This window comes from Phyllobates terribilis, unplaced genomic scaffold (assembly GCF_046119375.1).
Source record: "Phyllobates terribilis strain yellow unplaced genomic scaffold, ASM4611937v1 Scaffold_11__3_contigs__length_659146591, whole genome shotgun sequence".
Lineage (NCBI taxonomy): Eukaryota > Metazoa > Chordata > Amphibia > Anura > Dendrobatidae > Phyllobates > Phyllobates terribilis.
This window is the reverse complement of record NW_027362771.1, coordinates 422,564,809-423,718,241: the sequence shown is the minus strand read 5'-3', so window position 1 is coordinate 423,718,241 and position 1,153,433 is coordinate 422,564,809. Positions and strand designations below refer to the sequence as shown.

The window sequence follows — 1,153,433 nt, the reverse complement described above, 5'->3', positions numbered from 1 at the left end:
CTGCTGTCATTTGGTGGTGATGAGAAGTCTGGCCCAATCCAGCCCTTGTTCATTTTGATAAGGGTCAGCTTGTCAGCATTGTCAATTGACAGGCAAGTGCGCTTATCAGTTATAATTCCCCCAGCGGCACTAAAAACACGCTCCGATAACATGCTAGCGGCAGGGCAGGCCAGGACCTCCAAGGCATACGGAGCGAGTTCATTCCAAGTGTCCAGCTTGGATACCCAATAATTAAAAGGCAAAGAGGAATCACGGAGGACGCTGGTATGGTCGACAAGGTGCTCCCTCACCATCTTTTCAAACTTTCCACTCCTTGTGAGAGTACCCCGCGCCTCAGGGCCTGTAAGCTGGGGGGGCTCAGAAAACTGTCCCAGAACATTGACAGTGTTCCCCTGCCTCTGTTGGATTGGAGTTGCATCTCTCTCGCCTTTACGCCTTGGTTGGGCCACGAACTGTGACCTCTGCTGCTAGCATGTTCAGATGGGAATTTTTTTAACAGTTCTGCAGCAAGGGCCTTCTGGTACTGCCCCATTTTTGTAAGCCTCTCCACCTCAGGAATAAGAGAGTGAAAGTTCTCCTTGTAGCGGGGGTCTAAAAGTGTCACCAAACAGTAATGACTGTCATCCACCATATTGACAACGCGAGGGTCACGGTTAAGGCAGCGTAACATAAAGTCAGCCATGCGTGCCAGACTGGTAATGGGCAAGACTTCCGTGTCCTCACCAAGATGACAACTGACCATGCTCTCCTCCTCCTCCTCCTCCTCCCCCCTGTCCTCAGGCCACCCACGCTGAACCGACGGTATGACAGTTGTACAGGTACTACCGTCTACAGTGCATGATACCAGCTCCTGTTCTTCCTCCTCCTCCTCCTCCTCTCCCTCATTGTCCCCCAATGCACGTTGTGATGAGATGAGTGTGGGATGTGTGTATTCGCCCGCTACGGCTTCTTGATCGATCTCATCATACTCTGGCTGCAATGCCTCCTCTTTAATTCTCTGCAGAGAGCGTTGCAAAAGACAGACAAGTGGGATGCTGACGCTAATGATGGCGTCATCACTACTCACCATCTTGGTGGACTCCTCAAAGTTTGTCAGGATGGTACATATGTCAGACATCCAGGTCCACTCCTGAGGTCTTATGTGTGGAGTCTGACCTGAATATCGACGGCCTTGTTGCAGCTGGTACTCCACAACTGCTCTCTTCTGCTCACAAATCCTTTGCAACATGTGGAGGGTAGAGTTACAACGTGTGGGGACATCACACACCAGTCAGTGTGCCGGCAGCTGCAAACACTGCTGCAACACAGCAAGGATGACAGAAGCTGTAGCCGACTTCCGAAAATGAACTGACAGGCGGCGTACTTTGACGAGCAGATCTGGCAACTCGGGGTACGATTTAAGAAACTGCTGAACCACGAGGTTAAGCACATGAGCCAGGCATGGTACGTGTGTGATCTCGCCTCGCCTCAGAGCCACCACCAGGTTACGGCTATTGTCACACACCACCATGCCTGGGTGTAGGTTCAGCGGTCTCAGCCACAGATCTGCCTGCTCTTTCACAGCTGTCCACAACTCACAAGCAGTGTGAGGTTTATCACCTAAGCTTATGAGTTTCAGCACAGCCTGTTGCCGCTTGGCTGAGGCAGTACTGCAGTGTTTCCAGCTTGTAACTGATGTGGTGATATCTGAGATGGAGGCTGAACATGAGGAGGATGATGCTCAGGAGCTGTACACTGTGGGGGCAACTCTGACTGACATAGGGCCCGCAATCCTCGGTGTGGGGAGGATGTGTTCCATCCCAAGGTCTGACTGGGTCCCGGCTTCCACTATGTTTACCCAGTGTGCCATCAGAGAGATGTACCGTCCCTGGCCACAAGCACTTGTCCACGTGTCCGTTGTCAGGTGGACTCTCCCAGTAACTGTGTTGTTGAGGGCACGGCAGATGTTTTGGGACACGTGCTTGTATAGTGCGGGGTTGGCACACCAGGCAAAATAGTGTCGGCTGGGGACCGAGTACCAAGGGACGGCCACCGCCATAAGGTCGTGGAAGGATTCCGTCTCCACCAGCCTAAAAGGCAGCATTTCCAACGCAAGTAGTCATGAAATGTGCGAATTTAGGACTGTGGCCTGTGGGGCGTTGGCTGCGAATTTGTGCTTTCATTCAAAGCTCTGGGATATGGACAATTGAACGCTGTTGTGGGACGGGGACCTTGATGCTGTTTCTTGAGAAACTGTCATAACAACTGAAAACTGAGAGGAGGGGGCATCTTTGCATGCAGTATGGACAGAGGATTGCCTTGCACGCACAACATGGGGTTCTCTTACATGCACAACAACGGAAGAAGCAGTGGTGACACCCGCTGACACTGGTCGTGGATCCTGGGGTTCGCCCCACAAAGTCAGGTGCCTTGCTGCCATGTGCCTGATCATGCTGGTGCTGGTCAGGCTGGAAGTTTTGTCGCCCCTGCTGATGCTGGCCTGGCAGGTTGTACAAATTGCCTTTTTAAGGTTATCAGCAGAGTCTTTAAAAAAATTCCAGGCTCTGGAAGACCTACCGGTTGTACTGGCAACATCCCTCGTGTTGATGTTATGGGAAACGGTTGCCCGCCTTCTGTCTGCGGCCACCACACTGTTTCTTCCTGCCTGTTGGGGTACTCTGCCTCCCTCCCCCTGTGTGCTGCTGGCCTCGCTCTGCGTGTCCTCCTGCCACGTTGGGTCAGTTACTAGATCATCCACCTCCTCCTCTTCCGCACCACGGTCCTCCTCCTCACTTCGTGGCAATTGTGTCTCGTCATCGTCCACCTCTTATGACAAATTGCCAGCGTCGCCTTCCTGTGGCCGTGGCTGTTCAAATATTTGGTCATCGCTACATGGGATCTCTTCTTCCACCACATCAAGCGGAGCAGGCGAGGGGCCCAAATATGGAAATGGACCAGTGAACAGCTCTTCAGAGGGTCCAACTGTGGGATCAGTTGCTGTCTGACGACACTCGGCATGGTGGGAGGAAGGAGTATCAGGGTGAGGAGGAGTATGGGGTCGAGACTCACGGCTACTAACACTTGACCGTGTGGAAGACAGACCGGAGGTGGTGGTGCTCAGGTAACTGGAAGTATCTGCTATCCAATTAATAACCTGTTCACACTGATCAGTTCGCAATAGTGGTGTTGTTGTGTGCTTCCCTAGTAATTCGGTCAAGAACTGGGAGCGAGAAGATGTGGCTGTTGGTTGTGGCACATTTTCACCTTGGACATGGCCCCGTCCTCTGCACGCACCATCACCAGAACGTCCAGTTCCACGTCCCTTGCCACGCGCCTAGTCCATTGTAAATGAAGTAAAATAGCTTACACTCGCACTATCAATGGCAAAAGGGTAATAAAAAGGAGATTTGAACCGTGGAAGAGGAAAACCACAGTTCTAGTTCTCTGGCCTACACCAGAATCTTTTAAACAGATATATTTGTGTCTGCACAGTCAGCGAGACACTCAAACGGTTTCTTTTTACTCAAAAAGGTGGATTACACCCAGATTTGAACCGTGGAAGAGGAAAACCACAATTCTAGTTCTCTGGCCTACACCAGAATCTTTTAAACAGATATAGTTGTCAATGAACAGTCAGCGAGACACTGAAACTGTTTTTTATTATGCAAAAAGGTGGATTACACCCAGATTTGAACCGTGGAAGAGGTAAACCACAGTTCTAGTTCTCTGGCCTACACCAGAATCTTTTAAACAGATATATTTGTGTCTGAACAGTCAGCGAGACACTCAAACTTTTTTTTTTTTATGGAAAAAAGGCAAAAAAGTGGATAATACAGAGGTTTGAACCGTGGAACTGCAAAACCATAGTTCTAGTAATCTGGCCTATAGCACACTCTTTTAAACAGATATATTTGTGCCTGAACACTTACAGACACACTAAAAAAAATTTTTTTTGGGGGGGTGGGGGGAATACCAAAAGGTTAATAAGACGCGTATTTGTACAGTCTGACTGAGGAAAAAAAAAAAAAAGAGGATTTAGATTAAAAAAAAGGATTTTTCCTGGCCCCTGAGACCTGGGGCTAAGTCTATACTACCTATTTCGCAGTATAAATCTCTCCCTAGCTCAGCAGCACTGTCCCTACACCGTCTGATCCAGAGTGACTGTGTCCAAGATGGCGGCGCCCCGGTTTTAAATACTCGAGGTGACGCTGTGCGGCCAGCCAATCACTTTAATGCCCACAACCAACATGGCTATGGCATTACAGTGACTGGCTGGCAATCCCTGCATGTTCATTGGCTCTGTAAAGAGCGCCAAACGTGCAGGGCGGAGACCCGAGCTCCCGCCCGAGTAACCCAAAAATGCTCGGTGCTCGACGAACATCCCGAGTAGTGAGATGCTCGGGCGAGTACCGAGCAGTGTCGAGCATGCTTGCTGAACACTAATCACTTGCGATCCTGTGCAGTAATGTCTGTATACTCTTTTTCTCTCCCCCCACTGCTCAGGAGCTGTGGTATGATCAGACCATGTTCCTGTACGGTGAGACACAGCCATTACACAGTACACAGCATGGGAACATTTATAAGATTATCTCAACACAGGAACATTTTATTTAAGCACATCAAATTGTGGAACTTATTATCATTCCAAGATCTATTGATTAAAATCAACTTTTATTTGTGGGAAAACCTCTTTAAGGTTTTAAACTTATTATTGTGTGTATTCTTTAATAAAGTGTTAGATGTTTTTATATACATAAAAAAGACAATAACTACAGAGGAATGTTCTTATTGAAAAGATACATACACACGCCACCCTTATTGTTCATACATTAATAACATAGGGTGGATTCACTTATTCTGTGCATATTTGCCAGGAAATCTCCTGACACATACGGTAAACATATCCGAAGACCCTTATTCACCCAATAGAGGCCAAAAGAATATATTTTTTGCCTTAATCAGAATGGTGTACATGTATGCCATTTTCTTTTCTGCTGCCTAAAATAACGTAGTTTACTATACTATTATATACAGAAGCATCGAGTAAAATATGTATATGTTTTATTAATACAGCAACTTAAGGTTGATGTATGCCTTTACAGAGAAATTCATTAGAGGTGTAGATTTGGAAAACTTCCTGACATATACATTCAATGCACAATAGTAATACAGTGTGATTAGTCCCTGAGCTTGACATGCTTGGATAAAAGACAAAAATCACCTCTGAGGCTATCACTGTGGGCAGTAACTTGTACATTTTATTGACTTGTTATGATTGTTATATAGCACTAACATAACATTTACAGACACTATACTCTCACTCTGTCCCCATGGGTGCTCGAAATCAAAATTACCTCTCAAATTCCAAACCAGCGTACCCAGAGGAAACCCACACAAACACGGGGAGAACATATAATCTTGCAGATGTTGTCCTTTATCAGATTTGAACCCAGGAGGACCCTATTTCATTAAGGACCAGTCTCCAGAAGTATCTTTCTAAATTGGTAAAAAACATGGTCACAACATGTACTGTAGGTTGTGGGATTTACACATGGTTTGCATTTAATTGTGAAGCCTGAGGTTAAGTTTCCACAATGAGGATTTTTTTTTTCTCCCCAAAAAACACAACGTCTTAGAGTTCCAGAAAAGTGGATGGGATTTATAGAAATTTCTTACCCACTGTGCATTTTTTTTTTTAAATCAGCGTAAAATGACCTGTCGTGTGGGTTTGAAATCCATAACATGTCAATTTCTCTTGCGGGTACGCTGTGTTTTATGTGCGGATTTTCCCCATAGACTTGCATTACATGCGGAAATGCACTATAAACGCATATAATCCTCACATGACTGTATCAATAAAATTTTGTCAAAGCCAAGTACCAAGAAGTATCAAAAACAAAGCAGCTTTATTTAAAACATGACAATACAAAATGAGACAAAAACAGCAGTGTCAAAAATGCAATAAAAATGCATGCAACCCTCCCCCCCCCCCAAAAAAAAAAATTTGCAATGACAAAAATGTAAGTGACCTAATTTACCTAATAGGTGCAAAAATGCTGCAGAAAATCGGGAACATCAAAAACTCACCAAATACTCATCATGGGAATGTAGCCTAAATTGTCCCGAGTTAATATTTTCCTAAAAAGTATAACATCATAACCTGTCTGAACCATTGGTTAGAGATGAGCGGATCAGGCAAAATTTGTTGGATTTTCCCAGGATATTCAATTTAGAGAAGTTATTTTCCATAAATTTGATGTCCCTTATTACGTCCTGGGGTTTCTCCAGACCCCAGAACATAATAAGCGTAAGGTGTGCAAATTGGATTAGGGCAGAGGCATAATTTGCCCCTTTGAGACTGATTAGTTGATGCTTGGTTCAGTACTTACCCATATCCCTTACCTTAATTTCTATCCTCTCCCATCTATCAGTTCAGCTTGATGGATATGTGCCTTTTTTTCAACTTTACTAACTACGTGACTATGTGAATTATGTAGTACCACCAGTCACTGACCCCAAGGTCTCCAAATTGTAACATAGACTTTTTAGGGAGGCTATAATGTTAAGTTCCAGTTGGATTAAAAGAGTTTTTCTTATTATGAACCTTTTACAATATGTTTGTATAAAATCTGTTAGCAGGTTTTTCTATGCAATTTGACAGCAGCATGATGTAGGGAAAGAGTACCTGATTCCAGCAATGTATCATATAGTTTACTGAGTGCAGCAGTTATGATACAGTCACAATTTTCAGACAATTTTCAGCAGAGCTCAGTTGTTGCTTTGTACATTGTATAGTAACAGAAAGCTGTTAATCAGTTCTGGAGGCGAAGTTGGACTAAGATGCACGAGGCCTGTTGTCCTCTAGTGATAATCTCTTCCTGATAAAATACTGATTGTATTGACACAGAAAAACACAGCCTAGTAAGTGACACATTGCTGGAATCAGGGTCTCTTCCACTACATCATGCTGATCTCAAATTACTATTATTATCAGTATTTGATCCCTTGCTGTTTTTGTAAGTTTGCCCACTGACAAAGACATGAACAGTCTATCATTTTAAGGGTAGGGTAATTTTAACATTGAGAGATAGAATATCCCCCCAAAAAATCAAGAAAATCACATTGTATAAATTAGATAATTTTTTTGCATTTTGCAGTGAGAAATAATTATTTGATCCCTCTGGCAAACAACAATTAATACTTGGTGGCAAAACCCTTGTTGGCAAGCACAGCAGTCAGACGTTTTTTGTAGTTGATGATGAGGGTTCCCCACATGTCAGGAGGAATTTTGGTCCACTCCTCTTTGCAGATCATGTCTAAATCATTAAGATTTTGAGGCTGTCGCGTGGCAACTCGGAGCTTCAACTCCCTCCATAAGTTTTCTATGGGATTAAGGTCTGGAGACTGGCTAAGCCACTCCATGACCTTTCTGTGCTTCTTTTTGAGCCACTCCTTTGTTGCCTTGGCTGTATGTTTTGGGTCATTGTCTTGCTGGAAGACCCAGCCACGACCCATCTTCAATGCTCTTACTGAGGGAAGGAGGTTGTTGGCTAAAATCTTGCGATACACGACCCCATCCATCTTCCCTTCAGTACGGTGCAGTCGTCATGTCCCCTTTGCAGAAAAGCACCTCCAAAGTATAATGTTTCCCCCACCATGCTTCACAGTTGGGATGATGTTCTTAGGGTTGTACTCATCCTTCTTCTTCCTCCAAACACGGCGAGTTGAGTTAATGCCAAAGAGCTCAATTTTTGTCTCATCTGACCACAGCACCTTCTCCTAATAACTCACAGAATCATCCAGGTGTTCATTGGCAAACTTCAGACGGGCCTGCACATGTGCCTTCTTGAGCAGGGGGACCTGGCGGGCACTGTAGGATTTTAAACCTTTACAGCGTAATGTGTTACCAATGGTTTTCTTCGTGACTGTTGTCCCAGCTGCCTTGAGATCATTAACAAGCTCCCCATCGTGTAGTTTTAGGCTGATCTCTCACCTTCCTCATGATCAAGGATACCCCACGAGGTGAGATTTTGCATGGTGCCCAAGATCAATGTCAATTGACAGTCATTTTGTATTTCTTCCATTTTCTTACTATTGCACCAACAGTTGTCTCCTTCTCACCCAGCGTCTTACTTATGGTTTTGTAGCCCATTCCAGCTTTGTGCAGGTCTATGATCTTGCCCCTGACATCCTTAGAAAGCTCTTTGGTCTTGCCAATGTTGTAGAGGTTAGAGTCTCACTTATTAATTGAGTCTGTTGACAAGAATCTTTTATACAGGTGACTATGTAAGACAGCGGTCTTTAATGCAGGTAACAAGTTGATTAGGAGCGTCTAACTTGTCTGTAGGAGCCAGAACTCATAATGGTTTGTAGGGGATCAAATACTTATTTCTCACTGCAAAATGCAAAAAACTGTATCTAATTTATGCAATGTGATTTTCTAGATTTTTTTTTGGATATTCTATCCCTCAATGTTAAAATTAACCTACCCTTAAAATTATAGACTGTTCATGTCTTTGTCAGTGGGCAAACTTACAAAAACAGCAAGGGATCAATTAATTATTTCCCCCACTGTAGCAAAAACCTGGTGACAAATTCCCTTTAAATAAAATAGATTCTTGATAGGAGACCTAAAAACTGTTCACTTGTTAAATATTTTCTGCAGTTATCATTAAATTAGACAAACCGTTACATGGCAAACTTTGTATAGATCTTGTTACTTTTCGCCAAGGCATGTAGCCAAGAAGCGGCTATGATGACACTTTGCCATTTTCATGACAGAGACTATCAGAGATAGTAAATATATTAGGTCAGATCAAAGACTCTCATAAGCAATGGTATCAATCTGAAGATGGCACTGGTGTGTCAGCACGATGAGAATGAGAATGATGAGAAGGACTGCTTGTAGCATCGGCGTCTCTGCCCCGTGCTAGGCAGAGACGCCGTCCCTCTCACCTCCCCACTCTTGGTGCGGCGTCCTCCAGCGCTTCTCTCCCCGCTGCTTCCGGCACACGCTCCTTCCCCGGCAGTGTGCTTAGGGCACACGCGCGCGCGCTCCCCCGCTCTTAAAGGGACCGCGCGCGCCGTCCTAAGGAGTCCCCGGCCAATTGCCAGAGGACCTCCCATTTATAAGGCACCTCCTCCAAAATGGAGGTGCCCGAGCTATGTTGTTTGCACTGTGTCTCACCTGTGCTTCAGCCCTCAGGTTCCGCTGCTAGCCTGACTTCCCGTCCTGCATGCCAGCCTGTTACTTGCCTAGTCCGTCAGACCGCTCACCTGGGAGCATCTTCTACTTACCTGCCTTGTCTGCCAGTCCGCTCACCTGGGAGCGTCCTTCAGTTACCTGCCTGTTACCTGCCTCGTCTGTCAGACCGCTCACCTGGGAGCGTACACCAGTTGCTTGCCTGTTACCTGCCTTGTCTGCTGACTGCTCACCTGGGAGCGCCCACCAGTCACCTACCTGTCTCCTGCCTCGTCTGTCAGACTGCTCACCTGGGAGCGTCCACCAGTTACCTGACTGTTTCCTGCTGTCTCAGTCTGCCCGCTCACCTGGGAGCGCCCGCCAGCTACCTGTCAGGTACCCGCCTCGCCTGTCTACCCAGAGACTGCCCCGGTCACTTGCCGTGACCACCTGCCTATCTACCCAGAGACTGCCCCGGTCACTTGCCGTGACCACCTGCCTATCTACCCAGAGACTGCCCCGGTCACTTGCCGTGACCACCTGCCTATCTACCCAGAGACTGCCCCGGTCACTTGCCGTGACCACCTGCCTATCTACCCAGAGACTGCCCCGGTCACTTGCCGTGACCTCCTGCCTATCTACCCAGAGACTGCCCCCATCACTTGCCGTGACCACCTGCCTGTCTACCCAGAGACTGTCCCCGTCACTTGCTGTGACTACCTGCTTGCCCTCCCTGGGAGTCACCCGCTTCCTTACAAGGACTTCCCCCTTGTATTGCAGCTCAGAGGTTCCACTTCCCGGACCCGTAACACTGCTCTGTGTGTCCATGTATATATCATCTCCAGACTGATGAGCAGAGTAGTCTCCCATGTTAATCTGTCCATCACTTTCTCAGCAGTTTTATATTTAAAGCTAGGAAATAATGACATTAGTTCTGGTTGAAGCTTAATAATGCTAAAAACTGCAGTATTGCTGGACTGAGTAATGCTGATTTCTGCCGGGCTTGTTCGAGTTTGAAAAATACGAGAAAACCCTTTTTGTGGTTTATATTGAATGCAGTTGTCGTAATCAATTACAATTATTATTAGCATATGTACAATTATAATACGACATATAAATCATTCCATCATTTCTATAAAAAAAAAACAGAACATTATATCCACATATACATATAGTATATGACAAGTTAGACAGCCGATGTTTTTTGACACCATGAAAATGATGAGGAGTCTGACAGCGTTTCAGTATTTTACCACATCCTGTTGCAATACATATGACATGTAATTCCTTCCTAAATACGTAATATTGCCACAAATAGCTGGCTGATGTAAGATGCATGCACAGCATCTTGATTAATTGACATTTCTGACATATGTTCAGTGTGGTCTGTTTTAATGAGATTTACTTAGAGCGACTTGTTATATAATCAGACATGAGCTGTTGCAGCCTCCTGTTCACAACGGTATATAATAAAATAAATGTCATTATTCATTTCATTACATAGTACATATACACATACAGTACATTGGGTAAAAAGTTTTAAGTTGCATTTATTTTTACCATCAAAAGGGTCTGGGTCTGAAAATGTGTTTTTTTTTCATTCATACTTAAAGGGATTGTCCACTACTTGGACAACCCCTTCTCAATCCTTACGTTTCCTCAACCCCTTCTCAATCCTTGTATAATAACAACACTTAGGCTGCGTGCCCATGTAGCGTTTTTCAAGCGTTTACTCTGCGCTTGTTAAACGCTAGGTAATCCGCTCCCCATGGTCCCCAAGGGGATTCCGCAAGTTCTATGCCCACGCTGCGGATTTTTCCGCAGCGTTTATGCTGCGTTCAAAAATCCGCAGCATGTTCATTAATTTTGCGTTTCCGCAAGCGGAATTGCCTTGTGCAATGCATTAAAAACGCAAGGCAATTCCGCATGTGGTAAACGCGCGATAAGCGCGCGATAAACGCGCAATAAAAACGTGCGGAATTCCGCATGCGTTTTTCCGGGAGAGGACATGCGGAAATGAAGCAGAAATTTTCTGCTTCATTTCCGCAACGTGGGCACATAGCCTAAGGCTATGTGCCCACGATGCAGAAATGAAGCAGAAAATTTCTGCAGCATTTCTGCATCTCCCTGGCAGAAAAAACGCATGCAGATTGTACATGCGTTTTTCCTGCAGAATACATGCGGAAGAATACATGCGGATTCACATGCGTTTCCGCATGCAGATTGACAAGCGCTTTCCAGGCGATAGCATCACTTGGAAAGTGCTTGACAACTAGGTCACACTGTATAAATCCATGCAACCGGCATGGATTTATACAGTGTGAACCGTAAAAATTAAAACAAATAAAGCTATACTCACCCCCGAGGCCCCGGTGTGTGCAGCAGCGCTCGTTCCTGTCTGGTTCCTGGCTGCCGGCATCTCGCGAGACAGAGCGGTGAAGGGCCTGCGGTCACATGACTGTGACGTCACCGCAGGTCCTCAAGCGATGCCGGCATTCAGAGACAAGCCGCCGGACAGGTGAATATAAACTTTATTTGTTATTTTATTCTTTTTTTACAGGTACAATGGTACCCAGGTCTGGATGAGAGTCTCCTCTCCTCCAGAACTGGGTACCATCCGCACATAGAGACGCATAGAAGCCGCTTGTACAAATGTACAGTCGCGGTTTCTATGCGTCTCAATGCAAGTCAATGGCGGGAGTTCCGCTGCGCTTCCGCAAAATTAAATGACATGCTGCGGATTTTTGTGCGCAGCATAAACGCTGCGGAAAAATCCGCAGCATGTGCATAGAACATGCAGAATCCCCTTGGGACCATGGGGTGCGGATTACCTAGCGTTTAACAAGCGTTTCCGCTGCGGAAATTCCGCAGCATAAACGCTTGAAAAACGCTACGTGGGCCTAAGGCTGTGTGCCCACGTAGCGTTTTTCAAGCGTTTATGCTGCGTAATTTCCGCAGCGGAAACGCTTGTTAATTTCCACTCTTCAGCCACTATTACATCGTGTGTCCAGTTCAACATGAAAAGTCTGGTGAAAGGTAATCTTTAAGTGAGATAACCTTCTCTGTCCAGTTATCATGATGGTGAATTGTGAGTCATGATAACCTTTGCTACATATGCACTTCCATGGGATCAATCCAGAGGCGTAGCTAGGGTTTTGGTTGGGGGGGGGCGAAACTTCTGAGTGGGTCCCTAACCAGGTAACCCTGATTACAGCTATGGTGGCACACCCTAATAGTGGATGTATAAGAACCTCAGGTGATGAACGTGCTGTTACTGAAAATAATCTCTATACAAAGACCAGCACTGATACTACCGTCATATGGTGACATATATTGATTGATATCAGTCCTGCAGAACATATAAGAGATCACAGCACAGCTATATATTGTACCTTACAGCTGACGTTCTTTCTGATTAAATTGTTCATTTTTCCCGTCTTTTCCATCTGGCCCAGACCGACACGACAACTCCTCCATCCAGGACTCAGAGTCTCAGGTCTGCAGAGATCACAACAAAGAAACATTTGACTCATTTCACATTTCAGGCACTGACCACATTTATTCCCAACCTGCACAAACTTCTCATCCTGCTGATACCCCAATACTGAGCCTCTGTTGCTGTATGTGTCTCTATTACTGCACCTGCTGTGCGCCCTCTAGATGGTAAAACAAACCTCTAGAATATAGTAATGCCGTGTGCAAGTGTCCTAGAAAACAGTGACCACATTGTGCCCCCTAGAAAGTAATAATGCCCTCTGTGTGCCCCTTTGACTGTCACAATAATCTGAGTTCCCCTATAACGATAAGTGTCCACTTAAGATTTAATAATGTCCTGAGTCCCTCATGTACAGCTCCCCTCTACACAGTATGATGCTCTCCTATACATAGTATAATGCCCATGCCCCCTCACTGTGTAGTACCCCCCACAAAGTATACTGACCCCTTAGTAGCCTCCCATCCGATGGTTCCAACACTGTATGATGGCCCCCACATTGTACAAAGACCCCACATTATCTCCCACACTATATGATGGCCCCCACACTATACAAAGACCCCACATTATCTCCCACACTGTATGATGGCCCGTCACTGTGCAAAGACACCACATTATCTCCCACACTGTATGATGGCCCCCACACGATACAAAGACCCCACATTATCTCCCACACTGTATGATGACCCCCACACTGTGCAAATACCCCACATTATTTCCTACAATGTATGATGGCCCCCACACTGTACAAAGACCCCACATTATCTCCAACACTGTATGATGGCCCCACATGGAGCAAAGACCTCACATTATCTCCCACATTGTATAAATAGCCTACATATAGTAAAGTGCACCAGATAGTCCTCAATATAGTATGATGCACTCCCCATAGTCCTTCATATAGTATAATGCACCCCCCATAGGCAGAGTCTGTAGTAAAATGCACCCCCCTAGGCGGAGTCTTTAGTATAATGCTCCCCCTCTCCAAAGGCAGAGTCTTTAGTATAATGCTTCCCCCCACCCCATAGGCAGAGTCTTTAGTATAATGCCCCCCTCTACCCATAGGCAGAGTCTTTAGTATAATGCCCCCCCCCTTCCCATAGGCAGAGTCTTTAGTATAATGCTCTCCCCTCCCCATAGGCAGAGTCTTTACTATAATGCTCTCCCCCCTCCTCATAGGCAGAGTCTTTAGTATAATGCTCTCCCCCCTCCCCCGCTCCCTCTCTCATCAGTAAACATGCAGCGGTGATGGGCGGGGGGGCCTGATGCTGGCATCGCGGGACCCCTTCCTGCTCAAGGGCCCCATAGCGGCCGGCGGGGCAGTGCAGGGACAGAGTCTCCCTGCTCTGCCCGGAGTGTAACTGTATTGGTGTGCTGCGCACGCTGGATACAGTTGCACTGGCGTAACTCCGGGTGGGCCCCCTTCAGAGCGCGGGGCCCGGGGCCACCACCCCCTTTGCCCCCCCAATAGCTACGTTACTGGATTAATCCATACCACTACTTGCAATGTGACTGGCTATATAAATGTTCACGAGTTGATGCTGAAATATTAACCGTTGTCACGAGATGTGATTCTTGCAGCAGAAATTAGGGAGCCTAAATAAAGATCTGCTACCATGAAATGAGGCAGTGTGTGAGTAGTGTGCTACTGTGGAAGCTTATTCAGTGTTGTATATGTGTAAGAGGAGGCGATGGTACCCTTGATAAGCCCCTGCGTGATGTGGCATTAATGATGGAAGGCTGCCATCTACTGGCTAGATGGAACCATGCGTAACCAACCGGCATCTGAAAAGTTGCAGGGGGGGAGAGTTCATGTGCGAGGCCCGGTCAGGTACATTGGATGAGGAAGTTCTAAGATATAAAGGTTCTGCACTCCAAACCACGGTGAGAGTTGGCACCAAGGAGAGGTATGGTGCAGACGTGGGCGAGAGATGACACTGAAGCCAGTGTGACAGGACTCTGCAAAGAGGATGAGCCTTCAGAGTACTGACCACTCTCAGACGGAACCCAGACGATGCTCAGCGAGATCTGGAGACCCGACTATGGCAGTCAAGACCCGAGGACCAGACCCACGCCGGTCAAGACCCAGAACCCAGACTGTGCCGATCAAGGCCCAAACCCCTGATCTACGCCAGTCAAGTTCCAGAGGTCAGACGACGCCAGCTGGGAGTCCGAGCCAAGCCCTCTTTCCCCTAGGCCTAGGAGACACCTGAAGATGCAAGTGGAGACTTTGACCGAGGGAGGAAGCTCGTGATGAAATGAAGGAGACACGAGTGGGACAGGCCGTCACTTCCTACACCAATGTACGGTATAGGGGTCGGCCTGGGTTAGGACAACAGGTGGGGTCGGCTGGGGCAAAGGAAGCTCAGCGTTCCTTGATCGACTTTCTTAGGAGGACTTGCAGCCTAGCGGAAATACCCGGTGATCCCCGCTAGGGCCGCGACCAATCAGCGATATTGGCGCAAAATTTAAAACACCGCTTCTCTGATTGGTCGAGGCCAGCCGGCTGTGACCAATCAGCAACTGGCGCAGCCCGGCCGCGTATTGGCGCCGGATTTGAAACATGCAGGCCACCGTTGGGAGATCAGCGGCAACACAGCAGAAGTACCCCGACCGGCGGCCTCGCTCCCCGGTCCTCCCTTCACATGGAGGTCAGCGGCGATGCAGAAGCAAGAGCCGGCTGCAGCCGGGGGAATTACGTGCTGGCTGTGCGTGGTCAGCGATGTTGTCACAAGCAGTATTGACAACATGACGTAATTGCAAAATTCATTAGGGGCCCCAGGGAGATACATTGGGGGGTTAATTTAAAGTAGTGCACAGCGCATTTAATCACTGCTTCGCTGATTAGTCGCGCCCGGTTGGCCGCATACATATTCTAGAATACCCGATGCGTTAGAATCGGGCCACCATCTAGTGTTCAATATTTTCTGCCTACATGGGATGAGCATTTTTAAATTGTGGAGTCTGTATATAACTATACCTCAACAGAGTTGACCTCTATTTTTTTACAGGTGATAATATTGTTTTTACCATAAAAAGGAATTTTAAAGGGAATCTGTCACCAGGGTTTTGTTATCTAATCTGAGAGTAGCAGGATATAGGGGCAGAGACCCTGATTCCAGCGAAGTATCACTTACTGGGTTGCTTGCTGCAGTTTTGATTAAAAATGGTTTTCTTTGCTGCAGATCTACCAGTTCTCTGAATGGTGAGCGCTGTATAACCCCACCTACACAACTGATTGGCAGCTTTTTGTGTATATTATGCATAGGCAGAAAGCTGCCAATCATTGGTGGGGGCATGATTGGACTACCTGGCAGAAGGTATTCTAGTCCTCTAGTGATAATCTCTTGTTGATAAATCAGTTATTTAATCAAAACTACAGCAAGCAACCCAGTAAATTATATATTGCTGGAATTAGGGTCTCTGCTCCTACATCATGCCACTCTCAGATTAGGTGGAAATAAATCTGGTGACAGTTTCTTTTTGATGATTATTGTTTGTTATACCCCCCCAGCCTTTGCAAGTCTTCTTATGTCTCAGTATCCCCTACTATAATTTTTAAGTACGTATAAGTACAACTTGTTTTTTCTATTTTTACATTTTGTTAATTAAAATATGCATTACTAGAGAATGTTACATTAATTTGCAAAATTCTAGCTGTCATGCATAAATAGCTATCTAGTTCCTACTGTTTCTTGGGTAGCAGCCCCAGTTTCCCCCTCCATACAAAATGAGCAATAAGAGTAGGCATTCTCATTATTATCAAAACATCATACTGTTCCTAGGGCCAATGGCATTTCCCTAACCACTACACTGCCCCTGGGGTACAGGCTCTGCCATCCCCCTAACTTCACCTAGAGATGTTCAAAAAAGGTAGCAAGAATAATCCTGATATCTAGTTTGCCACTTTCTAGTGGGTGGTTAGGAAGCTGCAAATGATTTTGCTTTTCTCTAATATTCCACAGTGTTGAGTGACATGTGCTGCCATCCTTGCTTAATTATCAATTAATTGCATAATTAATAGTTTAAAATAGAATGAGAGCAAAAAATAAGGTTCAGAAACGGAATCATAAAGTAATACATTTATTGATTTATTTACTATGTAACAACTAGTTACATATTTATTGTAATTATCATATTATCTAAAATAACAAACATATCAGATATAAATATACAACCATTATGCATTGTTTTATTATGCATTGTTTTATTTCTAAGGAAAATAATTCTGCTGTATAACAATTACCGTATTTTTTTCGGATCATAACACGCACCTAGGTTTTAAAGGAGGAAAATAGGAAAAAAAATTAAGCAAAAAATGTGGCCATGATGCCCTGTTATGGGGGAGGGGGTCTGCTGCTGACACTGGTATTGGGGTAATGTCCCCCAATTCTGTTAATATCCTCCATCCTGGTATCTATAGCCCATCCTTCCTGGTATAAGTGGCCCCCATCCTGGTATGCATGTGTGACGCCCAGCTGCGCTTGGTATCACAGATCCTGGAAGAGTGCATTGATGGATTCCTCCACAAGAAGCCCCCATAAACATTCACACATCTCCACCTTCCACCTCAGACCAGCAGAGGGAGCCTGTTAGGGATATAAATAGGGAAGGTCGAGCCAGGCAGTTCAGTCTGGAGTCGACAGAGAGCCAAGTCTGTTGAGAAAGTTCCTGCAGAGTGAGACACAGAAACAGGTCAGTCTGCAGTGGAGCTCAGTGATTCAGTAGTTCCTCTGGAGAGTTCAGCAAGTACAGGTCTGAATGCAGAGTTGAGCTCAGTTGAGTTGTAGCTCAGAATAGTGAGCTTTAGGTGTGCCGGCCCCATAAGATCGGTGAAGCGCGGCAAGCTGCCGTTAGTGTGTATAGCCTAGTGAGGGTCCGAGTAGGCCGAAGGTGAGTGGAGAGTTAGTACATAAGGGGCAGAGGAGCTTAACTGGCTCACCCCGAAGCATTTACCGGACACCGGGTCCGAAGCTTACCGGGATCTCTATGACCCAGTAAGGTATAACCAGAATCCCTGGAGAACTACAAGTCCCAGGATCGCTAAAGTGCTGATACGTAACAGAGCCGAGAGACACATAGGCCCTGCAAGCTGAGGAGCGTGTACTCCAAGAAAAGGCCCTACCACAAAGTCAGCCAGCGCAGGACAGAGATAAAGTTAGGCCTAGCTCCAGGCAGGTCAGAAACTTACTTCGCAGAGGCAAGAAACAGGAGGCCCTACACCCGCTCATTGGGGAGGATCCTGATATGCACCCTTCACCCTACAGTGCTCCGGGACGTGCCTGAATTTCCATCAGTGAAAGGTACTGAAGTGACTATCGTGTCTGTCCCCGTTCTTGCTCTGACCCGGCTGGGTCTCGCCTGTCCTGCATTCCGCTTTCCGTACGCTGCCCTGAGGCCTAGCTCCACCTGTGGGGAGCTATACCATTGAGCTGCCTTATCATCGGCCTCAGTGGACTGCGCAGCGCTGGTGATTCTCACCAGAAGCCACAGATGGCGTCACGAACTGTTATAAAACTAAGAAACTTATTATCCCCTTTTTAAAGAGCGACCCCAGGGTACGGGCCCGGGAGCCAACCACCGCGACATCCGCTAAGGCCAGGCTAAAGGCCCGGGTACCCGAGTAATCCCCATCCCGCTGGGCTAGTCATCTTTCCTGGTGTCACGAACAGGATCCCGTGCCTGCTGCAACGATGAAGCGTTATGCCCGTTGCCACCGGGTACTGTGCGCCTTTAATCAGAAACTGTGTACGTTAAACTGTGGTGAAGATTGCCGCCATTGTTGGGCCGCCGAGCGAAAGAAGGGCGTAACCACGGGAAACTGTAAAAGAGGGTGAAGCCCCAGACACGCCCCACGCCTCGACGTCAAACCAGGAAGCGCCAGGTCCTGTAAGGAGCGTCGCTGAACGCTCTGACGTAGGACGCAAGCGACGCAAGGTCCTGAAGACGACCGTCACCTGCGGAGCTGCGGCCTAGCGGAAGAAAAACTAGAAGGTAGGCCACGGTTAGCTAGGGGGGCGCCAGAATGTCAAACGAACAGCACAATGCCGGGATACCGGCCAAGGTCCCTGATGTTCAACCCGCGCCCGACGTTGGGCAGGCCGAGGCGGCCGCTCCACCAGCAGCGCCTGTAACCCCTGTCATTCCTATAACTTTACCGTACATTCCTGGAGCAATGTGGCTCCCCCAGTACAATGGCAAACCAGATACCCTGTCTGGATTCAAGCGGAAGATATGCGGTATCTTAGACATGTACTCTATGACAGGCAAGCAAAGAGCCACTGTTGTATTAGGACAACTGACTGGTGCTGCGGAACGGGAAGTGGAAACATGGTCGGCCGCAGACCAGGAGTCAGTGCCCACAATATTTCAAAAACTACAGACTGTCTTTGAGGATCTTACTGAGGCGGACCTCCGGTTGAGGTTCTACAACTGCTCCCAACAACCGGAGGACAATGTTCGGGACTACGCCTGGCGTCTACAGGGGGCCCTGCGGGCTCTGAAACAGGTTAGTCCGACCAGCATTGAAAACGAAAATAAAATGCTGAAGGACCAGTTTGTCCGGGGACTGAGGTCTCCTGAGAAGGTCCCTGGATCATCCGGATGCCACCTTTGATAATCTTAAGGACATGTCTATAAAAGGACTGCAGCCCCTGGAAACAAATGCCATCCAATGTTACCAGGGTGGGCTACCCCAGTGCCTGCTACACCCACCTTTTCCCCATGGGCTGCTGAAGCTAAGGTTCCAGCAACGTCCCCTAGAGAACTGGACAGTCTGCACTCTGAAGTGCATCAGTTGAGCAAAACCCTGACCACTGTGCTGAGTGCTCTGCAGCTGCGGACGGAGCACGAGGAAGGAGGGAAAATCCTGTTAGCCGATAGTCCTGAGGATGTCTCCTGGATGCGAAGAAGGAGGAGGCCAACACCACCCTCTACGGGGGAGTGACCAGCGCCGTCCACAGAAGGACCCTACCTGCTACCGCTGCCGTAAGACCGGACACACCGCCCAGAATTGTCCTTTAAACAAGAAAACCCTGGGGCTGAGGGCCGACACCCAGGAGTAAACTCACCAGGCCCATCAGACTAGTTCGTCGGAGGAAGACCTTTCCTGTCCATTGTACTGGATGGGATCCCGACGCACGCTCTGCTGGACACAGGATCTCAGGTAACCATCATGCCTGATGTCCTCTACAAGAGGTTCTGGTCCATGGACGACCTACGTCCGCCAGCTCCAAATGATTCTGTTTATGCCTCAAATGGACTCCACCTTAACCTAATCAGGGTTAAGAATGTGACTGTAAAGGTGGGGAGAGTGGAGCTGAAGGACCAGGGGCTAATTGTAGTAGAGACTAATCCTAATGACACCGATCCGTATATGGTACTTGGCACTAACATTGTTGGTAACTGTTTGGGAGAAGTTGTGTTCTTGCTCCAACAGATAGCCGACACTGCCAGACCAAGACAGAGGAGGGCACTGCAGAAGGAGATCCAAGTCCTGATGTATCAACAGCAAGTAAGGTTGACAGATGGTGAAATCGGTAACGTGCGGGTGACGGACCCAATACCCATTGTCATCCCCCCAATGAGTGAAATGCTCATCTGGTGTAGAGCTGCCATAGGTCTTAGAGGACAGAGCTACCAGGCGGTAGTAGAACCCCTTTCCTCCGAGCATAGACCCACACTCTTAACTAGTGTTGAGCCACCCCCGTAGTGTTCGAGTTCGGTTCGGTTCGTCGAACACCCGTGTGTTCGTCGAACTGTTCGTCGAACTGTTCGTCGAACACCTTCGAACACCGTTAAAACCAATGGCAGGCAAACAAAAACACATAGAAACACATAGAAAACACCTTCAAAGGTGTCCAAAAGCTGACAAACTGCTCAGAAGACATAACTAACACATGGAAAAGTGACAAGTACATATAGTCATGCGAAAATAAAAGAGGTGGAGGAGTAAAAGGAGGGGGAGACACAGATATAGGCATGTCATGCCCTTCTAAAATCCAAAAAGTGAGAAGCCGACACGGCCAGTCCGCTCCTGCCCGTGCCACCTCCGTGTCGCCGGGTTTGTGCCAGAGCCGCGGTGAACCCTGACGGCCAGCCCCCCTCTCCCAATACTGGTGCCTGTCCGCTGGTGGGTCGAGCGAGCCCCCCTGTGGTGGAGGCAGCTCTAAGCTTTTTAATTTAAATTGTCTCTCTAATTTGAATGAATACACTTTAAATCCATTTACAAGGATCTATTGGAGGGCAAGTCTCATGCCAGCAGCCGCGGTAATTCCAGCTCCAGTAGCGTCCACTAAAGCTGCTGCAGTTAAAAAGCTTTTATAAGGATCGAGCTCGGCTGTCCACCGCAAGGCATCCTACTGCCAGTCCCAGCCCCTATGCCTTGGGGTGCCTCCTGATGCTCATCACTAAGTATCCCATGGTCCCGAAGCATTTCCTTTGAAAAAATTAAGTGTCTAAACTACAGGTGGTGCAGCTTGCTTAACAGCCGGGATAATCCGCTCACTAGCAGACACTGCTACTAGGCACAAAGTATTTCCTGGGCTAGATGCAGTTAAAAATTTGTAATTAGATACTCTCGTTGAATGCTGAGAAAGCATTCCATAGAGTCTCCTGGCACGCCATATATGATTCTCTTAAAAAGCTTGGGGTAGGGGTCTAGGGGACCCTTTTATAGCCAAAATCACGGCCCTGTATCGCAATACGTCACCTAGGCTGAAGATAAATGGAACTGTAGCACCCTGAGGGCTCGGTTGCTACAGACGTATTGCACCTCACCCAGAGGTGTGATATCTCACTCTCAGGTAAGGATGGAGTGTGGATCAGGACCCGACACCTGCATGCATTACACCACATTGCCGGGGGGCAGGGCGACCAATATGCCCCTGAGATGGGCACGACAGTCCCTGTCCCTGGCTGGAGTGGGGGGAGGGAACACTGAGGAAGGGGAACCCTGTAGTGCAGGAGCAGGGAGGAAGCAGTTCCTGGGTGCATTGAGAAGGGAGTATAAAAGGTGGGCACCATCTTAGTTCAGTGCAGAGACGTCTGAGCAGAAGTGGCAGGGAGCAGGGGCTCTGCATGAGCTCTGCTCCGGAGGCGGGCCTAGTAACAGAGGCCCAGGCCTAGAAGAGGGAGAAGGAAGGAAGAGGAGCGGAGAAGGCTCCAGGAACGAGGAATGAAGGGATCCCAGGGGTGCGGACGGGCGAGTCGCCACCGCACGCCCGAATCCACCTGCGTGGAGGGGTCAGGCCAAAGGGGGAGACCGGTCCCCGAACTAGTGGAGGCAGGAAACGACCCTCAGCTAGAAACCGGAGGCTCTGACATTTTATGTGGCGCAGCCCCTTGCTCCACCCGCTAGGAAGGCACCACATAGGGTCAGGGAAACTGGCGCCAAGTTTACCAAGAGGAGGCCCGAGGCAGCCGGACAGAAGTGTTGGTAAGAAAGGCCAGACAAAGGACACACAAAGGGGGTCCTGTGAAGTGCTCCAAAGTTATCTGGGAGTTGTCTGAGCCCCTCACCTGGTGAGCACAGTACGACGTGGGCAGCCGTTACCTGCAGACGTGGTCTGGATAATAAGAACTGTGAGTAAAGGCCCTGAACTGCATCACTGACTCCGTGTCGTTACTGCTGCTGCCCTGCACCATCACCCCCATCCTCCGCATACACTGCCCTGAGGCTATACTCCTCCCGTGGGGAGTTATGCTACGCTCTGCTGCACCCACAACACCAGCCTCAGTGGTCTGCCCTGTAGCGGCGGTTCACTCTGACCGCAATCCACGGGTGGCGTAGTCGGACATTTAAACATGAAAACCACATAAATAGTTCCGCCACTGGTTTGACCGCCCTGAGCCACGGAACTGGGTCGCCGCCACGAAGACTACAACCACCAGCATCCACCAAAAAGGGTCCGGCTCCGGGTGTCCCAAGGCCCAGGGGGTGCGTCAGAACATTTTCATCACCTTTCACAATCACCAATGGGACAAGGCAGTGATGTCCTCTGTCCCCTCTCTTATACATCCTAGTGACGGAGCACCTGCTCTCATCAATTCGCCATAACCCCAATATTAGGTGGATTGAGGTGGGAGGCACCGAGTACAAGTGCTCTCTATTTGCTGATGATGTCCTAGTATATATCACTCAATCACATATATCCATCCATGCTGTTATGGCTGAAATAGATCACTTTGTTACATGGTAAAATTTTAAAATCAATGCAGCGAAGTCTGAGGCCCTCGATGTCTCCCTCCCCAAATCCATATAGGATTCCATCCAGTCCAACTTTCCCTTTGCCTGGCCCTCACAGGGTATCAAATACTTAGGAATTCCTATTCATAGAGACCTCTCCCATCTATGTTATCTTAATTTTGGGCTCTTTATTGAACAACTCCATACAGACCACGGTTGGCAAGTTAGAACTGTAAGATTCACTACGTGAACCACTGGTGTTTTGTGGAAAAGCACATGTACACTGCGTTCCAAATTATTATACAAAAAGTGTTTAGGAGTGATAAGGGAAGAATTTGTTTGTCAGTTAAACTCATTGATGGTGATGTGTGTCAGGGCTCTTTATATCACTGTAAGCAATTGCAGACACCTGTGCTAATTAGTTTGGCAGGTGTGTCCAATGAAAGGCAAGACTACTTAAGAAGGCTCTCTCACATTATTAAGCAGCCTACATTTTCTGCCAAAATGGGAAAGAAAAAGGATGTGTCGGCTGCTGAGAAGCAACAAATTGTGGAGTGTTTAGGTCAAGGCATGACTACAATCAACATTGTGCGATGATCAGGATGAAGTGTCTTGGCAATCAAGAAGTATGTAGCTGATTCACAGTACACACGTGTGCGTGCTGATAAGGGCAAATTGAGGACTCTTTCCTACAGGCAATTACGTCAGGTTGAAAGAGCAGCGGCAAAAAAGCCTTGTCATAGCAGCAGACAAGTTTTTGAAGCTGCTTGTGCCTCCAACGTCCCCCGAACAACAAGATGCAGGGTCCTTCAGAGGTTTGCAGCTGTGCATGCGCCATCCTGTCGACCTCCTCTATCCACTTCACACAAGCAGAAACGGCTCCAGTGGGCCAAACATTACATGAAGACTGATTTCAAAACTGTTTTGTTCACGGATGAGTGCCGTGCAGCGCTCGATGGTCCAGATGGATGGAGTGGAGGATGGCTGGTTGATGGACACCCCACGCAAACACGGCTACAGCGCCAACAAGGAGGAGGTGGAGTAATGTTTTGGGCTGGAATCATGGGGAGAGAGATTGTCGGCCCCTTTAGGATCATTGAAGGCGCTAATGATGAACTCCATAATGTATGTGGATTTTCTCAAACAGCACTTCCTGCCATGGTTCAAGAAGAAGAACCGTGTATTTCACAGCAAGATCATTTTTCTGCATGATAATGCACCATCTCATGCTGCACATAAAACATCTGCATCTCTGGCTGATATGGGCATAAAAGGGGACAAACTTATGGTGTGACCCCCATGCTCCCCTGACCTCTACCCCATTCAGAACCTTTGGAGCATCATTAAAAGGAGTGTCTATGATGGCGGGAGGCAGTTCACATCTAAGCAACAGCTCTGGGAGGGTATTCTGTCCTCATGCAAAACAATTGAAGCAGAAACCATCCAAAACCTGACAAATTCAATGGACGAGAGAGTTCAGAAGCTCCTTTCGAACAAGGGGTCCTATGTGAAAATGTAACATCACCTAGAATAAAGTTTTGAGTTGAAAACTGTTTGATTTCAGTTTCTAACAACCTGCTAATGCTTATAATTTCAAAAATGACCATTTTTTTGGTCTTTATTAAAATGAAAAGGTTGATCGAAAAGTTTGGGGGATCTAAGAGTGTGGCAACCCAGTAGTCATGATTACTTCGAATTCTGACAATATGAGGGTCATGCTGCAGGTAGTGCAGCAAGAAGGCACTTATGTGCCTTGCGCATCTCGGAGCCCCAAAATTATTTTCCGGGCTAGATGCAGCTAAAAATTATTTTTAATTTTAAATCTGGTGAAGCTTTAGTATAGATGGCCTAATAGGATCAGTGCTGCACACTGCTACAAAGCCCAAATTATTTTCCAGTCAAGATACAGATAAACATGATTAGTAATTTGAAAGCTTAAAACGGTTGGTAGGGTGATTTTAACCAATCATCAAGCTTTTACTCTCCCCAGGATGACACAGGGGTAGAAAAGTCGTTTCGGATCCATGATTTGTTCATCTTTATGAACGTGAGTCTGTCTACATTATCAGTGGAGAGCCGCGTGCGCTTATCTGTCAGCACACCACCAGCAGCGCTGAACACACGTTCAGACAGAACGCTGGCTGCGGGGCATGACAAGATCTCCAAGGCGTAAGTGGCTAGCTCCGGCCATTTATCCAGATTGGAAGCCCAAAAAGAGCAAGGGTCCAGTGACACAGTCGTGGCTTCAATGTTTACTTGGAGATACTCCTGTACCATCGTCTCTAGGCGTTGACTATGTGTCAGACTTCTTGTCTCCTGTGGCCTTGCAAAGGATGGGCTAAAAAAGTGGTGAAATGATTCCGCAAAATTGATGTTACCAGCAGATACTGTGGTTCTGTTACGGTTTGAGTGCTGAACACTTGACGGTCCCACGGTTGGCAAGTTGGAACTGTGAGATTCACTACGTGCACCACTGGTATTTTGTGGAAAAGCACATGTAAGATTCTGCAACAGTCTCTGCTGATACTCCTGCATGCGTGCATCCCTTTCTATGGCAGGAATAATTTCTGCAAATTTACTTTTGTACCGGGGATCTAACAGTGTGGCAACCCAGTAGTCAGGATTATTTCTAATTCTCACAATTCGAGGGTCATGTTGCAGGTAGTGCAGCAAGAAGGCACTCATGTGTGTTGCGCATCCAGGAGCACCAAGTCCCTGTTGTGTTGGTGGCGAGGTAACAATCATGCTTCCTTCCTCTGTCCTCTCACCCCAACCTCGCACAACAGAAATGTGATCAAGGTCTCCCTCATCTGATGAGTCTTCCATCAGTTCGTCCTCCACTTCTTCCTGGGCTCCTGCACCTTCCTCACTAGTTTGGCTGCTACCATGCGCCCTGGTAAAACCATCTCCCCCACCCTCACATGCCTGCCGCCTTGGTGCTGCCGACCGTCTGGACCTTGCAGATGTTAGCCCTTCCGCATACAACTCCTCCTCCTCTACTTCCTCCACCTCCTCTTGTGCCACCACCTGACTCCGAATTCTGTTTAACATGTGCTCCAGCATGTAAATCACCGGAATAGTCATGCTGATAATGGCATCGTCAGCACTAAACATCTTCGTCGCCATTTCAAAACTGTGCAGAAGGGTGCATAGGTCCCTGATCTGAGACCACTCCTCCAGCGTGATTTGCCCCACCTCTGAATCTCGTTGGCCCAGGCTATACGTCAGAACGTATTGCACCAGGGCTTGTCGGTGCTGCCACAGTCGCTGCAACATGTGCAGAGTTGAATTCCACCGGGTAGGCACATCGCATTTTAGCCGGTGAAGTGGCAGGCCCAACGACTTCTGTAGAGATGTAAGTCGCTGAGCTGCGGGAAGCGAACGGCGGAAGTGAGCACACAGCGACCGTGCCCTCTGCAGAAGGCCATCTAGTCTGGGATAGTGGGCTAAAAATTGCTGGACAACCAGGTTCAACACGTGAGCCATACAAGGCACGTGTGTGACATTGCCCCGGCGAAGGGCCGCACCCAGGTTTGCAGCATTGTCGCACACGGCCTTCCCTGGTTTCAGGTCCAGTGGAGACAACCATTCATGAAATTGGTTCTCCAGAGCTGACCACAACTCCTCAGCTGTGTGACTCACATTTCCCAGACATTTCAATGTAAAAACCGCCTGTTGACGTTGAGCCCTACTGCCAGCATAGTAAGGAGGTGTGCAGGATCCCTTCTGCGCAGTTAGAAAGCTTGTGGCATGACCAGACAGGCTTTAGGTGCAGGTGGAAGACCGAGAGGAGGTTGAGGAGGCAGAAGCAGTGGAGGAACTTTGACATAAAGAGGATTGACGCACAACTCGTGGGGACGGCAAGACTTGGACAGCAGCCCCTTGTCCTGCTGTCACCATAGTTACCCAGTGCCCAGTCAGCGACATGTAACGCCCCTGTCCATGCCTACTCGTCCAAGCGTCTGTGGTGAAATGCACCCTGTCACACACAGAGTTTCTCAAAGAAGCGGTGATGTTGTGTGCGACATGCTGGTGGAGCGCAGGCACACCTTTCTTTGAGAAGTAGTGCCGACTGGGCATCTGGTACTGGGGCACTGCGACGGACATAAGGTCTCGAAAATCCTCTGTGTCCACCAGGCGGAAAGGCAGCATTTCTGTAGCCAAGAGCTTGCAGATGGTGAAATTCAACCTCTTAGCTTTCTCATGGCTAGGAGGAAATGGTCTTTTACTTGTCCACATCTGAGGGACCGAGGGCTGGCTATTGTGCTTAGACGGGGTTGATAAGGGTGTCCCCGGCAAACTGCCGGTCTGTGAGGAAGATGCAGACGGACATGTTAGGTTGCCTTGATCCAAAGGTGGTGCTATCGATGTCGGACAGCGCTCAACACCAGCTGGTGTTACCACCTCCAAAGAAAATGATGACCTGCCAATCACGCTGGCTGTTGCGGGTAAAGAGGTGGCAGGTCTGCGCCCCAAAACAGGTGTGACTGCTGTCCCCCCAGTCACAGAGGATGAAGAGGCCGCGGATGCACAAGATATGGCAGACGGTGATTGGCCCGGCCGGCTAGGCCGCATTGTAGCACACTGAGCTTCCCACTGCAACTTATGCTTCATGTCCATTTGCCGGTTCATGCATGAAGTACTCAAACTATGTATTTTTTGGCCTCTACTTAGCTTTTGCTGACAAATGTTACAGATAACACGAGTTGGGTCATCTTTATCGATCTGAAAAAATGCCCAGGCTATGCAAGGCTTAGCACCCATGCGACCTGAAGAGCCACCACGACTTGTGGTGAGAGGCAGAGTTGTGTTTGAGGATGCAGTTGTTGACGTGCTTCCAGTACTACGTCTCTGTCCAGGAAGTCGCAACCTGACCTCGTCGTCACTAGCATCTTCCTCCACCTCCTCTGCTGACCTCATCTCTTGGCTGACTGTGGGTTGACAGTAAGTGGGATCTCCGACCTCATCATCATCACCCTGTGCGTTATCACACCCGTCGTCCTCAGAGCCAACCTGTTCCTGCCCTGACAAAAAACTAAAGTTGTCGCTCCAATCAGGTATTTGAGTCTTATCATCGTCTTCCTCATTGTCTCCACCAACAGGAGTTACAGTTTGGGAATGAGGGTCTACATTATGGTCAGAACCTTCTGCGTCTGGTCCTGGATCCGACTCATAAAGATTCTGGGCATCAGTGCAGATCATTTCCTCGTCTGGATTCACAGAAGCGCTGGAGTCGACCTCTGATTCCCAGGCTATAGTATGAGTAAACAGCTCTGCAGACTCAACCATCTGTTCTACCTCATACTCAGACGGGCAGCTGGAGATTTGGGAGCTGTGAGGAAGCAAGTGCGATTTGGGTGACACCTTTGAGGACTGGAGTATTTGTGATGTTGAAGTTGATGTGGAGGAGAGCCCACTTAAAGGAGCACTTGATATCCGTTGAAGCACCTGCTGTTTTTGTGCCTCATCTGGAATTTGTAGCGATTGGCGTGGCCGTAAGAAAGGGATCTTATCACATTGTCCGCTAAAAGAAGTAGACATTTTAGTTTGGCTGGAAGATGGTCTTTCTTCTGCAGATGTTACTGTTGCTTTAACACCTACCCCACGGACACAACCTTTTTTCCCCTTCCCAACACGCCTATTCCCCTTTCCACCAGCAGCAGGCCTTTTTCCACTCATTTTGGTGGTTAACTAATTCACAACTCTGGAGTTGTTTGCACAAAAAAACAATGGATGGTAACCGAGCAGAGCTGAGTGGCCAAACTGTGGTATTAGGCCAAAACTATTGGCTGGGTTAGATGCAGAAAAAAATTATTTTGAATTTGCAACCTGATGGAGGTCAGTATAGATGGACTAATACAAATAGTCCCACACACTGCTAGAAGCCCAAATATTTTTTCAGAGGTACTGTAGATGCAGATAAAAATTATTTTTAATTTGCAACCTGATGGAGGTCAGTATAGATGGACTAATAGACCAAGTCCCACACACTGCTAGAAGCCCAAATATTTTTTCAGAGCTAGATACAGAAAAAAATTATTTTTAATTTGCAACCTGATGGAGGTCAGTATAGATGGACTAATAGACCAAGTCCCACACACCGCTAGAAGCCCAACTATTTTTTCAGAGCTAGATGCAGAAAAAAATTATATTCAATTTGCAACCTGCTGGAGGTCAGTATAGAAGGACTAATAGAACAAGTCCCACACACTGCTAGAAGCCCAAATATTTTTTCAGAGCTAAATGAAGAAAAAAATTATTTTTAATTTGCAACCTGATGGAGGTCAGTATAGATGGACTAATAGACCAAGTCCCACACACTGCTAGAAGCCCAAATATTTTTTCAGAGCTAGATGCAGAAAAAAATTATTTTTAATTTGCAACCTGATGGAGGTCAGTATAGATGGACTAATAGACCAAGTCCCACACACTGCTAGAAGCCCAAATATTTTTTCAGAGCTAGATGCAGAAAAAAATTATTTTTAATTTGCAACCTGATGGAGGTCAGTATAGATGGACTAATAGACCAAGTCCCACACACCGCTAGAAGCCCAACTATTTTTTCAGAGCTAGATGCAGAAAAAAATTATTTTTAATTTGCAACCTGATGGAGGTCAGTATAGATGGACTAATAGACCAAGTCCCACACACTGCTAGAAGCCCAAATATTTTTTCAGAGCTAGATGCAGAAAAAAATTATTTTTAATTTGCAACCTGATGGAGGTCAGTATAGATGGACTAATAGACCAAGTCCCACACACCGCTAGAAGCCCAAATATTTTTTCAGAGCTAGATGCAGAAAAAAATTATTTTTAATTTGCAACCTGATGGAGGTCAGTATAGATGGACTAATAGACCAAGTCCCACACACTGCTAGAAGCCCAAATATTTTTTCAGAGCTAGATGCAGAAAAAAATTATTTTTAATTTGCAACCTGATGGAGGTCAGTATAGATGGACTAATAGACCAAGTCCCACACACCGCTAGAAGCCCAACTATTTTTTCAGAGCTAGATGCAGAAAAAAATTATATTCAATTTGCAACCTGCTGGAGGTCAGTATAGAAGGACTAATAGAACAAGTCCCACACACTGCTAGAAGCCCAAATATTTTTTCAGAGCTAAATTACGAAAAAAATTATTTTTTATTTGCAACCTGATGGAGGTCAGTATAGATGGACTAATAGACCAAGTCCCACACACTGCTAGAAGCCCAACTATTTTTTCAGAGCTAGATGCAGAAAAAATTATTTTTAATTTGCAACCTGATGGAGGTCAGTATAGATGGACTAATAGACCAAGTCCCACACACTGCTAGAAGCCCAAATATTTTTTCAGAGCTAGATGCAGAAAAAAATTATTTTTAATTTGCAACCTGATGGAGGTCAGTATAGATGGACTAATAGACCAAGTCCCACACACTGCTAGAAGCCCAAATATTTTTTCAGAGCTAGATGCAGAAAAAAATTATTTTTAATTTGCAACCTGATGGAGGTCAGTATAGATGGACTAATAGACCAAGTCCCACACACCGCTAGAAGCCCAACTATTTTTTCAGAGCTAGATGCAGAAAAAAATTATATTCAATTTGCAACCTGCTGGAGGTCAGTATAGAAGGACTAATAGAACAAGTCCCACGCACTGCTAGAAGCCCAAATATTTTTTCAGAGCTAAATGAAGAAAAAAATTATTTTTAATTTGCAACCTGATGGAGGTCAGTATAGATGGACTAATAGACCAAGTCCCACACACTGCTAGAAGCCCAAATATTTTTTCAGAGCTAGATGCAGAAAAAAATTATATTCAGTTTGCAACCTGATGGAGGTCAGTATAGATGGACTAATAGAATGATGCTATGCCCAAAAGATTTTACTTCACTAGGTGCAGTAAAAAAATTGGTATTCTATACACAGGTGTTATATCTTGCAACACAGATAGGCTACTCCACTGACTAACACACTCTGCAATAGGCCAAAAAGGATTAGCTTTGCTAGATTCAGCCAAATGCTGTGAAAAAAACTTGCACAGCACTGGCACAGACCTGCCTGGCAAAAACTGATAGGAACTCATGTAACCTAGTCCTGAAAAGGACTCCAATTACAATTAGTCTTTACTCCCACAACCTATCTATTTAAGAGCACAGACCTCCCTGATAAAAGTCGTAGGAAATGCTGTAACCTAGTCCTTAAAAGGACTGCAATCACAACTATTCCCAACTCCCAAGCTATCTGTATATTTGTGCGAAAATTGGCTTGAAATTAACAAGGTATAGAGCACACAGCAACAGCGGTGCCGTCTAACACGCAGCTGCAGCAGTGAGAAAATGGTGGCGACGGGGAAAATGGCTTGGTCTTATAGGGCAAGGACATGTGACATACACTGCCAATGACACATGCCCTTGCTTGTGTGAAAAAAAGCACTTCGCTCCGTGTGTGCGCTGCTGATAGGCTGACAGATTGCACCTCCCCACTGCAAATGCGGGAAAGAGAAAAAAAAATGGAGATCTTCATTGTTCCTGCAGAGATCCATCCCCTGCCCCTCCCCCCACCCCGCTGTACACTCAAACTGCGTATTAACATTAATTTTCATCATTACTGAGAAAAAATCCAGTTATGATTTTGGTGCACGAACAGTTATCGAACATAACCTCGAACAGCCGAATTTTTCTCAAATTGTTCGTGTTCGCCGAACGGCTCGAACACCGCCCAAAACAGCTCGAATTTGAGATTGGCGAACAGTTCGAGTAGAACAACGCTCATCTCTACTCTTAACTAGAGATGAGCGTTGTTCTACTCGAACTGTTCGCCAATCTCAAATTCGAGCTGTTTTGGGCGGTGTTCGAGCCGTTCGGCGAACACGAACAATTTGAGAAAAATTCGGCTGTTCGAGGTTATGTTCGATAACTGTTCGTGCACCAAAATCAGAACTGGATTTTTTCTCAGTAATGATGAAAATTAATGTTAATACGCAGTTTGAGTGTACAGCGGGGTGGGGGGAGGGGCAGGGGATGGATCTCTGCAGGAACAATGAAGATCTCCATTTTTTTTTCTCTTTCCCGCATTTGCAGTGGGGAGGTGTAATCTGTCAGCCTATCAGCAGCGCACACACGGAGCGAAGTGCTTTTTTTCACACAAGCAAGGGCATGTGTCATTGGCAGTGTATGTCACATGTCCTTGCCCTATAAGACCAAGCCATTTTCCCCGTCGCCACCATTTTCTCACTGCTGCAGCTGCGTGTTAGACGGCACCGCTGTTGCTGTGTGCGCTATACCTTGTTAATTTCAAGCCAATTTTCGCACAAATATACAGATAGCTTGGGAGTAGGGAATAGTTGTGATTGCAGTCCTTTTAAGGACTAGGTTATAGCATTTCCTACGACTTTTATCAGGGAGGTCTGTGCTCTTAAATAGATAGGTTGTGGGAGTAAAGACTAATTGTAATTGGAGTCCTTTTCAGGACTAGGTTACATGAGTTCCTATCAGTTTTTGCCAGGCAGGTCTGTGCCAGTGCTGTGCAAGTTTTTTTCACAGCATTTGGCTGAATCTAGCAAAGCTAATCCTTTTTGGCCTATTGCAGAGTGTGTTAGTCAGTGGAGTAGCCTATCTGTGTTCAAGATATAACACCTGTGTATAGAATACCAATTTTTTTACTGCACCTAGTGAAGTAAAATCTTTTGGGCATAGCATCATTCTATTAGTCCATCTATACTGACCTCCATCAGGTTGCAAACTGAATATAATTTTTTTCTGCATCTAGCTCTGAAAAAATATTTGGGCTTCTAGCAGTGTGTGGGACTTGGTCTATTAGTCCTTCTATACTGACCTCCAGCAGGTTGCAAATTGAATATAATTTTTTTCTGCATCTAGCTCTGAAAAAATAGTTGGGCGTCTAGCGGTGTGTGGGACTTGGTCTATTAGTCCATCTATACTGACCTCCATCAGGTTGCAAATTAAAAATAATTTTTTTCTGCATCTAGCTCTGAAAAAATATTTGGGCTTCTAGCAGTGTGTGGGACTTGGTCTATTAGTCCATCTATACTGACCTCCATCAGGTTGCAAATTAAAAATAATTTTTTTCTGCATCTAGCTCTGAAAAAATATTTGGGCTTCTAGCAGTGTGTGGGACTTGGTCTATTAGTCCATCTATACTGACCTCCATCAGGTTGCAAATTAAAAATAATTTTTTTCTGCATCTAGCTCTGAAAAAATAGTTGGGCTTCTAGCAGTGTGTGGGACTTGGTCTATTAGTCCATCTATACTGACCTCCATCAGGTTGCAAATTAAAAATAATTTTTTTCCTCATTTAGCTCTGAAAAAATATTTGGGCTTCTAGCAGTGTGTGGGACTTGGTCTATTAGTCCTTCTATACTGACCTCCAGCAGGTTGCAAATTGAATATAATTTTTTTCTGCATCTAGCTCTGAAAAAATAGTTGGGCTTCTAGCGGTGTGTGGGACTTGGTCTATTAGTCCATCTATACTGACCTCCATCAGGTTGCAAATTAGAAATAATTTTTTTCTGCATCTAGCTCTGAAAAAATATTTGGGCTTCTAGCAGTGTGTGGGACTTGGTCTATTAGTCCATCTATACTGACCTCTATCAGGTTGCAAATTAAAAATAATTTTTTTCTTCATTTAGCTCTGAAAAAATATTTGGGCTTCTAGCAGTGTGTGGGACTTGTTCTATTAGTCCTTCTATACTGACCTCCAGCAGGTTGCAAATTGAATATAATTTTTTTCTGCATCTAGCTCTGAAAAAATAGTTGGGCTTCTAGCGGTGTGTGGGACTTGGTCTATTAGTCCATCTATACTGACCTCCATCAGGTTGCAAATTAAAAATAATTTTTTTCTGCATCTAGCTCTGAAAAAATATTTGGGCTTCTAGTAGTGTGTGGGACTTGGTCTATTAGTCCATCTATACTGACTTCCATCAGGTTGCAAATTAAAAATAATTTTTTTCTGCATCTAGCTCTGAAAAAATATTTGGGCTTCTAGCGGTGTGTGGGACTTGGTCTATTAGTCCATCTATACTGACCTCCATCAGGTTGCAAATTAAAAATAATTTTTTTCTGCATCTAGCTCTGAAAAAATATTTGGGCTTCTAGCAGTGTGTGGGACTTGGTCTATTAGTCCATCTATACTGACCTCCATCAGGTTGCAAATTAAAAATAATTTTTTTCTGCATCTAGCTCTGAAAAAATATTTGGGCTTCTAGCGGTGTGTGGGACTTGGTCTATTAGTCCATCTATACTGACCTCCATCAGGTTGCAAATTAAAAATAATTTTTTTCTGCATCTAGCTCTGAAAAAATATTTGGGCTTCTAGCAGTGTGTGGGACTTGGTCTATTAGTCCATCTATACTGACCTCCATCAGGTTGCAAATTAAAAATAATTTTTTTCTTCATTTAGCTCTGAAAAAATATTTGGGCTTCTAGCAGTGTGTGGGACTTGTTCTATTAGTCCTTCTATACTGACCTCCAGCAGGTTGCAAATTGAATATAATTTTTTTCTGCATCTAGCTCTGAAAAAATAGTTGGGCTTCTAGCGGTGTGTGGGACTTGGTCTATTAGTCCATCTATACTGACCTCCATCAGGTTGCAAATTAAAAATAATTTTTTTCTGCAAATAGCTCTGAAAAAATATTTGGGCTTCTAGCAGTGTGTGGGACTTGGTCTATTAGTCCATCTATACTGACCTCCATCAGGTTGCAAATTAAAAATAATTTTTATCTGCATCTACAGTACCTCTGAAAAAATATTTGGGCTTCTAGCAGTGTGTGGGACTATTTGTATTAGTCCATCTATACTGACCTCCATCAGGTTGCAAATTCAAAATAATTTTTTTCTGCATCTAACCCAGCCAATAGTTTTGGCCTAATACCACAGTTTGGCCACTCAGCTCTGCTCGGTTACCATCCATTGTTTTTTTGTGCAAACAACTCCAGAGTTGTGAATTAGTTAACCACCAAAATGAGTGGAAAAAGGCTTGCTGCTGGTGGAAAGGGGAATAGGCGTGTTGGGAAGGGGAAAAAAGGTTGTGTCCGTGGGGTAGGTGTTAAAGCAACAGTAACATCTGCAGAAGAAAGACCATCTTCCAGCCAAACTAAAATGTCTACTTCTTTTAGCGGACAATGTGATAAGATCCCTTTCTTACGGCCACGCCAATCGCTACAAATTCCAGATGAGGCACAAAAACAGCAGGTGCTTCAACAGATATCAAGTGCTCCTTTAAGTGGGCTCTCCTCCACATCAACTTCAACATCACAAATACTCCAGTCCTCAAAGGTGTCACCCAAATCGCACTTGCTTCCTCACAGCTCCCAAATCTCCAGCTGCCCGTCTGAGTATGAGGTAGAACAGATGGTTGAGTCTGCAGAGCTGTTTACTCATACTATAGCCTGGGAATCAGAGGTCGACTCCAGCGCTTCTGTGAATCCAGACGAGGAAATGATCTGCACTGATGCCCAGAATCTTTATGAGTCGGATCCAGGACCAGACGCAGAAGGTTCTGACCATAATGTAGACCCTCATTCCCAAACTGTAACTCCTGTTGGTGGAGACAATGAGGAAGACGATGATAAGACTCAAATACCTGATTGGAGCGACAACTTTAGTTTTTTGTCAGGGCAGGAACAGGTTGGCTCTGAGGACGACGGGTGTGATAACGCACAGGGTGATGATGATGAGGTCGGAGATCCCACTTACTGTCAACCCACAGTCAGCCAAGAGATGAGGTCAGCAGAGGAGGTGGAGGAAGATGCTAGTGACGACGAGGTCAGGTTGCGCCTTCCTGGACAGAGACGTAGTACTGGAAGCACGTCAACAACTGCATCCTCAAACACAACTCTGCCTCTCACCACAAGTCGTGGTGGCTCTTCAGGTCGCATGGGTGCTAAGCCTTGCATAGCCTGGGCATTTTTTCAGATCGATAAAGATGACTCAACTCGTGTTATCTGTAACATTTGTCAGCAAAAGCTAAGTAGAGGTCAAAAAATACATAGTTTGAGTACTTCATGCATGAACCGGCACATGGACATGAAGCATAAGTTGCAGTGGGAAGCTCAGTGTGCTACAATGCGGCCTAGCCGGCCGGCCAATCACCGTCTGCCATATCTTGTGCATCCGCGGCCTCTTCATCCTCTGTGACTGGGGGGACAGCAGTCACACCTGTTTTGGGGCGCAGACCTGCCACCTCTTTACCCGCAACAGCCAGCGTGATTGGCAGGTCATCATTTTCTTTGGAGGTGGTAACACCAGCTGGTGTTGAGCGCTGTCCGACATCGATAGCACCGCCTTTGGATCAAGGCAACCTAACATGTCCGCCTGCATCTTCCTCACAGACCGGCAGTTTGCCGGGGACACCCTTATCAACCCCGTCTAAGCACAATAGCCAGCCCTCGGTCCCTCAGATGTGGACAAGTAAAAGACCATTTCCTCCTAGCCATGAGAAAGCTAAGAGGTTGAATTTCACCATCTGCAAGCTCTTGGCTACAGAAATGCTGCCTTTCCGCCTGGTGGACACAGAGGATTTTCGAGACCTTATGTCCATCGCAGTGCCCCAGTACCAGATGCCCAGTCGGCACTACTTCTCAAAGAAAGGTGTGCCTGCGCTCCACCAGCATGTCGCACACAACATCACCGCTTCTTTGAGAAACTCTATGTGTGACAGGGTGCATTTCACCACAGACACTTGGACGAGTAGGCATGGACAGGGGCGTTACATGTCGCTGACTGGGCACTGGGTAACTATGGTGACAGCAGGACAAGGGGCTGCTGTCCAAGTCTTGCCGTCCCCACGAGTTGTGCGTCAATCCTCTTTATGTCAAAGTTCCTCCACTGCTTCTGCCTCCTCAACCTCCTCTCGGTCTTCCACCTGCACCCAAAGCCTGTCTGGTCATGCCACAAGCTTTCTAACTGCGCCGAAGGGATCCTGCACACCTCCTTACTATGCTGGCAGTAGGGCTCAACGTCATCAGGCGGTTTTTACATTGAAATGTCTGGGAAATGTGAGTCACACAGCTGAGGAGTTGTGGTCAGCTCTGGAGAACCAATTTCATGAATGGTTGTCTCCACTGGACCTGAAACCAGGGAAGGCCGTGTGCGACAATGCTGCAAACCTGGGTGCGGCCCTTCGCCGGGGCAATGTCACACACGTGCCTTGTATGGCTCACGTGTTGAACCTAGTTGTCCAGCAATTTTTAGCCCACTATCCCAGACTAGATGGCCTTCTGCAGAGGGCACGGTCGCTGTGTGCTCACTTCCGCCGTTCGCATCCCGCAGCTCAGCGACTTACATCTCTACAGAAGTCGTTGGGCCTGCCACTTCACCGGCTAAAATGCGATGTGCCTACCCGGTGGAATTCAACTCTGCACATGTTGCAGCGACTGTGGCAGCACCGACAAGCCCTGGTGCAATACGTTCTGACGTATAGCCTGGGCCAACGAGATTCAGAGGTGGGGCAAATCACGCTGGAGGAGTGGTCTCAGATCAGGGACCTATGCACCCTTCTGCACAGTTTTGAAATGGCGACGAAGATGTTTAGTGCTGACGATGCCATTATCAGCATGACTATTCCGGTGATTTACATGCTGGAGCACATGTTAAACAGAATTCGGAGTCAGGTGGTGGCACAAGAGGAGGTGGAGGAAGTAGAGGAGGAGGAGTTGTATGCGGAAGGGCTAACATCTGCAAGGTCCAGACGGTCGGCAGCACCAAGGCGGCAGGCATGTGAGGGTGGGGGAGATGGTTTTACCAGGGCGCATGGTAGCAGCCAAACTAGTGAGGAAGGTGCAGGAGCCCAGGAAGAAGTGGAGGACGAACTGATGGAAGACTCATCAGATGAGGGAGACCTTGATCACATTTCTGTTGTGCGAGGTTGGGGGTAGAGGACAGAGGAAAGAAGCATGATTGTTACCTCGCCACCAACACAACAGGGACTTGGTGCTCCTGGATGCGCAACACACATGAGTGCCTTCTTGCTGCACTACCTGCAACATGATCCTCGAATTGTGAGAATTAGAAATAATCCTGACTACTGGGTTCCCACACTGTTAGATCCCCGGTACAAAAGTAAATTTGCAGAAATTATTCCTGCCATAGAAAGGGATGCACGCATGCAGGAGTATCAGCAGAGACTGTTGCAGAATCTTACATGTGCTTTTCCACAAAATACCAGTGGTGCACGTAGTGAATCTCACAGTTCCAACTTGCCAACCGTGGGACCGTCAAGTGTTCAGCACTCAAACCGTAACAGAACCACAGTATCTGCTGGTAACATCAATTTTGCGGAATCATTTCACCACTTTTTTAGCCCATCCTTTGCAAGGCCACAGGAGACAAGAAGTCTGACACATAGTCAACGCCTAGAGACGATGGTACAGGAGTATCTCCAAGTAAACATTGAAGCCACGACTGTGTCACTGGACCCTTGCTCTTTTTGGGCTTCCAATCTGGATAAATGGCCGGAGCTAGCCACTTACGCCTTGGAGATCTTGTCATGCCCCGCAGCCAGCGTTCTGTCTGAACGTGTGTTCAGCGCTGCTGGTGGTGTGCTGACAGATAAGCGCACGCGGCTCTCCACTGATAATGTAGACAGACTCACGTTCATAAAGATGAACAAATCATGGATCCGAAACGACTTTTCTACCCCTGTGTCATCCTGGGGAGAGTAAAAGCTTGATGATTGTTTAAAATCACCCTACCAACCGTTTTAAGCTTTCAAATTACTAATCATGTTTATCTGTATCTTGACTGGAAAATAATTTGGGCTTTGTAGCAGTGTGCAGCACTGATCCTATTAGGCCATCTATACTAAAGCTTCACCAGATTTAAAATTAAAAATAATTTTTAGCTGCATCTAGCCCGGAAAATAATTTTGGGGCTCCGAGATGCGCAAGGCACATAAGTGCCTTCTTGCTGCACTACCTGCAGCATGACCCTCATATTGTCAGAATTCGAAGTAATCATGACTACTGGGTTGCCACACTCTTAGATCCCCCAAACTTTTCGATCAACCTTTTCATTTTAATAAAGACCAAAAAAATGGTCAGTTTTGAAATTATAAGCATTAGCAGGTTGTTAGAAACTGAAATCAAACAGTTTTCAACTCAAAACTTTATTCTAGGTGATGTTACATTTTCACATAGGACCCCTTGTTCGAAAGGAGCTTCTGAACTCTCTCGTCCATTGAATTTGTCAGGTTTTGGATGGTTTCTGCTTCAATTGTTTTGCATGAGGACAGAATACCCTCCCAGAGCTGTTGCTTAGATGTGAACTGCCTCCCGCCATCATAGACACTCCTTTTAATGATGCTCCAAAGGTTCTGAATGGGGTAGAGGTCAGGGGAGCATGGGGGTCACACCATAAGTTTGTCCCCTTTTATGCCCATATCAGCCAGAGATGCAGATGTTTTATGTGCAGCATGAGATGGTGCATTATCATGCAGAAAAATGATCTTGCTGTGAAATACACGGTTCTTCTTCTTGAACCATGGCAGGAAGTGCTGTTTGAGAAAATCCACATACATTATGGAGTTCATCTTTAGCGCCTTCAGGGATCCTAAAGGGGCCGACAATCTCTCTCCCCATGATTCCAGCCCAAAACATTACTCCACCTCCTCCTTGTTGGCGCTGTAGCCGTGTTTGCGTGGGGTGTCCATCAACCAGCCATCCTCCACTCCATCCATCTGGACCATCGAGCGCTGCACGGCACTCATCCGTGAACAAAACAGTTTTGAAATCAGTCTTCATGTAATGTTTGGCCCACTGGAGCCGTTTCTGCTTGTGTGAAGTGGATAGAGGAGGTCGACAGGATGGCGCATGCACAGCTGCAAACCTCTGAAGGACCCTGCATCTTGTTGTTCGGGGGACGTTGGAGGCACAAGCAGCTTCAAAAACTTGTCTGCTGCTATGACAAGGCTTTTTTGCCGCTGCTCTTTCAACCTGACGTAATTGCCTGTAGGAAAGAGTCCTCAATTTGCCCTTATCAGCACGCACACGTGTGTACTGTGAATCAGCTACATACTTCTTGATTGCCAAGACACTTCATCCTGATCATCGCACAATGTTGATTGTAGTCATGCCTTGACCTAAACACTCCACAATTTGTTGCTTCTCAGCAGCCGACACATCCTTTTTCTTTCCCATTTTGGCAGAAAATGTAGGCTGCTTAATAATGTGAGAGAGCCTTCTTAAGTAGTCTTGTCTTTCATTGGACACACCTGCCAAACTAATTAGCACAGGTGTCTGCAATTGCTTACAGTGATATAAAGAGCCCTGACACACATCACGATCAATGAGTTTAACTGACAAACAAACAAATTCTTCCCTTATCACTCCTAAACACTTTTTGTATAATAATTTGGAACGCAGTGTACATGTGCTTTTCCACAAAACACCAGTGGTTCACGTAGTGAATCTTACAGTTCTAACTTGCCAACCGTGGTCTGTATGGAGTTGTTCAATAAAGGGCCCAAAATTAAGATAACATAGATGGGAGAGGTCTCTATGAATAGGAATTCCTAAGTATTTGATACCCTGTGAGGGCCAGGCAAAGGGAAAGTTGGACTGGATGGAATCCTATATGGATTTGGGGAGGGAGACATCGAGGGCCTCAGACTTCGCTGCATTGATTTTAAAATTTTACCATGTAACAAAGTGATCTATTTCAGCCATAACAGCATGGATGGATATATGTGATTGAGTGATATATACTAGGACATCATCAGCAAATAGAGAGCACTTGTACTCGGTGCCTCCCACCTCAATCCACCTAATATTGGGGTTATGGCGAATTGATGAGAGCAGGTGCTCCGTCACTAGGATGTATAAGAGAGGGGACAGAGGACATCACTGCCTTGTCCCATTGGTGATTGTGAAAGGTGATGAAAATGTTCTGACGCACCCCCTGGGCCTTGGGACACCCGGAGCCGGACCCTTTTTGGTGGATGCTGGTGGCTGTAGTCTTCGTGGCGGCGACCCAGTTCCGTGGCTCAGGGCGGTCAAACCAGTGGCGGAACTATTTATGTGGTTTTCATGTTTAAATGTCCGACTACGCCACCCGTGGATTGCGGTCAGAGTGAACCGCCGCTACAGGGCAGACCACTGAGGCTGGTGTTTTGGGTGCAGCAGAGCGTAGCATAACTCCCCACGGGAGGAGTATAGCCTCAGGGCAGTGTATGCGGAGGATGGGGGTGATGGTGCAGGGCAGCAGCAGTAACGACACGGAGTCAGTGATGCAGTTCAGGGTCTTTACTCACAGTTCTTATTATCCAGACCACGTCTGCAGGTAACGGCTGCCCACGTCGTACTGTGCTCACCAGGTGAGGGGCTCAGACAACTCCCAGATAACTTTGGAGCACTTCACAGGACCCCCTTTGTGTGTCCTTTGTCTGGCCTTTCTTACCAACACTTCTGTCCGGCTGCCTCGGGCCTCCTCTTGGTAAACTTGGCGCCAGTTTCCCTGACCCTATGTGGTGCCTTCCTAGCGGGTGTAGCGAGGGGCTGCGCCACATAAAATGTCAGAGCCTCCGGTTTCTAGCTGAGGGTCGTTTCCTGCCTCCACTAGTTCGGGGACCGGTCTCCCCCTTTGGCCTGACCCCTCCACGCAGGTGGATTCGGGCGTGCGGTGGCGACTCGCCCGTCCGCACCCCTGGGATCCCTTCATTCCTCGTTCCTGGAGCCTTCTCCGCTCCTTTTCCTTCCTTCTCCCTCTTCCAGGCCTGGGCCTCTGTTACTAGGCCCGCCTCCGGAGCAGAGCTCATGCAGAGCCCCTGCTCCCTGCCACTTCTGCTCAGACTTCTCTGCACTGAACTAAGATGGTGCCCACCTTTTATACTCCCTTCTCAATGCACCCAGGAACTGCTTCCTCCCTGCTCCTGCACTACAGGGTTCCCCTTCCTCAGTGTTCCCTCCCCCCACTCCAGCCAGGGACAGGGACTGTCGTGCCCATCTCAGGGGCATATTGGTCGCCCTGCCCCACGGCAATGTGGTGTAATGCATGCAGGTGTCGGGTCCTGATCCACACTCCATCCTTACCTGAGAGTGAGATATCACACCTCTGGGTGAGGTGCAATACGTCTGTAGCAACCGAGCCCTCAGGGTGCTACAGTTCCATTTATCTTCAGCCTAGGTGACGTATTGCGATACAGGGCCGTGATTTTGGCTATAAAAGGGTCCCCTAGACCCCTACCCCAAGCTTTTTAAGAGAATCATATATGGCGTGCCAGGAGACTCTATGGAATGCTTTCTCAGCATCCAACTAGAGTATCTAATTACAAATTTTTAACTGCATCTAGCCCAGGAAATACTTTGTGCCTAGTAGCAGTGTCTGCTAGTGAGCGGATTATCCCGGCTGTTAAGCAAGCTGCACCACCTGTAGTTTAGACACTTAATTTTTTCAAAGGAAATGCTTCGGGACCATGGGATACTTAGTGAAGAGCATCAGGAGGCACCCCAAGGCATAGGGGCTGGGACTGGCAGTAGGATGCCTTGCGGTGGACAGCCGAGATCGATCCTTATAAAAGCTTTTTAACTGCAGCAGCTTTAGTGGACGCTACTGGAGCTGGAATTACCGCGGCTGCTGGCATGAGACTTGCCCTCCAATAGATCCTTGTAAATGGATTTAAAGTGTATTCATTCAAATTAGAGAGACAATTTAAATTAAAAAGCTTAGAGCTGCCTCCACCACAGGGGGGCTCGCTCGACCCACCAGCGGACAGGCACCAGTATTGGGAGAGGGGGGCTGGCCGTCAGGGTTCACCGCGGCTCTGGCACAAACCCGGCGACACGGAGGTGGCACGGGCAGGAGCGGACTGGCCGTGTCGGCTTCTCACTTTTTGGATTTTAGAAGGGCATGACATGCCTATATCTGTGTCTCCCCCTCCTTTTACTCCTCCACCTCTTTTATTTTCGCATGACTATATGTACTTGTCACTTTTCCATGTGTTAGTTATGTCTTCTGAGCAGTTTGTCAGCTTTTGGACACCTTTGAAGGTGTTTTCTATGTGTTTCTATGTGTTTTTGTTTGCCTGCCATTGGTTTTAACGGTGTTCGAAGGTGTTCGACGAACAGTTCGACGAACAGTTCGGCGAACACACGGGTGTTCGACGAACCGAACTCGAACACTACGGGGGTGGCTCAACACTACTCTTAACCGCCAGGAGAGTGGTAGATGTACGCAATGGGAGGGTGTCCGTCCGTCTTCTCAACTGTGGGGAAGATGAGGTCAGATTGCCACGTTATGCCACTGTTGCCAAATTACATGCTGTAAATAACAACTGCATTCATAAGGCGGAGTCCTTAACCTCACCAGATGAAGTGGAGGATAATGACCCTGCAACCCAGGTGGAGGATTGGTATCAACAGCTCCATGTTGGGACAGAGATCACTTCTGCCCATCAAAAACAGGGTGTACACCGGGTGGTTCAAGAATACTCGCAGTTGTTCAGTAAACATCCACTTGACTTCGGGAGGATTAAGGGGGTTCAACACCATATCCCCACAGGCGACCATCCCCCAATCAAAGAACGTTACAGGCCTATACCACCAGCTCACTACCAGAAGGCTAAGGAAATGCTGCATGACATGAGAAAGGCGGGGGTAATAAGGGATAGTTGTAGTCCCTGGGCAGCTTCCCTAGTGCTTGTTAGGAAAAATGACGGGAGCATGAGAATGTGTGTAGATTATCGTCAAGTAAATCGCATTACACATAAAGATGCATACACTTTACCACGCATAGAGGAATCCCTGGCTGCCTTAAAGTCTGCAAATTACTTTTCCACCCTTGACCTCACTAGTGGGTACTGGCAAGTAGCTGTGGCTGAGGAGGATTGGGAGAAAACGGCCTTCACCACCCCGATGGGACTCTGCCAGTTCAACAGTATGCCGTTTGGACTCTGCAATGCCCCTGGAACGTTCCAGAGATTGATGGAGTGCTGCCTGGGACACCGCAACTTCGAGACTGTGTTACTTTACCTGGACGAAGTAATAGTGTACTCCAGAACGTACGAGGACCACTTGAAACACCTGGCAGAGGTATTTGAGTCACTGTCCCAGTACGGGATGAAGTTGAAGCCCTCAAAGTGCTACTTGCTCAAGAGAAAGGTACAGTACCTGGGGCACATTGTCAGTCCAGAAGGGGTAGCACCAGACTCGGAGAAGGTCACAGCCATCCAGAAGTGGCCGGAGCCGAAGAACCTCAAAGAGGTGCGTCAGTTCTTGGGACTAGTAGGATACTACCAGAGGTTTGTAAAAGACTACACCAAGAAAGCAGATCCTCTACAAATCCTCCTGGTAGGGCAGTCCCCCAAAGGCAGAAATCCCCCATTCCACTGGGGTAAGGAGCAAGTCGAGTCGTTTCAGGAGATGAAGGAGATCCTGACAGGCGATGAGATCCTAGCCTACCCTGACTACAGCCAACCATTCCTGCAGTATACAGATGGCAGGAACGAAGGACTGGGCGCTGTCTTAAGTCAGAAGCAGAATGGCCAAGAGAAGGTAATCGCATACGCAAGCAGGAAGCTCCGCCCAACCGAGAGGAACCCAGAGAACTATAGCAGCTTTAAGTTGGAGTTCCTGGCCTTGGTCTGGGCCATCACTGAAAGGTTTAAGCACTACCTGGCTTCCAGTAAGTTCACTGCCTTCACTGATAACAACCCCTTGACCCATGTTGAAACAGCTAAGCTCGGGGCCCTGGAACAACGATGGATGGCTCGGCTGTCAAATTACCAATTTACAATTAAATACCGGGCGGGCCGCTAGAACGCCAACGCCGATGCGCTGTCCAGGATGCCTCACCAGTCAGACACAGAAGAAGAAGTGGATGACCTGGAAGAGATGGAGCTACCTGTCTTTCACCGGAATGGGATGATCCACGAGCAACGAGCCTCCAGGAGGCAGCGTGAAAAGACGTTAAACCCCCTGTCTCACCACAGCTGGAAAGAGACCCAGGACAGTGACCCGGTTGTCTGCCGCATCAAGGAGTTGATAACCCAAGAGGGTGCCTCCCTGGAGAAGGAAGCGTCTCTCCAAGCAAAGCAGATGTGGAACGAGAGAAGCCGGCTGTTTATCTACCGTGAGAAGCTGTGCCGGAGGTACGTCAATCCAAAAACCCATGAGATGGTATGGCACAGTGGTCCCGAAGACAGACATCCAGATGGTATTAGAAGCATACCACGATTAAGCGGGACACTTTGGCTGGAAAAAGCTAGAGACCCTGCTGAAGTGTCGATTCTACTGGGTAGGAATTCGCAGCTCCATTGAGAGGTGGTGCCGGAACTGTGGAACCTGTGGCCTAAGAAGAAAAGACTTCAGCAGCCAGAAGGCACTCCTGCAACCCATCAAGATGACTCGGCCCCTGGAGATCGTGGCCCTGGACCATGTCAAGCTGTCCCCCAGCAGGTCAGGGTACTCTTATGCTCTGACCATGGTGGATCACTACTCACGTTTCCTGGTGGTCGCTCCAGTCAAAGACCTGACGGCAGAGACAGCAGCAAAGACGTTCCAAGCATATTTCTGCAGACCCCATGGTTATCCTGAGCAGGTGCTGACGGACCAGGGCCCGGCCTTTGAGGCTGAGTTGTTCAAGGAGTTCTGCCATTTATACGGTTGTAAGAAGATAAGAACTACACCGTACCACCCACAAGCCAACGGTCTCTGCGAAAAGATGAACAACATCATCATCGACCTGCTAAAGACCATACCACTTGAGGAGAGAAACGAGTGGCCAGACCTACTACCTGACCTAGTGGATCTGTATTGTCATATACCAGTAAGTTCCACCAATTGCACTCCGGCATATCTCATGCGGGCAAGGCCAGGAAAGTTGCCCATGGATCTGGAGCTTGGTGTTGTTGAACCTGAAGCTGATATGACCACTGAGGACTGGGACACGACCAGACAAGAGCAGTACAGGAGGGTACAAGCCTGTGTCGAGGACAGTCTCACTCGGGTGAGAGAAAAGCAGGAGGCGTACTACAACAAAAACGCACCCGCAGAACCCTTCACACCTGGTGAAACAGTATTGAAGAGGAAAAGAAGAAATCACAAACTTGATGACCAGTGGGAAAAAGAACCCTACACTGTGTTACCGTCAAGATTTGATAACAAGAAGACCTGCATAATCAGTCGAGATGGAGGAAGAACGTCTGCAACAGTGTCCAGGGACCATCTAAAGTTGTGTCCAGACCTACAAAAAACCCCAAGAAGAAGTGCCTCTCACAATCCCGGAAGAACCTGAAGAAGCAGTGATACACACCGACCTAGGAGTAATCATTCCAACACTCCAATTCTTCGAACAGCCAGAAAACCCTCCACAGCAAGTTGAACCTGTAAGTGCTGCAGAAGAGCCAGCTCAAGAAGTATCCCTGGACTAAGATCCCCGGTAGGAGTAGAACCAGAGGGCCCAGCCAATGGTGAACTTGCCAGTCCAAGAGAGAGGTTAAGGCAGTTTTACAACTTGGTCACACGTAGAACTGGTAGGGTAATTGAAAATACAGACTCTGATACCCCACAAACCACCGCACTACGCAGATCAACACATAGCATGAGAGGAAAACCCCCTGTTAGGTACGTCAGTAAATAGTCAAATTTCTGAAAATGTAGATAGTTAACCCTGGGGTATTGTGTATTAAATTGAAATGTACTGTATTAATTGCGTACTTTCTTATATGTATGTCTTTATTAATTTGTGCTTTGCCTTATTATTGAACAGTTCAAGTGACTTGGACACTTTACCTCATTAATTCCTTTGTTGCATACCTAAGAACTTCGTGGCTGAGGACTGTGTGCAGCCCAAAAACTATTTATTGCATATAATTGCGCTCCCTGGAGTGCCCCTTTTAGGTGACCTCAGAAGGAAAACCTGTCTGGAGTGGCTCTATTGGAGGTCCAACTCGGGATCTTCATGCCCTGCAGCCACCCCAGGGCCTACGTTGAGGGTTTGGGACAGGTCCCTCAAACCACCAAGTACTCTACCCTGTGAGATGGACATCCTGCCTGTGAACCTCACCACAAGAGACTTGAATTCTGAGGACACTTTGTATTTGTTTATACTGTTATGCAACGTTTAAGCTTGGTGCCTCCCATCAAGGGAAGATTGTTAATGCATTGTTCATGTTTCCTATTGTTATTGTTGTTTTAAAATGTACTTCAGCCCGGGAGTGCTGAGCTTTGCTAGGGAGGAATGTGACGCCCAGCTGTGCTTGGTATCACAGATCTGGAAGAGTGCATTGATGGATTCCTCCACAAGAGGCCCCCATAAACATTCACACATCTCCACATTCCACCTCAGACCAGCAGAGGGAGCCCGTTAGGGATATAAATAGGGAAAGTGGAGCCAGGCAGTTCAGTCTGGAGTCGACAGAGAGCCAAGTCTGTTGAGAGAGTTCCTGCAGAGTGAGACACAGAAACAGGTCAGTCTGCAGTGGAGCTCAGTGATTCAGTAGTTCCTCTGGAGAGTTCAGCAAGTACAGGTCTGAATGCAGAGTTGAGCTCAGTTGAGTTGTAGCTCAGAATAGTGAGCTTTAGGTGTGCTGGCGCCATAAGATCGGTGAAGCGCGGCAAGCTGCCGTTAGTGTGTATAGCCTAGTGAGGGCCCGAGTAGGCCGAAGGCGAGTGGAGAGTTAGTACATAGGGGGCAGAGGAGCTTAACTGGCTCACCCCGAAGCATTTATCGGACACCGGGTCCGAAGCTTACCGGGATCTCTATGACCCAGTAAGGTATAACCGGAATCCCTGGAGAACTACAAGTCCCAGGATCGCTAAAGTGCTGATACGTAACAGAGCCTGGAGACACATAGGCCCCTCAAGCTGAGGAGCGTGTACTCCAAGAAAAGGCCCTACCACAAAGTCAGCCTGCGCAGGACAGAGATAAAGTTAGGCCTAGCTCCAGGCAGGTCAGAAACTTACTACGCAGAGGAAAGAAACAGGAGGCCCTACACCCCTCATTGGGGAGGATTCTGATATGCACCCTTCACCCTACAGTGCTCCGGGACGTGCCTGAATTTCCATCAGTGAAAGGTACTGAAGTGACTATCGTGTCTGTACCTGTTCTTGCTCTGACCCGGCTGGGTCTCGCCTGTCCTTCATTCCGCTTTCCGTACGCTGCCCTGAGGCCTAGCTCCACCTGTGGGGAGCTATACCATCGAGCTGCCTTATCATCGGCCTCAGTGGACTGCGCAGCGCTGGTGATTCTCACCAGAAGCCACAGGTGGCGTCACGAACTGTTATAAAACTAAGAAACTTATTATCCCCTTTTCAAAGAGTGACCCCAGGGTATGGGCCCGGGAGCCGACCACCGCGACATCCGCTAAGGCCAGGCTAAAGGCCTGGGTACCCGAGTAATCCCCATCCCGCTGGGCTAGTCACATGGTACCCCTTGATTGCCCCATCCTGGTATGCATGGCCCCCCTTTATCCCCCATCCTGGTATGCATGGCACCCCTTTATACCCCATCTTGGTATTCATGACACCCCTTGATTCCCCATCCTGGTATGCATGGCACCCCTTGAGCCCCCATCCTGGCATGCATGGCACCCCTTGAGCCCCCATCCTCGTATGCATTGCACCCCTTGAGCCCCCATCCTGGTATTCATAGCACCCTTGTAATCCCCCATCCTGGTATACATGGCACCCTCTGAGCCCCCATCCTAGTATGCATGGCACCCCTTGAGCCCCCATCCTGGTATGCATGGCACCCTCTGAGCCCCCATCACGCTGCCTACAAAAAAAAATAAACACTCATACTCACCTCCTCTCTCCTCCAGCGCTGTCCCGCTCTGCTGCCGACACTCTCACTGTATGAGCCGCGTGCCATGCCATGTGCCCTCACACAGTGTGAGACGCTGTGCTGGAATAGTCACTGCTCCCCATGTCGGGACTCAGTGCTTGGGGAGCAGTGACCATTCAGTCTGTTCAATACCCGGCACACTGTCCCGCAGCACAGCTCCCATGGGAGTGGGTTGTAGGGAATATTCATGAGCTTTAATAGCAGGCACACTGATCACAGAGTGGCAGCAGGAGCCGCGCTCTGGCTCCAGTTTGCCGGCTATTAAGAAAAATGAATATTCATTGCTCTCCACTCCCGTAGGCGTGGGGAGCAGGGAATATTCATTTTCTTTAGTAGCGGGCAGAGCGTAGGTGGCTGCTGCCTCCTGTGCCACACTGATCCCCCGCTGCCGCTCCCCCACACCCACCACCACGCACATAAATGTATATAGTATTCGGACTATAAGACGCACCCCCCACTCTCCTCCAAAATTTTGTAGGAAAAAAGTGCGTCTTATAGTCTGAAAAACACGGTATTTTCCAAGGCTGGTTTCGCAGTCCTGCCCTTTATAAGATTAATAACATTCTAACATTGGTCAGATGTGTTCACAGTTTATTACCATGAAAACATTTATTTCCTTTTATCTCATGAACACTAATGACATATCATATGGTAAATGCATATAATATTTTACACCTTAATGCATTCTATTGTGTGTGTGTAAAATATTATTACCCAAGTAGATAAAACTTAAAAATTATAAAGATTGTGTCTGGTCTCCTTTTAGTGAGTGTGAATGATTGTGACCACAGGATATTTTCTGGCAGACCTAAGCAGAGGCTTAATTTTGTGTGTGGCCCGCATGGAACTATTGAATGGTGTTTCCAGGAAATCTATGGATATTGCAGGCTCAGCTTTTTTCTACCACTGCTGTATGAACCAGAGGGTGGCCCCGACAGTAAGTCCTGGCAGATGGACTATAACTCATTACTGTATTTTAATCACTACCATGGTTTGGTTCTTACTAGATATTTATTATTCGTTACATTTTATATTTGCTTAACATCATGATTAAACATATGTGTATCACATTTTTTATATAAAAAAATATAAAGATTTCTGGGATATTCATTTCTTTATATTTTGTTAGGTCTTACATATGGACCAACAGATGGATAGGTCAAAAGCAGCAAGTCCACAGCTACTGTGCTTGATAAAATGTGAAATTGCATGCAATATGTAAAAAATAAACTACAACAGTGTCAATAATAACATAGAAAGAAATGCTGTAAAATACCTTTCTATAATAACCATCTATATAATAAATTGGGTCTCTTCAAATTAAAATGTAATTCTATGTGTAACGTGCAAAGTTTGGATACATTATCTATATATTATAAAGGTACCATTGGGAACCTTACTCAATGTACTGGAATATTTCATTATTTTACTCACTTTTATAGCACTATTAAGGCCACAGCACTTTACATACATTATCACTGTCCCCATTGGAGCTCACAATCTAAAGTATGTCTTTGGGGTGTTGGGGGGAAACTGGAGTATATGTAGGAAGCCCATGCAAACATGGGGGAGAACATACAAATTCCTTACAGATGTTGTCCTTTGTGAGATTGGAGCCCAGGACCTCAATGCTGCAAGCCTGCAGTGCTAACCATGGAGTGACCATACTGCCTTATAACAATATCCTAAACAATAAGGGTATATCATCTTTTCCAGTTTTTTTTAGCTCTTTTTACTTTAGCAAATCTTGTCTTTACTACCTTGCTGTCATCCTTTACTTAATTGTTACTTAGATCTTCTAGTCTTGACCTCAGTCTTTCTCTATCACAATACTTTCTTTCTGAGTATCCTTATAAGGAACTATTGAGTCCAGTCTTGTCTTCAACAAAACACACCAGCCCTTGCTCATGGACTAGGATAAATAAGGGTTGCTAAAAAATATTGAGATACTGTTTAACCTTTATGAAGTTTTACTTGCTTCCAAATATTTATTAGTCCCATTGGTTGGTTTGGACTACTTGGGTATTTATATGAGACATACTATATAGTTAAGTATTATATTTTTTTAACTATAAGACGCACTGGACCATAAGACACACTCCAAATTTTGGGGAGAAACTAGGAAAATAAAAATGTTTAATGTTAAAATGGCGGTCCGTCTTATAGTCTGAATTTAGCTTACTGGGGGGAGGCAGTGGTGGAGCGGGGTCACAGGAGGCAGGGTCACTGCTGCAAGAAGCTGGCAGTGGTAGGAGTGGGGCAATACTGCAGGCCCTGGGCAGGGAGGAAAGGGTGTCCCGGCGGTGCAAGGCTGTGGGCACTGTGCTTCAAGAAAATGTCAGCGGTGAGGCAGGAGCAGAGTCCCCGCTCTGTACATTGATTTCCTGGCTGTGGGCTTCAGGAAAAAAGGCAGCCGAAGGAGGCACATGAGCGGATTTAGGTCTCGGCTCATTGACGTCTCTTGTTTAACTGCTTCCTGACCGTTTACAGACTTTTAACATCTGATGGTCCAGCTCCTACTCTGCAATGTCACTGCATAGTAATACAACTACACGCAATCATTAAGCTGCAGGAGCGAGGATGCTATCTCTAACAGCCGGAATCTGCATAAAGAAAGCACAGATGCTTTAATACCATCTGTGCAATCTCTTTCTTTATACACAGCGCTAAATACTTAATAATAGAAAGCGATTATGGCGCTTCCTCCTCCATACACCGCGATCATATGATCACTATGTATAGGGAGGGAGCAGGAGCTTCTGGGTCATAGGAGACCCAGACAGCTCTAATATGCAGCAAGCAGGCTGCATTACCTTTATAACTGGGGTTAATATACCAGCCCCAGTTACAAGAGAAATAGGATCAAAAGAAAAATACTTAAATATTAAAAATATTAAAATACCCCCTAAAGGCATTTTATGACCTTATTGAGGGCACAATGTGTAAAATAAATAAACTAAATAAAAAATAAAATGAATAGATAAATAAAAAAATAGCAGGTAATAAATAAATACAAATACCACTATTAATTCAAATAGTTTTTTCTAGGCCCGTCCTGCCCCCCCCCCCAAAAAAAAAAAAACTTGTCTGATATATATAAAAGTAATTATTACAGAATGGAGAATAAATTCTTAAATGTATTGCCCGTAAAAAAAAAATGGGAAAAACAGACACCGATATCAGCAACAGAACAAAACGAAGCCCCATTTATAACAAAAAATGATGAAAAAATTACTTGAATATCTCAATGAGAAAAAAATTGATAGCTTTGCAAACCGCATGTGTGAAGAAACCCAAGAATATGCCTGGTCATGAACAGGGGTAAATAGCCCAGTCTTGAACTGGTTAATTGAAGAACAAATCAAAAGTAATTAAACAATTGTTCTAAGTGGAAAACAAGTCTGAACATATAGGAGAATAAATTTTACTTTAAGGGAAAAAAAATGTACTGTAGCGAATACAGACAGGAAATACTATCATCAAGAATGTTCTGTACTCGACAGACCTTGTCACTTTAAGATGAGACCTAAACAGATTGACCTTAATTATACCTGAAGACATTACATTTTCTGAAATTAAGTCAGTGTGTGCCTAATTGACACTTTTACCTAATTAGGATGCAATGTTATAACGCTCCATGATCATTCAATCATGGCAGAATACCGTAGCTGAATGTGACAGTGCATCAAGAATTATGTCAAGTCTCACCATACAGTTACTATCAAATCCACTCACACTGCTTTTTCAATATAAACCTAATTAACTGGAATGAAAGAAAAAAACATTGAAAATTTCATCTTTTAATTTATCTACTGCTTTATTTTCTCTAACTAAATTACATTTGATTGAAAGATTTTGTCTTTCCTTTTCTCTCATTGAGCACATTCTTGTTTTAAATATCCTTTAAAAAATGCCCCAGTCTTATTTCAAGGTATTATTTATAGGCAGAATATTAACTTCAAATAAATTGGAAGTTTATTTCTATTTATATAATTTTTGGCAACTTAAAATTGTGGAAGAATAGCAAGTTATTATAAGAAAGGCTTATATATGAGTAGAATAATTGTTATATGATAATTTTTGAGCTTCTATCTACACTGTGTTCCGAATTATTAGGCAAATGAGTATTTTGATCACATGATACTTTTTATACATGTTGTCCTACTCCAAGCTGCATAGGCTTGAGAGCCAACTACCAATTAAGTAAATCTGGTGATGTGCATCTCTGTAATGAGGACGGGTATTGACTAATGACATCAACACCCTATATAAGGTGTGCTCAATTATTAGGCAAATTCCTTTCCTTTGGCAAAATGGGTCAGAAGAGAGTTTTGACGCGCTCTGAAAAGTCCAAAATTGTGAGATGTCTTGCAGAGGGATGCAGCAGACTTGAAATTTCCAAACTTTTGAAGCGTGATCACCGAACAATCAAGCGTTTCATGGAAAATAGCCAATAAGGTCTCAAGAAGCGTGTTGGCCAAAAAAGGCACAAAATAACTGCCCATGAATTGAGGAAAATCAAGCGTGAAGCTGCCAAGATGCCATTCGCCACCAGTTTTGCCATATTTCAGAGCTGCAACGTTACTGGAGTATCAAAAAGCACAAGGTGTACAATACTCAAGGACATGGCCAAGGTATGGAAAGCTGAAAAACGACCACCTTTGAACAAGAAACATAAGATAAAACTTCAAGAATGGGTCAAGAAATATCTTAAGACTGATTTCTCAAAGGTTTTATGGACTGATGAAATGAGAGTGACTCGTGATGGGCCAGAGGCTGGATCAGTAAAGGGCAGAGAGCTCCACTCCGACTCAGAAGCCAGCAAGGTGGAGGTGGGGTCCTGGTATGAGCTGGTATCATCCAAGATGAACTTGTGGGACCTTTTCGGGTTGAGGATGGCTTGAAGCTCAACTTCCAGACCTACTGCCAGTTTCTGGAAGACAACTTCTTCAAGCAGTGATACAGGAAGAAGTCAGTATCATTCAAGAAAAACATGATTTTCATGCAGGACAATGCGCCATCACATGCATCCAACTACTCCACAGCATGGCTGGCCAGTAAAGGTCTAAAAGAAGAAAAAATAATGACATGGGCCCCTTGTTCACCTGATCTGAACCCCATAGAGAACCTATGGTCCATCATAAAATGTGAGATCTACAGGGAGGGAAAACAGTACACCTCTCTGAACAGTGTCTGGGAGGCTGTGGTGGCTGCTGCACACAATGTTGATCGAAAACAGATCAATCAACTGACAGAATCTATGGATGGAAGGCTGTTGAGTGTCATCATAAAGAAAGGTGGCTATATTGATCACTAATTATTTTGGTTTTTGTTTTTGCATGTCAGAAATGTTTATTTCTAAATTTTGTGCACTGATATTGGTTTACCTGGTGAAAATAAACAAGTGAGATGGGATTATATTTGTTTTTTATTAAGTTGCCTAATAATTCGGGACAGTAATAGTTACCTGCACAAACAGATATCCTCCTAAGATAGCCAAATCTAAAAAAAACCCACTCCAACTTCCAAAAATATTAAGCTTGTATATTTATGAGTCTTTTGGGTTGATTGAGAACATAGTTGTTGATAAATAATAAAAATAATCCTCTAAAATACAACTTGCCTAATAATTCAGAACACAGTGTATATAATAAAAGAAAATTAGCTGAAGCATATTGTTTTAAGGTTGAAGGAAGACTAAGTCCATCTAGTTCAACCCATAGCCTAACATGTTGATCCAGAGGAAGGCAAAAAAAAAACATGTGGCAAACACTAAGCTCCACATTGGGGAAAAAAATTCCTTCCCAACTCCATACGACAATCAGACTAGTTCCCTGGATCAACGCCCTATCAAGGAATCTAGTATATATAACCTGTAATATTATTCTTTTCAAGAAAGGCATCCATGCCCTTCTTAAATTTTAATAGTGAATCACTCATTACAACATCATGCGGCAGAGAGTTCCATAGTCTCACTGCTCTTGCAGTAAAGAATCCCCATTTGTGATTATGATTAAACCTTATTTCCTCCAAACGTAGAAGATGCCCCCTTGTCCCCGTCTCTGGCCTCAGAGTAAAAAGATAAGTAGACAGGTCTTTGTACTGTCCCCTCATATACTTGTACATAGTAATAAGATCACCCCTAAGCCTTCATTTTCACACAGTAAATAACCCCAAGTGTAATAACCTGTCTTGGTATTGCAGACCCCCCAGTCCTCTAATAACCTTGGTCGTTCTTCTCTGCACCCTCTCTAGTTCAGCTATGTATTTCTTATACACCGGAGACCTGAACTGTACACAGTATTCTAAGTGTGGTCACACTAGTGACTTGTATAGAGGTAAAATTATGTTCTCCTCATGAGCATCTATGCCTCTTTTAATGCATCCCATTATTTTATTTGCCTTTGCAGCAGCTGCCTGACACTGACCACTAAACGTGAGCTTGTCGTACACCCAGGTCTTTTTCAGTTACAATTTTGCCCAGTGTTTTACAATTAAGCATATAATTATACATTTTGTTTCCTCTGTCCAAGTGCATTACCTTACATTTATCCCCATTAAAGCTCTTTTGCCATTTATCAACCCAAGCTTCTAGTTTACATAGATCCTCCTGTAATATAAAATTGTCCTCCTCTGTATTGATTACCCTGCAGAGTTTAGTGTCATCTGCAAATATTGAAATATTACTCTGTATGCCCCCTACAAGGTCATTAATAAATATGTTAAAAAGAAGGGGGCCCAATACTGACCCCTGTGGTACCCCACTGTTATCTGAGACTCAGTCTGAGTGTTTTCCATTAATAACCACCCTTTGTTTCCTATCACTGAGCCAATTCTTAACCCACATACATATATTTTCCCCTATCCCCATTGTTCTCATTTTATGTATCAACCTTTTGTGTGGAACCGTATCAAAAGCTTTGGAAAAGTCCATATACACAACATCCACTGCATTTCCTTGGTCCAGTCCGGAACTTGCCTCCTCATAAAAACTGATCAGATTAGTTTGACAGATACGATCCCTCATATACCCATGTTGATATTGGGTCATGAGGTTATTCTTCTTCAGATACTCTAGTATAGCATCTCTTAGGAAACCCTCCAGGATTTTACCCACAGTAGAGGTTGAGCTTACTGGCCTATAATTTCCAAGTTCAGTTTTTGTCCCCTTTTTGAATATTGGCACCACATTTGCTATACGCCAGTCGTGTGGTACAGACCCTGTTATTATGGAATCTTTAAAGATTAAAAATAATGGTCTATCTGTGACGTTACTTAATTCCTGCAGTACTCGCAGGTGTATCCCATCCGGGCCCGGGGATTTGTCAACTTTAGTGATTTTTAGACGCCGCGGTACTTCCTGCTGGGTTAAGCAAGTGACATTTAATTAGAGATGAGCGTTGTTCGACTCGAACTGTTCGCCAATCTCAAATTCGAGCTGTTTTGGGCGGTGTTCGAGCCGTTCGGAGAACACGAACGATTTGAGAAAAATTCGGCTGTTCGAGGTTATGTTCGATAACTGTTCGTGCACCAAAATCAGAACTGGATTTTTTCTCAGTAATGATGAAAATTAATGTTAATACGCAGTTTGAGTGTACAGCGGGGTGGGGGGAGGGGCAGGGGATGGATCTCTGCAGGAATAATGAAGATCTCCATTTTTTTTTCTCTTTCCCGCATTTACAGTGGGGAGGTGCAATCTGTCAGCCTATCAGCAGCGCACACACGGAGCGAAGTGCTTTTTTTCACACAAGCAAGGGCATGTGTCATTGGCAGTGTATGTCACATGTCCTTGCCCTATAAGACCAAGCCATTTTCCCCGTCGCCACCATTTTCTCACTGCTGCAGCTGCGTGTTAGACGGCACCGCTGTTGCTGTGTGCGCTATACCTTGTTAATTTCAAGCCAATTTTCGCACAAATCTACAGATAGCTTGGGAGTAGGGAATAGTTGTGATTGCAGTCCTTTTAAGGACTAGGTTACAGCATTTCCTACGACTTTTATCAGGCAGGTCTGTGCTCTTAAATAGATAGATTGTGGGAGTAAAGACTAATTGTAATTGCAGTCCTTTTCAGGACTAGGTTACATCAGTTCCTATCAGTTTTTGCCAGGCAGGTCTGTGCCAGTGCTGTGCAAGTTTTTTCACAGCATTTGGCTGAATCTAGCAAAGCTAATCCTTTTTGGCCTATTGCAGAGTGTGTTAGTCAGTGGAGTAGCCTATCTGTGTTGCAAGATATACCACCTGTGTATAGAATACCAATTTTTTTACTGCACCTAGTGAAGTAAAATCTTTTGGGCATAGCATAATTCTATTAGTACATCTATACTGACCTCCATCAGGTTGCAAATTGAATATAATTTTTTTCTGCATCTAGCTCTGAAAAAATATTTGGGCTTCTAGCAGTGTGTGGGACTTGTGCTATTAGTCCATCTATACTGACCTCCATCAGGTTGCAAACTGAATATAATTTTTTTCTGCATCTAGCTCTGAAAAAATATTTGGCCTTCTAGCAGTGTGTGGGACTTTCTCTATTAGTCCATCTATACTGACCTCCATCAGGTTGCAAATTAAAAATAATTTATATCTGCATCTAGCTCTGAAAAAATATTTGGCCTTCTAGCAGTGTGTGGGACTTTCTCTATTAGTCCATCTATACTGACCTCCATCAGGTTGCAAACTGAATATATTTTTTTTCTGCATCTACCTCTGAAAAAATATTGGGCTTCTAGCTGTGTGTGGGACTTGTTCTATTAATCCATCTATACAGACCTCCATCAGGTTGCAAACTGAATATAATTTTTTTCTGCATCTACCTCTGAAAAAATATTTGGGCTTCTAGCTGTTTGTGGGACTTGTTCTATTAGTCCATCTATACTGACCTCCATCAGGTTGCAAACTGAATATAATTTTTTTCTGCATCTAGCTCTGAAAAAATATATGGCCTTCTAGCAGTGTGTGGGACTTTCTCTATTAGTCCATCTATACTGACCTCCATCAGGTTGCAAATTAAAAATAATTTTTATCTGCATCTAGCTCTGAAAAAATATTTGGCCTTCTAGCAGTGTGTGGGACTTTCTCTATTAGTCCATATATACTGACCTCCATCAGGTTGCAAACTGAGTATATTTTTTTTCTGCATCTACCTCTGAAAAAATATTGGGCTTCTAGCAGTGTGTGGGACTTTCTCTATTAGTCCATCTATACTGACCTCCATCACGCTGCAAATTCAAAATAATTTTTTGTCTGCATCTAGCTCTGAAAAAATATTTGGCCTTCTAGCAGTGTGTGGAACTTTCTCTATTAGTCCATCTATACTGACCTCCATCAGGTTGCAAATTAAAAATAATTTTTATCTGCATCTACCTCTGAAAAAATATTTGGGCTTCTAGCTGTGTGAGAGACTTGTTCTATTAATCCATCTATACAGACCTCCATCAGGTTGCAAACTGAATATAATTTTTTTCTGCATCTACCTCTGAAAAAATATTTGGGCTTCTAGCTGTGTGTGGGACTTGTTCTATTAGTCCATCTATACTGACCTCCATCAGGTTGCAAACTGAATATAATTTTTTTCTGCATCTAGCTCTGAAAAAATATTTGGCCTTCTAGCAGTGTGTGGGACTTTCTCTATTAATCCATCTATACTGACCTCCATCAGGTTGCAAATTAAAAATAATTTTTATCTGCATCTAGCTCTGAAAAAATATTTGGCCTTCTAGCAGTGTGTGGGACTTTCTCTATTAGTCCATATATACTGACCTCCATCAGGTTGCAAACTGAGTATATTTTTTTTCTGCATCTACCTCTGAAAAAATATTGGGCTTCTAGCAGTGTGTGGGACTTTCTCTATTAGTCCATATATACTGACCTCCATCAGGTTGCAAACTGAATATAATTATTTTCTGCATCTAGCTCTGAAAAAATATTTGGCCTTCTAGCAGTGTGTGGGATTTTCTCTATTAGTCCATCTATACTGACCTCCATCAGGTTGCAAATTAAAAATAATTTTTTGTCTGCCTCTAGCTCTGAAAAAATATTTGGCCTTCTAGCAGTGTGTGGGACTTTCTCTATTAGTCCATCTATACTGACCTCCATCAGGTTACAAACTGAATATATTTTTTTTCTGCATCTACCTCTGAAAAAATATTGGGCTTCTAGCTGTTTGTGGGACTTGTTCTATTAATCCATCTATACAGACCTCCATCAGGTTGCAAACTGAATATAATTTTTTTCTGAATCTACCTCTGAAAAAATATTTGGGCTTCTAGCTGTGTGTGGAACTTGTTCTATTAATCCATCTATACAGACCTCCATCAGGTTGCAAACTGAATATAATTTTTTTCTGCATCTACCTCTGAAAAAATATTTGGGCTTCTAGCTGTGTGTGGGACTTGTTCTATTAGTCCATCTATACTGACCTCCATCAGGTTGCAAATTCAAAATAATTTTTGTCTGCATCTAGCTCTGAAAAAATATTTGGCCTTCTAGCAGTGTGTGGGACTTTCTCTATTAGTCCATCTATACTGACCTCCATCAGGCTGCAAATTAAAAATAATTTTTATCTGCATCTACCTCTGAAAAAATATTTGGCCTTCTAGCTGTGTGTGGGACTTGTTCTATTAGTCCATCTATACTGACCTCCATCAGGTTGCAAACTGAATATAATTTTTTTCTGCATCTAGCTCTGAAAAAATATTTGGCCTTCTAGCAGTGTGTGGGACTTTCTCTATTAGTCCATCTATACTGACCTCCATCAGGTTGCAAATTAAAAATAATTTTTTGTCTGCATCTAGCTCTGAAAAAATATTTGGCCTTCTAGCAGTGTGTGGGACTTTCTCTATTAGTCCATCTATACTGACCTCCATCAGGTTGCAAACTGAATATATTTTTTTTCTGCATCTACCTCTGAAAAAATATTTGGGCTTCTAGCTGTGTGTAGGACTTGTTCTATTAGTCCATCTATACTGACCTCCATCAGGTTGCAAACTGAATACAATTTTTTTCTGCATCTACCTCTGAAAAAATATTTGGGCTTCTAGCTGTGTGTGGGACTTGTTCTATTAGTCCATCTATACTGACCTCCATCAGGTTGTGTAACGGGTCTGGGAGGCGGAACCTCTGAGCAACTTATACAAGGGGGTGGTCCTTGTAAGGAAGCGGGTGGCGACCAGGGAAGACAGGCAGGCAGTCACAGCAGGTGACCGGGACAGTCTCTGGGTAAACGGGCAGGAGGTCACGGCAAGTGACCGGGACAGTCTCTGGGTAAACGGGCAGGAGGTCACAGCAAGTGACCGGGACAGTCTCTGGGTAAACGGGCAGGAGGTCACAGCAAGTGACCGGGACAGTCTCTGGGTAAACGGGCAGGTACGACCTGTGACGGCTGAGCCTCCAGGTAGGCTAGCAGGCAGATGGCAGATGAGTGCTCCCAGGTGAGCAGGCGAGAGTCTCTGGATAAGCAGGTGGTCACAGCATGTGACGGCGGAGCCTCCAGGTAGGCTAACAGGCAGGTAGCAGATGAGCGCTCCCAGGTGAGCGGGCAAGAGTCTCTGGACTGGCAGGTGGTCACGGCACGTGACGGCGGAGCCTCCAGGTAGGCTAACAGGCAGGTAGCAGATGAGCGCTCCCAGGTGAGCGGGCAAGAGTCTCTGGACTGGCAGGTGGTCACAGCACGTGACGGCGGAGCCTCCAGGTAGGCTAACAGGCAGATAGCAGATGAGCGCTCCCAGGTGAGCGGGCAAGAGTCTCTGGACTGGCAGGTGGTCACAGCACGTGACGGCGGAGCCTCCAGGTAGGCTAACAGGCAGGTAGCAGATGAGCGCTCCCAGGTGAGCGGGTTAGCTGGTCCATAGACAGACTGACAGGAGTCGGAAGGCAGACCGTCGGACCACAGGCTAGCAAACGGGTAAGCGGATAGCAGGCAGGAATCAGACAGCAAACTGGTAGGAAACTGGCAGGAAACTGGCAGGTAACTGGCAGATAACTGGAAACGGGACCTGAGGGCTGAAGCAGAGTAGTGAACAGTGTAACAACATTGCTCGGGCACCTCCATTTTGGAGGAGGTGCCTTATATATGGAGGGATCCTCCGGCCATTGGCCGGGGACTCCTTAGGGCGACGCGCGCGGCCCCTTTAAGAGAGGGGGAGCGCGCGCGCGCGCGCGCCCTAATCACAGTGTCCGGGGGAGAGCGGGCGCTGCAAGCAGAGCGGGAGGAAGCCGCAGGGCACGGAGCAGAGAGGTGAGGGGAACAGCATCCCTGCCTAGCAGGAGGCAGGGACGCCGACGCTACAGTACCCCCCCCTTTAGCCCCCCCCCTTTTTTAGGCCAGACAGAAATTTAGCAAGGATGAGAGGGGCATGGATGTTCTCCCGGGTCTCCCACGTTCTCTCCTCAGGACCAAACCCCTTCCAATCCACTAGAAAAAAGGTCTTTCCTCTTACCCTTTTGGTGGCCAGAATGTTCTCTACCTCAAACTCGTCTTCAGCAGAAACCGGAGCAGGAGGCGTACCTGTAGACTTGGAAAAGGAGTTAAGTACCACGGATTTGAGAAGAGATACATGGAAGTAGTTAGGGATCCGTAAGTTGGCCGGGAGTTTCAATTTATAGGCCACCGGGTTGATCTGTTTGATAACCTCCAGTGGGCCGATGAACCGAGGCCCTAACTTATAAGAAGGAATGTTGAGCCGGACATATTTGGATGAGAGCCAGACTTTATCTCCGGGACGAAATTGTGGGGAATCCAGGCGTTTTTTGTCGGCGTGTCTCTTCATCCGCTCGGACGACTGAAGGAGTGCGGATCGGGTACTCTCCCAAATGGAGGAAAATTTGCTAACGAGAGATTCCGCGGCCGGGTTGTCCACAGAGGTGGAGACAGGAAAAGGGATCCGAGGATGCTGACCGAAGACTACAAAAAACGGGGATTTAGAAGAAGATTCGCTCTCGTGATTGTTGTAAGAGAACTCGGCCCATGGTAGGAGATCCACCCAGTCTGAATGGTGGGCATTAACGAAGTGCCGGAGGTAACTGGTCAAATTCTGATTGATCCGCTCCACTTGACCATTGGACTGTGGGTGGTAAGCGGAGGAGAAGTCCAGGGTGACGTCGAGCAGTTTACATGTGGCTCTCCAGAAGCATGAGGTGAACTGAACCCCACGATCCGACACGATGTGGAGAGGCAGACCATGGAGATGGAAGATGTGGCGGATAAAGTCTTTAGCTAGCTCGGGAGCAGACGGGAGGCCTGGCAGGGGAATAAAATGAGCCATTTTGGAAAAGCGGTCAGCGACCACCCAAATGACCGTACAACCGGCAGAGACGGGGAGATCTGTTATGAAGTCCATAGCTATATGTTGCCACGGGGCAGCAGGCACAGGCAGAGGAAGAAAGCGGCCGGCAGGCAGGTGTCTCGGAACTTTGTTGCGGGCGCAGGACACACAGGCAGAAACAAAGTCAATTACATCCTTGTGCAGGGTAGGCCACCAGTAGTGCCGGGTAATAAGCTGGAGGGTCTTTTTCTGACCGGCGTGCCCAGCTAGCTTAGACGAGTGACCCCAGTGTAGAATCTTCTCCCGATTGGACTCCGTTACGAACGTCTTACCGGGAGGGAGACGATTTAGGCCCACGGGGGCTACCTGCATTACTCTGGCGGGATCGATGATGTGTTTAGGCTCCTCCTCAAGATCAGACACCAGAAAGGATCGGGACAGGGCGTCAGCTTTCATGTTTTTGTCAGCCGGACGAAAATGAAGAATGAAATCAAAGCGGGCAAAAAACAAAGACCACCGGGCTTGGCGCGGGTTAAGTCTCTGGGCGCTCTGGAGATATGCCAAGTTCTTGTGGTCAGTGTAAATTATTACCGGGTGGAGAGCCCCCTCGAGCAGGTAACGCCACTCCTCCAGTGCCATCTTAATGGCCAACAATTCTCGGTCTCCTATAGAATAATTGCGCTCAGAAGAGGAGAAAAGTTTGGAGAAAAAGCCGCAGGTTACCTTTCTTCCGGAAGAAGATTTTTGGGTAAGTACCGCCCCAGCTCCGGAGGAGGAGGCGTCAACTTCTAGGAAGAATTGTTTGTTGCCGTCCGGACGATGCAGCACCGAGGCGGAGAGGAAGGCCTGTTTTAAGGAAAGAAATGCCTCCTCTGCTTCGGGCGGCCATTCTCTGGGGTTCGTACCTTTACGGGTGAGAGCAGAGATAGGGGCGGTCCGGGAAGAGAAGTGCGGTATGAACAGGCGGTAATAGTTGGCGAAGCCCAGGAACCGCTGAATAGCCTTCAACCCCTCTGATCGGGGCCACTTCTGGATGGCAGACAGTTTCTCAGGATCCATTTGTAGACCTGTCTGAGAGATTATGTAGCCCAGAAATGGAAGAGAGGTCTGCTCAAAGATGCACTTCTCATATTTAGCGTAGAGGTGGTTCTGCCTGAGCCTGAGCAGGACCTGACGAACGTCCCTCCGGTGAGTAGGAAGATCCGGAGAGAAGACCAAGATATCGTCCAGGTACACCACCACGCAGGAGTAGAGAAGATCACGGAAGATGTCATTGACCAACTCTTGAAAGACGGCAGGAGCGTTACAGAGACCGAAGGGCATCACAAGGTACTCATAGTGGCCGTCCCGGGTATTGAATGCCGTCTTCCACTCATCCCCCTGACGGATACGGACCAGGTTATACGCCCCATGGAGATCCAGTTTGGTGAAGATTCTAGCCCCCCTCAGACGGTCAAATAATTCAGGAATAAGCGGAAGGGGGTATTTATTCTTCACAGTAATCTGGTTTAGGCCTCTATAGTCTATACATGGACGGAGTGAGCCGTCCTTCTTTTTGACAAAGAAGCAGCCTGCTCCCGCCGGGGAGGTAGATTTCCGGATAAATCCCCGGGCCAGGTTCTCCTCAATATATTCAGACATGGACCGGGTTTCAGCAGCGGACAAAGGGTAGATTCGCCCACGGGGAGGAGTAGAGCCGGGCATCAGGTCGATTGGGCAGTCGTATGGTCTATGAGGAGGTAAAGTCTCTGCCTCTTTTTTTATTGAAGACATCCGCATAAGACCAATAGGGAACCGGAAGACCGGGCAGACTGGCTGGGGTAGGAGAAGGACGGGCAGGACGAACGGGAACTCTCCGGTCTGCCAGTCAAGCACGGGTGCATGTTTCTGGAGCCAAGGCAGGCCAAGCAATAGTGCGTGAGAGAGTCCAGGCAGAACATGAAAGGAGATACTCTCAGAATGCAGCATTCCCACCTGTAGAGTCAGAGATTCGGTGATGAGTTGGATGGGATGTGGTAAGAGACCCCAATCCACGGCGGCAACAGATAAAGGTACGGCCAGAGGTTTGGTGGGAATGTGGTATTTTTCTACCAGGGATTGAGAGATGAGATTTCCAGCAGCTCCAGAGTCAAGTTGAGCCAGTTCAAAATAGCGGTTCTCTCCGCAGAAGATAGAAACAGACAGCATCAGGGATGGAGAGGGTTTACTTTTGTCTAGGGCGACCTCTCTGAGCGATCCTAGACACAGGCGTTTCCCGACATCTCAGGGCAGGAACGGATCCGGTGATCCTTACTGCCATAGTAGAAGCAGCTCCCCTCGGCACGACGTAAGTCTTGACGGGTCTTGACCATCTTGGTCTGGTCGACCTGCATAGGCTCAGGTGAGTGTGCCTGGGGAGTAACAGAGGGAGTGACGGGTCTCTGGAAGGTAGGGACTAGACGTGGAATCCTCCTCTCACGGGTGACCTCCCTAGCGCGCTCCTGGAACCGGATGTCAATCCGGGTGGCAAGTGTAATCAAGTCGTCGAGAGTGGTAGGAATGTCCCGACCGGCGAGTTCATCTTTAATACGGCCGGACAGACCCTCCCAGAAGACGGACACCAGGGCGTCGTTATCCCAGGCCAGCTCCGAAGCAAGGGTACGGAACCGTATGGCATATTGGCCCACGGTGAGACTCCCTTGACGGAGGCGTAGCAGAGATGAGGCGGATGAGGTCTTCCGTCCGGGTTCGTCGAAGACCTTCCGGAAAGCCGTGAGAAAGGCTGGCAGGTCGGACACCAGAGGGTCTCCTCTCTCCCATAGAGGATTTAGCCAAGCCAGTGCCTCTCCCGTGAGATGGGACATGATGAAGGCTACTTTGGCCCGGTCGGAATTAAACTGGTGGGACTGGTGTTCAAAGTGCAGGGTGCACTGGTTAATGAAGCCCTGAGCTTGAGCGGAGTCGCCTCCGAAGCGAGGAGGTGCAGAAAGCCGGATTCCAGTGCAGGATACTATGGTATTGGTGGGCAGCGGAGCAGCCGGGCTGCGAGTCATGACACTAGCGGTGGTTGCTGGTGGGGCAGTCAAAGTGTCCAGGCGAGTATTGACATTCCGCAGGTGACCCAGGATGGACTCCTGTTGGGACCTCTGTCGGGACAGTTCATGACAAAGGTCCGAGAGCGAGGGAGCTTGGGTGCCACCGGGTTCCATGGCCCGAGCAAACTGTAACGGGTCTGGGAGGCGGAAACTCTGAGCAACTTATACAAGGGGGCGGTCCTTGTAAGGAAGCGGGTGGTGACCAGGGAAGACAGACAGGCAGTCACAGCAGGTGACCGGGACAGTCTCTGGGTAAACGGGCAGGAGGTCTCGGCAAGTGACCGGGACAGTCTCTGGGTAAACGGGCAGGAGGTCACAGCAAGTGACCGGGACAGTCTCTGGGTAAACGGGCAGGAGGTCACGGCAAGTGACCGGGACAGTCTCTGGGTAAACGGGCAGGAGGTCACAGCAAGTGACCGGGACAGTCTCTGGGTAAACGGGCAGGAGGTCACAGCAAGTGACCGGGACAGTCTCTGGGTAAACGGGCAGGTACGACCTGTGATGGCTGAGCCTCCAGGTAGGCTAGCAGGCAGATGGGAGATGAGTGCTCCCAGGTGAGCAGGCGAGAGTCTCTGGATAAGCAGGTGGTCACAGCATGTGACGGCGGAGCCTCCAGGTAGGCTAACAGGCAGGTAGCAGATGAGCGCTCCCAGGTGAGCGGGCAAGAGTCTCTGGACTGGCAGGTGGTCACAGCACGTGACGGCGGAGCCTCCAGGTAGGCTAACAGGCAGGTAGCAGATGAGCGCTCCCAGGTGAGCGGGCAAGAGTCTCTGGACTGGCAGGTGGTCACAGCACGTGACGGCGGAGCCTCCAGGTAGGCTAACAGGCAGGTAGCAGATGAGCGCTCCCAGGTGAGCGGGTTAGCTGGTCCATAGACAGACTGACAGGAGTCGGAAGGCAGACCGTCGGACCACAGGCTAGCAAACGGGTAAGCGGATAGCAGGCAGGAATCAGACAGCAAACTGGCAGGAAACTGGCAGGAAACTGGCAGGTAACTGGCAGGTAACTGGAAACGGGACCTGAGGGCAGAAGCAGAGTAGTGAACAGTGCAACAACATTGCTCGGGCACCTCCATTTTGGAGGAGGTGCCTTATATATGGAGGGATCCTCCGACCATTGGCCGGGGACTCCTTAGGGCGACGCGCGCGGCCCCTTTAAGAGAGGGGGAGCGCGCGCACGCCCTAAGCACAGTGACCGGGGGAGAGCGGGCGCTGCAAGCAGAGCGGGAGGAAGCCGCCGGGCACGGAGCAGAGAGGTGAGAGGAACAGCGTCCCTGCCTAGCAGGAGGCAGGGACGCCGACGCTACAGGTTGCAAATTGAATATAATTTTTTTCTGCATCTAACCCAGCCAATAGTTTTGGCCTAATACCACAGTTTGGCCACTCAGCTCTGCTCGGTTCCCATCCATTGTTTTTTTGTGCAAACAACTCCAGAGTTGTGAATTAGTTAACCACCAAAATGAGTAGAAAAAGGCCTGCTGCTGGTGGAAAGGGGAATAGGCATGTTGGGAAGGGGAAAGAAGGTTGTGTCCGTGGGGTAGGTGTTAAATAGTGTTGAGCCACCCCCGTAGTGTTCGGTTCGGTTCGTCGAACACCGGGATGTTCGAGGAACTGTTCGTCGAACTGTTCGTCGAACACCTTAGAACACCGTCGAACACCGTTAAAACCAATGGCAGGCAAACAAAAACACATAGAAACACATAGAAAACACCTTCAAAGGTGTCCAAAAGCTGACAAACTGCTCAGAAGACGCTTTCTTTAAAAAAGCCGGCCGGCAATTCAGCAGCGGCATACACCGGTACCCGACAATTTAGACAAGAAGGAATAGAGCCTCACACATAGATTAGATAGATAGAAACATGTCAGTCACATATATATGAAGTACAGTGACAGTGTTGCTTACTGTACTTGTCATTTAGTGCAAAGGATTTATTAAAAAATATAATAGTGTTTTCATGCACTGTCTCTTTAAAAAAGCCGGCCGGCAATTCAGCATCTGTACCCGACAATTTATAACAGACAGAATAGAGCTTCACACATAGATTAGATAGATAGAAACATGTCAGTCACATATATATGAAGTACAGTGACAAAGTTGCTTACTGTACTTGTCATTTAGTATTAAAATAAAGGATTTATTATTAAAAAAAATTGGTGTGGGGTTCCCCTTAATTTTAGTCTCTAGCGGAGGTTAAGCAGACAGCTGGGGCAGATGTTTGAAGCCTGGGAAGGGGGTAATACCCACGGAGCTTCCCAGGCTACTAATATGAGCCCCCAGCTGAATACATAGCCTTTACTAGCTATTAAAATGGGGGACCCCCCCAAAAAAATGACGTGGGGTCCCCCCTAATTTAATAGCTAGCAAAGGCTAGGCAGACAGCTGGGGGCTGATATTAATAGCCCAGGAAGGGAGCCATGAATATTGGCCCCCTCCCAGGCTAGAAACACCAGCCGTCAGCCGCCCCAGAAATGGCGCATTCATAGGATGCGCCAATTCTGGCACTTAGCCTCGCTCTTCCACGCTGCCCTGTAGCGGTGGCAGGGGGTAATAGGGCTGGGGTTGATGTCAGCTTATAATGCCAGCTGACATCAAGCCCAGGTTAGTAATGGAGAGGCGTCTATAAGACACCCCCATTACTAACCCCATAGTCAAAGTTAAAAGAAAACACAGACACCCAGAATAAAGTCCTTTAATTGAAATAAACACACAATTCTTTATTGTTCTAAATTAAACTATACTTACCATCACGCCCATTCCAGCTGAAGCCAACGATCTCCTGCAATAAAAGAAAAATAATAAACCAACCTCATCCTTACCTTTCCATGGTTCCCACGACAGCTTCAGCTCTGCTACATCGAGATGACAGGCTGGACCGCAGCAGAACGCTGCCATCCAGCCTGTCATGCCGCAGACACTGAGAAGAGCAGGCATGCTTGCGCTCCTCAGTGTCTCGCTGTGACGGCATCCAGATGAGCTGAGGTCATGTCCAATGAACTCGGCTCACCTCATGCACGTCACTGACAGCGTGGGAAAATTCTCACGCTGAAGTGCTGAGTGCAGGAGAATTCTCCCACGCTGTCAGTGACGTGCATGAGGTGAGCTCGTGTCCAATGAACTCAGCTCACCTCATGCACCTCACTGACAGCGTGGGAAAATTCTCCTGCACTCAGCGCTTCAGCGTGAGAATTCTCCCACGCTGTAAGTGACGTGCATGAGGTGAGCCGAGTTCATTGGACATGACCTCGGCTCATCTTTATGCCGTCACAGAGAGACAATGTGGAGCGCAAGAAAGCCTGCTCTTCTCAGTGTCTGCGGGATGACAGGCTGGATGGCGGCGTTCTGCTGCGGTCCAGCCTGTCATCTCGATTTAGCAGAGCTGAAGCTGTCGTGGGAACCATGGAAAGGTAAGGATGAGGTTGGTTTATTATTTTTCTTTTATTGCAGGAGATCGTTGGCTTCAGCTGGAATGGGCGTGATGGTAAGTATAGTTTAATTTAGAACAATAAAGAATTGTGTCTTTATTTCAATAAAAGGACTTTATTCTGGGTGTTTGTGTTTTTTTTAACTTTGACTATGGGGTTAGTAATGGGGGTGTCTTATAGACGCCTCTCCATTACTAACCTGGGCTTGATGTCAGCTGGCATTATAAGCTGACATCAACCCCAGCCCTATTACCCCCTGCCACCGCTACAGGGCAGCGTGGAAGAGCGAGGCTAAGTGCCAGAATTGGCGCATCCTATGAATGCGCCATTTCTGGGGCGGCTGACGGCTGGTGTTTCTAGCCTGGGAGGGGGCCAATATTCATGGCTCCCTTCCTGGGCTATTAATATCAGCCCCCAGCTGTCTGCCTAGCCTTTGCTAGCTATTAAATTAGGGGGGACCCCACGTCATTTTTTTGGGGGGGTCCCCCATTTTAATAGCTAGTAAAGGCTATGTATTCAGCTGGGGGCTGATATTAGTAGCCTGGGAAGCTCTGTGGGTATTACCCCCTTCCCAGGCTTCAAACATCTGCCCCAGCTGTCTGCTTAACCTCCGCTAGAGCCTAAAATTAATGGGAACCCCACGCCAATTTTTTTAATAATAAATCCTTTATTTTAATACTAAATGACAAGTACAGTAACCAACACTATCACTGTACTTCATATATATGTGACTGACATGTTTCTATCTATCTAATCTATGTGTGAAGCTCTATTCTGTCTGTTATAAATTGTCGGGTACAGATGCTGAATTGCCGGCCGGCTTTTTTAAAGAGACGGTGCATGAAAACACTATTATTTTTTTTAATAAATCCTTTACACTAAATGACAAGTACAGTAAGCAACACTGTCACTGTACTTCATATATATGTGACTGACATGTTTCTATCTATCTAATCTATGTGTGATTCTCTATTCCTTCTATTCTAAATTGTTGGGTACAGATGCTGAATTGCCGGCCGGCTTTTTTAAAGAGACGGTGCATGAAAACACTATTATTTTTTTTGATAAATCCTTTACACTAAATGACAAGTACAGTAATCAACACTGTCACTGTACTTCATATATATGTGACTGACATGTTTCTATCTATCTAATCTATGTGTGAAGCTCTATTCTGTCTGTTATAAATTGTCGGGTACAGATGCTGAATTGCCGGCCGGCTTTTTTAAAGAGACGGTGCATCAAAACACTATTATTTTTTTTGATAAATCCTTTACGCTAAATGACAAGTACAGTAAGCAGCACTTTCACTGTACTTCGTATATATGTGGCTGACATGTTTATATCTATCTAATCTATGTGTGAAGCTCTATTCTTTCGGTTCTAAATTGTCGGGTACCGGTGTATGCCGCTGCTGAATTGCCGGCTTTTCATGTTTCACTGTTGGCACTGTTCCCATCGATTTGGGCAATCACTGTAATGCCACAACCACCATGGCTGTGGCATTACAGTGAGTGGCAGACAATCCCTGCATGATTGGTGCTCTAAATAGCACCAGACATGCAGGACACGCTTTTGGTGCACGAACAGTTATCGAACATAACCTCGAACAGCCGAATTTTTTGCAAATCGTTCGGGTTCGTCGAACAACTCGAACGCCGCCCAAAAAAGCTCGAATTTGAGATTGGCGAACAGTTCTAGTCGAACACCGCTCATCTCTAGTGTTAAAGCAACAGTAACATCTGCAGAAGAAAGACCATCTTCCAGCCAAACTAAAATGTCTACTTCTTTTAGCGGACAATGTGATAAGATCCCTTTCTTACGGCCACGCCAATCGCTACAAATTCCAGATGATGCACAAAAACAGCAGGTGCTTCAACGGATATCAAGTGCTCCTTTAAGTGGGCTCTCCTCCACATCAACTTCAACATCACAAATACTCCAGTCCTCAAAGGTGTCACCCCAATCGCACTTGCTTCCTCACAGCTCCAAAATCTCCAGCTGCCCATCTGAGTATGAGGTAGAACAGATGGTTGAGTCTGCACAGCTGTTTACTCATACTATAGCCTGGGAATCAGAGGTCGACTCCAGCGCTTCTGTGAATCCAGACGAGGAAATGATCTGCACTGATGCCCAGAATCTTTATGAGTCGGATCCAGGACCAGACGCAGAAGGTTCTGACCATAATGTAGACCCTCATTCCCAAACTGTAACTCCTGTTGGTGGAGACAATGAGGAAGATGATGATAAGACTCAAATACCTGATTGGAGCGACAACTTTAGTTTTTTGTCAGGGCAGGAACAGGTTGGCTCTGAGGACGACGGGCGTGATAACGCACAGGGTGATGATGATGAGGTTGGAGATCCCACTTACTGTCAACCCACAGTCAGCCAAGAGATGAGGTCAGCAGAGGAGGTGGAGGAAGATGCTAGTGACGACGAGGTCAGGTTGCGCCTTCCTGGACAGAGACGGCGCAATTTGGGAAGGGAAGCAAAAGGCCAGAAAAAGCCATACAGCTGACAAATACTATTCAGATCTCTGCTACTGGAAGTGGAAAGGAAGAACAAAGACAAAACAATTTAAATAATAAAAATATGGGAGGAAGAGAAACCAATCACAAACTAAAATGTTTTTATACAAATGCACAAAGCATGGGCAACAAACAAGGAGAATTGGAACTACTAATGCAGGAAAAGGAATATGATGTCATTGGAATCACTGAAACTTGGTGGGACGATACACATGATTGGAATAAAAGGCTAAAAGGATACAACTTATTTGCAAGAAACAGACTTGATAAACGAGGAGGAGGTGTTGCATTGTATGTTAGAAAAGCGTATATCTGCACAGAGATTGAAGCTTCAGAGACTGGGAGTTCTGTGGAAACTGTTTGGGTAAGAATACAAGGAGAGAACAACGGAAAGGACACCATTGTAGGCATTTACTACAGGCCACCTGGGCAAGCTGAAGATATGGATGAACTCTTTATGTATCAAATGACCAAGTTCTCCAAAAAATATGACGTAGTGGTCATGGGAGATTTCAACTATCCAGACATTTGTTGGGAATCTCTCTCAAGTAAAACTAACAGGTCAAGCAAATTCTTATCCTCTCTTGCTGACAACTTTATCTTCCAAAAGGTAGGGGAGAAAACAAGGGGATCTGCTACTTTGGATCTAATCCTTATAAACAGGGAGGAAATGGTTGAGGAGGTAAAGGTGGCTGGGACCCTAGGAGGCAGCGATCATGCTATTATAGAATTTTGGATAACTAGAGGAGGAAGACATGTGAAGACTCAAACTTCAAGGTTAGATTTTAGAAAGGCAGATTTTAAGAGACTCAGAAAGAGAATAGGAGGGATCCAATGGCTGGATGTCCTTAAGGACAAAAATGTCCAGGAAGGATGGGAAATTTTTAAAAATGAGATTCTCAAAGCACAATCGTTAACAATCCCGAAAAGTAGGAAGAATGGGAAGCATTTAAGGAAACCAGGATGGATGAACACAGAACTTAAACACATGCTAAAAAGAAAGAAAGAAATGTTTATTAAATGGAAAGAGGGAGGCATATCTAAAGAAGATTATAATGCAGTCTGCAGATCCTGTAGGGCACGTATCAGGTTAGCTAAAGCTGACAATGAATTAAGGCTTGCAAGAGATGTCAAAAGCAATAAAAAAGGATTTTGGGGGTATGTCAAAAGTAAAAGAAAAGTCAAAGATGCTATAGGATTTTTACAGGATGAAAATGGAGAAATGGTAAGAGAGGATGTTGAGAATGCCGAACTTTTTAATTCCTATTTTGCATCTGTTTTCTCTCAGAAAGAAAATGTAACATCAACTGATCTTCACTGTCCTTTTAAAGGAATAGAGGAATCCAAGTTATCTGTAAACAGAAAGATTGTGAGGGAATATTTAGCTAACATAAATGAGTTCAAGTCTCCAGGTCCAGATGAATTACACCCCAGAGTACTGAAGGAGATCGTAGAAGAAATTTTAGAACCACTCTCCATAATCTTTGAAAATTCTTGGAGAACAGGAGAAGTCCCAGAAGACTGGAGAAGAGCAAATGTTGTTCCTATCTTCAAAAAGGGGAAGAAGGTGGACCCAGGGAACTATAGGCCGGTGAATCTGACTTCTATACCAGGAAAGATCTTTGAACAAATTATTAAACAACATGTATGTAAGTACATGGATAAGAATGAAGTGATTAACCAGAGTCAGCATGGGTTTGTAACTAACAAGTCATGTCAGACTAGCTTAATTTCCTTCTATGACAGAATCACTGACTGGGTGGATCAGGGAAATGCTGTAGATATAGTATATCTTGACTTCAGCAAAGCATTTGACAAAGTATCTCACACCATCCTTATTGAAAAAATGACCAAGTATGCAATGGACCAGGCAACTGTTAGGTGGATTCATAACTGGCTTAGTGATCGGACTCAAAGGGTGGTTGTAAATGGCTTCACATCCAGCTGGATGAATGTCTCAAGTGGGGTACCACAGGGCTCTGTCCTGGGACCTGTATTGTTCAACATCTTTATCAATGATTTAGATGAAGGAATTGAGGGTAAACTGATTAAATTTGCTGATGACACAAAGCTAGGAGGGATAGCTAATACTAGAGAAGAGAGAGAGAGGATTCAAAAAGACCTAAATAAACTGGAGCAGTGGGCAGCAACCAACAGAATGGTTTTTAACAGGGAAAAATGCAAAGTACTACATCTGGGCAATAAAAATGAAAAAAGCATATACAGAATGGGAGGAATAGGGCTAAGCAACAGTACATGTGAAAAAGACTTAGGTATACTAATAGATCATAGACTGAACATGAGTCAACAGTGTGATGCAGCAGCATAAAAGGCAAATACAATTCTGGGATGTATTAACAGAAGCATACAGTCTAGATCACGTGAAGTCATTATCGGTCTTTACTCCTCTTTGGTCAGACCTCATCTGAAATACTGTGTACAGTTTTGGGCACCACATTTTAAAAAAGACATAGACAAACTGGAGCAAGTTCAGAGAAGAGCGACCAGAATGGTGACTGGTCTGCAAACCATGTCCTATGAGGAACGGTTGCAGGATTTGGGAATGTTTAGCTTGCAAAAAAGAAGACTGAGAGGAGACTTAATAGCTGTCTACAAATATGTCAAGTGCTGTCACATTGTAGAAGGATCATCTTTATTCTCATTTGCACAAGGAAAGACTAGAAGCAATGGGATGAAACTAAATGGGAGGAGACACAGATTAGATATTAGAAATTTTTTTTTGACAGTTAGGGTGATTAATGAGTGGAACAGGCTGCCACGAGAGGTGGTGAGTTCCCCTTCAATGGACGTCTTCAAACAGAGGCTGGACAGACATCTGTCTGAGATGATCTAGTGAATCCTGCTTTGAGCAGGGGGTTGGACCAGATGACCCAGGAGGTCCCTTCCAACTCTACCATTCTATGATTCTATGATTCTATGATTCTATGAGACGTAGTACTGGAAGCACGTCAACAACTGCATCCTCAAACACAACTCTGCCTCTCACCACAAGTCGTGGTGGTTCTTCAGGTCTCATGGGTGCTAAGCCTTGCATAGCCTGGGCATTTTTTCAGATCGATAAAGATGACCTAACTCGTGTTATCTGTAACATTTGTCAGCAAAAGCTAAGTAGAGGCCAAAAAATACATAGTTTGAGTACTTCATGCATGAACCGGCACATGGACATGAAGCATAAGTTGCAGTGGGAAGCTCAGTGTGCTACAATGCGGCCTAGCCGGCCGGGCCAACCACCGTCTGCCATATCTTGTGCATCCGCGGCCTCTTCATCCTCTGTGACTGGGGGGACAGCAGTCACACCTGTTTTGGGGCGCAGACCTGCCACCTCTTTACCCGCAACAGCCAGCGTGATTGGCAGGTCATCATTTTCTTTGGAGGTGGTAACACCAGCTGGTGTTGAGCGCTGTCCGACATCGATAGCACCACCTTTGGATCAATGCAACCTAACATGTCCGCCTGCATCTTCCTCACAGACCGGCAGTTTGCCGGGGACACCCTTATCAACCCCGTCTAAGCACAATAGCCAGCCCTCGGTCCCTCAGATGTGGACAAGTAAAAGACCATTTCCTCCTAGCCATGAGAAAGCTAAGAGGTTGAATTTCACCATCTGCAAGCTCTTGGCTACAGAAATGCTGCCTTTCCGCCTGGTGGACACAGAGGATTTTCGAGACTTTATGTCCGTCGCAGTGCCCCAGTACCAGATGCCCAGTCGGCACTACTTCTCAAAGAAAGGTGTGCCTGCGCTCCACCAGCATGTCGCACACAACATCACCGCTTCTTTGAGAAACTCTGTGTGTGACAGGGTGCATTTCACCACAGACACTTGGACGAGTAGGCATGGACAGGGGCGTTACATGTCGCTGACTGGGCACTGGGTAACTATGGTGACAGCAGGACAAGGGGCTGCTGTCCAAGTCTTGCCGTCCCCACGAGTTGTGCGTCAATCCTCTTTATGTCAAAGTTCCTCCACTGCTTCTGCCTCCTCAACCTCCTCTCGGTCTTCCACCTGCACCCAAAGCCTGTCTGGTCATGCCACAAGCTTTCTAACTGCGCAGAAGGGATCCTGCACACCTCCTTACTATGCTGGCAGTAGGGCTCAACGTCATCAGGCGGTTTTTACTTTGAAATGTCTGGGAAATGTGAGTCACACAGCTGAGGAGTTGTGGTCAGCTCTGGAGAACCAATTTCATGAATGGTTGTCTCCACTGGACCTGAAACCAGGGAAGGCCGTGTGCGACAATGCTGCAAACCTGGGTGTGGCCCTTCGCCGGGGCAATGTCACACACGTGCCTTGTATGGCTCACGTGTTGAACCTGGTTGTCCAGCAATTTTTAGCCCACTATCCCAGACTAGATGGCCTTCTGCAGAGGGCACGGTCGCTGTGTGCTCACTTCCGCCGTTCGCATCCCGCAGCTCAGCGACTTACATCTCTACAGAAGTCATTGGGCCTGCCACTTCACCGGCTAAAATGCGATGTGCCTACCCGGTGGAATTCAACTCTGCACATGTTGCAGCGACTGTGGCAGCACCGACAAGCCCTGGTGCAATACGTTCTGACGTATAGCCTGGGCCAACGAGATCCAGAGGTGGGGCAAATCACGCTGGAAGAGTGGTCTCAGATCAGGGACCTATGCACCCTTCTGCACAGTTTTGAAATGGCGACGAAGATGTTTAGTGCTGACGATGCCATTATCAGCATGACTATTCCGGTGATTTACATGCTGGAGCACATGTTAAACAGAATTCGGAGTCAGGTGGTGGCACAAGAGGAGGTGGAGGAAGTAGAGGAGGAGGAGTTGTATGCGGAAGGGCTAACATCTGCAAGGTCCAGACGGTCGGCAGCACCAAGGCGGCAGGCATGTGAGGGTGGGGGAGATGGTTTTACCAGGGCGCATGGTAGCAGCCAAACTAGTGAGGAAGGTGCAAGAGTCCAGGAAGAAGTGGAGGACGAACTGATGGAAGACTCATCAGATGAGGGAGACCTTGATCACATTTCTGTTGTGCGAGGTTGGGGGGAGAGGACAGAGGAAAGAAGCATGATTACCTCGCCACCAACACAACAGGGACTTGGTGCTCCTGGATGCGCAACACACATGAGTGCCTTCTTGCTGCACTACCTGCAACATGACCCTCGAATTGTGAGAATTAGAAATAATCCTGACTACTGGGTTGCCACACTGTTAGATCCCCGGTACAAAAGTAAATTTGCAGAAATTATTCCTGCCATAGAAAGGGATGCACCCATGCAGGAGTATCAGCAGAGACTGTTGCAGAATCTTACATGTGCTTTTCCACAAAACACCAGTGGTGCACATAGTGAATCTCACAGTTCCAACTTGCCAACCGTGGGACCGTCAAGTGTTCAGCACTCAAACCGTAACAGAACCACAGTATCTGCTGGTAACATCAATTTTGCGGAATCATTTCACCACTTTTTTAGCCCATCCTTTGCAAGGCCACAGGAGACAAGAAGTCTGACACATAGTCAACGCCTAGAGACGATGGTACAGGAGTATCTCCAAGCAAACATTGAAGCCATGACTGTGTCACTGGACCCTTGCTCTTTTTGGGCTTCCAATCTGGATAAATGGCCGGAGCTAGCCACTTACGCCTTGGAGATCTTGTCATGCCCCGCAGCCAGCGTTCTGTCTGAACGTGTGATCAGCGCTGCTGGTGGTGTGCTGACAGATAAGCGCACGCGGCTCTCCACTGATAATGTAGACAGACTCACGTTCATAAAGATGAACAAATCATGGATCCGAAACGACTTTTCTACCCCTGTGTCATCCTGGGGAGAGTAAAAGCTTGATGATTGGTTAAAATCACCCTACCAACCATTTTAAGCTTTCAAATTACTAATCATGTTTATCTGTATCTTGGCTGGAAAATAATTTGGGCTTTGTAGCAGTGTGCAGCACTGATTCTATTAGGCCATCTATAATAAGCTCCACCAGATTTAAAATTACTAATCATGTTTATCTGTATCTTGACTGGAAAATAATTTGGGCTTTGTAGCAGTGTGCAGCACTGATCCTATTAGGCCATCTATACTAAGCTCCACCAGATTTAAAATTAATAATAATTTTTAGCTGCATCTAGCCCGGAAAATAATTTTGGGGCTCCGAGATGCGCAAGACACCTAAGTGCCTTCTTGCTGCACTACCTGCAACATGACCCTCATATTGTCAGAATTCGAAGTAATCAAATCAAGACTACTGGGTTGCCACACTCTTAGATCCCCCAAACTTTTCGATCAACCTTTTAATTTTAATAAAGACCAAAAAAATGGTCATTTTTGAAATTATAAGCATTAGCAGGTTATTAGAAACTGAAATCAAACAGTTTTCAACTCAAAACTTTATTCTAGGTGATGTTACATTTTCACATAGGACCCCTTGTTCGAAAGGAGCTTCTGAACTCTCTCGTCCATTGAATTTGTCAGGTTTTGGATGGTTTCTGCTTCAATTGTTTTGCTTGAGGACAGAATACCCTCCCAGAGCTGTTGCTTAGATGTGAACTGCCTCCCGCCATCATAGACACTCCTTTTGATGATGCTCCAGAGGTTCTGAATGGGGTAGAGGTCAGGGGAGCATGGGGGTCACACCATAAGTTTGTCCCCTTTTATGCCCATATCAGCCAGAGATGCAGATGTTTTATGTGCAGCATGAGATGGTGCATTATCATGCAAAAAAATGATCTTGCTGTGAAATACACGGTTCTTCTTCTTGAACCATGGCAGGAAGTGCTGTTTGAGAAAATCCACATACATTATGGAGTTCATCTTTAGCGCCGACAAGGGGCCGACAATCTCTCTCCCCATGATTCCAGCCCAAAACATTACTCCACCTCCTCCTTGTTGGCGCTGTAGCCGTGTTTGCGTGGGGTGTCCATCAACCAGCCATCCTCCACTCCATCCATCTGGACCATCGAGCGCTGCACGGCACTCATCCGTGAACAAAACAGTTTTGAAATCAGTCTTCATGTAATGTTTGGCCCACTGGAGCCGTTTCTGCTTGTGTGAAGTGGATAGAGGAGGTCGACAGGATGGCGTATGCACAGCTGCAAACCTCTGAAGGACCCTGCATCTTGTTGTTCGGGGGACGTTGGAGGCACCAGCAGCTTCAAAAACTTGTCTGCTGCTATGACAAGGCTTTTTTGCCGCTGCTCTTTTAACCTGATGTAATTGCCTGTAGGAAAGAGTCCTCAATTTGCCCTTATCAGCACGCACACGTGTGTACTGTGAATCAGCTACATACTTCTTGATTGCCAAGACACTTCATCCTGATCATCGCACAATGTTGATTGTAGTCATGCCTTGACCTAAACACTCCACAATTTGTTGCTTCTCAGCAGCCGACACATCCTTTTTCTTTCCCATTTTGGCAGAAAATGTAGGCTGCTTAATAATGTGAGACAGCCTTCTTAAGTAGTCTTGCCTTTCATTGGACACACCTGCCAAACTAATTAGCACATGTGTCTGCAATTGCTTACAGTGATATAAAGAGCCCTGACACACATCACCATCAATGAGTTTAATTGACAAACAAACAAATTCTTCCCTTATCACTCCTAAACACTTTTTGCATAATAATTTGGAACACAGTGTACATGTGCTTTTCCACAAAACACCAGTGGTTCACGCAGTGAATCTTACAGTTCTAACTTGCCAACCGTGGTCTGTATGGAGTTGTTCAATAAAGGGCCCAAAATTAAGATAACATAGATGGGAGAGGTCTCTATGAATAGGAATTCCTAAGTATTTGATACCCTGTGAGGGCCAGGCAAAGGGAAAGTTGGACTGGATGGAATCCTATATGGATTTGGGGAGGGAGACATCGAGGGCCTCAGACTTCGCTGCATTGATTTTAAAATTTGACCATGTAACAAAGTGATCTATTTCAGCCATAACAGCATGGATGGATATATGTGATTGAGTGATATATACTAGGACATCATCAGCAAATAGAGAGCACTTGTACTCGGTGCCTCCTACCTCAATCCACCTAATATTTGGGTTATGGCGAATTGATGAGAGCAGGTGCTCCATCACTAGGATGTATAAGAGAGGGGACAGAGGACATCCCTGCCTTGTCCCATTGGTGATTGTGAAAGGTGATGAAAATGTTCTGATGCACCCCCTGGGCCTTGGGACACCCGGAGCCGGACCCTTTTTGATGGATGCTGGTGGTTGTAGTCTTCGTGGCGGCGACCCGGTTCCGTGGCTCAGGGTGGTCAAACCAGTGGCGGAACTATTTATGTGGTTTTGATGTTTAAATGTCCGACTACGCCACCCGTGGATTGCGGTCAGAGTGAACCGCCGCTGCAGGGCAGACCGCTGAGGCTGGTGCTGTGGGTGCAGCAGAGCGTAGCATAACTCCCCACGGGAGGAGTATAGCCTCAGGGCAGTGCATGCGGTGGATGGGGGTGATGGTGCAGGGCAGCAGCAGTAACGACACGGAGTCAGTGATGCAGTCCAGGGCCTTTACTCACAGTTCTTATTATCCAGACCACGTCTGCAGGTAACGGCTGCCCACGTCGTACTGTGCTCACCAGGTGAGGGGCTCAGACAACTCCCAGATAACTTTGGAGCGCTTCACAGGACCCCCTTTGTGTGTCCTTTGTCTGGCCCTTCTTACCAACCCTTCTGTCCGGCTGCCTCGGGCCTCCTCTTGGTAAACTTGGCGCCAGTTTCCCTGACCCTATGTGGTGCCTTCCTAGCGGGTGTAGCGAGGGGCTGCGCCACACAAAATGTCACAGCCTCCGGTTTCTAGCTGAGGGTCGTTTCCTGCCTCCACTAGTTTCAGGGATCGGTCTCCCCCTTTGGCCTGACCCCTCCACGCAGGTGGATTCGGGCGTGCGGTGGCGACTCGCCTGTCCGCACCCCTGGGATCCCTTCATTCCTCGTTCCTGGAGCCTTCTCCGCTCCTCTTCCTTCCTTCTCCCCCTTCCAGGCCTGGGCCTCTGTTACTAGGCCCGCCTCCGGAGCAGAGCTCATGCAGAGCCCCTGCTCCCTGCCACTTCTGCTCAGACTTCTCTGCACTGAACTAAGATGGTGCCCACCTTTTATACTCCCTTCTCAATGCACCCAGGAACTGCTTCCTCCCTGCTCCTGCACTACAGGGTTCCCCTTCCTCAGTGTTCCCTCCCCCCACTCCAGCCAGGGACAGGGACTGTCGTGCCCATCTCAGGGGCATATTGGTCGCCCTGCCCCACGGCAATGTGGTGTAATGCATGCAGGTGTCGGGTCCTGATCCACACTCCATCCTTACCTGAGAGTGAGATATCACACCTCTGGGTGAGGTGCAATACCTCTATAGCAACCAAGCCCTCAGGGTGCTACAGTTCCATCTATCTTCAGCCTAGGTGACGTATTGTGATACAGGGCCGTGATTTTGGCTATAAAAGGGTCCCCTAGACCCCTACCCCAAGCTTTTTAAGAGAATCATATATGGCGTGCCAGGAGACTCTATGGAATGCTTTCTCAGCATCCAACGAGAGTATCTAATTACAAATTTTTAACTGCATCTAGCCCAGGAAATACTTTGTGCCTAGTAGCAGTGTCTGCTAGTCAGCGGATTATCCCGGCTGTTAAGCAAGCTACACCACCTGTAGTTTGGACACTTAATTTTTTCAAAGGAAATGCTTCGGGACCACGGGATACTCAGTGAAGAGCATCAGGAGACACCCCAAGGCATAGGGGCTGGGACTGGCAGTAGGATGCCTTGCGGTGGACAGCCGAGCTCGATCCTTATAAAAGCTTTTTAACTGCAGCAGCTTTAGTGGACGCTACTGGAGCTGGAATTACGCGGCTGCTGGCATGAGACTTGCCCTCCAATAGATCCTTGTAAATGGATTTAAAGTGTATTCATTCAAATTAGAGAGACAATTTAAATTAGAAAGCTTAGAGCTGCCTCCACCACAGGGGGGCTCGCTCGACCCACCAGCGGACAGGCACCAGTATTGGGAGAGGGGGGCTGGCCGTCAGGGTTCACCGCGGCTCTGGCACAAACCCGGCGACACGGAGGTGGCACGGGCAGGAGCGGACTGAACGTGTCGGCTTTTCACTTTTTGGATTTTAGAAGGGCATGACATGCCTATATCTGTGTCTCCCCCTCCTTTTACTCCTCCACCTCTTTTCTTTTCGCATGACTATATGTACTTGTCACTTTTCCATGTGTTAGTTGTGTCTTCTGAGCAGTTTGTCAGCTTTTGGACACCTTTGAAGGTGTTTTCTATGTGTTTCTATGTGTTTTTGTTTGCCTGCCATTGGTTTTAACGGTGTTCGAAGGTGTTCGACGAACAGTTCGACGAACAGTTCGGCGAACACACGGGTGTTCGACGAACCGAACCGAACTCGAACACTACGGGGGTGGCTCAACACTACATTTAATGGAGAATTTTTTTTATCACTAATCATGTTTTCTGTCATGCGATTTTCTTGTGTAAAATACGGTTGAAAAAAAATCATTAAGTATATTGGCTTTTTCCTCATCCTCATCCACCATTTCACCCAGACTATTTTTAAGGGGGCCAACACTATCATTTTTTAGTTTTTTACTATTTATGTAGTTAAAGAATATTTTGGGATTATTTTTACTTTCTCTGGCAATGATTCTCTTTGCCTCAATCTTTGCTGCCTTGATTTGGTTTTTACAGAATTTATTTAATTTTCTATATTTATTTAATGCCTCATCACTACCTACTTGCTTTAGTTCTCTAAATGCTTTCTTTTTGTCACTTATTGCACCCCTTACATCTCTATTTAGCCATAGTGGTTTCTTCCTATTTCTAGCATGTTTATTCCCATAGGGTATATATTGTGCACAGGTCCTATTCAGGATGCTAATAAATGTCTCCCATTTGCTTTGTGTAGCTTTATGTCTCAGGATATCGTCCCAGTTTATTGCACTAAGATCATCTCTCAACCGTTGGAAATTTGCCTTCCTAAAGTTTAGTGTCCTTGTAACCCCTCTACTACACATCTTATTAAAGGTTACATGAAAACGTATTATTTTGTGATCACTATTACCCAAGTGACCCCCAACTCGTATATTTGATATGCGGTCTGGCCTTTTGGTTAATATTAGGTCTAGCAGTGCCCCCCTTCTTGTTGGGTCCTGAACCAGTTGTGAAAGGTAATTGTCTCTCATAGTTGTCAAAAACCTATTACCTTTGCTTGAACTACAGGTTTCTGTCCCCCAATGCATTTCAGGGTAGTTGAAGTCCCCCCATAATAATGACTTCTCCTTGAGTCGCTGCTTCATCTATTTGCTTTACGAGGATATTCTCCGCTGCTTCCATTATTTTTGGAGACTTATAACAAACCCCTATCAGCAATTTATTATTTTTTCCCCCTCCCCTTATCTCCACCCACAGGGATTCTACATTTTCATTAGATTCACATATATTCTCCCACAAGATGGGTTTTAAGGATGATTTTACATATAAACACACCCCCCCCCTCGCTTGTTTGTACGGTCATTTCTGAACAGACTATAGCCCTGTAAATTTACTGCCCAGACATGGCTCTCGTCCAGCCACGTCTCAGATATCCCCACTATGTCATAATTATTTTCCAGCAAAATTAATTCTAATTCCTCCATTTTGTTGGTGAGGCTTCTGGAATTAGTGTACATGCATTTTATGTATCTCTCTGTACCTCTATTCCTTCTTACTTTATTGACTGTTCTAACCCCACCACCAATTTCTTTATTTGTGCCCAGGTCACTATCTGCACTATCTTCCCCACCTATAAAATGAATACCCTCCCCCCAATCCCTAGTTTAAACACTCCTCCAACCTTCTAGCCATTTTCTCCCCCAGCACAGCTGCACCCTCCCCATTGAGGTGCAGCCGGTCCCTAGCATAGAGTCTGTAGCCAACTGAGAAGTCGGTCCAGTTCTCCAGGAACCCAAATCCCTCCTTCCTACACCAGTTCTTGAGCCACTTATTTATCTCCCTAATCTCCCGTTGCCTCTCTGGTGTGGCATGTGGTACCGGTAGTATTTCAGAGAATACCACCTTGGACGTCCTTGCTTTAAGCTTGCAGCCTAATTCCCTGAAATCATCTTTAAGGACCTTCCACCTACCTCTAAATTTTGAACACAAGAGAAAATGCGAGTATATTGGCATAAAAATACTTTATTCATGTATAAGATATACAAAAGCAGTGCATCAAACTAGTAATATCATAGAATCATAGAATCATAGAAACATAGAATGGTAGAGTTGGAAGGGACCTCATGGGTCATCTGGTCCAACCACCTGCTCAAAGCAGGATTCACTAGATCATCTCAGACATCTCATAAGTGTAAATGTACGGATATAGCAACCATATATATCTGAGCTAGAAAAGGAAGGATAAGGGGGAGAGATGGAAATGTTTCCCCACAAGGCCCTAGTAAACAGTGAGTAAATAGTAAGAAACAGCCAGGGGATCAAGTGAACCTATAGCTTCATTGCAATTGTCATAAATCCTTGGAGTAATGCAGTCAATTCCATAAGGAGATGACAAGCACTCACCCAGTATGTGAGGGCCCTGCTCAGGGGGGACCAGAGACAAAACAGGACGGTGGGCAGAAGAAGCCTCAACTACCTCTAACTTTGTCATTTGTGCCAATGTGCGCTGGGTCCTCACCAGCCCCTCCCAGTAATCTGTCAACCTGATCAGCGATATGCCGGACTCGAGTGCCAGGTAGGCAGCACACTGTTCGACGATCCCTGTCTTTGTGACAGATTGCCCTATCTGTTCTCCTAATAATTGAGCCCCCACTACCAGCACCTGCCTGGCCTGCCCTGCTCTCCTATTTCCCTCCTTACTGGAGCTGACACTCCTCCGGCTTTCAGGGGACATGCCTTGCTGCAGCAGTGCTACCCCTGTACCGTCACCCCCCTCACCTGCCAACTTTGCAAACTTATTGGGGTGTGCCAGATCAGGACTAGCCTCCCTGGCACTCTTCCCTCTACCCCCCTTCTAACTGTCACCCAGCTAGCTGCCTCACTGTCCTGCAGCTCCCTACTACCACCCTCCCCCACATCTACCCCAGTGAGCAGCTGCTCAGTGAGCAGCAGACTCCTTTCCATATTGTCAATGGATCTCAGTGTTGCCAGCTGCTCATTTAGATCCAGTACCTGGGCTTCCAACGTGCACACATCTCGTGCAGCAGTATGCAACCCCGACCGGCTGTTCAAGGATTGAGTACAAGTGGCAAGATGTACACTGGATAGCATTGCCAATAATGGAGCTCATTTTCTAATGGGGATTGCACTAGACAGGAATGTTAAGTAAAAAGAAATGTAAAGAATTAATAAAATACAGACAGCAATTCAGTCCAAATTCCTCCCTTCCAAACTCCCTGAATCCAAGTCACACACTTACTTCCGTTTGCACTTTTCCTCCGGTCACACTCAGCTTGTTCACACTCGTTCCGTTTGCACTTATGCTCCGGTCACACTCAGCTCGTTCACACTCGCTAAGGAAGAAAATTTAAAGAGGTTTTTTTTTTTTTTCCCCTTTTGCAGCAATGCACCCTACAGCTCCATGCACTTCCAAAGGACCTATGTTGGTATAGGTGCTTAGCACAAGTGTGCATTTACACTGTGGCCATTTAACAAGCAGAACTAAGATAAAAACAAAATGAGCAAATACCCTGTAATAAGTAAGTGAATAATAACAGTATATGTAAATAACATAAGGTTCTTAGTTAACACTATTTTCATCAACAAGCATAAAATTCATCCCACCACAACAAAGTGTACCCAATCGTGATGGTACTTAACTCTGGTTGTTCACCTCACTATGTGTCAGCAGATGTTCAAATGGATAATGAATTAAATCAGCCATCAAGTGTGGGGAAAGATGCGGGCTCAAATGCTGTGACACGGCCAACGATGTATCTGCATTTCAATGGTTGTCAAGGGGTTAAACCAGATACTTATACCAAACAAAATAGTTAATAAATAACATTTACCATATGTCTCCTTTACATCAGCACAATTTTGAAACATAATTTTTTTGTCAGAAGTTAGAAGGGTTAAAAGTTTATCACCAATTTTTTTAGTGACCACATCCCATTGAAGTGACTTTGAAGGGTATATGTGACAGAAAATACCCAAAAGTGACCCCATTTTAAAAACTACACCCTACAAAAGTGATCAAAGCCACATTCAATAAGTTTATTAACCCTTTAGGGACTTTACATAAGTAAAAGCAATGTGGAAGGAAAAAATTAAAATTTAACTTTTTCCCCAAATAATGATGCTTTAGCCCCAAATTTTGCATTTTCAAAAGGGTAACAGGAGAAAATGGCCTATATAGCATTTTGGAAACTACACCCCTCAAGAAACTTATCTAGAGTTCTGATAAGCACCTTAAGCCCACAGCTTCACAAAATTGTATAACCTTGAGCTGTAAAAATGAAAAAAATTCATTTTTCCTGCAAAAAATGTTGTTTTAGCTCCAAATTTTTCATTTTCACAAAGGTAACAGGAGAAAATGAACAATAGAATTTGTTGTGCAATTTCTCCTGACGACACCGATAGTCCATATGTGGTGGAAAACTAATGTTTGGGCATATGGCAGGGCTCGATAAGGGATGGAGTGCCATTTGAATTTTAAAGAGAAATTTTTGCTGGAATAGATTGTGCATGCCATGTCAAATTTGAAGAGTCCCTGACATGCCAGAACAGCAGTGACCCTATTTTGGAAACTACACTTCTTAAAGAATTCATCTAGGGATGTAATGAGAATTTTTAACCCTCAGACAATTCACAGAATTGTATAACATTGGGCTGAGACTACGGAAAATTACCATTTTCTCCACTAAAATGTTGCTTTGGCCCTACGTTTTCAATTTTCAAAAGGGATAATAGGAGAAAATGCACAGTGCAATTGGTTAAGCAATTTTTCCTGAGCAACACAATACCCCATGTATGGTCAAAAACTTCTTTTGAGGCACAGTGCAAAACTCAGAAGGGAAGGACTGCCATATTGCAGTTCAGATTTTGCTGGAATGGTTTGAAGGTGCCATGTCACATTGGCAGAGCCCTTGAGGTGCCAGAACAGCAGAACCCCCCCATAAGTGACCCCATTTTACAAACTACACCTCTCAAAGAATTTATGTAAGGATGCAATGATCATATTGACACAACGGGTGTACCACAGAATTTTATACCATTGGGCAGTGAAGAAAAAATAAAATTTTTCCACAAAAATTTTGTTTTAGCCCCTGATTTTACATTTTCACATGGGGAAAAGGATAAAAATGGTATTAAAATGTGTCACACAATTTCTGCTGAACATGGCAATACACCATATGTGGTTGTACAGTACTGTTTAGCCACATGGCAAGACTCGGGAGGGAAAGAGCGCCATTCGACTCTTGGAGAACAAATTATCATAGAATAGTTTGCGGTCTACATATAAAAAGCTTAGAAGAGTGCTAGAAGAGCAGAATTCCCCCCTCAAGTAACCCCTCTGGGAAATTTAGTGATGATTTTGACTCCATGGGTGTTTTCCAGAATTAAGCAACGGTGGATGCTGCCGAGTGAAGATGATAAATCTGCCATTGTAGTGCCCAGAACATTGTAGTGCCCATACATTGTCCCCAGCTCGTGCTTCTGGAGACATGCACCCGTAAATTAAGTGGGTTGTCATCGTTACAGAAATGAAAAACGTGTGGAGGCTAAATGTAGTTTAGGCACACTGTGGGGTTCAGAAGGGAGAGGAGCATTCAAATAAACCCCCTTTTGCCCCATAAAAATAAAACAAATATACATATTTGGCATGGCTGCACTCAGAAAATTCTGATCTATCAAAATCTAAAATACATGAATCCGATCGTAAACGGCATAACAAAAAAAATCTACAAGCCAGAATTATGTTTTTTTGGCTGCAACAATATTGCAATAAAATGCAATAAAAGGCAACCAAAACATTGTATCTACCCAAAAATGGTATTAGTAAAAATGTCAGCTCAGGGTGTAAAAAAATAAGCTCTCACACAGCCCCATATCCAGAAAAATAAAAACGTTCCGCATCTCAGAAAATAGTAACAAATGCAAAATTTTATTTTTTACAAATCTCCGATTTTTTTTCACCACTTAAATAGAAAATAACTATGCATGTTTGATATCTGCATACCGGTACTGACCTGGAGAATCATTAGGTCAGTTTTCCCCTATAATGAACATGGTACTGTAAATAAAAACCCGATAAAATAATCACACTTTTTTGCAATTTCAACAAAACTTACTGGAAAAATGATATCCACGATATATCGGATATAAAATACCGGTTTATTGTCAATGCTTTTCAGAGTCACACCGACTCCTTCTTCAGGACATCCATACATAAGCTTAGAATAAGCACTGAATACTTCCATTGTCCTGGCTATTTTTCCTGACACTACCGAATAGAAGATGCAGTATCTGGATGACAAGTCTTATTAGTGGTCGTGTCACACACAACCCTATAAGGTGAGCGCATTTACCTCTTTCCTTCCTTTGTGTTATTTGTATAAGACCCTATTGCTCTTTTGCATGTTATTTAGCCTTTCGATAAAATGAATGGTGTGATTCCAAAGTACAACTTATTCCGCAAAATACAAGCCCTCATATAGCTATGTGGATGGAAAAATAAAAAAGTTAAAATACCCCGAGGCTGAAGGATTTAAACTTTTGCCCAGGGCCCCACTTTGTCTAAAACCGACCCTCTATGAATTCTACTTAATTTTCTCTGGATAAATGGTGAGATTTAGAAAATGCACCATGTCTTGTAATAATTCTTCAGATGCACAATAATTGTTCTTTAGAACCCATAGCATGAATATTTATGAATTTCTGAACATATTATAAACTCTCATTTATTTCTAGTCCAATGACTTTGGTTTTTTAGATGTGGAGCTTGTGGTTAATTGACCTGTTTCTCTGTGCTGCATCTGCCCTTTGAAATGTTAGATGAAGTCAATGCTAGTTCTGAGATCAATTATACTTTACAATGAAAGCCTTCTGTGGGAAATGTTCACTTTGTTAAAAGGATCTTTTCATGACAAAATTCAAAGTGTGGTAAAATGACTCCGATAGGTTTCTAAAACACTCTATATAAACGTCAATGAGAGATTACACTAAAGGCAGGTCATTTAATTTATTAAGAGCTAGATGGCAATCCAAAATTCAGAGAATATACAAAATATTGGCAGAGACTTATACAAATCTTGCAAGAAAGATATTTTTATTGGCTCTTTATGATTGAATAATGGATGCATTTTTGTTTCTTCTGTTAAGAGAAGTCTATTGGTGTCAGAATTTATTAATGAATTGCGATTATTTTATGTATCATCATTTCTTGGCAAAAACCATCAATGCTATCAACTATGAAAATATTAAATGTTTTATATTACACAACACAGAAAAATATGCTGTAATTATTACGTTGCCTACAATTGGTGGTTCAAAAGTACTGGTTCAAGTTTTATTTGGGAATTGGAGGGCCTTATGAAATATATGGCATATTACTCATCTCAAATACAGCAGGATGATGTTACCTCTGACTGTGACACTGCCAGTTTTAGTCAGTTTTATGCACAGAATGGTCTGCCTGATAACAAATGACTAAGAGGGATAATTTTTTAATAAAAAAAAAACATGAAAAGTACTACAGAGTTACAATTTGTTTTTATGGTGCGGTCACATTGACATTCTAAGGCTGTATTTGAGTTAAAGAGCTTGAAAGTGGTTGGACACAGTTCAAGGAGACCTCAGAGTGATATACACATCTTTTCAGGGCAATTGGAGTCTTTGCAGAATTGCTATTCATCATACTTGGCGAACTTAAATTTCAAAAGATTCAATCATCTCTTCTACTGATCAACTATTTATTGCATATCCCTCTGATAATTGATAATCTGATATGCTGAATGACTTAAGATGTAGGGAATTCCCTATATACCATATTTTTGGGGCTATAAGACACACTGGACTATAAGACACACCCCAAATTTTGGGGTGGAAAATATGATAAAAATATTTTTTATGAGTTAAGGGTCCGTCTTATAGTCCAAATAGGTATCTTACCTGGGGGGCGGTGGAGCAGAGGTCACAGGAGGCAGGGTCCCTTAGGAAGCCGACAGTGGCAGAAATGGAGCAATACAGAGGACCCGGGGTGGGAGAAGGGGGCACCCCAGCGGCAGGGGGTTGCAGCAGTGGTGGAGTGGGATTGCAGGAAGCAGGGTCCCTCCCTCAGGAACTCACTGGCAGCAGAAGTGATGAGATGCTGCGAGGCTGGGGTCGGCGGTGAGGCAGAGCGGAGTATATTGCTTTTCCGGGAGCCATCTTCCTGAACCTGTGGTCTACAGGTAAATGGCCGTCCGAGGAAGATGGCTGCTGGAGGCGACGCAGATGCGGTTGATACCTTGGCTTTGCCAAGATCCCAGTCTGTGCATGCGATCCACGGCTTCAGAATAATGGTCGCTGGGAAAGCTCTGCCTGACTGCCGAAACAATCAAACAGCATTGCACCACTTCTGCTGCCGCCATGTCTCTGAGGGAGGGACCCTGCTTCCTGTGATCCTGTTCCAACACCACCGCAAAGCCCCAGTAAGCTACATTTGGACCATAAGACGCATCCCCCATTTTCTTCCCAAATTTGGGGGAAAAAAGTGCAGCTTATGGTCCAAAAAATACGGTAATAGTTTTAAGGACTTATTAAAGTTTAATCACTGAAAAAAATGAAAAGCTACACAACTTTCTTGACTGAATAAAACTACGGTGCTGTAGAAAACACAAGGGCCTGACTTACTAAACAGGTTTTTGACACAGATTTTTTTACGCAAACTTAGACTAGGTGTTCTTAAATAAAGATGAGCAAAACTTTTAATGTTCGGTTCGTTCCAGTTTGGCGAACTTCCCGATGTTCGCCGTATAATTCACCAAACATAGCGAACCCCATTGGATTCAATGGGAGGCAAAGCTAAACACATACACAACACCTTCAAACAGGCCCAAAAGCTGCCAAAACAGATCAAATTAGGGGCAGACACCAGGAAAGTGGCATCAATTGACCCACAGCACAAGTAGTATAATTATTCTTATTATTTATTATTATAGCGCCATTTATTCCATGGCACTTTACGTGTGAAAAGGGGTCACCGACTGGTACAGGAGGAGAGAGGACCCTGCCCGTGAGGGCTCTCAAACAATCTACAAGGGATGGGTGAGGATACAGTAGGTGAGGGTACAGCTGGTGGTGCAGTGGTATGGTGAAGCGAGGGTTACTGCAGGTTGTACGCTTGACAGAAGAGGTGAGTCTTCATCTTCCTTTTAAAGGTTTCCACGGTAGGCAAGAGTCTGATGTGTTGCGGTAGAGAGTTCCACAGTAGGGGAGATGCATGGGACAAATCTTGTATGCGATTGTGGCAAGAAAAGATAAGAGGGAAGTAGAGAAGGAGATCTTGTGAGAATGGGAGGTTGCGCGCAGGTAAGTACTGGGAGACGAGGTCACAGAAGTATGGAGGAGACAGGTTTTGGATGGCCTTGTATGCCAAAGTTAGGGTTTTCAACTGGAGTCTCTGAGCAATGGGGAGCCAGCGCAGGGACAGAGGGGAGAAGTCGAGGAATAGCGGGGTGACAGATGGATTAGTCGGCCAGCAGAGTTTAGGATAGATTGGAGGGGTGCGAGAGTGGTAGAAGGGAGGCCACAGAGCAGGAGGTTGCAGTAGTTGAGGCGGGAGATGATGAGATCGCACTGGTGTTTTTGTAGATTCATGGTTGAGGAATGTGTGGATTCCGGAGATATTTTGGATTTGGAGTCGGCAGCAAGTGGAAAGGGCTTGGATTTTACGTTTGAAGGAGAGATCAGAGTCAAGCTTGAAGGAATGGGGAGAATGGGCAGCCATTGACTTTGATGGATAAGTCAGTTAGGGGGATGAATGAGATGGTGGAAAGATGATGAATTCGACTTTATCCATGTTAAGTTTTAGAAATCTAGCAGAGAAGAAAGATGAAATAGCAGACACACATTGTGGGATTCTGGTTAGTAAGGAGGTGAGAGGTAGATTTTTGTGTCATCAGCATAGAGGTGATACTGAAAACTGTGAGACTCTATGAGCTGTCCCAGGCTGAAGATGTGTAGCGCCCCGAGGGTTCGGTCGCTACAGAGGTATTGCATCTCACTCAGAGGTGCAATACCTCACTTCCAGGTAAAGATGGAGTGTGGCTCAGGACCCTAACACCCACATGCACTACACAACATTTCCGGGGGACAGGGCGACAATGCTCGCAAGAGTGAGCACAACTGTCCCTGATCCCTGGCTGGAGTGGGGGGAGGGAACACCTAGAAAGGGGGAACCCGGTAGTGTGTGGGTGGGGAGAGTAGATCCTGGGTGCACTGGGTAGAAGATATATAAGGTGGGCACCATCTTAGATGAGTGTTCAGTTCAGTTCAGTCAGAGAGAGAAGAAGACAGGGAGCAGGGGCTCTGTACGAGCTCTGCTCCGCAGGCAGGCCAAGTCACAAGGCCTGGGCCTGGAGGAAAAGGAAGGAGAGGAGAGGAATGGAGGAGGCTCCAGGAGTGGAGTGAAGGGACCCCAGGGGTGCAGACCGGCCAGTCGCCACCATACGCCCGCCGCTACCAGAGTAGGGGGGTCAGGCCAAGAAAGAGAACCGGTTCCCTCATCTAGTGGAGGAGAGCAACTACCCTCAGCTAGTAACCGGAGGCTGTGGCATTGCACGTGTCATGGCCCCTCCCTACACCCGTTAGGAAGGCACCATATAGGGCCCAGGGAAACGGAACATACGTTTGCTCGCCAAGGCCCGAGGCAGCTGGACAGAAACGTGGTCAATTGTGGGGTACAACGGGCCAGAGAAAGGACACATGAAGGGGGTCCTGAAAAGCATTCCAAAGGTACCTGGGAGTTGGCCGAGCCCCTCACCTGGTGACCAGTACGACGTGGGCAGCCATTACCTGCAGAAGTGGCTTGGAGTGTAAAACTGTGAGTAAAGACCCTGGACTGCATCACTGGACTCTGAGTCATTACTGTTGCTCCCGCGCACCATCATTCCCACCATCTGCACTCACTGCCCTGAGGCTATACTCCTCCCGTGGGGAGTTATACTACCCTCTGCTGCGCACACAACATCAGCTTCAGCGGTCTGCCCCGCAGCGGCAGTTCTTAGTGACCGCAATCCACGGGTGGCGTAGTCGGACATTTAAACATTAAAAACCAAATAAACAGATCCGCCACTGGTTTGACCACCCTGAGCCAAGGGACCGGGTCGCCGCCACGGACACTACAAACCCCCAGCATTACACAGAGACCCGGCTCAGGGTATTTCCCCCACACACGACCCAGGGGGCGCGTCAGATGTAGATGGAGAAGAGCAAGGGTCCAAGAACTGAACCTTGGAGGATCCCGACACATAGGGAGAGAGATGAGGGGGTGGTGTGTGAGTGGGAGACACTGAATGCCCTGTCTGTTAGGTACGAGGAGATCCAGCAAAGGGCCAAGTCTGTAATGCCAAGAGATCAGAAAGTCTGTAGTAAGAAGCAATGGTCCACTGTGGATTTGGCAGTTAATAGGTTGTTGGTGACTTTAGTGAGGGCAGTTTCAGTAGAATGGTCTAGTCAGAATCTAGATTGTAAGCAGTCAAAGAGGGAGCAGGAGGAGAGGAGGGAAGACAGTTCAAAATGGACGTGTTGTTCCAGTAGTTTGGCGGCATAGGGGAGAAGTGAGATGGGATGATAGCTAGACACAGAGGATGGTTCAAGGGAGGGTTTTTTGAGGATGGGTGTGATCGAGATATGCTTGAATCATGAGGGGAATACACCAGTTGTTACTAACAGGTAGAAGAGGTGGGTTAGGCTTGGGATGAAGACACTGGTAAGGTTTGGAATTAGGTGGGATGGTATTGGGTCAAGTTCACAGGTGGTGAGATGTGATTTGGAGATTAAAGAGGAAAGTTGATCTTCCGTGATGGCAGAGAAGCTGGTTTGGAGGAGGAGAGTTGAGTAGCTATGAGCAGGGGGAGGGGGAGCTGATGGATGGAAGAGAGAATTGAAAGTACTGAATAGCTGTTTAGGGTTGTGAGACAGGTATGATATGAGAAATGAGAAGTAGGTTTGTTTTGCTGCAGTGAGCAATTGCGCAGCATTTTGACAACCTCTGTTACTGGTTGGGCTACTCCACTCCCTTTCTTTGGCAGCCGCACAGTGGTACGCTTTGTAGATGAAGGCCAGAAAGAACATGTGCTCCAGTAGATGGCAAGCGCTGCAATAAAGTGGCCTCTGCTCCTCTTCCTCCACCTTAACATCACACACAGGACAGTCCTCAGAGGTGGCACCCCAATTACCCTTGTTTCCCCCCGCGGCACAACTCTCCAACCGCCAAACTGACTGTGGGTAACCACAGATGGGTGAGTCTGCAGAGCTGTTCACACATTCTATTCTGGGGCATCAGAGGTCTGATCCAAAGCTTCACAAACTTAAGAGGAGGAAAGCATGTGCAGCGATGCTCAAAATTTTTTTCAGTTTGATCTGTGGCTGGACAGACTAGGGTCCGAGCAGAATCCAAACCCTCGTCACCAGACATTAACCCCTGGGGGTGAAGGGGATCCTGATGAGACTTGAGGCTCATGCGGACTGTACTGTGCTGTCAGGCCAGGAAAAGGTGGAGGGTGACTTTCAGGGCGAGGAGTGGGAGAACAGAGATAATGATGATGAGGTTGTAGATCCCATTTGGTGTGAACCCAGAGGCATGCAGCTGAGTAGGTCAGCAGAGGAGGTGGAGGAGAAGACACAGAGTTATGCCACCACGACAAGCATTGCATCCTTCTCCCCCGACTCTGGCAGTGGCCAGCAGCATTTGCTGGTTTGCAGTTGCCTACCCTGGGTCTTTTTTGAGACCGCAACTAATCTATCTACCAACTTTCTTAAAAATGACAGAGTAGAGTAAAAAAAATGCAATAATTTGACTACTACATGCATAAACTGGCACATGCGCGATCCACGTGCGATAATCTGGGAATCTCACTGTGCTAAAATGCAGACTAGCATGCCTCGCCAACCACCGACTGCCACATCAACCGCATCATCTGCTTCTTCCTTCTCTGTCATCGTGGCAAGTATTCTCACACAGGTCTCCAGCCGCAGAACCTCCACTTGTTTACCCGCTACAGTCGGGGTGAGTGAGTGCCCATCAGCTGTTACGGAAGAGCAGAGCAGCCGGCTCTCAATCCCACAGTTGTGGTCACGTAAAAGATTGTTTCCTCCTATATATGCCAAACAAAAAGCTTGAACTTCACCATCTCCAATCTGTTGGCCACAGAAATGCTGCCTTTCCGCAAGGTAGATTCAGACGATTTCTGAAAACTGATGGCCGCTGCAGTCCCCCAGTACCAGTTGCCCAGTCACCATTACTTCTCTAAGAAAGCTGTGCCTACGCTACACCAGCATGTTGCAGACAACATACATCACCCGTTACTTGAAAAAATCTAGGTCTGACACCTGGACAAGCAAGCATCGCCAGGGGCATTACATCTCGCTGACTGGGCTCTGGGTGACTCTGGTGGCTGTGGGGGCAGGTGGAGAATGGGCTGCTCCACAAGTCTTGGAATCCCCAAGGATTGCGGGGCACTTGGGGATGGAGAACTAAACCACTACTCACCAGAAGAGAACTGAACTACTAAACAACAGGAGTTTTAGAACTAAACTACCAAACAACTAGGGCTGGAGAGCGAAACAAATACACACCAGAACAAGGAGAACCAAACTAATAAACAACAGAGGCTGTAGAACTAAACTACTAAATACCTAGGGTTGGAGAACAAAACAAATACACACCAGAACATGGAGAACTAAACTAATAAACAACAGGGGTTGGAGAACTAAACTACTAAACAGCCAGGGTTGGAGAACTAAACTACTACACACCAGTGGATGGAGAACTAAACCACTAGACGCCAAGGTGTCACTAGACACCAAGTCTTGGAATCCCCAAGGCTTGCGGGACAAACCTCTGTATCTAACACTTCCTCCAGTGCTTGTGCATCCTCCATCTCCTCTAGGGCCTCCACCTGCACCCTCAACCTCTGCCTTAATGAGACACACGTTCCAACAGTACATAGAGAATCCTCCCCACCTCTGTACTGCGCAGCCAGGACTCACTGTAATCAGTCAGTGTTTAAATTAATATGCCTTGGATATTGCAGTCATACAGATCAAGAGTTGTGGACAGCTATACATGCCGAGTTTGAGCAATGGCTGTCTCCACTGAACCTGGAGCCAGGGAAGGCAGTGTGCGATAACGGTGCAAACTAGGTGGTGGCCTTACTCTGGGGCAACCTCACACGAGCCTTGCATGGCTCACATCCTCAACCTGATGATACAGCAATTTCTCCTGGCCTGGATGCGCTGAAACCATGGCTCTGTGTGCTCACTTCTTCCATTCCCAACCTGCGGGTCATCGACTTGCGTCACTACAGAGATCTTTCAGCCTACCAGTTAACCGGTTGATATGCGATGTGCCGACATGGTGCAATTCAACTTTGCACATGTTGCAGCGACTGTGGCAGCAGCGACGAGCCCTGATGCAATATCTCATGTCGTATAGCCTGAGCAAACGCAGTATGGACGTGGTGAAAATCACACTCGGGGAGTGGACACAGATGAAGGACCTCTGCACCCTTCTGCACACATTCAAAATGGCTACTAAGATGGTTAGCGCTGACGATGCCGTCATCAGCATCACTATTCCGGTCATCTACAAGCTGTAGCACACTTTGAATAGTCTGCGGGAGGAGGTGGTGGTCCCAGGGGAAGAGGAGGAAGAGGGGGGGGAAGTGGAAGGGTTAACAATATGTTTAAGTTCCGGTCTGCTGTTGCACAGGCGGTTGCCATGGGAGGAACAAATGGAGGAGGACGAGGAGGAAGAGGTGATGGACGCGCAACAGTTAGGAGATGAAGTGGATAATTATTCCCTCTCTGTTGTCCGTGGTTGCCAGGAGGGGATGGAGGAAGAAAGCTTGAGTGTTATCCCGCCACCAACACACCATGGACTTGGACCTCATGAAAATGACCAACAAATGAGCACCTTCTTGCAGCACTATCTGCAACATGATTGTTGCCCGTATTATTAGAATTAGAAATAGTGCTGACTACTGAGTTGCCACTCTGTTTGATCAATGGTACAAAAGTAAATTTTGCCAGTTGCTTCTCCTCCTGGAAAGGATGCGCCAATGCTGCAGTATCAAAACATGCTTGAAGATAATCTTGAGAGTGGTTTTCCACAAGACAGCAGTGAGGCTCACAGTGTGCATCGCAGTGATAGACTTCCAACCCCAGTAATGTTGAGTCATCAATGCAAAAACATTAGCAGCCTTGCAGCGCTGGGGTCCTGGGTTCCAACCCCACCAAGGACAACATCTGCAAGGAGTTTGTATGTTCTCCACATGTTTGTGAGGGTTTCCTCCGGGTACTCATTTTCTTCCCACACTCCAAAGACATACTGATAGGAAATTTAGATTGTGAGACCCAATGTGGACAGTGCCACTAATGTCTGTAAATGTCTGTAAAGCAATGTGGAATTATTGGCGCTATATAAGTGAGTAAAATAAATAAATAAATAGAAATTGATGCCACTTTAGTGGCATCTGCCCATAATCATTTGAAGTGTTTGGTCTCCAAGTTGGATCTCGTTCATTTGTGTTGCCTGAATTTGGCAGAACTCTCAGAGCACCAGGCCTACACCTTTCACTCATCCACCAGTTACTGATCAAAGTTTAAGCTAGATATACTGCTCCAAGCCCTGGCCAAGGCTTAAATGTGGCATGGTTTCAGGACCACGCTATTAGAACAAAGAATTTATATTGTGAAATGTGGACTCCTGGCTGGAGCACAATACTAGCACAAAATAATTAAAAGATAAAATGTGGCCTGCTTTATGTAGCACGGTAGTAACAGAAAAAATTAGATTTTTTACTGTAGACGAGCCTTGGATACAACAGAATCTCAGCGCAAAAGAATTGCAACCTCAGATGTGGCCTACTTTTTGTAGCAGGGTACTAACAGAACAAATTTATATTTTATCATGTCAACCTCTGAATGGAGAAGATTATCAGCACCAAAGAATTAAAATCTCAAATGTGGCCTAGTTTATGTACTACTGTAGTAGCAGCAAATATTGAGATTTAGTAATTTGAACCCCTGGATGGAGCAGAATATGAGCATTAAAGAATAAAAAGCTCAAATGTGGCCTAGTTTGTGTAAAACTGTTGTAGCAGCAACTGTTGAGATTAGGTAATGTGAACCCCTGGATGGAGAACAATCACCAAAAAATTACAAGTGGAGATCTGGCCTACTGTATCATGTTAGTAACAGAAGAAATTAGATTTTTTACTGTGGATGAGGCCTGGATAGAGTAGAATCTCAGCACCAGAAAATTAAAAGCTGAAATGTGGTCTGCTGTATGTATCACGGTAGTAAGGCAACAAAGTTATATTTTTATCTTGTGTACCCCTGTATGGAGAGCAATATCAGCACCAAGGAATTAAAAGATGGAATGTAGCCTGCTTTAGGTAGCACGATAGTAAGAAAACTAATTTTGATTTTATCGTGGGTACCCCTGTATGGAGAACAATATCAGCACCAGCTGAAGAACTAATTTTTTTTTAACTGTGGATGAGGCCTGTATGCAATAGAATATATGCTCCTAACAATTTCAAACTGACATCTGGCCCGCTGTATCACGTTACTAACAGAAGAACTATTTTTTTTTTTTTTTACTGTGGATGAGGCCTGCATTAAATAAAATATATGCTCCAAACAATTTCAAACTGAGATCTGGCCTACTGTATCACGTTAGTAAAAGAAAAAATATTTTTTTTTACTGTGGTTGAGGCCTGTATTAAATAGAATACATGCACTGAACAGTTTCAAACTGAGATCCCACCTGCTGTATCATGTTAGTAACAGAAAACAAATGATTTTTTTTTACTCTGAAAGAGTTTTGCATACAGCTGTATTTCACAGCCACAAAATGACAAACTGAGATATGGCGTGCTGTATCACGTTAGTAACAGAAAAAAATAGATTTTTTTACTTTGAACGAGCTCTGCATACAGCTAAATTTCACCGCCACCAAATTACAAACTGAGATGTGGCGTGCTGTATCTTGTTAGTAACAGGAAAAATTTGATTTTTGTGCATGGAGTACGATAGAAGCAGTGCACAACAGAGTTCTATGCTGAAATGTGCCCTGCTGTCTTTGTCTGGACCAGACTAATGGCACAAAAAAAACCGCTGGAAGGTCAATTTCACAGCCACACAGGACAATATCTATCTAAACTATCTTAGAAGCAACCGCCTAGATAACTATATAAAATCGCTCCGTATTCAGGAGCAGAGTCAGGAGCAGTCTCTCTGACCTGTTATACTCACAAAATGGCACTAGAAGAACATGTCTTCTCTTTATATAGAGAGGGACATGTGATTTCAGCAGCCAATGGCACAAGCCCTGGAGTCTGGACATTGTGTATGGATCCTGTGCCCTGATTGGCTAGTCGCAATTTGCACACATAAAGTTAGGAAAAAAACTTCTCTGACCTCTTCCCACCCCCTCCCGTCATCAAACACGTCTCCCCCCATAATCATACTGCACCACTATCCTAGCCACAGTAATAAAAATACTGTAGTGGAAACGCAATCATTTCCTGCACTTTTACCAAATTTTGCAGATTTTAAGTAAAAACGCTCGGGTGACCGATTATGAATCCTAATGTGCAACATTTGTGCCAAAGTTGAAATTGGCGACCGTTTATCAAACATTTTTGCTCATCTCTATCTCTAGTCTTAAAGTGTGCCAAATTTATCAAAGTCGCTCATGTTGTTTGATAAATTGTCAGCATCTTCAGACTGTCTTATATAAGTTTACACTTTCTATTAGGTGGCTTTATTTGGTCTACTAAGTTACATCAATTTTGGCACAAATTTGATAAGTGAGATCACAATTTTTTCCTATGCCCCCTGCCAGTTAAACCAGTTCCTCTCCAATAGGTCTCACCTCACCTAAGTTTTCTAACATGCATATTATAAATAGAGATGAGCGGTGTTCGACTAGAACTGTTCGCCAATCTCAAATTCGAGCTGTTTTGGGCGGTGTTCGAGTTGTTCGACGAACCCGAACGATTTGCAAAAAATTCGGCTGTTCGAGGTTATGTTCGATAACTGTTCGTGCACCAAAAGCGTGTCCTGCATGTCTGGCGCTATTTAGAGCACCAATCATGCAGGGATTGTCTGCCACTCACTGTAATGCCACAGCCATGGTGGTTGTGGCATTAGAGTGATTGCCCAAATCGATGGGAACTGTGCTCACAGTGAAACATGAAAAGCCGGCAATGCAGCAGCGGCGTACACCGGTACCCGACAATTTAGAACCGAAAGAATAGAGCATCACACATAGATTAGATAGATAGAAACATGTCAGTCACATATATAAGAAGTACAGTGACAGTGTTGCTTACTGTACTTGTCATTTAGTGTAAAGGATTTATTAAAAAAATACATTAGTGTTTTCATGCACCGTCTCTTTAAAAAAGCCGGCCGGCAATTCAGCAGCGGTACCCAACAATTTAGAATGGAAGGAATAGAGAATCACACATAGATTAGATAGATAGAAACATGTCAGTCACACATATAAGAAGTACAGTGACAGTGTTGATTACTGTACTTGCCATTTAGTGTAAAGGATTTATTAAAAAAAATATTAGTGTTTTCATGCACGGTCTCTTTAAAAAAGCCGTCCGGCAATTCAGCATCTGTACCCGACAATTTAGAATGGAAGGAATAGAGCATCACACATAGATTAGATAGATAGAAACATGTCAGTCAGATATATAATAAGTACAGTGATAGTGTTGGTTACTGTACTTGTCATTTAGTGTTAAAATAAAGGATTTATTTAAAAAAAAATTGGCGTGGGGTTCCCCGTAATTTTAGGCTCTAGCGGAGGTTAAGCAGACGGCTGGGGCAGATGTTTGAAGCCTGGGAAGGGGTAATACCCACGGAGCTTCCCAGGCTACTAATATCAGCCCCCAGCTGAATGCCTAGCCTTTACTAGCTATTAAAATGGGGGACCCCCCAAAAAATTGACGTGGTGTCCCCCCTATTTTAATAGCTAGCAAAGGCTAGGCAGACAGCTGGGGGCTGATATTAATAGCCCAGGAAGGGTGCCATGAATATTGGCCCCCTCCCAGGCTAGAAACACCAGCCGTCAGCCGCCCCAGAAATGGCACATCCATAGGATGCGCCAATTCTGGCACTTAGCCTCGCTCTTCCCACTGCCCTGTAGCGGTGGCAGTGGGGTAATAGGGCTGGGGTTGATGTCAGCTTATAATGCCAGCTGACATCAAGCCCAGGTTAGTAATGGAGAGTCGTCTATAAGACACCCCCATTACTAACCCCGTAGTCAAAGTTAAAAAAAAACACAAACACCCAGAATAAAGTCCTTTAATTGAAATAAAGACACAATTCTTTATTGTTCTAAATTAAACCATAATTACAATCACGCCCATTCCAGCTGAAGCCAACGATCCCCTGCAATAAAAGAAAAATAATAAAGCAACATAATACTTACCTTTCCATGGTTCCCACGACAGCTTCAGCTCTGCTACATCGAGATGACAGGCTGGACCGCAGCAGAAAGCTGCCATCCAGCCTGTCATCCCACATACACTGAGAAGCGCAGGCTTGCTTGCGCTCCTCAGCGTCTCTCTGTGACGGCATCCAGATGAGCCGAGTTCATGTCCAATGAACTCGGCACACCTCATGCACGTCACTGACAGCGTGGGAAAATTCTCACGCTGAAGCGCTGAGTGCAGGAGAATTCTCCCACGCTGTCAGTGACGTGCATGAGGTGAGCTCATGTCCAATGAACTCAGTTCACCTCATGCACGTCACTGACAGCGTGGGAAAATTCTCCTGCACTCAGCGCTTCAGCGTGAGAATTCTCCCACGCTGAAGCGCTGAGTGCAGGAGAATATTCCCACGCTGTCAGTGACGTGCATGAGGTGAGCCGAGTTCATTGGACATTAACTCGGCTCATCTGGATGCCCTCACAGAGAGACACTGTGGAGCGCAAGCATGCCTGCGCTTCTCAGTGTCTTCGGGATGACAGGGTGGATGGCAGCGTTCTGCTGCGGTCCAGCCTGTCATCTCAATGTAGCAGAGCTGAAGCTGTCATGGGAACCATGGAAAGGTAAGGATGATGTTGCTTTATTATTTTTCTTTTATTTCAGGAGATCGTTGGCTTCAGCTGGAATGGGCGTGACGGTAAGTATGGTTTAATTTAGAACAATAAAGAATTGTGTGTTTATTTCAATTAAAGGACTTTTTTCTTGGTGTTGTGTTTTTTTTAAATACTTTACTAGAAATTCATGGTGGTCATGTCTAATATTGGCGTGACCCCATGAATTTCGGGCTTAGGGCCGGCTGATAATGCCAAGCTGGCCCTAACCCCTTTATTACCCAGTGAGCCACCGCACCAGGGCCCTGGATGAGTTGGGTACAGCGCCAGAAGATGGCGCTTCTATGAACGCGCCATTTTCCGGGGTGGCTGCGGACTGCAATTTGCAGCGGGGGTGGCCCAGAAAGCTTGGTCCTCCCTGCGCTGCGGATTCCAGCCCCCAGCTGCCTAGTTGTACCTGGCTGGACACAAAAACAGGGCGAAACCCCACGTCAATTTTCTTTAAATTATTTCATGAAATAATTAAGAAAAAAAGGGCTTCCCTACATTGTTGTGTCCGGCCAGGTACAAATAGGCAGCTGTTGGTTGGGGGCAGCCCGTTCCTGCCTGCTGTACCTGGCTGGACACAAATATAGTGCGAAGCCCCACGTCAATTTTTTTTTAATTATTTCATGAAATAATTAAAAAAAAAAGGTCTTCCCTATATTGTTGTGTCCGGCCAGGTACAAATAGGCAGCTGGTGGTTGGGGGCAGCCCGTTCCTGCCTGCTGCACCTGACTGGACACAAGTATAGTGCGAAGCCCCACGTCAATTTTTTTTTAATTATTTCATGAATTTCCTGAAATAATTTAAAAAAATTGACGTGGGGCTTCGCACTATATTTGTGTCCAGCCAGGTACAGCAGGCTGGAACGGGCTGCCCCCAACCACCAGCTGCCTATTTGTACCTGGCCGGACACAACAAAATAGGGAAGGCCTTTTTTTCTTAATTATTTCATGAATTTCCTGAAATAATTAAAAAAAATTGAAGTGGGGCTTCGCACTATATTTGTGTCCAGCCAGGTACAGCAGGCAGGAACGGGCTGCCCCCAACCACCAGCTGCCTATTTGTACCTGGCCGGACACAACAATATAGAGAATGCCTTTTTTTCTTAATTATTTCATGAATTTCATGAAATAATTAAAAAAAAAATACGTGGGGCTTCGCCCTATTTTTGTGTCCAGCCAGGTACAACTAGGCAGCTGGGGGCTGGAATCTGCAGCGCAGGGAGGCCCAAGCTTTCTGGGCCCCCCCCCCCGCTGCAAATTGCAGTCCGCAGCCACCCCGGAAAATGGCGCGTTCATAGAAGCGCCATCTTCTGGCGCTGTACCCAACTCATCCAGGGCCCTGGTGCGGTGTCTCACTGGGTAATAAAGGGGTTAGGGCCAGCTTGGTATTATCAGCTGGCCCTAAGCCCAAAATTCATGGGATCACGCCAGTATTAGACATGACCGCCATGAATTTCTAGTAAAGTATTTAAAAAAAACACAACACCCAGAATAAAGTCCTTTAATTGAAATAAGCACACAATTCTTTATTGTTCTAAATTAAACCATACTTACCATCACGCCCATTCCAGCTGAAGCCAACGATCTCCTGAAATAAAAGAAAAATAATAAACCAACATCATCCTTACCTTTCCATGGTTCCCATGACAGCTTCAGCTCTGCTACATCGAGATGACTGGCTGGACCGTAGCAGAACGCTGCCATCCAGCCTGTCATCCCGCAGACACTGAGAAGAGCAGGCATGCTTGCGCTCCTCAGTGTCTCTCTGTGACGGCATCCAGATGAGCCGAGGTCATGTCCAATGAACTCGGCTCACCTCATGCACGTCACTGACAGCGTGGGAAAATTCTCACGCTGAAGCGCTGAGTGCAGGAGAATTCTCCCACGCTGTCAGTGACGTGCATGAGGTGAGCTCATGTCCAATGAACTCAGCTCACCTCATGCACGTCACTGACAGCGTGGGAAAATTCTCCTGCACTCAGCGCTTCAGCGTGAGAATTCTCCCACGCTGTAAGTGACGTGAATGAGGTGAGCTGAGATCATTGGACATGAACTCACCTCATGCACGTCACTGACAGCGTGGGAAAATTCTCACGCTGAAGCGCTGAGTGCAGGAGAATTTTCCCACGCTGTCAGTGACGTGCATGAGGTGAGTTCATGTCCAATGATCTCAGCTCACCTCATGCACGTCACTGACAGCGTGGGAAAATTCTCCTGCACTCAGCGCTTCAGCGTGAGAATTCTCCCACGCTGAAGCGCTGAGTGCAGGAGAATTTTCCCATGCTGTCAGTGACGTGCATGAGGTGAGCCGAGTTCATTGGACATGACCTCGGCTCATCTGGATGCCGTCACAGCGAGACACTGAGGAGCGAAGCAAGCCTGCTCTTCTCAGTGTCTGCGGGTTGACAGGCTGGATGGCAGCGTTCTGCTGCGGTCCAGCCTGTCATCTCGATGTAGCAGAGCTGGAGCTGTCCTGGGAACCATCGAAAGGTAAGGATGATGTTGGTTTATTATTTTATTTTTATTGCAGGAGATCGTTGGATTCAGCTGGAATGGGCGTGACGGTAAGTATGGTTTAATTTAGAACAATAAAGAATTGTGTGTTTATTTCAATTAAAGGACTTTATTCTGGGTGTTTGTCTCTTTTTTAACTTTCACTATGGGGTTAGTAATGGGGGTGTCTTATAGACGCCTCTCCATTACTAACCTGGGCTTGATGTCAGCTGGCATTATAAGCTGACATCAACCCCAGCCCTATTACCCCACTGCCACCACTACAGGGCAGTGGGAAGAGCGAGGCTAAGTGCCAGAATTGGCGCATCCTATGGATGCGCCATTTCTGGGGCGGCTGACGGCTGGTGTTTCTAGCCTGGGAGGGGGCCAATATTCATGGCACCCTTCCTGAGCTATTAATATCAGCCCCCAGCTGTCTGCCTAGCCTTTGCTAGCTATTAAAATAGGGGGGACCCCACGTCATTTTTTGGGGGGGTCCCCCATTTTAATAGCTAGTAAAGGCTAGGTATTCAGCTGGGGGCTGATATTAGTAGCCTGGGAAGCTCCGTGGGTATTACCCCCTTCCCAGGCTTCAAGCATCTGCCCCAGCCGTCTGCTTAACCTCCGCTAGAGACTAAAATTACGAGGAACCCCACGCTAATTTTTTTTTTAATAAATCCTTTATTTTAACACTAAATGACAAGTACAGTAACCAACACTATCACTGTACTTATTATATATCTGACTGACATGTTTCTATCTATCTAATCTATGTGTGATGCTCTATCTTTCTGTTCTAAATTGTCGAGTACAGATGCTGAATTGCCGGCCGGCTTTTTTAAAGAGACGGTGCATGAAAACACTATTATTTTTTTAAATAAATCCTTTACACTAAATGACAAGTACAGTAAGCAACACTGTCACTGTGCTTATTATATATGTGACTGACATGTTTCTATCTATCTAATCTATGTGTGAAACTCTATTCTTTCTGTTCTAAATTGTCGGGTACCGCTGCTGAATTGCCGGCCGGCTTTTTTAAAGAGACGGTGCATGAAAACACTAATATTTTTTTTAATAAATCCTTTACACTAAATGACAAGTGCAGTAACCAACACTGTCACTGTGCTTCTTATATGTGTGACTGACATGTTTCTATCTATCTATCTAATCTATGTGTGATGCTCTATTTCTTCTTGTCTAAATTGTCGGGTACCGGTGTATGCCGCTGCTGAATTTGCCGGCTGGCTTTTTTAAAGAGAGTGTCTTCTGAGCAGTTTGTCAGCTTTTGGACACCTTTGAAGGTGTTTTCTATGTGTTTTTGTTTGCCTGCCATTGGTTTTAACGGTGTTCGACGGTGTTCTAAGGTGTTCGACGAACAGTTCCTCGAACATCCCGGTGTTCGACGAACGGAACCGAACCCGAACACTATGGGGGTGGCTCAACACTAATTATAAAGCGTATAAGACAGTTTGTTGGTTAAAGGGAATCTGTCAGTAGGTTTTTGCTATGGAATCTGAAGACAGAAGGAGACAGAGCCTGAGGCACACATTTCAGGGATGTGTCACTTGTCAAAGTGCGTGCTGTTGTTTACTAACTGTGAAGGGTTTATCATTAAGAAATTAACTAAGCACCTCACTGTCTATGGACTTCGTACATGGAGAGCCTGTTGAGGGCGGGGTTAGCTTTCTCAACTCTGCTTCATTCTAAATCTTACTAAAAGCTTTGAGTGTGTCAAAACAGCTGCACCCACTAATCTAAGTGATACATCGTTGGATTCAGCTTCTCTTTGCCTACATTATGCTGCTCTCAAATGGGGTAGCAAAAACCTGCTAACAGATTCCTTTTAAGACAAAATTCTGGTGTATGGAGCTTACTCAGTAAATCATCCCCATTCACTGACATCAAGGTAAAAGATATAAAATGTGAGGAATTGAAATAACTTTAAATAGAATGCTGCAGAACTTTATTCTATACAATGATTAAACTTAACAAGAATATTTAACGGGAAAAAAGACCAATAGAATATATACTTTTATTATTTATTCTTTGAATCTTTATGGCTGAATTATAAAATAATTTTTTGCATAGCACAAAAAAGCTGAGCAGATACAAATTACTAAATTGAAAAATATAAAAAAAGTTCTAAGACATAAATTATTTATATTTAAAAAAACAAAATTCTTTAAACATTACCAAGATATGAACTTGTGACCAAGGGTTTCATATTTAAGCTAATACTACACCACGACGTATGTCGCATGACAACAGTACTCTGATAAGTCGAGGGACTAAAAACAGTTGTTCAACTTGTCTGTGCCTTGCTGTCTAATTTAGAGTTCCGTGTGTGACTTGCATTGAAATCTATGGCAAGTGTGTCACTTGTGACGTGACCAGTGACAGAAAATTTAACAAATTTGGAAACATTTGCAACTTAGGGTCGCAGTAAGTCACAGGTCACAATGAAGTACCATGGGAAATCGTTACAACCTATATTGCAATGTGTTGCTATGTAGTCCTGACCTTACCTTTACACCTTTTTTTAATCTGTTCTTTTATGGATGTAATATCATACCTAATGTAAAAGACCCCATGATCACAACGGGTAACAACTAACATTTATTTTATTAGAACTGAATCCCACTGATATCAATAGGATTAATTTTGCCTTCATTCCGTTAAGAAAGGCAATGTATAATCAAAGAAAGAAGCAATAAGTCCTCATTTACAAAGTTCTTCAATATCTATAGTGTTATTTGTATCACTATTTTGCGTTACTGAACACTTACTGTTTGACTCATATTTACATGCTTAAGATATTTTTGACATAAGGATAATTAAGAAAAGTATATCGATTTTCAAACATTTTGTTTTCCCTTTTTGCTGTATTTGTTAGTACCCCTTAGAGGACTTGAATCTATGATTGTCTGATCTCTTCTAATATACATAGCAATATTATAGTATTCCTATGTACTGTATAGGAAAATCACGGTCTCCTATGAACGCCTGCCCACTGGCCTTCACAAAAGTACCATCATGACAAGCACAAGGGTCTTCAACGCCCCTCGATCATGTAATGAGTGCAGAGAACAGGACAGTCTCCTGCCGGCGCACTGTTATTGCCGCTATCACAGATTGACAGTGGCATTTGACAGGTTAACAGCTGTGGGCGGAGCTCTGTTTCACCCGTGGCTGTTACAGGCAGATGATGGCTGATTATTATAGACATCATCTGGCGGCAAAGATGCGGGCTCGGCTTGCGAGCCCACATCAAAGGCAGAGAGCCGATGTGTGATGTACCCTGTACTTCATGTCGTTATAGGGTTAAACTTTTTTTCCAGTTGTGGTGATGCTGGAGAAGGATGAATCGCCTTTCAATCAGGTCTTCTTTTAACTCCTGGTCACACGGTTTATGTTTACGAACAGTCAGTTTGTGACACCTTTTGTCTATGATATATTGCAATAATGTGACATTGAAATGGAACCACATGATCTATTTTTTGTAATTCATTAAGGTGTCTTAATTGTCTTAATCTACAAATAAACCTATATAAATTCATAAAGCAGAATTAATGTTTTGTTTCATATGTCAATGGTTGTATTTTACGAGCATTCAGAGTTGTAGAGCATTTGCATGATACAGATGGAGATATTTTTCCCATCTGGTCCGGAGGTGTCAATAAGTCAGTTTTCCCTTGAAAAAGCTGTTTTAGTATCATGAGATCATATTAAAAGTTACAAACAGAAGAATAAAATACATTCACAGTTAATATACATGTACCATTGTTAAAGATAACAAATTAATTTTCTTTTTTACAAAGGGGTACCCCCCAAAAAAACGAGAATTACTTATTTCAATTTTTTTTTTCAAGATAACATCTTGAAAACATTAATCCCCTTAAAAGTACTGTCCATTAGATCATATGCACTTGACCCAACATTTTTTACACTTTTTGAAACATTTTTTATATTCTTCTGAACTAAAGCTGTTAAGTGCCTCCAGATATTTTTTTCTTAACCTCTTCTACGTCCTGAAAATACTTTCCCTTTAGGTTTTTCTCCAATCTTGGGAATAAAAATAAGTCACAGGCTGCGAAAAAGGGGGGGGGGGGGGTTAGAAACCGTTGTCATGCCATTTTTCACAAAAAAAAATTGTTGATTTTCATCACTGCCACTGCATGTCCAGGTGCATTTTCATGATAAAGCAGCGAGTCCCCCGATTGCCAAAATTTAGGTCATTTTATTCTCACTGCTTCACAAAATCGCTTCAGCAATAGAGATGGGCAGACTGCTGGAAGTTTAGGTTCTGGTATCCCACCTGAACTTTATGTAAAAGTTTGGTTCGGGCACCAGAACAGTACCTGAACTTCAACCAGAACCCGAACCCCATTGACACTACAGGATGCCCAAACTATGAAAAAATGTAAAAAAAATCTCACTTCTGAACCAGGCAAACCACTCTTAAATTCTTGCCTGGCTTATAGCTTCCTAAAGCATTGAAACTATTTCTGCCACTGTTTTCTTTAACAGGAAACAGAATTTGTTGCTCCTTAAAGTTTGCCATTGCAAAATCGCTGAGAGCGTTGGAGGGGCTTAAGAAAATAATCACTCTGTCCATGGCAATGGTTTCTCATGAACGCTACTTGGCCAACTGAGCAGGGAGAGTGTCTAGCACTGTCAACCAACTTGCCTACAGAAAATAATTCTCATTTTTTGGGGTACCCCCTCGTATTCTATAAGATTCCTAATTTATTGGATAATTGACTCTGAAAGAATGACATACTTATTTGAAATGAGTGAATCTGTTCCAGTCACTTTGATTTTGCCTTGAATTTTCCAAAAATTCTAATTCTCCAAGACTCTAAATGTTTTTGATTCGTTTTGCGCAATTTTAACAAAGTGGTGAGCAAAATGGTGAAAAAAAATTCTGCACTTATTACCTGTCTGCCCTTGTAGCCCGACATCCGATGCTTTGTGCCTCCTATTATGTCTTCTTCAAGGCATCAGTAATCATGACACGTGTTATGACATCATGACGTGTGTCACCCAAGACCTAGTCATTGCCTCAGTGCTCATCGCCTGACATGATGACTATGACTCTGGCAATGCATGTCATGGAATCATGCCATTATGAAGTCTGAGGCTTATTAGATGTCAGAAGTGTGGGGCATGAGAAGGCCGGCTGCAGATAGGTGGCAGGTAAGTGACAATGTGAGTACTTTTTTTCACCCTGTTTATTATGCTGTGGGGTCTTTTTAATCCCAGAGCATAGTAAGGAGTATTCAATTCAAATTACATTTTTCTATCAAATTCAATCAAACTGCCGAATTCAAATTTCAGCAGGTTTGCTAATCACTAGTACGTACAGCAGATGCTGGAAGTGGTTACCCAAAACAACTATTCAAGATTTTGACTGTCTTTTCATGTTCAGGAACACCTTCTACTACTTTGCATGTTTGTTTTTCTGAACATGTATTTCAATTTATTGATTCAGTTTGAGCACTGGCTGTGAACGAATAACCCTCCATAGATAAAACCCACACGTAGTTAGGTATGGTAGGTGTGGAGACCACCAAACTTTACTCACTGGACACTTTTCTGTGAATGTTCGATAAACTTTGCACAAAGATGCATACAACAAATGACGAGATGCCCCATCTTGCTAAAATCAATAATAATCATGCTTGGACATAGTTAACAATACAAGGGAATGCTGGAAGATGTACATGCACATATCAGTTTTCACATTTTTGTGAAATAACACTGGACCCACAACTTAATAATAATAAAGCTATTACTAATTTGTCCCATCACAGATGCTAAGCTTTGTTTCCTACCTATATGTCTCGCTCCTTTTGTACTAGTACAAGCAGGGTCACTGTGATGTCCCAGAAAACATGTCTGACATCATCACCCAAGGCCTTTTAACCCCTTTCTGACATGATCAGTAATAGTACGTCCCTGTGCCCTGGGCCTATTGGACCAGGTACGTACTATTACGCGCCACACCATCGCGCCCGCACACAAGCTGTATGGGGCGATTGCCGCCGGGTGTCAGCTGATTCTCACAGCTGAAACCCGGTGCTGTGTGCCAGGAGCAGTGCCGCACCGCTCTCAGCACATTAACCCCCGAAATGCTGTGATCAAAGTTGATCGCAGCATTCCGGGAGCAAGAGGAGTAAGCTCGAGTCTCTTACCTGCTATCTGGCACCCTGCACTGTCTGTGCCGGGTCCTGATAGTTGCCATGGTGACCCGATGTCGTCATCACGACATCCGGGTCACCAGGCATCAGCATGTTAGCTAGATCATGCTCAGTGCACGTTCTAACTAACTTGTGTAGGGGCTGCAGCCTGCATAGCTTAGAGATGCTGCTGTAGCATTTCTATGCTATGCAAGTGATCGGCCTTCAAAAAGTTAAAGTCCCATAGTGGGACAAAGTGTAAAAGTAAAAAAAGTTTCAGAAAGTGAAAATAAATAAAAAAAATTGTAAAAATATAGAAAAAAAATTAAAAAATAATCCAAAAAACTATATATATACACACTGTAGCCATAAATAAATATTATTATGAAAAAAAAAACAAATAAACCAATAAAAGTACACATATTTGGTATCGCCGCATCCAGAATTACCTGACCTATAAAACTGTCCCAATAGTTAACCCCTTTAGTGAACACAGTAATAAAAAAAACCAAAAAAAAAAACGAAGCAATAAACGATGCTTTATCATCATACCACAAAACAAAAAATAGAATAAAATGCGATCAAAAAGACGAATGTAAATAGAAATGATACCGCTGAAAACGTCATCTTGTCCCAAAAAAAACAAGCCGCTAAACAGCTCCATCAGCTGAAAAATAAAAAAGTTATAGCTCTCTGAATAAAGCGATACAAAAAAATAAAAACTATTTTATAGAAAAAAAATATTGTATAAAAGCGCCAAAACATAAAAAAACTATATAAATGTGGTACTGCTGTAATCAAACTGACCCGAAGAATAAAGATGCCTTATCAAATTTACAACACACAGAATGGCATAAAAAAAATAAAAAAACAATTCCTGAATTTTTGGTTTTTGTATATTCTTCCTCACAAAAATCGGAATAGAAAGTGATCAAAAATGTCACATGCCTGAAAATAGTACCAATAAAAATGTTAACTTGTCCCACAAAAAACAAGCCATCATATGACTCTGTCGGCCGAAATATGGAAAAATTAAAGCTCTCAAAATATGGCTAAGGGTTTTTTAGTGTGTGACAGCTGTCAATCAAAAACCCGTTATGAATCTGGTATCGCTGTAATCGCCCCAATTCGAAGAATAAAGTCATCTAATCACTTATACTGCACAAGGAAAGGCATAAAAAATAAAATCAAGGCCTAGGGTTGTGTTAGGGTTAGGGTTGTGTTAGGGTTGTGCTAGGGTTAGTGTTGTGCTAGAGTTAGGGTTGCGCTAGGGTTAGGGTTGTGCTAGGAATAGGGTTGTGCTAGGGTTGGGGTTAGGGTTGTGCTAGGGTTAGGGTTGTGCTAGGGCTAGGGTTGTGCTAGGGCTAGGGTTAGGGCTTTTCTACGGTTAAGGTTGTGCTGCGGTTAGGGTTGTGCTGCGGTTAGGGTTGTGCTAGGGTTAGGTTTGCGCTAGGGTTAGGTTTGTGCTAGGGTTCGGGTTGTGCTAGGGTTAGGGTTAGGGTTGTGTTGCGGTTGGGATTTTTTCAAAAGTAAGGAAAAAAAATGATGATGATATGGCGACTAGTGTTGAGCAAAAGTGCTCTCTACTTGAGTTTACATCGGGTTCTAGGGTATGCACCGAGTATCGCGGGAGCTCGAGTGACATGCTTGAGTCTCCGCCCTATATGGTTCGCAGCCAAAAAAACCTTGCGGGGATTGCCTGCCATGAACGAGCGATTCCCGCATGTTTTTTTTGGGTGGCCAACAACCGTGAAACGTGTTGAGCGGGTACTCGAGCATGTCACTCAAGCACCCATGATACATGGTGTATAACTGAGTTTCCGATTCAAACTCAAGTAGCGAGACTTGCGCTCAAGACTAATGACAGCTTATTCAATATGATGACCTAATGTTATCAAATTCTGTATCATACTTCTGGGATCAACATGTTCACTATACACCTTGATAAAATCCTTGAGGGGTCTAGTTTCAAAAATGGGGTCACTGGTGGAGGGTTTCCACTATTTAGGCACATCAGGGGCTCTCCAAATGCGACATGGTGCCCGCTCTCGATTCCATCCAGTTTTGCGTTCAAGAAGTCACACAGTGCTCCTTCCTTTCTGAACCCTGCCCAAACAGTGTATTTTCCCCACATATCAGGTATCAACGTACTCAGGAGAAATTGCACAACAGTTTTTGGGGTCCATTTTCTCCTTTTACCATTGTGAAAATAAAAAATTTGGGGCTAAAAGATCATTTTTGTGGAAAAAGTTAGATTTTTTTATTTTCACGGCTCCATGTTATCAACTTCTGTGAAGCACCTGGGGGTTCAGGGTACTCACCGCACATCTAGATAAGTTCCCCGAGGGGTCTAGATTCCAAAATGGTGTCACTTGTGGGGGGTTTCCACTGTTTAGGCACATCAGTGGCTCTCCAAACGCAACATGGCGTCCGCAAATTATTCAAGCAAATTTTACATTCAAAAAGTCAAATGGCGCTGCTTCCCTTTTGAACCCTACCGTGTACCCAAACAGTGGTTTTCCCCCACATATGGGGTATCGGCTTACTCAATAGAAATTGCACAACAAATCGTATGGTGCAATTTCTCCTGTTACCCTTAAGAAAATGCAAAGTTGGAGGCTGAAAAACATTTTTGTAGTAAAAATGTGAAAATTTTATTTTTACCTCTCAATGTTATAAACTTCTGTGAAGCACCTGGGGGTTCAAGGTGCTCACCACACATCTAGATAAGTTCCCACTCCTTTGTTGCCCTGGCAGTGTGCTTGGGATCATTGTCATGCTGAAAGACCCAGCCACGTATCATCTTCAATGCCCTTGCTGATGGAAGGAGGTTTGCACTCAAAATCTCACGATACATTGCCCCATTCATTCTTTCATGTACAGTACAGACCAAAAGTTTGGACACACCTACTCATTTAAAGATTTTTCTGTATTTTCATGACTATGAAAATTGTACATTCACACTGAAGACATCAAAACTATGAATTAACACATGCGGAATTATATACTTAACAAAAAAAGTGTGAAACAACTGAAAATATGTCTTATATTCTAGGTTCTTCAAAGTAGCCACCTTTTGCTTTGATGACTGCTTTGCACACTCTTGGCATTCTCTTGATGAGCTTCAAGAGGTAGTCACCGGAAATGGTCTTCCAACAATCTTGAAGGAGTTCCCAGAGATGCTTAGCACTTGTTGGCCCTTTTGCCTTCACTCTGCGGTTCAGCTCACCCCAAACCATTTCGATTGGGTTCAGGTCTGGTGACTGTGGAGGCCAGGTCATCTGGCGTAGCACCCCATCACTCTCCTTCTTGGTCAAATAGCCCTTACACAGCCTGGAGGTGTGTTTGGGGTCATTGTCCTGTTGAATAATAAATGATGGTCCAACTAAACGCAAACCGGATGGAATAGCATGCCGCTGCAAGATGCTGTGGTAGCCATGCTGGTTCAGTATGCCTTTCATTTTGAATAAATCCCCAACAGTATCACCAGCAAAGGACCCCCACACCATTGTACCTCCTCCTCCATGCTTCACGGTGGGAACCAGGCATGTAGAGTTCACCTTTTCTCCTCTTAACAGTTGTTGAAGAGATGTGTCTGCTGCTAGAACTCTGTGTGGCATTGACCTGGTCTCTAATCTGAGCTGCTGTTAACCTGCGATTTCTGAGACTGGTGACTCGGATAAACTTATCCTCAGAAGCAGAGGTGACTCTTGGTCTTCCATTCCTGGGGTGGTCCTCATGTGAGCCAGTTTCTTTGTAGCGCTTGATGGTTTTTGCAACTGCACTTGGGGACACTTTCAAAGTTTTACCCACTTTTCGCACTGACTGACCTTCATTTCTTAAAGTAATGATGGCCACTCATTTTTCTTTACTTAGCTGCTTTTTTCTTGCCATAATACAAATTCTAACAGTCTATTCAGTAGGACTGTCAGCTGTGTATCCACCAGACTTCTGCACAACACAACTGATGGTCCCAACCTCATTTATAAGGCAAGAAATCCCACTTATTAAACCTGACAGGGCACACCTGTGAAGTAAAAACCATTTCCGGTGACTACCTCTTGAAGCTCATCAAGAGAATGCCAAGAGCGTGCAAGGCAGTCATCAAAGCAAAAGGTGGCTATTTTGAAGAACCTAGAATATAACACATATTTTCAGTTGTTTCACACTTTTTTGTTAACACATGTGGAATTATATAGTTAATTCATAGTTTTGATGCCTTTAGTGTGAATGTACAATTTTCATAGTCATGAAAATACAGAAAAATCTTTAAATGAGCAGGTGTGTCCAAACTTTTGGTCTGTACCGTACACGGATCAGTCGTCCTGGTCCCTTGGCAGAGAAACAGCCCCAAAGCATGATGTTGCCACCCCCATGCTTCACAGTAGGTATGGTGTTCTTTGGATGCAACTCAGCATTCTTTCTTCTCCAAACACGACGAGTTGTGTTTCTACCAAACAGTTGTACTTTGGTTTCATCTGACCATATGACATTCTTCCAATGCTCTTCTGGTTCATCCAAATACTCTCTAGCAAACTTCAGACGGGCCCGGACATGTAATGGCTTAAGCAGGGGGACACATCTGGCAATGCAGGATCTGAGTACCTGGAGGCATAGTGTGTTACTGATGGTAGCCTGTGTAACGTTGGTCCCAGCTCTCTGTAGGTCATTCACTATGTCCCTCCGTGTGGCTCTGGGATTTTTGATCACCGTTCTTTAAATCATTTTGACCCCACGGGGTGAGATCTTGTGTGGAGCCCCAGATCGAAGGAGATTATCAGTGGTTTTGTATGTCTTCCATTTTCTAATTATTGCTCCCGCAGTTGATTTCTTCACACCAAGCTGCTTGCCTATTGCAGATTCAGTCTTCCCAGCCTGGTGCAGGGCTACAATTTTGTTTCTGGTGTCCTTCGACAGCTCTTTGGTCTTCACCATAGTGGAGTTTGGAGTGTGACTGTTTGAGGTTGCGGACAGGTGTCTTTTATACTGCTAACAAGTTCAAACAGGTGCCAGTACTACGGATAATAAGTGGAGGATAGAGGAGCCTTTTAAAGAAGAAGTTACAGGTCTGTGAGAGCCATAAATCTTGCTTGTTTGTAATTGACCAAATACTTGTCTTCCACCAAAATTTAAAAAAAAAATTCTTTCCAAATCAGACAATGTGATTTTCAGGATTTGTTTTCTCATTTTGTCTCTCATAGTTGAGGTCTACCTATGATGTCAATTACAGGCCTCTCTTGTCTTTTTTAGTGGGAGAACTTGCACAATTGGTGGCTGACTAAATACTTTTTTTCCCCACTGTAACTTCCTTAAAAAAAACTATTTTGATTCCAAAATTGTGCTGATGTAAAGTAGACATGTGGGAAATGTTATTTATTAACTATTTTGTGTGACATATCTCTGTGAAATGTTCAACATTTTCGCCAAATTTCAGATTTTTTCACAAATAAGCGCAAGTCATATCGAATAAATTTTACCACTATCATGAAGTACAGGGTGGGCAATTTATATGGATACACCTAAATTAAATGGGAATGGTTGGTGATATCAACTTCCTGTTTGTGGCACATTAGTATATGGGAGGGGGAAAACTTTTCCAGATGGGTGGTGACCATGGTGGCCATTTTGAAGTCGGCCATTTTGGATCCAACTTTATTTTTTTCAATGGGAAGAGGGTCATGTGACACAAACTTATTGAGAATTTCATAAGAAAAACAATGGTGTGCTTGGTTTTAACGTAACTTTATTATTTCATGAGTTTTTTTACAAGCTTATGACCACTTATAAAATGTGTTCAAAGTGCTGCCCATTGTGTTGGATTGTCAATGCAACCCTCTTCTCCCACTCTTGACACACTGATAGCAACACCACAGAAGAAATGCTAGCACAGGCTTCCAGTATCCGTTGTTTCAGATGCTGCACATCTCGTATCTTGATGGTATGGTGTGGTATATGGGGTACAAAGATAGTGGGGCCATTCTTCATCAATGGAAACCTCAATGCCACTGGATATCTGAAATTGCTACATGATGATGTGTTGCCCTCTTTATGCACTGAAGATGGCACGTTCCCTGAGTTTTTCCAACAAGATGGTGCACCACCACATTATGGGTGTCAGGTCCAAGCATTCCTACATGAACAGTTTCCTGGAAAGTGGATTGGTCGTTGTGGGCCAGTTGAATGTTGAGTTGCTTCACCTTCAACTTGGCTCAAGGTCCAGCCAGGTGTTTGATTATCCCCTGCTACTCCTGACTACAATTCAAATACCAGCATTTATTTCCATTCTCAGTCCAATTTACCTAGATATGGTCCACACCTAACCCTTTTAGGTTCAGATTACTAGTTGTAATTATTATTGACATTACTCACACCTCAGTCTTTGTATTCAAGCTAAGTCTTCACGGGAAGTAAGTAAACAGTTTTTCTGTTCATCACTGATGTTCTGTAATAAACCATCTGTCTGCTGCAAGTTCATGACTACCATTAGTGAATTTCCTGCTGCAAGCATACTGTTAGGTAGCTGCCTGAGCTCCAGAACTAGGCTCATTATCCTATTTTCATTGCTGTACTCCATGTTGGGTTTCACAAGTTGTCCAGCGAACTTCAGTGATATCATATCCAAGGTCTTTTAAGGCAGATTTCGATATTCATCTGTGTCAGAATATTGAGTAAGTTGTGTATTCAGGTATCTTGTGCTGCCACCATTTATTTCTGTCAGCTACAACTATCACTGCAAAATCCTCTTTTTTTACAACCTGCATCCTACTTCCTGGCTCAGATCTTCTGATTAATCCTTCATCTGCTGTAAGCACCTTTTCACACTTCAAACACTCCTGCATCAGTGTATATTTTCTATATACAAGTTTACCTCTTCATTAGAGATGAGAGGATCCGTCAAACTTCAAATTCGCCACATCACGCAGATTTTCCAGGGAAATACGATTTGTAGCAAAGTTATTCTCAGCAAACTAAATGTCCCTTACTATGCTCTGCAGTCTGTCCAGAGCACAATAAACATAAGATGTAAAAAAACAACAACAAAAAAAGTATATTCACCTCACTGCTCACCTGTCTGGTCCATCCGCTGCTTGCTGTTCTCTATTTGATCCTCAGACCTGCATCTTTCTCCCGTCATTGGTCACATCTCCAGGCCTGTTTACTCTAGGCCTAGACATCTAGCAATTACCAGGCTAAGGAGGTGAATACGCATCACACATTGTGAATGATGTCACGGATGTGCAACATGCAGTGAATTATGAGGATTAGTGTTAATTGGAAATCCCTACCATAAATGAACAGGACAGACCTATGACTGCAGAAAGAAGATGACCTGAGTACCGAATGGCTGCTTGGTGCTGCTGTCTGGTCCTCTTCTTTCCACTGTCCCATCTTTGACCTGTTCACTCTAGGCTGGGATTTCTGGCTGTCACCAGGCCTCGAAGATTTCCTACAGCTTAGAGAATTCACCTCACCCAGGTAAATCTATAGAAAATACATTAGACGTTGAGGCAAAGAGCCCAAAGATAAACCAGCAAGCGTGCTCCTGTCTACAGTACAATTATGTATGCCCTGAATGAGTAATGTACAGTAAATGCTAAGAGACATAATAATGATAATGATGCAAATATGATGATATGCAAAAAAGTGTGTGCACCAAGTGTATTTAGAAAACATTTTAGATGGAATCTAGAAAAAGCTACAGCTAATAACAGCTATGCCCTAAAGCAGGGGTCTCAAACACGCGGCCCGCGGGCCGCATGCGGCCCCTGAGGCTGCTTTATGCGGCCCGCAGGCACAGACCCCTTGACGATCCCGACCTGGTCCAGGAGGAGCCGCCGACAGCAGCGCTGAATTGACACACAGAGACTGTCTCCCAGCACTGCATTTCCAATGCCAACCGCTGGCCAATCAGAGGCCAGCAGCTGATATCTGCGTGTCGGCGCAGCGAGTATGACGTCATTGCAGATGTCAGCTGCTGGCCTCTGATTGGCCGGCGGCTGACATTGAAAATGCTGTGCTGGGAGACAGTCTCTGTGCGGCAATGCAGCGCTGCTGTCGGCGGCTCCTCCTGGACCAGGTCGGGATCGTCAAGGGGTCTGTGCCTGCGGGCCACATCTGCAGGAAGGCCGCCGAGGGAACGGAGGACAGGTGAGAATCATCTTTTTTTTTTTCTATTTTATGTGTGTGAAGAACAGCACAGGGGGCACAGAGCCACAACATGGGGACCTGGATGGGGCACATAGCCACAAGAGGGGACCTGGATGGGGCACATAGCCACAGGATGGGGACCTGGATGGGGCACATAGCCACAGGATGGGGACCTGGATGGGGCACATAGCCACAGGATGGGGACCTGGATGGGGCACATAGCCACAAGAGGGGACCTGGATGGGGCACATAGCCACAAGAGGGGACCTGGATGGGGCACATAGCCACAAGAGGGGACCTGGATGGGGCACATAGCCACAAGAGGGGACCTGGATGGGGCACATAGCCACAGGATGGGGACCTGGATGGGGCACATAGCCACAGGATGGGGACCTGGATGGGGCACATAGCCACAAGAGGGGACCTGGATGGGGCACATAGCCACAAGAGGGGACCTGGATGGGGCACATAGCCACAAGAGGGGACCTGGATGGGGCACATAGCCACAAGAGGGGACCTGGATGGGGCACATAGCCACAAGAGGGGACCTGGATGGGGCACATAGCCACAAGAGGGGACCTGGATGGGGCACATAGCCACAGGATGGGGACCAGAGCCACAACATGGGGACCTGGATGGGGCACAGAGCCACAAGATGGGGACCTGGATGGGGCACATAGCCACAAGATGGGGACCTGGATGGGGAACATTGCCACAGGATGGGGACCTGGATGAGGCACATTAGGACAAGATGGGCGCCAGGATGGGGAACGTTGCCACGGGATGGGGACCTGGATGGGGCACATAGCCACAAGATGGGGACCTGGATGGGGCACAGAGCCACAAGATGGGGACCTGGATGGGGCACAGAGCCACAAGATGGGGACCAGAGACACAAGATGGGGACCAGAGACACAAGATGGGGACCTGGATGGGGAACATTGCCACAGGATGGGGACCTGGATGGGGCACATAGCCCCAAGATGGGGACCTGGATGAGGCACATTAGTACAAGATGGGCGCCAGGATGGGGAACGTTGCCACAGGATGGGGACCTGGATGGGGAACATTGCCACAGGATGGGGACCTGGATGGGGCACATAGCCCCAAGATGGGGACCTGGATGAGGCACATTAGTACAAGATGGGCACCAGGATGGGGAATGTTGCCACAAGATGTGGACCTGGATGGGGCACATAGCCTCAAGATGTGGACCTGGATGGGGCACATAGCCACAAGATGGGGACCTGGATGGGGCACAGAGCCACAAGATGGGGACCAGAGCCACAACATGGGGACCTGGATGGGGCACATAGCCACAAGATGGGGACCTGGATGGGGCACATAGCCACAAGATGGGGACCTGGATGGGGCACATAGCCACAAGATGGGAACCTGGATGGGGAACATTGCCACAGGATGGGGACCTGGATGAGGCACATTAGTACAAGATGGGCGCCAGGATGGGGAACGTTGCCACAGGATGGGGACCTGGATGGGGCACATAGCCACAAGATGGGGACCTGGATGGGGCACAGAGCCACAAGATGGGGACCTGGATGGGGCACAGAGCCACAAGATGGGGACCAGAGCCACAAGATGGGGACCTGGATGGGGAACATTGCCACAGGATGGGGACCTGGATGGAGCACATAGCCCCAAGATGGGGACCTGGATGAGGCACATTAGTACAAGATGGGCGCCAGGATAGGGAACGTTGCCACAGGATGGGGACCTGGATGGGGCACATAGCCACAGGATGGGGACCTGGATGGGGCACATTAGTACAAGATGGGGACTTGGATGGGGAACATTACTACAAGATGTTTTCCATTATTACTATATGATGCTAATTGTAAGACAGTATTACTGTATGTGGCCAATTGGGGGAAATAAAATTGTAAAAAAAATAAAAAATAAAATAAAGCATGAAAAAATATTGGGCACTAAAAATGCTGTTTTATATGTAAACTAAAGTAAACACAAAAAAGTGCACGTTTATTATCGCCACATCCATAACGACCCAAGCCATAAAAAAATAAACACGGCAAAAATGTTCAAAAGGTGTATACAAAAAAAATGGTATCACTAAAAATGTCACATTGAACAAAGAATGCGGCCCCCCAAATTCAAATTTTTTCCATGTGCGGCCCATATACCCAGCCGAGTTTGAGACCCCTGCCCTAAAGGGTTCCAGAGTAAGTCCTTGGAGAATTGTCCCGGCTTGATACTGCCATTTGAATGCATTTTTACTACTGTATGTAACTCTTGTGTGAAAAGACATGTACATAAATTCTAATCCCTAATCCATTTTGTTCTGTCACTTATGAATATTTTATCTGCATAGCTTTTTGTACTTTTGCCACACTCAGCAAGTGGTACTGCTATCATACGAAATATTACTGTTTAGAACAATGTTTTTTTAAAGCTTGTTAAATCATCTATATTCTGCATGTGGTCACAATGACTCAGATTTGATTACTGCTGCACAGAGACTGGATATCTGGAAATCAAACAGATTCTTTGTTTAAAGAGTTGCCATCTGAATGGAAGTGTCTGCTTTTCTGTAGACAGTTGGGGGATATCTGCCAGATGTCTATGATCAGTTTATTTATACCATTTTTTGTTTATCAAGAAAGATCTGTAGTTTCTTGGAATAACATTGGATGCAAATGAAATAGTTGAATACACAATGTAGATGCCAGCAGTCTAAATATAGACATGTAGAGAGTAGCATAATGTTTTTTTGCTATTTCTAGCAAAATTATTGTAACGTATTGTCCGATTTTCCAACAAAATTCTATACAATATAAGCATACAATGTCATGGTAGTGTCCGGGAAATTCGATTTGTCCAAGAGTCTAATTTGAAGTGTATGCATCAAATGTGTGCGTCAAATGAGAGAGCAGCCTGTATGTTACAAGTATCTAGTTTGTGGGTTTGCGCCTAGGTGTCAGTGCGTGTATGCTTCATGTGTCTGTTATGGGATATATAGTATCTTGGTGTAGCTTAGCTGTCAATCCAAAATGATTCAAATTTGTCAAGTCACACAGATTTTACAAGGAGATTCAATTTGTAAAAAAAGTTATTCAGTGTGAATTAAATGTTTCTTATTATGCTTATGCATAATAAACGATTTAAAGGGAGTCTGTCAGCAGGTTTTTGCTATTTATTCTGAGAGTGGCACAAGAGCCTGATTCCAGGGATGTGTCACTTATTAAGCTGTGTGTTGTACTTGCAATACAATCAGTCTTTTCTCAGCAAGTGATTAACACTGCCAGGACTACAGCTCATGCACAGCCCAGTCAGGACAATTTGTGTAACCCCGCCCCCACCACTGATTGGCAGCTTGCTGAAAACTCCCAGTGTACACAGGAATCAGCCAATCAGTGGCCAGAGCGAGGTTATACAAAGCCAAATACAGTTCAAATAACCTCGGCACTCAAATGTCCTTTGCTAGTGAAAATTTATTGTGGAACATGATTTGCACACAGAAATAACACAAAACGTTTCGGTCATAATGACCTTCTTCAGTTGACGGTTAATTCTGCAGCTGAGTATAGGGAAAGATAGGGTCCTAATTGGGCTGCCTGTTATGTAGCATGTGGGGGCTCAGACATCACAACGCGGCATCCACCGAAGATGAAGAAGGTCATTATGACCGAAACGTTTTGTGTTATTTCTGTGTGCAAATCATGTTCCACAATAAATTTTCACTAGCAAAGGACATTTGAGTGCTGAGGTTATTTGAACTGTATACTAGGGTTCGGCCCCTACTCGAGCACCCACATAGGGAGTGCAGTGATATCTATTTATACAAAGCCAAATAGTCATAGATCTGCTACATCTACGTCAGACAAAACAGGGATTCTATCAAAACTGCACCAAGAAACCTAGTAAATGACACATCCCTAGAATCAAGCTTTCTTTTCTTTCCCTTCCCCCTTCATCAGCATCTTCTCCTGCCGCTTCGCTCCATGGTATTTCTTCCATCACCGACAAGGTCTCTGACGTCTCTGTGCTGAATAGGCCTCGGTCGACACATATTATAATATTGTGATGCATTGATGCGCACAGCAACAGTATGACGCACAGACATCAGCAGCCTAGTCAGTGATGCAAGTCACGGAATAGTGCGAAGAGGTTGAATAGGATGCGATGGAGAAAGGGGAAAAGAAGAGGCGTGGAGTTCCGGATGGCGCCTGTGGGGGCGACAGGACATGTAAGAAGTGAAGTATTGTTGTTTTTTTTACTATTTGCCTGGCTCTCTATGGTTTAGCAAAATGGCATTCACAGTTGGCCACTTTTTTGCTGAACTATTGTGGAACAAATTTTAAAAAGTCCATGTTCCAGGGGTTACAAATTTTTACAAAATGTGAGGAGAATTCAATTCCATGCAAATAAATTTGTTCATCTCTGGTTGTCAATAAATTGAGAGATCCAGAGACAAACTTCTTACACAGAGTGCTGTGACTATTATCTACTTTAGTACATATATAACAGTTATAGAAGTACATAATACATAGTACATAACCTACTGTTTCCTTATTCATTTCATTGTGCATTATTACATATACCGTATGAGTGAGTGGTGTATATAAAATCAGCAGTATGTTATATAAATGCGTCAGACATAGTTCAAATATAATATCATAAGCAGCAGTGCAGTCATTAGATAGCTGCAATGTAAAGTTACTGGGTGGGTATCATTGAACGCAATATCCAAATCTGCATCTAGCACTAATATGTTTTTTGGGGCTTTAAAAAGACACTAATATACAGTATATTACCCTGAGAATGAGCTCTTATATTTTTGCTGTTTTGGATTATATTTTTTACACGCTACAACAATACTTGTATATACAACCCATATCTGCCAATTATTTATTACATTGCACTGCTTTTTTGTTATCTTCGGAACAATGGCATTATCAAGCATTTTGCATTAGCACAGTGAATATAACTGATGTTCTGGCTCACATTTTAACAAGTCTAGTGTTAATGTTGCACAGAAACTGCATATAAAACATATAAATCGAATTAAGGATGTCATAACAGATAAGAGTGGAAAAGGAAGCCTTGCTTTAATTGTGTAAATTATAGCCATAAACTATGCTCATTCACAATGTAGAAAGCAACTTTCTATATATACAAGCAAGAAGCTTCTGTAGCTAGTTCAGGCCATGTTCTGTTTCCATTTTTCACCTTGGTTTGCTTATCAGACTGATTTTTCTTATATACAGAAATCAGTTTATTTCACAAAATGCAAAATCAATAAAATTGGTGCTACATTTCTTTTTTAACATATATTGCATCTGACTCGCCCCCTGGGCCGTGGGGCACTCGGATCCGGGCAGTAGGGGAACGATGGGAGTAGTAGTGGCAACCCGGTTCCGTGGCTCAGGGTGGTCAGGCCAGTGGTAGTCCGTTATGTGCTGATGTTTATGTCCGACTACGCCACCTGTGGATTTGCGGTTATTAGGAACCGCCGCTGCATGCAGACCGCTGGGGCTGATGAGGTGTGCAGCTAGGGTAGTGTGACTCCCCACGGGAAGAGTGCGGCCCCAGGGCAGTATAGTGGATGGTGGGAGTGAGGGTAGTGAGGGTCCCAGTGCTGATAGTTCTGGAGAAGCAAGGAGCACACAGACAACAGGTTGCAGTCCAGGGTCTTTACTAGAACAGGTAAATTGACCCATAAACAGTGCCGGCTAGGAGGGGACCTGGATGTCTGAGAGCAACGGGGAAATTGGCCCTGGTCAGGGTGAGGGTGTAGGCCTACCGTGCTTTCTGCGCTCCTTCTGGCTATCTCCTCCTGATAGGGTAACAGCCCACGTTTCCGAGCTTTCCGTGTATTCTCGCCTGTATGGACTGCGACGTGGGTTCCTTTCTGCTCCCAGCCTTGTACGGCTTTACTGGTCCCTTCGGTTGTGGCAGGGCCTCCAGGCTTCTTAGGCCAAGGAATATACAGTCCCTTGCGGACTGGTTCTCTGCTGGGGGATGTAGAATCCTCCCAGCCTCAGACACCAAAGTCTGGTAAAGTCAGTCTCTTATCTGCCAAGACAGGCTTGCTTCGCCTCTTGTCTCTGGCTTGTGGCTCTCCTCCTGCCACACTTCCTCTTAGGTGCAGTGCAACTGTCTGTCCCTGCTCTGCTCTGGGACAAGTCTCAGTGCTGAGACAGGCCATCAAGTTCTCTCTAACCCTGCCCCCAGTACCAGCTTTTATAGGGGCAGCCAGCTCCCCCTACTGGCCTGAGACAGGAGGCATTGAATGCTAATGTTCCCCTGACTAGAGAACCTCCCCCTTGCTCTCAGACACAGCTTTAATTACACTTGTGGCATCCAGGCCAGGGTGACACATTCCCCCCTAGTGAAATTTAGTACTCCGGGACTAAACAATAAACAAAGACAATATGCATAACAATAAAACATTAATAGACAGATGACGCACAAATTGAGTTCTTAAGGTCACAGTGTGGCCTGTGACCGGGTGTCCATATCACCAGCACAACGGGGAGCCTTAACCAGGTGGGGGTCTGTCCTACCCCAAGTCCTTTACAGTCTTAGTTCATTCCTGGGTTAGGCTCCAACTGCAGTCCATACAAGGTCCAGGTTATAAAAAGTCCATAACCTGTGAGTCCTTACGGTAGCTGCAAGAAACTGAAACATAGAATTACCAAACATGCATGTAACTTGGCAAACATTTCAACATTTGGCAACAGGGTCATTTACAATCTTAGTGCGCTCTATATTCTCCAGCGAGCGGGTATCTGTCCCTTTGTGCTCCTGGTTGACCTACGTAGCCCACTGTCTGGTGGTGGACCAACCTGGCTTTCCCCACTAGCGTTAGGGGTACAGCTACCAGCTGGGTGTACAGGTAAGGCAGGCAGCTGTCTGCGGGTTCTTTGGCTTACCGCAGGCATGGCAGGCTCACTGTCAGCAGAGGGTTGACTCTCCTGGGCTGGCAGGCTCTTCTGCCTCTGGAACCGCTTGCTCCTCTTCACCTTCCGGCTCTGGTGTTGGTTGTTGCTGTGCCGGTTGCAGGAAATGCAGGACGGGTACCACTATGGCATCATTTATGCGAGTCCAGGACTGAGGGAACTCTCCGAGAACGGTGCTGATCATTTCTTCCTTGTCATCTGTAGGTACAAGGTCACTCTGATCCTCTTCTGCACTACGGAGTTGCTCGGGGCACCTTTTGAGGTGGTCTCTGGAGACGACACTAGTGGTTTCTCCTCCGTCCTTGGTGATCACGCACACCTTCGGGTTGTCGTGATCAGACTGCAGTACGGTGTAGGGTTCCCTTTCCCATTGGTCGTCCAACTTATGTAGCCTTCTTTTTCGCTTTAGGACTTGCTCACCAGGTTCTAGGGGACCAGCAGGGGCGTGTTGATTGAAGAGTTTTTCTTGCCTCTCTCTCACCTGGGCCAGGCTCTTCTCCACACTCTCCTGTACCTTCTTGTACTGCAGTTGCCTTTCCGCATCACAGTCCGCATCCGGGGAGGTGTCCTCAGGTATTAGGACTCCCATCTCCAGGTCTACGGGCAGCTTACCTGGTCTAGCTCGCATCAGGTAAGCCGGGGTGCAGTTTGTAGCATTCACCGGGATATTGTTGTATAGGTCTATCAGGTCCGGCAGTTTTTCTGGCCACAGGCTGCGTTCCTCCAGGGGCAACGTCTTCAGGAGATCAATGACTATATTGTTCATCTTCTCACACATCCCGTTGGTTTGGGGGTGGTAAGGCGTTGTACGAATCTTCTTACAGCCATAGAGGTTGCAGAACTCCTGGAAGATTTCAGCCTCGAACGCTGGACCCTGGTCTGTCAGGACTAGTGTTGAGCCACCCCCGTAGTGTTCGAGTTCGGTTCGGTTCGTCGAACACCCGTGTGTTCGCCGAACTGTTCGTCGAACTGTTCGTCGAACACCTTCGAACACCGTTAAAACCAATGGCAGGCAAACAAAAACACATAGAAACACATAGAAAACACCTTCAAAGGTGTCCAAAAGCTGACAAACTGCTCAGAAGACACAACTAACACATGGAAAAGTGACAAGTACATATAGTCATGCGAAAAGAAAAGAGGTGGAGGAGTAAAAGGAGGGGGAGACACAGATATAGGCATGTCATGCCCTTCTAAAATCCAAAAAGTGAGAAGCCGAGACGGCCAGTCCGCTCCTGCCCGTGCCACCTCCGTGTCGTCGGGTTTGTGCCAGAGCCGCGGTGAACCCTGACGGCCAGCCCCCCTCTCCCAATACTGGTGGGTCGAGAGAGCCCCCCTGTGGTGGAGGCAGCTCTAAGCTTTTTAATTTAAATTGTCCCTCTAATTTGAATGAATACACTTTAAATCCATTTACAAGGATCTATTGGAGGGCAAGTCTCATGCCAGCAGCCGCATAATTCCAGCTCCAGTAGCGTCCACTAAAGCTGCTGCAGTTAAAAAGCTTTTATAAGGATCGAGCTCGGCTGTCCACCGCAAGGCATCCTAGTGCCAGTCCCAGCCCCTATGCCTTGGGGTGCCTCCTGATGCTCTTCACTAAGTATCCCGTGGTCCCGAAGCATTTCCTTTGAAAAAATTAAGTGTCCAAACTACAGGTGGTGTAGCTTGCTTAACAGCCGGGATAATCCGCTGACTAGCAGACACTGCTACTAGGCACAAAGTATTTCCTGGGCTAGATGCAGTTAAAAATTTGTAAGTAGATACTCTCGTTGGATGCTGAGAAAGCATTCCATAGAGTCTCCTGGCACGCCATATATGATTCTCTTAAAAAGCTTGGGGTAGGGGTCTAGGGGACCCTTTTATAGCCAAAATCACGGCCCTGTATCACAATACGTCACCTAGGCTGAAGATAAATGGAACTGTAGCACCGAGGGCTCGGTTGCTACAGACGTATTACACCTCACCCAGAGGTGTGATATCTCACTCTCAGATAAGGATGGAGTGTGGATCAGGACCCGACACCTGCATGCATTACACCACATTGCCGTGGGGCAGGGCGACCAATATGCCCCTGAGATGGGCACGACAGTCCCTGTCCCTGGCTGGAGTGGGGGGAGGGAACACTGAGGAAGGGGAACCCTGCAGTGCAGGAGCAGGGAGGAAGCAGTTCCTGGGTGCATTGAGAAGGGAGTATAAAAGGTGGGCACCATCTTAGTTCAGTGCAGAGAAGTCTGAGCAGAAGTGGCAGGGAGCAGGGGCTCTGCATGAGCTCTGCTCCGGAGGCGGGCCTAGTAACAGAGGCCCAGGCCTGCAAGAGGGAGAAGGAAGGAAGAGGAGCGGAGAAGGCTCCAGGAACGAGGAATGAAGGGATCCCAGGGGTGCGGACGGGCGAGTCGCCACCGCACGCCCGAATCCACCTGCGTGGAGGGGTCAGGCCAAAGGGGGAGACCGGTCCCCGAACTAGTGGAGGCAGGAAACGACCCTCAGCTAGAAACCGGAGGCTCTGACATTTTATGTGGCGCAGCCCCTTGCTCCACCCGCTAGGAAGGCACCACATAGGGTCAGGGAAACTGGCGCCAAGTTTACCAAGAGGAGGCCCGAGGCAGCCGGACAGAAGTGTTGGTAAGAAAGGCCAGACAAAGGACACACAAAGGGGGTCCTGTGAAGCGCTCCAAAGTTATCTGGGAGTTGTCTGAGCCCCTCACCTGGTGAGCACAGTACGACGTGGGCAGCCGTTACCTGCAGACGTGGTCTGGATAATAAGAACTGTGAGTAAAGGCCCTGAACTGCATCACTGACTCCGTGTCGTTACTGCTGCTGCCCTGCACCATCACCCCCATCCTCCGCATACACTGCCCTGAGGCTATACTCCTCCCGTGGGGAGTTATGCTACGCTCTGCTGCACCCACAACACCAGCCTTAGCGGTCTGCCCTGTAGCGGCGGTTCACTCTGACCGCAATCCACGGGTGGCGTAGTCGGACATTTAAACATCAAAACCACATAAATAGTTCCACCACTGGTTTGACCGCCCTGAGCCACGGAACCGGATCGCCGCCACGAAGACTACAACCACCAGCATCCACCAAAAAGTGTCCGGCTCCGGGTGTCCCAAGGCCCAGGGGGTGCGTCAGAACATTTTCATCACCTTTCACAATCACCAATGGGACAAGGCAGGGATGTCCTCTGTCCCCTCTCTTATACATCCTAGTGACGGAGCACCTGCTCTCATCAATTCGCCATAACCCCAATATTAGGTGGATTGAGGTGGGAGGCACCGAGTACAAGTGCTCTCTATTTGCTGATGATGTCCTAGTATATATCACTCAATCACATATATCCATCCCTGCTGTTATGGCTGAAATAGATCACTTTGTTACATGGTAAAATTTTAAAATCAATGCAGCGAAGTCTGAGGCCCTCGATGTCTCCCTCCCTAAATCCATATAGGATTCCATCCAGTCCAACTTTCCCTTTGCCTGGCCCTCACAGGGTATCAAATACTTAGGAATTCCTATTCATGGAGACCTCTCCCATCTATGTTATCTTAATTTTGGGCCCTTTATTGAACAATTCCATACAGACCACGGTTGGCAAGTTAGAACTGTAAGATTCACTACGTGAACCACTGGTGTTTTGTGGAAAAGCACATGTACACCGCGTTCCAAATTATTATGCAAAAAGTGTTTAGGAGTGATAAGGGAAGAATTTGTTTGTTTGTCAGTTAAACTCATTGATGGTGATGTGTGTCAGGGCTCTTTATATCACTGTAAGCAATTGCAGACACCTGTGCTAATTAGTTTGGCAGGTGTGTCCAATGAAAGGCAAGACTACTTAAGAAGGCTCTCTCACATTATTAAGCAGCCTACATTTTCTGCCAAAATGGGAAAGAAAAAGGATGTGTCGGCTGCTGAGAAGCAACAAATTGTGGAGTGTTTAGGTCAAGGCATGACTACAATCAACATTGTGCGATGATCAGGATGAAGTGTCTTGGCAATCAAGAAGTATGTAGCTGATTCACAGTACACACGTGTGCGTGCTGATAAGGGCAAATTGAGAACTCTTTCCTACAGGCAATTACGTCAGGTTGAAACAGCAGCGGCAAAAAAGCCTTGTCATAGCAGCAGACAAGTTTTTGAAGCTGCTTGTGCCTCCAACGTCCCCCGAACAACAAGATGCAGGGTCCTTCAGAGGTTTGCAGCTGTGCATATGCCATCCTGTCGACCTCCTCTATCCACTTCACACAAGCAGAAACGGCTCCAGTGGGCCAAACATTACATGAAGACTGATTTCAAAACTGTTTTGTTCACGGATGAGTGCCGTGCAGCGCTCGATGGTCCAGATGAATGGAGTGGAGGATGGCTGGTTGATGGACACCCCACGCAAACACGGCTACAGCGCCAACAAGGAGGAGGTGGAGTAATGTTTTGGGCTGGAATCATGGGGAGAGAGATTGTCGGCACCTTTAGGATCCCTGAAGGTGCTAAAGATGAACTCCATAATGTATGTGGATTTTCTCAAACAGCACTTCCTGCCATGGTTCAAGAAGAAGAACCGTGTATTTCACAGCAAGATCATTTTTCTGCATGATAATGCACCATCTCATGCTGCACATAAAACATCTGCATCTCTGGCTGATATGGGCATAAAAGGGGACAAACTTATGGTGTGACCCCCATGCTCCCCTGACCTCTACCCCATTCAGAACCTTTGGAGCATCATTAAAAGGAGTGTCTATGATGGCGGGAGGCAGTTCACATCTAAGCAACAGCTCTGGGAGGGTATTCTGTCCTCATGCAAAACAATTGAAGCAGAAACCATCCAAAACCTGACAAATTCAATGGACGAGAGAGTTCAGAAGCTCCTTTCGAACAAGGGGTCCTATGTGAAAATGTAACATCACCTAGAATAAAGTTTTGAGTTGAAAACTGTTTGATTTCAGTTTCTAACAACCTGCTAATGCTTATAATTTCAAAAATGACCATTTTTTTGGTCTTTATTAAAATGAAAAGGTTGATCGAAAAGTTTGGGGGATCTAAGAGTGTGGCAACCCAGTAGTCATGATTACTTCGAATTCTGACAATATGAGGGTCATGCTGCAGGTAGTGCAGCAAGAAGGCACTTATGTGTCTTGCGCATCTCGGAGCCCCAAAATTATTTTCCGGGCTAGATGCAGCTAAAAATTATTTTTAATTTTAAATCTGGTGAAGCTTATTATAGATGGCCTAATAGGATCAGTGCTGCACACTGCTACAAAGCCCAAATTATTTTCCAGTCAAGATACAGATAAACATGATTAGTAATTTGAAAGCTTAAAACGGTTGGTAGGGTGATTTTAACCAATCATCAAGCTTTTACTCTCCCCAGGATGACACAGGGGTAGAAAAGTCGTTTCGGATCCATGATTTGTTCATCTTTATGAACGTGAGTTTGTCTACATTATCAGTGGAGAGCCGCGTGCGCTTATCTGTCAGCACACCACCAGCAGCGCTGAACACACGTTCAGACAGAACGCTGGCTGCGGGGCATGACAAGATCTCCAAGGCGTAAGTGGCTAGCTCCGGCCATTTATCCAGATTGGAAGCCCAAAAAGAGCAAGGGTCCAGTGACACAGTCATGGCTTCAATGTTTGCTTGGAGATACTCCTGTACCATCGTCTCTAGGCGTTGACTATGTGTCAGACTTCTTGTCTCCTGTGGCCTTGCAAAGGATGGGCTAAAAAAGTGGTGAAATGATTCCGCAAAATTGATGTTACCAGCAGATACTGTGGTTCTGTTACGGTTTGAGTGCTGAACACTTGACGGTCCCACGGTTGGCAAGTTGGAACTGTGAGATTCACTACGTGCACCACTGGTATTTTGTGGAAAAGCACATGTAAGATTCTGCAACAGTCTCTGCTGATACTCCTGCATGCGTGCATCCCTTTCTATGGCAGGAATAATTTCTGCAAATTTACTTTTGTACCGGGGATCTAACAGTGTGGCAACCCAGTAGTCAGGATTATTTCTAATTCTCACAATTCGAGGGTCATGTTGCAGGTAGTGCAGCAAGAAGGCACTCATGTGTGTTGCGCATCCAGGAGCACCAAGTCCCTGTTGTGTTGGTGGCGAGGTAACAATCATGCTTCCTTCCTCTGTCCTCTCCCCCCAACCTCGCACAACAGAAATGTGATCAAGGTCTCCCTCATCTGATGAGTCTTCCATCAGTTCGTCCTCCACTTCTTCCTGGGCTCCTGCACCTTCCTCACTAGTTTGGCTGCTACCATGCGCCCTGGTAAAACCATCTCCCCCACCCTCACATGCCTGCCGCCTTGGTGCTGCCGACCGTCTGGACCTTGCAGATGTTAGCCCTTCCGCATACAACTCCTCCTCCTCTACTTCCTCCACCTCCTCTTGTGCCACCACCTGACTCCGAATTCTGTTTAACATGTGCTCCAGCATGTAAATCACCGGAATAGTCATGCTGATAATGGCATCGTCAGCACTAAACATCTTCGTCGCCATTTCAAAACTGTGCAGAAGGGTGCATAGGTTCCTGATCTGAGACCACTCCTCCAGCGTGATTTGCCCCACCTCTGAATCTCGTTGGCCCAGGCTATACGTCAGAACGTATTGCACCAGGGCTTGTCGGTGCTGCCACAGTCGCTGCAACATGTGCAGAGTTGAATTCCACCGGGTAGGCACATCGCATTTTAGCCGGTGAAGTGGCAGGCCCAACGACTTCTGTAGAGATGTAAGTCGCTGAGCTGCGGGATGCGAATGGCGGAAGTGAGCACACAGCGACCGTGCCCTCTGCAGAAGGCCATCTAGTCTGGGATAGTGGGCTAAAAATTGCTGGACAACCAGGTTCAACACGTGAGCCATACAAGGCACGTGTGTGACATTGCCCCGGCGAAGGGCCGCACCCAGGTTTGCAGCATTGTCGCACACGGCCTTCCCTGGTTTCAGGTCCAGTGGAGACAACCATTCATGAAATTGGTTCTCCAGAGCTGACCACAACTCCTCAGCTGTGTGACTCACATTTCCCAGACATTTCAATGTAAAAACCGCCTGATGACGTTGAGCCCTACTGCCAGCATAGTAAGGAGGTGTGCAGGATCCCTTCTGCGCAGTTAGAAAGCTTGTGGCATGACCAGACAGGCTTTGGGTGCAGGTGGAAGACCGAGAGGAGGTTGAGGAGGCAGAAGCAGTGGAGGAACTTTGACATAAAGAGGATTGACGCACAACTCGTGGGGACGGCAAGACTTGGACAGCAGCCCCTTGTCCTGCTGTCACCATAGTTACCCAGTGCCCAGTCAGCGACATGTAACGCCCCTGTCCATGCCTACTCGTCCAAGTGTCTGTGGTGAAATGCACCCTGTCACACACAGAGTTTCTCAAAGAAGCGGTGATGTTGTGTGCGACATGCTGGTGGAGCGCAGGCACACCTTTCTTTGAGAAGTAGTGCCGACTGGGCATGTGGTACTGGGGCACTGCGACGGACATAAGGTCTCGAAAATCCTCTGTGTCCACCAGGCAGAAAGGCAGCATTTCTGTAGCCAAGAGCTTGCAGATGGTGAAATTCAACCTCTTAGCTTTCTCATGGCTAGGAGGAAATGGTCTTTTACTTGTCCACATCTGAGGGACCGAGGGCTGGCTATTGTGCTTAGACGGGGTTGATAAGGGTGTCCCCGGCAAACTGCCGGTCTGTGAGGAAGATGCAGGCGGACATGTTAGGTTGCCTTGATCCAAAGGTGGTGCTATCGATGTCGGACAGCGCTCAACACCAGCTGGTGTTACCACCTCCAAAGAAAATGATGACCTGCCAATCACGCTGGCTGTTGCGGGTAAAGAGGTGGCAGGTCTGCGCCCCAAAACAGGTGTGACTGCTGTCCCCCCAGTCACAGAGGATGAAGAGGCCGCGGATGCACAAGATATGGCAGACGGTGATTGGCCCGGCCGGCTAGGCCGCATTGTAGCACACTGAGCTTCCCACTGCAACTTATGCTTCATGTCCATGTGCCGGTTCATGCATGAAGTACTCAAACTATGTATTTTTTGGCCTCTACTTAGCTTTTGCTGACAAATGTCACAGATAACATGAGTTGGGTCATCTTTATCGATCTGAAAAAATGCCCAGGCTATGTAAGGCTTAGCACCCATGCGACCTGAAGAGCCACCACGACTTGTGGTGAGAGGCAGAGTTGTGTTTGAGGATGCAGTTGTTGACGTGCTTCCAGTACTACGTCTCTGTCCAGGAAGGCGCAACCTGACCTCGTCGTCACTAGCATCTTCCTCCACCTCCTCTGCTGACCTCATCTCTTGGCTGACTGTGGGTTGACAGTAAGTGGGATCTCCGACCTCATCATCATCACCCTGTGCGTTATCACACCCGTCGTCCTCAGAGCCAACCTGTTCCTGCCCTGACAAAAAACTAAAGTTGTCGCTCCAATCAGGTATTTGAGTCTTATCATCGTCTTCCTCATTGTCTCCACCAACAGGAGTTACAGTTTGGGAATGAGGGTCTACATTATGGTCAGAACCTTCTGCGTCTGGTCCTGGATCCGACTCATAAAGATTCTGGGCATCAGTGCAGATCATTTCCTCGTCTGGATTCACAGAAGCGCTGGAGTCGACCTCTGATTCCCAGGCTATAGTATGAGTAAACAGCTCTGCAGACTCAACCATCTGTTCTACCTCATACTCAGACGGGCAGCTGGAGATTTGGGAGCTGTGAGGAAGCAAGTGCGATTTGGGTGACACCTTTGAGGACTGGAGTATTTGTGATGTTGAAGTTGATGTGGAGGAGAGCCCACTTAAAGGAGCACTTGATATCCGTTGAAGCACCTGCTGTTTTTGTGCCTCATCTGGAATTTGTAGCGATTGGCGTGGCCGTAAGAAAGGGATCTTATCACATTGTCCGCTAAAAGAAGTAGACATTTTAGTTTGGCTGGAAGATGGTCTTTCTTCTGCACCTACCCCACGGACACAAGCTTTTTTCCCCTTCCCAACACGCCTATTCCCCTTTCCACCAGCAGCAGGCCTTTTTCCACTCATTTTGGTGGTTAACTAATTCACAACTCTGGAGTTGTTTGCACAAAAAAACAATGGATGGTAACCGAGCAGAGCTGAGTGGCCAAACTGTGGTATTAGGCCAAAACTATTGGCTGGGCTAGATGCAGAAAAAAATTATTTTTAATTTGCAACCTGATGGAGGTCAGTATAGATGGACTAATAGAACAAGTCCCACACGCTGCTAGAAGCCCAAATATTTTTTCAGAGATAAATGAAGAAAAAAATTATTTTTAATTTGCAACCTGATGGAGGTCAGTATAGATGGACTAATAGACCAAGTCCCACACACTGCTAGAAGCCCAAATATTTTTTCAGAGCTAGATGCAGAAAAAAATTATTTTTAATTTGCAACCTGATGGAGGTCAGTATAGATGGACTAATAGACCAAGTCCCACACACTGCTAGAAGCCCAAATATTTTTTCAGAGCTAGGTGCAGAAAAAAATTATTTTTAATTTGCAACCTGATGGAGGTCAGTATAGATGGACTAATAGAACAAGTCCCACACGCTGCTAGAAGCCCAAATATTTTTTCAGAGATAAATGAAGAAAAAAATTATTTTTAATTTGCAACCTGATGGAGGTCAGTATAGATGGACTAATAGACCAAGTCCCACACACTGCTAGAAGCCCAAATATTTTTTCAGAGCTAGATGCAGAAAAAAATTATTTTTAATTTGCAACCTGATGGAGGTCAGTATAGATGGACTAATAGACCAAGTCCCACACACCGCTAGAAGCCCAAATATTTTTTCAGAGCTAGATGAAGAAAATTTTTTTATTCAATTTGCAACCTGATGGAGGTCAGTATAGATGGACTAATAGACCAAGTCCCACACACTGCTAGAAGCCCAAATATTTTTTCAGAGCTAGATGCAGAAAATTTTTTTATTCAATTTGCAACCTGATGGAGGTCGGTATAGATGGACTAATAGACCAAGTCCCACACACTGCTAGAAGCCCAAATATTTTTTCAGAGCTAGATGCAGAAAAAAATTATTTTTAATTTGCAACCTGATGGAGGTCAGTATAGATGGACTAATAGACCAAGTCCCACACACTGCTAGAAGCCCAAATATTTTTTCAGAGCTACATGCAGAAAAAAATTATTTTTAATTTGCAACCTGATGGAGGTCAGTATAGATGGACTAATAGAACAAGTCCCACACGCTGCTAGAAGCCCAAATATTTTTTCAGAGATAAATGAAGAAAAAAATTATTTTTAATTTGCAACCTGATGGAGGTCAGTATAGATGGACTAATAGACCAAGTCCCACACACTGCTAGAAGCCCAAATATTTTTTCAGAGCTAGATGCAGAAAAAAATTATTTTTAATTTGCAACCTGATGGAGGTCAGTATAGATGGTCTAATAGAACAAGTCCCACACGCTGCTAGAAGCCCAAATATTTTTTCAGAGATAAATGAAGAAAAAAATTATTTTTAATTTGCAACCTGATGGAGGTCAGTATAGATGGACTAATAGACCAAGTCCCACACACTGCTAGAAGCCCAAATATTTTTTCAGAGCTAGATGCAGAAAAAAATTATTTTTAATTTGCAACCTGATGGAGGTCAGTATAGATGGACTAATAGACCAAGTCCCACACACTGCTAGAAGCCCAAATATTTTTTCAGAACTAGATGCAGAAAAAAATTATTTTTAATTTGCAACCTGATGGAGGTCAGTATAGATGGACTAATAGACCAAGTCCCACACACCGCTAGAAGCCCAAATATTTTTTCAGAGCTAGATGCAGAAAAAAATTATATTCAGTTTGCAACCTGATGGAGGTCAGTATAGATGGACTAATAGAATGATGCTATGCCCAAAAGATTTTACTTCACTAGGTGCAGTAAAAAAATTGGTATTCTATACACAGGTGGTATATCTTGCAACACAGATAGGCTACTCCACTGACTAACACACTCTGCAATAGGCCAAAAAGGATTAGCTTTGCTAGATTCAGCCAAATGCTGTGAAAAAAAACTTGCACAGCACTGGCACAGACCTGCCTGGCAAAAACTGATAGGAACTGATGTAACCTAGTCCTGAAAAGGACTCCAATTACAATTAGTCTTTACTCCCACAATCTATCTATTTAAGAGCACAGACCTGCCTGATAAAAGTCGTAGGAAATGCTGTAACCTAGTCCTTAAAAGGACTGCAATCACAACTATTCCCTACTCCCAAGCTATCTGTATATTTGTGCGAAAATTGGCTTGAAATTAACAAGGTATAGCGCACACAGCAACAGCGGTGCCGTCTAACACGCAGCTGCAGCAGTGAGAAAATGGTGGCGACGGGGAAAATGGCTTGGTCTTATAGGGCAAGGACATGTGACATACACTGCCAATCACACATGCCCTTGCTTGTGTGAAAAAAAGCACTTCGCTCCGTGTGTGCGCTGCTGATAGGCTGACAGATTGCACCTCCCCACTGCAAATGCGGGAAAGAGAAAAAAAAATGGAGATCTTCATTGTTCCTGCAGAGATCCATCCCCTGCCCCTCCCCCCGCCCCGCTGTACACTCAAACTGCGTATTAACATTAATTTTCATCATTACTGAGAAAAAATCCAGTTATGATTTTGGTGCACGAACAGTTATCGAACATAACCTCGAACAGCCGAATTTTTCTCAAATTGTTCGTGTTCGCCGACCGGCTCGAACACCGCCCAAAACAGCTCGAATTTGAGATTGGCGAACAGTTCGAGTAGAACAACGCTCATCTCTAGTCAGGACCTGTTCCGGATACCCGTGTGGACGGCAGAAGTATTGCTGGAAGGCTCTGGCTGCTGTTTGGGCTGTCAAGTCCTTTACCGGGACCACCACTAGAAAACGGGAATAGTGGTCCACGATTGTCAGGGCATAGATGTATCCTGACCGGCTGGGAGCCAATTTGACATGGTCCAGAGCTACCAGCTCAAGAGGCTGCGTGGTGACGATGGGCCTCAAGGGTGTCTTCTGGCTGGCACGGTCCTTCCTCCTTAGGTGACAAGGGCCACAGTCTCTGCACCATTTTTCTACAGCTCCTCTCATGCCGACCCAAAAGAACCTTCCTCTTAGTAGGAACTCCAGTTTCTTCCAACCGAAGTGTCCCGCTCTGTCATGGTAAGCCCCCAGGACCATAGCTGCATCCCGCCTTGGAACCACGACTTGCCAGGTCAGCTCGTGCGTCCGGTGGTTGACAGTCCTTCTGCACAACTTGCCTTCGTAGAGGAACAGCTTGCTCTTCTCTTTCCATAGCTGCTTGGCTTCCTCTGGGGCATCCGGATCCATGCGGGCGTCTTCCTGGGTCAGCAGATCTTTCACCAGGCGGATGGCAGGGTCACTATCTTGGGTCTCGGCCCAGCTGTGGTGAGGTAGGGGATTGATCATCACGGTTGTTAGATCCTCCTCCTTCACGCGGTGGGAGTATTGAGCGGCTCCATACCGGTGAAACGCGGGGAGTTCTACCTCCTCCAGCTCTTCTGGGTCTTCGTCACCTTCAGGTAAGTGAGGCATCCTCGATAGGGCGTCAGCGTTGGCATTGGTTTTGCCGGCCCGGTATTTGATCACAAAGTCATAGTTGGAGAGACGGGTCATCCACCGCTGTTCTAGGGCACCCAGTCTTGCATTGTCCAGGTGTGTCAACGGGTTGTTGTCCGTGTACACGGTGAACTTTGCGGAGGCCAGGTAATGCTTGAAGCGTTCCGTCACGGCCCACACCACCGCCAAGAATTCTAGCTTGAAGGAGCTGTAATTCTCCGGGTTCCTCTCGGTGGGCCTCAGCTTCCGGCTGGCGTATGCGATCACCCGTTCTCTGCCCTGTTGGTTTTGGGACAGTATGGCTCCCAGTCCCACATTACTGGCATCTGTGTGGAGAATGAAAGGCTGGCCGTAATCAGGGTAGGCCAGGATCTCATCCCCCGTGAGGGCCATCTTTAGCTGGCGGAAGGACTCCTCTTCCGGTTTATCCCACTTGAAGGGTGGCTTTTGACTTCTGGACTTAGACTGTCCGATCAGGAGGTCCTGCATAGGAGCTGCCATCTTGGTGAACCCGGGGATGAACCTTCGGTAGTAGCCTACCAACCCGAGAAACTGTCTCACCTCTTTGATGTTCGAGGGGCTTGGCCAGCTCTTGATTGCTGTGACCTTGTCAGGGTCGGGGGCCACTCCTTCCGCGCTTACCACGTGCCCTAGGTACTGGACCTTTGGTTTCAGCAGGTGACACTTCGATGGTTTCACCTTCAGGCCGTAGCCTGCCAGGGCTTCGAACACCTCGGCCAGGTGCTTTAGATGGTCCTCGTAGGTCTTTGAATAGACGATCACGTCGTCCAGGTAAAGGAGGACCGTCTCGAAGTTTTGGTGCCCTAGAAAGCATTCCATCAGCCGCTGGAAGGTCCCTGGTGCGTTGCAGAGCCCAAAGGGCATACAGTTGAACTCACTCAGTCCCATCGGGGTGGTGAAGGCGGTCTTCTCCTTGTCAGCCTCTGCCACAGGAACCTGCCAGTACCCGCTAGTAAGGTCCAAAGTAGAAAAGAAGTTAGCTGGCTTTAGTGCGGCTAAAGACTCCTCTATTCTAGGCAGCGGATATGCGTCTTTGTGGGTGATACGGTTGATTTGTCTTTAGTCGACGCACATTCTCATGGTGCCGTCTTTCTTTTTGACCAGAACCAAGGGGGCTGCCCAGGGGCTACAGCTGTCTCTAATGACCCCAGCTTCTTTCATCTCTCTTAGCATGCCCTTTGCGTTCTGATAATGTGCAGGGGGTACAGGTCGGTGTCTTTCTTTTATCGGTGGGTGGCTCCCTGTGGGGATGTGGTGTTCTATCCCTTTTACTCTGCCGAAGTCTAGCGGGTGCTTACTAAAGACTCTCTCGTACTCCTGTACCACCCGGTAGACTCCTTGTTTTTGGTGCAGGGGAGTGGAGTCAGCACCCACATGGAGTTTCTGGCACCAGTCCTCCTTTTGTTTCTGGGAGCCATTACCCTCCGCCTGAGGAGATGGAGGCAAGGGTTCCACGGCCCTGATAGCTTTGTGTTCGACAACAAACAGTTTGGCGAGTGTAGCGTACCTGGGTAAGTGTACTTCCCTCTCCCCAATGTTGAGGATGCGGACGGGCACCCTCCCATGATGGACATCAACCACCCCCCGGGCTGTCAAAATGGTGGGCCTGCTGTCTGAGTACACGGGTTCTACCATGGCTTGGTAGTCTCTACCTCTCAACCCGATTGCAGTCCGACACCAGATCATCATTTCACTTTTGGGAGGCATGAAAATGGGGAATGGGTCACTCAGTCTTACGCTACCGATCTCACCACCAGACAGTTCTACCTGCTGCCGTCTCATCAGGGCTTTTATCTCCTTGTTGAGGACTCTCTGTTGGCTGGAACTAGCATTCACCGCCACCTGTTGTAAGATTACAATTACCTCTGAAAGACAATTTTCAATTACGTTAGTACCCACAGTTATTTTAGGGTGACTTTCATGACGGTCAATGTCCACAATAATCACTCCCTGTGCCGGCAGTTCAACTTTACCAATTTTAATGGTCATCTCCTTGAACCCCATCTGCGGCACGGGTAAGCCATTACTGGCGATGATGCTCAAGTTACTGTCTGGATACCATGTGATATCAGCATCAGTCCAATACTGCTTAAAAAGTACATAAGGGATAGTGGTTACTTGCGACCCAGTATCCAGCAAGGCGCTCATGGGGATACCGTCCAGCACCACGTGTAAAACCGGGTCCCCCCCCCCAACGTACTTATCACGCCAATTATAAGGGCCTGGTGATCTTATGCCTGGGGGTTGGCCCTCTGCCCCAGGTTGGACCCGTTTAAATTACAGTACCTGGAAATGTGTCCGGGCTGGTTGCATCGATGGCAAATGGGCTGTCCATCCTCTGCGTAGCGGTCTGTGGGCCTCCCTCGGAACGACGGGATCCTCCTCTGTCGACGCCACGGGACATCCTCCGGACTTGAAGCCGGCTTGATGGGTCTTGACGGGTCCACTTGCAACGCCTGGACGGTCCTGGTCAACGCCGCGACGCTCCTGGTCAGCTCCTGGACTTGGTGGTGCAGATCTTTCGACGGGGCTTGGTTCAGGGCCTGTGCATCAGCCCCCACGGGGTCCATAGAGGAGGGCGCCGCCTCCTGGTGGTAGGTGATAGCAGGGCGCCGGGGGTTTATAGCACCACTGGTTGCGAATTCACGGAGCACCCTTATGGCCCTGTCCTTAAAATGGGCAAAGGTCAGGTCGGGGTTCTGAAAGAACATGAGGCGCAGTTGGGCCCTGTGGGCGCTAGACAGCAGTCCTTCTATGAATTGTTCTGTTAGTAACTTATCCGTTTCCTGCACGCTGCCAGGGTCAGTTTGTTGGATGGCCCTTAGGGCTTCCTGCAAATTTAGGGCATAGTCTCTGATGCTGTCCTGTGCCCGCTGCTTACATCCATAGAACCTCATTTTAATCTCAGCGGAGGTACGTGTGTCAAAGGTACCCCGCAGCTGGGCCAGAATACCCTTCACAGTCCTTTTCTCCTCAGTGGGCCATGATTTTACCTCCCGCTGGGCTGCGCCAGTTAACTGCCCTGTTAATATGCTGACCTTCTGTTCCTCTGTCAGGGGGTAAACATGGAACAAACTGTATAGCCTTTCCTTGAAGTCAGTTAGGGCATGGGGCTCCCCTGAGTATTTGGGCAGCCAGGCCGCTCCAGGGATGTAGGGCAGGGAAAAGGGCATCACCGCTGCTGCAGCTGCGTTGGTGGTAGTGGGCGCCTCTGTGTCCGACATCTTCCTCCCCCCTAGTTAAGCGTGGCCTACCTTCCGACGATCCTCTTCTGTAGGCCGCGGCTCCGCTGCTGCTGCTATGGACGAGGACCTGGCGTCGCGTCCTGATGACGTCAGCGTCGCTCTCTCTCCCTTCCAGGACCTTGCGCAGCGTCGGTGCGTGGGGCGGAGCTTCGGATCTCGCGCGGTTTTGACGTCCACGCCCCTCTTCTTCCCGCGCGGCGTCCTGAAGATGGCGTCCGATGGCGGGAAACAGCTGCGGATGTCGGGAAGACGGCAGAAGACGGCGGGAAACGGTCCAAGATGGCGTCTGATGGCGGGAATCGGCTCCGGATGGCGGGAAACTTCGCCACAGGTAAGTTACAAAAGTCTTTTTCAGGCACGCAGTACCCGGTGGTTGCGGGCACGAAATCCTGCCGACTACGCCAAAGCTGACTCGCCCCCTGGGCCGTGGGGCACTCGGATCCGGGCAGTAGGGGAACGATGGGAGTAGTAGTGGCAACCCGGTTCCGTGGCTCAGGGTGGTCAGGCCAGTGGTAGTCCGTTATGTGCTGATGTTTATGTCCGACTATGCCACCTGTGGATTTGCGGTTATTAGGAACCGCCGCTGCATGCAGACCGCTGGGGCTGATGAGGTGTGCAGCTAGGGTAGTGTGACTCCCCACGGGAAGAGTGCGGCCCCAGGGCAGTATAGTGGATGGTGGGAGTGAGGGTAGTGAGGGTCCCAGTGCTGATAGTTCTAGAGAAGCAAGGAGCACACAGACAACAGGTTGCAGTCCAGGGTCTTTACTAGAACAGGTAAATTGACCCATAAACAGTCCCGGCTAGGAGGGGACCTGGATGTCTGAGAGCAACGGGGAAATTGGCCCTGGTCAGGGTGAGGGTGTAGGCCTACCGTGCTTTCTGCGCTCCTTCTGGCTATCTCCTCCTGATAGGGTAACAGCCCACGTTTCCGAGCTTTCCGTGTATTCTCGCCTGTATGGCCTGCGACGTGGGTTCCTTTCTGCTCCCAGCCTTGTACGGCTTTACTGGTCCCTTCGGTTGTGGCAGGGCCTCCAGACTTCTTAGGCCAAGGAATATACAGTCCCTTGCGGACTGGTTCTCTGCTGGGGGATGTAGAATCCTCCCAGCCTCAGACACCAAAGTCTGGTAAAGTCAGTCTCTTATCTGCCAAGACAGGCTTGCTTCGCCTCTTGTCTCTGGCTTGTGGCTCTCCTCCTGCCACACTTCCTCTTAGGTGCAGTGCAACTGTCTGTCCTTGCTCTGCTCTGGGACAAGTCTCAGTGCTGAGACAGGCCATCAAGTTCTCTCTAACCCTGCCCCCAGTACCAGCTTTTATAGGGGCAGCCAGCTCCCCCTACTGGCCTGAGACAGGAGGCATTGCATGCTAATGTTCCCCTGACTAGAGAACCTCCCCCTTGCTCTCAGACACAGCTTTAATTACACTTGTGGCATCCAGGCCAGGGTGACACACATCCATGGTGTCTTGAGCTGGTACCTTACAGTATAGTAGGTTAAAAGTTTGTGTCCACTTTTAATAGTACTGTAACTGAAAAGAAGAACTCCAACAGAAAATGATCTGCTCCAATGTCAAATTTAGGTGGGGTCGTTTTGTGCCAAAAAGCATGGATATCGTTACTGTGCTGAGCCCACTGCAAAATCCAACATGTCTACATAGAGGAAAACACAGGATGACACAGGATGTAATATACACAATTCATCCTGGAAAACATGGATTAACATGTGGAATAATATCTGCAGATGTTTGGAGATAATTCTGCAGAGCAGAGTACACTGCAATGGAATGAAGTCATACAAAAACAAATCCAGATGCTGAAAAAAATCCTGAAAAATGGGCCTTTTTGTTAAGCATTACTGATTTAGTAAGCTTTAATGTTAAAAGGAATCTGTCACCAGATTTTTGCTATGAAATCTGAGATCAGCATGATACACGGGCAGATACTCTGATTCCAGCAATGTATCACTTACTGGGCTACTCGGTGCTGTATGGATAGAATCCCTGGTTTCTCTGCTGTAGATGTAGCAGTTCTCAAATGTTGAGCTGTGTATAACTCCGCTCACATGCATGATTGGCAGGTTCCTGTGTACATTGTCAGTAAGCTGCTAATCAGTAGTGGGGGCGGTGTTACACAGATTAGCCTGACTGGCCTGCATGCGACACCTAGTCAGGGAGTGATAGTCTGCTTCTGCAAAGCATTGATTGTATTGAAACTACAGCAAACTGCTGAGCAAGTGACACATCTCTGGACTCAGGTTCTCAGCTCCTATATTATATTGCTGTCAGAATAAATAGCAAAAAATTGCTGAAAGATTCCCTTTACAGAAGGCGAGTATTTAGATATCAGAATTGTCATCGATTTTTTTGCAACTTCAGTGCACAAGTTTCATACAATAAATAGAGAAATTGTAGTTATAGAAAGTCTGTCCACTCAATCCAGTGACAATCCTGTTATCATTAAAGGGGTATGCCCATCTCCAAGATCCTATCCCAATATGTAGTAGGTGTAATAATAATAATACTAGCAAATGCCTCCAATTAGAAATATAGTATAGTTCTCCTGATTCGCTATGTCGCTCACATTATACGCATGCATTGCAGTAGCTTAGGTATCCATGGTTACAACCACTCATAGAGTGACAGTTAGTTGTTAGTGGTCGTAACCAGGGATACCGTATTTTTCGGACTATAAGACGCACCGGACCATAAGACGCACCTAGGTTTTAGAGGAGGAAAAAAAAAAAATTAAGCAAAAAATGTGGTCATGATGCACTTTTAAGGGGGAGGGGTCTCCTGCTGACACTGGTATAGGGGTAATGTCCCCCAATTCTGACAATATCCCCCATCCTGGTATATATGCCCCCCCCTTCCTTTTATACGTGGTCCCCATCCCCATCCTGGTATGCCTGGCATCCCTCATCCTTATCTTGGTATGCATGGCACCCCTTATCCCTATCCTGGTATGCATGCACCCCTCATCCTTATCCTGGTATGCATGGCACGGTTCCTAAGTTACTGCAATGCCTTTCATATGGGACAAGCAACACTGCTTATCAGAAAAAAACTATACTACATTTCTAATTGGAGGTATTTGCTAATAGTCTTATTATTTACACCTACTACATATTGGGATAATATCTTGGAGATGGGAATACCTCTTTAAGGACATCATACTGTACATAGGCTTCATAATAACAATATGGGAGAGGACAATCTAGTTGTCATTATAGAAATATGAAAATTTCAGGCATCATCGCTTCATACAGCATGCAACTTTCCATCATAACCACTAGTAATTTGTAGTCTGCACCGAGCCATGTACATATACACATAGTAATTCTCCTTATTATATCACAACAAAAAGGATGGCTGTGAACTTCCACCATGATGGCTCTATAAATGAGAAAGCATGGAAACAATTCATTTTACAGGAAAGGCTGCATCTGGAGAACAGTGCGCACAATAAATTGTTCCTTTATTGATATCTTAGTTAAAGAGGATCTTTGCCAGAAGTAGAAATCCCTTAAAAATGAGATTTTACTCTGGGACTATTAAATGGTAATGAGAACTGTGTTGTTTTCAGAATTAACCACTTGAATCAGGAGTGTAGAGCTATGTGTCGCTGAGCTACTATTACCGCCAAATAAATTTCAACGGGTGTAAATGTCTTACTCTGTGATACAAGTGTTTATAGAAAATAATGATGCAGGGACCATGTATTTCCCAGCACATTTCCACGTCTTCCAAAACTGAAGCTGGATTATGACAGTGCCCATATAATTTAAAACAGAATGCTCAATTGGTGCACTTAAGCGTTCCAAAAAACATTAGATTAAAGGAAGCCAAACTTGCCAACATCAGCAGAATTGGCAGACCACGTAATATGTATGGGGGCCAAACGACTCTCCCCCAACATACCATGTTGGGAGAGAGAAGGTTGGGGTAGTTTGAAATAAAATTGCTGATCCTACGGGTTTCTGTTATGGATCCGGGTGGTGGAACCTCTGTGCTTTGATGCAAGGAGGGACCAGAGGGGAGTAACTAAGTGCCTACTCAGACCGAACAAGGTCACATGGTGGCTTAGTCGACTCCGTGAACCAGGGAAGGACCGGGGCAGGTGGACCTGGTGCCACTCTGGGACTGACCTTGTGTGAGAGCAGGTGACTCCCACGGGTCAGATGACAGGAGCTGACCGGAACAGCGGATGAGCACGGCAGGTAGGCAGGTGGGTGCTCCGGGTAGGCAGGCTGGCGGGCACGGCAGGTAACTGGCAGGTGCTCCGGTTAGGCAGTCTGGCGGGCACGGCAGGTAACTGGCAGGTGCTCCAGGTAGGCAGGCTGGCGGGCAGGACTGTTAGACAGACTGGCGGGCAGGACTGTTAGACAGACTAGTGGGCAGGACTGTTAGACAGACTGGCGGGCAAGGGACCTGAGGGCTGAGGAGAGTGTTAGCACACAAACAACAACCTTGCACAGGCACCTCCATTTTGGAGGAGGTGCTTAATATAGGGGCAATCCTCCGGCAATTGGCCGGGGACTCTTTAGGATGGCACGCGCTTCCCCTTTAAGAGGGAGGGAGCGCGCGCGCACCCTAAGCACAGTGCCCGGGAGCTGCGTGCAGTGCGCACCTCAGCAGCAGGAGAACAGGAAGACGCCGGACCGGGAACGGCGTCTCTGCCTCCTGCTACAGTTTCTACAGGTGCTAATTAGTGATCAGCGTGCACTAATATGCTTGGATGCTCGTTACTCGAACCCAGCAATTCCAAATGCTTGGATGCTCGTAGGAGAAAAGCAAACAGCATAGCCAGAACAATAAACAGAATTTTTTTTAAAATTCCAAAGTCAAATTAGAAAACAGCAAAAAGGCAATGGTACTCACCAGCCAAGGGTTCAAGAAAATTGCACACCAGGATGCAGCTGGCCCCCTTTTGTAAGAAGGAGATGACACATTTGCAGAATGCTGTGAGCAATCACCCTCAACCACTGTCACTGGAGGAGTGACTGCCCAGCATTAAAACCGCACAAGATGAAACTTGCAAATGGGGTGAAATTCACACGTTTGCGGCAACCGTGCCTGGTCAGCATCCTATTAAACGCTCTTCCTATTCAATTAGACGGGATGCCCGGCACCCTATCCGTTCATCGCAGAGGTGCAAAGCCCCCATTCACAAGGTCACCATTAGTGGGCCTGGCTGCGCCCTGGCAGATAAAGTGCAAAAATATCATATGAGGTATTAGTTGATATTTTGGCCAAAATATGTAAGCTCGTAACCCAAACGTCAAGGGTCCTCACAATTTTGTGAGTCCCTACTCTATCATTAAAAACAAACAGCATAGCCAGAACAATAAACAGAATTTTTTTGCTCATAGGAGTCAATGGGAAATTCAAGCATTTTTCCGGCAGACCCTACAAGGAGGTCTGGGTGGCAGTGAAAATGTTGAAATCGAGGGAAAATGTGCTGAATGGAAGGAGAACAACATAGGGAAGACCCCTGGAAGCATCTCTGACTTTCAGATTGCTTTCAGATCACTGCTGAGAACAATGGTGCCACACTTTTACTCCACTTTAAGGACTGACAATAAAACATTCAAAAGGGAAAATGGAGTTTACAGGAAAAGAAATGTTAAAAAACTTTCTTTCTTGTATAATGACTTGCATTTAAGCAAAATTTGAAACATGATTTAAAAAATAATATTTTAAGTAAACCAAAATTTTAATTTTTATTAAAAAATTGGAAATTTCAGTGTAATGTATGAAGGAAACAAGCACTGTCAAACATTAGATGGAAGAGGGACTCAGATAGACCCTGTATTAGACATAAAAGAGGGCCTCATACACATTCTGTTTAAATTATCATGTAGTGGTAGTACTCCTAGACTAATAAAGGCTATGCACTAAGTGCAAAGCCTGCCAAAAATTACAAGCAGGGTCATCCATACATCCTTGAAGGCTGCAACTGTAGTGCCTCATTCAAATATTGTGAATAAACTGTAGTTGTGTCACTCCTACACTCATAAAAGTCTGCACACAGTGCAAAGTCAGACAAAAATTACAAGCAGGGTCATTCATAGACCCTTGAAGGCAACAACTGGAGAGCCTCATTCAAAAACTGAAAAAGTGGTGTGGAAAAGTCAGGGCTAATCCAGGTTTTGTTCATTTTTATCAGAGTGAGTCTGTCAGCATTTTCTGGCTAGCAGGCGAAAGCACCTGTCTGTTATGACCTGCCCCCAGCGGCACTAAAAACTCACTCAGACAAGAGTTTAGCAGCAGAGCAGCACAATACCTCCAAGTCATAGAGGGACATCTCATACCAAGTGTCCAGCTATGAGACCCAATAGTTGAAGGTCACAGAGGAATTAGGGAGTACGCTGATTTGGTCAGCCAGGTATTGCTTGAACATGTTTAAAAACGTTTCCTCAAAAACGCAGTGGTCTGAAAGGTGTTAAAGTTAATTCAATAGGCTTCCCTTTTCTTGAGTTGTTTTACATGATCTTGTCCCCTCCTGAGGACAGGGATCTTCTCAAGCACTTGAAATCTTAATTGAGCTATGGTGTGGTTCTTGTTCTGGAAATGTGAGGGCAGTGGTAAATGATTTCTTTTACACCTGATATTGGACTTACAAGACTGACAATGTTTTAAACTTTCGTCTTTCAGTCTGCATATCTCACCATCCACTACTGCTTCGAACTTGAGGCTAAAATCATTTTATAGACAATTATCTTGGCTATCTCATACATTAATTTTACATGCAACTATTTAGCATATGTTTAGTTATGCAGAATCTTGTCATGTTACTGCAGTCTCTGTTTTGATCCTGGTGGTGGAAAAATCTTTTCTTCTTGTATACTACAAATTACATCCTGTTCTCACATTCCCTAATAGCTCAGTGTGCTATTAGGTTGATTCCCAAGTGAATGGTCATTGGTTCGAATTATGGAGTAGCCATGAAGAAGATTTCCCAAGAAAAGAGAAAAAGCATCATCCAGCTCATCGATAGCGGTCTCTCGGGCAAGAAAATTGCCAATCTGCATCATGTGATTGCCAAGACAGTTGGAAAAATACGAAATGAAGTCTGTCCAGTCAAAATATCAGAGTCAACAAGTTGGCTCATCACAAGGTATAGGAGTTCTGGGGAGACAAACATGCCAGTGGAGGTGGCTCATATGCTTTGTAATAGCGAGATCACAGACATCCATGCAAGCACCTTGCAATTCACATTTCACAAGTCTGGAATTGTGGCCCAAAAAAGGGTGAAGAAGCCTCGACTTCAATATTGTTATAAGAAGGGTCGACTTGAGTTTGCAAAAAAGTATAAAAGTGGACAGTAGAAGATTGGAAACAGGTGATTGAGAGTGATGAGACGAAAGTCAATAGACTTGGCTCTGATGAGTGTAAATGGGTCTGGAAGAAACAAGGGAAAAAGGGGCTAACGGATTGAGAAATTGAAGGAACTGTCAAGTTCGGTGGAGGAAGCCTGATGATATGGGGTTGTTTCACAGCCAAAGGTGTTGGATACTTGACCAGGATCGATGGTCAATGCTGAGTTGTATTTTACAAGACGAGTTACTTCGTACACCTGAGTACTATGGGTATGAAAGGTCAAGACATGCATGAATCTTGAACGAGAGCATGCCCAGAAGGATTCAGGTAGTGTTGAAAACCAAAGGTGGATGTACAAAATACTAACAAAATAATACAAATTTAAATTTAGATTTTTAGGATCAAAACAGTAACAATGCAGTGACTTGACAAGAATCTGCATAACTAATCATATGCTAAATAGTTGCAAGTCCAATTTATGAATGAGATATCCAAGATGATGGTCTATAAAATGATGATAGTTTTGCATTCAAAGCAGTTTTGGAAGGTGAGTTATGGAGCCTGAAATTCAAAAGTTCAAAACATTGTTACCCTTTTGCTCATCAGTGTATGTTGAGAGATCCTGTCATGTATTGGTTGTGTTGTTTCACCTATATAGATGAATCCACCAGGACACTTTATGTAATTTTACTACATGAGTAGAATCATATGTAAAAAAACCTTTTATGTGGAACTCATGACCATTGTATGGGTGGAAAATTTTAACAGCTCTAAGAATTTTGTTACATTGTAGACAAAGGAAAATGTTTGTCTTTTGGGTGCACAGAAATGTTTGACAAGGAATATTGACTTTAGACCCCTTGTCAGCCTTGACTAACTTATCACGTAGATTCGTGGCTCTCCTGAAACAGGGAAGAAATGGATTCTGGAATTCTTCAACTGTGGGATAACTCTTTCTTAAGATAGGCTTATGTTAGTGATTCGCCCCCAGGGCCGTGGGGTACTCGGCAGCCGGGCCTCTGGTTGCCGGGGGGGTATCACGGTGGCTTTCCCGGTCCGTGGCCCAGGGCGGTCAGTGAAAAGGGGAACTTCTATTATATGGGGGTTTTGGGATTATTCGTGACATCACCTGTGGAATGCGGCTACGGGGTGCCGCCGCTGCGAAGCAGTCCTCTTAGGCAGATGGTAGGGCAGCTTGTGATGGAATGGCTCCCCACAGGTGAAGCGGGCCTCAGGGCAGCGTGGGGGATGTACTGGTTGGTGGTGCAGGGGAGATACGGCAGGTTGGTCCCGGAGTAAGGATGGACACTCACACAGGGGTAAGCTTCAGTACCTTTACTGGTGATGCTGCAGGCACGGTCCAGGGTACTCCAGGTGAAGGGCGCACTTCTGGACTCTCCCCAGTGAGCGGGTATATGGCCTCCTGATCCGTTGCTTTACTCTCTAGGCTTCTGGCCTGCCTGGAGCTGGGCCTAGCTTGGTTACTGTCTCTCTCTGCACCTGCTGACCTGGTGGTAGGGCCTTCTCTTCGGAGATCACTCTCCCTGGACACTGGTGGTAGGGCCTTCTCTTCGGAGATCACCTGCAGGGCATAGGTGATCCGGAATTGGATCACATCTTCCGCCACGCTAAACGGGTTTTTGTTCAGTGGTTACTTACAAGGCACTCCAGGGAGTGAAATTATGTACATGAACAGTTTTTGGGCTGCTCACAATCCTCAGCCACAGAGTCTTTTATGTATATATACCCTTATGGGTAACTAAATGCAATGCTAAGTGTCCATGTCACCTAAATTGTCCATTGGAAGCAAAACACATCAATAATTAAATACATGAAAATTACACAAAAACAACATACCCCAGGGGCAACTATTCATACAATCAGAGTTTCCTTTCTATTCTCTATATCTGACAGGGGTCTGACCTTGCGTGCTACGTGTTGACCTACGTAGTACTGGGATGCGTGTGGTACTGGTGTTTGTACTACCTCCCATTCTGTCAGTTCTAGGTGTGGGGGGACTGCAAGGCTGCCTTAACCTCTCTACGGGACTGGCAAGTGTACCATTGGCTGGGCCTTCTTGCTCTTCTCCAACCGGGGATCCTTCTTCCGGGGGTTCTTCCTTGTTTAAAGTGCAGGTCCACGTGTTGTGTGGCCTGCTTTATGGCAGCGGTAGCAGATGAAGTCTTCTGGAGGGCGCCGTTGGTCATTGGTCCTCCCACGGGGTGGCGTTGTCCTCCTACGGGGTGGCGTTGTCCTCCTTCTTCTTCTCATCCAGGGGACATCCTCAGGGCTGTCGGCTAGCAGGATCCTTCCTTCCGGCTCTGGCTCCGTCCGTAGCTGCAGGGTGCTCATGACAGTGGCCAGGGTTTTACTTAGCTGGCTCACTTCAGAGCGTAGGCTGTCCAGCTCGCTATGGGGCACTGTTTGCATCCTTGTTTTGGCCGTTTTGGGTGCTGCAGGCACTGGGGTGGCCCCACCCTGGTAACGCTGGATAGCAGTGTCTGTGGTTTCCAGGGGCTGCAGGCCCTTTATAGCCATGTCCTTAAGGGTGTCAAAGGTGGCATCTGGATGGTCTAAGACCCACCACCGTACAGTTCTGCTCTCCTCCTGGGACTTCAACCCCCGGATGAACTGTTCCATCAGCATTTTATTTTCCTCATGGATGCTGGCTGCACTAACCTGTTTCAGGGCCCGCAGGGCCTCCTGTAAACGCCAGGCATAGTCTCGGATACTGTTCTCAGGTTTCTGGACACACTGTTAGAACCTCATCCAGAGATCTGTCTCAGTGCGGTTTTCAAACGCTGTTTGCAATCTTTTAAAGATGATGGACACTGATTCTTGGTCTGCGGCTGGCCAGGTTTCAACTTCTCGCTCAGCGGCAGTAGTCAATTGTCCTAACACTACAGCGGCTCTCTGCTTGCCAGCCATAGAATACATATCCAGTATGCCGCATATTTTCCTCTTGAGTCCGGACAGTGTGTCTGGCTCACCATTATACTGGGGGAACCACTTCGCTCCAGGGATATACAGCAGGGCCATAGGTATCAACGGAGTTACGACCCCTGCTGGTGGAGCGGCTGCTGCGGCCTGCGCAGCGCCGGGCGCAAGTTGGGCATCAGGAGTGTTAACCGGTGCTCCGGCGGCTTTCTGGTCATCGGCCATGGTTGCGCCCCCCTAGTGAACCGGAGCCTACCTTCTTCATTTTCTTTTCAGGTGAGCCGCAGCTCCGCTGGCGACGGTCTTTCAGGACCTTGCGTCGCTCGCGTCTAATGTCAGAGCGTCCTCTGGCTCCTTCCAGGACCTGACGCTTCCTGGTACGACGTCAGGGGCGGGGCGTGTCCTAGGCTTTGCGCGCTTCCAGCAGTTATGCCCCTCTTCTTCCCCCGCGGCAACAGGAAAAGTGGCGGATATGGCGGGAAAACCTCAGGAATGGCGGGAAAACTTCACAACAGTAAGGGTTACAGTCTCTTAAGGCACACAGTACCCGGTGGCAACGGGCACGCAATCCTGTTCGTGACGCCAAGTTCTGACTCGCCCCCAGGGCCGTTGGGTACTCGGCAGCCGGGCCTCTGGTTGCTGGGAGGGTATCACGGTGGCTGGCCCGGTCCCTGGCCCAGGGCGGTCATTGAAAAGGGGAACTTCTATTATATGGGGGTTTTGGGATTATTCGTGACGCCACCTGTGGAATGCGGCTACCGGGTGCCGCCGCTGCGGAGCAGTCCTCTGAGGCAGATGGTAGGGCAGCTTGTGATGGAATGGCTCCCCACAGGTGGAGCAGGCCTCAGGGCTGCGTCGGGGATGTACTGGATGGTGGTGCAGGGGGGGAGACGGCAGGTCGGTCCCGGAGGAAGGATGGACACTCATACAGGGGTAAGCTTCAGTACCTTTACTGGTGATGCTGCAGGCACAGTCCAGGGTACTCCAGGTGAAGGGCACACTTCTGGACTCTCCCCAGTGAGCGGGTATAGGGCCTCCTGATCCGTTGCTTTACTCTCTAGGCTTCTGGCCTGCCTGGAGCTGGGCCTAGCTTGGTTACTGTCTCTCTCTGCACCTGCTGACCTGGTGGTAGGGCCTTCTCTTTGGAGATCACTCTCCCTGGACACTGCGACCTCTGTGACTCCTAGCCCTGGTACTGCAATCAGCATTAGATGGACCTGGGACCTGTAGTTCTACAGGGGTTCCGGTGGTTCCTACTGGGTGTAGGGAATCCCTGTAGGCGCGGACCCGGTGTCCGGTATATATATCGGGGTGAGCTTACTGTGCTCCTCTGCCCACTGAGTTCCACTCTCCTTTTTCTCCTTGCCGTCGACCACACTTGGGGCCCTCACTACTTGGCAGCTGGCGTGCTGCGTCTTCACCGCTCTCTGAGCATCGGCACGCTCTCAGCTCCCTCTGAGCTGTGTTCCTTTCTGAACACTCACTAAACTCTGACTAAAACTAGACTCAGCTGCCTGGCTCCACCCTCCCTATATATGTCCCTAACGGGCTCCCTCTGCTGGTCTGAGGTGGAAGGTGGAGGTGTGTGAATGTAGTGAGGGCCTCTTGTGGAGAAGTCCATCCATGCACCCTTCTGGGTTCTGTGGCACCAATGCGCAGCAGGGCGCCAGATTAGCAGGTAGATTCATGAATGTGATAGATGCTAGGAAGATAGGTATGAACAAAGGCTTTTTGGATGTACTGGTCGTATTGTGCCATGGGCGATGTGATGTCCTGGCTTCCTTGTGTAACTGAGAAAGGTATCCATGCTGTAGAAATTTATTTTGCATTTTGACAAGTCTAACGGATTTGGTATGCGCATCAGTAACAATTCTCCCTTCACACCGAAACTGGGAGGAAGAAATGGACTTTTTGGTGGCACTAGGGTGACAGCTTGAGAAGTGCAGAAAACTATTGCAGTCTATGTTCCTTCTGTAGAGGGCGAAAATTAGCTCACCCATGGTGTCCCTAAGAATCATGGTGTCTAGAAAATTGATTTTCCGAAGATCGTAATGAAGAGTGAATTGTAGTTCTGGCCAGATACTGTCCCAAATGCAGAAGATGTCATCTGTAAATCGTTTCCACATTTTGGCATGTGCAACCAAAAAGCTGTTAGTGTAGACAAACTGGTCCTCAAAAGATGCCATGCAGCAATTGGTGTATGGGTGGGCCACATTGGAACCCATGGCTGCGCCTTGAATTTGCAGCTAGTATGTGTCTTGGAAAAGAAAAAAAAATTTTGTTACGAGCCAACGAGAGAAGGCTCATGCACAAACCTATTATATCACTTCCATATTGGGTTTGGCTCAAGAGATCCTTGACTGCTTGTAAACCCTTAGTGTGAGTAATCGAGGTGTATAAACTATTAGCATCCTAGGTGGCAAGTAAAGCCAATGTGGGAAGAGGACTTAATGCATTTATGAACCATAAAAAATTACTTGTGTCCAATGAAAAAGAATGTGTTTTTCATAAATGGTGTTAAAATGTGTTCCAATAGAATTACGAGTGGAGAGAGGACCGAGTCTGTGGAGGACACTATGGATCTACCAGCTGGCTTGTGGAGTCTTTTGTGAATTTTTAGATGGACATATAGGACTGGGGCAATGGGATTGCTTTCAGTAAGGAAATTGCATACATTTTGGTCTATGATCTTTTTCTGTAAGTAGTGGTCTAAGATGAATTTGATATTATTGATTATGTGGTTAGTGAGGTCTTGTGGTAGGATTTTGTACACTTGTTTTTTTTTGCAATTGGGTATTAATTTCTTCTAAATAGTCTTTGCGATCCATCATCACAATCGAACCCCGCTTGTGAAGGAAGTATGTAATTGTAAAGTAGAACAACCAGCTAAGGCTACATCCATATATTGTCTCTACACAAAAGACTTAACATCTACCTGCTCTTATTGCAGGACTTAGAACAACAGGGGGGAATCTCCTGGAAGCATGCTAGAGGTGTCAAACATGGTAGCTTCACAGAGCTAGCAGATAGTTTTAACTAGGAAGAATATTTCCTATTGAGAGAAGGGAGGAGGGAAAGACAGGATATTTGCAATGCCACAGCTTTGACCATCATCCATTCACAAACAGCATCTTTTAAAAGGAGCCAATCCGGGTCATCCTGGAAAGATGAGCCTATGGTTAGGACTATAAAAAGCTGGGTGGAACTAAGAGGAGGGGTTCACATGTGGGGGATGCTTATACTGCTGGTGTGATCCATAATTCATTTTCTCCTTCCCCCAAGGAAACAGAAGGACAATAGGTATTTCTGCTAGTTATCTCTTTTTATTTTATAACTGTTTTGCATATTTGTGTGCCATTTTATTTTTAGCTTTTTTTATCTTTTATTGTAAGCACTGTATATTTTTATATTAAAGCTTAAAATCTTTAATAAGTTGACCCTTGTATGCTTTTAAGACCTTATAGCCTTTAAGAGCGTGTTTGACCTTTTTGATTGTCAGACAGTAACATAGATTGGGGGCTCATCACCCCATGTGCTTGATGAGTGGTGGCAGCGAGTTGGGTATGCTGAATGTGTCTGGGTGTGATTTATGCACACTTTATAGCTTAAAACAGAGTCTGAGTGCTGGATTGAGTGAGAGAAGATAAATTATCCCTTGCAGGCGCAATCCACGTCATGTGCTGAGAAGTGTGTACATGACAGCGATCCATCACCACAATCGCACTCCCGTTGTTGGACAGTTTAATGATTAAATCTTTATCATCTGTGAGAGACTTATTTCATGCCTTCAGATTTGAGTACACTTAGGTTATGTGGGTGATGTAAGGTCTCCTTTTCAATATCTTGTCCAAGTCGCTATGTTCCTCTCTAGTAGGGATATTAAAGTCTCGACTGGGGGGTTATCGTTCAGTGGCATAAAAGAACTTTTAACCCTTAGTCCTAAGTTCTGGAGGTTCATAGGAGTAGGAATGGTATTGATCTGAGAATTCCCAATGGGAATTTGTTTGGAAAAATGTGCTTTCAGATGTAAGCTCCTGAAAAACCTCTGAAGGTACATATCAAGTTGGAAAACATTGAATTTATAAGTAGGGCAAAAGGAAAGACCCCTCTGTAGAAGAGATTCTGTTTCAGTGCTAAGATTCTTAGATGAAATATTGACCACTAAGAGGAGTTTAATAGCTGCGACCTGGCTGTAATCATGGGACGCCTGTCCCCAATGGCACTGGCCCCCCACCTCGTCCTCTTGTACATCCGCAAAACTGTGTACCTAAATAAGAAAGGGGTTGAGTAAATGTTGCATCTCGACCTTTCACTGTCCAAACAGGAATAGGAGGTATCTGAAGAGGTTCTGCATTGTTTGTATCGCCATGTGAAGTCCTGCCATCGATAAACGTGATTTTGTAGATATTCCTCTGCATGACAGAGGAATTTTGATCTCTTCTTCTTTTCTATCTCAAGACGGTATTGGTGCATGTTGTCCTTAGTTTTCTCCTTGATAGTGGTGAAAGCCTCAGGAGTGAGGGTAGACGATATCTGGGTTTCAATAGTGTCTCGTTGGTTTTTGATGGTCACAATTGATTTCTGTAGATTGTCAAAAGTCAGTGTCATTAGGTCAAATGAGCACTTGTCCAGTAATTACAAGTTGTAGCCAGACTAATCCACCTGTCACCCCGCTATTCCTCGGCCTCTCCCCTCTGTCAATCCCTGCACTGGCTGGCTCCCCATTGCCCAGAGACTCAAGTTCAAGACCCTAACCTTGACATACAAAGTCATCCACAACTTGTTTCCCCCATACATCTGTGACCTAGTCTAGCAGTACTTACCAGCACGCAGCCTCCGATCCTAACAAGATCTCCTTCTCTACTCCCCTCTTATCTCTTCTTCTCACAATCGCATACAAGATTTCTTCCGTGCATCTCCCCTCCTCTGGAACTCTCTACCCCAACATATCAGACTCTCGCCTACCATGGAAACCTTCAAAAGGAACCTGGAGACCTGCTTCTTCCGACAAGCCTACAGCCTGCAGTAACTCTCGCTCTACCATACCGCCACATGACAAGTTCTGCCCTCTCCTACTACTGTATATCCTCTCTCATCCCTTTAGATCGAGAGCCCTCACAGGCAGGGTCTTCTCTCCTCCTGTACCAGTCTGTGACTTGTTTTTGTTCAAATTATTGTACTTGTTGTTTGCTATGTATACCCCTTTTTCACATGTAAAGCGCCATGGAATAAATGGTGCTATAATAATAAATAATAATATTTACTCAAAAGCCTGGCAATAATCCTGGTTATTCTTAAAGACCGTAACACATAAGGGATCCTTGAGATCCTTTCCAGATGGAGGCATTCGGCTATAAGTAGCACAATGAAGCTCCAGATTAAGCAGGTGTTGAGATACCCTTTAGTGATCACTTGCTTTAAATTCGTTGGTTGGTATCTATAAAAAATCACTTGAAAGTGAAACCTGAGCGATGATGCCAGCTTTGTCCGTGGTGTTGTAGGAGAATACTTGTGTTGAGCTACTGTTTTCAAGGGTGCTCATATAAAGGAAGACTATAATGAGTTAAAAATATACCACTCTCCAGAATGTACTATGAGAGGTGCCAGAGTAGGGTTCCAATCCATAGTAACTGACCGCTTGCACACCCAACAGGCACACATACAAAAGTGTTGTTCTGCACCAGTTTGGACTTTGAAATTGGTATAGAATTTATCAGATATGCCCCATGTTTGTGACGCGCCCCTGGGCCTGTGTCGCGCTGCGTTGCGCACGCGGGAGCTTACCCGGAGCCGGATCTCTTGAGGGTTGTAGTCTCGTGGCGGTGACCCGGTCCGTGCCCAGGGAGTCAAACTGAGCGGCGATGTAACAGCGGTAGATGCAGGACGACTACGCCACCCGTTGAATGCAGCTATGGAGCTGCCGCTGCAGGACAGTCCGCTGAGGCCGGTGGATGGATGGTGCAGCGTAGATGGTATAACCCCCAACGGGAGGGGTATGGCCTCAGGGCAGCAGATGTGGATGATGGGGGTAGCAGGAACCACTCAGAGACGGTGCGGTGTAATTCAGGGTCTTTACTGGTAACAACGATAGACCCTCCCGGAGTACTTGCTAGTGAACGGGGCCTGGTCAGTCCTTGAGCAGATGGGATCTCCCCTGGCCAGGCGGAGTTGTAGGCCTCCCAAACTGACTGTACTCTTCTGGCTACCTTGCTAGAAGCGGATATAAGTAGCCCACGTCCCTGAGTGTACCGTGTGGTGCTCACCCGTATGGCCGGTGACTCGGGGCCTTCTAATGGCTTCCGCTCCACGATGGCGGTGCTGGTCCCACGCGTGTGACCGTGCCTTCGGGTTTCTGGGCCTGAGGACCTGAAATCCCCTGCCGGTCGGCTTCTGCTGCTGGGTAAGAGTTAGTCCCCACAGCCTCGGACTCCGGGTCCGGTAAGAAAGCTTCTCAGTCAGGGCGAGCTCTGCAGCTGCCAGCCCCTGACTCGTAGTAGTATTGCTTCTGCTGTTTCTTGTCTCTACTCTCCTTGACTGCTAACCCTGCTTCAGCCCTGGGTTTATATAGGGGAAGTTCTTCCCCTCCCAAGACTGGGCAGGAGGTGTGGCATGCACAGGATCCCTGACCAAAGGACCTCCCACCTGCTCTCAGACATAACATTACATTAATGTGGAAACCAGACCCCTGGGGTGCCACATTCCCCCCTAGTAAAATTTAGTACTCCGGGACTAAACACATTTTAGAAAAACATAACAAGATATAACAATAACAATACAATAAGAAACACATAAAGGTGGTCACGGCATGTCCGTAACCGGGTGCAGTCTTTGAAGAAAGCAAGGTGTCCATTTCACCAAAACAGGGAGACGTAACCAGGTAGGGGTCTGTCCTACCCCGAGTCCTTAACAGTCTCTAGTCCATCCTGGGTTACGCTCCAACTATGTACAAGGATTCCCGGTAAATCCACCAAGGATTCCTAAAAATAACTGGAAACACAAAATTATACACAAGCAACAATACACAGATAAACATAAATAAAACAATTTATACACTTCAAATCCTCCAGCGTGCGGGTAACTGGCCTCCAGTGGCCCTAGTGGACCTACGGAGCTGACTGTCTGGCCCTGAACTACAGGGTGTAGGAGCTGTCAAGGGTAAACTGGGCAGCTGTCTACCGGCTCTTTGTCTCACTAGGGGTACGGCAGGCTCACTATAAGCAGAGGGTTGATCCTCCTGTTCTGCTTGTGTGGAGTCTTCTGCCTCCTGGACCGGCTGTTCTTCCAGCTCTACCTGTTGCTCCGTAGGTGCTTGGGATGCTGGTTGGAGGAAGGTGAGTACGGGTACCACAACTGCACCATTGACTTGAGTCCAAGACCGAGGGAAGTCCCCGAGCACAGTACTAACCATATCTTCCCTTTCCTCTACGGGTCGATGGTCTTCTTGTTCCTCTTCAGGGTTCCTCAGTTGTTCGGGACACTTCTTCAGGTGGTCCCGGGATACAATGGCTGTGGTTTCCCCTCCGTCTTTACTGATGGTACAAACCTTCGGGTTCTCGTGGCTTGAGGGCAGTACGGTGTACGGGTCCTTCTCCCACTGGTCGTCCAACTTGTGGAGCCGTCTCTTCCTCTTCAAGACCTGCTCTCCGGGTACCAGGGGAACAGCGGGAGCATACTGGTTGTAAGTTTTCTCTTGTCTTTCCCTAGCCTGACAGAGACTTCGCTCCACGCTCTCCTGTACTCTCCGGTACTGCTGCTGCCTCTCTGTGTCCCAGTCTGTTTCTGGTGAAGTGTCCTCGGGTGTCAGGACTCCCATTTCCAGGTAAACAGGTAACTTACCAGGTCTTGCCCTCATTAGGTAAGCCGGGGTACAGTTGGTGGAACCTACCGGGATGTGGTTGTATAGGTCCACCAGATCGGGCAACTTCTCAGGCCACAGACTGCGTTCTTCCAGGGGCAACGTTTTTAGAAGATCCATTACCACCTGGTTCATTTTCTCACAAAGTCCATTAGTTTGCGGATGGTAGGGTGTCGTCCTTATCTTCCGGCAGCCATACAATTGCAGAATTCCTGGAAGACCTCCGCTTCAAAGGCAGGTCCCTGGTCCGTCAGCACTTGGTCCGGGTACCCGTGTGGACGGCAAAAGTGCTGCTGGAAGGCTCTAGCTGCTGTTTGAGCCGTTAAGTCCTTGACGGGGACGACAACCAGAAACCGGGAGTAATGATCCACGATGGTTAACGCGTAGACGTAGCCACTTCTGCTTGGGGTCAGTTTTACATGATCCAAGGCTACCAGTTCCAACGGTTGCCGGGTGACGATGGACTGCAGGGGAGTCTTCTGGCTGGCACGGTCCTTCCTTCTCAGGTTGCACGGGCCACAGTCTCTGCACCACTTCTCGATGGTTCCCCTCATGCCTACCCAGTGGAACCGCTCGCGCAGCAGGAACTCCAGCTTCTTCCACCCGAAGTGTCCAGCTCCGTCGTGGTATGCCTCCATCACCATGGCTGCGTCTCTTCGTGGCACCACTACTTGCCAGAGTAATTCATGCGTTCGGGAGTTAACCATACTGCGGCACAACTTCCCTTTGTAAAGGAACAGTCGACTCTTCTCTGCCCATAGTTGTTTGGCTTCCTCCGGAGCGTCTGGTTCAAGGCGAGCCTCCGGCCGAGTCAGCATCTCCTTCACCAGTCGGACGGCAGGGTCGCTGTCTTGCGTTTCCGCCCAGTTGTAGTGGGGTAAGGGGTTCAACGTAGCAGCCTGCTTACTCCTTACCCGGTGGGAATACTGGATAGTCCCATGACGGTGGAACGCAGGGAGTTCAACTTCTTCCAGTCCCTCCGGATCTTCTCCTCCGTCCGGCAGGTTGGGCATCCTGGACAGGGCGTCCGCGTTGGTATTGGAGCGTCCTGCCCGGTATTTGATTGTGAACTCGTAGTTGGACAGACGGGCCATCCACCTCTGCTCCAGGGCACCGAGTCTTGCCGTGTCCAGGTGTGTCAACGGGTTGTTATCCGTGTACACGGTGAACCGGGAAGAAGCGAGGTAATGCTTAAAGCGCTCGGTGACTGCCCATGCTACGGCCAGGAACTCTAGCTTAAATGAGCTGTAATTCTCGGGGTGCCTTTCGGTGGGTCGCAGTTTTCGGCTGGCGTAGGCGATTACTCGTTCCTTCCCCTGCTGGATCTGGGACAGTACGGCTCCTAGCCCGATGTTACTGGCGTCGGTGTAGAGGATAAAGGGCTGGCTATAATCCGGGTACGCCAGGATTTCGTCCCCCGTGAGGGCCATCTTCAGCTGGCGGAAGGACTCTTCTTCCAGCTCCTCCCATTTGAAGGGCGGCTTCTGGTTCTTGGCCTTCCGGGACTGGCCTATCAGGAGGTCCTGCATAGGTGCTGCCTTTTTGGTGAAACCGGGAATAAACCTTCGGTAGTAGCCTACCAACCCGAGGAACTGCCGCACTTCTTTTACGCTGGAGGGGCTTGGCCATTCCTTAATTGCGGTGATCTTATCAGGGTCGGGAGCCACTCCGTCAGCGCTCACCACGTGTCCCAGGTACTGCACCTTTGGTTTCAGGAGGTGACACTTGGAGGGTTTCACCTTTAGGCCGTAACTTGCCAGAGCTTCGAACACTTCCGCCAGGTGTTTCAGGTGGTCCTCATACGTCTTGGAATATACGATGACATCGTCCAGGTACAACAGGACCGTCTCGAAGTTTCTGTGGCCCAGACAACACTCCATTAGTCGTTGGAAGGTTCCCGGTGCGTTGCAGAGTCCGAACGGCATGCAGGTGAACTCGCTAAGTCCCATCAGGGTGGTGAATGCGGTCTTCTCCCGGTCCGCCTCTGCTACAGGAACCTGCCAGTACCCGCTAGTGAGATCCAAGGTAGAGAAGAAGTTAGCAGATCTTAAAGCAGCCAATGACTCCTCTATCCTTGGTAAGGGGTACGCATCCTTGTGGGTGATACGATTGATTTTCTGGTAATCTACACACATCCTCATGGTGTTGTCTTTCTTTCGGACTAAGACTAGTGGAGCTGCCCAGGGGCTACAGCTATCCCTGATCACCCCAGCCTCCTTCATGTCTCTAAGCATCCCCTTGGCGTGTTGGTAGTGGGCAGGGGGTACGGGTCGATACCTCTCTTTTATAGGAGGATGGTCTCCCGTGGGGATGTGGTGTTCTACCCCCTTGACTCGCCCGAAGTCTAACGGGTGTTTACTGAACACTCTCTCATACTCCTGAACCACCCGATAGACACCTTGTTTCTGGTGTGCGGGAGTGGAGTCAGTACCCAGATGTAGTTGCTGACACCAGTCTTCCATGTTTTTCTTAGAGCCGTTACCTTCCTCCGGGTGAGATGGAGGCAAGGGTTCCACAGATTGTATAGAATTTTGGTTAATGGTATATAATTTGGCTAGCGTAGCATACCGGGGCAGGTACACTTCCCTCTCCCCGATATTTATTATGCGAACGGGCACCCTCCCATGGCGTACATCAACCACCCCCCGTGCTGTCAAAATGGTGGGCCTACTGTCCGAGTAAACTGGTTCTACCATTGCCTGGTAATCTCTACCTCTCAGACCAATAGCTGCCCGGCACCAAATCATCATTTCACTTTTTGGGGGCATGGCAATAGGAAAAGGGTCACACATTCTTACGCTACCAATCTCACCGCCGGAGAGTTCCACCTGTTGCCGTCGCATCAGTGCCCGGATCTCTTTCTGGAGCACTCGCTGCTCGCCGGAGCTGGCGTTCTTGGCAACCTGCTGTAAAAGGAAAATCACCTCTGCAAGACAATTTTCAATTACATTAGTTCCTAGAGTTATCTTTGGGTGACTCTCATGTTTGTCAATATCTACAATGATCAGTCCCTGTGCTGCCAGTTCGACTCTACCGATTTTGATGGTCACCTCTTTAAGTCCGATCTGTGGCACGGGCTGGCCATTGCTGGGGATGATACTCAAGTCGTCGTCAGGGTAGCGGGTAATATCCGAGTCATTCCAGTACTGCTTAAAGAGCACGTACGGGATGGTGGTGACCTGTGACCCGGTGTCCAGTAGGGCACTCATGGGAATGCCATCCAGTACCACAGGCAAGACTGGACGTCCTCCCACATATCTGTCGCGCCAGTTCGATGGGCCTGGTGATCTTTTTCCTGGGGGTTGGCCCTCTACCCCAGGTTGTGCCCGTTTAAAGAACAGTACCTTGCCATATGTCCAGGTTGATTGCAGCGGCGGCAGATGGGTCGTCCGTCCTCGCTGTATCGGTCACTGGGTCTTCCTCTGGCCGGTGGGGTCCTCCTTGGTCGACGCCACGGGATGTCCTCCGGTCCAGATGCCAGCTGGATCTTCCCTGGGGTGGAAGCCTGTAAAGACTGCACAGTTCGGGTTAGCGCAGCAACGCTCTTAGCTAGCTCTTGGACCTGATGGTGTAGGTCTGGAGCCGGGTCATTGTCCAAAGCCTGCGCATCAGCTCCCACAGGCCCTGCCGACAACGGCGCCGCCTCCTGGTGGTAAGTGATAGCAGGGCGCTTGTGGGTCACAACGCCACCCGGTGCCGGTTCTCGGAGCACCCGGATGGCTCTGTCCTTGAACTGTGCAAAGCCCAGATGGGGATCCTGTAAGGCCATTGCCCGCAACTGGGTTCGGTGGGTATTACAATACAGTCCCTCTATAAACTGTTCGGTCAACAGCCTGTCCTCGTTTCCCACTCCATCAGGGTCGGTCTGCTTAATGGCCCTCAGGGCCTCTTGTAGGTTTAGTGCATAGTCCCTTATACTCTCATGCACTCGCTGCTTGCACCCGTAGAATCTAAGCTTAATCTCGGCTAAGGTGCGGGTATCAAAGGTGTCCTTCAGCCGGGTTAGTATCCCTGCGACAGTCTTCCTCCCAGGTGGCCAGGATTTTACTTCCTTTTTGGCTGCCCCGGTTAGTTGGGCCACCAGGATGCTCACTTTTTGCTCTTCTGTGAGGGGGTACACCTGGAAGAGGCTATCCAGCTTTTCTCTAAAGTCATGCAGGGTATGTGACTCCCCTGAGTACTGGGGTAGCCAAGCTGCTCCCGGGATATAGGGCATGGTGAAGGGCATAACTGCAGCAGCGGTAGCGCTGGCGGGGGTTGAGGCAGTGAAGCTCTCCTCCGTATCCGACATCTTCCTCCCCCCTAGTGGACCGTGGCCTACCTTGCGATGATCCTCTTCCGTAGGCCGCGGCTCCGCAGTGGATCGTCAGGGTTGAGGACCTTCCGTCGCGCTCCTGTGACGTCGGCGTCTGCTGGGCTCCTTCCAGGACCTTACGCAACGTCCGGACGTGAGGCGGGGCTTCAGTTCTCGCGCGCTTTCGGAGTCCACGCCCCTCTTCTTCCCACGCGGCGTCCTCAAGATGGCGTCCAATGGCGGGAAAACTCCACAGATGGCGGGAAGAAGGCAGAAGATGGCGCCGGATGGCGGGAAACTTCACCGATGGCGGGAAGAAGGCTGAAGATGGCGCCGGATGGCGGGAATCTTCACCACAGGTAAGTTTGAAAAGTCTCTTTTTCAGGCACGCAGTACCCGGTGGTTGCGGGCACGAAATCCTGCCGACTACGCCAAAGTTGACGCGCCCCTGGGCCTGTGTCGCGCTGCGTTGCGCACGCGGGAGCTTACCCGGAGCCGGATCTCTTGAGGGTTGTAGTCTCGTGGCGGTGACCCGGTCCGTGCCCAGGGAGTCAAACTGAGCGGCGATGTAACAGCGGTAGATGCAGGACGACTACTCCACCCGTTGAATGCAGCTATGGAGCTGCCGCTGCAGGACAGTCCGCTGAGGCCGGTGGATGTATGGTGCAGCGTAGATGGTATAACCCCCAACGGGAGGGGTATGGCCTCAGGGCAGCAGATGTGGATGATGGGGGTAGCAGGAACCACTCAGAGACGGTGCGGTGTAATTCAGGGTCTTTACTGGTAACAACGATAGACCCTCCCGGAGTACTTGCTAGTGAACGGGGCCTGGTCAGTCCTTGAGCAGATGGGATCTCCCCTGGCCAGGCGGAGTTGTAGGCCTCCCAAACTGACTGTACTCTTCTGGCTACCTTGCTAGAAGCGGATATAAGTAGCCCACGTCCCTGAGTGTACCGTGTGGTGCTCACCCGTATGGCCGGTGACTCGGGGCCTTCTAATGGCTTCCGCTCCACGATGGCGGTGCTGGTCCCACGCGTGTGACCGTGCCTTCGGGTTTCTGGGCCTGAGGACCTGAAATCCCCTGCCGGTCGGCTTCTGCTGCTGGGTAAGAGTTAGTCCCCACAGCCTCGGACGCCGGGTCCGGTAAGAAAGCTTCTCAGTCAGGGCGAGCTCTGCAGCTGCCAGCCCCTGACTCGTAGTAGTATTGCTTCTGCTGTTTCTTGTCTCTACTCTCCTTGACTGCTAACCCTGCTTCAGCCCCGGGTTTATATAGGGGAAGATCTTCCCCTCCCAAGACTGGGCAGGAGGTGTGGCATGCACAGGATCCCTGACCAAAGGACCTCCCACCTGCTCTCAGACATAACATTACATTACTGTGGAAACCAGACCCCTGGGGTGCCACATTTGCACATTCCAGAGAAAGACATGTGGATATGGTGAAACTGCTATATATAAGCGTACAGCAAAAAATATTTTTTGAGGTATAGGATATGAGTTATTATGTCATCATCTCCTGTCTCTATTATTGTAACATTCTCTTCTGTGGCCTTCCAACTATTACTCTCGCACCTCTCTAGTCCGTCTTTAATTCTGCTGCTGAAATAATCCACCTTAACCCTTGCTACTCCTCCGCTTCTGCTCTCTCCAAATCCCTTCACTGGCTTTCAACTCCCTAAAAAATTCAGTTCAAACTACTAACATTGACCTACAAGGCCGTCCATAATCTGTTTCCTCCATTTACCTCAGCACTAATCTCCCAACACCTCCTCACGAGTAATTTCTGGTCCTCACAAGACCTCATTCTCTCCTCTGCTCTCATATGTCTCGCACCCAAGTCTTCAAGACTTTTTTTGAGCATCTCCCATCCTCTGGAATTAATTGCCTCAGCACATCCCATTGTCCCTCCATTTGGTACGTTTATACATAGCCTGAAAATTCATCTCTTCAGGAAAGTTTATAGCTTTCAATAACTCCTCTGCCACCTCATTACCATTGGAGCATTGCAGCCCCCCAATCTAGTGACTACTCCCCATTTCCTTGTAGATTGTAAGCCTTGTATCCTCTCTACCAATCAATTATTCTTAGTTTTTACACTTACTCGTACAACCCTAAACTGTTTATAAAAAAAGCAAAAAATAAAACAAGCAAAAGGCTTTAAAAACGGAAAAAAATATTTCCTGTAGTTCTTTTTCTAAGACTGCCCAGCTCCTTTCCCAATCTCTGCAATTCCTGTAAATTTATAAATGTGGAGACTAGTGACCTGGGCTGGGTTAGAAGAGGAGACGTGGGCGAACAGTATGGTATGATATATTTCATTATGTTAGTGCCATTTATGCATTTTTTAAATTACATGCAAATATAAGTTGGAGAAAAATATTTTTTACATTTGTCTTTGTACCTTAAGAAGGTAATGTTGAGCTATCTTATTGGCTGATGAATTTCACATAGCTCCTTCCTCTAACATGCCTGCATATAGACCTATAAGTTCACAGCTCCGTGGGAATTCCCTGTGATGCATGCTCTCTCCCTTTGTCCTTCCCTTATCTCAATATACTGGTGTGTGTGAATAAAAAATATAATATCCTGCTCAGACCACACTTGTTCCTTCAGTGTCTGGCAGTAGGTTTGCAAGAAGCAGAGGAGTACTATGTGAGTGCAGATTAAGACCAAGATAAGATTACGTATAAGGTCTGATTCATCATTAGTGTCACTTTTCTTTTTTGTCTTCAGATATTCAATACTGATTTTTGCACCAAGTCCTTAAAAATGGTGCACCCAGTTCATGAATTTTGCTCAAAGCCAAAAATGGTCTTTATTGTTGTCTTTAGCCAATTTTGCAATTTATTAGTGAAAAAAAAACCCTCACATTTTGCAAAATGGTATAAACATTTCACAAAAATTCCTTGCATACATAAAATCACTACAGGGAGGGACTAGAGTACATTTGAGCTAAATGTTGTGGCTTTTTAAAATGTCATATTTGATGAATCAGTTTAAGGGCTTACTCACACAAGCACTTGGATGAGGGCTATCTGATGTTTTATCGGATAGCACTCAGACCAATGTTAGGCTATGTGCCCACGATGCAGAAATGCTCCAGATTTTTCCTGAGCGTTTCTGCATTTACCTGGCAGAAAAAATGCATGTGGATTTTTCATGCGTTTTTCCTGCCAGGGACAAGCGTAAGTGAAGCGTTTTTCACATGCGATTTCGCATGTGGGTTGTCAAGCGCTTTCCAAGCGATTTTAGCATCACTTGGAAAGTGCTTGACAACTTGGTCACACTATATAAATCCATGCAACCGGCATGAATTTATATAGTGTGACCAAGTCATAGTAAAAGAATGGTAAAAAATAAACATTATACTCACCTTCCGATGACCATCGGTGCGTCGGGTGTGTTGGGCGGCTCGCAGTGGTCTAAAAGGACCTTCCATGACGTCATTTAGTCATGTGACAGGTCACGTGACCGCCGACATCAGCGGTCGCGTGACCTGTCACATGACTAAATTATGTCATGGAAGGTCCTTTTAAACCATCGTGAGCTCCCGGGGAGCCAGGACGCATTGCTATGGAGATCGGGGGCCATCAGAAGGTGAGTATAATGTATTTTTTTATTTTAAATTCTTTTTTTTACAGGTACTATGGTACCCGGGTCTGGATGAGAGTCTCCTCTTCTCCAGACCCGTGTACCATTCGCACATTGAATCGCTTAATATCCGCATATCCGCATGTGCACATGTAGTCATGCGGATATTAAGCGAATCAATGCAAGTCACCGGCGGTGAAAATGCCGCGATTACGCAAAATAATTGGTAGTGCTGCGGAAATTTCCACAGCATGTGCATAGCACATGCGGATTATCATTGGGGAACATAGCAGACCTTCTAGCAAGCATTTTTTAAGCGTTTCTGCAGCGGAATTGCAGCTGCAGAAACGCTGAAAAAACGCATAGTGGGCACACAGCCTTATACCATGGGGCTGCACATTGTTCAAGCTTATCTAGATCCTTCTGAATCCTCTCTCTGCCTTCTCTAGTGTTAGCTATTCTTCCTACAAGTAGTTTTGCATCGTCTGCAAATTTAGTTTATATAAAGCGATAGGGGGTACAATAACCACTAAGGTATTCAAAGTATAAAGCAATAAAGTGGTATTAAAATATAAATTTTAATAGATAACAATTAAAAATGCAAATATGATAAAAATTCTAAGAAAAAGACCAGAGACAAAGAGGAAGTCTCAGGACCTTTTAACCCGAAGGTCAAATTTAATTAGTTTACCTTCAGTTCCCTTATCTAGATCATTTCTAAAAATGTTCATCAACACTGGGGCCAGGGCAGAGCCTTGTGGTACCCCACTTGATCATAGTTTGAGCTGAGCATCATTTCCATAATCCAATTCTCTCAGTAGAGAAAATCATCGCTTGAAGCATCTGGAAAAGGCACAAAGACAAAAAAGAACAGAATACTAAACAAAAGACAACTTTAAAAATGGCACAAATCCTTTGATGAATTTATTTAAAATCATTGAAAAGTTATTCACGCCAAAAATCTGGCGAAAATGCCATGATGAATCGGACCTACAGAGTTTATATGTAGTCTGTAACCATCCTGGCCCACGTAGGTCTACTTAGGAGCTGTATATGAGGAACAGTTGAATTTTTAAATCAAAGTTGCTTATTTTGTTTATTTTAAATATTCTAGAGAAGCAAAAGAAAAAGACTTTATCGGCTATAGCAAATTGCTCCAAGTGTGTTACAGTAACTGTAGTTTCTCATAGGATAGAATATAAGCCATAAAGTGAGCCATTACATGATAAATTCAGCCCCTCTACATCTGTATGTTACATATTACAAAGCATCAGTATAATCATTTCTATAGTTCTGTAGAGCTCCACATATTCATACAGCCGCTTCCTTTTTCAAATGAGAACTTTGATGACTGACAAAGATATATTATAATAATAAAACATTCTCTAGAATAACAAATTTGTCTCTGCTCCTGGTAGAACACAGACTTCTCATAATGAAAGCTAAAAAAACATGATTTGCTGAAAAGCTCTAGTCTCTCAGTGACATCCAAAAAAATCCTTCACCCTGAGTACACAGCTTTAAATGTCATTATCCGACTCCTCACCTGAAATTCTAGTGTTGAATTGGCTGCTTTTCTGTTGAATCGGGGCCCTGGTGGATTCAGCAAATGGTCATACATTACTCTTGCCAAAACTGCATTCATTCAGTAAAATTAATAGGCCGGGGTTTTTTAAAAAAGGACTTAAAATTAGATACTGTTCTGTGGCTGCTAAATAGCCCTTCACATGCTCTGCTGACAGTTACTTACATAAATCATCTAGTCACAGACAATAAACACAAAGTCATACTAGAAGATTGTGTCTTTAAATATGCACGTTGTCCTTTTTTTAAAGAGTTTTACTGTCAAGATGATTAATGTCACTTTTTTTTACTTCTTTGTTTAAAAAATAAAATAAATCCTTAATGTCTAGCGTGGAAAATCCTATATATGGTCCGAACGTGGAGGATAATGCTCTGGCAACGTAGCTGGTTAGCCAAAACACTGTATGATCTAGATCTGGTGTAGAGACACATCAGACATCAAAATGGAAAAATCTAGCATTGCAGTCTTTAAAAAATCAGAACTTTATTGAAGCACACTAATTAGGCCATGTGCACACGTTGAGTGTTTGGTGAGTTATTTACCCAAAACCAGGAGTGGGTAAGAAATACAGAAATAGTGCATGTGTTTCTATTATACTTTTCCTCTGATTGTTCCTCTCCTGGTTTTGGCTACAAATACTGATGTAAAAATCTCACCAAATGCTCAATGTGTGCACGTGGCCTAAGGGTATGTGATCATGATGGTGTGGCCAAGTTAATAGTTAAAAAAAGAATAAAAATGGTAAAAAATAAAAAAAACACATCATACTCACCTTCTGATGGCCCGCAGCCTTTTCTCCTGTGCGTCCTAGCTCCTCGGTGCCTCTCGGTGGTGTAAAAGGAACTTCCATGACGTCATTTAGTCATGTGACAGGTCACGCAAATGCCGAAGTCAGTGGTCGCTTGACCTGTCACATGACTAAATGACGTCATGGAAGGTCCTTTTACACGATCGCAAGCCGCCGGGGAGCCAGGACGCACCGTACAGGAGACCGGGGGCCATCAGAAGGCGCGTATAATGTTTATTTTTTATTTTAAATTCTTTTTTTTTTACAGGTACTATGGTACCCGGGTCAGGAGGAGAGTCTCTGCTTTTCCAGACCCGTGTACCATCCGCACATTGAATCGCTTAATATCCGCATGTGCACATGTAGTGATGCAGATATTAAGCGATTCAATGCAAGTCAATGGCAGCAATTACACCACGCTTCCGCAAAAATAATGGACATGCTGCGTTTTTTTCCGCAATGATAATCCGAAGCGGGAATTTGCACAGCACATGCAGATTATCATTGGGGACCATGGGGCACGTATTACCAAGTGTTTTTTAAGCGTTTTCGCTGCGGAAATTTCGCAGCAAAAATGCTTGAAAAACGCATAGTGGGCACGCAGCCTAAGTGCGTATATTTCTGCACATGGTGTTCTACACTGAATAGACTAAAAACTGCTTTGAATATTTTGTTTCAATTTGTCCATCATTTGCATGTCATGAACATGTCTATCAATCCTGTGATTTCCATAATTCCACAACTTTTTCTTCTTGATGTTGTAATTTTAATGTTGAGGCGTGTATATTAGTAAAAGCTTTTATTATGACATGTTCTGCTACAAAACCTTTTTGCTTTTAAAAACATAATAAAAAGTCCCATTGCTTTAGGAACATGTTTGGGTGATGTTAACAATTACTTATAGCTAGAAGCCCCTTTATGGTACGGAATCTTAAACTTTTGCTCATTTTGCCCATCTACTCCTATAATTAGAAATTGTGTCTTGATGCTTTAGATCTGGCTATGTTTTTCAATACTTTGCGCTATGTGTCGGTCTATAAATAAAGATAATATCTATACAGATGCTAATAAAGTGAACAAATAGTAATGTCACAGAGAAAGACATGAGCCTGAAACAGTCATTTAAAGGGAATCTGTCAACAGGTTTCTGCTCTTTAATCTGAGACCACCATAATGTATGCGCAGATACCCTGATTACAGTGATGTGTCACTTACTGTTTTTTTTCTGTTTCAGTATAATCAGTGTTTTATCAGCAGATTATTACTATGGGACAAGTGGCCTCATGCCTCCTAGTCAAAACCACTCCCCCCCAGCACTGATTAGCAGACCATTGTCACTATACATTGTACACAGAAAGCTGTGCTGTGGATGAGATTATACACAGCTCAATAACTGAACTGAGCTCTGCTAGATTTAAAGCAGAGAAAATTGTGACTCTATCTTAAAGGGGTTGTCACTACTAGGACAAGCCATTCCCAATTTGAATGTTTGCACCCGTTAAAATAGAAACACTTATACACACCTCCAGTGCCAGCGCCGTTCCAGTGGCTCGGCACTCGAGTACCGGGGGCTGACTTGAGGTTGCTACATCAAACGAGCCCTGTGCCTAATCAGCACCAGCTTCACTCTCCCCTCCTTCAGACGAATAAGTAATCAAGAGGAAGTGAGAGCTGTGGATGCCCTCTCACCTCCTCTTGATTACTTATACATACGAAGACGGGACAATGAAGCCAGCACTGACTGGCACAGGGCTCAGATGATGTAATGACCTCATGTGAGCCTCGAGAGAGCGAGTGCCAACACTAATGGAATGGCGCCAACACCGTCGGTGAGTATAAGTGTTTTTATTTTAACGGAGGCAAACATTCAGAGAAGGGGTTATCCTAGTAGTATTCAGATTGGGAAGGGGTTGTCTTAGTAGTATTCAGATTGAGAAGGGGTTGTCCTAGTAGTATTCAGATTGAAAAGGGGTTATCCTAGTAGTAGACAACCCCTTTAACTGATGCAAGCAGTAAACTATGTGATACATCGCTGAAATCAGGGTCTCTTTTCCTACCTTATGCAGCTGTCAGATTGCACAGAAAAAAACCTGCTGACAGACTCCCTTTAAGAAATCTACTTCAGAATGGTTGTGGCTGGACTTTTGGACTCCTGCAACAGTATTGACTGTTTTCATGACCCTTCATAATTCAGGGAAACATTTTTCATGTCTTTTCTATGAGATATCTAATTGTTCCATATAGCAATATTGCTAAGTAGCTTAAAATACAATGTTTACAAGAAAATAAAAAAGAGCAATAAAGAACAAAAGAAGGTTTCTATTCATAGCGTAAACCTTCACACTCCAGGCAGGGAAGCCAAGATTTATTTAAAACACTTGAGCTATAAATTAAAGGGCTATGTTCTTTTATATGTCACATGTGTTCAATTTCACCCTACACAGAAATCCCTCAGGAGATTGTAAAGGCCAAGAAACCTTTTTTTTTATTCCTAGTATTTTGTTCAGAAATATAAAGCCTTATAGTAGGAAGAAAAAGAAAATGAAAATGAGGAGGGGGTGCCAAAGGAAACACACAGGTCTAACAAAGAAACTTCCACCAGTCTAAACAAGGCTTTTTCCTGGCCCGAGCTGGGGCAGGGACTGTATCTCACAGGCTGGAGCATCTGTCTTCAATAATGATTTCATGTAGAATGTGGACTGTGGTGAACTCAGTGTTTGCCAGCGAGCACTGTCATCTTAAAGTATTAAATTCCTATGAAACAAATTAATCTCTTTCTCTAGGGGAGAAAATGCTGCTTTCTACTAACTGAAGGACATCATGGGAAAATTGCCAGGAAAAACAGAAAGGCAAAGTCATTATGGAATTCAGAAATCAGATTGTACTCATGGACAAAGGGAGCTAGTCACACCTTACATGCATTCAGACCAAATGCTGGGAAATATATCTGTTCAGGGGTCTAAGACCTTGTCCTTGAAGAGGGGAAAATAAAACCAAATATAATTACGGCCATTTAGAAAAATATTCGTTTTCTCATATGAATAGAATTCTTTTCTAAATCCTGCTATATCTGCATGCTACTCCCATTATCCATCACGCTCCTGCATCTGTTTTCTGTTTGCCTCGCCTTAATAGTTATTTAAAATGCTAGAAAATAGAGGTATAAACATGACATGCATTTACATAGTGATAGAAAAGTCTGCTGTGGATTGTGACATGCCAAGCGTACAACCTCTCAGATTAATCTGAAATATATTTACATTCAGAACCAGTTTAATGCCTTTTTAGTGCAATTGTTGATTTAGCACTTCCCGATTAGCATATAAAATAAAAAATAATTGACAATTAAAGGGCTTCAATGCAGCACATTATAATGAAAATCATAGATAAGGAATTTTCAATTAGATGCAAAATATATGTTTAATTGCTTCATGCGATGTGTGGAAAATCCGTGTTGGTCTGAAAAAGCCGCTCTTTGTGGCGCTCTGCTGAATGAGGCTCCGTCACAAACACGACTTGCCTTATTACTCTGAGCTATGGCAATCTTCTTGATTCATACCTACCATTATGCTTGAGGAGTTTGCTTCATAAAGATTTTTTTATGAAATTCAGAGAGACCAAATATATGGTCCAGATATAATGGCTTGGGAGCAGCCACTGACTAGTGATTACACAAGTTAGAGTGTGTGATGACACATATGATGTATGATGTTGGAAAATTTCTATCATATAGAAGATATACAGCACTGACACTGCTCTTGTTGTGCCTAATGGGGATTTCTAAGAGATAGGTTAGGCACTATTCATGGGGGGTATATTGTACCAATATTTAACTGTCTGGGCTCCAGATGTAATACTCATACACCCTGTGGCACTAGTGGACACAGAAAGAAGAGGCCCCTGTGCTAGAATAGTATATGGGGCCCTTGGCATTCCTATAGCTCTTAAAAATGCTCAATTACACCTGCTTTGGAGGTGAAAATGGGCCCCCTTACCTCTTTGTCCCATGTACGACCTCACATACTGCACCAATGATATGTCAGCCCCTGACCTTGTGTTTCTACTAAACGGAACCTACAACTCCATAAGGATCAGCTGAGCTGCATTAGGGTCCAGTTGAGTTCAGATGACAGAGAGTTAAAAACAGGGACAATATTTTAGTGTTAACGAGGTTGGTTTCACATTACTAACACTGTAACATTACTTCGGTGACCAGGTATGTAAAATGATTCTAGTGAATAAGAATATGCTTAGACATATACACAATAAGCAAGTCCTTAGGATAGGTCATGAATAACGGATTGGTTGGGGTCTGACTTTTGGCACTCCGACTAATCAGTTGTTTGCAGACTGGATTTATATAATATACAGAGCTCGGTATACTGTATAGTGATGCTGCAGCTCAGCTCCTTTAGAAGTGAGTCAAGAAAGAAGGAATTGTGCGGTGTTAGTGAAGCGCTAGAACAACTAGACAGGGGATTAGGTTATAACACACAAACCTTTTATTGTTTAGTACGCTCTCTAACGCCACGACGCATTTCGATAGCAGAAGCTATCTTCCTCAGGTAGATTAGAGAGCAAATGAAAGAGCAGCCATTATATAGGGTAGGTGCACCAATCAAAGCACACTAACAATTAGGACAACACAGGAAATACAAAACAGAAAGAAAAAAAAAAAAAAAAAAAGGAAGTAAAAGAAATGAGTATCATATGAATATGAAAATAAAAACTACATTAGGTCAAAAGGTTAAAAAAGAGGATAAAAGATGCCACAGTATACCCAATAGTGTCATGAAGTGCTATAAAAAATATAAAATCAATAAAAAAATAAAAAATGAATAAAAACTAGTAATGCGTGAATAAGAACCAAGAGAGAAATAGGGTTAATGAATCGCATTCTCAATCATTAAATTAAGGCCGTCAGGGGACAGAGTGCCCAATCTAAAAATCCAATAACTCTCACACTTAATTAAACGACCCAAGCGGTCAGTCGTGGTTTCAGCAATCTGATCAATAATTTTAAGCCTTAAGTCAGTAGGATCCTTATTATGCGCCACAGAAAAATGTTTAGAAACGCTATGTAGAAGGAAACCACTACAAATGTTAGACCTATGCTTATTCATCTGCGCATGCATAGCCTGTATCGTACGGCCCACGTATTGTAGGCCGCACGTACATTCAAGGAGATATACATAAACCAGTTTAAAAATTGTCTAATGGTATATGTTTTGCCAGTGGTATTCGAGGAGAAAGTCTTTGAACCACTCAAGATACTCTGGCAACACATGCATTTTGGGGACCCACAAGAGAAACAACCACTGATCAAATTGCCCATGCCGATAGGTTGGGTTGGAGAGGATTCACATAGCGTATTGCTAGGAGCCACCATATTGCGGAGGTTCTTACCCCTTCTGAACACCACCCTTGGTTCATCAGGAAGGTGCCTAGAGAGGACCGGATCGCTCTTAAGGATAAACCAGAATTTGTCTAGTAACTTCTGGATGTTCCTGTGAGACTGGTTATAAGTAGTCACCAGGCTCCAGTTACAGAAACTCAGTAGCATCATCGGGGTTTTTATCACTGGCCGAAGTCGTACTCTTAACAATACTGTCTGGGAACGGAGCTGGTGTTAGAACCTTGCTGTTAGGTTTTTTTTCCTTTGCTGGTCACATGACCTTGTTGGCCTATTTAATCCTGCTCCGCCCTTCTGGCTTTGCTGGACTTCATTGTATATCTACTTTCTAGCTAGCCTGTGCTCTGTATCTAGCTCTGTTAGTTTGCTTGGTCTACGGACCTCTATGTTCTATCTATTTTGTTTGTTCGTCTGTCTGCTACTATTTCTGTTAGGAGGTGTCCCATATTCCTCCCAGTCCTTAGTACTTGTAGGGATTCCCTCCCCACATCTATAGGTCTCCGTACAGACTAGATTAGGACTTTAGCAGGTCTGATCGCAGGATCAGGTTCCCTGTTACATCGTAGGGATTCAGCTGAGTCCTATAGTAGGGACAGATCTCCTTTCTTTCCTTAGCTTTGGTAGCAGAACATGACAGTAAGTCCAGCCTGCAAATTCTCTAAGGAAAGATTTTTTTTTTTTTTTATTTTTTTTTGTTCCATCATGGTGTCGGTTCAGGATTTGGCTAAACACCTGCAGGGACTCTCTCTGGAAGTGGCCGAGCTCCGTCAGCACGTGAGTAACTGTCCTGGAGCATATTTCTTGGAGCCTAAGGTATGTTTGCCGGATTTATTTTTTGGTGAACATCGAGAATTTTTTTCATTTAAAAATGCTTGCTTATTGTATTTTCGTTTGAGACCCAAGTCCTCTGGGGATGAATCCCAGCGCGTAGGGTTCATAATGTCACTTTTGCGCAAAGAGCCTCAGGAGTGGGCCTTTTCTTTGCAACCTAGTGATACATGCTTCAGATCAGTGGATAGTTTTTTTTCTGCTTTAGGATTATTATATGATGATCCTGACCGTGTGGCATCAGCTGAGACTGAGTTGAGACGTTTAAAACAAGGATCAGGTAATGTGGAAAAATATTGTACTCATTTTCGTCGTTGGTCCACTCAAACAGGGTGGAACGATTCTGCTCTGAAAAGTCTATTTCTTGCTGGGCTCAGTGAAAGGGTTAAAGACCTGCTAATTGCTTATCCTACACCTGAGGATTTGCAACAGGCTATGCAATTAGCTATACGGGTGGATAGAAGACTGCGTGCTAGGGTTAATGAGAGCAAATCCTCTGCTATGTCAGTTTCTGGTTATGAGAATGTGTGTACTAACAGTGGTGAACCGATGGAGATTGGATCGGTGGCACCTCGCTCTCAAGAAAAAGACCGTCGTTTTTCGGAAGGCTTGTGTTTCTATTGCGGAAAATCTGGTCATTTGATTAAAGGCTGTGAGCTTCGTATGAAGAAAGAAAAAAAAATGGTCAGTCACGCCCGTATTGCCTGTTTAAATTCCAAGGGTATATTTTTAGCTGCTTCCACGATTGCTCAGGAAAAATTAATGGAATTTCGGGTGTTTGTTGATTGCGGGTCTACACTGAATGTAATTGATGGGGGATTCGTGGAAAAACTCAATTTAAAACCTGAACCTTTATCATCCCCCATTGCTGTGGTTTCTGTGGATGGCTCCCCTTTGAAGAATATTACTCTCAAGGTCAGTGAATTTCCTCTCACTATTAATGGTGTTCACCATGAGAAATTGGATTTGGTAGTGTTGAATAACTTGCCTTCTCCAGTAATATTGGGTTTGCCCTGGTTAAAATTTCACAATCCTGTACTGGATTGGTCTACTAGTGAAATTAAATCCTGGAGCCATAAATGTTATGACAAGTGTTGTAACGGGCGTATTGCAGCTTTGGATAGGGGAGAATTGCCTGTTCCTATTCAGGATTTTTGGAGAGTTTTTTCTGAGAAGGAATCGCAGGTTTTGCCTCCCCATAGAGACTATGATTGTTCTATTGAATTTGTCCCTGGAGCGACTCTTCCTAAAAGTCGTTTATTTAACCTTACTATTCCTGAGAGGAAGGCTTTGGAGGAATACATACAGACAAGTTTGGCCGCCGGTCACATTAGGCCCTCTAAGTCTCCTGTGGCGGTTGGATTTTTTTTTGTAAAAAAAAAGGACGGCGGTTTACGTCCTTGTCTGGATTTTCGTGAGATTAACAAAATTACGGTACGCAATCCTTACCCACTGCCATTGATTCCTGATCTGTTTAACCAGTTATTGGGGGCCAAGTGGTTCTCTAAAATTGACCTTAAGGGGGCATACAATCTGTTGCGCATGAAGGAGGGTGATGAATGGAAGACTGCTTTTAACACTCCTGTGGGTCATTTTGAGAATCTGGTTATGCCTTTTGGTCTTACTAATGCTCCTGCATTTTTTCAGAATCTGATTAATGACATCCTTAGACCTTTGATCGGTAAAAATGTGGTTGTGTATTTGGATGACATTTTGATTTATTCGCCAGATCTGGAGTCTCATTGGCGGAGCGTGCGTGAGGTATTACAGTTATTAATGGACAATTCGCTTTTTGCTAAGCTGGAGAAATGTGAGTTCGCTGTACAGAGAATTAGTTTTTTGGGCTACATTATCTCCAGCCAAGGTTTTGAGATGGATCCGGTTAAGGTTCAGGCTGTGCAGGAATGGCCTAGGCCTATTGGTTTGAAATCGATACAGAGGTTTTTGGGTTTCGCCAATTACTATAGAAAATTCATAAAAAATTTTTCTAGTATTGTCAAACCTCTGACTGATCTCACCAGGAAAGGTGCTGATGCGGTTCAGTGGTCTTCTGAGGCCATTGAAGCTTTTGTGTATCTCAAGGAGAGGTTCACCTCTGCTCCCATCCTTATGCAGCCTGATGTTACTAGGCCGTTTTTGGTTGAGGTTGATGCTTCCTCTGTGGGGGTTGGCGCAGTATTGTCTCAGGATAACGGGGATGGATTACATCCCTGTGCCTTTTTTTCAAAAAAATTTTCGGAGACTGAATTGAATTACGATATTGGTAATCGGGAATTATTGGCTATTAAACTCGCATTTGAACACTGGCGCCACTTCTTGGAAGGTGCGGAATTTCCCGTTCAGGTTCTTACGGATCATAAAAATCTGATATATCTTGATGCTGCCAAGCGCCTGAATGCCCGTCAGGCTAGGTGGGCACTGTTTTTCTCGCGGTTTAATTTCTCCGTTACTTACATCCCTGGTACTAAGAATGTTAAGGCGGATGCCTTGTCTCGCAGTTTTTCTCCCATAGTCGGTGCTGAGAAAGAGGAAAACATTTTACAAGAAGGTGTTGTGATAGCTGCTTTAGACTCCGTTTTGGAAGATGAGATTCTTAAAGCTCAGGAGAATGCCCCATCTAACACTCCTCATGGGAGGTTGTTTGTGCCTGGGACCTTTAGGAGAGATTTGTTTGTTGAGTGTCACGAATCTCGGTTGGCAGGTCATCCCGGAATCTCTGAGACCAAGAGACTGGTGGGTCGCAGTTTTTGGTGGCCTGGATGGCAGAAGGAAGTCATTAAGTGGGTGCGTCAATGTACTATATGTGCTAGATCTAAGTCCTCACATACTCCTGCTGCGGGGTTACTTTGTCCTTTGGAGGTCCCCAGTGCTCCTTGGACACATTTGGCTATGGACTTTATAACTGACCTTCCCCCCTCTGAGGGTTTTACTGTCATCTGGGTGGTCGTGGACCGTTTTAGCAAGATGTGTCACTTGGTTCCCTTCGTCAAACTGCCCTGCGCTAAAACTCTCGCTAAGGCCTTTGTCAAGGAAATTGTCAGACTTCATGGCGTTCCTACTGACATTGTTTCTGATAGGGGTCCTCAGTTCGTGGCTCGTTTTTGGCGTGCCTTTTGTGACAGGTTGGGAATTCATTTGTCGTTTTCGTCCGGATATCATCCTGAATCTAATGGCCAGACAGAAAGGAAAAACCAGGATGTTGAGCAGTTCTTGCGTTGTTTTGTGGCAGACAATCAAGAGGGGTGGTCTGAGTTTCTGCCACTTGCCGAATTTGCTCTGAACAATCATACATCTTCTTCTGCTGGTTGTTCGCCTTTTTTTTGTTGTTCTGGGAGACATCCGTCGTTTGGGTCGTTCTCCAAGTTGGGATCTGCCGTGCCTGAGGAGGAGAATTTTTCCGGTGATTTGGAAAGAGTTTGGACGGATGTGCGTGGTAATCTTCAGGAGGCCAACAGAAAATCTAAAGACTACTTTGATAGGAAACGACAGGAGGTTTTGTTCGCTGTTGGTGACATGGTTTGGTTGTCCTCTAGGAATCTGCGGTTGAGGATTCCTTCTAAGAAATTGGGTCCCAAGTTTGTAGGGCCCTTTAAGGTGCTTCAGGTTGTCAACCAATCTGCTGTTAGGTTGGAGGTTCCTACCTCCTGGAGAATTAATCCGGTCTTTCATGTCTTTCTGTTAAAAAAAGCTGTTGTGTCGGATGGTGACGCCTCTGCCTCTGTTCCTCCGGTGGTGGAGGACGGGGAATATGAAATTTCTCGCATCCTTGACTCTAGACGGTATAGAGGTAGTTTGCAGTATCTTGTGGCCTGGAAAGGTTTCGGACCCGAGGATAACTCTTGGGTGAGGTCAGATGATGTTTCCGCGTCCAGACTTATCAGAGCGTTTCACAGGAGATTTCCTGATAAGCCTGGTCCTAGGGGATCCGGAGGATCCTCTTAGAAGGGGGGGTACTGTTAGAACCTTGCTGTTAGGTTTTTTTTCCTTTGCTGGTCACATGACCTTGTTGGCCTATTTAATCCTGCTCCGCCCTTCTGGCTTTGCTGGACTTCATTGTATATCTACTTTCTAGCTAGCCTGTGCTCTGTATCTAGCTCTGTTAGTTTGCTTGGTCTACGGACCTCTATGTTCTATCTATTTTGTTTGTTCGTCTGTCTGCTACTATTTCTGTTAGGAGGTGTCCCATATTCCTCCCAGTCCTTAGTACTTGTAGGGATTCCCTCCCCACATCTATAGGTCTCCGTACAGACTAGATTAGGACTTTAGCAGGTCTGATCGCAGGATCAGGTTCCCTGTTACATCGTAGGGATTCAGCTGAGTCCTATAGTAGGGACAGATCTCCTCTCTTTCCTTAGCTTTGGTAGCAGAACATAACAGCTGGAGTTTTTTGATACAGGACTCTTGAGATAATGCTCTACATTTCTGAAAGGCATCACTCAGTAATTTCCGTGGATATCCTTTTTGCCTGAACCATTTGTTGAGGATTTTGGCCTCCAGGGCAAAATCAGAATTATTTGTGCAGTTTATTCTGATCCTCCAGTATTAGCCATATGGTACATTTCTGACCCATCTAGGGAGGTGTCCACTGTCAAAGCAAAGGTAGCTGTTGACATCAACCTGTTTAAAATGGGTAGATGTGGACAACCTCCCTGAGGGGTCAACCCGCACCAAAAGGTCCAAATAATGGAGGGCTGTTTCTGACACAGTTGCTGTAAAGGTAAGACCCCATGTATTCAAATTGAATTCTTCCACAAACATAGATGCCTCCTCTTTAGTCCCTGACCACAAAAAGAAGAGATCATCAAAGAAACGCTTGTAGAGGAGAACATGTCCAGCTGCAGAGGGGGACTGCGCGATGAAGACAGACTCAAACACCCCTGTAAACAGTTTAGCGTAACTGGGGGCCAATCTCGTCCCCATCGCGCAGCCCCTCAGCTGCCTGTAAACAGATGTCCCAAAAGTAAATACATTGTTGTTCAAAATTAATAGGATCCCCATCTTAAGAAATTACTTCTGGTCCTCCAAGATAGTATCATCCAAGGACAGAAAATGATCTACCGCAGATATACCTAGCTCGTGAGGAATATTGGAATAAAGAGCTGTGACGTCTAAAGTCATCAGCAAACAACCTGGCACTGAAGGAACATCTCTAAGGTGTCTGATCAATTGGGATGAGTCCTTCAGATAGGACTCCAACTTAAGAACAAACTTTTGCAAAGAAAGGTCTATATAATGAGATAAGTTGCAAGCAATAGAACCTACCCCTGAAATTATGGGGCGGCCAGGGGGGGTTTTGGCGTCCTTATGGACTTTGGGCAAAAAATAGAAAAAAGGGGTCTGATACCTCGAGATGTTTAAAAATTTCATCTCTTTCTTATTAAAAATGCCTCGAGCGTAGGCATTCTTAATAAGTTTATTGTAATTTAGAAAAATAGAGACGGAAGGATCATTATCAAGTCTCTCATAGTAATTTACATTGTCGAGAATTCGTTTACCTTCACTCAGATACCAAACGCGATTCATCACCACTATGCCCCCCCCCTTATCCGCATTCTTTATAACAATCTCCCTATTTTCTCTTAGAGTATTAATAGCCTGCCTTTCCCCCAGAGTAAGATTATCTCTTTTTCTGATATTCGCAAAGGACCAGATTTCTTTTAAGGCTAAATGTTGGAAGGTTTCCAAGTGAGGGCCCCTATGATGTAAAGGGAAAATTTTACTGGTATTTTTTGGGTTCACATGTTGGAACCCATCTGTAAGAGGTTCATTAGGGTCACTCATCGTATATATTGGACCAGATTTTTTGCGCTGCCTTTCTATAATAAAATGGCGTTGAACAGTTAGTTTCCTCATGTACTCATTAAAATCAAGATACAAGGTAAAGGGATTAGCCGGTGAGTTTGGGCAAAATGAAAGGCCCCTTTTAAGTAGTGACACTTGTTCCTCCGTGAGAATAATATCGGAGATATTAAAAATCTCCGTGCACTCCGAGGAACAGTCAGAAAGGAATTTTTATTGATTTTCGTCCTTTTCAATGTGAGATCTGTCGCCATCAACAGCTCGTCTGAAGCTTCGTCCACTGCCTCTGCATCCACGCCTCCTCTTTTCCTTTTCGGGTGGCGCCCTGGAGCCACCCAAAAAAACTGTGTAATTTTTGTGTTCTTGAGAGTCTTAGCAGAAGGAGATTTCCTTACTAATTCAACAGATGGCAACAAGGAATCATTAGCCACTGCTTCTTGTAAAGGTACAATAAGATCCAGTGAGGAGGAAAAGCTCAACCTAGGAAAAGGTTTATTGAGGATTAAGTCAATCTCATTACCCCTTGATTCACAGCTTACTATCTCAATGTTTATTTTATTAGATGAATCCTCAATAGTAATTTCAGATGGGCGTAAAGGCATGGAGTCCTGTTGAGGATTCAAACACGATGCAGTTTTTGGGGCTATATTATCTATTATACTAGTTATTGGGAATATATCATCTGTTATAGCTGGCACAGCTAAAGGTACTGGTATAGCGGGAGGTTCTGGCAAAGGTTCAGGTAGAATTTGGTAAATCGTTTCATCAAGTGGAGAAAGGGACTGTGTTTGGTTTTTTTGGGAATAAGTTACTTCGTGTGTAGTTAATAGGGATAAATTAAGGGTATCCGTATTACCTTGTGTGGAGACTAGTGGTTGTGAAAGGTCTAAACCAAAATCTAAAGTGGGGGGAATACGTGGAACAGTAAATTCTGTCTCAATGGGGACTGGTGGATCAGGCAATATTACCGGAGCCAATAGCCTTGTATGGGGTGCAGAGATGTCCAAATTAATTATAGTGTCATGTGGTCCATTCGTTACAAGTGATAATGCCTTTTGAGTCCCTAACATGGTATGATCCACCATTTGCTTATGAAACAAGAAACCCTTCTTCAAAGTTTTTTTATGTTATTCGTAGAAATTCCTCTGTTTGTCCGTTTTTAGTACACTTAAGGAATTACTACTGGGCAATTGATCTATATGTGATTCAACCCCCACCTACTTCTGTGAGATTTGAATTGGGACCTGTGGGCCTTCCAGTATCGGCTGTGGGGAGATCTCCATAAATTCATCTAAATCAGTGGAGCCCCTATCTCGTAAAAGTTTTGCCACCTTTTTTCTAATTATATCGTCCTCTAATTTACTTAGTCTTATTCTCAATTTGGAATCCAAATCCTTGTACTCTAAAGAAAAGGAATAATAGTCAATACAAGTTCTTAAAGAGACCATATCACTCAAGGCTTTTTCCGCTAAGGAAACCCTCTTCTGAATTAATAATTGTATCATCCCTAATGAGCATTTTAAGGAAAATTCGTCCCAGAGTTTAGTAAAGTCAGGGTCCTGCGGGAAAGAGGACTTCTGAGATAAGCGCAAACCCTTAGGTGCTATGCCTTCGGATTAATAAGTTTTCAAAAATATTGCATCAAGGTGATTCGTTATGTCTACTTTACACTTATTCTCATATTCATGGAACAATTCCATCAGGTGTTTCTTATCCACTTCGCTTAAATGGTGAAGATCAATTAATTTGTATGAGGATTTGGGTACACAACCAGGATCATCCAAAGCTTCCCATATTAGGAATTCCCTATGTGATTCCCGATTGGTCACATAAAAATCCATATCACTCTACTTGGATGAGGGGAGAAGAAGAAAAAAAAAAAATAAAAAAAATAATAATAATAATAATAAAAAATATAAAAAATATATAAAAAAAATATAAAAAAAAGTTTGTGGAAGTATTACATTTGAATACATGGGGTCTTACCTTTACAGCAACTGTGTCAGAAACAGCCCTCCATTATTTGGACCTTTTGGTGCAAGTTGACCCCTCGGGGAGGTTGTCCACGTCTACCCATTTTAAACAGGTTGATGTCAACAGCTACCTTTGCTTTGACAGTGGACACCTCCCTAGATGGGTCAGAAACGTACCATATGGCCAATACTGGAGGATCAGAAAAAACTGCACTAATAATTCTGATTTTGCCCTGGAGGCCAAAATCCTCAACAAACGGTTCAGGCAAAAAGGATATCCACGGAAATTACTTAGTGATGCCTTTCAGAAATGTAGAGCATTATCGTCAAGAGTCCTGTATAAAAAAACTCCAGCTCAGTTCCCAAGACAGTATTGTTAAGAGTACGACTTCGGCCAGTGATAAAAACCCTGATGACGCTACTGAGTTGAGTAACTGGAGCCTGGTGACTACTTATAACCAGTCTCACAGGAACATCCAGAACTTACTAGACTAATTCTGGTTTATCCTTAAGAGCGATCCGGTCCTCTCTAGGCACCTTCCTGATAAACCAAGGGTGGTGTTCAGAAGGGGTAAGAACCTCCGCAATATGGTGGCTCCTAGCAATACGCTATGTGAATCCTCTCCAACCCAACCTATCGGCATGGGCAATTTGATCAGTGGTTGTTTCTCTTGTGGGTCCCCAAAATGCATGTGTTGCCAGAGTATCTTGAGTGGTTCAAAGACGTTCTCCTTGAATACCACTGGCAAAACATATACCATTAGACAATTTTTAAACTGTCACTCCATGTTCATGGTATATCTCCGTGAATGTACGTGCAGCCTACAATACGTGGGCCGTACGATACAGGCCATGCATGTACGGATGAATAAGCATAGGTCTAACATTCGTAGTGGTTTCCTTCTACATAGCGTTTCTAAACATTTTTCTGTGGCGCATAATAAGGATCCTACTGACTTAAGGCTTAAAATTATTGATCAAATTGCTGAAACCACGACTGACCGCTTGGGTCGTTTAATTAATCGTGAGAGTTATTGAATTTTTAGATTGGGCACTCTGTCCCCTGACGGCCTTAATTTAACGATTGAGAATGCGATTCATTAACCCTATTTCTCTCTTGGTTCTTATTCACGCATTACTAGTTTTTATTCATTTTTTATTTTTTTATTAATTTTATATTTTTTATATTTTATTTATTATCCCTGCTAGCACATCATGACACTATTGGGTATACTGTGGCATCTTTTATCCTCTTTTTTAACCTATTGACCTAATGTAGTTTTTATATTCATATTCATATGATATTCATTTCTTTTACTTCTTTTTTTTTTTATTTTCCTGTTTTGTATTTCCTGTGTTGTCATAATTGTTGGTGCACCTACCCTATATAATGGCTTCTCTTTCATTTGCTCTCTAATCTACCTGAGGAAGATAGCTTCTGCTATCGAAACGCGTTGTGGCGTTAGAGAGCGTACTAAACAATAAAAGGTTTGTGTGTTATAACCTAATCCCCTGTCTAGTTGTTCTAGCGCTTCACTAACACCGCACAATTCCTTCTTTCTTGATTGCTAATCTCCCCTGTGGAGAGCGGTGGAAGCTGCTCTGTTTACAACTAGCTCACTACACGACCTGCCGTGATGTCATTGTGGAACGCCCACTTTGGTCACACGGTCCTGGTCATGTGACTGCTGAAGCAGACATAAACTCCCTACAGCAGTTCCGGCTAAGCTGCGGTCATCATACAGACTCCCACCTGGAAGCGTTTTCGCTTGTTGTGCCGGGCTCCTTTGCACAACAGGACCAGGTGAGTGGTCACACCATCCTCCCCCTTCATTCCCCCCCAAACTTCAGGCTCTTCACTATTGGCGCTCCAATTGCTTTTGTTTTCCATCCTTTAGAAGTGAGTGGTAGCTGAGTTGTGCCACTCAGTGTACGGAAATGTGGTATCCCGCCTCTGTACACTGTGTGCATCCAGCTGCAGCGGAACCCGATAACAGCTGATCAGTGGGAGTGCCGGTTGTACGGTCCCCACCGATTTCATACAGATGACTTATTTTACGAATATAAGTTCTGGACAACCCCCTTAAGACTACAGAACATAAGGTGAAGATGTCTGTTTGTTGGCATTTGCTGACTTAGTTACAGAAGACACTTTTAGCAGTTCATAAAGAGCAACCATTTAGTAAATGAATATATTAAAGCACCACTCCAGCCTTATGTTTTTATTGTAGCCCTGGAGTTCAGCTACTAATCTAAGTTCTCAGCACTTAGACTCATAATTACCAGCCACCGTCTTCATCTTTTATCGGCGTTCCTCCAACTGGTCTTCTACAGGTTATGTACAAGGCAGTCTATGAGAGTCAGAGCAAGTCCAGAGGCTCTCATAGACTTAGGCTGTGTGCAATTCCGCTGCAGAAACGCTTAAAAAACGCTTGGTAGAAGGTCTGCAATGTTCCCCAATGATAATCCGCATGTGCTGTGCACATGCTGCGGATTATCATTGCGGAAAAATCCACAGCACTACCAATTATTTTGCGTAATCGCAGTGTTTTCGCCACCATTGACTTGCATTGAATTGCTTAACCCCTTTACAACCCAAGGTGGTTTGCACGTTAATGACCAGGCCAATTTTTACAATTCTGACCACTGTCACTTTATGAGGTAATTACTCTGGAACGCTTCAACGGATCCCCCTGATTCTGTTTTTTCGTGACATATTGTACTTCATGATTGTGGTAAAATATCTTCGATATCACTTGCGTTTATTTGTGAAAAAAATGGAAATTTGGCACAAATGTTGAAAATTTAGCAATTTTCAAAATTTGAATTTGTATGCCCTTAAATCAGAGAGATATGTCACACAAAATAGTTAATAAATAACATTTCCCACATGTCTACTTTACATCAGCACAATTTTGGAACAAAATTTTTTTTATTGGGGAGCTATAAGGGTTAAAAGTTGACCAGCGATTTCTCATTTTTCCAACAAAATTTAGAAAACCATTTTTTTAGAGACCACATCCTATTTAAAGTCACTTTGAGGTGTCGTTATGACAGAAAATACCCAAAAGTGACACCATTCTAAAAACCGCACCCCTCAAGGTGCTCAAAACCACATTCAAGAACTTTATTAACCCTTCAGGTGCTTCACAGGAATTTTTGGATTGTGGAAGAAAATAAATTAACATTTAACTTTTTTCACAAAAATGTTACTTTAGACCCAATTTTTTTTATTTTCGCAGGAGTAACAGGAAAAAATGGACCCCAAAGTTTATTGTGCAATTTCTCCTGAGTAAGCAGATACCCCATATGTGGGGGAAAACCATTGTTTGGGCGCACGGCAGGGTTCGGAAGGGAAGGAGCGCCATTTGACTTTTTGAATGTAAAATTTGCTTGAATAATTAGCGGACGCCATGTTGCATTTGGGGAGCCCCTGATGTGCCTAAACAGTGGAAACCCCCCACAAGTGACATCATTTTGGAAACTAGACCCCTCAGGGAACTTATCTAGATGTGTGCTGAGCACCTTGAACCCCCAAGTCCTTTACAGAAGTTTATAACATGGAGCCATGAAAATAAAACAATAAAACTTTTTCCACAAAAATGATGTTTTAGCCCCAATTTTTTTATTTCACAAGGGTAAGAGGAGAAAATGGACCCCAAAAACTTATGTGCAATTTCTCCTGAGTATGCCAATACCCCATATGTGGGGAAAATACAGTGTTTGGGCACACGGCAGAGTTCAGAAGGGAAGGAGCACTGTGTGACTTTTTGAACGCAAAATCGGCTGGAATCGAGAGCGGACGCCATGTCGCGTTTGGACAGCCCCTGAGGTGCCTAAATAGTTGAGACCCCCCACAAGTGACCCCATTATGGAAACTACACCCCTCAAGGATTTTATCAAGGGGTATAGTCAACATTTTGAACCCAGAGGTACGACACAGAATTTGATGACATTAGGTCATCATATTGAATAAGTTGTCATTAGTCTTGAGCGCAAGTGCTCGCTACTTGAGTTTGCATCGGGTACTCAGGTATGCACCATGTATCACGGGTGCTCAAGTGAAATGCTCGAGTCCCCGCCCGTATGTTTCACGGTTATTAGACACCCCAAAAAAAACATGCGGGGATCGCTCGTGCATGGCAGGCAATCCCCGCAAGGTTTTTCTTGGCCGCGAAGCATATGGGGCGGAGACTCGAGCACCTGCAATACTCAATGCATACCCGAGCACCCGATGCAAACTCAAGTAGCGAGCACTTGCGTTCAACACTAGTTGCCATATCGTCATCATTTTTTTTATTTTTTATTTTTATTTTACTTTTGAAAAAAAAACAACCCTAACCCTACCCTAGCCCAACCCTGACCCCAACCCTAACATTAGCACAACCCTAACCCCAACCCCAGCCCTAGCATTTATTTTTTACGCCGTTCCTAGTGCATTATAAGTGATTAGACTACCTTATTCTTCACGTCAGTGTGACTACAGAGATACCAGAATGATATTGGGTTTTTATTATTGACAGCTGTCACACACTAAAGGACACATATTTTGTAAAATCTAGTTTTTGCATCTCCATATTTTGAGAGCTATAATTTTTCCATATTTTGGCCGACAGAGTCATGTGATGGCTTGTTTTTTGCGGGATGAGTTGACGTTTTTACTGGTGCCATTTTCAGGCATGTGACATTTTTTGATCGCTTTCTATTCCAGCTTTTGGGAGGCAGAATAAACTAAAACCAACAATTCAGGAATGTTTTTTTATTTACTTTTTTTATTCTACTCCGCGTGTGGTAAAATTGATAAGGTAGCTTTATTCTTCGGGTCAGTACGTTTACAGCGGTACCACATTTATATCGTTTTTCTATGTTTTGGTGCTTTTACACAATAAAAGCTATTTTATAGAAAAATTATTTTTTTGCATCGCTTTATTCTGAGAGCTATAACTTTTTGACTTTGCGGATGATGGAGCTGTATGGTGGCTTGTTTTTTGCGGGACAAGATGACGTTTTCAGCGGTACCATTTTTATTTATATTCATCTTTTTGATCGCGTGTTATTCTATTTTTTGTTTGGCGGTATGATGATAAAGCATTGTTTTTTGCTTCGTTTTTTATTTTTATTTTTTACCGTGTTCACTGAAGGGGTTAACTAGTGGGACAATTTTATAGGTAAGGTCGCTCCGGACGCGGCTATATCAAATATGTGTACTTTTATTGTTTTTTTTCTTTTTTTTTTCATAATAATATTTATTGATGGGTACATTATATTTTTATTTTTGGTGGATTATTTTTTTATTTTTTTTTTAAATATTTTTTAAAAAATTTATTTTATATATTTTTTCACTTTCTGAGAGTTTTTTTTACATTTTTACTTTGTCCCACTCTGGGACTTTCACTTTTTTTATTCTGATCACCTGCATAGCATAGGGATGGAGCACCATCCCTGTGCTATGCAGGCAGTCAGAGCAGCACAGTGAGAAGATTGTTTGGTCATGCACTGCGCATGACCAAAAAATCTCCCTGCTGTCTGGTGACCCGGATGTTGTCATGACGACATCGGGTCGTCAAGGCAACACCCGGGAAGCCGCGGCAGACAGCGCTGGAGGCCGGAAGAGGAGGTGAGTATACCGATCACCTCCCCTTAGCCACCGCAATACTGCGATCGACTTTGATCGCAGCATTGCGGGGGTTAATGTGCCGGGAGCGGTGCGGGACCGCTCCCTGCACATAGTACCGGGTGTCAGCTGTGACAATCAGCTGACACCCGGCGGCGATCATAGAATCATAGAATCATAGAATGGTAGAGTTGGAAGGGACCTCCTGGGTCATCTGGTCCAACCCCCTGCTCAAAGCAGGATTCACTAAATCATCTCAGACAGATGTCTGTCCAGCCTCTGTTTGAAGACGTCCATTGAAGGGGAACTCACCACCTCTCGTGGCAGCCTGTTCCACTCATTAATCACCCTAACTGTCAAAAAGTTTTTCTAATATCTAATCTGTGTCTCCTTCCATTTAGTTTCATCCCATTGCTTCTAGTCTTTCCTTGTGCAAATGAGAATAAAGGTGATCCTTCTACAATGTGACAGCCCTTGACATATTTGTAGACAGCTATTAAGTCTCCTCTCAGTCTTCTTTTTTGCAAGCTAAACATTCCCAAATCCTGCAATAGGATGTTCCTCATAGGACATGGTTTGCAGACCAGTCACCATTCTGGTCGCTCTTCTCTGAACTTGCTCCAGTTTGTCTATGTCTTTTTTAAAATGTGGTGCCCAAAACTGTACACAGTATTCCAGATGAGGTCTGACCAAAGAGGAGTAAAGACCAATAATGACTTCACGTGATCTAGACTGTATGCTTCTGTTAATACATCCCAGAATTGTATTTGCCTTTTTTGCTGCTGCATCACACTGTTGACTCATGTTCAGTCTATTAGTATACCTAAGTCTTTTTCACATGTACTGTTGCTTAGCTCTATTCCTCCCATTCTGTATATGCTTTTTTTCATTTTTATTGCCCAGATGTAGTACTTTGCATTTTTCCCTGTTAAAAACCATTCTGTTGGTTGCTGCCCACTGCTCCAGTTTATTTAAGTCTTTTTGAATCCTCTCTCTCTCTTCTCTAGTATTAGCTATCCCTCCTAGCTTTGTGTCATCAGCAAATTTAATCAGTTTACCCTCAATTCCTTCATCTAAATCATTGATAAAGATGTTGAACAATACAGGTCCCAGGACGGAGCCCTGTGGTACCCCACTTGAGACATTCATCCTGCTGGATGTGAAGCCATTTACAACCACCCTTTGAGTCCGATCACTAAGCCAGTTATGAATCCACCTAACAGTTGCCTGGTCCATTGCATACTTGGTCATTTTTTCAATAAGGATGGTGTGAGATACTTTGTCAAATGCTTTGCTGAAGTCAAGATATACTATATCTACAGCATTTCCCTGATCCACCCAGTCAGTGATTCTGTCATAGAAGGAAATTAAGTTAGTCTGACATGACTTGTTAGTTACAAACCCATGCTGACTCTGGTTAATCAATTCATTCTTATCCAGGTACTTACATACATGTTGTTTAATAATTTGTTCAAAGATCTTTCCTGGTATAGAAGTCAGACTCACCGGCCTATAGTTCCCTGGGTCAACCTTCTTCCCCTTTTTGAAGATAGGAACAACATTTGCTCTTGTCCAGTCTTCTGGGACTTCTCCTGTTCTCCAAGAATTTTCAAAGATTATGGAGAGTGGTTCTAAAATTTCTTCTACGATCTCCTTCAGTACTCTGGGGTGTAATTCATCTGGACCTGGAGACTTGAACTCATTTATGTTAGCTAAATATTCCCTCACAATCTTTCTGTTTACAGATAACTTGGATTCTTCTATTCCTTTAAAAGGACAGTGAAGATCAGTTGATGTTACATTTTCTTTCTGAGAGAAAACAGATGCAAAATAGGAATTAAAAAGTTTGGCCTTCTCAACATCCTCTCTTACCATTTCTCCATTTTCATCCTGTAAAAATCCTATAGCATCTTTGACTTTTCTTTTACTTTTGACATACCCCCAAAATCCTTTTTTATTGCTTTTGACATCTCTTGCAAGCCTTAATTCATTGTCAGCTTTAGCTAACCTGATACGTGCCCTACAGGATCTGCAGACTGCATTATAATATTCTTTAGATATGCCTCCCTCTTTCCATTTAATAAACATTTCTTTCTTTCTTTTTAGCATGTGTTTAAGTTCTGTGTTCAGCCATCCTGGTTTCCTTAAATGCTTCCCATTCTTCCTACTTTTCGGGATTGTTAACGATTGTGCTTTGAGAATCTAATTTTTAAAAATTTCCCATCCTTCCTGGACATTTTTGTCCTTAAGGACATCCAGCCATTGGATCCCTCCTATTCTCTTTCTGAGTCTCTTAAAATCTGCCTTTCTAAAATCTAACCTTGAAGTTTGAGTCTTCACATGTCTTCCTCCTCTAGTTATCCAAAATTCTATAATAGCATGATCGCTGCCTCCTAGGGTCCCAGCCACCTTTACCTCCTCAACCATTTCCTCCCTGTTTATAAGGATTAGATCCAAAGTAGCAGATCCCCTTGTTTTCTCCCCTACCTTTTGGAAGATAAAGTTGTCAGCAAGAGAGGATAAGAATTTGCTTGACCTGTTAGTTTTACTTGAGAGAGATTCCCAACAAATGTCTGGATAGTTGAAATCTCCCATGACCACTACATCATATTTTTTTGAGAACTTGGTCATTTGATACATAAAGAGTTCATCCATATCTTCAGCTTGCCCAGGTGGCCTGTAGTAAATGCCTACAATGGTGTCCTTTCCGTTGTTCTCTCCTTGTATTCTTACCCAAACAGTTTCCACAGAACTCCCAGTCTCTGAAGTTTCAATCTCTGTGCAGATATATGCTTTTCTAACATACAATGCGACACCTCCTCCTCGTTTATCAAGTCTGTTTCTTGCAAATAAGTTGTATCCTTTTAGCCTTTTATTCCAATCATGTGTATCATCCCACCAAGTTTCAGTGATTCCAATGACATCATATTTCTTTTCCTGCGTTAGTAGTTCCAATTCTCCTTGTTTGTTGCCCATGCTTTGTGCATTTGTATAAAAACATTTTAGTTTGTGATTGGTTTCTCTTCCTCCCATATTTTTATTATTTAAATTATTTTGTCTTTGTTCTTCCTTTCCACTTCCAGTAGCAGAGATCTCAATAGTATTTGTCTGCTGTATGGCTTTTTCTGGCCTTTTGCTTCCCTTCCCACATTGTTCTAGTTTAAAGCTCTCCTGATGAGTGTAGCAAGGCGACTTCCAAATACATGTTTTCCAGTCTTCGTAAGGTGCACCCCATCTCTAGCAAGTAGTCCATCGTGTAGGTAATTCATTCCGTGATCCAGAAATCCAAATCCTTGTTGACGGCACCATCGACGTAGCCAGTTGTTCACCTGTAGAATCTTATTCCACCTCAATGTTCCATGGCCATCCACTGGGAGGATGGATGAGAAGACCACCTGCGCTCCCAATTCTTTCACTTTCTTGCCCAAGTCTTCAAAGTCACTGCAGATGGTTTCCAGGTCCTTTCTTGCGGTGTCATTTGTCCCTACATGTATTAGCAGGAATGGGTAGTGTCTGTAGGTCTGAAGAGTCTTGATATCCTGTCAGACACATCTTTAATTTTTGCTCCTGGAAGACAGCACATTTCTCTTGAGGTTATGTCTGGTCTGCAGATAGCGGCCTCTGTTCTTCTTAACAGGGAATCCCCCATGACCACCACTCTCCGTTTTTTCTTCACAACATTCTTCTTTCTCCATCCAGGAGGATTCTGAGGGTTTACAAGGTTATTCATTGCTGGCAAAGTCTTATCTTGCTGTATTTCTTCATGGTTCTCCTGCGAGAGAGCCTGGTACTGGTTCCTGAGCAGTATAGGTGCTGACTGCCTCTCTATCCTCCTGCTTCTCTGGGTCACATGCTTCCATTCCTCTGTTTCCTCAGGTGCAGTTCGAATTTCTTCTCTTTCTGAATCATGAAGAGATAATTCTGCTCTGTCTAAGAACTCTTCACCTTCCTTAATGATTTTCAAGGTAGTTAACCTCTCTTCTAGATTTCGCAACTTTTCCTCCAACAGGGACACAAGCTTGCATTTCTGGCATGTGAAGTTTGGCTTTTCCACTGGCAAGTCTGTGAACATGTAGCAGGATATGCAGCTCACCAAATGGCTCCTGGACCCTTCCATGTTCTTACTGTTAATGTTCTGAAAACAGTGAAAAAAGCTTCAAAAAAGCACAGCCTGTGTGCGCGCGCGATCGCGATGACGTACTAATACGGGTCAGGCTCTTAAGTCTCAGGGCACAGACGCGTATTAGTACGTCATGGGCTTTAAAGGGGTTAATATCCGCATGACTACATGTGCACATGCGGATATTAAGCGATTCAATGTGTGGATGGTACCCGGGTGTTAGGAGGGCGGTTGCAGACAACTTTAATTAAATGGAATGCAACCGACCCCGGGTTTCGCAATGCAGCCTAATGGACTGCTGCCGAACACTTTCCGGGTGGAAAGGAAAAGCGACAACTAAACAGAAAACCCGTCCGTGTTAACAGCATACCGGACCGGGTAAAGCGGTATGCTCTATCTCCGTTAACTGCACGGAGGAGAGAGCGACCGGCGACGAACCTAACAATTATCTTAACCCTTCGTGTTAAGGCACACGGAAGGGTAAGACGGTTCACACAATCTCCAAGAACCGCAGGGAGACGTGTGACCGGACTAGGAGCAGTAGCCCTGTCTTCGGTACAGGCGCTACGCTATAGCAGTTGGCGCTAGTATGTGGGTGTGATACCCGCCGGGTATTCGCGCACTCAGCCGGCGTGCTACCGGACTGAGCAGACCCGCTCTATAAGGCTACCTGCCTGCATAAAGCTATGGCTCTTAGAGGAGCCCAAGAGTTTCAGCGTGCACACCACAAACTACCAGCTCAAATGATCTGAGCGCGTCGCCATCTTTGTGGGCGGGCCTTTTAAAGACTAAGCCCTGCCCACCGACGCGCTATTGGTGATGTTACCCGTGAACCAATCAGGCGGTGCCAGGTCACCGTGTCAGGTGGATGCCAACCCACCAATCATGAGCCGCCAGGTCACGGACATGCTCAGTGCGGCAAAACCTGGACTTAGATTCCACAAGCCCTGTCTCACTCTGCCCTGGGAGACAAACAGGGCTCGTGGACCAGCTAGGTGCTGGAACTGACGGTGATGCTGAGCAGCATCAGCCCTGGCTGGACTGAAATGGGAGACCACAGAAGGTCCTGGACCCATTTTGAATTTTTAACCATTTTTATTCTTTTTTTTAACTAACTTGGTCACACTATATAAAATTCATGCCATGGATTTATATAGTGTGACCAAGTTGTGAAGCACTTTCCAAGTGATGCTAAAATTGCTTGGAAAGCGCTTGACAACCCGCATGCGAAATCACATGATCAAAACGCTTCACAAATGCTTCTACCTGGCAGGAAAAACGCATGTACAATCCGCATGCTTTTTTTCTGACGGGGAGATGCATAAACGCTCTGGAAAAATCTGGAGCATTTCTGCATCGTGGGCTCTTAGCCTTACACGCTCGTGACTGTTACCTCTGACTTGCGGTCAGTCAGAAGTTGCGGTCACAAGATACAGATAATAATATACAGTGAGTAGCTGCTCAAGCATTTAGAAAGGAATGGAAAGCAATGCTACAACCAGCAAATAATCATACTGTATTTGCATTTATCATCTTCCAGAATAAAACCAGATATGACAAACCCTAAATTCACTATTTCATGGACTGCACAACTCTGCTTAAGTTCTTTTATATAGGAACTAAGTATAAATTAATGAAGTTCTTCTTGATAAACATCTACAGATGAATAGTGCCGGGTAGCACATATGTTCTAAAGTTTTCTGCTCGATAGGGAGTCTATTCTCCAGTGTCATATTCTGTAATGCAAAAGTTTTCAAACAGTGTTGCCTGAGACATCACCAAACTGAAGTTGGGTTTTCTGAACCCTTTGATGAATTCCCACAATGTTTTCTCTTCCTCGTCTTACTTCTTTGAAATCTATATGTTTTCTTTTGGCGAGTTTCTGAGCAGCAACACAATCTGCCATCTATTAAATAGTATGTGTTTAAATGAATTCTAAGTAATCTCCACATGACCTTTTCTTGGCTCAGTATCGCTGGACTCTCCCTACTTTTCCATCAGTTTGCCAAATTCCAAAGCATCTGTCTTCTCTATTCATTTTATGACATTCCACTTAATCCCTCGCTGGTTTAATCTATTTGAAATTATATTTTATATTTTATGCATTTTGTACATGTATTTCCCATAGTGCCCTTTGGCCATTTTGTTTGCATGTGAGGAACAGTGTGAGATCATTGATATGTTAAATTTAAATTTAATTTCAATTTCAAAGCAGCAGGATCTTTAAGCCATTGAACTAATTGCAGACATGTATTTCCCTTGTGCAATATCTGCAGGATAGATTTGCCTATATGTATGCAGGAATAAGTAGTCAGGTACTGAAAAATCCTGAAAAGCTTTCAAGAACACATTGGCTTTTATAATTATAGTTTGCGGCAATGTTAGGGTCTCAACCCTGAAATTTCATTTACTGATATGGCCCTTTCTACAGCAAGTGTAAAAACTCTGACCAAGAGGACATTTAACATTTCATGTTCATCCATGTCAGAAAAACTTTAAATGTTCTAATACTAAAATGTTTGTGCAAGCGTACTTCATAAGTTTTATACCTGATTGACTGGCTGTGGGCAGTGTTTCACCACACATCACAGCCCAGTATCCACAGCCCAGCTCTGAATGTCGGACTGTGACGTGCGGTGAAACGCCACCCGCAGCCAAGTCAATCGGGGGGTGCGTGTCACTGGGTCACACCTCTGGGTTCCCGGAACTTGATGTGACATCAGCGGATGTCAGCCAAGACTGCAGCCGGAGTCACGTGAAGCCCAGTGAGCGGTCAGCGATAGCGCCGCTCACAGGCACAAATGACAGTGGAAGGTATTTACAAAAACACTTCTTTTAACTGTTTAAATCGATGGGGGCATTATTTATTGTAGTGGACAACCTCTTTAAAGTTATTATTCACAGACTCAGACTACCGCTCCCATCATCAAGGTGGTACACTGCAGCAGTACATTACAATCAGATTAGGCCTTTTTCTATCCCTGTGTGGAATGAGCTGTGCGCTCTGCCCCTATATACCCACACTGTAAAAGCTTAAAATGGTGCTACTTGGGGAACTCTCATCTTTTATACTGCCTGTTATAGCCTACCTGATTGGCTGCAGTACAACTATGTGATGCATTAGCTGCAGGACCTTAAGCGGTAGCCCCACGGCTGCGCAAAATGTCATTAGCCCACTTGCTGATGCTTTGGGAGTATGTGAAATGGCGCACAGGCATTTTTTTGGCCACTCCTACAAATCGAATCGCAAAGTGTTCAAATTTGTGGGGTCCCGTGAATTTCTGGAAATTTGACTCAAAGTTGATCCTCTGCAGATTGATCCTCCCATCTCTAGTTCTGGGTCTTCTTTGCAGGATTTTTCATTTCATAAAACGCCAAATGTTTTCTATTGGTGAAAGGTCTGCACTGCATGCAATTAGTTCATCACCTGAACTCTTCTTCTTGTGAAGCCATGCTGTTGGGATGGATGCAATATGTGGCTTAGCATTGTCTTGCTGAAATATGGATGCGCTTCCCTGAAATAGAAGTTGTCTGGATAGGATTAAATGTTTTCTAAATCCTCTATATAATGCTTAGTATTAAAAGTGCATATCATATGTGTAAGCTATCCATGCCATAGGCACTAATGCAACCCAATATGTAGGATTTTGATCTGTGATCTTATAACAAGTGACGCGCCCCCAGGGCTGTGGGGTACTCGGCAGCCGGGCCACTGGATGCCGGTTGGCGGGGAATCTCACGGTGGCTGGCCCGGTCCGTGACCCAGGGCGGTCAGTGCAAAAGGAGGGGTACTTTTAGAAAGTTTGTGACGCCACCTGTGGTGCCTGGTGAGGATCACCAGCGCTGCAACAGTCCTCTGAGGCAGATGTTAGGGCAGCTTGTGATGGGACGGCTCCCCACAGGTGGAGCAGGCCTCAGGGCAGTGAAGTGAGAGAGAGTAGGTTGCGCTGAGAGTTGTAGTGCAGGGGGAACAATGGTGCCGATGAAAGAATGGACGGAGGCAGCAGTCATCCGAGGTTTTACTCACAGTTCTTAAGACAATCCACAGGCTCACTGTACAGGTGAAGGCCTCCCGCGTCGCGCTGCATTCACCGGGCAGGGGTTCAATCCTTCCTCAGGCAGCTTGGGAATACCTGGCAGAACCACACTTTCTCATGTTCCTATTTTGACCGTCTTCACACTGGGTCTTTCTCCCTCCTGCCCTGCACTGCCCACTCTGAATCCTGTTCGGGTACTCTGAAGTCCCTCCTGTCCATCGGAGTTACACAGACTTGCTTGACCCTCAGGGGACTAGAATGCGGCTATGATCCCTCTGTCTTCTGACAGATGCGGGGCGTACCCCCTAGGATCCTTTCTTAGAACGGACTTGGCCCCACTTATGGAGCAGAGCTCCTAATGAGACTCTGCTCCCGGACTGTTCTTCTGAACTGCTCTCCAGAACTATCTAACCACCACACTAAGATGGCTTACCTATCTTATACTCCTACCAAAGTGCTCCCTCCAACTACTTTCTCCACCCACACCCACTACTGGTTCCCCCCTATCTTTGGGTTCCCCCCACTCCAGCCAGGGTCAGGGCTTAGCAGAAACATACATTGCGTCTTGCCCTTCCAGCTGGCCTGGAGCAGTGTAGTGTTGGATGTAGGTGTTTGGGGTTCCATGCAGCACTCCCTCCTTACCTGAGAGAAGGGAGACACCACAACTCTGGGTGAGGTGCAGTACCTCTGTGGCGACTGAACCCTCAGGGGCACCACAGTTTTGGAGGATGAGGAGGAGAAGGAGAAGGAGGAACCATGTTCACAGCAGGGTGGCATTCAAAACAGCTCACAATCACTGGAGCGTGGCTGGGGGGGTGCAGAGGACCCGAACGATACACCACCCAGCCTGCCTCTGGGCAGCCTGTCACACATGTGGCAATACATGCTGCTGTGCCTGCACAACGATTGCTGAGCAGCCTAGATTGTTACCAGTTCTGATTACTGGGTGGCTACCCTGCTGGATCCCCGCTAAAAGGGCAACTTACCATCCTTACTTCCATCACTGGAGTGGGATTTGAAAATGCGGGAATACAAGGACAGGCTGGTAGACGCACTACTGACGGCATTCCCAACTGACAGCAGGGGCTCAGTGGAAGAACAAGGCAGAGGAGTAGGAGGTTGCCAAAGCAGCTGGAGCACCGACACCACCTCGGAAGGGAGTGTTAGCCTGGCCAAAATGTGGAAAACCTTCCTCAGCATGCCACAACATAAGGTGCCACCATTTGATATGGTCAGTATTAGCAGAAGGCAGAGTTTCAACAACATGGTGGAAGAGCAAGTGTCCACACGTCTCCACGTACTGAGTGATGGGTCTGCCCCATTTAACTTCTGTGTCTCTAAATTGGACACATGGCCTGAGATTCTCCTTTACACCTTGGAGGTATTGGACTGCCCTGCAGCAAGTGTACTGTCGGAACTTGTGTTTAGCACGGCAGGGGGAATGATCACAGACAGGTGCATCCGTCCTTCCACAGCCAACGTGGTCAAGCTCACATTTATTAAAATTAACCAAGAGTGGATCCCACAGGACTTGTACGCACCTTTGTCTGACTAAAGAAGTATACCAACCGCACCCAGCCACTGTTTTACTCCACCACAGTTTGTTTGTTCTATTTGCCATTCCTAATGTTTTGGGGCCTCTACAAAGTAAAATAAAAAGCAAAACACAAAAACAAATGAAATTAAAAAACAAAATCAGTGTTGGCTACCTACTTCTCCTCCTACTCCAGCTCCACCACCACGTACACCTCTACTTCCTCTTCAACCTCCTCCTCCACTTGGTCCTCCCCCTTCTGGTTCAAGATTGTTATTTTTTTTGTTTTTTTATTTTATGTAATTTTAAGTAATTTCCCTAAATAAACCCTTAAAAAACACCAACAATAGTGTTGTCTACCTCCTCCTCTGCCTTTTTCACCTGCACCGCTACATCCACCTCCTCCTGCACTTGGACCTCCTGCTTCAAGATTGTTATTTTTTATTTTATGTTATTTTAAGTCATTTTCCCTCAACCCCTCACCCCCCAAATAACAAAAACAGTATTGGCTACCTCCTCCTCTGCCTCTTCCACCTACACCGCCACATTCATGCCCACCTCCTCCTTCTCTTGGACCTCCGCCTCCTGGTTAAAGATTATTATATTTTTATTTATTCTATGTTATTGTAAGTAATTTCTTTTAAAATAAAAATAAAAAGACACAAACATTGTTGGATACCTCCTCCTCCACTGCCATTTCTACCTACACTGCCACGTCCACCTCCACCTCCTTCTCCACTTAGGCCTCTGCCTCCTGGTTCAAGATTATTAATTTTTGTTATTATTCGGCTATTTTAAGTCATTTCCCTAAAAAAAAGCAAAGAAAAAAAACCCCCACAGAAACAGTGTTGGCTACCTCTTCCACCTACACCACCACATCCACACCCCCCTCCCCTTTCTCCTCCACCTCCTAGTTCAAGATTATTATTTTTTATTTTTATGTTATTTTAAGTCGTTTTCCTATCCACATTTGTTTGCCGGGCAGTAGTCCTGCTCTTACCTCCATTTTGCTTCGTTTTTCAGCCTCCTAGCCCTTACTAAAACCATCTTACAGCCATTTTACAACACTAAAGTTTGGGTCCCCATTGGTTTCTAAGGGATTCTGAGTTAAGTTCTGGTCAAGTTCTGGTACCTGAACCAAACTTTGAACTACAGTTTGACCAAACCCAACCAAATCCGACGAACCTCGATCATCCACGGGTTCACCCATCCCTAGTCATGACGCTGTGACCTTTTGTGTGGTATGCAGAATCCTCAGAGACCGAAACAAAGCCCAAAGTCCCGCCCCAGTGCGAGAGATTCGGAGATGGCTATAGATGGCGATCTGAAGATGCGGCAAGGACCGGACGGTTGACACAGAGAGGCCAGAGAGGTGAGCAGTAAGGTGAGTTTAAGATTTTTTTTTTATTTTTTAACATATTGATGGCTTTTCACTATTCAAAAAAATGGTCGCCATTTTGCTGTATCTGTGCGTAAGCGAAGTGCTTTTCAGCTCCTCACTCATGAAGTCATGATGTCATGAGGCCTAGTTATCACATGAGGCGCCGAAGAGCCCTAGTAAGCGACTGAAATAATCACCGGAGCCGGAGAAAGCTGCACAAAGAACAGATTAGTGTCAGGGAGAGGTATTATATATATATATATATATATACAGTATATAATATATATATATATTTTTTTACCCCTTACCAGCCCTAAAACAAAATCACAAAGAATGGGATTCTTGCGAATCTGAATTTCTTGTTAAAGTCAAAACAAATTCAATTTGTTTGAAATCAATTTGCTTATCTTTAGTGGCATTCTATTACAGTACCATGTCGAATTCAGTGTGCTCTTTAGAACAACCCACTTTTGCAAATATGTCTGTAAAGGAAGACTGCATGGCTAGATACTTTCTTTTATACACCTGTGGAAATGGAACTGAATGAAAAACCTACAGTGGATAGAAAAAGTCTACACACCCAGTTAAAATGCAAGGTTGTTGTCATTTCAAGAAGAATCATTTAAATTTTTTTTTTCACCTCAGTGCCACCCACAATCTTTACAAATTCATTTAAAAACAAGCTGAAATCATTTGAGTGTAAAAATTAAATTAACAAAACTAAAATAAAGTGGTTGCATAAGTGTGAACATCCTCTTATAGTTGGAGATGTGGTTGTGTTCAGAATTAGTTTCTATGAGCTTTCCACATCTTGCCACTGGGATTTTTGCCCTTTTGTCAAGGCAAAACTACTCCAGCTCCTTCAAGTTAGATTGTTGCCTTCTGGTGAACAGCAATCTTCAAGTCTGAACACAGATTCTCAATTGGATTAAGGTCTGAGCTTTGACTAGGCCACTCCAAAACATTTACACGTTTCCCCTTAAACCACTAGCTTTAGCAGTATGCTTTGGGTCATTGTCTTGTTGGAAGGTGATCCTCCGTCCCAGTTTCAAATCACTGACAGACTGAAACAAAGTTTGCTCAATAATATGCCTGTATTTTGCACTTGGAACATTTTCCCTGTCCCTGCTGCCGAAAAACATCCACACAATGATGCTGCCACCCCTTTTCACTGTTGTGATGGTGTTCTTGGGGTGATGAGCTGTGTTGGCGCCAGACGTAGCATTTACTTTGGTGGCCTAAAAGTTCAAGTTTGGTCTCATCTGACCACACCACCTTCCGCCATACATGTGGAGAGTCTCCCACATGTCTTTTAGCAAACTCAAAATGAGCCTTACAATTTTTGTGAATAAGTAAAAACTTTATGCCCACTCTTCTATGAAGGCCACCTCAATGGAGTGTACGGCTTATTGTGGTCGCATGGACAGATAGTTCAGTCTCTGCTTGGGGACTCTGCAGCTCCTTCAGGGTTACTTTTAGTCTTTGTGCTGCCTCTGTGATTAATGCCCTCCTTGCCCGTGGAAGGAGTTTTGGTGGGCGGCCCTCTATTGGCAGGTTTGTTGTGGTACCATGTTCTTTCCATTTCATGATAATGGATTTGATGGTGCTCCAGAAGATCATTAGTGATTGGGATATTTTTTTATAACCCAACTCTGACTTGCACTTCTCAACAACTTTGTCCCTGACTTGTTTGGAGATCTCCTTGGCCTTCACGGTGTTTGGTTAGTGGTGCCTCTTGCTTAATGATGTTGCAGCCTCTGTGACTTTTCAGAAAAGCTGTGTATATACTGACAGACAATGAAACACTTAGATTGCACTCAGGTGGACTTCCTTTCACTAAGCATGTGACTGATGAAGGTAATTGCTTGCACCAGAAATTTTAAGAGGCTTCATAGTAAAAGGGGTGAATACATATGCACATGCCAATTATTAGATATTTGATCCCATAAATTTAATTAATGCCTATATTTTTCTCACTTCACCAACTTAGACTATTTAGTGCTGATGCTTCACACAAATCAGATTACAAAAATATTTAAATACAGGTTGTAATGTACCAAAATAGGTAAAAAGTCAAGGGGTGAATACTTTCGCAAACCACTGTAAAAGGAGCTGCATGAATTTATGGCAAGTAGTTGTTGTGTATTGCACGCAACGACAGTCTTCCGAATTTTTCAAATGTCTGCCCGGCCTGTCGGGTAGGGTGGTAAAAAAAACAAACATCCAAGCTATGTTTTGCCAAAACCTACATCAAGTCTGCTAAAAGCATGTGGAAAAACATTTTATAGTCCGATGAAATCAGTGTTGAACTTTTTGGCCATAACTCCAAAAGGTATGTGTGGCGCAAATCTAATACTATGCATAGCCACAAGAACAACATAACCATAGTGAAACATGGAGGCAAAATTTTTCTTTGGGGCTGCTTTTAGCAGCTGGAACAGGAGTTTTAGTTAAAGTGGAGGGAATTATGAACAGTTCCAAATATTGGTCAATTTTGCAACAAAACCATCAGGCCTCTGCTACAAATCTGTAGATGAAGAAGAATGTCACCTTTCAGAATGACAATGACCCTAAGCATACCTCCAAATTAGCAAAAAATGGCTTTGCTTGAAGAAGATCGAAGTTGTAAAATGGCCCAGTCAAAATCTAGGCCTGAATCCAATTGGAGGGCTGTAAATAGCAGATGCCCTTACAATCCAACAGATCTGGAGTAGTGATGAGCGAACGTGCTCACCGGTACTCGGTACTCGATCGAGCATCACAGTGCTCGACAAGCTCGGGGCTCAGCGAGTATTTCTGGGTTGCTCAGGCGGGTGCTCGGGTTCCTGCATGTTTGGCGCTTTTTAGAGAGCCATGCACTGTAATGCCGTAGCCGTGTTGGTTGTGGGCATTACAGTGATTGGCTGGCCACACCTCATCATCAGGTGTATATAAGACCTGGCGCCGCTATACTCGTCACAGTCTACCCCGGAAGCAAGCAGAATAGGGAGAGCTGCTGCTGAGTTAGGGAGAGATTTACTTGTTTATAGTTAGTATACGTTTTCCACAACACACACATTATATATATATATATATATATATATATATATATATATATATATATATATATATATATTAAATAAGTATAAAAAATTCGCGCTGAGCTGTCGGAAGAGAAGGAGGGAAAGAGATTGGATTATCAATAAAATGAATTTATTACAAATAAGTTAAAAGGCATAAATAGCAATTCAAAAGGTAATTATGAATGTGTCCCCAGAGGTGGGTAGGTAAAAGTCCAATTGATAGTAGCCAGTCAGGGTAAAAGGGTGCCTTTTAACTTATTTGTAATAAATTCATTTTATTGATAATCCAATCTCTTTCCCTCCTTCTCTTCCGACAGCTCAGCGCGAATTTTTTATACTTATTTAATTTTCATTTTTTGGACAACTGTGGTTTTGTTTAAATTCGCTGCAGACCTCTCGGTTTTATTCCCAAGAGCGCCACTGATATATATTTTATATATATATATATATATATATATATATATATATATATATATATATATATAATGTATATCTGAACTAACAGTCTTTCTGAGGACTAATCCAGCTGCATATATTCAGTGGTGATAGCGGAAGGTAGGCAGTCAGGCTTTGTATGTGGTAGACTGCAGTGCATATAGTGCAAAAGGGTCCATTGAACGCTCTGTCTGCTGCTGATGTTCTTACAAGCATTTGTAGATTTTATTTTATCTTAATCCTGGTTATTTGCTTCAAAAGCAAGGCAGGCAGGGTATGTGACAGACTACAGAGCATGATACAGCACAAGAGGGTCCATTGCATGTTTAACTTTTCACTGATCCCTCTGTGACAAATATTTGTAGACATAGCCCCAGGTACCAGGGGCCAGGGCTAATTTTTTTTTTATCTTAATCCTGGTTATTTGCTTAAAAAGCAATCCAGAGTACACAATTTTTCTGCTCCATTTGCTTGTTAGCACTGCAGAGTACAGCCAAATCTTTTTCATATTACAGCGATAAAAATCCAGAAATTTATAGTGAACATGGAAAATATTGGCCTTCATTTCCATTTTGTTGCAATGTGTCAGTCAAGCTATACACACGAGGTCACTGCTAGTGTTGAGCCACCCCCGTAGTGTTCGAGTTCGTTTCGGTTCGTTGAACACCCGTATGTTCGCCGAACTGTTCGTCGAACTGTTAGTCGAACACCTTCGAACACCGTTAAAACCAATGGCAGGCAAACAAAAACACATAGAAACACATAGAAAACACATAGAAAACACTTCAAAGGTGTCCAAAAGCTGACAAACTGCTCAGAAGACACAACTAACACATGGAAAAGTGACAAGTACATATAGTCATGCGAAAAGAAAAGAGGTGGAGGAGTAAAAGCAGGGGGAAACACAGATATAGGCATGTCATGCCCTTCTAAAATCAAGAAAGGCTGGAGTAAAAATCTAAAATCAGCCTACCAACACCCAGACGTCATGACAAGAAAATTAAAAAAAGAAATATCTTTAGGTAGAATGGCGGTTCCATTCAGAACACTTTCCTTACAAGACGTAGTGGTATCCCCGTTGTGAGTTGTGCCAGAAACGGAACCCAATACATTCGGACTAATCCACCATTTGTCATATCCAAGGGGCAGGTCAGTAAACGACAACATCGACGCGGAACCAAGTACAGTAGTATATACCGTACATCTTTTGACAAGGCAATCAGGCAGATAAAGAAGTTGGGAAGGGTCACCCTAATGGCCAAAACAGACATTGATGCGGCGTTCCGGGTACTTACTACCTGTGCCTCCGAATAGTGTCCACCTATTGGGCTGCTTCTGGGAAGGAGCATACTATATAGATCGCTGTTTGCCCATGGGGTGCTCCTGATCCTGCTCACTATTTGAGGGGTTTAGTTGCTTCCTCGAATGGGTTGTAATGGACGTTTCTAAGGGGGCACATACAGTTATATGAAAAAGTTTGGGCACCCCTATTAATCTTAAGCTTAATGTTTTATAAAAATTGGTGTTTTTGCAACAGCTATTTCAGTTTGTTATATGTAATAACTGTTGGACACAGTAATGTTTCTGCCTTGAAATGAGGTTTATTGTACTAACAGAACATGTGCAATCTGCATTCAAACAAAATTTGACAGGTGCATAAGTATCGGCACCCTTATCATTTTCTTGTTTTAAATACTCCTACCTACTTTTTACTGACTTACTAAAGCACTTTTTTTGGCTTTGTAACCTCATTGAGCTTTGAATTTCATAGCCAGGTGTATGCAATCATGAGAAAAGCTACTTAAACTGGCCACTTGCAAGTTGTTCTCCTGTTTGAATCTCCTCTGAAGAGTGGCATCATGGGCTCCTCAAAACAACTGTCAAATGATCTGAAAACAAAGATTATTCAACATAGTTGTTCAGGGGAAGGATACAAAAAGCTGTCTCAGAGATTTAACCTGTCAGTTTCCACTGTGAGGAACATAGTAAGGAAATGGAAGAACACAGGGACAGTTCTTGTTAAGGCCAGAAGTGGCAGGCCAAGAAAAACATCAGAAAGGCAGAGAAGAAGAATGGTGAGATCAGTCAAGGACAATCCTCAGACCACCTCCAGAGAGCTGCAGCATCAACTTGCTGCAGATGGTGTCACTGTGCATCGGTCAACTATACAACGCACTTTACACAAGGAGAAGCTGTATGGGAAAGTGATGCGAAAGAAGCCGTTTCTGCAAGCACGCCACAAACAGAGTCGGCTGAGGTATGCAAAAGCACATTTGGAGAAGCCAATTTCTTTTTGGAAGAAGGTCCTGTGGACTGATGAAACCAAGATTGAGTTGTTTGGTCATACAAAAAGGCGTTATGCATGGCGGCAAAAAAACACAGCATTCCAAGAAAAACACTTGCTACCCGCAGTAAAATTTGGTAGAGGTTCCATCATGCTTTGGGGCTGTGTGGCCAATGCCGGCACCGGGAATCTTGTTAAAGTTGAGGGACGCATGGATTCCACTCAGTATCAGCAGATTCTTGACAATAATGTTCAAGAATCAGTGACAAAGTTGAAGTTACACAGGGGATAGATCTTTCAGCAAGACAATGATCCAAAACACAGCTCCAAATCTACTCAGGCATTCATGCAGAGGAACAATTACAATGTTCTGGAATGGCCATCCCAGTCCCCAGACCTGAATATCATTGAACATCTGTTGGATCATTTGAAGAGGTCTGTCCATGCTCGGCGACCATCAAACTTAACTGAACTGGAATTGTTTTGTAAAGAGGAATGGTCAAAAATACCTTCATCCAGGATCCAGGAAATCATTAAAAGCTACAGGAAGCGTCTAGAGGCTGTTAGTTTTGCAAAAGGAGGATCTACTAAATATTAATGTCACTTTTCTGGTGAGGTGCCCATACTTATGCACCTGTCAAATTTTGTTTGAATGCAGATTGCACATTTTCTGTTAGTACAATAAACTTCATTTCAAGGCAGAAACATTACTGTGTCCAACAGTTATTACATATATCAAACTGAAATAGCTGTTGCAAAAACACCAATTTTTATAAAACATTAAGCTTAAGATTAATAGGGGTGCCCAAACTTTTTCATATAACTGTATTATCCATTACCTCGACAAATTCTTATGCCTGGGCCCAAAAGATTCACCACAGTGTGAATACAAGTGGTAATCCACCTGTGAGAAGGAGAGAGCTGGAGGGAGAGCGGACACCACAGAGCCGAGGGGTTAGATGGAGAACGGAAGAAGGAAAGAGGGCGAGGGAGGTAAGGGAGTACAGTGGAAGGCCAACTTGAGCTCCCCCACGTTCCTGCTGGGCGGGGAACAGCCCTGTGAAGAAAAGCCGCTTGCGCATCCCTTTGAGGTTACGGGCGCGAGCAGGCAGAGGGACTACGCTGAAGTGCGAAGCCGACACGGCCAGTCCGTTCCTGCCCGTGCGACCTCCGAGTCGCCGGGTTTGTGCCAGAGCCGCGGTGGACCCTGACGGCCAGCCCCCCTCTCCCAATACTGGTGCCTGTCCGCTGGTGGTTCGAGCCCCCCCGCGGTGGGGGGTGGAGTAACATCTGCAGAAGAAAGACCATCTTCCAGCCAAACTAAGATGTCTACTTCTTTTCGTGGACAATGTGATACGATCCCTTTCTTACGGACACGCCCATCGCTACAAATTCCAGATGAGGCACAAAAACAGCAGGTGCTTCAACGGATATCAAGTGCTCCTTCAAGTGGGCTCTCCTCCACCTCAACTTCAACATCACAAATACTCCAGTCCTCAGAGGTGTCACCCCAATTGCACTTGCTTCCTCACAGCTCCCAAGTCTCCTGCTGCCCGTCTAAGTATGGGGTAACACAGATGGTTGAGTCTGCACAGCTGTTTACTCATACTATAGCCTGGGAAACAGAGGTCTGCTCCAGAGCTTCTGTTAATCCAGATGAGGAAATGATCTGCACTGATGCCCAGAATATTTATGAGTCGGATACAGGACCAGATGAAGAAGGTTCTGAGCATAATGTAGACCCTCGTTCCCAAACTGTAACTCCTGTTGGTGGAGACAATGATGAAGACGATGATGAGACTCAAATACCTGATTGGAGCGACAACTTGACTTTTCGGTCAGGGCAGGAAGAGGTTGGTTCTGAGGACGACGGGTGTGAGAACACACAGGGTGATGATGATTAAGTTGGAGATCCCACTTACTGTCAACCTACACTCAGCCAGTCGATGAGGTCACCAGAGGAGGTGGAGGAGGATGTGGGATGTCGCGGTGGTCGGCTACCGGGCCCGTACCCTGGGGTCACTCTTTAAAAGGGTGGATAATTGGTATTTTTATAAGAGTTCGTGACGCCTCCTGTGGTATCTGGTGAGAAGCACCAGCGCTGCAGCAGTCCACTGAGGCCGGTGATAAGGCAGCTCGATGGTATAGCTCCCCACAGGTGGAGTTAGGCCTCAGAGCAGCGTATGCAGGGGGAATGCAGGACAGGCGAGACCCAGCTGGGTCAGAGCAAGAACGGGAACGGACACGGTAGTCACTTCAGTACCTTTTACTGGTGGAAATTCAGGCACATCCCGGAGCACTGTAGGGTGAAGGGTGCATATCAGGATCCTCCCCAATGAGCGGGTGTAGGGCCTCCTGTTTCTGGACTCTGCGTAGTAAGTTTCTGACCTGCCTGGAGCTAGGCCTAACTTTGTCTCTGTCCTGCGCTGGCTGACCTTGTGGTAGGGCCTTGTCTTGGAGTTCAAGCTCCCAGTATGCGGGGCCTAAGCGTCTCCCGGCTCTGTTACGTATCAGCACCTTAGCAATCCTGGGACTTTTAGTGCTCCAGGGATTCCGGTTATGCCTTACTGGGTCATAGAGATCCCGGTAAGCTCGGATCCGGTGTCCAGTAAATGCTTCAGGGTGAGCTGGTTAAGCTCCTCTGCCCCCTATGTACTAACTCTCCACTCGCCTTTGGCCTACTCAGGCCTTCACTAGGTTATACACACTAACGGCAGCTTGCAGCGCTTCACCGATCTTATGGCGCCGGCACACCTTAAGCTCTAACTGGGCTCACTGAATCTAGCTAGCAGGAGCCTCGTGCTCCACTGCTGAACTATTAACTGAGTTCTCTAGACTAGACTGAGCTCCACTGCAGACTGACCTCTCTTAGGCTTCTCTACTGCAGGAAATCTTCAGAGGAACTGAACTGCCTAGCTCCACCTTCCCTATTTATATCCCTAACGGGCTCCCTCTGCTGGTCTGAGGTGGAAGGTGGAGATGTGTGAATGTTTATGGGGGCCTCTTGTGGAGGATTCCATCAATGCACTCTTCTAGGATCTGTGATACCAAGCGCAGCTGGGCGTCACAGATGCTATTGACGACGAGGTTAGGTTGCGCCTTCCTGGACAGACGGAGTACTGGAAGCACGTCAACAACGGCATCCTCAACCACAACTCTGCCTCTGACCACAAGTTGTGGTGGCTCTTCAGGTCGCATGGGCTCTAAGCCTTGCATAGCCTGGGCATTTTTTCAGATCGATAAGGATCACCCAACTCATGTTATCTGTAATATTTGTCACCAAAAGCTAAGTAGAGGCCAAAAAATCCATAGTTTGAGTACTTCATGCATAAACCGTCACATGGATATGAAGCATAAGTTGCAGTGGGAAGCTCACTGTGCTACAATGCGGCCAAGCGGGCCGGGCCAAAGACCGTCTACCCCATCTTGTGCATCCGCGGCCTCTGCATTCTCTGTGACTGGGGGGACAGCAGTCACACATGTTTTTGGAAGCAGACCTGCCACCTCTTTACCCGCAACAGCTAGTGTGATTGGCAGGTCACCATTTCATTTGGAAGTGGAAACACCTGCTGGTGTTGAGCACTCTCCGACATCGAGAGCACCACCTTTGGTTCAAGGCAACCTAACTTTTCCGCCTGCATCTTCCTCACAGACCGGCAGCTTGCCGGGGTCACCCTACTCAACCCTGTCTAAGCACAACAGCCAGCCCTCGGTCCCTCAGATGTGGACAAGTAAAAGACCATTTCCTCCTAGCCATGACAAAGCTAAGAGGTTGAATTTCACCATCTGCAAGCTGTTGGCTACAGAAAGGCTGCCTTTCCGCCTGGTGGACACAGAGGATTTTCGAGACCTTATGTCCGTCGCAGTGCCCCAGTACCAGATGCCCAGTCGGCACTACTTCTCAAAGAAAGGTGTGCCTGCGCTACACCACATCACCGCTTCTTTGAGAAACTCTGTGTGTGACAGGGTGCATTTCACCACAGACACTTGGATGAGTAAGCATGGACAGGGGCGTTACATGTCGCTGACTGGGCACTGGGTAACTATGGTAACAGCAGGACAAGGGGCTGCTGTCCAAGTCTTGCCGTCCCCAAGAGTTGTGCGTCAATCCTCTTTATCTAGAAGTTCCTCCACTGCTTCTGCCTCCTCAACCTCCTCTCGGTCCTCCACCTGCACCCAAAGCCTATCCGGTAATGCCACCCGCTTTCTAACTGCGCAGAAGGAATCCTGCATACCTCCTTACTATGCTGGCATCAGGACTCAACGGCATCAGGCGGTGTTTACTTTGAAATGTCTGGGAAATGTGAGTCACACAGCTGAGGAGTTGTGGTCAGCTCTGGAGACCCAGTTTCATGAATGGTTGTCTCCACTGGACCTGCAACCAGGGAAGGCCGTGTGCGACAATGCTGCAAACCTGGGTGCGGCCCTTCGCCGGGGCAATGTCACACACGTGCCTTGTATGGCTCACGTGTTGAACCTGGTTGTCCATAAATTGTTAGCCCACTATCCCGGACTAGATGGCCTTCTGCAGAGGGCACGGTTGCTGTGTGTTCACTTCCACCGTTCGCATCCCGCAGCTCAACGACTTACATCTCTACAGAAGTCGTTGGGCCTGCCAGTTCACCGGCTGAAATGCGATGTGCTGACATGGTGGAATTCAACTCTGCACATGTTGCAGCGACTGTGGCAGCACCGACAAGCCCTGGTGCAATACGTTCTGACGTATAGCCTGGGCCAACGAGATCCAGAGGTGGGGCAAATCACGCGGCAGGGGTGGTCTCAGATCAGGGACCTATGAAGTTGACGCGTCACCTGGGCCGTGGGGTACCCGGAGCCGGGCCGGTAGACGCTGGGGGTTGTAGTCACTGTGGCGGTGACCCGGTCCGTGACCCAGGGCGGTCATTCCAAGGGTAATTTGTATATATGGGTTTTATAATGTCCGACTATGCCATCTGTGGAGTGCGGCCAAAAGGGCTGCCGCTGTGGAACAGTCTTCTGAAGCTGGTGGTTTTGCAGTAATGGTATTATTACTCCCCACAGGAAGAGTGTAGCTTCAGGGCAGTGTGGGTGGATGATGGTGGTTGTAATGCAGGGAGTCAGTAATGAACACAGAGTCCGTGTGATGCAGTCCCAAGATCTTTACAGTTGTTGCAGTCCAGATTACAGGTACCAGAGCAATCTCCCCCGTCGTGCTGTGCGTGCTCAGTGAGGGGCTCAGTCAACCCCCAGATAGCTCCGCAGTACTTAGCAGGACACCCTTCTGTGTGTCCTTTCTCTGGCCATCTCCCTGCACCTCACACCCAGTGACACTTCTATCCGGTATCCTCGGGCCTTGGCGGGCGACGTGTGTTCTGTCCCCTGGGTCCTATGTGGCTACCTTCTTAGTGAGACTGGTGTGGACTTTGGCCTGCAGTACATGAAATGCTGCAGCCTCCGGTTTCTAGTTGAGCCTTGCTGTTTCTCCGCTAGTTGAGGGACCAGTTCCCCTTATCTGGCCTGACCCCTCTACCTCCTGGTAGCAACGGGCATACGGGTGGCCTTCTGCTCGGCCCGTACCCCTAGGGTCCCTTCGGTTCCTGAAGCCTTCCTGCTCCCACTCCTCTCTTCTCTCCTTCAGTCCTGGGCCTCCCAGGCTAGGCCCGCCTCCGGAGCAGAGCTCAAGCAGAGCCTCTGCTCCTGTCACTTCTCCTCCTCTGACTGGCTTGCTCTTTCTAAGATGGCTTCCTATTTATACTCTCCCTGTCATGTGCTCCCCTAAGCTGCTTTCTCTACCCACACCCACTACATAGGACCCTCCCACCAGCTAGGGACCTGGGACTGTGATCTCCTATAGGAGCAATCTAGCACTGCCCCCACTGCGGGTATGTGTTGGATGCAGGTGTTAGGGTCCCGAGCAATACTCCTTCCTTACCTGAGGGTGAGATACCACACCTCTGGGTGAGATGCAGTACCTCTGTGACGACTGAACCCTCAGGGGCGCCACACACCCTTCTGCACAGTTTTGAAATGGCGACGAAGATGTTTAGTGCTGACGATGCCATTATCAGCATGACTAATCCGGTGATTTAAATGCTGGAGAACACGTTAAACAGAATTCAGAGTCAGGTGGTGGGACAAGAGGAGGTGGAGGAAGTAGAGGAGGAGTCGTATGCAGAAGGGATAACATCTCCAAAGTCCAGACGGTCGGCAGCACCAAGGCGGCAGGCATGGGAGGGTGGGGGAGAGGGATTAACCAGGGCACATGGTAGTAGCCAAACTATTGAGGAATGTGCAGGAGCCGAGGAAGAAGTGGAGGACGAAATGACGATGGGCATGTAAGACTCATCAGATGAGGGAGACCTTGATCACATTTCTGTTGTGTGAGGTTGGGGGGAGAGGGCAGAGGAAGGAAACATGATTCTTACCTCGCTACCAACACAACAAGGACTTGGTCCTCCTGGATGCGCAAGACACATGAATGCCTTCTTGCTGCACTACCTGCAACATGACCCTTGGATTGTCAGAATTCGAAGTAATCCCGACTACTGGGTTGCCACACTCTTAGATCCCTGGTGCAAAAGTAAATTTGCCGAAATAATTCCTGCCATAGAAAGGGATTCACGCATGCAGGAGTATCAGCAGAGGCTGTTGCAGAATCTTACATGTGCTTTTCCACAAAACACCAGTGGTGCACGTAGTGAATCTCACAGTTCTAACTTGCAAACAGGGGGACTGTCGAGTCTTCATCACTCAAACCGTAACAGTAACACAGTATCTGCTGGTAACAGCAATTTTGTGGAATTGTTTCACCACTTTTTTAGACCATCCTTTGCAAGGCCACAGGAGACAAGAAGTCTGACACATAGTCAACGCCTAGAGAGGATGGTACAGGAGTATCTCCAAGTGAACATCGAAGCCATGACTTTGTCACTGGACCATTGCTCATTTTGGGATTCCAATCTGGAAAAATGTCCGGAGCTCGCCACTCACGCCTTGGAGATCTTGTCATGCCCTGCAGCCAGCGTTCTCTCTGAATGTGTGTTCAGCGCTGCTGGTGGTGTGCTGACAGATAAGAGCACGCGGCTGTCCACTGAGAATGTAGACAGACTCGCGTTCATAAAGATGAACAAATCATGGATCCGCAAGGACTTTTCTACCCCTGTGTCATCCTGGGGAGACTAAAAGCTTGAGGATTTGGTAAAATCACCTCACCAACCATTTTAAGCATCTCTGGGGCAATTGATGCCACTTAAGTGGTGTCTGTGCCACAATTTTTGGAAAAAATGGAGACTCTTTTTGGAGTCCCCTTGCTGTGTTTTATGTGACGTTGGCATCGTCAATTCCAGGTGGGTTGGGTCGCCCCCCCCCCCCCTTTTAACTGTAAGAAACTACATACACTATGGCTTGGGGTAACACAGATGGTTGAGTCTGAAGTGCTGTTTACTCAGAGGTCTGCTCCAAAGCTTCAGTGTCTGCAAGTCAGCGTAGAATTTTTAACTGCATCTAGCCTAGGCAATACTTTGGGCGTAGTAGCCCAGCTGCGAAGCAAGCTGCACCGCCTGTGTATCTAATATGAATTGTTAAATGCATCTAGCCTAGGCAGACTGTGGGGACCCCCAACCAAACCCAGACGCTCAGCCCCCCTACCGCCCCCCTTTCCTTGACAATACAATAATGTAACTCTTACAACTGGATGGGTGAGGATCATAGCTTTATTAACTCTTTATACTCATTCCATTATAAAGGCATTTTATTTCTAAAATAATTCAGCTTGTTGCAGCATGCCCTGGATCTCCACACCGGCAAGTTGGCCAACAAGTGTAACTCTCCAACATGTCCTTTCTATTTCCAGGCCACGGAGGATCCTGCGTACTCGTATGCAGGACTCTGACCCCCATCCATCACTCTTAACGCTTGTTCCACTCCTTCCTGGAGTCCTGACAGGAATATGTCCAGTCCAATATCCATTAAGTGAACACCGTCGGGCCGTATGAGGCCTGCTTTATCTCCTTCCAGTTGTCGGTGTTGTATCACTACACCGCCTCTGTCTCTTCTAAATTTTGCCATCCGAATATTTATTACCCGCCTTGTCCGTTCGATGGCCGTGATGTCTCGCGCACCTTGCCATACCGCTATCGGCACAATCTCTGACCATACTATAGTTAGTTTTGTGAAAAATTCTCTGAAGCGCTCAGTGTCTAGTTTCATTATTGCCATTAGTTATGTGCTCTTGTGATGACCTAGGTCGTTTCCCCCCGCCTGTATAACTAATATGACCGGATCTCTTGCTTCTCTCCCTACCTTGATTACCTCCATTAGTACCTGTGGCCATAGCAGGCCTCTAATACCTCTCCAGTTGAAATATGTGTTATGACACTCTAATTTACTCCCGCCTGGGCGGACTTTCGCCCTTTATTCTGCCCAATATATATACGAGTGGCCTATCACCCATACTATTGGCTCAGCGTCACCTGTAAAAGAAACAAACCACGTTAGGATAACAATTCCGGTCTTATGTATCTCGCCAAACACGTGGATCGCCATCTCTCTATCCTCTGAACTTCCGTTTCTGACAGTCCTGCTCTTGCTGCTTCCATGGCCGCGCCTATGCGGAATGAGTGTGTCCCGTAATCTTTGTGGTGGTTCCCTGCCAATGTTATGCATTTATTAAATATAGCTTGGAACTGGTATCTTGATAATGGCATTCCATCAATGTGTGACAGGAAGAAATTACTTTGTGATCTGATGGTTATATATGTTTTTACTATTGTTACCCGACTCAGTGTACCGTTTGTGGGTTGTAGAAGTACCCAAGTGCCCCTGCCCGCTGGAACCGTTATCGATTGGCGTATGCGTAGACGTATTGCATTATTGGCTATGACTACGTCCTGGTGTAATAAGCCTCCACTGGTGGTAATTTTGGATTGAGGGACTAATTCGCTTATGCATAGCGCCCCAAGAAGGCGATCGCAAATGCAGTAGACAGTAGTGTTGCTTAAAATTGTCAGTGTCATGTTAATGGTGTTAGGGATATGATGTGAGAAATCAGTTTTAGTGACACGGGACGGGACGTCTACACTCCTGACTTGGCTAACCCCTTTTCCACCCTTTTATGGATTGTCTGATGATGAATCTCTTTGTCACATCTCCCCAATTCAGTAGTTGGAAGTGAAATGCTACTCCGGTCAGACACCGCTGCGCTGACGCCCCTGATATGCCCCTCATCATTAGCTGGTGGAGAAATTCTAGGGTGACTTGTAATCTGGCTTGTTCACATTGGTCAATCCGTCTGCCTGCTACTAGTCGTGTCCACTCTTCCCATGCCTTAACGTATGCTTGCCACGCCGACGGGGCAACTGACGCTCTGATTAATGGCATCAACTATTCGCCACTAGATCCCATAGGGAGGGTGGGCAACTGTTGCCCGATGGGTGGGCGTTGGGGAGAAGCTCTGTGAAAATCTGCCAATTGAATTGTGATAAAGCATTAGCAGCAGCTTTAGACCCCTCAGCATCGTGGCTAGCGCGGACCCATACATTGTGTTTTAGGCACAGGAATGCTAGCCGGCGTAGTAGGCCTAGCACTGGGAGAGACGATGATGCCATCTTATTAATGCAGTGCATTAGGCTGGTGTTTTTTGTTATGAAGCGTATATTTTTGTTAGCCAGGCGTGCGTCCCATATTTCTATTGCTACCACTATTGGGAAGAAAAATTATTTTTTGGGCTAGATGCAGCTAAAAATTATTAGTAATTTGAAAGCTGGTGCAGCTTAGGATAGATGGCCTAATAGAATGAGTACCACACACTGCTAATATGCCCAAAATTATTTTACAGGCAAGATGCAGCTAAAAATTATTATTAATTTCAAAGCTGGTGAAGCTTGGTATAGATGGCCTAATACAATGAGTACCACACACTACTACTATGCCCAAAATTATTTTCCAGGCAAGATGCAGCTAAAAATTATTAGTAATTTGAAAGCTGGTGGAGCTTGGTATAGATGGCCTAATACAATGAGTACCACACACTGCTACTATGCCCAAAATTATTTTCCAGGCAATATGCAGCTAAAAATTATTAGTAATTTGAAAGCTGGTGGAGCTTAGTATAGATGGCCTAATAGAAGGAGTACCACACACTGCTAATATGCCCAAAATTATTTTCCAGGCAAGATGCACCTAAAAATTATTATTAATTTCAAAGCTGGTGGAGCTTGGTATAGATGGCCTAATACAATGAGTACCACACACTACTACTATGCCCAAAATTATTTTCCAGGCAAGATGCAGCTAAAAATTATTAGTAATTTGAAAGGTGGTGGAGCTTAGTATAGATGGCCTAATAGAAGGAGTACCACACACTGCTAATATGCCCAAAATTATTTTCCAGGCAAGATGCAGCTAAAAATTATTATTAATTTCAAAGCTGGTGGAGCTTGGTATAGATGGCCTAATACAATGAGTACCACAACCTGCTACTAAGCCCAAAATTATTTTCCGGGCTAGATGCAGCTAAAAATTATTATTAATTTCAAAGCTGGTGGAGCTTGGTATAGATGGCCAAATACAATGAGTACCACACCCTACCACTATGCCCAAAATTATTTTCCAGGCAAGATGCAGCTAAAAATTATTATTAATTTCAAAGCTGGTGGAGCTTGGTATAGATGGCCTAATAGATTGAGTACCACACACTGCTACAGGCCCAAAAGGTTTTACTTGGCTAGGTGCAGTAAAAAATTTGTATTACATACACAGGTGGTGTAGCTTGCAACACAGATAGGCTACTCCACTGACTAACACACACTGCAAGAGGCCCAAAAGGATTTTCTTAGCTAGATTTAGCCAAATGCTGTGAAAAACACTTGAACAGCACTAAAACAGACCTGCCTAGCAAAAAGTGATAGGAACTGATGTAACCTAGCCCTCAAAAGGGCTGGAATTACATCTAGTCACTACTCCCAACCTATCTGTCGATTTAAGAGCACAGACCTGCCTGCTAAAATGCTAGGAACTGCTGTAACCTAGCCCTCAAAAGGGATGCAATTACAAACTAGTCCCTACTCCCTAAACCTTTCTGTCTATTTAAGAGAAAATTCGCTTGCAATTCAGTTACACAATATAGCGCTAACAGCAGCAGCAGTGCCGTCTAACACTCAGCTGCAGCAGTGAGAAAATGGTGGCGACGGGGAAAATGGCTGGGTCTTATAGGGCAAGGACATGTGACATACACAGCCAAAGACACATGCCCTTGCTTGTGTGAAAAAAAGCACTTCGCTCCATGTGTGCACTGCTGATAGGCTGACAGACTGCACCTCCCCACTGTAAATGTGGGAAAGAGAAAAAAAAATGGAGATCTTCATTATTTCTGCAGAGATCCATCCCATGCCCCTCCCCCCGCCCCGCTGTATACTCAAACTGTGTATTAACATTGATTATCAGCATTACTGTGAAAAAATCCAGTTACGATTTGGGTGCACGAACAGTTATCGAACATAACCTCGAACAGCCGGATTTTTTTCAAATCGTTCCGGTTCGTCGAACGGCTCGAACACCCCCCAAAACAGCTCGAATTTGAGATTGGCGAACAGTTCGATTCGAACACCGCTCATCTTTTGTCGCTGCGAAGAATAGTATTAGTAAACTACAGGCCCGCTTTTTGAAACCGTGGTTCTCTGTCAGACGTATCACATATAACTGCATTCCAAAATCAGCCATTTCTGGCTTCCATTTCCATTTTGTTGCTGAGTGTCAATCAAGCTATTCACACGAGGTCGCTGCGAAGAATAGTATTAGTAAACTACAGGCCCGCTTTTTGATATCATGGTTCTCTGTCAGACGTATCACATATAACTGCGTTCCAAAATCAGCCATTTCTGGCTTCCATTTCCATTTTTTTGCTGTGTCGGTCAAGCTAGTCGCATGAGATCGCTGTGAAGAATAATATTAGTAAACTACAGGCCCACTATTTAAAACTGTGGTTCTCTCTCAGAAGTAAAACATATAACTACATTCCAAATTCAGCCATTTATAGTGAACGTGGAAAATATTGTCCTCCATTTACAGTTTGCAGCAGTGTGTCAGTGTACACCATTTTGCAGCTCCATTTGCTTGTTAGCAGAATACAGCCAGATTTTTTTAGTTTTATTCACATTACTGTATTGTGTAAGCAGAGGAGCTTTTTTCAATGATCAGATGCACGTGATCCATATGACTTCCGTAATAATACAGAAATTTTGTGGAGCGTGCCAAATATTCCACTCCATTTAAAGCCAGCCAGCTGTGTTTTGTTGAACCAATCGACACTTGGTTGCTGACAGATACCATACTATTAGGCGACTGCCTGAAACCGTGGCCATCAGACTTTATCCCATATGACTGCCCTAATAATCCAGCAATTTTTGTGAGCGTGTCAAATATATATATTTTTTAAAACTTGTTTTTATTGAAAAATTAATGAATACGAATATAATTTGGAATATGCATAACAAGGTTGTTATAAGATGGTAAACAGCAGAATGTACATTCCAAGTATAATTACATCAGGCCAAAAGACAAACCAAAAACTTAGGAGGTGAAAAAAGAGGACACCCAAAACAGGTACTTTCCTTACATATAGACCACCCAACAGGGGTGTATAACCTTATACTCTTCTCAAAAGTTGTGCGGGACCCATCGACACTGAAAAAGACCCTTGACACCTAGATGTATCTCCATACTGCGGCACCATCTAACACATTTTTACACGGGCGTTTCCCCCAATAGTAGTAGCTCTTGATACCATACTGTAGGTTGAAAGCAAGTTCTAATATCATCCCGAATGCGTTGTGGAAGTAAAGAGATGAAACTTTCCCAAGTTTCAAAGAAGGACTGTACCTTTTCCTCCCTGTGTAAGGAGGCCTCAGCCCAATCCATCTGAAACAGGAACGACAGTTTGTAAGCTGGTTTTAACACCGGCTGCCGCCACCATGAGTAGCAATTTATGGACCCCCTGGGAGCATGTGTATTTATCTGGCTCTAGGTATCCAAAGATGGCCCAAATAGGCCCATTAGGAGCAAAGTTTGTCAGGTGTGTGGTGGTAAATTGTTGTATTCTGGTCCAAAAGGGTGGCATAATCAGGCATGTCCACAGGCAATGGAATAGATTATCCTCAGGGGAGCGGCATTTAAAGCACTCCGAGGTTGTGTATAGCCGCATTCTATGACCCTTCTGGGGGGTTAAACAGGATCTATGACATATTTTCAATCTAATTTCAAGGAAGCGAGCTGGCGTGTCAAATATTACACTCCATTTAAAGTATTGAAGTTGTGAGTTCAAGCCTATACACAGTTGGCCACTGACAAATAGCATATTTGTGAACAATGTTGTAAGAATATTATGCCACTTTTATGGACTGACAAAAAGACATACAAAAAACAAGCTAAAATGGAAAAAAGTTAAGAAACATTCTTTCCAGGATGACTTGTATATAAGGCCAAAGAAATAAACAAAAATAAAGGTATGGACTGTGTAAGACATTTATGCGACCAGAATGAACACTCATCGGTAGCTGGTGATGATACCACCTAGCAGCACCTGTCCCTATTGTAAATGCATCTAACAGCGTTATCGATAGGGAATAGAATAGATTTAAAAAAAATTTCGGGCAGCACGCAGTATAAGGCAATAAAACCTGGCTGGATCGGTGTAATACGCTATTCATACTGGGATACCTCACCCGTAAAAGAATTTCAGATAAGACAGTTAATATTCTAGAATATAGAATCTATTTGAATTGTCCTTCCAATTGTTAAGGAATGTGTCTCCTATACTGTTATTGCATATGCAGCAATTTCAAGGGCTGCCAAAAATTAGGACGAACTCCAATACACATTTGAAGAGACGTTAAAAAAAATAAATAAATAAAAACACAGTAGGATCGTTCTTTAGTATAAAACCAGACTCTCTAATGTAACCTCAATGTAATCACATTGTTCAGCTCCTTGACCTCCTCCTCTTCCTCTTGTTCGGCCTCCATATCCGAAATGACCACATCAGTCACAAGCTGGAAGCACTGCAGCACTGCCTTGGCCAAGCGGCAACAGGTTGTGCTGAAGATAATATGCTTAATGCTTAGGTGACAAACTGCCCACTGCTGCAGAGTTGTTGAAAGCTGTAGCACAGCAGCCTGATCTGTGGCTCTCACCGCTGAACATACAGCCAGGCATGGTTGTGTGTGACAATGGGCGGAACCTGGTGGTGGAGAAATGACAGCCGGAGTAGATATGGTTTTCCTTTATGCCAGTCCTTTCACCGAGCTAAAGAATATGGCTGTGAAATACAACTCTCACTGAGAAGCAGTGTCAGACTGAAGAACATTGGGCCCACCAGAGGATTTGATTCTGAGGGCCCACCTTTCTCCCTCACTCAAGAGTCCCATAGCAGCTGCAAAGTTTGTGCTATCATGAACTCTCCTGATGGGGAAGCCAGGGCCCACCGGAGGAGTCCCTGGATCTCAGGGCCTGTCTAACCCTGCCGAGAAGCAGCCCTGGATAAGAAAAGTCTGTGGGAAGGTTCCTGGACACTCTATGGCTTCTTTTTTACTGAGGACTGGCTCCAGCAATCTATAAGATTGCAATCTATAAGATGGATCCTTTCACTGGCTCCCCATTGGCCAGAGACTTCAGTTGAAAACCGTAACCATGACATGCAAAGCCATCCATAACCTGTCTTCTCCTAGTCTCCTGATACATACCTGCACGCAACCTCCGATCCTCACAAGATTCCCTTCTCTACTCCCGTCTTATCTCCTTTTCCCACTATCGCATACTAGATTTTTCCTGTGCATCCCTTCTACTCTTGAACTCTGTACCCCAACATATCAGACTCTCACCTACTGTTGAATCCTTTTAAAGGAAGCTGAAGACCCACCTCTTCCGACAAGCCTACAACCTGCAGTAACCCTCGCTCCACCATACCACTGCAAGACCAGCTGTACCCTCAACTACTGTATCCACACTTATCCCTTATAGACTGTTTGTGCACCCTCACGGCAGGGTCCTCTATGGTCTTGTACCAGTCAGTGAACTCTTTTCACATGTAAAGCGCAATGGAATAAATGGCGCTATAATAATAAATAATATTAATTATACTGCTTGTACTCTGGGTCAATTAATGGCACTTTCCTGGTGAGTGCCCCTAAATTGATGTGTTTTGTCAGCTTTTGGTCCCGTTTGAAGGTGTTGTGTATGCGTTTGGTTTTTGCACCCATTGAATCCAATGGGGTTCGGCAATGTTCAGCGAATATTCGACAATTACATTGGGGAATATTGAAAAAACGGCGATTGTAATCCGAAACGAATATTGAAATATTCGCTCGACTCTAATCAGAAACACCCTTAAAAAAATTATGTGGGCGTTGCATCACGGTCACCCTGATGATTTGGTGGTGGAGGATGAGGAGAAGGAGGAGGGTGACATAAAATAGAACAATTCCTGAAGGGTATACCCACTGGATTTGAGTTTTTGAGTGTATGTTTGATGCAATCATCTGGTGGTGTTGAGAAGTCTGGTCCAATCCAGCTCTTGTTCATTTTTAGAAGTTTCAGTCAGTCAGCATTTTCAATTGACAGGCAGCTGTGCCTATCAGTTTTAGCAGTTATAATACCCCCGGCAGCACTAAAAACCATCTCTGACAAAACGCTGGCGGCCAGGACCTCCAAGGCATAGAAAGACAGTTCATGCTACGTGTCCAGCTTGGATACCCAACAGTTGTAAGGCACAGAGACAGAGAGGAATTATGGAGGACGCTGGGATGGTCGCCAAGGTAGTCCATCATCTTCCCAAACTTTTACCTCTTTGTCAAAGTACCCCATGTATCAGGTTCTGGGCACTGGGAGGGTCTGAGAAAACTGTCCCAGACCTTGAAAGAATTCTTCTGCCTCTGCAGCATCTGGTTTGTGTCTCCCTCATTTGTACTCCTTGGTTGTCCAATGAACTGTTTGACTGTGACCTCTGCCGCCAGTGTCGTCAGGTGGGAATTTTTTTTTTGTTATAATTCTTCAACAAGAGCCTGAACTTAATATCTCCAAAAATGAACTCCTTTGATTTCCTCCCTCTACTAACCTGACTATACCTGACTTTGCAATTTCCTTTAGGTGGTGCCATCATAACTCCCACTCGGCAACCTGCTGTCTTGGAGTCATATTTGACACACAACTTTCCTTTATTCAACTTGAAAAATCACTCACATGCTCATGTCACTCTTACTGTCACTCTTATTCACTACTGCAACTCCCTCTATACTAACTGTCTCATCTCCAATCCCTTCTGAATGCAGCAGCCAGGATTGTATTTCTATCATGCCGCTTCACCGACGCCTCTACCCTGTGCCAGTCATTGCACTGGTTAGGTTAAACAATCACTACAGAATACAATACAAACTCATTTCTCTCACCCACCAAGCTGTCCACAGTTCTGCACCTGCCTATATCTCATCCCTCATTTCTGTTTATCATCATCCCTCCCGTGCCCTCCGTTATGCAACTGATCTAAGATTGACATCCTTCTTAATCAGAACTTCACACCTCCGTCTCCAAGAATTCTCTTGTACCGTGCCAGTTTTCTGTAATGCCCAAAATGCGATGGTGACGGTAAAAGCAGCGGAACATAAAGTCGGTCTTGTGTGCCAAACTGCAAACAGCCAAGACTTCTCTGTTCTCACCAACAGAATGACTGTCTATGTTATTTTCCTCTTCCGCGTCCTCATTATCATCCAATCTACATTGAGATGAGATGAGGCTGGGTGAGTAGCATCACACTGTATAGTTCCTTGCTCTGCCTGCAATTCCTCCTCTTTAATTGTGAGCAGCGACCGTTTCAGTAGACAGAGAAGTGGGATGGTGACGCTAATTATGGCGTCATCGCCTCTCACCATCTTGGTGGAGTCCGCAAAGTTTTGGAGGATGGCACAGATGTCAGACATCCATGCCCACTCATCAGCTCTTATGTGGGAAGGCTGACCTGAATGCAGACGGACGTGTTGAAGCTGGTACTGAACAACTTCTCTCTGCTGCTCAAAATCATTCCAAACATCTGCAACATTGATTTCCAACACGTAGTCACATCGCACACCAGTCGGTGAGCTAAAAGCTGCAAACGCTGCTGAAGCCCTGCCAGAGCGGCGGAAGCTGTAGCTGACTTTCTGAAATGGGCACACAGGCAGTGTACTTTCACAAGCCGCTCTGGCAGATGTGGGTAGATTTTGAGAAACCACAGAACCACCAAGTTGAGCACATGGGCCTGGCATGGTACGTGTGCGAGCTGGCCTAGCTTCAGAGCGGCCACCAGGTTCTCTGATACAGCTTTCAACAACTCTGCAACGGGGTGCGGTTTGTCGCCTAAGCATACAGTCCTGCTTATAGTTATTGTAACACACGAAGTTTAAGTAAATAATCTGGAATATATCCTGAAAAAATGAATCAAGTGATGGAGATGGAGGCTGAAGAGGAGGAGGAGGTGGTGCAGGAGCTGTAGAATGTAGAGGCAACCCTGATTGACCCATGGCCCCCAATCCTCCGTGTTGGGAGAACGTGTTCCTTCCCAGGGTCCCACAGGGTCCCGGCTTCCACGATATTAACAGAATTGAATGCGTCAGTGAGATGAACCGTCCCTGGCCACATTCACTTGTCCACGTGTTTGTGGTTAGGCGGTCCTTCCCACTTAAGTGCACTGGGGAGGGCACGGGTAATGTTCTGAGACCCGCACTTGTGGAAGGCGGAGATGATACCGGGAGAAATAGTGGCGACTGGGGACCGAGTATGGACACCCGGCTGCCGCCGCCAAGAGGTTGTGGAAAGCTTCCACCTCCACGAGCCTAAAAGGCAACATTTCAAGGACAAGCAGTCCAGAAATTTGAAAAAGAACCAGACTCGGGAAGACTGAACAGTTGTACTGGTAACTTCTGTCTTGTTAGTGTTCTGGGAAGCAGTTGCCCACCTTGTATCTGTGGCCACCACACTGCTTGTTCCTGCCTGTTGTGGTGCTATGCCTCCATCCCCTTGTGTGCTGCTGTCCTCACTCTGATTGTCCCCTTGCAGGTTGGGTCAGTGACTTCATCATCCACCACTTCGTCTTACACTTCCGCACCCTGGTCCTCCTCCTGACTTTCTGTCGATTGTGTATCATCATTATCCACCTCTTGTGACAGTAATTTCACTTTCCCACCATCACCTTCGGGTGACCATGGCTGCTCAAATCGCTACATGCGATCTTCTGTTGTCCTGCTCAAAGCTAGCTGGTCGAGAGGCCAGAATCTATCAATGGAAAAGTGAACAGCTCATGGGGTAACCCTGGACTCTAATCTCTCCTTCAAACCACATATACAAGCTCTTTCCACTTCCAAGTGGACCGAGCAAGAGGCCAGAATCTATAAATGGAAAGATGAAAAAAACAGCTTATCGGAGTGTCCAAGTGTGCGATCAGTTGTCTCAGGGCACTCGGAATGGTGGGAAGAAGGAGGATCAGGGTGAGGAAGATGCCAACTCCAAGTAAAAAAAAAACTCCTGGATCCACATATTCCTCAACCACGAATCTACAAAAACACTAGTGCACGCCCTCATCATCTCCCACCTCGACGACTACAACCTACTGCTCTGTGGCCTCCCTTCTAACACTCTCGCATTCTTCCAATCTGTATTAAACTCTGTTGCCCTGTTGTAATCCACCTGTCCCCTTTGCTATTTCCTGACCTCTCCTCTGTGTCAATCCCTTCAGTGGCTCCCCATTGCCCAGAGACTCCAGTTCAAAACCCTGACCTTGGTATTCAAAGCCATCCACAACCTGTCTCTTCCATACATTTGTGACCTAGTCTCCCTGTACTTACCTGCACGCAACCTCCGATCCTCACAAGATCTCCTTCTCTACACCCCTCTTATCTCCTCTTCCCACAATCGCATACAAGATTGATCCCGTGCATCCTCCCTTCTCTGGAATGCTCTACCCCACCATTTCTGACTCTCGCCTACTGTTAAAACCTAACAAAAAACACCTGAAGACCCACCTCTTCCGACATGCTTACAACCTGCAGTAACCCTCGCTCCACTATACCGCTGAACGACCAGCTCTATCCTCACCTACTGTATCCTCTGCCTTCCCTTGTAGACTGTGAGCCCTCGTGGGCAGGGTCCTCTCCTCTCCTGTACCAGTTGCTGTCAAATTTTTGTTCAAGATCATTGTAATTGTTTTTGCGATGTATAAGCCTTTTTCACATGTAAACTGCCATGAAATAAATGGCGATAATGAAATAATAATAATGTGGTCCAGACTCATGTCTACTGAGACTGGACAATGTGGAACACAGTGTTGTGGTGGTGACAAACTGACTGGAAGCTTTATCTTCTATCCAACCAACAACCTTTTCACACTGCTCTGGCTTCAATAGTGGTGTTCCGTGGCTCCCTAGAAATTGGGACAGGAAGGTAGTTCGACATGAAGTGGGTGTTTGTTGTGCTCCCTCAGCTGGCAGTTTCATTTTGCTCACGGCCTCTGCACTATCACCATCACCATAACGTCCACTTCCCCGTCCCTTGACACACACCTTGTCCATTTTAAATGGAGTTTAAGATTTGTCATGTTGCCAAAAATGTCTGTATTATTACCGCAGTAATATAGGATCACGTCTGATGAGATGACCACAGTTTTAGGCAGTGACCTGGGAGTCAGAGATGCTTCCAGGGGTCTTCCCCATGCTGTTTGATGTCTTTTCAGCACTGTATGAATGTGTCTGATATTGTCTCACACACCACATGGCAAGATAAGGTAGTAAAATGTTAAAATTACATTTCCCGGTGAATACATTTTTCACCGTTGAAAGTAATGCAAAATTGCAAAAACGCATCAAAAACACTACATGTGGACATAGCCCAAGGTGTGGAGGAGCATTTTTGTTTTTGTATATTTATTTTGCCTAAGATACAAGTCACTACCCTGGAAAGGATGTTCCTTAAAAATTTTTCCAGGAAAATCCATTTTGGCTTCGTTTTTGTATGTTTTATTGTGAGTCCGTAAATGTTGCGTAATACCTCTGACAACATTGTTGACAGCAGTGACCTAGGAGTCAGATGCTTCCAGGGGTCTTCCCCATGCTGTTCCCATGTCATTTGAGCACTGTTCCCATCAATTTGGGCAATTTTTAGGCCCTCTGCAGACCGCCGGGGGCGCTGGAAAAATGCTCGTGTTTCCCATAGACTTACATTGGGCTCGTTGATCAGACCGAGCACTCAAGCATTCCAATCTGTTCAACCCGAGCAACAAGTACCCGAGCATTTTCGTGCTCGCTCATCACTAATCTGGAGTGCTATTGCAAGACGGGTGGGTAAAGATTGGCTATTCCACATGACATGCTGATAGACTCCTACTCTAAAAATCTGAATATTGTCATAAATGCAAAGGGTAATTCAACAAAGTATCAGTTTAAGGGTGCGCATATTTATAAAGCCAAAATATTTTAGTTTTCTGTTTTTCTATTTCCTCCCAAAAAGATTTCAACTTATTCTTCTATTAAATTCTACAGATTATGGTTGACATTAAAAGTGGAAAAAAATCTGAAATTATTCTTCTTGGTATGATTTTTTTATACATAAGAATAACCTGACATTTTAACCAAAGTGTGTAGACTTTTTAGATCATCTGTAAATGCAATAACTAGTACTAGAGATGAGCGAATCTGCCAAGATTTGGATTCAGTAGATCAGTCGAATTTGGCAGGGAAATTCAATTTGCATCAAAATTATTTGGATTTAGTAAATCGTTCAAAGCTGGCAGAGAAATTAAATTCGCTTTCAGGTTATTCGATGCAAATCAAATGTTACGCCCCTGTCCCTGATACATGCTTTGCTTCCCTCACCCCGGGCGGCTAGACATTGTGGTGCTCAACATCGGGCTTAGCATGTCGGGGTCCCACATGTTGTATTTCCTACGCCTATATAAGGCCTCCCGAGACACACACCTGTGTCTTGGTATTAAGGCTTTCATGTAACACTTTTAATTGGTCTGTGCACAGGTCCTGTGTACAGGCTCCAGGACGTCTCCTGGCTGTCTGTGGTTATTAGTAACCCTGCTACCTGTCAGTGATCTCCAGAACTTCACCTGTTTGTCTGCGGCTTCCAGTAACCCTGCTACCTGTCTGTGGTGTCCAGGGCTCCATCTGTCTACAGCTTCCAGTAACCCTGCTGTCAGTGATCTCCAGGACTTCACCTGTTTGTCTGCAGCTTCCAGCAACCCTTGTACGTACCCGCCTATGGCTTCCCGGACAACTCCTGTTCACTTGTGGCTTCATGGACTTTATTAGGACTTTTAGTTTGCTTCAGCTAGGTGTCCGCCAGTGGCTTCCAGTAACTCTGCTACCTGTCTGCAGCTTTCCAAATGTCTCCGATCTGCCTGTGACTTCCAGTAAGTCTGCCACCTGTTTCTCGAGTGCAACACCTGCCTGCTGCACAGATGCCCGTGGCCCGTGTGTCCACCTGGACATTGGGCTTAGAGGATTCTCGTCACATAGTGAGCCCACTTTATGTAACATCAAATGTTCCTTATGCTTTGAGAGAAGAAAAAAATAAAATGAATATTTACCTCAATATTCACTTGTTCTGTCACCACAGCCCACTGTCTTGTCATCTGCTCCATCCGGTATCTTCTTTCCTTCTTCATCCAGCACCCGATGTCCTCTTCTTTCATCTTCATTCTGCGTTGTGGGCTTCCTTTTCTCAGTAGGCCTCTGCCAACACAATGTATCTCAGTGCAGAGTTAAGACAGCCAAAGAGCATGTTGCACACTGGAGGAAGAACAAAAAGAAGAGGCTGGACATAGCAAAGGATGGGCATCTCCCCTTCTTTTTATATTTTCACATCCATTGTTTGAATTTGATGGGAATTTGCATTTTTTCAACCATATTATCTATATAATATATAATAGGTGAGTGGCTAGGTGAGTATTAATTATTTTTAACCTCCTTTCACAGCCTTCTACAATTTAGCAAAATACTTATCGACTGGCTGCCATTTCTCTGAATTTTCATGAAGCAAATTGTAAAATAATCTAAAGAGAATCAGAATAAATTTTTTTAAAATTCAAGGCAAATTCAATCTGTCTTAAACAAAATTGATAATCTCTTATAATTAAAAGGTGTGTCACAATACTGCTCTCTGTTTAGTGTATGTTTACGCCAATTGGCAGGTTTGACCTTTGGAGAAATGCACCCACCAAAAGATGTTAAGAATCTTCAGATGATATTCTGCATGTCTATATTTGACTTTATTCAACATGGTTTGTATTGATTTCTTGCTGTGAGTTTGACTTATTTCTGTTGTTCTTATGACCTCGAAGCCTTGTATTCCTACTAATTTGGAATATGGATTAAACTTGGCTTTACAACTTTTCTATATTCACATTCCTTAGAAAATGAGTTAGTTTCATCAGTTGATTGAACTCCGGTGAACTCTCTCCTGGCAGCTCAATGCCATACACTGAGGGAGTGATTATGTCCCTGTCAGTGTATCACTGGCTGCCGAATAGAGCAGTCGAGATGTGGCTGTTCTATTAATAAGATCTGCATGGGGCACGCTGGATTACCTGGATTATGGTGGATAGGTGAGGGATATGGTGGTTTATTATTTTTTCTTTATTACAGGTGACATGGGCATCGGGGATCAGGCGTTAATATGAGTATATGGTGTTTTTTTATTTTTTACAGGGAACAAGGGCATTAGTGATTAAGTGTATTTGAGTATAATGTGTATTTTATTTTAATATTTATTTAATATTTAATTTTAACTTTTTGTATCTACTTTCAGCACAGGAGCCAGCTGATGAGAGACTACTGCTCCCATCAGTGGCGTCTGTTAACAGTGACAGCAGGCGTCGGCTGATGGGGCTAGAAGTCGTTCGGGATATAACCTACTCTGTCTAATATTAAAAACCTTACCATGTGTCAAAGTTGACGTCTGTGTGAATAAGGGCAGACTCAGGGCCCGGAGCCTCAGTCTGCCCTTATTCACATAGAGGTCAACATTGACATATTGTAAGGTTTGTTTAGCCTTTACTGGCTAGATTACAGGGGGACCCCAGAAAAAAATTGACGTGGGGTCCCCCTATAAAATGTAACCAGCAAAGGCTAAACTACACTGTGCAGAATTATTAGGCAAGTTGTATTTTAGAGGATTATTTTTATTATTGATCAACAACTATGTTCTCAATCAACCCAAAAGACTCAAATATCCAAGCTTAATAATTTTGGAAGCTGGAGTGGGGTTTTTTTTAGATTTGGCTATCTTAGGAGGATATATGTTTGTGCAGGTAACTATTACTGTGCCGAATTATTAGGCAACTTAATAAAAACCAAATATAATCCCATCTCACTTGTTTATTTTCACCAGGTAAACCAATATCAGTGCACAAAATTTAGAAATAAACATTTCTGACATGTAAAAAAAAATAAAAATAAAATTAGTGATCAATATAGCCACCTTTCTTTATGATGACACTCAACAGCCTTCCATCCATAGATTCTCTCGGTTGCTTGATCTGTTTTCGATCAACATTGCGTGCAGCAGCCACCACAGCCTCCCAGACACTGTTCCGAGGGGTGTACTGTTTTCCCTCCCTGTATATCTCACATTTTATGATGGACCACAGGTTCTCTATGGGGTTCAGATCAGGTAAACAAGGGGACCATGTCATTATTTTTTCTTCTTTTAGACCTTTACTGGCCAGCCACGCTGTGGAGTAGTTGGATGCATGTGATGGAGCATTGTCCTGCATGAAAATCATGTTTTTCTTGAACGATACCGACTTCTTCCTGTACCACTGCTTGAAGAAGTTGTCTTCCAGAAGCTGGCAGTAGGTCTGGGAGTTGAGCTTCACTCCATCCTCAACCTGAAAAGGTCCCACAAGTTCATCTTTGATGAAACCAGCCCATACCAGTACCCCACCTCCACCTTGCTGGCGTCTGAGTCGGAGTGGAGCTCTCTGCCCTTAACAGATCCAGCCCCTGGTCCATCCATCTGGCCCATCAAGCGTCACTCTCATTTTATCAGTCTATAAAACCTTTGAAAAATCAGTCTTAAGATATTTCTTGGCCCATTCTTGACGTTTTATCTTATGTTTCTTGTTCAAAGGTGGTCGTTTTTCAGCCTTCCTTACCATGGCCATGTCCCTGAGTATCACACACCTTGTGCTTTTTGATACTCCAGTAATGTTGCAGCTCTGACATATGGCAAAACTGGTGGCGAATGGCATCTTGGCAGCTTCACGCTTGATTTTCCTCAATTCATGGGCAGTTAATTTGCGCCTTTTTTGGCCAACACGCTTCTTGCGACCCTGTTGGCTATTTGCCATGAAACGCTTGACTGTTCGGTGATCACGCTTCAAAAGTTTGCTGCATCCCTCTGCAAGACATCTCACAATTTTGGACTTTTCAGAGCCCGTCAAATCTCTCTTCTGACCCATTTTGCCAAAGGAAAGTAAGTTGCCTAATAATTAAGCCCACCTTATATAGGGTGTTGATGTCATTAGTCAACATCCCTCCTCATTACAGAGATGCACATCACCAGATTTACTTAATTGGTAGTTGGCTCTCAAGCCTATGCAGCTTGGAGTAGGACAACATGTATAAAAAGTATCATGTGATCAAAATACTAATTTGCCTAATAATTCGGCACACAGTGTAGACAGCTGCGGGCTGATATTAATAGCCATGGATGGGGCCATGGATACCAGCCCCCTCTGCGGCCATTAATATCGCCCCTCAGCAGTGCCAGAAATGGCGCATCCATAAGACGCGCCAAATCTGGGGCTTAGCCTCCACTCTTCCCACTGCCCTGTAGCGGTGGCGAGTGGGGTAATGGGGTTGGGGTTCACATCTGCCTTGTATTGGCGCCTGACGTGAAACTCAGATTAGTAATGGAGGGCGTCTATAAGACGCCCCCATTACTAACTGCGTAGTAAAATGGTCGACGCTTTTTCAATAAAAGACAAGGCCAGAATAAAATATTTCAATGAAATAAAACACAAACGGTTCTACAACTTTTTTTATTACACACCTCCGTGAACCCCTTGATCTCCTGAAAAAAACGTAAGATAAAAAACAGCAATATTCCTCACCTGTCCACCGTCAACGACACAGTCCATGTACCACCGAGTGTCCCACGACGATTCGTGTCACTTCTACAGCAGTGACATCAACCATCATGTGACCATCAGCTGATACTGACGTCATCGAAGGTCCTTTAAGTACAGTATACTACTGGGAGCGAGTCCGCTCCTAGTGGTATACCGCCAGCCACCGGGAGGAGAAAATCGCTGCCGGGGGCCGTCAGACAGGTGAGTATAGAGGTTTATTTTTTGATTTTTACTTTTTTTTTTTTTACACTGGGTGGTAGCTGGCTTGGATGGGAAAACTACGACTCCTTCCATCCACGTTGGGAGGAAAGAAGTTGTAGTCTCCTCTTCATCCCGGGTACCACACGCAGCGCGTTTGCGCCTCGAATTCGCGGAAATTGAATTTAATTGAAACGCAGCAAATCCACATTTACCTGAGGGTTTGCTGCGTTTCAATGTAACTCAATGGCCGCGAATTTGCAGCGCTAGAAATGGTCCTGCTGCGTTTTGCAACGCAATTGCAACGCAATGCAAATGCGGCATGTTAATTAACGCATCATGTGCACAGCACATCCGAATTTGCATTGTTATGCATGGCAGACCGATTAACATGCATTTTCGCTGCCGGAAAAATGCCGCAAAAAGGCTTAAAAAATGCTACATGTGAACTTAACCTAAAGTTGTAAAGGATTCCTCAATACGTGGCATGGGGTAGGCATCTTTGTGGGTGGCACCATTCAGCTTTCTATAGTCCAGACAGAAACGAATGTTCCTGCCTTTCTTTCTCACAAGGACAAGTGGTTCTGCCCAGGGACTGTGACTGTCTCTGATAACATCTGTGCTTTTCATGTCCTGGATTAACTTTTTCACTGGCTGGTACATTATTGGAGGAATGGGACTGTGTCTTTGCCGAATAGGTGGGTGCGAACCAGTGGGGATGGTGTGCTGGATGACTTCCCCTTTCCCAAAGTCCATGGGATTTTTACTGGCTTGATGATGTTCTTTCACGACCTTTAGAACTCCACTCCTCCACTGTTCTGGTCTCCCAAATGGATCTCTTTCCACCATGGGATTTCAGGGGTTTTCACAGGACTAACCTCTGTCTGGGCACCTTGTTGGCAGTTCAGAGCCTCTTGACTCAGGATATCCTGGACGGACACTTGACAGCCTGGCAACAGCGCGGTATTTTCTCAACTTCACCCGTTGATCACTAAGATTCAGAAAACGAATAAGGACAATTCTGCTGGTTACCGTAGCTAGACTTCGGGCAGTCAGAATGGACACTTCACCATTCAGCGGGATCAGTTCCACCAGGACATCATAGTCTTGACCTCGCGGACCTATTCGTGCTTTGCATCAAATCACTGTCTCAGCACCTGCAAGCAAAAAGATAGGACATCTATTCACCACCCGGACCATACCGATAATTCCATCAGGACCAGCAAACTTTTGATGTCCATGCAGTACACGGATGGTCTTCTGGATCACCTCTATTTCTGTGGGTGGGGCCAGAGTCAGTTCATGATCTAGGGCATCCAGCATCTCTTGCCGGCAGTTTTGCAGAACTTTCATACCCAGGACAAAAGAGGGAAATCCATCATCCTGGACTTCCACAACAATTAGGCTCTGTCTTGGAAGCTCCGCTTGGTTGATTTTTATTGTGGATTTCCAATAACCTTGCTGGGGAACAGCATGACCATTGATGGCAATAACATTTATGGAGGCTTCTGGAAGGTGCAGTAACCGGTCAGGTTTCCAGTGGCGTTCACAGTAGGAGGCTTGAACGGTGGTGACTTGTGAGCCAGTGTCGAGCAAAGCTGAGATAGGAATTCCCTTGATTTCAATGGTGATTACTGGACACCTGCCAATATATTTAGGGACCCAATTTGGACAGCTTGGACCTAAGCGTTCATCTCTCGAGGGTTAGTCCTCCCACCTCGGGGCATTCCAGTTTAACTGTTGGCACTCCCGTTCAATGTGGCCACTTCTCCGGCACTTCCTGCAGACAGGCCTCCCTCGAAAGTCAAACTGATCCATGGGCCGTCTGCCTGGGTTGTCAAAGCCACTTTCTCTGGAGCCATAGCGCCATCTGTCTCTGTGAAACCAGGAGTCTTCGGGTTGTCGGTACTGCTGTTGCTTTAAATCTTTTAGCTCCTCACACACAACTGTCAGTGTCTTGGTGAGTTCTACCTCACCAGATCACCTGCAGCATCATGGGTTGTACTTGAACACAATTGGTAAGTTTCTTTGAAGCCAGTTGGTGGCGCTATTTCAGTTTTAGGGAATGCACTCATTTGATTCTTAGGCTGGTCACATGGGCTACTGCAAGCAGGAACTTGGCTGGAATCTGTTTCTAGTTCCAGGACTCTAATCGCCATCTTCTTGAAATCTAAGAATGAGCTGTTTGGGTTCTGCAGGGACAGTATTCTCAGTTGAGTTTTGATAAACTCTGTTCTTGCCCCCTCTAAAAACTTTCTTAGGGCGTTATCCGCATTCATCACTTCATGAGGGTCCACCTGACGTATGGCATGCTGGGGTTCTTGCAAGCTAAGAGCACAGTCTCTGAGTGACTTATCAAGCGGCTGTTTTCTGCCAAAGAACCGCATTTTTAATTCTGGGACAGTTCTGGTATCAAAAGTGGCACTCAGTCTCTCAACAGTTCTTTTCTCAGTATGGGGCCAGGATTTCACCTCCCTTACAGCCGCTCCAATCAACTCAATTGCGCAATTAATATTTCCACCTTCTGCTCTGTGGACATTGGATAAAGTCTAAACATAGCTTGCATCTTTCCTCTAAAGTCTCATAATTCATGGGCATCCCCTTTATAGCTTGGGAGCCATAGTGCTCCAAAATAATAGGGCATAGTTAGAGGCACTGTGTGGGCCATGCTGTAAGCTCCACTATTGCTGGTCAGATCACACTCTTTATCCACAAACATTATGTACAGTCTATTATAGTCAAATGCTAGTACAGTTTGCTTATCCTCTTCCAGGGGTGCTGTGCCTTTAATTCCAGCTATGTGTATGATCTGGTTCTATATTACTGCAGGGATCACTGTTGCTGCACTGTAATCCTGTGTATGAGGCTGGAATTCCCCTTATTTGGTGTGCTGTGCTGCAATTGGCTGAAGTACGATGAAGAAGGCGGGACTTCACTCTGGTGCTGTGCTTGCTCTCACGGCGGTGGCCATTAACACATGTACAGTTCATTAAGCTCTGCAGTCACAATGGCTGGGGTTTCTTGCGCACCTTTTATTTAATAGAATTCTATTCGTGCACGCCAAAATTCATGTAATGCCAGTGATGCACTACTCTGCCATAGGTCACACACATGTGGTGTGTGGGTACTACCATTTCACTAAAGCAGGTATAAAAGTAAAAGAAAATGTAATTCGTGATGCCAGGGTGCACTGTATTAACGTCTGTTTCCTGGTGTGATGATATGCTGTGCATCCGGGATTGTCCAGAAAACAGACGGATAGGCTATTGGTAAACTTTACTTCTGCAAACAAAAACAGGTACCGTATTTTTTGGACTATAAGATGCACCGGACCATAAGACGCACCCCAAATTTTCGGGTGTAATATAGAAAAATCTATATTTTTATAAGATGGGGTCTGTCTTATAGTCTTAATAGGTACAGTAACTTACCTGGGGGTTGGTAGAGCAAGGGTCACAGGAGGCAGGGTCTTTCAGGAATCCGGTGCTCCAGCAGCGGTGGAGCAGGATTGCAGGGCCCTCCGTTCCCTCCCTCAGGAACCTGGTGGCTGCAGCAGAAGAGATGGCTGGGACCCGATGCCAGGCTGGGGGCCGGGGCCTGGCTGGGGGCTGGGGCCAGTGTTTGGCGATAGGGGCCTGCCTGAGGGCAGGGACCGGGGTCTGGCTGCATGCCGCCGAGCCTGCCTGGGGACCAGGACCGGTGGTGGTGGCGGCGGCAGCAACAGCAAAGGAGGAGGAGGTGAGGTGCTGCAGGTGTCTGGCTGGGGGCCGCAGGTGTCTGGCTGGGGTTAGACTGGATGCGGGCAGTGTCTGACTGCGGGCCGGGGCAGTGAGCGGCGCAGGTTTCCGGTGTGCGCGGCCATCTTCCTGAAGCTGTGGTCTACAGGAAAATGGCCGCTCGAGCTACAAGTCAGCACATGCGCCGGCTCAAGTGGCCATTTTCCTGTGGATCACAGCTTCAGGAAGATGGCCACGCACACCGGAAACCTGCGCCGCTCACCGCCCTGGCCCGCAGCCAGACACTGCCCGCATTCAGTCCAACCCACACTGGCCCCCAGCCAGACACCCGCAGCATCTCACCTCCACCTTTGCTGCCGCCGCCACCTTAAAGGAGGGAGATCCCGCTCCACCACCACCGCAGGTACGCAAGGTTCGGACCATAAGACGCACCCCCCATTTTCCTCCCAAATTTAGGGGAAAAAATTGTGTCTTATGGTCCGAAAAAAATACAGTAAATTCAGACAGATAATTCAGCAGAGATTCTATTTCTATGCAGCAAGCACAGTTACTTCCCAGTTTGATAATGCAGATACACAAACGGTGCAGTGACTCCTGGGTTCTAGCTTCTGCTTATCTGTACTGTCCTTATCACACAGCGGATTGCAGTTGAGGCTGTGGTCTTCTCATCATACATAGGAGATCTGGGTTTCCATACTTGTTCCTCAGCTTACCACAGCAGACCCCACAGGATTCTCTCCTTCTCCCTGAGTACACTCTGAACTCAGGACCTTGTCATGTGGTCTAACCATGTGACCTTATTGCCATATATGGAAAGCAGGGCTAAATCATTAACTCTTGGTAATCTAATAGCAGAACACAATAAGTACATCACTCTATGCATATATAAACCATTCTGTATACTGGATCCTCATGTACATTTTCTGCAAAGGGAAATATAAACATTGTGCAGACATAATGAGGTAGCTGCTGGCTCTGCTACATCTTAAAGAGACATACACATACAACTTTGGGGCATTACATATGCAGCAGCCTCATCAGTTTAAAGAAATCTTTTTAATAAATCATGCAGTTTATATTTTGAAATCTGGCGACAGATCTGACACCAGTGTACATATCAGGTGTATACAATATGGGCAAAATTGTTTGCACATTGTGCATGGCAATTTATGGAAGGTACACCTGAGTGGCACAACATAAGGGTTCATTTGTTCCTGGACGTATGTCAAAGCATTTTTCCTTTTGCTGGCAATGTACATATCTCAACAAGTGAAACTCTTATAAAGTAGAATAAAGTAGCTTTGATATTTATTACAAAAGTAAGAAACAAAAGACCTCTATAGAAAAAGGGATAATATGATGCGAGTTTGAATACATGTATATTCAGATTTAACAAGTTTGCAACAAGTTTTTCACACCTAGATTTGGGGATCCTCTGCCATTCTTCCTTGCAGATCCTCTCCAGTTCCGTCAGGTTGGATGTTGAACGTTGGTGGACAGCCATTTTCAGGTCTCTGCAGAGATGCTCAATTGGGTTTAGGTCAGGGCTCTGGCTGGGCCAGTCAAGAATGGTCACAGAGTTGTTCTGAATCCACTCCTTTGTTATTTTAGCTGTGAGCTTAGGGTCATTGTCTTGTTGGAAGGTGAACCTTTGGCCAAGTCTGAGGTCCAGAGCACTCTGGAAGAGGTTTTTATCCAGGATATCTCTGTACTTGGCCGCAATCATGTGTCCTTCAATTGCAACCAGTCATCCTGTCCCTGCAGCTGAAAAACACCCCCATAGCATGATGCTGCCACCACCATGTTTCACTGTTGGGATTGTATTGGGCAGATGATGAGCAGTGCCTGGTTTTCTCCACACATACTGCTTAGAATTATCACCAAAAAGTTCTATCTTCGTCTCATCAGACCAGAGAATCTTATTTCTCATAGTCTGGGAGTCCTTCATGTGTTTTTGAGCAAACTCTATGCGGGCTTTCATATGTCTTGCACGGAGGAGAGGCTTCAGTCGGGCCACTCTGCCATAAAGGCCCAACTGGTGGAGGGCTGCAGTGATAGTTGACTTTGTGGAACTTTCTCATATCTCCCTACTGCATCTCTGGAGCTCAGCCACAGTGATCTTGGGGTTCTTCTTTACCTCTCTCACCAAGGCTCTTCTCCCACGATTGCTCAGTTTGGCTGGGCGGCCAGGTCTAGGAAGATTTCTGGTGGTCCCAAACTTCTTCCATTTAAGGATTTTGGAGGCCACTGTGCTCTTAAGAACCTTCAGTATTGCAGAAATACTTTTGCAACCTTGTCCAGTTATGTGCCTTGCCACAATTCTGTGTCTGAACTCCTTGGGAAGTTCCTTTGAGCTCATGATTCTCATTTGGTCTGACATGCACTGTGAGCTGTGAGGTCTTATATAGGCAGGTGTGTGCCTTTCCAAATCAAGGTCTATCAGTTTAATTAAACACAACTGGACTCCAATGAAGGAGTAGAACCATCTCAAGGAGGATCACAAGGAAATGGACAGCATGTGACTTAAATATGAGTGTCTGAGGAAAGGGTCTCAATACTTATGACCATGTGATATTTCAGTTTTTCTTTTTTAATAAATTTGCAAAAATTTCTACATTTCTGTTTTTTTCAGTCAAGATGGGGTGTAGAGTGTACATTAATGAGAAAAAAATGAACTTTTTAGAATTTACCAAATGGCTGCAATGAAACAAAGAGTGAAAAATTTAAAGGGGTCTGAATACTCTCCAAACCCACTGTATGTGTATATTTTTGTCTGTTTGATAAAACACTGGAATAAGTTTAATTGGGCTGATATAACATGTAAAGTAAAACTACATAATTTACAGAAATGGAAGTTGTGCTGTACAAAAGAAAACCAGATGCCCTGGCAATGTACTATATGTTTGCAGGTGTTGCCATTGAAAAAATTAAATATCAATGCTTGAGTTAGCACAGAATACATTTACAGTTCATCAATCCTGGCTTGGAGCTTAGAGTTCTAGTGTTACACTTGGGTTGGTTATAAACAGACCTTTCTCTGTGGACAAATTTTCAGCTGCTTTTCTCAGTGACATAAAATCTAGTTAGATACTAGCAATGCGAATAGCAATCAAACATGTACAGACTTCCTAAGCAGCAAGAGCTTCAGCAGAAAATATTTCAGTAAAAAAATGGATACTGACTTATCTACTATCTAAAATGCACAGTCCACATAGTGCTCATATGTCTCCAAATATGTTCATTAGGAATCTAGTGATGTTTACAAAACCGAATACTGAAGAATATTCTCTTCTCTACTAGTTAAGGAGTTAAGGAGTCAGGCTTAGTGCCCACGATGCAGAAATGAAGCAGAAATTTTCCTGAGCATTTCTTCATCTCCTTGGCAGAAAAACGCATGCGGTTTTTACATGCGTTTTTGACTCATATTTGACGCGTTTTTGCATGCGTATTTGCCATGCGTTTTTCCAATGCATTGTATAGGAAATACACATGCAGAAACGCACAAGAATTGGTCATTTTTTTGCAAGTAAAATCTGCGCAGAAAAAATCCTGACCATGTGCACAGAACTTGCAGAATGTCATAGCAAGTCATGGGATAAGGTATGCAATGCGTTTCTGGGGCGTTTACGTACTGCAAATACACACCAAAAAAACTCACCAAAAACGCATCGTGGGCACACAGCCTTAAGGTCTTGTAACTGCTCCATCCTGCGTCTCAGTAGCCTTGCTTCCAGTCATGTGATTGACATAAAAAAGCATTTAAATATGTGAAGAAAGCTGGCTTAGTGTTTATTTAATAGCTAAGTCAGACCAGCCTCTTCTCTGTCTACACATCAATGTAACAGAGAAGGAGGCCGGCTTAGATATTGAAATAAGTAGTGAGCTGCCCCCCTTCAGAGCATTTTCATGTGGCAACTCAGAAAATGTTATCCTGAGTGAAGTACAGAACTTCCTGGATTTAACAGATACCAAATAATGGGGCATCTGGCCCAACCGAACTAAGCTCATTAATCTATATTTTTCTCTGCCTGGAAAATTCATTTAAAATATGCAATTTGTGCAATAATGACCCACATTACAAATGCAAAACATTTCTGTTCTCAGAATCAAGATCCTTTGTCAGGTACTTACAAGGAGCGTCAACTGTTCATGTACACAAAGGTGTGAAATTATGTGATCAAAGTGATTTCCATGTTCATGATACGTCATATAATTGAATATATTTATCAGAATAAACACTATATCAACGCATCATATAATAATATTCATGTGAATGTGTTGATAATGTGAAGACTCCAAGGACCCAAACCAAAAACACACAAAGATCTTTATATGTCTGCAAATTTTATGCTTTTTTTGTGTGTATGCCACATCACCTCTTGTGGTATGTTAGTTACAATTAGAATGATTGGACCCTTATTGCATGTTAGGTTCTACATTTTGCCAATAAACCTTTCTTGTTTTTGCAATAAATCAATAAAATAACAAGTGGTTCCACCAAATTCTACACAAAATGCCACTTTTAATTAATACTACTGACTTAGGATTGATCAACCTCCTGAAAAGAATCCCACATAAGAGTACACATTTGCAAATCAACTGTCCTCTCAAACGCAACTAATTCAACTTATCAAAAGATTAATCAATCATGATTAAAAAAAGCACATCAAATACCTGGACTGGCTAGGGGTTTGTTGACTCACATTTAAATGTATGTTAGAAATAAGTCAAGAGAGTTGCCCAAAAATGTTAAAGATCATTGATTTGTATAAACAAAGAAAAGTAGACAAAAAAGAAGCCACAGACGTTGAATGTTCCTATAGATTCAGTTGGAAGAATAATTCACAAATTCAAAGTTAAAAGAACACTGGCTATACTAAATGGATGTGGCAGAAATAAGAAGCTGGCTCCAGCTGCCACAAGATTTTCAAGGCAGTTGTTGGTCAAAAATATTCAAATAGCTGCAAAAGTGCTGCAAAGGTACATATTAAATTCTAAAAGTCTTCATGCCCGAACTCCAATATATACCTCTACTGACCTCAAAAGCACACAAAAAATCAGATCCAAAATGCTATAAATGGACCAGTGGTATGTCTGATGGGGTAAGAATGAAGCATATTCTGAAAAGAACACACTGCCCACAGTGAAGCATGACGGTGGCTTGGTGATGCTCTGGGGCTGCTTTGCTTCCCCTAGCACTGTAAATCTGCACCGTGTGGAGGACATAAGGTAGTCAATCAATTATCAGGAAAACCTATGAGAAAACATCATGTTTTTTCTTCTGGGAGAAAACCAAAGCTTGTGAATCATTTTAACCTCCAATAGAACAATGATCCCAAGCATGCCTCAAAGTCCACCAAGACATGGTTTAAGAAGCCCTGGATGATCCTGGAGTGGCCATCATAGTCATTTAACTTAAACCCCACAGAAAATCTTTGGTGAGATTTGATGAAAGCAGTTGCAGCACGCAAACGCAAGAATAATAGTAAACTGAAACCCATGAGAAATGGGCTAAAATTGCTCATTAATGCTGCCAGAAGCTAGTGTCTACCTATGTATCCCATTTGCAGCAGGTCATAACAGCCAAGGGGGGTTCTACTAAGTACTAAAGACATAGCACAAATCACTTAGTGGTTATATATCCAAACAATAAAGAAACCTATAAATATGACATACAACCAAATGTATTAAATATATTATTTATCAGACTTTTATTTACAATCCAAGAAACGGATAAAATAAATTAAGGGAAAGGGATTACACAAAGATTAATATGTATAACATAGGGGTGTACCATAAATTTGAATGTATCAAATATCATATCAAAATTAAGCAGTCAAGTGCTGATAAAATCTAATATATATAATTGTCTTATCCCGTCTGTCTGTCTGTCTGTCTATCTATCTGTCTGTCTATCTGTCTGTCCAGGAAATTTCACGTCGCTGATTGGTCAGGCCGCGGCCAATCAGCGACGCGGGATTTCGGAACAAGATGGAGGCCGTTAGCGGCTCACCCTCAGACGCTCACCCTCAGACGCTCAGACGCTCACGCTCACGCTCTGACGCTCAGACGCTCACGCTCTGACAGTCACGCTCTGACGCTCACGCTTGGAAGCTTACGCTCTGACAGTCACGCTCTGACGCTCACACTCTGACGCTCACGCTCGGAAGCTCACGCTCTGACAGTCACGCTCTAACGCTCACGCTCTGACGCTCACGCTCGGAAGCTCACGCTCGGAAGCTCACGCTCTGACGCTCACGCTCGGAAGCTCACGCTCGGACGCTCGCGCTCACGCTCGGATGCTCGCGCTCACGCTCTGACACTCATGCTCGGACGCTCACGCTCTGATGCTCACGCTCACGCTCTGACGCTCACGCTCTGACGCTCACGCTCATGCTCTGACGCTCACGCTCTGACGCTCGCGCTCACGCTCTGACGCTCACGCTCGGACGCTCACGCTCTGATGCTCCCACTCACGCTGTGACGCTCATGCTCATGCTCAGACGCTCACGCTGTGACGCTCACGCTCATGCTCTGACGCTCACGCTCTGACGCTCGCGCTCACGCTCTGACACTCACGCTCTGACGCTCACGCTCATGCTCTGACGCTCACGCTGTGACGCTCACGCTCTGACGCTAAAGCTCACGCTGTGACGCTAACGCTCAGGCTCTGAAGCTCAGGCTCACGCTCTGACGCTCACGCTCAGACGCTAAAGCTCACGCTCGGAGGCTCACGCTCACACTCTGACGCTCACGCTCACACGCTCACCCTCACACGTTCACACGCTCACCCTCACACGCTCACCCTCACACGCTCACCCTCACACGCTCACCCTCACACGCTCACATTCTTATGCTCCCACGCTCACGCTCGGACGCTCACGCTCAGACGCTCACGTTCTGACGCTAAAGCTCACGCTCTGATGCTAACGCTCACGCTCTGATGCTAACGCTCACGCTCTGACGCTCAGGTTCTGACGCTCAGGCTCTGACGCTCAGGCTCTGACGCTCAGGCTCTGACGCTCACGCTCAGGTTCTGACGCTCAGGCTCGGAGGCTCACGCTCAGACGCTAAAGCTCACGCTCGGAGGCTCACGCTCACACTCTGACGCTCACGCTCACACGCTCACCCTCACACGCTCACCCTCACACGCTCACCCTCACACGCTCACATTCTTATGCTCCCACGCTCACGCTCGGACGCTCACGCTCAGACGCTCACGTTCTGACGCTAAAGCTCACGCTCTGATGCTAACGCTCACGCTCTGATGCTAACGCTCACGCTCTGACGCTCAGGCTCTGACGCTCAGGCTCTGACGCTCACGCTCAGGTTCTGACGCTCAGGCTCGGAGGCTCACGCTCAGACGCTAAAGCTCACGCTCGGAGGCTCACGCTCGGAGGCTCACGCTCACACTCTGATGCTCACGCTCTGACGCTCACGCTCAGACGCTCACGTTCTGACGCTAAAGCTCACGCTCTGATGCTAACGCTCACGCTCTGATGCTAACGCTCACGCTCTGACGCTCAGGCTCTGATGCTCACACTCACGCTGTGACGCTCATGCTCATGCTCAGACGCTCACGCTGTGACGCTCACGCTCATGCTCTGACGCTCACGCTCTGACGCTCGCGCTCACGCTCTGACACTCACGCTCTGACGCTCACGCTCATGCTCTGACGCTCACGCTCTGACGCTCATGCTCTGACACTCACGCTCAGGCTCTGACGCCCACGCTCACGCTCTGACACTCACACTCTGACGCTCACGCTCATGCTCTGACGCTCACGCTGTGACGCTCACGCTCTGACGCTAAAGCTCACGCTCTGACGCTCAGGCTCACGCTCTGACGCTCAGGCTCACGCTCTGACGCTCACGCTCAGACGCTAAAGCTCACGCTCGGAGGCTCACGCTCACACTCTGACGCTCACGCTCACACGCTCACCCTCACACGCTCACCCTCACACGCTCACCCTCACACGCTCACCCTCACATGCTCACATTCTTATGCTCCCACGCTCACGCTCGGACGCTCACGCTCAGACGCTCACGTTCTGACGCTAAAGCTCACGCTCTGATGCGAACGCTCACGCTCTGATGCTAACGCTCACGCTCTGACGCTCAGGTTCTGACGCTCAGGCTCTGACGCTCACGCTCAGGTTCTGACGCTCAGGCTCGGAGGCTCACGCTCGGAGGCTCACGCTCGGAGTCTTACGCTCACGCTCAGACGCTCACGTTCTGACGCTAACGCTCACGCTCTGATGCTAACGCTCACGCTCTGATGCTAACGCTCACGCTCTGACGCTAAAGCTCACGCTCGGAGGCTCACGCTCACACTCTGACGCTCACACTCTGACGCTCACACACTGACGCTCACGCTCTGACGCTCACGCTCATGCTCTGACGCTCAGGTTCTGACGCTCAGGCTCTGACGCTCACGCTCAGGTTCTGACGCTCAGGCTCGGAGGCTCACGCTCGGAGGCTCACGCTCGGAGTCTTACGCTCACGCTCAGACGCTCACGTTCTGACGCTAACGCTCACGCTCTGATGCTAACGCTCACGCTCTGATGCTAACGCTCACGCTCTGACGCTAAAGCTCACGCTCGGAGGCTCACGCTCACACTCTGACGCTCACACTCTGACGCTCACACACTGACGCTCACGCTCTGACGCTCACGCTCATGCTCTGACGCTCAGACACTCACGCTCAGACGCTCACGCTCTGATGCTCACACTCTGACGCTCACGCTCTGACGCTCACGCTCTGACGCTCATGCTCTGACGCTCACGCTCAGGCTCTGACGCCCACGCTCACGCTCTGACACTCACGCTCTGACGCTCACGCTCATGCTCTGACTCTCAGACGCTCACGCTCAGACGCTCACGCTCTGACGCTCACGCTCTGACACTCACGCTCTGACACTCACGCTCTGACACTCACGCTCAGGCTCTGACGCCCACGCTCACGCTCTGACACTCACGCTCTGACGCTCACGCTCATGCTCTGACGCTCAGACGCTCACGCTCTGACGCTCACGCTCTGACGCTCACACTCTGACGCTCACACTCTGACGCTCACACTCTGACGCTCACGCTCTGACGCTCACGCTCTGACGCTCACGCTCAGGCTCTGACGCCCACGCTCACGCTCTGACACTCACGCTCTGACGCTCACGCTCATGCTCTGACGCTCAGACACTCACGCTCAGACGCTCACGCTCTGATGCTCACGCTCGGACGCTCACGCTCTGACGCTCACGCTCAGACGCTCTGACGCTCACGCTCAGGCTCTGAAGCTCACGCTCTGATGCTCACGCTCTAACGCTCACGCTCTGACGCTCACGCTCTGACGCTCATGCTCGGACGCTCACGCTCTGATGCTCACGCTCTAACGCTCACGCTCTGACGCTCACGCTCTGACGCTCATGCTCGGACGCTCACGCTCTGACGCTCACGCTCTGACGCTCATGCTCGGACGCTCACGCTCTAACGCTCACGCTCTGACGCTCACGCTCTGATGCTCACGCTCTAACGCTCACGCTCTGACGCTCACGCTCTGACGCTCACGCTCGAACGCTAGTATAGTAATATTATATGCTGCCAATAAAATTATATAGAAGTGGATCCGGATATATAAACAAATTGATAAAGTGGCCAGTGCTTAAATAGGTACCGTAAGTATATACAGTTAGGTCCATATATATTTGGACAGAGACAACATTTTTCTAATTTTGGTTCTAGACATTACCACAATGAATTTTAAACAAAACAATTCAGATGCAGTTGAAGTTCAGACTTTCAGCTTTCATTTGAGGGTATCCACATTAAAATTGGATGAAGGGTTTAGGAGTTTCAGCTCCTTAACATGTGCCACCCTGTTTTTAAAGGGACCAAAAGTAATTGGACAATTGACTCAAAGGCTATTTCATGGACAGGTGTGGGCAATCCCTTCATTATGTCATTCTCAATTAAGCAGATAAAAGGCCTGGAGTTGATTTGAGGTGTTGTGCTTGCATTTGGAAGGTTTTGCTGTGAAGTAAACATGCGGTCAAAGGAGCTCTCCATGTAGGTGAAACAAGCCATCCTTAAGCCTCAAAAACAGAAAAAACCCATCTGAGAAATTGCTACAATATTAGGAGTGGCAAAATCTACAGTTTGGTACATCCTGAGAAAGAAAGAAAGCACTGGTGAACTCATCAATGCAAAAAGACCTGGGCGCCCACGGAAGACAACAGTGGTGGATGATCGCAGAATAATCTCCATGGCGAAGAGAAACCTCTTCACAACAGCCAACCAAGTGAACAACACTCTCCAGGAGGTAGGCGCATCAATATCCAAATCTACCATAAAGAGAAGACTGCATGAAAGTAAATACAGAGGGTTCACTGCACGGTGCAAGCCACTCATAAGCATCAAGAAGAAAAAGGCTAAACTGGACTTTGCTAAAAATCATCTAAAAAGCCAGCACAGTTCTGGAAGAACATTCTTTGGACAGATGAAACCAAGATCAACCTCTACCAGAATGATGGAAAGAGAAAAGTATGGTGAAGGCGTGGTACAGCTCATGATCCAAAGCATACCACATCATCTGTAAAGCACGGTAGAGGCAGTGTGATGGCTTGGGCATGCATGGCTGCCAGTGGCACTGGATCACTAGTGTTTATTGATCATGTGACACAGGACAGAAGCAGCCGAATGAATTCTGATGTATTCAGAGCCATACTGTGTGCTCAGATCCAGCCAAATGCAGCCAAACTGATTGGTCGTCGTTTCATACTACAGATGGACAATGACCCAAAACATAAAGCCAAAGCAACCCAGGAGTTTATTAAAGCAAAGAAGTGGAATATTCTTGAATGGCCAAGTCAGTCACCTGATCTCAACCCAATTGAGCATACATTTCACTTGTTAAAGACTAAACTTCAGACAGAAAGGCCCACAAACAAACAGCAACTGAAAACCACCGCAGTGAAGACCTGGCAAAGCATCAAAAAGGAGGAAACTCAGCATCTGGTGATGTCCATGAGTTCAAGACTTCAGGCAGTCATTGCCAACAAAGGGTTTTCAACCAAGTACTAGAAATGAACATTTTATTTACAATTATTTAATCTGTCCAATTACTTTTGGTCCCTTTAAAAACATGGTGGCACATGTTAAGGAGCTGAAACTCCTAAACCCTTCATCCAATTTTAATGTGGATACCCTCAAATGAAAGCTGAAAGTCTGAACTTCAACTACATCTGAATTGTTTTGTTTAAAATTCATTGTGGTAATGTCTACAACCAAAAGTAGAAAAATGTTGTCTCTGTCCTAATATATATGGACCTAACTGTAGGTAAATATAAATAAATAAATGTAAAATGAATAGATATAAATACAATTGTGTAAAATTATATGTAGTAGTGTGACTGTGAGGAGCTTCCCACTTACTAAAGACTATGATACTTTTCCAGCCCGGACCACCATTTTCGTCAATATTATTATTGTGTGTTATTAGTGATTTACTTGTTATGTTTTATATAGCTCTGCTTACTTGTCAGTATGTAAGATTCACTTGTAAAATGTCCAGCATTCCACTAATCTCATCTTTATCTCAGGAGTCCATTGTTTCAACAGCCAATAATCTCATTAGGTGAGTGTAGATTGAGACACAGTGGAGCTGTCACCACAGGGGGTCTTAAGGCCCCGTCTCACATAGCGAGATCGCTGCTGAGTCACGGTTTTGGTGACTCGCCAGCGACCTCACCAGCGATGTCGCTATGTGTGACACTTTGCAACGATCAGGCCCCTGCTGTGAGGTCGCTGATCGCTGCAAAGTGTCCTGGACCATTTTTTGGTCGTTGGCCTCCCGCTGGCCAGCACACATCGCTGTGTGTGACCAGCGGGACCAACGATCTGGCTGGTATCCATGGTAAACATCGGGTTACTAGGGGCACGTGCGCACTTAGTAACCCGCTGTTTACCATGGATACCACTCTGCTACGGTGCCCGGAGGCTACCGTTCACCTTAGCAGAGTCGTATCCATGATAAACATCGGGTTACTAATAGTGTTGAGCCACCCCCGTAGTGTTCGAGTTCGGTTCGGTTCGTCGAACACCCGTGTGTTCGCCGAACACCTTCGAACACCGTTAAAACCAATGGCAGGCAAACAAAAACACATAGAAACACATAGAAAACACCTTCAAAGGGGTCCAAAAGCTGACAAACTGCTCAGAAGACACAACTAACACATGGAAAAGTGACAAGTACATATAGTCATGCGAAAAGAAAAGAGGTGGAGGAGTAAAAGGAGGGGGAGACACAGATATAGGCATGTCATGCCCTTCTAAAATCCAAAAAGTGAGAAGCCGACACGTTCAGTCCGCTCCTGCCCGTGCCACCTCCGTGTCGCCGGGTTTGTGCCAGAGCCGCGGTGAACCCTGACGGCCAGCCCCCCTCTCCCAATACTGGTGCCTGTCCGCTGGTGGGTCGAGCGAGCCCCCCTGTGGTGGAGGCAGCTCTAAGCTTTTTAATTTAAATTGTCTCTAATTTGAATGAATACACTTTAAATCCATTTACAAGGATCTATTGGAGGGCAAGTCTCATGCCAGCAGCCGCGTAATTCCAGCTCCAGTAGCGTCCACTAAAGCTGCTGCAGTTAAAAAGCTTTTATAAGGATCGAGCTCGGCTGTCCACCGCAAGGCATCCTACTGCCAGTCCCAGCCCCTATGCCTTGGGGTGCCTCCTGATGCTCTTCACTGAGTATCTCGTGGTCCCGAAGCATTTCCTTTGAAAAAATTAAGTGTCCAAACTACAGGTGGTGTAGCTTGCTTAACAGCCGGGATAATCCGCTGACTAGCAGACACTGCTACTAGGCACAAAGTATTTCCTGGGCTAGATGCAGTTAAAAATTTGTAATTAGATACTCTCGTTGGATGCTGAGAAAGCATTCCATAGAGTCTCCTGGCACGCCATATATGATTCTCTTAAAAAGCTTGGGGTAGGGGTCTAGGGGACCCTTTTATAGCCAAAATCACGGCCCTGTATCACAATACGTCACCTAGGCTGAAGATAAATGGAACTGTAGCACCCTGAGGGCTCGGTTGCTACAGAGGTATTGCACCTCAACCAGAGGTGTGATATCTCACTCTCAGGTAAGGATGGAGTGTGGATCAGGATCAGACACCTGCATGCATTACACCACATTGCCGTGGGGCAGGGCGACCAATATGCCTCTGAGATGGGCACGACCGTCCCTGTCCCTGGCTGGAGTGGAGGGAGGGAACACTGAGGAAGGGGAACCCTGTAGTGCAGGAGCAGGGAGGAAGCAGTTCCTGGGTGCATTGAGAAGGGAGTATAAAAGGGGGCACCATCTTAGTTCAGTGCAGAGAAGTCTGAGCAGAAGTGGCAGGGAGCAGGGGCTCTGCATGAGCTCTGCTCCGGAGGCGGGCCTAGTAACAGAGGCCCAGGCCTGGAAGAGGGAGAAGGAAGGAAGAGGAGCGGAGAAGGCTCCAGGAACGAGGAATGAAGGGATCCCAGGGGTGCGGACGGGCGAGTCGCCACCGCACGCCCGAATCCACCTGCGTGGAGGGGTCAGGCCAAAGGGGGAGACCGGTCCCCGAAACTAGTGGAGGCAGGAAACGACCCTCAGCTAGAAACCGGAGGCTGTGACATTTTATGTGGCGCAGCCCATCGCTACACCCGCTAGGAAGGCACCACATAGGGTCAGGGAAACTGGCGCCAAGTTTACCAAGAGGAGGCCCGAGGCAGGCGGACAGAAGGGTTGGTAAGAAAGGCCAGACAAAGGACACACAAAGGGGGTCCTGTGAAGCGCTCCAAAGTTATCTGGGAGTTGTCTGAGCCCCTCACCTGGTGAGCACAGTACGACGTGGGCAGCCGTTACCTGCAGACGTGGTCTGGATAATAAGAACTGTGAGTAAAGGCCCTGGACTGCATCACTGACTCCGTGTCGTTACTGCTGCTGCCCTGCACCATCACCCCCATCCTCCGCATACACTGCCCTGAGGCTATACTCCTTCCGTGGGGAGTTATGCTACGCTCTGCTGCACCCACAGCACCAGCCTCAGCGGTCTGCCCTGCAGCGGCGGTTCACTCTGACCGCAATCCACGGGTGGCGTAGTCGGACATTTAAACATCAAAACCACATAAATAGTTCCGCCACTGGTTTGACCACCCTGAGCCACGGAACCGGGTCGCCGCCACGAAGACTACAACCACCAGCATCCACCAAAAAGGGTCCGGCTCCGGGTGTCCCAAGGCCCAGGGGGTGCATCAGAACATTTTCATCACCTTTCACAATCACCAATGGGACAAGGCAGGGATGTCCTCTGTCCCCTCTCTTATACATCCTAGTGACGGAGCACCTGCTCTCATCAATTCGCCATAACCCCAATATTAGGTGGATTGAGGTGGGAGGCACCGAGTACAAGTGCTCTCTATTTGCTGATGATGTCCTAGTATATATCACTCAATCACATATATCCATCCATGCTGTTATGGCTGAAATAGATCACTTTGTTACATGGTCAAATTTTAAAATCAATGCAGCGAAGTCTGAGGCCCTCGATGTCTCCCTCCCCAAATCCATATAGGATTCCATCCAGTCCAACTTTCCCTTTGCCTGGCCCTCACAGGGTATCAAATACTTAGGAATTCCTATTCATAGAGACCTCTCCCATCTATGTTATCTTAATTTTGGGCCCTTTATTGAACAACTCCATACAGACCACGGTTGGCAAGTTAGAACTGTAAGATTCACTACGTGAACCACTGGTGTTTTGTGGAAAAGCACATGTACACTGTGTTCCAAATTATTATGCAAAAAGTGTTTAGGAGTGAGAAGGGAAGAATTTGTTTGTCAGTTAAACTCATTGATGGTGATGTGTGTCAGGGCTCTTTATATCACTGTAAGCAATTGCAGACACCTGTGCTAATTAGTTTGGCAGGTGTGTCCAATGAAAGGCAAGACTACTTAAGAAGGCTGTTCCACATTATTAAGCAGCCTACATTTTCTGCCAAAATGGGAAAGAAAAAGGATGTGTCGGCTGCTGAGAAGCAACAAATTGTGGAGTGTTTAGGTCAAGGCTTGACTACAATCAACATTGTGCGATGATCAGGATGAAGTATCTTGGCAATCAAGAAGTATGTAGCTGATTCACAGTACACACGTATGCGTGCTGATAAGGGCAAATTGAGGACTCTTTCCTACAGGCAATTACGTCAGGTTAAAAGAGCAGCGGCAAAAAAGCCTTGTCATAGCAGCAGACAAGTTTTTGAAGCTGCTGGTGCCTCCAACGTCCCCCGAACAACAAGATGCAGGGTCCTTCAGAGGTTTGCAGCTGTGCATACGCCATCCTGTCGACCTCCTCTATCCACTTCACACAAGCAGAAACGGCTCCAGTGGGCCAAACATTACATGAAGACTGATTTCAAAACTGTTTTGTTCACGGATGAGTGCCGTGCAGCGCTCGATGGTCCAGATGGATGGAGTGGAGGATGGCTGGTGATGGACACCCCACGCAAACACGGCTACAGCGCCAACAAGGAGGAGGTGGAGTAATGTTTTGGGCTGGAATCATGGGGAGAGAGATTGTCGGCCCCTTTAGGATCCCTGAAGGCGCTAAAGATGAACTCCATAATGTATGTGGATTTTCTCAAACAGCACTTCCTGCCATGGTTCAAGAAGAAGAACCGTGTATTTCACAGCAAGATCATTTTTTTGCATGATAATACACCATCTCATGCTGCACATAAAACGTCTGCATCTCTGGCTGATATGGGCATAAAAGGGGACAAACTTATGGTGTGACCCCCATGCTCCCCTGACCTCTACCCCATTCAGAACCTCTGGAGCATCATCAAAAGGAGTGTCTATGATGGTGGGAGGCAGTTCAAATTTAAGCAACAGCTCTGGGAGGGTATTCTGTCCTCATGCAAAACAATTGAAGCAGAAACCATCCAAAACCTGACAAATTCAATGGACGAGAGAGTTCAGAAGCTCCTTTCGAACAAGGGGTCCTATGTGAAAATGTAACATCACCTAGAATAAAGTTTTGAGTTGAAAACTGTTTGATTTCAGTTTCTAATAACCTGCTAATGCTTATAATTTCAAAAATGACATTATTTTGGTCTTTATTAAAATGAAAAGGTTGATCGAAAAGTTTGGGGGATCTAAGAGTGTGGCAACCCAGTAGTCATGATTACTTCGAATTCTGACAATATGAGGGTCATGTTGCAGGTAGTGAAGCAAGAAGGCACTTATGTGTCTTGCGCATCTCGGAGCCCCAAAATTATTTTCCGGGCTAGATGCAGCTAAAAATTATTATTAATTTTAAATCTGGTGGAGCTTAGTATAGATGGCCTAATAGGATCAGTGCTGCACACTGCTACAAAGCCCAAATTATTTTCCAGTCAAGATACAGATAAACATGATTAGTAATTTTAAATCTGGTGGAGCTTATTATAGATGGCCTAATAGAATCAGTGCTGCACACTGCTACAAAGCCCAAATTATTTTCCAGCCAAGATACAGATAAACATGATTAGTAATTTGAAAGCTTAAAACGGTTGGTAGGGTGATTTTAACCAATCATCAAGCTTTTACTCTCCCCAGGATCACACAGGGGTAGAAAAGTCGTTTCGGATCCATGATTTGTTCATCTTTATGAACGTGAGTCTGTCTACATTATCAGTGGAGAGCCGCGTGCGCTTATCTGTCAGCACACCACCAGCAGCGCTGAACACACGTTCAGACAGAACGCTGGCTGCGGGGCATGACAAGATCTCCAAGGCGTAAGTGGCTAGCTCCGGCCATTTATCCAGATTGGAAGCCCCAAAAGAGCAAGGTTCCAGTGACACAGTCATGGCTTCAATGTTTACTTGGAGATACTCCTGTACCATCGTCTCTAGGCGTTGACTATGTGTCAGACTTCTTGTCTCTTGTGGCCTTGCAAAGGATGGGCTAAAAAAGTGGTGAAATGATTCCGCAAAATTGATGTTACCAGCAGATACTGTGGTTCTGTTACGGTTTGAGTGGTGAACACTTGACGGTCCCACGGTTGGCAAGTTGGAACTGTGAGATTCACTACGTGCACCACTGGTGTTTTGTGGAAAAGCACATGTAAGATTCTGCAACAGTCTCTGCTGATACTCCTGCATGCGTGCATCCCTTTCTATGGCAGGAATAATTTCTGCAAATTTACTTTTGTACCGGGGATCTAACAGTGTGGCAACCCAGTAGTCAGGATTATTTCTAATTCTCACAATTCGAGGGTCATGTTGCAGGTAGTGCAGCAAGAAGGCACTCATGTGTGTTGCGCATCCAGGATCACCAAGTCCCTGTTGTGTTGGTGGCGAGGTAACAATCATGCTTCCTTCCTCTGTCCTCTCCCCCCAACCTCGCACAACAGAAATGTGATCAAGGTCTCCCTCATCTGATGAGTCTTCCATCAGTTCGTCCTCCACTTCTTCCTGGGCTCCTGCACCTTCCTCACTAGTTTGGCTGCTACCATGCGCCCTGGTAAAACCATCTCCCCCACCCTCACATGCCTGCCGCCTTGGTGCTGCCGACCGTCTGGACCTTGCAGATGTTATCCCTTCCGCATACAAATCCTCCTCCTCTACTTCCTCCACCTCCTCTTGTGCCACCACCTGACTCCGAATTCTGTTTAACATGTGCTCCAGCATGTAAATCACCGGAATAGTCATGCTGATAATGGCATCGTCAGCACTAAACATCTTCGTCGCCATTTCAAAACTGTGCAGAAGGGTGCATAGGTCCCTGATCTGAGACCACTCCTCCAGCGTGATTTGCTCCACCTCTGGATCTCGTTGGCCCAGGCTATACGTCAGAACGTATTGCACCAGGGCTTGTCGGTGCTGCCACAGTCACTGCAACATGTGCAGAGTTGAATTCCACCGGGTAGGCACATCGCATTTTAGCCGGTGAAGTGGCAGGCCCAACGACTTCTGTAGAGATGTAAGTCGCTGAGCTGCGGGATGCGAACGGCGGAAGTGAGCACACAGCGACCGTGCCCTCTGCAGAAGGCCATCTAGTCTGGGATAGTGGGCTAAAAATTGCTGGACAACCAGGTTCAACACGTGAGCCATACAAGGCACGTGTGTGACATTGCCCCGGCGAAGGGCCGCACCCAGGTTTGCAGCATTGTCGCACACGGCCTTCCCTGGTTTCAGGTCCAGTGGAGACAACCATTCATGAAATTGGTTCTCCAAAGCTGACCACAACTACTCAGCTGTGTGACTCACATTTCCCAGACATTTCAAAGTAAAAACCGCCTGATGACGTTGAGCCCTACTGCCAGCATAGTAAGGAGGTGTGCAGGATCCCTTCTGCGCAGTTAGAAAGCTTGTGGCATGACCAGACAGGCTTTGGGTGCAGGTGGAAGACCGAGAGGAGGTTGAGGAGGCAGAAGCAGTGGAGGAACTTTGACATAAAGAGGATTGAAGCACAACTCGTGGGGACGGCAAGACTTGGACAGCAGCCCCTTGTCCTGCTGTCACCATAGTTACCCAGTGCCCAGTCAGCGACATGTAACGCCCCTGTCCATGCCTACTCGTCCAAGTGTCTGTGGTGAAATGCACCCTGTCACACGCAGAGTTTCTCAAAGAAGCGGTGATGTTGTGTGCGACATGCTGGTGGAGCGCAGGCACACCTTTCTTTGAGAAGTAGTGCCGACTGGGCATCTGGTACTGGGGCACTGCGACGGACATAAGGTCTCGAAAATCTTCTGTGTCCACCAGGCGGAAAGGCAGCATTTCTGTAGCCAAGAGCTTGCAGATGGTGAAATTCAACCTCTTAGCTTTCTCATGGCTAGGAGGAAATGGTCTTTTACTTGTCCACATCTGAGGGACCGAGGGCTGGCTATTGTGCTTAGACGGGGTTGATAAGGGTGTCCCCGGCAAACTGCCGGTCTGTGAGGAAGATGCAGGCGGACATGTTAGGTTGCCTTGATCCAAAGGTGGTGCTATCGATGTCGGACAGCGCTTAACACCAGCTGGTGTTACCACCTCCAAAGAAAATGATGACCTGCCAATCACGCTGGCTGTTGTGGGTAAAGAGGTGGCAGGTCTGCGCCCCAAAACAGGTGTGACTGCTGTCCCCCCAGTCACAGAGGATGAAGAGGCCGCGGATGCACAAGATATGGCAGACGGTGGTTGGCCCGGCCGGCTAGGCCGCATTGTAGCACACTGAGCTTCCCACTGCAACTTATGCTTCATGTCCATGTGCCGGTTCATGCATGAAGTACTCAAACTATGTATTTTTTGGCCTCTACTTAGCTTTTGCTGACAAATGTTACAGATAACACGAGTTGGGTCATCTTTATCGATCTGAAAAAATGCCCAGGCTATGCAAGGCTTAGCACCCATGCGACCTGAAGAGCCACCACGACTTGTGGTGAGAGGCAGAGTTGTGTTTGAGGATGCAGTTGTTGACGTGCTTCCAGTACTACGTCTCTGTCCAGGAAGGCGCAACCTGACCTCGTCGTCACTAGCATCTTCCTCCACCTCCTCTGCTGACCTCATCTCTTGGCTGACTGTGGGTTGACAGTAAGTGGGATCTCCAACCTCATCATCATCACCCTGTGCGTTATCACACCCGTCGTCCTCAGAGCCAACCTGTTCCTGCCCTGACAAAAAACTAAAGTTGTCGCTCCAATCAGGTATTTGAGTCTCATCATCGTCTTCCTCATTGTCTCCACCAACAGGAGTTACAGTTTGGGAACGAGGGTCTACATTATGGTCAGAACCTTCTGCGTCTGGTCCTGGATCCGACTCATAAAGATTCTGGGCATCAGTGCAGATCATTTCCTCGTCTGGATTCACAGAAGCACTGGAGTCGACCTCTGATTCCCAGGCTATAGTATGAGTAAACAGCTCTGCAGACTCAACCATCTGTTCTACCTCATACTCAGACGGGCAGCTGGAGATTTGGGAGCTGTGAGGAAGCAAGTGCGATTGGGGTGACACCTTTGAGGACTGGAGTATTTGTGATGTTGAAGTTGATGTGGAGGAGAGCCCACTTAAAGGAGCACTTGATATCCGTTGAAGCACCTGCTGTTTTTGTGCCTCATCTGGAATTTGTAGCGATTGGCGTGGCCGTAAGAAAGGGATCTTATCACATTGTCCGCTAAAAGAAGTAGACATTTTAGTTTGGCTGGAAGATGGTCTTTCTTCTGCAGATGCTACTGTTGCTTTAACACCTACCCCACGGACACAACCTTTTTTCCCCTTCCCAACATGCCTATTCCCCTTTCCACCAGCAGCAGGCCTTTTTCCACTCATTTTGGTGGTTAACTAATTCACAACTCTGGAGTTGTTTGCACAAAAAAACAATGGATGGGAATCGAGCAGAGCAGTGTGGCCAAACTGTGGTATTAGGCCAAAACTATTGGCTGGGTTAGATGCAGAAAAAAATTATATTCAATTTGCAACCTGATGGAGGTCAGTATAGATGGACTAATAGAACAAGTCCCTCACACAGCTAGAAGCCCAAATATTTTTTCAGAGGTAGATGCAGAAAAAAATTGTATTCAGTTTGCAACCTGATGGAGGTCAGTATAGATGGACTAATAGAGAAAGTCCCACACACTGCTAGAAGGCCAAATATTTTTTCAGAGCTAGATGCAGACAAAAAATTATTTTGAATTTGCAACCTGATGGAGGTCAGTATAGATGGACTAATAGAGAAAGTCCCACACACTGCTAGAAGGCCAAATATTTTTTCAGAGCTAGATGCAGATAACAATTATTTTTAATTTGCAACCTGATGGAGGTCAGTATAGATGGACTAATAGAGAAAGTCCCACACACTGCTAGAAGGCCAAATATTTTTTCAGAGCTAGATGCAGAAAAAAATTATATTCAGTTTGCAACCTGATGGAGGTCAGTATAGATGGACTAATAGAACAAGTCCCACACACAGCTAGAAGCCCAAATATTTTTTCAGAGGTAGATGCAGAAAAAAATTATATTCAGTTTGCAACCTGATGGAGGTCTGTATAGATGGATTAATAGAACAAGTCCCACACACAGCTAGAAGCTAAAATATTTTTTCAGAGGTAGATGCAGAAAAAAATTATATTCAGTTTGCAACCTGATGGAGGTCAGTATAGATGGACTAATAGAACAAGTCCCACACACAGCTAGAAGCCCAATATTTTTTCAAAGGTAGATGCAGAAAAAAAATATATTCAGTTTGCAACCTGATGGAGGTCAGTATAGATGGACTAATAGAGAAAGTCCCACACACTGCTAGAAGGCCAAATATTTTTTCAGAGCTAGATGCAGACAAAAAATTATTTTTAATTTGCAACCTGATGGAGGTCAGTATAGATGGACTATTAGAGAAAGTCCCACACACTGCTAGAAGGCCAAATATTTTTTCAGAGGTAGATGCAGATATAAATTATTTTTAATTTGCAGCCAGGTGGAGGTCAGTATAGATGGACTAATAGAGAAAGTCCCACACACTGCTAGAAGGCCAAATATTTTTTCAGAGCTAGATGCAGATATAAATTATATTCAGTTTGCAACCTGATGGAGGTCAGTATAGATGGACTAATAGAACAAGTCCCACACAGCTAGAAGGCCAAATATTTTTTCAGAGGTAGATGCAGATAAAAATTATTTTTAATTTGCAGCCTGGTGGAGGTCAGTATAGATGGACTAATTGAGAAAGTCCCACACACTGCTAGAAGGCCAAATATTTTTTCAGAGCTAGATGCAGAAAAAAATTATATTCAGTTTGCAACCTGATGGAGGTCAGTATAGATGGACTAATAGAACAAGTCCCACACACAGCTAGAAGCCCAAATTTTTTTTCAGAGGTAGATGCAGATAAAAATTATTTTTAATTTGCAGCCTGGTGGAGGTCAGTATAGATGGACTAATTGAGAAAGTCCCACACACTGCTAGAAGGCCAAATATTTTTTCAGATCTAGATGCAGACAAAAAATTATTTTGAATTTGCAGCGTGATGGAGGTCAGTATAGATGGACTAATAGAGAAAGTCCCACACACTGCTAGAAGCCCAATATTTTTTCAGAGGTAGATGCAGAAAAAAAATATATTCAGTTTGCAACCTGATGGAGGTCACTATAGATGGACTAATAGAGAAAGTCCCACACACTGCTAGAAGGCCAAATATTTTTTCAGAGCTAGATGCAGATAAAAATTATTTTTAATTTGCAACCTGATGGAGGTCAGTATAGATGGACTAATAGAGAAAGTCCCACACACTGCTAGAAGGCCAAATATTTTTTCAGAGCTACATGCAGAAAAAAATTATATTCAGTTTGCAACCTGATGGTGTTAGAACCTTGCTCTTAGGTTTTTTCCTTTGCTGGTCACATGACCTTGTTGGCCTATTTAATCCTGCTCCGCCCTTCTGGCTTTGCTGGACTTCATTGTATAACTACTTTCTAGCTAGCCTGTGCTCTGTATCTAACTCTGTTAGTTTGCTTGGTCTACGGACCTCAGTGTTCTATATATTTTGTTTGTTTGTCTGTCTGCTACTATTTCTGTTAGGAGGTGTCCCATTTTCCTCCCAGTCCTTAGTACTTGTAGGGATTCCTTCCCCACATCTATAGATCTCCGTACAGACTAGCTCAGGACTTTAGCAGGTCTGATCGCAGGATCAGGTCCCCTGTTACATCGTAGGGATAAAGCTGAGTTCTATCGTAGGGACAGATCTCCTCTCTTTCCTTAGCTCTGGTAGCAGAACATAACAGTAAGTCCAGCCTGCAAATTCTCTAAGGAAAGATTTTTCTGTTCCATCATGGTGTCGGTTCAGGATTTGGCTCATCGCCTGCAGGGACTCTCTCTGGAGGTGGCCGAGCTCCGTCAGCACGTGAGTAACTGTCCTGGAGCACATTTCTTGGAGCCTAAGGTATGTTTGCCGGATTTATTTTTTGGTGAACACCGAGAATTTTTTTCATTTAAAAATGCTTGCTTATTGTATTTTCGTTTGAGACCCAAGTCCTCTGGGGATGAATCCCAGCGCATAGTGTTCATAATGTCACTTTTGCGCAAAGAGCCTCAGGAGTGGGCCTTTTCTTTGCAACCTAGTGATACATGCTTCAGATCAGTGGATAGTTTTTTTTTCTGCTTTGGGACTATTATATGATGATCCTGACCGTGTCGCATCAGCTGAGACTGAGTTGAGACGTTTAAAACAAGGATCAGGTAATGTGGAAAAATATTGTACTCATTTCCGTCGTTGGTCTACTCAAACAGGGTGGAACGATTCTGCTCTGAAAAGTCTATTTCTTGCTGGGCTCAGTGAAAGGGTTAAAGACCTGCTAATTGCTTATCCTACACCTGAAGATTTGCAACAGGCTATGCAATTAGCTATACGGGTGGATAGAAGACTGCGTGCAAGGGTTAATGAGAGCAAATCCTCTGCTATGTCAGTTTCTGGTTATGAGAATGTGTGTACTAACAGTGGTGAACCGATGGAGATTGGATCGGTGGCACCTCGCTCTCAAGAAAAAGACCGTAGATTTTTTGAAGGCTTGTGTTTCTATTGCGGAAAATCTGGTCATTTGATTAAAGGCTGTGAGCTTCGTATGAAGAAAGAAAAAAAAATGGTCAGTCATGCCCGTATTGCCTGTTTAAATTCCAAGGGTGTATTTTTAGCTGCTTCCACGATTGCTCAGGAAAAATTAATGGAATTTCGGGTGTTTGTCGATTGTGGGTCTACTCTGAATGTAATTGATGGGGGATTCTTGGAAAGACTCAATTTAAAACCCGAACCTTTATCATCCCCCATTGCTGTGGTTTCTGTGGATGGTTCCCCTTTGAAGAATATTACTCTCAAGGTCTGTGAATTTCCTCTCACTATTAATGGTGTTCACCATGAGAAATTGGATTTGGTAGTTTTGAATAACTTGCCTTCTCCAGTAATATTGGGATTGCCCTGGTTAAAATTTCACAATCCTGTACTGGATTGGTCTACCAGTGAAATTAAATCCTGGAGCCATAAATGTTATGACAAGTGTTGTAACGGGCGTATTGCAGCTTTGGATAGGGGAGAATTGCCTGTTCCTATTCAGGATTTTTGGAGAGTTTTTTCTGAGAAGGAATCGCAGGTTTTGCCTCCCCATAGAGACTATGATTGTTCTATTGAATTTGTCCCTGGAGCGACTCTTCCTAAAAGTCGTTTATTTAACCTTACTATTCCTGAGAGGAAGGCTTTGGAGGAATACATACAGACAAGTTTGGCCGCCGGTCACATTAGGCCTTCTAAGTCTCCTGTGGCGGTTGGATTTTTTTTTGTAAAAAAAAAGGACGGCGGTTTACGTCCTTGTCTGGATTTTCGTGAGATTAACAAAATTACTGTACGCAATCCTTACCCACTGCCATTGATTCCTGATTTATTTAACCAGTTAATGGGGGCCAAGTGGTTCTCTAAAATTGACCTTAAGGGGGCATACAATCTGTTGCGCATGAAGGAGGGTGACGAATGGAAGACTGCTTTTAACACTCCTGTGGGTCATTTTGAGAATCTGGTTATGCCTTTTGGTCTTACTAATGCTCCTGCATTTTTTCAGAATCTTATTAATGACATCCTTAGACCTTTGATCGGCAAAAATGTGGTTGTGTATTTGGATGACATTTTGATTTATTCGCCGGATCTGGAGTCTCATTGGCGGAGCGTACGTGAGGTATTACAGTTGTTAATGGACAATTCGCTTTTTGCTAAGCTGGAGAAATGTGAGTTCGCTGTACAGAGAATTAGTTTTTTGGGTTACATTATCTCCAGCGAAGGTTTTGAGATGGACCCGGTTAAAGTTCAAGCTGTACAGGAATGGCCTAGGCCTATTGGTTTGAAATCGATAAAGAGGTTTTTAGGTTTCGCCAATTATTACAGAAAATTCATAAAAATTTTTTCTAGTATTGTCAAACCTCTGACCGATCTCACCAGGAAAGGTGCTGATGCGGTTCAGTGGTCTTCTGAGGCTATTGAAGCTTTTGTGTATCTCAAGGAGAGGTTCACCTCTGCTCCCATCCTTATGCAGCCTGATGTGACTAAGCCGTTTTTGGTTGAGGTTGATGCTTCCTCTGTGGGGGTTGGCGCAGTATTGTCTCAGGATAACGGGGATGGATTACATCCCTGTGCCTTTTTTTCAAAAAATTTTTCGGAGACTGAACTGAATTACGATATTGGTAATCGGGAATTATTGGCTATTAAACTCGCATTTGAACACTGGCGCCACTTCTTGGAAGGTGCGGAATATCCCGTTCAGGTTCTTACGGATCATAAAAATCTGATATATCTTGATGCTGCCAAGCGCCTGAATGCCCGTCAGGCTAGGTGGGCACTGTTTTTCTCGCGGTTTAATTTCTCCGTTACTTACATCCCTGGTACTAAGAATGTTAAGGCGGATGCCTTGTCTCGCAGTTTTTCTCCCATAGTCGGTGCTGAGAAAGAGGAGAACATTTTACAAGAAGGTGTTGTGATAGCTGCTTTGGACTCCGTTTTGGAAGATGAGATTCTTAAAGCACAGGAGAATGCCCCATCTAACACTCCTCATGGGAGGTTGTTTGTGCCTGGGACCTTTAGGAGAGATTTGTTTGTTGAGTGTCACGAATCTCGGTTGGCAGGTCATCCCGGAATCTCTGAGACCAAGAGACTGGTGGGTCGCAGTTTTTGGTGGCCTGGATGGCAGAAGGAAGTCATTAAGTGGGTGCGTCAATGTACTATATGTGCTAGATCTAAGTCCTCACATACTCCTGCTGCGGGGTTGCTTTGTCCTTTGGAGGTTCCCAGTGCTCCTTGGACACATTTGGCTATGGACTTTATAACTGACCTTCCCCCCTCTGAGGGTTTTACTGTCATCTGGGTGGTCGTGGACCGTTTTAGCAAGATGTGTCACTTGGTTCCCTTCGTCAAACTGCCCTGCGCTAAAACTCTCGCTAAGGCCTTTGTCAAGGAAATTGTCAGACTTCATGGCGTTCCTACTGACATTGTTTCTGATAGGGGTCCTCAGTTCGTGGCTCGTTTTTGGCGTGCCTTTTGTGACAGGTTGGGAGTTCATTTATCGTTCTCGTCCGGATATCATCCTGAATCTAATGGCCAGACAGAAAGGAAAAACCAGGATGTTGAGCAGTTCTTGCGTTGTTTTGTGGCAGATAATCAAGAGGGGTGGTCTGAGTTTCTGCCACTTGCTGAATTTGCTCTGAACAATCATACATCTTCTTCTGCTGGTTGTTCGCCTTTTTTTTGTTGTTCTGGGAGACATCCGTCGTTTGGGTCGTTCTCCAAGTTGGGATCTGCCGTGCCTGAGGAGGAGAATTTTTCCGGTGATTTGGAGAGAGTTTGGACGGATGTGCGTGGTAATCTTCAGGAGGCCAACAGAAAATCTAAAGACTACTTTGATAGGAAACGACAGGAGGTTTTGTTCGCTGTTGGTGACATGGTTTGGTTGTCCTCTAGGAATCTGCGGTTGAGGATTCCTTCTAAGAAATTGGGTCCCAAGTTTGTAGGGCCCTTTAAGGTGCTTCAGGTTGTCAACCAATCTGCTGTTAGGTTGGAGGTTCCTACCTCCTGGAGAATTAATCCGGTATTTCATGTCTCTCTGTTAAAAAAAGCTGTTGTGTCGGATGGTGACGCCTCTGCCTCTGTTCCTCCGGTGGTGGAGGACGGGGAATATGAAATTTCTTGCATCCTTAACTCTAGACGGTATAGAGGTAGTTTGCAGTATCTTGTGGCCTGGAAAGGTTTCGGACCCGAGGATAACTCTTGGGTGAGGTCAGATGATGTTTCCGCGTCCAGACTTATCAGAGCGTTTCACAGGAGATTTCCTGATAAGCCTGGTCCTAGGGGATCCGGAGGATACTCTTAGAAGGGGGGGTACTGTTAGAACCTTGCTCTTAGGTTTTTTCCTTTGCTGGTCACATGACCTTGTTGGCCTATTTAATCCTGCTCCGCCCTTCTGGCTTTGCTGGACTTCATTGTATAACTACTTTCTAGCTAGCCTGTGCTCTGTATCTAACTCTGTTAGTTTGCTTGGTCTACGGACCTCAGTGTTCTATATATTTTGTTTGTTTGTCTGTCTGCTACTATTTCTGTTAGGAGGTGTCCCATTTTCCTCCCAGTCCTTAGTACTTGTAGGGATTCCTTCCCCACATCTATAGATCTCCGTACAGACTAGCTCAGGACTTTAGCAGGTCTGATCGCAGGATCAGGTCCCCTGTTACATCGTAGGGATAAAGCTGAGTTCTATCGTAGGGACAGATCTCCTCTCTTTCCTTAGCTCTGGTAGCAGAACATAACAGATGGAGGTCAGTATAGATGGACTAATAGAACAAGTCCCACACACAGCTAGAAGCCCAAATATTTTTTCAGAGGTAGATGCAGAAAAAAATTATATTCAGTTTGCAACCTGATGGAGGTCTGTATAGATGGATTAATAGAACAAGTCCCACACACAGCTAGAAGCCCAAATATTTTTTCAGAGGTAGATGCAGAAAAAAATTATATTCAGTTTGCAACCTGAGGAAGGTCTGTATAGATGGATTAATAGAACAAGTCCCACACACAGCTAGAAGCCCAATATTTTTTCAGAGGTAGATGCAGAAAAAAAATATATTCAGTTTGCAACCTGATGGAGGTCAGTATAGATGGACTAATAGAGAAAGTCCCACACACTGCTAGAAGGCCAAATATTTTTTCAGAGCTAGATGCAGACAAAAAATTATTTTTAATTTGCAACCTGATGGAGGTCAGTATAGATGGACTAATAGAGAAAGTCCCACACACTGCTAGAAGGCCAAATATTTTTTCAGAGCTAGATGCAGATATAAATTATTTTTAATTTGCAACCTGATGGAGGTCAGTATAGATGGACTAATAGAGAAAGTCCCACACACTGCTAGAAGGCCAAATATTTTTTCAGAGCTAGATGCAGAAAAAAATTATATTCAGTTTGCAACCTGATGGAGGTCAGTATAGATGGACTAATAGAACAAGTCCCACACACTGCTAGAAGCCCAAATATTTTTTCAGAGCTAGGTGCAGAAAAAAATTATATTCAATTTGCAACCTGATGGAGGTCAGTATAGATGGACTAATAGAATGATGCTATGCCCAAAAGATTTTACTTCACTAGGTGCAGTAAAAAAATTGGTATTCTATACACAGGTGGTATATCTTGCAACACAGATAGGCTACTCCACTGACTAACACACTCTGCAATAGGCCAAAAAGGATTAGCTTTGCTAGATTCAGCCAAATGCTGTGAAAAAAACTTGCACAGCACTGGCACAGACCTGCCTGGCAAAAACTGATAGGAACTGATGTAACCTAGTCCTGAAAAGGACTGCAATTACAATTAGTCTTTACTCCCACAATCTATCTATTTAAGAGCACAGACCTGCCTGATAAAAGTCGTAGGAAATGCTGTAACCTAGTCCTTAAAAGGACTGCAATCACAACTATTCCCTACTCCCAAGCTATCTGTAGATTTGTGCGAAAATTGGCTTGAAATTAACAAGGTATAGAGCACACAGCAACAGCGGTGCCGTCTAACACGCAGCTGCAGCAGTGAGAAAATGGTGGCGACGGGGAAAATGGCTTGGTCTTATAGGGCAAGGACATGTGACATACACTGCCAATGACACATGCCCTTGCTTGTGTGAAAAAAAGCACTTCGCTCCGTGTGTGCGCTGCTGATAGGCTGACAAATTGCACCTCCCCACTGTAAATGCGGGAAAGAGAAAAAAAAATGGAGATCTTCATTATTCCTGCAGAGATCCATCCCCTGCCCCTCCCCCCACCCCGCTGTACACTCAAACTGCGTATTAACATTAATTTTCATCATTACTGAGAAAAAATCCAGTTATGATTTTGGTGCACGAACAGTTATCGAACATAACCTCGAACAGCCGAATTTTTATCAAATCGTTCGTGTTCGCCGAACGGCTCGAACACCGCCCAAAACAGCTCGAATTTGAGATTGGTGAACAGTTCGAGTCGAACAACGCTCATCTCTAGTTACTAAGTGCGCGTGTGCCCCTAGTAACCTGATGTTTATCATGGATACGACTCTGCTAAGGTGAACGGTAGCCTCCCGCGCACCGTAGCAGAGTGGTATCCATGGTAAACAGCGGGTTACTAGGGGCACACGCGCACTTAGTAACCCGATGTTTACCATAGTTACCAGCCTGCTCCTGCTTAAGCAGCAGGCTGGTAATGGGAGCAGGACATCGTGGAACGATTGTTTCCACGATATCGCTGCTCCCCTGATCGCTGGTGAGCCTGCCTGTTTGACAGCTCACCAGCGATGTATTAGCGATGCAGCAACGATCCCTGACAGGTCGTATCGTTGTCGGGATCGCTGCTGCATCGCTTAGTGTGACGGGGCCTTTACATGCAGTCTCAGATGAAGGCTTCTAGAATATTCTTCATTGTTTTAGCGAACAATAAACGCTTAAGGGGAAGGGTGTCAGCACTTCTGAGCCGGGAGGGGGCTGACCCCAGGGAAGTAGAGGAGAGACATGTTTTAGTGGAGGAGTTGGTGGAAGGATGCCGGAGGGTTTGGATCTGTGGCTGTGGACCTGGAACTGATGGATGGATGTCTTACGGAGTGTTGAAGATCTGTCATCAACTAAAGTGGATAAACGTGCTTCACTTGTGGATATGTCATTTGGATTTAAACTTTATTGAAGGACTGCTGCTACTGGATATCTGTGCTTTCATCGTTTTATCTGTCATCTGGAGGATCATGGACTGTGGCTACAGACTATACTGGCTGGAGTTACGAAATCTGTGGGCCAACCTAAAGTTGGGAGACAGTGGGTATCACCTGATGCAAAACCAGTGGAACTACTGATCTCAGGTTGAGAACTTAAGGACTGAGAGAACTGTATTTTGGCCATTTACTTGGAATTGCTGCATCACCATGGAGGTGATTAATAAAATATTGTTGCATTGTTAACCTGCCTAGGTGATTACTTACAACCCACAACCTCAGATCTCTACAGTGACTAACAATGACTAAGTCATCATACCTCTATATATCCCAATGAGACCCAATGATATAAAGTAAAGTGGCAATTGCTGCAGAATAATAGGCCATTCATAAAAATAGATCACCTCACTATACATATTGTGTAAAAGGTAGAGTAAATCTAATGATAGAGCGACATATCCAAATAGGCAAAAAGCAGCATTAGTGCATTATAATAGGTATAGACCCCTATGCAGGAACGTTGTGCCTTTTGTGACTGATGCCATCTTTTGTTAAGTGTAAAAAGGTTACAGGCATTTTTTTGCGATTTGCGCTAATCAAATCTCAAATTGTTCAAATTTGCCTTGACCTGTGAATTTCCTAAATTTGAATTTGATTAACCCTTTCGCCCCAAAGTCCATTTTCACCTTCATGACCATGCCAAATTTTACAGTTCTGACCAGTGTCAGTTTATGTGGAAATAATTCTGGAACGCTTCAACGAATTCCAGTGAATCAGACATTGTTTTTTTGTGACATATTGTGCTTTATGTTAGTGGTAAATTTAGATCGAACATGTTTCCGCCCATTTGTGAAAATTTTAATTTTGGTGAAAATTATGAGAATTTTGCAATTTTCAAACTTTCAATTATTTTTTATCCTTAAATGAGTCAGTCATGCTGTACAAAATAATTGATAAATAACGTTGCCCATATGTCTACTTTACATGAGCATCATCTTTGAAACATATTTTTCTTTTGTTAGGAAGTTAGTTAAAAATTTATGAGCAATTATTAATTTTCCAACAAAATTTACAAAACCGTTTTTTGTAGGGACCACATCATGTTTGAATGACTTTGAGGGGCCTATATGACCAAAAATACTCAAAAGTGACACCATTTTAAAAATGGTATCCCTCAAAGTGCTCAAAACCACAGGTGCTTCAAATTAAATAAACCAATGTGGAAGGAAAAAATTAACATTTCAATTTTTCCCACGAAAATGTAATTTAGCCCAAATTTTGCATTTTTACAAGAGTAACAGGAGAAAGTGGACCATACAATTTGTTGTGCAATTTTTCTTGAGTATGCTGATACCCCATATGTGTGAAGGAAAACTACTGTTTGGGAGCATAGCAGGGCAATGAATGCCATTTCACTTTTGGAGAGCAAAATTGGCTGGAATAGATAGCAGACATGTCGCGTTTGCAGAGCCCCTGGTTTGCCTAAACAGTAGAAACAAGAGACCCCATTTTGGAAACTACATCCCTCAAAGAATTTATCTGGAGGTGTGGTGAGCACCTTGAACCAACGGGTGCTTTACAGAATTTTATAACATTGAGCTGTGAAAATGAAAAAATAAATTTTAGCCACAAAAACATTGATTTATCCCCAAATATTTCATTTTCACAAGAGTAACAGAAAAAAATAGACCATACAATTTGTTGTGCAATTTCTCCTTAGTACTCCAATACCCCATATGTGGTGGAAAACTACTGTTTGGGCACACGGCAGGGATCAGAATGGAAGGAGCGCCATTTGCCTTTTGGAGTGCAAAATTGGCTGGAATAGATAGCGGACTCCATGTCACATTTGCAGAGCCCCTGATATGCCTAAAAAGTGGAATCCCCACACAGGTGCCCCATTTTAGAAGCTACACCCCTCAAAGAACTTGTCTAGAGGTGTAGTAAGCACCTTGAAACCACAGGTGCTTCACAGAATTTTATAATGTTGAGCTATGAAAATAAAAAATGCATTTTTCCAGCAAAAAATATTGCATCAGCCCAAAATTTCTAATTTTCACAAGGGTAAAAGGAGAAAGTGGACCATACATTTTTTTATGCAATTTGTCCTGAGTACACCGATACCCTATATGTGGTGGAAAACTACTGTTTGGGCACATAGAAAATTCGGAAGGGAAGGAGCGCCAATTGAATTCTGGAGTGCAATTTTGGCTGGAATAGATTGCAAATGCCATGTTACATTTGAAGAGCCCCTAACATGCCAAAATAGCAGAAACCCCCACAAGTAAACCTATTTTAGTAACTACACCTCATGAGGAATTCATCTAGTGGTGTAGTGAGCTTTTTTTAACCTTCAGGCGATTCAAAGAATTGTATAACATTGGGCTGAGTCAATGGAAAATTAACATTTTTTCTACTAAAATGTTACTTTGGCACCAAGTTTTCAATTTTCAAAAGCGTAACAGGAAAAAATTGACCACAAAATATATTGCAGAATTTCTCTTGAGTATGCCAATACCTTATATGTGGTGGAAAGCTACTTTTGAGGCACAGTGCAAAGCTCAGACGGGAAGGCGCGTCATATTGTAGTGAACATTTTGCTGGAATGGTTTGATGGTGCCATATCACATTGGCAGAGCCCCTGAGGTGCCAGAACAGCAGAATCCCTCCATAACTGACCTCATTTTACAAACTACACCTCTCAATTAATTAATCAAGGGGTGCAGTAATCATATTGACATCACGTGTGTCGCAGAATTTTATACCGTTGGGCAGGGAAAAAAGAATAATTACATTTTTACCACAAAAATGTTGTTTTAGCCCCAAATTTTACATTGTACTAATTGTACAAATGGGTAAATATGACAGCAAAATTTGTCACACAATTTCTGCTGATCATGGCAATACCTCATATGTGGCTGTACAGTAACAATTATCATAGAATTGTAGTGCGTATACATTGTAGCGTAGATGCATTGTGCCCAGATCGTGCTTATCAATAAATTAAGCAGAAGGGGGGAATTTGGATTTGGGAGTGCAGTATTCGCTGGATTTCTTTTGGGAGGCGAGGAGCCATCGTTTTTTCCATGTCCTTTGTGCTACCAGTTATGTGAAAGTCCGCTATATTTTCATTGATGGATGATCGACCTGAGTGGGGACTTGTGTTTTTTGTTGATTGAGTTGAAGTTTTTATTGGGAATGGGAACATTTTACATAACATTTTGGACCACATTTATCCTGTGTTCTGAGCACTTACATTGGGGTTTCCATCTAAATTTCCCAATAACGTGATTCAGATGAAACACCCAAGGGATTAATTCACTATATTGAGGCAGCAGAGTTACTCTGTTTTCGGTCTGGCCTTTGTTCAGCGGTGTCCTCAACGTTTTTGGTCACTTTCTATTCTGATTTTTGGGAGGCAGAATCAACAAAAAACAGTAATTTAGGTATTTTTTTATGCCATTCACTGTGTGGTAAATGTAATAAGACAAATGTATTCTTCGGGTCAGTAGAATTACAGCGGTACCACATTTATATTAGTTTTTTTTACTTTTTAGCACTTTTACATAAAAGCTACTGTATTTTTCGGACCATAAGACTCACTTTTTTCCCCCAAAATTTTGAGGGAAAAGTGGGGTGCATCTTATGGTCCGAATGTACCATTTTTGTGATGTGGGGGGCGGCTTGGGCAACGGCAGTGGGGGCTGTGGCAGCAGAGAGGTCTGTGGCAGCTGGGGTGACGATGGAGCGGTGTTACCTAGTGTGCGCCGCCATGAATTCACTATGGCCGAGCTAGATATCAGGAGATGGGCGGTGTCCCGTATAGATTGCGCACTGCGGTGACGTTACTAAGAGGCAGGGCCCGGGATGACTGCGCGAGTAACGTCACTGCAGCGAGCGATCTGGACGGGAGACCACCCACCTCCTGATGTCTAGCGTGGCCATAGTGAATTCATGGCGGCGCACACTGGCTAACACCGCTCCATCACCGCCCCAGCTGCCTCAGCCCCCACCACAGCCACAACCCCCTCCGCAGACACAGGCCCCTTTGCAGCCACAGCCCCCTCCGCTGCCACAGCCCCCAGCCAGTGTGGGCCTGCTCCCTGCTGATCTAGAATGAGAGGCAAGCATTATAAGGTAGAAGTAAAGTATAAAGTGAAAAAGCACATGTCATTAAACACTGTACCACTCCTGTGGTGAACTTTAACTCCCAGCATGACATAAGAGCTGAAGGACGTGCTGGGAGTTATAGTTCTCCTCAGAGCAACCACAAAGACAAATGTGTGGTGAACTATAACTCCAAGAATGGCATAAGAGCTGAAGGACATGCTGGGAGTTATAGTTCTCAGGGCAAACACATGACATAAATGTGGGGAACTATAACTCCCAGCATACCATAGGTGCTTTTTTTCCCCCCTATTTTCCACCTCAAAAACCTGTGTGCATCTTATGGTCCGGTGCGTCTCAGTCAGAAAAATATGGTATTTTATAGAAAAAAGAATGTTTTTTTCATTGCTCTATTCTGAGAGCTATAGCTTTTTTATTTTTCCACTGATGACATTTTCAGCAATACCATTTTTATTTACATTCGAATTTTTGATCGCATTTTTTTCTACTTTTTTATTAGCTGTATGATTGAAAAGCATAGTTTTTTGCCACATTTTTTTATTTTTTATTTACGGTGTTCAGTGTTTCACTAAAGGGGTTAACTAGTGGGACAGTTCTATAAGCCATGTCATTCTGTACACGGCAATACCAAATATGTGTACTTTTTTCTTTATTTTTGCTTTTACATAAATATATGTATTTATTGGATTAATATTTTGTCAAGTTTTTTTGTTCTTTATGTTGTGATTTTTTTTTAATTTTTACATTTTTCAAAAAACTATTTTTACTTTTTTACCTTGTCCCAGGATGGCACATTAATTTTCCTTGCCCTGATTGCTGATTTAATGCTCTGCAATGCTTTTGCAATGCAGGGCATTTGATCAGGCAATCAGGCAATCAGGCAATCACACAACAGTCTCATTGCACTGAGCTCCTATTGGTGTCAGCTAAAAGAAATTATTCCAACTCTCATTCAGAAGCAGAAGTGGTCAGTGGTTTTATTAATGGAAATTGTCCATTAATTGCGAAGACATGTTCACACTGAATATTTTGAAGACTTTTTGGAGCAGAACCTTTCCAAAATCCTCAAGAATCAGTTAAAAAAATCTTGGGAAAACTCTTCCAATTCATTTCTATGGGAAATTAATTTTCATAGTTCTAAGTTTTAAGGTAGACATACAGTACAGACCAAAAGTTTAGACACACCTTCTCATTTAAAGATTTTTCTGTATTTTCATGACTATGAAAATTGTACATTCACACTGAAGGCATCAAAACTATGAATTAACACATGTGGAATTATATACTTAACAAAAAAGAGTGAAACAACTGAAAATATGTCTTATATTCTAGGTTCTTCAAAGTAGCCACCATTTGCTTTGATGACTGCTTTGCACACTCTTGGCATTCTCTTGATGAGCTTCAAGAGGTAGTCACCGGAAATGGTCTTCCAACAATCTTGAAGGAGTTCCCAGAGATGCTTAGCACTTGTTGGCCCTTTTGCCTTCACTCTGCGGTCCAGCTCACCCCAAACCATCTCGATTGGGTTCAGATCTGGTGACTGTGGAGGCCAGGTCATCTGGCGTAGCATCCCATCACTCTCCCTCTTGGTCAAATAGCCCTTACACAGCCTGGAGGTGTGTTTGGGGTCATTGTCCTGTTGAAAAATAAATGATGGTCCAACTAAACGCAAACTGGATGGAATAGCATGCCGCTGCAAGATTCTGTGGTAGCCAGGCTGGTTCAGTATGCCTTCAATTTTGAATAAATCCCCAACAGTGTCACCAGCAAAGCACTCCCACACCATCACACCTCCTCCTCCATGCTTCACGGTGGGAACCAGGCACGTAGAGTCCATCCGTTCACCTTTTCTGCGTCACACAAAGACACGGTGGTTGGAACCAAAGATCTCAAATTTGGACTTATCAGACCAAAGCACAGATTTCCACTGGTCTAATGTCCATTCCTTTTGTTCTTTAGCCCAAACAATTCTCTTCTTCTTGTTGCCTGTCCTTAGCAGTGGTTTCCTAGCAGCTATTTTACCATGAAGGCCTGCTGCACAAAGTCTCCTCTTAACAATTGTTGTTGAGATGTGTCTGCTGCTAGAACTCTGTGTGGCATTGACCTGGTCTCTAATCTGAGCTGCTGTTAACCTGCGATTTCTGAGGCAGGTGACTCGGATAAACTTATCCTCAGAAGCAGAGGTGACTCTTGGTCTTCCTTTCCTGGGGCGGTCCTCATGTGAGCCAGTTTCTTTGTAGCACTTGATGGTTTTTGCAACTGCACTTGGGACACTTTCAAAGTTTTCCCAATTTTTCGCACTGACTGACCTTCATTCTTTAAAGTAATGATGGCCACACATTTTTCTTTACTTTGCTGCTTTTTTCTTGCCATAATACAAATTCTAACAGTCTATTCAGTAGGACTATCAGCTGTGTATCCACCAAACTTCTGCACAACACAACTGATGGTCCCAACCCCATTTATAAGGCAAGAAATCCCACTTACTAAACCTGACAGGGCACACCTGTGAAGTGAAAACCATTTCCGATGACTACCTCTTGAAGCTCATCAAGAGAATGCCAAGAGTGTGCAAAGCAGTCATCAAAGGAAAAGGTGGCTACTTTGAAGAACCTAGAATATAAGACATATTTTCAGTTGTTTCACACTTTTTTGTTAAGTATATAATTCCACATGTGTTAATTCATAGTTTTGATGCCTTCAGTGTGAATGTACAATTTTCATAGTCATGAAAATACAGAAAAATCTTTAAATGAGAAGGTGTGTCCAAACTTTTGGTCTGTACTCTATGTTCATCGAGTTCAAACTATAACCTTCTATGTTGATCTAGATGAAGGCATAAATCCCATGATTAATGTAAATTGCCCAATATTAGGGAAAAATTCCTTCCTGACATTACAACATCATGTGGCACAAAGTTCCAGTGTCACTGCTCTTACAGTAAAGAATCTGTGTCTGTGATTAGGATTAAACCTTCTTTCTTCTATATGTAGAGGATGCCCCCTGTCACCATTGCATTACACCATCTAGGTGTAAAACGAATATTAGAAATATCTCTGTACTGTCCCCTCGTATATTTGTACATTGTAATATTATCACCCTAAGCCCTTGTTTTTCCAAACTAAATAACCCCAAGTTTAATAACCTGTCTTGTATTGCAGTGCTCCCATTCCCTTAATAACCTTGGTCGCTCTTCTCTGCACCCGCTCTAGTCCAGCTCTGTCCTTTTTATATACTAGAGCCAAAAATTACACACAGTATTCTAAGCGTGGCTGCACTAGTGATTTGTATAGAGGAAAAACTATGTTCTTGTCAAGAGCATGTATGTCTCTCTTAGTGTGTCCCATGTTTTTATTTGACTTGCCAGCAGCTACCTGGCACTGTTCACTAAAGTTGAGTTTGCGGTCCACCCATAACGCAAGAGTTTTTTTCAGTGACAGTTTTGCCAGTTAGTGTATAATTTTACATTTTATTTCCTCTGCCCAAGTGCATGACTTTTCATTAATCTATAATAAACTTTAATTGCCATTACTCAGCAAGAGCCAACAGTTAACATAAATCTCCCGAAGAGATTTTGAAAAACACTAGTGTTGAGCGAGAATGCTCAACACTGCTCGGTACTTGCCCGAGCATCTAACTACTCGGGATGTTCGGCGAGCACCGAGCATTTCCGGGTTACTCGGGCGGGAACTTGGGTCTCTGCCCTGCATGTTTGGCACTCTTTACAGAGCCAATGAATATGCAGGGATTGCCAGCCAGTCACTGTAATGCCGCAGCCATGTTGGTTGTGGGCATTACAGTGATTGGCTGGCCGCACAGCGTCACCTCAAGTATTTAAAATTGGGTGCCGCCATCTTGGACACAGTCGCTCCGGATCAGACAGTGTAGGGAGAGTGGTGCTTAGCTAGGGAGAGATTTATACTGCGAAATAGGTAGTGTAGGGTCTCTAAAGCCTGCAAAATCAAGCAAAGAGCTCTTCTTAGGACTAATATCCATCCCAGATATCAGGCAGGCAGGCAGGCTGTATAGGAGATGCAGTGGTTATACCAACAAACACTGCATTACAGTCCTGTGTGCTACCACTGCTCAAATTGCTAGACTTAGCCCCAGGTCTCAGGGGCCAGGAAAAATCCTTTTTTTTCATCTAAATCCTCTTTTTTTTTTCCCTCAGTCAGACTGTACAAATACCGGTCTTATTAACCTTTTGGTATCCCCCCCTCCAAAAAAAAAAAAAAATTTAGTGTGTCTGTGAGTGTTCAGACACAAATATACTGTATCTGTTTAAAAGAGTCTGGTTTCAGCCAGATAACTAGAACTGTGGTTTTGCAGTTCCACAGTTCAAACCTCTGTATTATCCACTTTTGTGCCTTTTTTCCATAAAAAAAAACAGTTTGAGTTTCTCGCTGACTGTTCAGACACAAATATATCTCTTTAAAAGAGTCTGGTATACGCCAGGAAATTAGAACTGTGGTTTTCCTCTTCCACGGTTCAAATCTGGGTGTAATCCACCTTTTTGCATAAAAAAAAACATTTCAGTGTCTCGCTGACTGTTCAGACACAAATATATCTGTTTAATAGATTCTGGTGTAGGCCAGAGAAATAGAACTATGGTTTTCCTCTTCCACGGTTCAAATCTGGGTGTAATCCACCTTTTTGCATAACAAAAAAACGTTTCAGTGTCTCGCTGACTGTTCAGACACAAATATATCTGTTTAAAAGATTCTGGTGTAGGCCAGAGAAATAGAACTGTGGTTTTCCTCTTCCACGGTTCTAATCTCCTTTTTATTACCCTTTTGCCATTGATAGTGCGAGTGTACGCTATTTTACTTCACTTACAATGGGCAAGGCGAGTGGCAAGGGACGTGGAACTGGACGTTCTGGTGATGGTGCATGCAGAGGATGGGGCCGTGGGCAAGGTGAAAATGTGCCACAACCAACAGCCACATCTTCTCGTTCCCAGTTCTTGACCGAATTACTATGGAAGCACACAACAACACCACTATTGCGAACTGATCAGTGTGAACAGGTTATTAATTGGATAGCAGATAATACTTCCAGTCACCTGGGCACCACCACCTCCGGTCTGTCTTCCACACGGTCAACTCTTAGTAGCCGTGATTCTCGACCGCATACTCCTCCGCACCTTGATGCTCCTTCCTCCCACCATGCCGAGTGTCATCAGACAGCAACTGATCTCACACTTGGACACTCTGAAGAGCTGTTCACTGGTCCATTTCCATATTTGGGCCCCTCGCTTGCTCCGCTTGAAGTGGTGGAAGAGGAGATCCCATGTAACGATGGCCAAATATTTGAACAGTCACGGCCACAGGAAGGCGACGCTGGCAATTTGTCACAAGAGGTGGATGATGACGAGACACAATTGCCACGAAGTGAGAAGGAGGTCCGTGGTGCGGAAGTGGAAGAGGAGGTGGTGGATGATCTAGTAACTGACCCAACGTGGCAGGAGGACACGCAGAGTGAGGCCAGCAGCACACAGGGGGAGGGAGGCAGAGTACCCCAACAGGCAGGCAGAAGCAGTGTGGTGGCCACACACAGAAGGCGGGCAACCGTTCCCCGTAACACCAACACGAGGGACGTTGCCAGTACCACCGGTAGGTCTTCCAGAGTCTGGAATTTTTTTTGAAGACTCTGCTGACAACCCCAAAAAGGCCATTTGTACCACCTACCATGCCAGCATCAGCAGGGGTGACAAAACTACCAGCCTGACCACCACCAGCATGATCAGGCACATGTCAGCAAAGCACCCTACTTTGTGGGGCGAACTCCAGGGTCCACGACCAGTGTCAGCGGGTGTCACCACTGCTTCTTCCGCTGTTGTGCGTGTAAGAGAACCCCCTGTTGTGCATGCAAGGCAATCCCCTGTCCATACTGCATGCAAAGATGCCCCCTCCTCTCAGTCTTCACTTGTAATGGCAGTTTCTTAAGAAACAGCATCAACGTCCATGTCCCACCGCAGCGTTCAGTTGTCCATATCCCAGACCTTTGAACGAAAGCGCAAATTTGCAGCCAACGCCCCACAGGCCACAGTCCTAAATTCGCACATTTCACCACTGCTTGAGTTGCAAATGCTGCCTTTTAGGCTGGTGGAGATGGAATCCTTCCGCAACCTTATGGCGGTGGCCATCCCTCGGTACTTGGTCCCCAGCCGACAATATTTTGCCCAGTGTGTCATCCCCGCACTACACAAGCATGAGTCCCAAAACATCTGCCATGCCCTCAACAACGCATTTACTGGGAGAGTCCACCTGACAACGGACATGTGGACAAGTGCTTGTGGCCAGGGATGGTACATCTCCCTGACGGCACACTGGGTATACATAGTGGAAGCCGGGACCCAGTCGGACCTTGGGACGGAACACATCCTCCCCACACCGAGGATTGCGGGCCCTATGTCAGTTCGAGTTGCCCCCACAGTGTACAGCTTCTGCGCATCATCCTCCTCCTCCTCATGTTCAGCCTCCATCTCAGATATCACCACATCAGTTACAAGCTGGAAGCACTGCAGTACTGCCTCAGCCAAGCGGCAACAGGCTGTGTTGAAATTCATAAGCTTAGGTGATAAACCTCACACTGCTTGTGAGTTGTGGACAGCTGTGAAAGAGCAGTCAGATTTGTCGCTGAGACCGCTGAACCTACATCCAGGCATGGTCATGTGTGACAATGGCCATAACCTGGTGGCGGCTCTGAGGTGAGGCGAGATCACACACGTACCATGCCTGGCTCATGTGCTTAACCTTTTGGTTCAGCGGTTTCCTAAATCATACTCCGAGTTGAAAGATCTGCTCATCAAAGTACGCCGCCTGTCAGCTCATTTTCGGAAGTCGGCTACAGCTTCCGCCGCCCTTTCTGTGTTGCAGCAGCATTTGCAGCTTCCAGCCCACCGACTCGTGTGTGATGTCCCCACACGTTGGAACTGTACCCTCCACATGTTGCAAAGGATTTGTGAGCAGAAGAGAGCACTTGTGGAGTACCTGCTGCAACAAGGCCGTCGATATTCAGGTCAGACTCCACACATAAGACCTCAGGAGTGGACCTGGATGTCTGACATATGTACCATCCTGACAAACTTTGAGGAGTCCACCAAAATGGTGAGTGTCGATGATGCCATCATTAGCATCAGCATCCCACTTGTCTGTCTTTTGCAATGCTCTTTGCAGAGAATTAAAGAGAAGGTATTGCAGCGAGAGTATGATGAGATGGATCAAGAAGTCGTAGAGGGCAATTACACACAGCCCAGCCTCATCTCATCTAAACGTGCATTGGGGGACAATGAGGGAGAGGAGGAGAAGGAGGAGGAGGAAGAACAGGAGCTGGTATCAAATTTTTAATATGCTTTACTGCATGGCTCTTGTAAGGGGCATTGCAAGCTCCTCCATCCTAATTTTTGGCAGCTTTTGCTTGGAAGGCATAGGCAAAGACTAGGGGAGACCCACTCCCCAATAATGGGAATAATGTTTTTAATATGCTGTACTGCATGGCTCTTGTAAGGGGCATTGCAAGTTCCTCCGTCCTAATTTTTGGCAGCTTTTGCTTGGAAGGCATAGACAAAGACTATGGAAGACCCACTCCCCAATAATGGGAATAATGTTTTTAATATGCTGTACTGCATGGCTCTTGTAAGGGGCATTGCTGTTAGAACCTTGCTGTTAGGTTTTTTTTTCCTTTGCTGGTCACATGACCTTGTTGGCCTATTTAATCCTGCTCCGCCCTTCTGGCTTTGCTGGACTTCATTGTATATCTACTTTCTAGCTAGCCTGTGCTCTGTGTCTTGCTCTGTTAGTTTGCTTGGTTTACTGACCTCTATGTTCTTTATATTTTGTTTGTTCGTCTGTCTGCTACTATTTCTGTTAGGAGGTGTCCCATATTCCTCCCAGTCCTTAGTACTTGTAGGGATTCATCCCCCACATCTATAGGTCTTCGTACAGACTAGCTTAGGACTTTAGCAGGTCTGATCGCAGGATCAGGTTCCCTGTTACATCGTAGGGATTCAGCTGAGTTCTATCGTAGGGACAGATCTCCTCTCTTTCCTTAGCTCTGGTAGCAGAACATAACAGTAAGTCCAGCCAGCAAATTCTCTAAGGAAAGATTTTTCTGTTCCATCATGGTGTCGGTTCAGGATTTGGCTCATCGCCTGCAGGGACTCTCTCTGGAAGTGGCCGAGCTCCGTCAGCACGTGAGTAACTGTTCTGGAGCACATTTCTTGGAGCCTAAGGTATGTTTGCCGGATTTATTTTTTGGTGAACATCGAGAATTTTTTTCATTTAAAAATGCTTGCTTATTGTATTTTCGTTTGAGACCCAAGTCCTCTGGGGATGAATCCCAGCGCGTAGGGTTCATAATGTCACTTTTGCGCAAAGAGCCTCAGGAGTGGGCCTTTTCTTTGCAACCTAGTGATACATGCTTCAGATCAGTGGATAGTTTTTTTTCTGCTTTAGGACTATTATATGATGATCCTGACCGTGTCGCATCAGCTGAGACTGAGTTGAGACGTTTAAAACAAGGATCAGGTAATGTCGAAAAATATTGTACACATTTTCGTCGTTGGTCCACTCAAACAGGGTGGAACGATTCTGCTCTGAAAAGTCTATTTCTTGCTGGGCTCAGTGAAAGGGTTAAAGACCTGCTAATTGCTTATCCTACACCTGAGGATTTGCAACAGGCTATGCAATTAGCTATACGGGTGGATAGAAGACTGCGTGCTAGGGTTAATGAGAGCAAATCCTCTGCTATGTCAGTTTCTGGTTATGATAATGTGTGTACTAACAGTGGTGAACCGATGGAGATTGGATCGGTGGCACCTCGCTCTCAAGAAAAAGACCGTCGTTTTTCGAAAGGCTTGTGTTTCTATTGCGGAAAATCTGGTCATTTGATTAAAGGCTGTGAGCTTCGTATGAAGAAAGAAAAAAAAATGGTCAGTCATGCCCGTATTGCCTGTTTAAATTCCAAGGGTGTATTTTTAGCTGCTTCCACGATTGTTCAGGAAAAATTAATGGAATTTCGGGTGTTTGTTGATTGCGGGTCCACACTGAATGTAATTGATGGGGGATTCGTGGAAAAACTCAATTTAAAACCTGAACCTTTATCATCCCCCATTGCTGTGGTTTCTGTGGATGGCTCCCCTTTGAAGAATATTACTCTCAAGGTCTGTGAATTTCCTCTCACTATTAATGGTGTTCACCATGAGAAATTGGATTTGGTAGTGTTGAATAACTTGCCTTCTCCAGTAATATTGGGATTGCCCTGGTTAAAATGTCACAATCCTGTACTGGATTGGTCTACCAGTGAAATTAAATCCTGGAGCCATAAATGTTATGACAAGTGTTGTAACGGGCGTATTGCAGCTTTGGATAGGGGAGAATTGCCTGTTCCTATTCAGGATTTTTGGAGAGTTTTTTCTGAGAAGGAATCGCAGGTTTTGCCTCCCCATAGAGACTATGATTGTTCTATTGAATTTGTCCCTGGAGCGACTCTTCCTAAAAGTCGTTTATTTAACCTTACTATTCCTGAGAGGAAGGCTTTGGAGGAATACATACAGACAAGTTTGGCCGCCGGTCACATTAGGCCCTCTAAGTCTCCTGTGGCGGTTGGATTTTTTTTTGTAAAAAAAAAGGACGGCGGTTTACGTCCTTGTCTGGATTTTCGTGAGATTAACAAAATTACGGTACGCAATCCTTACCCACTGCCATTGATTCCTGATCTGTTTAACCAGTTATTGGGGGCCAAGTGGTTCTCTAAAATTGACCTTAAGGGGGCATACAATCTGTTGCGCATGAAGGAGGGTGATGAATGGAAGACTGCTTTTAACACTCCTGTGGGTCATTTTGAGAATCTGGTTATGCCTTTTGGTCTTACTAATGCTCCTGCATTTTTTCAGAATCTGATTAATGACATCCTTAGACCTTTGATCGGTAAAAATGTGGTTGTGTATTTGGATGACATTTTGATTTATTCGCCAGATCTGGAGTCTCATTGGCGGAGCGTGCGTGAGGTATTACAGTTATTAATGGACAATTCGCTTTTTGCTAAGCTGGAGAAATGTGAGTTCGCTGTACAGAGAATTAGTTTTTTGGGCTACATTATCTCCAGCAAAGGTTTTGAGATGGATCCGGTTAAGGTTCAGGCTGTGCAGGAATGGCCTAGGCCTATTGGTTTGAAATCGATACAGAGGTTTTTGGGTTTCGCCAATTACTATAGAAAATTCATAAAAAATTTTTCTAGTATTGTCAAACCTCTGACTGATCTCACCAGGAAAGGTGCTGATGCGGTTCAGTGGTCTTCTGAGGCCATTGAAGCTTTTGTGTATCTCAAGGAGAGGTTCACCTCTGCTCCCATCCTTATGCAGCCTGATGTTACTAGGCCGTTTTTGGTTGAGGTTGATGCTTCCTCTGTGGGGGTTGGCGCAGTATTGTCTCAGGATAACGGGGATGGATTACATCCCTGTGCCTTTTTTTTCAAAAAAATTTTCAGAGACTGAATTGAATTACGATATTGGTAATCGGGAATTATTGGCTATTAAACTCGCATTTGAACACTGGCGCCACTTCTTGGAAGGTGCGGAATTTCCCGTTCAGGTTCTTACGGATCATAAAAATCTGATATATCTTGACGCTGCCAAGCGCCTGAATGCCCGTCAGGCTAGGTGGGCACTGTTTTTCTCGCGGTTTAATTTCTCCGTTACTTACATCCCTGGTACTAAGAATGTTAAGGCGGATGCCTTGTCTCGCAGTTTTTCTCCCATAGTCGGTGCTGAGAAAGAGGAAAACATTTTACAAGAAGGTGTTGTGATAGCTGCTTTAGACTCCGTTTTGGAAGATGAGATTCTTAAAGCTCAGGAGAATGCCCCATCTAACACTCCTCATGGGAGGTTGTTTGTGCCTGGGACCTTTAGGAGAGATTTGTTTGTTGAGTGTCACGGATCTCGGTTGGCAGGTCATCCCGGAATCTCTGAGACCAGGAGACTGGTGGGTCGCAGTTTTTGGTGGCCTGGATGGCAGAAGGAAGTCATTAAGTGGGTACGCCAATGTACTGTATGTGCTAGATCTAAGTCCTCACATACTCCTGCTGCGGGGTTGCTTTGTCCTTTGGAGGTCCCCAGTGCTCCTTGGACACATTTGGCTATGGACTTTATAACTGACCTTCCCCCCTCTGAGGGTTTTACTGTCATCTGGGTGGTCGTGGACCGTTTTAGTAAGATGTGTCACTTGGTTCCCTTCATCAAACTGCCCTGCGCTAAAACTCTCGCTAAGGCCTTTGTCAAGGAAATTGTCAGACTTCATGGCGTTCCTACTGACATTGTTTCTGATAGGGGTCCTCAGTTCGTGGCTCGTTTTTGGCGTGCCTTTTGTGACAGGTTGGGAATTCATTTGTCGTTTTCGTCCGGATATCATCCTGAATCTAATGGCCAGACAGAAAGGAAAAACCAGGATGTTGAGCAGTTCTTGCGTTGTTTTGTGGCAGACAATCAAGAGGGGTGGTCTGAGTTTCTGCCACTTGCCGAATTTGCTCTGAACAATCATACATCTTCTTCTGCTGGTTGTTCGCCTTTTTTTTGTTGTTCTGGGAGACATCCGTCGTTTGGGTCGTTCTCCAAGTTGGGATCTGCCGTGCCTGAGGAGGAGAATTTTTCCGGTGATTTGGAAAGAGTTTGGACGGATGTGCGTGGTAATCTTCAGGAGGCCAACAGAAAATCTAAAGACTACTTTGATAGGAAACGACAGGAGGTTTTGTTCGCTGTTGGTGACATGGTTTGGTTGTCCTCTAGGAATCTGCGGTTGAGGATTCCTTCTAAGAAATTGGGTCCCAAGTTTGTAGGGCCCTTTAAGGTGCTTCAGGTTGTCAACCAATCTGCTGTTAGGTTGGAGGTTCCTACCTCCTGGAGAATTAATCCGGTCTTTCATGTCTCTCTGTTAAAAAAAGCTGTTGTGTCGGATGGTGACGCCTCTGCCTCTGTTCCTCCGGTGGTGGAGGACGGGGAATATGAAATTTCTCGCATCCTTGACTCTAGACGGTATAGAGGTAGTTTGCAGTATCTTGTGGCCTGGAAAGGTTTCGGACCCGAGGATAACTCTTGGGTGAGGTCAGATGATGTTTCCGCGTCCAGACTTATCAGAGCGTTTCACAGGAGATTTCCTGATAAGCCTGGTCCTAGGGGATCCAGAGGATCCTCTTAGAAGGGGGGGTACTGTTAGAACCTTGCTGTTAGGTTTTTTTTTCCTTTGCTGGTCACATGACCTTGTTGGCCTATTTAATCCTGCTCCGCCCTTCTGGCTTTGCTGGACTTCATTGTATATCTACTTTCTAGCTAGCCTGTGCTCTGTGTCTTGCTCTGTTAGTTTGCTTGGTTTACTGACCTCTATGTTCTTTATATTTTGTTTGTTCGTCTGTCTGCTACTATTTCTGTTAGGAGGTGTCCCATATTCCTCCCAGTCCTTAGTACTTGTAGGGATTCATCCCCCACATCTATAGGTCTTCGTACAGACTAGCTTAGGACTTTAGCAGGTCTGATCGCAGGATCAGGTTCCCTGTTACATCGTAGGGATTCAGCTGAGTTCTATCGTAGGGACAGATCTCCTCTCTTTCCTTAGCTCTGGTAGCAGAACATAACAATTGCAAGTTCCTCCATCCTAATTTTTGGCAGCTTTTGCTTGGAAGGCATAGGCAAAGACTATGGGAGACCCACTCCCCAATAATGGTAATAATGTTTTTAATATGCTGTACTGCATGGCTCTTGAAAAGGGCATTGCAAGTTCCTCCGTCCTAATTTTTGGCAGCTTTTGCTTGGAAGGCATAGGCAAAGACTATGGGAGACCCACTCCCCAATAATGGTAATAATGTTTTTAATATGCTGTACTGCATGGCTCTTGAAAAGGGCATTGCAAGTTCCTCCGTCCTAATTTTTGGCAGCTTTTGCTTGGCAGGCATAGGCAAAGACTAGGGGAGACCCACTCCCCAATAATGGGAATAATGTTTTTAATATGCTGTACTGCATGGCTTTTGTAAGGGGCATTAAAACCGTCTTGTTAAGCTACTGTGACCTCCATGTCTCTTCCAAGGGTCATTGATATTGTCTTCTTATTCCACTGTGACCTACACGTCTCTTCCAAGGTGCATTAAAATCGTCTTGTTAAGCTACTGTGACCTCCACGTCTCTTCCAAGGGTCATTGATATTGTCTTTTTATTCCACTGGGACCTCCGCGTCTCTTCCAAGGGGCATTGATATTGTCTTTTTATTCCACTGTGACCTCCACGTCTCTTCCAAGGGGCATTAAAATCGTCTTGTTAAGCTACTGTGACCTCCACGTCTCTTCCAAGGGTCATTGATATTGTCTTTTTATTCCACTGCGACCTCCACCACTTTTTCAAGGGGCATTGATATTGTCTTTTTATTCCACTGTAACCTCCACCACTCTTCCAAGGGGCATTGATATTGTCTTTTTATTCCACTGCGACTTCCACCACTCTTCCAAGGGGCATTTATATTGTCTTTTTATTCCACTGGGACCTCCACCACTCTTCCAAGGGGCATTAAAACCGTCTTGTTAAGCTACTGTGACATCCACGTCTCTTCCAAGGGGCGTTAAAACAGTCTTGTTAAACCACTGTGAACTCCACGTCTCTTCCAAGGGGCATTAAAATCATCTTGTTAAGCTACTGTGACCTCCACGTCTCTTCCAAGGGTCATTGATATTGTCTTTTTATTCCACTGGGACCTCCACCACTCTTCCAAGGGGCATTGATATTGTCTTTTTATTCCACTGGGACCTCCACCACTCTTCCATGGGGCATTGATATTGTCTTTTTATTCCAATGGGACCTCCACGTCTCTTCCAAGGGGCATTAAAACCATCTTGTTAAGCTACTGTGACCTCAACGTTTCTTTCAACGGTCATTAAAACCGTCTTGTTAAACCACTCTGAACTCCACAGCTCTTCCAAGAGGCATTGCACTTCCTCCTAATTTTAGTCAGCTTTTGCTTTTCAATGCATAGGCGAACACTAAGGGAGAGCCACTCCCCAATAATGGGTAGAAGGTTTTTAGTATGCTGTGATCCATGTCTGTTTCAAGGGGCATTGCAGTTCCTCATAATTTTTGGAAAGCCTTCCATTCACTGCTTAGGCCAACAGTGTACAGGAGACCCAGTTGCTATAAATGGAAAAAACTGTTTAGTTAAGGCCCTCTGACCTCCATGTCACTTCCAAGGGGCATTGGAGTGCGTCGAAATTTTTGGTAGGCATTGCATTCACTGTATGCCTTATAACTGTGTAGCCGAACCGCTCCTTTTGGTACAGAAACATATCCTACAAGACATGTGTGGTTGACTGGCCTGATATTGATATGAATGGTCCCTGTTCCTCCTGCTCTTTCTCCTTTGTCACCACCTCATCCATCATTCATCACCTGAAGCTTTGTTTTAATGGGAGTCATAGAACTGGGATAGTAGCAGGAAAACATCCAGCAATCCTCGGAGGAGGTAGGATATGCTCCAAATAGCTGACCACCCCGTGTCTAGCCGCTACTACATACATGCGCTTGCATTCCAAGGAACAGAGAGCTAAGGAGATGGATAGCCTCATGATCATGACTAATTTACTCGTTGTGTAGGAGGCAGACCACTGCTGCTGTCTACTTTCTGAACTTTGTGTTGAAGCCTGATTGACCCAGGACCCGCAATCCTCTATGTCTGGAGGACGTGTTGCATTCCAGTGTCCAACTGTGTCCCGGCTTCCACAATATTAAATCCAGTGTGAAGGCGTCAGTGAGATGGACCATCCCTGGCCACATTCACTTGTCCACGTGTTTGTGGTTAGGCTGTCCTTCCCACTAAATGCACTGGGGAGGGCAAAGGTAATGTTTTGGTATGCGCGCTTGTGTATAAGGCGCACTGGGACAAATAGGGGCGGCTGGGGACCGTTTATGGACACCCGGCCGCCCCCAGGTGGCTGGGGACAGTGTGTGGGCACCCGGCCGCAGGGCGGCTGGGGACAGAGCATGGACACCCGGCTCCCCCCTGGCGGCTGGGGACCAAGCATGAACACCCGGCAGCCGGGCGGCTGGGGACTGAGTATGGATACCAGGCCGCCAACGCAGCCATGACGTGGTGGCCAGATTCCGCCTCCACATTCCTAAAAGGCCCAATTTCAGTTGCAAGCAAGCAGTATGGTATTGCAGCCTGGGGGTGGGTGGGAGGCAGGCTGCATACTTGTGCTTGCATTGCAAGGAATGGGGGAGGCACAATTGAACACTGCCCTGGGACAAAGACTTGCATGGGGATACTTGCAAGTCTGCATCTTCTGATGTGGCACGGATCACTTCTGATGGGCACACTTTTAGGCAGTGACCTGGGTGTCAGAGATGCTTCCATGGGTCTTCCCCATGCTGTTTCCATGTCTTTTCAGCACTGTATGCATGTGTCACACAGCACATGGCCAGATAAGGTTGTAAAATGTTAAAATGACATTTCCCGGTGAATGCATTTGTCACAGTTTAAAGCAATACAAAAGTGCAAAAATGCATAAAAAAATGCTACTTGTGAACATAGCCCAAGGTGTGGAGGAGTATTTTTGTTTTTGGTTATTTATTTTACCTTATAGACAAGTCTTTACCCTGGAAAGGATGTTCCTTAACATATTTCACAGGAAACCAGTTTCAGTTTCGTTTTTGAATGTTTTATTGTGAGCCCGTAAAAGTGGCTTAATACCTCTGACCACGTTGTTGACAGCAGTGACCTGGGGGTCAGAAATGCTTCCTGGGGCGGTCCCCATGCTGTCCCCATGTCATTTGAGCACTGTCACTATCGTTTTGGGCACTTTTTAAGCTTTCTACAGACTGCCGGGGGTGCCGCCGCAAAAATGCTGGGGTCTCCCATAGACTAACATTGGGCTCGTTGCTCGGGTCGAGCACCCGAGTATCACGGTGAGCTCGGCCCGAGCTTCGAGCACCCAAGCATTTTAGTGCTCGCTCAACACTAAAAACACCCAATAAAAAAAGAAAGTGTGTGTCACTTCTATTAAGAGGATTGTGAAATAAACATCTCCAATCTAGGCACTGTCCAATCGAAAGGCTGCAAAGAACGCTTGAGGAAATAACGCTCCCAAAACTCATCAAAAATGTTTCAAGAAAGGAAAACCTCTTCCAACAACTCTCCCCAAAAAAAGAGTTTCCTGAAATGGTTTCTGCTTGAAAAATTTGTGTTTTTTGAACCCGTCAAAAATATGAACACAGTCTAAATGACCTGATTGATATTAGGCAATGTGGATCAGTGGCAACTTGAGTCATATAATGTGCAGTACTCTTATTGCCAGACATCGAAATCTGAAATACTGTTAATATAAAATTGTTTTGTTTAAATGGTAGGACAGTATAATATTACATTTTAAGATATCCATGTTACTGCAACATCGTGGTCATGTTATGTGAACACAAGTGTAGAGTGAGCAAATGGTATTGGTAAAGTGAGTATTTACGGCCTTATTGGTTTTAGCCATATGAGTCGCATTGTGTAGTAACACCCTTCATTATGAACACTTTACAAACTTGTCCTCTATTAGTTGTACAAAATAAATTACAATCCTCATTAAAAGTGAACAGCTGAAGTACACCACAGTGGGATTTCAGAAAATTTGCTGGTAAACAAGCCAACTGAAGTGTTCGTAGTGCCAGCATTAAAAGTGGCCATTGTTTTTGTACAATATAAATGAACTGGAGTAGTTTTCAGAAGGGTGGAGGGATAATTAGTGACATTGTAATCGTTACTTTCAGTTTTAGCATTTTCTTACACTTTCACACATTTAATTGATGCACCGATGCAGAAAAGCTAAACCAGTTTTTATTTCTTCTGCTGTTTAATTACCATCTGCTAGCCTAAGATTGTGTTTTGTAAAGTGGCTGACTTTACCTGCCAACAGAATTTTCCGCCTGACTTCCTCAAATTCTGGCAACTGCCTTTTATTGGTGTAAATGGCAAAAAAAAAATCTGCAAAAGTATATGAGCTAAACACCTGTCATGTACGTGACTGCTGAAGAAGAGGCAGAGCAATGACTGATTAGGATTAGAGCTCAATGAGTGATGATTTATTGGTTGGAAATGCATGTGATACAAATTAATTTGTAGTAAAAGTAATTGAGAAACATAGATGGTAAAGTGAGCCATAAATATTTTAGATTAATTATAGTACAATGTATTTTTTAATTTGTAATTGTGTTAGGATAGATTTTATGATAAGGATTTTTATAAAAAGTAATTCTGAAACTAAAAATAAGTTAAAGTAACACAGAAATTGTATTTTTAGCTGCTGGAAGAACATATTGTCTAACGTGTACCTTACCCTTTTTCTGCTTACATAGGTTGTCTTTTGACTATAGTTTTAGTGTTTATGACCAATCCTTTTGTAAAACTTTTTTGGACATACTGAAGTGTTTTTTGGAAGATGACAGTAATACAGTACAGGAGAGACTCGGGTACCATCTCAGTCTTTAGCTGTAGATGCCCAGTTACAGTGCTGCTCACCATTATTGGCACCCCTTCATTTTTTTCATAGACTGTACAATATCTTCAGAAATACCATAAATGGAAATGTACCAAAGTTATATCCTCAGGATTTTTTAATTAGATGTCCAAAGTAATACAACAATAAAACATTGCTTTTTCAACTTACATGTTGCAATTTCAAAGAAAAAACAGAATAAACAGCATGTGCAGCAATAAAGGCACCCCTAATTAATACTTGGTTACCACCCTTTGGCATTGCTGACAGCCTCCAAATGTTTGTTGTAGCCATCTATAAACTTCTTGCACTTCTCAGCTTGAATTTTCTCCACTCTACCATTGCAGTTTATTCACGCTCTTAAATGTTTGCAGAGTTGTTTTTCCCAATGGCAGATTTCGGCTCACTCCAAAGATTTTCAATGGGATTGAGGTCAGGACTCATTGCTGGCCATTTTAAATCAGTCCATTTTTTCTTTTTTGACTTTTCCTGTGTACATTTGGATATGTTCTTTGGGTCATTGTCTTGCTGGAGGACCCATGATCTTCGACTCAAACCAAGTTTTCTTACACTAGGTAGGAAATTTCACTCTAAAATCTCTTGATAATTCTCTGATTTCATGATTCCTGTGATATAGTCAAGGCCTCCAGTACCAGACGCAGCAAAGCAACCTCACAGCATTATGGATCCTCTACCATACTTAAGATGGTAAGGTGTTCTTTTCCTTATAAGCTTCATTGCACCATCTGTAAACAAACTGTTGCTTTGCATTGCCAAAAAGCTCTATTTTTGTTTCATCTGTCCACAGAACATTTCCCCAGAAAGATTGTGGTTTGTCAAGGTACTTTTTGGCAAAGATCAATCGTTCCTTTTTATGTCTTTTCTTCAGTAATAGATTCTTCCTTGGCCTTTGCCCATAAAGCTCTGCTTGGTTTAGTGTGCGGTGAATGGTACTTGTTGAAACCATGACCCCAGACTGTTCCAAGTTGGCCTTCAGGTCTTTGGATATTTGACATGGTGTTTTTTTCCATCATTTGCACTAACCTTCGAAGACACCTCTTGTCAAATTTCCTCTTTCCCCCGCGTCCAGGGAGGTTCTTAACATTTCCATGTTTGGCAAACTTCTTAATAACATTGCGCACTGTTGAAAATGGGAAACCAAGGTCTTTGGAGATGGCCTTACAACCTTTGAAAATCTTGTGTTTGCTAATAATAGCAGTTCTGATGTCCCCAGGCATCTCCTTTGTCTTCACCATTGTGACAAAGGAACAGGGCCTACCATGTGGCTTTTTAAAATAATGACGTCATCATTCATTGACTAATTCATCTCACATGGGCACTGAGAATTAATCACAGGTGAATCTCTTTTGTGATTTACCACAGGCGAATCAAAATGTGTTTCCATACTAAATTAATGTAAGGGGTGCCAATGCCAGTTACACAGCAAGCTTTAGGTTTTTCTATTTTTTCCTCCCATTCTTTTTTATTTTAAATTATTGTTTATCATTTGCTCTTTTGCATTTAACATGAGTGCTCTATACAAAAAGACTGTTTCACTTGATTAATTTTTTCCAGAAAATAACGATGAGCAGGACTGTAAAGGAACTCTCTCTGAGAATGTGGTAAACATGGCACCTGTGACATGATTCTAATGGCAGCCATATTAGTCATATGTCAGGATGGCTGTATGCTGAAGAAACAGAGCTAAAGACGTATCTCAACTGTCACAGGAGCTGCCGTCATAAGCACACGTAGTCAGCCAATGAGCAGCTCTGACATGAGACAAAATTAATCTTTTTACTGACCGAGCACATATAACTGTTCTGCTGAATACTGAAGCGGGTGAAACGCTCCCTTGTTGTGCTCAATAAGGAAAAGGATTTATTCAGTCTCATGTCCACAGCACTACTCCTTGGCTGAGTTTTTTGTGGTTATGACAGCTGCTCCTATGACAACTGAGATACGTCTTGAGCTCTGTTTCTTCAGTGGGCAGCTGTCCTGCTAAAGTGCCATATTTATCACTTTTTCAGATAAACCCTTTTAGGAAAAAAACATCAAAATAGAGCAGGATGAAGTGAAAGATTTTATAGTAGGAAGTCAGAACAGAAAATTGTGTACCATTTTTGGTTGCATACAATGGTTTGATTGCCTTTGTGGATTTTTGGGAGAAATGCAGTGATTAAACAACAACTACTTTTCTTTTCGCCATTTAACATATGGTTTAAATCATTTAATTTTAATATGTTAATTGTCTTATCATACAATTATGCAAAATAACCATTGGCTGACATCATTTTATCAAAGTAAAGTGTATTTTGACAGTTTTTACAATTGCAACTGATAAATCAATATTACTAAAGAATTCTCCATAAAAATATTAATATAATGTACAACCCCTGGCCAAAATTATTGAATCACCGGGCTCGGAGGATGTTCATTCAGTTGTTTAATGTTGTTGGAAAAAAAGCAGATCACAGACATGGCACAAAACTAAAGTCATTTCAAATGGCAACTTTAGGGCTTTAAGAAACACTAAAAGAAATCAAGATTAAAAATGTGGTACTCACTTAGGGTAATTATTTTTCAGACTAAGCAGAGGGAAAAAATTATGGAATCACTCAATTCTGAGGAAAAAATTATGGAATCACCCTGTAAATTTTCATTTACAAAACCAACACCTGCATCAAATTAGATCTGCTTGCTAGTCTGCATCTAAAAAGGAGTGATCACACTTTGGAGAGCTGTTGCACCAAGTGGACTGACATGAATCATGGCTCCAACAAGAGAGATGTCAATTGAAACAAAGGAGAGGATTATCAAACTCTTAAAAGAAGGTAAATCATCACGCAATGTTGCAAAAGATGTTGGTTGTTCACAGTCAGCTGTATCTAAAGTCTGGACCAAATACAAACAACATGGGAAGGTTGTTAAAAGCAAACATACTGGTTGACCAAGGAAGACATCAAAGCGTCAAGACCGGAAACTTAAAGCAACATGTCTCCAAAACAAGAAATGCACAACAAAACAAATGAGGAACGAATGGGAGGAAACTGGAGTCAATGTCTGTGACCGAACTGTAAGAAACCGCCTAATGGAAATGGGATTTACATACAGAAAAGCTAAACATAAGCCATCATTAACACCTAAACAGAAAAAAACAAGGTTACAATGGGCTAAGGAAAAGCAATCGTGGACTGTGGATGACTGGATGAAAGTCATATTCAGTGATGAATCGCGAATCTGCATTGGGCAAGGTGATGGTGCTGGAACTTTTGTTTGGTGCCGTTCCAATGAGATTTATAAAGACGACTGCATGAAGAGAACATGCAAATTTCCACTGTCATTGATGATATGGGGCTGCATATGAGGTAATGGCTGTCATTACATCTTCAATAAATGCCCAAGTTTACATTGATATTTTGGACAGTTTTCTTATCCCATCAATTGAAAGGATGTTTGGGGATGATGACATCATTTTTCAAGATGATAATGCATCCTGCCATAGAGCAAAAACTGTGAAAACATTCCTTGAAAGAAGACACATAAGGTCAATGTCATGGCCTGCAAATAGTGCTGATCTCAATCCAATTGAAAATCTTTGGTGGAAGTTGAAGAAAATGGTCCATGACAAGACTCCAACCTGCAAAGCTGATCTGGCAACACCAATCAGAGAAAGTTGGAGCCAGATTGATGAAGAGTACTGTTTGTCACTCATTACGTCCATGTCTCAGAGACTGCAAGCTGTTATTAAAGCCAGAGGTGGTGCAACAAAATACTAGTGAACTAAAGACTCTGCCACGTCACTTCAGGGCAGCTCACAGCTGTGACCCTCGAACACTGAAAGTGCGAGGCATTGACCTCGTACACTTGGGTTCCCGGGGGGGAAATGGCAAGCGACTTCAGGCCCAAAAAGAGGCCAGATGGATTGTCACTTTGGACACCGTGGCTCCGCGGGGCCTGAATGAGAACTTGGGGCTTTCGTCCTTACTCTGAAATGGGACAACTGTCTTTTATTTGAATAATATTCAAAATATAATCATATTAATAAGGAAATTATATATACTAAAAAATCCTTCTGCTCTCCTGCTGGCCTTGTTTACATTCTTATATAAGGGACTATGGACTATGGCCATATGTTTTTACATTTTGTGATTTTATTTCTGTTATTGATTTTATTTTTTCCTCATCTATAGGCAGATTATTTAGCCTTGTCTGCATATTCCTTTTTGATATTTAAAATTAAATTTTGTGTATTTATTAGAGGATTATGATCTCTCACTAGAGTCACTTAGACTATATATTTGTATCTTGTGAGGGACAGACACTTTATTTTGTGGCCATACTGACCTTAGATAATAGCTCCATTGATTTCATATAGCCCCTTCTGTTTTCATTTGTCCACAGATGCGGTGCGCATGTGCCAGGTCTCCTGCGCTCTGTGGCCGCACTCAGCTGTCTTTCTGCCCTCGGCGCGTCACCGGGTTTTGTGCACACTTGCACTCCCGGACATGCACCGACGTCGTGACGGGTGGGGCGCATATATGGAGGCGCTGGTAGCCCTGGCGCATGCACCTTGTGCATCGGCTACTGAGCGGCCATATTGGCCGATTACATGACTATACATGTGATCATCTGGGGGCGTATATAAGAGGTTCTGAAAGCCAAATCACACATGTCTCTTGAGAAAGCTAATTCACCGGTGAAACGCGCGTCGAGGCTGTGTTTGGCCACTGTCCTGTCCTTGTGCTGTCCCCTCCTGAGCTGGGCACCCTTCTATTGGGTGAGTGATTATTTATTGGTTTATTTTTTATGGAATTGACTCTTATAGCCCATTATAATTATAATTGAGCTACAGGATCACTTGATCCCTTTCCTGGCTTTCCACCACTGTTTATTGTGGCCTTGCGGGGGCCCCCCTTCTTTGAGCTCAGGAATGGAGTATGGCTTACGTATCTGCATGTTTCCACTTTTTTAATACTATTTATACTTGATGTATCATTTTTAAAGGAATTATATATTAATAAAGTTTCTTCATGCCATTATACTCATGGGTTCTCCTGTGCTTATATGTTTTGAGTAGGCATAATTAAGTGGGGATGGGGGATGAGTTGCTTTTCCTGACCCCGTACCTGCTAGATTTATGATGTGGGCCGAAGTTTGTTTATTGATTTATTTCTGTGTTTTCACAGTTCTCTATAGGCCTGAAATGGATTTTCGAGCTCGGGACCACACCTGACTCGCCCAACTTAATGAGATATCTGTTGACAATGCGGACAGAAGTCTGGGGACAGACCAGGGCCTACAGGAGAGCATTAATAAATTCAAAATACTTCTGAAATGTAGAACCCGCATCTGGTGGAACCGGGCATTTTTGATGAAATACATTGATAAGACTCTTATCCCCAGACGTTTGCAGGTTCAAATTTTTCCCTCTTTCCCGACTTGAGGACGATGCCTTTAAGAACAGGGAGGAATTGGCGGACACCTGTTCCCTTGGATTCCTTAAACTACTAAAGGAACTGAATGAGACATCTCTTAACGAGATGGAGATTGATATTGAACAATTACAAGTTCAATTCAAGAAAGAAATGAATACCGATAAATTGAAGCAGTTGAACGATGAGGTCGATCTGGAATGTCAGAAATGGGTTAAGGAACTACATGCTAATAAATTAAAGAAGTTTCAATGTGATATACATGACAAACAATCTCGGAGTGTTTATAGATGGCGTATGCCCTCTGATAGATCACGCCCCAGATTGCGTAACAACCCTTTCTCCCATTCGAGATTGACATCGATCGCTTCAACTGCTTCAAATGGGTACCATGTATCCTTGAAGAATCCGGGTGCCCGTTCTGGATCACAGGATCAATTGTTATCAAGAATCCAGACAAGACCTACTAATAGGAGAAAACGTACCACTGCTTATCAGGTCAGTGATCCCGGGGGAGGGTTCCGTGTCGTGAACCTATCCACCCACAAATTAACCAAAGGACGGATGGAGGTCCTTAGTTTGGGTTTATCTTTTGCACCCACTAATGCATTTAATTTCTTTACTGCCCTAAAGGTCCTCCATCTGTTTGCACGGAAACTTATTCTTAAAAAATTACATTTCAGGTCGCATGGTGAGGGTGACACTGTGACCGCGGCAGAGAGAGAGGCCCTGAAGAATTTGGAGGAACTCCATTTGGAGCAGGAACAACCCCCCATAACAGGTGGGTTACCGCAGTCACAATATCCAAGATCTACGAGATTCCCTCCCTTGTCCCTGAGCCCTGCAATTGAGATCATTGTACGCCTAGTGACTGAGGACTTGAGACGTCTCCCCACACAGAGGCGGTATGATAATCTTACTTACTCCCAACGCACGGCAATACATCAGCTACAATCGCTGCAGAATATTGTTATTAGGCCAGCGGACAAGGGAGGGAATATTGTACGTGGCCCTGCTCCATATATGAGAGGGAGTCATTACGTCAACTAAAGGATACTAGTACATACTCCAGATTACCTTACAATACCACGGCTTCCTTCTCTGCTGCGCTCCAGGGGATCCTGGGCCACGCCTGTGAACAGGGTATTATTGATAAGTGGACTGTTGAGGCTTTAACTGTTCGTTTCCCAAAAACTAACACTTTTTATTTACATCCCAAAATTCACAAGGACACCCTCAACCCGCCAGGACGTCCGACCGTGTCAGGTTTGGGTTGTCTATGTGGGCCTATTTGTCAATATATTGACTGTCACCTCCGCCCTCTTGTCGAAACTCTTCCATCATACATTAAGTACACGATGGATGTCCTCACCCGGGTGGACGGTGTCCTTGTGACGGATGGTACTATCCTAGTCACGGCCGATGTCGAGAGTCTTTATACTTGCATTAGCCATGATCTGGGCCTGTCTGCGGCCCGCCTCTTTCTGGGGACCTCCGACCTGGACGGCCCATCACGGGAGTTTATCCTTGAGCTCCTCCACTTCGTCCTCTGCCACAATTATTTTTTATTTAAAGATACAGTGTATTTACAAAGGCATGGCACGGCGATGGGGGAGGCCTGTGCTCCCTCGTACGCCAATCTCTTCCTGGGTGCATGGGAGAGGGACATCTTTGGCGACGAGGGCGTACAGGGTGCGGACCGCGTCGTGTCATGGCTGAGATACATTGATTATGTTTTATTCTTTTGGCAGGGGACGGTGGAGGAGCTTGAGGATTTTATGCTACGGCTCAATTCTAACAATCGTTCTATCAAGTTGACTTATTTGTATCATTATAAACGGATTGACTTTCTGGATGTCACTCTTGAGGTAGACTCTGATTTTTGGATTCAGACTGATGTCTTCAGAAAGCCTACCTCAGTCAATTCCTTGATACACGCTGCCTCTGCACATGACTCCCCTACGATTCGGGCCGCCCCGGTCGGACAATTCCTCAGGATGAGGCGGATCTGCTCTACAGATTCTAACTTTGAAAGACAGGCCTCAGACTTGACGGAGCATTTTAGACAACGAGGTTATAGTAACCGCTGCATCGGCTGTGGCTATGCGAGGGCACGGGGTACTCCCCGGAACCATCTGATATACCCTTCCACTGTGCAAAAACGGGGGACATCAGAGAGGATCCGCTACATCTCCGCATTCAATCACGAGTGGGGGGCAATGCGGCAGATCCTCTCCCGTCACTGGAGTGTTCTCGATGCGGAGCCCTCCCTACGGGATTCCCTAGGAAACTATCCACTATTGACATCCCGGTGGGCTAACAACTTGGACGATTTGTTGGTTTCTAGCCATTATGTCTCTCCCCTGTCAAACCCCTTTGGGTCCCGTGGACCCACGGTGGGTTCATTTCCGTGCGGCCACTGTGCCGCCTGCGCCAATGTCCTGCGGAGTACGTCCTTCACAGCCTCTGATGGCTCTCGTCAATTTAGGATCCGCAATTACATCTCTTGCGGCACCACCCATGTGGTGTATTACACCACATGTGGGTGTCAACTGATTTATGTGGGACTTACCACCAGAGAGCCAAGAATCAGGGTCCGTGAACACGTGCGGGACATTGGTGCAGCTCGGACTGTGGCCAATCCCCGGGAACTAAAGACTCTGCCACGTCACTTCAGGGCAGCTGTGACCCTCAAACACTGAAAGTGTGAGATATTGATTTCGTACACTTGGGTTCCCGAGGGGGAAATGGCAAGCTACTTCTGGCCCAAAAAGAGGCCAGATGGATTGTCACTTTGGACACCGTGGCTCCGCGGGGCCTGAACGAGAACTTGGGGTTTTCATCCTTTCTCTGAAATGGGACAACTGTCTCTTATATTTTGAATATTATTCAAATTATAATCATATTAATAAGGAAATTATATATACTAAAAAATCCTTCTGCTCTCCTGCGAGCCCTGTTTACATCCTTATATAAGGGACTATGGACTATGGCCATATGTTTTTATATTTTGTGATTTTACTTCTGTTATTGATTTTATTTTTTCCTCACTTAGTGATTGTGCTTTAAGGACCTCTTATTCTGCCCTATTTCACCTGCGGTTGCTGGCCCATGCTTATGGACCCCCTCCAGCCTGATATGGAAATAAATTGGATGGACGACGCACCTATATGAATGCATTTCTCTTCAAAGTTAGCCCTCCTTTTTTGCAATTGTATTCTTATGATTGCAAGCATCTATAGGCGGATTATTTAGCCTTGTCTGCATATTCCTTTTTGACATTTAAAATAAAATTTTGTGTATTTATTGGAGGATTATGATCTCTCACTAGAGTCACTGAGACTATATATATGTATTTTGTGAGGGACAGACACTTTATTTTGTGGCCATACTGACCTTAGATAATAGCTCCATTCATTTCTTATAGCCCCTTCTGTTTTAATTTGTCCACAGATGCGGTGCGCATGCGCTGGGTCTCCTGCGCTCTGCTGTCTCTCTGCCGACGTCATGACGGGTGGGGTGCATATGACTCGCCCCCTGGGCCGTGGGGCACGGGGATCCGGGCGATAGGGGAACGACGGGGGTAGTAGTAGTGGCGGCCCGGTCCCGCGGCTCAGGGTGGTCAGGCCATTGGTAGTCTGCTACGTACTTGAGATAATGTCCGACTACGCCAACCGTGGATTGCGGTTATTAGGAACCGCCGCTGCAAGGCAGTCCGCTGGGGCTGATGATGGGTGCAGCTGAGGTGATGTGACTCCCCACGGGAAGAGTGCAGCCCCAGGGCAGTGTAGTGGATGGTGGGAGTGATGGTAGTGCGAGTCCCGGTGCTGATAGTGCTGGAGGCGCGAAGGAGCACACAGACAACAAGTTACAGTCCAGGGTCTTTACTCACAGTTCATTTGTTCCGGGTCACTTCTGTCAGCAGTGACCGCCCGAGCCGTGCTGCGTCCACCAGGTGAGGGGCTCGGTCAACTCCCAGGCAGCTCAGGAGCATGGCACAGGACCCCCTTTAATCCTTTCTCTGGCCTGCCTCACCAGTGACCCACTTTTGTCCAGCTGCCGTGGACTTGTGCGGTTAAACGTGGGCCCCGTCCTCCGCTGTCCTATATGGTGCCTTCCTAGCAGGTTTGATGAGGTGTCGCACCAATAGATGATCACGACAACCGGTCTTTGGCTGAGGGTTGTTTCTCCTCCACCAACTTGGGATCCGGTACCCTTAATCTGCCTGACCCTGCACCCTGGATTCTCGTGGGTTCTTAGGGTCCCTTCCACCTTCTTGTTCCTGAGCCCTTCTGTTTCTCTGTCTCTCCTTCTTTGCAGTTCCTGTTCTGTTCCTTTCTGTTCCTTTCTCTTGGAGCTGAGATGAGCCAGAATCTCAGCTCCCCTTCACCTCCTCCTCGGCCTCTCACTAGGCCCTCCTGGAGTAGAGCTCCTACAGAGCCTCTACTCCCTGTCTTCTCCTCTGGCTGAACTGACCCAGATCTAAGATGGTGCCCACCTTTTATACCTCCCTCTAGCCATGAGCCCAGGTGACCAGCAACCAATGGGCTCCTTCCTACACTCAGAAACCGCCCCCTATCTGCCCCTACAGCACTGGGTGTTCCACCCCTCCCTCCCCACTCCAGCAGGGACATGGTCGGTCGTGCCTGCACTTATGTCTAGTGGGAGCACCGTTGAGCTGTCCCTCAGAAATGGGGTGTGTGTGCTGCATGCAGCTAACTGAGCCCTGGTCCATACTCCATCCTTACCTGGGAGTGGAATATCACACCTCTGGCCTGAGGTGCAATACCCCTGTAGCGGCCGAACCCTCGGGGCGCTACATTCCCCCCTGGTAAAGCACAGCACGTCCTCGGGCTGGAAAAGAGCAAAAACAGATAATTACAGGACATGCAAAAACTTTTTCAATAACTTTTCACATCAGAAAACAGGTAACATGGTTCAATTCCCTTTATGGGAAACACTCTTCTCTTGCCACTACCACAAAACACTTTGCTAATGCCTCTGGAACTCTTTTGTCATATAAAACATCTTGTAAAACATTTGCATTATCACCTAGCAGCATATAAAACTTTCTCATGTAACACATTTTTAAGTAAAGCACATTCTTGGATTCTTGGATCATGGCTGCGGTGATGTAGCTCCTCCTCGGTGAGCCGATGGACGTGTAGGGCGTATGATCCTTTTGCACCCACGTGGCGGGTAAAGGCGACCACATCACCAGGGTACAGGTCACGGCCACGATGCCCCTCAGGTAGATGACTCTCCACGTCCCTGCGGGTCACAAAGACGTCGCCTGCGGTTTCTGGGCCCCTGATGAAGCCCCAGCCGTTCTCCATGTGGAACTTGACTACGGTCCCGGTGATTCGGGGACCACGGGCTGCTTGGGGGTCTTGGCGGGCCTTGCGCTTTTGTTCAGCACTCTGGGCTTGGAGCCGTTCCTCCCTGACGCGCCTCTCTCGTCGCTCCCGCTCAAAGGTCGCCAGTTGCTGGTGACAGGCCTCCAGACGAAGGAACGCGTCTGCCCGGGTCTCTTGAGAGAACCCCATCAAGTTCTCGCCGGTGGAGTCCCACGCAAATTGGACGTCTTCTAGTGGGGGTAGGGTGACCTCGACGGGTTCAGGAGCCGGTATCAGAGGCTCGCGCGGGGGCTGGGCCTTCCATGGCTGATTGCCGGTCACTTCAGCCGGCCACTCCAGCGGCAGTCCATCCGGACCGGTGTGATGGGCAAACAGGTCCACGCCCAGCGATGGTATAGTGGGGGGACCTGATCTGGGAGCAGCGCCCGGGGGCACTCGGCCTTGCGACCAGGCCGGGGGTCTTGTGGCTGCGTTAGGTGGCAGTCCCATCCGGGACAGGGGCGCAGGCTTGGCGATGGCGCCCGGGTCATCCAGGCCTTGCGACCGGGCCGATGACGCTTCTCGTTTTACGGCGCCCGGGGTCAGGGGGCGTGGCGACGGGTGGGGCGTGGCCGCGGCGCTCACCGCTTGAGGCCTAGCTGGAAGTAGTGGCGGCGCGGCAACAGGCGCGGTGAGTGGGGCTTCGGGTGCCGCGACTGGGAGCTGGGGCAGGCTTGCGGTTGCTGGGCTTGGGGTGGTGACGTCCCCTTCACTTGCCTCAGTCCTCGCTGCTCCCTCCGCGGCGTCGCCTCCGGTCCTCTCTCCTCTTGCGCCGTCCTCCGAGGCAGGCAAACCGCGGGGTGCGGCTGAAGTCTGTTGCTGGTGGGTCTCGGCCTGCCGGGCCAGTTCTTTTCTCCACTCTGTGAGTGCATCTTGCTGCGCCCGGACCATCCTCCGCTCCAGGTCCTCCAGTGCAGCTTGCGCACGCTCCGGATCTCTGGGGAGCTGCGCCAGGACTTCTGCTAGGCTGCAGAGCGGTTCGGCCTGCAGCAGGCTTCGGGCCAGGAGACTGGTGCTGCTCAGGGCGTCCATTCCCGGGTGCGGTCTGTCTGGACTGATCCAGACCACCCCCTGCCCCGCAGTTTTCTTCTCTTCCCACCCCCATTGGGGGCAGCCCCGGGGCAACTTGGTGACAATCACTTTCAGGGGCAGCCCCCCCATGTTGATAGACATCTCCACTGCTGCATTCATGGCTGGTGGGGGCGGGCCCCTTCTTTGGCGCCATTCTGGGACCTGGCCCACGATGAGAGGTGGCTTCCTGCTGTCTTTTGGTGCACACATAATGGCGTCCGCTCTGCCAGGGCGGGAAAGACGGATGAAGATGGGGGGAAACGGTCCAAGATGGCGTCTGATGGCGGGAATTGGCTCCGGATGGCGGGAAACGACTCCGGACGGCGGGAAACTTCTTTTTAAGGTACATGTGCAATTTTCTTCAGGCACGCAATACCCGTTTGTGGCGGGTTGGTCACGATCCTGCCGACTACGCCAAAGCTGACTCGCCCCCTGGGCCGTGGGGCACGCGGATCCGGGCGATAGGGAGACGTTGGGGGTAGTAGTGGTGGCGGCCCGGTCCCGCGGCTCAGGGTGGTCAGGCCAATGGTAGTCTGCTACGTACTTGAGATAATGTCCGACTACGCCAACCGTGGATTGCGGTTATTAGGAACCGCCGCTGCAAGGCAGTCCGCTGGGGCTGATGATGGGTGCAGCTGAGGTGATGTGACTCCCCACGGGAAGAGTGCAGCCCCAGGGCAGTGTAGTGGATGGTGGGAGTGATGGTAGTGCGAGTCCCGGTGCTGATAGTGCTGGAGGCGCGAAGGAGCACACAGACAACAAGTTACAGTCCAGTGACCCACTTTTGTCCAGCTGCCGCGGACTTGTGCGGTTAAACGTGGGCCCCGTCCTCCGCTGTCCTATATGGTGCCTTCCTAGCAGGTTTGATGAGGTGTCGCACCAATAGATGATCACGACGACCGGTCTTTGGCTGAGGGTTGTTTCTCCTCCACCAACTTGGGATCCGATACCCTTAATCTGCCTGACCCTGCACCCTGGATTCTCGTGGGTTCTTAGGGTCCCTTCCACCTTCTTGTTCCTGAGCCCTTCTGTTTCTCTGTCTCTCCTTCTTTGCAGTTCCTGTTCTGTTCCTTTCTGTTCCTTTCTCTTGGAGCTGAGATGAGCCAGAATCTCAGCTCCCCTTCACCTCCTCCTCGGCCTCTCACTAGGCCCTCCTGGAGTAGAGCTCCTACAGAGCCTCTACTCCCTGTCTTCTCCTCTGGCTGAACTGACCCAGATCTAAGATGGTGCCCACCTTTTATACCTCCCTCTAGCCATGAGCCCAGGTGACCAGCAACCAATGGGCTCCTTCCTACACTCAGAAACTGCCCCCTATCTGCCCCTACAGCACTGGATGTTCCACCCCTCCCTCCCCACTCCAGCAGGGACATGATCGGTTGTGCCTGCACTTATGTCTAGTGGGAGCACCGTTGAGCTGTCCCTCGGAAATGGGGTGTGTGTGCTGCATGCAGCAAACTGAGCCCTGGTCCATACTCCGTCCTTACCTGGGAGTGGAATATCACACCTCTGGCCTGAGGTGCAATACCCCTGTAGCGGCCGAACCCTCGGGGCGCTACACATGCATGGAGGCGCTGGTAGCCCTGGCGCATGCGCCGTGTGCATCGGCTACTGAGCGGCTATATTGGCCGATCACATGACTATACATGTGATCATCTGGGGGCGTATATAAGAGGTCCTGACAGCCAAATCACACATGCCTCTTGAGAAAGCTAATTCACCGGCAAAACGCGTGTCGAGGCTGTGTTTGGCCACTGTCCTGTCCTTGTGCTGTCCCCTCCTGAGCTGGGCCCCCTTCTATTGGGTGAGTGATTGTTTATTGGTTTATTTTTTATGGAATTGACTCTTATAGCCCATTATAATTAGAATTGAGCTACAGGATCACTTGATCCCTTTCCTGGCTTTACTCCATTGTTTATTGTGGCCCTGCGGGGGCCCCCCTTCTTTGAGCTCAGGAATGGAGTATGGCTTACGTATCTGCATGTTTCCACTTTTGTAATACTATTTATACTTAATGTACCATTTTTAAAGGAATTATATATTAATAAAGTTTTTTCATGCCTTTATACTCATGGGTTCTCCTGTGTTTATATGTTTTGAGTAGGCATAATTACGTGGGGATGGGGGATGAGTTGCATTTCCAGACCCTCTACCTGCTAGATTTATGATGTGGGCCGAAGTTTGTTTATTGATGTATTGGAGTGTTCTTTTGTGTGTTTGTTTTTCATGATTCCATAATTTTTTCCTCACAATTGAGTTATTCCATAATTTTTTCCCTCTGCTTGGTCTGAAAAAAATTACCCTTACCAATACCACATTTTTAATCTTGATTTCTTTTAGTGTTTCTTAAAGCCCTAAAGTTGCCATTTGAAATGACTTTAGTTTTGTGCCATGTCTGTGATCTGCTTTTTTTCAACAACATTAAACAACTGAATGAACATCCTCTGAGCCCGGTGATTCCATAATTTTTGCCAGGGGTTGTACATCACCTGGATATGTCATAGCTTTCCTCAGACTGATCAATAGAATGAAGAGGCTGCATAATTCGTTTTTTTAGACAGATAAGTCCAACTCCTAACCACTCACTTGTTTGGAGCTGTGTTGCAACCCTTTGTAGAGCTCTTGCTTGTAAGTTTTTCTATGTAGAGAAAGTGCTAAAGTCATTGTGGCTCGATCAGTGGAAGTTGATGTAGAGGTTGAACTCCCACCGATCAGTAAGTTAGCAGCTATTTTACATACCAGCCAATACCTATATTAAATTCCTTTATATGCGATGGTAAATATCACAGTTTATGGGGTAGCATAATTATACTACAAATATACAAAGTAACTATTAAAAATGTAATACTTTTTATGGCAAGAATGTCTATTACATTTTTTACTTGAACATGGAGCAGCATTTTCCAGAACCTTGTTAGTAAAAGCAGCGGGACTTTTATTATTGTAGGGGTGTCACTTTTAACATTTGACTCCATTTATTCACAAAACAAATTACTTTTTATGATTTGAAAAACTGTGAAAAAGACACACATTTTTCTTTACCCGTCTGAATCTGTTTACTGTGTGTATTTGGGAATGCTAATGAATGTTTTATGTGGTACTACTTACCATGCCATAATAATAGCAGTTTCTATTTATTTCTCTTGTTGTGCCCTAAATTGGATAACGCCAACTGCAAAGAAAAAATATTGCTGTAAAAATACAAACATTTTGTTTATCCTATTTATCATCTTGATGACTGTTCTTGTTGTCATGATGCATTTTAGAATATATAAGCATAATACAGATGTTCTTGTAAAACGCTTTCCTGAATTGGATTACATGCTGATCAGTTTATTCAAATGAGTAACATACTATGATCACTGTTGTAGTGTGTAACTGAAGTGCTCTGACAAGTATACTACCAAATGATGACTTAAAGGCACAGCTCATGGAAACTACTAACAATAATTGACATCCTACTGGTTGTGGCAATCAACCACCATCTGTATCATAAATCTCCTAGATAGAAAGTGTATAAGCACGCAGCATCAAACCTGCAGTGACTGCTGACCGTGTGCACATACAGAGTAGCATTTCCCAACTGTTTGGGAAACATTGGCCTAGGCTCAGCACCCCAAAGGTCTAGCAGCAAACTTTGGAACAAACCACTAACCACTTTTTGAGTCATATATATTCCATTAGGCTCTATTTCAAAGTTCTGTGTGTTCAGTGTCAACAAAGGTTATCATGAAATAAAAAGTGGACCTGTACATATGTTATGGGGGAGCCTTGAAGCTAATAGGACCCATAAATAATAACAGAGTTTGACACTGAGATCGAGTGGGTTTAAACAATTTTTAAATGACATACTATTCGCACAGCATTAGACTAGTTTTGCACAAACTGCAAATTTGGAGCTATAACCTTATAGTTTTGTGTTTTTCCTCTTAATAACTCTCATTGTCTAATTGTTAAATAAAGGGTAGACCTTTTTGTGATGGGATGTATCATGCATGACAGAGCACACAGGAACGGCAGACCAGTGAACAATCAAACAAACTTTATTGTGGCACCTGGAGAATATTTCACTGAACATTGACTAAATTCCCCAGAGTCTGTAACACATCAAGAAAATGAACAAATCTGGGGGCACCACCCAGTGCTCTGATGCAAAGGCAAATAACCCACACTGGGTGGGCACTGGTGCTTACAACACACCCTGTTAAACATCTGTTACACGTGACACAATGTGTGGAAGAATGTCACTGAAGTTCAGTTTCCAGATAGTGTGCAGGGTTATGTATCAGAGAAGCTCCCTGCAGAGAGGAACTATGGCACTCATTATTTCCACCTGATGTCAGTCAGAGAATGCCAATGGAGGGTTGATTGTCTTATGGCCCGTGGAGACACACTGGGGGTGATACACTGTTACAACCCTCATCCACCATCAAAGTGTATGCAGACAAGTGATCTCGACGGGTCTCTTGTTAAAAACTCAGACATTGTTGACATGAAACATGGCTCCTCCTGCCTGGACAATCCATCAGCATTTTGCTATTGACTCAAACTTTGATATTTTATGGTAAGTTATAGGATTGAAGGGCCAGGCTCCATTTTCAACTTCTTCTTTGCTCAAGCTGTGCTTACTACACATGCAAATCAGCATGTAGATCACCTACATTATTTCCTAAGAGAATACAGTGGGGAAAAAAGTATTTAGTCAGCCACCAATTGTGCAAGTTCTCCCACTTAAAAAGATGAGAGAGGCCTGTAATTTACATCATAGGTAGACCTCAACTATGAGAGACAAAATGAGAAAACAAATCCTGAAAATCACATTGTCTGATTTGGAAAGAAATTTTTTTCAAACTTTGGTGGAAAATAAGTATTTGGTCAATTACAAACAAGCAAGATTTATGTCTCTCATAGACCTGTAACTTCTTATTTAAGAGGCTCATCTGTCCTCCACTCATTACCTGTAGTACTGGCACCTGTTTTTTTTATAACTGTAATTTTTATTAAAATTTTTCACATATTTTAGCAAACATAGAACACAGAAAAGTCATTCACATTTTCATACCAGAGAAAACACTTAGGCCTCCAACAGGCCGGCCCATTAGAGATCACTTTAAAGCTTTCAAATCCAAATATCTGATATGACATCCATTTTAAATAACAGTCCATGAAACACAAAGAAAAACAAACAAACAAACAAAAAAAAAACGACAACACAGAGAGAAGGAAGGGAAAGGAAGAACGATATATACAAAAGATCAAGAAGCAGTTGATCATTCACTACGCTGCGCCCAATAGTAGTCCCATGGGGCCCATACTGTCTCGAACAGGTCCATCTTTGCATTAAGACTTGCAGTCAAGGACTCCATCCACCTCACATCACAGACCCTAGTGCAGTACTCTTGTCTAGAGAGTGGTGAGTCCCTTTTCCAGCAAAGAGCAATCATGCATCTCGCTGCTGTCAACAAGTGGAGGAGCAATTTGGAAGAATGTCTACCCATTCCCCCAGGAGTCACATTGAAAAGGATAACAGAGGGCTCCAGAGAAATCTCTGTAAATAGCACCTCCTGAACCAGTTTTCTTATTGTTTCCCAAAAGGGAACTATTTTGCTGCAGGACCAGAAAACATGTGTCAGAGTGCCGACAGATGATCCACATCTCCAGCATATACTCGGGACCTGCGGGTTCATTTTATTCAGGACATCCGGCGTGTGGTACCAATGCATTAAAATTTTATATTGGTTCTCCTTGTATAGGGTACAGATTGATGTCTTAGCTGCTTTAGACCATATTGTCTGCCATGTCTGAGGAGAAAGCCTCCTTCCCAAGAATCCCTCCCACTTAGACATATAGGGGTGCTGGAAGATGGGTCCACCCACCGGTGAATTGATTATTTTATATATATCCGAGATCAACCCCTTGGTAGAGGGACCTCTTCTGCACAGCCTCTCAAACTCCATGGGGATGAACACTTTATATGAGCCAAACAGGGATCTTGCAAAATACTGAATCTGTATGTACTGATAGAATTCCCGGTTAGTGATGTTAAAACTTTCTTTTAAATAATCAAACTGATGTATTACTAAGGTGTTTCTGTCCACTATATCCGCAAATCGAAACAATCCAGCGTTGATCCAGGGATGAGCCATCGATGATTCTTGGCTCTGAGGGAGCAAAGGCTGAAAGACAAACGATATCATCGGGGAGTGTTTAGAAGAAAGAGGAAATCTCCTACTACAGGTGTCCCATATGTCTCTAGTGAATTGCATAGGGCCCAGTAAAGTGGTTTGGAGTTTAACAGATTTCTCAGACCACAGTAGTGAATTTGGATGAACTGGGGCTATCCATAATTTTTCAATTTCTGTCCACTTATTATATGCCCAAAGGGTTGACCACGAGGGAATCCTTCTCAAGTGAGCCGCCCAATAGTATTTAACCACATCCGGGACCGATAACACCCCCTGCTCCCTCCCCGAGATCAGTACCTGCTTGGAGATTCTATGCCTCCCATTATTCCATATAAACTTCATTATACAGGATTGGAGAGCCCTCAACTCCCCCATAGGAACTGCAACTGGCAGAGTTTCAAAATAGTAGTTGAGTTTAGGAATAAGGGACATTTTCACCGCCGATATATGCCCCAAAAGTGAGATATGAAGATTGGCCCACTTGACCATAAGACCCTTCAATTCTTTAAAAAGGGGCGGAAAATTATGAGCAAACAGGGTCCCATAGTCTGACGTTATGTTAATCCCCAGATATTTGATACTCTCTGACTTCCACCGGAATTTGTAATTCAGCTTAAGATGATCTAATTCTTCATGGGGAAGGTTTAGTGGAAGTGCCTCTTTTCTTTTAGAATTAATCTTATATCCTGAGATCATGCCATATTCCCGAAGTGTCACTTTAAGATTAGGGAGGGTGATATGCAGATTCGTGAGGGTCAGTAGCACATCATCTGCAAATAGGGAAACTTTACCCCTTACCTCCACCCCTGATATGCCAGGATTGACTCTTATTGCTGCCGCTAGAGGCTCGATACACATGGCAAACAAGAGTGGGGATAAAGGACAGCCTTGACTTGTACCATTTGCTATAGAGAAACTGGGTGATACACAATGGGGAAGTTTAATGGACGCCGTGGGAGAAGAATAAAGGGCCTTTAGTGCAGTTAGAAAAGCACCCGATATCCCAAAAGTCTTCACTGTCTCAAACATAAAGGGCCAATTAAGGCGGTCAAAAGCCTTTTCCGCATAAAGACTGAGGAGAAGCGCCCGAGACTTATTCCTATTGACCACATCCACCAGGTCCACAGCCCTCCTTGTGTTGTCTCCTCCCTGCCTGAAGGGCACAAACCCCACCTGATCCTTATGAATCATGTGCGGAAGCCAGACATTCAGTCTATTTGCAAGGAGACGGGTAAATATTTTTAAATCCGAGTTCAAGAGGGCTATGGACCTATAGTTGGCGAAGTCAAGGGGATCTCTACCAGCCTTGTGAATTAACACCAAATATGAATGAGACAGTGAGCTAGGAATCGGGGTTCCCGTCAGGAAGGAGTTAAAAAGGTCAGCCATATAGGGGAGTAGTATATCCGCAAAAGTTTTATAATATAGATAGGTCAAACCGTCCAGGCCTGGTGACTTACCCAGGGGCAAATGTTTCAAAATGTCAGTTAATTCCTCAAGAGTGATCTGTTTGTTAAGGGAATCTTGTGCCTCCGTTGAAAGAACTGGCAGACTAATCCTCCAAAAAAAGCTGTCTATCTCTGATCACCTATATTCTGGATTGCCTGCCAGTGGGTCCTGAAGATTATATAATTTCTTATAAAATTTATAAAAGATATTTGACAATTCCCCCAGGTCATAGTGGGTAGTTCCCTCATCGTCTCTAAGAGCCTGAGGAGCCGCGGCCACAGAGCGATCCTGCAATTGCTTAGCCAACAGGATATGGGCCTTGTTCCCTTTTTCATAATATCTCTGCTTTGAAAATACAAGCATCTTCTCCTTCAATTTGTCCCTAGTGGCCAACAGCTTCCTCAGAGTCCCAGTCGACGGAGAAGAGGCAAATCTACGTTCCAGAAGGCAAATCTGAGAATTAAGATTCGAGAAAAGTTGCCTTGAATTTTTTTTTAAGCCTCGCTCCCTCTGCAATACAACACCCTCTTATTACCGCCTTATGCGCTTCCCACAAAATAGGAAGGGAGGACACATATCCCAAATTTAGTTCAAAATACTGGGTTAAATGATTTGATAAAGATTTTTGAATACAGGGATCCTTTACCAGAAATTCATTCAGTCGCCAGTGACAGGCTCTGGAGGAACTGAGACCAAACTTTAAATTTAATATTACCGGCGCATGCTCCGACCATGTTATGGACCCCACCTCCACATTCTCTAGCATTCTAAGTGTGACAATATTAGCAAAAAAAGTAATCGATTCTGGTATGAGTCTGATGCGGATTTGAATAAAAAGTGTAAGCTTTTTCTTTGGGATGATCTATTCTCCACATATCAAAAAGGGAATTTGCCCAGATCAATTTTCTAAATTTCAATGATAATCGGGACGAACCAGCAGATGGCGGGTTCCCCCTCAAAGCAAGCCTATCATTTATTTCTGAGAACGGGATATTAAAGTCCCCCCCCACCAACAAAGCCCCAGGCTGCAGCCGTCGAAGGCTAGTTAGAACGTTGCGAATAAAGAGTATTTGGCCCGAATTTGGGGCGTAAATGTTGCACAATATTATTGCTTTGCCCTGAAAAAAGCCCTCCAGTATCAAGAATCTACCTGCCGGGTCCTCATGAGATTTAGAGATTTGAATTGGACATAAAGATGATATAAGTATGGCCACTCCACCCTTTTTATTATTATTATTATAGGCAGAGTAGGCAGAAGGGTAACGATGGGCTGCAAATCTAAACGTCCCACTCCGATCATAATGCGTCTCCTGTAAAAAAGCAATGTCCGCTCTCTGAGCCTTCAACTCCTGCAGTGTGAGCCTTATTTTTCTAGGGGAATTAAGCCCCTTTACATTCAAAGTGATCAACTTAACCATTGCTAGTGAGAAAAGGTGAACTACTGCTTATAATCATACTCCCTGACAATCGTTGCAACCTCCCGCCCCATAATGACCTGCCATGGAGCTTCATGAATGACCCCTGCTCTCTTGATAAGGAAAAGAAAAGGTAAAAAGGAGGGAGGGGAAAGACAGTGGGATGTGGGGGAGACACAGACTGAAGCAAACCAACATTAAGAGAAAACATGTACAAATATCAAAACAGATCAGAACAATTTTCCCAAGAGTAACTCTTGGAGAAGGGTTGTTACCGTGGCACAAGGTGAGCCCACTAAGTTTCAAAAACGTACTATGAAGTTAAGGGAAATCACAATGTCCTCGCTGTCCAACAACCCTTTGGAAAGATATATTGGAGGGAGTCCAGAAAAAGGGAAAAAAAAAAAACCTTCCTGTGAGAAGAGAAATAATAACCAAAATCCTTGTCCCAAAACCCAAGGAACCCCACTGAGCATTTATAAATAGGTTGTCAAAATGACACTTTAAAATATTCATTCATTTAAGGCATAGAAAAATATCAAACATAAGTATTTCAGAACTTGACGTCGAGTACCGGCTTGTAAGTGAAAAAGAGCGATAAAGACAAAAAGTAAACGCTCAAGCGAAGCCGCTTATGCTCCAGGTTTTACAGCCAACCATAGTTATTCTTATGCACTCCAGGGGGCGGGCCCTGCTACCCAGGCCTGCGAGGTGTTGTTCCCTCTTTGCCCCGCCTCTCCACCTTTTGCCATACGGGAGGTGGAGCCTCCGGGGGGAGAAGATAGTCCCATTCCGGAATGTTCGGTGCTGTTAGTTGGAGGTCCCCACAAAACTTGGCCAAATCCCCCATAGAGCGGAGCACTGCCGACACCCCATCCCTGCGAGCCATTAAAGCAAAGGGGAAGCCCCAACTATAGGGAATCTTCTTATCCAGGAGCATGCTGAGCAGAGGTTTAAGATGCTTTCTCTTCTGCAGGGTAATTCTAGACAGGTCTGGGAAGAGCTGGATGTCCACCCCCCTATACTTTATGGCTTTCTGGGCCCGTGCCTTGGCCATTATCTTTTCTTTCAGCTCAAAGTCATGCAAGCAGCATATTACATCCCTCGGAAATGCTGTAGTACTCTTTGGCTTCAAGGCTCTGTGAGCTCTATCAAATTTGATCGAGGCAGGCTGACTATCACCCAGGATAGAGTTAAAGATCTCCTGAAGTATAGCTCTGAGATCCTCCACCCCCTCCGACTCGGGGAGACCCCTCACCCGTATATTGCTCCTTCTTCCCCTATTTTCAAGATCTTCAATGTGGGCATGCATATCCTGCATCACTGATTTTTGCTGGGTGGTCACTTGTAGTTTGGTTACATGAGCTCTAGTAGTATTATGATCATCCTCCAGTATTTCTATACGATTTGCCAAGTGCCTCAGGTCTTGTCTCACACAAGCAATCTCTGACCTGCAGGTATCCTTGACGTCCTTTATAAGGTTTTTTAAGTCTGTCTTGGAGGGTAAATGCTCTAGGTAACTCTGCCATGCAGGGGCACAGGACTGCAGGCTCCCAACCCCCCATTCATCCTCAGTACAGCCAGGGGAAGAGGACAAGTCTCCACCCCCTTTACCATGGACAGTGAAAATATTCCCCTCTCCCTCAGTCTCCCCGGCTGCCTCTCCGTCTTCTGATGGGGGCTGGGGATGATCAGCAGCACATGCTGTTATCTGTGCAATTGTCTGTGGGGAGGAGTGGGAGGGGGGCTCTGATGTGCACCTCATGTGAGCTGTAACAGTCTTATTTGCAGAGGAGACGACTCTCACAGCTCTGCCTCGGCTTTTTGCTGTTAGGTGCCCATGCAAATCCACATCAGCAGGGGCCGCAACCTGAGATTGGTTCCCACTCCCCTCACCTCTATGCTCTGTCTGAGGCCGCTGCAGCCCAGTCTGTTCCAACCAAGATGGCTCCGGGACACCATGTGGTGCTGAGTCCTTCTGAAGAAAGGTGTCCAGTGCGGTCGCTATCACTGGCCCTGGAGTGGATGCCGGTGTCCTAGCACGTCGTGGCCCCATGTGTGCTGTAATTGAGGTGAAAATGCTGGCACTCTGCCTCTTCTATGCCTCTATTGTGTTCAGCTCAGCAGGAGCTCCTCACACACACACACTTCTCACATTGAGGTCCTGGCCACGCCCCCCCCTGGCACCTGTTTGAACTTGTTATCAGTATAAAAGACACCTGTCCGCAACCTCAAACAGTCACACTCCAAACTCCACTATGGTGAAGACCAAAGGGCTGTCGAAGGACAGCAGACAACAGATATTTGGGAAGTCTGCTTGAATTGATGTCCCCTTTTCCACCGTTGAAGTTGTTTGTAGATTATTGATAGGTTTTTTGGTGTAGGTTCCTTTCTTCATCAAATAGCTAGGCAGGTGACCTTCAGATACCCAGGCTGCACACATCCATAACATCTGTGCTTTGCTGCACTCCCTCCTATCTGTATTCTAGGGAAGAATGTAAGTGTAGCTGGAGGCTGAGACAAATGTGTAGGTGAAAGAGGTAGTCATTGGCTTTGAGGTAAACCGCTTTACTGATTAACTAAGCATCTGGCTTGGAGATGCACCTATAACATCTGAGTTCAATTACTTTCCCTCCCAGAGTCATTCCAGAGGAGAAGGCATAGGTAAATGGAAGCTGATGTTCTTGGATAGATACATGAAGAGGTGGTCTAGTTGGAGGCTGAACATTGGGTACTGGATGAAAATGAACCAGTGGTGGTAGGATGATGGTAGTGTTCCCCATACACCAGCATCTTCTTCCACTGAGGCTTGATTGTAAGAACCTAATCAGCTAAAGCTGCCACTTTGTCTTCTGTTGCTGGTTTCCTCTCATGCACCAATTTCCTTATCTCAGAGGCGGATTTGGCATATGACTTTCTCCAGAGTTAAGGACCTCTCCCTCCAGCCAGCGATGACACAATGACATGCTGGTTTAATTTTGTGGTGATGCATTTTAAAAATGCTTTCCCCAATATCTTAAAAGCAGACTTGAATTATGTGAGTTTCTGAAGTTACAACATAATGTTCCAGTATGGCTTGCTTAAGATCCTCATATGCTTTGTTTCACTGAAAATCTATGATTCGGTTACCTTCTGCAGCTCCACCATCTAAATGTCCCAACAAATGCAGGACCCACTTCAATTTCCTGTACTTTCATTAATTGACAATAATCTTCAGAGCCCTGGAAGAATACTTTGATTTTCCATGCAGCTTGATTAAATGGTTTAAAGTTCTTGAAGGACACTCATGGGGATTCCCTCATGGTGGGTGTCATGGTTAATTTCTGGCTGTGGTTTATCAGCTTCCACAGTGGCTGCCTTTCATGAGCTTTCTGAATTACCTCCCATTTATACTCTATGGTAGCTTCTTCCTCAAGCAATGTGATTCCCTCAACCACACAACCCATGATTTCTCCAGACATTTACCTCTGAGTTCCATCTTTCCTTCTGTTGCTCTGAGAATCGGTCTCAAGTGCATTCTTGAAGGCGAACTTCTTCTAACATCTCGATTGTTCCTTGCACATATCTTTGTAATGGATCCCTAATTCAGGGGTCTTTACATGTAGATTCACCCCAATCCAATTCCTGTATCCAGAGGTTCTTGTTCAATTTGTTGCTAAGTCATTGCACTCCATTTTCTATGCTCTTATTCCTCCGCTGCTAACCAGTTTGTGACTGGGTGTAAGACAGAACACCCAAAAATGGTGGACCACTGAACAAGCAAACAAACTTTATTGTGGTACATGGAGAAATTCACAGAACATTTATCAAATACCCCCAGAGTCTGTAGCAACAACAAAACCAACAAACCTTGGGGAGCAATCAAGGTAAATAATCCTCCAGGAAAAATATCCCACAATGGTCCTCAGAACAAATCCCTAAATCCAGCAGACAAGACAAGGCATTTGTTAAATAATAAGTGGCAGATAATCCTCAGTCTCTAATAGCCCATATACTGGTACTAGGATCTGGCCATAGCAGCAGATCCTTGCCCTTACAAGACACAACACAACAGCCAATCCCAAATATGTGTCTTTATACTTATGCCTTTCTATTGGGATCATCCGCTGGGTGGGCAGAAGCTCTCACAACCCACCCTCTTTAGCATCTGGTAGATGTGACACAAATTGTGGAAGATGGTTACTAAAGTCCTGTCTCCATATAGTCTGCAAGGTTTTTCAAAGAAGTTTTCTGCAGAAAGAAAAAAAGGCACAACCCCCCACAAGGTGCAAGACAGGGAATGCTAATGGAGAACCTGATCTTGTGGTCCTTGGAAGAACACTATGAGTGATACACTGTTGCACAAGCAAAAGTTAAAACTTCTTTTTATTCATAGTGTAAAGACTATTTTCTGTGACCAATTGTTTTTAAACATGCACCTATATGGTAAAGCTAAATTTGTCAATTAAGCAACTAAGGCTTTATCATTTGATATGTACAATTTAATTTGATGTTATCCTTTGTTATGTGGGGCAATCCATAGGACTGCCTGTGAAGCTTATTCTTTTTTAAGTCTATTTTATTAGTGCACAAAAAAGCTAAAAGAAGCTCTACTACTTCTGTACATACCAATAGTCTTCATATAAATAGTTGATTCTTCCTATCTAAAAGATCTTTTAAAACTGTCTTGGGAACATTACAACTAGTGTTGAGCCACCCCCATAGTGTTCGGGTTCGGTTCGGTTCGTCGAACACCGGGATGTTCGAGGAACTGTTCGTCGAACTGTTCGTCGAACACCTTAGAACACCGTCGAACACCGTTAAAACCAATGGCAGGCAAACAAAAACACATAGAAACACATAGAAAACACCTGCAAAGGTGTCCAAAAGCTGACAAACTGCTCAGAAGACACTCTCTTTAAAAAAGCGTGGGAGAATTCTCACGCTGAAGCGCTGAGTGCAGGAGAATTCTCCCACGCTGTCAGTGACGTGCAGGAGGTGAGCTGAGTTCATTGGACATGAGCTCACCTTATGCACGTCACTGACAGCGTGGGAGAATTCTCCTGCACTCACCGCTTCAGCGTGAGAATTTTCCCACGCTGTCAGTGACGTGCATGAGGTGAGCCGAGTTCATTGGACATGAACTCGGCTCATCTGGATGTCGTCACAGAGAGACGCTGAGCAGCGCAAGCAAGCCTGCGCTTCTCAGTGTCTGCGGGATGAGAGGCTGGATGGCAGCGTTCTGCTGCGGTCCAGCCTGTCATCTCGATGTAGCAGAGCTGAAGCGGTCGTGGGAACCATGGAAAGGTAAGGATGAGGTTGCTTTATTATTTTTCTTTTATTTTGCAGGAGATCGTTGGCTTCAGCTGGAATGGGCGTGACGGTAAGTATGGTTTAATTTAGAACAATAAAGGATTGTGTCTTTATTTCAATTAAAGGACTTTATTCTGGGTGTTTGTGTTTTTTTTAACTTTGACTATGGGGTTAGTAATGGGGGTGTCTTATAGACGCCTCTCCATTACTAACCTGGGCTTGATGTCAGCTGGCATTATAAGCTGACATCAACCCCAGCCCTATTACCCCCTGCCACCGCACCAGGGCAGCGTGGAAGAGCGAGGCTAAGTGCCAGAATTGGCGCATCCTATGAATGCGCCATTTCTGGGGCGGCTGACGGCTGGTGTTTCTAGCCTGGGAGGGGGCCAATATTCATGGCTCCCTTCCTGGGCTATTAATATCAGCCCCCAGCTGTCTGCCTAGCCTTTGCTAGCTATTAAATTAGGGGGGACCCCACGTCATTTTTTTTGGGGGGTCCCCCATTTTACTAGCTAGTAAAGGCTATGTATTCAGCTGGGGGCTGATATTAGTAGTCTGGGAAGCTCCGTGGGTATTACCCCCTTCCCAGGCTTCAAACATCTGCCCCAGCCGTCTGCTTAACCTCCGCTAGAGCCTAAAATTAAGGGGAACCCCACGCCAATTTTTTTAATAATAAATCCTTTATTTTAATACTAAATGACAAGTACAGTAACCAACACTATCACTGTACTTCATATATATGTGACTGACATGTTTCTATCTATCTAATCTATGTGTGAAGCTCTATTCTGTCTGTTATAAATTGTCGGGTACCGCTGCTGAATTGCCGGCCGGCTTTTTTAAAGAGACGGTGCATGAAAACACTATTATTTTTTTTGATAAATCCTTTACGCTAAATGACAAGTACAGTAAGCAGCACTGTCACTGTACTTCGTATATATGTGGCTGACATGTTTATATCTATCTAATCTATGTGTGAAGCTCTATTCTTTCGGTTCTAAATTGTCGGGTACCGGTGTATGCCGCTGCTGAATTGCCGGCTTTTCATGTTTCACTGTTGGCACTGTTCCCATCGATTTGGGCAATCACTGTAATGCCACAACCACCATGGCTGTGGCATTACAGTGAGTGGCAGACAATCCCTGCATGATTGGTGCTCTAAATAGCGCCAGACATGCAGGACACGCTTTTGGTGCACGAACAGTTATCGAACATAACCTCGAACAGCCGAATTTTTTGCAAATCGTTCGGGTTCGTGGAACAACTCGAACACCGCCCAAAACAGCTCGAATTTGAGATTGGCGAACAGTTCTAGTCGAACACCGCTCATCTCTAATTACAACACATGCAGTAGTACTTTTTTCCCTACACAGACAGATCTGTTTAGGTTAACAACATCACTTTCATGTCTTCTGCTTCTTCATTATACTTTATTTCAAAATCAGATCTGTTGGTCTTTATTAGAGATGAGCGTTGTTCGACTCGAACTGTTCGCCAATCTCAAATTCGTGCTGTTTTGGGCGGTGTTCGAGCCGTTCGGCGAACACGAACGATTTGAGAAAAATTCGGCTGTTCGAGGTTATGTTCGTGCACCAAAATTGTAACTGGATTTTTTCTCAGTAATGATGAAAATTAATGTTAATGCGCAGTTTGAGTGTACAGGGGTGGGGGGAGGGGCAGGGGATGGACCTCTGCAGGAATAATGAAGATCTCCATTTTTTTTTCTCTTTCCCGCATTTACAGTGGGGAGGTGCAATCTGTCAGCCTATCAGCAGCGCACACACGGAGCGAAGTGCTTTTTTTCACACAAGCAAGGGCATGTGTCATTGGCAGTGTATGTCACATGTCCTTGCCCTATAAGACCAAGCCATTTTCCCCGTCGCCACCATTTTCTCACTGCTGCAGCTGCGTGTTAGACGGCACCACTGTTGCTGTGTGCGCTATACCTTGTTAATTTCAAGCCAATTTTCGCACAAATCTACAGATAGCTTGGGAGTAGGGAATAGTTGTGATTGCAGTCCTTTTAAGGACTAGGTTACAGCATTTCCTACGACTTTTATCAGGCAGGTCTGTGCTCTTAAATAGATAGATTGTGGGAGTAAAGACTAATTGTAATTGCAGTCCTTTTCAGGACTAGGTTACATCAGTTCCTATCAGTTTTTGCCAGGCAGGTCTGTGCCAGTGCTGTGCAAGTTTTTTCACAGCATTTGGCTGAATCTAGCAAAGCTAATCCTTTTTGGCCTATTGCAGAGTGTGTTAGTCAGTGGAGTAGCCTATCTGTGTTGCAAGATATACCACCTGTGTATAGAATACCAATTTTTTTACTGCACCTAGTGAAGTAAAATCTCTCTATTAGTCCATCTATACTGACCTCCATCAGGTTGCAAATTGAATATAATTTTTTTCTGCATCTAGCTCTGAAAAAATATTTGGGCTTCTAGCAGTGTGTGGGACTTGTTCTATTAGTCCATCTATACTGACCTCCATCAGGTTGCAAACTGAATATAATTTTTTTCTGCATCTAGCTCTGAAAAAATATTTGGCCTTCTAGCAGTGTGTGGGACTTTCTCTATTAGTCCATCTATACTGACCTCCATCAGGTTGCAATTTAAAAATAATTTTTATCTGCATCTAAATCTGAAAAAATATTTGGGCTTTTAGCTGTGTGTGGGACTTGTTCTATTAGTCCATCTATACTGACCTCCATCAGGTTGCAAACTGAATATAATTATTTTCTGCATCTAGCTCTGAAAAAATATTTGGCCTTCTAGCAGTGTGTGGGACTTTCTCTATTACTCCATCTATACTGACCTCCATCAGGTTGCAAATTAAAAATAATTTTTATCTGCATCTAGCTCTGAAAAAATATTTGGCCTTCTAGCAGTGTGTGGGACTTTCTCTATTAGTCCATCTATACTGACCTCCATCAGGTTGCAAATTAAAAATAATTTATATCTGCATCTAGCTCTGAAAAAATATTTGGCCTTCTAGCAGTGTGTGGGACTTTCTCTATTAGTCCATCTATACTGACCTCCATCAGGTTGCAAACTGAATATATTTTTTTTCTGCATCTACCTCTGAAAAAATATTGGGCTTCTAGCTGTGTGTGGGACTTGTTCTATTAGTCCATCTATACTGACCTCCATCAGGTTGCAAATTGAATATAATTTTTTTCTGCATCTAACCCAGCCAATAGTTTTGGCCTAATACCACAGTTTGGCCACGCAGCGCTGCTCGGTTCCCATACATTGTTTTTTTGTGCAAACAACTCCAGAGTTGTGAATTAGTTAACCACCAAAATGAGTGGAAAAAGGCCTGCTGCTGGTGGAAAGGGGAATAGGCGTGTTGGGAAGGGGAAAAAAGGTTGTGTCCGTGGGGTAGGTGTTAAAGCAACAGTAACATCTGCAGAAGAAAGACCATCTTCCAGCCAAACTAAAATGTCTACTTATTTTAGCGGACAATGTGATAAGATCCCTTTCTTACGGCCACGCCAATCGCTACAAATTCCAGATGAGGCACAAAAACAGCAGGTGCTTCAACGGATATCAAGTGCTCCTTTAAGTGGGCTCTCCTCCACATCAACATCACAAATACTCCAGTCCTCAAAGGTGTCACCCCAATCGCACTTGCTTCCTCACAGCTCCCAAATCTCCAGCTGCCCGCCTGAGTATGAGGTAGAACAGATGGTTGAGTCTGCAGAGCTGTTTACTCATACTATAGCCTGGGAATCAGAGGTCGACTCCAGCGCTTCTGTGAATCCAGACGAGGAAATGATCTGCACTGATGCCCAGAATCTTTATGAGTCGGATCCAGGACCAGACGCAGAAGGTTCTGACCATAATGTAGACCCTCATTCCCAAACTGTAACTCCTGTTGGTGGAGACAATGAGGAAGACGATGATGAGACTCAAATACCTGATTGGAGCGACAACTTTAGTTTTTTGTCAGGGCAGGAACAGGTTGGCTCTGAGGACGACGGGTGTGATAACGCACAGGGTGATGATGATGAGGTCGGAGATCCCACTTACTGTCAACCCACAGTCAGCCAAGAGATGAGGTCAGCAGAGGAGGTGGAGGAAGATGCTAGTGACGACGAGGTCAGGTTGCGCCTTCCTGGACAGAGACGTAGTACTGGAAGCACGTCAACAACTGCATCCTCAAACACAACTCTGCCTCTCACCACAAGTCGTGGTGGCTCTTCAGGTCGCATGGGTGCTAAGCCTTGCATAGCCTGGGCATTTTTTCAGATCGATAAAGATGACCCAACTCGTGTTATCTGTAACATTTGTCAGCAAAAGCTAAGTAGAGGCCAAAAAATACATAGTTTGAGTACTTCATGCATGAACCGGCACATGGACATGAAGCATAAGTTGCAGTGGGAAGCTCAGTGTGCTACCATGCGGCCTAGCCGGCCGGGCCAACCACCGTCTGACATATCTTGTGCATCCGCAGCCTCTTCATCCTCTGTGACTGGGGGGACAGCAGTCACACCTGTTTTGGGGCACAGACCTGCCACCCCTTAACCCGCAACAGCCAGCGTGATTGGCAGGTCATCATTTTCTTTGGAGGTGGTAACACCAGCTGGTGTTGAGCGCTGTCCGACATCGATAGCACCACCTTTGGATCAAGGCAACCTAACATGTCCGCCTGCATCTTCCTCACAGACCGGCAGTTTGCCGGGGACACCCTTATCAACCCCGTCTAAGCACAATAGCCAGCCCTCGGTCCCTCAGATGTGGACAAGTAAAAGACCATTTCCTCCTAGCCATGAGAAAGCTAAGAGGTTGAATTTCACCATCTGCAAGCTCTTGGCTACAGAAATGCTGCCTTTCCGCCTGGTGGACACAGAGGATTTTCGAGACCTTATGTCCGTCGCAGTGCCCCAGTACCAGATACCCAGTCGGCACTACTTCTCAAAGAAAGGTGTGCCTGCGCTCCACCAGCATGTCGCACACAACATCACCGCTTCTTTGAGAAACTCTGCGTGTGACAGGGTGCATTTCACCACAGACACTTGGACGAGTAGGCATGGACAGGGGCGTTACATGTCGCTGACTGGGCACTGGGTAACTATGGTGACAGCAGGACAAGGGGCTGCTGTCCAAGTCTTGCCGTCCCCACGAGTTGTGCGTCAATCCTCTTTATGTCAAAGTTCCTCCACTGCTTCTGCCTCCTCAACCTCCTCTCGGTCTTAAACCTGCACCCAAAGCCTGTCTGGTCATGCCACAAGCTTTCTAACTGCGCAGAAGGGATCCTGCACACCTCCTTACTATGCTGGCAGTAGGGCTCAACGTCATCAGGCGGTTTTTACATTGAAATGTCTGGGAAATGTGAGTCACACAGCTGAAGAGTTGTGGTCAGCTCTGGAGAACCAATTTCATGAATGGTTGTCTCCACTTGACCTGAAACCAGGGAAGGCCGTGTGCGACAATGCTGCAAACCTGGGTGCGGCCCTTCGCCGGGGCAATGTCACACACGTGCCTTGTATGGCTCATGTGTTGAACCTGGTTGTCCAGCAATTTTTAGCCCACTATCCCGGACTAGATGGCCTTCTGCAGAGGGCACGGTCGCTGTGTGCTCACTTCCGCCGTTCGCATCCTGCAGCTCAGCGACTTACATCTCTACAGAAGTCGTTGGGCCTGCCACTTCACCGGCTAAAATGCGATGTGCCTACCCGGTGGAATTCAACTCTGCATATGTTGCAGCGACTGTGGCAGCACCGACAAGCCCTGGTGCAATACGTTCTGACGTATAGCCTGGGCCAACGAGATCCAGAGGTGGGGCAAATCACGCTGGAGGAGTGGTCTCAGATCAGGGACCTATGCACCCTTCTGCACAGTTTTGAAATGGCGACGAAGATGTTTAGTGCTGACGATGCCATTATCAGCATGACTATTCCGGTGATTTACATGCTGGAGCACATGTTAAACAGAATTCGGAGTCAGGTGGTGGCACAAGAGGAGGTGGAGGAAGTAGAGGAGGAGGAGTTGTATGCGGAAGGGCTAACATCTGCAAGGTCCAGATGGTCGGCAGCACCAAGGCGGCAGGCATGTGAGGGTGGGGGAGATGGTTTTACCAGGGTGCATGGTAGCAGCCAAACTAGTGAGGAAGGTGCAGGAGCCCAGGAAGAAGTGGAGGATGAACTGATGGAAGACTCATCAGATGAGGGAGACCTTGATCACATTTCTGTTGTGCGAGGTTGGGGGGAGAGGACAGAGGAAGGAAGCATGATTGTTACCTCGCCACCAACACAACAGGGACTTGGTGCTCCTGGATGCGCAACACACATGAGTGCCTTCTTGCTGCACTACCTGCAACATGACCCTCGAATTGGGAGAATTAGAAATAATCCTGACTACTGGGTTGCCACACTGTTAGATCCCCGGTACAAAAGTGAATTTGCAGAAATTATTCCTGCCATAGAAAGGGATGCACGCATGCAGGAGTATCAGCAGAGACTGTTGCAGAATCTTACATGTGCTTTTCCACAAAACACCAGTGGTGCACGTAGTGAATCTCACAGTTCCAACTTGCCAACCGTGGGGCCGTCAAGTGTTCAGCACTCAAACCGTAACAGAACCACAGTATCTGCTGGTAACATCAATTTTGCGGAATCATTTCACCACTTTTTTAGCCCATCCTTTGCAAGGCCACAGGAGACAAGAAGTCTGACACATAGTCAACGCCAAGAGACGATGGTACAGGAGTATCTCCAAGTAAACATTGAAGCCACGACTGTGTCACTGGACCCTTGCTCTTTTTGGGCTTCCAATCTGGATAAATGGCCGGAGCTAGCCACTTACGCCTTGGAGATCTTGTCATGCCCCGCAGCCAGCGTTCTGTCTGAACGTGTGTTCAGCGCTGCTGGTGGTGTGCTGACAGATAAGCGCACGCGGCTCTCCACTGATAATGTAGACAGACTCACGTTCATAAAGATGAACAAATCATGGATCCGAAACGACTTTTCTACCCCTGTGTCATCCTGGGGAGAGTAAAAGCTTGATGATTGGTTAAAATCACCCTACCAACCGTTTTAAGCTTTCAAATTACTAATCATGTTTATCTGTATCTTGGCTGGAAAATAATTTGGGCTTTGTAGCAGTGTGCAGCACTGATCCTATTAGGCCATCTATACTAAGCTCCACCAGATTTAAAATTAATAATAATTTTTAGCTGCATCTAGCCCGGAAAATAATTTTGGGGCTCCGAGATGCGCAAGACACATAAGTGCCTTCTTGCTGCACTACCTGCAACATGACCCTCATATTGTCAGAATTCGAAGTAATCATGACTACTGGGTTGCCACACTCTTAGATCCCCCCAAACTTTTCGATCAACCTTTTAATTTTAATAAAGACCAAAAAAATGGTCATTTTTGAAATTATAAGCATTAGCAGGTTATTAGAAACTGAAATCAAACAGTTTTCAACTCAAAACTTTATTCTAGGTGATGTTACTGTCAGGGCAAAAAAGAATATATATTTTCTCTACTTTTATACTTTTATACGCTTTGCTTATGTACTAACCACCATTTTGTGTCTTATAACAATAAGCTTTCCTTGCTACGTGTTACTTAGATCGAAATTTATGCTAAGATGGCGCCGGTATCGGCCAGCACCTGTTTCAGAGAAATGAAACCGAATCATCAACTGACGGTTGTCTGCCCAGAGACTGAGTTAAGGAGACATGGACCAATCAGGAGTGGCCGGATACTAGACATTTATGGCTTACCCCGCCCCGAACAATCCATTTATGGCTTACCCCACCCCGAACAACCCCTTTCCCCTCCCCATTATGTAGTGTATTTAAGTTTGTGCATGCGGAAATAAAAGAGGAACATTGCTGAGATCGTGGCTTGCCAGTAGCCTTCTGAGCATGCTCTGAGTTTGAACCAGCTTGTTGTCTGACTCAATCTTTGAATGGTTGACCCATGCTCATAGCCTTAATTTGGAGTGACTGGAAGACGAGTGGAATGTCGCTACGACCCCGACAAATGGTGCCCAACGTGGGGCGTGGCTAGTGGTACGCCGCCCTCCCGGACCCATATTGTTGACTTCCCTGGTGGTGACCGCGGCGGCTGAATCTGAGGCCTGATCAACCTCCATCGAACACGGTAAGTCGAGATATATTTTAGGTGTCTCACTTGCCTGTGTGTCAGCCGCGGCGGTTCCTGTGGGGTTGTCGGTTTGGATCTGGGTGGGTGACCGGTCGAGTGGTGAGACCTCGGGCGTCCCGTGCCACGTCCCGTACCAGCAACTGTGAGACCGAGTGACGACGCATGCCTGCGCGTGCTCGTGTGAACACCACCTCCTCCTCCCCCGGTCACTGTTCTTTTCTTAGATAGTTGCCTCCCGTGACTGATAGTCGATTCCAAGCCATCCCTGAATTGAAGTGTAAGGAAGAAAGAATCTGTGACGAATTGAGGAGTGCTCTTCGTCTACCACAGAGACTGCTGTAAAGTCAAGGTTAGGGAAGGGGATAGATTGAGGTGTCTCTCTATCTCACCAGTGTATTGAGGTGTGCTCTACACTGACGGGTGGTGACCTATAGTCAGGGTGCCGTGGTGAGTCGCACTGTAAAGTCGCCATTCAAGGTTAGGGAAGGGGATAGATTGAGGTGTCTCTCTATCTCACCAGTGTATTGAGGAGTACTCTACACTGACCGGTGGCGACCTGTGGACTGCACCAGTGATCTGAGTCGCGACAGATCATTGCATTCTATAAGAAAATGTTGCGTATGTTCAAATCTGAAAGACCTGGCAAGTTGCCGGATGGTGCAGTGGGAGTCATCCAGCTACTAGAGTCACGGGAAGGCAAGAAGGCTGTTAAGAATGTTAGGAATCTGTATTAAATGATAAGACTACCCAGTACGGGCAGACTTCAGCTTTCAGTATGGAAAGAATACGTTATACAAAATAAGGGGAAGTTGAGTGACGAAGGACTCCTGCACCAGGCTCAGGCACATTTTAGAGTAGCAAATGATTTAAAGGTTGAGGGCTGGAAAGAAGTAGATGGTGCAGGGGGAACAGAGAATGCTGAGCCTTTGTTCGGATACATGAAAGCTGCAGAATGTGATTTGTTATGTGACCCTAAATTGGCCGTAACCCCGTTGATGCCTGTCACTACACCGAGCCCTCAGCCACCACCCTATAATGGCGCTGACACCAAATCATCGGAAGGATGGACGTGTCGTATGTGCGAAGAGCAAAACCCGCCCTGGGCGAAGTTCTGCTGTGTCTGTGGGGCGGGCCGCCCATGGCACGATGCCCAGCCTGTCTCCAAGAACAATCCCACCCCCACTCCAACTCCTCCCTCCAATGGCCATCTTACTACACCTTTCCCTGCCCCCAAGAACAATCCCACCCCCACTATAACTCCTCCCTCCAACGGCCATCTTACTACACCTTTTACTTGTTGTGGGAGGCCCGGGAAACCCCAATCCGGCCTATATCCACTACTAGATCCGTCCGGTGCTTATTACCAGCCGCCAGCACGGGTGGAAAAGCCCGCAGTCCCAGAGCACCCATCTGTAACTAATGTGATACCCTCTGCTCCAGTCCACGATGCTGAGGCGCTCCCTCTGTTCCCCATGGGGGTCGCCCATAACTCTGGGGATATCCTCCTCAACTCCCCAGAATTTCAGGCCAGACTGCTCTCCCTCCGCCAACATACTGTTACTCAAGACGATATGGAGCCAGATGAGGGATGGGCTCAAGATACTCCAGCGCCCCCCCCCTTTACCCCATACGTCTCCTATGGCATCCTCCACCCCACATTCATTACCCATACTCTGGCCCTTGCTCCAAGCAACTGCTGAAAGAGCACCACCCCCCAGCCCCTCAGAAGTCTGGGACCCCTGCCGCTCCCGGAATCTAGTAGACCCATCAGGACGCCCTGTCACTGTCAATAGGCTATGGTGACATCCTTACACATCGGGTGGGGACCATAGTCAACCCTGCAAACACCCGTATGAGCCATGCTGGAGGATTGGCTCGTAAAATTGCCCTTTCTGCTGGTTCCACTCTGGCTGCAGAATGCCAGGCTCACTTAGCCGAAAACGGAGAGCTTTCAAAATGCCAGACCTTAGTCACCCGTGCGGGTAGACTGCCCGCTGATGTCATCATACATGCAGTGGGTCCTATTTATGACCCCCAGAACCCCGAAGAGTCACGTTCCACTCTCGCATCTACCATCCGTTCAGTACTCCTCCATGCAGGAAAATTGAGTCATCAGGATATGCCCAGACGCACTTTAGCGATACCACTTATATCTTCTGGAATTTTCGGCTACCCACTCGGGCCGTGCATGGAGGAACACATACTAGCCCTCAAGGAAGGCATGGAGACCCTCCCCCATGGATTGGACTCAATACGCATTGTATGTGTCCGTAGTCCAGCAGTTCATGCTGCTATGCCTTTGGCCCTTAAGCTACTAGTGGCAACCTCCTCCCCGACACCGATACCTAATGCGGTTCTGTTGCCTGAAGAATCCTCCCTAGTGGCCACCCCAAACACCACCAAGGCACACGCGACGCTGCCCGGTCCTCAACAAGTTCCTGGACCTTTAGGGATGATCAAATATCAACCCTTTACCCCAGTACAAGTAGACACTCTGGTCTCAAAGCTTCCTGATCCCGATAAATCTCCCATGCAGTATGCTAGACGCTTGGACACAACCAGAGCCATTTATGGTGCAACCTGGGCTGATTTGGCAGGTATCACATCTGTGAAGGCCAAGGAATATTTCTTGCCTACTATCGAAAAGGCCATGGATTCCACAAAAGCAGGATCCCTTAGTACGTATGAATCCGGCCTAGAATATATGAAACAGTTAAAAGCCTGGGCTCAGGATCGCTTGTCAGATCAAGCTGGGTCTGTACAAGATGTTCAACAAGACCCTGATGAATCTGTGGAAAGATATGCTGCAAGACTCAGCATGCATTTTGAGGATCTCGGATACAGTCCTCACGTCAAGACGCAGGCCGCCCTGTTGGTTCAGGCCCTAGTAGATGGCCTACAAGACGCTCTCAGAGATGAGGTTCTGAGGGTACACCCCGAGATTCGTTCTTCTTCTTTTAAAGACGCGGTGGACATTGTCAAAGCTTTCCAAAAAGCTATGCTAAAAATGGAAAAGGATACTAAGCCAAAGAAGAAAGCCGCTCCTGCCATGGTATATCAAGCTCAAGAAAGCTACCCACCCCCTGGCAACCAATATGGAATCAAGTGGGTAATGGTTAAAGGCACAGGTGATGATACTCCTCTCACATATAGAAAACAAGACAGAAGAAATGATAGGGGGCCACCTAGAGACAAGAGATAATCTCGTGATTCTGAAGGACGCATGCTGTGTTGGGAATGTGGTAGCCCTAATCACATTCTCAGAGACTGTCCAACCCGCAGACAGTACCATGACCGCTCGTTTCATGACGGTCCACACAACCATGGACCTTCCCGTGAACCATCTCACCCACGCCAATGACGGCTCGGTCAACCAGTGTCCACTTTCCCGGCTACGCACCCCACGGCCGCCTGTGGGACTGTCACTTTACAGGTGGACCATCAACCATTGAAGTTCCTGGTGGACACTGGGGCGGCCACATCTGTCATTTCTTCCACACAGCTCCCTCCCTCGGTATCCCTATCACCGGATACCCTCACCTGTGTTGGGGTGGAAGGCCAACATATTTCCTCTCCACTCACAGTCCCTGTGTCTGCAGGACCATTCACTGGAGTACTCACAAGATTCTTGGTCTCAGAAACTTGCCCCGTTAATTTGTTGGGAGCCGATCTCTTAGAGCGGATGAAGGCAACTATTACCTTCGGAAACCATGGTATGGAGCTTCTTCTGCGTGACCCTCATTCCGAACAAGGGACTGAAGACCGCTGCGTTCTCAAAGCCTTCCCTCTCATGATGATGACCATACAACCTCATACTCTTCTTGATACCTCACAGTTCCCTCACTCTCTGTGGTCCAGCGGGCCAGAGGACGTTGGCCTCCTGCAGGTTCCCCCGGTCCAAGTACACCTCAAGCCTGGACACAAGTACCCACGGTTGCCACAATACCCCCTCAAGGCGGCACAGGAACAAAGCTTGGGTACCCAAATCGCTTCCCTCCTGGAGTCAGGAGTCCTTGTCAGATGTGTATCTCCATGCAATACACCCCTCTTTCCTGTAAAAAAGAAAACCGCTCCGGGAGAGCCTCCAAGATACCGGTTGGTTCAGGATCTCAGAGCCGTCAATGCAGCTACCATTTTAGAAACTCCAGTGGTACCCAACCCAAACACCCTCTTGTCTCAGGTGCCTCCAACGGCCACCTTGTTTACGGTGTTAGATCTGGCTAACGCCTTCTTCAGTATACCCTTGCATGAAGATTTGTGGTTTCTTTTTGCCTTTACCTTTCAAGGAGCACAGCTTACATGCACCAGGACTCCACAAGGAGCCCAGAACTCTCCTAACCAATTCATTCATTCTATGAAGTCTATTCTGGAGCCATGGGTTCAAGAGAACCCTCAGGTCACTCTTCTACAATATGTGGATGATCTTTTACTCTGCGGCACTGAAGAAAATTTGCCAGAGATGTCAGCATCCCTTCTCTGGTTTCTTCACTCAGCTAACTGTAAAGTCTCGAAAGGCAAAGTCCAATGGTGTCTGCCCAAGGTCATTTTCCTCGGACATTGTATATCACAAGGTGCTAGACATCTGACTAGTGTTGAGCCACCCCCGTAGTGTTCGGGTTCGGTTCGGTTCGTCGAACACCGGGATGTTCGAGGAACTGTTCGTCGAACTGTTCGTCGAACACCTTAGAACACCGTCGAACACCGTTAAAACCAATGGCAGGCAAACAAAAACACATAGAAACACATAGAAAACACCTTCAAAGTTGTCCAAAAGCTGACAAACTGCTCAGAAGACGCTTTCTTTAAAAAAGCCGGCCGGCAATTCAGCAGCGGCATACACCGGTACCCGACAATTTAGACAAGAAGGAATAGAGCATCACACATAGATTAGATAGATAGAAACATGTCAGTCACATATATATGAAGTACAGTGACAGTGTTGCTTACTGTACTTGTCATTTAGTGTAAAGGATTTATTAAAAAATATAATAGTGTTTTCATGCACCGTCTCTTTAAAAAAGCCGGCCGGCAATTCAGCATCTGTACCTGTCACGGGTGTGTCGCCACGAAGATCGTCACGATTACACAGCCTGACTTCTCGCAGCTGACTTTTTGGTGCTTTGTGTTTTTCGGCAGTGAGGGAGTTAATTCTCTCTCTCTGTGCTAGACGAGGTCCAGCCTCGCCCAGCTGCAATCAATGCTGCTGTAGTGAGACTCCTTCAAATGCCTGCTGGTCTGTTAGGGAAGTGTCGGTGAAAGCATTTCATGCAGACTAACAGAGCGGATCGTGGTATTTGGAGTTTCAGAGATAAGTGTATTTGGAGTGTATTTTCCCTTCCTCGCTTTATCATTTATCTCCTTTCCCATTGGTGTTCCCTCTGTTGTAGTTGTGTAGTTTTTGTATGCAAGGTGGTTTTGGTTTTTCCCTTGTACTGTCTCGTTCGTCTAAGTACTGTGTGTGGGCATATTATTACTTGTCCCCTTTTGTTGTGATCGGGGTCCTTCTCAGGACTAGATTACTTAGGTGCAGGGATCCTCAGGACGTAGGGGTTACGCTGGCGGCCTGGACCTCTGTACCTTTAACAGTACCTCCAGGTTGAGGGATTAGTCAGGGCCCCAGCTTAGGGTCAGCTTAGGCCCCCTACCTCCAGTATACAGAGACAGCGTGACATTTTCACCGACCCACTTAGTTTTTCTCCAGCTACCATGCATGGATCCAGTAGCCGGTCTAGCTCGGCAGTTGCAGAGTTTGTCCATGGAGCTGGCGGACGTTAGGTCCAAGGTTTTGTATCCTCGGGAGCAAGCCGGACCAGAACCTAAAGTAGCTCTCCCTGACAGGTTCACTGGGGGGCGGGACAAGTTTTTTGTTTTCCGGGAGGCATGCAAGTTGTACTTTCGGCTGCGGCCTCGGTCATCGGGGAGTGAAGAACAAAGGGTGGGAATTGTCATCTCGCTCCTACAAGGGGACCCACAATCTTGGGCGTTCTCTCTTCCCCCCGGGCTCCCCGGCTCTCCAGTCAGTGGATAGGTTTTTCGCTGCTCTGGGACTCGTATATGATGACCCGGATCGGATCTCCCTTGCTGAGTCTAAGTTACGTAGGATCCAGCAGGGAGATCGTCCGGCGGAGGAATTCTGTTCGGAGTTCCGTAGGTGGGCCACGGACACCCAGTGGAATGACCCGGCTCTTAGGAGCCAGTTTTGTCAAGGTTTATCCGACAAATTACAGGATGTGTTGGCACAGTATGACTCTCCCGCGTCACTGGAAGCCGCTATGGCCCTTGCTATTCGCGTTGACAGACGGCTTCGGGAGAGGTGCGGGATAACTCTACCCCCTGTGATGACTCCACCTCCTACAAGGTCCCCTCATATGGTGGTTCCCCTGGTCAGTCCAGAGGAGCCTATGCAATTAGGAGGGACATCATTTCGGGGGAGGGGACCGGTGGTGCGCCATAAGACAGGAAGGTGTTTCTTCTGCGGGAGAAAGGGACATTTTATTGGGGGGTGTCCATCCCGTCCCTTGCAGAGTGAAGAGTCGTCGGAAAACTGTTGATCCCAGGTTGTGTGGTGGACGGCAATCTGGGAGTAGGTATTTCGTCCCTAGGTTCGTCTCAGTTTCTCGTTCCGGCGGAGGTGGTGGTGGGTACGAGAACTGAGAGGATATCTGTTCTTCTGGATAGTGGGGCCGGGGCTAATCTGGTTGATGCTCGGTTTGCCCGGGTTCAAGGTATGCGATTGAGTGAGTTGGCTAAACCCATCCCCATATTCTCGATCGATGCTAGGCCTCTCGGTCAGGGAAGTTTTTTGCAAGCTGTGCATGATGTAAAACTTCAAGTGGGGGCGATACATAAAGAACTGTTTTCTTGCTACGTGTTGGAGGGTCTTCCCACTCCTATAGTGTTGGGCCTTCCTTGGTTAACTAAGCATAACCCGGTTATTAATTGGCAAACCAGAGAGATAAGCCAATGGAGTAAATTCTGTAATAAAAACTGCATGAACACGGTCATCGGTGCGGTTACTCCTTGGGTCTTACCTCCATTTCTGGCGGACTTTGAGGATGTATTCTCGGAGAAAGGGTGTCAGGAACTACCTCCTCATCGCGAGTATGACTGTTCTGTAAAACTGCTCCCTGAGGCCAAGTTACCTAAAGCTAGGTTGTATAACCTTTCTGGTCCTGAGAGGCAGGCCATGAAGGATTATATTTCAGAAAGTCTGGCTAAGGGGCATATTAGACCTTCATCTTCACCGGTGGCTGCGGGGTTCTTCTTTGTTAAGAAGAAAGATGGAGGCCTACGCCCTTGCCTGGATTTCCGTGAACTTAATCGGATTACGGTCCGAGATCCGTATCCGCTCCCACTTATTCCCGATCTCTTTAATCAGATCGTGGGCGCCAAATGGTTCTCTAAGTTGGATCTCAGGGGGGCGCACAATCTGATTAGGATGAAGGAGGGGGATGAGTGGAAGACGGCGTTTAACACTCCGGAGGGGCATTATGAGAACCTTGTCATGCCATTCGGTCTGACCAATGCCCCGGCGGTGTTCCAACACTTTGTTAATGACATTTTTCGCCGCCTGGTGGGACAGTTTGTTGTCATATATCTGGATGATATCTTAATTTACTCGCCGGATCTGGTGTCTCATCAGGAGCACGTTAGGCAGGTGTTACAGATCTTGCGGGATAATAAACTGTATGCCAAATGGGAAAAGTGTGTGTTCGCCGTACAGGAACTCCAGTTTTTAGGCTTCCTGGTTTCAGCGTCCGGTTTTCGTATGGACCCTGGGAAAGTGCGGGCAGTTCTTGAGTGGGATCGGCCAGAGAATCTTAAGGCACTACAACGTTTCCTGGGGTTTGCTAATTATTACCGGAAGTTCATTCGTAATTTCTCGTCCATGGTTAAGCCTCTCACAGACATGACTAAAAAGGGGACGGATTTTTCTAGGTGGTCTGACAAGGCTTGTCTAGCATTCTCCTCCTTGAAAAAATGTTTTGCCTCGGCACCCATACTCATTCAACCTGATGCGTCACAGCCATTCATTGTAGAGGTAGACGTTTCCGAGGTAGGGGTGGGAGCAGTATTGTCACAAGGTTCGTCCCCTGGTAAGTGGCATCCGTGCGCCTTTTTCTCTAAAAAATTGTCGTCCGCTGAGAGGAATTACGATGTCGGCAATAGGGAACTCTTGGCCATTAAGTTAGCTTTTGAGGAGTGGCGCCATTTTTTGGAGGGGGCAGTCCATCCGGTCACCGTCATCACCAATCACAAGAACCTGCTATATCTGGAGTCCGCGAAACGTCTGAATCCCAGACAAGCTAGGTGGTCATTGTTTTTTACCAGGTTTAATTTTGTCGTTACATATCTTCCTGGGTCAAGAAATGTAAAGGCGGATGCCTTATCTCGTAGTTTCCCTGGGGCCGGGAATACGGACGACCCGATTCCTATCCTTCAGGAGGGGGTGGTGGTTTCGGCAGTATGCTCTGAGCTGGAGGAGGAGGTATTGGAGGCTCAGGGGGACACCCTTGTTGGACCTCCGGGGAGACTGTTTGTTCCAGATCAGTTGCGACAAAAGGTGATCGAGGCACACCATAACTCAGTTTTTGCAGGACACCCGGGGAGTAGAGCAACTGTGGATCTCCTCTCGCGTCGGTTTTGGTGGCCTAACTTACATAAGGAGGTGGTAACTTTTGTCGCGTCCTGTGGGGTTTGTGCGCGCTCTAAGACCTCACATACCCGTCCGTCTGGGGCCCTCTTACCTTTGAAGATCCCGGAGCGTCCTTGGACTCATCTGTCTATGGACTTTATTACGGACCTCCCTCCGTCTTCGGGTAAAACGGTCATACTCGTTGTAGTGGACAGGTTCAGCAAGATGGCACATTTTATCGCTCTTCCGACTCTCCCTAATGCTAAAACTCTTGCGCAGGTGTTCATTGGGGAGATTGTGAGGCTTCACGGGGTACCCTCCGAGGTGGTGTCTGATCGGGGGTCTTAGTTTGTGTCCAAGTTCTGGAAGGCGTTTTGTGCACGGCGGGGGATGCATTTGTCGTTCTCATCGGCTTTTCATCCTCAGACCAATGGTCAGACGGAACGTATGAACCAGAGCTTGGAGACATATCTCCGGTGTTTTGTGTCAGAGAACCAGGAGGACTGGGCTTCTTTCTTACCTCTGGCAGAGTTTGCTCTTAATAATAGGCGGAGCGAGTCCACTGGTAAGTCCCCGTTTTTTGGGGCATATGGTTTTCACCCCCAGTTTTGTACTTTCAGTAGGGGGGGCTCTTCGGGGGTTCCTGAGGAGGAACGATTTTCCTCATCACTCGCTTCAGTATGGAGAGGGGTGCTGAAGAATCTGAATACTATGGGGAACCGATACAAACGTATGGCTGATAGGAGGAGAGTGTCTGGTCCGGACCTAAGTGTGAACGATCGGGTATGGTTGTCTACCAGGAATATAAAACTTAAGGTTCCCTCCTGGAAACTGGGTCCCAGGTTCATCGGGCCGTACAGAATCAGTTCTATTATTAATCCGGTGGCATTCCGTCTTGACCTCCCCCCTACATTTAAAATTCACAACGTGTTCCACAGATCGTTGCTTAAGAGGTATGTGGCGCCGGTGGTACCATCACCTTTACCTCCCCCTCCAGTGGTGGTCAATGGTAGCTTGGAGTTCCAGGTATCGAAGGTCATCGATTCATGCTTTAATCGCCGGTCCCTTCAGTACCTGGTTCATTGGAAAGGGTATGGTCCTGAGGAGAGGATGTGGGTTCCTGCGTCGGATATTAATGCAGACCGATTAGTTCGGGCCTTCCACACGACTCACCCGGATAAACCTGGCCCTGAGGGTCCAGAGGCCCCTCGTAGAAGGGGGGGTACTGTCACGGGTGTGTCGCCACGAAGATCGTCACGATTACACAGCCTGACTTCTCGCAGCTGACTTTTTGGTGCTTTGTGTTTTTCGGCAGTGAGGGAGTTAATTCTCTCTCTCTCTGTGCTAGACGAGGTCCAGCCTCGCCCAGCTGCAATCAATGCTGCTGTAGTGAGACTCCTTCAAATGCCTGCTGGTCTGTTAGGGAAGTGTCGGTGAAAGCATTTCATGCAGACTAACAGAGCGGATCGTGGTATTTGGAGTTTCAGAGATAAGTGTATTTGGAGTGTATTTTCCCTTCCTCGCTTTATCATTTATCTCCTTTCCCGTTGGTGTTCCCTCTGTTGTAGTTGTGTAGTTTTTGTATGCAAGGTGGTTTTGGTTTTTCCCTTGTACTGTCTCGTTCGTCTAAGTACTGTGTGTGGGCATATTATTACTTGTCCCCTTTTGTTGTGATCGGGGTCCTTCTCAGGACTAGATTACTTAGGTGCAGGGATCCTCAGGAGGTAGGGGTTACGCTGGCGGCCTGGACCTCTGTACCTTTAACAGTACCTCCAGGTTGAGGGATTAGTCAGGGCCCCAGCTTAGGGTCAGCTTAGGCCCCCTACCTCCAGTATACAGAGACAGCGTGACAGTACCCGACAATTTATAACAGACAGAATAGAGCTTCACACATAGATTAGATAGATAGAAACATGTCAGTCACATATATATGAAGTACAGTGATAGTGTTGGTTACTGTACTTGTCATTTAGTATTAAAATAAAGGATTTATTATTAAAAAAAATTGGCGTGGGGTTCCCCTTAATTTTAGTCTCTAGCGGAGGTTAAGCAGACAGCTGGGGCAGATGTTTGAAGCCTGGGAAGGGGGTAATACCCACGGAGCTTCCCAGGCTACTAATATGAGCCCCCAGCTGAATACATAGCCTTTACTAGCTATTAAAATGGGGGACCCCCCCAATAAAATGACGTGGGGTCCCCCCTAATTTAATAGCTAGCAAAGGCTAGTCAGACAGCTGGGGGCTGATATTAATAGCCCAGGAAGGGTGCCATGAATATTGGCCCCCTCCCAGGCTAGAAACACCAGCCGTCAGCCGCCCCAGAAATGGCGCATTCATAGGATGCGCCAATTCTGGCACTTAGCCTCGCTCTTCCACGCTGCCCTGTAGCGGTGGCAGGGGGTAATAGGGCTGGGGTTGATGTCAGCTTATAATGCCAGCTGACATCAAGCCCAGGTTAGTAATGGAGAGGCGTCTATAAGACACCCCCATTACTAACCCCATAGTCAAAGTTAAAAGAAAACACAAACACCCAGAATAAAGTCCTTTAATTGAAATAAAGACACAATCCTTTATTGTTCTAAATTAAACCATAATTACCATCACGCCCATTCCAGCTGAAGCCAACGATCTCCTGCAATAAAAGAAAAATAATAAAGCAACATCATCCTTACCTTTCCATGGTTCCCACGACAGCTTCAGCTCTGCTACATCGAGATGACAGGCTGGACCGCAGCAGAACGCCGCCATCCAGCCTGTCATCCCGCAGACACTGAGAAGCGCAGGCTGGCTTGCGCTCTGCAGTGTCTGGCTGTGACGGCATAAAGATGAGACGAGTTCATGTCCAATGAACTCGGCGCACCTCATGCACGTCACTGACAGCGTGGGAAAATTCTCACGCTGAAGCGCTGAGTGCAGGAGAATTTTCCCACGCTGTCAGTGACGTGCATAAGGTGAGCTCATGTCCAATGAACTCAGCTCACCTCCTGCACGTCACTGACAGCGTGGGAGAATTCTCCTGCACTCAGCGCTTCAGTGTGAGAATTCTCCCACGCTGAAGCCTGAGTGCAGGAGAATTTTCCCACGCTGTCAGTGACGTGCATGAGGTGAGCCGAGTTCATTGGACATTAACTCGGCTCATCTGGATGCCCTCACAGAGAGACACTGTGGAGCGCAAGCATGCCTGCTCTTCTCAGTGTCTGCGGGATGACAGGCTGGATGGCAGCGTTCTGCTGCGGTCCAGCCTGTCATCTCGATGTAGCAGAGCTGAAGCTGTCATGGGAACCATGGAAAGGTAAGGATGATGTTGCTTTATTATTTTTCTTTTATTTCAGGAGATCGTTGGCTTCAGCTGGAATGGGCGTGACGGTAAGTATGGTTTAATTTAGAACAATAAAGAATTGTGTGTTTATTTCAATTAAAGGACTTTTTTCTGGGTGTTGTGTTTTTTTTAAATACTTTACTAGAAATTCATGGTGGTCATGTCTAATATTGGCGTGACCCCATGAATTTTGGGCTTAGGGCCAGCTGATAATGCCAAGCTGGCCCTAACCCCTTTATTACCCAGTGAGCCACCGCATCAGGGCCCTGGATGAGTTGGGTACAGCGCCAGAAGATGGCGCTTCTATGAACGCGCCATTTTCCGGGGTGGCTGCGGACTGCAATTTGCAGCAGGGGTGGCCCAGAAAGCTTGGGCCTCCCTGCGCTGCGGATTCCAGCCCCCAGCTGCATAGTTGTACCTGGCTGGACACAAAACAGGGCGAAGCCCCACGTCAATTTTCTTTAAATTATTTCATGAAATAATTAAGAAAAAAAGGGCTTCCCTATATTGTTGTGTCCGGCCAGGTACAAATAGGCAGCTGGTGGTTGGGGGCTGCCCGTTCCTGCCTGCTGTACCTGGCTGGACACAAATATAGTGCGAAGCCCCACGTCAATTTTTTTAAAATTATTTCATGAATTTCCTGAAATAATTTAAAAAAATTGAAGTGGGGCTTCGCACTATATTTGTGTCCAGCCAGGTACAGCAGGCAGGAACGGGCTGCCCCCAACCACCAGCTGCCTATTTGTACCTGGCCGGACACAACAATATAGGGAAGGCCTTTTTTTCTTAATTATTTCATGAATTTCATGAAATAATTAAAAAAAAAATACGTGGGGCTTCGCCCTATTTTTGTGTCCAGCCAGGTACAACTCGGCAGCTGGGGGCTGGAATCTGCAGCGCAGGGAGGCTCAAGCTTTCTGGGCCCCCCCCCCCGCTGCAAATTGCAGTCCGCAGCCACCCCGGAAAATGGCGCGTTCATAGAAGCGCCATCTTCTGGCGCTGTACCCAACTCATCCAGGGCCCTGGTGCGGTGGCTCGCTGGGTAATAAAGGGGTTAGGGCCAGCTTGGTATTATCAGCTGGCCCCAAGCCCAAAATTCATGGGGTCACGCCAGTATTAGACATGACTGCCATGAATTTCTAGTAAAGTATTTAAAAAAAACACAACACCCAGAATAAAGTCCTTTAATTGAAATAAACACACAATTCTTTATTGTTCTAAATTAAACTATACTTACCATCACGCCCATTCCAGCTGAAGCCAACAATCTCCTGTAATAAAAGAAAAATAATAAAGCAACCTCATCCTTACCTTTCCATGGTTCCCACGACAGCTTCAGCTCTGCTACATCGAGATGACAGGCTGGACCGCAGCAGAACGCTGCCATCCAGCCTGTCATGCCGCAGACACTGAGAAGAGCAGGCTTGCTTGCGCTCCTCAGTGTTTCGCTGTGACGGCATCCAGATGAGCCGAGTTCATGTCCAATGAACTCAGCTCACCTCATGCACGTCACTGACAGCGTGGGAAAATTCTCACGCTGAAGTGCTGAGTGCAGGAGAATTTTCCCACGCTGTCAGTGACGTGCATGAGGTGAGCCGAGTTCATTGGACATGACCTCGGCTCATCTTTATGCCGTCACAGAGAGACAATGTGGAGCGCAAGCAAGCCTGCTCTTCTCAGTGTCTGCGGGATGACAGGCTGGATGGCGGTGTTCTGCTGCGGTCCAGCCTGTCATCTCGATGTAGCAGAGCTGAAGCTGTCGTGGGAACCATGGAAAGGTAAGGATGAGGTTGCTTTATTATTTTATTTTTATTACAGGAGATCGTTGGCTTCAGCTGGAATGGGTGTGACGGTAAGTATGGTTTAATTTAGAACAATAAAGAATTGTGTCTTTATTTCAATTAAAGGACTTTATTCTGGGTGTTTGTGTTTTTTTTAACTTTGACTATGGGGTTAGTAATGGGGGTGTCTTATAGACGCCTCTCCATTACTAACCTGGGCTTGATGTCAGCTGGCATTATAAGCTGACATCAACCCCAGCCCTATTACCCCCTGCCACCGCACCAGGGCAGCGTGGAAGAGCGAGGCTAAGTGCCAGAATTGGCGCATCCTATGGATGCGCCATTTCTGGGGCGGCTGACGGCTGGTGTTTCTAGCCTGGGAGGGGGCCAATATTTATGGCTCCCTTCCTGGGCTATTAATATCAGCCCCCAGCTGTCTGCCTAGCCTTTGCTAGCTATTAAATTAGGGGGGACCCCACGTCATTTTTTGGGGGGGGTCCCCATTTTAATAGCTAGTAAAGGCTATGTATTCAGCTGGGGGCTGATATTAGTAGCCTGGGAAGCTCCGTGGGTATTACCCCCTTCCCAGGCTTCAAACATCTGCCCCAGCTGTCTGCTTAACCTCCGCTAGAGCCTAAAATTAAGGGGAACCCCACGCCAATTTTTTTAATAATAAATCCTTTATTTTAATACTAAATGACAAGTACAGTAACCAACACTATCACTGTACTTCATATATATGTGACTGACATGTTTCTATCTATCTAATCTATGTGTGAAGCTCTATTCTGTCTGTTATAAATTGTCGGGTACAGATGCTGAATTGCCGGCCGGCTTTCTTAAAGAGACGGTGCATGAAAACACTATTATTTTTTTTAATAAATCCTTTACACTAAATGACAAGTACAGTAACCAACACTATCACTGTACTTCGTATATATGTGGCTGACATGTTTATATCTATCTAATCTATGTGTGAAGCTCTATTCTTCTTTCGGTTCTAAATTGTCGGGTACCGGTGTACCGCTGCTGAATTGCCGGCTTTTCATGTTTCACTGTGAGCACAGTTCCCATCGATTTGGGCAATCACTCTAATGCCACAACCACCATGGCTGTGGCATTACAGTGAGTGGCAGACAATCCCTGCATGATTGGTGCTCTAAATAGCGCCAGACATGCAGGACACGCTTTTGGTGCACGAACAGTTATCGAACATAACCTCGAACAGCCGAATTTTTTGCAAATCGTTCGGGTTCGTCGAACAACTCGAACACCGCCCAAAACAGCTCGAATTTGAGATTGGCGAACAGTTCTAGTCGAACACCGCTCATCTCTACATCTGACTGAAGAAAGAAAACAAGCCATCATGGATATCACCTTCCCAACCACCTACTCCGCTATGCAGACTTTCCTTGGCCTCATCACTTACTGCAGGCAATGGATCCCGGATGCCTCAAAGCTTATGCAACCCCTGTATGACTGTCTTAAGGACGAAGTCTCCGTCTGGTTTCATGCTGAAGATTCACGTATCTCTCACCAACGCAGACTATGTTTTGACAGCCTTAAACAGGCTGTTGTCTCTGCCCCGGCCTTGGGCTTACCAGACTATACTCAGCCATTTCACCTCTTTGTCTCTGAATCGGAAGGTCATGCCTCTGGAGTTCTAGCACAACGCTATGATCATAAGTATCGGCCTTTAGGCTACTACTCAGCCCGCCTGGACCCTGTCGCCCGAACTGCCCCCACGTGCCTTAAGGCGGTCCACGCTGCTCACATCCTCCTTGACAAGTCAGCTGATATCGTCCTTGGACATGATCTAGTTATACAGGCCGGCCATGATCTCTCGGCTGTTCTGCAACAAACATCTCCGAAACATCTAACCAACCAAAGACACCTGCGGCTGCAGTGTTCCCTATTGTTGCCCTCCAATATAACATTTACCAGATGTCTGACTATCAACCCTGCCACTTTGCTTCCACCTTCTAGAGGGGAAGACGAACAGGGTGAAGGTCCATTGGTGGAACCTCATGATTCTCATGATTGTATAAAAATTTTGCAGGAAGAGACTTCTGCTCCAGAGAATATGGTGGCACATCCGCTCGCACACCCTGCCTTGCACCTATGGACTGATGGATCCCGTTTCGCAGACCCTCAAGGGAAGTTCCACACGGGATATGCTGTCACAACAGACCTAACAGTCCTCAAGGCTGAAGCTCTACCACCATACATGTCTGCACAAGAAGCTGAACTTGTAGCTCTCACAGAAGCCTGCCACCTGGCAGCTGGAACAACGGCAAACATATATACCGATTCTAGGTATGGACATGGAATTTGCAATGATTTTGGACTCTTGTGGAAGTCTAGAGGATTCATCACAGCTGCAGGTACACCAGTGAAACATGCCTCATGGATTTAGGCCATAATGAAGGCCCTGGAACTACCCATTCAGGTTGCTGTTATCAAGGTCAAGGCTCATGGAAGACTAGATTCCAGGGAAGCCAGGAGCAACCACCTAGCTGACCAAGCAGCCAAGACTGCGGCAGTGGAGAATGTGTCATCAAAGTGGCAGGAAAAGGAAGAAGAGATGGGGGAGACCCTGCAAACCGTAGCTGTGGCGCTCACTAGAGCAAGAGCCAAAGAACAGCCGGCGGAAGACCATACAAGTCCAGCGGAGACACGAGTGGAATCCAGGGGGGTCAGGATGCCTGAAGAAAAATTGTGTGAAGAACAAAGGAAGACCCCCACTGAAGAAGTCAAGCAATGGAAAGCGGCGGGAGCCGTGCTGGCAGGTCGCAAAGATTTAAAGGTCGACTCAACTCTTTATCAAGTGGACGGAAAACCTTGCTTGCCCAGGCGCATGTACTCAGCCGTGGCAGCATGGGCTCACGGGCCTACACACAGAGGAAAAAAATCAAGCCTTGGCATGTATCAAGAAACTGTACTTTGCACCCGGAATCTCTTCCACTGTGACTGCATACTCAAAATCCTGCTCTGTCTGCGCTACCTGCAACCCAACGTGTACGGCACGGGTCCCTCTCCAACACCTGGCTAAACCAGACTACCCTTGGCAGAGAATACAAGTCGACCATATCCAAATGCCTAAAGCAGGAAAATATGAGTACGTTTTGGTAGCCGTGGATATGTTCTCAGCCTGGCCCGAGGCCTACCCGGTTGTCAACATGACTGCTAAAGTCACAGCCAAGAAACTGATCACTGAAATTGCCTGCAGATTTGGAGTTCCCCAAGTCATAGAATCGGATCAAGGACCAGCTTTCACAGCAAATATCTACAAAGAACTTTGGAACATGTTGGGAACAGATTTGGGCCTCCACACTCCATACCATCCTGCCAGTTCAGGCAAAGTGGAAAGGATGAATTCCACACTCAAGACCCAGCTCTTGAAAATGACCCAAGATCATCCCCTCCCCTGGCCCGACCTACTCCCTATAGTATTGTATCATATCAGACACACCCCACAAGCTAAACATGGGCTAACTCCCTATGAAATTTTGTTTGGGACCCCACCTAAAATAGGAGAAATTAGGCCCCAAGAGTTGTCTGAAACACATGATAGAGTAGTAAAATTTGTGATTGCTCTGTCTAAAGAATTGACTAACACCCGCTCTACAGTGTCTGCTTCTCTCCCAGAATCCACAGGTGATGCGGTACATGATTTCACCCCAGGTGACCTGGTGTACATAAAGAAGTTTGTCCGGAAAGACTGTCTCCAACCCAGATTTGAGGGCCCCTACACTGTGATCCTGACTACTCCTACAGCTCTGAAGCTTGAGGGCAAGAGCACCTGTATTCACGCCTCCCACTGCAAGAGAGACAAAGCGAGCCTATAAAAGATGACTACCTTCTTCTATATCCTTTCCATATGCTTACTGTCTGTCCCAGGGTGGACAGCTACCGCATTTTGGGTAGATACTCACGCAAAAATCCAGACGTATCGATTTGATTACTGTGACATAGTGAATTGCGCAGGAATGACATGGTATGCTGCATAGTCCCCTCATACAGGAAAGCTATAAACAATGCTGTTCCAACCTCCGAGACCTTTTTGAATCAAGAAACCACATCTCTGTTACATGATGATACCAGTAAGGAAGATATGGAGAAATACACTCCTTTGAACAAGTCTGACCAGACCCCCCATGACAGAGTCCAATTGAGAGATCTAGTTTAGGGTCAGTTGGGAGAACTCCATGTGTCATTTAGGGTAGGGCTCAATTGTTTGGGGGCGTCCCATAAGGGGGCAGCTTCTAAGATAATTGGGTGAAGAAATCCACCTCCCCTCTCCCCACACATGGACAGTCTCAAAGGCCCCGAAGCAAGGGAAAGCTTAGTGTTTAGGGGGGAATGTCAGGGTAAAAAAGAATATATATTTTCTCTACTTTTATACTTTTATACGCTTTGCTTATGTAATAACCACCATTTTGTGTCTTATAACAATAAGCTTTCCTTGCTACGTGTTACTTAGATCGAAATTTATGCTAAGATGGCGCCGGTATCGGCCAGCACCTGTTTCAGAGAAATGAAACCGAATCATCAACTGACGGTTGTCTGCCCAGAGACTGAGTTAAGGAGACATGGACCAATCAGGAGTGGCCGGATACTAGACATTTATGGCTTACCCCGCCCCGAACAATCCATTTATGGCTTACCCCGCCCCGAACAACCCCTTTCCCCTCCCCATTATGTAGTGTATTTAAGTTTGTGCATGCGGAAATAAAAGAGGAACATTGCTGAGATCGTGGCTTGCCAGTAGCCTTCTGAGCATGCTCTGAGTTTGAACCAGCTTGTTGTCTGACTCAATCTTTGAATGGTTGACCCATGCTCATAGCCTTAATTTGGAGTGACTGGAAGACGAGTGGAATGTCGCTACGACCCCGACATTACATTTTCACATAGGACCCCTTGTTCGAAAGGAGCTTCTGAACTCTCTCGTCCATTGAATTTGTCAGGTTTTGGATGGTTTCTGCTTCAATTGTTTTGCATGAGGACAGAATACCCTCCCAGAGCTGTTGCTTAGATGTGAACTGCCTCCCGCCATCATAGACACTCCTTTTGATGATGCTCCAGAGGTTCTGAATGGGGTAGAGGTCAGGAGAGCATGGGGGTCACACCATAAGTTTGTCCCCTTTTATGCCCATATCAGCCAGAGATGCAGATGTTTTATGTGCAGCATGAGATGGTGCATTATCATGCAAAAAAATGATCTTGCTGTGAAATACACGGTTCTTCTTCTTGAACCATGGCAGGAAGTGCTGTTTGAGAAAATCCACATACATTATGGAGTTCATCTTTAGCGCCTTCAGGGATCCTAAAGGGGCCGACAATCTCTCTCCCCATGATTCCAGCCCAAAACATTACTCCACCTCCTCCTTGTTGGCGCTGTAGCAGTGTTTGCGTGGGGTGTCCATCAACCAGCCATCCTCCACTCCATCCATCTGGACCATCGAGCGCTGCACGGCACTCATCCGTGAACAAAACAGTTTTGAAATCAGTCTTCATGTAATGTTTGGCCCACTGGAGCCGTTTCTGCTTGTGTGAAGTGGATAGAGGAGGTCGACAGGATGGCGTATGCACAGCTGCAAGCCTCTGAAGGACCCTGCATCTTGTTGTTCGGGGGATGTTGGAGGCACCAGCAGCTTCAAAAACTTGTCTGCTGCTATGACAAGGCTTTTTTGCCGCTGCTCTTTTAACCTGACGTAATTGCCTGTAGGAAAGAGTCCTCAATTTGCCCTTATCAGCACGCACACGTGTGTACTGTGAATCAGCTACATACTTCTTGATTGCCAAGACACTTCATCCTGATCATCGCACAATGTTGATTGTAGTCATGCCTTGACCTAAACACTCCACAATTTGTTGCTTCTCAGCAGCCGACACATCCTTTTTCTTTCCCATTTTGGCAGAAAATGTAGGCTGCTTAATAATGTGGAACAGCCTTCTTAAGTAGTCTTGCCTTTCATTGGACACACCTGCCAAACTAATTAGCACAGGTGTCTGCAATTGCTTACAGTGATATAAAGAGCCCTGACACACATCACCATCAATGAGTTTAACTGACAAACAAACAAATTCTTCCCTTATCACTCCTAAACACTTTTTGCATAATAATTTGGAACACAGTGTACATGTGCTTTTCCACAAAACACCAGTGGTTCACGTAGTGAATCTTACAGTTCTAACTTGCCATCCGTGGTCTGTATGGAGTTGTTCAATAAAGGGCCCAAAATTAAGATAACATAGATGGGAGAGGTCTCTATGAATAGGAATTCCTAAGTATTTGATACCCTATGAGGGCCAGGCAAAGGGAAAGTTGGACTGGATGGAATCCTATATGGATTTGGGGAGGGAGACATCGAGGGCCTCAGACTTCGCTGCATTGATTTTAAAATTTGACCATGTAACAAAGTGATCTATTTCAGCCATAACAGCATGGATGGATATATGTGATTGAGTGATATATACTAGGACATCATCAGCAAATAGAGAGCACTTGTACTCGGTGCCTCCCACCTCAATCCACCTAATATTGGGGTTATGGCGAATTGATGAGAGCAGGTGCTCCGTCACTAGGATGTATAAGAGAGGGGGCAGAGGACATCCCTGCCTTGTCCCATTGGTGATTGTGAAAGGTGATGAAAATGTTCTGATGCACCCCCTGGGCCTTGGGACACCTGGAGCCGGACCCTTTTTGGTGGATGCTGGTGGTTGTAGTCTTCGAGGCGGCGACCCGGTTCCGTGGCTCAGGGTGGTCAAACCAGTGGCGGAACTATTTATGTGGTTTTGATGTTTAAATGTCCGACTACGCCACCCGTGGATTGCGGTCAGAGTGAACCGCCGCTGCAGGGCAGACCGCTGAGGCTGGTGTTGTGGGTGCAGCAGAGCGTAGCATAACTCCCCACGGGAGGAGTATAGCCTCAGGGCAGTGTATGCGGAGGATGGGGGTGATGGTGCAGGGCAGCAGCAGTAACGACACGGAGTCAGTGATGCAGTCCAGGGCCTTTACTCACAGTTCTTATTATCCAGACCACGTCTGCAGGTAACGGCTGCCCACGTCGTACTGTGCTCACCAGGTGAGGGGCTCAGACAACTCCCAGATAACTTTGGAGCGCTTCACAGGACCCCCTTTGTGTGTCCTTTGTCTGGCCTTTCTTACCAACCCTTCTGTCCGGCTGCCTCGGGCCTCCTCTTGGTAAACTTGGCGCCAGTTTCCCTGACCCTATGTGGTGCCTTCCTAGCGGGTGTAGCGAGGGGCTGCGCCACATAAAATGTCACAGCCTCCGGTTTCTAGCTGAGGGTCGTTTCCTGCCTCCACTAGTTTCGGGGACCGGTCTCCCCCTTTGGCCTGACCCCTCCACGCAGGTGAATTCGGGCGTGCGGTGGCGACTCGCCCGTCCGCACCCCTGGGATCCCTTCATTCCTCGCTCCTGGAGCCTTCTCCGCTCCTCTTCCTTCCTTCTCCCTCTTCCAGGCCTGGGCCTCTGTTACTAGGCCCGCCTCCGGAGCAGAGCTCATGCAGAGCCCCTGCTCCCTGCCACTTCTGCTCAGACTTCTCTGCACTGAACTAAGATGGTGCCCACCTTTTATACTCCCTTCTCAATGCACCCAGGAACTGCTTCCTCCCTGCTCCTGCACTACAGGGTTCCCCTTCCTCAGTGTTCCCTCCCCCCACTCCAGCCAGGGACAGGGACTGTCGTGCCCATCTCAGAGGCATATTGGTCGCCCTGCCCCACGGCAATGTGGTGTAATGCATGCAGGTGTCGGGTCCTGATCCACACTCCATCCTTACCTGAGAGTGAGATATCACACCTCTGGGTGAGGTGCAATACCTCTGTAGCAACCGAGCCCTCAGGGTGCTACAGTTCCATTTATCTTCAGCCTAGGTGACGTATTGTGATACAGGGCCGTGATTTTGGCTATAAAAGGGTCCCCTAGACCCCTACCCCAAGTTTTTTAAGAGAATCATATATGGCGTGCCAGGAGACTCTATGGAATGCTTTCTCAGCATCCAACGAGAGTATTTAATTACAAATTTTTAACTGCATCTAGCCCAGGAAATACTTTGTGCCTAGTAGCAGTGTCTGCTAGTCAGCGGATTATCCCGGCTGTTAAGCAAGCTACACCACCTGTAGTTTGGACACTTAATTTTTTCAAAGGAAATGCTTCGGGACCACGGGATACTCAGTGAAGAGCATCAGGAGGCACCCCAAGGCATAGGGGCTGGGACTGGCAGTAGGATGCCTTGCGGTGGACAGCCGAGCTCGATCCTTATAAAAGCTTTTTAACTGCAGCAGCTTTAGTGGACGCTACTGGAGCTGGAATTACGCGGCTGCTGGCATGAGACTTGCCCTCCAATAGATCCTTGTAAATGGATTTAAAGTGTATTCATTCAAATTAGAGACAATTTAAATTAAAAAGCTTAGAGCTGCCTCCACCACAGGGGGGCTCGCTCGACCCACCAGCGGACAGGCACCAGTATTGGGAGAGGGGGGCTGGCCGTCAGGGTTCACCGCGGCTCTGGCACAAACCCGGCGACACGGAGGTGGCACGGGCAGGAGCGGACTGAACGTGTCGGCTTCTCACTTTTTGGATTTTAGAAGGGCATGACATGCCTATATCTGTGTCTCCTCCTCCTTTTACTCCTCCACCTCTTTTATTTTCGCAGGACTATATGTACTTGTCACTTTTCCATGTGTTAGTTGTGTCTTCTGAGCAGTTTGTCAGCTTTTGGACACCTTTGAAGGTGTTTTCTATGTGTTTCTATGTGTTTTTGTTTGCCTGCCATTGGTTTTAATGGTGTTCGACGAACCGAACCGAGCTCGAACACTACGGGGGTGGCTCAACACTAGTCTTTATAGGCAATAAAAAATGCACATTTAATCTCTCACCTCTTTATTATGTTGAGACAGAGGTACAATTTACTGTCAGTGCTTAAAATTAGCTCTATATATTAAGAGATGAACTCTAGTACATACTCCGGTCCTACAGCAGCTGATCTATTCCATACTAGATCCCAAAAAGCTTGATTTCTGGCCCTGTACCTGTATCTGACATAAGATAATTCTTTCTGATGTATCATATAAGGGGGCTGGCTTTGCTGTTTAAATATGCAGTAAGCTCCCACCAATCTAACAGTTAAAGTTACCACCACTCTTAACAGTTAAAACCTGCAGTATAGTAGTGAGCCATGGTCTCTCTGCTTTACCACTCTCCATATTGTAGGCCGCAGGTCAATTTAGGCCTGCAGCCTACAGATTTGCAGAGGCATGTACAGGACGTCAACATCCTGACACAAGTAGCAAAAGACATCACTGTGCCACTTCGCTGGTGCCGGGATGCTGACTGAGCATGGTCACTACAATGAAATTTTTGCCTGTGAAGGGTGAAGTCTTATTTTTGCCTGTGAAGAGGTGAATCTGAACTTGAAGGAAGTGATGTACTTCAGTATGGGGCTATATAAAGAGGTGAGGGGAGTGATGTTCTGCAGAATGGAGCTATATATAGATGACAGGAGAGATGTTCATCATGATGGGGTTGTATATCGAGGGCATGAGAGGAGTAGTGTTCTGCAGAATGGAGCTGTATATAGAGGATAAAATTAATATACTGTAGGATGGACTCTAGAGAGGAAGGAAGTTTTGACCGTTCAGGAGCATGATCTGCACATACCACAACTCTTGGCCAGTGGAGGAAGTTAAAGAATATACAGTGGGTACGGAAAGTATCCAGACCCCTTTAAATTTTTCACTCTTTGTTTCATTGCAGCCATTTGGTAAATTCTAAAAAGTTCATTTTTTTCTCATTAAAGTACACTCTGCACCCCATCTTGACTGAAAAAAACAGAAATGTAGAAATTTTTGCAAATTTATTAAAAAAGAAAAACTGAAATATCACATGGTCATAAGTATTCAGACCCTTTACTCTGACACTCACATTTTAGTCACATGCTGTCCATTTCCCTGTGATCCTCCTTGGGATGGTTCTATTCCTTCATTGGGGTCCAGCTGTGTTTAATTAAACTGATACAAGTTGATTTGGAAAGGCACACACCTGTCTATATAAGACCTCACAGCTCACAGTGCATGTCAGACCAAATGAGAATCATGAGCTCAAAGGAACTGCCCAAGGTGCTCAGAGACAGAATTGTGGCAAGGCACAGATCTGGCCAAGGTTATAAAAAATATTCTGCATTATTCAAGGTTCCTAAGAGCACAGTGGCCTCCATAATCCTTAAATGGAAGAAGTTTGAGACCACCAGAAGTCTTCCTAGACCTGGCCGTCCAGCCAAACTGAGCAATCGTGGGAGAAGAGCCTTGGTGAGAGAGGTAAAGAAGAACCCCAAGATCACTGTGGCTGAGCTCCGGAGATGCAGTAGGGAGATGGGAGAAAGTTCCACAAAGTCGACTATCACTGCAGCCCTCCACCAGTCGGGCTTTTATAGCCGAGTAGCCTGACGGAAGCCTCTCCTCAGTGCAAGACATATGAAAGCCCACATAGAGTTTGCTCAAAAACACATGAAGGACTCCCAGACTATGAGAAATAAGATTCTCTGGTCTGATGAGACGAAGCTAGAACTTTTTGATGATAATATAAGTGGTGTGTGTGGAGAAAACCAGCCACTGCTCATCACCTGTCCAATACAATCCCTAAGCATACAGCTAAAATAACAAAGGAGTGGCTTTAGAACAACTCTGTGACCATTCTTGACTGGCCCAGCCAGAGCCCTGACCTAAACCCAATTGAGCATCTCTGGAGAGACCTGAAAATGGCTGTCCACCAACGTTCACCATCCAACCTGACGGAACTGGAGAGGATCTGTAAGGAAGAATGGCAGAGGATCCCCAAATCCAGGTGTGAAAAACTTGTTGCATCATTTCCACGAAGACTCATGGCTGTACTAGCTCAAAAGGGTGCTTCTACTCAATACTGAGCAAAGGGTCTGAATACTTATGACCATGTGATATTTCGGTTTTTCTTTTTTAATAAATTTGAAAAAATTTCTATATTTCTGTTTTTTTTTCAGTCAAGATGGGGTGCAGAGTGTACTTTAATGAGAAAAAAAATGAACTTTTTAGAATTTTCCAAATAGCTGCAATGAAACAAAGAGTGAAAAATTTAAAGGGGTCTGAACACTTTACATACCCACTGTATACACTGGACAGCATGGAATTGCATATGATACTTTGTGAGGTAAAACAGGCAGGGAAATGTTTTTCCTCACAACAAACAGCATCTGCAATCCCAAGCTATAAAGTCTGTATACTCTTTGGCTTCTTCCCCTGCCCAGTATGATCAGACAAGGTTCCTGCACGGTCAGACACAGCCATTACACAGTACACAGCAGGGGCACATTTACAAGATTATCTCAGCACAGGAACAATTTTTTTTAACACATCCAATTGTGGAACTTATTTTTATTCCAAGATCTATTGATTAAAATGTAATTAGTTTGTGAGATAACCTCTTTAAGGGAGCTTTAGAACTCTTTTCGGGCACTTGGTGTATTATCTATTGTTAAGGACACACTGAGCACGCACTACTGTATGTGGGAAATTCAGGGGGCATTTTAATTTCAAAGTGGGAGCTAAAGAAGGCATTATTATTTTTTGTGGGACATTGCGGGGGCATTTTTACTTTTAGAGGTCATGCAGCATTGTTGTTAATGGGACACTTAAGGGGCATTATTACTTTTTAGGTCCATTGAGGGAACAATTTTAATTTTAAGTGGACAGTTAAAGGATCTTATTACTTTATAGGGGTTTAAGAAACATCAATGGAGCACACAGGGGGCATTATTATTTTCTGGTCTTCAAAAAGAAGGCAGTATAATTTTCCAGAGTACTCAAAGAGGCATTAATATTTTTTCTAGGGGATACTTTTCAACAAGAGGGCACTGTGTCCGTACAATTCATGGAGCCCAGTGGTGGGCATTAATACTATGTAGAGCACTAAGAGGAGCAAAGATACTATGCAACACATTAGGTTTATTAATACGGACAAATATGGCAGCAACAGACTCTGCATTTGGGTATCAATATCATGAGGAGTTTGTGAATGTTGGGAATAGATAGAGATTAGGCATGAGAGAGCACTAAAATGCTCGGATGCTCGTTACTCGAACTGAGCAATTCCTAATGCTCGGATGCTCGTTTCAAGTAACAAGTATAATGAGAGTCAATGAGAAATTCAAGCATTTTTCCAGCAGACCCTACAAGGAGGTCTGGGGTGTGTGAAAATGTTGAAATGGATGGAAAAAGTGCTGAATGGAAGGAGAACAGCATGGGGATGACCCCTGGAAGCATCTCTGACTCCCAGATCGCTGCTGAGAACGATGGTTTCACACTTTTACTCTGAGACTGACAATAAAACATTCAAAAGAGAAATTGGAGTTTACAGGAAAAAAAATGTTAAGAAAGATTCTTTCCTGTATAATGACTTGTATATAAGGCAAAATTTAAAAAAACAATAATTTAAATAAACCAAAATTGATTATTTTATTAATTTTTATTAATTTAATTTTTTATTAAAAAATTGGGAATTTCAGTGTAATTTATGATAGAAACAAGAACTGCCAAAAATTACATGGAAGAGAGACTCAGATATACCCTCTATTAGACATAAAGGTGGGCCTCATACACATTCTGTTCAAATTGTCATGTAGTGGTACTCCTAGGTTCATAAAAGCTATGCATTAAATGCAAAGCCTGCCAAAAATTACAAGCAGGGTCATCCATAAACCATTGAAGGCACCAACTGTAGTGCTTCATTCAAATATTAAGAAAGTGTAGTTGTGGCACTTATATACTTATAAAGGCTCTGCACAAAGTGCAAAGGCAAAACAAATTATAAGGAGGGTCATCAATACACCCTTGAAGACACGAAGTGGAGTGCCTCATAAAAAAATTAACAAAGTGCAGTTCTGAGACTTCTACACTCATTAAGGCTTTGCACAAAGTGCAAAGCAAGGAAAAAATTATAAGGAGGGTCATCAAGTCATCCATAAACCCTTGAAGGCAAAACTGGTGGGCCTCATTTAAATATTTTGAAAGGGTAGTGGATGTACTCCTATACTCACAAAAGCTTTGCACAAAGTGCAAAGCAAGGAAAAAATTATAAGGAGGGTCATCAAGTCATCCATAAACCCTTGAAGGCAACAAAAGTCAGGGCTATTGCAGGCTTTGTTCATTTTTATTAGCGTGAGCCTGTCAGCATTTTCTGTTGACAGTCAAAAGAGCCTGTCTGTTATGACCCCCCCCGGTGGCACTAAAAACCCGCTTAGACAAGACGCTAGCGGCAGGGCAACACAACACCTCCAAGGCATAGAGGAACAGCTCATGCCTGGTGCCCAGCTTTGAGACCAAGTAGTTGAAGTTCGCAGAGGAATTAGGAAGTACGCTGGATTTGTCAGTCAGGTATTGCTTGACCATTGTTACGCTGGCGTGTCCTTTAATAAAATAAAATAAAACTTAAAGACACGTCGGGGTCCACCGGACTGCAGAGGAGCTGCAGCAGCTAAGTCCCAGAGGAATGTTCAGCTAAGCACAGAGAAAGAAATGAACTAGTGTGTTAAGTGCACACACTAGTAGTAACTAAACAAGATACAATGCTGGGAGTTAACAACACTCCAGAAACAAAACTAATAAACTTCTGCACTGCAAGACACCGCTGTGCAGAGCAGGAAGGATTTGGCAGCATGAAAAGCCCCAGCACTAGATGGCGGCGTATAGATCTGCAGATAGCTGCGGGCCAGGAAAGGCCTGGAACCTAAGTTCCTAAAGAGGAGGAGGATCTCTGCAAGCACTCAACACATGGGTGTAAAAGCGGCAGTGTGACCACACATACAATGGCGGAGACCTGGAATGCTGGATCGGTAGCGAGGACGCCTCCGTGGTGTGGACACCAACCAGTGAACCGACACGGTAGCGCGTGCTGCTCACAGCATTCCCCTAGCCCTAATTGATGGCCAGGATGACTAGGGAGCACACAGCAGGAACCCTTGACCACCACTCACACACACTGCATTTACTTCCAGAGACCTCACCCCAGGTTAGAAAGAGATAGACTAGGCACCGGGGCGGAGCCCACGGAGACCTTAAATGCACTAGAGACAGCCCAAGGCCCCCAGGACAACCAACCACGCTGTACCAGACAACATGGGGCGTGGCTTAGTGGCACATGACTGCAAGCGGGCATGGCTTAGTGACACATGACTGCAAGGGGCGTGGCTTATCAGCACATGACCACAAGGGGGCGTGGCTTAGTGGCACATGAGCAGAGATGCAGAAAAAACATTTAGAATCCCTAGAGCGGAACCTAAATGCTGAAAATTACTGACCAGCAGGAAAGGGTCTGGCCGGACGCCTTGAGAAAGCCCTTCTCCTGCGTACCAGCCTAACAACCATCTTTTACAACTTTTCCCTCTTTGTCAAAAATACTCGGTCATCAGACCCTGGATGCTGGGAGGGTGTCATGAAATTGGCCCAGGCCTTTAACAGTGTACCCCTGCCTCTGCTGTATCTGTTGTGTGTCTCCCTCACCTCTCCTCCTTGGGTGGGCAAGGAAGCTTGCCCCCTGTCATTAGCGTTGTTTGATGGGAATTTTTTCAACATATTTTCCACAATGTTCTTCTGGTATAGCACCATTTTAGTAGACCTCTCTGCCTCATGAAGGAGAGATGCAAAGTTCTCCTTGTAGCATGGGTCTAGCCGGGTGAACAACCAGTACTCTTTTTTGGCCAAAATGAATGTACTCCGAGGGTTATGGGAAAGGCAGCAGTACATAAAGTCAGCCACATGTGCCAAGCTCCCTACAGCCAACACTACCCTGTCTCCACCATGGTGACTACTCTCCATCTCCTCCTCCTCCATCTCTTCCTCCTCATTAGTGTTGAGCCACCCCCGTAGTGTTCGATTTCGGTTCAGTTCATCGAACACCCGTATGTTCGCCGAACTGTTCGTCGAACTGTTCATCGAACACCTTCGAACACCGTTAAAACCAATGGTAGGCAAACAAAAACACATAGAAACACATAGAAAACACCTTCAAAGGTGTCCAAAAGCTGACAAACTGCTCAGAAGACACAACTAACACATGGAAAAGTGACAAGTACATATTGTCATGCGAAAAGAAAAGAGGTGGAGGAGGAAAAGGAGGGGGAGACACAGATATAGGCATGTCATGCCCTTCTAAAACCAAAAAAGTGCGAAGCCGACACGGCCAGTCCGTTCCTGCCCGTGCGATCTCCGTGTCGCCGGGTTTGTGCCAGAGCCGCGGTGGACCCTGACGGCCAGCCCCTCTCTCCCAATACTGGTGCCTGTCCTCTAGTGGGTCGAGCGACCCCCCTGCTGTGAAGGCAGGTCTAATCTTTTTAATTTAAATCGTCTCTCTAATTTGAATGAGTACACTTTAAATCCTTTTACAAGGATCTATTGGAGGGCAAGTCTTATGCCAGCAGCCGCGGTAATTCCAGCTCCAGTAGCGTCCACTAAAGCTGCTGCAGTTAAAAAGCTTTTATAAGGATCGAGCTTGGCGGTCCACCGCAAGGCGTCCTACCGCCAGTCCCAGCCCCTGTGCCTTGGGGTGCCTCCCCGATGCTCTTCACTGAGTGTCCCGGGGGCCCGAAGCATTTCCTTTGAAAAAATTAAGTGTCCAAACTACAGGTGGTGTAACTTGCTTAACAGCTGGGATAATCTGCTGACTAGCAGACACTGCTACTAGGCACAAAGTATTTCCTGGGCTAGATGCAGTTAAAAATTTGTAATTAGATACTCTCGTTGGATGCTGAGAAAGCATTCCATAGAGTCTCCAGGCACGCCATATATTATTCTCTTAAAAAGCTTGGGGTAGGGGTCTAGGGGACCCTTTTTTAGGCAAAATCACAGCCCTGTATCGCAGTACGTCACTTAGGCTGAAGATAAATGGAACATTTTCATCACCGTTCATAATCACCAATGGGACAAGGCAGGGATATCCTCTGTCCCCTCTTATACATCCTAGTGACGGAGCACCTGCTCTCATTAATTCGCCATAACCCCAATATTAGGTGGATTGAGGTGGGAGGCACCGAGTACAAGTGCTCTGCATTTGCTGATGATGTCCTAGTATATATCACTCAATCACATATATCCATCCCTGCTGTTATGGCTGAAATAGATCACTTTGCTACATGGTCAAATTTTAAAATCAATGCAGCGAAGTCTGAGGCCCTCGATGTCTCCCTCCCCAAATCCATACAGGATTCCATCCAGTCCAACTTTCCCTTTGCCTGGCCCTCACAGGTTATCAAATACTTAGGAATTCGTATTCATAGAGACCTCTCCCATCTATGTTATCTTAATTTTGGGCCCTTTATTGAACAACTCCATACAGACCACGGATGGCAAGTTAGAACTGTAAGATTCACTACGTGAACCACTGGTGTTTTGTGGAAAAGCACATGTACACTGTGTTCCAAATTATTATGCAAAAAGTGTTTAGGAGTGATAAGGGAAGAATTTGTTTGTTTGTCAGTTAAACTCATTGATGGTGATGTGTGTCAGGGCTCTTTATATCACTGTAAGCAATTGCAGACACCTGTGCTAATTAGTTTGGCAGGTGTGTCCAATGAAAGGCAAGACTACTTAAGAAGGCTGTTCCACATTATTAAGCAGCCTACATTTTCTGCCAAAATGGGAAAGAAAAAGGATGTCGGCTGCTGAGAAGCAACAAATAGTGGAGTGTTTAGGTCAAGGCATGACTACAATCAACATTGTGCGATGATCAGGATGAAGTGTCTTGGCAATCAAGAAGTATGTAGCTGATTCACAGTACACACGTGTGCGTGCTGATAAGGTAAAATTGAGGACTCTTTCCTACAGGCAATTACGTCAGGTTAAAAGAGCAGCGGCAAAAAAGCCTTGTCATAGCAGCAGAAAAGTTTTTGAAGCTGCTGGTGCCTCCAACGTCCCCCGAGCAACAAGATACAGGGTCCTTCAGAGGTTTGCAGCTGTGCGTAAGCAATCCTGTTGACCTCCTCTATTCACTGTACACAAGCAGAAACGGCTCCAGTGGGCCAAACAATACATGAAGACTGACTTCAAAACTGTTTTGTTCACCGATGAAAGCCGTGCAACGCTCGATGGTCCAGATGGATGGAGTGGAGGATGGCTGGTTGATGGACACCCAATGCAAACACGGCTACGGCGCCAACAAGGAGGAGGTGGAGTAATGTTTTGGGCTGGAATCATGGAGAGAGAGATTGTCAGCCCCTTTAGGATCCCTGAAGGGGTAAAGATGAACTCCATAATGTATGTGGAGTTTCTCAAACAGCACTTCCTGCCATGGTTCCAGAAGAAGAACCGTGTATTCCGCAGCAAGATCATTTTCATGCATGATAATGCACCGTCTCATGCTGCACATAACACATCTGCATCTCTGGCTGATATGGGCATAAAAGGGGACAAACTTATGGTGTAACCCCCCATGCTCCCCTGACCTCAACCCCATTGAGAACCTCTGGAGCATCATCAAAAGGAGTGTCTATGATGGCGGGAGGCAGTTCACATCTAAGCAACAGCTCTGGGAGGGTATTCTGTCCTCATGCAAAACAATTGAAGCAGAAACCATCCAAAACCTGACAAATTCAATGGATGAGAGAGTTCAGAAGCTCCTTTCGAACAAGGGGTCCTATGTGCAAATGTAACATCACCTAGAATAAAGTTTTGAGTTGAAAACTGTTTGATTTCAGTTTCTAATAACCTGCTAATGCTTATAATTTCAAAAATGACCATTTTTTTGTTGTTCTTTATTAAAATGAAAAGGTTGATCGAAGAGTGTGGGGGATCTAAGAGTGTGGCAACCCAGTAGTCATGATTACTTCGAATTCTGACAATCTAAGGGTCATGTTGCAGGTAGAGCAGCAAGAAGGCACTCATGTGTCTTGCGCATCTAGGAGCCCCAAAATTATTTTCCGGGCTAGATGCAGCTAAAAATTATTATTAATTTGAAAGCTGGTGGAGCTTAGTATAGATGGCCTAATAGAATCAGTACTGCACACTGCTACAAGGCCCAAATTATTTTCCAGCCAAGATACAGATAAACATGATTAGTAATTTTAAATCTGGTGGAGCTTAGTATAGATGGCCTAATAGAATCAGTACTGCACACTGCTACAAGGCCCAAATTATTTTCCAGCCAAGTTACAGATAAACATGATTAGTAATTTGAAAGCTTAAAACGGTTGGTGAGGTGATTTTAACAAATCATCAAGCTTTTACTCTCCCCAGGATGACACAGGGGTAGAAAAGTCCTTTCGGATTCATGATTTGTTCATCTTTATGAAAGTGAGTCTGTCTACATTATAAGTGGAGAGCCGCGTGCGCTTATCTGTCAGAACACCACCAGCAGTGCTGAACACACGTTCAGACAGAACGCTGGCTGCGGGGCATGACAAGATCTCCAAGGCGTAAGTGGCGAGCTCCGGCCATTTATCCAGATTGGAAGCCCAAAAAGAGCAAGGGTCCAGTGACACAGTCATGGCTTCAATGTTTACTTGGAGATACTCCAGTACCATCGTCTCTAGGCGTTGACTATGTGTCAGACTTCTTGTCTCCTGTGGCCTTGCAAAGGATGGGCTAAAAAAGTGGTGAAATGATTCCGCAAAATTGATGTTACCAGCAGATTCTGTGTTTCTGTTACGTTTTGAGTGCTGAACACTCGACGGTCCCACGGTTGGCAAGTTGGAACTGTGAGATTCACTACGTGCACCACTGGTGTTTTGTGGAAAAGCACATGTAAGATTCTGCAACAGTCTCTGCTGATACTCCTGCATGCGTGCATCCCTTTCTATGGCAGGAATAATTTCTGCAAATTTACTTTTGTACCGGGGATCTAACAGTGTGGTCTCCCTCATCTGATGAGTCTTCCATCAGTTCGTCCTCCACTTCTTCCTGGGATCCTGCACCTTCCTCACTAGTTTGGCTGCTACCATGCGCCCTGGTAAAACCATCTACCCCACCCTCACATGCCTGCCACCTTGGTGCTGCCGACGGTCTGGACCTTGCAAATGTTAGCCCTTCCGCATACAACTCCTCCTCCTCTACTTCCTCCACCTCCTCTTGTGCCACGATCTGACTCCGAATTCTGTTTAACATGTGCTCCAGCATGTAAATCACCGGAATAGTCATGCTGATAATGGCATCGTCAGCACTAAACATCTTCGTCGCCATTTCAAAACTGCGTAGAAGGTTGCATAGGTCCCTGATCTGAGACCAATCCTCCAGCGTGATTTGCCCCACCTCTGGATCTTCTTGGCCCAGGCTATATGTCAGAACATATTGCACCAGGGCTTGTCGGTGCTGCCACAGTTGCTGCAACATGTGCAGAGTTGAATTCCACTGGGTAGGCACATCGCATTTTAGCCGGTGAAGTGGCAGGCCCAACGACTTCTGTAGAGATGTAAGTCGCTGAGCTGCGGGATGCGAACGGCGAAAGTGAGCACACAGCGACCGTGCCCTCTGCAGAAGGCCATCTAGTCCGGGATAGTGGGCTAAAAATTGCTGGACAACCAGGTTCAACATGTGAGCCATACAAGGCACGTGTGTGACATTGCCCCGGCGAAGGGCTGCACCCAGGATTGCAGCATTGTCGCACACGGCCTTCTCTGGTTTCAGGTCCAGTGGAGACAACCATTCATGAAACTGGTCCTCCAGAGCTGACCACAACTCCTCAGCTGTGTGACTCACATTTCCCAGACATTTCAAAGTAAAAACCGCCTGATGACATTGAGCCCTGCTGCCAGCATAGTAAGGAGGTTTGCATGATCCCTTCTGCGCTGTTAGAAAGCTTGTGGCATGACCAGACAGGCTTTGGGTGCAGGTGGAGGACCGAGAGGAGGTTGAGGAGGCAGAAGCAGTGGAGGAACTTTGACATAAAGAGGATTGACGCACAACTCGTGGGGACGGCAAGACTTGGACAGCAGCCCCTTGTCCTGCTGTCACCATAGTTACCCAGTGCCCAGTCAGCGACATGTAACGCCCCTGTACATGCCTACTCGTCCAAGTGTCTGTGGTGAAATGCACCCTGTCACACACAGAGGTTCTCAAAGAAGCGGTGATGTTGTGTGCGACATGCTGGTGGAGCGCATGCACACCTTTCTTTGAGAAGTAGTGCCGACTGGGCATCTGGTACTGGGGCACTGCGACGGACATACGGTCTCGAAAATCCTCTGTGTCCATCAGGCGGAAAGGCAGCATTTCTGTAGCCAAGAGCTTGCAGATGGTGAAATTCAACCTCTTAGCTTTCTCATGGCTAGGAGGAAATGGTCTTTTACTTGTCCACATCTGAGGGACCGAGGGCTGGCTGTTGTGCTTAGACGGGGTTGAGAAGGGTGTCCCCGGCAAACTGACGGTCTGTTAGGAATATGCAGGCGGAGATGTTAGGTTGCCTTGATCCAACGGTGGTGCTATCGATGTCGGACAGCGCTGAAAACCAGCTGGTGTTTCCACCTCCAAAGAAAATGATGACCTGCCAATCACGCTGGCTGTTGCGGGTAAAGAGGTGGCAGGTCTGCGTCCCAAAACAGGTGTGACTGCTGTCCCCCCAGTCACAGAGGATGAAGAGGCCGCGGATGCACAAGATGTGGCAGACGGTGGTTGGCCCGGCCGGCTAGGCCGCATTGTAGCACAGTGAGCTTCCCACTGCAACTTATGCTTCATATCCATGTGCCGGTTCATGCACGAACTACTCAAACTATGCATTTTTTGGCCTCTACTTAGCTTTTACTGACAAATGTTACAGATAACACGAGTTGGGTCATCCTTATCGATCTGAAAAAATGCCCAGGCTATGCAAGGCTTAGCACCCATGTGACCTGAAGAGCCACCACGACTTGTGGTGAGAGGCAGAGTTGTGTTTGAGGATGCAGTTGTTGATGTGCTTCCAGTACTTCGTCTCTGTCCAGGAAGGCGCAACCTGACCTAGTCGTCACTAGCATACTCCTCCACCTCCTCTGCTGACCTCATCGACTGGCTGACTGTGAGTTGACAGTAAGTGGGATCTCCAATCTCGTCATCATCACCCTGTGTGTTATCACACCCGTCGTCCTCAGAGCCAACCTCTTCCTGCCCTGACAAAAAACTAAAGTTGTCGCTCCAATCAGGTATTTGAGTCTCATCATCGTCTTCCTCATTGTCTCCACCAACAGGAGTTACAGTTTGGGAACGAGGGTCTACATTATGGTCAGAACCTTCTGCGTCTGGTCCTGGAGCCGACTCAAAGATTCTGGGCATCAGTGCAGATCATTTCCTCGTCTGGATTCATAGAAGCTCTGGAGCCGACCTCTGATTCCCAGGCTATAGTATGAGTAAACAGCTCTGCAGACTGAACCATCTGTTCTACCCCATACTCAGACGGGCAGCTGGAGACTTGGGAGCTGTGAGGAAGCAAGTGCGATTGGGGTGACACCTCTGAGGACTGGAGTATTTGTGATGTTGAAGTTGAGGTGGAGGAGAGCCCACTTAAAGGAGCACTTGATATGCATTGAAGCACCTGCTGTTTTTGTGCCTCATCTGGAATTTGTAGCAATTGGTGTGGCCGTAAAAAGGGATCTTATCACATTGTCCGCTAAAAGAAGTAGACATCTTAGTTTGGCTGGAAGATGGTCTTTCATCTGCAGATGTTACTGTTGCTTTAACACCTACCCCACGGACACAACCTTTTTTTCCCTTCCCAACACGCCTATTCCCCTTTCCACCAGCAGCAGGCCTTTTTCCACTTATTTTGGTGGTTAACTAATTGACAACTCTGGAGTTGTTTGCACAAAAAACAATGGATGGGAACCGAGCATAGCTGAGTGGCCAAACTGTGGTATTAGCCCAAAAGTATTGGCTGGGTTAGATGCAGTAAAACAATTTTATTACATACACAGGTGGTGGAGGTTAGTATAGATGGACTAATAGAACAAGTCCCACACACTGCTACAAGCCCAAATATTTTTTCAGAGCTAGATGCAGATAAAAATTATTTTGAATTTGCAACCTGGTGGAGGTCAGTATAGATGGACTAATAGAATGATGCTTTGCCCAAATGGTTTTACTTGGCTAGATGTAGTAAAAAAAATTGTATTCTATACACAGGTGGTGTAGCTTGCAACACAGATAGGCTTCTCCACTGACTAACACACACTGCAAGAGGCCAAAAAGGATTTGCTTAGCTAGATTTAGCCAAATGCTGTGAAAAAAACTTGCACAGCACTGGCACAGACCTGCCTGGCAAAAAGTGATAGGAACTGATGTAACCTAGCCCTCAAAAGGACTGCAATTACAATTAGTCCCTACTCCCAAGCTATCTGTAGATTTGTGCGAAAATTGGCTTGAAATTAACACTCAAAGTATAGCGGACACAGCAGCAGCGGTGCCGTCTAACACGCAGCTGCAGCAGTGAGAAAATGGTGGCTACGTGGAAAATGGCTGGGTCTTAAAGGGCAAGGACATGTGACATACACTGCCAATGACACATGCCCTTGCTTGTGTGAAAAAAAGCAGTTCGCTCCATGTGTGCGCTGCTGATAGGCTGACAGATTGCACCTCCCCACTGTAAATGCGGGAAAGAGAAAAAAAAAATGGAGATCTTCATTATTTATGCAGAGATCCATCCCCTGCCCCTCTCTCCGCCCCGCTTTACACTCAAACTGCGTATTAACATTAATTTTCAGCATTACTGAGAAAAAAATCCAGTTATGATTTTGGTGCACGAACAGTTATCAAACATAACCTCGAACAGCCGGATTTTTTTCAATTTGTTCGGGTTCGTCGAACGGCTCGAACACCGCCCAAAACAGCTCGAATTTGAGATTGGCGAACAGTTCGAGTCGAACACCGCTCATCTCTACTCCTCATTCCCCTCCTCAGTCCATCCACATAGGAGAGAGGGGACAAAGCTTGTGTGGATACTAACCTCTTTTGCGCTAGCAACCAGCTCCTGGTCCTCCTCAGCCTCCACCTCCTCGTTGTTACCCAATCTGTATTGAGCAGATGAGATGAGGCTGGACTGGGTAATATCTCCCTGTCTCATGTCTTCCTCCATCAACACCTGGTATACATGCAACATTTCATCTTTAATTGTAAGCAGAGGCTGTTTAAGTAGGCACAGAAGCGGGATCGTTGCACTAATTATGGCATCATTGCCGCTCACCATCTTTGTGGAGTCTTCAAAGTCTTGGAGAATCACACAAATGTCAGACATCCATGCCCACTCTTCGGTTTTTATGTGCAGAGGCTGCCCAGAATACCGACAGTAATGTTGGAGCTGGTATGTGACAACTGCCCTCTGCAACTCACAAAGCCTTGCCAGCATGTGCAGTGTGGAGTTCTAGCACGTGGTGATTTTTCACCCCAGTCAATGAGCTGGCACTTGCATGCTGCAGCAGCAGAGAGGCAGCAGCTGAAGCCAACTTGCGTAACTGGGCGCTAACGCAAAGTACCTTAACCAGAAGCTCTGGTAAATCTGGGTAGGTTTTCAGAAACCGCTGAACCATCAAGTTTAGCACGTGGGCCAAGTATGGTACATGTGTGAGCTTGCCAAACTTCACAGCCACCACCAGATTATGGCCATTATCTCACATGATCATGTCTGTTTGGAGATTCAGCGGCGAAGGCCACAGATCTGTCTCATCTGTTATTCCTTTCAATAACTGTTTCGATGTGTGGTTTGTCTCCTAGACAAATTATCTTCAGCAGAGCCTGTTGCCGCTTCACTGAGGCAATGCTGCAGAGCTTCCAGTTAATGTGGATCACATGCTCTGGGTTACCAATTGGACATGGAGGATGAAGAGGAGCAGAAAGGGTGCAGGAACTGGTGTAGGAGGTGGAGGAAACCCTGATAGAAGTAGGGCCGGCAATCCTCGGTGTTGGTAGCATGTGTGCCGTGCCAGGGTGGGACTCATCCCCAGCCTCCACAATGTTCACCCAGTGTGGCATCAGGGAAATGTAGTGTCCCTGGCCACAAGCTCTAGACCACGTGTTCATCGTTAAGTGTACATTCCCAGTAAGTGCGTTGGTGGGGGCACAGGTGATGTTCCTGGACACATGCTGGTAAAAGGCGGGAATGCCACACTGGGAAAAATAGTGGCAGCTGGGGATCGAGTAGTGAGGGACGGCTGCCGCCATGAGTCAGCAGAAATCCTCCATTTCTGCCAGCAACAAAACTTCCATGGCAAGCAGCCAGGAAATGTGCCCGTTTAGCATTTGGGCAAGTGTGAGGGTGGCTGCGAACTTTCTTTTTTCGTCCAATGCCTGGGGTAGGGACAGCTGAATGCTGTGCTGAGAAAAGGTTTTGTAAGTCTCTGATGATGGTGCCTTAGAATGTGCAAGGACAGGTGCAGGGAAGGAGGCACCTGCACCAGTGTCATGCACAGGCGATTGGTGGGAAGCACCTACCACAGGGGAAGAGGCAGTGGTGTCACCCGCTGGCACCAATCGTGGACCCAGGCATGGATATAGGCAGGCAGGCAGTATATATATAGCAGACTGCAGTGCATATAGCACAAGAGGCTCCATTCCAGTTCTGCCTTATGCTGCTGTTAGATATTTCTAGAAAAAAGTCCAGGTCTCAGGGGCCAGGAATAATTTTTTTTGGATCTTCTCATTATTTGCTTAAAAAGCAATCCAGAGAACACCGTTTTTCTGCGCCATTTGCTTGTTGGCACTGCAGAATACAGCCAGGTCCTTTCCATATTACAGTGCTAAAAATCCAGCTATTTAAAACTGTGGTTTGTCCGTCACATAGATCAAATACATTTATATGAAAAAGTTTGGGCACCCCTATTAATATTAAGCTTAATGTTTTATAAAAATTGGTGTTTTTGCAACAGCTATTTCAGTTTCATATATGTAATAACTGTTGGTCACAGTAATGTTTCTGCGTTGAAATTAGGTTTATTGTACTAACAGAAAATGTGCAATCTGCATTCAAACAAAATTTGACAGGTGCATAAGTATGGGCACCCTTATCATTTTCTTGTTTTAAATACTCCTACCTACTTTTTACTGACTTACTAAAGCACTTTTTTTGGTTTTGTAACCTCATTGAGCTTTGAACTTCATAGCCAGGTGTATGCAATCATGAGAAAAGCTACTTAAAGTGGCCACTTGCAAGTTGTTCTCCTGTTTGAATCTCCTCTGAAGAGTGGCATCATGGGCTCCTCAAAACAACTGTCAAATGATCTGAAAACAAAGATTATTCAACATAGTTGTTCAGGGGAAGGATACAAAAAGCTGTCTCAGAGACTTAACCTGTCAGTTTCCACTGTGAGGAACATAGTAAGGAAATGGAAGAACACAGGGACAGTTCTTGTTAAGGCCAGAAGTGGCAGGCCAAGAAAAACATCAGAAAGGCAGAGAAGAAGAATGGTGAGATCAGTCAAGGACAATCCTCAGACCACCTCCAGAGAGCTGCAGCATCAACTTGCTGCAGATGGTGTCACTGTGCATCGGTCAACTATACAACGCACTTTGCACAAGGAGAAGCTGTATGGGAGAGTGATGCGAAAGAAGCCGTTTCTGCAAGCACGCCACAAACAGATTCGGCTGAGGTATGCAAAAGCACATTTGGAGAAGCCAATTTCTTTTTGGAAGAAGGTCCTGTGGACTGATGAAACCAAGATTGAGTTGTTTGGTCATACAAAAAGACGTTATGCATGGTGGCAAAAAAACACAGCATTCCAAGAAAAACACTTGCTACCCACAGTAAAATTTGGTGGAGGTTCCATCATGCTTTGGGGCTGTGTGGCCAATGCCGGCACTGGGAATCTTGTTAAAGTTGAGGTACGCATGGATTCCACTCAGTATCAGCAGATTCTTGACAATAATGTTCAAGAATCAGTGACAAAGTTGAAGTTACGCAGGGGATGGATCTTTCAGCAAGACAATGATCCAAAACACCGCTCCAAATCTACTCAGACATTCATGCAGAGGAACAATTACAATGTTCTGGAATGGCCATCCCAGTCCCCAGACCTGAATATCATTGAACATCTGTGGGATCATTTGAAGACGGCTGTCCATGCTCGGCGACAATCAAACTTAACTGAACTGGAATTGTTTTGTAAAGAGGAATGGTCAAAAATACCTTCATCCAGGATCCAGGAAATCATTAAAAGCTACAGGAAGCGACTAGAGGCTGTTATTTTTGCAAAAGGAGGTTCTACTAAATATTAATGTCACTTTTCTGGTGAGGTGCCCATACTTATGCACCTGTCAAATTTTGTTTGAATGCAGATTGTACATTTTCTGTTAGTACAATAAATCTCATTTCAAGGAAGAAACATTACTGTGTCAAACAGTTATTACATATATCAAACTGAAATAGCTGTTGCAAAAACACCAATTTTTATAAAACATTAAACTTAAGATTAATAGGGGTGCCCAAACTTTTTCATATAACTGTATAATTGCGCTGAAAATACTGCCATTTTTGGCCTCCATTCAAATTTTTTTTCACTGTGTCAGCAAAGCTTTTGACACCGGTTTGCTGTTCAAAATAGTTACCTACAGGCCAGGTATTTAAAACTGTGGTTTCTCCATCACACGGATTAAATATAACTTCGCTCCAAATTCAGCCATTTGTAGTGAGCGTGGAAGATATTGTCCTCCATTTAAAATTGGCAAGGCGCATGGCAAGGGACGGGGAACTGGACGTGATGGTGATGTTGCATGCAGAGGCCGAGGCCGTGGGCAAGCTGAAATTGTGCCACAACAAACACCCACATCTTCTCGCCCAACCTTCCTGTCACAATTCCTAGGGGACCGCAGCACACCACTATTGAACCCAGAGCAGTGTTAAAAGGTTGTTGGTTGGATAGCGGATAATGCTTCCAGTCACTTAGCCACCACCACCACCACCCTGTCTTCCACATGGTCAAGTCTCAGTTGCCGTAAGTCTGGACCGCATATTCCTCACTCTGATCCTCCTTCCTCCCACCATGCCGAGTGCCCGGAGACAAATGATCCCTCACTTGGACACTCTGAAGAGCTGTTCACTTTTCCATTTATATATTCGGGCCTCTAGCCTGGTCCACTTGAAGCGGGGCAAGAGGAGATCGCATGTAGCGATGCCCAAATATTTGAGCAGCCACGGTCACACGAAGGTGACGTTGGGAAAGTGTCACAAGAGGTGGACGATGATGAGACACAATTGCCAGAAAGTCAGGAGGAGGATCAGGGTGCAGAAGTGGAAGACGATGTGGTGGATGATATAGTAACTGATCCAACCTGGAAGGAGGACATGCAGAGCGAGGACAGCAGCACACAGGGGGAGAGAAGCAGAGCACCCCAACAGGCAGGAAGAAGCAGTGTGGTGGCCGCAGAAAGAAGGCAGGCAACAGTTCCCCGTAACACCAACACAAAGAAAGTTGCCAGTACAACTGTTAGGTCTTCCCGAGTCTGGTTGTTTTTTAAAGACTCTGTCGATAATCCCAAAAAGGCCATTTGCACCACCTGTCAGGCCAGCATCAGCAGGGGTGGCAAAACAACCAGCCTGACCACCACCAGCATGATCAGGCACATGGCAGCAAAGCATCCGACTTTGTGGGCCGAACCCCAGGGTCCAGGAACAGTGTCGGCGGGTGGCACCATTGCTTCTTCCGCTGTTGTGCATGCAAGCCAATCCCCTGTCCATGGTGCATGCGAAGATGCCTCCTGCCCTGCACCTGTCGTTGCACACTCTCAGGCAGCAGCATCAGGAAGCATGTCCACGTCCTTGTCCCAGCGCAGCGTTCAGTTGTCCATAACCCAGTCCTTGGAACACAAGCGCAAATACGCAGCCAATGCCCCAGAGGCCACACTACTAAAGTCCCACATTTCACAACTGCTTGCGCTCAAAATGTTGCCTTTTAGGCTCGTGGAGACGGAAGCATTACGCAACCTGATGGCGGCGGTTGTCCCTCGGTACTCGGTCCCCAGCCGCCACTATTTCTCCCGGTGTGCCGTCCCCGCATTACACAAGCACGTGTCCCAAAATATTAGCCGTACCCTCAACAACGCAGTTACCGGGAAAGTCCACCTAATCATGGACACGTTGACAAGTGCTTGTGGGCAGGGACGGTACATCTCGCTGATGGCACACTGGCTTAACATAGTGGAAGCCAGGACCAAGTCGGACTTTGGGACGGAACACGTCCTCCCGACGCCAAGGATTGTGGGTCCTAGGTCAATCAGGGTTGCCCCCACAGTCTACAGCTCCTGCACATCATCCTCAGCCTCCATCTCCGAAATGACTACATCAGTCACAAGCTGGAAGCAGTGCAGCACTGCCTCGGCCAAGCGGCAACATGCTGTGCTGAAGCTAATATGCTTAAGTGACAAACCACACAATGCTGAAGAGTTTTGGACAGCTCTGAAAGAGCAGGCAGATCTGTGACTCACACTGCTGAACCTACAGCCAGGCATGGTTGTGTGTGACAATGGCCGAAACCTGGTGGCGGCTATGAGGCGAGGCGAGCTCACACACATACCATGCCTGGCCCTTGTGCTTAACCTCGTGGTTAAGTGGTTTCTCAAGTCCTACCCGGAGCTGCTGCATCTGCTTGTTAAAGTACACCACCTGTTTGCCCATTTTAGAAAGTCACCTACAGCTTCCGCCGCCCTTGCCGTGTTTCAGCAGCGTTTGCAGCTTCCGGCTCACAGACTGGTGTGTGATGTCCCCACGCATTGGAACTCTACACTGCAGATGTTGGGAAGGATTTGTGAGCAGAAGAGGGCAGTTGTTGACTACCAGCATCAACAAGGCCGTCGGTTTTCAGTTCAGACTCCACACATAAGACCTCAGGAGTGGACATGGATGTCAGACATATGAACCATTCTCCAAAACTTTGAGGACTCCACCAAGATGGTGAGTGGCGATGATGTCATAATTAGTGTCACCATCCCGCTTTTCTGTCTTCTGAAATGCTCTCAAAGAGGATGCATTGCAGCCGGAGCATGATGAAATGGAGCAAGGAACCATACAGGTTGATTACACACAGCCCAGCCTCATCTCATCCAAACGTGGATTGGGTGACATGAGGAAGAGGAGGAGGAAGAACAGGAGCTAGTTTCATGCGCTATAGACGGTACTACCTGCACAGCTGTCGTACTGTCTGTTCAGCGTGGATGGCCAGAGTACAGAGAGGAGGAGGAAAGCATGGTCAGTCATCCTCTTGGTGAGGACACGGAAGTCTTGCCTGTTAGTAGTCTGGCACGCATGGCTGAGTTTATGTTATGCTGCCTTTCCCATGACCCTCGCGTTCTCAAAATTTTGGGTGACAGTCATTACTGGTTGGTGACACTTCCAGACCCACTCTACAAGGAGAATTTTATATCTCTTATTCCTGAGGCGGACAGGTCTACAAAAATGGGGCAGTACCAGAAGGCCCTTGTTGCTGAACTATTAAAAAAATTCCTATCTGAAAGAGCTGGCGGCAGAGGTCACAGTTCGTTGAACAACCAAAGAGTACAGGCGAAAGACACATCTTCAATCCAGCAGAGGCAGGGGAACACTGTCAAAGTTCTGGGAGAATTTTCTCAGTCCCTCCCATCGCACAGGCCCTGAGGCGTGGGGTACTCTCACAAGGAGTGCAAAGTTTGGGAAGATGCTGAGGGAGTACCTTGCCGAACCATACCAACGTCTTCCGTGATTCCTCTGTGCCTTATAATTATTGGGTATCCAAGCTGGATACGTGGAATGAACTGGCTCTCTATGCCTTGGAGGTCCTGGCCTGCCCTGCCGCCAGCGTTTTATCAGAGAGGGCTTTTAGTGCCGCTGGTGGAATTATAACTGATAAGCGCATCCGCCGGTCAACTGAAAATGCTGACAGGCTGACTCTTATAAAAATGAACAAGGGCTGGATTGGGCCAGACTTCTCAACACCACCGAATGATAGCAGCGTAACATAAACTCAAATCCAGTGTCTTTTTTGGGAGGTGTATTCCCATGCACCTCTTCACACCCACACATAGGTATACACTTCCTGATTTTGGCTATTTGCTCTTGTCCTCCTCCTTCTCCTCATCCTCCACCACCATATCACCAGGGTGACCGTGGTCCGTGATCTGAGACCACTCCTCCAGCGTGATTTGCCCCACCTCTGGATCTCGTTGGCCCAGGCTATATGTCAGAACATATTGCACCAGGGCTTGTCGGTGCTGCCACTGTTGCTGCAACATGTGCAGAGTTGAATTCCTCTGGGTAGGCACATCACATTTTAGCCGGTGAAGTGGCAGGCCCAACGACTTCTGTAGAGATGTAAGTCGCTGAGCTGCGGGATGCGAACGGCGGAAGTGAGCACACAGCGACTGTGCCCTCTGCCGAAGGCCATCTAGTCCGGGATAGTGGGCTAAAAATTGCTGGCGAAGGGCTGCACCCAGGTTTGCAGCATTGTCGCACACAGCCTTCTCTGGTTTCAGGTCCAGTGGAGACAACCATTCATGAAACTGGTCCTCCAGAGCTGACCACAACTCCTCAGCTGTGTGACTCACATTTCCCAGACATTTCAAAGTAAAAACCGCCTGATGACGTTGAGCCCTACTGCCAGCATAGTAAGGAGGTGTGCAGGATCCCTTATACGCAGTTAGAAAGCTTGTGGCATGACCATACAGGCTTTGGGTGCAGGTGGAAGACCGAGAGGAGGTTGAGGAGGCAGAAGCAGTGGAGGAACTTTGACATAAAGAGGATTGACGCACAACTCGTGGGGACGGCAAGACTTGGACAGCAGCCCCTTGTCCTGCTGTCACCATAGTTACCCAGTGCCCAGTCAGCGACATGTAACGCCCCTGTCCATGCCTACTCGTCCAAGTGTCTGTGGTGAAATGCACCCTGTCACACACAGAGTTTCTCAAAGAAGCGGTGATGTTGTGTGCGACATGCTGGTGGAGCGCAGGCACACCTTTCTTTGAGAAGTAGTGCCGACTGGGCATCTGGTACTGGGGCACTGCGACGGACATAAGGTCTCGAAAATCCTCTGTGTCCACCAGGCGGAAAGGCAGCATTTCTGTAGCCAAGAGCTTGCAGATGGTGAAATTCAACCTCTTAGCTTTCTCATGGCTAGGAGGAAATGGTCTTTTACTTGTCCACATCTGAGAGACCGAGGGCTGGCTATTGTGCTTAGACGGGGTTGATAAGGGTGTCCCCGGCAAACTGCCGGTCTGTGAGGAAGATGCAGGCGGACATGTTAGGTTGCCTTGATCCAAAGGTGGTGCTATCGATGTCGGACAGCGCTCAACACCAGCTGGTGTTACCACCTCCAAAGAAAATGATGACCTGCCAATCACGCTGGCTGTTGCGGGTAAAGAGGTGGCAGGTCTGCGCCCCAAAACAGGTGTGACTGCTGTCCCCCCAGTCACAGAGGATGAAGAGGCCGCGGATGCACAAGATATGGCAGACGGTGGTTGGCCCGGCCGGCTAGGCCGCATTGTAGCACACTGAGCTTCCCACTGCAACTTATGCTTCATGTCCATGTGCCGGTTCATGCATGAAGTACTCAAACTATGTATTTTTTGGCCTCTACTTAGCTTCTGCTGACAAATGTTACAGATAACACGAGTTGGGTCATCTTTATCGATCTGAAAAAATGCCCAGGCTATGCAAGGCTTAGCACCCATGCGACCTGAAGAGCCACCACGACTTGTGGTGAGAGGCAGAGTTGTGTTTGAGGATGCAGTTGTTGACGTGCTTCCAGTACTACGTCTCTGTCCAGGAAGGCACAAGCTGACCTCGTCGTCACTAGCATCTTCCTCCACCTCCTCTGCTGACCTCATCTCTTGGCTGACTGTGGGTTGACAGTAAGTGGGATCTCCAACCTCATCATCATCACCCTGTGCGTTATCACACCCGTCGTCCTCAGAGCCAACCTGTTCCTGCCCTGACAAAAAACTAAAGTTGTCGCTCCAATCAGGTATTTGAGTCTCATCATCGTCTTCCTCATTGTCTCCACCAACAGGAGTTACAGTTTGGGAACGAGGGTCTACATTATGGTCAGAACCTTCTGTGTCTGGTCCTGGATCCGACTCATAAAGATTCTGGGCATCAGTGCAGATCATTTCCTCGTCTGGATTCACAGAAGCGCTGGAGTCGACCTCTGATTCCCAGGCTATAGTATGAGTAAACAGCTCTGCAGACTCAACCATCTGTTCTACCTCATACTCAGACGGGCAGCTGGAGATTTGGGAACTGTGAGGAAGCAAGTGCGATTGGGGTGACACCTTTGAGGACTGGAGTATTTGTGATGTTGAAGTTGATGTGGAGGAGAGCCCACTTAAAGGAGCACTTGATATCCGTTGAAGCACCTGCTGTTTTTGTGCCTCATCTGGAATTTGTAGCGATTGGCGTGGCCGTAAGAAAGGGATCTTATCACATTGTCCGCTAAAAGAAGTAGACATTTTAGTTTGGCTGGAAGATGGTCTTTCTTCTGCAGATGTTACTGTTGCTTTAACACCTACCCCACGGACACAACCTTTTTTCCCCTTCCCAACACGCCTATTCCCCTTTCCACCAGCAGCAGGCCTTTTTCCACTCATTTTGGTGGTTAACTAATTCACAACTCTGGAGTTGTTTGCACAAAAAAACAATGGATGGGAACCGAGCAGAGCTGAGTGGCCAAACTGTGGTATTAGGCCAAAACTATTGGCTGGGTTAGATGCAGAAAAAAATTATATTCAATTTGCAACCTGATGGAGGTCAGTATAGATGGACTAATAGAACAAGTCCCACACACAGCTAGAAGCCCAAATATTTTTTCAGAGGTAGATGCAGAAAAAAATTGTATTCAGTTTGCAACCTGATGGAGGTCACTATAGATGGACTAATAGAACAAGTCCTACACACAGCTAGAAGCCCAAATATTTTTTCAGAGGTAGATGCAGAAAAAAAATATATTCAGTTTGCAACCTGATGGAGGTCAGTATAGATGGACTAATAGAGAAAGTCCCACACACTGCTAGAAGGCCAAATATTTTTTCAGAGCTAGATGCAGAAAAAAATTATATTCAGTTTGCAACCTGGTGGAGGTCAGTATAGATGGACTAATAGAACAAGTCCCACACACAGCTAGAAGCCCAAATATTTTTTCAGAGGTAGATGCAGATAAAAATTATTTTTAATTTGCAACCTGATGGAGGTCAGTATAGATGGACTAATAGAGAAAGTCCCACACACTGTTAGAATGCCAAATATTTTTTCAGAGCTAGATGCAGATATAAATTATTTTTAATTTGCAACCTGATGGAGGTCAGTATAGATGGACTAATAGAGAAAGTCCCACACACTGCTAGAAGGCCAAATATTTTTTCAGAGCTAGATGCAGAAAAAAATTATATTCAGTTTGCAACCTGATGGAGGTCAGTATAGATGGACTAATAGAACAAGTCCCACACACAGCTAGAAGGCCAAATATTTTTTCAGAGGTAGATGCAGATAAAAATAATTTTTAATTTGCAGCCTGATGGAGGTCAGTATAGATGGACTAATAGAGAAAGTCCCACACACTGCTAGAAGGCCAAATATTTTTTCAGAGCTAGATGCAGACAAAAAATTATTTTGAATTTTCAACCTGATGGAGGTCAGTATAGATGGACTAATAGAGAAAGTCCCACACACTGCTAGAAGGCCAAATATTTTTTCAGAGCTAGATGCAGAAAAAAATTATATTCAGTTTGCAATCTGATGGAGGTCAGTATAGATGGACTAATAGAACAAGTCCCACACACAGCTAGAAGCCCAAATATTTTTTCAGAGGTAGATGCAGAAAAAAATTATATTCAGTTTGCAACCTGATGGAGGTCTGTATAGATGGATTAATAGAACAAGTCCCACACACAGCTAGAAGCCCAATATTTTTTCAGAGGTAGATGCATAAAAAAAATATATTCAGTTTGCAACCTGATGGAGGTCAGTATAGATGGACTAATAGAGAAAGTCCCACACACTGCTAGAAGGCCAAATATTTTTTCAGAGCTAGATGCAGACAAAAAATTATTTTTAATTTGCAACCTGATGGAGGTCAGTATAGATGGACTAATAGAGAAAGTCCCACACACTGCTAGAAGGCCAAATATTTTTTCAGAGCTAGATGCAGATATAAATTATTTTTAATTTGCAACCTGATGGAGGTCAGAATAGGTGGACTAATAGAGAAAGTCCCACACACTGCCAGAAGGCCAAATAATTTTTCAGAGCTAGATGCAGATAAAAATTATTTTTAATTTGCAACCTGATGGAGGTCAGTATAGATGGACTAATAGAGAAAGTCCCACACACTGCTAGAAGGCCAAATATTTTTTCAGAGCTAGATGCAGAAAAAAATTATATTCAGTTTGCAACCTGATGGAGGTCAGTATAGATGGACTAATAGAACAAGTCCCACACACAGCTAGAAGCCCAAATATTTTTTCAGAGGTAGATGCAGATAAAAATTATTTTTAATTTGCAACCTGATGGAGGTCAGTATAGATGGACTAATAGAGAAAGTCCCACACACTGCTAGCAGTCCAGATATTTTTTCAGAGCTAGATGCAGACAAAAAATTATTTTGAATTTGCAGCGTGATGGAGGTCAGTATAGATGGTCTAATAGAACAAGTCTCACACACTGCTAGAAGGCCAAATATTTTTTCAGAGCTAGATGCAGAAAAAAATTATATTCAGTTTGCAACCTGATGGAGGTCAGTATAGATGGACTAATAGAACAAGTCCCACACACTGCTAGAAGTCCAAATATTTTTTCAGAGCTAGATGCAGAAAAAAATTATATTCAATTTGCAACCTGATGGAGGTCAGTATAGATGGACTAATAGAATGATGCTATGCCCAAAAGATTTTACTTCACTAGGTGCAGTAAAAAAATTGGTATTCTATACACAGGTGGTATATCTTGCAACACAGATAGGCTACTCCACTGACTAACACACTCTGCAATAGGCCAAAAAGGATTAGCTTTGCTAGATTCAGCCAAATGCTGTGAAAAAAACTTGCACAGCACTGGCACAGACCTGCCTGGCAAAAACTGATAGGAACTGATGTAACCTAGTCCTGAAAAGGACTGCAATTACAATTAGTCTTTACTCCCACAATCTATCTATTTAAGAGCACAGACCTGCCTGATAAAAGTCGTAGGAAATGCTGTAACCTAGTCCTTAAAAGGACTGCAATCACAACTATTCCCTACTCCCAAGCTATCTGTAGATTTGTGCGAAAATTGGCTTGAAATTAACAAGGTATAGCGCACACAGCAACAGCGGTGCCGTCTAACACGCAGCTGCAGCAGTGAGAAAATGGTGGCGACGGGGAAAATGGCTTGGTCTTATAGGGCAAGGACATGTGACATACACTGCCAATGACACATGCCCTTGCTTGTGTGAAAAAAAGCACTTCGCTCCGTGTGTGCGCTGCTGATAGGCTGACAGATTGCACCTCCCCACTGTAAATGCGGGAAAGAGAAAAAAAAATGGAGATCTTCATTATTCCTGCAGAGATCCATCCCCTGCCCCTCCCCCCACCCCGCTGTACCTTCAAACTGCGTATTAACATTAATTTTCATCATTACTGAGAAAAAATCCAGTTATAATTTTGGTGCACGAACAGTTATCGAACATAACCTCGAACAGCCGAATTTTTCTCAAATCGTTCGTGTTCGCCGAACGGCTCGAACACCGCCCAAAACAGCTCGAATTTGAGATTGGCGAACAGTTCGAGTCGAACAACGCTCATCTCTAGTCATCAGTCCCAACGCCTAGCTGGTGCACGAGATGTACAGGTTGTCTCTTGGGTCTTTGTTCCTAGCAACATGAAGGATAGGTTGTGGAGGGAGACAGGGCTGCTAAAGCCTAAGTCCAGGATTCTCTGTACTGAGCATGCCCGTGACATGGTGGACCGTGATTGGTGGTTTGGGAGTCAGCTGATCCGGTGACCTGGCACCGACTGATTGGTCGCGGGTGACGTCACCAATGGTGCGACGGTGGGCAGTGCTTAATCTTTAAAAAGCCCGCCCACAAACATGGCGGCACGCTCTGATCATTGAGCTGTGATGGTGTTGTGTGGACGCTTGGTCTCTTGGGCTCCACGTGTGCTTTAGTTTCTGGCAGGCAGGTTTAGTGGAAATAGGCAGGCTTGGATGAAATAGGCAGGTAGCTTCGTCTGACAGTCTTGCTCCGGCAAAGGGGTCGCCATAAACCCCGAGCAGTCTGCAGATGCCATATTCCCGGCACCGCCTGTAAGCCACGTGGAGAGATACTCCTTAGTCCAGTAGCACGCCGGCTGGGAGCACGTATTTGCCGGCGTGAGTTACACACACATCCTAGCGCCAACTGTGTAGACCCTGTGCGGTAACAGGACTACAGATACATTATTTATCGCACATCTCTCGTGCAGTTAACAGAGATAGTGCAAATCCCTATTCCCGTTCCGGTGTGCAGTAACACAGAGGAGATTGTTATTTAAGTTGGTTGTTTTACCTTCTCACACGGAAGGTGTTCGGCCGCAGTCCACCAGGCTGCATCGCGGACCCCGGGTTCGGTTGCTTTCCATTATTTAATAAAGTTGTTTGCAACCGTCCCCTTAACACAAGGTCTGTATGATTATAGCCTTTTTGGGTGAATTGGCCTATCATCTTTTCAGATTCATTCTGGTAATCTTCATAATTAGTACAGTTCCTCCTTGTCCGCATAAATTGGCCTTTAGGAATATTTCTGAACCACGCAGGTAAATGGCAACTAGTTATGTCAATATAACTGTTACTATCAGTAGGCTTTTTATAACTTTTTGTAATTAACTGCCCATTTTCTATAAAAACTGTGATATCTAAAAAATTAACTGATGATGTACTGGTGGCTAACGTAAAATTCAAATTAAAATCATTTTTATTAATTTCCATTAAAAAAGTATCCAGTGCAGGACCACCACCACGCCATCTAAAAAATACATCATCAATAAAATAGGACCAGACCCACGCCGGGCCCCTGGTGGGGAGGGAGGTGAAGCTCCTTCACATGCCAGAAATGCAAGCTTGTGTCCCTGTTGGAGGAAAAGTTGCGAAATCTAGAAGAGAGGTTAACTACCTTGAAAATCATTAAGGAAGGTGAAGAGTTCTTAGACAGAGCAGAATTATCTCTTCATGATTCAGAAAGAGAAGAAATTCGAACTGCACCTGACGAAACAGAGGAATGGAAGCATGTGACCCACAGAAGCAGGAGGATCGAGAGGCAGTCAGCACCCATACTGCTCAGGAACCAGTACCAGGCTCTCTCGCAGGAGAACCATGAAGAAATACAGCAAGATAAGACTTTGCCAGCAATGAATAAACTTGTAAGCCCTCAGAATCCTCCTGGATGGAGAAAGAAGAATGTTGTGAAGAAAAAACGGAGAGTGGTGGTCATGGGGGATTCCCTGTTAAGAGGAACAGAGGCTGCTATCTGCAGACCAGACATAACCTCAAGAGAAATGTGCTGTCTTCCAGGAGCAAAAATTAAAGATGTGTCTGACAGGATATCAAGACTCTTCAGACCTACAGATCACTACCCATTCCTGCTAATACATGTGGGGACAAATGACACCGCAAGAAAGGACCTGGAAACCATCTGCAGTGACTTTGAAGACTTGGGCAAGAAAGTGAAAGAATTGGGAGCGCAGGTGGTCTTCTCATCCATCCTCCCAGTGGATGGCCATGGAACAATGAGGTGGAATAAGATTCTACAGGTGAACAACTGGCTACGTCGATGGTGCCGTCAACAAGGATTTGGATTTCTGGATCACGGAATGAATTACCTATACGATGGACTACTTGCTAGAGATGGGGTGCACCTTCGAAGACTGGAAAACATGTATTTGGAAGTCGCCTTGCTACACTCATCAGGAGAGCTTTAAACTAGAACAATGTGGGAAGGGAAGCAAAAGGCCAGAAAAAGCCATACAGCTGACAAATACTATTGAGATCTCTGCTACTGGAAGTGGAAAGGAAGAACAAAGACAAAACAATTTAAATAATAAAAATATGGGAGGAAGAGAAACCAATCACAAACTAAAATGTTTTTATACAAATGCACAAAGCATGGGCAACAAACAAGGAGAATTAGAACTACTAACGCAGGAAAAGAAATATGATGTCATTGGAATCACTGAAACTTGGTGGGACGATACACATGATTGGAATAAAAGGCTAAAAGGATACAACTTATTTGCAAGAAACAGACTTGATAAACGAGGAGGAGGTGTCGCATTGTATGTTAGAAAAGCGTATATCTGCACAGAGATTGAAGCTTCAGAGACTGGGAGTTCTGTGGAAACTGTTTGGGTAAGAATACAAGGAGAGAACAACGGAAAGGACACCATTGTAGGCATTTACTACAGGCCACCTGGGCAAGCTGAAGATATGGATGAACTCTTTATGTATCAAATGACCAAGTTCTCCAAAAAATATGACGTAGTGGTCATGGGAGATTTCAACTATCCAGACATTTGTTGGGAATCTCTCTCAAGTAAAACTAACAGGTCAAGCAAATTCTTATCCTCTCTTGCTGACAACTTTATCTTCCAAAAGGTAGGGGAGAAAACAAGGGGATCTGCTACTTTGGATCTAATCCTTATAAACAAGGAGGAAATGGTTGAGGAGGTAAAAGTGGCTGGGACCCTAGGAGGCAGCGATCATGCTATTATAGAATTTTGGATAACTAGAGGAGGAAGACATGTGAAGACTCAAACTTCAAGGTTAGATTTTAGAAAGGCAGATTTTAAGAGACTCAGAAAGAGAATAGGAGGGATCCAATGGCTGGATGTCCTTAAGGACAAAAATGTCCAGGAAGGATGGGAAATTTTTAAAAATGAGATTCTCAAAGCACAATCGTTAACAATCCCGAAAAGTAGGAAGAATGGGAAGCATTTAAGGAAACCAGGATGGATGAACACAGAACTTAAACACATGCTAAAAAAAAAGAAAGAAATGTTTATTAAATGGAAAGAGAGAGGCATATCTAAAGAAGATTATAATGCAGTCTGCAGATCCTGCAGGGCATGTATCAGGTTAGCTAAAGCTGACAATGAATTAAGGCTTGCAAGAGATGTCAAAAGCAATAAAAAAGGATTTTGGGGATATGTCAAAAGTAAAAGAAAAGTCAAAGATGCTATAGGATTTTTACAGGATGAAAATGGAGAAATGGTAAGAGAGGATGTTGAGAAGGCCAAACTTTTTAATTCCTATTTTGCATCTGTTTTCTCTCAGAAAGAAAATGTAACATCAACTGATCTTCACTGTCCTTTTAAAGGAATAGAAGAATCCAAGTTATCTGTAAACAGAAAGATTGTGAGGGAATATTTAGCTAACATAAATGAGTTCAAGTCTCCAGGTCCAGATGAATTACACCCCAGAGTACTGAAGGAGATCGTAGAAGAAATTTTAGAACCACTCTCCATAATCTTTGAAAATTCTTGGAGAACAGGAGAAGTCCCAGAAGACTGGAGAAGAGCAAATGTTGTTCCTATCTTCAAAAAGGGGAAGAAGGTGGACCCAGGGAACTATAGGCCGGTGAGTCTGACTTCTATACCAGGAAAGATCTTTGAACAAATTATTAAACAACATGTATGTAAGTACCTGGATAAGAATGAAGTGATTAACCAGAGTCAGCATGGGTTTATAACTAACAAGTCATGTCAGACTAACTTAATTTCCTTCTATGACAGAATCACTGACTGGGTGGATCAGGGAAATGCTGTAGATATAGTATATCTTGACTTCAGCAAAGCATTTGACAAAGTATCTCACACCATCCTTATTGAAAAAATGACCAAGTATGCAATGGACCAGGCAACTGTTAGGTGGATTCATAACTGGCTTAGTGATCGGACTCAAAGGGTGATTGTAAATGGCTTCACATCCAGCTGGATGAATGTCTCAAGTGGGGTACCACAGGGCTCCGTCCTGGGACCTGTATTGTTCAACATCTTTATCAATGATTTAGATGAAGGAATTGAGGGTAAACTGATTAAATTTGCTGATGACACAAAGCTAGGAGGGATAGCTAATACTAGAGAAGAGAGAGAGAGGATTCAAAAAGACCTAAATAAACTGGAGCAGTGGGCAGCAACCAACAGAATGGTTTTTAACAGGGAAAAATGCAAAGTACTACATCTGGGCAATAAAAATGTAAAAAGCATATACAGAATGGGAGGAATAGAGCTAAGCAACAGTACATGTGAAAAAGACTTAGGTATACTAATAGATCATAGACTGAACATGAGTCAACAGTGTGATGCAGCAGCAAAAAAGGCAAATACAATTCTGGGATGTATTAACAGAAGCATACAGTCTAGATCACGTGAAGTCATTATTGGTCTTTACTCCTCTTTGGTCAGACCTCATCTGGAATACTGTGTACAGTTTTGGGCACCACATTTTAAAAAAGACATAGACAAACTGGAGCAAGTTCAGAGAAGAGCGACCAGAATGGTGACTGGTCTGCAAACCATGTCCTATGAGGAACGGTTGCAGGATTTGGGAATGTTTAGCTTGCAAAAAAGAAGACTGAGAGGAGACTTAATAGCTGTCTACAAATATGTCAAGGGCTGTCACATTGTAGAAGGATCATCTTTATTCTCATTTGCACAAGGAAAGACTAGAAGCAATGGGATGAAACTAAATGGGAGGAGACACAGATTAGATATTAGAAAAAACTTTTTGACAGTTAGGGTGATTAATGAGTGGAACAGGCTGCCACGAGAGGTGGTGAGTTCCCCTTCAATGGACGTCTTCAAACAGAGGCTGGACAGACATCTGTCTGAGATGATTTAGTGAATCCTGCTTTGAGCAGGGGGTTGGACCAGATGACCCAGGAGGTCCCTTCCAACTCTACCATTCTATGATTCTATGATTCTATGATTCCTCCAACCTCCCCACATAGAGATTAGCGAAACCCTGCTCGAATCTGGTCCCCATTGTTGTACCCCACGTATGAATATAAAATTGTTTGTCGTATTGTAAGTAATTATGGGTTATAATAAAATTAATCGACTTTTTAATAAAATCAATTTGAACTTGTGGAATTTTTCCAATACCATTACACATTATCAATAACTGTGTAAAGAGAGGTTATATCAAGAGTGCCCATAATAAAACCAGCTTCCCATTGTACCGTGTTTAAAACTTGTAAAAAATCCTTTGTATCCCTGATGTAAGCTGGTAAAGAAGGCACAAATTTCTGTAAAATGCAATCTACATATTCAGACAGATTGTACGTGAGACAATTAATGCCTGAAATAATCGGGCATCCTGGTGGATGATCTGTATTTTTATGGATCTTTGGTATCTGGTAGAACATTGCTATTGAAGGATATTGATTATAAATATATTTTTGCTCATGAGCTGATAATACGTCCGATTTTTTACCTGCATCTACCAGAAATTTTAATTCCATCTTAAAAGAATTAGTAGGATCCATTATTAATTTTTTATATGTTTTCTCATCGCTCAACAATCTTAGTGATTCTGTGTGGTATGTCTCCTTGTCTAATATAACGATACCTCCCCCTTTGTCAGCAGGGCGTATCGTTATATTGTTATTGTCCTGTAATTTTTGGATAATTAATTGTTCCTTCCTGGTTAAATTATTATGGCCTTTGGTACTTTTTACTTTCCGTATATCCCTGATAACTAGATTCTGGAAGCTGGTGAATGCCTCTGAGTACTCTTGTATCGGATTAAAGGACGATTTGCATTTGAGATCTGTATGAATAAAAGAACTGTCTGACGTACTCAAAGAAAGTGGGGAAACATCTATTTTCTTTTTCAATGTAGATCCCGCAATATTTTTTTTGAGAAAATATTTTTTCAAAGCTAGATTATGCATGAACTTCTTTATTCCAATAAATGCATCAAATTTATTAAAATAGGTGGACCGGGCAAATTTTAAACCCTTATTCAAGATACCCATTTCTCCCTCAGTTAGTTGGTATTAACTCAAATTGAAATTTTTTTGATCTGAATTTTGTGGGGGGTTGTTTAAATCCAATTTTTGGAGCATTTCCTTCCCCTACATCCTCTCTTTGTTTTTTTTATTTGGTCTTAAAAAAAATCCCGCCTAATTGGGATTTTCTTAGAGTTGTTTTTCTTTGAATTTTTATTTAAAGTTTTTTTAGGTCTTTTATGGTAAGTGTCCTCTGCAATTTCAGGGTTCATAGATATTTCCTCATTAGATAATACTTCAAAGCGGTTTTGGATGCTGATAGGTTCAATAGTAATAGGTGCTAAAGGAAGATAGGAAATGGAACCATTCTTAAATTATTTGGATTTATCATGGTATCCTTTGCATTAGTATTAGTAATTTCTAATACTGTACTAATTATATGCTCGTTTTGTGGATTTTTTTCCCTGACGAAGGAGGCCGTGACCTCGGAAACTCGTCGGATAAGCGCTGGACTTTTTTCCCTCAGTGGAATCCCCCAGCTGTTGTGACGTCACACAGATACTAAGCGCTCACATCCTTGATTATCAGTTGTCCTGCAGGTGTGACCGGCCGGCACACCTATCAGGCTGTCTGCAGTCCTTCTCACCCATGATCTTCATCCCTGTATGCACCTAGTGCAACGGCTGCATGTACCTGAAAGCCCGAGTCTCTTAGAGTCTCTGCAGCCCTCTATCTCTGGCGTTAATACGCCGTTTGAACCCATTTTCTTCAACACTCACGGCTTGTTGTACAGACTCCGGCACTTGTCCATCACCTCTAGTTGCAGTTGTGACTTCTTCAAAGGACCCCTGGAAGCTGCACGCGTATATCTTCATTTGGACTACCATTTTCTCCAAGACAGGTAGGAATCACTCTTTTGTTTTTTATGAGTGGTTTGCAGCGCATCTCTTTTCTTTTTATCATTCCATTATTATTTGCACCAGGGCAAACGGTGCTTTGAGATTGCGGCTCTTTGCCTATCTGATCTTACTATAGCAGCAGCGCTACTGCAGTTTTTTACATTTTACTTTAAAAACAAAATTTGTCCCACAATTTCTGCTGAATGTAGAAATACCCCATATGTGGCTGTACAGTACAACTTAGCCACACGGCAAGACTCGAGGTGGACGGAGCGCTATTTGCCTCCTGTAGCGCAGATTTTTCTAGAATAGTTTGCAGACTCCATTTACAAAGCCTCTAAATGCTAGAAGAGCAAAATCCCCCCTCAAGAGACCCAATTTTGGAAATGATATCCCTTTGGGAATTTATCTTCAGGTGTAGTCACTATTTTGACTTCATGAGTGTTTTCCAGAAGCAAGCAGCAGTGGAAATTGCAAACTACCGTTGTAGTGACCAGTACATTGTAGTGACCAGTACAATGCAGTGACCAGCTCATGCTTATATAGACATATACCCGCTCCCATTGCTACAGAAATGCCAAACATGTGGATGCTAACTGCGATTTATCAGACTGGGGCTCAGAAGGGAGAGGGACATTTGGATTTGGAAGAGCAGAATTTGCTGAACTTTTTTTGGAGGGCGAGGAGCCATTTCGCTTTTCCAGGGCCTTTGTGCTACCAGTAACATGGAAGCCCCCTATTTTTACCAATAATAGATGATGGACCTGAGTCTGGACTTTTTTTTGTTGATTGAGTTGAAGCTTTAATTGGGAACATTTTAGATAATATTTTGGATCACATTTATCTGGTGTTATACACTGAGCACTTATATTGGGGTTTCCATCTAAATCTCAGACTGATGTGATTCAGATGAAACCCCCGAGGGATTCATTCACTATAATGAAGCAGTAGAGATTCTCTGGAGTCCATCTGACCTCTGTTCAGCGACATCCTTCTTTTTCAAAGATGCACAAAAGTGTGGCCCACGGCGCTTTTATGCATGCCTAAAAAGATGAACACCGTCAGATCAAAGGCCAGACGGCATCCACAGTGCCTCCATCTACTTCATTAAAGGGAATCTTCCACCGAGATTTCAGTCTGACTCACGCATTTCAGAGATTTACACAAAAACCCCGCTGTAAGTGCTCAGTACAGAGTGCAGGATAAATGTGAGCCGAGCCTTACTGCAATCTTCAGGAGGCAGAATGAACAAATCAGCAGCAGATGAAGAATTGGTTTTATTTATTTTTTACACCATTCCTCGTCTGGTATAAGTGATTGGATGACTTTATTCTTCGGGTCGGTGCGATTACAGTGATACCAGATTTATATTGGGGTTTTATGTTTGGCAACTGTCACACACTAAAAGACGCTTTTTTTTTGCAAAAAATAGTTTTTGCATAGCCATATTTTGAGAGCTATAATTTTTCCATATTTTGGCCCACAGAATCATGTGAGGGCTTGTGCTTTGCAGGATGAGTTGACATTTTATTATTGGTACCATTTTCAGGCACATGACAGTTTTTGATCACTTTCTATTCCGATTTTTGGGAGGCAGAAAGAAAAAAAAACAGCAATTCAGGAATTGTTTCTTGAGGTTTTTTTTTTATGCCGTCCCTCATGTGGTAAAATTGGTAAGGCAGCTTTATTCTTCGGGTCAGTACGATTACAGCGAAACCACATTTATATATTTTTTTGTGTTTTGGCGCTTTTACACAATAAAAACTATTTTATAGAAAAATAAAAAATGTTTGCATCACTTCATTCTAAGAGCTATAACTTTTTATTTTTCTGCTGATGGAGCTGTATGGTAAATGACATTTTCAGGGGTACCATCTTTATTTACATTTGTTTTTCTGATCGTGTTTTATTTCACTTTTTGTTTGGCAATATGATGACAAAACTTCGCGTCTTTTTTGGTTTTTTTTACGGTGTTCACTAAAAGGGTTAACTAAGGTTTACTAGGTATATTGCATTACAATGCACCAGCACTGCAATGCATTATAGATGTCAGTGCTGCACTGATAGAAGACTCTTAGACCATGCTCCTGGCATGGTCTAATAGGCCACTGTAGCTGGCAGATCTGGAAGTCATCATGATGACTATCGGGCACTTGTGATGACGTCGCAAGGGTGCCAATTAGAAGGGAGAATAAGTCCCCTCCCTCTCCTAGCTTCCTAAATGTTGCAATCGATATTTATCGTGGCATTTAGGGGGTTAATCAGCCAGGGGCAGTGCGGGCAAGAGCCCTGTCTGCGAGATCTGGGGCTCGGCTATCACTTAAGCCGAGATACCAGAGGCAATAGCGTGTGCACTGTTCCTGTGCCACGCACGATCACAATGGCATACCTATACATCATTGGTCAGTAACCTGCTCCCAACCATGACTTATAGGTATGCCAAATGTCGTGAAGGGGTTAAACTGAACAGTTCTTGTTCCACAAATGCTAAGAAACAAGATAACAAGTGAGCTGTGTTCAGCACAGTGACTTAGACAATGAATGCGACAATTGAATACAAAATGGACCAAAATAGTTTGCTTATCTTTAATGATAGTCACTTGAGATATGTGCAGTTACTTTCTCACTTTTTTTGCATGACAGACTAAGGAACTTTTCTCACAAGAACTAATTATACTGTTCTTTCCCTTATAGTTACATATCATATCATTATGAGTTATGCTCAATATAGCTGGATATCATTTTTTATTATAATCCCCATTCTGCTTTAGGTCACAACTCTTTTGGTTAGCCATGTATCCATATAAAATGTCTTAAGTCCTTATGTTGATGGATAAATCTGATGCCACTTAAACATGTATTATTATATCCTTGTTTCCTCAATATTAGACCACAATACTGGGCACAATGATTTATAAAATATGTGACATATTACTAATTTAATCACGGAAGGCTATATTTGGAATGGATCTTTAAGTGAAAAAAATCCAAAACAAAAAGTTGCTCAATCATAGAATAAGAAAGTTTGCAGCCTTTATTTGGAAACTACATGATGCGTTTCGAATACCACAGTATAGCTGTTGGTAATGCAAACATACATGTTGTAACATACCTGGTGGCGTTCTTGCATAGTGCTCCATCCCCACTATGCAAGATCGCAAACTTGATCACCAGTCCAGTCAGCTAGCCTGGCTTCTTTCCATGCTGTCTGCTTGCCTCTGTTCTTGCTGCTTAAGGGCGGCGCCCGATCTCTTCCTGCTTCTTGTAGCTGCTGTGGGCACACCCCTAATGCGTCCTCAGCCTGTAGCTGTCCGTCACTGGATATTTAAACCAGCTTCACCTGGAAGCTGGTGCCTGAGCAACGTGTTCATTCAGTGTGCTCCTTCACTCTGAATGTACCAGGTCCTATTCTGTGTTTTCTTGCCTGCCTGTCTGCCTTCCTGGAGGCTGTATTTCCAGGACTGTCTGAACACACTCCTAGCCTGTTCGTCCCGCCCTCTGGTGGCCGCATACCCAGACTCACTCCTGTATCTCACTGCAGTAACAGTTCCTGTCTGAACTGTCTCTTAACCTGTTTCCTGTTTTTCTCTATGTCCATACCTTCCCTTTCTCCTGCATTGTCTGAACCAGCACTTGGCTTTACCTTGGCTCGTTCCTGTATTTGCTGCAGTAACAGTTCCTGTCTGAACTGTCTCCTAACCTGTTTCCTGTTTTTGTATGTCTGTACCTTCCCTTTTTCTGCAGAGTCTGAACCGGCATCTAACTCCTACTCGTTGTCGCTGTACTTCCGTTTGTGAGTTTAGAGTCCACTCGCTACTTCATTGCAAGTATCTTGTGTGTATCTGGTTCTGCCTTTCCCTTCCAGTCTGTTCTGTGTGAACAGAGCCCTGTCCCCTCTGCTCTGCCTTGCTCACCGCTCCGGCGGTTCTTGCCTGCTCTGCCTTGCTCACCTCTCCGGCAGTTCTTGCCTGCTCTGCCTTGCTCACTGCTCCGGCGGTTCTTGCCTGCTCTGCCTTGCTCACCGCTCCAGCGGTTCTTGCTTGCTCTGCCTTGCTCACTGCTCCGGCGGTTCTTGCCTGCTCTGCCTTGCTCACCGCTCCAGCGGTTCTTGCTTGCTCTGCCTTGCTCACCGCTCTGGCGGTTCTTGCCTGCTCTGCCTTTGCTCACCCCTCCGGCGGTTCTCGATCTGCTTTGCCTTTGCTCTCCGCTCAGGCGGTCTCGCTCTGCTCTGCCTTTGCTCACCGCTCCAGGCGGTCTCGCTCTGCTCTGCCTTTGCTCACCGCTCCAGGCGGTCTCGCTCTGCACTGCCTTTGCTCACCGCTCCAGGCGGTCTCGCTCTGCTCTGCCTTTGCTCACCGCTCCAGGCGGTCTTGCTCTGCCTTTGCTCACCGGTCCAGGTGGTCTCACTCTGCTCTGCCTTTGCTCACCGCTCCAGGCGGTCTCGCTCTGCTCTGCCTTTGCTCACCGCTCCAAGTGGTCTCACTCTGCCCTGCCTTTGCTCACCACTCCAGGCGGTCTCGCTCTGCTCTTGCTCACCGCTCGGGCGGCCTCGCCCTGCTCTGCTCTTGTTCACCGCTCCGGCGGTCTCTCTCTGCTCTGCTTGTCTACTGCATCTGCGGTTCTGTTCCTGAGTCCCAGTCTGTACTGGACCTTATCCAGTCTGTGCTTCAACCTGCTAGTGCCTCCCTGTCGGCACTCCAGCCGTGCTTGTCAGTACCCCCTGCTTGCATACCAGTCGTGCTTACCAGTGCCCGCCTGTCTGCATACCAGCCGTGCCTGCCTATACCCACCAGCCAGTGTGCCAGCCTAACCTGCCTGTTCCTGTATTCCCCGGTGTGGGTCAACAGCCGTGTCTGGGGTCTGATCTGGAGTCGCACCTGGTCCCTCTGCTCAGTTTCTCCCTGGTGCACAGGCGTCGTATGCCGTCGTGCGACCTTGGTCGGATCGGGTAGATACTTAGTTACGCCCCTCCAGGCACTCTCCGGTTCATGGTTCAGTGGAATCACTAAACACGCACACGCCAGTCAGTCCGGGCGTGTGCGTAACTCATGTGATACATAGTGCCCCTGCTGTTTGTTTCTTTTCTTTTAAACATGCGTTTTTAATTATTGTGATTAACCTTCACAAAATGTAATTGATTGGGAGCATTATATATCACATGCCTGTTTGCATGACCAACAGTTTTATAACTAAAATCACATTTTAGTGCTCTAAACTCGTCAGCGGTTATACTATATTTGTCTGTCATAGATTTTTAAATATGTATCGAAATAAAGGCTGGAATCTTTTTTTTTTATTCCAGGCTGAACCACTTTTTTTATTACCACCCAGTGTACCAGGACTGCTCAGTGCACACAGGGGGAAGTGAGCTGGCAAATATCCTACGTTACAAGCAGGGCCGGGACAAGGTATTCTGGTGCCCTTGGCAGATGAAGCTGACGGCGCTCCCCTACCCCCAATGAACCCTCAGCACCCAAGTAAAGGAATGGGTCAGAGACTAAGGTAACAGAACCTCAAAAGTACCCCCTCTTTTTCACAAAAAAATACCAGCAAAAATAAAAAAAAAAGTGATGTACTTTAGGGGTGAGGCTCAACATGGAGTATGTTTTCAAAGTTAGATATAGAATTATTCATGGTTTGTGGACCATTTATACAATATGGGGCATAAATAGCGATATTCATCCCTAGGGACCCAAGGGACAGACATGGAAATCAATATAACTACTATAATGGGGGCCATTTGGTTTCAATCAAAGTGTCCAGCATTTGCCAGATGCCTTAAGGGAAACTAAACAGACTTCGATATAGATAAAGGGATATGGATACGTATGATTGTTTTTAAAGAAGCACTTCTCCTCCCATCAAAGTTTTTATCCTCTTAATATATTGCAATCATCATAATATATAGCACTGTGTACTTACAATTGCACATTTTGCCTTTCTTTCCAGTTAATTCTTCCCATTTCCATTAGTTCTGTGACATCACGTGATTTAAAACAGACTGGCTAAATCCTGAGCCCCATATACATTTGTATCTCATGAACCTACAACTCCCAGTATGTCCTTAACAATGGTAAGGAGATGGTGGGAGTTGTTATCAGTCTTTATCAGACTGTGGACAATACAGGAACCACAGTGGTGATGAGACGTAGTCGGTATCAACAAGTAAATATTTACATCCAGGTACCTTATGGGTGACCTATTCTCTGACTTTTTCTTTTAGGCTGTGTGCCCACTATGCGTTTTTTAAGCGTTTCTGCAGTGGCAATTCCGCTGCAGAAACGCTTAAAAAACGCTTGGTAGAAGGTCTGGTAGAATGTTCCCCAATGATAATCCGCATGTGCTGTGCACATGCTTTCGGAAATTTCCGCTGCAGATTATCATTGCGGAAAAATACGCAACACTACCAATTATCCTGCGGAAGCGCGGCGTTTCCGCCGCCATTGACATGCAATGGAACGCATGGAATCTGCATCACTGCATCTGTACATGCGGAATCCATGCGTTTCAATGTGCGGATGGTACCCGGGTTGGGAGAAGAGGAGACTCTCTTCCGGACCATAGTACCTGTAAAAAAAAGAATAATAAAATAAAAAATATACATTATACTTCCCTTCTGATGGCCCCCGGTGTCCTTGTCCTGGCTTGCCGGCAGCTCGCGGTGGACTCAAGGACCTGCCATGACGTCATTTAGTCATGTGACGGGTCACGCGACTGCTGACATTGGGAGGTCCTTTAGTCTACCGCGAGCTGCTGGCAAGCCAGGACGCATCGGATGAAGATACCGGGGGACATCAGAAGGTAAGTATAATATTTATTTTTTATTTTTTTACCATTCTTTTACGGTCGCACTATATAAATCCATGCCGTTTGCATGGATTTATATAGTGTGACCAAGTTGTCAAGCACTTTCCAAGTGATTCTAAAATCGCTTGGAAAGCGCTTGACAACCCGCATGCGGAAATGCATGTGAAGAACGCTTCACATCCGCATGTCCCTGGCAGGAAAAACGCATGTACAATCCACATGCGTTTTTTCTGCCAGGGAGATGCAGAAACGCTCAGGAAAAAATCCGGAGCATTTCTGCATCGTGGGCACATAGCCTTAGTCTCCATCTTGTTCAGATGCCATGATGACTTTTCACATACACAGCTCTTCTCTCTATATTCCCTCTTCTCCGGTCTTCTGCAGATAATTCCTGCACGATGCCCTTTAAAAATAACAGTGTTATTAAAATGCCCTCTGCATAAAAATATTATTATTGTTATTTATTTATATAGCACTATTGATTCCATGGTGCTGTACTTGAGAAGGGGTTACATATAAAATACAGATATCACTTACAGTAAACAAACTAACAATGATAGACTGGTACAGAAGGAAGAGGACCCTGCCCTTATGGGCTTACATGATACAGGATGATGGGGAAGGAGACTATAGCTTGGGGGGTTGCAGCAGTTTTGGTGGTGGTGAGGAGGCAGCGTGGTCATTGCAGGTTGTAAGCTTTCTTGAAGAGATGGGTTTTCAGGTTCCGTCTGAAGGATCCGAATGTGGTGGCTAATCTGACGTGTTGAGCCACAGAATTCCAGAGGAAGGGGGATATTCAAGAGAAGTCTTGGAGGCGATTGGGTGAGGAATGAATGTGTTTTGAGGAGAGAAGGAGGTCTTGGGAGGAACGGAGATTATGTGAGGGAAGATATTGGGATATTAGTTCGGAGATGTATGGAGGAGAAAGGGGAGCCAGTGAAGAGACTTGCAGAGGGGAGAAGATGAGGAGGAGCGAAGAGAGAGATGAACTAGTCAGGCAGCAGAGATAAGGAAGGACTGTAGAGATGCAAGAGTGTTAGCAGAGAAGGATGTTGCAGTAGTCGAGGCGGGAGATGAGGGCATGCACAAGCAGTTTAGTAAATATCTGTCCATATTATGACCTAAATAAGCGTCCTACGTATATGGCATCCATACTGTCCTCCTTAATGAGCTACACCCACCACACTGTCTGCCATTATCAGTTATTACCACCACACTGTCCACCTTAATGAGGCGTAACCGTCCCAATGTTTGCCATTATGAGCTATACCTGCTACACCATCCACCCTTATGAACAAAGGCCTATAGCATGGCTGTCCCCTCTCTAGTTTTTGTTTCCACTCTCTATATTTCTACACTGTCCCCCCGCCATGCTAATCTCTCTCCATACTGTGCCCCAATTTTACGCTGTCCCCTTTCCATATCAATTCTATGCCCTCATACTGCCTACCACGTTGTCCTCTCCAAACTGTATACCCCCCTCACATTGTTCTCCTACATGGTATGATGGTGACCACAGCCATCCATACAGTGTGATATCCACAACATCCCCCCAATATACACTGTGATGTCCACCACAACCCCCCAATATACAGTTGGATGTCCCCCACAATCCCCTATACTATGATGCCCCCCACAAATCCTATATAGTATAATGTCCCCACAGTCCAGGTATAATGTCCCCCACAGCTCCTAGTATAATGTCCCCCACAGCTCCCAGTATAATGTCCCCCACACTATCTGATATAATATGATGTCCCTCTACAACCCCTCTTGTGATAGTTCTTGTAGCCAGCTCAACTTAGGTCCCCCACAGCCAGCCACTCATATGTTCCCCACAGCCAGTCCCTCTTATTTCATCCACAGCCAGCCCCTCATATGTCCCCCACAGCCCCCCTAACGTCCCCATAGCCAGCCCCTCTTATGTCCCCGTAGCCAGCCCCTCTTATGCTCTTATGTCCATAATAGCCAGCCCCTCTTATGTCCCCCGTAGCCAGCTCCTCATATGTCCCCCCATAGCCAGTTCCTCATATGTCCCCCCATAGCCAGCCCCTCATATGTCCCCCCCATAGCCAGTCCCTTATATATCCTCCATAGCTCGTGCCTCTTTTGTGCCCCATAGCCAGCCCCTCATGTCCCCACATAGCCAGCTCCTCTTACCTCCCCCATAGCAGCCCCTCATGTCCCTAATAGCCAGTTCCTCTTATCTCCCCCCTTAGCCAGCCCCTCTTATGTCTCCCATAGCCAGCCCTTAATATGTCCCCCATTAATGGCAAAATATCAGGAAAAAAAACTATACTCACCCGATCCCAGCTCCCTTTACACCGTGACCACCGTCTCCTTTTGTTTCCTGTACTGCAGTGGACTCTGAATGGTGCAATGATGTCACCATACTATGTCATCCGACATCCACTGCACGCACAGTCTCCAGCGGAACGCAAGCAGCAAGTGGCCTGCGTTCTGCTGGAGATCACAGCAGGGAGCTTATTACAGCTCCTCTGCTCTTGTCCTGGTCAGTGCAGCTCTGGCATGAATTATACTTGTGTCGCATCCTGGGAGCAAGAGAGGCGTGAGAGGGGAGTAAATAACTGATACTGCTTCCCTATGTGCCCGTGCCCAAGCCATCACTGTGCTCAATGTCTGCGGCTGGAGAATGATGATGAGCGGCCACAGGCATTCAGCCATGTCCCTTTTCTTTCTCAAACATAAGAAAGGAAAAATCAGCTCACCTGAAAGGCTTATGGTGCATGGAGGCAAAGGAAAACGTGTGGCCACACGTGGTAAACAGCAAAAAGGATCGACGAGATCCAGCTTCTAAATATCCAAAATTTATTGAATTAAAAAAGTAGCTTCACACAATTAAAAAGAGCTCCATGGCATACAAGGTAATCTCACATGGCAGAACAGAGCGCCATGGAGTATGCCACGTTCATCATTAGTCCTATGCTGGGACCTCTGGGAAAAATTCACCCTAGTCAACGGTCAAGGCAAAAAAGCTCATAATATTCACCAATAATGAGGCTTGTGGTAAAGAAAATAGTAGTTATGGAAGTCATTCCATATACATTGGGTACGGAAAGTATTCAGACCCCTTCACATTTTTCACTCTTTGTTTCATTGCAGCCATTTGGTAAATTCTAAAAAGTTTATTTTTTTTTCTCATTACAGTACGCTCTGCACCCCATCTCGACTGAAAAAAAAACAGAAACGTAGACATTTTCGCAAATTTATTAAAAAAGAAAAACTGAAATATCACATGGTCAGAAGTATTCAAACAAAGAGAGAAAAATTTAAAGGGGTCTGAATACTTTCCATACCCACTGTATGCATGGTGGCTCAGTGGTTAGCACTGCAGCCTTGCAGCAATGAGGTCCAGGGTTCAAATCCCACCAAGGACAACATCTCCCTAGGTTTCCTCTGGATTCTCTGGTTTCCTCCCACACTGCAATGACATACTGATAGGGAACTTAGATTGTGAACCCCAATGGGTACAGTGCCGATGATGTCTGTAAAGCACTGTGGAATTAATAGCGCTATATAAGTGAGCAAAATAAATAAATGTAGAGCATATTGGCCATGTACGGAGTGCTCTTAGCACCCTAATGATATTTTAGGAATTCTATCCCCTACATAGCTATGAGCTTTCTTTTTATCAGTTTCTATGTGTTTTTTACCTCGGTATTTGTAAGCCAAAAACAGGAGTAGGTGATAAATACAGTAGTGGTGCACATGCTTCAATTATACTTTTCCTCTCACTGTGTAAGGTGCCCAGGGCAGTAGTCATGGGCGAGGGGCTGTTATTCTCCCACACCCTGGCACCCCACAAATACAGTAAAAATGAGGGGTCGCTCACTGTACTGTTGGGTGCTGTGAGGTAAAAAGTAATCCAAATAGTAAAGAGAACTTCGGCACTCCAGTACTGATGCAAAGCAATTTATTGAAGAGAAAAACACCTTTGTTGGCAAACAAAATATATACATCAACGTTTCCACCACATTTGGTCTTTTTCAAGATGTTTCTAAATGAAAGAAATCAATATTAGACAAGAATATGTCAAAAAGTAAAATACAATTACAATGTGCCAGGGACAAACAGGAAACATGGCACTATATGGAAATGTACCGTACTTTTTGGACTATAAGACGCATTTTTTTCCTCCAAACTTTTGGAGTGCCATCATTATTGTATGTTAATCCTCTTTTTTCTTTTATCCAGCTCATTAACCCTGTACCAATAATACTCAGAGCAAGTTCACATTAGACTCAGTAAGTGCTGAATATTTCTTCCTCTTTTCTTATATTCAGCTTTTCTATATTCAGCTGTCTTAGGCACATACCAGTGATAGTACTTTCATACCATTTTTCCAATATATATCTTTATATACTGGATATATACCATATTTTGCGGACTATAAGACGTACCTAGGTTTTAGAGGAGGAGAAAAAAAAAAAATTTAAGCAAAAATTGTGTTCATGATGCACTTTTAAGGGGGAGGGGGTCTTCTGCTGACACTTGTATAGGGGTGCGTCTTATAGTCCAAATGTTGGGGGGGTATATATACCGGGTGTGGGGGGGAGCGGTAGTGGTGGAGGAGGGGGGGACACAGGAGGCAGCAGCCACCCGATGCAGCCTACACTGTCCCCGCTGCTAAAGAAAATGAATATTCACTGCTCCCCATGCCCAATGGCTTCATATTCCTGCTCCTTATTAGCGGCATACAGCTGCTGTTGCCGGAATCGCGTGTGCCCGCTGTTAAAGGACATCAATATTCAACCTCTCTCCACACCCATGGTCGTGGGGAGGGGTGAATATTCATGCCCTTTAATAAGCAGGCACACGCGATAGCCCGGCAGCAGCAGGAGCCATGCTGCGGCTCCGATGTGTGCAGGCTATTAAGCAGCATGAAGTCACTGCTCCCCGCGCACACAGTTCCGGCGTGGGGAGCAGTGACTTCCGGCAGCTGATCTCTCCTTGCGAGCCGCGCATGGTAGTGACGTCATGCGCGGCTCCTATGGAGAGATCAGTGCGGGCAGACAGGACGCAGTGCTGGAGGAGAGAAGTAAGGTGAGTAGGAGTGTTTATTTTTTTTTATGTGCAGCTTGATGGGGATTATGGGGGATTATGGGGACCATGCATAACAGGATAAAGATGAGGGGGCCATGCATACCAGGACAGGGATTAGGGGTGCCATGCATACCAGGACAGGGATGAGGGGTGCCATGCATACCAGGATAGGGATGAGGAGTGCCATGCATACCAGGACAGGGATTAGGGGTGCCATGCATTCCAGGACAGGGATAAGGGGTGCCATGCATACCAGGACAGGGATGAGGGGTGGCATGCATACCAGGACAGAGATGAGTGGTGCCATGCATACCAGGATAGGGATTAGGGGTGCCATGCATACCAGGACAGGGATTAGGGGTGCCATGCATACCAGGACAGAGATTAGGGGTGCCATGCATACCAGGATTGGGGATGAGGGAGCCATGCATACCAGGATGGGGATTACTGTGCCATGCGTATCAGGATAGGGATGAGTGGTACCATGCATACCAGGAAAGGGATGAGGGGTGCCATGCATACCAGGATGGGGATCACTGTGCCATGCATACCAGGATAGGGATGAGGGGTGCTATGCATATCAGGATAAGGATGAGAGGTGCCATGCATAGCAGGATAGGGATGAGGGGTGCCATGCATACCAGGACAGGGATTAGGGGTGCCATGCATACCAGGACAGGGATGAGGGGTGCCATGCATACCAGGATAGGGCTGAGGGGTGCCATGTGACTCGCCCCCTGGGTCGTGGGGTACTCGGAACCGGGCTTTCTGGTGTACGGTGCTGATGGGGGTAGTAGTGGCAACCCGATCCCATGGCTCAGGGTGGTTAGACCAAATTGTGGCAGTCTATTTATCAGTGTTTTGAATGTCCGACTACGCCACCCGTGGATTGCGGTCAGGGATAACTGCCGCTGCAAGGCAGACCGCTGAGGCTGGTGATGGTGTGCAGCACAGGGATAGGATAACTCCCCACGGGAAGAGTGTAGCCTCAAGGCAGTGTAGGTGGATGCTGGGGGTGATGGTGCAGGCGCAGCAAAGATCACACTGAGTCCAATAGTGCAGTCCAGGGTTTTTACTCACAGTTATTATCCATGTCACTTCTGTCAGCAATGACTGCCCAAGCCGTGCTGCGTCCACCAGGTGAGGAGCTCTGTCAACCCCCAGGCAATTCAGGAGTATGGCACAGGACCCCCTTCTGTCCTTTCTCTGGCCTCTCGTGCCCCACCAGTGACAAAATTTCTGTCCAGCTACCGCGGACCGTGTCGGGTAAGCGTTGGCCTCCACTTCCCGCTATCCTATATGGCGCCTTCCTAGCAGGTTTGGCGGGGGGTCGCACCAATAAATGATCACGACCTCCGGTTCTTGGCTGAGGGATGATTTACCTCCACCAACTTGGGAATCCGGTACCTTTCCACAGCCTGACCCTTCACCCGATATAACGCGGGTTTGCAACTGTTGCTGTCCATTCTGCTCTCTTAGGGTCCCTTCTGCCTTCTTGTTTCTGGAGCCTTTCTACTAGTGTTGAGCCACCCCCATAGTGTTCGAGTTCGGTTCGGTTCGTCGAACACCCGTGTGTTCGCCGAACTGTTCGTCGAACTGTTCGTCGAACACCTTCGAGCACCGTTAAAACCAATGGCAGGCAAACAAAAACACATAGAAACACATAGAAAACACCTTCAAAGGTGTCCAAAAGCTGACAAACTGCTCAGAAGACATAACTAACACATGGAAAAGTGACAAGTACATATAGTCATGCGAAAATAAAAGAGGTGGAGGAGTAAAAGGAGGGGGAGACACAGATATAGGCATGTCATGCCCTTCTAAAATCCAAAAAGTGAGAAGCCGACACGGCCAGTCCGCTCCTGCCCGTGCCACCTCCGTGTCGCCGGGTTTGTGCCAGAGCCGCGGTGAACCCTGATGGCCAGCCCCCCTCTCCCAATACTGGTGCCTGTCCGCTGGTGGGTCGAGCGAGCCCCCCTGTGGTGGAGGCAGCTCTAAGCTTTTTAATTTAAATTGTCTCTCTAATTTGAATGAATACACTTTAAATCCATTTACAAGGATCTATTGGAGGGCAAGTCTCATGCCAGCAGCCGCGTAATTCCAGCTCCAGTAGCGTCCACTAAAGCTGCTGCAGTTAAAAAGCTTTTATAAGGATCGAGCTCGGCTGTCCACCGCAAGGCATCCTACTGCCAGTCCCAGCCCCTATGCCTCGGGGTGCCTCCTGATGCTCTTCACTGAGTATCCCATGGTCCCGAAGCATTTCCTTTGAAAAAATTAAGTGTCTAAACTACAGGTGGTGTAGCTTGCTTAACAGCCGGGATAATGCGCTGACTAGCAGACACTGCTACTAGGCACAAAGTATTTCCTGGGCTAGATGCAGTTAAAAATTTGTAATTAGATACTCTCGTTGGATGCTGAGAAAGCATTCCATAGAGTCTCCTGGCACGCCATATATGATTCTCTTAAAAAGCTTGGGGTAGGGGTCTAGGGGACCCTTTTATAGCCAAAATCACGGCCCTGTATCACAATACGTCACCTAGGCTGAAGATAAATGGAACTGTAGCACCCTGAGGGCTCGGTTGCTACAGAGGTATTGCACCTCACCCAGAGGTGTGATATCTCACTCTCAGGTAAGGATGGAGTGTGGATCAGGACCCGACACCTGCATGCATTACACCACATTGCCGTGGGGCAGGGCGACCAATATGCCTCTGAGATGGGCACGACAGTCCCTGTCCCTGGCTGGAGTCGGGGGAGGGAACACTGAGGAAGGGGAACCCTGTAGTGCAGGAGCAGGGAGGAAGCAGTTCCTGGGTGCATTGAGAAGGGAGTATAAAAGGTGGGCACCATATCAGTTCAGTGCAGAGAAGTCTGAGCAGAAGTGGCAGGGAGCAGGGGCTCTGCATGAGCTCTGCTCCGGAGGGGGGCCTAGTAACAGAGGCCCAGGCCTGGAAGAGGGAGAAGGAAGGAAGAGGAGCGGAGAAGGCTCCAGGAACGAGGAATGAAGGGATCCCAGGGGTGCGGACGGGCGAGAAGGGTTGGTAAGAAAGGCCAGACAAAGGACACACAAAGCGGGTCCTGTGAAGCGCTCCAAAGTTATCTGGGAGTTGTCTGAGCCCCTCACCTGGTGAGCACAGTACGACGTGGGCAGCCGTTACCTGCAGACGTGGTCTGGATAATAAGAACGGTGAGTAAAGGCCCTGGACTGCATCACTGACTCAGTGTCGTTACTGCTGCTGCCCTGCACCATCACCCCCATCCTCCGCATACACTGCCCTGAGGCTATACTCCTCCCGTGGGGAGTTATGCTACGCTCTGCTGCACCCACAACACCAGCCTCAGCGGTCTGCCCTGTAGCGGCGGTTCACTCTGACCGCAATCCACGGGTGGCGTAGTCGGACATTTAAACATCAAAACCACATAAATAGTTCCGCCACTGGTTTGACCACCCTGAGCCACGGAACCGGGTCGCCGCCACGAAGACTACAACCACCAGCATCCACCAAACAGGGTCCGGCTCCGGGTGTCCCAAGGCCCAGGGGGTGCATCAGAACATTTTCATCACCTTTCACAATCACCAATGGGACAAGGCAGGGATGTCCTCTGTCCCCTCTCTTATACATCCTAGTGACGGAGCACCTGCTCTCATCAATTCGCCATAACCCCAATATTAGGTGGATTGAGGTGGGAGGCACCGAGTACAAGTGCTCTCTATTTGCTGATGATGTCCTAGTATATATCACTCAATCACATATATCCATCCATGCTGTTATGGCTGAAATAGATCACTTTGTTACATGGTCAAATTTTAAAATCAATGCAGCGAAGTCTGAGGCCCTCGATGTCTCCCTCCCCAAATCCATATAGGATTCCATCCAGTCCAACTTTCCCTTTGCCTGGCCCTCACAGGGTATCAAATACTTAGGAATTCCTATTCATAGAGACCTCTCCCATCTATGTTATCTTAATTTTGGGCCCTTTATTGAACAACTCCATACAGACCACGGTTGGCAAGTTAGAACTGTAAGATTCACTACGTGAACCACTGGTGTTTTGTGGAAAAGCACATGTACACTGCGTTCCAAATTATTATGCAAAAAGTGTTTAGGAGTGATAAGGGAAGAATTTGTTTGTTTGTCAGTTAAACTCATTGATGGTGATGTGTGTCAGGGCTCTTTATAGCACTGTAAGCAATTGCAGACACCTGTGCTAATTAGTTTGGCAGGTGTGTCCAATGAAAGGCAAGACTACTTAAGAAGGCTGTCTCACATTATTAGGCAGCCTACATTTTCTGCCAAAATGGGAAAGAAAAAGGATGTGTCGGCTGCTGAGAAGCAACAAATTGTGGAGTGTTTAGGTCAAGGCATGACTACAATCAACATTGTGCGATGATCAGGATGAAGTGTCTTGGCAATCAAGAAGTATGTAGCTGATTCAGAGTACACACGTGTGCGTGCTGATAAGGGCAAATTGAGGACTCTTTCCTACAGGCAATTACGTCAGGTTGAAAGAGCAGCGGCAAAAAAGCCTTGTCATAGCAGCAGACAAGTTTTTGAAGCTGCTTGTGCCTCCAACGTCCCCCGAACAACAAGATGCATGGTCCTTCAGAGGTTTGCAGCTGTGCATACGCCATCCTGTCGACCTCCTCTATCCACTTCACACAAGCAGAAACGGCTCCAGTGGGCCAAACATTACATGAAGACTGATTTCAAAACTGTTTTGTTCACGGATGAGTGCCGTGCAGCGCTCGATGGTCCAGATGGATGGAGTGGAGGATGGCTGGTTGATGGACACCCCACGCAAACACGGCTACAGCGCCAACAAGGAGGAGGTGGAGTAATGTTTTGGGCTGGAATCATGGGGAGAGAGATTGTCGGCCCCTTTAGGATCCCTGAAGGCGCTAAAGATGAATTCCATAATGTATGTGGATTTTCTCAAACAGCACTTCCTGCCATGGTTCAAGAAGAAGAACCGTGTATTTCACAGCAAGATCATTTTTCTGCATGATAATGCACCATCTCATGCTGCACATAAAACATCTGCATCTCTGGCTGATATGTGCATAAAAGGGGACAAACTTATGGTGTGACCCCCATGCTCCCCTGACCTGTACCCCATTCAGAACCTTTGGAGCATCATTAAAAGGAGTGTCTATGATGGCGGGAGGCAGTTCACATCTAAGCAACAGCTCTGGGAGGGTATTCTGTCCTCATGCAGAAGCAGAAACCATCCAAAACCTGACAAATTCAATGGACGAGAGAGTTCAGAAGCTCCTTTCGAACAAGGGGTCCTATGTGAAAATGTAACATCACCTAGAATAAAGTTTTGAGTTGAAAACTGTTTGATTTCAGTTTCTAACAACCTGCTAATGCTTATAATTTCAAAAATGACCATTTTTTTGGTCTTTATTAAAATGAAAAGGTTGATCGAAAAGTTTGGGGGATCTAAGAGTGTGGCAACCCAGTAGTCATGATTACTTCGAATTCTGACAATATAAGGGTCATGCTGCAGGTAGTGCAGCAAGAAGGCACTTATGTGTCTTGCGCATCTCGGAGCCCCAAAATTATTTTCCGGGCTAGATGCAGCTAAAAATTATTATTAATTTTAAATCTGGTGAAGCTTTAGTATAGATGGCCTAATAGGATCAGTGCTGCACACTGCTACAAAGCCCAAATTATTTTCCAGTCAAGATACAGATAAACATGATTAGTAATTTTAAATCTGGTGGAGCTTATTATTGATGGCCTAATAGAATCAGTGCTGCACACTGCTACAAAGCCCAAATTATTTTCCAGCCAAGATACAGATAAACATGATTAGTAATTTGAAAGCTTAAAACGGTTGGTAGGGTGATTTTAACCAATCATCAAGCTTTTACTCTCCCCAGGATGACACAGGGGTAGAAAAGTCGTTTCGGATCCATGATTTGTTCATCTTTATGAACGTGAGTCTGTCTACATTATCAGTGGAGAGCCGCGTGCGCTTATCTGTCAGCACACCACCAGCAGCGCTGAACACACGTTCAGACAGAACGCTGGCTGCGGGGCATGACAAGATCTCCAAGGCGTAAGTGGCTAGCTCCGGCCATTTATCCAGATTGGAAGCCCAAAAAGAGCAAGGGTCCAGTGACACAGTCGTGGCTTCAATGTTTACTTGGAGATACTCCTGTACCATCGTCTCTAGGCGTTGACTATGTGTCAGACTTCTTGTCTCCTGTGGCCTTGCAAAGGATGGGCTAAAAAAGTGGTGAAATGATTCCGCAAAATTGATGTTACCAGCAGATACTGTGGTTCTGTTACGGTTTGAGTGCTGAACACTTGACGGTCCCACGGTTGGCAAGTTGGAACTGTGAGATTCACTACGTGCACCACTGGTATTTTGTGGAAAAGCACATGTAAGATTCTGCAACAGTCTCTGCTGATACTCCTGCATGCGTGCATCCCTTTCTATGGCAGGAATAATTTCTGCAAATTTACTTTTGTACCGGGGATCTAACAGTGTGGCAACCCAGTAGTCAGGATTATTTCTAATTCTCACAATTCGAGGGTCATGTTGCAGGTAGTGCAGCAAGAAGGCACTCATGTGTGTTGCGCATCCAGGAGCACCAAGTCCCTGTTGTGTTGGTGGCGAGGTAACAATCATGCTTCCTTCCTCTGTCCTCTCCCCCCAACCTCGCACAACAGAAATGTGATCAAGGTCTCCCTCATCTGATGAGTCTTCCATCAGTTCGTCCTCCACTTCTTCCTGGGCTCCTGCACCTTCCTCACTAGTTTGGCTGCTACCATGCGCCCTGGTAAAACCATCTCCCCCACCCTCACATGCCTGCCGCCTTGGTGCTGCCGACCGTCTGGACCTTGCAGATGTTAGACCTTCCGCATACAACTCCTCCTCCTCTACTTCCTCCACCTCCTCTTGTGCCACCACCTGACTCCGAATTCTGTTTAACATGTGCTCCAGCATGTAAATCACCGGAATAGTCATGCTGATAATGGCATCGTCAGCACTAAACATCTTCGTCGCCATTTCAAAACTGTGCAGAAGGGTGCATAGGTCCCTGATCTGAGACCACTCCTCCAGCGTGATTTGCCCCACCTCTGAATCTCGTTGGCCCAGGCTATACGGCAGAACGTATTGCACCAGGGCTTGTCGGTGCTGCCACAGTCGCTGCAACATGTGCAGAGTTGAATTCCACCGGGTAGGCACATCGCATTTTAGCCGGTGAAGTGGCAGGCCCAACGACTTCTGTAGAGATGTAAGTCACTGAGCTGCGGGATGCGAACGGCGGAAGTGAGCACACAGCGACCGTGCCCTCTGCAGAAGGCCATCTAGTCTGGGACAGTGGGCTAAAAATTGCTGGACAACCAGGTTCAACACGTGAGCCATACAAGGCACGTGTGTGACATTGCCCCGGCGAAGGGCCGCACCCAGGTTTGCAGCATTGTCGCACACAGCCTTCCCTGGTTTCAGGTCCAGTGGAGACAACCATTCATGAAATTGGTTCTCCAGAGCTGACCACAACTCCTCAGCTGTGTGACTCACAATTCCCAGACATGTCAATGTAAAAACCGCCTGATGACGTTGAGCCCTACTGCCAGCATAGTAATGAGGTGTGCAGGATCCCTTCTGCGCAGTTAGAAAGCTTGTGGCATGACCAGACAGGCTTTGGGTGCAGGTGGAAGACCGAGAGGAGGTTGAGGAGGCAGAAGCAGTGGAGGAACTTTGACATAAAGAGGATTGACGCACAACTCATGGGGACGGCAAGACTTGGACAGCAGCCCCTTGTCCTGCTGTCACCATAGTTACCCAGTGCCCAGTCAGCGACATGTAACGCCCCTGTCCATGCCTACTCGTCCAAGTGTCTGTGGTGAAATGCACCCTGTCACACACAGAGTTTCTCAAAGAAGCGGTGATGTTGTGTGCGACATGCTGGTGGAGCGCAGGCACACCCTTCTTTGAGAAGTAGTGCCGACTGGGCATCTGGTACTGGGGCACTGCGACGGACATAAGGTCTCGAAAATCCTCTGTGTCCACTAGGTGGAAAGGCAGCATTTCTGTAGCCAAGAGCTTGCAGATGGTGAAATTCAACCTCTTAGCTTTCTCATGGCTAGGAGGAAATGGTCTTTTACTTGTCCACATCTGAGGGACCGAGGGCTGGCTATTGTGCTTAGACGGGGTTGATAAGGGTGTCCCCGGCAAACTGCCGGTCTGTGAGGAAGATGCAGGCGGACATGTTAGGTTGCCTTGATCCAAAGGTGGTGCTATCGATGTCGGAAAGCGCTCAACACCAGCTGGTGTTACCACCTCCAAAGAAAATGATGACCTGCCAATCACGCTGGCTGTTGCGGGTAAAGAGGTGGCAGGTCTGCGCCCCAAAACAGGTGTGACTGCTGTCCCCCCAGTCACAGAGGATGAAGAGGCCGCGGATGCACAAGATATGGCAGACGGTGGTTGGCCCGGCCGGCTAGGCCACATTGTAGCACAGTGAGCTTCCCACTGCAACTTATGCTTCATGTCCATGTGCCGGTTCATGCATGAAGTACTCAAACTATGTATTTTTTGGCCTCTACTTAGCTTTTGCTGACAAATGTTACAGATAACACGAGTTGGGTCATCTTTATCGATCTGAAAAAATGCCCAGGCTATGCAAGGCTTAGCACCCATGCGACCTGAAGAGCCACCACGACTTGTGGTGAGAGGCAGAGTTGTGTTTGAGGATGCAGTTGTTGACGTGCTTCCAGTACTACGTCTCTGTCCAGGAAGGCGCAACCTGACCTCGTCGTCACTAGCATCTTCCTCCACCTCCTCTGCTGACCTCATCTCTTGGCTGACTGTGGGTTGACAGTAAGTGGGATCTCCAACCTCATCATCATCACCCTGTGCGTTATCACACCCGTCGTCCTCAGAGCCAACCTGTTCCTGCCCTGACAAAAAACTAAAGTTGTCGCTCCAATCAGGTATTTGAGTCTTATCATCGTCTTCCTCATTGTCTCCACCAACAGGAGTTACAGTTTGGGAATGAGGGTCTACATTATGGTCAGAACCTTCTGCGTCTGGTCCTGGATCCGACTCATAAAGATTCTGGGCATCAGTGCAGATCATTTCCTCGTCTGGATTCACAGAAGCACTGGAGTCGACCTCTGATTCCCAGGCTATAGTATGAGTAAACAGCTCTGCAGACTCAACCATCTGTTCTACCTCATACTCAGACGGGCAGCTGGAGATTTGGGAGCTGTGAGGAAGCAAGTGCGATTGGGGTGACACCTTTGAGGACTGGAGTATTTGTGATGTTGAAGTTGATGTGGAGGAGAGCCCACTTAAAGGAGCACTTGATATCCGTTGAAGCACCTGCTGTTTTTGTGCCTCATCTGGAATTTGTAGCGATTGGCGTGGCCGTAAGAAAGGGATCTTATCACATTGTCCGCTAAAAGAAGTAGACATTTTAGTTTGGCTGGAAGATGGTCTTTCTTCTGCAGATGTTACTGTTGCTTTAACACCTACCCCACGGACACAACCTTTTTTCCCCTTCCCAACACGCCTATTCCCCTTTCCACCAGCAGCAGGCCTTTTTCCACTCATTTTGGTGGTTAACTAATTCACAACTCTGGAGTTGTTTGCACAAAAAAACAATGGATGGGAACCGAGCAGAGCTGAGTGGCCAAACTGTGGTATTAGGCCAAAACTATTGGCTGGGTTAGATGCAGAAAAAAATTATATTCAATTTGCAACCTGATGGAGGTCTGTATAGATGAATTAATAGAACAAGTCCCACACACAGCTAGAAGCCCAATATTTTTTCAGAGGTAGATGCAGAAAAAAATATATTCAGTTTGCAACCTGATGGAGGTCAGTATAGATGGACTAATACAACAAGTCCCACACACAGTTAGAAGCCCAATATTTTTTCAGAGGTAGATGCAGAAAAAAATATATTCAGTTTGCAACCTGATGGAGGTCTGTATAGATGGATTAATAGAACAAGTCCCACACACAGCTAGAAGCCCAATATTTTTTCAGAGGTAGATGCAGAAAAAAATATATTCAGTTTGCAACCTGATGGAGGTCTGTATAGATGGATTAATAGAACAAGTCCCACACACAGCTAGAAGCCCAATATTTTTTCAGAGGTAGATGCAGAAAAAAATATATTCAGTTTGCAACCTGATGGAGGTCTGTATATATGGATTAATAGAACAAGTCCCACACACAGCTAGAAGCCCAATATTTTTTCAGAGGTAGATGCAGAAAAAAATATATTCAGTTTGCAACCTGATGAAGGTCTGTATAGATGGATTAATAGAACAAGTCCCACACACAGCTAGAAGCCCAATATTTTTTCAGAGGTAGATGCAGAAAAAAATATATTCAGTTTGCAACCTGATGGAGGTCTGTATAGATGGATTAATAGAACAAGTCCCACACACAGCTAGAAGCCCAATATTTTTTCAGAGGTAGATGCAGAAAAAAATATATTCAGTTTGCAACCTGATGGAGGTCTGTATAGATGGATTAATAGAACAAGTCCCACACACAGCTAGAAGCCCAATATTTTTTCAGAGGTAGATGCAGAAAAAAATATATTCAGTTTGCAACCTGATGGAGGTCTGTATAGATGGATTAATAGAACAAGTCCCACACACAGCTAGAAGCCCAATATTTTTTCAGAGGTAGATGCAGAAAAAAATATATTCAGTTTGCAACCTGATGGAGGTCTGTATAGATGGATTAATAGAACAAGTCCCACACACAGCTAGAAGCCCAATATTTTTTCAGAGGTAGATGCAGAAAAAAATATATTCAGTTTGCAACCTGATGGAGGTCAGTATAGATGGACTAATACAACAAGTCCCACACACAGCTAGAAGCCCAATATTTTTTCAGAGGTAGATGCAGAAAAAAATATATTCAGTTTGCAACCTGATGGAGGTCTGTATAGATGGATTAATAGAACAAGTCCCACACACAGCTAGAAGCCCAATATTTTTTCAGAGCTAGATGCAGAAAAAAATATATTCAGTTTGCAACCTGATGGAGGTCTGTATAGATGGATTAATAGAACAAGTCCCACACACAGCTAGAAGCCCAATATTTTTTCAGAGGTAGATGCAGAAAAAAATATATTCAGTTTGCAACCTGATGGAGGTCAGTATACATGGACTAATACAACAAGTCCCACACACAGCTAGAAGCCCAATATTTTTTCAGAGGTAGATGCAGAAAAAAATATATTCAGTTTGCAACCTGATGGAGATCAGTATAGATGGACTAATACAACAAGTCCCACACACAGCTAGAAGCCCAATATTTTTTCAGAGATAGATGCAGAAAAAATATATTCAGTTTGCAACCTGATGGAGGTCTGTATAGATGGATTAATAGAACAAGTCCCACACACAGCTAGAAGCCCAATATTTTTTCAGAGGTAGATGCAGAAAAAAATATATTCAGTTTGCAACCTGATGGAGGTCTGTATAGATGGATTAATAGAACAAGTCCCACACACAGCTAGAAGCCCAATATTTTTTCAGAGCTAGATGCAGAAAAAAATTATATTCAATTTGCAACCTGATGGAGGTCAGTATAGATGGACTAATAGAATGATGCTATGCCCAAAAGATTTTACTTCACTAGGTGCAGTAAAAAAATTGGTATTCTATACACAGGTGGTATATCTTGCAACACAGATAGGCTACTCCACTGACTAACACACTCTGCAATAGGCCAAAAAGGATTAGCTTTGCTAGATTCAGCCAAATGCTGTGAAAAAAACTTGCACAGCACTGGCACAGACCTGCCTGGCAAAAACTGATAGGAACTGATGTAACCTAGTCCTGAAAAGGACTCCAATTACAATTAGTCTTTACTCCCACAATCTATCTATTTAAGAGCACAGACCTGCCTGATAAAAGTCGTAGGAAATGCTGTAACCTAGTCCTTAAAAGGACTGCAATCACAACTATTCCCTACTCCCAAGCTATCTGTAGATTTGTGCGAAAATTGGCTTGAAATTAACAAGGTATAGCGCACACAGCAACAGCGGTGCCGTCTAACACGCAGCTGCAGCAGTGAGAAAATGGTGGCGACGGGGAAAATGGCTTGGTCTTATAGGGCAAGGACATGTGACATACACTGCCAATGACACATGCACTTGCTTGTGTGAAAAAAAGCACTTCGCTCCGTGTGTGCGCTGCTGATAGGCTGACAGATTGCACCTCCCCACTGCAAATGCGGGAAAGAGAAAAAAAAATGGAGATCTTCATTGTTCCTGCCGAGATCCATCCCCTGCCCCTCCCCCCACCCCGCTGTACACTCAAACTGCGTATTAACATTAATTTTCATCATTACTGAGAAAAAATCCAGTTATGATTTTGGTGCACGAACAGTTATCGAACATAACCTCGAACAGCCGAATTTTTCTCAAATTGTTCGTGTTCGCCGAACGGCTCGAACACCGCCCAAAACAGCTCGAATTTGAGATTGGCGAACAGTTCGAGTAGAACAACGCTCATCTCTACTTTCTACTCCTCTGTCTCTTCTCCTTCCTTCCTTCTCCTTCTTCTCCTCTTCTCCTTTCTGGCCCCGGCCTACTCTCTAGGCCTGCCTCGTGGAGCTGAACTCAGGCTGAGCCTCAGCTCCCTGTCAGCTCTCTCCCTTCTGCTCTGACTGACTGAACTCTCGACTAAGATGGCTCCCACCTTTTATCTGCTTCTCTGTGTCTGAGCTCAGGTGACCTGCACAAAATTAGCTCCTTCCTGTGCTCCAGAAACCGTCCCCTTCTGTTTCTACATCTCTGGGTTCTCTCCCCCCTCCCCACTCCAGCCAGGGACATGGTCAGTTGTGCCTGCATAAATGGGAGCACCGTCGAGCTGTCCCCCGGAAACGGGGTGAGTGTGTGTATGCAGCTAACTGAGCCCTGGTCCACACTCCATCCTTACCTGGGAGTGGAATATCACACCTCTGGTTGAGGTGCAATACCCCTGTGGCAACGAGCCCTCGGGGCGCCACATTCCCCCCTGGTAAACCACAGCACGTCCTCGGGCTGGAAAAGAGTAAAAACATTTGATTTACAAGACATGCTGAATTAAAGTTTTTTTTTTTTTTTTTCTTTACCAAACATTATACTGCATTTTTAATACCACCGGAACTCTTTTATCAGCCATCATGCAAAACATTTTCAATATCATGTAACTCTCCCAGCAGCATATATAACAATTCTATATATAAAACTTTTTCAGGTAAAACATTTTTTAAGTAAATTCTCTTCTTCACTGGCCACTGTGCAACTTGCGACCAGGTGTCCATTTTTCCATAAAATGCAAACTTGGCAAAACTTTTAACAGGAGGGACCCGTTAGTAAATCCTCAACGTAGGCCCTGGGGTGGCTGCAGGGCATAGCTGATCCAGCTGCTGGACCTCATCTTCGGCCACCTCTAACGGGTTTTTGTTCTGAGGTCAGTTGTTGTAGTTTCTTATAAAACCAGTAGGGGGCACTTTAAGAAGTGCAAATATATACAAAGTTGACCGCTCCCAGTCCTCGGCCGGATAGTTCACTAAGTTGGCTGCTCCCAGTCCTCAGCCGATTAGTTCACTAAGTTGGCTGCTCCCAGTCCTCAGCCGGTTTTAACTGACCCGATGCCGGGTAACTCTATGTAACAGTCTCTTTACCCTGACGGGTAACTATATACATTTGTACGCTGCCGCTCCTCAGTAGCGGTGTCCTCCTCGCGCACCTTCTTCCTCCTCATGATATTCTTCAGACCCGTCCAGGTCCTCTGGGTAGCAATGCTCCTGGTACTGTTCCTCCTCCACCCTCTGGACATTGAGGGCATACCACCCTTTTAGGCCTCGATGTCGGGTGTATATTACCCGATCCCCCGGGAACAACTCCCGCTTCGGGTGACCCCCTGGCAGGTGACCCTCCACATCCCTCCTGTTGACATGGAGGTCTGTGGCTGTGGCAGAGTCCCGGATAAACCCCCACCCTTTCTCCTGGTGGAACTTCACCACGGTCCCAGCTACTTTAGGACCGCGTGCTGCATGGGGGTTTCTACGAGTCTGTGTCTTCTCCTCCGCGCTCCGGGCCTGCAGCTGCTCCCTCTTCCGGCGCCGCGCCCGCTCCTCCTTTGCAAGCTGCTCACAGATCTCTCGCCTGCGGACTGCGGCCGCCCTCGTCTCCTGTGCAAACTACATCACATCCTCCCCGGTCTGGTCCCATCCCATCTGGACCTCTTCCTACGGGAGCTGAGAGACGGCGACTGTCTGTGGTCGGAGCAAGAGCTGAGCAAACGGGGCCTCGGCCTCTGCGGACAGGTTTTTCCGCTGACTGGGGTGAACCCATCCCTCTGGTACAGGGACCGGCTCTCCATCGGGTCCGGCGAGCTGGCTGTACAGGTCAGTCCCAAGGGGTGGTGGCTTCGGGACCGGGGGCGCACGCGGTTGGGAGGCTCCTGGGAAGGCCAGGCCTTGTGACCAGGCCTGGAGCGGGCCGCTTCCGACCGCATCTGTGTTCATGATGCACTTTTAAGGGGGAGGGGGTCTTCTGCTGACACTTGTATAGGGGTGCGTCTTATAGTCCAAATGTTGGGGGGGGCATATATACCGGGTGTGGGGGGGAGCGGTAGCGGTGGAGGAGGGGGGCACAGGAGGCAGCAGCCACCCGATGCAGCCTACACTGTCCCCGCTGCTAAAGAAAATGAATATTCACTGCTCCCCATGCCCAATGGTTTCATATTCCTGCTCCTTAATAGCGGCATACAGCTGCTGTTGCCGGAATCGCGTGTGCCCGCTGTTAAAGGACATCAATATTCAACCTCTCTCCACACTAATGGTCGTGGGGAGGGGTGAATATTCATGCCCTTTAATAAGCAGGCACACGCCATAGCCCGGCAGCAGCAGGAGCCATGCTGCGGCTCCGCTGTGTGCAGGCTATTAAGCAGCATGAAGCCACTGCTCCCCGCGCACACAGTTCCGGCGTGGGGAGCAGTGACTTCCGGCAGCTGATCTCTCCTTGCGAGCCGCGCATAGTAGTGACGTCATGCGCGGCTCCTATGGAGAGATCAGTGCGGGCGGACAGGACGCAGTGCTGGAGGAGAGAAGTAAGGTGAGTAGGAGTGTTTATTTTTTTTTATGTGCAGCTTGATGGGGATTATGGGGGATTATGGGGACCATGCATAACAGGATAAAGATGAGGGGGCCATGCATACCAGGACAGGGATTAGGGGTGCCATGCATACCAGGACAGGGATGAGGGGGCCATACATACCAGGATAGGGATGAGGGGTGCCATGCATACCAGGATAGGGATGAGGAGTGCCATGCATACCAGTACAGGGATTAGGGATGCCATGCATACCAGGACAGGGATAAGGGGTGCCATGCATGCCAGGACAGGGATGAGGGGTGGCATGCATACCAGGACAGAGATGAGTGGTGCTATGCATACCAGGATAGGGATTAGGGGTGCCATGCATACCAGGATAGGGATTAGGGGTGCCATGCATACCAGGACAGGGATTAGGGGTGCCATGCATACCAGGACAGGGATTAGGGGTGCCATGCATACCAGGATTGGGGATGAGGGAGCCATGCATACCAGGATGGGGATTACTGTGCCATGCGTATCAGGATAGGGATGAGTGGTACCATGCATATCAGGAAAGGGATGAGGGGTGCCATGCATACCAGGATGGGGATCACTGTGCCATGCATACCAGGATAGGGATGAGGGGTGCTATGCATATCAGGATAAGGATGAGAGGTGCCATGCATAGCAGGATAGGGATGAGGGGTGCCATGCATAGCAGGATAGGGATGAGGGGTGCCATGCATACCAGGACAGGGATTAGGGGTGCCATGCATACCAGGACAGGGATGAGGGGTGCCATGCATACCAGGATAGGGCTGAGGGGTGCCATGTGACTCGCCCCCTGGGCCGTGGGGTACTCGGAACCGGGCTTTCTGGTGTACAGTGCTGATGGGGGTAGTAGTGGCAACCCGATCCCATGGCTCAGGGTGGTCAGACCAAATTGTGGCAGTCTATTTATCAGTGTTTTGAATGTCCGACTACGCCACCCGTGGATTGCGGTCAGGGATAACTGCCGCTGCAAGGCAGACCACTGAGGCTGGTGATGGTGTGCAGCACAGGGATAGGATAACTCCCCACGGGAAGAGTGTAGCCTCAGGGCAGTGTAGGTGGATGCTGGGGGTGATGGTGCAGGTGCAGCAAAGATCACACTGAGTCCAATCGTGCAGTCCAGGGTTTTTACTCACAGTTGTTATCCATGTCACTTCTGTCAGCAATGACTGCCCAAGCCGTGCTGCGTCCACCAGGTGAGGAGCTCTGTCAACCCCCAGGCAATTCAGGAGTATGGCACAGGACCCCCTTCTGTCCTTTCTCTGGCCTCTCGTGCCCCACCAGTGACAAAATTTCTGTCCAGCTACAGGGGACCGTGTCGGGTAAGCGTTGGCCTCCACTTCCCGCTATCCTATATGGCGCCTTCCTAGCAGGTTTGGCGGGGGGTCGCACCAATAAATGATCACGACCTCCGGTTCTTGGCTGAGGGATGATTTACCTCCACCAACTTGGGAATCCGGTACCCTTCCACAGCCTGACCCTTCACCCGATATAACGCGGGTTTGCAACTGTTGCTGTCCGTTCTGCTCTCTTAGGGTCCCTTCTGCCTTCTTGTTTCTGGAGCCTTTCTACTCCTCTGTCTCTTCTCCTTCCTTCCTTCTCCTTCTTCTCCTCTTCTCCTTTCTGGCCCCGGCCTACTCTCTAGGCCTGCCTCGTGGAGCTGAGCTCAGGCTGAGCCTCGGCTCCCTGTCAGCTCTCTCCCTTCTGCTCTGACTGACTGAACTCTTGACTAAGATGGCTCCCACCTTTTATCTGCTTCTCTGTGTCTGAGCTCAGGTGACCTGCACCCAATGAGCTCCTTCCTGTGCTCCAGAAACCATCCCCTTCTGTTCCTACATCACTGGGTTCTCTCCCCCCTCCCCACTCCAGCCAGGGACATGGTCATTTGTGCCTGCATAAATGGGAGCACCGTCGAGCTGTCCCCCGGAAATGGGGTGAGTGTGTGTATGCAGCTAACTGAGCCCTGGTCCACACTCCATCCTTACCTGGGAGTGGAATATCACACCTCTGGTTGAGGTGCAATACCCCTGTGGCAACCGAGCCCTCGGGGCGCCACACAGGCATACCAGGACAGGGATGAGGGGTGCCATGCATACCAGGATGGGGATTACTGTGCCATGCATATCAGTATAGGGATTAGGGGTGCCATGCATACCAGGATGGGGATTACTGTGCCATGCGTATCAGTATAGGGATTAGGGGTGCCATGCATACCAGGATAGGGATGAGGGGTGCCATGCATACCAGGATGGGGATTACTGTGCCATGCATATCAGTATAGGGATTAGGGGTGCCATGCATACCAGGATGGGGATTACTGTGCCATGCGTATCAGTATAGGGATTAGGGGTGCCATGCATACCAGGATAGGGATGAGGGGTGCCATGCATACCAGGATGGGGATTACTGTGCCATGCATACCAGGATAGGGATGAGGGGTACCATGCATACCAGGATAGGGATGAGGGGTGCTATGCATATCAGGATAAGGATGAGGGGTGCCATGCATACCAGGATAGGGATGAGGGGTGCCATGCATACCAGGATATGGATGAGGGGTGCCATGCATACCGGGATAGGGATGAGGGGTGCTAAGCATATCAGGATAAGGATGAGGGGTGCCATGCATACCAGGATGGATGGGTTCCATGCATACCAGGATGGAGGGATGCCAGGCATACCAGGATGGGGATGGGGACCACGTATAAAAGGAAGGGGGGGCATATATACCAGGATGGGGGATATTGTCAGAATTGGTGGATATTACCCCTGTACCAGTGTTAGCAGAAGACCCCCCCTCCCCCTAAAAGTGCATCATGAGCACAATTTTTGCTTAAATTTTTTTATTTTTATTTTCCTCCTCTAAAACCTAGGTGTGTCTTATGGTCCGGAGGGTCTTATAGTCCGAAAAATACGGTATATATCCAGTATATAAAGATATATATTGGAAAAATGGTATCAAAGCACTGTCACTGGTATGTGCCTAAGGCAGCGGAATATAGAAAAGCTACATATAAGAAAAGAGAAAGAAATATTCAGGACTTACTGAGTCTAATGTGAACTTGCTCTGAGTATTATTGGTAGAGGGTTAATGAGCTGGATAAAAGAAAAAAGAGGGTTAACATACAATAATGATGCCCGCAGACTGGCTGTAACTAATAGTACCTATCACTTAGTAGTCTCACTCAGTGGGGAACATACCTGCTGGTAGAGGGGTGCCTTTCAGATGGGCTTAGAGGTAAACTGTGCCATGTGACCATTTGCGGGACATGGCCCTCTTTATCTAGACCCCAGGGCTGATTGAGGACCGTGCCGGTGTGTGAGTGCCAATGAAAGGGCTTCTGGACATTCGCAGTTCGTGGAACAGGTGCAGAAGTGGTGCACATGTTTCTATTATACTTTTTCTCTGACTGTGTAAGGTGCACAGGGCAGTAGTCATGGGCGAGGGGCTGTTATTCTCCCACACCCTGGCACCCCACAAATAAACTGTGTCCCAGTTCCCATGTGCTATGGGTATAGTGCATAACATTCATGTTTTGGCCAGAGGCCTCCACTTACTCCACGATCTCAGATTCAGGAACAGCCATACACAAATCAGGGAACACCCACTTCATAACTTTACTTAGAAGTCCATGTTCAATTGATGTTACAGCACATTACTTTTTAATGTTCTTTGCTTGTTTAGCCTGAGGTATCCCTTCAGTTGATGGCTCCCGTGGCCCCGGGTATATTGCACCCGGCTTAGCAGCACTCATGAGCCCCATCCCATTTCCTTCACACATCTTCCTGTCTGGTTTCTCGTTGTGGGAAGGGAATAAGACACACTTCACAGTGTCTAGTTCTTGCCTTAGGCCCCGAACTTTGCAAGGATGTCCACAGAAAACAGTGGTCGACATGCTGCCCGAACAATCTGTACTTTTTGTGCCCACCAGCCCTCTGGCCTTGAACTACTGCTATCACTTTTTCTATCTAATCTCACACGCCATCTAACCAGGAAATGCTCCCCTTTTTATCCACCATGTTGGAGGTGTTCCTAAACATTTAACTGTATTCTAACGTGTGCAATTTACTTCCTGTATCTAATATGCCCACAACTGCACATTTCCCATTCCTAAACTAAACTATGAGCCCTGCTATACCTATGTCCTTTACTTAACCCTAGACTTTCCCTATATGTTAAACATAAAGAACATTATGCATTCATCAGATTACAATACATTAACTGAGCACATTAGTGCCTAGATTCAATGGAGTTTCACATTTTACATTACTCATACAACACAATACAATAAAACCATGCTCTAACATGTATTTTCATACAGTTCCTGCAGATGTTATCCTTAGGCCATGGCTCCACTATCAGTATTCGGTCAGTATTTTTTCTCAGGAGTGGGAGCGAAAACCAGGAGTGGGTGATAAATGCAGAATTGGTGACTTGTTTCTATTATACCTTTTCTCTGATTGTTCTTCACCTGGTTTTGGCTCCCACTCCGGAGAAAAAATACTGACCAAATACTGATAGTGGGGCCGTGGTCTTAGGGGGAGAGGCGAATGACAGCTCCTGTCACACCCTTACAACTATTCCACTCCCAGTTTTGGTTTTACATTTATTGCTTATTTGTCTTGAACAGTATTCGAACTTAGAATGAAACCCTTACTTTGCCTTTATTTTTCAGTGTTTTTTCAAAATTCCATGAAAATAATTTTTTTGTGTGAATCAAACCCTCTCTTATCCTTAGAAAGCAGATTTACATTTCTGAGCTAATACAATTGAATACTCCAAGGACTGGCTGGTGTATTCTTTTCAAACAAAAAAACATTTATGTGATCCATGAAACTGACATAATTCGTTGTCAGCCAAAAAAAGAATGACTTTAACAGGACACACTTCCACTGATCGATAAATCAAAAAACGAGGCTCAGATAAAGTTTTACCGCGCAGGTGAACTTCAAATAATAGCATTTTTTATTGTTGAGAATCGTCTCTCTATGGATTACCATCGGCGACCCATGTGTTTGCCTAGATAAAGCTGTCTTAATGATGGATGGTTTAACAGAGATTGTTATTTCACATGGCTCAACTGAAGAATACACAGGGAAAAGTTGTTTCACATTTAATTGCTTTTATTGTTACCTTTACAAAAAAGTACTTCAGAAGGACTGACAAGAAGATCAAGTTATATGGAAAGATATATATCTGTTTTACCTTTGAAAATCAAGATGTTCATTTGTCTACGCATGACTACAGTCACCGTCCTCACAGTGACAACTGAAGACTACAGACTGATGAATTTCTTCACTCTGACCATTTATTTGCACACGCACTCATTTATCTAAAAACTGCTCATATTTGTAATTTAAAGGGAATCTGTCACCATGTTTTTGCTACACCATCTAATAACTACATGATATAGGAGCAGATACCCTAATTCCAGAAATGTGTCACATACTGATCTGCTTGATGCAGTTTTTACAAAAATACAATTTTATCTGCTGTAGATCTACCAGTTCTCTGAATGCTGAGCTCTGTATAACCCCGCCCACACCACTGGGTAAAAGCTTTTTGCGTACACTGTGTGTGGCACCCTGCTACCACAGGTACCACAGGACCCAAAAGGGTGCATGGACGGACTTCTCCACAAGAGGCTCTCACTACATTACAAACACCTCCACCCTTCCACCTCATACCACCAGAGGGAGCCCTGTTAGGGATATATATATCTGGAGGGTGGAGTTAGGCAGTAAGTCTGAGAGACAGTGTGCTGGCACTTAGACCAGTGAACAAGCAGCACGTGAGCTGCTGTGTACTGAGGGCCCCAAGTGCGGCCGGAGGCAAAGAGGAGAAAGGAGTTAAGGGGGCAGAGGAGCATCACAGGCTCACCCCAGAATACAAACCGGACACCGGGTCCGCGCCTACAGGGTCCTCTACACCCAGTAGGGATTACCGGCATACCAGGAGGATTACAGATCCCTGGTAGACCTGAAGCTAAACCCTTTACAGGACCAGGAACCATGAAGGCCCCAGCGTCCGGGGATAGTGGTTACCAGAGAAAGGTCCTACTACCAAGCGACAGGTGAGAGAACAACACAACACAGAAACTAGGCCCAGTTGCAGGTTGGCCAGGAGCTTAGAGAGAGGGAGAAACGGACCAGAGGGTCTTATACCCGCTCACTGGGGAGAGTCCAGAAGTGCACCCTTCCTACCGAGTACCCTGGACTGTACCTGACATCTGCACCAGTAAAGGTACTGAAGTGAATCTCCTGTCTCCTGCTGCGCCATCTCTTCTGCACTACAACGCCCAGCATCACCATCTGCCCCTACACTGCCCTGGGGCTGTGCTCTGCGTGTGGAGAGCCTCAGCAACCCAGCTGCCCTAACACCTGTGATGCGCCCCCTGGGCCGTGGGGATACCCTGAGCCGGGCCTGTATATGGCTGGGAGTTGTAGTCACCGTGGCGGCGACCCGGTCCATGACCCAGGGCGGTCAAACCAATGGCGGTCTATGTGTAAAGGTTTATTTAGTCTGACTACGCCACCTGTGGATTGCGGTTATGGAGAACCGCCGCTGTGGAGCAGTCCACTGAAGCTGGTGATATGCGCAGTGTAACGGGTCCGGGAGGCGGAACCTCTGAGCTACTATACAAGGGGGCGGCCCTTGTAAGGGAGCGGGTGGCAGTCTCTGGGTGAACGGACAGGGAGTTACGGCAAGTGATCAGGGCAGTCTCTGGGTAAGGGGTAGGTACGACCTGTGATGGCAGAGCCTCCGGGTAGGCTAGCAGGCAGATGGTAGATGTGTGCTCCCAGGTGAGCAAGCGAGAGTCTCTGGAATAGCAGGTGGTCACGGCACGTGACGGCGGAACCTCCGGGCTGGCAGGCAGGTAGGTAACGGAGAAGCGCTCCCAGGTGAGCGGGCAAGAGTCTCTGGAATAGCTGGTGGTCACCGCACGTGACAACGGGACCTCCGGGCTGGCAAGCAGGCAGGTAACGGAGATGCGCTCCCAGGTGAGCGGGCAAGAGTCTCTGAGATAGCTGGTGGTCACAGCACGTGACAACGGAGCCTCCGGGCTGGCAAGCAGGCAGGTAGCGGAGAAGCGCTCCCAGGTGAGCGGGCAAGCTGGTCCATAGACAGACTGACCGGAGTTGTAAGGCAGACCGTCGGACCTCAGGCAAGCAGGCAGGTAGCTGATGTGCACTCCCAGGTGAGCGGACAGGTTGGTCCTTAGACAGACTGACCGGAGTTGTAAGGCAGACCGTCGGACCTCAGGCAGGCAGGCAGGTAACAAGTATTCAGGCAGGAATCAGGCAGGTAACTAGCAGGAAACTGGCAGGAAACTGGCAGGTAACTGGCAGGTAACTGGCAACGGGACCTGAGGGCTGAAGCACAGGTGAGACACAGGTGCAAACAACATTGCTCGGGCACCTCCATTTTGGAGGAGGTGCCTTATATATGATGAAGTCCTCCGGCCATTGGCCGGGGACTCTTTAGGGCGGCGCGCGCGGCCCCTTTAAGAGGAGGGGAGCGCGCGCGCGCGCGCCCTAAGCACAGGGGCCGGGAAGGAGCGCGCGCTGAGAGCAGAGCAGGAGGAGGACGCCGGGACGGAGCGCGCGCTGACAGCAGAGCGGGGGAAGGAAGCCGGGCACGGAGCAGAGCGGTGAGGGGAGCAGCGTCCCTGCCTAGCAGAGGGCAGGGACGCCGGCACTACAGTACCCCCCCCTTTAGGCCCCCCCTTTTTTAGGCCAGACAGAAATTTAGCTAGGATGAGAGGGGCATGGATGTTCTCCCGGGGCTCCCACGTTCTCTCCTCAGGACCAAACCCCTTCCAATCTACCAGAAAAAAGGTCTTTCCTCTTACCCTTTTGGTGGCAAGAATGTTCTCTACCTCAAACTCGTCCTCAGCAGAAACCGGAGCAGGAGGCGTACCTGTAGACTTGGAAAAAGAGTTAAGTACCACAGGTTTGAGGAGAGATACATGGAAGGAGTTAGGGATCCGTAAGTTGGCCGGGAGTCTCAATTTATAGGCCACCGGGTTGATCTGACTGATGACCTCCAGTGGGCCGATGAACCGAGGCCCTAACTTATAGGAAGGGATCTTGAGCCGGACATATTTGGACGAGAGCCAGACTTTATCCCCAGGGCGGAATTGAGGAGGGTCCAGACGTTTTTTGTCAGCGTGTCTTTTCATACGCTCGGATGACAGAAGGAGTGCGGACCGGGTACTCTCCCATATGGAGGAAAATTTGTTAACAAGAGATTCCGCAGCCGGATTGTCCGCCGAGGTGGAGACGGGAAACGGGATCCGAGGATGCTGACCGTAGACTACAAAAAACGGGGATTTGGAGGAAGACTCGCTCTCGTGATTGTTGTACGAGAATTCGGCCCATGGCAGGAGATCCACCCAGTCAGAATGGTGGGCATTAACGAAGTGCCGAAGGTAACTGGTCAGGTTCTGATTGATCCGCTCCACTTGACCATTAGACTGTGGGTGGTAAGCGGAGGAGAAGTCCAGGGTGACGTCCAGCAATTTACAAGTGGCTCTCCAGAAACGGGAAGTGAACTGTACCCCACGATCCGACACGATGTGACGGGGCAGGCCATGAAGACGGAAGATGTGGCGGATAAAGTCTTTAGCCAGCTCGGGTGCAGACGGAAGACCTGGCAGTGGAATGAAGTGAGCCATCTTGGAGAAGCGGTCAGCGACCACCCAAATGACCGTACAACCGGCAGAGACGGGCAGATCAGTAATGAAGTCCATCGCTATATGCTGCCAGGGGGCAGCAGGTACTGGCAGAGGTAGGAGGCGGCCGGCCGGCAGGTGTCTCGGAACTTTGTTGCGGGCGCAGGACACACAGGCAGAAACAAAGTCTATTACATCCTTGTGCAGGTTAGGCCACCAGTAGTGCCGGGTAATAAGCTGGAGGGTCTTTTTCTGACCGGCGTGGCCAGCTAGTTTAGACGAATGACCCCAGTGTAGGATCTTCTCCCGATCAGGTACTGGTACGAACGTCTTACCAGGAGGAAGACGATTTAGACTCACGGGAGCCACCTGCATTACTCTGGCGGGATCGATGATATGTTTCGGATCCTCCTCGAGATCAGACACCAGAAAGGATCGAGACAAGGCGTCCGCCTTGACGTTTTTGTCAGCCGGGCGAAAATGAAGGACAAAATCAAAACGAGCAAAAAACAAGGACCACCGGGCTTGGCGCGGGTTAAGTCTCTGGGCATGCTGGAGGTAAGCCAAGTTCTTGTGGTCAGTGTAAATTATTACCGGGTGAAGAGCCCCCTCGAGCAGGTAACGCCACTCCTCCAATGCCAGTTTGATGGCCAATAACTCTCGGTCTCCTATGGAATAGTTGCGCTCAGAGGAGGAGAAGAGTTTAGAGAAGAAGCCACAAGTTACCATCCTCCCGGAAGATGATTTTTGAGTAAGTACCGCTCCGGCTCCAGAGGAGGAGGCGTCAACTTCCAGGAAGAACTGCTTGTTGCCATCTGGGCGATGCAGCACCGGGGCGGAAGAGAAGGCCTGTTTAAGGGAAAGAAAGGCCTCCTCTGCTTCGGGTGGCCACTCTTTGGGATTAGTACCTTTACGGGTGAGCGCAGAAATTGGGGCCGTCCGGGAAGAGAAGTGTGGTATGAAGAGGCGGTAGTAGTTGGCGAAGCCCAGGAATCGCTGAATGGCCTTCAACCCCTCCGGTCGGGGCCATTTCTCGATGGCAGACAGTTTCTCAGGATCCATTTGTAGGCCGGTCTGAGAGATAATGTAGCCCAGAAACGGAAGCGAGGTCTGCTCAAAGAGGCACTTCTCAAATTTAGCGTAGAGATGGTTCTGCCTTAGCCTGAGCAGGACCTGACGAACGTCCCTCCGGTGAGTCTGGAGATCCGGAGAGAAGACCAAGATGTCGTCCAGGTACACCACTACGCAGGAGTAGAGAAGGTCCCGGAAGATGTCATTGACCAACTCTTGAAAGACGGCAGGAGCGTTACAGAGACCAAAGGGCATTACCAGGTATTCATAGTGGCCGTCCCGGGTGTTGAATGCCGTCTTCCATTCATCCCCCTGACGAATACGAACCAGGTTGTACGCCCCACGAAGGTCCAGTTTGGTGAAGATCCTAGCCCCCCTCAGACGATCAAATAATTCTGGAATGAGCGGAAGGGGGTACTTATTCTTCACCGTGATCAGGTTTAGGCCTCTATAGTCTATACAGGGACGGAGAGAGCCGTCCTTCTTTTTGACGAAAAAGAAGCCTGCTCCCGCCGGGGAGGTAGATTTCCGGATGAATCCTCTGGCCAGATTCTCCTCAATATATTCGGACATTGACCGGGTCTCAGCAGCGGATAAAGGATAGATACGCCCACGGGGAGGAGTAGTACCGGGTAGCAGATCGATGGGACAGTCGTATGGTCTATGTGGTGGTAATGTCTCTGCCTCCTTTTTATTAAAGACATCTGCATAAGACCAATAAGGAATCGGAAGTCCAGGTAGATTAGCTGGGGTAGGAGAGGGACGGACGGGATGGACGGGTACCAGGCAGGTTTTATGACAGTCTTGTCCCCAGCGAAGGACCTCTCCGGTTTGCCAGTCTAGCACGGGTGCATGTCTCTGGAGCCAGGGCAGACCTAGCAAGAGGGCGTGAGAGAGTCCAGGTAGAACATGAAAGGAGATACTTTCAGAGTGCAGCATTCCCACCTGCAGGGTAATGGATTCGGTGATGAGTTGAATGGGGCGAGGTAAGAGGCCCCCATCCACGGCAGCGACAGACAAGGGTACAGCCAGAGGTTTGGTGGGGATGCGGTATTTCTCAACCAGGGACTGTGAAATAAGGTTCCCGGCTGCTCCAGAGTCAAGTTGGGCTAGTTCGAAATAACGGTTCTCCCCGTAGATGATCGAAACTGACAACAGCAGGGATGGAGAGGATTTATTCTTGTCTAGGTGGACCTCTCTGAGCGAACCTAGACACAGGCGTTTCCCGACCTCTCCGGGCAGGCACGGATCCGGTGCTCCTTACTACCACAGTAGAAGCAGCTCCCCTCGGCACGGCGTGAGTCCTGACGGGTTTTGACCATCTTGGTCTGGTCGACCTGCATAGGCTCAGGAGAGTGTACCTGGGGAGAGATGGAGGGAATGACGGGTTTCTGGAAAGTAGGAGCTAAACGTGGAATCCTTCTCTCACGGGTGACCTCTTTGGCGCGCTCCTGGAACCGTAGGTCAATCCGGGTGGCAAGAGTTATTAAGTCATCGAGAGTGGTAGGAATGTCCCGACCGGCAAGTTCATCTTTAATACGGCCGGACAGACCCTCCCAGAAGACGGAAACCAGAGCGTCGTTATCCCAGGCCAGCTCCGAGGCAAGGGTACGGAACCGTATGGCATATTGGCCCACGGTGAGACTCCCCTGACGGAGGCGTAGCAACGATGATGCAGATGAGGTCTTCCGTCCGGGTTCGTCGAAGACTTTCCGGAAAGCCGAGAGAAAAGCAGGCAAGTTGGACACCAGGGGGTCTCCTCTCTCCCATAGAGGATTTAGCCAGGCCAGGGCCTCCCCGGTGAGATGGGACATGATAAAGGCAATTTTGGCCCGGTCGGAATTAAACTGATGGGACAAAAGTTCAAAGTGCAGGGTGCACTGATTTATGAAGCCCCGAGCCAGGACGGGGTCGCCTCCGAAGCGAGGAGGTGCAGAGAGCCGGGGTCCGGGGTAGGATACCATAGTATTAGTGGGCAGCGGAGCTGCCGGATTGCAAGATATGGCACTGGCGGAGGTTGTTGGTGGATCAGACAGAGTGTTCAGGCGAGTATTAACATTCCGCAGGTGACCCAGGATGGCCTCCTGTTGGGACCTCTGACGGGACAGTTCAAGACAGAGGTCCGAGAGCGAGGGAGCTTGGGTGCCACCGGGTTCCATGGCCCGAGCAAACTGTAACGGGTCCGGGAGGCGGAACCTCTGAGCTACTATACAAGGGGGCGGCCCTTGTAAGGGAGCGGGTGGCAGTCTCTGGGTGAACGGACAGGGAGTTACGGCAAGTGATCAGGGCAGTCTCTGGGTAAGGGGTAGGTACGACCTGTGATGGCAGAGCCTCCGGGTAGGCTAGCAGGCAGATGGTAGATGTGTGCTCCCAGGTGAGCAAGCGAGAGTCTCTGGAATAGCAGGTGGTCACGGCACGTGACGGCGGAACCTCCGGGCTGGCAGGCAGGTAGGTAACGGAGAAGCGCTCCCAGGTGAGCGGGCAAGAGTCTCTGGAATAGCTGGTGGTCACCGCACGTGACAACGGGACCTCCGGGCTGGCAAGCAGGCAGGTAACGGAGATGCGCTCCCAGGTGAGCGGGCAAGAGTCTCTGAGATAGCTGGTGGTCACAGCACGTGACAACGGAGCCTCCGGGCTGGCAAGCAGGCAGGTAGCGGAGAAGCGCTCCCAGGTGAGCGGGCAAGCTGGTCCATAGACAGACTGACCGGAGTTGTAAGGCAGACCGTCGGACCTCAGGCAAGCAGGCAGGTAGCTGATGTGCACTCCCAGGTGAGCGGACAGGTTGGTCCTTAGACAGACTGACCGGAGTTGTAAGGCAGACCGTCGGACCTCAGGCAGGCAGGCAGGTAACAAGTATTCAGGCAGGAATCAGGCAGGTAACTAGCAGGAAACTGGCAGGAAACTGGCAGGTAACTGGCAGGTAACTGGCAACGGGACCTGAGGGCTGAAGCACAGGTGAGACACAGGTGCAAACAACATTGCTCGGGCACCTCCATTTTGGAGGAGGTGCCTTATATATGATGAAGTCCTCCGGCCATTGGCCGGGGACTCTTTAGGGCGGCGCGCGCGGCCCCTTTAAGAGGAGGGGAGCGCGCGCGCGCGCGCCCTAAGCACAGGGGCCGGGAAGGAGCGCGCGCTGAGAGCAGAGCAGGAGGAGGACGCCGGGACGGAGCGCGCGCTGACAGCAGAGCGGGGGAAGGAAGCCGGGCACGGAGCAGAGCGGTGAGGGGAGCAGCGTCCCTGCCTAGCAGAGGGCAGGGACGCCGGCACTACACGCAGCAAGTGTAGCATAACTCCCCACAGGAAGAGTGTAGCTTCAGGGCAGCGCAGGTGAATGATGATGGTGGTGGTTGGGGGTGGGAGAGATAGTAACGACTCAGAGTCTTAGCAGTGCAGTTCAGGGCCTTTACTGATGGCAATTATTAAGGCCCCGCTGGGAGTACTGGCTAGCAGTGGAGGCCTGGCCGGTCTGAGAGCAAACTAAGAGTTCCGCTGGCCAGGTGGAGTTGTAGGCCTGCCGTTCTGACTGTACTCTTTCTGGCTACCTTGCTGTAGTCGTGTGGTAGCCTGCGTCCCTGAGTGTACCGCATGGTGCTCACCCGTGTGGCTGGCGACTTGGGTCCTTGGTATTCCTCGCTCCTCTGTGGCGGTACCGGTCCCCTTCGTGTGGCTGAGCCTCCGGGCTTCCTATGGCCAGAGGACCTGAAATCCCCTGCCGTGTGGTTTCTACTGCTGGGTGTATAATCCCCACAGCCTCGGACTCCATTGTCCGGTTCGTGGTGTCTCCAGCCAGGATGAGCTCTAGTAGCTCCAGTCCCTGGCTCTCTGCTCCTGTCTTGCCTACAGGGCTCCGTGTTGTGCTGCTCTGTCCCTGTCTCAGGAACTACTACCTAACCCTGCCCCAGATCCAGTTTATAAAGGGCAGGATCCTCCCCTTCCTGGCCTGGGGCAGGAGATGATGCATGTAAAGCACTCCTGACCAGGAAACCCCTGCCTGCTCTCAGACATGGTATTGCTACCACTGTGGCAACCAGACCCCCTGGGGTGCCACACCTGCCCTGGAGGTCTGCAGCAGCACTGGTATCCGTTACCAGAAACCACAGGTGGCGTCACGAGACAAAAAACTGTTACCAACCCAAAACCCCTTTTTCAAGAGAGACCCCAGTGTACGGTCCCGGGAGCCGACTGCTGTGACATCCTAAACAAGGTAAAAGGCCCGGGTACCGAGTAACCCCCGTATCCCCCTGGGCGAGACCTGTGCATAGGCAGAAAGCGACTAAACAGTGGTGGAAGCAGCGTTACACAGAGCAGGAGGACTACATGACAAGAGACAACGAGCCCTCTAGTGATAATCGCCTGCTGATAAATACTGATACTATACTAATTTTATTTTATTACATTCACTCGGACCAATGTTATTCTATGAGGCAGGGCAGAACTGCTTTTTTTCTGATGCAACGTGTGCCATGGTTAGAGTACGGATCACGAGGCATGAAGTCACGTTGAGTCTCCCAAACTTAATTTGACTTCCTCATATATGCCCATAAGACTGTTGATTTTGGGTCAGGAGACCCGCAGCTGGATCGTAAACAATGGTCTATACTCAGACTGTGACATATGAATGTGTACATGCGCCATTATTGTTGAATGCCATGTGGTAAGTTTTAGGTAAGGTTTACTTATATTTTAAGAGGAAACTGACAGGAGATTCATGCGCATGAACAATGGGCAGCATGAGTCCAATAATGGCTGCATTATCGCAGCTGCATATGTGATCGCGTTGTGCTGATGGTCTCCATGGTGACCCCCCAGTCCCAAGATGGCCACGGGGTCCTTCAGTATCCTTCAGGCAGGTGGCCTGTCAGCGCTGAGATGCCTCTTTCCTGCCTGTCAGGCACTGATCTGATGCTCTGTCACTTTGAAGTTGATGTCCCATCCTGGGACAATGTAGAAAAGTTAAAAAAAAGTTTATACAAATTATAAAAAAAAAAAATAAATAAATAAAAAATCACAAAATAAATAACAAAAAGAAGAAAAAATATTCATCCAATAAATACATTTATTTATGTAAAAGAAAAATACACATATTTGGTATCGTTGCATCCAGAATGACCAGACCTATAAATCTGTTCCACCAGTTAACCCGTTCAGTGAACACCGTAAAAAGAGAAAAGAAAAAACGAGGCAAAAACTATGCTTTATCATTATACTGCTGAACAAAAAGTGCAATAAAAATGATCAAAAAGATTAATGTAAATAAAAATGGTACCTCTGAAAACATCATTTTGTCCCGCAAAAAACAAGCCACCATAGAGCTCTATCAGCAGAAAAATAAGAAAGTTACAGCTCCCAGAATAAAGCGATGCAAAAATAATTATTTTTTCTATAAAGTAGTTTTTATTGTCTAAAAGCGTCAAAACATAAAAAATAGCTATAAATGTGGTATCGCTATAATCGTACTGAGCCAAATAATAAAGCTGGCTTATCAATTTTACTACACGCAGAACAGCATAAAAAAAAAATAATAATTCCTGAATTGCTGTTTTTTGTTCATTCTGTCTCCAAAAAATAAGAATAGAATGAGATCAAAAAATGTCATGCGCCCAAAAATGGTACCAATAAAAATGTCAACTCGTCCTGCAAACAACAAGCCATCACATGACTCTGTTGGAGGAAATATGGAAGAATTATAGCTTGTCAAAATATGGCAATGCAAAAACTAGTTTTTACAAAAAAAAAAGCGTCATTTAGTATGTGACAGCAGCCAAACATTAAAATCCAATATAAATCTGTAATCACTGTAATCATACCGACCCGAAGAATAAAGTCATCTAATCACTTATACCGCACGAGGAACGGCGTAAAAAATAAATAAAACGAATTCTTCACCTGCTGTTGATTTGTTTATTCTGCCTCCCAATAATCACAGTAAAGGCCCTGTCACACTTAGCGACGCTGCAATGATCCCGACAACGATATGACCTGTCAGGGATCGTTGCTGCGTTGCTATGTGGTCGCTGGTGAGCTGTCAAACAGGCAGGCTCACCAATGATCAGGGGAGCAGCGACATCGTGGAAAGAATCTTTCCACGATGTCCTGCTCCTGGTTACCAGCCTGCTGAAGCAGGAGCAGGCTGGTAACCATGATAAACATCGGGTTACTAGGGGCACACGCGCACCTAGTAACCCGTTGTTTATCATGGTTACCACTCTGCTACGGTGAGCGGGATGTTACCACTCACTTTAGCAGGCTCATAACCATGATAAACATTGGGTTACTAGGGGCACACGCGCATCTTCCCTGTCCATGGTTTGGGCCTGCTGAAGAAAAGCAGGCCCAAACCATGATGCTGCCACCATCATGTTTGACAGTGGGGATGGTGTTTTGAGGGTGATGAGCTGTGTTGCTTTTACGCCAAACATATCGTTTTGCACAGTGGCCAAAAAGTTTGATTTTAGTTTCATCTGACCACAGCACCTTATTCCACATGTTTGGTGTTTCTCCCAGGAGGCTTGTGGCAAACTTCAAACGAGACTTTTTATGGATATCTTTGAGAAATGGCATTCTTCTTGCCACTCTTCCATAAAGGCCTGATTTGTGCAGTGTACGACTGATTGTTGTCCTATGGACAGACTCTCCCACCTCAGCTGTAGATCTATGCAGTTCATCCAGAGTGATCATAGGCCTTTTGGCTGCATCTCTGATCAGTCTTCTCCTTGTTCAAGATGAAGGTTTAGAGGGATGGCTTGGTCTTGGTAGATTTGTAGTGGTCTGATACTCCTTCCATTTCAATATGATCGCTTGCACAGTGCTACTTGAGATGTTTAAAACTTGGGAAATCTTTTTGTTTCCAAATCCGGCTTTAAACTTTGCCACAACAGTATCTCGGACCTGCCTGGTGTGTTCCTTGGTCCTCATGGTGCTCTCTGCACTTGAAACAGAACCCTGAGACCATCACAGAGCAGGTGCATTTATATGGAGACTTGTTTACACACAGGTGGATTCTATTTATCATTACCAGTCATTTAGGGCAACATTGGATCATTCAGAGATCCTCACTGAACTTCTGGAGTGAGTTTGCTGCACTGAAAGTAAAGGGGCCGAATAATATTGCACGCCCCACTTTTCAGTTTTTAATTTGTTAAAAAAGTTTAAAATATCCAATAAATTTCATTCCACTTCACAAATTGTGTCCCACTTGTTGTTGATTCTTCCCAAAAAATTAGAATTTTATATCTTTGTATTTGAAGCCAGAAATGTGGCAAAAGGTAGAAAAGTTCAAGGGGGCCAAATACTTTCACAATGCACTGTATACTGATGCTTGTTTCTGGAATACACCCATGGAGTCAAAATCGTCATTACACCTGTAGATAAGTTCCCAAAGGGGTATAATTTCAAAAATTGGGTCATTTGAGGGAGAATTCTGCTTTTCTAACACTTAGGGGCTCTCTATATAGAGGCTACAAACTATTCTAGGAAATTCTGTGCTCCAGGAGGCAAATAGCGCTCCGTCCCCCCTGAGTCTTGCCGTGTGGCTAAGCACTACTGTACAGCCATATATGGGGTATTTCCATATTCAGCCGAAATTGGGGGACAAGTCAGATGCCAAAGTCACTTATCAAAATCACTTATCAAAGTAAAATGTCAGTTACTTGTCAAAGTTACTTGTCAAAGTTACTTATCAAAGTCACTTATCAAAGTCACTTATCAAAGTCAGATGTCAACGTCACATATCAAAGTCACTTATCAAAATCACTTATCAAAATAAAATGTCAGTCACTTATCAAAGTCACTTGTCAAAGTCCCTTATCAAAGTTAGTTCTCAGACAGGGTATTTATTCCACAGTAAAAAAAATAATTTCTTGTGTTAGTAACGTGATAGAACAGACCAGATCTCAGTTTGAAATTGTTTGGAGAATATATTCTATGTCATACAGGCCTCATCCACAATAAAAAATCAAATTTTTTGTTGCTAATAGCATGCTCCAACCACATTATTTGAGCACCATGAGTGGGGAAAAAGTGAAGTTGTGGTGGAAGGGAGAATAGGCTTGGTGTTCAAGGTATACGTGGGATAGGTGGTAATGTTAGTGAAAGCTCTAGTGAACCAACACCATCCTGTCCTATTCAAACACAACTGACAACTTCTGTTACTGGATGGGCTACTCTACTTCCTTTCTTTGGCAGCTGGACAGCTGTTTGCCTTGTAGATAAAGGCCAGAAAGAGCATGTGCTCCAGTGGATGGCAAGAGCTGCATCAAGTGGCCTCTCCTACTCTCCCTCCACCTCAACATCACACGCAGTACAGTCCTCAGAGTTGGCACACCATTTACCCTTGTTTCCCCTAGTGTCACAACTCTCCAACCACCCAACTAACTGTAGGGAACCACAGATGGGTGAGTCTGCAGAGCTGTTCACACATTCTATGCCATGGGCATCAGAAGTCTGCTCCAAAGATTCACACACTGAAGAGGAGGAAAGGATCTGCACCGATGACCAAATTTTTTATTAGGTTGGATCTGGGGCAGGATGAAGTAGGGTCCCAGCAGAATCCTGACCATCATCACCAGATGTTAACCCACGGGGGGAAAGGTGATTCTGATGAGACTCAGATACCTGAGGCTCACGCAGAATGTATTGTCCTGTCAGGGCAGGAAGAGGAGGAGGGTGACTCTCAGAGCGAGGAATGGGAAAACAGAGAGGATGATGAAGAGGTTTGAGATCCCACTTGGTGCGAACCCAGAGGCATGCAGCTAAGAAGCTCATCTGAGGAGATGGAGGAGGAGGAAAATGAGGAGGTTACATTGTGACATGGAGTAGTGCAACCACAATGAGCACTGCTTCCTTAGCCAGTCGTGGGTCTGCAGCTTGCAGGGGCAGCAGAGGGTTGCCTAGTCTGGGCCTTTTTTGACACCGTAAAGGATGAGCCAACTCACGTTATCTGCCAACTTTGCAAAAAAAGACTCAGTAGAGGGAAAAATGCAATAATTTGACTACTACATGCATGAACCGTCACATTCGCGATCAACATGCATTACTCTGGCAATCTCTCACAGCGATAAAATCCAGATCAGCTGGCCTCACCAACCATCGGCCACCCCATCTTCCACCTCCTTTGTCACCATGCCAAGTGTTGTCATGCAGGGGCTCTATAAATGCAACATGGTGTACGCTAATTATTCCTTCAAATTTTACCATCAAAATGTCAAATAGTGCTCCTTCCCTTTCGAGCCCTGCCGTGCACCCAAACACTAGTTTTCTACCACATATGGGGTATCAGTGTACTCAAGAGAAATTGCACAACAAAATGTATGGTGAAATTTCTCCTGTTACTCTTGTGAAAATGCATAATTTGTGGCTAAAAAACATTTTTTGTGGGAAAAAATGGTATTTTTTATATTTTCATGGCTCAACATTATAAACTTCTGTGAAGCAACTGGGGTTTCAAGGTGCTTACCATACATCTATACAAGTTCCCTGAGGGTCTAGTTTCCAGAATGATGTCACTTGTAGGGGTTTCCACTGTTTAGGCACATCAAGGGTTCTCCAAATGCAACATGACGTCCACTAATTATGTCAGCAAATTTTACATTTAAAAAGTCAAATAGCGCTTCTTCCCTTCCGAGCCCTGCCGTGCACCCAAACAGTAGTTTTCTCCCACACATGGGGTATTGGTGTGTTCAGGAGAAATAGCACAACAAATATTGGGGTCCATTTTCTCCTGTTACCATTGTGAAAGTAAAAAAAAATTGTGTCTAAATGAAAATTTGTGCGAAAAATGTTAAATGTTTATTTTTTCCTTCCACATTCCATTAATTCCGGTGAAGCATGTGAAGGGTTAATAAACTTTTTCAATTTGGTTATGAGCACTTTCAGGGGCACAGTTTTTAGATTGGTGTCACTTTTGGGTATTTTCTGTTACATAGACCCCTCAAAGTCACTGCTTCAAATGTCATGTGGTACCTAAAAAAAATGGTCTTGTAAATTTTGTTGTAAAAATGAGAAATCGATGGTCAACTTTTAAAACTCCATTTTTTTTAAAATGCTTTCACAATATGGTTAAATAACATGACATTTTTATAGCTGGGGTTGTTATGAACTTGCCAATAACAATTTAAGGAAAATTATTGGTTGCAACGGTAATGGAGGGAGTCCTTTTTCTCTGTTTAGATATAACAAAATAGTCAGCTCATCAGGTTGGGAGTAGATAGTATGGAGTTTCTGCAGAGCAACTACTGTATATAGAGGTAATGAAATAGCAAAGGCAATCCAGCGAAGTGAAGGCTCTCAATCAATCAGTGTTTCCATAAAACATAGCATTTATTTATTCATTTGAAAAATGAAACTCCAAACAAGGACCATGAGTAGGACACAAGTCGAAATGCGTTGGTCTGGCCATTAGTACTTTATGCCTTACTGCCATATTCCTTGTTTGGAGTTTTGTTTGCAAATGGATGAATAAATGCTATGTTTTATAGAAACACTGATTGAGAGCCTTCACTTCGCTGGATCGCCTCTGCTATTTCTTTTCCTCTGTTTAACCACTTAAAGGCCACTGACAGCAGTATCCAAGGGGTTACACAGTACGTCAGTCAGGCTCTTGTAGCTGATCACACATGTACACATGCAGTACCTGCTCTATCAGCATTATAAATACTTGAAGAGAGAAATACGACCATATCAACCCAAAATAATAATAAAAATTAACTTTTATTCATAAATAGTATAAAAAGTTACGTCATAGTCAATATAGGGCACAGTACAAAAATACAGAAAAACACATATCATGTAGGATGACCATCTCACTGAAGGGACGATCCGGTCCACATGTTATAGGGTCCGAGGCACCACAGCAAAAAAGCATATATATAGTCCTTCATATGACAGACCAATAAAGAGGATTATCAAATGACCACAGTATAATACCCATAGTAATACCCATATGGTAGTGCATATAGCAAGTATATATGTAAAAATAATATCAAATACTTGGCAATACCTCATAGGGAACTCATAACCTATACTGTCAGGGTGCCATATACCAGCAGCTAGGATATACATTCATCATATCAAAACGCCACATAAGGGACACTAGTAATAGCCACTATAGCACTATTATAATCAAGGTATGACAGCTAGGAGGGTTCAGTTAATAAAGTTATGTTGACAGAGTGTATACCAGGCGAGTATGAAGATAGGTGAGTAAAAAGCAAGTGCTGCGTTATATAGGGGAGAATTACCTGGGCCACAAGCTGTGATGTCAGGGCACCCTCACGTGGACCGCTCGTCCACCCCAACGCACGTTTCGGCGTTTGCCTTCTTCAGGGGGCGTTCTTTTACATATATACTTGCTATATGCACTACCATATGGGTATTACTATGGGTATTATACTGTGGTCATTTGATAATCCTCTTTATTGGTCTGTCATATGAAGGACTATATATATGCTTTTTTGCTGTGGTGCCTTGGACCCTAAAACATGTGGACCGGATCGTCCCTTCAGTGAGATGGTCATCCTACATGATATGTGTTTTTCTGTATTTTTGTACTGTGCCCTATATTGACTATGAAGTAACTTTTTATACTATTTATGAATAAAAGTTAATTTTTATTATTATTTTGGGTTGATATGGTCGTATTTCTCTCTTCAAGTATTTATCTATGTCGAACGACTTAACCTATATTTCCACCATTAGGTGCTAGCCATTGAGCAGTATATATATTATCTTTAATATGCACCAACTGAGAAACTTATATTGCTCTTTCAGCATTATGCATATGTGAGCTGTGGAATAGTAAGTTGCTAGGGCTCAAAACAAATATATATGTCATGTAGAGCTAAGGGGTTAAAATCCCCACTAGTAGATATTACAGAATCCAATAAAGGGGGTAATTATTTGGAGGACAGGATGAAACACAATACTGCCATGCAGTACATCTTATTCCCAGGTAATTGAGATTTTGTTACATTTATAGCAATTCTTACAATTAAAATAAATGTTATGCTCAATGAAAGAAGACAATTTATGCAGCCTAATATTTTTCATTTACTTTTTTTTTTCTTTAGAATAAAAATAAAATGTTTACTTCAAGGGCAAAATCATAGTTGCTATTCTCTCATGACATCATATGTCTGGCATAGCGGTTTATTAATATATTGTGCTAGGATCAAGGCATAAAGTAATCAGATTGGGCAGGTGAAGTCATTCACTTTGCTTAACATTCTCATTAGCATTGTATGAATTACACATTATGACAGGGATTATTTAGATTGTGTAATCCATTTTCATGCACTTTTTTTTTATTTTTCCATTTTATTCAGCTTTAAAGAAGAAACAGACTTTACATTTCAGATCTCCCTTTACACTACAAATCAGAAGAAAGCATTTTTATTAAACACTCTGAGCCAATATTTATTGAATTATGAAACTGAATACTGAAATTCGGAATCTGAAAAGCTAATGTATACTTCCATTGTGCCTTTCCTAAACATGCCAGTGGCAACCGGCCTATAATAACATTGACTGAAACCATTCAATGAGCCCATGTAGATTGCACAGTCTGGAAGTTGCATGCTACATTTCCATTTTGATATCATCAGCAAAGCATGTGTTTGCAGAACTGGTTATAACTGGAATCGCTCCACTTTTTATTGCATTTTTTTTTAGAATAAATGTAAAGGGTATTTTAATAAGAAATTTGCTAAGCAGCCTTCCTTTGGAAATATAACATTTGTGAACTGGAGTAACACATGTGTTTTTGAAATAAATGCGTCCTCTTACTACTCACGAGGGATTGGAGCTTTGGCTGAGCGCCAAATTCATAGGTTCTCAAAGAGAAGCAAAGTTCTGGAATAAAACCTTAAGCCATCTGTGATCTCTGATGTTTAATAACCCCGCATACTAGTATCTTAAGTCCAATCTGCCTTCTAGTTCTACTGCTTTCAAGCCAACATATGCAAAACATTTAGGAATAAACCAAGACTTGCTCTATTCCAAGATAAATTAGTATATACAGTCTGCAGACACAACTGTATGGATTACAAATGCGGGATACTAGAAAATTCTCCAAGGTGCATTACGGCTATGAAGATTTCATTTATTCCAAGAATGGACAGATATATTGACATTGGTTTAATTCTCCTTTGCCAAAAAAGCTGAGTAAGGGGGTCCAACTGAGAATGAGTTCTCCACCTTAATTGCTATGACTGTACATTAGTTAACTATGACCTCAGTAGACCTTCCCACTAAAATTAATTGCACATAATTTTTCATTACTGCTACACCATAAATCTAGGCAGGTCATAAAATACAAATGCAATAAAAATAAATGTTACCTTGAAATGTTGTGTCCCTTAAGTATCCTTGCAGGGAATGACAAAAGAGGTCAAGACAGATAGATTTAGTTTCCATGGCATAGTTTTGTAGATTAACCAGAAAGATGGCCAACTTTTTGGTTAAGGGTTAATTTTTGGTTTGGTTGGGTGTTATTTTATGGCAGTTTAAATGTGTTGTTGCAAAGGGTACCACTAAGTGTTTCATCAACAGTTAAAGGGAATCTGTCAGCAGATGTATTGCTATTTATTCTGAGAGCAGCCTAATATAGGAGCATAGAATCTGATTCCATGGATATATCACTTGCTCAGCAGCTGACATTTGTAAAAAAAAGTTTTAGCATAATTTTTTTCTACTAAAATGTCATGTTACACATTCAGAAAATGTTAGATCTCGTCCTGTTGGATACAGATTCAAAAATATGAATTTCAAAGTAAATTAAATAAAGTACAAAAAAACATGGAATCTAAAACACAGCCATATACAATGTTTGGAAAATGGATTTAATGATCATTATTCTGAAAATGAATGGCAAAATAGTCAACTGAAGAGAACAAGTAATGTAGAGAACTTCTATATGTGGATATATGATAAAAAATAATTATTAATGTCCTGTATGTTTCATGTATAGCGCCAACATATCCTGCAATGATGTACAGAGATTGTAACTCACATCAGTCCCTGTTCCCAAAGAGACTTACCTTTGAAATTCCCTATCTTAATATTAATTATTAAGTGGATATTCCCATCATTAAAATTTATCATCAATCAAAAGGACAGGCGATAAACTTGTGAATCATTAATGGTTGGAATACCCAATGGTTCTGAGAACGGAGCTCTGAATTGTCCCATTGAAATAGTGTTGTGACGACGCATGTAGCCCCCAATTCATTTATTATCTGTGGGACTGAGGTAAAATGCATTCCCATAGGTAAAAAATGAAATGTTGATTGGGCATTCCAAAGCCCTGTTATTGGGATCAGTGCGGGTCTGAGTTGTTGGGCTCGCACCAATCCACAAATTCTCACATATCCATTGGATAAGTAATAGCTTTTAATAATGGGAACTTTTCAAATGCTTTGCAAGCAGTGTGTTTTTGCTTTTGGTACTTTTCTCCACTATTCTCTGAAATTGCCATTTTTTTCAGGCAGTTTTTAGAATTCTTGGTGGTGTTTTTTTGATTTTTTTACTATTACAAATTATGTGAGTCTAAGATGAAACTCTGTGTCAGAAGAAGTCTGAATTGTTGTATTTTTCGGATTATAAGACGTACTTATTTCCCCCAAAATTTGAATGCAGCTTACCGGCTGCGATGGAGTGGGGTCACAGAAGGTAAATTCGCTGCTGCAGGAGGCCGGTGGCGGCAGGAGTGGGGCGTTGCTGCGGGCCCCGTTCTGAGAGGAAGAGGGGTGTCCCGGCAGTGTAAGACTGCGGGCCCTGGGCTTTCATAAAATGTCGATGGTGAGCTGAGTCAGAATGATTTTCCTGCGGTGGGCTTCGGGAAAATCGCCACCAGAGGCAACGAATGCGCAGATTGAGATCTCTGTAGCCGAAGGGAACTTCGCTCACCGCTGACATTTTATGAAAGCCCAGGGCCCGCAGCCTTGCACCACTGGAATACCCCCTCCTCCGAGCACAGGGCCCGCATGCGAAGATGCCTTTCGCCATGCACCTGTAGTTGCAGACTTGCAACAATCACCGTCCATGTCCTTGTCCCACTGCAGCGTTCAGTTGTCCCTACCCCATTCCTTGGAATGCAAGGGCAAGTATGCAGGCAGCCACCCACCCACCGGCTGCAATACTATACTGCCAAATTTTTGACAGCTGCTTGCAATCGAAATGTGGCTTTTTAGACTCATGGAGGCGGAAGCTTTTCACAACCTCATGCTGGCGGTGGCTGAGTATCCATACTCGGTCCCCAGCCGCCACTATATTTCCCAATATCGCCTCTGCCTTCCACAAGCATGGGTCCCACAACCTTACCCATGCCCTCCCCAGTGCACTTACTGGGAAGGACCGCCTAACCACAAACACGTGAACAGGTGAATGTGGCCAGGCACGGTATGGAGCCAGTCCACAACTTTTTTTGCTAAGAGTTGTATTTAGCTCGGTGAAAGGACTGGAATAGAGGGAAACCGTATGTACCTTGCATGTCATTTCTCCCAGGAAGTCCTCTAAAGATGCTTGCACTTGAAATAGGGCCTGAACATTACTGCTGGTACTTTTCTGTGGGAATATGCTTGCCTCCTACCAGCCTGGAATATTTCCGGCAAACTATGGTACGACGCCATGGTATTACCACTGCCCCCAGTACCAGTAGCGAAGCCATCCTCAATTTACTTCTCAGGAAGTTTATTTGGTAGACTGAGTGGCTGCCCAAATACATTTTCTCACAAAGGAGCTGAAGATAGAGTGGCAGTAGGTGCAAGTTTCTCCAGCCTTTTAGATATTAGAGGGAGAACAGCAGCACATTGGATCAGTGGTTAGCACTGAAGCCTTGCAATGCTGGGATCCTGGGATCAAATCCCAGCAAGGACAACATCTGCAAAAACTTTGTATGTTCCCCCCGTGTTTGCGTGTGTTTCCTCCTCAGTAAAAAAGCAGCCATAGAGTGTCCGGGAACCTTCCCACACACTTTTCTTAGCCAGGACTGCTTCTCAGCAGGGTTGGACGGTCCCACCAGTGAATCCTTGGTGTGCCTTGGCTTATACCTCAGGAGAGTTCATGATAGCGCTAACTTTGCAGCTGCTATGAGCTGGTGAGAAAGGTTAGCCCTCAGAATCAAATCCTCCGGTGGGCACAATGTTTTTCAATCTGAAACAGCTTCTCAGTGGGAGTTGCATTTCACCACAGCCATATTCTTTAGCTCAGTGAAAGGAGTGGCATAGAGGGAAACCGTATCTACCCCGGCTGTCTTTTCTCCGTCAACAGGTTCCGCCTATTGTCACACACGACCATGCCTGGCTGTATGTTCAGCGGTGAGAGCCACAGATCAGGCTGCTGTGTTACACCTTTCAACAACTCTGCAGCGCTGGGCGGTTTGTCAATTAAGCATTAAGCATGTTATCTTCAGCACAGCCTTTTGCCATTTGGCCAAGGCAGTTCTGCAGTGCTGTCAGCTTGTGACTGATGTGATCATTTCGGAGATGGAGGAGGAGGTGCATGAGCTGAACAATGTGATTACATTGAGGTTAAATTGGTGACGCTGTTTTTTATACTAAAGAAAGATCATATTGTTTTGTTTTTTTACGTTATTTTTTAAGACAAATGTATTCACCAGGAAATGTCATTTTAACATTTTACAACCTTATCTGGCAATGTGGTGTGTGACACATCATCAGACACATTCTTTTTTATTTATGATGGAGGGACTCTGAAAGTCATAAAGCCTATTTTTACAGGGACATCAAACGGCCCTTACTATTCTTAAAAGGCCAGCAGTCGGCCGTAGCTATTGTTAGAGAGCCATCAGCCGGCTATGCTTTGTTGTTCCCATTATTAACAAGTGGGTCTCCTATACTGTTATTGCGTATCCAGTGACTGCAAGGGCTGCCAAAAATTTGGACGCAACCCAATATCCCTTTGAAGAGACATACAGGAGGGTCTCAGTAAAAAAAAATGTTCCCATTATAAAGGAGCAGGTCTCCTATAGTGAAAATGCCCATGTTGTGACTGCAAGGGCCGCCAAAATTTGGGAAAAACCCCACTAAGAATTTAAAGACACATAGAGCAGGGCCACAGTAACAAGGTACGACATGTTCCCATTAGAAAGGAGAGGGTCTGCTATACAGTTATAGGGTATGCAGTGAGTCCAACAGCTGACCAATTTTAGGAAAAACCCCACTAAGAATTTAAAGACACATAGAGCAGGGCCACAGTAACAAGGTACGACATGTTCCTATTAGAAAGGAAAGGGTCTGCTATACAGTTATAGGGTATGCAGTGAGTCCAACGGCTGACCAATTTTAGGAAAAACCCCACTAAGAATTAAAAGACACACAAAGCAGGGCCACAGTAACAAGTATGACATGTTCCCATTAGAAAGGAGAGAGTCTGCTATACAGTTATAGGGTATGCAGTGAGTCCAACGGCTGACCAATTTCAGGAAAAACCCCAGTGAGAATTTAAAGACACACAGAACAGGGCCACAGTAACAAGTACGACATGTTCCCATTAGAAAGGAGAGAGTCTGCTATACAGTCATAGGGTATGCAGTGAGTCCAACGGCTGACCAATTTTAGGAAAAATCCCACTAAGAATTTAAAGACACATAGAGCAGGGCCACAGTAACAAGGTACGACATGTTCCCATTAGAAAGGAGAGGGTCTGCTAAACAGTTATAGGGTATGCAGTGAGTCCAATGGCTGACCAATTTTAGGAAAAACCCCACGAAGAATTTAAAGACACACAGAGCATGGCCACAGTAACGACAAATTCCCATTAGAAAGGAGAGAATCCCCCATAGTGTTGGCCTATGCACTGAATGCAAGGGCTGCCAAAAATTTGGAGGCACTTCAATGCCCCTTGGAAGAGACATGGAGGAGGTCCTCATAAAAAAATGTTCCCATTAGAAAGGAGCGGGCCTCCTATACTTGTAATGCCCATGCACTAAGTGTATGGGCTGAGAAACATTTACTCCTGGGGGGTATACATGAACATAATGTATCAAAAAAAAATTTCACTGGCATTATAAACACCCTTTCAAATAATTATGTGGCTGTTGCATCATGGACCATGGTCACATAGGTAATATGGTGGTGGAGGATGAGGAGAAGGAGGAGGACAAGAGCAAATAGACAAAATCAGGAAGCGTATACCCACGTGTGGGTGTGAAAAGGTGCATGGGAATACACCTCCCAAGAAAAGACACTGGATTTGAGTGTATGTTACGCTGCTATCATTCGGTGGTGTTGAGAAGTCTGGCCCAATCCAGCCCTTGTTCATTTTTATAAGAGTCAGCCTGTCAGCATTTTCAGTTGACAGGCGAATGCGCTTATCAGTTATAATTCCACCAGTGGCACTAAAAACCCACGCTGATAAAATGCTGAGGGCAGTGCAGGCCAGGATCTCCAAGGCATAGAGAGCCAGTTCATTCCACGTATCCAGCTTGAATACCCAATAATTATGAGGCACAGAGGAATCATGGAGGACATTGGTACTGTCGTCAAGGTACTCCCTCAGCATCTTCCCAAACTTTGCACTCCTTGTGAGAGTACCCTGCGCCTCAGGGCCTGTGCGATGGGAAGGTCTCAGAAAACTCTCCCAGAACTTTGACAGTGTTCCCCTGCCTCTGCTGGATTGAAGTTGTGTCTCTCTCGCCTGTACTCCTTGGTTGTCCAACGAAGTGTGCCATCTGCCGCCAGCATTTTCAGATGGGAATTTTTTTAATAGTTCCGCAACAAGGGCCTTCTGGTACTGCCCCATTTTTGTAGACCTGTCCGCCTCAGGAATAAGAGATATAAAGTTCTCCTTGTAGCGTGGGTCTAGAAGTGTCACCAACCAGTAATGACTGTCACCCAAAATTTTGAGAATGCTAGGGTCATAAGAAAGGCAGCGTAACATAAACTCAGCCATGCGTGCCAGACTACTAACAGGCAAGACTTCCGTGTCCTCACCAAGAGGATGACTGACCATGCTCTCCTCCTCCTCTCTGTCCTCTGGCCATCCACACTAAACAGACAGTTTGACAGCTGTGCAGGTAGTACACTCTATAGAGCATGAAACTAGCTCCTGTCCTTCCTCCTCCTCTTCTTCCTCATTGTCACCCAATCCACGTTGGGATGAGATGAGGCTTGGATGTGTGTAATCACCCTGTATGGTTCCTTGCTCCATCTCATCGTGCTCCGCCTGCAATGCATCATCTTTGATTGTGAGCGTTTCAGAAGACAGAGAAGCGGGATGGTGACAATAATTATGGCGTCATCGCCGCTCACCATCTTGGTGGAGTCCTCAAAGTTTTGGAGGATGGTGCATATGTCTGACATCCATGTCCACTCCTGAGGTCTTATGTGTGGAGTCTGAACTGAATACCGATGGCCTTGTTCATGCTAGTACTCAACAACTGCCCTCTTCTGCTCTCAAATCCTTCACAACATCTGCAGTGTAGAGTTCCATCTCGTGGGGACATCACACACCAGTCTGTGAGCTGGAAGCTGCAAATGATGCTGAAACACTGCAAGGGCAGCAAAAGATGTAGCTGACTTTCTAAAATGGGCACACAGGCGGCGTACTTTAACAAGTTGATCCGGCAGCTCCGGGTAGGATTTGAGAAACCGCTGAACCACGAGGTTAAGCCCATGGGCCAGGCATAGTACGTGTGTGAGCTCGCCTCGCCTCAGAGCCGCCACCAGGTTCCGGCTATTGTCATACACGACCATGCCTGGCTGTAGGTTCAGTGGTGTGAGCCACAGATCTGCCTGCTCTTTCAGAGCTGTCCACAACTCTTCAGTATTGTGCGGTTTTTCACCTAAGCATGTGAGCTTCAGCACAGCCTGTTGCGGCTTGGCCGAAGGAGTGCTGCAGTGCTTCCAGCTTGTGACTCATGTGGTCATTTCGGGGATGGAGGCTGAAGAGGAGGAGGAGTCTGAGGAGGATGAGGTGCAGCAGCTGTAGACTGTGGGGGCAACCCTGATTGACCTAGGGCCCGCAATCCTTGCCATCAGGAGGGCATGTTCCGTCGCAAGGTCCAACTGGGTCCCGGCTTCCACTATGCTAACCCAGTGTGCCGTCAGCGAGATGTAGCATCCCTGCCCACAAGCACTTGTCCACGTGTCCTTGGTCAGGTGGACTTTACCGGTAACTGCGTTGTTAAGAGCACGGCTAATGTTTTGGAACACGTGCTTGTGTAATGCGGGGACGGCACACCGGGAGAAATAGTGGCGGCTGGGGACCGAGTACTGAGGGACGGCCGCCGCCATCAGGTTGGGAATGCTTCCGTCTCCACGAGCCTAAAAGGCAACATTTCGAGCGCAAGCAGTCATGAAATATGAGAATTTAGTAGTGTGGCCTGTGGGGCGTTGGCTGCATAATTGCACTTTCGTTCCAAGGACTGGGGTATGGAAAACTGAACGCTGCGCTGGGAAAAGGACGTGGATGTGATTCCTGATGCTGCTACTTGAGAGAATGCAACGACAGGTGCAGGGCAGCAGTCGTATTCGCATGCACCATGGACTGGGGATTGGCTTGCATGCACAAAAGCGGAAGAAGCAATGGTGCCACCCGCAGACACAGTTCCTGGACCCTGGGGTTCAGCCCACAAAGTCGGGTGCTTTGCTGACATGTGCCTGATCATGCTGGTGGTGGTCAGGCTGGTCGTTTTGCCACCACTGCTGATGCTGGCCTGGCAGGTGGTGCAAATGGCCTTTTTGGGGTTATCGGCAGAGTCTTTAAAAAACAACCAGACTCGGGAAGACCTAACAGTTGTACTGGCAACTTCCTTCGTGTTGGTGTTACGTGGAACGGTTGCCTGCCTTCTGTCTGTGGCCACCACACTGCTTCTTCCTGCCTGTTGGGGTGCGCTGCCTCTATCCCGCTGTGTGCTGCTGTCCTCGCTCTGCATGTCCTCCTGCCAGGTTGGGTCAGTTACTATATCATCCACCACCTCGTCTTCCACTTCCGCACCCTGGTCCTCCTCCTGACTTTCTGGCAATTGTGTCTCATCATCGTCCACCTCTTGTGACACTTTCCCACCTTCACCTTCGTGTGACCGTGGCTGCTCAAATATTTGGACATCGCTACATTCGATCTCCTCTTGCCCCGCTTCAAGTGGACCGGATGAGAGGCCCTAATCTATAAATGGAAAAGTGAACAGCTCTTCAGAGTGTCCAAGTGTTGGATCAGTTGTCTCTGGGCACTCGACATGGTGGGAGGAAGCAGGATCAGGGTGAGGAATATGTGGTCCTGACTCGCGGCTACTGAGATTTGACCGTCTGGAAGACAGGGTGGTGGTGGTGGCTAAGTGACTGGAAGCATTTTCCGCTATCCAACCAAAAACCTTTTGACACTGTTCTGGGTTCAATAGTGGTGTGCTGCGGTCCCCTAGAAATTGGGACAGGAAGGTCAGGCGAGAAGATGTAGGTGTTTGTTGTGGCACAATTTCAGCTTGTCCACCGGCTTGTCCTCAGCCTCTGCATGCACCATTACCATCACGTCCAGTTCCCCGTCCCTTGCCACGTGCCTTGCCCATTTTATATGGAGGAGAGTATCTCCCACGCTCTCTACAAATGACTGAGTTTGGAGCAAACTTATATGTGATCCGTGTGATAGAGAAAACAGAGTTTTAAATACTTGGCCTGTAGGTAAGTAGTTTGAACAGGAAACTGTGGTGAATTGCTTCAATGACACGCTAAAGGAAATTTTTATTGGAGGCCAGAAATGGCAGTATTTTCTGACTACATATATGTGATCCGTTTGACAGAGAAAACACAGTTTTAAATAGCTGGATTTCTAGCACTCTAATATGGAAAGGACCTGGCTGTATTCTGCAGTGCCAACAAGCAAATGGCTCAGAAAAAATGGTGTTCTCTGGATAGCTTTTTAAGCAAATAATGAGGATTAAGATCCAAAGAAAAGTATTCCTGGCCCCTGAGACCTGGGCCTTTTTATAGAAATATCTAACAGCAGCAGAAGGCAGAATTGGAATGGAGCCTCTTGTGCTATATGCACTGCAGTCTGCTATATACACTGCCTGCCTATACACCCTGCCTGCCTGATATCTCTGCAGATGGATTAGTCCTCAGAAGGACTGTTTGTTAAGATGGATATGTGTAATGTACGGTTTTTCTCACTACACTACCTAATACACAAACAAATCTGTCCCTGGTGCAGCAGCAGCTCTCCCTACACTGTCTGATCCGGAGTGACCGTGACGAGCATGGCGGCGCCAGGTCTGATATAGACCTGATGACGCTGTGCGGCCAGCCAATCACTATAATGCCCACAACCAACATGGCTACGGCATTACAGTGCATGGCAGGCAATCCCTGCATGTTCATTGGCTCTCTAAAGAGCGGCAAACATGCAGGGAGGGGACCCGAGTTCCCGCCCGAGCAGCCTGGAAATACTTGGCGAGCGCCGAGCATCTCGAGCAGTGAGATTCTCGGGCGAGCATCGAGCAGTAGCGAGCATGCTCGCTCATTACTAATTCTAACAAATTGCAATAAAAAGATGTGTACAACACTTTAAGGTATTTTATGATTACATCCAATCAAACACTTCAAAGGGAATCTATCAGAAGGTTTTTGCTATTTAATCTGAGAGCAGCATAATATAGGGCATAAGAGCCGGATTCCAGGGATATGTTACTTCCTAGGCTGAGAACTGTAGTTCCACTACAATCAGTATTTTATCAGCAGGAAATTATCACTACAGGACTACATATCTCACATGAAGGCCAGTCAGGCTAATCTGTGTAACCCTGCCCCCACCACTGATTAGCAGCTTGCTGACAATTCACAATGTACACACAGGAAGGGTGTGGGTGAGGTTATACACAGCCCAGAGCTCTTAGCTACTTCAGACAAAAACAGGTTTTCTATCAAAACTGCATCAAGCAGTCCAGTAAGTGATACATACCTGGATTGAGGCTCTCTTACCCTATGCTATGCTGCTCTCAGAATACAGCTCTCGCAAAAATTAAGAGACCACTGAACAGTTTTCTATTGGGAAGCATGGAAAGACTGGTGGAAAGCATGCCAAGACGCATGAAAGCTGTGATTAAAAATCATGGTTAGTCCACCAAATATTGATTTCTGAACTGTTCCTTAGTGAAAACTTGAGTAATTTGAGGTCTGAAAGCACTGTTTCTTTTTTAGTGTTTTGACGCTTTATCATTTGCTGCAAATAAATGCAAAATTTTTAGCTTTGAATTTCGGAGACATGTTGTCAGTAGTTTATAGACTAAAACAACAATGTACAGATGCCCAGTACGGGCCCAGATGTCTTACTCTGTACTAGTCTGCATTATGTAATTTTAAGGGCAAAATACACAAATACCTGAAAGTATATGAATAAATTGCATAGTGCATACAAATAATAATAAATAATAAAGGGTATTTAGTTAACATAAATTTTGATCAAAATAATGTAAAAGCCGTACGTTTCAGTTCAGACTCCCAGGTTTTTTCTTTGTAGTTCAATGTGCTTTAGTGCATATAAGGGTGTGGCCGCCCTTTGCTTGAGCTGAAAGGTTCATTCTTCCTCAGGCCTATGCTTCTACTAGGGTTTCAGTCTCTCTGCCCTTATCCATATGGATGTCACTTGACAAATGGTAACGTTTTTAATATTAAATATTAGAGTTAGGACTGTCCCATAAGGGTTGCCGTGACGTGGCGGGATGGCTTTTACATTATTTTGATCAAAATTTATGTTAACTAAATACCCTTTATTATTTATTATTATTTTTATGCACTGTGCAATTTATTCATATACTTTCAGGTATTTGTGTATTTTGCCCTTGTCTTTCTTTTTTTCTGTCCAATGGTGTTGGGCGAACATGCTCGACAGTGCTCGGTACTCGCCCGAGCATCAGGCTACTCGGGATGTTCGGCGAGCACTGAGCATTTCCGGGTTACTCGGGCGGGAGCTCGGGTCTCCGCCATACATGTTTGGCGCTCTTTACAGAGCCAATGAACATGCAGGTATTGCCAGCCAGTCACTGTAATGCCGCAGCCATGTTGGTTGTGGGCATTACATTGATTGGCTGGCCGCACAGCGTCACCTCGAGTATTTAAAACCGGGCGCCGCCATCTTGGACACAGACGTCTGGGATCAGACAGAGTAGGGACAGAACTGCTGATTTAGGGAGAGATATATGCTGCGAAATAGTTAGTGTACGGTCTGTAAAGGCTGCCAGATCAAACAAACAGTCCTTCTCAGGACTAATATCCATCCCAGATATCAGGCAGGCAGGCAGGCCGTATTTGAGACGCAGTGGTTATACCAGCAAACGCTGCATTACAGTCCTGTGTGAGCCTGTTGCTGAAATTGATGGACTTAGCTCCAGGTCTCGGGGGCAAGGAAAAATCTTTTTTTTTCATCTAAATCCTCTTTTTTGTTTTTCCCTTCTTCACACTGTACAAATACCCATCTTATTAACCTTTTGGTGTCCCCCCCCCAGAAAAAAAAAAAGTGTGTCTCTGATTTTTCAGACACAAATATATCTGTTGAAAATAGTCTGGTGTAGGCTAGAGAAATGGAAGTGTGGTTTTGCAGTTCCACGGTTCAAACCTTTGTATTATCCACTTTTGGGCCATTTGTATCTAAAAAAAAAACAGCTTGAGTGTGTTGCTCACTGTTCAGCCGCAAATATATATATTTAAAAATGTCTGGTATACCCCAGTAAATTATAACTGTGGTTTTGCTGTTCCACTGTAAAAAATCTCTATTGTCCTGCTTTTGGCATTTTTTGCCGGAAAAAAAAAACTAATAGTGTCTCCCTGATTTTTCAGATTGTTTAAAGGAGTCGGGTGTAGGCCAGAGAAATAGAACTGTGGTTTTCCTCTTCCACGGTTCTAATATACTTTTTATAACCCTTTTACCATTGATAGTGCGAGTGTAAGCTATTTTACTTCCTTTACAATGGGCAAGGCGTGTGGCAAGGGACGTGGAACTGGACATTCTGGTGATGGTGCGTGCAGAGGACGGGGCTGTGGCCAAGGTGAAAATGTGCCACAACCAACAGCCACATCTTCTCGCTCCCACTTCTTGACCGAATTACTAGGGAAGCACAGAACAACACCAGTATTGAGAACTGATCAGTGTGAACAGGTTATTAATTGGATAGCAGATAATACTTCGTTACCTGGGCACCACCACCTTCCACACGGTTAACTCTTAGTAGCCGTGAGTCTCGACCGCATACTCCTCCTCACCCTGATGCTCCTTCCTCCCACCATGCCGAGTGTCGTCAGACAGCAGCTGATCCCACACTTGGACACTCTGAAGAGCTGTTCACTGGTCCATTTCCAGATTTTTGCCCCTCGCCTGCTCCGCTTGAAGTGGTGGAAGAGGAGATCCCATGTAGCGATGCCCAAATATTTGAACAGCCACGGCCACAGGAAGTTGACGTTGGCAATTTGTCGCAAGAGATGGACGATGACGAGACACAATTGCCAGGAAGTGAGGAGGAGGATCGTGGTGCGCAAGTGGAAGAGGAGGAGGTTGTGGATGATCTAGTAACTGACCCAACGTGGCAGGAGGACATGCAGAGCGAGGCCAGCAGCACACAGGGTGAGGAAGGCAGAGTACCCCAACAGGCAGGAAGAAGCAGTGTGGTGGCCGCACACAGAAGGCAGGCAACAGTTCCCCGTAACACCAACACGAGGGACATTGCCAGTACAACCTGTTGGTCTTTCAGAGTCTGGAATTTTTTTAAAGACTGCTGATAACCCCAAAAAGGCCATTTGTACCACCTGCCATGCCAACATCAGCAGGGTTGACAAAACTACCAGCCTGACCACCACCAGCATGATCAGGCACATGGCAGCAAAGCACCCGACTTTGTGGGGCGAACCCCAGGGTCCACGACCAGGGTCAGCAGGTGTAACCACTGCTTCTTCCGCTGTTGTGAGTGCAATAGAACCCTCTGTTGTGTGTGCTAGGCAATCCCCTGTCCATACTGCATGCAAAGATGCCCCCTCCTCTCAGTCTTCACTTGTTATGGCAGTTTCTCAAGAAACAGCATCAACGTCCACGTCCACGTCCCACCGCAGCGTTCAATTGTCCATATCCCAGACCTTTGAACAAAAGCGGAAATTTGCAGCTAACGCCCCACAGGCCGCAGTCCTAAATTCGCACATTTCACGACTGCTTGGGCTGGAAATGCTGCCTTTTAGGCTGGTGGAGACGGCAACCTTATGGCAATGGCTGTCCCTCGGTACTCGGTCTCAAGCCGACACTATTTTGCCCGGTGTGCCAACCCCGCACTACACAAGCAAGTGTCCAAAAACATCTGCCGTGCTCGCAACAACGCAGTTACTGGCACAGTCCACCTGACAACGGACACGTGGACAAGTGCTTGTGGCCAGGGAAGGTACATCTCCCAGATGGCACAATGGGTAAACATAGTGGAAGCTGGGACCCAGTCAGACCTTGGGACGGAAGACATCCTCCCCACACCGAGGATTGCGGGCCCTATGTCAGTCAGAGTTGCCCCCACAGTGTACAGCTCCTGCGCATCATCCTCCTCCTCCTCCTCATGTTAGCCTCCATCTCAGATATCACCACATCAGTTACTAGCTGGAAGCACTGCAGTACTGCCTCAGCCAAGCGGCAACAGGCTGTGCTGAAACTCATAAGCTTAGGTGAGAAACCTCACACTGCTTGTGAGTTGTGGACAGCTGTGAAAGAGCAGGCAGATGTGTGGCTGAGACCGCTGAACCTACATCCAGTCATGGTCGTGTGTGACAATTGCCGTAACCTGGTAGCGACTCTGAGACGAGGCGAGATCACACACGTACCATGCCTTGCTCATGTGCTTAACTTCGTGGTTCAGCGGTTTCTTAAATCGTACCCTGAGTTGCCAGATCTGCTCGTCAAAGTACGCCGCCCGTCAGCTCATTTTCGCAAGTTGGCTACAGCTTCCGCCGCCCTTGCTGTGTTGCAGCAGTGTTTGCAGCTTCCGTCACACCGACTGGTGTGTGATGTCCCCACTCGTTGGAACTCTACCCTCCACATGTTGCAAAGGATTTGTGAGCAGAAGAGAGCAGTTGTGGAGTACCAGCTGCAACAAGACCGTCGATATTCAGGTCAGACTCCACACATGAGACCTCAGGAGTGGACCTGGATGTCTGACATATGTACCATCTTGACAAACTTTGAGGAGTCCACCAAGATGGTGAGTGGCGATGACGCCATCATTAGAGTCAGCATTCCACTTGTCTGTCTTTTGCAACGCTCTCTGCAGAGAATTAAAGAGGAGGCATTGCAGCCATAGTATGATGAGAAGGATCAAGAAGCTGTAGCAGTCAATTACACACAGCCAAGCCTCATCTCATCCCGACGTGCATTGGGGACAATGAGGGAGAGGAGGAGGAGGAGGAAGAACAGGAGCTTGTATCATGCTCTGTAGACGGTAGTACCTGCACAACTGTCATACCGTCGGTTCAGCGTGGGTGGCCTGAGGACAGGGGGAGGAGGAGGAGGAGAGCATGGTCAGTCGTCATCTTGGTGAGGACACGGAAGTCTTGCCCGTTACCAGTCTGGCACGCATGGCTGACTTTATGTTACGCTGTCTTAACCGTGACCCTCGCGTTGTCAAAATGTTGGGTGACAGTCATTACTGGTTGGTGACACTTTTAGACCCCCGCTACAAGAAGTACTTTCACTCTCTTATTCCTGAGGTGGAGAGGTCTACAAAAATGGGGCAGTACCAGAAGGCCCTTGCTGCAGAACTGTTAAAAAAAATTCCCATCTGAACACTCTAGCGGCAGAGGTCACATTTCGTTGCCCAACCAAGGCGTACATGTGAGAGAGACGCAACTCCAAGCTAGCAGAGGCAGGGGAACACTGTCAACGTTCTGGGACAGTTTTCTCAGATCTTCCTTCAGACAGACCCTGAGGCGCGGGGTACTCTCACAAGGAGTGGAAAGTTTCAAAAGATGGTGAGGGAGTACCTTGCCGACTGTACCAGCGTCCTCCGTGATTCCTCTGTGCCTTTTAATTATTGGGTATCCAAGCTGGACTCTTGGAATGAACTCGCTCTGTACGCCTTGGAGGTCCTGGCCTGCCCTGCCGCTAGCGTGTTATCGGAGCGTGTTTTTAGTGCCGCTGGGGGAATTATAACTGATAAGAGCACTCGCCTGTCAACTGACAATGCTGACAAGCTGACCCTTATCAAAATGAACAAGGGCTGGATTGGGCCAGACTTCTCATCACCACCAAATGACAGCAGAGTAACATAAAGTCAAATCCACTGTGTTATTTCGGGAGGTGTATTCACATGCACCGCTTCACACGCACAAATGGGTATACGCTTCCTCATTTCTGCTGTTTTATGTTTTTGTCCTTATCCTCAGCCTCCACCACCACTATACCACCAGGGTGACCGTGGTCCGTGTTGCCATTATTGAAAGTACCTCCGTCCTAATTTTTGTCAGTTTTTGCTTGGAAGGCATTAATTCCGCCTTGTTAAGCTACTGGGACCTCCACCACTTTCCCAAGGGGCATTAAAACCGTCTTGTTAAGCTACTGCGACCTCCACCACTTTTCCAAGTGGCATTAAAACCGTCTTGTTAAGCTACTGCGACCTCCACCCCTTTTCCAAGGGGCATTAAAACCGTCTTGTTAAGCTACTGGGACCTCCACGTCTCTTCCGAGGGGCATTAAAATCGTCTTGTTAAGCTACTGTGACCTCCACCACTTTTCCAAGGGGCATTAAAACCATCTTGTTAAGCTACTGTGACCTTCACCACTTTTCCAAGGGGCATTAAAACCGTCTTGTTAAGCTACTGTGACCTCCACCACTTTTCCAAGGGGCATGAAAACCGTCTTGTTAAGCTACTGTGACCTCCACGTCTCTTCTGAGGGGCATTAAAAGCGTCTTGTTAAACCACTCTGAATTCCACAGCTCTTCCAAGGGGCATTGAAATGTTGTTTTTAATTAACTCTAACCTCCACGACTCTTCGAACGGGCATTGCATTTCCTCCTAATTTTTGGCAGCTTTTGCTTGGAAGGCATAAGCAAAGACTATGGGAGACCCACTCCCCAATAATGGGAATAATGTTTGTAATATGCTGTACTGCATGGCTCTTGTAAGGGGCATTGCAAGTTCCTCCGTCCTAATTTTTGGCAGCTTTTGCTTGGAAGGCATAAGCAAAGACTATGGGAGACCCACTCCCCAATAATGGGAATAATGTTTGTAATATGCTGTACTGCACGGCTCTTGTAAGTGGCATTGCAAGTTCCTCCGTCCTAATTTTTGGCAGCTTTTGCTTGGAAGGCATAAGCAAAGATTATGGGAGACCCACTCCCCAGTAATGGGAATAATGTTTTTAAGATGCTGTACTGTATGGCTCTTGTAAGGGGCATTAAAACCGTCTTGTTAAGCTACTGTGACCTCAATCACTTTACCAAGGGGCATTAAAACCGTCTTGTTAAGCTACTGTGACCTCCATCACTTTTCCAAGGGGCATTAAAACCATCTTGTTAAGCTACTGTGACCTCCACGTCTCTTCCAAGGGCATTAAAACCGTCTTGTTAAACCACTCTGAACTCCACAGCTCTTCCAAGGGGCATTGAAATGTTGTTTTTAATTACCTCTAACCTCCACAACTCTCCCAACGGGCATTGCATTTCCTCCTAATTTTAGTCAGCTTTTGCTTTTCAATGCATAGGCGAACACTAAGGGAGACCCACTCCCCAATAATGGGTAGAAGGTTTTTAGTACAGGAGACCCAGTTGCAATAAATGGAAAAAATGGTTTAGCTAAGGCCCTCTGACCTCCATGTCATTTCCAAGGAGCATTGGAGAGCCTCGAAATTTTTGGTAGGCATTGCACTCACTGTATGACCTATAACTTTGTATCCGAACCGCTCCTTTTGTTACAGAAACATATCCTACAAGACATATGTGGTTGACTGGCCTGATATTGATGTGAATGGTCCCTGTTCCTCCTGCTCTTTCTCCTTTGCCACCACCTCATCCATCATTTATCACCTGAAGCTTTGTTTTAACGGGAGTCATAGAACTGGGATAGTAGCAGGAAAACATCCAGCAACCCTCGGAGGAGGTAGGATATGCTCCAAAACGCTGACCACCTCAGGCCTAGCCGCTACTACATACATGCGCTTGCATTCTCAGAAAACAAAGCAGATGATAACTCCCCTGATGGAGAAGCCAGGGCCCACCGGAGGAGTCTGGTTCTCTGGTGGGCTCGTCCAATGCTGCCGTAAAGCAGGCCTTGCTAAGAAAAGTGTGTGGGGGGAAGTTGACAGGAGAAATAGGGGCGGCTGGGGACCGTTTATGGACAGCCGGCTGCCCCCAAGGCGGCTGGGGACCGAGTATGGACACCCGGCCGCCCCTTGGCGACTGGGGACCGAGTGTGGACACCCGTCCGCCGGGCCGCTGGGGACTGAGTATGGATACCAGGCCGCCAGCGCAGCCATGACGTGGTGGCCAGATTCCGCCTCCACATGCCTAAAAGTCCTAATTTCAAGTGCAAGCAAGCAGTATGGTATTGCAGCCTGGGGGTGGGTGGGTGGCAGGCTGCATACTTGCGCTTGCATTGCAAGGAATGTGAGAGGTACAATTGAACACTTCCCTGGGACAAGGACTTGAACGGGGATAGTTGCAAGTCTGCAACGACAGGTGCACAGTGGGAGGCATCTTCGCATGTACCATGAACAGGGGTTTGGCATGCACACACTACAGCGGAATAGGCTGTCCTTCCCACTAAATGCACTGGGGAGGGCACAGGTAATGTTTTGGTATGCACGCTTAATCTTATGTATAAGGCATACCGGGACAAATAGGGGCGACAGGGGACTGAGTATGGATACCTCGCTGCCGAAGCAGCCATGAAATAGTGGTCAGCTTCGGCCTCCTCCAAACTAAAAGGCCCCATTTCAAGTGCAAGCTAGCAGTATGGTATTGCAGCCTGGGGGTGGGTGGGTGGCAGGCTGCACACTTACGCTTGCATTCCAAGAAAATAAAGCAGATGCTAACTTGTATCATCATCATCATGCTCCTCACCTTGGCACTCTCAACTCCCCTGATGGAGAAGCCAGGGCCCACCGGAGGAGTCTGGTTCTCTGGTGGGCTCGTCCAATGCTGCCCTAAAGCAGGCCAGGCTAACAAAAGTGTGTGGGAAGGTGACAGGAGAAATAGGGGCGACTGGGGACCATTTATGGACACCCGGCCACCCCCTGGCAGCTGGGGACCGAGCGTGGACACCCGGCCGCCGGGCGGCTGGGGACTGAGTATGGATACCTCGCTACCGAAGCAGCCATGAGGTAGTGGCGAGCTTCGGCCTCCTCCAAACTAAAGGGCCCCATTTCAAATGCAAGCCAGCAGTATAGTATTACAGCCTGCAGGTGGGTGGGTGGGTGGTTGGCTGCATATTTGCACTTGCATTGCAAGGAATGGGGGAGGTACAATTGAACACTGCCCTCGGACAAGGACTTGCAAGGGGATAGTTGCAAGTTTGCATCTTCTGATGCGGCGAGGATGACTTCTGATGGGCACACTTTTAGGCTGTGACCTGGGTGTCAGAGATGCTTCCAGGGGTCTTCCCCATGCTGTTTCCATGTCTTTTCAGCACTGTATGCATGTGTCACACAGCACATGGCCAGATAAGGTTGTAAAATGTTAAAATGACATTTCCCGGTGAATGCATTTGTCACGGTTGAAAGCAATACAAAAGTGCAAAAACGCATAAAAAATGCTACTTGTGAACATAGCCCAAGGTGTGGAGGAGTATTTTTGCTTTTGGTCATTTATTTTAACTTATACACAAGTCTTTACCCTGGAAAGGAACTTCCTTAACATATTTCACAGGAAAGCAGTTTCAGTTTCGTTTTTGAACGTTTTATTGTGAGCCCTTAAAAGTGGCTTAATACCTCTGACCACGTTGTTGATAGCAGTGACCTGGGGGTCAGAAATGCTTCCTGGGGCGATTCCCATGCTGTCCCCATGTCATTTGAGCACTGTCACTATCGTTTTGGGCACTTGTTAGGCTTTTAAAAGACTGCCGGGGGTACCGCCGCAAAAATGCTCGGGTCTCCCATAGACTAACATTGGGCTCGCTGCTCGGGTCGAGCACCCGAGTATCACGGCGAGCTCGGCCCGAGCTTCGAGCACTCGAGCATTTTAGTGCTCGCTCAACACTACTAAATACCCTTTATTATTTATTATTATTTTTATTCACTGTACAATTTATTCATATCCTTTCAGGTATTTGTGTATTTTTCCCTTGTCTTTGTTTTTTTTCCTGTCCAATGGCCTTATGTGAACATACTTTTATACTTTGCATGCACATCAATTTACATTTCAGTTCAGACTCCCAGGTTTTTTCTTTGTAGTTCAATGTGCTTTAGTGCATATAAGGGTGTGGCCGCCCTTTGTTTGAGCTGAAAGGTTCATTCTGCCTCAGGCCTATGCTTCTACTAGGGTTTCAGTCTCTCTGCCCTTATTCATATGGATGTCACTTGACAAATGGTAAGGTTTTTAATATTAAATATTAGAGTTAGGACTGTCCCATAAGGGTTGCCGTGACATCGCGGGATGGCTTTTACATTATTTTGATCAAAATTTATGTTAACTAAATACCCTTTATTATTTATTATTATTTTTATGCACTGTGCAATTTATTCATATACTTTCAGGTATTTGTGTATTTTGCCCTTGTCTTTGTTTTTTTTTCTGTACAATGACCTTGTGTGAACATGCATTTACACTTTGCATGCACATCAATTTACGTTTCAGTTCAGACTCCCAGGTTTTTTCTGTTATGTAATTTTAGTAATCCGGCAAACACAGCTGATATCATCACTTAAGGCCTGTCTCAGGCAGCCATGTGCTGCCTGAGTATTCAGTAAACATTGTATTTTGCTATAATAGTCTTTTACATCTGCTTGCTTCATCTTCCTCAAGACACTGTTCCAATCAGGTGTCTAATTAGGCTAGAGCTACGTGGTGACTGTGGCTAAAACACCTGTCATGTGACCAATTATCGCTAGATGTCGCTGATACATTGCAATTCAATAGAAGTGAATGGAGTAATGTTGTGATCCTGAGGTTACTGTGACTCCGACATGCAAGTTGTAAAAAAATATGATGAGTTTTGACTTCTTGCCACATGGTTGTCATGGATGCAATACCCTTGGGGTTGCACTGTAACCCACTTAACTTTGGCGCCGCAATATAGCACTGACAGCTAGTGAACTTTGGTCACGCAACAGATGTCATGTCCAAAGTGGCCATGCAAACCTAGAATTATCTTCCTTGCAACTCCAACCTAATTTCAAGCATCCAACTACTACTTCCTAGCACTGATCAGTGATTCTTGTTGCTCCTGCTCTCTCAGCTTTGCTGTGTAAAGCTATTACTAACTTGCCTCTGCTAATAAGCTTTGCTTATGGAAGCTAAAAGTTTCTAACTGGTCTCTGCTAATAAGCTCTGTTGAGTTAAGCTTCAAATTACAAACTCATTTTTGCTAATAAGCTCTGCTGAGTAGTGTTGAGCCACCTACGTAGTGTTCGAGTTCGGTTCGGTTCGTCGAACACCCGTGTGTTCGCCGAACTGTTGGTCGAACTGTTCGTCGAACACCTTCGAACACCGTTAAAACCAATGGCAGGCAAACAAAAACACATAGAAACACATAGAAAACACCTTCAAAGGTGTCCAAAAGCTGACAAACTGCTCAGAAGACATAACTAACACATGGAAAAGTGACAAGTACATATAGTCATGCGAAAATAAAAGAGGTGGAGGAGTAAAAGGAGGGGGAGACACAGATATAGGCATGTCATGCCCTTCTAAAATCCAAAAAGTGAGAAGCCGACACGGCCAGTCCGCTCCTGCCCGTGCCACCTCCGTGTCGCCGGGTTTGTGCCAGAGACGCGGTGAACCCTGATGGCCAGCCCCCCTCTCCCAATACTGGTGCCTGTCCGCTGGTGGGTCGAGCGAGCCCCCCTGTGGTGGAGGCAGCTCTAAGCTTTTTAATTTAAAATGTCTCTCTAATTTGAATGAATACACTTTAAATCCATTTACAAGGATCTATTGGAGGGCAAGTCTCATGCCAGCAGCCGCGTAATTCCAGCTCCAGTAGCGTCCGCTAAAGCTGCTGCAGTTAAAAAGCTTTTATAAGGATCGAGCTCGGCTGTCCACTCAAGGCATCCTACTGCCAGTCCCAGCCCCTATGCCTTGGGGTGCCTCCTGATGCTCTTCACTGAGTATCCCATGGTCCCGAAGCATTTCCTTTGAAAAAATTAAGTGTCTAAACTACAGGTGGTGTAGCTTGCTTAACAGCCGGGATAATCCGCTGACTAGCAGACACTGCTACTAGGCACAAAGTATTTCCTGGGCTAGATGCAGTTAAAAATTTGTAATTAGATACTCTCGTTGGATGCTGAGAAAGCATTCCATAGAGTCTCCTGGCACGCCATATATGATTCTCTTAAAAAGCTTGGGGTAGGGGTCTAGGGGACCCTTTTATAGCCAAAATCACGGCCCTGTATCACAATACGTCACCTAGGCTAAAGATAAATGGAACTGTAGCACCCTGAGGGCTCGGTTGCTACAGAGGTATTGCATCTCACCCAGAGGTGTGATATCTCACTCTCAGGTAAGGATGGAGTGTGGATCAGGACCCGACACCTGCATGCATTACACCACATTGCCGTGGGGCAGGGCGACCAATATGCCTCTGAGATGGGCACGACAGTCCCTGTCCCTGGCTGGAGTGGGGGGAGGGAACACTGAGGAAGGGGAACCCTGTAGTGCAGGAGCAGGGAGGAAGCAGTTCCTGGGTGCATTGAGAAGAGAGTATAAAAGGTGGGCACCATCTTAGTTCAGTGCAGAGAAGTCTGAGCAGAAGTGGCAGGGAGCAGGGGCTCTGCATGAGCTCTGCTCTGGAGGCGGGCCTAGTAACAGAGGCCCAGGCCTGGAAGAGGGAGAAGGAAGGAAGAGGAGCGGAGAAGGCTCCAGGAACGAGGAATGAAGGGATCCCAGGGGTGCGGACGGGCGAGTCGCCACCGCACGCCCGAATCCACCTGCGTGGAGGGGTCAGGCCAAAGGGGGAGACCGGTCCCCGAAACTAGTGGAGGCAGGAAACGTCCCTCAGCTAGAAACCGGAGGCTGTGACATTTTATGTGGCGCAGCCCCTCGCTACACCCGCTAGGAAGGCACCACATAGGGTCAGGGAAACTGGCGCCAAGTTTACCAAGAGGAGGCCCGAGGCAGCCGGACAGAAGGGTTGGTAAGAAAGGCCAGACAAAGGACACACAAAGGGGGTCCTGTGAAGCGCTCCAAAGTTATCTGGGAGTTGTCTGAGCCCCTCACCTGGTGAGCACAGTACGACGTGGGCAGCCGTTACCTGCAGACGTGGTCTGGATAATAAGAACTGTGAGTAAAGGCCCTGGACTGCATCACTGACTCCGTGTCGTTCCTGCTGCTGCCCTGCACCATCACCCCCATCCTCCGCATACACTGCCCTGAGGCTATACTCCTCCCGTGGGGAGTTATGCTACGCTCTGCTGCACCCACAACACCAGCCTCAGCGGTCTGCCCTGCAGCGGCGGTTCACTCTGACCGCAATCCACGGGTGGCGTAGTCGGACATTTAAACATCAAAACCACATAAATAGTTCCACCACTGGTTTGACCACCCTGAGCCACGGAACCGGGTCGCCGCCACGAAGACTACAACCACCAGCATCCACCAAAAAGGGTCCGGCTCCGGGTGTCCCAAGGCCCAGGGGGTGCATCAGAACATTTTCATCACCTTTCAAAATCACCAATGGGACAAGGCAGGGATGTCCTCTGTCCCCTCTCTTATACATCCTAGTGACGGAGCACCTGCTCTCATCAATTCGCCATAACCCCAATATTAGGTGGATTGAGGTGGGAGGCACCGAGTACAAGTGCTCTCTATTTGCTGATGATGTCCTGGTATATATCACTCAATCACATATATCCATCCATGCTGTTATGGCTGAAATAGATCACTTTGTTACATGGTCAAATTTTAAAATCAATGCAGCGAAGTCTGAGGCCTTCGATGTCTCCCTCCCCAAATCCATATAGGATTCCATCCAGTCCAACTTTCCCTTTGCCTGGCCCTCACAGGGTATCAAATACTTAGGAATTCCTATTCATAGAGACCTCTCCCATCTATGTTATCTTAATTTTGGGCCCTTTATTGAACAACTCCATACAGACCACGGTTGGCAAGTTAGAACTGTAAGATTCACTACGTGAACCACTGGTGTTTTGTGGAAAAGCACATGTACACTGCGTTCCAAATTATTATGCAAAAAGTGTTTAGGAGTGATAAGGGAAGAATTTGTTTGTTTGTCAGTTAAACTCATTGATGGTGATGTGTGTCAGGGCTCTTTATATCACTGTAAGCAATTGCAGACACCTGTGCTAATTAGTTTGGCAGGTGTGTCCAATGAAAGGCAAGACTACTTAAGAAGGCTGTCTCACATTATTAAGCAGCCTACATTTTCTGCCAAAATGGGAAAGAAAAAGGATGTGTCGGCTGCTGAGAAGCAACAAATTGTGGAGTGTTTAGGTCAAGGCATGACTGCAATCAACATTGTGCGATGATCAGGATGAAGTGTCTTGGCAATCAAGAAGTATGTAGCTGATTCACAGTACACACGTGTGCGTGCTGATAAGGGCAAATTGAGGACTCTTTCCTACAGGCAATTACGTCAGGTTGAAAGAGCAGCGGCAAAAAAGCCTTGTCATAGCAGCAGACAAGTTTTTGAAGCTGCTTGTGCCTCCAACGTCCCCCGAACAACAAGATGCAGGGTCCTTCAGAGGTTTGCAGCTGTGCATACGCCATCCTGTCGACCTCCTCTATCCACTTCACACAAGCAGAAACGGCTCCAGTGGGCCAAACATTACATGAAGACTGATTTCAAAACTGTTTTGTTCACGGATGAGTGCCGTGCAGCGCTCGATGGTCCAGATGGATGGAGTGGAGGATGGCTGGTTGATGGACACCCCACGCAAACACGGCTACAGCGCCAACAAGGAGGAGGTGGAGTAATGTTTTGGGCTGGAATCATGGGGAGAGAGATTGTCGGCCCCTTTAGGATCCCTGAAGGCGATAAAGATGAACTCCATAATGTATGTGGATTTTCTCAAACAGCACTTCCTGCCATGGTTCAAGAAGAAGAACCGTGTATTTCACAGCAAGATCATTTTTCTGCATGATAATGCACCATCTCATGCTGCACATAAAACATCTGCATCTCTGGCTGATATGGGCATAAAAGGGGACAAACTTATGGTGTGACCCCCATGCTCCCCTGACCTGTACCCCATTCAGAACCTTTGGAGCATCATTAAAAGGAGTGTCTATGATGGCGGGAGGCAGTTCACATCTAAGCAAGAGCTCTGGGAGGGTATTCTGTCCTCATGCAAAACAATTGAAGCAGAACCTGACAAATTCAATGGACGAGAGAGTTCAGAAACTCCTTTCGAACAAGGGGTCCTATGTGAAAATGTAACATCACCTAGAATAAAGTTTTGAGTTGAAAACTGTTTGATTTCAGTTTCTAACAACCTGCTAATGCTTATAATTTCAAAAATGACCATTTTTTTTGTCTTTATTAAAATGAAAAGGTTGATCGAAAAGTTTGGGGGATCTAAGAGTGTGGCAACCCAGTAGTCATGATTACTTCGAATTCTGACAATATGAGGGTCATGCTGCAGGTAGTGCAGCAAGAAGGCACTTATGTGTCTTGCGCATCTCGGAGCCCCAAAATTATTTTCCGGGCTAGATGCAGCTAAAAATTATTATTAATTTTAAATCTGGTGAAGCTTTAGTATAGATGGCCTAATAGGATCAGTGCTGCACACTGCTACAAAGCCCAAATTATTTTCCAGTCAAGATACAGATAAACATGATTAGTAATTTTAAATCTGGTGGAGCTTATTATAGATGGCCTAATAGAATCAGTGCTGCACACTGCTACAAAGCCCAAATTATTTTCCAGCCAAGATACAGATAAACATGATTAGTAATTTGAAAGCTTAAAACGGTTGGTAGGGTGATTTTAACCAATCATCAAGCTTTTACTCTCCCCAGGATGACACAGGGGTAGAAAAGTCGTTTCGGATCCATGATTTGTTCATCTTTATGAACGTGAGTCTGTCTACATTATCAGTGGAGAGCCGCGTGCGCTTATCTATCAGCACACCACCAGCAGCGCTGAACACACGTTCAGACAGAACGCTGGCTGCGGGGCATGACAAGATCTCCAAGGCGTAAGTGGCTAGCTCCGGCCATTTATCCAGATTGGAAGCCCAAAAAGAGCAAGGGTCCAGTGACACAGTCGTGGCTTCAATGTTTACTTGGAGATACTCCTGTACCATCGTCTCTAGGCGTTGACTTTGTGTCAGACTTCTTGTCTCCTGTGGCCTTGCAAAGGATGGGCTAAAAAAGTGGTGAAATGATTCCGCAAAATTGATGTTACCAGCAGATACTTTGGTTCTGTTACGGTTTGAGTGCTGAACACTTGACGGTCCCACGGTTGGCAAGTTGGAACTGTGAGATTCACTACGTGCACCACTGGTATTTTGTGGAAAAGCACATGTAAGATTCTGCAACAGTCTCTGCTGATACTCCTGCATGCGTGCATCCCTTTCTATGGCAGGAATAATTTCTGCAAATTTACTTTTGTACCGGGGATCTAACAGTGTGGCAACCCAGTAGTCAGGATTATTTCTAATTCTCACAATTCGAGGGTCATGTTGCAGGTAGTGCAGCAAGAAGGCACTCATGTGTGTTGCGCATTACAGGAGCACCAAGTCCCTGTTGTGTTGGTGGCTAGGTAACAATTATGCTTCCTTCCTCTGTCCTCTCCCCCCAACCTCGCACAACAGAAATGTGATCAAGGTCTCCCTCATCTGATGAGTCTTCCATCAGTTCGTCCTCCACTTCTTCCTGGGCTCCTGCACCTTCCTCACTAGTTTGGCTGCTACCATGCGCCCTGGTAAAACCATCTCCCCCACCCTCACATGCCTGCCGCCTTGGTGCTGCCGACCGTCTGGACCTTGCAGATGTTAGCCCTTCCGCATACAACTCCTCCTCCTCTACTTCCTCCACCTCCTCTTGTGCCACCACCTGACTCCGAATTCTGTTTAACATGTGCTCCAGCATGTAAATCACCGGAATAGTCATGCTGATAATGGCATCGTCAGCACTAAACATATTCGTCGCCATTTCAAAACTGTGCAGAAGGGTGCATAGGTCCCTGATCTGAGACCACTCCTCCAGCGTGATTTGCCCCACCTCTGAATCTCGTTGGCCCAGGCAATACGTCAGAACGTATTGCACCAGGGCTTGTCGGTGCTGCCACAGTCGCTGCAACATGTGCAGAGTTGAATTCCACCGGGTAGGCACATCGCATTTTAGCCGGTGAAGTGGCAGGCCCAACGACTTCTGTAGAGATGTAAGTCGCTGAGCTGCGGGATGCGAACGGCGGAAGTGAGCACACAGCGACCGTGCCCTCTGCAGAAGGCCATCTAGTCTGGAATAGTGGGCTAAAAATTGCTGGACAACCAGGTTCAACACGTGAGCCATACAAGGCACGTGTGTGACATTGCCCCGGCGAAGGGCCGCACCCAGGTTTGCAGCATTGTCGCACACGGCCTTCCCTGGCTTCAGGTCCAGTGGAGACAACCATTCATGAAATTGGTTCTCCAGAGCTGACCACAACTCCTCAGCTGTGAGACTCACATTTCCCAGACATTTCAATGTAAAAACCGCCTGATGACGTTGAGCCCTACTGCCAGCATAGTAAGGAGGTGTGCAGGATCCCTTCTGCGCAGTTAGAAAGCTTGTGGCATGACCAGACAGGCTTTGGGTGCAGGTGGAAGACCGAGAGGAGGTTGAGGAGGCAGAAGCAGTGGAGGAACTTTGACATAAGGAGGATTGACGCACAACTCGTGGGGACGGCAAGACTTGGACAGCAGCCCCTTGTCCTGCTGTCACCATAGTTACCCAGTGCCCAGTCAGCGACATGTAACGCCCCTGTCCATGCCTACTCGTCTAAGTGTCTGTGGTGAAATGCACCCTGTCACACACAGAGTTTCTCAAAGAAGCGGTGATGTTGTGTGCGACATGCTGGTGGAGCGCAGGCACACCTTTCTTTGAGAAGTAGTGCCGACTGGGCATCTGGTACTGGGGCACTGCGACGGACATAAAGTCTCGAAAATCCTCTGTGTCCACCAGGCGGAAAAGCAGCATTTCTGTAGCCAAGAGCTTGCAGATGGTGAAATTCAACCTCTTAGATTTCTCATGGCTAGGAGGAAATGGTCTTTTACTTGTCCACATCTGAGGGACCGAGGGCTGGATATTGTGCTTAGACGGGGTTGATAAGGGTGTCCCCGGCAAACTGCCGGTCTGTGAGGAAGATGCAGGCGGACATGTTAGGTTGCCTTGATCCAAAGGTGGTGCTATCGATGTCGGACAGCGCTCAACACCAGCTGGTGTTACCACCTCCAAAGAAAATGATGACCTGCCAATCACGCTGGCTGTTGCGGGTAAAGAGGTGGCAGGTCTGCGCCCCAAAACAGGTGTGACTGCTGTCCCCCCAGTCACAGAGGATGAAGAGGCCGCGGATGCACAAGATATGGCAGACGGTGGTTGGCCCGGCCGGCTAGGCCGCATTGTAGCACACTGAGCTTCCCACTGCAACTTATGCTTCATGTCCATGTGCCGGTTCATGCATGAAGTACTCAAACTATGTATTTTTTGGCCTCTACTTAGCTTTTGCTGACAAATGTTACAGATAACACGAGTTGGGTCATCTTTATCGATCTGAAAAAATGCCCAGGCTATGCAAGGCTTAGCACCCATGCGACCTGAAGAGCCACCACGACTTGTGGTGAGTGGCAGAGTTGTGTTTGAGGATGCAGTTGTTGACGTGCTTCCAGTACTACGTCTCTGTCCAGGAAGGCGCAACCTGACCTCGTCGTCACTAGCATCTTCCTCCACCTCCTCTGCTGACCTCATCTCTTGGCTGACTGTGGGTTGACAGTAAGTGGGATCTCCAACCTCATCATCATCACCCTGTGCGTTATCACACCCGTCGTCCTCAGAGCCAACCTGTTCCTGCCCTGACAAAAAACTAAAGTTGTCGCTCCAATCAGGTATTTGAGTCTCATCATCGTCTTCCTCATTGTCTCCACCAACAGGAGTTACAGTTTGGGAATGAGGGTCTACATTATGGTCAGAACCTTCTGCGTCTGGTCCTGGATCCGACTCATAAAGATTCTGGGCATCAGTGCAGATCATTTCCTCGTCTGGATTCACAGAAGCACTGGAGTCGACCTCTGATTCCCAGGCTATAGTATGAGTAAACAGCTCTGCAGACTCAACCATCTGTTCTACCTCATACTCAGACGGGCAGCTGGAGATTTGGGAGCTGTGAGTAAGCAAGTGCGATTGGGGAGACACCTTTGAGGACTGGAGTATTTGTGATGTTGAAGTTGATGTGGAGGAGAGCCCACTTAAAGGAGCACTTGATATCCGTTGAAGCACCTGCTGTTTTTGTGCCTGGAATTTGTAGCGATTGGCGTGGCCGTAAGAAAGGGATCTTATCACATTGTCCGCTAAAAGAAGTAGACATTTTAGTTTGGCTGGAAGATGGTCTTTCTTCTGCAGATGTTACTGTTGCTTTAACACCTACCCCACGGACACAACCTTTTTTCCCCTTCCCAACACGCCTATTCCCCTTTCCACCAGCAGCAGGCCTTTTTCCACTCATTTTAGTGGTTAACTAATTCACAACTCTGGCGTTGTTTGCACAAAAAAACAATGGATGGGAACCGAGCAGAGCTGAGTGGCCAAACTGTGGTATTAGGCCAAAACTATTGGCTGGGTTAGATGCAGAAAAAAATTATATTCAATTTGCAACCTGATGGAGGTCTGTATAGATGGATTAATAGAACAAGTCCCACACACAGCTAGAAGCCCAATATTTTTTCAGAGGTAGATGCAGAAAAAAATATATTCAGTTTGCAACCTGATGGAGGTCTGTATAGATGGATTAATAGAACAAGTCCCACACACAGCTAGAAGCCCAATATTTTTTCAGAGGTAGATGCAGAAAAAAATATATTCAGTTTGCAACCTGATGGAGGTCTGTATAGATGGATTAATAGAAAAAGTCCCACACACAGCTAGAAGCCCAATATTTTTTCAGAGGTAGATGCAGAAAAAAATATATTCAGTTTGCAACCTGATGGAGGTCGGTATAGATGGATTAATAGAACAAGTCCCACACACAGCTAGAAGCCCAATATTTTTTCAGAGGTAGATGCAGAAAAAAATATATTCAGTTTGCAACCTGATGGAGGTCTGTATAGATGGATTAATAGAACAAGTCCCACACACAGCTAGAAGCCCAATATTTTTTCAGAGGTAGATGCAGAAAAAAATATATTCAGTTTGCAACCTGATGGAGGTCTGTATAGATGGATTAGTAGAACAAGTCCCAAACACAGCTAGAAGCCCAATATTTTTTCAGAGGTAGATGCAGAAAAAAATGTATTCAGTTTGCAACCTGATGGAAGTCTGTATAGATGGATTAATAGAACAAGTCCCACACACAGCTAGAAGCCCAATATTTTTTCAGAGGTAGATGCAGAAAAAAATATATTCAGTTTGCAACCTGATGGAGGTCTGTATAGATGGATTAATAGAACAAGTCCCACACACAGCTAGAAGCCCAATATTTTTTCAGAGGTAGATGCAGAAAAAAATATATTCAGTTTGCAACCTGATGGAGGTCTGTATAGATGGATTAATAGAACAAGTCCCACACACAGCTAGAAGCCCAATATTTTTTCAGAGGTAGATGCAGAAAAAAATATATTCAGTTTGCAACCTGATGGAGGTCTGTATAGATGGATTAATAGAACAAGTCCCACACACAGCTAGAAGCCCAATATTTTTTCAGAGGTAGATGCAGAAAAAAATATATTCAGTTTGCAACCTGATGGAGGTCTGTATAGATGGATTAATAGAACAAGTCCCACACACAGCTAGAAGCCCAATATTTTTTCAGAGGTAGATGCAGAAAAAAATATATTCAGTTTGCAACCTGATGGAGGTCTGTATAGATGGATTAATAGAACAAGTCCCACACACAGCTAGAAGCCCAATATTTTTTCAGAGGTAGATGCAGAAAAAAATATATTCAGTTTGCAACCTGATGGAGATCTGTATAGATGGATTAATAGAACAAGTCCCACACACAGCTAGAAGCCCAATATTTTTTCAGAGGTAGATGCAGAAAAAAATATATTCAGTTTGCAACCTGATGGAGGTCTGTATAGATGGATTAATAGAACAAGTCCCACACACAGCTAGAAGCCCAATATTTTTTCAGAGGTAGATGCAGAAAAAAATATATTCAGTTTGCAACCTGATGGAGGTCTGTATAGATGGATTAATAGAACAAGTCCCACACACAGCTAGAAGCCCAATATTTTTTCAGAGGTAGATGCAGAAAAAAATATATTCAGTTTGCAACCTGATGGAGGTCTGTATAGATGGATTAATAGAACAAGTCCCACACACAGCTAGAAGCCCAATATTTTTTCAGAGGTAGATGCAGAAAAAAATTTATTCAGTTTGCAACCTGATGGAGGTCTGTATAGATGGATTAATAGAACAAGTCCCACACACAGCTAGAAGCCCAATATTTTTTCAGAGGTAGATGCAGAAAAAAATATATTCAGTTTGCAACCTGATGGAGGTCTGTATAGATGGATTAATAGAACAAGTCCCACACACAGCTAGAAGCCCAATATTTTTTCAGAGGTAGATGCAGAAAAAAATATATTCAGTTTGCAACCTGATGGAGGTCTGTATAGATGGATTAATAGAACAAGTCCCACACACAGCTAGAAGCCCAATATTTTTTCAGAGGTAGATGCAGAAAAAAATATATTCAGTTTGCAACCTGATGGAGGTCTGTATAGATGGATTAATAGAACAAGTCCCACACACAGCTAGAAGCCCAATATTTTTTCAGAGGTAGATGCAGAAAAAAATATATTCAGTTTGCAACCTGATGGAGGTCTGTATAGATGGATTAATAGAACAAGTCCCACACAGAGCTAGAAGCCCAATATTTTTTCAGAGGTAGATGCAGGAAAAAATATATTCAGTTTGCAACCTGATGGAGGTCTGTATAGATGGATTAATAGAACAAGTCCCACACACAGCTAGAAGCCCAATATTTTTTCAGAGGTAGATGCAGAAAAAAATATATTCAGTTTGCAACCTGATGGAGGTCTGTATAGATGGATTAATAGAACAAGTCCCACACACAGCTAGAAGCCCAATATTTTTTCAGAGGTAGATGCAGAAAAAAATATATTCAGTTTGCAACCTGATGGAGGTCTGTATAGATGGATTAATAGAACAAGTCCCACACACAGCTAGAAGCCCAATATTTTTTCAGAGGTAGATGCAGAAAAAAATATATTCAGTTTGCAACCTGATGGAGGTCTGTATAGATGGATTAATAGAACAAGTCCCACACACAGCTAGAAGCCCAATATTTTTTCAGAGGTAGATGCAGAAAAAAATATATTCAGTTTGCAACCTGATTTAGGTCTGTATAGATGGATTAATAGAACAAGTCCCACACACAGCTAGAAGCCCAATATTTTTTCAGAGGTAGATTCAGAAAAAAATATATTCAGTTTGCAACCTGATGGAGGTCTGTATAGATGGATTAATAGAACAAGTCCCACACACAGCTAAAAGCCCAATATTTTTTCAGAGGTAGATGCAGAAAAAAATATATTCAGTTTGCAACCTGATTTAGGTCTGTATAGATGGATTAATAGAACAAGTCCCACACACAGCTAGAAGCCCAATATTTTTTCAGAGGTAGATTCAGAAAAAAATATATTCAGTTTGCAACCTGATGGAGGTCTGTATAGATGGATTAATAGAACAAGTCCCACACACAGCTAGAAGCCCAATATTTTTTCAGAGGTAGATGCAGAAAAAAATATATTCAGTTTGCAACCTGATGGAGGTCTGTATAGATGGATTAATAGAACAAGTCCCACACACAGCTAGAAGCCCAATATTTTTTCAGAGGTAGATGCAGAAAAAAATATATTCAGTTTGCAACCTGATGGAGGTCTGTATAGATGGATTAATAGAACAAGTCCCACACACAGCTAGAAGCCCAATATTTTTTCAGAGGTAGATGCAGAAAAAAATATATTCAGTTTGCAACCTGATGGAGGTCTGTATAGATGGATTAATAGAACAAGTCCCACACACAGCTAGAAGCCCAATATTTTTTCAGAGCTAGATGCAGAAAAAAATTATATTCAATTTGCAACCTGATGGAGGTCAGTATAGATGGACTAATAGAATGATGCTATGCCCAAAAGATTTTACTTCACTAGGTGCAGTAAAAAAATTGGTATTCTATACACAGGTGGTATGTCTTGCAACACAGATAGGCTACTCCACTGACTAACACACTCTGCAATAGGCCAAAAAGGATTAACTTTGCTAGATTCAGCCAAATGCTGTGAAAAAAATTTGCACAGCACTGGCACAGACCTGCCTGGCAAAAACTGATAGGAACTGATGTAACCTAGTATTGAAAAGGACTCCAATTACAATTAGTCTTTACTCCCACAATCTATCTATTTAAGAGCACAGACCTGCCTGATAAAAGTCGTAGGAAATGCTGTAACCTAGTCCTTAAAAGGACTGCAATCACAACTATTCCCTACTCCCAAGCTATCTGTAGATTTGTGCGAAAATTGGCTTGAAATTAACAAGGTATAGCGCACACAGCAACAGCGGTGCCGTCTAACACGCAGCTGCAGCAGTGAGAAAATGGTGGCGACGGGGAAAATGGCTTGGTCTTATAGGGCAAGGACATGTGACATACACTGCCAATGACACATGCCCTTGCTTGTGTGAAAAAAAGCACTTCGCTCCGTGTGTGCGCTGCTGATAGGCTGACAGATTACACCTCCCCACTGCAAATGCGGTAAAGAGAAAAAAAAATGGAGATCTTCATTGTTCCTGCAGAGATCCATCCCCTGCCCCTCCCCCCACCCCGCTGTACACTCAAACTGCGTATTAACATTAATTTTCATCATTACTGAGAAAAAATCCAGTTATGATTTTGGTGCACGAACAGTTATCGAACATAACCTCGAACAGCCGAATTTTTCTCAAATTGTTCGTGTTCGCCGAACGGCTCGAACACCGCCCAAAACAGCTCGAATTTGAGATTGGTGAACAGTTCGAGTAGAACAACGCTCATCTCTACTGCTGAGTGAAGCTTTAACCGGTTTCTGTCAAGAGAATCAACACTCCTAAGCTATCCATATGGGCATGCAGGTCATAAAAAATTGAATAAAATGATACCTTGATATGTACAATCTGATGTCTTGTTCCAGAGAAATCCTTGTTTTTTTTTATAGGTAAATGAGCTGATTAGGTCTATGGTCCGGACACTGATCTTCCTGAGAAGCTGCCTCCAGACCTTATTTTAAATGAAAGGGGGCATTACCAGTGTGAGACAAGAAATGACTGACACTTTGCTCTTATGATCACATACATCTCTATGTGAAACCAGAACTAATATAGTAAAGCAGAGCTAACTCAGTACAACAAAAGTGAAGTTTGTCTCATTACAAAAACATTTGCAGCAGCAGTCCTCTCATAGTACTTCAGCTTTCATCTCACAGGCAGCCAGTTTGAGGGAATCGCAGTACAGCAGAACTGACAGCACTGAGAGATGACAACTGCAAATGGGCTTACTGTGTTTGTAATGAGACAGTATTCAACTCTGCTGTACTTTGTTAGTTACATTCAGGCATAGCTCTGCAGCACAGCTGACAGCACTATGAGAGGACAAGTGCTGCTGCAAATGTGTTTGTAATGAGACAAAGTTCGCTTCTGCTGTACTGTGTTAGTTCTACTCTCAATGCAGAGCTGTGTGTGATTATGAGAGAAAAGAGTCATTACTTGGTTCACACTGGTAATGCTCCCTTTCATTTAAAATAAGCTCTGGAGGCATATTCTCAGGGAGATCAGGTTCCGGCCTATAGATCTTAACAACTCATTTGCATAAAAGAAAAGCTTGGATTTTTGTAGATTTCAAGGTATCATTTTCTTTAACTTCATATGATCTGCGCGCCAATATAGACAATTACGCGATTGACTGACGATTACAGGCTGTGTCCACTAATAGGCCGGATATTGGGGAACTAACGATGAGTGTATAGTATATATACCTCTGATTCCAATGCATGAACTATGTGTATATACCCCCAGTACAATCACTGCTAACTCCACGATACCCCAAGACTAATCGCTGACACCACACGCCGGAAAAACAAAAATACTCCTCCACACCTTGGGCTATGTTCACAAGTAGCATTTTTTATACATTTTTGCACTTTTGTATTGCTTTCAACCGTGACAAATGCATTCACCGGGAAATGTCATTTTAACATTTTACAATCTTATCTGGCCATGTGCTGTGTGACACATGCATACAGTGCTGAAAAGACATGGGAACAGCATGGGGAAGACCCCTGGAAGCATCTCTGACACCCAGGTCACTGCCTAAAAATGTGCCCATCAGAAGTCATCCTTGCCGCATCAGAAGATACAGACTTGCAACTATCCCCGTGCAAGTCCTTGTCCGAGGGCAATGTTCAATTGTACCTCCCCCATTCCTTACAATGCAAGCACAAGTATGCAGCTTGCCACCCACCCACCACCAGGCTGCAATACCATACTGCTTGCTTGCACTTGAAATTGGGCCTTTTAGGCATGTAGAGGCGGAATCTGGCCACCATGTCATGGCTGCATCGGCGGCCTGGTATCCATACTCAGTCCCCAGCCGCCCGGCGGCCGGGTGTCCATGCTTGGTCCCAGCCGCCAGGGTATGGCCGGGTGTCTAAACTAGGTCCCCAGCCGCCCCACGGCCGGGTGCCCACACACGGTCCCTAGCCATCTGGGGGCGGCTGGGTGTCCATAAACGGTCCCCAGCCGCCCCTATTTGATGGACAGCCTAACCACAAACACGTGGACAAGTGAATGTGGTCAGGGATGGTCCATCTGACTGACGCCGTCACACTGGGTTAATATTGTGGAAGCCGGGACACAGTTGGACACTGGGATGCAACACGTCCTCCAGACATAGAGGATTGCAGGTCCTGGGTCAATCAGGCTTCAACACAAAGTTCAGAAGGTAGACAGCAGCAATGGGCGGCCTCCTACACAACGAGTAAATTATTCATGATCATGAGGCCATCCATCTCCTTAGCTTTCTGTTCCTTGGAAAGCAAGCGCATGTATGTAGCAGCGGCTAGGCCTGAGGTGGCTAGCGTTTTGGCGTATATCCTACCTCCTCTGAGGATTGCTGGATGTTTTCCTGCTACTATCCCAGTTCTATGACTCCCGCTAAAACAAAGCTTCAGGTGATGAATGATGGATGAGGTGGTGGCAAAGGAGAAAGAGCAGGAGGAACAGGGACAATTCACATCAATATCAGGCCAGTCAACCACACATGTCTTGTAGGATATGTTTCTGTACCAAAAGGAGCAGTTCGGCTACACAGTTATAGGGCATATAGTGAGTGCAATGCCTATCAAAAATTTTGAGGCACTCCAATGCCCCTTGGAAATGATATGGAGGTCAGAGGGCCTTAACTAAACCATTTTTTCCATTTATAGCAACTGGGTCTCCTGTACACTGTTGGCGTAAGCAGTGAATGGAAGGCTTTCCAAAAATTATGAGGAACTGCAATGCCCCTTGAAACAGACGTGGATTACAGCGTACTACAAACCTTCTACCCATTATTGGGGAGTGGGTCTCCCTTAGTGTTCGCCTATGCATTGAAAAGCAAAAGCTGACTAAAATTAGGAGGAAATGCAATGCCCGTTGGAAGAGTCGTGGAGGTTAGAGTTAATTAAAAACAACATTTCAATGCCCCTTGGAAGAGCTGTGGAGTTCAGAGTGGTTTAACAAGACGCTTTTAATGCCCCCTGGAAGAGTGGTGGAGGTCACAGTAGCTTAACAAGATGGTTTTAATGCCCCTTAGAAGAGATGTGGAGGTCAGAGTGGTTTGACAAGATGGTTTTAATGCCCCTTGGAAGAGACATGGAGGTCACAGTAGCTTAACAAGACAGTTTTAATGCCCCTTGGAAGAGACTTGGAGTTCAGAGTGGTTTAAGAAGACGGTTTTAATGCCCCTTGGAAGAGACCTGGAGTTCAGAGTCGTTTAACAAGACGGTTTTAATGCCCCTTGGAAGAGGCGTGGAGGTCAGAGTGATTTAACAAGACGGTTTTAATGCCCCTTGGAAGAGACATGGAGTTCAGAGTGGTTTAGCAAGACTGTTTTAATGTCCCTTGGAAGAGACGTGGAGGTCACAGTAGCTTAACAAGACGCTTTTAATGCCCCTTGGAAGAGACGTGGAGGTCAAAGTGGAATAAAAAGGCAATATCAATGCCACTTGGAAGAGTGGTGGAGGACGCAGTGGCTTAACAAGACGGTTTTAATGCCTCTTGGAAGAGTGGTGGAGGTTGCAGTGGAATAAAAGGACAATATCAATGCCCCTTGCAAGAGTGGTGGAGGTCACTGTAGCTTAACAAGATGGTTTTAATGCCCCTTGGAAGAGAAGTGGAGGTCAGAGTGGTTTAACAAGATGGTTTTAATGCCCCTTGGAAGAGACGTGGAGGTCACAGTAGCTTAACAAGATGGTTTTAATGCCCCTTGGAAGAGACGTGGAGGTCACAGTAGCTTAACAAGTCTGTTTTAATGCCCCTTTGAAGAGTGGTGGAGGTCGCAGTGGAATAAAAAGACAATATCAATGCCCCTTTGAAGAGTGGTGGAGGTCGCAGTAGCTTAACAAGACGGTTTTAATGCCCCTTGTAAGAGACGTGGAGGTCACAGTAGCTTAACAAGATGGTTTTAATGCCCCTTGGAAGAGACGTGGAGGTCACAGTGGAATAAAAAGACAATATCAATGCCCCTTGGAAGAGTGGTGGAGATCGCAGTAGCTTAACAAGACTATTTTAATGCCCCTTACAAGAATTATGCAGTACTGCATATTCAAAACATTATTCCCATTATTGGGGAGTGCATCTGCCATAGTCTTTGCCTATGCCTTCCAAGCAAAAGCTGCCAAAAATTAGAACGGAGGAATTTGCAATGCTGGCAAACAAGAGCCATGCAGTACAGCATATTCAAAACTTTATTCCCATTATAGGGGAGTGGGTCTCCCATAGTCTTTGCCTATGCCTTCCAAGCAAAAGCTGCCAAAAATTAAGATTGAGGAACTTGCAATGCTGGCAAACAAGAACCATGCAGTACAGCATATTCAAAACATTATTCCCATTATTGGGGACTGGGTCTCCCATAGTCTTTGCCTATGCCTTCCAAGCAAAAGATGCCAAAAATTAGGACGGAGGAACTTGCAATGCTGGCAACACGGACCACAGTCACCCTGTTGGTATAGTGGTGGTGGAGGCTGAGGATAAGGAGAAGAGCAAAATACTTCCGAAATGAGGAAGCGTATACCCATGTGTGGGTGTGAAGCGGTGCATGGGAATACACCTCCCGAAATAACACAGTAGATTTGACTTTATGTTACTCTGCTGTCATTTGGTGGTGATGAGAAGTCTGGCCCAATCCAGCCCTTGTTCATTTTGATAAGGGTCAGCTTGTCAGCATTGTCAGTTGACAGGCGAGTGCACTTATCAGTTATAATTCCCCCAGCGGCACTAAAAACACGCTCCGATAACACGCTAGCGGCAGGGCAGGCCAGGACCTCCAAGGCGTACAGATCAAGTTCATTCCAAGTGTCCAGCTTGCATACCCAATAATTAAAAGGCACAGAGGAATCACTGAGGACGCTGGTACAGTCGGCAAGTTACTCCCTCACCATCTTTTGAAACTTTCCACTCCTTGTGAGAGTACCCCGCGCCTCAGGGCCTGTAAGCTGGGCGGGTCTCAGGAAACGGTCCCAGAACGTTGACAGTGTTCCCGTGCCTCTGCTGGATTGGAGTTGCGTCTCTTTCGCCTGTATGCCTTGGTTGGGCAACGAACTGTGACCTCTGCCGCTAGAGTGTTCAAATGGGCAGTTCTGCAGCAAGGGTCTTCTGGTACTGCCCCATTTTTGTAGACCTCTCCACCTCAGGAATAAGAGAGTGAATGTTCTCCTTGTAGCGGGGGTCTAAAAGTGTCACCAACAGGTAATGACTGTCACCCAACATTTTGACAACGCGAGGGTCACAGTTAAGGCAGAGTAACATAAAGTTAGCCATGCGTGCCAGGCTGGTAACGGGCAAGACTTCCGTGTCCTCACCAAGATAACGACTGACCATGCTCTTCTCCTCCTCCTCCTCCCCACTGTCCTCAGGCCACCCACGCTGAACCGACGGTATGACAGTTGTACAGGTACTATCGTCTACAGCGCATGATACAAGCTCCAGTTCTTCCTCCTCCTCCTCCTCTCCCTCATTGTCCCCCAATGCACGTTGGGATGAGATGAGGCTGGGCTATGTTTAATTGCCCATTGCGGCTTTTTGATCCTTCTCATCATACTCAGGCTGCAATGCCTCCTTTTTAATTCTCTGCAGAGAGCGTTGCAAAAGACAGACAAGTGGGATGCTGACGCTAATGATGGCGTCATTGCCACTCACCATCTTGGTGGGCTCCTCAAAGTTTGTCAGGATGGTACATATGTCAGACATCCAGGTCCACTCCTGAGGTCTTATGTGGGGAGTCTGACCTGACTATCGACGGCTTTGTTGCAGCTGGTACTCCACAACTGCTCTCTTCTGCTCACAAATCCTTTGCAACATGTGGAGGGTAGAGTTCCAACGTGTGGGGACATCACACACCAGTCGGTGTGCCGGAAGCTGCAAACACTGCTGCAACACAGCAAGGGGCGGAAGCTGTAGCCGATTTCCGAAAATGAGCTGACAGGCGGCGTACTTTGACGAGCAGATCTGGCAACTCGGGGTACGATTTAAGAAACTGCTGAACCACGAGGTTAAGCACATATAAAGGACACATGTAAAGGACATATTGATATTCATGCTATGGCAACTCCATTTTGTCTGCTTGCTTCGAAATCATGTTATTATACTCTTTGCATAACATACATTCTTTCCTTTCCTCTTGTTTCACAAGCAACTATCCCACACTAACCTTTTCTCTCAGGAACATTCTATGAGACACCCTGCTCCTGTTATCTAGCTAGTCTAAGCCGGGATGTACGACCTTGTAACTTTCCACCATGTACCGAACTAACGATAATATGACCATATGTGTATTTCCTTATTAATTGTACTTACATTGGTTCAAGCTTGTAGTATGGCTGTAGGTGATTGGCCATTGATAAACTCAAAACAATATAAAATGCTAAGTAGAAATAAACGGGGTGAGAGATTCTTGAATCCCCCCATACAGAGCTTTGCCTCTGTCTGGTTTTCTATTGGATTGCGCAATCAACCTTTTAACATAATAATTTGACACTCACTTGGTCAACCGTGAAGGGTCATTACTGCCCTCCCTCAAGAGCTTGGTGCCGTGACTCGGATCCCTAACCAGGGACGCCCCACCTCCCCTGGACGTTCATAAAGAGAGACTTGCTTTCGACCTCCCCCACTGGAATTGGGACTGATCATCCCCCACAAAAAGCACAGTAAGTAAACTAGTTCTTTACTAGTGATACTGACCGTTTGGCATGGTTTCCATGTGGTTTGTGTTTGTTTGCAGTATCTGCGGACGTCCTGGTTGGATATAGTCAGAGGTGAGACTATAGGGGTGTAGTCCCGTTAGGGGTCTGATATTGATAACTTTTAAAACAACACCACCTCAGATTGACAAGTGAATATTGTATGAATCTTCCTTAACTTCTGACAAAGATCCTTAGGAGGCTGAACACTGTTAGGTTCAGTCGCAGCAGGTGATCGAAGATTGGGTAGGACACGCACACAGATATAACTATATCTAGTGTCCGGAGAGCTGCGGACGAGAGCTCTCCTCCTTTCATCTGAGCCGTATGCGTGACTCCCCCGAGGGGAGGGGTGAAGTCAGTGGAACAGCAACTGAGGCCGGCCGGACTCGCACTATGCACAAATCAAGGATCTTTTGTCAGTCGAAAGGCAGCAGTGCAGTGGTTAATCAATGTTTCCATGTAGCAGAAAGAGACTGTCTCCCCCGCATAGGATGTGATGACTTTCATGGTCGGACGAGAGGGGAAAAGGTCATTTAAGAATGCACCAAAAGTGTTTAAGGTGTTAAACTTTCCTGTGGGACGGAGACTTCAGCCTACATGGTGGGATGAAGGTATCCGGCAGAAAAGGGGTAGATTAGTTAACTGTGAATTGTTGGAAGACGCTGAAAAGTTTAGGAAAGTTGCACATGAGAATTGTGGTGAGAGGTATGTTGAAATAGAGGAGGAGATGAAGCCTGGTTATCTCAATTATTTTTATGTCAAGAAGGGAGAATTATCTAGCGCTGTAACAAAGCTTGGCTGTTTTGTGCTACAAAATGAAGCTGATGTGGAAAAAACGGCTGTGCTGAGTTTATCGAAAGAAGAGAAAAAGTATGTGCAGAAACTTAAACAGTTAACTAAAATATGCGAGCTACCAGATAAGGCCAGTTAATTAAGAAGAAGAAAAAGGGCAAGCTAGACGATAAAGGATTGTTACAAACAGCTTTGGCTTGATATAGAACTGCAGAGAATTTGTCAAAGAAGGGTGGGTGGAGGAAGAAAATACAGACAATAAGGGGAAGATGCCATGTTATGTGTATTACAAAGATACTGCTCTCCAGCCACCGCCGGATAATGGCGGATGGTGGGGGGGGTTGACCTGTACTAATTGTGGCCAGCGGAATCCATTGTTAGCAGATTATTGTGTTGCATGTCATGCATCCCATCCAAGAGGCCCACCCCTCACTACTACCCAAGTCACTCCTAGTGCCCCATCCTCATACTGCAGCGGCCATGTTACTACACCCATTGCATCACCTCCGGCCTCTGACCGGATGTCAGTGGGTGTGCTCCTTCCCAGTGGAACGCACCCTTCCTGTAGTGTGCTTCCTTCTGGTGGCGGCCATCTTGGCACACCCGGAATACAGACCGCAATACACACTACACCCAGAATGTGTATGAGGAAGATCATCATGATCAGTGTGTGAGAGAGCATTAGACACCAATACGTATGAGAGTGGGGTTGACTTCTGTCAAGCCCTTAAAATATGGGCTCAGGATAATTTGGCTGATCAATCCAAAAATAGGACCCCCGGCCCACGAGACTCACGAGCAAATGTCCATCAGGGCCAGTGTTAGCCTCCTCAAGCATCTAGCAGAACTGAATTGTCGAGTCTCAGCCTCGAAACTTCAGTCTTGCCTCGGCCAAGTGGTTTTCTTAGGCCACTGCCTTACTCAGGGTGCCAGACATCTCACAGAAGAAAGGAAAACGGCCATCTACCAGCTACCATTCCCAAAAGATCCCATCGAGCTGCAACGGCTCCTTGGACTATGTACATATTGCAGATAATGGATCCCAGACGCCTCACGTCTGATGCAACCCTTATTTAGTCCTGCCCCGCTCTCCTGGCCTTGCTGGACTTCATTGTAATTTCTACTCTTAAGCTAGCCTGGTGCTTAGTTACCTTTCTCTGTCAGTTTAGCTAGGTCTTCGGACCTTTATGTTCTATGTTGTGTGTTTGTCTTTTACTGCTACAATTTCTGCTAGGAGGTGTCCAACTTTATCCCAGTCCCTAGTTCTTGTAGGGATCCCTCCCTTGCATCTATAGGTCTTCGTACAGACTAGCCGAGGACTTTAGCGGGTCTGATCGCAGGATCAGGTTCCCCGTTACATCGTAGGGATCTAGCTTAGTTCTATTGTAGGGACAGATCTCCTTTTTTTCCTTAGTGCTTGTAGCAGATCATAACATTGAGCAACTAAAATCAAGGATAATGACAGCCCCTGCCCTTGGAAATCCGGATTATGCTCAACCTTTCCATTTGTATGTCTCTGAGACGGGAGGACATGCAGCCGGGGTACTCACACAGAGACAATGTACAAAGCAGCGCCCAGTCGGTTATTACTCAGCGCATCTGGACCCAGTAGCCAGGGCCTCCCCCAGCTGTCTATGAGCGGTTCACGCCACACAGCAGTTACTTGAAAAGACGGCGGACATCATCCTTGGACATGAGACTCACATTTATGCTCCACACGATATTGCGGCTGTTTTGGCTTTACAGCAACCTAAACATCTGTCCACACAGAGACACCTGCGACTGCAGTGTTCGTTGATTTTGCCAGAAAATGTGAAATTACACCGGTGCACCACCATCAACCCGGCTACCCTGCTACCAGCACCTGAAGGAGAGGGGAAAGAGGCTCCACTGCATGATTGTCTGGAACAAATTACTGCGGAGTCAACTCCACTTGTTTTAGTGGGGGAAGTACCCTTGGATGATCCAGAACTTACGTTATATACGGATGGATCAAGAGATGCTGACACCTCTGGCAGGTTTCATACTGGATATGCTGTCACAACTGAAGATACATTGGTAAAGGCAGCAACCTTACCACCGCCAAGAAGCTGGTCTCTGAAGTTGTTTGCCGGTATGGAGTCCCAGTTATCAAAAGTGAACAGGGACCAGCCTTTTCCTCATGCGTATATCAAGAAATAGTTACCATGATCGGATCAACAGTGGCGTTACATACTCCTTACCATCCACAGTCAAGTGGCAAGGTGGAGAGATTGAATGGCACACTGAAAAGGCAATTGACCAAAATGATGCAGGAGACTACGGCCCAGTGGCCTGAGCTCCTTCCCATTCCAGAAGAAACAGATCATGTTGTGCAGTATGTGATTCAGCTTGCCAAATCCTTAACTAACACCCATGCGTTAGTATCATCTTATATTCCAGATCCAGCTGATGCAGAAGGTTGCCATACCCTCAAACCTGGAGATTATGTGTATGTGAAGAAGCATGTTCGGAAACACGGACTAGAACCATTGTATGACAGACCATACCAAGTGCTCCTGACGACCCCAACAGGAAAACCTGCCAGTCATCAGAGAGCAAGGAGAACGCTGTCAACCAATATCCAGTGCTACTATACACAGACCTCCCAGGTGTAACCAGCATTGAGGACCTGGACGACAAGGGAATGATGACCTTTACCCGCTTGCCCCGACCAACCTCACGTCTGAATATCAGAGCTTTATGATTATATCAACAAACAAGGGGGGATGGACATGCCACGACAGCCTCAATTGGTAACAAGGGCACTAACTGAGTGAAGACCAATGTCCCTCAGGCTCAAACCATGACCCTGGGAAAGCACCTCTATTGTTGATAATAACATAATTTTTAGGGGGGAAATGTAAAGGACATATTGATATTAATGCTATGGCAACTCCATTTTGTCAGCTTGCTTCAAAATCATGTTATTATACTCTTTGCATAACATACATTCTTTCCTTCTTTCCTCTTGATTCACAAGCAACTTTCCCACACTAACCTTTTCTCTCAGGAACATTCTATGAGACACCCTGCTCCTGTTATCTAGCTAGTCTGAGCCGGGATGTACGACCTTGTAACTTTCCACCATGTACCAAACTAACGATAATATGACCATATGTGTATTTCCGTATTAATTGTACTAACATTGGTTAAAGCTTGTAGTATGGCTGTAGATGATTGGCCATTGATAAACTCAAAACAATATAAAATGCTAAGTAGAAATAAACTACTACTAGATTCTTGAATCCCCCATACAGAGCTTTGCCTCCGTCTGGTTTTCTATTGGATTGCAATCAACCTTGTAACATAATAATTTGACACTCACTTGGTCAACCGTGAAGGGCCATTACTGCCCTCCCTTAACAGTACGTGTGTGATCTTGCCTCGCCTCAGAGCCGCCACCAGGTTACGGCCATTGTCACACACGACCATCCCTGGATGCAGGTTCAGCGGTCTCAGCCACAGATCTGCCTGCTCTTTCACAGCTGTCCACAACTCACAAGCAGTCTGAGGTTTATCACCTAAGCTTATGAGTTTCAGCACAGCCTGTTACAGATTGGCTGAGGCAGTACTGCAGTGCTTCCAGCTTGTAACTGATGTGGTGATATCTGAGATGGAGGCTAACATGAGGAGGAGGAGGATGATGATGCGCAGGAGCTGTACACTGTGGGGGCAACTCTGACTGACATAGGGCCTGCAATCCTCGGTGTGGGGAGGATGTGTTCCGTCCCAAGGTCCGACCGGGTCCCGGCTCCACTATGTTTACCCAGTGTGCCGTCAGGGAGATGTACCGTCCTTGGTCACAAACACTTGTCCACGTGTCCGTTGTCAGGTGGATTCTCCCAGTAACTGCGTTGCTGAGGGCACGGCAGATGTTTTGGGACATGTGCTTGTGTAGTGCGGGGGTGGCACACCGGGCAAAATAGTGTCAGCTAGGGACCGAGTACCGAGGGACGGCCACTGCCATAAGGTTGCGAAAGGATTCCGTCTCCACCAGCCTAAAAGGCAGCATTTCCAACGCAAGCAGTCGTGAAATGTGCGAATTTAGGACTGTGGCCTGTGGGGCATTGGCTGCGAATTTGCGCTTTCGTTCAAAGGTCTGGGATATGGACAATTGAACGCTGCGGTGGGACGTGGACATTGATGCTGTTTCTTGAGAAACTGCCATGACAAGTGAAGACTGAGAGGAGGGGGCATCTTTGCATGCAGTATGGACAGGGGATTGCCTTGTACGCACAACAGGGGGTTCTCTTACACGCACAACAGTGGAAGAAGCAGTGTTGACACCCGCTGACACTGGTCGTGGACCCTTAGGTTCGCCCCACAAAGTCGGGTGCTTTGCTGACATGTGCCTGATCATGCTGGTGGTGGTCAGGCTGGTAGTTTTGTCACCCCTGCTGATGTTGGCATGGCAGGTGGTACAAATGGCCTTTTTGTGGTTATCAGCAGAGTCTTTAAAAAAATTCCAGACTCTGGAAGACCTACCGATTGTACTGGCAACGTCCCTTGTGTTGGTGTTACGGGGAACTGTTGCCCGCCTTCTGTGTGCGGCCACCACACTGCTTCTTCCTGCCTGTTGGGGTACTCTGCCTTCCTCCACCTGTGTGCAACTGGCCTCGCTCTGTGTGTCCTCCTGCCTCGTTGGGTCAGTTACTAGATCATCCACCACCTCCTCCTCTTCCACTTGCGCACCACGATCCTCTTCCTCACTTCCTGGCAATTGTGTCTCGTCATCGTCCACCTCTTGTGACAAATAACCAGCATCGACTTCCTCTGGCCGTGGCTGTTCAAATATTTGGGCATCGCTACATGGGATCTCCTCTTCCACCACTTCAAGCGGAGCAGGCGAGGGGCACAAATCTGGAAATGGACCAGTGAACAGCTCTTCAGAGTGTCCAAGTGTGGGATCAGTTGCCGTCTGATGACACTTGGCATGGTGGGAGGAAGGAGAATCAGGGTGAGGAGCAGTATGGGGTCGAGACTCATGGCTACTAAAACTTGACCGTGTGGAAGACAGACAGGAGGTGGTGGTGCCCAGGTAACTGGAAATATTATCTGCTATCCAATTAATAACCTGTTCACACTGATCAGTTTGCAATACTGGTGTTGTAGTGTGCTTCCCTAGTAATTCGGTCAAGAAGTGGGAGCGAGAAGATGTGGCTGTTGGTTGTGGCACATTTTCACCTTGACCACGGCCCCATCCTCTACACGCACCATCACCATAACGTCCAGTTCCACGTCCCTTGTCACGCGCCTTGCCCATTGTAAATGATGTAAAATAGCTTACAGTCGCACTATCAATGGAAAAAGGGTAATAAAAAGGAGATTAGAACCGTGGAAGAGGAAAACCACAGTTTTATATCTCTGGCCTACACCAGAATCTTTTAAACAGATATATTTGTGTCTGAACAGTCAGGGAGACACTATTACTGTTTTCTTTTACGGAAAAAAGGCCAAAAGCAGGGTAATACAGAGATTTGAACCGTGGAACTGCAAAACCACAGTTATAGTTATGTGGCCTACACCAGAATCTTTTAAACAGATATATTTGTGTCTGAACAGTCAGGGAGACACTATTACTGTTTTTATTTATGGAAAAAAGGCCAAAAGCAGGATAATACAGAGATTTGTACCGTGGAACTGCAAAACCACAGTTATAGTTATGTGGTCTACACCAGAATCAGTCTACTGCCTGATATCTGGGATGGATATTAGTCCTGAGAAGGACTGTTTGTTTGATTTGGCAGGATTTAGAGACCCTACAGTACCTATTTCGCAGTATATATCTCTCCCTAACTCAGCAGCACTGACCCTACACTGTCTGATCCCAGGCGACTGTGTCCAAGATGGCGGTGCTCGGTTTTAAAAACTCGAGGTGACGCTGTGTGGCCAGCCAATCACTGTAATGCCCACAAACAACATGGCTGCGGCATTACAGTGACTGGCTGGCAATCCCTGTATGTTCATTGGCTCTGTAAAGAGCGCCAAACGTGCAGGGCGGAGACCTGAACTCCCGTCCGAGTAACCCGGAAATGCTCGGTGCTCGCCGAACATTCCGAGTAGTGAGATGCTTGGGCAAGTACCGAGCAGTGTCGAGCATGCTCGCTCAACACTAGTAATAATAATACATTTGTGAGGCCTTGTCCCAGTTAGTTAGTAAGTTAGTGTAGTGTTAGTGTAGGGAGTATAATTGGAGGAGAAAGGCTGAACTTGATCCACCTAGGTCTTTATTCAACCTATGTTACTATGTTACTATGAGATGATTCAGCTTAGAGAAGGAGAGCACTTCGGATGTAGATGTTCACTGAATGGGTTTCCTGCATAAAACCAATGTGTATCTCTCTACAGCAACACAGATCAAAATTCTCCTTGACCTTTTTACCAGCACCTAAGTTACACCCACACACCCTCCCTAAATGACCTCACATGGGCAGTCTTGTAGGATGTTCTCAGCCCTTCAAGGCTTTACGAAAATCGCAACTTATGAGATATCTTCAGTCCTGATGATCGCAGAAGTTCAAAATTGCCGCCAAATTTTTTATCGGGATTTTACCTTTCCATAGATAGTAAATAGGGTATGACTGGTCTCAGTTATATATACACTATTGATTTGGGTCTTATAGGCAGGTGTTATAGTTATGAGAAAACATGCATATTCTTCCCCGATTAGCGCTGAAGTTGAAAATGTATGTCCCATCGATATCGGATCTATGCAAACCCCAAAATTCATAACTTTCCACCTGTGCCCTAATTGCTACCAAAGATGTTTCGATGGAAGGAAGCTGATCCTGGAGGAACAATAACTATCCCTAAAAGGTGTTAGATATTTGTTTCCCTTCCTTTCAAAACTTAAGAGGTCTTTCCTGTCTAATTACCTGTCCAATCTATAAATCTCAGTCTTTCACAACAGACATCCTCTTTCAGTCACCTGGACACAGCCGGGAGTCTGGGCTTCAAACGGAATTCTAATTAGACATGTCACTTACATATGTCGACTGTGAAAATCAACATCAGGGAGGTGTCAAATGTCAGCTCCTTTTTCTACCGTAATTATGTGTGAGAGGAGGGGGGAGCTTCATCTTAATATTTTCAATGACATTAGTATCAGCACAGAGGCCTAGCCCTTCGAGACAACATTTACACAGTGCACTTACCGGTACTGCCTTCATACCATCCTGTAGCTTCACCCCTTCCTACCTCATAACATTCACCTTCAGTTACCATTAGAAGAACAGGGGGGAGCTGGTAATCCCAAGAACTCCCCGTGGAGGGAGGCAAATTCACAACCAGGAATACTGCATTATTGCAGAAAGTGCACTGGCTGGCTATTGGCTGGGGGACCTCTACCCAGAGAGGTGTTGGCCCGGACCTCTTGACATGGTGGATGGGAAGGCTGAGACCCCCCGATCCACCTGAGTCTGTACTCTGATACAGTGGCTGATGGCTGAGGGACCTCTTCTCAGTGGGTGTCTTCCCCGGACTGCTTGGCAGGGAAGAGAAGGCTGGGACCCCTCAATGCCCCCTAGTCAATACAATGAAGCTCCATAGGATAAGATATCTTTACTCTACTCTTGGAGCACCTGTCATGCGACTATCCCCTGTAGAAACAGGAAAAACACTGGAGGGTGGAGGTGGGAAGGACCTTTAAACCTGTCTGTGATCCTGTCCCATCATAGGTCAAGGAAGGACTACCTCTTGGTGTGCTGTCCGGAGGGACGTACTGGAAAAAGGGGTTAATTTTTGGGCAGATTGATAAAATCATTTTGTGATTAGCAAACTATTTGCAGACTTTAAAAAAGAGATAATTTTTCATTCCTTGTTGAAAAACAATAAATTCTTTCTGTTCAAAATGGTGCACCTGTTTTGTTTCTAGAAAGAGGCGATCATTTTTGGATGGTTTGAAAAAAAGCCTATGCAATTGCCAAGTCATTTTGTGATTAGCAAAGAAGTTGCAGACCCCCCAAAGGGATAATTTTTCACTCATAGTTGAGAAACAATAACTTCTAGTTTAAAACAGGACACCTGTTTTGTATCCCTAATTAAAGAAACATGTTTTGGAGGTCTTGTGAAAAATCTATCGCTTCATGTGTGAAGACATGTGGGTCAGTGGGAGCTCTCGTCCCCTAGCCCTGCCGTTTTTAGAATGACTGCATGTGCCAGGGCTCATACCATTGAATGGTCACTCTCTTTTACCGTGGGCAGAACACTACTCAGGCAACACAGGGTGAAGGTAAAACAGTGTGGCAATAATTTATTGAACCACCACCAAACAATAACATATAGAACAGCCCAAGCAAATACCCAAGATGGTGCAAATGACAAAGTCTTGCCCTTCTGCTGGCCCACCAGGAATAGAGCAGCTGTGATTTAGGGGCTTCCAGGACCGACTACCCCCATCAGTGGCACCCCACTTTTCGCGGGCACCCACAGAGAAGAAGTAACAACAAGCTTAGGAAACTAATGCAGTGAGGTATGTGGCAAGGTGACCTGATTGTCTTAACCTGGATTTCTTCAAAACATCTCTGAGAGTTCAGCAATGGTCAATGGAGCAGATCTGTATTCCTCCATCTGCGGCCTAGGTCCCCTAAGCTGACATCCTGTAGAGTCACACAGAACAGAGGCAGAGACCCCTTTTTATAGTTCACAACTGTCCTTTCAAGCCATCATCCACATGTCTAGCGTCTAGGATGATGATATTAACTCACAGTGCTCGAGTATCCACAGCTCATTCCCCAATGTTGACTTGCAAACACTGAAGGATAGAGTATAACAACCCAAACAATGCAAGTCAACAAGCTGCATGGCCTGGTATTATGTGTAATCAACATATTAGCAAAACATTAATCCAAAGAAATTTTACAGAAATCAAATCTGATCATATGTCCTCAATCTATATAAACCTATAAGTATGACACATAATCCACTGCAGAGTTAAAACATTTATTTAATGAAGTAAAACACATATTACCACAATAACAAAGAGGAAAAAATGCCCAAGTAAAAGGAGATCCGAGGATAGGTAAGCAAATTAAAAGAAACACTATGTATATATTTAGCCGACCACAGAACATACCAGTACTACACATTACATGATCAAATGAATATAATAAAGTGCATAGTGCAATAAATATTAACCAAAAATGGGTACAGCTGCACAAGCCCAAATGTGAAAAAATGCAGAAATACTAGTATATCCTTCGAGTATGTGTACAGTCTAATATCAATGATAGGTAACAGGTAATGGCTGTGGGTGAAATAACGCATACAACTCACAAAAGTGTATCATAGTGATAGAATAATATTGAGTATGCTTCCTGCGAGTCCCCAGGGTCCACAAAGATCCGACGCGCGTTTCGCCGATGGCTTTAACCAGGATATTGTGTCAGGCATGAAAATCAAGTATATAAAGAAAGATCAACCAATGAGGAAGTCGACATGATTAATTTTGTATGTGCCGGCATAGCGCTATGCTCTAATGAGCCAGTTGCCGCTGCATAAAGGGGGCCGCGTCTCGATGGAGCGCGGTCCACCGGAAGCGGCGGCATCAGCATGCGTGTCAGGCTGAACCGCAAGTCCCAGAAGTGACGTGTATGGGATTTCCGGTATTGAGTTACCCCACACAACGGGTAAAGATGACGTGCATAGAAATTACGCGTAATGCGTGTCATAGTGAAACGCATATCACATTCCACCTACGTGAGTATGTTATGTGTAAAAAAGGAAAGAAGTGAAGAGCAGATGAGTCGGAGTAAGGATATGGGAATAAATAATTAAAATACATGGGTGAATAAATATGCTAGGACACTAATGGTTAAAAAATCCAAAAGTGCATAATGTGCAAAAAGATTCAATAAATAAATAGGCATATTTCATATATGATAAATATGATATAAAAGTATAAAACCTAAACACCAAACATGTGATATAAGGTGTATAAAAATAAGAATAAAAATTATATAGTAAAATATAATAAATAAATAAGACAAACCATAACAATATAGGTATAAATCAAAAAATCATATCCCATAATATTATTCCAAACCCCTTCCAAGTGAAATCCAGCACAATAAATATATGAAACAAACATTCACGTGATAAAGTGATAAAACAAAGATAGAACATATATATACATGCATATTTACATATACATACAAATATATATCATATACAGTTTATTATAAATATGAAGCCTGAACACGACTTGCTGGCATGTCCCACCAAGATGAAAAGAATCACGTGACTCCTCACAGACAAATCATGTAGAGAAGGCGAAAGAGCTAAAAATAAGAAAGATAAATAAAATTAGTTAAAATATGGACCAGTAAAAACAAACCAGTCACCCAGAAAGATTATAGAAAAGAGAGACATTATAAGAAGGGGGCAAAGTTAGTTTCATTAAGCCAATTCGGAAACAATGTATCAAGAATCGTTATCCATTTTGTTTCCTTCTGAGCCAGTGACTTTTTCCAATTCCCACCACATATCCCTATATATACCCGATCTATTCCACTGACCTTCAGCAAGGAAGCATCACACCCATGATGTCTTTTACAGTGGCGGGGTAGAGTTTTCAGTTCATCCAGATGCTCCGTGTCCCTAGCTGCTACAATGTCAAAAACATGTTCTCTCGTTCGTCTACGAAGTTCTCTAGTGGTCATACCGATGTATATTTTATTACATGGGCATCTTGCACTGTAGATGACACCCATTGTGGAACATAAAATGGTATGAGTGATTTTAAAATTTTTGGTTTGATCTGCGTTGGTAAATTCTTTCGTAGAGACAATATTTGGGCAGGTGACACTGGACCCACAGGGTCTGCAGCCCCATTCGGGACCTCTTAAGCCAAAGATGTATTTCTTTTTTGGTCCCTCCAGATAACTGTGGACCAATGCATCCCTCAGATTTTGGGAGCGCCTATAAGTAACCATGGGATTTCGGGGGATGTAGGAGGCCAATGTTTTATCCAGTTGTAGGATTTGCCAGTGCTTTTTCAAGGCATCCCACATCTCGCCATTCCTGGCATTGAATGTTGAGATGAACCTCACTATGTCCGTTTCCTCTATTTTACATCGTTGATATAATAGATCCTTTCTTTTAGAGAATTTAGCTCTATGGTAACTCCTCTGTACAGCCTGTTCGTTGTAACCCCTATTTCTAAATCTCTCCTTAAGTTCCGTTGCTTGTCTTTCAAAGGTAGTATTATTGGAACATATTCGACGTATTCTCAAGAATTGTCCCGTGGGGATACTGTTTATCAGATTCCTCGGATGCGACGAACTTGCATGGAGAAGGGTATTCGCTGCCGTGGGCTTACGAAAGACGTTAGTCTGGATCTATCCATACGGATCAATTTCCAACATGACATCAAGGAAGTCGATATTTTTTCTCCCAGTTTTGGAGGTAAGCTTAATGTTGAAGTCATTTGAATTCAAAGTAGAGATGAGATGTGTGACCTCTTCTTCCGAGCCCTGCCATAAAAAGAAAATGTCATCAATAAAACGACCCCAGTACAGAATCTTCTCAGCACCCTGTACTGGATTGGTCATAAAGATCTCTCTCTCCCACAACCCCAGGAATAAATTAGCATATGAGGGGGCACATGCCGCCCCCATTGCTGTCCCCTGGAGCTGTAGGAAGAATGATCCTCCGAAAAGAAAAAAATTATGACTCAAAGCAAATTTCAGTAGTTCAACTATAAGGTCACACATCTCATCTTCAATATCAGACATCTCCAGAAACGCCCTTGTCGCTCTAATACTGTCCTCATGGCGTATGGACGTATAGAGCGACTCCACGTCACAGGTCACCATGATAACATTTTCCTCCACATGTATGCCATCTACTTTCCTAAGGAAATCAGCAGTATCCTTAAGGTGGGATGGCAATGTTTCTACCAGTGGGCGAAGGATGTGATCAATAAATTTACAGATCGGCTCACAGAAATTCTGTATGCCAGATACTATTGGCCTACCCGGAGGAGTGGTCCAGTTCTTATGTATCTTTGGAAGAAGATAAAAGGTGGCAATCCAAGGGTTTTTATTGAACAGATATTCCATCTCTCGTTTAGATATTGTTCCCCTTGATACTGCCTCAGATAGTATCGATTCGAGTAAGCTCTCGAATTTAGATAAGGGGTTAAAGGTAAGTTTTTTATGTGTAGTTGAATCCCCCAGATGTCTCTTAACTTCTTTTTCATATTTCGCAATTGGCCACAATACCAGATTACCACCCTTATCGAAGGGTTTTATGACTACATCCTGAAGATTTTTCAAGGCATCAATTGCCCTTCTCTCCAGACTCATGAATAATAGTTATGTCTCTGGGCCTACTGAATTTATGTCTGGCAAAATTAAGAAGAAAAACTGTGTTGTCACTCCATGGTTTAGCAAATGGCTAAGCTCTCTATTATTTTTGAATCCAACTGTATGAAAGTGCCTCGGTTTTTTCTATTCGCACCGCCTGTGTACAAACAACACATGGTTAAATAGGCTGCTGGTTCCTACTGCTTAGTATCTGTTTTCATCAAGCCTGAAGCCTGATAGGTTAAGGTCACTTGGACATGGGTTTGATAGTCTTCAAGTGAAACTCACAGTCTTATACACATATTTTCAATGCAATAAGCTATTTAGTTTGCAACTAATTTAATTGATGCAAATTGATTTCTCTGGGAAAATTTGATGATGCTGGCAAATTTGAATTTCAAAAGATGTACTCATCTCCAGTTATTGTGAATATCTTGTCATGCTGCTCAGGTTATGCAATGAATTGGCTGTGTTCCAGCATTCATTAGTTAAATATTTCATAATGTCATGTACCAGTATGTCTTATCATATTTTCTTGACTTATAATCGTCTCCAGAGACCAGGACTCATACTGTCTTCATGTCAACTCTGTTTTGAAAATGCTTTGTCAAAATCATCTTTATACCAAGTTGGAGAAATATCTCTTTTTGCGTCCTTAATTGCCATTTCTTGGACACATCATCTTTTATAGAGATCTGTGTATGGGCCTAGAGAAAGTTTCGGATATTCTGGATTGGCCACAATCTGTTGGTCTAAAAATTCTCTAAAGATTCTTAGGTTTTAGAAACAATTACCATCAGTTAATTATCTACTTTCAAGAGGTAACTCCTATTATGGCTCTCACTTGGATGGGCACTAATTCTTGAAACTGTTTGGAATCTGCTGTTCAAGCAACTTATATTTTGTTTTAACCCTGCTATGGTTATACACCACATTAATGTAGACAGACCATTCTTCCTTAAAGTGCATCTGTCTGCTATTAGTGTAGGAGCAGTTCTATCATAAAATTTTTCTGGTTATTGAAATTATTCTTTTGATTTGTTTATCCAAAAATTTTCTCCAGCAAAATGCAATTACTCCATTGGTGAACGAGAGCTCTAAGCTATAATATTAGCTCTGGAGGAATTGCAACATCTACTAGAAGGTGCAGTTCAAATCCTCAAGTCAAGTGCAATTGGTCCTCTTGAAGTTATTCCTATTCTACAAAAACCTTTTTATAGGATTTATTACAGATCTTACTAAGTTGCAAGATTTCACTGTTATCTGTGATCAAAGATTGTTTCTTGTTTTTAATGTCTTCCAGCTCATTTAGTGTCCATGGTGTGCAGTTTGTTTCCAGGTTATGGAGGGCACTATGCAAGTATTTAAACATTTTCTTAGACTTCCCTTCTGCCTAACACCTCTAAAGTAATAGGTAAAATGAGAGAATCAATCAGTCTAAGAGCAATAACTTTGGATTTTCTCTAATACCCATCAAGATAATTGGAATGATTTACTTCCTTGGGCCAAATGTGTCCATACCAATTTTGTGTCTAAGTCTACTGGGAAATCTTACTTTGTTTTTTGGTTGAAAGCCTTGTCATCGTCAGCCATTAGCATCAAAAATTTGACTTCATACTGTGAATAATGGCTTTCATAATATTCATAAAATCTTGTGTTATATGCAATCCATTTTGGCAGCAACTGCCAAAAAGAAGAAGAGTGCTGATGAATACTGCCAACAGTTCCCAACCTCTCTCCTGGTGACAAAGTTTGGCTTTCCGCTAGAGATGATCAAATTATTATTAATTTCTTGTGTAACTGAAATCTACTGAAATATACAAAAAATTAGCATTTTTGAGAATTCAGATTGTTGCATATTTGCTTTAACCCAGTAAAATTTTAAAAATAAACAAACAAAAATGACTACTCACTTCACTGCTCTTTAGTCTTGTCTCTCTAAAAGTAATAGTGGTTTGTGCAACTCTATTGTGGGTTGGTGTGTATATGTCATTTTATGACGTTTTAAATGTTTTAACTCTTTGTGATTAATTATGTTTCAATAAAATTTTATATTTTTATCATGATCCCTGTATTTCATGGCATGCTTCTTTCCTCTTCATTGTTATAGATTAGCGATATCATGTTGCATTTGCAAGCCAGAGGTGTCAAAACAGCAGAAACACACCACAAATGATCTCATTTTGGAAACCACATATTGGAAACTACACCGCTAAAGGAATTCAACTAGGAGAGTAGTGACCATCTTGAACCTACAGGTACCTCCCAGAATTTAATAATAGAGGTCTATGAAATGAAAAATTCACTTTTTTTCTCAAAAATATTGCTTTCATGCCGAAAACTTAATTTTCACAAAGATCACAGAAAACAATTTACATCACTATTTGTAGTGAAATTTCTTCTGAGAATGTCAATAACCCATATGTAGTCAAAAATTATGTTTTGGGCACACATCAGGACTCAAAGGAGAACAAGTGTAATTTGACTTTTGGAAATTAATTTTGGCTTAAATAGTTTATGGATGACATGTCGCATTTGATGACCCCCTGAAGTAAAAAGAAATGGTATCCAAACCCACCACAAATTACCCCATTCTAGAAACGACACACTTAAAGGAATAAATCTAGTTGTGTAGTGAGCATTTTGAAAGCCTGTGATTCACAAAATTTTACAACAGTGGGTTGCAAAACTGAAAAAGAAAGTTTTTCCACTAAAATATTGCTTTTGCCCTACCTTTTTAATTTTGACAAGGAGTAATAGGAGAAAATGGACCCCTTAGTTTATTAAGGGTTGAAAATAGCCAAAAATAGCACTATATTTGGCTTTCTTCAGCCATCCCATCGATAATAAATAAAGAGAAGGTGCACCTCTGCTCTAACGACAGTGACATACTGCAAAGCACAGATCTTAGGACCAATGGAAAAGGCCCAGTGATCATTAAGTTATTACCATATCCTATGACAAGGGAATTCTTTTTTTTTTTACCAACATAATCCTCTCCTACAAATTCATCTGTTGCTTTTTAAGTTCATCCTTAATATACTCTCTCTCTATGTATATGTATACTCTAATATACTAATATATATATATACTCTAATATACTAATTATAAGTGAATCAGTACTTTTGCTTTATATTATCGTTCTTAATTCATAAGGTGCCTGAGAGACATTCTGAGGTTAACAGAGGCCTACAGAAAATAAGCCTACATAATACAAGAATAATATAGGTTACCTTCAATTATTTCAGGTGTAATTTTTCTATTTCATAAAGAAGAGACTCCATGAAGTGCTCCAGACATTCCATGCTGATACTTTGGATTTCTTCATTATCAATTTTAAAGGTAATAGCAGAACCATAGAGTCTGATTCTTCACTAAGTGGTTTTCAGAACATAGAGTCATACTCTAATATATATACCGCGTGCAGAATTATTAGGCAAATGCATATTTTGATACTTTTTCTACATGTTGTCCTACTCCAAGCTGCATAGGCTTGAGAGCCAACTACCAATTAAGTAAATCTGGTGATGTGCATCCCTGTAATTAGGAGGGGTGTTGACTAATGACATCAACACTCTATATAAGGTGTGCTTAATTATTAGGCAACTTCCTTTCCTTTGGCAAAATGGGTCAGAAGTGATATTTGACGGGCTCTGAAAACTCCAAAATTGTGAGATGTCTTGCAGAGGGATGCAGCAGTCTTGAAATTTCCAAACTTTTGAAGTGTGATCACCGAACAATCAAGCGTTTCATGGCAAATAGCCAACAGGGTAGCAAGAAGCGTGTTGGCCAAAAAAGGCGCAAAATAACTGCCCATGAATTGAGGAAAATCAAGCATGAAGCTGCCAAGATGCCATTCGCCACCAGTTTTGCCATATTTCAGAGCTGCAACGTTACTGGAGTGTCAAAAAGCACAAGGTGTGCAATACTCAGGGACATGGCCAAGGTAAGGAAGGCTGAAAAACGACCACCTTTGAACAAGAAACATAAGATAAAACGTCAAGAATGGGTCAAGAAATATCTTAAGACTGATTTTTCAAAGGTTTTATGGCCTGATGAAATGAGCATGACTCTTGATGGGCCAGATGGATGGGCCAGAGGCTGGATCAATAAAGGGCAGAGAGCTCCACTCCAACTCAAACGCCAGCAAGGTGGAGGTGGGGTACTGGTATGGGCTGGTATCATCAAAGATGAACTCGTGGGACCTTTTTGGGTTGAGGATGGAGTGAAGCTCAACTCCCAGATCTACTGCCAGTTCCTGGAAGACAACTTCTTCAAGCAGTTGTACAGGAAGAAGTCTGTATCGTTCAAGAAAAACATGATGTTCTTGCAGGACAATGCTCCATCACATTCATCCAACTACTCCACAGCGTGGCTGGCCAGTAAAGGTCTAAAAAAAGAAAAAATAATGACATGGCCCCCTTGTTCAACTAATCTGAACCCCATAGAGAACCTGTGGTCCATCATAAAATGTGAGATCTACAGGGAGGGAAAACAGTACACCTCTCAGAGCAGTGTCTGGGAGGCTGTGGTGGCTGCTGCATGCAATGTTGATCGAAAACAGATCAAGCAACTGACAGAATCTATGGATGGAAGGCTGTTGAGTGTCATCATAAAGAAAGGTGGCTATATTGATCACTAATTTTTTTGGTTTTTGTTTTTGCATGTCAAAAATGTTTATTTCTAAATTTTGTGCACTGATATTGGTTTACCTGGTGAAAATAAACAAGTGAGATGGGATTATATTTGGTTTTTATTAAGTTGCCTAATAATTCTGCACAGTAATAGTTACCTGCACAAACAGATATCCTCCTAAGATAGCCAAATCTAAAAAAAAACACTCCACCATCCAAAAATATTAAGCTTGGATATTTATGAGTCTTTTGGGTTGATTGAGAACATAGTTGTTGATCAATAATAAAAATAATCCTCTAAAATACAACTTGCCTAATAATTCTGCACACAGTGTAGTTTGATGTCCTCCCCGTTAGACAGCTGTGGCTATGTAGTTAGGATTTCCTCTGTACTATTGCTCAATGAGGTGAGTAGAGGGTTGGTTGGGAGGCAAAAGAGTCAAGTGACCTGAGCACATAGTAAGCTTAAGCTTAGATGAGACTTTGAGGTCAGATTTTTTATAGTTGTGTCCAACTTCAGAAGTGCTTTGAAGTTGCTACCATGAACAATATCCTTTGATGTGATTACAACAATGGGAGAAGAAGAACTGCCAGTCCTATGCAGTCTGAGCCATTCTTGGGGAAATGCATTTTGATAAAATCTCTCTAACCCATTGTGATCCCTCCCTCTGTAGTGAAGAGCTCTTGATTAGTGTTGAGCAAGTATGTTCTGTTAACCCTTTTGGCGAGTATGCTCAGGTGAGCACCGAGTAGTTACAGCTGCTCGGTGATATGTTTGAATCACTCCCGTGTGCATGATTTGCGACTGTTTGACAGCTTTATTACATGTGAAGAATGTCTATTTCTTACACATTCCTCACATGTAATAAAGCTGTCAAACAGTCCCAAATCATGCACACAGGAGTGATTCAAACATAACACTGAGCAGCTGTAACTACTCGGAGCTCGCCTGAGCATACTCGGCGAAAGGGTTAACAGAACATACTCGCTCACCACTACTCTTGATGTATTATTGTTCCAGGAAACATGACCTATCTCCTAACCTAACCTATAAAATAATAGGGGTAATGACGAAAAACAAAGGATTAGTGGCTAATAATTTGCTGAGTTTAATCCCTTCCCAACATATGACGCGTTCCTGACTTTGATGCAGGCTCACAAGCAGAGCCCTCATTTTTCCTGGCAGATCATGGCTGTGTTATTTATTCATCATCTGCCTTTAACAACTGTTAACCTGCTAAATGCCGCAGTCGATTTTTGACAGCGGCATTTAATGTGCTCCTGATGGGGTGTGCATTATTGTATGTGCCCACTGGTGTGCCCATGACATGTTTGAGAGGCATTGATAAATTGCCATGATGGCCGGGGGTCCGCTGAAGACCCTCATGCCTGTCATTACAGTACTCCTATCAGAGCCAGCTTGTAACTGGCATTCATAGGAGGCCGAGACTTTAGCTATACATAGCAATACTATGGTATTGCTTTGTATAGCAGAAGCGATCAGCTCAGGTCCCTAAGGGGAATAATAAATACAATAGAAGGTGAAAAAATGTTTTTAAAAATATTAAAAAAAACATAAAAATTCAAACCCCCTTTTTGTCCTCCATGAAAAATAAAGAAATGAAATAAAAAATACACATATTTGGTATTGCTACTTCCGTAACATTTTTATCTATCAAAATATAAAATAAATTAATCTGATCAGTAAATGGTGTAATGAGAAAAAAAAATCGAACCGCCAGTATTACAGTTTTTTGACCACTGCAAGACTGAAATAAAATGCAATAAGAAGAAATTATTGTATCTACCCCAATTAAATAAGCATTTAATTTTTTTGTTGCACATTTTTAGATTTATTTAAAACCTATTAAAGTTAGATTTAAATTAATTAAAATTTAGTAAGTCTGAATTATTTTAACTACTTACTGACATTGGACATACTGATAAGTCCAGTGTTGGGTCTACGTGAGTCTGCATCATACTCATCAAATTCTAGCCATCATCTGCCTGTGACAGCAGTGATCAGCTGCTGCTAATCCCTTAAATATCACAGTCAATCTCAAACAACAGCATTTAAGGTATGCTGTTCAGGGGTTCACAAATTTTCACGCCCGTGGCTCTCTTCAGACTAAATTACTGGGTGCCAATGGGTTGTCATGAAAGCCAGGGTCCTACTGCAGACCCCCATACACACTATAGTACTTCTGTGTCTTTTACTATAAAAGGAATACTGTGATATGGCAGAATACAGTACAAGCAATCAGACAATCACAGGTATAACTCCCCTAAAGGGACCAAAGGATAAAATATAAAAAACAGTAAAAACAAAATGTGCGTTCAAAACTAGCAAAAATAAAAATTGCTAATATGAAACAATCTTTTTTTTCCATTATAAAAAATAAGGAAATTAAAAAAATTCTAAAAATAGGCATAATTGGTATTGCTGCTTCTATAAAAGTCTTATCTATAAAAATATAATTTTTTCTTTCATCTACCTAGTAACAGTTGAAAAGAGAAAAAAATCAAAACTCCAGATTGACATTTTTTTCGGTTGTCGCAAGTTTAGAAAAGAATGCAACAAGAGACATAATATCTATCCCAAAATGGTAACAATAAAAATTAAGTTTACCACTCAAAAAAACAAGCCCTTACTCATCTTAATTGGTAAAAAAAAGTTACAGGTTACAGAAAATGGTGGCACAAAGCAAATAAGCAAAGTTCTTCTTTTTTTTTTTATAAATTTGTGAATTTACTTTTCAGTACCTGAGGTTGATTCAGAGAACTAGTCTGATTGCTGTATGTGAAGTTGGGAAATATTTTTTCCCCTAATATGGGGCAATTAACATCCGCCTCATGGGGTTTTTGCCTTCCTCTAGATCAACATATCAGGTTATAGGTGGAACTCTATTGAACTTATATCTACTTTCCTTCAACCTTAAAAACTATTGAATGAAACTATGACACTTAAATTAAAAATAAAAAAAGTTGGGAATCACCATAATCATACTCACCTAAATAATTATATTGCCAGGTCTTTTTTTACCACCCAATGAATTCTGTAAAAACAAAATCCTAAAAAGAATGGAGGATTTGAATTTTTGCAATTTCACTGCATTTGGAAATTGCTTCACTTTTTTCTAGCACATTGTATGATAAAATGAATAGTGTCCTTCAAAACTACAAAGCCAGACAGCGTGTGATGCACGCATGTAGTGAATTCTCCAGTGCTATGCTGGAGGAGTGAGCGCTGCCGGCCGGACAGGAGAGCGCATAACATGGAAACACCGAAGGAAATGTCTGTACCTGCAGAACCTACACATGTATTGGCAAACAATCACCTTCCCGGAGAAGAACATTTAATGCCTTATATAACCGAGGCATGTATGTCTGACAACTCACCACTGTCCGAGTGTAATGATATACATGAAGAGCCCCGAGCTGTACCCAAAGAAGAGGGTTCTTCCCATGATAATGGTGTAGTACAGTGTTTGTCCACAGCATCTGAAGTCACTGAGGAGGATACACAGATTCAGCCTTTGCCTTGTATCCTGGAACCACAGGAAGGTATGGGGGTAGCTGAACAGCTGGAAGGCCTACATTTCAAAAATCACACAATAAGTGACCACAATGCGGGTGTTGTAAATGATTGTCCTCCAAATTATGTTAAAATAGAGGATGGAGATAGTTCTTCAGAGGACTCCTCATCAGACAGTGACACTGATTCCGATTCATCGTCCTCCTCTTCTACATCATCATCTTCATATTCTCTATCTTCAATGCTCCAACTTGATCAAGAACCACAAGAAAACAATGATGTGTCTTTGAAGACTAAAGATGAGCTACTGGTGGCTGAGTTACCCGAAGTTGAAGAGCTGTCCATTAATCTACCAGACCATGTTGAATTAAAGTCATTTGGAATGGTTTCCAGCGTCATTGAGCAATTAGTAATCATTGAATCTTTATGAGACATTCTGCCATTAAATGAAGACACTATTGTCTTTAAGGAGGATCGGAGCACTGTTGGTAAGAGCTCTAAGATATTTGGACCAGTTCCACATTCATTTTATGTGGTTCGTTTTAATTGTAAAGATCACATTGAATCCTGCGGGATCCAGATAAAAAGTACCATGTGTTTTGCTCCGTCTGTGGAGGACTTTACACAGTATATAATTCCTGATGTACTGAAAAGAGAAAAACGTTCTGATACTTCATGGACAAATGGCCAAGAGCCACCAGTAGATGTTATAGAATACAGTGATGATGAAAAGGAATGGGATGCAAAACAGAAGAAAAAACCTCAGAACGCAGGAAAAAAGAAGCAAAAATTTGATCAGAACAAGCCATCGAGTGCCCAGGTGTCAAATCAGTTCTCCGGTGCTCAGACATTTTCAAGAAATTATGCAAGAAATAGTTCTACACCTCATTTCTCTCAAGGGCGGCGTTCACATGCACAAGAAAATGCATATGGACAATACCACCAACAACCATATTACCTTTCAGGGTTTCCAGGACAGGAAAGACCATGGAGACACCACCAACCACACAACTGAGAAACAGATTCCAAGGACTTGTGGAGGACGAAGATGGCACACCTAAGGATGAGGCACTACCAGCAAGCAAAAAAGAAAAGAGCACCCAGAAACACCCAGAAGTGACAAGAAAAAGGACAGCCAAGAAGGGAAGAAGAGTGGTGGTGGTGGGAGACTCACTACTGAGAGGAACAGAAGCAGCTATCTGCAGACGGGACATAGAATCATAGAATCATAGAATGGTAGAGTTGGAAGGGACCTCCTGGGTCATCTGGTCCAACCCCCTGCTCAAAGCAGGATTCACTAAATCATCTCAGACAGATGTCTGTCCAGCCTCTGTTTGAAGACGTCCATTGAAGGGGAACTCACCACCTCTCGTGGCAGCCTGTTCCACTCATTAATCACCCTAACTGTCAAAAAGTTTTTTCTAATATCTAATCTGTGTCTCCTCCCATTTAGTTTTATCCCATTGCTTCTAGTCTTTCCTTGTGCAAATGAGAATAAAGATGATCCTTCTACAATGTGACAGCCCTTGACATATTTGTAGACAGCTATTAAGTCTCCTCTCAGTCTTCTTTTTTGCAAGCTAAACATTCCCAAATCCTGCAACCGTTCCTCATAGGACATGGTTTGCAGACCAGTCACCATTCTGGTCGCTCTTCTCTGAACTTGCTCCAGTTTGTCTATGTCTTTTTTAAAATGTGGTGCCCAAAACTGTACACAGTATTCCAGATGAGGTCTGACCAAAGAGGAGTAAAGACCAATAATGACTTCACGTGATCTAGACTGTATGCTTCTGTTAATACATCCCAGAATTGTATTTGCCTTTTTTGCTGCTGCATCACACTGTTGACTCATGTTCAGTCTATGATCTATTAGTATACCTAAGTCTTTTTCACATGTACTGTTGCTTAGCTCTATTCCTCCCATTCTGTATATGCTTTTTTCATTTTTATTGCCCAGATGTAGTACTTTGCATTTTTCCCTGTTAAAAACCATTCTGTTGGTTGCTGCCCACTGCTCCAGTTTATTTAGGTCTTTTTGAATCCTCTCTCTCTCTTCTCTAGTATTAGCTATCCCTCCTAGCTTTGTGTCATCAGCAAATTTAATCAGTTTACCCTCAATTCCTTCATCTAAATCATTGATAAAGATGTTGAACAATACAGGTCCCAGGACGGAGCCCTGTGGTACCCCACTTGAGACATTCATCCAGCTGGATGTGAAGCCATTTACAATCACCCTTTGAGTCCGATCACTAAGCCAGTTATGAATCCACCTAACAGTTGCCTGGTCCATTGCATACTTGGTAATTTTTTCAATAAGGATGGTGTGAGATACTTTGTCAAATGCTTTGCTGAAGTCAAGATATACTATATCTACAGCATTTCCCTGATCCACCCAGTCAGTGATTCTGTCATAGAAGGAAATTAAGTTAGTCTGACATGACTTGTTAGTTATAAACCCATGCTGACTCTGGTTAATCACTTCATTCTTATCCAGGTACTTACATACATGTTGTTTAATAATTTGTTCAAAGATCTTTCCTGGTATAGAAGTCAGACTCACCGGCCTATAGTTCCCTGGGTCCACCTTCTTCCCCTTTTTGAAGATAGGAACAACATTTGCTCTTCTCCAGTCTTCTGGGACTTCTCCTGTTCTCCAAGAATTTTCAAAGATTATGGAGAGTGGTTCTAAAATTTCTTCTACGATCTCCTTCAGTACTCTGGGGTGTAATTCATCTGGACCTGGAGACTTGAACTCATTTATGTTAGCTAAATATTCCCTCACAATCTTTCTGTTTACAGATAACTTGGATTCTTCTATTCCTTTAAAATAACCGCAAGAGAAGTATGCTGCCTCCCAGGGGCGAAGATCAAGGATGTTACCGATAGGATACCGAAGCTCATCAGTTCCAAGGATGTCCACCCATTTCTTCTGATACATGTTGGCACCAATGACACGGCAAAGAAGGACCTACCGACAATCTGCAAGGACTTTGAAGCATTGGGGAAGAAAGTAAAAGAACTGGATGCGCAGGTAGTTTTTCTTCTATTCTTCCAGCAGACGGGCATGACGTCAGGAGATGGAACAGGATCCTTGATGTGAACAACTGGCTGAGATGATGGTGCAGACAACAAGGATTTGGATTCCTGGACCACGGTGTGAATTACCTCTATGACGGACTCCTTGCCAGAGACGGACTACACCTCAACAAACCCGGGAAACACACATTCGCCAGGAGACTCGCAACACTCATCAGGAGGGCGTTAAACTAGAAGAAGAGGGGATGGGAAGAAAAACGCCGGACACGAACATGAAACCAGAGAACATACTAATGAAAGATATGAAGTGCGACAAAGAAGGTCCAAGACAAGATACTTGGAAGGGAGGTAAGAAAATTTCTAATACAATCCACAGGGAGAAGATTGGAACAAAACAAAATCGTGTAAACTGCGTGCTAGCAAATGTCAGAAGCCTGACAAACAAGATGGATGAACTGGAAGCAGAAATATCTACAGGTAACTATGACATAGTGGGAATAACCGAGACATGGTTAGATGAAAGCTATGACTGGGCAGTTAACTTACAGGGTAACAATCTGTTTAGAAGGGATCAAAGAAATTGGAAAGGGGGTGGAGTCTGTCTATATGTAAAGACGTGTCTAAAGCCTACAATACGGGAGGATGTATGGGAGGCAAATGAGGAGGTCGAGTCCTTATGGGTGGAGATACATGGGGCAAAAAACAATAATAAAATTATCATAGGAGTCTGTTATAAACCACGAAATATAGCAGAAGCCACGGAAAGTCTATTAATGAGACAAATAGACGAAGTAGCAAAAAATAACGAGGTGATTATTATGGGGGACTTAAACTACCCCGATATAGACTGGGAAACCGAAAGCTGTAGATCTCAGAAAGGAAACAGGTTTCTGTCAATTATCAAAGACAATTATTTGTCACAACTTGTGCAGGAACCAACTAGAGGGACGTCCCTTTTAGACTTAATATTAACTAACAGGCCAGACAGAATAACTGAGGTGCAGGTCGGGGGGCACCTGGGAAATAGTGACCACAACATTATACAATTCCACATGTGCTTCAGTAGGGTGCCCAGCAAGGGAGTCACAAAAACACTGAACTTCAGGAGGGCAAAGTTTGATCAGCTAAGAGATGCCCTTCACCTTATAGACTGGGATAGTATCTTCAGTAATAGGAGCACGGATAGAAAATGGGAACTTTTCAAAACAGTCCTACATAGTCACTGTAGAAGGTACATACTAGAGATGAGCGGTGTTCGACTAGAACTGTTCGCCAATCTCAAATTCGAGCTATTTTGGGCGGTGTTCGAGTTGTTCGACGAACCCGAACGATTTGCAAAAAATTCGGCTGTTCGAGGTTATGTTCGATAACTGTTCGTGCACCAAAAGCGTGTCCTGCATGTCTGGCGCTATTTAGAGCACCAATCATGCAGGGATTGTCTGCCACTCACTGTAATGCCACAGCCATGGTGGTTGTGGCATTACAGTGATTGCCCAAATCGATGGGAACAGTGCCAACAGTGAAACATGAAAAGCCGGCAATTCAGCAGCGGCATACACCTGTACCCGACAATTTAGAACCGAAAGAATAGAGCTTCACACATAGATTAGATAGACATAAACATGTCAGCCACATATATACGAAGTACAGTGAAAGTGCTGCTTACTGTACTTGTCATTTAGCGTAAAGGATTTATCAAAAAAAATAATAGTGTTTTCGTGCACCGTCTCTTTAAAAAAGCCGGCCGCCAATTCAGCAGCGGTACCCGACAATTTATAACAGACAGAATAGAGCTTCACACATAGATTAGATAGATAGAAACATGTCAGCCACATATATATGAAGTACAGTGATAGTGTTGGTTACTGTACTTGTCATTTAGTATTAAAATAAAGGATTTATTATTAAAAAAATTGGCGTGGGGTTCCCCTTAATTTTAGGCTCTAGCGGAGGTTAAGCAGACGGCTGGGGCAGATGTTTGAAGCCTGGGAAGGGGGTAATACCCACGGAGCTTCCCAGGCTACTAATATCAGCCCCCAGCTGAATACATAGCCTTTACTAGCTATTAAAATGGGGGACCACCCCAGAAAAATGACGTGGGGTCCCCCCTAATTTAATAGCTAGCAAAGGCTAGGCAGACAGCTGGGGGCTGATATTAATAGCCCAGGAAGGGAGCCATGAATATTGGCCCCCTCCCAGGCTAGAAACACCAGCCGTCAGCCGCCCCAGAAATGGCGCATTCATAGGATGCGCCAATTCTGGCACTTAGCCTCGCTCTTCCACGCTGCCCTGGTGCGGTGGCAGGGGGTAATAGGGTTGGGGTTGATGTCAGCTTATAATGCCAGCTGACATCAAGCCCAGGTTAGTAATGGAGAGGCGTCTATAAGACACCCCCATTACTAACCCCATAGTCAAAGTTAAAAAAAACACAAACACCCAGAATAAAGTCCTTTAATTGAAATAAAGACACAATCCTTTATTGTTCTAAATTAAACCATACTTACCGTCACGCCCATTCCAGCTGAAGCCAACGATCTCCTGCAATAAAAGAAAAATAATTAAGCAACCTCATCCTTACCTTTCCATGGTTCCCACGACAGCTTCAGCTCTGCTACATCGAGATGACAGGCTGGACCGCAGCAGAACGCTGCCATCCAGCCTCTCATCCCGCAGACACTGAGAAGCGCAGGCTTGCTTGCGCTGCTCAGCGTCTCTCTGTGACGACATCCAGATGAGCCGAGTTCATATCCAATGAACTCGGCTCACCTCATGCACGTCACTGACAGCGTGGGAGAATTCTCCTGCACTCAGCGCTTCAGCGTGAGAATTCTCCCACGCTGAAGCGCTGAGTGCAGGAGAATTTTCCCACGCTGTCAGTGACGTGCATAAGGTGAGCTCATGTCCAATGAACTCAGCTCACCTCCTGCACGTCACTGACAGCGTGGGAGAATTCTCCTGCACTCAGCGCTTCAGCGTGAGAATTCTCCCACGCTGAAGCGCTGAGTGCAGGAGAATTTTCCCACGCTGTCAGTGACGTGCATAAGGTGAGCTCATGTCCAATGAACTCAGCTCACCTCCTGCACGTCACTGACAGCGTGGGAGAATTCTCCTGCACTCAGCGCTTCAGCGTGAGAATTCTCCCACGCTGAAGCGCTGAGTGCAGGAGAATTTTCCCACGCTGTCAGTGACGTGCATGAGGTGAGCCGAGTTCATTGGACATTAACTCGGCTCATCTGGATGCCCTCACAGCGAGACACTGTGGAGCGCAAGCAAGCCTGCGCTTCTCAGTGTCTGCGGGATGACAGGCTGGATGGCAGCGTTCTGCTGCGGTCCAGCCTGTCATCTCGATGTAGCAGAGCTGAAGCTGTCATGGGAACCATGGAAAGGTAAGGATGATGTTGCTTTATTATTTTTCTTTTATTTCAGGAGATCGTTGGCTTCAGCTGGAATGGGCGTGATGGTAAGTATGGTTTAATTTAGAACAATAAAGAATTGTGTGTTTATTTCAATTAAAGGACTTTTTTCTGGGTGTTGTGTTTTTTTTAAATACTTTACTAGAAATTCATGGTGGTCATGTCTAATATTGGCGTGACCCCATGAATTTCGGGCTTAGGGCCAGCTGATAATGCCAAGCTGGCCCTAACCCCTTTATTACCCAGTGAGCCACCGCATCAGGGCCCTGGATGAGTTGGGTACAGCGCCAGAAGATGGCGCTTCTATGAACGCGCCATTTTCCGGGGTGGCTGCGGACTGCAATTTGCAGCGGGGGTGGCCCAGAAAGCTTGGGCCTCCCTGCGCTGCGGATTCCAGCCCCCAGCTGCCTAGTTGTACCTGGCTGGACACAAAAACAGGGCGAAGCCCCACGTCAATTTTCTTTAAATTATTTCATGAAATAATTAAGAAAAAAAGGGCTTCCCTATATTGTTGTGTCCGGCCAGGTACAAATAGGCAGCTGGTGGTTGGGGGCAGCCCGTTCCTGCCTGCTGTACCTGGCTGGACACAAATATAGTGCGAAGCCCCACGTCAATTTTTTTTAAATTATTTCATGAATTTCCTGAAATAATTTAAAAAAATTGAAGTGGGGCTTCGCACTATATTTGTGTCCAGCCAGGTACAGCAGGCAGGAACGGGCTGCCCCCATCCACCAGCTGCCTATTTGTACCTGGCCGGACACAACAATATAGGGAAGCCCTTTTTTTCTTAATTATTTCATGAATTTCATGAAATAATTAAAAAAAATTGAAGTGGGGCTTCGCACTATATTTGTGTCCAGCCAGGTACAGCAGGCAGGAACGGGCTGCCCCCATCCACCAGCTGCCTATTTGTACCTGGCCGGACACAACAATATAGGGAAGCCCTTTTTTTCTTAATTATTTCATGAATTTCATGAAATAATTAAAAAAAATTGAAGTGGGGCTTCGCCCTATTTTTGTGTCCAGCCAGGTACAACTAGGCAGCTGGGGGCTGGAATCTGCAGCGCAGGGAGGCCCAAGCTTTCTGGGCCCCCCCCCCGCTACAAATTGCAGTCCGCAGCCACCCCGGAAAATGGCGCGTTCATAGAAGCGCCATCTTCTGGCGCTGTACCCAACTCATCCAGGGCCCTGGTGCGGTGGCTCACTGGGTAATAAAGGGGTTAGGGCCAGCTTGGTATTATCAGCTGGCCCCAAGCCCAAAATTCATGGGGTCACGCCAGTATTAGACATGACCGCCATGAATTTCTAGTAAAGTATTTAAAAAAAACACAACACCCAGAATAAAGTCCTTTAATTGAAATAAAGACACAATTCTTTATTGTTCTAAATTAAACCATACTTACCATCACACCCATTCCAGCTGAAGCCAACGATCTCCTGCAATAAAAGAAAAATAATAAACCAACCTCATCCTTACCTTTCCATGGTTCCCACGACAGCTTCAGCTCTGCTACATCGAGATGACTGGCTGGACCGCAGCAGAACGCTGCCATCCAGTCTGTCATCCCGCAGACACTGAGAAGCGCAGGCATGCTTGCGCTCCTCACTGTCTCGCTGTGACGGCATCCAGATGAGCCGAGGTCATGTCCAATGAACTCGGCTCACCTCATGCACGTCACTGACAGCGTGGGAAAATTCTCACGCTGAAGTGCTGAGTGCAGGAGAATTCTCCCACGCTGTCAGTGATGTGCATGAGGTGAGCTCATGTCCAATGAACTCAGCTCACCTCCTGCACGTCACTGACAGCGTGGGAAAATTCTCCTGCAATCAGCGCTTCAGCGTGAGAATTTTCCCACGCTGTCAGTGACGTGCATGAGGTGAGCCGAGTTCATTGGACATGAACTCGGCTCATCTGGATGTTGTCACAGAGAGACGCTGAGCAGCGCAAGCAAGCCTGCGCTTCTCAGTGTCTGCGGGATGACAGGCTGGATGGCAGCGTTCTGCTGCGGTCCAGCCTGTCATCTCGATGTAGCAGAGCTGAAGCTGTCGTGGGAACCATGGAAAGGTAAGGATGAGGTTGCTTTATTATTTTTCTTTTATTGCAGGAGATCGTTGGCTTCAGCTGGAATGGGCGTGATGGTAAGTATGGTTTAATTTAGAACAATAAAGGATTGTGTCTTTATTTCAATTAAAGGACTTTATTCTGGGTGTTTGTGTTTTTTTTAACTTTGACTATGGGGTTAGTAATGGGGGTGTCTTATAGACGCCTCTCCATTACTAACCTGGGCTTGATGTCAGCTGGCATTATAAGCTGACATCAACCCCAACCCTATTACCCCCTGCCACCGCACCAGGGCAGCGTGGAAGAGCGAGGCTAAGTGCCAGAATTGGCGCATCCTATGAATGCGCCATTTCTGGGGCGGCTGACGGCTGGTGTTTCTAGCCTGGGAGGGGGCCAATATTCATGGCTCCCTTCCTGGGCTATTAATATCAGCCCCCAGCTGTCTGCCTAGCCTTTGCTAGCTATTAAATTAGGGGGGACCCCACGTCATTTTTCTGGGGGGGTCCCCCATTTTAATAGCTAGTAAAGGCTATGTATTCAGCTGGGGGCTGATATTAGTAGCCTGGGAAGCTCCGTGGGTATTACCCCCTTCCCAGGCTTCAAACATCTGCCCCAGCCGTCTGCTTAACCTCCGCTAGAGCCTAAAATTAAGGGGAACCCCACGCCAATTTTTTTAATAATAAATCCTTTATTTTAATACTAAATGACAAGTACAGTAACCAACACTATCACTGTACTTCATATATATGTGACTGACATGTTTCTATCTATCTAATCTATGTGTGATGCTCTATCTTTCTGTTCTAAATTGTCGGGTACCGCTGCTGAATTGCCGGCTGGCTTTTTTAAAGAGACAGTGCATGAAAACACTATTATTTTTTTAAATAAATCCTTTACACTAAATGACAAGTACAGTAAGCAACACTATCACTGTACTTATTATATATGTGACTGACATGTTTCTATCTATCTAATCTATGTGTGAAGCTCTATTCTTTCTGTTCTAAATTGTCGGGTACAGATGCTGAATTGCCGGCCGGCTTTTTTAAAGAGACGGTGCATGAAAACACTAATATTTTTTTTAATAAATCCTTTACACTAAATGACAAGTGCAGTAACCAACACTGTCACTGTGCTTCTTATATGTGTGACTGACATGTTTCTATCTATCTAATCTATGTGTGATGCTCTATTCCTTCTTGTCTAAATTGTTGGGTACCGGTGTATGCCGCTGCTGAATTTGCCGGCCGGCTTTTTTAAAGAGAGTGTCTTCTGAGCAGTTTGTCAGCTTTTGGACACCTTTGCAGGTGTTTTCTATGTGTTTCTATGTGTTTTTGTTTGCCTGCCATTGGTTTTAACGGTGTTCGACGGTGTTCTAAGGTGTTCGACGAACAGTTCGACGAACAGTTCCTCGAACATCCCGGTGTTCGACGAACCGAACCGAACCCGAACACTACGGGGGTGGCTCAACACTAGTACATACCTTATGGGAATAAAATGGCTAGGAATAGGAGGAAGCCAATGTGGCTAAATAAGGAAGTCAAGAGGGCAATGAAAAGCAAAAAAAGGGCTTTCGGTAAACTTAAACAAGAAGGCAGCGAGGAAGCGCTAATATCTTATAGGGAAAAAAACAAAATCTGTAAGAAACAAATAAGAATAGCAAAAGAGGAGACAGAGAGACTAATTGCCAAGGAAAGTAAAACGAATCCCAAACTGTTCTTTAACTATATAAACAGTAAAAGAATTAAAACTGATGGAGTTGGCCCATTGAAAAATAACCTGGGTAAAATCATAGAGGGCGATGAGGGTAAAGAAAACCTACTCAATAGCTTCTTATCCACTGTTTTCACAAAAGAAAACTATTTATCGGAGGAAATGTAGAGCGATAAAGTAAACCCTCCGCTAAATATCACCCACCTAACCCAGGAGGAAGTTCAGAAACGCCTAAATAATATCAAAATAGACAAGTCACCAGGCCCAGATGACATACACCCCCGGGTACTAAAAGAATTAAGTAATGTGATAGACAGACCGCTGTATCTTATATTCAAGCACTCTTTATGGACAGGGACTGTCCCACTAGACTAGCGCCAAGCAAATGTGGTACCAATATTCAAAAAGGGGTCTAAAAGTGACCCTGGGAACTATAGACCAGTAAGCTTAACGTCTGTTGTGGGTAAATTGTTTGAAGGATTTCTTAGAGATGCTATTGTAGAAAATCTTAATGATAATAACTGTCTAACTCAGTATCAGGCAGCAGCTGCGAAGGCAAATAGAGTCATGGCATGCATCAGAAGAGGAATAGGGGCATATGATGAGAACATTGTTCTTCCTCTGTATAAAGCGCTGGTAAGGCCGCACTTAGAATATTGTGCACAGTTCAGGGCTCCGGTGGTCAGGAAAGACATATTGGAGCTAGAGAGGGTACAAAGGAGGGCGACTAAGGTAATAAAGGAAATGGAGGGACTAGAATACCCAGAGAGGTTGTCAAAATTAGGCCTATTTACGTTGGAAAAGAGAAGGCTTAGGGGAGACCTCATAAACATGTATAAATACATCAGGGGGCAGTACAGAGATCTCTCCCATGACCTGTTTATACCAAGGATGGTGACAAAGACGAGGGGGCACACTGGAGGATAGGAGGTTCCTGCACCAGCATAGAAGGGGATTCTTTACGGTCAGAGCCGTGAGACTCTGGAACTCTCTGGGAGAGGAAGTGGTGATGTCCAACTCACTTAATGAGTTCAAGAGAGGCCTGGACGCCTTTCTTGAGAACAATAAAATTACATCTTATGCTTAGTGATAGTTAATTAATCCAGGGATTTAATCTGACTGCCAGATTGGAGTCGGGAAGTGAATTTTTCCTCAATGATGTAAATTGGCCTATACCGCATGTTTTTTTTTTTGCCTTCCCCTGGATCAACGCTGCGGAATAGCTGCAGTGCACAAGAAATAGGCTGAACTGGATGGACGCTTGTCTTTTTTCGGCCTTATAAACTATGTAACTATGTAACTATGTAACTATGATATGATTCAGCCATCATATACTTATCATAATGCTAATACACAAGAATATACTGTGCCAGTTCCAAATAATGGTTATCATGCCCCTATGCCAAACTTCTTTGGACATTATAGTATTATGCAAGCATTTTCTCAGTCGCCAGCACCCAATATGAATTGGCCCAGCCAAAACTTGCATTATCCTTACATGCAAAATTTGCACTTGTACCATCTGCTGCCTCCGCCGCTGCCTCCCCCATCCCCTGCTCCTCCAAATCCTGGAGATTCTAGTTAGTGAAAAGTTATTATATGTCCACCTTTCCAGAGTTAAAAATATAGATTTCTTTTTTTTTAATAGTATTTTTCAATTTAGATTCAAAATGCTTATAATGCAATTACTGCAACTTGCAATATATTGTAAAGGTAATGTTTGTATGCAAATAACTTGATTAAAGTGGTATCTGTTAACCAATATTTCTATGGTGAGATGTCTACAGATTTTTAGAACTTTTTAGGTTCAGACTGAGAAGTCTTAACATTTTCTATCAAAGCTTCTTTTGTATAAAGTTGTATAAAGACTTCATATGTCTTTTTCAAGTGAAAAATAAAAAATTGCAACTCTTGAAAAGAAGGGAAGGAAAAAACAAAAGTGCAACAACGGAAAATTGGAAGAGGTTAATTATTAGCATTTATTTTAGCATATCTAGTCTTTTGCAGGTGAAACAACAATAATTTGCAAGATCTCACGAGATCTTACTGATTAGTGCAAAGAGACCGATAGACTGATGAGAGACACGCAGCTGCCAGCAACATTGCTTCAGGAAAAGAGCCATCAGACGTAAGTGCATTATCAGTGTTTCCTGCCTCTGCAGCGCTTCAAGTGTTCATGACTGTTATACTGCCCTCAGCAGTGATAGGTGTGAGAACACACTGATCAGAGAAAGACCAACCTGACAGTCATAGACAATGAGGATACTGAGGCGAGGCAAGAAACAGTGTTGCAAGCAGCAATGTGCTCCTCGTTCCCTTTGCCTGCACATGCAAATTAGAAGCGTGGTGCAGAGAAATTAATGAGAAGCTGTCAGTTTATATCTAAATAAGGAAAACACATATTTAATTAAATTTTTATATTTTTAAATAAAAGTTGATATTTATTGGTAGGTCTTCATTAAATACACACTAGGGGCGACATACTGTTTTGGAGCATTGCACTTAGTTTTAGCACAGGGCCGTAGTCTCACAGAGGAATGATCAGGCCCTTTGCCATCAGTTTCATACTGGACTTTATGACCAAGGCAAGAACACATAACTACAGTTCCCTCTGCCTTACTTCCTTGACTCAGCCATGTCTCTGGTAATCCATCTTATAGGCAGTAGAGCAATCACATTCAAGATCGCACTGCTGACTCTGCACTTCAGACTTGTGTGCCACTATCCACTACACTTACTGAGGAGCACATACTTATTGCGGTGAAGTGACACGAGCTGCAACTACTGTATAAAGCTACTGTACAGAGTCTGGTCATCAGATACTTGCCTGCCCAAGACAATTATTGCCAGAGAAACATCAGTGCCTAGGTGGGTCTGGAGATGCCCACCTAGGTACACATGTATTTCTCTATGATTTTGCCAAGTTTTTGAAGGCTTGAATTTTCTTCAAGTTACATTTTTGGAAAAGGCTTGGCGAGTTTGAATTTCAAAAGATTCAATCATCTCTAGTGATGAGCGAGCATACTCGCTACTGCTCGGTGCTCGCCCGAGCATCTCACTACTTTTCTTTGGATCTTAATCCTCATTATTTGCTTAAAAAGCATTTCAGAGAACACAGTTTTTCTGCGCCATTTGCTTGTTTTGGGAGAGATGCTGCGCCGGGGACAGATTTGCTTGTGTGTTAGGTTGTGTATAGAGAAAAACCGTACATTACACATCTCCTCAATCAAACAGTACAGGCCCCGATCACCGACCTCAGCGCAGACGATCTGGCCAATTATTTCAAAGAAAAAATTGAGCATATCCGACAGGAAATTTTCTCCCAATCCCCAAACGTTATGCATGCTCTCCCCCGCCACATTGTATCTTGCTCACTTTCTTGTTTCGAACCAGTCACGGAAGATGAAGTGATCAGGCTCCTTGCATCTTCTCGCCCTACCACCTGCACCAGTGACCCTATTCCCTCACATCTCCTTCAGTCCCTTGCTCCAGCTGTCACCACTCACCTAACTAAAATTTTCAACCTCTCCCTATCATCTGGTATCTTTCCTTCTTCTTTTAAACACGCCAGCATACATCCATTACTTAAAAAACATCCCTTGACCAGAACTGCACGGCCAACTACAGACCTGTTTCCAATCTTCCCTTTATCTCTAAACTCCTGGAATGCCTGGTCCATTCCCATCTAATCCGCTATCTCTCAGACAACTCTTTTCTTGACCCTTTACAATCTGGTTTCCACTCTTTACATTCTACTGAAACTGCCCTCACTAAAGTCTCTAATGACCTACTAACAGCTAAATCTAATGGTCACTATTCCCTGCTGATTCTCCTGGATCTCTCTGCAGCATTCAACACTGTGGATCACCAGCTCCTCCTCACTATACTCCGCACTATTGGCCTCAAGGACACTGTTCTCTCCTGGTTCTACTCCTATCTCTCTGACCGCTCCTTCTCTGTGTCTTTCGCCGGCTCCTCCTCCTCTCTCCTTCCCCTTACTGTCGGGGTTCCTCAAGGATCACTCCTAGGCCCCCTTCTTTTCTCATTATACACCGCTCCCATTGGACAAATAATCAACAGATTTGGTTTTCAGTACCATCTCTATGCTGATGACACCCAATTATACACCTCTGCTCCGGACATCACCCCTGCATTACTACAAAAGACCAGTGATTGTCTTTCTGCTGTGTCTAACATTATGTCCTCCCTCTGTCTAAAACTGAATCTGTCAAAAACTGAACTACTCGTATTTCCTCCCTCCACTAACCTACCTGTGCCCAATCAGGGCCGGCGTCAGCACCCGGCATACCCGGGCAAATGCCGGGGCCCTGGACCATCAGGGGGGCCCGGGCCGCTTCACCGGCATCAGTGCAGGGCCGTCGGTGCTGTCCGAGCCCTGCTCTGCTTCATGTGCTGCTGCTCCACCACTCAGGGGCGTCGCTATGCACTTATGATCCAGACCCCGGATCTAATTGCGAGTGCACACACCACACAACACGCAGGGTTCAGGCTCCCCTGCGTGCCGTGCCGTGCAGTGGATGTGCTTCTCTCCCTGCTCATCCTTCTGGCAAGTCAGAGCAGAGGATCCATGTGCGGAGCAACTGCACAGCGCCACCTAGGGGGAGTATATGTTGGATGGGGGAGGAAGGAGGTTAATGAGGCCTCAGGCCAGATCTGTCAGGCAATATAGCCACCGGCTTAAGGGAGAGGGGATAGAGATCACCACTCTCTCCTCTGTGCCTGCACAGCACCCCATCCCCCACCTCCTGTAATGTTACAGACAGCTCAGTAGTCGTGATGGGGAGGGTGAGCTGGGCTGACAGGGTGTACAAGCCGCGCTCCTACTGCTGATTTCCAAGGTCAGGAATCCCCCACTGCTGCCACTGGATAAATGCTGATGAAGAGAGTAAGTATGTATATGTCATGTCCCAGTATAATGTGTGTAGTTATATGGTCATGTTATAGCAGAAGATGGAGTCCCTCAAGTTTAAAGGCCCCATCTATGCTATATAAGTCTGACAGTTATTTTAGGTGAAAACAACAGCTATGAATGTTCCTTCTTGTATCAATAGCGTGTCCTTGCTAAAAAGATAACGTGATTCTCCCTGGCCAGATGTTTCTTCTTGTAGCAATAATGTGTTCTTGCAGAAAGATGAAATGACCTTGCTAACTAGATAAGTCTCGCAACAAATACATACAAGTAAGTATGATAATGTGTCAATAACTAACATGTAACCGACAAATAGACACATAACCACAAAAAGATGAATAAAATACCAATTTTTATTAAATAATTCATGTAAAAATATATATAGAAAGAAAAAAGGGGAAACAAGAAATGGTAAAAATGGGAAAGGTCAATCAGACCACACACAAAAAAAGACACCATAAATAGAAAGGTAAACCCATCAATATGAATATATGCCTACCAAAATGTATATGTTTCCACAAATAACAGATAAAGTGCACTGTGCAAAAGAGTACAAAAATTATTATTAAATTCATCCATATAACACAATTATATATATATAGTAAATAAATCCAAGTGGATATGTATTTTTGGATGAATCCATAGATATGCGTACATATAATAAGTATTGCACTCCACCAATAAATATAATGAGACCATATACATTAAAATGCAAAAGAATAAATACACAGATAGGTACTAACCCTCAAGGTAAGTAGTGTCACATGTGTGAGTCCTGCATCCAACGCACGTTTCGCTGTCGCTTTCTCAAGGATACTGAGGTGAGCATGGGAGAGAGTGTATATATATAAGAGTCTGGATCCGCCATAAATGATTATAACCAGGTGGAGCAGGGAAAGAAAAATTAGTACCATGCATGGTAACATCCGGAGTGGCATCCCCCAACAGCAGGTGCGTCTCAGAAGAGCGCAACCACCCAGGGAGACGATAAACCGGAGTGCGTTCCACAGTGGAACGCATAGGGGCCGGAAATGCGCTCCACCGTGGAACGCTGGGAACGGAACCGGAAATGATGTCATTAAAGGAAATTGCATAAGCGCTGGTAAGGGGTGAGTCCGATAATAGAATGATGCGTTCCACAGTGGAACGCAATGAGCAAAGCCCAGAATGGTAATAGCGCTGAATAGCAGCCTATGATGAGGAAACCACAGAAAAAACAGAAAAGTGGATCAATTAAAGTGACTATGTGAAGTGCCATAATGAGACCCAAGGAGGAGTATAGAAAAGTATATATAGGTGAAAAAAATATATATCAATATGAATGACACATAAATAATATTATATATATATATATATATATATATACAGTGTGAGTGAATGAAATAAAATAAAAAAATATATAAAAATAAAATTGTACAATACAGACAAAAATAATCATATATGAAATAGGCATCAATGTGAATAAATGTGTATTATAAACATGTGCCTACATATTCTAAAAATGAATATGAAATACATAAGCAAGGTAAAAATTCTATACAAAGACAATTATATGAAGAATCAGATGAAAACGGGATCCTCATAGGCAGCCCAGTAGACCCAACTTCACCTCAGAAAAAGAACGCAGGTGGGCTAAACAGAGAAGAAAAAACAATAATTAAAATATAAGAAAGAGAAATAAAATAATAAAATAAAAAACAAAATAAAAAATAATGATAAAGCGCATAATAAGCTTCATAGACTAAATCTGAAGAACTCACGGAAAACTCACAAAAAAAACTCACAGGAAAGGGGCAAAACTATAGGACTCATTAAGGCCATATGGAGAGATAGAATTTAGAATAGTAATCCATTTTATCTCCCTCTGGGCAAGAGCCTTCTTCCAATTGCCCCCCCTGATACCTGGATACACTCGATCAATCCCACTTACCTTTAAAGATGATGGATCACAGTTATGATACTTCTTGTAATGGCGAGGGATGGTCTTTAAATCTTCAAGGTTTTCAATTTCGCTGGCTGCCCGGATGTCCAATACATGCTCGCGTGTCCGCCTTCTCAACTCTCGTGATGTCATTCCGATATAGATTTTATTACAAGGACATCTTGCGCTATAAATAACGCCAATTGTATTACAAGAGACAGTATGGGTAATTTTATAGTTCTTTGAGCCCTCTGCATTGGTGAAATTGTTGGTGCATTCTATGTTAGGGCATGCAACACACCCACCGCAGGGGCGACATCCCCATTGAGGTCCTTTTGAGTTGAAAATAAATTTCTTACCAGATGTCAGATGACTATGGACTAAAATGTCACGTAAATTTCGTGCTCTCCGATAGGTGATGGTAGGACGGTTGGAAATGAATGGTGCTAATGAATGATCTAATTCAAGAATACGCCAATGTTTTTTGAGCGCAGCCCAAACATCGGATCTCCTGGCATTAAAGGTAGAAATAAAACGAACAATATCTGTTGTTTCTACTTTACGTCGTTTATATAGTAGGTCCTGGCGATCCGAAAATTTAGCCCTCCTATAACTACGTTGAATAACCTTCTCACTGTAACCCCTGTCAAGAAAACGTTCTTTCAATTGGTTGGCTTGAATTTCAAATTCCGTATTATTTGAGCATATGCGGCGTATCCTTAAAAATTGTCCGGTGGGAATATTGTTAACCAGACTCTTGGGATGTGACGAAGTAGCACACAATAGTGAATTAGTCGAGGTTGGTTTTCGGTACACATCTGTCTGAAGAAAACCATCATCATCTATGTCAACCAAGACATCCAGAAAATCCATTTTACATCGTCCAGCTTTGAAGGTAAGTTTGATATTAAGATTGTTTACGTTGAGAATATTCATAAACGATGACAAGTCAGCACCAGAACCCTGCCACAAAAAGAAAACATCATCGATAAAGCGACCCCAAAAAATAACTTTATCAATATTTGGAATGGGGTTGATAAGGAAAATGTCTCTTTCCCACAGCCCCAGGAAAAGATTAGCATAAGAGGGGGCACAAGCCGCCCCCATTGCAGTGCCCTGGAGCTGTAGGAAGAAGGAATCCTTAAAAGTAAAAAAATTGTGTTTCAACACAAAATCTAACAAATTAACAATAAATTTTCCAAATTCAGGATCCACATCAGACATCTCCAGGAAGGCCGATACCGCTCTAATTCCATCACTATGGCGAATAGAAGTGTAGAGAGACTCGACATCACAGGTAACCATGAGAACATTGTCGTCCACTTGGATACCATCAATCCTCCTCAAAAAATCTGAGGTGTCTTTCAAATATGACGGTAAGGTCTCTACCATAGGTCTTAGGACATGATCAATCAGTTTGCAGGCAGGTTCACAAAAATTGTCAATCCCAGACACAATCGGCCTACCTGGAGGGTTGATGAGGTCCTTGTGAGTTTTGGGGAGAATGTAAAAAGTAGAAATCTGTGGATCCTTCTTGAAGAGGTAAGACATCTCAAGTTGAGTCAGGGTTCCGCTCTGAACAGCAGCACAAAGAATTGCCTCAAGGAGATTCTGAAACTTAGACAAAGGGTTAAATGTTAGTCTTAGGTAAGTAGATGGATCATCTAATTGCCGTTTAACTTCTCTTTCATATTTAGACAAGGGGAGCAACACAATGTTGCCCCCCTTATCAGAAGGTTTAATAATAATGTCTTTGAGAGATTGAAGTTCTGAAATCGCCTTCCTCTCATCACGACTACAATTGTCAAAAGGGATAGATGTTGAGATATTCTTAAATTCATCACTCACCAATTGAACAAACAGTTCAATGTTCGAGTAGAGGGAAAGAGGAGGATAACGTTGGGATTTTGGAATAATGGAAACTGGGAATCTCCCCATTGGTTTGATGGTCTGTTCATCCAAAAGACTTTTGAGAATGTTCACGGCCTCACGTTCCTCTCTAGTAGGAAAAATATTGGCACCAATATTTTTGGTATTAAACATTTTCTCAAAAATAAGTTTGCGGGCAAAGAGATCTAAGTTTTTCAATCCAGTGAATAAATCAAATCTACTCGTAGGGGAAAAATTGAGGCCTTTCATCAGAACAGCTGTCTGAGATTTAGTTAAGATGTAATCAGAGAGATTAATTACCTTAGATGTAGACTTGGAACCTCCTCCACTTGTCATATTGGATTTAGAATGACTTTCCCAGCGATCTCGTTTCTTTTGTCCCCACCTTGTATTATAGCTGGGTTTAGATGTATAAGAGTCCATGGATTCATTGTCAGTAGACAAATGGGATGAAGTGGATCCTCTATGTTGATTTTAAGGTATTTTTGGAGATTTCCATTTATAAACTCGATTGTTCTCTTTATCAGCTTGATCCTGAATATATTTATTAGTTTTAGACAATTTTAACTGCTTCTCCCATAAAGAGAAGCATTCCTCCATTTCCTCACTAAATTTCTGGAAGTCCGTTATGTTAATTAATGCTTTAAGCTTAGTTTCATTTGAAATTATTTCCGCGTCAATCTCATCAAGAGTGGTTCCATTTTTATCAATTATAAGCAGCAAAAAGTCACAAGAGCATCTATTACATATTTCTTCCCATCGATTTACAAATTCAACATCATCATTTCCATATGAGGGGAAGACCTGAACGCAGAGACCCCGTGGGATGAATTTTTCTTCAATATATTTCTCCAGGGTGAATTTATTCCACCATGTTTTAATACGTCTATGATAAAGTGATTTCAAAACACGCTTACATTCATTAATATCAACTTGAGTGATGTTCTCTGATGATATCCCTTTCCCTTTAAAAACTGATGTGGCCTGTGAATGCCACATGGCCTCTCTGGCTTTAAAGTCCATAGTGAAAAAAGAAACTCGTAAATCTACAGGATATAATCGCAACAAATACATACAAGTAAGTATGATAATGTGTCAATAACTAACATGTATTGACACCAGCTCCTCCTCACTATGCTCCGCACTATTGGCCTCAAGGACACTGTTCTCTCCTGGCTCTCCTCCTATCTCTCTGACCGCTCCTTCTCTGTGTCTTTCGCCGGCTCCTCCTCCTCTCTCCTTCCCCTTACTGTCGGGGTTCCTCAAGGATCACTCCTAGGCCCCATTTTCTCATTATACACCGCTCCCATTGGACAAATAATCAGCAGATTTGGTTTTCAGTACCTTCTCTATGCTGATGACACCCAATTATACACCTCTGCTCCGGACATCACCCCTGCATTACTACAAAAGACCATTGATTGTCTTTCTGCTGTGTCTAACATTATGTCCTCCCTCTGTCTAAAACTGAATCTGTCAAAAACTGAACTACTCGTATTTCCTCCCTCCACTAACCTACCTGTGCCCAATCAGGGCCGGCGTCAGCACCCGGCATACCCGGGCAAATGCCGGGGCCCTGGACCATCAGGGGGGCCCGGGCCGCTTCACCGGCATCAGTGCAGGGCCGTCTGTGCTGTCCGAGCCCTGCTCTGCTTCATGTGCTGCTGCTCCACCACTCAGGGGCGTCGCTATGCACTTATGATCCAGACCCCGGATCTAAGTGCGAATGCACACACCACACAACACGCAGGGTTCAGGCTCCCCTGCGTGCCGTGCCATGCAGTGGATGTGCTTCTCTCCCTGCTCATCCTTCTGGCAAGTCAGAGCAGAGGATCCATGTGCAGAGCAACTGCACAGCGCCACCTAGGGGGAGTATATGTTGGATGGGGGAGGAAGGAGGTTAATGAGGCCTCAGGCCAGATCTGTCAGGCAATATAGCCACCGGCTTTAGGGAGAGGGGATAAAGATCACCACTCTCTCCTCTGTGCCTGCACAGCACCCCATTCCCCACCTCCTGTAATGTTACAGACAGCTCAGTAGTCGTGACGGGGAGGGTGAGCTGGGCCGACAGGGTGTACAAGCCGCGCTCCTACTGCTGATTTCCAAGGTCAGGAATCCCCCACTGCTGCCACTGGATAAATGCTGATGAAGAAAGTAAGTATGTATATGTCATGTCCCAGTATAATGTGTGTAGTTATATGGTCATGTTATAGCAGAAGATGGAGTCCCTCAAGTTTAAAGGCCCCATCTATGCTATATAAGTCTGACAGTTATTTTAGGTGAAAACAACAGCTATGAATGTTCCTTCTTGTATCAATAGCGTGTCCTTGCTAAAAAGATAACGTGATTCTCCCTGGCCAGATGTTTCTTCTTGTAGCAATAATGTGTTCTTGCAGAAAGATGAAATGACCTTGCTAACTAGATAAGTCTAATTAAATATTTTAAAGCATACAGAAACTAGCTTTTTTCGCTTGTTCAGCTAAACTGTATAATCGAACCATATATGGCAAATCCGTTTCCTGCCTTTAGGGTGTATATTAGCCCTGTGTTTTGTAATAATGTTTTTTAGAGTATGTTTAGACATAAACATCCTGTCCTGTGTCTTCATTCTCTCTGAGCTCGTAATCCAAAGGATAGAAGACCCAAAATTCAGTGACGACAGCTGGCGCCTTGAACAGGGACCTTGAGTTAATCTACCCAAGGGTGCTCGACCGGTCCGAGACGTGGGACGAGTGAATCTCTCTGTTGGTGATATATACAGCGCTGAGGTAAGAATAACTGTTATATTCTACCTAATTATATCACTGCATAGAAGAGACTCCCTCACCCCCGAGCGGTCGGCTCCCCAGGTAATTCAACATATTGTTGTCTGGCTCAGGTCCCTTTGAACCAGTAGAATCCCTCAGATAAATTGACAGTCCTGCCTTCTATCCTTTGGAGAATTTAAGAATGAAAGTATGGATCCGATGATTGTGTTGTGGATGTGTCCCGGGATTGATGTTTTTGGTCTGTTTTTCTGGCTGGCGTATAAGTCCTAGAGAGACTAGTAGTGGAATGGTTCAGAAACCTTTGTGGCCCATTGTCTAAGTGACCATTGTCTAAGTGACTGAGGAGTCTCTTCTAGGTGAGGAGAACCGAAAAAATGGGGAACCAAAATGCCAAGGAAGGCATTATAGCCAAAGACTTAGTGGTACGCAGAGAAGGGAAACAGGCACTGATTGGAATTGACAAAATATTGTGTAAAGCGGGAATGAATGAGAATGGAGAGATGAATGGAGAGAAATGGAAATCCTTCTTTAACTCCTATCATGGATGGCTGAAAGATAAGGGTCTGTTAGGGACAGTAGATGTATGGATGAATGCATGCGCTTATTTTGAAGGAAAGATTGAAGAATTAGGAGACGGACGTTACAGACTGACAGAAACTGGAATGACAGATTTTCCTCCCTGTCCGCTCCCGACGTCACCCCCACCCCAGTACCAGAATTCCCAGGAACCTAATTGTTGGGTTTGCCCCAGATGTGGACAACAGAACTCTTTGACAGTAGACATCTGTGTGGCATGTGGAGGACCGAGACCCCACCCAGCTAGACAATTCCCAATGAGGATGGTAGTTGTGCCAGGAGCACCGGGAGCAGCAGCAGCAGCAGCAGCAGGGGGGGATGCAGTCGTTCCAGGTCAGGAAGCTCGCACAATGTTAATGTATAGACCATGGAGCCCTTCAGAGCAGTTGGCGTTGATCTCCCAGCTGCCAGATCCGTCCCAGTCCCCTATGGGTTTTGCTAGAATGATCACCACCATACAGGATACCTATCATGCCACTAGAATAGATCTGCAGGGGGTAATTAAGGGAAAATTGGCATATGAAGCCCGCTATGATAGGTTGATAGATGAGACAAAAAAACAGTATGCCAATAGGACCGGACCCGTAGATGCAGAATCTAATGATGCAGCAGCTGGAGTCCTATTCGCAGCAGCGTTGGTAAAAGCATGTCAAGACAGGCAAGCAGAAAAGCAAGTTACACTAGAAGATAGAGTGCAGGGAAGGGAGGAAGATCCTAAGGATTATTTCTATGCACTAAAGAAAACCTGGTCAGAAATGGGGTTCAACCCCGGGAATAAGACTAGTGAGAGGGTATTAGCAAGTGCTTTCATGAGTGGACTAAAGAAAGAGATTGCAGAGAAGGTAAAAGCAAGTAGACCGGACTGGAGATCAGTGAAGGCAGAAGATTTAGCTAGAATAGCTCAGGGGGGCAAAAAGAGCTGCCAGAATACATATAGTAGAGACGACCCCCAGAAACAACAGAGGCAGAGGACGGACTGAAGGAGGAGGACAGAAACTATGTTACGGATGTAAAAAGCCAGGACATTTTAGAAAGAACTGTAGGACCAACCCGTATCCAAATGCTCAGAGTACGGGTCCTCCAGCCGACCAAACAACGCCCCCATAGGATGAGGGTAGCTTGCACATGAACCCCCTCATCTCCTTACCCCCAACTCCCAAATGTATAGTGCAGGTGAACCTACCAGGGGGACATGAAATCGATTTCCAAGTAGATACGGGGGCCGACAATTCAGTAATTACGCAAGGTGATTAGCCATACACTGACACTGATTTTTCACATCATGTCATTGCCACCCCCTTCAATTCCCCGTCTGTCCTGCTTCCTGTCACTAAAAGAATTCACCTGCAAATTCAAGGAGCTACTGTACATAGCCAGCTCATGGTATCGCCCCGAGGCCAATGTAACCTTTTGGGAAATGATGTGTTGTCCCAATTACAAGCACATATTGAGTATCATCCCGATGGCACTGTCACCATGACCCCAGGTTTAAAACCAAGTACCCTTTGCAAAATTATGTCACTAGATATTGCCAGCATAGAAGAGACAAATGAGTTTCCCCCGATATTGGAGCAGGCTGTACCACATGATTTTTGGGCCTCAGACAAAACAGATGTTGGTAGGTTAAGAGTTCAACCAGTAAAGGTGAAATTAAAACCAGGAGCCATCTTGCCTCAACAGAGGCAGTATCCCCTTAGCTCGGCTCAGGAGAATGCCATAGCCCAGCAGGTCCAAAAATTACTACAGAGAGGAGTCCTAGTCAAAACCCAGTCCCCTTGCAACACTCCCCTGTTCCCAGTAAAGAAAAAGAGTGTGCCAGGACAACCAGCCGCATATAGAATGGTCCATGACCTCCGGTTGGTTAACAAAGCCACAGAACTTCTAACACCAGTTGTGCCCAACCCGCATACTCTTCTGTCACAGATACCTTCTAACTCTCTTTGCTTTTCAGTGGTTGATTTGGCAAATGCATTTTTCAGTGTACCATTACTTCCTGACTGCCAATACCTGTTTGCTTTCACAGTCCAGGGCAGTCAATATACATGGACAGTGTTGCCACAGGGTGCCCAGAATTCACCCACAATGTACACTGCAAGTCTGCAGGAAATACTGGAGGGATGGTCTGAACCACATATCGTTGTTTTGCAATATGTCGATGACCTGCTCATTTGTGCCCCCTCCAGGAAACAATGTCATAGTGCAACTATATCGCTTATGTTGTTTCTCTATCATGCTGGCTGCAAGGCATCGAAAGATAAGCTTCAGTTTTGTAAATCTTCAGTCACCTTTTTGGGACATTGCATTACACCAGGAGCTCGTCATTTAACAAATGCACGTAAACAAGCAGTACAGAAATTCACCGTCCCCATTAATGTTGCAGCCCTCAGAACTTTTCTTGGACTTGTTTCCTATTGCAGACAGTGGATTCATGCCGTCTCTGTTTTAATGCAGCCCCTCTATGACTGTCTTACCCCAACACCTTTTGTACTAACATCAGAGGCAATAGACTGTTTTTATTCTCTCAAGAACCGTATTTTGGCCGCTCCAGCTTTGGGTACCCCTAATTATGAGCTCCCATTTACTCTGTACCTACATGAACAAGCTGGACATGCAGCAGGAGTTTTAACTCAAACACACGGTGATAATCAGAGACCTGTTGCCTATTTTAGTGGCAGATTGGATGCGGTAGCCAGAGGTGCACCATCCTGCGTACGTGCTCTGCATGCTGTTGGACTATTACTCCATAAATCCGCAGACATTGTTCTTGACCACCCGCTCACCGTTCTAACACCTCATGATGTCTACACTATATTGAATCAATTGCAACCCGCTCACCTCTCAGCAGCACGTCATCTTAGGTTACAATGTGCACTGTTAATGCCTCCCAATGTTTCTTTACAGAGCTGTACTACCCTGAATCCAGCAACTTTGTTACCTCTCTCGGATCTAAAGGAGGAGTCAGGTACTGTGCTTTTTAAGGAAGATCCAAGAGAGGAAGTTCCTCATGACTGTGTACAAATGATGGCACAAGAAACGGCAGGTTTACCTACTGTATTTGAACATGAATTACAAAATGCAGATTTTGAATTTTTTGAAGATGGATCCCGTCATCAGGACGATTCAGGTACCTTCCATACTGGATATGCAGTTGTCTCCCTCAATGCAGTAATCAAGGCAGAACCAATGCTCCCACACCAGTCGGCTCAAGAAGCTGAACTTAGGGCCCTAACCGAGGCCTGTAAACTAGCGGAAGGTAGTATTGTTAACATTTATACAGATTCTAGGTACGCATTCGGTATATCGCATGATTTTGGTCCAATATGGAAGTCAAGAGGTTTCCTGACGGCAGCAGGACACCCCATTAAGAATGCTGATGCGGTCCAGCAGTTAATTGATGCGCTACAACTACCCAAACAAGTAGCTGTCATAAAGGTAAGAGCACATACCAGACGCACCGAGCAGGTAAGCAGAGGAAACGCGATGGCAGATGCAGCGGCAAAAACAGCAGCCTGTAAACCGCAACAAGGGTCAACAGTACGTCAGTTAAGTGCCCCTAAAAACCCCTTTGTGTCGGAGGACATCTTATCCCAAATGCAGGCTCAGGCTCAAAAGGAGGAGGTCGATAAGTGTTTAAAGGAAGGTGCATGCCTGAATGAAGCAAATGGGGTATGGGGGAAAGGGACACGACGATGCCTTCCAAGGGCACTGTACCCAGCAGCTGCCAAGATACTACATGGGCCGACACACCAATCTAAAACAGGTGTGATGAGTGTGATGCAGAAACATTGGGTGGCACCAGGATTCTCCACCTGTATTGAAAACCTGGTACAAGGGTGCATGATATGTGCTACACATAATCAGGGTAGAGTAGTTAAAACACCACCCAAACACACCCCCCGGCCCCTCTATCCATTCCAGAGACTGAAAATTGATTATATTCAGCTGCCAAAGTCAGGATCATGGGAATATGTGTTGGTCTGTATTGATTTGTTCTCAGGATGGCCAGAGGCTTTCCCGATTGCCAAAGCCAAAGCTGCGGCAACCGCAAAGAAACTGCTTGCGGAGGTGGTCTGCAGGTATGGGGTACCAGAGGTAATTGAGAGTGACAGAGATACACACTTCACAGGTGAAATAATGAATGAAGTCATGTCAGCTCTAGGAATTCAACAAGCATTCCATACCCCATATCACCCACAAAGTAGTGGTAAAGTGGAAAGACTAAATGGGACATTGAAATTAAAAATTCAGAAAGCCATGGCTGAGACAGGAAAACCATGGCCGGACTGTTTACCGCTTGCTCTGTTTTCAGTAAGATACACGCCTAATAGAAAGACTGGACTCTCTCCATATGAGATATTGTTTGGCAACGTACCCAGCCTAGGGTGTTTCTATCCGCAAGCATTAGAAATGAACAACCATGTGCTAAGTTCCTATGTGAGGGCTTTACACAAAAAGATTAAGCAAGTACATGATAATGTCTTCAGTTCTCTTCCAGATCCAGATCAAGACTCTAGCAGCCATACGCTGCAACCTGGAGACTGGGTGGTTATTAAAAGACACTTGAGGAAAAGCCTAGATCCACGGTTTGACGGACCCTTTCAAGTTCTGCTGACCACAAGTACAGCCGTTAAGCTAGAGGGAAAAGAGACCTGGATCCACGCGTCCCATTGCAAAAAGATACTAGGAGAACCAGCGGACAAAGAATGATGACATTGTTTATACTTACCTGCATACTTGCGACCACAGGTGCATGGACTAGGTTAGGCACCATGGATGGATACGACAATAGATTCATTAGACACCATCTTGCTCTAATCGATGGACTAAAGGCGCAAAACCAGACCATTGCTAATTGTTGGATATGTACACATGCCCCTGTGACGTCCACTAGCATACCCTTTCTCGCTGTCCCGGTCTCATGGGAAGAGATAAACTTTTGAGTGAACTGTTCAGATACTTTGGCCAATAATTCCACACAGAGATTTTCCTTTCTAAATCCCGCAAATTGGTTTAAAGGTATTGGTGGGTGGTTGGCTGGTATAGTACAAGCTATTTTACAGGTTTTGCTAATGTGTCTTGCGGTTTATTTGGTTTTTAAGCTTTTTCTAATGTGTATTCAGCGTTGTACTAAAAGAAAACATAGAAATTCGTATTGATAAATGAAGGAACAAAAGGATGGAATGTTATAGCAGAAGATGGAGTCCCTCAAGTTTAAAGCCCCATCTATGCTATATAAGTCTGACAGTTATTTTAGGTGAAAACAACAGCTATGAATGTTCCTTCTTGTATCAATAGCGTGTCCTTGCTAAAAAGATAACGTGATTCTCCCTGGCCAGATGTTTCTTCTTGTAGCAATAATGTGTTCTTGCAGAAAGATGAAATGACCTTGCTAACTAGATAAGTCTAATTAAATATTTTAAAGCATACAGAAACTAGCTTTTTTCGCTTGTTCAGCTAAACTGTATAATCGAACCATATATGGCAAATCCGTTTCCTGCCTTTAGGGTGTATATTAGCCCTGTGTTTTGTAATAAAGTATTTTAGAGTATGTTTAGACACAAACATCCTGTCCTGTGTCTTCATTCTCTCCGAGCTCGTAATCCAAAGGATAGAAGACCCAAAATTCAGTGACGACAGTCATGTGTATATAGGTAATGTATTTGTATAATGTGCTAACAGATTATGTCTCTGTATAATGTGTTTATGTGTAGGTCATGTGTCCGTACAATGTGTATATGTATAATGTATAGGTCATGTGTCCGTATAATGTGTATATGTATAATGTGTAGGTCATGTGTCCGTACAATGTGTATATGTATAATTAGTAGGTCATGTGTCCTTATAATTTGTATATGTATAATGTGTAGGTCATGTGTCCGTACAATGTGCATATGTATAATGTATAGGTCATGTGTCCGTATAATGTGTATATGTATAATGTGTTGGTCATGTGTCCGTATAAGGTGTATATGTATAATGTGTAGGTCATGTGTCCGTACAATGTGTATATGTATAATGTGTAGGTCATGTGTCCATACAATGTGTATATGTATAATGTATAGGTCATGTGTCCGTATAATGTGTATATGTATAATGTGTAGGTCATGTGTCCGTACAATGTGTATATGTATAATGTGTAGGTCATGTGTCCGTACAATGTGTATATGTATAATGTGTAGGTCATGTGTCCGTACAATGTGTATATGTATAATGTGTAGGTAATGTGTCCGTACAATGTGTATATGTATAATGTGTAGGTCATGTGTCCTTATGATGTGTATATGTATAATTTCTCTGTGGTATCTGTGCATCATGAATCATGGAATGTGCTTAAGGGGCCCACTGAGACTCTTTCGCCCGGGGCCCACAAAAAATTGGAGCCGGGCCTGTGCCCGATATTGCCATTTCCGTTTGTGGCTCAACCATTACTCCCCAGCAACAAGTCCGCTGTCTTGGGGTAATTTTTGACTCAGATCTTTCCTTCACTCCTCACATCAAATCACTCGCTCGTTCATGTCATCTACACCTCAAAAACATCTCAGGAATCAAGACTTTTCTCACCTTTGACTCGGCAAAAACTCTTACTGTAGCTCTTATTCATTCTTGTCTGGACTACTGCAACTCTCTACTTATCGGGCTCCCTCTTACTAAACTCTCCCCTCTCCAATCCGTCCTTAATGCAGCAGCCAGGATCATATTCCTCACCAACCGCTACACCGATGCCTCTTCCCTGTGCCAGTCATTGCATTGGTTACCCATCCAATATAGAGTTCAATTTAAAGTTATCACGCTTACCCACAAAGCGCTCCATGCTTCAGTACTCCCCTACATCTCCTCCCTTGTCTCAGTCTACTACCCTACACGTGCCCTCCTTTCTGCCAGTGATTTAAAACTAAAATCCTCCATAATCCGAACTTCCCACTCCCGTCTCCAAGATTTCTCGCGTGCTGCGCCAATTCTTTGGAATGCACTACCCAGGACAGTTCAATTAATTCCCAATACCCACAGTTTCAAGCGGACCCTAAAAACCCTTTTCTTTAGACTGGCGTATCGCCTCCACACACTATCTGTCCATCCCAGTTTTCCCCCATATTAAAATCTTACCAGCCATGCACATAATAGCCTCGGTCAGGACTGCATACATACTGGCAGGCGACCAGTCCATGCATTATTTATCCTATATAGTATATCAAGGCTGTGTAATAGTGGGGAAGGACGTAGCCTTCCCTTGGCACTGAGGTAGTTAAAAGAAGTGTTCCTGTAGTTAGACCTCTCTGAACTGTTGGTAGGCCAAGCTAAGGGGTTAGCTTCAGTGGTCCAGTCAGTAGAGTAGAGGGGGAACTTAGTGCCCTGATCAAGTCTTGAGTGTTGTAGAGCTTGTTCCTGGCATAATTCCTTGTGGGCTGCAGTACCTGTAATCAGCCACCAGATGCCACTCTCCTGGGTTCAGATGTCAGGTTGAGTCCTCTAGCAGTGTTACACACAGTGATGGGGTTAATTTTGTGTTATGACAGTCCACAGAGGGTGGGCACTTTAGGCAAATCCCTGCTTAGCTTCCAGAAGCAGGAAGTGATGTTCAGTAAGAGATAGGACAGTGAACCGTACGGGCAGCCTGACTATATGGTGGCTGCTAGGGTAGACGGGAGCTCTATACCCTCAGACAGTGGGATCACCAGTGTAAAAGTCTCCCTACGCAAGAGCAAGAGTCCTGTTAGCCGGCCGGAGAAACTCAATAGAGGGGTTGAGGACCCGGGGCACTTCTAGTCTGCAGGAAGCAGAGGAAGATAAATATGACTCCAGAATAAGACAAAGGGGAGATATCAGATCCGGAACACTGTTGATATTGTAGAAGAATCTCTTGGGCTAGAGATTAGAGTCACAGAGATGTTTCAAGTAAAGAGGGAACCAGGGTTGAAGATGTTGCCAGCGCCTGTGAGAGAGATAATAACCTGTCAGGCCTTATCCATTATATCTGCCTGTAAATACTGTACATATTCCTCTTCCCCAAGTAAAGTCCAAGTTATGGTTAAAAACCTCGTGTCCTCTGAATTTATTGCTGCCCTGGTCCCAGAAGAGAAATGCCTGGAGACAGCCGCGATCGGATGGTTTGAAGTAAGTGGAGAGCACCACATACACAGCCACACATCAGAGGGAGGACACGAATTGTCTGTAGGGTGCAAGAGCGTGAGGGGGCTACAGCTCGCCCACTACTACCTCGCTGGGGCACCTTATAGCTGCATTATGCAATATATGTACATTCTACCTTTTGTGTCTCCCCCATTTCCTCATAGACTGTAAGCTTGCGAGCAGGGCCCTCACTCCTTTCGATATGAGATATGTTTATTCTGTATTGTTTGTATAAATCCCCCCTAAAATTTGTAAAGTGCTGCAGAATATGTTGGCGCTATAAAAATATAAATTATTATTATTATTATATTATTATATCCATCTTAACAAACAGTCCTTCTGAGGACTAATCCATCTGCAGAGATATCAGGCAGGCAGGGTGTATGGCAGGCAGTGTATATAGCAGACTGCAGTGCATATAGCACAAGAGGCTCCATTCCAATTCTGCCTTCTGCTGCTGTTAGATATTTCTATACAAAGGCCCAGCTCTCAGGGGCCAGGAATACTTTTCTTTGGATCTTAATCCTCATTATTTGCTTAAAAAGCCATCCAGAGAACACCATTTCTTCTGCGCCATTTGCTTGTTGGCACTGCAGAATACAGCCAGGTCCTTTCCACATTAGAGAGCTAGAAATCCAGCTATTCAAAACTGTGTTTTCTCTGTCAAACGGATCACATATACGTTGTCAGAAAATACTGACATTTCTGGCTTCCATTAAAAATTTCCTTTAGTGTGTCATTGAAGCAATTCACTGCTGTTTGCTGTTCAAACTACTTACCTACAGGCCAGGTATTTAAAACTCTGCTTTCTTTATCACACGGATCACATATAAGTTCCCTCCAAACTCAGTCATTTGTAGTGAGCGTGGAAGATACTGTCCTCCATTTAAAATGGGCAAGGCACGTGGCAAGGGACGGGGAACTGGACGTGCGACAAAGAAGGTCCAAGACAAGATACTTGGAAGGGATGTAAGAAAATTTCTAATACAATCCACAGGGAGAAGATTGGAACAAAACAAAATCGTGTAAACTGCGTGCTAGCAAATGCCAGGAGCCTGACAAACAAGATGGATGAACTGGAAGCAGAAATATCTACAGGTAACTATGACATAGTGGGAATAACCGAGACATGGTTAGATGAAAGCTATGACTGGGCAGTTAACTTACAGGGTTACAGTCTGTTTAGAAGGGATCGAAGAAATCGGAAAGGAGGTGGAGTCTGTCTATATGTAAAGACGTGTCTAAAGCCTACAATACGGGAGGATGTATGGGAGGGAAATGAGGAGGTCGAGTCCTTATGGGTGGAGCTACATGGGGCAAAAAACAATAATAAAATTATCATAGGAGTCTGTTATAAACCACCAAATATAGCAGAAGCCACGGAAAGTCTATTAATGAGACAAATAGACGAAGTAGCAAAAAATAACGAGGTGATTATTATGGGGGACTTCAACTACCCCGATATAGACTGGGAAACCGAAAGTTGTAGATCTCAGAAAGGAAACAGGTTTCTATCAATTATCAAAGACAATTATTTGTCACAACTTGTGCAGGAACCAACTAGAGGGACGGCCCTTTTAGACTTAATATTAACTAACAGGCCAGACAGAATAACTGAGGTGCAGGTCGGGGGGCACCTGGGAAATAGTGACCACAACATTATACAATTCCACATGTGCTTCAGTAGGGTGCCCAGCAAGGGAGTCACAAAAACACTGAACTTCAGGAGGGCAAAGTTTGATCAGCTAAGAGATGCCCTTCACCTTATAGACTGGGATAGTATCTTTAGTAATAGGAGCACGGAGAGAAAATGGGAAATTTTCAAAACAGTCCTACATAGTCACTGTAGAAGGTACATACCTTTTGGGAATAAAAGGGCTAGGAATAGGAGGAAGCCAATGTGGCTAAATAAGGAAGTCAAGAGGGCAATGAAAAACAAAAAAAGGGCTTTCGGTAAACTTAAACAAGAAGGCAGTGAGGAAGCGCTAATATTTTATAGGGAAAAAAACAAAATCTGTAAGAAACAAATAAGAATAGCAAAAGAGGAGACAGAGAGACTAATTGCCAAGGAAAGTAAAACGAATCCCAAACTGTTCTTTAACTATATAAACAGTAAAAGGATTAAAACTAATGGCGTTGGGCCATTGAAAAATAACCTGGGTAAAATCATAGAGGGCGATGAGGGTAAAGCAAACCTACTCAATAGCTTCTTCTCCACTGTTTTCACAAAAGAAAACAATTTATCGGAGGAAATGCAGAGTGATAAAGTAAACCCTCCGCTAAATATCACCCACCTAACCCAGGAGGAAGTTCAGAAACGCCTAAATAATATCAAAATAGACAAGTCACCAGGCCCAGATGACATACACCCCCGGGTACTAAAAGAATTAAGTAATGTGATAGACAGGCCGCTGTATCTTATATTCAAGCACTCTTTATGGACAGGGACTGTCCCACTAGACTGGCGCCAAGCAAATGTGGTACCAATATTCAAAAAGGGGTCTAAAAGTGACCCTGGGAACTATAGACCAGTCAGCTTAACGTCTGTTGTGGGTAAATTGTTTGAAGGATTTCTTAGAGATGCTATTGTAGAATATCTTAATGATGATAACTGTCTAACTCCATATCAACATGGATTCATGAGGGATCGCTCCTGCCAAACAAACCTGATCGCCTTCTACGAGGAGGTGAGCTCACAGCTGGACCGGGGAGAGTCAGTGGATGTTGTATACCTTGACTTCTCCAAAGCGTTTGATACCGTGCCACACAAAAGGTTGGTATATAAAATGAGAATGCTTGGTCTGGGGGATAATGTGTGCAAGTGGGTAAATAGCTGGCTGAGTGATAGAAAGCAGAGGGTGGTAATCAATGGAGTAAGCTCAGGGTGTGTCAGGGTTACTAGCGGGGTGCCTCAAGGGTCTGTCTTGGGCCCTATATTATTTAATATATTTATTAATGATCTAGTGGAAGGGTTGCATAGTAAAATAGCAATATTTGCAGATGATACTAAACTTTGTAAAGTAGTTAATACAGATGAGGACAGGGCACAGCTACAGGAGGATTTGGATAAATTGGGGAGTTGGGCTAAAAAATGGCAAATGGGGTTCAATGCCGATAAATGTAAGGTCATGCACATGGGAAAGAAAAACAGCAGTCACCCATACATATTAAATGGGAAACCGTTGGGGAAATCTGACATGGAGAAGGACCTGGGCGTCTTGGTTATTAGCAAATTAAATTGGAGTGCCCAGTGTCAGGCAACAGCTGCGAAGGCAAATAGAGTCATGGCATGCATCAGAAGAGGAATAGGGGCATATGATGAGAACATTGTTCTTCCTCTGTATAAAGCGCTGGTAAGGCCGCACTTAGAATATTGTGCACAGTTCTGGGCTCCGGTGCTCAGGAAAGACATATTGGAGCTAGAGAGGGTACAAAGGAGGGCGACTAAGGTAATAAAGGGAATGGAGGGACTAGAATACCCAGAGAGGTTGTCAAAATTAGGCCTATTTACATTGGAAAAGAGAAGGCTTAGGGGAGACCTCATAAACATGTATAAATACATCAGGGGGCAGTACAGAGATCTCTCCCATGACCTGTTTATACGAAGGATGGTGACAAAGACGAGGGGGCACACTATGCGTCTGGAGGAAAGGAGGTTCCTGCACCAGCATAGAAGGGGATTCTTTACGGTCAGAGCCGCGAGACTCTGGAACTCTCTGGGAGAGGAAGTGGTGATGTCCAACTCACTTAAAGAGTTCAAGAGAGGCCTGGACACCTTTCTTGAGAACAATAAAATTACATCTTATGCTTAGTTAATTAATCCAGGGATTTAATCTGACTGCCAGATTGGAGTCGGGAAGTGAATTTTTCCTCAATGATGTAAATTGGCCTATACCGCATGGTATAGGAATAGCGGAATAGCTGCAGTGCACAAGAAATAGGCTGAACTGGATGGACGCTTGTCTTTTTTCGGCCTTATAAACTATGTAACTATGTAACTATGTGATGGTAATGGTGCATGCAGAGGCCAAGGACAAGGCCGTGGGCAAGCCTAAATTGTGCCACAACAAACACCCACATCTTCTCGCCTGACCTTCTTGTCCCAATTTCTAGGGGACCGCAGCACACCACTATTGAACCCAGAGCAGTGTCAAATGGTGGTTGATTGGATAGCGGATAATGCTTCCTGTCACTTAGCCACCACCACAACCACCCTGTCTTCCACATGGTCAAGTCTCAGTAGCCGTGAGACTGGACCGCATATTCCTCACCCTGATCCTCCTTCCTCCCACCATGCCGAGTACCCAGAGACAACTGATCCCACACTTGGACACTCTGAAGAGCTGTTCACTTTTCCATTTATAGATTCGGGCCTCTCGCCCGGTCCACTTGAAGCGGGGCAAGAGGAGATCGCGTGTAGCGATTAGTGTTGAGCCACCCCCGTAGTGTTCGAGTTCGGTTCGGTTCGTCGAACACCCGTGTGTTCGCCGAACTGTTCGTCGAACTGTTCGTCGAACACCTTCGAACACCGTTAAAAACAATGGCAGGCAAACAAAAACACATAGAAACACATAGAAAACACCTTCAAAGGTGTCCAAAAGCTGACAAACTGCTCAGAAGACATAACTAACACATGGAAAAGTGACAAGTACATATAGTCATGCGAAAATAAAAGAGGTGGAGGAGTAAAAGGAGGGGGAGACACAGATATAGGCATGTCATGCCCTTCTAAAATCCAAAAAGTGAGAAGCCGACACGGCCAGTCCGCTCCTGCCCGTGCCACCTCCGTGTCGCCGGGTTTGTGCCAGAGCCGCGGTGAACCCTGACGGCCAGCCCCCCTCTCCCAATACTGGTGCCTGCCCGCTGGTGGGTCGAGCGAGCCCCCCTGTGGTGGAGGCAGCTCTAAGCTTTTTAATTTAAATTGTCTCTCTAATTTGAATGAATACACTTTAAATCCATTTACAAGGATCTATTGGAGGGCAAGTCTCATGCCAGCAGCCGCGTAATTCCAGCTCCAGTAGCGTCCACTAAAGCTGCTGCAGTTAAAAAGCTTTTATAAGGATCGAGCTCGGCTGTCCACCGCAAGGCATCCTACTGCCAGTCCCAGCCCCTATGCCTTGGGGTGCCTCCTGATGCTCTTCACTAAGTATCCCATGGTCCCGAATCATTTCCTTTGAAAAAATTAAGTGTCTAAACTACAGGTGGTGTAGCTTGCTTAACAGCCGGGATAATCCGCTGACTAGCAGACACTGCTACTAGGCACAAAGTATTTCCTGGGCTAGATGCAGTTAAAAATTTGTAATTAGATACTCTCGTTGGATGCTGAGAAAGCATTCCATAGAGTCTCCTGGCACGCCATATATGATTCTCTTAAAAAGCTTGGGGTAGGGGTCTAGGGGACCCTTTTATAGCCAAAATCACGGCCCTGTATCGCAATACGTCACCTAGGCTGAAGATAAATGGAACTGTAGCACCCTGAGGGCTCGGTTGCTACAGACGTATTGCACTTCACCCAGAGGTGTGATATCTCACTCTCAGGTAAGGATGGAGTGTGGATCAGGACCGAACACCTGCATGCATTACACCACATTGCCGTGGGGCAGGGCGACCAATATGCCCCTGAGATGGGCACGACAGTCCCTGTCCCTGGCTGGAGTGGGGGGAGGGAACACTGAGGAAGGGGAACTCTGTAGTGCAGGAGCAGGGAGGAAGCAGTTCCTGGGTGCATTGAGAAGGGAGTATAAAAGGTGGGCACCATCTTATTTCAGTGCAGAGAAGTCTGAGCAGAAGTGGCAGGGAGCAGGGGCTCTGCATGAGCTCTGCTCCAGAGGCGGGCCTAGTAACAGAGGCCCAGGCTTGGAAGAGGGAGAAGGAAGGAAGAGGAGCGGAGAAGGCTCCAGGAACGAGGAATGAAGGGATCCCAGGGGTGCGGACGGGCGAGTCGCCACCGCACGCCCGAATCCACCTGCGTGGAGGGGTCAGGCCAAAGGGGGAGACCGGTCCCCGAACTAGTGGAGGCAGGAAACGACCCTCAGCTAGAAACCGGAGGCTCTGACATTTTATGTGGCGCAGCCCCTCGCTACACCCGCTAGGAAGGCACCACATAGGGTCAGGGAAACTGGCGCCAAGTTTACCAAGAGGAGGCCCGAGGCAGCCGGACAGAAGTGTTGGTAAGAAAGGCCAGACAAAGGACACACAAAGGGGGTCCTGTGAAGTGCTCCAAAGTTATCTGGGAGTTGTCTGAGCCCCTCACCTGGTGAGCACAGTACGACGTGGGCAGCCGTTACCTGCAGACGTGGTCTGGATAATAAGAACTGTGAGTAAAGGCCCTGGACTGCATCACTGACTCCGTGTCGTTACTGCTGCTGCCCTGCACCATCACCCCCATCCTCCGCATACACTGCCCTGAGGCTATACTCCTCCCGTGGGGAGTTATGCTACGCTCTGCTGCACCCACAACACCAGCCTCAGCGGTCTGCCCTGGAGCGGCGGTTCACTCTGACCGCAATCCACGGGTGGCGTAGTCGGACATTTAAACATCAAAACCACATAAATAGTTCCGCCACTGGTTTGACCGCCCTGAGCCACGGAACCGGGTTGCCGCCACGGAGACTACAACCACCAGCATCCACCAAAAAGGGTCTGGCTCCGGGTGTCCCAAGGCCCAGGGGGCGCGTCAGAACATTTTCATCACCTTTCACAATCACCAATGGGACAAGGCAGGGATGTTCTCTGTCCCCTCTCTTATACATCCTAGTGACGGAGCACCTGCTCTCATCAATTCGCCATAACCCCAATATTAGGTGGATTGAGGTGGGAGGCACCGAGTACAAGTGCTCTCTATTTGCTGATGATGTCCTAGTATATATCACTCAATCACATATATCCATCCCTGCTGTTATGGCTGAAATAGATCACTTTGTTACATGGTCATATTTTAAAATCAATGCAGCGAAGTCTGAGGCCCTCGATGTCTCCCTCCCCAAATCCATATAGGATTCCATCCAGTCCAACTTTCCCTTTGCCTGTCCCTCACAGGGTATCAAATACTTAGGAATTCCTATTCATAGAGACCTCTCCCATCTATGTTATCTTAATTTTGGGCCCTTTATTGAACAACTCCATACAGACCACGGTTGACAAGTTAGAACTGTAAGATTCACTACGTGAACCGCTGGTGTTTTGTGGAAAAGCACATGTACACTGCGTTCCAAATTATTATGCAAAAAGTGTTTAGGAGTGATAAGGGAAGAATTTGTTTGTTCGTCAGTTAAACTCATTGATGGTGATGTGTGTCAGGGCTCTTTATATCACTGTAAGCAATTGCAGACACCTGTGCTAATTAGTTTGGCAGGTGTGTCCAATGAAAGGCAAGACTACTTAAGAAGGCTCTCTCACATTATTAAGCAGCCTACATTTTCTGCCAAAATGGGAAAGAAAAAGGATGTGTCGGCTGCTGAGAAGCAACAAATTGTGGAGTGTTTAGGTCAAGGCATGACTACAATCAACATTGTGCGATGATCAGGATGAAGTGTCTTGGCAATCAAGAAGTATGTAGCTGATTCACAGTACACACGTGTGCGTGCTGATAAGGGCAAATTGAGGACTCTTTCCTACAGGCAATTACGTCAGGTTGAAAGAGCAGCGGCCAAAAAGCCTTGTCATAGCAGCAGACAAGTTTTTGAAGCTGCTTGTGCCTCCAACGTCCCCCGAACAACAAGATGCAGGGTCCTTCAGAGGTTTGCAGCTGTGCATACGCCATCCTGTCGACCTCCTCTATCCACTTCACACAAGCAGAAACGGCTCCAGTGGGCCAAACATTACATGAAGACTGATTTCAAAACAGTTTTGTTCACGGATGAGTGCCGTGCAGCGCTCGATGGTCCAGATGGATGGAGTGGAGGATGGCTGGTTGATGGACACCCCACGCAAACACGGCTACAGCGCCAACAAGGAGGAGGTGGAGTAATGTTTTGGGCTGGAATCATGGGGAGAGAGATTGTCGGCCCCTTTAGGATCCCTGAAGGCGCTAAAGATGAACTCCATAATGTATGTGGATTTTCTCAAACAGCACTTCCTGCCATGGTTCAAGAAGAAGAACCGTGTATTTCACAGCAAGATCATTTTTCTGCATGATAATGCACCATCTCATGCTGCACATAAAACATCTGCATCTCTGGCTGATATGGGCATAAAAGGGGACAAACTTATGGTGTGACCCCCATGCTCCCCTGACCTCTACCCCATTCAGAACCTTTGGAGCATCATTAAAAGGAGTGTCTATGATGGCGGGAGGCAGTTCACATCTAAGCAACAGCTCTGGGAGGGTATTCTGTCCTCATGCAAAACAATTGGAGCAGAAACCATCCAAAACCTGACAAATTCAATGGATGAGAGAGTTCAGAAGCTCCTTTCGAACAAGGGGTCCTATGTGAAAATGTAACATCACCTAGAATAAAGTTTTGAGTTGAAAACTGTTTGATTTCAGTTTCTAACAACCTGCTAATGCTTATAATTTCAAAAATGACCATTTTTTTGGTCTTTATTAAAATGAAAAGGTTGATCGAAAAGTTTGGGGGATCTAAGAGTGTGGCAACCCAGTAGTCATGATTACTTCGAATTCTGACAATATGAGGGTCATGCTGCAGGTAGTGCAGCAAGAAGGCACTTATGTGTCCTGCGCATCTCGGAGCCCCAAAATTATTTTCCGGGCTAGATGCAGCTAAAAATTATGTTTAATTTTAAATCTGGTGAAGCTTTAGTATATATGGCCTAATAGGATCAGTGCTGCACACTGCTACAAAGCCCAAATTATTTTCCAGTCAAGATACAGATAAACATGATTAGTAATTTGAAAGCTTAAAACGGTTGGTAGGGTGATTTTAACCAATCATCAAGCTTTTACTCTCCCCAGGATGACACAGGGGTAGAAAAGTCGTTTCGGATCCATGATTTGTTCATCTTTATGAACGTGAGTCTGTCTACATTATCAGTGGAGAGCCGCGTGCGCTTATCTGTCAGCACACCACCAGCAGCGCTGAACACACGTTCAGACAGAACGCTGGCTGCGGGGCATGACAAGATCTCCAAGGCGTAAGTGGCTAGCTCCGGCCATTTATCCAGATTGGAAGCCCAAAAAGAGCAAGGGTCCAGTGACACAGTCGTGGCTTCAATGTTTACTTGGAGATACTCCTGTACCATCGTCTCTAGGCGTTGACTATGTGTCAGACTTCTTGTCTCCTGTGGCCTTGCAAAGGATGGGCTAAAAAAGTGGTGAAATGATTCCGCAAAATTGATGTTACCAGCAGATACTGTGGTTCTGTTACGGTTTGAGTGCTGAACACTTGACGGTCCCACGGTTGGCAAGTTGGAACTGTGAGATTCACTACGTGCACCACTGGTATTTTGTGGAAAAGCACATGTAAGATTCTGCAACAGTCTCTGCTGATACTCCTGCATGCGTGCATCCCTTTCTATGGCAGGAATTATTTCTGCAAATTTACTTTTGTACCGGGGATCTAACAGTGTGGCAACCCAGTAGTCAGGATTATTTCTAATTCTCACAATTCGAGGGTCATGTTGCAGGTAGTGCAGCAAGAAGGCACTCATGTGTGTTGCGCATCCAGGAGCACCAAGTCCCTGTTGTGTTGGTGGCGAGGTAACAATCATGCTTCCTTCCTCTGTCCTCTCCCCCCAACCTCGCACAACAGAAATTTGATCAAGGTCTCCCTCATCTGATGAGTCTTCCATCAGTTCGTCCTCCACTTCTTCCTGGGCTCCTGCACCTTCCTCACTAGTTTGGCTGCTACCATGCGCCCTGGTAAAACCATCTCCCCCACCCTCACATGCCTGCCACCTTGGTGCTGCCGACCGTCTGGACCTTGCAGATGTTAGCCCTTCCGCATACAACTCCTCCTCCTCTACTTCCTCCACCTCCTCTTGTGCCACCACCTGACTCCGAATTCTGTTTAACATGTGCTCCAGCATGTAAATCACCGGAATAGTCATGCTGATAATGGCATCGTCAGCACTAAACATCTTCGTCGCCATTTCAAAACTGTGCAGAAGGGTGCATAGGTCCCTGATCTGAGACCACTCCTCCAGCGTGATTTGCCCCACCTCTGAATCTCGTTGGCCCAGGCTATACGTCAGAACGTATTGCACCAGGGCTTGTCGGTGCTGCCACAGTCGCTGCAACATGTGCAGAGTTGAATTCCACCGGGTAGGCACATTGCATTTTAGCCAGTGAAGTGGCAGGCCCAACGACTTCTGTAGAGATGTAAGTCGCTGAGCTGCGGGATGCGAACGGCGGAAGTGAGCACACAGCGACCGTGCCCTCTGCAGAAGGCCATCTAGTCTGGGATAGTGGGCTAAAAATTGCTGGACAACCAGGTTCAACACGTGAGCCATACAAGGCACGTGTGTGACATTGCCCCGGCGAAGGGCCGCACCCAGGTTTCCAGCATTGTCGCACACGGCCTTCCCTGGTTTCAGGTCCAGTGGAGACAACCATTCATGAAATTGGTTCTCCAGAGCTGACCACAACTCCTCAGCTGTGTGACTCACATTTCCCAGACATTTCAATGTAAAAACCGCCTGATGACGTTGAGCCCTACTGCCAGCATAGTAAGGAGGTGTGCAGGATCCCTTCTGCGCAGTTAGAAAGCTTGTGGCATGACCAGACAGGCTTTGGGTGCAGGTGGAAGACCGAGAGGAGGTTGAGGAGGCAGAAGCAAGACTTGGACAGCAGCCCCTTGTCCTGCTGTCACCATAGTTACCCAGTGCCCAGTCAGTGACATGTAACGCCCCTGTCCATGCCTACTCGTCCAAGTGTCTGTGGTGAAATGCACCCTGTCACACACAGAGTTTCTCAAAGAAGCGGTGATGTTGTGTGCGACATGCTCGTGGAGCGCAGGCACACCTTTCTTTGAGAAGTAGTGCCGACTGGGCATCTGGTACTGGGGCACTGCGACGGACATAAGGTCTCGAAAATCCTCTGTGTCCACCAGGCGGAAAGGCAGCATTTCTGTAGCCAAGAGCTTGCAGATGGTGAAATTCAACCTCTTAGATTTCTCATGGCTAGGAGGAAATGGTCTTTTACTTGTCCACATCTGAGGGACCGAGGGCTGGCTATTGTGCTTAGACGGGGTTGATAAGGGTGTCCCCGGCAAACTGCCGGTCTGTGAGGAAGATGCAGGCGGACATGTTAGGTTGCCTTGATCCAAAGGTGGTGCTATCGATGTCGGACAGCGCTCAACACCAGCTGGTGTTCCCACCTCCAAAGAAAATGATGACCTGCCAATCACGCTGGCTGTTGCGGGTAAAGAGGTGGCAGGTCTGCGCCCCAAAACAGGTGTGACTGCTGTCCCCCCAGTCACAGAGGATGAAGAGGCCGCGGATGCACAAGATATGGCAGACGGTTTTTGGCCCGGCCGGCTAGGCCGCATTGTAGCACACTGAGCTTCCCACTGCAACTTATGCTTCATGTCCATGTGCCGGTTCATGCATGAAGTACTCAAACTATGTATTTTTTGGCCTCTACTTAGCTTTTGCTGACAAATGTTACAGATAACACGAGTTGGGTCATCTTTATCGATCTGAAAAAATGCCCAGGCTATGCAAGGCTTAGCACCCATGCGACCTGAAGAGCCACCACGACTTGTGGTGAGAGGCAGAGTTGTGTTTGAGGATGCAGTTGTTGACGTGCTTCCAGTACTACGTCTCTGTCCAGGAAGGCGCAACCTGACCTCGTCGTCACTAGCATCTTCCTCCACCTCCTCTGCTGACCTCATCTCTTGGCTGACTGTGGGTTGACAGTAAGTGGGATCTCCAACCTCATCATCATCACCCTGTGTGTTATCACACCCGTCGTCCTCAGAGCCAACCTGTTCCTGCCCTGACAAAAAACTAAAGTTGTCGCTCCAATCAGGTATTTGAGTCTTATCATCGTCTTCCTCATTGTCTCCACCAACAGGAGATACAGTTTGGGAATGAGGGTCTACATTATGGTCAGAACCTTCTGCGTCTGGTCCTGGATCCGACTCATAAAGATTCTGGGCATCAGTGCAGATCATTTCCTCGTCTGGATTCACAGAAGCGCTGGAGTCGACCTCTGATTCCCAGGCTATAGTATGAGTAAACAGCTCTGCAGACTCAACCATCTGTTCTACCTCATACTCAGACGGGCAGCTGGAGATTTGGGAGCTGTGAGGAAGCAAGTGCGATTTGGGTGACACCTTTGAGGACTGGAGTATTTGTGATGTTGAAGTTGATGTGGAGGAGAGCCCACTTAAAGGAGCACTTGATATCCGTTGAAGCACCTGCTGTTTTTGTGCCTCATCTGGAATTTGTAGCGATTGGCGTGGCCGTAAGAAAGGGATCTTATCACATTGTCCGCTAAAAGAAGTAGACATTTTAGTTTGGCTGGAAGATGGTCTTTCTTCTGCAGATGTTACTGTTGCTTTAACACCTACCCCACGGACACAACCTTTTTTCCCCTTCCCAACACGCCTATTCCCCTTTCCACCAGCAGCAGGCCTTTTTCCACTCATTTTGGTGGTTAACTAATTCACAACTCTGGAGTTGTTTGCACAAAAAAACAATGGATGGTAACCGAGCAGAGCTGAGTGGCCAAACTGTGGTATTAGGCCAAAACTATTGGCTGGGTTAGATGCAGAAAAAAATTATATTCAATTTGCAACCTGATGGAGGTCAGTATAGATGGACTAATACAACAAGTCCCACAAACAGCTAGAAGCCCAATATTTTTTCAGAGGTAGATGCAGAAAAAAATTGTATTCAGTTTGCAACCTGATGGAGGTCAGTATAGATGGACTACTAGAACAAGTCCCACACACAGCTAGAAGCCCATATATTTTTTCAGAGGTAGATGCAGAAAAAAATTATATTCAGTTTGCAACCTGATGGAGGTCAGTATAGATGGACTAATAGAACAAGTCCCACACACTGCTAGAAGGCCAAATATTTTTTCAGAGGTAGATGCAGAAAAAAATTATATTCAGTTTGCAACCTGATGGAGGTCAGTATAGATGGACTAATAAAACAAGTCCCACACACTGCTAGGAGGCCAAATATTTTTTCAGAGCTAGATGCAGAAAAAAATTATATTCAGTTTGCAACCTGATGGAGGTCAGTATATATGGACTAATAGAACAAGTCCCACACACTGCTAGAAGGCCAAATATTTTTTCAGAGCTAGATGCAGAAAAAAATTATATTTAGTTTGCAACCTGATGGAGGTCTGTATAGATGGACTAATAGAGAGAGTCCCACACACTGCTTGAAGGCCAAATATTTTTTCAGAGCTAGACGCAGAAAAAAATTATATTCAATTTGCAACCTGATGGAGGTCAGTATAGATGGACTAATAGAACAAGTCCCACACACAGCTAGAAGCCCAAATATTTTTTCAGAGGTAGATGCAGATAAAAATTATTTTTAATTTGCAACCTGATGGAGGTCAGTATAGATGGACTAATAGAGAAAGTCCCACACACTGCTAGAAGGCCAAATATTTTTTCAGAGCTAGATGCAGACAAAAATTATTTTGAATTTGCAACGTGATGGAGGTCAGTATAGATGGACTAATAGAACAAGTCCCACACACTGCTAGAAGGCCAAATATTTTTTCAGAGCTAGATGCAGAAAAAAATGATATTCAGTTTGCAACCTGATGGAGGTCAGTATAGATGGACTAATAGAACAAGTCCCACACACAGCTAGAAGCCCAAATATTTTTTCAGAGGTAGATGCAGAAAAAAGTTATATTCAATTTGCAACCTGATGGAGGTCAGTATAGATGGACTAATAGAATGATGCTATGCCCAAAAGGTTTTACTTCACTAGGTGCAGTAAAAAAATTGGTATTCTATACACAGGTGGTGTATCTTGCAACACAGATAGGCTACTCCACTGACTAACACACTCTGCAATAGGCCAAAAAGGATTAGCTTTGCTAGATTCAGCCAAATGCTGTGAAAAAAACTTGCACAGCACTGGCACAGACCTGCCTGGCAAAAACTGATAGGAACTGATGTAACCTAGTCCTGAAAAGGACTGCAATTACAATTAGTCTTTACTCCCACAACCTATCTATTTAAGAGCACAGACCTGCCTGATAAAAGTCGTAGGAAATGCTGTAACCTAGTTATTAAAAGGACTGCAATCACAACTATTCCCTACTCCCAAGCTAACTGTAGATTTGTGCGAAAATTCACTTGAAATTAACAAGGTATAGCGCACACAGCAACAGCGGTGCCGTCTATCACCCAGCTGCAGCAGTGAGAAAATGGTGGCGACGGGGAAAATGGCTTGGTCTTATAGGGCAAGGACATGTGACATACACTGCCAATGACACATGCCCTTGCTTGTGTGAAAAAAAGCACTTCGCTCCGTGTGTGCGCTGCTGATAGGCTGACAGATTGCACCTCCCCACTGTAAATGCGGGAAAGAGAAAAAAAAATGGAGATCTTCATTATTCCTGCAGAGATCCATCCCCTGCCCCTCCCCCCGCCCCGCTGTACACTCAAACTGCGTATTAACATTAATTTTCATCATTACTGAGAAAAAATCCAGTTATGATTTTGGTGCACGAACAGTTATCGAACATAACCTCGAACAGCCGAATTTTTCTCAAATCGTTCGTGTTCGCCGAACGGCTCGAACACCGCCCAAAACAGCTCGAATTTGAGATTGGCGAACAGTTCGAGTCGAACAACGCTCATCTCTAATCCTAATCTCATTGCATGCAGATAAAAGAGCATACTGAGCGATGACCTGCCTGCTACCTCATGTAGCACTGCCGCCTCTGGTACTTAGTAAACTGTTTCATTATTGTGAGATTGCCTCTTCGGAGAGAAAGAGGACTTGAACTCTAGTGCCACCTATTTGAAGTAGCAATCCTACAAGTCATTATCGACCCTTTAATGAGCCTTGCAATATGACTTAAGTTAAAAGCTAAATCAGAATTTCAATTTACAGGCACGGTGTTTTGGGATATTGTCCCTCTTCAGTATAAAGTATGACATCTGATTTGGCTGGATGAGAGGCTAAGACTGGGATCTAAGTGGTAAGGTTTATCCTTTTGGAGAGTGACATGCCATGTCTGGCACACCAGTATGAGGAGACTTAAATGCCTTGCATGCTCCTGTGGGAAATTAAATATGCAAATTGTCTCTTCAGAGAGGAACAGGACTTGAATGCTAGTGCCACCTATTGGAAGTAGCAATCCTATAAGTCATTATCGACCCTTTAATGAGCTTTGCAATATGACTTAGGATAAAAGCCAAATCAGAATCTCAGTTTGCAGACACAGTGTTTTGGGCTATTGCCCCTCGTCAGTATAAAGTATGATATCTGATTTGGCTGAGTGAGAGGCTAAGACTGGGATCTAAGGGGTAAGGTTTCTCCTTATGGTGAGTGACATGCCAGGTCCGGCACACCAGTATGAGGAGACTTAAACGCCTTGCATGCTCATCTGAGAGTGAGAAAGTGAGAGATTCACTATACTCCGTACGACAAAGAAGAAGGAGGACTTCAACATTAATGGCCTTTAGATTACTTTGCTTCCTCGTTACTCCTTGGAAGTTCAGAGGCACAGAGTGCAATTTGTAAATGTGAAATCAGATGTGTAATGTGTCAGATGTGTAATCAACAAGTATCCTCTATGTTGTATTCAGCAAAGCTGAGAGTAGCGGCATTAGAAGTTAATTTCTTTGAGAAGATTAGATCTTAACGAACATTGTCTTCAACAGGAAATTCGGCAGTGATTTCGGCTGAGCAAAGTTTGGTTCCCAAGTACTTCATCTGGGTTATGGTTATCTATATCATTTTAATGTGATCATTGTGCCCAATTGTTATTTTTTCATCAAGGAAGAGGATTTTTAATTATTTTGTGCACTGCTATATATTCTTATTGTTCTTTTATTTGCACTGTCACCTTCTGGTGCAAAGAGATATTTCAACCCTGTTGTAAATCCTATCCTTTTATGTATTACCAGTGTAATGATGGCTGATACATTTTTGTCCTGGAATGTGTGGGTATGGGAGATGTCATTAAAGTCAGTCATGAAAATTTTTTGGTGCATGTGTCTGCCCACCATTATCTGCCTATCGGAAACACAGTTGGAAAAACATGAGACCTCCCTAATTTCCAGATCTTGGTTGGGCCATGGTTTTCATTCAACCTATTCGGGACATTTTTGTGGAGTCAGCATATTAAAACATAGATACATTCCCTTTCAATACTTGCTTTCCATGGTTGATGAGTAATGCAGATACATGGAATTGCTACTGATTGTAGTACATATTCCTGTCCCCCCGCTATTCCCTGGCCTCCCCCCTCTGTCAATCCCTTCACTGGCTCCCCATTTCCCAGAGACTCCTGTTCAAAACCCTAACCATGGCATACACAACCATCCATAACCTGTCTCCTCAATACATCTGTGACCTAGTCTCCCGGTACTTACCTGCACGCAACCTCCGATCCTCACAAGATCTCCTTCTCTACTCCCCTCTTATCTCCTCTTCCCACAATCGCATACAAGATTTCTCCCGTGCATCCCCCCTACTCTGGAACTCTCTACCCCAACACGTCAGACTCTCGCCTACCATGGAAGCCTTCAAAAGAAACCTGAAGACCTACCTCTACCGACAAGCCTACAACCTGCAGTAACCACCGCTCCATCACATTACTGCATGACCTCCTCTACCCCCACCTACTGTATCCTCTCCCATCCCTTGTAGACTGTGAGCCCTCGCGGGCAGGGTCCTCGCTCCTCCTGTACCAGTCGCTGACTCGTTTTGTTAAGACTATGTAAATGTTTTTGCTATGTATACCCCTATCACATGTAAAGCGCCATGGAATAAATGGCGCTATAATAATAAATAATAATAATAATATTCCCCCACCATATAATAATACAGTGATGAGGGCTGCTTCCTCATTCATTAATGGTAATCCTTTTATTCATATTTTACTAATGGGAGATTTCAATAAATTTAAATATCCTTATTAGGACAGACTGAGGGCAGTTTGGCTACTGAGGAGATCCCACTTTCTAAGATTGGGTAACTACTAACAGAATCATCACTTGTGGAGTTAAGGAGAGTATGTCATCCCATAGAGTGGCAGTTCTTCTGTCATTGTAGATCCCATTACACGCTTTCCCCATTAATTTGACCCTAGGTACTGAGCAATAATTGGAGCCTGTGCAGTATTTGTCGGGAGTTATTTCAGTCTATTCTCCTATGATAGTATGGGTGAACAATGCATGACTCTGGTTCTATACTCAAACTTTTTAAGAATTTTCACAGACTCTGTGAGCCTAAATTGGAATTTAATAGGGAACAAATTAAAGAACATAATATATGGAGGAGTTATATGTTCCCACCCTGATCAGGAATATTTCAACAGCCCAATTCAGCTAAAGGAATTAGAGGAGTATAATGCGGGAAATTTTTGTTCAGTGTAGTTTGGGGGTTTGTATTATTTGTGTTTTTACTGCATAAAATGTTTAAAGTTTTCACAAAAAAATCACAATTTAAAAAAACAAAATGGGTATCTCCCACACAATGCTGTACTGTTAGAGTGTGAACATGGCATGTACTTAGGATTTCTGCCTGTACTTTCAGCAAAAAGTGATGAAAATACCAACATTTGATATAATATGTGGATACCAATGTGATGCAAAACAAGGGCTCCCTTGTCTGCCAGGCATGTCAGCCTATTGGGCACTGACTGATTGGGCACTGACTGAAGGGACTGCTCATCAGTGTAACTCTAACACTGGTAAAATAAAACCCTCCTGCACAATATTGATAGTGCGGCAATCTTGACGGATAAAAAAATATAAAGAATATCACTAATACTAAAGATTAAAAAATGAAATGATATGAAAAAAATATATTGCTTTCAATATAAAAATAAAATTGATGTTCAAAAGTAGCAAAACTTAACAATCTATAAACATTTGGTATTGCTGTAAAATTCATTGTTTTTCTTCAGGCTGTTCATTTGCTGACAGTAACTCAAGTGTTAATTTCTCTTTGACTTTTACTGACTGCAATGAATATACACCAAAAGTAATTATTATCTTTACGATCTATTAGGCCAAACTGCATCTGAAACTATGGATACTTTGAAGCTTTACTCCAGATGTCTACCCCAGAGGTTAAACCTTTGCACACTTGAATGTTCTTTATTGCAAATCAGTGACTCCCTGCAGTTATGATACCGAACAATTTCTATTTGATTCCTCTTTCTGCTACACAATGTCATTTTTCATCTTTTCAAAGCAGATTTGTGGTCTAGATAAAACATCCAATGAACTAAAGGAGCATAAAAGTAACAATTCTAAAATGAAAAATAAAAAAGTAAGAGCTTAGGTGGACACTTTAGTCCTCTGCTCTAAGTATTCTGTTTTTAATCAAAATGTAATAATTTCTACTCGCTCATGACATACCGAGATTTAGAACTGTAGCTGTGGGTATAGCTTTAGTTGATATCATTCAGTTGCAGATATATTTATATAGTTTAAAAACAGTAGATGTTAGTGGCCCTAGTAGGTTGGTTGGTTAGACCTGTTGCGAATGCAACAATTAACACGGGTTGTCAATTAAACAGCTAAAGCAAAGAAAAAGTGATTCGCGCTGGTCTGATGGACCAAAAATCAGATGAAATAGGGATAAAATAAAATAAACAATATGTATTGATAGCTTAAAACATATATATTTTTTAAAATAGTAGAAGATGCAGATAATATACTATATATATATATATATATATATATATATATATATTTATATTTATATATATATATATATATATATATATTATATAGGTGGTTCTCAGTACAAAGGTATGGATTGGTAGGGAGGGGGTGCAGGGGCGATGGATTTCTCTAGATTCGGAGTGGTCTAGAGGTATCCTAGGTTGAGATTCAGGTATATGGACCAAGTAGGTGGTGCTTGTTCCGACATTAGTAGGATAATATCCCTGGTGAAAAGAGGAATAGGGTTAGTGAGTCCTATGCAGGTAAGTAGAATAGTATTTAGGTTGAGTAGGAGACAGTACTTGGAGGTAAATATTCAGGGCTGTTATTTAGGGCTGGTATTTTAGATGAACCACTGTAAGGTGAAATGAAAAGTATAAAATAAAATATTCTCATTAATGAGAGTACATAAAATAAAATGAAAGTGGGTCATGCAATTTTAAAGAGAACAATATTATGGACAGTTACCTGAAAGAGGTAAGTCAGGATATGAAGGTGATAGTGAATGGGCAATTCCTTTCTCTTGCGTCTGAGAGAGACTGCAGGTGAATCGGGATGGAAGTGGAGGAATAAACGGTCAGAGATGTAGTTGAAAGTATACGGGTAATACAGTTAGTAGAAATAGTATACCATGTGTAATAACACTGATGCCTGGTGCCTGTATAGGGCTTCCTTGTGGTATTTCCCAATGTCTTAGGGCTGTGTAGGCGTGTGCCCCTTTAAGTTAGCTGAGCGGCTGAATACGCTTGAGGTCTTAGAAGATGGACCCGGCATGCTCGTTGCTTAAGGGAAATATCTTATATATTGTCTATGAAGATGGGATGTCATAGAATCATAGAATGGTAGAGTTGGAAGGGACCTCCTGGGTCATCTGGTCCAACCCCCTGCTCAAAGCAGGATTCACTAGATCATCTCAGACAGATGTCTGTCCAGCCTCTGTTTGAAGACGTCCATTGAAGGGGAACTCACCACCTCTCGTGGCAGCCTGTTCCACTCATTAATCACCCTAACTGTCAAAAAGTTTTTTCTAAGTTTGTCGTTGGTGGTATGGGGTAGATGTGGTGTCAGGTCCCCTTAGAATGAATAGATAGGCATTGGCGGTATAGTGACTGATGAGGATGGTGTCCTCCGCAAGCTGCAGTGCTGTAGGATAGGTGTCACTTACCCCGCGGCTGATGGATACTGCTGCTGGTGTTTTGAGGTATGCTTGTTGCATCCAGGGGTAGACGGAAGGTGGAACTTACTTGGTAAGTTGCAGGAGGGAGTGCAGATTCCCGGCCGGTGACGTCCGCAACTCGCGGTCTTCTGAAGACACACGTGGTGCGCTAGTGTAGATCTGGCAAGGACCTGTCTGACGTGACACCACGTGATGAGCACGTGATGCGCTTTAACCGGTACGGTGATTGAGAAGGACCAAAAACAAACGCATTTCGAAAACTGTGGTCTCCTTCTTCAGGGTTCATATATTATATAGTTAGATCAATATTTAGGCCTCATTCAGATGTCAGTGACTTTTCATGTGTGCAAAACTTGTTCAAGCATCATCAGTGATTTGGATCCGAGTTTCTTGAGTGTTTGGTCAGTGTCAATTTTTAACCATCAGTGTTTTATCAGGGATTTTCATTGATGGAAAAATAAGTTGCTGCTTCCATTTGCTGTCCATGATTTTCACAGACTCATAGACTTGAATTGGTAATCTTAATCCATGACAAAATTGATATATCTCCATGATTTGTTTTTGGACACGCAGTCCACAAAAAACATGGACATGTGAACAGCCCCATAGACTATAATTGATACGTATTCTGTCCATGAAAATCATGAAAAGGACACATGCAGTCATGGCCGAAAGTGTTGGCACCCTTGAGATTGTTCCAGTAAAATAAATATTTCTTCCAGAAAATGATTGCAGCAATTACACATTACACATGTTTTCCTTTGTATGTATTTAAACAACACAAAAAAACTGAGAAAATAAGGTAAATTGGACATAATTTCACACAAAACGCCCAAAATGGGCCAGACAAAATTATAGGCACCCTCAACGTAATATTTTGTTGCACACCCTTTGGAATAAATAAATGAAATCACTCACTTCCTTTAACCATCAACAAGCTTTTTACACCTCTCAACAGGAATTTTAGACCACTCTTCTTTAGCAAAGTGCTCCATGTCTCTTCTTCTAACAGCAATTTTAAGATATCAAGTGTACAATGGGATTTAGATCTGGACTCATTGCTTTCTACTTCAGAACTCTCCTGCTGGAAGACCCATGACATAGGATGCAAAACCAGCTTTTCTGACATTGGGCACTACATTGCGACACAAAATCCTTTGTAAACCTTCAGATTTCATGATGCCTTGCAGACAGTCAAGGAACCCAGAGGCAGCAATACAACCCCATAGACTATTTGAACCTCCACCATATTTGACTGTAGGTAATGTGTTCTTTTTTTGTAGGCCTCATTCCGTTTTTGGCAAACAGTAGAATGATATGCTTTACCAAAAAGCTCTGTCTTGGTCTCATCTGTCCACAAGATGCTTTCCCAGGATTTTGGTTTACGTACATTTTGGAAAACTACAGTGTAGATTTTTTATGTCTTTGTATCAGCAGTTGGGTCCTCCTGGGTCTCCTTCAATGGCGTTTCATTTCATTCAAATGTTGACAGACAGTTTGAACTGAAGCACTGATGCACCCTGAGCTTGTAAAACATCTTGAATTTCTTTGGAATTTGATTTTGGGGCTGCTTATCCACCATCCGGACTATCCAGCATTGCAACCTTTCATCAATTTTTATCTGCCATCCACATCCAAGGAGAGTAGCTACAGTGCCAGGGGTTATAAACTTCTTGATTATGTTGCTCACCGAGGACAAGGGAAAATCAAGATTTCTGGAAATGGACTTGTAACCTTGAGACTGTTGATTTTTTTCAACAATTTTGGTTCCTAAGTCCTCAGACAGTTCTCTTCTCCTCTTTCTGTTCTCCATGCTTAGTGTGGCACACACAGATTCACAATGCCAAGATGGAGTAAAAGTCTCCCCTTTTTATCTGGTTTCTGGAGTGATTTTCATATTGCCCACACCTGTTACTTACCTCTGGTGAATTTGAATGAGCATCACATATTTGAAACAAAGTTGATTACCCACAATTTTGGAAAGGTGACAAAAATTTTGTCCAGCCCATTTTTGGGGTTTTGTGTGAAATTATGTCCAATTTGCTTTTTTTTTTCTCCACTTTTTTTTGTGTTGTTCCAATATACACAAAGGAAATAAACATGTGTATTTGCAGTAATATTCTGGGAGAAATACTTTATTTTCTGGAACAATTCCAAGGGTGCCAACACTTTTGGCCTTGACTGTGCGACGTCTGAATGAGGCCTTAAGATGCTTTCTCAGGCTGTACATATGAGTCTATTGGATGCACTGTACTTTCTGAACCCTATCAGATCATCTCATTGTACTGTATATCACAGCATTTCACTTCGTATTGCAAATCCCAGAAAATAATTCTACCATCTTTATCAAGTACTTTGTAGGATTTTTGTAGCTATTTTGACTTTCTTTTCTTGTTTTTTTTGCCCCTAACTGCTTTAAAATAAGAGTCTGACAAGTGCTTATTAACCCCACAAAGGCAATTTTTCATTTGTGTGTTTTTGTTTTTGCCTCCCCTTCTTCCAAGAGCCATAACTTTTTAATTTTTTTTTCTGTTTCCATAGCCAGAATTTTTTTATTGACATTTGCAGGATGAGTTGTCATTTTGAATGACACTATTCATTTTAACATTCAATGTGCTGGAAAATGGAGAAATAATTCCTAGTGCTGTGAAATTGTTAAAAATAAATGCAATTCTGCCTTTTCTTGTTATATTTTTAGAGTATTCATTCAGCTGTAAAAATGATTCTGCATCATGATTTTCTAGATCTTTATGAATATGGCAATATCAAACTTGCATACAGGAGAAAAAAATTCCTGTAACAATTTTAGTTTTCTATTGAATGACCTATGTAAAGATTTGTGTTTTGAAAGTTAAGCTGATGGTTTGAAAATTACAAATTTGAGGTACATACCACGTTTTGATCAGAGTCTATTGCATTATTTAGGAACGAGTGGTGACTAGTGTTGAGCGATACCTTCCGATATCAGGAAATATCGTATCGGATTGGATCGGGCCGATACCCAAAAAGTATCGGATATCGCCGATTCCGATACCGGAAACCAATGCAAGTCAATGGGACACAAATATCGGAATGAAAATAAACCCTTTCTTTCCTTGTAGGTTAATTCTACATGAAGTAAAACAACTAAGAATAATGTAGAATGACATGAAAAGCCGGCAATTCATCAGCGCATACACCGGTACCCGACAATTTACAACAGAAAGAATAGAGCTTCACACATAGATTAGATAGATAGAAACATGTCAGTCACATATATATGAAGTACAGTGACAGTGTTGCTTACTGTACTTGTCATTTAGTGTAAAGGATTTATTTTAAAAAATATTAGTGTTTTCATGCACCGTCTCTTTAAAAAAGCCGGCCGGCAATTCAGCAGCGGTACCCGACAATTTATAACAGACAGAATAGAGCTTCACACATAGATTAGATAGATAGAAACATGTCAGTCACATATATATGAAGTACAGTGACAGTGTTGCTTACTGTACTTGTCATTTAGTGTAAAGGATTTATTTAAAAAAATATTAGTGTTTTCATGCACCGTCTCTTTAAAAAAGCCGGCCGGCAATTCAGCATCTGTACCCGACAATTTAGAATAGAAAGAATAGAGAATCATACATAGATTAGATAGATAGAAACATGTCAGTCACATATATATGAAGTACAGTGACAGTGTTGCTTACTGTACTTGTCATTTAGTGTAAAGGATTTATTTAAAAAAATATTAGTGTTTTCGTGCACCGTCTCTTTAAAAAAGCCGGCCGGCAATTCAGCATCTGTACCCGACAATTTAGAATAGAAAGAATAGAGAATCATACATAGATTAGATAGATAGAAACATGTCAGTCACATATATATGAAGTACAGTGACAGTGTTGATTACTATACTTGTCATTTAGTGTTAAAATAAAGGATTTATTTAAAAAAAAATTGGCGTGGGGTTCCCCTTAATTTTAGGCTCTAGCGGAGGTTAAGCAGACAGCTGGGGCAAATGTTTGAAGCCTGGGAAGGGGGTAATACCCACGGAGCTTCCCAGGCTACTAATATCAGCCCCCAGCTGAATACCTAGCCTTTACTAGCTATTAAAATGGGGGAACCCCCCCAAAAAAATAACGTGGGGTCGCCCCTAATTTAATAGCTAGCAAAGGCTAGGCAGACAGCTGGGGGCTGATTTTAATAGCCCAGGAAGGGTGCCATGAATATTGGCCCCCTCCCAGGCTAGAAACACCAGCCGTCAGCCGCCCCAGAAATGGCGCATCCATAGGATGCGCCAATTCTGGCACTTAGCCTCGCTCTTCCCACTGCCCTGTAGCGGTGGCAGTGGGGTAATAGGGTTGGGGTTGATGTCAGCTTATAATGCCAGCTGACATCAAGCCCAGGTTAGTAATGGAGAGGCGTCTATAAGACACCCCCATTACTAACCCCATAGTCAAAGTTAAAAAAAAAAACACAAACACCCAGAATAAAGTCCTTTAATTGAAATAAAGACACAATTCTTTATTGTTCTAAATTAAACCATACTTACCATCACGCCCATTCCAGCTGAAGCCAACGATCTCCTGCAATAAAAGAAAAATAATAAAGCAACCTCATCCTTACCTTTCCATGGTTCCCACGACAGCTTCAGCTCTGCTACATCGAGATGACTGGCTGGACCGCAGCAGAACGCTGCCATCCAGCCTGTCATCCCGCAGACACTGAGAAGCGCAGGCATGCTTGCGCTCCTCAGTGTCTCTCTGTGACGTCATCCAGATGAGCCGAGTTCATGTCCAATGAACTCAGCTCACCTCATGCACGTCACTGACAGCGTGGGAAAATTCTCACGCTGAAGTGCTGAGTGCAGGAGAATTTTCCCACGCTGTCAGTGACGTGCATGAGGTGAGCTGAGTTCATTGGACATGACCTCGGCTCATCTGGATGCCGTCATAGCGAGACACTGAGGAGCACAAGCATGCCTGCGCTTCTCAGTGTCTGCGGGATGACAGGCTGGATGGCAGCGTTCTCCTGCGGTCCAGCCTGTCATCTCGATGTAGCAGAGCTGAAGCTGTCGTGGGAGCCATGGAAAGGTAAGGATGAGGTTGCTTTATTATTTTACTTTTATTGCAGGAGATCGTTGGCTTCAGCTGGAATGGGCGTGATGGTAAGTATGGTTTAATTTAGAACAATAAAGAATTGTGTGTTCATTTCAATTAAAGGACTTTATTCTGGGTGTTTGTGTTTTTTTAAATACTTTACTAGAAATTCATGGTGGTCATGTCTAATATTGGCGTGACCCCATGAATTTCGGGCTTAGGGCCAGCTGATAATGCCAAGCTGGCCTTAACCCCTTTATTACCCAGTGAGCCACCGCACCAGGGCCCTGGATGAGTTGGGTACAGCGCCAGAAGATGGCGCTTCTATGAACGCGCCATTTTCCGGGGCGGCTGTGGACTGCAATTTGCAGCGGGTGGGGCCCAGAAAGCTTGGGCCTCCCTGCGCTGCAGATTCCAGCCCCCAGCTGCCTAGTTGTACCTGGCTGGACACAAAAATAGAGCGAAGCGCCACACATTTTTTTTTTTAATTATTTCATGAAATTCATGGAATAATTAAGAAAAAAAGGGCTTCCCTATATTGTTGTGTCCGGCTAGGTACAAATAGGCAGCTGGTGGTTGGGGGCAGCCCGTTCCTGCCTGCTGTACCTGGCTGGACACAAATATAGTGCGAAGCCCCACGTCAATTTTTTTTTAATTATTTCATGAAATAATTTAAAAAAAAAGGGCTTCCCTATATTGTTGTGTCCGGCCAGGTACAAATAGGCAGCTGGTGGTTGGGGGCAGCCCGTTCCTGCCTGCTGTACCTGACTGGACACAAATATAGGGCGAAGCCCCACATAATTTTTTTTTAATTATTTCATGAATTTCCTGAAATAATTAAAAAAAAATTGACGTGGGGCTTCACACTATATTTGTGTCCAGCCAGGTACAGCAGGCAGGAACGGGCTGCCCCCAACCACCAGCTGCCTATTTGTACCTGGCCAGACACAACAATATAGGGAAGCCCTTTTTTTCTTAATTATTCCATGAATTTCATGAAATAATTAAAAAAAAAAAAACGTGGAGCTTCTCCCTATTTTTGTGTCCAGCCAGGTACAACTAGGCAGCTGGGGGCTGGAATCTGCAGCGCAGGGAGGCCCAAGCTTTCTGCCCCCCCCCCCCGCTGAAAATTGCAGTCCGCGGCCGCCCCGGAAAATGGCGCGTTCATAGAAGCTGGATGCTGTACCTGGCTGGCATACAAAAATATGGCGAAGCCCACGTCAAAAGTTTTGGGAAAAATTAATTAAAAAATAAATAATAATTTAGGGACTGCATCTTTATTAAATCCTCAAATGTCATTTAGTGTTAAAATAAAGGATTTATTTAAAAAAAAAATGGCGTGGGATCCCCCATAATTTTAGTCTCTAGCGGAGGTTAAGCAGACGGCTGGGGCAGATGTTTGAAGCCTGGGAAGGGGGTAAAACCCACGGAGCTTCCCAGGCTACTAATATCAGCCCCCAGCTGAATACCTAGCCTTTACTAGCTATTAAAATGGGGGACCCCCCCCAAAAAAATGACGTGGGGTCCCCCCTATTTTAATAGCTAGCAAAGACTAGGCAGACAGCTGGGGGCTGATATTAATAGCTCAGGAAGGGTGCCATGAATATTGGCCCCCTCCCAGGCTAGAAACACCAGCCGTCAGCCGCCCCAGAAATGGCGCATCCATAGGATGCGCCAATTCTGGCACTTAGCCTCGCTCTTCCACGCTGCCCTGGTGCGGTGGCAGGGGGTAATAGTGGTGGGGTTCATGTCAGCGCCAGCTGCCATGAAGCCCAGGTTAGTAATGATGGCCGTCTATATGACACCCCCATTACTAACCTACAAAGTGTTAAAAAGAAAAAACACACTACACCCAGAAAAAAATAATTTATTTGAAATAAAACACACCATTTTATTTAATTCTTAGTTTACTAAAAAAAAATAGTTACCTGTCCACGTTCCTGCGCTGATCTCCCATGCACAGCTGTCACATCTGGAGAAGGTGACAGCTGTGCATGGCTGCTGTAAGCTCACGCTGCCGGGAACACGTCCGCTCCCGGCAGCAGGAGCCACTGACTGAGGTCACCGGAGTGCATTCAGGCAGCGCAGCTCCGGAGACCTCCTTTACGGCACTGCTGTACCGTGGGAATTTCTCACGATACAGCAGTGCCGTAAAGGAGCTAACCGGAGCAGCGCTGCCTGAACTCCGGTGAACCCTTATGGCCCCGTCATTCTAGCGGCGGCAGCGGTTCAGAGCGGTCACATTCTATGTGGCTGCTCTAAACTGGAGATCTTCGTGGGACACTCGTGGACTACTACGGAGGGGTAAGGATAAGGTTGTGGTTTATTATTTTATATTTTATTACAGGAGATCGATGGCTTCGGGGAATTAGGTGTCTAGGTGAGTATAGGTGTAGTTTTTTATTTTTTACTTTATTTTAGGTGGCGATCGGCGGGGACAGGTAATGTATGAACTAATTTCTTTTAGGTAACCACTGGCCACCAATGACATGTATCTAACATTTATTGGGGACACAGTAGGGCAATTTAAATAGCAGGATCAGGCTTATGGGAACTACTGCTCCCATCAAGCTGATCCTGCTGGCACGAGTGGACGGGGGACAGACATAGGCCGATGGGAGTAGTAGTGTCACATCAGCCTATGTCTGCCTGCACGCACAGACACATCGCACAGACACCCCGCACACACACCCCACGCACACACACCCCGCGCACACACACCCCGCACACACACTAATCATGACGGGTCCGGGAGGTGAGGCTGACCTGTGCGGCCGTGGGAAAGTTCATGCGAGTTCATGCAATGCAGTCAAGCATGAACTCACATGAACCCTCTGAGGGCACCGCGGCTACTTCAAATGAACAGCTGATCGGCATCACCTGATACCTCAGCTGTTCATTTGAAATAACCGGCGGGAAAGCGCAGCACAGAACGGGAAAGCCGGCGGTGAAGTCTTTTCACTGCCGGCTTCCCCGCCCGGGTCCTTCACTCCTTGGTGCTGCGCTCCCCGCCCGGTCCTAATTTACGATTGGGATTGGAGGTGGTGAGGGGAGCGGAGGATCGGGGTGGGAGGCTGCGGGGAAGCAGTATGGGGCTGTGTGATTGTTTAAAAGCCAGCGGCTTTTTACCGCCCGCCGGCTTTTAAACAATCAGGAGAATTCTCCCACGCTGGGATGGCATTCTGATGACAGGCTGGATCGCAGCTGAGCGCTGCCACCCAGCTTGTCATCCTTCACAGACACTGCAGAGCGCAGGCATTATGGGAACTTCCGATTCCGGTATTCGATATTATAAAAGTATCGGAATTAAGTATCGGAATTCCGATACAGTGAATATCGGCCGATACCCGATATTTCAGTATCGGAATGCTCAACACTAGTGGTGACGGAAAAACTATATGCTGTTTTGATTTCCTTTCCTTGTATACTGATCAGGTTAAAAAATGTATATTTTGATAGAATAAACTTTTACTGATGCAGAAATACCAATTATGTTTATCCTTTACATTTCTAATTTCTTTATTTTAAATGGGGGGGGTATAATACAATGTTTATATATTTTTTGCCCCTTACGGTACTTGAACCAGCAATTGTTTTTATTGCTGACACTATAAGCTTCAATACCACAGTACTTCAGTATACAGGGTAAATCTTGGTTTCCTATGCAGTACAGCTTGGTCCCCAGCTACCATGGTAATCTATCAGTGCCCTATGATTGTGTCAGAGGGAGCCAATGGGAATCTGTGCACCTGAGCACCAGCACACATTTAATTTAAAGGGAATCTATCAACCCACCTAAGCAGTCTATATGGGCATGCAAGTCATAGAGATTTGAAAAATTATACCTTGATGTATGCAATTCGATGTCTTGATCCAAACAAATCCAAATTTTTCTTATATGCAAATGAGCTGTTAAGATCTATGAGATGGACATATACTCCTGTGAATCTGCCTTCAGAGCTTATTTTAAATGAAAAAGGGCATCACTAGTGTGAACTAAGTAATGATTAATACTTTATTCTTAAAGCTTGGTAATGAGATGAGAACTAACACAGTACAGCAGAGCTAACACTGTACAGCAGAAGTGAAGCTTTTTTCATTTCAAAAACATTGCAGCTGCAATCCTCTCAGCACTTTAGCTCCCATCCCACAGACAGCCAGTTTTGGGGAAGGACAGTACAGCAGAGCCAACATGTCTGAAAAGACACCTGCAGATGAGCTTACTTTGTTTGTAATGAGACAAGATTCAGCTCTGCTGTAGTGTGTTAGTTACAATCAGGCACAGCTCTGCAGAATAGCTGACAGCACCATGAGAGAACAAGTAAAGATGAAAATATTTCTAATAAGACAAAGATAAATTCTGCTGTACTGTGTTAGTTCATCTCTCATTGCAGATTTGTGTGATTATGAGAGCAAAGTGTCAGTCATTACTTGGTTTACACTAGTAACTCCCCCTTTAATTTAAAATAAGCTCTTGAGGCAAATTCTCAAGGAGATCTGTGTCCGGTCCATAAATATTAACAGTTCTTTTCCTAAGAAGAAAAACATGGATTTCTTTGGAATAAGACATCGTATTGCAGACATCAAGGTATCATTCTATTCAACTTTCTAAGATCTAAATGCCCATACAGACGACTCAGGAGGGTTGATCCTACTGACTGATTCCCTTTAAACAATGCTGCAAGAGACTGACAGATGCTGTGTGTAATATAGCCCTTGATCCCTGTTCACCTACAAGAATCCCCCACAATATTGTACATGTACGTCATTTTGCATTAAGACGTTAAAAGACTATGCAGCTCGAAGTACTCATAATTATTAATCTCTGGCACCTAAATTGACTTTTTAACTAAAATCTTGTCTTAATTTTGTATTAAATAATATATTATACATACAATTATCCTGCTTACTGAAAAAAGAAGGGAAAGATAGTCTTTTGCAGCAGGATGTGCACATTCACAGCAAGCAGCAAATTGATTTCCAATCATAGACCCAGCATCCACATTCATAGCATTTATCAGGTGTAATTTAGATCTAGATGCTTTACTGGAATATGGCAGGAAATGCAGATTAGCAGTTAAGGACTGAAGACATTTTTTTTGCTTAGCAAATTTAGACAACACAGAAACCATGCTGTAAAATTCCTGCAAAATACGTTATTACGTGAATGGGAAACTCATATACACAGTGAGCATTTGGCTCTATAGTTTGGCTTCATAATTTGGCTCATTCATATTTCACCACGGAATAACTAATCTATTGGAATAGCAGAGAGAAGGAAGTATTAATCAGTAGTTAGAAAAAACAGACTGTAGTGGACCTTGCCAGAAGCTTTTATGAGTTACTATTATGTGTCTAATACTTTGGGCTCCACACTACAGTGATGACGTTTTAGCACAATACTGTGAACTGAAGCATTCTCTGATCTTCACAGAGATCTCAACTTAATATTTTTCACCTAGTTGTTAACTGAATATATTACTGGATGAGTATGTTTAAATGAAGTACTGATTTAATCACCTCTTGCAGCCTCTTTTTCATGTTATTGCAAAATATCCAGAATAACCTGTCATTCCCTGGGATAAACAATTCACAATTTATGGGTCGGTTTATACCATATGATCTGAAGCCGAAAACAACCCTCCCACTTTGCTACATGTTGTTCAATGCTTGTTTAGTTCTGTAATAGAAAGTTCTATATGCATAGGTTGTCATTGTTCTTGGCAGCGCAGATCTTGTTTACACAGGATAATGGTGTGCTGCTGAGATTTTTTAATACAGCCAAAAAGTTCATATAATCTGACGAACGAGCATTCTGCTTGTTCATCAAGTGATCACCAGTCTGTTTACATTGCATGACTGTTGGGAAATGAACATTCTCAGGAATGCTTGTTCCCGATGATAGTGCAGTGTAGTGCACCCTATGAAAAACATTTATCATCTAAAGTTTTATCAGAACTGATTAAATTGCAAATTTGAATGCTTGAAATAGATCATGAAACTTTATTGTTACTGGTGTAGCACAGATCATTGGAAACAGTCCCCAAACAACCAATCATCACTCTTAAATCTGATTGCTATGGCCGCTGGAAACAAGTGATCAGTTGTGGTATATTACTTCTGTAACAGAAACATGTACACTGATCAGTAGAGATGAACTATCCTTTTGGAAGTTGAATTCACCCGCTTTGCCAAATTTTCCCAGAGAATTCAGTTTGCAAGGAATACATTTTCTGTGAATCACAATACTGCAAAGCCTCTAACTTCATCTAGCTCACTTTCTGTCTTTGAACTGGTCAAAGAAGAAGAAGTTGCCATGCTCCTCGCATCTTCTCGCCCTACTATCTGCACCTCTGATCCTATTTCCTCATCTCTCTTGCTATCACCACTTACTTAACTAAAATACACTGCTCAAAAAAATAAAGGGAACACTTAAACAACAGAATATAACTTCAAACTTCTGTGAAATCAAACTGTCCACTTAGGAAGCAACACTGATTGACAATCAATTTCACATGCTATTGTGCAAATGGAATAGACAATTGATGGAAATTATTGGCAATTATCAAGACACACTCAATAAAGGAGTGGTTCTGCAGGTGGGGACCACAGACCATATCTCAGTACCAATGCTTTCTGGCTGATGTTTTGGTCACTTTGAATGTTGGTTGTGCTTTCACACTCGTGGTAACATGAGACGGACTCTACAACCCACAGAAGTTGCTTAGGTAGTGCAGCTCATCCAGGATGGCACATCAATGCGAGCTGTGGCAAGAAGGTTTGCTGTGTCTGTCAGTGTAGTGTCCAGAGGCTGGAGGCGCTACCAGGAGACAGGCCAGTGCACCAGGAGATGTGGAGGGGGCCGTAGGAGGACATGAACCCAGCAGCAGGATCGCTACCTCCGCCTTTGTGCAAGGAGAAACAGGAGGAGCACTGCCAGAGCCCTGCAAAATTACCTCCAGCAGGCCACAAATGTGCATGTGTCTGCACAAACGATTAGAAACTGACTCCATGAGGGTAGTATGAGGGCCCGACGTCCACAGATGGGGGTTGTGCTCACAGCCCAACACGGTGCAGGACACTTGGCATTTGCCACAGAACAGCAGGATTGGCAAAGTCGCCACTGGCGCCCTGTGCTCTTCACAGATGAAAGCAGGTTCACATTGAGCACATGTGACAGACGTGACAGAGTCTGGAGACACCATGGAGAGCCATCTGCTGCCTGCAACATCCTTCAGCATGCCTGGTTTGGCAGTGGTGTGGGGTGGCATTTCTTTGGAGGGCACAGCCCTCCATGTGCTCGCCAGAGGTAGCCTGACTGCCATTAGGTACCGAGATGAGATTTTCAGACCCCTTGTGAGACCATATGCTAGTGCGGTTGGCTCTGGGGTCCTCCTAATGCAGGACAATGCCAGACCTCATGTGGCTGGAGTGTGTCAGCAGTTCCTCAAAGATGAAGACATTGAAGTTATGGACTGGCCCGCCCATTCCCCAGACCTGAATCCGATTGAGCACATCTGGGACATCATGTCTCACTCCATCCACCAACGTCACATTGCACCACAGACTGTCCAGGAGTTGGCGGATGCTTTAGTCCAGGACTGGGAGGAGATCCCACAGGAAACCATCCGCAACCTCATTAGGAGCATGCCCAGGCATTGTAGGGAGGTCATACAGGCACGTGGAGGCCATACACAATACTGAGCCTCATTTTGACTTGTTTTAAGGACATAACATCAAAGTTGGATCAGCCTGTAGTGTGTTTTTCCACTTTAATTTTGGGGGTGACTCCAAATCCAGGCCTCCATTGGTTAATAAATTTGATTTCCATTGATGATTTTTGTGTGATTTTGTTATCAGCACATTCAACTTTGTACAGAACAAAGTATTCAATGAGAATATTTCATTCATTCAAATCTATGATGTGTTATTTGCATGTTCCCTTTATTTCTTTGAGCTGTGTATTTAACCTCTCTCACCTGGTATCTTTATCTACTCCTTCAAACATTCCAGCATACAGCCATTATATAAAAAAACATCCCTCAATCAGAACTATGCTGCTAACTACAGACCTGTCTCTAATCTCCCCTACATCTCTAAACTTCTGGAATATTTTCTCTACACCCATCTAATCCGCTTTCTCACAGATAACGCTCTTATTGAACCTTTATAATCTGGTTTCTGCTCCTTACATTCTATTGAAACTGCCATTAGGTTAAGTTCACACATAGCATTTTTGAAGCGTTTTTGTGGTGCTTTTCCGGCCGCGAAAATGCTTGTTAATCGGTCTGCCATGTATAGCAATGCGAATTCGGATGTGCTGTGCACATGATGCATTAATTAATGCACCAAATTTGCATTGCGTTGCAAAACGCAGCATGACCATTTCTAGTGCGATCATGCCGCGAATTTGCAGCCATTGAGTTGCATTTAAACGCAGCAAACCCGCAGGTAAATATGAATTAGCTGCTTTTTAATTAAATTCAATGGCCCCGAATTTGCGGTACAAACGCGGTGCATGTGGTATCTGGGATGGAGAGGAGACTGCAACTCCTCTCATCCCGACCGGAGGGTGGGAGGAGAAGAAGCCTTCCCAGCCAAGCCGTCAGGACCTGCGCCGACGTCACAGATCAGCTGATGGTCACGTGACATCAGTGATGTCACTTCTGTAGAAGTGACACGAATCGTCGTCGGACACTCGGTCGTACGTGGACTGCGTCATTGACAGCGGCCAGGTGAGGAATATGATTGTTTTTTATTTTACGTTTTTTTCAGGAGATCGAGGGCTTCGTGGACCCGTGTACTAAAAAAAATTGTAGAACCGTTTGTTTTTTTATTTCATTAAAATTCTTTATTCTAGCCGTGTCTTTTATTGAAAAAGCGGCGACCATTTTACTATGCAGTTAGTAATGGGGGCATCTTATAGACGCCCTTCATTACTAACCTGGGTTTCACTTCAGCCGCCAATACAAGGCTGACGTGAACCCCAGCCCCATTACCCCACTCGCCACTGCTACAGGGCATTGGAAAGAGCAGAGTTTAAGCGCTAGATTTGGCGCATCTTGTGGATGCGCCATTTCTGGGACTGCTGATGGGTGATATTAATAGCCATGGAGGGGGCTAGTATCCATGGTCCCTTCCCTGGCTATTAATATCAGCCTGCAGCTGTCTAGTTTAGCCTTTGCTGGTTCGATTTTATAGGGGGACCCTACGTCAATTTTTTTCTGGGGTCCCCCTGTAATCTAGCCAGTAAAGACTAAGCCAGTAAAGGCTAAATAAACAGTTGTGGGCTGATATGAATAGCCAGGGAACATTGTTGGCTAATGGACCCTTCCCGGGCTACTAATATCAGCCCCCAACAGTCGGCTTTCCCTCTGCTGGTTATGAAAATGACGCAGGAGCCCACACTATTTTTTTTTCTGGACTTAGCAGTGCTTTAGATGCATATTTTTTTCTACATCCAAAACGTTGCATTCTATTGAATGCAGGTAAATCCACATGTGTTCATTGTACCATGCGGATTTACCACATTCAATACTTTCTAGTGGTCAAATTTCTGTTGTGGAGATTAGCGACTCTGCGCGAGAATTTGACATGCTGCGGTCCTGAAAGACGCGCCGCATGTCAGTGTCCACGGGTTATTTGCAGCCTCTGATGAATAGTGGACATGGGATTTCTAGAGATCCCATCTACTCTGCTGTAAGATCTGGACGCTGTGGGTTTAATGCTGTATAAACAAGCCGCTTAAGTCCTGCAGCGGCTCCTGATCGTGGCCACGTACCCAAACTCACCCGCAGCATGTCAATTTCTGTAGCAGACATGCCAGTCTCTGCTGCATATTTTGACCGATTGAAGTGTCATTATATGCAGTGTATTCACATTTAAAGGCAACAAAAGTGCGGCACTAGAACACAGCGTTTTGGACGCAGCAAAATTAAGCTGTGTCCTAAGCGCTACTGAGTGCTTATCGAGGGGACATAGCGGCTAACGAACCAGCTGTGAGATGTTATTAATGGCCACTGACCATGTTTGCCTAATGGCACCTTCCCAGGCTAAAAATAGCAGCTCAGAGCAGCCGCATAAATTACGTGAATGGAAATGTTAATGAAGATTGGGTTAATGGGACTAGCTGACACCCAGCTCTTTTGTTTGGCTATGACAAGGTGTCAATCAGACCTTTTCATGACCAAACTTAATTAAAGTAAAGTAAACAGTTAAATAAACACACAGACAGAGCAAACACTTTATTTGATATACAACAGACACATTCTTTAATCATTCAAATTAACCAATATAATCACCCCAGTTCTGATGGTAATCCAAGCTTTAAGCAATGTCCCATCAAATAACTTTATTCAGCTCCAAAAATCATTCATTGATGTACAAAAACGCTTCAAAAAACGCATTAAAAAATGCATCCAAAAACGTGTCAAAAACGCATGTAAAAACGCATGCGTTTTCCCTGCCAAGGAAAAGCAGAAATGCACAGAAATTTTCTGCTTCAAATACGCATCATGTGCACATAGCTTTACTAAAGTTTCTACTGAACTACTAACAGATAAATCTAATAGTCTCCCTGTTGATTATCTTGGCTCTCTCTGCAACATTCAACACTGTGGATCACTACTTCACTGTATCTTTTGCTGGACCCTCGTTCTCTGCTCTTCCCGTTACTATCGAGGTTGCTCAAAGCTAAGTCCTAGGCCCCCTCCTCTTCTCTCTATACGCTGCCTCTTTTGAACAAACCATCAGTAGCTTTGGTTTTCAGTACCATCTCTTTTCTGATGACACCCAATTATACACATCATCTCCTGACATCATGCCTGCATTATTACAAACTACCAGTGATTGTCTGTCCGCTGTCTCTAACACCATGTCCTCCATCTAGCTAAAACTGAATCTCTATAAAACTACACTCCCTGTGGTTCCTCCCTCTACTAACCTACCTTTGCCCGATATTGCCATTTCTGTGTGCGATTCTACCATAACTCCCCAGCAGCATGTCTGCTGTCTTGGATTTATACTTAACTCAGATATTTCATTCACTCCCTACATCTGAGCCATGCACACCAGGATAAGGATGAGGGGGATCATACATACCAGGATAAGGATGAGGGGGCCATGTATACCAGGATAAGGATGAGTGATGTCATGTATACCAGGATAGGGATTAGGGGTGCCATGCATACCAGGATAGGGATTAGAGGTGCCATGCATACAAGGACTGGGATGAGGGGTGCCATGCATACCATGATAGGGATGAGGGGTGCCATGCATACCAGGATAAGGATTAGGGGTGCCAAGCATAGCAGGATAAGGATGAGGGGGATCATACATACCAGTATACGGATGAGGGGGCCATGCACATCAGGATAAGGATGAGGGGGATCATACATACCAGGATAAGGATGAGGGGCCATACATACCAGGATAAGGATGAGGGGGATCATATATACCAGTATACGGATGAGGGGGCCATGCACACCAGGAAAAGGATGAGGAGGATAATACATACCAGGATAAGGATGAGGGGTGCCATGCATACCAGGATAAGGATTAAGGGTGCCAAGCATACCAGGATAGGGATAAGGGGTGCCATGCACACCAGGACAGGGATGAGGGGTGCCATGCATACCAGAATAAGGATTAGGGGTGCCAAGCATACCAGGATAGGGATGAGGGGTGCCATGCACACCAGGACAGGGATGAGGGGTACCATGCATACCAGGATAAGGATGAGGGGTGCCATGCATACCAGGATGGAGGGGTTCAGTGCATACCAGGAGGGAGGGACGCCAGGCATACCAGGATGGGGATGGAGGCCACGTGTAATAGGAAGGAGGGGGCATATATACCAGGATGGGGGGTATTGTGAGAATTAGGGGACATTACCTCTATACCAGTGTCAGCAGAACACCCACTCCCCCTTAAAAATGCATCGTGAACACATTTTTTGCTTACATTTTTTTTTCTATTTTCCTCCTCTAAAGACTAGATGGATCTTATAGTCCGAAAAATAAGGTAAACTTATCACTCTCACCCACAAATCTCTCCACTAGTGATCGGCGAGCACTAAAATGCTTAGGTGCTCGATGCTCGGGTAGAGCAAATTGGAATGTTCGGGTGCTCGACCCGAGCAATGAGCCCAATGTAATTCTATGGGAAACTCGATCATGTTTCAGGCGGCTCCCCCCGGCAGTCTGCAGAGGGCCTAAAAATTGTCCAAATCGATGGGAACAGTGCTCAAATGACATGTGAACAGCATGGGGAAGAACCCTGGAAGCATTTCTGACTTCCAGGTCACTGCTGTCAACAACGTTGTCAGAGGTATTACATCACTTTTACGGACTCACAATAAAACATACAAAAACGAAACCAAAATGGATTTTCCTGGGAAATATGTTAAGGAACATCCTTTCCAAAGTAATGACTTGTTTATAAGGAAAAATAAATAACCAAAACCAAAAATACTCCTCCACACCTTTGGCTATGTTCACACTTAGCGTTTTTGATGCATTTTTGCACTTTTGCATTGCTTTCAACCGTGACAAATGCATTCACCAGGAAATGTCATTTTAACATTTTACAACCTTATCTGGCCATGTGGCGTGTGAGACATGATCAGACACATCCTGTTTCATTTATGAAGGAGGGACTCTGAAAGTCACAAAGCCTATTTTTATAGGGCCATCTGGTAGTCTTTACTATTCTTAAGGGACCAGCAGTCGGCCCTCACTATTGTTAGAGAGCCATCGGCCAGCTTTGCTTTGTTGTTCCCATTACTAAAGAGTGGGTCTCCTATACTGTTATTGCGTATGCAGTGAGTGGCAGGGCTGGCCAAAATTTGGATGCACCGCAATACCCCTTTGAAAATTTGGACACACCACAATACCCCTTTGAAGAGACTTAGAGGATGGCCTCTTGAAAACAATGTTCCCATTATTAGGAAGTGGGTCTAACATACTGTCTGCCTATGCAGTGAATGCAAGGGCTGCCAAAAATGTGGACCTATTCCAATGCCCCTTGGAAGAGATGTAGAGGGGGGCCTCCTGAAAACAATGTTCCCATTATTAGGAAGTGGGTCTCCCATACTGTTTGCCTATGCAGTGAATGCAAGGGCTGCCAAAAATGTGGACCTAATCCAATGCCCAATGGAAGAGACGAAGAGGAGGGCCTCCTGAAAGAAAGTGTTCCCATTATTAGGAAGTGGGTCTCCCATTGTGTTTGCCTATGCAGTGAATGCAAGGGTTGCCAAAAATTTGGAGGCACTCCAATGCCCCTTAGAAGAGACGTGGAGGTCAGAGGGACTCCTGAAAACAATGTTCCCATTATTAGGAAGTGGGTCTCCCATTGTTTTTGCCTATGCAGTGAATGCAAGGGTTGCCAAAAATTTGGAGGCACTCCAATGCCCCTTGGAAGAGACGTAGAGGTCAGAGGGCCTCCTGAAAACAATGTTCCCATTATTAGGAAGTGTGCCTTCCATAGTGTTGGCCTATGCAGTGAATGCAAGGGCTGCCAAAAATTGGGAGGCACTCCAATACACCTTGGAAAAGACATGGAGGAGGGCCTCATAAAAAAATGTTCCCATTAGAAAGGAGTGGGTCTCCTATACTTGTAATGCCCATGCACTAAGGGTATACATGAACATACTGTATAAAAAATTTTTTGACTGGCATCATAAACACCCTTTAAAAAAATTATGTGAGTGTTGCATCACGGACCACGTACACCCTGATGATATGGTGGTGGAGAATGAGGATGAGGAGAAGGAGGAGGACAAGAACAAATAGCCAAAATCAGGAAGTGTACACCCATGTGTGGGTGTGAAGAGGTGCATGGGAATACACCTCCCACCTCCCAAAAAAGACACAGGATTTGATTTTATGTTACGCTGCTATTAGTGAGGAGAGAGCACTAAAATGCTCGGGTGCTCGAAGCTCGGGTCGAGCACATAGGAATACTTGGGTGCTCGACCCGAGCAACAAGCCCATTGTAAGTCTATGGGAAACTCGAGCATTTTTCTGGCGGTTCCCCCCAGCGGTCTGCAGAAGGTCAAAAATTGCCCAAATCGATGGGAACAGTGCTCAATTAAACATCAGGCAGGCAGAATATATAGGCAGACAGGCAGGCAGGGTATATAGGAGGGTGCATGAAAAACATAGCAGGGCACTTGGAACACACTAGTGCCCTCCGATTTTCATGCACCCGTCTCTTTAAAAAAGCCGGCCGGCAATTCATCAGCGGCATACACCGGTACCTGACAATTTAGAAAAGAAAGAATAGAGCATCACACATAGATTAGATATATAGAAAATATCTGTCACATATATAATAAGTACAATGACAGTGTTGGTTACTGTACTTGTTATTTAGCGTTAAAATAAAGGATTTATTAAAAACTAATAATAGCGTTTTCATGCACCCGTCTCTTTAAAATAGCCGGTCGGCAATTCATCAGCGGCATACATCGGTACCCGACAATTTAGAACAGAAAGAATAGAGCATCACACATAGATTAGATAGATAGAAACATGTCAGTCACATATATAATAAGTACAGTGACAGTGTTGGTTACTGTACTTGTCATTTAGTGTTAAAATAAAGGATTTATTAAAAAAAAAATTGGCGTGGGGTTCCCCTTAATTTTAGTCTCTAGCGGAGGTTAAGCAGGGGGCTGGGGCAGATGTTCGAAGCCTGGGAAGGGGGTAATACCCACGGAGCTTCCCAGGCTACTAATATCAGCTCCCAGTTGAATACCTAGCCTTTTCTAGCTATTAAAATGGGGGACCCAAAAAAAATGACTTGGGGTCCCCCCTATTTTAATAGCTAGCAAAGGCTAGGCAGACAGCTGGGGTCTGATATTAATAGCCCAGGAAGGGTGCCATGAAAATTGGCCCCCTCCCAGGCTAGAAACACCAGCCGTCAGCCGCCCCAGAAATGGCGCATCCACAGGATGCGCCAATTCTGGTACTTAGTCTCGCTCTTCCCACTGCCCTGGCAGTGGGGTAATAGGGTAGGGTTGATGTCAGCTTATAATGCCAGCTGACATCAAGCCCAGGTTAGTAATGGAGAGGAGTCTATAAGACACCCCCATTACTAACCCCATGGTGAAAGTTAAAAAAAAACACAAACACCCAGAATAAAGTCCTTTAATTGAAATAAAGACATAATTCTTTAATGTTCTAAATTAAACTCTACTTACCATCATGCTCATTCCAGCTGAAGCCAACGATCTCCTGCAATAAAAGTAAAATAATAAACCAACCTCATCCTTACCTTTCCATGGTTCCCAGGATGGCTTCAGCTCTGCTACATTGACATAACAGGCTGGATCGCAGCACAACGCTGCCATCCTGATTGCCATGCCGCAGACACTGAAAAGCTCCTCAGTGAAGTTCCTCAGTGTCTGGCTGTGATGGCATCCAGATGAGCCGAGGTCATGTCCAATGAACTCAGCTCACATCATGCACGTCACTGACAGCGTTGGAGAATTATCCTGCGCATGCGGTACCGGCAAATGACGTCACTGCTTGAGCAGGAGAATTCTCCCACGCTGGGATGGCATTGAGATGGCAGGCTGGATGGTAGCACGCTTGCGCTCTGCAGTGTCTATGAAGGATGGGAACCATGGAAAGGTAAGGATGAGGTTGGTTTATTATTTTACTATGTGTGATGCTCTATTATTTCTTTTTTAAATTGTCGGGTACCGTGTATGCCGCTGTTGAATTGCCGGCTTTTCATGTTTCACTGTGAGCACTGTTCCCATCAATTTGGGCTATCACTGTAATGCCACAACCACCATGGCTGTGACATTACAGTGAGTGGCAGACAATCCCTGCATGATTGGTGCTCTAAATAGCGCCAAACATGCAGGATGGGGACCCAAGCTCCCGCCCGAGCATCTCGAAAGTACTCGGCGAGCTCCGAGCATCTCGAGTACTGAGATGCTAGGGTGAGTTCCGAGCAGTGGCGAGCATGCTCGCTCATCACTAGCTGCTATCATTCGGTGGTGTTGAGAAGTCTGGCCCAATCCAGCCCTTGTTCAATTTTATAAGAGTCAGCCTGTCAGCATTTTCAGTTGACAGGCGGATGCACTTATCAGTTATAATTCCACCAGCAGCACTAAAAACCTGCTCTGATAAAACGCTAGCGGCAGGGCAGGCCAGGACCTCCAAGGCGTAGAGAGCCAGTTCATTCGTGTTCAGCTTAGATACCCAATAATTATAAGGCACAGAGGAATCACGGAGGACATTGGTACGGAGGGCAAGGTACTCCCTCAGCATCTTCCCAAACTTTGCACTCCTTGTGAGAGTAAGAGGACGACTGACTATGCTCTCCTCCTCCTCCCTGTCCTCAGGCCATCCATGCTGAACAGACAGTATGAAACTAGCTCCTGTTCATCCTCCTCCTCCTCTTCCTCATTTTTACCCAATCCACAATGGGATGAGATGAGGCTGGGCTGTGTGTAATCACCCTGTATGGTTCCTTGCTCCATCTCATCGTGCTCCGCCTGCTATGCATCCTCTTTGACTGTGAGCAGAGAAGCGGGATAGTGACGCTAATTATGGCGTCATTGCCGCTCACCATCTTGGTGGCGTCCTCAAAGTTTTGCAGGATGGTAAAGATGTCTGACATCCATGTCCACTCCTGAGGTCTTATGTGTGTAGTCAGAACTGAATACCGACGGCCTTGTTGATGCTGGTAGTCAACAACTTCCCTCTTCTGCTCACAAATCCTTCCCAACATCTGCAGTGTAAAGTTCCAATGCATGGGGACATCACACACCAGTCGGTGAGCTGGAAGCTGCAAACGCTGCTGAAGCACGGCAAGGGCGGCGGAAGCTGTAGCTGACTTTCTAAAATGGGCACACAGGCGGCGTACTTTGACAAGCTGATCCGGCAGCTCAGGGTAGCTTTTGAGAAACCGCTGAACCACGAGGTTAAGCACATGGGCCAGGCATGGTACATGTGTGAGCTTGCCTCGCCTCAGAGCCGCCACCAGGTTCCGGCCATTGTCACACATGACCTGACCATGCCTGTCTGTAGGTTCAGCGGTGTCAGCCACAGATCTGCCTGCTCTTTCAGAGCTGTCCACAACTCTTCAGCATTGTGCGGTTTGTCACTTAAGCGTATTAGCTTCAGCACAGCCTGTTGCCGCTTGGCCGAGGCAGTGCTGCAGTACTTCCAGCTTGTGACTGATGTGGTCATTTCAGAGATGGAGGCTGAAGAGGAGGAGGAGGCTGAGGAGGATGAGGTGCTGGAGCTGTAGACTGTGGGGGCAACCATGATTGACCTAGGGCCCACAATCCTCGGCGTCGGGAGGATGTGTTCCATCCCAAGGTCCGACTGGGTCCTGACTTCCACGGTGCTAACTCAGTGTGCCCTCAGCGAGATGTACCGTTCCTGCCCACAAGCGCTTGTCCACGTTTCTGTGGTTAGGTGGACTTTCCCTGTAACTGCATTGTTGAAGGCACGACTAATGTTGTGGGACACGTGCTTTTGTAATGTGGGGACGGCACATAGTGGCGGCTGGGGACCGAGTACCGAGGGATGGCTGCCGCCATCAGGTTGTGGAAAGCTTCCTTCTCCACAAGCCTAAAAGGCAACATTTCGAGCGCAAGCAGTCGCGAAATGTTGGAATTTAGTAATGTGGCCTGTGGGTCGTTAGCTGCGTATTTGCGCTTGCGTTCCAAGGACTGGGGTATGGACAACTGAACGCTGCGCTGGGACAAGGATGTGCTTGCTGATGGTGCTAGTTGAGAGTGTACAACGACAGGTGCAGGGCAGGAGGCATCTTCGCATGCACTATGGACAGGGGATTGGTTTGCACGCACAACAGTGGAAGAAGCAGAGGTGTCACCTGCAGACACTGTTGCTGGACCCTGGGGTTCGGCCCACAAAGTCGGGCACTTTGCTGCCATGTGCCTGATCATGCTAGTGGTGGTTAGGCTGGTAGTTTTGCTATCCCTGCTGATGCTGGCCTGTCAGGTGGTGCAAATGACCTTTTTGGGGTTATCGGATGAGTCTTTAAAAAACAACCAGTTTACTAATAACTTCCGTTGTGTTGGTGTTACAGGGAACGGTTGACCGCCTTCTGTCTGTGGCCACCACACTGCTTCTTCTTGCCTGTTGGGGTGCTCTGCTTCCCTCAACTTGTGTGCTGTTGTCCTCGCTCTGCATATCCTTCTGCCGGGTTGGGTCAGTTACTATATCATCCACCACCTCGTCTTCCACTTCCGCACCCTGGTCCTCCTCCTGATTTACTGGCAATTGTGTGTCATCATCGTCCACCTCTTGTGACCCTTTCCCAACGTCACCTTCGTTTGTGGCTGCTCAAATATTTGAGTGATCTACTCTTGCCCCGCTTCAAGTGGACCAGGCGAGAGGCCGAATCTATAAATGGAAAAGTGAACAGCTTTTCGAAGTGTCCAAGTGTGGGATCAGTTGTCTCCAGGCACTCGTCATGGTGGGAGGAAGGAGGATCAGGGTTAGAAATATGCGGTCCAGACTCATGGCTACTGAGACTTGACCGTGTGGAAGACAGGGTGGTTGTGGTGGCTAAGTAACTGCTCTCCAACCAATAACCTTTTCACACTGCTCTGTGTTCAATAGTGGTGTTCTGCAGTCCACTATTAATTGAAACCGGAAGGTCGAGCGAGAAGATGTGGGTGTTTGTTGTGGCACAATTTCAGCTTGCCCACGGCCTCAACCTCTGCATGTACCATCACCATCACATCCATGTCCCTTGCCATGCGCTTTGCCCATTTTAAATTGAGGACAATATCTTCCACCCTCATTACAAATGGCAAGATTTTCAGCGCAATTATATGATCCGTGTGACAGACAAACCACAGTTTTAAATAGCTGGCCTAAAGGTAACTATTTTTAACAGCGCCGACCTCGTGTCAATAAGTTCACTGACACACTGCAACAAAATTTCAATGGAGGCCAGAAATGGCAATATTTTCAGAGCAATTATATGTGATTCATGTGACGGACAAACCACAGTTTTAAATAGCTGGATTTTTAGCATTTTAATATAATATGGAAAGAACCTGGCTGTATTCTACAGTGCCAACAATCAAATGGCGCAGATAAACGGTGTTCTCTGGATTGCTTTTTAAGAAAATAATGAGGATTAAGATAAAAAAAAATTATTCCTGGCCTCTGATACCTGGGCCTATTTCTACAAATATCTGGAAAAGCACCAGCAAAGCATCTAATATAGACCTGATGATGCTGTGCAGCCAGACAATCACTCTAATGCCACATCCAACAAGGCAACGGCATTACAGTGTGTGGCAGACAATCCCTGCATGTTGATTGGCGCTTTATAGAGCATCAAACATGCAGAGAGGGGGCCTGAGATCCTGCCGAGCAACCCCGGAAATACTCAGCGAGCGCCGAGCATCTCGAGCAGTGAGATGCTCGGGCGAGCACCGAGCAGTAGCGAGCATGCTCGCTCATCACTACTCTCCACAATTCTGCATCCCCCTACATCTCCTCCCTCATCTCTGTCCACCACCCTACCTATGCACTCCGTTCCACTAATAGCATAAGACTAACATCGTCAATAATTTGAACCTCCCAATCCCGTCTCCAAGACCTCTTGTGTGCTGCATGAATTCTCTGATATGCACTACCCCAAACAATTAGATTAAGTCCCACTACACATCTCTTTAGACTGGCCTATTGCCTCACCTCACTTATCTAACTATTTGTCCTTCTAAAATTCTCTTTCTCCAAATCTGGTCTTTCATAGCATCTGTTTACACACCCTCCATGTACTTAATAGCACTTAATAACTGTGTTTGTGTAAGGTGCCACAGCGATGTAGTCGTGGGCGAGTTGTAGCCCCTGCTCGCTTTGACACCCTACAGACAATTTGTGTCCTCCCTCTGATGTGTGGCTGGGTATGTAACATTCTTCACTTACTTCAAACCATCCGATCGCGGCTGTCTCCAGGCATTTTTCTTCTGGAACCAGGGCAGCAATAAATTCAGAGGACACAAAGTTCTTAACCATAACTGGGATTTTACTTGGGGGAGAGGAGTATATACAGTATTTACAGTCAGGTACATTGGATAAGGCCCAACAGGTTTTCATCTCCCATACAGGTGCTGGAAACATCTTCAGCCCTGGTGCCCTCTTTAGGTGAAGCATCTCTCTTACTCTATTCTCTACCTGAAGAGAAGTTTCCCCACCAGCGACAGTGTATCCGGATTCTATATCTCCCTCACGGCTTAGTCTGCTACCTGCAGACTAGACATGCTCTGCGTCCTCAATACCTCCATTGAGTTTCTACAGTCGACTAACGGAACTCCTGAGTTATCTACACTGTTGATCCACTGTCTGAAGGTGGGGAGCCCCTGTCTACCCTAGCAGCCAATTTTCCTGGCTGTCTGCCCATAAGGCTTCCTGTCACAACTCTGACAGGACTCCAACTGACACTTTCTGGAAAATTCTCCAGACATTACCTAGGATGCCCCGCCCCCAGTGGCATGTAATTCCTCACTGTCATTCTGGTAGCAGGCTCTCACTAACAGCTGCACCCGACAGTGGCATCTTGTGGCCGATTAAAAGTACTACAGCCCCACAAGGAAATATGTCAAACTAAATCTCAGATATACTCCACGCCTGACCAAGACACTGCGTTCACCCCTCTACTCTACTGACTGTATCACTGAAGCTAACCCCTTAACTTGACCTAACAGCAGTTCAGAGAGACCTAACTATGGGAACATGTTATTCTAACTACTTTAGTACCAAAGGAAGGTTACACCCTTCTTCACTATTACATTCCCCCACACTTTAATGATGGTCGTCCTCGACCATACTAGTCAACCAACCACAATTAACATACTTAGCATATATCAAATTACTAAACATTTTAGTATACGGCGATTCCTGAAGTCTTCTTCTCGGGTGGAGACCGGCCCTTCTCTGTTAAGGGCCCTGGAACAGCAACTCAGACAGTCCATTGTCATAACTTTCAACAGTGCTCAAAAGTACCGGTCCTTCTTGGTAAGGACCCTGGAAACACAGTGTCCATGTCCATTTTATTAAGACAAGCGAACACGCCACTAGCCCTCAATCTCTTTTAAGGGCTGCATTCTGAGGCACACGGTCACAGGGAACACCCATGAGTCTCTTTCTTCCTGACCCTAGCTGGGGTCACCGATTCTTCCCTCTAGGCCGCAAATCTCTTAGTGGTAGAAGGTATCAAACCTCCAGATGTGCCTCAGTGTTGTAAATTCCAGCAGAAAAAAGCGCAACGGGCGCAACAAAAATCAAAATAAAAGTAGAAATAAAAGAGCAGCTCACTTAGGTACACAACTTGGTTGCTGCTTGGGGCCTCCTTGGCCTGGGTGGTAGGGAAACTGTCCTCCTATTTTCTGGCCCTTAGGCTAACATAGGGCGATACGCCCTCGTTGGGAAACAGTCCCTGGTAGAAACCACCACCAATGGGTCCTATTTTTAAAGCAACAGAAAGGTCAACGGACCTTTGGGGTAGAAGTGCTCACTTCTTCTGGGCCTCCATCCGCTCCTTAATGAAGGCAGCCCATGCTTCAGATGAAGGTGGTTTTTTCCACCTCCAAGGCAGGTCAGGGTACCTGCTGGGCCCGGGGTCCTCATCCGAGGATGTAGCGCTGCCGCAGCCGACTTGTGTAGGGCCATAGCTGGTAACCCTAAAGTTGTGGACCTCATTGCTGGCGCCAGCTTGAGAATCCCCGGCAGTCCCCTGACCAGCTCTTTCAACCCCTCCTGGTTGTTTTGGCGGGGAGCTGACAGCGTGCGCCTCACCAGAAGAGTCAGCTTCCCCGCAGCTTGCGAAGCCTTCCTCCTCTTTGCTATCAACATCTCCCAATTGGCGTTTCTTGGGTTCCTCCTCTTGAGGGACATTAGCCTTGGGTAGGGGTAGAAATCCTTTAGGGGCCGCCCTAGCCCACTGCTGCAGAGCCTTTCTTTTGGACCTCCATCGGAGTACTTCCTCCTCCATGGACCCAGGTGTCCGTGGCACAGCTGACTGGTCCTCAGCCACGCTGCCTGTGGACTCTCCCCCCCCCTCAGATAGGTGCGGAGCACACTGCGCTGCTCCTGAATCGACCCGCGTGTGCCATATTCTTCCTGATGTCCTCTCTCTGCTCCTTCTCTGTCGCAGGATTTCACAGGAATGGCGCTGGTCGCTTACCAGTGACGCGCTTCCTGCGCGTCCGACTCCTCCACTTTCTAGGCCGGGCTCCCAAAGTGACTGCCGCATCACAAATCACTCCTGGCAGCTCCACCTTCAGCTGTGCCCCTTCTCTTGACGCGCTGATACTCACTGGATCGGGCTTCGCTCTGTGCTGTGCCCTCTCCTTTACTAGACGTCCCATCTTGAGACGCAACTTTACTGCTGTGCCCATTCTTCTCTGGGCTGGAACTAGCAGGGGCTGGACACCTTTTCGCGCTCTCCAGCGCTGTCCATTCCCACGATAGGAAGTTCTTCTCCTATACTTTACCGCCATTGTCACCATCTTAGAATCCATGCTTCTGGCCGCCATCTTGCGCCGCGTGTCTTCCAACACTTTCTCCTCAGTGTTCTGCGTCGGCTCTTCCCCGTTTTCTTCATGCTAGAAGCTCACATCCTGCTGACTACGCCAAATGTAAGGTGCCCCAGCGAGATAGTCATGGGCGAGTTGTAGCCCCTGCTCGCTTTGACACCCTACAAACAATTTGTGTCCGCCTTGTGATGTGTTGCTGGGTATGTGACATTCTTCACTTACTTCAAACCATCTGATCGCTGCTGTCTCCGGGCATTTCTCTTCTGTAACCGGCTCAGCAATAAATTCAGTGGACACAAAGTTCTTAACCATAACTGGGATTTTACTTGGGGGAGAGGAGTATATACAGCACGTTTTCATCTCCCATGCAGGTGCTAGAAACATCTTCAGCCCTGGTGCCCTCTTTAGATGAAGCATCTCTCTAACTCTATTCTCTAGCTGAAGAGAAGTTTACTCACCAGCGACAGTGTATCTGGATCCTATATCTCCTTCACGGCTTAGCCTGGAGTCCTATCTTCCTCTGCTACCTGCAGACTAGACGTGCCCCGGGTCGTCAATACCTCCGTTGAGTTTCTCGAGCCGACTAATGGAACTCCTGCGTGAGAAGATATTTACACTGTTGATCCACTGTCTGAAGGTAGGGAGCCCCCGTCTACCCTAGCAGCCAATTTCCCTGGCTGTCCGCCTGTAAGGCTTCCTGTTTCCTGTAACAACTCTGACAGGACTCCAACTGACACTTTCTGGAAAATTCTACAGACGTTACCTAGGATGCCCCGCCCCCGGCGGCAGTTAATTCCTCACTATTATTCTGGTAGCAGGCTTTCACTAACAGCTGCGCCTGACAGTGGCATCTTGTGGCCGATTAAAAGTACTACAGCCCCACAAGGAAATATGTCAAACTAAGCCCCAGACCAAGACACTGCGTTCCCCCCTCTACTCTACTGACTGTACCACTGAAGCTAACCCCCTAACTTGACCTAACAGCAGTTCAGAGAGACCTAACTATGGGAACATGTTATTCTAACTACTTTAATCCCAAAGGAAGGTTACACCCTTCTTCACTATTATATTTGTACAGATGCTAGCTGTTGACAGGTTCATGAAGTGTTATTTGAATACCCTATTTATTACATTGATGGCTGGACCATACAATACAAGCACTTTTTACCATCTACTTGTTGTGCCTCCCCTATTTCCTCATAATTGTAAGCTTCCGAGCAGGGCTTTCACTCTAAGGGACATAAAGTGCGTACAGATAACCCTTAAAAACTAGTATTTTTAATGATAAATTTTAAAAGACACCTAGATACCCTAAAGATACACTAAAGTGCATAACAGCAAAAGCAAACCAGTCTGAATTGGTCAGACTGACTGGAAAAAAACAGTGAATAAAATCCACCAACCAATGCTAGTTTAGTCTTTCTTATGCAGGAATAGAGATATATCAGATGAGAAAAACATAATTCAGAGAAACAAATGTATCAGATGAATAAAAAACATCATACTAGGAAATAGATGTATCAGGGTAGTTTGTGGTTCTTTTAAAAAACTTTCTCAGGCAATACCACCTGTGGCCTATATAACCCTGAAATGAATATCTAACTGCCCTGCCTGGCTGCGGGGGGTTGGAAGTACAACTTAACACCATAAAACACAGTAGGCAGGTAGCCAGGAGACGCGTGGCTGGTATGACTGTGCAATGACAGTGTCTAAAGCTGCATAGTAGAGCTTTCAGGTGGCAGACAAATAGATGCCTGGTAGTGTAGGGCAATCAATGGCAGCACCTGCTGCAGAAGTACAGTCTAGCAACATAAAACACAGTGGGCAGGTTGCCTGGAGATGTGCGGCTTTAGTGGCTCAGCTGTGGCAGTTGAAACAGCAGAAGCCACACAGTAGAAAGTCAGGACTGGCAAGCAAGGATATGTCTGTAAATGTAGGGCCAGCAATGGCAGCCCTGGCAGCAACAGTACTACAGTATAGACGGATATCTCCTTTAATGAAGAGTGAGAGGGAGGTAGCTCGGCCACTTTGTGATTTTTTTTTTTAATTAATAAAGTGAGTTTTTTTATTATCGATTTCTGTAATATAAAAAATTACACACAGCTCTGATTCTTTAGTTTTGATAGAATTCAAATTTTCCTGTAAGTCCACAAGTCTCAGCCAGTGACGGTGCGCAGCTGACAGAATCATCAGAAAGTACAGAACAAAAGTGGCGGAAATTATAACAGTTCTCCAGTGCTAATTTATAATATATATATAAAATGTAATTACTATTCAATAAAACGAACCACCTATAATCTCATTTATTCCGGGGCCTCGTTACATCCCCGCACTGCAGTAACTGCATTCTAGCCACTTCTATAAGGAGCCGTCCATATTGGAGATGATTGTTTGAGGACCTCATTTTAATCTCCACTGTAGGCGGCTCACTAGTGAGGTGAGTAGAGCGGAGGTTATTTTTTGAGGACCTTGCCGTAGCCTCCACTCTAGATGGTTCAGTACCAAGGTGTAAGAAAAACATTAAAAAGCCAGTAGAGGCGACTAGACAGCAGTGAGTATGAGAATCCTGGAATCAACTCCGATCTAGTGGTGTCAGTGCTGAACTGTCTACATTGTAGGGGATTATTTGAGGCCCTCACTCCAGCAGCTCCGATCTAGTCTCCTCAGCAGTGAAACGTCTAGATCGGAGTGGCTAAAGTGAGGAGCACAAAAAATCACCTCCGATCTAGACACAACCTTGCCTGGAGCAATATTCAAATTCATGGGCGGCGCCAACAGTGACTGAATGCAGTGCTGCCCATGTCTGAATGAGAGAATCACACCCCTATGACTGAATATGAGCAGGTAGGACAAAGTGTATATAATGTTATAAAATCATTATACTACCACCGATTTTAATGAAAAAAGCTTGTTAGTGATGCACATTGCATCACTAACAAAGCAATGGGGGCAGTGTACATAGCAACTAGGATGTGACAAGTTCCCTTTAAAATCCGAAATGTTGGCCTACTGAAATGTATGTTCAGTAAATGCACTCAATACTTGGTTGTGGCTCCTTTTGCATCAATTACTGCATCAATGCAGAGTGGCATGGAGGCGATCAGCCTGTGGCACTGCTGAGGTGTTATGGAAGCCCAGGTTGCTTTGATAGCAGCCTTCAGCTCGTCTGCATTGTTGGGTCTGGTGTCTCTCATCTTCCTCTTGACAATACCCCATAGATTCTCTATGTGGTTAAGGTCAGGCGAGTTTACTGGCCAATCAAGTGATACTGTTGTTTTTAAACCAGGTATTGGTACTTTTGGCAGTGTGGACAGGTGCCAAGTCCTGCTGGACAATGAAATTTCCATCTCCAAAAGCTTGTCAGCAGAGGGAAGCATGAAGTGCTCTAAAAGTTCCTGGTAGACGGCTGTGCTGACTTTGGTCTTAAAAAAAAACCCAGTGGACCTACATCAGCAGATGACATGGCTGCTCAAACCTTCACTGATTGTGGAAACTTCACACTAGACCTCAAGCAGCTTGGATTGTGTGCCTCTCCACTCTTCCTCCAGACTCTGGGACCTTGATTTCCAAATGAAAATTGGAACTCTGGGACCTTGTAGAGTGTCAATGACTGCCTTCTGGACATCTGTCAAGTCAGCAGTCTTCCCCATGATTGTGGAACCTACGAAACAGACTAAAGGGACCTTTTTAAAAGCTTAGGAAGCCTTTGCAGGTGTTTTTTGTTAATTATTTTAATTTACTGAGATAATGAATTTTGTGTTTTCATTGGCTGAAAGCCATAATCATCAACATTAACAGAGATAAACACTTGAAATAGATCACTCTGTAATGACTCTATATAATATATGATTTTCACTTTTTGGATTGAAGAACCTAAATAAATTAACTTTTTGATGGTATTCTAATTTTGTGAGATGCACCTGTATGCCCAATGACGGAAGGTCCCAAAGTTCATTTAACTGAAAAGAACATCAAATTCAAACATACGACAGAAAATAAGAGGCCATACTTACAGTAGTAATACATGATCATTATATCAATGTACTAAAGGATGTAGCAGACCCTACAAGGCAGAGGCTGCACAGGTGCAAAATACCAATGAATAACTATTCACACACCATCCATGGAAGTGTGTGTGTATGTGAGGGGGGGTGTTGCATAGTATTATAAATGCACACAAATAATACTTGTATTAGGTGCCAGTCATACAAATACATGTTTTGCACCATGCCAGCTTATAGCTTATTGGTCACATCCATACTGTTCTATCAGGTGGGCTGTCCAGCAATAAGCAGGTGCACTTACATAGTCCTGCCTGATTGATCAGTATGAGCATGAACAATAGGCTGTAAGCTGGCATGGTGCACTACATGTATCTGTGTGACTGGCACCTTATACCAGTTATATTCATATGCATTAATATTACCATGCAATCCCCCTTCCCCTAATGGATGATTTGGTGTGTGAATAGTTGTTCATTAGAATTTTGGACTGATGCTTCCTCTGCCTTTTATCATGGGGGCCAGCTACATCCTGCAGTACATTGGTATTGTGACCATGTATTGGTAAGTAAGGCTACTTTTTTTCTGTGATGTGCTAAGATAGCCAGCTGATATAATAATACATATAGAGAAACATTTCTTAGAACATACAGTATATAACAAGGTACTGTGTTCCAGACTTATTATTATTCACAATAATATAACAAGGAAAAACATGTTCCAGAAAGTGGAAACCATTTTATATACCGTAATACTGGTAATATTGTATTCACCAATCATAAAACAGCTACGTGAATAAACCATATTTTTGGAGCCTAAAGAAAGGATCAGATGTGTATGACGTGTGTTTGATTAAAAAAGCTTTGATATTCCTACTGTATCTTTAATCCATATCTTTCATTTTTACAGTCTAGTGGCTTGCTTTGAGATTTACTTGTTAAATGCTAATTATAGCATTTTAGGAAAAGAAGAAAAGAAGAAGTCAAATACTGACACATATAGTATTTGCAAAGTGACTTAATGCTATGGAAAAAGTAAGTCATTGTGATGGAGTGTTTATTTAGGATGTTGGGTTACGTTTGTTTGCCAGAATTCTTTGAGACTGTGAGGAAGCTAGCCAGACTCCCTGACCTCACCACCCTTACACTTTTTCAGAGTTTATTTTCTTCAGTCCCAACAGCACTTCCAGGAAACTCATTCTCCACTTTGGCAAAATAAGGATATTTTCTACATATGGAAAATCATTTAATGTGACCTGTGTGATCCGTCTAGCTTCTTCGCACCCGAACGCCCCCAAATAGAAATGGTTCGGCAGCATTAAGTCATCACTCTCCTTCTTTGTCAAATAGCCCTTACACAGCCTGGAGGTGTGTTTGGGGTCATTGTCCTGTTGAAAAATAAATGATGGTCCAACTAAACGCAAACCGGATGGAATAGCATGCCGCTGCAAGATGCTGTGGTAGCCATGCTGGTTCAGTATGCCTTCAATTTTGAATAAATCCCCAACAGTGTCACCAGCAAAGCACCCCCACACCATCACACCTCCTCCTCCATGCTTCACGGTGGGAACCAGGCACGTAGAGTCCATCCGTTCACCTTTTCTGCGTCGCACAAAGACACGGTGGTTGGAACCAAAGATCTAAAATTTGGACTCATCAAACCAAAGGACAGATTTCCATTGGTCTAATGTCCATTCCTTGTGTTCTTTAGCCCAAACAAGTATCTTCTGCTTGTTGCCTGTCCTTAGCAGTAGTTTCCTAGCAGCTATTTTACCATGAAGGCCTGCTGCACAAAGTCTCCTCTTAACAGTTGTTGAAGAGATGTGTCTGCTGCTAGAACTCTGTGTGGCATTGACCTGGTCTCTAGTCTGAGCTGCTGTTAACCTGCGATTTCTGAGGCTGGTGACTCGGATAAACTTATCCTCAGAAGCAGAGGTGACTCTTGGTCTTCCTTTCCTGGGGCCGTCCTCATGTGAGCCAGTTTCTTTGTAGCGCTTGATGGTTTTTGCAACTGCACTTGGGGACACTTTCAAAGTTTTCCCAATTTTTCGCACTGACTGACCTTCATTTCTTAAAGTAATGATGGCCACTCGTTTTTCTTTACTTAGAATTTGTATTACGGCAAGAAAAAAGCAGCTAACAGTCTATTCAGTAGGACTATCAGCTGTGTATCCACCAGACTTCTGCACAACACAACTGATGGTCCCAACCCCATTTATAAGGCAAGAAATCCCACTTATTAAACCTGACAGGGCACACCTGTGACGTGAAAACCATTTCCGGTGACTACCTCTTGAATCTCATCAAGAGAATGCCAACAGTGTGCAAAGCAGTCATCAAAGCAAAAGGTGGCTACTTTGAAGAACCTAGAATATAAGACATATTTTCAGTTGTTTCACACTTTTTTGTTAAGTATATAATTCCACATGTGTTAATTCATAGTTTTGATGCCTTCAGTGTGAATGTACAATTTTCATAGTCATGAAAATACACAAAAATCTTTAAATGAGAAGGTGTGTCCAAACTTTTGGTCTGTACTGTATATAAAAGGTGATTAGGAGTTAAAGGATATATTGACACAGTGCGAATAAGTGCAACAGTGCATGGTAAATATAACATGTTATGTGAATACAAATGCATAAGGAATAAATGGTGCTATAAGAAACGTGAGTCGGAGCTGGCGTCATTCCAGCGAAAGAGGACTCTGAATGGGTATTGTGCTCCATATTTGTACCATTTACTTATGCATTTGTAATCACATAACATGTTATATTTACCATGCACTGTCCTATGTTGCCCTTAATTGCACTGTTAATGTACCCTTTGACTCCTAATTACCTTATATATACATATATGCTGTCCTCTCCTGCTGTGGCTGTCGCCCCTCTCCTACTGTTGTGCCCACCTACCTGCTTTTCATTATTTGAACCAATAGAGAGTGTTCAAATTTCCATTATTTTTGGGCATAAAGAGAACCTGTCACTAGAGAAAATGCTATAAGAGGGAACCTTTCACCAGTTTGGTCATACATCAACTACAACTATCACATTATTCAGTGCCTGTTCTCCCACGCTGTATATTAATCCTGTCTGTCCTCTATCGCTCCTTCCGGCTGCTGCTCGCCGTCCTCCTGCCTTGATTGATGTGGATCATGCCTCCTACATCATCCACATTGTCAGGCAAAATCTTGCGCCTGCGCAGAGTCACAATTTCTCTGCGCAGGTGCAAGATTTCGCCCAACAAGGCAGGAGGACGATGAGCAGCAGCCGGGAGGAGGGATGGAGATCTCCAAAACCACACCCATCTGACCGGACCGACAGGTTTACCATACAGAACTTCAAAACATTTTTCGGGTTTATACAGGAGGAGTCAGGGAGTTATATAACCATTTATGGAATGCAGCACAAGCGCTGAGTAAGGTGATAGTTTTAGTTGATATATGACAAAACTGGTGACGAGTTCTCTTTAACCTGCAGATATGGGTTCAATCTGCCGGTTAATAGCGTTAGTAACCTGCCCGGCGCCTGCACTTAGCCTAAAGCTGTGGGGAGAAAATAAATGGGGGCTGTAACCGCGCCCCTGGCCCTGACTGACACTCACTCTGCTTTGGGGCCAGCTGTCAATCAGAGCAGGGGGTGTGGTTACAGTTGTCACTCTGTATTCTCAGAGTGGTGACTGAACCAGCGCCGATGCTGCCCCCGTGACTGAAAGCCGAACACTGCTGGGGGGAATAAAGTTCATTTTCTCCCTGCAGTGTTTGGGTAAGTGCGGGTGCTGTGCAGGTTAGTAACACTATTAATCTGCAGACTAACCCCATATCTACAGGTTAATAGCATTTTTTTGGTGACAGGTTCCCTTTAAGACCTGCATTGGCTCCAAATAGTTTGTTAGGTCAGCCCCAGGATCACACTGTCTGTGGGCTTGCATTATGTTTCTACACATTTCCTATGCGCCTGGGCTCTGTCCCTCTGTTCTGCTTTGAGCTCACTCTGTTCAACCTCTATGTGTGCAATAATTCGGAAATTTCACTGCTTGAGTATGATATTTAGCATGTTCATTGGTTTTAGATTTTTGTATGTTTTAGTGATTTAATAAAGATTAAGATGTTTCTTTGTTAATTATTTTAAGTGTCAACGACTCATTTTTGTATGGTTATGGATAGATATGGTGATTGAGTCGCCTTCAATTCCAATGAGATTTGTGGTCCTGAGATTTTTTGCTTTCAAGTACTTTCAGAATGTATCATCTCTGATCTACTTCCCATTTGTACTTTTACAAAATCTATACTTAATAGGCCTTTTTATGAAACCTTTTCACGGTGCCTAAAATAGATCACAGTGACCCCACTTGGTGAAGCTGAATGGGTGCAATTAATCTGACCACATAATCTTAAACCATGTAGATAGCCCATATAAATCAAATTTTACACTAACAGATGCTTTGTATATTTCTGCACTCCATGTGTTTTAACAGTAAGTCTGTCAATAGTAGTAGTAAGATTTGATAGATGAGTGATTTCTTAAATTTCCTATTAGAACCTACATTTCAATCTAATTTTAGAACATAGTCTTTAAATATATAGTATCTCACTTTTCCTATTCACAACATATACATTTTTTTTTATCTAAACATTTTTTTCACAATCAAGTATCATATATTTAAATCATGAAAAATCTACCTGAAGAATCAAAGCTATGCAATAGGTAATGCAATATACAGTACTCATTATTGGCACATCTAATATGCTAGTTATTGCCACATGGTCTTTATAAGCTGTTTCTATAGCCAAAGTTGTAGTAAATGAGGGGCTGAAAAATAAATTGCATATATAACTGGTTACACTAACTACTGAAATGCCTATCATCATCTGTGCTTTGGCAGAGAGTAATTAAACTTCTCAAACTGCAGTGAATGTCAGCATGAGAACTTGTTCAACTTGCAACTGTAGCTAGTGTATAAAAATGCAACAGAATGCTTAAATAATTAATGATAAGTATTAGTGACTCTATAATCCATGCTATTTCAGACTTCAGCACATTTTATGATGTCATGCAATGATATCATTTTGGAGTAACTTTGCGGAGATGAAATTTATTGGCAAATGGACTAACACATTTCCACATTCAGCAGAAATTGTGTGACAATTGTGGTGCCATTTTTACCCATTTCCCTGTGTGACAATGTAAATCTGTGGCTAAAACAAAACTTTTGTGGTAAAAATGAAATTATTTTTTCTTCACCGCCCAATGGTATAAATTTCTGCACAAACAGTAGTTTTCCACCACACATGGGGTATCGGCGTGCTCAGGACAAAATTCACAACAAATTGTATGGTCCATTTTCTCCTGTTACCCTTGTGAAAATGAAGAATTTGGGGCTGAAGCAACATTTTTGAGGGAAAAATGCATTTTTTCATTTTCGCTGCTCAACGTTATAAAATTCTGAAAAGCACCTGTGGGTTTAAGGTGCTCAACACACCTCTAGATAAATTGCTTAAGAGGTGTAATCTGCAAAATGTTGTCACTTGTGGTGGGTTTTTACTGTTTAGTACATCAGAGGCTCTGCAATGCAACATGGCATCCGCTGTCTATTTCAGCCTATTTTGTACTCCAAAACTCAACTGGCGCTCCTTCCCTTCTGAGCCCTGCAGTGCGCCAAAATAGTAGTTTTCCTCCACATATGGGATATTGGCGTACTCAGGAGAGATTGAACAACAAATTGTGTGGTCCATTTTCTCCTATTACCCTTGTGAAAATGAAATAGTTGGTGCTAAAGCAACATTTTTGTGGGAAAAATGTATTTTTTTCCTTTTCACAGCACCTTTGGGCTCAAGGTGTTCACCACACCTATAGATGAATTCCTTGAGGGGTTTAGTTTCCAAAATGGGGTCACTTGTGGGAGGTTTCCACTGTTTAGACACAAAAGGGGCTTTCCAAATGCAACATGGTGTCCACAATCTATTCCAGACAATTTTGCCCTCCAAAAGTCAATGGCATTACTTCCCTTCCAAGCTCTGCCGTGCACCCAAACAGTAGTTTTCCTCCACATATGGGGTATCGGCATACTCAGGAGAAATTTCACAACAAATTATTTGATTCATTTTCCTGTTACTCTTATAAAAATGCAAAATTTGGCTCTAAATGAATATTTTTTGTGGGAAAATGTTAATTTTTTCCTTCCATATTACTTTAACTCCTGTGAAGCACCTAAAGGGTTAATAAACTTCTTGAATGTGTTTTTGAGCACTTTGAGGGGTGCAGTATTTAAAATACCCATTTTTGGGTATTTTCTGTTATATAGGTCTCTTCAAAGTCACTTCAAACGTGATGGGGTCCCTAAAAAAAAGAGAAATTACTGATAAACTTTTAACCCTTCTAACTTCCTAACCAAAAAATATGTTTAAAAAATGATGTAGATATAAAGTAGACATATGGGACACATGGGAGGATAAACGCCTACCAGTACCCGATATGCGTTTCACTTGCTGCTTTGACAAGGGGTGAATCTTGGACAGCCATTTATTTATTTACATCTTAAACTTCTATTCATCTTAATATTGTTATCATGCATTTTTCAATTTACAATTTCTGAATTATAGATATCCCAATATGCAAAATATTTCAATTTATTGATTGGCTTATTTAATAGAGAGATATTATTAACTGCACTTTCACTTTATTGTAACTTCATATGTACAAGTGGTTTGATATATTCTCTCTCAGCTACACATTTATACCTCTCATATGAGTATAGGACTCTTTCATATGCATAGTACCCTGGGTTCTTATATATTGGTGTGGGTACTGCTGTGCTTTTTTCTTTCTTGTACCTCATCTGATTGACCTCATCATGTTTTTTTAGAAAGTAATTTATTTTACATTTCTATCAGTAAAATTATTCTATTTTTATACTTGGTGAATTTAGTTTACTCCATTTATTCTGCATTCTGATATTTCATCTGTGTTGTCATCTATATACAATCCTTATGGCATTTATTTTTATACATCACCAGTTATTAAAATTTACAAGACTAAATACAGTTTCCTATGTTAAAGAATTGCAATGTATCCTTAAAAATAGTCTAGTGTACGTTTGATCTGTATGGAATCCCATTTTCTTTGTACACCCATAGATTTGACCAGGTGAGTCTCATCTGAAATACAAACCACTCTGTTGAAAAAGGTTGTTCCTAGTGTGGTCAGTTTTCTTTCAGACAGCTCTCAGAATGAAAATATAGTCATGTGAACATAACATAACCATGGCTGCTGGACAAGTGTCCTGCAAACCCTTTTGCTTAACTTTATTGGTAAGAAATTAGAAAAAAAATGTTGAAGGATGTGTCCTTTAAAGTATTATTTCCCTTTAAATGGGAAAGAATAATTGCACATATAATTTCTACCAATGTATTAAATCATTTATATGATAATTACATAATCTATTCAATACGTAAACACACAAGTACAAATAAATAAGGTTAAACATCAATGAAAGATAATAGATCACAGCTGCTGGTTTGCAGCGCATCATCCTTCCCCTCCTAAAATAAATCCCACATGATACAGCAGTCATTTTCAGAGTCAAATGGGTTTATTGTCTCCCTTCATTTGGCATCACATGAATAATGATCTATGTTATGAGATGGCTAGTCTGAAATAGTGATGCCTAGGAAACTTAGAAATGCTTGACATGCAGTGTAGATGTACAAAGCAGAGATGTCTGCACTTATTTAGAGTGAAAAGTACATTGCTCTGTCAGAACAGAACCACTTAATGTTCCAACTGCACAACGAGAGTATGTGCAGCCATCTCTAATTGTATCAAGATGTGTGTTTTATGCTTGACTGAATCACAGCCGTAGTTTTTGAATTAAAATGAAAATGTGTTATTTGGTGGTTTTCTGAAATCTTACTTACTGTTTGAATAGTAAGTTCAGAAAATGAATAGCTTGAACTGGTATGACAAAGGGTATTGAGAGATTGAAATTGTTTTAAAGGATTAGGCTCTGATCACACTGCCATCATAACTTCATTTTATGATTAAAGATGATGATGCTATACAGGATGTTTTTTGCTTAAAGGAGCTAAATGGTGACCGGCAGACTGCTGATTATTGACTTAGGGGTATTCCCATCTCCAAGATCCTATCCCAATATGTAGTGGGTGTAATAATAATAATATTAGCAAATACCTACAATTAGAAATGTAGTATAGTATTTCTGATTCCCTATGTCTCTTTCCTCATGTGCAGGCATTGCAGGACCTTAGGTATCCATGGTTACGTCCACTGATAAAGTGACAGTTAGTAAGCTAGCTGCTAGTGGTCGTAACCATTGATACCTAAGGTCCTGCAATGCCTGCACATGAGGAGAGAGACATAGCAAATCATAAATACTATATTACATTTCTAATTGGAGGTAGTTGCTAATATTATTATTATTACGCCTACTACATATTGGGATATGATCTTGGAGATGGGAATACCCCTTTAAAGAGAACCTGAAAGCTGATGCATGCTGCTCAATCTGTGGGCAGCACGAATCAATCACTGGCTGTCTGAGCTCAGTCTGGTATATTTGACTCTGAAACGCTGTGCCGTGTAAGAGAAAGACATACATAATAGCCACGAGGAACCGAGTCGTGCTGTATACTAGTCAGATAGGAGGGTCCCCGGAGGCTGCCAGAGAGTGACTTGGCTCTGTTTACGCCTCTTCTTATGGGCCATGAAGGGTCCCAGCAGGCAAAACTCTCTAAATATCATACAAATTAATCATATTTTCAGATCATTTGTTTGTTTTGCATGTTAACATTAAAATTGCTATACAATGATATGTAAAAGTTTGGGCACCCCTGGTCAAAATTACTGTTATTGTGAATACTTAAGCAATTTTAAGATTAAATGATCTCTAAAAGGCCTGATGTTAAATATGACACATTTCCTTTGTATTTTGGAAAAAAAAATATATATATTTTCATCTTTTACATTTAAAAAATTACTAAAAGGAAAATGGGCTGATGCAAAAGTTTGGGCACCCTGCATGGTTAGTAGTGTTGAGCCACCGCCGTAGTGTTCGAGTTCGGTTCGTCGAACACCCGTGTGTTCGCCGAACTGTTCGTCGAACTGTTCGTCGAACACCTTCGAACACCGTTAAAACCAAAGGCAGGCAAACAAAAACACATAGAAACACATAGAAAACACCTTCAAAGGTGTCCAAAAGCTGACAAACTGCTCAGAAGACATAACTAACACATGGAAAAGTGACAAGTACATATAGTCATGCGAAAAGAAAAGAGGTGGAGGAGTAAAAGGAGGGGGAGACATAGATATAGGCATGTCATGCCCTTCTATAATCCAAAAAGTAAGAAACCGACACGGCCAGTCCGTTCCTGCCTGTGCCACCTCCGTGTCGCCGGGTTTGTGCCAGAGCCGCGGTGGACCCTGACGGCCAGCCCCCCTCTCCCAATACTGGTGCCTGTCCGCTGGTGGGTCGAGCGAGCCCCCCTGTGGTGGAGGCAGCTCTAAGCTTTTTAATTTAAATTATCTCTCTAATTTGAATGAATACACTTTAAATCCTTTTACAAGGATCTATTGGAGGGCAAGTCTCATGCCAGCAGCCGCGTAATTCCAGCTCCAGTAGCGTCCACTAAAGCTGCTGCAGTTAAAAAGCTTTTATAAGGATCGAGCTCGGCTGTCCACCGCCAGTCCCAGCCCCTATGCCTTGGGGTGCCTCCTGATGCTCTTCACTGAGTATCCCGTGGTCCCGAAGCATTTCCTTTGAAAAAATTAAGTGTCCAAACTACAGGTGGTGTAGCTTGCTTAACAGCCGGGATAATCCGCTGACTAGCAGACACTGCTACTAGGCACAAAGTATTTCCTGGGCTAGATGCAGTTAAAAATTTGTAATTAGATACTCTCGTTGGATGCTGAGAAAGCATTCCATAGAGTCTCCTGGCACGCCATATATTATTCTCTTAAAAAGCTTGGGGTAGGGGTCTAGGGGACCCTTTTCTAGCCAAAATCATGGCCCTGTATCGAAATACGTCACCTAGGCTGAAGCTAAATGGAACTGTAGCACCCTGAGAGCTCGGTTGCTACAGAGGTATTGCACCTCACCCAGAGGTGTGATATCTCACTCTCAGGTAAGGATGGAGTGTGGATCAGGACCCGACACCTGCATGCATTACACCACATTGCCATGGGGCAGGGTGACCAATATGCCCCTGAGATGGGCACGACAGTCCTTGTCCCTGGCTGGAGTGGGGGGAGGGAACACTGAGGAAGGGGAACCCTGTAGTGCAGGAGCAGGGAGGAAGCAGTTCCTGGGTGCATTGAGAAGGGAGTATAAAAGGTGGGCACCATCTTAGTTCAGTGCAGAGAAGTCTGAGCAGAAGTGACAGGGAGCATGGGCTCTGCATGAGCTCTGCTCCGGAGGCGGGCCTAGTAACAGAGGCCCAGGCCTGGAAGAGGGAGAAGGAAGGAAGAGGAGCGGAGAAGGCTCCAGGAACGAGGAACGATGGGATCCTAGGGGTGCGGACGGGCGAGTCGCCACCGCACGCCCGAATCCACCTGCGTGGAGGGGTTAGGCCAAAGGAGGAGACCGGTCCCCGAAACTAGTGGAGGCAGGAAACGACCCTCAGCTAGAAACCGGAGGCTGTGACATTTTATGTGGCGCAGCCCCTCGCTACACCCACTAGGAAGGCACCACATAGGGTAGGTAAACTGGCGCCAAGTTTACCAAGAGGAGGCCCGAGGCAGCTGGACAGAAGGGGTGGTAAGTAAGGTCAGACAAAGGACACACAAATGGGGTCCTGTGAAGCGCTCCAAAAATATCTGGGAGTTGTCTGAGCCCCTCACCTGGTGAGCACAGTACGACATGGGCAGCCGTTACCTGCAGAAGTGGTCTGGATGATAAGAATTGTGAGTAAAGGCCCTGGACTGCATCACTGACTCCGTGTCGTTACTGCTGCTGCCCTGCACCATCACCCCCATCCTCCGCATACACTGCCCTGAGGCTATACTTCTCCTATGGGGAGTTATGCTACGCTCTGCTGCACCCACAACACCAGCCTCAGCGGTCTGCCCTGCAGCGGCGGTTCACTCTGACCGCAATCCACAGGTGGCATAGTCGGACATTTAAACATCAAAACCACATAAATAGTTCCGCCACTGGTTTGACCGCCCTGAGCCACGGAACCGGGTCGCCGCCACGAAGACTACAACCACCAGCATCCACCAAAAAGGGTCCGGCTCCAGGTGTCCCAAGGACCAGGGGGCGCGACAGAACATTTTCATCACCTTTCATAATCACCAATGGGACAAGGCAGGGATGTCCTCTGTCCCCTCTCTTATACATCCTAGTGACGGAGCACCTGCTCTCATCAATTCGCCATAACCCCAATATTAGGTGGATTGAGGTGGGAGGCACCGAGTACAAGTGCTCTCTATTTGCTGATGATGTCCTAGTATATATCACTCAATCATATATATCCATCCCTGCTGTTATGGCTGAAATAGATCACTTTGTTACATGGTCAAATTTTAAAATCAATGCAGTGAAGTCTGAGGCCCTCGATGTCTCCCTCCCCAAATCCATACAGGATTCCATCCAGTCCAACTTTCCCTTTGCCTGGCCCTCACAGGGTATCAAATACTTAGGAAATCGTATTCATAGAGACCTCTCCCGTCTAAGTTATCTTAATTTTGGGCCCTTTATTGAACAACTCCATACAGACCACGGTTGGCAAGTTAGAACTGTAAGATTCACTACGTGAACCACTGGTGTTTTGTGGAAAAGCACATGTACACTGTGTTCCAAATTATTATACAAAAAGTGTTTAGGAGTGATAAGGGTAGAATTTGTTTGCTTGTCAGTTAAACTCATTGATGGTGATGTGTGTCAGGGCTCTTTATATCACTGTAAGCAATTACAGACACCTGTGCTAATTAGTTTGGCAGGTGTGTCCAATGAAAGGCAAGACTACTTAAGAAGGCTGTCCCACATTATTAAGCAGCCTACATTTTCTGCCAAAATGGGAAAGAAAAAGGATGTCGGCTGCTGAGAAGCAGCAAATTGTGGAGTGTTTAGGTCAAGGCATGACTACAATCAACATTGTGCGATGATTAGGATGAAGTGTCTTGGCAATCAAGAAGTATGTAGCTGATTCACAGTACACACGTGTGCGTGCTGATAAGGGCAAACTGAGGACTCTTTCCTACAGGCAATTACATCAGGTTAAAAGAGCAGCGGCAAAAAAGCCTTGTCATAGCAGCAGACAAGTTTTTGAAGCTGCTGGTGCCTCTAACATCCCCCGAACATCAAGATGCAGGGTCCTTCAGAGGTTTGCAGCTGTGCGTATGCCATCCTGTCGACCTCCTCTATCCACTTCACACAAGCAGAAACGTCTCCAGTGGGTCAAACATTACATGAAGACTGATTTCAAAACTGTTTTGTTCACGGATGAGTGCCGTGCAACGCTCGATGGTCCAGATGGATGGAGTGGAGGATGACTAGACGATGGACACCCCACGCAAACACGGCTGCAGCGCCAACAAGGAGGAGGTGGAGTAATGTTTTGGGCTGGAATCATGGGGAGAGAGATTGTCGGCCCCTTTAGGATCCCTGACGGGGTAAAGATGAACTGCATAATGTATGTGTAGTTTCTCAAACAGCACTTCCTGCCATGGTTCAAGAAAAAGAACCATGTATTCCACAGCAAGATCATTTTTATGCATGATGATGCACCGTCTCATGCTGCACATAACACATCTGCATCTCTGGCTGGTATGGCCATAAAGGGGGACAAACTTATGGTGTGACCCCCATGCTCCCCTGACCTCTACCCCATTCAGAACCTCTGGAGCATCATCAAAAGGAGTGTCTATGATGGCGGGAGGCAGTTCACATCTAAGCAACAGCTCTGGGAGAGTATTCTGTCCTCATGCAAAACAATTGAAGCAGAAACCATCCAAAACCTGACAAATTCAATGGACGAGAGAGTTCAGAATCTCCTTTCGAACAAGGGGGTCCTATGTGAAAATGTAACATCACCCAGAATAAAGTTTTGAGTTGAAAATTGTTTGATTTCAGTTTCTAATAACCTGCTAATGCTTATAATTTCAAAAATGACCATTTTTTTTGGTCTTTATTAAAATGAAAAGGTTGATCGAAGAGTGTGGGGGATCTAAGAGTGTGGCAACCCAGTAGTCATGATTACTGCGAATTCTGACAATCTGAGGGTCATGTTGAAGGTAGTGCAGCAAGAAGGCACTTAGGTGTCTTGCGCATCTCGGAGCCCCAAAATTATTTTCCAGGCTAGATGCAGCTAAAAATTATTATTAATTTTAAATCTGGTGGAGCTTAGTATAGATGGCCTAATAGAATCAGTACTGCACACTGCTACAAAGCCCAAATTATTTTCCAGCCAAGATACAGATAAACATGATTAGTAATTTTAAATCTGGTGGAGCTTAGTATAGATGGCCTATTAGAATCAGTGCTGCACACTGCTACAAAGCCCAAATTATTTTCCAGCCAAGATACAGATAAACATGATTAGTAATTTGAAAGCTTAAAACGGTTGGTGAGGTGATTTTAACCAATCATCAAGCTTTTACTCTCCCCAGGATGACACAGGGGTAGAAAAGTCGTTTCGGATCCATGATTTGTTCATCTTTATGAACGTGAGTCTGTCTACATTATCAGTGGAGAGCCGCGTGCGCTTATCTGTCAGCACACCACCAGCAGCGCTGAACACACATTCAGACAGAACGCTGGCTGCGGAGCATGACAAGATCTCCAAGGCGTAAGTGGCTAGCTCCGGCCATTTATCCAGATTGGTAGCCCAAAAAGAGCAAGGGTCCAGTGACACAGTCATGGCTTCAATGTTTACTTGGAGATACTCCTGTACCATCGTCTCTAGGCGTTGACTATTTGTAAGACTTCTTGTCTCCTGTGGCCTTGCAAAGGATGGGCTAAAAAAGTGGTGAAACGATTCCACAAAATTGCTGTTACCAGCAGATACTGTGTTTCTGTTACGGTTTGAGTGCTGAACACTCGACGGTCCCACGGTTTGCAAGTTGGAACTGTGAGATTCACTACGTGCACCACTGGTGTTTTGTGGAAAAGCACATGTAAGATTCTGCAACAGTCTCTGCTGATACTCCTGCATGCATGCATCCCTTTCTATGTCAGGAATAATTTCTGCAAATTTACTTTTGTACCGGGGATCTAACAGTGTGGCAACCCAGTAGTCAGGATTATTTCTAATTCTCACAATTCGAGGGTCATGTTGCAGGTAGTGCAGCAAGAAGGCACTCATGTGTCTTGCGCATCCAGGAGCACCAAGTCCCTGTTGTGTTGGTGGCGAGGTAACAATCATGCTTCCTTCCTCTGTCCTCTCCCCCAAACCTCGCACAACAGAAATGTGATCAAGGTCTCCCTCATCTGATGAGTCTTCCATCAGTTCGTCCTCCACTTCTTCCTGGGCTCCTGCACCTTCCTCACTAGTTTGGCTGCTACCATGAGCCCTGGTAAAACCATCTCCCCCACCCTCACATGCCTGCCGCCTTGGTGCTGCCGACCGTCTGGACCTTGCAGATGTTAGCCCTTCCGCATACAACTCCTCCTCCTCTACTTCCTCCCACCACCTGACTCCGAATTCTGTTTAACATGTGCTCCAGCATGTAAATCACCGGAATAGTCATGCTGATAATGGCATCGTCAACACTAAACATCTTCGTCGCCATTTCAGAACTGTGCAGAAGGGTGCATAGGTCCCTGATCTGAGACCACTCCTCCAGCGTGATTTGCCCCACCTCTGGATCTCGTTGGCCCATACTATACATCAGAACGTATTGCACCAGGGCTTGTCGGTGCTGCCACAGTCGCTGCAACATGTGCAGAGATGAATTCCACCGGGTAGGCACATCGCATTTTAGCCGGTGAAGTGGCAGGCCCAACGACTTCTGTAGAGATGTAAGTCGCTGAGCTGCGGGATGCGTACGGCGGAAGTGAGCACACAGCGACCGTGCCCTCTGCAGAAGGCCATCTAGTCCGGGATAGTGGGCTAAAAATTGCTGGACAACCAGGTTCAACACGTGAGCCATACAAGGCACGTGTGTGACATTGCCCCGGCGAAGGGCCGCACCCAGGTTTGCAGCATTGTTGCACACGGCATTCCCTGGTTTCAGGTCCAGTGGAGACAACCATTCATGAAATTGGTTCTCCAGAGCTGACCTCAACTCCTCAGCTGTGTGACTCACATTTCCCAGACATTTCAAAGTAAAAACCGCCTGATGACGTTGAGCCCTACTGCCAGCATAGTAAGGAGGTGTGCAGGATCCCTTCTGCGCAGTTAGAAAGCTTGTGGCATGACCATACAGGCTTTGGGTGCATGTGGAGGAACGAGAGGAGGTTGAGGAGGCAGAAGCAGTGGAGGAACTTTGAGATAAAGAGGATTGACGCACAACTCGTGGGGACGGCAAGACTTGGACAGCAGCCCCTTCTCCTGCTGTCACCATAGTTACCCAGTGCCCCGTCAGCGACATGTAACGCCCCTGTCCATGCCTACTCGTCCAAGTGTCTGTGGTGAAATGCACCCTGTCACACACAGAGTTTCTCAAAGAAGCGGTGATGTTGTGTGCGACATGCTGGTGGAGCGCAGGCACACCTTTCTTTGAGAAGTAGTGCCGACTGGGCTTCTGGTACTGGGGCACTGTAACGGACATAAGGTCTCGAAAATCCTCTGTGTCCACCAGGTGGAAAGGCAGCATTTCTGTAGCCAAGAGCTTGCAGATGGTGAAATTCAACCGCTTAGCATTCTCATAGCTAGGAGGAAATGGACTTTTACTTGTCCACATCTGAGGGACCGAGGGCTGGCTATTGTGCTTAGACGGGGTTGATAAGGGTGTCCCCGGCAAACTGCCGGTCTGTGAGGAAGATGCAGGCGGACATGTTAGGTTGCCTTGATCCAAAGGTGGTGCTATCGATGTCGGACAGCACTCAACACCAGCTGGTGTTACCACCTCCAAAGAAAATGATGACCTGCCAATCACGCTGGCTGTTGCGGGTAAAGAGGTGGCAGGTCTGCATCCCAAAACAGGAGTGACTGCTGTCCCCCCAGTCACAGAGGATGAAGAGGCCGCGGATGCACAAGATATGGCAGATGGCGGGTGGCCCGGCCGGCTAGGCCGCATTGTAGCACAGTGAGCTTCCCACTGCAACTTATGCTTCATGTCCATGTGCCGGTTCATGCATGAAGTACTCAAACTATGTATTTTTTGGCCTCTACTTAGCTTTTGCTGACAAATGTTACAGATAACACGAGTTGGGTCATCTTTATCGATCTGAAAAAATGCCCAGGCTATGCAAGGCTTAGCACCCATGCGACCTGAAGAGCCACCACGACTTGTGGTGAGAGGCAGAGTTGTGTTTGAGGATGCAGTTGTTGACGTGCTTCCAGTACTACGTCTCTGTCCAGGAAGGCGCAACCTGACCTCGTCATCACTAGCATTCTCCTCCACCTCCTCTGCTGACCTCATCTCTTGGCTGACTGTGGGTTGACAGTAAGTGGGATCTCCAACCTCATCATCATCACCCTGTGCGTTATCACACCCGTCGTCCTCAGAGCCAACCTTTTCCTGCCCTGACAAAAAAACTAAAGTTGTCTCTCCAATCAGGTATTTGAGTCTCATCATCGTCTTCCTCATTGTCTCCACCAACAGGAGTTACAGTTTGGGAATGAGGGTCTACATTATGGTCAGAACCTTCAGCGTCTGGTCCTGGATCCGACTCATAAAGATTCTGGGCATCAGTGCAGATCATTTCCTCATCTGGATTCACAGAAGCGCTGGAGTCGACCTCTGATTCCCAGGCTATAGTATGAGTAAACAGCTCTGCAGACTCAACCATCTGTTCTACCTCATACTCAGACGGGCAGCTGGAGATTTGGGAGCTGTGAGGAAGCAAGTGCGATTGGGGTGACACCTTTGAGGACTGGAGTATTTGTGATGTTGAAGTTGATGTGGAGGAGAGCCCACTTAAAGGAGCACTTGATATCAGTTGAAGCACCTGCTGTTTTTGTGCCTCATCTGGAATTTGTAGCGATTGGCGTGGCCGTAAGAAAGGGATCTTATCACATTGTCCGCTAAAAGAAGTAGACATTTTAGTTTGGCTGGAAGATGGTCTTTCTTCTGCAGATGTTACTGTTGCTTTAACACCTACCCCACGGACACAACCTTTTCTCCCCTTCCCAACACGCCTATACCCCTTTCCACCTGCAGCAGGCCTTTTTCCACTCATTTTGGTGGTTAACTAATTCACAACTCTGGAGATGTTTGCACAAAAAAATAATGGATGGGAACCGAGCAGAGCTGAGTGGCCAAACTGTGGTATTAGGCCAAAACTATTGGCTCGGTTAGATGCAGAAAAAATTATATTCAATTTGCAACCTGATGGAGGTCAGTATAGATGGACTAATAGAACAAGTCGCACACACTGCTAGAAGCCCAAATATTTTTTCAGAGCTAGATGCAGAAAAAAATTATTTTTAATTTGCAACCTGATGGAGGTCAGTATAGATGGACTAATAGTCCAAGTCCCACACACTGCTAGAAGCCCAAATATTTTTTCAGAGCTAGATGCAGAAAAAAATTATATTGAATTTGCAACCTGATGGAGGTCAGTATAGATGGACTAATAGACCAAGTCCCACACACTGCTAGAAGCCCAAATATTTTTTCAGAGCTAGATGCAGAAAAAATATATATTCAATTTGCAACCTGATGGAGGTCAGTATAGATGGACTAATAGAACAAGTCCCACACACTGCTAGAAGCCCAAATATTTTTTCAGAGCTAGATGAAGAAAAAAATATTTTTAATTTGCAACCTGATGGAGGTCAGTATAGATGGACTAATAGACCAAGTCCCACACACTGCTAGAAGCCCACATATATTTTCAGAGCTAGATGAAGAAAAAAATATTTTTAATTTGCAACCTGATGGAGGTCAGTATAGATGGACTAATAGACCAAGTCCCACACACTGCTAGAAGCCCACATATATTTTCAGAGCTAGATGCAGAAAAAAATTATATTCAATTTGCAACCTGATGGAGGTCAGTATAGATGGACTAATAGACCAAGTCCCACACACTGCTAGAAGCCCAAATATTTTTTCAGAGCTAGATGCAGAAAAAAATTATAATCAATTTGCAACCTGATGGAGGTCAGTATAGATGGACTAATAGAACAAGTCGCACACACTGCTAGAAGCCCAAATATTTTTTCAGAGCTAGATGCAGAAAAAAGATATTTTTAATTTGCAACCTGATGGAGGTCAGTATAGATGGACTAATAGACCAAGTTCCACACACTTCTAGAAGCCCAAATATTTTTTCAGAGTTAGATGCAGAAAAAAATTATATTCAATTTGCAGCCTGATGGATGTCAGTATAGATGGACTAATAGTCCAAGTCCCACACACTGCTAGAAGCCCAAATATTTTTTCAGCGCTAGATGCAGAAAAAAAATATATTGAATTTGCAACCTGATGGAGGTCAGTATAGATGGACTAATAGTCCAAGTCTCACACACTGCTAGAAGCTCAAATATTTTTTCAGAGCTAGATGCAGAAAAAAATTATTTTTAATTTGCAACCTGATGGAGGTCAGTATAGATGGACTAATAGACCAAGTCCCACACACTGCTAGAAGCCCAAATATTTTTTCAGAGCTAGATGCAGAAAAAAATTATATTCAATTTGCAACCTGATGGAGGTCAGTATAGATTGACTAATAGAACAAGTCCCACACACTGCTAGAAGCCCAAATATTTTTTCAGAGCTAGATGCAGAAAAAAATTATATTCAATTTGCAACCTGATGGAGGTCAGTATAGATGGACTAATAGAATGATGCTATGCCCAAAAGGTTTTGCTTCACTAGGTGCAGTAAAAAAATTGGTATTCTATACACAGGTGGTGTAGCTTGCAACACAGATAGGCTACTCCACTGACTAACACACTCAGCAATAGGCCAAAAAGGATTAGCTTTGCTAGATTTAGCCAAATGCTGTGAAAAAAGCTTGCACAGCACTGGCACAGACCTGCCTGGCAAAAACTGATAGGAACTGATGTAACTTAGTCCTGAAAAGGACTGCAATTACAATTAGTCTTTACTCCCAACCTATCTATTTAAGAGCACAGACCTACCTGATAAAAGTCGTAGGAAAAGCTGTAACCTAGTCCTTAAAAGGACTGCAATCACAACTATTCCCTACTCCCAAGCTATCTGTAGATTTGTGTGAAAATTGGCTTGAAATTAACAAGGTATAGCGCACACAGCAACAGCGGTGCCGTCTAACACGCAGCTGCAGCAGTGAGAAAATGGTGGCGACGGGGAAAATAGCTGGGTCTTATAGGGCAAGGACATGTGACATACACTGCCAATGACACATGCCCTTGCTTGTGTGAAAAAAAGCACTTCGCTCCGTGTGTGCGCTGCTGATAGGCTGACAGATTGCACCTCCCCACTGTAAATGCGGGAAAGAGAAAAAAAATTGGAGATCTTCATTATTCCTGCAGAGATCCATCCCCTGCCCGTCCCCCCGCCCCGCTGTACACTCAAACTGCGTATTAACATTAATTTTCATCATTACTGAGAAAAAATCCAGTTATGATTTTGGTGCACGAACAGTTATCTAACACAACCTCGAACAGCCGAATTTTTTTCAAATCGTTCGTGTTCGCCGAACGGCTCAAACACCGCCCAAAACAGCTCGAATTTGAGATTGGCGAACAGTTCGAGTCGAACAACGCTCATCTCTATTGGTTAGTACCTAGTAGCACCCCCTTTTGAAAGTCTCACAGCTTGTAAACTAGAGTTGAGCCACCCCCGTAGTGTTCGGGTTCGGTTCGGTTCGTCGAACACCAGTGTGTTCGCTTTACTGTTCATCGAACTGTTCGTCGAACACCGTCGAACACCGTTAAAACCAATGGCACGCAAACAAAAACACATAGAAACACATAGAAAACACCTTCAAAGGTGTCCAAAAGCTGACAAACTGCTCAGAAGACACAACTAACACATGGAAAAGTGACAAGTACATATAGTCATGCGAAAAGAAAAGAGGTGGAGGAGTAAAAGGAGGGGGAGACACAGATATAGTCATGTCATGCCCTTCTAAAATCAAGAAAGGCTGGAGTAAAAATCTAAAATCAGCCTACCAACACCCAGACATCGTGACAAGAAAATTAAAAAAAGAAATATCTTTAGGTAGAATGACGGTTCCATTCAGAACACTTTCCTTACAAGACGTAGTGGTATCCCCGTTGTGAGTTGTGCCAAAAACGGAACCCAATACATTCGGACTAATCCACCATTTGTCACATCCAAGGGGCAGGTCAGTAAACGACAACTTCGACGCGGAACCAAGTACAGTAATATATACTGTACATCCTTTGACAAGGCAATCAGGCGGATCAAGAAGTTGGGAAGAGTCACCCTAATGGCCAAAACAGATATTGATGCGGCGTTCTGGTTACTTACTACCTGTGCCTCCGAATAGTATCCACCTATTGGGCTGCTTCTGGGAAGGAGCATACTATATAGATAGCTGTTTGCCCATGGGTTGTAATGGATGGGTTGTAATGGATGTTTCTAAGGGGGCACATATTATCCATTACCTCGACAACTTCTTATGCCTGGGCCCAAAAGATTCGCTACAGTGTGAATACACACGGTAGTCCACCTGTGAGAAGGAGAGAGCTGGAGGGAGAGCGGACACCACAGAGCCGAGGGGTTAGATGGAAAACGGAAGAAGGAAAGAGGGCGAGGGAGGTAAGGGAGTACAGTGGAAGGCCGACCTGAGCTCCCCCACGTTCCTGCTGGGCGAGGAACAGCCCTGGGAAGAAAAGCCGCTTGCTCATCCCTTTCAGGTTACGGGCGCGAGCGGGCAGAGGGACTACACTGGAGTGCGAAGCCGACACGGCCAGTCCGTTCCTGCCCGTGCGACCTCTGTGTCGCCGGGTTTATGCCAGAGCCACGGTGGACCCTGACGTCCAGCCCCCCTCTCCCAATACTCGTGCATGTCCGCTGGTGGGTCGAGCCCCCCTGCGGTGGAGGCAGGTCTAAGCTCTGTAATTTAAATTGGCTCTGTAATTTGAATGAGTACACTTTAAATCCTTTTACAAGGATCTATTGGAGGGCAAGTCTGATGCCAGCAGCCACAGTAATTCCAGCTCCAGTAGTGTCCACTAAAGCTGCTGCAGTTAAAAAGCTTTTATAAGGATCGAGCTTGGCGGTCCACCGCAAGGCGTGCTACCGCCAGTCCCAGCCCCTTTGCCTTGGGGCACCTCCCCGATGCTCTTCACTGAGTGTACCGGGGGCCCGAAGCATTTCCTTTGAAAAAATTAAGTGTCCAAACCTCAGGTGGTGTAGCTTGCTTAACAGCTGGGATACTCCACTGACTAGCAGACACTGCTACTAGGCCCAAAGTATTGCCTGGGCTAGATGCAGTTAAAAATTTGTAATTAGATATACAGGTGGTGGCTACTCCGCTGACTAGCAGACACTGAAGCTTTGGAGCAAACCTTTGATTCCCAGGCTATAGTATGAGTAAACAGCTCTTCAGACTCAACCATCTGTGTTACCCCAAGCCATAGTGTATGTAGTTTCTTACGGTTAAAACGGGAGTAGGGGGGGGAGACCCGGGGGGGGGGGGGAGACCCGACCCACCTGGAATTGACGATGCCATCGTCATGTAAAACACAGCAAGGGGACTCCAAAAAGAGTCTCCATTTTTTCCAAAAATTGTGGCACAGACACCACTTAAGTGGCATCAATTGTCCCAGAGTTGCTTAAAATAGTTGGTGAGGTGATTTTCCAAAATCCTCAAGCTTTTAGTCTCCCCAGGATGACACAGGTGGGGCAGATGATGGTTGGCCCGGCCCGTTAGGCCGCATTGTAGCACAGTGAGCTTCGCACTGCAACTTATGCATCACATCCATGTGACGGTTCAAGCATAAAGTACTCAAACTATTGTTTTTTGGCCTCTACTTAGCTTTTGGTGACAAATGTTACAGATAACATGAGTTGGGTCATCCTTAGCAATCTCAAAAAATGCCCAGGCTATGCAAGGTTTAGAGCCCATGCGACACTGCTACTAGCAATACTAGCAAATAATTGGCTGGGTTAGATGCAGTAAAAAATTGTTATTAGATACACAGGCGGTGCAGCTTGCTTCACAGCTGGGCTACTACGCCCAAAGTATTGCCTGGGCTAGATGCAGTTAAAAATTCTTATTAGATACACAGGCGGTGTAGCTTGCATCTCAGCTGGGCTACTACACCCAAAGTATTGGTAGACTCTATACTAAATAAGGAAGGAGTCACTGACTGTGGTGGCCCCTCCGCAGGCCGTGGCGATTGGTCATCCCCTTTCGCTGCCCCTTACTCAACGAATTCACAAACATCTCCTGTTGGTTTGGAGTCCCATTATGCCCAACAAAAACCATAGGCCCCACAACAAAGCTTTCGTTCTTAGGCATCGAAATCGACACCACAGCAAGGTTGTTCCGCCTCCCAAGGGAAAAAATACCAAAACATTACACCTGATCGAGGGTTTTTGCACAGTAACACTACAGCAGATGCAAGTATTACTAGGTCTCCTCGTGTTTGCGAGCCGGGTGATGCCAGTCGGAAGGGTTTTTTCTCGTCATTTATCGCCCGCAACAAAAGTGGCATCAAAACCGAGTCATAGAATCAGAATCAGCAGGCAGCTACGGGCGGACTTAGAGGTGTGGAAAACCTTCTTATAATCATTCACCGGTCACACATTATTTATGTCAGCAGAACAGTCCAACATTGAACTAAGATTATTCACCGGGGCGGCAGAATCAGGCGGATATGCAGCGATACTAAATAACCAATGGTGCACAAGCTTATGGCCTCCATGTTGGGAAGAACAAGTGCTGACAAAAAAACAGACACTCCTGGAACTTTTCCCAATAGTGGTAGCAACAGAAATATGGGGCACGCGCCTGGCTAACAAAAATATACGCTTCATAACAAAAAACACCAGCCTAGCGCATTGCATTAATAAGATGGCATCATCGTCTCTCCCAGTGCTAGGCCTACTACGCCGGCTAGCATTCCTGTGCCTAAAACACAATGTATGGGTCTGCGCAAGCCACGATGCTGAGGGGTCTAACGCTGCTGCTAACGCTTTATCACAATTCAATTGGCAGATTTTCACAGAGCTCCTCCCCAACGTCCACCCATCGGGCAACAGTTGCCCACCCTCCCTATGGGATCTAGTGGTGAATAGTTGATGCCATTAATCAAAGCGTCAGTTGTCCTGCATTTTATCAGCAGGACATCATATCAGTGCTTATCATGCTGAAGCAAACACTTTTCTCCTGATGAACCTTTGACTGAATGGGGAAACACGTTGAGAAAATATAGAGAGAATTAAACATCCCTGATCTGACTAAAACACTTGGAAGCCTTTACCTGACGGGGAAACAGAGATCCACGTCATTAAGATAAGTTGTTTCCTCATCGATTGTTTTTTGGATTTAAATCATGTCATGAACTAATGAATAGTGATTTAAATACCGGGGAGGTCTTTATATGTCTTATTTTTTAATAAGGCTTGGCTTATTGTGAAGGCTACATAGGTATTCCTGTGGGGAATATTACTGCAGGGGGTTAATTATCCCTGATAAAATGCTGCAATAAGGGAATTTGCAATGCACTTTATTGTCAGGCCCCCTAATTGGGGAGGCCTGTGAGGTCCTATATGCTGTGTCCTGGAGATATATCCTTTAAAATACCAATTAGGATTATTAATTCCTCTGAGTGAGGTGGATGTATCAACTTAAGTAGGGGATCTATGGTGCCCCATTGTTATTATAGAGTGTCTTTTTCTCTCTTTGTGGACAAAATTGTACTATTCCCTTTATGTATTGTGCTATGGTGATCCTATCTGGATACGTCCAATCTTCTGTTATTAGGTATTCCTGGGTTGTATTAATGGATTTTCAAGACACCCTCACAGAGTGAATAATAGATTGGGGTGATTTATATATATAGGTTCGGTTCACATGCCTATATTTTAGGTCTTTTTCTTGTTACTAGGTATTTGTTATTAGACTCTTAATAGTTTTAAACGCCAATATTAAAGGTTATTTTTTAATGGGTATTTATTGTAAAAAGGTCTAACGCTGCTGCTAACGCTTTATCACAATTCAATTGGCAGATTTTCACAGAGCTCCTCCCCAACACCCACCCATCGGGCAACAGTTGCCCAGCCTTCCTATGGTATCTAGTGACGAATAGTTGATGCCATTAATCAGAGCGTCAGTTGCCCCATTGATGTGGCAAGCATACGGTAAGGCATGGGAAGAGTGGACACGACTAGTAGCAGGCAGACCGGTTGACCAATGTGAACAAGCCAGATTACAAGTCACCATAGAATTTCTCCACCAGCTAATGATGAGAGGCATATCAACGGCATCAGCGCAGCGGTGTCTGACCGGAGTAGCATTTCACTTCCAACTACTGAATTGGGGAGATGTGACAAAGCGATTCATCATCAGACAATCCATAAAAGGGTGGAAAAGGGGTCAGCCAAGTCAGGAGTGTAGAAGTCCCGTCCCGTGTCACTAAAACTGATTTCTCACATCATATCAATAACACCATTAACATGACACTCACAATTTGAAGCAACACTACTGTCTACTGCATTTGTGATCGCCTTCTTCAGGGCGCTATGCATAAGCGAATTAGTCCCTCAATTCAAAATTACCACTAGTGGAGGCTTATTACACCAGGACGTAGTCATAGCCAATAATGCAATACGTCTACGCATACGCAAATCGAAAATGGTTCCGGCGGGCAGGGGCACTTGGGTACTTCTACAACCCACAAACGGTACACTGAGTCGGGTAACAATAGTAAAAACATATAGAACCATCAGATCACAAAGTAATTTCTTCCTATCACACATTGATGGAACGCCATTATCAAGATACCAGTTCCAAGCTATATTTAATAAATGCCTAACATCGGCAGGGAACCACCCCAAAGATTATGGGACACACTCATTCCGCATAGGCACAGCCACGGAAGCAGCAAGAGCAGGACTGTCAGAAACGGAAGTTCAGAGGATAGGGAGATGGCGATCCACGTGTTTGCCGAGATAAATAAGACCGGACTTGTTATCCTAACGTGGTTTGTTTCTTTTACAGGTGATGCTAAGCCAACAGTGTGGGTGATAGGCCACTCGTATATATATTGGGCAGAAAAAAGGGCGAAAGTCCGCCCAGACGGGAGGAAATTAGAGTTTCATAACACATATTTCAACTGGAGAGGTATTAGAGGCCTGCAATGGCCACAGGTACTAATGGAGGTAATCAAGGTAGGGAGAGAGGCAAGAGGTCTGGTCATCTTAGTTATACAGGCCGGGGGAAACGACCTAGGTCATCACAAGAGCACATAACTAATGGCAATAATGAAACTAGACACTGAGCGCTTCAGAAAATATTTCACAAAACTAACTATAGTATGGTCAGAGATTGTGTCGATAGCGGTATGGCAAGGTGCGCGAGACATCACGGCCATCGAACGGACAAGGCGGGTAATAAATATTCGGATGGCAAAATTTAGAAGAGACAGAGGCGGTGTAGTGATACGACACCGACAACTGGAAGGAGATAAAGCAGACCTCATACGGCCCGACTTTGTTCACTTAATGGATATTGGACTGGACATATTCCTGTCAGGACTCCTGGACGGAGTGGAACAAGCGTTAAGAGTGATGGATGGGGGTCCGAGTCCTGCATACGAGTGCGCAGGATCCTCCGTGGCCTGGAAATAGAAAGGACATGTTGGAGAGTTACACTTGTTGGCCAACTTGCCGGTGTGGAGACACAGGGCATGCTTCAACAAGCTGAATTATTTTAGAAATAAAATGCCTTTCTAATGGAATGAGTATAAAGAGTTAATAAAGCTGTGACCGATCCTCACCCATCCAGTTGTAAGAGTTACATTATTGTATTGTCAAGGAAAGGGGGGCGGTAGGGGGGCTGAGCGTCTGGGTTTGGTTGGGAGTCCCCACAGTCTGCCTAGGCTAGATGCAGTTAAAAATTCTTATTAGATACACAGGCGGTGCAGCTTGCTTCGCAGCTGGGCTTCTACGCCCAAAGTATTGCTTGGGCTAAATGCAGTTAAAAATTCTTATTAGATACACAGGCGGTGCAACCTGCTTCACAGCTGGGCTACTACACACAAAGTATTGCCTAGGCTAGATGCAGTTAAAAATTCTTATTAGATACACAGGCGGTGTAGCTTGCTTCAGAGCTGGGCTACTACGCTGACTAGCAGACACTGAAGCTTTGGAGCAGACCTCTGAGTAAACAGCTCTTCAGACTCAACCATCTGTGTTACCCCAAGCCATAGTGTATGTAGTTTCTTACGGTTAAAAGGTGGGGGGGAGCGACCCAACCCACCTGGAATTGACGATGCCAACGTCAAGTAAACACAGCAAGGGGACTCCAAAAAGAGTCTCCATTTTTTCCAAAAATTGTGGCACAGACACCACTTAAGTGGCATCAATTGCCCCAGAGTTGCTTTAAACGGTTGGTGAGGTGATTTTACCAAATCCTCAAGCTTTTAGTCTCCCCAGGATGACACAGGGGTAGAAAAGTCCTTGCGGATACATGATTTGTTCATCTTTATGAACGTGAGTCTGTCTACATTCTCAGTGGACAGTCGCGTGCGCTTATCTGTCAGCACACCACCAGCAGCGCTGAACACACGTTCAGAGAGAGCGCTGGCTGCAGGGCATGACAAGATCTCCAAGGCGTGAGTGGCGAGCTCCGGCCATTTTTCCAGATTGGAAGCCCAAAATGAGCAAGGGTCCAGTGACACAGTCATGGCTTCGATGTTCACTTGGAGATACTCCTGTACCATCCTCTCTAGGCGTTGACTATGTGTCAGACTTCTTGTCTCCTGTGGCCTTGCAAAGGATGGTCTAAAAAAGTGGTGAAACGATTCCACAAAATTGCTGTTACCAGCACATACTGTGTTACTGTTACGTTTTGAGTGATGAAGACTCGACAGTCCCACGGTTGGCAGGTTAGAATTGAGAGATTCACTACGTGCACCACTGGTGTTTTGTGGAAAAGCACATGTAAGATTCTGCAACAGCCTCTGTTGATACTCCTGCATGCGTGAATCCCTTTCTATGGCAGGAATTATTTCAGCAAATTTACTTTTGTAACGGGGATCTAAGAGTGTGGCAACCCAGTAGTCGGGATTACTTCGAATTCTGACAATCCGAGGGTCATGTTGCAGGTAGTGCAGCAAGAAGGCACTCATGTGTCTTGCGCATCCAGGAGGACCAAGTCCTTGTTGTGTTGGTCGCGAGGTAAGAATCATGCTTCCTTCCTCTTCCCTCTCCCCCCAACCTCGCACAACAGAAATGTGATCAAGGTCTCCCTCATCTGATGAGTCTTGCATGCTCATCGCCAGTTCGTCCTCCACTTCTTCCTCGGCTCCTGCACCTTCCTCAACAGTTTGGCTGCTACCATGCGCCCTGGTTAACCCCTCTCCCCCACCCTCCCACGCCTGCCTCCTTGGTGCTGCCGACCGTCTGGACCTTGGAGATGTCATCCCTTCCGCATACGACTCCTCCTCTACTTCCTCCACCTCCTCTTGTCCCACCACCTGACTCCGAATTCTGTTTAACGTGTGCTCCAGCATGTAAATCACCGGAATAGTCATGCTGATAATGGCTTCGTTGGCACTAAACATCTTCGTCGCCATTTCAAAACTGTGGAGAAGGGTGCATAGGTCCCTGATCTGAGACCACTCCTGCAGCGTGATTTGCCCCACCTCTGGATCTCGTTGGCCCAGGCTATACATCAGAACGTATTGCACCAGGGCTTGTCGGTGCTGCCTCAGTCGCTGCAACATGTGCAGAGTTGAATTCCACCGGGTAGGCACATCGCATTTCAGCCGGTGAACTGGCAGGCCCAGCGACTTCTGTAGAGATGTAAGTCGTTGAGCTGCGGGATGCGAGCAGCGTAAGTGAGCACACAGCATTCGTGCCCTCTGCAGAAGGCCATCTAGTCCGGGATAGTGGGCTAAAAATTGCTGGACAACCAGGTTCAACACGTGAGCCATACAAGGCACGTGTGTGACATTGCCCCGGCAAAAGACCGCACCCAGGTTTGCAGCATTGTCGCACACGGCCCTCCCTGGTTGAAGGTCCATTGGAGACAACCATTCATGAAGCTGGGTCTCCAGAGCTGACCACAACTCCTCAGCTATGTGACTCACATTTCCCAGACATTTCAAAGTAAACACCGCCTGATGCTGTTGAGCCCTGCTGCCAGCATAGTAAGGAGGTGTGCAAGCAAAAAATAGTTTTCCAGCACACGATGTAGAAAAATGAAAAAAAGCCTTTATTTAATCCATCGTTAAAAAATGCAATTCCAACAGAAATAAAAGCATGTGTAGACTTACGCGTTTCGGATCATATTTGACCCTTAGTCATAGCATAATAAGGAGGTGTGCAGTATTCCTTCTGCACAGTTAGAAAGTGGGTGGCATTACCAGACAGGCTTTGGGTGCAGGTGGAGGACCGAGAGGAGGTTGAGGAGGCAGAAGCAGTGGAGGAACTTCTAGATAAAGAGGATTGACGCACAACTCGTGGGGACGGCAAGACTTGGGCAGCCCCTTGTCCTGCTGTCACCATAGTCACCCAGTGCCCAGTCAGCGACATGTAACGCCCCTGTCCATGCCTACTCGTCCAAGTGTCTGTGGTGAAATGCACCCATGTTGTGTGCGACATGCTGGTGTAGCGCAGGCACACCTTTCTTTGAGAAGTAGTGCCGACTGGGCATCTGGTACTGGGGCACTGCGACGGACATAAGGTCTCGAAAATCCTCTGTGTCCACCAGGCGGAAAGGCAGCATTTCTGTAGAAAACAGCTTGCAGATGGTGAAATTCAACCTCTTAGCTTTGTCATGGCTAGGAGGAAATGGTCTTTTACTTGTCCACATCTGAGGGACCGAGGGCTGGCTGTTGTGCTTAGACGAGGTTGAGTAGGGTGTCCCTGGCAATCTGCCGGTCTGTGAGGAAGATGGAGGCGGAAAAGTTAGGTTGCCTTGATCCAAAGGTGGTGCTCTCGATGTCGGAGAGCGCTCAACACCAGCTGGTGTTTCCACTTCCAAATGAAATGATGACCTGCCAATCACACTGGCTGTTGCGGTTAAAGAGGTGGCAGGTCTGCGTCCAAAAACATGTGTGACTGCTGTCCCCCCAGTCACAGAGGATGAAGAGGCTGTGGATGCACAAGATGGGGCAGACGGTGGTTGGCCCGGCCCACTAGGCCACATTGTAGCACAGTGAGCTTGCCACTGCAACTTATGCTTCATATCCATGTGACGGTTCATGCATGAAGTACTCAAACTATGGATTTTTTGGCCTCTACTTAACTTTTGGTGACAAATATTACAGATAACACGAGTTGGGTCATCCTTATCGATCTGAAAAAATGCCCAGGCTATGCAAGGCTTAGAGCCCATGCAACCTCAAGACCCACCACGACTTGTGGTCAGAGGCAGATTTGTACCTGGCCGGACACAACAATATAGGGAAGGTCTTTTTTTCTTAATTATTTCATGAATTTCATGAAATAATTAAAAAAAAATACGTGGGGCTTCGCCCTATTTTTGTGTCCAGCCAGGTACAACTAGGCAGCTGGGAGCTGGAATCTGCAGCGCAGGGAGGCCCAAGCTTTCTGGGGCCCCCCGCTGCAAATTGCAGTCCGCAGCCACCCGGGAAAATGGCGCGTTCATAGAAGCGCCATCTTCTGGCGCTGTACCCAACTCATCCAGGGCCCTGGTGCGGTGGCTCACTGGGTAATAAAGGGGTTAGGGCCAGCTTGGCATTATCAGCTGGCCCTAAGCCCGAAATTCATGGGGTCACGCCAATATTAGACATGACCGCCATGAATTTCTAGTAAAGTATTTTTAAAAAAACACAACACCCAGAATAAAGTCCTTTAGTTGAAATAAACACACAATTTTTTATTGTTCTAAATTAAACCATACTCACCATCACGCCCATTCCAGCTGAAGCCAACGATCTCCTGCAATAAAAGTAAAATAATAAAGCAACATCATCCTTACCTTTCTATGGTTCCCACGCAGCTTCAGCTCTGCTACACCGAGATGACAGGCTGGACCGCAGCAGAACGCTGCCATCCAGCCTGTCATCCCGCAGGCACTGAGAAGCGCAGGCATGCTTGCGCTCCTCAGTGTCTCGCTGTGACGGCATCCAGATGAGCCGAGGTCATGTCCAATGAACTCGGCTCACCTCATGCACGTCACTGACAGAGTGGGAGAATTCTCCTGCACTCAGCGCTTCAGCGTGAGAATTCTCCCATGCTGTCAGTGATGTGCATGAGGTGAGCTGAGATCATTGGACATGAACTCACCTCATGCACGTCACTGACAGCGTGGGAAAATTCTCACGCTGAAGCGCTGAGTGAAGGAGAATTTTCCCACGCTGTCAGTGACGTGCATGAAGTGAGCTGAGTTCATTGGACATGAGCTCACCTCATGCACGTCACTGACAGCGTGGGAGAATTCTCACACTGAAGCGCTGAGTGCAGGAGAATTTTCCCACGCTGTCAGTGACGTACATGAGGTGAGCCGAGTTCATTGGACATGACCTCGGCTCATCTAGATGCCGTCACAGCGAGACACTGAGGAGCGCAAGCATGCCTGCGCTTCTCAGTGTCTGCGGGATGACAGGCTGTATGGCAGCGTTCTGCTGCTGTCCAGCCTGTCATCTCGATGTAGCAGAGCTGAAGCTGCGTGGGAACCATGGAAAGGTAAGGATGATGTTGCTTTATTATTTTTCTTTTATTGCAGGAGATCGTTGGCTTCAGCTGGAATGGGCGTGACGGTAAGTATGGTTTAATTTAGAACAATAAAGAATTGTGTCTTTATTTCAATTAAAGGACTTTATTCTGGGTGTTTGTGTTTTTTTTTAACTTTGACTATCGGGTTAGTAATGGGGGTGTCTTATAGACGCCTCTCCATTACTAACCTGGGCGTGATGTCAGCTGGCATTATAAGCTGACATCAACCCCAGCCCTATTACCCCACTGCCACCGCCACATGGCAGTGGGAAGAGCGAGGCTTAGTGCCAGAATTGGCACACCCTATGGATGCGCCATTTCTGGGGCGGCTGACGGCTGGTGTTTCTAGCCTGGGAGGGGGCGAATATTCATGGCACCCTTCCTGGGCTATTAATATCAGCCCCCAGCTGTCTGCCTAGCCTTTGCTAGCTATTAAAATAGGGGGGACCCCACGTCATTTTTTTTGGGGGGTCCCCCATTTTAATAGCTAGTAAAGGCTAGGTATTCAGCTGGGGGCAGATATTAGTAGCCTGGAAAGCTCCGTGGGTATTACCCCCTTCCCAGGCTTCAAACATCTGCCCCAGCCGTCTGCTTAACCTCCGCTAGAGACTAAAATTATGGGGAACCCCACGCCAATTTTTTTTTAATAAATCCTTTATTTTAACACTAAATGACAAGTACAGTAACCAACGCTGTCACTGTACTTCATATATAAGTGACTGACATGTTTCTATCTATCTAATCTATGTGTGAAGCTCTATTCTTTCTGTTGTAAATTGTCGGGTACCACTGCTGTATTGCCGGCCGGCTTTTTTAAAGAGACGGTGCATGAAAACACTAATATTTTTTTTAATAAATCCTTTACACTAAATGACAAGTACAGTAACCAACACTGTCACTGTACTTCATATATATGTGACTGACATGTTTCTATCTATCTAATCTATGTGTGATGCTCTATTCCTTCTTGTCTAAATTGTCGGGTACCGGTGTATGCCGCTGCTGAATTACCGGCCGGCTTTTTTAAAGAGAGCGTCTTCTGAGCAGTTTGTCAGAAAACACCTTCAAAGGTCTCCAAAAGCTATGTGTTTCTATGTGTTTTTGTTTGCCTGCCATTGGTTTTAACGGTGTTCGATGGTGTTCTAAGGTGTTCGACGAACAGTTCCTCGAACATCCCGGTGTTCGACGAACCGAACCGAACCCGAACACTATGGGGGTGGCTCAACACTATTATTAAATACAAAGGTGGCGTAGCTTGGTACAGATGGGATGCTACAATGAGTAACAGACCCTGCTACAGGCCCAAAAGTATTTACTGGGCTAGATGCAGTAAAAAAGTTTTTATTAAATACAAAGGTGGTGTAGCTTGGTACAGATGGGCTACTGCACTGACTATCAGACACTGCTAATATGCCCAAAAGGTTTTACTTGGCTAGATGCAGTAAAAAATTGTTATTAAATAAAAAGGTGGTGTAGGTTGGTACAGATGGGCTACTACAATGAGTAACAGACACTGCTACAGGCCCAAAAATATTTACTGGGCTAGATGCAGTAAAAAAGTGTTAGTAAATACAAAGGTGGTGTAGCTTGGTACAGATGGGCTACTACAATGAGCAACAGACACTGCTACTATGCCCAAAAGGTTTTACTTGGCTAGATGCAGTAAAAAATTGTTATTAAATACAAAGGTGGTGTAGCTTGGTACAGATGGGCTACTACAATGAGTAACAGACACTGCTACAGGCCCAAAAGGATTTACTGGGCTAGATGCAGTAAAAAAATGTTATTAAGTACAGAGGTGGTGTAGCTTGGTACAGATGGGCTGCTACAATGAGTAACAGACACTGCTACAGGCTCAAAAGGATTTACTGGGCTAGATGCAGAAAAAATTGTTATTAAATACAAAGGTGGTGTAGGTTGGTACAGATGGGCTACTCCACTGACTACCAGACACTGCTACTATGCCTAAAAGGTTTTACTTGGCTAGATGCAGTAAAAAAATGTTATTAAATAAAAAGGTGCTGTAGCTTGGTACAGATGGGCTGCTACAATGAGTAACAGACATTGCTACAGGCCCAAAAGTATTTACTGGGCTAGATGCAGTAAAAAAATTGTTATTAAATGCAAAGGTGGTGTAGCTTGGTACAGATGGGCTACTACAATGAGTAACAGACACTGCTACAGGCCCAAAAGGATTTACTGGGCTAGATTCAATAAAAAAAATTGTTATTAAATACAAAGGTGGTGTAGCTTGGTACAGATGGGCTACTACAATGAGTAACAGACACTGCTGCTATGCTCAAAAGGTTTTACTTGGCTAGATGCAGTAAAAAATTGTTATTAAATACAAAGGTGGTGTAGCTTGGTGCAGTTGGGCTACTACAACGAGTAACAGACACTGCTACAGGCCCAATAGTATTTACTGGGCTAGATGCAGTAAAAAATTGTTATTAAATACCAAGGTGGTGTAGCTTGGTACAGATGGGCTACTACAATGAGTAACAGACACTGCTACAGGCCTAAAAGGATTTACTGGGCTAGATGCAGTAAAAATTGTTATTAAATACAAAGGTGGTGTAGGTTGGTACAGATGGGCTACTCCACTGACTACCAGACACTGCTACTATGCCCAAAATGTTTTACTTGGCTAGATGCAGTAAAAAAAATTATTAAATACAAAGGTGGTGTAGCTTGGTACAGATGGGCTACTCCAATGAGTAACAGACACTGCTACTATCCCCAAAAGGTTTTACTTGGCTAGGTGCAGTAAAAAATTGGTATTAGATACACAGGTGGTGTAGCCTGCAACACAGATAGGCTACTCCACTGACTAACACACTGCTAGAGACCCAAAAGGATTGGCTTAGCTAGATTTAGCCAAATGGTGTGAAAAACACTTGCACAGCACTGGCACAGACCTGCCTGGCAAAAAGTTCTAGGAACTGCTGTAACCTAGCCCTCAAAAGGGCTGCAATTACAACTAATCCCTACTCCCTAAAGCTATCTGTCTATTTAAGAGCAAATTCGCTTGCAATTCACACAGTTACAAAGTATAGTGCCCACAGCAGCAGCGGTGCCGTCTAACACTCAGCTGCAGCAGTGAGAAAATGGTGGCGACGCAGAAAATGGCTGGGTCTTATAGGGCAAGGACATGTGACATACACAGCCAATGACACATGCCCTTGCTTGTGTGAAAAAAAAGCACTTCGCTGCGTGTGTGCGCTGCTGATAGGCTGACAGACTACACCTCCCCACTGTAAATGCGGGAAAGGAAAAAAAAAATGGAGATCGGCATTATTTCTGCAGAGATCCATCCACTGCCCCTCTCCCCACCCACTCTACACTGAAACTGTCTATTAACATTGATTAACAGTATTACTGTGAAAAAATCCAGTTACGATTTTGGTGCACGAACAGTTATCGAACATAACCTCGAACAGTCGGATTTTTTGCAAATCGTTCTGGTTCATCGAACAGCTCGAACACCACCCAAAACAGCTCGAATTTGAGATTGGCGAGCAGTTCAAGTTGAACACCGCTCATCTCTATTGTAAACGCTTTTTGTAGCCAGACAATAGTCTTTCAATTCTTGTTTGAGGGATTTTCTTCCATTCTTCATTGGAAAATTCTTCCAGTCCTGTGAGATTCCGGGAACGTCTTGCATGCACTGCTATCTTGAGATCTAGCCACAGATTTTCAATGATGTTCAGATCAGGGGACTCTGAGGGCCATAGTAAAACCTTAAGCTTGTGCCTTTTGAGGTAGTCTACTGTGGATTTTGACGTGTGTTTAGGATTATTATCCATTTGCAGAAGCCATCCTCTTTTCAACATCAGCTTTTTTACAGATGATGTAATGTTTACATCAAGAATTTGTTGAAATTTCATTGAATCTATTCTTCCCTCTACATGTGAAATGTTCCCCCTGCCATTGGCTGTGATACAACCTCAAAGCATGTTTGATCCAACCCCATGCCTAATGGTTGGTGAGATGTTCTTTTCTTGTAATGATGTGCCCTTTTTTCTCTACACATACCTTTTGATCAATATGGCCAAAGAGTCCTATTTTAACTTCATCGGTCCACAGTACATGTTTCCAAAATGCATCAGGCTTTTTAGATATTCTTTTGCATACTTCTGATGCAACCCCAAAGCATGATTGATCCACCCCCAAGATTAATGGTTGGAGAGATGTTTTTTTCCTGAAATTCTGTGTCCTTTTTTATACACAAAAACCTTTGATAATTGTGGACTAAGAGTTCTATTTTAACCTCATAAGTCCACGGGACTTGTTTCCAAAATGCATCAAGCTTGTTTAGATATGCTGAATATTTTGGTGAGGATGCAGGAGAGATTTTCTTCTTATGACTCTTCCATGAAGGCCATATCTGTGTAGGTGTCTATGAACAGTAGCGCAATATAGCACAACTCCAGAGTCAGCTAAATCTTTTTGAAGGTCAAGCGGTGGTTCTGCATTGCCTCCCTACTAATCAAACAAGCAGCTCTCACTGAAATTTTGATCGGTCTTACAGACCTTATCTGGACCTCCACTGTTCCAGTTCATTTCTTAATTACATTTTGAACTGGGGAAAGGGCAACTTAAAAATGTTTTGTTATCTTCTTATAGCCTTCTCCTGCTTTGATGGCCTCCGCAATTTTCATTTTCAGAGTGCTAGGCAGCAGCTTAGAAGAACCCATAGGTGCTGTTTTTTGGCACAAGGTTAGATGAGGCTGGGTTTTTATAAAGCTGGGAAATTTCCATCACCTGGCCTTTCTTAACAATGATAGTGAACAAGCCATAACCCTAACAGACTACTTAAGGTCTGAAACCTTGGTCAAAGTAATCTGAAAACACAAATCTCCAAGGGTGTCCAAACTTTTGCATCAGCTCATTTTCCTTTTTGTAATTTTTAAAATAAAAGCAATGACAATATTTTTTTTTGCCTAAAATACAAAAGAAATGTGACATCTTTAACTTTAGGCCTTTTAAAGATCAATTCGTCTTCAAGTTGTTTAACTGTTCACAATAACATTAATATTCACCAGGGGTGCCCAAACTTTTACATGCCACTCTGTGTGTATATACGTATACAGTGAAGGAAAAACTTGCTGTTTTTGTAAGTTTACCTACTGAAAAAGACAAGAACAGTCTATAATTCTAAGGGTAGGTTAATTTTAACATTGAGAGATAGAATATCGCAAAAAAAAAATCAAGAAAATCGCATTGTATAAATTAGATAATTTTATTTGCATTTTGCAGTGAGAAATAAGTATTTGATCCCCTACAAACCATTATGAGTTCTGGTTCCTACAGACGAGAAAGACACTCCTAATCAACTCGTTACCTGCATTAAAGACAGCTGTCTTATATAGTCACCTGTTTAAAAGACTCCTGTCCACATACTCAATCAGTCAAACTCTAACCTCTACAACATGGGCAAGACCAAAAAGCTTTCTAAGAATGTCAGGGACGAGATCATAGACCTGCACAAAGCTGGAAGGGGCTACAAAACCATAAGTAAGACGTTGGGTGAGAAGGAGACAACTGTTGGTGCAATACTAAGAAAATGGAAGAAATACAAAATGACTGACAATCGACATCGACCTGAGGCACCATGCAAAATCTCACCTCGTGGGGTATCCTTGATCATGAGGAAGGTGAGAGATCAGCCTAAAACTACACGGGGGAACTTGTTAACGATCTCAAGGCAGCTGGGTCCACAGGCACCTAGAAAACCATTGGTAACACATTATGCCTTAAAGGTTTAAAATGCTGCAGTGCCTGCAAGGACCCCTGCTCAAGAAGTCACATGTGCAGGCCCGTCTGAAGTTTGCCAATGAATACCTGGATGATTCTGTAAATTATTGTGAGAAGGTGCTGTGGTCAGATGAGACAAAAATTGAGCTATTTGGTATTAACTTAGTTTTTAGTTTTTAACATAGTCTTCCTTCAACCTTAAAAAAACTAAGTCCATCTAGTTCAACCCATAGCCTAATATGTTGATCCAGAGGAAGGCAAAAAAAATCCATGTGGCAAACACTAAGCTCCACATTGGGGAAAAAAATTCCTTCCCGACTCCATACGACAATCAGACTAGTTCCCTGGATCAACGCTCTATCAAGGAATCTAGCATATATAACCTGTAATATCCATGCCCTTCTTAAATTTTAATAGTGAATCACTCATTACAACATCATTCGGCAGAGAGTTCCATAGTCTCACTGCTCCCACAGTAAAGAATCCCATAGTCTCACTGCTCTTACAGTAAAGATTCCCATAGTCTCACTGCTCTTACAGTAAAGAATCCCTGTCTGTGATTATGATTAAACCTTCTTTCCTCCAGACGTAGAAGATGCCCCCTTGTCCCCGTCTCTGGCCTCAGAGTAAAAAGATCAGTAGAAAGGTCTTTGTACTGTCCCCTCATATACTTGTACAAAGTAATAAGATCACCCCTAAGCCTTCGTTTTTCCAAAGTAAATAACCCCAAGTGTAATAACCTGTCTTGGTATTGCAGACCCCCCAGTCCTCCAATAACCTTGGTCGCTCTTCTCTGCACCCTCTCTAGTTCAGCTATGTCTTTCTTATACACTGGAGACGAGAACTGTACACAATATTCTAAGTGTGGTCGCACTAGTGACTTGTATAGAGGTAAAGTTATGCTCTCCTTATGAGCATCAATGCCTCTTTTAAAGCATCCCATTATTTTATTTGCTTTTGCAGCAGCTGCCTGACACTGTCCTCTAAACGTGAGCTTGCCGTCCACCAATACACCCAGGTCTTTTTCAGTTACAGTTTTGCCCAGTGTTTTACAATTAAGCATATAATTATACATTTTATTTCCTCTGCCCAAGTGCATTACCTTACATTTATCCCCATTAAAGCTCATTTGCCATTTATCAGCCCAAGCTTCTAGTTTACATAGATCCTCCAGTAATATAAAATTGTCCTCCTCTGTATTGATTACCCTGCAGAGTTAAGTGTCATCTGCAAATATTGAAATATTACTCTGTATGCCCCCTACAAGGTCATTAATAAATATGTTAAAAAGAAGGGGGCACAATACTGACCTCTGTGGTACCCCACTGTTAACTGAGACCCAGTCTGAGTGTTTTCCATTAATAACCACCCTTTGTTTCCTATCACTGAGCCAATTCTTAACCCACATACATATATTTTCCCCTATCCCCATTGTTCTCATTTTATGTATCAACCTTTTGTGTGGAACCGTATCAAAAGTCCATATACGCAACATTCACTGCATTTCCTTGGTCCAGTCCGGAACTTGCTTCCTCATAAAAACTGATCAAATTAGTTTGACAGGAACGGACCCTCGTAAACCCATGTTGATATTGGGTCATGAGGTTATTCTTCTTCAGATACTCTAGTATAGCATCTCTTAGAAAACCGTCCAGGATTTTACCCACAGTTGAGGTTAAGCTTACTGGCCAAGTTCCGTTTTTGTCCCCTTTTTAAATATTGGCACCACATTTGCTATACGTCAGTTCTGTGGTACAGACCCTGTTATTATGGAATCTTTAAAGATTAAAAATAATGGTCTATCTAGGACGTTACTTAATTCCTGCAGTACTCGCGGGTGTATCCCATCCGAGCCCGGGGATTTGTCAACTTTAGTGATTTTTAGACACCGCCGTACATCCTGCTGGGTTAAGCAAGTGACATTTAATGGAGAATTTTTGTTATCACTAATCATGTTTTCTGTCATGCGATTTTCTTGTGTAAATATGGTTGAAAAAAAATCATTTAACATATTGGCTTTTTCCTCATCCTCATCCACCATTTCACCCAGACTATTTTTAAGGGGGCCAACACTATCATTTTTTAGGTTTTTACTATTTATGTAGTTAAAGAATATTTTGGGATTATTTTTACTTTCTCTGGCAATGATTCTCTCTGTCTCAATCTTTGCTGCCTTGATTTGGTTTTTACAGAATTTATTTAATTTTCTATATTTATTTAATGCCTCATCACTACCTACTTGCTTTAGTTCTCTAAATGCTTTCTTTTTGTCACTTATTGCGCCCCTTACAGCTCTATTTAGCCATAGTGGTTTCCTCCTATTTCTAGCATGTTTATTCCCATAGGGTATATATTGTGCACAGGTCCTATTCAGGATGCTAATAAATGTCTCCCATTTGCTTTGTGTAGCTTTATGTCTCAGGATATCGTCCTAGTTTATTGCACTAAGATCATCTCTCAACCGTTGGAAATTTGCCTTCCTGAGGTTTAGTGTCCTTGTAACTCCTCTACTACACATCTTATTAAAGGTTACATGAAAACGTATTATTTTGTGATCACTATTACACAAGTGACCCCCAATTCGTATATTTGATATGCGGTCTGGCCTGTTGGTTAATATTAGTTCTAGCAGTGCCCCCCTTCTTGTTGGGTCCTGAACCAGTTGTGAAAGGTAATTGTCCCTCATAGTTGTCAAAAACCTATTACCTTTGCTTGAACTACAGGATTCTGTCCCCCAATGTATTTCAGGGTAGTTGAAGTCCCCCATAATAATGACTTCTCCTTGAGTCGCTGCTTCATCTATTTGCTTTACGAGGATATTCTCCGCTGCTTCCATTATTTTTGAGACTTATAAAAAACCCCTATCAGTAATTTATTATCTTTTCCCCCTCCCCTTATCTCCAGCCACAGGGACTCTACATTTTCATTAGATTCACATATATCCTCCCGCAAGATGGGTTTTAAGGATGATTTTACATATAAACACCCCCCCCTCGCTTGTTTGTATGGTCATTTCTGAACAGACTATAGCCCTGTAAATTAACTGCCCAGTCATGGCTCTCGTCCAGCCATGTCTCAGATAGCCCCACCATGTCATAATTATTTTCCAACAAAATTAATTGTAATTCCTCCATTTTGTTGGTGAGGCTTCTGGCATTAGTGTACACGCATTTTATGTATCTCTCTGTACCTCTGTTCCTTCTTACTTTATTGACTGTTCTAACCCCACCCCCAATTTCTTTATTTGTGCCCAGGTCACTATCTGCACTAGCTTCCCCACCTATAAAATGAATACCCTCCCCCTAATCCCTAATTTAAACACTCCTCCAACTTTCTAGCCATTTTCTCCCCCAGCACAGCTGCACCCTCCCCATTGAGGTGCAGCCGGTACCTAGCATAGAGTCTGAACCCAACTGAGAAGTCGACCCAGTTCTCCAGGAACCGAAATCCCTCCTTCCTACACCAGTTCTTGAGCCACTTATTTATCTCCCTAATCTCCCGTTGCCTTTCTGGCGTGGCACATGGTACAGGTAGTATTTCAGAGAATACCACCTTGGAGGTCCTTGCTTTAAGCTTGCAGCCTAATTCCCTGACATCATCTTTATGGACCTTCCACCTACATCTAACTTTGTCATTTGTGCCAATGTGCACCATGACCACTGGGTCCTCACCAGCCCCTCCCAGTAATCTGTCAACCCAATCAGTGATGTGCCGGACTCGAGCGACAGGTAGGCAGCACACTGTTCGACGATCCCTGTCTTTGTAACAGATTGCCCTATCTGTTTCCCTAATAATTGAGTCCCCACTACCAGCACCTGCCTGGCCTGCTCTTCTTTCCTATTTCCCCCCTTACTGGAGCTAACACTCCTCCGGCTTTCAGGGGACATGCCTTGCTGCAGCAGTGCTACCCCTGTACCGACACCCCTTCATCTGCCAACTTTGCAAACTTATTGGGGTGTGCCAGATCAGGACTAGCCTCCTTGGCACTCTTCTCTCGTTACCCCCCCTTCTAACTGTCACCCAGCTAGCTGCCCCACTGTCCTGCAGCTCCCTACTACCACCCTCCCCCACATCTACCCCAGTGAGTAGCTGCTCAGTAAGCAGCAGACTCCTTTCCATATTGTCAATGGATCTCAGTGTTTCCAGCTGTTCATTTAGATCCAGTACCTGGGCTTCCAAATGCACAACGTGCACACATCTCACACAACAGTATGCAACCCCGACCGGCTGTTCAAGGATTGCATACATGTGGCAAGATGCACACTGGATAGCATTGCCAATAATGGAGCTCATTTCCTAATGGCGATTGCACTAGACAGAAATATTAGGTAAAAAGAAATGTAAAGAATTAATAAAATACAGACAGCAATTCAGTCCAAATTCCTCCCTTCCAAACTCCCTGAATCCAAGTCACTGAACAACAAGTCACACACTTACTTCCGTTTGCACTTACACTCCGGTCACACTCAGCTCGTTCACACTCACTAAGGAAGAAGATTTAAAGAGGTTTTTTTTTTTTCCCCTTTTGCAGCAATGCACCCTACAGCTCAATGCACTTACAAAGGACTGGATGCCCCAACCAGCTGCCCCTTATAAACCCTTAATTATGACCCCTCACCCTTAATTAACCCCTTGTGAGTATAGCTACACCTCAGTATTTAAGTGCAATGTAGTTAACCCTTAAATACACAGGTAGTAAACTAAGAGACTGTAAAACTGTAGTGAGAAAATAGGTTTTAAAAAGCCAAATAAAACTAAACATGTAGAAAAGCACTCAGCACGTCACAATTCAGCAACTCACAGCAATTCACACGGGTATTTTCTGCAGGATTCCCAAATACCTCTTCACTGAACAACAAGTCACACACTTCCGTTTGAACTTACGCTCTGGTTACACTCAGCTCCTACTTATCTCGCCGTGTTTGGAGGAAAAGAAATGCTGCCTATGACCCAAAGAACACCGACCCCACTGTCAAGCATGGAGGTGGAAACATTATGTTTTGGGGTTGTTTCTCTGCTAAGGGCACAGGACTACTTAACCTCATCAATGGGAGAATGGATGGAGCCATGTACCGTAAAATCCTGAGTTTCAACCTCCTTCCCTCCGCCAGGACATTAAAAATGGGTCGTGGCTGGTTCTTCAAGCAAGACAATGACCCAAAACTTACAGCCAAGGCAACAAAGGAGTGGCTCAAAAAGAAGCATATTAAGGTCATGGAGTCGCCTAGCCAGTCTCCAGACCTTAATCCTATAGAAAACTTATGGAGGGAGTTGAAGTTCCGAGTTGCCAAGCGACAGCCTCAAAATCTGAATGATTTGGAAATGATCTGCAAAGAGGAGTGGACCAAAATTCCTCCTGACATGTGTGCAAACCTCATCATCAGCTACAAAAAACGTCTGACTGCTGTGCTTGCCAACAAGGTTTTTGTCACCATGTATTAAGTGTTGTTTGCCAGAGGAATCAAATACTTATTTCTCACTGCAAAATGCAAATAAATTTATCTAATTTATACAATGTGATTTTCTTGATTTTTTTGGATATTCTATCTCTCAATGTTAAAATTAACCTACCCTTAAAATTATAGATTGTTCATGTCTTTGTCAGTGGGCAAACTTACAAAAACAGCAAGGGATCAAATAATTATTTCCTTCACTATATATATATATATATATATATATATATATATATATATATATATATATATATATATACACATTCATAAAATCATGGACAAAAGTGATTGCACCCTTGAAACTGATCCAGAAAATGAAGTATTTCTCCAAGAAAATTATTGCAATTACACGTTTTATTATACACGTGTTTATTGCCTTTGCGTATCAGCCACCTTTTCCCATATATCCGTTGACAAGTCTTTTGCTTTTCCCATGACTCACAATCCAGAAACGTCAGTGGCTAGATGAAAGATGCAAGAGTCTGTCTGGATCCCAGAAACTCCAATAACCATGAATGAGAAAAAGATTTTCTGTTATCATTCATATTCTCTGAAACAAAGTCAAGAAAGGAAAAATTCTGCCGGGGTATGTAAACTATATATATATTCATCCGGTGCTGGGGCGGTCGTCATGTGACTAGCCACATTCTGATTAAACTGTTTCTGGCCTCGCTCAATACACTTACATTAAGCGAGGACTGATACAGTCTAGTCAGAATGTGACCGGGAATATTCATATCGCAAATACCCTAATATTTTCAAAGCACACAGTGACCGTGATGTGAGGATCCATAAGTCTGTAGTTACATAGAGTGACTGTAAGCTTGCAGCTTAAGACTGGATAACCTCCTTAATGATGCACACTGAGCAATCTGTAATAGATCAATCAGTGCATACAGACTGCAATTATAGGGTAAGACCTGTTTACAGAGGATGATGCTTTGCCGAGAATGATAAACTTTTTGTGCAGCACAAAAAGATAATTTCACAATATTGCTCATTCATAGGGTGATTGCTAGCCAGTTTGCACTAGAAAATTATCGTGACCTGAGCATTCCTAGGAATTCTTGTTCACACTAATCTTTCAATGTAAATGTAGCTAATGTGACACAAACTTCACTGGAACCCCTAGTCGAGGTTCTGAACGTATCTGTGAACATGGTCTTAACATGAACCAAAAAAAATATTCAATATGCACATTATACTTTAATGCAGATGCCTGGTATATTAAAGGGTTTGTACATTACTCAGACAACTCCTTCTTATTTACTATTTTTCCCATTGTAAATAAAAACAGTAAGTACTCAGCGCGGTTATAGCGATGTTGGCGCCAGATCTCCCAGGACTCACAGGGCTAATGGTCCTCTTCTCTCACTTCCTTCAGACAAAATTCTGATATTGAGAAGAAGTAGGAGAGCAGCAGCAATTTCATCTGAAGGAAGTGAGAGTTATTTGGGCAATTAGGGGCTGTTGATTGTCTGCAGGGCACATGTTACATTTTTATAGAGACCCGGCACCTGCATTGCTGTAACGGCTCCAGCACCGGAGGTCAGTAGATGCTGAATATATTTTACAATGGAGAAAATAGTAATTGATAAGGGGTAGTCCGAGTAGTGAACAACCCCTTTAAGTTTTAAGACCTTTTGTCAATTGTTATATTTATATCCTTCCTGAGACTTTATGTATTCATTAGCATGATTAATGCACAAAAGAAATGCCTAAACTTGAATAGGTAAACCTGCCAATACAATATTACACCTACCTTGACCCAATTAAATAACAAAATAAAACCCAATATATAATAGGTTCAGGAAAAAGTGACTTCTAATACTATTGCATGAAATAAACACATTTTTGTTGTCCTCTTGAAAATGAGAATTGAAAATAAAAACACAATGTTGACATTATTGTAAAAAAAAAGAAAATACAAAAATTGTTCATGGTACGAGTTAGAAATAGCCTGCATGTTCTTCTTGATAAAGTTCAATAATAGTTTGAAGTCCAGCACACAGTGATTTAAAATCCATTAATCTTTATTGTAAAACCATTAAAACATAGACGCTATAGTAGAGTTTTTCTGAGTAGTTTCAAGTCGAACCAACTTATTCTAGAATTAAGAATCGCATCGACTTGAAATGCGTCAGAAAACTCTTCTGTACCTTCTATATTTTAATGGATTTACAGTAAAGACTTTAAACTATCCTGTACTGGACTTCAAACTACCACTGGACTCTATCAAGCACATCTGGAGCCTCATCAGCTTTTTCAGTGCATCGGCACTAATCACCTGCAGGCTCGATCAACATATGCACATCAAGCAGGTGTGAGATGTTTCTATCAATATTCATCTTCACTGCATGCTCTTCTTGCCTACAGTATCCACAGGAAAGGTGAAAAATGTATGATCATTAAGAGGTCTAACCACTCGGTCCACGGCTCATACAAATAACAGGGTTTCAAAGACCACTGTATGAAAAGAGCAGTTGTGTCGTACTTAACCACCTCTCCATTTACTAGATAGCCTTTTCTTTAGTTCCATTGAAGTGAATGGAGCTGTGATTGAGCATGCACACTACTGCTTCATTCATGCAGGATACTTTGGGATCATGTTTTCACGATTGATGAGGGTTCTAGTGGTCAGACCCATGAACATGGGTGAGAAAACCCCCTTTAGCTGTATAATGCAAAGTTATACAATTTCCCAATATACCTTCTGCAGCAGAAAGCTATGTACTTGTTGTTTCTTAATCCAAAATGTATACATTGTTGGAATAATATTTTAGAAATATTCAAAAATATATTATGTTTCTTATATTAAGTTAAACTGAAAAATAAATAAATAAATGAAAGAGGAGATAGCACTGGAGAGAAACAAATACAGTGGGGAAAAAAGGATTTAGTCAACCACCAACTGTGCAAGTTCTCCCACTTAAAAAGATGAGAGAGGCCTGTAATTGACATCATAGGTAGACCTCAAATATGAGTTACAAAATAAGAAAACAAATCCTGAAAATCACATTGTCTGATTTGGAAAGAATTTTTTTTCAAATTTTGGTGGAAAATAAGTATTTGGTCAATTACAAACAATCAAGATTTCTGGCTCTCACAGACCTGTAACTTCTTCTTTAAGATGCTCCTCTGTCCTCCACTCATTACCTGTAGTACTGGCACCTGTTTCAACTTGTTATCAGTATAAAAGACACCTGCCTACAACCTCAAACAGTCACACTCCAAACTCCACTATGGTGAAGACCAAAGAGATGTCGAAAAACACCAGAAACAAAATTGCAGCCTTGCACCAGGCTGGGAAGACTGAATCTGCAATAGGCAAGCAGCTTGGTGTGAAGAAATCAACTGCGGGAGCAATAATTAGAAAATGGAAGACATACAAGACCACTGATAATCTCCCTTGATCTGGGGCTCCAAACAAGATCTCACCCCATGGGGTCAAAATGATCTCAAGAACGATGGACAAAAATCCCAGAACCACAGAGGGGGACCTAGTGAATGACCTGCAGAGAGCTGGGACCAACGTTATACAGGCTACCATCAGTAAGACACTACACCGCCAGGGACTCAGATCCTGCAGTGCCAAACTTGTACCCCTGCTTAAGCCATTACATGTCCGGGCCCATCTGAAGTTTGCTAGAGAGCATTGGGATGATCCAGAAGAGTATTAGGAGAATGTGATATGGTCAGATGAAACCGAAGAAGGACTGTTTGGTAGAAACACAACTCAGAGTGTTTGGAGGAGAAAGAATGCTGAGTTGCATCCAAAGAACACCATACCTACTGTGAAGCATAGGGGTGGAAACTTCATGCTTTGGGGCTGTTTCTCTGCCAAGGGACCAGGACGACTGATCTGTGTACATGAAAGAATGAATGGGGCCATGTATCATGAGATTTTGAGTGCAAACCTCCTTCCATCAGCAAGGGCATTGAAGATGAAACGTGGCTGGGTTCTTCAGCCTGACAATGATCCAAAGCACACCACCAGGGCAATGAAGGAGTGGTTTCGTAAGAAGCATTTCAAGGTCCTGGAGTGGCCTAGCCAGTCTCCAGATCTAAACCATAGAGAAAACCTTTGGAGGGAGTTGAAAGTCCGTGTTGCCCAACGACAGCCCCAAAACATCACTGCTCTAGAGGAGATCTGCATGGAGGAATAGGCCAACCTACCAGCAACAGTGTGTGCCAACCTTGTGAAGACTTACAGAAAACGTTTGACCTCTGTCATTGCCAACAAAGGATATATAACAAAGTATTGAGATGAACTTTTGTAATTGACCAAATACTTATTTTTCACCAAAATTTGAAAAAAAATTCCTTCCAAATCAGACAATGTGATTTTCAGGGTTTGTTTTCTCATTTTGTCTCTCATAGTTGAGGTCTCCCTATGATGTCAATTACAGGCCTCTCTCATCTTTTTAAGTGTGAGAACTTGCACAATTGGTGGCTGACTAAATACTTTTTTTCCCCACTGTATATTCAGTCACTGGCTTGCACCATAAATATTGCTTGTAATATCACGTATTAGGGATATAAAATGCAGTATTTGGCATGTTTATTATAACGATTATGCTCATTCTTTATTACTTTTAGTATGACACTTATTATTTGCATCTAGTAAATACGAAAATGCTCATACTCATTAAAATGATGATTTAACATTTTTAATTGACTGTGACAGATGCTGTTTATTATTATTTTTTTATCTTCAGATATAAATATCTGAACTTACTTTTATAATTTAAATATATTTATTTTTACCAATAAATACCATTATTTTTTCAAACCAGTATCCTTCTTTAAATCTTTCCTCTTTTCCACTCTGTGTCCCCATATGTTTTTTTATCAGCTGCTTATGGTAAGGGACACTGTGATTTCCATACACTCCTCTTTAAATCTCATATTGGTTGATGTTAGTGGACAGATTTAATCACATATCAAGTTACAGAACTCCTTAAAATGAAAATGATGGAAGAGATTAAATTGCATTGATGTTTACCTACTAAACCCTCTTCTATTACATGAACTCAGAATAAAGCTACAGCCAAAAAGTGATTTGTTCAACTGAAACTGGCCAGCGGGTTCAGCATGCTTTCCATATGCTAAAATAGGATGGAGATGAGGTTCAATGGTTCAGTTTTCTCGTTTTAAAAAGCCCAAAAAAAAAGGAACAGCACATTATAACATATTATAAAAAGCAAAAGATAAAAAGTTTGCATTTTTTTAAAATATGGCCCTATGGAAAATACAATCACATCTGTCATCCTAAAAAAATGGCACAAATTAATAAACGACCCCACATTGGTTGGAGTTGTGTCTAAAAAAACAATCACATTCTTTAGAAGATGCACTAATTTAGAGGATATTTTGATAAAGGGGGAATTTTCATAAAAAAATGGACACTAATTGGGTAACTAAAACATTACTGAGAAGAAATCGCAAATATAATCATTGTTAACATTGTATGCAGTTAATGATGGGTTAATTTAGAACCATTTATGACTCTTAGAACCGATTATGTAGTCTATGTAATAATTTGTGACTGCGGTTTTTAAGATATGGTAAAACAATTTGTCCCATTTTCAAATGTTTTAATGAGCATATGAGATCCTTGGAAACAGACATGGGCTCACTACGAGTGATACAGCACATGAGTCAAGTCCATGGTGGAAACCCATGAGCAATGAAATTTGCAGGAGTGGAGTGAGTCAACCCCCGTCATCTGGGGGAAATAGACACATATATTATTATGAAAGGAAGCAGAACTCATTTTAAAATTGGAAGCTTTGGGATCGCTAGTAGTGTTGAGCGAGTATGTTCTGTTAACCCTTTCGCCGAGTACGCTCGGGCCGAGCACCGAGTATTTATAGCTGCTCGGTGATATGCTTGAATCACTCCCGTGTGCATGATTTGCGACTGTTTGACAGTTTTATTACATGGGAGGAATGTCTATTTCTTACACATTCCTCACATGTAATAAAGCTGCCAAACAGTTGCAAATCATGCACAATGGAGCGATTTAACCTTATCACCGAGCAGCTATAAATACTCGGAGCTCGGCCCGAGCGTACTCGGACAGAACATACTCGCTCAACACTAATCGCTAATAGAATTGCGCGAGCATGCTCGGTAAACCCTTTCACCGAGCACGCTCGGGTGCTGCCCGAGTATTTCCAGCATGCTTGGCATCTATGCTCAAGCTGCCCCGGCAGCATGTGTCGCGACTGTTAGACAGCTGTGACACATGCAGGGATGGCCTGTTTGTTAGGCCATCCCTGCACATATCACAGCTGTCTAACAGCCGTGACACATGCAGCTGTGGTGGCTCGAGCATAGATGCCAAAAATACTCGGGCAGCACCCGAGCGTGCTCGGTGAAAGGGTTAACTGAGCACGCTTGCGCGACACTAATCGGGTTAAATGACAGAACCGATTTAAATCCCTTTCTAAAAAATACATGTAAAATGTTTTTGTAATGCATTTGTGATTTGTGAATTGACTTTAAAAAATTTTGCTTTACTATGTCATTGTTTTTTTAAATATGTTTCCACCCATCTTGGAAAACAGGATATAGTGTCAGAGGATTTGGGTGGAGCTGACAATAGAGCCTGGATGAAGCGCTTGACAGCATAAAACTGTTGTCGCTCTTTTTTCTGTTTGTATCCTCCATCCAGTATGCAATAAAGAAACTATTTATTAGCCACGGGGTGAGTGTCACAGTTTTTCATTGCTCCTGTTCGCAATTGCCTGTTTTCTGTTGGCCGCCACACTTGGCTATGACATAACTGACTCGAGACTTAAACAATGATACCATCTCAATATACTGCTCAGTTAATTTAATTTCAAATATTAGTGATGCCGACATACTCACTTTCTATTTATGTTCAGTTTTATATATTGAAAAAAAGGGGGGGGGGGGAGACAAGCGCACATAGGGTGATATTGAAAGGTACAGATGAGAAGGGAGTTATGGAGTTGCTCACCTGAAAGGGTTGTGATTTTCACAACTCCAATAATAGCTATGGATATTACAACTGCTGAAGTCCTGTCGGCAAATGAAGGTAAACCCTCTTTTGCATATCATTTAGTAGAAATAAGAGATAGACGTTTCAGAGTAGTCCGCTCTGCTGTATAACAGAAGCAGCTCCAAAGTGGAATAGCAATTTCTTAGTTTTTATTTTTATGCATTTTGTGCTCACACCAAGTTCTTTTTCAAAAGCAAATTAACGTTTTTTTCAGATTATAAAACACATTCCAAATTTTTGGGATGAACATAGGAAAAAAAGTTTTTTAAATAAATGGGGGTTTGTCTTATAGTCCGTCATTGAGCCGAGATATCAATCTTGGCTCAATGCCTCCAGCGGCCATTTTCTTGAAGTCCAGTGCCCACAGCCTTGCACCGCCAAGACACCCCCCTTCCTCCCAGCCCGGTGTCTGCAGCATCGTCTCACTCCTGCTGCTGGCTTCTTGCAGCAGCGACTCAGCCTCCTGTGACCCTGCTCCACCACCGCGCGCCCCCCCAGTAAGCTACATTTTGATTATAAGACACATCCCCATTTTCATCCCATATTTTGGAGAAAAAAAGTGCTTCTTATAATTGAAAAAATACTGTACATAGCACAATCAGTATAACAGGGAAAGAGGGTTTCCATTTTTAGATATTGACTTATAGCCAAGACTTTGCGAGTCAGAAATTGAGTTTACTCTATGTTGTCATTCTGAAAAAGCAAAATGGCATAAGTATTAACATTCCTGCTCTATAGTGTTGTGAATAGTGATGAGCGAACATGCTTGGTTAAGGGGTTAACTGAGCACACTCGAGTGCTTACCAAGTATCTTCGGCGTGCTAGAAAACTATGTTTCAGTCGCCCTGGGTGCATATCTTTCGGCTGTTAGACAGTCGCTATACATTGAGACAATACACTGATAATAATAATCTTTTTATTTATATAGCGCCAACATATTCCACAGCGGTTTACAATTCGGCACTGTGTCCATTGGGACTCACAATCTACATTCCCTGTCAGTATGTCTTTGGAGTGTGGGAGGAAACCAGAGAACCAGAAGGAAACCCATGCAAACACGAGGAGAACATACAAACTCCTTGCAGATGTTGTCCTTGGTGAGATTTGAACCCAGTACTAGAGAAGAGCGTTGTTCTACTCGAACTGTTCGCCAATCTCAAATTCGAGCTGTTTTGGGCGGTGTTCGAGCCGGTCGGCGAACACGAACAATTTGAGAAAAATTCGGCTGTTCGAGGTTATGTTCGATAACTGTTCGTGCACCAAAATCATAACTGGATTTTTTCTCAGTAATGATGAAAATTAATGTTAATACGCAGTTTGAGTGTACAGCGGGGCGGGGGGAGGGGCAGGGGATGGATCTCTGCAGGAACAATGAAGATCTCCATTTTTTTTTCTCTTTCCCGCATTTGCAGTGGGGAGGTGCAATCTGTCAGCCTATCAGCAGCGCACACACGGAGCGAAGTGCTTTTTTTCACACAAGCAAGGGCATGTGTGATTGGCAGTGTATGTCACATGTCCTTGCCCTATAAGACCAAGCCATTTTCCCCGTCGCCACCATTTTCTCACTGCTGCAGCTGCGTGTTAGACGGCACCGCTGTTGCTGTGTGCGCTATACCTTGTTAATTTCAAGCCAATTTTCGCACAAATATACAGATAGCTTGGGAGTAGGGAATAGTTGTGATTGCAGTCCTTTTAAGGACTAGGTTACAGCATTTCCTACGACTTTTATCAGGCAGGTCTGTGCTCTTAAATAGATAGATTGTGGGAGTAAAGACTAATTGTAATTGGAGTCCTTTTCAGGACTAGGTTACATCAGTTCCTATCAGTTTTTGCCAGGCAGGTCTGTGCCAGTGCTGTGCAAGTTTTTTTCACAGCATTTGGCTGAATCTAGCAAAGCTAATCCTTTTTGGCCTATTGCAGAGTGTGTTAGTCAGTGGAGTAGCCTATCTGTGTTGCAAGATATACCACCTGTGTATAGAATACCAATTTTTTTACTGCACCTAGTGAAGTAAAATCTTTTGGGCATAGCATCATTCTATTAGTCCATCTATACTGACCTCCATCAGGTTGCAAACTGAATATAATTTTTTTCTGCATCTAGCTCTGAAAAAATATTTGGGCTTCTAGCAGTGTGTGGGACTTGGTCTATTAGTCCATCTATACTGACCTCCATCAGGTTGCAAATTAAAAATAATTTTTTTCTTCATTTAGCTCTGAAAAAATATTTGGGCTTCTAGCAGTGTGTGGGACTTGTTCTATTAGTCCTTCTATACTGACCTCCAGCAGGTTGCAAATTGAATATAATTTTTTTCTGCATCTAGCTCTGAAAAAATATTTGGGCTTCTAGCGGTGTGTGGGACTTGGTCTATTAGTCCATCTATACTGACCTCCATCAGGTTGCAAATTAAAAATAATTTTTTTCTGCATCTAGCTCTGAAAAAATATTTGGGCTTCTAGCAGTGTGTGGGACTTGGTCTATTAGTCCATCTATACTGACCTCCATCAGGTTGCAAATTAAAAATAATTTTTTTCTTCATTTATCTCTGAAAAAATATTTGGGCTTCTAGCAGCGTGTGGGACTTGTTCTATTAGTCCATCTATACTGACCTCCATCAGGTTGCAAATTAAAAATAATTTTTTTCTGCATCTAGCTCTGAAAAAATATTTGGGCTTCTAGCAGTGTGTGGGACTTGGTCTATTAGTCCATCTATACTGACCTCCATCAGGTTGCAAATTGAATAAAAAAATTTTCTGCATCTAGCTCTGAAAAAATATTTGGGCTTCTAGCAGTGTGTGGGACTTGGTCTATTAGTCCATCTATACTGACCTCCATCAGGTTGCAAATTAAAAATAATTTTTTTCTTCATTTATCTCTGAAAAAATATTTGGGCTTCTAGCAGCGTGTGGGACTTGTTCTATTAGTCCATCTATACTGACCTCCATCAGGTTGCAAATTAAAAATAATTTTTTTCTGCATCTAGCTCTGAAAAAATATTTGGGCTTCTAGCAGTGTGTGGGACTTGGTCTATTAGTCCATCTATACTGACCTCCATCAGGTTGCAAATTGAATAAAAAAATTTTCTGCATCTAGCTCTGAAAAAATATTTGGGCTTCTAGCGGTGTGTGGGACTTGGTCTATTAGTCCATCTATACTGACCTCCATCAGGTTGCAAATTAAAAATAATTTTTTTCTGCATCTAGCTCTGAAAAAATTTTTGGGCTTCTAGCAGTGTGTGGGACTTGGTCTATTAGTCCATCTATACTGACCTCCATCAGGTTGCAAATTAAAAATAATTTTTTTCTTCATTTAGCTCTGAAAAAATATTTGGGCTTCTAGCAGTGTGTGGGACTTGTTCTATTAGTCCTTCTATACTGACGTCCAGCAGGTTGCAAATTGAATATAATTTTTTTCTGCATCTAGCTCTGAAAAAATATTTGGGCTTCTAGCGGTGTGTGGGACTTGGTCTATTAGTCCATCTATACTGACCTCCATCAGGTTGCAAATTAAAAATAATTTTTTTCTGCATCTAGCTCTGAAAAAATATTTGGGCTTCTAGCGGTGTGTGGGACTTGGTCTATTAGTCCATCTATACTGACCTCCATCAGGTTGCAAATTAAAAATAATTTTTTTCTGCATCTAACCCAGCCAATAGTTTTGGCCTAATACCACAGTTTGGCCACTCAGCTCTGCTCGGTTACCATCCATTGTTTTTTTGTGCAAACAACTCCAGAGTTGTGAATTAGTTAACCACCAAAATGAGTGGAAAAAGGCCTGCTGCTGGTGGAAAGGGGAATAGGCGTGTTGGGAAGGGGAAAAAAGGTTGTGTCCGTGGGGTAGGTGCAGAAGAAAGACCATCTTCCAGCCAAACTAAAATGTCTACTTCTTTTAGCGGACAATGTGATAAGATCCCTTTCTTACGGCCACGCCAATCGCTACAAATTCCAGATGAGGCACAAAAACAGCAGGTGCTTCAACGGATATCAAGTGCTCCTTTAAGTGGGCTCTCCTCCACATCAACTTCAACATCACAAATACTCCAGTCCTCAAAGGTGTCACCCAAATCGCACTTGCTTCCTCACAGCTCCCAAATCTCCAGCTGCCCGTCTGAGTATGAGGTAGAACAGATGGTTGAGTCTGCAGAGCTGTTTACTCATACTATAGCCTGGGAATCAGAGGTCGACTCCAGCGCTTCTGTGAATCCAGACGAGGAAATGATCTGCACTGATGCCCAGAATCTTTATGAGTCGGATCCAGGACCAGACGCAGAAGGTTCTGACCATAATGTAGACCCTCATTCCCAAACTGTAACTCCTGTTGGTGGAGACAATGAGGAAGACGATGATAAGACTCAAATACCTGATTGGAGCGACAACTTTAGTTTTTTGTCAGGGCAGGAACAGGTTGGCTCTGAGGACGACGGGTGTGATAACGCACAGGGTGATGATGATGAGGTCGGAGATCCCACTTACTGTCAACCCACAGTCAGCCAAGAGATGAGGTCAGCAGAGGAGGTGGAGGAAGATGCTAGTGACGACGAGGTCAGGTTGCGCCTTCCTGGACAGAGACGTAGTACTGGAAGCACGTCAACAACTGCATCCTCAAACACAACTCTGCCTCTCACCACAAGTCGTGGTGGCTCTTCAGGTCGCATGGGTGCTAAGCCTTGCATAGCCTGGGCATTTTTTCAGATCGATAAAGATGACCCAACTCGTGTTATCTGTAACATTTGTCAGCAAAAGCTAAGTAGAGGCCAAAAAATACATAGTTTGAGTACTTCATGCATGAACCGGCACATGGACATGAAGCATAAGTTGCAGTGGGCAGCTCAGTGTGCTACAATGCGGTCTAGCCGGCCGGGCCAACCACCGTCTGCCATATCTTGTGCATCCGCGGCCTCTTCATCCTCTGTGACTGGGGGGACAGCAGTCACACCTGTTTTGGGGCGCAGACCTGCCACCTCTTTACCCGCAACAGCCAGCGTGATTGGCAGGTCATCATTTTCTTTGAAGGTGGTAACACCAGCTGGTCTTGAGCGCTGTCCGACATCGATAGCACCACCTTTGGATCAAGGCAACCTAACATGTCCGCCTGCATCTTCCTCACAGACCGGCAGTTTGCCGGGGACACCCTTATCAACCCCGTCTAAGCACAATAGCCAGCCCTCGGTCCCTCAGATGTGGACAAGTAAAAGACCATTTCCTCCTAGCCATGAGAAAGCTAAGAGGTTGAATTTCACCATCTGCAAGCTCTTGGCTACAGAAATGCTGCCTTTCCGCCTGGTGGACACAGAGGATTTTCGAGACCTTATGTCCGTCGCAGTGCCCCAGTACCAGATGCCCAGTCGGCACTACTTCTCAAAGAAAGGTGTGCCTGCGCTCCACCAGCATGTCGCACACAACATCACCGCTTCTTTGAGAAACTCTGTGTGTGACAGGGTGCATTTCACCACAGACACTTGGACGAGTAGGCATGGACAGGGGCGTTACATGTCGCTGACTGGGCACTGGGTAACTATGGTGACAGCAGGACAAGGGGCTGCTGTCCAAGTCTTGCCGTCCCCACGAGTTGTGCGTCAATCCTCTTTATGTCATTTTTCCTCCACTGCTTCTGCCTCCTCAACCTCCTCTCGGTCTTCCACCTGCACCCAAAGCCTGTCTGGTCATGCCACAAGCTTTCTAACTGCGCAGAAGGGATCCTGCACACCTCCTTACTATGCTGGCAGTAGGGCTCAACGTCATCAGGCGGTTTTTACATTGAAATGTCTGGGAAATGTGAGTCACACAGCTGAGGAGTTGTGGTCAGCTCTGGAGAACCAATTTCATGAATGGTTGTCTCCACTGGACCTGAAACCAGGGAAGGCCGTGTGCGACAATGCTGCAAACCTGGGTGCGGCCCTTCGCCGGGGCAATGTCACACACGTGCCTTGTATGGCTCACGTGTTGAACCTGGTTGTCCAGCAATTTTTAGCCCACTATCCCAGACTAGATGGCCTTCTGCAGAGGGCACGGTCGCTGTGTGCTCACTTCCGCCGTTCGCATCCCGCAGCTCAGCGACTTACATCTCTACAGAAGTCGTTGGGCCTGCCACTTCACCGGCTAAAATGCGATGTGCCTACCCGGTGGAATTCAACTCTGCACATGTTGCAGCGACTGTGGCAGCACCGACAAGCCCTGGTGCAATACGTTCTGACGTATAGCCTGGGCCAACGAGATTCAGAGGTGGGGCAAATCACGCTGGAGGAGTGGTCTCAGATCAGGGACCTATGCACCCTTCTGCACAGTTTTGAAATGGCGACGAAGATGTTTAGTGCTGACGATGCCATTATCAGCATGACTATTCCGGTCATTTACATGCTGGAGCACATGTTAAACAGAATTCGGAGTCAGGTGGTGGCACAAGAGGAGGTGGAGGAAGTAGAGGAGGAGGAGTTGTATGCGGAAGGGCTAACATCTGCAAGGTCCAGAAGGTCGGCAGCACCAAGGCGGCAGCCAAACTAGTGAGGAAGGTGCAGTAGCCCAGTAAGAAGTGGAGGACGAACTGATGGAAGACTCATCAGATGAGGGAGACCTTGATCACATTTCTGTTGTGCGAGGTTGGGGGGAGAGGACAGAGGAAGGAAGCATGATTGTTACCTCGCCACCAACACAACAGGGACTTGGTGCTCCTGGATGCGCAACACACATGAGTGCCTTCTTGCTGCACTACCTGCAACATGACCCTCGAATTGTGAGAATTAGAAATAATCCTGACTACTGGGTTGCCACACTGTTAGATCCCCGGTACAAAAGTAAATTTGCAGAAATTATTCCTGCCATAGAAAGGGATGCACGCATGCAGGAGTATCAGCAGAGACTGTTGCAGAATCTTACATGTGCTTTTCCACAAAATACCAGTGGTGCACGTAGTGAATCTCACAGTTCCAACTTGCCAACCGTGGTCTGTATGGAATTGTTCAATAAAGGGCCCAAAATTAAGATAACATAGATGGGAGAGGTCTCTATGAATAGGAATTCCTAAGTATTTGATACCCTGTGAGGGCCAGGCAAAGGGAAAGTTGGACTGGATGGAATCCTATATGGATTTAGGGAGGGAGACATCGAGGGCCTCAGACTTCGCTGCATTGATTTTAAAATTTTACCATGTAACAAAGTGATCTATTTCAGCCATAACAGCAGGGATGGATATATGTGATTGAGTGATATATACTAGGACATCATCAGCAAATAGAGAGCACTTGTACTCGGTGCCTCCCACCTCAATCCACCTAATATTGGGGTTATGGCGAATTGATGAGAGCAGGTGCTCCGTCACTAGGATGTATAAGAGAGGGGACAGAGGACATCCCTGCCTTGTCCCATTGGTGATTGTGAAAGGTGATGAAAATGTTCTGACGCACCCCCTGGGCCTTGGGACACCCGGAGCCGGACCCTTTTTGGTGGATGCTGGTGGTTGTAGTCTTCGTGGCGGCGATCCGGTTCCGTGGCTCAGGGCGGTCAAACCAGTGGCGGAACTATTTATGTGGTTTTGATGTTTAAATGTCCGACTACGCCACCCGTGGATTGCGGTCAGAGTGAACCGCCGCTACAGGGCAGACCGCTAAGGCTGGTGTTGTGGGTGCAGCAGAGCGTAGCATAACTCCCCACGGGAGGAGTATAGCCTCAGGGCAGTGTATGCGGAGGATGGGGGTGATGGTGCAGGGCAGCAGCAGTAACGACACGGAGTCAGTGATGCAGTTCAGGGCCTTTACTCACAGTTCTTATTATCCAGACCACGTCTGCAGGTAACGTCTGCCCACGTCGTACTGTGCTCACCAGGTGAGGGGCTCAGACAACTCCCAGATAACTTTGGAGCGCTTCACAGGACCCCCTTTGTGTGTCCTTTGTCTGGCCTTTCTTACCAACACTTCTGTCCGGCTGCCTCGGGCCTCCTCTTGGTAAACTTGGCGCCAGTTTCCCTGACCCTATGTGGTGCCTTCCTAGCGGGTGGAGCAAGGGGCTGCGCCACATAAAATGTCAGAGCCTCCGGTTTCTAGCTGAGGGTCGTTTCCTGCCTCCACTAGTTCGGGGACCGGTCTCCCCCTTTGGCCTGACCCCTCCACGCAGGTGGATTCGGGCGTGCGGTGGCGACTCGCCCGTCCGCACCCCTGGGATCCCTTCATTCCTCGTTCCTGGAGCCTTCTCCGCTCCTCTTCCTTCCTTCTCCCTCTTGCAGGCCTGGGCCTCTGTTACTAGGCCCGCCTCCGGAGCAGAGCTCATGCAGAGCCCCTGCTCCCTGCCACTTCTGCTCAGACTTCTCTGCACTGAACTAAGATGGTGCCCACCTTTTATACTCCCTTCTCAATGCACCCAGGAACTGCTTCCTCCCTGCTCCTGCACTGCAGGGTTCCCCTTCCTCAGTGTTCCCTCCCCCCACTCCAGCCAGGGACAGGGACTGTCGTGCCCATCTCAGGGGCATATTGGTCGCCCTGCCCCACGGCAATGTGGTGTAATGCATGCAGGTGTCGGGTCCTGATCCACACTCCATCCTTATCTGAGAGTGAGATATCACACCTCTGGGTGAGGTGCAATACGTCTGTAGCAACCGAGCCCTCGGTGCTACAGTTCCATTTATCTTCAGCCTAGGTGACGTATTGTGATACAGGGCCGTGATTTTGGCTATAAAAGGGTCCCCTAGACCCCTACCCCAAGCTTTTTAAGAGAATCATATATGGCGTGCCAGGAGACTCTATGGAATGCTTTCTCAGCATCCAACGAGAGTATCTACTTACAAATTTTTAACTGCATCTAGCCCAGGAAATACTTTGTGCCTAGTAGCAGTGTCTGCTAGTCAGCGGATTATCCCGGCTGTTAAGCAAGCTACACCACTTGTAGTTTAGACAATTAATTTTTTCAAAGGAAATGCTTCGGGACCATGGGATACTCAGTGAAGAGCATCGGGAGGCACCCCATGGCATAGGGGCTGGGACTGGCAGTAGGATGCCTTGCGGTGGACAGCCGAGCTCGATCCTTATAAAAGCTTTTTAACTGCAGCAGCTTTAGTGGACGCTACTGGAGCTGGAATTACGCGGCTGCTGGCATGAGACTTACCCTCCAATAGATCCTTGTAAATGGATTTAAAGTGTATTCATTCAAATTAGAGAGACAATTTAAATTAAAAAGCTTAGAGCTGCCTCCACCACAGGGGGGCTCGCTCGACCCACCAGCGGACAGGCACCAGTATTGGGAGAGGGGGGCTGGCCATCAGGGTTCACCGCGGCTCTGGCACAAACCCGGCGACACGGAGGTGGCACGGGCAGGAGCGGACTGGCCGTGTCGGCTTCTCACTTTTTGGATTTTAGAAGGGCATGACATGCCTATATCTGTGTCTCCCCCTCCTTTTACTCCTCCACCTCTTTTATTTTCGCATGACTATATGTACTTGTCACTTTTCCATGTGTTAGTTGTGTCTTCTGAGCAGTTTGTCAGCTTTTGGACACCTTTGAAGGTGTTTTCTATGTGTTTCTATGTGTTTTTGTTTGCCTGCCATTGGTTTTCGACGAACCGAACTCGAACACTACGGGGGTGGCTCAACACTACCCAGGACCCCAGCGCTGCAAGGCTGCAGTGCTAACCACTGAACATGGTGCTGCCCACTGCTTATTTTTTAAGATTTGGGATGCAATTTTTGCAGAAAAAGTTAATAATTTGTCATATAATTAAAACATTGAATTTTAGTGGAAAGAATTAGAGAATCTACAAGAAAAAAATATAAACTGGTCTTGTGTTGATTAAGGAGTAGTGTTGAGCGAGTATGTTCTATTAACCCTTTCGCCGAGTATGCTCGGGCCGAGCTCCGAGTATTTACAGCTGCTCGGTGATATGGTTAAATCGCTCCCGTGTGCATGATTTGCAACTGTTTGACATCTTTATTACATGGGAGGAATGTCTATACTGGGACAGAACATACTCGCTCAACCCTATTAAGGAGTAAAAAAAAACAAAATACTTCAAGAGGAAATGAAGTGAATAAGAGTAAAAGTAACAGAGACTGAAATATTTTTTTAAACTCATGTTGTAATGATTTTATTTAGTTTTGAATGACAATGGAAGTAGCATGCAAAACAAAAAAACTACCTATATATAATTCTATTTATAATGAATTTGTGGCATCCTTATCTCGCCATACATATTAGAGTAATATCAACCGAATCTGCTGATTTTGGCAAGCCCAGGAAACAGAGATGAGCAGATCAGTTTGCACAATACCAGGCTACTGCCCAGATCAGTGCTGTCAGGCCGTGGATAGAAGCTGCATGAATTTTCTTACCCTCTGCCGGGCTGGCGCGTTATCACCTGTGCACTTGCACGCCACACAGATGATATCATGTCAGACCAGAAAATGAAATGTTTCACCGGGGAACCCGTGAAGCTCAGGAAATTTGTGCAGCTCCTGTCCACAGCCAGAGTGCGCTGACCTGGACCATAGACCTGAGTTGCGAAAAGTAATCCACTCATCTCTACCAGCAGATCATCTACTACATATAAGGCTCTGCCAACTCTCCCACAACTTAAGATATCATATAGATTTCAATATGCCCAATCCTTTTCCACTCAGGTGGTTTACTCCCTTCTTTGCAAACAGAACACCTGCACACTTCGCAGATTTGTAAATACAAGTACATGGAATAGATGTTAGATGGACGCTAATGTGCATGGCCAGCACTAGAGTTGAAAACCATACATATGTATTGAAAATGAGATTTAAATCACTTTATTTTCTGGATAAATTATTATTTTGAAAATTCCAAAAATATTTCCTTTGTAGATAATAAAAGTAATCAATCTAGCTGACAGTGTTTCATGCAGAAGGCTGTTTCTGTGCTCTAATAAACTACAGTATGTTCTAATAAACTCTTGTCTATGTTTTGCTTTTACCACTGCTTGCACCTTCAGAATACATGGAGTGAACTAGACTCTATAAATCTAAGTTAAGTAGACTATAAATCTCAAGTGTGTTTATCAGACATGGATTTAGGCCATTTTCCTTCTACTAGTCTTTTTTTTCCTTGCTGCCTCTTATAATCCCCAGTTATTGCTCTTACCGTAGTCCTGATCTATGAGGTATTTCATGTACATAAAATAAATGGATTAGAGTGATTCAGTTCTCTCAGATACATTAGTTCATTGTGACTTAAGAATAAGTTCTTAAAAAAGTTGTTAAGATTACAGATATATGATAGCAATCCAAGCGGAGTACCACCTTCGCCTGCCCAGTGTTTAACCTTTATATGAATCTATGATGTGATGTACAAGAGATCTCTTACAATACAAGGCCATGTTCACACATTCAGTATTTGGTCAGTATTTTACCGCAGTATGTTTAAGCTAAAATCAGGAGTGGAACAATCGGAGGAAAAGTATAATAGAAACACGTCACCACTTCTGTATTTATCACCCACTTCGGGTTTTGGCTTACAAATACTGAGCTAAAATACTGACCAAATGTTGAAAATGTGGTTTAAGTGTTTAGATCTATATTGGATCACACCCTCAAAATAAGAGAAAACTTCTTTGACAAACAGATACCGTATCTCCTCTTAAAACATACTGCACATACTTGGAACAGATTCTTTTTATTGCCATATGGGTATAGAGATAAGTAGTTACCTATATTGTTCCTTTTTTCCTAGAGCAGCAATGGATTAGCCATTTTATCATCCAACATGCCTTATTGTTGTTTACCAAGAAAATATTGACGGACCCCTATTGTTGCAGGTCCTGTAGATACACTACAATCATGATTTTCCACAAATTATCGTGGAAATGGCTGGCTGTATGAAACTTAAAGGAAATCTGTCAGCAGGTTTTTGACACCTAATGTGAGAGCAGCATAATGTAGAGACAGAGACCCTGATTCTAGCGATGTGTTACTTATTCGGCTACTTGCTGTAGTCTTGATAATGTCACAGTTTCATTAGCAGGATATTATCACTAGAGGTTTAGCAAACCTTCTACCAAGTCATATTCCTGAGCTACAGTGGCTTTTAAAAGTTTGGGCACCCCTGGTCAAAATTACTGTTTTTGTGAACAGTTAAGCAAGTTGAAGATTAAATAATCTCTAAAAGGCCTGAAGTTAAGGCTGGCACATTTTCTTTGTATTTTATACAAAAAAAATATATATACATATATATATATATATATATATATATATATATATATATATATATTTTTTTTTTTTTTTTTTTTCATCTTTTACATTTTAAAAATTGCAAAACGGAAAATAGGCAGATGCAAATGTTTGGTCACCCTTGGAGATTTGTGTGCTCAGATAACTCTGACCAAGGTTTCAGACCTTAATTAGCCTGTTGGGGTTATGGCTTGTTCACTATCATATTTAGGAAAGGCCAGGTGATGTATATTTCCCAGCTTTATAAATTCCCAGCCTCCTCTAACCTGGTTCCAAAAAATAGCAGCCATGGGTTCTTCTAAGCAGCTGCCTAGTACTCTGAAAATGAAAATGGTGGAGGCCCACAAAGCAGGAGAAGGCTATAAGAAGATAGCAAAGCATTTTCAAGTTGCTCTTTCCTCAGTTTCAAATTGAATTATTAAATTGTAGTTAACAGGAACAGTGGAGGTCAAGAAGATAAGGTCTGGAAGGCCAAGAAAAAATTCAGTGACAGCTGCTTGTAGGATTGCTAGAGAGGCAAATCTGAGCCCCTTCTAGACTTCAAAAGACCTTCAGAAAGATTTAGCAGATTTTGGGGTTGTGGTACATTGTTCTACTATTCAGAGACACCTACATGAATATGGCCTTCGTGGAAGAGTCATCAGAAGAAATCTCTCCTGCATCCTCATCATACAATTCAGTATCAGAAATATGAAAAAGAACATCTAAACAAGCCTGATGCATCTTGGAAACAAGTCCTGTGGACTGATGAGGTTAAAATAGAACTCTGGCCACAATTATCAAAGGTATGTGTAGAGAAAAAAGGGCACATAATTTCAGGAAAAGAACATCTCGCCAATCATTAGGCATGGGGTTGGATCAATCATGCTTTGAGGTTGTATTGCAGCCAATGGCAGGGGGAACATTTCACATGTAGAGGGAAGAATGGATTCAATTAAATTTCAACAAATTCTTGACGCAAACCTAACACCATCTGTAAAAAAGCTGAAGTTGAAAAGAGGATGGCTTCTACAAATGGATAATGTCTTAATCACACATCAAAATCCACAATCGACTGCCTCAAAAAGAGCAAGCTGAAGGTTTTACAATTGTCCTCAGAGTCCTCTGATCTGAACATCATTGAAAATCTGTAGCTAGATCTCAAAATAGCAGTGTATGCAAGACAAACCAGGAATCTCACAGAACTGGAGGAATTTACAAGGAAGAATGAATGAAAATTCTTCAAACAAGAATTGAAAGACTCTTGTCTGGCTACAAAAATCGCTTACAAGCTGTGATACATTCAAAAGTGGGTGCTACTAGGTACTAACCATACACGGTGCCCAAAATTTGGAACTGTTCATTTTCCTTTTTGTAACTTTTAAAATGTAAAAGATGAAAATATACATATTTTTTGGCTAAAATACAAAGAAAATGTGTCATATTTAACTGTTAGGCCTTTTAGAAATTATTTCATCTTCAACTTGCTTAACTGTTAACATTAACAGTAATTTTGACCCATACTACCCAGACTTTTACATGCCACTGATTGGCAGCTTTCTGCATAGTGCTAACAGAAAGGAGCCAATCAGTGGTATGGGCGGGGTTATACAGAGCTCAGCATTCAGAGAACTGGAAGATCTGCCACAGATAAACAGTGATTTAACAAAAATATAACACGCGGCCGAGTAAGTGATACAGTCCTGGAATCAGTGTCTTTGCCCCTACATCAGTGTTCCCAAACTCTCGTCCACAAGAGGGACCAACGGGTCATGTTTTCAAGATTTCCTTAGTATTGACCAGATGACAATTTCATTATCTGGACAGGCAAGAATTCTATCACCTGTGCGATACTAAGGAAATCCTGAAAACATGATCTGTCGGTGGCTATTGAGGACTGGAGTTGGGGAACACAGCCCTACATCATGCTACTCTCAGATAGGGCAGCAAAAAACCCTGTAACAGATTCCATTTAACCTAATGTTTAACAATAAAAATTAACATTCTACTTCTATATATAAATAACCTGAAAAGCTTGGAACTATGAAAAAAAGGAAAAATCTAATTCATACAATGTAAACTTCTAAGCACATTAAAAAAATGTAGGAAGGAAACATATTTCACATAGGAAGACTTGTTATAGCATAAATTCATGCACTGAAGATTAATATAATTTATAAATATGAATATGGAAAGATCTTAAAAAACTGTAGAGAAATTAGAAACCGTGAAATAAAAAGTGAACAGCCCAAATTGTTAATAATTTAGTGGGTTGGACTATACAGTAGGATTTCAAAATATTTTAAGGTAGTATTAGTTTCTCTTTAACCTAAAAAAAAAATCTGGATTAAGATGTGCCAACTCCTATAATGAATTTGACTCACATTTCTGATGCACCAAATTCATTAAGGTAGAGTAGTTGGCCCATCTTACTCCTGTGGACTTTCTTTGTAAGCCAAAGAGAAATGAATTTGAGTCAAACATTTTTAACATCCTGCTGTACATCTAACCCAATGAATTGTTAACAACCAGAAAAAAATCATTTGTGCTGTCAGCTGTAGTGACATAGACTGGAGGACATTTCTGCAATAATTAATGCTACTCTCTAGGGTAAATTATAGTGAACCCGTTGGGCCATGTTAGGCCATGCCTATTCTGCTAAGCTCCATCCACTTTTCAGAAAATTGGCAAAGCTGACCCAAAAAAGACCAAAAGTCGCCACATCTTTTGCACAACTAAGTGTTGCACAAAAATGTGTACTTTTTATATGCCAGTTTTCTGGCAAAGACAATAGGATGAATTCCCCCATTGTACTTCACATAAGCAATGTTTATAATGAACAATGATATTTAAGATGGAGATTAGTGTAGTAGTCGCTATGTCTATAATTGTAGTTAAAACATATTTGTTGTGGGTAAAAGTGAGCAACTATTCAGACTCTTGATAAAATGTATTAAATGTCAATAGGAATTAAACAAAATATTTAGCATTGCATTATCATGCCTTTTCCATTTGCATTACTAGGGAAGACCTAGTTCTTCATCGTTAAATGACTATTGCTTATAAAAATAATGAGGAATTCTCTTGGAGACATTTATTTAGCTTCCCTGCACAGTGATTCCCTGGACAATTTAAATAATTTGTATATTTCTGTATTATAAAGTTGAAGATAGCTGAGGGGATGGGCTTATTGCAGTATGTAGTAATTATTTATTTGGAGATGTGATATGTTAATGAGAAAACAGGTTGAATGTATAATTTAAAGCAAACATTCAAATGTAAACATTCAAATAACTGAATATGTTACAGTTGGCTTGCATTTCTTTTCCATAGACTTAGCATTAATTATTACATCTCATTGCTGGTGAGATGAAGATCTATGTTGGTATAACATTATCTACTATTAAAGACAAAGAAAGCAAAAGCTGAAAGGGCTTTTTGCACTCTGTCTTTAAAATAAAGGGAACCTGTCAGTAGGATAAACTCTAAACAGTCTATGGGCATACAGGTCATAAGAAGCTGAATAAAATGATACCTGTGATCAGTTGTCTAATTCCAAAGAAATCTACACTTTTCTTTCTTATATGTAAATGAGCTGTTCAGGACTATGGGCCAGACACTGATTTGCATGAGAATCTGCCTCCAGATTATTTTTAATAAAAGGGGAGTTACAATTGTGAGACTTAAAACTAACAGAGCAGTACAACTGAACTTTGTCTTTTTACAAACACATTTGCTGCAGTTCTGCTGTATTGTAATAATATTGCATCACTGGTTGCCTGTGAAATGGATGCTGAAGCTGAGAGAAACCTGCAGATGTGTCAGGTATAATCACACACAGCTCTGTAGTGCTATCAGGAGAGCAGAGAGCGGCCATTACACGTCACACTGGTATTTGTTAGGAGGGTGGTTGCAGACAACTTTAATATAATGGAACGCAACCGACCTCGGGGTCCGCGATGCAGCCTGGTGGACTGCTGCCGAACACTTTCTGAGTGAAAAGGAAAGCAACCAACTTAGATGTAAAACCCTTCCGTGTTTCTGCACACCGGAACGGGTATAGCAAATCGCACTATCTCCGTTAGTTTTTGTCCGCCTCTCTCTCATGCTGCTATCTGTAGTCCTGTTACAGCACAGGGACTACAGTGGCGGCGCTAGGATGCATGTGTGACTACGCCTACGGGTACACGTGCCTCCAGCCGGCTTGCTACCGGACTGAAGGGTACTACTCCACGTGGCTGACAGGCGATAGCCGTGGATAGGACGTCTGCAGGCTGCTCAGGGTGTTAGGCGACCCCTTTGGCAGAGCCAGACTGCTAGACGAAACTACCTGCCTCTATGGAACTAGCCTGCCTAAGCAACCTGTGCTAATCAGCCGAGCCAACTCTGGCATCGGCAGGTCACGGAGAGAACAGCTAGGGACCACGTGGAACACAGTTGTCCACACAAAAGCATCACTTGCTCAAATGATCACCATGTTTGTGGGCGGGCCTTTTAAAGACTAAGCCCTGCCCACCGACGTGCCATTGGTGATGCTACCCGTGGACCAATCAGGCGGTGCCAGGTCACCGGGTCAGGTGGGTGCCAAACCACCAATCACGATCCGCCAGGTCACGGACATGCGCAGTGCGGCGAATCCTGGACTTAGACTCCAAAAGCCCTGTCTCCCTCTGCAACCTATGCTTAACATTTCTAGGCACAAATACCCAGGAGACAATCTGCACATCTCGTGGACCAGCTAGGCGTTGGGACTGACGACGATGCTGAGCAGCATCAGCCCAAGTTGGACCGAAATGGGAGACTGCAGAAGATTCTGGACCCATTTAAAATCCAGCACCAGACTCACGCCTAACAGGTAATATCCCCCTTTTATTAAACATAATCTCTGAAGGCAGATCAATGTCCAGCCCATAGTCCTGAACAGCTCATTTACAAATAAGAAAAACATGGATTTCTTTGAAATAAGACATTGGATCACAGATATCAAGGTATGATTTTATTCAGCTTCCTATGACCTACATGCCCACATAGACAGGATAGGTGGGTTACTCCTAGTGACAGATTCTCTCTGTACTACCTTTACATTTTAAGTCTGGTTCTACATTTTATAGAAATCCATCAGTGAATGTGTGGCACCCCAGGGGTCTGGTTTCCACAGTAACAGCAATGTTATGTCTGAGAGCAGGTGGGAGGTCTCTTGGTCAGGGATCCTATGCATGCCACACCTCCTGCCCAGTCCTGGGAGGGGAAGAACTTCCCCTATATAAACCTAGGGCTGAGGCAGGGTTGGTGTGTAGAGAAGAAGTAGAGACAGAGAAGAGCAGCAGATATAGGAAAATAACATCAGGAGCTCTGTGGGAGCAGTGCTATAAGGAGTCAGGGGCTGGCAGCTGCAGAGCTCGCCCTGACTGAGAAGCTATCACCGGACCCGGAGTCCGAGGCTGTGGGGACTAATCTTTACCCAGCAGCAGAAACCGCCCGGCAGGGGATTTCAGGTCCTCTGGCCAAGAAACCCAAAGGCACGGTCACACGCGTGGGACCAGCACTGCCGTCGTGGAGCGGACGCCACTAGATGGCCCCGAGTCACCGGCCATACGGGTGAGCACCATACGGTACACTCAGGGACGTGGGCTACTTATACCCGCTTCTAGCAAGGTAGCCAGAAGAGTACAGTCAGTTTGGGAGGCCTACAACTCCGCCTGGCCAGGGGAGATCCCATCTGCTCAAGGACTGACCAGGCCCCGATCGCTAGCCAGTACTCCGGGAGGGTCTATCTTTATCACCAGTAAAGACCCTGAACTACACCGCATCGTCTCTGAGTGATTCCTGCTACCCCCATCATCCACGTCGGCTGCCCTGAGGCCATACCCCTCCCGTTGGGGGTGATACTATCACGCTGCACAATCCTACCACCGGCCTCAGCGGTCTGCCCTGCAGCGGCAGCTCCTTCGCTGCATTCAACGGGTGGCGTAGTCGTCCAACATCTACCGCTAATACATCACCGCTCAGTTTGACTCCCTGGGCACGGACCGGGTCACCGCCACGAGACTACAACCCTCAACAGATCCGGCTCCGGGTAAGCTCCCGTGCGCGCGATGCCGCGCGACGAAGGCCCAGGGGTGCGTCAACTTTTGGCGTAGTCAGCAGGATCTCGTGCCCGCAACCACCGGGTACTGCGTGCATGAAAAAGACTGTTCAAACTTACCAGTGGTGAAGATTCCCGCCATCCGTGGAGGTTTCCCGCCATCCGGCGCCATCTTCTACCTTCTTCCCGCCATCCGTGAAGTTTTCCCGCCATCCGGCGCCATCTTCTGCCTTCTTCCCGCCATCCGTGGAGTTTTCCCGCCGTTGGACGCCATCTTGAAGACGCCGCGCGGGAAGAAGAGGGGCGTGGACTCCGAAAGCGCGCGAGAACTGAAGCCCCGCCTCACGTCCGGACGTTGCGTAAGGTCCTGGAAGGAGCCCAGCAGACGCCGACGTCACAGGAGCGCGACGGAAGGTCCTCAACCTTGACGATCCACTGCGGAGCCGCGGCCTACGGAAGAGGATCATCGCAAGGTAGGCCACGGTCCACTAGGGGGGAGGAAGATGTCGGATACGGAGGAGAGCTTCACTGCCTCAACCCCCGCCAGCGCCACCGCTGCTGCAGTCATGCCTTTCACCATGCCCTATATCCCGGGAGCGGCCTGGCTACCCCAGTACTCAGGGGAGTCACATACCCTGCATGACTTTAGAGAAAAGCTGGATAGCCTCTTCCAGGTGTATCCCCTCACAGAAGAACAAAAAGTGAGCATCCTGGTGGCCCAATTAACCGGGGCAGCCCAAAGGGAGGTAAAGTCCTGGCCACCTGGGGGGAGGACTGTTGCAGGGATACTAACCCGGCTGAGGGACACCTTTGATACCCGCACCTCAGCCGAGATCAAGCTTAGATTCTACGGGTGCAAGCAGCGAGCACACGAGAGTATAAGGGACTATGCCCTGAACCTACAAGAGGCCCTGAGAGCCATTAAGCAGACCGACCCTGACGGCGTGGGAGACGAGGACAGGCTGTTGACTGAACAATTTATAGAGGGTTTATATTGCAATGCCCACCGAACCCAGTTGCGGGCAATGGCCTTACAGGACCCTCATCTGGGATTTGCACAGTTCAAGGACAGAGCCATCCGGGTGCTCCGAGAACCGGCACCAGGTGGCGTTGTGACCCACAGACGCCCCACTACCACTTACCACCAGGAGGCGGCGCCCTTGTCGGCAGGGCCTGTGGGAGCTGATGCGCAGGCTTTGAACAATGACCCGGCTCCAGACCTGCACCATCAGGTCCAAGAGCTAGCTAAAAGCGTTGCCGCGCTAACCCGAACTGTGCAGTCTTTACAGGTTTCCACTCCAGGGAAGATCCAGCTGGCATCCGAACCTGAGGACATCCCGTGGCGTCGACCAAGGAGGACCTCACCGGCCAAAGGAAGACCCAGCGACCGATACAACGAGGATGGACAACCCATCTGCCGCCGCTGCAATCAACCCGGACATATGGCAAGGTACTGTCCTTTAAACTGGCACAACCTGGGGTAGAGGGCCAAACCCCAGGAAAAAGATCATCAGGCCCATCGAACTGGCGCGACAAATATGTGGGAGGACGTCCAGTCTTGCCTGTGGTACTGGATGGCATCCGTATGAGTGCCCTACTGGACACCGGGTCACAGGTTACCACTATCCCGTACGTGCTCTTCAAGCAGTACTGGAATGACTCGGATATCACCCGCTACCCTGACGACGATTTGAGTATCATCGCCAGCAATGGTCAGCCCGTGCCACAGATTGGATTTAAAGAGGTGACCATTAAAATCGGTAGAGTTGAACTGGCGGCACAGGGACTGATCATTGTAGACATTGACAAGCACGAGAGTCACCCAAAGATAACTCTAGGAACTAATGTAATTGAAAATTGTCTTGCAGAGGTGATTTTCCTTTTACAGCAGGTTGCCAAGAACGGCCAGCAGCGAGTGCTCCAGAAAGAGATCCGGGCACTGATGCGACGGCAACAGATAGAACTCTCCGGTGGTGAGATTGGTAGCGTAAGAATGTGTGACCCTTTCCCTATTGCCATGCCCCCAAAAAGTGAAATGATGATTTGGTGCCGGGCAGCTATTGGTCTGAGAGGTAGAGATTACCAGGCAATGGTAGAACCAGTTTACTCAGACAGTAGGCCCACCATTTTGACAGCACGGGGGGTGGTCAATGTACGCCATGGGAGGGTGCCCGTTCGCATAATAAATATCGGGAAGAGGGAAGTGTACCTGCCCCGGTATGCCACGCTAGCCAAATTGTATACCATCAATCAAAATTCCATACAGTCCGTAGAACCCTTGCCTCCATCTTCCCTGGAGGAAAGTAACGGCTCTAAGGAAACAATGGAGGACTGGTGTCAACAACTACATTTGGGTACTGACTCCACTCCCTCACACCAGAGACAGGGAGTCTATCGGGTGGTTCAAGAGTACGAGAGAGTGTTTAGTAAACACCCGTTAGACTTCGGGCGAGTCAAGGGGGTAGAACACCACATCCCCACGGGAGACCATCTTCCCATAAAAGAGAGGTATCGACCCGTACCCCCTGCACACTACCAACACGCCAAGGGGATGCTTAGGGACATGAAGGAGGCTGGGGTGATCAGGGATAGCTGTAGCCCCTGGGCAGCTCCACTAGTCTTAGTCAAAAAGAAAGACAACACCATGAGGATGTGTGTAGATTACTGGAAAATCAACCGTATCACACACAAGGATGCGTACCCCTTACCAAGGATAGAGGAGTCTTTGGCTGCTTTAAGATCTGCTAACTTCTTCTCTACCTTGGATCTCACTAGCGGGTACTGGCAGGTTCCTGTAGCAGAGGCGGACCGGGAGAAGACCGCATTCACCACCCCGATGGGACTTAGCGAGTTTACCTGCATGCCGTTCGGACTCTGTAACGCACCAGGAACCTTTCAACGATTAATGGAGTGCTGTCTGGGCCACAGAAACTTCGAGACGGTCCTGTTGTACTTGGACGATGTCATCGTATATTCCAAGACTTATGAGGACCACCTGAAGCACCTGGCGGAAGTGTTCGAAGCTCTGGCAAACTACGGCCTAAAGGTAAAACCCTCCAAGTGTCACCTCCTAAAACCAAAGGTGCAGTACCTGGGACACGTGGTGAGCGCTGACGGAGTGGCTCCCGACCCTGATAAGATCACCGCAATTAAGGAATGGCCAAGTCCCTCCAGTGTAAAGGAAGTGCGGCAGTTCCTCGGGTTGGTAGGCTATTACCGCAGATTCATCCCCGGTTTCACCAAAAAGGCAGCTCCTATGCAGGACCTCCTGATAGGCCAGTCCCGGAAGGCCAAGAACCAGAAGCCGCCCTTCAAATGGGAGAAGTTAGAAGAAGAGTCCTTCCGCCAGCTGAAGATGGCCCTCATGGGGGATGAAATCCTGGCGTACCCTGATTACAGCCAGCCCTTTATCCTCTACACCGACGCAAGTAACATCGGGCTAGGAGCCATACTGTCCCAGATCCAGCAGGGGAAAGAACGAGTAATCGCTTACGCCAGTCGAAAACTGCGACCCACCGAAAGAAACCCTGAGAATTACAGCTCATTTAAGCTAGAGTTCCTGGCAGTGGTGTGGGCAGTCACCGAACGCTTTAAGCACTACCTCGCTTCTTCCCGGTTCACCGTGTACACGGATAACAACCCGTTGACACACCTGGACACGGCAAGACTCGGTGCCCTAGAGCAGAGATGGATGGCCCGTCTGTCCAACTACGAGTTCACAATCAAATACCGGGCAGGACGCTCCAATACCAACGCGGACGCCCTGTCCAGGATGCCAAACCTACCGGACGTAGGAGAAGATCCAGAGGGACTGGAAGAAGTCGAACTCCCCGCGTTCCACCGTCATGGGACTATCCAGTATTCCCATCGGGTAAGGAGTAAGCAAGCCGCTACGTTTAACCCCTTGCCTCACTACAACTGGGAGGAAACGCAAGACAGTGACCCTGCCGTCCGACTGGTGAAGGAGATGCTGACTCGGCCAGAGGCTCGCCTTGACCCAGACGCTCCGGAGGAAGCCAAACAACTGTGGGCTGAGAAGAGTCGACTGTTCCTTTACAAGGGGAAGTTGTGCCGCAGAATGGTTAACTCCCGGACGCATGAACTAATCTGGCAAGTAGTGGTGCCACGAAGAGACGCAGCCATGGTGATGGAGGCATACCACGACGGGGCTGGACACTTCGGATGGAAGAAGCTGGAGTTCCTGCTGCGCGGGCGGTTCCACTGGGTAGGCATGAGGGGAACCATCGAGAGGTGGTGCAGAGACTGTGGCCCGTGCAACCTAAGAAGGAAGGACCGTGCCAGCCAGAAGACCCCCCTTCAGTCCATCGTCACCAAGCAGCCGTTGGAACTGGTAGCCTTGGATCATGTAAAACTGACCCCAAGCAGAAGTGGCTACGTCTACGCGTTAACCATTGTGGATCATTACTCCCGGTTCTTGGTTGTCGTCCCCGTTAAGGACTTAACAGCTCAAACAGCAGCTAGAGCCTTCCAGCAGCACTTCTGCCGTCCACACGGGTACCCGGACCAAGTGCTGACGGACCAGGGACCTGCCTTTGAAGCGGAGGTCTTCCAGGAATTCTGCAATCTGTATGGCTGCCGGAAGATAAGGACGACACCCTATCATCCGCAAACTAATGGACTTTGTGAGAAAATGAACCAGGTGGTAATGGATCTTCTGAAAACGTTGCCCCTGGAAGAACGCAGTCTGTGGCCTGAGAAGCTGCCCGACCTGGTGGACCTATACAACTACATCCCTGTAGGTTCCACCAACTGTACCCCGGCTTACCTAATGAGGGCAAGGCCTGGTAAGCTACCTGTTGACCTGGAGATGGGAGTCCTGACACCCGAGGACACTTCACCGGAAGCAGACTGGGACACAGAGAGGCAGCAGCAGTACCGGAAAGTACAGGAGAGCGTGGAGCGAAGTCTCTGTCTCGCTAGGGAAAGACAAGAGAAAACTTACAACCAGTATGCTCCCGCTGTTCCCCTGGTACCCGGAGAGCAGGTCTTGAAGAGGAAGAGACGGCTCCACAAGTTGGACGACCAGTGGGAGAAGGACCTGTACACCGTACTGCCCTCAAGCCACGACAACCCAAAGGTTTGTACCATCAGTAAAGACGGAGGGGAAACCGCAGCCATTGTATCCCGGGATCACCTGAAGAAGTGTCCCGAACAGCTACGGAACCCAGAAGGAGAGCAAGAAGACCCTCGACCCGTAGAGGAAAGGGAAGATATGGTTAGTACTGTGCTCGGAGACTTCCCTCGGTCCTGGACTCAAGTCAATGGTGCAGTTGTGGTACCCGTCCTCACGTTCCTCCAACCAGCATCCCAAGTGCCTACGGAGCAACAGGTAGAGCTGGAAGAGCAGCCGGTCCAGGAGGCAGCAGACTCCACACAAGCAGAACAGGAGGATCAACCCTCTGCTCATAGTGAGCCTGCCGTACCCCTAGTGAGCCAAAGAGCCCGTAGACAGCTGCCCAGTTTACCCTTGACAGCTCCTACACCCTGTAGTTCAGGGCCAGACAGTCAGCTCCGTAGGTCCACTAGGGCCACTAGAGGCCAGTTACCCGCACGTTGGAGGATTTGAAGTGTTTAAATTGTTTTATTTGTGGTCACCTGTCTGTTACTTGTAAATAATTATGTGTTTCTAGTTATTTTTAGGAGTCCTTGGTGGATTTACCGGGAATCCTTGTACAATTGGTTGGAGCGTAACCTAGGAATGGACTAAAGACTGTTAAGGACTCGGGGCAGGACAGACCCCTACCTGGTTACGTCTCCCTGTTTTGGTGAAATGGACACCTTGCTTTTCTTCAAAACTGCACCCGGTTGCGGACACGCCGTAACCATCTTTATGTGTTTTTCTTATTGTATTATTATTGTTTATACCTTGTTATGTTTTTCTAAAAATATGTTTAGTCCCGGAGTACTAAATTTCACTAGGGGGGAATGTGGCACCCCAGGGGTCTGGTTTCCACAGTAACAGCAATGTTATGTCTGAGAGCAGGTGGGAGGTCTCTTGGTCAGGGATCCTATGCATGCCACACCTCCTGCCCAGTCCTGGGAGGGGAAGAACTTCCCCTATATAAACCTAGGGCTGAGGCAGGGTTGGTGTGTAGAGAAGAAGTAGAGACAGAGAAGAGCAGCAGATATAGGAAAAGAACATCAGGAGCTCTGTGGGAGCAGTGCTATAAGGAGTCAGGGGCTGGCAGCTGCAGAGCTCGCCCTGACTGAGAAGCTATCACCGGACCCGGAGTCCGAGGCTCTGGGGACTAATCTTTACCCAGCAGCAGAAACCGCCCGGCAGGGGATTTCAGGTCCTCTGGCCAAGAAACCCGAAGGCACGGTCACACGCGTGGGACCAGCACCGCCGTCGTGGAGCGGACGCCACTAGAAGGCCCCGAGTCACCGGCCATACGGGTGAGCACCATACGGTACACTCAGGGACGTGGGCTACTTATACCCGCCTCTAGCAAGGTAGCCAGAAGAGTACAGTCAGTTTGGGAGGCCTACAACTCCGCCTGGCCAGGGGAGATCCCATCTGCTCAAGGACTGACCAGGCCCCGATCGCTAGCCAGTACTCCGGGAGGGTCTATCTTTATCACCAGTAAAGACCCTGAACTACACCGCATCGTCTCTGAGTGATTCCTGCTACCCCCATCATCCACGTCGGCTGCCCTGAGGCCATACCCCTCCCGTTGGGGGTGATACTATCACGCTGCACAATCCTACCACCGGCCTCAGCGGTCTGCCCTGCAGCGGCAGCTCCTTCGCTGCATTCAACGGGTGGCGTAGTCGTCCAACATCTACCGCTAATACATCGCCGCTCAGTTTGACTCCCTGGGCACGGACCGGGTCACCGCCACGAGACTACAACCCTCAACAGATCCGGCTCCGGGTAAGCTCCCGTGCGCGCGATGCCGCGCGACGAAGGCCCAGGGGTGCGTCAAATGTGCCAAGCGCAGGGGACTTGGCTTGCACTTACAGCTCTTCGGGCTCTCTTCCTCTTTCTCCTCCCGCGGCCAATTTTCTATCAGGGGCTAACTGGTCACTTGTCTCTGTAACCTTCTCACCCGCCTGAAATCTGGCGCAGGTGCAGTCAGGTCTGTCTACTACTGAGTTAACGTTAATTGAAAAAACTAACTTACATATGCTCCAAATTTGGTACTGACCTTACTATGGTAGGACTGAAGGGATGCAGGTTTGTGCACAGCACAGAAGAATGCTCAAGTCCTACTGTCTCATCTCAGATATAGACATGATGAAGGGCTGTTTATGTTTCTGAAAAAAGGGGGCAAGAAGTTAAGAAGTTTCTCAAAATTTTAATGAGTATTAAAATAATGGTAAAAAAAAATTGTAAAATTCAAAATTGTTTATTTTGCCTAACATTTGTTAAAACTTTCATTAGATAATAATGCATTTATATGAAGGGTGTAGAGCAATGTACTTTAATTTGGTCTGCAGCAACCAACATTCACTATACATTTCCAAAGAAAATTTTAAGCTTTCTTTTTCAAGCTATACTTGTATGTAAACTATAATCAATCTCCCCTTTTATATACCGTCTCTTTATTAACTTGGAGTTTACAGTAGTAAGTAGATCCGCTCCCTTGGACATTCAAGGTACTATTGTCTCAATTCCCTCAGATCTACTGATTGTTAAATTTCTACAGGTTAAAGACTTTTTATCAACAAACTCATCTCAATGTAATTCTTATCTTAGAAAACTGCTTTAACATTTATTCACCTCTGAAAGGTTATGGAATGGGTGAACTAGGACTTTGTTTCAGGTTATCCACCTGGCAGTAAGACAATGATCCTACATAGGAAAATGATCTCTGTCGTGTCAGCATATTGTCTGTCTGTGGAATGCAACTCATTTACTCAGAGTGCCAAAAAACAGCTGTAAAAGCGAGTATAGTATGACAGCTCATAGGAAGGTAATCTTCCCCAGCTGTTTCCCTGGGAAGCCTCCCCTGCCCTCACACCATACATCTTTCTATCTCATTCACTGGAAATTAGAAGTAATCTACAGTCTGGTAAATATGGATGGTTTTCTTAAGGAAAAACACTCAAAAGACAAGAATGTTTTTCTCTACATTCGAAAGCAATATTTTTTCCCTGCAGTCACCTGGCTTCAATCACCTATTTCTGCACACTGGAAAGTTTATGGTTCTTGTCATATATCTAAATATTCTAGAAAACCAAATCCTTGCCAATTGAGGTAAATAGTTCACAGGTTGTTTTAGTTCCTTATATTTAAGAAAATGCTAATGTAAAATGTGTCCTTTTGTATATGTAGGGCCTATATGAATCCTTTTCCTGCAGCCTCACTGATGTTGAAACGTACAGTACAGTGCTTTTAACATAACTTTTAATAAAATGTATACCGAACTGAAGACTTTACATTAGTTTTATAACGGCAATCAAATGCAACTAATTGGATATTCATGAATTTCAAATGGTTCTGTCAAATATTGATTTCAAACGTGGTGTAAATTTTTCTAGTATTCCTACATTGTTTGCTTATGCAAATATAGTATACATCATACAGGAGTTATTTCGTGTACTGAAAAAAATACCTCTGGATCAATGCAAAAAAAAAACATTCTACAATGCAACGTTCACCCCTTTCAGCCTCTCTACTCACTCCCCTACATTTTTGATCTCTTTTATTCTTTTAGGAGGCCAGCAGTTCCACAAGGTTTTCCCATAATGCCTTGTGTCATATCACATCACATGGTACAGAGCAGCCAATTAGGAGGGACTAGCATAGCCTGTATAAAAGCATAGGCAGGGAATGCAGCAGCTATTTTAAAATGATTTAGAATAGTGAAGGTGCAGCAGAGCTCACAGCTCAGCAATAAAGATAGGAAGAGTAAGTCCTAAAGCATTGGACAAATACTCCAGATAATAAATAATGTGTTGAAGCAGTGAAGAAGATGATTGTAGTAGTATTTAAATAATGGAGGGATTCAATTGCTGGGGGTTAGAGAGATAGGAGAGGAATGAACAGCAGCAGTAACAGATTCAATGTGAGTGATAAGTCATATTGTGTAGATGGCATCTGTCCTGCTGCATTTAAATTAGTTAAATGGTTTTTCTTCATTCATAATGCACTAGAGAGCTGTAGCAAGATAGATCAATATTTTTTAAAGAAAAAAAAGTCTAAAATAAATGTCAGTCAGAAACTTTGCTTACTTGTCACAAGCGACTGTGCTGAGTTTTTGAATTTCTTGTGCAATCCTTTTTCTGAATGGTGAAATAATTGTTTTTTAAAAGTAGAAACCCCCCCAAAATCAAAACATTAACTTTGTCAGTCTACCTCATAAAGTGCTTTTCGCAAGTAATTATTTTTGCACATCTATTAAAACCTATGTAGAAATTTAACTGTGCATGTCTGTTTTTGCACAATTGTTTTATTAGTCCAATTTAACAACTTTAAGAGGCAGACCTATACTACCATTTGCTGCCACAATTTGCTTTCTGTACATGTGCCTAGCTACATTTCTTGTTATGTCCTTTTTGGTAAGAGTTGAATTATTGGGGTTGAAAAGATCATCATAAGTTAATGATAATATTGTATGAAAAAGTGTCAATGGCAGTGGACAGGGTAGTGTAAAAGTAAAAAAAGTCATTCCATGACTAGTTTGTGAGAGTTGCTAGCAGCAACAGAAGTCAGTCACCAGCCGTCTGGTCAATAGTACTTCCAAATGCAAGCCACAATAGTCTCCTTTGGTTCCATCACATCACTCGTCTTCATTACAGCAAGATGATATTACCTCTGACAGAAACAGCGTCAGTTTGAATCAGTGTTTTACAATGAACAGTGTGTCCGATTAGAAATGACCAAGAGATATAATTTGTGGACCATTCTTTTTATTTTAAAACATATAAAAAGTCTATCAGTGTGCTGTGTTATTACAAGAGCTGTTGTATACTATCAGATTACCATTCCATTTAAATTGTGAGATCACTTTGACATTACTAAGGCTGTTTTTGAAAGGGGTTAGATACGGTCTCAGGAGAAGGAAATGTGTTACATAAAGTTTTTCAGGGCGATTGGAGGCTTTTTAGTATTGCGATTTGCAACAAATCGATTCCCCGTTAATCTAATTTTTTGGAGAAATTAACTGAACCTGCCAAATTCAAATTGCAGAACATTTGATCATCACTAACATTTACAAAACCATATACTGTTTTTAATTTATATATATTGCAAACAAACTTCTTTTCACACGCTCTAGTTTTACGCAATACAATTCGTGAGACAACCTCTTTCAGAGTTACATGACCAAGTGTTAGTGTACAGTAGGTTGTTATATACTTGCATAGTATGTTGTTACATATTTGCATAGAATGTAATTACATTGAACTTATATTTAAAATATTTATATTATTTATTTCAAATCCAAAAATATAAGGCAATTAATAAAGTGAGAGATTCAGCTACAAAGCCCTTTGGCTATGTTATTGCATAAAGATTAACCACAGACTAGTTTTGGATTTTCAGTGGAAATATCTTTATAGATTAGTGAGTATAGTGTGGAGTTTCAGTCCTTCAAATGAAAATAATAGAAATCCACTATGGTTAGGTTAGCTCAGTGCAGATTTTGATGTGTGTCTTTGTAAAGATATGTATAATAATGGATACAATCAATTATATTTAGTATGAATTTTTTGGCGTATAAATTAGAAAAAAAAAACAACGTACTCATTTAAAGTAATCATAGACTTTGACTAAACAGCAAATGGAAAAAAAAGTTTCCTTTTTTAATGTGTTTATCAAGTATATGCTTGGGTACTTTTGCCTCAGCTTTTCTGAAGAGAGTAGTCAAGTCAATTGCACAGAAAACTTTCTTTTTAATGGGCATACAGTTTCATAAGTCCATACTCCTGGCTTTATTTAGTAAAAATAATAAAAAAAAATAATCACACTGCCTTGTCTTAATCTGACTATAACAGTTGGGCAGTTTGTTTTGTAAAAGAGCATAATGGGACAAAATAAACAGTAATATACAAATATCTTAATTATAGATGAGCAAATCTTTTGCAATTTGAATTTGCCATCTTCGCCAAATTTTCCCCCAAAATTTGATTAGTGGTGAATAAATTGACGCAAATTTCAATACTGGAAAGTTTGTAATTGCTCGCAAAATACACATGGGGGAGAGGAGACAGAGAGCGAGAGAACCCTGCTCACCATTAGAGCCTACATATTAGGCTATTTGCACACATTCAGTATTTGATTGCAAAAATTTCTGCAAGGTTTCTGCATATCTTGGCAGCAAAAAGACTGCGGCAAAAGCACGCATTTTGCCGTGATTTTGGTGCGTTTTTGATGCTTTTTTATGTGTTTTTGTACAGCAAGGAATGCTTTTTGGAGCTAAAAAAAGATATTTGAAAAAAGAAACGTGGGACATCACTTTAACCGTTGGATTACCGTCGGACCTGGGGTGAGTATATTTGTTAATTTAAATGTTTAAAGAATGTGTCTGTTTTATTTCAAATAAAGTGTTTTATTCTTAGTGTTTGTTTATTTAACTCTTTACTTACAGGTTTAGTAATGAGGGTGTCTGGCTGACACCTGTTCATTACTAAAGCTAGGGTTAGGTGTCCCAGTAACCCTAATCCCATTACTCTTAATGCCGCATTTGTTTTGTCAGTACATGCGGATCCTCCTCATGTAATGACATTTCAATCAGTCTAAATTTGCAGCAGAGACTAGCATCTCTGCTAGTTTGCTTAGCCTTTACTATCTAGATTAAAGGGGGATCCCAGAAATTGACCTAGGGCCCACCTATAAAATCTAACCAACAAAGGATAGGCAGACAGCTGCAGGCTGATATTAATAGCCAGGGAAGGGGCCATAGATCCTGGCCTCCTCTGAGGCTTATAATATCAGCCCTAAGTGGTCCCAGAAATGGCGCATCCATAAGATGCGCCAAATCTAGTGCTTAGCCTCTTCTCTTCCCACTTGCCCTGGTGCGGTGGCAAGTGGGGTAATTGGGTTGGGGTTCATGTCAGCCTTGTATTGGCAGCTGACATAAAACCCAGGTTAAAATAAGACGCCCCCATTACTATCCCCATAGTAAAGGTTTGGAAATGAAGACACAGCAAGAATAAAGTCTTTTATTTTAAATAAAATTCCACACAGTTTTAATAATTTGTTTAAAAATAAAAAACACTGTATACTCAGCGCCCATACTCACGCTGAAGCCATTGTCACCTGTAAAAAATAAACAACGATATCCCTCACCTGTCCGACGTGATGACATAATCCAGAGTAGAGGCAAACAAACAACATACAGTCCAGGGTGATGCATTTCAAAAGTTGAAGTTTATTCTGCCATCATGCAACGTTTTGACCTGTGATAGGTCTTAATCAATTTTTTTTTGCAAATCGAATCTCAGAATGAATTTGTGTGAAACCGTGATTTCAAGAAATTCGACTCAAACTCTATCCTTCACAGATCGATCCACTCAACTTGAATCTCAACACAATGGAATACAAGGTACCAAAACAATATGACATCAGCATCAGCAGTAGCAAAACTGAAAGATTTTCCTGACCTGACTGTGAAATGATCACAGTGTTTCCCAAAGTTGCATAGTTGAAGCTTTTGCAACTTTTCTTCCATAGGGGTAAATTGAAGCTTCATATGACTGTGTGGTGAGTCCTACACTAAAACACCAAATATGAACCATTTTTGTTAAATATCCATCAATGGAAACTAGTTTTTAGCTTTCAGATACTTTTTGTTCCCATACCACTTAACAGTTATATATATCATAGATAAATACCAAAACAAAATAACAAACTAACAAAAAACACATCTCTTTGTAATGAAAGGAAGAATTTGTTAATTCTTTAAAAAGCATTTTACGCTGAAGAGGAAATTGAGAAGGTGGGAGCCTACAGGGGATGTAAGGTGTTGAGTGAAATAGCACAAAACAACTTCATCAGAAGAGGTGTCTGGAGTCTTGTGATCAGAGGAAGGTGAGGAACAGTGCTGGAGTAACACCTCATCAAGACTGAACATAAGCAGAAATAAAATGAATTCATCAAGGGCAGCATTATTGTATCCAGCCGATCTCCTTGTTTCAACACAGAAAAGCTTTTTGCTGCCTTTTGAAGTTGTCATTAATTGTTGCTCTTTGTTTTACACTATTGTTTTGTGGGCTCTGTAATGATATCATTACCAAAAAACGTTTTTGAGTTTAGTGAGCAAATTTATGATGTTTCATTTGTTGGACAGAAGTGACAGTGTTATTATAGTCTGTGAAGCTTTGCAGCTTCTGTGAATTAATTAAGGAGTTGACTGCTAATTCATTCAAGATTCCAAGAAGCAATTCATAATTGTGAAAACTTGAGTTTATTAGTCTTAAGGGAAATAATTATCACAAGGTTAGCTACTTCCAACCCTGACATGTATTTACATTTAAAATTGATGAGAAAAAAAAGCAGATTTTTCATTGAAAATTTCAAGTTACCTTTAAGAAGTGGCTTGTTTTTTAATAGTACATATAATTTATAGGTACTGACTTAGATATGGAGCAGATTTGTGTGGCTCCAGGTCGTGAGACCTCACTCACTGTTCAAAAATGCTGCTCAGCAGGCAGAAGATCTGGGCTACTGCTTAATTATAAGCACAGAGAGGTGAAGGGGCACAATAAAAGTCTATGAACTTGTATTCAAAGTGGAGTACGGGCTCACAGACTTTCTGCTAAGTCCTTCCTTTGATCTGTGGGCATGCTCAGGTATAAGCTCAAGCCCAGTGGTCGGCGCTCATAGCAAGTGAGAATTTTTGCTACACACACAGATGATCACAGCTTCTAGTCTCCCATGGAAATTATTGAAGCTTGTGAAAAGTAAAAAAAAATGTTTCTACAAATATTAATTTTTTTTTTAAAAAAAATAAAAGTTAAAATCACCCCCTTTTGCCCCATTCAAAATAAAAAAAAGTGTCAAGCTCCTCTTCTTCAGAAGTATGTCTTAATTTCCTGAAGAAGAGGTGCTTGACGCTTTAAAACGCGTTGAAAGAATAAAAAACAAATGTTTGAATAAACTCTGGAGTACAGACGTCTTTCATATATAGCAGCGTGATAAGTATCCACATTCTTCCTTATTTTCTGTTTTCATCAGTTTGACGACCCGTGTATCCGCAGCAGGTGTACAATGATTTAAAACGATTATAAATTATTGATCAGGTTAGCATAATCTGAATAATAACTTTAACTATAGCCCCTATTTGCACTACCTTTCTCCCTAGTGTTTTATACTTGTGAGTAGAGATGAGCGAACATTTCAATGTTCGGTTCGGAAAATTTTGCCGAATATTTAGATATTCGCCGAATGTTCGACGAACATTTCCGAACACCATAGGATTCAATGGGGTGGTAAAAAAAAGCATATACAACACCTTCAAATGGGCCTAAAAGCTGCCAAAACACATCAAATTAGGGGTAGACACAAGGGAAGTGCCATCAATTGACCCAGAGTACAAGTACTATAATTATTTAGAAAGGCTGTAATTATTATTACTATTACAGCGACATTTATTCCATGGCGTGCTACATGTGAAAGGGGGTCACCGACTGGCACAAGAGGAGAGAGGACCCTGCCCGCGAGGGCGCATAAACAATGTACAAGGGATGGGTGAGGGTACAGTAGGTCAGGGTAGAACTAGTCGTGCAGTGGTATGCTGGAGCGAGGGATACCGCAGATTGTATGCTTGTCTCAAGAAGTGGGTCTTCAGCTTCCTTTTCAAGGTTTCCACAGTAGGCGACAGTCTGATATGTTGGGGTACAGCGTTACACAGTAGATGAGATGCACCGGACAAATCTTGTATGCGATTGTGACAAGAAGAGATAAGAGGGAAGTAGAGAAGGAGATCTTAGAAGGATGGGAGGTTGCGTGCAGGTAACTAGTACAGAGAGACTAGGTCACACATGTATGGAGTAGACAGGATTTCGATGGCTTGGTATTAGTGTTGAGCGAGCATGAAAATGCTCGAGTGCTCGAAGCTCGGGCCGAGCTCGCTGTGATACTCGGGTGCTTGACCCGAGCAACGAGCCCAATGTTAGTCTATGGGAGACTCGAGCATTTTTGCGGTGGCACCCCCGGCAGTCTTTTAAAAGCCTAACAAGTGCCCAAAACGATAGTGACAGTGCTCAAATGACATGGGGACAGCATGGGGATCGCCCCAGTAAGCATTTCTGACCCCCAGGTCACTGCTGTCAACAACGTGGTCAGAGGTATTAAGCCACTTTTACAGGCTCACAATAAAACATTCAAAAACGAAAGTGAAACTTTTTTCCTGTGAAATATGTTAAGGAACATCCTTTCCAGGGTAAAGACTTGTGTATAAGTTAAAATAAATGACCAAAAACAAAAATACTCCTCCACACCTTCGGCTATGTTCACAAGTAGCATTTTTTATGCATTTTTGCACTTTAATTGCTTTCAACTATGACAAATGCATTCACCGTGAAATGTCATTTTAACATTTTACAACCTTATCTGGCCATGTGCTATGTGACACATGCATAAAGTGCTGAAATGACAAGGGAACAGCATGGAGAAGACCCCTGGAAGCATCTCTGACTCCCAGGTCACTGTATAAAGTGTGCCCAACATAAGTGATCCTTACCGCATCAGAAGATGCAGACTTGCAACTATCCCCATTCAAGTTCTAGTCCCAGGGCAGTGTTCAATTGTACCTCCCCCATTCCTTGCAATACAAGCTCAAGTATGCAGCCTGCCCCCTACCCACCCCCAGGCTGTAATACCATACTGCTTGCTTGCTTGAACTTGAAATTGGGCCTTTTAGGCATGTGGAGGCGGAATCTGGCCACCACGTCATGGCTGTGTTGGCGGCCTGGAATCCATACTCAGTCCCCAGCCGCCCGGCGGCCGGGTGTCCATACTCGATCCCCAGCCGCCCGGCGGCCGGGTGTCCATACTCGGTCCCCAGCCGCCCCGCGGCCGGGTGTCCACACTCGGTCCCCAGCCGCATGGGGGCAGCCGGGTGTCCATAAACGGTCCCCAGCCGCCCCTATTTCTCCTTGGAACATCCCCCCACACACTTTTCTTAGCCCGGCCTGCTTTAGGCAGCATTGGACGAGCCCACCAGAGAACCAGACTACTCCGGTGGACCCTGACTTCTCCATCGGTGGAGGTGAGAGTGCCAAGGTGAGGAGCATGATGATGATGACAGAAGTTAGCATCTGCTATGTTTTCTTTTAATGCAAGTGTAAGTGTGCAGCCTGCCACCCACCCACCCCCAGACTGCAATTCCATACTGCTAGCTTGCACTTGAAATGGGGCCTTTTAGTTTGGAGGAGGCCGAAGCTGGCCACTACCTAATGGCTGCTTCGGCAGCGAGGTATCCATACTCAGTCCCCAGCCGCCCATATTTGTCCTGGTGTGCCTTATACATAAGATTAAGCGCGTATACCAAAACATTACCTGTGCCCTCCCCAGTGCATTTAGTGGGAAGGAGAGCCTATTCTGCTTTAGTGTGTGGATGCCAAACCCCTGTTCATGGTACATGCGAAGATGCCTCCCACCTTGCACCTGTCGCTGCAGACTTGCAACTATCCCCATTCAAGTCCTTGTCCCAGGGCAGTGTTCAATTGTACCTCTCCCATTCCTTGCAATGCAAGCGCAAGTATGCAGCCTGCCACCCACCCACCCCCAGGCTGCAATACCATACTGCTTGCTTGCTTGCACTTTAAATTGGGCCTTTTAGGCATGTGGAGGCGGAATCTGGCCACCACGCCATGGCTGTGTCGGCGGACTGGTATCCATACTCAGTCCCCAGCCGCCTGGTGGCCGGGTGTCCCCGCTTGCTCCCCAGCCTCCAGGGGGTGGCCGGGTGTCCATACTCGGTCCCCAGCCACCCCTATTTGTCCCGGTAACCTTTCCCACACTTTTCTTAGCCTGGCCTGCTTTAGGGCAGCATTGGCCGAGCCCACCGGACTATCAGACTCCTCCGGTGGGCCCTGGCTTCTCCATCAGGGGAGTTGAGAGTGCCAAGGTGAGGAGCATGATGAGGATGATAGAAGTTAGCATCTGCTTTGTTTTGTTGTAATGCAAGCGCATGTATGTCGTAGCGGCTAGGCCTGAGGTGGTCAGCGTTTTGGAGCATATCCTACCTCCTCCGAGGATTGCTGGATGTTTTCCTGCTACTATCCAAGTTCTATGACTCCCGTTAAAACAAAGCTTCAGGTGATAAATGATGGATGAGGTAGTGGCAAAGGAGAAAGAGCAGGAGGAACAGGGACCATTCACATCAATATCAGGTCAGTCAACCAGATATGCCTTGTAGGATATGTTTCTGTAACAAAAGGAGCGGTTCGGCTACACAGTTATAGGGCATACAGTGAGTGCAATGCCTACCAAAAATTTTGAGCCACTCCAATGCCCCTTGGAAATGACATGGAGGTCAGAGGTCGTTAACTAAACCTTTTTTTCCATTTATAGCAACTGGGTCTCCCGTGCACTGTTGGCCTAAGCAGTGAATGGAAGGCTTTCCCAAAATTATGAGGAACTGCAATGCCCCTTACATGAACCATGTGTGGCACCCCAGGGGTCTAGTCACCACAGTAATAGAGATATTACGTTGGAGAGCAAGTGGGAGGTTTCCTGGTCAGGATCCCTTAAGCATGCAACATCCTCCTGCCCCAATCCTGGGAGGGGAGAATTCTGCCCTTATAAACTGGATCTGGGGCGGGGTTGAGTGAGTCAGAGAACAGTCAGAGTCAGAGTGAGAGCAAGGGAAAGTAACAGCAAGGAGCTCTGTAGGAGCTAGGAGCTAAAGACCAGGGGCTGGAAGCTGAGCAGAGCTCGCCCTGGCAGAAAACAATAGGAACCGGACTCCAGGAGTCCGAAGCTGTGAGGACTTATATATCCAGCAGCAGAAACCAGCCGGAAGGGGATTTCAGGTCCTCTGGCCATAGAAGCCCGGAGGCTCAGTCACAAGCAAGGGACCAGCACCGCCGTCGTGGAGCGGAGGCTAACAGAAGGCCCCAAGTCACCAGCCATACGGGTGAGCACTACACGGTACACTCAGGGACGTGGGCTACTTCTACCCGCTTACAGCAAGGTAGCCAGGAAGAGTGCAGACAGACGGGGAGGCCTACAACTCCACCTGGCCAGGGGAACTCCTGCTTGCTCAAAGACTGACCAGGCCTCTTATGCTAGCCAGTACTCCCGGGAGGGTCTACCTTATAATCATCAGTAAAGACCCTGAACTGCACTGCAAAGACTCTGAGTCGTTCCTGCTGCGCTCGTGCACCATCACCCCCATCATCCACACTCACTGCCCTGAGGCTATACTCCTCCCGAGGGGAGTTATCCCATTCTATGCTGCGCACACAACACCAGCCTCAGCGGTCTGCCTCGCAGAGGTGGTACTCCCTGACCGCAATCCATGGGTGGCGCAGTCGGACAATTAACCTCAAAACCTAAGAAAGACTGCCACTGGTTTGACCAGCCTGAGCCACGGGACTGGGTCACCGCCACGGAGACTACAGACCCCAGAGACCCGGCACCGGGTATCCCACACACGTGTACACATGGCCCAGGGGCCGCGTCACATGCTGTGCTGCATATTACAAACATGAGTCCCATTATTGGGAAGTGGGTGTCCCATGGTATTTGCTTATGCTTTCCAAGCAAAAGCTGCCAAAAATTAGGACGGAGCAACTTGCAATGCCCCTTACAAGAGCCATGCAGTACAGAATAATACAAACATAAGTCCCATTATTGGGGAGCGGGTGTCCCATAGTATTTGCTTATGCTTTCCAAGCAAAAGCTGCCAAAAATTAGGACGGAGCAACTTGCAATGCCCCTTACAAGAGCCATGCAGTACAGCATATTACAAACATAAGTCCCATTATTGGGGAGTGGGTGTCCCATAGTATTTGCTTATGCTTTCCCAGCAAAAGCAGCCAAAAATTAGGATGGAGCAACTTGCAGTGCCCCTTACAAGAGCCATGCAGTACAGCATAATACAAACATAAGTCCCATTATTGGGGAGTGGGTGTCCCATAGTATTTGCTTATGCTTTCCCAGCAAAAGCTGCCAAAAATTAGGATGGAGCAACTTGCAATGCCCCTTACAAGAGCCATGCAGTACAGCATATTACAAACATAAGTCCCATTATTGGGGAGTGAGTGTCCCATAGTATTTGCTTATGCTTTCCCAGCAAAAGTAGCCAAAAATTAGGATGGAGCAACTTGCAATGCCCCTTACAAGAGCCATGCAGTACAGCATAATACAAAGATAAGTCCCATTATTGGGGAGTGGGTGTCCCATAGTATTTGCTTATGCTTTCCCAGCAAAAGCTGCCAAAAATTAGGACAGAGCAACTTGCAATGCCCCTTACAAGAGCCATGCAGTACAGCATATTACAAACATAAGTCCCATTATTGGGGAGCGGGTGTCCCATAGTATTTGCTTATGCTTTCCAAGCAAAAGCTGCCAAAAATTAGGATGGAGCAACTTGCAATGCCACTTACAAGAGCCATGCAGTACAGCATATTACAAACATAAGTCCCATTATTGGGCAGTGAGTGTCCCATAGTATTTGCTTATGCTTTCCCAGCAAAAGCTGCCAAAAATTAGGACGGAGCAACTTGCAATGCCCCTTACAAGAGCCATGCAGTACAGCATATTACAAACATAAGTCCCATTATTGGGGATTGGGTGTCCCATAGTATTTGCTTATGCTTTCCCAGCAAAAGCTGCCAAAAATTAGGACAGAGCAACTTGCAATGCCCCTTACAAGAGCCATGCAGTACAGCATATTACAAACATAAGTCCCATTATTGGGGAGCGGGTGTCCCATAGTATTTGCTTATGCTTTCCAAGCAAAAGCTGCCAAAAATTAGGACGGAGCAACTTGCAATGCCACTTACAAGAGCCATGCAGTACAGCATATTACAAACATAAGTCCCATTATTGGGGAGTGGGTGTCCCATAGTATTTGCTTATGCTTTCCCAGCAAAAGCTGCCAAAAATTAGGACGGAGCAACTTGCAATGCCCCTTACAAGAGCCATGCACTACAGCATATTACAAACATAAGTCCCATTATTGGGGAGTGGGTGTTCCATAGTATTTGCTTATGCTTTCCCAGCAAAAGCTGCCAAAAATTAGGACGGAGCAACTTGCAATGCCCCTTACAAGAGCCATGCAGTACAGCATATTACAAACATAAGTCCCATTATTGGGGAGTGGGTGTCCCATAGTATTTGCTTATGCCTTGCAAGCAAAAGCTGCCAAAAATAAGGATGGAGGAACTTGCAATGCTGGCACCCTGGTGGTATAGTGGTGGTGGAGGCTGTGTGGGTGTGAAGCGGTGCATGGGAATACACCTCCCGAAATAACACAGTGGATTTGACTATGTTACTCTGCTGTCATTTGGTGGTGATGAGAAGTCTGGCCTAATCCAGCCCTTGTTCATTTTGATAAGGGTCAGCTTGTCAGCATTGTCAGTTGACAGGCGAGTGCGCTTATCAGTTATAATTCCCCCAGCGGCACTAAAAACACGCTCCGATAACACGGTAGCGGCAGGGCAGGCCAGGACCTTCAAGGCGTACAGAGCGAGTACATTCCAAGTGTCCAGCTTGGATACCCAATAATTAAAAGGCACAGAGGAATCACGGAGGACGCTGGTACGATCGGCAAGGTACTCCCTCACCATCTTTTGAAACTTTCCACTCCTTGTGAGAGTACCCCGCGCCTCAGGGCCTGTAAGCTGGGCGGGTGTCAGAAAACTGTCCCAGAACATTGACAGTGTTCCCCTGCCTCTGCTGGATTGGAGTTGCATCTCTCTCGCCTGTACGCCTTGGTTGGGCAACGAACTGTGACCTCTGCCGCTAGCGTGTTCAGATGGGAATTTTTTTAAGAGTTCTGCAGCAAGGGCCTTCTGGTATTGCTCCATTTTTGTAGACCTCTCCACCTCAGGAATAAGAGAGTGAAAGTTCTCCTTGTAGCGGGGGTCTACAAGTGTCACCAACAAGTAATGACTGTCACCCAACATTTTGACAACGCGAGGGTCACGGTTAAGGCAGCGTAACATAAAGTCAGCCATGCGTGCCAGACTGGTAACGGGCAAGATTTCCGTGTCCTCACCAAGATGACGACTGACCATGCTCTCCTCCTCCTCCTCTTCCTCCTCCCCCCTTTCCTCAGGCCACCCACGCTGAACCGACGGTATGACACTTGTACAGTTACTACCGTCTACAACGCATGATAGCAGCTCCTGTTCTTCCTCCTCCTCCTCCTCCTCTCCCTCATTGTCCCCCAATGCACGTTGGGATGAGATGAGGCTGGGCTGTGTGTAATCGCCCGCTACGGCTTCTTGATCCATCTCAACATACTCTGGCTGCAATGCCTCCTCTTTAATTCTCTGCAGAGAGCGTTGCAAAAGACAGACAAGTGGGATGCTGACACTAATGATGGCGTCATCGCCACTCACCATCTTGGTGGCCTCATCAAAGTTTGTCAGGATGGTACATATGTCAGACATCCAGGTCCACTCCTGAGGAATTATGTGTGGAGTCTGACCTGAATATCGACGGCCTTGTTGCAGCTGGCACTCCACAACTGCTCTCTTCTGCTCACAAATCCTTTGCAACATGTGGAGGGTAGAGTTCCAACGTGTGGGGACATCACACACCAGTCGGTGTGCCGGAAGCTGCAAACGCTGCTGCAACACAGCAAGGGCGGCGGAAGCTGTAGCCGACTTGCGAAAATGAGCTGACAGGCGGCGTACTTTGATGAGCAGATTTGGCAACTCGGGGTACGATCTAAGAAACCGCTGAACCATGAGGTTAAGCACATGAGCCAGGCATGATACGTGTGTGATCTCACCTCGCCTCAGAGCCGCCACCAGGTTACGGCCATTGTCACACACGACCATGCCGGGATGTAGGTTCAGCGGTCTCAGCCACAGATCTGCCTGCTCTTTCACAGCTGTCCACAACTCACAAGCAGTGTGAGGTTTATCACCTAAGCTTATGAGTTTCAGCACAGCCTGTTGCCGCTTGGCGGAGGCAGTACTGCAATGCTTCCAGCTTGTAACTGATGTGGTGATATCTGAGATGGAGGCTGAACATGAGGAGGAGGAGGAGGAGGATGCGCAGGAGCTGTACACTGTGGGGGCAACTCTGACTGAGATAGGGCCCGCAATCCACGGTGTGGGGAGGATGTGTTCCGTCCCAAGGTCCGACTGGGTCCCGGCTTCCACTATGTTTACCCAGTGTGCCGTCAGAGAGATGTACCGTCCCTGGCCACAAGCATTTGTCCACGTGTCCGTTGTCAGGTGGACTCTCCCAGTAACTGCGTTGTTGAGGGCACGGCAGATGCTTTGGGACACGTGCTTGTGTAGTGCGGGGATGGCACACCGGGCAAAATAGTGTCGGCTGGGGACCGAGTACCGAGGGACGGCCACCACCATAAGATTGCAGAAGGATTCCGTCTCCACCAGCCTAAAAGGCAGCATTTCCAATGCAAGCAGTCGTGAAATGTGCGAATTTAGGACTGTGGCCTGTGGGGCGTTAGCTGCGAATTTCCGCTTTCGTTCAAAGGTCTGGGATATGGACAATTGAACGTTGCGGTGGGACGTGGACGTTGATGCTGTTTCTTGAGAAACTGCCATAACAAGTGAAGACTGAGAGGAGGGGGCATCTTTACATGCAGTATGGACAGGGGATTGCCTTGCACACACAACAGGGGTTTCTATTGCACGCACAACAGTGGAAGAAGCAGTGGTGACACCCGCTGACACTGGTCGTGGACCCTGGGTTTCGACCCACAAAGTCGGGTGCTTTGCTGCCATTTGCCTGATCATGCTGGTGGTGGTCAGGCTGGTAGTTTTGTCACCCCTGCTGATGTTGGCATGGCAGGTGGAACATATGGCCTTTTTGGGGTTATCAGCAAAGTCTTTAAAAAAATTCCAAACTCTGGAAGACCTACCGCTTGTACTGGCAACGTCCCTCGTGTTGGTGTTACGGGGAATGGTTGCCTGCCTTCTGTCTGCGGCCACCACACTGCTTCTTCCTGCCTGTTGGGGTACTCTGCCTCCCTCCCCCTGTGTGCTGATGGCCTCACTCTGCATGTCCTCATTCCATGTTGGGTCAGTTACTAGATCATCCACCACCTCCTCCTCTTCCACTTGCGCACCACAATCCTCCTCCTCACTTCCTGGCAATTGTGTCTCGTCATCGTCCACCTCTTGTGACAGATTGCCAACGTCGACTTCCTGTGGCGGTGGCTGTTCAAATATTTGGGCATCGCAACATGGGATCTCCTCTTCCACCACTTCAAGCGTATCAGGCGAGGGGCCCAACTATGGAAATGGACCAGTGAACAGCTCTTCAGAGTGTCCAAGTGTGGGATCACTTGCTGTCTGACGACACTCGGCATGGTGGGAGGAAGGAGCATCAGGGTGAGTAGGAGTATGCGGTCGAGACTCACGGCTACTAAGAGTTGACCGTGTGGAAGACAGATCGGAGGTGGTGGTGCCCAGGTAACTGGAAGTATTATCTGCTATCCAATTAATAACCTGTTCACACTGATCAGTTCTCAATACTGGTGTTGTTCTGTGCTTCCCTAGTAATTCGGTCAAGAAGTGGGAGCGAGAAGATGTGGCTGTTGGTTGTGGCACATTTTCACCTTGGCCACGGCCCCGTCCTCTGCACGAACCATCACCAGAACGTCCACTTCCACGTCCCTTGCCACGCGCCTTGCCCATTGTAAATGAAGTAAAATAGCTTACACTTGCACTATCAATGGAAAAAGGGTAATAAAGAGTAGATTAGAACCGTGGAAGAGGAAAACCACAGTTATTGTTTACTGGGGTATACCACACTTTTTTAAATAGAGATATTTGCGGCTGAACAGTGAGCGACACACTCAAACTGCTTTTTTTTTAGATACCAAAGGCCCAAAACTGGATAGTACAGCGATTTCACCCGTGGAACTGCGAAACCACACTGGGATGTCGGGCCTACACAAGACTATTTTCAACAGATATATTTTTGTGTCACAACAGTCAGGAGACACTACTGTTTTTCTCTACGGAAAAAACTACCAAAAGCTGAATAATTGAGATTTTTTACCGTGGGATGGCAAAACCACAGTTATTGTTTACTGGGGTATACCACACTTTTTTAAATAGAGATATTTGCGGCTGAACAGTGAGCGACACACTCAAACTGTTTTTTTTTTTAGATACAAATGGCCCAAAATGGATAATACAGAGGTTTGAACCGTGGAAGTGCAAAACAACACTTCTGTTTCTCTAGCCTACACCAGACTATTTTCAACAGTTATATTTGTGTCTGAAAAATCAGAGACACGCTTTTTTTTTGGAAGGGGGGGGGGGACACACCAAATGGTTAATAAGACGGGTATTTGTACAGTGTGAAGGAGGAAAAAAAAAGGAGGATTTAGATGAAAAAAAAAAAGGATTTTTCCTGGCCCCCGACACCTGGTGCTAAGTCCAGCAATTTCAGCAACAGGAGCACACAGGACTGTAATGCAGCGTTTGCTGGTATAACCACTGTGTCTCCTATACAGCCTGCCTGCCTGGTATCTGGGATGGATATTAGTCCTGAATAGGACTGTTTGTTTGTTCTGGCAGCCTTTACAGACCCTACACTAACTATTTCGCAGTTTATATCTCTCCCTAAATCAGCAGCGCTGTCCCTACACTGTCTTATCCAGAGCGACTGTGTCCAAGATGGCAGCGCCCCGTTTTAAATACTCGAGGTGACGCTGTGCGGCCAGCCAATCACTGTAATACCCACAACCAACATGGCTGCAGCATTACAGTGACTGGCTGGCAATCCCTGCATGTTCATTGGCTCTGTAAAGAGCGCCAAACATTTTGGGGCGGAGACCCAAGCTTCCGCCCGAGTAACCCGGAAATGCTCGGTGCTCGCCGAACTTCCCGAGTAGCGTGATGCTCGGGCGAGTACCGAGCAGTGTCGAGCATGTTCACTCAACACTACTTGGTATGCCAAAGTTAGGCTTTTCAACTTGGGTCTCTGGGCAACAGGGAGCCAGTGCAGAGATTGACAGAGGGGAGAAGCCTGGGAATAGCAGGGAGACCGGTGGATTAATAAGCCAGCACATTTTAGGATAGATTGAAGGGGTGCAAGAGTGGTATAAGTGAGGCCATAGAACAGGAGCTTGTAGTAGTCGAGGTGGAAGATGATGAGGGCGTACACTGGTGTGTTTCTAGATTCATGGTTCAGGAATGTGGTGAGATGGAGTGATAGCTAAACATACGATGGGTCAAGGGAGGGCTTTTGGAGGATGGGTGTGATCGAGATATGTTTGAATCATGAGGGGAAGATGCCAGTTGTTAATGACAGGTTAAAGAGGAGGGTTAGGGTTGGGATTAAGACTGTGGTATGGTTTGGAATGAAGTGGGATTGTATTGGGTCAAGTTCACAGGTGGTGAGATGTGATTTGGAGAGTAAAGATGATCTTCCATGATGGCAGAGAAGCTGATTTTAGATGAGAAGAGTTGAGTCGTTATGAGAAGGGGCTGTTAGGACTTTAAGCAAAAGCTTTGTCCTTTGTTGTCAATCATCAGCTTGAAGAATGAGGCTAAGTCTTCAGCTGAGATGAGAGAAGAGAAGAGGGAGCGGGAGCTGGTGGACAGAAGAGGGACTTGAAATTACTGAATAGCTGTTTAGGGTTGTGAGACACATATGATATGAGAGATGAAAAGTAGGTTTGTTTTTCTGCAGTGAGCAATTGTGCAGCTTTTTAAAACTTCTGTTACTGGACTCCACTCCCTTTCTTTGGCAGTCGAACAGCGGTATGCCTTGTAGATGAGGAGCAGGAAGAAAATGTGTTCCAGGAGATGACAAGTGCTGCATCAAGAGGCCTCTGCTCCTCTTCCTCCACCTTAACCTTACACACAGTACAGTCCTCAGAGGTGGCACCCCAATTACCCTTGTTTTCACCCATGTCACAACTCTCCAATTGGCCAACTGACTGTGGGGAAGCACAGATGGGCGAGTCTGCAGAGCTGTTCACACATTCTATTCTGGTGCATCAGATGTCTAATCCAAAGCTTCACAGACTCAAGAGGGGGAAAGCATGTGTAGCATTGCCCAAAAATTTTTCAGTTGATCCGGGCCCGGACGAAGTAGGGCCCGAGAAGAATGCAAACCCTCGTCACCAGACGTTAACCCCTTGGGGTGGGCATGGATGGGTTGGAGAAAGAAATAAATACACACCAGAACATGGATATACAACAGAGGTTGGAAAACAAAGCTACTGAACAGCTAAGGTTGGAGAAAGAAACAAATACACACCAGGACAAGGAGAACTAAACTAATATAAAACAGGGGTTGGAGAACTAAGCTAATAAGACAACAGGAGTTGGAGAACTAAACTACTAAACAGCTATGGTTGGAGAATGAAACAAATATACACCAGAACATGGAGAACTAAGCTAATAGAAGACAGGGATTGGAGAACTAAACTAATAGAAAAAAGGGGTTGAAGAACTAAACTAACAAGACAACAGGGGTTGGAGAACCAAACTAATAAACAGCTAAGGTTGGAGAATGAAACAAATACACACCAGAACATGGAGAACTAAACTAATAGAAAACAGGGGTTGGAGAACTAAACCAATAAGACAACAGGGGTCAGAAAACTAGTCTACTAAACACCTAGGGTTGGAGAACTAAACCACTACACACCAGGGGATGGAGAACTAAACCACTAGACACCAAAGTGTCACTAGACAGCAAGTGTTGGAATCCCCAAGGCTTGTGGAACAAATCTCTGTATCTAACACTTCCTCCAGTGCTCCTGCATCCTCCACCTCCTCTAGAGCCTCCACCTGCTCCCTCAACCTCTGCCTTAATGAGACACATGTTCCAACAGTGCGACCACCCCACCTCCGTATTGTGCAGCCAGGGCTCACCGCAATCAGGCAGTGTTAAAATTAATATTAATTGGAGATCGCAGTCATAAAGCTGAAGAGATGTGGACAGCTCTCCAGGCCGAGTTTACGCATTGGCTGTCTATACTGAACTTGGAGCAAGTGAAGACCATGTGCAATAATGGTGCAAACCAGGTGGTGGCCCTACATTGGGGCAAGCTCAGACTTGTTTCTTGCATGGCTCACATCCTAAAACTGATGGTACAGCAATTTCTCCGCCACTATCCCGGCCTAGATGAGCTTCTGCAGAAACCAGGGTCTCTGCGTTCTCACTTAAAACTATAAAAATGAGCAGGATCTTTAGTATAAAAGTCAGACTAATAGACAATGAGCAGACTCCTTCATGATGATAGAGGCCACCATCTCCTTAGCTTGCTGGTACTTTTCTGTGGGAATGAGCTTGTCTCCAACCAGCCAGGAATAGCCAGTGAATGGCACGCAATGGTTTGGTATTAGCACCCAAGTACCAGAAGCAAAGCCATCCACAATTTCCGCACCTCAGGAATTTTATTTGGTAGACTGGCTGAGCAAACATTAGTTTCTCACAAAGGAGTTGAAGACACTGAGTGGCAGTAGGTGCAAGTTTCTCCAGCATGACCTGTTTATTATTGCTAGATATCAGAGGGAGAACATAACTGGGCTTTGCCAAGGTGCCATATTGCATCTTAAGTTTTATAGACCCTGCACTTGCGGCCTTACATTCTACAGGAGGGTGGGGAAGGAGACAGTAGGTTGTGGTTGCATTAGCTCCGGTGGTGTTGAGGTGGCAGCAAGGAAATGGCAACTGTAGGCTTTCTTGAAGGGATGAGTTTTCAAGCTGTATCTGAAGGATCCGAATGTGGTGGCTAATCGGATGTGTTGAGGCACAGAATTCCAGAGGATGGGGGATATTTGGTAGAAGTATTGGAGGGGATTAGGTGAGCAACAAATAAGTGTGGAGAGAAGGAGGTCTTGGGAGGACCGGAGATTACGTAAGGGAATATATCGGGAGATTAGTTCAGAGATGTACGGAGAAGAAAGGTTATGGATGGCTTTGTATGTCAGTGTTAGTAGTTTGAACTGGATACGCTGGGCAACTGGGAGCCAGTGAAGGGACCTTAAAGATTGCAATCTTATGGATTGCTGGAGCTAGTCCACAGTAAAAAAAAAGCAGCCACAGAGTGTCCGGGAACCTTCACACAGATTTTTCTTAGCCAGGGCTGCTTCTCGGCAGGGTTGGACACGCTCACCAGAGAACCGGAGAATCCTCCAGTGGGCCCTGGCTTCTCCATCAGGAGAGTTCATAGTACAAACCTTGCAGGTTGTGATGATAATGAGGCCATTCATCTCCTTAGTTTTCTGTTACTTGGAATGCAAGTGCAAGTATGCAGCCAGCCACCCACTCACCCACAGACCGCAATACTAAACTGCTACATTTCTGGACAGCTGCTTGCACTTGAAATGTTGCATTTTAAGCTCGTGGAGGCAGAAGCATTTCACAACCTCATGGCGGCAGCCGGGTCACCGTACTTGGTCCCCAGCCGCCACTATTTCTCTCAGTGTCATCATGCCTTCCACAAACACGGGTCCCAGAACATTACCCTTGCCCTCCACAGTGCACTTAGTGGGAAGAACCACAAACACGTGGACAAGTGAATGTGGCCAGGGACGGCACGTCTCACTGGAGCCAGTCCACAGTAAAAACACAGCCATAAAGTAACCGGGAACCTTCCCACAGACTTTTCTTAGCCAAGGCTGCTTTTCGGCAGGGTTGGACGGGCCCACCAGAGAACCGGAGACTCCTCCGGTAGGCCTTGGCTTCTCCTTCAGGAGAGTTCATAGCGCCAAGGTCGAGATGATGATAGAGGTCACCATATCCTTAGGTTGCTGCTGATACTTTTCTATGGAAATCAGCTTGGCTCCAACCAGCCTGGAATATTTCCAGTGAACTATGGCACGACACCATGGTATTAGCAGTGCCCCCAGTACTAGTAGCGAAGCCATCCACAATTTGCTTCTCAGGAATTTTATTTGGTAGACTGAGTGGTTGCTCAAATACATTAGTTTTTCACAAAGGTACTGAAGATACTGAGAGGCAGTAGGTTCAAGTTTCTCCAGCATGTTAGATAGCAGAGGGAGAACAAAGAGGGCAACACAGTGGCTCAGTGGTTAGCGCTGAATCCTGAAGGCTCGTGGAGGTGGAAGCTTTTCACAACCTCATGGCGGTGGCCGGGTCTCCATACTCAGTCCCCAGCCGCCACTATTTCTCCCGTTTTTTTCCCCACCTTCCACAAGCACAGGTCCCAGAACATTACCCGTGCGCTCCCCAGTGCACTTAGTAGGAAGGACCTCCTAGCCACAAACACGTGGACAAGTGAATGGGGCCAGGAACGGTACATCTCACTGGAGTCAGTCTACAGTAAAAATGCAGCCTTAAAATGTCCAGGAACCTTTACACAGATTTTTCTTAGCCAGGGCTGCTTCTTGGCAGTGTTGGCCGGCTCCACCAGAGAACCGGAGACTCCTTCAGTGGGCCCTGGCTTCTCCTTCAGGAGAGTTCATAGCTCAAACCTTGCAGCTGCTATGGGGCTCTTTAGCGGGGGAGAAAGGTGGTCCCTCAGAATCAAATCCTCTGGTGGGCCCAATGTTCTTCAGTCTGACACTGTTTCTTGGTGAGAGTTGTATTTCACCACAGCCATATTCTTTAGCTCGGTGAAAGGACTGACATAGAGGGAAACCATATCTACTCCAGCTGTCATTTCTCCCAGGCAGTCCTCTAATGCAGCTTGTTGCATAAGCAATGGCAGCTCGTCCAACATCAGCACACACTTCTCAATGGTGCTCAGTCACAGACAAAGATCTTTCTTTACATCTTGAATTTAATCACTACAGAGTTGGACAATGGCCTGATCGGCAATGTGTTTTGAGAAATAACGTGCATAAGCAAAGCCAGGGTTTAGGCCACTAAAGGTCATTAAGCAAAACTCATACAGCTTTCCCACAGACTGAAAGAGGGGTATCAAGACTTCCAGGGCAGCCAAGACTTCCCTGTCCTCCCCAAGAGGATGACTATCCATGTTCTCCTCCTCCTCATTATCACCCAATCGGCATTGAGATGAGATGAGGCTGGGCTGTATAGTTCCTTGCTCCACCTGCAATGCCTCCTCTTTAACTGTGAGCACTGAGCATTTCAGTAGACAGAGAAGCGAGATTGTGATGCTAATTATGGTGTCACCACCGCTCACCATCTTGCTGGAGTCCTCAAAGTTTTAGAGGATGGCACAGATTTCAGACATCCATGCCCACTCATCTTATGTGCAGAGGCTGACCTGAATGCCTATGGGCGTGTTGAAGCTGGTACTCAACAACTGCCCTCTGTTGCTCACAAATCCTTCCCAACATCTGCAACATTGATTTCCAACATGTGGTGACATCGCACAACAGTCAGTGAGCTTGAAGCTGCAAACACTGCTGAAGCACTGCATAGGTGGCGGAAGCTATAGCTGACTTTCTTAAATGGGCACACACACATTGTACTTTCACAAGAAGCTCTGGCAGTTCTGGGTAGGTTTTGAGAAACTACTGAACCACTAAGTTGAGCAGATTTAGTGCTCTTTAATTACTAATGTGTACCCCTGTATGGAGAACAATATCAGCACCGAAAAAATTAAAAGATGAAATATAGCATGCTTTATATACCATGGTACTAAGAAAGTCAATTTCAATTATATCTTGTGTGCCCCTGTGACAAAAATATCTGCACCGAAAAATTAATTTCACTACAGTAGAACTAGTATAATGGAGACCGACAACTCTTCCACTACAGCCAAACCCAATAAATGGAGACCTAATCAGGATTCCCCACATTTCCAAAAGTTAGTGGTAGACACCATCAAAGTGGCATCAATTTCACCAGAGTAGAAGTAGTTTAATGTAGACAGAAACCTCTTCCACTACATCCAAACCCAATAGATGGAGACCCAATCAGGACTCTCCACATTTCCAAAAATTAGTGGCAGACACCAGCAAAATGGCATCAATTTCACCAGAGTAGAAGTAGTTTAATGGAGACAGAAACCTCTTCCACTACAGCCAAACCCAATAGATGGAGAGCCAATCAGGATTCTCCACATTTCCATAAATTAGTGGCAGACACCAGCAAAGTGGCATCAATTTCACTACAGTAGAAATAATGTAATGAGGACCGACACCTCTTCCAGTACAGCCTACACAATAGATGGAGACACAATCAAGACTCTTCACATTTAAAAAAATTAGAGCCTAAGATATTTCCATGGCCTACAGATTGGAGATGGTGGAGTTCAACCTCTTAGCTTTATCATGTGTAGGTGTAAACAATCTTTTACATAACCACAGCTGCGGGATGGAGGGCTGGCTGCAGTGCTGAGAGTGGGCGGAGTATGGTGAAACAGACAAACTGCTAGACCGTGAGTGAGGTGCATTCGGAGTTGTTACGGTGGATTGAGAAACATGTGGTGTGCTCAGTGAAACAAACACAGCAGGCATGTCCACTTCTGTTACAGCTGTTGGGCTCTCACTTAGCCTGACTGGAGCAAGTATACAAACGTAGGTTCTGCGTTCCGAGACCTGTGTGACAATACTTGGCATGGTAACAGAGGAGGAGGAAGAAGCAGCAGATGCGTTTGATGGGGCGGCTGGTGGTTCTTTATTGAAAACCAATTTTGAGTTTATCATGTTTGTGTACCCCTTAGTGGAGAACAATATCTTCACCAAATAATTAATTTCACTACAGTGTAACTATACTAATGGGTGGACACCAAAACCTCTTCCACTACAGCCAACCCAGTCAATGGAGACTCAATCAGAAGTGATTACATTTCCCTAAATGAGGGCCTAACACCAACAAAGTGGCATCAGTTTCACCAGAGTAGAAGAAGCTTAATGGAGACAGAAACCTCTACAACTGCAGCCAACCCACTAGATGGAGACCCAATCAGGAGTGTTCACATTTTAATAAATTAGGGCCTAAACCACGAAAGTGGCATCAATTTCACTAGAGTTTAAGTAGTATAATGGGGACCGACACTGCTTCCACTACAGCCAACCCAATAGATGGAGACTCTATCAGTATTCCCCACATTTCCAAAAACTAGTGGCAGACACCAGCAAAGTTGCATTAATTTGAGTTCAGTAGAAATTGTGGAATTAGCAGCGACACCTCTTTCCCTTCAACGAACCCAGTAGATGGTGACTCAATGAGGAGTGCACCATCCTCTCCAGTCATTCACCACTTGTCAGACTTGTACTCTGGTTTAAAAAATGTGTGAAAGGACTCACAGAAATTGCTTCTGCCACTTACACTACTGCTGCTGCTAATATTTCTGTCAGAATCTCAGTAATTTCACAAGAAATAAAAAAGTGCTGCAAGGTCGATTGAACATGTACACAACACTGGATTTATCTACACTATCTGACTTCCACAGAAGCGCCCGTCTATCTAGCTAATATCTCTCAGTTCACGGGGGTACACTGAGCAGCATCTGTCTCCAGCAGTGTGACATGCATAAAATGGTGCTGAGGGAATATGGCCACTTTTTATATAGAGAGGACATGTGATTTCAGCAGCCAATTGCAGAAGCCCTTGTGTCTGGACAGTGTGGATGCTTCCTGCGCTCTGATTGGCTAGCCGCCCTTTCCTGACTTAAAGTTACAGGAAGAAAAAAAAAAGGGTGCCTCTGATCTGACCTGTTCTGAGCTATCACCAGCCCCCCACTCATCTACCACATCCCACCCCGCTCATCATACACAAGCACTATGGTAGCAAAACTGTTAAAAACGCTGTAGTTGCCCCACAATTTAAGTTGTAAGTTCCGATTCTGAACAAATTCGCTCATCACTACTTGTGAGCATAGGAATTTTTTAAATGCGGTGGAAACAAATGTCCCTACAGTAAATATGTTAAAAGATGCAAAATATTGATAAAACCATTGTTAAGCACACATATAACATTAAACAATTCAATAATTGTGATCGCATACTTGTATTTTATAAAATAAATAAATGTGTTTTATAAAATAGAGTGCTCTACTGTAATATGTTATATTTAGGTGGCACTACAAGAAAACTAAATATGAGAATCCATGAACAGGTTAATAATCCACAAGCTGTTAATCTGTAAAACATGTATAAACATTTCACAATGTTCATAAGAGAGATTTAACTGTTTTTTTTTTCATTTTCTATCATTGTATGGGTCAATTTGAAATGAAGAATGGAGGAGAACTCTTAAATAAAGAAGCCTTCTAGATTTTAATGATAAATTCAACCCACCCGACTGGTTTAAATATCGCTCAGTCTTAATATTGCATTATTAAATGTATGCCTGTTATTTTTAACATTTGTATTTTTCTGTATGAATATGGTTTTATATTACACGTACAAGGAAGTAATATGGTGTATATTTAACTATCACATGGGTATAAAATGAAGCTGCATATGAATTATACATTTTATGGACTAGGTGTAAGGACAGTGCAGTCAGAGATGCATCAGTTCTAGGTATGTCTTATTCTGCGTACTGAACATGACACTGTTTTTAATGCACTGGAGAGGAAATAAAGACCCAGTTTTTATATTAAAGACTGTGCTGGTGTTTGTGAACCAATGATGATATTATACTAAAAGTATCTAAGGTCCAATTACTACTAATAATGTTGCAATATAGAAATCTGACTTTCCAAAAGATAATGTACCAAAGAGAGAAATGCGTGTGTGCTGCGCTACTCATAAGGATGTCATAGGATTCAGATGAATAGAAAATGATTGCAGTTTATTTCCAATGCATTTCTAGGTCAAATGGACCTCTTCCTCAGGGAAACCACAATAAAGATCCCAGAGGATGTTTATTGTGAGGATTATTGTGGTACCCCTGAGGAAGAGATTCGTTCGACCTAGAAACACGTTGGTAATGAACTACAATCTATTTCTATTCATCTGTATCCTATGAATTCCCTACCAGCAGAGCAGCACACACACATTTCTCCCTCTGGTACATATCGACATTGGTCTATGCAACCAACAGAGCAGCAGCAGCTGAAGTATTATTATCAAAGGCTATTCAATTGCAGTGGTTTTACAGCATCACAAGGTGAGAGCAAAAAAACACAATAAAACCGCATGTAATTTGGTTAACATCATATTTGAGCTTTTTGTCAATCTCTAGTCTTTCTGAATAGTTAGTAAGGATATATTTATACAATATAAATCTTGTGTCATAGTCACCATTATATAATATACAGAGTGAACTCGCTACTTTGCCAGGAAAAATTGTTGTAGCTTCTAAAAGGGACAGTCGACCGTTCTGAAATTTGGACTGAACAAACTTTGATTTATGAGAAGTGGGAGTGCAATAAACCTCAGTGACAGCAATGAGAAACATCCTTGCACTGAGTGGTCTCGTCAACTTGTCGCCCTTCTGGTCGTCTCCACTACGACATAGACTTGCTGCATGCCTTTCTGCACGTTGGTAGTTTATGTGTGGTGCTTGCATTTCACTCCTGCCGAATTACTTCCTGATTTAACAATATACAGATACAGTTTGAAGGAGCGTATTTTCATTGTAAAAACTTATTTTAAAACTAAGTCCTTAAAGAGGTGCCAAAGTGAGTTTTTAAAGAAGTTTGGAGGTCTAAATCCGCCATCCAAACTGTGTATGGAAACCTTCTTTGATCATAGAGTAATCTTCAAGGGACTGTGGCCACCAAGATTGCTTGATTTAACACCACCGGATTTTTTCCTTTTGGGCCATTTGAAAGGTTGGGTGTAAAGTAACAAGCCACGAACATTACAGGGACTCCGAGAGAACATACAGCGAGAAATTCAGGCTATGACCCCAGACGTCCTACGGAATACATTTAACAATATGTAATGGCGCGTGCAGGTTCATTTGGATGCAAACGATGGACATTTTCAACACCTACTTTAAAACATCAGTTTCTCATGAACCAGGTATATACAGTCCAAATTTCAGTAAGATAGATCATCTCTTTTAGAAGTTACAGCAAGTAAATCACCCCGTATTTTGCTTCCCAAATTAAACATTCTTATTCATTATATTTCAATTAAAAATCATGGATGTTTGGAAAAAAAAGATAAATCCTTCATAAAGGATGTAGTTCAGATATAATAAATGAAGAAACGCTATGGTCTACAGCTTTCACTACAACTGTTTTTCATAGCAGCCAATTTAAGCTATTCACAGAATATTTTGTGGAGAAATAAATGATAGCGTGAATAAAAGTCTAAATGGCTCCCACTGTTTCACTGACATGTTTCTGGACACAAATTTCTCTGGTTTTGGAATTTATAGTTAATTTGTTTTCCAAGCTTAGACTTAACAAGTATGATAGTTAAAATAAAAGCATTGCTGTACAGAATATAATAAGAAATGCAATATGGCTGAGAAGCCAGTTATAAAGTACAAGACAACAATTTTTAAAACCCTTTTACATATTTTTTAGATATTGTTCACTATGCTCAGGGCACACAGGGGTAGGCAATGGCACAATACTTAGTAAAGGGAATAAACTCAGGGCACATTCAGTAGTTATGTGCAAAACAGTCAATGATTGCTGACCTCTATATATCAATGTATTCAGACAGGCTGCAGGAGAAGCAAAATTATGGTGATGTAAATGTTTGTCTAGGTTTTATTGATATGGACAAAATAATCATTACCATCAACCTTTGCAATGAAATCCTGTTTACTATTCATTCTTTGTGTGTGCTTGCTTATACACATACAGTGTTTCTTGAAGGTTTGAGAAGCTTTCAGAATTTTCTATATTTCTGTATAAATGTTGCCACTAAATATTTCAGATTTTCAAAGTCCTAAAGTAGACAAAGAAAACTAAGTCCAATAAGTAAAAAATAATAGACTTTATAATTTTTTAAATGAGAAAAATTATTCAATAGAAATGTCTATGAGGTGTCAGAAGTATGAGAACTAGAGACGAGCTGATCGTTTGAAATTAAAATTCAGCAGCTTCGCCAAATTTTCTCAATAAACTTAATTATCAGCAAATGAATGCTCGCATTATTTCAAAGCCTATAATTGGCGTGAGAAATATGCGTGTAACATTTAAAGGTCTCCAAGGACCGTACTGAACTCATTTTGAGCTATTTAGTGCAAACACAACCTTATGTCCAAGTAACTTATTTGGCCTGGGGAAAACGGATGGTAACCAGTGGTAGCCAAAAGCCCATTTAACAACTCACTGTAGTATTAGACCTTTGGGGCTACTTAAATTGTAAAAATGGTCGAAAATTATCCCCTTTTTGAGGAAAGATGGCTGCCTTGCTGTTGTTTAAACACGGGCGGTGCACATGGAGGAAGCTTTTTCATGGGGTGGTGCAAAACTTAATAAATTATCCCTGCTTGGGGAGTATCAAGAGCTCTTTTCTTTCCTAAATGAAGAAGCGATGGCTCTTCAAAAAAATGATCCCTTTATTTAGGGATGCAAAACAGTTTAGCTGTTTTCAAAGTGAAGGAGTAATGGCTTCTCAACTATGAGTAAAACAAATTTGCTTTTTTGGGATCCAGAACCAGTTTGCTGTTGTCAAAATGATTAATTAATTAGGAAGGCTTTTTTTCAAGCCTTCCAAAAATTATCTTTTTTTTAAGGGGCAGATACAGGTTAACTGTTTTCAAAGATAAGAAGCAATGGCTTATCAAAAGTCCTTAAAAAAATAACCCTATTGCAATGGGCAGCCAGGATATGTGTGGCTGGTGTGGCTGTAAAATGGTAGTGGTAACAGCAGAACCTGCACAGTAGCAAAATAGGATGGATTAAGCAAGCAGATGTCTGCCAGGTGTAAGTCCAACAAATGCAGCCCCAGCAGCAATACAGCATGTCACTAGGAGATGTGTGAGTGGAGTGGCTGTGCCGTGACTGAGTAGATGCCTGGCTAAGTTTGGGCCATCGGCACTGGTGGGAGCACAACAGTGTAGAAGACAGACAATAGGCAGGCAGGCAGGCAGATGATATAGCCAATTAAATCATTAGCATCAGCCATAGGTAAATGAAAGTCAGCACTAAACCATGTCTGATTCATAGTTACATAGTTACATAGTTTATAAGGCCGAAAAAAGACAAGCGTCCATCCAGTTCAGCCTATTTCTTGTGCACTGCAGCTATTCCGCAGCGTTGATTCAGGGGAAGGCAAATAAAAACCATGCGGTATAGGCCAATTTACATCATTGAGGAAAAATTCACATCCCGACTCCAATCTGGCAGTCAGATTAAATCCCTGGATTAATTAACTATCACTAAGCATAAGATGTCATTTTATTGTTCTCAAGAAAGGCATCCAGGCCTCTCTTGAACTCATTAAGTGAGTTGGACATCACCACTTCCTCTCCCAGAGAGTTCCAGAGTCTCACGGCTCTGACCGTAAAGAATCCCCTTCTATGCTGGTGCAGGAACCTCCTAACCTCCAGACGCATAGTGTGCCCCCTCGTCTTTGTCACCATCCTTGGTATAAACAGGTCATGGGAGAGATCTCTGTACTGCCCCCTGATGTATTTATACATGTTTATGAGGTCTCCCCTAAGCCTTCTCTTTTCCAACGTAAATAGGCCTAATTTTGACAACCTCTCTGGGTATTCTAGTCCCTCCATTCCCTTTATTACCTTAGTCGCCCTCCTTTGTACCCTCTCCAGCTCCAATATGTCTTTCCTGAGCACCGGAGCCCAGAACTGTGCACAATATTCTAAGTGCGGCCTTACCAGCACTTTATACAGAGGAAGAACAATGTTCTCATCATATGCCCCTATTCCTCTTCTGATGCATGCCATGACTCTATTTGCCTTCGCAGCTGCTGCCTGACACTGGGCACTCCAATTTAATTTGCTGTTAACCAAGACGCCCAGGTCCTTCTCCATGTCAGATTTCCCCAACGATTTCCCATTTAATATGTATGGGTATTAGTTAATATTAAGTCTAAAAGGGCCGTACCTCTAGTTGGTTCCTGCACAAGTTGTGACAAATAATTGTCTTTGATAATTGACAGAAACCTCTTTCCTTTCTGAGATCTACAGTTTTCGGTTTCCCAGTCTATATCGGGGTAATTGAAGTCCCCCATAATAATCACCTCGTTAATTTTTGCTACATCGTCTATTTGTCTCATTAATAGACTTTCCGTGGCTTCTGCTATATTTGGTGGTTTATAACAGACTCCTATGATAATTTTATTATTGTTTTTTGTCCCATGTATCTCCACCCATAAGGACTCGACCTCCTCATTTCCCTCCCATACATTCTCCCGTATTATAGGCTTTAGACACGTCTTTACATATAGACAGACTCCACCCCCTTTCCGATTTCTTTGATGCCTTCTAAACAGACTGTAACCCTGTAAGTTAACTGCCCAGTCATAGCTTTCATCTAACTATGTCTCGGTTATTCCCACTATGTCATAGTTACCTGTAGATATTTCTGCTTCCAGTTCATCCATCTTGTTTGTCAGGCTTCTGGCATTTGCTAGCACGCAGTTTACACGATTTTGTTTTGTTCCAATCTTCTCCCTGTGGATTGACAAATTTTGACAAATGTAAGATTTTTCGCTTGTGGCAGATAACCTGGTCCACTTGGGTATGACAAGCCACTGGCCGAGCTGAATAACCTCACTGACATTATGCTACATACTAGACATGAAAGTACACTAATAGAAATCTGTGCCAGTTTTTACCACTTGTTCAGTCTGTTGATCCAAAAGTCCAGGAGATTATGACTTTGGGTATCTTCCTGAGAAAAGACACCTGACTGCTCAACTGCTGCATCTCTTTTTGCGGAAGTGCGTCAGGTTGTTGCAATGGCAGATAAATCATCTAGTGAATTGTAATAAACTTTCTTTTACAATCTTGGTCCATGCTGTTGCTACTGCTTGCTCAGCCACTTATTGCTGCCTTAAAGCTGGCACAGGTTGGGGAGCATTGTGTCTGGGGATTGCACAGAGGTCAACTGGTCAATCCTGCTGTTGACAGATGTCTGCTCAGCGAAAACTTTGTGGATCAGGTAAAATAGCTAATCCTGGTAATATGCCAATTTTGACTCCCTTTTGGAAGCAGGAAAAAATTCTCCCTTATTGCTTTTATAGAAAGGGTCTTAAACTATGGTTATCCAATAGTCATTCCTTTGCATTACAGTAACAATACTACAGTGCATTGAAAGAGTATTCATATCCCATGACCTTTTCCATACTTTTTCACATTACAATCTTAAATGTATTTTATTGGAATTTTATGTGATATACCAATACAAAGCAGCAAGTATTTGTGAATTATAAAGAAAATGACAAGTGTATTTTTAAATATTTTAAAAATATAAATCTGAAAACTGTTACATTCATTTGCATTTAGCCCCCTGTAGTCTGATATCCCTAAATAAAATCCTGAGTGACCAACAGTATGGCAAGTTGGATTATTATGACAGGGAAATGTGTGCCTGGTGCAATTGGTAGCCAGAAATGCTCAGTTGCTGAGCTGCACTGCACAGTTTCGTCAAATGTATAGTGGCTGCTGTTGAGTACTGAACATCTGCTCCTATTTGAATCAATAGGAGGAGAATATGCAGTACCCACATGCAGCCACTATACAGTTGATCGATCTGTGAGGTACAGCTCCGTGTCACGCCAGTGACTCACACAGGTGGTAAGCACCGCCCTACTCAGTGTGGTCACTGCTCTTCTCTCCCCTGCCACAAACTGTCTTGCTGAGCTGCCTCTTGTAGCATTTCAAACACTGCACATCCTCCTGCTGCTGGTAAGTCTTCACATGGCTATAGGGAGGTGGGGCCACTTTCTGCAGATATTTAACGCCATCAAGTCCTGCAGAGGTGAAATCCTCTTGCCTATCCCCAAGAAGCAGGGGGTTTATTAGGCAGCTTCATCCATCACTCCTCACCTGATCTAAGGTTCGTTTCTGTCTAGATTCCTGTAAGGTGCTGTCCTGCATTGCCTCTCCTGTTTTCTGACCCAGCTTGCCTACCCGTTTATCCTGACCTCTCTGCTCCTGACCAACGTGAATTGAGCCCATGCTGTCTGCATTGACCTTGGATTGTCTGACCACATCTTTGCCTCCATCTACCTGTCCCTCAAACCCATGTCTCTGACCTTCCGGACAGCTGCTGCAGACCCAGGGACTGCCCTGGAGTAGTACCTGGGGACATCAGAGGCTTAAGTGACTACTTCGTGGTCACTTAGTTACGCCTCTCTAGTGTAAGCCCAGCCCTTGGTGTAGAGGGTCCTCACCCACCAGTGTTACAGTTAGATCAGGCTATTGACTATACTGACAAATCGAGACCCAGAGTTCCCAGGTTTAATGTGCAATTACTGTATGAGGAGGTGTGCTTTCAATATGGACATCAGGACCAGATGATGCAGGTGAAAAATTTGATAGCATCCCAGTTTCAGGGTCTGTCTGCTGCCATGTGCACCCTGCCTTTTGCCTCTAGCATGACTGGCCAACCTCCTCAGGACTGTTGGTCTCTCCAATGGAACCACCTAGGTCCTCAATTTCTGGTGGAACCATCAAGCTCCAGCTTTCACGTATGTCCTTCTACGATGGGAATCCCAGGTGGAGCCACGGCTTCATTAATCAGTTTTACAGCCATTCCACACTCCACACTCACCTCTTTCCTTCTAACCAGACCAAGAAAGCATTGATGATCTCTCTCCTGTCTGAACAATCCCTGGCCTTGGCAAACCCCATCAGGGAGCATGGTGGTCCGGAGACCCGCGATGTTTGGAGGCTCCTGTAAATGTTTCAAGTGTTATTCGAGGCTCCAGGCCACACCTCCTCAGCTAATTCATCTCTTTTGTCTTTAAGGCAGAGCACGGAAACTGGCCCAGTATGCCTTGAGCTTCCTTACCTTGATGGTGGAGCTGACTTGAAATGAAGAAGCCCTAGTAGCAACCTTCTGGCAGGGCCTGTCCAGTTTTATAAAGGATGAGTTGGCAGGCAAAGATCTACCATCCTCTCTGGATGGCCCTCCAGGTCTCTAGGATATATTGCTGCTTCTATGAGAGGGCCCTGGAAGAAGCTTAGGTGTCTCATCGTACCAGAAGAACACCCAGATTGACTCCAATCTTCCAGTTCTCCTACTGGAAGGCCCCAGCTCTCCACTAATAATATACATGAACCAAAAGAATCTGACCTTCCTTTAGTCTACACAGCAGTTGAATCCTCTTCAGGCCAGGTGGGCGCTCTTCTTTGCTTGTTTTAACTTCAAATTATACTTCTGTTTGATGGAGAAAAATGTCAAAGCAGATGCCGTTTCTCAATCCTTTGATGTGTCCGATTCCATGGAGGAGTCTCAACTTATCATTGACCAAGCCAGGATTTTCTGAGGCAGCACTTGTCCTTTTTAAAGACATTCATCCAGGAAAAAACTTTGTTTCTACTGGTAGAAAGAGGAGAATTCTGCCCTTTGCACACAAATCCAAGTTGGCTGGTCATATGGGCATACATAAGTCCACTGAGCTGCTTGCTCGCCACTTCTGGTTGCCCTCTCTGGTAAAGGATGTCCAGGACTTTGTAACCGCCTCTCATCAGTGTGCTAGAAACAAGTCCCCCTGCTGGTCTTCTCCAGCCTCTTACAGTTCCTTCCACTCCCTGGCAACATATTGCTACAGACTTCATCACGGACCTGCATTTCTAAACCCAGCCCGAGGTGCAGTGGGTCCACACCCACCAGTGTTAAACTCCACAACTAAACAATTCCAGTCACCACCGGCACTAGGAACAGCTGATAGGCGGGGCTGCAAGGTGTTGCACTTCCATCTATCAGAAATTGATGATCTACGTTAAGGATAGACTATTAATGTTAAAGTCCCAGACAACCCCTTTAAAGATTTGGAAAGGCCGATTCAAAGTTCTTACCTTAATCCTTAAGGAGGTTGTCCACTACTTTATCATTGATGACCTATTTTTAGGATAGATCATCAATGTCTGCCATGGCCGCTATCAAAAGATGTAGCAGCTCCGCAATTGAGCAGTTCCGGATGCCACCGACACCGAGAACAGCTGATTTGCGGGGGTGCAGGAGGTCCGGGTCCGACACCCAGAACTCCCGATGATCAGACATTGACCTATCTTTAGGATAGGTCATTAATGATAAAGTAATGGACAACCTCTTTAACCCCTTTAAAGCCCAGGACGTATTAATACGTATCTGCGCCCTGGGACTTAAGAGCCTGATAAGTATTAGTACATCATATCTTTAATGCGGCACCGCGCATTAAATTTCTGGCTCCATCTTACCTCTGGGTAGATGGCGCCATCATCCCGGGGGGGGGGGGGTGTCGCCGCCCCCCCACACCAGCGATCGCTGTGATTGGCTGTTCAAATCTGAACAGCCAATCACAGCGTTTGTCACTGTTTCTGGCAATGTGATTGCTGAAACAGTGATCTGCAGCCTAGGATCGGTGCTCCTAAGAGCTGTTACTAAGCAACCCCAGCACTGGCCCCAATGCGAATATTCTGTGACACCACAAGACCATCTTCTCACCTGCTCCAGTCGCTGCTGCTGCTCCTGGATCTTCTGCTCCAGCGTCCTGGGTCTACTGCTCCTGACCTGCTGTGGTTCCTGCTCCAGAGCCTGCTGCTGATCCTGCTGCTGATCCTGCTGAAGAACAGAGAAGACTTTGGTAAGTCCATCTCTGTTCTCCCCTCATCCACCCCAATCCCCCCTACCCCTTCTTTTTATCCCCCTTCCAACCATTTTTTTTTTGTGCGTCCTGCAGCAGTCTCCAGCTCCGGTCCCAGTCTCCAGCGCCGCTCCCCCGGTCTCCTGCTCCGGGCTCCCGGTCTCCTGCTCCGGGCTCCCGGTCTCCAACGCCGCTCCCAGTCTCCAACGCTGGGCTCCTGGTCTCATGCTCTGGGCTCCCAGTCTTCAGCGCCGCTCCCGGTCTCTAGCGCCAGGCTCCCCGTCTCCTGCTCCGGGCTCCTGCTTCGGGCTCCGGCTCCTGTCTGGGTCTTCTGTTCCAGTCCTGCTGCTGATCCTTTGGTAAGTCCATCTCTGATCTCCCCTCATCCACCCCAATCCTCCTCTCCCCACTCCACTATCTTTTATCCCCCTTCCCACCCCAATCAACCTCACCCCAGTGTCCCTGTTAATTCTCTCGGTTCTGGTCTCCAGCTCCAGTAGCGGTCTTCTGCTCTGGGCTCCCGGTCTCCTGCTCTCGGCTCCAGCTCCTGTCTGGGTCTTCTGTTCTGGTCCTGCTGCTGATCCTTTGGTAAGTCCATCTCTGATCTCCCCACATCCACCCCAATCCCCCTCTCGCCACTCCCCTGTCTTTTTACCCCCCTACCCACCCTAATCCTCCTCACCCCAGTGTCCCTGTTAATTCTCTCGGTTCTGGTCTCCAGCTCCAGTACTGGTCTCCTGCTCTGGGCTCACGGTCTCCTGCTCTGGGCTCTGTCTCCAGCTCCGGGCTCCGTCTCCTTCTCTGGGCTCTTCGTCTCCTGCTCCAGGCTCCCGGTCTCCTACTCCAGGCTCCCGGTCTCCTATTCCAGGCTCCCGGTCTCCTACTCCAGGCTCCCGGTCTCCTACTCCGGGCTCCCGGTCTCCTGCTCCGGGCTCCCGGTCTCCTGCTCCGGGCTCCCGGTCTCCTGCTCCGGTCCTGCTGCTGAAAGAAGAACAGAGAAGACTTTTGGTAAATCCATCTCTGATCTCCCCTCATCCACCCCAATTCCCCTCTTCCCACTCCCGACACATCCGTGCGCACATCCAGCAGCCGCCAAGTGTTGATCGGTGACATAGTTCACCAATCCACACTCGTGCTCGTTTGCACCACATACAGTAGTTCCTTTTTCCACACACTCTAAATAAAGTACTGACACACACGCACCACATAAATAACAAAAAATGTCCCGCTCATCCCAATCTCGCTATTCAGCGGAGGAGGCATACGATTTTCTTGCTTCCGACACTGACAGCAAGGGCGAGGATCCCACATTTCTTTATTTTTCCGAATCCTCGTCGTCTTCCTCCCCCTCCTCTTCCTCCTGAGGTGCTGCTGGACCATCCTGCAGTCGTCACAGGAAAGAAGATGATCCAGTGCCCCCCACTATTGATCTCATATGGACCTCGCCCCCCCGAAAATTATGAGCCACTGATTCCTGATTTTGTGGCGGAATCAGGAACCAAGTTCGATACTACCGGCCTCAAAGAGATAGACTTTTTCAAAGTCTTTTTCTCTGAGGATTTCGTAAACCTCATGGTGGGCCAAACTAATTTATACGCTCATCAATTTTTGAAACAAAACCCCTCTTCATCATTTTCTAACTGGTCTCCTGTAGACGCAGTAGAAATTATGAAGTTTGGGGCCTGGTCCTTCATACGGGGATCCTGAAGAAGCCAGAACTTCGGCAATACTGGAGTGTTGACATTTTGTATAACACTCCAGTGTTCTAAATGGTCATGATCTAGAAAGGTTTTCAGGCCATCCACAAGTTCTTGCATTACCAAGATAATGCAAGGTGTCCTGCACGCGATGACCCGAACTTTGATCGTCTTTTCAAAGTTCGGCAGATCATTGAACACTTCAACAACAAGTTTGCTGAAGTGTACGTGCCCCAAAGGGACATCTGTGTGGATGAGTCCTTAATCGCTTTTAAGAGGCGGATTGGATTCTGGCAGTACCTGCCCAGTAAGAGGGCCAGGTGCGGAATCAAGCTGTATAAACTGTGTGAGAGTACCTCAGGGTGCACTCACAAGTTTAGAGTTTACGAAGGGAAGGACTCCCAGATTGAACTCCCTGAATGCCCCCCCTGTTCTGGGAGTGAGTGGGAAAATGGTGTGGGACTTGGTTCACCCACTGCTGGATAAAGGTTATCACCTGTACGTGGATAACTTTAATACCATTGTCCCTCTCTTCAAGTCCCTCTCTGCGCGACGTACCGCAGCCTGCTGTATTATCCGTAAAAATCAGAGAGGCCTCCCAAAGACGCTAATTGGGCAGCTGCTCAGAAGGGGTGAGAGCAGAGTCCAATGTAGCGACCACCTGCTGGTGGTCAAGTACAAGGACAAGAGGGATGTCCTTTTTTTGACTACCATACATGGTGATGGCAGCACCCTCAGCACTGTACGAGGTTCCACTACACAGGTCGCCAAACCAGATTGTGTAGTGGGGTACAACAACAACATGGGGGAAGTTGATCTCTCTGATCAAGTCCTCCAGCTGTACAGTACTTTGAAAAATACCAAGGTATGGTATAAGAAGCTGCGTGCACATTGTACAGATGGCAATGCACAACGCTTTCCTTATGTAACAATGTGCAGGCCAGACTTCTACGTCATACCTTCACTTCCAGGAGACAGTTATCAAGGCCCTAATATTTGACAGTGGTGACAGAGCGGACCCCAGTACTTCTGGAACTGAAGGACCTCGAATTGTACCAGGCCAGAATCTCCCAGGGGAGATCCCTCACAGTGGAAAAAAAGGTAAGTCACAAAAGAGGTGCCGAGTGTGTTATAAAAGGTGAATACGCAAAGACACCACTTATCAAAGTGACACCAGCCACGACAAACCTGGCCTGTGCATAAAAGACTGCTTCAAAAGGTAGCATACTTCCATGGACTATTAAATTAATTTCTGATGTGTGACAACCTGACGAACACTACACAGTGTTCGTCAGGTTGTCATACGTCAGTTGTGTAGTGTTCGTCAGGTTGTCCTACACAACTGACGTATGACACTACATTATAAAATTCAAAAATCAGCTATGACTTCAAAAAAGGGGGCACTTGTTGGGCATTTCCACTGTTTAGGCACATCAGGGGCTCTGAGAATGTGACATGACGCCCGCAGACCGTTCCATCAAAGTCTGCATTCCAAAGCGTCACTCCTTCCCTTCCCTGACATGCACCCAAATAATAGTTTTCTCCAACATATGGGGTATCAGCGTACTCAGGAGAAATTGCACAACAACTTTTGGGGTCCAATTTCTCCTAGTACTCTTGTGAAAATAAAAATATTGCGGCTAAAAGATAATTTTTGTGGAAAAAAAATGATTTTGGCTCTACGTCGTAAACTTTTGCAAAACACTTGGGGGTTCAAAGTGCTTACCACATATCTAAATAAGTTCCTTAAGGGGTCTAGTTTCCAAAATGGGGTCACTTGTGGGGGGGTTTCCACTGTTTAGGCACATCAGGGGCTCTCCAAATGTGACATGGGGTCTGCTGTCAATTCCAGGCAGTTTTGCATTGAAAACATCAAATGGTGCTCCTTCCCTTCCGAGCCCTGCCATGCCCCCAAACAATGGCTTTCCCCCACATATGAGGTATTGGCGTACTCAGTAGAAATTGCACAACAACTTTTGGAGTCCAATTTCTCCTAGTACCCTCGTGTAAATAAAAATATTGCCGCTAAAAAATCATTTTTGTGGAAAAAAAAATGATTTTTTTTTTCACGGCTCTACGTCATAAACCTTTGCAAAACATTTGGGGGTTCAAAGTGCTCACCACACATCTAAATAAGTTCCCTGAGGGGTCTAGCTTCCAAAATGGGGTCACATGTTGGGGGTTTCCAGTGTTTAGGCACATCAGGGGCTCTCCAAACGTGACATGGGGTCCACTGTCAATTCCAGCGGGTTTTGCATTGAAAACGTCAATTGGCGCTTCTTCCCTTCCGAGCCCTGCCGTGCACCCAAACAATGACTTTCTGAAGCGCCCCTGGGCCTGTGCTGAGTAGCGTTGCGCACGCGGGAGCCTACCCGGAGCCGGATCTGATAGGGGTAGTAGTCTCGTGGCGGTGACCCGGTCCGTGCCCAGGGAGTCAAGCTGAGTGGCAGTCTATTAGCAGTAGATGTAGGACGACTACGCCACCCGTTGAATGCAGCTATGGAGCTGCCGCTGCAGGGCAGACCGCTGAGGCCGGTGGAAGGATGGTGCAGCGTGGATGGTATAACCCCCAAAGGGAGGGGTATGGCCTCAGGGCAGCCGACGTGGATGATGGGGGTAGTAGGAACCACTCAGAGACGATGCGGTGTAGTTCAGGGTCTTTACTGGTGACAAAGATAGACCCTCCCGGAGTACTGGCTAGCGGTCGGGGCCTGGTCAGTCCTTGAGCAGATGGGATCCCACTTGGCCAGGCGGAGTTGTAGGCCTCCCCAACTAATCGTACTCTTCTGGCTACCTTGCTAGAGGCGGGTAAAAGTAGCCCACGTCCCTGAGTGTACCGTGTGGTGCTCACCCGTATGGCCGGTGACTCGGGGCCTTCTAGTGGCTTCCGCTACACGACGGCGGTGCTGGTCCCACGCGTGTGACCGTGCCTTCGGGTTTCTTGGCCAGAGGACCTGAAATCCCCTGCCGGTCGGTTTCTGCTGCTGGGTCTGGGTTAATCCCCACAGCCTTGGACTCTGGGTCCGGTGGTAACTCTTCAATCAGGGCGAGCTCTTCAGCTGCCAGCCCCTGATTCCTTTTAGCACTGCTCCCACTGAGCTCCTGATCTTTCTTTCCTATGCTGCTCCTCTTCTTCTCTCTACTCTTCTCTTCTCTCTAACCCTGCCTCAGCCCCAGCTTTATATAGGGGAAGTTCTTCCCCTCCCAGGACTGGGCAGGAGGTGTGGCATGCATAGGATTCCTGACCAAGAGACTTCCCACCTGCTCTCAGACATAACATTGCTATTACTGTGGAGACCAGACCCCTGGGGTGCCACATTTCCCCCACATATGAGGTATCAGCATACTCAATAGAAATTGCACAACAACTTTTGGAGTCCAATTTCTCCTGGTATCCTTGTGAAAAGAAAAAAAAAATGGGGTCTAAATAAAATGTTAGTGAAAAAAAGTTAAATGTTAATTTTTTCCTTTCACGTTCAATTAATTGGTGTGAAGCACGTGATGGGTTAATAAACTTCTTGAATGTGGTTTTGAGCACCTTGAGGGGTGCAGTTTTTAGAATGGTGTCACTTTTGGGCATTTTCTGTGATAAAGGCCCCTCAATGTCACTTCAAATGTGATGTGGTCCCTAAAAAAAATGGTTTTGGAAATTTTGTTGTAAAAATGAGAAATCGCTGGTCAACTTTTAACCCTTATAGCTCCCTATCAAAAAAAAAAAATTGGTTCCAAAATTGTGCTGATGTAAAGTAAACATGTGGGAAATGTTATTTAGTAACTATTTGTGTGATATACAGTATCTCTCTGATTTAAGGGCATGAAAATTAAAAGTTTGAAAATTGTGAAATTTTCTAAATTTTCGCCAAATTTCCATTTTTTTCACAAATAAATGCAAGTGATATTGAAGAAATTTTACCGCTATCATGAAGTACAATATGTCATGAAAAATCAATCTCAGAATCAGGGGGATCCGTTGAAGTGTTCCAGAGTAATTACCTCATAAAGTGACAGTGGTCAGAATTGTAAAAATTGGCCTGGCCATTATCGTGCAAACCACCTTGGGGAATAAAGTGGTTAAGTGAGCAGTTCATGGGAGAAAACCCACAAAAATAAACAGAGTTCAAACTGTTTTGTAGGGAGGAATTGGCTAAAATTCTTCCAACCTGATCAACAATCAATTCTCAGACATGCTAGATGCAGATATTGCCAGTGAAGGTGGTCACACCAGATACAGAAAACTACAGTTCACATACTTTTGCCACTTAAAGTCATGTGATATTAGATCATTTTCTTCAATTATTCTTTCAATTATTTTGACTAATTTGTTTTATTTGGTTCTTTTAATCTACTTTTAGGATTTGTGTTAAAATCTGATGTTAGTTTAGGCCAAATTTATACAGAAATATGGAAGGTTTTTAAGGATTCACAAACTTTCAAGAAACACTGTACATTCAACAGTTAACAATTTGGCCTCATATCTCAAAACTGTCTAAAAGAAAAACTGCCCATAGCAACTAATTCCATTTCAGTTTTTAACTTGAAACCAGTTTGCTAAAATACAGTGGGGAAAAAAAGTATTTAGTCAGCCACCAATTTTGCAAGTTCTCCCACTTAAAAAGATGAGAGAGGCCTGTCATTGACATCATAGGTAGACCTCAACTATGAGAGACAAAATAAGAAAGCAAATCCTGAAAATCACATTGTCTGATTTGGAAATAATTTTTTTTCAAATTTTGGTGGAAAATAGTATTTGGTCAATTACAAAAGTTCCATCTCAATACTTTGTTATATATCCTTTGTTGGCAATGACAGAGGTCAAACGTTTTCTGTAAGTCTTCACAAGGTTGGCACACACTGTTGCTGGTATGTTGGCCCATTCTTCCATGCAGATCTCCTCTAGAGCAGTGATGTTTTGGGGCTGTCGCTGGGCAACTGTAACATACCTGGTGGCGTCCTTGCATGGTGGTCCATCTCCCACTGTGCAAGAGGGCGCACTTGATCTCCTGTCCAGAATGTCTCTCTGGCTTCCCTCCATGCTGTCTGTTTGTGTCTGTTTCTGCTGCTTAAGGGCGGCGCCCGATCACTTCCTGCCTTTTGTACCTGCTGTGGGTCACACCCCTTGTGCGTCCTCAGCCTATTGCTGTCTGTCACTTGGTATATAGCTCAGCAGCTCCCTTCTATCCCGGCCTGAGCATAGTGTTTCCTTCAGTGTGTGCTTGCACTCTGAAGGTGCCAGGTCCCGTCTCTTGTCTCCTGCTTTTTGTATCAGTTCCCGTGTCTGAACTGTGTCCTGTATGTCTCCTGCTTTGCGGTATCAGCTCCCGTGTCTGAACTGTGTCCTGTATGTCTCCTGCTTTGCGGTATCAGCTCCCGTGTCTGAACTGAGTCCTGTATGTCTCCTGCTTTGCGGTATCAGCTCCCGTGTCTGAACTGTGTCCTGTATGTCTCCTGCTTTGCGGTATCAGCTCCCGTGTCTGAACTGAGTCCTGTATGTCTCCTGCTTTGCGGTATCAGCTCCCGTGTCTGAACTGAGTCCTTTCTGTGCTCTCTTGTCTGTCCTGTCTGAACACGCTCCTAGCCTGTTCCTCTCGCCTTCTAGTGGCCGATTTCCTAGACCCGCTCCTGTGTCTGGTCTGTCCTGTCTGAACACGCTCCTTGCCTGTTCGTTCCGCCTTCTAGTGGCCGATTTCCTAGACCCGCTCCTGCGTCTGGTCTGTCCTGTCTGAACACGCTCCTTGCCTGTTCGTTCCGCATCTCTGGGGGCCGTATTCCCAGACCCGCTCCTGTATCCCTCTGCAGTGTCGGTCTCCTCCGTACACTCAGTTCCAGTCTGAACTCTCTCCTGTCCTTTACCTGTTTTACCTCTATGTCCGTTCCCTTCCTTTTTCTGCAGAGTCTGAACTCGTACCTAACTCCTGCTTGTTGTCTCTGCAAGTACTGTGTGAGTATCTGGCTCTGTCTTTCCCTTCCTGTCTGTTCCGTGTGAACAGAGCCCTGTCCTCCCTGCTCAGCCTTGTCTGCACTCTAGCTGTGCTTGCTTGTAACCCTCTGCCTGTATTGTTCCTGAGTCCCGGTGTGTACTGGGTCCTATCCCGCCTGTGTTCCTACCTGCTAGTGCCTCCCTGTCTGCACTCTAGCTGTGCTTGCCTTTACCCCCCTGCCTGCATACCCGCCTGCCTGCATACCAGTCGTGCCTGCCTATACCCACCAGTCTGTGTGCCAGCCTACCAGCCTGTTCCTGTATTCCCCTGTGTGGGTCAACAGCCGTGTCCGGGGTCTGTCCTGGAGTAGCACCTGGTCCCTCTGCTCGGTTCCTCCTTGGTGCACTGGCGTCGTATGCCGTCGTGCGACCCTGGTCGGATCGGGTGAATACTTAGTCACGCCCCTCCAGGCATTCACTCTCCGGCACGGTCCAGTGGAATCACTACCAATCACACGCACACGCCGCTTAGCCCGGGCGTGTGCATAACAGCAACACGGACTTTCAACTCCCTCCAAAGGATTTCTATAGGGTTTAGATCTGGAGACGGGCTAGGCCACTCCAGGACCTTGAAATGCTTCTTACGAAGCCACTCCTTCATTGCCCTGGTGGTGTGCTTGGGATCATTGTCATGCTGAAAGACCCAGCCACATTTCATCTTCAATGCCCTTGCTGATGGAAGGAGGTTTGCACTCAAAATCTCACGATACATGGCTCCATTCATTCTTTCATGTACACGGATCAGTCATCCTGGTCCCTTGGCAGAGAAACAGCCCCAAAGCATGATGTTGCCACCCCCATGCTTCACATTAGGTATGGTGCTCTTTGGATGCAACTCAGAATTCTTTCTCCATCAAACACGCTAAGTTGTGTTTCTACCAAACAGTTCTATTTTGGTTTCATCTGACATTCTCCCAATACTTTTCTGGATCATTCAAATGCTCTCTAGCAAACTTCAGACGGGCCCGGACATGTAATGGCTAAACCAGGGGGACACGTCTGGCACTGCAGGTTCTGAGTCCCTGGCGGCCTAGTGTGTTACTGATGGTAGCCTGTGTAACATTGGTCCCAGCTCTCTGCAGGTCATTCACTAGGTCCCCCATGTGGTTCTGGGATTTTTGCTCACCATTCTTAAGATCATTTTGACCCCACGGGGTGAAATCTTGTGTGGAGCCCCAGATCGAGGGAGATTATCAGTGGTCTTCGATATCTTCCATTTTCTAATTATTTCTTCCACAGTTGATTTCTTGACTCCAAGCTGTTTGCCTATTGCAGATTCAGTCTTCCCAGCCTGGTGCAGGGCTACAGTTTTGTTTCTGGTGTCCTTCAACAGTTCTTTGGTCTTCACCATAGTGGAGCTTGGAGTGTGACTGTTTGAGGTTGCGGACAGGTGTCTTTTATACTGATAACAAGTTGAAACAGTTGACAGTATTACAGGTAATGAGTGGAGGACAGAGGAGCCTCTTAAAGAAGAAGATACAGGTCTGTGAGACCCAGAAATCTTGTTTGTTTGTAATTGACCAAATACTTGTTTTCCATCATAATTTAAAAAAAAATTTTTTTCAAATCAGAAAATGTGATTTTCAGGATTTGGTTTCTTATTTTGTCTCTCATAGTTGAGGTCTACCTATGATGTCAAATACAGGGAATAGTAAATAATAGAAAACACTTTGGCCAACATATCAAAGAACTCACGAGTCAGTGGTGACAACACAGACCAGTTCACCACTCATAATCGTGAGTAAAGCATTGCCTACTCAAGGAATAGAATGAAAAACCGCGAAAATGAGTATAAATGGCATAAAAACGTTAAAGTTTATTAGTCACTTAAAAATGTACAAAAGTAATAATACAAAATGTGTGGACACATGTAACTGTATGACAATTGGTGAGTGTTGGATCGCAAAAAAGAAAAAGAAAAAAAGCCCCCATGACATCTTCAGAATCTCCCATAGAGGTATATTACAAAATGCATTGTGTGCAAATAAAATCCACGCGAGGAGGAATCAAGAGGGAAAGAAGAGACAAGGGGATAGGGTAAAGACAGACAATATAAGAACGGTGGGATCAAAGGGAGAGCATACAGACACAATCAGGTAAATGGAATAGGATACCCCTTACATATAGTTCCGAAATACCGGAGTGAAAAGTAAATCGGGGCACTCACCAAACTGATTGGTGGCTCACGCAGATATATTAGGCACAGAGGGGCAAACAGTAGACATCCACCAGGGGCCTCGACGCGCGTTTCGCGTTGGGCTTTTTCAAGAGGCACGTGTAAAGTAAAAAGTACAAAATGGTACGGTGCAAAGATATAAACCAGTGCTCTATAAAAAAGGTTAGGTCTCACCAATTCTTCAGACTCTATGATTCCAAGTCTTAATGGTAGAAATAGGACCATAAGGTCATCTAGATTTAGATGACCTTATGGTCCTACTTCTACCATTAAGACCTGGAATTATAGAGTCTTTTTACTGTTCAATTGTGGCCTTGGGTCTTAGGTCCTTTTTATTATATACCATTAAAAGTTATATTTTAATTCCTTCTTTTACTTCTCCCTGCTGATGTTATATTGTCTATATTGAGAGGTTTACATATAGATACAACTACCATATGGTTGCTTGATCTGGGGTTCTTGATCTGCTTATGGAAGCACTTTTTTTTTTGGAGAGGTTTGGGGGGGTATTTATTTTTTCTGCACTTCTGAAACAATTTCCTTTAGAGTTTCTGAGGAGTTTTTTAAGAGGTTTTTGCAATAGTTTTAATTTCTTGAAGCCTTCCTTTCAGCATTTTGATTTCACAGAACTTCGTTTTGAGTGGATTCCTTCAGGATCCATTTCAAAGAAGTGAAATGCAATTTGTTTTTGCCAGAGCCTGAAGAAGCATAAGTTACGCTAAACAACTGTGGCTCATTCATTTCTTATGTCTCTACTCCTAATTTAATGACCCAATAAAGTGCTGCTATTTCATCTATCAGTGGTGAGTGCCGCTCCTTTTCTACTCCTCTTTTTTGCAATTTTACCCATGCCTTGTGGGCTGATCACCATCATATCTGATTGCTCGCTGGATTATTTGCCTTATGTGAAAATTTCCAGATTAAAAGTTGTACAAGTGTGGCAGCAGTGCCAGCGTTTCCACTTCTTTATCAACACACAATTTATTTTTTTCAGCGAGTAATTTTTTAAATCTTGAAGCAGAAAAAAAAAGCTAAAAAAACCTCTATATGTGAAGAGCAAAGAGGTGCAACATTGAAAAGTATAGGAAGAATTCTTTTAAGTTGTTTTTTTGGAGTTGGTCTGCTCAAAAAAAAAAACCTCAAAAACTTTGCACATAGCCTTAGAATCACAGAAAATAAGAAGGTGCAGCATCTTGTTCAGGATACACTGACATCTGTTACGATGCTCTAGGGCAGCATAGAGGAGGGGTATCATCTGCTGTCACAACATTAAATATAGGACAATTCATGAAAACAATTCTGTCAAAATAATTTTTTGGGGATGTAAGACTTGAATATGGATTATAAAAATGTTTGAAGGGCATTTTGTTATATGTTTTTCCCAATCTGACATGCACATGTGACGGACTGTAATACTATAAATGGTCACGCAAACTGTCCAAATAAATCAAGTATTGAAATTTATTTATTCATACATACCATGTCTTTTACTAAAAAATTCTATGATTTAGTTCACTACTTTTTGTCATGATCAGCTCTAACATTTGTTTAATGAGATTTATAGACAGTCTTCGTGCAAAAAAAATCACACAAATAACAGCGCACGTTTATAACTCAAAGTGTTCATAGAAAATAAGCAAGGGGTCATTTCTATGATTGCAATCACTAGCGATGAACATTATTTATATCTAATTTATTTTGTGTAAAGTCAGAAGAGCTTGTAAGAAAACAAATTCATGCTTAGTAATGAATATTATAATTAAATACATTTAGACTAGGGTTATTTGGCAACTTTTGCTCGCATAACATTAAAATTTAAATTAATGTGCTGTGGGTTCCAACTAACTATAGTAAATGTGATCATGCAGAAATCAAGCAGGGTTGCATTTCTGTTGATTTGTGGGTTGCATTGTGGCCCTATTTACTAATATTATTTCCCACTTGGTAATGTGCTATTGATATCCTTACATTTTACAACTGCAAGTTGCATTGTAACTCTAGCTCACAATACATTTAGAGCCAGATTAAAAAAAAGCTAAAATTGCATTACAAAGCTGCAAACGCATAAGAACACTAAACATGCAGGCATAATCAATACCTACAAATTTTCTAAATAGAGAAAGCAGAGTAAGTTGCTGCCAGATATTTCTGTGTGCAGATTATTCTCTGGAAGAACAAAAGATACTTAAATTTAAAAAGTCCTAGTTCTTCCTTTACCTGATGAGTTGGGGGAAGAGTTAGGAAGCCCCTGTACACATCAGAAATACCCACGCTGTGGGGTCTTCAAAGCTTTGTTAGGCCTACTTCACACGTCCTGATATTATCGGTACTAGAAAAAACAGTACTGGTGCTATCCATGGCCGTGTGCAACATCCGTGTGACATCTGTGTGGCATCCGTATTCTGTCTGTGTGACGCATCAGTGTGGCAGGTACTGGCTTCTGGGAAAAAGCAGTACAGTTAGAACTGTCCCTAGGTGCTGGATGCGAAATCTATCTGTCATGTTATTGCCTGGTCTCCCTGAGACCAGGCGATAATGATGTGAGTTGGAGTCAGTACTTGCTGTGTGTGTATAAAAAAATAAATAAAAATACAGCGTTCATTTTCCTAACCAGCTTAGAGAAAGCCGACAGCTGGGGGCTGCTGTTAATATTCTGGGAAGGGGGCAATAGCCATAAAGGTTCTCAGCCTATTAATAACAGCTCACAGTTGTTTGCTTAGCCTTTACTGTCTAGTAAAAGTGGGACCCCCCCAAAAATGACTTATTACTAACCAGCAAAGGCTAAACAGACAGCGGTGGGCTGATATTAAATAGGCTGGGAAGGCCATGAATATTGGACACTTCCCAGTCTAAAAACATCATGTACTAGGTGCATTAGGTGATGTTAGAGTACACAAAGATAGCATGTGCTGTAATAAGTTCAATTAACTAATCAGGAGTTCCAAAGGGCTTTTATGATTCCTTTAGAGCTGCATCTGCCTGAGTTGAATGTTCTTTATTGGCCAAGTTTACGGAAGAGTAATGTGGGATAATTTTTGGAAAAAGCATTATATATCACAGTCAAAAAATAGGACTCTGCTTACATCATGTTTGGTACTGAAAATCTGGGACAAATAATGTAAGGGATGAGATTATATTAGCAAGTCTTGTTAAAAAGTTACACTATATTATAGATTCAACTCATCACAGGTTATAATTGTATCACGATTCTTCAGAGCCTTATTCTCTCCATCAGACGTTAAAGACTGATGATGATGAGTGAACCACAGATTAAAATACAGAGAGTACATATGTAGGCATAAAGTGTCTGTTCTTAATATTCTTTTATTCTTATAAGTAGATAGGCAGACAAGGCCTGGTTGAATAACCACAATGGGCACAATACATTTTCTTTTGGTGGGTTATCAAAGATTAGGTATATTCAAGTTAAGTATGCACAGTTGATAACATGAATATGAGTCAACTATTATTTAATCTGTGCACCTGCCTTTTCACCCCCTGTATATAACAATCTCCTGAACAAAGTATTTTACACATCCCTTACATAAAGGGAACCTGTTAGGTCTATAACACTAATAACCTGAAGATATTGAGTTAATCTGCAGGTTAATTGTATTATGGAGGTGCCTGGCTGAAATACTGAAAGTGCATCAGCACAGAGCTGGCTGTCAGTTAGTGTCAGGGCATGCTTACAGCTGCCACTCTCTGTTTGTGAGCCGTGACTGAAATTGCTCCGGGCATGCCTGCATGATAGCTCCTGGAAGAAATAAACTTAATTTTGTCCCTGGTCCCACACTTTCATTACCTTAACTAGGCAACTTCATAATGTTATTAACCTACAGATTAACCCAATATTTACAGGTTAATAGTATTATCAGACCTGACAGGTTCTCTTTAAAAAAAATATTTACGTTTGAGAAACTGTATCATGTTGACATCATTCCAGTTCCTATATATCTTTATCGCTTTATAGTTGTCATTTTACCGAAACTAATATTTTTTGCGGCACTCATAAAATAGATGAGCAACCTGTATTTACTGAAGGAATTGCTTTGAAGCAATCAGATATGTATGGCTTAATACTTTCAATAATTTCTTAAAATCAACAGTGTACAGTAAAATCAGTAAGAATTTCCAAAATAAACCCAACCTATGGACTTTTCCTTATATTAATCATAGCTAGTGGCTCCATTGGCTGATATATTTTTAGTTCCATCAATGCGGCTTCACATAGTTTGCTGCAGACCTTAAAGTACATTTTGACTTTATGTACCATTAATCAAATATGTCTCATGCATCATGGGGCAGGGATATAACAGCTTAATGTTTGAGACAGAATGGCTCTTCTACTAAATGAACACTGTATTACTCAGAATAATAATCGCTTTATTCTGTGACTGGAAAAGTATAATTTCTTCTGTAAATGACAAAATGACTACTTATAATTTTAATTCGCAAAAACATTATGCAAACATCAGAGCTTTCACTAAAAGAGGTGGATTTAGAGTTTTACGGTTGTATGATTTTTGGATGTAAGATATTTTATATTTTCATTTAGACTCTTGTGGAACTCTGTACCAAACAAAGAGAAAAACCACGTGCATGAACTGTGTACAAAAAGTCTCTAGATGTCTGTATGACAAAGCTATAAGCACTGTGCATATGGAGCCTCGAAGAGGAAAATTGTCTTGGGAAGAATCAGTCTTGTGAAGAAACTGTCTAACTACCTTACACTTGAAGAACACTTAGCCCCTTCACTACATATGGCATACATGTACGTCATATGTTGTGTCCCTGCTAGTGATGAGAGAGCACTAAAATGCTCGGGTACTCTTTGCCCGGGTTGAGAAAATTGGAATGCTCGAGTGCTCAGTCCGAGTAACGAGCTCAATGTTTGTCTATGGGAAAATCGAGCATTTTTCCGGCTCCTCCACCCCCCGGCGGTCTGCAGAGGGCCTAAAAATTGCCCAAATCGATGGGAACAGTGCTCAAATGACAGCATGGGGAAAACCCCTGGATGCATCTCTGACTCCCAGGTCACTGCTGTCAACAACATTGTCAGAGGTATTCCGCCACTTTTACAGACTCACAATAAAACATACAAAAACGAAGCCAAAATGGATTTTCCTGGGAAAATTGTTAAGGAACATCCTTTCCAGGGTAATGACTTGAATATAAGGGAAAATAAATATACAAAAACAAAAATGCTCCTCCACATCTTGGGCTATGTTCACACGTAGCATTTTTGATGCGTTTTTGCACTTTTGCATTGCTTTCAACGATGAAAAATACATTCACCGGTAAATGTCATTTTAATATTTTACTACCTTATCTTGCCATGTGGTGTGTGAGACATGATCAAACACATCCTGTTTCATTTATGAAGGAGGGACTCTATTTTATAGGGCCATCAGCCGGCCATTACTATTCTTAAAGGGCCAGCAATCGGCTATGCTTTGTTGTTCCCATTATTAAAGAGTGGGTCTCCTATACTATTATTGGGTATGCAGTAACTGCAAGGGCTGCTAAAAGTTTGGACGCACCCCAATACCCCTTGGAATAGACATAGAGGAGGGCCTCAGTAAAAAAAATTTTCCCATTATAAAGGAGTGGGGCTCAGAGTGGTATTGCTCATGCAGCAATTGCAAGGGCTGCCAAAATTTGGGAAAAACCCTAATAACAATTTAAAGACACATAGAGCTGGGCCTCAGTAATGACATGTTCCCATTAGAAAGGAGCGGGTCGGTTATACAGTTATAGGGTATGCAGTGAGTCTAACGGCTGCCAAAATTTAGGAAAAACCCCAATACCAAGTTAAAGACATATAGAGCTGGGCCACAGAAACGACATGATCCCATTAGAAAGGAGCAGGTATGCTATACAGTTATAGGGTATACAAACACATGGGCCATGCACATGGTGAACAAGTCTGTAGGACAGTGTTCACACCACCAAAAGACTGAAACACACAAAGACACAGTAAAACAAACGTATAAAAGCACTCTGTTGTACTCACTGCTTACCCTATAACTGTATAGCAGAGCCACTCCTTTCTAATAGGAACATGTCATTACTGTGGCTCAGCTCTATGTGTCTTTAAATTGGTATTGGGGTTTTTCCTAAATTTTGGCAGTCATTGGACTCACTGCATACCCTATAACTGTATAGCAGAGCCACTCCTTTCTAAAAGGAACATGTCATTACTGTGGCCCAGCTCTATGTGTCTTTAAATTGGCTTTGGGGTTTTTCCTAATCACGAAGAACTCAAGTACGGTCGGGCAAGTTACTCCCTCAGCATCTTCCAAAACTTTTCCCTACTAGTGAGAGTACCCCGTGCCTTAGGGCTTGTGCGTTGGGACGGTCTGAGAAAACTGTCCCAGAACTTTAACAGTGTTCCCCTGCCTCTGCTGGATTGCATTTGTGTCTCTCTCACCTGTACTCCTTGGTTGGCCAACGAACTGTGGCCTATGTCGCTAGCATTTTCAGATGGGAATTTTGTTAATAATTTCGCAACAAAGGCATTCTGGTACTGCCCCATTTTATTAGGCCTGTCCGGCAAGGGAATAGGAGACAGAAAGTTCTCTTTGTAGCGTGGGTCTAGAAGTGTCACCAACCAGTAATGACTGTCACCCAAAATTTGAAAAACGTGAGGGTCATGGGAAAGGCAGAGTAACATAAACTCAGCCATGTGAGCCAGACTGCAAAGAGACGAGACTTCCGTGTCCGCAACAAGAGGGCAACTGACCATGCTCTCCTCCTCATCCTCCTCTTCCTCCTCCTCCCTGTCTTCAGGCCATCCACGCTGAACAGACGGTATGACAGTTGTGCAGGTAATACTGTCTATAGCGCAGGAAACTAGCTCCTGTTCTTCCTCCTCCTCTTCCTCATTGTCACCTAATCCACATTGGGATGAGATGAGGCTGAGCTGTGTGGAATCACCCTGTATGGTTCCTTGCTTCATCTCATCGTGCTCAGCCTGTAATGCATCCTCTTTAATTGTGAGCAGAGAGTGTTTCAGAAGACAGAGAAGCGGATGGTGATACTAATTATGGTGTCATCATCGCTCACCATCTTGGTAAACTCCTCAAAGTTTTGGAGTATGGTACAGATGTCCACTCCTCAGATCTTATGTGTGGAGGCTGACCTGAAAACCGAATGCCATTTTGATGCTGGTAGTCAACAACTGCCCTCTTCTTCTCACAAAACCTTCCCAACATCTGCAATGTAGAGTTCCAACGAGTGGGAACTTCACACACCCATCGGTGAGCTGGAAGCTGCAAACACTGCTAAAGCACGGCAAGGGCGGCGGAAGCTGTAGGTGACTTTCTAAAATGGGCACACACAGTATACTTTGATAAGCAGAATCGACAGATCTGGGTAGGTTTTGAGAAACAGAGGAACCACGAGGTTAAGCAGATGGGCCAGGTATGGTACGTGTGTTAGCTCGCCTCGCTTCAGAGCCGCCACCAGGTTCCGGCCATTTTCACAAACAACCATGCCTGGCTGTAGGTTCAGCGGTGTCAGCCAAAGATCTGCCTGCTCTTTCTGAGCTGTCAACAACTCTTCAGCGGTGTGCGGTTTGTCACCTAAGCATATTAGCTTCAGCATAGCCTGTTGTCACTGCAGTGCTTCCAGCTTCTGACTGATGTGGTCATTTCAGAGATGGAGGCTGAAGAGAAGGAGGAGGAGGAGGTGCAGGAGCTGTAGAATGTGGGGGCAACCCTGATTGACCCAGGGACAGCAATCCTCGGAGTCGGGAGGTCATGTTCCATCCCAAAGTCTGACTGGGTCTCAGTTTTTACTATATTAACTCAGTGTGCCGTCTGCGAGATGTACCAACCCTGCCCACAAGCACATGTCCACATGTCTGTGGTTAGGTGGACTTTCCCAGTAGCTGCATTGTTGAGGCCATGGATAATGTTGTGGGACACATGCTCGTGTAATGCAGGGATGGCACACAGGGAGAAATAGTGGCGGCTGGGGACCGAGTACTGAGGGACGGTCGCCGCCATTAGGTTGCGGAAAGCTTCTGTCTCCACAAGCCTAAAAGGCAACATTTTGAGCACAAGTGGTCGCAAAATATGTGAATTTAGTAGTGTGACCTGTGGGGCATTGACTGCGTATTTGCGCTTGCATTACAACAACTGGGGTAGGGACAACTGAATGCTGCGCTGGGACAAGGACGTGGACGTGCTTGCTGATGGTATTAGTTGAGGGTGTGAAACGACATGTGCAGGGCAGGAGGCCTCTTCACATGCGCCATGGACAGGGGATTGGCGTGCACACACAACAGCGGAAGAAGCAGTGGTGTCACCCTCAGACACTATTTCTGGACCCTGGGGTTTGGCCCACTTAGTCATGTGCTTTGCTGCCATGTGCCTAATCATGGTGGTGGTCAGGATGCTAGTTTTGCTACCCCTGCTGATGCTGGCCTGGCAGGTGGTGCAAATGGCCTTTTTGGGGTTATCTGCAGAGTCTTTAAAAAACAAGCAGACTTGGGAAGACCTAACAGTTGCACTGGCAACTTCTGTTGTGTTGGTGTTACAGGGAATGGTTGCCCTCCTTGTGTCTGCAGCCACCACTCTGCTTCTTCCTGCCTGTTGTGGTGGTATGCCTCCCTCCCCCTTGTGTGCTGCTGTCCTCACTCTGCGTGTCCCCCTGCCTGGTTGGGTCAGTTATTACATCATCCACCACCTCGTCTTCCACTTCCGCTCCCTGGGCCTCCTCCTGACTTCCTGGCATTTGTGTCTCATCATCATCCACCTCTTGCGACAGTAATTGCACTTTCCCACCATTAGATTCATGTGACCGTGGCTGCTCAAATATTTGGGCATCACTACACGCGTTCTCCTCTTGACTCGCTTGAAGCTGGCCGGGTGAGAAGCCCGAATCTACAAATGGAAAAGTGAACAGCTCTTCTGAGTGTCCAAGTGTGGGATCAGTTGTCTCCGGTCACTCGATATGATGGAAGGAAGGAGGATCAGAGTGAGGAATATGTGGTTCAGACTCACGGCTACTGAGACTTGACGGTGTGGAAGATAGGCTGGTAGTGGTGGTGGCAGAGTGACTGGAAGCATTATCTGCTATCCAACCAATAACCTTTTGTCATTGCTCTGGGTTCAATAATGGTGTGCTGCGGTACCCTAACAATTGGGACAGGAAGGTCGGGCGACAAGATGTGGGTGTTTGTTGTGGCACAATTTCGGCTTGCCCACGGCTTTGTCCTCGGCCTCTGCATGCACCATTACCATCACGTCCAGTTCCCTGTCCCTTGCCATGCACCTTGTCCATTTTAAATGGAGGACAATATTTTCCACATTCACTAAAAATGGCTGATTTTGGAACACAGTTATATGTGATACGTCTGACAGAGAACCACGGTTTTAAATAGCAGGCCTGTAGTTTAGTAATACTATTCTTCACAGAGACCTAGTGTGAATAGCTTGACCAACACACTGCAACAAAATGAAAATGTAAGCCAATATTTTCCACATTCAGTTCAAATTTCTGGAATTTTATAGTTGTAATATGGAAAAGATCTGGCTGTATTCTGCAGTGCTAACAAGCAAATGGAGGAGAAAAAAAATGTGTACTCTGGATTGTTTTTGAAGCAAATAATCAGGATTAAGATAAAAAAAAAAAAAATTGGCCTTGGTCCCTGATACAGTCATATGAAAAAGTTTGGGCACCCCTATTAATCTTAAGCTTAATGTTTTATAAAAATTGGTGTTTTTGCAACAGCTATTTCAGTTTGATATATGTAATAACTGTTGGACACAGTAATGTTTCTGCCTTGAAATGAGGTTTATTGTACTAACAGAAAATGGGCAATCTGCATTCAAACAAAATTTGAAAGGTGCATAAGTATGGGCACCCTTATCATTTTCTTGTTTTAAATACTCCTACCTACTTTTTACTGACTTACTAAAGCACTTTTTTTGGTTTTGTAACCTCATGGAGCTTTGAACTTTATAGCCAGGTGTATGCAATCATGAGAAAAGCTACTTAAAGTGGCCACTTGCAAGTTGTTCTCCTGTTTGAATCTCCTCTGAAGAGTGGCATCATGTGCTCCTCAAAACAACTGTCAAATGATCTGAAAACAAAGATTATTCAACATAGTTGTTCAGGGGAAGCATACAAAAAGCTGTCTCAGAGATTTAACCTGTCAGTTTCCACTGTGAGGAACATAGTAAGGAAATGGAAGAACACAGGGACAGTTCTTGTTAAGGCCAGAAGTGGCAGGCCAAGAAAAACATCAGAAAGGCAGAGAAGAAGAATGGTGAGATCAGTCAAGGACAATCCTCAGACCACCTCCAGAGAGCTGCAGCATCAACTTGCTGCAGATGGTGTCACTGTGCATCGGTCAACTATACAAGGCACTTTGCACAAGGAGAAGCTGTATCGGAGAGTGATGCGAAAGAAGCCGTTTCTGCAAGCACGCCACAAACAGAGTTGGCTGAGGTATGCAAAAGCACATTTGGAGAAGCCAATTTCTTTTTGGAAGAAGGTCCTGTGGACTGATGAAATCAAGATTGAGTTATTTGGTCATACAAAAAGGCGTTATGCATGGTGGCAAAAAAACACAGTATTTCAAGAAAAACACTTGCTACCCACAGTAAAATTTGGTGGAGGTTCCATCATGCTTTGGGGCTGTGTGGTCAATGCTGGCACTGGGAATCTTGTTAAAGTTGAGGGACGCATGGATTCCACTCAGTATCAGCAGATTCTTGACAATAGTGTTCAAGAATCAGTGATAAATATGAAGTTACAAAGTGGATGGATCTTTCAGCAAGACAATGATCCAAAACACCGCTCCAAATCTACTCAGGCATTCATGCAGAGGAACAACTACAATGTTCTGGAATGGCCATCCCAGTCCCCAGACCTGAATATCATTGAACATCTGTGGGATCATTTGAAGAGGGCTGTCCATGCTCGGCGACCATCAAACTTAACTGAACTGGAATTGTTTTGTAAAGAGGAATGGTCAAAAATAACTTCATCCAGGATCCAGGAACTCATTAAAAGCTACAGGAAGTGACTAGAGGCTGTTATTTTTGCAAAAGGAGGATCTACTAACTATTAATGTCACTTTTCTGGTGAGGTGCCCATACTTATGCACCTGTCAAATTTTGTTTAAATGCAGATTGCACATTTTCTGTTAGTACAATGAACCTCATTTCAAGGCAGAAACATTACTGTGTCCAACAGTTATTACATATATCAAACTGAAATAGCTGTTGCAAAAACACCAATTTTTATAGAACATTAAGCTTAAGATTAATAGGGGTGCCCAAACTTTTTCATATGACTGTATATGGGGCTATGTCTGCAAATATATGTCAGAACAGCAACAGCAGACAGAACGTTCAATAGACACTTTTGTGCTGTATCATGCACTGCAGTCTGCCACATACTTGGCCTGCCTGCCTGACTCCTGCTATCACCTTCACCACTAAAAATATGCACCTGGATTAGTCCTCAGAAGGACTGTTAGTTCAGATGGAGAGAGACACATATACATATACATATATATATATATATATACACACACATATATATATACACACATACATACATACATACATACACATACATACATATACACACATATATATATACATACACTGCTCAAAAAAATAAAGGGAACACTCAAATAACACATCCTAGATCTGAATGAATGAATTATTCTCATTAAATACTTTGTTCTGTACAAAGTTGAATGTGCTGACAACAAAATCACACAAAAATCATCAATGGAAATCAAATTTATTAACCCATGGAGGCCTGGATTTGGAGTCACCCCCAAAATTAAAGTGGAAAAACACACTACAGGCTGATCAAACTTTGATGTAATGTCCTTAAAACAAGTCAAAATGAGGCTCCTTATTGTGTGTGGCCTCCACGTGCCTGTATGACCCCCTACAATGCCTGGGCATGCTCCTGATGAGGTTGCGGATGGTCTCCTGTGGGATCTCCTCAAAGACCTGGACTAAAGCATCCGTCAACTCCTGGACTTTCTGTGGTGCAAGGTGACGTTGGTGGATGGAGCGAGACATGATGTCCCAGATGTGCTCAATCGGATTCAGGTCTGGGCAACGAGCGGGCCAGTCCATAGATTCAATGCCTTCATCTTGTACGAACTGCTGACACACTCCAGCCACATGAGGTCTGGCATTGTCCTGCATTAGGAGGAACCCAGGGCCAACCACACCAGCATATGGTCTCACAAGGGGTCTGAGGATCTCATCTCGGTACCTAATGGCAGTCAGGCTACCTCTGGCGAGCACATGGAGGGCTGTGCGACACTCCAAAGAAATGCCACCCCACACCATTACTGACCTACTGTCAAACCGGTCATGCTAAAGGATGCTGCAAGCAGCAGATCACTCTCCACGGCGTCTCCAGACTCTGTCATGTCTGTCACATGTGCTCAGTGTGAGCCTGCTTTCATCTCTTAAGAGCACAGGGCGCCAGTGGCGACTTTACCAATCCTGGTGTTCTGTGGCAAATGCCAAGCGTCCTGCACGGTGTTGGGCTGTGAGCACAACCCCCATCTGTGGACGTCGGGCCCTCATACCACCCTCATGGAGTTGGTTTCTAACAGTTTGTGCAGACTCATACACAATTGTGGCCTGCTGGAGGTCATTTTGCAGGGCTCTGGCAGTGCTCCTCCTGTTCCTCCTTGCACAAAGGTGGAGGTAGCGGTCCTGCTGCTGGGTTGTTGCCCTCCTACGGCCCCCTCCACATCTCCTGGTGTACTGGCCTGTCTCCTGGTAGCGCCTCCAGCCTCTGGACACTACGCTGACAGACACAGCAAACCTTCTTGCCACAGCTCGCATTGATGTGCCATCCTGGATGAGCTGCACTACCTGAGCAACTTCTGTGGGTTGTAGAGTTCGTCTCATGCTACCATGAGTGTGAAAGCACAACCAACATTCAAAAGTGTCCAAAACATCAGCCAGAAAGCATTGGTACTGAGATATGGTCTGTGGTCCCCACCTGCAGAACCACTCCTTTATTGAGTGTGTCTTGATAATTGCCAATAATTTCCATCTATTGTCTATTCCATTTGCACAACAGCATGTGAATTTGATTGTCAATCAGTGTTGCTTCCTAAGTGGACAGTTTGATTTCACAGAAGTTTGATTTACTTGGAGTTATATACTGTTTAAGTGTTCCCTTTATTTTTTTGAGCAGTATATATTATATATATATAGTGGTGGCCAAAAGTATTGGCACCCCTGCAATTCTGTCAGATAATACTCAGCTTCTTCCTGAAAATGATTGCAATCACAAATTCTTTGGTATTATTATCTTTATTTAATTTGTTTGCAAGGAAAAAACACAAAAGAGAATGAAGCAAAAATCAAATCATTGATCATTTCACACAAAACTCCAAAAATGAGCCAGACAAAAGTATTGTCACCCTCAGCCTAATACTTGGTTGCACAACCTTTAGCCAAAATAGCTGCGAACAACCGCTTCCGGTAACCATCAATGAGTTTCTTACAATGCTCTGCTGGAATTGTAGACCATTCTTCTTTGGCAAACTGCTCCAGGTCCCTGAAATTTGAAGGGTGCCTTCTCCAAACAGCCATTTTGAGATCTCTCCACAGGTGTTCTATGGGATTCAGGTCTGGACTCATTGCTGGCCACCTTAGAAGTCTCCAGTGTTTTCTCTCAAACCATTTTATAGTGCTTTTGGAAGTGTGTTTTGGGTCATTGTCCTGCTGGAAGACCCATGACCTCTGAGGGAGACCCAGCTTTCTCACACTGGGCCCTACTTTATGCTGCAAAATTTGTTGGTAGTATTCAGACTTCATAATGCCATGCACACGGTCAAGCAGTCCAGTGCCAGAGGCAGCAAAGCAACCCCAAAACATCAGGGAACCTCTGCCATGTTTGACTGTAGGGACCGTGTTCTTTTCTTTGAATGCCTCCTTTTTTTTCCTGTACACTCTATATTGATGCTTTTTCCCAAAAAAGCTCTACTTTTGTCTCATCTGACCAGAGAACATTCTTCCAAAACGTTTTAGGCTTTCTCAGGTAAGTTTTGGCAAACTCCAGCCTGGCTTTTTTATGTCTCGGGGTAAGAAGTGGGGTCTTCCTGGGTATCCTACCATACAGTCCCTTTTCATTCAGACGCCGACGGATAGTACGGGTTGACACTGTTGTACCCTCAGACTGCAGGGCAGCTTGAACTTGTTTGGATGTTAGTCGAGGTTCTCAATCCACCATCCGCACAATCTTGCATTGAAATCGCTCGTCAAGTTTTCTTTTCTGTCCACATCTAGGGAGGTTAGTCACAGTGCCATGGGCTTTAAACTTCTTGATGACACTGCGCACGGAAGACACAGGAACATTCAGGTCTTTGGAGATGGACTTGTAGCCTTGAGATTGCTCATGCTTCCTCACAATTTGGTTTCTCAAGTCCTCAGACAGTTCTTTGGTCTTCTTTCTTTTCTCCATGCTCAATGTGGTACACACAAGGACACAGGACTGAGGTTGAGTCAACTTTAATCCATGTTAACTGGCTGCAAGTGTGATTTAGTTATTGCCAACACCTGTTAGGTGTCACAGGTAAGTTACAGGTGCTGTTAATTACACGAATTAGAGAAGCATCACATGATTTTTCAAACAGTGCCAATACTTTTGTCCACCCCCTTTTTTAGGTTTGGTGTGGAATTATGTCCAATTTGGCTTTAGGACAATTCTTTTTGTGTTTTTTTCATTGAAGCCAAATTAAATGAAGATAATAATACCAAAGAATTTGTGATTGCAATCATTTTCAGGAATAAACTGAGTATTATCTGGTATTATCTGACAGAATTGCAGGGGTGCCAATACTTTTGGCCACCACTGTGTATATATATATGTTGTGTAATACCTATACTAACTCTAAACAAGCAAATTTCTCCCTGACTCAGCAGCAGCCCTCCCTACTCTGCCTGATTCCGGGGTAAACTGTGACGAGCATAGCAGCACGAGGTCTTATATAGACATGATAACGCTCTGAAGCCAGCCAATCACTGTAATGCCCACAACCAACATGGCTACGGCATTACGGTGCATGGCAAGCAATCCCTGCATGTTCATTGGCTCTCTAAAGTGCACCAAACATGCAGGCCGAGCGATGAGCTTGTCGAGCACCGTGGTGTTCAGGTGAGTACCGAGCAGTGGCGAGCACGTTCATTCATCACTAGTCCCTGCCTTTGATGCGGGCTTGCAAGCCAAGCCCACATCTTTCCTGGCAGATAATCGCTTTCTTAGTCAGCCATCATTTTACTTTAACAGCTGCAAGCGGAGTGTCGCACCGCTCGAGTCTGTTAACCTGTTAAATCTTGCTGTCAATCTTTGACAGTGGCATTTAACATGCACCGCAAGTGGATTGTTGTGGATGAATCACAGCCGCCTTGCTGGCCAGCTAGAAATAGGGAGTCTGGGAGCCACTGGAGAGAGACTGGTAGCTCATGAAGAATGCCTGGGAGCTGCTGGACAGGGAGTCACAAGAGAGGGAGCCGTACGCCAAAAGAATATGACCGGTGGCAGTGGTGTCTTCTTTTCTTCTGAGGTAGGCTGAAAAAGAGGAAGGGTGGTGAAACCTGCGCTTACCACTGATTGGCTCAGGGTCAGGCTGACGAGCAACTACTGACGTCTGCAAGCCATGAATGTATACGGTCGGCTTGCAATTGCTCTTTAGAAAGCTTCATAAAAAAAAAAAAACACAGACTGTGCTTTTTTCTGCCAGACACTATGGAAGCCAGAGAAAAGCCCCGGATTTTTACGGACTGTCTTTAAATTTATGGACGGTTGCCAACTATGACCGGGAGGGGGGCATTCATTCCACACACCCATCGGAGCACCTGTGTAATGGTCGTGGGGTGCCAATGGGTAGCCATGCCAGCTAGAGGTCTGCTGAAGACCTCCATGCTTTTCATAATGATTCTCCTGTGAAAGTCAGACTGTACCTGGCGTTCATAGGAGATCGTGATTTTCTCTATGTATAGTAGTGCTGATGCACTGCTATGTATAGCAAAAGTGATCACGAGATCGCAGCTTAAAGTTGCCTAACGGGACTATTAAATACAGTAAAAATAAGACAACTTGAATAAAAACAAACATATTTGATATCGCCGCATTTGTAAAATTCGGATATAACAAAATCTAAAATAAATGTATCCGATCACTAAACGGCGTAATGAGAAAAAAAATCAAAACGCTAAAATTACATTTTTGGGGCTGCTGAAACATTCCATTAAAATAAAATGAGGCAATCAAATCATCGTATATACTCCAAAAGGGTATCAGTAAAAATGCCAGCTCAAGGTACAAAAAAACAAGCCATCACACAGCCTCATATCCCAAAAATTGAAAGCGTTGCGGGTCTCGGAAAATGGCAATACAAGTAAAGTTGTTATTTTTCCAAATTTCCAAATTTTTTTCACCGCTTAAATAAAAAAAAATATACACATGTTTGGTATCTGCTAGTGATGAGTGAGCACTAAAATGGTCAGGTACTCGTTGCTCGGGTTGAGCAAATTTTAATGCTTGAGTGCTCAGTCCGAGTAATGAGCCCAATGTAAGTCTATGGGAAACTCGAGCATTTTTCCGGCGGCACCCCTCCCAATGGTCTGCAGAGGGCCTAAAGACTGCCCAAATCGATGGGAACAGTGCTCAAATGACATGGAAACAGCATGGGGAAGACGCCTGGAAGCATCTCTGACTCCCAGGTCACTGCGATCAACAACATGGTCAGAGGTATTATGCCACTTTTACGGACTCACAATAAAATATACCAAAAAGAAACCAAAATGGATTCTCCTGGGAAAAATGTTAAGGAACATCCTTTCCAGGGTAATGACTTGTATATAAAGCAAAATAAATATACAAAAACAAAAATACTCCTCTACACCTTGGGCTATGTTCACACGTAGCGTTTTTGATGCATTTTTGCACTTTTGCATTGCTTTCAACCAAGACAAATGGATTCACTGGTAAATGTTATTTTAACATTTTACAACCTTATCTGGCCATGTGGTGTGTGATACATCATCAGACACATCCTGTTTCTTTTATGATGGAGGGACTCTGAAAGTCACAAAGCATAATTTTATGGGGCCATCAGGCGGCCCTTACTATTGTTAGAGAGCCATCAGCCGGCTATGCTTTGTTGTTCCCATTATTAACGAGTGGGTCTCCTATACTGTTATTGCGTATGCAGTGACTGCAAGGGCTGCCAAAAATTTGGACGCACTCCAATGCCCCTTGCAAAAGACGAAGAGGTCGGAGAGCCTCCTAAAAACTACGTTCCCATTATTACGAAGTGGGTCTCCCATAGTATTTGCCTATGCAGTGAAGCAACGGCTGCCAAAAATTTGGAGGCACTCCAATGCCCATTGGAAGAGACTTATCAGTTATAATTCCACCAGCGGCACTAAAAATCCGCTCTGACAAAACGCTAGCGGCAGGGCAGGCCAGGACGTCCAAGGCGTAGAGAGCCAGTTCATTCCACGTGTCCAACTTGGATACCCAATATTCATAAGGCACAGAGGAATCTCGGAGGACCTTGCTCCGGTCGGCAATATACTCCCTTAGCATCTTCCCAAACTTTGCACTCCTTGTGAGAGTACCCCGCGCCTCAGGGCCTGTGCGATGGGGGGGGGGGGGACTGAGAAAACTCTCCCGGAACTTTGACAGCATTTCCCTGCCTCAGCTGTATTTGACCTTGTCACCCAAAATTTTGAGAATGCGAGGGTCACGGGAAAGGCAGCGTAACATAAACTCAGCCATGCGTGCTAAACTGCTAACAGGTAAGACTTCCGTGTCCTCACCAAGAGGACAACTGACCATGCTCTCCTCCTCCTCCCTGTCCTCCGGCCATCCACGCTGAACAGACAGTATGACAATTGTGCAGGTAGTACCATCTATAGTGCATGAAGCTAGCTCCTGTTCTTCCTCCTCCTTCTTCTCCCCCAATCCACGTTGGGATGAGATGAGGCTTGACTGTGTGTAATCAACCTGTATGGTTCCTTGCTCCATCTCATCGTGCTCCGCCTGCAATGCATCCTCTTTTATTGTGAGTAGAGAGCGTTTCAGAAGACAGAGAAGCAGGATGGTGACGCTAATTATGGCGTCATCGCCGCTCACCATGTTAGTACATATGTCTGACATTCATGTCCACTCCTGAGGTCTTATGTGTGGAGTCTGAATTGAATACCGACGGCTTTGTTGATGCTGGTAGTAAACAACTGCCCTCTTCTGCTCAAAAATCCTTCCCAACATCTGCAATGTAGAGTTCCAATGAGTGGGGACATCACACACCAGTCGGTGAGCCAGAAGCTGCGAACGCTGCTGAAACACAGCAAGGGCGGCAGAAGCTGTAGCTGACTTTCTAAAATGGGCACACAGGCGGCGTACTTTGACAAGCAGATCCGGCAGCTCCGGGTAGGTTTTGAGAAACAGCTGAACCACCAGGTTAAGCACATAGGCCTGGCATGGTACGTGTGTGAGCTCGCCTTGCCTCAGAGCCGCCACCACTTTCCGGCCATTGTCACACACGACCATGCCTGGCTATACGTTCAGCTGAGTCAGCCACAGATCTGCCTGCTCTTTCAGAACTGTCCACAACTCTTCAGCATTGTGCGGTTGGTCACCTAAGCATATTTACTTCAGCACAGCCTGTTGCCGCTTGGCTGAGGCAGTGCTGCAGTGCTTTCAGCTTGTGACTGATGTGGTAATTTCGGAGATGGAGGCTGAAGAGGAGGAGGAGAATGAGGTGCAGGAGCTGTAGACTGTGGGGGCAACCCTGATTGACCTAGGACCCACAATCCTCGGCGTCGTGAGAACGTGTTCCGTCCCAAGGTCCGACTGGGTCCCGGCTTCCACTATGTTAACCCAGTGTGCCGTCAGCGAGATGTACCGTCCCTGCCCACAAGCACTTGTCCATGTGTCTGTGGTTAGTTAGACTTACTCAGTAACTGCATTGTTGAGGGCACGGCTAATGTTTTGGGACACGTGCTTGTGTAATGCGGAGACGGCACACTGGGAGAAATAGTGGTGGATGGGGACCGAGGGATGGCCTCAGCCATTAGGTTGCGGAAAGCTTCCATCTCCACGAGACTAAAAGGCAACATTTCGAGCGCAAGCAGTCGGGAAAAGTGTGAATTTAGTAGTGTGGCCTGTGGGGTGCTGGTTGCGTATTTGTGCTTGTGTTCCAAGGACTGGGGTATGGACAACTTAACACTGTGCTGGGACAAGGACATGGATGTGCTTGCTGATGGTGCTAGTTCATAGTGTGCAACGACAGGTGCAGGGCAGGAGGCATCATCGCATGTGCCATGGACAGTGGATTGTCTTGCCCGCACAACAGCGGAAGAAGCAGTGGTGTCACCCGCAGACACTGTTCCTTGACCCTGGGGTTCAGCCCACTTAGTCTGGTGCTTTGCTACCATGTGCCTGATCATGCTTGTAGTGGTCAGGCTGGTAGTTTTGCTACCCCTGCTGATGCTGGCCTGGCTGGTGGTGCAAATGACCTTTTTGGGGTTATCGGCAGAGTCTTTAAAAACCAACCAGACTCGGGAAGACCGAACAGTTGTACTTGCAACTTCCGTTGTGTTGGTTTTACGTGGAACGGTTGCCCGCCTAATGTCTGCAGCCACCGCACTGCTTCTTCCTGCCTGTTGTGGTGCTACGCCTCCCTCCCCCTGTGTGCTGCTGTCCTTGCTCTGTATGTCCCCCTTCCAGGTTGGGTCAGTTACTATATCATCCACCACCTCATCTTCCACTTCCGCACCCTGGTCCTCCTCCTGACTTTCTGGCAATTGTGTCTCATCATCGTCCACCTCTTGTGACACTTTCCCAACGTCACCTTCATGTGACCGTGGCTTCTCGAATATTTGGGCATCGCTACGTTCGATCTCCTCTTGCCCCGCTTCAAGTGTATCGGGCGAGAGGCCTGAATCTATAAATGGAAAAGTGAACAGCTCTTCGGAGTGTCCAAGTGTGGGATCAGTTGTCTCTGGGTACTAGGCATGGTGGGAGGAAGGAGGATCAGGGTGACCAATATGCAGTCCAGACTCACGGCTACTGAGACTTGACCATGTGGAAGATAGGGTGGTGGTGGTAGCAAAGTGACTGGAAGCATTATCTGCTATCCAACCAATAACCTTTTCATACTGCTCTGTGTTTAATAGTGCTGTTCTGCGGTCTCCTATTAATTGAGACAGGAAGGTTGAGCGAGAAGATGTGGGTGTTTGTTGTGGCACAATTTCAGCCTGCCCACGGCCTCGGCCTCTGCATGCACCATCAGCATCCTGGCCTGTAGGTAACTATTTTTAACAGCGAACTGGTTTTAATAAGTTTGCTAACACACTGCAACAAAATTTAAATGTAGGCCAGAAATGGCAGAATTTTGAACGCACTTATATGTGATCAGTGTGATGGACAAACCACAGTTTGAAATAGGAGGATTTTTAGCGCTGTAAAATGGAAAGGATCTGGCTGTATTCTTCAGTGCCAACAAGCAAATGGAGCAGAAAAACTGTGTTCTCTGGATTGCTTTTTAAGCAAATAATCAGGATTAAGATCCAAAATAAATTATTCCTAGCCCGATGCCTGGGACTATTTCTTGAAATATCTGTAAAAGCACCAGCAGCAGACTGAACTGGAATGGACCCTCTTGCTATATGCACTCAGTCTGCCACATACACTGCCTGCCTGCCTAGCACTGATATCTATGCAGATGGATTAGTCCTCAGAAGGACTGTTAGTTGAGATGAATAAGTATAGAATATGTTGTGGTACATCGACACTAACTAAGAAACAAGCAAATCTCTCCCTGACGCAGCAGCAGCTCTCCCTACTCTGCCTGATTCCGGCAAAGAGTAAAGAGCGCCAAACATGCAGGGAGGAGACCCGAGCTCTCACCCGAGCAACCCAGGAAATACTCGGCGAACTCCGAGCATCTCGAGCAGTAACGAGCATGCTCACCCATCACTAGTATCTGCATAATCCTACTGACCTGGAGAATCATACTGCCAGTTTTACAATTTAGTGAACATGGTAAAAAAAAACCTCCAACCCCCCCCCCCCCCTCAAAAAAAAAAAATTTGAAATTGCCCTTTTTTGCTATTTCATAGCACTTTGAATTTTTTCCCACCTTCCAGTGCATCACATGATAAAATGAATGATGTTATTCAACAGTATTACTTGCCCCGCAAAAAACAAACCCTCATACGGTTATATGGATGTTAAAGTAAAAAAAATAAGGCTCTACAAAAAAGGAGAGGAAAAATACAAAAGCAAAAATCTCCAAGGGGGTGGAGGGGTTAAAAAAAGCTTAATAAAATTGTGTTTTTTACCTCTCCATAGAGTCAAATAGCGACCATTATCTTTAATAAATAGGAATGAAACAGCAACAACTGAATTGTAAAAGAAAGTTTAAATTCTAGGGTTTTTTGGAACAATGATCTAGTTTTCCTTAGTTCAATAAAGACAGATTAAAGCAAATATTGATTCAGCCTGGTTCAATGAAGTACCTGCGCTGCATGAATGTGTTACTTTTTGCATTTATTTACATAAGTACTTGTCAAATGGTTATTTGTGTACAGTAGTAATCATTGTTGAAAAGATGTCATCAGTTGTGTCTGCATTTGCTGATCTGTCACCTTTTGGGATTTGGGAATTAAACCCTTCTTCTCAAGACATGTTGCACAAAAGAAATTGCATATACCTGTAGTTCTGTGGGAATATCTGAAAAAAGAAAACAGGTACTGATAAAAATTAGCTATCGAAAAGGCAATGAATATATTTCCAATTAATATAGCATGGAAATAAAGCAGCTTGTAGAGGGTGATCTAGAAATCAGAATACTTTTAAGTCATTCCATTTTTAATATAATTTATGTTATTAACATTATCTTTCTATTCATTTAGCATTTTCCTTATCACGGGTGTAACTATAGTGGCTGCAGAGGTTGCAGTCACAGCTGGGCCCTGGAGCCTGGGAGTAACTCAAAAAGTCCCTTTGCCCAATATAAGAAATCTAATATTACTACAGATGTCACAATTTGGGGCCAGATACAGGTTTTATATTTTTATATTGGAGACATTGTATTGTGTAAGTTTACTTTTAGACTACATGTGTCACTTGATTCTGGACCCTAAATAACCATTTAGATGCTAGAAGACAGAAAGCTGCTTTAAGTTATTATCCTACATAAACATAAAAAACCTACAAAAAGTAGCAATGTGGAGAAATAAAGGAAACACTCATCAAATAGCTAAATATAACTTTATTAGCATTAAAAGTGCAGCAATAATGAAATGGTAATAATAATACATTGGTGAGGTCTAGTCCCAGTTAGTTAGTAAGTTAGTGTAGTTTTAGTGTAGGGAGTACAATTGGGGGAGGAAGGTTGAACTTGATGGACCTAGGTCTTTATTCAATCTATGTCAGAGATAGATGCTGGGAAAGAAGTTGTTTCTGCGCTCTCTGGAGTCATGACAAACCATTAATATGGATAAAAATGTAGGTTTATTGTCTACGCGTTTCAGAGTCCACCGACTCCTTCCTCAGGACAACCATACATAACAACGGGGTAATCAACATACATGGTATTCAACCTATGTTACTATAATTAGAAAACTGCACTTTACTGTAGGGACATGAAAACTATGTTTAGGATCTAATTACTTAGGCTATCTACTTGTTATATAGGTTAATCTGTTGGACACAGTTACTCCTTATTAGATATGAATGAACTTGTTCAGAAAACGTTCGCCAATTTCAAAGTTGGCAAGAACATTGCACATTCGGATTCATGTTCGAACCCCCGAGCGTTTTTGATCAAAATCAGCAAATTTCGGCAAAGGTGTGGTAAATGATCATGTTTCCACTAATTCTTGCTGTAACATGACATACCCCAAGTGACTTGCAGCTGTAATCGCAGAAAAAGGTGGCGCTACAAAGTATTAACTCAAGGGGGCCGAATAATATTGCACGCCCCACTTTTCAGTTTTTAATTTGTTAAAAAAGTTTAAAATATCCAATAAATTTTGTTCCACTTCACGATTGTGTCCCACTTGTTGTTGATTCTTCCCCCAAAAAATTAGAATTTTAGATCTTTATGTTTGAAGCCAGAAATGTGGCAAAAGGTAGAAAAGTTCAAGTGGGCCAAATACTTTCACAATGCACTGTATATTTCCATCTGAACTAACAGTCCTTCTGAGGACTAATCCAGCTGCATATATTCAGTGGTAATAGCAGGAGCTAGGCAGGCAGGCAGGCAGGGTTTGTGGCAGTGTATACAGCACAAGAGGGTCCATTGCACGTTCTGTCTGATCCTGCTGTTACAGATATTTGTACACATAGCCCCAGATATCAGGGGCCATTTTTTTATCTTAATCCTGATTATTTGCTTAAAAAGCAATCCAGAGTACACCATTTTTCTGCTCCATTTACTTGCTAGCACTGCAGAATACAGCCAGATCTTTTCTATATTACAGTGATAAAAATCCAGAAATTTATAGCGAATGTAGAAAATATTGGTCTCCATTTACAGTTTGTAGCAGTGTGTCAGTGAAGCTATTCACACGTGGTCGCTGTAAAGAATAGTAAGCTACAAGCCTCCTATTTAAAACCGTGGTTGTCCATCAGACGTATCACATATAATTGCGGTCCAAGTTCAGCCATTTCTGTCCTCCATTTACAGTTTGTAGCAGTGTGTCAGTGAAGATATTCACACGTGGTTGCTGTAAAGAATAGTAAGCTACAAGCCTCCTATTTAAAACCGTGGTTGTCCATCAGACGTATCACATATAATTGCGGTCCAAATTCAGCCATTTCTGTCCTCCATTTACGGTTTGTAGCAGTGTGTCAGTGTAGCTTTTCACATGTGGTCGCTGTGAAGAATAGTAAACTACAGGGGGACTGCACGCTGTGTGGCTCCCCGACGCGCATTCCTATAGTCTAATGTTAGCGTTCTGGGTTGTTTCCGGGTTGCGGTGCACAGTGGGTAGCGCTATGCGCTACTATGGTAACGGTCACATGATCATGCAGTTCCGGCACTAGCGGCAGGTCCCACCTCACTGTGGGTGTATTTAAGAGAGATACGTCTCCAGTTACAGCCATCCCCTTGACAAAGGCGGGAGCGCCGAAACGCGCGTCGGGGAGCCACACAGCGTGCAGTCTCGATTCCATTACAAGGTGAATCATATCTCTGATGTGACATTTCTTTCTTCTGGTACTTTCTATAATCGATATGCATTATGTAGGCTTATGTCTCTATGCGGGTGTACTAGTGGTAGCCATTTATTTATCTACAGATATGATTACCCTAAGTGATATGTTTATAGTTTAAAACGATATGTGAGGCATGCGATATCTGTACTCTGTGGTGACACCTGGTGGTTGTTTTTAAGTATGTTTTATTTGTCTATGTGTAATGGCTTCTGACATATGCTGTGCCACCATAGCCTTATATGATGTTATGATTATTTATATATATATATATTTCTCAATAAAGATACTTTTTCTATTATTTTCTTTATAATTTTTTGGCCGTATATTCGTATTTTTTCTTGCTTGTTATCTTCACAATATATGTATATGGCAACCTTATATTCGGTTCTAATCCTTCTTCTAATATTGTATTTACTGTGTGCAGCACAGCTTTCGTGTTAATCAAGTGGAACAGGTGTTTGGGGTTGATGGTGGCATTACACGGCAGGATGGTGAACATAAATGGGAGGATGACTTTACAGTAATACAGGATCTGATTATAAAACAGACTCGCCTCTGGTGGAATAGAACTTTCCTTGATACCTATCTCAATAAAAAAATGATACCAAGGGGCTTACGTGTAAAAGTCACCCCTACCTTTCCAGTGGAGGATACTACATTTATATCTAAATGGGAAGCTACATGTGATGAATGTTCGTATAAATTGATGCAACAATTACGTGAATTAAATGCTAGCAAAATTGCGGCATTGGACCTATCTATTGATACTGCCCAGACGTCATTTAGATTGAACTGTCCTTCTGATAAACTACTGATCTTTGATTCTAAATTGGAAAATTCTATTGATGGCATTGTCAAGAAAATTCAGGATGTTCATGTCAAAAAGATTAATAGAGATATACGCGACTATCAATTGAAAAGAGTCTATTGGTGGCGTAAAGTCTATACTCAGCAACCTCGTTCACTTCGTACATCATCAATTTCATCGGGATCATCACTTAGTGAATCTTGTGACGAGGCATGCATTGCAAGGGTGACCAGGTCTAGTTCCATGACCCGGAAACATCGTGACTTCAATTATCATCCATATAAACGGCAGAACTCTAGACCACCGGTGAAAAAGAATATCGATAACAAGGTAATTAATTTAAGCCAACATCCGCTTTCTGAATCTGATCTGTCCCTTCTTAGCAAAGGCCTGTCTTTTTCGCCAGCTATGGGGTTTGATGAGTTTACTCTTATCAAGGATCTACATATTTTTGCTAGATCATTGTTTTTTAAACATCATTTTCATGACCCCTATCTATGGCATTTATTTCCATCTGAGGAGGAGCAAAGAGCTTTGAGAACCCTGGAGGAATTGGCGATTGAACATACATCCACTGAGAGTGGAAGGATACCTCCATCTATTAGACAGGGCTCCAAGCGGTTCCCCCCCCTCTCGAGTCATTCCAATGTGGAGATGTTTGTTCAAATTGTCTCTAATGAATTACATAAAATTCCTAGACATATTTCTTGTGACAATTTGAATAGGGAGGAGAGACAAAGGCTTAAGATCTTAAAAAATCTACCGGATGTCGTAATTAAGCCTGCTGATAAAGGTGGTAACCTTGTGGTCTGGCCTCAGCAGATGTATGAAGCAGAGGCACTTCGCCAGTTGCGTGATACATCCTGCTATAAAAAGTTGACATATAATCCATTGCACACTTTCCAGGAACAAAGTAAGAATATTCTTGGTAAGGCGGTTAGTAGAGGGATTATTACTGGCGAACTGTCCTCTGCTCTGTGTGTGGTTGAACCGACAGTTCCTACCCTTTATCTCCTCCCTAAACTCTATAAGAATCTACAGAGACCCCCTGGACGTCCTATCATATCCGGTAAAGGGAGCTACTTGCAGCCAGTCAATAGATGGATCGATTCCAAAATCAATCCATTGGTTGAAACTCTTCCCTCTTTTTTGAGGGATACAGGTGACCTGCTGAGAAGGGTAGATGGGTTATATCTTGAGATTGATTCCCTAATGGTGACTGCTGATATTGAGTCACTCTATACGAGTATTAAACATAATGACGGTCTACGCGCCACTCAATACTTTTTGAGAGAGTCATCTCTATCAATTGAGATACAAGCACTATTGATGGAGTTGCTAAAGTTTACACTTACTCATAGTTTCTTTGTGTTTAAGGGGTCCTTCTACCTACAGCTCCAGAGGACCGCGATGGGGGCGGCGTTTGCCCCCTCATATGCTAATCTCTTCCTGGGGCTGTGGGAGATGGACCTCTCCCTGCCGGATCGAGTCCTCAATTGGCCGCGTCCTTTCTTGGGCGCGGTACATCAATGACATTTTCCTGATCTGGCAGGGGCCACGTGGACACCTTGAATTATTTATTCATGACCTAAATATTAATTCTTTGAATATACGGCTTACTTTTAGCTGTAATTCAGATAAAGTTGAGTTTTTAGATGTTTGTCTAACTCGGGGTCCTGATAATGCCATCCAAACAAACATTTTTAGAAAGCCTACTGCATCAAACACTTTGTTGCATGCTTCCTCCTCCCACCCATCACACATCATCCAATCCGTCCTGGTGGGGCAGTTCCTTCGCCTTCGCAGGATCTGCTCCAATGACCAGGATTTCGAATTACAATCCCAGGAATTGAGTGAGCGGTTTTATGCACGTGGGTACAGCCGCAGGTGTGTAAAGAAAGCATACAATCGAGCTAGACATTCCTCCCGCTATGACTTACTTTATAAATCTAATATCAGGAAGGAAAGTGATGTTGTCAGGTTTATTACAACTTTTCATTCTCAGATACCGGCAGTAAGGAATGCCTTGAAAAAGGCCTGGCCGGTACTTAGAGCGGATCCGGTGCTAGCCAAATACATTGCAACTAAACCCACTCTTGTATTTCGTCGCAGTAAAAACCTCCGTGATCACCTAGTTCGGAGCCACTATGAGGGGGGAAGGGTTGGTACCTTTTTAGATAATTTCAGGAGCCGCCCGGGATGTACCCCATGTGGTCGGTGCGTGGCCTGCCCCAACGTGGTGAGAAGTACCACATTTGTAAACTCTACAGGGAGACATTCATATGAGATCAAGAAACGTATAACTAGAGATGAGCGTTGTTCTACTCGAACTGTTCGCCAATCTCAAATTCGAGCTGTTTTGGGCGGTGTTCGAGCCGTTCGGCGAACACAAACAATTTGAGAAAAATTCGGCTGTTCGAGGTTATGTTCGATAACTGTTCGTGCACCAAAATCATAACTGGATTTTTTCTCAGTAATGATGAAAATTAATGTTAATACGCAGTTTGAGTGTACAGCGGGGTGGGGGGAGGGGCAGGGGATGGATCTCTGCAGGAACAATGAAGATCTCCATTTTTTTTTCTCTTTCCCGCATTTACAGTGGGGAGGTGCAATCTGTCAGCCTATCAGCAGCGCACACACGGAGCGAAGTGCTTTTTTTCACACAAGCAAGGGCATGTGTCATTGGCAGTGTATGTCACATGTCCTTGCCCTATAAGACCAAGCCATTTTCCCCGTCGCCACCATTTTCTCACTGCTGCAGCTGCGTGTTAGACGGCACCGCTGTTGCTGTGTGCGCTATACCTTGTTAATTTCAAGCCAATTTTCGCACAAATATACAGATAGCTTGGGAGTAGGGAATAGTTGTGATTGCAGTCCTTTTAAGGACTAGGTTACAGCATTTCCTACGACTTTTATCAGGGAGGTCTGTGCTCTTAAATAGATAGGTTGTGGGAGTAAAGACTAATTGTAATTGGAGTCCTTTTCAGGACTAGGTTACATGAGTTCCTATCAGTTTTTGCCAGGCAGGTCTGTGCCAGTGCTGTGCAAGTTTTTTTCACAGCATTTGGCTGAATCTAGCAAAGCTAATCCTTTTTGGCCTATTGCAGAGTGTGTTAGTCAGTGGAGTAGCCTATCTGTGTTGCAAGATATACCACCTGTGTATAGAATACCAATTTTTTTACTGCACCTAGTGAAGTAAAATCTTTTGGGCATAGCATCATTCTATTAGTCCATCTATACTGACCTCCATCAGGTTGCAAATTAAAACTAATTTTTATCTGCATCTACAGTACCTCTGAAAAAATATTTGGGCTTCTAGCTGTGTGTGGGATTTGTTGTATTAGTCCATCTATACTGACCTCCATCAGGTTGCAAACTGAATATATTTTTTTCTGCATCTACCTCTGAAAAAATATTTGGCCTTCTAGTAGTGTGTCGGACTTTCTCTATTAGTCCATCTATACTGACCTCCATCAGGTTGCAAATTAAAACTAATTTTTATCTGCATCTACAGTACCTCTGAAAAAATATTTGGGCTTCTAGCAGTGTGTGGGACTTGTTCTATTAGTCCATCTATACTGACCTCCATCAGGTTGCAAATTAAAACTAATTTTTATCTGCATCTACAGTACCTCTGAAAAAATATTTGGGCTTCTAGCAGTGTGTGGGACTTGTTCTATTAGTCCATCTATACTGACCTCCATCAGGTTGCAAACTGAATATAGTTTTTTCTGCATCTACCTCTGAAAAAATATTGGGCTTCTAGCTGTGTGTGGGTCTTGTTCTATTAATCCATCTATACTGACCTCCATCAGGTTGCAAACTGAATATATTTTTTTCTGCATCTACCTCTGAAAAAATATTTGGCCTTCTAGTAGTGTGTCGGACTTTCTATATTAGTCCATCTATACTGACCTCCATCAGGTTGCAAATTTAAAATAATTTTTTTCTGCATCTAACCCAGCCAATAGTTTTGGCCTAATACCACAGTTTGGCCACTCAGCTCTGCTCGGTTACCATCCATTGTTTTTTTGTGCAAACAACTCCAGAGTTGTGAATTAGTTAACCACCAAAATGAGTGGAAAAAGGCCTGCTGCTGGTGGAAAGGGGAATAGGCGTGTTGGGAAGGGGAAAAAATTTTGTGTCCGTGGGGTAGGTGTTAAAGCAACAGTAACATCTGTAGAAGAAAGACCATCTTCCAGCCAAACTAAAATGTCTACTTCTTTTAGCGGACAATGTGATAAGATCCCTTTCTTACGGCCACGCCAATCGCTACAAATTCCAGATGAGGCACAAAAACAGCAGGTGCTTCAACGGATATCAAGTGCTCCTTTAAGTGGGCTCTCCTCCACATCAACTTCAACATCACAAATACTCCAGTCCTCAAAGGTGTCACCCAAATCGCACTTGCTTCCTCACAGCTCCCAAATCTCCAGCTGCCCGTCTGAGTATGAGGTAGAACAGATGGTTGAGTCTGCACAGCTGTTTACTCATACTATAGCCTGGGAATCAGAGGTCGACTCCAGCGCTTCTGTGAATCCAGACGAGGAAATGATCTGCACTGATGCCCAGAATCTTTATGAGTCGGATCCAGGACCAGACGCAGAAGGTTCTGACCATAATGTAGACCCTCATTCCCAAACTGTAACTACTGTTGGTGGAGACAATGAGGAAGACGATGATAAGACTCAAATACCTGATTGGAGCGACAACTTTAGTTTTTTGTCAGGGCAGGAACAGGTTGGCTCTGAGGACGACGGGTGTGATAACGCACAGGGTGATGATGATGAGGTCGGAGATCCCACTTACTGTCAACCCACAGTCAGCCAAGAGATGAGGTCAGCAGAGGAGGTGGAGGAAGATGCTAGTGACGACGAGGTCAGGTTGCGCCTTCCTGGACAGAGACGTAGTACTGGAAGCACGTCAACAACTGCATCCTCAAACACAACTCTGCCTCTCACCACAAGTCGTGGTGGCTCTTCAGGTCGCATGGGTGCTAAGCCTTGCATAGCCTGGGCATTTTTTCAGATCGATAAAGATGACCCAACTCGTGTTATCTGTAACATTTGTCAGCAAAAGCTAAGTAGAGGCCAAAAAATACATAGTTTGAGTACTTCATGCATGAACCGGCACATGGACATGAAGCATAAGTTGCAGTGGGAAGCTCAGTGTGCTACAATGCGGCCTAGCCGGCCGGGCCAACCACCGTCTGCCATATCTTGTGCATCCGCGGCCTCTTCATCCTCTGTGACTGGGGGGACAGCAGTCACACCTGTTTTGGGGCGCAGACCTGCCACCTCTTTACCCGCAACAGCCAGCGTGATTGGCAGGTCATCATTTTCTTTGGAGGTGGTAACACCAGCTGGTGTTGAGCGCTGTCCGACATCGATAGCACCACCTTTGGATGAAGGCAACCTAACATGTCCGCCTGCATCTTCCTCACAGACCGGCAGTTTGCCGGGGACACCCTTATCAACCCCGTCTAAGCACAATAGCCAGCCCTCGGTCCCTCAGATGTGGACAAGTAAAAGACCATTTCCTCCTAGCCATGAGAAAGCTAAGAGGTTGAATTTCACCATCTGCAAGCTCTTGGCTACAGAAATGCTGCCTTTCCGCCTGGTGCACACAGAGGATTTTCGAGACCTTATGTCCGTCGCAGTGCCCCAGTACCAGATGCCCAGTCGGCACTACTTCTCAAAGAAAGGTGTGCCTGCGCTCCACCAGCATGTCGCACACAACATCACCGCTTCTTTGAGAAACTCTGTGTGTGACAGGGTGCATTTCACCACAGACACTTGGACGAGTAGGCATGGACAGGGGCGTTACATGTCGCTGACTGGGCACTGGGTAACTATGGTGACAGCAGGACAAGGGGCTGCTGTCCAAGTCTTGCCGTCCCCACGAGTTGTGCGTCAATCCTCTTTATGTCAAAGTTCCTCCACTGCTTCTGCCTCCTCAACCTCCTCTCGGTCTTCCACCTGCACCAAAAGCCTGTCTGGTCATGCCACAAGCTTTCTAACTGCGCAGAAGGGATCCTGCACACCTCCTTACTATGCTGGCAGTAGGGCTCAACGTCATCAGGCGGTTTTTACATTGAAATGTCTGGGAAATGTGAGTCACACAGCTGAGGAGTTGTGGTCAGCTCTGGAGAACCAATTTCATGAATGGTTGTCTCCACTGGACCTGAAACCAGGGAAGGCCGTGTGCGACAATGCTGCAAACCTGGGTGCGGCCCTTCGCCGGGGCAATGTCACACACGTGCCTTGAATGGCTCACGTGTTGAACCTGGTTGTCCAGCAATTTTTAGCCCACTATCCCAGACTAGATGGCCTTCTGCAGAGGGCACGGTCGCTGTGTGCTCACTCCCGCCGTTCGCATCCCGCAGCTCAGCGACTTACATCTCTACAGAAGTCGTTGGGCCTGCCACTTCACCGGCTAAAATGCGATGTGCCTACCCGGTGGAATTCAACTCTGCACATGTTGCAGCGACTGTGGCAGCACCGACAAGCCCTGGTGCAATACGTTCTGACGTATAGCCTGGGCCAACGAGATTCAGAGGTGGGGCAAATCACGCTGGAGGAGTGGTCTCAGATCAGGGACCTATGCACCCTTCTGCACAGTTTTGAAATGGCGACGAAGATGTTTAGTGCTGACGATGCCATTATCAGCATGACTATTCCGGTGATTTACATGCTGGAGCACATGTTAAACAGAATTCGGAGTCAGGTGGTGGCACAAGAGGAGGTGGAGGAAGTAGAGGAGGAGGAGTTGTATGCGGAAGGGCTAACATCTGCAAGGTCCAGAAGGTCGGCAGCACCAAGGCGGCAGGCATGTGAGGGTGGGGGAGATGGTTTTACCAGGGCGCATGGTAGCAGCCAAACTAGTGAGGAAGGTGCAGGAGCCCAGGAAGAAGTGGAGGACGAACTGATGGAAGACTCATCAGATGAGGGAGACCTTGATCACATTTCTGTTGTGCGAGGTTGGGGGGAGAGGACAGAGGAAGGAAGCATGATTGTTACCTCGCCACCAACACAACAGGGACTTGGTGCTCCTGGATGCGCAACACACATGAGTGCCTTCTTGCTGCACTACCTGCAACATGACCCTCGAATTGTGAGAATTAGAAATAATCCTGACTGCTGGGTTGCCACACTGTTAGATCCCCGGTACAAAAGTAAATTTGCAGAAATTATTCCTGCCATAGAAAGGGATGCACGCATGCAGGAGTATCAGCAGAGACTGTTGCAGAATCTTACATGTGCTTTTCCACAAAATACCAGTGGTGCACGTAGTGAATCTCACAGTTCCAACTTGCCAACCGTGGGACCGTCAAGTGTTCAGCACTCAAACCGTAACAGAACCACAGTATCTGCTGGTAACATCAATTTTGCGGAATCATTTCACCACTTTTTTAGCCCATCCTTTGCAAGGCCACAGGAGACAAGAAGTCTGACACATAGTCAACGCCTAGAGACGATGGTACAGGAGTATCTCCAAGTAAACATTGAAGCCACGACTGTGTCACTGGACCCTTGCTCTTTTTGGGCTTCCAATCTGGATAAATGGCCGGAGCTAGCCACTTACGCCTTGGAGATCTTGTCATGCCCCGCAGCCAGCGTTCTGTCTGAACGTGTGTTCAGCGCTGCTGGTGGTGTGCTGACAGATAAGCGCACGCGGCTCTCCACTGATAATGTAGACAGACTCACGTTCATAAAGATGAACAAATCATGGATCCGAAACGACTTTTCTACCCCTGTGTCATCCTGGGGAGAGTAAAAGCTTGATGATTGGTTAAAATCACCCTACCAAACGTTTTAAGCTTTCAAATTACTAATCATGTTTATCTGTATCTTGACTGGAAAATAATTTGGGCATTGTAGCAGTGTGCAGCACTGATCCTATTAGGCCATCTATAATAAGCTCCACCAGATTTAAAATTAAAAATAATTTTTAGCTGCATCTAGCCCGGAAAATAATTTTGGGGCTCCGAGATGCGCAAGACACATAAGTGCCTTCTTGCTGCACTACCTGCAGCATGACCCTCATATTGTCAGAATTCGAAGTAATCATGACTACTGGGTTGCCACACTCTTAGATCCCCCAAACTTTTCGATCAACCTTTTCATTTTAATAAAGACCAAAAAAATGGTCATTTTTGAAATTATAAGCATTAACAGGTTGTTAGAAACTGAAATCAAACAGTTTTCAACTCAAAACTTTATTCTAGGTGATGTTACATTTTCACATAGGACCCCTTGTTCGAAAGGAGCTTCTGAACTCTCTCGTCCATTGAATTTGTCAGGTTTTGGATGGTTTCTGCTTCAATTGTTTTGCATGAGGACAGAATACCCTCCCAGAGCTGTTGCTTAGATGTGAACTGCCTCCCGCCATCATAGACACTCCTTTTAATGATGCTCCAAAGGTTCTGAATGGGGTAGAGGTCAGGGGAGCATGGGGGTCACACCATAAGTTTGTCCCCTTTTATGCCCATATCAGCCAGAGATGCAGATGTTTTATGTGCAGCATGAGATGGTGCATTATCATGCAGAAAAATGATCTTGCTGTGAAATACACGGTTCTTCTTCTTGAACCATGGCAGGAAGTGCTGTTTGAGAAAATCCACATACATTATGGAGTTCATCTTTAGCGCCTTCAGGGATCCTAAAGGGGCCGACAATCTCTCTCCCCATGATTCCAGCCCAAAACATTACTCCACCTCCTCCTTGTTGGCGCTGTAGCCGTGTTTGCGTGGGGTGTCCATCAACCAGCCATCCTCCACTCCATCCATCTGGACCATCGAGCGCTGCACGGCACTCATCCGTGAACAAAACAGTTTTGAAATCAGTCTTCATGTAATGTTTGGCCCACTGGAGCCGTTTCTGCTTGTGTGAAGTGGATAGAGGAGGTCGACAGGATGGCGTATGCACAGCTGCAAACCTCTGAAGGACCCTGCATCTTGTTGTTCGGGGGACGTTGGAGGCACAAGCAGCTTCAAAAACTTGTCTGCTGCTATGACAAGGCTTTTTTGCCTCTGCTCTTTCAACCTGACGTAATTGCCTGTAGGAAAGAGTCCTCAATTTGCCCTTATCAGCACGCACACGTGTGTACTGTGAATCAGCTACATACTTCTTGATTGCCAAGACACTTCATCCTGATCATCGCACAATGTTGATTGTAGTCATGACTTGACCTAAACACTCCACAATTTGTTGCTTCTCAGCAGCCGACACATCCTTTTTCTTTCCCATTTTGGCAGAAAATGTAGGCTGCTTAATAATGTGAGAGAGCCTTCTTAAGTAGTCTTGCCTTTCATTGGACACACCTGCCAAACTAATTAGCACAGGTGTCTGCAATTGCTTACAGTGATATAAAGAGCCCTGACACACATCACCATCAATGAGTTTAACTGACAAACAAACAAATTCTTCCCTTATCACTCCTAAACACTTTTTGCATAATAATTTGGAACGCGGTGTACATGTGCTTTTCCACAAAACACCAGCGGTTCACGTAGTGAATCTTACAGTTCTAACTTGCCAACCGTCGTCTGTATGGAATTGTTCAATAAAGGGCCCAAAATTAAGATAACATAGATGGGAGAGGTCTCTATGAATAGGAATTCCTAAGTATTTGATACCCTGTGAGGGCCAGGCAAAGGGAAAGTTGGACTGGATGGAATCCTATATGGATTTGGGGAGGGAGACATCGAGGGCCTCAGACTTCGCTGCATTGATTTTAAAATTTTACCATGTAACAAAGTGATCTATTTCAGCCATAACAGCATGGATGGATATATGTGATTGAGTGATATATACTAGGACATCATCAGCAAATAGAGAGCACTTGTACTCGGTGCCTCCCACCTCAATCCACCTAATATTGGGGTTATGGCGAATTGATGAGAGCAGGTGCTCCGTCACTAGGATGTATAAGAGAGGGGACAGAGGACATCCCTGCCTTGTCCCATTGGTGATTGTGAAAGGTGATGAAAATGTTCTGACGCACCCCCTGGGCCTTGGGACACCCGGAGCCGGACCCTTTTTGGTGGATGCAGGTGGTTGTATTCTTCGTGGCGGCGACCCGGTTCCGTGGCTCAGGGCGGTCAAACCAGTGGCGGAACTATTTATGTGGTTTTGATGTTTAAATGTCCGACTACGCCACCCGTGGATTGCGGTCAGAGTGAACCGCCGCTACAGGGCAGACCGCTGAGGCTGGTGTTGTGGGTGCAGCAGAGCGTAGCATAACTCCCCACGGGAGGAGTATAGCCTCAGGGCAGTGTATGCGGAGGATGGGGGTGATGGTGCAGGGCAGCAGCAGTAACGACACGGAGTCAGTGATGCAGTCCAGGGCCTTTGCTCACAGTTCTTATTATCCAGACCACGTCTGCAGGTAACGGCTGCCCACGTCGTACTGTGCTCACCAGGGGAGGGGCTCAGACAACTCCCAGATAACTTTGGAGCACTTCACAGGACCCCCTTTGTGTGTCCTTTGTCTGGCCTTTCTTACCAACACTTCTGTCCGGCTGCCTCGGGCCTCCTCTTGGCAAACTTGGCGCCAGTTTCCCTGACCCTATGTGGTGCCTTCCTAGCGGGTGTAGCGAGGGGCTGCGCCACATAAAATGTCAGAGCCTCCGGTTTCTAGCTGAGGGTCGTTTCCTGCCTCCACTAGTTCGGGGACCGGTCTCCCCCTTTGGCCTGACCCCTCCACGCAGGTGGATTCGGGCGTGCGGTGGCGACTCGCCCGTCCGCACCCCTGGGATCCCTTCATTCCTCGTTCCTGGAGCCTTCTCCGCTCCTCTTCCTTCCTTCTCCCTCTTCCAGGCCTGGGCCTCTGTTACTAGGCCCGCCTCCGGAGCAGAGCTCATGCAGAGCCCCTGCTCCCTGCCACTTCTGCTCAGACTTCTCTGCACTGAACTAAGATGGTGCCCACCTTTTATACTCCCTTCTCAATGCACCAAGGAACTGCTTCCTCCCTGCTCCTGCACTACAGGGTTCCCCTTCCTCAGTGTTCCCGCCCCCCACTCCAGCCAGGGACAGGGACTGTCGTGCCCATCTCAGGGGCATATTGGTCGCCCTGCCCCATGGCAATGTGGTGTAATGCATGCAGGTGTCGGGTCCTGATCCACACTCCATCCTTACCTGAGAGTGAGATATCACACCTCTGGGTGAGGTGCAATACGTCTGTAGCAACCGAGCCCTCAGGGTGCTACAGTTCCATTTATCTTCAGCCTAGGTGACGTATTGCGATACAGGGCCGTGATTTTGGCTATAAAAGGGTCCCCTAGACCCCTACCCCAAGCTTTTTAAGAGAATCATATATGGCGTGCCAGGAGACTCTATGGAATGCTTTCTCAGCATCCAACGAGAGTATCTAATTACAAATTTTTAACTGCATCTAGCCCAGGAAATACTTTGTGCCTAGTAGCAGTGTCTGCTAGTCAGCGGATTATCCCAGCTGTTAAGCAAGCTACACCACCTGTAGTTTAGACACTTAATTTTTTCAAAGGAAATGCTTCGGGACCATGGGATACTCAGTGAAGAGCATCAGGAGGCACCCCAAGGCATAGGGGCTGGGACTGGCAGTAGGATGCCTTGCGGTGGACAGCCGAGCTCGATCCTTATAAAAGCTTTTTAACTGCAGCAGCTTTAGTGGACGCTACTGGAGCTGGAATTACGCGGCTGCTGGCATGAGACTTGCCCTCCAATAGATCCTTGTAAATGGATTTAAAGTGTATTCATTCAAATTAGAGAGACAATTTAAATTAAAAAGCTTAGAGCTGCCTCCACCACAGGGTGGCTCGCTCGACCCACCAGCGGACAGGCACCAGTATTGGGAGAGGGGGGCTGGCCATCAGGGTTCACCGCGGCTCTGGCACAAACCCGGCGACACGGAGGTGGCACGGGCAGGAGCGGACTGGCCGTGTCGGCTTCTCACTTTTTGGATTTTAGAAGGGCATGACATGCCTATATCTGTGTCTCCCCCTCCTTTTACTCCTCCACCTCTTTTATTTTCGCATGACTATATGTGCTTGTCACTTTTCCATGTGTTAGTTGTGTCTTCTGAGCAGTTTGTCAGCTTTTGGACACCTTTGAAGGTGTTTTCTATGTGTTTCTATGTGTTTTTGTTTGCCTGCCATTGGTTTTAACGGTGTTCGAAGGTGTTCGACGAACTGTTCGACGAACAGTTCGGCGAACACACGGGTGTTCGACGAACCGAACCGAACTCGAACACTACGGGGGTGGCTCAACACTACGTATAACATGTAGCTCCCGGAATGTTATATACTATGCTACATGTCCCTGTGGTCTTATGTACGTGGGGATGACCACGCGTTGCCTTAAAACACGTATAAGGGAACACGTCCTAGGGATATCAGCGGCATCAGAGCAAAACGAAATATCTACGTTAAAGACACTACCAAAGCACTTCAAAAGATACCATAATTGTAATCCAAAGCTCTTGGAGGTAAAAGGGATTGATTTGGTGGAGGTGGGTATACGTGGAGGTCCTGTTTCGCAGAGACTGGCCCGTATGGAAACAAGGTGGATTTGGACCCTTAACACAATACATCCGAGAGGTCTAAATGAATATAACAGTTTTGCCCCATATTTGTGAATCCTGTTCTGCTATTCCATCTTACATATGCGTTAGTCATTCTATATACAATTTTGTGTGTTCTTTCGTTTTTTAATTGTGCACATTATTATTATTATTTTTTATCAGGTGCTATGAATCTGTGGGCTTTGACTGCATACGTGACCTGTTCCTTTATCCTCCTTCCATATTGTGTCAGGGTCAGAAAGAATATATTTTTTTTCCACTTTTATACGCTTTGCTTATGTACTAACCACCATTTTGTGTCTTATAACAATAAGCTTTCCTTGCTACGTGTTACTTAGATCGAAACTTATGCTAAGATGGCGCCGGTATCGGCCAGCACCTGTTACAGAGAAATGAAACCGGATCATCAACTGACGGTTGCAATATCTGCCCAGAGACTGAGTTAAGGAGACATGGACCAATCAGGAGTGGCCGGATACTAGACATTTATGGCTTACCCCGCCCCGAGCAATCCCTTTCCCCTCCCCATTATGTAGTGTATTTAGGTTTGTGCATGCGGAAATAAAGGCAGAACATTGCTGAGATCGTGGCTTGCCAGTAGCCTTCTGAGCATGCTCTGAGTTTGAACCAGCTCGTTGTCTGACTCATTCTTTGAATAATTGACCCATGCTCATAGCCTTAATTTGGAGTGACTAGAGGACGAGTGGATTGTCGTTACGACCCCGACATTTGGTACCCAACGTGGGGCGTGGCCAGCGGTTCGCTGCCCTCCCGGACCCATATTGCTGACTTCCCTGGTGGTGACCGCGGCGGCTGAATTTGAGGCCTGATCAACCTCCATCGAACGCGGTAAGTTGAGATATATATTTTATATGTTTCACTTGCCTGTGTGTCAGCCGCAGCAGTTCCTGTGGGGTTGTCGGTTTGGATCTGGGTGGGTGACCGGTCGAGTGGTGAGACCTCAGGCGTCCCGCGCCACGTCTCGAACCAGCAACTGTGAGACCGAGTGACGTCGCATGCCTGCGCATGCTCGTGTGAACACCACCTCCTCCTCCCCCGGTCACTGTACTCTTCTTAGATAGCTGTCTCCCGTGACTGATAGTCGGAATTTCAAAGCATTCCTAAATTGAAGTGTGAAAGAATCTGTGACGAATTGAGGAGTGCTCTTAGTCTACCACAGAGAAACCTCATAAGGAGGTATTCTGCTGTCAGAGTCAGGGTGCCGTGGTGAGTCACACTGTAAAGTCGCCATTCAAGGTTAGGGAAAGGGATAGATGAGGGGTCTCTCTGTCTTATCAGTGTATTGAGGAGTGCTCTACACTGACGGGTGGCGACCTGTCGACTGCACCAGTGATCTGAGTCGCGACAGATCAGTGCATTCTATAAGAAAATGTTGCGTATGTTCAAATCTGAAAGACCTCACAAGTTGCCGGATGGTGCAGTGGGAGTCATCCAGCTAGTAGAGTCATGGGAAGGCAAGAAGGCTGTTAAAAATGTTAGGAATCTGTATAAAATGATAAGTCTGCCCAGTACGGGTGTTATGCACACGCCCGGACTGACTTGCGTGTGCGGGTGTTGTGGTTCCACTGGACCATGAACCGGAGAGTGCCTGGAGGGGCGTGACTAAGTATCTGGCCGATCCGACCAAGATGGCACGACGGCATACGACGCCAGTGCACCAGGGAGAAACCGGGCAGAGGGACCAGGTGCTACTCCAGGTCAAACTCCGGACACGGGGGTTGACCCACACAGGGATTACTGGAACAGGCTGGTTAGGCTGGCGCACAGACTGGAGGGTATAGGCAGGCACGACTGGTATGCAGGCAGGCGGGTAAAGGCAAGCGCAGCTAGAGTGCAGACAGGGAGGCACTAGCAGGTAGGAACACAGGCGGGATAGGACCCAGTACACACTGGGACTCAGGAACAATACAGGCAGAGGGGTACAGGCAAGCACAGCTAGAGTGCAGACAGGGAGGCACTAGCAGGTAGGAACACAGGCGGGATAGGACCCAGTACACACTGGGACTCAGGAACAGGCAGGTTAGGCTGGCACAGACTGGTGGATGTAAGCAAACACGGCAGGTATGCAGATGGGTGGATACAGGCGAGTATGCAGGCAGGGAGGTACTGGCCGAAAGGACGGGCTGGAGCACAGAAAGGTTAAGACCCAGTACAGACTGGGTCGCAGAACCGCAGATGCGGTAGACAACCACAGCAGAGAGGGAACGCCCGAAGCGGTGGGCAAGAACAGAGCAGGACGGGGCTGCAGGAGCAGCGAGCACAAGCAGGGCAGGACAGGACTGCCGGAGCAGCGGGCAGAAGCAGGGCAGGACAGGACTGCCGGAGCAGCGGGCAGAAGCAGGGCAGGACAGGACTGCTGGAGCAGCGGGCAGAAGCAGGGCAGGACAGTACTGCCGGAGCAGCGGGCAGAAGCAGGGCAGGACAGGACTGCCGGAGCAGCGGGCAGAAGCAGGGCAGGACAGGACTGCCGGAGCAGCGGGCAGAAGCAGGGCAGGACAGGACTGCCGGAGCAGCGGGCAGAATCAGGGCAGGACAGGACTGCCGGAGCAGTGAGCAAAAGGGTCAGAGCGGAGCAAGGCTGCGGAGCAGTGAGAAAGGAGTCAGAGCAGGCTAGAACCGCCGGAGCGGTAAGCAAAGGAGTCAGAGCAGACTAGAACCGCCGGAGCGGTGAGCAAAGGAGTCAGAGCAGGCTAGAACCGCCGGAGCGGTGAGCAAAGGAGTCAGAGCAGGCTAGAACCGCCGGAGCGGTGAGCAAAGGAGTCAGAGCAGGCTAGGCTGAGTAGGGGGGACAGGGCTCTGTTCACACGGAACAGACAGGAAGGGAAAGGCAGAGCCAGACACCCACAGGGTACTAGCAGAGAAGTAGCGAGTGGACCACAAACTCACAAACGGGAGTACAGAGACAACAAGCAGGAGTTAGGTACGAGTTCAGACTCTGCAGAAAAAGGAAGGGAACGGACATAGAGGCAAAAAAGGTAAAGGATAGGAGAGAGTTCAGACTGGAACTGAGTGTACGGAGGAGACCGACACTGCAGCGGAATACAGGAGCGGGTCTGGGAATACGGCCCCCAGAGAGGTAGGACGAACAGGCAAGGAGCGTGTTCAGACAGGACAGACAAGATACAGGAGCGGGTCTAGGTAATCGGCCCCTAGAAGGCGGGAGGAACAGGCTAGGAGCGTGTTCAGACAGGTCAGACAAGATACAGGAACGGGTCTAGGTCATCGGCCCCTAGAAGGCAGGAGGAACAGGCTAGGAGCGTGTTCAGACAGGCCTGGAAATACAGCCTCCAGGATAGGCAGACAAGAGAACACAGAACGGGACCTGGCACCTTCAGAGTGCAAGCACACACTGAAAGAAACACTATGCTCAGGCAGGAATAGATGGGAGCAGCTGAGCTATATACCAGGTGACAGACAGCAATAGGCTGAGGACGCACAAGGGGTGTGACCCACAGTAGGAAGTGATCGGGCGCCGCCCTTAAGCAGCAGAAACAGACACAAACAGACAGCATGGAGGGAAGCCAGAGAGACATTCTGGACTGGAGATCAAGTGCGCGCTCTTGCACAGTGGGAGATGGACCACCATGCAAGGACGCCGCCAGGTATGTTACAGTACCCCCCCCCCCTTACGCCCCCTCTTCTTCAGGCCTGCCAGAATCTTCCGCAGGGAATTCGAGGACCAGTCGTTCACTTCAAGGAGATCACTTCCACTGTCCACAGGAAAAACTGATCTCATCTGGTTAGCTAGGATGCTACCTCCTATCCAGCCATCCTCAGCAACAGACGAAACGGGTGGAGTACCAGGAACAGCACACAAGGAAGTCTCTCTCCACATATTTTCAGGTGGCACCCCAGAGGGTACAGGAGACAACTGGAAGTCCTTCACCGGGTTGGAGGGGGACAGAGACTTGGGGGTAATCTCTGCTTCGAGGTACATCTTGTCAAGCTCACAGGAAGAAATAGACGGGTTATCAGGTACATAATGAGGAAAAGTCACTGTCTCTTTGTTATCTGGTGGTACCCCGGAGGATTCAGGAAACAACTGGAGGTCCTCCGCCGGGTCAGAAGAGTGCAGAGGCTCAGAGAAAACATCTGCTTCAGAGTACACTAGGTCGGACTCACTGGACGAAGCAGGCGAGGTATCGGGTACCGAGTATAGGAAAGTCTCTGTCCATTCACCACCAGGTGGCACCCCGAAGGGTTCTGGAGACAACTGGCGGTCCTCCGCCTGGTCAGAAGGGTGTAGAGACTCACGGGTAACCTCTGCTTCAGAGTACACTAGGTTGGACTCACTGGACGAAGCGAGCGAGGTATCAGGTACAGAGTAAAGGAGAGTCTCTGTCCTTTCGCTACCAGGTAGCACCCCGAAGGGTTCTGGAGACAACTGGAGGTCCTCCGCCTGGTCGGAGGGGTGTAGAGACTCGGGAGTAACCTCTGCTTCGGAGTACACTAGGTTGGACTCACTGGACGAAGCGAGCGAGGTATCGGGTACAGAGTATAGGAGAGTCTCTGGGACTCAGGAACAGGCAGGTTAGGCTGGCACAGACTGGTGGATGTAAGCAAACACGGCAGGTATGCAGATGGGTGGATACAGGCGAGTATGCAGGCAGGGAGGTACTGGCCGAAAGGACGGGCTGGAGCACAGAAAGGTTAAGACCCAGTACAGACTGGGTCACAGAACCGCAGATGCGGTAGACAACCACAGCAGAGAGGGAACGCCTGAAGCGGTGGGCAAGAACAGAGCAGGACGGGGCTGCAGGAGCAGCGAGCACAAGCAGGGCAGGACAGGACAGGACTGCCGGAGCAGTGAGCAAAAGGGTCAGAGCGGAGCAAGGCTGCGGAGCAGTGAGCAAGGAGTCAGAGCAGGCTAGAACCGCCGGAGCGGTAAGCAAAGGAGTCAGAGCAGGCTAGAACCGCCGGAGCGGTGAGCAAAGGAGTCAGAGCAGGCTAGGCTGAGTAGGGGGGACAGGGCTCTGTTCACACGGAACAGACAGGAAGGGAAAGGCAGAGCCAGACACCCACAGGGTACTAGCAGAGAAGTAGCGAGTGGACCACAAACTCACAAACGGGAGTACAGAGACAACAAGCAGGAGTTAGGTACGAGTTCAGACTCTGCAGAAAAAGGAAGGGAACGGACATAGAGGCAAAACAGGTAAAGGATAGGAGAGAGTTCAGACTGGAACTGAGTGTACGGAGGAGACCGACACTGCAGCGGAATACAGGAGCGGGTCTGGGAATACGGCCCCCAGAGAGGCAGGACGAACAGGCAAGGAGCGTGTTCAGACAGGACAGACAAGATACAGGAGCGGGTCTAGGTAATCGGCCCCTAGAAGGCGGGAGGAAAAGGCTAGGAGCGTGTTCAGACAGGTCAGACAAGATACAGGAACGGGTCTAGGTAATCGGCCCCTAGAAGGCAGGAGGAACAGGCTAGGAGCGTGTTCAGACAGGCCTGGAAATACAGCCTCCAGGATAGGCAGACAAGAGAACACAGAACGGGACCTGGCACCTTCAGAGTGCAAGCACACACTGAAAGAAACACTATGCTCAGGCAGGAATAGATGGGAGCAGCTGAGCTATATACCAGGTGACAGACAGCAATAGGCTGAGGACGCACAAGGGGTGTGACCCACAGCAGGTACAAAAAGCAGGAAGTGATCGGGCGCCGCCCTTAAGCAGCAGAAACAGACACAAACAGACAGCATGGAGGGAAGCCAGAGAGACATTCTGGACTGGAGATCAAGTGCGCGCTCTTGCACAGTGGGAGATGGACCACCATGCAAGGACGCCGCCAGGTATGTTACAACGGGCAGACTTCAGCCTTCAGTGTGGAAGGAATGCGTTACAAAAAAAAAAAGGGAAGTTGAGTGATGAAGGACTCCTGCACCAGGCTCAGGCACATCTTGGAGTAGCAAGTGATTTAAAGGCTGAGGGCTGGAAGGAAGTAGATGGTGCAGGGGGGGCAGAGAATGCCGAGCCAATGTTCGGATACATGAAAGCTGTAGAATGTGATTTGTTATGTGACCCTAAATTGGCCGTAACCCCGTTGATGCCTGTCACTACACCGAGCCCTCAGCCACCACCCTATAATGGCGCCGACGCCAAATCATCGGAAGGATGGACGTGTCGTGTGTGTGGAGAGCAGAACCCGCCCTGGGCGAAGTTCTGCTGTGTCTGTGGGGCGGGCCGCCCATGGCTCGATGCCCCGCCTGCCCCCAAGAACAATCCCACTCCCACTCCAACGGCCATCTTACTACACCTTTTACTTGTTGTGGGAGGTCCGGGAAACCCCAATCCGGCCTATATCCACTATTAGATCCGTCCGGTGCTTATTACCAGCCGCCAGTACGGGTGGAAAAGCCCGCAGTCCCAGAGCACCCATCTGAAACCAATGCGATACCCTCTGCTCCAGCCCACGATGCTGAGGCACTCCCTCTGTTCCCCATGGGGGTCGCCTATAACCCTGGGGATATCCTCCTCAATTCCCCAGAATTTCAGGCCAGACTGCTCTCCCTCCGCCAACATACTGTTACTCAAAACGATACGGAGCCAGATGAGGGATGGGCTCAAGATACTCCAGCGCCCCCCCCTTTACCCCATACGTCTCCTGTGGCACCCTCCACCCCACATTCATTACCCATACTCCGGCCCTTGCTCCAAGCAACTGCTGAAAGAGCACCACCCCCCAGCCCCTCAGAAGTCTGGGACCCCTGCCGCTCCCGGAATCTAGTAGACCCATCAGGACGCCCTGTCACTCTGTCAATAGGCTATGGTGACATCCTTACACATCGGGTGGGGGCCATAGTCAACCCTGCAAACTCCTGTATGAGCCATGCTGGAGGATTGGCTCGTAAAATTGCCCTTGCTGCTGGTTCCACTCTGGCTGCAGAATGCCAGGCTCACTTAGCTGAAAACGGAGAGCTTTCAAAAGGCCAGACCTTAGTCACCCGTGCGGGTAGACTGCCCGCTAATGTCATCATACATGCAGTGGGTCCTATTTATGACCCCCAGAACCCCGAAGAGTCACGTTCCACTCTCGCATCTACCATCCGTTCAGTACTCCTCCATGCAGGAAAATTGAGTCATCAGGATATGCCCAGACGCACTTTAGCGATACCACTTATATCTTCTGGAATTTTCGGCTACCCACTCGGGCCCTGCATGGAGGAACACGTACTATCCCTGGAGACCCTCCCCCATGGATTGGACTCAATACGCATTGTATGTGTCCGTAGTCCAGCAGTTCATGCTGCTATGCCTTTGGCCCTTAAGCTACTAGTGGCAACCTCCTCCCCGACACCGATACTTAATGCGGTTCTGTTGCCTGAAGAATCCCCCCTAGCGGCCACCCCAAACACCACCAAGGAACACGCGACGCTGCCCGGTCCTCAACAAGTTCCTGGACCTTTAGGGATGATCAAATATCAACCCTTTACCCCAGTACAAGTAGACACTCTGGTCTCAAAGCTTCCTGATCCCGATAAATCTCCCATGCAGTATGCTAGACGCTTGGACACAACCAGAGCCATTTATGGTGCAACTTGGGCTGATTTGGCAGGTATCACATCTGTGAAGGCCAAGGAATATTTCTTGCCTACTATCGAAAAGGCCATGGATTCCACAAAAGCAGGATCCCTTAGTACGTATGAATCCGGCCTAGAATACATGAAACAGTTGAAGGCCTGGGCTCAGGATCGCTTATCAGATCAGGCCGGGTCTGTACAGGATGTTCAACAAGATCCTGATGAATCAGTAGAAAGATACGCTGCACGACTCAGCATGCACTTCGAGGATTTGGGGTATAGCCCTCATGTGAAAACACAGGTCGCCCTGTTGGTCCAATCCCTCATCGATGGCCTACAAGATACTCTCAAAGATGAAGTCCTGAGGGTGCGCCCCGAGATTCGTTCTTCTTCTTTTATCGACGCAGTGGACATTGTCAAAGCTTTCCAAAAAGCCATGCTAAAAATGGAAAAGGATACTAAGCCAAAGAAGAAAGCCGCTCCTGCCATGGTATATCAAGCTCAAGAAAGCTACCCACCCCCTGGCAACCAACATGGAATCAAGTGGGTAATGGTTAAAGGCACAGGTGATGACACTCCTCCCACGTATAGGAAGCAGGACAGAAGAAATGACAGGGGGCCACCTAGAGACAGGAGACAATCTCGTGATTCTGAGGGACGCATGCTGTGTTGGGAATGTGGTAGCCCTAATCACATTCTCAGAGACTGTCCAACCCGCAGACAGTACCATGACCGCTCGTTTCATGACGGTCCACGCAACCATGGACCTTCCCGTGAACCATCTCACCCACGCCAATGACGGTCCGGTCAACCAGTGTCCACTTTCCCGGCTACGCACCCCACGGCCGCCTGTGGGACTGTCACTTTACAGGTGGACCATCAACCATTGAAGTTCCTAGTGAACACTGGGGCGGCCACATCTGTCATTTCTTCCACACAGCTCCCTCCCTCGGTATCCCTATCACCAGATACCCTCACCTGTGTTGGGGTGGAAGGCCAACATATTTCCTCTCCACTCACAGTCCCTGTGTCTGCAGGGCTGTTTACCGGAGTACTCACAAGATTCCTGGTCTCCGAAACTTGCCCCGTCAATTTGTTGGGGGCCGACCTCCTAGAACGGATGAAGGCGACTATTACTTTTGGGAACCATGGTATGGAGCTCCTTTTACAGGACCCTCATTCTGAACAAGGGACTGAAGACCGCTGCGTTCTCAAAGCCTTCCCTCTCATGATGATGACGACTATACAACCTCACACTCTTCTTGATACCTCACAGTTCCCTCACTCTCTGTGGTCCAGCGGGCCAGAGGATGTTGGCCTCCTGCAGGTTCCCCCTGTCCGAGTACACCTCAAACCTGGACACAAGTACCCACGGTTGCCACAATACCCCCTCAAGGCGGCACAGGAACAAAGCTTGGGTACTCAAATCACCTCTCTCCTGGAATCAGGAGTTCTTGTCAGATGTGTATCTCCATGCAATACACCCCTCTTTCCTGTAAAAAAAGAAAACCGCTCCGGGAGAGCCTCCAAGATACCGGTTGGTTCAGGATCTCAGAGCCGTCAATGCAGCTACCATTTTAGAAACTCCGGTGGTACCCAACCCAAACGCCCTCTTGTCTCAGGTGCCTCCAACGGCCACCTTGTTTACGGTGTTAGATCTGGCCAACGCCTTCTTCAGTATACCCTTACATGAAGATTCGTGGTTTCTTTTTGCCTTCACCTTTCAAGGAGCACAGCTTACATGGACCAGGACTTCACAAGGAGCCCAGAACTCTCCTAACCAATTCACTCATTCTATGAAGTCTATTCTGGAGCCATGGGTTCAAGAGAACCCTCAGGTCACTCTTCTACAATATGTGGATGATCTTTTACTCTGCGGCACTGAAGAAAACTTGCCAGAGATGTCAGCATCCCTTCTCTGGTTTCTTCACTCATCTAACTGTAAAGTCTCGAAAGGCAAAGTCCAATGGTGTCTGCCCAAGGTCATTTTCCTCGGACATTGTATCTCACAAGGAGCTAGACATCTGACTGAGGAAAGAAAACAAGCCATCATGGATATTACTTTCCCAACCACCTACTCTGCTATGCAGACTTTCCTTGGCCTCATCACTTACTGCAGACAATGGATCCCTGATGCCTCAAAGCTCATGCAACCCCTGTACGATTGTCTCAAGGATGAAGGCTCAGTCTGGCTTCATGCTGAAGATCCATGAGTCTCTCACCAACGCAGACTATGTTTTGACCGCCTTAAACAGGCTGTTGTCTCTGCCCCGGCCTTGGGCTTACCAGACTATACTCAGTCATTTCATCTCTTTGTCTCTGAATCTGAAGGTCATGCCTATGGAGTCTTAGCACAACGCTATGATCATAAGTATTGGCCTCTGGGCTACTACTCAGCCCGCCTGGACCCTGTCGCCCTAACTGCCCCCACGTGCCTTAAGGCGGTCCACGCTGCTCACATCCTTCTTGACAAGTCAGCTGATATCGTCCTTGGACATGATCTAGTTATACAGGCTGGCCATGATCTCTCGGCTGTTCTGCAACAAACATCTCCGAAACATCTAACCAACCAAAGACACCTGCGGCTGCAGTGTTCCCTATTGTTGCCCTCCAATATAACATTTACCAGATGTCTGACTATCAACCCTGCCACTTTGCTTCCACCTTCTAGGGGGGAAGACGAACAGGGTGAAGGTCCATTGGTGGAACCTCATGATTGTATAAAAATTTTGCAGGAAGAGACTTCTGCTCCAGAGAATATGGTGGCACATCCGCTCGCACACCCTGCCTTGCACCTATGGACTGATGGATCCCGTTTCGCAGACCCTCAAGGGAAGTTCCACATGGGATATGCTGTCACAACAGACCTAACAGTCCTCAAGGCTGAAGCTCTACCACCATACATGTCTGCACAAGAAGCTGAACTTGTAGCTCTCACAGAAGCCTGCCACCTGGCAGCTGGAACAACGGCAAACATATATACCGATTCTAGGTATGGACATGGAATTTGCAATGATTTTGGACTCTTGTGGAAGTCTAGAGGATTCATCACAGCTGCAGGAACACCAGTGAAACATGCCTCATGGATTAAGGCCCTAATGAAGGCCCTGGAACTACCCATTCAGGTTGCTGTTATCAAGGTCAAGGCTCATGGAAGACTAGATTCCAGGGAAGCCAGGGGCAACCACCTAGCTGACCAAGCAGCCAAGACTGCAGCAGTGGAGAATGTGTCATCAAAGTGGCAGGAAAAGGAAGAAGAGATGGGGGAGACCCTGCAAACCGTAGCTGTGGCGCTCACTAGAGCAAGGGCCAAAGAACAGCCGGCGGAAGATCATACAAGTCCAGCGGGGACACGAGTGGAATCCAGGGGGGTCAGGATGCCTGAAGAAACATTGTGTGAAGAACAAAGGAAGACCCCCACTGAAGAAGTCAAGCAATGGAAAGCGGCGGGAGCCGTGCTGGCAGGTCGCAAAGATTTAAAGGTCGACTCAACTCTTTATCAAGTGGACGGAAAACCTTGCTTGCCCAGGCGCATGTACTCAGCCGTGGCAGCATGGGCTCACGGGCCTACACACAGAGGAAAGAATCAAGCCTTGGCATGTATCAAGAAACTGTACTTTGCACCCGGAATCTCTTCCACTGTGACTGCATACTCAAAATCCTGCTCTGTCTGTGCTACCTGCAACCCAACGTGTACAGCACGGGTCCCTCTCCAACACCTGGCTAAACCAGACTATCCTTGGCAGAGAATACAAGTTGACCATATCCAAATGCCTAAAGCAGGAAAATATGAGTACGTTTTGGTAGCCGTGGATATGTTCTCAGCCTGGCCTGAGGCCTACCCGGTCGTCAACATGACTGCTAAAGTCACAGCCAAGAAACTGATCACTGAAATTGCCTGCAGATTTGGAGTTCCCCAAGTCATAGAATCAGATCAAGGACCAGCTTTCACAGCAAATATCTACAAAGAACTTTTGAATATGTTGGGAACAGATTTGGGCCTCCACAATCCATACCATCCTGCCAGTTCAGGCAAAGTGGAAAGGATGAATTCCACACTCAAGACCCAGCTCTTGAAAATGACCCAAGATCATCCCCTCCCCTGGCCCGACCTACTCCCTATAGTATTGTATCATATCAGACACACCCCACAAGCTAAACATGGGCTAACTCCCTATGAAATTTTGTTCGGGACCCCACCTAAAATAGGAAAAATTAGGCCCCAAGAGTTGTCTGAAACACATGATCGAGTAGTAAAATTTGTGATTGCTCTGTCTAAAGAATTGACTAACACCCGCTCTACAGTATACGCTTCTCTCCCAGAATCCACAGGTGATGCGGTACATGATTTCACCCCAGGCGACCTGGTGTACGTAAAGAAGTTTGTCCGGAAAGACTGTCTCCAACCCAGATTTGAGGGCTCCTACACTGTGATCCTGACTACTCCTACAGCTCTGAAGCTTGAGGGCAAGAGCACCTGGATTCACGCCTCCCACTGCAAGAGAGACAAAACGAGCCTATAAAAGATGACTACCTTCTTTTATATCCTTTCCATATGCTTAGTGTCTGTCCCAGGGTGGACAGCTACCACATTTTGGGTAGATACTCACGCAAAAATCCAGACGTATCGATTTGATTACTGTGACATAGTGGATTGTGCAGGAATGACATGGTACTGGTATAATGCTTATGCCCGGGGAACGTTTTATCTCTGTGTAACCCGTCCAGGAAACGAAAATTGCTATTATTGGTCAGATGTGGGGTGGAATACGGGAGATACTGACTGGGGATACAAACCAAAGGAAGCTGTGAACAGGAAGGACCGAGAAGGGAGATCTCTATTAACCCAAATGACCCTGAGCACTGGATTTATAGATAAGGTACAGTGGCCACGTAGGCCAAAATGTTCATGGGAAAAAGACTGCTTCCCTTTATATCTGAATCTGGAGAACCCTCAAACAGGAGATTTGGGGAAATATGTTTTGAGTAGCTACAATGGTGCTATAAACCCTAGGCAAGGAATAATAGAGCTAAAAGATATACAAATAAAACCTACACCAGCCCCTTTGAACACAAGTTAATCTAGCGGGGGTGCTATGCTACAAAAACTTTTAAACGAGGTCATCCCCATCCCAGGGCTTGGGTGGGAAGAAGTTTTCTCCATAGAAACCCAGGTAAATCCCCGTAAAAATCTATGGTTAGAATGGGTACGGTACAATGTTAGAGCCCAGAATATATCCGTAAGTTGCGTGGCCTGTGCAGCCGCCAATACTTATCTGTACACCCATGCTTTCCCAGCTGACCATAATAGTACCCTCTGCTTATTAGAGTTGCTAAAAAATAAACTAAACGACAGCTCTTGTCCTGAATACATTCCCCTGGTTAGCTCCAAGGCAAAAATTCGGACCCCAGGTGAAGTAACAATAACCAAAGATAATTATACATGCTATTCCCCTGACAACTCTACCGGTCGTTCTTTAGGAATTTTCAAAAACGGTTTCTGTCAGACTAACGAGACTGTGGACACTGGTCTACTAAGCAATCATTCCAGATATATATATGATGGTTATTGGCTCTGTGGGGATGGACGACTCAGACCCAGGCTTCCCACCACCTGGACCGGACAGTGCACCCTAGTAAAATTAGCCATGCAATTCAGAATCCTGCCCTGGAACCCGGAAACGACTCCTGAACTGACCAGGAAAAAGAGAAGTCTGGAACAGCTGCATATGAGCTATGCAGAAGACCCGAAGGTCTATATAGACTCTATAGGAGTCCCTAGGGGGGTCCCAGATGAGTACAAGGCTCAGAATCAAGTAGTTGCTGGATTTCTCTCTCTCATCCCAGCTATACAGATCAATAGGAATGTAGATTGGATAAACTATGTCTATTACACTGAACAGAGATTTATAAATTACAGCAGAGATGCCTTCCAGGGCATAGTTGAGGAACTAGGGCCCAATACAAGGATGACTCTTCAAAATAGATTGGCAATAGATATGATTCTTGCTGAGAAAGGTGGAGTATGTGGGATGATAGGGGAAGTATGTTGCACATACATTCCCGAGAACTCTGGAGTGAATGGGAAAACCGTGATAGCTCTTCAAAGGATAACAAGTCTGGCAGAGGAAGTGAAGGCGAATGCGGGGGTAGATACCTCCTTCTTCTCAGGTTGGTTGGGAGGGCTCAAGGGATTCCTCCAACAAGCTTGTCTAGTGATGGGAGGTCTACTAGTATTGGGCCTGGTGGTCCTATGCTGCATAGTCCCCTTATACAGGAAAGCTATAAACAATGCTGTTCCAACCTCCGGGACCTTTTTGAATCAAGAAACCACATCTCTGTTACATGATGATACCAGTAAGGAAGACATGGAGAAATACACTCCTTTGAACAAGCCTGACCAGACCCCCCATGACAGAGTCCAATTGAGAGATTTAGTTTAGGGTCAGTTGGGAGAACTCCATGTGTTATTTAGGGTAGGGCTCAATTATTTGGGGGCGTCCCATAAGGGGGCAGCTTCTAAGATAATTGGGTGAAGAAATCCACCTTCCCTCTCCCCACACATGGACAGTTTCAGAGGCCCCGAAGCAAGGGAAAGCTTAGTGTTTAGGGGGGAATGTCAGGGTCAGAAAGAATATATATTTTTTCCACTTTTATACTTTTATACGCTTTGCTTATGTACTAACCACCATTTTGTGTCTTATAACAATAAGCTTTCCTTGCTACGTGTTACTTAGATCGAAACTTATGCTAAGATGGCGCCGGTATCGGCCAGCACCTGTTACAGAGAAATGAAACCGGATCATCAACTGACGGTTGCAATATCTGCCCAGAGACTGAGTTAAGGAGACATGGACCAATCAGGAGTGGCCGGATACTAGACATTTATGGCTTACCCCGCCCCGAACAATCCCTTTCCCCTCCCCATTATGTAGTGTATTTAGGTTTGTGCATGCGGAAATAAAGGCAGAACATTGCTGAGATCGTGGCTTGCCAGTAGCCTTCTGAGCATGCTCTGAGTTTGAACCAGCTCGTTGTCTGACTCATTCTTTGAATAATTGACCCATGCTCATAGCCTTAATTTGGAGTGACTAGAGGACGAGTGGATTGTCGTTACGACCCCGACAATTGGACTACCCTACGTGACCTGTTGCCTTATCCTCCTTCCATATTGGATTATCTTTATTCATTTTATTCTGTATACCGGACAACCTCCTTGTTGGATGTGACACCTGAGAATTACATACTATGCCATTGTTGTTGGGAAGCTATGCCATATAGAAATCTATCTGTGCAATTTATCTATGCAATAATGTCCTATATTTCCTTGCTGATGATACCTATTTGTTAGTTGTCATCTCTTGTATGATCCTCCACTATGCAGTATATAATTTTTTCTGTATTGGTCTTTGTATTCTATGTATGTACCATGTGTCATAGTCATGATAGATTTATTATCACACGAGGTTTATTTCTGTGAGTATATTTATAATTATCTATATAATGTGATAGGACAAATTGTATATGCACAATATAATTATAAATATGTTAGTAGCACTAGTTGCAATTTATATATACAGCGACCAATAAGTTAGGTCTTAATAATATTCTTCTTTATGCTAATATGGTTGAGCTATCAATGGGGCATATTAGGACCTTTTGTTATTGTCATCGCTGATTGTGATGGTTTCTTTTCCCTTTCTCCCCCCCCCCTTACATTGTGACATATGTTGTAATCCCTATAGTGTCACCCCTTAGTTCTTGTGTCACAATTTTAGACTTATTGTGATGACTCTGTACGCAGGTGCTTCTCTGTCCATGGCGTCTGACTCCCTCCGCGTCCTGGGCAGCTTGCTGCTGCGAAGCTGATGTAGTCCGTTGCCTGGGATACAGTGAAGCAATCTGCGTCACCTTTGGGTCATGGTGCAGGGTGGGTAGCGTCCTGTGCTGCTATAGTAACAATCATGTGGTCCTATAGTCTAATGTTAGCGTTCTGGGTTGTTTCTGGGTTGCGGTGCATAGTGGGTAGCGCTATGCGCTACTATGGTAACGCTCACATGATCATGCAGTTCCGGCATTAGCGGCAGGTCCCACCGCACTGTGGGTGTATTTAAGAGAGATACGTCTCCAGTTACAGCCATCCCCTTGACAAAGGCTGGTGCGCCGAAACGCGCGTCGGGGAGCCACACAGCGTGCAGTCTCGATTCCATTACAAGGTGAATCATATCTCTGATGTGACATTTCTTTCTTCTGGTACTTTCTATAATCGATATGCATTATGTAGGCTTATGTCTCTATGCGGGTGTACTAGTGGTAGCCATTTATTTATCTACAGATATGATTACCCTAAGTGATATGTTTATAGTTTAAAATGATATGTGAGGCATGCGATATTTGTACTCTGTGGTGACACCTGGTGGTTGTTTTTAAGTATGTTTTATTTGTCTATGTGTAATGGCTTCTGACATATGCTGTGCCACCATAGCCTTATATGATGTTATGATTATTTATATATACATTTCTCAATAAGATATTTTTTCTATTGTTTTCTTTATAATTTTTTGGCCGTATATTCGTATTTTTTCTTGCTTCGGCACTTCGGGATATAGGGGCGCTATTTAAAATCGTGGTTGTCAGTCTCACGTATCACATATAACTGATTACAAATTCAGCCATTTCTGTCCTCCATTTACGGTTTGTAGCAGTGTGTCAGAGAAGCTATTCACATGTCCTCGCTGTGAAGAATAGTAAGGTACAAGATGCTATTTAAAACCGCAGTTGTCCGTCAGACGTATCACATATAACTGTGATTACAAATTCAGTCATTTCTGTCCTCCATTTACAGTTTGTAGCAGTGTGTCAGTGAAGCTATTCACACGTGGTCTCTGTGAAGAATAGTAAACTACAAGCCCGCTATTTTAAACCGTGGTTGTCCATAAAACGTAACACATAAAACTGCAGTCCAAATTCGGCCATTTCTGTCCTCCATTTTCAGTTTGCAGCAGTGTGTCAGAGAAGCTATTTATACTTGGCCACTGTGAAAAATAGTAAACTACAAAGCCGCTATTTAAAACCATGGTTTTCCATCAGACGTGTCACATATAACTGCAGTGCAAATTCAGCCATTTCTGTCCTCCATTTACAGTTTGTAGCAGTGTGTCAGTGAAGCTATTTACACGTGGTCACTGTGAAAAATAGTAAGCTACAAGGCCGCTATTTAAAACCGTGGTTGTCCGTCAGACGTATCACATATAACTGCGGTCCAAATTCAGCCATTTCTGTCCTCCATTTATGGTTTGTAGCAGTGTGTCAGAGAAGCTATTCACACGTGGTCGCTGTGAAGAATAGTAAGCTACAAGCCTGCTATTTAAAACCGTAGTTGTCCGTCAGACGTATCACATATAACTGCAGTCAAAATTCAGCCATTTCTGTCCTCCATTAACGGTTTGTAGCATTGTGTCAGTGAAGCTATTCTCACGTGGTCGCTGTGAAGAATAGTAAGGTACAAGGATGCTATTTAAAATCATGGTTGTCAGCCACATGTATCACATATAACTGCGATCCAAATTCAGCCATTTCTTTCCTCCATTTACAGTTTGTAGCAGGGTGTCAGTGAAGCTATTCACACGTGGTCTCTGTGAAGAATAGTAAACTACAAGCCCGCTATTTTAAACCATGGTTGTCCATAAAACGTATCACATAAAACTGCAGTTCAAATTCGGCCATTTCTGTCCTTCATTAACAGTTTGTAGCAGTGTATCAGTGAAGCTATTTACATGTGGTCGCTGTGAAGAGTAGCAAAATACAGGCCCGCTATTTAAAACCATAGTTGTCTGTCAGACGTATTACATATAACTGCGGTCCAAATTCAGCCATTTCTGTCCTCCATTTACAGTTTGTAGCAGTGTGTCAGTGAAACTATATATATATTTATCATATGTATTTCGAATGCTTGCGCTCGAAATGTTGCCTTTTAGGCTATTGGAAACGGAAACCTGATGGCAGTGGCCTTCCCTCGGTACTCGGTCCCCAGCCGCCACTATTTTTCCCTGTGTGCCGTCCCTGCATTTCACAAACACGTGTCCCAGAAAATTAGCCGTGCCCTCAACAATGCAGTTACTGGGAAGGTCCACCTAACCACGGACACGTGGACAAGTGCTTGTGGTTAGGGACGGTACATTTTGCTGGCGGCACTTGTTTGCCCTGGGTCATTCAAGGTAGCCCCCACATTCTACAGATCCTGCATCACCTCCTCCTCTTCAGCCTCCATGTCTGAAATGACCACATTAGTCAAAAGCACTGCAGCACTGCCTCAGCCAAGCAGCAACAGGCTGTGCTGAAGTTAATATGCTTAGGTGAAAAACCGCACAATGATGAAGAGTTTTGGACAGCTCTGAAAGAGCAGGCAGGTCTATGGCTGACACCGTTGAACCTACAGCCAGGCATGGTTGTGTGTGACAATGGCCGGAACCTTGTGGCGGCTTTGAGGCGAAGCGAGCTCACACATGTACCATGCATGGCCCATGTGCTTAACCTCATGGTTCAGCAGTTTCTCAAAACCTACCTGGAACTGCCGGATCTGCTTGTCAAAGTACATCGCCTGTGTGCCCATTTTAGAAAGTCAGCTACAGCTTCCGCCGCCCTTGCCGTGCTTCAGCAGCATTTGCAGCTTCCGGCTCACCGACTGGTGTGTGATGTCCCCACGTGTTGGAACTAGTGTTGAGCCACCCCCGTAGTGTTCGAGTTCGGTTCGGTTCGTCGAACACCCGTGTGTTCGCCGAACTGTTCGTCGAACTGTTCGTCGAACACCTTCGAACACCGTTAAAACCAATGGCAGGCAAACAAAAACACATAGAAACACATAGAAAACACGTTCAAAGGTGTCCAAAAGCTGACAAACTGCTCAGAAGACACAACTAACACATGGAAAAGTGACAAGTACATATAGTCATGCGAAAAGAAAAGAGGTGGAGGAGTAACAGGAGGGGGAGACACAGATATAGGCATGTCATGCCCTTCTAAAATCCAAAAAGTGAGAAGCCGAGACGGCCAGTCCGCTCCTGCCCGTGCCACCTCCGTGTCGCCGGGTTTGTGCCAGAGCCGCGGTGAACCCTGACGGCCAGCCCCCCTCTCCCAATACTGGTGCCTGTCCGCTGGTGGGTCGAGAGAGCCCCCCTGTGGTGGAGGCAGCTCTAAGCTTTTTAATTTAAATTGTCCCTCTAATTTGAATGAATACACTTTAAATCCATTTACAAGGATCTATTGGAGGGCAAGTCTCATGCCAGCAGCCGCGTAATTCCAGCTCCAGTAGCGTCCACTAAAGCTGCTGCAGTTAAAAAGCCTTTATAAGGATCGAGCTCGGCTGTCCACCGCAAGGCATCCTAGTGCCAGTCCCAGCCCCTATGCCTTGGGGTGCCTCCTGATGCTCTTCACTAAGTATCCCGTGGTCCCGAAGCATTTCCTTTGAAAAAATTAAGTGTCCAAACTACAGGTGGTGTAGCTTGCTTAACAGCCGGGATAATCCGCTGACTAGCAGACACTGCTACTAGGCACAAAGTATTTCCTGGGCTAGATGCAGTTAAAAATTTGTAAGTAGATACTCTCGTTGGATGCTGAGAAAGCATTCCATAGAGTCTCCTGGCACGCCATATATGATTCTCTTAAAAAGCTTGGGGTAGGGGTCTAGGGGACCCTTTTATAGCCAAAATCACGGCCCTGTATCACAATACGTCACCTAGGCTGAAGATAAATGGAACTGTAGCACCGAGGGCTCGGTTGCTACAGAGGTATTGCACCTCACCCAGAGGTGTGATATCTCACTCTCAGATAAGGATGGAGTGTGGATCAGGACCCGACACCTGCATGCATTACACCACATTGCCGTGGGGCAGGGCGACCAATATGCCCCTGAGATGGGCACGACAGTCCCTGTCCCTGGCTGGAGTGGGGGGAGGGAACACTGAGGAAGGGGAACCCTGCAGTGCAGGAGCAGGGAGGAAGCAGTTCCTGGGTGCATTGAGAAGGGAGTATAAAAGGTGGGCACCATCTTAGTTCAGTGCAGAGATGTCTGAGCAGAAGTGGCAGGGAGCAGGGGCTCTGCATGAGCTCTGCTCCGGAGGCGGGCCTAGTAACAGAGGCCCAGGCCTGCAAGAGGGAGAAGGAAGGAAGAGGAGCGGAGAAGGCTCCAGGAACGAGGAATGAAGGGATCCCAGGGGTGCGGACGGGCGAGTCGCCACCGCACGCCCGAATCCACCTGCGTGGAGGGGTCAGGCCAAAGGGGGAGACCGGTCCCCGAACTAGTGGAGGCAGGAAACGACCCTCAGCTAGAAACCGGAGGCTCTGACATTTTATGTGGCGCAGCCCCTTGCTCCACCCGCTAGGAAGGCACCACATAGGGTCAGGGAAACTGGCGCCAAGTTTACCAAGAGGAGGCCCGAGGCAGCCGGACAGAAGTGTTGGTAAGAAAGGCCAGACAAAGGACACACAAAGGGGGTCCTGTGAAGCGCTCCAAAGTTATCTGGGAGTTGTCTGAGCCCCTCACCTGGTGAGCACAGTACGACGTGGGCAGCCGTTACCTGCAGACGTGGTCTGGATAATAAGAACTGTGAGTAAAGGCCCTGAACTGCATCACTGACTCCGAGTCGTTACTGCTGCTGCCCTGCACCATCACCCCCATCCTCCGCATACACTGCCCTGAGGCTATACTCCTCCCGTGGGGAGTTATGCTACGCTCTGCTGCACCCACAACACCAGCCTTAGCGGTCTGCCCTGTAGCGGCGGTTCACTCTGACCGCAATCCACGCGTGGCGTAGTCGGACATTTAAACATCAAAACCACATAAATAGTTCCGCCACTGGTTTGACCGCCCTGAGCCACGGAACCGGATCGCCGCCACGAAGACTACAACCACCAGCATCCACCAAAAAGGGTCCGGCTCCGGGTGTCCCAAGGCCCAGGGGGTGCGTCAGAACATTTTCATCACCTTTCACAATCACCAATGGGACAAGGCAGGGATGTCCTCTGTCCCCTCTCTTATACATCCTAGTGACGGAGCACCTGCTCTCATCAATTCGCCATAACCCCAATATTAGGTGGATTGAGGTGGGAGGCACCGAGTACAAGTGCTCTCTATTTGCTGATGATGTCCTAGTATATATCACTCAATCACATATATCCATCCCTGCTGTTATGGCTGAAATAGATCACTTTGTTACATGGTAAAATTTTAAAATCAATGCAGCGAAGTCTGAGGCCCTCGATGTCTCCCTCCCTAAATCCATATAGGATTCCATCCAGTCCAACTTTCCCTTTGCCTGGCCCTCACAGGGTATCAAATACTTAGGAATTCCTATTCATAGAGACCTCTCCCATCTATGTTATCTTAATTTTGGGCCCTTTATTGAACAATTCCATACAGACCACGGTTGGCAAGTTGGAACTGTGAGATTCACTACGTGCACCACTGGTATTTTGTGGAAAAGCACATGTAAGATTCTGCAACAGTCTCTGCTGATACTCCTGCATGCGTGCATCCCTTTCTATGGCAGGAATAATTTCTGCAAATTTACTTTTGTACCGGGGATCTAACAGTGTGGCAACCCAGTAGTCAGGATTATTTCTAATTCTCACAATTCGAGGGTCATGTTGCAGGTAGTGCAGCAAGAAGGCACTCATGTGTGTTGCGCATCCAGGAGCACCAAGTCCCTGTTGTGTTGGTGGCGAGGTAACAATCATGCTTCCTTCCTCTGTCCTCTCCCCCCAACCTCGCACAACAGAAATGTGATCAAGGTCTCCCTCATCTGATGAGTCTTCCATCAGTTCGTCCTCCACTTCTTCCTGGGCTCCTGCACCTTCCTCACTAGTTTGGCTGCTACCATGCGCCCTGGTAAAATCATCTCCCCCACCCTCACATGCCTGCCGCCCTGGTGCTGCCGACCGTCTGGACCTTGCAGATGTTAGTCCTTCCGCATACAACTCCTCCTCCTCTACTTCCTCCACCTCCTCTTGTGCCACCACCTGACTCCGAATTCTGTTTAACATGTGCTCCAGCATGTAAATCACCGGAATAGTCATGCTGATAATGGCATCGTCAGCACTAAACATCTTCGTCGCCATTTCAAAACTGTGCAGAAGGGTGCATAGGTCCCTGATCTGAGACCACTCCTCCAGCGTGATTTGCCCCACCTCTGAATCTCGTTGGCCCAGGCTATACGTCAGAACGTATTGCACCAGGGCTTGTCGGTGCTGCCACAGTCGCTGCAACATGTGCAGAGTTGAATTCCACCGGGTAGGCACATCGCATTTTAGCCGGTGAAGTGGCAGGCCCAACGACTTCTGTAGAGATGTAAGTCGCTGAGCTGCGGGATGCGAACGGCGGAAGTGAGCACACAGCGACCGTGCCCTCTGCAGAAGGCCATCTAGTCTGGGATAGTGGGCTAAAAATTGCTGGACAACCAGGTTCAACACGTGAGCCATACAAGGCACGTGTGTGACATTGCCCCGGCGAAGGGCCGCACCCAGGTTTGCAGCATTGTCGCACACGGCCTTCCCTGGTTTCAGGTCCAGTGGAGACAACCATTCATGAAATTGGTTCTCCAGAGCTGACCACAACTCCTCAGCTGTGTGACTCACATTTCCCAGACATTTCAATGTAAAAACCGCCTGATGACGTTGAGCCCTACTGCCAGCATATTAAGGAGGTGTGCAGGATCCCTTCTGCGCAGTTAGAAAGCTTGTGGCATGACCAGACAGGCTTTGGGTGCAGGTGGAAGACCGAGAGGAGGTTGAGGAGGCAGAAGCAGTGGAGGAAAAATGACATAAAGAGGATTGACGCACAACTCGTGGGGACGGCAAGACTTGGACAGCAGCCCCTTGTCCTGCTGTCACCATAGTTACCCAGTGCCCAGTCAGCGACATGTAACGCCCCTGTCCATGCCTACTCGTCCAAGTGTCTGTGGTGAAATGCACCCTGTCACACACAGAGTTTCTCAAAGAAGCGGTGATGTTGTGTGCGACATGCTGGTGGAGCGCAGGCACACCTTTCTTTGAGAAGTAGTGCCGACTGGGCATCTGGTACTGGGGCACTGCGACGGACATAAGGTCTCGAAAATCCTCTGTGTCCACCAGGCGGAAAGGCAGCATTTCTGTAGCCAAGAGCTTGCAGATGGTGAAATTCAACCTCTTAGCTTTCTCATGGCTAGGAGGAAATGGTCTTTTACTTGTCCACATCTGAGGGACCGAGGGCTGGCTATTGTGCTTAGACGGGGTTGATAAGGGTGTCCCCGGCAAACTGCCGGTCTGTGAGGAAGATGCAGGCGGACATGTTAGGTTGCCTTGATCCAAAGGTGGTGCTATCGATGTCGGACAGCGCTCAAGACCAGCTGGTGTTACCACCTTCAAAGAAAATGATGACCTGCCAATCACGCTGGCTGTTGCGGGTAAAGAGGTGGCAGGTCTGCGCCCCAAAACAGGTGTGACTGCTGTCCCCCCAGTCACAGAGGATGAAGAGGCCGCGGATGCACAAGATATGGCAGACGGTGGTTGGCCCGGCCGGCTAGACCGCATTGTAGCACACTGAGCTTCCCACTGCAACTTATGCTTCATGTCCATGTGCCGGTTCATGCATGAAGTACTCAAACTATGTATTTTTTGGCCTCTACTTAGCTTTTGCTGACAAATGTTACAGATAACACGAGTTGGGTCATCTTTATCGATCTGAAAAAATGCCCAGGCTATGCAAGGCTTAGCACCCATGCGACCTGAAGAGCCACCACGACTTGTGGTGAGAGGCAGAGTTGTGTTTGAGGATGCAGTTGTTAACGTGCTTCCAGTACTACGTCTCTGTCCAGGAAGGCGCAACCTGACCTCGTCGTCACTAGCATCTTCCTCCACCTCCTCTGCTGACCTCATCTCTTGGCTGACTGTGGGTTGACAGTAAGTGGGATCTCCGACCTCATCATCATCACCCTGTGCGTTATCACACCCGTCGTCCTCAGAGCCAACCTGTTCCTGCCCTGACAAAAAACTAAAGTTGTTGCTCCAATCAGGTATTTGAGTCTTATCATCGTCTTCCTCATTGTCTCCACCAACAGGAGTTACAGTTTGGGAATGAGGGTCTACATTATGGTCAGAACCTTCTGCGTCTGGTCCTGGATCCGACTCATAAAGATTCTGGGCATCAGTGCAGATCATTTCCTCGTCTGGATTCACAGAAGCGCTGGAGTCGACCTCTGATTCCCAGGCTATAGTATGAGTAAACAGCTCTGCAGACTCAACCATCTGTTCTACCTCATACTCAGACGGGCAGCTGGAGATTTGGGAGCTGTGAGGAAGCAAGTGCGATTTGGGTGACACCTTTGAGGACTGGAGTATTTGTGATGTTGAAGTTGATGTGGAGGAGAGCCCACTTAAAGGAGCACTTGATATCCGTTGAAGCACCTGCTGTTTTTGTGCCTCATCTGGAATTTGTAGCGATTGGCGTGGCCGTAAGAAAGGGATCTTATCACATTGTCCGCTAAAAGAAGTAGACATTTTAGTTTGGCTGGAAGATGGTCTTTCTTCTGCACCTACCCCACGGACACAACCTTTTTTCCCCTTCCCAACACGCCTATTCCCCTTTCCACCAGCAGCAGGCCTTTTTCCACTCATTTTGGTGGTTAACTAATTCACAACTCTGGAGTTGTTTGCACAAAAAAACAATGGATGGTAACCGAGCAGAGCTGAGTGGCCAAACTGTGGTATTAGGCCAAAACTATTGGCTGGGTTAGATGCAGAAAAAAATTATTTTTAATTTTCAACCTGATGGAGGTCAGTATAGATGGACTAATAGACCAAGTCCCACACACCGTTAGAAGCCCAAATATTTTTTCAGAGCTAGATGCAGAAAAAAATTATATTCAATTTGCACCCTGCTGGAGGTCAGTATAGAAGGACTAATAGAACAAGTCCCACACACTGCTAGAAGCCCAAATATTTTTTCAGAGCTAAATGAAGAAAAAAATTATTTTTAATTTGCAACCTGATGGAGGTCAGTATAGATGGACTAATAGACCAAGTCCCACACACTGCTAGAAGCCCAAATATTTTTTCAGAGCTAGATGCAGAAAAAAATTATTTTTAATTTGCAACCTGATGGAGGTCAGTATAGATGGACTAATAGACCAAGTCCCACACACCGTTAGAAGCCCAAATATTTTTTCAGAGCTAGATGCAGAAATTTTTTTTATTCAATTTGCAACCTGATGGAGGTCAGTATAGATGGACTAATAGACCAAGTCCCACACACTGCTAGAAGCCCAAATATTTTTTCAGAGCTAGATGCAGAAAAAAATTATTTTTAATTTGCAACCTGATGGAGGTCAGTATAGATGGACTAATAGACCAAGTCCCACACACTGCTAGAAGCCCAAATATTTTTTCAGCGCTAGATGCAGAAAAAAATTATTTTTAATTTGCAACCTGTTGGAGGTCAGTATAGATGGACTAATAGAACAAGTCCCACACGCTGCTAGAAGCCCAAATATTTTTTCAGAGCTAAATGAAGAAAAAAATTATTTTTAATTTGCAACCTGATGGAGGTCAGTATAGATGGACTAATAGACCAAGTCCCACACACTGCTAGAAGCCCAAATATTTTTTCAGAGCTAGATGCAGAAAAAAATTATATTCAGTTTGCAACCTGATGGAGGTCAGTATAGATGGACTAATAGAATGATGCTATGCCCAAAAGATTTTACTTCACTAGGTGCAGTAAAAAAATTGGTATTCTATACACAGGTGGTATATCTTGCAACACAGATAGGCTACTCCACTGACTAACACACTCTGCAATAGGCCAAAAAGGATTAGCTTTGCTAGATTCAGCCAAATGCTGTGAAAAAAACTTGCACAGCACTGGCACAGACCTGCCTGGCAAAAACTGATAGGAACTGATGTAACCTAGTCCTGAAAAGGACTCCAATTACAATTAGTCTTTACTCCCACAATCTATCTATTTAAGAGCACAGACCTGCCTGATAAAAGTCGTAGGAAATGCTGTAACCTAGTCCTTAAAAGGACTGCAATCACAACTATTCCCTACTCCCAAGCTATCTGTATATTTGTGCGAAAATTGGCTTGAAATTAACAAGGTATAGCGCACACAGCAACAGCGGTGCCGTCTAACACGCAGCTGCAGCAGTGAGAAAATGGTGGCGACGGGGAAAATGGCTTGGTCTTATAGGGCAAGGACATGTGACATACACTGCCAATCACACATGCCCTTGCTTGTGTGAAAAAAAGCACTTCGCTCCGTGTGTGCGCTGCTGATAGGCTGACAGATTGCACCTCCCCACTGCAAATGCGGGAAAGAGAAAAAAAAATGGAGATCTTCATTGTTCCTGCAGAGATCCATCCCCTGCCCCTCCCCCCGCCCCGCTGTACACTCAAACTGCGTATTAACATTAATTTTCATCATTACTGAGAAAAAATCCAGTTATGATTTTGGTGCACGAACAGTTATCGAACATAACCTCGAACAGCCGAATTTTTCTCAAATTGTTCGTGTTCGCCGACCGGCTCGAACACCGCCCAAAACAGCTCGAATTTGAGATTGGCGAACAGTTCGAGTAGAACAACGCTCATCTCTAGTTGGAACTCTACACTGCAGATGTTGGGAAGGATTTGTGAGCAGAAGAGGGCAGTTGTTGACTACCAGAATCAACAAGGCCATCGGTATTCAGTTCAGACTCCACACATAAGGTCTCAGGAGTGGACATGTATGTCAGACATATGTACCATCCTCCAAAACTTTGAGGACCCCACCCAGATGGTGAGCGGCGATGACACCATAACTAGCGTTACCTTCCCGCTTCTCTGTCTTCTGAAACACTCTCTGCTCACAATCAAAAAGGATGCATTGCTGGCGGAGCACGATGAGGTGGAGCAAAGAACCATACAGGGTGATTTCACACAGCCCAGCCTCATCTCATCCCAATGTGGATTGGGTGACAATGAGGAAGAGTAGGAAAAGGAGGAAGAACAGGAGCTAGTTTCATGCTCTATAGACGGTACTACCTGCATAGCTGTTATACCGTCTGTTCAGCGTGGATGGCCTGAGGACAGGGAGGAGGAGGAGGAGAGAATGGTCAGTCATCCTGAGGACACAGAAGTCTTGCCTGTTAGCAGCCTGGCACGCATGGCTGAGTTTGTTACGCTGCCTTTCCCGTGACCCCCGAGTTCTCAAAATTTTGGGTGACAGTCAATACTGGTTGGTGACACTTCTAGACCCATGCTACAAGGAGAACTTTATATCTCTTATTCCTGAGGCGGACAGGTCTACAAAAATGGGGCTGTACCAGAAGGCCCTTGTTGTGGAACTATTAAAAAAATTCCCATCTGAAAACGCTGGTGGCAGAGGTCACAGTTCATTGGACAGCCAAGGTGTACAGTTGAGAGAGACACACCTCCAATCCAGCAGAGGCAGGGGAATACTGTCAAAGTTCTGGGAGAGTTTTATCAGCCCCTCCCATCGCACAAGCCCTGAGGCGTGGGATACTTTCACAAGGAGTGCAAAGTTTGGGAAGATGCTGAGGGAGTACTTTGCGCTCCGTACCAACGTCCCCCATGATTCCTCTGTGCCTTATAATTATTGGGTATCTAAGCTGAACATGAGGAGTGAACTGGCTCTCTATGCCTTGGAGGTCCTGGCCTGCCCTGCCACCAGCGTTTTATCAGAGTGAGTTTTAGTGCCGCTGGTGGAATTATAACTGATAAGCGCATCCGCCTGTCGACTGAAAATGCTGACAGGCTGACTCTTATAAAAATGAACAAGGGCTGGATTGGGCCTGACTTCTCAACACCACCGAATGATAGCAGCGTAACATAAACTCAAATTCAGTGTCTTTTTTTTTTAGGTGTATTTTCATGCACCTCTTCATACCCACACATGGATATACGCTTCATGATTTTGGCTATTTGCTCTTGTCATCCTCTTTCTCCTCATCCTCATCCTCCACCACCATATCACCAGGGTGACCGTGGTCCGTGATGCAACACTCACATAATTTTTTTAAAGGGTGTTTATGATGCCCATAAAAAAAAAAATTATACAGTATGTTCATGTATACCCCCCAGGGGTAAATGTTTGTCAGCCCATACACTTAGTGCATGGGCATTACAAGTATAAGAGACGGGTTCCTTTCTAATGGGAACATTTTTTATGTGGCCCTCCTCCACGTCTCTTCTAAGGGGCATTGGAGTGCCTCCCAATTTTTGGCAGCCCTTGCATTCACTGCATAGGCAAACACAATGGGAGACCCACTTCCAAATAATGGGAACATTTTTTTTTCAGGATGCTCTCCTCTACGTCTCTTCCAAGGGGCATTGGAGTGCCTTTAAATTTTTTGGATACCCTTGCATTCACTGCATAGGCAAACATAATGGGAGACCCACTTCCTAATATTGGGAAAATTGTTTTCAGGAGGCCCTCTGACGTCCACGTCTCTTCCAAGGGGCATTGCAGTGTCTCCAAATTTTTGGCAACCCTTGCATTCACTGCATAGGCAAACACAATGGGAGACCTACTTCCTAATAATGGGAATATTGTTTTCAGGAGGCCCTCCTCTAAGTCTCTTCAAAGGGGTATTGGGGTGCGTCCAAATTTTGGGCAGCCCTGCCACTCACTGCATACACAATAACAGTATAGGAGACCCACTCTTTAGTAATGGGAACAATAAAACATAGCCGGCTGATGGCTCTCTAAGAATAATGAGGGCCGACTGCTAATCCTTTAAGAATAGTAAAGGCCGTCTGATGGCCCTATAAAAATAGGCTTTGTGACTTTCAGAGTCTCTCCTTCATAAATGAAATAAGATGCGCCTGATGATATCTCACACATCATATGGCCAGATAAGGTTGTAAAATGTTAAAACGACATTTGCTGGTGAATGCATTTTTCACCGTTAAAAGCAATGCAAAAGTGCAAAAGCGCATGATAAATGCTACGTGTGAACATAGCCGAAGGTGTGGAGGAGCATTTTTGTTTTTGGTTATTTATTTTGCCTTATATACAAGTCATTACCCTGGAAAGGATGTTCCTTATTATTTTTCCCAGGAATATCCATTTTAGTATTGTTTTTGTATATTTTATTGTGAGTCTGTAAAAGTGGCGGAATACCTCTGACAACGTTGTTGACAGCAGTGACCTGGGATTCAAAGATGCTCTAAGGGGTCTTCCCCATGCTGTTCCCATGTAATTTGAGCACTGTTCCCATCGATTTTGGCAATTTTTAGGCTCTCTGCAGAACGCCGGGGGGAGGCCGTCGGAAAAATGCTCGACTTTCCCATAGACTTACATTGGGCTCGTTACTCGAACTGAGCACTCGAGCATTCCAATTTGCTCGACCCAAGCAACGAGTAACCAAGCATTTTAGTACTCACTCATCATTAGTACAGAGACATTATGCACTCAAAATAGGTTTTCTTATTACCATGGTATATGAAACAGGCTACATTTCAGCTTAAAATTCTTTGGTGCAAATATTGCTCTCCATACATGGGAAAAAACAAAGTAGGGTCCACGCAACTTTCTGATCCTTGTCACTAGGCATTAACCCCCAGATAGGGAGAGGATCCTGATGAGACTCAGATACCTGATGGTCACATGGACTGTACTGTGTTGTCAGGTCAAGAAGAGGAGGAGGATGACTCTCAGGTTGAGGAATAAGATAACACATTGGATGATGATGATTTTGTATTTCCCACTTGGTGTTAACCCAGAGGCACAAAGCTGAGTAGTTCATCTGAGGAGGTGGAGGAAGAGGAAGAGAGGATATTACTTTGCGTCCTATGGCTCAGACACAGAGTGATGCAAGCACGAGGAGCACTGCATCATTAGCCATAACGGTGGCCAGCAACGCTCGCAGGTCTGCAGCTCACAAGGACAGCAAAGGTTGCCTAGCCTGGGCCTTTTTTGAGACTGCAAAGAATGAGCCAACTCATGTTATCTGCACAATTTGCAATAAAAACTCAGTAAAGGGAAAAAGTACAATAATTAGATAACTACATGCATGAACCTTCACATGTGCACACAACATGCATTACTTTGGGAATCTCACTGTGCTAAAAAGCGGACCAGCGGACCTCAACAACCATCAGCTGCTCCATCAACCGCATCCGTTACTTCTTCCTCCTCTGTTACCGTGCCAAGTTTTGTCACGCAAGTCTCCCACCGCAGACCCTGTGGTTCTCTACCTGCTCAAGTCAGGATGAGTGAGAGCTCGTCAGCTGTAATGGAAGCGGATATACCTGCTGTGCTTGTTTCACAGAGTGCACCACATCTTTCTCAATCCACCGTAACATCTGCGCCTTCACCTCACTCACGGTCTAGTAGTTTGTCCAGTTGACCCTACTCCGCCCTCTCTCAGAACTGCCACCAGCCCTCAGTTGTGGTCACGTAAAAGATTGTTTCATCCTACACATGGCAAAGCTAAGAGGTTGAACTCCACCATCTCCAATATGTTGGCCACGGAAATAGTGGTGTTAGGCCCTAATTTTTTTAAATGTGAACACTCCTGATTGTGTTTCCATCTGCTGGGTTGGCTGTAGTGGAAGAGGTGTTGGACCCCATTATAATACTTATACTAAATTTAAATTAATTGTTTTGTGCAGATATTGTTCTCACAGGAGAACACATGATAAAATAGAAATTGGTTTTCTTTCTACTGTGGTACATAAAAAAGGTTACTTCTCAGCTTAAAATTCTTTGGGACAGATATTTTTCTCCACACAGACATAAGAAACTCAAAATTTATATATGAAGCAGACTACATCTCAGCTTAAAATTCTTTGGGGCAGATATTGTTCTCCATACAAGGGGACACAGAACTGATTTACTCAAAATCTGTATATGAAGCTGACTACATCTCAGCTTAAAATTCTTTTTGGGCAGATATTTTTCTCCACAAAGAGATACACAGACCTGATAAACTCAAATTGGAATATAAAGCAGACTACATGTCAGTTTAAAATTCTTTTGGGCAGATATTTTTCTCCACACAAGGGTATACAGACCTGATAAACTCAAAATTGGTATATAAAGCAGACTACATATCAGCTTACAATTCTTTTTGGGCAGATATTGTTCTCCATACAGGGAAAATAAAAAAAGGTTGGGTCCAAGCAGCTTCCTGACCCTTGACTGTACTGTGCTGTCAGGGCAAGAAGAGGAGGAGGGTGACTCTCAGGGCGAAGAATGAGATAACACATTGAATGATGATGAGGTTGTAGATCCCACTTGGTGTGAACCCAGCTGAGTAGCTCATGTGATGAGGTGGAGGAGGAGGAAGACGAGGAGGTTACGTTGTGTCATACAGCGCACACACGGAGTGATGCAACCGCGACGAGCACTGCATCCTTAGCCACAACTGTGGCTGTGGCCAGCATCGGTCGCGGGTCTGCAGCTTGCAGGGACGGCAAAGGTTGCCTAGCCTGGGCCTTTTTTGAGACCACAAAGGATGAGCCAACTCACGGTATCTGAAAACTTTGAGATAAAAAGCTCAGTACAGGGAAAAAGTGCAATAATTTGACTACTACATGCATGAACCTTCACATGCGCAATCAACATGCATTACTCTGGCAATCTCATTGTGATAAAATGCGGACCTCAATAACCATCAGCTGCTCCATCAAGCCCATCCGCTGCTTTTTCTTCCTCCTCTGTTACCATGCCAAGTATTGCCACACAAGTTTCCCATTGCACAACCTCCGGTTCTTTACCCGCTCCAGTCAGGATGAGTGAGAACCCGTCAGCTGTAATGGAAGTGGACATGCCTGCTGTTTTTGACCGATCTCAGAAAACGAGCACACCACAACTTTATCAATCTATCGTAACATCTGCGCCTGCATCTCACTCACGGTCCAGCAGTTTGTCGGGTTCACTGTACTCCACCCTCTCTCAGCACAGCAACCAGCCCTCAGTCCCATAAAAGATTGTTTCCTCCTATACATGACAAAGCTAAGAGGTTGAACTCCCCCATCTCCAATCTCTTGGTCACGGAAATGTTGATGTAAGGCCCTAATTTTTTGAACTGTGAACAATCCTGCATGGCTTCTTTTTTACTGAGGAGGAAACCGGAGAACCTGGGGGAAACCCCCGCAAACACAGGCAGAACATAAAAACTGCTTGGAGATGTTGTCCTTAGTGGGACCTAAACCAGCGCTGTAATGCTGCAGTGCTAACCACTGAGTCACTGTGCTGCTCTCTCTGTTCTACTGGCTCTGATATCTAACATGCTGGAGTAACTTGCACCTACTGCCACTGTCTTCAGCTCCTTTGTGAGTAACTAATGTTTAGGCAGCAACTCAGTGTACCAAATAAAATTCCTGAGAAGGAAATTGTGGATGGCTTTGCTTCTGGTACTGCGTACACTGCTAATACCATGGGGTCATGCCATAATTCACTGGAAATATTCCAGGCTGGTTGGAGACGACCTCAATCCCACAGAAAAGTACCAACAGCAAGCTAAGGAGATGGTGGCCTCTATCATCATAAAGGAGTTAGCTCGTTGTCTAGGAGACTGACCAATGCTGCTGTCTACCTTGTCAACATTGTGATGAAGATTGCAAGGTTTAGTTGTGAGCTCCTGGAAGCTTACAGTGATTTAGGCTCTCAGCAGATTTGTCCGGTGCATCTCACTAGAGATGAGCGTTGTTCTACTCGAACTGTTCGCCAATCTCAAATTCGAGCTGTTTTGGGCGGTGTTCGAGCCGTTCGGCGAACACGAACAATTTGAGAAAAATTCGGCTGTTCGAGGTTATGTTCGATAACTGTTCATGCACATAAATCATAACTGGATTTTTTCTCAGTAATGATGAAAATTAATGTTAATACGCAGTTTGAGTGTACAGCGGGGTGGGGGGAGGGGCAGGGGATGGATCTCTGCAGGAACAATGAAGATCTCCATTTTTTTTTCTCTTTCCCGCATTTACAGTGGGGAGGTGCAATCTGTCAGCCTATCAGCAGCGCACACACGGAGCGAAGTGCTTTTTTTCACACAAGCAAGGGCATGTGTCATTGGCAGTGTATGTCACATGTCCTTGCCCTATAAGACCAAGCCATTTTCCCCGTCGCCACCATTTTCTCACTGCTGCAGCTGCGTGTTAGACGGCACCGCTGTTGCTGTGTGCGCTATACCTTGTTAATTTCAAGCCAATTTTCGCACAAATATACAGATAGCTTGGGAGTAGGGAATAGTTGTGATTGCAGTCCTTTTAAGGACTAGGTTACAGCATTTCCTACGACTTTTATCAGGCAGGTCTGTGCTCTTAAATAGATAGGTTGTGGGAGTAAAGACTAATTGTAATTGGAGTCCTTTTCAGGACTAGGTTACATCAGTTCCTATCAGTTTTTGCCAGGCAGGTCTGTGCCAGTGCTGTGCAAGTTTTTTTCACAGCATTTGGCTGAATCTAGCAAAGCTAATCCTTTTTGGCCTATTGCAGAGTGTGTTAGTCAGTGGAGTAGCCTATCTGTGTTGCAAGATATACCACCTGTGTATAGAATACCAATGTTTTTACTGCACCTAGTGAAGTAAAATCTTTTGGGCATAGCATCATTCTATTAGTCCATCTATACTGACCTCCATCAGGTTGCAAACTGAATCTAATTTTTTTCTGCATCTAGCTCTGAAAAAATATTGGGCTTCTAGCTGTGTGTGGGTCTTGTTCTATTAATCCATCTATACTGACCTCCATCAGGTTGCAAACTGAATATAATTTTTTTCTGCATCTAGCTCTGAAAAAATATTTGGCCTTCTAGCAGTGTGTGGGACTTGTTCTATTAGTCCACCTATACTGACCTCCATCAGGTTGCATACTGAATATATTTTTTTCTGCATCTACCTCTGAAAAAATATTGTGCTTCTAGCTGTGTGTGGGACTTGTTGTATTAGTCCATCTATACTGACCTCCATCAGGTTGCAAACTGAATATAATTTTTTTCTGCATCTAGCTCTGAAAAAATATTGGGCTTCTAGCTGTGTGTGGGTCTTGTTCTATTAATCCATCTATACTGACCTCCATCAGGTTGCAAACTGAATATAATTTTTTTCTGCATCTAGCTCTGAAAAAATATTGGGCTTCTAGCTGTGTGTGGGTCTTGTTCTATTAATCCATCTATACTGACCTCCATCAGGTTGCAAACTGAATATAATTTTTTTCTGCATCTAGCTCTGAAAAAATATTGGGCTTCTAGCTGTGTGTGGGTCTTGTTCTATTAATCCATCTATACTGACCTCCATCAGGTTGCAAACTGAATATAATTTTTTTCTGCATCTACCTCTGAAAAAATATTGGGCTTCTAGCTGTGTGTGGGTCTTGTTCTATTAATCCATCTATATTGACCTCCATCAGGTTGCAAACTGAATATAATTTTTTTCTGCATCTAGCTCTGAAAAAATATTTGGCCTTCTAGCAGTGTGTGGGACTTGTTCTATTAGTCCACCTATACTGACCTCCATCAGGTTGCAAACTGAATATATTTTTTTCTGCATCTACCTCTGAAAAAATATTGGGCTTCTAGCTGTGTGTGGGACTTGTTGTATTAGTCCATCTATACTGACCTCCATCAGGTTGCAAACTGAATATAATTTTTTTCTGCATCTAGCTCTGAAAAAATATTGGGCTTCTAGCTGTGTGTGGGTCTTGTTCTATTAATCCATCTATACTGACCTCCATCAGGTTGCAAACTGAATATAATTTTTTTCTGCATCTAGCTCTGAAAAAATATTTGGCCTTCTAGCAGTGTGTGGGACTTGTTCTATTAGTCCACCTATACTGACCTCCATCAGGTTGCAAACTGAATATATTTTTTTCTGCATCTACCTCTGAAAAAATATTGTGCTTCTAGCTGTGTGTGGGACTTGTTGTATTAGTCCATCTATACTGACCTCCATCAGGTTGCAAACTGAATATAATTTTTTTCTGTATCTAGCTCTGAAAAAATATTGGGCTTCTAGCTGTGTGTGGGTCTTGTTCTATTAATCCATCTATACTGACCTCCATCAGGTTGCAAACTGAATATAATTTTTTTCTGCATCTAGCTCTGAAAAAATATTGGGCTTCTAGCTGTGTGTGGGTCTTGTTCTATTAATCCATCTATACTGACCTCCATCAGGTTGCAAACTGAATATAATTTTTTTCTGCATCTAGCTCTGAAAAAATATTGGGCTTCTAGCTGTGTGTGGGTCTTGTTCTATTAATCCATCTATACTGACCTCCATCAGGTTGCAAACTGAATATAATTTTTTTCTGCATCTAGCTCTGAAAAAATATTGGGCTTCTAGCTGTGTGTGGGTCTTGTTCTATTAATCCATCTATACTGACCTCCATCAGGTTGCAAACTGAATATAATTTTTTTCTGCATCTAGCTCTGAAAAAATATTTGGCCTTCTAGCAGTGTGTGGGACTTGTTCTATTAGTCCACCTATACTGACCTCCATCAGGTTGCAAACTGAATATATTTTTTTCTGCATCTACCTCTGAAAAAATATTGGGCTTCTAGCTGTGTGTGGGACTTGTTGTATTAGTCCATCTATACTGACCTCCATCAGGTTGCAAACTGAATATAATTTTTTTCTGCATCTAGCTCTGAAAAAATATTGGGCTTCTAGCTGTGTGTGGGTCTTGTTCTATTAATCCATCTATACTGACCTCCATCAGGTTGCAAACTGAATATAATTTTTTTCAGCATCTAGCTCTGAAAAAATATTTGTCCTTCTAGCAGTGTGTGGGACTTGTTCTATTAGTCCACCTATACTGACCTCCATCAGGTTGCAAACTGAATATAATTTTTTTCTGCATCTAGCTCTGAAAAAATATTGGGCTTCTAGCTGTGTGTGGGTCTTGTTCTATTAATCCATCTATACTGACCTCCATCAGGTTGCAAACTGAATATAATTTTTTTCTGCATCTAGCTCTGAAAAAATATTGGGCTTCTAGCTGTGTGTGGGTCTTGTTCTATTAATCCATCTATACTGACCTCCATCAGGTTGCAAACTGAATATAATTTTTTTCTGCATCTAGCTCTGAAAAAATATTGGGCTTCTAGCTGTGTGTGGGTCTTGTTCTATTAATCCATCTATACTGACCTCCATCAGGTTGCAAACTGAATATAATTTTTTTCTGCATCTAGCTCTGAAAAAATATTGGGCTTCTAGCTGAGTGTGGGTCTTGTTCTATTAATCCATCTATACTGACCTCCATCAGGTTGCAAACTGAATATAATTTTTTTCTGCATCTAGCTCTGAAAAAATATTTGGCCTTCTAGCAGTGTGTGGGACTTGTTCTACTAGTCCACCTATACTGACCTCCATCAGGTTGCAAACTGAATATAGTTTTTTCTGCATCTACCTCTGAAAAAATATTGGGCTTCTAGCTGTGTGTGGGACTTGTTGTATTAGTCCATCTATACTGACCTCCATCAGGTTGCAAACTGAATATAATTTTTTTCTGCATCTAGCTCTGAAAAAATATTGGGCTTCTAGCTGTGTGTGGGTCTTGTTCTATTAATCCATCTATACTGACCTCCATCAGGTTGCAAACTGAATATAATTTTTTTCTGCATCTAGCTCTGAAAAAATATTGGGCTTCTAGCTGTGTGTGGGTCTTGTTCTATTAATCCATCTATACTGACCTCCATCAGGTTGCAAACTGAATATAATTTTTTTCTGCATCTAGCTCTGAAAAAATATTTGTCCTTCTAGCAGTGTGTGGGACTTGTTCTATTAGTCCACCTATACTGACCTCCATCAGGTTGCAAACTGAATATATTTTTTTCTGCATCTACCTCTGAAAAAATATTGGGCTTCTAGCTGTGTGTGGGACTTGTTGTATTAGTCCATCTATACTGACCTCCATCAGGTTGCAAACTGAATATAATTTTTTTCTGCATCTAGCTCTGAAAAAATATTGGGCTTCTAGCTGTGTGTGGGTCTTGTTCTATTAATCCATCTATACTGACCTCCATCAGGTTGCAAACTGAATATAATTTTTTTCTGCATCTAGCTCTGAAAAAATATTGGGCTTCTAGCTGTGTGTGGGTCTTGTTCTATTAATCCATCTATACTGACCTCCATCAGGTTGCAAACTGAATATAATTTTTTTCTGCATCTAGCTCTGAAAAAATATTGGGCCTTCTAGCAGTGTGTGGGACTTGTTCTATTAGTCCACCTATACTGACCTCCATCAGGTTGCAAACTGAATATATTTTTTTCTGCATCTACCTCTGAAAAAATATTGGGCTTCTAGCTGTGTGTGGGACTTGTTGTATTAGTCCATCTATACTGACCTCCATCAGGTTGCAAACTGAATATAATTTTTTTCTGCATCTAGCTCTGAAAAAATATTGGGCTTCTAGCTGTGTGTGGGTCTTGTTCTATTAATCCATCTATACTGACCTCCATCAGGTTGCAAACTGAATATAATTTTTTTCTGCATCTAGCTCTGAAAAAATATTTGTCCTTCTAGCAGTGTGTGGGACTTGTTCTATTAGTCCACCTATACTGACCTCCATCAGGTTGCAAACTGAATATATTTTTTTCTGCATCTACCTCTGAAAAAATATTGGGCTTCTAGCTGTGTGTGGGACTTGTTGTATTAGTCCATCTATACTGACCTCCATCAGGTTGCAAACTGAATATAATTTTTTTCTGCATCTAGCTCTGAAAAAATATTGGGCTTCTAGCTGTGTGTGGGTCTTGTTCTATTAATCCATCTATACTGACCTCCATCAGGTTGCAAACTGAATATAATTTTTTTCTGCATCTAGCTCTGAAAAAATATTGGGCTTCTAGCTGTGTGTGGGTCTTGTTCTATTAATCCATCTATACTGACCTCCATCAGGTTGCAAACTGAATATAATTTTTTTCTGCATCTAGCTCTGAAAAAATATTGGGCCTTCTAGCAGTGTGTGGGACTTGTTCTATTAGTCCACCTATACTGACCTCCATCAGGTTGCAAACTGAATATATTTTTTTCTGCATCTACCTCTGAAAAAATATTGGGCTTCTAGCTGTGTGTGGGACTTGTTGTATTAGTCCATCTATACTGACCTCCATCAGGTTGCAAACTGAATATAATTTTTTCTGCATCTACCTCTGAAAAAATATTGGGCTTCTAGCTGTGTGTGGGACTTGTTGTATTAGTCCATCTATACTGACCTCCATCAGGTTGCAAATTGAATATAATTTTTTTCTGCATCTAACCCAGCCAATAGTTTTGGCCTAATACCACAGTTTGGCCACTCAGCTCTGCTCGGTTACCATCCATTGTTTTTTTGTGCAAACAACTCCAGAGTTGTGAATTAGTTAACCACCAAAATGAGTGGAAAAAGGCCTGCTGCTGGTGGAAAGGGGAATAGGCGTGTTGGGAAGGGGAAAAAAGGTTGTGTCCGTGGGGTAGGTGTTAAAGCAACAGTAACATCTGCAGAAGAAAGACCATCTTCCAGCCAAACTAAAATGTCTACTTATTTTAGCGGACAATGTGATAAGATCCCTTTCTTACGGCCACGCCAATCGCTACAAATTCCAGATGAGGCACAAAAACAGCAGGTGCTTCAACGGATATCAAGTGCTCCTTTAAGTGGGCTCTCCTCCACATCAACTTCAACATCACAAATACTCCAGTCCTCAAAGGTGTCACCCAAATCGCACTTGCTTCCTCACAGCTCCCAAATCTCCAGCTGCCCGTCTGAGTATGAGGTAGAACAGATGGTTGAGTCTGCACAGCTGTTTACTCATACTATAGCCTGGGAATCAGAGGTCGACTCCAGCGCTTCTGTGAATCCAGACGAGGAAATGATCTGCACTGATGCCCAGAATCTTTATGAGTCGGATCCAGGACCAGACGCAGAAGGTTCTGACCATAATGTAGACCCTCATTCCCAAACTGTAACTCCTGTTGGTGGAGACAATGAGGAAGACAATGATAAGACTCAAATACCTGATTGGAGCGACAACTTTAGTTTTTTGTCAGGGCAGGAACAGGTTGGCTCTGAGGACGACGGGTGTGATAACACACAGGGTGATGATGATGAGGTTGGAGATCCCACTTACTGTCAACCCACAGTCAGCCAAGAGATGAGGTCAGCAGAGGAGGTGGAGGAAGATGCTAGTGACGACGAGGTCAGGTTGCGCCTTCCTGGACAGAGACATAGTACTGGAAGCACGTCAACAACTGCATCCTCAAACACAACTCTGCCTCTCACCACAAGTCGTGGTGGCTCTTCAGGTCGCATGGGTGCTAAGCCTTGCATAGCCTGGGCATTTTTTCAGATCGATAAAGATGACCCAACTCGTGTTATCTGTAACATTTGTCAGCAAAAGCTAAGTAGAGGCCAAAAAATACATAGTTTGAGTACTTCATGCATGAACCGGCACATGGACATGAAGCATAAGTTGCAGTGGGAAGCTCAGTGTGCTACAATGCGGCCTAGCCGGCCGGGCCAACCACCGTCTGCCATATCTTGTGCATCCGCGGCATCTTCATCCTCTGTGACTGGGGGGACAGCAGTCACACCTGTTTTGGGGCGCAGACCTGCCACCTCTTTACCCGCAACAGCCAGCGTGATTGGCAGGTCATCATTTTCTTTGGAGGTGGGAACACCAGCTGGTGTTGAGCGCTGTCCGACATCGATAGCACCACCTTTGGATCAAGGCAACCTAACATGTCCGCCTGCATCTTCCTCACAGACCGGCAGTTTGCCGGGGACACCCTTATCAACCCCGTCTAAGCACAATAGCCAGCCCTCGGTCCCTCAGATGTGGACAAGTAAAAGACCATTTCCTCCTAGCCATGAGAAAGCTAAGAGGTTGAATTTCACCATCTGCAAGCTCTTGGCTACAGAAATGCTGCCTTTCCGCCTGGTGGACACAGAGGATTTTCGAGACCTTATGTCCGTCGTAGTGCCCCAGTACCAGATGCCCAGTCGGCACTACTTCTCAAAGAAAGGTGTGCCAGCGCTCCACCAGCATGTCGCACACAACATCACGGCTTCTTTGAGAAACTATGTGTGTGACAGGGTGCATTTCACCACAGACACTTGGACGAGTAGGCATGGACAGGGGCGTTACATGTCGCTGACTGGGCACTGGGTAACTATGGTGACAGCAGGACAAGGGGCTGCTGTCCAAGTCTTGCCGTCCCCACGAGTTGTGCGTCAATCCTCTTTATGTCAAAGTTCCTCCACTGCTTCTGCCTCCTCAACCTCCTCTCGGTCTTCCACCTGCACCCAAAGCCTGTCTGGTCATGCCACAAGCTTTCTAACTGCGCAGAAGGGATCCTGCACACCTCCTTACTATGCTGGCAGTAGGGCTCAACGTCATCAGGCGGTTTTTACATTGAAATGTCTGGGAAATGTGAGTCACACAGCTGAGGAGTTGTGGTCAGCTCTGGAGAACCAATTTCATGAATGGTTGTCTCCACTGGACCTGAAACCAGGGAAGGCCGTGTGCGACAATGCTGCAAACCTGGGTGCGGCCCTTCGCCGGGGCAATGTCACACACGTGCCTTGTATGGCTCACGTGTTGATCCTGGTTGTCCAGCAATTTTTAGCCCACTATCCCAGACTAGATGGCCTTCTGCAGAGGGCACGGTCGCTGTGTGCTCACTTCCGCCGTTCGCATCCCGCAGCTCAGCGACTTACATCTCTACAGAAGTCGTTGGGCCTGCCACTTCACCGGCTAAAATGCGATGTGCCTACCCGGTGGAATTCAACTCTGCACATGTTGCAGCGACTGTGGCAGCACCGACAAGCCCTGGTGCAATACGTTCTGACGTATAGCCTGGGCCAACGAGATTCAGAGGTGGGGCAAATCACGCTGGAGGAGTGGTCTCAGATCAGGGACCTATGCACCCTTCTGCACAGTTTTGAAATGGCGACGAAGATGTTTAGTGCTGACGATGCCATTATCAGCATGACTATTCCGGTGATTTACATGCTGGAGCACATGTTAAACAGAATTCGGAGTCAGGTGGTGGCACAAGAGGAGGTGGAGGAAGTAGAGGAGGAGGAGTTGTATGCGGAAGGGCTAACATCTGCAAGGTCCAGACGGTCGGCAGCACCAAGGCGGCAGGCATGTGAGGGTGGGGGAGATGGTTTTACCAGGGCGCATGGTAGCAGCCAAACTAGTGAGGAAGGTGCAGGAGCCCAGGAAGAAGTGGAGGACGAACTGATGGAAGACTCATCAGATGAGGGAGACCTTGATCACATTTCTGTTGTGCGAGGTTGGGGGGAGAGGACAGAGGAAGGAAGCATAATTGTTACCTCGCCACCAACACAACAGGGACTTGGTGCTCCTGGATGCGCAACACACATGAGTGCCTTCTTGCTGCACTACCTGCAACATGACCCTCGAATTGTGAGAATTAGAAATAATCCTGACTACTGGGTTGCCACACTGTTAGATCCCCGGTACAAAAGTAAATTTGCAGAAATTATTCCTGCCATAGAAAGGGATGCACGCATGCAGGAGTATCAGCAGAGACTGTTGCAGAATCTTACATGTGCTTTTCCACAAAATACCAGTGGTGCACGTAGTGAATCTCACAGTTCCAACTTGCCAACCGTGGGACCGTCAAGTGTTCAGCACTCAAACCGTAACAGAACCACAGTATCTGCTGGTAACATCAATTTTGCGGAATCATTTCACCACTTTTTTAGCCCATCCTTTGCAAGGCCACAGGAGACAAGAAGTCTGACACATAGTCAACGCCTAGAGACGATGGTACAGGAGTATCTCCAAGTAAACATTGAAGCCACGACTGTGTCACTGGACCCTTGCTCTTTTTGGGCATCCAATCTGGATAAATGGCCGGAGCTAGCCACTTACGCCTTGGAGATCTTGTCATGCCCCGCAGCCAGCGTTCTGTCTGAACGTGTGTTCAGCGCTGCTGGTGGTGTGCTGACAGATAAGCGCACGCGGCTCTCCACTGATAATGTAGACAGACTCACGTTCATAAAGATGAACAAATCATGGATCCGAAACGACTTTTCTACCCCTGTGTCATCCTGGGGAGAGTAAAAGCTTGATGATTGGTTAAAATCACCCTACCAACCGTTTTAAGCTTTCAAATTACTAATCATGTTTATCTGTATCTTGACTGGAAAATAATTTGGGCTTTGTAGCAGTGTGCAGCACTGATCCTATTAGGCCATCTATACTAAAGCTTCACCAGATTTAAAATTAAAAATAATTTTTAGCTGCATCTAGCCCGGAAAATAATTTTGGGGCTCCGAGATGCGCAAGACACATAAGTGCCTTCTTGCTGCACTACCTGCAGCATGACCCTCATATTGTCAGAATTCGAAGTAATCATGACTACTGGGTTGCCACACTATTAGATCCCCCAAACTTTTCGATCAACCTTTTCATTTTAATAAAGACCAAAAAAATGGTCATTTTTGAAATTATAAGCATTAGCAGGTTGTTAGAAACTGAAATCAAACAGTTTTCAACTCAAAACTTTATTCTAGGTGATGTTACATTTTCACATAGGACCCCTTGTTCGAAAGGAGCTTCTGAACTCTCTCGTCCATTGAATTTGTCAGGTTTTGGATGGTTTCTGCTTCAATTGTTTTGCATGAGGACAGAATACCCTCCCAGAGCTGTTGCTTAGATGTGAACTGCCTCCCGCCATCATAGACACTCCTTTTAATGATGCTCCAAAGGTTCTGAATGGGGTAGAGGTCAGGGGAGCATGGGGGTCACACCATAAGTTTGTCCCCTTTTATGCCCATATCAGCCAGAGATGCAGATGTTTTATGTGCAGCATGAGATGGTGCATTATCATGCAGAAAAATGATCTTGCTGTGAAATACACGGTTCTTCTTCTTGAACCATGGCAGGAAGTGCTGTTTGAGAAAATCCACATACATTATGGAGTTCATCTTTAGCGCCTTCAGGGATCCTAAAGGGGCCGACAATCTCTCTCCCCATGATTCCAGCCCAAAACATTACTCCACCTCCTCCTTGTTGGCGCTGTAGCCGTGTTTGCGTGGGGTGTCCATCAACCAGCCATCCTCCACTCCATCCATCTGGACCATCGAGCGCTGCACGGCACTCATCCGTGAACAAAACTGTTTTGAAATCAGTCTTCATGTAATGTTTGGCCCACTGGAGCCGTTTCTGCTTGTGTGAAGTGGATAGAGGAGGTCGACAGGATGGCGTATGCACAGCTGCAAACCTCTGAAGGACCCTGCATCTTGTTGTTCGGGGGACGTTGGAGGCACAAGCAGCTTCAAAAACTTGTCTGCTGCTATGACAAGGCTTTTTGGCCGCTGCTCTTTCAACCTGACGTAATTGCCTGTAGGAAAGAGTCCTCAATTTGCCCTTATCAGCACGCACACGTGTGTACTGTGAATCAGCTACATACTTCTTGATTGCCAAGACACTTCATCCTGATCATCGCACAATGTTGATTGTAGTCATGCCTTGACCTAAACACTCCACAATTTGTTGCTTCTCAGCAGCCGACACATCCTTTTTCTTTCCCATTTTGGCAGAAAATGTAGGCTGCTTAATAATGTGAGAGAGCCTTCTTAAGTAGTCTTGCCTTTCATTGGACACACCTGCCAAACTAATTAGCACAGGTGTCTGCAATTTCTTACAGTGATATAAAGAGCCCTGACACACATCACCATCAATGAGTTTAACTGACAAACAAACAAATTCTTCCCTTATCACTCCTAAACACTTTTTGCATAATAATTTGGAACGCAGTGTACATGTGCTTTTCCACAAAACACCAGCGGTTCACGTAGTGAATCTTACAGTTCTAACTTGCCAACCGTGGTCTGTATGGAGTTGTTCAATAAAGGGCCCAAAATTAAGATAACATAGATGGGAGAGGTCTCTATGAATAGGAATTCCTAAGTATTTGATGCCCTGTGAGGGACAGGCAAAGGGAAAGTTGGACTGGATGGAATCCTATATGGATTTGGGGAGGGAGACATCGAGGGCCTCAGACTTCGCTGCATTGATTTTAAAATTTGACCATGTAAAAAAGTGATCTATTTCAGCCATAACAGCAGGGATGGATATATGTGATTGAGTGATATATACTAGGACATCATCAGCAAATAGAGAGCACTTGTACTCGGTGCCTCCCACCTCAATCCACCTAATATTGGGGTTATGGCGAATTGATGAGAGCAGGTGCTCCGTCACTAGGATGTATAAGAGAGGGGACAGAGGACATCCCTGCCTTGTCCCATTGGTGATTGTGAAAGGTGATGAAAATGTTCTGACGCACCCCCTGGGCCTTGGGACACCCGGAGCCGGACCCTTTTTGGTGGATGCTGGTGGTTGTAGTCTTCGTGGCGGCGACCCGGTTCCGTGGCTCAGGGCGGTCAAACCAGTGGCCGAACTATTTATGTGGTTTTGATGTTTAAATGTGCGACTACGCCACCCGTGGATTGCGGTCAGAGTGAACCGCTGCTACAGGGCAGACCGCTGAGGCTGGTGTTGTGGGTGCAGCAGAGCGTAACATAACTCCCCACGGGAGGAGTATAGCCTCAGGGCAGTGTATGCGGAGGATGGGAGTGATGGTGCAGGGCAGCAGCAGTAACGACACGGAGTCAGTGATGCAGTCCAGGGCCTTTACTCACAGTTCTTATTATCCAGACCACGTCTGCAGGTAACGGCTGCCCACGTCGTACTGTGCTCACCAGGTGAGGGGCTCAGACAACTCCCAGATAACTTTGGAGCACTTCACAGGACCCCCTTTGTGTGTCCTTTGTCTGGCCTTTCTTACCAACACTTCTGTCCGGCTGCCTCGGGCCTCCTCTTGGTAAACTTGGCGCCAGTTTCCCTGACCCTATGTGGTGCCTTCCTAGCGGGTGTAGCGAGGGGCTGCGCCACATAAAATATCAGAGCCTCCGGTTTCTAGCTGAGGGTCGTTTCCTGCCTCCACTAGTTCGGGGACCGGTCTCCCCCTTTGGCCTGACCCCCCCACGCAGGTGGATTCGGGCGTGCGGTGGCGACTCGCCCGTCCGCACCCCTGGGATCCCTTCATTCCTCGTTCCTGGAGCCTTCTCCGCTCCTCTTCCTTCCTTCTCCCTCTTCCAGGCCTGGGCCTCTGTTACTAGGCCCGCCTCCGGAGCAGAGCTCATGCAGAGCCCCTGCTCCCTGCCACTTCTGCTCAGACTTCTCTGCACTGAACTAAGATGGTGCCCACCTTTTATACTCCCTTCTCAATGCACCCAGGAACTGCTTCCTCCCTGCTCCTGCACTACAGGGTTCCCCTTCCTCAGTGTTCCCTCCCCCCACTCCAGCCAGGGACAGGGACTGTCGTGCCCATCTCAGGGGCATATTGGTCGCCCTGCCCCACGGCAATGTGGTGTAATGCATGCAGGTGTCGGGTCCTGATCCACACTCCATCCTTACCTGAGAGTGAGATATCACACCTCTGGGTGAGGTGCAATACGTCTGTAGCAACCGAGCCCTCAGGGTGCTACAGCTCCATTTATCTTCAGCCTAGGTGACGTATTGCGATACAGGGCCGTGATTTTGGCTATAAAAGGGTCCCCTAGACTCCTACCCCAAGCTTTTTAAGAGAATCATATATGGCGTGCCAGGAGACTCTATGGAATGCTTTCTCAGCATCCAACGAGAGTATCTACTTACAAATTTTTAACTGCATCTAGCCCAGGAAATACTTTGTGCCTAGTAGCAGTGTCTGCTAGTCAGCGGATTATCCCGGCTGTTAAGCAAGCTACACCACCTGTAGTTTAGACACTTAATTTTTTTCAAAGGAAATGATTCGGGACCATGGGATACTTAGTGAAGAGCATCAGGAGGCACCCCAAGGCATAGGGGCTGGGACTGGCATTAGGATGCCTTACGGTGGACAGCCGAGCTCGATCCTTATAAAAGCTTTTTAACTGCAGCAGCTTTAGTGGACGCTACTGGAGCTGGAATTACGCGGCTGCTGGCATGAGACTTGCCCTCCAATAGATCCTTGTAAATGGATTTAAAGTGTATTCATTCAAATTAGAGAGACAATTTAAATTAAAAAGCTTAGAGCTGCCTCCACCACAGGGGGGCTCGCTCGACCCACCAGCGGACAGGCACCAGTATTGGGAGAGGGGGGCTGGCCGTCAGGGTTCACCGCGGCTCTGGCACAAACCCGGCGACACGGAGGTGGCACGGGCAGGAGCGGACTGGCCGTGTCGGCTTCTCACTTTTTGGATTTTAGAAGGGCATGACATGCCTATATCTGTGTCTCCCCCTCCTTTTACTCCTCCACCTCTTTTATTTTCGCATGACTATATGTACTTGTCACTTTTCCATGTGTTAGTTATGTCTTCTGAGCAGTTTGTCAACTTTTGGACACCTTTGAAGGTGTTTTCTATGTGTTTCTATGTGTTTTTGTTTGCCTGCCATTGGTTTTAACGGTGTTCGAAGGTGTTCGACGAACAGTTTGACGAACAGTTCGGCGAACACACGGGTGTTCGACGAACCGAACCGAACTCGAACACTACGGGGGTGGCTCAACACTACATCTCACCTACTGTGTAACGCTGTACCCCAATACATCAGACTGTCGCCTACCGTGGAAACCTTAAAAAGGAATCTGAAGACCCACTTCTTGTGACAAGTGTACAATCTGTCATAACCCTCGCTCCAGCATACAGGTTATACACATCTATGTATTGGCATGTGCAATATATATTCCATCACTAGATGATCTTGAATATGACTCGCTGATCCATTCATCAAAAGCGTGGAAAATCCGCATACCTCCTCATAGGTAAATGAATATGTAGCACCCCGAGGGCTCGGCTGCTACAGGGGTATTGCACCTCAGACCAGAGGTGTGATATTCCACTCCCGTGTAAGGATGAAGTGTGGACCAGGACTCGGTAGGCTGCATGCACCACACACACCCCATTTCCGAGGGACAGCTCAACGGTGCTCCCACGAGACAAGAGTGCAGGCACGACAGCATCTGTTCCTGGCTGGAGTGGGGAGGGGGGTGGAATACCCAGTGGTGTAGGAGCAGATAGGGGTGGGTCTCTGGGCATAGGCAGGAGCCCATTGGTTGCAAGTCACCTGGGCTCGGGTGTCAGAAGGAGGTATAAAAGGTGGGCACCATCTTAGTTCAGGGTTCAGTTCAGTGGAGACAGTCTGAGGAGAAGACAGGAAGCAGAGCCCCTGCAGGCCTTGTCAGGAGGCTGGAGCCTGAGAGAGAGAGAGAGAAGAAGGAACAGAAAGGAAAGTAGGAAAGGAACTGGAAGCAGAGGAGAAAGGAAGCAAGGAACACAGAGAAAGGCCCAGAGACACGAGGACAGAAGGAACCCCATATGCCCAGAGGAGATACAGGGTGAAGGGTTGGCAGAACAGGGTACCGGAACCCAAATTGGTGGAGGCAACAGATTCCTCAGCCAAAGACCGGAGGTTGTTACCACATCTTGGTGTGACCCCTCACTACATCCACCAGAAAGGCATACCGTATAGGGTCAGGGAAACCGGAGAGAGGTTTCGCCAACAGAAGGCCCGAGGAAGCTGGACAAAGGTGGGTCACTGGTGGGGACAGCCAGAGAAAGGAAAGAGAAGGGAACTCTGAACCACACTCCGGAATTGCCTGGGAGTTGATCGAGTCCCTCACCTGATGGACGCAGCATGACTCGGGCGGTCCTAACTGTGCACAAGTGACCTGATAAAGAACTGTGAGTAAAGCATTGAAAACTGCAACTGCACGTCTCTGTGGTTCCTCGCCGCACCAGCACCATCAGTACTGGGACACTCACACCATCACCACCATCATCCACATTAGCTGCCCTGAGGCAATACTTCTCCCGTGGGGAGTCATCCCATACTCAGCTGCGCAAACAACATCAGCTTCAGCGGTCTGCAGCGCAGCGGCGGTCCCCACTGACCGCAATCCACGGGTGGCGTAGTCGGACACTTATTACAATACAAATAGACTGCCACTGGTTTGACCACCCTGGGCACGGACCGGGTCACCGCCACACGGAGACTACAACTCCCAGCATCCTACAACAGGCCCGGTTCCGGGTTCCCCTGCACAGAACAGGCCCAGGGGGCGAATCAACTTTGGCGTAGTCGGCAGGATCATTACCAACCCTCCACAAGCGGGTATTGCGTGCCTGAAGAAAACTGCACATGTACCTTAAAAAGAAGTTTCCCGCCATCCAGAGCCGATTCCCGCCATCAGACGCCATCTTGGACCGTTTCCCGCCATCTTCATCCGTTTTTCCCGCCCTGGCAGAGCGGACGCCATTATGTGCGCACCAAAGGACAACAGGAAGCCACCTCCCATCGTGGGCCAGGTCCCAGAGTGGCGCCAAAGAAGGAGCCCGCCCCCACCAGCCATGAATGCAGCAGTGGAGATGTCCATCAGCGTGGGAGGGCTGCCCTTGAAACTGACTGTCACCAAGTTGCCCCAGGACCACCCCCAATGGGGGCGGGAAGTGAAGAAAACTGTGGGGCAGGGCGCGGTCTGGATCAGTCTGGACAGACCGCACCCGGAAATGGAGGAAGCGTCCAGCAGTGCCAACACCTTGGTCCGGAGCCTGCTGCAGGCCGCACCGCCGGACAGCCTGGTGGAGATCCTGGCGCAGCTCCCCAGAGACCCGGAGCGTGCACAGGCTGCGCTGGAGGACTTGGACCGGAGGATGGTCCGGGCACAGCAGGATGCGCTGGCCGAGTGGAGAAGGGAGATTGCCCGGCAGGCTGAAACCCGCCAGCAGGAGGCGACACCCGCAACCTGGAGCACGCCTGCCTCTGAGGATGGTGCAGGAGGGACGAAGGCCGGAGACGACGCCGCGGAGGGAGCCGCGAGGATTGAGGCAGGTAATGGGGACGTCATCACCCCGAGCCCAGCAGCTGTAAGCCTGCCCCAGCCTCCCGTCGCAGAGCCCGAAGCCCTACTCACCACACCCGTTGTCACGCCGCCACTGCTCCCAACTAGGCCTCAAGCGGCAGGAGCCGCGGTCAAGCCCCGTTCCGCGCCACGCCCCTCGACCCCGGGCGCGGCAAAAGAGGAAGTACCACCGGCCTGGTCGCAAGGCCTGGTGAACCCGGGCGCCGCTGCCCCTCCAGCGCCCTCTTCCTCAACAGTGCCACCCCCAGACCCAACCGGAAATTCCCCGGCCTGGTCGCAAGGCCGAGTGCCCCCGGGCGCTGCTCCCCGACCGAGGCCCGTGGTGCCACCCCTGGGCGCAGACCTCTTTGCGCAACATACCAGCCCGGACGGGCTGCCCTTCGTGTGGCCACCGGAGTACGTCAACCCCTGTCTCCGGAGGGAACGACCCCTGTGTGAGCCTCTGATCCCGCCTCCGGAGCCCGCCAAAATCGCTCCGCTCCCGCTGGAGGACACTCTATTCGCATGGGATCCCACCGGTGAGAATCTCATGGGGTTCATCCAGGAGACCCGGGCGGACACAGCCCGGCGTGAGGAGAGCTGCCGTCAACAGCTGGAGGTATTTGAAAGGGAACGGCGGGAGAGGCGAATCCGAGAGGAACAGCTGCAGGCCCGGAGCGCGGAGCAGAAGCGCAGGGCCCGACGAGACCCCCGAGCCGCCCGTGGTCCCCGAGTCAACGGGACCGTAATAAAATTCCAGCTGGAGCATGGCTGGGGCTTTGTCCGAGACCATCGAACCCCCCGCGACGTCTTTGTCACCCGCAGGGACGTCGAGAGCCACCTGCCAGAGGGACACCGCGGACGCGATCTCTACCCGGGTGATGTGGTCACCTTCACCCGGCACAAGGGTGCCAAGGGACCGTACGCCCTCCACGTTCACCGGCTCACGGAAGAGGAACTACATTACTGCCCAGAAACTGAGTACACCGAGGGTCCGGACGGACCAGAAGATTACCCGGAAGAGCGAGGAGGACACCGTTACCAGTGAACGGTAAAGTGGAACTGTATATAGTTACCCGTCAGGGTACAAGAACTGTTGCTGATTGAAGTGTGGTCCCCGTTGGGACTAGTATGGAACTGTTAAAGAACTGTTACCTGTGTGCCCCTAATCCCTAACCAGGCTGAGGACTGTGAGCAGCAATTCCCCTATCCCCACTGGCCGAGGACTGAGAGCGGCCATCCCTTGTATATAGTTGTGCTTCTTAAAGCGCCCCCTACTGGTTTTATACAAAAACTGCAACGCCTACCTCGGAATTAAATGGACTGTTGCACCTTTACCTGGTCGCAAGTTGCACAGTGGCCAGTGAAGAAGAGAATTTACTAAAATGTTTTACCAGAAAAAGTTTGATATGCTGAATAGTTTTATATGCTGCTAGAAAATGTTATATGACAAAAGAGTTCCAGTAATATTAAAAGTGCAGTATAATGTCTAGTAAAGAGAAAGTGTTTCCCATAAAGGGAAGTTGAATAATGCCGGCCGGTTTCTAATGTGAAAAGTTTTGAAAAAGTATTGCATGTTTTTGAATTGTCTTTGCTCTTTTCCAGCCCGAGGACGTGCTGTGATTTACCAGGGGGGAATGTAGCACCCCGAGGGCTCGGCTGTTACAGGGGTATTGCACCTCAGACCAGAGGTGTGATATTCCACTCCCGGGTAAGGATGGAGTGTGGACCAGGACTCGGTAGGCTGCATGCACCACACACACCCCATTTCCGAGGGACAGCTCAACGGTGCTCCCACGAGACAAGAGTGCAGGCACGACAGCATCTGTTCCTGGCTGGAGTGGGGAGGGGGGTGGAATACCCAGTGGTGTAGGAGCAGATAGGGGTGGGTCTCTGGGCATAGGCAGGAGCCCATTGGTTGCAAGTCACCTGGGCTCGGGGGTCAGAAGGAGGTATAAAAGGTGGGCACCATCTTAGTTCAGGGTTCAGTTAAGTGGAGACAGTCTGAGGAGAAGACAGGAAGCAGAGCCCCTGCATGGGCTCTGCTCTGCAGGCAGGCCTTGTCAGGAGGCTGGAGCCTGAGAGAGAGAGAGAGAAGAAGGAACAGAAAGGAAAGTAGGAAAGGAACTGGAACAGAGGAGAAAGGAAGCAAGGAACACAGAGAAAGGCCCAGAGACACGAGGACAGAAGGAACCCCATATGCCCAGAGGAGATACAGGGTAAAGGGTTGGCAGAACAGGGTACCGGAACCCAAATTGGTGGAGGCAACAGATTCCTCAGCCAAAGACCGGAGGTTGTTACCACATCTTGGTGCGACCCCTCACTACATCCACCAGAAAGGCATACCGTATAGGGTCAGGGAAACCGGAGAGAGGTTTCGCCAACAGAAGGCCCGAGGAAGCTGGACAAAGGTGGGTCACTGGTGGGGACGGCCAGAGAAAGGAAAGAGAAGGGAGCTCTGAACCACACTCCGGAATTGCCTGGGAGTTGATCGAGTCCCTCACCTGGTGAACGCAGCATGACTCGGGCGGTCCTAACTGCGCACAAGTGACCTGATAAAGAACTGTGAGTAAAGCATTGAAAACTGCAACTGCACATCTCTGTGGTTCCTCGCCGCACCAGCACCATCAGTACTGGGACACTCACACCATCACCACCATCATCCACATTAGCTGCCCTGAGGCAATACTTCTCCCGTGGGGAGTCATCCCATACTCAGCTGCGCAAACAACATCAGCCTCAGCGGTCTGCAGCGCAGCGGCGGTCCCCACTGACCGCAATCCACGGGTGGCGTAGTCGGACACTTATTACAATACAAATAGACTGCCACTGGTTTGACCACCCTGGGCACGGACCGGGTCACCGCCACACGGAGACTACAACCCCCAGCATCCTACAACAGGCCCGGTTCCGGGTTCCCCTGCAGAGCACAGGCCCAGGGGGCGAGTCAAATACAATAGGCGAAAGAACTAAAAAAGATAAAGAGACTAAATAACTACAAAGAAGTACAACACACAAAATTAAAAGCATATTTAAAATATCGACCAATAAAAACCAAAGATCGAAAATTCTATGAAGAGATATATAGAAAAGTTATCACTGTCAAGGCGTAGTTAAAGAAAAGGGGCAAAACTATTAGATTCATTAAGTCCATTTGGGACCATTGTATCGAGGATAGTTATCCATTTCACTTCTTTCTGAGCCAAAACCTTTTTCCAGTTCCCACCACGAATCCCCACATACACCCGATCTATCCCACTAAACTTTAAAAGAGAGGTATCACATCCGTGGTATCTCTTAAAATGGCGGGGTAAGGTTTTCAGTTCATCCAGATTCTGTTTCCCTGGCTGCTATAATGTCCAAAACATGTTCTCTCGTCGGTCTACGGAGCTCTCTAGTGGTCATCCCAATATATATTTTTCTTATTATTATTTGGTATTGTCCTTTCTTTTTCTTTTTCCACTCTTACACTATGTCTTCTCATACTTACCTATGCAGAATTTGCTCTGCGTTCCACTGTGGCACGCATAGCATGCACCTTCATCTTAGTCTTAGTAAGTCAACTTCTCTCTTTGCGGCCGGCTATGATTCCGGATGTTCCGCATACGTCACTTCCGGGCCTGCATTCCAGACTGACACGCACGCCAATGCCGCCGCTTCTGGCAGACCGCGCTCCACGGAGTCGTGGTCTCCCGATGTGGCAGTGATTGGCCCTCCAAGGCATAGCGCTATGCTAATACATAATGACATTTACCTCCTCATTAGCTAATTCTCCTATATATACTTTACTTCCACATTTTCTCTATATCCGGGTTAAAGCCAACGGCGAAACGCGCGTCGGATCTGTGTGGACTCTGAGGGACTTATAGGTAGTTTACCATTTACATTGTGATACATCCCTGTGACTCAGTGGCTTCTTCTATCCTATTGGCTTACTTTCACTTCATGAGTGTACAATTTGTATATGTGTACCCACTTGGGGGAATATTTATTGCACTATGCACTTTAATAATTATATTTGACCACTACTCCTATAGGATTGATATACCCTGACTCCAGGCTATTATTATGCATTGTGTCTCCTGTACATTTAATCATTTTCCTGCCTACCCTCAGACGTTCAGGTTCTGGGCATTTTTCCTCTTTGTAACTTTTGTCTTCATGTAATTTTATTATACTTAAATAAATGTTTTTTACATTAGATTATGTGTCATACTTGTAGGTTAATGCCTGTTTGAAGGTGTTGCATATGTATTTTTTTTGCCCCCCATTGAATCCTATGACGTTCGGAAATGTTCGACCAATTAATCGGCGAATATTGAAAATTCAAAGATCGTAATCCGAACCGAATATTGAAACCTTCATTCATCTCTAAATACTACCACTGTTCTTGGGGTTTTGCTTTTATGCTGTTCATTGTGCTGTAAATATTACCTGGAAATTTGATTCTTCTGATCAGTACAATTAAAAAATACAAAACTTATCCAATTATTTTGTTATTTTAAAAATTGGAATTCTGAAAACAAAATTTTTTCCGGCACCATTTTCTGATACACATAACTTGTATTTTTCCATCTATAGTGCTGCATCAGGGCTGTTTCTTGCATGCTAGACTGACATGTTTATTGATTCCATTTAGGAACTCATAGAAGATTTTGATTGCTTTTTATTGTATTTTTTTAGAAATGTGGTAACCAAAAATCCACAAGTCTGGGATTTTGATTTTCTTCTTTTCAGCATTTAACAATTTAATAGTTTTATACTTTGATAGACCGGACATTTTGGCACACGATGATACCAAATATGTTTATTTTTTAATTTCTTTATTTTTAATTGAAGAAGAGGGAGCTGATTTAAATTTTTAATGTTTTGAAAACATTTTTTAAAATTAACTTTATTTTTGAGTCCCCTTAAGGGATCTGAATTTATGATCATTTGATTTCTTATATTATATACTACAATGGGGAAAAAAGTATTTAGTCAGCAACCAATTGTGCAAGTTCTCCCACTTAAAAAGATGAGAGAGGCCTGTAATTGATATCATAGGTAGACCTCAACTATGAGATACAAAATGAGAAAACAAATCCTGAAAATCACATTGTCTGATTTGGAAAGATTTTTTTTTTCAAATTTTGGTGGAAAATAAGTATTTGGTCAATTACAAAAATTCATCTCAATACTTTGTTATATATCCTTTGTTGGCAATGACAGAGGTCAAATATTCTCTCTAAGTCTTCAGAAGGTTGCTGGTATGTTGGCCCATTCCTCCATGCAGATCTCCTCTAGAGTAGTGATGTTTTTGGACTGTCGCTGGGCAACACGGTGTTAGGCCGGTACGCAGGAGAAGGGCTTTCTCGCGGCATCCGGCCAGGCCCTTTCCTGCTGGTCAGTAATTGTCAGCATTTAGGTTCTGTTCTAGGGATTCTAAGTGTGGTTTCTGCGTTTCTGCTCATGGGCCGCTAAGCCACGCCCCTTGCGGGCATGTCCCGCTAAGCCACGCCCCCTTGCAATCATGTGCCGCTAAGCCTTGCTCCCTGCTGTCTGGTACAGCGTGGTTGGTTGTCTTGGGGGGCTGGGGCTGTCTCTAGTGTTTTTAAAGGCTCCGTGGGCTCCGCCCCAGTGCCTAGTTTATCTCTTTCTAACCTTGGGTGAGGTCTTTGGCAGTAAATGTGTAGCACCCCGAGGGCTCGGTTGCTACAGAGGTATTGCATCTCACTCAGAGGTGCGATACCTCACTTCCAGGTAAGGATGGAGTGTGGATCAGGACCCGGACAGCTTCATGCACTACACCACATTTCCGGGGGGCAGGGCGACCGATATGCTCCAAGTAGAGCACGACAGTCCCTGTCCCTGGCTGAAGTGGGAGGGAGGGAGCACCCAGGAAGGGGGAACCCAGTAGTGCAGGGGCAGAGAGGAGGCAGTTCCTGGATGCACAAGAGAGAGATATAAATGGTGGGGGCCATCTTATGGAGTGAGTTCTGTGAGAGGAGAAGTCAGGGAGCAGAGCTGCTGCATGGCTCTGCTCCCCAGGCAGGCCCTGTCAGGAGGCCTAAGCCTGGAGAAAGAGAAAGAGGGAAGAAGGAAGGGGAGTGGAGGAGGCTCCAGGAACACAGAGGAAAGAAGGGACCCCAGGGGTGTGGACCGGCTGGTAGCCACCATACGCCTGTATCTACCTGCGTAGAGGGATCAGGCCAAGGGGGAGACCGGTCCCCGAAACTAGTGGAGGCGGGGAACTACCCTCAGCTAGAAACCGGAGGCTGCGACATTTCAAGTGGTGCAGTCCCTCGCTACACCCATTAGGAAGGCACCACATAGGGTCCAGGGAAACGGAACACACGTTTGCCCGCCAAGGCCCGAGGCAGCTGGACAGAAGCGTGGTCACTGGTGGGGTATGACAGGCCAGAGGAAGGACACACAAAGGGGGTCCTGTGAAGCACTTCAGAGTTACCTGGGAGTCGGCCGAGCCCCTCACCTGGTGAGCACAGTGCGACGTGGGCAGCCGGTACCTGTAGAAGTGGTCTGGAGTATAAGAACTGTGAGTAAAGGCCCTGGACTGCATCAACAACTCTGTGTCGTCACTGCTACTCCTGCACCATCACCCCCATCCTCCCTACACACTGCCCTGAGGCTATACTCCTCCCGTGGGGAGTTATACCACACTCTGCTGCACCCACAACACCAGCCTCAGTGGTCTGCCCTGCAGCGGCGGTTCGCCCTGACCGCAATCCACGGGTGGCGTAGTCGGACAATACCAGTAAATCCGCCACTGGTCTGACCACCCTGAGCTACGGGACCGGGTCATCGCCAAGCAAGGACTACAACCCCCAGCATTCTTCCTAAAAGTCCAGTTTCCAGGTTCCCCATGGCCCAGGGGGCGCGTCAAATGCAGTGTGTGTGAGTCGCTGTCAAGGGTTCCTGCTCTGTGCTCCCTAGTCTTCCTAGCCATGAATTTGGGCTAGGGGAATGCTGTGAGCAGCATGCTCTACCGTGTCGGTTCACCGGTTGGTGTCCTCACTACCGATCCAGCATTCCAGGTCTCCGCCATTGTATGTGTGGTCACACTGCCACTTTTACACTCATGTGTTGGGTGCTGCAGAGATCCTCCTCCTCTTTAGGAACTTAGGTTCCAGGCCTTTCCTGGCCTGCAACTATCTGAAGCTCTATGCGCCGCCATCTAGTGCTCGGACTTTTCATGCTGCCAAATCCTTCCTGCTCTGCACAGCGGTGTTTTGCACTGCAGAAGTTTATTAGTTTTGTTTCTGGAGTGTTGCTAACTCCCAGCATTGTACCTTGTTTAGTTACTACTTGTGTGTGCACTTAACACACTAGTTTATTACTTTCTCTGTGCTTAGCTGAACATTCCTCTGGACTCAGCTGCTGCAGCTCCTCTGCAGTCAGGTCGACCCCGACGTGTCCTTTAAGTTTTATTTTATTAAAGGACACGCCAGCGTAACATTAGACTAGGCCAGTGTCTGGCTGAGTATGTCGGCTACTGCACAGAGTCAGAATGACTCATCCTCAATGCAACGCTATATCCAGCACCTGGAGTCTCGGTTGCAAAGAGTAGAACAATGTGCGCCGACTCTGGACATTACAACTCTGACCGCTCAGGCTGTGGGCCAGACTGTAGCCGCCCTAATACCCTCCCCTGTCCCAACTCCTCGCCTAGCGCTTCCAAGTAAGTTTTCTGGGAGCGCTCGGACCTGTCAGAGGTTTCTCATCTCAATCAATGTGCGGTGCACTTCGAGTTACAACTGCTGGTGTACCCCACTGATAGGTCTAGAGTGGGATTTATATTTTCCTTGCTCTCGGTTGCAACGAGTAGAACAATGTGCGCCGACTCTGGACATTCCAACTCTGACCGCTCAGGCTGTGGGCCAGACGGTAGCCGCCCTAATATCCTCCCCTGTCCCAACTCCTCGCCTAGCGCTTCCAAGTAAGTTTTCTGGGAGCGCTCGGACCTGTCCGGGGTTTCTCAATCAATGTGCGGGGCACTTCGATTTACAACCGCAGGTGTACCCCACTGATAGGTCTAGAGTGGGATTTATATTTTCCTTGCTCTCAGTTGCAATGAGTAGAACAATGTGCGCCGACTCTGGACATTAAAACTCTGACCGCTCAGGCTGTAGGCCAGACGGTAGCCGCCCTAATACCCTCCCCTGTCCCAACTCCTCGCCTAGCGCTTCCAAGTAAGTTTTCTGGGAGCGCTCGGACCTGTCAGGGGTTTCTCAATCAATGTGCGGTGCACTTTGAGTTGCAAACGCAGGTGTACCCCACTGATAGGTCTAGAGTGGAATTTATATTTTCCTTGCTCTCCGAGCGGGCGCTGGAGTGGGCTACTTCACTCTGGGAACGGTCGGATCCAGTTGTGCAGACTGTAGCCGGTTTCACAACAGCCCTCAAACAAGTCTTTTTGGGTTTCTGAGGTCACCAATGACACTGCCATGCGTCTTCTTGCTATTAGTCAGGCTACGTCTTCCATAAGCGACTTTGTTGTGACTGCTGATAAGCTATGGGAGCGTTCTGTTTCAACCTTCTCAGTGCCTCTGAGTGAGGTTCGGGCAATTTCGACCCCTCTGTGCCCATGGAGGTGTCACGCACGGAGGGTCTTTGTCTTCCCAAACAGTCAATAAAATCCGGTCTATTGTCCCACACTCGGGGGTCTGGGCGATGTGCCAGTCGCTCTCCGCATGTTAAACAGGGAGTTCTAGTGTCTGTTGGAGGCGAGTCACTAGAGAATGTATTCGTTTCCTCCAAAATTCTGTTGCCTTTCTCTGTCATTCTTGATCAGAAGACTTTGGAGATAGGAGACTGTGTGGACTCGGGAGGAGAGGAAAATTTTATGTCCGCGTCTTTCACTCAGAGTCACTCAGTCCCATTAATTTTACTTCCTAATCCTGTTAAGATCCGGGTAGTTAACGGGTTTGTTCTGCCTAAGGCGGTTACCTATCGTACTGAGGCTATACAGCTCCAGATAGGTGATAGCCATTGTGAATCATTTCTTCTTCTTCTTTCTTTCCTGGTGATGGAGGAGGGGGTGGATTTGGTACTTTTGGGTCTGCCCTGGCTCCGGAGGCATTCCCCCCATCTGGACTAGTCGACTGGTCAGGTTATCCAGTGGAGCTCTTCCTGCCAGAGGAATTGTATTCGTCTCGTGCTTCCGGTTTCTCGTTCTGAGTTACCTCCGGAGCTGTCGGCGTTACCCGTTCAATACGCGGAGTATGCAGATGTTTTCTCCAAAAAGGCTGCAGAGACTCTACCACCTCACCGGGCGCATGATTGCGCTATAAACTTACTATCGGGTTCTGAACCCCCAAGAGGCAGGTATATCCTTTGTCAGTCCCTGAGACAAAAGCAATGTCAGAATACATTGCAGATAATCTGGCAAGGGGATTTATCCGTAAATCTACATCCCCAGCAGGGGCTGGATTCTTTTTTGTCACTCAAAAGGACGGGTCTTTGCGTCCTTGCATTGACTATCGTGGTCTAAATGCAGTGACTGTAAAGAATAAATATCCTTTGCCTCTGATTACTGAGCTGTTTGATCGGTTTCGGGGTGCGACAATTTTCTCTAAATTGGATCTCCGCGGGACATACAATCTTGTGTGAATCCGTGAAGGTGATGAGTGGAAAACGGCTTTTAATACCAGGGATGGTCATTATGAGTACCTCGTCATGCCTTTCGGATTATGCAATTCTCCCGGAGTTTTTCAGGACTTCAAGAATGATGTCTTCAGACATTTACTTCTTACGGCTGTTGTCGTGTATCTTGATGACATCTTGATTTTTTCTTCGGACCTTGAGCAGCATTGTCAGATGGTGAAAACTGTATTTCACCGTCTGCGATTGAATCGCTTATATGCAAAGCTTGAGAAGTGTCTTTTCGAGCAAGAGTCCTTACCTTTCCTGGGTTATATTGTTTCTGCGTCCGGTCTTACTATGGATCCCGAGAAACTCGAGGCTTTTCTGAAGTGGCCCGAGCCTCGTTCTCTGAAAGCAGTTCAGCATTTCTTGGGGTTCATAAATTATTACAGTCAGTTTATTCCGCACTTTTCCACACTTACTTTGCCTATCACCGCCCTCACTCGAAAAGTGGCCAATCCTAAGGATTGGAGTCCTGAGGCAGAGGAGTCTTTTGCTAAATTGAAACTTTGCTTCACTAAAGCTCCTATCTTGCACCGTCCTGACGATTCAAAACCATTGTTTTTGGAGATAGATGCGCCTTCTGTCGGCGCAGGAGCTGTACTGTACCAGAAGAATGCTCAGGGTAGAAAAAGAGTCTGTTTATTTTTTTCTAAATCCTTTTCCTCGGCTGAGCGAAATTATTCGATTGGTGATAGGGAACTGCTCGCAATGAAACTGGCCTTTTAGGAATGGAGGCACCTACTGGAGGGTGCGATCCATCCTTTTCATGTGTACACTGACCACAAAAATCTTTTGTACCTTCAGACGGCACAGCGCTTAAATCTCAGACAGGCAAGGTGGTCCTTGTTCTTCTCTCGATTTCACTTCTCTCTCCATTTTGTGCCTGTCGAGAGGAATCCACGGGCAGATGCTCTGTCTCGCTCTTTTGACCCCCTGGGTGAAGAGTCGGAACCGCGACTTATTGTCCCATCCAAGAGTTTACGCTCTGTGAACCCTGTCACCTTCAGGGACTTCCGCCTGGGAGGACCTTTGTGCCACAGTCTCATAAGCAAGAGGTTCTCCATTGGGGTCACTCCTCCAAGATTTGAGGGCACTTTGGGGACAAACGGACCAAAGAGTTAATTTCTCGGTCCTATTGGTGGCCCAAGATGTCTTCTGATATCTCCCATTTTGTCGCCGCCTGCGTTCCTTGCGCAAAATAAGCCATCTAGGGAACGGTCGGCGTGGCTTCTTATGCTTCTTCCCGTGGCTGATAGGCCGTGGGATGGTCCGGAGGATAGGACTTGGGAGCCGGTAGACAATATCAACGCGGATCTTATTGCCGCTTTTGAGCGTATCCATAATTCCGGGGGGGGGGTGCCCTAGAGAGGGGGGTAATGTTAGGCCGGTATGCAGGAGAAGGGCTTTCTCGTGGTGTCTGGCCAGGCCCTTTCCTGAGGTCAGTAATTGTCAGCATTTAGGTTTCATTCTAGGGATTCTAAGTGTGGTTTCTGCGTTTCTGCTCATGTGCCGCTAAGCCACGCCCCTTGCGGTCATGTCCCGCTAAGTCACTTCCCCTTTGTGGTCATGTGCCGCTAAGCCATGACCCCTGCTGTCTGGTACAGCGTGGTTGGTTGTCTTGGGGGGCTGGGGCTGTCTCTAATGTATTTAAGGGCTCCATGGGCTCCGCCCCGGTGCCTAGTCTATCTCTTTCTAACCTGGGGTGAGGTCTCTGGCAGTAAATGCAGTGTGTTTAAGTCGTTGTCAACGGTTCCTGCTGTGTGCTCCCTAGTCATCCTAGCCATCAATTAGGGCTAGGGGAATGATGTGAGCGGCATGCTCTACCGTGTCGGTTCACCGGTTGGTGTCCACGCCACGGAGGCATCCTCGCTACCGATCCAGCATTCCAGGTCTCTGCCATTGTATGTGTGGTCACACTGCCGCTTTTACACCCATGTGTTGGGTGCTGCAGAGATCCTCCTCCTCTTTAGGAACTTAGGTTCCAGGCCTTTCCTGGCCTGCAGCTATCTGCAGCTCTATACTCCGCCATCTAGTGCTCGGACGTTTCATGCTGCCAAATCCTTCTTGCTCTGCACAGCGGTGTCTTGCAGTGCAGAAGTTTATTAGTTTTGTTTCTGGAGTGTTGCTAGCTCCCAGCATTGTACCTTGTTTAGTTACTACTTGTGGGTGCACTTAACACACTAGTTTATTTCTTTCTCTGTGCTTAGCTGAACATTCCTCTGGACTCAGCTACTGCAGCTCCTCTGCAGTCCGGTCGACCGTGCTCTTTAAGTTTTATTTTATTTTATTAAAGGACGCTCCAGCGTAACACACGGACCTCCAACTCCCTCCAAAGGTTTTCTATAGGGTTTAGATCTGGAGACTGGCTAGGCCACTCCAGGACCTTGAAATCCTTCTTACGAAGCCACTCCTTCATTGCCCTGGCAGTGTGCTTGGGATCATTGTCATGCTGAAAGACCCAGCCACGTTTCATCTTCAATGCCCTTGCTGATGGAAGGAGGTTTGCACTCAAAATCTCACAATACATGGCCCCATTCATTCTTTCATATACATGGATCAGTCATCCTGGTCCCTTGGCAGAGAAACAGCCCCAAAGCATGATGTTGCCACCCCCATGCTTCCCAGTAGGTATGGTGTTCTTTGGATGCAACTCAGCATTCTTTCTCCTCCAAACACACAGAGTTGTGTTTCTACCAAACAGTTCTACTTTGCTTTCATCTGACCATATGACATTCTCTCAATACTTTTCTGGATCATCCAAATGCTCTCTAGCAAACTTCAGATGGGCCCGTACATGTAATGGCTTAAGCAGGGGGACACGTCTGCCACTGCAGGATCTGAGTCCCTGGCGGCGCAGTGTGTTACTGATGGTAGCCTGTGTAACCTTGGTCCCAGCTCTCTACAGGTCATTCACTAGGTGGTTCTGGGATTTTTGCTCACCGTTCTTGAGATCATTTTGACCCCACGGGGTGAGATCTTGTGTGGAGCCCCAGATCGAGGGAGATTATCAGTGGTCTTGTATGTCTTCCATTTTCTAACTATTGCTCCCACAGTTGATTTCTTCACACCAATCTGCTTGCCTAATGCAGATTTAGTCTTCCCAGCATGGTGCAGGGCTACAATTTTCTTTCTGGTGTCCTTCGACAGCTCTTTGGTCTACACCATAGTGGAGATTGGAGAGTGACTGTTTGAGGTTGCAGATAGGTGTCTTTTATACTGATAACAAGTTCAAACAGGTGCCAGGACTACAGGTAATGAGCGGAGTACAGAGGAGCCTCTTAAAGAAGAAGTTACAGGTCTGTGAAAGCCAGAAATCTTGCTTGTTTGTAATTGACCAAATACTTATTTTCCACCAAAATTTCAAAAAAATTTCTTTCCAAATCAGACAATGTGATTTTCAGGATTTGTTTTCTCATTTTGCATCTCATAGTTGAGGTCTACCTATGATGTCAATTACAGGCCTCTCTCATCTTTTTAAGTGGGAGAACTTGCACAATTGGTTGCTGACTAAATACTTTTTTCCCCACTGTATATACCACCGTATTGCAGTATATAGGGAAACCATGGTACTCCTAAGGAGTTCAACCTGTAGCTCAGTTACATTGAAGGACCAAGATGGCAGCAATGGGAGCATACAGCTGCCATAGTAAGTAACCTTTTGATTCCCCGTGTTCGTGTCTTTAGGAGTCAATGACCACGACCATGCATGCCTGCCTGTAGTGATGTCATTTAAAAGACACTGTCAGAGATTGACAATGGCATTTAAATTGTTAAAGTACAGCAATCGGATTACACTCCAATTGTTGTAGTTACAGGAATATGGCGGCTATGTAACACAGCTGGTGAGTACTTCATTTATTCCTTATTAACTTATGATGAAAATGTAAGTCATTGGTCGATAAGGAGTTAAACAAATGTTTCCTTCTATTAACAAGTATATGTTGGCAATGATGACAACTAGTTCTATGTGATTTTGCGGAAAAATATTAATACCATTTCTGGTCACTTTATGACTTGTATGTATTTTTCATCAGTTTCTCCTTTGCAGGCTCTAGCTCTTATTTGTTGGTGTAGCTAATTGCTGTTATGTGTTTTCTAGACAGTATACAGGGTTTATTGTCTACAGAAGACATATTCCTGCTTTTTTTTCTCTCTCTATGTAGTACTTGTCAGAAACAGGTGAGAAAAAACTTTTAGGGCTTGTGCAGTGAAAAAAAATGGTCATACTCACTACTCTATTGAATAACATTGGTCTATGGGCTATCCAATAAATCATTGAATAGCACTCATCTGATTTATACGGTGGTGTGAGAGAGCTCTTATTCCCTTACTTTGCCCCTCCCTTATACTCCCTATTTCATAGAGTTTAATAGGCAGCTGTAACCCGATCCCTCAGTAAACAGGCAGTCTGTTTTGTTTTGACCAAAAATAATTTCAGCTGTTTTCCACAGTAAATGATGAGTTCAAGAGACAGGAAGAAGGAGAAAAGTTGGATTATAAGTGGAAAAAGAAGCACATTTCTCTTGTAAGTCATAGTACAAAGTATCTTATATTTTCTTATACTATTGATTTATGCAAACATAGCTGAAATGACAGTAACCATTTAACATAAAACTATTTTAATTACTTTTAAATAGACTGACAATGAATAAAGATAGGACTTTAATGATGTAATAGTGGGATTTATTAAAGGTTAATTATATTTAATAAAGACGTGAAGATAGATATTTTTCTCTCATGATTTCTTTCAAGTTCATTTTTTCTTGCTATTAGCAAATGTAATGATTAACTGTGAAGCTAAGAAGATAGGTACAAAGTTGGTTAAAAGTTGTCATTTCTGTTTAACATAATAACAGACATTTTCTGCCAAAAAAAGCTGGTACAATAGCAACTGTTGCTAGATTGGTCTTCTAAACTCTCTGAATAAACTCTCTAATATTCCACTGTTCTTTTGATCACCACAGACAGAGGTTCATTTACATAAATGTAACATTTTATCTGTGTACTGTATGAAATGGAGCTTATTTGCTACAAACAATGACATCTTGCTCATTTGAACTTTATTTTCAATGAGACATGATGTCATACACTTTTCTTTAGTTAAGATGAAAGGTTGCTTGACCAGCCTTATTTTGTCTTCAGCAAAGTAAAGGTCGTGGTTGCCCCTGTGTGCTGGTTACTAAAGGCTTGTTTGCAGGTCATTGGTCATTTAATAAACTGTTATAAAGGCATGCTGTTATGGCTCGGTTTGGGACTTTGATACAATGACCTGTTGCTTCGTGGTCAGTTCTTCTGTCTGTTGAGCTATTGCTCTTTTCCTTCCCTGTCCAAATGCTGATTGTTCCTATTGCCTTTATTCTCCCTTCTTGGGTTACTCCTTTCCAGCTGTTTTCTATTTTTCCATTTTTGTTTGCCCTATCATGTTCTGGGTGGGCTTTATATATTCACTGCACTTCCTTGCTGGCTAGTGCCAGCCAGTTCTTTAGCAAAGGGATTTATCCAGCTAGACTTACACTGCTTATATTCTTGCTGTGTGCCTGTTTGTCTACCTTCCAGCACCTTTTCTTTTTACCACTTTTAGGTTTCTGGGAGTTTATACTAGTTTGATTTATTTTTTGGTTCTCCTTTCTATTCCCTCTCCCCTCTTTTATGGACATGCTTTAAGTTTCTCATCCTGAGTCTTCATGTCCACCTGCACACCTTGTTGGTAGTGTGTTGTGGCCTCCCCTCTGATTCCTCAGGAGGCAAGAGAAATCTCTCAATGGCCTTTTAGGGAGTCAGGTCCGAGGTGGTGTTTTTAGTTGTGCGACTAGAGATTAATTTGTACAGGGACCAGTTGAATTTAGGTGCAGATTTTTAAATAGTAATTCTTCCTTACTCCCTTTGTTTTGTTATCATATGTGTCATGTTCGAGATCTGTGTTCTGCTGCTGTGATACCGCAATTTCCTCCGGGATAAATAAAGTATATCTTATCTTATCTTATCTTATCTTATCTTATCTTATCTTTATCCATGCTTGAGTGTGGTATTTGCATAACACCTACCCAGCTTCAGTTCAGATACACACCAAATAATCTGTAACCATTCATTCAGTGTGCATAGGCTGCCATTGTTCACGATAGCACTATTCCGACTTACACAGTACAATGTGCTGCTGAAATTGATGATCCTTTATGCAAAACAGAAGATCATTTCACCTAACGAAAGAGTTATTTGTCTGTTTGTCAGGTGATTGGCCACCTGTTTAGAATTCACGATTATAGTGAAAAGGAGTATTCCTACGTAAGTTCATTCACACACAATAATTAACCCCTTTATGACATAGGGCGTATTAGTACGTATCTGTGTCCTGGGCCTTATGGACCAGATATGTATTAATACGCCCTATCTTTAATGCGGCATCGCGACCGAAGTCGCGGTGATCGCATTAAAATTCCGGTGCCATCTTACCTTAGGGTAGATGGCGCCGGCATCTCGGGAGGGTGTCGCCGCCCCTTCACACCCACAATCGCTGTGATTGGCTGTTCTGAACAGCCAATCACAGCATTTCTCACTGTTTCCGGCAATCAGATTGCCGGAAAAAGTGATGTGCAGCCTAGGATCAGTGCTCCTAAAAGCACGGATACTAGGCTGTTGCCTAGTAACCCCAGCCCTCTCCCCCAAACTGCTAGGATCGGTGCGATCGCCAAACAAATCGATCGCACCGATCACAGCAGGACCGCGCGGTAACAGGACGGTCACGGGGTGGTGACCGGCTTGTGACCTGCCTGTCACCTCCCCATGACCCCCTGTGATGTCAAAGAAGCCCCAGCCATCTCTGATTGGAGTGATCGATGATGACATCGATCGCTCCAATCAGAATATCTGAACACAGGTGACAGGGCGATCACAGGGCAGTGACCGGCTTGTGACCTGCCTGTCACCTCCCTGTGACCCCCTGTGATGCGTGCCCAGGTCCCAGCCATCTCTGATTGGTGCGATCGATGTCATCATCAATCGCACCAATCAGAGTACCTGACCGGGAGGTGACCAGGTGGTGACCGGCCTGTGACCTGCCTGTCACCACCCTGTCACTCCCCTGTGACCGCCCTGCAGATCCTCACACTGGGTGAAGATTTCTACAGAGTGGTCACGTCTGATCTGTGCTGTGCTGGGCCTTGTAGTGCCACAGAATCTTGTGTTACACTGCAAGACCTTTCTCCTACCAGCTCCAGTCGCTGCTGCTGCTCCGGCATACTGCTGCGGTCTCCAGGGTCCTGGATCTCCTGCTCTGGCACCCTGCTGCTGTCTCCAGGGTCCTGGGTCTCCAGCTCCTTATCCTGCTGCTGCGGATCGTGCTCCAGACCCTCTTCCAGAACCTGCTGCTGATCCTGCTGAAAGAAGAACAGAGAAGACTTTGGTAAGTCCATCTCTGTTCTCCCCTCATCCACCCCTCTCCACCCCCCCTCCTTTTACCCCCAATCCTCCTCCCCCCAGTTTTTTTTTTTTTCGTGCGTCCTGCAGCGGTCGAGCGCTGAGCAGAGTCTACGTCACTGATCAACGTCCGTGCTCGCTGCTTTTCAGGACTTTTTCATGTCCCTGTCAATTCTCCCCCCCCACCACCTTTGCACCACATCCACGCACACACCCAGCAGCTGCCGAGAGTTGATTGGTGACATAGTTCACCGATCCGTACTCGTGCTCGCTGTTTGCACCACCTACGGTAGTTCCTTTTTTTCTCTTTTTCTTTTCAGAAAAAAAAAGTTCACACCAAGCACACTGACACACACACACTCTAAATAAAGTACTGAAACACACGCACCACATACACGAGAAAAAAAAAATGTTCGGCTCATCCCAAACTCGTTATTCAGCAACATGGTGTCCGCTAACAATTTGAGCCGATTTTCCATTCAATTTGTTAGTGGACACCATGTCGCGTTTGGAGAGCCCCTGTGTGCCTAAACATTGGAGCTCCTCCACAAGTGACCCAATTTTGGAAACTAGACCCCCCAAGGCACCTATCTAGATGCATTGCGAGCACTTGGAACCCCCAGGTGCTTCACAAATTGATTTGTAAAAATGAAAAAGGTGGAAAAAAAAACACTTTTTTATTTTGTAGTGGCCTAACCACTACCCATCCACATATGTATAATAAAGAAGAATGAATAAAGTGTTATAAGCTATATCACTTCCATTTGTTCTCCATCCATGCTGACCAGTTGGTGTGAATGATAATGCCTTTCCTCCACTGTTCTAAATATGTGTTAGTAGGGATGAGTGAGGCAAATCTAGAAAAATGGCGGCATTGACGAGGTTAAAAAAAACCTTCAATTCATCACCTCTTTTAGGCCCCCCCAGTACCTGACCCACTGCAACTGGTCCTCTTAACTACCTTCTTCTATCTCTCTTTCACGTGGGTCATCCATTCATAATGTCCATCCATCAAGTCGCATGCGGTCATTACTTGCTCCCCATGTGACGGAATGGGGCAAAGTGAATAGAAGAATAGGCTGGATGGAAAATAGAAGAAAGAAGATAGTAGAAAGAAAATATAAGAGGAGAACCGGTGGAGGTGAGACAGATATTTGTATGGCCACAGAGGGTAAAGTAAAAGATTTTTTAACACCTTTTTGGCCCTTTCAATTCACAACAAATAAAGTAGATGCAAATCAAATTTCCCCTGATTTGAATGAATTTGCTTTAATCAAATTTCAGGAAATTCAGTCAACTCTTCATGATAGGTATTGATTTGGAGACTGTTAGGGGATGATGACCTTCCTCTCATAAAAGTCACCAGTTCCATGAAAGAGTTTAGAGTGACAATCAATTAGGCTCTGTTCCTCTTGCCTAGCCATAATGCAAAGTTAATAGCAAAGTAAAGGGTCCATTTCTTGATATACTATATGTTTATTGCTACATGTTTGCTGTTATCAAAAATTTTGTAATATCAATAGTAGTATTTCTTCAGGTTTTTTCTGCATTGAAAACATTTTCATATTGTTATTTTCCTCCAAATGACCCCATATCCATGCAACTCTTACTTCCGTTACACAAGAAGACTTAAAGTGTTGTCTCTTGATTAAAAAAACAGGAATCAATGTAATAAAATAAAAATAAACTAATAGTGTTGAGCGAGCATGCTTGACACTGCTCAGTACTCGCCCGAGCATCACGCTACTCGGGATGTTCGGCGAGCACCGAGCATTTCCGGGTTACTCGGGCGGGAGCTCGGGTCTCCGCCCTGCATGTTTGGCGCTCTTTACAGAGCCAATGAACATGCAGGGATTGACAGCCAGTCACTGTAATACCGCAGCCATGTTGTTTGTGGGCATTACAGTGATTGGCTGGCCGCACAGCGTCACCTCGAGTATGTAAAACCGGGCGCCGCCATCTTTATTTTATTAAAGGACACGCCAGCGTAACATTAGACTAGGCCAGGGTCTGGCTGAGTATGTCGGCTACTGCACAGAGTCAGAATGACTCATCCTCAATGCAACGCTATATCCAGCAGCTGGAGTCTCGGTTGCAAAGAGTAGAACAATGTGCGCCGACTCTGGACATTACAACTCTGACCGCTCAGGCTGTGGGCCAGACTGTAGCCGCCCTAATACCCTCCCCTGTCCCAACTCCTCGCCTAGCGCTTCCAAGTAAGTTTTCTGGGAGCGCTCGGACCTGTCAGAGGTTTCTCATCTCAATCAATGTGCGGTGCACTTCGAGTTACAACTGCTGGTGTACCCCACTGATAGGTCTAGAGTGGGATTTATATTTTCCTTGCTCTCGGTTGCAACGAGTAGAACAATGTGCGCTGACTCTGGACATTCCAACTCTGACCGCTCAGGCTGTGGGCCAGACGGTAGCCGCCCTAATATCCTCCCCTGTCCCAACTCCTCGCCTAGCGCTTCCAAGTAAGTTTTCTGGGAGCGCTCGGACCTGTCCGGGGTTTCTCAATCAATGTGCGGGGCACTTCGATTTACAACCGCAGGTGTACCCCACTGATAGGTCTAGAGTGGGATTTATATTTTCCTTGCTCTCAGTTGCAATGAGTAGAACAATGTGCGCCGACTCTGGACATTAAAACTCTGACCGCTCAGGCTGTAGGCCAGACGGTAGCCGCCCTAATACCCTCCCCTGTCCCAACTCCTCGCCTAGCGCTTCCAAGTAAGTTTTCTGGGAGCGCTCGGACCTGTCAGGGGTTTCTCAATCAATGTGCGGTGCACTTTGAGTTGCAAACGCAGGTGTACCCCACTGATAGGTCTAGAGTGGAATTTATATTTTCCTTGCTCTCCGAGCGGGCGCTGGAGTGGGTTACTTCACTCTGGGAACGGTCGGATCCAGTTGTGCAGACTGTAGCCGGTTTCACAACAGCCCTCAAACAAGTCTTTTTGGGTTTCTGAGGTCACCAATCACACTGCCATGCGTCTTCTCGCTATTAGTCAGGCTACGTCTTCCATAAGCGACTTTGTTGTGACTGCTGATAAGCTATGGGAGCGTTCTGTTTCAACCTTCTCAGTGCCTCTGAGTGAGGTTCGGGCAATTTCGACCCCTCTGTGCCCATGGAGGTGTCACGCACGGAGGGTCTTTGTCTTCCCAAACAGTCAATAAAATCCGGTCTATTGTCCCACACTCGGGGGTCTGGGCGATGTGCCAGTCGCTCTCCGCATGTTAAACAGGGAGTTCTAGTGTCTGTTGGAGGCGAGTCACTGGAGAATGTATTCGTTTCCTCCAAAATTCTGTTGCCTTTCTCTGTCATTCTTGATCAGAAGACTTTGGAGATAGGAGACTGTGTGGACTCGGGAGGAGAGGAAAATTTTATGTCCGCGTCTTTCACTCAGAGTCACTCAGTCCCATTAATTTTACTTCCTAATCCTGTTAAGATCCGGGTAGTTAACGGGTTTGTTCTGCCTAAGGCGGTTACCTATCGTACTGAGGCTATACAGCTCCAGATAGGTGATAGCCATTGTGAATCATTTCTTCTTCTTCTTTCTTTCCTGGTGATGGAGGAGGGGGTGGATTTGGTACTTTTGGGTCTGCCCTGGCTCCGGAGGCATTCCCCCCATCTGGACTAGTCGACTGGTCAGGTTATCCAGTGGAGCTCTTCCTGCCAGAGGAATTGTATTCGTCTCGTGCTTCCGGTTTCTCGTTCTGAGTTACCTCCGGAGCTGTCGGCGTTACCCGTTCAATACGCGGAGTATGCAGATGTTTTCTCCAAAAAGGCTGCAGAGCTCTACCACCTCACCGGGCGTATGATTGCGCTATAAACTTATTATCGGGTTCTGAACCCCCAAGAGGCAGGTATATCCTTTGTCAGTCCCTGAGACAAAAGCAATGTCAGAATACATTGCAGATAATCTGGCAAGGGGATTTATCCGTAAATCTAGATCCCCAGCAGGGGCTGGATTCTTTTTTGTCACTAAAAAGGACAGGTCTTTGCGTCCTTGCATTGACTATCGTGGTCTAAATGCAGTGACTGTAAAGAATAAATATCCTTTGCCTCTGATTACTGAGCTGTTTGATCGGTTTCGGGGTGCGACAATTTTCTCTAAATTGGATCTCCGCGGGACATACAATCTTGTGTGAATCCGTGAAGGTGATGAGTGGAAAAGGGCTTTTAATACCAGGGATGGTCATTATGAGTACCTCGTCATGCCTTTCGGATTATGCAATTCTCCCGGAGTTTTTCAGGACTTCAAGAATGATGTCTTCAGACATTTACTTCTTACGGCTGTTGTCGTGTATCTTGATGACATCTTGATTTTTTCTTCGGACCTTGAGCAGCATTGTCAGATGGTGAAAACTGTATTTCACCGTCTGCGATTGAATCGCTTATATGCAAAGCTTGAGAAGTGTCTTTTCGAGCAAGAGTCCTTACCTTTCCTGGGTTATATTGTTTCTGGGTCCGGTCTTACTATGGATCCCGAGAAACTCGAGGCTTTTCTGAAGTGGCCCGAGCCTCGTTCTCTGAAAGCAGTTCAGCGTTTCTTGGGGTTCATAAATTATTACAGTCAGTTTATTCCGCACTTTTCCACACTTACTTTGCCTATCACCGCCCTCACTCGAAAAGTGGCCAATCCTAAGGATTGGAGTCCTGAGGCAGAGGAGTCTTTTGCTAAATTGAAACTTTGCTTCACTAAAGCTCCTATCTTGCACCGTCCTGACGATTCAAAACCATTGTTTTTGGAGATAGATGCGCCTTCTGTCGGCGCAGGAGCTGTACTGTACCAGAAGAATGCTCAGGGTAGAAAAAGAGTCTGTTTATTTTTTTCTAAATCCTTTTCCTCGGCTGAGCGAAATTATTCGATTGGTGATAGGGAACTGCTCGCAATGAAACTGGCCTTTGAGGAATGGAGGCACCTACTGGAGGGTGCGATCCATCCTTTTCATGTGTACACTGACCACAAAAATCTTTTGTACCTTCAGACGGCACAGCGCTTAAATCTCAGACAGGCAAGGTGGTCCTTGTTCTTCTCTCGATTTCACTTCTCTCTCCATTTTGTGCCTGTCGAGAGGAATCCACGGGCAGATGCTCTGTCTCGCTCTTTTGACCCCCTGGGTGAAGAGTCGGAACCGCGACTTATTGTCCCATCCAAGAGTTTACGCTCTGTGAACCCTGTCACCTTCAGGGACTTCCACCTGGGAGGACCTTTGTGCCACAGTCTCATAAGCAAGAGGTTCTCCATTGAGGTCACTCCTCCAAGATTTGAGGGCACTTTGGGGACAAACGGACCAAAGAGTTAATTTCTCGGTCCTATTGGTGGCCCAAGATGTCTACTGATATCTCCCATTTTGTCGCCGCCTGCGTTCCTTGCGCAAAATAAGCCATCTAGGGAACGGTCGGCGTGGCTTCTTATGCTTCTTCCCGTGGCTGATAGGCCGTGGGATGGTCCGGAGGATAGGACTTGGGAGCCGGTAGACAATATCAACGCGGATCTTATTGCCGCTTTTGAGCGTATCCATAATTCCGGGGGGGGGGGGGTGCCCTAGAGAGGGGGGTAATGTTAGGCCGGTACGCAGGAGAAGGGCTTTCTCGTGGTGTCTGGCCAGGCCCTTTCCTGAGGTCAGTAATTGTCAGCATTTAGGTTTCATTCTAGGGATTCTAAGTGTGGTTTCTGCGTTTCTGCTCATGTGCCGCTAAGCCACGCCCCTTGCGGTCATGTCCCGCTAAGTCACTTCCCCTTTCTGGTCATGTGCCGCTAAGCCACGACCCCTGCTGTCTGGTACAGCGTGGTTGGTTGTCTTGGGGGGCTGGGGCTGTCTCTAATGTATTTAAGGGCTCCATGGGCTCCGCCCCGGTGCCTAGTCTATCTCTTTCTAACCTGGGGTGAGGTCTCTGGCAGTAAATGCAGTGTGTTTAAGTCGTTTGTCAACGGTTCCTGCTGTGTGCTCCCTAGTCATCCTAGCCATCAATTAGGGCTAGGGGAATGATGTGAGCGGCATGCTCTACCGTGTCGGTTCACCGGTTGGTGTCCACGCCACGGAGGCATCCTCGCTACCGATCCAGCATTCCAGGTCTCTACCATTGTATGTGTGGTCACACTGCCGCTTTTACACCCATGTGTTGGGTGCTGCAGAGATCCTCCTCCTCTTTAGGAACTTAGGTTCCAGGCCTTTCCTGGCCTGCAGCTATCTGCAGCTCTATACTCCGCCATCTAGTGCTCGGACGTTTCATGCTGCCAAATCCTTCTTGCTCTGCACAGCGGTGTCTTGCAGTGCAGAAGTTTATTAGTTTTGTTTCTGGAGTGTTGCTAGCTCCCAGCATTGTACCTTGTTTAGTTACTACTTGTGGGTGCACTTAACACACTAGTTTATTTCTTTCTCTGTGCTTAGCTGAACATTCCTCTGGACTCAGCTACTGCAGCTCCTCTGCAGTCCGGTCGACCGTGCTCTTTAAGTTTTATTTTATTTTATTAAAGGACGCTCCAGCGTAACACACGGACCTCCAACTCCCTCCAAAGGTTTTCTATAGGGTTTAGATCTGGAGACTGGCTAGGCCACTCCAGGACCTTGAAATCCTTCTTACGAAGCCACTCCTTCATTGCCCTGGCAGTGTGCTTGGGATCATTGTCATGCTGAAAGACCCAGCCACGTTTCATCTTCAATGCCCTTGCTGATGGAAGGAGGTTTGCACTCAAAATCTCACAATACATGGCCCCATTCATTCTTTCATATACATGGATCAGTCATCCTGGTCCCTTGGCAGAGAAACAGCCCCAAAGCATGATGTTGCCACCCCCATGCTTCCCAGTAGGTATGGTGTTCTTTGGATGCAACTCAGCATTCTTTCTCCTCCAAACACACAGAGTTGTGTTTCTACCAAACAGTTCTACGTTGCTTTCATCTGACCATATGACATTCTCCCAATACTTTTCTGGATCATCCAAATGCTCTCTAGCAAACTTCAGATGGGCCCGTACATGTAATGGCTTAAGCAGGGGGACACGTCTGCCACTGCAGGATCTGAGTCCCTGGCGGCGCAGTGTGTTACTGATGGTAGCCTGTGTAACCTTGGTCCCAGCTCTCTACAGGTCATTCACTAGGTGGTTCTGGGATTTTTGCTCACCGTTCTTGAGATCATTTTGACCCCACGGGGTGAGATCTTGTGTGGAGCCCCAGATCGAGGGAGATTATCAGTGGTCTTGTATGTCTTCCATTTTCTAACTATTGCTCCCACAGTTGATTTCTTCACACCAATCTGCTTGCCTAATGCAGATTTAGTCTTCCCAGCATGGTGCAGGGCTACAATTTTCTTTCTGGTGTCCTTCGACAGCTCTTTGGTCTACACCATAGTGGAGATTGGAGAGTGACTGTTTGAGGTTGCAGATAGGTGTCTTTTATACTGATAACAAGTTCAAACAGGTGCCAGTACTACAGGTAATGAGTGGAGGACAGAGGAGCCTCTTAAAGAAGAAGTTACAGGTCTGTGAAAGCCAGAAATCTTGCTTGTTTGTAATTGACCAAATACTTATTTTCCACCAAAATTTCAAAAAAATTTCTTTCCAAATCAGACAATGTGATTTTCAGGATTTGTTTTCTCATTTTGCATCTCATAGTTGAGGTCTACGTATGATGTCAATTACAGGCCTCTCTCATCTTTTTAAGTGGGAGAACTTGCACAATTGGTTGCTGACTAAATACTTTTTTCCCCACTGTATATACCACCGTATTGCAGTATATAGGGAAACCATGGTACTCCTAAGGAGTTCAACCTGTAGCTCAGTTACATTGAAGGACCAAGATGGCAGCAATGGGAGCATACAGCTGCCATAGTAAGTAACCTTTTGATTCCCCGTGTTCGTGTCTTTAGGAGTCAATGACCACGACCATGCATGCCTGCCTGTAGTGATGTCATTTAAAAGACACTGTCAGAGATTGACAATGGCATTTAAATTGTTAAAGTACAGCAATCGGATTACACTCCAATTGTTGTAGTTACAGGAATATGGCGGCTATGTAACACAGCTGGTGAGTGCTTCATTTATTCCTTATTAACTTATGATGAAAATGTAAGTCATTGGTCGATAAGGAGTTAAACAAATGTTTCCTTCTATTAACAAGTATATGTTGGCAATGATGACAACTAGTTCTATGTGATTTTGCGGAAAAATATTAATACCATTTCTGGTCACTTTATGACTTGTATGTATTTTTCATCAGTTTCTCCTTTGCAGGCTCTAGCTCTTATTTGTTGGTGTAGCTAATTGCTGTTATGTGTTTTCTAGACAGTATACAGGGTTTATTGTCTACAGAAGACATATTCCTGCTTTTTTTTCTCTCTCTATGTAGTACTTGTCAGAAACAGGTGAGAAAAAACTTTTAGGGCTTGTGCAGTGAAAAAAAATGGTCATACTCACTACTCTATTGAATAACATTGGTCAATGGGCTATCCAATAAATCATTGAATAGCACTCATCTGATTTATACGGTGGTGTGAGAGAGCTCTTATTCCCTTACTTTGCCCCTCCCTTATACTCCCTATTTCATAGAGTTTAATAGGCAGCTGTAACCCGATCCCTCAGTAAACAGGCAGTCTGTTTTGTTTTGACCAAAAATAATTTCAGCTGTTTTCCACAGTAAATGATGAGTTCAAGAGACAGGAAGAAGGAGAAAAGTTGGATTATAAGTGGAAAAAGAAGCACATTTCTCTTGTAAGTCATAGTACAAAGTATCTTATATTTTCTTATACTATTGATTTATGCAAACATAGCTGAAATGACAGTAACCATTTAACATAAAACTATTTTAATTACTTTTAAATAGACTGACAATGAATAAAGATAGGACTTTAATGATGTAATAGTGGGATTTATTAAAGGTTAATTATATTTAATAAAGACGTGAAGATAGATATTTTTCTCTCATGATTTCTTTCAAGTTCATTTTTTCTTGCTATTAGCAAATGTAATGATTAACTGTGAAGCTAAGAAGATAGGTACAAAGTTGGTTAAAAGTTGTCATTTCTGTTTAACATAATAACAGACATTTTCTGCCAAAAAAAGCTGGTACAATAGCAACTGTTGCTAGATTGGTCTTCTAAACTCTCTGAATAAACTCTCTAATATTCCACTGTTCTTTTGATCACCACAGACAGAGGTTCATTTACATAAATGTAACATTTTATCTGTGTACTGTATGAAATGGAGCTTATTTGCTACAAACAATGACATCTTGCTCATTTGAACTTTATTTTCAATGAGACATGATGTCATACACTTTTCTTTAGTTAAGATGAAAGGTTGCTTGACCAGCCTTATTTTGTCTTCAGCAAAGTAAAGGTCGTGGTTGCCCCTGTGTGCTGGTTACTAAAGGCTTGTTTGCAGATCATTGGTCATTTAATAACCTGTTATAAAGGCATGCTGTTATGGCTCGGTTTGGGACTTTGATACAATGACCTGTTGCTTCGTGGTCAGTTCTTCTGTCTGTTGAGCTATTGCTCTTTTCCTTCCCTGTCCAAATGCTGATTGTTCCTATTGCCTTTATTCTCCCTTCTTGGGTTACTCCTTTCCAGCTGTTTTCTATTTTTCCATTTTTGTTTGCCCTATCATGTTCTGGGTGGGCTTTATATATTCACTGCACTTCCTTGCTGGCTAGTGCCAGCCAGTTCTTTAGCAAAGGGATTTATCCAGCTAGACTTACACTGCTTATATTCTTGCTGTGTGCCTGTTTGTCTACCTTCCAGCACCTTTTCTTTTTACCACTTTTAGGTTTCTGGGAGTTTATACTAGTTTGATTTATTTTTTGGTTCTCCTTTCTATTCCCTCTCCCCTCTTTTATGGACATGCTTTAAGTTTCTCATCCTGAGTCTTCATGTCCACCTGCACACCTTGTTGGTAGTGTGTTGTGGCCTCCCCTCTGATTCCTCAGGAGGCAAGAGAAATCTCTCAATGGCCTTTTAGGGAGTCAGGTCCGAGGTGGTGTTTTTAGTTGTGCGACTAGAGATTAATTTGTACAGGGACCAGTTGAATTTAGGTGCAGATTTTTAAATAGTAATTCTTCCTTACTCCCTTTATCCATGCTTGAGTGTGGTATTTGCATAACACCTACCCAGCTTCAGTTCAGATACACACCAAATAATCTGTAACCATTCATTCAGTGTGCATAGGCTGCCATTGTTCACGATAGCACTATTCCGACTTACACAGTACAATGTGCTGCTGAAATTGATGATCCTTTATGCAAAACAGAAGATCATTTCACCTAACGAAAGAGTTATTTGTCTGTTTGTCAGGTGATTGGCCACCTGTTTAGAATTCACGATTATAGTGAAAAGGAGTATTCCTACGTAAGTTCATTCACACACAATAATTAACCCCTTTATGACATAGGGCGTATTAGTACGTATCTGTGTCCTGGGTCTTATGGACCAGATATGTATTAATACGCCCTATCTTTAATGCGGCATCGCGACCGAAGTCGCGGTGATAGCATTAAAATTCCGGTGCCATCTTACCTTAGGGTAGATGGCGCCGGCATCTCGGGAGGGTGTCGCCGCCCCTTCACACCCACAATCGCTGTGATTGGCTGTTCTGAACAGCCAATCACAGCATTTCTCACTGTTTCCGGCAATCAGATTGCCGGAAAAAGTGATGTGCAGCCTAGGATCAGTGCTCCTAAAAGCACGGATACTAGGCTGTTGCCTAGTAACCCCAGCCCTCTCCCCCAAACTGCTAGGATCGGTGCGATCGCCAAACAAATCGATCGCACCGATCACAGCAGGACCGCGCGGTAACAGGACGGTCACGGGGTGGTGACCGGCTTGTGACCTGCCTGTCACCTCCCCATGACCCCCTGTGATGTCAAAGAAGCCCCAGCCATCTCTGATTGGAGTGATCGATGATGACATCGATCGCTCCAATCAGAATATCTGAACACAGGTGACAGGGCGATCACAGGGCAGTGACCGGCTTGTGACCTGCCTGTCACCTCCCTGTGACCCCCTGTGATGCGTGCCCAGGTCCCAGCCATCTCTGATTGGTGCGATCGATGTCATCATCAATCGCACCAATCAGAGTACCTGACCGGGAGGTGACCAGGTGGTGACCGGCCTGTGACCTGCCTGTCACCACCCTGTCACTCCCCTGTGACCGCCCTGCAGATCCTCACACTGGGTGAAGATTTCTACAGAGTGGTCACGTCTGATCTGTGCTGTGCTGGGCCTTGTAGTGCCACAGAATCTTCTGTTACACTGCAAGACCTTTCTCCTACCAGCTCCAGTCGCTGCTGCTGCTCCGGCATACTGCTGCGGTCTCCAGGGTCCTGGATCTCCTGCTCCGGCATCCTGCTGCTGTCTCCAGGGTCCTGGGTCTCCAGCTCCTTATCCTGCTGCTGCGGATCCTGCTCCAGACCCTCTTCCAGAACCTGCTGCTGATCCTGCTGAAAGAAGAACAGAGAAGACTTTGGTAAGTCCATCTCTGTTCTCCCCTCATCCACCCCTCTCCACCCCCCCTCCTTTTACCCCCAATCCTCCTCCCCCCAGTTTTTTTTTTTTCGTGCGTCCTGCAGCGGTCGAGCGCTGAGCAGAGTCTACGTCACTGATCAACGTCCGTGCTCGCTGCTTTTCAGGACTTTTTCATGTCCCTGTCAATTCTCCCCCCCCACCACCTTTGCACGACATCCACGCACACACCCAGCAGCTGCCGAGAGTTGATTGGTGACATAGTTCACCGATCCGTACTCGTGCTCGCTGTATGCACCACCTACGGTAGTTCCTTTTTTTCTCTTTTTTTTTTCAGAAAAAAAAAGTTCACACCAAGCACACTGACACACACACACTCTAAATAAAGTACTGACACACACGCACCACATACACGAGAAAAAAAAAATGTTCGGCTCATCCCAAACTCGTTATTCAGCAACATGGTGTCTGCTAACAATTTGAGCCGATTTTCCATTCAATTTGTTAGTGGACACCATGTCGCGTTTGGAGAGCCCCTGTGTGCCTAAACATTGGAGCTCCTCCACAAGTGACCCAATTTTGGAAACTAGACCCCCCAAGGCACCTATCTAGATGCATTGCGAGCACTTGGAACCCCCAGGTGCTTCACAAATTGATTTGTAAAAATGAAAAAGGTGGAAAAAAAAACACTTTTTTATTTTGTAGTGGCCTAACCACTACCCATCCACATATGTATAATAAAGAAGAATGAATAAAGTGTTATAAGCTATATCACTTCCATTTGTTCTCCATCCATGCTGACCAGTTGGTGTGAATGATAATGCCTTTCCTCCACTGTTCTAAATATGTGTTAGTAGGGATGAGTGAGGCAAATCAAGAAAAATGGCGGCATTGACGAGGCTAAAAAAAACCTTCAATTCATCACCTCTTTTAGGCCCCCCCAGTACCTGACCCACTGCAACTGGTCCTCTTAACTACCTTCTTCTATCTCTCTTTCACGTGGGTCATCCATTCATAATGTCCATCCATCAAGTCGCATGCGGTCATTACTTGCTCCCCATGTGACGGAATGGGGCAAAGTGAATGGAAGAATAGGCTGGATGGAAAATAGAAGAAAGAAGATAGTAGAAAGAAAATATAAGAGGAGAACCGGTGGAGGTGAGACAGATATTTGTATGGCCACAGAGGGTAAAGTAAAAGATTTTTTAACACCTTTTTGGCCCTTTCAATTCACAACAAATAAAGTAGATGCAAATCAAATTTCCCCTGATTTGAATGAATTTGCTTTAATCAAATTTCAGGAAATTCAGTCAACTCTTCATGATAGGTATTGATTTGGAGACTGTTAGGGGATGATGACCTTCCTCTCATAAAAGTCACCAGTTCCATGAAAGAGTTTAGAGTGACAATCAATTAGGCTCTGTTCCTCTTGCCTAGCCATAATGCAAAGTTAATAGCAAAGTAAAGGGTCCATTTCTTGATATACTATATGTTTATTGCTACATGTTTGCTGTTATCAAAAATTTTGTAATATCAATAGTAGTATTTCTTCAGGTTTTTTCTGCATTGAAAACATTTTCATATTGTTATTTTCCTCCAAATGACCCCATATCCATGCAACTCTTACTTCCGTTACACAAGAAGACTTAAAGTGTTGTCTCTTGATTAAAAAAACAGGAATCAATGTAATAAAATAAAAATAAACTAATAGTGTTGAGCGAGCATGCTTGACACTGCTCAGTACTCGCCCGAGCATCACGCTACTCGGGATGTTTGGCGAGCACCGAGCATTTCCGGGTTACTCGGGCGGGAGCTCCGGTCTCCGCCCTGCATGTTTGGCGCTCTTTACAGAGCCAATGAACATGCAGGGATTGACAGCCAGTCACTGTAATACCGCAGCCATGTTGTTTGTGGGCATTACAGTGATTGGCTGGCCGCACAGCGTCACCTCGAGTATTTAAAACCGGGCGCCGCCATCTTGGACACAGTCACTCCGGATCAGACAGTGTAGGGACAGAGCTGCTGAGCTAGGGAGAGATTTTTCCTGCAAAATAGTTAGTGAAGGGTCTGTAAAGGCTGCCAGAACAAACAAACAGTCCTTCTCAGGGCTAATATCCATCCCAGATATCAGGCAGGCAGGCAGGCTGTATAGGAGACGCAGTGGTTATACCAGCAAACGCTGCATTACAGTCCTGTGTGCTCCTGTTTCTGAAATTGCTGGACTTAGCTCCCGGTCTTGGGGACCAGTAAAAATCCTTTTTTTTCATCTAAATCCTCTTTTTTTTTTCCTCCTTCACACTGTACAAATACCCGTCTTATTAACCTATTGGTGTCCCCCCCCCCCCCCCAAAAAAAAAAGTGTGTCTCTGATTTTTCAGACACAAATATATCTGTTGAAAAGAGTCTGGTATAGGCCACAGAAACAGAAGTGTGGTTTTGCAGTTCCACGGGTAAAATCTCCGTAGTATCCAGTTTTGGGCCTTTGGTATCTAAAAAAAAACTGTTTGAGTGTGTCGCTCACTGTTCAGCCGCAAATCTCTATATTTAAAAAAGTCTGGTATACACCAGTAAATTAAAACTGTGGTTTTGCTGTTTCATGGTAAAAAATCTCTATTATCCTGTTTTTCGCTTTTTTTGCCTTAAAAAAAACCAGTAGTGTCTCCTGACTGTTCTGTCACAAAAATATATCTGTTGAAAATAGTCTGGTGTAGGCCCGACAAATCCCAGTGTGGTTTTGCACTTCTACGGGTAAAATCTCTGTAGTATCCAGTTTTGGGCCTTTGGAATCTAAAAAAAAACAGTTTGAGTGTGTCGCTCACTGTTCAGCCGCAAATCTCTATATTTAAAAAAGTCAGGTATACAACAGGAAATTAAAACTGTGGTTTTGCGGTTCCACGGTAAAAAATCTCTATTATTCAGGTTTTAGTATTTTTTCCATAAAGAAAAACAGTAATAGTTTCTCCCTGATTGTTCTGATTGTTTAAAAGAGTCGGGTGTAGGCCAGAGAAATAGAACTGTGGCTTCCTCTTCCACGGTTCTAATCTACTTTTTATTACCCTTTTTCCATTGATAGTGCTAGTGTAAGCTATTTTACTTCCTTTACAATGGCCAAGGCGCATGGCAATGGACGTGGAACTGGACGTTCTGGTGATGGTGCGTGCAGAGGACGGGGCCGTGGCCAAGGTGAAAATGTGCCACAACCAACAGCCACATCTTCTCGTTCCCATTTCTTGACCGAATTACTAGGGAAGCACAGAACAACACCAGTATTGCGAACTGATCAGTGTGAACAGGTTATTAATTGGATAGCAGATAATACTTCCAGTTACCTGGGCACCACCACCTCCGGTCTGTCTTCCACGCGGTCAACTCTTAGTAGCCGTGAGTCTCGACCGCATACTTCTCCTCACCCTGATGCTCCTTCCTCCTACCATGCCGAGTGTCATCAGACAGCAATTGATCCCACAGTTGGACACTCTGAAGAGCTGTTCTCTGGTCCATTTCCATATTTGTGCCCCTCGCCTGCTACGCTTGAAGTGGTGGAAGAGGAGATCCCATGTAGTGATGCCCAAATATTTGAACAGCCACGGCCACAGGAAGTCGACGCCGGCAATTTGTCACAAGAGGTGGACGATGACGAGACACAATTGCCAGGAAGTGAGGAGGAGCATCGTGGTGCGCAAGTGGAAGAGGAGGAGGTGGTGGATGATCTAGTAACTGACCCAACGTGGCAGGAGGACATGCAGAGTGAGGCCAGCAGCACACAGGGGGAGGGAGGCAGAGTACCCCAACAGGCACGAAGAAGCAGTGTGGTGGCCGCAGACAGAAGGCGGGCAACCGTTCCCCGTAACACCAACACGAGGGACGTTGCCAGTACAAGCGGTAGGTCTTCCAGAGTCTGGAATTTTTTTAAAGACTCTGCTGATAACCCCAAAAAGGCCATTTGTACCACCTGCCATGCCAGCATCAGCAGGGGTGACAAAACTACCAGCCTGACCACCACCAGCATGATCAGGCACATGGCAGCAAAGCACCCGACTTTGTGGGATGAAACCCAGGGTCCACGACCAGTGTCAGTGGGTGTCACCACTGCTTCTTCCGCTGTTGTGCATGCAATAGAACCCCCTGTTGTGTGTGCAAGGCAATCCCCTGTCCATACTGCATGTAAAGGTGCCCCCTCCTCTCAGTCTTCACTTGTTATGGCAGTTTCTCAAGAAACAGCATCAACGTCCACGTCCACGTCCCACCGCAACGTTCAATTGTCCTTATCCCAGACCTTTGAACGAAAGCGGAAATTCGCAGCTAACGCCCAACAGGCCACAGTCCAAAATTCGCACATTTCACGACTGCTTGCATTGGAAATGCTGCCTTTTAGGCTGGTGGAGACAGAATCCTTCCGCAACCTTATGGCGGTGGCCGTCCCTCAGCACTCGGTCCCCAGGCGACACTATTTTGCCCAGTGTGCCATCCCCGCACTACATAAGCAGGTGTCCCAAAACATCTGCCGTGCCCTCAACAACGCAGTTACTGGGAGAGTCCACCAGACAACGGACACGTGGACAAGTGCTTGTGGCCAGGGACGGTATATCTCCCTGACGGCACACTGGGTAAATATAGTGGAAGCCGGGACCCAGTCGGACCTTGGGACAGAACACATCCTCCCCACACCGAGGATTGCGGGCCCTATGTCAGTCAGAGTTGCCCCCACAGTGTACAACTCCCGTGCATCATCCTCCTCCTCCTCCTCATGTTCAGCCTCCATCTCAGATATCACCACATCAGTTACAAGCTGGAAGCATTGCAGTACTGCCTCCGCCAAGCGGCATCAGGCTGTGCTGAAACTCATAAGCTTAGGTGATAAACCTCACACTGCTTGTGAGTTGTGGACAGCTGTGAAAGAGCAGGCAGATCTGTGGCTGAGACCGCTTAACCTACATCCAGGCATGGTCGTGTTTGACAATGGCTGTAACCTGGTGGCGGCTCTGAGGCGAGGCGAGATCACACACGTACCATGCCTGGCTAATGTGCTTAACCTCGTGGTTCAGCGGTTTCTTAAATCGTACCCCGAGTTGCCAGATCTGCTCGTGAAAGTACGCCACCTGTCAGCTCATTTTCACAAGTCGGCTACAGCTTACGCCGCCCTTGCAGTGTTGCAGCAGCGTTTGCAGCTCCCGGCACACCGACTGGTGTGTGATGTCCCCACACGTTGGAACTCTACCATCCACATGTTGCAAAGGATTTGTGAGCAGAAGAGAGCAATTGTGGAGTACCAGCTGCAACAAGGCCGTCGATATTCAGGTCAGACTCCACACATAAGAGCTCAGGAGTGGACCTGGATGTCTGAAATATGTACCATCCTGACAAACTTTGAGGAGGCCACCAAGATGGTGAGTGGCGATGACGCCATCATTAGTGTCAGCATCCCACTTGTCTGTCTTTTGCAACTCTCTCTGCAGAGAATTAAAGAGGAGGCATTGCAGCCAGAGTATGATGAGATGGATCAAGAAGCCGTAGTGGGCGATTACACACAGCCCAGCCTCATCTCATCCCAACGTGCATTGGGGGACAATGAGGCAGAGGAGGAGTAGGAGGAAGAACAGGATCTGGTATCATGCGCTGTAGACGGTAGTACCTGTACAAGTGTCATACCGTCGATTCAGAGTGGGCGGCCTGAGGACAGGGGGGAGGAGGAGGAGGAGGAGAGCATAGTCAGTCGTCATCATGGTGAGGACACAGAAATCTTGCCCGTTACCAGTCTGGCACGCATGGCTGACTTTATGTTACGCTGCCTTAACCGTGACCCTCGCGTTGTCAAAATGTTGGGTGACAGTCATTACTGGTTGGTGACACTTGTAGACCCCCGCTACAAGGAGAACTTTCACTCTCTTATTCCTGAGGTGGAAAGGTCTACAAAAATGGGCCAGTACCAGAAGGCCCTTGCTGCAGAACTGTTAAAAAAATTCCCATCTGAACATGCTAGCGGCAGAGGTCACAGTTCGTTGACCAACCAAAGCGTACAAGCGAGAGAGAGGCAACTCCAATCCAGCAGAGGCAGGGGAACACTGTCAACGTTCAGGGACAGTTTTCTCAGACCCTCCCTTCGGACAGACCCTGAGGCGCGGGGTACTCTCACAAGGAGTGGAAAGTTTCAAAAGATGGTGAGGGAGTACCTTGCCGACCGTACCAGCGTCCTCCGTGATTCCTCTGTGCCTTTTAATTATTGGGTATCCAAGCTGGACACTTGGAATGAACTCGCTCTGCACACCTTGGAGGTCCTGGCCTGCCCTGCCACTAGCGTGTTATCGGAGCGTGTTTTTAGTGCCGCTGGGGGAATTATAACTGATAAGCGCACTCGCCTGTCAACTGACAATGCTGACAAGCTGACCCTTATCAAAATGAACAAGGGCTGGATTGGGCCAGACTTCTCATAACCACCAAATGACCGCAGAGTTTCAAAAAGTCAAATCCACTGTGTTATTTCGGGAGGTGTATTCACATGCACCGCTTCACACCCACACATGGGTATACGCTTCCTCATTTCGGCTGTTTTATGTTCTTCTCCTTATCCTCAGCCTCCACCACCACTATACCACCAGGGTGACCGTGGTCCGTGTTGCCATTATTGAAAGTTCCTCCGTCCTTATTTTTCTCAGTTTTTGCTTGGAAGGCAAAAGCAAAGACTGTGGGAGAGCCACTCCCTAATAATGGGAATAATATTTTTAAGATGCTGTACTGTATGGCTCTTGTAAGGGGCATTAAAAGCGTCTCGTTATACCACTCTGACCTCCACGTCTCTTGTAAGGGGCATTAAAAGCGTCTTGTTATACCACTCTGACCTCCACGTCTCTTCTGAGGGGCATTAAAAGCACCTTGTTATACCACTCTGACCTCCACGTCTCTTGTAAGGGGCATTAAAAGCCTCTTGTTATACCACTCTGACCGCCACGTCTCTTGTAATGGGCATTAAAAGCGTCTTGTTATACCACTCTGACCTCCACGTCTCTTGTAAGGGGCATTAAAAGTGTCTTGTTATACCACTCTGACCTCCACGTCTCTTGTAAGGGGCATTAAAAGCGTCTTGTTGTACCACTCTGACCTCCACGTCTCTTATGAGGGGCATTAAAACCGTCTTGTTATACCACTCTGACCTCCACATCTCTTGCAAAGGGCATTAAAAGTGTCTTGTTATACCACTCTGACCTCAACGTCTCTTGTAAGGGGCATTAAAAGTGACTTGTTGTACCACTCTGACCTCCACCTCTCTTCTGAGGGGCATTAAAACTGTCTTGTTATACCACTCTGACCTCCACATCTCTTGCAAAGGGCATTAAAAGTGTCTTGTTATACCACTCTGACCTCAACGTCTCTTGTAAGGGGCATTAAAAGCGCCTTGTTATAGCACCCTGACCTCCAGGTCTCCTGTAAGGGGCATTAAAAGCATCTTGTTATAACACTCTGACCTCCATGTCTCTTCTGAGGGGCATTAAAACCGTCTTGTTATACCACTCTGACCTCCACGTCTCTTGAAAGGGGCATTAAAAGCGTCTTGTTATACCACTCTGACCTCCACGTCTCTTGTAAGGGGCATTAAAAGCTTCTTCTTATACCACTCTGACCTCCACGTCTCTTGTAAGGGGCATTAAAAGCGCCTTGATATACCACTCTGACCTCCACGTCTTTTGTAAGGGGCATTAAAACCGCCTTGTTATACCACTCTGACCTCCACATCTCTTGCAAAGGGCATTAAAAGTGTCTTGTTATACCACTCTGACCTCCATGTCTCTTGTAAGGGGCATTAAAAGCGTCTTGTTATACCACTCTGACCTCCACGTCTCTTGTAAGGGGCATTAAAACCATCTTGCTATACCACTCTGACCTCCACGTCTTTGGAAGGGGCATTAAAAGCGTATTGTTATACCACTCTGACCTCCACGTCTCTTCTGAGGGGCATTAAAACCGTCTTGTTATACCACTCTGACCTCCACGTCTCTTGTAAGGGGCATTAAAAGCATCTTGTTATACCAATCTGACCACCACGTCTCATGTAAGGGGCATTAAAAACGTCTTGTTATACCACTCTGACCTCCGCGTCTCTTGTAAGGGGCATTAAAAGCATCTTGCTATACCACTCTGACCTCCACGTCTCTTGTAAGGGGCATTAAAAGCATCTTGTTATACCACTTTGACCTCCACTTCTTTTGTAAGGGGCATTAAAAGCATCTTGTTATACCACTCTGACCTCCACTTCTCTTCTGAGGGGCATTAAAACCGTCTTGTTATACCACTCTGACCTCCACGTCTCTTGTAAGGGGCATTAAAAGCGTCTTGTTGTACCACTCTGACCACCACGTCTCTTATAAGGGGCATTAAAACCATCTTGTTATATCAATCTGACCTCCACATCTCTTGCAAAGGGCATTAAAAGTGTCTTGTTATACCACTCTGACCTCCACGTCTCTTGTAAGGGGCATTAAAAGTGACTTGTTGTACCACTCTGACCTCCACCTCTCTTCTGAGGGGCATTAAAACTGTCTTGTTATACCACTCTGACCTCCACATCTCTTGCAAAGGGCATTAAAAGTGTCTTGTTATACCACTCTGACCTCAACGTCTCTTGTAAGGGGCATTAAAAGCGTCTTGTTATAACACTCTGACCTCCATGTCTCTTCTGAGGGGCATTAAAAGCGTCTTGTTATACCACTCTGACCTCCACGTCTCTTTTAAGGGGCATTAAAAGCGTATTGTTATACCACTCTGACCTCCACGTCTCTTCTGTGGGGCATTAAAACCGTCTTGTTATACCACTTTGACCTCCACGTCTCTTGTAAGGGGCCTTAAAAGCATCTTGTTATACCACTCTGACCTCCACGTCTCTTGTAAGGGGCATTAAAAGCGTCTTGTTATACCACTCTGACCTCCACGTCTCTTGTAAGGGGCATTAAAAGCGTCTTGTTATACCACTCTGACCTCTACGTCTCTTGTAAGGGGCATTAAATGCATCTTGTTATACCACTCTGACCTCCACGTCTCTTCTGAGGGGCATTAAAACCATCTTGTTATACCACTCTGACCTCCACGTCTCTTGTAAGGGGCATTAAAAGCGTCTTGTTATACCACTCTGACCTCCACGTCTCATGTAAGGGGCATTAAAAACGTCTTGTTATACCACTCTGACCTCCGCGTCTCTTGTAAGGGGCATTAAAAGCATCTTGCTATACCACTCTGACCTCCACGTCTCTTGTAAGGGGCATTAAAAGCATCTTGTTATACCACTCTGACCTCCACGTCTTTTGTAAGGGGCATTAAAAGCATCTTGTTATACCACTCTGACCTCCACGTCTCTTCTGAGGGGCATTAAAACCGTCTTGTTATACCACTCTGACCTCCACGTCTCTTGTAAGGGGCATTAAAAGCGTCTTGTTATACCACTCTGACCTCCACGTCTCTTCTGTGGGGCATTAAAACCGTCTTGTTATACCACTCTGACCTCCACGTCTCTTGTAAGGGGCCTTAAAAGCATCTTGTTATACCACTCTGACCTCCACGTCTCTTGTAAGGGGCATTAAAAGCGTCTTGTTATACCACTCTGACCTCCACGTCTCTTGTAAGGGGCATTAAAAGCGTCTTGTTATACCACTCTGACCTCCACGTCTCTTGTAAGGGGCATTAAAAGCGTCTTGTTATACCACTCTGACCTCCACGTCTCTTCTGAGGGGCATTAAAACCATCTTGTTATACCACTCTGACCTCCACGTCTCTTGTAAGGGGCATTAAAAGCGTCTTGTTATACCACTCTAACCTCCACGTCTCTTGTAAGGGACATTAAAAGCGTCTTGTTATACCACTCTGACCTCCACTTCTCTTGTAAGTGACATTAAAAGCGTCTTGTTATACCACTCTGACCTCCACTTCTCTTCTGAGGGGCATGAAAAGCGTCTTGTTATACCACTCTGACCTCCACGTCTCTTGTAAGGGGCATTAAAAGCGTCTTGTTATACCACTCTGACCTCCACGTCTCTTGTAAGGGGCATTAAAACCGTCTTGTTATACCACTCTGACCTCCACGTCTCTTGTAAAGGGCATTAAAATTGTCTTGTTATACCACTCTGACCTCCACGTCTCTTGTAAGGGGCATTAAAAGCGTCTTGTTATACCACTCTGACCTCCACGTCTCTTGTAAGGGGCATTAAAAGCGTCTTGTTATACCACTCTGACCACCACGTCTCTTCTGAGGGGCATTAAAACCGTCTTGTTATACCACTCTGACCTCCACGTCTCTTGTAAAGGGCATTAAAAGCATATTGTTATACCACTCTGACCTCCACGTCTCTTGTAAGGGGCGTTAAAACCGTCTTGTTAAGCTACTGGGACCTCCACGAGTCTTCGAACGGGCATTACATTTCCTCATAATTTTTAGAAGCTTTTGCTTGGAAGGCATAAGCAAATACTATGGGAGACTCACCCCCCAATAATGGGACTTATGTTTGTAACATGCTGTACTGCATGTCTTTTGTAAGGGGCATTGCAAGTTGCTCCGTCCTAATTTTTGGATGCTTTTGCTTGGAATGCATAAGCAAATACTATGGGAGACACACTCCCCAATAATGGGACTTATGTTTGTAATATGTTGTACTGCATGGCTCTTGTAAGGGGCATTGCAAGTTGATCCGTCCTAATTTTTGGAAGCTTTTGCTTGGAAGGCATGAGCAAATACTATGGGAGACACACTCCCCAACAATGGGACTTATGTTTGTAATATGCTGTACTGCATGGCTCTTGTAAGGGGCATTGCAAGTTGCTCCATCCTAATTTTTGGAAGCTTTTGCTTGGAAGGCATAAGCAAATACTATGGGAGACACACTCTCCAATAATGGGAATAATGTTTTTAAGATGCTGTACTGTATGGCTCTTGTAAGAGGCATTAAAAGCATCTTTTTAAGCTACTGCGACCTCCACCACTTCTCCGAGGGGAATTAAAAGCGTCTTCTTAAGCTACTGGAACCTACACGTCTCTTCCAAGGGGCATTAAAAGTGTCTTCTTAAGCCACTTTGAACTCCACAGCTCTTCCAAGGGACATTGAAATGTTGTTTTTAATTACCTCTAACCTCCACGACTCTTCCAACGGGCATTGCATTTCCTACTAATTTTAGTCAGCTTTTACTTTTCAATGCATAGGCGAACACTAAGGGAGACCCACTCCCCAATAATGGGTAGAAGGTTTTTAGTATGCTGTAATCCACGTCTGTTTCAAGGGGCATTGCAGTTCCTCATAATTTTTGGAAAGCCTTCCATTCACTGCTTAGGCCAACAGTGCACAGGAGACCCAGGTGCTATAAATGGAAAAAAAGGTTTAGTTAAGGCCCTCTGACCTACATGTCATTTCCAAGGGGCATTGGAGTGCCTCAAAATTTTTGGTAGGCATTGCGCTCACTGTATGCCCTATAACTGTGTAGCCGAACCGCTCCTTTTGTTACAGAAACATATCCTACAAGACAGATGTGGTTGACTGGCCTGATATTGATGTGAATGGTCCTGTTCCTCCTGCTCTTTCTCCTTTGCCACTACCTCATCCATCATTTATCACCTGAAGCTTTGTTTTAACGGGAGTCATAGAACTTGGATAGTAGCAGGAAAACATCCAGCAATCATCGGAGGAGGTAGGATATGCGCCAAAACGCTGACCACCTCAGGCCTAGCTGCTACTACATACATGCGCTTGCATTCCAACAAAACAAAGCAGATGATAACTTCTATCATCCTCATCATGCTCCTCACCTTGGCACTATCAACTCCCCTGATGGAGAAGGGCCCACCGGAGGAGTCGGGTTCTCTGGTGGGCTCGTCCAATGCTGCCCTAAAGCATGCCAGTCTAAGAAAAGTGTGTGGGGATGTTCCGCGGAGAAATCGGGGCGGCTGGGGACCGTGTGTGGACACCCGGCCGCGGGGCGGCTGGGGACCGAGTGTGGACACTTGGCCCCCGGGCGGCTGGGGACTGAGTATGGATACCTCGCTGCCCAAGCAGCCATGAGGTAGTGGCCAGCTTCGGCCTCCACATGCCTAAAAGGCCCAATTTCAAGTGCAAGCAAGCTAGCAGTATGGTATTGCAGCCTGGGGGTGGGTGGGTGGTTGGCTGCATATTTGCGCTTGCATTGCAAGGAATGGAGGTACAATTGAACAGTGTCCTGGGACAAGAACTTGCACGGGGATAGTTGCAAGTCTGCATCTTCTGATGTGGCAAGGATGACTTCTGAAGGGCACACTTTTAGGCAGTGACCTAGGTTTCAGAGATGCTTCCAGGGGTCTACCCCATGCTGTCCCCATATCTTTTCAGCACTGTATGCATGTGTCACACAGCACATGGCCAGATAAGGTTGTAAAATGTTAAAATGACATTTCCCGGTGAATGCATTTGTCACGGTTGAAAGCAATACAAAAGTGCAAAAACGCATAAAAAATGCTACTTGTGAACATAGTCTAAGGTGTGGAGGAGTATTTTTGTTTTTGGTTATTTATTTTACCTTATACAGAAGTCTTTACCATGGAAAGGATGTTCCTTAACATATTTCACAGGAAAGCAGTTTCAGTTTTGTTTTTGAACGTTTTATTGTGAGCCCGTAAAAGTGGCTTAATACCTCTGACCACGTTGTTGACAGCAGTGACCTGGGGGTCAGAAATGCTTTCTGGGGCGATCCCCATGCTGTCTCCATGTCATTTGAGCACTGTCACTATCGTTTTGGGCACTTTTTAGGCTTTCTACAGACTGCCGGGGGTGCCGCCGCAAAAATGCTCGGGTCTCCCATAGACTAACATTGGGCTCGTTGCTCGGGTCGAGCACCCGAGTATCATGGCGAGCTCGGCCCGAGCTTCGAGCACCCGAGCATTTTAGTGCTCGCTCAACACTACTAATAGTCAATTGTTAAATTACTCCCCACTCTGAAAGCTGCTATTATGGTGGTCCCGTTGGTATTTGTTTATTTTACTGTAGGGGTAATATACAGTACCACACATTCATAAGACTGTTGTAGCTAATCATTATATCCAGCAGTTATTCTTACTTGTGCACAGCACAATATAACTGAGGCCAGTGATTGGCAGCAGGGGTTATGTAGATGTACTGTACATGGCACCACCGCTGCACGACAAGTAACTAAAGACATGCAGTGACTGCCAGTGCTGTCAGTTCTGAAGCACTGTGGGTATTTCACATCTGAGTAAAATGTTAATCTTCACATTGTGCTGTATTTCTGTATATGATATTCCTTCAATCTAGAAACCATCAAATGCAAACTAACTAGATAGAGTAGCATCTGTTTGATCATAAAATAACATCATACATAAAAGATACCACATACATTTAGTGCAATTCTTTTTTTAGATGTGTGAGCATAGTTAATATCATATTATATGCTATGAAGCTTTTTGTATTTTTTATTATTTAAATCTATATACATGACTTAAATGTAGAAAAGGACAAGAAACCAACCATAAAAGCCCATAATAAACACAAGTAATATAAATACGTATACTTTATTTGAAAAATCATACAAAATGGTATACCATTAAGATGGAGTCAAATATAATGGCAACAATTACATAGAATCTTGTACAGCAAAATACAGTATGAATACAGTCATGGCCGAAAGTGTTAGCACTAGTGATGGGCGAGCACTAAAATGCTCTGGTGCTCGTTGCTCGGGTCGAGCACATTGGAATACTTGGGTGCTCGACCCGAGCAACAAGCTCAATGTAAGTCTATGGGAAACTCGAGCATTTTTTCAGCCGGCTCCCCCCGGAGGTCTGCAGATGGCCTAAAAATTGCCCAAATCGATGGGAACAGTGCTCAAATGACATGGGGACAGCATGGGGAAGACCCCAGGAAGAATTTCTAACTCCCAGGTCACTGCTGTGAACAATGTTGTCAGAGGTATTACGCCACTTTTACGAACTCAGAATAAAACATACAAAAAATAAACCAAAATGTATTTTCCTGGGAAATATGTTAAGGAACATCCTTTCCAGGGTAATGACTTGTATATAAGGCAAAATAAATAACCAAAAACAAAAATACTCCTACACAACTTGGGCTATGTTCACACGTAGCGTTTTTGATGCGTTTTTGCATTGCTTTCAACCGTGACAAATGCATTCACCGGGAAATGTAATTTTAACATTTTACAACCTTATCTGGCCATGTGGTGTGTGACACATCATCAGTCACATCCTGTTTCATTTATGAAGGAGGGACTCTTAAAGTCAAAAAGCCTATTTTTATAGGACCATCAAGCAGCCTTTACTATTCTTAAAGGGCCAGGAGTCTGCCATCATTATTCTTAGACAGCCATCAGCCGGCTATGCTTTGTTGTTCCCATTACTAAAGAATGGGTCTCCTATACTGTTATTGTGTTTGTAGTGAGTGGCAGGGCTGCCCAAAATTTGGACGAACCCCAATACCCCTTTGAAAATTTGGACGCACCCCAATACCCCTTTGAAGAAACTTAGAGGAGGGCCTCCTGAAAACAATGTTCCCATTATTAGGAAGTGGGTCTCCCATACTGTTTTCCTATGCAGTGAATGGAAAGGCTGCAAAAATTGGGAGGCACTCCAATGCCCCTTGGAAGAGACGTGGAGGTCAGAGGGCCTCCTGACAACACTGTTCCTATTATTATGAAGTGGGTCGGTCTCCCATTGTATTTGCTAATGCAGTGAATGCAAGGGTTGCCAAAAATTTGGAGGCACTCCAATGCCCCTTGGAAGAGACGTGGAGGTCAGAGGGCCTCCTGAAAACAATATTACCTTCATTAGGAAGTGGGTCTCCCATAGTGTTGGCCTATGCAGTGAATGCAAGGGCTGCCAAAAATTTGGAGGCACACCAATGCCCCTTGGAAGAGACATGGAGGTCAGAGGGCCTCCTGAAAACAATGTTCCCATTATTAGGAAGTAGGTCTCCCATAGTGTTGGCCTATGCAGTGAATGCAAGGGTTGCCAAAAATTGGGAGGCACGCCAATGCCCCTTAGAAGAGACGTAGAGGGCCTCCTGAAAACAATGTTTCCATTATTAGGAAGTGGGTCTCCCATAGTGTTGGCCTATGCAGTGAATGCAAGGGCTGCCAAAAATTTGGAGGCACTCCAGTGCCCCGTGGAAGAGACGTGGAGGTCAGAGGGCCTCCTGAAAACAATGTTCCCATTATTAGGAAGTAGGTCTCCCATAGTGTTGGCCTATGCAGTGAATGCAAGGGCTGCCAAAAATTAGGAGGCACTCCAATGCCCCTTGGAAGAGACATAGAGGGCCTCATGAAAAAATGTTCCCATTATTAGGAAGTGGGTCTCCCATAGTGTTGGCCTATGCAGTGAATGCAAGGGCTGCCAAAAATTTGGAGGCACTCCAATGCCCCTTGGAAAAAATCTGGAGGAGGGCCTCATAAAAAATTGTTCCCATTAGAAAGGAGCGGGTCTCCTATACTTGTAATGCCCATGCACTAAGTGCATGGGCTAACAATCATTTACTCCTGGGGGGTATACATGAACATACTGTTTAAAAAAAATTTTTTTCTGGCATCATAAACACCCTTTCAAAAAATTATGTGGGTGTTGCATCACGGACCACGGTCACCCTGGTGATATGGTGATGGAGGATGAGGAGAAGGAGGAGGACAAGAGCAAATAGCCAAAATCAGGAAGCGTATACCCATGTGTAGGTGTGAAAAGGTGCATGGAAATAAACCTCCCAAAAGAAGACACTGGATTTGAGTTTATGTTACGCTGCTATCATTTGGTGGTGTTGAGAAGTCTGGCCCAATCCAGCCCTTGTTCATTTTTATAAGAGTCAGCCTGTCAGCATTTTCAGTTGACAGGCGGATGCGCTTATCAGTTATAATTCCACCAGCGGCACTAAAAACCCGCTCTGATAAAACGCTAGCAGCAGGGCAGGCCAGGACCTCCAAGGCGTAGAGAGCTAGTTCATTCCACATGTCCAGCTTAGATACCCAATAATTATAAGGCACAGAGGAATCACGGAGGTATGGTCGGGAAGGTACTCCCTCAGCATCTTCCCAAACTTTGCACTCCTTGTGAAAGTACCCCACACCTCAGGGCATGTGCAATGGGAGGGGCTAAAAAAACTCTCCCAGAACTTTGACAGTGTTCCCAACTGGATTGGAGTTGTGTCTCTCTCACCTGTATTCCTTGGTTGTCCAACAGACTTTGACCTCTGCCGCCAGCGTTTTCAGATGAGAATTTTTTAAATAGTTCCGCAACAAGGGCCTTCTGGTACTGCCCCATTTTTGTAGACCTGTCCGCCTCAGGAAAAAGAGATAGAAAGTTCTCCTTGTAGCGTGGGTCTAGAAGTGTCACCAATCAGTAATAACTGTCACCCAAAATTTTGAGAACGCGAGGGTCACGGGAAAGGCAGCATAACATAAACTCCGCCATGCGTGCCAGACTGCTAACAGGCAAGACTTCCGTGTCCTCACCAAGAGGATGACTGACCATGTTCTCTTCCTCCTCCTCCCTGTCCTCAGGCCATCCACGCTGAACAGACGGTATGACAGTTGCGCAGGTAGTACCGTCTAAAGCGCATGAAACTAGCTCCTGTTCATCCTCCTCCTCCTCCTCTTCCTCATTGTCAACCAATCCACATTGGGATGAGATGAGGCGGGGCTGTGTGTAATCAACCTGTATGGTTCCTTGCTCCATCTCATCGTGCTCCGCCTGCAATGCATCCTTTTTGATTGTCAGCAGAGAGCGTTTCAGAAGACAGAGAAGCGGGATGGTGAGGCTAATTATGGCGTCATCGCCGTTTACCATCTTGGTGGAGTCCTCAAAGTTTTGGAGAATGGTACATATGTCTGACATCCATGTCCACTCCTGAGGTCTTATGTGTGGAGTCTGAATTGAATACCGACTGCCTTGTTGATGCTGGCAGTCAACAACTTCCCTCTTCTACTCACAAATCCATCCAAAAATCTGCTGTGTAGAGTTCCAACGCATGGGGACATCACACATCAGTCAGTGAGCCAGAAGCTGCAAACGCTGCTGAAGCACGGCAAGGGCGGCGGAAGCTGTAGCTGACTCTCTAAAATGAGCACACAGTTGGCATCCTTTGACAAGCAGATCTGGCAGCTCTGGGTAGGTTTTTAGAAACCGCTGAACCATGAGGTTAATCACATGGGCCAGGTATGGTTCATGTGTGAGCTTGCCTCACCTCAGAGCTGCCACCAGATTCCGGCCATTGTCACACACGATCATGCCGGGCTGTAGGTTCAGCGGTGTGAGCCACAGATCTGCCTGCTCTTTCAGAGCTGTCCACCACTCTTCAGCATTGCGCAGTTTGTCACCTATGCATATTAGCTTCAGCACAGTCTGTTGCTGCTTGGCCGAGGCAGTGCTTCAGTGCTTCCAGCTTGTGACTATTGTGGTCATTTCGGAGATGGAGGCTGAAGAGGAGGAGGATGCTGAGGAGGATGAGGTGCAGGAGCTGTAGACTGCGGGGGCAACCCTGATTAACCTAGGGCCCACAATCCTCAGCATCGGGAGGATGTGTTCCGTCCCAAGGTCCAACTGGGTACCGGCTTCCACTATGTTAACCCATTGTGCCAACAGCAAGATGTACCGTCCCTGCCCACAAGCACTTGTCCATGTGTCCGTTGTTATGTGGACTTTCCCAGTAACTTCATTGTTGAGGGCACGGCTAATGTTGTGGGACCCGTGCTTGTGTAATGCGGGGATGGAACACTAGGAGAAATAATGGCGGCTGGGGACCGAGTACCAAGGGACGGCCACCGCCATCAGGTTGCGGAAAGCTTCTGTCTCCACAAGCCTAAAAGGCAACATTTCAGGCGCAAGCAGTTAAGAAATGGGGAATTTAGTAATGTGGCCTGTGGGGCATTGGCTGCATATTTGCGCTTGCGTTCCAAGGGCTGGGGTATGGGCAACTGAACGCTGCACTGGGACAAGGACGTGCTTGCTGATGGTGCTAATAGAGAGTGTGCAATGACAGGTGCACAGCAGGAGGCATCTTCCCATGCACTATGGATGGGGGATTGGCTTGCAGGCACAACAGCGGAAGAAGCAGTGGTGTCACCCGCAGACACTGTTCCTGGACCCTGGGGTTCGGCCCACAAAGTGGTTTGCTTTGCTGCCATGTGCCTGATCATGCTGGTGGTGGTCAGGCTGCTAGTTTTGCTACCTCTGCTGATGCTGGCCTGGCAGGTGGTGCAAATGGCCTTTTGGGGGTTATCGGCAGAATCTTTAAAAAACAACCAGACTCGGGAAGACCCAACAGTTGTACTGGCAACTTCCGTCGTGTTGGTGTTACGGGGAACGGTTGCCCGCCTTCTGTCTGCGGCCACCACACTGCTTCTTCCTGCCTGTTGGGGTGCTCTGCCTCCCTCCCTCTGTGTGATGCTGTCCTCGCGCTGCATGATCTCCTGCCAGGTTGGGTCAGTTACTATATCATCTACCATCTCGTCTTCCACTTCTGCACCCTGGTCCTCCTCCTGACTTTCTGGCAATTGTGTCTGATCATCGTCCACCTCTTGTGACATTTTCCCACCGTCGCCTTCATATGACTGTGGCTGCTCAAATATTGGGGCATCGCTATATGTGATCTCCTCTTGCCCCACTTCAAGTGGACCGGGCGAGAGGCCCAAATCTATAAATGGAAAAGTGAACAGCTCTTTGGAGCGTCCAAGTGTGGGATCAGTTGTCTCCGGGCACTCGGCATGGTAGGAGGAAGGATGATCAGGGTGAGGAACATGCGGTCTAGACTCACAGCTACTGATTATAGCATTATCTGCTATCCAACCAATAACCTTTTCACACTGCTCTGTGTTCAATAGTGGTGTTCTGCGGTCCCCTATTAATTGGGACAGGAATGTCGAGCGAGAAGATGTGGGTGTTTGTTGTGGCACAATTTCTGCTTGCCCACGGCCTCGGCGTCTGCATGCACCATCGCCTTCACGTCCAGTTCCTCGTCCCTTGCCACGCGCCTTGCCCATTTTAAATGGAGGACAATATCTTTCACGCTCACTACAAATGGCTGAATTTGGAGCGAAGTTATATGTGATCCGTGTTATATGTGATCCAGTTTTAAATACCTGGCCTCTAGGTAACTATTTTTAACAGCACCGACCTTGTGTCAATAAGTTCGCTGACACACTGCAACAAAATTTTAATGAAGGCCAGAAGTGGCAGAATTTTCAGCACAATTATATATGATCCGTGCGACAGACAAACCACAGTTTTAAATAGCTGGCCTGTAGGTAACTATTTTAACAGCGCAGACCTCGTGTCAATAAGTTCACTGACACACTGCAACAAAATTTTAATGGAGGCCAGAAATGGCAGAATTTTCAGTGCAATTATATGTGATCCATTTGACGGACAAACCACAGTTTTAAATAGCGGGCCTGTAGGTAACTATTTTTAACAGCAAACTGGTGTCAATAAGTCCGCTGATACAATGAAACAAAATTTTAATGGAGGCCAGAAATGGCAGAATTTTCAGCGCAATTGTATGTGATCCGTGTGACGGACAAATAACAGTTTTAAATACCTGGCCTGTAGGTAACCATTTTTAACAGCGCTGACCTTGTGTCAATAAGTTCACTGACACACTGCAACAAAATTTCAATGGAGGCCAAAAATGGCAATATTTTCAGGGCAATTATATGTGATCCGTCTGACGGACAAACCACAGTTTTAAATAGCTGGATTTTTAGCGCTGTAATATGGAAAGGTCCTGGCTGTATTCTGCAGTGCCAACAAGCAAATGGCGCAGGAAAATGGTGTTCTCTTGATTGCTTTTTAAGCAAATGATCAGGATTAAGATAAAAAAAAATATTCCTGGCCTCTGATACCTGGGGCTATTTCTGCAAATATCTGTAAAAGCACCAGCAGAAAGAACTGGTATGGACCCTCTTGCTATGTGCACTGCAGTCTGCGATATAACCTGCCTCTCTGCCTAGCACTGATATCTCTACAGCTGGATTAGTCCTCAGAAGGACTGTTAGTTGAGATGGATATGTGTCTCTAATATAGTCTGGTATACCTACACTAGCTAGAAACATGCAAATCTCTCCCTAGCTCAGCCCTCCCTACACTGTCTGATTCTGGAGTGACTGTGATGAGCATGGCGGCGCCAGGTTTGATATAGACCTGATTACACTGTGCGGCCAGCCAATCACTGTAATGTCACAACCAAAATAGCATTACAGTGTGTGGCAGTGTGTCGCAGGCAATCCCTGCAGGATTGCCAAACATGCAGGGAGGGGACCCGAGCAACCCCGGAAATACTCGGCGAGCGCCGAGCATCTCGAGCAGTGAGATGCTCGGATGAGCACCGAGCAGTAGCGAGCATGCTCGCTCATCACCAATCAGGATTCCCCACGTTTCCAAAAATTACTGGCAGACACCAACAATGTTGCATCAATTTGAGTACAGTAGAAATTGTACAATTAGGAACGACACTTCTTCCACTACAGCCAACCCAATAGATGGAGACCCAATCAGGATTCCCCACATTTCCAAAAATTACTGGCAGACACCAACAAAGTGGCATCAATTTCAGTAGAAATTGTACAATTAGGATCGACACTTCTTCCCCTACAGCCAGCATAGTAGATGGAGATCCAATCAGGACTGTTCCCATTTGAAAACATTGGGGCCTAAAACCACCAAAGTGGCATCAATTTCACTATAAGTAGTATAATGGGGACCGACATCTCTTCCACTACAGCCAACCCAATGGATTGAGAGACCAAATCTGTATTCTCCACATTTCCAAAAATTAGGGCCTAAAACCTACAGCCGCAGCAAGAGCAGGCACAAAAGCCATATCACAGACTGCAATTCCGCAAGATCAATGCAGCACACTAAAAACTACAACATCGCAATTGGGGTGCAAAAGTCCTTTGAGATCCAGGACTTGTTCATCTTGATGAAAATTAGGCGGTCAACACTTTCATGGGACAGCCGGGTGAGATTACCTGTCAGGACACCACCAGCAGCACTGAATACACGTTCTGAGAGAATACTGGCTGCTGGGCATGATTAAACCTCCAAGGCGTTACAGGCGAGCTCAGGCCATTCATCCATTTTTGAAGACCAAAATGTAAAAGATTCAAAATCCTCACTGATGGTATTGGTATTGAGCTCTAGTCCTCCACCATCCTCTCCAGTCATTCTCCACACGTCAGACTTGTACTCTGTTGTGCTGGTGCACTCCCTGGTCAAAAAAATGTGTGAAAGGACTCACAGAAATTGCTTCTGCCACTTTCTCTGCTGCTGCTAATGTTTTGGCATTGACTAACTGACGTGCCGGAGGTTGAAAGACTACAGCTGTGATGCACACTGTGTGCCTTACTCCGATCTTGGGGAAAAGCTCTATTAAGGTTGCTTAAAAACTTGTTTCGATACTCCAACATTAGCATGTCCCTTTCCAGTGTGGGAAGCATCTGGCAAAATTTACTCTTATAATGTGGATCTAACAGAGTGGCAACCCAGTAGTCAGCATTATTTCGAATCCTAACTATGCGGTGATCTTGTTTCAGAAAGTGAAGCAAGAAGGCACTAATATGTCGGGCTCTTCTAGGTAATCCAAAGCCAGACTCTATTGTTGTCTGCATAACACTGATGCATGTTTCCTCCTGCTAACCACATTCAAAAGAGAGGGGATGATTATCCTCTTCATCTTCTGACTGTTGCTCGCCCATAACCTCTTCCTCCTACATTTGTTCCTTGGCTCTTGCACCTTCACTAACAGTATATCTGGTATCACAAAACCCCCTCAATCGCAGAAGCCACCGTCAATTGGGATCCACCTGGGTGACGACAGTCTGGAACTTTGAGACATTCTTATGCCTTTCACATCCTCCTCTTCTTCTGGGAAACCACCTCCTGCTGCACGCTATTCAAAATCTTCTCTAGCATGTAGATGACCGGAATAGTAATGCTGATGACAACATTGTCAGCGCTAACTAGTTTAGTAGCCATTTCAAAACTGTGCAGAAGGGTGCAGAGGTCCTTAATCTATTCCCACTCGATAAATGTGATATGCCCCATGTCCGTACTGCGTTGGCTTAGGCTATACGACATGACATACTGTGTCGGGGCTCGTTGCTGCTGCTACAGTCGCTGCAACATGTGGAGAGTGGAATTCCACTGCGTCAGCACATCGCATATCAACCTGTTAACTGGCATGGAGAAAGACCTCTGTATCGATGCAAGTCGATGACATGAGGGATTTGAACGATGGAAGTGAGCACACAGCTTCCATACTTTCTGAAGCAGGTCATCCAGGCCAGGATAGTGGTGGAGAAATCGCTGTAGCACCAGGTTGAGGACGTGAGCCATGCAAGGCACATGTGTGAGTTCGCCTCGGCGTAGGACCGCCATCAGGTTCGCACCGTTATCGCACACGGCCTTCCCTGGCTCCAGGTTCAGCGGAGACAGCCATTGATGAAACTGAGCCTGGAGAGCTGTCCACAAATCTTCAGCTGTATGACTGCGATCTCCAAGGCATATTAATTTGAAGACTGCCTGACTGCGGTGAGCACTAGCTGCGAAGTACGGAGGTGGTATGGATTCGCTCTGCACTGTTGGAATGTGTGTCTCATTAAGGCAGAGGTTCATTGCGCAGGTGGAGGCCCTAGAGGAGGTAGAGGATGCAGAAGCAGTGGAGGAAGTGTGAAATATATAGGTTTGTTCTGCAAGCCTTGGGGATTCCAAGATTTGTGGAGCAGCCCCTTCCCCGCCTATCCCCACAGCCACCAGAGACACCCAGAAAGCACAGACAGTGAGATGTAATGCCCTTGGCCATGCTTACTCGTCCAGGTGTCTGTGGTGAAATGCACCCTGGCAGATATAGATTTAGTCAAGGAATGGGTGATGTTGTCTGCGACATGCTGGTGTAGCGCAGGCACAGCTTTCTTTGAGAAGTAATGGTGACTGGGCAACTGGTACTGGGAGACTGCGACGGCCATCAACTTTCGGAAACTGTCTGTATCTACCAGATGAAAAGGCAGCATTTCCGTGGCCAACAGATTTGAGATGGTAGAGTTCAAACTCTTAGCTTTGTCATGTGTAGGATGAAACAATCTTTTATGTGACCACAACTGCGGGACCGAGGGCTGTCTGCGGTGCTGAGAGAGGGCGGATTACGGTGAAATGGACAAACTGCTGGACTGTGAGTGAGATGCAGATGTTACGGTGGATAGAGAAACGTGTGGTGTGCTCGGTGAAATAAACACAGTAGGCATGTCCGCTTCCAATGCAGCTGATGGTCTCTCAGTCAGCCTAACTGGAGCAGGTAGAGAAACAGAAGTTTTGCGGTGGGAGAACTGCGTGCCAATACTTGGCATGGTAACAGAGGAGGAAGAAGCAGCGGATGCGGTTGATGGGGCAGCTCATGGTTGTTGAGGTTCGCTGGAGTTTTTTCTTGCAAAGTGTGCAGATAACCTGAGTTGGCTCATCCTTTGTGGTCTCAAAAAAGGCCTAGGCTAGGCAACACTTGCCACCCCTCCAAGCTGCAGACCCGTGACCGCTGCTGGCCACAGCCACAGCTGTGGCTAAGGATGCAGTGCTCCTTGTGCTTGCATCACTCCGTGTCTGCTCCGTAGGGCAGAAGGTAACCTCCTCGTCTTCCTCCTCCACCTCCTCAGATGACCTACTTGGCTGCATGACTCTGGGTTCACACCAGGTAGGATCTTCAACCTCGTCATCATCCAATATGTTATCCCATTCCTCGCTCTCAGAGTCACCCTTCTCCTCTTGTTGCCCTGACAGCACAGTACAGTTCGCATGAGCCTCAGTTATCTGAGTCTCATCAGGATCACCTCCCTCCCCGGTGGTTAATGTCTAGTGACGAGGGTCAGGAACCTGCTCGGATCCTACTCCATCCTGCCCAAAATCCAACGTAAAAAAATTTTGGTCATCGGTGCAGATTAGTGATGAGCGAGTATGTTCTGTTAACCCTTTCGCCGAGTATGCTCGGGCCGAGCTCCGATTATTTACAGCTGCTCGGTGATATGTTTGAATCGCTCCCGTGTGCATGATTTGCGACTGTTTGACAGTTTTAATACATGGGAGGAATGTCTATTTCTGACACATTCCTCTCATGTAATAAAGCTGTCAAACAGTTCCTCCTCTTCTTGACTCTGTGAATGTTTGGAGTATACTTCCAATGCCCATGGTATAGAATAGGTGAACAGTTCTACAGTCTCGCCCATCTGTGCTTCGCTACACTCAGTTGGGCGCTTGGAAAGTTGTGACACGGCGGGAAGCAATGGTAATTGGTGTGCCACCTCTGTGGACTGTACTGTGTGTGATGTTGAGGTGGAGGAAGAAGAGGAGAGGCCACTTGAAGCTGCGTTTGCCATCCACTGGAGCACCTGCTTTTTCTGGCCCTTATCAACAAGGTGTATCACTGTGCAGCTGCCAAGGAAAGGAGTAGCCCACATAGTAACAGAAGTTGTCAGTTGTCTTCGGATAGGACATGACGGTGTTGGTTCACTAGTGCTTTCACTAACATTACCACTTACCCCACATATACCTTGAACACCAAGCCTATTCACCCTTCTACCACGACATCTCTTTTTCCCACTCATGTTGCTCAGATACTGTAGTAGGAGCAAACTATTAGCAAAGCAAAATAGATTTTTTTCCTCTGCAACAGCTCTGCACACACCTGATGACAATGTAAGATATGTCTTGCTGTATAACGTTACTAACCGAACAAAGTTTTGTTTTTTTTTACTATGGATGACGCCTATATAACATAGGAGATTTTCTCCAAACTATTTCAAACTGAAATGTTCCTGCTGTATAGTGTTAAAAACCGAACAAAGTAATTTTTTTTACTGGGGACGACGCCCGTATAGCATAGGAGATATTCTCCAAACTATTTCAAACTGATATGTCCCTTCTGAATAACGTTAGGAGCCAAGCAAAGTATTTTTTTTACTGTGGATGAGGCCTGTATAACATGGGAGATATTCTCCAAACTATTTCAAACTGAGATGTCCCTGCTGTATAATGTTAGGAACCAAAGTACTTTTTTACTGTGAATGAGGCCTGTATAACATAGAGATATTCTCCAAACTATTTCAAACTGAGATGTTCCTGCTGTATAAAGTTAGGAACTGAACAAAGTATTTTTTAACTGTGGATGACCCCTGTATAACATAGGAGATATTCTCCAAACTATTTCAAACTCAGATCTAGACTGTTGTATAACGTTAGCAACAGCAAAAAATAGATGTTTTTGACTCTACACAAGCTCTGAACACAGCTGAATTTCACCGCCACTAAAAGCACTAAGTGGCTTATAGCAGAGTGTAACACGTCTGCGACACAAAAAAAAATCTTTGGTGGACTGTGGCTAGCAACAGAAAAATATCTATTTCTTTACTCTGAAAACAGTTGAATTTCACTGCCACTAAAAGCACTAGGTGGCTTATAGCAGAGTGTAACACGTCAGCGACACAAAAAAATCTTTGGTGGACTGTGGCTAGCAACAGAAAAATATCTATTTCTTTACTCTGAAAACAGTTGAATTTCACTGCGACTAAAAGCACTAGGTGGCTTATAGCAGAGTGTAAAACGTCTGCGACACAAAAAAAAATCTTTGGTGGACTGTGGCTAGCAACAGAAAAATATCTATTTCTTTACTCTGAAAACAGTTGAATTTCACTGCCACTAAAAGCACTAGGTGGCTTATAGCAGAGTGTAACACGTCAGCGACACAAAAAAAATCTTTGGTGGACTGTGGCTAGCAACAGAAAATATCATTTCTTTTTACTCTGAAAACAGTTGAATTTCACTGCCACTAAAAGCACTTTGGTGGACTGTGGCTAGCAACAGCAAAAAAATATTTGTTTTACTGTGCATAAAGCTGAAGTTCATCCACCCAAAAAATGACCAACTGGGCTAACACAGCTTGCACTATCATATTAGCTAATGAAAAAAAAGTTTTTGTGCTCTGCTCTCAGTTCTGCACTGACAAGTAGTGTTGAGCCACCCCCATAGTGTTCGGGTTCAGTTCGGTTCGTCGAACACCGGGATGTTCGAGGAACTGTTCGTCGAACTGTTCGTCGAACACCTTAGAACACCGTCGAACACCGTTAAAACAAATGGCAGGCAAACAAAAACACATAGAAACACATAGAAAACACCTTCAAAGGTGTCCAAAAGCTGACAAACTGCTCAGAAGACGCTTTCTTTAAAAAAGCCGGCCGGCAATTCAGCAGCGGCATACACCGGTACCCGACAATTTAGACAAGAAGGAATAGAGCCTCACACATAGATTAGATAGATAGAAACATGTCAGTCACATATATATGAAGTACAGTGACAGTGTTGCTTACTGTACTTGTCATTTAGTGTAAAGGATTTATTAAAAAATATAATAGTGTTTTCATGCACTGTCTCTTTAAAAAAGCCGGCCGGCAATTCAGCATCTGTACCCGACAATTTATAACAGACAGAATAGAGCTTCACACATAGATTAGATAGATAGAAACATGTCAGTCACATATATATGAAGTACAGTGATAGTGTTGGTTACTGTACTTGTCATTTAGTATTAAAATAAAGGATTTATTATTAAAAAAAATTGGCGTGGGGTTCCCCTTAATTTTAGTCTCTAGCGGAGGTTAAGCAGACAGCTGGGGCAGATGTTTGAAGCCTGGGAAGGGGGTAATACCCACGGAGCTTCCCAGGCTACTAATATCAGCCCCCAGCTGAATACATAGCCTTTACTAGCTATTAAAATGGGGGACCCCCCCAAAAAATGACGTGGGGTCCCCCCTAATTTAATAGCTAGCAAAGGCTAGGCAGACAGCTGGGGGCTGATATTAATAGCCCAGGAAGGGAGCCATGAATATTGGCCCCCTCCCAGGCTAGAAACACCAGCCGTCAGCCGCCCCAGAAATGGCGCATTCATAGGATGCGCCAATTCTGGCACTTAGCCTCGCTCTTCCACGCTGCCCTGTAGCGGTGGCAGGGGGTAATAGGGCTGGGGTTGATGTCAGCTTATAATGCCAGCTGACATCAAGCCCAGGTTAGTAATGGAGAGGCGTCTATAAGACACCCCCATTACTAACCCCATAGTCAAAGTTAAAAGAAAACACAAACACCCAGAATAAAGTCCTTTAATTGAAATAAAGACACAATCCTTTATTGTTCTAAATTAAACCATACTTACCATCACGCCCATTCCAGCTGAAGCCAACGATCTCCTGCAATAAAAGAAAAATAATAAAGCAACACCATCCTTACCTTTCCATGGTTCCCACGACAGCTTCAGCTCTGCTACATCGAGATGACAGGCTGGACCGCAGCAGAACGCTGCCATCCAGCCTGTCATCCCGCAGACACTGAGAAGCGCAGGCATGCTTGCGCTCTGCAGTGTCTGGCTGTGACGGCATAAAGATGAGACGAGTTCATGTCCAATGAACTCGGCGCACCTCATGCACGTCACTGACAGCGTGGGAAAATTCTCACGCTGAAGCGCTGAGTGCAGGAGAATTCTCCCACGCTGTCAGTGACGTGCATAAGGTGAGCTCATGTCCAATGAACTCAGCTCACCTCCTGCACGTCACTGACAGCGTGGGAGAATTCTCCTGCACTCAGCGCTTCAGCGTGAGAATTCTCCCACGCTGAAGCGCTGAGTGCAGGAGAATTTTCCCACGCTGTCAGTGACGTGCATAAGGTGAGCTCATGTCCAATGAACTCAGCTCACCTCCTGCACGTCACTGACAGCGTGGGAGAATTCTCCTGCACTCAGCGCTTCAGCGTGAGAATTCTCCCACGCTGAAGCGCTGAGTGCAGGAGAATTTTCCCACGCTGTCAGTGACGTGCATGAGGTGAGCCGAGTTCATTGGACATTAACTCGGCTCATCTGGATGTCCTCACAGAGAGACACTGTGGAGCGCAAGCAAGCCTGCGCTTCTCAGTGTCTGCGGGATGACAGGCTGGATGGCAGCGTTCTGCTGCGGTCCAGCCTGTCATCTCGATGTAGCAGAGCTGAAGCTGTCATGGGAACCATGGAAAGGTAAGGATGATGTTGCTTTATTATTTTTCTTTTATTTCAGGAGATCGCTGGCTTCAGCTGGAATGGGCGTGACGGTAAGTATGGTTTAATTTAGAACAATAAAGAATTGTGTGTTTATTTCAATTAAAGGACTTTTTTCTGGGTGTTGTGTTTTTTTTAAATACTTTACTAGAAATTCATGGTGGTCATGTCTAATATTGGCGTGACCCCATGAATTTTGGGCTCAGGGCCAGCTGATAATGCCAAGCTGGCCCTAACCCCTTTATTACCCAGTGAGCCACCGCATCAGGGCCCTGGATGAGTTGGGTACAGCGCCAGAAGATGGCGCTTCTATGAACGCGCCATTTTCCGGGGTGGCTGCGGACTGCAATTTGCAGCGGGGGTGGCCCAGAAAGCTTGGGCCTCCCTGCGCTGCGGATTCCAGCCCCCAGCTGCCTAGTTGTACCTGGCTGGACACAAAAACAGGGCGAAGTCCCACGTCAATTTTCTTTAAATTATTTCATGAAATAATTAAGAAAAAAAGGGCTTCCCTATATTGTTGTGTCCGGCCAGGTACAAATAGGCAGCTGGTGGTTGGGGGCAGCCCGTTCCTGCCCGCTGCACCTGACTGGACACAAATATAGTGCGAAGCCCCACGTCAATTTTTTTTTAATTATTTCATGAATTTCCTGAAATAATTAAAAAAATTGAAGTGGGGCTTCGCACTATATTTGTGTCCAGCCAGGTACAGCAGGCAGGAACGGGCTGCCCCCAACCACCAGCTGACTATTTGTACCTGGCCGGACACAACAATATAGGGAAGGCCTTTTTTTCTTAATTATTTCATGAATTTCATGAAATAATTAAAAAAAAAATACGTGGGGCTTCGCCCTATTTTTGTGTCCAGCCAGGTACAACTAGGCAGCTGGGGGCTGGAATCTGCAGCGCAGGGAGGCCCAAGCTTTCTGGGCCCCCCCCGCTGCAAATTGCAATCCGCAGCCACCCCGGAAAATGGCGCGTTCATAGAAGCGCCATCTTCTGGCGCTGTACCCAACTCATCCAGGGCCCTGGTGCGGTGGCTCACTGGGTAATAAAGGGGTTAGGGCCAGCTTGGTATTATCAGCTGGCCCCAAGCCCAAAATTCATGGGGTCACGCCAGTATTAGACATGACCACCATGAATTTCCAGTAAAGTATTTAAAAAAAACACAACACCCAGAATAAAGTCCTTTAATTGAAATAAACACACAATTCTTTATTGTTCTAAATTAAACTATACTTACCATCACGCCCATTCCAGCTGAAGCCAACGATCTCCTGCAATAAAAGAAAAATAATAAACCAACCTCATCCTTACCTTTCCATGGTTCCCACGACAGCTTCAGCTCTGCTACATCGAGATGACAGGCTGGACCGCAGCAGAACGCTGCCATCCAGCCTGTCTTGCCGCAGACACTGAGAAGAGCAGGCATGCTTGCGCTCCTCAGTGTCTCGCTGTGACGGCATCCAGATGAGCCGAGGTCATGTCCAATGAACTCGGCTCACCTCATGCACGTCACTGACAGCGTGGGAAAATTCTCACGCTGAAGTGCTGAGTGCAGGAGAATTCTCCCACGCTGTCAGTGACGTGCATGAGGTGAGCTCATGTCCAATGAACTCAGCTCACCTCATGCACCTCACTGACAACGTGGGAAAATTCTCCTGCACTCAGCGCTTCAGCGTGAGAATTCTCCCACGCTGTCAGTGACGTGCATGAGGTGAGCCGAGTTCATTGGACATGACCTCGGCTCATCTTTATGCCGTCACAGAGAGACAATGTGGAGCGCAAGCAAGCCTGCTCTTCTCAGTGTCTGCGGGATGACAGGCTGGATGGCGGCGTTCTGCTGCGGTCCAGCCTGTCATCTCGATGTAGCAGAGCTGAAGCTGTCGTGGGAACCATGGAAAGGTAAGGATGATGTTGCTTTATTATTTTATTTTTATTACAGGAGATCGTTGGCTTCAGCTGGAATGGGCGTGACGGTAAGTATGGTTTAATTTAGAACAATAAAGAATTGTGTCTTTATTTCAATTAAAGGACTTTATTCTGGGTGTTTGTGTTTTTTTTAACTTTGACTATGGGGTTAGTAATGGGGGTGTCTTATAGACGCCTCTCCATTACTAACCTGGGCTTGATGTCAGCTGGCATTATAAGCTGACATCAACCCCAGCCCTATTACCCCCTGCCACCACACCAGGGCAGCGTGGAAGAGCGAGGCTAAGTGCCAGAATTGGCGCATCCTATGAATGCGCCATTTCTGGGGCGGCTGACGCTGGTGTTTCTAGCCTGGGAGGGGGCCGATACTCATGGCTCCCTTCCTGGGCTATTAATATCAGCCCCCAGCTGTCTGCCTAGCCTTTGCTAGCTATTAAATTAGGGGGGACCCCACGTCATTTTTTTGGGGGGGTCCCCCATTTTAATAGCTAGTAAAGGCTAGGTATTCAGCTGGGGGCTGATATTAGTAGCCTGGGAAGCTCCGTGGGTATTACCCCCTTCCCAAGCTTCAAACATCTGCCCCAGCTGTCTGCTTAACCTCCGCTAGAGACTAAAATTAAGGGGAACCCCACGCCAATTTTTTTAATAATAAATCCTTTATTTTAATACTAAATGACAAGTACAGTAACCAACACTATCACTGTACTTCATATATATGTGACTGACATGTTTCTATCTATCTAATCTATGTGTGAAGCTCTATTCTGTCTGTTATAAATTGTCGGGTACAGATGCTGAATTGCCGGCCGGCTTTCTTAAAGAGACGGTGCATGAAAACACTATTATTTTTTTTAATAAATCCTTTACACTAAATGACAAGTACAGTAAGCAACACTGTCACTGTACTTCATATATATGTGACTGACATGTTTCTATCTATCTAATCTATGTGTGATTCTCTATTCCTTCTATTCTAAATTGTTGGGTACAGATGCTGAATTGCGGCCGGCTTTTTTAAAGAGACGGTGCATGAAAACACTATTATTTTTTTTGATAAATCCTTTACGCTAAATGACAAGTACAGTAAGCAACACTTTCACTGTACTTCGTATATATGTGGCTGACATGTTTATATCTATCTAATCTATGTGTGATGCTCTATTCTTTCGGTTCTAAATTGTCGGGTACCGGTGTATGCCGCTGCTGAATTGCCGGCTTTTCGTGTTTCACTGTGAGCACAGTTCCCATCGATTTGGGCAATCACTGTAATGCCACAACTACCATGGCTGTGGCATTACAGTGAGTGGCAGACAATCCCTGCATGATTGGTGCTCTAAATAGCACCAGACATGCAGGACACGCTTTTGGTGCACGAACAGTTATCGAACATAACCTCGAACAGCCGAATTTTTTGCAAATCGTTCGGGTTCGTCGAACAACTCGAACACCGCCCAAAACAGCTCGAATTTGAGATTGGCGAACAGTTCTAGTCGAACACCGCTCATCTCTACTGACAAGCTCTGCAGATTTTCAACCCCACAAAACCAAAAAGTGGCCTACAAGGGCTTGCTTGCTTGCTTTATCACATTAGCAAGTGCAAAAATAAATTGAAGGTCTGCATAAAGCACAGTACAACCGATGCACAGCACTGTTCTGAGCCATAGACCCTACTCTTTCTGTGAGAATCTCAGTAATTGCACAAAAAAAAAAAGGCTGCAAGGTCAATTGAACAGGTACACAGCCAGCACAGGACTTATCTACACTATCTGACTTCCACAGAATCGCCCATCTATCTAGCTAACATCTCTCATTGAACAGGACAGTGCACACTGAGCAGCATCTATCTCCTTCAGTGACTTGCATGAAATGGCGCTGAAGGAACATGGCCGGTTTTTATATGGAGAGGACATGTGATTTCAGCAGCCAACTGCAGAAGCCCTTGTGTCTGGGACACTGTGGATGCTTCCTGCGCTCTGAATAGCTAGCCGCGCTTTACTGACTTAAAGTTACCGCCTACATGAAGGAAAAAAAAAAAAAACAGTATGCCGCTGATCTGAACTGTTCTGAGCTTTCACCAGCCCCCCCACTCATCTGCCACGTCTCTCAACTCATCATACGCATGCACTATCGTATCAAAACTGTAAAAAACGCAGTAGTTGCCCCCCAATCACGTAACCACGTAAATTCGCCAAATGTTATCGATTTTCCTAAATTTAACAAATTTTGCTCACCTTTCCGATCACAAATCCGAATGTGCCATATTCATGTTGAACTTAACATTTGAGATCGGATTTTGAACATATTCGCTCATCACTAGCTACAATGCCATGGGTTGTTAACTTCTTGATTATGTTGCGAATCCTGGACAAAGGAACATCAAGATCTCTGGAGATGGACTTGTAACCTTGAGATTCTTAATATTTTTCAGCAAATTTAGTTCTTAAGCCCTCAGATAGTTCTCTTCTCTTTCTGTTCTCAATGCTTAGTATGGCACACACACAGATACACAATGAAAAGATTGAGTCAACTTCTCCCCTTTTTATCTGACATCAAATGTGATTTTCAAATTGCCCACACCTGTTACTTGCCACAGGTGAGTTTGAACAAGCATCACATGTTTGAAACAAAGCTGTTTATCCCCTATTTTGGAAAGGTGCCAACAATTTTGTCCTTTGCATTTTGGGGGTTTTGTGTGAAATTATGTCCAATTTGCTTTTTTTTCTCAGAATTTTTGTGTTGTTCCAAAATACACAAGGGAGAAGTATTTCTGGGAGAAATACTTTCTTTTCTGGAACAGTTTTAAGGGTGCCAACACTTTCGGCCATGACTGTATAGTTATGACATATAACAATTGAAAAAAGTGCAGGAGTGTCCAATGTGTAATATGGATGCATGTAGACAATGAAAAGCTACTGAAAGATATATGAGCTATACTCACTACAATAATGGGAAAGGAGACTCCTGGCTGAGTGGCACCCACCCCGAAGCGCATTTGGGTGACAACCTTCAAATGGAGTGTGTATAAAAGTGACCGAATGCATAACAGTGGGGCATGGTATGACTCTTGACGCGTCTGAGAAACAAATCGGAAGAAAAGGTGTAAATGAATCAGCCAATGATGTTGAAAGGGGCATGGGGTGACACTTGACGCGTTCAGACAACCTGGAAAATCATGTGACCCACAACAACAGGATCATGTGAGGACCACATAACCCGACATCGCAGGACACATATAGAGCACATGTGCGCTCTGCAGGAATTTTGCAAGACTTACTATTTTATAATCATTCAGAAAATACTCAAGACTAATTAACAGTGAGAATAACTACATTTCTTGTTTACTTTTAGATTGATTTCTAGGTTTAATTTTTTTTTTAAAGGGGTTGTCAACAGTTTTCATACAGATGGTGATATCTACAAATGCACAATGGTACAATTGTCAAGCACTATTCAGATTTAGCATTAGAGACATTACATTTACAAGGATTGGAATAATTTAACATAAGACGAATAACAGTGAATATACAGACTATAGAAATAACACAATTATTGTATCCAGTCACATCATCTATCACTTTCAGTAAAATGTTTATATTTAACAATTAATCCACAATGAATTTGATCATTTTTTGTCCTCCAGCATTGTGTCATTCTCTGATGAAATACTCTAACCATTGGCTTGAGGGAGTAACACAATTAAAAATTCTGTCAAACATAAAGCTTTATGAAGGTTGGCAAGAATGTATAGGGCTGCAATACCAGGGGTGGACTAATTTTGCTTCAAGCAGAGCAGCTGGAGAGTCATACTCTACAAGAATTGCCTAAAGTGCCAGATATATAGAAGCTTTTTATGTGTTACTCTATGCAATGGTTACTTTCTTTTATGTTGTCACATGTGCATAGTGCCAATATTTTACAATAGTTTTCTGAGATAAGAAATTTTAATAATTAAAACTCTTCAGATATATTTATGTGCAGCATATCATTTTTGGTAATGTATAGTGATGTGCGAGCATGCTCGCCACTGCTCGGTACTCGCCCGAGCATCTCAGTACTCGAGATGCTCAGAGCTCGCCGAGTACTTGCGCGATGCTCGGGCGGGAGCTCGGGTCCCCGTCCTGCATGTTTGGCGCTATTTAGAGCACCAATCATGCAGGGATTGTCTGCCACTCACTGTAATGTCACAGCCAAGGTGGTTGTGGCATTACAGTGATTGCCCAAATGCCAGGCATGTTTACGCTCCCCAGTGTCTCTGAAGGATGGCATGCTGGATGGCAGCATTCTGCTACCATCCAGCCTGCCATCTCAATGCCATCCCAGAATGGGAGAATTCTCCTCCTCAAGCGGTGACGTCATTTGCCGGCACCGCATGCGCAGGAGAATTCTCCCACACTGTCAGTGACGAGCATGAGGTGAGCAGAGTTCATTGGACATGAACTCGGCTCATCTGGATGCCGTCACAGCCAGACACTGAGGAGCTTCAGTGAGGAGCTTCTCATTGTCTGCGGCATGGCAAGCTGGATGGCAGCGTTCTGCTGCGATCCAGCCTGTCATGTCAATGTAGCAGAGCTGAAGCCATCCTGGGAACCATCGAAAGGTAAGGATGAGGTTGGTTTATTATTTAACTTTTATTGCAGGAGATCGTTGGCTTCAGCTGGAATGGGCGTGACGGTAAGTAGAGTTTAATTTAGAACATTAAAGAATTGTGTCTTTATTTCAATTAAAGGACTTTATTCTGGGTGTTTGTTTTTAACTTTCACTATGGGGTTAGTAATAGGGGCGTCTTATAGACGCCTCTCCATTACTAACCTGGGCTTGATGTCAGCTGGCATTATAAGCTGACATCAACCCCAACCCTATTAACCCACTGCCACTGCTACAGGGCAGTGGGAAGAGCGAGGCTAAGTGCCAGAATTGGCGCATCCTATGGATGCGCCATTTCTGTGGCGGCTGATGGCTGGTGTTTCTAGCCTGGGAGGGGGCCAATATTCAGGGTACCCTTCCTGGGCTATTAATATCAGCCCCCAGCTGTCTGCCTAGCCTTTGCTAGCTATTAAATTAGGGGGGACCCCACGTCATTTTTTTGGGGTCCCCCATCTTAATAGCTAGTAAAGGCTAGGTATTCAGCTGTGGACTGATATTAGTAGCCTGGGAAGCTCCGTGGGTATTACCCCCTTCCCAGGCTTCAAACATCTGCCCCAGCAGTCTGCTTAACCTCCGCTAGAGACTAAAATTATGGGGAACCCCACGCCAATTTTTTTTTTAATAAATCCTTTATTTTAACACTAAATGACAAGTACAGTAACCAACACTGTCACTGTACTTTTTATATATGTGACTGACATGTTTCTATCTATCTAATTTATGTGTGATGCTCTGTTCTTTCTGTTCTAAATTGTCGGGTACCGATGTATGCCGCTGATGAATTGCCGGCCGGCTTTTTTAAAGAGACGGGTGCATGAAAACACTATTATTTTTTTTTTAATAAATCCTTTATTTTAACACTAAATAACAAGTACAGTTACCAACACTGTCACTGTACTTATTATATATGTGACTGACATCTTTCTATCTATCTAATTTTTGTGTGATGCTCTATTCTTTCTGTTCTAAATTGTCGGGTACCGGTGTATGCCGCTGATGAATTGCTGGCCGGCTTTTTTAAAGAGACGGGTGCATGAAAATCGGAGGGCACTAGTTTGTTCCAAGTGCCCTGCTATGTTTTTAATACACCCTCCTATATACCCTGCCTGCCTGTCTGCCTATATATTCTGCCTGCCTGACGTTTAATTGAGCACTGTTCCCATCGATTTGGGCAATTTTTGACCTTCTGCAGACCGCCGGGGGGGACCGCCAGAAAAATGCTCGAGTTTCCCATAGACTTACATTGGGCTGGTTGCTCGGGTCGAGCACCCGAGGATTCCAATGTGCTCGACCCGAGCTTCGAGCACCCGAGCATTTTAGTGATCTCTGATTACTAGTAATGTACTAAAACTTTCTCTTTCTATGAGTACAATAAAATCCCCTGTGTTTGGGTATGAGGCTGACCAGGGCTGGCTCCAGGTTTTTCTGGGCCCAAGACTGGCTCCAGGTTTTTCTGGGCCCTGATCGAAAGAGTCTCAGTGGGCCCCTTTAACACATACCATGATTCACGATGCACAGATACCGCAGAGAAATATAGGTATAGTACAATGCAAAGATTTTACTTCTTACATTACATGAGTGACATCTATTGTAAATTCCACATTAGCTCAGAAACCGGCGAATCACTCCACACAGTATACTGGCCCCCATAAAATGCTCCATACAGAATACTGGCCCCCATAAAATTCTCCATACAGAATACTGGTCCACTTATAATGCTCCATACAGGATACTGGCCCCCATATAATGATCCATGCAGGCTGTTCCCCCCACATAATGCCCCATGCAGGATGTCACCCCTCATATAGTGCCCCATGCAGGATGTCACTCCTCCCCATATAATGCCCCATGCAGGATATCACTTTCCTCCCCCATATAATGCCCCATGCAGGATGTCACCCCCCATATAATGCCCCATGCAGGATGTCACCCCTCATATAATGCCCCATGCAGGATCTCACTTCTCCCCCCCATATAATGCCCTATGCAGGATGTCCCTTCCCCCCCATATAATGCTCCATGCAGGATGTCAGCCCTCATATAATGCCCCATGCAGGATGTCACTCCCCCCATATAATGCCCTATGCAGGATGTCCCTTTCCCCCCATAAAATGCCCCATGCAGGATATCACTTCTCCCCCCCATATAATGCCCCATGCAGGATATCACTTCTCCCCCCCATATAATGCCCCATGCAGGATGTCCCTTTCCCCCACGATATAATGCCCCATGCAGGATGTCACCCCCCCTTTTTATAATGCCCCATGAAGGATGTCACCCCCCATATAATGCCCCATGCAGGATGTCACCCCCACATATAATGCCTCATGCAGGATTACACCCCCCCATATAATGCCCGATGCAGGATGTCACCCCCCCCATATAATGCCCCATGCCTCCATACATTAAAAAAAAAAAATCAAATACTCACCTCACTCCTCCTCACCTGCTGCCCCTGCTTAGGTCCGGACTTCAGCCTCGCCGGCGTCGTCCCACTCTGCACTGCCTGTGATGGTTCAGGGGAGGGCGGGGTGGAAAGACGTCACCGCACCCTCTGACCTGAGACGTCACAGGGAGCTCACAGCAGGAAGACAGGGCATCTGTGGAGGCATGGGGAGAGGTAGGTATCTGGCTGCCGGGGCTCTGAGCAAGCGGGGGAGAAGGACGGGCGCTAGCCCTGCTCTCCTCCACCCATAGCCCGGCGGGGTGCCCGACCGCGAGTGGGCCCCCCGCCTGCTCAGGGCCCCGGCACTTGCCCAGGTGCGTCGTGTGCTGACGCCGGCCCTGAGGCAGACAAAGCTTTGCACACACACTGATGGCTCTGGTGTATGCTCCCATCTCCGATGCATTGTTCCTAATTTGACCAGCATAGCTTTCTCAGGAAAGAGGTTTCCATAACACCTTAAACTGCCTTGAGTCTATTATTTGTGCCACCTCTGCAGAAAACCACGTGGTTTTATTTTCCTATTTTATATTTAAAGATAGCGAATGAGCATATCAGGCAAAATTTTTATTTGCCTGCTTGCGCAAATTTTCCTAGGAAATTTGATTTGCAGAGAAGTTATTCTCTGTGAATTTAATGTTTTTTGTTATGTTTAACAAAAGTAAAAAAAAAAATCCTTAGAATCACCTCACCTTTCTCCTCACCGGCCCCTCCATTCATCACCATCACTGTTCAGTCCTTGTAGCATTTTCTTATCACCGCAGCAATCTCTGAATCCCTAGGCCTCTCATGCTAAGTTCTGATGAGGCCCAGGAGGGTTCTGTGCAAGTGTGTGAAAGGTTATGATGTCATAACGGTATAATATGTGCCATAACCTAAACGCACATGCAGAGAAATATACTGTATATTCACTTTGCTTCTTAGTTGTCCTGCTGTAACTGGACAAAAGGCAGTAGTTATGTGAGTGGGCTGCATTTTCCATGCCAGGGCCAGTTACAGAAAGATGAGTGTTGTGGGTGTGCATGTATGACATTACTTCAGATTCTGATACTTCTATCATCCATTCTGATGTGCAGTACTGTGCAGAACTTTAACCCTTTCAATCAGGAAGCCAAACCAGTTTTTACAAACAATGTCCTGTTTATACACATCCAAACTGGTGAAGAGGGAGTAACAGGTCATGCATTCTGTTGTTCCCGGCAACAGGTACAGCAAAGAAATAAAGACACGCTTGAAATGTTTGCATATTTCTGGGTGTGGGGTCATACGGGTCCAAATGTGTTGCTATGACACTCTTACCCTGTTTCTTTGCTTAGTTTAGTACCCACAGCAGGGCACTACCTTTTGCTAAAGTCCCCTTCTCGCTGGACAGTACTTTTCCTGGACTTGAAAGCCTTTTCCTTGCAGGGGGGTTCGCACTTGCTTGAGATGTCCTGCCATCTCTGTAACTAGTCTATCTTCATGCTGAGCCTTGTATATTCTACCACTGGACCACCTGTGTTCTCCACATTCTCTCCTCTACAATGTAACAAATACAGAAGTGTCCGGCGTACAAAGCGAGAATCAATAATCTTAGCTATCTGGAACAGATTCCTATTAACAATGGCAGGGGAAGGTGGGGGTTCTGAAGAAGCAATATATTTTTTGAGAATGGATTTTGAAAGTAGGTGGCAAGACAAAGTGAAACAGTACCGGAATGATTACAGCAACTATCTTATAGGGGCCAGTTAACCTGGGTCCAAATTTCCAAGAAAGAACTTTCAACTTAATGTTCTTAGTAGAGAACCACACCAAATCATCAACACACCAAATCACCATTAAATTATTAAGAACTCCCCTCCACACAGAGGTAAAAGACAAAGAAAACAGCTCCTCCTCAGGCACTCCTGAAGAACGATTTCCATTAAAGGTGCAGAATTGAGTATGAAAGGCATATTCCCCCAAAAACAGGGTCTTGCCAATAGATTCATGATGACAGTTATTCAAAGCGAACTCAGCTAAAGGTAAATAAGAGACCCAATTCTCCTGATTTTCGGATACAAAATACCTTAGGTACGTCTCAAGATTCTTATTCACCCGTTCAGTCTGCCAATAAGATTGTGGATGAAAGGCAGACAAAAATGAGAGGTGAATCCCTAAACAAGCACAAAATGTCTTACAAAACTTCAATATAAATTTGGTCCCATGATCAGAAACAATATCAGAGGGGATCACAAGGAGTTTTACAATCTCATTAATTAAAACTTGTGCCAAAGTTTTAGCATTCGGAAGTGCAAGTAATGCAATAAAATGCCCCATTTTGCTAAATCTATCCACCACCACTAATATTATCGTGTAACCTGTGGACATGGGTAGTCAAGTGATAAAATCTACTGATAGATGAGTTCATGGTCTACAAAGAATAGCCAAAGGTTGCAGAACCCCGGACTGACGAGTATGGGGGTCTTAAAATGTGCACAAGTACTGCAAGATGAGACATAATCCCGAACATCCTGGTGCAACCTTGACCACCAAAAACGATGAGAGAGTAGATCCGTGGTGGTTTTACTACCAGGACCTGGATGTCCCGCAAGACCCTAATCATGATGTTCACTTAATATTCTAAGTTGGAGATTCATAGGGACAAACAGTTTACCTAGAGGACAAGTGGCAATGACATATTGCAGCATTGACTACTCCTTTCTGCAAAATGGGAAAAGGCTTGCCACCACTTTCTCTCCCTGGAAAACAACGGGACAATGCATCAGCTGCAACGTACACAAAAAATTTAATCTGGTGAAAAACAAAGACCTCCTTGCCTGTCCATGAGTAAGTCGTTTAGCCGATTCCATATATAATACAATTTTATGATCCGTGATGACCATGACCGGATTTACTGCCCCCTTCAAAAAATGACGTCATTCCTCGAATGCCAACTTTACTGCCAACAGTTCCTTATTGCCGATATCATAGTTCCTTTCAGTGGGTAAAAATTTTTTAGAGAAAAATTTTTTTTTTCTCTTAATCCTGATTATTTGCTGTAAAAGCAATACAGTACACCATTTTACTGCTCTATTTGCTTGTTAGCAGAATACAGCCAGAGTTTATTTTATTTTATTCGCATTGCTGTATTATGGAAGCAAAGAAACTTTTCCCATAATCCCATATTACTGTGGTAATAATACAGACATTTTGTGAAGTGTGCCAAATATTACACTCCATTTAAAGTCAGCCAGCTGTGTTTTGTTGAACCTATTCACACTTGGTCGCTGACCAATACCACATCTATAAAGGCCACTTTTTAAAATCGTGGTCATCAAATGTAATCCCATATTACTGCGGTAATAATTGTGTCATTTTTTAGGGTGGGACAAATATTACCCTCCATTTAAAGTCAGCCAGCTGTGTTTCGTTGAACCTATTCACACTTGGTCACTGACCAATACTATACTGCAAGACTACTGCCTAAAACTGTGGTCGTCACATGTGATCCCATATTACTGCAGTAATAATACAGACATTTTGTAGAGCGGGTCAAATGTTATACTCCATTTAAAATGGTCAAGGTGTGTGGCAAGGGATGGGGAAGTGGACGTGATGGTGAGGGTTCACACATACGCCAAGGCCATGGGCAAGATGAAACTGTGCCTGCTGAGGGAGCACAACAAACATCCACATCACGTCGAACTACCTTCCTTTTCCAATTACTAGAGGGCCGCGGAACACCATTCTTGAAGCCAGAGCAGTGTGAAAAGGTTGAGGCTGGATAGCAGATAATGTTTCCAGTCAGTTTTCCACCACCATGTCTTCCACATGGTCTAGAGTCTGGACCACATATTCCTCACCCTGATCCTCCTTCCTCCCATTATGCCGAGTGTCCAGCGACAACTGATCCCACACTTGGACACTCTGAAGAGCTGTTCACTTTTCCATTTATAGATTCGGGCCTCTCGCCTGGCCTGCTTCAAGCAGGGAAAAAGGAGATCGAATGTAGCAATGCCCAAGTATTTGAGCAGCCACAGTCACACGAAGGCGACGGTGGGAAACTGTTGCAAGAGGTGGATGATGATGATGAGACACAATTGCCATCAAGTCATGAGGAGGCCCAGGGTGCATACGTGGAAGACGAGGTGGTGAACAATGTTCAGTTTTCCCTACCCCAGGTCTTTGAACGCAAGCGCAAATCCGCAACCAACATCCCACAGGCCACACTACTAAACTCACACATTTTGCGAATGCTTGCACTTGAAATGTTGCCCTTTATGCTCGTGGAGAAGGAATCTCTCCACAACCTGATGGCGGCGCCCATCCCTCGGTTTTATGTCCCCAGCCACCACTATTTCTCCCGGTGTGCCGTCCTCGCATTACACAAGCACGTGTCCCAGAATATTAGTTGTGCCCTCAACAACGCAGTTACTGGGAAGGTCCACCTAACCACGGCCACATGGACAAGTACTTGTGGCCAGGGACTGTACATCTCTTTGATAGCACACTGAGTTAATATAGTGGAAGTTGGGACCCAGTCGGACCCTGGGATGGTACATGTCCTCCCGACACTGAAAATTGCGGGCCTTGGGTCAATCAGGGTTGCCCCCATATTCAACAGTTCACGCACCTTTTCTCCATCCTCCATCTTCGAAATGACCACATCAGTCGAAAGTTGGAAGCACTGCAACACAGCCTCGGCCAATCGGCAACAGGTACTGCTGAAGCTAATATGCTTGGGTGACAAACCGCACACCTCTGAAGAGTTGTTGACAGCTGTAACAGAGCAGGCAGATCTGTGGCTGTCACTGATGAACCTACAGCAAGGTATAGTCGTGTGTGACCTCCACATATAAGAACTGATGAGTGGGCATGGATGTCAGACAGCTGTGCCATCCTCCAAAACTTTGAGGATTCCACCATCCCGCTTTTCTGTCTTCTGAAACACTCGCTGCTCACAATTAAAAAGGAGACATTGAAGGCACAGCATGATGAGATGGAGCAAGGAACCATACAGGGCAATATCACACAGCCCAACCTCATCTCATCCCAATGCGGATTGGGTGACAATGAGGAGGAGGAAGAGGAGGAGGAGGAACAGGAGCAGGTTTCATGCGTTACAGACGGTGCTACCCACACAACTGACATACCGTTTGTTCAGCATGGATAGCCTGAGGAAAGGGAGAATGAGGAGGATGAGGAGGAGAGCATGGACACTAGTCCTCTTGGTCAAGACAGGGAAGACTTGGCTGTTTCCAGTCTGCCTCACATGGCTGACTTTATATTCCTCTGCCTTTCCCGTGACTCTCGCGTTACATGCATTTTGGCCATCAGTACTTAATGATTGGTCACACTTCTAGACCCACGCTACAAGGAGAACTTTCTATCTCTCCTTCCCATGGTAGCAGTACCAGAAGGCCATTGTTGCGGAATTATTAAAATAATTCCCATCTGAAAACTCTGGTGGCAGAGGTCACAGTTCGTTGGACAACCAAGGAGTACAGTGGAGGGAAAGACAAAAACGACACAGCAGAGGCAGGGGAACACTGTTAAAGGTGTGGGACAGTTTTCTCAGACCCTCCCAGTGCCCAGGCCCTGATGAGTGGGGTACTCTGACAAGGAGGGAAATGTTTTGGAACATATTGAAGGAATACCTTACCGACAGTACTAATGTCCTCCGTGATTCCTCTGTGCTTTATAATTATTGGGTATCCAAGCTTGACAAGTGTAAACAACTGGCTCTCTATGCCTTGGAGATCCTGGCCTGCCCTGTCGCTAGCATTTTGTCAGGTGGATTTTTAGTGCCTCGGGGGCATTATAACTGATCGGCGCACCCACCTGTAAACTGAAAATGCTGACAGGCTGACTCTCAAAATGAACAAGGGCTGGATTAGGTCAGACTTCTCAACACCACTGGATGATAACAGTGGAACATAAAGTCAAATCCAGTGGCTTTTTTTGGAGGAGTCTATTCCCATGCACCTTTTTACACCCAGACATGGGTATATGCTTCCTGATTTTTTCTATTTTCTTTTTTCCTCCTCCTCCTCCTTCTCCTCATCCTCTGCCACCATATCACCAAGGTGATCATGATGCAACACCCACATAATTTCTTTTAAGGGTGTTTATGATGCCCGTAGTAAATTTTTTTAGAGGCCTGCCTCTAACATTCTGTATGTTACACAGTATCTTTATGTATATCCCCCAGGGGTAATTGTTTTTCAGCCAATGAACTTAGGACATTACCAGTATAGGAGACCCACTCCTTAACAATGGTAACAATTTATTCAATGAGGACCTCCTCTACGTCTCTTCAAAGGGATTTTGGAGTGCGTCTAATTTTTGGGCAGCCCTTGCAGTAACTGCCTGGGTATTACCACTATAGGAGACCCACTCCTTTATAATAGGAACATTTTTTTATTGAGGCCTTCCTCTATGTCTATACAAAGAGGTACTAGGGTGTGTCCAAATTTTTGGCACCCCTGCATATGCAATAACAGTAGGAGATCCTTAATAATGGGAATTTTTTTTTACTGAGGCCCTCCTCTATGTTTTTTCAAATGTGGATTGGGGTTTTTCCAAATTTTGGGCAGGCCTTGCAGGCACTGCATACACAATAACAGTGATGGCCCTCAAACAATAGTAATGGCCGCCTGATGGCTCTAAAAAAATAGGCTAGGTGACTTTCAGAGTCCCTTCTTCATAAATGAAACAGGATGTGTCTGATCATGTCTCACACACCACATGGCCAGATATGGTTGTAAAATGTTAAAATTACATTTACCGGTGAATGTATTTTTCACAGTTGAAAGCAATGCAAAAGTACAAAAACGCATCAAAAACGCTACGTGTGAACATAGGCCAAGGTGTGGATGATTATTTTGGTATTTGATTATTTATTTTGCCTTATATACAAGTCATTACCCTGGAAAGAATGTATTTTAACATTAATTCCAGGAAAATCCATTTTGGTTTAGTTTCTGTATGTTTTATTGTGAGTCCATAAAAGTGGCGTAATACTCTGACAACATTGTTCACAGCAGTAACCTGGGAGTCAGAGATGCTTCCAGAGGTATTCCCCATGCTGTTCCCATGTCATTTGAGCACTGTTCTCATCAATTTGGGCAATTTATAGGCCCCTGCAGACCTCCGGGGGGGAGGGGGCCACCGGAAAATTGCTAGAGTTTCCCACTGACTTACATTGGGCTCTTTGCTCGGATCGAGCACCCGAGCATTACGATTTGCTCGACCCGAGCAACGAGCACCCAAGCATTTTAGTGCTCACTCATCACTAGTCCCTACCTGAAGATGTAAATCCTGAACGACATGAGTGAAATACCCCTGACTCAGGGGTGCAGAATCTATAACGATTATGAGAATAGGCTTAGCAACTTATGTACGAACCTGATGTTAACCACACTAAACTCCACCCCACTATCCAAAAAGACTTAAATTAACACCTAATAGGATCTCGGCGGGCAGAAAGAATTGCGATCTACCAACGGAGGAGATATGTACAACCAGGTTGCTATCCTCCATGCAACCTGGGCTCCTTAATTTTCCAGCGGCTGTCTGAAGCTTTGCATTGAGGGGCAGGCACCTACACAATTACCCTTATGACCACAAAAAAACAAACTCCCCCTCTGCGCCAATCCGCTGGTGAATGAGTTGTCCCCCCCAACTTCATGGATTCCTTGGTGGACTCAGATCTTGATTCATTAGGTACAAGGTCCCCCCATAAATATCCAGAGACAATGATTCCCACTTTAGCTAAACACATGGCGGCCTCCAGAGAAACAGGGGTCTTACACAGGGCAAAAGCATATTTTTTCACTCTCAGAAAGAACTTGACAAAATTTACTCCTGAGAGCGGGATCATTCCACCTGGTGTCCATGGACCATCCGCGGAACTCAGAGCAGAATACCTCAGCTGGCCAGTCTCCCTGCTGAAGCTGACATAATTTGGATATAGCCAGGGTGACACAGTCGGGATCATCATAAATAAGTCCCAGAGCACTAAACAATTCCTCAACCATCCAGAGCAACTGAGAACTGGGTGGAAGGGAAAAAGCCCAGGTTTGGGTGTCCCCCTGGAAAAGGGAGATGACTATCATCCATCGCTGCTCCTCAGAATGCAGTCGCAGCCTAAAGTACAGTTTGTAGGCCTCCCTAAAAACCACAAACTTGCCCCAACCTCCAGAGAACCTATTCGGCAATGCCAGTCTAGGCTCAGATGGAAGCAGCGGCCGCAAAACCCGGGGTCAGAGGTGAGCGCTGCAATGACACAGAACGGAGGTCTGCCACCTCCAGACATAGATTTTGCAACCTCTCTCCCAGAGCTGCTACAGGGTCCATCATAGACCCAAATAAGGTGAAGCCAGTGATAATGTCATGCTTCAGCCAGAAGCCACATGGCACACATTGAGACAGAAGGGAAGGGGAGGTCTGCCACTAGGGGAAGAGTAAAGGTTGGCATCACTGACACTTGCCCGGCACAACCCTAAGCTCCTTAGCATCCCTAGATGGGTTCTTTCACTCTGTGCGGTGATGACGTTCCTAGCCCTGTCTTACCCTGAGAATGACCCTGACTAGTGCATAGGGCAGCATGAGCGCTAGTCCTGCTCTAACATAAAGATACAAAGGGAAACAGGCAAGGATAAAAGAAACAGCAATTACTGAACGTGTTCCTCGACTACAGAAAGGGGAAAAGTGAGGGAAAAGGTGAAGCTAGCCAAATAGGAGATAACGTAAAGGAAGAAACTCAAACAAACTTCCAAACAGATATCTCCAGAGAAGACTCCTAGACGACCTCTCTTCACACAGTTCACACCTCCAGCTCCAAACCAGATGATATCACTGGCAACTACTTAAGCTAAGAGGTGTGTATTTATACCAGAGGGGAGTGGAGAAATCAGAATAGCTGAGATAACTCAGGACAAAGAGCTCTAGGAGACAAACAGAACTGTTTAACCCTTGCAACAACAGAGCAAGGGAAATCTGCACAGCTAACTGGAAGGCAAATCAGATCCAACCAGTGCAGCTAAACATGTATCCAGACGCTGTAATCTTCTGACCCCTCTCTGTTGTGCTATCCCTGTGACACAGTGTCCAAGATTTCAAAGCCCACTTATTTAAAGTGAGAGATTTGTCATCTCTGTCGCTGCCTATGCAAAGTGCAACAGCTGATAAGAAACTCATCTTGACTCATGAACTCTACAAAGACAGTGACTTACAGCTCTCCACCTCTCTTCTTACTTACCGTATTTTTCGGACTATAAGACATACTTTTTTCCTGAATATTCATGCTCCTTAATAGCGGTATACAGTGTAGCCGCGCTGCGGCTCCTGCTGCTGCCGGCTATCTCCTATGCCGGCTGTTAAAGGGTATGAATATTCAACCTCTCTCCACGCCCATGGGCTGAGGAGGGGGTGAATATTCATGCCCTTTAATGAGCGGGCACAGGAGATAGCCGGCAGCAGCAGCAGCTGCAGCACGGCTCCGCTGTGTGTCGGCTATGAAGGAGAGTGAAGTCACTGCTCCCTGCGCACACAGACCCGGCGTGGGGAGCAGTGACTTCCGGCAGCTGATCTCTCCTTGTGAGCCGCGCATGGCGGTGACGTCATGCGCGGCTCACATGGAGAGATCAGTGCAGGCAGACCGGACGCATTGCTGGAGGAGAGAAGAAAGATGAGTAGGAGTGATTATTTTTTTTTAATGTGCAGCATGATTGGGATTAGGGGGCCATGCATACTAGGACAGGGATTAGGGGTGCCATGAATACCAGGACAGGGATTAGGGGTGCCATGCATACCAGGACAGGGATTAGGGGTGCCATGCATACCAGGACAGGGATGAGGGGTGCCATGCATATCAGGACAGGGATGAAGGGTGCCATACATACCAGGATAGGGATGATTGGTGCCATGCATACCAGGATAGGGATTAGGGGTGCCATGCATACCAGGACAGGGATGAGGGGTGCCATGCATACCAGGACAGGGATGAGGGGTGCCATGCATACCAGGACCGGGATGATGGGTGCCATGCATACCAGGATAGGGATTAGGGGTGCCATGCATACCAGGATAGGGATTAGGGGTGCCATGCATACCAGGACATGGATGAGGGGTACCATGCATACTAGGACAGGGATGAGGGGTGCCATGCATATCAGGATAGGTATGAGGGATGCCAGGCATACCAGGATGGGGATGGGGACCACGTATAAAAGGAAGGGGGGCGGCATATATACCAGGATGGAGGATATTGTCAGAATTGGGGGACATTACACTTATACCAGTGTCAGCAGAAGACCCCCTCCCCCTTAAAAGTGCATCATGACCACATTTTTTGCTTAAATTTTTATTTTTTTATTTTCCTCTTCTAAAACCTAGGTGCGTCTTATGGTCGGGTGCGCCTTATAGTCCGAAAAATACGGTATAATGTGATGCCTGCTTGGGAGCTGTCCCAATTTATAAAAGTCTTCTTAATTTAAAATATAAAGTACTAGCATAATAAACTTTAAATTTAACATGTTTTTTTCTAACCCTAACTAGGGTTAAGGTTAGGATTTAGGGAAGAGTTATGGACAAAAGGTAAAAAAGTGCAGAGTAAAGAAATGGGTTCAGAGCCTTACAACTTCACATTTATTGAAAATGATTAAAAAAAGCCTCATTGTTGCCGCACTACATACAAGAGTTAGTACAAGGGTTAGGGGTAGAATTACGGCTAGTTTTTGGACTTGAACTAGGATTAGGGTCAGGACTATGGTTAGGAATAGAACTAGGGTTAGGATAAGGTTGAGGATTAGGTTATAGGGTTATAGATAGGACTAAGTTTAAGAATAGGGTAATATAATAGTTACATAAAATCACAAAAATGTAATGAAAAAATACATGAAAAAATAAAAAAGTATAATATTTTTTTTATTTTTGTATTGGATTTCAGCAAAATGCAAAAAGTAACAAGGGTTAAAGCGCAATCTGCAATTACATCAGCATTTTCTTAAAATGCAATACATGTGGTTGAGTAATGAGGATTTCAATACTGGTTTGGTGGAAAGTACTCGAGGAGTGCTTACGGTCCAAGAGTCAGGGGGTGCAAATTCTTGCCTTTTCCTGGGTGCTGTCAATCAAAGCTAAACCGCTGCATCCATATTTACTATTTTTCTTCCAGTAATTGTAAAGTATACCATAGCCTGACTTCTTTTTTCTATCTTTTTTTATTTTTAGCCTTCAAATACATTTCACATAAGAAGAATTGGAAAGCAGTATCATTTGGGTCAGGTATGTAAAGACTTTTCACATCTGCTTTAATGCATATTTATATTTTAAGTTGTCTAAGACTTGTTTCCGTGTAGATTTATACCAGCATCAATATAACATACTGTAGACAATTTGGCTGCACTTGGTATGTTCATAAAATATCCATATGCGCTACAAAAGAAAGCACAGAAGCTACATAAAACATGTGGTTACCATCAAAGAGCTGAAACCCCTGTATAAAGGTATCACTGGAGTTACCATTTTTTATCGTTGCACCTAAACTATGTTCAGAATTGGGAGGGAATGCAGCAGCCAGGGAACTTTCCTTCTTATTATCTTGTAGTAATTGAATTGTGAAGAGATTCTTGTTTGGCTATCAGCGGCAGCCACCACTCTCAAGCCCCCAGCTAAGAACTGCAGTTTTATTGATTAACCCATAGACTAAATATAAATAAGACATGAACACCGAAGAACTGATGGAAATACGAGGTTACTAAGCAACAAAAATCTCCATGAGACCCCATGCCGCAGCAGCACTAGACTGGAGTCTGAGACAATAGGTGATATATGAGGTGGTGAACTCTTGTGATCATTTTATTATGAATATCATTTATTTATAACATTCTAGCAGATTCGGCAGCAATGCCCATACTGTAAGGAAGAACTGGAAACATAATATTTTCGGTAGAAAAAAAGTCTATCCTTTGTGCAAATTCAAAATTAATTAAAGTTAATGGGAAGCTAGGTACAATTAAACCTTAGGTTATGTAACTTTATTATATTTTTATGATTATGAAAGCTAATTCTGTAATTCCACTTATACATCCACTTTCCTGAAATCTAATAATGATAAAATATCTTGCTTGCACAGTGCTGCCCTGCATTTTCCAACCGCGCTCTCCTTTCTAATATCTCCTTCCCCAAACTCTCAGTCAATTTCTGTATAGGCATTACTTTCCAACCTTGATGTTTTTTGTGGTATTGTCCCATGTAATCACCATAAAGGAGGGAGTTAAGTAACTGTGGTAATTTCTGAGAGGGTTTATGGGAACTCGTGAATGCATTGTGCTAAAAATTGCATGTATGGAGGTACAGGAATGTATCGTGTTCTTGGCTACTCAATTCAGATAAAGTAAAATCTAGACAGGCAATTGACTGTACACAGACAGCACATGGACCAATGTTAGCCTGTGAGTAGAGCATATAGATAATTTTTCACTTGGACTTGATGTTTGTTTGGAAAAACAATTTCAGCAAGTGCATGTAAATAACAGCCGGCTCCTGTAACCGTCTGCTATGCAGACAAGCACATAGAGCTTTATGATGGAGCTGCATATGGAACCAATGACGCCCATAATTTGCAGACATGACTAGTCTGCAATGTTCAACTCTTATCTGAACTTAGCCTAATACACAATGGGGCCGATTCATCAAGACTGTCGATGTGCATGTAAGGGTATAGACAGACTGACCATGTTTTCCCCTTGTTTTATTGTGTATTACAGTGGCTTGCTAAAGTATTCACCCCTTCCTTGGCTTTTTACCTAATTTGTTACATTACAACCTGTTTTTAAACATCTTTGTAATCCGATTTGTGTGTGATGCATCAGCACTAAATAGTCTTAGTTGGTGAAGTGAAGTGAGAAAAATGTAGGCATAAATTAAATTTATGGGATCAAATACCTAAAAATTGGCATGTGCACATGCACTGAATCCCCTAAAAATTTCTGGTGCAAGTTATTATCATCATAAATCACATACATAGTGAAAGGAAGTCCATCTGTGTGCAATCTAAGTGTCACATGGTCTGTCAGTAAATACATACCTTTTCTGAAAGGCTACTGAGGCTGGAATACCATTAAGCAAAAGGCATCACTAACCAAACAACACCATGAAGACCAAGGAGATCTCCAAACAAGTCAGGGACCAAGTTGTTAAGAGGTACAAGTTAGGGTTGGGTTATAAAAAAAATATCTTAATCCCCCGGAGCACCATCAAATCCATTATCCTCAAATTGAAAGAACATGGTACCACAACCAACCTGCCAAGAGAGGGCCACCCACCCAAACTCGGCAAGGAGAACATTAATCAGAGAAACAGCATAGAGACCAAAGTTAACCTTGAAGGAGCTGAAGCGTTCCCAAGCAGATACTGGAGTATCTGTCCACATGACCACAATAAGCCATATACTTCTTAGAGGAAGCCTTTATGGAAGAGTGGTCAGAAAAAAGCTTTTACTTACGCACAAAAATTGTAAGGCTCATTTTGAAGTGAAGTTTTTGCCCACCAAGGTAAACCTATGTCTGGCTCCAAACCAACACAGCTCATCACCCAAAGAACAGCATCCCCATAGTTAAACATGGTGGTAGTAGCATCATGCTGGGGGATGTTTTTCAGCAGCAGGGACAGGGAAATGGTCAAAGTTGAGGGGAAGATGGATGGTGCATAATACAGGGATATTCTTTAGCAAAACCTGTTTCAGTCTTGTTAGTGATTTAAGACTGGGACAGAGGTTCACCTTCCAACAAGACAATGACCCAAAGCATAATGCTAAAGCAACACTCGAGTGGTTTAAGGGGAAATGTGTACATTTTTGGAGTGGCCTAGTCAAAGCCCAGACCTTAATCCTATTGCAAATCCTTGGTCAGACTTGAAGATTGCTGTTGATCAGAGGAAAACTTGTAACTTGAAGGAGGTGAAGAAGTTTTGCCTTGAGGAATGGGCAAAAATCCCAGTGGCAAAATGTGGAAAGGTCATAGAGACTTATCCAATGCGACTTGAAGCTGTAATTGCTGCGAAAGGAGGCTCTACAAAGTACTGACTTTAGGGGGATGATTAATTATGCACACTGAAGTTTTCAGTTATTTTGTCCTAATTGTTGTTTGTTTCACAATAAAAAGAAAAAAACCCAATGTTCACAGTTGTAGGCATGTTCTTTACATGAACTGATGCAAACCCTCAAAAAAAAAAACTGTTGTGAGGTAGCAAAATACAAAAAAAGCCAAAGAGTGAATACTTGTGCAAGCCACTGTATGTCATGTGAATTGTGTCCTGTGTCTTTTGTAAATATTGTGTAATGTGATAAATGTTAATGTTATTGTGATGTAATATTAATAGTGTAATGTGTTGAATATGTTAATGATGACTATATGGTAAGCTAGAGTTAACAGTTGGAAGTAGCCCACAGTGGGTGTAAGGGAAAGTGTCTGCTTCCTGCTAATAAGTTAGATAGGGTTTGGAGTGCTTGGTGGGAGGACTAACAAAGTCCTAAGTGTACAGTGCTTCATTTGGGGGTGACCTTAGGTGAGAGGAGACCAAGGAGGAGGGATATGGAGATTCTGAACGTCAGTTACCGAGAGACAGAATGGCCTTCTGGAGATAGGTTCTAGGGAGAGGACGCCTAACCATGAGACCCTGAGCTTGTAACCCTGGAAGGTAGCAGGCCTAGACAGAACTGAAAGACTGGGACTAGAGAAGGGTCCCAAGCGGGAGTTTCAGGGTGCCCTTAGTGGATGAAATAAGACACGGAACCGCAGAACAAGTAAAGGAGACTTGCTGATCAGGACTGTTCCATTAAAGCTGGGTTGTGATGAAGTAGTTAGAAGCAGAGGAAAGAGAGAGCCCTGGAGTAAGCTACTGAGGAAGGATACTGTGTGGAAAAAATGCTTCTAACTGTAAAGGAAAGGTTCATAAGACTTTGTACTCACTATCCGTTGTATATAATCCTTGTCAAATTACCGTTCAGTAAAGAGTTTATTTTTGGATGATGGTCTCTCTCATTGAACTGTGAAACATCTGGTCCTGGCAAGAAAGCAACATCAGTCACATGCAACCTGCAGAGGCATAAGGCCCTAAAAGCACAAGTCAAGACACCCAGCCAGGACCCACACTTTCATGTAATGTGCCGGGCGCCACACATGAGTGCCTTGCCCACGGCTACCGCCTCGCGCCAAGTTACATGCACATCAGTTTTTCTGCAGTAGAAGGCGCCGAATTCATTAAGTAAAGAATTAATGAATTCAACACCTCTTCTTGGTGATCTCCATGCCAGAAATGCTACTGCAGTCCTGGACTAGAGTAGTATTTCTGAAGTACAAAATGCCAACGCATTTGATAAATTAGATGGGTAGGCTTGGCTCCAGCCCCAGCTCTGCCCATTTCAGTGGAGCGGATTCAATCTGGCATGAAAACACCAAAACTCATAAAACATTTTGCAAAACCTCCCATTGTGCCAAACTTTTGGGACTTTTCAAAGATTTTTTGCCACTTTTCTGTAGTAAAAACTTTGATGACTTGGCCCCAATATCTGTCTTGTTAACAGAAGTGACTATTTGTTTTGTTTTTTAGAATGCTTAATGCTCATTTGACATAGTCAGCTCATTATTCATTCATAGACTAACAGACAGTGCATGTTGATAACCACTTAGTTCATCTAGATGAAACTAAAGTTGCAGTTACACTGAAGGCTATCTGTGAATGAGCGCTCTTAAAAATGCTCCTTTCATGATAATCTTTCATTGTAAACAGGCTGCTGGTCACCCAATGAATGGGAAAAACGCAGCAGCACGAAAAATCATGGTTATCAGCAGTGCATCATCATGTATAAACAAGACTAGCAGTGGTGAGAATCATGGAAGCTCATCATTTGCTTTAGTATGCCTATATAAAGGGACGTGTAAATGTCCATCAATCAGAAAAGGTTATATTGTGCCGCCAGCCAGTTTATGTAAATGGACCCTCAGAATTCAAATAAAGTTCATAAATACTGTATGTACATTGAATTGGGCAATTAATTATTGTAATTATTATTCTACATTTCATATGTTATACTCACCAATGTTTTTAATAAACCTCACTCATTTAAAGGGAACCTATCACCTGAAAAAGTGCTATTAACTCGCACATATGGGGTTAATCTGTAGGTTAATAGCATTATTAACCTGCCCTATGCCTGCACTTAGCTAAATGCGGTGGGGATAAAATGAACCTTATTCCTTCCTGGCAGCATTTGGGTTTCAGTCACAGGGGCAGCGCCGGTGCAGGTTCAGTCACCGCTCTGAGCATACAGAGCGGCAGATGTGACCGCGCCCATGAACTTAACTGGCTGACACTGGCTCTGCATTGAGGCCGGCTGTCAGTCAATGCTGATGGCACAGTTACAGTCGCCGCTCTGTATACTCAGAGCAGTGACTGAGCATGGATTGGCGCTGCCCCCTTGACTGAAACTCGAATGCTGCCGCGGTGAATAAAGCTAATTTTTTGTAGGTTCCAGCTACATGCAGGCTCTGGGCAGGACAGGTTAATAGTGTTTTTCTGGTGACAGGCACCCTTTAATATCTGGTTAATGGTTAATATTGCTTAGTTATTTTAGCAATTTTAAACACTCTGTTGCATACACAGTATATACAATATATTTTGCAGCATGAGCAAGGTTCTAACATATGTACCTTTTCCTTCTCTCCACATGCTGTAAAAAGACCAAATTCTTGCTGTTATTGCAAAGTCTGCAAATCGTGTGACCCACTTGTACATTATACTATTGATTTTTTTTTTAAGTTCTATACCTGAAATTTAGACCAGTATTAATTAATATTTGACTTGCCTTTTGAGTAAGGAACAGTGGTCACATATTCATTTCTCTATCTCCAATTATCTGCATTGACCTGTGATGAAACTGCCGGAAGCTACAATCATTCATTGTGAAATAGCTAAGTTGTAATAGTAAATTAATATTATGCATTGATTAGATTGAATTTCATTAGTACATATAGGGAAATCGATTGTGAATCAACAATTGAAAAAACAGCTTACATTAAGAGACTTCAATTCATATTCAGATAATTTCACTTAGATCAAGATTTGTGGAAAATCATTTTTGTCACATGCTTGTCTTAAATGTTATTAATGTTCCTGTTCCTATACAAGAACATCCTAGAAGATGTACGTAGGGGCGGACATAGCATTGGGGCAACCTGTGTAGCCGTACAGGGGCACAAGAGGTAATAGGGCACATTTCCACCTCCAAAACAGCAGCTGTCATAGACATATAAAGGTGTGCATTATGATGAACTATTGGAATTCAAAGGGCCAATATACTGTCCTTGCAGAGGGTCCCCTCCTATCTCTGTCTGCCTTTGGGTGTATGTGCACAAAGAGTTCTATCTATGCATTGAAAGAAGGCACCATTTTGCCAATTGTTTATCTATTGTTGCAAATTCTACTAAGGGGAGAAACTATTGGACTTTGGAACTCTGAAAAATACAAAGTAAAAATGCATGCCAATTGGTAATCATGAGATGAAAAATGTACATAAGAATGCTCTTCAACATTGTTTCAACTGACCAGTTTAATAAAATGGAAGTTCAGTGGAAGGGAAAAGACAAATATGTCAGTGAATTGTTCCCTGAGTCTAGCTATTATGCTACCATCCATGACAGCCACAATCTTCCACAGCTTTCTTGATGATATAGGCAATATGACAGTACTATAATTGTTCCACAAAGCACATATAGTCAGCAAGTATTTATATTTCCAGCACTTGAATTCATAGTAGTAGCAGATATCATATAAAATCTCACAATGTCGCTTGTTATCTGGGAGCCATAAATTATGGACCCATGTCATGTAAACTCATAAATCATTAACACGGCACTGAAACAGTTAAATAACCTTTGTTTCTATCAACCATTGCCAGAGAAACAAAAAAGAAAAATCAATCCGTGACAAAGGGTCAAGAAATATCTTACGGCTGGACGATGTAAAGAAAAGATACTTTATCAATGGAACTGACTATAATGCTGGACAAACAATGCAAGAGATCTGTTTGGCTGGCCACATGAAGATGAAGCTTCTTCTGGCTTGTCCAATACTTTTTTTCAGTCTGAGAAAAAAACCCTAAGCTATTTCATTAGATCCTGATACAGCCTGGAAGACATTCAACTACATTTATCTTCTAACTACTATTGTGCTCATTGGAATAAAAGCAACACATTATCTTTCCATCTGGAAAATGTAAAAAATAAAAATATGTAATCTGTCACAGCATAGCCTTTTTAAAAGTCTTATTCACTAGAAGTCTACAGAGCTGCTGATATTGCTGTCAATATGAAGGGGGCATTCATTCATTTGCTCAGAAAAGGTCTAGCCATTAAAACCAAGCGACTGAGAACTTTTTCCGCTATTTCAACAACTGGATAACTTTTAAAACTCTCTATTTCTTTAAAGGGGTTGACTGTGAATTTCTAAAAGCTAGGTACAACTGTGCTAACATAATAAAATAACCATTATTTACAAATTTGATTGCCTGCCAATCCAGTACCAGTGCGCGGGTGGTTCCTGCCAGTCCTGCATCGATGGCGTAAGAGGAGTCTATCAATCATTCACTTGACCAATACAGCCAACCACTGGAGTCCATGACCATGTCCCATACATGCAAACATTACTGCTGATGCTGGTAATTGGCTGCAGCAGTCACACAAATAATGCATTTGACATTATTGCTGTAGAGCCTATGTGACCACCTGAATGACGGCAGAGGATTGAAGGGATAAGTAATAATTATTCTACTATTAAAACATTTGGGGCTCTTTGCCTTTTTTGAATTATTGACAACCCTTTAAAATGACTTCATACTCCTGGTAGGTAGAGATGAGCGGATCGATCAGTGGAGGATTGAGTTTGAGTAAAATTTCTTTAAATTTAAAGTTCCACATGCATTCCAACACTGCTATTCGATTTATGAAGGTCGGCAAAAAAATAAATGCTTTGTGCCATTCCACATACTACTGCAGACTAAGAGAGTGGGTTAATGGCATCAGGAATGGGCCAACAGGCTTTCTCATAATACCCTACAGCTATCACATCACATGGTCTAGTGCAGCCAATTAGTGAGGCAGTCATAGCCAATATAAAAGATGGAGTCCGGCCATGGAGCACCATTTTGTGTTTGTACAGTGTAGGGATTGGAAGTCAAAGAGCACAACTCATTTCACATAGGGATAGATAAAGACCTAATCTGAATTGTAGTGTATTACTTTCAGTGCTCAAGCAGATTGAAAATGGGAGTGCTGTTCTCAGTCTATGAATAGTAATCCAAATATTCAAGTGATATGTAGGGGAGTGCTGCACCTGCATAGTCACTCAGTGGGTCTGAATTGATCTGAGATACACTGCAAAAACAACACAATAATAACAACCTGTTTTTTATTCTTCTCATAGTGCAAACAAGGAGGACTGTAGTAAACTCCTTAGTGCTATTTTTGCTACAAATTCAAAATCCGGAATTCAAGGCTTGTATCACTGAACGTGTGCTTCCTGCAAGGTAAAACAGTCAAGCCATTTTTTTAACCTCCTAAAGAAAAATCTTCCTAATTCAGAAATTGAAATACAACTGTCTACCTCTCTAAGTGTGCGCGACATGAAAAAAAGGTTGGGTTTTTTTGCAGACTTTGTTGTTGTAATAGTCCAATATTAGACCAGTATTCTTCCCAAATACAAATGCTGGTTAATAGTGATGAGCGAGTATGTTTTGTTAACCCTTTCGCCGAGTATGCTCGGCTGAGCACAGAGTATTTATAGTGTGCTCGGTGACATGCTTGATTCACTCCCGTGTGCATGATTTGCGACGGTTTGACAGCATTAATACATGTGAGGAATGTGTAAGAAGCAGACATTCCTCACATGTATCAAAGCTGTCAAACAGTTGCAAATCATACAGATGGGAGTGATTCAACCATATCACCGAGCAGCTGTAAATACTGGGTGCTCGCCCGAGTATACTTGGTGAAAGGGAAAACAAAACATACTCACTCACCACTACTGGTTAACACTAGTTTTCCCTAGCCAGATCAGTTGAGGTTACTGAACACTAATAAGGCTGTGTTTGCATTATAGAGCTCAAACAGGTTTAATATACATCTAGAAGACCTCAGAGTGTTATACACATATTTTACAGGCAATAAAAGGTTTTTGAGTAATGAGAATACAAGGGGCAACAATCAGTAATGAGATTCGCGGTGATCCATTAATCTCTACTGGTAAGCAAAATATGCATGAAGCTTTCTAAACTCTCCAGGCCTTTTTTGCTTGTGATATCAAGAAATGAATATTACTTATTGGCAAAGTAAAGTAAAAGAATTAAAACACAAGAAGGAAAATACAAATATTGTTATTTGCAACTTTACAGATTTTCTTAAGTTAAATGGGATGTGCAGATTGTTCAACTTTTATGAATGGGATCTTTGTAAAGCTGAGCGATGATAGCTGACCCCATTGTCATAGTGTCCCAGTGATGCACCGCACAACACATGTTTAGGAAAATTGAAACCATGAAAGTTTTGCCTTTGCAAAGAAGATACTAGGCACTGAACATTGCAGAGATGAGACACAGCTTTGCACATACATGACCATTTATCCAAGCGCTGTTTTTGGTCACTACATTTGGCAATAGATTAATCAACCATAATAATGAAACGGAAAACTGATAAACCAATAACTTTTGAAACAGACATTTTAAAAAATGTATTTAAATGATACATCTTTTTTTTTTAGCAAAATCTAATGTTTAAGTTATATTTATGTCAGCCGTAAAACCACTTTAAAATATCTTTCCGTTTTAAGTCTGGAGCCCCTGTACACACACACATTTCTTTATAGTTACAGACGACAAACATAACCTTTGTAGTCGTACTCTGCTGTCATACTTCATAGAAAGATGCCGTGGAAAGTATTAGTCATTGTTCTTTTCTTCTTAAGTTCAATCTCCTTTTGTTTTTCCTGTGATAGTCTATGATTGATGGACATCTTACAAGGCATGGAAAATCATTTAGAGAATCCATGATTATAACAGCGATAAGGAGCTCTTGAGTTTTATATGAATTGTTTTCTTTGGCTTGCATAATGTGTGCATCAGCTCACTGTCAAAATGAATATATATTTTACATAATAAACATTTGTACATTTTATGAGGACCAGATGTTGCGTTGCAATACAACACTTTCAGCACATATTCAATAAATGCATTTAGAACATGAAAAGTGGCTTCATAGAGAATTATGGTCTCCTTTATTTCATCATGTCAAGATATTTATGGCTAATAAACAATGCAAAGCAAGGCTTTGACTAGGCAATTATAAAATGTATGTTTGAACACAACCTAAGAGATTGATATTACGCCAGGATAAGAAGAGACATATGCCAGATAAGTACTAAAAAATTATCATTTTTATTGAAACAATTAAAATTTAATAAAACACTAAGGCTATTTGCAGGAAGCACCTCAAAAAGGGGGCATGTGACCTAAATTTTTCAAAGCCAAAATAGAACATTGAAGATGGAGCAAATCCGCAAATGTAAGGTGAAAAGTAGTGAAGTGCAAGTGCTAATTTTATTAAATAATTCACTATTCATAATCCTCCACATAACTAACAAACTAAATAAAACCAATCTAGGATGTTAGGTAGATAACATGTGGCAACCATAGCAATGCAACAGTGTAGTAGTAATGTTACCTAGGTAGACTGGTTTAGCTGCCAGTAGGGTCCAGAGCATGTGTCCCTCCACCCTGACGCCGTTTCACCTCACTTCTTCCAGGGCGATAACAGTATGAACTATATCAGCAAATACAATGATTTACAGTTAAAATTTTAAACATATCCATTTCGGGGATAAAAGAGATTTCGATATAGTTAAAGATGACCTGTCAAAAATAGCTAATATTTTATTTTTGCTGCTCCCTTAGTTATTTTATTTTATTTATTTTTTTTTTTTAAATCCTCCATAAATTTCCAGAAATATGGGACTTTTTTATTTTGCGCTAGTTTTTATGGTCTTACCAATGGGGCATTGAGAAGAAAAATGAGAATTTGATTATGAACAAAATATTGCCTTTTGTGCCTACTGCCTAGCCCTTTTGTGTATCATTCCAGCTGATGATCATAAAATAGTAATGTTTCTTTACCGCCAGAATGGGTGAATGTAGACAATAACTGCCATTACGCACTTTAATTTTTGTTTGAGTGCAGGAGCAGTTGTACTGCAAGTACGACAAGCAGTAGATGATGATGCTGACACAGACAGGGTCCAACAATGGCAATTCAGACAAATCCAAAGAAGAAAACAACCTCATATTCACCAAATCTGCTGATGATAGTCTTATTAATCATGGAAACAATGGCTTTTTTAATAAGACGTAACATTAACACATTTTTGAGGCAGACCAGCACATTAATAAGAGAATGTGAAGCAGCAGGGGCAGGCCCATTTAGCATGAACCGTAAAAAAGCAATGAGTCCAAGGACGCACCAAAAGACCAAAAGCAGCATAACATTTTTAGAAGTTGCTCTTCCTTTATGCCTTATGTCTGCCAGAAGCTGATATTCACAGAAGCACTGTCATGACAGGCATGGGGTTCTTCAGCAGATTCTCAGCCATCATGGCAACACATCGGTGCCCTTTAACTCCTTTACGCCCGAAGGTGGTTTGCACATTAATGACCAGACCAATTTTTACAATTCTGATCACAGTCACTTTATGAGGTAATAGCTGTGGAACGCTTCAACGGATCCCACTGATTCTGAGATAGTTTTTTCGTGACATATTGTACTTCATGAAAGTGGTAACATTTCTTCGATATGACTTGTGTTTATTTGTGAAAAAATTGGAAATTTGGCGAAAATGTTGAACATTTCGCAACTTTCAAAATTTGAATTTTCATGCCCTTAAATCAGAGAGATACAAGTGCATCTCACTAAATTAGAATATCATCAAAACGTTAATTTATTTCAGTTCTTCAATACAAAAAGTAAAACTCATATATTATAGAGTCATTACAAAAGAGTGATCTATTTCAAGTGTTTATTTCTGTTAATGTTGATGATTATGGCTTACAGTCAATGGAAACATAAAAGTCTTCTCTGTAAATTAGAATACTTTATAACACCGGTAGTGTTGAGCGATACCTTCCGATATCAGGAAATATCGTATCGGATTGGATCGGACCGATACCCAAAAAGTATCGGATATCGCTGATTCCGATACCGGAAACCAATGCAAGTCAATGGGACACAAATATCGGAATGAAAATAAACCCTTTCTTTCCTTGTAGGTTAATTCTACATGAAGTAAAACAACTAAGAATAATGTAGAATGTATTACGCGAAAAACCGGCAATTCATCAGCGGCATACACCGGTACCCGACAATTTACAACAGAAAGAATAGAGCTTCACACATAGATTAGATAGATAGAAACATGTCAGTCACATATATATGAAGTACAGTGACAGTGTTGCTTACTGTACTTGTCATTTAGTGTAAAGGATTTATTAAAAAAAATAATAGTGTTTTCATGCACCGTCTCTTTAAAAAAGCCGGCCGGCAATTCAGCAGCAGTACCCGACAATTTACAACAGAAAGAATAGAGCATCACACATAGATTAGAAAGATAGAAACATGTCAGTCACATATATATGAAGTACAGTGACAGTGTTGATTACTGTACTTGTCATTTATTGTAAAGGATTAATAAAAAAAATAATAGTGCTTTCATGCACCGTCTCTTTAAAAAAGCCGGCCGGCAATTCAGCAGTGGTACCCGACAATTTAGAATAGAAGGAATAGAGAATCACACAAAGATTAGATAGATAGAAACATGTCAGTCACATATATATGAAGTACAGTGACAGTGTTGATTACTGTACTTGTCATTTAGTGTTAAAATAAAGGATTTATTAAAAAAAAAATTGGCGTATGGTTCCCCGTAATTTTAGGCTCTAGCGGAGGTTAAGCAGACGGCTGGGGCAGATGTTTGAAGCCTGGGAAGGGGGTAATACCCACGGAGCTTCCCAGGCTACTAATATCAGCCCCCAGCGGAATACCTAGCCTTTACTAGCTATTAAAATGGGGGACCCCCCCAAAAAAATGACGTGGGGTCCCCCCTAATTTAATAGCTAGCAAAGGCTAGGCAGACAGCTGGGGGCTGATATTAATAGCCCAGGAAGGGTGCGATGAATATTGGCCCCCTCCCAGGCTAGAAACACCAGCCGTCAGCCACCACAGAAATGGCGCATCCATAGGTTGCGCCAATTCTGGCACTTAGCCTCGCTCTTCCCACTGCCCTGTACCGGTGGCAGTGGGGTAATAGGGTTGGGGTTGATGTCAGCTTATAATGCCAGCTGACATCAAGCCCAGGTTAGTAATGGAGAGGCGTCTATAAGACACCCCCATTACTAACCCCATAGTCAAAGTTAAAAAAAAACACAAACACACAGAATAAAGTCCTTTAATTGAAATAAACACACAATTCTTTATTGTTCTAAATTAAACCAAACTTACCGTCACGCCCATTCCAGCTGAAGCAAACGATCTCCTGCAATAAAAGAAAAATAATAAAGCAACCTCATCCTTACCTTTCAATGGTTCCCACGATGGCTCCAGCTCTGCTACATCGAGATGACAGGCTGGACCGCAGCAGAACGCTGCCATCCAGCCTGTCATCCCGCAGACACTGAGAAGCGCAGGCATGCTTGCGCTCCTCAGTGTCTCTCTGTGACGGCATAAAGATGAGCCGAGGTCATGTCCAATGAACTCGGCTCACCTCATGCACGTCACTGACAGCGTGGGAGAATTCTCACGCTGAAGCGCTGAGTGCAAGAGAATTTTCCCACGCTGTCAGTGACGTGCATGAGGTGAGCTGAGTTCATTGGACATGACCTCGGCTCATCTTTATGCCATCACAGCCAGACACTGAGGAGCGCAAGCATTCCTGCACTTCTCAGTGTCTGCGGGATGACAGGCTAGATGGCAGCTTTCTGCTGCGGTCCAGCCTGTCATCTCGTTGTAGCAGAGCTGAAGCTGTCGTGGAACCATGGAAAGGTAAGGATGAGGTTGCATTATTATTTTTCTTTTATTGCAGGAGATCGTTGGCTTCAGCTGGAATGGGCGTGATGGTAAGTATGGTTTAATTTAGAACAATAAAGAATAGTGTGTTTATTTCAATTAAAGGACTTTTTTCTGGGTGTTGTATTTTTTTTAAATACTTTACTAGAAATTCATGGTGGTCATGTCTAATATTGGCGTGACCCCATGAATTTCAGGCTTAGGGCCAGCTGATAATGCCAAGCTGGCCCTAACCCCTTTATTACCGAGTGAGCCACCGCACCAGGGCCCTGGATGAGTTGGGTACAGCGCCAGAAGATGGCGCTTCTATGAACGCGCCATTTTCCGTGGTGGCTGCGGGCTGCAATTTTCAGCGCGGGTGGCCCAGAAAGCTTGGGCCTCCCAGCGCTGCGGATTCCAGCCCCCAGCTGCCTAGTTGTACCTGGCTGGACACAAAAACAGGGCGAAGCTCCACGTCAATTTTTTTTTTATTATTTCATGAAATAATTAAAAAAAAGGGCTTCCCTATATTGTTGTGTCCGGCCAGGTACAAATAGGCAGCTGGTGGTTGGGGGCAGCCCGTTCCTGCCTGCTGTACCTGGCTGGACACAAATATAGTGCGAAGCCCCACGTCAATTTTTTTTTAATTATTTCATGAAATAATGAAAAAAAAGTGCTTCCCTATATTGTTGTGTCCGGCCAGGTACAAATAGGCAGCTGGGAGTTAGGGGCAGCCCGTTCCTGGATGCTGTACCTGGCTGGCATACAAAAATATGGCAATGCCCACGTCAAAATTTTTGGGAAAAATTTATTAAAAAATAAATAATAATTTAGGGATTGCATCTTTATTAACCCCTCAAGTGTCATTTAGTGTTAAAATAAAGGATTTATTAAAAATAAAATTGGCGTGGGATCCCCCATAATTTTAGGCTCTAGCGGAGGTTAAGCAGACGGCTGGGACAGATGTTTGAAGCCTGGGAAGGGGGTAATACCCACGGACCTTCCCAGGCTACTAATATCAGCCCCCAGCTGAATACCTACCCTTTACTAGCTATTAAAATGGGAGACCCCCCAAAAAAATGACATTGGGTCCCCCCTATTTTAATAGTTAGCAAAGGCTAGGCAGACAGCTGGGGGCTGATATTAATAGCCCAGGACGGGTGCCATGAATATTGGCCCCCTCCCAGGCTAGAAACAACAGCCGTCAGCCGCCCCAGAAATGGCGCATCCATAGGATGCGCCAATTCTGGCACTTAGCCTCGCTCTTCCACGCTGCCCTGGTGCGGTGGCAGGGGGTAATAGTGGTGGGGTTCATGTCAGCGCCAGCAGCCATGAAGCCCAGGTTAGTAATGATGGGCGTCTATAAGACACCCCCATTACTAACCTACAAAGTGTTAAAAAGAAAAAACACACACTACACGCAGAAAAAAATAATTTATTTGAAATAAAACACACCATTTTATTTAATTCTTAGTTTACTAAAAAAAAATAGTTACCTGTCCACGTTCCTGCGCTGATCTCCCATGCACAGCTGTCACATCTGGAGATGTGATAGCTGTGCATGGCTGCTGTAAGCTCACACTGCCGGGAACACGTCCGCTCCCGGCAGCGGGAGCCACTGAGTGAGGTCACCGGAGTGCATTCAGTCAGCGCAGCTCCGGAGACCTCCTTTACGGCACTGCTGTACCGTGGGAATTTCTCACGGTACAGCAGGGCCGTAAAGGAGCTAACCGGAGCAGTGCTGCCTGAACCCGCTTATGCAATGATGGGGCTGCTTTACGGCCCCATCATTCTAGCGGCGGCGGCGGTACAGTGCGGTCACATTCTATGTGGCTGCTCTAAACTGGAGATCATCGTGGGACACTCGTGGACTACTACGGAGGGGTAAGGATAAGGTTGTGGTTTATTATTTTATATTTTATTGCAGGAGATCGATGGCTTCGGGGAATTAGGTGTCTAGGTGAGTATAGGTGTATTTTTTTATTTTTTACTTTATTTTAGGTGGCGATCGGCGGGGACAGGTAATGTATAAACTAATTTATTTTAGGTAACCACTGGCCATCAATGACATGTATTTAAAATTTATTGGGGACATAGTAACATAGTTTGTAAAGCCGAATAAAGACTTGCGTCCATCAAGTTCGACCTGTTAGTTCTGTAATTGCTAAAGTTGATCCAGAGGAGGGCAGAAACCCAAAATGATTTGGCCAATCTTCACCTGAGGAAAAATTCCCTCCCGACTCTGAAACCAGCAGTCAGAATAAATCCTGTATCAACCTACTATTTTATTTTATTTTTAAGTATACGCTGAAATCTGCCTGGTGTCTAGAAATGCATCCAGTCCCCGCTTGAACTGGTGTAGTGAATCTGACATTACCGCCTCCTCACTCAGTGAATTCCATATTCTCACTGCTCTTACCGTAAAGAACCCCTTCCTATGCTGGTGCTGAAAGCTTTTCTCTTCCAGTCTTAGTGAGTGCCCTCTTGTTACCGTAATATCCCTCCTTTTGAACAAATCCCGGGCAAGATCTCTATACTGTCCCCTAACATATTTGTACACATTTATTATGTCCCCCCTCAACCTTCTCTTTTCCAGGCTGAATAGTCCTAGTTTTGCCAGCCTCTCTGGGTATTGCAGTCCCTCCATTCCCTTTATTAATTTTGTTGCTCTCCTTTGTGCCTTTTCAAGCTCATTTATATCCTTTCTATATATTGGGGCCCATAACTGAGCACAGTATTCCAAGTGTGGTCTGACCAGTGCTTTGTACAGTGGAAGAACAATGTTCTCATCCTTTGCAGCTATACCTCTTCTGATACATCCCATTACCCTGTTTGCCCCTACAGCAGCGGCCTGACTTTGGGCACTCCAATTTAGTTTGCTATCAATCAAGATGCCCAAGTCCTTCTCCATCTCTGAATTCCCCAATGATTTCCCATTCAGTGAGTACTGGTGACTTCCATTTTTCCTTCCCATATGTATGACCTTACATTTCTCCTCGTTAAACCTCATTTGCCATTTAATGCTCCACCTACCCAGCTTATCCAAATCCCTCTGTAGGTCTGCACTGTCCTCTTTTGTATTAATTGTTTTACATAACTTTGTGTCATCTGCAAATATTGATATTTTACTATTTATCCCGTTGACTATGTCGTTAATAAAGATATTAAATAACATTGGGCCTAGTACAGACCCCTGTGGTACCCCACTAGTGACGCTTACCCAATCTGAGTATATTCCATTTATAACCACCCTCTGCCTTCTATCCTTTAGCCAGTTAGCTACCCATGGGGCATTTAAATAGCAGGATCAGGCTGATGGGATCTACTGCTCCCATCAAGCTGATCCTGCTGGCACGAGTGGACGGGTTACAGACATAGGCCGATGGGAGTAGTAGTGTCATATCGGCCTATGTTTGCCTGCACGCAGACACCGGCAGACATCGCACAGACACAGCGCACACCCGCAGACATCGCACAGACACCGCGCACACCCGCACACATCGCACAGACACCCACACACACCAATCATGACGGGCTGATGGACTGGGAGGTGAGGCTGATCTGTGTGGCCGTGGGAAAGTTCATGTGAGTTCATGCAATGCAGTCAAGCATGAACTCACATGAACACTCTGAGGGCACCGCGGCTACTTCAAATGAACAGCTGATCGGCATCACCTGAAACCTCAGCTGTTCATTTGAAATAACCGGCAGGAAAGCGCAGCACAGAACGGGAAAGCCGGCGGTGAAGTCTTTTCACTGCCGGCTTCCCCGCCCGGGTCCTTCGCTCCCCGCTCCTTGGTGCTGCTCTCCCCGCCCGGTCCTAACTTACGATCGGGATGGGAGGTGGCGAGGGGAGCGGAGGATCGGGGTGGGAGGCTGCGGGGAAGCAGTATGGGGCTGTGTGATTGTTTAAAAGCAGGCGGCTTTTTACTGCCCTCCGGCTTTTAAACAATCAGGAGAATTCTCTCAAGCTGGGATGGCATTCTGATGACAGGCTGGATCGCAGCTGAGCGCTGCCATCCAGCTTGTCATCCTTCAGAGACACTGCAGAGCGCAGGCATTATGGGAACTTCCGATTCCGGTATTCGATATTCTAAAAGTATCGGAATTAAGTATCGGAATTCCGATACCGCGAATATCGGCCGATACCCGATATTTCAGTATCGGAATGCTCAACATTAAACACCGGCTTTAAAAATATTTTTAAAATCCAAAATGTTGGCCTACTGAAATATATGTTCAGTAAATGCACTCAAGACTTGGTCGGGGCTCCTTTTGCATAAATTACTGCATCAATGAGGCGTGGAATGGAGGCGATCAGCCTGTGTCACTGCTGAGGTGTTATGGAAGGCCAGGTTGCTTTGATAGCAGTCTTCAGCTCGTCTGCACTGTTGGGTCTGGTGTCTCTCATCTTCCTCTTGACAATACCCCATAGATTCTCTATAGGGTTAAGGTCAGGTGAGTTTGCTGGCCAATTAAGCACAGTGATGCTGTTGTTTCTAAACCAGGTATTGGTACTTTTGGCAGTGTGGACAGGTGCCATGTCCTGTTGGAGAATGAAATTTCCATCTCCAAAAAGATTGTCAGCAGAGGGAAGCATGAAGTGCTCTAAAATTTCCTGGTAGACGGCTGCACGGACTTTGATCTTGATAAAACACAGTGGACCTACACCAGCAGATAGAAAAAAGAGAGGGGTTGCTCACTGGTCTATTCGGGTGCTCTGAAGAAAAGAGTAATCTCAATTGCAAAAAGAACTTCGGCACTCCATACATGAATATATAAGAAATATTGTATCTAGACTAATGTCACTTTGAAAAATGAAGGTTTTTTGCGCATAAGTTGGCCAATTTATGTGTGCCCATCAACCACGACAAGGTCACCTTCGTATGATGGGAAACTACGCTACGCTACCACTGGATATGCCACTCTTGGGCTGTAAGCCTGTATGGACAATATGTCTCTGCTTGGGCTTTTAACCTACAATGTATGGGCTGGTAGAGCTAGTTAAAACCACCTGTGACTGAATGGGAGGGACACATGGTCAGAAAAAAGGCTGTCAAACTTCTAATAGTGTGAACACGTACCTGCTGCAATGCTCCAGGAGCGGGATCCCAAAAATGATTAATAGAAAAAAGAGAGGGGTCGCTCACTGGTCTATTCGGGTGCTCTGAAGAAAAGAGTAATCTCAATTGCAAAAAGAACTTCGGCACTCCATACATGAATATATAAGAAATATTGTATCTAGACTAATGTCACTTTGAAAAATGAAGGTTTTTTGCGCATAAGTTGGTCAATTTATGTGTGCCCATCAACCACGACAAGGTCACCTTCGTATGATGGGAAACTACGCTACGCTACCACTGGATATGCCACTCTTGGGCTGTAAGCCTGTATGGACAATATGTCTCTGCTTGGGCTTTTAACCTACAATGTATGGGCTGGTAGAGCTAGTTAAAACCACCTGTGACTGAATGGGAGGGACACATGGTCAGAAAAAAGGCTGTCAAACTTCTAATAGTGTGAACACGTACCTGCTGCAATGCTCCAGGAGCGGGATCCCAAAAATGATTAATAGAAAAAAGAGAGGGGTCGCTCACTGGTCTATTCGGGTGCTCTGAAGAAAAGAGTAATCTCAATTGCAAAAAGAACTTCGGCACTCCATACATGAATATATAAGAAATATTGTATCTAGACTAATGTCACTTTGAAAAATGAAGGTTTTTTGCGCATAAGTTGGTCAATTTATGTGTGCCCATCAACCACGACAAGGTCACCTTCGTATGATGGGAAACTACGCTACGCTACCACTGGATATGCCACTCTTGGGCTGTAAGCCTGTATGGACAATATGTCTCTGCTTGGGCTTTTAACCTACAATGTATGGGCTGGTAGAGCTAGTTAAAACCACCTGTGACTGAATGGGAGGGACACATGGTCAGACCATGGTCACATGGTCCTGGAGCATTGCAGCAGGTACGTGTTCACACTATTAGAAGTTTGACAGCCTTTTTTCTGACCATGTGTCCCTCCCATTCAGTCACAGGTGGTTTTAACTAGCTCTACCAGCCCATACATTGTAGGTTAAAAGCCCAAGCAGAGACATATTGTCCATACAGGCTTACAGCCCAAGAGTGGCATATCCAGTGGTAGCGTAGCGTAGTTTCCCATCATACGAAGGTGACCTTGTCGTGGTTGATGGGCACACATAAATTGGCCAACTTATGCGCAAAAAACCTTCATTTTTCAAAGTGACATTAGTCTAGATACAATATTTCTTATATATTCATGTATGGAGTGCCGAAGTTCTTTTTGCAATTGAGATTACTCTTTTCTTCAGAGCACCCGAATAGACCAGTGAGCGACCCCTCTCTTTTTTCTATTAATCATTTTTGGGATCCCGCTCCTGGAGCATTGCAGCAGGTACGTGTTCACACTATTAGAAGTTTAACAGCCTTTTTTCTGACCATGTGTCCCTTCCATTCAGTCACAGGTGGTTTTAACTAGCTCTACCAGCCCATACATTGTAGGTTAAAAGTCCAAGCAGAGATATATTGTCCATATAGGCTTACAGCCCAAGAGTGGCATATCCAGTGGTAGCGTAGCGTAGTTTCCCATCATACGAAGGTGACCTTGTCGTGGTTGATGGGCACACATAAATTGGCCAACTTATGCGCAAAAAACCTTCATTTTTCAAAGTGACATTAGTCTAGATACAATATTTCTTATATATTCATGTATGGAGTGCCGAAGTTCTTTTTGCAATTGAGACTACACCAGCAGATGACATGGCTCCCCAAACCATCACTGATTGTGTAAACTTCACACTAGACCTCAAGCAGCTTGGATTGTGTGCCTCTCTACTCTTCCTTCGTACTCTGGGACCTTGATTTCCAGATTAAAATTGGAACTCTGGGACCTTGTCGAGTGTGTCGATGACTGCCTTCTGGACATCTGTCAAGTCATCAGTCTTCCCCATGATTGTGGACCCTACTTAAACAGACTAAGGGACCTTTTTAAACGCTTAGGAAGCCTTTGCAGGTGTTTTCTGTTAATTATTTTGATTTACTGAGATAATGACTTTTGTGTTTTCATTGGCTGTAAACCATAATCATCAACATTAACAGAAATAAACACTTGAAATAGATCTGTTTGTAATGACGCTATATACTGTATTTTTCGGACTATAGGATGCACTGGACCATAAAACGCACCTAGGTTTTAAAGGAGGAAAATAGGAAATAAAAATTAAGCAAAAAATGTGGTAATGGTGCCCTGTTATGGGGGAGGGGATTTGCAGCTGACACTGGTATTGGGGTAAGGTCCCCCAATTCTGTTATTATCCTCCATCATGGTATGTATGGCCCCTCCTTCCTGGTATAACTGGCCCCCATCCCATCCTGGTATGCATGGCACCCCTTTATCCCCCATCCTGGTATGCGTGGCACCCCTCTATCCCCCATCCTGGTATGCATCGCACCCCTTGAGCCCCCATCCTGGTATGCATGACACCCCTTGAGCCCCCATCCTGGTATGCATGGCACCCCTTGAGCTCCCATCCTGGTATGCATGGCACCCCTTGAGCCCCCATCCTGGTATGCATGGCACACCTTGATACCCCATCCTGGTATGCATGGAACCCCTTGAGCCCCCATCCTGGTATGCATGGCACCCTCTGAGCCCCCATCCTGGTATGCATGGCACCCCTCATCCCCATCCTGGTATGCATGTCACCCCTCATCCCTGTCCTGGTATGCATGGCACCCCTCATCCCTGTCCTGGTATGCAATGCACCCCTAATCCCTATCCTGGTATGCATGGCACCCCTCATCCTTATCCTGGTATGTATGGCCCCTCATCCTTATCCTGGTATGTATGGCCCCCTCATCTTTATCCTGTTATGTATGCCCCCCTCAGCGTTATCCTGGTATGCATGGCACCCCTCATCCTTACCCTTGTATGTATGGCCCCCTCATCCTTATCCTAGTATGCATGGTCCCCCTAATCCTCACCAGGCTGCACATAAAAAATAAACACTCATACTCAACTTTCGTCTCTCTCCTCCAGCGCTGCGTCCTGTCTGCCCACACTGATCTCTCCATGTGAGCCGCGCATGACGTCACTGCCATACGCGGCTCACAAGAAGAGAGATCAGCTGCCAGAAGTCACAGCTCCCCACGCTGGGACTGTGTGCATGGGGAGCAGTGACTTCATGCTCCTTAATAGCTGGCACACAGCGTAGCCGCAGCTTCGGCTCCAGCTGCTGCTGGGCTATCGCGTGTGCCGCTTATTAAAGGGCATGAATATTCACCCTTTTCCACACCCATGGGCGTGGAGAGAGGTTGAATATTTATGCCCTTTAACAGCGGGAACAGGCGATTCCGGCAACAGCAGGAGCCGCGCTGCGGCTACACTGTGTGCCGCTATTAAGGAGTATGAATATTCAGTGCTCCCCATGCCCCATTCATTTTCTTTAGCAGCGGGGACAGTGTAGGCTGCAGCGGGCGGCTGCTGCCTCCTGTGTCCCGCTCCTCCGCCGCTACCGCTCCCCCCCAACATTCGGACTATATATTTTAAAGGAAAAAAGTGCGTCTTATAGTCCGAAAAATACTGTAATATATGAGTTTCACTTTTTGCATTGAAGAGCTGAAATAAATTAACTTTTTTATGATATTCTAATTTAGTGAGATGCACCTGTATGTCACACAAAATAGTTAATAAATAACATTTCCCACATGTCTACATCAGCACAATTTTTGAACCAAAATTCTTTTTTGTTAGGAGGTTATAAGGGTTAAAAGTTGACCAACGATTTCTCATTTTTCCAACAAAATTTACAAAACCATTTTTTGGGGACCACATCACATTTGAAGTGATTTTAAGGGGCCTTTATGACAGAAATACCCAAAAGTGACACCATTCTAAAAACTGCATCCCTTAAGTTGCTCAAAACCACATTCAAAAAGTTTATTAACCCTTCGGGTGCTTCACAGGAGACAGGAAAAAATGGACCCCAAAATTTGTTGTGCAATTTCTCCTGAGCATGCAGATACCCCATATGTGGGGAAAAACCACTGTTTGGGTACATGGCAGGGCTTGGAAGGGAAGGAGCACCATTTGACTTTTTGAATGTAAAATTTGTTTGAATAATTAGCGGACACCATGTCGCGTTTGGGAAGCCCCTGATGTGCCTAAACAGTGGAAAGCCCCCACAAGTAACACCATTTTGATACTAGACCCCTCAAGGAACTTCCCCAACCCTAGCCTTAGCAAAACCCTAACCCTAGAACAACCCCAACCTTAACCCTAGCACAACCCTAACCCTAGCACAACCCTAACCCTAGCACAACATTAACCCTGGAGTTTATTTTTGACGCCTTTCCTCGTGCGGTATAAGTGATTAGACAACTTTATTTTTCAGGTCGGTGAGATTACAGCGCAACAAGATTCATATTGGGTTTTTATGATTGACAGCTGTGACACACTAAAAACCTTTTTTTTGCAAAGACTAGTTTTTGCATCGATATATTTTGAGAGCTATAATTTTTCCATATTTCAGCCGACAGAGTCATGTGATGGTTTGATTTTTACAGGATGAGTTGGTACCATTTTCGGATACGTGACATTTTTTGATCACTTTCTATTCCGATTTTTGGGGAGGCAGAATAAACAAAAACCATCAATTCAGGAATTATTTTTTTTTTATGCTGTTTCGCGTGTGGTGAAATTGATAAGGCAGCTTTATTCTTCGGGTAAGTACGTTTACAGCGGTACCCCATTTATATCTTTTTTTATGTTTTGGCGCTTTTACGCAATAAAAACTATTTTATAGAAAAAATAATTTTTTTGTATAGCTTTATTCTGAGACGTATAACTTTTTTAGTTTTCAGCTGATGGAGCTCTATTGCAGCTTGTTTTTTGAGGGACAAGATGATGTTTTCAGTGGTACAATTTTTATTTATATTCGTCTTTTTAATCACGTTTTATTCGATTTTTTGTTTGGAAGTATGATGATAAAGCATCATTTTTTGCTTCATTTTTTATTTTATTTTTTTACTGTGTTCACGAAAGAGGTTAACTAGTGGGAAAATTTTATAGGTCAGGTTGTTCCAGACGCTGCAATACCAAATATGTGTACTTTTATTGTTTTTTTTTTTCATAATAATATTTATTTATGGGTACAGTATATTTTTATTTTTTTGTGGATTATTTTTTCTTTTTTTTTATATTTTTACAATTTTTTTTCCACTTTTTGACACTTTTTTTTACTTTTACACTTTGTCCCACTATGGGATATTCACTTTCTGCAGGCTGATCGCTTGTATAGCATAGAGATGCAGCAGCAGCATCTCTATGCTATACAGGCTATCAGCCTGTATGCAGGAGTTACTTTGATCATGCACTGCGCATGATCAAAGTAAGTTCCTGATGCCTGGTGACCCGGATGTCGCCATGATCGACTTCGATAGCAGCATTTTGGGGGTTAATGTGCCTGGAGCGGTGCGGCACCGCTCCTGGCACATAGCATCGGGTGTCAGCTGTGAGAATCAGCTTGTGTGCGGGTGCGATGGCGTGATGCATAATAGTACGTACCTAGTCCAATAGGACCAGGGTGGTGAGACGTAATATTACTGATCACGTCAGAAAGTAGTTAATCAGGTCACGGGGGTACTGATGGACACATAGAATGACAAGCTCCCCTATGGGCACATTGTAAATGTCACTGTCACAAATTAATAGCAGTGTTTCACAGGTTAATAGCCGTGGGTAGCGGTTCACTGCATGCTTGGCTGTTAAAGGCAGCAAAGATGTGGGCTCAGTTCCTGAATAGTGTTGAGCGAATTTGTTCGGCATTTCAAATTCGGGTTCGTGTTTGGGGTTCCGGCTTGTTTGCGACAAAAAATTGGCTCCACCCATAAACATCCCTGATTTGCCACGCTGTCACGCAGATAACATCTGCGAACAACTTCGCTCAACACTATTCCTGAACACGCATCAAAGTCAGGGAGCTGGCATAAGACATAAGTGTACATCATATGTCAGTAAGGGGTTAATAGAAATCAAAAATTCAAGTGATATGCAGTGAACTGTTGTAGCAGCCTCATCATCACCACTAATACATCTGTGATATATTTAAGCAACAGCAGCTTGATAGCTGTTTTTTTTTCACACAGCGCTAAAAAGAAAGTATAGGATTAAATCACTTATTGCAGATTTAGAATCTAAGGCCACGGCCCCACTATCAGTATTTGGTCAGTATTCGGTCAGTATTTTTTCTCAGGAGTGGGAGCCAAAACCAGGAGTAGGTGATAAATGCAGAATTGGTGCACTTGTTTCTATTATACCTTTTCTTCTGATTGTTCCTCACCTAGTTTTGGCTCCCACTCCTGAGAAAAAATACTGACCAAATACTGATAGTGGGGCCGTGGCCTAAATTCAAATTCTGAATGTAAGGCTTTTTTCGTTTGCAAATGAAAGTGTGATCTATGTGATTTGATACCTAACATTTTTTTAAGAGCATACTACATAATCCTGAAACTTAAACACAATTGTTTACACACCAAAGTATTGGTGTTGTTTAAAATATTTTTTGTGCCTGATACATTGCTCCAATAGCCTTATATTAGATATGTATAAACGCCACCTGAATACAGTGGCTAGTTGAAGGTGCTAAATTTAGGAATGTAAGTCTACCTACGTTTTCTGGTCCCATTCTATTGTTTATTCTTCACCTTTAGTATGAAAGATTTGTCTTTATTTTTGGAATGCTTGCTTTAATTGTCTACTTTACATAACATACACCCCACTGTCATACTATGTGTTGCTCTGTTTATTACCAGTAGAGTTGAGCCACCCCCGTAGTGTTCGAGTTCGGTTCGGTTCATCGAACACCCGTATGTTCGTCGAACTGTTCGTCGAACACCTTCGAACACTGTTAAAACCAATGGCAGGCAAACAAAAACACATAGAAACATATAGAAAACACATGGAAAACACTTCAAAGGTGTCCAAAAGCTGACAAACTGCTCAGAAGACACAACTAACACATGGAAAAGTGACAAGTACATATAGTCATGCGAAAAGAAAAGAGGTGGAGGAGTAAAAGTTGGGGGAGACACAGATATAGGCATGTCATGCCCTTCTAAAATCAAGAAAGGCAGCAGTAAAAATCTAAAATCAGCCTACCAACACCCAGACGTCGTGACAAGAAAATTAAAAAAAGAAATATCTTTAGGTAGAATGGCGGTTCCATTCAGAACACTTTCCTTATAAGACGCAGTGGTATCCCCATTGTGAGTTGTGCCAAAAACGGAACCCAATACATTCGGACTAATCCACCATTTGTCATATCCAAGGGGCAGGTCCGTAAACGACAACATCGACGCGGAACGAAGTACAGTAGCATATACTGTACATCCTTTGACAAGGCAATCAGGTGGATCAAGAAGTTGGGAAGGGTCACCCTAATGGCCAAAACAGACATTGATGCGGCGTTCCGGTTACTTACTACCTGTGCCTCCGAATAGTGTCCACCTATTGGGCTGCTTCTGGGAAGGAGCATACTATATAGATCGCTGTTTGCACATAAGGGGGTCCAGATCCTGCTCACTATTTGAGGCGTTTAGTTGCTTCCTCGAATGGGTTGTAATGGACGTTTCTAAGGGAGAACATATTATCCATTACCTCTACAACTTCTTATGCCAGGGCCCAAAAAATTCGCCACAATGTGAATACACGCGGTAGTCCACCTGTGAGAAGGAGAGAGCTGGAGGGAGAGCGGACACCACAGAGCCGAGGGGTTAGATGGAGAAAGTAAGAAGGAAAGAGGGCGAAGGAGGTAAGGGAGTACAGTAGAAGGCCGACATGAGCTTCCCCACGTTCCTGCTGGGCGGGGAACAGCCCTGGGAAGAAAAGCCGCTTGCGCATCCCTTTGAGGTTACGGGTGCGAGCGGGCAGAGGGACTACGCTGGAGTGTGAAGCCGACACGGCCAGTCCGTTCCTGCCCGTGCAACCTCCGTGTCACCGGGTTTGTGAAAGAGACACGGTGGACCCTGACGGCCAGCCCCCCTCTCCCAATACTGGTGCCTGTCCGCTGGTGGGTCGAGCCCCCCCTTGTTGGGGGGGGGTAACATCTTAGTTTGGCTGGAAGATGGTCTTTCTTCTGCAGATGTCTACTTCTTTTCGTGGACAATGTGATACGATCCCTTTCTTATGGACACGCCCATCGCTACAAATTCCAGATGAGGCACAAAAACAGCAGGTGCTACAATGAATATCAAGTGCTCCTTAAAGTGGGCTCTCCTCCACCTCAACTTCAACATCACAAATACTCCAGGCCTCAGAGGTGTCACCCCAATCGCACTTGCTTCCTCACAGCTCCCAAGTCTCCAGCTGCCAGTCTGAGTATGGGGTAACACAGATGGTTGAGTCTGCACAGCTGTTTACTCATACTATAGCCTGGGAAACGGAGGTCTGCTCCAGAGCTTCTGTTAATCCAGACGAGGAAATGATCTGCACTGATGCCCAGAATCTTTATGAGTCGGATCCAGGACCAGATGAAGAAGGTTCTGAGCATAATGTAGACCCTTGTTCCCAAACTGTAACTCCTGTTGGTGGAGACAATGATGAAGACGATGATGAGACTCAAATACCTGATTGGAGCGACAACTTGACTTTTCGGTCAGGGCAGGAAGAGGTTGGCTCTGAGGACGACGGGTGTGAGAACACACAGGGTGATGATGACAAGGTTGGAGATCCCACTTACTGTCAACCCACAGTCAGCCAGTCGATGAGGTCAGCAGAGGAGGTGGAGGAGGATGTGACTAGCCCAGGGGATGGGGATGACTCGGTACCCCGGCCTTTGCCTGGCCTTGGGGATGTTGCGGTGGTCGGCTCACCGGCCCGTACCCTGGGGTCACTCTTTAAAAGGGTGGATAATTGTTAATTTTATAAGAGTTCGTGACGCCACCTGTGGTATCTGGTGAGAAGCACCAGCGCTGCAGCAGTCCACTGAGGCCGGTTATAAGGCAGCTCGATGGTAGAGCTCTCCACAGGTGGAGCTAGGCCTCAGGGCAGCGTATGCAGGTGGAATGAAGGACAGGCGAGACCCAGCTCGGTCAGAGCAAGAACGGACACGGTAGTCACTTCAGTACCTTTTACTGGTGGAAATTCAGGCACATCCCGGAGCACTGTAGGGTGAAGGGTGCATATCAGGATCCTCCCCAATGAGCGGGTGTAGGGACTTCTGTTTCTTGCCTCTGCGTAGTAAGTTTCTGACCTGCCTGGAGCTAGGCCTAACTTTGTCTCTGTCCTGCACTGGCTGACCTTGTGGTAGGGCCTTGTCTTGGAGTTCACGCTCCCAGTATGCGGGGCCTAAGCGTCTCCTGGCTCTGTTACGTATCAGCACCTTAGTGATCCTGGGACTTGTAGTTCTCCAGGGATTCCGGTTATGCCTTACTGGGTCATAGAGATTCCGGTAAGCTCGGATCCGGTGTCCGGTAAATGCTTCGGGGTGAGCTGGTTAAGCTCCTCTGCCTCCTATGTACTAACTCTCCACTCGCCTTCGGCCTACTCGGGCCCTCACTAGGCTATACACACTAACGGCAGCTTGCCGCGCTTCACCGATCCTATGGTGCCGGCACACCTTAAGCTCTAACTGGGCTCCCTGAATCTAGCTAGCAGGAGCCTCGTGCTCCACTGCTGAACTATTAACTGAGTTCTCTAGACTAGACTGAGCTCCACTGCAGACTGACCTCTCTTAGACTTCTCTACTGCAGGAACTCTTCAGAGGAACTGAACTGCCTAGCTCCACCTTCCCTATTTATATCCCTAACGGGCTCCCTCTGCTGGTCTGAGGTGGAAGGTGGAGATGTGTGAATGTTTATGGGGGCCTCTTGTGGAGGATTCCATCAATGCACTCTTCTAGGATCTGTGATACCAAGCGCAGCTGGGCATTACAGATGCTATTGGCGACGAGGTTAGGTTGCGCCTTCCTGGACAGACGGAATACTGGAAGCACGTCAACAACTGCATCCTCAACCACAACTCTGCCTCTGACCACAAGTCGTGGTGGCTCTTCAGGTCATAGTAGCTCATCAAATCGCATGGGCTCTAAGCCTTGCATAGCCTGGGCATTTTTTCAGATCGATAAGGATGACCCAACTCGTGTTATCTGTAATATTTGTCACCAAAAGCTAAGTAGAGGCCAAAAAGTCCATAGTTTGAGTACTTCATGCATGAACCGTCACAAGGATATGAAGCATAAATTGCAGTGGGAAGCTCACTGTGCTACAATGCAGCCTAGCGGGCCGGGCCAACCACCGTCTGCCCCATCTTGTGCATCTTCATCCTCTGTGACTGGGGGGCAGCAGTCACACATGTTTTTGGACACAGACCTGCCACCTCTTTACCCGCAGCAGCCAGTGTGATTGGCCTGTCATCATTTCATTTGGAAGTGGAAACACCAGCTGGTGTTGAGTGCTTTCCGACATCGAGAGCACCACCTTTGGATCAAGGCAACCTAGATTTTCCACCTGCATCTTCCTCACAGACCGTCAGTTTGCCGGGGACACCCTACTCAACCCCGTCTAAGCACAACAGCCAGCCCTCGGTCCCTCATATTTAGACAAGTAAAAGACCATTTCCTCCTAGCCATGACAAAGCTAAGAGGTTGAATTTCACCATCTGCAAGCTCTTGGCTACAGAAATGCTTCCTTTCCGCCTGGTGGACACAGAGGATTTTTGAGACCATATGTCCGTCGCAGTGCCCCAGTACCAGATGCCCAGTCGTCACTACTTCTCAAAGAAAGGTGTGCCTGCGCTACACCAGCATGTCGCACACAACATCACTGCTTCTTTGAGAAACTCTGTGTGTGACAGGGTGCATTTCACCACAGACACTTGGACGAGTAGGCATGGACAGGGGCGTTACATGTCGCTGACTGGGCACTGGGTAACTATGGTGACAGCAGGACAAGGGGCTGCTGTCCAAGTCTTGCTGTCCCCATGAGTTGTACGTCTATCCTCTTTATCTAGAAGTTCCTCCACTGTTTCTGCCTCCTCAACCTCCACTCGGTCCTCCACCTGCACCCAAAGCCTGGCGGTGTTTACTTTGAAATGTCTGGGAAATGTGAGTCACACAGCTGAGGAGTTGTGGTCAGCTCTGGAGACCCAGTTTCATGAATGGTTGTCTCCACTCGACCTGCAACCAGGGAAGGCCGTGTGCGACAATGCTGCAAACCTGGGTGCGGCCCTTCGCCGGGGCAATGTCACACACGTGCGTTGTATGGCTCACGTCTTGAACCTGGTTGTCCAGCAATTTTAAGCCCACTATCCCGGACTAGATGGCCTTCTGCAGAGGGCACGGACACTGTGTGCTTACTTCTGCCGTTCGCATCCCGCAGCTCAACGACTTACATCTCTACAGAAGTCGTTGGGCCTGCCAGTTCACCGGCTGAAATGCGATGTGCCGACACGGTGGAATTCAACTCTGCACATGTTGCAGCGACTGTGGCAGCACCGACAAGCCCTGGTGCAATACGTTCTGACTTATAGCCTAGGCCAACGAGATCCAGAGGTGGGGCAAATCACGCTGCAGGAGTGGTCTCAGATCAGGGACCTATGAAGTTAACGCGCCCCCTGGGCCGTGGGGTACCCGGAGCCGGGCCGGTAGACGCTGGGGGTTGTAGTCACTGTGGCGGTGACCCGGTCCGTGACCCAGGGCGGACAATCCAAGGGTAATTTGTATATATGGGTTTTATAATGTCCGACTATGCCACCTGTGGAGTGCGGCCAAAGGGGCCGCCGCTGCGGAACAGTCCTCTGAAGCTGGTGGTTTTGCAGCAATGGTATTATTACTCCCCACAGGAAGAGTGTAGCTTCAGGGCAGTGTGGGTGGATGATGGTGGTTGTAGTGCAGGGAGTCAGTAATGAACACAAAGTCCGTGTGATGCAATCCCAAGATCTTTACTCACAGTTGTTGCAGTCCAGATTACAGGTACCAGAGCAATCTCCCCCGTCATGCCGTGTGTACTCAGTGAGGGGCTCAGTCCACCCCCAGATAGCTCCGGAGTACTTAGCAGGACCCCCTTCTGTGTGTCCTTTCTCTGGCCTTCTCCTTGCACCTCACAGCCAATGACACTTCTATCCGGTATCCTCGGGCCTTGGCGGGCGACGTGTGTTCCGTCCCCTGGGTCCTATGTGGCTACCTTCTTAGTGAGACTGGTGTGGACTCTGGCCTGCAGTGCATGAAATGCTGCAGCCTCCGGTTTCTAGTTGAGCCTTGATGTTTCTCCGCTAGTTGCGGGACCGGTTCCCCTTATCTGGCCTGACCCCTCTACCTCCTGGAGCCTTCATGCTCCCACTCCTCTCTTCTCTCCTTCAGTCCTGGGCCTCCCAGGCTAGGCCCGCCTCCGGAGCAGAGCTGATGCAGAGCCTCTGCTCCTGTCACTTCTCCTCCTCTGACTGGCTTGCTCTTTCTAAGATGGCTTCCTATTTATACTCTCCCTGTCATGTGCTCCCCTAAGCTGCTTTCTCCACCCACACCCACTACATAGGACCCTCCCGCCAGCTAGGGACCTGGGACTGTGCTCTCCCTTAGGAGCAATCTCGCCCTACCCCCACTGCGGGTATGTGTTGGATGCAGGTGTTAGGGTCCCAAGCCATACTCCTTCCTTACCTAAGGGTGAGATACCACACCTCTGGGTGAGATCAAGTACCTCTGTGGCGACTGAACCCTCAGGGGCGCCACACACCCTTCTGCAAAGTTTTGAAATGGCGACGAAGATGTTTAGTGCTGATGATGCCATTATCAGCTTGACTATTCCGGTGATTTACATGCTGGAGCACACGTTAAACAGAATTCAGAGTCAGGTGGTGGGACAAGAGGAGGTGTAGGAAGTAGAGGAGGAGTCGTATGCGGAAGGGATAACATCTCCATGGTCCAGACTGTCGGCAGCACCAAGGCGGCAGGCATGGGAGGGTGGGGGAGAGGGATTAACAAGGGTGCATGGTAGCAGCCAAACTGTTGAGGAAGGTGCAGGAGCCGAGGAAGAAGTGGAGGACGAACTGGCGATGGGCATGGAAGACTTATCAGATGAGGGAGACCTTGATCACATTTCTGTTGTGTGAGGTTGGGGGGAGAGGGCAGAGGAAGGAAGCATGATTCTTACCTCGCTACCAACACAACAAGGACTTGGTCCTCCTGGGTGCGCAAGACACATGAGTGCCTTCTTGCTGCACTACCTGCAACATGACCCTTGGATTGTCAGAATTCGAAGCAATCCCGACTACTGGTTTGCCAGTGCCACACTCTTAGATCCCCGGTACAAAAGTAAATTTGCCGAAATAATTCCTGCCATAGAAAGGGATTCACGCACGCAGGAGTATCAGCAGAGGCTGTTGCAGAATCTTACATGTGCTTTTCCACAAAACACCAGTGGTGCACGTAGTGAATCTCACAGTTCTATCTTGCAAACTGTGGGACTGTCAAGTCTTCATCACTCAAACCGTAACAGTAACACAGTATCTGCTGGTAACAGCAATTTTGTGGAATCGTTTCACCACTTTTTTAGACCATCCTTTGCAAGGCCACAGGAGACAAGAAGTCTGACACAGAGTCAACGCCTAGAGAGGACGGTACAGGAGTATCTCCAAGTGAACATCGAAGCCATGACTGTGTCACTGGACCCTTGCTCATTTTGGGATTCCAATCTGGAAAAATGTCCGGAGCTCGCCACTCACGCCATGGAGATCTTGTCATGCCCTGCAGCCAGCGTTCTCTCTGAATGTGTGTTCAGCGCTGCTGGTGGTGTGCTGACAGATAAGCGCACGCGGCTGTCCACTGAGAATGTAGACAGACTCACGTTCATAAAGATGAAAAAAACATGGATCAAGGACTTTTCTACCCCTGTGTCATCCTGGGGAGACTAAAAGCTTGAGGATTTGGAAAAATCACCTCACCAACCGTTTTAAGCAACTCTGGGGCAATTGATGCCACTTAAGTGGTGTCTGTGCCACAATTTTTGGAAAAAATGGAGACTCTTTTTGGAGTCCCCTTGCTGTGTTTTACGTGACATTGGCATCGTCAATTCCAGGTGGGTTGGATCGCCCCCCCCCCTTTTACCTGTAAGAAACTACATACACTATGGCTTGGGGTAACACAGATGGTTGAGTCTGAAGAGCTGTTTACTCAGAGGTCTGCTCCAAAGCTTCAGTGTCTGCTAGTCAGCGTAGAATTTTTAACTGCATCTAGCCTAGGCAATACTTTGGGCGTAGTAGCCCAGCTGCGAAGCAAGCTGCACTGCCTGTGTATCTAATAAGAATTTTTCAATGCATCTAGCCTAGGCAGACTGTGGGGACCCCCAACCAAACCCAGACGCTCAGCACCCCTACCGCCCCCCTTAACTTGACAATACAATAATGTAACTCTTACAACTGGATTGGTGAGGATCAGTCACAGCTTTATTAAGTCTTTATACTCATTCCATTAGAAAGGCATTTTATTTCTAAAATAATTCAGCTTGTTGCAGCATGCCCTGGGTCTCCACACCGGCAAGTTGGCCAACAAGTGTAACTCTCCAACATGTCCTTTCTATTTCCAGGCCACGGAGGATCCTGCGTACTCATATGCAGGACTCTGACCCCCATCCATCACTCTTAATGCTTGTTCCACTCCGTCCTGGAGTCCTGACCGGAATATGTCCAGTCCAATATCCATTAAGTGAACACCGTCGGGCCGTATGAGGCCTGCTTTATCTCCTTCCAGTTGTCGGTGTTGTATCACTACACCGCCTCTGTCTCTTCTAAATTTTGCCATCCGAATATTTATTACCCGCCTTGTCCGTTCGATGGCCGTGATGTCTCGTGCACCTTGCCATACCGCTATCTGCACAATCTCTGACCATACTATAGTTAGTTTTGTGAAAAACCATCTGAAGCGCTCAGTGTCTAGTTTCATTATTGCCATTAGTTATGCGCTCTTGTGATGACCTAGGTCGTTTCCCCCGGCCTGTATAACTAAGATGACCGGACCTCTTGCCTCTCTCCCTACCTTGATTACCTCCATTAGTACCTGTGGCCATAGCAGGCATCTAATACCTCTCCAGTTAAAATATGTGTTATGAAACTCTAATTTCCTCCCACCTGGGTGGACTTTCGCCCTTTTTTCTGCCCAATATATATACGAGTGGCCTATCACCCACACTGTTGGCTTAGTGTCACCTATAAAAGAAACAAACCACGTTAGGATAACAAGTCCGGTCTTATGTATCTCGCCAAACACGTGGATCGCCATCTCCCTATCCTCTGAACTTCCGTTTCTGACAGTCCTGCTCTTGCTGCTTCCGTGGCCGAGCCTATGCAGAATGAGTGTGTCCCATAATTTTTGGGGTGGTTCCCTGCCGATGTTATGCATTTATTAAATATAGCTTGGAACTGGTATCTTGATAATGGCATTCCATCAATGTGTGATAGGAAGAAATTACTTTGTGATCTGATGGTTATATATGTTTTTACTATTGTTACCCGACTCAGTGTACTGTTTGTGGGTTGAAGAAGTACCCAAGTGCCCCTGTCCGCTGGAACCATTTTCGATTGACGTATGCGTAGACGTATTGCATTTTTGGCTATGACTACGTCCTGGTGTAATAAGCCTCCACTGGTGGTAATTTTGGATTGAGGGACTAATTCGCTTATGCATAGTGCCCCGAAGAAGGCGATCGCAAATGCAGTAGACAGTAGTGTTGCTTCAAATTGTGAGTGTCATGTTAATGGTGTTAGGGATATGATGTGAGAAATCAGTTTTAGTGACACGGGACGGGACGTCTACACTCCTGACTTGGCTGATCCCTTTTCCACCCTTTTGTGGATTGTCTGATGATGAATCTCTTTGTCACATCTCCCCTATTCAGTAGTTGGAAGTGAAATGCTACTCCAGTCAGACACCGCTGCGCTGACGCCCCTGATATGCCCATCATCATTAGCTGGTGGAGAAATTCTATGGTGACTTGTAATCTGGCTTGTTCACATTGGTCAACCCGTCTGCCTGCTACTAGTCGTGTCCACACTTCCCATGCCTTACCGTATGCTTGCCACATTGACGGGGCAACTGACGCTCTGATTAATGGCATCAACTATTCGCCACTAGATCCCATAGGGAGGATGGGCAACTGTTGCCCGATGTGTGGGCGTTGGGGAGGAGCTCTGTGAAAATCTGCCAATTGAATTGTGATAAAGCGTTAGCTGCAGCGTTAGACCCCTCAGCATCGTGGCTAGCGCGGACCCATACATTGTGTTTTAGGCACAGGAATGCTAGCCGGCATAGTAGGCTTAGCACTGGGAGAGACGATGATGCCATCTTATTAATGCAAATGCTGGTGTTTTTTGTTATGAAGCGTATATTTTTGTTATCCAGGCGCGCGCCTCCTATTTCTATTGCTACCACTATTGGGAAGAAAAATTATTTTCCGGGCTAGATGCAGCTAAAAATTATTATTAATTTCAAAGCTGGTGGAGCTTGGTATAGATGGCCTAATACAATGAGTACCACACACTGCTACTATGCCCAAAATTATTTTCCAGGCAAGATGCAGCTAAAAATTATTAGTAATTTGAAAGCTGGTGGAGCTTAGTATAGATGGCCTAATAGAATGAGTACCACACACTGCTAATATGCCCAAAATTATTTTCCAGACAAGATGCAGCAAAAAATTATTTGTAATTTGCAAGCTGGTGGAGCTTAGTATAGATGGACTAAGAATAAGTCCCACACACTGCTACAAGCCCAAAATTATTTTCCGAGCTAGATGCAGATAAAAATTATTTGTAATTTGCAAGCTGGTGGAGCTTAGTATAGATTCCCTAATAGAATGAGTACCACACACTGCTACTATGCCCGAAATTATTTTACAGACAAGATGTAGCTAAAAATTATTTGTAATTTGAAAGCTGGTGAGCTTAGTATAGATGGCCTAATAGAATGAGTACCACACACTGCTAATATGCCCAAAATTATTTTACAGGCAAGATGCAGCTAAAAATTATTATTAATTTCAAAGCTGGTGGAGCTTGGTATAGATGGCCTAATACAATGAGTACCATACAGTGCTACTATGCCCAAAATTATTTTACAGGCAAGATGCAGCTAAAAATTATTAGTAATTTGAAAGCTGGTGGAGCTTAGTATAGATGGCCTAATAGAATGAGTACCACACACTGCTAATATGCCCAAAATTATTTTCCAGACAAGATGCAGCAAAAAATTATTTGTAATTTGCAAGCTGGTGGAGCTTAGTATAGATGGACTAAGAATAAGTCCCACACACTGCTACAAGCCCAAAATTATTTTCCGAGCTAGATGCAGATAAAACTTATTTGTAATTTGCAAGCTGGTGGAGCTTAGTATAGATGGACTAAGAATAAGTCCCACAAACTGCTACAAGCCCAAAATTATTTTCCGAACTAGATGCAGCTAAAAATTATTTGTAATTCGCAAGCTGGTGGAGCTTAGTATAGATGGTCTAATAGAATGAGTACCACAGTCTGCTACTATGCCCAAAATTATTTTCCAGACAAGATGCAGCTAAAAATTATTTGTAATTTGAAAGATGGTGGAGCTTAGTATAGATGGCCTAATAGAATGAGTACCACACACTGCTAATATGCCCAAAATTATTTTACAGGCAAAATGCAGCTAAAAATTATTAGTAATTTGAAAGCTGGTGGAGCTTAGTATAGATGGCCTAATAGAATGATGCTATGCCCAAAAGGTTTTACTTGGCTAGGTGCAGTAAAAAAAATTGTATTCTATACATAGGTGGTGTAGCTTGCACCACAGATACGCTACTCCACTGACTAACACACACTGCAAGAGGCCAAAAAGGATTTGCTTAGCTAAATTTAGCCAAACACTGTGCAAAACACTTGCATAGCACTGGCACAGACCTGCCTGCTAAAAGTGCTAGGAACTGCTGTAACCTAGCCCTCAAAAGGACTGCAATTACAAACTAGTCCCTACTCCCTTAACCTTTCTGTCTATTTAAGAGAAAATTCGCTTGCAATTCAGTTACACAATATAGCGCTAACAGCAGCAGCAGTGCCGTCTAACACTCAGCTGCAGCAGTGAGAAAATGGTGGCGACGGGGAAAATGTCTGGGTCTTATAGGGCAAGGACATGTGACATATACAGCCAATGACACATGCCCTTGCTTGTGTGAAAAAAAGCACTTCGCTCCGTGTGTGCGCTGCTGATAGGCTGACAGATTGCACCTCCCCACTGTAAATGCGGGAAAGAGAAAAAAAAATGGAGATCTTCATTATTTATGCAGAGATCCATCCCCTGCCCCTCCCCCCGCCCCGCTGTACACTCAAACTGCGGATTAACATTGATTATCAGCATTACTGTGAAAAAATCCAGTTATGATTTTGGTGCCAAATAGTTATCGAACATAACCTCGAACAGCCGGATTTTTTTCAAATCGTTCGTGTTCGAATTTGAGATTGGCGAACAGTTCGAGTCGAACAACGCTCATCTCTAATTACCAGTCACAAAGCTCCATGTAGCAACTTTATAACCTCCCGCACTTCAAAGACATACTGATAGGGAAATAAGATTGTGAGCCCCAATGGGGACAGTGCTGATAATATCTATAAAGTGCTGTTGAATATGATGGCGCTATATAAGTAAGTAAAATAAATAAATAAATAAATAAATAGGTGCCACAACAATACTGCTAGCTGTTGCTTCAAATTACTTTTCATGTGAGTGTATACAGTACATAGCACCCTCTATATTTTGGGCTAAACTTTTCTTAAAGGGTGGCAAAATTTTAAAGAAGAATATGTTTAAAGGGATTCTACAAGAATGTGAGAAAGATGGCACCTGTGACATAATTCAACTTGCAGCCATCCTAATAACGTAGGATGGCTTACACACTCAAGAAACCAAACTGGAGAGGTATTTTAAGTGTGAAAAGGAACTGCCATCATAAGCACACAAAGGTCCATCAGCCATGAAGCAGTGGTGATTACATTTTTTCATTGACTGAGCAGAAGCGAGAGGGGAGGGTTTCTCCAGCTCCAGGTCAAAAAGGTCAAAAGTTATCAAACAAAAATTCTTTGACTTCCTTAAGTGATATTTTCTTTCAAAAATTGAACATCATTATTCCTAAATTGTTGAGAACTAAAAATGATATGTTTTGTTTTAGATTTAATCTTGGATTTTCTGTTTCTTAAAAAACATATAATACTACAAAATATACTCGGCTTATTTTCCAACAGTCTTCACACTACAATAGGTTGGTCCTCTTGTAAGAGTATACTCTTGAAAAAGTCCTGAAAAAGTCTGGCATTGTGTATCATTGGTACGAGAAGGCTGCCACCTACTGTTCAGATAGAGCCATGCGGAACTAACCAGAACAGAAAGAGTTGCAGGGGGGACTAGTTTGAATTTAACATCCAGTCTGGTGCCGTTGATTTTGGGGTTCCCAAACATAAAGAGTCTGCGCAGCAAATCAGAGTGGGTTTTGGCATCAAAGGAGAGAGAGGTCAAGATGTGTTCAGGAGGAGATGCTGCAGCTGGAGTGACAGGCCACAACAAGAAGCGGGTGCCAGCGGGTCACACGTAGGACCCCAGTAGCACCAATTGAGACCCAGAGTCCAGACTGTGGTGCTCAAGACCCAGAGACCCAATCTGCGCCAGTCAAGATCTGAATTCCGGACCTGTGACATCAAGACGCAGAGTCGAGATGACACCAGTCAAGAACCAGAGCCCAGCCCTCTTTCCCTCAAACCTAGAAGACTCCAGATGTCGGTGAAGCACCAAAAATCCATGAGGAGATTCCACCTAGAAGAGGACGCTTGCAGTGGTAAACATGTGACACGAGAGAGCTAGACCATCGCTTCGAGCACTGATGTACGGTAAAGGGGTTGGCCTGGACAGGGGCAGCGGACAGAGTGGAGGTCAATTGAAGTGAAGCACACCCAATGTGCTTTGGTAGACTTTGTCAGGAGAACTTGTGGCCTTTCAGGAAGAACCGGAGGCCTCACTAGGGCCATTGCCACGGGAGTAGTCTGCACAGTAGCTCCAACTAGAATGTGTATTTACCCCTATTAGAGAGACAGAAGTATAATCCTTAAGAGGAAATAAATAGCTCACCGATTGTTCCCACCTTGTCTTCCTCTGCCTGTTGTTCCGACCACCTGCTTTACACTCTAGTAACATGGAAAATAATTTCTACACCTAAGAGCTTTCTGGCACTGTTGAGTCTCCTACATTAAATTCAGATGTGCTATTATCTTCTTCCAAGCTGACCACAGAAGAAGCAGATGTTCCCCTGAAGATCTTTTGACCAGATGCTAGCTCTACTCTTGAATGTCGAATCTTTTAATGACATCACCTCTTAAACACCTTGATTCCGAACACTGAATCATATTGATGGTGTTGCTCTCAGAGGTAACATCTTCCTGTTGTGGCTGAGAAAAATGATGTGACATACAGTGGGTACGGAAAGTATTCAGACCCTTTTAAATTTTTCACTCTTTGTTTCATTTCAGCCATTTGGTAAATTCTAAAAAGTTCATTTTTTTCTCATTAATGTACACTCTGTATCCTATCTTGACTGAAAAAAACAGAAATGTAGAAATTTTTGCAAATTTATTAAAAAAGAAAAACTGAAATATCACATGGTCATAAGTATTCAAGCCTTTTCCTCAGACACTCATATTTAAGTCACATGCTGTCCATTTCCTTGTGATCCTCCTTGAGATGATTCTACTTCTTCATCGGAGTCCAGCTGTGTTTAATTAAACTGATAGAAATTGATTTGGAAAGGCACACACCTGTCTATATAAGACCTCACAGCTCACAGTGCATGTCAGACCAAATGAGAATCATGAGCTCAAAGGAACTGCCCAAGGAGCTCAGACACAGAATTGTGGCAAGACACAGATCTGGCCAAGGTTACAAAAGAATTTCTGCAGTACTCAAGATTCCTAAGAGCACAGTGGCCTCCATAATTCTTAATTGGAAGAAGTTTGGGACCACCAGATCTTGGTGATGTATGTGCCCAAATGTATTTAGTATGACAGAACATTCCACTGATAACCATTAATAACCTCAATGATAGCATGCCAAGATGTGTAAGTGCAAATATTTCCTCAATGCTGAATAAATCGAGATGTTCTGAATCTTTCGTTTCCAAATTTACATCATTTGCATATCATTAAAATTTCTACCAAAGAATTCCATGAATCTTCCTTCTTGGTATTGCACCTTCAATGCTGAAGAGTATATATGTGTGTATATGTGTATTTATACAGTAGTGTTCAAAATAATAGCAGTATGTTCAAAAACATGAGTTAAGCACAACATTTTTATACTAGTTTTTATTTCCATGCATTGAGAACATTGCACATTGTTTTCTAATTCAAAACACAAATAGAAATGTATATATTTAACTACTTTTCAAAAAATAACAAAAAATGAACATTGGGCTGTTCTAAAAATAGCAGTGTCTGCATTTGTCTCTATAAACTCACAATATGTACTCTTTTTTTTTGAGGATTTAGCATTCCTGTGAATCACTAACCTAATATTTAGTTGTATACCCACAGTTTTTTAGGACTGCTTCATATCTATGTTGCATAGAGTCAACCAACTTCTGGCACCTGTCAACTGTTATTCCAGCCCAGGATGCTTTGACTACATCCCACAATTTTTGGCATTTGTTGGCTTTGTCTCGGAAATGGCACTTCTGATGTCACCCCACAAGTGTTCTATCAGATTAAGGTCCGGGGATTGGGCTGACCACTCCATAACCTCAATTTTGTTGGACTGGAACCAAAATTTTGCTCGTTTACTGGTGGGTTTAGGGTCGTTGTCTTGTTGAAACACACATTTCAAGGGCATATCCTCTTCAGTGTAAGGCAACATGACCGCTTCAAGTATTTTTATATTTGCAAACTGGTCCATGATCTCTGGTATGCAGTAAATAGGTCAGGTAGCATAGTAAGAGAAACATGCCCATATCATGATGCTTGCACCACCATGCTTCACTGTCTTCAGAGTGTACTGTGGCTTGATTGCAGAGTTTGAGGGTCATCTGATGAACTGTCTGCGGCCCTTGGGCCCAAAAAGAACAATTTTACTTTCATCAGTCCACAAAATGTTTCTCCATTTCTCTTTAGGCCAGTTGATGTGTTCTTTTTTCAAATTGTATCCGCTTCAGTACATGTCTTTTTTTTAACAGTGGAACTTTGCGGGGGCTTCTTGCTAAGAGATTAGCTTCACACAGGCATCTTCTAACTGTCACTGTACTCACAGGTAACTTGAGACTGTCTTTGATCATCCTGGAGCTGATCATCGGCTGAGCCTTTTCCATTCTGGCTATTCTTATATCTATTCGAATGGTAGTCTTCCATTTTCTTCCACATTTCTCTGGTTTTGCTTTCCATTTTAAAGCATTGGAGATCATTTTAGCTGAACAGCTGTCATGGGTGTATCAGAGGTGACAGTCGCCCTGCAGTTGGTTGCAGGATATCTCTACGTTTGGCATTACAGACATCTTCTTAGATGAGAGGCTGTGTTAGAACCCTCCTGTTAGTTTTTTTCTATTTTGTGGTCATGTGACCTGCTGCCTATTTATTCCAGCTCCGCCCTCCTGGCTTTGCTGGACTTCAGTGTTACTTTGACTCTTAATCTAGCCAGGTGCTTTGTACCTATCTCTATAGTTTGCTTGGTCCTTGGACCTCTAAGTACTTTTTGTCTGTTTGTCTTTTTGCTCGCTACAACTTCTGCTAGGAGGTGTCCAATTTTGTCCCAGTCCTTAGTACTTTTAGGGAACCCCTCCCTGATATCTATAGGCCTGCGTTCAGACTAACTGAGGACGAAGGCGGGTCTGTTCACAAGGAACAGGTTGCCCGCTGCATCGTAGGGAATCAGCTTAGTCCTATTGTAGGGACAGTTTTCCTTTCTTTCCTTAGTTCTTGTAGCAGATCATAACAGTAAGTCCAGCCCAAAACAAAATAAAACTCTAAGGAAAGAAATCCGGAGATCAGCATGGTGTCTGTTCAGGAAATGACTCAACGCCTGCAGGGATTGTCTCTTGAGGTGGCCGAGCTCCAGCAACACGTGAGTAGCAGTCCTGGAGCGCATTTTGTGGAACCGAAGGTAGGACTGCCTGATTTTTTTTATGGTAAACAACAAGATTTTTTTTCCTTTAAAAATGCTTGTTTATTATATTTTTGTTTGAGACCCAGGTCCTCTGGGAATGAATCACAGCGCATTGGGTTTATCATGTCACTTTTGCGCAAGGAACCACAGGGATGGGCCTTTTCTCTCCAAACTAATAATCCGTGTTTTAGATCAGTGGAAGATTTTTTTTCTGCTATGGGGTAGTTGTATGACAATCCTGATCGAGTCTCATCTGCTGAGACAGAACTGAGACATTTGAAGCAGGGGTCAGGTGATGTTGAAAATTATTGTACACACTTCAGAAGGTGGTCTTCTGAAGTGGAATGGAATGATTCGGCGTTAAAATGTTTGTTTCTTGCTGGTCTAAGTGAAAGGGTTAAGGATCTGCTGATTGCTTTCCCTGCACCTGGAACCTTACAAGGAGCCATGCAATTAGCTATACGTGTGGACAGGAGACTGCGTACCAGGGTTAATGAGGAGAAAACTCCTGCTATGGCAGCTCCTAGTCATCAGAGGGTCTGCTCGGACGACGGAGAACCGATGGAGATTGGGTCGATGTCACTCCGTTCTCAGGAAAAAGACCGCAGGTTTTCCAAAGGATTGTGTTTTTATTGTGGTAAATCTGACCATTTTATTAAGAACTGTGAGCTTCGGTTAAACAAAGAAAAAAAAAGGTCAGTTACGCCCGTATTGCTTGTTTAAACTCTAAGGGAGTATTTCTTTCAGGGAGTACTTCATTGCAGGAGGAGTTGATTGAATTTCAGGTATTTGTGGATTGTGGTTCAACACTGAATGTGATTGATAAGGGATTTTTGGAAAAACTTAAATTAGAATTAAAACCTTTGTCATCTCCTATTTCTGTGGTTGCTGTTAATAACACTCCTTTGAATTGTATTACTCACAAGGTTGCTGAATTTCCCCTCACTATTAATGGTATTCACCAAGAGAATTTGAATTTGGTGGTATTGGATAATTTGCCTTCTCCAGTAGTTTTAGGATTGCCTTGGTTAAAACTGCACAATCCTTTACTGGACTGGTCTACTAATGAGATTAAGTCATGGAGTCCTAAGTGCTATGATAAGTGTTGTAACGGTCGCATTGCTGCTGTGGAAAAAGGGGAATTACCTGTACCCATTCAGGATTTTTGGAAGTTTTTTTCAGAGGAGTCGCAAATTTTACCTCCTCATAGGGATTATGATTGCACCATTGAGTTTATTCCGGGAGCTACTCTTCCCAAGAGTCGTTTATTTAATCTGACTATTCCTGAAAGAAAGGCCTTAGAGGAATACATACAGGCGAGTTTGGCTGCTGGTCACATTAGACCTTCTAAGTCACCTGTGGCTGTTTGATTTTTTTTTGTAAAAAAAAAGGACGGCGGTTTACGTCCATGTCTGGACTTTCGCGAAATTAATAAAATTACCGTACGCAATTCCTACCCACTGCCGTTAATTCCTGACTTGTTTAACCAGTTAGTGGGGGCCAAGTGGTTCTCTAAAATTGATCTCCAGGGGGCATACAATTTGTTGCGAATGAAGGAGGGTGATGAATGGAAAACTGCTTTTAACACTCCGGTGGGTCATTTTGAGAATCTGGTTATGCCTTTTGGTCTTACCAATGCACCAGTGTTTTTTCAGAACCTTATTAATGACATCCTGAGACCTTTGATTGGTAAGAATATGGTTATGTATTTGGATGACATTTTTATTTATTCGCCGGATCTGGAGTCTCATTGGCATAGCGTACGTGAGGTATTAAAGTTATTAAGTGACAATTCACTTTTCGCTGAGCTGGAGAAATGCGAGTTCGCTGTGCAGAGGATTAGTTTTTTGGGCTACATTATCTCCAGCGAGGGCTTTGAGATGGACCCGGTGAAGGTTCAGGCTGTGCAGGAATGGCCTAGGCCTATTGGTTTGAAATCGATACAGAGATTTTGGGGTTTTGCCAATTATTACAGAAAATTCATTGAGATTTTTTCTATGATTGTTAAGCCACTGACAGATCTCACCAGGAAAGGTGTGAATATGGTCCAGTGGACTACTGAGGCCATTGAAGCTTTTGTGTATCTCAAGGAGAGGTTCAGTTCTGCCCCCATCCTTATGCAGCCTGATGAGACCAAGCCTTTTTTCGTCGAGGTTGATGCTTCTTCGGTGGGGGTCGGTGCGGTTTTGTCTCAGGAGAACAAGGATGGAGTTCATCCCTGTGCCTTTTTTTCGAAAAAATTTTCTGAAACCAAACTTAATTACGATGTTGGTAATCGGGAATTGCTGTCTATTAAACTCGCATTTGAACATTGCTGTCATTTCTTGGAAGGTGCTAAATTTCCCATTCAGGTTTTCACTGATCATAAGAATCTGATCTATCTAGATGCTGCCAAGCGCTTGAATGCCCGTCAGGCTAGGTGGGCACTTTTTTTTTTGCGGTTTAATTTTTCTGTTACTTACATCCCGGGTACTAAGAATGTTAAAGCCGATGCTTTATCTCGCAGCTTTTCTGCCATGGTTGGCACCGAGGAGGAGGAGAGCATTTTACAGGAAGGAGTTGTGATAGCAGCATTGGACTCCGTTTTGGAAGATGGGATTCTGAAAGCCCAGGAGGATACCCCATCTAACACTCCCCATGGGAGGTTGTTTGTGCCTAGAACCTTTAGGAGAGATTTATTTGTTGAGTATCATGAGTCTCGGTTGGCAGGTCATCCAGGAATTTCTGAGACTAAGAGACTTGTAGTTCGCAGTTTTTGGTGGCCTGGGTGGCAGAAGGAAGTCATTAAGTGGGTGTGTCAATGTACTGTGTGTGCTAGATCAAAGGCTTCACATGCTCCTGCTGTGGGGTTGCTTTGCCCTCTGGAGGTTCCTAGTGCATCTTGGACGCATCTTGCAATGGATTTTATTACTGACCTTCCTGTGTCCGAGGGTTGCACTGTCATCTGGGTGGTCGTGGACCATTTTAGCAAGATGTGTCACTTGGTTCCTTTCATTAAACTACCCTGACTCTCGCTAAGGCTTTTGTTAAGGAAATTGTCAGGCTCCATGGCGTTCCCACCGACATTGTTTCTGATAGGGGACCCCAGTTTGTGGCTCGTTTTTGGCGTGCCTTTTGTGACAGGTTGGGAGTCCATTTGTCATTTTCGTCTGGTTATCATCCTGAGTCTAATGGACAGACAGAAAGAAAGAACCAGGATGTTGAACAGTTTTTGCGTTGTTTTGTGGCAGACAATCAAGAGGGGTGGTCTGAGTTTCTGCCACTTGCTGAATTTGCTCTTAACAACCATACATCCTCTTCTGCTGGGTCTTCTCCATTTTTTTTGTTGTACTGGGAGACATCCGTCGTTTGGTTCATTCTCCAAATTGGTGTCGGCTGTGCCGGAGGAGGAGAATTTTTCCGGTGATTTGGAGAGACTGATGTACGTTGTAACCTTCAAGAGGCTAACAAAAAGTCCAAGAAGTATTTTAACAGGAAACGTCAAGAGGTTTTGCTTACGGTTGGTGACATGGTTTGGTTGTCCTCAAAGAATCTGCGGTTGAGAATTCCTTCAAAGAAACTGGGTCCGAAGTTTGTGGGACCATTTAAGGTGCTTCAGGTGGTGAACCAGTCTGCTGTTAGGTTGGAGTTCCCACCTCCTGGAAGATTAATCCGATGTTTCATGTTTCCTTGTTGAAAAAAGCTGTAGTATCGGATAGGGATGCCACTGTCACAGTTCCTCCGGTGGTGGAAGACGGTGAATATGAAATTTCTCGTATCCTGAATTCCAGAAGGCATACAGGGAGATTGCAGTATCTCGTCGCTTGGAAAGGTTTCGGTCCTGAGGATAACTCCTGGGTAAGGGCGGATGATGTCTCTGCTCCTAGACTTATCAGAGCGTTTCACAGGAGGTTTCCTGATAGGCCTGGGCCTGGAGGATCCAGAGGATCCTCATAGAAGAGGGGGTACTGTTAGAACCCTCCTGTTAGTTTTTTTCTATTTTGTGGTCACGTGACCTGCTGCCTATTTATTCCAGCTCCGCCCTCCTGGCTTTGCTGGACTTCAGTGTTACTTTGACTCTTAATCTAGCCAAGTGCTTTGTACCTATCTCTATAGTTTGCTTGGTCCTTGGACCTCTAAGTACTTTTTGTCTGTTTGTCTTTTTGCTCCGCTACAACTTCTGCTAGGAGGTGTCCAATTTTGTCCCAGTCCTTAGTACTTTTAGGGACCCCTCCCTGATATCTATAGGCCTGCGTTCAGACTAGCTGAGGATGAAGGCGGGTCTGTTCACAAGGAACAGGTTGCCCGCTGCATCATAGGGAATCAGCTTAGTCCTATTGTAGGGACAGTTTTCCTTTCTTTCCTTAGTTCTTGTAGCAGATCATAACAGGCTGTCTCTAGCACCTAGCAGCTAACTCTTTCTGGTAATTAGCTCCCAGACATGGGTGTATATATACCTGTGTGTGTCTGAGAGGGAGGTGCCGGCTATATTCATTTCTACTTGTGAAGGCTTAGCAAGAGCAGTACTTCGTCCTCTCTGGAGCTTGAGGCCGAGTTCGCATTTGTCTGGAGTCATCAAAAGCTAAGCAATCCCCCTGTTTGTCTACCCTTGTTGTCTATAGAGTTTAGTGGCGATCGACTAGTGCTCATCTCCTCCCATCCCTAGCCTTAGCCATATGCCAGGGAAAGACAGGGGGAGGCACGAGTGTGGCGATTGCTGAAAAGGCAATATAGGGACGGTAGTTGAGACAGGGTGGGTTATTGTCTTGACGTAGTCCTGTGCCCTTAGCAGAGAAACACCCCCAAAACATAATGTTTCCACGTCCATGCTTGACAGTGGGGGGGTGTTCTTTGGGTCATAGGCAGCATTTTTTTCCTCCAAACATGGCAAGTTGAGTTAATGCCAAAGAGCTCAATTTTTGTCTTATCTGACCACAGCACCTTCTCCCAATAACTCACAGAATCATCCATGTGTTCATTGGCAAACTTCAGACATGTGCCTTCTTGAGCAGGGGACCTTGGGGCACTGCAGGATTTTAAACCTTTAAGGTGTAATGTGTTACCAATCGTTTTCTTGGTGACTGTTGTCCCAGCTGCCTTGAGATCATTAACAAGTTCCCCCCGTGTAGTTTTAGGCTGATCTCTCACCTTCCTCATGATCAAGGATACCCCACGAGATGAGATGGTTTCTGCATGGTGCTACAGATCGATTGACAGTCATTTTGCATTTCTTCCATTTTCTTATTATTGCACCAAGAGTTGTCTCCTTCTCACCCAGTGTCTTACTTATGGTTTTGTAGCCCATTCCATTTTTGTGCAGGTCTATGATCTTGTCCCTGACATCCGTAGAAAGCTCTTTGGTCTTGCCCATGTTGTAGAAGTTAGAGTCTGACTGATTAATTGAGTCTGTGGACAGGAGTCTTTTATACAGGTGACTATGTAAGACAGCTGTCTTTAATGAAGTTAACGAGTTGATTAGGAGCGTCTAACTGGTCTGTAGGAGCCAGAACTCATAATGGTTTGTAGGGGATCAAATACTTATTTCTCACTGCAAAATGCTAATAAATTTATCTAATTTATACAATGTGATTTTATTGATTTTTTTGGATATTCTATCTCTCAATGTTAAAATTAACTACCCTTAAAATTATAGACTGTTCATGTCTTTGTCAGTGTGCAAACTTACAGAAACAGCAAGGGACCAAATAATTATTTCCTTCACGGCATATATCTCTCACTAGATCAGTTATTTAATAGTTATTATTTACTATATAACCTGTCTTAACATATTTAATAATACCCACAGATAAACCAGTTTTGCTACTCGTGAGAACAGGGCATTTCTATTATTCACAAACTAAAACAACGTCTTTCCTAGTCAGGAACAATAAGGCTTGCTCCTTGTCTGTCAGCCATAACAAAGTGACAGATGGAATGACGAGACAAGCAGGTGTTCATGGCGAGAATGAAATGACTAAATGCAACTTTAAGTCTTCTTTTTACTATTGAAGAAAGAAGGTCACAAGGGTCAAGCTTCCAAAAAGTTTCAAATCTTGGAAAACTATTTTCAGTAATGATATACATGTACACAAAAACCTAAAAGTGTAATCCGGATGTGGGTTTTTTACTAAAAATAGAGATCTCAAAATTATGTGAAATACGATTGAAGATTAAAAATTAATTAGCTAACCTACTTCCATTGTTACATACAGGTGCATCTCACTAAATTGGAATATCATCAAAAGGTTAATTTATATCAGTTCTTCAATACAAAAAGGAAACTCATATATTATATAGAGTCATTGCAAACAGAATGATCTATTTCAAGTGTTTATTTCTGTTAATGTTGATGATTATGGCTTACAGCCAATGAAAACACAAAAGTCATTATCTCTGTAAATTAAAATAACTAACAAAAACACCTGCAAAGGCTTCCTAAGCATTTAAAAAGGTCCCTTATTTTGTTTCAGTAGGATCCACAATCATGGGGATGACTGCTGACTTGACAGATGTCCAGAAGGCAGTCATTGACACATTCTACAAGGTCCCAGAGTTCCAATTTTCATTTGGTAATCAAGGTCCCAGAGTCTGGAGGAAGAGTGGAGAGGCACACAATCCAAGCTGCTTGAGGTTTAGTGTGAAGTTTCCACAATCAGTGATGGTTTGGGGAGCCATGTCATCTGCTGGTGTAGGGCCACTGTGTTTTATCAAGACCAAAGTCAGCACAGCTGTCTACCAGGAAATTTTAGAGCACTTCATGCTTCCCCCTGCCGACAAGCCTTTTGGAGATGGAAATTTCATTCTCCAGCAGGACTTGGCACCTGTCCATACTGCCAAAAGTACCAATACCTGGTTTAAAAACAACAGTATCACTGTGCTTGATTGGCCAGCAAACTCGCCTGACCTTAAGGTATTGTCAAGAGAAAGATGAGAGACACAAGACCCAACAATGCAGACGTGCTGAAGGTAGCTATGAAAGCAACCTGGGCTTCCATAACACCTCAGCAGTGCCAAAGGCTGACCGCCGCCATGCCGCATTGATGCAGTAATTGATGCAAAAGGAGCCCCGACCAGGTACATTTACTGAACATACATTTCAATAGGCCAACATTTCGGATTTTAAAAACATTTTTCAAGCTGTGATTCTAAAGTATTTTAATTTACGGTGATAATGCCTTTTGTGTTTCCAGTGGCTGTAAGCCATAATCATCAACATTAACAGAAATAACAACATTAACTTAAAATAGATCACTCTGCTTGTAATGACTCTATATAATATATGAGTTTCACTTTTTGTATCGAAGAACTGAAATAAATTAACTTTTTGCTGATATTCTAATTTAGTGAGATGCATCTGTAACTATCATGTTGGAGGTTCACCATGGCTACCATAAGAGATAAATTAAAAATGGCGCACAAAAGGACATGAATACAAAAAATATCACAGAAAAGAAACAGGCCTTAACAATACCAGGTCAGATTACCAAAGCACAAGCAGGATGCAGCAGACCTCCATGATAAAGGTGGGGTAGCACAGTTACAGAATACTGATGCGACAGCCACCCCCTCCATGAATTGGCAGATATGTGATAAATTACCATTAGCAAATAAATTTGAGTGGAATTTTCAAAAATGCAGATTTTTTTTGTAATTCACTTGTGTGGATTTCACAAGATGGTAGCCACTTGACGCCATTTTTCTGAACATCAAAATGTTAACATGTAAAGAAAAATCCTTATACTCATTACAAAACAACACACTTTTTGGGTAACAAAATAGCATAATATAAACAAATCATATCTATTATTATTCATATATTTCTATAATGGATTGGAAATGTTCTCTGTTTGTGTATTTACCAAATTGGGGAATGTGCATACTAAAATAGACCCCACACTATTGAATACTCAAAGGAATAACCTTAGCCGCTAGGACATATTATGGCATATTCCATCAGATATGACATGTATATAACTTTTAAAGGAGAACAGCTTTAATCATAGCACACCTAATTCTATAGAAAGACCCACAATTCTCTTTAACTCAGTGTTAATGTCCTACCATACAACCTCCCTGCTGTGTGCATGAGGATTACCTGTGCCCATACATCTTGGATATTTGCTGGTTGAACGGTCAATGATGACAGATATCACTCCCAACTCTCCTATACACAAGGTTTTAATTTAGATGAGTGTTCATGTGTTTTACTGAAGAAAGTGGGATAAAACACTTCCAGTTGTGGATAGGATGAGACAGTGTTTATTCAGTAGAGAATTCAGTAACATTAACACCAAGCCTATTCCCCCTTTCACCATGACCTTGTCTTGTCCCACTAATGTTGGATGTACCTTTCCCCTCTTTTAATCAGCTGTTTCACAGCCCTTGGCCCAGACCTGTAAGTCACCTGTCACTAAATTAACAATCAATATTTACTTGCTGTGATAGTGTGGCTAGACCACACTATTAGCACAAAGGATTTAGATTCTGAAATGTGGACAGCTGGCTATACCACACTATTAGCACAAAGGATTTAGATTCTGAAATGTGGACTGGTGTCTAGACCACACTATTAGCACAAAATTTAGATTCTGAAATGTGGACTGGTGTCTGGACCACACAATTATCACAAAGGATTTGGATTCTGAAATGTGGACTGGTGTCTGGACCACACTATTATCACAAATGATTTAAATTCTGAAATGTGGACTGGTGTCTGGACCACACAATTAACACAAAGGATTTTGATTCTGAAATGTGGAATGGTGTCTGGACCACACTATTAGCACAAAGCATTTAGATTCTGAAATGTGGACTGGTGTCTGGACCACACTATTAGCACAAAGGATTTAGATTCTGAAATGTGGACTGGTGTCTGAACCACACAATTAGCACAAATGATTTAGATTCTGAAATGTGGACTGGTGTCTGGACCACACTATTAGTACAATGGATTGTTCTCCTGGAAGGTCGATTTCACATAGGATCCTATCTATCTGAACTAGCTGACAATAAATCACTCAGATAACTATCTGATTACGTGCAGCAGCAGCCTCTCTGCACTGTTATACTGACAAAATGGCACCAAAACAACATGTACGCTTTTTATATGGAGAGGGACATGTTTCTTCGGCAGCCAATGACACAAACACTTGTGTCTGGACGCTGTGGATGGTTTCTGTGCCCTGATTGGCTTCCGGAATCTCCACACATTAAGTTAAAAAAAAAAAAAGAATAACAGTCCGCTGCTCCACTGACCTCTCCCCACCACCTTCCCTCATCAAACATGTCCCCCTTGCTCATTATACATCACCACTATCCTAGCCAAAGTCCTAACAAAAGCATTAGTTGAAACTTGATCATTTACCGAACTTTTCTGAATTTTGACAATTTTTAAGGAATCCGAACACGAATCTGAATGTGCAATATTTGTGCCGACTTTGTGATTGGCGAATGTTTTCCAAATAAGTTCGCTTATCTCCAGTGAACACAAGACTGGGAAGCATCTAGCAGAGCTTTATCTCAGGAGTTGGGTGCTTGGTGAAGGTTTGTCAATAAGGCGCTTCAATTTGGCTGGAGTATTTTCATACAAAGCTAGGGCAGGTAACTGAATCTTTTTCCCGGGTGATAGAAGTGTGAATGTTATTAGCTGCTTGTCTAATTATGCTGAACTTTGACAAGCTGTCTCTTTAAATGCCAATAGAAAATTGTTACATGAAAAGTAAAATTAAAATAACCTGTCTGTTTCCTAACAATTCATTACTACATTGTTAATTGTAATCAAAATATCTTTGTGCCATCAGTAGAGATTATATTATACTCTGTTAAGACAGTTCAGACATAAATCATAATAGGTTTGTCAAGTGTTACATAAATGCACACAAGAGACTTTACTAAATGCTGTGCTTTGTATAATACTTCAAATACAAAATTATGGCTGAAGACATCCAGGGCTTTGTGGCAGAGGAATTATTGGTATACTCTGTCTAATAATAAAAAATCAATCTACTCCTTGTCAATTGCCTAAATGGCCATTAAGTACATAATATCCATTTTTCAATATCACAAACATAAGCAGAAAACATAAGAATTATGTAACTTGAAGCTTCTGGACAACTCAGTAATAGGACTTTCCATCTACTATGCGACATTTGCAGAATTTGAATTCTTCTTATGAGGGGCTTGGGGTCTCTTCAAGCACTACATCCTATGTGGGCTTTTACTTGTACCCAACCTTTAGTTTTTGGACTAACCCTAAAGAAAAATAACTGATAGAGAAATAAGGAGAGGTCTCAATATTAGCTAGTAGAGTTTACTAGTGGCATCCAAAAGGAGTCACAGAGAAATACTTGTTGAGACCCTATGGGGGCCAATCCATCAAACAATTTGTGCCTGAAATCTGCAATAAAAATATTGTGACTTTTGACATTTCAAAATACAGACTCAAAATGCTGACAAATACTCTTCCCTTACATATTCCTGTGCATAAATGTGTTGCTAAATCACATGTCTGATGAAGAAACCTGATTGGTTTAGAAACACATACAATGCTTTATTCAATTAAAAATATATGTTTTTTTGCAACCCTCTGGGTACTCCTACTGGCAGCCCGCCTTTAATTCCTGTTTTTTTTTCCTGCACTTTCCAGCTATTTGGTAAATTACAAAGACATTTCAGTAAGTAAACATATCACCTTTTTCAAAAACATATTTTGTGTTCTGTTAAACCTTTGCCTTTAGTTCAAAGGAACAAAAATAAAAGCCCTGACTGTTGCAAAATACTGGATATATCTCTTTAAATGGTAATCACCGAAGTTTCGTTAGGAGAAAAGATAAGGTGGTAGGATTGTGCTCTTCAATAAATATAGATAAATACATAAAATTATACATAAAGGTGCGCATTGTTTCCTCGTGGTTCAACACATCGGTTCAAGTAGTTGTCAAACTGCAACAAGGGAGTAGCAAAGTATTAATGCCTTCACCACCTTGCGTTTTTCCATTTTTGCGTTTTCGGTTTTTGCTCCCCTTATTCCCAGAGGCACCACTTGTATATTTTTCGGTCAATATGGCCATGTGAGGGCTTGTTTTTTGTGGGACGAGTTGCAGTTTTGACAACAGCATTGATTTTACCATATAGTTTACTGGAAAAAGGGGAAAAAATTCTAAGTACAGTGAAATTGCAAAAAAAAGTGCAATTCCACAATTGTTTTTGGAGGTTTTTTTTACCATGTTCACTATATGCTAAAACTGACGTGCAATTATGATTCTTCAGGTCATTATGAGTTCGTAGATACAAAACATGTATAGGTTATTTTTTATTTATGTGGTGAAAAAAAATCCAATATTTGTAAAAAAAAATAAATGGCGCAATTTTCCGAGACCCGTAGTGTCTCCATTTTTCAGAATCTGGGGCCAAGTGAGGGCTTATTTTTTGCATGCTGAGCTGATATTTTTATTGATACCATTTTGGGAGAGATACAATGTTTTGATTGCCCGTTATTACATTTTATTGCAATTTTGTGGCGACAAAAAAATGTAATTCTGTCGTTTTGATTTTTTTCTCATTACGCTGTTTACCAATCGGATTAATTCTTTTTATATATTGATAGATTGGGCGATTCTTAATGCAGCGATACCAAATATGTGTATTTTTGATTTTTTTTATAGTTTTATTTTGAATGGGGTGAAAGGTGGCTGACTTTTGAGCTGGAAAATTCTCTCTCCGGATTTCCCCCGGAACTCCGAACATTTCAAAGGATTTCCGGGACACTAACTGTCCGTTACAAACCCCAAACTGTTTGGGTTCGCTCATCTGTATCAAAGACCATAAATCAGGCAAGACATGACTTTTAAAAGCTTAAATTGTTAAATGAGGAAAAGTGTTTGACTTTTTTTTGGATGGTAGGCTTCAAAAATAGAATGTTTATGTCAAACACCCTTTTTATATCAATGATAGAAATGTGTAATTACATCAACCCCATACCTCCATAGCCAATTTTTGCTTTTACACTTTTTTTTCCCTCCCCTTCTTCCAAAAGCTATAATTTTTTTCATCAACATACCAATATGATGGCTGCCTTTTTGCAGGATAAGTTTTATTTTTGAATGTTGACATTCAATTTCCCATTCAATATACTGAAAATTGGGGAAAAAAATCCAAGTAATGTGAAATTGAGGAAAAAAATGCAATTCTGCCATGTTTTGGGGGTTTTGTTTTTTGCATACATTTTGTGGTAAAAATGCCTCTGAATCATGATTTTCAATATCAGTACAGCTATGACAAAATTTTTTTTTATTAAAGTGGAGAAAAAAAAAGCAAAAATGGGGGGTTTGTGTTGCCATTTTCTGAAACCTGTAACAGTTGAGCTCAGTGGGAGCTTCTTTTTGCATGACAAGCTGCTGATTTTTTTATTAACAGTAAAAAAAAACTATGAAATTCTGACCAAATGCTGATGATACTTTGATGAAGATCTAATGAAACTCTAATGGAAATCATGGACGAAACTGCAGATCTGCGGTCTGCAGAGGGCATAAAAATTGCCCAAATCGATGTGAACAGTAGAGATGAGCGGTGTTCGACTCGAACTGTTCGCCAATCTCAAATACGAGCTGTTTTGAGTGGTGTTCGAGAAGTTCGGCAAACACGGACGATTAGAAAAAAATCCAGCTGTTTGAGGTTATGTTCGATAACTGTTCGTGCACCAAAATCATAACTGGATTTTTTCACAGTAATGCTGATAATAAATGTTAATACGCAGTTTGAGTGTACATCGGGGTGGGGGGAGGGGCAGGGGATGGATCTCTGCATAAATAATGAAGATCTCCATTTTTTTTTCTCTTTCCCGCATTTACAGTGGGGAGGTGCAGTCTGTCAGCCTATCAGCAGCGCACATGTAGCACCCTGAGGATTCGGCTGCTACAGGGGTATTGCACCTCAACCCAGAGGTGTGATATTCCACTCCCGGGTAAGGAAGGAGTGTGGAACTGAGCTCGGTAGGCTGCATGCACTACACACATCCCATTTCCGAGGAGCAGACCGACGGTACTCCCACTTAGAAATGTGCAGGTACGACCGAGTCTGTTCCTGGCTGGAGTGGGAGGGGGGTGGTACATCCCAATTAGTGTAGGGGCAGATAGGGGGAGCAGCCTGGGTAAAGTTAGGAGCTCATTGGGTGCTGGTCACCTGAGCTCACACATAGAGGGTGTATATAAGGTGGGCACCAACTAAGAACAGGGTCAGTTGCAGAGAGAAAGTCAGCGAGCTGAGGAGAAGAGAGACCCAGAGTGAGAGAGGAGAAAGAGAGACCCAGAGGGGGAAACAGAAGAAAAGGACTCTAAGACCCCAAATTAAATCCCCGGGTGAAGAGTCGGCACAGGGTACCGGAACCCAAGCTGGTGGGGGCAAAAACACACCCCAGCCAGAGACCGGAGGCCGTGGGCAGCGTTTGCCACGGCCACCCACCACATCCACCACGAAGGCATACCACGTGGAGGGTCAGGGAACCCAAGGCCAAGGGTCTCCCAACAGAAGGCCCGAGGGAGCTGGACCTGGGTGGATCAATAGTGGGGACGGCCAGAGAAAGGACAGAAGGAGAGCTCAGGGTCACGCTCCGGACTTATTTGGGGGTTGGCTGGATCCAGAACCTGGTGGACGCAGCACGGCTCGGGAGGTCACTCGAAGCTGGAGTGACCGGAACATCAGCAGTGAGTAAACATCCTAAACTGCATAACCCGACTCTGTCTCTGATTGCCGTCTACACTGCATCACCACAACCCCCATCCTCTGCACCTGATCCCCCTGAGGCTATACCCCTCCCGTTGGGGGTTATCCTATCAAGCTGCACCAACACCATCAGCCTCAGCGGACCCTGCTGCAGCGGCGGCCACAGTGACCGCAACACAACGGGTGGCGTAGTCGACATTAAGAACTTAGTAACATCTGTAGGACTGCCACATACAACTGAGTTTGACACCCTGGGCACGGACCGGGTCACAGCCACTCGGAAGACTACAACCCCCATCTGATCCGGCTCCGGGTATTCCCTTGAAAGAAAGGAATATGTCCCAGGGGGCGCGTCAACTTTGGCGTAGTCGGCAGGATTACGTGCCCGCAACAACCGGGTACTGCGTGCCTGAAGAAAAGTGCAAGTTTACCTCAAAAAGAAGTCTCCTGCCGGTTCCGGAGGGTCCCCGCCATCGGACCCCATCACCAGTCGATTCCCGCCGGTTGTCCACCATTAACAGCTTTTTCCCGCCATCTGCAGAGTTTCCCGCCACTGGGAAGCGGTTCCCGCCATTTCCAAGGATTTCCCGCCTTGCCAGAGCGGACGCCATTATGGGCGTGCCAGAGGGTGGCAAGAGGCCGCCTCCCATCGTGGGCCAGGACCGAAAATGGCGCCAAAAGTGGAAACCGCCCCCACCAACAGAGACTGTGATGCTAGAGGTGTCTGTCAGCGTGAAAGAACCGCCCCTGGAGCTGACAGTCACCAAGTGGCCCCGGGACCGCCCTCGAGGTGGGAGGAGACGAAAGGAGAGAACAAAGATGGGTGCCGCTTGGAGCAGTCTAGAGCGAGCGCACCCGGAGGCAAGAAGCCTGGAGAAGAATATCGGAGGAGCTCACCCGGAGATGGAGAGAGAGCAGAGCAGCACCGGCCCGCTGGCCAGGAGCCTGCTGGAAGAAGAGCAGAGCAGCACCGACCCGTTGGTCAGGAGCCTGCGGGAAACCACGACCCCACTAGGCCTAGTGGAGGTCCTTGCACAGCTCCCCCGAGACCGGGAGTGTGCGCAGACTGCCCTGGAGGGCCTCGCACGGAGGATGGCCCGGGTACAGCGAGAGACATTGGCGGAGTGGAGCCGAGAGATGGCCCAGCAAACCAAGACCCGGAGCACGCCAGCCAAGATGAGGAGACAGACCGCCTCTGAGGATGGCGCGGGAGGATCCAAGGCCGGAGACGGCGCCGAGAAGGGAGCCGAACGCATGGAGGCAGGTAAAGGGGACGTCTATACCCCAAGCCGGGACACCGCTTACCTGCCCCAGCTCCCCGTCGCAGAGCCCGAAAGTCCCCCTGCTGTGCCCGAAAACGCCATGTCACCGACGCAGACTAGGCCCCAACCGGAAGCCGCCGCCACGACCCCTGTGACGCCATGCGCACCGACCCCGAGCGTGGCAAAGCAGGAAGCAACACCAGCCTGGTCGCAGGGCCTAGAATTCCCGGGCGTCGCATCACCAACAGCGCCCCCTACCTCCGCGGAGCCTCCGGCCTGGCCGCAAGGCCAGGTAGCCCAGGGCGCCGCCGTCCTAACGGTGCCCTTCACCTTCCAGGTGCCCCAGGCCTGGCCGCAAGGCCTGGGCAACCCGGGCGCCACCACCACCGCGCCCGCACCCGTAAAACCAAGGGTGCCGCGTCTGGGAGAGGACTTGTTTGCCCAGCACACGTGGCCGGACGGGCAGCCTTTCATCTGGCCCCAGAAATATTATGAACTGGAGCACCAGAGGAGAGTTGGGGCCATGTGTGCACCCCTGATTCCGGCTCCGAAGCCCGTGATAAGGATCTCGCCCCCGCTTGAAGAGACCCAATTTGAGTGGGACCCCACCGGAGAAGACCTAATGGGGTTCACTCAAGAAACCAGGGCAGCTGCAGCGGAGCGTGCTGAGTGCTGCCGACAGCAGCTCGAGGAGTTTGCGAGGGAGCGGAGAGAGAGGCGGGTCCGGGAACAACAGGCCCAAATAAGGAGCGCCGAGCAGAAGAGCCGAACCAGGAGGGACCCCCGTGCAGCGCACAGTCCCCGCACCACCGGGACTGTAATTAAGTTCAACATGCAGCATGGGTGGGGCTTCATCAGAGACCACAACACCCCCGGCGACGTCTTTGTCACGCGCAGAGATGTGGAGTCCCATCTGCCGGAGGGGCACAGAGGTCGTGACCTTTATATCGGGGACGAGGTCACCTTTACCCGGCACAAGTGTGCCAAAGGACCTTACGCCCTCCATGTGCATCGCCTGACAGAGGAGGAGCTGCGATGTGAGGAGGAAGAGCAAGAGGATCCGGACGGGTCTGAAGCTGAGATCCCCAAAGAAGGAGCAGGAGGAAGACCTTGTTGAGTACAGCGGAGCAGGTGCTGTAAATAGTTACCCGATCGGGGTATAAAGAAACTGTTACTGCAAATATAGTCCCCGTTGGGACCAGCTGATGTGAACTGTTCACCCGTTTACCCTTAATCCCACAGGCTGAGGACTGTGAGCAGCCATTCCCTTTCCCTCCTTAACTGGCCGAGGACTGAGAGCGGCCATACCCTTGTATATAGTTGCGCGTCCTAAAGCGCCCCCTACTGGTTTTACTGTAAAACCACCTTAAAGAAAGGAACTGTCGCACTTTGCCCGGTCAACAGTTGCACAGTGACCGGAGGAGGAACAAGAGACGACGAGAATGTTTAATGCTGCTAATTTATATAAAGTTTTATATGTTTTATATGTTTATGTTTATGAAAATTTTTGTATGTTTTGTGATGTTTTTGTCTTACAGCCCGAGGACGTGCTGTGATTTACCAGGGGGGAATGTAGCACCCTGAGGATTCGGCTGCTACAGGGGTATTGCACCTCAACCCAGAGGTGTGATATTCCACTCCCGGGTAAGGAAGGAGTGTGGAACTGAGCTCGGTAGGCTGCATGCACTACACACATCCCATTTCCGAGGAGCAGACCGACGGTACTCCCACTTAGAAATGTGCAGGTACGACCGAGTCTGTTCCTGGCTGGAGTGGGAGGGGGGTGGTACATCCCAATTAGTGTAGGGGCAGATAGGGGGAGCAGCCTGGGTAAAGTTAGGAGCTCATTGGGTGCTGGTCACCTGAGCTCACACATAGAGGGTGTATATAAGGTGGGCACCAACTAAGAACAGGGTCAGTTGCAGAGAGAAAGTCAGCGAGCTGAGGAGAAGAGAGACCCAGAGTGAGAGAGGAGAAAGAGAGACCCAGAGGGGGAAACAGAAGAAAAGGACTCTAAGACCCCAAATTAAATCCCCGGGTGAAGAGTCGGCACAGGGTACCGGAACCCAAGCTGGTGGGGGCAAAAACACACCCCAGCCAGAGACCGGAGGCCGTGGGCAGCGTTTGCCACGGCCACCCACCACATCCACCACGAAGGCATACCACGTGGAGGGTCAGGGAACCCAAGGCCAAGGGTCTCCCAACAGAAGGCCCGAGGGAGCTGGACCTGGGTGGATCAATAGTGGGGACGGCCAGAGAAAGGACAGAAGGAGAGCTCAGGGTCACGCTCCGGACTTATTTGGGGGTTGGCTGGATCCAGAACCTGGTGGACGCAGCACGGCTCGGGAGGTCACTCGAAGCTGGAGTGACCGGAACATCAGCAGTGAGTAAACATCCTAAACTGCATAACCCGACTCTGTCTCTGATTGCCGTCTACACTGCATCACCACAACCCCCATCCTCTGCACCTGATCCCCCTGAGGCTATACCCCTCCCGTTGGGGGTTATCCTATCAAGCTGCACCAACACCATCAGCCTCAGCGGACCCTGCTGCAGCGGCGGCCACAGTGACCGCAACACAACGGGTGGCGTAGTCGACATTAAGAACTTAGTAACATCTGTAGGACTGCCACATACAACTGAGTTTGACACCCTGGGCACGGACTGGGTCACAGCCACTCGGAAGACTACAACCCCCATCTGATCCGGCTCCGGATATTCCCCCTAAAGAATATGGCCCAGGGGGCGCGTCACACACATGGAGCGAACTGCTTTTTTTCACACAAGCAAGGGCATGTGTCATTGGCTGTGTATGTCACATGTCCTTGCCCTATAAGACCCAGCCATTTTCCCCGTCGCTAACATTTTCTCACTGCTGCAGCTGCGTGTTAGATGGCACCGCTGTTGCTGTGTGCGCTATACTTTCAGTGTTAATGTCAAGGCAATTTTCTCAGAAATATACAGATAGCTTGGGAGTAGGGAATAGTTGTGATTGCAGTCCTTTTGAGGACTAGGTTACAGCATTTCCTACGACTTTTAGGAGGCAGGTCTGTGCTCTTAAATAGATAGGTTGGGAGTAGGGACTAATTGTAATTGCAGTCCTTTTCAGGGCTAGGTTACATCAGTTTCTATCACTTTTTGCCAGGCAGGTCTGTGTCAGTGCTGTGCAAGTTTTTTTCACAGCATTTGGCTAAATCTAGCAAAGCAAATCCTTTTTGGCCTATTGCAGAGTGTGTTAGTCAGTGGAGTAGCCTATCTGTGTTGCAAGCTACACCACCTGTGTATAGAATACAAATTTTTTTACTGCACCTAGTGAAGTAAAACCTTTTGGGCATAGCATCATTCTATTAGTCCATCTATACTAACCTCCACCAGGTTGCAAATTAAAAATAATTTTTATCTGCATCTAGCTCTGAAAAAATATTTCGGCTTCTAGCAGTGTGTGGGACTTGTTCTATTAGTCCATCTATACTGACCTCCATCAGGTTGCAAATTCAATATAATTTTTTTCTGCATCTAGCTCTGAAAAAATATTTCAGCTTCTAGCAGTGTGTGGGACTTCTTCTATTAGTCCATCTATACTGACCTCCATCAGGTTGCAAATTCAATATAATTTTTTCTGCATCTAGCTCTGTAAAAATATTTAGGCTTCTAGCAGTGTGTGGGACTTGGTCTATTGGTCCATCTATACTGACCTCCATCAGGCTGCAAATTCAACATAATTTTTTTCTGCATCTAGCTCTGAAAAAATATTTCAGCTTCTAGCAGTGTGTGGGACTTGTTCTATTAGTTCATCTATACTGACCTCCATCAGGTTGCAAATTCAATATAATTTTTTTCTGCATCTAGCTCTGAAAAAATATTTAGGCTTCTAGCAGTGTGTGGTACTTGGTCTATTAGTCCATCCATACTAACCTCCACCAGGTTGCAAATTAAAAATAATTTTTATCTGCATCTAGCTCTGAAAAAATATTTAGGCTTCTAGCAGTGTGTGGGACTTGTTCTATTAGTCCATCTATACTGACCTCCATCAGGTTGCAAATTCAATATAATTTTTTTCTGCATCTAGCTCTGAAAAATATTTAGGCTTCTAGCAGTGTGTGGGACTTGGTCTATTAGTCCATCTATACTAACCTCCACCAGGTTGCAAATTAAAAATAATTTTTATCTGCATCTAGCTCTGAAAAAATATTTCGGCTTCTAGCAGTGTGTGGGACTTGGTCTATTAGTCCATCTATACTAACCTCCACCAGGTTGCAAATTAAAAATAATTTTTATCTGCATCTAGCTCTGAAAAAATATTTAGGCTTCTAGCAGTGTGTGGGACTTGTTCTATTAGTCCATCTATACTGACCTCCATCAGGTTGCAAATTCAATATAACTTTTTCTGCATCTAGCTCTGAAAAAATATTTAGGCTTCTAGCAGTGTGTGGGACTTGGTCTATTAGTCCATCTATACTAACCTCCACCAGGTTGCAAATTAAAATTAATTTTTATCTGCATCTAGCTCTGAAAAAATATTTAGGCTTCTAGCAGTGTGTGGGACTTGGTCTATTAGTCCATCTATACTAACCTCCACCAGGTTGCAAATTAAAAATTATTTTTATCTGCATCTAGCTCTGAAAAAATGTTTAGGCTTCTAGCAGTGTGTGGGACTTGTTCTATTAGTCCATCTATACTGACCTCCATCAGGTTGCAAATTCAATATCATTTTTTTCTGCATCTAGCTCTGAAAAAATATTTCAGCTTCTAGCAGTGTGTGGGACTTGTTCTATTAGTCCATCTATACTGACCTCCATCAGGTTGCAAATTCAATATAATTTTTTTCTGCATCTAGCTCTGAAAAAATATTTAGGCTTCTAGCAGTGTGTGGGACTTGGTCTGTTAGTCCATCTATACTAACCTCCACCAGGTTGCAAATTAAAAATCATTTTTATCTGCATCTAGCTCTGAAAAAATATTTAAGCTTCTAACAGTGTGTGGGACTTGTTCTATTGGTCCATGTATACTGTCCTCCATCAGGTTGCAAATTCAATATAATTTTTTTCTGCATCTAGCTCTGAAAAAATATTTCAGCTTCTAGCAGTGTGTGGGACTTGTTCTATTAGTCCATCTATACTGACCTCCATCAGGTTGCAAATTCAATATAATTTTTTTCTGCATATAGCTCTGAAAAAATATTTAGGCTTCTAGCAGTGTGTGGGACTTGGTCTATTAGTCCATCTATACTAACCTCCACCAGGTTGCAAATTAAAAATAATTTTTATCTGCATCTAGCTCTGAAAAAATATTTAGGCTTCTAGCAGTGTGTGGGACTTGGTCTATTAGTCCATCTATACTAACCTCCTCCAGGTTGCAAATTAAAATTAATTTTTTTCTGCATCTAGCTCTGAAAAAATATTTAGGCTTCTAGCAGTGTGTGGGACTTGGTCTATTAGTCCATCTATACTAACCTCCACCAGGTTGCAAATTAAAAATAATTTTTATCTGCATCTAGCTCTGAAAAAAAAATTGGGCTTGTAGCAGTGTGTGGTACTCATTGTATTAGGCCATCTATACTAAGCTCCACCAGCTTTGAAATTAAGAATAATTTTTAGCTGCATCTAGCCCTGAAAATAATTTTTCATCCCAATAGTGGTAGCAATAGAAATATGGGGCGGTCGCCTGGCTAACAAAAATATACGCTTCATAACAAAAAACACCAGCCTAGCGCATTGCATTAATAAGATAGCATCATCGTCTCTCCCAGTGCTAAGCCTACTACGCTGGCTAGCATTTCTGTGCCTAAAACACAATGTATGGGTCCGCGCTAGCCACTATGCTGAGGGGTCTAAAGCTGCTGCTAACGCTTTATAACAATTCAATTGGCAGATTTTCATAGAGCTCTTCCCCAACGCCCACCCATCGGGCAACAGTTGCCCACCCTCCCTATGGGATCTAGTGGCGAATAGTTGATGCCATTAATCAGAGCGTCAGTTGCCCCGTCGACGTGGCAAGCATACGGAAAGGCATGGGAAGAGTGGACACGACTAGTAGCAGGCAGACGGGTTGACCAATGTGAACAAGCCAGATCACAAGTCACCATAGAATTTCTCCACCAGCTAATGATGAGGGGCATATCAGGGGCGTCAGCGCAGCGGTGTCTGACCGGAGTAGCATTTCACTTCCAACTACTGAATTGGGGAGATGTGACAAAGATTCATCATCAGACAATCCATAAAAGGGTGGAAAAGGGGTCAGCCAAGTCAGGAGTGTAGACGTCCCGTCCCGTGTCACTAAAACTGATTTCTCACATCATATCCCTAGCACTATTAACATGACACACACAATTTGAAGCAACACTACTGTCTACTGCATTTGTGATCGCCTTCTTCGGGGCACTATGCATAAGCGAATTAGTCCCTCAATCCAAAATTACCACCAGTGGGGGCTTATTACACCAGGACGTAGTCATAGCCAATACGTCTACGCATACGCCAATCGAAAACGGTTCCAGCGGGCAGGGGCACTTGGGTACTTCTACAACCCACAAACGGTACACTGAGTCGGGTAACAATAGTAAAAACATATCTAACCATCAGATCACAAAGTAATTTCTTCCTATCACACATTGATGGAACGCCATTATCAAGATACCAGTTCCAAGCTATATTTAATAAATGCATAACATCGGCAGGGAACCACCCCAAAGATTACGGGACACACTCATTCCGCATAGGCGCGGCCACGGAAGCAGCAAGAGCAGGACTGTCAGAAACGGAAGTTCAGAGGATAGGGAGATGGCGATCCACCTGTTTGGCGAGACACATAAGACCGAACTTGTTATCCTAACGTGATTTGTTTCTTTTACAGGTGACGCTAAGCCAACAGTGTGGGTGATAGGCCACTCGTATATATATTGGGCAGAAAAAAGGGCGAAAGTCCGCCCAGGCGGGAGGAAATTAGAGTTTCATAACAAATATTTCAACTGGAGTGGTATTAGAGGCCTGCTATGGCCACAGGTACTAATGGAGGTAATCAGGGTAGGGAGAGAGGCAAGAGGTCTGGTCATCTTAGTTATACAGGCCGGGGGAAACAACCTAGGTCATCACAAGAGCGCATAACTAATGGAAATTATGAAACTAGACACTGAGCGCTTCAGAGAATTTTTCACAAAACTAGCTATAGTATGGTCAGAGATTGTGCCGATAGCGGTATGGCAAGGTGCGTGAGATATCACGGCCATCGAACGGACAAGGCGGGTAATAAATATTCGGATGGCAAAATTTAGAAGAGACAGAGGCGGTGTTGTGATACGACTGTTATGTTCTGCTACCAGAGCTAAGGAAAGAGAGGAGATCTGTCCCTACGATAGAACTCAGCTGAATCCCTACGATGTAACAGGGAACCTGATCCTGCGATCAGACCTGCTAAAGTCCTAAGCTAGTCTGTACGGAGACCTATAGATGTGGGGAAGGAATCCCTACAAGTACTAAGGACTGGGAGGAAAATGGACACCTCCTAACAGAAATAGTAGCAGACAGACGAACAAACAAAATATATAGAACATAGAGGTCCGTAGACCAAGCAAACTAACAGAGTTAGATACAGAGCACAGGCTAGCTAGAAAGTAGTTATACAATGAAGTCCAGCAAAGCCAGAAGGGCGGAGCAGGATTAAATAGGCCAACAAGGTCATGTGACCAGCAAAGGAAAAAACCTAAGAGCAAGGTTCTAACAACGACACCGACAACTGGAAGGAGATAAAGCAGGCCTCATACGGCCCGACGGTGTTCACTTAATGGATATTGGACTGGACATATTCCTGTCAGGACTCCAGGACGGAGTGGAACAAGCGTTAAGAGTGATGGGTGGGGGTCAGAGTCCTGCATACGAGTACGCAGGATCCTCCTTGGCCTGGAAATAGAAAGGACATGTTGGAGAGTTACACTTGTTGGCCAACTTGCCGGAGTGGAGACCCAGGGCATGCTGCAACAAGCTGAATTATTTTAGAAATAAAATACCTTTCTAATGGAATGAGTATAAAGAGTTAATAAAGCTGTGACCGATCCTCACCCATCCAGTTGTAAGAGTTACATTATTGTATTGTCAAGGAAAGGGGGGTGGTAGGGAGGCTGCGCGTCTGGGTTTGGTTGGGGGTCCCCACAGTCTGCCTAGGCTAGATGCATTTAAAAATTCTTATTAGATACACAGGCGGTGCAGCTTGCTTCCCAGCTGGGTTACTACGCCCAAAGAATTGCCTAGGCTAGATGCAGTTAAAAATTCTACGCTGACTAGCAGACACTGAAGATTTGGAGCAGACCTCTGAGTAAACAACTCTTCAGACTCAACCATTTGTGTTACCCCAAGCCATAGTGTATGTAGTTTCTTACAGTTAAAAGGGGTGGGGGGGGAGCGACCCAACCCACCTGGAATTGACGATGCCAGCGTCACGTAAGACACAGCAAGGGGACTCCAAAAAGAGTCTCCATTTTTTCCCAAAATTGTGGCACAGACACCACTTAACCCTAGAACGCATACCTGGGGCCTCGCAGGCCCGCCCTGTTAATTGTTTTCTATTTTCTGCAAGATTACTTTAGTTAGAATTTTGAAACTCTAGGTATTCTTCATGTATATAGTTGTTTGTCATTTGAGTTTGAGTTCCATGTTATTTGCACACGGGCCTAAAAGGCCCCAGGTATGTGAAAGTGTAGATTTTTATGGTCATGCGTTCTAGGGTTAAGTGGCATCAATTGCCCCACAGTTGCCTAAAACGGTTGGTGAGGTGATTTTACCAAATCCTCAAGCTTTTAGTCTCCCCAGGATGACACAGGGGTAGAAAAGTCCTTGCGAATCCATGATTTGTTCATCTTTATGAACGTGAGTCTGTCTACATTCTCAGTGGACAGCCGCGTGCGCTTATCTGTCAGCACACCACCAGCAGCCCTGAACACAAACGCTGACATTTTTCCAGATTGGAATCCCAAAATGAGCAAGGGTCCAGTGACACAGTCATGGCTTCGATGTTCACTTGGAGATACTCCTGTACCATCCTCTCTAGGCGTTGACTATGTGTCAGACTTCTTGTCTCCTGTCGCCATCCAAAGGATGGTCTAAAAAAGTGGTGAAACGATTCCACAAAATTTCTGTTACCAGCAGATACTGTGTTACTGTTACGGTTTGAGTGATGAAGACTCGACAGTCCCACGGTTTGCAAGCTAGGACTGTGAGATTCACTATGTGCACCACTGGTATTTTGTGGAAAAGCACATGTAAGATTCTGCAACAGCCTCTGCTGATACTCCTGCATGCTTGAATCCCTTTCTATGGCAGGAATTATTTCGGCAAATTTACTTTTGTTCGGGGATCTAAGAGTGTGGCACTGGCAACCCAGTAGTCGGGATTACTTCGAATTCTGACAATCCAAGGGTCATGTTGCAGGTAGTGCAGCAAGAAGGCACTCATGTGTCTTGCGCATCTAGGAGGACCAAGTCCTTGTTGTGTTGGTAGCGAGGTAAAAATCATGCTTCCTTCCTCTGCCCTCTCCCCCCAACCTCACACAACAGAAATGTGATCAAGGTCTCCCTCATCTGATGAGTCTTACATGCCCATCGCCAGTTCGTCCTCCACTTCTTCCTCGGCTCCTGCACCTTCCTCAACAGTTATGCTGCTACCATGCGCCCTGGTTAACCCCTCTCCCCCACCCTCCCATGCCTGCCGCCTTGGTGCTGCCGACCATCTGGACCTTGGAGATGTTATCCCTTCCGCATACGACTCCTCCTCTACTTCCTCCACCTCCTCTTGTCCCACCACCTGACTCTGAATTCTGTTTAACATGTGCTCCAGCATGTAAATCACCGGAATAGTCATGCTGATAATGGCATCATCAGCAATAAACATCTTCGTCGCCATTTCAAAACTGTGCAGAAGGATGTGTGGTGCCCCTGAGGGTTCAGTCGCCACAGAAGTACTTGATCTCACCCAGAGGTGTGGTATCTCACCCTCAGGTAAGGAAGGAGTATGGCTCGGGACCCTAACACCTGCATCCAACACATACCCGCAGTGAGGGTAGGGCGAGATTGCTCCTAAGAGAGAGCACAGTCCCAGCTCCCTAGCTGGCGGGAGGGTCCTATGTAGTGGGTGTGGGTGGAGAAAGCAGCTTAGGGGAGCACATGACAGGGAGAGTATAAATAGGAAGCCATCTTAGAAAGAGCAAGCCAGTCAGAGGAGGCGAAGTGACAGGAGCAGAGGCTCTGCATGAGCTCTGCTCCGGAGGCGGGCCTAGCCTGGGAGGCCCAGGACTGAAGGAGAGAAGAGAGGAGTGGGAGCAGGAAGGCTCCAGGAACCGAAGGGACCCTTGGGGTACGGGCCGTGCAGAAGGCCACCCGTATGCCCGCTGCTACCAGGAGGTAGAGGGGTCAGGCCAGATAAGGGGAGCCGGTCCCTCAACTAGCAGAGAAACAGCAAGGCTCAACTAGAAACCGGAGGCTGCAGCATTTCATGTACTGCAGGCCAAAGTCCACACCAGTCTCACTAAGAAGGTAGCCACATAGGACCCAGGGGACGGAACACACGTTGCCCGCCAAGGCCTGAGGTTACCGGATAGAAGTGTCACTGGGTGTGAGGTGCAGGGAGAAGGCCAGAGAAAGGACACACAGAAGGAGGTCCTGCTAAGTACTCCGGAGCTATCTGGGGGTGGACTGAGCCCCTGACTGAGTACGCACAGCACGACGGGGAAGATTGCTCTGGTACCTGTAATCTGGACTGCAACAACTGTGAGTAAAGATCTTGGGACTGCATCACACGGACTCTGTTTTCATTACTGACTCCCTGCACTACAACCACCATCATCCACCCACACTGCCCTGAAGCTACACTCTTCCTGTGGGGAGTAATAATACCATTGCTGCTAAACCACCAGCTTCAGAGGACTGTTCCGCAGTGGCGGCCCTTTTGGCTGCACTCCACAGGTGGCGTAGTCCGACATTATAAAACCCATATATACAAATTACCCTTGGATTGACAGCCCTGGGTCATGGACCGGGTCATCGCCACAGTGACTACAACCCCCAGCGTCTACCGGCCCGGCACCAGGTACCCCACAGCCCAGGGGGCGCGTCAACTTCATAGGTCCCTGATCTGAGACCACTCCTGCTGCGTGATTTGCCCCACCTCTGGATCTCGTTGGCCCAGGCTATACGTCAGAACGTATTGCACCAGGGCTTGTCGGTGCTGCCACAGTCAATGCAACATGTGCAGAGTTGAATTCCACCGTGTCGGCACATTGCATTTCAGCCCGTGAACTGGCAGGCCCAACGACTTCTGTAGAGATGTCAGTCATTGAGCTGCGGGATGCGAACAGCGGAAGTGAGCACACAGCGACCGTGTCCTCTGCAGAAGGCCATCTAGTCCGGGATAGTGGGCTAAAAATTGCTGGACAACCAGGTTCAACACGTGAGCCATACAAGGCACGTGTGTGACATTGCCCCGGCGAAGGGCCGCACCCAGGTTTGCATCATTGTCGCACACGGCCTTCCCTTGTTGCAGGTCCAGTGGAGACAACCATTCTTGAAACTGGGTCTCCAGAGCTGACCACAACTCCTCAGCTGTGTGACTCACATTTCCCAGACATTTCAAAATAAACACCGTCTGATGCCGATGAGCCCTGCTGCCAGCATAGTAAGGAGGTGTGCAGGATTCCTTCTGCGTAGTTAGAAAGCGGGTGGCATGACCAGACAGGCTTTGGGTGCAGGTGGAGGACCGAGAGGAGGTTGAGGAGGAAGAAGCAGTGGAGGAGCTTCTAGATAAAGAGTATTGACGTATAACTCGTAGGGACAGCAAGACATGGACAGCAGCCCCTTGTCCAGCTGTCACCATAGTTACCCAATGCCCAGTCAGCGACATATAACGCCCCTGTGCATGCCTACTCGTCCAAGTGTCTGTGGTGAAATGCACCCTGTCACACACAGAGTTTCTCAAAGAAGCGGTGATGTTGTGTGCGACATGCTGGTGGAGCGCAGGCACACCTTTCTTTGAGAAGTAGTGCCGACTGGGCATTTGGTACTGGGGCACTGCGACGGACATAAGGTCTCGAAAATCCTCTGTGTCCACCAGGCAGAAAGGCAGCATTTCTGTAGCCAACAGCTTGCAGATGGTGAAATTCAACCTCTTAGCTTTGTCATGGCTAGGAGGAAATGGTATTTTACTTGTCCACATCTGAGGGACCGAGGGCTGGCTGTTGTGCTTAGACGGGGTTGAGTAGGGTGTCCCCGGCAAACCGCCGGTCTGTGAGGAAGATGCAGGCTTGCCTTGATCCAAAGGTGGTGCTCTCGATGTCGGAGAGCGCTCAACACCAGCAGGTGTTTCCACTTCCAAATGAAATGATGACCTGCCAATCACACTGGCTGTTGCGGGTAAAGAGGTGGCAGGTCTGCGTCCTAAAACATGTGTGACTGCTGTCCCCCCAGTCACAGAGGATGAAGAGGCCGCGGATGCAGAAGATGGGGCAGATGGTACTTGGCCCGACCCGCTAGGCCGCATTGTAGCACAGTGAGCTTCCCACTGCAACTTATGCTTCATATCCATGTGACGGTTCATGCATGAAGTACTCAAACTATTGATTTTTGGCCTCTACTTAGCTTTGGGTGACAAATATTACAGATAACACGAGTTGGGTCATCCTTGTCGATCTGAAAAAATGCCCAGGCTGTGCAAGGCTTAGAGCCCATGTGACCTGAAGAGCCACTACGACTTGTGGTCAAAGGCAGAGTTGTGGTTGAGGATGCAGTTGTTGACTTGCTTCCAGTACTCCGTCTCTGTCCAGGAAGGTGCAACCTAACCTCGTCGTCAATAGCATCTGTGACGCCCAGCTGCGCTTGCTAGATTCAGGGAGCCCAGTTAGAGCTTAAGGTGTGCCGGCGCCATAAGATCGGTGAAGCGCGGCAAGCTGCCGTTAGTGTGTATAGCCTAGTGAGGGCCCGAGTAGGCCGAAGGCGAGTGGAGAGTTAGTCCATAGGGGGCAGAGGAGCTTAACCAGCTCACCCCGAAGCATTTACCGGACACCGGATCCGAGCTTACCGGGATCTCTATGACCCAGTAAGGCATAACCGGAATCCCTGGAGAACTACAAGTCCCAGGATCGCTAAGGTGCTGATACGTAACAGAGCCAGGAGATGCTTAGGCCCCGCATACTGGGAGCGTGAACTCCAAGACAAGGCACTACCACAAGGTCAGCCAGCGAAGGACAGAGACAAAGTTAGGCCTAGCTCCAGGCAGGTCAGAAATTTACTACGCAGAGGCAAGAAACAGGAGGCCCTACACCCGCTCATTGGGGAGGATCCTGATATGCACCCTTAACCCTACAGTGCTCCGGGATGTGCCTGAATTTCCATCAGTAAAAGGTTCTGAAGTGACTACCGTGTCCATTCCCGTTCTTGCTCTGACCCAGCTGGGTCTCGCCTGTCCTGCATTCCCCCTGCATACGCTTTTCTGAGGCCTAGCTCCACCTGTGGGGAGCTATACCATTGAGCTGTCTTATCACCGGCCTCAGTGGACTGCTGCAGCGCTGGTGCTTCTCACCAGATACCACAGGTGGGGTCACGAACTCTTATAAAATTAACAATTATCCACCCTTTTAAAGAGTGACCCCAGGGTACGGGCCCGGGAGCCGACCACCGCGACATCCCCAAGGCCAGGCAAAGGCCCGGGTACCGAGTCATCCCCATCCCCTGGGCTAGTCACATCCTCCTCCACCTACTCTGCTGACCTCATCAACTGGCTGACTGTGGGTTGACCGTAAGTGGGATCTCCAACCTCGTCATCATCACCCTGTGTGTTCTCACACCCGTCGTCCTCAGAGCCAACCTCTTCCTGCCCTGACCAAAAAGTCAAGTTGTCGCTCCAATCAGGTATTTGAGTCTCATCATCGTTTTCATCATTGTCTCCACCAACAGGAGTTACAGTTTGGGAACGATGGTTTACATTATGCTCAGAACCTTCTTCATCTGGTCCTGGATCCGACTCATAAAGATTCTGGGCATCAGTGCAGATCATTTCCTCGTCTGTATTAACAGAAGCTCTGGAGCAGACCTCCATTTCCCAGGCTATAGTATGAGTAAACAGCTGTGCAGACTCGACCATCTGTGTTACCCCATACGCAGACGGGCAGCTTGAGACTTGGGAGCTGTGAGGAAGCAACTGCGATTGGGGTGACACCTCTGAGGACTGGAGTATTTGTGATGTTGAAGTTGAGGTGGAGGAGAGCCCACTTGAAGGAGCACTTGATATACGTTGAAGCACCTGCTGTTTTTGTGCCTCATCTGGAATTTGTAGCGATGGGCGTGTCTGTAATAAAGGGATCGTATCACATTGTCCACGAAAAGAAGTAGACATCTTAGTTTGGCTGGAAGATGGTCTTTCTTCTGCAGATGTTACCCCCCCCAACAGCAGGGGGGGCTTGACCCTCCAGCGGACAGGCACCAGTATTGGGAGAGGGGGGCTGGCCGTCAGGGTCCACCGCGGCTCTGGCACAAACCCAGCGTAGTCCCTCTGCCCGCTCGCGCCCGTAACCTCAAAGGGATGCGCAAGCGGCTTTTCTTCCCAGGGCTGTTCCCCACCCAGCAGGAACGTGGGGGAGCTCAGGTCGGCCTTCTACTGTACTCCCTGACCTCCCTCACCCTCTTTCCTTCTTCCGTTCTCCATCTAACCCCTCGGCTCTGTGGTGTCCGCTCTCCCTCCAGTTCTCTCCTTCTCACAGGTAGACTACCGCGTGTATTCACACTGTGGCGAATCTTTTGGTCCCAGGCATAAGAAGTTGTCGAGGTAATGGATAATATGTGCCCCCTTAGAAACGTCCATTACAACCCATTCGAGGAAGCAACTAAATGCCTCAAATAGTGAGCAGGATCTGGACCACCCCATGGGCAAACAGCGATCTATATAGTATGCTCCTTCCCAGAAGCAGCCCAATAGGTGGACACTATTCAGAGGCACAGGTAGTAAGTAACCGGAACGCCGCATCAATGTCTGTTTTGGCCATTAGGGTGACCCTTCCCAACTTCTTGATCTGCCTGATTGTCTTGTCAAAGGATGTACAGTATATACTACTGTACTTGGTTCCGCGTCGATTTTGTCGTTTACGGACCTGCCCCTTGGATATGACAAATGGTGGATTAGTCCGAATGTATTGGCTTCCGTTTTTGGCACAACTCACAACGGGGATACCACTACGTCTTGTAAGGAAAGTGTTCTGAATGGAACCGCCATTCTACCTAAAGATATTTATTTTTATAATTTTCTTGTCACGACGTCTGGGTGTTGGTAGGCTGATTTAAGATTTTTACTCCAGCCTTTCTTGATTTTAGAAGGGCATGACATGCCTATATCTGTGTGTCCCCCTCCTTTTACTCCTCCACCTCTTTTCTTTTCGCATGACTATATGTACTTGTCACTTTTCCATGTGTTAGTTGTGTCTTCTGAGCAGTTTGTCTGCTTTTGGACACCTTTGAAGTGTTTTCTATGTGTTTTCTATGTGTTTCTATGTGTGTTTGTTTGCCTGCCATTGGTTTTAATGGTGTTCGACGAACAGTTCGACGAACAGTTCGACGAACATACGGGTGTTCGACGAACCGAACCGAACCAAACTCGAACACTACGGGGGTGGCTCAACTCTAGTGAACAGTGCACAAATGACATGGGAACAGCATGGGGAAGACCCCTGGAAGCATTTCTGACTCCCAGGTCACTGCTGTCAGAAATGTTGTGAAAGATATTACGCCACTTTTACGGACTCACAATAAAACATACAAAAACAAAACCAAAATGGATTTTTCTGGGAAATATGTTAAGGAATATCCTTTCCAGGGTAATGACTTGTATATAAGTCAAAATAAGTAACCAAAAACAAAAATGCCCCGCCACATCTTAGGATATGTTAACACAAAGCGTTTTTGATACGTTTTTGAAACTTTTGCATTGCTTTCAACCGTGACAAATGCATTCACCGGGAAATGTCATTTTACAACCTTATCTAGCCATGTGATTTGTGACATAGGAACAGCATGGGAAAGACCCCTGGAATCATCTCTGACTCCCAGGGCATTGCCTAAAACTGTGGTCATCTCATCAGACGTGATCCTATATTAATGCGGATATAATGGACATTTTTGACAACGTGACAAATTGTAGCATTGGCGTCTCTGCCTCCTGCCTGGCAGAGACGCCGTCCCCCTTACCGCCGCGATCCTGCTCTGGCATCTTCTGGCCTACCTGCAGCTGCTGCTGGTGCACGCAGCTTCCCCAGCTCTGTGCTTAGGGCGCGCGCTTACTCCCTCTTGAAGGGGCCACGCGCGTCGTCCTATAAAGTCCCCGGCCAATGGCCGGAGGACTTCCCCTATAATAGGCACCTCCTACAATATGGAGGTGCCCGTGCAAGGTTGTTGCTCTGTATGCTAACTCTGTTTCAGCCAACAGGTCCTGCTGTCTGCCTGACTACCAGTCCAGTCATCTGACCATCAGTCCAGTCTGCCAGCCTGATTACCAGTCCAGCCCGACAGTCTGGTTACAGCCCTGTCCACTAGCCTGTCTATGAGCTTGGCCAGTCCGCTTATCCGGAGCCTTCACCTGCTACCTGTCTCCGCCTGCCAAGGACACTCTCCAGCCCGACGGTCTGCCTACGGTCAAACCCGCCAGTCTGTCTATGGGCTAGGCTTGCCTGCCTACCTGGATAACTTGCCTGTTACCTGGAGGCTCCAGCCTGCACCTGCCATGTATACCTGACAGCCTACCTAGAGGCTCCTGCTTGTCACTTGCCGTGACCACCTGACAGCCTACCTAGAGGCTCCTGCCCGTCACTTGCCGTGACCACCTGACAGCCTACCTAGAGGCTCCTGCTCGTCACCAGCCGTGCCTGCCTGACAGCCTATCTAGAGGCTCCTGCCCGCCACTTGCCGTGCCTGCCTTACAGCCTACTTAGAGGCTCCCGCCTGTTACCTGCCGTTCCTACCTGTCAACCTACCTGGAGGCTCCTGCTTGTTCCTGCCGTGTCTGCCAGTCCGTCTGTCCTGCTTGCTGTGCTCATCTGCTGTACTGGTCAGTCCTTGCCATCTGACCCGTGGGAGTCACCTGCTCTCTTACAAGGTCGTCCCCAGAGTAGCACCTGGTCCCTCTGCTCGGTCCCTCCCTGGTCACGGAGTCGATTGAGCCACCGTACGACCTTGGTCGGTCTGAGTTGATACCTAGTTACGCCCCTCTGGGTCCCTCCTTGCACTGCAGCACAGAGGTTCCACCACCCGGATCCGTAACACAAATCTTAAACTCCATTTAAAATGGGCAAGGTGTGTGTCAAGGGATGGGGAAGTGGACATTATGGTGATGGTGATAGTGCACGCACTATCACTACCTTCCTATCCCAATTTCTAGGGGGCCACGGAACACCACTATTGAAGCCAGATCAGTGTGAAAAGGTTGTTGGTTGGATAGCAGATAAAGTTTCCAGTCAGTTTGCCACCACCACCACCACCACACTGTGTTCCACATGGTCCAGTCTCATTAGATGTGAGTCTGGATCACATTATTATTATTACTTTATCGCCATTTATTCCATGGCGCTTTACATGTGAAAAATAATCTTGAACAAAAATGTGACAGCGACTGGTACAGGAGAGGAGAGGACCCTGCCCGTGAGTGTTCGGTCTACAAAGCATGGGTGAGGATACAGTAGGTGAGGATAGAGCTGGTCTTTCAGCAGTATGGTGGAGCGAGGGTTACTGCAGGTTGTACACATGTCGCAAGAGGTAGGTCTTCAGTTTTCTTTTAAAGGTTTCAACAGTAGGCGAGAGTCATAAATGGTGGGGTAGAGAGTTCCAGAGAAGGGGGGATGCATGGGAGAAACATTGTATGCGATTGTGGGAAGAGACAAGAGGGGAGTAGAGAAGGAGATCTTGTGAGGATTAGAGGTTGCTTGCAGGTATGTATCGTGAGACTAGGTCACAGATGGAGCAGACAGGCTGTGGATGGCTTTGCATGTCATGGTTACAGTTTTGAACTGAAGTCTCTGGCCAATCAGGAGCCAGTGAAGGGATCATAGATTGCAATCTTATAGATTGATGGAGCCAGTCCACAGTAAAAAAAAAAACAGCCATAGAGTGTCCAGGAACCTTCCCACACACTTTTCTTAGCCAGGGCTGCTTCTCAGCAGAGTTTTACGGGCCCACCAGAGAATCCTCGGGTGGGCCCTGGCTTCTCCATCAGAAGAGTTCATGATAGCACAAACTTTTCAGCTGCTATGGGGGCTCTTGAGCGGGCCCTCAGAATCAAATCCTCTGGTGGGCCCAATGTTTTTCAGTCTGACACTGCTTCTCGGTGAGAGTTGTATATCACCACAGCCATATTATTTAGATCGGTGAAAGGACTGGCATAGAGAGAAACCGTATTTACTCTGGCTGTCATTTCTCTGCCACCAGGTTCCGCCCATTGTCACACACAACCATGCCTGGCTGTATGTTCAGTGGTGAGAGCCACAGATCAGGCTGCAGTCTTACAGCTTTCAACAACTCTGCAGTGCTGGGTGGTTTGTCACCTTATCATTAAGCATATTATCTTCAGCACAGCCTTTTTGCCGCTTGGCCAAGGCAGTGCTACAGTGCTTTCAGCTTGTGACTGATGTGGTCATTTCGGAGGTGGAGGCTGAACTGGAGGAGGAGGTGCAGGAGCTGAACAGTGTGGTTACTTTGAGGTTACATTGAGTCTGGTTTTTATACTAAAGAAAGATCCTACTGTGGTTTTTTTTTTTTAATGTCTCTTCAAATGTGTACTGGAGTGCGTTCTAATTTTTGACAGCCCTTGAAATTGTTGCATATGCAATAACAGTATAGGAGACACATTCCTTAATAATGGGAAGGACAATTCAAATAGATTTTATATTCTAGAATATTAACTGTCCTATCTGAAATTCTTTTACGGGTGAGGTATCGCAGTATGGATAGCGTATTACATCGATCCAGCCAGGTATTATTGCCTTATGCTGCGTTCTGTTGGTGCTGCCCAAAAAAATTTAAATCTATTCTATTCCCTATCGATAACGCTGTTAGAAGCATTTACAATAGGAACAGGTGCTGCTAGGTGGTATCATCACCAGCTACAGATGAGTATTCATTCTGGTCGCATAAATGTTTTCCACAGTCCATACGTTTATTTTTTTTTTATTTCTTTGGACTTATATACAAGTCATTTTCTCCATTTTATCTTGTTTTTTGTATGTGGCATAATACTCTGACAACATTGTTCACAGATATGCTATTTGTCAGAGAATAGGTTTGAACTCTCAACTGCAATACTTTAAATGAAGTGTAATATTTGACATGCTCACAATAATTGCTGGATTATTAGGGCAGTCATATGGGATAACGTCTGATGGACACGATTTCAGGCAGTCACCTAATAGTATGGCATTTGTCAGCAACCAAGTGTCAATTGGTTCAACAAAACACAAAAGGAGTGGAATATTTGGCACGCGCCACAAAATTTCTGCATTATTACGACAGTCATATGGATCACGTGCGTCTGATCATTGAAAAAAGTTCACCTGCTTCCACAATATAGTAATATGAATAAAACTAAAAAAACCTGGCTGTATTCCGCGAACAAGCAAATGGAGCTGTAAAATTATGTACTCTGACACACTGCTACAAACTGTAAATGGAGTACAATATTTTCCACGTTCACTACAAATGGCTGGATTTGAACAGCAGTTATATGTGATACTTCTGACAGAGAGCCACGTTTTTAAAAAGCAGGCCTGTAGTTTACTAGTTTACTATATTTGTCTCTTCAGACAAATATATGCTACACATTGGTATGAAATTTAGAAGAATAATTATTTTTAATTTGGATCTGATATATACATAAATTATTTTAGAAAATAATATTTTTTAGTATTAAGGGGGAAAATGTGTTTTTGTTCCTGATTACATAATAACTTTTGATCAATACTTATTTTTCACACCTTTTTAATGAAGAAGAAATATTGATAAGGTACAATGGTATAATTAAGAAGGGTATTACATGCAAAGTTGCATAATTTAATAATTTTTGGTAATACAAGGTTATGACAAATATGAAATCATCCAGATAATGGAAATATAAGAGTATTTTTATGGAGAATCTAATTACTCTGCATTTGTCATTAACATATAAAGGCCTTATTTTTATTTTAATTCTTAATTTTATTTTTCATTTTTTAATTTTATTCTTACTGTCTTCTTATTTTTCCATTTTTCATTTTTAATTCTCATTTTTTTATTTAATTTCAGTTCAATATCTCAATTGAGAAAACACATTAATATTTAATAAAGTAATGTCTAGTACAAGAATATTGCTTCATTAACTATAATGATATGGTTCGAATATAAGAAGAAACACAACAAGTCATTCTTGCATTCATTCATTCATTCATTCATTCATGTATTTATTCATTTTGGTTCATGAGTATACATTTTTTGGTATTATTGGTTTAATAAAGATAAACACTTGTTGTTTCAAAACACACTGACACCTATGGGTTGGAAAAGGTAATTACACCTATGACATAAAAATATTCTATCATATGAAGAACTTGATTAATAATGAATTACTATCTGTTATTGTTTATTATTCCAAACACAATTTATTTTAATATTTTGATAATAATTACATGAATTATTATTGATTCCTATGGTACGCTGTGATATTATAGGTTAGAAAAATTTTCAGATTTGGTATCAGATTAGGGAATGAAGACTTCAATCAAGACATCGCAATTACGAATTCTATCTTAATAAAGACTTTTCATATTTATAAATCAAAGAGATTCTCAAAAGTTACAAGAAGAAGCAACTGATATCCGGAAATCTCAGAAGGTAAAGATGTTGTGAATACTGAGTGTTATAATAGACTGTGTCAATTACAATGCATTCACACCACTGATAACCACGATCGTAGAGGATGATGATCCTATGTGAACTGGGTTGTGTTCAAGTTTCATCACGTTCCAGTGGTTTCCTATCACCTACAACGCTTCAATGAAAGCTGGTGAATAATAAAGGATTGTCAGGATTCTGCCAGCCTGACATATGTAACCTGTACATTAAGGACTGCGTACTGGTTATGGTGCTATATAAAGCAGGGAAGTGTCAAGTTAACCCTTGCTTTGCTGACCAAAGACATCACATCTGTTCCAAAAGTGACACGAGACCAGTGCGGATGACACGGAAGATTCCAGAACTATCCAAAGACAACTATCCAAAGACAATGCAACTTAAGTCCAGGTGACACTGATGAATATTAAAGATACTTTTCATCCATGGACTTTGTTTTCTTAACAATTGACACACATGATCTTTCTAATAAAGAGTACAGTTTAAAGACTGAACAATAATGAGTACAATATCTACACGCTAGAATTTATTTCAAAGGAGTTTTCATCTAAAGACTGTGTTTTAAAAGAAGCAAGAAGGAGACGAGACGAAGACCCGATGACATCAGATGATGACGATTGGACCCGTGATTACTTCGATTTATATTTAGGGAAGTAAAATTATACATGTTAAATGAATATTAGTCACGGCTTACCATAACATGAATTTGCATAATTATGCTATTGAATACATATAACAATAATCCGATATTGATATTATTATTACTATTATTATTATTATTAATATTATGGACATTAAATGATATTGCCAAGGAAGAAGAAAAAAAAATGATCCTGTTATCCTAATGATGAACCGATCTACTTTGAGGATTTCAGTTGATGTCTGTTATCCTCAAAAAGGGGGAATTGTTAAATATTAATTATGGATATTAATTTTATTCTGAATTCTGAATTATGTACCATACATTGCATAATATTGCATCAGGCTCGTGCTAGGGTTTCTAGATGACATGCGCTATTTGTGTGTATATTTTTAGTTCACTACCATATGTGGAATAACAGGTGCTATAAAAGCCCATATTAGAGACTGGGGGGGTTCTTGCCATTCCACAGGACACAGGACGAGGGTCTGTGTGTAAATCAGCTGCTGATGTAGGCCCAAGGAGAGACCCGGACACATGGTGTCATCTTGACACATGTGCTGGACGCAGGCAGAGGCAATCTACCATCCAGGATCCCATGGAAAGATGGGTGAATCTCAACAATTAAGCTAATTAGGGACAAATGGACAATCACTTTGTAACTAATTATTGTATTTACCTTCTGCAATCATTCTTTTTAATGGACAACCCGAGAATAAATAGATAAAAAAAATTTATAAGAATATCTTGATATTGATACTTTGAGACATCCTCGATAGAGAAAAATATACGGAAAAAAGTATTTTTTTACACTAATGCAGGACCATGCCAGACCACATGTGGCTGGAGTGTGTCAGCAGTTCCTGCAAGATGAAGGCATTGAATCTATGGACTGGCCCACCCGTTCCCCAGACCTGAATCCGATTGAGCACAACTGGGACAGCATGTCTCGCTCCATCCACCAACGTCATGTTGCACCACAGACTGTCCATGAGTTGGTGGATGCTTTAGTCCAGGTCTGGGAAGAGATCCCACAGGAGACCATCCGCAACCTCATCAGGAGCATTCCCAGGCATTGTAGGGAGGTCATACAGGCATGTGGAGACCACACACAATACTGAGCCTCATTTTGACTTGTTTTAAGGACATTACATCAAAGTTGGATCAGCCTGTAGTGAGTTTTTCCACTTTAATTTTGGGGGTGACTCCAAATCCAGGCCTCCATTGGTTAATAAATTTGATTTCCATTGATGATTTTTGTGTGATTTTGTTGCCAGCACATTCAACTTTGTACAGAACAAAGTATTCAATGAGAATATTTCATTCATTCAGATCTAGGATGTGTTATTTGAGTGTTCCCTTTTTTTTTGACCAGTGTATATGTTGTGGAATACTTATACTAACAGGACATTCAATGGACCCTCTTCCACTATATGAACTGCAGTCTGCCACATAACCTGCCTGCCTAACTCCTGCTAATACCAGTGAATATATGCAGCTGGATTAGCCCTCAAAAGGACTGTTAGTTCAGATGGAATTATATGTACTCACGTGGTCAAAATTGTAATTGTTGGTACCCCTCGTTTAATGAAAGAAAAACCTACAATGGTCACAGATATAACTTGAATCTGACAAAAGTAATAATAAATGAAAAATCTATGAAAATGAACAAATGAAAGTCAGACATTGCTTTTCAACCCTGCTTCCACAGAATTTTTTTAAAAATTAAACTCATGAAATAGGCCTGGACAGAAGTGATGGTACCCCTGAAAATAATGTGACAAAAGGGACATGTTAAATCAAGTTGTGTCCACTAATTAGCATCACAGGTGTCTACAATCTTGTAATCAGTCAGTGGGCCTGTATATAGGGCTACAGATACTCACTGTGCTGTTTGGTGACATGGTGTGTACCACACTCAACATGGACCAGAGGAAGTAAAGGAAAGAAGTTGTCTCAAGAGATTAGAAAGAAAATTATAGACAAGCATGTTAAAGGTAAAGGTTATAAGACCATCTCCATGCAGCTTGATGTTCCTGTGACTACAGTTGCACATATTATTCAGAAATTTAAGATCCATGGGACTGTAGCCAACCTCCCTGGACGTGGCCGGTGCATGTAAATTGTTGACAAATCAAAGAGACGGATAATACAAATGGTAACAAAAGAGCTTATGAAAACTTCTAAAGAGATTATAGGTGAACTTCAAGCTCAAGGAACATCAGTGTCAGATCACACCATCTGTCGTTGTTTGATCCAAAGTGGACTTCATGGGAGACGACAAAGGAGAACAACATTGTTGAAAAAAAAAAAAAAGCAAGACTGGAATTTGCCAAACTACATATTGACAAGCCACAAAGCTTCTGGGAGAATGTCCTATGGACAGATGAGACAGAAATGGAAGGTTTTGGCAAGGCACATCAGCTCTATGTTCACAGATGGAAAAATGAAGCATATCAAGAAAAGAACACTGTCCCTACTGTGAAACATGGAGGAGGCTCTGTTATGTTCTGGGGCCGCTTTGCTGCATCTGGCACAGGGTGTCTTGAATCTGTGCAGGGTACAATTAAATCTCAAGACTATCAAGGGATTCTAGAGAGAAATGTGCTGCCCAGTGTCAGAAAGCTTGGTCTCAGTCGCAGGTCAACTGTCTTGCAACAGGATAATGACACAAAACACACAGCTAAAAACACCCAAGAATGTTCAGCAAAATATTAAGTTAAGGGTACCATCATTTCTGTCCAGGCCTATTTCATGAGTTTAATTTTTTTTTAAATTCTGTGGAAGCAGGGTTGAAAAGCAATGTCTGACTTTCATTTGTTCGTTTTCATAGATTTTTAATTTATTATTAATTTTGTCAGATTCAAGTTATTTTTGTGACCATTGTGGGTTTTTCTTTCATTAAATGAGGGGTACTAACAATTTTGACCACGTGTGTATATGTTGTGGAATACTTATACTAACTATAAACAAGCAAGTCTCTCCCTGATGCAGCAGCAGCTCTCCCTACTCTGCCTGATTCCGGGGTAGACTGTGATGAGCATAGCGGCGCCAGGTCTTATATAGACCTGATGATGTTGTGCGGCCAGCCAATCACTGTAATGCCCATAACCAACACGGCTACAGCACTACAGTGCGTGGCAGGCAATCCCTGCATGTTCATTGGCTCTCTAAAGAGCACCAAACATGCAGGGAGGGGACCCGAGTTCCCACCCGAGCAACCCAGAAATACTCGCAGAGCACCGAGCTTGTTGAGCACCGTGATGCTCGGGCGAGTACCGAGCAGTGGCGAGCATGTCCGCTCATCACTAGTGGGAACCCTGGGCAATTAACCATTTTGTGGCCCCCAAATACTGGTCTAGACTGTAATTAGAGCTTATTTTTCAAGCATGCTCCAAAAATCCTGTAAAATCTGGCTATGGCTTATTTTTGGGGAAACACATTATATTTTAGTAAAATTTTATAGAATTACTTTGTATATATGCTATTACTAAAATTTCAAGCATTTAACAATTAGTGGATCTACCTGAGAATGTTGGTGGACACAGCATTGTGATGCAGAGCAGGAGAGAGTGCATCCCTGGTACTAGTCAATTTTGACTTTTTAAATGTTTTTACTGTTTTTATTCTTTTTCTTGCCTTGTCATTGGCTATCCTTGCTGTTAGAGTACTGCTTTTTCTTGATTTTTCCTTTAATTTTTTTCTCGTTATAGTGCTTACTATTTGAGTTAATACATTTTCTATTTTGATAGTTCGGACCTCTATGAGCCGGGGCAGTAACAAATCTGTTTACTTATTCTTTTTTTTTTTAACTTCTTTATTTTGAATGAGAGAAAAGGGGCATGATTTGAACAGTTACATTTTTTTTAGATATTTTCTAAACCTTTTTTTTATATTTTACTTTATTTTATAGTCTTCTTAGGGGACTTGAATCTGTCATTATCTGATCCTTTATACTACATATTGAAATAACACAGTATTATGTAGTTACAAATCTGCAACATCAAAACTCACCAAAAGCTGATCATAGGAATATAGTCTTGTGTGCACATAGCAACATTGCAGGATTTACCAATCTTCAGTCATATAAAATGACTGCAGAAATTCAGCTGAACCTTTGAGAACACCTTAAATGAATGGCCCTTTTGTAGTCAGTAGGGAATTTTGAAAGATTGTACAGATTTCTAAAATGAACACACAAAAAAGATATCACAATGTACAAAGTTAACACGTGACACAACAAAAGCCGTTGAACTTGTATAGTTAGGTGTCAAGTCACAATTTTCTGTATCTGGATGTAAGGCCCGATTCATGAACACTTTCACACCAGAATTCTGGAGTAAAAGTTTTGAAAAGTGGTAAAATTTAGGTGCAACTCAGAGTTGTGCTAAAATGTTGTGACGTTTGGCTTTTTCACCAAGTTTCTCTCAGCGCTGACAAAATGGGCAGAACTGAATGGGGGCATAGTTCATCTAATCATGACGAGCTGGTACATTCCCTATGACAGAAATCTCACTCCAGTACTTGACTGGAGATAGATTTCTAGTGTAGTGTACAGAGGTGCACACCACTCATCAGAGGCTCCAGATTCATAAAAACACATGAACCTTTTCATGAATCAGGAGCATTTGACTTCATCACGCCCCTTTATCAAAACTGATGTGAACAACGATGAACTTGATGAATCGGGCTTGATGATTCTTTCTCATGATAAGAAATGCTACATCTGCAACTCTGAAGTCGGCAGTGTTGTGAATGCAGCTCTGGAATAAAACATATAATGAATCAAAGGATAAGTATAGAATAAGTAATCCAATATAATAACATATTTATTTTATTACAATAGTTTTATATTCAACCTGCAAAATGCCACTAAACTGGGAACATACAGTATAAGCATAATGTTGTGTCTGCTTCATAGGATTCTAAAACAGTTTTTTCAACCCGGTCTTGGTTGCATTAGTCAATAAAATGTAATACTATTTATGTCCAATGAAGAAAATACAGTTTTTTACAACCACAGTTGTCTGTTTTACACATTCCTTTTTTAATGTAGCACATTTTGCTTTTTTCTTGAAGGAAAATAGAGCCACATTTCATTGTGAATTCAAAGGCTCTTATGCTGAATGATATGAAAGCGTGCCTAGAAGTCAGTGAAAGGATTATAAACTGCATCTCAAAAGACGGAGTAAATTTCTTCCTCTGTGCCTTGCATGAAAATTCCAGAAACAAGAGTTTTCCTCAACTAGTTGTTTCTTGACAGATTTCCCCAAGCTGTGCAGCTAATCTTTATGCAACCAATCGGAGAATGTATCTGGCCAAGCAGGGGAGTTAATGGCAGCTATACGGAGAAAGGAGAAGGTATACTGATAATGTTTAGAAAAACATGCAGGATAATTAGGCCTTAAGGGATTGTTTGTGAGGGTTTCCACCTTATGTTGAAATTTAATGGCTGTAAAATACGAAGTTCAAAGTGCATAACATGCTGTGAAGATGCTAACTCCGAACACTGCTTCACGTCTATGGGGAGCCAAGGGGATCTGTAAAACCTTTCATTTAGCATAATGATCGTGTAATATACAACAGGCTTCTCTTACTATTCTGTGAAATACTTCCTTTAAGCTCTAAAAGTTATTCTTGGTACTTCAAGGCAACATCTTAGATTTTTTTTTGTGTTTTTATAAATCTTTTGTGCATTTTATCAATAAAAGTTTTTCTTTATAAAATATATATATAATGATGTGATCGTTTAATAATATTGGGTCGGTATAATACACAGTTTAATAGATTACTTAAAATGAGCAATTGCTAGTACACAGTGCTATATAATATGATGACTGCACTATATTAAGAGGAAAAAACTTTGATGGGAGGAGTGCTTCTTTAAGCTTAATGTGCAAAAAAAAAATTAGAACATCAAGACTCACAGATTGTAAACACTGCCTGCAGCAGGAGTTTTGCAAACTATTTAACACCATTAATATTTTGGGTCGTGATTAGTGTCGAGCATTCCGATACTGAAATATCGGGTATCGGCCGATATTCGCGGTATCGGAATTCCGATACTTAATTCCGATACTTTTACAATATCGAATACCGGAATCGGAAGTTCCCATAATGCCTGCGCTCTGCAGTGTCTCTGAAGGATGACAAGCTGGATGGCAGCGCTCAGCTGAGATCCAGCCTGTCATCAGAATCCCATCCCAGCGTGGGAGAATTCTCCTGATTGTTTAAAAGCCGGCGCGCGGTAAAAAGCCGCCGGCTTTTAAACAATCACACAGCCCCATACTGCTTCCCCGCAGCCTCCCACCCCGATCCTCCGCTCCCCTTGCCACCTCCAATCCCGATCGTAAGTTAGGACCGGGCGGGGAGCGCAGCACCAAGGAGCGGGGAGCGAAGAACCTGGGCGGGGAAGCCGGCAGTGAAAAGACTTCACCGCCGGCTTTCCCGTTCTGTGCTGCGCTTTCACGCCGGTTATTTCAAATGAACAGCTGAGGTATCAGGTGATGCCGATCAGCTGTTCATTTGAAGTCGCCGCGGTGCCCTCAGAGGGTTCATGTGAGTTCATGCTTGACTGCATTGCATGAACTCACATGAACTTTCCCACGGCCGCACAGGTCAGCCTCACCTCCCAGACCGGTCATGATTGGTGTGTGTGGGTGTCTGTGCGGTGTCTGTGCGGTGTCTGTGCGGTGTCTGTGCGGTGTCTGCGGGTGTGTGCGGTGTCTGTGCGGTGTCTGTGCGGTGTCTGTGCGATGTCTGCGGGTGTGTGCGGTGTCTGTGCGATGTCTGGGGGTGTGTGCGTGCAGGCAGACATAGGCTGATGTGAAACTACTACTCCCATCGGCCTATGTCTGTCCCCCGTCCACTCGTGCCAGCAGGATCAGCTCGATGGGAGCAGTAGTTCCCATCAGCCTGATCCTGATATTTAAATTGCCCTACTGTGTCCCCAATAAATTTTAAATACATGTCATTGGTGGCCAGTGGTTACCTACAATAAATTAGTTCATACATTACCTGTCCCCGCCGATCGCCACCTAAAATAAAGTAAAAAATAAAAAACTACACCTATACTCACCTAGACACCTAATTCCCCGAAGCCATCGATCTCCTGTAATAAAATATAAAATAATAAACCACAACCTTATCCTTACCCCTCCGTAGTAGTCCACGAGTGTCCCACGATGATCTCCAGTTTAGAGCAGCCACATAGAATGTGACCGCTCTGAACCGCTGCCGCCGCTAGAATGATGGGGCCGTAAAGCAGCCCCGTCATTGCATAAGCGGGTTCGCCGGAGTTCAGGCAGCGCTGCTCCGGTCAGCTCCTTTACGGCCCTGCTGTATCGTGAGAAATTCCCACGGTACAGCAGTGCCGTAAAGGAGGTCTCCGGAGCTGCGCTGCCTGAATGCACTCCGGTGACCTCAGTCAGTGGCTCACGCTGCCGGGAGCGGACGTGTTCCCGGCAGTGTGAGCTTACAGCAGCCATGCACAGCTGTCACCATCTCCAGATGTGACAGCTGTGCATGGGAGATCAGCGCAGGAACGTGGACAGGTAACTATTTTTTTTTAGTAAACTAAGAATTAAATAAAATGGTGTGTTTTATTTCAAATAAATTATTTTTTTCTGGGTGTAGTGTGTGTTTTCTTTTTAACACTTTGTAGGTTAGTAATGGGGGTGTCTTATAGACGCCCATCATTACTAACCTGGGCTTCATGGCAGCTGGCGCTGACATGAACCCCAGCCCCATTACCCCCTGCCACCGCACCAGGGCAGCGTGGAAGAGCGAGGCTACGTGCCAGAATTGGCGCATCCTATGGATGCGCCATTTCTGGGGCGGCTGACGGCTGGTTTTTCTAGCCTGGGAGGGGGCCAATATTCATGGCACCCTTCCTGGGCTATTAATATCAGCCCCCAGCTGTCTGCCTAGCCTTTGCTAGCTATTAAAATAGGGGGGACCCAACGTCATTTTTTTGGGGGGGTCCCCCATTTTAATAGCTAGTAAAGGCTAGGTATTCAGCTGGGGGCTGATATTAGTAGTCTGGGAAGCTCCGTGGGTATTACCCCCTTCCCAGGCTTCAAACATCTGCCCCAGCCGTCTGCTTAACCTCCGCTAGAGACAAAAAATTATGGGGCATCCCACGCCAATTTTTTTTTTAAATAAATCCTTTATTTTAACACTAAATGACATTTGAGGAGTTAATAAAGATGCAGTCCCTAAATTATTATTTATTTTTTAATTAATTTTTCCCAAAAATTTTGACGTGGGCTTTGCCATATTTTTGTATGCCAGCCAGGTACAGCATCCAGCTTCTATGAACGCGCCATTTTCTGGGGTGGCTGCGGACTGCAGTTTGCAGTGGGGGGGAGGCCCAGAAAGCTTGAGTCTCCCTGCGCTGCAGATTCCATCCCCCAGCTGCCTAGTTGTACCTGGCTGGACACAAAAATAGGGAGAAGCCCCACTTATTTATTTTTTTAATTATTTCATTAAATATTTTTTTTAAAAAAGGGCTTCCCGATATTTTTGTGTCCGGCCAGGTACAAATAGGCAGCTGGTGGTTGGGGGCAGCCCGTTCCTGCCTGCTGTACCTGGCTGGACACAAATATAGTGCGAAGCCCCACGTCAATTTTTTTTTAATTATTTCAGGAAATTCATGAAATAATTAAAAAAAAATTGACGTGGGGCTTCGCACTATATTTGTGTCCAGCCAGGTACAGCAGGCAGGAACGGACTGCCCCCAACCACCAGCTGCCTATTTGTACCTGGCCGGACACAACAATATAGGGAAGCCCTTTTTTTCTTAATTATTTCATGAATTTCATGAAATAATTAAAAAAAAAAATACGTGGAGCTTCGCCCTATTTTTGTGTCCAGCCAGGTACAACTAGGCAACTGGGGGCTGGAATCCGCAGCGCAGGGAGGCCCAAGCTTTCTGGGCCCCACCCGCTGCAAATTGCAGTCCGCAGCCGCCCCGGAAAATGGCACGTTCATAGAAGCGCCATCTTCTGGCGCTGTACCCAACTCATCCAGGGCCCTGGTGCGGTGGCTCACTGGGTAATAAAGGGGTTAAGGCCAGCTTGGCATTATCAGCTGTCCCTAAGCCCGAAATTCATGGGGTCACGCCAATATTAGACATGACCACCATGAATTTCTAGTAAAGTATTTAAAAAAAACACAACACCCAGAATAAAGTCCTTTAATTGAAATAAACACAAAATTCTTTATTGTTCTAAATTAAACCATACCTACCATCACGCCCATTCCAGCTGAAGCCAACGATCTCCTGCAATAAAAGAAAAATAATAAACCAACCTCATCCTTACCTTCCCATGGATCCCACGACAGCTTCAGCTCTGCTACATCGAGATGACAGGCTGGACCGCAGCAGAACGCTGCCATCCAGCCTGTCATCCCGCAGACACTGAGAAGCGCAGGCATGCTTGCGCTCCTCAGTGTCTCTCTGTGACGTCATCCAGATGAGCCGAGTTCATGTCCAATGAACTCAGCTCACCTCATGCACGTCACTGACAGCGTGGGAAAATTCTCACGCTGAAGCGCTGAGTGCAGGAGAATTTTCCCACGCTGTCAGTGACGTGCATGAGGTGAGGTCATGTCCAATGAACTCGGCTCACCTCATGCACGTCACTGACAGCGTGGGAAAATTCTCCTGCACTCAGCACTTCAGCGTGAGAATTCTCCCACGCTGTCAGTGACGTGCATGAGGTGAGCTGAGTTCATTGGACATGACCTCACCTCATGCACGTCACTGACAGCGTGGGAAAATTCTCACGCTGAAGCGCTGAGTGCAGGAGAATTCTCCCACGCTGTCAGTGACGTGCATGAGGTGAGCCGAGTTCATTGTCGGCTCATCTGAATGCCGTCACAGAGAGACACTGAGGACCGCAAGCATGCCTGCGCTTCTCAGTGTCTGCGGGATGACAGGCTGGAAGGCAGCTTTCTCCTGCGGTCCAGCCTGTCATCTCGATGTAGCAGAGCTGGAGCCATCGTGGGAACCATGGAAAGGTAAGGATGAGGTTGCTTTATTATTTTTCTTTTATTGCAGGAGATCATTGGCTTCAGCTGGAATGGGCGTGATGGTAAGTATGGTTTAATTTAGAACAATAAAGAATTGTGTGTTTATTTCAATTAAAGGACTTTATTCTGGGTGTTTGTGTTTTTTTTTTTAACTTTGACTATGGGGTTAGTAATGGGGGTGTCTTATAGACGCCTCTCCATTACTAACCTGGGCTTGATGTCAGCTGGTATTATAAGCTGACATCAACCCCAACCCTATTACCCCACTGCCACCGCTACAGGGCAGTGGGAAGAGCGAGGCTAAGTGCCAGAGTTGGCGCATCCTGTGGATGCGTCATTTCTGGGGCGGCTGACGGCTGGTGTTTCTAGCCTGGGAGGGGGCCAATATTCATGGCACCCTTCCTGGGCTATTAATATCAGCCCCCAGCTGTCTGCCTAGCCTTTGCTAGCTATTAAATTAGGGGGAACCCCACGTCATTTTTTTGGGGGGGTCCCCCATTTTAATAGCTAGTAAAGGCTAATTATTCCTCTGGGGGCTGATATTAGCAGCCTGGGAAGCTCCGTGGGTATTACCCCCTTCCCAGGCTTCAAACATCTGCCCCAGCTGTCTGCTTAACCTCCGCTAGAGACTAAAATTAAGGGGAACCCCACGCCAATTTTTTTTTAAATCGATCCTTTATTTTAACACTAAATGACAAGTACAATAAGCAACACTGTCACTGTACTTCATATATATGTGACTGACATGTTTCTATCTATCTAATCTATGTATGATTCTCTATTCCTTCTATTCTAAATTGTCGGGTACAGATGCTGAATTGCCGGCCGGCTTTTTTAAAGAGACAGTGCATGAAAACACTATTATTTTTTTAAATAAATCCTTTACACTAAATGACAAGTACAGTAAGCAACACTGTCACTGTACTTCATATATATGTGACTGACATGTTTCTATCTATCTAATCTATGTGTGAAGCTCTATTCTTTCTGTTATAAATTGTCGGGTACCGCTGCTGAATTGCCGGCCGGCTTTTTTAAAGAGACGGTGCATGAAAACACTAATATTTTTTTTACTAAATCCTTTGCACTAAATGACAAGTACATTAAGCAACACTGTCACTGTACTTCATATATATGTGACTGACATGTTTCTATCTATCTAATCTATGTGTGAAGCTCTATTCTTTCTGTTGTAAATTGTCGGGTACCGGTGTATGCGCTGATGAATTGCCGGCTTTTTGCATAATACATTCTACATTATTCTTAGTTGTTTTACTTCATGTAGAATTAACCTGCAAGGAAAGAAAGGGTTTATTTTCATTCCGATATTTCTGTCCCATTGACTTGCATTGGTTTCCGGTATCGGAATCGGCGATATCCGATACTTTTTGAGTATCGGTCCGATCCAATCCGATACGATATTTCCTGATATCGGAAGGTATCGCTCAACACTAGTCGTGATGGAGTGCTCTCAGTCTAACAAGAAAATACCCAGTCACCATTATTGCTTGCAAAAAAAAGGGCTGCCAGCTCGGTGCTCTCATGCTCTAAAGAATGTCATCTATTCCCTAAACTTGGCATTTACCTTGAAAATGGTGTGCATCACTGACATGTATTATCCATTATGGACAGTGATAGTACAAGTTTTTCACTTCCCACTCTGTCAATGTTTTGAATGGCAGTGATGCATCACCACATCCAAGTTTTGTGGTGAAGTCTCCACAGTTGGTCACTAGGTCTGGTTACAATGCCAGGTGGCACTCATCCACCTTGTTTGTATCATCCCATCCCCACCATCATCCCGACTAGTGTTGAGCCACCCCCGTAGTGTTCGAGATCGGTTTGGTTCGTCGAACACCCGTATGTTCGCCGAACTGTTCGTCGAACTGTTCGTCGAACACCTTCGAACACCGTTAAAACCAATGGCAGGCAAACAAAAACACATAGAAACACATAGAAAACACATAGAAAACACTTCAAAAGGTGTCCAAAAGCTGACAAAATGCTCAGAAGACACAACTAACACATGGAAAAGTGACAAGTACATATAGTCATGCGAAAAGAAAAGAGGTGGAGGAGTAAAAGGAGGGGGAGACACAGATATAGGCATGTCATGCCCTTCTAAAATCAAAAAAGTGCAAAGCTGACACGGCCAGTCCGCTCCTGCCCATGCGATCTCAGTGTCGCCGGGTTTGTGCCAGAGCCGCGGTGGACCCTGACAGCCAGCCCCCCTCTCCCAATACTGGTGCCTGTCCGCTGGTGGATCGAGCCCCCCCGCGGTGGGGGGGGAGTAACATCTGCAGAAGAAAGACCATCTTCCAGCCAAACTAAGATGTCTACTTCTTTTCGTGGACAATGTGATACGATCCCTTTCTTACGGACACGCCCATCGCTACAAATTCCAGATGAGGCACAAAAACAGCAGGTGCTTCAACGGATATCAAGTGCTCCTTCAAGTGGGCTCTCCTCCACCTCAACTTCAACATCACAAATACTCCAGTCCGCAGAGGTGTCACCCCAATCGCACTTGCTTCCTCACAGCTCCCAAGTCTCCAGCTGCCCGTGTGAGTATGGGGTAACACAGATGGTTGAGTCTGCAGAGCTGTTTACACATACTATAGCCTGGGAAACGGAGGTCTGCTCCAGAGCTTCTGTTAATCCAGACAAGGAAATGATCTGCACTGATGCCCAGAATCTTTATAAGTCGGATCCAGGACCAGATGAAGAAGGTTCTGAGCATAATGTAGACCCTCGTTCCCAAACTGTAACTCCTGTTGGTGGAGACAATGATGAAGACGATGATGAGACTCAAATACCTGATTGGAGCGACAACTTGACTTTTCGGTCAGGGCAGGAAGAGGTTGGCTCTGAGGACGACGGGTGTGAGAACACACAGGGTGATGATGACGAGGTTGGAGATCCCACTTACTGTCAACCCACAGTCAGCCAGTCGATGAGGTCAGCAGAGGAGGTGGAGGAGGATGTGACTAGCCCAGGGGATGGGGATGACTCGGTACCCGGGCCTTTGCCTGGCCTTGGGGATGTCGCGGTGGTCGGCTCCCTGGCCCGTACCCTGGGGTCACTCTTTAAAAGGGTGGATAATTGTTAATTTTATAAGAGTTCATGACGCCACCTGTGGTATCTGGTGAGAAGCACCAGCGCTGCAGCAGTCCACTGAGGCCGGTGATAAGGCAGCTCGATGGTATAGCTCCCCACAGGTGGAGCTAGGTCTCAGGGCAGCGTATGCAGGGGGAATGTAGGACAGGCGAGAACCAGCTGGGTCAGAGCAAGAACGGGAACGGACACGATAGTCACTTCAGTACCTTTTACTGGTGGAAATTCAGGCACATCCTAGAGCACTGTAGGGTGAAGGGTGCATATCAGGATCCTCCCCAATGAGCGGGTGTAGGGCCTCGTGTTTCTTGCCTCTGCGTAGTAAGTTTCTGACCTGCCTGGAGCTAGGCCTAACTTTGTCTCTGTCCTGCTCTGGCTGACCTTGTGGTAGGGCCTTCTCTTGGAGTTCACCCTCCCAGTATGCGGGGCCTAAGCATCTCCTGGTTCTGTTACGTATCAGCACCTTAGCGATCCTGGGACTTGTAGTTCTTCAGGGATTCCAGTTATGCCTTACTGGGTCATAGAGATCCCGGTAAGCTCGGATCCAGTGTCCGGTAAATGCTTCAGGGTGTGCTGGTTAAGCTCCTCGGCCCCTTATGTACTAACTCGCCACTCGCCTTCGGCCTACTTCGGCCCTCACTAGGCTATATACACTAACGGCAGCTTGCCGCGCTTCACCGCTCTTATGGCGCTGGCACACCTTAAGCTCTATCTGGGCTCCCTGAATCTAGCTAGCAGGAGCCTCGTGCTCCACTGCTGAACTATTAACTGAGATCTCTAGACTAGACTGAGCTCCACTGCAGACTGACCTCTCTTAGGCTTCTCTACTGCAGGAACTCTTCAGAGGAACTGAACTGCCTAGCTCCACCTTCCGTATTTATATCCCTAACGGGCTCCCTCTGCTGGTCTGAGGTGGAAGGTGGAGATGTGTGAATGTTTATGGGGGCCTCTTGTGGAGGATTCCATCAATGCACTCTTCTAGGATCTGTGATACCAAGCGCAGCAGGGCATCACAGATGCTATTGACGATGAGGTTAGGTTGCGCCTTCCTGGACAGAGACGGAGTACTGGAAGCACGTCAACAACTGCATCCTCAACCACAACTCTGCCTCTGACCACAAGTCGTAGTGGCTCTTCAGGTCGCATGGGCTCTAAGCCTTGCATAGCCTGGGCATTTTTTCAGATCGATAAGGATGACCCAACTCGTGTTATCTGTAATATTTGTCACCAAAAGCTAAGTAGAGGCCAAAAAATCCATAGTTTGAGTACTTCATGCATGTACCGTCACATGGATAAGAAGCATAAGTTGCAGTGGGAAACTCACTGTGTTACAATGCGGCCTAGCGGGCCGGGCCAACCACCGTCTGCCCCATCTTGTGCATCCGCAGCCTCTTCATCCTCTGTGACTGGGGGGACAGCAGTCACACATGTTTTTGGACACAGACCTGCCACCTCTTTACCCGCAACAGCCAGTGTGATTGGCAGGTCGTTAGTTCATTGGGAAGTGGAAACACCTGCTGGTGTTGAGTGCTCTCCGACATCGAGAGCACCACCTTTGGATCAAGGCAACCTAACATGTCCGCCTGCATCTTCCTCACAGACCGACAGTTTGCCGGGGACACCCTACTCAACCCCGTCTAAGCACAACAGCCAGCCCTCGGTCCCTCAGATGTGGAAAAGTAAAAGACCATTTCCTCCTAGCCATGACAAAGCTAAGAGGTTGAATTTCACCATCTGCAAGCTGTTGGCTACAGAAATGCTGCCTTTCTGCCTGGAGGACACAGAGGATTTTCGAGATCTTATATCCGTCGCAGTGCCCCAGTACCAGATGCCCAGTTGGCACTACTTCTCAAAGAAAGGTGTGCCTGCACTCCACCAGCATGTCGCACACAACATCACCGCTTCTTTGAGAAACTCTGTGTGTGACAGGGTGCATTTCACCACAGACACTTGGATGAGTAGGCGTGGTCAGGGGCGTTACATGTCGGTGACTGGGCACTGGGTAACTATGGTGACAGCAGGACAAGGGGCTGCTGCCCAAGTCTTCCCGTCCCACGAGTTGTGCTTCAATCCTCTTTATCTTGAAGTTCCTCCACTGCTTCTGCCTCCTCAACCTCCTCTCGGTCCTCCACCTGCACCCAAAGCCTGTCTGGTAATGTCACCTGCTTTCTAACTGCGCAGAAGGAATCCTTCACACCTCCTTACTATGCTGGCAGCATTGCTCAACGGCATCAGTGTTTACTTTGAAATGTCTGGGAAATGTGAGTCACACAGCTGAGGAGTTGTGGTCAGCTCTGGAGACCCAGTTTCATGAATGGTTGTCTCCACTGGACCTGAAACCAGGGAAGGCCGTGTGCGACAATGCTGCAAACCTGGGTGCGGCCCTTCGCCGGGGCAATGTCACACACGTGCCTTGTATGGCTCACATGTTGAACCTGATAGTCCATCAATTTTTAGCCCACTATCCCGGACTAGATGGCCTTCTGCAGAGGGCACGGTCGCTGTTTGCTCACTTTCACCATTCGCATCCCGCAGCTCAACGACTTACATCTCTACAGAAGTCGTTGGGCCTGCCAGTTCACCGGCTGAAATGCGATGTGCCGACATGGTGGAATTCAACTCTGTACATGTTGCAGCGACTGTGGCAGCACCGACAAGCCCTGGTGCAATACGTTCTGACATATAGCCTGGGCCAACGAGATCCAGAGGTGGGGCAAATCACGCAGCAGGAGTGGACTCAGATCAGGGACCTATGAAGTTGACGCGCCCCCTGGGCCGTGGGGTACCCTGAGCCGGGCCGGTAGAAGCTGGGGGTTGTAGTCACTGTGGCGGTGACCCGGTCCGTGACCCAGGGCGGTCAATCCAAGGGTAATTTGTATATATGGGTTTTATAATGTCCGACTATGCCACCTATGGAGTGCGGCCAAAGGGGCCGCCGCTGCGGAACAGTCCTCTGAAGCTGGTGGTTTTGCAGCAATGGTATTATTACTCCCCACAGGAAGAGTGTAGCTTCAGGGCAGTGTGGGTGGATGATGGTGGTTGTAGTGCAGGGAGTCAGTAATGAACACAGAGTCCGTGTGATGCAGTCCCAAGATCTTAACTCACAGTTGTTGCAGTCCAGATTACAGGTACCAGAGCAATCTCCCCCGTCGTGCTGTGCGTACTCAGTGAGGGGCTCAGTCCACCCCCAGATAGCTCCGGAGTACTTAGCAGGACCACCTTCTGTGTGTCCTTTCTCTGGCCTTCTCCCTGCACCTCACACCCAGTGACACTTCTATCCTGTATCCTCGGGCCTTGGCGAGCAACGTGTGTTCCGTCCCCTGGGTCTTATGTGGCTACCTTCTTAGTGAGACTGGTGTGGACTTTGGCCTGCAGTACATGAAATGCTGCAGCCTCCGGTTTCTAGTTGAGCCTTGCTGTTTCTCCGCTAGTTGAGGGACCGGTTCCCCTTAACTGGCCTGACCCCTCTACCTCCTGGTAGCAGTGGGATTACTGGGGGCCTTCTGCACAGCCCGTAGCCCTAGGGTCCCTTCGGTTCCTGGAGCCTTCCTGCTCCCACTCCTCTCTTCTCTCCTTCATTCCTGGGCCTCCCAGGCTAGGCCCGCCTCCGAAGCATAGCTCATGCAGAACCTCTGCTCCGGTCACTTTTCCTCCTCTGACTGGCTTGCTCTTTCTAAGATGGCTTCGTATTTATTCTCTCACTGTCATGTGCTCCCCTAAGCGGCTCCCCTAAGGACCCACTACATAGGACCCTCCCGACAGCTAGGGACCTGGGACTGTGCTCTCCCTTAGGAGCAATCTCGCCCTACCCCCACTGCGGGTATGTGTTGGATGCAGGTGTTAGGATCCCGAGCAATACTCCTTCCTTACCTGAGGGTGAGATACCACACCTCTGGGTGAGATGCAGTAACTCTGTGGCGACTGAACCCTCAGGGGTGCCACACACCCTTCTGCACAGTTTTGAAATGGCGACGAAGATGTTTAGTGCTGACGACGATGCCATTATCAGCATGACTATTCCGGTGATTTACATGCTGGAGCACACATTAAACAGAATTCAGAGTCAGGTGGTGGGACAAGAGGAGGTGGAGGAAGTAGAGGAGGAGTCGTATGGGGAAGGGATAACATCTCCAAGGTCCAGACGGTCGGCAGCACCAAGGCGGCAGGCATGGGAGGGTGGGGGAGAGGGATTAACCAGGGCGCATGGTAGCAGCCAAACTGTTGAGGAAGGTGCAGGAGCTGAGGAAGAAGTGGAGGATGAACTGGCGATGGGCATGGAAGACTCATCAGATGAGGGAGACCTTGATCACATTTCTGTTGTGCGAGGTTGTGGGGAGAGGGCAGAGGAAGGAAGCATGATTCTTACCTCGCTACCAACACAACAAGGACTTGGTCCTCCTGGATGCGCAAGACACATGAGTGCCTTCTTGCTGCACTACCTGCAACATGACCCTCGGATTGTCAGAATTCGAAGTAATCCCTACTACTGGGTTGCCACACTCTTAGATCCCGGGTACAAAAGTAAATTTGCCGAAATAATTCCTGCCATAAAAAGGGATTTACGCATGCAGGAGTATCTGCAGACGCTGTTGCAGAATCTTACATGTGCTTTTCCACAAAACACCAGTGGTGCACGTAGTGAATCTCACAGTTCTAACTTGCCAACCGTGGGACTGTCGAGTCTTCATCACTCAAACTGTAACAGTAACACAGTATCTGCTGGTAACAGCAATTTTGTGGAATCGTTTCACCACTTTTTTAGACCATCCTTTGCAAGGCCACAGGAGACAAGAAGTCTGACACATAGTCAACGCCTAGAGAGGATGGTACAGGAGTTTCTCCAAGTGAACATCGAAGCCATGACTGTGTCACTGGACCCTTGCTCATTTTGGGATTCCAATCTGGAATAATGGCCAGAGCTTGCCACTCACGCCTGGGAGATCATGTCATGCCCTGCAGCCAGCGTTCTCTCTGAACGTGTGTTCAACGCTGCTGGTGGTGTGCTGACAGATAAGCGCACGCGGCTGTCCACTGAGAATGTAGACAGACTCACGTTCATAAAGATGAACAAATCATGGATTCGCAAGGACTTTTCTACCCCTGTGTCATCCTGGGGAGACTAAAAGCTTGAGGATTTGGTAAAATCACCTCACCAACCGTTTTAGGCAACTGTGGGGCAATTGATGCCACTTAACCCCAGAACGCATGACCATAAAAATCTACACTTTCACATACCTGGGGCCTTTTAGGCCCGTGTGCAAATAACATGGAATAACTCAAACTCAAATGACAAACAACTATATACATGAAGAATACCTAGAGATTCAAAATTCTAACTAAAGTAATCTTGCAGAAAATAGAAAACAATTAACAGGGCGGGCCTGCGAGGCCCCAGGTATGCATTCTAGGGTTAAGTGGTGTCTGTGCCACAATTTGGGGAAAAAATGGAGACTCTTTTTGGAGTCCCCTTGCTGTGTCTTACGTGACGCTGGCATCGTCAATTCCAGGTGGGTTGGGTCGCTCCCCCCCCCCCCTTTTAACTGTAAGAAACTACATACACTATGGCTTGGGGTAACACAAATGGTTGAGTCAGAAGAGCTGTTTACTCAGAGGTCTGCTCCAAATCTTCAGTGTCTGCTAGTCAGCGTAGAATTTTTAACTGCATCTAGCCTAGGCAATTCTTTGGGCGTAGTAACCCAGCTGCGAAGCAAGCTGCACCGCCTGTGTATCTAATAAGAATTTTTAAATGCATCTAGCCTAGGCAGACTGTGGGGACCCCCAACCAAACCCAGACGCGCAGCCTCCCTACCACCCCCCTTTCCTTGACAATACAATAATGTAACTCTTACAACTGGATGGGTGAGGATCGGTCACAGCTTTATTAACTCTTTATACTCATTCCATTAGAAAGGCATTTTATTTCTAAAATAATTCAGCTTGTTGCAGCATGCCCTGGGTCTCCACTCCGGCAAGTTGGCCAACAAGTGTAACTCTCCAACATGTCCTTTCTATTTCCAGGCCAAGGAGGATCCTGCGTACTCGTATGCAGGACTCTGACCCCCACCCATCACTCTTAACGCTTGTTCCACTCCGTCCTGGAGTCCTGACAGGAATATGTCCAGTCCAATATCCATTAAGTGAACACCGTCGGGCCGTATGAGGCCTGCTTTATCTCCTTCCAGTTGTCGGTGTCGTATCACAACACCGCCTCTGTCTCTTCTAAATTTTGCCAACCGAATATTTATTACCCGCCTTGTCCGTTCGATGGCCGTGATATCTCACGCACCTTGCCATACCGCTATCGGCACAATCTCTGACCATACTATAGCTAGTTTTGTGAAAAATTCTCTGAAGCGCTCAGTGTCTAGTTTCATAATTGCTATTAGTTATGCGCTCTTGTGATGACCTAGGTTGTTTCCCCCGGCCTGTATAACTAAGATGACCAGACCTCTTGCCTCTCTCCCTACCCTGATTACCTCCATTAGTACCTGTGGCCATAGCAGGCCTCTAATACCACTCCAGTTGAAATATTTGTTATGAAACTCTAATTTCCTCCCGCCTGGGCGGACTTTCGCCCTTTTTTCTGCCCAATATATATACGAGTGGCCTATCACCCACACTGTTGGCTTAGCGTCACCTGTAAAAGAAACAAATCACGTTAGGATAACAAGTTCGGTCTTATGTGTCTCGCCAAACAGGTGGATCGCCATCTCCCTATCCTCTGAACTTCCGTTTCTGACAGTCCTGCTCTTGCTGCTTCCGTGGCCGCGCCTATGCGGAATGAGTGTGTCCCATAATCTTTGGGGTGGTTCCCTGCCGATGTTATGCATTTATTAAATATAGCTTGGAACTGGTATCTTGATAATGGCGTTCCATCAATGTGTGATAGGAAGATATTACTTTGTGATCTGATGGTTAGATATGTTTTTACTATTGTTACCCGACTCAGTGTACCGTTTGTGGGTTGTAGAAGTACCCAAGTGCCCCTGCCCGCTGGAACCGTTTTCGATTGGCGTATGCGTAGACGTATTGGCTATGACTACGTCCTGGTGTAATAAGCCCCCACTGGTGGTAATTTTGGATTGAGGGACTAATTCGCTTATGCATAGTGCCCCGAAGAAGGCGATCACAAATGCAGTAGACAGTAGTGTTGCTTCAAATTGTGTGTGTCATGTTAATAGTTCTAGGGATATGATGTGAGAAATCAGTTTTAGTGACACGGGACGGGACGTCTACACTCCTGACTTGGCTGACCCCTTTTCCACCCTTTTATGGATTGTCTGATGATGAATCTTTGTCACATCTCCCCAATTCAGTAGTTGGAAGTGAAATGCTACTCCGGTCAGACACCGCTGCGCTGACGCCCCTGATATGCCCCTCATCATTAGCTGGTGGAGAAATTCTATGGTGACTTGTGATCTGGCTTGTTCACATTGGTCAACCCGTCTGCCTGCTACTAGTCGTGTCCACTCTTCCCATGCCTTTCCGTATGCTTGCCACGTCGACGGGGCAACTGACGCTCTGATTAATGGCATCAACTATTCGCCACTAGATCCCATAGGGAGGGTGGGCAACTGTTGCCCAATGGGTGGGCGTTGGGGAAGAGCTCTATGAAAATCTGCCAATTGAATTGTTATAAAGCGTTAGCAGCAGCTTTAGACCCCTCAGCATAGTGGCTAGCGCGGACCCATACATTGTGTTTTAGGCACAGAAATGCTAGTCGGCGTAGTAGGCCTAGCACTGGGAGAGACGATGATGCTATCTTATTAATGCAATGCGCTAGGCTGGTGTTTTTTGTTATGAAGCGTATATTTTTGTTAGCCAGGCGACCGCCCCATATTTCTATTGCTACCACTATTGGGAAGAAAAATTATTTTCAGGGCTAGATGCAGCTAAAAATTATTCTTAATTTCAAAGCTGGTGGAGCTTAGTATAGATGGCCTAATACAATGAGTACCACACACTGCTACAAGCCCAAATTTTTTTTCAGAGCTAGATGCAGATAAAAATTATTTTTAATTTGCAACCTGGTGGAGGTTAGTATAGATGGACTAATAGACCAAGTCCCACACACTGCTAGAAGCCTAAATATTTTTTCAGAGCTAGATGCAGAAAAAAATTATATTGAATTTGCAACCTGATGGAGGTCAGTATAGATGGACTAATAGAACAAGTCCCACACACTGCTAGAAGTTGAAATATTTTTTCAGAGCTAGATGCAGAAAAAAATTATATTGAATTTGCAACCTGATGGAGGACAGTATAGATGGACCAATAGAACAAGTCCCACACACTGTTAGAAGCTTACATATTTTTTCAGAGCTAGATGCAGATAAAAATGATTTTTAATTTGCAACCTGGTGGAGGTTAGTATAGATGGACTAACAGACCAAGTCCCACACACTGCTAGAAGCCTAAATATTTTTCAGAGCTAGATGCAGAAAAAAATTATATTGAATTTGCAACCTGATGGAGGTCAGTATAGATGGACTAATAGAACAAGTCCCACACACTGCTAGAAGCTGAAATATTTTTTCAGAGCTAGATGCAGAAAAAAATTATTTTTAATTTGCAACCTGGTGGAGGTTAGTATAGATGGACTAATAGACCAAGTCCCACACACTGCTAGAAGCCTAAATATTTTTTCAGAGCTAGATGCAGAAAAAAGTTATATTGAATTTGCAACCTGATGGAGGTCAGTATAGATGGACTAATAGAACAAGTCCCACACACTGCTAGAAGCCTAAATATTTTTTCAGAGCTAGATGCAGATAAAAATTATTTTTAATTTGCAACCTGGTGGAGGTTAGTATAGATGGACTAATAGACCAAGTCCCACACACTGCTAGAAGCCTAAATATTTTTTCAGAGCTAGATGCAGATAAAAAATATTTTTAATTTGCAACCTGGTGGAGGTTAGTATAGATGGACTAATAGACCAAGTACCACACACTGCTAGAAACCTAAATATTTTTTCAGAGCTAGATGCAGAAAAAAATTATATTGAATTTGCAACCTGATGGAGGTCAGTATAGATGAACTAATAGAACAAGTCCCACACACTGCTAGAAGCTGAAATATTTTTTCAGAGCTAGATGCAGAAAAAAATTATATTGAATTTGCAGCCTGATGGAGGTCAGTATAGATGGACCAATAGACCAAGTCCCACACACTGCTAGAAGCATAAATATTTTTTCAGAGCTAGATGCAGAAAAAATTATATTGAATTTGCAACCTGATGGAGGTCAGTATAGATGGACTAATAGAAGAAGTCCCACACACTGCTAGAAGCTGAAATATTTTTTCAGAGCTAGATGCAGAAAAAAATTATATTGAATTTGCAACCTGATGGAGGTCAGTATAGATGGACTAATAGAACAAGTCCCACACACTGCTAGAAGCCGAAATATTTTTTCAGAGCTAGATGCAGATAAAAATTATTTTTAATTTGCAACCTGGTGGAGGTTAGTATAGATGGACTAATAGAATGATGCTATGCCCAACAGGTTTTACTTCACTAGGTGCAGTAAAAAAATTTGTATTCTATACACAGGTGGTGTAGCTTGCAACACAGATAGGCTACTCCACTGACTAACACACTCTGCAATAGGCCAAAAAGGATTTGCTTTGCTAGATTTAGCCAAATGCTGTGAAAAAAACTTGCACAGCACTGACACAGACCTGCCTGGCAAAAAGTGATAGAAACTGATGTAACCTAGCCCTGAAAAGGACTGCAATTACAATTAGTCTTTACTCCCAACCTATCTATTTAAGAGCACAGACCTGCCTGATAAAAGTCATATGAAATGATGTAACCTAGTCCTTAAAAGGACTGCAATCACAACTCTTCCCTACTCCCAAGCTATCTGTAGATTTGTGAGAAAATTGGCTTGAAATTAACAAAGTATAGCGCACACAGCAACAGCGTTGCCGTCTAACATGCAGCTGCAGCAGTGAGAAAATGGTGACGATGGGGAAAATGGCTGGGTCTAATAGGGCAAGGACATGTGACATACACTGCCAATGACACATGCCCTTGCTTGTGTGAAAAAAAGCAGTTCGCTCCGTGTGTGCGCTGCTGATAGGCTGACAGACTGCACCTCCCCACTGTAAATGCGGGAAAGAGAAAAAAAACATTGAGATCTTCATTATTCCTGCAGAGATCCATCCCCTGCCCCTCCCCCCGCCCCGCTGTACACTCAAACTGCGTATTAACATTAATTTTCAGCATTACTGAGAAAAAATCCAATTATGATTTTGTTGCACGAACAGTTATCGAACATAACCTCGAACAGCCAAATTTTTTTCAAATCGTTCGGGTTCGCTGAACGGCTTGAACACCGCCCAAAACAGCTCGAATTTGAGATCGGCGAACAGTTCGAGTCGAACACCGCTCATCTCTAATCCCCACCAATTTGCAAGGATTGCAAAAAAAAAAAAAGCCTTGTGCCAGTTCACACACTGCTAAAGACTCAGTGAGTGGGCTAATGACATCAGGCACTGCTGCGGGGGTTCCCCATAATGCCTGGAAGCTATCATTTCACATGGTCTAGCGTAACCTAGCCAAAAACAGATCAAAGAAACTAAAGAAAACCCCTTAAAAATAACTTTCAACATATTTAAAAGCACCCATAACAATATGTATATGGACAAAATCCATAAAGATCTTAAAAAATATATGGGGGGAAGGGTATTGAGATAAATATAAGATAATAGACATGCAGGCTTGCCGTATAATTCCCTAAAAGGCTGAAAACCTGCCTGTCAGCGGAGATTTTTCCCCCTAGCGAGTCGATTTGGTGTCCCCGCTCCATGGCGGCTATCCCTTCGTATCCCTATCCACCCCTAACAGACATACCCATTTGTAGAAAAAAACATCAATTGATGATGAAAGGCAGACAGTCATGTTACAGTTAACATGCTAATGAAAAAAATGATTTATAGTATTCCATGCACCGATTATATGGATAGAGGGAAAGTTCAATATATAAATAAAGTTAGACTGGCACAAATAACAAGTATACCATATTTCATAGCTTCTGATATGACAGATATCCAATCAATTCAAAGGACACCATCTAGATAAATAAAGTGCAATAGTGCTGTTAGTTTACAAGGTAATATATTAGGAATAGTGTTGAGCGAGTATGCTCGCCACTACTCATTACTCGCCCAAGCATCACAGTGCTCGAGATGCTCGCTACTCGGTGAGTATTTTTTGAATGTTCGGGACGGAGCTCGAGTCCCCACATATTAGGCAGCCAATTACCATGCAGGGATTACATGACAGTCACTGTAATGCCGTAGCCATATTGGTTGTGGCATTACAGTAATTGGCTGGCCTCATAGCATCATGGGGTCTAAATAAGACACGGGACCCTATGCTCATCACAGTCAACCGGTTAAAGAGATAGAGTAGGGAGAGCTGCAGCTGAGCGAGGGAGAGAATTGGCGGTAATTTTAAACAGAAATTCCACATCACAATTATTAATCTACTCTAACAGTCCTTGTAAGGGCTCATTCTGAAGAATATTAATCCTGCTAATTGCCTAACTAGTGCTGAGTTTGTGTAGAGTTATTATAGTACAGAATAAGGTCTATTGCACGTTCTTTCTGCTGCTGGAACTCCTATCAATAGCCCTAGATATCAGGGCTAATAATATTCTTTTTGCTCTTAATCCTGCTAATTTTGGTGAAAAGCAAAATAATATACCATTTTTACTGCTCATTTTGCTTGTTAGCAGCATACAGCAAGATTTGGTTGATTTGAATGGCATTGCGAAAGTTGTGCAAGCAGAGAAACTTATCCATCATCTCAGGTGGTCAAATATTACTGCAATATTAATCCTGATTTTTTTTTTGGAAGCTGACAAATATTATACTCCTTTTAAAGTGTGGCAGTTGTGCGTTCAAAACATATCCACACTTAGTCTCTGACTAATAGCATCACTATACCAGCACTGCCAAACAAAAATTGGTCATCAGACGTGATCAAATATTAGTGCGGTAATAACCGTAACATTTTTTGAAAGCTGCAAAATATTATACTCCATTTAAAGTCTGCAGGTGTGTGTCCAAAATATATCCACACTTGTTTGCTGATCAATAGCATCACCATACCGGCACTGCCAAAAAAAAATTGGTCATCAGACATGATCAAATATTACTGTGGTAATAACAGTGACATTTTTTGCAAGCTGCCAGGAGTCCTGGAAGTGATGATATGACCCCCACAGAGCCATGTCTTTAATAATTTGGTCTGGGATTACATGAAGAGACAGAAGAATGTTAACAAGCCTACATCTAGAGAAGATCTGTAGTTAGGATCTCAAAGATGTTTGGAATAATCTCTCTCGACAAAGGCAATACCAAAACACTCGTCGGGGTGGATGCATCATTAGGGAGTCTCTGCTACCTCTTAGGTATATTATGATCTTACAGCTCAGTGTATATGCTTTACTTTATGTAAATTATTTACCATTTTCTGATTGTTTATGACCTAGTACCATCAATATCCCATAAATTGATTACTTACCTGTTTTAGGTCCCACTAAGGTATAATTTTGGTACTTCGCTCATTATACATTAATTCTTCATGGGCTTCCTCTTATAGTGCAGCAGTTGATTCCCTGGTTTTACTACTCTTTTACATTTGTACTCACATGTTCATTATATATGTGCATCTTCTTTTTTTATATTGTATATTCACTGCACCCCGACATCACCTATTAATAAAGGCTATATTCTTTTGCATTTTTTGACTCTTTATCAGCCTTCTCTGTTGGTTTTCTGGTTGTTTGCTGATAGATTCCCTTGCATCACAGTCCAGTAAATATGTGCACATTTACTATATGTTATACACATCTACTGTGTATATCATTTTTTCCCACATTATTCCATCTACCTATATACTCTATATATGTGTGTGTGTGTGTAGCGCCCCGAGGGTTCAGTTGCTACAGGGGTATTGCACCTCAACCAGAGGTGTGATATTCCACTCCCAGGTAAGGATGGAGTGTGGACCAGGGCTCAGTTAGCTGCTCACACATATACACACACTCCTCATTTCCGGGGGACAGCTCGACGGTGCTCCCATTTATATATATGCAGGCACAACTGACCATGTCCCTGGCTGGAGTGGGGAGGGGGGAGAGAACCCAGTGGTGTAGGAGCAGAAGGGGACGGTTTCTGGAGCATAGGAAGGAGCTCATTGGTTGCAGGTCACCTGAGCTCAGACACAGTAAAGTAGATAAAAGGTGGGAGCCATCTTGAGTAGTGTTGAGCCACCCCCGTAGTGTTCGAGTTCGGTTCGGTTCGTCGAACACCCGTGTGTTCGCCGAACTGTTCATCGAACTGTTCGTCGAACACCTTCAAACACCGTTAAAACCAATGGCAGGTAAACAAAAACACATAGAAACACATAGAAAACACCTTCAAAGGTGTCCAAAAGCTGACAAACTGCTCAGAAGACACAACTAACACATGGAAAAGTGACAAGTACATATAGTCATGCGAAAAGAAAAGAGGTGGAGGAGTAAAAGGAGGGGGAGACACAGATATAGGCATGTCATGCCCTTCTAAAATCCAAAAAGTGAGAAGCCGACAAGTTCAGTCCGCTCCTGCCCGTGCCACCTCCGTGTCGCCGGGTTTGTGCCAGAGCCGCGGTGAACCCTGACGGCCAGCCCCCCTCTCCCAATACTGGTGCCTGTCCGCTGGTGGGTCGAGCGAGCCCCCCTGTGGTGGAGGCAGCTCTAAGCTTTTTAATTTAAATTGTCTCTCTAATTTGAATAAATACACTTTAAATCCATTTACAAGGATCTATTGGAGGGCAAGTCTCATGCCAGCAGCCGCGTAATTCCAGCTCCAGTAGTGTCCACTAAAGCTGCTGCAGTTAAAAAGCTTTTATAAGGATCGAGCTCGGCTGTCCACCGCAAGGCATCCTACTGCCAGTCCGAGCCCCTATGCCTTGGGGTGCCTCTTGATGCTCTTCACTGAGTATCCCGTGGTCCCGAAGCATTTCCTTTGAAAAAATGAAGTGTCCAAACTACAGGTGGTGTAGCTTGCTTAACAGCCGGGATAATCCGCTGACTAGCAGACCCTGCTACTAGGCACAAAGTATTTCCTGGGCTAGATGCAGTTAAAAATTTGTAATTAGATACTCTCGTTGGATGCTGAGAAAGCATTCCATAGAGTCTCCTGGCACGCCATATATGATTCTCTTAAAAAGCTTGGGGTAGAGTTCTAGGGGACCCTTTTATAGCCAAAATCACGGCCCTGTATCGCAATACGTCACCTAGGCTGAAGATAAATGGAACTGTAGCACCCTGAGGGCTCGGTTGCTACAGAGGTATTGCACCTCACCCAGAGGTGTGATATCTCACTCTCAGGTAAGGATGTAGTGTGGATCAGGACCCGACACCTGCATGCATTACACCACATTGCCGTGGGGCAGGGCGACCAATATGCCCCTGAGATGGGCACGACAGTCCCTGTCCCTGGCTGGAGTGGGGGGAGGGAACACTGAGGAAGGGGAACCCTGTAGTGCAGGAGCAGGGAGGAAGCAGTTCCTGGGTGCATTGAGAAGGGAGTATAAAAGGTGGGCACCATCTTAGTTCAGTGCAGAGAAGTCTGAGCAGAAGTGGCAGGGAGCAGGGGCTCTGCATGAGCTCTGCTCCGGAGGCGGGCCTAGTAACAGAGGCCCAGGCCTGGAAGAGGGAGAAGGAAGGAAGAGGAGCGGAGAAGGCTCCAGGAACGAGGAACGAAGGGATCTCAGGGGTGCGGACGGGCGAGTCGCCACCGCACGCCCGAATCCACCTGCGTGGAGGGGTCAGGCCAAAGGGGGAGACCGGTCCCCGAAACTAGTGGAGGCAGGAAACGACCCTCAGCTAGAAACAGGAGGCTGTGACATTTTATGTGGCGCAGCCCCTCGCTACATCCGCTAGGAAGGCACCACATAGGGTCAGGGAAACTGGCGCCAAGTTTACCAAGAGGAGGCCCGAGGCAGCCGGACAGAAGGGTTGGTAAGAAAGGCCAGACAAAGGACACACAAAGGGGGTCCTGTGAAGCACTCCAAAGTTATCTGGGAGTTGTCTGAGCCCCTCACCTGGTGAGCACAGTACGACGTGGGCAGCCGTTACCTGCAGACGTGGTCTGGATAATAAGAACTGTGAGTAAAGGCCCTGGACTGCATCACTGACTCCGTGTCATTACTGCTGCTGCCCTGCACCATCACCCCCATCCTGCGCATACACTGCCCTGAGGCTATACTCCTCCCGTGGGGAGTTATGCTACGCTCTGCTGCACCCACAACACCAGCCTCAGCGGTCTGCCCTGGAGCGGCGGTTCACTCTGACCGCAATCCACGGGTGGCGTAGTCGGACATTTAAACATCAAAACCACATAAATAGTTCCGCCACTGGTTTGACCGCCCTGAGCCACGGAACCGGGTTGCCGCCACGGAGACTACAACCACCAGCATCCACCAAAAAGGGTCCGGCTCCGGGTGTCCCAAGGCCCAGGGGGCGCGTCAGAACATTTTCATCACCTTTCACAATCACCAATGGGACAAGGCAGGGATGTTCTCTGTCCCCTCTCTTATACATCCTAGTGACGGAGCACCTGCTCTCATCAATTCGCCATAACCCCAATATTAGGTGGATTGAGGTGGGAGGCACCGAGTACAAGTGCTCTCTATTTGCTGATGATGTCCTAGTATATATCACTCAATCACATATATCCATCCATGCTGTTATGGCTGAAATAGATCACTTTGTTACATGGTCAAATTTTAAAATCAATGCAGCGAAGTGTGAGGCCCTCGATGTCTCCCTCCCCAAATCCATATAGGATTCCATCCAGTCCAACTTTCCCTTTGCCTGTCCCTCACAGGGTATCAAATACTTAGGAATTCCTATTCATAGAGACCTCTCCCATCTATGTTATCTTAATTTTGGGCCCTTTATTGAACAACTCCATACAGACCACGGTTGGCAAGTTAGAACTGTAAGATTCACTACGTGAACCACTGGTGTTTTGTGGAAAAGCACATGTACACTGTGTTCCAAATTATTATGCAAAAAGTGTTTAGGAGTGATAAGGGAAGAATTTGTTTGTTTGTCAGTTAAACTCATTGATGGTGATGTGTGTCAGGGCTCTTTATATCACTGTAAGCAATTGCAGACACCTGTGCTAATTAGTTTGGCAGGTGTGTCCAATGAAAGGCAAGACTACTTAAGAAGGCTGACCCACATTATTAAGCAGCCTACATTTTCTGCCAAAATGGGAAAGAAAAAGGATGTGTCGGCTGCTGAGAAACAACAAATTGTGGAGTGTTTAGGTCAAGGCATGACTACAATCAACATTGTGCGATGATCAGGATGAAGTGTCTTGGCAATCAAGAAGTATGTAGCTGATTCACAGTACACACGTGTGCGTGCTGATAAGGGCAAATTGAGGACTCTTTCCTACAGGCAATTACGTCAGATTGAAAGAGCAGCGGCAAAAAAGCCTTGTCATAGCAGCAGACAAGTTTTTGAAGCTGCTGGTGCCTCCAACGTCCCCCGAACAACAAGATGCAGGGTCCTTCAGAGGTTTGCAGCTGTGCATACGCCATCCTGTCGACCTCCTCTATCCACTTCACACAAGCAGAAACGGCTCCAGTGGGCCAAACATTACATGAAGACTGATTTCAAAACTGTTTTGTTCACGGATGAGTGCCGTGCAGCGCTCGATGGTCCAGATGGATGGAGTGGAGGATGGCTGGTTGATGGACACCCCACGCAAACACGGCTACAGCGCCAACAAGGAGGAGGTGGAGTAATGTTTTGGGCTGGAATCATAGGGAGAGATATTGTCGGCCCCTTTAAGATCCCTGAAGGCGCTAAAGATGAACTCCATAATGTATGTGGATTTTCTCAAACAGCACTTCCTGCCATGGTTCAAGAAGAAGAACCGTGTATTTCACAGCAAGATCATTTTTTTGCATGATAATGCACCATCTCATGCTGCACATAAAACATCTGCATCTCTGGCTGATATGGGCATAAAAGGGGACAAACTTATGGTGTGACCCCCATGCTCCCCTGACCTCTACCCCATTCAGAACCTTTGGAGCATCATTAAAAGGAGTGTCTATGATGGCGGAAGGCAGTTCACATCTAAGCAACAGCTCTGGGAGGGTATTCCGTCCTCATGCAAAACAATTGAAGCAGAAACCATCCAAAACCTGACAAATTCAATGGACGAGAGAGTTCAGAAGCTCCTTTCGAACAAGGGGTCCTATGTGAAAATGTAACATCACCTAGAATAAAGTTTTGAGTTGAAAACTGTTTGATTTCAGTTTCTAACAACCTGCTAATGCTTATAATTTCAAAAATGACCATTTTTTTGGTCTTTATTAAAATAAAAAGGTTGATCGAAAAGTTTGGGGGATCTAAGAGTGTGACAACCCAGTAGTCATGATTACTTCGAATTCTGACAATATGAGGGTCATGCTGCAGGTAGTGCAGCAAGAAGGCACTTATGTGTCTTGCACATCTCGGAGCCCCAAAATTATTTTCCGGGCTAGATGCAGCTAAAAATTATTATTAATTTTAAATCTGGTGAAGCTTTAGTATAGATGGCCTAATAGGATCAGTGATGCACACTGCTACAAAGCCCAAATTATTTTCCAGTCAAGATACAGATAAACATGATTAGTAATTTTAAATCTGGTGGAGCTTATTATAGATGGCCTAATAGAATCCGTGCTGCACACTGCTACAAAGCCCAAATTATTTTCCAGCCAAGATACAGATAAACATGATTAGTAATTTGAAAGCTTAAAACGGTTGGTAGGGTGATTTTAACCAATCATCAAGCTTTTACTCTCCCCAGGATGACACAGGGGTAGAAAAGTCGTTTCGGATCCATGATTTGTTCATCTTTATGAACGTGAGTCTGTCTACATTATCAGTGGAGAGCCGCGTGCGCTTATCTGTCAGCACACCACCAGCAGCGCTGAACACACGTTCAGACAGAACGCTGGCTGCGGGGCATGACAAGATCTCCAAGGCGTAAGTGGCTAGCTCCGGCCATTTATCCAGATTGGAAGCCCAAAAAGAGCAAGGGTCCAGTGACACAGTCATGGCTTCAATGTTTACTTGGAGATACTCCTGTACCATCGTCTCTAGGCGTTGACTATGTGTCAGACTTCTTGTCTCCTGTGGCCTTGCAAAGGATGGGCTAAAAAAGTGGTGAAATGATTCCGCAAAATTGATGTTACCAGCAGATACTGTGGTTCTGTTACGGTTTGAGTGCTGAACACTTGACGGTCCCACGGTTGGCAAGTTGGAACTGTGAGATTCACTACGTGCACCACTGGTATTTTGTGGAAAAGCACATGTAAGATTCTGCAACAGTCTCTGCTGATACTCCTGCATGCGTGCATCCCTTTCTATGGCAGGAATAATTTCTGCAAATTTACTTTTGTACCGGGGATCTAACAGTGTGGCAACCCAGTAGTCAGGATTATTTCTAATTCTCACAATTCGAGGGTCATGTTGCAGGTAGTGCAGCAAGAAGGCACTCATGTGTGTTGCGCATCCAGGAGCACCAAGTCCCTGTTGTGTTGGTGGCGCGGTAACAATCATGCTTCCTTCCTCTGTCCTCTCCCCCCAACCTCGCACAACAGAAATGTGATCAAGGTCTCCCTCATCTGATGAGTCTTCCATCAGTTCGTCCTCCACTTCTTCCTGGGCTCCTGCACCTTCCTCACTAGTTTGGCTGCTACCATGCGCCCTGGTAAAACCATCTCCCCCACCCTCACATGCCTGCCGCCTTGGTGCTGCCAACCGTCTGGACCTTGCAGATGTTAGCCCTTCCGCATACAACTCCTCCTCCTCTACTTCCTCCACCTCCTCTTGTGCCACCACCTGACTCCGAATTCTGTTTAACATGTGCTCCAGCATGTAAATCACCGGAATAGTCAGGCTGATAATGGCATCGTCAGCACTAAACATCTTCGTCGCCATTTCAAAACTGTGCAGAAGGGTGCATAGGTCCCTGATCTGAGACCACTCCTCCAGCGTGATTTGCCCCACCTCTGGATCTCGTTGGCCCAGGCTATACGTCAGAACGTATTGCACCAGGGCTTGTCGGTGCTGCCACAGTCGCTGCAACATGTGCAGAGTTGAATTCCACCGGGTAGGCACATCGCATTTTAGCCGGTGAAGTGGCAGGCCCAACGACTTCTGTAGAGATGTAAGTCGCTGAGCTGCGGGATGCGAACGGCGGAAGTGAGCACACAGCGACCGTGCCCTCTGCAGAAGGCCATCTAGTCTGGGATAGTGGGCTAAAAATTGCTGGACAACCAGGTTCAACACGTGAGCCATACAAGGCACGTGTGTGACATTGCCCCGGCGAAGGGCCGCACCCAGGTTTGCAGCATTGTCGCACACGGCCTTCCCTGGTTTCAGGTCCAGTGGAGACAACCATTCATAAAATTGGTTCTCCAGAGCTGACCACAACTCCTCAGCTGTGTGACTCACATTTCCCAGACATTTCAATGTAAAAACCGCCTGATGACGTTGAGCCCTACTGCCAGCATAGTAAGGAGGTGTGCAGGATCCCTTCTGCGCAGTTAGAAAGCTTGTGGCATGACCAGACAGGCTATGGGTGCAGGTGGAAGACCGAGAGGAGGTTGAGGAGGCAGAAGCAGTGGAGGAACTTTGACATAAAGAGGATTGACGCACAACTCGTGGGGACGGCAAGACTTGGACAGCAGCCCCTTGTCCTGCTGTCACCATAGTTACCCAGTGCCCAGTCAGCGACATGTAACGCCCCTCTCCATGCCTACTCGTCCATGTGTCTGTGGTGAAATGCACCCTGTCACACACAGAGTTTCTCAAAGAAGCGGTGATGTTGTGTGCGACATGCTGGTGGCGCGCAGGCACACCTTTCTTTGAGAAGTAGTGCCGACTGGGCATCTGGTACTGGGGCACTGCGACGGACATAAGGTCTCGAAAATCCTCTGTGTCCACCAGGCGGAAAGGCAGCATTTCTGTAGCCAAGAGCTTGCAGATGGTGAAATTCAACCTCTTAGCTTTCTCATGGCTAGGAGGAAATGGTCTTTTACTTGTCCTTATCTGAGGGACCGAGGGCTGGCTATTGTGCTTAGACGGGGTTGATAAGGGTGTCCCCGGCAAACTGCCGGTCTGTGAGGAAGATGCAGGCGGACATGTTAGGTTGCCTTGATCCAAAGGTGGTGCTATCGATGTCGGACAGCGCTCAACACCAGCTGGTGTTACCACCTCCAAAGAAAATGATGACCTGCCAATCACGCTGGCTGTTGCGGGTAAAGAGGTGGCAGGTCTGCGCCCCAAAACAGGTGTGACTGCTGTCCCCCCAGTCACAGAGGATGAAGAGGCCACGGATGCACAAGATATGGCAGACGGTGGTTGGCCCGGCCGGCTAGGCCGCATTGTAGCACACTGAGCTTCCCACTGCAACTTATGCTTCATGTCCATGTGCCGGTTCATGCATGAAGTACTCAAACTATGTATTTTTTGGCCTCTACTTAGCTTTTGCTGACAAATGTTACAGATAACACGAGTTGGGTCATCTTTATCGATCTGAAAAAATGCCCAGGCTATGCAAGGCTTAGCACCCATGCGACCTGAAGAGCCACCACGACTTGTGGTGAGAGGCAGAGTTGTGTTTGAGGATGCAGTTGTTGACGTGCTTCCAGTACTACGTCTCTGTCCAGGAAGGCGCAACCTGACCTCGTCGTCACTAGCATCTTCCTCCACCTCCTCTGCTGACCTCATCTCTTGGCTGACTGTGGGTTGACAGTAAGTGGGATCTCCAACCTCATCATCATCACCCTGTGCGTTATCACACCCGTCGTCCTCAGAGCCAACCTGTTCCTGCCCTGACAAAAAACTAAAGTTGTCGCTCCAATCAGGTATTTGAGTCTTATCATCGTCTTCCTCATTGTCTCCACCAACAGGAGTTACAGTTTGGGAATGAGGGTCTACATTATGGTCAGAACCTTCTGCGTCTGGTCCTGGATCCGACTCATAAAGATTCTGGGCATCAGTGCAGATCATTTCCTCGTCTGGATTCACAGAAGCGCTGGAGTCGACCTCTGATTCCCAGGCTATAGTATGAGTAAACAGCTCTGCAGACTCAACCATCTGTTCTACCTCATACTCAGACGGGCAGCTGGAGATTTGGGAGCTGTGAGGAAGCAAGTGCGATTGGGGTGACACCTTTGAGGACTGGAGTATTTGTGATGTTGAAGTTGATGTGGAGGAGAGCCCACTTAAAGGAGCACTTGATATCCGTTGAAGCACCTGCTGTTTTTGTGCCTCATCTGGAATTTGTAGCGATTGGCGTGGCCGTAAGAAAGGGATCTTATCACATTGTCCGCTAAAAGAAGTAGACATTTTAGTTTGGCTGGAAGATGGTCTTTCTTCTGCAGATGTTACTGTTGCTTTAACACCTACCCCACGGACACAACCTTTTTTCCCCTTCCCAACACGCCTATTCCCCTTTCCACCAGCAGCAGGCCTTTTTCCACTCATTTTGGTGGTTAACTAATTCACAACTCTGGAGTTGTTTGCACAAAAAAACAATGGATGGGAACCGAGCAGAGCTGAGTGGCCAAACTGTGGTATTAGGCCAAAACTATTGGCTGGGTTAGATGCAGAAAAAAATTATATTCAATTTGCAACCTGATGGAGGTCAGTATAGATGGACTAATAGAACAAGTCCCACACACAGCTAGAAGCCCAAAGATTTTTTCAGAGGTAGATGCAGAAAAATTTTTTATTCAGTTTGCAACCTGATGGAGGTCTGTATAGATGGATTAATAGAACAAGTCCCACACACAGCTACAAGCCCAATATTTTTTCAGAGGTAGATGCAGAAAAAAATATATTCAGTTTGCAACCTGATGGAGGTCAGTATAGATGGACTAATACAACAAGTCCCACACACAGCTAGAAGCCCAATATTTTTTCAGAGGTAGATGCAGAAAAAAATATATTCAGTTTGCAACCTGATGGAGGTCTGTATAGATGGATTAATAGAACAAGTCCCACACACAGCTAGAAGCCCAATATTTTTTCAGAGGTAGATGCAGAAAAAAATATATTCAGTTTGCAACCTGATGGAGGTCAGTATAGATGGACTAATACAACAAGTCCCACACACAGCTAGAAGCCCAATATTTTTTCAGAGGTAGATGCAGAAAAAAATATATTCAGTTTGCAACCTGATGGAGGTCTGTATAGATGGATTAATAGAACAAGTCCCACACACAGCTAGAAGCCCAATATTTTTTCAGAGGTAGATGCAGAAAAAAATATATTCAGTTTGCAACCTGATGGAGGTCAGTATAGATGGACTAATACAACAAGTCCCACACACAGCTAGAAGCCCAATATATTTTCAGAGGTAGATGTAGAAAAAAATATATTCAGTTTGCAACCTGATGGAGGTCTGTATAGATTGATTAATAGAACAAGTCCCACACACAGCTAGAAGCCCAATATTTTTTCAGAGGTAGATGAAGAAAAAAATATATGCAGTTTGCAAACTGATGGAGGTCAGTATAGATGGACTAATACAACAAGTCCCACACACAGCTTGAAGCCCAATATTTTTTCAGAGCTAGATGCAGAAAAAAATTATATTCAATTTGCAACCTGATGGAGGTCAGTATAGATGGACTAATAGAATGATGCTATGCCCAAAAGATTTTACTTCACTAGGTGCTGTAAAAAAATTGGTATTCTATACACAGGTGGTATATCTTGCAACACAGATAGGCTACTCCACTGACTAACACACTCTGCAATAGGCCAAAAAGGATTAGCTTTGCTAGATTCAGCCAAATGCTGTGAAAAAAACTTGCACAGCACTGGCACAGACCTGCCTGGCAAAAACTGATAGGAACTGATGTAACCTAGTCCTGAAAAGGACTCCAATTACAATTAGTCTTTACTCCCACAATCTATCTATTTAAGAGCACAGACCTGCCTGATAAAAGTAGTAGGAAATGCTGTAACCTAGTCCTTAAAAGGACTGCAATCACAACTATTCCCTACTCCCAAGCTATCTATAGATTTGTGCGAAAATTGGCTTGAAATTAGCAAGGTATAGCGCACAAAGCAACAGCGGTGCCGTCTAACACACAGCTGCAGCAATGAGAAAATGGTGGCGACGGGGAAAATGGCTAGGTCTTATAGGGCAAGGACATGTGACATACACTGCCAATGACACATGCCCTTGCTTGTGTGAAAAAAAGCACTTCGCTCCGTGTGTGCGCTGCTGATAGGCTGACAGATTGCACCTCCCCACTGTAAATGCGGGAAAGAGAAAAAAAAAATGGAGATCTTCATTGTTCCTGCAGAGATCCATCCCCTGCCCCTCCCCCCACCCCGCTGTACACTCAAACTGCGTATTAACATTAATTTTCATCATTACTGAGAAAAAATCCAGTTATGATTTTGGTGCACGAACAGTTATCGAACATAACCTCGAACAGCCGAATTTTTCTCAAATTATTCGTGTTCGCCGAACGGCTCGAACACCGCCCAAAACAGCTCGAAATTGAGATTGGCGAACAGTTCGAGTAGAACAACGCTCATCTCTAATCTTGAGTGAGGGGTCAGTCGTTCAGAGAAGCAGTTCAGCCAGAGAGGGCTGACAGGGAGCTGAGGCTCAGTCTGAGCTCAGCTCCACAAGGCAGGCCTAGGGTGAAGGCCGGAGCCAGAAGGGAGAAGAGGAGAAGGAGAAGGAAGGAAGAAAGGTGGAGAGAAAGAGGAGTAGAAAGGCTCCAGAAACAAGAAGGCAGAAGGGACCCTAAGAACCCATGAGATATCGGGTGAAGGGTCAGGCAGAATAAGGGTACCGGATTCTCAAGTTGGTAGAGGTAAATTATCCCTAAGCCAAAGACCGGAGGTTGTGATCATCTATTGGTGCGGCCCCCTGCTACACCCACTAGGAAGGCACCACATAGGGTCAGGGAAACCGGCGACAGGTTTCACCAAGAGAAGGCCCGAGGCAGCTGGACAGAAGTGTGGTCACTGGTGGGGCACGAGAGGCCAGAGAAAGGATAAAAGGGGGTCCTGTGCCATACTCCTGAATTGCCTGGGGGTTGACTGAGCTCTTCACCTGGTGGACGCAGCACGGCTCGGGCAGTCATTGCCGGCAGAAGTGACTCGGATAACAACTGTGAGTAAAAGATCCTGGACTGCATCACTGACTCTGTGTGATTTATGCTGCACCCTGCACCATCACCCCCAGCATCCTACTACACTGCCCTGGGGTTACACTCTTCCCGTGGGGAGTTACACCATCTCAGCTGCACACACCATCAGCCTCAGTGGACTGCCTTGCAGCGGCGGTTCATAATAGCCGCAATCCACGGGTGGCGTAGTCGGACATTCAAAACCCTACAAATAGTCTGCCACAGCATTTAGTCTGACCACCCTGAGCCACGGGATGGGGTTGCCACAATTACCCCCATCATTGCACTGAAGCACGGCCCAGGGGGCGAGTCATGTGCATTTTATATTACCTTGTACCTTGATCCCTCTAATTTCTCAATTTCTTTCATGGTACAAAAAGAACTATGCCATCCTTAGAAAATTAATCTTTATGCATAACAATGCCCTATCTCGTGCTGCAAAGAATACCTCCTAAGTCATTGGCTGCTATGGGCATAAAAGGAGAGAAAATCATGGTGTAACCACCATCCTCCGCTGACATCAACCCTATTAAGAACCTTTGGAGTATCCTCAAGCAAAAGATCTATAAGCTGTGTGCCCAAGATGCATTTTTTAAGCATTTCCGCAGTGGCAAAAACGCTGCAGAAACGCTTAAAAAACGCATGGTAGAAGGCCTACCATGTTCCCCAATGATAATCCGCATGTGCTGCGCACATGCTGCGGAAATTTCCGCTGCGGTCTATCATTGTGGAAAAAAACGGAGCACTACCAATTATTTTGCGGAAGCGCTGCGTTTTCACTGCCATTGACTTTCATTGGAAGGCATGTATTCCGTATCACTGCATCTGTACATGCGGAATCCAAACGTTTCAATGTGCGGATGGTACCTGGGTGTGGAGGACAGGAGACTCTCCTCCGGACCCGGGTACCATAGAACCTGTAAAAAAAAGAATAAAATAAAAAATAAATATTATATTTACCTTCTGATGGCCCCCGGTCCCCTTGTCTTCGCTTGGCGGCAGATCACGGTGGACTGAAGGACCTGCGCTGACGTCATAGTCATGTGACGGCAGGTCCTTCAGTGTAGTGTACCGCGAGCTGCCGGCAAGCCAGGATGGAGCGAAGCAAGACTCCGGGGGCCATCGGAAAGTGAGTATAGATTTATTTTTTTATTGTTTGACATTTTTTTGCATGGATTTATATAGCGTGACCAAGTTGTCAAGCACTTTCCAAGTGAAGCTAAAATCGCTTGGAAAGCGCTTGTCAACCCGCATGCGGAAATGCATGTGAAGAACGCTTCACATCCGCATGTACCTGGCAGGAAAAACGCATGTACAATCCGCATGAGTTTTTTCTGCCAGGGAGATGCAGAAACGCTCAGGAAAAAATCCTGAGCATTTCTGCATCGTGGGCACATAGCCTGAGGAGGCAGTTCACATCAAGATAGCAGCTCTGGTAATCTGATATTTTGCAAAGAAATTTAACCAGAAACAATCCAAAAACTCTCAAGTTCGTTGGATACAAAAATTGTAAAGGTGATATCAAATAAGGGGTCCTATGTTCATATGTACATTAGCTTGTTAAGATGTTTTTGATTGGAAAAGATTTTAATTTCAGTAAATGTGACTTCTTAATGCAGCAAATTCAACAAATCACCATTTTCAGTTCTTTACAACCTATAAAATGTTTGGAAACTCTGTTGTATATAATTTAGAAATGTGCATTTTGAGTTTTTTTCTAGTTTTGAAAAAAAAAATGTTAACATTGGGAGTTTTATCCAATAAAATTTGATTTATACTCTACCAGTTGATGATTTGAACATTATACTGACTTATTTATATTGACCACTTAGGAAAATCATAGAAAAATAGCATTTGCATAAGAATTTGGAACGCAGTGTATACAAGTATTCTTGTTGTATTAAGGCTTTGCTTTCATTTATGACAATTTCTTTTTATGTGTTTAATGCAGCAAACTGGCATTGAATTTTTATTTTTAGTTCAACATCAATTTTAATTACCAAATCTCTCTCCATTGCAGACTCAAATATTAACATTTTAGTTTTGATATACAGTACAGACCAAAAGTTTGGACATACCTTCTCATTTAAAGATTTTTCTGTATTTTCAAGACTTTGAAAATTGTACATTCACACTGAAGGCATCAAAACTATGAATTAACACATGTGGAATTATATACTTAACAAAAAAGTGTGAAACAACTGAAAATATGTCTTATATTCTAGGTCCTTCAAAGTAGCCACCTTTTGCTTTGATGACTGCTTTGCACACTCTTGGCATTCTCTTGATGAGCTTCAAGAGGTAGTCACCGGAAATGGTATTCCAACAATCTTGAAGGAGTTCCCAGAGATGTTTAGCACTTGTTGGCCCTTTTGCCTTCACTCTGCGGTCCAGCTCACCCCAAACCATCTCGATTGGGTTCAGGTCTGGTGACTGTGGAGGCCAGGTCATCTGGCGTAGCACCCCATCACTCTCCTTCTTGGTCAAATAGCTCTTACACAGCCTGGAGGTATGTTTGGGGTCATTGTCCTGTTGAAAAATAAATGATGGTCCAACTAAACGCAAACCGGATGGAATAGCATGCTGCTGCAAGATGCTGTGGTAGCCATGCTGGTTCAGTATGCCTTCAATTTTGAATAAATCCCCAACAGTGTCACCAGCAAAGCACCCCCACACCATCACACCTCCTCCTCCATGCTTCACGGTAGGAACCAAGCATGTAGAGTCCATCCATTCACCTTTTCTGCGTCGCACAAAGACACGGTGGTTGGAACCAAAGATCTCAAATTTGCACTCATCAGACCAAAGCACAGATTTCCACTGGTCTAATGTCCATTCCTTGTGTTCTTTAGCCCAAACAAGTCTCTTCTGCTTGTTGCCTGTCCTTAGCAGTGGTTTCCTAGCAGCTATTTTACAATGAAGGCCTGCTGCACAAAGTCTCCTCTTAACAGTTGTTGTAGAGATGTGTCTGCTGCTAGAACTCTGTGTGGCATTGACCTGGTCTCTAATCTGAGCTGCTGTTAACCTGCGATTTATGAGGCTGGTGACTTGGATAAACTTATCCTCAGAAGCAGAGGTGACTCTTTGTCTTCCTTTCCTGGGGCGATCCTCATGTGAGCCAGTTTCTTTGTAGCGCTTGATGGTTTTTGCAACTGCACTTGGGGACACATTCAAAGTTTGCCCAGTTTTTCAGACTGATTGACCTTCATTTCTTACAGTAATGATGGGCACTCGCTTTTCTTTACTTAGCTGCTTTTTTCTTGCCATAATACAAATTCTAACAGTCTATTCAGTAGGACTGTCAGCTATCAGACTATCCACCTGACTTCTGCACAACACAACTGATGGTCCCAACCCCATTGATAAGGCAAGAAATCCCACTTATTAAACCTGACAGGGCACACCCGTGAAGTGAAAACCATTTCCGGTGACTACCTCTTGAAGCTCATCAAGAGAATGCCAAGAGTGCGCAAAGCAATCATCAAAGCAAAAGGTGGCTACTTTGAAGAACCTAGAATATAAGACATATTTTCAATTGTTTCATACTTTTTTTGTTAAGTATATAATTTCACATGTGTTAATTCATAGTTTTGATGCCTTCAGTGTGAATGTACAATTTTCAAAGTCATGAAAATACAGAAAAATCTTTAAATTAGAAGGTGTGTCCAAACTTTTGGTCTGTACTGTACATAGACTGCATTCTAAAAAATCCCTGAATATATAATCTTACATATGTTAACTATAAAGAGTCATTTTTAGCTTTATCTGAAGGAATGACTATATGTACCATAAAGGCAACCCCATACAGTTGTCATAGGGCTATTGAGGAGGGGTAACCTCATATCAAGCCGTTTTTCTTTCCATGTTATTATAAGGGAGCCAGGATAAAGACATGGCAAGGTGATAGGATAGCAAAAGTTGAGTGTTATTTTTCCTCCAATAAAGCCAGTATTATGAAATGATCCAACATCAGGATTATGATGTGCTCTGACCTTGTGGGCTCAGTGGTGCTTAAGGCCCACTGTTACATTAGACTCAAGTTCTCCTATCGGTCCGTCCTCTTGTGATTGTAGGTTGTAGGATGCTGATAACCTAGCACCCAGATACCTGCTATGTAACCTACTGTATCTTTTTTTTTCTTTGATTTGCAGACTGACAACGCCAGCTTGTTTTTCATGCCATTACCTTTTGTTCACTTTAGACACACTTTCGCTGACCATGATACGATCAACTATAATAAATCAGTCATGTAATACCTGCTCTGATTAGACTATATATCTTTTACATATGCTATGAGATACAAGTAAGCTTCCATTTAAGACTCATATAACAAACCAGATGGTGGCCCGATTCTAACGTATTGGGTATTCTAGAATATGCATGCGGCCGACCGGGCGCAATCAGCAGAGCGTTGTTTAAATTTGGCGCCAAAATCGCTGATTGGTCGCGGCCGGGGACCGCGACCAATCAGCAAAGCGGTGTTTAAATTTGGCGCCAAAATCGCTGATTAGTCGCAGCCGGCGACCGGGACCAATCAGCAAAGCGGTGTTTAAATTTGGCGCCAAAATCGCTGATTGGTTGCGGCTGGCGACCGCGACCAATCAGCCAAGCGGTGTTTAAATTTGGCGGCACTATCGCTGATTGGTCACAGTCGGCGGCCGCGACCAATCAATGAATCGTATTAGTGAGGACCGGGGAGCGGCGCTGCGGGAGATGACCGGCTGCTCGCAGCAGAAGTATCCCGACCGGCAGCGCCGCTCCCCGGTCCTCCTTTCACACTTGCCGTTGGGAGATCAGCGGCCCTAGCCGACGGTAGCAGCATGTAGGTCAGCGGCGCCGCCTGTCGGGTTACTTCTGCTGCGAGCAGCCGGAAAATGACCGGCTAGCGCCGGTCATCTCCCGGCTGCATCACCGCTGAACTCTGTGTAGAGCGGAGTTTAAATTTGGCACCAATAATGCTGATTGGTCGCGGCCGGCGACAAATCTGCAGTGTGGTGTTTAAATTTGGCGCCAAAATCGCTGATCGGCCACGACCAATCAGTGAATCGTATTAGTGAGGACCGGGGAGCGGCGCTGCCTGTGCGGGTACTTCCGCTGCGAGCAGCCGGGAGATGACCGTCTGCTTACAGCAGAAGCATCCCGACCGGCGGCGCCGCTCCCTGGTCCTCCCTTCACACTTGCCATCGGGAGATCAGCGGGCCGCTGATCTCTCGACGGTAGACGCATGGAGATCAGCGGCGCCGCTGGCCGGGGTCCTTCTGCTGCGAGCAGCCGGAAGATGACTGGCTAGAGCCAGTCATCTCCCGGCTGCATCGCCGCTGACCTCCGTGCGGCAGATGAGCCGCTAACGGCCGCCATCTTTTTCTGAAATCCCGCGTCGCTGATTGGCCGCGGCCGGACCAATCAGCAACGCGGGATTTCCCAGACAAAAGGACAGACAGACAGATGGGATAAGACGATTATATATATTAGATTGTAGAGTTATGACAAGCGGTCAGGAGTCTGACTGCTAGAAAAGTGGCAGAGGCATTGCTGACATCGGTTAGGATGAAGTGTCACATTAGTTTATGCAGCTGTCCTTCCTAGTCATGCCATGTAGCACAACAACCATTTACATGTAATACTGCATAATGCGACAATTGAGGGAACAATATAGAGATTAGTTTTGAGCCACCCCCGTAGTGTTCGAGTTTAGTTCGGTTCGTCGAACACCCGTATGTTCTCCGAACTGTTCGTCAAACACCTTCGAACACCGCTAAAACCAATGGTAGGCAAACAAAAACACATAGAAACCCATAGAAAACACTTCAAAGGTGTCCAAAAGCTGACAAACTGCTCAGAAGACACAACTAACACATGGAAAAGTAACAAGTACATATAGTCGTGCAAAAAGAAAAGAGGTGGAGGAGTAAAAGGAGGGGGAGACACAGATATAGGCATGTCATGCCCTTCTAAAACCACAAAAGTGTGAAGCCGACACGGCCAGTCCGTTCCTGCCAGTGCGACCTCCGTGTCGCCGGGTTTGTGCCAGAGCCGCGGTGGACCCTGACGGCCAGCCCCCCTCTCCCAATACTGGGGCCTATCTGCTGGTGGGTCGAGCGAGCCCCCCTGCGGTGGAGGCAGGTCTAATCTTTATAATTTAAATTGTCTCTCTAATTTGAAGGCGTACACTTTAAATCCTTTTACAAGGATCTATTGGAGGGCAAGTCTCATGCCAGCAGCCGCGGTAATTCCAGCTCCAGTAGCATCCACTAAAGCTGCTGCAGTTAAAAAGCTTTTATAAGGATCGAGCTTGGCGGTCCACCGCAAGTCATCCTACCGCCAGTCCCAGCCCCTGTGCCTTGGGGTGCCTCCCCGATGCTCTTCACTGAGTGTCCCGGGGGTCCGAACCATTTCCTTTGAAAAAATTAAGTGTCCAAACTACAGGTGGTGTAGCTTGCTTAACAGCTGGGTTAATCCGCTGACTAGCAGACACTGCTACTAGGCCCAAAGTATTGCTTGGGCTAGATGCAGTTAAAAATTTGTAATTAGATACTCTCGTTGGATGCTGAGAAAGCATTCCATAGAGTCTCCTGGCACGCCATATATTATTCTCTTAAAAAGCTTGGGGTAGGGGACCCTTTTATAGCCAAAATCTTGGCCCTGTATCGCAATCCGTCAGCTAGGCTGAAGATAAATGGAACATTATCATCACCTTTCATGATCGCCAATGGGACAAGGCAGGGATGTCCTCTGTCCCCTCTCTTATACATCCTAGTGATGGAGCACCTGCTCTCATCAATTCACGATAACCCCAATATTAGGGGGATTGAGGTGGGAGGCACCGAGTACAAGTGGTCTGCATTTGCTGATGATGTCCTAGTATATATCACTCAACCACATATATCCATCACTGCTGTTATGGCTGAAATAGATCACTTTGTTACATGGTCAAATTTTAAAATCAATGCAGCGAAGTATGAGGCCCTCGATGTCTCCCTCCCCAAATCCATACAGGATTCCATCCAGTCCAACTTTCCCTTTGCCTGGTCCTCACTGGGTATCAAATACTTAGGAATTCGTATTCATAGAGACCTCTCCCGTCTATTTTATCTTAATTTTGGGCCCTTTATTGAACAACTGCATAGAGATCTTACTTCTTGGCCGTGAAGGATTTTTCCTGGTTTGGCAGAATAAATATACTAAATATGAACGTCCTACCTAAACTCTTATACCTCTTCCAAACCATTGCCGTGGTAATTCCCTCAAACTTTTAGAAAAGACTACGCAGTAGCTTTTGCAGATTTATCTGGGCAAGTGGGTGTCCACGCATTCGGGGGGATGTTCTGATCAGACACAAACAAAAGGGGGGCCTTAGCCTTCCGGATTGTAGAAGGTATTACATGGCAGCAGTACACGCTAGAATCCTGGACTTCTTCTATCATTCAGAGGGGAAATTGTGGGTCAAAATAGCTCAATCCATTTGTCCTAAAGCTCTTACCACTCTCCCATGGTGCGCCCATATAATTGTCCCCTCTCTTGGCCTCAAGTCATATAGTACTTATGCCACTGCTTTAGCTTTGAGATCCCCAAAAAAAAAGCTTATCCTCAATCGACCCCCAGGGCCCGTTGCTCCTGATTTCAGATAATCCAGATTTCCCACCAGGACTATCTGCAAATAGATTTCTCGGTTCAAATAAATCCCATCCGATATTATTTTCTCATGTCATCTCCAATACTTCGCTGCTCCCCCTCAATGACTTGTTACAGGGAAGAGCCACTTCCCCGAAGGCTAATTTTGAATATAGCCAGTTACAACACTTCTATTCAACTGTAAAGAAGCGCACACATCTTCATAGAGATCTCACAAACTTTGAAAAATTGAGCCTATCATTGTCACCCCCTACACACTCCATCTCCCTACTGTATAATCTCCTCATTGCCCAGGTAACTGACAATAGGCCAGGAGTATTCTGCGGTGCATGGGAAACTGGGGAAGTCCTTCTCTGACTCACAATGGGATAAATGTTTCTTCCTAACACATAAAACCTCAATAGGGTCCAAAGCTCAGGAAACCTCCTTCAAAATTATCTCTAATTGGTACCGGGTACCAGCAGTCCTTCATAGATGGTATCCAGTGGTCTCATATAGATGTTGGAGATGTGGGGAGGGGGACGGGACAATGTCACACATATGGTGGGCATGCCCTATAATAAATGCATTTTGGGCAAAGGTGGTTCCCATGATTGAGAAAATAACTGGTTTAACTATCCCTAATACGCCAGAAGCCCTCCTTTTATCAATGTTACCAATAAGTAAATGTAGTTATAAAAGGTCATCAATAGGCTACCTAATACAGGCGGCTAAGAATGTCATTCCACGACACTGGAAAAGCAGAGACCCACCCACTGTGGAGGAATGGTTTGCGGATATCTCCCTCCTTAATAGGATGGAGCATCTGATTGCCATCTCACCGGCTGATGTTGATAGATACTGTGTGATTTGGAGGGATTGGATTGATTTGCAAAACTCTGACGCCTACCATCTAGCCCCCAACTAAAGTTATCCGTGATGTTGGCACAACAATGATCATAATAGCACTCTATTGATTGGTGGTCTGCCGTGGTCTGCTCCCTATTTCTCTTTCTTTCATATGGAAAAATACATGCTTGATCTGGATATTGATGGAAAACCCTCCCTGTACCCCCCAATGTACTGTCGTTATGCATAGATTTATAGTTATACTACCCCTTTTACTATGTATATTGTATTTTCTTTTACTTTTTCAACACAAAAATAAAAAAAAACTTGAATTTGAAAAAAAAAATTGTAATTAGATCTACAGGCGGTGGCTACTCCGTTGACTATAAGACGCTGAAGCTTTGGAGCAGACCTCTGATTCCCAGGCTAGAGTATGAGTAAACAGCTCTTCAGACTCAACCATCTGTGTTACCACAAGCCATAGTGTATGTAGTTTCTTACGGTTAAAGGGGGGGGGGAGACCCAACCCACCTGTAATTGACGATGCCAACGTCACGTAAAACACAGCAAGGGGACTCCAAAAAGAGTCTCCATTTTTTCCCAAAATTTGGGGCACAGACATTACTTAAATGGCATCAATTGCCCCAGAGATGCTTAAAACGGTTGGTGAGGTGATTTTAACAAATCCTCAAGCTTTTACTCTCCCCAGGATGACACAGGGATAGAAAAGTCCTTGTGGATGCATGATTTGCTCATCTTTATGAACGTGAGTCTATCTGCATTGTCAGAGGACAGCCGTGTGCACTTATCTGTCAGCACACCACCTGCAGCACTGAACACAAGTTCAGAGAGAACAAAAATTATTATTAATTTGAAAGCTGGTGGAGCTTAGTATAGATGTTCTAATAGAATGAGTACCACACACTGCTACTATGCCCAAAATTATTTTCCAGACAAGATGCAGCTAAAAATAATTAGTAATTTGAAAGCTGGTGGAGCTTAGTATAGATGGCCTAATAGAGTACCACACACTGCTACAGGCCCAAAATTATTTTTCCAGGCAAGATGGAGCTAAAAATTATTACTAATTTGAAAGCTGGAGGAGCTTAGTATAGATGGCCTGATAGAATGAGTACCACACACTGCTACAGGCCCAAAATTATTTTACAGGCAAGATGCAGCTAAAAATTATTTGTAATTTGAAAGCTGGTGGAGCTTAGTATAGATGGCCTAATAGAATGAGTACCACAGACCGCTACAGGCCCAAAATTATTTTCCGGGCTAGATGCAGCTAAAAATTATTATTAATTTAAAAGCTTAAAATGGTTGGTGACGTGATTTTACCAAATCCTCAAGCTTTTACTCTCCCCAGGATGACACAGGGGTAGAAAAGTCCTTGCGGATCCATGATTTGTTCATCTTTATGAACGTGAGTCTGTCTACATTGTCAGTGGACAGCCGCATGCGCTTATCTGTCAGCACACCACCAGCAGCGCTGAACACAAGTTCATAGAGAACGCTGGCTGCGGGGCATGACAAGATCTCCAAGGCGTGAGTGGCGAGCTCCAGCCATTTATCCAGATAGGAAGCCCAAAAAGAGCAAGGGTCCTCCACTTCTTACTGGGCTCCTGCACCTTCCTCACTAGTTTGGCTGCTACCATGCGCCCTGGTTAATCCCTCTCCCCCACCCTCCCATTCCTGCCGACTTGGTGCTGCCGACAGTCTGGACCTTGCAGATGTTAGCCCTTCCGCATACAACTCCTCCTCCTCTACTTCCTCCACCTCCTCTTGTCTCACCACCTGACTCAGAATTCTGTTTAACATGTGCTACAGAATGTAAATCACCGGAATAGTCATGATGATAATGGCATCGTCAGCACTAAACATCTTCGTCGCCATTGCAAAACTGTGCAGAAGGGTGCATAGGTCCCTGATCTGAGACCACTCCTCCAGCGTGATCTGCCCCAACTCTGGATCTCGTTGGCCCAGGCTATATGTCACAACGTATTGCACCAGGGCGTGTCGGTGCTGCCACAGTCGCTGCAACATGAGCAGAGTTGAATTCCATTGTGTGGGCACATCGCATTTTAGCCGGTGAAGTGGCAGGCCCAACGACTTCTGTAGAGATGTAAGTCGCTGAGCTGCGGGATGCGAACAGCGGAAGTGAGCACACAGCGACCGTGTACTCTGCAGAAGGCCATATAGTCCGGGATAGTGGGCTAAAAATTGCTGGACAACCAGGTTCAACACGTGAGCCATACAAAGCACGTGTGTGACAAGGCACGTGTGTGACATTGCCCCGGCGAAGGGCCGCACCCAGGTTTGCAGCATTGTCGCACACGGCCTTCCCTGGTTGCAGGTCCAGTGGAGACAACCATTAATGAAACTGGGTCTCCAGAGCTGACCACAACTCCTCAGCTGTGTGACTCACATTTCCCAGACATTTCAAAGTAAAAACCGCCTGATGACGTTGAGCCCTGCTGCCAGCATAGTAAGGAGGTGTGCAGGATCCCTTCTGCGCAGTTAGAAAGCGGGTGGCATGACCAGACAGGCTTTGGGTGCAGTTGGAGGACCGAGAGGAGGTTGAGGAGGCAGAAGCAGTGGAGGAACTTTGAGATAAAGAGGATTGACGCACAACTCGTGGGGACCGCAAGACTTGGACAGCAGCCCCTTGTCCTGCTGTCACCATAGTTACCCAGTGCCCAGTCAGCGACATGTAACGCCCCTGCCCATGCCTACTCGTCCAAGTGTCTGTGGTGAAATGCACCCTGTCACACACAGAGTTTCTCAAAGAAGCGGTGATGTTGTGTGCGACATGCTGGTGGAGTGCAGGCACACCTTTCTTTGAGAAGTAGTGCCGACTGGGCATCTGGTACTGGGGCACTGCGACAGACATAAGGTCTCGAAAATCCTCTGTGTCCACCAGGCGGAAAGGCAGCATTTCTGTAGCCAAGAGCTTTCAGATGGTGAAATTCAACCTCTTAGCTTTCTCATGGCTAGGAGGAAATGGTCTTTTACTTGTCCACATCTGAGGGACCGAGGGCTGGCGGTTGTGCTTAGACGGGGTTGAGTAGGGTGTCCCCGGCAAACTGACGGTCTGTGAGGAAGATGCAGGCGGAAAAGTTAGGTTGCCTTGATCCAAAGGTGGTGCTCTCGATGTCGGAGAGCGCTCAACACCAGCAGGTGTTTCCACTTACAAATGAAATGATGACCTGCCAATCACACTGGCTGTTGCGGGTAAAGAGGTGGCAGGTCTGTGTCTCAAAACAGGTGTGACTGCTGTCCCCCCAGTCACAGAGTATGAAGAAGCCGTGGATGCACAAGATGGGGCAGATGGTGGTTGTCCTGGCCCGCTAGGCCGCATTGTAGCACAGTGAGCTTCCCACTGCAACTTATGCTTCATATCCATGTGATGGTTCATGCATGAAGTACTCAAACTATGGATTTTTTGGCCTCTACTTAGCTTTTGGTGACAAATGTTACAGATAACATGAGTTGGGTCATCTTTATCGATCTGAAAAAATGCCAGGGCTATGCAAGGCTTAGAACCTATGTGACCTGAAGAGCCACCACGACTTGTGGTCAGAGGCAGAGTTGTGGTTGAGGATGCAGTTGTTGACGTGCTTCCAGTACTACGTCTCTGTCCAGGAAGGCGCAACCTGACCTCGTCGTCACTAGCATCCTCCTCCACCTCATCTGCTGACCTCATCGACTGGCTGACTGTGGGTTGACAGTAAGTGGGATCTGCAACCTCATCATCATCACCCTGTGTGTTCTCACACCCGTCGTCCTCAGAGCCAACCTCTTCCTGCCCTGACAAAAAACTCAAGTTGTCGCTCCAATCAGGTATTTAAGTCTCATCATCGTCTTCCTCATTGTCTCCACCAACAGGAGTTACAGTTTGGGAACGAGGGTCTACATTATGCTCAGAACCTTCTTCATCTTGTCCTGCATCCGACTCATAAAGATTCTGGGCATCAGTGCAGATCATTTCCTCATCTGGATTCACAGTAGCTCTGGAGCCGACCTCTGATTCCCAGGCTATAGTATGAGTAAACAGCTCTGCAGACTCAACCATCTGTTCTACCCCATACTCAGAAAGGCAGCTGGAGACTTGGGAGCTGTGAGGAAGCAAGTGCGATTGGGGTGACACCTCTGAGGACTGGAGTATTTGTGATGTTAAAGTTGAGGTGGAGGAGAGCCCACTTAAAGGAGCACTTGATATCCGTTGAAGCACCTGCTGTTTTTGTGCCTCATCTGGAATTTGTAGCGATGGGTGTGGCCGTAAGAAAGGGATCGTGTAATGCACACGCCCGGGCTGAGCAGCGTGTGCGTGTATATGTAGTGATTCCATTGCACCGTGCCGGAGAGTGAATGCCTGGAGGGGCGTAACTAAGTATTCACCCGATCTGACCAGGGTCGCACGACGGCATACGACGCCAGTGCACCAAAGAGGAACTGAGCAGAGGGACCAGGTGCTACTCTAGGACAGACCCCGGACACGGCTGTTGACCCACACAGGGGAATACAGGAACAGACAGGTTAGACTGGCACACAGACTGGTGGGCATATGCAGGCACGACTGGTATGCAGGCAGGCGGGTATGCAGGCAGGGGGGTACAGGCAAGCGCGGTTAGAGTGCAGACAGGGAGGCACTAGCAGGTTGGAACACAGGCGGGATAGGACCCAGTACACACTGGGACTCAGGAACAGAACCACAGATGTGGCGGACAAACACAGCAGAGTGAGGCCTCTCAGAGCGGTGAGCGAGACCAGGGCAAGATGAGACCGCCTAAAGTGGTGAGCGAGAGAAGAGCAGGACGAGGCCGCCTGGAGCGGTGAGCGAGAGTAGAGCAGGACGAGGTCGTCTGGAGTGGTGAGCGAGAGTAGAGCAGGACGAGACCACCTGGAGCGATGAGCAAGAGTAGGGCAGGACGAGACCACCTGGAGCGGTGAGCAAGAGTAGAGCAGGACTTGGCCGCCTGGAGCGGTGAGCAAGAGTAGAGCAGGACGAGGCCGCCTGGAGCGGTGAGCAAGTGTAGAGCAGGACTAGGCCTCCTGGAGCGGTGAGCAAGAGTAGAGCAGGACGAGGCCGCCTGGAGCGGAGAGCAAGAGTAGATAGAGACTGCCGGAGCAGCGAGAAAAGGGTCAGAGCAGAGCGAGACTACCGGAGCAGCGAGAAAAGGGTCAGAGCAGAGCGAGACTACGGGAGCAGCGAGAAAAGGGTCAGAGCAGAGCGAGACTACCGGAGCAGCGAGCAAAGGGTCAGAGCTGAGCGAGACTGCCGGAGCCGCGAGCAAAGGATCAGAGCAGAGCGAGACTGCCGGAGCAGCGAGCAAAGGGTCAGAGCAGAGCGAGACTGCCGGAGCAGCGAGCAAAGGGTCAGAGCAGAGCGAGACTGCCAGAGCAGCGAGCAAAGGGTCAGAGCAGAGCGAGACTGCCGGAGCAGCGTGCAAAGGGTCAGAGCAGAGCGAGACTGCCAGAGCAGAGAGCGAGGCAGGGCAGAGGGGACAGGGCTCTGTTCACACGGAGCAGACAGGAAGGGAAAGGCAGAACCAGATACCGACAGGGTACTTGCAGCGAAGTAGCGAGTGGACCACAAACTCACAAACGGAAGTACAGTGACAACGAGCAGGAGTTAGGTACGAGTTCAGACTCTGCAGAAAAAGGAAAGGTGCGGACATAGAGAAAAACAGGAAACAGGCTCGAAGAGTATTCAGACAAGAACAGACACAGTTGCAAGATACAGGAGCGGGTCTAGGTATGCAGCCCCTAGAAGGCGGAAGAAACAGGCTAGGAGCGTGTTCAGACAGGACAGACGAGATACAGTAGCGAGTCTAGGTATGCAGCCCCTAGAAGGCGGAAGGAACAGGCTAGGAGCGTGTTCAGACAGGCCTGGAAATACAGCCTCCAGGAAAGGCAGGCAAGCAAACACAGAAAGGAACCTGGCACATTCAGAGTGAAGGAGCACACTGAATGAAACACAATGCTCAGGCAGGGTTTCCTGGGAGGAGCTGGGTTAAATATCAGGTGACAGCCAGCAATAGGCTGAGGACGCACAAGGGGTGTGCCCGCAGCAGGTACAAGAAACAGGAAGTGATCGGGCGCTGCCCTTAAGCAGCAGAAACAGAGGCAAGCCAACAGCATGGAGGGAAGCCAGGCTAGCAGACTGGACTGGAGATCAAGTGCGCGCTCTTGCACAGTGGGAGATGGACCACTATGCAAGTACGCCGCCAGGTATGTTACAGATCGTATCACATTGTCCACTAAAAGAAGTAGACATCTTAGTTTGGCTGGAAGATGGTCTTTCTTCTGCAGATGTTACTGTTGCTTTAACACCTACCCCACGGACACAACCTTTTTTTCCCTTCCCAAAATGCTTATTCCCCTTTTCAACAGCAGCAGGCCTTTTGCCACTCATTTTGGTGGTTAACTAATTGACAACTCTGGAGTTGTTTGCACAAAAAACGATGGATGGAAACCGAGCAGAGCTGAGTGGCAAAATTGTGGTACTAGCCCAAAAGGATTGGCTGGGTTAGAAGCAGTAAAACAATTTTATTAGATACACAGGTGGTGAAGCTTGGTATAGATGGCCTAATAGAATGAGTACCAAACACTGCTACAGGCCCAAAATTATTTTCCAGGCAAGATGCAGCTAAAAATTATTAGTAATTTAAAAGCTGGTGGAGCTTAGTATAGATGGCCTAATAGAATGAGTGCCACACACTGCTAATATGCCCAAAATTATTTTACAGGCAAGATGCAGCTAAAAATTATTAGTAATTTGAAAGCTGGTGGAGCTTAGTATAGATGGCCTAATAGAATGAGTACCACACACTGCTAATATGCCCAAAATTATTTTACAGGCAAGATGCAGCTAAAAATTATTAGTAATTTGAAAGCTGGTGGAGCTTAGTATAGATGGCCTAATAGAATGAGTAGCACACACTGCTAATATGCCCAAAATTATTTTACAGGCAAGATGCAGCTAAAAATTATTAGTAATTTGAAAGCTGGTGGAGCTTAGTATAGATGGCCTAATGGAATGAGTACCACACGCTGCTAATATGCCCAAAATTATTTTACAGGCAAGATGCAGCTATAAATTATTAGTAATTTGAAAGCTGGTGGAGCTTGGTATAGATGGCCTAATACAATGAGTACCACACACTGCTACTATGCCCAAAATTATTTTCCGGGCTAGATGCAGCTAAAAATTATTATTAATTTCAAAGCTGGTGGAGCTTGGTATAGATGGCCTAATACAATGAGTACCACACACTGCTACTATGCCCAAATGGTTTTCCTTGGCTAGGTGCAGTAAAAAATTTGTATTACATACACAGGTGGTGTAGCTTGCAACACAGATGCGCTACTCCACTGACTAACACACACTGCAAGAGGCCCAAAAGGATTTGCTTAGCTAGATTTAGCCAAATGCTGTGAAAAACACTTGCACAGCACTAAAACAGACCTGCCTGGCAAAAAGTGATAGGAACCTATGTAACCAAGCCCTCAAAAGGGCTGGAATTACAGCTAGTCACTACTCCCAACCTATCTGTCTATTTAAGAGCACAGACCTACCTGCTAAAAGTGCTAGGAACTGCTGTAACCTAGCCCTCAAAAGGGCTGCAATTACAAACTAGTCCCTACTCCCTAAACCTTTCTGTCTATTTAAGACAAAATTCGCTTGCAATTCAGTTACACAATATAGCGCTAACAGCAGCAGCAGTGCCGTCTAACACTCAGCTGCAGCAGTGAGAAAATGGTGGCGACGGGGAAAATGGCTGGGTCTTATAGGGCAAGGACATGTGACATACACAGCCAATGACACATGCCCTTGCTTGTGTGAAAAAAAGCACTTCGCTCCGTGTGTGAGCTGCTGATAGGCTGACAGACTGCACCTCCCCACTGTAAATGCGGGAAAGAGAAAAAAAAATGGAGATCTTCATTATTTCTGCAGAGATCCATCCCATGCCCCTCCCCCCGCCCCGCTGTACACTCAAACTGTGTATTAACATTGATTATCAGCATTACTGTGAAAAAATCCAGTTACGATTTTGGTGCACGAACAGTTATCGAACATAACCTCGAACAGCTGGATTTTTTTCAAATCGTTCGGGTTCGTCGAACGGCTCGAACACCGCCCAAAACAGCTCGAATTTGAGATTGGCGAACAGTTCGAGTCGAACACCGCTCATCTCTAATAGAGATGACTTACTGTCAGACACAACTCATTTAAAACCCACTTTAATCCCTTACGTTCTAAAGGCCTGGATAAGCCAGCAATGCTTACTCATATAAATCTATTGTCTCTTTCTCATTGAAGTGCAGCCATACTAAAAAATGTCCTGATCTCTTTATGAAATTGTAGATTGTAATGAGGGCAATTTTTCACACCTATGGAGGCCTGAGACTCGTGGTGGAGAGGGAGGAGGTCCCATGACACTATTCTAGTCTTTTTTTGCTACCAATAGTGGTATGCTTTGCCAGTCAAGGGGAATTCCTGAATCTCCGCTGCTTGGAGCAGAAAGCAGCAGCATAGCTGCAGGAAGTCATTCTTGACTTTGTTCGTCGCATTTTTTCTATGTCTGAGCCAACAAGATGACGTCATCATTTAGAAGCTACCTGGTCAGAACAGGCCATTATCGCTGAGGGAAGCAGCTCTGCACTGGATCATTTGTATGGGTAAATTATTTTTTTTAACACAGCAAACACGGAATTGGGTTATCAAGAGGACGTAGAATTGAAGTGAATTGGGGAAGTAGTGGAGAGGACACATCACATACAATTGAAATTAATTGGGGGAAAGGACACAGGACATGAAATTGAAATTAATTTGGGGGAAAGGACAAAGGACCTAAAACTGTAATGTATTTGGGGGGGGGGGAGAATCACTGGGCATAAAATTGTGATAAATGTATCGGGACAGCATATGAAACTGTAATGATCTGTGGAAGAAAGAGGACACTTGACATGAAAGTGTAATGAATTGAAGGGGAGAGAGTACATAGGAAATACCATTGTAATGAACTGAAGGGGGAGAGGACACAGGATATATAATTGTAATGAATAAGGTGGAGAGATAACAGGACATGGAATTGTAGTCAATTGGATGCCAGTTACCAAATGTTGAAATTAATTGGGAGGTGAACAAAGAATTGTAATGAATTTGGGGGGATAGGGAGATGAGACAATGGACATGAAATTGTCATGAATTAGACGACACAGAACATAAAATGTTAAAGAGTTTGAAGGGAGGACACATGGGAAAAATTGTAATGAAAAATGAGGGATGAAGATTTTAATGAATGGAGTGAAACGGAGTGAGCCGGAGGTCACTAATCAATGTAAGTCTATGAGAGCCTTGTTCTAGATTTGCATTGAGAACTTGTGACATAACTTCTGAGTTTCGCTCACAAGATGGCGCAGCGGCGCCGAAAAATGGAGAAGACGCCAGAGTATGAGTGTATGATCGGGGGGCTGGGGACTTATGCTTAAAGCTCCTCTCCAGAGGAGAAAAAATGTAAAATTTAAAAATTGTAATGGATGAACATGAGGACACAGGATATAAATCTGTAATGAATTGGTGGAGGGGGAGGACACAGGGCATTAAATTGTAATGAACTGGAGGGGAGACAACAAATGAAAAAAAATTGGAAAGAAGTAGGGGGATACAGACACAGGAAAGAGAATTGTAGTTTCTTGGGGGAAGAGTACACAGGATAGGAATTTCTAATGAATTGGGGAGAAAAGGACACAGGACAGGGGCTTCTAATGAATTGGAAGGGAGGACACAGTGTAGATAGTTGTAATTATTTGAGGAAGTGGGGAACAGAATGGAAAAAAAGAGAGGACCCATGACAGTTACTAAAAATGAATTAAAGAGAGGAGGTACAGTGGCTATTTAATTTATATTTCTATTAGGCGAGAGGAAAGTGGCTAGTAGTTAATAGTTATAGTTAAAAGGTCACAGTGCTAGCTTATCTATTCATGCTTTGAATTGTGGATTGCACAGTGGTTAATTATATGTTAATGTATATATATGTATATATATACATATAGATATACAGTATATGTACACAATTAAGCAAAATTGTTGGAATACTTTTGTTCAAGTAAGAAATATCCACAATAGTAAAGTATTTTTCAATTTAAATTTACTGAATATTAACTGATGAAAATCACACATTGCTTTTGAATTGTTGTTCAACTAAAAATAAAAAAAAATAATGAAAATGGCCGGGATAAAAATGATTATAGCCTTAACTTTGTATTTTGTTGTACAGCCTCTTGTGGCAATCACTGCAAACAAATGATTTCTGCAATTCTCAATGAGACTTTTGCACCTGTTCAGAGGTATTTTGGCCCACTCCTTGTGAGCAAACTGCATATGTCTCAGGTGAGGGTGCCTTCTTCAGACTAAATATATTTTTGCTCCTTCCACAGATGTTCATTAGAATTTTGATAAGGAGAGAACCCTGTATTATCCACTTTTGGGCCATTTGTATCTAAAAAAAACAGTTTGAGTGTGTCGCTCACTGTTCAGCCGCAAATATATATAATTAAAAAAATCTCGTATACACCAGTAAATTATAACTGTGGTTTTTCTGTTCCACGGTAAAAAATCTCTATTATCCTGCTTTTGGCATTTTTTGCAGTAAAAAAAAACTAATAGTGTCTCCCTGATTTTTCAGATACAAATATATCTGTTGAAAATAGTCTGGTGTAGGCCAGAGAAACAGAAGTGTGGTTTTGCAGTTCCATGGTTCAAACCTCTGTATTATCCACTTTTGGGCCATTTGTATCTAAAAAAAACAGTTTGAGTGTGTTGCTCACTGTTCAACCGCAAATATATATATTTAAAAAAGTCTGGTATACACAAGTAAATTATAACTGTGGTTTTGCTGTTCCACTGTAAAAAATCTCTATTGTCCTGCTTTTGGCATTTTTTGCCGTAAAAAAAAAACTAATAGTGTCTCCCTGATTTTTCAGATTGTTTAAAAGAGTCGGGTGTCGGCCAGAGAAATAGAACTGTGGTTTTCCTCTTCCACGGTTCTAATCTACTTTTTATTACCCTTTTTCCATTGATAGTGCAAGTGTAAGTTATTTTACTTCCTTTACAATGGGCGTGGAAAGGGACATGGAAGTGGACGTTCTGGTGATGGTGCATGCAGAGGACGGGGCCATGGTCAAGGTGAAAATGTGCCACAACCAACAGCCACATCTTCTCGCTCCCACTTCTACAACCTGTAGGTCTTCCAGAGTCTGGAATTATTTTAAAGACTCTGCTGATAACCCCAAAAAGGCCATTTGCACCACCTGCCATGCCAGCATCAGCAGGGGTGAAAAAACTACCGGCCTGACCACCGTGAGCATGATCAGGCACATGGCAGCAAAGCACCCGACTTTGTAGGGGGGCAAACCCCAGGGTCCACGACCAGTGTCAGCGGGTGTCACCACTGCTTCTTCCACTGTTGTGCATGCAATAGAACCTCCTTTGTGTGCAAGGCAATCCCCTGTCCATACTGCATGCAAAGATGCCCCCTCCTTTCAGTCTTCACTTGTTATGGCAGTTTCTCAAGAAACAGCATCAACGTCCACGTCCACGTCCCACCGCAGCGTTCAATTGTCCATATCCCAGACCTTTGAACGAAAGCGGAAATTCTCAGCTAACGCCCCACAGGCCACCGTCCTAAATTCGCACATTTCACGACTGCTTGCGTTGGAAATGCTGCCTTTTAGGCTGGTGGAGACGGAATCCTTCCGCAACCTTATGGCAGTGGCCGTCCCTCGGGACTCGGTCCCCAGCCGACACTATTTTGCCCGGTGTGCCATCCACGCACTACACAAGCACGTGTCCCAAAACATCTGCCGTGCCCTCAACATCACAGTTACTGGGAGATTCCACCTGACAACGGACACGTGGACAAGTGCTTGTGGTCAGGGACGGTACATCTCCCTGACGGCACACTGGGTAAACATAGTGGAAGCCGGGACCCAGTCGGACCTTGGAGACGGAACACATCTTCCCCAGACCAAGGACTGCGGGCCCTATGTCAGTCAGAGTGGCGAGGCGAGATCACACACGTATCATGCCTGGCTCATGTGCTTAACCTCGTGGTTCAGCGGTTTCTTAAATCGTATCCCGAGTTGCCAGATCTGCTCGTCAAAGTACGCCGCCTGTCAGCTCATTTTCACAAGTCGGCTACAGCTTCCGCCGCCCTTGCTGTGTTGCAGCAGCGTTTGCAGCTTCCGTCACACTGACTGGTGTGTGATGTCCCCACACGTTGGAACTCTACCCTCCACATGTTGCAAAGTATTTGTGAGCAGAAGAGAGCAGTTGTGGAGTACCAGCTGCAACAAGGCCGTCGATATTCTGGTCAGACTCCACACATAAGACCTCAAGAGTGGACCTGGATGTCTGACATCTGTACCATCTTGACAAACTTTGAGGAGTCCACCCAGATGGTGAGTGGCGATGACGCCATCATTAGCGTCAGCATTTCACTTGTCTGTCTTTTGCAACGCTCTCTGCAGAGAATTAAAGAGGAGGCATTGCAGCCAGAGTATGATGAGATGGATCAAGAAGCTGTAGCGGTCGATTGCACACAGCTCAGCCTCATCTCATCCCAACGTGCATTGGGGGACAATGAGGGAGGGGAGGAAAAGGAGGAGGAGGAGGAAGAACAGGAGCTTGTTTCGTGCGCTGTAGACGGTAGTACCTGTACAACTGTCATACCGTCGGTTCAGCGTGGGTGGCCTGAGGACAGGGGGGAGGAGGAGGAGGAGGAGGAGAGCATGGTCAGTCGTCATCTTGGTGAGGACACGGAAGTCTTGCCCGTTACCAGTCTGGCACGCATGGCTGACTTTATGTTACGCTGCCTTAACCGTGACCCTCGCGTTGTCAAAATGTTGGGTGACAGTCATTACTGGTTGGTGACACTTTTAGACCCCCTCTACAAGGAGAACTTTCACTCTCTTATTCCTGAGGTGGAGAGGTCTACAAAAATGGGGCAGTACCATAGGGCCCTTGCTGCAGAACTGTTAAAAAAATTCCCATCTGAACACGCTAGCGGCAGAGGTCACAGTTCATTGACCAACCAAGGAGTACAAGCGAGAGACAGGCAACTCCAATCCAGCAGAGGCAGGGGAACTCTGTCAATTTTCTGGGACAGTTTTCTGAGACCCGCCCAGCTTACAGGCCCTGAGGCGCGGGGTACTCTCACAAGGAGTGGAAAGTTTCAAAAGATGGTGAGGGAGTACCTTGCCGACCGTACCAGCATCCTCTGTGATTCCTCTGTGCCTTTTAATTATTGGGTATCCAAGCTGGACACTTGGAATGAACTCGCTCTGTACGCCTTGGAGGTCCTGGCCTGCCCTGCCGCTAGCGTGTTATCGGAGCGTATTTTTAGTGCTGCTAGGGGAATTATAACTGATAAGCGCACTCGCCTGTCAACTGACAATGCTGACAAGCTGACCCTTATCAAAATAAACAAGGGCTGGATAGGGCCAGACTTCTCATCACCACCAAATGACAGCAGAGTAACATAAAGTCAAATCCACTGTGTTTTTTCGGGAGGTGTATTCACATGCACCGCTTCACACCCACACATGGGTATACACTTCCTCATTTTGGCTGTTTTATGTTCTTCTCCTTATCCTCAGCCTCCACCACCAGTATACTACCAGGGTGACCTTAGTCCGTGTTGCCATTATTGAAAGTTCCTCCGTCCTTAATTTTGTCAGCTTTTGCTTGGAAGGCATAGGCAAAGACTGTGGGAGACCCACTAGCCAATAATGGGAATAATATTTTTAAGATGCTGTACTGCATGGCTCTTGTAAGGGTCATTAAAACCGTTTTGTTAAGCTACTGTGACCTCCACCACTTTTCCAAGGGTCATTAAAACCGTCTTGTTAAGCTACTGTGACCTCCACCACTTTTTCAAGGGGCATTAAAACCGTCTTGTTAAGCTACTGTGACCTCCAAGTCTCTTCCAAGGGGCATTCAAACCATCTTGTTAAGCTACTGGGACCTCCATGTCTCCTCCGAGGGGCATTAAAACCATCTTGTGAAGCTACTGTGACTTCCACCACTTTTCCAAGGGGCATTAAAACTGTCTTCTTAAGCTACTGGGACCTCCACGTCCTTGTAAGGGGCATTAAAACCGTCTTGTTAAGCTACTGAGACCTCCACCACTTTTCCGAGGGGCATTAAAACCGTCTTGTTAAACTACTGGGACCTCCACGTCTCTTCCGAGGGGCATTCAAACCGTCTTGTTAAGCTACTGCGACCTCCACCACTTTTCCAAGGGGCATTAAAACCGTCTTGCTAAGCTACTGTGACCTCCACCACTTTTCCAAGGGGCATTAAAACCGTCTTGTTAAGCTACTGCGACCTCCAAGTCTCTTCTGAGGGGCATTCAAACCGTCTTGTTAAGCTACTGGGACCTCCATGCCTCTTCCGAGGGGCATTAAAACCGTCTTGTTAAGCTACTGTGACCTCCACGTCTCTTCTGAGGGGCATTAAAAGTGTCTTGCTAAACTACTCTGAACTCCACAGCTCTTCCAAGGCGCATTGAAATGTTGTTTTTAATTAACTCTAACCTCCAAGACTCTTCGAATGTGCATTGCATTTCCTCCTAATTTTTGGCAGCTTTTGCTTGAAAGGCATAAGCAAAGACTATGGGAAACGCACTCCCCAATAATGGGAATAATGTTTGTAATATGCTGTACTGCATGGCTCTTGTAAGGGGCACTGCAAGTTCCTCCGTCCTAATTTTTGGCAGCTTTTGCTTGGAAGGCATAACCAAAGACTATGGGAGACCCACTCAACAATAATGGGAATAATGTTTTTAAGATGCTGTACTGTATGGCTCTTGTAAGGGGCATTAAAACCGTCTTGTTAAGCTACTGCGACCTCCACCGCTTTTCCAAGGGGCATTCAAAGCGTCTTGTTAAGCTACTGCCACCTCCACCACTTTTCCGAGGGGCATTAAAACCGTCTTGTTAAGCTACTGCGACCTCCACCACTTTTCCGATGGGGCATTAAAACCATCTTGTTAAGCTACTGGGACCTCCACTTCTCCTCCGAGGGGCATTAAAACCGTCTTGTTAAGCTACTGGGACCTCCACGTCTCTTCTGAGGGGCATTAAAGGCGTCTTGTTAAACCACTCTGAACTCCACAGCTCTTCCATGGGGCATTGAAATGTCGTTTTTTATTAACTCTAACCTCCACGACTCTTCGAACGGGCATTGCATTTCCTCCTAATTTTTGGTAGCTTTTGCTTGGAAGGCATAAGCAAAGACTATGGGAGACCCACTCCCCAATAATGGGAATAATGTTTTTAAGATGCAGTACTGTATGGCTCTTGTAAGGGGCATTAAAACCGTCTTGTTAAGCTACTGTGACCTCCACCACTTTTCCAAGGGGCATTAAAACCGTCTTGTTAAGCTACTGAGACCTCCACCACTTTTCCAAGGGGCATTAAAACCATCTTGCTAAGATACTGTGACCTCCACGTCTCTTCCAATGGGAATTCAAACCATCTTGTTAAGCTACTGGGACCTCTACGTCTCTTCCGAGTGGCATTAAACCGTCTTGTTAAGCTACTGTGACCTCCACGTCTCTTCAAAGGGGCATTAAAAGCGTCTTCTTAAGCCCCTCTGAACTCCACAGCTCTTCCAAGGGGCATTGAAATGTTGTTTTTAATTACCTCTAACCTCCACGACTCTTCCAACGGGCATTGCATTATCTCCTAATTTTAGTCAGCTTTTGCTTGTCAATGCAAAGGCGAAAACTAAGGGAGACCAACTCCCCATTAAGGGTAGAAGGTTTTTAGTACGCTGTAATCCACGTTTGTTTCAAGGGGCATTGCAGTTCCTCATAATTTTTGGAAAGCCTTCCATTCACTGCTTAGTCCAACAGTGTACAGGAGACCCAGTTGCTATAAATGGAAAAAACGGTGAGCAAAGGAGTCAGAGCAAGCTAGAACCGCCGGAGCGGTGAGCATAGGAGTCAGAGCAGGCTAGAACCGCCGGAGCGGTGAGCAAAGGAGTCAGAGCAGGCTAGAACCGCCGGAGCGGTGAGCAAAGGAGCCAGAGCAGGCTAGAACCGCCGGAGCGGTGAGCAAAGGAGTCGGAGTAGGGGGGACAGGACTCTGTACACACGGAACAGACAGGAAGAGAAAGGCAGAGCCAGATACCCACAGGGTACTTGCAGTGAAGTAGCGAGTGGACCACAAACTCACAAACGGGAGTACAGAGACAACAAGCAGGAGTTAGGTACGAGTTCAGACTCTGCAGAAAAAGGAAGGGAATGGACATAGAGGCAAAACAGGTAAAGGATAGGAGAGAGTTCAGACTGGAACTAAGTGTACGGAGGAGACCGACACTGCAGCGGGATACAGGAGCGGGTCTGGGAATACTGCCCCCAGAGAGGCGGGACGAACAGGCAAGGAGCGTGTTCAGACAGGACAGACAAGATACAGGAGCAGGTCTAGGTAATCGGCCCCTAGAAGGTGGGAGGAACAGGCTAGGAGCGTGTTCAGACAGGACAGAAAAGATACAGGAGCGGGTCTAGGTAATCGGCCCCTAGAAGGCGGGAGGAACAGGCTAGGAGCGTGTTCAGACAGGCCTGGAAATACAGCCTCCAGGATAGGCAGACAAGAGAACACAGAACGGGACCTGGCACCTTCAGAGTGCAAGCACACACTGAATGAAACACTATGCTCAGGCAGGAATTGATTGGAGCAGCTGAGCTATATACCAGGTGACAGACAGCAATAGGCTGAGGACGCACAAGGGGTGTGACCCACAGCAGGTACAAAAAGCAGGAAGTGATCGGGCGCCGCCCTTAAGCAGCAGAAACAGACACAAACAGACAGCATGGAGGGAAGCCAGAGAGACATTCTGGACAGGAGATCAAGTGCGCGCTCTTGCACAGTGGGAGATGGACCACCATGCAAGGGCGCCGCCAGGTATGTTACAGTACCCCCCCCCTTACGCCCCCTCTTCTTCAGGCCTGCCAGAATCTTCCGCAGGGAATTCGAGGGCCAATCCTTCACTTCAAGGAGATCACTTCCACTGTCCACTGGAGAAACTGGTCTCATCTGGTTAGCTAGGATGCTACCTCCTATCCAGCCATCCTCAGCAACAGATGAATCGGATGGAGTACCAGGAACAGCACACAAGGAAGTCTCTCTCCACATATTTTCAGGTGGCACCCCAGAGGGTACAGGAGACAACTGGAAGTCCTCCACCGGGTTGGAGGGGGACAGAGACTTGGGGGTAATCTCTGCTTCGAGGTACATCTTGTCAAGCTCACAGGAAGAAATAGACGGGTTATCAGGTACATAATGAGGAAAAGTCACTGTCTCTTTGTTTTCTGGTGGTACCCCGGAGGATTCAGGAAACAACTGGAGGTCCTCCGCCGGGTCAGAAGAGTGCAGAGGCTCAGAGAAAACATCTGCTTCAGAGTACACTAGGTCGGACTCACTGGACGAAGCAGGCGAGGTATCGGGTACCGAGTATAGGAAAGTCTCTGTCCATTCACCACCAGGTGGCACCCCGAAGGGTTCTGGAGACAACTGGTGGTCCTCCGCCTGGTCAGAGGGGTGTAGAGACTCACGGGTAACCTCTGCTTCAGAGTACACTAGGTCGGACTCACTGGACGAAGCAAGCGAGGTATCAGATCCAGGATATAGGAAAGTCTCTGTCCATTCACCACCAGGTGGCAACCCGAAGGGTTCTGGAGACAACTGGAGGTCCTCCGCCTGGTCAGAGGGGTGTAGAGACTCATGGGTAACCTCTGCTTCAGAGTACACTAGGTTGGACTCAGTGGACAAAGCGAGCGAGGTATCAGGTACAGAGTATAGGAGAGTCTCTGTCCTTTCGCTACCAGGTAGCACCCCGAAGGGTTCTGGAGACAACTGGAGGTCCTCCGCCTGGTCGGAGTGGTGTAGAGACTCGGGAGTAACCTCTGCTTCAGAGTACACTAGGTTGGACTCACTGGACGAAACGAGCGAGGTATCAGGTACAGAGTATAGGAGAGTCTCTGTCCTTTCGCTACCAGGTAGCACCCCGAAGGCTTCAGGAGACAACTGGAGGTCCTCCGCCTGGTCGGAGGGGTGTAGAGACTCGGGGGTAACTACCACTTTGGGGTACCCATTGTCAGGCTCACAGGACGAAGCGGACAAAGTATCGAGTACCGGGTGTAGAGAAGTCTCTCTCCATTTGTCATCGAGTGGTATCCCGGAGGATTCAGGAGGTAACAGGGGGTCCTCCGCCAGGTAGTAGAGGTGCACAGAATCTGAGGTAACCACAGCTTTGGAGCATCCTTGGACATGCACACCGGTTAAAGTGGGTGAAGCATCTGATGCCGGGTGCAGGAAGTTCCCCTGTGTGGAGTCTGGATGGGCAGAAGTCTCTTCGGGCAGGAGAACTGGTGCACTACCCACGCACATTACCCGTTGGGGCTTCTCCGGGATACAGGGAGATGAAGCTTCAGTAGGGACTTCAAGGTTGGGGTCAGGAGGTCTCAGGGAGGACAGACCCTGGCGTGACGGCTTGCCTCTACACCTAGCACGTCTGGACTGCCTCTTGAGGTTGGGAGAAGTATTCCGGAAAGCGTAGTCACCCTGTGAGGATTCTGGGTGGGCAGTAGTCTCATTGGGCTGGAGGACTATTGCGCTACCCACACACATTACCCATTGGGGCTGCTCCGGGATATTGGGAAGTGAAGCTTCAGCAGGAGCCTCCGGGTTAGGATCATCGAAGACCATTAGAAAGGCCACCAGGAAGGCCATTAGGTCCAGGAGTATCGGATCCTGTGTTTCATATAGGGGGTTGATCCATTCCAAGGCATCACCCGCCAGGTAAGACATAATGAATGCCACCTTAACCCGATCGGTGGGAAAACATAGAGGGTAGAACTTGAAGTGTAGCATGCATTGCTCCACAAATGCACGACTTTGTCTTGGATCCCCATAATAACGTAGCGGATCCGCACGGACGAGAGCAGATAGATCCATCTGGACGGGTGCGTAATTCGCCTGGAACTAGGCTAAGGAAAAAAAAAATTTATTTATTTATTTTTAATGCACGTATTCGCTGGAAAACATCTCAGAGAGCGAAGGCTGTGGGGCTCAACGGGAACCATGGCCTGAGCAAGCTACAATGCACACGCCCGGGCTGAGCGGCGTGTGCGTGTGATTGTAGTGATTCCACTGGACCGTGCCGGAGAGTGAATGCCTGGAGGGGCGTAACTAGGTATTCACCCGATCCGACCAGGGTCGCACGACGGCATACGACGCCAGTGCACCAAGGAGGAACCGAGCAGAGGGACCAGGTGCTACTCCAGGACAGACCCCGGACACGGCTGTTGACCCACACAGGGGAATACAGGAACAGACTGGTAGGCTGGCACACAGACTGGTGGGTATAGGCTGGCTCGACTGGGATGCAGGCAGGCGGGTATGCAGGCAGGGGGGTACAGGCAAGCACAGCTAGAGTGCAGACAGGGAGGCACTAGCAGGTAGGAACACAGGCGGGATAGGACCCAGTACACACTGGGACTCAGGAACAATGCAGGCAGAGGGGTACAGGCAAGCACAGCTAGAGTGCAGACAGGGAGGCACTAGCAGGTAGGGACACTGGCGGGATAGGACCCAGTACACATTGGGACTCAGGAACAGAATCACAGATGTAGCGGACAAACACAGCAGAGTGAGGCCGCCCAGAGAGGTGAGCGAGAGCAGGGCAGGACGAGGCCGCCTGGAGCGGTGAGCAAGAGTAGAGCAGGACAAGGCCGCCAGGAGCGGTGAGCAAAGGGTCAGAGCTGAGCGAGACTGCCGGAGCAGTGAGCAAGAGTAAAGCAGGACGAGGCCGCCTGGAGCGGTGAGCAAGAGTGGAGCAAGACTGCCGGAGCAGTGAGCAAAAGGATAAGAGCGGAGCGAGACTGCCGGAGCAGTGAGCAAATGGGTCAGAGCGGAGCAAGGCTGCCGGAGCAGTGAGCAAAAGGGTCAGAGCGGAGCAAGGCTGCCGGAGCAGCGAGCAAAGGAGCCAGAGCAGGCTAGAACCGCTGGAGCGGTGAGCAAAGGAGTCAGAGCAGGCTAGAACCGCCGGAGCGGTGAGCATAGGAGTCAGAGCAGGCTAGAACCGCCGGAGCAGTGAGCAAAGGAGTCAGAGCAGGCTATAACCGCCGGAGCGGTGAGCAAAGGAGCCAGAGCAGGCTAGAACCGCCGGAGCGGTGAGCAAAGGAGTCGGAGCAGGGGGGACAGGACTCTGTACACACGGAACAGACAGGAAGAGAAAGGCAGAGCCAGATACCCACAGGGAAGTAGCGAGTGGACCACAAACTCACAAACGGGAGTACAGAGACAACAAGCAGGAGTTAGGTACGAGTTCAGACTCTGCAGAAAAAGGAAGGGAATGGACATAGAGGCAAAACAGGTAAAGGATAGGAGAGAGTTCAGACTGGAACTGAGTGTACGGAGGAGACCGACACTGCAGCGGGATACAGGAGCGGGTCTGGGAATACTGCCCCCAGAGAGGCGGGACGAACAGGCAAGGAGCGTGTTCAGACAGGACAGACAAGATACAGGAGCAGGTCTAGGTAATCGGCCCCTAGAAGGCGGGAGGAACAGGCTAGGAGCGTGTTCAGACAGGACAGACAAGATACAGGAGCGGGTCTAGGTAATCGGCCCCTAGAAGGCGGGAGGAACAGGCTAGGAGCGTGTTCAGACAGGCCTGGAAATACAGCCTTCAGGATAGGCAGACAAGAGAACACAGAACGGGACCTGGCACCTTCAGAGTGCAAGCACACACTGAATGAAACACTATGCTCAGGCAGGAATTGATTGGAGCAGCTGAGCTATATACCAGGTGACAGACAGCAATAGGCTGAGGACGCACAAGTGGTGTGACCCACAGCAGGTACAAAAAGCAGGAAGTGATCGGGCGCCGCCCTTAAGCAGCAGAAACAGACACAAACAGACAGCATGGAGGGAAGCCAGAGAGACATTCTGGACAGGAGATCAAGTGCGCGCTCTTGCACAGTGGGAGATGGACCACCATGCAAGGGCGCCGCCAGGTATGTTACAATTGTCATGTTGAAAAATAAATGATGGTCCAACTAAACGCAAACCGGATGGAATAGCATGCTGCTGCAAGATGCTGTGGCAGCCATGCTGGTTCAGTATGCCTTCAATTTTGAATAAATCCCCAACAGTGTCAGCAGCAAAGCACCCCCACATCATCACACCTCCTCCTGCATGCTTCACGGTGGGAACCAGGCATGTAGAGTCCATCCGTTCACCTTTTCTGCGTCGCACAAAGACACGGTGGTTGGAACCAAAGATCTCAAATTTGGACTCATCAGACCAAAGCACAAATTTCCACTGGTCTAGTGTCCATTCCTTGTGTTCTTTAGCCCAAACAAGTCTCTTCTGCTTGTTGCCTGTCCTTAGCAGTGGTTTCCTAGCAGCTATTTTACCATGAAGGCCTGCTGCACAAAGTCTCCTCTTAACAGTTGTTGTAGAGATGTGTCTGCTGCTAGAACTCTTTGTGGCATTGACCTGGTCTCTAATCTGAGCTGCTGTTAACCTGCAATTTCTGAGGCTGGTGACTCGGATAAACTTATCCTAAGAAGCAGAGGTGACTATTGGTCTTCCTTTCCTGGGGCGGTCCTCATGTGAGCCAGTTTCTTTGTAGCGCTTGATGTTTTTTGCAACTGCACTTGGGGACACTTTCAAAGTTTTCCCAATTTTTCGCACTGACTGACCTTCATTTCTTAAAGTTACAGTGAAAAAATAAGTATTGAACACGTCACCAATTTTCTAAGTAAAGATAATTCTAAAGGTGATAGTGATATGAAATCCTCACGGAATGTCAGTAATAATCCTCACAGGCAAAGAAACCAAAGCATTAATGTCCATAAATTTAATTATTAAAATGACACAGGGAAAGAGTATTCAACGCACTTACTGAAATTTAATAAATACTTTGTACAAAGCCTTTGTTGGTGATGACCGTTTCATGATGCCTACTGTATGGAGAAACTAATTGCATACATTGCTCAGGTGTGACTTTAGCCCATTCTTCCACACAAACACTTTTCAATTCCTGAAGGTCCCGTGGCCTCCTTCCAAGAACTCTGAGCTTTAGTTCCTTTCATAAATTTTCTATTGGATTCAGGTCAGCTGATTGGCTAGGCCATTCTAGAAGCTTTATTTTCTTTCTCTGATACTAATTAAGAGTTTACTTGGCAGTGTGTTTGGTATCATTGTCTTGCTGAAATGTCCACCCTTAATTCATCTTCATTATCCTGCAGATCCCACAGATTTTTATCAAGAATGTCTCGGTACATTTGTCCATTTACCCTTCCTTTAATCATATGTATGTGTTGTGGCGTTATAATCAATAATGCAAAAACCTTTAAATCTAATACCACTAATGAGGTTTTCCAGATCAAGCAGAGATTAACATGCCAATCCACCTATGTAGTGTACTTGCTGGAGTGCCCTTGTGGCTTGCAATACATCGGCCGGACAATTCAGACCGCCCATGCCCGATTAAATAAACATAGATCTAATATAAGGGCAGGATATCAATTACATAGTGTCTCCAGACACTATGCAAACCATCACCACAAAGACCCGAGTAAGATGAAAATAACCATTATTGACCACATTGTGGATAATGGACCAGAACGATTGAGTACACTTATAAAGAAAGAAAGTTTTTGGATATACAAAATGGGCACTTTGTACCCTGAGGGTTTGAACCTTACGATTGAAAACACATCAAACCATTAAATCTGAGAAGGTTTAATGTTGTCCCTCTCATATCTTTCTCGGGTTGTCATCAGCCGTTTAATGATGGCTTGCGGGGCTACCTGCACAGGATTAAAGGTATGGTATGACGTAGCATAGCAGGAGATTTGCTTGCCCTTTCGGGCTGGTATTTAGTTCTTTTTTCATGTTGTCGTCAGTTACTTAGTTTACTGGAAGCATAGGTTCCGATCATGATAATGGATAGCATTGGGTTTTATGAGTTTTATTATAGCAGTGGGCAATTGTACAAGGTTATTTTCGGCTATTTTATATGAAAGTGTACTGTCTCTTTAAGAAACTTAACTTTAGAATTGGGGGTTGACAATCGTAGTATAGCATTGTCAGGACACTCTGGTAAGGTTCCCAGGGTGTTTTTAAACATTTATGGGGTTTATAATCGCAGTGGGCAAGGGTACAAGGTTATTTTCGGCCATTTTATATGAAAGTGTACTGTCTCTTTAAGAAATCCAACTTTTGAATTGGGGGCTGGAAACTGCAGTATAGCATTGTCAGGACACTCTGGTAAGGTTCCCAGGGTGTTTTTAAATATTTATGGGGTTTATAATCGTAGTGGGTAATTGTACAGGGTTATTTTCGGCCATTTTATATGAAAGTGCACTGTCTCTTTAAGAAATTCAACTTTTGAATTGGGGGCTGGAAACTGCAGTATAACACTGTCAAGACACCCCAAGAAGGTCCCCAGGATGATTTTAATAATTTTTAATAGTTGGTAATAAATATATTTAAAAAAAAAAAAAAAAAAAAAAACTTATTTATTTTTTTACAAATAGGAAGTTTTTACTAAGAATTGTGATTTTAAGAATCCATGTAGGGATTTTTTAGTGCACAATGCTGTTTCCAGGGGAAATAAGAGGTTAATTGGTTAAGAATGTATTATATGGAGTTTTTCAATGAAAGGGTTAATTGATTACAACACGTGGTCTAAATTTTGTAAAATGCCACCCCTTTATAAAGCTGTCATTGTAACATTCCCCGTTACCCCACCTGATGAAGACGGCTTAGACCGTTGAAACGCGTTGTGGCAGTGGTATTGGAGGAAGAATAAAAGTCGGTTGACATCTACTAAATTGTCCAGTATTCCTTTGGCGCTCCCTGAGACCGCTGCACCATTGTTTACTTGTGAGATATCTCCATGCGGAGCTAAAGCGGCAGGAGCGGCCTGGTCTATTTGGATGTTTGAGGACCTGCGGTATCCAACCACCGGGTTAAACTACTGAGGACCTGCGGTGACGTGGTATCTGGTCCAGCAGGATCGTGTGACCACTTGAGGAGCACGGAGTTGCGAGGCAAACACCGACAGGACGGTACTACAAATAGAGGTGACCCGGAGCCTCATTAATTACACGCTTAATCTTGGTTGTGTAGACGTACACAACCTTCACAGGTGAGTGTACTGGCACTTTTTAAATTCAGCAAATAGCCCTGTGAGTCTACACATGCGCCCTTTCTTTTCTTTTCACATTTAATCATATGAAGTTTGATTGTGCCGTATGCTGAAAAACAACCCCAGGTATGGTGTTTTTGGGGTGATATGCAGTGCCTTATGGCCTCCAAACATGGGGTGTATTATGTCATCCAAAGAGTTCAATTTTTGTCTCATCTCACCAGACTATATTCTCTCAGTATTTCACAGGCTTATCTTAATGTTCTTAAGCAAACTTTAAACACGCTTGGACATACTTTTTGTTCAGCTTGGAGTCTTGCATGGTTAGCAGGCATACAGGCAATAGAGGTTGAGTGAATTACTTTTTGTTTTCTTTGAAACAATTGTACCTGCTGATTGCAGGTCTTTCTGTAGCTCTCCATAGGTGGTCCTTGGCTCTTGGACAACTCTTCTAATAATTATTTTTACTCCTTTGAATGAAATCTTGCGGGGAGCACTTGGTCATGGTCGGTTTATGGTGAAATGATGTTCTTTTCACTTCTGGATTATGGCCCTAACAGTGCTCACTTGAACCATCAGTAGTTTTGAAATTCTTCTGTAACCAATGTCATCAGTATGTTTTGTAACAATAAGGTTGTGAAGGGTTTGAAACATCTCACTGGTTTTACCCATCATGAGATGTTTCTTGTGTCTAGTGTCAACTTGGTAATGAGACACCTCTTTATAGGCCATCAGTTCAACCAGCTATAATTTTTCACTAAGTGGCAGGATAGCTTTTTAATTACTGATAGATTTCTGCTGGTTTCATGACTTTCCATGGCTTTGTGCACCTCTCTTTCTTCATTTGTTAAATATTTTTTCCCTGTGTCATCTCTCATTATTACACATAACTTAAATTATGGACATCTGTGATTTGATTTCTTTGCCTGTGTAGATTGGATGGGTTGTTATCGACATCTGGTGACAATTTCATGTCAATAGCACCTTTAGAAATCTATTTACTTATAAAATTGATGAAGTGTTCAATACGTATGTCTGTCACCCTCTGTTTATATATATTATTATTATTATTTATTATAGCGGCATTTGTTCCATGGCGCTTTACATGTGAAGAAGGGGTATAATACAAGAACAATTACAATAATCTTGAACACAATGTGACAGCGACTGGTACAGGAGGAGCGAGGACCCTGCCCGCGAGGGCTCACAATCTACAAGGGATGGGTGAGGATACAGTAGGTGGGGGAAGAGCTGGTCGTGCAGCGGTATGGTGGAGCGGTGGTTACTGCAGGTTGTAGGCTTGTCGGAAGAGGTGGGTCTTCAGGTTCCTTTTGAATGTTTCCATGGTAGGCGAGAGTCTGATACATTGGGGTAGAGAGTTCCAGAGTAGGGGGGAAGCACGGGAGAAATCTTGTATGCGATTGTGGGAGGAGGAGATAAGAGGGGAGTAGAGAAGGAGATCTTGTGAGGATCGAAGGATGCATGCGGGTATGTAATGGGAGACTAGGTTAGAGATATATGGAGGAGACAGGTTGTGAATGGCTTTGTATGTCATGGTTAGGGTTTTGAACTGGAGTCTCTGAGCAATGGGGATTCAGTGAAGAGATTGACAGAGAGGAGAGGCCGGGGAATAGCGGGGGGACAGGTGGATTAGTCAGGCAGCAGAGTTTAGGATAGATTGGAGGGGTGCAAGAGTGTTGGAAGGGAGGCCACAAAGCAGGAGGTTGCAGTAGTCAAGGCGGGAGATGATGAAGGCATGCACTAGTGTTTTTGCAGATTCATGGTTGAGGAATGTGCGGATCCAGGATATATTTTTGAGTTGGAGTCGGCAGGAAGTGGAAAGGGCTTGGATATGTGGTTTGAAGGACAGTTCAGAGTCCAGGGTTACCCCAAGTCAGCAAGCTTGAGGGACTGGGGAGAGTGGGCAGCCATTGACGTTGATGATAGGTCAGTTGGGGGGGTTGAATGAGATGGCGGAGAGATGATGAATTCTGTTTCGTCCATGTTAAGTTTTAGAAATCAGGCAGGGAAGAAGGATGAAATAGCAGACAGACATTGTGGGATTTTGGTTAGTAAGGAGGTGATATCGGGTCCAGAGAGGTAGATCTGTGTGTCATCAGCATAGAGGTGATAATGAGAGCCGTGAGATTCTATGAGCTGTCCCAGGCCGAAGGTGTAGATGGAGAAGAGCAGCGGTCCTAGAACTGAACCTTGGGGGACACTGACAGATAGGGGGCGAGATGAGGAGGTGGTGTGTGAGTGGGAGACACTGAATCTCCAGTCTGTTAGGTATGAGGAGATCCAGGATAGGGCCAAGTCTGTGATGCCGATAGATGAGAGAGTCTGTAGTAAGAGGGAATGGTCCACTGTGTCAAAGGCAGATGACAGGTCCAGGAGGAGGAGGACAGAGTAGTGTCGCTTAGATTTGGTGGTTAGTAGGTCGTTGGTGACTTTAGTCAGTGCAGTTTCAGTAGAATGGTGCGGTCGGAAACCAGATTGTAGGCGGTCAAAGAGGGAGCAGGAGGAGAGGTGGGAGGACAGTTCATAATGGACATGTTGTTCCTGTAGTCTTGAGGCATAGGGGAGAAGTGATATGGGGCGATAGCTAGACACAGAGGATGGGTCAAGGGAGGGCTTTTTGAGGATGGGTGTGATTGAGGCATGTTTGAAGCTTGAGGGGAAGACACCAGTTGTTAGTGACAGGTTGAAGAGGTGGGCTAGGGCTGGGATGAAGATAGTGGTAAGGTTTGGGATGAGGTGGGACGGGATTGGGTCAAGTTTACAGGTGGTGAGGTGTGATTTGGAGAGTAAAGACGAAAGTTAATCTTCAGAAATGGTGGAGAAGGTGGTTTTGGAGGAGGAGGGTTGAGTAGGTGTGGGGAGGGGCTGTGGGGGCGTTAGGCAAAAGCTTTGTCTGATGGTGTCAATCTTCTGCTTGAAGAATGAGGCAAAGTCTTCGGCTGAAATAAGAGGAGAGGGAGGAGGCACTGGGGGACGGAGGAGAGAATTGAAGGTGTTGAATAGTTGTTTGGGGTTGTGAGACAGGGAGGATATGAGAGATGTGAAGTATGTTTGTTTTGCTTCAGTGAGTGTGGACTTGAAGGTAGTGAGGGGCTGTTTGAATGCGATGAAGTGCTCATGGGAGTGGAACCTTTTCCATCTACGCTCAGTAACCCTGGAGGCCCATCACAGTTCTTTAGTTAGGCTGGTGTGCCAGGGTTGTCTGTTGATTGTGCTAGCCTTAGTATGTGTGAGGGTCTCGACTGAATCGAGAGCTGCAGCGGTTGTGGTGTTGTATAAAGTGGCAGCAACATCTGCATCATGTAAGGAACTAATGTCTGTAAGAGGGAGGAGGGATTCAGAGAGTGAGTGTAGGTCAAGGTGTTTGAGATTTCTGCGAGGGTATGCAAGTTTGTGGATTGAGGATTGTTGCCCCGGGGAGGAGAGAGAAGAGAATGTGAGTAGGTTGTGGTCAGAGAGAGGGAGAGGTGAGTTAGAGAGGTTAGATAGGGAACAGAGGCGGGTGAAAATGAGGTCCAGTGTGTGGCCATCTTTGTGGGTGGGTGTGGAAGACCACTAAGTAAGACCAAAGGAGGAAGTGAAGGATAGAAGCTTAGAGGCAGCTGAGAGGGAATTGTCAATGGGGATGTTAAAGTCGCCCATGAGGATAGTGGGGATGTCAACGGAGAGAAAATTAAGTAGCCAAGTGGTGAAGTAGTGAAAGAAAGTGGTGGTTGATCCTGGGGGGCGGTAGATGACAGCCAGTTGGAGTTTGGAGGGGGAGTAGATACGCACGCAGTCCACTTCAAAAGAGGGGAGAGTAATTGAGGGCGGCAGTGGGATATGGGTGAAGGAGCAGTTATCTGAGAGGAGGAAACCTATTCCTCCACCGTGCTTGTGGGTGGGGCGGGGGGTATGGGAGAGGTGGAATCCGCCATATGAAAGTGCAGCAGGAGAGGCTGTGTCAGAGGGGGTGAGCCAGGTTTCAGTGATGCCGAGGAAGGAAAGCTTGTTAGTGATGAAGAGATCGTGAATGTAGGAAAGTTTGTTGCAGACGGCGCGAGCGTTCCTTAGAGCTCCTATTAGTGGGACTGGGGGCTGGGCGGATGGGTATAAGGTTAGAAGGGTTACGAAAGTTTGGGATAGATCGTGGGCAGGAGGTGGAAGTGATTGTAGGGATGTGGTGAGGAGGGCCAGGATTTGGAGAGATGTTGCCGGCAGTAAGGAGGAGCAGAGAAAGAGTTAGTAGGTGGGAGCAGGACAGGGCATGAGGTGGCTGTCTGTGTTTGGAGGCAAAGGATTGTATGTTGAGTAATAGCTCTAAGGAGGAGGTGAGATGGGTGGGGAGAATGGAGGGAGAGATGAAGAGTTCCTTACTAGGTGTAGGGATTAGGGGTGGTTGTAAGAAGTGAAGGATTAAGGGGGTGAGAGTGAAAACAAAGACAAACATTGTTTACTGTGACTTCGTATCCAGTTACCTTCAGTTCCCTTCAGGTTCAATTCAGGATTAATTCAAATTTCAGACACTTCACCTAATGGACACTTAAGGTGATGGACACAGACTAAAGTCTAACAGACTCCTGGCCCACAATATATTTGTAACAGAATGCATTCAGCTGTGAACCAGAGGGGAGTGGTCTGTGCTCATCTTGATCAGCTGATTAGATTGAACCAGATGCTGGATAGTCAAAGACTGAGAAAACAAGGTCATAAATGAAAGTGGGGGGTAGCTGGTATAGCTTGGGTGACGTACCATTTGAAAGTAGGAACAGAACATATATATATATATATATATATATATATATATATATATATATATATATATATACTGTATGTACAGTCATGGCCAAAAGTATTGAGAATGAGACAAATAGTAATTTTTCCAAAGTTTACTGCTTCATTTTTTGTAATGGCAATTTGCATATACTCCTGAATGTCAAAGAGTGATCAGCTTAACAGCAATTACTGTACTTGCAAAGTCAATATTTGCCCAGAAAATGAACTTTAACCCCTAAAACACATTTCAACATCATTGCAGTCCTGCCTTAAAAGGAGCAGCTAACATCGTTTTAGTGATTGATCCATTAACACAGGTGTGAGTGTTGATGAGGACAGGGCTGGCGATCAATCAGTCATGATTAAGTAAGAATGACATCACTGGACACTTTAAAAGGAGGCTGGTTCTTGGTATCATTGTTTCTCTTCAGTTAACCATGGTTATCTCTAAAGAAACACGTGCAGCCATCATTGCACTGCACAAAAATGGCCTAACAGGGAAGAGTATCGCAGCTACAAAGATTGCACCTCAGTCAACAATCTATCGCATCATTAAGAACTTCAAGGAGAGAGCTTCCATTGTTGTCAAAAAGGCTCCAGTGCGCCCAAGAAAGACCAGCAAGCGCCCGGACTGTATCTTAAAACAGTTTCAGCTACGGGATTGGACTACCAGCAGTACCGAGCTTGCTCAGGAATGGCAGCAGGCTGGTGTGAGTGCTTCTGCACGCACTGTGAGGCGGAGACTCTTTGAGCAAGGGCTGGTTTCAAGGAGGGCAGCAAAGAAGCCACTTCTCTCCAGAAAAAACATCAGGGACCGACTGATATTCTGCAAAAGGTACAGGGAGTGGACTGCTGAGAACTGGGGCAAAGTCATTTTCTCTGATGAATCCCCTTTTCGATTGTTTGGGACATCTGGAAAACAGCTTATTCGGAGAAGAAGAGGTGAGCGCTACCACCAGTCTTGTCTCATGCCAACTGTAAAGCATCCTGAAGCCATTCATGTGTGGGGTTGCTTCTCAGCCAAGGGAATCGGCTCACTCACAGTCTTGCCTAAAAACACAGCCATGAATAAAGAATGGTACCAGAATGTCCTCCAAAAGCAACTTCTCCCAACCGTCCAAGAGCAGTTTGGCGCCCAACAATGCCTTTTCCAGCATGATGGAGCACCTTGCCATAAAGCAAAGGTGATAACTAAATGGCTCATGGAACAAAACATAGAGATTTTGGGTCCATGGCCTGGAAACTCCCCAGATCTTAATCCCATTGAGAACTTGTGGTCAATCATCAAGAGACGGGTGGACAAACAAAAACCAACAAATTCTGGCAAAATAGAAGCATTGATTATGCAAGAAAGGACTGCTATCAGTCAGGATTTGGTCCAAAAGTTGATTGAGAGCATGCCAGGGAGAATTACAAAGGTCTTGGAGAAGAAGGGGCAACACTGCAAATATTGACTTGCTGCATTAACTCATTCTAACTGTCAATATAACCTATTGGTACTCATAATATGATTGCAATTATGTTTCTGTATGTGATATAAACATCAGACAAACACTAATAAAAACCAGAGGCCAGCAGATCATGTGAAAATATAATTTTGGTGTCATTCTCAAAACTTTTGACCATGACTGTATATACATATGTATATGCATTAACACATAAATATAATATATACATACATATAGCGATCAGCATAAATGAGTACACTCCCTTTGGAAAGTAAAATTTTAATCACTATCTCACTGAAACCAAGAAGGATTTATACAATGTTACCAAGAGTTTCATAGAACATTTTTTTAACCCATAACATGAAATTAAGGTTAATATTATCATTTTCATTTTAAAATCTTCAGTTTTAATCAAATTATTTGATGCAAAAATGAATACACCCCATATTAAAAACTACTATGTCATCTTTGTATCGTGTTAGCCAGTAGATAGAAAAATACTCAAAATTAAGGGTCCTCAGTGGTTCATACCTTTTCATGGCTAACTGAAAAGATTGTAACAAATAGCTTTCAAGAGCTCTCATCAGGCATAGAATAACACAAAATCTGAAGAGTCACATATTTATACAAAACAGGACATAGAATAGTGCAGTAATAGGGAAGGGTAGAAACAATTGTGGCAGTAAATATTGGAGCAGTTCTTAGATAAGGAGTGTCAAAGTTTTATTGTCTCCCGACTGAAGTCATGGTTGTGATAGCATCACTAAGGCCCCGTCACACTTAGCGATGCTGCAACGATCCCGACAACGATACGACCTGTCAGGGATCGTTGCTGCATCGCTATGTGGTCGCTGGTGAGCTGTCAAACAGGCAGGCTCACCAACGATCAGGGGAGCAGCGACATTGTGGAAAGAATCTTTCCACGATGTCCTGCTCCTGGTTACCAGCCTGCTGAAGCAGGAGCAGGCTGGTAACCATGATAAACATTGGGTTACTAGGGGCATACGCGCACCTAGTAACCCGTTATTTATCATGGTTACCACTCTGCTACGGTGAGCGGGAGGTTACCGCTCACTTTAGCAGGCTCGTAACCATGATAAACAGCGGGTTACTAAGTGCGCGTGTGCCCCTAGTAACCCGATGTTTATCATGGTTACCAGCCTGATCGCTGCTCCCGCTGGTCACACACAGCGATGTGTGCTGACCAGCAGGAGGGCAACGACCAAAAAATGGTCCAGGACACTTTGCAGCGATCAGCGACCTCACAGCAGGGACCTGATCGCTGCAAAGTGTCACGCATAGCGACATCGCTGGTGAGGTCGCTGTTGCGTCACCAGAACCGTGACACAGCAGCGATCTCGCTATGTGAGACGGGGGCTTAAGTCTGAGGAGCTCACTAGTTAATTGATGTAAAAAGACATAAATCAATGCTACACATTCATTCCCGCTCTGAATGTGTAAAAGGTCATCATAAGTTTGTACTCCCAGGCTCTTTTCTCTTTCTGGAATTTGAATATACAGTACAGACCAAAAGTTTGGACACACCTTCTCATTTAAAGATTTCTCAGTATTTTCTTGACTATGAAAATTGTACATTCACACTGAAGGCATCAAAATTATGAATTAACACACATGGAATTATATACTTAACAAAAAAGTGTGAAATAACTGAAAATATGTCTTATATTCTAGGTTCTTCATAGTAGCCACCTTTTGCTTTGATGACTGCTTTGCACACTCTTGGCATTCTCTTGATGAGCTTCAAGAGGTAGTCACCGGAAATGGTCTTCCAACAATCTTGAAGGAGTACCCAGAGATGCTTAACACTTGTTGGCCCTTTTGCCTTCACGCTGCGGTCCAGCTCACCCCAAACCATCTCAATTGGGTTCAGGTCTGGTGACTGTGGAGGCACGGTCATCTGGCGTAGCACCCCATCACTCTCCTTCTTGGTCAAATAGCCCTTACACAGCCTGGAGGTGTGTTTGGGGTCATTGTCCTGCTGAAAAGTAAATGATGGTCCAACTAAACGCAAACCGGATAGAATAGCATGCCGCTGCAAGATGCTGTGGTAGCCATGCTGGTTCAGTATGCCTTCAATTTTGAATAAATCCCCAACAGTGTCACCAGCAAAGCACCCCCACACCATCACACCTCCTCCTCCATGCTTCACGGTGGGAACCAGGCATGTAGAGTCCATCCGTTCACCTTTTCTGCGTCGCACAAAGACACGGTGGTTGGAACCAAGGATCTCAAATTTGGACCCATCAGACCAAAGCACAGATTTCCACTGGTCTAATGTCCATTCCTTGTGTTCTTTAGCCCAAACAAGTCTCTTCAGCTTGTTGCCTGTACTTAGCAGTGGTTTCCTAGCAGCTATTTTACCATGAAGGCCTGCTGCACAAAGTCTCCTCTTAACAGTTGTTGTAGAGATGTGTCTGCTGCTAGAACTCTGTGTGGCATTGACCTGGTCTCTAATCTGAGCTGCTGTTAACCTGCGATTTCTGAGGCTAGTGACTCGGATAAACTTATCCTCAGAAGCAGAGGTGATTCTTGGTCTTCCTTTCCTGGGGCAGTCCTCACGTGAGCCAGTTTCTTTGTGGCGCTTGATGGTTTTTGCAACTGCACTTGGGGACACATTCAAAGTTTGCCCAATTTTTCGGACTGACTGACCTTCATTTCTTAAAGTAATGATGGCCACTCATTTTTCTTTACTTAGAATTTGTATTATGGCAAGAAAAAAAGCAGCTAACAGTCTATTCAGTAGGACTATCAGCTGTGTATCCACCTGACTTCTGCACAACACAACTGATGGTCCCAACCCCATTTATAAGGCAAGAAATCCCACTTATTAAACCTGACAAGGAAACACCTGTGAAGTGAAAACCATTTCTGGTGACTACCTCTTGAAGCTCATCAAGAGAATGCCAAGAGTGTGCAAAGCAGTCATCAAAGCAAAAGGTGGCTACTTTGAAGAATCTAGAATAAAAGACATATTTTCAGTTGTTTCACACTTTTTTGTTAAGTATATAATTCCACATGTGTTAATTCATAGTTTTGATGCCTTCAGTGTGAATGTACAATTTTCATAGTCATGAGAAGGTGTGTCCAAACTTTTGGTCTGTACTGTACCTTTTAATACTAACAATTTTATGTTCATGGTGCTGTGATCAGGGCTATAAAAATGTTTGACCACAGGTAGATTATTCCTTTTTTCTTTTATTGTTTAATATGTGAAACATCATAGGCAGAAGCTCCCTGTCCTCTCCAACAACAGCAGAAACTTTTCCCTACAGCCAGAGAAAATGTAAAACCTGTCAATGTATAATGACAATGGACAAGATAAAGATTCCCAAATCAGGACTATTAGAGTTCTAGGCACTTTCAGCTGCACTACATCTAATGTAGTGTACTTAATTATACGTACCAAATATCCAACTGGGGGTCTGTATGTAGGTGAGATAGAACAAAAGCTTAGAACTAGGATGAGTCCTCATCGCCATATAATAAAAGAAAAAAGTACAAAATGTCCTATGAAACACAGTCTTGTCAACATTTTGGAAATTGTTCTTGTATTCAATGAGATATTGATTAAAATCTTACTTTTTAAAGGGGATGTACTCATTTATGCTGAGCACTGTATAAAACATATTTAAAAATAAAAAAGGTATAAAAAAAAATGAGAAGTCACCAACACGACAAAAAAATGCAAAACTCAGATTTTTTTAAATAAACATTTTGTTACTCATACTATATATAGCAAAAAAAAACCTATACATATTAGGTATGTGTAGTTATTGTAATAACTGAGAGAACTTAATGATCACTTTTTTTGGTTAAAAATATAAAGAAAAAAATAAAAACAAAAGCAGCTTTTTTATATTCATCGTCACAAAAAATATATAAATGACACATTAATTTATATGTACCCCAAAACATCATTAGAAAATATAATACAATTTGCCCTGCATAAAACAAAACCTCATACAGCCATGTTAGTGAAAAAAAAAAAAGCGGAGGGACAGAAACAGAAAAATTGTCTGGTTATTAAACTACTTTAAAGCCTGGCGATTATGGGGTGAAGGATTCTAAGTATTCACAAAACAAATTTAATATAATATTACAATAAGCTAGTTAAACCTTTGACAGGCTGCGACTCTTGTGTAAATATATCCTTAGACTTTTATTGTCTACTGATATCATCATTATAACCCACTTAAGTTATGGGTACTATCCAATTATTTCAGAATCTCTATTTGTAAACCCTGTATACTATCTATATTCAATTACGATTTGGGGTATATTGGCTGCTCTTGGCTCTACACTGTATGCCATCAGATGGATCACTTTGCTTCTCAATCTGTGACAGTTCTTGTCTCCTCTTGCAGGTATCAGACCATGAACTCTGCATGTAGAACACTGTGGAGATGTTTTCTCAGCACATATGGTACAGTTTGTCACTCTCCGCAGGTTTCTCTAATTGATTCTCTGGCATTTTCACTACTGTCTGAGCCAGTATGGTAACATAGGCACTTCTCTGCTCTGCCCCATGTGTGATGGTTTACCACCACTTGTCTCCGATATTATATTAATAAATGGAGTTTTTTAGTATTTTAGATATTATATTGTCTGATCCTAACAAAAGAACAAAGAGAAAGAGAAAAGTTCTAAAAAGTGTATGAAGCTATAATAAAGGATGTATACAGTGAATGAAGGTATGAAATAGGTATTGGCTGGATTTGGTGCTTGCACTGTAATCCTTAAAAGCTCCATTATCTCACAGTAGCTTTGTATGCCCTGTTATTTTTTCACTGTAGGACATTAGAAATAATGGTGTTTATTGTAGATACTGTATTATCTATAAGAAAAAAGTAGAGGCTACTGTATAAAAGCACTGGGTGTAGTGCTGTTAGCAAAGTCTGGCATGGACCTGTGTTCGGTGTCCATCCTTCTGCAGTGCGTGTGTAAGAAGTTCCTTGTACAAGGCTGACCAGGCAGTAGGACCTGTGCATAGTGTTGCCTAGTGCAGCTAAAGGGTTTTGAGTCTATGCATGACCAAAGACACAAACAGGAATGTAGAGGTAACCTGTATATAGGACTACGATCACTATTGAAAGGCAAGTTTGAGATGACAACTGACACAACATTGGATATCTATATATTTGGTTGTCTATACATCTTATCCGGGCCATATGGACATGTGACTGTTGCAGCCAAGCACTGGACTCATTCGTGTTTTGTTAGACCCATACAGCGCTGGGTTTGACAAGAGTTTGGTAGATGACTATACATTGTTTTATGTATTTTCAGCATGCTGGTTGGAATGTTTTCTGTATTTATTTTTTTTATAGAGGTGGAAAACACTGTTAAATAGGTCGCAGGTTAATTTTTGAACACAATTAAGAATTTTTGTTAGGAAGAATATTTTGGACCAATCTTGTCAAAGATTGATTACGCACCATGAGGTTTTTGTGTGAGAGACTGTTAAAATATTATTTTGTAACTGCCAAGTTTTATTATGCTTTATTCTCTGTGCAAAAAAAATTTCTTCATTTTAGCGGCATCCAAACTCTCTCAGTCTGCTTTCTAGAATTTAGCGCCATCCAACACATCTGCATGTTAAACATTGTTTAGTGGTATTTTTCTGCTCTGGATGATGCACTGGATGACACTATTATCTATGTACTGTATAGAAGAATCACTTAAATACTAAATGTTATTATTACTCTGACTGAGTTGTGGTATTAGCTAAGTATATATTGATTTAATTACAGAAGACACTGACGTTTTTAAAACATCTGTAGGACGTCTGATCATTCACTCCTAAACTATGTGAAATGCTTCTGTTAGAACAAAAAGCATCATTTTTAATTTTTTTTAATTTAAATCCAAAACCATTTTGATAATAAACCCTAAATAAATGCCAAATATTAATTATGAAGATATAAAACAATAATAAAACGTCAGTATTATTGTTTACTATGCTTAGTATAGTCTGATATTGATTATTAACCATGTGCAGGGATTTTTGTCCTATTAAAAAAATTTAGGACAAATTTACCAATTGTGTGTAATTTCTAAAAATAATAAAATATGAGAGTCTTCAGTGTTGGATAATAGGGCACAAAAATATATTTTTTCTACATACAGTAATTTGTACAAATTGAAACTAGGCTAATTCTGGATAACATATTTGAAGCATCGTTTGACACTTTTGGCTGTCTTATTTTGCATTAATAATATGGACAAAAATTACTGTGCAATTTTTCAAAGAAGTTAAAGTAAAACTAAAATACAAAGATGTTAGATGGTTACCTATATACCGGTATATGTTTATTTTCATATAAATAAAGCTACCTTAATAAGTTATTTTTCTGTGAAATATTACTTCTCTTTTTTTTATAACATTCTCACATACACAATTACTTTCTCCATCTATATGAGGAATGTTCACTGCAGAATTGCCAATGTTAAGCTACTGCTAATGGATTTACCTTCAATATTGCAATGAAAGATTCATGAGGTTCAGACATCGAAATTATCCATCCCAAGTTTAATGCACAAACATCATTGCAGGGCAAGGAACAAGACCTCATTCATGTTGCTGGCAAACAGTAAGGATGTCTCAAATGATCAGAGCTTAACAGTTATTCTTAACCTTCAGATATTACATTTAGAAACACTACTGACAAATTAAATTTCCATGTTTACATAAAAATATTCACAAACTATAAAGCAAAGGATCTACATTTTACTACAAATGTCCAGAAGTGCATTTTTTATTTTCCAATGTGTTACTTAACTTTGTTTAGTGTCTACTCCTGGAATGACTATTTGAAACAGTATTACTGTATATGACTATATTTTGGAGTGTGTCTGTTCATATTTTTTGTCCATTTATCCAAAAGAAAATTTGTGAGATTGTACACTGATGTTGGATGAGAGAGCCTGACTCGTAATTAGTGTTGAGCCACACCCGTAGTGTTCGAGTTCGGTTCGGTTCGTCGAACACCCGTATGTTCGCCGAACTGTTCGTCGAACTGTTCATCGAACACCTTCGAACACCATTAAAACCAATGGCAGGCAAACAAAAACACATAGAAACACATAGAAAACACATAGAAAACACTTCAAAGGTGTCCAAAAGCGGACAAACTACTCAGAAGACACAACTAACACATGGAAAAGTGACAAGTACATATAGTCATGCGAAAAGAAAAGAGGTGGAGGAGTAAAAGGAGGGGGAGACACAGATATAGGCATGTCATGCCCTTCTAAAACCAAAAAAGTGCGAAGCCGACACGGCCAGTCCGTTCCTGCCCGTGCGATCTCCGTGTCGCCGGGTTTGTGCCAGATCCGCGGTGGACCCGGACGGCCAGCCCCCCTCTCCCAATACTGGTGCCTTTCCGCTGGTGGGTCGAGCGAGCCACCCTGCGGTGGAGGCAGGTCTAAGCTTTTTAATTTAAATTGTCTCTCTAATTTGAATGAGTACACTTTAAATCCTTTTACAAGGATCTATTGGAGGGCAAGTCTCATGCCAGCAGCCGCGGTAATTCCAGCTCCAGTACCGTCCACTAAAGCTGCTGCAGTTAAAAAGCTTTTATAAGGATCGAGCTTGGCGGTCCACCACAAGGCGTCCTACCGCCAGTCCCAGCCCCTGTGCCTTGGGGTGCCTCCCCGATGCTCTTCACTGAGTGTCCCAGGGGCCCGAACCCTTTCCTTTGAAAAAATTAAGTGTCCAAACTACAGGTGGTGTAGCTTGCTTAACAGCTGGGATAATCCGCTGACTAGCAGACACTGCTACTAGGCGCAAAGTATTTCCTGGACTAGATGCAGTTAAAAATTTGTAATTAGATACTCTCGTTGGATGCTGAAAAAGCATTCCATAGAGTCTCCTGGCACGCCATATATTATTCTCTTAAAAAGCTTGGGGTAGGGGACTCTTTTGTAGCCAAAATCACGGCCCTGTATTGCAATACGTCACCGAGGCTGAAGATAAAAGGAACATTTTCATCACTTTTCATAATCACCAATGGGACAAGGCAGGGATGTCCTCTGTCCCCTCTCTTATACATCCTAGTGACGGAGCACCTGCTCTCATCAATTCGCCATAACCCCAATATTAGGTGGATTGAGGTGGGAGGCACCGAGTACTAGTGCATTTGCTGATGATGTCCTAGTATATATCACTCAATCACATATATCCATCCCTGCTGTTATGGCTGAAATAGATCACTTTGTTACATGGTCAAATTTTAAAATCAATGCAGCGAAGTCTGAGGCCCTCGATGTCTCCCTCCCCAAATCCATACAGGATTCCATCCCTTTGCCTGGCCCTCACAGGGTATCAAATACTTAGGAATTCGTATTCATAGAGACCTCTCCCGTCTATTTTATCTTAATTTTGGGCCCTTTATTGAACAACTCCATACAGACCACGGTTGGCAATTTAGAACTGTAAGATTCACTACGTGAACCACTGGTGTCTTGTGGAAAAGCACATGTACACTGTGTTCCAAATTATTATGCAAAAAGTGTTTAGGAGTGATAAGGTAAGAATTTTTTTGTTTGTCAGTTAAACTCATTGATGGTGATGTGTGTCAGGGCTCTTTATATCACTGTAAGCAATTGCAGACACCTGTGCTAATTAGTTTGGCAGGTGTGTCCAATGAAAGGCAAGACTACTTAAGAAGGCTGTCCCACATTATTAAGCAGCCCACATTTTCTGCCAAAATGGGAAAGAAAAAGGATGTGTCGGCTGCTGAGAAGCAACAAATTGTGGAGTGTTTAGGTCAAGGCATGACTACAATCAACATTGCCAAGACACTTCATCCTGATCATCGCACAATCAAGAAGTATGTAGCTGATTCACAGTACACACGTGTGCGTGCTGATAAGGGAAAATTGAGGACTCTTTCCTATAGGCAATTACGTCAGGTTAAAAGAGCAGCGGCAAAAAAGCCTTGTCATAGCAGCACACAAGTTTTTGAAGCTGCTGGTGCCTCCAACGTCCCCCGAACAACAAGATGCAGGGTCCTTCAGAGGTTTGTAGCTGTGTGTAAGCCTTCCTGTCGACCTCCTCTATCCACTGTACACAAGCAGAAACGGCTCCAGTGAGCCAAACAATACTTGAAGACTGACTTCAAAACTGTTTTGTTCACCGATGAGTGCCGTACAACGCTCGATGGTGCAGATGGATGGAGTGGAGGATGGCTGGTTGATGGACACCCCATGCAAACACGGCTACGGCGCCAACAAGGAGGAGGTGGAGTAATGTTTTGGGCTGGAATCATGGGGAGAGATATTGTCGGCCCCTTTAGGATCCCTGAAGGGGTAAAGATGAACTCCATAATGTATGTGGAGTTTCTCAAACAGCACTTCCTGCCATGGTTCAAGAAGAAGAACCGTGTATTCCGCAGCAAGATCATTTTCATGCATGATAATGCACCGTCTCATGCTGCACATAACACATCTGCATCTCTGGCTGATATGGGCATAAAAGGGAACAAACTTATGGTGTGACCCCCATGCTCCCCTGACCTCAACCCCATTGAGAACCTCTGGAGCATCATCAAAAGGAGTGTCTATGATGGCGGGAGGCAGTTCACATCTAAGCAACAGCTCTGGGAGGGTATTCTGTCCTCATGCAAAACAATTGAAGCAGAAACCATCCAAAACCTGACAAATTCAATGGACGAGACATTTCAGAAGCTCCTTTCGAACAAGGGGTCCTATGTGCAAATGTATCATCACCTAGAATAAAGTTTTGAGTTGAAAACTGTTTTATTTCAGTTTCTAATAAACTGCTAATGCTTATAATTTCAAAAATGACCATTTTTTTGTTCTTTATTAAAATGAAAAGGTTGATCGAAGAGTGCGGGGGATCTAAGAGTGTGGCAACCCAGTAGTCAGGATTATTTCGAATTCAGACAATCTGAGGGTCATATTGCAGGTAGTGCAGCAAGAAGGCACTCATGTGTCCTGCGCATCTAGGAGCCCCAAAATTATTTTCCGGGCTAGATGCAGCTAAAAATTATTATTAATTTGAAAGCTGGTGGAGCTTAGTATAGATGGCCTAATAGAATCAGTACTGCAAACTGCTACAAGGCCCAAATTATTTTCCAGCCAAGATACAGACAAACATGATTAGTAATTTTAAATATGGTGTAGTTGAGTATAGATGGCCTAATAGAATCAGTACTGCAAACTGCTACAAGGCCCAAATTATTTTCCAGCCAAAATACAGATAAACATGATTAGTAATTTTAAATCTGGTGGAGTTTAGTAAAGATGGCCTAAAAGAATCAGTACTGCAAACTGCTACAAGGCCCAAATTATTTTCCAGCCAAAATACAGATAAACATGATTAGTCATTTTAAATCTGGTGGAGTTTAGAATAGATGGCCTAATAGAATCAGTACTGCAAACTGCTACAATGCCCAAATTATTTTCCAGCCAAGATACAGATAAACATGATTAGTAATTTTAAATCTGGTGGAGTTTAGTAAAGATGGCCTAATAGAATCAGTACTGCAAACTGCTACAAGGCCCAAATTATTTTCCAGCCAAATACAGATAAACATGATTAGTAATTTAAAATCTGGTGGAGTTTAGTATAGATGGCCTAATAGAATCAGTACTGCAAACTGCTACAAGGCCCAAATTATTTTCCAGCCAAGATGCAGATAAGCATGATTAGTAATTGTATAGATGGCCTAATAGAATCAGTACTGCACACTGCTACAAGGCCCAAATTATTTTCCAGCCAAGATACAGATAAACATGATTAGTAATTTGAAAGCTTAAAACGGTTGGTGAGGTGATTTTAACAAATCATCAAGCTTTTACTCTCCCCAGGATGACACAGGGGTAGAAAAGTCCTTTCGGATCCATGATTTGTACATCTTTATGAACGTGAGTCTGTCTACATTATCAGTGGAGAGCCCCATGCGCTTATCTGTCAGCACACCACCAGCAGCGCTGAACACACGTTCAGACAGAACACTGGCTGTGGGGCATGACAAGATCTCCAAGGAGTAAGTGGCGAGCTCCGGCCATTTATACAGATTGGAAGCCCAAAAAGAGCAAGGGTCCAGTGACACAGTCATGGCTTCAATGTTTACTTGGAGATACTCCTGTACCATCGTCTCTAGGCATTGACTATGTGTCAGACTTCTTGTCTCCTGTGGCCTTGCAAAGGATGGGCTAAAAAAGTGGTGAAATGATTCCGCAAAATTGATGTTACCAGCAGATACTGTGTTTCTGTTAATGTTTGAGTGCTGAACACTCGACAGTCCCACGGTTGGCAAGTTGGAACTGTGAGATTCACTACGTGCACCACTGGTGTTTTGTGGAAAAGCACATGTAAAATTCTGCAACAGTCTCTGCTGATACTCCTGCATGCGTGCATCCCTTTCTATGGCAGGAATAATTTCTGCAAATTTACTTTTGTACCAGGGATCTAACAGTGTGGCAACCCAGTAGTCAGGATAATTTCTAATTCTCACAATTCAAGGGTCATGTTGCAGGTAGTGCAGCAAGAAGGCACTCATGTGTCTAGCGCATCCAGGAGCACCAAGTCCCTGTTGTGATGGTGGTGAGGTAACAATCATGCTTCCTTCCTCTGCCCTCTCCCCCCAACCTCGCACAACAGAAATGTGATCAAGGTCTCCTTCATCTGATGAGTCTTCCATCAGTTTGTCCTCCACTTCTTCCTGGGCTCCTGCACCTTCCTCACTAGTTTGGCTGCTACCATGCGCCCTGGTAAAAACATCTCCCCCAACCTCACATGCCTGCCGCCTTGGTGCTGCCGACCGTCTGGACCTTGCAGATGTTAGCTCTTCCGTATACAACTCCTCCTCCTTTACTTCCTCCACCTCCTCTTGTGCCCCCACCCTGACTCTGAATTCTGTTTAACATGTGCTCCAGCATGTAAATCACCAGAATAGTCATGCTGATAATGGCATTGTCAGCACTAAACATCTTCGTCGCCATTTCCAAACTGTGTAGAAGGGTACATAGGTCTCTGATCTGAGATCACTCCTCCAGCTTGATTTGCCCCACCTCTGGATCTCGTTGGCCCAGGCTATATGTCAGAACATATTGCACCAGGGCTTGTCGGTGCTGCCACAGTCGCTGCAACATGTGCAGAGTTGAATTCCACCGGGTAGGCACATCGCTTTTTAGCCGGTGAAGTGGCAGGCCCAACGAGTTCTGTAGAGATGTAAGTCGCTGAGCTGCGGGATGCGAACGGCGGAAGTGAGCACACAGCGACCGCGACCTCTGCAGAAGGCCATTCTAGTCCGGGATAGTGGGCTAAAAATTGCTGGACAACCAGGTTCAACACGTGAGCCATACAAGGCACGTGTGTGACATTGCCCCGGCGAAGGGCCGCACCCAGGTTTGCAGCATTGTCGCACATGGCCTTCCCTGGTTTCAGGTCCAGTAGAGACAACCATTCATGAAACTGGTTCTCCAGAGCTGACCACAACTCCTTAGCTGTGTGACTCACATTTCCCAGACATTTCAAAGTAATAACCGCCTGATGACGTTGAGCCCTGCTGCCAGCATAGTAAGGAGGTGAGCAGGATCCCTTCTGCACAGTTAGAAAGCTTGTGGCATGACCAGACAGGCTTTGGGTGCAGGTGGAGGACTGAGAGGAGGTTGAGGAGGCAGAAGCAGTGGAGGAACTTCGAGATAAAGAGGATTGACGCACAACTCATGGGGACGGCAAGACTTGGACAGCAGCCCCTTGTCCTGCTGTCACCATAGTTACCCAGTGCCCAGTCAGCGACATGTAACGCCCCTGTCCATGCCTACTCATCCAAGTGTCTGTGGTGAAATGCACCCTGTCACACACAGAGTTTCTCAAAGAAGCGGTGATGTTGCATGCGACATGCTGGTGGAGCGCAGGCACACCTTTCTTTGAGAAGTAGTGCCGACTGGGCATCTGGTACTGGGGCACTGCGACGGACATAAGGTCTCGAAATCCTCTGTGTCCACCAGGCGGAAAAACAGAATTTCTGTAGCCAAGAGCTTGCAGATGGTGAAATTCAACCTCTTAGCTTTCTCATGGCTAGGAGGAAATGGTCTTTTACTTGTCCACATCTGAGGGACTGAGGGCTGGCTGTTGTGCTTAGACGGGGTTGAGAAGGGTGTCCCCGGCAAACTGCCGGTCTGTGAGGAAGATGCAGGCGGACATGTTAGGTTGCCTTGATCCAAAGTTGGTGCTATCGATGTCGGACAGCGCTGAACACCAGCTGGTGTTTCCACCTCCAAAGAAAATGATGACCTGCCAATCACGCTGGCTGTTGCGGGTAAAGAGGTGGCAGGTCTGCGTCCCAAAACAGGTGTGATTGCTGTCCCCCCAGTCACAGAGGATGAAGAAGCCGTGGATGCACAAGATGTGGCATACGGTGGTTGGCCCGGCCGGCTAGGCCGCATTGTAGCACAGTGAGCTTCCCACTGCAACTTATGCTTCATATCCATGTGCCGGTTCATGCATGATGTACTCAAACTATATATTTTTTGGCCTCTACTTAGCTTTTGATGACAAATGTAACAGATAACACGAGTTGGGTCTTCCTTATCAATCTGAAAAAATGCCCAGGCTATGCAAGGCTTAGCACCCATGCGACCTGAAGAGCCACCACGACTTGTGGTCAGAGGCAGAGGATGCAGTTGTTGACGTGCTTCCAGTACTACATCTCTGTCCAGGAAGGCGCAACCTGACCTCGTCGTCACTAGCATCCTCCTCCACCTCCTCTGCTGACCTCATCGACTGGCTGACTGTGGGTTGACAGTAAGTGGGTTCTCCAACCTCGTCATCATCACCCTGTGTGTTATCACACCCGTCGTCCTCAGAGCCAACCTCTTCCTGCCCTGACAAAAAAAAAAAGTTGTCGCTCCAATCAGGTATTTCAGTCTCATCATCGTCTTCCTCATTGTCTCCGCCAACAGGAGTTAAATTTTAGGAACGAGGGTCTACATTATGGTCAGAACCTTCTGTGTCTGGTCCTGGATCCGACTCATAAAGATTCTGGGCATCAGTGCAGATCATTTCCTCGTCTGGATTCACAGAAACTCTGGAGCCCACCTCTGATTCCCAGGCTATAGTATGAGTAAACAGCTCTGCAGACTCAACCATCTGTTCTACCCCATACTCAGACGGGCAGCTGGAGACTTGGGAGCTGTGAGGAAGCAAGTGCGATTGGGGTGGCTCCTCTGAGGACTGGAGTATTTGTGATGTTGAAGTTGAGGTGGAGGAGAGCCCACTTAAAGGAGCACTTGATATCCGTTGAAGCACCTGCTGTTTTTGTGCCTCATCTGGAATTTGTAGCGATTGGCGTGGCTGTAAGAAAGGGATCTTATCAAATTGTCCGCTAAAAGAAGTAGACATCTTAGATTGGCTGGAAGATGGTCTTTGCTCTGCAGATGTTACTGTTGCTTTAACACCTACCCCACGGACACAACCTTTTTTTTCCTTTCCCAACACGCCTATTCCCCTTTCCACCAGCAGCAGGCCTTTTCCACTCATTTTGGTGGTTAACTAATTGACAACTCTGGAGTTGTTTGCACAAAAAACAATGGATGGGAACGGAGCAGAGCTGAGTGGCTAAACTGTGGTATTAGCCCAAAAGTATTGGCTGGGTTAGATGCAGTAAAACAATTTTATTACATACACAGGTGGTGGAGGTTAGTATAGATGGACTAATAGAACAAGTCTCACACACTGCTACAAGCCCAAATATTTTTTCAGAGCTAGATGCAGATAAAAATTATTTTGAATTTGCAACCTGGTGGAGGTTAGTATAGATGGACTAATAGAACAAGTTCCACACACTGCTACAAGCCCAAATATTTTTTCAGAGCTAGATGCAGATAAAAATTATTTTGAATTTGCAACCTGGTGGAGGTTAGTATAGATGGACTAATAGAACAAATCCCACACACTGCTACAAGCCCAAATATTTTTTCAGAGCTTGATGCAGATAAAAATGATTTCGAATTTGCAACCTGGTGGAGGTTAGTATAGATGGACTAATAGAACAAGTCCCACACACTGATACAAGCCCAAACATTTTTTCAGAGCTAGATGCAGATAAAAATTATTTTGAATTTGCAACCTGGTGGAGGTTAGTATAGATGGACTAATAGAACAAGTCCCACACACTGCTACAAGCCCAAATAATTTTTCAGAGCTAGATGCAGATAAAAATTATTTTGAATTTGCAACCTGGTGGAGATTAGTATAGATGGACTAATAGAACAAGTCCCACACACTGCTGCAAGCCCAAATAATTTTTCAGAGCTAGATGCAGATAAAAATTATTTTGAATTTGCAACCTGGTGGAGATTAGTATAGATGGACTAATAGAACAAGTCCCACACACTGCTACAAGCCCAAATATTTTTTCAGAGCTAGATGCAGATAAAAATTATTTTGAATTTGCAAGCTGGTGGAGGTTAGTATAGATGGACTAATAGAACAAGTCCCACACACTGCTACAAGCCCAAATATTTTTTCAGAACTAGATGCAGATAAAAAATATTTTGAATTTGCAACCTGAAGGAGGTTAGTATAGATGGTCTAATAGAACAAGTCCCACACACTGCTTCAAGCCCAAATATTTTTTCAGAGCTAGATGCAGATAAAAATTATTTTGAATTTGCAACCTGGTGGCGGTTAGTATAGATGAACTAATAGAACAAGTCCCACACACTGTTACAAGCCCAAATATTTTTTCAGAGCTTGATGCAGATAAAAATTATTTTGAATTTGCAACCTGGTGGAGGCTAGTATAGATGGACTAATAGAACAAGTCCCACACACTGCTAAAAGCCCAATAATTTTTTCAGAGCTAGATGCAGATAAAAATTATTTTGAATTTGCAACCTGGTGGAGGTTAGTATAGATGGACTAATAGAACAAGTCCCACACACTGCTACAAGCCCAAATATTTTTTCAGAGCTAGATGCAGATAAAAATTATTTTGAATTTGCAACCTGGTGGAGGTTAGTATAGATGGACTAATAGAACAAGTCCCACACATTGCTACAAGCCCAAATATGTTTTCAGAGCTAGATGCAGATAAAAATTATTTTGAATTTGCAACCTGGTGGTGGTTAGTATAGATGAACTAATAGAACAAGTCCCACACACTGTTACAAGCCCAAATATTTTTTCAGAGCTAGATGCAGATAAAAATTATTTTGAATTTGCAACCTGGTGGAGGTTAGTATAGATGGACTAATAGAACAAGTCCCACACACTGCTACAAGCCCAAATATTTTTTCAGAGCTAGATGCAGATAAAAATTATTTTGAATTTGCAACCTGGTGGAGGTTAGTATAGATGGACTAATAGAACAAGTCCCACACACTGCTACAAGCTCCAATATTTTTTCAGAACTAGATGCAGATAAAAATTATTTTGATTTTGCAACCTGGTGGAGGTTAGTATAGATGGACTAATAGAACAAGTCTCACACACTGCTTCAATTCCAAATATTTTTTCAGAGCTAGATGCAGATAAAAATTATTTTGAATTTGCAACCTGGTGGCGGTTAGTATAGATGAACTAATAGAACAAGTCCCACACACTGTTACAAGCCCAAATATTTTTTCAGAGCTTGATGCAGATAAAAATTATTTTGAATTTGCAACCTGGTGGAGGTTAGTATAGATGGACTAATAGAACAAGTCCCACACACTGCTACAAGCCCAAATATTTTTTCAGAGCTAGATGCAGATAAAAATTATTTTGAATTTGCAACCTGGTGGAGGTTAGTATAGATGGACTAATAGAACAAGTCCCACACATTGCTACAAGCCCAAATATGTTTTCAGAGCTAGATGCAGATAAAAATTATTTTGAATTTGCAACCTGGTGGTGGTTAGTATAGATGAACTAATAGAACAAGTCCCACACACTGTTACAAGCCCAAATATTTTTTCAGAGCTAGATGCAGATAAAAATTATTTTGAATTTGCAACCTGGTGGAGGTTAGTATAGATGGACTAATAGAACAAGTCCCACACACTGCTACAAGCCCAAATATTTTTTCAGAGCTAGATGCAGATAAAAATTATTTTGAATTTGCAACCTGGTGGAGGTTAGTATAGATGGACTAATAGAACAAGTCCCACACACTGCTACAAGCTCCAATATTTTTTCAGAACTAGATGCAGATAAAAATTATTTTGATTTTGCAACCTGGTGGAGGTTAGTATAGATGGACTAATAGAACAAGTCCCACACACTGCTACAAGCCCAAATATTTTTTCAGAGCTAGATGCAGATAAAAATTATTTTGAATTTGCAACCTGGTGGAGGTTAGTATAGATTGACTAATAGAACAAGTCCCACACACTGCTACAAGCCCAAATATTTTTTCAGAGCTAGATGCAGATAAAAATTATTTTGAATTTGCAACCTGGTGGAGGTTAGTATAGATGGACTAATAGAATGATGCTATGCCCAAAAGGTTTTACTTGGCTAGGTGCAGTAAAAAAATTTGTATTCTATACACAGGTGGTGTAGCTTGCAACACAGATAGACTAATACACACTGCAAGAGGCCAAAAAGGATTTGCTTATCAAGATTTACCCAAATGCTGTGAAAAAAATTTGCACAGCACTGGAACAGACCTGCCTGGCAAAAAGTCATAGGAACTGATGTACCCTAGCCCTCAAAAGGACTGCAATTACAATTAGTCCCTACTCCCAACCTATCCATTTAAGAGCACAGACCTGCCTGATAAAAGTCGTAGGAAATGATGTAACCTAGTCCTCAAAAGGACTGCAATCACAACTATTCCCTACTCCCAAGCTATCTGTAGATTTGTGCGAAAATTGGCTTGAAATTAACACTCAAAGTATAGCGCACACAGCAACAGCTGTGCCGTCTAACACGCAGCTGCAGCAGTGAGAAAATAGTGGCTACGTGGAAAATGGCTGGGTATTATAGGGCAAGGACATGTGACATACACAGCCAATGACACATGCCCTTGCTTGTGTGAAAAAAGCACTTCGCTCCGTGTGTGCGCTGCTGAAAGGCTGACAGATTGCACCTCCCCACTGTAAATGCAGGAAAGAGAAAAAAAAATGGAGATCTTCATTATTTATGCAGAGATCCATCCCCTGCCCCTCCCCCCTGTACACTCAAACTGCGTATTAACATTAATTTTCAGCATTACTGAGAAAAAATACAGTTATGATTTTGGTGCACAAACAGTAATCGAACATAACCTCGAACAGCCAAATTTTTTTCAAATCGTTCGGGTTCGTCAAACGGCTCGAACACCGCCCAAAACAGCTCGAATTTGAGATTGGCGAACAGTTCGAGTCGAACACCGCTCATCTCTACAGGTGACAAGAGCGAGTGAGTGATCGGATATAGGGAGTAAAGGAAAGGTTAGTGTCGAATATGACCCCAAGGCAGTGGGCGTGCTGCTTCGGAGTTATGGTTAAACCCTCCAAGGTAATTTCGATGTTAGCTAGAGTTGGGTTAGTAGAGGGGAGAAACACAAGAAGTTCAGTTTTAGAAAGATTACATTTAAGATAGAGGGAGGACATGATGTTAGAGACAGCAGAGAGACAATCCTTGGTATTTTGCATTAGAGTAAGGGTGATGTCAGGTGAAGAGGTGTATAGTTGGGTGTTGTCAGCATAGAGATGATACAGGAACCCAAATCTGCTGATTGTTTGTCCAATAGGGGCAGTGTATAGAGAGAAGAGGAGGGGGCATACGACTGAGACCTGTGGAACTCCGATAGTAAGGGGACGAGGAGAGGAAGAGGAGCCGTCAAAAGATACAGTGAAGGACCGGTCAGAGAGGTAGGAGGAGAACCAGGAGAGAATGGTTTCCTTGAGGCCTATAGAGCAGAGCACAATGATTAGGAGCTGGTGATCCACAGTGTCAAATGCGGCAGAGAGATCCAGGACAATCAGCAGGGAGCAGTGACCTTTGGCTTTAGCTGTTAGTAGATCATTAGAGACTTTAGTGAGGGCAGTTTCAGTGGAGTGTAAGGAGCGGAAACCAGATTGTAGAGGGTTGAGGAGAGAGTTATCTGAGAGATATTGGATTTGATGGGAGTGGACAAAGCGTTCCAGGAGTTTAGAGATGAAAGGAAGATTAGAGACGGGTCTGTTGTTAGCAGTAGTGTTGAGCCACCCCCGTAGTGTTCGGGTTCGTTTCGGTTCGTCGAACACCGGGATGTTCGAGGAACTGTTCGTCGAACTGTTCGTCGAACACCTTAGAACACCGTCGAACACCGTTAAAACCAATGGCAGGCAAACAAAAACACATAGAAACACATAGAAAACACCTTCAAAGGTGTCCAAAAGCTGACAAACTGCTCAGAAGACGCTTTCTTTAAAAAAGCCGGCCGGCAATTCAGCAGCGGCATACACCGGTACCCGACAATTTAGACAAGAAGGAATAGAGCCTCACACATAGATTAGACAGATAGAAACATGTCAGTCACATATATATGAAGTACAGTGACTTTGTTGCTTACTGTACTTGTCATTTAGTGTAAAGGATTTATTAAAAAATATAATAGTGTTTTCATGCACTGTCTCTTTAAAAAAGCCGGCCGGCAATTCAGCATCTGTACCCGACAATTTATAACAGACAGAATAGAGCTTCACACATAGATTAGATAGATAGAAACATGTCAGTCACATATATATGAAGTACAGTGACAATGTTGCTTACTGTACTTGTCATTTAGTGTAAAGGATTTATTAAAAAAAATAATAGTGTTTTCATGCACCGTCTCTTTAAAAAAGCCGGCCGGCAATTCAGCATCTGTACCCGACAATTTATAACAGACAGTATAGAGCTTCACACATAGATTAGATAGAAACATGTCAGTCACATATATATGAAGTACAGTGATAGTGTTAGTTACTGTACTTGTCATTTAGTATTAAAATAAAGGATTTATTATTTAAAAAAATTGGCGTGGGGTTCCCCTTAATTTTAGTCTCTAGCGGAGGTTAAGCAGACAGCTGGGGCAGATGTTTGAAGCCTGGGAAGGGGGTAATACCCACGGAGCTTCCCAGGCTACTAATATGAGCCCCCAGCTGAATACATAGCCTTTACTAGCTATTAAAATGGGGGACCCCCCCAAAAAAAATGACGTGGGGTCCCCCCTAATTTAATAGCTAGCAAAGGCTAGGCAGACAGCTGGGGGCTGATATTAATAGCCCAGGAAGGGTGCCATGAATATTGGCCCCCTCCCAGGCTAGAAACACCAGCCGTCAGCCGCCCCAGAAATGGCGCATTCATAGGATGCGCCAATTCTGGCACTTAGCCTCGCTCTTCCACGTTGCCCTGTAGCGGTGGCAGGGGGTAATAGGGCTGGGGTTGATGTCAGCTTATAATGCCAGATGACATCAAGCCCAGGTTAGTAATGGAGAGGCGTCTATAAGACACCCCCATTACTAACCCCATAGTCAAAGTTAAAAGAAAACACAAACACCCAGAATAAAGTCCTTTAATTGAAATAAAGACACAATCCTTTATTGTTCTAAATTAAACCATACTTACCATCACGCCCATTCCAGCTGAAGCCAACGATCTCCTGCAATAAAAGAAAAATAATAAAGCAACATCATCCTTACCTTTCCATGGTTCCCACGACAGCTTCAGCTCTGCTACATCGAGATGACAGGCTGGACCGCAGCAGAACGCTGCCATCCAGCCTGTCATCCCGCAGACACTGAGAAGCGCAGGCATGCTTGCGCTCTGCAGTGTCTGGCTGTGACGGCATAAAGATGAGACGAGTTCATGTCCAATGAACTCGGCGCAACTCATGCACGTCACTGACAGCGTGGGAAAATTCTCACGCTGAAGCGGTGAGTGCAGGAGAATTCTTCCACGCTGTCAGTGACGTGCATAAGGTGAGCTCATGTCCAATGAACTCAGCTCACCTCCTGCACGTCACTGACAGCGTGGGAGAATTCTCCTGCACTCAGCGCTTCAGCGTGAGAATTCTCCCACGCTGAAGCGCTGAGTGCAGGAGAATTTTCCCACGCTGTCAGTGACGTGCATAAGGTGAGCTCATGTCCAATGAACTCAGCTCACCTCCTGCACGTCACTGACAGCGTGGGAGAATTCTCCTGCACTCAGCGCTTCAGTGTGAGAATTGTCCCACGCTGAAGCGCTGAGTGCAGGAGAATTTTCCCACGCTGTCAGTGACGTGCATGAGGTGAGCCGAGTTCATTGGACATTAACTCGGCTCATCTGGATGCCCTCACAGAGAGACACTGTGGAGCGCAAGCAAGCCTGCGCTTCTCAGTGTCTGCGGGATGACAGGCTGGATGGCAGCGTTCTGCTGCGGTCCAGCCTGTCATCTCGATGTAGCAGAGCTGAAGCTGTCATGGGAACCATGGAAAGGTAAGGATGATGTTGCTTTATTATTTTTCTTTTATTTCAGGAGATCGTTGGCTTCAGCTGGAATGGGCGTGACGGTAAGTATGGTTTAATTTAGAACAATAAAGAATTGTGTGTTTATTTCAATTAAAGGACTTTTTTCTGGGTGTTGTGTTTTTTTTAAATACTTTACTAGAAATTCATGGTGGTCATGTCTAATATTGGCGTGACCCCATGAATTTTGGGCTTAGGGCCAGCTGATAATGCCAAGCTGGCCCTAACCCCTTTATTACCCAGTGAGCCACCGCATCAGGGCCCTGGATGAGTTGGGTACAGCGCCAGAAGATGGCGCTTCTATGAACGCGCCATTTTCCGGGGTGGCTGCGGACTGCAATTTGCAGCGGGAGTGGCCCAGAAAGCTTGGGCCTCCCTGCGCTGCGGATTCCAGCCCCCAGCTGCATAGTTGTACCTGGCTGGACACAAAAACAGGGCGAAGCCCCACGTCAATTTTCTTTAAATTATTTCATGAAATAATTAAGAAAAAAAAGGCTTACCGATATTGTTGTGTCGGCCAGGTACAAATAGGCAGCTGGTGGTCGGGGGCAGCCCGTTCCTGCCTGCTGCACCTGACTGGACACAAATATAGTGCGAAGCCCCACGTCAATTTTTTTTTAATTATTTCATGAATTTCCTGAAATAATTTAAAAAAATTGAAGTGGGGCTTCGCACTATATTTGTGTCCAGCCAGGTACAGCAGGCAGGAATGGGCTGCCCCCAACCACCAGCTGACTATTTGTACCTGGCCGGACACAACAATATAGGGAAGGCCTTTTTTTCTTAATTATTTCATGAATTTCATGAAATAATTAAAAAAAATTGAAGTGGGGCTTCGCACTATATTTGTGTCCAGCCAGGTACAGCAGGCAGGAACGGGCTGCCCCCAACCACCAGCTGACTATTTGTACCTGGCCGGACACAACAATATAGGGAAGGCCTTTTTTTCTTAATTATTTCATGAATTTCATGAAATAATTAAAAAAAAAATACGTGGGGCTTCGCCCTATTTTTGTGTCCAGCCAGGTACAACTAGGCAGCTGGGGGCTGGAATCTGCAGCGCAGGGAGGCCCAAGCTTTCTGGGCCCCCCCCCCGCTGCAAATTGCAGTCCGCAGCCACCCCGGAAAATGGCGCGTTCATAGAAGCGCCATCTTCTGGCGCTGTACCCAACTCATCCAGGGCCCTGGTGCGGTGGCTCACTGGGTAATAAAGGGGTTAGGGCCAGCTTGGTATTATCAGCTGGCCCCAAGCCCAAAATTCATGGGGTCACGCCAGTATTAGACATGACCGCCATGAATTTCTAGTAAAGTATTTAAAAAAAACACAACACCCAGAATAAAGTCCTTTAATTGAAATAAACACACAATTCTTTATTGTTCTAAATTAAACTATACTTACCATCACGCCCATTCCAGCTGAAGCCAACGATCTCCTGCAATAAAAGAAAAATAATAAACCAACCTCATCCTTACCTTTCCATGGTTCCCACGACAGCTTCAGCTCTGCTACATCGAGATGACAGGCTGGACCGCAGCAGAACGCTGCCATCCAGCCTGTCATGCCGCAGACACTGAGAAGAGCAGGCTTGCTTGCGCTCCTCAGTGTCTGGCTGTGACGGTATCCAGATGAGCCGAGGTCATGTCCAATGAACTCGGCTCACCTCATGCACGTCACTGACAGTGTGGGAAAATTCTCACGCTGAAGTGCTGAGTGCAGGAGAATTCTCCCACGCTGTCAGTGACGTGCATGAGGTGAGCTCATGTCCAATGAACTCAGCTCACCTCATGCACCTCACTGACAGCGTGGGAAAATTCTCCTGCACTCAGCGCTTCAGCGTGAGAATTCTCCCACGCTGTAAGTGACGTGCATGAGGTGAGCCGAGTTCATTGGACATGACCTCGGCTCATCTTTATGCCGTCACAGAGAGACAATGTGGAGTGCAAGCAAGCCTGCTCTTCTCAGTGTCTGCAGGATGACAGGCTGGATGGCGGCGTTCTGCTGCGGTCCAGCCTGTCATCTCGATGTAGCAGAGATGAAGCTGTCGTGGGAACCATGGAAAGGTAAGGATGAGGTTGCTTTATTATTTTATTTTTATTACAGGAGATCGTTGGCTTCAGCTGGAATGAGTGTGACGGTAAGTATGGTTTAATTTAGAACAATAAAGAATTGTGTCGTTATTTCAATTAAAGGACTTTATTCTGGGTGTTTGTGTTTTTTTTAACTTTGACTATGGGGTTAGTAATGGGGGTGTCTTATAGACGCCTCTCCATTACTAACCTGGGCTTGATGTCAGCTGGCATTATAAGCTGACATCAACCCCAGCCCTATTACCCCCTGCCACCGCACCAGGGCAGCGTGGAAGAGCGAGGCTAAGTGCCAGAATTGACGCATCCTATGAATGCGCCATTTCTGGGGCGGCTGACCGCTGGTGTTTCTAGCCTGGGAGGGGGCCAATATTCATGGCTCCCTTCCTGGGCTATTAATATCAGCCCCCAGCTGTCTGCCTAGCCTTTGCTAGCTATTAAATTAGGGGGGACCCCACGTCATTTTTTTTGGGGGGTCCCCCATTTTAATAGCTAGTAAAGGCTATGTATTCAGCTGGGGGCTGATATTAGTAGCCTGGGAAGCTCCGTGGGTATTACCCCCTTCCCAGGCTTCAAACATCTGCCCCAGCTGTCTGCTTAACCTCCGCTAGAGCCTAAAATTAAGGGGAACCCCACGCCAATTTTTTTAATAATAAATCCTTTATTTTAATACTAAATGACAAGTACAGTAACCAACACTATCACTGTACTTCATATATATGTGACTGACATGTTTCTATCTATCTAATCTATGTGTGAAGCTGTATTCTGTCTGTTAGAAATTGTCGGGTACAGATGCTGAATTGCCGGCCGGCTTTCTTAAAGAGACGGTGCATGAAAACACTATTATTTTTTTTGATAAATCCTTTACACAAAATGACAAGTACAGTAATCAACACTGTCACTGTACCTCATATGTATGTGACTGACATGTTTCTATCTATCTAATCTATGTGTGATTCTCTATTCCTTCTATTCTAAATTGTTGGGTACAGATGCTGAATTGCCGGCCGGCTTTTTTAAAGAGACGGTGCATGAAAACACTATTATTTTTTTTGATAAATCCTTTATGCTAAATGACAAGTACAGTAAGCAGCACTTTCACTGTACTTCGTGTATATGTGGTGAAATTGTTTATATCTATCTAATCTATGTGTGAATCTCTATTCTTTCGGTTCTAAATTGTCGGGTACCAGTGTATGCCGCTGCTGAATTGCCGGCTTTTCATGTTTCACTGTTGGCACTGTTCCCATCGATTTGGGCAATCACTGTAATGCCACAACCACCATGGCTGTGGCATTACAGTGAGTGGCAGACAATCCCTGCATGATTGGTGCTCTAAATAGCACCAGACATGCAGGACACGCTTTTGGTGCACGAACAGTTATCGAACATAACCTCGAACAGCCGAATTTTTTGCAAATCGTTCGGGTTCGTCGAACAACTCGAACACCGCCCAAAACATCTCGAATTTGAGATTGGCGAACAGTTCTAGTCGAACACCGCTCATCTCTAGTTAGCAGTGCAGTTCTGGTCCAGGGATGGCTTTTTAAGTGAAGGGGATATGATGGCATATTTAAATGAGGAGGGAAAGATACCTGAAGAAAGAGAGAGGTTAAATATTTTAGTCATGTGAGTGGTGACCACCGGTGAGAGAGACTGCAGGAGATGTGAAGGAATGGAGACACTGTTGCAGGTTGTAGGTCGAGAAGAAATGAGAAGCTGGGTAACGTCTTCTTCTGTAACAGGTTCAAAGATGGCTAGTGAGCTTGAAGTGCAGCAGGGAAAGGGATTCAGGCACTGAGGTGATTGAGCTGAGATGTCCTGATGGATGTGCTGGATTTTTTCAATAAAATAAGTGGCCAGATCCTCACCGCTGAAGTTGGTGATGAGGACCTGTGCTTTAGGTTTTAGGAGGGAGTTTAAGGTTTCAAAAAGTCGTTTTGGATTGTTGGACAGTGAGGTGATGAGGGTGGTGAAATAGGATTGTTTGGCCAGATAAAGGGCAGAGTTATAGGTTTGGAGCATGAATTTATAGTTGATGAAGTCTTCTGCTAAAAGAGATTTTCTCCACTGACGCTAGGCACACCTTGAGCAATGCTGAAGAAAGCGTGTTTGCATTGTGTGCCAGGGCTGCCGTTGTCTGTGTCGGGTCTTTCTGCATGTAGAAGGTGCTGCTTCATCTATGGCGCTCTTCAGTGTATTATTGTAGTGTGACAATGCTAAGTCTGGACAGGAGAGGGAGGAGATGGTGGCTAAAGATGTGTGGAGATTGTCCATAAGCGTCTGGGTATTAATGGTACGTGTATTCCTATAAGTGTGGTAAGTGGGGGTGTCCTGGGTGAGGAGACAGTTCTTGACAGAGAAGGAAAGAAGGTTGTGGTCTGAGAGCAGGAGAGGGGAGTTAGTAAAGTCATGCAGTGAGCAGAGACGGGAGAAAACCAGGTCCAGAGTAATGCCGTCTTCATGCATAGGAAAATTAGTAAATTGTGAGAGGCTGAATGAGGAGGTAAGAGAAATTAGATGAGAGGCAGATTGTGAGAGTGGGATCATTGATGCGGATGTTAAAGTCTCCCTTGATGAGGTTAAAGATGTCACAGAATAGAAAGTGAGGAAGCCAGGTGGCAAAGTGATCCAGGAACTGGCAGGAGGAGCCTGGAGGACGATGCACAACCACCACTCGCAGGGAGAAGGGTTTGAAGAGTCTGTCGGTGTGGACTTCAAAGGAAGGAAACATAAGTGAGGGAACTGGGGGGATGACCTGGAAAGCACATTGTGGTGAAAGGAGCAAACCAACACCTCCACCCTGTCTATTCTCAGGTCTGGCGGTATGTGAAAATTTCAGCCCACCAAATGAGAGAGCAGCAGCTGCGGTGGTGTCTGAATGCTGGATCCAGGTTTCTGTAATAGCCAGAAGGTTAAGGGAATTAGAGAGGAAAAAGGAGAGGAGCCTACACTGTTCCCGCTGCTAAAGAAAATTAATATTCACTGCACCCGACGCCCATTGGCGTGGGGAGCACTGAATATACATTCTCCTTAATAACGCGCACAGTGTAGCCGCAGCCGCGGCTTTCTACTGCGGCTGGGTGATCATGTGTACCCACTATTAAAGAGCATGAATATTCACCTTATATTAATGCTCTTTAATAGCAGGCACATGCGATCTCCCGGCAGCAGCGGAGTGGCGCTGCGGCTACACTGTGTGCCGGCTATTAAGGTGAGTGAATTCACTGCTCCCCACGCACACAATCCTGGACTATTCTGGCAGTTCATCTCACCTTGTGAGAGCACATGGCAGTGACGTCATGCGCGGCTCACACAGTGAGATAAGTGCTGGCAGCAGAACAAGACGCAGTGCTGGAGCAGAAGGAAGAAAGGTGAGTAGAAGTGTTTAATTTTTGTGTGCAGCTTGATGGGGGATTGGAGTGCCATGCATACCAAGATGAGGGGGGCCATGCATACCAGTATAGAGATAAGGGGTGCCATGCAAACCAGGATTGGGGATGAGGAAGCCATGCATACCAGGATTGGGGATGAGGGAGCAATGCATACCAGGATTGGGGATGAGGGGTGCCATGCATACCAGGATGAGGGATGAGGGGGGCCATGCATACCAGGATGGAGATCAGAGGTGCCATGCATATTAGGATAGAGATCAGGAGTGCCATGCATACTAGGATGGAGGGGTGCCATGCATACTAGGATGAGCGGGGCATGCTTACCAGGATGAGGGGTGCCTTGCATCCCAGGATGAGGGGTGCCTTGCATCCCAGGATGAGGGGTGCCTTGCATCCCAGGATCAGGGGTGCCATGCATACCAGGATGAGGGGTGCCATGCATACCAGGATTGAGATCAGGGGTGCCCGGTGCGTCTTATGGTCCAGTGCATCTTGTAGTCCAAAAAATATGGCAAGTCTCCATATAGCTCTGTTTGCCAAAAAGTAAAAAAGTTACAGCTCTTAGAATATGGCAACGAGAAAACAATTATTTTTATAGAAAAGCATTTTTACTTTGTGATAGTAGCAAAGCATAAAAAATATATAATTCTGGTATTGCTGTAATCACACCGACTCAAAAAATAAAGTCTTATTATCACTTATACCGCATAGTGTACAGCGCAAAAACTAAAAATAAGAACTATTGTACTTGTACTGTTGACTATTTGTTCATTGTACTTCCCAAAAATCGGAATAAGGCTCTTGTCACATTTATCCTGCGATCTCCGTTGAGCGCTTACATCAGGGTTTCCATGTAAATCTCAAAACCCACGATTCAGACAAAACTCCCAATGGAACCACTCACTTATGAGGCACATGGAGTACCTTTGGATGTGTCTGGTCTTTGTTTCAGCAGTGTACCATCATTTTAGGCATTTTTTAGCGCACAAGTGTAGATGACCACAGATCTATGCACGCCTAAAAAGATGATCTACACTGGAACAGATGCCAAACAGAGTCCAAAGTGTCTCCATCTGCCTCAGTAGAGTGAGAGGTTCCTTCACGGGTTTCGTCTGAATCACATTTTTCTGGGATTTACATGGAAACCCCAATGCAAGTGCTCAATGTAGAGCACAAGAATGTGATCCCAGCCTTATACTGAAAGCTATCAAAAAATGTTATATACTCCCAAATTTTCCCAATAAAACCCTAACTTTTCTACACAAAACCAGCTCCCACTCTGGTTCGTCATCTGTCACTGTAAATATATGGGGTTCCCATGATACTGATAGAACAATGGCTATGGAAAAGTGACACGGCTCCCACTCTCTCATATAAAATCCAGTTAAGTCTGCGCTTCCAAATCCAAATGCTCCTTCTGGGCCCCACTGTGACTAAACCATAGTGAATGACTACATGTTTGGAATTATTGTAGTGAAGAAAGCAAACTTAACAAATTGCATGTCTCCAGAAGCACAAGCTGGGCATAATGTATGGGGAGCACTTCAATATATTGGGGCAAAACATTGTAAGGGGCACAATGTATGGGCACTAGATTTACAATTCTCCAAAAAGAAAAAGCACAGCATGGATGTTACATAATAGTCACTGCAGTTGTAGATTAGCGCATTGAGAAGTGCAAATTCTACAATGGCGTCACTTTTGTTTTTTTCTGCTGTTCTGGCACCTTAGGGGCTCCGCAAATGTCATACACAAACTATTCTAGCAAAATTTGTTCTCCAAAAGCAAAACAGCACTCATTCCTAATCAGCTCTGATGTTTAGCCAAATGCTAGTTTCAAAGTGTCCAATGACATATAGAACATCACGACATTTGGGAGAAATTGTGCAATAAATTGTGGGGTTCAGTTTCATCTATTAACCCTTGTGTAACTCACAAATTTGAAGGAAATAATAAAAAATAAATTTTTACCACTAAAATGTTATATTTCTGCTTCACAATATTATAAAATTCTGTGAAGCACCTGTAGACTCAAAATTCTCACTACATCACCACACGAAATACTTAAGCAGTGAAGTTTCCAATATGTGGTCACTTGTGGGGATTTCTGCTGTTCTGACACCTCAGGGGCTTGTCTAATGGAGCCCACTATCTATTCAAACGGAATTTGCATTCTAAAAGCCAAGAAGTGCTCCTTGCCATCCAATCCCTGCTGTGTGGTCAAACAGTAGTGTGCAATCACATATGCATCACTGTGTTCTGTAAAAATGTCATAACAAATTAAGGGGTCCATGTTCTCCTATTACCCCTCGTGTAATTTCTAAATTTGGTGCTAAAACAGTATTTTAGTGCTTTCACATCTAAATGTTATAAAGTTTTGTGACTCACTTGCAGGTTAAAAATGTTAAGTATACCACTATATGAATTTCCTGAAAGAACTAGTTTCTAAAAGGGGGGCACTTGTGAGGGGTTTCTACTGTTTTGGCATGTCAGGGGCTCTGCAAATGCGCCATGGCATTCACAATCTATACGAGACAAATTTACGCTCAAAAAATCAAATGGCGATCTTTCCTTTCATAACCCGGCCATGTGCCCAAACATCAATTTTTGACCACATATGAGGTTTTATTGCGTTCAGAAGAAATTGCATAATACATTTTGGGGTCCATTTTCTCATATTATCTATTGTGAAAAAAATACAAAATTTGGGCTAAAACAACATTTTAGCGGAAAAAACATAATTTTCATTTTCACATCCACATTTTAAAAAGTTCTGAGAAGCACCTATGGGTTAAACAAGCTCAACACACTCCTAGGATAATTACTTAATGAGTCTAGTTACCAAAATGGCGTCACTTGAGGGGATTTCTGCTGTTTTGGTACCTCAGGGCTCTGCAAATGAGAGATGGTATTGACAATCTATTTCAGCCAAATTTACATTCCAAATACCAAATGTCGCTTCTTCCCTTCCAAGTCCTGTCATGTGTCCAAACAGAACTTTTTGACTGCATGTGGAGTATCGTCATGTTCAGAAGAAAGAGGGTAGCAAACTGTGGGATCCACTTTTTCATGTTACCTCTTGCAAAAGTAAAAAATTTGGAGCTAAACCAACATATTTGTGAAAAAAAAAGAAAATTTTCAATATGACGATCTAATGTTATCAAATTCTGCGTAGTACCTGTGAATTCAAAATGCTTACTATACCCCTGGAAAAAATCCTTGTGGGGTGTAATTTCCAAAATAGGGTCACTTGTGTGGGGGTTTTCTGCTGTTTAGGCACATCAGGGGCTCTGCAAATGCAACATGGCGCCTGAAATTTATTTCAGCCAAATTTGTGTTCCAAAATTCAAATGGTTTCCCTTCCTTCCGATCCCTGCCGTTTGTCCAAATAGAGGTTTCTAACTACAGGTGGGGAATCAGCGCACTAAGAAGAAACTAGGTAACAAATTGTGGGGTACTTTATTTCGTGCTATTCCTTGTAAAAGTGAAGAAACTGGGGCTAAAGCAACATTTTTGTGAAAAAAATGAAAATTTTCAATATTACGATTAGAGATGAGCGTTGTTCTACTCGAACTGTTCGCCAATCTCAAATTCGAGCTGTTTTGGGCGGTGTTCGAGCCGGTCGGCGAACACGAACAATTTGAGAAAAATTCGGCTGTTCGAGGTTATGTTCGATAACTGTTCGTGCACCAAAATCATAACTGGATTTTTTCTCAGTAATGATGAAAATTAATGTTAATACGCAGTTTGAGTGTACAGCGGGGCGGGGGGAGGGGCAGGGGATGGATCTCTGCAGGAACAATGAAGATCTCCATTTTTTTTTCTCTTTCCCGCATTTGCAGTGGGGAGGTGCAATCTGTCAGCCTATCAGCAGCGCACACACGGAGCGAAGTGCTTTTTTTCACACAAGCAAGGGCATGTGTGATTGGCAGTGTATGTCACATGTCCTTGCCCTATAAGACCAAGCCATTTTCCCCGTCGCCACCATTTTCTCACTGCTGCAGCTGCGTGTTAGACGGCACCGCTGTTGCTGTGTGCGCTATACCTTGTTAATTTCAAGCCAATTTTCGCACAAATATACAGATAGCTTGGGAGTAGGGAATAGTTGTGATTGCAGTCCTTTTAAGGACTAGGTTACAGCATTTCCTACGACTTTTATCAGGCAGGTCTGTGCTCTTAAATAGATAGATTGTGGGAGTAAAGACTAATTGTAATTGGAGTCCTTTTCAGGACTAGGTTACATCAGTTCCTATCAGTTTTTGCCAGGCAGGTCTGTGCCAGTGCTGTGCAAGTTTTTTTCACAGCATTTGGCTGAATCTAGCAAAGCTAATCCTTTTTGGCCTATTGCAGAGTGTGTTAGTCAGTGGAGTAGCCTATCTGTGTTGCAAGATATACCACCTGTGTATAGAATACCAATTTTTTTACTGCACCTAGTGAAGTAAAATCTTTTGGGCATAGCATCATTCTATTAGTCCATCTATACTGACCTCCATCAGGTTGCAAACTGAATATAATTTTTTTCTGCATCTAGCTCTGAAAAAATATTTGGGCTTCTAGCAGTGTGTGGGACTTGGTCTATTAGTCCATCTATACTGACCTCCATCAGGTTGCAAATTAAAAATAATTTTTTTCTTCATTTAGCTCTGAAAAAATATTTGGGCTTCTAGCAGTGTGTGGGACTTGGTCTATTAGTCCTTCTATACTGACCTCCAGCAGGTTGCAAATTGAATATAATTTTTTTCTGCATCTAGCTCTGAAAAAATATTTGGGCTTCTAGCGGTGTGTGGGACTTGGTCTATTAGTCCATCTATACTGACCTCCATCAGGTTGCAAATTAAAAATAATTTTTTTCTGCATCTAGCTCTGAAAAAATATTTGGGCTTCTAGCAGTGTGTGGGACTTGGTCTATTAGTCCATCTATACTGACCTCCATCAGGTTGCAAATTAAAAATAATTTTTTTCTTCATTTATCTCTGAAAAAATATTTGGGCTTCTAGCAGCGTGTGGGACTTGTTCTATTAGTCCATCTATACTGACCTCCATCAGGTTGCAAATTAAAAATAATTTTTTTCTGCATCTAGCTCTGAAAAAATATTTGGGCTTCTAGCAGTGTGTGGGACTTGGTTTATTAGTCCATCTATACTGACCTCCATCAGGTTGCAAATTAAAAATAATTTTTTTCTGCATCTAGCTCTGAAAAAATATTTGGGCTTCTAGCAGTGTGTGGGACTTGGTCTATTAGTCCATCTATACTGACCTCCATCAGGTTGCAAATTGAATAAAAACATTTTCTGCATCTAGCTCTGAAAAAATATTTGGGCTTCTAGCGGTGTGTGGGACTTGGTCTATTAGTCCATCTATACTGACCTCCATCAGGTTGCAAATTAAAAATAATTTTTTTCTGCATCTAGCTCTGAAAAAATATTTGGGCTTCTAGCAGTGTGTGGGACTTGGTCTATTAGTCCATCTATACTGACCTCCATCAGGTTGCAAATTAAAAATAATTTTTTTCTTCATTTAGCTCTGAAAAAATATTTGGGCTTCTAGCAGTGTGTGGGACTTGTTCTATTAGTCCTTCTATACTGACGTCCAGCAGGTTGCAAATTGAATATAATTTTTTTCTGCATCTAGCTCTGAAAAAATATTTGGGCTTCTAGCGGTGTGTGGGACTTGGTCTATTAGTCCATCTATACTGACCTCCATCAGGTTGCAAATTAAAAATAATTTTTTTCTGCATCTAACCCAGCCAATAGTTTTGGCCTAATACCACAGTTTGGCCACTCAGCTCTGCTCGGTTACCATCCATTGTTTTTTTGTGCAAACAACTCCAGAGTTGTGAATTAGTTAACTACCAAAATGAGTGGAAAAAGGCCTGCTGCTGGTGGAAAGGGGAATAGGCGTGTTGGGAAGGGGAAAAAAGGTTGTGTCCGTGGGGTAGGTGCAGAAGAAAGACCATCTTCCAGCCAAACTAAAATGTCTACTTCTTTTAGCGGACAATGTGATAAGATCCCTTTCTTACGGCCACGCCAATCGCTACAAATTCCAGATGAGGCACAAAAACAGCAGGTGCTTCAACGGATATCAAGTGCTCCTTTAAGTGGGCTCTCCTCCACATCAACTTCAACATCACAAATACTCCAGTCCTCAAAGGTGTCACCCAAATCGCACTTGCTTCCTCACAGCTCCCAAATCTCCAGCTGCCCGTCTGAGTATGAGGTAGAACAGATGGTTGAGTCTGCAGAGCTGTTTACTCATACTATAGCCTGGGAATCAGAGGTCGACTCCAGCGCTTCTGTGAATCCAGACGAGGAAATGATCTGCACTGATGCCCAGAATCTTTATGAGTCGGATCCAGGACCAGACGCAGAAGGTTCTGACCATAATGTAGACCCTCATTCCCAAACTGTAACTCCTGTTGGTGGAGACAATGAGGAAGACGATGATAAGACTCAAATACCTGATTGGAGCGACAACTTTAGTTTTTTGTCAGGGCAGGAAGAGGTTGGCTCTGAGGAGGACGGGTGTGATAACGCACAGGGTGATGATGATGAGGTCGGAGATCCCACTTACTGTCAACCCACAGTCAGCCAAGAGATGAGGTCAGCAGAGGAGGTGGAGGAAGATGCTAGTGACGACGAGGTCAGGTTGCGCCTTCCTGGACAGAGACGTAGTACTGGAAGCACGTCAACAACTGCATCCTCAAACACAACTCTGCCTCTCACCACAAGTCGTGGTGGCTCTTCAGGTCGCATGGGTGCTAAGCCTTGCATAGCCTGGGCATTTTTTCAGATCGATAAAGATGACCCAACTCGTGTTATCTGTAACATTTGTCAGCAAAAGCTAAGTAGAGGCCAAAAAATACATAGTTTGAGTACTTCATGCATGAACCGGCACATGGACATGAAGCATAAGTTGCAGTGGGAAGCTCAGTGTGCTACAATGCGGTCTAGCCGGCCGGGCCAACCACCGTCTGCCATATCTTGTGCATCCGCGGCCTCTTCATCCTCTGTGACTGGGGGGACAGCAGTCACACCTGTTTTGGGGCGCAGACCTGCCACCTCTTTACCCGCAACAGCCAGCGTGATTGGCAGGTCATCAGTTTCTTTGGAGGTGGTAACACCAGCTGGTCTTGAGCGCTGTCCGACATCGATTGCACCACCTTTGGATCAAGGCAACCTAACATGTCCGCCTGCATCTTCCTCACAGACCGGCAGTTTGCCGGGGACACCCTTATCAACCCCGTCTAAGCACAATAGCCAGCCCTCGGTCCCTCAGATGTGGACAAGTAAAAGACCATTTCCTCCTAGCCATGAGAAAGCTAAGAGGTTGAATTTCACCATCTGCAAGCTCTTGGCTACAGAAATGCTGCCTTTCCGCCTGGTGGACACAGAGGATTTTCGAGACCTTATGTCCATCGCAGTGCCCCAGTACCAGATGCCCAGTCGGCACTACTTCTCAAAGAAAGGTGTGCCTGCGCTCCACCAGCATGTCGCACACAACATCACCGCTTCTTTGAGAAACTCTGTGTGTGACAGGGTGCATTTCACCACAGACACTTGGACGAGTAGGCATGGACAGGGGCGTTACATGTCGCTGACTGGGCACTGGGTAACTATGGTGACAGCAGGACAAGGGGCTGCTGTCCAAGTCTTGCCGTCCCCACGAGTTGTGCGTCAATCCTCTTTATGTCATTTTTCCTCCACTGCTTCTGCCTCCTCAACCTCCTCTCGGTCTTCCACCTGCACCCAAAGCCTGTCTGGTCATGCCACAAGCTTTCTAACTGCGCAGAAGGGATCCTGCACACCTCCTTACTATGCTGGCAGTAGGGCTCAACGTCATCAGGCGGTTTTTACATTGAAATGTCTGGGAAATGTGAGTCACACAGCTGAGGAGTTGTGGTCAGCTCTGGAGAACCAATTTCATGAATGGTTGTCTCCACTGGACCTGAAACCAGGAAAGGCCGTGTGCGACAATGCTGCAAACCTGGGTGCGGCCCTTCGCCGGGGCAATGTCACACACGTGCCTTGTATGGCTCACGTGTTGAACCTGGTTGTCCAGCAATTTTTAGCCCACTATCCCAGACTAGATGGCCTTCTGCAGAGGGCACGGTCGCTGTGTGCTCACTTCCGCCGTTCGCATCCCGCAGCTCAGCGACTTACATCTCTACAGAAGTCGTTGGGCCTGCCACTTCACCGGCTAAAATGCGATGTGCCTACCCGGTGGAATTCAACTCTGCACATGTTGCAGCGACTGTGGCAGCACCGACAAGCCCTGGTGCAATACGTTCTGACGTATAGCCTGGGCCAACGAGATTCAGAGGTGGGGCAAATCACGCTGGAGGAGTGGTCTCAGATCAGGGACCTATGCACCCTTCTGCACAGTTTTGAAATGGCGACGAAGATGTTTAGTGCTGACGATGCCATTATCAGCATGACTATTCCGGTGATTTGCATGCTGGAGCACATGTTAAACAGAATTCGGAGTCAGGTGGTGGCACAAGAGGAGGTGGAGGAAGTAGAGGAGGAGGAGTTGTATGCGGAAGGGCTAACATCTGCAAGGTCCAGACGGTCGGCAGCACCAGGGCGGCAGGCATGTGAGGGTGGGGGAGATGATTTTACCAGGGCGCATGGTAGCAGCCAAACTAGTGAGGAAGGTGCAGGAGCCCAGGAAGAAGTGGAGGACGAACTGATGGAAGACTCATCAGATGAGGGAGACCTTGATCACATTTCTGTTGTGCGAGGTTGGGGGGAGAGGACAGAGGAAGGAAGCATGATTGTTACCTCGCCACCAACACAACAGGGACTTGGTGCTCCTGGATGCGCAACACACATGAGTGCCTTCTTGCTGCACTACCTGCAACATGACCCTCGAATTGTGAGAATTAGAAATAATCCTGACTACTGAGTTGCCACACTGTTAGATCCCCGGTACAAAAGTAAATTTGCAGAAATTATTCCTGCCATAGAAAGGGATGCACGCATGCAGGAGTATCAGCAGAGACTGTTGCAGAATCTTACATGTGCTTTTCCACAAAATACCAGTGGTGCACGTAGTGAATCTCACAGTTCCAACTTGCCAACCGTGGGACCGTCAAGTGTTCAGCACTCAAACCGTAACAGAACCACAGTATCTGCTGGTAACATCAATTTTGCGGAATCATTTCACCACTTTTTTAGCCCATCCTTTGCAAGGCCACAGGAGACAAGAAGTCTGACACATAGTCAACGCCTAGAGACGATGGTACAGGAGTATCTCCAAGTAAACATTGAAGCCACGACTGTGTCACTGGACCCTTGCTCTTTTTGGGCTTCCAATCTGGATAAATGGCCGGAGCTAGCCACTTACGCCTTGGAGATCTTGTCATGCCCCGCAGCCAGCGTTCTGTCTGAACGTGTGTTCAGCGCTGCTGGTGGTGTGCTGACAGATAAGCGCACGCGGCTCTCCACTGATAATGTAGACAGACTCACGTTCATAAAGATGAACAAATCATGGATCCGAAACGACTTTTCTACCCCTGTGTCATCCTGGGGAGAGTAAAAGCTTGATGATTGGTTAAAATCACCCTACCAACCGTTTTAAGCTTTCAAATTACTAATCATGTTTATCTGTATCTTGACTGGAAAATAATTTGGGCTTTGTAGCAGTGTGCAGCACTGATCCTAATAGGCCATCTATAATAAGCTTCACCAGATTTAAAATTAAAAATAATTTTTAGCTGCATCTAGCCCGGAAAATAATTTTGGGGCTCCGAGATGCGCAAGACACATAAGTGCCTTCTTGCTGCACTACCTGCAGCATGACCCTCATATTGTCAGAATTCGAAGTAATCATGACTACTGGGTTGCCACACTCTTAGATCCCCCAAACTTTTCGATCAACCTTTTCATTTTAATAAAGACCAAAAAAATGGTCATTTTTGAAATTATAAGCATTAGCAGGTTGTTAGAAACTGAAATCAAACAGTTTTCAACTCAAAACTTTATTCTAGGTGATGTTACATTTTCACATAGGACCCCTTGTTCGAAAGGAGCTTCTGAACTCTCTCGTCCATTGAATTTGTCAGGTTTTGGATGGTTTCTGCTTCAATTGTTTTGCATGAGGACAGAATACCCTCCCAGAGCTGTTGCTTAGATGTGAACTGCCTCCCGCCATCATAGACACTCCTTTTAATGATGCTCCAAAGGTTCTGAATGGGGTAGAGGTCAGGGGAGCATGGGGGTCACACCATAAGTTTGTCCCCTTTTATGCCCATATCAGCCAGAGATGCAGATGTTTTATGTGCAGCATGAGATGGTGCATTATCATGCAGAAAAATGATCTTGCTGTGAAATACACGGTTCTTCTTCTTGAACCATGGCAGGAAGTGCTGTTTGAGAAAATCCACATACATTATGGAGTTCATCTTTAGCGCCTTCAGGGATCCTAAAGGGGCCGACAATCTCTCTCCCCATGATTCCAGCCCAAAACATTACTCCACCTCCTCCTTGTTGGCGCTGTAGCCGTGTTTGCGTGGGGTGTCCATCAACCAGCCATCCTCCACTCCATTCATCTGGACCATTGAGCGCTGCACGGCACTCATCCGTGAACAACACAGTTTTGAAATCAGTCTTCATGTAATGTTTGGCCCACTGGAGCCGTTTCTGCTTGTGTGAAGTGGATAGAGGAGGTCGACAGGATGGCGTATGCACAGCTGCAAACCTCTGAAGGACCCTGCATCTTGTTGTTCGGGGGACGTTGGAGGCACAAGCAGCTTCAAAAACTTGTCTGCTGCTATGACAAGGCTTTTTTGCCGCTGCTCTTTCAACCTGACGTAATTGCCTGTAGGAAAGAGTCCTCAATTTGCCCTTATCAGCACGCACACGTGTGTACTGTGAATCAGCTACATACTTCTTGATTGCCAAGACACTTCATCCTGATCATCGCACAATGTTGATTGTAGTCATGCCTTGACCTAAACACTCCACAATTTGTTGCTTCTCAGCAGCCGACACATCCTTTTTCTTTCCCATTTTGGCAGAAAATGTAGGCTGCTTAATAATGTGAGAGAGCCTTCTTAAGTAGTCTTGCCTTTCATTGGACACACCTGCCAAACAAATTAGCACAGGTGTCTGCAATTGCTTACAGTGATATAAAGAGCCCTGACACACATCACCATCAATGAGTTTAACTGACAAACAAACAAATTCTTCCCTTATCACTCCTAAACACTTTTTGCATAATAATTTGGAACGCGGTGTACATGTGCTTTTCCACAAAACACCAGTGGTTCACGTAGTGAATCTTACAGTTCTAACTTGCCAACCGTGGTCTGTATGGAATTGTTCAATAAAGGGCCCAAAATTAAGATAACATAGATGGGAGAGGTCTCTATGAATAGGAATTCCTAAGTATTTGATACCCTGTGAGGGCCAGGCAAAGGGAAAGTTGGACTGGATGGAATCCTATATGGATTTAGGGAGGGAGACATCGAGGGCCTCAGACTTCGCTGCATTGATTTTAAAATTTTACCATGTAACAAAGTGATCTATTTCAGCCATAACAGCAGGGATGGATATATGTGATTGAGTGATATATACTAGGACATCATCAGCAAATAGAGAGCACTTGTACTCGGTGCCTCCCACCTCAATCCACCTAATATTGGGGTTATGGCGAATTGATGAGAGCAGGTGCTCCGTCACTAGGATGTATAAGAGAGGGGACAGAGGACATCCCTGCCTTGTCCCATTGGTGATTGTGAAAGGTGATGAAAATGTTCTGACGCACCCCCTGGGCCTTGGGACACCCGGAGCCGGACCCTTTTTGGTGGATGCTGGTGGTTGTAGTCTTCGTGGCGGCGATCCGGTTCCGTGGCTCAGGGCGGTCAAACCAGTGGCGGAACTATTTATGTGGTTTTGATGTTTAAATGTCCGACTACGCCACCCGTGGATTGCGGTCAGAGTGAACCGCCGCTACAGGGCAGACCGCTAAGGCTGGTGTTGTGGGTGCAGCACAGCGTAGCATAACTCCCCACGGGAGGAGTATAGCCTCAGGGCAGTGTATGCGGAGGATGGGGGTGATGGTGCAGGGCAGCAGCAGTAACGACACGGAGTCAGTGATGCAGTTCAGGGCCTTTACTCACAGTTCTTATTATCCAGACCACGTCTGCAGGTAACGGCTGCCCACGTCGTACTGTGCTCACCAGGTGAGGGGCTCAGACAACTCCCAGATAACTTTGGAGCGCTTCACAGGACCCCCTTTGTGTGTCCTTTGTCTGGCCTTTCTTACCAACACTTCTGTCCGGCTGCCTCGGGCCTCCTCTTGGTAAACTTGGCGCCAGTTTCCCTGACCCTATGTGGTGCCTTCCTAGCGGGTGGAGCAAGGGGCTGCGCCACATAAAATGTCAGAGCCTCCGGTTTCTAGCTGAGGGTCGTTTCCTGCCTCCACTAGTTCGGGGACCGGTCTCCCCCTTTGGCCTGACCCCTCCACGCAGGTGGATTCGGGCGTGCGGTGGCGACTCGCCCGTCCGCACCCCTGGGATCCCTTCATTCCTCGTTCCTGGAGCCTTCTCCGCTCCTCTTCCTTCCTTCTCCCTCTTGCAGGCCTGGGCCTCTGTTACTAGGCCCGCCTCCGGAGCAGAGCTCATGCAGAGCCCCTGCTCCCTACCACTTCTGCTCAGACTTCTCTGCACTGAACTAAGATGGTGCCCACCTTTTATACTCCCTTCTCAATGCACCCAGGAACTGCTTCCTCCCTGCTCCTGCACTGCAGGGTTCCCCTTCCTCAGTGTTCCCTCCCCCCACTCCAGCCAGGGACAGGGACTGTCGTGCCCATCTCAGGGGCATATTGGTCGCCCTGCCCCACGGCAATGTGGTGTAATGCATGCAGGTGTCGGGTCCTGATCCACACTCCATCCTTATCTGAGAGTGAGATATCACACCTCTGGGTGAGGTGCAATACGTCTGTAGCAACCGAGCCCTCGGTGCTACAGTTCCATTTATCTTCAGCCTAGGTGATGTATTGTGATACAGGGCCGTGATTTTGGCTATAAAAGGGTCCCCTAGACCCCTACCCCAAGCTTTTTAAGAGAATCATATATGGCGTGCCAGGAGACTCTATGGAATGCTTTCTCAGCATCCAACGAGAGTATCTACTTACAAATTTTTAACTGCATCTAGCCCAGGAAATACTTTGTGCCTAGTAGCAGTGTCTGCTAGTCAGCGGATTATCCCGGCTGTTAAGCAAGCTACACCACCTGTAGTTTGGACACTTAATTTTTTCAAAGGAAATGTTTCGGGACCACGGGATACTTAGTGAAGAGCATCAGGAGGCACCCCAAGGCATAGGGGCTGGGACTGGCACTAGGATGCCTTGCGGTGGACAGCCGAGCTCGATCCTTATAAAAGCTTTTTAACTGCAGCAGCTTTAGTGGACGCTACTGGAGCTGGAATTACGCGGCTGCTGGCATGAGACTTGCCCTCCAATAGATCCTTGTAAATGGATTTAAAGTGTATTCATTCAAATTAGAGGGACAATTTAAATTAAAAAGCTTAGAGCTGCCTCCACCACAGGGGGGCTCTCTCGACCCACCAGCGGACAGGCACCAGTATTGGGAGAGGGGGGCTGGCCGTCAGGGTTCACCGCGGCTCTGGCACAAACCCGGCGACACGGAGGTGGCACGGGCAGGAGCGGACTGGCCGTCTCGGCTTCTCACTTTTTGGATTTTAGAAGGGCATGACATGCCTATATCTGTGTCTCCCCCTCCTTTTACTCCTCCACCTCTTTTCTTTTCGCATGACTATATGTACTTGTCACTTTTCCATGTGTTAGTTGTGTCTTCTGAGCAGTTTGTCAGCTTTTGGACACCTTTGAAGGTGTTTTCTATGTGTTTCTATGTGTTTTTGTTTGCCTGCCATTGGTTTTAACGGTGTTCGAAGGTGTTCGACGAACAGTTCGACGAACAGTTCGGCGAACACACGGGTGTTCGACGAACCGAACCGAACTCGAACACTACGGGGGTGGCTCAACACTAATGACGATCTAATGTTATCAAATTCTGTGTAGCACATTTGGGTTCAAAATGCTCTCTGTACCCCTGCATAAAATCCTTGAGGGGTGCAGTTTCCAAAATGGGGTCACTTGTGTGGGGTTTTCTGCTGTTTAAGAATCTTAGGGGTCCTGCAAATGCGACATGGCGCCCGCAATCTATTTCAGCCAAATTTGTGTTCCAAAATTCAAATGGTGCTTGTTCCCTTCTGTGCCCTGCTGTTCGTCCAAACAGAGGTTTCTGTCCAAACAGAGGTTTCTGACCACATGTGGGGTTTCAGCGCGCTCAAAAGAAACTGGGTAAGAAATTTTGCAGTCCACTTTGCCATGCTATCTCTTGTAAAAGTGAAAAAATTGGGGCTAAAGCAACATTTTAGAGGTAAAATGTAATAATTTTTTTTTTTCATTCCAATTTTTATTAATTCCTGTTTAACACCGGAAGGGTTAAAAAAAAATCCTGACAGCAGTTTTAAAGTACTTAAGGGGTGCGGTTTTTAAAATGATTTCACTTTTGAGAAGTTTCCAATATATAGGCCCCTTAAAGTCCATTTAAAATTGAATAGATCCCTAAAGAAACAGGTTTTGTAAATTTCTTGAAAAAAAGAGAAATTGCTGCTAAACTATTAACCTCTCTAACATCCTAACAAAATAAAATGACATTTGAAAAATAATTCAGATGTAAAGTAGACATTCTCTCCAAAATTCCAATATTTTTACATATAAATGCAAAACATATCAAGTTAAACTTACCATTAACATGAAATACAATATGTCCTGAAAAAATTAATCTCAGAATCACTTGGATACGTTGAAGTGTTCCAGAGTTATTACCACATAAAGTGACACTGGTCAGATTTAAAAAACTTGGCCTGGTCATTAAGGTGAAAATTTGCTGGATCACTAAGGAGTTAAATTTTCTGGTGTGAAGCCTTTCAAGATTTATTAAAGGATTTCTGAATTATCTTTGTTCAATTTCAATGTAACAACCACTAACAGTATGAGACCATGCATGCTCTATATCTGGAAGACTGGAGTCAGTCCCAAAACAGGACATTGATGATAGTGTTTCGACCAATGGAACACTGGCATAATGATTCTGTATGGAATGTATTCACCTTAGTAATATTATGGCAGCCCAAACAGTACATTTTAATAGCAAGCCATTATAGTAAGATATTACTTGTTAGAACTGTACAATGAGAAAGAGAATCAAGCAAAGTTGAATTATCATTTTAATTTACTGTAAATTACTAGACGACTATTTGTATTTCTTAAACTATGCTTACTGTATCATTTGAATCTATAGAATATTCCAGATTAATAATATAACATAATGAAATATCCATTCTTTTAATTTACAATAAATTGCAAGACAAGTATTGGTACTCATTAAACTATGCTTACTGTATAATCTCAATCTATAGGAAGTTTTAGAGTTAATAGTAATATAATATCCAGTTGATAAGCCTTTAATATTCAGTTGATAAGCCATTAATATCCAGCTGATAAGCCAATAATATCCATATATATTTGAAGAATTTATATGATTTACAAAAAATTGCAGAATGGGACGAATATTGGTACTCATTAAATTATGCTTACTGTATAGTTTCAACCTAATGGAAGTTCTAGAATTAATAGTAATATATTATCCAGTTGATAAGACATTAATATCCGGATGATAAACCAATAATATCCATACATGTTTAAACAATTCTTTTAATTTACAGTAAATTGCAAAACGAATATTTGTACTATGCATACTTTCAAGTTTCAATTCAGAGGAAGTTCTAGATTAATGGTAATATAATATATAGCGAATGTAATCTCCAATTGATAAACCATTAATATACAGTTGATAAGACAATAAAAAGAAGCTAATAAGCCAATAATATCCATAGTTGTTTGAACAATTGCTTTGATTTACAATAATTACAAAATGGCTATGTGTAGACATTAAACTATGATTACTGTATAGTTTCAGTCTATGTGATCGAGGTAATGCTTATTCTATAGTTTCAATGTATATGAAGTTCAGGATTAACAGCAATATAATACAGTATACAGTGATTGCAGAATCCAGTTGATAAATAGTTGATAAGACAGTTATATCCATCCATATATGTTTGAACAATCCCTTTAATTTACAGTAAATTACAAGATGGATAGATGGACATTAAACTATATTTACTTTATAGTTCCACTGTACAGGAAATTCTAGCTTAAAGAAGCTTAAAGAAGGTTTGGATTTATTGTTCCCTTAATAATAAATACCTTCATTTAAAAACTGCGTTTTGTCTTTACTTGTGTTATCTTTGTCTAATATTTAAATTTGTTCTGTGATCTGAAACATTTAACCCCTTTCCGACATGTGTATTACGACATATCGGGTGTCTCCCTTTGGCCAACGCCCCACTATCAGTATTTAGTCAGTATTCGGTCAGTATTTTTTTTCAGGAGTGGGAGCCAAAACCAGGTGAGGAACAATCATAGAAAAGGTATAACAGAAACAAGTGCACCAATTCTGCATTTATCACACATTCCTGGTTTTGGCTCCCACTCCTGAGAAAAAATACTGACTTAATACTGATAGTGGGACCATGGCCAGAGTCCGCACCTTTCCAGGGACATGATGGCTGATCTGTACAGCTGTCATGTGCCCCTAACAGCCACAAGTGGAATCGCAATCCACTCGCGGCTGTTAACTAGTTAAATGCCACTGTCAATCTCGGACAGCGGCATTTAATTTGTGCTTACTGGAAGCGTGTTGCTAACCTCGCCCATTGGTGCCCATGCCACATGACCTCGGGTTGCCGATGGGTTGGCATCACAACCCGGGGTCTGCAGGAGACCCCTGTGGTTGTCATTGCCAGGATGCTATGAGCACCGACTGCTGGGCGATCTGATCATCACCTGTGTGTAGCAGAGGCGATCAGACAATTGCAGCTTCTAGTCTCCTATGGAGACTATTGAAACATGTGTAAAGTAAAAAAAAATGTTTTTAAAAATATTAAAAAATTATAAAAGTTTAAATCACCCCCCTTTCGCCCCATTCAAAATAAAACAATAAAACAAAATATGTGTATGTGTTATTTTTATCGCCGCATTTAGAACCACCCAATCTATCAATATATAAAAATAATTAATCCAATCGGTAAATGGTGTAATGAGAAATAAATTCAAAACGCTAGAATTACATTTTTTGGTCTCCGCAACATGGCAATAAAATGAAATAGCAGAGAATAAAAACATCACATCTAGCCCAAAATGGATTCAATAAAAATGTCAGCTCAGTGCGCAAAAAATAAGCCCTCACCTGGCCCCCAGATCCCCAAAAATGGAAATGCTACGGGTCTCGGAAAATGGCAACTTTTTTTTTTAACCAATTTTTTTATTTTTTGTTCACCATTTAAATAAAAAGAACATATAGATGTTTGGTATCTACAAACTTGTAATGATCTGGAGAATCATAATGCCAGGTCAGTTTTAGCACTTAGTGAACATGGTAAAAAAAACAAACAAACAACTGTGGAATTGCACTTTTTTTTGCAATTTCATTGCCCTTGGAATTTTTCCCGTTTTCCAGTACACGATATGGTAATACCAATGGTGTCATTCAAAAGTACAACTTTTCCTGCAAAAAATAAGCCTGCACATGGCCATATTGACTGAAAAATATAAAAGTTATGGCTCTGAGAAGAAGGGGAGCAAAAAACGAAAATGCAAAAATGGAAAATGGCCCTGGGTAAAGGGGTTAAGTGTGACAAGCATGCAAAAGAATAAGAAATCAGGAAGGGGGCAAACACTTTTTCATACAACTGTATATATCTATATATATATTTATATATAGTGATCTTTCTACATATCAGTTTGGTGCGAAAAATGCTTGTAGACTGCATGTGGTGCATTACTTCCATGCCATAGAAATTACATCCCTGTAATATGCACCAGCAATGGAGTTCACACTAAGTTACCTAGCTTATATTCAAAGGTTGGTGAAAGTAAACTTTAAGGATTATTTGAACATAAAATGATTTATCATACAGTTAAGCACTCTCTTATTTAGATAAACCCTCCGACTCACTTGCAATAAATTTCATAACTTCAGTGGAATATTCATAGTAATAATTTCCAGTGTTAATCAGTGTCCAGGAGCTTTAGCAGCCACCAGAAGACTTGTGCTTTGAAGGAACCACCCTAATGATTACCCTGCCTGAAATACAGCGCCTTGTCAAAAGTATATGGACACCGAATGTACTTGTTAAACATCTCATACCAAGCCATCTGTAACAATATAAAACTGCCCCGTCTGTTGCTATGATGGTTGCCAGTGTGATGAGACTTTCCATAAAATTTTAGAACATGGTTTTTATAGGATTTAAATAACTTCAGTCCTGAGAGCAGAAATTGATATTGGCCAGTATGGACTGACTCCAGTAGTCCCAATCTAAAAAAAAATCACAGAACAAAAAGTAGCCATTTGCATCAATATCTGGTCACAGTACTAATTCATTACAGGGTGCAGCAGAACCCCCATGATAAAAAACAAAGATAGCACAGGTGTAAAAAAGTGATGAAACAACCGCTCACACACTCATCATCAATGTGGGGGATATCTGCTTACAGCACCTATTGGTCACATCCATCAGATGGGTTAGCCAGCACTATATAAGTACACCCAACAAGGATGAACACCCAGTTTTCCCCATCAACAATACAGGCTGCATGTATGATGTGAGTATTTTGACCAACCCATAAGCCCAAGCCCACAACCTGCATCAAGGATTCTCATTGTCATGAGGATCCCTATACTAAAATTAAAAGCAATTCACTAAAAAGGACATCAGATCCAAAAATCATCAAAAAGAAAGCCATACTTAGTAACACCTGGTCACAGGTGATAGGCCAGCTATATACCAGCTTTATGAAATCTTATTTTGCTCCTGCTAAAAGAAACCAAAACTAAGTCTACAGATATTGTTAGTATGTTTTGTATGATGCTGTTCTATAGATTAGATATTCTCTCAGAAATTCTATCGCTTTTTTTTGGTTATGAAATGTTTAAATATTACTTCTGTATTCTGGACATGCATGGAAACTCCATGGCTGATAGCCAGCATTTTCAATAAAATACTGCACCAATTTGCAACATGTTCTTTTGGGATCCCTTCTCTCACATTAATAGGGGTCCCGTATATTCCTTTTATATCATAACTTTATCGGTCTCTTTTAATTGTAACTTTATTCAAAATAAATTTACATTTTATTCAAATCAGAGAGATTGGCTTTTTTACTAGGAATGCAAACTTTCATATCATTACATACTGCTCATCCATTTTGAGTTGACCACCCCTTGGACCATTTTTAATGCAATTTTTTTGTGCTTATTTCAAAGGGTTTTTATCATATCAACATTATTACTAATAGGCTTTCCCCCCTGCCATTCTATTGACAGAGTCAAAGCAATTCACCATGTTGTCACACAAGTCATCAGAATTAAGTAGTTTCTTGCTAAAAGGCAAAATCAGAAAAGACCACGCACAAAACCAAGGGGAAACTTTGGAGAGGGACAAAGCTCGACCTGTAAAGAACATGGAAGACTAGTACTCTGGATTCCTTGTGAAGACCTGATAAACATCTTATTATGCCGTTATTTTTTAGACGTATCTCATATGTGCTTTTTAAATAAATTAACACATATCATCTGTAAAAAAAAAATATTTGTATATTTATTTGTTAATATATATATATATATATATATATATATATATATATATATATACAGTACAGACCAAAAGTTTGGACACACCTTCTCATTTAAAGATTTTTCTGTATTTTCATGACTATGAAAATTGTCCATTCACACTGAAGGCATCAAAACTATGAATTAACACATGTGGAATTATATAGTTAACAAAAAAGTGTGAAACAACTGAAAATATGTCTTATATTCTAGGTTCTTCAAAGTAGCCACCTTTTGCTTTGATGACTGCTTTGCACACTCTTGGCATTCTCTTGATGAGCTTCAAGAGGTAGTCACCGGAAATGGTTTTCACTTCACAGGTGCGCCCTGTCAGGTTTAATAAGTGGGATTTCTTGCCTTATAAATGGGGTTGGGACCATCAGTTGTGTTGTGCAGAAGTCTGGTGGATACACAGCTGATAGTGCTACTGAATAGACTGTTAGAATTTGTATTATGGCAAGAAAAAAGCAGCTAAGTAAAGAAAAACGAGTGGCCATTATTACTTTAAGAAATGAAGGTCAGTCAGTCCGAAAAATTGGGAAAACTTTGAAAGTGTCCCCAAGTGCAGTTGCAAAAACTATCAAGCACTACAAAGAAACTGGCTCACATGAGGACCGCCCCAAGAAAGGAAGACCAAGAGTCACCTCTGCTTCTGAGGATAAGTTTATCCGAGTCAACAGCCTCAGAAATCACAGGTTAACAGCAGCTCAGATTAGAGACCAGGTCGGTTAGGAGGAGCGGTTGCAGACAACTTTATTTAATGGAACGCAACCGACCCCGGGGTCCGCGATGCAGCCTAGAGGACTGCTGCCGAACACTTCCCGGGTGGAAAGGCAAACGACAACTAAAAGATAAACCCTTCCGTGTTAACTACACACCGGACAGGGTATAGCGGTACGCTCTATCTCCGTTTACTGCACGGAGGAGAGAGCGACCGGCGACGCACCTAACAAATATCTTAGCCCTTCGTGTTAAACGCACACGGAAGGGTAAGACGGTATGCACAATCTCCAAGAACCGCAGGGAGACGTGCGTCCGTGGGAACAGCAGTAGCCCTGTCTTTGATACAGGCGCTACGCTATGGGGATTGGCGCTAAATCGGTTCACACAATCTCCAAGAACCGCAGGGAGACGTGTGACCGGACTATGAGCAGTAGCCCTGTCTTCGGTACAGGCGCTACGCTATAGGAGACGGCGCTAGCATGCGGGTGATTCCCGCCGGGTAATCGAGCACTCAGCCGGCGTGCTACCGGACTGAGCAAACCCGCTCTATTTAGCTCACAGGCGGCTCGGGGTGTAAGGCGAACCCCCTGGTTAGAGCCAGTCAGCGAGGCGAAGCTACCTGCCTACTAAAGCTATGGCTCTTTGAGCCCGGCCTGCCTAGCTAAAGCTATGGCTCTTTGAGTCCGGCCTGCCTAACTAAAGCTATGGCTCTTTGAGCCCAGAGTAAGCATGCACACCAAACAGCTAGCTCAAATGATCTGAGCGCGCTGTCATGTTTGTGGGCGGGCCTTTTAAAGACTAAGCCCTGCCCAGCGACGCGCTATTGGTGACGTTACCCGTGAACCAATCAGAGAGTGCCAGGTCACCGAGTCAGGTGGGTGCCAACCCACCAATCATGATCCGCCAGGTCACGGACATGCTTAGTGCGGCGAATCCTGGACTTAGACTCCACGAGCCCTGTCTCCCTCTGCAGCCTATGCTTAACACTGCTGGGCACAAATGCCTGGGAGACAATTTGCAGGGCTTGTGGAACAGCTAGGTGTTGGGACTGACAACAATGCTGAGCAGTATCAGCCCTGGCTGGCCTGTAATGGGAGACCACAGAAGGTCCTGAACCCATTTCAAATCCAGCCCCCGACCAACGCCTAACAAGGTCAATGTCACAGAGTTCTAGCAGCAGACACATCTCTTCAACAACTGTTAAGAGGAGACTTGTGCAGCAGGCCTTCATGGTAAAATAGCTGCTAGGAAACCACTGCTAAGGACAGGCAACAAGCAGAAGAGACCTGTTTAGGCTAAAGAACTCAAGGAATGGACATTACACCAGTGGAAATCTGTGCTTTGGTCTGATGAGTCCAAATTTGAGATCTTTGTTTCCAACCACTGTGTCTTCGTGCGGCGCAGAAAAGGTGAATGGATGGACTCTACATGCAAGGTTCCCACCGTGAAGCATGGAGGAGGTGTGATGGTGTGGAGGTGCTTTGCTGGTGACACTGTTGGGGATTTATTCAAAATTGAAGGCATACTGAACCAGCATCGCTACCACAGCATCTTCCAGCGGCATGCTATTCCATCAGGCTTGCGTTTAGTTGGACCATCATTTATTTTTCAACAGGACAATGACCCCAAACACACCTCCAGGCTGTGTAAGGGCTATTTGACCAAGAAGGAGAGTGATGGGGTGCTACGCCAGATGACCTGGCCTCCACAGTCACCAGACCTGAACCCAAACGAGATGGTTTGGGGTGAGCTGGACCGCAGAGTGAAGGCAAAAGGGCCAACAAGTGCTAAGCATCTCTGGGAACTCCTTCAAGATTGTTGGAAGACCATTTCCGGTGACTACCTCTTGAAGCTCATCAAGAGAATGCCAAGAGAGTGCAAAGCAGTCATCAAAGCAAAAGGTGGCTACTTTGAAGAACCTAGAATATAAGACATATTTTCAGTTGTTTCACACTTTTTTGTTAAGTATATAATTCCACATGTGTTAATTCACAGTTTTGATGCCTTAGGGTGAATGTACAATTTTCATAGTCAAGAAAATACAGAAAAATCTTTAAATGAGAAGGTGTGTCCAAACTTTTGGTTTGTACTGTATATTGATTCACAGATTTCTGTTATTGATTAGTCATACATAATTATTAATTGCTGTTTAACTTTACATCTCTAGGGGTGTGGGTCCAAAGGCCATATGTTGTGCAAGCCTGCCTTATCCTGTAGATAGTTAGATAGATAGAAAGATAGATAGATAGATAGATAGATAGATAGATAAATAGAGTTAGATTTGAGGAAATATCTTTTCTTTTCTTAATATAGTAGTCTAATTCCCAATGAGCTTCAACTGGAATGCAGTAAAATAACTGGTGTGACTTGCATTCCCCAGTGGTAGTTTAGCATCTGCTGCAGAAAATTACCTTCCTGTGTTCTAGTTTCTTAACATTACACTTTAAATTATGCATGGATCTAGAGAATAGGCCATGGTTCACTAACGTCTGTCCTCATTACTCTTCTCTAATGCTCTACCCAGTGGCTTCCTCTCCACAAGACATTCCAGTAGTATAAAATCGCAATCATAGCATTTTTCCTCTATGGAAGTGTTAGAGTTAATTGAAATGTGTCTTATAGTGGATAGACTGCTTGCCTTTTCAGCAGTTGGTACCCATTTTTACTTTATCCAGTTTTCAGTTTATGCTAAAAAAATGATATATGTATGTGCACTTTTTACAATTTATTGTTTTTCATTTGGGTCCAGCAGCTGAACACACAGATCTCCATCTTCTATTTTCTAGTAACATGAGCAGCTGTTCTCGCCGTTGTAGTGTCGCATTTTCAGCGTTAACAAAATATGATGGTTTCATTTGTGATAGTCCATGGCCGCTAGCCTGAAGCAATGAACCGTAATCTGCCTTTGACTGTGATTGAAAACATATTACATTTTCCAAGTTGTTCAAAGTGAGCCAAATGCGATCCTTCAGAATATGCAAAATCTGCAATGATTGGCAAGTTATCAGAAACAAAATATGTTAATTCAATAATACTGTGCCACAGAGGAAAATATGGTCCTGAATATTTCACCTAGCAATAAAAGTAGGAAAAAATTAAATATTATTTATACAATATAAATGCATTTTACAATTTGACAGATAATCTATAACTTATTGCTCATCTATCAAAATAGTTCACACTTATTATAATGATATTGTCCATATTCACCCTCAACAAAATGTACTGGTCTAGAAACCAGTAAAATACTTATGACAACAAAACCATTGACAAAGATGAGATGAATATTTTTGATATAGAAATAAGTTGTGATTAAAGTATTTGCCAAATGTTCAAATTTGTTAGTGTATATTTGCATAATGATTCCAATTTTATATGATATTAGAAAACTTTTGTAAATGTATATACATGAAGAGGAAATGTCCACTGACAATAATAGGTAGACCATGCGGCTAGGCAGATCTTATAAGAAACAAAATTGCACAGCAGTTAACAAGTGTCACTTTCTCCTAATAATAATCTTGTAGTTATGATATCTTTTAATGGCTAAAAAAATTAAATAAGTGATGTTACAAAGCAAGCTTTCGAGACCTCTTTTTGCTAGCCATTACAAGGTATCATATCAGATTATTTTGTTTCTCCCACTGAGAACAATCAATCTTTTTACAACTGGCAAACACGGTACCAAAACCTTTTTTTCTTTCTCCTAATAATCACTGGGGTAATACCAGTCAGACCCCCTCCAATCTGACATAGATAGCAATATACTGCCATCATTAGATTAGTCCTTTAAATATATCAATTCTAAGAAATTATATACTGCATTTTTCCAACTATAAGACGTACCTTACCATAAAACACACTCCAGGCTTAGATAGCAGAAAATAGGGGGAAAAAGGGTTTTTACTATTAATTAAACTTTCCTGGTGGTGTAAAGTTGAGGGGTCATTATCATTAATTTTAACATAATAAATCTATTGCTAGTGTCTCTCTGCAGTATGTATTATATACACACTGCTACATATGCACATATACATACTCACACAGCTCTTCTACATGTACATATAGACACACACAGCTCTGCTACATATGTATACATAGACACACACAGCTCTGCTATATATGTTTATATAGACACACACAGTTCTGTTACATATGCATATATAGACACACACAGCTCTGTTACATATGCATATATAGACACACACATCGGCTACGGATGCATATATAGACACACACAGCTCTGCTACATATGTATACATAGACACACACAGCTCTGCTACATATGCATATATACACACACACAGCTCTGCTACATATGCATATATAGACACACAGCTCTGTTACATATGCATATATAGACACACACAGCACGGCTACGGATGCATATATAGACACACACAGCTCTGCTACATATGCATATATACACACACACAGCTCTGCTACATATGCATATATAGACACACAGCTCTGTTACATATGCATATATAGACACACACAGCACGGCTACGGATGCATATATAGACACACACAGCTCTGCTACATATGCATATATACACACACACAGCTCTGCTACATATGCATATATAGACACACAGCTCTGTTACATATGCATATATAGACACACACAGCACGGCTACGGATGCATATATAGACATACACAGCTCTGCTACATATGCATATGTAGACACACACACACCTCTGGTACATGCACACTAAGTGCACATATAGACACACAGAATATGCATGTGGACTGGCAGAAACTCACGGTTCTGACTAAGATTTCTACTAGAAATTTTACAGATAATATAGGTGGGATTTTTCCAATATGTATTTACTGTGTGAGTTGGACTCTTAGAGCCAAATACATCAGCATAGAAGTATAAAGAAACCTACAATCAGCTTGATCTGCTCTCAGTGATCAAATTGGTATGTGGTAATAAGTGTTGGAAGTAAAAATTCCCCTTAAGAGCTCATTCAGATTAGCATATTATACAAATGAGTTATCCATGTTTACTTACACACAGCTTTGGCACACAAACACACACTGCTCTGCTATATGCACATTTACACACACACACACACACACTCTCACTCACACACACATGCACTAACTATACGTTACCACATTTTGCAGCTTCTGATTGGGATCTGAATGGAGACTGAATGAGCTGAGCAGCTGAAGGGCCTTCCACACAATTAACTCAAGAACCTTTAAGGTCAGTCACATGACCTGAAAGATCCTTAAGTTAATCGGGTGTAAGGACCTTCAGTTGCTGAGGTCATGCAGCCTTCATTCAGGTCTCGGTAAGCTTCCTTTCCTGCTCAGCACCGATCATATAGATCAGTGTCAGACAGGAGGAGAGAAGACAACTCACTCTGTGATCGGAAAGGACGCTATGCCTGATTTCTCCTCCAACACAGGAAGCTGCCTCCAGACTATAAGACACATACAGTTTTTAGCAACGTTTTTTCTTGTTAAAAAGTGAGTCTTATAGTCTAAAAAATACGGTAAGTAATATATTAACAAAATCAATTCTGTGTTTGTTCGTGTATGCAAGAAAATGGAAGTGTATCAGCAGTGTTTTGAATTTGAGCTTAATCAGCTTGCCCTATACATTACAATATCAATCACAGACAGCACATGGACTTCTTACTGCTGCCATCCGTCTGTTGTCCGTAATTTTCACAGACCCATAGATTTGTATTGGTACTTTTCATCCATGATGCTGGTAAAATAACAGATGTCTCCATAAAACACAGATATGGGAACAGTTCCATAGACTATAATGGGTATGTGTTCTATCTGTGAAAATCTCAAATAGAATATCTTCATGAAATATTACACTCCATGCTTCATATAACTCTTCCATGTTACTGTTGAGGAACTTTAGCCCTTTTTACTTTGCCCAACTGCTTTTATTTCGGAAACAGTGGCACATTTTTTTCTTTAAAAATTGATCATGTTGGGTCCAGATGATATAAACACATGCAGTTGTAGCACTATATTCATCTGAAAAGATTTAGAAAGCCATTTAAAAGAACTATTATTTCCCAATGGAGAGGGCCTTAGACAGTAACCTGTCAAGATTCTTTTCAAAAGCCATCAACAACTAAACCTGGAAATACAAAAATTACCCAAGCAGAAAGTCTCAATGGAAAATCTACAAATATCCCTAAATATCTATTTATATATAAAATATATATTTTTAATAATATTGGTCTTCTTAGATAGACCAAATAGACCTTCTGAACACCCCTCACATAGACTCCAGGAGATTGATGTGACACCGTATATAGAATGCTCCTCTGCACCAAAGTACATCAAACTAACAGTCTAATCTAATAGTCATATTGGGAAAATGTGAATATTCTAGACTGCCTTAGGACCTGGACATCTTAGAAATATTGCAGGATTAATCATTTCTATATCATAAGAGAGAAAGTGTGGTCATCTGTTTATATAAATATGAATTATGCAGCTAGGCATTGATAAAGGAGTAAGGATGAGTGAGTCTGCTGAAATTCGAACTAGACAGATTCACTCAAATTAGTCCAGGAAATTCAATTTGCATTGCATTAAATCAATTGTGCATTATTATGCTCTGAGATCTTTTTAGTCAGAATGAGCATAATAAAAATAGGAAAAAAATGAGATAATTATACTCACCAGCCTTCATCTGTCCTGCTACGCAGTTCACTTTGTTTTGTCTACTTGCTTCTGGTGCAGCCTCTGTCCAGTGCTGTGACTTTCTCCAGCTCCTTGAATCTTTGGCACTGACCAGGCTGAGGAGCTTATGCTGACCAAGATGATCAATTGACATTTTGTTGGATTTGCACAAAGTACATATAATGGAGGGAAACAAAAAGTCAAATTCTGAATTTTTCTAGTCTTGATGTAAATCTAATACGGGTAATGTCTGGACCAGACTGATTCCACATGAATTCCACTGTTATGCCTATTTTGTAGGTTGGTTACAGGAGTTTACCATTGACCCAGTTGCTGTTACCTAAGACAGGCAGAGTAGAAGAGCCATGCTGTAGAAAGAAAATATGTGCATTATAGCAATCTAGAGGATTGCCACAAAAGATGGAAGTGTGGAGCCCCTGCGGGTCCAGTCGCCACAAAGGTACTGCATCTCAGCCAGAGGAGTGGTATCCCACTCTCGGGTAAGGAGGGAGCACTACCGGGAGCCACACACTCACATCCAACACCACATCACTCCAGTAGGGAAGGGCGAGATTGCTCCTTAGGGAGAGCACAGACCCGGTCCCTGTCTAGAGGAGGGAACTAGGTAGAGGAGGTGGGTGGAGGAAGTAGTTTAGAGGAGCACTGAAGGAAGGACTGAAGGTAGAGGGGACCAAGTAGAGTGACAGTTGGTGACGTGGGTCACATGACAGAGAGTATAAAAGGAAGGGTAGGAAGATCTAGAAGGGTTCTAGGAGCAAGAGTGCAGGGAGAGAGGACCGTGGAGGAGTTAGAGAGTTAGTCAGTCAGAGCAGTTGGTGACAGGAGTCTGTCACAGGGAGTGAAGAGAGAAGGGGTCCTAGGAGTAAAAGCGCAGTGAGTGAGGACCATTGAAGAGTGAGGGTCCAGTCAGAGGGGCCCAGTAGGAGAAAGAATGAGAGGAGCAAGAGAGTCAGAGAGAAGGGCTCCAGAGACAGAGAAAGAATCATAGGGGAAGTGCGAAGTCCACCTGTGTGCCCGAGTTCACGCCGACCAGGAAGGGATCAGGTCGCAGTAGGGGACCGGCCCCAGACTAGTGGAGGACTGCAGGACTCAGCTAGCAAACCGGTGGTTACAGTATCTATAAGTGCCGTAGCCAAAGCCACACACATTCGCTGAAAAGGTGACCATATAGGACCAAGGGGACAGAGAGGACGCCGCCCGACAAGGCCCGGGGCCACTGGCTCGGAACACTGTGTGTGAGGCGCAGGGCAGGAGGGTGAGAGCCAGCGCAGAGAGACGACCTGGGAAGGTATACAAGAAGGGGGTCCCGATCAAGTGCACCCAAGTTATCTGAGAGTTGCTGGATCACTTCCCCGGAGGACACAAGACTCGGTGGGCTGTTATACCATGGCTAGCAGTTGTAACCTGGAACACCGTAAAAACTGTGAGTAAAAACTTGAAGACTGCACCCCGCTGTGTCCTAGACTTAATTTCTGCATCACCTGCCTTGCACTACACCACCAACGTCAAAAATTCCGGCCTAGCTCTACCCGTGGAGAGCTGAACTATCTCTGCTGCGTTAACAACGGCCCCAGTGGATCTGAACAGCCACCTAGAGCCGCATACCACGGGTGGCATCACAAAACTTTATCCCCAAAACTTTATTCCCCTCTTTTCCTTTGTTATTGACCACCCGGGTCACGCCGTCGTGACTATCCTAAAAGAACCGACCGGCCCGGCTACCGAGTACCCCACGGCCCCAGGGGGCGCATCAGAAGCATTGAAGTTTATGTCTGAATGTGAAGCGTGTATCTGCCAGAATGGTAAGGAATAATCTGCCCATGAGGGAAAAGGAGTAGTAATTCCACATAGGTCTGTAAACTGATGCAAAGAGGAGTGCTGTGACAAAATGATGGCTGGCAGGCTCATGCCATTGTATGTGAGTATGGGAGGGATGCTGATGCATTAACTAGGAAGACTAAGCTGCAACACTGTACAAAGTAATAGCAAAGGAACTGCAAGACATTGCTGTCAACAAAGGTGACATTACAATACATGTGCAAGTTGAACTGGTTGAAAAATGACACAGAAGCAGTGTCTAAGGGAAGGAAGTGACACTGAAGTGATCTTCTCCAGTTGTCTACCACTGTTCAAGTCTAATTGTTGCCTCTAGAGTGACTATTGAAACCATCATGTCCTGTTGCAATCAAAATTACTCCACGCCCATTGCAATTAAATAGTAACATAGTTTTTGAGGTTGAAGGAAGACTAAGTCCATCTAGTTCAACCCATAGCCTAACATGTTTGAGGTTTAGTCTGTAGTCTTCAATAAACCTTTGAAACAAAAACAATTTAAATATGTTAATGCAACTAATTGCAACTAATTTAACTAGTGACTTTCTTGATGGTCTTGAGGAATCGTTGCACATTTGCCATGGACGAAATAATAGCCATCCACAAACAAAAAAATGGTACCAGAAGATTGCAAAGGTATTGAATGTTCCTAGAGATATACAGTATTTGGAAGCATAGTTTGCAATTTGTTAAAGGAACTCTAATACACTACCTGGACATTACAGAAAGAGGAAGCTATCACTGAGTGCCAGCAGATTCCTGAGGAGGCAGATGGTCAAAACACTCAACTGACTGCAAAAGAGATGCAAGATTTGGTGGTAGCTGTCACTGAAGTTTCAGTTTGCACAGCAATAAGCATGTTGAATGTTGAAAGTGCATGCCTGAATTTCAGGGTGTACACCTTTGCTGACCAAAAAGGCTCAAGAAAAAAATGGCACCAATATGCTGAAAACCCTATAATTAATCCACATATATTATTGGATTCTTTTCTGCGAAATATTGAAACAAAACTGGAGTTTTTTTGGCCTATGAGTCAGCAGTTATGTCTAGAAAAGAAGGAATTAAGTATATTTTGAAAAGAACACCCTTTCTATAGTGAAGCGTGTTGGTGGCTTACTAATGCTTTGCGACTGCTTTGTTTTCTCTGGCACTGGAAACCTGTAGTATGTGGATGGCAAGATGGATTCAATCAAGAATCAAGAAACAGTAGGAGAAAATGTCATGCCTTCTATATAGAAGCTGAAACTTGGGCATCATTGTATTTTCCAAAAAGACAATGATTGCTAAGCATTAGTGATGAGCGAGCACTAAAATGCTCGGGTACTTGTTGCTCGGGTCGAGAAAATTGGAATGCCCGAGTATTCAGTCCGAGTAACGAGCTCAATGTAAGTCTATGGGAAACTCGAGCATTTTGCCGGTTGCTCCCCCCGGCGGTCTGCAGAGGGCCTCAAAATTGCCAAAATAGATGGGAGCAGTGCTCAAGTGACATGAGAACAGCATGGGGAAGACCCCTGGAAGCATTTCTGACTCCCAGGTCACTGCTGTCAACAACATTGTCAGAGGTATAATGCCACTTTTACGGACTCACAATAAAACATGCTAAAATGAAACCAAAATGGATTTTCCTGGGAAATATGTTAAAGAACATCCTTTCCTGGGTAATGACTTGTATATAAAGCAAAATAAATATCCAAAAACAAAAATGCTCCTCCACACATTGGGTTATGTTCACACGTAGCGTTTTTGAAGCGTTTTTGCACTTTTGCATAGCTTTCAACCAAGACAAAAGCATTCACTGGGAAATGTCATATTAACATTTTACAACCTTATCTGGCTATGTGGTGTGTGACACATCACCAGACACATGCATACAGTGCTGAAAAGACATGGGAACAGCATGGGGAAGACCCCTCAAAGCATCTCTGACTCCCAGGTCACTGACATCTGCCACTGCCATCATCATAAGTGATCCTTGGCGCATGCGAAGATGCCTCCCGCCATGCAACTGTCATTGCAGACTTTCAACAATCACTGTTCACGTCCTTATCCCAGCGCAGCATTCAGTTGTCCCTACCCCATTCCTTGGAATGCAAGCGCATGTATGCAGCCAGCAACCCAGCCATCCACTGGCACCAATACTATACTGCCAAATTTTTGACAGCTGCTTGCACTTGAAATGTGGCCTTTTAGGCTTGTGGAGGCGGAAGCTGTCCACAACTTCATGGCGGAGGTGGCCCGGTGTCCATACTCAGTCCCCAGCCACCACTATTTATCCCAGTGTCGTCTCCGTCTTCCACAAGCACGAGTCCCACAACATTACCCGTGCCCTCCCCAGTGCCCTTACTGGGAAGGACCACCTAACCACAAACACATGGTCAAGTGAATGTGTCCAGGGATGGTACGGAGCCAGTCCACAGTTTTTTTTCTGAGAGTTGTATTTCACCACAGCCATATTCTTTAGCTTGGTGAAAGGACTTGGGAAACCGTATCTACTCCAGCTGTCATTTCTCCCAGGAAGTCCTCTAATGCAGCTTGGTGCATAAGCAATGGAAGCCCATCCAACATCAGCTTGCACTAGTCGGTGGTGCTTCGACACATAAACATCTTTCTTTGCCCTTTAATGTCATTTTAACATTTTACAACCTTATCTGGCCATGTGGTGTGTGACACATCATCAGACACATCCTGTTTCATTTATGATGGAGGGACTCTGAAAGTCACAAAGCCTATTTTTATAGGGCCATCAGGCGGCCCTTACTATTCTTAAAGGGCCAGCAGTCGGCCTTCGCTATTGTTAGAGAGCCATCAGCCGGCTATGCTTTGTTGTTCCCATTATTAACGAGTGGGTTTCCAATACTATTATTGCTTATGCAGTGACTGCAAGGGTGCCAAAAATTTGGAGGCACTTCAATGCCCCTTTCAAGAGACGTAGAGGTCATAGAGACTCCTAAATCAATGTTCCCATTATTAGAAAGTGGGTCTCCCATAGTGTTTGCCTATGCAGTGAAACAACGGCTGCCAAAAATTTGGAGGCACTCCAATGCCCCTTGCAAGAGACGTAGAGGTCAGAGAGCTTCCTAAAAACAATGTTCTGATTATTAGGAAGTGGGTCTCCCATAGTGTTTGCCTATGCAGTGAAACAATGGTTGCCAAAAATTTGGAGGCACTCCAATGCCCTTTACAAGAGACGTAGACATGTTGATATGGTACATATGGTGGTGATATGATGGTGGAGGATGAGGATGCGGAGAAGGAGGAGGACAAGAGCAAATAGACAAAATCGGGAAGCGTATACCCATGTCTGGGTGTAAAAGGTATCAGACAGATTTGGGCAGTATCAGTGTAACAATATTATTATACTCCATCATTCACATTTGCCCACCTAGGACCTCAAATATAGAGGAATCATCATAAGGCAATAGATAATCGGGGAGAGCCACCAGGCTCAAGAAATGATGATCAAACAAAAATATTTTATCAAAATATCTGGATTTTATTATGCAAATACAATTATGAAATTTAGTGGATAAACATACATAGAAACCACAAAGTGTGTCAAAATGACGCGCCTAGTGAAAGCAGTCTCTCCATAGTCCTGTGAATAATCATTAGGACTCCTGAGGGTAACTGATTAAAGTATGGTAAAGTGTGACCCCACCAGGTGTCATAACCATGACAGGTGCTAAATTAATACATACATATACATTATGCACATATATGAAAAATAGTATATCCATAATATACCTGTCAATAAAGAAGCCACCCTTCAGTCACTGCCACCTGCGCGCCAGCCCCGACGTGCGTTTTGGCAGACGAGCCTTTGTCAAGGGGTATACATAAAAGTGTGAACCTGTGCAGTATAAGAAAGGACCGCCAACCAATAGGATTGCCCCATCAGTAACAAGATCCATGCGTCTGCAGCTGAGGATATACTGTGGCGCCAAGAAATTACCCAAGGGTGCTATGCTCTGACCGGAAGTGACGTCTGGTACCCATGGTGACCAGAATGCCCGCCCGCAGAAAAGTGAATGCTGATGGCGCCACCCACATTACCCAGGAATGCAGTGCGCCGGCCGGAAGTGAAGCGTGCGTACCCATGGTAACCGGAACGCACACCAGCGGCGGCATCAACTGAATGACAGTGAGGTCACACAGAGTGGAGATGCCGTAAGCAGGCGGGCGCATCGGGACCATGGGACACACGCGTACGTATGGGCAAGGCTGCAGCCACATGGGTGGGGAAGCTGGGAATAATAAGATGATATTATAGCTATTATGGCCATGGGGGTATTTTTCACCATCTTCGAACTAGATTAAATCATCCCTCATGTTTGTTACTCCATATAATCCTACAGTTATATGAAAAAGTTTGGGCACCCCTATTAATCTTAAGCTTAATGTTTTCTTAAAATTGGTGTTTTTGCAACAGCTATTTCAGTTTGATATATGTAATAACTGTTGGACACAGTAATGTTTCTGCCTTGAAATGAGGTTTATTGTACTAACAGAAAATGTGCAATCTGTATTCAACAAAATTTGACAGGTGCATAAGTATGGGCACCTCACCAGAAAAGTGACATTAATATTTAGTAGATCCTCCTTTTGTAAAAAATAACAGCCTCTAGTCGCTTCCTGTAGCTTTAAATGAGTTCCTGGATCCTGGATGAAGGTATTTTTAACCATTCCTCTTTACAAACAATTCCAGTTCAGTTAAGTTTGATGGTCGCCGAGCATGGACAGCCCTCTTCAAATGATCCCACAGATGTTCAATGATATTCAGGTCTGGGGACTGGGATGGCCATTCCAGAACATTGTAATTGTTCCTCTGCATGAATGCCTGAGTAGATTTGGAGCGGTGTTTTGGATCATTGTTTTGCTGAAAGATCCATCCCCTGCGTAACTTCAACTTTATCACTGATTCTTGAACATTATTGTCAAGAATCTGCTGATACTGAGTGGAATCCATGCGTCCCTCAACTTTAACATGATTCCCGGTGCCGGCATTGGCCACACAGCCCCAAAGCATCATGGAACCTCCACCAAATTTTACTGTGGGTAGCAAGTGTTTTTCTTGGAATGCTGTGTTTTTTTGACGCCATGCATAATGCCTTTTTGTATGACCAAACAACTCAATCTTGGTTTCATCAGTCCACAGGACCTTCTTTCAAAAAGAAATTGGCTTCTCCAAATGTGCTTTTGCATACCTTAGCCGACTCGGTTTGTGGTGTGCTTGCAGAAGAGGCTTCTTTCGCATCACTCTCCCATACAGCTTCTCCTTGTGCAAAGTGCGTTGTATAGTTGACCGATGCACAGTGAAACCATCTGCAGCAAGTTGATGCTGCAGCTCTCTGGAGGTGGTCTGAGGATTGTCCTTGACTGATCTCACCATTCTTCTTCTCTGCCTTTCTGATGTTTTTCTTGGCCTGCCACTTCTGGCCTTAACAAGAACTGCCCCTGTGTTCTTCCATTTCCTTACTATGTTCCTCACAGTGGAAACTGACAGGTTAAATCTCTGAGGCAGCTTTTTGTATCCTTCCCCTGAACAACTATGTTGAATAATCTTTGTTTTCAGATCATTTGACAGTTGTTTTGAGGAGCCCATGATGCCACTCTTCAGAGGAGATTCAAACAGGAGAACAACTTGCAAGTGGCCACTTTAAGTAGCTTTTCTCATGATTGCATACACCTGGCTATGAAGTTCAAAGCTCAATGAGGTTACAAAACCAAAAAAGGTGCTTTAGTAAGTCAGTAAAAAGTAGGTAGGAGTATTTAAAACAAGAAAATGATAAGGGTGCCCATACTTATGCACCTGTCAAATTTTGTTTGAATGCAGATTGCACATTTTCTGTTAGTACAATAAACCTCATTTCAAGGCAGAAACATTACTGTGTCCAACAGTTATTACATATATCAAACTGAAATAGCCGTTGCAAAAACACCAATTTTAAGAAGACATTAAGCTTAAGATTAATAGGGGTGCCCAAACTTTTTCATATAACTGTATATATATAAATAATCTACACATACCGCCACAAGACCGATATGAGTGACATTATATGCAGTGGTACCAATACAAATCATATATATATATATATATATATATGTCAATACATCATATTATACCCTCTGCATAAAACATCACCAAAATGTTAATTGATTATAGGCATACATATATTTATAAAGGGAAGCAGATGGATCTATGGTCAATAGGTGAATGAATCCCCACTCCATAGAATTTACAATTAGCTCTTGTGGTGGTATGTCTAGATTATTTCTATATAGGATTATATGGAGTAACATACATGAGGGATTATTTAATCTAGTTTGAAGATGGTGAAAAATACCCCCATGGCTATAATAGCTATAATAGCCCATCCGTACGCATGTGTCCCATGGTCCCGATGCGCCTGCCCGCCCGCTTGCGGCATCTCCACTCTGTGTGACCTCACTGTCATTCAGTTGATGCCACCGCTGGTGTGCATCCCGGTTACCATGGGTACGCACGCGTCACTTCCGGCTGGCGCACTGCATTCCTGGGTAATGTGGGTGGTGCCATCAGCATTGACTCTTCTGCGGGCGGGCATTCTGGTCATCATGGGTACCAGACATCACTTCCGGTCAGAGCATAGCACCCTTGGGTAATTTCTTAGCGCCACAGTATATCCTCAGCTGCAGATGCATGGATCTTGTTACTGACGGGGCAATCCTATTGGTTGGCGGTCCTTTCTTATACTGCACAGGTTCACACTTTTATGTATACCCCTTGACAAAGGCTCGTTTGCCGAAACACTCATCGGGGCTGGTGTGCAGGTGGCAGAGACTGAACTGTGGCTTCATTATTGACAGGTATATTATGGATATACTATTTTTCATATATGTGCATAATGTATAAGTATGTATTAATTTAGCACCTGTCATGGTTATGACACCTGGTGGGATCACACTTTACCATACTTTAATCAGTTACCCTCAGGAGTCCTAATGATTATTCACAGGACTATGGAGAGACTGCTTCCACTATGCACGTCATTTTAACACACTTTGTGGTTTCTAGGTATGTTTATCCACTAAATTTCATAATTGTATTTGCATAATAAAATCCAGATTTTGATAAAATATTTTTGTTTGATCATCATTTCTTGGGCCTGGTGGCTCTCCCCGATTATCTATTGCCTTATGATGATTCCTCTATATTTTAGGTCCTAGGTGGGCAGATATGAATGATGAAGTATAATAATATTGTTACACTGATACTGCCCAAATCTGTCAGATACCTTTTACTAATTTCTGCTGTGTTTTGCACAGGTTTTAATGCGGATGGTATGGACTACAGGGCCAAGGAGAAAGCTTGACTCTCACAAATTGAGCAGGTTTTTGGTGGTGACAATGTTGATGTTCAGCAAGTTGGAGATTACAGATGAGATGAACAATTCTCAGATATTCAACATATGGTGGTTAAAAGGACTAAATTGTGGTGGAATCGGGCTTTTTTGGAGAAATACGTTAACCGTCAATTAATTCCAAGAGGCCTGAGGGTAAGAGTAGTTCCAACCTTTCCCGTTGAAGATGAGACATTTATCTCCAAATGGGAGGAAGCGTGTAATAACTGCTCCAATAGCTTTATGCTATTATGAATGGAGTCAAATTCAACTACAATCATGGACAACTTGGACAAATTAATTGATGCAGCGCAAATAAATTTGAGATCCCATTGCCCTGCTGATAAGATACAACAGTTTGAGAAACAAATGGAAACTATAGTTGATAGTATGGTTAAAAAAATCCATGATTCACAACGTACCAAGTTCAATCGAGATGTACGTGACTATCAACTGAAAACCGTGTATTGTTGGCGACAAACCCCAAGTACTCAATTTCGATCATCACGTACATCATCTATTACTTCAGCGTCTTCTCTCAGCGAAATATCGGATGCACCATCTACATCCATGATTACTAGATCAGGAGCTAACACCAGCAGGCATCAGGATTATAATTTTCATCCATATAAAAGACTTGAGTCCTTCTCGATAGAAAAGAAAAAAAGAGACAATAAGGTAATTAATCTAAGTAATTACATTCTTTCTGCAGATGACCTGTCTCTGCTTACCAAAGGTCTTACCTTCTCTCCATCTTCTGGGTTCGACCAATTTACTGCAATAAAAGATTTGCATGTATTTGCTAGGTCATTGATATTCAAACGATACTTTTATGACGATAACCTTGATAAATTATTTCCAACAGAGGAGGAACAATTGGCCTTGAGGACTTTGGAGGATTTGGCTATGGAACACAATGCTTCAGAACATGGTAAGATTCCTCCATCTATTAGACCCCGCTCCAAAAAGTTCCCTCCCCTCTCTAGCTGCACCAATGAGGACCTGTTTGTGCAAATTGTCACTAATGAATTTCAGAATATACCATGTCAAATCAGTAAAGACAATCTTACCAGGGAGGAACGCTTTAGGCTGAATAAACTGAGTGGCTTGCCTGATGTTGTACTGAAACTGGCAGACAAAGGGGGTAACATCGTTATTTGGCCAAAGAAAATGTACGAGTCTGAGGCATTTCGCCAATTAAATAACCTCACATGCTATAGAAAACTTACATATAACCCCTTGCCTGCCTTCAGACAACAATTGCAAGCTATTCTCAATAATGCAGTAGTCAATAATGTAATCACTCGTGATTTATTTTCAGTGTTAATCGTTACTGAACCTACAATGCCTACATTACATCTACTACCTAAATTACACAAAAATTCATCAATTCCTCCTGGACGACCTATTATATCGGGGGGGGGACTATTTGGAGTTGGTAAATAGATGGATTGATTCTAAACTTCAGCCTTTGGTTGAAATCTGATACCATTCTAGTGACAGCCGATATTGAATCTTTATATACCAACATTAGGCACATGGATGGGCTGTTGGCCACTAGATTTTTTCTAGATGGCTCCAACCTTCCGGTTTCAATTAGAGAATTGGTTGTGGAATTACTTGAATTTACATTAACCCATAATTTCTTTATTTTCAAGGGGTCCTACTTTCTGCAGCTCCAGGGAACAGCAATGGGGGCAGCCTTTCCCCCTCATATGCCAACCTGTTTCTGGGGCTGTGGGAAAGGGACCTCTTCCTGTCTGATTGGCTGTCATCTATGTGTCCTCTCCTGGACGCGGTACATTGACGACATTCTGTTAATCTGGCAAGGTACAGCCTCTGAGTTGAAGATTTTCATGAATGATTTGAACATCAATGACCTAAATATACATATTACATATCAATATGATGTGAAAAAAGCAGAATTCTTAGATGTCCTACTCAAAAAAGATGGAGATGGCGTAATATAGACCGATATCCATAGGAAGCCTACTTCAACCAACATGCTTCTACATGCTTCCTCCTCTCAACCCCAGCATATGGCTCAGTCGGTCCCAGTTGGACAGTTCTTGCGGTTATACACTGTCACTGTACTTATTATATATGTGACTGACATGTTTCTATCTATCCAATCTATGTCTGATGCTCTATTCTTTCTGTTCTAAATTGTCAGGTACCGGTGTATGCCGCTGCTGAATTGCCGGCTTTTCATGTTTCACTGTGAGCACTGTTCCCATCCATTTGGGCAATCACTGTAATGCCACAACCACTATGACTGTGACATTACAGTGAGTGGCAGACAATCCCTGCATGATTGTTGCTCTAAATAGCGCCAAACATGCAGGACGGGGACCTGAGCTCCCGCCCGAGCATCTCAAAAGTACTCGGTGAGCTCCGAGCATCTCGAGTACTGAGATGCTCGGGCGAGTACCGAGCAGTGGCGAGCATGCTCGCTCATCACTACTAGGGAGCTTTCAGCAGGAACCCTTGATAATGACTCTCACACACTGTATTTACTGCCAGAGACCTCACCCCAGGTTAGAAAGAGATAGACTAGGCACCGGGGCGGAGCCCACGGAGCCCTTAAATACACTAGAGACAGCCCCAGCCCCCCAGGACAATGAACCACGCTGTACCAAACAGCAGGGGGCGTGGATTAGCGACACATGACTGCAAGGGGTGTGGCTTAGTGAGACACGCCCACAAGGGGGCGTGGCTTGGCAGGACATGAGCAGAAACGCAAAAAACCACACTTAGAATCCCTAGAATGGAACCTAAATGCTGACAATTACTGACCAGTAGGAAAGGGCCTGGCCGGACGCCACGAGAAAGCCCTTCTCCTGCGTACACAGGACAGGACCTCCAAGGAATAGAGAGCCAGTTCATGCCACGTGTCCAGCTTGGATACCCAGTAATTATAAGGCACAGAGGAATCATGGAGAACGTTGGGACGGTCGGCAAGGTACTCCCTCACCATCTTCCGAAACTTTGCACTCCTTGTGAGAGTACCCCCCGCCTCAGGGCCTGTGGGATGGGAGGGTCTGAGAAAACTGTCCCAGAACTTTGACATTGTTCCCCTGCCTCTGTTTGATTGCATTTTTGGCTCTCTCGCCTGCACTCCTTGGTTGTCCAACAAACTGTGACCTCTGCCGCCAGCGTTTTCACATGGGAATTTTTTTAATAATTCCGCAACAAGGGCTTTCTTGTACTGCCCCATTTTATTAGGCCTGTCCTGCAAAGAAATAAGAGACATGAAGTTCTCCCTCTAGCATGGGTCTAGAAGCGTCACCAACCAGTAATGACTGTCACCCAAAATTTGGTCAACGCGATAGTCATGGGAAAGGCAGCGTAACATACACTAAGCCATGTGTGCCAGACTGCAAAGAGGCAAGACTTCCGTGTCCTCACCAAGATGACGACTGACCATGCTCTCCTCCTCATCCTCCTTCTCTTCCTCCTCCTCCCTGTCCTCAGGACATACACGCTGAACAGACGGTCTGGCAGTTGTGCAGGTAGTACTGTCCATAGGGCAGGAAACTAGCTGCTGTTCTTCCTCTGCCTCCTCTTCCTCATTGTCATCCAATCCACGTCGGGAAGAGATGAGGCTGGGCTGTGTGTAATCACCCTGTATGGTTCCTTGCTCCATCACATCATGCTCCGCCAGCAAGGTCCTCTTTAATTGAGAGCAGAGATCATTTCAGAAGACAAATAAGCGGGATGGTGACTCTAATTATGGCGTCATCGCCACTCACCATCTTGGTAGAGTCCTTAAAGTTTTGGAGGATGGTACATATGTCTGACATCCATGTCCACTCCTGAGGTTTTATGTGGGGAGTCTGACCTCAATACTAGAGATGAGCGGTGTTCGACTAGAACTGTTCGCCAATCTCAAATTCGAGCTGTTTTGGGCGGTGTTCAGGTTGTTCGACGAACCCGAACGATTTGCAAAAAATTCGGCTGTTCGAGGTTATGTTCGATAACTGTTCGTGCACCAAAAGCATGTCCTGCATGTCTGGCGCTATTTAGAGCACCAATCATGCAGGGATTGTCTGCCACTCACTGTAATGCCACAGCCATGGTGGTTGTGGCATTACAGTGATTGCCCAAATCGATGGGAACAATGCCAACAGTGAAACATGAAAAGCCGGCAATTCAGCAGCGGCATACACCTGTACCTGACAATTTAGAACCGAAAGAATAGAGCTTCACACATAGATTAGATAGATATAAACATGTCAGCCACATATATATGAAGTACAGTGACAGTGTTGCTTACTGTACTTGTCATTTAGCGTAAAGGATTTATCAAAAAAAATAATAGTGTTTTCATGCACCGTCTCTTTAAAAAAGCCGGCCGGCAATTCAGCAGCGGTACCCGACAATTTATAACAGACAGAATAGAGCTTCACACATAGATTAGATAGATAGAAACATGTCAGCCACATATATACGAAGTACAGTGACAGTGTTGCTTACTGTACTTGTCATTTAGCGTAAAGGATTTATCAAAAAAAATAATAGTGTTTTCATGCACCGTCTCTTTAAAAAAGCCGGCCGGCAATTCAGCAGCGGTACCCGACAATTTATAACAGACAGAATAGAGTTTCACACATAGATTAGATAGATAGAAACATGTCAGTCACATATATATGAAGTACAGTGATAGTGTTGGTTACTGTACTTGTCATTTAGTATTAAAATAAAGGATTTATTATTAAAAAAATTGGCGTGGGGTTCCCCTTAATTTTAGGCTCTAGCGGAGGTTAAGCAGACGGCTGGGGCAGATGTTTGAAGCCTGGGAAGGGGGTAATACCCACGGAGCTTCCCAGGCTACTAATATCAGCCCCCAGCTGAATACATAGCCTTTACTAGCTATTAAAATGGGAGACCCCCAAAAAAAATGACGTGGGGTCCCCCCTAATTTAATAGCTAGCAAAGGCTAGGCAGACAGCTGGGGGCTGATATTAATAGCCCAGGAAGGGAGCCATGAATATTGGCCCCCTCCCAGGCTAGAAACACCAGCCGTCAGCCGCCCCAGAAATGGCGCATTCATAGGATGCGCCAATTCTGGCACTTAGCCTCGCTCTTCCACGCTGCCCTGGTGCGGTGGCAGGGGGTAATAGGGTTGGGGTTGATGTCAGCTTATAATGCCAGCTGACATCAAGCCCAGGTTAGTAATGGAGAGGCGTCTATAAGACACCCCCATTACTAACCCCATAGTCAAAGTTAAAAAAAACACAAACACCCAGAATAAAGTCCTTTAATTGAAATAAAGACACAATCCTTTATTGTTCTAAATTAAACCATACTTACCGTCACGCCCATTCCAGCTGAAGCCAACGAACTCCTGCAATAAAAGAAAAATAATAAAGCAACCTCATCCTTACCTTTCCATAGTTCCCACGACAGCTTCAGCTCTGCTACATCGAGATGACAGGCTGGACCGCAGCAGAACGCTGCCATCCAGCCTCTCATCCCGCAGACACTGAGAAGCGCAGGCTTGCTTGCGCTGCTCAGCGTCTCTCTGTGACGACATCCAGATGAGCCGAGTTCATGTCCAATGAACTCAGCTCACCTCCTGCACGTCACTGACAGCGTGGGAGAATTCTCCTGCACTCAGCGCTTCAGCGTGAGAATTCTCCCACGCTGAAGCGCTGAGTGCAGGAGAATTTTCCCACGCTGTCAGTGACGTGCATAAGGCGAGCTCATGTCCAATGAACTCAGCTCACCTCCTGCACGTCACTGACAGCGTGGGAGAATTCTCCTGCACTCAGCGCTTCAGTGTGAGAATTCTCCCACGCTGAAGCGCTGAGTGCAGGAGAATTTTCCCACGCTGTCAGTGACGTGCATGAGGTGAGCCGAGTTCATTGGACATTAACTCGGCTCATCTGGATGCCCTCACAGAGAGACACTGTGGAGCGCAAGCAAGCCTGCGATTCTCAGTGTCTGCGGGATGACAGGCTGGATGGCAGCGTTCTGCTGCGGTCCAGCCTGTCATCTCGATGTAGCAGAGCTGAAGCTGTCATGGGAACCATGGAAAGGTAAGGATGATGTTGCTTTATTATTTTTCTTTTATTTCAGGAGATCGTTGGCTTCAGCTGGAATGGGCGTGATGGTAAGTATGGTTTAATTTAGAACAATAAAGAATTGTGTGTTTATTTCAATTAAAGGACTTTTTTCTGGGTGTTGTGTTTTTTTAAATACTTTACTAGAAATTCATGGTGGTCATGTCTAATATTGGCGTGACCCCATGAATTTTGGGCTTAGGGCCAGCTGATAATGCCAAGCTGGCCCTAACCCCTTTATTACCCAGTGAGCCACAGCATCAGGGCCCTGGATGAGTTGGGTACAGCGCCAGAAGATGGCGCTTCTATGAACGCGCCATTTTCCGGGGTGGCTGCGGACTGCAATTTGCAGCGGGGGTGGCCCAGAAAGCTTGGGCCTCCCTGCGCTGCGGATTCCAGCCCCCAGCTGCCTAGTTGTACCTGGCTGGACACAAAAACAGGGCGAAGCCCCACGTCAATTTTCTTTAAATTATTTCATGAAATAATTAAGAAAAAAAGGGCTTCCCTATATTGTTGTGTCCGGCCAGGTACAAATAGGCAGCTGGTGGTTGGGGGCAGCCCGTTCCTGCCTGCTGTACCTGGCTGGACACAAATATAGTGCGAAGCCCCACGTCAATTTTTTTAAAATTATTTCATGAATTTCCTGAAATAATTTAAAAAAATTGAAGTGGGGCTTCGCACTATATTTGTGTCCAGCCAGGTACAGCAGGCAGGAACGGGCTGCCCCCATCCACCAGCTGCCTATTTGTACCTGGCCGGACACAACAATATAGGGAAGCCCTTTTTTTCTTAATTATTTCATGAATTTCATGAAATAATTAAAAAAAATTGAAGTGGGGCTTCGCACTATATTTGTGTCCAGCCAGGTACAGCAGGCAGGAACGGGCTGCCCCCATCCACCAGCTGCCTATTTGTACCTGTCCGGACACAACAATATAGGGAAGCCCTTTTTTTCTTATTTCATGAATTTCATGAAATAATTTTAAAAAATTGAAGTGGGGCTTCGCACTATATTTGTGTCCAGCCAGGTACAGCAGGCAGGAACGGGCTGCCCCCAACCACCAGCTGCCTATTTGTACCTGGCCGGACACAACAATATAGGGAAGGCCTTTTTTTCTTAATTATTTCATGAATTTCATGAAATAATTAAAAAAAAAGTACGTGGGGCTTCGCCCTATTTTTGTGTCCAGCCAGGTACAACTAGGCAGCTGGGGGCTGGAATCTGCAGCGCAGGGAGGCCCAAGCTTTCTGGGCCCCCCCCCCACTACAAATTGCAGTCCGCAGCCACCCCGGAAAATGGCGCGTTCATAGAAGCGCCATCTTCTGGCGCTGTACCCAACTCATCCAGGGCCCTGATGCGGTGGCTCACTGGGTAATAAAGGGGTTAGGGCCAGCTTGGTATTATCAGCTGGCCCCAAGCCCAAAATTCATGGGGTCACGCCAGTATTAGACATGACCGCCATGAATTTCTAGTAAAGTATTTAAAAAAAACACAACACCCAGAATAAAGTCCTTTAATTGAAATAAAGACACAATTCTTTATTGTTCTAAATTAAACCATACTTACCATCACACCCATTCCAGCTGAAGCCAACGATCTCCTGCAATAAAAGAAAAATAATAAACCAACCTCATCCTTACCTTTCCATGGTTCCCACGACAGCTTCAGCTCTGCTTCATCGAGATGACTGGCTGGACCGCAGCAGAACGCTGCCATCCAGCCTGTCATGCCGCAGACACTGAGAAGAGCAGGCATGCTTGCGCTCCTCACTGTCTCGCTGTGACGGCATAAAGATGAGCCGAGGTCATGTCCAATGAACTCAGCTCACCTCATGCACGTAACTGACAGCGTGGGAAAATTCTCACGCTGAAGTGCTGAGTGCAGGAGAATTCTCCCACGCTGTCAGTGATGTGCATGAGGTGAGCTCATGTCCAATGAACTCAGCTCACCTCCTGCACGTCACTGACAGCGTGGGAAAATTCTCCTGCAATCAGCGCTTCAGCGTGAGAATTTTCCCACGCTGTCAGTGACGTGCATGAGGTGAGCCGAGTTCATTGGACATGAACTCGGCTCATCTGTATGTCGTCACAGAGAGACGCTGAGCAGCGCAAGCAAGCCTGCGCTTCTCAGTGTCTGCGGGATGACAGGCTGGATGGCAGCGTTCTGCTGCGGTCCAGCCTGTCATCTCGATGTAGCAGAGCTGAAGCTGTCGTGGGAACCATGGAAAGGTAAGGATGAGGTTGCTTTATTATTTTTCTTTTATTGCAGGAGATCGTTGGCTTCAGCTGGAATGGGCGTGATGGTAAGTATGGTTTAATTTAGAACAATAAAGGATTGTGTCTTTATTTCAATTAAAGGACTTTATTCTGGGTGTTTGTGTTTTTTTTAACTTTGACTATGGGGTTAGTAATGGGGGTGTCTTATAGACGCCTCTCCATTACTAACCTGGGCTTGATGTCAGCTGGCATTATAAGCTGACATCAACCCCAACCCTATTACCCCCTGCCACCGCACCAGGGCAGCGTGGAAGAGCGAGGCTAAGTGCCAGAATTGGCGCATCCTATGAATGCGCCATTTCTGGGGCGGCTGACGGCTGGTGTTTCTAGCCTGGGAGGGGGCCAATATTCATGGCTCCCTTCCTGGGCTATTAATATCAGCCCCCAGCTGTCTGCCTAGCCTTTGCTAGCTATTAAATTAGGGGGGACCCCACGTCATTTTTTTGGGGGGGTCCCCCATTTTAATAGCTAGTAAAGTCTATGTATTCAGCTGGGGGCTGATATTAGTAGCCTGGGAAGCTCCGTGGGTATTACCCCCTTCCCAGGCTTCAAACATCTGCCCCAGCCGTCTGCTTAACCTCCGCTAGAGCCTAAAATTAAGGGGAACCCCACGCCAATTTTTTTAATAATAAATCCTTTATTTTAATACTAAATGACAAGTACAGTAACCAACACTATCAATGTACTTCATATATATGTGACTGACATGTTTCTATCTATCTAATCTATGTGTGATGCTCTATCTTTCTGTTCTAAATTGTCGGGTACCGCTGCTGAATTGCCGGCCGGCTTTTTTAAAGAGACGGTGCATGAAAACACTATTATTTTTTTAAATAAATCCTTTACACTAAATGACAAGTACAGTAAGCAACACTATCACTGTACTTATTATATATGTGACTGACATGTTTCTATCTATCTAATCTATGTGTGAAGCTCTATTCTTTCTGTTCTAAATTGTCGGGTACAGATGCTGAATTGCCGGCCGGCTTTTTTAAAGAGACGGTGCATGAAAACACTAATATTTTTTTTAATAAATCCTTTACACTAAATGACAAGTGCAATAACCAACACTGTCACTGTGCTTCTTATATGTGTGACTGACATGTTTCTATCTATCTAATCTATGTGTGATGCTCTATTCCTTCTTGTCTAAATTGTCGGGTACCGGTGTATGCCGCTGCTGAATTTGCCGGCTGGCTTTTTTAAAGAGAGTGTCTTCTGAGCAGTTTGTCAGCTTTTGGACACCTTTGCAGGTGTTTTCTATGTGTTTCTATGTGTTTTTGTTTGCCTGCCATTGGTTTTAACGGTGTTTGACGGTGTTCTAAGGTGTTCGACGAACAGTTCCTCGAACATCCCGGTGTTCGACGAACCGAACCGAACCCGAACACTACGGGGGTGGCTCAACACTACTCAATACCGATGGCCATGTTGATGCAAGTAGTCAACAACTGCTGGCTTCTGCTCACAAATCCTTTCCAACATTTGTAATGTAGAGATCCAACGCGTGGGGACATCACACACCAGTCGGTGAGGCAGAATTTGCAAACGGTGCTGAAGCACGGCAAGAGCGGCAGAAGCTGTAGCTGACTTTCTAAAATGGGCACACAAGCGGCGTACTTTGACCAGCAGATCCGACAGTTCTGGGTAGGATTTGAGAAACCGCTGAACCACAAGGTTAAGCACATCGGCCAGGCATGGTACGTGTGTGAGGTCATCTCGCCTCAGAGCCACCACCAGTTTCAGCACATGGACAAGGCATGGTACGTGTGTGAGGTCATCTCGCCTCAGAGCCACCACCAGGTTCCATCCATTGTCACACATGACCATGCCTGGCTGTAGGTTCAGCGGTGTCAGCCACAGATCTGCCTGCTCTTTCAGAGCTGTCCACAACTCTTCAGCTTTGTGCGGTTTGTCACCTAAGCATATTAGCTTCAGCACAGCCTGCTGCCGCTTGGCCGAGGCAGTGCCTCAGTGCTTCCAGCATGCGACTGATGTAGTCATTTCGGAGATGGATGCTTAAGAGGAGGAGGAGGTGCAGGAGCTGTATAATGTGGGGGCAACCATGATTGACCCAGAGCTGGCAATCTTCGGCGTCGTGAGGACGTCCCAAGGTCCGACTGGGTCCCGGCTTCCACTATGTTAACCCAGTTTGCCGTCAGCGAGATGTACCGTCCCTGCCCATAAGTACCTGTAGACGTGTCTGTAGTTAGGTGGACTTTCCCAGTAACTGCATTGTTGAGGGCACGGTTAATGTTGTGGGACACATGCTTGTGTAATGCGGGGACGGCACACTGGGAGAAATAGTGGTGGCTAGGGACCGAGTACCTGAGGAAGGGAGTTTAAGGAGGAAGTGAGGGGAAGGGAAGGGAAGAAATAGATTGGAAGAGGGAAAAAAGGGAGAACTCAAAGATCTGTACATGGTAATCCATGAATAATGTCATAAAATAAAACATAAAATAATACAAATTACAAACGTTTGTAAAATATAAAGTTATCGTTGTCTAGAGAACAGCTAGATCCATATTGAAACTGAATATGAGAATATTTAATATGATAAAAATAATAATATAAAATTATTATTCCTAATAGTGCTTATATAAATCAAGGAAGTTTATTGGTCCAACATGTCCATTTTTTAAAAAAAATTGTTTAAACAGTTGTTAATCTGTACTCATATGATTTATGAAAGGAAATTCTATCTAGAATGTCTGAGAATTTAAGAGGTTTCCAATTAAATGCAATTGCATTTTTTACTACTAAAAAGATATGGATAAGAATTAGTCTTTCATATGGCCTGATGTTCTCCATTTCCAATGAAAGAAGGGCCATTTGTGGAGTGATTATAGTAAGGTTACTGGTCAAATTTTTTATTAGATTAGAGGTTTGAGCCCACATTTTTTTAATTTTCGGACACTTCCAGAAAATATGAAGCAAGTTTCCTTGTAGACCACAATTCCTCCAGCACAAAAGGGAATTACACTGCTCAAAAAAATAAAGGGAACACTCAAATAACACATCATAGATCTGAATGAAATATTCTCATTGAATACTTTGCTCTGTACAAAGTTGAAAGTGCTGACAACAAAATCACACAAAAATCATCAATGGAAATCAAATTTATTAACCAATGGAGGCCTGGATTTGGAGTCACCCCGAAAATTAAAGTGGAAAATCACACTACAGGCTGATCCAACTTTGATGTAATGTCCTTAAAACAAGTCAAAATGAGTCTCAGTATTGTGTGTGGCCTTCACGTGCCTGTATGACCTCCCTACAACGCCTGGGCATGCTCCTGATGAGGTTGCAGATGGTCTCCTCTGGGATTTCCTCCCAGACCTGGACTAAAGCATCCGCCAACTCCCGGACAGTCTGTGGTGCAACGTGACGTTGGTGGATGAAGCGAGACATGATGTTCCGGATGTGCTCAATAGGATTCAGGTCTGGGGAACAGGCGGGTCAGTCCATAGCTTCCATGCCTTCATCTTGCAAGAACTGCTGACACACTCCAGCCACATGAGGTCTGGCATTGTCCTGCATTAGGAGGAACCCAGGGCCATCCGCACCAGCATATGGTCTCACAAGGGGTCTGAGGATCTCATCTCGCTACCTAATGGCAGTCAAGCTACTTCTGGCGAGCACATGGAGGGCTGTGCGGCCCTCCAAAGAAATGCCACCTTACACCATTACTGACCCACTGCCAAACTGGTCATGCTGAATGACGTTGCAGGCAGCAGATCACTCTCCATGGCATCTCCAGACTCTATCACGTCTGTCACATGTGCTCAGTGTGAACCTGCTTTTATCTGTGAAGAGCACAGGGCACCAGTGGCGACTTTGCCAATCCTGGTGTTCTGTGGCAAATGCAAAGTGTCCCGCACAGTGTTAGGCTGTGAGCACAATCCCCATCTGTGAACGTCGGGCCCTCATACCACCCTCATGGAGTCGGTTTCTAACCATTTGTGCAGACACATGCACATTTGTTGCCTGCTGGAGGTCATTTTGCAGGGCTCTGGCAGTCCCCCTCCTGTTCCTCCTTGCACAAAGGCAGATGGAGCGGTCCTGCTGCTGGGTTGTTGCCCTCCTACGGCCCCCTCCACTTCTCCTGGTGTACTGGCCTGTCTCTTGGTAGCGCCTCCAGCCTCTGGACACTACGCTGACAGACACAGCAAACCTTCTTGCCACAGCTTGCATTGATGTGCCATCCTGGATGAGCTGCACTACTTGAGCAACTTCTGTGGGTTGTAGAGTCCATCTCATGCTACCACGAGTTTGAAAGCACAACCAACATTCTAAAGTAACTAAAACATCAGCCAGAAAGCATTGGTACTGAGATGTGGTCTGTGGTCCCCACCTGCAGAACCACTCCTTTATTGAGGGTGTCTTGATAATTGCCAATAATTTCCATCTATTGTCTATTCCATTTGCACAACAGCATGTGAAATTGATTGTCAATCAGTGTTGCTTCCTAAGTGGACAGTTTGATTTCACAGAAGTTTGATTTACTTGGAGTTATATTCTGTTGTTTAAGTGTTCCCTTTATATTTTTGAGCACTGTATTTAGGTCTATATGTGCGAGCCTTGTGGGTGTGTAGTACCACCTGGATAGAATTTTATAGCAAGCTTCATGTAGTGGCATGGATAAATTTGAAGCGTATGAAAAATTTATGTCGTTTTCCCATGCCTCTAACTGGAAGGAGGTTTTAAGATCCTTATCCCATCTGATTTTGTATGGACATTTGATCAGCACATTGTCATCGTTAAACCAATTATAGATACTTTTGAGACTCCAAAAAATTCTATGGTTAATGTTACATATACAGTGGTGGCCAAAAGTATTGGCACCCCTGTAATTCTGTCAGATAATACTCAGCTTCTTCCTGAAAATGATTGCAATCACAAATTCTTTGGTATTATTATCTTCATTTCATTTGCTTGCAAGGAAAAAACACAAAAGAGAATGAAGCAAAAATCAAATCATTGATCATTTCACACAAAACTCCAACAATGGGCCAGACAAAAGTATTGGCACCCTCAGCCTAATACTTGTTTGCACAACCTTTAGCCAAAATAACTGCAAACAACTGCTTCCGGTAACCATCAATGAGTTTCTTACAATGCTCTGCTGGAATTGTAGACCATTCTTCTTTGGCAAACTGCTCCAGGTCCCTGATATTTGAAGGGTGCCTTCTCCAAACTGCTATCTTGAGATCTCTCCACAGGTGTTCTATGGGATTCTATGGGATTCAGGTCTGGACTCATTGCTGGCCACCTTAGAAGTCTCTGATGAGGATAATTTAAATCTGTTTTTTAAATCTTTAAATGGCATGAAATTTTTCCCATCATGAAAATCTTTAATCTTTTTTGTGCCTAGATCTGACCAGTGTGAGAGGGTAGGCTTTTTGTATAGAGAAACTATAAATGTAAGGAGGAAATTATTTATGTTGTTGACTTTATTAGTTTTTTTTGCTTTAGGATAATTTCTTCCAAGCATAAATGGCTGCATTGAATATTGGATGTGATGGTTCATTGTAGTACATTTTGAAAAGGTGTTTGTAAAGTAGGTCACCCAAGGGAAGATTATTATTTAGCATAGCTTCTAAATCAATCCATGCAGGTGCGTTCTCTTGTTTCAACCAGTATATGCTCTGCTTTATAATGTTGGCCAGGTAGTAGGCGTTAATGTTAGGTAGGCAAAGGCCTCCCTTAGCTTTGTTTTTATGTAGAATATTAGTGGAAATTCTTGCTCTCCTATTATTCCAGATAAATTAGTTCATTAAATTCTGAATTCTTATTAAGTATGTGGAAGGGATAATAAGAGGTAAGTTTCTAAAAATGTAAAGTATTTTAGGGAGCATGATAGATTTTACTGTTAGAGTTTTGCCCAACCACGAGAGATCTTGATCTCCAAAAAAGAGTATACAGTATCTTTAGTTATAGTACTATTTATGTATTCCATATTTTTAGCTATTATGGAACTTATATTTTTAGATATAATTATTCCCAAATAGACAATTTCTTCTTCAGCCCACCCAAAATTATATCTCTCTTTAATTTTAGTTATTAACTCAATGTTTAAGTTAAATTGCAGTGTTTTGGATTTATCCTTATTGATTTTAAAGTACGAGATTTTTTCAAAGTTATCAAGTATGCTTGAGACTTCGTTGGAAGAGTTTAATGGGCCGGTAAGAGTTAACAGTATGTCATCAATAGTGTTGAGCCACCCCCATAGTGTTCGGGTTCGGTTCGGTTCGTCGAACACCGGGATGTTCGACGAACTGTTCGTCGAACTGTTCGTCGAACACCGTCGAACACCGTCGAACACCGTTAAAACCAATGGCAGGCAAACAAAAACACATAGGAACACATAGAAAACACCTTCAAAGGTGTCCAAAAGCTGACAAACTGCTCAGAAGACGCTTTCTTTAAAAAAGCCGGCCGGCAATTCAGCAGCGGCATACATCGGTACCCGACAATTTAGACATGAAGGAATAGAGCATCACACATAGATTAGATAGATAGAAACATGTAAGTCACATATATATGAAGTACAGTGACAGTGTTGCTTACTGTACTTGTCATTTAGTGTAAAGGATTTATTAAAAAATATAATAGTGTTTTCGTGCACCGTCTCTTTAAAAAAGCCGGCCGGCAATTCAGCAGCGGTACCCGACAATTTATAACAGACAGAATAGAGCTTCACACATAGATTAGATAGATAGAAACATGTCAGTCACATATATATGAAGTACAGTGACAGTGTTGGTTACTGTACTTGTCATTTAGTATTAAAATAAAGGATTTATTATTAAAAAAAATTGGCGTGGGGTTCCCCGTAATTTTAGTCTCTAGCTGAGGTTAAGCAGACAGCTGGTGCAGATGTTTGAAGCCTGGGAAGGGGGTAATACCCACGGAGCTTCCCAGGCTACTAATATCAGCCCCCAGCTGAATACCTAGCCTTTACTAGCTATTAAAATGGAGGACCCCCCCAAAAAAATGACGTGGGGTCCCCCCTAATTTAATAGCTAGCAAAGGCTAGGCAGACAGCTGGGGGCTGATATTAATAGCCCAGGAAGGGAGCGATGAATATTGGCCCCCTCCCAGGCTAGAAACACCAGCCATCAGCCGCCCCAGAAATGGCGCATCCATAGGATGCGCCAATTCTGGCACTTAGCCTCGCTCTTCCACGCTGCCCTGGTGCGGTGGCAGGGGGTAATAGGGTTGGGGTTGATGTCAGCTTATAATGCCAGCTGACATCAAGCCCAGGTTAGTAATGGAGAGGCGTCTATAAGACACCCCCATTACTAACCCCATAGTCAAAGTTAAAAAAAAAACACAAACACCCAGAATAAAGTCCTTTAATTGAAATAAAGACACAATTCTTTATTGTTCTAAATTAAACCATACTTACCATCACGCCCATTCCAGCTGAAGCCAACGATCTCCTGCAATAAAAGAAAAATAATAAAGCAACCTCATCCTTACCTTTCCATGGTTCCCACGACAGCTTCAGCTCTGCTACATCGAGATGACAGGCTGGACCGCAGCAGAACGCTGCCATCCAGCCTGTCATCCCGCAGACACTGAGAAGCGCAGGCATGCTTGCGCTCCTCAGTGTCTGACTGTGACGGCATCCAGATGAGCCGACAATGAACTCGGCTCACCTCATGTACGTCACTGACAGCGTGGGAAAATTCTCCTGCACTCAGCGCTTCAGCGTGAGAATTTTCCCACGCTGTCAGTGACGTGCATGAGGTGAGCCGAGTTCATTGGACATGACCTCGGCTCATCTGGATGCCGTCACAGCCAGACACTGAGTAGCGCAAGCAAGCCTGCGCTTCTCAGTGTCTGCGGGATGACAGGCTGGATGGCAGCGTTCTGCTGCGGTCCAGCCTGCATCTCGATGTAGCAGAGCTGAAGCTGTCGTGGGAGCCATGGAAAGGTAAGGATGATGTTGCTTTATTATTTTACTTTTATTGCAGGAGATCGTTGGCTTCAGCTGGAATGGGCGTGACGGTAAGTATGGTTTAATTTAGAACAATAAAGAATTGTGTGTTTATTTCAATTAAAGGACTTTTTTCTGGGTGTTTGTGTTTTTTTTAAATACTTTACTAGAAATTCATGGTGGTCATGTCTAATATTGGCGTGACCCCATGAATTTCGGGCTTAGGGCCAGCTGATAATGCCAAGCTGGCCTTAACCCCTTTATTACCCAGTGAGCCACCGCACCAGGGCCCTGGATGAGTTGGGTACAGCGCCAGAAGATGGCGCTTCTATGAACGCGCCATTTTCCGGGGCGGCTGCGGACTGCAATTTGCAGCGGGTGGGGCCCAGAAAGCTTGGGCCTCCCTGCGCTGCAGATTCCAGCCCCCAGCTGCCTAGTTGTACCTGGCTGGACACAAAAATAGGGCGAAGCTCCACGTATTTTTTCTTTAAATTCATGAAATTCATGGAATAATTAAGAAAAAAAGGGCTTCCCTATATTGTTGTGTCCGGCTAGGTACAAATAGGCAGCTGGTGGTTGGGAGCAGCCCGTTCCTGCCTGCTGTACCTGACTGGACACAAATATAGGGCGAAGCCCCACATCAATTTTTTTTTCATTATTTCATGAATTTCCTGAAATAATTTAAAAAAAATTGACGTGGGGCTTCGCCCTATATTTGTGTCCAGTCAGGTACAGCAGGCAGGAACGGGCTGCCCCCAACCACCAGCTGCCTATTTGTACCTGGCCAGACACAACAATATAGGGAAGCCCTTTTTTAAAAAAATTATTTCATGAAATAATTAAAAAAAAATTGACGTGGGGCTTCGCACTATATTTGTGTCCAGTCAGGTACAGCAGGCAGGGACGGGCTGCCCCCAACCACCAGCTGCCTATTTGTACCTGGTTGGACACAACAATATAGGGAAGCCCTTTTTTTCTTAATTATTCCATGAATTTCATGAAATAATTTAAAAAAAAAATGCGTGGGGCTTCGCCCTATTTTTGTGTCCAGCCAGGTACAACTAGGCAGCTGGGAGCTGGAATCCGCAGCGCAGGGAGGCCCAAGCTTTCTGGGCCCCACCCGCTGCAAATTGCAGTCCGCAGCTGCCCCAGAAAATGGCGCGTTCATAGAAGCGCCATCTTCTGGCGCTGTACCCAACTCATCCAGGGCCCTGGTGCGGTGGCTCACTGGGTAATAAAGGGGTTAAGGCCAGCTTGGCATTATCAGCTGGCCCTAAGCCCGAAATTCATGGGGTCACGCCAATATTAGACATGACCACCATGAATTTCTAGTAAAGTATTTAAAAAAACACAACACCCAGAATAAAGTCCTTTAATTGAAATAAACACACAATTCTTTATTGTTCTAAATTAAACCATACTTACCATCACGCCCATTCCAGCTGAAGCCAATGTCTTCTGCAATAAAAGTAAAATAATTAAGCAACAACATCCTTACCTTTCCATGGTTCCCACGACAGCTTCAGCTCTGCTACATCGAGATGACAGGCTGGACCGCAGCAGAAAGCTGCCATCCAGCCTGTCATCCCGCGGACACTGAGAAGCGCAGGCATGCTTGCGCTCCTCACTGTCTCGCTGTGACGGCATAAAGATGAGACAAGCTCATGTCCAATGAACTCGGCGCACCTCATGCACGTCACTGACAGCGTGGGAGAATTCTCCTGCACTCAGCACTTCAGCGTGAAAATTCTCCCACGCTGTCAGTGACGTGCATGAGGTCAGCTGAGTTCATTGGACATGAATGAGCTCACCTCATGCACGTCACTGACAGCGTGGGAGAATTCTCACGCTGTAGCGCTGAGTGCAGGAGAATTTTCCCACGCTGTCAGTGACGTGCATGAGGTGCGCCGAGTTCATTGGACATGAACTCGTCTCATCTTTATGCCGTCACAGCCAGACACTGCAGAGCGCAAGCATGCCTGCACTTCTCAGTGTCTGCGGGATGACAAGCTGGATGGCAGCGTTCTGCTGCGGTCCAGCCTGTCATCTCGATGTAGCAGAGCTGAAGCTGTCGTGGGAACCATGGAAAGGTAAGGATGAGGTTGCTTTATTATTTTTCTTTTATTGCAGGAGATCGTTGGCTTCAGCTGGAATGGGCTTGATGGTAAGTATGGTTTAATTTAGAACAATAAAGGAATGTGTCTTTATTTCAATTAAAGGACTTTATTCTGGGTGTTTGTGTTTTCTTTTAACTTTGACTATGGGGTTAGTAATGGGGGTGTCTTATAGACGCCTCTCCATTACTAACCTGGGCTTGATGTCAGCTGGCATTATAAGCTGACATCAACCCCAACCCTATTACCCCCTGCCACCGCACCAGGGCAGCGTGGAAGAGCGAGGCTAAGTGCCAGAATTGGCGCATCCTATGGATGCGCCATTTCTGGGGCGGCTGACGGCTGGTGTTTCTAGCCTGGGAGGGGGCCAATATTCATGGCTCCCTTCCTGGGCTATTAATATCAACCCCCAGCTGTCTGCCTAGCCTTTGCTAGCTATTAAATTAGGGGGGACCCCACGTCATTTTTTTGGGGGGGTCCCCCATTTTAATAGCTAATAAAGGCTATGTATTCAGCTGGGGGCTGATATTAGTAGCCTGGGAAGCTCCGTGGGTATTACCCCCTTCCCAGGCTTCAAACATCTGCCCCAGCCGTCTGCTTAACCTCCGCTAGAGACTAAAATTACGGGGAACCCCACGCCAATTTTTTTTAATAATAAATCCTTTATTTTAATACTAAATGACAAGTACAGTAACCAACACTGTCACTGTACTTCATATATTTGTGACTGACATGTTTCTATCTATCTAATCTATGTGTGAAGCTCTATTCTGTCTGTTATAAATTGTCGGGTACCGCTGCTGAATTGCCGGCCGGCTTTTATAAAGAGACGGTGCATGAAAACACTATTATTTTTTTTAATAAATCCTTTGCAGTAAATGACAAGTACAGTAAGCAACACTGTCACTGTACTTCATATATATGTGACTGACATGTTTCTATCTATCTAATCTATGTGTGAAGCTCTATTCTGTCTATTATAAATTGTCGGGTACAGATGCTGAATTGCCAGCCGGCTTTTTTAAAGAGACAGTGCATGAAAACACTATTATTTTTTTGATAAATCCTTTACACTAAATGACAAGTACAGCAAGCAACACTGTCACTGTGCTTCTTATATGTGTGACTGACATGTTTCTATCTATCTAATCTATGTGTGAAGCTATTCTTTCGGTTCTAAATTGTCGGGTACCGGTGTATGCCGCTGCTGAATTGCCGGCTTTTCATGTTTCACTGTGAGCACTGTTCCCATCGATTTGGGCAATCACTGTAATGCCACAACCACCATGGCTGTGGCATTACAGTGAGTGGCAGACAATCCCTTCATGATTGGTGCTCTAAATAGCGCCAGACATGCAGGACACGCTTTTGGTGCACGAACAGTTATCGAACATAACCTCGAACAGCCGAATTTTTTGCAAATCGTTCGGGTTCGTCGAACAACTCGAACACCACCCAAAACAGCTCGAATTTGAGATTGGCGAACAGTTCTAGTCGAACACTTCTCATCTCTAGTCATCAACAAATAGGTTTTATTTTAAACTGATGGGACCCGGAAGCAAATCCTTTAATATTTTGGTTTTCTCTTATCCTTTGGGTTAGAGGCTCCATTTGACGCGCCCCTGGGCCTGTGTCGCGCAGCGTTGCGCACGCGGGAGCTTACCCGGAGCCGGATCTCTTGAGGGTTGTAGTCTCGTGGCGGTGATCCGGTCCGTGCCCAGGGAGTCAGACTAAGTGGCGCTGTATCAGCGGTAGATGATGGACGACTACGCCACCCGTTGAATGCAGCTATGGAGCTGCCGCTGCAGGGCAGACCGGTGAGGCCGGTGGAAGGATGGTGCAGCGTGGATGGAATAACCCCCAACGGGAGGGGTATGGCCTCAGGGCAGCCGACGTGGATGATGGGGGTAGCAGGAACCACTCAGAAACGATGCGGTGTAGTTCAGGGTCTTTACTGGTGACAAGGATAGACCCTCCCGGAGTACTGGCTAGCGATCGGGGCCTGGTCAGTCCTTGAGCAGATGGGATCTCCCCTGGCCAGGCGGAGTTGTAGGCCTCCCAAACTAACTGTACTCTTCTGGCTACCTTGCTAGAGGCGGGTATAAGTAGCCCACGTCCCTGAGTGTACCGTGTGGTGCTCACCCGTATGGCCGGTGACTCGGGGCCTTCTAGTAGCTTCCGCTCCATGACGGCGGTGCTGGTCCCATGCGTGTGACCGTGCCTTCGGGTTTCTTGGCCAGAGGACCTGAAATCCCCTGCCTGACGGATTCTGCTGCTGGGTAGGAGTTAGTCCCCACAGCCTCGGACTCCGGGTCCGGTAAGAAATCTTCTCAGTCAGGGCGAGCTCTGCAGCTGCCAGCCCCTGACTCCTTGTAACACTGCTCCCACAGAGCTCCTGTTGTTTCTTCCTATGCTGCTTCTCTTCTCTACTTCTGGCATGGCCCAGGAGCTGGGCCCAGCCGGAGCCACAGCTCCCTGTCAGCCCTCCTGGCTGCACTCTCCCTCTGAACTCCCTAACCCTGCCTCAGCCCCTGGCTTATATAGGGGAAGTTCTTCCCCTCCCAGGACTGGGCAGGAGGTGTGGCATGCATAGGATTCCTGACCAAGAGACCTCCCACCTGCTCTCAGACATAACATTGCTGTTACTGTGGAAACCAGACCCCTGGGGTGCCACACATTGCTATTGCAAAAAGGAGTGGGGATAAAGGGCAACCCTGCCTTATCCCGTTAGAAATGGTAATAAGGTTTGATAAGTGGTTATTTGCGTAGATTTTCGCTGTGGGTGGGATTAGAATAGAGTTCCATAACGTGTGAGAGGAATTTTTCGTTAAATCCAAACTTTATAAGGATAAATTTTAAATAATCCCAGTTCAGCCTGTCAAAGGCTTTTTCAGCGTCTAATTCTAGAAAAATTGAGGGGAGCATAGATGAATTAATCATCCTAATTGTTGCATCGGTGTCTCTGCCTCCTGCTAGGCAGAGACGCCGTCCATCTCACCTTCCTGTTCAGCGCGCGGCGTCCTCCAGCGCTCCTTCCCTCGCTGCTGCCAGCGCGCGCTCCTTCCTGGGCACTGTGCTTAGGGCGCGTGCACGCTCCCCCTCTCTTAAAGGGGCCGCGTCGTCCTATGGAGTCCCCAGCCAATTGCCAGAGGACTTCCCATATATAAGGCACAGTTGTTTGCACTGTGTCTGATCTGTGCTTCAGCCCTCAGGTCCCGCTGCTAGTCTGACTTCTCATCCTGCCTGCCAGCCTGTTATCTGCCCGATACCTGCCGAGCCTGCCAGCCTGCTCACCTGGAGCGCTCACCTGTTACCTGCCTGTTACCTGCCTTGGCTATCTGTCCGCTCACCTGGGAGCATCCGCCTGCCTTGTCTGTCAGACCGCTCACCTGGGAGCGCCCACCAGTTACCTGCCAGTTACCCGCCTCGTCTGTCTGCCAGCTCACCTGGGAGCACCTGCCTGTTTCCTGCCAGCCTGCCTGGAGACCCTACCGTCACTTGCTGTGACCACCTTCCTGGTAAACCTAAAGACTGCTACTTGCCCTGCTTTCTCGAACTGTGACCACCTGTATGCTACCAGTGACTTCCGCCTGCTTGCCGTGTCCATCCGCCATACCGGTCAGTCCCAGCCATCTGACCCGTGGGAGCCACCTGCTCTCTTACAAGGTTGTCCCCAGAGTAGCACCTGGTACCTCAGCCCGGATCCTCCCTGGTCACGGTGTCGTTAGCTGCCGTACGACCAGGGTCGGTTTGGGTGGATACTTAGTCACGCCCCTCTGGGTCCCTCCTTGCACCTCGGCACAGAAGTTCCACCACTCGGACCCGTAACAGTTTGCTCGGGCCATGGAACCCGGTGGCACCCAAGTTCCCTCACTCTCTGACCTATACCAGGAAGTCTCCCATCAGAGATCCCAGCAGGAGTCCATTCTGAACCACCTGCGGAATGTCAACTCCCGCCTGGACACACTGACTGCTTCACCAGCAACCACCGCTAGTTGCACAACTCGCACCCCGGCAGCGCCGCTGCCCATCAATACCATGGCATCCTGCTCCGGACCCCGGCTTTCTGCACCTCCTCATTTCGGAGGCGACCCCGCTCAAGCTCGGGGCTTCATAAATCAGTGCACCCTGCACTTTGAACTCTTGGCACATCACTTTACCACCGACTGGGCCAAAGTGGCTTTCATCATGTCCCATCTCACTGGGGAAGCCCTGGCTTGGCTAAATCCCCTGTGGGAGAGAGGGGATCCCCTAGTATCCGACTTGTCAGCTTTCATCACTGCTTTCCGGAAAGTCTTCGATGAACCGGGACGAAAGACCTCGTCAGCCTCCTCTCTGCTACGTCTCCGCCAAGGGAGTCTCACCGTAGGCCAATATGCCATACGGTTCCGTACCCTCGCTTCTGAGCTTGCCTGAGATAACGAGGCCCTGCTGTCCGTCTTCTGGGAGGGTCTTTCCGGTCGGATTAAAGATGAACTTGCCAGTCGGGACATCCCTACCACCCTGGACGACCTGGTGTCACTTGCTACCCGGATTGACATCCGGTTCCAGGAACGTACCAAGGAAACCACCCGTGAGAGAAGGTTTCCCCGCCTTGCTTCTAACTTCCAGAGACCTGTCTCTTCTTCAGTCACTCCCAGGGCGCACTCACCCGAGCCCATGCAGGTCGACCTGACCAAGTTGGTCAAATCCCGCCAGGAGTCACGCCGGGCCGAGGGTAGCTGTTTCTATTGTGGCAGCAAGGAGCACCTGATCCGTTCCTGCCCGGAGAGGCCGGGAAACGCCGGTGTCTAGGATCGCTCGGAGAGGTCGTCCTAGACAAAAGTAAGTCCTCTCCCTCCCTGACTTTGTCTGTCTCTCTCTCCTGGGGAGAGGGTCAGCACTTTGAAATCGCTCACCTGGACTCTGGAGTGGCTGGGAACCTCATCTCCCAGTCCTTAGTAGAGAGATACCGTATTCCCACCAAGCCTCTCACTGAACCTTTGTCAGTTGCCTCCGTGGATGGTAAACTCCTTCCAGTACCCATCCTGCTCATCACTGAACCCTTAACTCTGCAGGTGGGAATGCTGCACTCTGAGAAGATCTCCTTCCATGTGCTATCCGGACTCTCTCACTCCCTGTTGCTAGGTATACCTTGGCTCCAGACACACGAACCCGTATTGAACTGGCATTCCGGCGAAGTACTCCGGTGGGGTCCTGACTGCCATAAGACCTGCCTGGTTCCAGTCCGCCCAGCTCGCCCTTCGCCTACTCCAGCTAATCTACCCGGTCTCCCGGCTTCATACTAGCCCTATGCGGACGTCTTCGGTAAAAAGGAAGCAGAGATGTTGCCACCCCATAGGCCATATGACTGCCCGATCGACCTGGTACCTGGCGCCACTCCTCCCCGTGGGCGTATCTACCCGTTGTCTGCGGCCGAAACCCGGGCCATGTCTGAATACAATGAAGAAAATCTGGCTAGGGGATTTATCCGAAAATCTACCTCCCCGGCTGGAGCCAGATTCTTCTTTGTCAAAAAGAAAGACGGCTCGCTACGTCCCTGTATTGACTACAGAGGACTCAATCTAATCACTGTAAAAAACAAATGCCCCCTGCCGCTCATCTCCAAATTGTTTGACCGTCTCAACGGCGCCAGGATCTTCTCCAAGCTGGATCTACGAGGAGCATATAACCTGGTCCTTATCCGTCAAGGAGACGAGTGGAAGACAGCATTCAATACCCGGGACGGTCACTATGAGTACCTTGTGATGCCCTTTGGTCTCTGTAAAGCCCCCGCTGTCTTTCAAGAGCTGGTCAACGACATCTTCCGTGACCTCCTGTACTCCTGCATAGTGGTTTACCTGGACGATATCTTGGTCTTCTTTCCGGATCTCCCCACACACCGCAGGGATGTTCGTCTGGTCCTCCTTAGGCTTCGGCAGAACCACCTCTATGCCAAATACGAGAAGTGCCTCTTTGACCAGACCTCTCTTCCATTCTTGGGCTATGTTATCTCCCAGACAGGTCTGCAAATGGATCCCGAGAAGCTCTCTTCTGTTCTAAAATGGCCCCGTCCAGAAGATTTGAAGGCGATACAGCGATTCCTGGGCTTCGCCAATTACTATCGTCTTTTCATCCCACACTTCTCGTCCCGGACTGCTCCCATATCTGCGCTTACCCGTAAGGGGGCAAATCCCAAGGTATGGTCGCCTGAAGCTGAGGAGGCCTTCCTTTCCTTAAAGAGAGCCTTCGCCTCCGTCCCCGTCCTGCATCGTCCGGACTGTAATAAACAATTCTACCTAGAGGTTGATGCCTCCTCCTCCGGAGCCGGAGCGGTACTCACTCAAAAATCTTCTACCGGGAGAATGGTAACCTGCGGCTTCTTCTACAAAATCTTCTCCTTGTCTGAGCGCAACTACTCCATAGGAGACCGTGAATTGCTAGCCGTCAAATTGGCACTGGGGGAGTGGCGCTATCTGCTAGAAGGGGCTCTTTACCCGGTAATCATCTACACGGATCACAAAAACCTGGCATATCTCCAAAATGCCCAGAGACTCAATCCTCGCCAGGCCCGGTGGTCGTTGTTTTTTGCCCGCTTCGACTTCTTTCTTCATTTCCGCCCGGCGGACAAGAACGTCAAAGCTGATGCCTTGTCCCGGTCCTTCCTGTCCTCCGATCAAGAGGAGGAGCCGACGCACATCATTGACTCCTCCAAGGTGATGAATGTGGCCCCCTTGGATCTGACTCGTCTTCCACCCGGTAAGACGTTTGTAGCTGTTCCAGATCGGGAGAGGGTTCTTCGCTGGGGACATTCTTCTAAACTAGAGAGCCATGCTGGCCAAAAGAAGACCTTTCAGCTCATTACCCGGCATTACTGGTGGCCTACCCTGCGTAAGGACGTTGTAGACTTCGTCGCAGCCTGTTCTTCCTGTGCCCGTAACAAAGTTCCCAGACATCTACCAGCTGGCCATCTCCTGCCCCTGCCCGTACCTGCTGCTCCATGGCAGCACATTGCCATGGACTTTATCACCGATCTTCCTGTTTCTGCCGGTTGTACAGTCATTTGGGTGGTCGTTGACCGCTTTTCTAAAATGGCCCACTTCATTCCCCTGCCTGGTCTCCCATCTGCACCCGAGCTGGCTAAAGACTTTATCCACCACATCTTCCGTCTCCATGGTCTACCCCTCCACATTGTGTCGGATCGTGGGGTTCAGTTCACCTTATGCTTCTGGCGAGCCACATGTAAGCTGCTAGACGTCACCCTGGATTTCTCCTCCGCTTACCACCCACAGTCCAATGGTCAAGTGGAGCGGATCAATAAGATCCTGACCAGCTACCTCCGGCACTTCGTTAATGCCCACCATTCGGATTGGATGGATCTCCTACCATGGGCCGAGTTCTCTTATAATAACCATGAGAGCAAATCCTCTTCCAAATCCCCGTTCTTTATAGTCGGTGGCCAACATCCCCGGATTCCAGTTCCTGTCTCTGCTTCTGTGGACAACCCTGCCGCAGAGTCTCTTGTCAGCGAATTTTCTTCTATTTGGGAGAGTACCAGGTCCGCTCTTCTTCTGTCCTCCGAGCGGATGAAGAGATATGCTGATAAGAGACGTCTGGATCCACCTCAATTCCGTCCGGGAGACAAGGTTTGGCTCTCTTCCAAATATGTGCGGCTCAAAGTACCCTCCTACAAGTTGGGCCCTCGGTTCATCGGACCCTTCGAAGTCCTCAGGCAAATTAACCCAGTGGCCTATAAATTAAAACTCCTGGCCACCCTACGCATTCCCAACTCCTTCCACGTATCCCTCCTCAAACCCGTTGTCCTTAACACTTTTTCCGACAATCCAGGTACTCCTCCTACTCCGGTTTCTGCTGAGGACGTCTTTGAAGTGGAGAGTATCATGGCCACCATGAGGGTAAGAGGGAGAACCTTTTTTCTGGTGGATTGGAAGGGGTTTGGTCCTGAGGAAAGAGCTTGGGAACCCAGGGAGAACATCAACGCTCTGCTTCTCCTTGAGAAATTTCTCTCTGGCCTAAAAAAGGGGGGGTCTAAAGAGGGGAGTACTGTTGCATCGGCGTCTCTGCCTCCTGCTAGGCAGAGACGCCGTCCCTCTCACCTTCCTGTTCAGCGCGCGGCGTCCTCCAGCGCTCCTTCCCACGCTGCTGCTGGCGCGCGCTCCTTCCCGGGCACTGTGCTTAGGGGGGCACGCGCGCGTGCTCCCCCTCTCTTAAAGGGGCCACGCGCGTCGTCCTAAGGAGTCTCCGACCAATTGCCAGAGGACTTCCCATATATAAGGCACAGTTGTTTGCACTGTGTCTGATCTGTGCTTCAGCCCTCAGGTCCCGCTGCGAGCCTGACTTCTCGTCCTGCCTGCCAGCCTGTTATCTGCCCGTTACCTGCCGAGGCTGCCAGCCTGCTCACCTGGAGCGCTCACCTGTTACCTGCCTGTTACCTGCCTTGGCTATCTGTCCACTCACCTGGGAGCATCCGCCTGCCTTGTCTGTCAGACCGCTCACCTGGGAGCGCCCACCAGTTACCTGCCTGTTACCTGCCTCGTCTGTCTGCCCGCTCACCTGGGAGCACCCGCCTGTTACCTGCCTCGTCTGTCTGCCCGCTCACCTGGGAGCTCCCACCAGTTACCTGCCAGTTACCTGCCTCGTCTGTCTGCCCGCTCACCTGGGAGCACCTGCCTGTTTCCTGCCAGCCTGCCTGGAGACCCTGCCGTCACTTGCTGTGACCACCTTCCTGGTAAACCTAAAAACTGCTACTTGCCCTGCTTTCTCGAACTGTGACCACCTGTCTGCTACTAGTGACTTCCGCCTGCTTGCCGTGTCCATCCGCCATACCGGTCAGTCCCAGCCATCTGAACCTTGGGAGCCACCTGCTCTCTTACAAGGTCGTCCCCAGAGTAGCACCTGGTCCCTCAGCCCGGATCCTCCCTGGTCACGGTGTCGTTAGCTGCCGTACAACCAGGGTCGGTTCGGGTGGATACTTAGTCACGCCCCTCTGGGTCCATCCTTGCACCTCGGCACAGAGGTTCCACCACCCGGACCCGTAACACTAATGATGTTGATTAGCCTTCTAGTTCCCTCTGTAGGCTGCCTACAACCCACAACACCTATTTGGTCATTATTAATGATGAGGGGTAGAATGTTTTTCAATCTATTTGCTAATGCCTTAGAATAGATTTTAAGTAACATCTGTGTTGATTAAGAATATAGGTCTAAAATGTTTGACATTATCCATATCTCCTTTGGGCTTTGGTATAAGGGTTATTGTAGCCTCAAGCATTTCAGTCAGAAAAGAGCTTTGGGAGGATGCTAGGTTGAAAATTTGTGACAGGTGAGGGGCTAAAATCTGATTAAATGTCTTATAGTATTCATTATTAAAACCGTCAGGTCCTGGGGATGTAAACGATTTCAGTTGTTGAATTGTATCTACAATTTTTTTTCAGTAAATGGAGCCGTTAGGGATTCTAAATCTTGTTGGCTGACTTGGGGGAGGGTTATAGATGAAAGAAATGCATTTATGGTATCTTTATCTGGAATGGAGGTGGGGTTGAGTAAATTAATGTTATATAAATTCTGATAGTTTTTAGCAAATGTTTCAACAAAGTCTTTAGGATGAAATTTTATAGACCGATCTTGTGAGATAATTCTATCAATCCTATTATATAACCTCTTTTATTTTATATAGCGCATCATAAAACTGGTGGGTTTATTTAATGATGAATATAATTTATATTTGGAATTTTTAATAACTGAGTCATAGGATGCAAAGATTTCTGCTTTGAGATCTTGTCTTAGTTTGTTGATTTCTTGTCTTATTGTTGAGGGGTGTTGAAGATTGATTTGTAAATTTTATTTCTTATTTGTGATTGGAGATCAGTGATTTTTGTCGTACACTTTTTTTATGGGTGGAGGATAATTGCATCATTACGCCATGTAGAACCGCTTTATGTGCGTTCCAGTACGTGAATGGGTTGATTGAGTCATCTTTGTTTTCTTTAAAGTAGTTTTTTAAATTATTTTCGATAACGATTTTATATTCAGGGGTGAAGAGAAGGGAGGAATTACATTTCCACAGTGAATTGTGGGGCCCAACAAGAAATTACCTAAAACCAGGGAGGGAAAAGAAATTGTTTTGTATTGATTGATATTTTTTTGAATTTAGAGATAGTAAAAACGTCTGTTAGGCTGTGTGCCCATGATGCTTTTTTTAATCGTTTCCGCAGCGGCAATTCCGCTGCGGAAACGCTTAAAAAATGCTTGGTAGAAGGTCTGCAATGTTCCCCAATGATAATCCGCATGTGCTGTGCACATGCTGCGGAAATTTCCGCTGTGGATTATCATTGCGGAAAAATCCGCCGAACTACCATTCATTTTTCCTAATCGTGGCATTTTCGCTGCCATTGACTTGCATTGAATCGCATAATATCCGCATCACTACATGAGCACATGCGGATATAAAGCGATTCAATGTGTGGATGGCACCCGGGTCTGGAGAAGAGGAGAGTCTTTTCCAGACCCGGGTACCATAGTACCTGTAAAAATAAAGAATTTAAAATAAAAATAAACATTATACTTACCTTCCGATGGCCCCTGGTCTCCTCAGTGATGCGTCCTGGCTCCCTGGCGGCTCGCGATGGTCTAAAAGGACCTTCCATGACGTCATTTAGTCATGTGACAGGTCACGCGACAACTGACGGCGCCGGCCGCATGACCTGTCACATGACTAAATGACGTCATGGAAGGTCCTTTTAGACCACGGCGAGCCGCCCAACTCACCGGACGGACCGGAGAAGGAGACCGGGGGCCATCGGAAGGTGAGTATAATGTTTATTTTTTATTTTTTACCATTTTATTATTTTTTTAACTATTAACTTGGTCACACTATATAAATCCATGCCGGTTGCATGGATTTATATATTGTGACCAAGTTGTCAAGCACTTTTCCAAGTGATGCTAAAATCGCTTGGAAAAGTGCTTGACAACCCGCATGCAAAATCGCATGTGAAAAACACGGGACATACGCTTGACCCTGGCAGAAAAACACATGTAAAATTTGCATGCGTTTTATTTGCCCGGGAGATGCAGAAACGCTCAGGGAAAATCCGGAGCATTTCTGCATCATGGGCACATAGCCTAAGAATTAAATCAATACGAGACGCCGATTGGTGTACCACTGAAAAGTATGTGAACTCCCTAGAGGTTGTATTAATGCACCTGAATACATCGAACGGTTCGTTTTTTGTTAACCAATTATTTAGAGTAGCAGATAGGTATTTTTGGGGAAAAGAGGAGTCCAAATGCCCATCCGGGACTATTTTGAAGTCTCCCAATAATATTAATTCTCCCATCCTGACTTCAGAGATTTTCTTCATTAGTTTATCAAGGAGTTTGGTATGTTTTTTGTTGGGGGCATAAACATTAACTATGGTGCATTGTTGATTGTTTATTTGACATAGTAAAATATGGAATCTTCCTTGGGTGTCGTTGAGTTCTTCAAATTTTAAATGGAATTGAGTTTTTTATGATGGTTGCTACGCCTGGTCTTTTTTTTTTTGCTTAATGATTCATAAATATTTGGAAATTTTTTGTGACTGAATTTGGGATGTTTGTCTTTTGCAAACTTAGTCTCTTGTAAGCATATTATATCCACATGGTAGTTATTAATTTCCTTCCATAGGGTGAATCTTTTATTGGGACTGTTAAGACCTCTCACATTGTATGATAGTATATTGAAACTCATGGTGTGAAAACTAATGTGGGAAGTTTCAATGCAAAACTGTTGATTAGAGGTTAGTACCTAGAATGGATAATAAATACGAAGGTGATTCCTTGATTTATGAGAAATCAGCTTATTTAGATGAAAAGTGTTAGAACAATGTTAAACAGCACTAAACAACAATAACAGTAATTAGTATTAGCTAAAGGTGAACAAAACAGAGCTCTGAAATAGAGTCCTCCAGAGATACCTACTCAACAATAGGGTTTCTTCATTCCGGGAAAGTTCATGTAAAATATCCGTGAGGTTGCAACCTCTATATATGAAGAATTTCCAAGACAAAAGTGTCCTTAAATAACTTTAAAGATTATATAAATTATTAAATGCAAATAATAACGGAGATAACAGATTTAGTTATCATTGATAATAAGACAACCTATTCCCCCTTTTGAGAAATAATAAATACTTCTCTTGAAGTTAAGGAAATCTTGACTTATGCCATATAATGCTCAATATTTTGCATTTGATAGGAGGGGAGGAACTTTAAAGGAGGGGTCATCTTTTAAGGAGGTAATGAATTTGCGTCCTTCTTCAGAGATGAAGAGGGGGATGGTTTTCCCCTTGAAGAATACCAGTAGTTTTAGGGGAAAACCCCATCTGTACAAAATTCCTTCATTTCTTAGGGTGGTAGTTATTTCTTTAAAGGTTTTTCTCGCATCGATCGTTTCCTAAGACAGATCTGCAAATATTTTTAGATGATTGTAGGGTACAGGGAAAGTTTTTTCTTTTTTTATAAAGTTTTGTATCTTTTCCTTAGTGTTATAAAAATGGATACGCATAATTGTATCCCTAGGGACTTCGGCCGGGATTGAAGATGGACGTGGGAGTCTGTGTATTCTATCAATGGTTAGCTCAGAGTTGGGTAAGGATGGTAGAATTTTTTTGAAGATAGTGATGACATAGTTTGATAGATCATGTGGGAGTATGTTTTCGGGAATACCGTTGATTTTTAAATTGTTCCTGCGGTTACGGTCCTCTAGGTCTGCCAATTTAGATTTGAGTTTGCGTATTTCAAGTTTCGTATCCTGATTCTCATTTGACAATTTTTCTGTTTTCTGTTCCACTTGGACTAATCTTTTTTCATTATCCTCTAATCTTTTATTAAAATAATTAAAGGTAGAATGGATTAGTTCGGCCTTTCTTTCAAGATTTATTTTCATGTTGCCGTTGATAACTTTTGCTAGTTCCATCATATATGTCTCCGTGTCGTTTTTCGGGTGGGGGTGGGAAGATCTTTGAAATTACATATTTGGTAATCTCTTTTATCACAGGTGTGGGTAGAGGAGTCTTTTTTTGATCTTTTCCTTTCTGGACTGAAATTAGGGGATGAGTCAATGTAGTCTAATTCTGATTCAGAATCTTCCTGCGAGACCGAGCTTTTGTGTCCCCAATCACCTGGTTTAGGTCTTTTATGTGAGAGTGACAGATCCATCTCCTCCCCCACCAAATTACTGGGTATACTTGTTAAATTTGGTTCTATATCTTGTTCTGTTATTGGTGGCGAATAAATAGGAAGAGTAGTTAAGTGAGTTTTTAGGGAGCTCTCATTTTGGAGAGCCTTACTGTAGGTTTTAGTCAAACAGTTTTTTTGGTGTCTGTTTTATCCTCATCCCTCTTATGGGGGGACCTTGATTTAAGAGGACTGATAATGTTTAGGGTATCTTCAAGAGGATTACAATAAGAATGATATTGTGAGTTTTTGTCTTTTTGTTGTTTAGGTTTATTAGTGGGATTTGATGTTTTATTTCCCACGGAGTTATTGATTTTTTGTTTAAAGCTCATTTTGAAGTATAGGTAATTGGCCTGATGTATTAATTCCTGAAGTACTCTGATTGGAGTTATTCGGAATTAAATTGCAAGGTAAAGCAAATGAACACGGTGATATGTAGAAATATGTATATTAAGAATAACACCCAAATGACAATCAATGAAAATTAGAGAAAACGTTGTGTTCCTTTATGCGTAGAGCTTATTACACTAATCCTCTAGGTATAGTTGAGGTTCGCTTAGCTTTCAAATATATAGAGGGCTCTTAATAAGCTATGTACCAGGAAAATTCAGTAAGCTACATGCTATAGGGGATTATAAGAGAAAACTTGAAAGTATAAGAGAAAAACCAACTTTAAGATTAGTATTCCACCTTAATAAGTACAAGAGGTTTGAGATAACAGTAGCTCTAACGTTAAAGCTTAATGGTTAGCTGCAGAAAGGATAAAACAGATCTTAGTCGAAACTGGTTACCCTGTAGAGCCACAAGAGCCCTTCTTTAGGAATATAGATTGTGACAGAGCCACTTATTTAATAGTTGATTAGACTAGCAAAGCTAATCTTTGTAGTAGGGTACTGTTAACCCAGTATCAGCTGAGACACAATATGAAAAGGACGCAGGATATTTGTGATTACAGCTGAAATTCCTCACATTGGCATTTTTGTCTCCACCGATCCAGATTATGCCTTGATAGACCCAACAGTCCAGAGCTCCCTCTTTAGTAGTAAAGAGACTGTGTTTTGAAGAATGTGTCCTAAGGCACAACTATTCCAGACCACCTGGCGCTAGATTAGTCCTTTCCGTGTGACTGTTCCTTAAATGGACGTTTCAAGCACAGAGTATGCTGCAAGGGGAACGATATATAAGGACACCGGGCCAACAAATACCTTGCGTTGCACTCCACAATGACAGCTCCGATCCTTCAGCCCTGTACAGCGCTCCTGTTACTAGAGCTTTACTATGGCCGCCTCCCAGTCTCCTCCCCTTTACTGCGGGACTTCTGATGCAGCTCCGATCTTGTCGCTGTATACGGCGCTGATCCACACTGTGACAAGCACTTGCGGATCAGGTCTCCTGTCCGGCGAGCACTGTGAGCGCCACTCTTCACTCGTAGCACCGACCTGTCAGCCCCGGACTGCATTCCTGTTGCTGTGGTAATCCAAAATTGCCGCTGTCCTTGGTCTCTTCGCTTCCGCTCTTGCGACTTCGGAGTCTCTCTCTGGGTCCGGACATGCCTCAGCGGCTTTCGCTGCACTGAGCCTAACGGAGACAGATATATAGGAACAGCTGTCTCACAAACGCAGACAGCAAAGCGTGGATAGGTACTCCTGGGAGTGGGGTCACTTAATTGAGTAAGTCAGCCGATTATCTTTTATCAGCGCTGTTCTGAATTGCTGCGTGCCACTGCTACTTCTCCTACTTTGATGCGAACGGGAATTATCACAGATTACCCTTTCTTCTTTTAATTGTGGGGTCAAAAGAGTTTCCCTCTGGCTACTTTATGGTCCACTACATTAGAGTCTAAATGACTTAAAGTGCGTATACAACAATGGCGCCGGGTGCAGAGAGACTTAACTGCCTGAAGGCTGGAGAATTCCCCAAATGCCGCGCTGTGACCCCACTGAGCATCAGAGTAAATATCTCCGCTAATATTAGTCCAATTTTATCAGGATTGGTCTCAAAATACTCCTGATACTTCCTTTTAAGAGCCCAAATAGGTTTTTGTGGGAAATCTTCTTTCTAGTCACTTTATGAGTCGCTTTGGAGGTTTGCCTGCACGGAGCTTCAGACTCTTGCCACCTGCATCTTCAGAGTTCAGGCCACACCCCCGAAATGGCTGAATTTGGAGTGAACTTATATGTGATATATGTGAAGGAAAACCACAGTTTTAAATAGCTGGCCTGTAGGTTACTATTTTTCATAGCGATCTGGTGTCAATAACTTTACTAACACACTGCAACAAAATTTACATGGAGGCCAGAAATGGCTGCATTTGGAGCAATCTTATATGTGATACGTATGATGGAAAACCACAGTTTTAAATAACTGGCCTGTAGGTTACTATTTTCCACAGCGACCTGATGTCAATAACTTCACTAGCACACTGCAACAAGAGTTACATGGAGACCAGAAATGGCTGAATTTGGAGCGAACTTCCATGTGATATGTGTGACTGAAAACCACAGTTTTAAATAGCTGGCCTGTAGCTTACTATTTTTCACAGCGACCTGGTGTGAATAACTTCACTGACACTGCAACAAAATTTATATGGAAGCCAGATATGGCTGAATTTGGAGCAAACTTATATATGATATGTGTGACGGAAAATCAGTTTTAAATAGCTGGCCTGTAGGTTACTATTTTTCACAGCGAACTGGTGTCAATAACTTCACTGACACACTGCAACAAAATTTACATGGAGGCCAGAAATGGCTGAATTTGGAGCGAACTTATATGTGATACGTGTGATGGAAAACCAGTTTTAAATAGCTGGCCTGCAGGTTACCATTTTTCATAGCAACCTGGTGTCAATAACTTCACTAACAGTGCAACAAAATTTACATGGAGGCCAGAAATGGCTGAATTTGGAACAAAATTCTATGTGATACGTGTGACGGAAAACCAGTTTTAAATAGCTGGCCTGTAGGTTATTATTTTTCACAGCAACCTGGTGTCAATAATTTCACTGACGCTGCAACAAAATTTACATTGAAGCCAGATATGGCTGAATCTGGAGCGAACTTCTATGTGATATGTGTGACGGAAAACCACAGTTTTAAATATCTTGCCTGTAGGTTGCTATTTTTCACAGCGAACTGACACACTGCAACAAAATTTACATGGAGGCCAGAAATGGCTGAATTTGGAGCGAACTTACAGTACAGACCAAAAGTTTGGACACACCTTCTCATTTAAAGATTTTTCTGTATTTTCATGACTTTGAAAATTGTACATTCACACTGAGGCATCAAAACTATGAATTAACACATGTGGAATTATATACTTAACAAAAAAGTGTGAAACAACTGAAAATATGTCTTATTTTCTAAGTTCTTCAAAGTAGCCACCTTTTGCTTTGATGACTACTTTGCACACTCTTGGCATTCTCTTGATGAGTTTCAAGAGGTAGTCACCGGAAATGGTTTTCACTTCACAGGTGTGCCCTGTCAAGTTTAATAAGTGGAATTTCTTGCCTTATAAATGGGGTTGGGACCATCAGTTGTGTTGTGCAGAAGTCTGGAGGATACACAGCTGATAGTCCTACTGAATATACTGTTAGAATTTGTATTATGGCAAGAAAAAAGCAGCTAAGTAAAGAAAAATGAGTGGCCATCATTACTTTAAGAAATGAAAGTCAGTCAGTCTGAAAAATTGGGCAAACTTTGAATGTGTCCCCAAGTGCAGTTGCAAAAACAATCTAGCGCTACAAAGAAACTGGCTCACATGAGGACCGCCCCAGGAAAGGAAGACCAAGAGTAACCTCTGCTTCTGAGGATAAGTTTATCCGAGTCACCAGCCTCAGAAATCGCAGGTTAACAGCAGCTCAGATTAGAGACCAGGTCGATGCCACACAGAGTTCTAGCAGCAGACACATCTCTTCAACAACTGTTAAGAGGAGACTTTGTGCAGCAGGCCTTCATGGTAAAATAGCTGCTAGGAAACCACTGCTAAGGACAGGCAACAAGCAGAAGAGACTTGTTTGCGCTAAAGAACTCAAGGAATGGACATTAGACCAGTGGAAATCTGTGCTTTGGTCTGATGAGTCCAAATTTGAGATCTTTGGTTCCAACCACCGTGTCTTTGTGCGACGCAGAAAAGGTGAACGGATGGACTCTACATGCCTGGTTCCCACCGTGAAGCATGGAGGAGCAGGTGTGATGGTGTGGGGGTGCTTTGCTTGTGCCACGGTTGGGGATTTATTCAAAACTGAAGGCATACTGAACCAGCATGGCTACCACAGCATCTTGCAGCGGCATGCTATTCCATCCGGTTTGCGTTTAGTTGGACCATCATTTATTTTTCAACAGGACAATGACCCCAAACACACCTCCAGGCTGTGTAAGGGCTATTTGACCTTGAAGCAGAGTTATGGGGTGCTATGCCAGATGACCTGGCCTCCACAGTCACCAGACCTGAACCCAATCGAGATGGTTTGGGGTGAGCTGGACCGCAGAGTGAAGGCAAAAGGGCCAACAAGTGCTAAGCATCTCTGGGAACTCCTTCAAGATTGTTGGAAGACCATTTCCGGTGACTACCTCTTGAAGCTCATCAAGAGAATGCCAAGAGTGTGCAAAGCAGTCATCAAAGAAAAAGGTGGCTACTTTGAAGAACCTAGAATATAAGACATATTTTCAGTCGTTTCACACTTTTTTGTTAAGTATATAATTCCACAAGTGTTAATTCATAGTTTTGATGCCTTCAGTGTGAATGTACAATTTTCAAAGTCATGAAAATACAGAAAAATCTTTAAATGAGAAGGTGTGTCCAAACTTTTGGTCTGTACTGTATGTTGTGGAATACCTATGCTAACTCTAAACAAGCAAATCTCTCTCTGATGCAGCAGCACCTCTCCCTACTCTGCCTGAATCCGGGGTAGACTGTGACAATCATGGCGGCACCCGGTCTTTTATACACCTGATAATGCTGTGCGGCCAGCCAATCACTGTAATGCCACAACCAGCATCGCTGCGGCATGACAGTGTGTGGCAGGCAATCCCTGCATGTTCATTGGCTCTCTAAAGAGCGCTAAACATGCAGGGAGGGGACTCGAGCTCCAGCCCGAGCAAACAGGAAATACTCGCAGAGCGCAGAGCATGTCAAGCTGTGAGATTCTAGGGCGAGTTCCGAGCAGTGGCGAGCACGTTCGCTCATCACTACTAAGCATACCTCAAAGTTCATCAAGGCTTTGTTTCAGAAAAAGTCCTGGAAAATTATGGAGTGAACTTCACATTTGCCTGACTTAAATTCCATAGAAAATCTAAGATAATACAACCCCTGGCAAAAATTATGGAATCACTCAATACTGAGGAAAAAATTATGGAATCATGAAAAACCAACACACAAAAGAATACTCCAATACATCACTAGTATTTTGTTGCACCACCTCTGGCTTTAATAACAGCTTGCAGTCTCTGAGGCATGGACTTAATGAGTGACAAACAGTACTCTTCATCAATCTGGCTCCAACTTTCTCTGATTGCTGTTGCCAGATCAGCTTTGCAGGTTGAAGCCTTGTCATAGACCATTTTCTTCAACTTCCGCCAAAGATTTTCAATTGGATTGAGATCCGGACTATTTGCAGGCCATTACATTGACCTTATGTGTCTTCTTTCAAGGAATGTTTTCACAGTTTTTGCTCTATGGCAGGATGCATTATCATCTTGAAAAATGATGTCATCATCCCCAAACATCCTTTCAATTGATGGGATATGAAAACTGTCCAAAATATCAATGTAAACTTGGGCATTTATTGAAGATGTAATGACAGCCATCTCCCCAGAGCCTTTACCTGACATGCAGCCCTGTATCATCTATGACTGTGGAAATTTGCATGTTCTCTTCATGCAGTCATCTTTATAAATCTCATTGGAACGGCACCAAACAAAAGTTACAGCATCATCACCTTGCCCCATACAGATTCGCGATTCATCACTGATATATGACTTTCATCCAGTCATCCACAGTCCACGATTGCTTTTCCTTAGCCCATTGTAACCTTGTTTTTTTCTGTTTAGGTGTTAATGATTGCTTATGTTTAGCTTTTGTGTATGTAAATCCCATTTCATTTAGGCAGTTTCTTACAGTTCGGTCACAGACATTGACTCCAGTTTCCTTCCATTCGTTCCTCATTTGTTTTGTTGTGCATTTCCTGTTTTGGAGACATATTGCTTTAAGGTTCCGGTCTTGACGCTTTGATGTCTTCCTTGGTCTACCAGTATGTTTGGCGCTAACAACCTTCCCATGTTGTTTGTGTTTGGTCCAGATTTTAGACACAGCTGACTGTGAGCAACCAACATCTTTTGCAACATTGCGTGATGATTTACCTTCTTTTAAGAGTTTGATAATTCTCTCCTTTGTTTCTGTTACGGGTCCGGGTGGTGGAACCTCTGTGCTGTGGTGCAAGGAGGGACCCAGAAGGGCATGACTAAGTATCAACCCGGACCGACCCTGGTCATACGGCGGCTAACGACTCCGTGACCAGGGAGGGACCGAGCAGAGGGACCAGGTGCTACTCTCGGGACTACCTTGTAAGAGAGCAGGTGACTCCCACGGGTCAGATGGCTGGGACTGACCGGTAGAGCAGATGACACAGCAGGCAGGCTAACGAGTGACAGGCAGAAGTCTCTAGATGAATGATCTGGTAACAGGCAGGTAACAGGTGAGCGCTCCCAGGTGAGCGGGCTGACAGACACGGCAGGTAACCGGCAGGTAACAGGCGGGTGCTCCCAGGTGAGCGTGCTGATGGACACGGCAGGTAACAGGTGGGTGCTCCCAGGAGAGCGGGCTGACGGACACGGCAGGTAACAGGCGGGTGCTCCCAGGTGAGCGGGCTGACAGACAAGACAGGTAACAAGCAGGTAACAGGTGAGCGCTCCAGGTGAGCAGCCTGGCAGACTCGGCAAGTAACGGGCAGATAACAGGCTGGCAGACAGGACGAGGAGTCAGGCTAGCAGTGGAACCTGAGGGCTGAAGCAGAGATAAGTAACACTGTGCAACAACTTTGCTCGGGCACCTCCATTTTGGAGGAGGTGACCTATATATGGGAGGACTCTCGGCTATTGGCCGGGGACTCCTTAGGACGGCGCGCGTGGCCCCTTTAAGAGGGGGGGAGCGCGCGCGCCCTAAGCACAGAGCCCGGGGGACTGCGCACGCCGACAGCAGGAAGTGAAGGAGAGTGAGGAGCGTGGGGAGAGAGGAGGTGAGAGGGACGGCATCTCTGCCTGGCAGGAGGCAGAGACGCCAATGCTACAGTACCCCCCCTTTACGCCCCCTCTTTTTTAGGCTAGAAAGGAATTTTTCAAGGAGAAGAGGGGCATGAATGTTCTCCCTGGGTTCCCAAGTTCTCTCCTCTGGGCCAAACCCCTTCCAATCCACATGAAAAAGGGTCTTTCCTCTTACCCTCTTAGTGGCCAGAATGTTCTCTACCTCAAAAATGTCCTCAGCGGAAACCGGAGCAGGAGGAGTACCTGGATTGTTGGAAAAAGAGTTAAACACATCTGGTTTCAGGAGAGATACATGGAAGGAGTTGGGAATCTGTAAGGTGGCCGGGAGTTTTAACTTGTAGGCCACTGGATTGATCTGTTTGAGAATTTCGAATGGACCGATGAACCGAGGGCCCAACTTATAGGAGGGTATTTTGAGTCGGACATGTTTGGAAGAGAGCCAGACTTTATCTCCCGGGCGGAATTGAGGCGGCTCCAGATGTCTCTTGTCAGCATGTTTCTTCATCCACTCGGATGACTGAAGAATTGCGGATCTGGTATTCTCCCAAATGGTGGAGAATTCGCTGGCAAGAGCCTCCGCGGCAGGGTTGTCCACCGAGGCGGAGATGGGAAACGGAATCCGAGGAAGATGACCGTAGACCACGAAGAATGGAGATTTCGAAGTGGATTCGCTCTCATGGTTGTTGTAGGAGAATTCGGCCCAAGGTAGGAGCTCCACCCAGTCGGCATGATGAGCGATAACAAAGTGCCGGAGGTAGCTGGTAAGGATTTGGTTAATTCGCTCCACTTGGCCATTGGACTGTGGATGGTAGGCGGAGGAGAAATCCAGGGTGACATCCAGTAGCTTACAGGTAGCTCTCCAGAAACGTGAGGTGAACTGAACCCCTCGATCCGACACAATGTGGAGAGGTAGACCATGGAGACGGAAGATATGATGGAAGAAATCCTTGGCCAACTGAGATGCAGACGGGAGACCAGGGAGAGGGATAAAGTGGGCCATTATAGAGAAGCAGTCGGCGACCACCCAAATGACTGTACAACCGGCAGAAGCTGGGAGATCAGTAATAAAGTCCATGGCAATGTGCTGCCACGGGGCAGCAGGTACAGGAAGAGGCAGGAGGCGACCGGCTGGAAGATGTCTGGGAACTTTGTTGCGGGCACAGGATGAACAGGCCGAGACTAAGTCTACCACATCCTTGCACAGGGTAGGCCACCAGTAATGCCGGGTAATAAGCAGGAAGGTCTTCTTTTGGCCAGCATGGCCAGCTAGTTTAGATGAATGACCCCAGTGAAGAACCTTCTCACGATCTGGTACTGCTACAAACATCTTACCGGGCGGAAGACGAGCAAGATCCAAGGGGGCCACATGCATCACTTTGGAGGGGTTGATGATGTGCATAGGCTCCTCCTCTTGATCGGAGGACAGGAAGGATCGGGACAAGGTGTCGGCTTTGACATTCTTGTCCACCGGGCGGAAATGTAGGACGAAGTCGAAGCGGGCGAAGAACAAAGACCACCGGGCCTGACGCGGATTGAGTCTTTGGGCATTTTGGAGATATGCCAGATTTTTGTGATCCGTATAGATGATCACCGGGTATAGAGCCCCTTCAAGCAGATAGCGCCACTCCTCCAGCGCCAATTTAACGGCTAACAGTTCTCGATCTCCAATGGAGTCGTTGCACTCAGACGAAGAGAAGAGTTTGGAGAAGAAACCGCAGGTTACCATTCTCCCGGATGAAGACTTTTGAGTGAGCACCGCTCCGGCTCCGGAGGAGGAAGCATCCACCTCCAGGTAGAATTGTTTGTTGCCGTCCGGACGGTGCAGTACTGGGGCAGAGGAGAAGGCTTGCTTTAAGGAAAGGAAGGCCTCCTCAGCTTCGGGCGACCATACCTTGGGATTTGCTCCCTTACGGGTGAGCCCAGATATAGGAGCTGTCCAGGAAGAGAAGTGCGGGATGAAGAGACGATAGTAATTGGTGAAGCCCAGGAATCGCTGTATCGCCTTCACCCCCTCCGGACGGGGCCACTTTAGGACAGCAGAGAGTTTCTCGGGATCCATTCGCAAGCCTGTCTGGGAGATAACATAGCCCAGGAATGGAAGAGAGGTCTGCTCGAAGAGGCACTACTCGTATTTTGCATAGAGGTGATTCTGCCTGAGCCTAAGCAGGACCTGACGAACATCCCTCCGGTGTGTGTGAAGATCCGGAGAGAAGACCAAGATATCGTCCAGGTACACCACCACTCAGGAGTAAAGAAGACCACGGAAGATGTCGTTGACCAATTCTTGGAAGACAACGGGAGCATTGAAGATGCCGAAGGGCATCACACGGCATTCGTAGTGACCGTCCCGGGTATTAAATGCCGTCTTCCATTCGTCTCCTTGACGGATCCGGACCAGGTTATACGCCCCACGTAGATCCAGCTTGGAAAAGATCCTAGCTCCCTTAAGGCGGTCAAACAACTCAGAGATGAGCGGCAGGGGGTATTTATTTTTGACCGTGATCTGATTGAGTCCTCTATAGTCTATACAGGGACGTAGCGAGCCATCCTTCTTTATGACAAAGAAGAATCCGGCTCCGGCTGGGGAGGTAGATTTCCGGATGAATCCCCTAGCCAGATTCTCCTCGATGTACTCCAACATGGCCAGGGTTTCGGCTGATGACAATGGGTAAATACGCCCACGGGGCGGAGTGGCTCTGGGTACCAAGTCGATCGGGAAATCATATGGCCTATGAGGTGGCAGTGTCTCTGCTTCCTTTTTATCGAAGACATCTGCATAGGACCAGTAAGGCGCCGGTAAACCGGGGAGATTAGCCGGAGTGAGTGGAGGGCGAACCAGGCGGACAGGAACCAGGCAGGTCCCATGGCACTCCTGGCCCCAACGGAGAATCTCGCCGGATTGCCAATTCAGCACGGGTTCATGTCTCTGCAGCCAGGGTAGACCCAACAATAGGGAGTGAGAGAGACCGGAAAGTACATGAAAGGAGATCCTCTCAGAGTGCAGCATTCCCATCTGCGGGGTTATAGGCTCAGTGATGAGCAGGATGGATACCGGAAGAAGTCCTCCATCCACGGCGGCGACAGCCAATGGTTCAGCCAGAGGTTTGGTGGGGATGTGATATCTCTCTACCAGGGACTGGGAGATGAGGTTCCCAGCAGCTCTGGAATCTAGGTGAGCAAGTCCAAAATAGCGGTTCTCTCCCCAGGAGATAGAGACAGACAAAGTCAGGGAAGGAGAGGATTTACTTTTGCCTAGGATGACCTCTCTGAGCGGTCCTAGACACTAGCGTTTCCCGGCCTCACCGGGCAGGAACGGATGAAGTTCCCTTACTGCCACAGTAGAAACAGCTCCCCTCGGCTCGGCGAGACTCTTGGCGAGATTCGACCATCTTGGTCTGGTCGACCTGCATAGGTTCGGGCGAGCGTGCCCGGGAAGTGGCTGATTGAGAGACAGGTCTCTGGAAGGTAGGAGCCAGATGAGGAAATCTTCGCTCCCGGGTAGTTTCTTTAGCACGCTCCAGGAAATCTATATCAATCCGGGTAGCTAGCGACACCAGGTCATCCAGGGTGGTAGGAATTAGAGATGAGCGGTGTTCGACTAGAACTGTTCGCCAATCTCATATTCGAGCTGTTTTGGGTGGTGTTCGAGTCGTTCGACGAACGCGAACGATTTGCAAAAAATTCGGCTGTTCGAGGTTATGTTCGATAACTGTTCGTGCACCAAAAGCGTGTCCTGCATGTCTGGCGCTATTTAGAGCACCAATCATGCAGGGATTTTCTGCCACTCACTGTAATGCCACAGCCATGGTGGTTGTGGCATTACAGTGGTTGCCCAAATCGATGGGAACAATGCTCACAGTGAAACATGAAAAGCCGGCAATTCAGCAGCGGCATACACCGGTACCCGACAATTTATAACAGAAAGAATAGAGCATCACACATAGATTAGATAGAAACATGTCAGTCACATATATAAGAAGTACATTGACAGTGTTGGTTACTGTACTTGTCATTTAGTGTAAAGGATTTATTAAAAAAAATATTAGTGTTTTTATGCACCGTCTCTTTAAAAAAGCCGGCCGGCAATTCAGCATCGGTACCCGACAATTTATAACAGAAAGAATAGAGCATCACACATAGATTAGATAGATAGAAACATGTCAGTCACATATATAAGAAGTAGAGTGATAGTGTTGATTACTGTACTTGTCATTTAGTGTTAAAATAAAGGATTTATTTAAAAAAAATTGGCGTGGGGTTCCCTGTAATTTTAGTCTCTAGCGGAGGTTAAGCAGACGGCTGGGGCAGATGTTTGAAACCTGGGAAGGGGGTAATACCCACAGAGCTTCCCAGGCTACTAATATCAGCCCCCAGCTGAATACCTAGCTTTTACTAGCTATTAAAATGGGGGACCCCAAAAAAATGACGTGGGGTCCTCCCTATTTTAATAGCTAGCAAAGGCTAGGCAGACAGCTGGGGGCTGATATTAATAGCCCAGGAAGGGTGCCATGAATATTGGCCCCCTCCCAGGCTAGAAACACCAGCCGTCAGCCGCGGTCCTATGTGCAAATGTAACATCACCTAGAATAAAGTTTTGAGTTGAAAACTGTTTGATTTCAGTTTGTAATAACCGGCTAATGCTTATAATTTCAAAAATGACCATTTTTTTTGTTCTTTATTAAAATGAAAAGGTTGAAAACTCTGCTGTGCATAATAATTTGGAACATGCATTTTGAGTGCAGTTTGAGTTTTTTATTTTTTTAAAAATATACTGTTATCAAAGGCAGTTTGTACAAAACCTTTCAATTGTACTCTAATAGTTATTTGACTGGAAAATTACAATGACTGCAATTCATATAGGTAATTTGGGAAAATCTGAGAAAATATTATTTGCATAATAATTTGGAACACAGTGTATTTCATGAATTTCATGAAATAATTAAAAAAAATTGACGTGGGGCTTCGCCCTACTTTTGTGTCCAGCCAGGTTCAACTAAGAAGCTGGGAGCTGGAATCCACAGCGCAGGGAGGCCCAAGTTTTCTGGCCCCCTCCCACTGCAAATTGCAGTCTGCAGCCACCCCAGAAAATGGCGCGTTCATAGTAGCGCCATCTTCTGGAGCTGTACTCAACTCATCCAGGGCCCTGGTGCGGTGGCTCACTGGGTAATACAGGGGTTAGGGCCAGCTTGGTATTATCAGCTGGCTCTAAGCCCGAAATTCATGGGTTCACGCCAATATTAGACATGACCGCCATGAATTTCTAGTAAAGTATTTAAAAAAAACCCAACACCCAGAATAAAGTCCTTTAATTGAAATAAACACACATTCCTTAAATGTTCTAAATTAAACCATACTTACCGTCACGCCCATTCCAGCTGAAGCCAATGTCTTCTGCAATAAAAGTAAAATAATAAATCAACCTCATCCTTACCTTTCCATGGTTCCCAGGATAGCTTCAGCTCTGCTACATTGACATGACAGGCTGGATCTCAGCAGAAAGCTGCCATCCAGCTTGCCATGCCGCAGACACTGAGAAGCGCAGGCATGCTTGCGCTCCTCAGTGTTTCGCTGTGACGGCATCCAGATGAGCCGAGTTCATGTCCAATGAACTCAGCTCACCTCATGCACGTCACTGACAGCGTGGGAGAATTCTCCTGCGCTCAGCGCTTGAGCAGGAGAATTCTCCCACACTGGGATGGCATTGAGATGACAGGCTGGATCTCAGCTGAGAGCTGCCATCCAGCATGCCATACTTCATAGACACTGCAGAACGCAGGCATGCTTGGGCTCTGCAGTGTCTCTGAAGGATGACAAGCTGGATGGCAGTGCTCAGCTGCGATTCAGCCTGTCAACTCAATGCCATCTCAGCATGGGAGAATTCTCCTGCACTCAGCGCTTGACCAGGAGAATTCTCCCACGCTGGGATGGCATTCTGATGACAGGCTGGATCGCAGCTGAGCGCTGCCATCCAGCTTGTCATCCTTCAGAGACACTGCGGAGCGCAAGCATGCCTGCGCTCTGCAGTGTCTATGAAGGATGGCATGCTGGATGGCAGCGCTTAGCTGCGATCCAGCCTGTCATCAGAATACCATCCCAGCATGGGAGAATTCTCCTGCGCTCAGCGCTGAGCGCAGGAGAATTCTCCCACGCTGTCAGTGACGTGCATGACGTGAGCTGAGTTCATTGGACATGAACTCGGCTCATCTGGATGACGTCACAGCGATACACTGAGGAGCGCAAGCATGCCTGCGCTTCTCAGTGTCTGCGGCATGGCAAGCTGGATGGCAGCTTTCTGCTGAGATCCAGCCTGTCATGTGAATGTAGCAGAGCTGAAGCCGTCCTGGGAACCATGGAAAGGTAAGGATGAGGTTGGTTTATTATTTTACTTTTATTGCAGAAGACATTGGCTTCAGCTGGAATGGGCGATACGGTAAGTATGGTTTAATTTAGAACATTAAAGAATTGTGTGTTTATTTCAATAAAGGACTTTATTCTGGGTGTTTGTGTTTTTTTTTACTTTGACTATGGGGTTAGTAATGGGTGGTGTCTTATAGACGCCTCTCCATTACTAACCTGGGCTTGATGTCAGCTGGCATTATAAGCTGACATCAACCCCAGCCCTATTACCCCACTGCCACCGCTACAGGGCAGTGGGAAGAGCGAGGCTAAGTGCCAGAATTGGCGCATCCTATGGATGCGCCATTTTTGGGGCGGCTGATGGCTGGTGTTTCTAACCTGGGAGGGGACAATATTCATGGCACCTTACCTGGGCTATTAATATCAGCCCCCAGCTGTCTGCCTAGCCTTTGCTAGCTATTAAAATAGGGGGGACCCCATGTCATTTTTTTTGGGGTCCCCCATTTTAATAGCTAGTAAAGGCTAGGTATTCAGCTGGTGGCTGATATTAGTAGCCTGGGAAGCTCCGTGGGTATTACCCCCTTCTCAGGCTTCAAGCATCTGCCCCAGCGTCTACTTAACCTCTGCTAGAGACTAAAATTACGGGGAACCCCACGCCAATTTTTTTTAATAAATCCTTTATTTTAACACTAAATGACAAGTACAGTAATCAACACTATCACTGTGCTTATTATATATGTAACTGACAAGTTTCTATCTATCTAATCTATGTGTGATGCTCTATTCTTTCTGTTCTAAATTGTCGGGTACCGATGCTGAATTGCCGGCCGGTTTTTTTAAAGAGACGGGTGCATGAAAACACTATTATTTTTTTTTAATAAATCCTTTAACACTAAATGACAAGTACAGTAACCAACACTGTCACTGTACTTCTTATATATGTGACTGACATGTTTCTATCTATCTAATCTATGTGTGATGCTCTATTCTTTCTGTTCTAAATTGTCAGGTACCGATGCTGAATTGCCGGCCGGCTTTTTTAAAGAGAGTTTCTTCTGAGCAGTTTGACAGCTTTTGGACACCTTTGAAGGTGTTTTCTATGTGTTTTTGTTTGCCTGCCATTGGTTTTAACGGTGTTCGACGGTATTCGACGGTGTTCTAAGGTGTTAGACAAACAGTTCCACGAACATCCCGGTGTTCGACGAACCGAACCGAACCCGAACACTACGGGGGTGGCTCAACACTAGTGATTACTCCTTTTAGATGCAGACTAACGAGCATATCTAATTTGATGCAGGTGTTAGTTTTGGAAATGAAAATTTACAGGGTGATTGCATAATTTTTTCCTCAGAATTGAGTGATTCCATAATTTTTTTCTTTGCTTGGTCAGAAAAAAATTACCCTTACTGAGTACCACATTTTTAATCTTGATTTCTTTTAGTGTTTCTTAAAGCCCTAAAGTTGCCATTTGAAATGACTTTAGGTTTGTGCCATGTCTGTGATCTGCTTTTTTTCAACAACATTAAACAACTGAATGAACATCCTCCGAGCCAGGTGATTCCATAATTTTTGCCAGGGGTTGTATTTCAAGTAGGCGATTAACTTACGGAAACCCAAGAATATTAATATTTTGGAGGACATTGCCCATAATGAATAGCCTAAGATCCCTTAAGAGTACTGAAGAGAGTTAGTGTCTGGCAATACATTACATTTGCTCTACTAAGTACTAAGATTCTTGTCATGAAGGTGTTGAAAAACGCTGAGAATGAAGAAGCCATTAAAAGTGGTGGTTTAGTCGTAATCATGGATACCAATTTATACAGAATACAATTTAATTCTCTTTTGGAAGAAAAAACTACATACAAGAACTAACATCAGATCCTACTCACCAATTTCAGATAAATGCTTTCAATATTATAGATGAAGGTTTTGTGCTGGGTGTACTTACTAAGACACAGGTAGATTTTTTAAAAGTGGAACATCCGGCGCTTCCAATCATGTATGCACTACCGAAGGTCCATAAAAATATGTCACCACCACTAATGTTTTGATGTTCGGGTTCTCCAGCTAAATCCAAACATCAAAAAATGTTCGCATTTGGGCACCCGATCTTGAAAATGAACCCGAACGGGGCCCCAAACATCCCTGGTTTCCCATGCTGTCATCTGCGTTACAGCGCGGGAAACAGAGCCTGTGATCAGCGGTAAGATTGCTACCACCGGTCACAGTGCTGCGGGATCACTCTGTCAGGTGTCAGCATGATCCCGCAGCTGTGACAGTGACCCGCGGTAAAAAGCTTACTATGGGTCATAGGCACCGGCTGATGGGACTACTGCCCCCATCATCTGGCGCCTTCTGTCACAGTACACAAACAGTGCAATCACCATTGATGGGAGGAGTAATTTCTCATCAGCGGAGCTTGCGCACTGAAAGTGAAAGTAAACAAAAAAGTTAAAATAAATAATTTATTTAAATAAAAATAAGAAGCACATTATACTCACCTTCACCTTGTCCTCAATGTTCTCGTCCCCTGTAAAAAATAAAAAACATAATATATTCATCTTACACCTAATATCCGAAGCTCATGTCACCTGTAATAAAGATAAAATAATAAGCCACCATAATCCTCACCTGTGTGTCATAGTTCATATAATAGCGAGTGTCCCACTGACACTGATAGCACAGCCACATATCCGGAGATATGACTGTGCTATCCGGCAGCCGGCGATACACTGACAGGAGTGTGATGAGCTCCGGCACTAAGATCACTGGAGTTCATCTGCTAAAGATCAGTTGAGAGCTCCGGTGCCCTCATGGCACCGGTGCTGTGTGAGAATTTTCCCATGAAACACTGATGCTTTAAATGAGGGTACCAAAGCTCTCAGCTGATCTTCAGCTGTTTGAACTCCAGTGACCTCATTCCTGCAGCACAGCACTATACACTGACAGGAGTGATTACACTCCTGTCAATGTATATAGTGCTGTCTTCTACAACAATGACATCAGTGATTGGTGATGTGGCTGCTGTAGAGGTGAGCCGGATCGTCGTGGGACACTGGGATTACGTGATGACATGTGAGGGATATTGTTGTTTTTTATTTTTTATTTCTTACAGGAGATAAGGGCTTTGTGGATTGGGCATTATGTGAGTATATGGTATTTTTAATTTTTAAATAAATTATTAAAACCGTAAGGAATTTTATTTAAATAAAATAAATTTTTTTCTGGCCTTGTCTTTATTTAAAAAATGTCAAAAACCTTACTATTCAGTTAGTAATGGGGCGTCTTATAAACGCCTCTCCATTACTAACCTGGGCTTCATGTCAGCCGCCTATACAAGGCTGACATGAACCCCAACCCTATTACCCCACTCGCCACCGCTACACGGCAGTGGGAAGAGTGGGGGCTAAGCACCAGAATTGGCGCATCTTAAGGATATGCCATTTCTGGGGTGGCTGAGAGCTGATATTACTAGCCTCTGAGGGGGCCAGGATCCATGGCCCCTTCCCTGGCTATTAATATCAGCTGGCAGCTGTCTGTTTAGCCTTTGCTGGTTAGATTTTATAGGGGGACCCTACGTTAATTTTTTTCTGGGGTCCCCCTGTAATCTAGCCAGTAAAGGCTAAGCAAACATCTGTGAGCTGTTACTAATAGCCAGGGAACATTTTTGGCTAATGGTCCCTTCCCGGGCTAGTAATATTAGCCCCCAGAGGTCGGCTTTCCCTCTGCTGGTTATGAAAATGATATAATATCTAGTAAGGGGTCGCTCACTGTTATCCAAAAAAATACGTGTGCTCTGAAGAAAAAATTCAATATATAGTAAAAGAAGAACTTCGGCACTCCAATTCAGATACTAGAGAAATAGTTTATTCGTGTAACAAGAAGCCCCTCTGCGACAAAAATTCATATATATTTGTATCAAAATTTAGTTAACATAAACCTTCGTAATCATAAACCGACATTTCGACCAGTTTTGGTCTTTATCAAGGTTTGTTGGGATGAAGGTTTGAGTTGAAGTATGATTACACATCCGATACTGATAGGAAATAAGACTCTGCTCATTGGGGAGAGTGCCCTTAAGACAGGTGCCGGCGACGGTGGTTTCTTAAAGGCACTCTCCCCAATGAGCAGAGTCTTATTCCCTATCAGTATCGGATGTGTATTCATACTTCAACTCAAACCTTCATCCAAACAAACGTTGATAAAGACCAAAACTGGTCGAAACATCGGTTTATGATTACGAAGGTTTATGTTAACTAAATTTTGATACAAATATATATGAATTTTTGTCACAGAGGGGCTTCTTGTTACACAAATAAACTATTTCTCTAGTATATGAATTGGTTATGAAAATGATGCGTGAGGCCACGCCATTTTTTTAATTTAATTCTTCATTTTATTTAATTTATGAGAGGTCCCATGCCCACTGTGCTTGTTTTTGAAGCTGCGTAAACTCACTAGCGGCATGTCAATTTCTGTAGTGGAGACGCAAGTCTCCGCTGCAGATTTTGACCGATTAAATAGTCATCACATGCAGTGGATCTTTATGTACTGACAATACAAGTGCGGCATTAGAACGCAGTGTTTTGGATGCAGCGAAAATACTCACCCCTGGTTTGACGGTAATCCAAGGGTTAGGGTATGTGCACACGATCCGTACAAGCAGCGCTTTGGATACAGCATACTTTATGCTGCGTCCAAAGCGCTGCATTCTATTGAACGCCGGTGAATCCGCATGTGTTCATTGAACCATGCGGATTCACCGCATTCAATAAATTTTACTTATCAGATTTCTCTTGCAGAGACTAGCGACTCAGGAAGAGAAATTGACATGCTGCAGTCTTGAAAGACACGGTACTTGTCCGTGTCCACGGGTGATCCGCAGTCACAGATGAACGCATAGAGGACATGGAATTTCTACAAATCCCATACACTATGCTGTAACATCTGGCTGCTGTGGGTTTGACGCTGCATAATCATGCAGCGTCAAACCCGCAGCAGCTCCTGATTGTGTGCACAGACCTTTAAAACGATGTCAAACATTTCTTTTTTCAAATATCTTTAGCTACAAAAAGCAAGCATTTCTGAACAAAAACGCATGCAAAAAATACATGCAAAAACGCACCAAAAACAAGTGAATGAGAAAAGTGAAGTGTCATGCACACGTTGAGTATAATAATAATAATAATCTTTTTATTTATATAGAGCCAACATATTCCGCAACACTTTACAATTCAGACAATTTACAGACATTATTGGCACTGTCCCCATTGGGGCTTACAATCTACATTCCCTATCAGTATTTAATTGAAGAAAAAAACATGCGATCAAACACAACCCAAAAAGTGTTAATGATAAAAATTAACCTTTATTTATAATTTCATTAAAATCAGAAATAGACATCTAACAGGAGGGGTGCAGATACATACATTGTTAAAAATCCATAATAAATAGGATCAACACGGTCCATAGTGAAATGAAGCCCACAAAAATATATTTAAATAATGTCCTGTAGCTCAGTGTCTATTAACCAGTGCCATCATACTGAAATCCCATAAGATCCAAGGGTAAAATCTATGTTACTTAAGGCACTGGGGATATTAGGTCATTGTATGTGTATATGGATAAACATCACATGAAAGAATCACCTAGTGGTGACACGAAATAGGTATAAGTACATATATAGACGAAAGCATATACCTGGGCAGAGGACTATAATCTATGGACTTCCACACATGGACCTCGTGTCCTCCCCAACACATGTTTCGGCGTTGCCTTCTTCAGGCCCCTGATCGCATGTTTTTTTCTTCAATTAAATCCTTATGTATAGCGGTCTCCCCGTATTTACATCATTGGGTGCAAGCTAGTTAGCTTTAAGCATAGAATAATATGCACCTGTTGAGAAATTTATTTTGTATTCCCTATCAGTATGTCTTTTGAGTATGGAGGAAACCCATGCAAATACGGGGAGAACATACAAACTCCTTGCAGATGTTGTCCTTGGTGGGATTTGAAACCAGGTCCCCAGCACCGCAAAGCTGCAGTGCTAACCACTGAGCCACCATGAGTATTTTTTGACTTCCAGATTTGAAGCAGAAAATGATCTTCAGCATGTCAATTCTTTTGCCGCGTTTTTTGCCTGCGTTTTTTCTGTGCATTCAATTGGTGAAAAACGCAGGCAAAATGCACCAAAAACAAAAATAGAAAATAATCTTCAGCATGACAATTCTCTGTGCATTTTTGCCTGTGTTTTTCACCCATTGAATGCACTGAAAAAACGCAGGCAAAATATATATAACGACTTGTTAAATTAGCTGTATTGAGTTAGCTAAATTGTTCTTGTTAGCAATAAATTATTTAGACAGCAGAAAAATTGTAATTGCAGCTAACAAGCCTAATTTGCAATGAGGAAATACAAATTTTGATTGCAACTGTAAGACTGTATAACGACTAAGCTTATTTCCTCACAAGAGTAAACAACATCTATTTGTACATTCATCCTTCCACTATCCCTCAGTGGGGCCTGCATTCACAATTAAAATGACCACCCCTTACAAGGTCGACAATGTGTCTTAAAGAAGCACTGCCATCAATATTTGCATCCTTTTCAGTCATCATATTATATAGCTCTGTGTACTTACAATTGCTCATTTTGCCTTTCTACCCAGCTAATTCTTCTCTTTTACATTAGGTATATGACATAATGTGATTAAAAACTGACTAGCTGATTCCTTCTGAGCTCTATGTAGAAACAGGAGGTCAATTTTTCCTTTATAAGTCATAAGTCACAGCAAAAGCACTTGCAGGGGGGAGGAGGGAGAAGCTGAGTCAGGAGTTGAAGAGAGGAATGATAAATGCAGTGAAAAGAAACATGCTGTTTCTATAAAGAGAAAAGATAAGAATTAGACAATCAAATTGAGCAATTGAAGTACACAGAGCTAAATAATACGATGATTGCAATATATTAAGAGGAAAAAACCTTGATGAGAGAGTTTCTTTAACAATTATTATGCAGTAAAAATTGCGTGCAAACAACATTGAGGTAAAAGACATCAGAAAATGGCTTTAACATATACCAAATTATAGAAAACAGTTGCAACTGATGAAGCTGATGCAATCAGTTATTAATGGAATCACACTCACGCCATTGAATCTGAGATCATGGCTATCAGGGGCGGACTGGCCCACCGGAGGATCGGGAAGACCCCCGGTGGGCCCAGGGTCCCGATGGCCACGCCCCAAGCCCCGCCCCCTACCTCCCCGGGCCCTGTACAGAGAACAGAGGGCCCCCCAGTTGATGGGCCCTCTGCAACGGCAAAGCAGGGAGAGCGATCTCCCTGCTCGGCCTGCTGCAGCAGTGCCCCTCTGCCTCCTCTGTGCAGCGTGACACTGCCGGCGTGTGCGCAAGAGGTCAGTCTCAGGGCGATGACGTCATCGCCCTGGGACTGCTTCCTGTGCGCACTGTGGAGGACAGACCCGGCGTTGCCCAAGGCAGCGACAGCAGAATCTATGGGCTCCTACCAGGTATATATTATTGGTGGCAGCAGAATCTATGGGCTCCTACAAGGTATATATTATTGAAGCCAGCAAAATCTATGGGCTCCTGTCAGGTATATATTATTGGAGCCAGCAGAATGTATGGGCTCCTGTCAGGTATATATTATTGGAGGCAGCAGAATCTATGGGCACCTGTCAGGTATATACTACTGGAGGCAGCAGAATCTATGGGCTCCTGTCAGGCATATATTATTTGAGGCAGGAGAATGTATGGGCTCCTGTCAGGTATATATTATTGGAGGCAGGAGAATGTATGGGCTCCTGTCAGGTATATATTATTAAAGCCAGCAGAATCTCTGGGCTCCTGTCAGGCATATATTATTGGAGGCAGCAGAATCTATGGGCTCCTGTCAGGTATATATTATTGGAGCCAGCAGAATGTATGGGATCCTGTCAGGCATATATTATTGGAGGCAGCAGTATCTATGGGCTACTGTCAGGTATATATTATTGGAGGCAGCAGAATCTATGGGCTCCTGTCAGGTATATATTATTGGAGGCAGCAGAATCTATTGGCTCCTGTCAGGCATATATTATTGGAGGCAGCAGTATCTATGGGCTCCTGTCAGGTATATATTATTGGAGGCAGCAGAATCTGTGGGCTCCTGTCAGGTATATATTAGTGGAGGCAGCAGAATCTATTGGCTCCTGTCAGGTATATATTATTGGAGCCAGCAGAATCTATGGGCTCCTGTCAGGTATATGTTATTGGAGGCAGCAGAATCTATGGGATCCTACCAGGTATATATTATTGGAGCCAGCAGAATGTATGGGCTCCTGTCAGGTATATATTATTGGAGGCAGCAGAATCTATGGGCACCTGTCAGGTATATACTACTGGAGGCAGCAGAATCTATGGGATCCTACCAGGTATATATTATTGGAGGTAGCAGAATCTATGGGCTCCTGTCAGGTATATATTATTGGAGGCAGGAGAATGTATGGGCTCCTGTCAGGCATATATTATTGGATGCAGCAGAATGTATGGGCTCCTGTCAGGTATATATCATTGGAGGCAGGAGAATGCATGTGCTCCTGTCAGGTATATATTATTGGAGGCAGCAGAATCTATGGGCTCCTACAGGTATATATTATTGGAGGCAGCAGAATCTATGGGCTCCAGTCAGGTATATATTATTGGAGACAGCAGAATCTATGGGCTCCTGTCAGGTATATATTATTGGAGGCAGCAAAATCTAAGGGCTCCTGTCAGGTACATATTATTGGAGGCAGCAGAATCTATGGGCTCCTGTCAGGTATATATTATTGGAGCAAGCAGAATGTATGGGCTCCTGTCAGGTATATATTATTGGAAGCAGCAGAATCTATGGGCTCCTGTCAGGTATATGTTATTGGAGGCAGCAGAATCTATGGGATCCTACCAGGTATATATTATTGGAGGTAGCAGAATCTATGGGCTCCTGTCACGTATATTTTATTGGAGGCAGCAGAATCTATGGGCTCCTGTCAGGTATATGTTATTGGAGGCAGCAGAATCTATGGGCTCCTGTCAGGTATATATTATTGGAGGCAGCAGAATGTTTGGACTCCTACCAGGTATATATTATTGGAGCCAGCAGAATGTATGGGCTCCTACCATGTATATATTATTGGAGGCAGCAGAATCTATGGGCTCCTGTCAGGTATATATTATTGGAGGCAGCAGAATCTATGGGCTCCTGTCAGGTATATATTATTGGAGGCAGCAGAATCTATTGGCTCCTGTCAGGCATATATTATTGGAGGCAGCAGTATCTATGGGCTCCTGTCAGGTATATATTATTGGAGGCAGCAGAATCTATGGGCTCCTGTCAGGTATATATTAGTGGAGGCAGCAGAATCTATTGGCTCCTGTCAGGTATATATTATTGGAGCCAGCAGAATCTATGGGCTCCTGTCAGGTATATGTTATTGGAGGCAGCAGAATCTATGGGATCCTACCAGGTATATATTATTGGAGCCAGCAGAATGTATGGGCTCCTGTCAGGTATATATTATTGGAGGCAGCAGAATCTATGGGCACCTGTCAGGTATATACTACTGGAGGCAGCAGAATCTATGGGATCCTACCAGGTATATATTATTGGAGGTAGCAGAATCTATGGGCTCCTGTCAGGTATATATTATTGGAGGCAGGAGAATGTATGGGCTCCTGTCAGGCATATATTATTGGATGCAGCAGAATGTATGGGCTCCTGTCAGGTATATATCATTGGAGGCAGGAGAATGCATGTGCTCCTGTCAGGTATATATTATTGGAGGCAGCAGAATCTATGGGCTCCTACAGGTATATATTATTGGAGGCAGCAGAATCTATGGGCTCCAGTCAGGTATATATTATTGGAGACAGCAGAATCTATGGGCTCCTGTCAGGTATATATTATTGGAGGCAGCAAAATCTAAGGGCTCCTGTCAGGTACATATTATTGGAGGCAGCAGAATCTATGGGCTCCTGTCAGGTATATATTATTGGAGCCAGCAGAATGTATGGGCTCCTGTCAGGTATATATTATTGGAAGCAGCAGAATCTATGGGCTCCTGTCAGGTATATGTTATTGGAGGCAGCAGAATCTATGGGATCCTACCAGGTATATATTATTGGAGGTAGCAGAATCTATGGGCTCCTGTCAGGTATATATTATTGGAGCCAGCAGAATCTATGGGCTCCTGTCACGTATATTTTATTGGAGGCAGCAGAATCTATGGGCTCCTGTCAGGTATATGTTATTGGAGGCAGCAGAATCTATGGGATCCTACCAGGTATATATTATTGGAGGTAGCAGAATCTATGGGCTCCTGTCAGGTATATATTATTGGAGCCAGCAGAATCTATGGGCTCCTGTCACGTATATTTTATTGGAGGCAGCAGAATCTATGGGCTCCTGTCAGGTATATATTATTGGAAGCAGCAGAATCTATGGGCTCCTGTCAGGTATATGTTATTGGAGGCAGCAGAATCTATGGGATCCTACCAGGTATATATTATTGGAGGTAGCAGAATCTATGGGCTCCTGTCAGGTATATATTATTGGAGCCAGCAGAATCTATGGGCTCCTGTCACGTATATTTTATTGGAGGCAGCAGAATCTATGGGCTCCTGTCAGGTATATGTTATTGGAGGCAGCAGAATCTATGGGCTCCTGTCAGGTATATATTATTGGAGGCAGCAGAATGTTTGGGCTCCTACCAGGTATATATTATTGGAGCCAGCAGAATGTATGGGCTCCTACCATGTATATATTATTGGAGGCAGCAGAATCTATGGGCTCCTGTCAGGTATATATTATTGGAGACAGGAGAATGTATGGGCTCCTGTCAGGTATATATTATTGGAGCCAGCAGAATCTATGGGCTCCTGTCAGGTATATATTATTGGAGGCAGCAGAATGTATGGGCTCCTGTCAGGTATATATTATTGGAGACAGGAGAATGTACGGGCTCCTGTCAAGCATATATTAGGTATATATTATTGGAGGCAGCAGAATGTATGGGCTCCTGTCAGGCATATATTATTGGATGCAGCAGAATGTATGGGCTCCTGTCAGGTATATATCATTGGAGGCAGGAGAATGTATGTGCTCCTGTCAGGTATATATTATTGGAGGCAGCAGAATCTATGGGCTCCTACAGGTATATATTATTGGAGGCAGCAGAATCTATGGGCTCCAGTCAGGTATATATTATTGGAGACAGCAGAATCTATGGGCTCCTGTCAGGTATATATTATTGGAGGCACAAGAATCTAAGGGCTCCTGTCAGGTACATATTATTGGAGGCAGCAGAATCTATGGGCTCCTGTCAGGTATATATTATTGGAGCCAGCAGAATGTATGGGCTCCTGTCAGGTATATATTATTGGAGGCAGCAGAATCTATGGGCTCCTGTCAGGTATATGTTATTGGAGGCAGCAGAATCTATGGGATCCTACCAGGTATATATTATTGGAGGTAGCAGAATCTATGGGCTCCTGTCAGGTATATTTTATTGGAGGCAGCAGAATCTATGGGCTCCTTTCAGGTATATGTTATTGGAGGCAGCAGAATCTATGGGCTCCTGTCAGGTATATATTATTGGAGGCAGCAGAATGTTTGGGCTCCTACCAGGTATATATTATTGGAGCCAGCAGAATATATGGGCTCCTACCAGGTATATATTATTGGAGGCAGCAGAATCTATGGGCTCCTGTCAGGTATATATTATTGGAGACAGGAGAATGTATGGGCTCCTGTCAGGTATATATTATTGGAGCCAGCAGAATCTATGGGCTCCTGTCAGGTATATATTATTGGAGGCAGCAGAATGTATGGGCTCCTGTCAGGTATATATTATTGGAGACAGGAGAATGTACGGGCTCCTGTCAAGCATATATAAGGTATATATTATTGGAGGCAGCAGAATGTATGGGCTCCTGTCAGGTATATATTATTGAAGGCAGGAGAATGTATGGGCTCCTGTCAGGTATATATTATTGGAGGCAGGAGAATGTATGGGCTCCTGTCAGGTATATATTATTGGAGGCAGCAAAATCTATGGGCTCCTGTCAGGTATATATTATTGGAGGCAGCAGAATCTATGGGCTCCTACCGGTATATATTATTGGAGGCAGCAGAATCTATGGGCTCCTGTCAGGAATATATTATTGGAGGTAGCAGAATCTATGGGCTCCTACAGGTATATATTATTGGAGGCAGCAGAATCCATGGGCTCCTGTCAGGTATATATTATTGGAGGCCGCAGAATCTATGGGCTCCTGTCAGGTATATATTATTGGAGCCAGCAGAATGTATGGGCTCCATAGAATCATAGAATCATAGAATGGTAGAGTTGGAAGGGACCTCCTGGGTCATCTGGTCCAACCCCCTGCTCAAAGCAGGATTCACTAGATCATCTCAGACAGATGTCTGTCCAGCCTCTGTTTGAAGACGTCCATTGAAGGAGAACTCACCACCTCTCGTGGCAGCCTGTTCCACTCATTAATCACCCTAACTGTCAAAAAGTTTTTTCTAATATCTAATCTGTGTCTCCTCCCATTTAGTTTCATCCCATTGCTTCTAGTCTTTCCTTGTGCAAATGAGAATAAAGATGATCCTTCTACAATGTGACAGCCCTTGACATATTTGTAGACAGCTATTAAGTCTCCTCTCAGTCTTCTTTTTTGCAAGCTAAACATTCCCAAATCCTGCAACCGTTCCTCATAGGACATGGTTTGCAGACCAGTCACCATTCTGGTCGCTCTTCTCTGAACTTGCTCCAGTTTGTCTATGTCTTTTTTAAAATGTGGTGCCCAAAACTGTACACAGTATTCCAGATGAGGTCTGACCAAAGAGGAGTAAAGACCGATAATGACTTCACGTGATCTAGACTGTATGCTTCTGTTAATACATCCCAGAATTGTATTTGCCTGTCAGGTATATATTATTGGAGGCAGCAGAATCTATGGGCTCCTGTCAGGTATATGTTATTGGAGGCAGCAGAATCTATGGGATCCTACCAGGTATATATTATTGGAGGTAGCAGAATCTATGGGCTCCTGTCAGACATATATTATTGGAGGCAGCAGACTGTATGGGCTCCTGTCCGGTATGTATTATTGGAGGTAGGAGAATGTATGGGCTCCTGTCAGGTATATATTATTGGAGGCAGCAGAATGTATGGGCTCCTGTCAGGTATATATTATTGGAGGCAGCAGAATGTATGGGCTCCTACCAGGTATATATTATTGGAGGCAGCAGAATGTATGGGCTCCTGTCAGGTATATATTATTGGAGGCACAAGAATCTAAGGGCTCCTGTCAGGTACATATTATTGGAGGCAGCAGAATCTATGGGCTCCTGTCAGGTATATATTATTGGAGCCAGCAGAATGTATGGGCTCCTGTCAGGTATATATTATTGGAGGCAGCAGAATCTATGGGCTCCTGTCAGGTATATGTTATTGGAGGCAGCAGAATCTATGGGATCCTACCAGGTATATATTATTGGAGGTAGCAGAATCTATGGGCTCCTGTCAGGTATATTTTATTGGAGGCAGCAGAATCTATGGGCTCCTGTCAGGTATATGTTATTGGAGGCAGCAGAATCTATGGACTCCTGTCAGGTATATATTATTGGAGGCAGCAGAATGTTTGGGCTCCTACCAGGTATATATTATTGGAGCCAGCAGAATATATGGGCTCCTACCAGGTATATATTATTGGAGGCAGCAGAATCTATGGGCTCCTGTCAGGTATATATTATTGGAGACAGGAGAATGTATGGGCTCCTGTCAGGTATATATTATTGGAGCCAGCAGAATCTATGGGCTCCTGTCAGGTATATATTATTGGAGGCAGCAGAATGTATGGGCTCCTGTCAGGTATATATTATTGGAGACAGGAGAATGTACGGGCTCCTGTCAAGCATATATTAGGTATATATTATTGGAGGCAGCAGAATGTATGGGCTCCTGTCAGGTATATATTATTGAAGGCAGGAGAATGTATGGGCTCCTGTCAGGTATATATTATTGAAGGCAGGAGAATGTATGGGCTCCTGTCAGGTATATATTATTGGAGGCAGCAGAATCTATGGGCTCCTGTCAGGTATATATTATTGGAGGCAGCAGAATCTATGGGCTCCTACCGGTATATATTATTGGAGGCAGCAGAATCTATGGGCTCCTGTCAGGTATATATTATTGGAGGCTACAGAATCTATGGGCTCCTGTCAGGAATATATTATTGGAGGTAGCAGAATCTATGGGCTCCTACAGGTATATATTATTGGAGGCAGCAGAATCCATGGGCTCCTGTCAGGTATATATTATTGGAGGCAGCAGAATCTATGGGCTCCTGTCAGGTATATATTATTGGAGCCAGCAGAATGTATGGGCTCCATAGAATCATAGAATCATAGAATGGTAGAGTTGGAAGGGACCTCCTGGGTCATCTGGTCCAACCCCCTGCTCAAAGCAGGATTCACTAGATCATCTCAGACAGATGTCTGTCCAGCCTCTGTTTGAAGACGTCCATTGAAGGAGAACTCACCACCTCTCGTGGCAGCCTGTTCCACTCATTAATCACCCTAACTGTCAAAAAGTTTTTTCTAATATCTAATCTGTGTCTCCTCCCATTTAGTTTCATCCCATTGCTTCTAGTCTTTCCTTGTGCAAATGAGAATAAAGATGATCCTTCTACAATGTGACAGCCCTTGACATATTTGTAGACAGCTATTAAGTCTCCTCTCAGTCTTCTTTTTTGCAAGCTAAACATTCCCAAATCCTGCAACCGTTCCTCATAGGACATGGTTTGCAGACCAGTCACCATTCTGGTCGCTCTTCTCTGAACTTGCTCCAGTTTGTCTATGTCTTTTTTAAAATGTGGTGCCCAAAACTGTACACAGTATTCCAGATGAGGTCTGACCAAAGAGGAGTAAAGACCGATAATGACTTCACGTGATCTAGACTGTATGCTTCTGTTAATACATCCCAGAATTGTATTTGCCTGTCAGGTATATATTATTGGAGGCAGCAGAATCTATGGGCTCCTGTCAGGTATATGTTATTGGAGGCAGCAGAATCTATGGGATCCTACCAGGTATATATTATTGGAGGTAGCAGAATCTATGGGCTCCTGTCAGACATATATTATTGGAGGCAGCAGACTGTATGGGCTCCTGTCAGGTATATATTATTGGAGGTAGGAGAATGTATGGGCTCCTGTCAGGTATATATTATTGGAGGCAGCAGAATGTATGGGCTCCTACCAGGTATATATTATTGGAGGCAGCAGAATCTATGGGCTCCTGTCAGGTATATGTTATTGGAGGGAGCAGAATCTATGGGATCCTACCAGGTATATATTATTGGAGGTAGCAGAATCTATGGGCTCCTGTCACGTATATTTTATTGGAGGCAGCAGAATCTATGGGCTCCTGTCAGGTATATGTTATTGGAGGCAGCAGAATCTATGGGCTCCTGTCAGGTATATATTATTGGAGGCAGCAGAATGTTTGGACTCCTACCAGGTATATATTATTGGAGCCAGCAGAATGTATGGGCTCCTACCATGTATATATTATTGGAGGCAGCAGAATCTATGGGCTCCTGTCAGGTATATATTATTGGAGGCAGCAGTATCTATGGGCTACTGTCAGGTATATATTATTGGAGGCAGCAGAATCTATGGGCTCCTGTCAGGTATATATTATTGGAGGCAGCAGAATCTATTGGCTCCTGTCAGGCATATATTATTGGAGGCAGCAGTATCTATGGGCTCCTGTCAGGTATATATTATTGGAGGCAGCAGAATCTATGGGCTCCTGTCAGGTATATATTAGTGGAGGCAGCAGAATCTATTGGCTCCTGTCAGGTATATATTATTGGAGCCAGCAGAATCTATGGGCTCCTGTCAGGTATATGTTATTGGAGGCAGCAGAATCTATGGGATCCTACCAGGTATATATTATTGGAGCCAGCAGAATGTATGGGCTCCTGTCAGGTATATATTATTGGAGGCAGCAGAATCTATGGGCACCTGTCAGGTATATACTACTGGAGGCAGCAGAATCTATGGGATCCTACCAGGTATATATTATTGGAGGTAGCAGAATCTATGGGCTCCTGTCAGGTATATATTATTGGAGGCAGGAGAATGTATGGGCTCCTGTCAGGCATATATTATTGGATGCAGCAGAATGTATGGGCTCCTGTCAGGTATATATCATTGGAGGCAGGAGAATGCATGTGCTCCTGTCAGGTATATATTATTGGAGGCAGCAGAATCTATGGGCTCCTACAGGTATATATTATTGGAGGCAGCAGAATCTATGGGCTCCAGTCAGGTATATATTATTGGAGACAGCAGAATCTATGGGCTCCTGTCAGGTATATATTATTGGAGGCAGCAAAATCTAAGGGCTCCTGTCAGGTACATATTATTGGAGGCAGCAGAATCTATGGGCTCCTGTCAGGTATATATTATTGGAGCCAGCAGAATGTATGGGCTCCTGTCAGGTATATATTATTGGAAGCAGCAGAATCTATGGGCTCCTGTCAGGTATATGTTATTGGAGGCAGCAGAATCTATGGGATCCTACCAGGTATATATTATTGGAGGTAGCAGAATCTATGGGCTCCTGTCAGGTATATATTATTGGAGCCAGCAGAATCTATGGGCTCCTGTCACGTATATTTTATTGGAGGCAGCAGAATCTATGGGCTCCTGTCAGGTATATGTTATTGGAGGCAGCAGAATCTATGGGATCCTACCAGGTATATATTATTGGAGGTAGCAGAATCTATGGGCTCCTGTCAGGTATATATTATTGGAGCCAGCAGAATCTATGGGCTCCTGTCACGTATATTTTATTGGAGGCAGCAGAATCTATGGGCTCCTGTCAGGTATATATTATTGGAAGCAGCAGAATCTATGGGCTCCTGTCAGGTATATGTTATTGGAGGCAGCAGAATCTATGGGATCCTACCAGGTATATATTATTGGAGGTAGCAGAATCTATGGGCTCCTGTCAGGTATATATTATTGGAGCCAGCAGAATCTATGGGCTCCTGTCACGTATATTTTAATGGAGGCAGCAGAATCTATGGGCTCCTGTCAGGTATATGTTATTGGAGGCAGCAGAATCTATGGGCTCCTGTCAGGTATATATTATTGGAGGCAGCAGAATGTTTGGGCTCCTACCAGGTATATATTATTGGAGCCAGCAGAATGTATGGGCTCCTACCATGTATATATTATTGGAGGCAGCAGAATCTATGGGCTCCTGTCAGGTATATATTATTGGAGACAGGAGAATGTATGGGCTCCTGTCAGGTATATATTATTGGAGCCAGCAGAATCTATGGGCTCCTGTCAGGTATATATTATTGGAGGCAGCAGAATGTATGGGCTCCTGTCAGGTATATATTATTGGAGACAGGAGAATGTACGGGCTCCTGTCAAGCATATATTAGGTATATATTATTGGAGGCAGCAGAATGTATGGGCTCCTGTCTGGCATATATTATTGGATGCAGCAGAATGTATGGGCTCCTGTCAGGTATATATCATTGGAGGCAGGAGAATGTATGTGCTCCTGTCAGGTATATATTATTGGAGGCAGCAGAATCTATGGGCTCCTACAGGTATATATTATTGGAGGCAGCAGAATCTATGGGCTCCAGTCAGGTATATATTATTGGAGACAGCAGAATCTATGGGCTCCTGTCAGGTATATATTATTGGAGGCACAAGAATCTAAGGGCTCCTGTCAGGTACATATTATTGGAGGCAGCAGAATCTATGGGCTCCTGTCAGGTATATATTATTGGAGCCAGCAGAATGTATGGGCTCCTGTCAGGTATATATTATTGGAGGCAGCAGAATCTATGGGCTCCTGTCAGGTATATGTTATTGGAGGCAGCAGAATCTATGGGATCCTACCAGGTATATATTATTGGAGGTAGCAGAATCTATGGGCTCCTGTCAGGTATATTTTATTGGAGGCAGCAGAATCTATGGGCTCCTGTCAGGTATATGTTATTGGAGGCAGCAGAATCTATGGGCTCCTGTCAGGTATATATTATTGGAGGCAGCAGAATGTTTGGGCTCCTACCAGGTATATATTATTGGAGCCAGCAGAATATATGGGCTCCTACCAGGTATATATTATTGGAGGCAGCAGAATCTATGGGCTCCTGTCAGGTATATATTATTGGAGACAGGAGAATGTATGGGCTCCTGTCAGGTATATATTATTGGAGCCAGCAGAATCTATGGGCTCCTGTCAGGTATATATTATTGGAGGCAGCAGAATGTATGGGCTCCTGTCAGGTATATATTATTGGAGACAGGAGAATGTACGGGCTCCTGTCAAGCATATATTAGGTATATATTATTGGAGGCAGCAGAATGTATGGGCTCCTGTCAGGTATATATTATTGAAGGCAGGAGAATGTATGGGCTCCTGTCAGGTATATATTATTGGAGGCAGGAGAATGTATGGGCTCCTGTCAGGTATATATTATTGGAGGCAGCAAAATCTATGGGCTCCTGTCAGGTATATATTATTGGAGGCAGCAGAATCTATGGGCTCCTACCGGTATATATTATTGGAGGCAGCAGAATCTATGGGCTCCTGTCAGGAATATATTATTGGAGGTAGCAGAATCTATGGGCTCCTACAGGTATATATTATTGGAGGCAGCAGAATCCATGGGCTCCTGTCAGGTATATATTATTGGAGGCCGCAGAATCTATGGGCTCCTGTCAGGTATATATTATTGGAGCCAGCAGAATGTATGGGCTCCATAGAATCATAGAATCATAGAATGGTAGAGTTGGAAGGGACCTCCTGGGTCATCTGGTCCAACCCCCTGCTCAAAGCAGGATTCACTAGATCATCTCAGACAGATGTCTGTCCAGCCTCTGTTTGAAGACGTCCATTGAAGGAGAACTCACCACCTCTCGTGGCAGCCTGTTCCACTCATTAATCACCCTAACTGTCAAAAAGTTTTTTCTAATATCTAATCTGTGTCTCCTCCCATTTAGTTTCATCCCATTGCTTCTAGTCTTTCCTTGTGCAAATGAGAATAAAGATGATCCTTCTACAATGTGACAGCCCTTGACATATTTGTAGACAGCTATTAAGTCTCCTCTCAGTCTTCTTTTTTGCAAGCTAAACATTCCCAAATCCTGCAACCGTTCCTCATAGGACATGGTTTGCAGAACAGTCACCATTCTGGTCGCTCTTCTCTGAACTTGCTCCAGTTTGTCTATGTCTTTTTTAAAATGTGGTGCCCAAAACTGTACACAGTATTCCAGATGAGGTCTGACCAAAGAGGAGTAAAGACCGATAATGACTTCACGTGATCTAGACTGTATGCTTCTGTTAATACATCCCAGAATTGTATTTGCCTGTCAGGTATATATTATTGGAGGCAGCAGAATCTATGGGCTCCTGTCAGGTATATGTTATTGGAGGCAGCAGAATCTATGGGATCCTACCAGGTATATATTATTGGAGGTAGCAGAATCTATGGGCTCCTGTCAGACATATATTATTGGAGGCAGCAGACTGTATGGGCTCCTGTCAGGTATGTATTATTGGAGGTAGGAGAATGTATGGGCTCCTGTCAGGTATATATTATTGGAGGCAGCAGAATGTATGGGCTCCTGTCAGGTATATATTATTGGAGGCAGCAGAATGTATGGGCTCCTACCAGGTATATATTATTGGAGGCAGCAGAATGTATGGGCTCCTGTCAGGTATATATTATTGGAGGCACAAGAATCTAAGGGCTCCTGTCAGGTACATATTATTGGAGGCAGCAGAATCTATGGGCTCCTGTCAGGTATATATTATTGGAGCCAGCAGAATGTATGGGCTCCTGTCAGGTATATATTATTGGAGGCAGCAGAATCTATGGGCTCCTGTCAGGTATATGTTATTGGAGGCAGCAGAATCTATGGGATCCTACCAGGTATATATTATTGGAGGTAGCAGAATCTATGGGCTCCTGTCAGGTATATTTTATTGGAGGCAGCAGAATCTATGGGCTCCTGTCAGGTATATGTTATTGGAGGCAGCAGAATCTATGGACTCCTGTCAGGTATATATTATTGGAGGCAGCAGAATGTTTGGGCTCCTACCAGGTATATATTATTGGAGCCAGCAGAATATATGGGCTCCTACCAGGTATATATTATTGGAGGCAGCAGAATCTATGGGCTCCTGTCAGGTATATATTATTGGAGACAGGAGAATGTATGGGCTCCTGTCAGGTATATATTATTGGAGCCAGCAGAATCTATGGGCTCCTGTCAGGTATATATTATTGGAGGCAGCAGAATGTATGGGCTCCTGTCAGGTATATATTATTGGAGACAGGAGAATGTACGGGCTCCTGTCAAGCATATATTAGGTATATATTATTGGAGGCAGCAGAATGTATGGGCTCCTGTCAGGTATATATTATTGAAGGCAGGAGAATGTATGGGCTCCTGTCAGGTATATATTATTGGAGGCAGGAGAATGTATGGGCTCCTGTCAGGTATATATTATTGGAGGCAGCAGAATCTATGGGCTCCTGTCAGGTATATATTATTGGAGGCAGCAGAATCTATGGGCTCCTACCGGTATATATTATTGGAGGCAGCAGAATCTATGGGCTCCTGTCAGGTATATATTATTGGAGGCTACAGAATCTATGGGCTCCTGTCAGGAATATATTATTGGAGGTAGCAGAATCTATGGGCTCCTACAGGTATATATTATTGGAGGCAGCAGAATCCATGGGCTCCTGTCAGGTATATATTATTGGAGGCAGCAGAATCTATGGGCTCCTGTCAGGTATATATTATTGGAGCCAGCAGAATGTATGGGCTCCATAGAATCATAGAATCATAGAATGGTAGAGTTGGAAGGGACCTCCTGGGTCATCTGGTCCAACCCCCTGCTCAAAGCAGGATTCACTAGATCATCTCAGACAGATGTCTGTCCAGCCTCTGTTTGAAGACGTCCATTGAAGGAGAACTCACCACCTCTCGTGGCAGCCTGTTCCACTCATTAATCACCCTAACTGTCAAAAAGTTTTTTCTAATATCTAATCTGTGTCTCCTCCCATTTAGTTTCATCCCATTGCTTCTAGTCTTTCCTTGTGCAAATGAGAATAAAGATGATCCTTCTACAATGTGACAGCCCTTGACATATTTGTAGACAGCTATTAAGTCTCCTCTCAGTCTTCTTTTTTGCAAGCTAAACATTCCCAAATCCTGCAACCGTTCCTCATAGGACATGGTTTGCAGACCAGTCACCATTCTGGTCGCTCTTCTCTGAACTTGCTCCAGTTTGTCTATGTCTTTTTTAAAATGTGGTGCCCAAAACTGTACACAGTATTCCAGATGAGGTCTGACCAAAGAGGAGTAAAGACCGATAATGACTTCACGTGATCTAGACTGTATGCTTCTGTTAATACATCCCAGAATTGTATTTGCCTGTCAGGTATATATTATTGGAGGCAGCAGAATCTATGGGCTCCTGTCAGGTATATGTTATTGGAGGCAGCAGAATCTATGGGATCCTACCAGGTATATATTATTGGAGGTAGCAGAATCTATGGGCTCCTGTCAGACATATATTATTGGAGGCAGCAGACTGTATGGGCTCCTGTCAGGTATATATTATTGGAGGTAGGAGAATGTATGGGCTCCTGTCAGGTATATATTATTGGAGGCAGCAGAATGTATGGGCTCCTACCAGGTATATATTATTGGAGGCAGCAGAATGTATGGGCTCCTGTCAGGTATATATTATTGGAGGCAGCAGAATGTATGGGCTCCTACCAGGTAAATATTATTGGAGGCAGCAGAATGTATGGGCTCCTACCAGGTAAATATTATTGGAGGCAGCAGAATCTATGGGCTCCTGTCAGGTATATATTATTGGAGACAGGAGAATGTATGGGCTCCTGTCAGGTATATATTATTGGAGCCAGCAGAATCTATGGGCTCCTGTCAGGTATATATTATTGGAGGCAGCAGAATGTATGGGCTCCTGTCAGGTATATATTATTGGAGGCAGGAGAAGTTATGGGCTCCTGTCAGGTATATATTATTGGAGGCCGCAGAATCTATGGGCTTCTGTCAGGTATATATTATTGGAGGCAGCAGAATGTATGGGCTCCTGTCAGGTATATATTATTGGAGGCAGCAGAATCTATGGGCTCCTGTCAGGTATATATTAGTGGAGGCAGGAGAATGAATCGGCTCCTGTCAGGCATATATTATTGGAGGCAGCAGAATGTATGGACTCCTGTCAGGTATATATAAGTGGAGGCAGGAGAATGAATGGGCTCCTACCAAATATATATTATTGGAGGCAGGAGAATGAATGGGCTCCAACCAGGTATATATTATTGGAGGCAGGAGAATGAATGGGCTCCTACCAGGTATATATTATTGGAGGCAGGAGAATTTATGGGCTCCTACCAGGTATATATTATTGGAGGCAATAGAATGTATGGGCTCCTGTCAGGTATATATTATTGGAGGCAACAGAATCTATGGGCTGCTGTCAGGTATATATTATTGGAGGCAACAGAATCTATGGGCTTCTGTCAGGTATATATTATTGGAGGCAGCAGAAACTATGGGCTCCTGTCAGGTATATATTATTGCAGGCAGCAGAAATTATAGGCTCCTGTCAGGTATATATTATTGGAGACAGGAGAATGTGCGGGCTCCTGTCATGCATATATTAGGTATATATTATTGGAGGCAGCAGAATGTATGGGCTCCTGTCAGGTATATATTATTGGAGGCAGGAGAATGTATGGGCTCCTGTCAGGTATATATTATTGGAGGCAGCAGAATCAATGGGCTCCTACCGGTATATATTATTGGAGGCAGCAGAATCTGTGGGCTCCTGTCAGGTATATATTAATGGAGGCAGTAGAATCTATGGGCTCATGTCAGATATATATTAATGGGGGCAGCAGAATCTATGGGCTCCTACAGGTATATATTATTGGAGCCAACAGAATGTATGGGCTCCTGTCAGGTATATATTATTGGAGGCAGCAGAATCTATGGGCTCCTGTCAGGTATATATTATTGGAGGCAGTAGAATCTATAGGCTCCTGTCAGATATATATTATTGGAGGCAGCAGAATCTATGGGCTCATGTCAGATATATATTATTGGAGGCAGCAGAATCTATGGGCTCCTGTCAGATATATATTATTGGAGGCAGGAGAATGTATGGGCTCCTGTCAGGCATATATTATTGGAGGCAGCAGAATGTATGGGCTCTTGTCAGGTATATATTATTGGAGGCAGGAGAATGTATGGGCTCCTGTCAGGTATATATTATTGGAGGCAGCAGAATCTATGGGCTCCTGTCAAGTATATATTATTGGAGCCAGCAGAATCTATGGGCTCCTGTCAGGTATATATTATTGGAGGCAGCAGAATATATGGGCTCCTGTCAGGTATATATTATTGGAGGCAGGAGAATGTATGGGCTCCTGTCAGTATATATTATTGGAGGCAGCAGAATCTATGGGCTCCTAAAGGTATATATTATTGGAGGCAGCAGAATCTATGGGCTCCTGTCAGGTATATATTATTGGAGGCAGCAGAATCTATGGGCTCCTGTCAGGTATATATTATTGGAGGCAGCAGAATCTATGGGCTCCTACAGGTATATATTATTGGAGGCAGCAGAATCTATGGGCTCCTGTCAGGTATATATTATTGGAGGCAGCAGAATCTATGGGCTCCTGTCAGGTATATATTATTGGAGCCAGCAGAATGTATGGGCTCCTGTTAGGTATATATTATTGGAGGCAGCAGAATCTATGGGCTCCTGTTAGGTATATATTATTGGAGCCAGCAGAATCTATGGGCTACTGTCAGGTATATATTATTGGAGCCAGCAGAATCTATGGGCTCCTGTCAGGTATATATTATTGGAGGCAGGAGAATGTATGGGCTCCTACCAGGTATATATTATTGGAGGCAGGAGAATGAATGGGCTCCTACCAGGTATATATTATTGGAGGCAAGAGAATGAATGGGCTCCTGCCAGGTATATATTATTGGAGGCAGGAGAATGTATGGGCTCCTACCAGGTATATATTATTGGAGGCAGCAGAATCTATGGGCTCCTGTCAGGTATATATTATTCGAGGCAGCAGAATCTATGGGCTCCTGTCAGGTATATATTATTGGAGGCAGCAGAATCTATGGGCTCCTGTCAGGTATATATTATTGGAGACAGGAGAATGTACGGGCTCCTGTCAGGCATATATTAGGTATATATTATTGGAGGCAGCAGAATGTATGGGCTCCTGTCAGGTATATATTATTGGAGGCAGGAGAATGTATGGGTTCCTGTCAGGTATATATTATTGGAGGCAGGAGAATGTATGGGCTCCTGTCAGGTATATATTATTGGAGGCAGCATAATCTATGGGCTCCTAACAGTATATATTATTGGAGGCAGCAGAATCTATGGGCTCCTGTCAGGCATATATTATTGGAGGCAGCAGAATCTATGGGCTCCTACAGGTATATATTATTGGAGGCAGCAGAATCTATGGGCTCCAGTCAGGTATATATTATTGGAGGCAGCAGAATCTATAGGCTCCTGTCAGGTATATATTATTGGAGCTAGCAGACTGTATGGGCTCCTGTCAGGTATATATTATTGGAGGCAGCAGAATCTATGGGCTCCTGTCAGGTATATGTTATTGGAGGCAGCAGAATCTATGGGATCCTACCAGGTATATATTATTGGAGCCAGCAGAATGTATGGGCTCCTACCAGGTATATATCATTGGAGGCAGCAGAATCTATGGGCTCCTGTCAGGTATATATTATTGGAGGCTACAGAATCTATGGGCTCCTGTCAAGTATATATTATTGGAGGTAGCAGAATCTGTGGGCTCCTGTCAGGTATATATTATTGGAGGCAGGAGAATGTATGGGCTCCTATCAGGCATATATTATTATTGGAGGCAGCAGAATCTATGGGCTCCTGTCAGGTATATATTAGTGGAGGCAGGAGAATGAATGGGCTCCTACCAAATATATATTATTGGAGGCTGGAGAATGAATTGGCTCCAACCAGGTATATATTATTGGAGGCCGGAGAATGAATGGGCTCCTACCAGGTATATATTATTGGAGGCAGGAGAATGTATGAGCTCCTACCAGGTATATATTATTGGAGGCAACATAATCTATGGGCTCCTGTCAGGTATATATTATTGGAGGCAGAAGAATCTATGGGCTCATGTCAGATATATATTATTGAAGGCAGCAGAATCTATGGGCTCCTACAGTTATATATTATTGGAGGCAGCAGAATGTATGGGCTCCTGTCAGGTATATATTATTGGAGCCAGCAGAATGTATGGGCTCCTGTCAGGTATATATTATTGGGGGCAGCAGAATCTATGGGATCCTACCAGGTATATATTATTGGAGGTAGCAGAATCTATGGGCTCCTGTCAGTTATATATTATTGGAGGCAGGAGAATGTATGGGCTTCTGGCAGGCATATATTATTGGAGGCAGCAGAATGTATGGGCTCCTGTCAGGTATATATTATTGGAGGCAGGAGAATGTATGGGCTCCTGTCAGGTATATATTATTGGAGGCAGGAGAATGTATGGGCTCCTATCAAGTATATATTATTGGAGCCAGCAGAATCTATGGGCTCCTGTCAGGTATATATTATTGGAGGCAGCAGAATGTTTGGGCTCCTGTCAGTATATATTATTGGAGGCAGCAGAATCTATGGGCTCCTACAGGTATATATTATTGGAGGCAGCAGAATCTATGGGCTCCTGTCAGGTATATATTATTGGAGGCAGCAGAATCTATGGGCTCCTGTCAGGAATATATTATTGGAGGCAGCAGAATCTATGGGCTCCTAATGGTATATATTATTGGAGGCAGCAGAATCTATTGGCTCCTGTCAGGTATATATTATTGGAGGCAGCAGAATCTATGGGCTCCTGTCAGGTATATATTATTGGAGCCAACAGAATGTATGGGCTGCTGTCAGGTACATATTATTGGAGGCAGCAGAATCTATGGGCTCCTGTCAGATATATATTATTGGAGCCAGCAGAATCTATGGGCTCCTGTCAGGTGTATATTATTGGAGGCAGCAGAATCTATGGGCTCCTGTCAGGTATATATTATTGGAGGCAGGAGAATGTATGGGCTCCTGTCAGGCATATATGATTGGAGGCAGCAGAATGTACGGGCTCCTGTCAGGTATATATTATTGGAGGCAGGAGAATGAATGGGCTCCTTCCAGGTATATATTATTGGAGGCAAGAGAATGAATGGGCTCCTACCAGGTATATATTATTTGAGGCAGGAGAATGTATGGGCTCCTACCAGGTATGTATTATTGGAGGCAGCAGAATCTATGGGCTCCTGTCAGGTATATATTATTCGATGCAGCAGAATCTATGGGCTCCTGTCAGGTATATATTATTGGTGGCAGCAGAATCTATGGGCTCCTGTCAGGTATATATTATTGGAGGCAGGAGAATGTATGGGCTCCAGTCAGGCATATATTAGGTATATATTATTGGAGGCAGTAGAATGTATGGGCTCCTCTCAGGTATATATTATTGGAGGTAGGAGAATGTATGGGCTCCTGTCAGGTTTATATTATTGGAGGCAGCAGAATCTATGGGCTCCTTCCGGTTTATATTATTGGAGGCAGCAGAATTTATGGGATCCTACCAGGTATATATTATTGGAGCCAGCAGAATGTATGGGCTCCTACCAGGTATATATTATTGGAGGCAGCAGAATCTATGGGCTCCTGTCAGGTATATATTATTGGAGGCTACAGAATCTATGGGCTCCTGTCAGGTATATATTATTGGAGGTAGCAGAATCTATGGGCTCCTACTGATATATATTATTGGAGGCAGCAGAATCCATGGGCTCCTGTCAGGTATATATTATTGGAGGCAGCAGAATCTATGGGCTCCTGTCAGGTATATATTATTGGAGCCAGCAGAATGTATGGGCTCCTGTCAGGTATATATTATTGGAGGCAGCAGAATCTATGGGCTCCTGTCAGGTATATATTATTGCAGCCAGCAGAATGTATGGGCTCCTGTCAGGTATATATTATTGGAGGCAGCAGAATCTATGGGCTCTTGTCAGGTATGTGTTATTGGAGGCAGCAGAATCTATGGGATCCTACCAGGTATATATTATTGGAGGTAGCAGAATCTATGAGCTCCTGTCAGTTATATATTATTTGAGGCAGGAGAATGTATGGGCTCCTGTCAGGCATATATTATTGGAGGCAGCAGAATGTATGGGCTCCTGTCAGGTATATATTATTGGAGGCAGGAGAATGTATGGGCTCCTGTCAGGTATATATTATTGGAGGCAGGAGAATATATGGGCTCCTGTCAGGTGTATATTATTGGAGCTAGCAGAATCTATGGGCTCCTGTCAGGTATATATTATTGGAGGCAGCAGAATCTATGGGCTCCTGTCAGGTATATATTATTGGAGGCAGCAGAATCTATGGGCTCCTACTGGTATATATTATTGGAGGCAGCAGAATCTATTGGCTCCTGTCAGGTATATATTATTGGAGGCAGCAGAATCTATGGGCCCCTGTCAGGTATATATTATTGGAGCCAGCAGAATGTATGGGCTCCTGTCAGGTACATATTAATGGAGGCAGTAGAATCTATGGGCTCCTACCGGTATATATTATTGGAGGCAGCAGAATCTATGGGCTCCTGTCAGGTACATATTATTGGAGGCTGCAGAATCTATGGACTCCTGTCAGGTATATATTATTGGAGCTAGCAGAATCTATGGGCTCCTGTCAGGTATATATTATTGGAGGCAGCAGAATCTATGGGCTCCTGTCAGGTATATGTTATTGGAGGCAGCAGAATCTATGGGATCCTACCAGGTATATATTATTGGAGCCAGCAGAATGTATGGGCTCCTACCTGGTACATATTATTGGAGGCAGCAGAATGTATGGGCTCCTGTCAGTTATATATTATTGGAGGCAGCAGAATGTACGGGCTCCTGTCAGGTATATATTATTGGAGGCAGGAGAATGAATGGGCTCCTTCCAGGTATATATTATTGGAGGCAAGAGAATGAATGGGCTCCTACCAGGTATATATTATTGGAGGCAGGAGAATGTATGGGCTGCTACCAGGTATGTATTATTGGAGGCAGCAGAATCTATGGGCTCCTGTCAGGTATATATTATTCGAGGCAGCAGAATCTATGGGCTCCTGTCAGGTATATATTATTGGAGGCAGGAGAATGTATGGGCTCCTGTCAGGCATATATTAGGTATATATTATTGGAGGCAGCAGAATGTATGGGCTACAGTCAGGTATATATTATTGGAGGCAGGAGAATGTATGGGCTCCTGTCAGGTATATATTATTGGAGGCAGGAGAATGTATGGGCTCCTGTCAGGTATATATTATTGGAGGCAGCAGAATCTATGGGCTCCTACCGGTATAAATTATTGGAGGCAGCAGATTCTATGGGCTCCTGTCAGGTATAAATTATTGGAGGCAGCAGAATCTATGGGCTCCTGTCAGGTATATGTTATTGGAGGCAGCAGAATCTATGGGATCCTACCAGGAATATATTATTGGAGCCAGCAGAATGTATGGGCTCCTACCTGGTATATATTATTGGAGGCAGCAGAATGTATGGGCTCCTGTCAGGTATATATTATTGGAGGCAGCAGAATCTATGGGCTCTTGTCAGGTATATATTATTGGAGGCAAGAGAATGAATGGGCTTCTACCAGGTATATATTATTGGAGGCAGGAGAATGTATGGGCTCCTACCAGGTATGTATTATTGGAGGCAGCAGAATCTATGGGCTCCTGTCAGATATATATTTTTGGAGGCAGCAGAATCTATGGGCTCCTGTCAGGTATATATTATTGGAGGCAGGAGAATGTATGGGCTCCTGTCAGGCATATATTAGGTATATATTATTGGAGGCAGCAGAATGTATGGGCTCCTGTCAGGTATACATTATTGGAGGCAGGAGAATGTATGGGCTCCTGTCAGGTATATATTATTGGAGGCAGGAGAATGAATGGGCTCCTACCAGATATATATTATTGGAGGCAAGAGAATGAATGGGCTCCTACCAGGTATATATTATTGTAGGCAGGAGAATGTATGGGCTCCTTCCAGGTATGTATTATTGGAGGCAGCAGAATGTATGTGCTCCTGTCAGGTATATATTATTGGAGGCAGCAGAATCTATGGGCTCCTGTCAGGTACATATTATTGGAGGCAGCAGAATCTATGGACTGCTGTCAGGTATATATTATTGGAGCTAACAGAATCTATGGGCTCCTGTCAGGTATATATTATTGGAGGCAGCAGAATCTATGGGCTCCTGTCAGGTATATGTTATTGGAGGCAGCAGAATCTATGGGATACTACCAGGTATATATTATTGGAGCCAGCAGAATGTATGGGCTCCTACCTGGTATATATTATTGGAGGCAGCAGAATGTATGGGCTCCTGTCAGGTATATATTATTGGAGGCAGCAGAATCTATGGGCTCCTGTCAGGTATATATTATTGGAGGCAGGAGAATGTATGGGCTCCTGTCAGGCATATATTAGGTATATATTATTGGAGGCAGCAAAATGTATGGGCTCCTGTCAGGTATATATTATTGGAGGCAGGAGAATGTAGGGGCTCCTGTCAGGTATATATTATTGGAGGCAGGAGAATGAATGGACTCCTACCAGGTATATATTATTGGAGGCAAGAGAATGAATGGGCTCCTACCAGGTATATATTATTGGAGGCAGGAGAATGTATGGGCTCCTTCCAGGTATGTATTATTGGAGGCAGCAGAATCTATGGGCTCCTGTCAGGTATATATTATTCGAGGCAGCAGAATCTATGGGCTCCTGTCAGGTATATATTATTGGAGGCAGCAGAATCTATGGGCTCCTGTCAGGTATACATTATTCGAGGAAGCAGAATCTATGGGCTCCTGTCAGGTATATATTATTGGAGGCAGCAGAATCTATGGGCTCCTGTCAGGTATATATTATTGGAGGCAGGAGAATGTATGGGCTCCTGTCAGGCATATATTAGGTATATATTATTGGAGGCAGCAGAATATATGGGCTCCTGTCAGGTATATATTATTGGAGGCAGGAGAATGTGTGGGCTCCTGTCAGGTATATATTATTGGAGGCAGGAGAATGAATGGGCTTCTACCAGGTATATATTATTGGAGGCAAGAGAATGAATGGGCTCCTACCAGGTATATATTATTGGAGGGAGGAGAATGTATGGGCTCCTTCCAGGTATGTATTATTGGAGGCAGCAGAATCTATGGGCTCCTGTCAGGTATATATTATTCGAGGCAGCAGAATCTATGGGCTCCTGTCAGGTATATATTATTGGAGGCAGCAGAATCTATGGGCTCCTGTCAGGTATATATTATTGGAGGCAGAAGAATGTATGGGCTCCTGTCAGGCATATATTAGGTATATATTATTGGAGGCAGCAGAATATATGGGCTCCTGTCAGGTATATATTATTGGAGGCAGGAGAATGTATGGGCTCCTGTCAGGTATATATTATTGGAGGCAGAAGAATGAATGGGCTCCTACCAGGTATATATTATTGGAGGCAAGAGAATGAATGGGCTCCTACCAGGTATATATTATTGGAGGCAGGAGAAAGTATGGGCTCCTTCCAGGTATGTATTATTGGAGGCAGCAGAATCTATGGGCTCCTGTCAGGTATATATTATTCGAGGCAGCAGAATCTATGGGCTCCTGTCAGGTATATATTATTGGAGGCAGCAGAATCTATGGGCTCCTGTCAGGTATATATTATTGGAGGCAGGAGAATGTATGGGCTCCTGTCAGGCATATATTAGGTATATATTATTGGAGGCAGCAGAATGTATGGGCTCCTGTCAGGTATATATTATTGGAGGCAGGAGAATGTATGGGCTCCTGTCAGGTATATATTATTGGAGGCAGCAGAATCTATGGGCTCCTACCGGTATATATTATTGGAGGCAGCAGAATCTATGGGCTCCTGTCAGGTACATATTATTGGAGGCAGCAGAATCTATGGACTACTGTCAGGTATATATTATTGGAGCTAACAGAATCTATGGTCTCCTGTCAGGTATATATTATTGGAGGCAGCAGAATCTATGGGTTCCTGTCAGGTATATGTTATTGGAGGCAGCAGAATCTATGGGATACTACCAGGTATATATTATTGGAGCCAGCAGAATGTATGGGCTCCTACCTGATATATATTATTGGAGGCAGCAGAATGTATGGGCTCCTGTCAGGTATATATTATTGGAGGCAGCAGAATCTATGGGCTCCTGTCAGGTATATATTATTGGAGGCAGGAGAATGTATGGGCTCCTGTCAGGCATATATTAGGTATATATTATTGGAGGCAGCAAAATGTATGGGCTCCTGTCAGGTATATATTATTGGAGGCAGGAGAATGTATGGGCTCCTGTCAGGTATATATTATTGGAGGCAGGAGAATGAATGGGCTCCTACCAGGTATATATTATTGGAGGCAATAGAATGAATGGGCTCCTACCAGGTATATATTATTGGAGGCAGGAGAATGTATGGGCTCCTTCCAGGTATGTATTATTGGAGGCAGCAGAATCTATGGGCTCCTGTCAGGTATATATTATTCGAGGCAGCAGAATCTATGGGCTCCTGTCAGGTATATATTATTGGAGGCAGCAGAATCTATGGGCTCCTGTCAGGTATATATTATTGGAGGCAGAAGAATGTATGGGCTCCTGTCAGCCATATATTAGGTATATATTATTGGAGGCAGCAGAATGTATGGGCTCCTGTCAGGTATATATTATTGGAGGCAGGAGAATGTATGGGCTCCTGTCAGGTATATATTATTGGAGGCAGGAGAATGTATGGGCTCCTGTCAGGTATATATTATTGGAGGCAGCAGAATCTATGGGCTCCTATCGGTATATATTATTGGAGGCAGCAGAATCTATGGGCTCCTGTCAGGTACATATTATTGGAGAGAGCAGAATCTATGGACTCCTGTCAGGCATATATTATTGGATCAAGCAGAATCTATGGGCCCCTGTCAGGTATATATTATTGGAGGCAGCAGAATCTATGGGCTCCTGTCAGGTATATGTTATTGGAGGCAGCAGAATCTATGGGATCCTACCAGGTATATATTATTGGAGCCAGCAGAATGTATGGGCTCCTACCTGGTATATATTATTGGAGGCAGCAGAATGTATGGGCTCCTGTCAGGTATATATTATTGGAGGCAGCAGAATCTATGGGCTCCTGTCAGGTATATATTATTGGAGGCAGCAGAATGTACGGGCTCCTGTCAGGTATATATTATTGGAGGCAGGAGAATGAATGGGCTCCTTCCAGGTATATATTATAGGAGGCAAGAGAATGAATGGGCTCCTACCAGGTATATAATATTGGAGGCAGGAGAATGTATGGGCTCCTACCAGGTATGTATTATTGGAGGCAGCAGAATCTATGGGCTCCTGTCAGGTATATATTATTCGAGGCAGCAGAATCTATGGGCTCCTGTCAGGTATATATTATTGGAGGCAGCAGAATGTATGGGCTCCTGTCAGGTATATATTATTGGAGGCAGGAGAATGTATGGGTTCCTGTCAGGTATATATTATTGGAGGCAGGAGAATGTATGGGCTCCTGTCAGGTATATATTATTGGAGGCATCATAATCTATGGGCTCCTAACAGTATATATTATTGGAGGCAGCAGAATCTATGGGCTCCTGTCAGGCATATATTATTGGAGGCAGCAGAATCTATGGGCTCCTACAGGTATATATTATTGGAGGCAGCAGAATCTATAGGCTCCTGTCAGGTATATATTATTGGAGCTAGCAGACTGTATGGGCTCCTGTCAGGTATATATTATTGGAGGCAGCAGAATCTATGGGCTCCTGTCAGGTATATGTTATTGGAGGCAGCAGAATCTATGGGATCCTACCAGGTATATATTATTGGAGCCAGCAGAATGTATGGGCTCCTACCAGGAATATATCATTGGAGGCAGCAGAATCTATGGGCTCCTGTCAGGTATATATTATTGGAGGCAGCAGAATCTATGGGCTCCTGTCAGGTATATATTATTGGAGGCAGGAGAATGTATGGGCTCCTGTCAGGCATATATTAGGTATATATTATTGGAGGCAGCAAAATGTATGGGCTCCTGTCAGGTATATATTATTGGAGGCAGGAGAATGTATGGGCTCCTGTCAGGTATATATTATTGGAGGCAGGAGAATGAATGGGCTCCTACCAGGTATATATTATTGGAGGCAATAGAATGAATGGGCTCCTACCAGGTATATATTATTGGAGGCAGGAGAATGTATGGGCTCCTTCCAGGTATGTATTATTGGAGGCAGCAGAATCTATGGGCTCCTGTCAGGTATATATTATTCGAGGCAGCAGAATCTATGGGCTCCTGTCAGGTATATATTATTGGAGGCAGCAGAATCTATGGGCTCCTGTCAGGTATATATTATTGGAGGCAGAAGAATGTATGGGCTCCTGTCAGCCATATATTAGGTATATATTATTGGAGGCAGCAGAATGTATGGGCTCCTGTCAGGTATATATTATTGGAGGCAGGAGAATGTATGGGCTCCTGTCAGGTATATATTATTGGAGGCAGGAGAATGTATGGGCTCCTGTCAGGTATATATTATTGGAGGCAGCAGAATCTATGGGCTCCTATCGGTATATATTATTGGAGGCAGCAGAATCTATGGGCTCCTGTCAGGTACATATTATTGGAGAGAGCAGAATCTATGGACTCCTGTCAGGCATATATTATTGGATCAAGCAGAATCTATGGGCCCCTGTCAGGTATATATTATTGGAGGCAGCAGAATCTATGGGCTCCTGTCAGGTATATGTTATTGGAGGCAGCAGAATCTATGGGATCCTACCAGGTATATATTATTGGAGCCAGCAGAATGTATGGGCTCCTACCTGGTATATATTATTGGAGGCAGCAGAATGTATGGGCTCCTGTCAGGTATATATTATTGGAGGCAGCAGAATCTATGGGCTCCTGTCAGGTATATATTATTGGAGGCAGCAGAATGTACGGGCTCCTGTCAGGTATATATTATTGGAGGCAGGAGAATGAATGGGCTCCTTCCAGGTATATATTATAGGAGGCAAGAGAATGAATGGGCTCCTACCAGGTATATAATATTGGAGGCAGGAGAATGTATGGGCTCCTACCAGGTATGTATTATTGGAGGCAGCAGAATCTATGGGCTCCTGTCAGGTATATATTATTCGAGGCAGCAGAATCTATGGGCTCCTGTCAGGTATATATTATTGGAGGCAGCAGAATGTATGGGCTCCTGTCAGGTATATATTATTGGAGGCAGGAGAATGTATGGGTTCCTGTCAGGTATATATTATTGGAGGCAGGAGAATGTATGGGCTCCTGTCAGGTATATATTATTGGAGGCATCATAATCTATGGGCTCCTAACAGTATATATTATTGGAGGCAGCAGAATCTATGGGCTCCTGTCAGGCATATATTATTGGAGGCAGCAGAATCTATGGGCTCCTACAGGTATATATTATTGGAGGCAGCAGAATCTATAGGCTCCTGTCAGGTATATATTATTGGAGCTAGCAGACTGTATGGGCTCCTGTCAGGTATATATTATTGGAGGCAGCAGAATCTATGGGCTCCTGTCAGGTATATGTTATTGGAGGCAGCAGAATCTATGGGATCCTACCAGGTATATATTATTGGAGCCAGCAGAATGTATGGGCTCCTACCAGGTATATATCATTGGAGGCAGCAGAATCTATGGGCTCCTGTCAGGTATATATTATTGGAGGCTACAGAATCTATGGGCTCCTGTCAAGTATATATTATTGGAGGTAGCAGAATCTGTGGGCTCCTGTCAGGTATATATTATTGGAGGCAGGAGAATGTATGGGCTCCTATCAGGCATATATTATTGGAGGCAGCAGAATGTATGGGCTCCTGTCAGGTATATATTAATGGAGGCAGGAGAATGAATGGGCTCCTACCAAATATATATTATTGGAGGCTGGAGAATGAATTGGCTCCAACCAGGTATATATTATTGGAGGCCGGAGAATGAATGGGCTCCTACCAGGTATATATTATTGGAGGCAGGAGAATGTATGAGCTCCTACCAGGTATATATTATTGGAGGCAACATAATCTATGGGCTCCTGTCAGGTATATATTATTGGAGGCAGAAGAATCTATGGGCTCATGTCAGATATATATTATTGAAGGCAGCAGAATCTATGGGCTCCTACAGTTATATATTATTGGAGGCAGCAGAATGTATGGGCTCCTGTCAGGTATATATTATTGGAGCCAGCAGAATGTATGGGCTCCTGTCAGGTATATATTATTGGGGGCAGCAGAATCTATGGGATCCTACCAGGTATATATTATTGGAGGTAGCAGAATCTATGGGCTCCTGTCAGTTATATATTATTGGAGGCAGGAGAATGTATGGGCTTCTGGCAGGCATATATTATTGGAGGCAGCAGAATGTATGGGCTCCTGTCAGGTATATATTATTGGAGGCAGGAGAATGTATGGGCTCCTGTCAGGTATATATTATTGGAGGCAGGAGAATGTATGGGCTCCTATCAAGTATATATTATTGGAGCCAGCAGAATCTATGGGCTCCTGTCAGGTATATATTATTGGAGGCAGCAGAATGTTTGGGCTCCTGTCAGTATATATTATTGGAGGCAGCAGAATCTATGGGCTCCTACAGGTATATATTATTGGAGGCAGCAGAATCTATGGGCTCCTGTCAGGTATATATTATTGGAGGCAGCAGAATCTATGGGCTCCTGTCAGGTATATATTATTGGAGGCAGCAGAATCTATGGGCCCCTAATGGTATATATTATTGGAGGCAGCAGAATCTATTGGCTCCTGTCAGGTATATATTATTGGAGGCAGCAGAATCTATGGGCTCCTGTCAGGTATATATTATTGGAGCCAACAGAATGTATGGGCCGCTGTCAGGTACATATTATTGGAGGCAGCAGAATCTATGGGCTCCTGTCAGGTATATATTATTGGAGCCAGCAGAATCTATGGGCTCCTGTCAGGTGTATATTATTGGAGGCAGCAGAATCTATGGGCTCCTGTCAGGTATATATTATTGGAGGCAGGAGAATGTATGGGCTCCTGTCAGGCATATATGATTGGAGGCAGCAGAATGTACGGGCTCCTTCCAGGTATATATTATTGGAGGCAAGAGAATGAATGGGCTCCTACCAGGTATATATTATTGGAGGCAGGAGAATGTATGGGCTCCTACCAGGTATGTATTATTGGAGGCAGAAGAATCTATGGGCTCCTGTCAGGTATATATTATTCGATGCAGCAGAATCTATGGGCTCCTGTCAGGTATATATTATTGGTGGCAGCAGAATCTATGGGCTCCTGTCAGGTATATATTATTGGAGGCAGGAGAATGTATGGGCTCCTGTCAGGCATATATTAGGTATATATTATTGGAGGCAGTAGAATGTATGGGCTCCTCTCAGGTATATATTATTGGAGGTAGGAGAATGTATGGGCTCCTGTCAGGTTTATATTATTGGAGGCAGCAGAATCTATGGGCTCCTTCCGGTTTATATTATTGGAGCCAGCAGAATGTATGGGCTCCTACCAGGTATATATTATTGGAGGCAGCAGAATCTATGGGCTCCTGTCAGGTATATATTATTGGAGGCTACAGAATCTATGGGCTCCTGTCAGGTATATATTATTGGAGGTAGCAGAATCTATGGGCTCCTACTGATATATATTATTGGAGGCAGCAGAATCCATGGGCTCCTGTCAGGTATATATTATTGGAGGCAGCAGAATCTATGGGCTCCTGTCAGGTATATATTATTGGAGCCAGCAGAATGTATGGGCTCCTGTCAGGTATATATTATTGGAGGCAGCAGAATCTATGGGCTCCTGTCAGGTATATATTATTGCAGCCAGCAGAATGTATGGGCTCCTGTCAGGTATATATTATTGGAGGCAGCAGAATCTATGGGCTCTTGTCAGGTATATGTTATTGGAGGCAGCAGAATCTATGGGATCCTACCAGGTATATATTATTGGAGGTAGCAGAATCTATGAGCTCCTGTCAGTTATATATTATTTGAGGCAGGAGAATGTATGGGCTCCTGTCAGGCATATATTATTGGAGGCAGCAGAATGTATGGGCTCCTGTCAGGTATATATTATTGGAGGCAGGAGAATGTATGGGCTCCTGTCAGGTATATATTATTGGAGGCAGGAGAATATATGGGCTCCTGTCAGGTATATATTATTGGAGCTAGCAGAATCTATGGGCTCCTGTCAGGTATATATTATTGGAGGCAGC

General features: G+C 45.3%; 1 pseudogene; it reads left to right on the top strand.

The window, feature by feature from the left end:
* The first annotated feature begins 487,482 nt into the window (after positions 1-487,482).
* Positions 487,483-499,551, top strand: LOC141167293 (uncharacterized; annotated as a pseudogene).
* Positions 499,552-1,153,433: the final 653,882 nt, after the last annotated feature.